The sequence below is a fragment of the Pelodiscus sinensis genome, chromosome 1 (genome assembly GCF_052426305.1).
Source record: "Pelodiscus sinensis isolate ZL-2025 chromosome 1, ASM5242630v1, whole genome shotgun sequence".
NCBI classification, from domain to species: Eukaryota; Metazoa; Chordata; order Testudines; family Trionychidae; genus Pelodiscus; species Pelodiscus sinensis.
The window spans coordinates 120,022,144-121,175,025 of NC_143052.1; the positions used below are offsets into that span (position 1 = coordinate 120,022,144).

The window sequence follows — 1,152,882 nt, forward strand, 5'->3', positions numbered from 1 at the left end:
GTCAGTGAGTAAGGAGTGGAAAACTTTGCAGCAAGGGAGGTTTAAGTTGGACATTAGGAAAAACTTCCTGTCCGGGTGGTTAAACACTGGAATCCATTGCCTGGGAGTTTGTAGACTCTCCATCTTGGAGGTATTTAAGAGGAGGGTAGATGGACATCTGTCAGGGATGGTCTAGATGGCGCAAGGGAGGTGAGGGCAGGGGACTGGATTGGATAGCCTCTTGAGGTCCCTTCCAGTCCTTGTATTTATGGTTCTATGAACTGAACACCATTTGGTTCACCAGCTCCGACTTTGGCCTATTAACTGGAGTCAGGGTGGGAGCTTACACCTGGGTACAGTGCACTGTTAGTCCTAGCTCGTGTTGATCACTGCTGGGGAAGTGAGGGGAATCCCGCCAAATTCCACTCCCTTTGGGGGATGCCACAGCGAGTGCGATACGGCTCTGCTCTGTGCGCTCCAACCCGGGAGCAGCTCCTTTAGCTGCCCTCCGGACTGCTGCCCCGTGTCGCCCTGCAGGAGGGAGGGGAGCTGGCTGGGGGCCCGGGGCTGGGGCACAAACGGACTGTAGCATTGCTCATTACAATTAAAAGGGGAGGGGGGTCTGCGCGTCTCACCCGCCCCCTTGGCTCCTCGCTGCCCCCAGCAGCAGCGCAGCAGCAGCAGCAGCAGCATTCCGCTCGCTTTGCTGGGTCTGTCTCTTCCCCGCTGCTGCTCCCTGGGCTGCTCCTTACCGACTCCCTGGCAGACTGCAGTAGTAAATACCTGGCCTCCCAAAGATTAATCCCCAGGAGCCAGACGCCTGGCAACACTCCCACCTTACCTCCGGGTAAGTCCCTTCCGCTGGGGGAAAGGGTGGCCAGAGAGGGGCGACTCCGATTGGGTGTGCTTGGAGATCAGGGAATCTGCCCACAAGAGATGGGAAAATGGCAGCTTTTTTTTTTCTTCTTCTTCTTCAGAACGGTATTACATAAGGCAGTTTTACCATGCCTGCCCCTAAAAATAGCCCATTCCTCTAGGCGGCTGGGTGGTACTGTTTTCTGAGCCCAGCTCCCTCCCCCATCCTAAATTCCACACGTGGGACAGGATTGGAAACACACGTGTTTTAAAATGCCCCACAGATAAGAAAAGAGCTCAGCTCATTCCCCCTGCCTGAATGATGTGCCTCCGTGTGGGAGAGTGTTCTGATACAGAGCTTATTACGGTGGTACATTCAGGCATGGGGGTGGGAGAGCCTTGAATTGAAGTCCAGAGCATGTTTCTGTAGATTGCTGTGTATGATAACAAAATGACAACAATTCCAGCACTGCTTTGAAACCAGCCCCCCATCCCTGAGTATAAAACAAGTAGCACAGGCTTTGACAGTGCCTCAGAGCAGAACAATTTACCAGAGCTGGACAGGAAATGGCTTTCCCATCCCACAACACTTTGAGATAGCAAAATATTTTCCCATCCCGAACCGGGACAAAAAGTTAAATGTTGGAAATTTTCACACCTGGAAAAAAAAATTAGGAACAGAATGTGGGTCGGGTCAAGCAAAATATTTCGTTTCAACAAATTGGAAATGTTTCTTTGCCATCCTGACTGTTAAAAAATTCCCCCCTAATAATGAGTTTACATTTCAAAACAAACCATTTCATATTAGAAAGCTGTAATTTTTTAAAATTTAAAAATGCCAAATCAAAATATTTTGACCATTTTGGAACTTTTTTCAAAGTTTTTTCAAGTTGCAAATTTTGGTAAAATTGACGCGTCCCATCTAAATTGAAAATGTTTTCCATCTAAGTTGAGAACAAGTGTAACCACACCTATTGCACCAAAATATCTCCGACCATAATGAATGCTGGCAGCACTGCAAGATCCTGGATCTTGCATCAAGATTCAGGTGGCTCTTTCTAAAATTTGGCTCCAAACACTACAGTCTAAATAGAAAATAAAGGTAGTTGCTTTTGCTTTGATGAAAAAGTCTGAACCCTGATGCATCCCACTTGATAACATTGGGGGAAAAATACATATCTGGTAGCTGGATACTGCTATTTTAAACATCTATATTCTCATTTTACTGTCTAAATAGAAAACAAATATTCCTGGTACAAAATAATCCAGATACTGTAGTAAATGGGCACAGCTGCACCACAAAAACCTATTCCTGGTACTTGTACAGGTAGTTTTTCTTTTTTTGTCCCAAATCTAAAAATTCTACCCATTTTTTATAGAGGAACTAGATTTACTCTGTATTTTAATAATCTTACTTGGGAGCTCTAAACCAAAATGTGGTAGTATCCGAGTAGATCCAGTTTTTCCCATATCTTTATGATGATGTTCTAAATTGTAGTCTCACATGCGGAGCTATATTCTTTACTAAGAAAAGATTACATTTAATCATATTGCCTAATACTGTTTTCCAAAGCTGCATCACGCATGCCCTTTTGACATTTGGCCATCTAGGGGTATATTGATTATTTTAGAATAATCACCTGATGATCATCTGTGCAGTACCTTGCAACCCCTTTGTATCTTAGCACTTTAGCCCTGGAAAATGAAAATAAAAACACTTCAAGATTGTTTTTTTTTAAGCTCCTGGGATTGGAGCTTACGGGGTCTAAAATTGGTGTCTTTTGCTTGCTTGTCTCTTCTCAGTTTCCTGCCCTCTGGAGTGTGTGAGAAAGATGAGAAAAAGTTTGCTCACTTTGGAAACTCGATAGGAGGCAGCAGCTGATCTTCCCATCACCAGCCTAAAAATAATCCACTCTAGGGTTTGGAGCTGCTTCACAAAGTGGAGGAGAATCCTGCCATCGGAATGATATTGATCACATAGCACAACCAACGAAAAACTGGGTTTGATGTTTGTTAGTGTATATATAAAGGTAAGTGACAGCGTGTGATCTAACATTCAGCAAAGAAAATGGGCATGCAGCAACATCCCCCACTATTTTCTCCCACTAACCTCTTTCTTCCCCTAATGTCTGTGGAGAAAGACTCTTGCGTTTTCTTTAGGATTACAGAGCAAATCTGTTTAACTTTTCCTTCTCAAACCAATATACTTGGACTTAAATGTTCCCAGCTGCTGATGTTTCTTTATTTTTCATAGGGTTATGATTCTTTTTAAATGAGTTTTACAATTGTCCCATCCTAGTGTCTGAAGTCTAAATGTCAACTTGTTTCACAGCAGACGGCATACCGTGCTAGCATTTGAGACTACAAGTTGTTTATTAAGAAGCTTCTAAAAAAAGAAGAAAGCAGGAGTCAAGACAATTCTATCTGAGAAACAGCTGCAAATATTAATACTTTGACAGTTTTATGTTTAACTCAGTTTCAGCTATAATCCTATATTTTCCTGTACATTCATTAATATATTAATAAATGTATTTTCTGTGCATGTGGGGCCTGATCCAAAACCCCTTGAATCTTTCCATTTACTTTGAATCAGGCTCTTGGTATAAATTGCTAAGTGCTTTGAAAACAGTAAAGTAGGTAGAGTAATTAATTTATCACATCAGGGCCCAACAGCATCTAGATAGTCGATATCTAGCTAGCAAATATATTTAAATTAATTGCACCTGGTTGAAATAATAATTAGAAAAATATAATATATTGGATAATTTTTGGTAAAATAAATAAACGATAAGAACTTTACTTGTAGTCTCAGCAGAACTGATAACAGACAACGGAAATTCTGAATAGCTCAGATTATGTTACGCAGAGTTAGGCAGCATTGGGGGGAAAGTATTTCAAACAAAACAAAGTTTATGTTAGGAAAGGAAAAGGATTTTGTGAAATATTGAGCTCTCTGCACATTGATCCTATGCACACTGAAATCAATGGGAAAACTCAAGATCAGGTTGACAGTTACACCCATGAAAACCAATTGATTTAAAGATTTGCTTTTCTTTGTTAGAAATCACTGTAGACTTTTCTTCTGCTATTCCATCACCTTCATATTGAGAAAGCTCATAAATACAATCTAAGTTCTCCCTTTTTATAATGAATCAGCTCGCTAGCAGAATCAAATATTGAGTTACTTTCATAAACATCTGCCTGTTTAATCTACTCATCTGGCATGCATAATAAAAAAAAAGAAAATGTACATCACATGCAAGGAAGAAAACAGGTTAAAACAAACTGAAAAAAGCAATTAATTCCCTGTGATATCATAGAATCATAGAATCATAGAATAATAGGACTGGAAGGGACCTCGAAAGGTCATCGAGTCCAGCCCCCCGCCCTCAAGGCAGGACCAAGCTCCGTCTACACCATCCCTGACAGATGTCTATCTAACCTGTTCTTAAATATCTCCAGAGAGGGAGATTCCACCACCTCCCTTGGCAATTTATTCCAATATTTGACCACCCTGACAGTTAGGAATTTTTTCCTAATGTCCAATCTAAACCTCCCCTGCTGCACTTTAAGCCCATTACTCCTTGTCCTGTCCTCAGTAACCAAGAGGAACAAATTTTCTCCTTCCTCCTTGTGACACCCTTTTAGATATTTGAAAACCGCTATCATGTCCCCCCTTAATATTCTTTTTTCCAAACTAAACAAGCCCAGTTCATGAAGCCTGGCTTCATAGGTCATGTTCTCTAAACCTTTAATCATTCTTGTCGCTCTTCTCTGTACCCTTTCCAATTTCTCCACATCTTTCTTGAAATGTGGCGCCCAGAACTGGACACAGTACTCCAGCTGAGGCCTAACTAGTGCAGAGTAGAGTGGCAGAATGACTTCACGAGTTTTGCTTACAACACCTGTTGATACAACCTAGAATCATATTTGCTTTTTTTGCAACAGCATCACACTGTTGACTCATATTCAACTTGTGGTCCACTATGACCCCTAGATCCCTTTCCGCCATGCTCCTTCCTAGACAGTCGCTTCCCATCTTGTATGTATGGAACTGATTGTTCCTTCCTAAGTGGAGCACTTTGCATTTCTCTTTATTAAACCTCATCCTGTTTACCTCTGACCATTTCTCTAACTTGCTAAGGTCATTTTGAATTATGTCCCTATCCTCCAAAGAAGTTGCAACCCCACCCAGTTTGGTATCATCTGCAAACTTAATAAGCGTACTCTCTATCCCAATATCTACATCATTGATGAAGATATTGAACAGTACGGGTCCCAAAACAGACCCTTGCGGAACTCCACTTGTTATCCCTTTCCAGCAGGATTTAGCACCGTTAACAACAACTCTCTGACTACGGTTATCCAGCCAATTATGCACCCACCTTATCGTGGCCCTATCTAAGTTATATTTGCCTAGTTTATCAATAAGAATATAATGCGAGACCGTATCAAATGCCTTACTAAAGTCTAGGTATATGACATCCACCGCTTCTCCCTTATCCACAAGGCTCGTTATCCTATCAAAGAAAGCTATCAGATTAGTTTGGCATGACTTGTTCTTCACAAACCCATGCTGGCTATTCCCTATCACTTTATTACCTTCCAAGTGTTTGCATATGATTTCCTTAATTACCTGCTCCATTATCTTCCCTGGGACAGACATTAAACTGACGGGTCTGTAGTTTCCTGGGTTGTTCTTATTCCCCTTTTTATAGATGGGCACAATATTTGCCCTTATGTTTTGATCCTGGCATGAAAACATATTGGCTATTTTGTTAAAGATCAAAAGAAATATACATTTTGGCTATGTCTACACTGCAGACTTATGCCTGCAGAGTATGCTAACGAAGCACTCATTAGTATTTGTTTTTCTGTCACTTGCATATTCTTTGCTCGAGGCTTTTTGCGCAAGAGGTTTTTGCACAAAAACAAGCAGCGTAGATGGGGCTGTTTTGCGCAAAAAAACCCTTTTGTGCAAGATCCTTATGCCTCAAAAAAGGAGGTATACAGATCTTGTACAAAAGGGATTTTTTGCACAAAACAGACCCATCTATACTGTTTGCTTTTGCGCAAAACTTCATGCACAGAAAGCCTCAGGCAGAGAATATGCAAATGACAGCGTGACAAATGCTAATAAGTGCTTCATTAGCATACTCTCTGCCGGCAAAAGCCTGCAGTGTAGACGTAGCCTTTGACATAGAAGTTCAAAGGATTCATGCTCCAAGGGACAAGGAGCACTTTAGACCCACATTTTACACCCTTTTCTTAATAGTTACAAGAACATAAGAACAGCTGTACTGGGTCAGACCAAAGGTCCATCTAGCCCAGTATCCTGTCTACCGACAGTGGCCAGCACCAGGTGCCCCAGAGAGGGTGGACCGAAGACAATGATCAAGCGATTTGTCTCCTGCCATCCCTCTCCAGCCTCTGACAGACAGAGGCCAAAGATACCATTTTATCCCCTGGCTAATAGCCTTTTATGGACCTAACCTCCATGAAATTATCTAGCTTCTCTTTAAACTCTATTATAGTCCTAGCCTTCACAGCCTCCTCTGGCAAGGAGTTCCACAGGTTGACTACACGCTGTGTGAAGAAGAACTTTCTTTTATTAGTAAAATAACCAGTTTGCAAGTGCCTTGCAGTTTAAAAAGAACAGATCCAGTTAAAGTAAGACTTGTGAGTATGGAGAACTATATTCAACATTTATGTGCCACTTTAAAAGAAGTGCCCCCCTTTAAAAAGTTTTAGATTCAATAAAATATTGTATAAAGTGATGTCCATTTAGAACTCCCAGGACATTTGCACTCATCTTGGTTTGATTTGTGGAGATTCAAATATTAACCACCATTTCTTCAATGTCACCTTCACAATACCTTATGAAAAGGGTATCTAATTGTCTGAGGGACAGAGTCACAACGAGGCCTCTCCCCTGAATCCAGACTGAGATGATGGGGTGAGCAACCATAAAAGAAGGCGCTGGACTGGGAGAGAACTAATCCCGAGATGAAGACATAAAGAGGTGCCAGGGTGGTTACTGAGCCTATGGTAGGTCTTGAGAATCAATATTCAATGATTCTTCAATGGAGCCTGTTTTCAGAGTCACAAAATTTATTCCTTGGTACGTTACAACGTTTAGGATAAGAGTGACATGTTCATTAGTATGTCTTTGTAATGAACTGACTTTTCTTCCCCGTCAATCTTCTTCTCATCTATGTCAGCCACTTAATTCTGAATCACATTTGTAGGAATTTCTGTTAACTACAATACTCTCAAGTTTTGTTCCTCCATCCAAAAGCAGAGGCCCCTCTTGCCAGCTAGTAGGACTTTTACAACTAATTCTCAAATGTTTAGATTGAAGGTTTATTTTTAGACATTGCATGGTCTCTCTGCCTTCCAGCTAACTTTCATCAAAGTAAACCAGTAAGCCCTCTGATTTCAGAATGAGTGAAAGGAGAGCCAAAAGCATACTGTGCTTGAAACCAGTTTGGGCTCACTGTTTTCATGCTGTCAACCTCCATCCTCCATCCCTCCAACCTCATTTCCTGTTGTCTTTTAAAGTATTCAACAAATAGTTGATTGCTTCAGTCTGAGCCCTTGACTAAGACAGGGACAAAAAACAGAACCAACTTGCAAAGATGATTGGTGTGATTTGGCTTGCTGTCAGAAATACGAACAATAAGGACGCATAGTGAGAGGCAAGGGGCCATATTCTTCCTTCCTTGGGTAAAACATAGCATGGAGATAGGGAGTCCAGAAAACTCCATAAGGAGACTCAGGGTATGTCTACACTTGCAGCCTATTTCAGAATAAGGCTGCAAATGTAGGCATTCGGAATTGCAAATCAAGCCCGGGATTTAAATATCCCGCGCTTGATTTGCATCTTCCCAGCCGGGCACCATTTTTTGAAATTTACAAGCCTGGAATAACTGCCCACGTCTACACGCGGCAGTGAAACGGGCGTTCAAAATAAAGCCCTAGTTTGAACTACCTGTTATTCCTCCTGCAATGAGATTTAACATGGTCTCTGTCTGGACTCAGGAGGTTGCCTCTTTGCCACTCTGCTCTCCTGTCAGGTCACTATCTGTAGTGCTAGTAAGCCTTCTGATCGACTTCCAAGCTAGTGCCACTTTCTGACTAGCTGGTAGGGGAACCTGACACCACCGATTATTCCAGGTTTCAGTTCAGCAACAGTCTGTTCAAGCTTTCACTCTGGTGATATTACCTGGGGCTCTGACTTCACTTCTCTATCTCCTGGCCTACCTTTGGGTGCACCACTGGAGCTTCCTCTGCTCCCTGTAGTTACTTCTCTTCTCTCGGCTTCTTTCCAGAGTCTGTAGTCCAGCTTGGAGCCAGTGGGCAGCGCAGCCACAGCCTATCCTGGCTGATCCTGGAGATTTGGAAAGCCAGCAGGCAGGCCTGGCTTTAGTACAAGGTGAGCAAGGTGCTTGAGCCCCGAGCCTTCAGAGTCCCACGCTGCCTGGCGCCCACCCACCTGGCTGCTTACTTGCTGCCGTGGCTGGGAGCCGCTCATCCATGTGGTGCAGCCAACCGCTTTGGGCCTGTCGAACACTTTGGCTGGGCCTGCCAGGGGGCAGTCTCCCCTGCAGTTCTGGAGAGCTGGGGGGCAGTACAGCTGCAGCCTGTCTTGGCCTTAGACTGCTGGAGAGGAGAGCCAGGAGGTATGGCCCCAGCTTCCTTGGGCCATGTCTGCAGGCTGTACCAGGAAGTCCCCCCACCCCCGCAACAATGGAGCCACCGGCCCCAGTTCCAGGAGGACAGGCGGCATGGCACAACCCCCAGCGTGCTTGTCCCAGTCTCTGACTCTGCAACAGCAGGCTGAGGGAGAGGCCTAGGGGACTGAGGTGGAACATGGGAGGGACCAGGTGAGGCAGAGTGGGAAAGCATTCTCTTCCCCTGCCTATGATCCCCCATGCTTCCATTTTAAGAACAAATGTGGGACTTTTGACCACTACAATTACACCATACGTAAGCCTTCAAAGAGAAAGCAAAATGCAGATACTGAGGCTCTGTCCAGACTCAAGGGTTTTTTCGAAAAAACTTCACTTGCGTCTAGACTACAGCCGCGTTCTTTCAAAATTAAATCGAAAGAATGCGGCTTGTCTTTCGACGGCGGTAAACCTAATTTCACGAGGAAGAACGCCTTTTTTCGAAAGTGCTCTTCGAAACTATTGGTAGATAGATACTGACTATCTGAGGGTACTCGCACTTCACACAGTTAACATTCTACTCTCTCACGGAAACTTTTAGTCCAAATGGTCCATTTCTCTCCCAATGAAGGAAAAAATCCAAACATCTCCTCCCCATTTGATTTCTGAGACATGGTTTCTCACGTCACGATCCCTTTACTTACTTTTCAAACTGACTAATTAGAGGCCAGAACCAGAGTGTTTCAATGAGCATTAGAATCCAGGGTCCTCCTGTGTTTTAGTCTCAATCTAAGTACCAGCCTCCTTGGCTGTGTGAGAACGTAGTCAGGCTGCTTGTGGGAAAGGGAAGAAATTCCCAGAAGAACTCCCATGGAACTTCTGACCCTCCATAAAGATTACGCAATACCACTTAAGATTTTCTGCAGATTACTATTATGTTTTTCTTAAAGGGAAACATGTCCAAGCAATCTCCACAAGTTTAAACAAAATCCCACGTCTGCTACTCATAGCTCAGTAGATTATTGAAACAGAGCATACTTTTAACATCATATTTGGTTTTCATTGTTAACTGTATGCAGTTTGAGTATTGTATTCACTTGATGTCAGAAAAATTATATTGGTCATTTTACACGGTTGAATATAAGTGATGGGCCAAATTCTTCCATGAAATCTTATTGAAGATCACATAGGTACAAGTCAGCATTTAGGCCTTGAGTCTGCAAACATTTAGGCACCTACTTACCTTTAACATTGTGAGTAGTTTCATTGCTTTCAGAAAGATTACTCATGTGCACTAAGTTAAGCCTGTGCATTTGAGTTGGCAGGATCTGGGCCTTAATGTGACTCATAGTCATTCTATTGCTGGTTTTCACCAAACCGCACATTGCTGTTGTATTTGCAATGTCATTACCTTTATCAAACACTTTTCAGAAGAACTCTCAGAAGTTTAATGAAGGCATTTCTATTCAAATTAAGTTTTGCAAACCCTTCTAGCTCCTTCTTTGATTTTATTAAAGGAACTAAACTACGGGTCTCACTGAGGTTCACAGTGTCCCTTTACACTTGCATGTACACTTTTTAGAAATGCGATGTTTGTGTTCATTCAAAGGAGATTCTTGAGCCAAATCACATTTGCATTATTCATGCAAATACTTCCATCTGAAGCCAACAGCCCTCGTTTATATTATTTACACAATGCCTACTTGTCTGAGTAAGGCATGCCGGATTTGGCCATCGTTAAGCCGCCAAACTCAAGGAACTTTGTTTTGACTTACATTTCGTGAAGTCTGAGTGATTTCCCCAATTCAGTAAAATGACTTGCGCATGTGCTTTGCTAAATACTGATGCATTTATGTTCAAGCAAATATGTTTTGCTGAATCGGGGAGTTAGTGGGCAATTTCCCCCAATGTCTTTAATTTAAAAAATTAAAAGAATTAACAATGTTAGCAACCTAGCATTCATGAATAATCCTACAATAACTAATTAGAGTGCATATGTTGGAGGGAAAGAAATCTGTAAGGAAGCATTTCATTTTCAATCCCGCTTGATTCTGTTACAAATGATACTACTTATTAAGAACCTGAGAATCCCAGAATTCAAAGGTACAGGGCCCTCATTCTAACTATGGAACAACAAATCACACGAAGGGAGACTTCAGAAGACACAGTGTGATCTTTCTGAGACTCCATAGGTCCAGTCCAACCAATGTGTGCTTCACTTTAGGCCAGGGGTTCTCAAACTAAGGTTGAGACCCCCAGTGAGGCAGTAGTCACCATGGGCCCGGAAGGAGCAGGACCAAGGGCAGAAGGGGTGGCGACAGGACAGCCAGCCCTTAGCACTGTCGAGACCACAGCATGCCCCCCTTCAAGCCACGTGATGTGATGCTCCGGTGGCAAGTCAAAGGGGTCTGGGGCTCCAGCCACTGCTAACACCATAGAAGTAACATCAGTGGCCAGAAGCTCCGGACCCCTTTCAATTGCCAAGCCTTGGGGCAACTGCCTCCTCTGCCCTCCCCTCCCCATTGGGAGGCCTGGAGACCCCTCAAGGAGTCACAAGTATGTGGGGGTTAGGAGTTGTGGGGGTTATGTGGGGGTTTACGAGTTGTCAGTCTCCACTCTCCCCATACCCTGCTTCACCGCCAGAATTTATAATAGTGTTAAATATATACAAAATGAATTTATAAGGGGGGTCATACTCAGAGACTTGCAATGTGAAAGGGATTATCCATAGAAAAGTTTGAGAACCAGTAATTTACACGCATTGAAATTTTTGATGAAAATTCAACTTTTTAAAATAACAACTTTTTAAAATATGTTTTTAAAACAACTTTTTAAAATATGTTTTGATTTCCTGACCATCTGCATGTTCTATTTTGAATATTGAATGTGTGCAAAGAGCTGTCTATGAATGAGATGGAGACTCACATTTATTTGCTGTATGTATTCAGTGGATATTTTTTAATAATAAATATGACCCCACTTTATCCACACTTTAGGTTGACTTTCAGCATTTGGATAGGAATTTGAGGGATCAAGTTTACTGTTGTCTGATAAATTATGTTCTTTGAATTATTTAGTCTGCTCATGAGCCTAAATGCTTCTCTTTTGATTTTGTGTTTAGCTAAAAGAAATGGTGGTGCTATCTTGGGCTGTTTTACAATTTGTGTTTCTCTTGTGTTTTCTCTCTAGATTGAAGCAATGAAAGTCGCATTTTGTGGTAATGACAACACTTCTGCCTATAACGTCAGTGCTGGCGTCCTAAAAAATGTCTGCTTTGTGGATGCCCTCAACCTGGTTCCCCATGTCTTCCTGCTATTTATCACCTTTCCAATTTTGTTTATTGGTGAGTAATCAGCCACAGGCTCCTTATCCTGAAAGCAATCATGCATAAGCTTCAAGTCAAGCGCTCAGACATGTTTGCAGAAGTGGGGCTGAATTATTTTATAGGACTGGTGCATTCAGTTTAGACATTTCGCATTACTATAAGCATCATGAGGAAGAGATGGAAAGGAGATCCAGTCAAGAGAAGGTATGTGAAAGAGAGATTAATGCAGAGATGGGCCTGAACCAAAAGAAGTAATGTCAACCCTCTTTCATTGATGGGAATTTTAGGTATAAGGTCTGAAATTTACAGGATGGGCCACCTTTAATAGATGAAATCTAACTAGAAAATTCAAATCCAAATTCTCTCAAACTTTGGAAGAGTTTGTCTCCAGGTTTGAACTTGGCATCTTGAGTCTATTTCTATTTTTAGAAGATAAAAGTCAGGACAGGAGATCTATGCTTGAACTTTGGTGGAGTTTGGAACGATTTCAAAATTTACGTCTTGGGTCTGTATCTACGATAAATATTTGAAGCACTGCAGAAAAGGTAATTCATTCTCAAGCCAACATTTGTACACATGAATAAGAGATGGTAAATCGATCCCTAGAACAATTTCCATAATGCTGTGGTCCTCATTTACATGCTCTTCTTGTACACAGAGTCATTAATAGCTTGATGAGCTGTATCCCATTAGATTTTATAGCTGTGTCTTTACACCACTGATTATCATTAATGAGGCAAGTGAGATTGAAACAAAAAGTTTTAGAAGGTTGTCAAATAATGATGAAGAAAATGCATTGCAGAATCCTTCATCTAAGATTGAGAGACTTCAGAACTGCCAAAAATTAATTTAAACTGACTGTATCTCCTGCCAAATTCATGGGAAATGGCAGATCTGGTTCTTCATCTTCTTTTGCCATCATTTTAAATCTTTAAGTCAGGAATGGAAGTCTTTTCAAAAGATGTGCTTTTGTTTAACCACAAATTATTGGGCATGTTGCAGGAAATACTGGATGAATTTTAACATCCTGTATCATGCAGGAGGATTGACTAGATGATCATAATTGACCTTTCCATCCTTACTATCGGTGACTATTAACATTGTGGTAATTAAATATTTTCAATACCCACTGACTGCATTCCATCAAATGGCATGACTGCATAAGCTGCAGTTTTTTGTTTTATTTTCCGTTACTATGAAGAACAGCAGTTTGATTGGTTTTCATATATTGTGATATCTGAAGAATACAAAATTGTGTTGTGATCCTATCACAAGTTAAGGTGGGACAGACCAGATCAGGAGATAGAGAAGATTTAAAAAAATGTTTTGGTATAGAAGAAAATTACATTGGTGTATCAGTGAATGATGCTTTTCTTTTTGAGTCAGTATTGAGTCAATGCTCCAGTTTGGTGTTATAGGGAACATGATGATGGATTTAACATTGAAGTTATGAGATGTAAAAAGCAAGATTTTAACCAAAATTTATTCACTAAACATTACATTACATGGTTTGTAAAGGAAGGTTTTTAACTGTGATATCCTGGCCAAATTCCAGTTCAGAATTACATTCTGTCTTCAGTTCTTATCCTAGGCTACATCTACTGCTGGCTTCTTGTGCCAGAACTTTTTGGGCAAGAGTTCTTGTGCAAGAGCGCATCCACACAAGAGATGCTTTTTCACAAGAGATGTGCTTTTGCACAAGAGTGTCCATGACAGTGTGGACGCTCTCTTGTGCAAGAAAGCTCTGATAGCCATTTTAGCCATAGGGTTTTCTTGTGCAAGAAACCACTGTTCCTGACCACACTAGCTTTTTGCTCAAGAGCTTTTGCTCAAAAAGGCTTATTCCTTGTGGGGAGAGGAATAACTCTTGTTCACAAAGACCTCTATTCTGATGATCTACTATAAATTTTCTTGCTTAAGAATGGGCTTGTAGTGTGGACGCCCTGCAAGTTTTTGTGCAAGAACAGCCATTCTTGCGCAAGAAGCCTGCAGTGTTGTGCTCTGTTAGGCCCTGTCACGAGTTTCTGTACCTCTGCTGGCGGAGACGCCTTTTGGCTACCTGTTAAGATCAATTTTTGCTTGATCTGGTACCCCTTCTACCAGTTACTCAAGCTGTGATACTCCCAACACTTTCTTCATGATTCAGGATGTTCTCTGTTTGTGACGTGGTTCTCTGGCCAGGTCACTATATAGTTCTCCCCTTCTGGAGTAACAAAGTCTATCTGGATCCACTGCCTGGTTGATATCTCCAACAATTCTTTGCCACTTCCTAGTGGCTGGTAGGGAATCCAGGCCACCTTCTCTACTCAGTTCCATGCCAGGGACCCTAGAATGAACAGCCAATGTCTGCCCAGTGCTCCTCCTAACAGCTATTTCCCTTTGGCTTTTACCTATTGAGCCCCCTCAAGCTTTCTTTACTCCCAGTTCCTCTGGGTTTGGCCCTTATTTCTGGTTTAGTATCCCAGGGTTTTTCTTCCTCTTGGGTTTTCTCCTCACCAGCTCTCTGCTCTCAGAGGTGGCAGCCTCTCTCTCCTTGCAGCCTCCTTCTGCTCTTAACTTCCTGGTTTTATGCTAACCAGCTTGCTCCTGCCCTGCAGGGCTTCAAGTTCAGTGAAGCTTGGCTGTCCCTCCAGGTGTAGCCAGATACCATAATTGGTCTGTCCAGCCCACATTAACCCCTTCAGAGTCTGTGTGGGGAGCACATCTCATGACAGACCCCAGTTCAAGAAAGCACTTAAACATATTCTTAGTCTGCACAGAAGAACAGACTTAACTTCAAGTGTTTGCTTAAGGCCCGTTGACATAAATGTTTACATCTAACAACAAGCTTAATTGAGTCTCAAACAGGGTTGCTTTCCTGAATTGGGGCCTTCTTCAAGAATTATTACTGTAGTGCCTAAGGGAACTTCTACACATCAGCGTTATTTTGGAATAACTGACATTATTTTGAAATAACAAGTGTGCGTCTACACAACGAGCCATTATTTTGAAATGTCTTACTCTGATTCCTGTAACCCTCATTTCATGAGGAGTAAGGAAAGTCGAAGGAAGAGTGTTCATTCTTCGACTTCCTGCTATGTAGACAGCGCCAAAAGCCAAATTAAGCCATTTCAACTTAATCTACGCAATTGACATAGCTGAAGTTGAATATCTTAATTTGACTTTTGCCCTGCTGTGTAGATGTGCCCTAAGAGTACTAATCATGGACTAGAGCCAGGGTGGCCAACCTTTGGCTCTGGAGCCACCTATTGCTCTTCTGAAGCGGATTCTTGCTCAGGCATTGACTCCGGGGCTGCAGCTACAGGTGCCGACTTTCCAGTGCTCAGCTCCTGGCTCCACCTCCTCCTCCAAACGTATTGTGCCCTCGCTCCTTCCCTCCCCCACAGAGCCTTCTGAGTGCCGTGAAACAGCTGATTGCAGTGGGCAAGAGGCACGGGGAAGGAAGAGGATGCTTTGATTGGTGAGGCTGCTTGTAGGCAAAAGATACTGGAGATGGGAGAGGAGGCTCCTGATGGGGACTGCTGACAAATTACTGTCTCTCTTTGGCAATGTACATTGGTAAACTGTGGCTCCTTCTCAGGTTCAGGTTGGCTACAGTTGGACTAGAGCCCTTGTGTGGTAGGTGCAGACACAGAACACAAAGAGAAGTGAATATGTTAGATGAAACAGTATTTCATTGCAGTTTAAGTTTGTAAAACCTGGGATCTTTCTAGACGAAAGAAGCTGCTTTAAGATATTGACATTATTTCAGGCAGTTCCAAGACACAGCTTCTCTCTGGAAAAAGAGCAGAGGTGAAACAAGTTTCAGGTTGAGAACGTGGGATTATAACAAACTATACATCCAAATCTCTGCTCTTTAAGCATGCAAAGTGCCCATTTACTTCAATGGAATTTTTGCTAGCAGAGAGTGTATGATTTTTAATGTTTTGTTTCTTCCATTATTAAAAAATTACGTGTAACTCCTTCAACAAAATCCATCCTTAGAAGTAAACAAAGAAATGACAATTGCCACAGGCAAAAGTTCTTGTGTATAGGAAATATTTCTGAATATTTTAATTTTGTGAACACAAAAAGCAAATGAAAGATGAGCCATGTGATTTATACGGCTGGCAAGGAAATATGAATGTATAATTAACACACATGGAAAGATGATTGGGAGGGAAAAAGAAAAGAGGCAGGGCATGGAGAAAGCCAGCTTAGAAGAGGAAAATTTCAGGAGCTTGCGCAGATGGCAGTGAAAGTAAAGAAAACATGGTCCAGCTAGAAAAGCTTTAGGGGACTAAGCTTCGAAGTACTCAAGTTGGAGATATTTGAGGCAAGTACAGTAAAACTCCAGTTGTCCAGCATCCAGTGGTCCGGCACTCCTGGTAGTCCGGCACCACCTGGAACCCAGAAGTGCTCCAGGCAGCCGGACAATTGGAGCTGTTCTGCCCCAGGCTTCCCTGAGTCAGCCGCTGATCAGTTTCAGCAGCAGCTGACTTGGGGAAGTCTGTGGGGCAGAGCAACTGGAGTTGGTCCCGCAACACCGAGGGGCGGCGCTATGGGACCAACTCAGCAGCACCCCAGCTGCTCTGTCCCGGGCTTCTCCAAGTCAGCCGCTGGTCAGTTTCAGCAGCGGCTGACTTGGGGACGCCTGGGGCAGAGCAGTTGGGGTGCTGCCGGGTTGGTCCTGCAGCGCTGCCCCTCCCCTCCCCACACCATACCCTAGACCCCTCATAGCCCCCCCTTCCGATAGTCCGGCATATCTGATAATCCGGCACCCCCTGGGTCCTAAAGGTGCCAGATTATTGGAAGTTTACTGTATTTTAAAGGAGAGGAAGGTGAATTGATTTATTTTATATGTTGATTGCTAATATTTGTAAATTCAGTATGGCCTGGTCTACACTTACCGGGAAATCAGTACTGTGGAGATAAATTACCTTGGGGGTCGATTTAGCAGGTCTAGTGAAGATTCACTGTATGATCTTTTAAAAATTATTTTGATTTGATTTTACAGGCTGGGGAAGCCAAAGCTCAAAAGTCCAGATTCATCACAACACATGGCTGCATTTTCCTGGACACAATCTACGGTGGATTCTGACATTCACCCTCCTGTTTGTACATGTCTGTGAAATAGCAGAGGGCATAGTTTCAGATACGTAAGTGAATGTGTCTGCTTCAGAGTCTAGCTAGTTGCATTAACAGTGTGACAGGTCTATTAATGAGGTCTAAAACATTTTCCTAAAAAGAAGGGCCGCTGCATAATAAACTTCCTAATTTTTTAAAGGGGTAAAGGTGAAGCAATTTTATTTAGCCCTTTATTATGTCCCCCCCCCTTGATACTATAGCATGAAAATGCTGACAACAGCTGAAAGTATTGCCTATGGACACAGAGTATTCTGTCTTTTAGAAAGTCATCAGTGTCTCTCAGCTAGAGTAGTAAAGGATTTAGAAATGCTCTTTCTTCTCTTTTAGGCCTCACCAATGATTAGGTCCCCTACCCTTTTACATTCCACTTTTTAGATTTATCCAGATCATACACTCTACTACCTTTGAACCTTTCTCAGGATATGTCTACATTGCAATGCTATTTTGGGATACTGGAGTAATCCGAAATAGCTATCCCGTGTCTTCACAGCAAGCCCATTATTTTGGACTCGCTATTCCAACATCTTTGTAAACCTCATTCTATGAGGAGTAAGGGACGTTTCGGAATAGCACTTTATTTTGAAATTTGGCACTGTGTAGACAGCGCCAAATGGCGAAATAAGCTATTTTGAAATAGCATCGAAATAAAATATGCTATTTGCATAGCTCAAATTGCATATTTTATTTCGAGTTATGGTGCTGTGTAGATGCACCCTAAGGGACTCAGCGGCTGATGCACCACTTTGTGGCTGGTGCAGCATGGCACTGATTTTTCTCTTTGTAGTCATGTAGACTGACCATCCAGGTCCAATGGACCCTTGAGGTAAGCAGTAGAGATCTGTCTTGCACTAGACCACTTGCTTCTTCCCAGTGCTGCTTCCCACATCAACCTGCCTTCTTCTTGGAAGGCTTGCTTCTGTTGCAGGGGTCAGCTTTATGTTAAGTCCCAGTTCCCCCACAGGGCCATCCTTAGGCACAGAATACACAGAAGAAAAATAGTAATGTTCATCACATTTTTAATTCAACTTTTTCAACAAAAAGCTTAATTGAAAAATTAATGTTAAAAACTGAGACTGGCTGTTTTGGAAGTTGGGGTGACATCCACTCACAGGGCTCATCTAGACTATGCCAAAGTTCTGAAAGAATTTGCATATCTTCTTCCGATCTCACTTTCGAAAGCAGAACATTCAAAAGTGAAAGTAGTTGGGACACAGGTATTTTTGGCAACCCCCCCTTTTTCGAAAATCTGTGTACACCTCATTTTTTGAGGAAGAGAGTCTTTTAAAAAAAGGTGGAGGTTTACCAAAAAAAAAAAAATGCATCCCAACTACTTTCACTTTTGAAATATCTTCACGGAATTTGCATATCTTCTTTCAAAACTTTGGAGTAGTCTAGACATAGCCATAGTGTCCCAATGCTGAGGATGGAGGACTTCAATCCATCTCAACACTCAATTCATATATATTCATAAAAAATGAAAGCGAAAAAAAGATACCAGATCCCATTGCATTTATACTGTATTTCCTGATTATTTTCAGACGAATGAATTCTCACCACCTGCATCTCTTCCTGCCAGCTATGATGGGATTTGTGGCTGCCACCACAGCTATTGTCTATTATCATAATATTGAAACATCTAACTTTCCAAAATTACTGCTTGGTAAGTTACTTTTAGTATTTTTGCTGTTTTTCAAAAAATCACTGATTTGTTCTTAATTTCTCAAAATGAACTTTCTGGCCCTAAAAAGATTTATGAAACTCATTAAAAGCCAACAAGAAATGTTCTGCTTAATTTTTTTGTTCTCTGGGCTGTATTATCGCATACTTGACTAGGAGGACTGGAGTATAATGAAAAATTGCCAATTACTGTGATTTTATCATGAATATTATAATGTAGCTTTTAAACACTGCTCTTGATTTCTGGGGAAAAAAATGACCCTTATTCAAAATGTCCACTATTTCCCAGTACTCATGAGCAGTGGGTGTGCTAGGTAGGGAAAGGCATTGACTTTCCATACCACCAGCCTGGTCCCACCCATCCTCTGCCCTCAGAATGCCTACTTTAGGCATCCTGGGAATGGAGTGCTGCTGCCCTGCAATGCCCGCCTACCCCATGATCCAGGAACAGGGAGGCTGGGGCTGCACACCCTTCTCATGCTCCAGGGCCAGGGAGGTTCGGGCCAAACACCGCCCGCCCTTCCTGTGCTCCAGGGCAGAGAGGCTGGGGCCACTTGACATCTACCCTCCATGCTCCCCAAGGAGGCTAAATCTGCATGCTAACCTGGGGGACTGGGGCTGCATGCTACTCCACCTCCCTGTGATCGGGTGGAGCCTGGGAAGAAGGGGTGGGGCTGGAGGTGGGGTTGGGAGATTGCCTCCTCCAGCCCTACTTCCACCCACTTCCTCGTACTTTCAATAGATCTCAGGCCAGGTCAGTTGACAACCATTACACTGCATCCTTTATAGGTGGCAGTGAGGTTGCTCAGAGTGAAGATGACTTCCATCTCCCATTGTTTGCAGCTGGACTGAAGTCAGGCCACTCTCCAGGCTGCCAGTTGTTTGCCATGTTCAGGAGCAGCCTGAGGTGGGCAACAGCAGCTGGTGCCCCAGGCAGAATGCGCGGTCAGCGCCCCCGCCTACACGGCCATCAATACGGTGACGTAATCATCGGGTGCCCTGAGCGCCCTGTGACGTCATCATTGGGCGCTGTTGAAGGCGGTGCCCTAGGCGACGGCCGAGTTGGCCTATAGTCACGGGCTGCCCCTGACCATGTTTGTTCTAGTCAGGAGACTCTGAAAGAAATCTCACAGCTCTGAGTCTCAGAGCCCAGTCAACTGATGTGGTCTCGTGTTATGGGGCTAAGATAGCAATGTAATGGTTCCCATTTGGGTTGGTTCTGATACACGCTGTGTGGATTAAAGATCCCAAGCTCCAGCCTAAGTGGGAATGTCTACACTGCTATTTTTAGCACCGTACCATGAACATCACACACAAACCTGCATTTGTAAATTGGGCTCTGAAACTTGCAGCCATGGTTTTTTGGTTTTGTTTTTTTCATTTTTTCATAGTGTTAAAATAAAGGAATTAGGTAGGTATTGCTGGAGACTGCCTCGGGGTTGTACATCCAACATTCCCTGTTGTTTTACAGTCTGAACTGACTACTCACACAGACTGAGGGGCAGATTATCAGTTAAACTTTACAGGCCACATTTTCACAAATGTCCTTTAAACGCACATCTGCAATTTTGTTCTCTTATGGTTCCATGCCCAAAAGGGACACTGTGTATTTGTTACGCTAGATATTTTTTATTTTACTCAAAGGAAATAACACTTAATTTTACTCAAAGAAAAATTTCCCTGACCTGAAATAGGTCTATTCAGCTGGATCTCTGTGCCTATGTGAAGCCACACAGAATTCAGGTTGGCTCTGACTGGATGCAGGGATCTGCCCAAGCAGATCCAATTGCAAAATCAGGGTCAAAGAAAGAAAAAAATGTGTCTGTGTAGGGCAAATTTCTTGCTTTGAAAGACCTTCCATCTTGAAAAGCCACACAACCCTGACCCTTACGTAGGGAGGGTAACAACCCATGAAACTGCTAGATTGGCCCATGGTAACTACAGCTGCACAGATGCAACACTCGCACAGTAATCTTAATTTGAGTGGCTTGATATAGATGTGACACTTTTGCGAGACTGGTGTGGTTAAAACATACTTTCTTAAATGGATGTGGGTATGCTTGTTTGTTTCACAGCTCTCTTTCTTTACTGGATAATGGCATTTGTCACAAAAACCATCAAGCTCATCAGATACTGCGAGGATGGAGTGCCGCTCTCTCAACTGCGCTTCTGCATCACAGGAATCATGGTCATTCTCTATGGGCTGCTGATGGCTGTGGAGATCAACGTCATTCGAGTGAGGGTATGTGTTCATTTACCAGGCTTTGACAGGACAGACATCAGGGGTATTTGGAACAAACATCCTGCTCACATGGCCCAGTTGCCAGAATTAACCTCCTCTCCAGCTGAGCCCATATTTAACTTGAAGTATATTAGTAGTTCCACCAAAGTCAGTGGGGCCACTCACATGATGACAATTAAACATGCTTGCTGGATCAGAAACAAAATACAGGACTATGTAGCACTTTAAAGACTAACAAGATGGTTTATTAGGTGATGAGCTTTCGTAGGCCAGACCCACTTCCGCAGATCAAATAGTGGAAGAAAATAGTCACAACCATATATACCAAAGGATACAATTTTAAAAAAATTGAACACATATGAAAAGGACAAATCACATTTCAGAACAGAAGGGGAATGGGGGGGGGGGTGAAGTGTCTGTGAGCTAATGGTATTAGAGGTGGGGAAAAGGTAAATGTCTGTGAGCTAATGGCATTAGAGGTGATAATTGGGGAAGCTATCTTTGTAATGGGTAAGATAGTTGGCGCCTTTGTTGAGACCGACACATAGAGTGTCGAATTTTAGAATGAATGACAGTTCAGAGGATTCCCATTCGAGTGCAGATTTAATATGCTTTTGAAGTAGAATGCAGGTACTTAAGTCATTGAGACAGTGTCCTTTCTGGTTGAAATGGCAAGAAACTGGTTTTTCTTTGTGGTCCTGTCTAATATCTGTTTTGTGTGCATTGATTCTTTGGCGAAGCGTCTGAGACGTTTGTCCAATGTACAAAGCAGACGGACACTGTCGGCACATGATAACATAAATTATATTTCTGGATGCGCAGGAATATGTATTCTTGATCTTATAACTCACTTGGTTAGGTCCAATAATGGTATCAGCAGACTAACACGGCTACATTTCTATCACTTTGCTGGATCAGGACCTTAGTGTCAGTAAGGAATTGTCCTCTCACCGTGGTGTTTTATTCTCCTTCTTCTGGTTCATTGGTTGGAATTTAGAGAGGTAATTGTATTGGGAACCGCTTGTTCTTTTCTCCACTTATTGTTTTTACTTTGTTTCTTCATATCTCTAACGCATTGGAAAGGTAAGATGGCAGTGCTTTCAAATAGAAAAGGTGGGTGAAGTAGTGTCTTTTATTGGTCCAACTTCTGCTGGTGGGAGAGACAAGTTTTCAAGCTTACAGAGAATTCCTCTTCAGGAAGAGTGATTTTTCAGGGCAAAGGAAGCTGAGCTCTGTATTATGAGGGGAATGAGTAACTTCCCACAAATCCTCTTCTCTGGTTGAGTAATGGGGCCTTAGGAGACCCTTCATAAATGCATTTGTGGGACAGGATTTTTCTATATTTTGCTTTCAGAGTGCAAGGAAGTGGGGTGAGGATGCACAATTAAAGGAAATTATCACATGGATGTCTGTAACACACACTAGAGCACTTTCTTGCAGCCCTGGAGCAGGCCTGATGATGGGAGGGAGGCAAAGGGAACAGTTGCTTTGGGGCCTGACAATTCAAAAGGGCCCTAGGGCTCCTGGTGACCACCACTACTACTGTGGATGGTGGCCAGAGCCACAGGCCCTTTAAATCACTGCTGGAGCCACACATGGTGTGCTCCATGCGGCTCTGAGGGCTGGGGTCACCACAGTCGGGATGGAATGGAGAGCTGACTGCACCCTGGTACCACACCTTCTGGGTGCATGGCGCCACCCCCCCTCCCTTACCCAGGGTCTCGTGAAGACTGTCAGCATCCCTGCACTGGAGGGTCCTGGTACAGCCACCTTTAAAGCTGTGCGATTTCAGTGTCCAGCAAAACTATCTGGTGTAACTACTTAATTTGTCTCTTTCTGAGCTGCATACAATTAGGTGTGTCTAGACTACATGGCTCCGTCTACAGAGCCAAGTAGATAAGTTTACTAGACATAGGAAAATGAAGCGGCGATTTAAATAATCGCCACTTCATTTACATCAAAATGGCTGCTGCGCTGTGCCAATCAGCTGTTTGGTGGCACAGCATGGTAGTATGGACGCACCGTGGTCAACAAGGGAAGCTCTTGTCGACTGCTCCGTTATGCCTCGTGAAATGAGGTTTACCAGAGCGGTTGACAAAGGCTTCCCTTTTCGACCGCAGAGCATCCAGACTACTGCGCTGTGCCGCCAAATAGCTGATCGGCACAGCATGGTGGCCATTTTGATATAAATGATATGGCAATTATTTAAATAACCACTTCATTTTCCTATGTCTAGTAAACTCATCTACATGGCTCCGTCGACGGACTCATGTCGTCTAGACATACCCTTTCATTGTAGGGAAGTAAGACATCTGGTGTCACAAGTGCAGGGATACAAGAAACAATTTTTAAAACTCACTAAAACATACCTTAGCTGGTTTGTCTGTACCTCAGTAGCTTGTACATGATGGTGTTGTATAGGAAAAAGACTTTAAGGGCATTGATTTAGGATGGCTTGCATTTAGGGTGTAAGCTCTTGGAGGCAGGAACTGTCTTTTTACTGTCTCTGTATATTGCCTAGAACAATGGAACCCCAATTCTGAGTTGGGTCTTTGCCATGTGTGACTAATTTGACCATCCCAAACTCATGCCCCTTACGCACCTTAGTTTACATTTAGAAACTTAAATATGTGGTCTGGTTTTCAAAAATAAAAAAACACTTAGGGTACGTCTAGACTACCGCGTTTTGTTGACGGAAGTTTTGTCGACAGATACTGTCGACAAAACTTTCGTCGACAAAGAGCGTCCAGACACATAGAGTTCTGTCGACAAAGCAAGCTGCTTTGTCGACAGAACTCCATAGTCTGGACGCAATGTTACAGGCAATAACACCTTCTGTCGACAGAGTTCTGTCGACAGAAGGTGTTATGCCTCGTAAAATGAGGTATACCAGCGTCGACAAAACTGCTGAGTTCTGTCGACGTTATGTCGACAGAACTCAGCGGTAGTGTAGACGCTGGTATAGTTTTGTTGACAAAAGTCCACTTTTGTCGACAAAACTAGGTAGTCTAGACACACCCTTACTTAGGTGCCTAGATTTCACTGCTGATATAGGAGACAATGTATATACAAACTCACACACTAAATTGGTATTGATACAGCACAGATCGTATCACATCAATACAATATCAAGAGGTAGAGAGGTAAAATATATTTGCTGTATTGTGTATGTGTGTTTATTCTTTTGCGTGTTTATTCTTTTGTATGTATATTCATATAAAGTATAATTTGAAACAGATAATCCAGGCATAGGGTTTTTTTAAATAGACATTTGAATTAGAGGTAGGTCTGAATGTTACAGGTTAGGTCTGTATCCATATTCCAGTTTTCTCAGTGTTGTCAGTTACTGTCAAGACTCACCTGCACAGTAAAATAGTGTACAGAAACCTAGCGTGTGGTTCTGTGTCACACTAGTAAACTGCTTATGACCTGACAGTGTGAATTCTGCTACCCATGTGAAAAGGTGCACAGTGCATTTTGATGTATTTCTGTTTCAAACAAAAGTATATCAAAGCTCACTATGGGTGCATCTACACTGTACCCTTACCTCAAAATAAGCTATGTAATTTGCATATTTTATTTATTGGTAATGTCCAATAGCTTATAAGCATTTTGCATATCTTATTATGAGGTAATTTCAAAGTAGCTTATTTTGAAATTTGATGCTGTTTACACAGCAACAAATTTCAAAATATGGCTCTATTCTGAAACGTCCCTTAACCCTCATGGAATGGGGTTTACAGGGATGTTGGAATAGCAAGCTCATTATATTTTAAAATAACTCCAAAATAGCTTTGTAGTAGATATAGCCTATGGAACCTCTAGGCTACGTCTATACTGGCATGAATTTCCAGAAATGCTTAAAACGGAATAGTTTTCGTTATAAGTATTTCCGGAAAAAGAGCGTCTACATTGGCAGGCTACTTTTCCGGAAAAGCCCTTTTTCCGGAAAAGCATCTGTGGCCAATGTAGACGCGCTTTTTCGGAAAAGAGCCCCGATCGTCATTTTCGCGATCGGGGCTTTTTTCCGGAAAAGACTACTGGGCTGTCTACACTGGCCCTTTTCCGGAACAGTGTTCTGGAATAAGGACTTATGCCCAAGCGGGAGCAGCGTAGCTTTTCCGGAATAGCGGCTGATTTTGTACAGTAGAGCGTCGTTGCTTTTCCGGAAATTCAAGGGCCAGTGTAGACAGCTCGCAGCTTATTCCGGAAAAGCGGCTGATTTTCTGGAATAAGTGGCCCAGTGTAGACACAGCCCTAGTGTGTGGCAGGAGGACTCGCACTGCTAGTTAGTATGTGTCAGACTAATGCCACATAATCACACCCTAATGCAGCACAAGTCACCTTATTCACAAGCCTAAACCAGAGTGGAAATACCTCCAGCCATGGGAAAATTTCAAATGTGTGAATTTACACAATATAGTGTTACTGTAACTAAGAACTGCTGTGAAAGAAAACAATTGCTGAACATAAAATGTTTTTTTTCTCTGCAGAAGTATGTATTTTTTATGAACCCTCAGAAAGTAAAGCCACCCGAAGACCTGCAGGATCTGGGTGTGAGATTTCTTCAGCCATTTGTCAATTTGCTGTCAAAGGCAACTTATTGGTGGATGAATCCGCTTATTATATCGGCTCACAAGAAACCGATTGATCTGAAGGCAATTGGGAAGCTGCCAATAGCAATGCGAGCACTTACAAACTATGTTTGTCTGAAAGAAGCATATGAAGAGCAAAAGGTAAGCTGTGGTATCCATGTTACTATCCAATCTATACACTGTTAATATGGTAACTTCACTTCCATTAGGAAACCCTATTTTTAGGCATTTATGACTTAAATGAATTTGTTCCAAGATGAAACTTGGCTTATAATGTTTCAGTTCAAAACTACTGGGTTTTATTAAGTGAATTCTCAGTTTGGGATATTTGCCAGATTGACAGTTTTGGGAACTGAAGTCTGAGTGGACAAATCATTTGCTAGTTTTCATTTTAGAAGTCAGAGATTTCCCTCTAAGTCTTAAGGGTCCATGAAAGTGTTTTAAATTAAGAGACATCCTCCCCAGTTTCAACTAGAAACACCCTTCTTTACCCTTCTTCTGAACTTCTATAGAGTATGACTGTGCTCTGTGAAATAGCTACTGTCCCTTTCATAGAATCATAGTAATTTTTGACTGGAAGAGATCTCAATACGTCATCTAGTCCAGTCCCCTACCCTGAGGCAAGATTGTATATTAACATTTCCATAGAATATGTGCATAATTGAGTGCATTCTTTACCTGCTAAAAAACTATACCTGTGTTATATAAACTGATTTCAGAATCTTTGGGATAAATTCTGGCTTTTCCATGTAAAGATGCACTGAGAGGAAAGTACAAGGGATACTTTGGACCGAAACTCTTTGCCCAGGGTAGCCTCCCAACGCCACATTCCCAAAGTAGCCTCTACCCTGGCTCAGTCCAAGTTGCACATGCACCTTTCTGCTTGCTCCAAGGCCTAATCATTCTTGCCCACAGATGGGTGTTTCCAGGTGCAGTTAAGACAATTGCGAGCCTCACCAGTTTGTACACATGGGTGCATGCATGTGCATATACAAAGGGGAGAACACACATATCATGTTTTAATCACCTTCCTAAACACACTGGCTGTGTCTACATTGGCATCCCTTTCCGGAAAAGGGATGCTAATGAGACACTTCAGAATTGCAAATCCTCTTCTGCTCTTCTGCTGCTATCCAGCTTGTTCTTGAAATTCCATTCTAAACTGCTGCATTGCATGCCAACTTGTTTACACAGTGGCTGTGTCTACATTGGCATCCCTTTCCGGAAAAGGGATGCTAATGAGACACTTCGGAATTGCAAATCCGCAGGGGATTTAAATATCCCCCGCGGCATTTGCATTTACATGGCTGCCGCTTTTTTCCGGCTCGGGGTTTTTGCCGGAGAAAAGCGCCAGTCTAGACGCGATTTTCCAGAAAAAAAGCCCTTTCAAGTAGAAATAAGGGATCTTCCGGAAAAGGGCTTATTTTCCGGAAAATCACGTCTAGACTGGCGCTTTTCTCCGGCAAAAACTCCGAGCCGGAAAAAAGCGGCAGCCATGTAAATGCAAATGCCGCGGGGGATATTTAAATCCCCTGCAGATTTGCAATTCCGAAGTGTCTCATTAGCATCCCTTTTCCGGAAAGGGATGCCAATGTAGACACAGCCACTGTGTAAACAAGTTGGCATGCAATGCAGCAGTTTAGAATGGAATTTCAAGAACAAGCTGGATAGCAGCAGAAGAGCTGCTCTCCCCTGTAGCAGAAATTGCCTTAAGAAAATATGGATGTTTTCCCTGGGGGATATTATTTAGTACCCTAGCTTATATTTACTATATTTAAGACAGCTTTTCTTTACCAATCTGCATGTATTTGATTAATAATGAGCCAGAGAGCCAAATTCTCTGCTTGTATAAATGGATAAAACTGCACTGCGCCAAGGAATAGTGCCTATTTGTATGAGCTGAAAAAGTTGTCCTTTAGTGCAAGACTTTATAATGGGAACAATTGTGCACATACATTTGTGTGTATTGCAAAGTTGCACCTTCAATGTGCCCTGTGATGTCAGTTTGCCTCTTGTATTCTTTGGCCAAATCTGGCTTTAGGAGTTGCTTTACCATCTCATCTGGGCAAACCACCTTCAAGATTATGACCTCTTCTGAGGCCCATGTTCATGTACTAGTGAAACAGAAATATAGAGACCATTAAATCTTCAGACCCAGTTGGGCTCTACAACCCATTTCTCTACCTCACAGGTGACCCTGTGCTTTACTGAGACACCTAGAATCCTGTGCCACACTCTACCCCGCTGACTCAGTCTGGCACAGTTGTCCACGTTCCCAGGGTTTCAAGTAGGCTTTTATTCCTCGGTCTTTGGGCTCACCTGAGAATCAGACTAGCTGCTTCTTTCCCTCTTTCCCCCCTTTTAAGTCCGTGCTCTGCCTTCCCCAAATGCAATCAGTGAGGCTACTAGCACTCTTGAGTTCCCTCGATCCTTCTGTGCCTATGCGGCATTTACTCCATGCCATGGTGTGCCAGACTGATGTATGCGTATACTTGATAAGCATTCACAAATAAGTATTTGGATGCTGTGTAGTCACTCACATGCCTTACTGGTTATCTGCACTCACAAGCAGCAGATTCTTGGTACACACTGAATATTTGTATTCGTAAGTTATGGATGCACAAATATATGAATAATACATGAGCTTGATTTTTTTTTTAAATTACCAACTTCATTTAGCTTTTCCTCCTCTTGTTTTCCAGAATTGTTTAAAGTGTATATACTGCCTTAGATTCAACCGCTGTCATGCTACTATCAGGCTCCATGACTGGTGCTTCTGCACCCTAAAACTAATTGATCCTCCATGGTTAACATTAAATTACACCCACGTGACGTAATCTGAGAAATAGCTTATGGTGATCCAGTGGCACTTAGTTCAGCTTCTCACCAACAAAGGAAATGTTTTGCTTTTGTGTGGACTTGATTTAGAGAATGGCAGAAGATTTAGGAAACTTCTTCAGGTTAAAATATATCATAGCATGTGATCTAAACAAATATGTTATGTCATTGTTTATGCCAGCATTTTATACTTTACTAGATGCGGTTGGCTGTTAATCTTTCCCAGCTGGTGAGCAGAGTCCCTGAGATATATTGGATTAAGTTGAGCTGCCTCCTTGCTAAAACTGGATATAGCTGAGCTTGTGTGCATTCCAAAACTGTGCTTAATGAAGGAGTCTGTTGTTCCCTGTAGCATTTCATCACACCTTGATGGAAGATACTAAACATAAGGCCAGCAATGTTCCTTGCTGTAAAGTATGTGGCTGTACCTACCCTGGCAAGATTTTGCGCAAAAGTGGCTGCTTTTGCGCAAAATCTTGCCTCCTGTCTACACTGGCCGCGAGTATTTGCGCAAGAACACTGACGTTCTAATGTACAAAATCAGTGCTTCTTGCGCAAATACTCTGACACTCCCGCTCAGGGATAAGCCCTCTTGCGCAAGTATTCTTGTGTAAGAGGCCAGTGTAGACAGGCAATGTTAATTTCTTGCACAAGAAAGCCCAATGGCTAAAATGGCCATTGGAGCTTTCTTACGCAAGAGAGCATCTACACTGGCATGGATGCTTTTGCGCAAAAGCACATACCAGTGTAGACGCTCTCTTGTGCAAATACTTTTAATGGAAAAACTTTTCCGTTAAAAGTATTTGCTCAAAACCATGGCAGTGTAGATGCAGCCTGTGTGAATTACACAGCTACCTGAATCTTTATTTCTATTCTTTCAAGACAGGAATTAAAACCAGCCATGACTTACTCTGTCTAAGCACAAAACTAGAGAGCTGATGCAGATTGAGTTTTAAATGCCCATTCCCTGAAAATCTCAGCCTCACAACACATTTCTCAAACATTACAGGAGAAGAGACTTTTGGAGCCTCACTGACCATTAGGTTTTTCCAGTTTTACACTGAACTCCATAGAATTACACCAGTGTAAAACTGCAGTGACACAATGATGACCAGGTCTGTGAACTTCAAGTGGAGTGTTTTCTTATTCCCATTGAGATCAGTGGGCCAATTCTTGAGGTCCTTACTCAATATTTACTCAGATAAAATTCTCATTGAGTCCTGTATTGGGGAATTTTGCCTAATTAAACACCGGAGCAGTTATTCTTTATGAAGAATTTGCATTCACAAACGTAGTCCCTTTTTGCGTTCACAAATTAGCCTTATTTTTAATGAATTTATTAACCGCTTGAGACTATTCAATAAATAGTTTGCTCAAACATATTTCTGGCCATGGGAAATTCACCACAGTTGCTATGAGTACTTATTCTTTGTAATTCAATATTTGAGTTGTGTAGCTGGTCACCTAAATCACATAGCATTATTTTTCGTGATTCTAAAATTTCCGAAGTAACTGGATGATATGTTACTAAAAAAGCTAACAATACCAAGTTGTGGCTCTGGCTGCATCCTGTGTGAATACGCAGCAGTTGTCTAAATTCATAAATATTGTGAAGAGGTAGATGCTAATTTTCCTACCAGCCTGTTTGTAAATTCAGTCTTTCAGCGTAGATGATGCACAAATGGGAAGAATTTATTTTTTAATCTACTATGAAAATATGTAAAAAATATTTGTGTGATTCACTATAGAAAAATAGGAATAGTAGGATTCTGCTTTGTAAATGGCTTTGTTCTGTTGATTAAAAGAGTTAATAGAGAATTAGATATTATTATCATTTCATGAAGTTAAATTAAACATTAGACATAGATTATATAAATTAGAACTGGTTGAAATTCAGAATTTCCATTCTAGGAAAAATTCTGACATTTTGGGAAAAATAATTGTTCTGAATCAGAACAAAATTAAAATTTTGAAATTTTCCAATAAATGAAATTTCCAGCTTTTTTGTTTGGTAACTGGAATGTTTAGTGTCAATATTGAATGCTTTATTTTATTATTTTTATTTTTTATTTTTTGTTTTAATTGTATGTGAAATTTGTATATTTTACTAGAAGATTTACCTGACATTGTCCGGGTGCTTGTGGGGGCTCTCAGGACAGAGTATGGTGGGTGCTGGAGTCAGGGCAGGAGGTGGAGGGTACAGGAGTCAGTCCAGGGGATTGGGTTTGGGTGAGTCAGGGTTGAGACTTTGGCCACTAGCTTGCCCAGCCAGCAGATCCCGGGGGTCAGACAGAGTAATGAGGGCCATGCTTGCTACCCACCCACCTCCACCCCCCGTGGTCTTTCTGAAGTATAACTGTCCCTTTTATCAGAGCCCTATCTTTCTGTCTGATGTGGAACAATCATATTCCAAGCATGGCACAACCAAAGCCTTATCTTGCTTTTCAATTATGATAAGAGGAAGCTGCATAGCAGATTTGGTGGTCCTAGCTCTTGCCGTTTAGGAGGAGCTCTTGAACAAATGGACTCATAGATGAACGGATGGACACACAATTCTAAAATAGTGTATGATGTTATATTGTATTATATTATATTATCCCACAATGAATGTTGTCATAATTGACACTTCAGTAGAATATTTATATTCTGATGAATAAATATTTTCTGATATAAATATTTTTCTGAAAATTTTTGAACAGATTCAGTATAGACAGTCACACAAGCATGTATTTTGTAACCTTTCTGGTTAGCATGATATTTAATCTGAAATACACTGTCTTATAACTGTGCTTAAAACTACATGTTTTGTTAGTCTAAAGTGCTTCCAGACCTTTTATTGTTTTTTAAGTTTATCCTGTACAGACTAACTCAGCTACCCCCGGACGCTTAAAAGATAAAGTATTCCACGTCAAATTCCAGCCCTAGATACTACAAGATAAGCAGTGATGCACATCGTACATCTTGTATTAGAATTATGTTTGTATGGCCCTGTATATCCCCTGGTGAGTCCTCCCAGCTACTATTAGTGTCAGTGGGGATTTCAGTGTAGATCAAGAATAGCCTACTCCATAATGCTGAAATGCAACCAAAATCTCACAGCCACCTTTTTGATCTGAGATTCTCTGTGTGGTAATTCATTGTCACATACCTTAACAAAATTTTGCTACTGTTCCTTTTGTACATATAATCAATTTTTTCAAGCAATGCATGCCTCCTGTATAACACAGTCCATGATGAAGACATAGGGTATGTCTACACTACCCTGCTAGTTCGAACTAGCGGGGTAATGTATGCATACCGAACTTGCTAATGAAGCCCGGGATTTGAATTTCCCGGGCTTCATTAGCATAAAGCCGGCGCCGCCATTTTTAAAAGCCGGCTTGTTCGAACCCCGTGCCGCGCGGCTACACGCGGCACGGGGTTCGAACAAGCCGGCTTTTAAAAATGGCGGCGCCGGCTTTATGCTAATGAAGCCCGGGAAATTCAAATCCCGGGCTTCATTAGCAAGTTCGGTATGCATACATTACCCCCCTAGTTCGAACTAGGGGGGTAGTGTAGACATACCCATAGGGATTAAGTTAGAATCATTCCCTCAGCAAAAAGCATTTACAACTGGCCTTTTTCATTTGCACTTAAAATTTTTTGAATAGAGGTGCAGACAGACCCCTTTAGAAATCTTAGACTAAGTCTGAGGACCCCTAATGTCCCAAACAGCATGTTAATCAGCTACATAAATTAACATAAAGTAATTCATCCATTAAGCAGTTTATCACAGATTTTAAAGAGACATAAACAATGAAATTATTTCACCCAAGATTCATCTAAATTTTAATATTCATTTTTGATCTCTGAATCAACAGCTATAGTGACAGGCAGGAACTGTTCGTTTACACAGTTAGCAGCTATCAATAAACACACACAATTAGTATTATTTTTAACTTCTAAGAACATAGATTTGCATTTCAAAGTTCTAGCATATCTAGCATTGAATGGATCTAATTAACATGTACTGAATTTTCTAACATGTATTAGTTAGCCTGCAGATGCTTAGCACTTTCTCGCCATGGGTCATACTTAGAATAGGATTTGTTGCAATTATATAAGCAGATAACAGTACAGTGGGTGACATGACTTCATAAGTAGACCCAAGAATTCTACATCAAATCTAGCCACTGAGTGATCTTCCAAGGTAGCCCAATACAGAGGGCAGTCCAATGATGGAGGTGTTTGTAAGGGCTCCCTAGTCAGCATGTGGGGCACTGCTGACTCTCTAGAGTGCCCACAAATCCGTGAGGCACACCTTGGCCTCACCATTGGCCAAGCGACAGTTTATAAGGCCCAGCCCTGGATCAGGGCAGGTGGACAGACAAGGGGTTAACACAAAGAGTTCAATAGTTCACAGTTTAAGGTGCAGCCCTGGGTCAGAGTGACAAGTGTCTATTACCAGTTGTTCAGCAGTTAAAGCTCCAGCTGGGTTCCAGCAGGGCAGGGGTCGAGTCTCCTCACTCCAGGAGAGCCAACAAGCGCAGAGGGTTTTGCCTCACAGGGGGAATCTGCTACCCAAAGGGAGGGGTGAAAGGGAGGGATGCAGGCCCACACACTTCACTGCGTCCCAGCCCAGGGCCCTAATAGTGGCGGCCTTGCAGCCACTAAGTTGGTGGGGATCCAGGCCGTTACACGCCAATGAGATTGAGGGTCAGCAGCGGTCCAGGCCACAAAGCGGCGGATGTAGGGCAGGGCGAGTGAGGCGGCTGCTCCAGGCCCTGTGTTTCAAGAGGCCCAGCGCATGCGCTGTGGCACCATGGTGCATGCGTCATGTCAAAGAGGGGCCCCGCGAAATTGTGCTGCCCTGGGCCCCGCAAAATCCTCATCCACCCCTGAGGCCACAATGCACTGCCCACCCAACCCTCATGTCCTCAGCTGCCCTCAGGTCGGTTATCCCTGGGCCGCTTTCCAACCCCCTTTCAGGCCTACCAGATTCTGGCGATGCTGTGGGAGCGAGGGCCAGGCGTCTGCTCAGCTTGGCTGGCCGGCTCTGACTGAGCCCGTGGCTTTTATAGTCCTAGACCCGCCCTCTGGCTTCCTGTGGGTGGGACTAGATGCAGCTGGACCTGCCCACAAAGGAGTCATAGAGGGTGCTTCCTCTTCCGGGTCAGTAGGCGGCCATGTTGCTGTCCCAGGCTCACTACAGTGTCAAAGGTAGGAATAATCTAAGCAAGTTCCATGCTTAGGAGGAAAAATCAGGGGCATTATTTAAAATAGCAACAACAACAAAAACAAACAAAAAATATTAAAACTTGTAACTGTGCATATATGAATAAATATTTTTCTATTGCTGTTATCCTTCTCTGTGTTCAACACATTTCCCTTTCCCCCCACTGCTTGTTACCCTAGCTCATTGTGTCACCTAGGAAGTTAGATTATAAGGAGTCTAGTCCCACAATAGAATCCTCACAAACAGCCTCCTGTCCGATGAGGAGTACCATTCACTTCAATGGGCTCTGCAAAGTCCCTGGACTTCAGTACATTTTTCATGGGCTCAGAGATACTCTCGGATAGACCTGCGAGAAAGATTGGTCCTAAGGGCAGGTCTTCACTCGCTGCATTGGAGATTGATGTCCACCTGTCCCTCTGTGCTCCCGACATGGGTTGCCCACTAGCTGCACCACAATATCCATCGCCCATACTACTGGGACCTACTTACCATGGCTGGAACAGCAAGCTGGTTCATCAGATAGCTAAGAATTCTGGTTATGTTCTAGCTTGCAACTGAGTGTATGTGATAAGTGTTGTGTATTGGGTTGTAGATATAGATTTTGTTATAGTAACTGAGTTACGTCACTGGGGTCAGCCCAGCTGGTTTGGGTTTGTTCTAGTTAGTTCTGTGCTATGCAATAAAATGGACACTTGCAACTACTCAAGCTCTCTGTATTTCCACTGATTTCTTCCTATACTGTGAAACTCCCCACAACATAACAAATGGCAACGAAGGTGGGATACCTGTGCTGCCTCCAGCAACAAAAGAAGTAAAAGTCAATGTAAGAAAACAAACTTTTTTTTTTGGCTGTTCTGGAACGTGGGGGTAAGAACTGACTGCTACACTGTGCAAACTGAAACTAAGATCACGGAACCCAGAGACTGAAAAAGAAAAAAAAAACGGGGGGAAGGAGGATTTGGAATGCAGCAGCCATGGCTACACTTACAGGGTCACTGGGACCTTTTGAGGAGACTATAGAGCAATGGCACATATATACTGAGCGTTTTGAACTTTTTGTTATTGCAAATGACAAAGAAGACAAGAAGTGATGAAGGGGCTAAGACCTACTCTTTGCTACGCAGTTTGCTGCTACCTGTTAATCCAGAGACCAAATCTTACAGTGACATTGTGGAAATCCTGGGGTCACATTATACTCCAAAACCATTGGTAATTGCAGAAAGGTACAGGTTCCATAACAGAGACCAAAAAGAGAGTGAAACAATTGTTCAATTTGTAGCAAATTTGAAAAAGCTTGCTGAACACTGTGAATTTAAGTAGATGTTAAATGATGCCATATGTGACAGGTTAGTGTGTGGCCTGCACAGTGAAGCTATACGGAGGCGTCTGTTAACAGAAGCTCAACTCACCCTACAGAAGGCCATTGATATTACGGTCTCCATGGAACTGGCCACACAGGAGGCACAATACCTTAGTGCACTCCCTACGGTGCAGAAAATGTCCCAAGAACCTACCCATAAAACAGTGGGGAGCCAGGAATGTTATCGCTGTGGTAAGCCAGGTCACCGTGCATCAGAATGCTGGTGTAAGAACCTAGTGTGTGTGTCGACAGTGTGAAAAAAAGGACACATTGAGCGTGCCTGCAGACAAAAGAAAAAAAAGGCCTGTAGTCTGGCAGAACAAAAAGGAAAATCTGCATACCATCGAGCAGATGCCTGATGATCAAGGTGACACCCTGTCTGAAGAAGATGTGCCATGCTATGTTTTGTCTTTGGAAGTGGGCTCCCATGAATACTGGGTAACCCCACTGTTGGATGGCAAACCGGTACGCATGGAAGTGGACACTGGTGCAGCAGTTTCATTGGTCTCAGACACGGTGTATAAGGAAAAGCTGAAGCATCTTCCACTTAAGGCAACAAAGATCATTCTGAAGACATATATGGGGGAAGCAGTACATCTATTGGGCACTACTGATGTTAAGGTGGAACTAAATGGACAGACTGTGTAATTACCACTGTTTGTGGTGAAAGGCCATTACCAGGGGCGGCCCATGAGTATAAGCCACCCCCTCAAAATGTTAGTCAACTTCACTCATTTCTAGGACTATTGAACTATTATGGAAGGTTTATTTCACAGCTAGCCACACTATTAAAACCACTTCATGAGTTCCTTGGCCAGAACAAGGTCTGGAAATGGACTGACACACCTGTGACGTTGCATTTAACAAGACTAAATGTGCATTGCTAAATGCAGAGGTCCTGACACATTTTGATTCATCCTTACCTTTACAGTTGGCCTGTGATGCCTCCCCATATAGAGTGGGAACAGTCTTGTCACACATTATGCCTTCAGGAGAGGAGAAACCAATTGCTTTTGCTTCAAGCACCTTAAGCAAGGCTGAAACAAACTATGTGCAAATTGAACATGAAGCATTGGGAATCGTTTTTGGGATTCGGAAATTTCATCAATACCTGTTTGGATGGAAGTTTACACTTCTCACTGACCATCAACCTTGATGGCAATTTTTCGTCCACACATAAGTATTCCACCATTGGCTGCTAGTCGTATGCAACGACAGGCATTGTGGCTTTCAGGACACACATATGAGATCAGATATCAGAAATCTACTCTGCATGGCAATGCAGATGGTTTCTCTAGGCTGCCTTTGCCAGTCAAACATCAAGATAGTGGCCAGAAGGAAATCTTCTACTTTGAACAGGTAGAGAACACGCCCATCACTGCTGCACAAGTTAAGAGAGTAACTTGTGTTGACCCAATTCTGTCCCAAGTTATGGACCTAGTGATGCATGGAACATCTCTACGGAATTCTCAGGTCTCACCTGACCTTGTCCCCTACATGTCCAGGAAAATATAGTTATCAACCCATTTGGGGTGCTTGTTATGGGGAATACGTGTCATTATTCCAAAAATACAGAGACAACAGATGTTAGAGCAGCTGCATCCAGGTCTCTGTGGAATGGTGCGCCTGAAAGAAATTGCACAAAGCTATTTTTGGTGGCCTGGCTTGGACAGTGACATTGAAGAGAAGATAAGAGCTTGTATTTCTTGCCAAGGTGTGAGGAATGGACCTCAATTGGCACCTCTACACCTATGGGACTGGCCTGAAAAACCATGGCAATGTATTCATGTTGATTTTGCTGGCCCATTTGAAGGTAGCATGTTATTGGTGGTAGTAGATGCTCATTCCAAATGGCCAGAAGTCTGGATAATGCCTTCCACTACAGCTGAGAGTACTAGCCAAAAACTATGGGGAATCTTTTGTCATTTTGGTCTTCCTGAACAATTTGTGAGTGACAATGGTCCACACTTTGTCTCTCAGGAGTTTGGAAATTTTATGAAAGCAAACGGGATCCATCACATCACTTCAGCACCATATCACCCAGTCACATATGAATTGGCTGAAAGGTTTGTCCAGACAATGAAACAAGCTTTGAAATTGGCTAGAGGACATTCACTCATACAAAAGAGTCTGGACACCTTCTTACTATCCTACAGAAACACTCCTCAGGCTACCACCAAAGTGTCCCCAGCTTTTCTAATGATGGAACGTCAGCTACGCACTTTCTTTGATTTGCTGAAACCTTCAGAACCGCAACAAATTGTCCAACATCAGCAGCAAGGTCAAGTCATCAGCCATGCATCCAGGGCAATAGATTGAACCTTTAGTCCTGGACAGCCAGTTTTGACTCGGAACTATGCTCCTGGAACTAAATGGGTCCCTGCCACTATTACTTTTCAAACAGGACCTGTTTTCTCTACTGTCCAGACTGTGAAGGATCTCATCTGGCAGCAGCATGTAGATCAGTTATTGACAGGTTATTCCTGCTCCCAGACACATCTCCAGTTGAGTTGCTCGTCCTTCCCACTGCTGGTGAGCTACCGTGTCAAGAATCACCTGCTCCTGACTCTCCTCCTCCGTCACCACCTGTGGCAAACATACACCCACTCCCTGAGCAGGCTGATCTAACAGCCTCACCTGTTCATACTTCAGGTTTCCCAGCCCAGTGTCAGGCCTGCACCCATAACACCATCGGGTGCAAGAACGCCAGACGTCCGCCATAATGCACCTAGAGAAAGGAGTCCTCCTCAATGGCTAGACCTTTAGTTGAGATTAACTCACAGATGGGGCAAAAGAATCCCCAGGGTTAGCTGGGAACTTGAGGTGGTCTGCCCTCATTTCATAGTTAGTTTTTGTTTTCTTAAGAGGACGTTTTTATTAAGGAGGGAGGAATATGTTGTGCATTGGGTTGTAGATATTGTCCGAGACAGAACATCAGGAATGACTGCCCGTCGCAGGGAGCCATAGCCTGTAATACCTCTGAGGCTGGTATAGGGGGCTCTGTCTGTGAGGTGGAGTGTTTTCCATATAAGGGCATGTAAATTAATAATCTTCCCCTGCTCGCTCCACCCATTGCAGTAACAGATCAGCCAGTGGGCTGACTGGTGCTCAGGCCTGCTACTCCACCCACTGCAGCAAAAACCAACCTATGGGGTGATAAGTTCACAGGCAATAAAACAGGCAGGCAGCCTCTCTCTCACTGGGGATTCGCATTGAGTGAACGCCTGGCCTGATCACCCAGACGCCTTGCACCCCCCGCTCTTGAGTCTTACTGAGCGTACTCCGAGTTGGTCGACCCGAGTGGAGACAGTTTATGAGCGTGTGACCGGTACTTGTGTTCCTGCTGTCTCCAGAACTGGTATAACACCCCCCCCCACCATCATCCCTATCCTAATTGATTTTTTAGTTGTCCTTATTGCTTGCCAAGTGACAGTGGCTAAAAAGTTACTAAGTTAGTTTATAAATAGTTGTGGTTTAGGTTTTTTACTGTTTCCTTGTATAAAGTTGTGTAAATAGTCAGCCCTATGGATAATACCAGTGTTAATTCAACTGTTCCTAACCCCTGGGCAGTTATTGGGAATTATTGTGATTTAGAAAAGCCTCAGGGAATTGTTTTGTGTTGTCTGGCAATCTGTTTAATTTTTGTTCTGATGATTGTCTGGCGCCATCAAAATAAAATCAGTTTGTACTTTTTGAAACCCCCAGTTGTGGTCTCATCCTTTCCGGCATCCCTTCGAACCTCGTATATTACGGGGACTGACAGATATAGATCTTGTTGTTATAGTAACTGAGTTAGGTCACAGGGTGGGCCCAGCTGGTTTGGGCTTGTTCTAGTTAGTTCTGTGCTATGCAATAAAATGGACACTTGCAACTACTCAAGCTCTCTGTATTTCCATTGATTTCTTCCTATACTGTGAAACTTCCCATGACATAACAATAAAGAGAGTGCTTTTTTAACTAGCAACCTTGTACCAGGCCTAAGATATACACTAACAATGGTAGCCGTTGTGCTTTGCATGCCTTCCAGTGGAAAGCATGGCCTTTATCACATCCCCCACACCAGCAGAGAGGCTACTGCAGAGGAAAAGGTGGAAAAGGGGAATATATGGTAATGTGTTCCATGAGATATCAGAACACCTCCGGGACAGCTGATACAGAGCTCACAGCCTGGAGGATTTCATTATCTGAAAAACTGGACATGGACATGGGCATGGGGAGCCAGACAGCATCCTGGGAGCATGTGTGTGCCATGCAGGATGAGGTGTTGCTGATTATGAAGGACCAATCAGCCATGTTGAGGGGGTCTGATTGAGCTCAGAGAAAAGCATCTTGAGGCTAGCCTCCCTCTGCAGCCCCTGCACAATAGCCTGCAAACTAGGGGTAGATGAGTGTGCCGCAGGGCCCAGGGCAGCGCCGCAGGGCCCCGGGCAGCACAATTTTGCGGGGCCCCCCCTTTGACATGGCGCATGCGCCGTGGTGCCACGGTGCATATGCGGAGCCTCTGGAAGCGCAGAGCCTGGGGCAGCCGCCTCACTTGTCCTGCCGTAAATCTGCCGCTGCTGCAAACATCCACCTGTTCCCAGTTCCCCTCCCTCAAACATTCCAGGATTTGTGTGGGGGAGGTGCAGTATCCCTTCCACTGAACATCATGGGCAGGTAATATTAAGAAAAGGTGGCCATATGGAGCCCTTTGATGAGTAAGATTTCTGTGCTTTCAAAGACAAGCTGAACTTGGTTTCTCCCTTCCTAATTTTATCATGTCATTTGCCCAAGGTTAAATTATTGTTCTGGTTTTTCTGTTTCTTTATGTTTGCTCAATAAAAGTTGATGTTTCAAGAAAGAAATATTCTTGATCTATTCCAATCGTAGGGATTGGGGGGGGGGGGGGAGACTGAGGGAAGCTGCTGAAATGAAGGGGATGGTATGGGAAGGCACAGTGCAGATAAGCTGTGCACATTACTGGGTCTCATTACTGAAATGGGTTTTCAAAGCCTCGTGAAGTAGCAGAGCATCTCGCTGGGCTCTCCCTATGACCCTGGCTAGTCAAAATGTAGCTGCCAGCCTGTCCACCTCCACACCTCACTCCTGAGGAAACTTCTCTTCCTTTTCCCCAGAGATATTTCAGAGCAGATGGTGATAACAGTGGGGATATTGCTTTCACTGAGGTAGAAGCTAGTAAACAAACTGCACCAGGAACTCTTTTAATGTCCAAAAGTGCATCCCACTCCATTCTGTCCTTGTTTAGCCTACTGTTGAACAGCTCCTTGCTGCTGTCCAGATGGCTGATATACAGCTTCATGAGCCATGGGATCAAGGGATAGGCTGGTTCTCTCACAATCATTACTGGCATTTCCAGAGTTGTTGACTCGAGTCCCATGACTTGAACTCGAGTCCGACTTAAGTCGCCTAGGTGACTCGACTTGAGACTTGACTTGAGACTTGAGACTTGACTTGAGAATTGATAATTTTGTTAAATCGACTTGGTGAAAAAATTGTCAGAAAATGCCGCTGTTCTGATACGCCCAGAGCGGCGATCACGGCCCCGCCTCCCAGCCGCGATCGCCACTCTGGGTGCATCAGAAGCCCGGTGGAGGTGTGGGGAGTGGCTGGGACACCCAGCGACTCCCCCCACCTCTGCCAGGTTTCTGCGCAATCACAGGCTCCTAGCGCCAATTGTGGCCCCTCCTTCCAGCCACTCTCCCTGCCTGGCTTCCTTCTGGTCCACAGCTGGAAAAATCAGAAAATACCAGACTGTCCGGTAGAATACCAGACACCTGGCAACCCTAAGTACTTCAGTCAAGTAAACAATTATTATATGCATGAAGATGTGAGATTTCAGATTTGTAAAAAATTAATTGATAAAAATATCATGTTTACTTGTCAACAATATGCTACATTGTTGTGGGTTACTTTCCTTTCGAAATTATGTAATACATGGTGAATGTGTTCCATTTTTTGTTGTTGTTTTGAATGCATCTAGGCGCAATTTCCGGTTTTAACATAGAGATACGACAACAACAATGCAAAAATATTCTATTGGCTTGGGATTTGCAAAAATCTTATTGATTGTATGTGTATTTCTGTTTATGAAATTTTACATTAATATGCCATTTTTGAAATGTCAAAGTGAACAAAAAGAAAAAATATAAAATTAAAATATTAAAATAATCAAAAAGTTAATATCCATCTGTGAAGAAAGAGCAAGAAAACTCAAAATGTCATAAACTTTGGATTTATTGATTTGACCAAAAAAACAGAGAACACACGATCAGCGAAGTGCAAATTCTGTGGGGTTGTAATCACAGATGGCATTGCAACAACTTCCAATTTTTGCACCATATAAAAACCCATCCGGGAAAGCACAGTGAGTATGAAAACTATCTGCGACAAACCACGATCAATCCCGCCTTACAGTGTAAAATACCGGATTTCATTATTAAGCATGATGATTAAGGTGTTTATGGAATAAATCATCCCAAACGAAGAATAGTCAGTTCTTTGGTTAGGGAAGTGATAATCAGTTGCTCACTACCACTTTCAATAGAAGAAAAACCGCAATTCAGGCGATTTTGTCATGTGTTGGATCCCCAGTCACGAGAAATAAGTCAGTCTTCGGTTATGACAGAACTGGACAATTTGTACCATAATGTGAAAACTGATGTGTTAGCACTTCTTACAGAGGCAGACACAATTGCACTGATGCTCGACATCTAGTCAGATAGAAGAATGAGAGGCTTTTAGGGAGTAATAGCCCACATGATAATAAGGTAAGCACTCATGACAAAATTGTTGTGTGAAAGGTTCCTTGGCCAGCATACTGGTGAGAACATTGCAGAAGTGTTTGAGAACATATGTGATTCTTATAAAATCAAGGATAAAATTAGATATGTTATAACAGACAATGCTGCAAACGTGTAAATCATTCACCATAGCATTTAACAACCATAAATCGGAGCAGCAAATTGATATGCAAGATGACACTTTGGAAAATGAAGAATTATGGGAAGACTTAAACCCAGAAGTCATTACATCAGTCATCTATCATGTAAACTCAAGTGGACCTCCAATTAAAAGACTAAGTTGCTTTGCTCATACTCTGCAACTCACTGTCAAGGATAGTCTCAAGGAGGCAAAAGTGTCAAAAATCTGCAGCCTTCTTCACACAAGAACCCTATTCAAAGAAGCCTTTGAAAGAAGGGTTGGTCTTCAGACTAGTATTCCCCAAACCAATGCCACCAGGTGGAACAGTACTCTCAGACAAATAAATGCTTTTTTGTCCCTGGATGAAGAAAAGCTGAAACACATGCTTGAAGAACAAAACCAGTATAATTTAAAACCCATCCAGAGGGATTATTCCCAACTAAGAGAACCAGTGTTGCTACTCCAGCCATTTCTGGACACCACAGATAAAGTGCAAGGTGAACAGCATGTTACTATTTCATCAGTGGTGCCATCAATAATTGGACTGTACCACCACCTTTTGGAATTTATTCCAACATACTTGGGGAACACGGTTACAGCTTTAAGAAGCAGTATTGAAAAACATTTCATTGGCATTTGCATTAATGCTGATTTGATACCATTACCAAATACTTTGGATGACACAGAAAAATCACTATTGGCTCTCAGTCATTTCATGTACTTTCTGGCAGCTGTGTTAGACCCTAATTTTTGCTTCTTTTTGGTAGCTGGAAAAAATTAGTTATGATGATGCTAAAACTAATGCTGTGAAAGCAGAAATTGTTTCACAACTTCACCAGTTTTGTTCAAATCCTCACAGTTTGTCTGCCTCTAGCTGTACTGGCCGTGACAATGTCTCAAACTCTGATGCTGATGGCCCACTAGTTAAAAAATCAAAACATGCATCCTCACTGTACGTTTATGAAAGGCCAGCTAACACCACCACACCACAGCCAGGAAATCTTTATGATGAGCTGCGACATTATCAAGAGCTAGCTGCTAAGATACCCCCAACAGATGATGGAATTGATGTGATGTCTTTCTGGAAAAGTCATGGAGAAAGCCTTCTATTGTTGCACAAGGCTGCTATGAGTGTGTTTATGGTTCCTGCCAGTAGTGCACCAGTTGAAAGGGGCTACGTCTAGACTGGTATGATTTTTCGCAAATGCTTTTAACTGAAAAGTTTTTCCGTTAAAAGCATTTGCGGAAAAGAGCGTCTAGATTGGCATGGACGCTTTTCTGCAAAAGCACTTTTTGTGGAAAAGCATCTGTGCCAATCTAGACGTGGTTTTGTGTAAGAAAGCCCCGATCGCCATTTTCGCCATTGGGGCTTTTTTGCGCAAAACAGTTTTTAGCTGTCTACACTGGCCCTCTTGCACAAAAACATTTCCGGAAAAGGGCTTTTGCCCGAACAGGAATGTCAAAGCATTTGTGCAAGAAGCACTGATTTTGGACAGTAGAACATCAGTGCTTTTGCGCAAAATCAAGCGGCCAGTGTAGACAGCTGGCAAGTTTTTGCGCAAAAGCACCTGCTTTTGCAGAAAAACTTGCCAGTCTAGATGCAGCCAGGGTGTTTAGCCAAGGACGGATTGTAATGCGCTCACATCATGCCAGACTGGGTGATAATGTGGTGGGAAAGAAAATATTTCTCAAATGTAATACTGAATACTAACCTCGTTAATGAACGAAGACTTTTTTTTATTTCTAATTTCATTTTGTGCACCTAGTGTTACATAGCTGTAGCTCAAGGCTGCTATGAATATGTTTGTATAAATACATAAAGTGTGTCGTTTGTTACCTTTTAGCTGAATAGTCGAAAAACTAAACAAGACTACTAGTTGTTAGCAAGTATGGCAAGTACGATTCAGATTTATGTTAATAAATGAAAACAGATAATGATTATTGTTATTTATCGATATTTACGGCTTGTACAAAAGTGACATGACTTTTTTTACATTAAGCCTTGAAACTCGACTTGAGACTTGAACTGTAGTGACTTGAGACTTGACTTGGACTTGACAATGATGACTTGAAGACAAAACTGGGCATTTCACAATCATCAGTGGTTGTTTTGAAATCTAGAGAGAAAGTCCCTGATTGAACTTTCCTGGCCAATCCACATTGATGTCAGTGAAATGCTCCCACCATATTATGCACCATCAACACTTGCAATACTATTGAGAAGTACCCCTTGTGGTTTATGTACTCTGACAAGGTGTTCTGGTATCAAGAGAGGGATATGTGTTTTGTCTATCACCCTATCACAGTTAGGGAACCCATCATGGCAAAAGCATCCATTATGTGCTGCATGTTGCCCAGAGTCACTATCCTTCCTAGCAGAAGCCAACTAATGGCCCTGCACACTTGGATCACAACAGCTCGGGTGGTGGATTTACCAACTCCCAATTTATTCCCAACTAACTGGGAGCAGTCTGGTGCTGTAAGTTTCAACAGAGTGATCATCACTCACTTCTCCACTCTCAAAGCAGGCCTTGCTTTAGTATAGCTGAACTTCAGAGCTGGGAAAATTTTTGCACACATTTTCTGAAAAATGGAATTCCACATTCATAAGTTCTGCACTTCTCGGTGCAGTAGCTGCATAACAATGTCTAAGGGCTTGGATGCAACCCTGCCCATCAGGACTTCACTTCTGGGACCAGAAATAGCAATCCACCATGTTCCACTGCTGTGCGACTGCCAGCAGCAGCTGGGAATTGTTTCAATCTATGACTTGCAGCAGGGCTGCTTAAATGACATTGCAGTGGTCCACCCAGCAGCTTCTGTCTTGGCTCTGGACATACTGCAGAATAAGGTATAAGGTGTTTGTAATGTTCACAACAACAGTAAACAGCTGAACAGAGTCCCTGCTTCGAGGGCTATGGTGTATGTGCACCTAAGCCAAACTTTTTAAAAAAGATATGAAAAAAATCATGGGTTGTTTGCCATTGATATTAGGGAAGGGGAGCAAAAAATTGCAACATGGGAAGTCACAGCCATTTCCCCTTATGATACTGTTTTGATCCCAGGAGGCACTGCAAATCCATCCTAAAACTCCCTGCAGCTGGTTGTACGGTGGGTTAGCTACCCTTGTGCACTGCTCCGTGCATTGATCCAAGCAGTGCTAGTGAAGACACATTCCACCAACTTAATGAGCATGATAGTATGGGCACACCTGCCTGACAACAGCAGTGGCTAGATGTTGACTTAAAGTTGTAGTGTAGACAAGCCCTTAGACATCTAAAGATTCATAGAGACACCTAAAAGAATTTTCCAAAGCCCCTTAGGTGACTAACTCCCATTTCCTTCAGTGGAAGTTACCCACTAAATACCTCTCTGTATCTTTTAAATATCTTTAAAAGTCTGGCTCCTAGCAGCTAAATGCCAAATGGCTTTTCTGCTACAGCTACTGTCTTTCCCTACATACAAATGTAATTATTAACAAGAGGAGCTGAAAGCCTTAATGTAATAAGCTTATCTACTTGTTCCCTGGGCTGTATATCTAACAGTGCTGAATTTTTCCTTGCTATAATCACTCTAATTTAGTCACATTCCAATTCAGGTCTTCTGCCTTCCCATATGAAAACTACCCCTCCTTTTTTGGCATTGTCCACACATTATATCACTGTTGAATTTGTGCCAAAGAAATACCGAAGGGAGAAACACATGAAATGACTGTGCAAAGTGTCAAACCATATTTGTTTTTGTCTATTTACTAGAATTAGCTGAAAGACAAATGTCTGTAGGAACACTCATAAAAGGCCAGGGTTACAATCTTGAGGCATAAGTACAGCTAGAAGAATGACAGGTGCATTTTTAGAGAGACAAGGTGCATGAGGCAGTATCTTTTACTAGACCAACTTCTACTGCTGTGAGAGACAAGTTTTCAAGCTTACACAGTGCTCTTCTTCAGGACTTGGAAAGTTACTCAAATTATCACAGCTACATACAAAGTGAAACAGATTATTTTGCATAAGTAGTTACTGTAAATTTCAAGGGACAATCCAAGGTGAAGTGGCCCATTAACACTCTTCCCATGATAGGGAGGAAAGGATTGGGGAAAGCAGCTTGAGGGATGTGGGAAATTTGTTAGTCTGTTGTAATGAGCTTTTGTTGTTTGTGAGAAGCGTTTGCCTGGACCACACAGAAATTCTCTGTAGGGTACAGATCCACTGAATGAAACATTTTTCTCCATAGATCCAAAGATCTTAAGATCTGTCATGTAGCCTCCAGCTGGCCACATGACTATGTATGAAGATTGCTTTAGAGCAATGGTTCACGGATTCTTAGCATTTTTATGTCAGAAGAGACCAGATCATCCAGTCTGACCACCTGCATATCATAGGCCATTACATTTCATCTAGTTACCACTGTATTGAGCTTAGTAACTTGTGTATGACTAAAGTATAATTTGTGTTTGACTAAAGAACATCTTCTAGAAAAACATCCAGTCTTGAGCTGAAGACATTAAGAGATGGACATTTCGGTGCATGACGTCCTGTTTGAGTGTATTTATCTGGGTCTGAGCCTGCAAACCTTTACTCACATCAGTCTTTACTCTTTCAAGTACCATTGACCTCACACAAGCAGGATCAGGCCTTCTATATATTATACAAATGACAATGATAAATAGCAATCTGTGGCTACATCTGACTTTTCTCAGATGCACAATAATTGTTTTGACTTTGGGGGGGAACCATAACAAACAAGATCAATGTGTTTTAGGGTAAGTTTTGTTATTGTGAAAATAATCTGAGACTCTATCAAATTGTCTGTCTGTCTTGTCTCTCTACCTAATCTAATTTATAACCCTTCCATAAAACACTTGGGCATCCAAAAAGGCATAAGAGCAATAAAATGGAAGCTGCCATAAAGCTGACAGTGAGGCTAATTCTTGGTGCATTAATTCCTCTGTTTTCCAGAAAAAGGTGGCAAACCAGCCGAATCGGATTCCCTCTATATGGTTAGCAATGTACAGGGCTTTTGGACGGCCAATCCTTCTTAGCAGCACCTTCCGTTACTTGGCTGACCTGCTGGGATTTGCTGGGCCACTATGCATTTCTGGCATAGTCCGTAGCTTCCAAAATACTAATCAAAATTATACAACAAGTGCAAAAGTAAGTAGTCAATATTGATTAAAAGACTTTGTGTAGCATCAGTTTTTGAGGCTTTCTGTATTCCAGCTGTGTATTCTTATTGGCAACTGATAACCATTTTGTTACTTTCATTATTTCTTTCAAGTGAAATGAGTGTTGGTTGAAGGGGGTTGCTAGATTCTCAGACTTGGAAGTTGAAGTGTTTGGGTTGTCACAGTGCAAATACAGCATAGGCAGGGGCAGTGCAAGCATCCCCATACCTTTCTGCTAATGTTTGTCTCTGTTCAACCTCCTGGATAAATAGCTAAGGGGCAGTTACTAGAAGCTTGTAGAAGTAGGTTAGAAAAAAAACTTGTGGAACTAGAAGAGAGAATTCTCTTCACAGGGTTAGACCACACGACTGTACCCACAGTGTTGGATTGCAAGAGCGTAAGAACTATTAAAGCTCTTTATCATCACTGTAAGAACGCTTTGGATCACAGCCACAGAGTCAAAAGTCAAAGTACATTTTCTTCATTGGAACCTTAAATTCTGGTTTCATTGCACAATCAAAGAATGAGGTGTTTCACTTCAGAAGTGATAATTTTTGCTCTGAAATTTGGGAAACCACAGGTCTGTTTTCATTCTCAGTGCACTTTTCAATGTATCCATTTCCTGTCGTTTTAATTACCGCTGGCTGGGGCAAACACCTTTTGGAACCTGTGAATTTAAGGAGAGCTCAGAATAAATGGAAGAACTTAAAACCTCTGCCAGAGAAGTCAGACTGGCCTGATGACTCTTGAACTGCTTTCAAAATACATGTAATGTATTTTCATAAGCTTCCTCCCCGTTGCCCTGGCCATTTTGTTTGGCTTTTAAATTTTCTACCAATTTTAGATAAGCTCTTATTTCTGTCTCTCCCATCATCCTCTTGTCTGAGAACTTCCCAAACATTAATTAATGTATCTAACATAATCCTCCCCCTACTTGAGATAGGACAGTATTATTATCCCCAGTGCACAAATAGAGAACTGAGGTATAGACAGAAATTAAGAGCTAGCATTTCAAAGATATTTACGTTCCTACAGATATAGCTAAGCACCTAATGGGAGTCTCAAACAGAGCCGGCTCTAGGCTTTTTGCTGCCCCAAGCAAAAATTTTTTAAAGCAGTTTAAACTCTTTCCTGCACCCAGAAAATGGAAAATAAACTCCTTTATGCTCCTTATCTCATTGCCCTTCTTTCAAGCATACCCCTCCGGATTTATTCCCCACCCAGACTGGGAGACGAGTTCAGGAATTTTCCTGCCTTAAAATCTAACAATCGCGAGCGTCTCCTTCCCCGCTGCTCTCTCCTTTCAGTAAAAGGCTCCCAGGTCTGACTTTCCATTGCCACTTAATTAACAGGAATGTCCCCTAACATCCTCTCCCCCCCCCCCCCGCAGTCCCCGCTTTCCCATCACCGCCTCCTCCCAGGGACCTGCTCCTGTAAAATGCCTCCTCGTCTAGGTTCCCAGAATATCCTACACATCAAAGGCGATATGAGGGCTGGGGATGGGGGAGGATTAGGACAAGCGGGGCTGGGGGCACCACTCAGTTTGTCCCAGAGCCATGAAAAAGAGTCACCTGGACAATCCAGCTCCTAAATCTCTCTCGACTCTTCCCCGACACATGCTGGGTTTGCCTGCGAGCAGCTGGGACTGACACTTAATGGGGAGGGGAGGGAGGAAGGCTAGTACCACAGCTGTAACCCCCATGTGGGACTGGGCGCTCTTCGGCGAACAGGGCTGCATGGGACCCGCCCCCCCAGCTATCCCTAGCAAAGGAGCTGCCGCTTCAGGCCCCGATCCCTGCTCACATTAGCCTGCAACATGTTGGATGGGGGTAGGGGGTGGGAGCTGAGCCACACTCTCTGGGGAGCCCCAACAGGTATTGCCTGCCATTTAGACACCAGCCTGCTGACAGATGGAATCTGATGCAACAACCGCAGCAGTGTTGGGGAACCCAAAGCTGGTTTCAACCACTGTCCAGCTCACAAGAGGGTCTAGCCAAGATCTAGGCCTCTGGCAGCCCAGGCAATAAGCAGCCTGGCACAGGGGAGGGGTTCTCATCCCCAGCCCAAAAGCTGGTTCATTTACTCGGCTTGGGAAGAGGATGGGAGTCAATCGCTGGCCCTTCCTGGGGCACAATCCCCATTGCTGCCCCAGGAGTTGGGCTCCAGCCCTGCCTTTCCATACAGCCCTGAGCTGAACGGGCCAGCTCAAGAGCAGGTGAGAAAGCCCAGTGCATGGCACCCTTCCTTTCTGCACAGGACAGCCCCTGGCTGTCTCCCTAGCCAGCTTCTTGGCAAAGGCCCCAGCAGAAAAGCACTTGGTTCTCAACCCTGCCGGTCAACAACTGCTGGTGGCAGAACTGGCATCACTGGGAGCCCCAGGGGCAGTTGGCCCCGCGTTGACTCACCTGTGAGTTTCCGAAGCAGTGCGGGCTTAGCCCGGGAGCGCGATACAGTGCGTGGCTCCCAACTGCCGCCTTTCCAGGAAGGGGTTTGAGTCTGAGAGCTGAGCTCATAGGAGGCTCCCCTGGGTGTCTCCCAAAGTCACCTTGGTCCAAGGTCTTAAAGGGTCTGGAGACATGGTATGGGTTCATGCTTTCCAAATCTCTTTCATCTGGAAATCAGGATGGAAATTTCATGAGAACGAGCTTTTTGTAACAGTTCCAGTACATCCTGCTTCCAGCTGGATTAGAAATACCGCAAGAACAGCTTTCCTCCTAGTATTTTGGTACATTCACTTCCCTTCTTGAATGAAACAGCGCAGCACAGAAAAGCATGACAACGAGAAAATGCAAACAAAATGAGTTAAAGAAAAGTCTTTTCATCCTCGTGAGGCATTCACGTCCCATGTGTGGTGAAGGCTTAGCAGATCTATTCTTATGTTATTCAGAATGGTTCTTCCAACTTCAACAGTCAGATTGTAGGTATAGACATTTTTTGCTTTTTTTTAATTCTGAGAAGGAATTTAATTACGTAAAATACAAATAAAATATCAACAACTGTCCCAATATAATACAAAGTTATCTTCTTCAGTTGCTTTGTAGTCTAGGTGAAATGAGTTCCCATTTCAGTGGGTAGGTGACTTCAGCCAAGAATGCACCACAGAAGTCAAGAACAAAATGGGCCTGATGAATAAAATATTCTCTTAACTCCGAGCATGTGCTCTGATGGAATAACTTAAGAAAGCTTGTACTATTGTTTGCCTGTGCTGTACTTGTGATAGAAATAATTGAAAAGCATGACTCTCCAGGACTATCAAATCAACCCGTAGGAACAATATTACTTGCTTTATGAAGCCCTGTCAGTACCTGTTGTGGAGTTATTGATTCTCTGCTAAATGTTGCCATTTCTGACTTGCCCATTGCTGCCAGCAGACAAAGTGCTATGTTTCAAATCTAGCAGATGTCAGAAACCTTGGTGCTCATTTTTAAAATGAAGTTATATTGTTAATGGTTTGGGGGAAAAAGGGTGAAACTTATCATTCAGCCATCTTTTTAAAAAGGAACGCTTGCAACCCTGCAGAATCTAAATACGTCATGCAAGCTTGCTACAGTCACCCAGGGGGCACCACTGGTCCAAGATATGGAACACTTAAACCAAGCTCCACATTGGAAGAAGAAATTATTTGCACCTGCTCTTCCTTTTCATCTCCTGCCCTACAGATTCTTTCATTGTGACTCCAGCTGCCAGACACAGACTTCACAATAAATCACTCTGATAGAACTATAGTGTGGTCTGTGGTACATACCTGCTCATGCAAGGCAAAATGAAGAAGAGGGTTGGTGGCAAGCAGGTTGGAGGAGCTTTGACTCTTCCTTTCCCCAGTGCACTGACCAATTCAGCTGCATCCATGCCAGGACTAGGGCTGGTGCAAATTACCTCTGCCCTGGAGAAAGGTGGGGAGGAGCTTGTTGAAAAAAATCCAGATGTTTTGATTTTTCAGTTCACAATAGGGACACATTTTTCCACAAAATGTTGAAGAACTGAAGAATTTGAAGTGCCTAAGAAAAGCATAAAATGTCACAAGACTCATGATGAAATTTCAAGAACTGACCACACTGTCTTTGTGTTGAGCATGCCGATTTGGTCCTCGTCTCCCTGTAACTGTTCACTTGTCCATGAAAGATCAACAGCCAATCATTCAGCATTAAGGCAGGTGGGAATTGCTTCTCTCACATCCTGAGTGCCAGAATCTTGGCTGTCAGAGTTCTGGTTTTATCCATCCGTGATGGTAGATACTGCCTGACTGTATAGTTGAATTGCTGCCCTCTATTTGGAATCAGAATTTCCTGTCAGATTTCCACTAAGAGCAATCCTCCATCAGCAGATGTGTTAAATGGTAGAGCAGGAACATCTGGATTCTGTCCCTGTGGTTGCAAAGAGGTTCCAGGTGGTCCTAGTAAGCAGTATAGCCAGAATTATGGTTTTATGGGTAGCCAAAGCTTTGCCACAGTATTATTAATCCTATTGTGCCCTTGTGAAAACAATCTTCTGATTTCCAATGTCCAAATAACAGAGCATCTTTGCAACATACAAAGTTGTCTAAAAAACCTTTTCTTCTCTTTCTTTTTGGTCTAAGGATCCATCAAATCCATACCTCTCCTCACAGGATTTTTTCAGAAATGTCTATGTCCTACCAGTTCTTCTCTTCCTGGCCCTCATTCTGCAGAGGACATTTCTGCAGGCTTCCTATTATGTCACCATAGAAACTGGCATCAACTTACGAGGTGCCTTACTGGTGAGTAAAGATATTATTTCCAAGATTGGCATGCTGTAAAATGCCCTAGTAATGGCTCCACATTTTATTCTTTCACTACTTTGTCCTTTATCCGTGAAATGTTGAACTACAGCTGAGGATTGGTATCACAATATCTTCTGGAGCTTGTAAAGACAGGGTTCTGAGACAATTTGTACAGTGGAAGGGCTGAGAATCATTTAACTGAACTAAAAACCTGGATATGATGGAAATTAGTTCAAGCCAGGAGATGTGACAGCACTCCTAGTACCCTACGTTCTAGCATCAATGTGTAAAGTTTGAACTCCCTCTATCATAGACTGAAAACATAACCATTGTTTTACTCTAAAACCTATATACTACATTGGGAGTGCAGTCCTAAAATCCACCCCAAACTCAGATCTCCTGTTTGGCTGTACAAAATGCTCTCCACCGGGTCACTCTGAATCTGTTTGCCTTTATTGTTTACTGCTTGAAAACTTAATAGAAAACATGACATAAATTATTTTATAATTACAGGGTTTCTGTCTGCCAATTACTGTAATTGATCCTAATTTTAGAGTTCTTTGAATTTATGTTAAGACTTATTTATATTTTTCATCAAAAGTAAGCTGCATTATTTCTCATCCCATGTCCCTATTCTCTACACTTTGCTGTCATTTTTGTTATGATCTTGATTTCATATGAGCACCACTCTTGCAGCCCTTGACCAGGGCTGGCCTGAGCCATTCGTGCACCCCAGGCTCCAGGAGTGCGGCACCACCCCCGGGAGTGTGGCACACGCGCGGCCCCGCCCCCAGGTGCCCGGCGCATGCGTAGCCCCACCCTGAGCGCCTGGCACATGTGCGGCCCTGCCCCTGCCCAGTCTGGCAGCCCTGCGCAGCGCCCCCTATAATGGGGCGCCCCAGGTGGTAGCCCAATCAGCCCGTAGCTTGGGCCGGCTCTGCCCTTTACTGAAAGAGCCGTCCCATGAAGGCAAATTCATTGCTACTGAATAAGGTCTGTGCAGTCACACCAGGGAGATGTTTAGGCCAGTGGCACTGTTTATAATGACTAAAGGAGTAACAAAAATTGAGGCAATAATTCTACAATTTATTCCCTATGTGCTTTCAAAATCTCTCTGTTTGGGGACTGCAGGAATGGACAATCTCTGTTACTGACATTTACAATGTCTGGTGGCTGTTGTAACTTTATATACTGTACTTTATTCCTCCCTACAGGCAATGATATACAACAAGATCCTGAGGCTGTCCACGTCCAACTTGTCCATGGGAGAGATGACCTTGGGACAGATCAATAATTTGGTTGCCATAGAAACAAATCAGCTGATGTGGTTCTTGTTTCTGTGTCCCAATCTCTGGGCCATGCCCGTTCAGGTAGAGCATCAAAGTAAGGGCCTAATTTTTAGAAGAAACCCCCCTGAAAACAGAAGATATTCTAAACACAATGTACATCATTGAGGCTATTTAAGAAACAAGTGGACACTGTAGCATTGGACTATAGTTATAAATGCAAAGCTCTGGGCAGGAAGAGAACTAAAGGATAGAACTGTCTTCTCCAAAGGCTAAGAAGTAGTATCACTGCTGGTCAATGGGGAGATATTTTTGGGGCAATATTTAGAAGCCAAGAGGAATAGTCTGTGATTTTTAGCAAGGATTACCTGTCTTTCCCACAGTCCCTTTGTACGTTTCTCTGCTCAGATTTGTTTTGCAACTGCCACAAGTGAATCTGTGTAGGCAGTTACGGTGGGAGGACCAAAATATTGCTCGCATTGCAGTATTCATTAGCAACTGTTTCATGGGACAAGAGTGAAGAGTGTTAGAACTGAGCCCTTAAATCTATGATCCTATATTGCAAAGAAGGTATAGTATGTCAAAGTTATAATGTAAGAAAAGAGTACTGATTTTTGGGTGTTGAGAATTCAACACATACACTAGTTACCATCAAATTCTAGTTCTAAACACTGGGCCTAAACCAGCCTGGATTGTGTACAGCACAAGTACGGATGAATCAGAAAGAATGAAAGAAAATCTTAGGGTTGGCATAGCCGAATTTTCAAATGCGAGGAAGCAATTTAGCAGCCTAAATCCACTTGATTTTCAGTCTTAGGCTCCTAGGGTATTTTTGAAAAATTTACTCTTGGTCTTTTAAAGCAGAATCAGTAGGTTACAATTTATAGGTATTATTAACAACAAGAATGAAAGCCTTGGCAAATTAGATCTACAGTGTGTAAATTCATCACACTATATAATTCATCCATAATACTGATGGCAACATACACTTTTGTATATTATTTTTAGCAATTTGTTAATTTTTATACATCACAAAGAAGGTGTGGTGAAAAAACAGACAATAAAGGGCTGAGATGGAAAAAGGGATTAGTAATTATATCAACATTTACAAATCACTACTTGAAATCCAGGCTGGTTTAGAATTGTCCAAAAATAGTTATCATATGAAGGTTTTTTGACTGGTTAATTGAACTGCTGTCACTTCTGGGCCAATTATGTATCGCTTAAATTCTATGTAGCATAATGGTCTCCTTTTTATCAGCCTCAGGAAAGTGGCAAGGACAGAATAGATACAGAAACTGAAATATCTTCTTAACCCATGGAAGTGATCCCAGCAGAAAGTAAAACGACTGTCTGAGGAAGTTTCTATGGTCACTTCCTTTGCTATTCCTCCAGCTCATGGAGCACTGGGACCTAACTGAAAACTCACTGAAGTCAATTGGCAGTATTTTAATTAACTTTGGTAGAGTTTGAATCAAATGTGCTTGGGAAATGAATTTCTTACTTAAAAATCTGCTGTTGTTTGTACAGAAATAATGGGCGGGATGGAGAATGTATTGGATGACCTCCTATGGCCTGTGGTATGCAGCAAGTCAAAATAAATAATCACAATGACCCCTTCTGGCCTTAAAATCTGTGAACTGTTGTCAATCTTGTAGCTGAGACTAGGACTTAAAAAACTAACGTAAAATGTATATGGGATATTTTTAAAGCTTCTTTCAGTGTGAAATCCTTGGGTAGCTACTGGTGTCAGCAATTCATATGTGGAGGTAATATTTCTGAATCAGCAGTTCATTTTGCTTCTTTCTCTGAAAAAAAGACATGGAATTAGCATTTGGTAACTATGGGCTAGACCAGGGCTACTCAACTTTGGAAGCCCTGGGGACCACAATAATACTCACAGCACATGCCGAGAACTGCAACTTAAGTGTGGTTGCATATACATACAAATATATATGCAAATACATGCAAAGAGATTATTTCACACTGATGGGCACGAATACAAAGTACTTCCCACAACGCCCTGGCACTCCCGGCACTTCCTCCCAGGGGACTAATAACGCCAAAACCCTGTATCCACCTGTTCCAGCCAGCCCATCCATTTGCATCTTTCAATGCTCACCCCACCTGGCATATGTCTTGCCATTCTGGAGCGTGTTCCCAGTGAAGACCATGTTCAAAGGATCTCACACGTGGGCCGTGTGTTGAGCCCCATGTAAACCCAAACTGCACCATGGGCTGCAAACAAATGGGCCATGGGCTGGATGTGGCCTGCAGGCCACATGTTGAGTAGTCCTGGGCTAGATTGTGACTTTCCCGAATGCAGTCAGGCAGAGGAATATATGTGCCATCTCTCCAGAAGCAGAGGATCTCTGAAGGACGTTTCTGAGGAACAGTGACTTCCAGTGCTGCTCCTGGAGTAAGGTAGTTTATGACTGAGGTTACAATCTAATCCTAAATATAATGCCATCAAATCATATCCTGCTAGTCTTGAATAAAGACCGGGCGCTGATCCTACAACTTGCTGAGTGTGCCCGGTAAGGTATGAAGCATCCTCAAAGGTAGCTGAAAGGATGGATTGGGCCCTGAGAAACTACAGCAGGGTTTGCCTCGGGTACGAATTGCCACCAGGGATGTAGTCTGTGTTTCCACTAAGGAAAGGGTCTTTATGTGTATAAATAATACTCTGCAAAATCTCACACATGACTGGAGGCTAGTGATGAAGCTGTGCAATGAGGAGACTTGTAATTAAATTAATTAGTTAACTGAAAATGTAAAACAAATAAGTAGGGAATCAGTTCTGCATGCCCTTTCTGACATGACTATCCCTTATTCATATTAGTACTTGCTCTGGTCCTTACAATCGGACTCCCTTTGGCAGGGCAAAGATACCTTTAGTTGAATGTAAATGTAATGATACTCACTTCATTGCCCCTTTAACTGGTGTAAAGAGACTTTTGTGCAAATAAGAATCAAGCGCACTGACTCTGGAGAACTACTGGCTTACCTACATATATGGCACTGTGTGCTTGAGTCTTTGGAACAGGCGCTGTCTTCTCATTCTATGTCTGTACAGCACTTTGTACACTGGAGTCCTTGTCCATGCCAAGGAGACATGGTGCTACTACAATACAAATAAATAAAGATGATTAATGTTTCCGGAAACATCCCCTAGAATTTCAAGATTTAACTGCTGAAGTAAATTAGAAGTGACATTTTATTTAAATTAATGCAAATTCTAAGGACTGTTGAACTACATAGTCTGAGACAAAAAATTTTTGTCTTACTGTCTTGTAAGGGTTCTGAAATATATTGCTTTTCCTGTGTGTCTTTTCCCTCCATAGATCATAATGGGTGTGATCCTCCTTTATTATTTACTTAAAGAAAGTGCATTGGTTGGTGCCGCTGTTATTGTATTGCTTGCTCCAATACAATATTTCATAGCTACAAAGCTGGCTGAGGCTCAGAAGAGCACGCTTGTAAGTAATTTATTTGGTGATGCCTATGGCCCAGTAGTTAAAGCAGAGAACCAGGAATCGGGAGTTCTTTATTCTATTTCTGGGGTGTTTTTCCAAATAATTTGCTTTGTAAACTTTGCTGTGTAAGCCATTTCACTTTTTGTCACTCAGTGTCCAGATTTGTAAAATAAGAGTAATAATATTTGACTATTTTACAAGTTGTTTGCAAACTTATTCCTAACTTCCACAGATTTACACAGAAGTTAGGATCCTAAATACCTTTGAGAACCAGAGTCTTACTCCTATTATCAAGGTTTAAGAGAGACCTGATTAGTTAATAAGCTTCGTTCTGGCCCTTTGAATTTCTTCCATGCAAATTTAATCAAGCAATAATTCATGAGTGCCTTTCTTATTAAGGTGTTCTCCATTCTGTAGAATTTCAATCACAATTCGGAAGTATTATGCTAAAAGTCAGATATTTCTTTCTCCTTCCTTCAACCAAAAAGCTCACTGAGCATGCTCAATAGGATATCTTTGATGTCATTGTTGTAAGTTAATAGCAGAGGAGAGGATATTCAAAAGTTTAGAAATAAGAAGTAATCTGGAATATGAGCATCAGCCAGAGTGTAACTCCATGTATCGGTAACTTCAGCTAAAGTGTGTAATATATAAGGTACTTAATGCACCTCTTTAAAATAGTTGAAAATATTACCACTGTACAGATACAATTGTATTATATGAAAGTTATTTGCTGGCATCCCAAAGATAAATTAAACATTAAAAATCAAAATTAATTAAGTGGTCAATTTTATTAATAATAAACATTCCCAAAAGACAGTTTTCTATTAATAATAACACTTTGTTCTTCTGCAGAACCTTTCATCTGAGGGTCAGCACAAAGTTTATTAACTACTCAGATCTTTCTTACGCCTCGATAATAATGAGGAGTTAGGGCCTGATCCTCGGATGTAGTTAGGATCCTAACTTCTGTGGAAATCTGTGGAAGTTAGGAAGTTAAATATCTTTTGAGGACTTGGGGTAGGTCCAGATTCAGTTGTTCATCCTTTTTCAGCAAAGCACTTAAACACATGCTTAAATACTTTGCTGAGCTTGGCCCTTACATTATATATGCACCTAGTACTGACCTTTTTAAAAGGAGTAAATTTCACCTTATGGGGAAAACATCTACACAGTAGTGCATACCTCAAAATAAGCTATACAATTTGAGCTATGCAAATTGCATAGCTTGTTTTGAAATAGCTTATTTCAAAATTTGGCACCATCTACAGAGCATTAATTTCAAAATAAATTGCTATTCTGGCATCTTCCTTAATCCTTGTGCAACAAGATTTACAAAAAGCCTTAATAAAAAGCCTGTTATTTTGAATGTATTTCAAAATAATAGGTGTGCTGTTAAGATTGCTATTTTGGGAGAACAGACATTATCCCAAAATAGCGCCATTGTGTAGACGTACCCTATCTAAGTAGCTGGATCACATCAATGATCATGCTTTAGATATCATGGAGACCCTTTCTTATGTACGCTATGGAATGATAGAAGTTAATAAAAATGACTAATAAAATATAGAAACGAACTATTAAATCATATGAAAAACCCCTTTTGAAATGGATCACATGCAATATTTTAACTGTGGTGCAATACTTCGTCTAAAAGTCTGTTGAATTTTTAAATAACCCCGGGTATGTCTACACTACCCTCCTAGTTCGAACTAGGAGGGTAATGTATGCATACCGCACTTGCTAATGAAGCCCGGGATTTGAATTTCCCGGGCTTCATTAGCATAAGCGGGGAGCCGCCATTTTTAAATCCCCGCTGCTTCGAACCCCGTGTAGCGCGGCTACACGGGGCTCGAACTAGGTAGTTCGGACTAGGGTCCTATTCCGAACTACCGTTACTCCTCGTGAAACGAGGAGTACCGGTAGTTCGGAATAGGCACCCTAGTCCGAACTACCTAGTTCGAGCCCCGTGTAGCCGCGCTACACGGGGTTCGAAGCAGCGGGGATTTAAAAATGGCGGCTCCCCGCTTATGCTAATGAAGCCCGGGAAATTCAAATCCCGGGCTTCATTAGCAAGTGCGGTATGCATACATTACCCCGCTAGTTCGAACTAGCGGGGTAGTGTAGACATACCCCCCCATACTTATATTGCATCATCCCTTTTACACATTCTCCATCAGTGGAAAATGATTCTCCAGTCTAATAGAGCTTAATGATTGGAAATTTATCTTGATACTTACCCTAATTTTCAATTTTCTTAATGTTATCCTTTAACTCCTATTGCTAACCCTTCAGATTAGAACTCTATCAACCCTCCTGCATGTCTAGCATCTTCAAATATTTGATGACTATCACCATTTTCCCCTCATATCTTAATTATCAGTTAGTCAATCTAAACATATCAACTTGAGTCAGTTAGACTGAGCCCAGTCTTTCTGAGGATCTAGCTTATCCTTTTTTCTTCAGACATGGTTTCCTACACTCCTCTGATTTTTTTGTTGCTCTTTGCTGAATTCCTCCCAACTTGTTAAGGTATTTCTTTGTAATGATGTGCCCCAAAAAGATGAACACAATTCTGCAGATAAAGGGTTATTATCTAAATGAATTAATAAAATAAGCACATACTGTATTATGTGAACCCTCTATACGCAGGCCACAATTGGTCTTTTTCACATTGCAGCTTCAAATGTATTTTCTTCATTTTGTCCATCTTTTTTCAGTATTATCACTTCTCAGGTTTTATTTCCAGTTAGGTATATAGATTTCAGATTATTTTCCCCAAGATGTATTAATTTTCATTTTTTAAATTTAGAATTACTTTTATTTGCTTTTATGATTTTAAATTCTCTACAATTCTCAAAGAACATGAAATTTCATATCATTTCATTATGTACAATACTTAGAGGTACATTGTAGGTCAACCTAGTGTCAATAGTTTGGTTGATTTTGGAACCAATGTGATAGATAAAAGCATTCTTAATAAAATATGTGTAAAGTAATTATGTAATTTGTAATTTCTTACTTTCCTAATGTAAAGGATTATTCTACTGAGAGATTAAAGAAAACCAATGAGATCTTGAAAGGCATTAAGCTGTTGAAGTTGTATGCCTGGGAGCACATATTTTGTACTAGCGTAGAGGAAACCAGAACGAAGGAGCTCAAAAGTCTCAAAACCTTTGCACTTTACACATCTCTTTCCAGTAAGTATTTCTGTTCCAGGGGCAGCATTGTTTTTAGCATAGCTCTTAATTATGGATCTAGTGCTCAATACTAATTTCTTTTTTACTTCAGTTGAAGCAAGATATGCCTGTACTTATAGTAGTGGCTATTTTGTTATGGAATGTGAAGGAAAATTAAAGATATGACAAATATTATTGTTTATCTTGTAAAAAGTTGTTCTGTAACTTTAGTTACAAGATTTTACACTAATAAGCCCTGAGATAATATCATCACGTATGATTGGGGCAGAGATAAATTAGGAACCAAAATAAATTACATTCCTTGTAAAGAGGTAGAGTTGAGGAAAATGGCCCCAATAGTAAATTGTCCTTTTGAAGCAGTTTTTGGCTATTATACATAATTCTGCAGTTCATATAAAAATATTTCAATTAATTGAAATATGGAAACCATAACATTTCTTGGTTTGCTCATTTATTTAAGATCTAAGGGTATGTCTACACTAGTTCGAGCTAGGTAGGCAAATGAGGGCAACCGGAGTTGCAAATGAAGCCCAGGATTTAAATATCCCGGGCTTCATTTGCATCTTCCCGGGCACCGCCATTTTTAAATCCCCCTTAGTCTGAACTCCGTGCCCACGGCTACACGCGGCACGGAGTAGGTAGTTTGAATTAGGATCTCTAATTCGAACTACCGTTACTCCTCGTCATACCTTAAGTCAGTTATGGAAGGAAATGTCTTCATGCTAAGTAGTTTTCCTTTGGGAATTTTAATGGATAGAAACAACTTTTTGAGGTTGATCTTCTCAACTAACACTATTTAACATACTATGGTTTTGTTGTAAAGTATTGTTATTTAATAATAAGATTATTTTTGCAAAGCTCAAATAATCTAATATATGTTTTATTTTTCCACAGTTTTTATGAATGCAGCCATCCCAATCGCAGCTGTTCTTGCAGTAAGAAATAATTTCCCCCTTTATCTGAAAAGAAATTAAAAAAATGGTCATTGTTTATAAAGGACCTACTTTTCATAGAAACAATGTGTGGATTAGTATGTCCCTGCTGATTGCTTAGCAGTATTATACTAACCAATCCAATTCCCAAATGTAAACTTACCACACCTGAGATGTGGGCTTGTGAAAAAGAAATCAAGCAAAGAGCAATATTAATTTCAGGCACCAGCAGAAACCAAACAGGAAATCAAAATCTGACTGAACTGGAAGGGGACAGACTAGGTTTGAGAATAACTTACTTTGGCTGTGTATCTTGAGGTGTTGTTCCATTGTCTCTGAGGGTATGTCTACAATACAGCATTATTTTGAAATATCTAATTTCAAAATAGTTATTTTGAAATATCTTATTTTGAAATAACGCGTCTACACCCAAAATGTATTTCTAAATAGCATTTTGCTATTTCTAAACAGCGCGTCAATACTGATTGAACGTTGAATCGCATTTAAGGCCAGGGCATCAGATCAGAAGTTACCTTGTGGCCAGGGTGGCCAGCCCAGCATTCTGGGAAGGGCTGGAGGCCCCGTATTTTGAAATAAGCATCTACACAGCACTTATTTCGAAATAGCAATTTCGAAATTGGCACTATTCCTCGTGGAATGAGTTTTACAAATTTTGAAATAAACCCTCCGTTATTTCAAATTAATTTTGAAATAGCAGTTGGCTTGTTTAGACGCTAGGAAACTATTTCAAAATAACAGCTGTTATTTCAAAACTAGCCAATAGCCCATCATAAAACGGGATTTTTGAGTCTTTCCTCCATGTCTGTCTCTATCTCTCTCCTCCTTCTCCTGCCTCCCCCCTCTTTCTCTCAGCTCTTCTCCATCTCCTGCCTCTCTCTCCATCTCTCTTTCTCTTCTCCCCCTCCTGCCTCTCACTCTCTCTTTCTCTTCTCCTCCCCCTCCTGTCTCTCGGGGGACCGCGGAGCCCAAACGGCTGTTTGGGCTCCATGCTCCCTATGTGGGGGCAAGCGGTGCAAGCAGCTGTTTGGGCTCCATGCTCCTCATGCAGCATGGGACTGTGGAGCCCAAATGGCCTCTTGCACCACTTGCTCCTGAGTGGTGACCTGTCTGAGCGGTGCAAAAGTCAGCTGAGCGCCACGGCAGGAGGGGAAGGGGGGCGGGGCAGTGACGTACACAGCTGGGGGCCCCACTCCCCTTCCCCTCCCGCTGTGGCTCTTGGCTGAGTTCTGTGCCACTCAGCCTGGCCGCTACAGGGGAGCAAGTGGAGCAAGTGGCCATTTGGACTCCCCCGGAGTCGCCTGGCTGAGCGGCGCAGAAGTCAGCGAAGCGCCACGGTGGGAGGCGAAGGGAGACAGGGCAGGGCGGTGATGTACACCACCCTGCCCCCTTCCCCTCCCGCTGTGGTGATTGGCTGACTTCTGCGCCGGGCCTCATTGGGGAGCAAGTGGCGCAAGCGGCAGTTTGGGGTCCACGGTCCCCAATGCAGCATCTGTGCTACATGGGGAGCACGGACCCCAAACGACCCCTTGTGCCACTTGCTCCCCTGTGGTGGCCCGGCTGAGCGACGCAGAAATCAGCCAAGCACTACGGCAGGATGCAACAGCGCCCCCCAGAGGCAAGACTGTAACACTACAGCATTATAGAGTCACAGACATTGGGCTACTATATATTTGATAACTTTGCTGTGTAGACATACCCTGAGTGAAATTCACCCATGTAAGTGAGCCCAGTAGAAGGCCCAGATAATTTAAATTCTCACAATAGGTCATAAAGTTGGACTTAAATGGGATGTGTTTGTACTAGCGTTCTGCACACAAAAGAATTTCACAACTAATGCACAAGGGAAATACCCTTCATGCTGAGCAGTAAGAAATGTGTATGCACCAAACACTGAGGTCCGTTTTCAATTTGTACTCAACCCCTACTTAGGCAAAATGAGGTGTTTTATTCTTTGTTTTGAATCACTCTATGTAGCATGGCATCCTTTTCATTAATCTTCTCTTGTTTTGTTGTGACAGACTTTTGTGACCTATGAATATACAAATGACACAACACTGCAGCCAGCACAGGCCTTTGCATCACTGTCATTGTTTCACATCCTGGTCACACCACTGTTCCTGCTCTCCACTGTGGTTAGATTTGCAGTCAAAGCCATAATAAGGTAACCAATGTAACCCAGATAGTTTTCCCAACAGGATTCAGAAAGCCTTGTACCAATATTTTGTCCCATTATGTAACATAGGAGGAAAGGTGCCTAGTGGAAAGCTTACCAAAACACCAGTGGAGCCACTAGACAATTGAGGTTCCAAAGGAACACTCAAGGAAGACAAGGCCACTGTGGAGAAAGTAACTGAATTATTTTCCTTGGTCTACTCTACAGAAGAAGTGAGGGAGATTCCCACACCTGAACTATTTTTTTTAGTTGATATAACTGAGGAACTGTCCCAGACTGAGGTGTCATTGCAGGAGGTTTTGGAACAAATTGATTAATTAAACAGTAATAAGTCAGCAGGACCAGATGGCATTCACCTAGGAGTTCTGAAAGAACTCAAATATGACTCAGCAGAACTGGTGACTGTGGTATATAATCTATCAATTAAATCAGCTTATGTATCAGATGACTCACCAATAGCTAATGTGATGCCATTTTTTTTAAAAGGCTCCAGTAGCAATCCTGGCAATTACAGGTTGCTATGCCTAACTTTAGGACAAGGCAAACTGGTTGAAAAGATAGTAAAGAAAAGAATGATCAGACACATAGATGAACATAATCGGTTGGGGAAGAGTCAACTTTTTTAGCTTTTGTAAAGGGAAATCATTCACGATCAATCTATTCCAATTCATTGAGGGGGATCAACAAACATGCTCCCAATGGTTGATCCAGTGGGTATAGTGTACTTGGACTTTCAGAAAGCCTTTGACATAGTCCCTCACCAAAGGCTCTTATGCAAAGTAAACAGTTATGGGGTAAGAAGGAAGGTGTTTCATGGATCACTAACAGGTTAAAAGACAAGAAACAAAGGGTAGTAATGAATGGTCAGTTTTCAGAAAGGAAAGAGAGAAATATCAGGGTCCCCCAAGGAACTTCAACATATTCATAAATGGTCTGGTACAAGGGGATAAACAGGGAAGTGGCCAAGTTTTCAGGTGACACAATATTACTCAACATAGTTAAGTCCACAGCAGACTGAAAGGAGTCACTAAAGAATCTCGCAAAAGTGGGCAACTGGACAAAAGGCAGATGAAAGAGGCCTGAAAATGTACTGGGGCAGCAGGATAGGAATAGGCAACAGGCATATGCAGTGAGTTATATGGGCCCATAGTGCCTGGGCTCCACCAATCTTGGGGTCCTGGGAGCCTAGATTGACCAATGTCAGGTTGGGACTTTCCTCTGGTCCTGCCTGCCAGTCCCATGCACCTCTTCCAAGCATCCCTGACAGCTGCTTTCCTTCAGAGACCTGACCTGCACCCTGCCCTTCCTGCAGCCTGTGCCAAGTAGCTCTGCTTGGAGTGCTCTCCTTTGCTAGTGGCTGCGCTGCAGCCTGGCTATAGGAAGCAGCCCCAGCAGCAAGCTGACAGCTGTGGCTGATAAAGGAGGAGCAGAGGAGGCATTTCTCTACCTCCGGACAACTCTGAGTGAAGTCTTTCCTGCCTGGGTCTTAAGTAAGTGTACGTGGTGCTGGGAGTGGGGGGAGGAGAGGAAGGGAGAGGAGGCAGAGGAGAGGAAAAGAGGGGTATGGGGGCTATAGCCCCAGCCCCTCACATCCCCCAAATCCCTCATCCCCTCACACACCTCACACATCCCTCATTCCTAGCCCCACTTCAGAGCCAGAGTCCTCACACCCCAGCACCTTTAAAAATCACCACTCTGTGCACAACCAAAATTTTTTCAAACCTGCTGCTCTCTGGCAGCGGGTCCAATTCCCACTTGCCAGTGATGAGATGGCCAGTTCAGACTGAGGTTTGCCCCTGCAGAAAGGAGCTAGATGATGAATGGCAGTTGGTCACTGAGCAAGGTGAGTTTTGGGGAGGAATCTGGGTGTGGGTACCACTACTAGGGCAGTGTCCAAGCTACAGGGTATTGCTGTCTGGGAGGGTTGCAGGGCCTGATGAGCTCCCTCTGACTAGCCACCTTTTTATATTGCCCAGATGGGCCCTGATTGGCTGCCTCAAGTCTGCTTGCAAGAGGCTCCCAGCCTCAGTCCTCTCACAGAGCTGTTTTAACCTCTTATCTACCAGTGTGGGGCAACCATCCTCTCATAGCCCCTCTGGTCTTGTCCTCATTTAACTGGTGGTCAGCAGAAGGTGGTCCACTCCTCAGGCTGAAGATCCAAAAGGCTGAGTTCTTGCATACCTAAGGGGACACATTTTCAAACAACTCCTCCTAGAGATTTCCTGAGAAACCCACTTAACTTTCAAAGTTCATTCTTGTCCAGACCATTATTTCAAATATTCCTTTGAAGCTCATAACACTTTTCATTATATTAGTCATGTCTTTCCCCTACAGACATTACATACAATCCCACAATAATACATAAATGTTTGCATTTTTCCTGCAGTGAACTCCTAAAATAGTTAAACTTAATTCAATAGGATTTGTCCAGGATATTGCAGGAAATTGCCATACGTACTACAGGGATAAGCCCGAAAGGAAAATCATAGAAGTCATAAAATCTGGGATTTTATCAAACTTTGCTATGATTTAAGCATGACATTTCCCAAAATATATAGTCTAACAAAACAACTTTCCTAGTGCTGGAATTCCTCTCTAGTTTCATGGTTGTTGGAGACTGAAAGGTCTTGCCATCTATTGACTCCTCAGTGGCCTATGTGAAAGGAATTGGTGTCTCAGTGTATTGAGCTTCAGGGGGTAGTCAAGTTAGTCTGTTACAGAGAAAAACAACAAATGGATTGGTAGCACTTAATAGACTAACAAAACCTGTAGATGGTATCATGAGCTTTCGTGGGCACAGCCCACTTCTTCAGATGACCGGAGTTATGAGTAGGGGATATGAAAACTGGAAATAAATAGGTGAAGGGAAGAGAAAGGAAAAAGGAAAGGGGGTGGGGAGGGTAAGGTGTATGTGTCCTAAATCTCCCATCACAGCTGGTGCAGATTGATACTCTTGCTGACAGAGATGCCAAGCACTGACAGGATCTAAACACTGCACTGAATTTCCCACCCTCGCATGTAGTCCCTCCAAGTCTAAGTTGAGGCACTCTGGCAAAGCATTGTTGCTGCTGCCTCTGTTTAGTGGATAACAACAATAATAATAACACTAAGAACAGGACATTCATCTTCTGAGCCCTCCCTCACCATTCTCCAGCATGCAGTTCAGTAACAAATTATATAATCAGTGTTTTGCTTTTGTTGAAGTTTAGCATGATCTCTGACTATTGGAAAATCTCATGCCCCCTTCTTACATAACTCTAACCACTCCAAAATGCCTCCTCCCTCTGTGCTATGTTTAGTGCTGTCCTAATATCAAAATGGTGTGTGTGTTTCATTTGCAATCCTTAGCCACCCCAAAGGACATTCTTCAAAACCCTGTTTGCCAAAACAAACCTCACCCATTGGAAAATTTATGTCCTATCATCTTTCTCCCATGAACCTAGCAACTCCCAAGTGCAGAGGCATGAGAAATGCATGCTTGGCCACTCTACAGCCTGCACCATCAATCATATAAATTGATAGGATTAAGTGCTTGTCCCTTCCATAAAGAAATACTTATACTTTGACCAGACCCTTTATTTCACGTTAAGGATTAGCAAAGGTCCAGTGGCAGGACACTTTTTGACTGTGGCTGAAAGAAATGTTTGACCCAGACCTTCTAAGGCAGTAGGTCAATGTCATTGCATATTCCTGTAGTTTCCTACATATTCCTATTTCACAAAGCAAGAAGTACATTTATTAGTGTGGCCATTCCTTTTGGAGTTAGCTCAGCTTCCTGACACTGCCTGATGAAGAGGCCACTGTAACATCATCTGGTGATAAACTCTGGATTTGGATATTCCATCAGGGACTTTACATAGCCATACTTCTCTCACAAAGTGGTTGGGCCAGGGGAGCAGACATTCTCCGAGGGCCCCTGGGCAAGGTGTGTGGGGAGGATGGTAGCGCCACACTCCTGGAAGGGGAAGGGCCTCAAGCAGAGTGGGTGGAGCCAGGGCAGCCAGTCCTCCATGCTGCTCAGAGTGTAGCATGTTCCCCCCAGTCCTCAAAGCAACATAGAGTGTGGGTCTGGTGCTCCAGCCACCATCGCTGCCACATTAGCAACAGCAGCAGCACCTGAGAGCCCTGGGCCCCTTTGAATCACAGGGCCTCGCAGCAACGGCCCCCTTTTAACCCCCTCCCCATCGGCAAGCCTGGGCTGGGCTTTCCCCTTTTCTACATGTCCCTGGGGTAAAGTGAGGATCGAGGCAGCCCAAAAAACAGCCAATGAGTGGCTACACAGATTACATGATCTTTTTTAAAAGAATGACTTAGCAAGAACAGCATATGCTCTGCAAGCCACAGAGCTCTTGCTGGTGGTCTGCTGGGAGCTGGTTGGTCACATGGTGTCTGTTCGTCTCCTTATTTCCAGAAGCTTTTATTGCAATAAAAAACAGTTTACAAATGCATTGATTACTTCCATACTGTTCTTTTTCCATGCAAAGAATTGCTGCAGTTGCTATGCTATGCAGTCCGCCAGTGAGTAGAGGTGGTCAGTACAATCATGAAGTTGAGAACTCTGATGAGGTGATCAGAGTGCTGCTCGTTACCAGTTTACCTGTGGCAATCTGGCATTCACTCACTGCCTTTTTGTTTTAAGTGTACAGAAGCTAAATGAATTTCTCCTAAGTGATGAGATTGGAGAGGACAACTGGAGAAGTGCAGAAAGCTCTGTGACCTATGAATCCTGTAAGAAGCATACGGGACTTGTAAGTTCTATTGTCAGACTTGGCTGTTCAAAAAGGGGGAAGACAGCAGGGTCAAAGGGAGTAGATGGGGACCTGGGACTGAGGAGACTAGTGTTTAAGTCTGGCTTTGCTACTTACCAGCAGTATGACTTGGGGAAGTCATTTCCTTCTCTCTATGCTTTAGTTTCTTTCTGTCCTTTGCCTGTCTTGCCTCTTTAGGGTGTGAGTCCCTCAGGACTGGGTTTTTTCAGCAGGGCAGGTCCCTGCTCTTACATAAGCATTAATAAAAAAGAAAAACGTTAAGAAATGACTTGATTGATATATCATTCAGTTGGCCCTCTCAGTTTTAGACTATTGTTCTAAATATAGCATGTAGCCTTGATAGTGTTAGAACAAGGGTGGGGAACTTCAGGCCCAGGGTCTGGATGTGGCCCCTAACTTGTTTGGATCCGGCTCCCAAGGCTCAGGGCTCCCCCTCAGTATTGGGGAGCCAGTGCTGGTGTTCCAGCCCTCCTGCTTTCTCCTCCCCACCACATTACTGTGGGGTTGGAGCATACAAAATCTACTAGGCTAGGCCCCCCCAGGCTCTGATGTGTGAGGGGAATGTGGAGAGTGTCTTTCTTCTTCTCAGTCAGGAACCACTTTTGTTGTTGTTGTTGTTGTTGTTGTTGTTGCTTCTCATTTGTGTGTGATTTTTCTGTGGTTAGTGGCCCCGAGCGATAAAAGGCTCCCCAACTCTGTGTTAAGAAGACTGAATTCTTTCTTTCTTTGCTATACCACCCATGGTGTGCCAGATTCTTTCCAGACAGTCAAGCAGGGGTAGTCATTTTTTTGAGGAGCTCACACTGTAAAGATAAATAGACAGGGGAAGGGAAAGAGAGGAGAAGAATCAATGTATGTAGAAGTCAGATTGATTCTCTGTCAACAGCCCAGCAAAAGTGAGTCTTAAGAAGAACTGAAACAGGGCAGGAACTTTGTGGAGAAGCTCAGAAGGTTGTACCATGCCTAAGTGGCCATGTAGAAGGCATTACAGAGGCAGGCAACTGTCTGGGAAGCTAAACTGACAAATGGGAGGATGAGATTGGGTAGATTTGGAGGGGACAGGGAGCAATGTTGAACTTAACAAAGGAGGATAAGGAGGAATGGGATAGAATTATGTAGAGAACTGAAAATACTGACAAAAAATGTTAAATTAGCGTAAAAGATGGAGAGATGTGAAGAGACACCAGTGACATCAAGAGGCAGTTGAGGGTATTCAGCACGTTATGAGAGGCACTTGACTCCTCACACTATTGTGCATCTGTTACGACACATGTTGAAATACCCTGTTACTATTCACATGTTCTTCTTTTGACCTAGATAGGAAGGAAGAGAAGGGGCTGTTTTGTTTCAAAGGAGCCTGTGTTTTGTCGTCTTCTGAAAATTTCAATTTCTCTTCTTTCTGTGCTTTTTTATGTAGTATACCAAAGCCATAAACAGGAAACACCCCTTGAGGCATCAGCTGAACACTTATGAGCAGTCATCTGGGAGGCATCCACGTCCCTTAGAGATAGATGATACTGCAATCCAGGTAGCTTGAATTAATGAATTCAGACTTTACATGGAGGTGGGCCTCATGCTCCCGAGTAAACTGGCACCAAAGAGTCCAAATCCTGCAATCCTTCCAAAAGTATATCATTCACAGCAAGATCAGGTGTACAACATTTGGATAAAAATGTGCTTAAAATACAGTTACACCAGATTTTTTTTGGAAATCATCCTTTCCCTTTAATGCCTCTATTTTTTCTCAGTAGTAAGTGATATTGTGATTCTGAAGGAACAAGAACTGCACGATCAAATTACTAGCCCACTCCCAGACCCAAAGATTTTATAAGCTCATTTCCCACATTCATTGCTGAGGTGGGGAAAGCTGTCTGACAGTTCCCACATGTTCTGACTAATTTTACATTAAACACATGTACAGGTTTCAGACATGCCCTTTGATCCATGTTCTGCTGATGGCTGCCCTTCTTGTGTGAGGGAGAATAGCCCATAGCCCTGTTAATTTCAAAGAGACTATACAAATCCAAAGGTAAAATATGGCCCCAGTGTCTATCTGGGAGCTCACTTTTGTCCACCATTTATCCTGTTTTTTGTCCACTGAGTAGCCTGTTTATACTCTGTGTGCCCCATCCTTGATAGACCACAACATCATACATACCCTGGACAATCCCTGTTCTGATAAACTATTGTGTCTTATTTAGCACCCATAGTTAGCATTTCTGGAGGTGAATCTCTTCCCTTGAAGAGATACTGCAAGGGGTTTTCTCTGTAAGAGATGATTGAACCCGTGAGCTTTATCTTGAGACTGCTCCTTTAGTAGAGGGATTTTCATACAATATATGAAATACATGTTGTTTTTCCTTCACAATCTTTCTTTTGCCATTCTTTCTTTATTTGACTTGCAGTTTTTCACTTGACCATGCTTCAATGGGTTTTATCACATTTTTAAGTGGTCTTTTCTTTTTAATCCAGAACAGATAGTTATAAATTATTTATTGTGGTGTTTGTGCTTGTAATATATGAAATTATTTTGTAGGTTACCAATGGTTATTTTTCATGGGGAAGCGGCCTAGCCACATTATCGAATATAAACATCAAAATCCCAACAGGTAGGATTAATGTGCACCTTGAATGTTAAACATATGAAACCCTTGTGTGTATATAGAGCAAAGCACAAAGAAACATAGGACTGGAAGGGATCTTGAGGATAATCGAGTCCAGTCTCCTGCTGTCACAGGCAAATTAGCCATAAAAATCACATTCATAAATGTTATCAAGCTTCATCTTGGAATGAGTTAGGTTGTTAATAGATATTGATGGATCTACCATCCAGGAACTTCTCTAATAATTTTGGTCTTCTCAATAGCCTGTGCGATGAGTTCCACAGGTTGATTGTTCATTATGTAAAGAAGCACTTCCTTGTGTTTGTTTTAAACATAAGGGTAATAATAAAAAAAATCATCGGTTTCAAAACAATAGGTGCATATATATAATTAAAACAGACAACACTATGACAAAGGCCACTAAATAGGCTGATTATAGAAAACAGTAGTTATTAAAAAATGGCCAAAGGTATTAAAATATGCCCCCCTCCCCACCACACACAATTTGACCAGGCAAATCTGCACAGGGAACTTGGGGTATTGTTATTAATTTTAATAATTATTACTAAAAACACCTTGATTCCCAAGATCCGTTTCTCAATGAATCATTCAGGATTGTGTGTGTAAATATATATATCTTACTGTCTATTTTAGAAATGTGCATCTGTCTGTCTGTCCTTCCGTCTGTGAGTCCGTTTGCTCAAGGACTCCTCCTAAATGCTAAGAGCTAGGGCCACCACATTTGGTATGCAACTCCCTTTTATCATAACTTAAAGCAAGGCCAGGGTTTTGTTGTGTCAGGACAATGGGATGTGTTTGCAATAAAATGGATCTCATAAAATGGAAAGGGGGGGGTCTGGCAGGAGGGACAGTTATACTGAAGAATAGCCACAGGAGGGGCAGCACAGGGCCAGAGATGGATACTAGGACATCTATAGCCTCATTGGGCTCGTGGATGAAGGGGTGGCGAAAGGGACAGCTATCTTCTATATATTTCAGAGAGTTTATCTGTATTGTCTGTTTGTCTGTGTCTGTCTCTAAGCTGGGGGACATTCTGCCCCCAAGTTGAGCCCACTGCAGCTGCAGTGGCCATGGCCAGGTGCTTGTCACCTGGCCCCAAGTGCTGCAGTGAAACCGGGCTGGGGTTGTCCTCTCTCCCTAGGCTAGTCTGTATTCTGAACCCCTCACCCCCCAGCCCCAGAGCAATTATTTAAATGAAGAAAAACAAAACTTATTTGAGTTAAGGACCCAAGCAACACTAAGTAAATCTGCATGTATGTGTGTGTGTATACTGTATATATATTCCAGCAGGTTTATACAGTACACTTACATCACGGAGGTACTGTATGCCTGAACCTTTTCTTCCAAAATTAGCTTGCAAGTGGACATGCAAAATTGCCATTCACGGAATATAAAGGCCAGCAACAACTACTGCAAGCTATTTTTCATTTTAACTGGATTAGTGTTCTATCATTTGGCTCTCCTTTCTTTATTTGACTTCTCATTATTATAGGTCAGATGACAATGATTGTGGGTCAAGTTGGCTGTGGGAAATCTTCACTTCTTCTGGCTATACTTGGTGAGATGCAGACCCTGGAAGGAAAAGTTCACTGGAACAAGTAAGTTTCCAATAACTTGTAAGTGCTGTTTTTTCCCCTTCATTGTAAGCACCAGCTTAAATGATTTAGGTTGAACCAAATCTGAAAGGTTTCAGCATTTTTTGGTGAATCAAAAAATGGTTGTTTGGGGTCTGTTCCAGAGTGTGAACGTGAACGTAGATCTCCTATATCCCAGCTGAATGCCCTCACCACTGGGACAACTGTTATTGGGGATGCTAGGGATCAGAGGGGAAGAGGGTACAGCAACTACCACTCCTCTTCCTCCTCCAACTATTTTGTGAATGGCTGAAACTATTCCTGTCAGATTCACAACTAGTCTTGGGCTGATCAAAGCTATTTTTCATCAAATAAGCTCTTTGTCTGAAAAAAATCACCCAGCCCCAGGGTAGATTTACAGCCTGGTGCTTGAAAGAAAGGACGGAAAGGGAATATGAATGTAGTTAAAACCAGTTGAATAGGTAGTCTGAAGTACACTAACCTTATTTTATGACCTAACTGGAGAGGACCAATTATTCTGTGTGTCACACATGTGCTATTTCGCACAATGTGATGGGGTGAAGTCCTGGCTCCATCAAAGCAAATCATTGTTTTGCCATTGATTCCAGTAGAGTCAGGACTTCATCAGAGGTGTGTAATCTTCATCCTTTGAGAATTCTTTCCATGTCCATTCCATCTCAGACTTGCCCTGATACAAGTACGTGGCTCCGTGATTTGCCTTAGGATATAGTGACACCAGTGGCAATAGCATTTTTTCAGACACTTTTCAAAACTTTTTTTTACATTGTTGTGGATTTGTAATACTAAAAGCTGGTGGTTTTTGTTTTTTTGGTTTTTTTTAATCCAAAATTTCAGTGAAAAAATTTACCGACTCCACTTGTCAGACAAGTGTCCTTGCCTCTTTGGTTTTGAATCTTGTTGCTGAGGGAATTATTTAGTACACCAAAAAGTTGCAAGAGCCCTCAAGGCGAGTACCACATATGGCTTGAAACAGATCTGAATAGACACAAATTTCAAGAAAGTTCAGATCCTTATTTGAATCCAAAATTTGTGGATGGCCTTGTCATTTTAAAACAGGCTGATTAAGAATCCTGGATCCAATTATAGCCCGGTGTTGGAAAAGTTTGGAGAGAGTGCTAGACACAAAAGTTCGTGTCTCTGGCCCATTGTTATTTTTAACTAATGCTATAATCAAATTTCTTATAGTACAGGATAAGCATTTATGTACTGACTACTGATCTTATCGAATGAAGAACAAAGATGTGAACTGCATTCATTGGTTGACACTTTGAAATGACATCATTGTTTGGAAGTATGTTTCATCAGATGGCTTTGCTGACCAATAATGTTGCATAGTTCTACTCTCACCTATGAAATAGTTGTGAAAAAAATGTCTCCATTCCCACCAAAGAAAATGAGGACAAATGAAAGGACTGGGTTATTTAACAAAGATAAAGGACAAAACCATATTCTAGTTTTGGATTGAACACAAGTCAGTCTATCACTGTGGTCAGAGCTGCCTACTTGCTAGAGTGTATGGAGTAGCCCTTGGTCACAGGACAGCAGGGCCTAATGGCCAGAGTGTTTGCAGCAGACCCTTGCTTTCAGGGAAGTATGGCCTAATGGCCAGACTCTCTAGAGTATCCTCTTAGTCTCAGGGCAGTAATGCCTAATGGCCAAAGTCTATGGAATAGCATCTTGGTCTCAGAGCAGTACAGCCTAGTGGCCTGTACCAAGTGGGCTATCACTAGACAGGGAGGCGTGGGGCAGCAGCCCCAGTAGAGGGGCCTATATCCAACTGACTCCACCACGACCCAATCCAAGGCCCTGTCAGTGGTTGAGTGGTTCACTGATGGCTCAGTGTGAAACACGCTGAGCTCACTCGGATGGGAGAGACCATTTATGCACCCTCCCTGCACCACATCTTACCAGAACTGGCAGCAGGACGATCCACAAGGCTTTAGGGTCCTCCAGCTCTGTGGCACACGTCACTCCCCAGGGCTCCACCAGCTCTGGAAGCTCGTTTCAGTTTCCTGTGTCTCTGGCTCTCGCTGTCTGGATATGTGACTGGTTCACCTCTGGAGCTCCTGTAGCAGGTCCTTCCTCTTCAGCATCCAGACCAGACTGAGCTGAGTTGCTCCTTTATATACTAGCCCGGCACTTGGCACCTGCCCAGTATGGCTGGAGAGAGGGGCGTGATTTCCTCTGCCCACAGGGTATTAACCCCTTCTAGCCCAACGTGGGGTATGTACACACAGGATGCCGAAGTCTCATTAAATCTGATTTGTTCAGGGGCCTGTGCCTGCCAGGTACCAGAACAAAGGAAACAGAGGGTGATATTCCTGGTGAGATTTGTTGGGATTGACATCAATGGAAGAAGGACAGGATACCCACAGCCCCTGTGTGGGATTGGGGAGAGCTTCTACCTGCTGAGAAGAGGGCGCTGAGGAGAAAGCAGATGGGAGAAGGGGTGGAATCATGCCGTCATGCAGAGCTGGAGTCTGAGAATCCCATACAGGGGGTTCAGAAGGGCAGCAGTCACCACTGCAGCTCAGAGTTTGGGAAGGTGGATATGGAAGGGATGTGCTGCAAACCCACACAATGGCCTGTGATTTTAGAGATGATTTCTGCTCTCCCAACTCTCCCATCCAAAGCTCATGCTCTTGAGTTTGATCTGTGGAAGGAGGGATGAATTTCACCCTCTGTGATCAAAATGTCATGACCTTGTCTTTGAATATTTATCTCTTTGATCATTTTCCCTAAAAGCAGCTTTTTCAATCTTGACAGTTTTCTTCTTCATGTCCATGTGTGACAGAAGTGGTGATACCTACTCAGGTCTTAGGCAGGAATATTCCCCTCTTCCTCACAACACATGATAAAAAGTAAATAAGGGCCTCCTTGAGCTGCTTGGGGCCCTATGCAATTGCTTAGTCTGCTTATGCCTAACAGTGGCTCTGATGTGTGGCATTGTTTTGGTTCCTTTAGTCATATGTCATTGTCTGCTGCGTAAGACACATGATCTCATTGGAATAATGAGGCTCGTTAGAACCCACAGAAGAATAAAGGAAATAGAAGTAGAGTTGGGTGTCAATTAGACAATATGACGTACAGTAATAACATGTTACCATTTATTTAAAATGTTTAAGGAGGACATTCCTCTGAGATGAGTCATTTTGTTTCCAAGAGGTGGGTAAAACATGGCAGCAATTCATATTTACATCATTCTCGTCTCTTCAAAGGCATCAGCTTATGAACATGCTGATACACTATGTACTGCTCTAGACAGCTAAGTTAAATCACATCTTACTGATAACAAACAAGTTCTACAATACTGCATGGCTGCATCAATCCAGGTGCAGCAATCTTAAAGAAGTTGTTATTCCATCTTTGCACTCGCACTCCTGAGAGCTGCTGAGAACCAATAACATCCATTTCATCCTGCTGACATGAAAAATGGATGCTCATTTCTTTTTAGGATTGGTTCCTAAAGTTGTTACTCTTCCCCAAAGTTTCAGAGGGGTAGCTCTGTCAGTCTGTAACTTTAAATACAAGGAGTGGTCCTATGTCACCTTAGAGCAGGGGTGGGCAAAAGGGCCTCCACGGGCTGGATCCAGCCTGCCAAGTGGGTGGATCCAACCTGATGAGGTCCTGCTGCTCCCCTACCCCCAGGCCAATTAGGGGAGCATGCGAAGCCTCCTCCTGCCCTGCCAGGAGCATGCGGCACTATGAAGGATGGGGGCAGAGTAGAGAAGGCTTTGCACGCTCCCCCACCCCTAGATCCTAATTGGCCTGGGGGTGGGGGAGTGTGCGAAGCCTCCTCCCACCTTGCCAGGAGCATGTGGCACTTTGAAGCACCACGCGCTGCTCACACGGGAGGTGGGAGGAGGGGAGGAGGCTTTGCACACTTCCCCGCCCCCAGGCAGCGGAGCGAGGGAAGTCTCCTACCATGGCAGGGGCATGGGCACCTTGTGGGAATGTGGAGTGGGGGCAAAGGCACTCCCTCATCCCCAGACCAATTATTGTCTGGGGAGTGGGGAACTCAGAAATATCTTGGCCCTGCCCCTTCTGCTCGATGCCCTGCTCCTTCCTGTGTGGCCCAGGGCCACTTCAAAAATTTCTGAAGTGGCCTCTGGCAAAAAATTATTGCTTACCCCTGCCTTAGAGACTAACCAAAATATATAGAATCATGAGCTTGCATGGGTAAAACCCACTTCATCTGATGAATTGGAGTGGAAATAACAGAAACCAAGATATGCCACAGGACCACTGGTTGTTTCCAAGATTGTAACTTGAAATAGCAGGGAAGATGAATGGATAAGTAAACAATCACCAACACATTTTGCCCAGGGAGAAAGATACACGCTGTCTATGATACATGCAGACACTCAAATACACATTAGGGATGTAAAGAAGTAGTCAACTGCTCATATTTTCCCCCACCTCTGCCTCTATATCAGAGGCAGCAATGGAATGGGGGTGGGAACCGCTTAAAAGCTTGTTTCCCCCAACACCGGCTCCATGGTACCACCTGCCTCCACCACATACTGCTGCCTCAGAGGCATCAGCCAGGGGAGGGGAGATGGGGAGGCTCCCATGAAGCAGCCCCTGTTCATGGGTGGTCTGAGCTCCCTGTGGACAGCAGCTGCTCCACATCTCCTGGAGCAGCCTCTGTCCGCGGTGAGCCTGGGCCCACCACGGGCAGAGGGCGCTTCACAGTAGTAGCCCCTGATTGTAAGGGTCCAAGCTTCCCATGGACAGAGGCTGCTCCGCATCCTGTATCAGAGGCAGCAGTGTGGGGTGGTAGGGAGCTCCCTGGGAGGGGGGCCAGGGGCACACTGGAAGCTAGCCCTATTGCTGAGGATTATCAAATAGTTGTGTAACCAATAAGAATTCATATGATTACTCAACTATTCAGTTACCCATTAGCTAACATCCCTAATACACATCACCTTTGTTTCTTGTAAAATACACTTGCCAAGGCGCACTGCATAAAAATGCTCTTTCAGTGTGGCATTTAGGTGTGCCATTAAGCTTGTTCTGTCTCTGAAAGCAAACAGGTAGCTCAGTCATTACAGAGTATCTGAAGCCTTATTGGTTGACTTCTTTGCTCATTGCAACCTATAATTTGGCAGTGTGCACTTATCGCTCATAAACACACTTGTGTTTTGCTGATAATTTCAGACTTCCAGACAGAGAGGGGAATACAGGAGGATACTTCAGGTATTGACTAAATGAATCCTGTTGCTGTATTTCACGAAATCATATTAAAAATTCTAATTACTTTCTTAATTCCCTCTCCATTAACTCTGCATGCATGAATTAATGTATCTGCTGATCCAGAAATGTGCAAAGGGGTAAGATACAGACCAGGTAAATTCCTTAGACACATTAGCAATTACAGTAAACGGGTCCTCATTCTAGAAATTGTTACAATAATAATTTAATCAGTCCCCAGACTCAGGCTCCCAAATGTACTGTCCACACCCAAGTCTCTGCATCAGTTTAGGCCAGTACTGAGGGAGCAACTGCTCCTACTGAATGCAGCCTGTCTGGATTATCTATCGCACTTTGCCTGGTTTCTTCTCTCCCTTCTTCCTGTTCCTGTTAATATCATTCAGCCCGTAGGGGCTCCAGCTTACAAGTAAAGTACCTTTTCCCCATGCACTCTTTCACAGGTCTGCCAAGAAAACACTAAGGATTATCTACTTCTAAAGCTGAAAACTGTTGAAGCCAAAATTGAGTTCATACATAGCAGGGGCTGCAGCGTGTCACAGTTCTGGTAAATCTAAATATATGCATCTTCTATTAGTAGGGTTCTTCTAACAGAAGTCTACACACTTTGCCAGACTTGGAGCTTCTGCTTAACAGTGCAGCTGATGCTGCTCCTGGTCTGGCAGACAGGCTGTCATTTATATCTCAGTGGCAACATATTTCATCCTGAGGATCCAACTTACACGCCATATGTTCATGGGCTTTTTTTAAAATGCATGCAATAATGAATTTATAATTCCATTTTTAGCTCTCCTAATATCAATTTACATTTACTTGGAATAATCTTCCTCTTTTAGATTGTACAAGCTGTGGTTTGCTGGAAATATCATTATTCCTCACAATGCCCATACCACTCCTGACCTCCTTTGACTATTAGCCCATAACATCAACGTTGTTGACGCTGTCAGTATAAGGGGAGGGTTCTTAAGTCATATACAGCATGGTTGTTGTTGGATGCCTTTGAAAAATCTAATGTATAAAAATGTTCTTGAGAGAATTTGGGTTGTGTAGAATAGGTGGTAGGCCAATGCAGCAGTAGGCCAATGCAGCAGTGTTTTATCTCTGTTGAGCTCTGTTCAAAACCTAGGTTGGCTCACAACTGAAAATCAGTTTAGTGATTTCAGGACAGAGCCCATTTGTGCTCATCTCTGAACCACACAAGATCTGACATAGTTTGCCATTTGCTCATGGGATTCTCAGGGCTAACACCACAGCAAAGTTTTTTTTGCAGAACGTTGACTGACCTGTGTGACACTGCTTGCCAATCTTCTGTCTGTTCCAAATGAGTGATATTAAACCTTTACTTTAATAGGCACTTAACTGCAATGATAATTTCTAAAGTTATTTCACAATTATACTTAGTTGTGTGAATTCAGTTATGATCCTCTACCGGTATCTAACAAGGCACAAGAGGAAAGCCATAATTCCCTCTTCCACATAGCTAATGTAGCCATTAAATGAACTAAGTGGCTACCCTAATTAGATTTTGCCTACTTTACCTTTAAAGAAAAACCAATGGAGACCTGCAGCTATTAAAGTGTGTACGGTATCTATTTTTCTCTCCATATGTAAAATGTGTATATAAAAAATTACTATATTTTTTTCCTGAATACTAAATGTCATTTGTCATAACTTACAGCATAAATGAAACTGACTCTTCTTGTGAAGCAACCGGAAGGTATTATTTCCATTTGCAGTATATTTGGTCAGAACCATTTGCTTCCTCAGAATCTCCTTAAAAATTAACTGGCAGCTTTGTTAAATGCAATGGTTCCCAATCTTTTAAAGGCAGTTGTGCCAGTACACCTGGTTATAAGCTGCCTGCCCATGAGCTGCACCAATCCTTTTCTGCAAAGTGTTAAGTGCTCTCAACTCTTCTTGATATCACTGGGAGCATAGGGCACTCAGCATCCTGCAGGATTGCACCCACAAATGTCCCGTTGTAATGCTGACACCTGCAGCCTCCCATTTGTTCACATGTTCTGTAATCAGCAGTGGCTCCTGTGCTGCTCCAAATCCTAGTCTCACCATTGCACACACACTGAATGTGGGGTGACCAGCAACACCATGTGGAAGTGCATCAATAAGGGGCCAGTCTTGTTCCTATTCAAGTCACTTTGGAGGTGTAGGGAAAAATACCTGTCAAAAACAGCACAAGTACTATAGCAGTAGGTGCTCCCATACTTGTGATTGGGAACCACTGTGTTATCTGATACCTGATAATGTAAGGAGAAATATTAACATGGTGAATTGATTTCTGGGTCTTCTAGAAGGTATAGGATGATGGTGAATGCTTCTAACCAATATTTTCAACACTATAGCACCCTCTCTATAGGAGACAACAGATGCCTACATTAAATTAATGGTAAGGGTACAATCTGAAACAATATACATGGGGACAATAATAATTAAGATTGATTCATTTCACACCCGATTCATCACCCAGTTCACATCTACTTGCCTCACTATTGCAGAATAGGTGGCTGATGTCACATGAACTTATCTGCCAGAATACATAAACAAAACAGTGAGAGTAAAGGGCAAAGCAGTCACAAATCTGCTTTGTAAATATCACTATGTTGAGGCACATTTTAAGGCATGCATTATACTTACTGTATAGACCATAGAAATTCCTTCGGAATGAATACAGATTTGTTCTGCGTTAGTGTTTCATGTCAATCCATTGCAATGTTAACACAAACCTACCTATTAGAAAAATAGCATCTGTTGAATAATTGTATCCCAAACACACAGTAGTTTAAAATAACAAACTCACTAAAAGACAATGAGGCAAATGGGCTGATAACATCCATTTTGCACACTACTTTCTAAGTTGCTGGTTTTGATATTAGTGTGCCCATGAAAGCTCATGATACTATCTACATTTTTGTTAGTCTCTAAGGCTATGTCTAGACTGCAAGCCTCTTTCGAAAGAGGTTCTTTCGAAAGATACTTTCGAAAGAGCCTCTTTCGAAAGAGAGCGTCTAGACTGCACGTTGAACTTTCGAAAAAGCGGCTTGCTTTTTCGAAAGAAAGCATCCAGTGAGTCTGGATGCTCTCTTTCGAAGAAGCCCTATTTACATTGAAGAACGCCTTCTTTCGAAAGAGGAACTTTCGAAAGAAGGCGTTCTTCCTCGTGAAATGAGGTTTACCGCCATCAAAAGAAAAGCCGCGTTCTTTCGATTTAATTTCGAAAGAACGCGGCTTGAGTCTGGACGCAGGGGAAGTTTTTTCGGAAAAAGGCTACTTTTCCCGAAAAAACCCCTGAGTCTGGACACAGCCTAAGGTGCTGCAGGACTATTTGTTTTTTAACTGTTTCCTAACCTGCCCTGGTACTTTTACTATTCTTTTAATTTCTACTCATAACAATGGATGGAATGGTGGTTTTAGACATTTGTAATTTGCTATTGGGCTTAAATTTCTTATATCATCTCTGGCTCAGTAACGAGACATTTACAGCAGTGTCTACAGTAGCACAAACCAGAACACAGACCTTTAACTTCAGAACAGTGAGTGGATGCTTCTCTAGTGTAACCTCTTCCTTTAAAACTTCTGCTTTTTCTTTAGTTACAGTTTCTTGTATTGTACCTTAACTTTGGCTTTGTTTTTTTCCTAATGCATATTGTTAACTCTATTCATAAGAAACTTCAAGATATTCTATTTTATTGCTGGTGTTTTAATTTTTCCAGTAGAAACAGGTATTCAGTGGCTTATGCGGCACAGAAGCCATGGCTGTTGAATGCTACCGTGGAGGAAAACATTATCTTTGGGAGTCCTTTTAACAAACAAAGGTAATTAGTACATTCCTGGGTGTTAGGAAACTTAAGGGCTTGATTCCCACTCTGCCAGATGAGGAGGGGAGCAAAGAGGTGGAGGAAGAGTTTAAAAAACCCTAAACTCACTGAAAGGACTTTATGGAGAGGCCAACTGGGACAATTACTAACATTTTCACTCCCAGGGGTGGACCACTACTGGGGTGCTGGGCTAGGAAGAATTATAGAGTGGGTGGGGAAGAAAAATAGGTAGCTCTCAGCTTCTGAGCCCATTATTATATACAGTTGGTCCTAGGTCTTGCAAAGCAGGGAGGTCACCTCTTGTAAGGGCTAGGAAGAATGGGCAGCTCCTACTCTGAGGATGGCAGCAGTGCTCTCTTTTTACATTCTTCTGGAATTGGCTGGCCAAAGGCATGTTGTAGCTTGCATGCTCCCACTGCGTAATGAAGAGGAGATCCAGGCGAGATTGTGCCTCCATTGCTCCTCATAGGAGGAGCTGCCTCTATGAGGAGCAATGGAGGCACAATCTCGCCTGGATCTCCTCTTCATTACGCAGTGGGAGCATGCAAGCTACAACATGCCTTTGTGGACCAGTGGATAAAATGTGGACCAGTGGATAAAAGTTGGGCTGTTAGGTATAGAGAGTTCCAGCTTCAGAGAAGCTGCTGTTTATTCACCCGAGTCCCAAGCAAAAGTATGTTAATGTTCTGCATATGCAGGTCCAGATTAAGTCAGTCTTGAGGCACACCCAACATGGATGCTTGTCTACACATAGGCTACATACACTGCAGGCTTCTTGCATGAGAACTGTTTTGCACAAGAGTTTCTGCACAAAAATTCTAGTTCAAGAGCGCGTCCACACTGCCATGTGCTTTTGCACAAGAGATGTGCTTTTGCACAAGAGCGTCCATGGCAGTGTGGACTCTTTCTTGCACAAGAAAGCTTGGATAGCCATAGGAGTTTTTGCACAAGAAACCCCTGTTGCCCGTCCACACTGCCTTCTTGAGCAAGAGCTCTTGCGCAAGAAGGCTTATTCCCCGTGGGAAGAGGAATAACTCTTATGCAAGAAGTCCTCTTTTCCAACGCTTTACTGTAAATATACTTGAGCAAGAACGCACGTGCAGTGTAGACACTCAGCAAGTTTTTGCACAAGAATGGCTGTTCTTTCACAAAAAACCTACAGTGTAGACGTAGCCATAAAGCACTGCTGTGGCAGAGCCCCAATGATGCAGCTGTACTGCTATAGTGCTTTGTGAAGATAGTGGGAGAATTTCTTCAGTCTTCAGAGATGTTTCACCTCCCTAAAGGGTGGTGGCTATATCAGTAGAAGAAGTCTTCCCATTGACTTAGCACTTGTCTACACCTGGAGCTAGGTGAGCATAGCTGTGTAGCTCAGGATGTGGATTTCCCATTCCTCTGAGCGATGCAGTTATACTGACATAAATCTGTAACATAGCCCAAGCCTTAGACACATAAATCCGAATCTAAATAGGTTGCAATTAGAGCTGGCTTTTCTTGGCAACCATGGCAGGCTAGAAATGCGTTTTCTATTTTTAAAATTAGGTTGAAGTTCTGATGTTATCATATGACTCTGGAGCAGGGGACCTAAGCATGGCCCTTTTGCATCCTGACCTTAATCCAATCCTAGTCTAGAGAAGAGCAGAGCATCACATTACAAAACATCAAACAATTTCATATTACTGTGCTGAAGACAGGCCTAGCTGCAGTGTGCCTACCTCGAGCCAGTGATAATTAGTGCCTCACTGAAAATAGAGGCACTGAAAGTCAAAACAGAGCTCTGTTGTGCCTGGTTCTTACTACTCTTACCAGCTCTTACTTTGTGTTAATTTAAATAGTCAGACAAAAAATGCAATGGGAAAAGTGACTTGATTTTAGGAAAACAAATTGCTAATGTTTAGGTATTTATACTGGCAACATACATGTTGCTTTAAATTATTAAAATCAATGATATTCCTTTCAGCGTATGCTTTCCTATAGGGTGTGTCTACCTTCACAGTTACTTTGAAATAACTGACGTTAATTTGAAATAACAATGCGAGCATCTACACAGCAATACTGTTATTTTGAAATAAATTTGAAATAACAGATGGCTTATTCCAACTTCTATAAACCTCATTCCACAAGGAATAATGCCTATTCCGAAATAGCTATTTCGAAATAGCTGTAGTATGGACACTCCACTGCTGCTATTTCGAAATAGCTCCTCCTCAGGGCCATTCAAACTAATTACTCCCCAGTGTTCCTGGGGCTCTAAATTGAGTTAGTATATCCACATTAGGGAAGCCTGCTTCAGACTAATTTTGAGACTTCCCTGTAGTGTAGACGTGCTATTTTGAAATAAGCTATTTCACAATATTTCTTTCAGAATAGCTTATTTTGAAATAAGTGTGCAGTGTAGACATACCCTAGAATATGCCATTCAGTTCACTTGATAGCAATTAGCGAGGGACAGATCTCACAAAACACATATAGGCATCATCAGATTCAGAGACCGGTTTCTCAGCTGGTGTAAATTAGCCTTACTTTATTGAAGTCACTAATAAAAATGGCTTTTTGTAAAAGCATCACTTGAATCCCTTTTAAAATTAGCTAAACACTTTTGAACTTCGCCAATAGATTAAGTCTGAGTTTTAGGAGGAGGTTTTTGTTCTATCCATTCTGGTTGCCTTTCCATAATAATAATAATCTTTGTTTTTCCCTTTGCAGATATAAAGCTGTTACGGATGCATGCTCTTTGCAGCCAGACATTGATCTATTACCATTTGGCGATCAGACAGAAATTGGAGAAAGGGTAAATAAAGAGATGGAAGTTTTTATGACAGCCTGGTTTGTGTGATGGATATCACATTTCTAGATTGCACTGAGCTGCAAGCCTGGTAAACATTAGTAATAGTCGTATTTTATTAAGATTTATTATAATTCTATATTAACTTAAACATCATCATAGATATTGATAATAGCTAGCGATCTAAGAATTCCAGCTACTCTGATGTTTGTCAGCAGTACCGTGTGCTCCCTAAGGCATCTTAGCCTAGAATTAAATCTTAGGTACCCAGGTATAAATCTAAGTAACTCTGTTAGCTGCTTAGCTCCGAATCTGGCCCCGTGTGTTTATTCTTTTAGTAAGTGCTGTGGAGCCCCTGCATTCTTTTTGCGATACATCATGGAAAATGAAGTCATTTGGGAGTCTTATATTGTGCAGACTCAAAAAAAAAATCACGGGGAAGGATTCACGCCTGATATAACTCCACTGTGCTCATTTTACGCTGTCGGCTTGATTCTCATTTATGCTGTGGCCACTCTACCTCACTCTTTTAAGGGGGTGCAAATGTAATTTATTCACAACCCAAGCCCCTCTGCACTGCTAGAATAAGGCAAAGTGGACCATAGTATAAATAAGAATGAAGTCCTATGTCTACATTGTACTCAGTAGCACAGAAAAAAAGTCAAGATCTGTGCCACTGACATTAGTCAGTTTTACTTCCAACCTCTTACACTGATACTGTGAACTTAAACATGGTTAAAAACAGTTTTCCTATAAAACCTTTTGAATAGTCCCATCGTGATTTTTATTTTTTAATTCTTTTAAATTTACTAGGGAGAGGGGAAGAGTAGAGAGAGATGTTCTTCCTTGCAGCATTCAGAAGGCTCTTTTGTTCACAATCTTCGATGGTTTCCTGGCATAATTTGATGTCAGTATCATTTGAAACAAACAGCCACAGCCAGTTCTACTCTGCCAGGAGATGAAGTTTATAACTTCTAAAGTTTTTTGTGATTAGCTTATATGAAATTACAATGATAATTACTGTCTCTTTCTCAGGAGGTCATACACTGACTGTGTTTATTTGCCAACAAGACTAGTCTAATAGCCAACATTTTGAAACATTCTAAAAACATTTCATTTGGTGGTTTAAAAAAATACTGGCATTTTTCAATGCCTTGTCATGCACCAATTATTTTGTTTATTCAAATGATCCATTTTTATCACCCATTGTATTCTTTAGGGGATTAACTTAAGTGGAGGCCAGCGGCAGAGAATCTGTGTAGCTCGAGCACTCTATCAAAATACCAACATGGTCTTCTTGGTAAGACTTCTTAAAAATATGAAGTTTGCAAATGTCACAATTAAAAAGTTGTCCTTATAGTTAGCTTTGCTACAGAGAGATATATCTATTTTTAAATCCAGACTGCAGAAACAGGGAAAACGAACAAATGAAATACATAATGATCAGACACAGTGGCAGAACGTATTAGGAGGCTGGTGAAAAATAAATCTGTTATGTAGTTCAATGTAAAAAGACTGGGACAGGATTTGCATACCCATACTTTCGCTGAATAGCACTCTATTACACACATTCCACTGAAATCAAACGGATATTTTGAAGAGTCAGGGTATTGCAATTTAGCCCTTCATGGGTGTCACGGGGCGTGTTCCCCACAGTAAAAATTCCCTATGGGTCCACTTATTGGGATCTCGTGGCCCAATGGCTGGCATTTGAGTTTCCGACGCCCCCCTGTAGGAGTCAATATGGCCCTGCGGATCAGGCTTTGCAGCGGGCCTCTCTATAGGGGTAAATACAGCCCTGAGGCCAAGTCCTTGTGGTGCCCGCCCTAAAAGGGTCAATACAGCTCCACGGCCCAGTTTCCAAAGCAGACTCCTCTCTTGGGGTGAATATGGCCCTGCAGCCTAGTCCTTGTGATGCCAACCTAATCAGGGTCAATATGGCTCTGCGGCTCAGTCTCTAGCGTAGGCCTCTCTCTTGGGGTAAATATGGCCCTGCTGCCTAATCCTTGTGGTGCTCCCCTGTTGGGATAAGTAGGGCCCTGAAGCCTAGTCCACAGGCTTCAGGGGCTACCTCTGCTTCGGAGCCCTACCGAGGGAGGGGTAGGGGGACCTGGGCCCTCCCACTCCACCGGGTCCCAGCCCAGGGTCCTATGGCCAATGGCTCGGGCCTGTGCTTGCTCAGCGGGGGGTCCCTCTCCGCAACACGCTGAGCACTCGAGGTTTCAGTTCCCCGCCTGAGCCCCTTCCTACCACCACCACCCCCCACGCGCGTCTCTCCACTGCCGCACCCCCTGCCCATCTCCGGGGCCAGGGCTCTCGCTGGGGCCACGGCGATGGTGGTTGCTACTGGGGCTCTCGTGGCTGCTTTGTCAGGTCTGTCTGCATTGGCTCCTCCCGCTCCAGAGCTGGCTCTGCAGGTCCTTCCTCTTTGGCGGTCAGCCCTGAGTGAACTGCCTCAGGGCCTCTTATACCTCTGCTCACCAGGGAGCATGCCCGGCAAGGCCGTGGGGGAGGGACACTTTCAGCCAGCTGGGCCCAGCCCACAGTCTGTTCTACAGTGTGGGCCGAGGTACTCCGTCACAGTGGGGAATAAATGGATTTAAGGTTTATCAATGGGATACACGGCCTTTCACTTCTCTGACACTAATCCCAATTCATTCCATGTTAAAAGTTTCTGGAAGTCATCACCAATGTGATGGCTGTGTGATTCCTATGCAAAATAAATTGGTGGACTCATCTTAGCTCTTTGAGGAACAAGTGTTCACATAAAATAGCTTACCAACACAATTGTCATCCTTGCACAGTGTGTGGAGAGAGGCCAATGATTGGAAACTTAACTACCTTACAATACATGCTTCTCACCCTTACAGGTACAATCTCCAGGTTGTGTATTAATGAGTGAGCTTTGGGGGAAGCTTGCCTTTGCACTGACTCTGCTGTATCTCTTCTGTTGAGATGGGCTCTTTCTGTTGAATGTGGATCTGGATTTCCCCAAATTTCAGGGGAGGGTTTCAGATCCTCTCTAGTTTCCAAGACTTCCAATCTGGGACCAGCACCAAAATGACTCAGAAATAGAATGTAAGAACAGCCATACTGGGTCAGATCAAAGGTCCCTGTAGCCCAGTATCCAACAATAGCTAGTGTCAGGTGTTTTAGAGGGAAAACCAAAAAGGAACATCTGAGTGGTTTATTACAGGCCAAAGAGTAAAGGGGTTTCCTTTCTTATTGTGTTCCACTTAAGCCCTTTCACTAAAGGTGGTAAATATTAGCATTAGTGCAACAGATGGCACTTTAGTAATTGCAGCTGTTTGCTTTTGTAGAATAGGTGAAATGTTTAAAAGAATTACATAAATTATCCCTGGTTCATACCCCTCTGGCACAACTTTTCTTTTATCCAATTGCAGGATGATCCATTCTCTGCACTGGACATTCACTTAAGTGATCATTTGATGCAGGAAGGTATCTTGAAGTTCCTCCAAGAAGACAAAAGGACACTTGTTCTAGTGACACATAAATTACAATATCTGCCACATGCAGATTGGGTAAGAGAGGAGCCACCACTTGCCAGTTTGTCATATTGTAATAGCTGTAGTCCCCTGGGAGAAATGTGGTTGAAGCCAGATCTGTAGTGCTTATAATGATTGTTATGATAAGAGCCATCCCACCGTCTGTTCTTGCAGTGGGCATGAAGCTCCTACTCCACATTCTACTTGTATGTCTACAACACAGACTGGCATGGAATAAAAGCATTTTATTTGAACTTTTCCTCCATTTAACCACGACAAGTAATTGACACATAACTTAAAAATCAGAGTTGTTTACGATTTTGATGTGCAGCCATTGGGCAAAATGAACATGAACACTGAAAATTAGCCAAGTGGTGAGTTATAGCTTGTTCACCTGGAGATCTGCTGCATAGTCTCAAATGCAGTGATTATGTCACATTGCTGAGTAGACGACCTATTGAGAAACCTCCTTTCTCTAGATCATAGCTATGAAGGATGGTTATGTGCTCAGAGAAGGGACATTGAAAGACATCCAGACCAAAGATGTTGAACTGTATGAGCACTGGAAAACTCTGATGAATCGCCAAGACCAAGAATTAGAAAAGGTAATTACAAAGAGTGGGGCAACAGAGAATTGTAGGCAATGTATTTCCTCTTGATCCATATTCGAGCCCATTCTAATGGACTTGGGATGGAATTCTTCTCTCAAGCTGATTGATGGGTGAAATCCTGCACATCAGTGGACCTGATGGCAGGATTTTGAGCTCAATGACTTGGTGGTTTTGGCTCTTCTTGGAGCCCAGAAAGGTATTACCTCTCTACCGCAGCAAGAGAGGGCTTTGCTGAAGCTTTGTTTTAGCTCCCTGACACACCTGTCTATTTACCTCATCAATATGCTCCTCAAAGTTCTGCCAAATGATTAAGTCCGCTGTCTCCAAAGAAACACTACACAAGTACTAACATATTAGCCCAGCTGAGGACTCGTTCTTCACCTTAAAACACAGCACTGAGGTGGTTTATAGTTAAATTAACCCTAAGTTTATTAATAAAATTCTTGGTTCTGGACCTCTAATACTTCTGTTATTCTGGACTTCTAATACTTCTATTCTTGGATCTGGACTTCTAATACTCCTATCATCTGAAGAAGTGGGTTGTGCCCATGAAAGCTCATGCTAACATCTACATGTTTTGTTAGTCTTTAAGGTGCTATTAGACTATTTGTTGTTTTTAAGTATATCCTGTTACATACTAACTCAGCTACCCCTCTGAAGTTTATTAATAAAGAACATAGATTTAAATGATACTAAGCAAGAGTAATAGAGAGAGAATTAGTTACAAATAAAACAAAGTAAAACATGTTTTCTAGAATCTCAACTATAACTGATTGCCATGCTGGTCTCAGGCAATTTCTCATCTACAGTCAGTTCTCAGCATCTTCAACTCATATGGCTAAAGAAATCCATTTTCACATATTTCAAGAGTGCTGTCCTCTTTTGACCCTTCAGTGATAGTTAGCTAGGAGGCTCTCTTCATTTTTTTCATAGTCCAGCAAATTTTTGAAATGTGTTCTTTTGAAATGTAACCCCAGGTGTCATTTTCTCTCCTGCTGCTTGTGCTCCAGGAAACTGATGTGACCTTGCACTTCCCTCAGTTTGATTTTTTGGTGGACTCAGATGCAAATGAACTTCTACTGTCCCTGGCATCACTTTGCTTATACTAAAATAAGGTACTAACAGTAGATTGACCTGTCATGTTAATATAATGTTACAGGATATGGAAACTGACCAGACTACTTTGGAAAGAAAAACTCTCCGAAGAGCAATGTACCCAAGAGAATCTAAAGCACAACTGGAGGATGAGGATGAAGGTACAGTATATCTTTTCACACCGGGTAGATTATCAGCAGGCATCATTCACATGTATTCACATTCTTAATACATTGCTGAATGTCCTTGGAACTGAGATATGAAGATGTTGATGACAGTTACTCAGTTGGGTAATAACAGTGGGAAGTTAAACGGTTTGAGCTATTTAGAATTAAAGCTATTTAATGGATTCTTCATGGAGTTTTCCAAACAAAGTGCAGAAATAAAGACAGAGGAGAGCTAGTCAGAGTGAAGCTAAGTGGGGGTGCAGAACCCAGAGGGGAGCCTTCTGGTCCAGCAAACTCCCTTGTTCAAGACCAGTCAGATCCCAAGTGTGGGAAGTCCAACCTAGAGTTTGATTTCTATGAATGTATCCCATACAGAAGATATAATTTACTGAAACAAATTATTATTAGCAAACTAGAGCTGGTGTAATAAACAGGGTTTATTTTCAAACAATTCAAAAAATGTTGACAAGCTGTAGAGCTGGTTGAAAAAAAGAAGGAAAAGTTATAAAACATGTCAAAAATTGTGGCTGTTTTCATCCAAAATGTCAAATTATCTTCCAAATGGCAATGTTCAAAAAATGTCAACCATCTTGAGTCAAAACATTAATGATCATCAGTGTGGTGCTGATTGCAATTTAACTGTTTTTAAATCACAGAGGAAGAAGAAGAGGAAGAGGATGATGATAATATGTCAACAGTAATGCGACTTAGAACAAAGATGCCTTGGAAAACCTGTTGGAGATATCTTACCTCTGGAGGATTTTTCTTACTGTTTCTTATGATTTTCTCCAAGCTCTTGAAACACTCCGTCATAGTAGCTATAGATTACTGGCTGGCAAGATGGACATCCAGGGACAATGAAACTAAAGCCAGCGATTCCACAGACCAGAAGCAGGTTGGCCATAACTTAAAGCTTGTTAGACAAAAAAGTTCTCAAATAATTGAAAAAGAACCCTCTGTTATCCTAGTAGCCAGTTAGATTTGGAATGTCAGGGTGGTTAAACACTGGAATAAATTGGCTAGGGAGGTTGTGGAATCTCCATCACTGGAGATATTTAAGAACAAGTTGAATGGACATCTATCAGAGATGATCTAGATCAGTGTTTCTCAACCTTTTTTTGCTCATGGCCCCCTTCTGAGCCTTGTTTACCACTGTGGCCCCCATCATAGCTGCTGTTAGTTGGAAAAAAAGGTACATAATTTACCCAATGATCCGTTTTTTTCATGTGGCCCCCTAGAGGTAGGGTGTGGTCCCTGGGGAGCCATATGGCCCACAGTTGAGAACCACTGATCTAGATGGTGCTTCATCCTGCCATGAGGGTAGGGAACTTGACTTGATGATCTCTCAAGGTCCCTTCCAGTTCTAATATTCTATGATTCTATTATTCTAATATAGGTATTATAGCATCAGTTGAACAACAAGATGGGTGAGTTGGTTAATATAATTGAAAAAACAATCTAAATCTTAAGCCAAATGTCAAACTGAAATTAAAAATTGTTTGAGGCTAGAAAAACTTTGGGCCAAATTTTTATAAAATAGAAGCCTTATATGCCAGCAGTTCCCAACCACCAGGCTGTAGCCCACTGGCGGGCCACAGCGTTTCTGGAGGCCGGGGCTGGGATACACTGCCTAGCACCTCCTCTCCTGCTGCAGCTATTGAGAGAAGTGTGTCCTGCCCTGCTTCTCAGCCAAACAGTGCTGGGCAGGGGCAGGAGCACTTCACTGCGTGGTGGGAGGTCTGTGCGGAGCCCAGCACAGCAGCCTTAGAGCAACTGTGACCCAGGCAGCAGTGCTCAGCTGGCAGCTGGGAGGCAGCACAGGGCTAGGTGAGGGAGATGGGTCAGGCACTGGGGACTCTAGGGGTGGGGCTAGTGCTGGGGAGCTCTAGGGGGTTCTAAGAGGCAGGGGGCTGACAGTGGGGGGCACTGGGGCATCTGGGGTAGGGAGCTGGTACCGGGGGGCTCTGGGTGAGGGGCTAATGGTGGGGGAGCTATAGAAGCAGAGCTGGCACTGAGGGGCTCTGGGGACAGGGCTAATATTGGGGCCTACGGTCTGGCACTCGGGGGGACTCTAGGAGGGTTGGATGCATTGGGGCTCTGGAAACTGGAGGCTGGCACTGGGGGGGTCTGATGGTGGGGAGCTTTAATGGGTGAGGGGCTGGCACTGAGGCATTTCGGATGGGGGACTGATACTGGAGGCTCTGAGGGCAGGTGGCTGGCACTGAAGGGGTTGGGTGTAGGGGTCTCTGGGGACAGTGGTTGGCAGTGGGGGGTAGTGGAGGGTGGTGTCTTTAGGGTTAGGGCTGGCACTGAGGGATTCTGGGCTTTTGTCAGACCTGTAAAATTTTATTTGCATATTTGCATATTATTATTATTCTTGGACTGAGCCGTCAATCGACGGATCTCATCTTCTATGACGCTGTTGGTGAGCAACTAAACCAATCCTTGATCAACAGATCTGATTACAGATGTCACATAAAAAGCCGCCAACTGCAGGCACTGTATATTCTTTTCTTGCAATGCCTGGATACGCTGCCTTTTAAAGCAATTAAGAGCCTGTACGATGGTTTGGCACCAAGACAATCTGTCCTGAACCAGAGTTTCCAGATCATTGGGAGATATGCCGCATCACTTCATATTGGCCTTTAAGATGTCTTTATAGTGCTTATAGTGACCACCGAGAGAGCGCTTTCCATGAGCAAGCTGGCCATTGAAGACCATCTTTGGTAGCCGTGTATCATCCATCCCCATAACATGACCAATCCTATTAAACTGTTTGTTCATACGTATTGCTTCCATGCCCATGACACAACACAGCTTAAGAACCTCTGTATTAGGAATTTTGTCCCACCAATTCATGTGGGCAATCTTCCTCAGACAACACATATGGAACTGATCAAGCTTCAAAACATGGTGACAGTATATTGTCCATGACTCCAAGCTGTTACCATTCTGCCAAAAGTTTGAGAATGGGTTTGCCAGTCCCTGGTACAAAAAAGGTTGGGAACCACTGTTATATGCCCTAAATCCATATTTAGCCACACAAATTAATGCCCAGATTTTCAAAAGTGCTGATCACCCAGTAGCTGCTATTGAAATTGGATCGGGCAATGGTTTGGATTGGAGAAGTATCTCAAAGTTCAGATGCTTTTGATAACTTAGTAACAGTTTTCTCATGAGATTTCCAGGACCTCTCATATCCAGCCAGAATCCCAGGACAGATTCTTAGCGGGTCTATAGCTCCTTTACACCAGGGCTATGTCTAGACTGCAGGCTTCTTTCGAAAGAGGCTCTTTCGAAAGCATCTTTCGAAAGAGCCTCTTTCAAAAGATCGCGTCTAGACTGCAGGCGGATCTTTCGAAAGAGAAATCCGCTTTTTCGAAAGAGAGCACCCAGCGAGTCTTTCATTGAAGAACGCCTTCTTTCGAAAGAGGAACTTTCGAAAGAAGGCGTTCTTCCTCGTGAAACGAGGTTTACCGCCATCGAAAGAAAAGCCGCGTTCTTTCGAAATTATTTCGAAAGAACGCGGCTTGAGTCTGGGAAAAAACCCCTGAGTCTGGACACGGCCCAGGTGAGGAGATGCCCCCTAACCTGCAGTGGTGTTAGAAAATTAGCATTGTTTTTTCTTTCTGAAGTTATCTAAGCTCAATTGCTGAAAAATTCTGTTCTACTGCAGTCTGAGTTTTGGGGATCTATACATTTATCCAAATTTCGACAGCTGTCTAAATTCACAAGACTTGGGCCAAATCCTGCAAAGTGCAGAGTATTCTCATTGTACAGGTGTGACTACCTTGCCCTTTCCTGGTTACTCTTTGTGGCCAGTCCACAGTCAGAGCCAGTAAAAATATATATGTAATTGATATAATAATAATCCAAATTTTTAAGTATTTATTTAATAAGTTTAAACTTTCATAAATAAAAGGACAGGTAAAAATATAGCCATGGATATGGAGGTATTGACAACCAATCATCCATGATAATTAAAAAAAACACAGTAAAATACAGAAAAATCTTTATAATATAAATATAATAGGATACTTGGAATGGAGCTCTAGGATCATTATTTGTCACCTAGGACCTTGTAGTATACTCACCTTTAGTTGCAGCAGTGAAGCTAATTCATTAAGCATCCTCCTGAGACAAATTAGGTCCCCAAATTAATCCCCAGTCTAAAAATCTGCTGCACCAAAATATAGTGAATTGCAGGATTGGGGCCATAGGGCGAAAACTCCTTTTTTAATGTTACGAAGAAGATCACATTCACTGAAATGGGCAGTACATGTCCTGTTATTGTTGAACCTTTTGGATTCTGACCCACTGGCTGGTCAGTGCTGTCAGCTGTGGGGATTTCCAAGGTTAACATATTTGTCCTTTTATTAGTCTTATCACGTAGCTGTGTTCAGTGTGCTTTGTGGAGCAGGAATCATCCTTTGCCTCATCACGTCCCTGACTGTGGAATGGATGGGCCTTACAGCAGCCAAGAACCTTCATCACAATCTCCTCAATAAGATCATCCTAGGACCAATCAGGTACCCGCTGTGCAACGCAGTGGCTAGTACTGAAAAGAGCATGGATCATTCCCCTGTTGCCCTCATCTCCTGAGAAATCTAAAAGTTCCAGCTGAAATGCTTAGGAAATTACCCTCTTCATGCTGGAAAACAAGCAATTTTAGTTTCTGCCTACTTTCACCTGAAAGTAATTTCAAGTTACAACGTTTTCAGACACTCTGAAATTCATCTAGGGATTTTGGGGCCATAGAAGTTTCCAAGTATTGTGGAAATTCATCAGTTCCAATGCACAGAGATGGCATTGTGCAGGACGTTACATTCCTTATATGCCAAAGAAACAGGTTCGGCATGAGCTTGGCATAGCCAAGGGTGTGATTGCATACATACAGTAACTGTGGTTCCCTCATAAAAGAGGAGCTGGTAACATGGTGATCTTTCCAGCCCAGGAGTTGAAATCTTAACCCAGGACAGCAAGGGTGGACTTTGCTTGGATCTTTCAAGTTGAGGGAACCAGAGAATGGATAGAGTAATTGAGAGAAAGGAGCTGAACATTTTCAGGGGGTTGTGGGAGAGAGGATTTTAAAGTGTGGGGTTAAAAAAGGCTTTAGATGGCATTCCAAATGTAGGTATAAGGCTAGCATAGATTCTGTGTTTACCAACTGATTCTAGGGGACTAGTTAGACAGTAACCCTAAGTTCTGGCTTACAATCTTTCATCCAGCATCAAGTTCTCTCTTCACATAATTTTTGCTTCTGTTTTGTTCAATAGATTCTTTGACACAACTCCTCTGGGGTTAATTCTAAATCGCTTCTCTGCTGATACAAATATTATTGATCAGGTGAGCACAAAGGTCCATTTATTCCAAAATGTCTTGCCCAATTAATGCTACCAGTTTGGAGAAGAAGTGCACCTTGAGTTACCAGGGAGCCAAATAGCTGGTTACGTGCATCCAGAACAGATGTTCTGATAAACTCTGAACTGTAAAAGATCTTCCAGGCAAAGCACATTTTATGGAAATTATTATTGTTGAGCTCACCAAGATTCAAATATATTCAGGGATACAAGATAAAGCAATGGTATAACTCCCCTGGTTCTTTAGAATTACAGGGTCACATGTTAAGTATTTAAGTAAATTAGGAAGAAAAGAAATTCTAGAAATAATGTTGCAGCTGATAAGATTGTTAATAATGACATAGAAACAGGAGATGTGTTCAGTCAGTACTTCTGTTCTGTATTTAGAAAGTTGGATTTATGTCACATGAGGATGGTGAACTACTTTCCAGGTCACTACTAGGCATAAATTCTACTAGGCACAAATATTTTTAAAGTTGCAGCCCCAAATGACTTGCATCCAAGAGTCTTCAAAGACCTGGCTGAAGATCTTTTTAAGCTGATTGTGTCAATTTCAATAAATTTTGGAATGTCAAAATCCAGAAAAGTGGAATATTGTTAATTTTCTGCTAATATTCAAAAAGGGCTAGCAGCACAACTTGGGTAATTATAGGTTGGATAGCCTGATATTAATGTTTGTACAAAACAATGGCAAAACTGATAGGAGATTCAAGCAGAGCTTAAATTCTCATAGATTATTTCCCAGTGCTGCCTCCCCCCCTCCCCCCCCAAAAAGTCAGGGCTACGAATTTCAGCTGCAGGATATCTAAGGGTTTTAGCCCTTCATGGGGGGAGGGAAGTAACAGGGGTTGGAACTTCTACCCTGTGGCAGGCGCTGGGGATCCCACAAATTTGAAAATGCTCCACTCTAGTGGGCTCCCTCTGAATTTAAGCCTTGGATTCAAGTGATAAAGAATTGAGAGACAGGGATATAATTAATCCCACTTAATAAGGATTGATGGAAAATTGGTCTTGGCTACCTGATTTCACTCTTTCATGTGATTAGAAGCTTGGTTTATAAAAGTAACAGCATATCTACAATAGACTTTTGTAAGGCATTTAACAGAGTACAGCATGACATTCTGCTTAAAAATTAGCTCTATACAATATCCATAAAATTCCCATTAAATGGAGGAAGAAGTGGTTAACTGATAACTCAAAAAGTAGTTGTCATTGGAGCACAGGCGATGGAAGCATAACTTCCAGGAGGCCTAGGTGGGAAGCTGTTGCAGCCCCTGGCTTTTAGAGGTTTCTGTCATATTCAGGGTTATGGTTTGCTTTAATGGCTCTCAGAGCTCCCAGTATACAAATTGTTCCAGCACCCCTGCTATAGGGAATCATCACTTAATGGGGCTGGTTGGGGTGTGATTCTGCTGAGATTAGCACTGGACCTAACACCTCTGAACGTTGTCCTCAATGATACAGAAGTAATTATAAAATAGCTGCGGATCAAATTTGCATATTACACAAAGACTGGCAGAGTGGTATGTAATGAGAACAGGGCAGTCCACACAGGGATCCTCATCACAGGGTAAACCCAGCCCATTCAAACAAAATGCTTTTTTAATACAGCAACTGCAACATTGTATATTTAGGAACAAGAAATGCTAGCCATCCCTATAAAATGGGACAACTATATCCTGGAAAGCAATGATTCTGGAAAGGACATAGGGGGCTTAGTGGAGAAGCAATTCAACATCACCTGCCAATGTGATTCTGTGGCTAAAACGGCTACTGTGATTTTTGGATGCGTAAATCAGGGAGAAATTAATAGGAAGAAGTGTGTGGGGGGGGGGGGCGGGTCTGTGTATGGCAGTGGTGAGCAATGCTGTACTACTAGCAGAGAAGGGAAGCAAACAAACCAATAGCTGGAAGCTGAAACCAAACAAATTCAAAGGAGAGATTAGGCACAATAGTTTAACAGGAAAAGTTAACAACTGCTGGAATAATCTAACAAGGAAAGAGGGGGATTCTCTATCTTTTGGTACAGAAGCTGGAAATAGAGCTGGCTTGAAGTGGTTTCCATCATGCACAGGGTTTATAGTTTGGTCCAATGACTCTCAGCACCCTCACTATCCAAATTGTTCTCCCCCCTGTCTCTTGGGCTACGTGTACACTGTACCGTTTTGCGTAAGAAATATGCAAATGAGGTGAAGCGTGGAATATTGCCGTGCCTCATTTGCATAATTAATGAGCAGCCGCTTTTTGTGCAAGAGGCTTTTGCGTGAAAAGGAGCCGTCTACATGGAAAAGAGTTGTTCTTTCTTAAAATTTTTTGGAAGAACAGCTCTTGCGCAAGAGGGGGCTTTTGTACAAAAGCCTCTTGTGCAAAAAGCAGCCGCTCATTAATTATGCAAATGAGGCATGGTGATAGTCCATGCTTTGACTCATTTGCATATTTCTTACACAAAACAGTGCAGTGTACACATAGCCCAAGAGACAGGGGCATATTTCTTTCACAAAACAGAGCAGTATAGACATAGCCTTGGTGTTTCAAATCATGACTGAATGCCTCCTGGAAGTTATGCTTTAGTCATACTCAGATCAGTGGACTCAAAACAGGGGTAACATTTAATGGCCTGTGATATGCAGAAGGTCAGACTAGGTAATCTATTGGCCCCTTCTGGCCTTAAACTTTATGAATCTATATAAGATTAAAGTGTGTAATAGTGAAGTAAGAACACATTTCGAAAGAAGAGTTGTTTGCAGCGCTTCCACTACGTCTGAGAACTAAGCTGCTTGGATAATAAATGTTTCTGAATGGTTTATCAAGGGGCATATGTACGAAGAAGAGTGATTGCAGGGTTCTCAGAAAAGGATACCATATATGGGGCAATAGGGGAAATCAAAAGTATTATTAAATTATCTAAGATGTCTCAGAAGAACAATTCCCTTACTTGTTTCATAATGAGGGGAAGTGACTGCCTGTTTCTCCATGATCCTGGGAGGTATTGAGCATTAGCAAATCCCCAGTGGTCCTAATTCTGGCCATTGATACCCCTGTTCACTGGCTCTGGGCTCACAGAAACAGAAAAACCCTTGAGAATTCCCTTGGCATAAAGAGGGCTCCCAGTGGTGAAGGGACAGCAGAAAGGCCGTAGACCAGCCCATCTCTTCGCCTCACACATGGAGGGTATATCATTGCCATATTGCTGAGGTCTGTCTAATACATATTTTTATCTTATGTTTGGAATAGCACATTCCCCCTACTCTGGAGTCTCTTACCCGGTCCACTCTGCTCTGCCTGTCTGCTATTGGAATGATTTCATACGCCACTCCGTGGTTCCTTGTTACTCTTGTACCCCTTGGGGTAGCTTTTTACTTCATCCAGAAATACTTCAGAGTGGCTTCCAAGTAAGTATTTATGGTTTGTGCTAAAATACAAACTAGAGCTAGTCAAGAATGGAAAATAATTTTCTTGGTAAATTCCACAGGCACATTCTTCTGTTTTTCACTGAAGTGTTCAACATTTTTCAACTTGTGACAGAGATGATTGAAAAATGGAAAAACCGACCAGAGAAAACCTTGTCTACTTTTCAGCAACAATTCCTACATTTCAAAAATGTTGACTGTCTGTAAAGATTAGGCTTTTTGAGGGGATCAGAATTTTCTAAAATTACTCTTGCTTGGAGAACTGAATTGCTCAGGAGATTGGTAATCAATTGTGAAATGTTTTCAGTTCAGGTCAAGGTTTATGAACTTTAGTGGGGCAGTATGGGGAAAGTTTGAACTGCTGCTGTGCATATTGTAACTGTTTTGTTGGTAAACACAGACATTTCATATTGAGAGCTGGAACAACCTCTTTCAGTGGCAAAACTCTTTTATTAACATAATTTGGAGTCAATAGCTCCCACTAAAATCAGAGGATCAGTATTTGCCTCAAAGTTATCCATAACAAAAACAGATAATAACTTGTATTAATTATATTTTCTTCCACTTTCATCAGCACATGAGTTTTCTAGGAGAATTATCAATATGAAAATGTTGATAGCAAAAATTTGAATCAGGGTAAATTTATTATTCAAAAGCAGTTTGATAAATTTCCATTCCATGCTGCAGCAATGTTCTCCTTCCCCTACCAGTTTTCCAAAGCAAAGTTGCAAAGGGCAGTAAAATAGGTCTTGTGAAGATAGTGTGATCTAATAGGTAGAGCTCTTGACTGGGCCACTGGAGACTTGGCTTCCATTTCTAACTCTGCCATTGACTTATTGTATGAGTGTGAAGTAGTCTCTTGATCGCTCTGTGTTCATTTTCTCCTTTGTCCGTCTTATTTTAATTAAACTCTTCAGGGCCAGAGCTGTCACTCACTGTGGCTACGTCTAGACTGGCATGATTTTCTGGAAATGCTTTTAACCGAAAAGTTTTCCGTTAAAAGCATTTTCAGAACAGAGAGTCTAGATTGGCAGGACGCTTTTCCACAAAAGCACTTTTTGTGGAAAAGCGTCCGTGACAATCTAGACGTGCTTTTCCACAAAAAAACCCCGATCGCGAAAATGGCGATTGGGGCTTTTTTGCGGAAAACAAATCTGAGCTGTCTACACTGGCCCTTTTGCGCAAAAGGACTTTTGCCAGAACAGGAGCAGCATAGTATTTCTGCAAGAACACTGACAATCTTACATGAGATCGTCAGTGCTTTTGCGGAAATTCAAGCGGCCAGTGTAGACAGCTGGCAAGTTTTTCGGAAAAGTGGCTGATTTTCCGGAAAATCTAGCCAGTCTAGACACAGCCTGTGTGTTTGTACCGTGTCCATAATAATTTATCATGGAACTTAATAGCAACCTTAGTTACCGAGAGAGTACTACTTCCCCAGCCTCTTTAAAGATTCCAATAAATTCAAATGGAATTCTTAGCTGAGAAGCACAAGAAAATTGGTGGTAATGGGGGTATCAAATTAGTATATTACATCATAGCATAGAAAGATATGACTCTGCCATTCCTACCCCAAAAATAAAGCAATGGATTAAGTGGTATCTGCATATATGGTACATATCCATTTCAAAGCTCTCTCAAAGTTTTCTATAGGAGAGCAACACATATTCTGGTCCAGATTTCCAATACTGAGTGCATCCAATTTTCCTGCATGCACTACTGGGTTGTGGACAAGCTGGTGAGATGTTACATTGAAGGTGCAGTTGGTTCAGGGCTGGCCTTACCATGAGGCGAACTAAGGCGGCTGCCTCAGGTGCCAGACTGTGGGGGGGCACCACTAGGACCCAGAGTGTAGAAGATTGTGTCTGCTGTTGAACAAGGCATTTTAAGTTGTTAGTTCTCCTTTATTGGGGTAGGTAGCAAAGCAGTACCATGAGAGAAGTAGAACAGGAAGAAAGAAGAATTGAGACCTTTCAAAATTTTGGCCCAAGCAAGGGGGCATGGGTGCATCATTTGAGCTCCCCACCTCAGGAGCCAACATGTTGTGGGTTGGCCCTGAGATGGTTGTTGTTCAAGTAACTATACATTCTTTTTCATATACACTCTTCAAACTTTCGGTGAGCAAGAGACATTTTTTATTATATACTTTGAACTCCATTTAATCCCTAGTTATAAGATCTATTTTCTTGCACTGAATGATAGAAACTAGGCTGGAGGAATACAATTGTATCTGTAAAAGTCATTTATGTGAACCCATGAGGGAATAGCTTGAGTGTACATTCACACTATCCAGGCACATAACCTCAATTAACTTTTAGAAACACAAATATTTACAGCATTTCCTGTAACACATTCACCCCTTATAATGTTTTCCACTACGTCCTCCCAACATTTACATTATATTTTCCATCATAAATTGGTCATACTGGAGCATACTGCCCCTATGTCTGAGCAAACATTCTTGTTGCAAGAGTTTGGATTTATAGGCCTATATCATAAAATGGATTAGCTGAGTGGATTATAACTTAATGATTGATTGAGGAAAGCTGAACAACTAATGATGAGGGCTTTAATGTTATAGAAATGCCCTATATGTGTCAATTCAAATCAGTGCTAGAATAAACAAATCTATATCCTGCATTGTTTTTCATGTTCAATAGATAGCAGTAATACCAAACATAATACGGCATTTCTGAAGAATTATTGGCTAGTGGGTGTGGATTCTTACAGATGAATAGCCCAGTGTAATTTATCAGAAGCATATGCATCTGACTTAATTTTAGGAGAGGCTTCAAGATTCAGGTTCAATGATTAATCAGACTTAAAACAAGACTATGAGTTTGAATTCTATGGCATCATAATCTCACAAACTTCTCTCATGAGAATTTCATGAATCACCAAGATTTCTACCATCTTGAATGATGGAGCTATCATGACACTAGCCATTTCTGTGAAATTTTCACGGAAGCGAAATTGGAGTGGGAATTTTGGATTTGACCTCAAACTAGAATGATGATAGTTTAAATCCAGGATTTCCCCCAAAATTCTAATGAACAGGTGTGAGATTTTTGTGGCAGCCCTTTAGTATAAATATAAGGTTGTATATCCTGATAAAAATGTGCACAATAAAAAAAACCCTACACTAACATATCCATAAAAAATACTTGCATTTCATTTGCTTCTTGGGCCTAAGCAATGTTCCCTCTAATCTTTTCCATTCATGTGTAGATTTTTTCCATCTATGTGAGGAATAAAATTTTATGTGCGCTGAAGCATATGCGAATGTGCACCACCAACAGAAACAAAAAACTTAGCTTTGGGTATGCTGCTGATTATAATCAGTTGTGTGGCATTTGAATTTCTCCTGAATGGCCACACAAGTGCACAGCTTACAAGGAGCACTGATCCTGACCCATTCTAGCTCTCACACACCTCTTGTTTTGTTTCTCTCGATCACAGGGATCTGCAGGAGCTTGATGACAGCACCCAACTACCTTTACTCTGTCACTTCTCAGAAACAGCTGAAGGCCTCACTACCATCAGAGCATTTAGGTTTGTAAACATGTACTTCCTGTTTGTTGTCTACTCCCTCAGAGTGGTGCATAAGTCTTGCAAATAAAGCAGGCTTCTTTACGCAGGGACACCCAGGAAAATTAATATGAATTAATGAAAGATGTGGATTTAGAGAGGATTAGTTAAACTTAATTAAAACCTTGTGTGGACACTCTTACTCAGAATTAAAGTGGTCTTAATTTGATTCAGCCTAATTCAGTTTGAAATTGAATTAAACTAATAATGTTGAAAATTAATTTGGATGAATTTTACTGAGTGTCCCTGTGTAGACAAGCCTTAAGTATTTATATGACTCCCATTAACTGAGCACTTCACACTCTTTAATGTGTTAAAGACTCCTGCAAGGTAGGGAAGTATTACAGGGTGGACCTTCTTGGTCCAGAACCCTTGGGACCTAAGTGGTTCCAAACCAGGGATATTTCCGGAGATCCCTCGCAGCCATCAGCCCCACTCCAGAGCACCAGCCCCAGCCACTGGGCTCCACTGCTGGCCCTGGCTGGGGCTGCACTCCCCTCCACCAGCCCCACTGCTGCCAGCCCCACTGCCGCCAGTCTCGAGCAAGGCTGCGCTCCCAGCCTCTGGCCCCATTGCGACAAGCTGTGGCTTGCGCTTCTAACCCTGGTCACCCCCACTCGCAGCTAGGCTCTCTGGTCCAGCAACATACAAAGTCCTGCTAGACCATGGATGCTGCCAGACGACAGAGTATTGAATTTTCAGCCTGTATGATACTCATTTTATAGATGGGGACTGTAGTAACAAGATGTTTTGTAATGAAGTATGTAGCAGTGCAGTGGACTGACGTCAGATCTTCTAAGCCCAAGCCTGGCTCTCTGATATTTTATGGGTTTGTAAACCTTACTGGCAGTATGTCTTACATTTATGATAGCTATGTCTCAGCGCACTGTTTCTGCAGTTGGATTTATTTCAAAAGTGCTCCAGGAATAAGTCATATCTCAAGAGAAAAAAAGTCAGATGCTAAATAAAAGAAAAAATGGGCCACTAGGGGATCAAGAACATGAGTGAAAGCAGAAAAGGTCACAGCTGGACTGGATAACGAAACAGAGATTATTAAATTACCATATGAGAGTAAACCACAGAATCATAAAACATGCAGCCACTTTGAGGAGCTGAATGATGTTAGCAGTCGTTCCCACGCACAAGACATTGACCGACACTGCCACTGGTCTTACCAATGAAAAATAGAAAAAATGTCATCATTTTGTTTGAAATGTGATCTTTTTTCTTTTTAAAGTAGATAAATGTAATACTGTACACACAAGCGGCACAGAATATGAGAGACTATGTAATCTCATTCCAAGAGGACTCTTCAGACTTTCCAAGGCATATAATTGTTTTCCAATCTCCATTAAACATGCTGGCTAAATTCTATACTCAAATGTCCTTTGCATACATCCAGAGCGACCCTATCAAAATTCCAACTTGATTATCACCAAATACCAAATTAATGTAAATTGTACTATTTTTGCATGCCCATAGAATTCCCAGTCAGTGCCAGTTGCACTATGTTGCCACTTACACATGCCTTTTGACCAAATTAGACCCAATATGTAATCTAGATCAGTGGTTCTCAACAAGGGGTGCACATACACCTGGATGATATGCAGAGATCTTCCCCAGGTACATCAACTCAGCTAGATATTGGCCTACTTTTACAACAAAGTACATAAAATACACTAGTGACATTGATACACATTAAAATTTCATACAAACAATGACATGTTTATACTGCTCTAAATACTATATGCTAAAACATAAGTACAATATTTATATTCCAATTTATTTATGTTATAATTATATGCAAAAAGGAGAAAATTACCAATTTTTCAGTAATAGTGTATTGTGACACTTTTGTAGTTTTAGGTCTGATTGGGTAAGCAAGTAGTTTTTAAGTGTGGTGAAACCTGGAGTATACAAAACAAGCCAGAGTCCTGAAAGGGTACAGCAGTCTGGAAATGTGGAGAGCCACTGACTTAGATCGTCTTATCCATCACTGCTAAATTTGGCCCAGATACTTCCATTAAAGTTGAGATACTTTAGGCAGAATTTAGTCCAGTATATCTGTTTCCACCAGATAAAGTAATAAGCGAAGGAGTGCTCCTTCTAAAAGGCTGACTTGGGTAAGCGGGTTTCAAAATACCCTGATTGCCACATTAGGGCTGTGTCTAAACTACATGCCTCTGTCGGCAGAGGCATGTAGATTAGACAGATCAGCAAAGGCAAATGAAGCCGCGATTTAAATGATCGCGGCTTCATTTACATTTACATGGCTGCCGCGCTGAGCCGACAAACAGCTGATCAGCTGTTTGTCGGCTCGCCGCTAGTCTGGACGTTCCCCCTGTCGACATCAAAGCCCTTTGTCGGCAGCCCCGTTATTCCTCATGGAATGAGGTTTACCGGGGCTGCCGACAAAGGGCTTTGATGTCGACAGGGGGAACATCCAGACTAGCGGCAAGCCGACAAACAGCTGATCAGCTGTTTGTCGGCTCAGCGCGGCAGCCATGTAAATGTAAATGAAGCCGCGATCATTTAAATCGCGGCTTCATTTACCTTTGCTGAACAAACAAATCTACATGCCTCTGCCGACAGAGGCATGTAGTTTATACGTACCCTAGGTGAACATAAGAATGGCCATACTGGATCAGAACAATGGTCCAGCTAGCCCTCTCTCCTGTCTTCTGACAATAATCATTGCCAAATGTCTCAGAGAGTGTGAATCGAACAGGGTAATTTGTGGAGTGATCCACCCCATCCTCCAGTTGCAACTTCCAGCTGTCAGAAGTGTAGGGACAGCCAGAGCATGGGACTGTGTCCCTGATCATCTTGGCTAAGACTATACCTACACTGGACTTTCACCAATAAAACTTTTGTTGCTGAAGGAGTGTGACCCTTGCCCCCAATCAACAAAAATTTTACCGATGAAATGTAACGGTGTGCACTTTGTCAATGGGAGATGTTCTCCCATTGACAAAACTCCCACTCTTCATTGTGGGTAGTTTTATTTTGCCAGCAGGAGAGAAATGTCCTATTGACAAAGAGCAGCTATACTATGTGCCTTACAGTGGCAAGAATTTAGTGGCACAGCTGTGCTGCTGTAAGCTATTTAATGTAGACATAGCCTAATAGCCACTAGCAGATTCTATGAATGTATCTACCAATAATTCTTTTTCAAACCCAGGTATACTTCACAGTATCCCCTGGCAATGTGTTCCATTGGTTGGCTATGCACTATGGTTGTGTCTAGACTGGCCAGTTTTTCCGGAAAATCAGCCGCTTTTCCAGAAAAACTTGCCAGCTGTCTACACTGGCTGCTTGAATTTCCGCAAAAGCACTGACTTCCTACTGTAAGAAATCAGTGCTTTTTGCAGAAATACTATGCTGCTCCCATTCGGGAAAAAGTCCCTTTTGCGCAAAACTTTTGCGCAAAAGGGCCAGTGTAGACAGCTGAGATTTGTTTTCTGCAAAAAAGCCCCGATCACGAAAATGGCGATCGGGGCTTTTTTGCGCAAAAGCGCGTCTAGATTGGCCATGGATGCTTTTCCGCAAAAAGTGCTTTTGCGGAAAAGCGTCCGTGCCAATCTAGACGCTCTGTTCCGAAAATGCTTTTAACGGAAAACTTTTCCGTTAAAAGCATTTCCGGAAAATCATGCCAGTCTAGACGTAGCCAATGTGAAGTATTTCCATTTGTTTGTTTTACAACTGCTGTCTATCAATTCCATTGGGTGACCTCCCCGCCCTGCGATTAGTGTGCTATGTGAGAGAATAAATAACACTTCCATATTCATTTTCTTCACATCATTTATTCTTTTACCTGCATCTATTATTTCTCTCCTCAGCCTCCTTTCCAAGCTGAACAGTCCCAATCTTTTAAACATCTCCTCGTGTGAAAGCATTCCATACTCCTAATCATTTTTCTTGACCTTTTCTGCATTTTTTTTTTGTAGTTCTAATGTATCTTTTTTTTGAGATGGGATAACCAGAACAAGATGCTGCCCAATTGGAGCCTTGTTGGCCAGGCTGCTGCAGGAACAGCTGCACCAGCCCCAGCTCCAGCATATGGAGAAAGCCATCTGCCACGTGGCCTGCCCCGGGAGCAGCCGGGCAGCCATAACATGGCCTGCCTTGGCTGTGTGCCAGAGTTGGAGCTAGGCCACACTGCAGCACCAGAGCAAGCTGCCTGTCACACGACCCATCCTGGCTGCAGCCAGTTTTCATTATGTGGATGTACCATGTATTTATATACAGGCAGTCCCTGGGTTACATGGATCCAACTTACATCGGATCCCTACTTACAAATGGGGTGAGGCAACCCCGCATTAGCTGCTTCCCCCCAGCAGACCAGGAAGACACAAAGCTAGCGCCCCTCCCCCCAGCAGACCAGGGAGACGCGGAGCGGCTTTTCTCAGCAGACACCTCAGCTTGAGAATAAAGGACTGAGGGAAGTGAGGTGTGGGAGAATAAAACTGAGCTCTGGAGAAATGTTTGGCTAGAGTTTCCCCTACCATATGTACCAGTTCCGACTTACATACAAATTCAACTTAAGAACAAACCTACAGTCCCTATCTTGTACGTAACCCGGGGACTGCCTGTACTGTCTTTTTGACATTTTTTAATTATCAGTCGCTTCGTTAATGCTTCCTAATGATCTGTTAGCCTTTTTGACTGCTGCTCCACACTGAGCAGTTACATTTCCCTTGAATTAACCCTGCCCACTCATCAATAGAACCAAAAAGAATTAGAGATCAAAGGATGATGGGCTAGAGCCTCCTTACCTAGCTCCCAAATAAACCACACTATAAACTTCAAGCGAATAGGCACACTGCAAACAAACAAGCAAGCAACACACGGCTAGTGAGAGAACAGTGATCCTGTAACCACCACAATAAATGGAGGTATTGCCTGGCTCCGTTCCATCACTTAGGGTATGTCTACACTACCCCGCTAGTTCGAACTAGCGGGGTAATGTAGGCATACCGCACTTGCAAATGAAGCCCGGGATTTGAATTTCCCGGGCTTCATTTGCATAAGCGGGGAGCCGCCATTTTTTAAACCCCGCTGGTTCGAACCCTGTGCAGCGCGGCTACACGGGGCACAAACTAGGTAGTTCGAACTAGGCTTCCTAGTTCGAACTACCGTTACTCCTCGTGAAATGAAGTAGGAATAAGAGCCTCCGGAAAAGGGTACTTTTTCCGGAGGATCGGGGCCAGTGTAGATGCTCTTTTCCGGCTTTTTTAAAAGCCGGAAAAAAGCGGCGGACATTTTTATTTAAATGCCGCGGGGGATATTTAAATCCCCCGCGGATTTCCCTACTACGATAGGTGAAATTTACATGCCCCTTCCGGAAAAGGGGCCAGTGTAGACGAGCCCTTAGTGAAGGTCTTGCTCCCATGGTATTAATTCAGTGTCCTGAGAGAAGAATGAGGAGGGTTGCCACAGGACGGGCAACAGACCTGTTGCTTTGGCAGAAGAGAGTGTGACCAAAGCCCTACATTCAAAATGCAGTTCTCAGTTTTATCCATCTGTGAGGCCTGATAACACTGCAGGTCAAAATCTGGGCCTAGCCGTGCAGGGTGCTGAGTGCCTCCTGAGCATTTCTGACTACCCTCAGTTCACAATGTTGTCAATGGAAGGCACATGCATAGTGCCTTTTAGATGGAGTCGAACACCTCACAGGGTCAGTCCTTTTATTTTAGAAAATCAAAATGGACTGGGTATGGCAGAGGGCAAAGGGTAGCCCCCTGAAAAGCTGGAAGCATCAAGTTGGAAGGATCACACCTAGTTGCTTTAATTTTTCACAGCCATTGTTGATAATCAAAACCTTCCATTTCATTCACCTGTCAAGCCAGCCTTCTTTCTCCAGAATCTTAGGGCTTTCTCAGCATGCTAATGTTTTCTTATAAACCTGTTTGTCACCCCTTGCATTCGGAGTTCATTATGTAGCTGGATGAAATAATGAAGCCCCTCAAGTAGCTTACCACAAAGCACTGCACTTAAATTAGATTGAGATCTCAGTGACCTTTTCTGACGTCATTCTGCTCGTCATAAAAAGTCTAGGAATGTTCAGAAGATGAGCTTGGTTTGGATGAAAAGATGCAGATTGAGTGTATCAGAGTTTCCATTAGGAAAACAGGGTGAAGTTATTGCCAAATAGACATTAAAAAATAATTACTGTATTTTCACCCTTCCTGCTTACTGCTATGACAGAAAGTTCTTTGCCTATCACATTTATAAAACATGTGAAATACTACCAAGAAAAAAACTGGGTCAACTGGGAAACAGTGAGGATGGTCTCCAGTCATCAATGTTATGGTCTTCTCACCACAAGGTCCTGAACTTTTAAATACCAATTATTTTGAAACAGGAGTACAAGCAGTCCCCGGGTTACGTACAAGATAGGGACTGTAGGTTTGTTCTTAAGTTGAATTTGTATGTAAGTCGGAACTGGTACATATTGTAGGGGAAACTCTAGCCAAACATTTCTCCAGAGCTCAGTTTTATTCTCCCACACCTCACTTCCCCCAGTCCTTTATTCTCAACCCGAGGTGTCTGCTGAGAAAAGCCGCTCCGCGTCTCCCTGGTCTGCTGGGGAGGAGCGCTAGCTTCGCGTCTCCCTGGTCTGCTGGGGGGAAGCAGCTAATGCGGGGTTGCCTCACCCCGTTTGTAAGTAGGGATCCGATGTAAGTAGGATCCATGTAACCTGGGGACTGCCTGTATTTGCAATGGTAAAACAGCTTATGAGGTGTGTCATGAACTTTGGCTGTTTCTTTAAGTGATAATGATTGGGACTTGAATAAGTAATTTCGGAAGCAAGAAATGGCTGGCTGCCAGGTTGGGACAGATGAGCTGCAGTATATCACCCTAAATTCCTTTAATTCAAAGGAACTAGGTCAATTTACACCAAGTGGGGCTGAGCCCCCGAAGAGTAGATGTGATGCTTACATAACCTATTGGTGTTGTATTGAGTATTTTATTGGTTTCTAAACATCATTGCGATTACAAAGGAGGGAAAACCAACCAAAAGGTGAAAGAACCAATTTGCTATTGTAATTTAGAAATGATTTGTGATACAGGTTTTCAGACATTTTGTGGCTGTCTGAGGAAATAGCTGAGGTAAATGTTTAAGAGGGGGTGGTGGGTCAATCTGCCCAATGCATGAAAAGCACTAGCGGTGTTGAAGGAATCAAAGGGTATGTCTAGACTACACCTCTCTGTCGATAGAGAGCTGTAGATTAGGCACGTCGAAATTGCTAATGAAGCTGGGATTTAAATATCCTGTGCCATATTAGCATAAACATGGCCACCGCTTTTTTTTTAATGGAGTTTTTTCGAAAAAACCCAGCAGTCTAGATGCAGATCTGTCAAAAATAAAGCCTTTTTCGACAGATCCTGTAAACCTCATTTTTTGAGGGATACAGGATGTGTCGAAAAAGGCTTTATTTTCAACAGATATGCATCTAGACTTCTGGGGTTTTTTTCGAAAAAACTCCATTTCGAAAAAAAGCAGCAGCCATGTTTATGCTAATAAGGTGCGGGATATTTAAATCCTGGCTTTATTAGCAATTTTGACGTGTTTGATTTGCATCCCTCTGTCGACAGAGGAATGCAGTCTCGACGTAGCCAAGCAGTTGGCTTCTCAATCAGATTTTGGTCGAAATGGGAAATCTCTGCTCTGCCCTTGCTCTATGGTGTAGTAATTCAATGCTGAGTTATATCAGTTGGTAAGAAATTTGGGAGGATGAGGGGAGCCAAGGCTCTGCCAATTCCCTTCCCCATCCATTTGATTATGTGGGTAGTTGTGGGTAAATAATACCTCCTTCTGTTGTACACCCAGTCTGGCTAACCTGCACAAGGATGGGGTTCTTACCGCCCCCTTACTGTCTTTCACAGACATGTACACTGACCCACAACCCAACCCACTGCTACCATTTGTAGAACAAGGTGCTGCTAGTGTAAGGTGTGGTTCTGAGGGGAGAATTTTGTCTTGAAGTTGGTAAGAGACATAGTAAGTTCAGCAAGCTGTCAGGCTTTTTAAAAAAGTATTGAACCTTTTGTGCACGTGTGTGCTATAATGTACTCACTTTTCTGTCTGCAGGCATGAAGCCAGGTTTAAACAACATATGCTGGAACTAACAGACACGAACAACATTGCCTACTTGTTTCTGTCAGCTGCCAACAGATGGCTGGAGGTCAGGACGGTACGTCCAGTTTAGTCCCCTCTATGATTTTGAAACCTTGGAAGCAAACAGAGATTTCGCCTGATGCATAGAGGGAGATAGTAGATTAAATTAATCTTACCATGAGTTTTGTGTACTGTGAGCCTTAAAATAACTCAGGGTTGTTTATATTATAGCAGCCAGGGGGTTTGTGGGGATTTTTTTTTCTTGCTTGGCTTGCAGTTAACAAATACAGGACTCCTTTATACTTTGGTGTGGGAATATTGGTTGTTCAGAAAAGAGTGCAACAAAAAATATCTACATAAATTGAAATAAGACTTTCTGTGCAGCACCTGAGGTCCTGCTCAAGTGAAAACTATTTTCAAAGGGTATGTCTACACTAGCCTCTGTTTGAACTAGGGAGGCTAATGTAGGCATTCGAAGTTGCAAATGAAGCCTGGGATTTAAATATCCCGGGCTTCATTTGCATCTTCCCGGGTGCCGCCATTTTTAAAAGTCCCTTAGTCCGAACTCCGTGCCCACGGCTACACATGGCACAAAGTAGGTAGTTTGAATTAGGATCTCTAATTCGAACTACCGTTACTCCTTGTACGGTAGTTCAAATTAGAGATCCTAATTCGAACTACCTACTCCGTGCCGCGTGTAGCCGCGGGCACGGAGTTCGGACTAAGGGACTTTTAAAAATGGCGGCACCCGGGAAGATACAAATGAAGCCCGGGATATTTAAATCCCGGGCTTCATTTGCAACTTCGAATGCCTACATTAGCCTCCCTAGTTCGAACTAGGGGCTAGTGTAGACATACCCAAAGGGAGTTTTCCAAAGGGTGTTTTCAAAGGCAATTTTACAAACTTAGTATTAATTTGGTTTTTGGTTTTCATGCCACTTTTCATCTCTTGAGACCCCAAAGAACTTCCCAATTGATGGGCCCAGTCTGGAGGACCTCACCTGCAGTCTGATTCTTCCAGGATACCCTTCAAAGTCTACAGGGCTATTTGTGGAGTAAAGGACTGCTTAGCTTGTGTAAATTTGGCAGAACTGGGACCTGCAAAAAGAAGAGCTAGGAATTTGGCAGCAATACCAAGTACCGAATTTCTTTTTTGTTGTTTTTGTTGTTGTTGTTGCTTCTCACTTATGTGTGGCCCCCAACTGCATTTTCTGTGAGTCAGCAGCCTCCAACCCAAAAAAGATTCCCCACCCCTGATATATGTTCTCAGTAAACTGGGCATATACAGCCTCCCTCCACACTCATGGTCTTCATAAGAGTCATACAAAATTGTTGTCTCTCCCTACTCACCAGGCATTCCAAAGAAGGGCCAAGGAATAAACAAGGCAATGTTCTATCCCACTGTGCCAGAGGATGAGGCGTACATTTCACTCTTGGGAAGATTTGGTGTCAAGTGCACTGCACTTGCACCTTGAGGTCTCCATGGGGCATTCTGCTTCCTTGGACGTCATTGGGGCCACACAGCTCTGCACCACTTCTCACCATGGACAGGAGTGAGCACTGAATAAGACCCTCAGGATTCAGCCCTGTACCATATCAGTGAACTGTCGTGATGCCCCATTTGTACCTGCTAAAAAAAGATAAAGGACAAAAGCTAGCCTTGCTATAAGCTATTGCAACTTGCATTAAAATCTCCTAACATTGGACCTGCTGAGTATCAGTTTTCTCCAAAAAATACATATCACTTCTATCAGCTTTTTGGGATCTTAAAACACATGTGGAAGAATGCGTTCTTGCCAAGAAATAGCTAATTTGGCAGTATCCAGTGGCATTATCACACAGAGCCAGAGTTTCAGAGTAACTGAACAACTCCTATTCCAACATCTGATGGAGACCCAAGCGTATTGTACATATATTGCACTTTCTTGCTATGGATATTGGGGTTAAAGGCCACTATCATCTTCACTTATCATTTCCTACAAGAAGATTAACTGAGAAGTATTCATTGTAAGTTGTAAAGGGAAAGATTCTTGGCTGAAAAGAGGAGAAAAATCTGAAGAAAAAAATGCTGACTGAAATTCATGACAGAATTGCAGCGCCAGATGATAGAATTTAGGAATCATTGACCTGACTATGTCCAAGAATCACGTCTGGTACCTAGAAATCTACAGTTGATCATTTTAATATTAATTCCTGACTCTAGCTGCAAAACTTTGATAATAAATTTACAGGATGAATTGAGGCTTCTTTAAAAATGTGAGGAATCAGCTTTTTAATCCATCTCTAATATCTAGAGTTCTACAAAACAGCAGGCTGTCCCTTTACAGTAAAATATTTCCATCTTCAAATGAGACCAGCAACATTTCTGGCTAAAATGGTGTATATTGGGGGGTTGGGACAAAAGGGGGTGTCAGTGTTTATATGAGTGTCATTTTTATGATGGACAAGATTTTTCAAAGAGGAATATTGGTTAACTCACTAGTCATTTTGGATACCTGCTTTTTGGTATCTAATTTGAGACACCTAAAATGAGTCTGATTTCCAGAAAAGTGGTGATCACTTGTCCTCTGAATATCAGGTGTCTTCAGGGTGTCTCTAGTTGGTCACTAACAATGGCTGGTCCCTTATGAAAACTTCAGTGTCTGAGCTAATGACAAGGGATGTATAGAAGATGCTTCATGATATTATAAGGTTTTATTTTGGCACCGGACTTTAATTCAACATGTTTTATAGGATGTCTTTCTCTTCCTTTCCTCCTTTTTAGGACTATTTGGGTGCTTGCATAGTTCTCACTGCCGCTGTTACTTCCATCATCTACGAGCCCGATTCTGGGTTTCTGGGACTGGGTCTCCTCTATGCACTGACGGTATGTTCCAAAACAAACATCAAGAAACTTGAGACCAATCTACTAGGTTTCTGGTGGTGGTTAAAAATATCTATACACAGTTATCTTCCAACTTCTCTTCATCTCGAAAGAAAAAATCTTGCAAATAATGGACGTGGGCCAAAGCCAAACAAGTTCAGGACAACTTGGCCTTGCTTCAGGTTTTGTGAGCAAATTAAAAAAACAAAAAGATTCCCAGGCCTCATGTGCTCCCAAGGATAAAAAGAAAATTAAAAGTGCATTCTAGACCCTTCTGTGCCCTTTGTTTTGCACTACACCATGTTGTTAAAGCTGTGTACTGTGAAACCTATTGTAAATAATGATCCAACAGATCTTGCAAACTCAGTGACATAAAGGCAGAATTTAACTGAAGATCAAATAAAATCATTACTGGAAAATTTAGGGTGAAATTAGGATTAGAGGTGTGATGTCTCCACATTTTGATGATCAACCAAATGAGGAGTACTATTACCTGTCCAGTTCTGAAAATGTATACTGAGGCTGAGAAACAGAACCAGGTTTGGAGTCTGGAGGGTTGGGAATGGAGTGGTCAGATGTGTTTGAGCAGAGTGGGAAAGCAAGGGACCTGTAGAACTCAGGCCTTTCCCAGGGCCATACGAACCAAAATGTGTTAGCCTTCAGTGCACACTGCAAGTCCATCTTTTATCCCTTGCTTGTGAAGAAATGGGGGGAAATGGAACAGAGTGTATTTGCATTATCCATGCAAACAGATTAGAGTCAGCGGTTAACTGAAGTTTGAGACATATTTTTTTAAATGCATAAATAATGTCTAACTTGTTACCTCCCACTTTATGCCCTAGAGTATCACTTGCAAAACTTTGGATGTGGTTCAGTCATTGGCTACTTCACTTGAGACGTTTTCAGTTGTTTCTCTTTGGGAGTCCAAATGTGATGGAAAGTGGATGAAAGTAAAGCGCTCATTCTGCTGCTCCCTTCATAGCTCTTAATCATAGACCCAGAGTCCTCCCAACGCGTGAAATGTATCCAAGTTTCTGGGGATTACACAACCCTGATGCAGATTTAAATGAAATGCAGCGCTCTCAGGATGCCAGGCTTTTATATCAAATCTGTCAACGTTAAGATTGCAATTTGTATTTTCCCCAAGCAGCAGGATTATCTGTAAACGTAATAAACCTCCAACCCAAGAAAGATGACCATGGATTTGGGTGTCTAAATGGCAAGAGAATTCCTTTGTGCTTTGCCTAGGAATTATTCTATCATTTGTGCATGCTCCTGAAGACTCTTGATTGACGCTAAAACTTACTTTAGAATTTCAGTGCAAATTGCTTACTATAAAACTCCATCTATTTGTAACAGTGCTTGTTCAGTGGCAATAAGTGGAAGTAGGTGACTTATTCATAACAAACTTTTTATTTCTCAGGCTTTAGTCCTCTTTTCTGTTTGCAATGATTTGTAAAGTATTTCCCCACTTTTCTTCCTTCATAGACTCATTTCACAGCCTATGGATTGTCTATGAATTTTACTCCATAGTAATGAACACCTGAAGTTCAGTTCCTATAATTTATTGAAGCTTCTAAATAAGTGGCCTAATTTTCAACCATACTTATCACCCAGCAGCTCCCACTGAGGTCAAGCTACGTATTTAAACACCTCAATGTGGATTTAGCACCCTAACTTTTCAAGGACATTTTATAAACCTCAGCCTGTGAGTTAGTCATTTTTGGTTAAGGATAAATTCACCTAAATTATATGGTATTGTTTTCTCGTCCTTGCCTGGATGACTGAAATTTTGGCAAATGGGGTGAATACAAAAAATATCAACTAGCAAATAACTTTGTGGCATGGCTGGCTTGTTCCGCTGTTGTTCAAGCCCACAAATGACTCAGAGATCTTTTAGTTATAGAACACTCCATGCTGTTTGTTTGCAATATTTGTTTCAACCACCCTTATCCCTATATAGCCTTCTACCTACAGTCCCTGTGGAAGCCTCCACTTCTGAAAGAAAGCAAGAGAGAGAGCACATGTGTGTGCATCTATGTGTGTGCATCTATGAGTGTGTGCACATACATAGATACATACATGCATGGGTGCATGCATGTGCTCACGCTTTCTGTTTCCCCTCTCTTGTTTCTTTCCTGTACATTTTATATCTTCTGCCTAATCACACATCATACATCTCTTGAAACCTTATTATGTCTTCTTTAAAACAAGGTATAATGTAGAGCCATCAAATGGTGTCATTACCATAGAAACAAGGATAAGCAATGACACTATCAATATGCTAAAATGACCACGTGGAAATATTTGTATTTCTCTGTATATTAATTCAAGGCATAAACTTTGATTTCTTTATGACCGCAACACATCACAACAACAATCTACAAGGTAAAACAAAATCTGATAATAAATTGGTAGAGGTCTCATCGAAATATGATAGCACTGGTGACATTTCTAGTCAAAATCATTATTGTCATCTTGTTCATGTGGACTTGTGGATTTTGTCTATACTACATTTTTTTAGACCAATCTTTCACAGCTTTTGCAAACTCATAATATTGTATTGTGTGCAATGTATATTGTTGACTAACACTAATTCTAACCTGTCTGAAGTGTTCTGGAATTAAAAATCTGGCATGCAGAATATTTCAAAGAATATAGTATTTCAAAAGCTAGTATGGCACGTATAGTCAAATACAAATTAAAACTTTCTACCATGAAGTCTAGTTGCGACATTATATAGATAAAAGCTTATAAATAGAGAAGTGTTATGTTAGGAATTCATGCACATTTATATCAACCCCCTATGCAGTACAAACTATGGGTATTCAATTGACTCCACTGGTATACAAACTTCAGTGTGCAACTGATCTGATCAGCAAATTTCAGCTGAAACTAAAGAAAACTATTACAATGGTTTGTGAGATACTTAAACAATTAAGAATAGGAGATGTGAAAACATTTCATGTTAGTATATTGCAAGATGTTGATATTCATCATTTTGCCATATGCTAAACAGCATCATCAGTTCTGAGGAAAAATATTTGACCATGCAAGATGAATAATAGCTTTTATATCATATAATAGCTTTGACCACTAATCACCACATTTAGATGTTGAAATTAACTTTAATAGTAACAACTGCAGCCACAGTTATTTTGCAGAGTAGCAAAAAAGGACTCTCTCATTTGGGGTATCATTATTTCACCTCATTTCATAGACTCATAGGAGATTATGCTTGGAAGAGACCTTGGGAGATCATCTAGTCCGACCCCCAACTAAATTATCCCAGCCAGGGCTTTGTCAAGCCAGACCTTAAAAATCTCTAAGGATAGAGATTCCACCACCTCCCTACGTAACCCATTCCAGTGCTTCACCTCTCTCCTCCCTAGTGAAATAGTTTTTCCTAATATCCAACCTAGACCTTCCCCACTGCAACTTGAGACCCTTGCTCCTTGTTCTGTCATCTGCCACCACTGAGAACAGCCTCTCTCCATCCTCTTTGGAACCCCCCTTCAGGGTAGTTAAAGGCTGCTATCAAATCCCCTCTCACTCTTCTCTTCTGAAGCCTAAATAAGCCCACTTTCCTCAGCCTCTGAGGCTCATAGGTCATATGTCTCAGCCCCCTAATTATTTTTGTTGCCCTCCACTGGACTCTCTCCAATTTGTCCACATCCTTTCTGTACTGGGGGGCCCAAAACTGGATCCAGTACTCCAGATGTGGCTTCAACAATGCCAAAAAGAGGGGGGCAATCATTTCCCTCTATCTGTTAGGGTACATCTACACTAGCCCCCTAGTTCGAACTAGGGAGGCTAATGAGGGCGATCAAAATTGCAAATGAAGCGCAGGATTTAAATATCCCGCGCTTCATTAGCATGTTCCCGGGCGGTCGCCATTTTGGAAACTGATTAGCCTGGAATAACTGCCTGCATCTACACACGGCAGTGAAACGGGAGTTCGAAGTAAACCCCTTAACTCGAATTAGCTGTTAAACCTCATTCCACGAGGAGTAACAGCAAATTCGAGTTAAAGGGTTTACTTCAAACTCCCATTTCACTGCTGCGTACAGAGGCGGGCAGTTATTCCAGGCTACTCAGCTTCCAAAATGGCGACCGCCCAGGAACATGCTAATGAAGTGCGGGATATTTAAAACCCGCACTTCCTTTGCAATTTCAGTTGCCCTCATTAGCCTCCCTAGTTTGAACTAGGAGGCTAGTGTAGACATACCCAAATAGTGTAACAATTACCAGACAACTTGTGTTTGAAGTCTCTTCCCCTTCTCGTTATGTGATGCAGATAACCAACTATTTGAACTGGGTTGTAAGAAATTTAGCTGACTTAGAGGTGCAGATGGGTGCTGTGAAAAAAGTGAACAGCTTCCTGACCATGGAATCTGAAAACTACGAAGGCACTATGGGTATTGTACTATAAATCCTTTTTATTTTCTGTGGGTACCATAAAAATAAGCACATTGCATTTCTTCCATTCGTGATCATGCAAAAAACACAGAGACCTTGGGTCAGATTCTGTTCTCATTTACATACAGAGGCAGATTAGGGATTTGTGGGGTCCTGGGACAGAGCAAGTGCAAGTTCCTCCCCATCCCTTCTGCCTGCAGTCTTCCTCACTCCCCCACCAGTGCTCCTGCTGGGGAAATGTGGCCAGGGCATGGGTGCTTGCCTGTCTCACCCCCCAGCTGGCACTGCTGTGGTTGGGAGCTGGGTTGGGATATGGGGGCTCCCCCACATGGTGCTCCTATTGGGGAGCAGGTTCAGAGTATGGGGTCTTCTCATCTGTACTAGGATTCCAGCTCCAGCACCAGACCCAGTGCTGACTGCAGTCTCAGCAGGTGCCATCCGGCCTAGCCATTTTGGAACAGAATAAAGAGAGGATTCCTAATGTGACTACAAACAGATGCATGGTAAAGGGGAAGGTGCAATGAGAGTGACTCAGTGGTAGCATTTACAGACCCTGTAAATATTTCAGACCCTTCTCAAGTCCCGAAAGACTGGCCACAAGAGGGGGAAATCAAGATTGAAAACTTGTGTGTCCGATATGAAAATAACCTGAAGCCTGTTCTGAAGCATGTGAAGGCTTACATCAAGCCAGGACAGAAGGTAAAGTACTTGAAGCTGATACCTTTGTAGCAGCATCTGGCATTTGTGGAAATGAAGACTCCCCCATAAAGACAGCCCATTCATAGGAACAGCACCAAAACAGAGCCAACATCCTTTGCTGCACCCAAAGGGTGGTCTTGTGGCTAAAGCAAAGGGCTAAACTGGGAACCTATGTAATTCCATCATCATCACAGATTTCTTGTGTGGAACTGGGCAAGTCATTTAACAGTTCCATACTAAATTTTATCCCATCTGTAAAATGGGGATGAATTAGACTTACCTACCTTGCAAATGTTACAATCTAATATGTAAAGGAGAATGTTTGTAAATGTGTGTGCACTAAAAATTTGGACACTATAAGAGCTACTGCAACTAAACTTTCTATGGGATAACCTTTCCTCCAGGAGAAGTACTCTTGGACCTGATCAGACCTGATTGGGCCCAAGCTCAAGCTGTAAAAATCAAAAAGCAACCCGCTGTGCTGCGCTGCAGGGGCCACCCCGCCCACCTAGGTCCCATGCCTGCCACCTGGGGCCCCTAGAGCCATCCAGGACTCACTCTCTCCCATCTGCGAGGTTACATAAGTGACCCTCTTTCCCTCCACCACCCCCCATGCTGGCATGCAGTGCCCCGATCCCCTCGGGCACCCACCCTGCCCCCCGTGGCACCTGCAGCCCGGGCGTGAGCTGGGGCACCCCTCCCGCGTGTAACCTCCCCTCCATCCAGGGTCGCACCCCACCCCGTTCCAGGGATGACGCAGACCTATATTTAATCCCTATTCAAATCAGTGCAATTTTTCTACCATTCAAAAAAAGATAATGGACTACTGTTTTTCTACATTTTGTTCCTCCAGTTCCTCGAGCAACGCCAGGTAACTCCAGCTAGTTCATGATAATTTGTAAAGCACCAGGAAATCCTGAAGTCAAAAATGTTTATAGAAATTCTCTTATATGATATTAGAATGCCATATAATATATAAAAACTGCTAATTATAATATAATACTTATTATTATAAATACTAGACATATCGGCAGCAACAATTATTGTTCTTATTATGTATTGGAGATAAATATTTTTATACCGACTTTTTCAATTGCCTTTGATGGGGAGAAGAGGAGTCCTTCAGGCCCTGATTCAGCAAGGAACTGAAGCATGTTTCTGCATTTCAGTACATGAATAGTCATGCATAGTGGGACTACATAGTCATACATAATGTGAGTCACATGTGGAAGGGCCTTGCTAAATTGAGGCCCTGCTGGGCAGGCAAACCCAATGTATGGAAATAAGAGACATCATGATCAAGCATTTGATCTAATGTATACCCTGAGTTCTTGTAACACTTTGCTCATATCTAGCACCTTAAACCGTCTAGACTGGCATGATTTTGTGCAAATACTTTTACTGGAAAAGTTTTTCCGTTAAAAGTATTTGCGCAAGAGAGCGTCTATACTGGCATGTGCCTTTGCGCAAAAGCATCCGTGCCAGTGTAGATGCTCTCTTGCACAAGAAAGCTAGGATGGCCATTTTAGCCATCGGGCTTTTTTGCACAAGAAATTAACTTGACTGTCTACACCGGCCCTCTTGCACAAGAATACTTGCGCAAGAGGGCTTATCCCTGAGCGAGAGCCTCAGAGTATTTGCGCAAGAACCACTGATTTTGTACAGTACAAAGTCAGTGTTCTTGCGCAAATACTCACGGCCAGTCTAGACAGGCAGCAAGATTTTGTGCAAAAGCGAGTACTTTTGTGCAAAATCTTGCCAGTCTAGATGCAGTCAATGAAGTTTAAAGCATACATACACTCCCATTAAGGAGTGCATTGGTGAACATAGGTTGACACTGTGGTTACATACATGCCCCTGTCCCTACTGCAGGCATGTCCAAAGTCCGGCCCGCGGGCCAATTGCGGCCCGTGTTCTGGTTTAATACGGCCCCACAGGTAATTTGGCAATATCTATCTTTTATGGCCCCCAACGAATCCATATGTATTGAGATGAATACAATTGTAAAATCTCAGTTAATGTCAGTTGGTCTAAATCAGTTATAAATATATTTGGACACAACATGTATACTTGGTGTTATGTTCCTGTTCATATTTTTTGAACTTAAAAGTTGAGGGACAACCTTTATTACCAATAATATGTAATGTACTTTACAATGTTCCTGACATATATTTCAGCTTCCTGGATTATTTTTTTTCATCTGGCCTTCAGATATGAAAGGCAGAGTGATTTAACACCTGTTTAGATTTGTCATCCATGTGACGAAATGAAAAGTATGCCGTTTGCAATAAACTTTGCATAAAATAGTTAATTTGCATTTAATTTTAATGGTTCAAAGAATGTCAGGCAAAATGGTCGGCCCTCACGCATGTTCACTTCATCAAATCTGGCCCTCTTTGAAAAAAGTTTGGACACCCCTGCCCTACTGGATCTGTCAGCAATGTAGGCAGTCATCACTATCCTGTCTTTGTGCCTTCCAGCCTCTGGAGCAGCCCACATACAAATTTTCCTTGTGGGAATACACACAGGAGAACCCTCTCTCCACTCCTTTGCAGACATGGTATATTTGTCCTTTCACTTTTAAGCTGGTTTGGGAGTTTTAGCGATATGGGTTCAATTTCAAATTTCCTTCCTGGGTCCAGAGTTTGATTTATAGGTCCCTTCTCCCCAAGATCTTCAGAGCAGTGACAATTTCCTCTCTTTTGTAGGTTGGGATCTGTGGTCGCACTGGCAGTGGAAAATCATCATTATCCTTGGCTTTCTTCAGAATGGTAGACATATTTGATGGTGAGTTGTTATGGATCCTCACTAGACCCTAGCTATGAAACTGCTATCCCATTCCCCATACCATGTCTTCAAAAGCAAGCAAGCAGATTCAAGGCTTATGTCTCTGCTTTCTGTCTTCTCAAATCACTTGTCTGGGATGAGGTGTGTTATACCCACTCTTCCAAACTGCAGAGCACCTCCAGGCAGCAGTATTCAATTCTGCAGGAAATGCTCCGCTCATCACTGGATCTGGTGTCCAGTCCCTATTTTATGGTCTGAAAGAATAATGTACTGTGTCTAGATGAGAAGAGAAAATATGTAACTCTCTGGTGCTTATAGATTTCCCCCCCACAAAATAGGCCTGCCATAACTGAGTGTGGTTCAGTGTGAGCAAAATAGACACTGGTGTTCAATAAATGCAGTTCCTCATATTTTTTTTCTTTTATTGTGGTTCCCCACTATTGTATTTGAAACTGTCTTAGAATTCCAATGATTTGGAAACCCCTGTTATGCTCTTACTCTAAAGTCTGGGAGGGGTAGCCAAGTTAGTCTGTATCTGCAAAAACAATCTCTGTGACTTCTACTCCATATATCTGATGAAGTGGTTTTTACCCATGAAAACTTATGCCCAAATAAATATGTTAGTCTATAAATTCCACAGGACTCCTCGTTTTTACTCTAAAAGAATCCCATGCTTACAGCCCAGAAGTGATTGTATATCTGAAATGTCTGGCTGTGAAATCCAATCTGATACGGGAAGACAAATAAATCAGATGCTCTTAGGTTAATTCATGTTTATGCCCATCTTTTTCTCTCCATCTCCTTTCTGTTTCTCTCTTTTCTCCACTCTTCCTGCACCTCTAACTTTTCTTTCTTTGGAAAGCACTGACTTTCTTTTCATATTTGCTTGACACTTCCATAGTTTCCCTTTTTATCTCCATTGTCTCTCCATCTTTCTCATGTTAAATTGACTCTGGTCCCTTTGCTCCCATCTCTTCATTAAAGCCATTGGCAAAGCTCCTGTTGACTTCAGTGGAGCCAGGATTTCATTCTGTGTCCATTTTGCTTCCTCATTCTGTTAGTTCTTTGCACTCACCAGTATTCCATGAGGACACCTGCCCACCAAGGATCCCCAGCATTCTCTTTCTCTTGGGAGCTCACTTTTTTTTACCAACTCCCCCCTTTTCCCAAGATATTCTGTCCTAATGTGCCCTTCCTCTCACTATTACCCATATTTTCTCTCTGCTCTTTACTGCCTGGTCCACTCAGGCATTTCCATTTCCTCTGGTATCTTCCCAAACCTCCCCAGATCCTTCCGGTTCCCCCTCTGGATTAGGTTCCCACACACACCAGTCAAACCAAATCTTTTTCCCCCACCAAAGATCCTGTTTCCTTTCTTCCCAGACTCCCCACTTACCACGTGGGGAGGTAGAGAGGGTTAAACTGATGCTGCCGCAGCTGAAGACCAGCAATCCAATTTTGTCCCAGTGAAAGTGCAAGATAATCAGATTTTAAACACTATGGAAGAAATTCTGGTCCCACTGAACTCCATGCATGTGGCTGATCCCACTGCAAGCAAGTTAAGCATGTGCTTATGTGCTTTGGAGCAGGGCCAAAGCACTCGGCATCTTGCAGGGTACTACCTTGTTGGTTTTACAAACTACAAGATGATGAAAACTAGAAATGGCAGATGGATTTTGGAATTGGAATTTCCATCCATTTATCCTATCCTGGGCGAGATCTGATTTTTCTAACTATTAGTAAAGGCTACTGTTTAATCACTGGTATTTTTAGTACAAGTTATGGACAGATCACAAGTAGGAAACAAAAAGAATTATGTTGGTGAACTGTCCGTGACTTGTACCATAAATATCTCCACTGAATATCTGGGGAAGCCTGTGGCACCAGCTGCTGTGTGTGTGTGTGTGTGTGTGTGTGTGTGTGTGTGTGTGTGTGTGTGTGTGTGTGTGTGGAGGGGAGCCCTTGTGTGTGTGGAGGGGAGCCCTAGGAGGAGACTGCTGCTGTGGGGAGGCCCAGAGGCCAGTAGCTGCTCAGCCACCTCTGGGACCAGTTGCATCGGCAGCTGCTTAGGCATTCCCTGAGGCAAACTGCCAGGTGCTACCAAGGCTAGCTGAAAAGCCACTCCAGCAGTGGCCGATGTTGCTGTCCCCAGGGCTGCCTGAGATACTGGCTTTGGGGTCATCTGCTCAGGCAACCCCAGCCACGCTGGCTGCTGCAGAAGTCAGAGAAGTCATTGCAAGCCATGGAATCCAGGACTTCCGCAACCTCCATGACAAATATGGAGCCCTAACTATAGTGATAGCGCTAACAGGTTCAGTTTGGGCACCGCCCCAGCTTGGGTGCATCATGGAATGATACATGAACCCCAGTAGAAATTGTACATCACAGAGATAGTGTCCCTGCTGGGGCTTCCCAGCATAAATGAGGACTGAGCCTGATGGCTACATCCCTCATCTTAGTCCTGTCTGTCCACCTGACCAGACCCTCACAGGTCCTGTGCTTAGAGTTTGCCCTTGTACCTGACTGCTGTGCAGAGACTTAAGAAGGAGAGTTTTCTTATGCTCGTCTCCTCCTTTCCTATTTACAGAGCAGCTGCTCTCAATCTAGCATATAATTCTCTTTCTCTAAATGCCAGATGTTGCCACACACACACCACATGGCAGCTTTCCAGGTGAAACCCAAATAGTCACTGACTTGATGTGGTGATGAAATACCTTTTACATTAGTGAGTATTCCAGCTGTTACATGCAGCTTCCTTTATTAGAATGGCTTGCCAGTGCTGCAGGGTTATTAATGCAATTGTTCCATTACTCTTAGGGTAGCTGAACAATATGCATTGTGATTCATCCTTTACCCTATACTTACAAGACAGTGATTTATGGAAACTGACACTAATGGGAAGGAAAAGCCTGAAAGCTGGACGTGTTTTTAATTTATTCACCCACCTCTTGTGAAAAAGTCACTCAATTTAGATCAATCTTTCTCAAGTTCTAGGTGTGCTTTGATATTTTATTTAAGTGCACTGCACAAAATAAACTGGCACATATTTGAAACAAAAGACCCAATCCTACTTTGACTCTGAGCTTGAAGAGAGGCCAAAATATGATAACTACATTAGCTGCTTTTGTTCTGTCTTTCTCTATTTAGCCACAGATCCGAGGATGCTCACAGTAAATTATGCTTTTAATGGCACCATCAATCATGCAGCATGGGAGCAAAATGTGTTCTTTAAGGGAAGAAGAAGAAGAAAAAAATGAAAACAAAAAAAAGAGAAAGACAACATTATCTGGCATCAATGTGCCTGTTTTCCTCTGGGGTTGTGTTATTAGATAGGATCACCTTCCACATGTTTAAAGAGCCATAAACAGCTGAAGGAATGCAGCCAGTCTCAGAGAGTTATGGTTAATTTTTCCATATGCTTCTTACAAATAGCATGCTTGTGTTGTCTTCACTTTGTGTGTTATTTCAAACAGGAAGGATTGTGATTGATGGAATAGACATTTGTAAACTGCCCCTGCACACTCTCCGTTCCAGACTCTCAATTATTCTCCAAGACCCCATACTGTTCAGTGGTTCCATTCGGTAGGTATTGATTCTCACTTTAAGACTTTTAGGGTTGAATAGGGTGCGCCTGAGAGATGGTACTATAGAAGTTGCTATGGGATGGGGTGATATGCAGAGGAGGGGACCTTAAATTCCTATTGCTGGTTCTACAGTCCTTTCATAGAGCTTAAGTAACATAATGTCATATTGTGGCCTAGGAACAGGCCAGCAGGCTGGAATATAACAATAATTTCTGGATCTTTGTCACTCTTGCAGCTTTAATTTGGATCCGGAATGCAAATGCACTGATGATAGGCTTTGGGAAGCTCTGGAAATTGCTCAGCTGAAGAACATGGTCAAATCATTGCCAGGAGGTCTTGGTATGTCCAAACAAAGCCAAGCATCCAGGGGTCTATGCTGATCCATATAAAAGAGCCATAACAGAGAGAAAGAGTTTGACTTTTTAATGTCTCTCGGTAGGACAAGAAGAGTGTACTGTACAATGCATGCTATACTTTGAGCCTCCCGTAATGTATGGAAAGCACTTGGGCCCAGATCCTAAGATGTATTTAGATGCTTAACATTAGATACCTAAATACCTTTTGGGATCTGGACCCTGCTGAATATTCCAACAGTATACCAGAGAGAACAGATGTGCTGTGCTGCCGGCTGATGTTTAAGCTTTCGACTTCAGTGAGATATCGATGTGGCACATCAAGAGGTGGGGTGGGGAACCAGTTGTCATAGGATTAAAAGCTTTTATACTGGTCTTGCAGCACTTGCAGCAAGGGCACTATTTGAGGAGGCAGGGAACTGAAACACCATCTTCCCCCTCCCACATTTTGAACAAAGACACAGCTTGCTTTTCTTCTGCCCCTCCTCACTAACCAGGAGTGAGTGAAAGGAATGCATGTAGCTTGCTTTGCTTACTCCTCTTACCTCCCAACACCTCCCTCCCCACACACACACATGCCCTCACCAACAGGGAGCGAGAGGAATGCAGGCTTATCAAGCAGAACAAAAGGCTCGGCCCATGCAAACTCTTGCTTGGCTCCTGGCTGAAATCAGGAGCAGCAGAATGAGAATCAGAGCTCCAGAGATAGTTCCATCTCTTGATTAGCAAGAACAGAACTGCAGCAGCAAATGCAAAACACAAATGGTCTGGCTACACTATGGGACAAGATCAAATTAAGATACACTACTCCAGCTACGTCAATTGCATAGCTAAAGTCGAAGTACCCTAACTCATCTTTTGGCGTTGTCTACACAACAGGAAGTGGAAGGGAGAGCTCTCTCGCTTCAACTTCCCTTCCTCCTCACAGAAGCAGGACTTAAGGCATCAACCAGAATGCCCCTCTCAGTTTGAATTAGTATGTCTTCTCTAGACCCACTAATTTGAATGCTGGAAGATCGACAGTGTCAATCTTGTCTGTAGTGTAGACATATCCAAAAGTGACAGCAGCAGTCACATTGCTTGCTTGCCTCCCTTATTCTCATCCCCTTACCAGCCAGCAGCTAAACCTAAGCAGCTTCTTCCTGCCAACGCTCCCTTCTCCCCCTTCCCCCGCTCCCGCGCCCTGCCTCAGCTACAGTACTTGGAAAGGTAACTCGCTCTTTTTGCCCCTCCCATCTCTGGGCTGGCTGTTCTTTGCTCTACCAATAGGAATGCAGAGATGTATCTGGCAGAGCCAATAGCAGGGCCGAGAGCGTCTCCAGACATTTTTTTTCAAATTCATTGAAACAAGCCAGATGGAGATGGAAGCTCTGTGCTTAGGCCAGAAGACAATCGGTGCAGATTTCATCCAGAATTGCCCCTCACCGTCACATGTTGACAAATTACAGTGGGTGGCAGAAGCAAGCCCCTTGTGACACCAGTAGACAAAGGGCTGCTCTAAAGGGCTGCAGAGCTAAAGAATGACCCCTGGGATCTTTCCCTGACATCAAGGAACAAACACTGCTTAAATTACACTTAAAACGCCCTATTTTTTCCAACTCTCCCATTTCTGGGGGCGTGGCAATACTCCATCATGACCATCTCTTCTTCCACTTAGTCCCACTTGTCTCTGAAAATCTTTTCAATGGGCTTTGGGTCAAGTTGTTAGGTGGGGCCATACAGGCTGTTAGACATAAATGGTGATTCCTCTGGGATTGCCTTGATCTTACCAAATCTCCCCAGAATTACACTTCTCAGTTCTAAGACTTTTCCCCAGAATTCCTTTGAAGGTGCTGCTGCTCCTTTCAGGGTCATCCTTAGGATTTATGGGTGCCCAACACAGTAAAATGAAAATGGTGCCTATATCCTGCCATACTGCCCTCCCCCCGCAGATAATTCCTCAGGTTATCCTGGGCCCTGTGGTCTTCCATGGAGGGAGGACCATCCCATCCATAGGGGCATGGGGCCTTGGGTAGTCACCCCAAACCATCCCATGGATGGGACAGCTCTGTCTAAGCCAGTCTGAACATATATGATTTGGCTGCCAAAATGTGTTTTGTTATATATCTATAGTGCCAACATCCATCATTTTATTATACCCTCTAGAAAGTGATTCTTTTTAAAGATATAGACAGTAGTTCTAATACAAAAATATTTAAATCAATAGATTGGGCTACTGTGGGGCTAAATTTTAAGTTACTGTGAGAAATTGACACAGCAGAAAATAGACCCAGGAATCATGCTTAAAGTTGCTTCTCCCTCCAAAAAATCTGAAATGGCACCCCTATCTTGCAGCAGAAGCTCTTTGAAGATCTAACAGCCATAACTCCTAATTATGTCACTGACCAAGCATTTCCCTTCACATTTCAGGTCTGGTTCATGAAGGAAAACCATTTATACACATTCCATATTTTTAAAAATAACACTAGATCTTCCCAGATATGTCACCTTCTTACTCTCTGATCATATGAGATGGTCTGTGGTCCTCATGGCGATAGTTGTGATCAGTTTTCTCAATACAACTTCATTCCAACACTCCTCAGAGACTATATTCATGATATTTTTCAGGGGTATTATTGATGGTTTAACAGCTATTCCACAGAGGTTTCTTGGTGTAAATTGAAAATAATTTCTGATATTGATTTGCTCTTTCATTCGTATGGCCAACAGAATAAAACACCAGGACAATAGCATTTAGAGGTTTAATCGTTAAATCTAACTATATTACAGATGCGGTGGTAACAGAAGGGGGTGAGAATTTCAGTGTGGGCCAGAGACAGCTCTTCTGTCTGGCCAGAGCCTTTGTTCGCAAGAGCAGCATTCTCATCATGGATGAAGCCACAGCTTCCATTGACATGGCCACCGTGAGTAGATCAGTTACATTGCTGCTACTTGATTGGCCTTTTAAGAGGCAAGAAGACATTGGAAGTTGAAGGGTCACGCTTTTGGGACTGTCTTCCCCACAAGCTGTCATTCATGGCGCCCAGGCAAGGGAGACTGATAACTCTGTTGTCTACCTTTCAGGTGTGGGGTTTAGTTATTTTATTCTTAATTTTGATTTCTGTGGTGTGGGGAGAAGGGTTTAAGGATCCTGCTGCAAACCTGCATTGCATCGCATCAGTGAAGGGATGAAATGCAATATACTGTGTGGTCCTGACTCTGGCAGTTAAAGCCACACGGTATGTCTGAGAACAGAATAACTGAGGAGCCTTTTCCTTGACAGGAAAACATTTTGCAGAAGGTTGTGATGACTGCCTTTGTGGACCGCACAGTTGTAACGATAGCTGTAAGTATCAACTCCGGCAGAGGCCCCCTCACCTTTCCTCATTCTTGCAGTAGTGGTACTTATTTTTCACCAATAAAGTATTGCTATGAAGATAAAACTAAGACATGGGCTCTGTTTTCACCATTTTGCAAATAGTTGCTACCTGTAAGGTGGGCCAAGTGAAAACCCTCAGATCAGAACAACCAGGATACTGGAGTGGAATTTGACATCTGAATCAGGATCCCAGTACAAATTTTTCTGTTGAGCTCAATCTCTCTAATCAGCTCAAATTAAAACACTTGGTTCTACCACCACCAAAGCTTGGGGGGCTAGTTCAAAATCTAGATTTTAAATGTATTGCTTAGACCCATCTTTGGTTTCTACAGTTGCGATATGAATTATGACTTTAAAAGCTTTACAGTGCAGTTTCTCAAATTGGGTGATTCTCTCTGCATATGCCCTTTTTTATTACTATGGTTTAAAAAATTGAATAGGTGGAAATATTCAAATCTCAACAAACAACAAAAAATGTTTTTGGCTAATTGTAATTCTCCCCCTCCCCCTTCCAACCTCCTTGTTTGTCAATCATCTCTAGATACCAATGTGTAGGTCAGCACTTCTGTATGTATGTAAGATCCCTGCCATTGCAGGAGCCTCTGGCACTATTGTGCCTCGGTCCCTTCTGTTTTCCACCAGTGACTCCTCTGGGCTGTAATACTTTGATCTAATTCTGATTGTTGGGCTTTGTGTGGAGGTGGCAGGATAGTTTTTAGTGATGTAAAAACTGTGATGTAAAAAAAGCGAGACTATGGGCAGGCCTGCATACACCCTTTCTGCCAAGCAATCTAAGGTGTGACTCTACAGAGTGCCAGTGTGCCATTGGAACAGGGGATGGAGGGCCAGGCAGCTTAGTGGTTGGAGTACTTGACTTCCGGCACTCCCTCTGTGGTCGAGGTGCCTAAGTCTTTAAGGTAGGATGGGGAGACCCAGGCTCTTCCACTACTTTGGATCCCAGCCCAGGATCCTGTGTAAGTCAGCCCTGAAATAAGCGATCTCCCAGTGAGCATCTACGTCCACTGCCCTGGGCTACTTCCTACCATTGTCCCTTTACTGTGGGGCATGGCCTGCTATAGTCCAAGTTGCAGTAGCAGCTTATCTCTAGTAATGCACCCCTCATGGACACTGGGTGTTCCCCTACTGCAGTTCCAGGGTCCTACCAGTCAGGCAGCCATAAATTTGGTGGGGTCACAACCCCAAGGTCCTTGTCCTTTGGTCACCCACGTTCTTCCAGGATGGGTGCTTCGAGGCCTCTTTCTCTTTGGCCGAAAAGATGGTTGTTGCTTCCTGGTGGCTGCCAAACTAGTTATTTCCCTCAGGCAGGGAGGCAGCTTACTCTGACCGCGTTGCTAACCAGCCCCAAAATGAGTCAGACTCCCTTCTTTTCTTCCCCCTCCAGGCCTGGCATTGGCTGCAGGCATAATGGGGTAGCGCTAGCTGGGCACAATGGTTCTTTTTAACCCTTTCTGTGATGGTGGTTGATTTCTCTGCTTCAGTCACAGCCATACACTAAGGTCCATGTGGATCCTGCTGACCCCTAGTACACTTGGACATACTGCTGTAAACGCCACTACATTAGTGCTCCCTAAGGGACATTTAATGTGCAGTAACAGGGCCCCCATGAACAGCTAGAATGTGCTGTGCTGGGATGCTGTAGATGTTCATCACAGTTTGCCGTATATCAAGTGTTTGTGTAGACATGCCCTACGAGATCTGGTGCTTCCTTTTGTCCAAAAACTGTCTCTACAGTATATATATGAAAGTGACCTTAAATTCCACCCTGTGATATGCTTAGTTGGTAGACACATGTTTTGTGTGTGGAATTTTTGCTTCAGCAGCTGTTTCACTTACTTTGTCTGGGGTATGGTCGAGAGGTTAGCACATGAGGCTGAAGTCAGCTCTACCGGGTTCTGTTCTCAGCTGTATTGGTGATTCATTGTGATATCTTAGGAAAAGCACTTAACCTAGCCCATGTATAAAGTGCTTTAAGAACCTCAGATACAAAAAAGCATAAGATAGTAGTAACAAACAAATTCCCATTCATAAAACTGTCACTCCCATTCATATCTGATTTATACTATTTCTTCTCCTAAAATACTGCTTGTCTATGGCTTTCTGTTTTCTACACAGCTATTTGAAGAAAAATAACATTTGCTTATAATTGGCTTTCCTGTTCTTCACCAAGCATTTTCCTTCTATTGACTTCACATCCTTTCTTCCTTTATGGCTGATTCTTCCATCTCTTTTTTCTCCCTCCCTATCTGTTCTTCTTTTCAGCACCGAGTGTCTCAGATCTTGGATTCAGACCTTGTGTTAGCCCTTTCCGATGGTTTTCTAGTTGAGTGTGATGCTGCTTCAAACTTGCTCCTCAAAGAGGATGGCCTGTTCACCACTCTGGTGAAGACTAACAAGTAGATTCTCTCGGTCCACACTGGTCGCAAGACTTCTGGCTCTCCGGTACCTACCTTTAGCTCTTCAGTCATCTTAGCTCTGCTATGACTCTGCTGCTCTGAAATGACAATTCAAAGGGCCATTCATTGTACTGCAGTATTTCCTAAGTCTAAAATCCTATGTTAATGACTGCACTAATCTTTAAAAGAGTAACTAATCTAATAACATATGAATATACATTATAATTAATGAAAGTAAATAATTGCTTTTTGCAACAAACATCTGAAATGAGTTGCATATCTCTATCCAGATCTTGGTGGAGATGGGTCCACATCATAAACAACACTTTTGTTGGCAGTCTCAGAAAAGAAGCCAAGGACTGAATTAGCCTGGAAACAACTACTATCTCACCCCTACGGATGTACCTCCAAACTGGGTTTAATATATACTGGCAGGAGAACATGGGGGAAAACTTAGACTACCATTGTTCATATTCTGCGGTTAAGTAGCAGCGTTCATTCATTCTCCATCACTGTCACTCATGCACCAATGCTCAATTCACAAAAACAAATACAAAATGCATTTAAAATAAAGAAGCATAAACTCTTAATGCTATTGTTTCTGCTTGGATTTGATGCAGGACACATAATTTAGCCCAAGTGTTAAGTGAACAATTCCCTTGCTAATGGCCAGATGATACAGATTAGTGGGATAAGCCTATGGCTCTCAAACTTTGCAGATTACTGAACGGCTTTCAGGAGTCTTGATTTGTCCTTTGGTATCCCTAAGTTTTACTGCAATTAAAAACTACTTGCTTACAAAATCAAGCACACAAAAGTGTCACCGCACAGTCACTGAGAAATTGCTGACTTTCTCATCTTTACCATCTCATTATGAAAGATCTCAGGTGGAATATAAGTAATTGTACTTACCATTTCAGTGTATGGGATATAGAGCACTATAAACAAATCAGTGTCTATATGAAATTTTAATTTGTATTGGCTTTACTAGTGATTTTTATTTGGTCGGTTGTAAAACTAGGCAAATATCTAGCTGAGCTGATGTATCTCTTGGAAGACCTCTGCCTAACCCTAGGTGTATTTGTACCCCTGGTTGAGAACCACTGGTGCAAGCCTCAGTCTTGCCTGACATGACAAGTCCAAATCACAGCAATGCCAACCTAGCCCTCAGCCCTCTTTGGCACACAAATTGGGGTCCATGCAGTGTGTGTGCTTTTAGTGCAAACATGTAAATCAACACCTCATCTAATCAGCACGATACAAATACATGAAAATACAAATGGTATTTTAATGAGTGCACTTTGTCTGGATACTTGATCAAGGCCTCCCAGAGAGGAAGGTGTATATCAGAGGTCCTATATAAAGATAGTAGTAACAAACAAATTTACCTATATAAAGCAGGGTTTATTCCTGGGACTACACCCATGAGTTCAGTTCAGAATGACCCATTCCATAGGGCCCGATCATGGCAGGTAGTGAGAATGAATATTGAGGGTACTCCAAGCCTCTTAGGAACTATTCATCACTATGGATACATCTAGACTACAGGCTTTTGTCGACAGATACTGCATCCAGTTCTGTAGACAAAGCGAGCTGCTTTGTCGACATGAGAGTGTAGACGCAAAGGACAGTGTAGATGCAATAATGCCTTCTGTTGACAGAACTCTGTCGACAAAAGGCATTATTCCTTGTAGAATGAGGTTAACCGCCGGCGACAAAACTGCCGAGTTCTGTTAACGTTATGTCGACAGAACTCGGTGGTAGTGTAGACACAGGTATAGTTTTGTCGACAAAAGTTCACTTTTGTCGACAAAACCCTGAAGTCTAGACACACCCTCAGGGACTCATCCTGCAGACACTCAGGAATATGCTTAATTTAACATATCTGAGTAGGCCCATTTTGTTCAAAGGGGCATCTCACATACAGAAAGTTAAGCAACTGCATACATATCTTCAGGCTAAGGGCCAGAGTTTGTCAAGTGCTTTAAGATTCTTGGGATTAAAGTTGCTAAATAGGATAGGACATCATCCATATCTCCCGGAAGACAATAGAATGCTTACCGCTGACTTTAATAGGGATTGAATCAGGTACTACATGAAGGCTGTTATCTTACAGAGACTTTCCATGTGTTTTTGTTTTACCACAGCATCGGGTTCACACTATTCTGACTGCGGACATGGTCATTGTGATGAAGCGAGGGAACATTTTGGAGAATGACACACCGGAGAACCTGCTATCTCAGGAAGATAGCATCTTTGCTTCTTTTGTCCGGGCTGACATGTGAAGGGTTGCTAAATCACATGGTGTATTTTTAATAGCTGATTTTTAAACAAATGAAATCCAAATATTTTCTATTCAGTATAGCATCACCTTAGCCTTTTTAAAGGTTTCTCTCTCCATGTGTCTATCTTTAAATAATAAAGCCCATTGCAATCCATGTATGCTTCAAAACTGTGCCAAATGCCATTAAACTCCTCCTCTCTCCCCACCACACCCACATTTGCAATGGTTTGATTTCTTAGGAGTCTGACATTTTTTTGGGGAGTCACCAATGGTGTTTTAAACTCATGTAATGAGCAAACACATTTGCTGCTATTTGGAATGACAGATGTTACCTTAGAACCAGTGATCCACATGGTTTAATTGGTTCAGAGAGCTTAAAGAGCTCCCAGGTGTAACCCACCCTTGGGGAAAAAATAAGCTCCTGATGGGTGGTGTGAGCTGATGCATTCCACAAACAGACTTTTCCTGCCAAAGTATCTTTGTAACTAAGGATAAAAAACTTCTCTTAAAAGCATAATGTAGCAGCATCCAAAAACAGAAATCCTCCACTTCAATATACATGCACTAGTTAGAAAAACGCCATCTTTTAAATGCTATGGTGGTTACCATCCATGGCTATCATAGATGCTTAGCCTCTTATGTTATAGTGGCTCTTGCTCTCTTTTTGGTATGAATATGTTTTTTCATTACATGCTGGTGTATTGTACGGAGGACACAGGAATCTGCTCTTCCCAGTGGTGATGGCAAGACAATATCAAAGTAAAGAGCGAGGATGTTATAAAGTAAAAATGAAGCTCAGTATTTTCAAAGTCTGATGTTAGGCTCCTAAATCCATATTTGGTCTGTGGACTCTTAAAAGTCAAAAGGCCCAAATCATCCCTGGTATAATTATATTGGCTTCAATAGGCTTCCATTGGGGATGAATTCCATTCAGCATATTAAGGTTCACTATTAAGGTTAATATAGACTTGGAAGCCTGGCTGAAGTATTCCAGTTAATATGTAAGGTCTGAGCTTGCATTCAGTCTTAACCTTTTGTGGTGTTCTCTTATGGCCCTCCGTTTCTCCTCTCTCTCCCCTCAAAAAATAGTCTTCGCATTTCTGCGACACTTCTTAATCACATCCTGAGCCCAAGAACATGATTTTCAAAACAGGCTAGAGGATTTGGATAAATCCGAATGGAAGGTATGTGTCTAAATTCCTTGTGTGCCTTTAAAAGTCTCAACTGGAGATCTCTCTATAGCGGACTAATATTTAGGACTAGATTTTGTACTTCCCTTTGTGCACATAAATCCCACTGTACTAATGGGAATTTTTCATACATTCTTTCAAGGGCAGAATCTGGCCCATAAGCTTTTTTTGTGGGGCTGATACTATTCAACACAAATCATATTTATCCACTAATGTATGTCCAGGAAGGAAAGAAGAGTGGTGCTATCATGACCTATTTAATAATAACAAAAAGTAGAGAGAAATTGGAGGTGGGATGTGATAAGTGATCTCAATAGTTGAGACTCTGAGGTGTTTAAGATCTGCATTCAAATGTTGCAGATTTATCCTGATGATGTAAGAGAAAGGAAGTGGTATAGCAATTTACTAGTGATCCATCTTGACTATTTGAAATGAATATTTGTAGCTTGCTTAGCCAGCCCAAAGAAACTATTCAGTAACATTTTCTGAGGAGCACCACTTCTGACAATTCTTGTTGTTTGTTGGATAAATTCACTGTGTTGAGCTCTGTCATGCAAATAAATAAATAAATAACTTAAGCAGATAATTCAAGAGCATGTTTATTCTGCAGGAGTCCAAGAGACACAGTCATCCTTGGCTTTATTCAATTGATGCTGATGAGCTTATACTACAGAGGAAATGGAGTCACTATGTTTAGACTCAATATTAAGATGAAGAACCAAGAGCTTTGCTGAACACATCCATTGATTTAGATGCCTATGCATAGAGCACTGCAAATCCACAGATATCCGCAGGTATCTACACTTGTGGATGTGGACGTCCACAGCTCATTTTTGCAGATGCAGATACAAATTTTATATCTAGAACTTTGCAAATTTGTGGATATCTGCTTTATATCCACAGATATCTGCATCCATGGATATCAGTGCCCAATTATCCATGGTTTATTTTTTCAGATACAGATGCAGATACAAATTTTGTATCTGTACAGGACTCTCTGTATGCAGTACAACACTTTTCAAATGATCCAAACCAATTGCCTGGGCAGTAAAATCCTGGCTCTAGTGAAGTAAATGGCAAAACTCCCACTTGACTTTAATGGGCTAAGAGTTCACCCAGGATCATGTAAAGCATTGTATGAACAATTCACATAACATTCCTACTATATTTGATCCCAAAGTCATGATGAGGAACACAGAGTGGATTCTTGCCTATATAATCCCTCCACTGCTATACTATTTAGTGGATTCTTCCTTTTTAGTATGTGAAGGAGGAAATCATATGTAATGGACTGTGAAGGACTTCCCAGCCAATTTACTTTGCTGCTGGAGTACAGGACTGCGTATAGGCTGACTCAGCCATCACCTAGGGTGCCACGTTAAAGGGAGCACCCAATGATAATGTCGCACCATTGAGGGCTGTGGAGGCAGGAGCACCGATCACTCATTCTGCCTGGGGTGCCAGCTGCTGGCAGCCTGTCTTGGGCCGCCCCTGCAGGACTGTCTGCCAAGATATCAACTAAATGCAGCAAATATATTTGTTAACAGTAATATCCCATGGATTTATGGGGAGTTTACCTGCATAAGGAACTAAGCAGTCATTTGTAAGTTAAGAAATTAGATTCTCCTTACATCCCAAGAGAGATGGCAAGCTTCACATAAATTGCCATAGATCTACCAGGTATATTTTATACTGTGGTGGGGCGTCTGCCCCAAAACAGGTAGCTGGAAGCTTAAAGCAGCTCTTAGAGAGACTGAAAAAAAATTGGAAGGAGGACTTGTAGAGAGCCAGTCAGGAGACTCAGCCAATCAGGCTCAGGAAGATCCTGTAGCAGCCAATCGAGCCCAGGGAGATTCATATAAGAAGAGCTGCTCAACAAAGCAGAGTGATTTTCTCCTGGAGTGCAAGGGAGAAGAACTGGCTACCCTAGAGAGTACCTTAGATAAACAGGTGCTGTTTAGGTCAGGAGACCAACACAGAGCTCCAGCCTGAGGCCTGCCAAACTGTCGCCCTGATGCAAAGGGCCTAGAAAGTGCTGGGGATATCAGGAAGTGACCCACGGAAACAGAGAGTGCGAGTTGGAGATGGGGCAGCATGTGGCTGCCAGCTATACGGTGTGTGACTTGGGGCTTGGAGTAGCATAGGGGATCAAGTCCCTCCTCCATGCCTCCTCTTGCCATTGAAGGGAGTGGCCAGTGTATGATCTGCAGCGTATATCACTGAGAGAAGTGGCTAGACTGGAGACTGCAGTTAGCTATTACCCCACCATCCTGGTAGAAACTAAGATTCAGAGGACCCCTATTGGGGTTACAGTAGGCGTAGTCAAAAAACTCCCATATCCCATAGTCACAGGGAAGAATTTCCCAGGGTTTGGAAGCTTACTCCCTCCTAAAGGGTTGGAGAAAAGGGTGTGGGGGCCTTCAGGCCAACGATTCATCCCTGGCAGGGTATCATCCCCCCTGATTTTCTTCAAAATTTCTTAAGATGTTTCCCATTCCTGGGAAGACCCAGACGACCAGAAAAGAAAGGAGGGCAGTGAAGGCCTTGAGAGCTCAAATTCTGACCCAGGGCAGGAAAACTACCTTAGTAGACAAGCAGATATGAACATCAGATCAAGGGACTGTCCCAGCAAAGGACAAAGCAGAGTCTGGTCCAGGTCATGATATCACCAAACCAGTGGAAGAAGCGGATGCCAGCCCTCAAGAGCTTGGACAGATCAGCCATGGCAGGAAATTTTTTGAGTGGGACCAGGCAAAAGATCCTAGGTATGATAATGCCAGGAAAGAAGTGGCTGAAATGGACAGGGTGCTCATAGAGAAGAAGGTCCAAAAAACAGAGCCTTACTTCATGATCAAAAGGGAACTCCTGTACCGGGTCTTCCTGATGCAGGAACAGAAGATACAACAGCTCCTTGTGCCACAAAATCATTGGCATTCCACCTTAAGCCTGGCAGACAGGAAGGCACCTAAGAGTAGAGAAGGGCCAGGCACGGGTCCTCGGAAGATTCTTTTGTCCAGAAGTGCATAAAACTGTCTGGTGGTACAGCTGTTCAAAGTGTCAGCTGCACCGCCATCCTTGCCCACACTTAAGGGCCCCTTTGGTGCCTCTGCCAATCTTAGAGATCCTGTTTGAGTGGATAGCCATTGAGTTTGTGGGACCCCTAGAGAAGATGACATGAGGCCATTACCATATGCTCTTTGTCCTGGATTATGCAACCCAGTATCCGGAAGCTGTTCCCCTGCGAAATATGGCTTCCAAAACAATAGTTAGGAACTACAGGTAGTGACAATTTTTTGTCCATGTAGGACAGGGGTGGGCAAAAGGGCCTCCGTGGACCGGATCCAGCGTGGATCCGGCCTGCGGAGGCCCTGCTGCTCCCCTGTCCCCAGGCTAATTAGGGCCTGGGGGTGAGGGAGCACACAAAGCTTTCTCCACTCTGCCCCTACCCTGCGACCAATGTGCGGTGCTTCATAGCACTATGTGCTCCTGGCAAGGTAGGAAGAGGCTTCATGCGTTCCCCTCCCCCCCCCCCCCCCAGGCCAATCAAGCACGCAAAGCCTCCTCTTGCCAGGAGCATGCGGTGCTATGAAGCCGGGTAAGGCGGGGCAGAGCAGAGAAGGCTTTGCTCGCTCCCCTGCCCCCAGGCCCTAATTAGCCACACCAGGGGCATGGGCACCTTGGGAGAACTTGGGGTGAGGGCAAAGGCACTCCCTCACCCCCAGACCAATCATGGTCTGGGAGTGGCGAACCTGGAAATATCTTGACCTTGCCCCTTCCTCTCAATGCCCAGCCTTTTCCACTAGATGCCCTGCCCCTTCCTGTGCAGCCTGGGGCCACTTCAAAAATTTTCGAAGTGGCCCCCAGCAAAAAATTATTGCCCACTCCTGATGTAGGACCACCAAAGGAGATACTCACTGACCCAGGTGCCCTTTCATGTCCACATTGATGAAGGATCTCTGCTCTCTACTCCATGTACAAGCCCTACAGAAAGGTTCAATAGGGCCCTCAAAGCCATGATTAGAAAAGTTGTGAGCCAGGATGAGAAAGATGAGGATACGCTATTGCACTACCTCATGTTTGCCATTAGGGAGGTCCCTCAGGCCTCCACTAGGTTCTTCCTTTTCAAACTGTTATATGGATGCTACCCCCATGGCATATTAGTTATAGCCAGAAAAATCTGTATCCCAATTCCATGCACATCCCATATCACACAATGAAAAACTAGTGGACCAGCTGGGCAATGACTGGTTTCTAACTACTCTGGGTTTGACAAAAGGGTATTGACAGAGTCTCCTAGTCAAAGAAGCAAAAGGAAAAACAGTGTCCTCCAGGCCCGCCAGGGATTGTTCCAACATACTGTTCTCCCCTTTGGGCTACAAGCTGTTTAAGTAACTAGAATGACCAAATGACTCTATAACCAAAATAGAGTTAACTGACTGGCAAATCTCAAAGTTCAGAATCTGAGTCCACTTTGGTTAAGCATTTAAGAGGTTAGAGGTGAAATATTGGCCCCATTGAAGTCAATGGGAGCTTTGCCATTGACCTCAAGAAGCCAGAATGTCACCTCAACATCACAAGTGAAATTGGATTGCAAACCTCAGGAGAACAGATTTCCTCATGAAATTACCATTACTTCTAATTCCCAGACAGAAATACTGAGTGTACTTCTAGAAATGAGCAATGGTTCAGTGGAGGATCTTGCAGAGGTGACATTCTCCACTAATTTGTCCACTTCTCACCAACACAGAATCCTGTTAAGAGGACCATTATGGAAAACCATCGTTTTGATCACTATATCCAAATATTCTGTATGAGCTATGGAGCCGTTGCTTAGTGCCCTGAGCAAGGTGCAGCACTTAATAGCATCAACCTGGGGAAAATATTGAGAATTAGTAGTAACTCGGGGTATGTCAAGACTACAAGGCTCCGTCGACGGAGCCATGTAGATGAGTTTACTAGACATAGGAAAATGAAGCGGCGATTTAAATAACTGCCACTTTATTTACATCAAAATGGCCGCCACGCTGTGCTGATCAGCTGTTTGGCGGCACAGCAGGGCAGTCTGGACATGCCGCGTTTGAGAAGGGAAGCCTTTGTCGACCACTCCGGTAAACCTCATTTCACGAGGCATACCAGAGCGGTCAACAAAGGCTTCCCTTGTTGACCGTGGCACGTTCAGACTGCCCCGCTGTGCTGCCAAACAGCTGATCGCCGCTTCATTTTCTATGTCTGTCGACGGAGCCATGTAGTCTTGACATACCCTGAGTTACTACTAATTCCCAATATTTTTCCCAGATTGATGTTGTTAAGTGCTGCACCTTGCTCAATGCTCTTCTGTTTGTGTGTATAACCCTAAGTAGCAGGGACTGCAATACACCCATATTAATAAACTAAAACATTGACCACCATGGCCAGCCAAAGGGGAAAAGAAACCACAAAGAATATTTTTTCTACGTGAGCTCAACCATAACTGGAGACAATTCTCACCATTCTGGAACTACCTAGAAATTGTATATAGAGAGCAAAACTATAGCAGCACATTTGCCAGGGCCTTGGAAGAAGCCCTACTCTGCTGTGCTGAGGGGTATGTAACATTACAAACACATATGACTGAGAGCACTGATGCCTTTTTCCAAGGCAGAATAAGAAGGTGGTGCCAATATGATGTCTACCATCTGGACCAATACCATAGACTGAAATGGCTACTTCTAGAGCTAAGTGTGAGTCACTACTGCTTGACCTAAGGAGCCAGGCTTTCAAGCAGAGAGCTGTAACATCTCCTGTGAATTGGACACAGAAGGGGACACCTAAGGCATACAGATAGGTAGGCTGCACTAAATCTTGTCAGAAAAATCAGATTGGGTATAAGAAATACTAGCATATGAAGTCGTTGTGACAGGCTGAAATGTGCTGTTTTGTGAAATTAACGTTGAGGTTTTGCTTTCCAATCAACATTACAAACGAGGGGTATAGGAACAAGAGTAAGATAAAGACAGAACAGATAAATAGGGTGTGATAGTTAAAACTCTAATTCTGGTGTGCAGATAAGTGTCATGAGTGTAGTGGGATGCGGTCATCTCTGTAGGGAAATTAAATTATCATTTATGCAGAGTAAAAGTATAAGGCATTCTTTGGAACACAGGGCTTTCTAGTTTTTGAACTACCCCCTTTTCTGGCTCATCCAACTCCCTGGAGCAGAGGTGGAGTTAAGGAATGAGAGTCTAAAAGATCTGGATTTCATAAATCAGATAATTCTAGAATTTATATGATTTGGATGCATTAATCTTTTTTTGCCTTAGAGACAGGGAATCTCTGGCCTACATAATATCCAAAGATCAGGCTGTTGCATCTATAAAAGCCACAGGCAGTTTTCTGTTGTAGAGGGACAGAATCATGAGTCTGAACCCATTTTGTTGTCTCTCTAACCTTTCAGGGAAGTAAAGTGGATTTGGTTGTCCACTTGAGGATCTTTCTCAGGTACCAGGTGAGCCTAAAACCATTGTGTCACCTCCTATAAAACACCATGTCATCCAATGGAAGGATGACCGTGAACATTTTAATAAGACCAATTGCAAGAAATCAATGTAGAGAAAAAGACTCTGAATACAGGCAGTCCCCGGGTTACGTACAAGATAGGGACTGTAGGTTTGTTCTTAAGTTGAATCTGTATGTAAGTCGGAACTGGCGTCAGCCGCTGCTGAAACTGATCAGTTTCAACAGCGGCTGAATCTGGACACCAGTTCTGACTTACATACGGATTCAACTTAAGAAACCCAGGCGTCCCCAAGTCAGCTGCTGCTGAAACTGATCAGCGGCTGATTCCAGGAAGCCCGGGGCAGAGCAACTCTGCCTCGGGCTTCCTGTAGTCAGCCCCTGGTCAGTTTCAGCAGCGGCTGACTTGGGAACGCCTGGGGCAGAGCAGCTGGGGTGCTGCCGGGTTGGTACAGTAGCGTCGAGGAGCGGCGCTGCGGGACCAACCCGGCAGCGCCCCAGCTGCTCTACCCCAGGCGTAGGCAAGAAAAGCCTGGTCTGCTGGAGGGGGAGGGGGGGCACTAGCTGCACCCCCCCCCCAGCAGACCAGGGAGACGCGGGTGGCGAGACCGCCCGCGTCCTCCATGGCTTTGCTCCGTCTCCCTGGTCTGCTGACCAGGGAGATGGGGAGCAAAGCCTTGGAGCACGCCCGCAGCGGGACAGCCCGGACGTGCCCAGGCTGTCCCGCTGCGGGCATGCTCCGCGGCTTTGCTCCCGGTCTCCCTGCAGACCAGAGAGATGGGGAGCAGCTTTTGTCGCCCCGGAGGACGGGGGCGGTGGGACTGCAGCGCATCTGGGCGTCCCGCCGCTCCAGTCCTCCGGGGCGAGAAAAGCCCAGTTCATAACTGCGGATCCGACATAAGTCGGATCCGTGTAACTCGGGGACTGCGGCTACGTCTACACTGGCCCCTTTTCTGGAAGGGGCATGTTAATTTCAGCTATCGTAATAGGGAAATCCGCGGGGGATTTAAATATCCCCCGCGGCATTTAAATAAAAATGTCCGCCGCTTTTTTCCGGCTTTTAGAAAAGCCGGAAAAGAGCGTCTACACTGGCCCCGATTCGCCGGAAAAAGCGCCCTTTTCCGGAGGATCTTATTCCTACTTTGAAGTTGCCTATAGCATTATGAATGATCTTGCTCTGATCATAGAGTGGCTCTCCAGATGAAATAATGAAGCAGGAGGCATTTCAAAATACATTTTGAAATCTAAAACCCTACATGCTCTGTACAGGATCTTCAAAGCTTCCTAGCTCAATCAAACAAATCGTATCCAGCACAAAGGCATTTCTCTTACGGAAGGCTATTTTCTTGCCAGGTTCCAGCTTTCAAATTCCAACTGTTTCAATTGTAGAGTTGTTCATATAAAGGTGGCAAGAAGTGTTGAGTAATGAGAAAAGCAATTTCCCAATTATCTTCTCATTTGACAATGTCTGAATTCCTTTTGCTTAAACTTCAACTAAAATTCCTGTTTGGACATGGAAAAGTTCAGCCTGAAAGATGAAAATTTCAGAAAGCTGTGACTGAAAACAAGGTGTCAAAATGGAAACTTTGTGATTTTTATGCACAGCAGTTGCTGTTGCTTCTGCTAGATTAATTAGAAGGTCATAAACACTCTAGACATAGAGTTCAATTCCTAGTCCCACCTTGGTAAATTTGCAGCATTTCCAGCAGTACAGAGGGGGCCAGCCCTGCACCCAGAAAAACACCACAAGAGCTTCCCAAGCAATATAGAATGACCAGAGTGGCTCTGTAGACATTCTACAGTAGTCAGAGAGTTTGGTGTGTATGGGAGTGAGTGTGTGTATTATTTATCTGGCATACTGTTGATTCGCCTATATTCTTGGCTGCAAAGTAGACTCTTAGGCTATGTCTACACTGCATAGTTATTTCGGAATAAGCTATTCTGGAATAGTTACTCCAAAATAGCTTATTTTAAAATAGAACAGCTACACTGCAAGGGAGCCTCAAAATTAGTCTGAAGCGGGCTTCCTTAATGTAGACGTGCTATCTCCATTTAGAGCCCCAGGAGGAATAACTTAGCCCCTCACCAGGGCCATTCTATTTCGAAACAGCTGAAGTGGAGCGTCTACACATGCCTTATTTTGAAATAGCTATTTCAGAATAGGCATTAGTCTTCATAGAATGAGGTTTACAGAAGTCAAAATAAGCCGTCCATTATTTTGAAATTATTTTGAAATAACGGAATTGCTGTGTGGACACTCGCATAGGTATTTCCGAATAATAGCCATTCCGAAATAACTTTGCTATGTAGACACACCCTTAGGGCGCTCTGTACTATACTGGAGCTGAACTTTCTCCAAAAAAAGTAGCATAAATTGCCTTAAAGAACCCACAATCCTTCCCCAAGTATTTAACTCAGCAGAGCTGAGCTGCACCTTGAATTTGGCCCATAATCTCTGAATATGAGACGCTGTGGGAGCATCAATAACACTAGCATTACAAATGACTTTCCAAATGCTCTCGAATGCCCATGTTTCAGAGCCAAAGCTGATCCTTCGGTGGAGTTAGGTAGGATTTTCCCCTTTGTGGTGCTATATTGCATTAAAGACCCAGGTATATTTGCTATTTACCAAAGAAACAGGGGAAGCCAGACAGAGAACTAGAGCATTTTCTCTTAAAACAAGGAGTTCCAACTACTTATGGGCTGTGTCTACATTGGCACCCCTTTCCGGAAAAGGGATGCTAATGAGACCAGTCGGAATTGCAAATGCTGCGGGGGATTTAAATATCCCCCGCGGCATTTGCATGAACATGGCTGCCGGTTTTCCAGCTCGGGGTTTTGCCGGAGAAAAGCGCCAGTCTAGATGGAATTTTGCGGAAAATAAGCCCTTTCAAATAGGAATAAGGGATCTTCCGGAAAAGGGCTTATTTTCCGCAAGATCCCGTCTAGACTGGCGCTTTTCTCCGGCAAAACCCCGAGCCAGAAAAAAGCGGCAGCCATGTTCATGCAAATGCCGCGGGGGATATTTAAATCCTCCGCGGCATTTGCAATTCCGACTGGTCTCATTAGCATCCCTTTTCCGGAAAAGGGTGCCAATGTAGACACAGCCATGGTGTGCCAGTCAGAATACTTTGTACTCTGGGGAAGATTTCTGGAGTATTGGATTTCTCTTCATATTCAATGCCAAGACCACTGAGTGGCTGCGTCTAGATTGGCATGATTTTCCGGAAATGCTTTTAATGGAAAAGTTTTCCGTTAAAAGCATTTTCGGAACAGAGCATCTAGATTGGCACGGATGCTTTTCCGCAAAAGCACTTTTTGCGGAAAAGCGTCCGTGCCAATCTAGACGCGCTTTTCCGCAAAAAAGCCCCGATCGCCATTTTAGCAATTGGGGCTTTTTTGCCCAAAACAGTACTGTGCTGTCTACACTGGCCCTCTTGCGTAAATGATTTGCGCAAGAGGGCTTTTGCCCGAATGGGAGCAGCATAGTATTTCTGCAAGAACACTGACAATCTTACATGAGATCGTCAGTGCTCTTGCGGAAATTCAAGCGGCCAGTGTAGACAGCTGGCAAGTTTTTCCGGAAAAGCGGCTGATTTTCCGGAAAAACTGGCCAGTCTAGACACAGCCAGTGGGTATGTGTGCACACCCACACCCACATGCTATACATATATATGTATGCGTATGTATATATATTCCACAAAACCCTCTATTGAAAGCCAATGGCATAAGACAACTGTAAAAGGCAGAGACGGCTGGAGTAAGAAACTCTGCCTACATATAAAGAGCATGACACAGCACTGCATAGCTTGCATAAGTCTCAAACTCTGTGATCATTTTAATGAGGAACAATCTTCAAGTTGCCAAAACACAGCAGTCCATTTACACACTTGCTTTGGCAGCTTACATTGGCTCGAATGAAGGGCCTTGATACTAGTCACATGATTTTAATGATAAGAGCTATTTTTATCCTCCTGCTGCTGCTGCTGAATAAGACAGAAGGAAGCTCGTGCAGGATAACTGAGGCACATAGTTTTCAGTTTCTGTTCTTGCATGTGTGATGAATCTACTGCCCGTTCCGTTAAGACTTCATGGTACCAGAATATGGTTTTTTATTAGCAGGGTGTCTTCACACAAGACTCAGACTGCACACATGATATCAGTGAAAGCCTGCAAAGTAAGTGTACTGTGGAGTGCATTTCCCAAGCAGTTTCCCACAAGACCAGTTTGATTTTCTGTACTGCTATACGGGGTGGCACCCATACAGTGTGGCAAGAACGGCAGGGCTGTGTCTACACTGGGCCACTTATTCCGGAAAATCAGCCGCTTTTCCGGAATAAGCTGCGAGCTGTCTACACTGGCCCTTGAATTTCCGGAAAAGCAACGATGCTCTACTGTACAAAATCAGCCGCTATTCCGGAAAAACTATTCTGCTCCCACTCAGGCATAAGTCCTTATTCTGGAACACTGTTCCGGAAAAGGGCCAGTGTAGACAGCCCAGTAGTCTTTTCCAGAAAAAAGCCCCAATCGCGAAAATGGCGATCGGGGCTCTTTTCCGGAAAAGCGTGTCTACTTTGGCCACAGACGCTTTTCCGGAAAAAGGGCTTTTCCAGAAAAGCAGCCTTCCAGGCTACGTCTAGACTGGCCACATAAGACGGAATAGGCATGCAAAGCAGGCAAGTCAGAATAGGGAAATCCGCGGGAGATTTAAATATCCCCCCGCGGGATTTAAATAAACATGGCCGCCGCTTTTTTTCCGGCTTGGGGAAAAGCTGGAAAACAGCGTCTAGACTGGCGCGATCCTCCAGAATAAAGCCAGAATAAAGTTTACTTGCAAGTAGGAATAAGAGATCCTCCAGAAAAGGGCTTTATTCTGGAGGATCGCGCCAGTCTAGACGCTCTTTTCCGGTTTTTCCCCAAGCCGGAAAAAAAGCGGCGGCCATGTTTATTTAAATCCCGCGGTGGGATATTTAAATCCCCCGCGGATTTCCCTATTCTGACTTGCCTGCTTTGCATGCCTATTCCGTTTTATGTGGCCAGTCTAGACGTAGCCCCAATGTAGATGCTCCTTTTCCGGAAAAACTGAAAACGGAATAGTATTCCGTTTTAAGCATTTCCGGAAATTCATGCCAGTGTAGACACAGCCCAGCTGTCTTTTGTGGGAACACTTGTATGCATTTTAATAAGGGTGCACTCCAATTCAGGATTAGGAACAAAGGATCAGCAAAACTGGATCAGATCCAAGGTCCACTTACTTCAGTATCTTGATGCAGATGAATGCTAGTGCCAGATGCTTCAGAGGAAGGTGTAAACCCTCTACATATTCCCAGATTAGTTCTCATCCTGATTTCTAATAATTTGAGATTCTCCAAAAGCATGAAGTATAATCTCCCTTCCACAAAATTCTTATAATTGATTGTGGTAACTCTGTTTCCACAGAGTTGAAGAGCAGGGGGAGGGGAAGATATTCCACATTTGAACTAATCCTATTATAAAACTGCTATGAATGATGCTGAGATTTGTAATTCTAACTGGGCATCTAACATGAAGCACTGGAATGAGATTAGATTAGGGCTGTTTGTTATAAAGACCTGATCTGAGGGAAAAGAAGGGAGCATAACAGTGCGAGAGCTGTAAATGGGGCAACTTGTATTCTTAGAAAATGGCAAGTAATGTCACTGATCTACTATGAGTAGATCATACTCTCAGTACTATCTCTCACTGATATAAATATATATCTCTTTGCATGTCATTCCCCACATGCCGTCTATCAGTATTTCAGAAATAATCTTGCCGATAATCACACACTGGGAAATCATACACTAATCCTGAGACATGTACAGTGCTATCCTTCAGTTATAAGAGATTTTTTCTTGTAACTTTCATATAGTTACGTCTGGGGAAGGGAAGAATGCCCCCCCCCCCATGCCTTCCTTCCCCCCAATCTGCTGCAAGCATTTTATGGAATCTTTTAAAAATTACCAGCTAGTTTAAAATACATTGTTTAACTCATGAGCTAATAGCATCGATTACGCAGCAGTGAGGTTCAGAGCTGTCCAGCTCAGGGCTCTTTCCAAAGAGCATACTAAAGAAGCACCCCTCCAAACTGCTAGCACCAGCCTCACCTATCTCTCTTGTTGTTGGGGTCTCAAAGCCCTATACTGCACACTATGGCCTTGCTTCTGCACACATTAAATCACACACACGAGTAGCTTTCTGCATTTGAACACTTCGTAGCAACTCATGTGCCTGTAGTGAGCCTCTAAAATTAAATAACCAGGATGAATAACAATTTACTAAACCTTACCGAAACCTCAGTTAGAAGCATTCTACTAGCCCCATAAGAACATAAAAACAGCCATACTGGGTCAGACCAAAGATTCATCTAGCCCAATATTATGTGTTCATGTAATAGAGTTTGCTCCTAAAGGCTCTCCCCCTCCCAGCTAGCTGTCTGTGGAATTAATTCAGACTCTGCTTATGGAGGCAATATAATATTCCCATTCTACAGAAAGGGATCTGAGAAGTTAAGTGACTTGCCTCCGTCTTATAATGACTCAGTGGTAGAACTGAGATTAGAACTCTGAAGAACTTGGTTTCCAGTAGCCTCTGCTCCTGCAAAAATTACTATATATGCTTAATTTTAAGTAGCTGAGTAGTACCAACTGGGTTTATTTATCCGCTTAAAGTTAAGCATGTGCATAAGTTTTTGCCGATTTTGGGGCATCACACACACACACACACACACACACAGAGTTGCAAGCACTACGGGCACAAAGGAGTTTATCAGGCAAAATGCAGAGTAGCACAGCACACTTTGCTTCCTTACAATCTAAATTTAGATACTTCATGAAGCTGATGTTCTGTTTATTCTTTCTATGTGTAGGTGTGGGGGAGGGGATGTCAAATTTCCTTGAAAGAAAGCTTCCATTAAACATGAGAATCTGAGAAACTGCCACAATTATGGCTTTTAACTTGAGGGGAGAGAATCTTGTTTATTTCATTGTTTGCTTTAAGTATTCCTGTCCATGAATACTTTCTCCTACGCCCATCTCCTACCACTCAGTACCTGCTGCACCAGCTAACTGTGAGAACAGGCCCATTCAGCACCAATTCAAATTAATGGGAGTTCTGGAGCTGTAAAAAGGTCTTCTATTGCAGTAGCAAAATAATGAAGTCAGTGGCGTAGAGGCAGCAGAAACCTTGACAGATTTTGGCCTTGCTCCTGCAAACACTTATTCACAGGTTTAATTGTACACGTCAGTTATCTCATCAAACTCAGTAGCAGATTTTGCAGTAGGGAGAAGAAAGTAGTACCTCAGTTTCCCACCACCCCCTGCCCAGCCAGCTTGAAACATATTTCACAGTTATGCTGCCATCAGGTAGTGAGGCTGTGGGCAAGTCTAAAACTCTTTTGAGAAGAAAGGAAATGAGCGCCTCTGCTAACGAGCCTGATCTTTCAAATGAGCCCTAGTTCTGCAAAGCTCAAAAAAAGTCTCCAATCCTCTTCAGCAGGCTTTGGATCAAGCCTGAAATATACTCATGTGTAATTCAATAATTTGGTTATATTTTAAGTGCTTTGCCACAGAAATAAAAACACTTGATCAGGGCTTCCAAGAAGTGAGACATTATTAAAACTGAAACATAATCAATATTAATGAGACTATACAAATATAGGATTGACAAAGGGGTTTGTATTTTTCAGTTTTTTGGTTGCTAAGCTAGGTTCGACAGAAATCTTTCTATTCGATAAGGAAGACAACAACACTATTCATCTAAAATCTAATTTAAATAATTCTATTTCATTCTTAATGTTTAAAATGATTTGCCAGAGATGTTAAAGCTCTCTTAGTCAACTTTTTCATTCTAGGTTTAAAAGATTTGGTGCCAAAGTAACCTACGGTCTGTAAATAGAATTTCAGGTATGATTAGAATTGAAATAGGACTGAAAGTGAACAATCCATTACATTTCTATCACTATTCTACATGTCAGGTATGATTAGGGCACTTAAAAAGTGAAGTCCCATTGACTTTCAATAGAAACTGAAGGCTCTCTAGAGTTCTTGGGGCAACTTTTTCAACTTGATCTAGAGCAGTGCAACTTTTCACGGTATTTTGACTCCTTGGTGGCCTCTGCAAATGGGACTGAGGCTGACCAGGTTATCGTCTTCTTATATGAAGAGCATTTAGGGGCAATCCCTATAGTCTTTACACTGGCAAATCTCCCTCTTGGGTAGCATGCTTTGACTGCATAGGGACTGTGGGATCAGGGCCCTGTTACCTACTGACCTTTACACTTGGAGAAGGAAATCGCCCCCCCCCCCCCCCCCACCACCACCCCCACCCCCTGTGCGCCTGTAGAGGCTTGGGCTCCAGAACAGCCCCCTGTTCTGCCCCTTTGGGGTGGGGGGGAACCAAAGTTGGGGGCTGTTTGCAAGTGTTTGGAGCGTGGGAGAGGGGCTGTGATCTGTCCCCCTTTGCTCTGCCCTGCCCCACACACCGCTCCAGCACCCTCCCCTTTACTCCCGCACTTCCGCCGTCACAAATCACAGCTCCTTGCGCCAGCGCAGGGGCAGTCGAGCATCACTGGGGAAGCCGCCTGGCGGGGGCGGGCAGGGAGCGAGAGATCCGCTTCTGGAGCTTGTCCTGCGCCGCAGCACCGAGCCGGTGTACACCGGCCTGTCCCCGGCGGCCGGACTGCAGGGCTACTGCCGCCGCCGTCCCGGTGCGGGGTCCGGCTGGGATGCGGCCAGGCAGCGCCCGGCGCGGGACCTAGCGCGCCCGTCCTGCTCCGGCGTCTGGTAAGTGCCAGCTTCTCTTCTGGGGCCCCGCGCTGCCCCTGCGAGCCCGCCTCGCCGCCCCTCCCCGGCACAGAGCCGCCCAGGTGCCCGCGGGCGCCGCTCTCCCGTGCCAATGAAAGGGCCCGCTCCAAAAAAGGGGGCAGTGGGACTCGCAGTGTGCGGGGGCTAGAAAGTGCGGGGAGAGGGTGCGGGGTGGGGGGGGGCGATGTTGTGGTTGCTGTGAATTTGCACATGTATTGAGCGGGGCATGGTATTCATCAGGAACATCAGAGCAAAAAGCAAACAAAAAAGAACTGGAGTTTTGCTTTCCCCTGTCCAACCAGCCTGTCTGCCTCTTTCCTTTCTTTCTTTCTTTCTTTCTTTCTTTCTTTCTTTCTTTCTTTCTTTCTTTCTTTCTTTCTTTCTTTCTTTCTTTCTTTCACGTATATTTTCTGCAGAATAAAACACTTGTTTTATTTTTCATTGTTATGATTTGGAAGGAGACAAGACGGCTAAATCCCTCCTTTTAAAGTAACTTGCTCCCTAGCACAACCGGTGGTTAATACTTTCCCAGCGAGGGGATGTAGTAGGTTCCCACACGTCTCTGTTTTAATGTGAAATACATGATGGTTTGGAACTACACTGTGCAAGCCCTTCTTATTCATGTTAGTGAGTAGCATACCAGTTGTCTTACAGGCTCCAGTAGAGCTATTTAGAAAGGCTCAGGCAGCCCTTGTTAAACAAAATTCTGCAAATTGGTAAGCATGCAAGTAAGACTGACTTGCCTGAGTACTCCCATTCCACGGAGTAATCACTTACATGCAGTTGCTTGCATGGTTAAGTATCTCAGTAGGATCTGGAACATTGTTTACTTTGGTCCACAGCTATCAGGCGTTTCAGTGGCTTTGCTCTCTAGCAATGTCTAAGATAAATCACTTATAATTTGTTTTAGGATTTGGCCCTAACTGCTTTTTAACAATCACAGTCTAAAATGAGCATATAATAGCACTGTAGAATACTATTTCAGTGACATGTAACTCAACAGCTGTTCCCACGGGGGCCATCTACTTTGCATGCCTATCCCTTTATTGTCTGGGAAAAATGGAAAAGAGATGGCAAACAAGATCTTATTTTTCCTTTCCTCAGAATGTAGGAGGACAGACAAGGGACAAAAGGGAGGCCAGTGGAAAAGCACCTGTGTCCTGCTAGGTGGACTATGGTGGCAGGAAGATGTTGGCGAGGAAGAGTATTATCCCTGAAGAATATGTGCTGGCTCGGATTGCGGCTGAGAACCTTCGCAAGCCACGCATCCGGGACCAGCCCCGCAAAGCTCGTTTCATCGCCAAGAGCGGGGCGTGCAATTTGGCACACAAGAACATCCGGGAGCAGGGGCGCTTCTTGCAAGACATCTTCACCACCTTGGTGGACCTGAAGTGGCGCCACACGCTGGTGATCTTTACCATGTCCTTCCTGTGCAGCTGGTTGCTCTTTGCCATGATATGGTGGCTGGTGGCTTTTGCCCATGGTGACATGAATGGTAGCACAGAAAACTGTATAGGCAGTACTGACTGGACACCATGCGTGACATGTGTCAGGTAAAGTACAATCGGAGGTATACGGAATAGCAATGATGTAAAACTTGGCTTTGGTTTACTTGAATTGTACTGTACTGCATAGACAACTGAGAAGTTTAATGTTCTCCACTAGGTTCCACCAAATTCTACAGTTCCATCCTCCTTTGCCCCCCCACCACCATCCCCCAAAACCCCACCTCAGAATTCTTTGATGCTTTATAGGATCTCCACAATCTGACAGTACAAAGACCCTGCAATTTTTCATATGTCTCTACAGTCTGTTGATAACTTTCCATGCCAGTAAAGATAGAGCCTGCTTCAACAAAGTAGCCCGTAGGTGAGTGTTGTAGATGGTTTAGTTCTGTCTACATCAATTGGCACCATCTTGAACATGAAATTAATTTCACACCATGATACAACAAGAAGGCTGTGTCTAGACTACATGCCTCTGTCGGCAGAGGCATGTAGATTAGACACATAGGCAAAGTCAAATGAAGCCGCGATTTAAATGATCGCGGCCTCATTTAAATTTACATGGCTGCCGCGCTGAGCCGACAAACAGCTGATCAGCTGTTTGTCCGCTCAGCGCGCTAGTCTGGACGCTCCCCTGCCAACATCAAAGCCCTTTGTCGGCAGCCCCGTTATTCCTCGTGGGATGAGGTTTACCGGGGCTGCCGACAAAGGGCTTTGATGTTGGCAGGGGAGCGTCCAGACTAGCGCGCTGAGCGGACAAACAGCCGATCAGCTGTTTGTCGGCTCAGCGTGGCAGCCATGTAAATTTAAATGAAGCCGCGATCATTTAAATCATGGCTTCATTTGACTTTACCAAACAAACAAATCTACATGGCTCCATCAACGGTGCCATGTAGTTTAGACGTGCCCGAAATGGCTTAGCTCAAGACCTATGTTTTAGCTTCGGAAAATCAGTCCAAACGTCCAGAGATAACCACTGAATTTGCTGGCTTGTCCAACTTAGGAGGCTTGATTTCCAGAAAATGGAAAGCATCTGGATATTAGGCTCTTTTAGATGTCTTTAGTTGGGAAGCCAAAACATGGAAGTACCCAAAATCATTTATCTGAATCTTTATTAGTGACTATTATTTAAATTATAGGACAAGTGCTGTGACATTCTGCATCAGTGTTTATCTCAGACAACAAGAACTGCTGTGTAAAAAACTAGCTCGGTATTATGATAAGGGCCACAGGTTTGGGTTATTTTCCTTTTACTACCCACACTTTTCAGAACACCAGCCAAATGACTGATCAGGAGGGAATTCCATATATACACAGTATGTTTGCAGACTCCAAAGAGTAAACATTAATAGGAGGGATGGGTAAGCAATGAGACCATTCTGTCATATGTGCAATGAGATCCTTGTTTATAGGACTCACTCTTGGACCAAAAACTGTCTGATTCACCACTGCTCTGTCGTTTGCACCAGTGCAAGGCAGTTGAACTATGCTACTGAATCAGAATGATTGCATTTTGCACACACTTTGCACTGCTGTAGGGACCACAAAAGGGGCAGGTAGTGTAGAATTAAACTCATAATATCTGAACATCCAGTTTTATCTCCCGCTCTGTCTTGGTGATGCAAATGCCATAGCTGCATGTACAAAATGCCAAGAGGTGGTCTTTCTGGCCTACGAAGAGCCAGGTTCTCCACCCCTTCTCTTGTGTTATGCTGCTTTCCTAAGTGGGAGTGTTCCCCATGCAAGTTGGACTAAATTAATTGATTTTTTATTTATTTTTTAGGAACTGGCTGCAAGCCAGAGTTTCTGAAACAAGCAATTAGGGCTGAGAGTGCCTCTGCATCAGGCTCCTTTTTTATGGCATCTCCATTGTATTCCTCAAGGAATGGCAGGCCACAAACCTGCTCCTCTCAGGAGAGCTGCTCCGTTGGTTACTGAGCTTTCCGTATTTGGTCTGTGAGGCCTCGCCTTGCCTTTCAGCTTCAAAGCAGCAGCACAGCTCCAATGGACGCCTCTCCTATGAGACTTTCTTGCTGGCTGCTACCCCAAGACATCCCCTTCCCAGAGGACATTCCATGGCATGGAATGCACATGCACTAAAGTTCACACTGACTCAGTATTCGGTTTTTGTGAGGACTACGCACGATACTCAGCCTGACGCCAGCTGCGGGGAAGGAGGAGCGGGGGGGGAGGGTTACAGAGCACAACAGCATTAAGCCAGGCCTCATGCTGCCAGACATGTCCCCAGTAGTCCCTTACACTGGGAGAATGATTAACTGTCTGCTTCAAGCAGTTTTATGGCCACTTTCTGCTGCCGACATGGTGCAAAAGGAGTGTGTCCACTCCAAGATTCTGGCCTGCTTTCTATTCCATCCACTGGCATTACCCTGGTAAGCCACCACCTAATCCTGGCAGCTACAAAACCCTATTGAAACAGCTCTGGTAAGGTCACTACATTTTACTGCAAGGGAATTGTGAAGGTTTATTATAACTCCCAGAAGTGAATGAAGGATTAGCATATCTTTTTGCTTCAGCATATGACAAAGAACATATGTCATTTGGTATCAGTAGCTGTGGTGTTTCAGGCCAAAAGGCAGACAACCATCTATCTTCTAGTCATGAAAAGTAATTGATAGTAAATGATTCCGATCTATTAAAACTGGCTACCTGTTCCAAGAAAGGTATGGAACAAAAATACTGTCACTAATTTTTTAAGAATAGAGAAAAGCTGATTACCTGATCTTGAAATAAATGGAGACACCTATCTCCTAGAACTGGAAGGAACCTTGAAAGGTCATTGAGTCCAGACCCCTGCCTTCACAGGAGAACCAAATACCATTCCTAACAGATTTTGTCCTATATTCCTAAATGGCCTGCTCAAGGATTGAATTCACAGTCCTAGGTTTAACAGGCCAATGCTCAAACCACTGAGCTATCCCTCCCCCTGAAAGGAATGTTTGATCTAAAAGGAATATTTGATATTTTCACTTTATATACAGGCAGTCCCCGAGTTACGCGGATCCGACTTATGTCGGATCCGCAGTTACGAACAGGACTTTTCTCGCCCCGGAGGACGGGAGCGGCGGGACGCCCAGATGAGCCGCGGTCCTGCCGCCTGTGTTCTCTGGGGCGAGAAAAGCTGCTCCCCGTCTCCTTGGTCTGCTGGTCAGACCAGGGAGAAGCGGAGCAAAGCCGCGGAGGACGCCCGCAGCTGGACAGCTGCGGCGCTCCTGGGCTGTCCCGCTGCGGGCGTCCTCCGCGGCTTTGCTCTGCGTCTCCCTGGTCTGACCAGCAGACCAGATAGACGGGGAGCAAAGCCTCGGAGGCTGCCTGCAGCGGGACAGCCACGGCACGCCTGGACTGTCCTGCTGCGGGCGTCCTCCGTGGCTTTGCTCCGTGTCTCCCTGGTCTGCTGGGGGGCGGGGGCGCAGCTAGTGCCCCCTCCCCCCCAGCAGACCAGGCTTTTCTGCCCACGACGCCTGGGGTAGAGCAGCTGGGGCGCTGCTGGGTTGGTCCCGCAGCGCCGCTCCTCGGCGCTACTGGAGCAACCCAGCAGCACCCCAGCTGCTCTGCCCCAGGCGTCCCCAAGTCAGCCGCTGCTGAAACTGACCAGCGGCTGACTACAGTAAGCCCAAGGCAGAGTTGCTCTGCCCCCGGCTTCCTGGAATCAGCCGCTAATCAGTTTCAGCAGCAGCAGACTTGGGGACGCCTGGGGTTCTTAAGTTGAATCTGTATGTAAGTCAGAACTGGCATCCAGATTCAGCCGCAGTTGAAACTGATCAGTTTCAGCAGCGGCTGAATCTGGACGCCAGTTCCGACTTACATACAGATTCAACTTAAGAACAAACCTACAGTCCCTATCTTGTACATAACCCGGGGACTGCCTGTAGTAATAATAATTAATAGCCAACATTTTCATATTGGTGTGCCTAAAGTGTGGCTCTTAAACCCATATTAGACGTCTAACTAAAAGCTTTCTATGTAACTACAATGTGGTGTTGAGAGACACCTGGATTTGAAAATTGTAATCAACACTTAGGGTGTGTCTACACAGCAAAGTTATTTCAGAATAACAGCAGTTATTCCAAAATAACTATGCAAGCATCTACACAGCAATTCCATTATTTTGAAATAATTTCAAAATAACAGATGGCTTATTCCGACTTCTGTAAACCTCATTCTACGAAGAATAATACCTATTCCGAAATAGCTCTTTTGCTATTTCAAAATAGCCCCTCACCAGGACCATTCTAAGGCTGTGTCCAGACTCCATGCCTCCGTCGACGGAGGCATGTAGATTAGCCAGCTCGGAAGAGGGAAATGAAGCCGCGATTAAAATAATCGCGGCTTCATTTAAATTTAAATGGCTGCCCCGATCTGCCGATCAGCTGTTTGTCGGCAGATCGGGGCAGTCTGGACGCGATGCCCCGACAAAGAAGCCTTTCTTCATCGACACAGGTAAGCCTCGTGAAACCAGGTTTACCTGTGTCGATGAAGAAAGGCTTCTTTGTCGGGGCATCGCGTCCAGACTCTCCCGATCTGCCGACAAACAGCTGATCGGCAGATCGGGGCAGCCATTTAAATTTAAATGAAGCCGCGATTATTTTAATCGCGGCTTCATTTCCCTCTTCCGAGCTGGCTAATCTACATGCCTCCGTCGACGGAGGCATGGAGTCTGGACACAGCCTAAGTTATTCCTTCTGGGGCTCTAAATCGAGATAGCATGTCTGCATTAGGGAAACCTGCCTCAGACTAATTTTGAGATTTCCCTGCAGTGTAGATGTTCTATTTTGAATTAAGCTATTTTGGAATAACTATTGTGCAGTGTAGACGTAGACTTAGAGCATATAGGTTTTCAAAGTGCTGCATAACAATTAACCACACCACTCTGTGGTAGATAAATATTGTAATCCTACCCATTTTCCAGACAGGAAAATTGTTGCCAAAACTGAAATGGGATCAGTGACAGACTTGGGATTATTACAATGAGGAGTTCCCTGGCTTTTACTTCTGTGTTCAGATGCTGAGCTTGCTAAACCACAGTTTCTTCAAGGACTGAGTTTACACCATACAAATGTGGATTCTTTTAAAAATGAATAATTTTTAAAGGAAATTGGAATATCAGAAGTTACAGCCATACACTTTACTCTACATGCATCTGAATATTCATCACCATATTAACCCTTTCACTAATTCCATTAAATGCGACATTAACTCCTTCATACCTGAATTCTTTAAAATGAAATGCCCAAAAAAACAAAACAAAACTCACAAAAACACACCACTTTGGTGGTGGCTTCAAAGAATGAAAAGTTTTAAAAAGCCCCTGGTTTTAAAAACACTCTTATCAAATTTTTATTAGCGCCTGTGAGAATTCAGCAGCCTCGTTTCTGGAAGTCACCTTCTTTAAGGTGAATTTTCTCTTTCCACAGGAAAAATCTCCCTGATTTTGCATGTGCTATAAAACATCTTAGATTCTCTCCATGACTTTTGGTCCTGTAGTATTTCAAAGGACTCGTCTCACTTATCCTGAAGACATAGTCAAAAGTTAGTTAAAAGTTGATCAAGTTTTGTTCTTCCAATCCAAACCTGAAACAAAGGATGGTTCAGCTCTACCTTTGAGGAAAGGCTAGATATATTTCATTAACATAGACCTGTTATGTACGTAGATGTTACATCTGGGTGAACTGTAATATATGAAAGGGGTTGTTGCCATATTAATTCTTATGCATCAATATCACATTCCATGTGTGGCATGTCCAATAAGTCGTTCATATGCTACTTACATAGCATTCACATATAAATTGCAAACCTAGAACCATATTTAAATTGTGCAGCTGGCCTTTATTTTGACAGTGAACTGAGCTGCCCCCAACCTTTGGGACATGAATGGAATGAGCGTAACGGCCCACTGATTTACTCTCACTCGTGAACAGCATCATTGCTGCAGGAGCCATGTTTCTAGGGGTTTCCCCTAGTATGACTGTCCCCAAAGTCCACTTTGGGGGTTAAAGGTCAGAGGGAAAAGTAGTGCAAGTTAACTCAGGCTATACTAACTGCACAGCTTCCCCTCTCTGCTTTGGAGACAGGGAGAATCTAGACAAGTCAATCATTTCCCCCACTCTCCCTTCTCCATCTCACCACCAGCTCTGTGGAGTTAGAAGGTGTGGAGCTCCTGAGACAGAGGTGCCACCGGGTGGGAGGAAGGAAAAGAACACTCCAAGAGCTCTTTGCCTGCTGGCATGGAGAAGAATGGGGACAATTAGGCAGAGAGGTTTGGTGAATTGTCCAAGGCCAGAGAGAGACCCAATGACACTATGCAGAATTTCCAACTCTCAGGTCCGTCCTTCAACCATTAAACAATGGCTCTTGTTCCCACGAACGCTGAGCATGCAAAGTGCCATTGAAGTTCATGGGAGTTTAAAATGTGCAACAACTACAAAAATAAGCCCTTTACTTGCTTTCTATCCAGTGTATGCATTCACTTTTCTATTTTAGGTATTTAATGAATTAACTGTATGTAACTTTCTCTGTAGGTCTTTCACTTCTGCTTTCCTCTTCTCCATTGAAGTTCAAGTGACCATTGGTTTTGGAGGCAGAATGATGACAGAAGAATGTCCCATGGCCATCACCGTCCTGATTCTGCAAAACATTGTGGGTTTGATTATCAATGCTGTCATGCTGGGCTGCATATTTATGAAGACTGCCCAGGCTCACAGAAGAGCAGAGACCTTGATTTTCAGCCGGCATGCGGTGATTGCCGTTCGGAATGGCAGACTTTGCTTCATGTTCAGAGTGGGAGACCTGAGGAAAAGCATGATCATCAGTGCCTCTGTGAGAATACAGGTAGTGAAGAAGACGACTACGCCAGAAGGGGAGATCATCCCTATACATCAGCTAGACATCCCGGTGGATAATCCCATTGAAAGCAACAACATTTTCCTGGTGGCTCCATTGATCATTTGCCATGTCATAGACAAGCGGAGTCCTCTCTATGACATCTCTGCTAGTGACCTTGCCAGCCAAGATTTAGAACTTATAGTGGTACTTGAAGGAGTAGTAGAAACCACTGGCATCACCACACAAGCAAGAACGTCTTACATAGCAGAGGAGATCCTGTGGGGCCACCGCTTTGTGCCCATTGTGACTGAAGAGGAAGGTGTGTACGCGGTTGATTACTCCAAGTTTGGCAACACGATCAAGGTAGCCGCTCCGCGGTGCAGTGCTAGAGAGCTGGATGAAAAGCCTTCCATTCTCATCCAGACTCTTCAGAAAAGTGAACTGTCCCATCAAAACTCCCTGCGGAAACGCAACTCCATGCGGAGGAACAATTCCATGAGGAGGAACAACTCCATGAGGAGGAACAACTCTTCCCTCCTTGTGCCCAAAGTACAGTTTCTCACGCCTGAGGGGAACCAGAGTGTGTCCGAAACATGATATATAGCCTCCCATGAGGATGAGCCTCTAATAAAGGATGAGGCACCACAAACTTTTCTAAAGAAACAGATGCAAAATAGAACAGTACTGGAGCTATTTATTCTGTTACTTAATGAAAGCATCACCTAACAGCAATAGGAAACACCATAGCACTAGGCATATTCGTTAATGAATATTGGCACAGGAAGCATGCTTCACTCATGTAATGTATTTTATATTCATATGTGTTTTAGTGGTATGTTAGATTTTTTTTCCTCTAAAGGAAATCCATCTGGTGCCTTTCTACAGATTGTCATAAAATGCATTTTATTTTTTATTTTTGGATTACATGCTGTCAGTGGGCTGATGTTCAATAGCTCTGTGCACCCCGATTCCAGTTATTTATGTGGGATGTATTGCCACTCATAGAGGATCTGTCATGACCTTTGGTAAACTGTTCCAATGGTTAATTGCCCCGACTGTTAAAAATTATGCCTTATTTCCATTTTGAATTTGTCTAGCTTCAACCTCCAGCCACTGGATCTTATTATATCTTTGTCTGCTAGGCTGAAGAGCCCACTAGCATATATTTATTCCTCTTCTAGATTAATATAAACTTTAATCAAGTTACTCTTTAATCTTCTCCTTGATAAGCTAAATAGACTGAGTTGCTTGAGTCTATCACTGAGAGACATGTTTTCTAGTCTTTTAATCATTCTTGTGGCTTCTCTCTGAACCAATTTATCAACCTCTTTCTTAAATTGTGGGCACCAGAACTGGGAACAGCATTCCAGCAGTAGTCACAGCAGTGCCAAATACAGAGATAAAATAAGCTCTTTACTCCTACTCAAGATTCCCTTTTTATACATTCAAGGATCATATTTACTGTACTCTGTTAGCCACATTTTTTGTTTTGCTTTTTTTGGGGAGGAGGGGGAAGTTAAGTAAAAAATTCATAAACAGTTTCCCATTATCTTTCAATTTATTCTGATTAAATTTTTCCTCCCAGCTAATTTGCCTCAGAATTGTTTTCAGCTTTGTGAAATTGGTACTTTTAAAGTACCAAGTTTGTGTTTCACAAGTGTGTGTGTGTGTGTGTGTGAGAGAGAGAGAGAGATTCACAAATGCCTGTGTGTGTGTGAGAGAGAGAGAAAGGGAGAGTGTGTGAGAGAGAGAAATAAGTATAACTGGTTTGGACTTTATATATCCTGGCTCCACAGAAGTTATTGACAAAACATCCAGGCTACGTCTACACTGCAGGTTTCTTGCGCAAGAACTGTTTTGCACAAGAGTTCTTGCGCAAAAGGTCTTGCTTTTGCACAAGAGCGTCCATGGCAGTGTGGACGCTCTCTTGTGCAAGAAAGCTCTGATAGCCATTTTAGCCATAGGGCTTTCTGGCGCAAGAAACCCCTATTGCCTGTCCACGCTGCCTTCTTGCGGAAGAGCTCTTGTGCAAGAGGGCTTATTCCTTGTGGGGAGAGGAATAACTCTTGCGCAAGAAGCACTGTTTTCCAACGCTTTACTGTAAATTTACTTGCGCAAGAACATGTGTGCAGTGTAGACGCTCTGCAAGTTTTTGCACAAGAACAGCTGTTCTTGCGCAAAAAGCCTGCAGTGTAGACATAGCCCCAGTGTACAGCCACACTACAGAGAAAGAGCGAAGCTGCTGGTGTCGATCTTCCAGGGTTCAAATTAGCAGGTCTAGTTAAGATAGTTAAGACAGCTAATTCGAACTGAGAGTGGTACTCTGGTCAATGCCGGTAATCCTGCTTTCACGAGGAGTAAGGGAAATCGAGGGGAAAGTGTTCTTCCTTCGACTTCCTGCTGTGTAGACAGTGCCAAAAGCCGAGTTAAGCTACTTTGACTTCAGCTACACAATTAATGTAGCTGAAGTTGCGTATCTTAATTCAACTTTGTCCCATAGTGTGGACATACCCTCCCCTCCCCCGATTTCAACAAAGACAGGATTTCATGCCCAATTTTAAAAATCTTGGTCCCAGTGGCTTATGAAAAAGTCACTAGTGACAGAAGGCCAAACAAACTAAATTAAAGTGATGAAACTCCACTATTTAGCATCATGGTTGGCAGTATCAGTACTGACTGACCACGGGACCACAGCTTAATTGTGGTTGTGCCATGACCCCAACCCACCTGCTCTGTGGCTCATGGAACTTTGAGCAAGTCTCAAAAACTCAGGTTGATGTCTCCCCCCTCCCGATCCCCATAACTGGTACCAATCTGGGGACCTGTGTTTCACCACCTTATATCCACGTCCACACGTGGCACATTGTTCACGGATGTTTGCCCATTTGTTTGCTTCTGTATAAACCCAAATCTTTCCCTAAACTAAAAAAATAGAAGTAATGACTTACTCTGCTTCTCAGAGTTTTTTCACCCTTCTTTCCCTTTTCTCGATCTATTCACTATTATCCATTCTCTTTGATTCGTCCTTTCTTGAGCCTTTTTCATGGTCCCTTAGTTTAATATTACTGTTTTATTTCACTCTCTAAATATTTCTGCTGATTTTTTTTTCTTTCACAACCCTCCATCTCATCTTGTCCCCCAATTTGGTCCCTCTCACTGTCACCTCTAGTCTATTCTCTCTCCTCTTTTCCCATCAGTCCCAACCATTCTACCACTATCGTTTTTATTGTTATTTATTATCTGTATTGTGGTAACACCAAAGAGCCCCAGCCATGGATCAGGACTCCATTGTACTAGGCATTGTACAAACACCGAACAAAAAGACTGTCCCATTTCAATCCCACCCTGATCCTCTTCCCATTCCACTCTTGGCACCCTGTCCCCTTGGGTGCTCTGTCTTGGAATGTGAGCCACAGCCCAGTCCAGCTCACCCTCCACATGAAGATGGAGAGTATATTTTGGAGGCTGAGTTTGTGACAGCTGGTGACGTTGCAGGTGTCCAGGTGAACTCAGCCATCAGCACAGCAGGGTGACTGCACTATCCCCCAGTAAGCAAGGCAGTCTTGCGTGAGAAGGCATTAGGGAGCAATTCAGAGTTGCTTGCACATCACACACAGTGTTCATGACATCACCAGAGATCCATGAGGTTGGGAGCAGCATTCCTAGCAGACAATGGGGCAGTTAGACAATAACATGGCAGCGGTTCACCAGGGTTAGTCCTTGCTGGGCCGTCACCACTATATTTACCTGTACGACTGCAGGTACTGGCCATGGCAGGTCCCATTGGCCACGGATCACAGCCAATGGGAGTGGTGGGAAGTGTCGCGACCTGGGACACTGCTTCCCACAGATCCCATTCATTGGGAATGACAATCCACAGCCCATGGGAGCTGTGATTGCCGCCACCTGCAGTCATACAGGTAAATACAGTGGTGGGGGCCCACCAGGAGCTAACCCTGGCCAACCAGAGCCAGCACCCAGGTTACTATTTCCACACCCCTGCCAGAGAGGCTCCACATAGATTCAAGCATTGCCTTAAAACCCACAACCTGCCGAGGGAAATTGAGTTGCCACTCGTAAACACCAGAGTTTCCGAAGCATTTTTTCCTCCTGTCAGGTTTTGCCACTGAGAAGGGATTGTTTGGCCCAATATCAAGTTTGATGTCATATACAGTCAAAGGACACCATCAGCTTCAAAATCATAGTCAAGATTTCCAAAAATAGGTTCTTATAATTAGCTTCTGATGTCCCGGTGAGCACCCTGACTCTCAGAAGTGTGGGGCATCCATCAGTTCCCACTGAAGCCACTGCTTTTGAAAATGTGGCCATTTATTGAGTTGCCTATATATACACAAGCATCCCATTGATTTCCCTGTGCCTAGTATTATTACATAACACGTTGGGTTACTATAAGTGAAAGAAATTCCCCTTTTCCAGCTCATTTAGTTTATGTATTTGATAGTATTTTGTGTATAATAAAATCTAGAATACTTTGAATAGTTAATCAAATTTCCCTGCCTTTTTTAGTCTTTCACACAGCAGTCGGGGGGGGGGGGGGAGAGGAAAACATTTTAGAAGAGAGGGAAATGTGATTCCAAGCATCTTTATACTTTTTCTCTTGAATTAAATAGACTAGCTAGAAGTTGACTCTGCCCCTTTTAACAGAAATGTAAAGGGAAAATGTCTGTCATCTGGAAGAAAAACAAAAATGTTCAAGGTGGCAAAAGTAAGATTTTTTTTCAAAACCACCCAAGAGTCTGGAAGAGCTACAAAGCCAAGTGCTTCAGGGCATAAGCCAATCTCTGAGTAATAAAGGCAGGAGGAATTTTCTCTTGAGGACTGGTTATTCCATAACTGCCTGCTGCAGGGTTTATTGCACTTTCCTCTCAACGTTTTGGTGCTTGCCACTGTTGGAGACGAGATCCGACATTAAATGGACTTTAGGTTTCAGCCAGTCTGGCAAATTCTATGAGCCTACTGTGGCAAAAGGATATGGTAAAATGAAAAAGTATTGAAAATGTGTCTGTGCTACTGTTGTCTTCAGATCTTCTGGCCTTAAATGTTTTCTTCAAACTTCAATAACAGTAGCTGCCTGGCCTGCTAAAAATGCCAGAATAGTGGAATGGTTAACACGGATTCAACAAAGCCTTTAAAGAACACTTGGAGCACTTCATGGTTTTTGAGAGGAAGGCATTATCATTTAGGGTGGCATATCTTTAAAAATAAAATTCTAAGAACTGAGCAGAGGCTGGTGAGGAAGCTGAACCTCTTCAGCAAAAAGCAACATGGAGTTTGTGCATTGGGCTGGCAGAATGGGCCAGCGTTACAAAGTTATTCAGATGCAGACAGGCACTTAGTGGGATTTTCAAAAGCACCTAAGCAGAGTGTATGTGGTGAGGAGAAGTGGGATGAACACTGATTGCACCAGTCCCTTGGGCTACATCTAGACTGGCATGATTTTCCGCAAATGCTTTTAATGGAAAAGTTTTTCCATTTTTGTGGAAAAGCGTCCATGCCAATCTAGATGAAGTTTTGCGCAAGAAAGCTCCGATCGCCATTTTCGTCATAGGGGCTTTTTTGCACAAAACAGTTTTTAGCTGTCTACACTGGCCCTCTTGCGCAAAAACATTTCTGGAAAAGGGCTTTTGCCCGAATGGGAACGTCAAAGCATTTGCGCAAGAAGCACTGATTTCAGACAGTAGAACGTCAGTGCTTTTGTGCAAAATCAAACGGCCAGTGTAGACAGCTGGCAAGTTTTTGCGCAAAAGCACTTGCTTTTGCGGAAAAACTTGCCAGTCTAGACGCAGCCATTGTGTAGAGCGGATCATTCACTCTGGTGGAGTGGTTCCACTCCATCCCTGAATAATCCATTCTGGGTTTTTATGACACCTAATGCATCCTTGGACCAGAATTACATTTAGTTCCAGGTAAAGTCTGACTTGTTCACTAAGCCTTTACTTTAATACAAAATCTGAACTAACAGTTAAATCCTTCTCAAAGCAGGTGACAGCATGCACCTCACACCTGTCTCAACTTATTTTAGTGGAACACATCGCTTCACGTTACTGCTGTAACTGATTCATGCAGAACATTATGTGTTTCTTTATGTTTGTAATCAGGACAGTGGCAGTCACATTGATGACTGAAGCATCAATTTTGGATATCTTTTCTTCCTCAAAAAAATAAGCGTGAGGACATTTTGTGAAACCAACTTCCAAATTCTTAAGGGATTATTATTAGCAAATGATTACTGAACAAGCTGTTGGTATGAGACAAGAGAGGAGCTTTGGCTGGACCAAAACTTTTAAATAAATGACAAAAGGAAGAAAACTTTCATTAGTTCTGACAAATTATGTTCTCTGCTATTCTCTGAGGAGTGTCTGGTATTTCTAAAGAGTTGAAACAGCTTTGGAAGGAAACTTCAAGCAATAAACCCTTAGCCAATTAAGCTTTGGTTTTGTTCTGGACTATCATTATGTGCTGGTTTCATAACAATGACATGGCCAGTTCCAGCATTTTGAGGAACAACACTAGGGTACAGGTGGATTAGCTCCAAAAGGACTCAAATGAGTTATCAGAATTTTTTCAAACTCTTTCGTGATGACAGGATGGATAGCTCTGTGATTCATAATGAGCGAGAAAGCTAGTCACTTCCAGAGTTCTGACTTATCTCCAGTCCAGGTCAGGATGAATGGAGACTACATTGTTAATCTCTAATGGAAACAAAGTATAGGGCTATGACAATGAAACAGAGTAAGGAACATTTAAATTCTAATCCTGACTTGGCTACTGATTTGCTATATATTCTTGACCAAATACAGACCCGAGGTGTTCTAAGTCAGGCAAGCTAGAACAGACCAAGGTCACCCCAAAACAAGCAGACATTCATGACCCAAAAGGGTCCCAAATGGTCCCAAAAAGGCCGGGGAAAGCCAGACTGCGCTGAGGCTAGCCTAAGAAGAGCTGTAAGCAAATTGGGAAGTCTCTGAGTTCCTGGAGAGAATGGGAGGAACGAATGCCAGGGCGATCTATCTGAAGGCTTGAGTGACAGATGTGTCAGCCCAGACCCTGTATTTAATGATCTTACCAGGAGGCTTGAGAGAGAGTTCTGTAAATATTGTTTCAGAAAGAGAATTGGGAAGATTTATATTTGAAGTCTAGCAAGTTCCTACATGGATAACTAACTGAGGGTATGTCTACACTACAAAGTTAGTTCGAACTAACAAACATTAGTTCGAACTAACTTTCATAGGCGCTACACGAGCGCTCCGTTAGTTCGAACTTAATTCGAACTAACGGAGCGCTTAGTTCGAACTAGGTAATCCTCATTCCACGAGAATTAAGCCTAGTTCGAACTTACTAGTTTGAATTAAGGGCTGTGTAGACCCTTAATTCGAACTAGTGGGAGGCTAGCCCTCCCCAGGTTTCCCTGGTGGCCACTCTGGCCAACACCAGGGAAACTCTATTGCCCCCCTCCCGGCCCCGGACCCCTTAAAGAGGCATAGGCTGGCTATGGTGCCCGTGCCAGGTGCAAGCCTGCCAACACTCAGCTAGCAGACCCTGCACCTGGCACGGATCGAGCCAGCCACCCGATGGCCCCCAGCCCTCCCCCTCTTCCCGGGACCAGGCTGGCGGCTCCCGGGAGATTGCCCGGGACCGCAAGAGGCGGGCACCTTCCTGGGCTAGTGCGGACATCGTGGACCTCGTCCACGACCTCCGCACTAGGCACAGGAAGGTGGCCGTCTAGGGCAGGAGAGCTGCCAGCCTGGCCACCCAGGAGCAGGTGTGCATGAAAATCAAAGGGGTCCACTGAGACCCCCGACCCTGAGCCCTGAGCTTACAATGGCCGTCCTGGGTCAGACCAAAGGTCCATCTAGCCCAGTAGCCTGTCTGCTGAGAGCAGCCAACCCTAGGGACTCTGGAGGGGATGGACCGAAGACAGTGACCAAGCCATTTGTCTCATGCCATCCCTCTCCAGCCTTCCACAAACCTTGGGCAGGGACACCACTCCTACCCCCTGGCTAATACCACTCCATGGACCCAACCTCCATGACTTGATCTCACTTCTCTTTAAACTCTGTTCTAGTTGTAGCCTTCACAGCCTCCTGCAGCAAGGAGTTCCACAGGTTGACTCTTTGCTTTCTGAAGAACAACTTTCTGTTACTAGTTTGAAGCCTGCTACCCATTCCTTTCCTTTGGTGTCCTCTAGTCCTTCTTTATGGGAACTAATGAAGAACTTTTCTGTATGCACCCTCTCCACCCAACTCCTGCTTTTAGAGACCTCTATCCTGTCCCCCCTCCATCTCCTCTTTTCTAAGCTGAGCAGTCCCAGTCTGTTTAGCCTCTTTTCATATGGGACCTGTTCCCAACCCCTGATCATTGTAGTTTCCCTCCCCTCTCCCACCCTCTCTCTTCCCCTCTCCCACCTCCTTTTCCCAGTCTCCCCGAGTTTTGTTCAATAAAGAGAGATTCTATTTTTGAACACAATTGTCCTTTATTTTGTACATCAGGAAGGGGGGCTAGGGAAGGGTAAGTGGAAGGAGGTGAGGGAGGAATGGGGTACGAGCCCCCGATGGGGAGGACTGGGCTGGCTCTGCAGGCTTCTGGGGGTGGAACCTCTCCTGCAGCCCCCCAATTGCCCCCTCTCCCCAGATGGCAGCCTGCGGCAAGTGCAGCCGGTCTGATGGCCGAGTGTGGGCACTCCGGGCACTCCAAGCCAGGACTGCTTTGCAAGCGGGGCACCCCTGAGAACTGTCTGTCCGGAGTGGGGGTCGGGTCCCTTTAAGCTCAGCCCTTGGCTAGCCTGAGACAGCATCTCCACGCTCTAAGTCCTCCTCTGATGCCCTGCCGGCACTGCTTTCGGCCATCCTTAACCCCGGTTCAGGGTCCACTCTGTGTGGACATGCTAGTTCAAATTAGCAAAACGCTCATTCGAACTAGTTTTTTAGTCTAGATCCGTTAGTTCGAATTAACGTTGTAGTGTAGACGTACCCAGACATATCTGGCGTTGCCCAGGTCCTTCAGGGCAGGGGGGCTGGTGGGGTGGGGTGTGTGTGCACAACTCAGGGCAGGGCCCTGGGGATCTGGAGCGTGGGGGGGAAGAACAGAACGCTGGAGGTGAGGGGATGCAAGAGTGAGTGTTGTGAGGACAAGAGAGGCTCTGGTCAGGGGTCCCATCCAGCACAGGTCTTTTCTCTCCCCCCAGGCCCTCTTCTGGCTCCCAGGGGTGTTTTCTCTATCCCCAGTCCAACTCTCCCACAACCATCAAGGGTGTTTTCTTCCCCCCCCCCCTCCCCGAGCTCCCTGGCCACCAGGGTTTTTTTTTTCTCTCCCCCCAGCAGCCCCCAGCTGTCATGAGCATTTTCTCTCCCCAGTGCCCCCCCCTGACTACCAGGGATGTTTTCTCTCACCCAAGCTCCGCTCCCCCCCCCCCCAGGATCCAGGGAATTTTCTCTCCGCACAGAGTCCCCCTGCCATCAGGGGCTTTGTCTCTCCCCCAAGCGACCTTGGTTGTCAGGGGCATTGTATCTCCCTCCAGTCCCCCTGGCCTACAGGGGTGTTTTCTCTCCCCCCTACTTGTGCCTCCAGCCACTAAGCCACTAGGAGCATTTTCTCTCCACCCAGCCCTCCTGCGCCCCCCCTCCCCCAACTGCTAGGGGCCTTTTTTCTCCCCTCCCACCAGCACCGCAGCCAAGGGGGGAGGGAAGATTTGGGGCAGGAGGGCTGCATACTTAGTGTGCTGGCAGGCCAGATGTCAGAGGCTCAGCTCTGCGGGCCAGTCCCTTGGTGGTGTAGCTGTCCCCAGTGGTCACTCGGTAGTATAGTTCTCCCCTGCAGGCTCACATCCCTCCAAACAGCAGCCCCTCCCCCTGCATGTAATGGAAAATTCTCCTTTCCCCAGGTCTTCTGGCTGTCCTGGGATGAGGATTGCAGGCATTGCAGCCCTGGGATGAGCTGCTTCCCCAGCAGTGCCACCCTTGCCGCCCCAGGTGGCCCCAGGAAGCTCTCCCCCAGCCTCCCAGCTCCCTGCCTTGGGCCCCCTGCTCTGAGTCCTGCACCTCCCACTTCCTGACCTCACCCCTGCATCCCCACCCACCCAGCCTCCTGCTCTGAGTCCCCCCTTTTCGATCGCCCTGCCCTATACAAGCATGCAATTAAAGCAATTTAATTTACAAAACAAACCCCAAACATTACTACAGTTAAGGACCCGAGCAATGCTGGGTACATCTGCTAGCATTTTATAAGAGACAGTCTACATTCTGCTTTAGCCACTGTTTCTAAATGGCATAAACAGAAAGTAGTTATGGAAGAACAGATTAAATTGTTTGTTATAAGTGTTATTCTTTCCATATACAAAGAGTAAACGTACTCTCTCAGTCTAAATTAATGGAGGCTGTGAAAGAGAAGTAATAAGATCTTTGAAACAGATTCAGATTTTAAGCTCAGCAGATTTTAAGATCAGCAGATTTCAAATGACTAATTTTTTTTTCTGATCATTTGTGTTTTCAAATGTTGTTCTAAATGTTTCCCTAGCAGTCATTTTTTCCTGTGAGAATAATGCCACAAGTCTGTTCAAATATTAATTCAGACAGTGTGATTAAAGCTATAAACAAAGAACGAGTTCACATTTTCAAGAATTGCATGATAACAGTGCCATTGCTTCTGAAATAATAGCACTGTGATTCTTTGAAGTTTTGCGATAAACAATATTACTATAGTTATTTTTTTCCAAAGTGTTGATTCTCTATAGATAAAGTAGATATTGAAATGCCTGTTCTTGGTTGATTGGTAGTGACTGTTGGCCCCAAATATCTGCATTGGTGGACATGACCACTTGTCATTACTAAGGCAAAATTCTTAAGCACATGTTTTACTTCAAGCACGTAAGTAATCCCATCCCTATTTACAAAGTATTTAAGAATGTGCTTTGCTTCAAGGTCAGGCTTATGGCCTTGTCCACAGACAATCAGTTGCACCAATTTAACTAAACCAGTTTACAAACCAAGGGTAAAATCCTGGGCCCCCTGAATTCATCCCAATTTAGTTAAATTAGTGTAATACCCTCAGGGCTGGCTTTAGGAAGTGCAGGGCCCAATTCGAACCACTTTGGTGGGGCTCCCTATCCTCCCCCCTGCACCAGGAGTTTTTGTTGAGCAAAAAAAAAAAAAAACACACACACCCACACAACAAACCACAACCACACACAAATATCACATCAGAAGTAGATCTGATCAAACTGTAGTTGAACATTTAAAAAAAAATGCTATCCTTTATTATTCAAATTTTACACAAAATTAAATCAGTTGCCTTAAGTGTAGGTCAAATATTTTCAATTGCAAACTATCCAATTTTTTCAATAAAGTTTAAAGTTTGATTTTTAAAAGTTATCAGAGGGCGTTGCAGTTTTCTGTTACATTGATTTACTTTTTAAATAGCAAAAATTGAGTCTTTGTTAAGAAAGTGTCAGTTCTGTGGTCAAATTGCAGGCCTTAGTGATTTCAGCACCAATGATTTCACTAGGTAATATGGTACCTCACCATCATTGCCTCCTTTGCACTGCTTTTCAACACATTGCCTGCATGTTGAGTCCAAGATCAGTCTAGACAAGATTTTATCAATGATTTTGCTCAAGCGATCACTAAGACAAGACAAGGACTCTCAATTGATTCTAGTCAGCTCTGTCTTTAAACACTGGGGCTACGTCTATACTTGCATGAATTTCCGAAAATGCTTTTAACGGAAAAGTTTTCTGGTAAAAGCATTTTCAGAAAAGTGCGTCTAGATTGGCAGGATGCTTTTCCGCAAAAGCACTTTTTGCGGAAAAACGTTCGTGGCCAATCTAGACACGGTTTTCCGCAAAAAAGCCCCGATCGCCTTTTTCACGATCGGGGCTTTTTTGCGGAAAACAGTACTATGCTGTCTACACTGTCCCTTTTGCGCAAAAGTCTTTCGGAAAAAGACTTTTGCCCAAACGGGAGCAGAATAGTTTTTCCGGAAAAGCGCTGATGATTTTACAGTAGATCGTCAGTGCTTTTCCGGAAATTCAAGCGGCCAGTGTAGACAGCTGGCAAGCTTTCCGGAAAAGCAGATGATTTTCCGGAAAAACTTGCCAGTCTAGACACAGCCTGGATGTAAAGTGTCAGATATAATTGAGGACTCCCAAATAGACTCTACACCACCAGAAATAAAACCTGTTTCCATCTTTTGTGACTTTCATTTAGATGTGACTCACTATCCTCTGCTTAGTGTTTAAGTTATGGTAGACCCTAAGCCAGGTCATATTAAGTTCAGGTCTTTTAATCATACAATATGGATAACAACATTTCATTTCCCCAGCTCCAAGTCTTAAGTGAATTTCAACCCAAAAGAGCAAAAATTGATTACCTTGACACAGCAAGGCTGTGTCTAGACTTGCAAGTTTTTCCGCAAAATCATTTGCTTTTGGTCCGCAAGAGCACTTACCGCTTGAATTTCCTCAAGAGCACTGACGATCTCATGTAAGATTGTCAGTGTTCTTGCAGAAATACTATGCTGCTCCCATTCGGGCAAAAGCCCTCTTGCGCAAATCATTTACGCAAGAGGGCCAGTGTAGACAGCACAGTACTGTTTTGGGCAAAAAAGCCCCAATTGCTAAAATGGCGATCGGGGCTTTTTTGTGCAAAAGCACGTCTAGATTGGCACGGACACTTTTCCACAAAAAGTGCTTTTGCGGAAAAGCGTCTGTGCCAATCTAGATGCTTTTTTCCGAAAGTGCTTTTAACGGAAAACTTTTCAGTTAAAAGCATTTCCGGAAAATCATGCCAGGATAGATGTAGCCCAAGTGTGTCTACTGATCTCTGTGGCAAAGTAAGTTGTCTATATACATAAGGTCTGCTCCTGAAGGCTTTTCCTACAGTTGATTAATAGATGGCAGTAGATAGCTCATTCAGACCACTGACTGATAATAGTTAGTCACCCTGACCAGTCATTAACCAGAGTCATGGACTCACCCTACTCTCCATTGTCTCTGATTCTCTGATGACCTGTGACAAAAAAGGAGGGTGGAAAGGGAAACTGAAGGGAGAGACCTCTCTAAATTCACCAAAGAGGAGTATTGCCAAACCAAAAATCACAAGGAACGCCTACACAAAGTTATGAGAATGGTCTACAAATCAGAAGATATTTTAAAAATAAAACGTTGGATTTTTATTGGCCTGTTGTTTGAGTATTTAGGGTTCATGTTTTAAAGCTTTCCTCCTTAACTGTAAGGCCCAGAAGTATAAAGAGCTTTTTTAAAATGAAAGCTGAGATTCCTACATAATCAACTGACTCCAGGCTTTTAGAAAAACACCAAATGTTTTGAGACTAATGGTAAAACAATGGAGGAATTCTTGTGAACCCATGCTTTGCCCACAGTATAAAAACAACAACAACAACAACAACATCTTCTCCACTAAACATCCTAATGAGATCCTGCAAATGGTGAACTGAATTCAACAGCTCCTGATATGAACAGGTACCAACCTAGTTTTTCATATTTGAGATGGGTTACCAGGAATCATATATGATAATATGAAATCTTTCCACTCTCAAGACAGCATATTCACAAAGCACCTATAATTTTGATCTATTTTATATTATTTTTCTTCCATGGGCAACTGACCCCTCTGGCCTCTTCATTACGCCACTGTCCCCCCCCTCCCCCCCGCAGATCTATCATCTTATGCATGTGCAAGATCTATGGGAGCCGTCCCACATTCACCTCCAAAGAGGAGGCTTCCCAAAGCAGGCCCTTGCAGCTGACCCCCAAAGCATCCACAGGTCCAGTCTCCTTTCAATGGACCCACTTCCCAGGGCTCATTGATCTTGGATCTGGCTTCCATCCCCTGTCCAACCCCCATCAGAACTATTGTGCCCTCCTGGCTTAGGAAAAGTATAAACAGGAGGATTAGAAATTAACCCACCCAGTCTCACGTCCCTTAGGCAGGGAATGAGCTATCTACATTAGGCCCCAGCTGGAGTATCATGTCCAGTTCTGGGCACCACATTTCAGGAAATGTGGAGAAACTGGAGAAAGTCCAGAGAAGATCAACACAAATGATGAAAGGTCTAGAGAACATGAGATATGAGGCAAGGCTGAAGAAATTGGCCTTGTTTATGTTAGAAAAGAGAAGACTGAAAAGGGACATGAGAGCAGCTTTCAGGTATCTAAGGGTATGTCTACACTACCCTCCTAGTTCGATCTAGAAGGGTAATGTAGGCATACCGCACTTGCAAATGGAGCCCAGGATTTGAATTTCCCGGGCTTCATTTGCATAAGCGGGGAGCCGCCATTTTTAAAACCCCGCTGGTTCGAACCCCGTGCAGCGTGGCTACACGGGGCACGAACTAGGTAGTTCGAACTAGGCTTCCTAGTTCGAACTACCGTTACTCCTCATTCCACGAGGAGTAATGATAGTTCGAACTAGGAAGCCTAGTTCGAACTACCTAGTTCGTGCCCCGTGTAGCCGCGCTGCACAGGGTTCGAACCAGCGGGGTTTTAAAAATGGCGGCTCCCCGCTTATGCAAATGAAGCCCGGGAAATTCAAATCCTGGGCTCCATTTGCAAGTGCGGTATGCCTACATTACCCCCCTAGTTCGAACTAGCGGGGTAGTGTAGACATACCCTAAAAGAGTATCATAAGGAACAGGAAGAAAAATTGTTCTGCTTGGCCTCTGAGGTTAGGATGAGAAGCAATGGGCTTAAATGGCAGCAAGGGAGGTTTAGGTTGGACATTAGGAAAAACTTCCTGCCTGTCAGGGTGGTTAAACACTGGAATAAATTGCCTAGTGAGATTGTGGAATCTCCATCACTGGAGATATTTAAGACCAGGTTAGACAGATACCTGTCAGGGATGTGCTAGAGCAACTTAACTTTGGAAGCCCCAGGGGCCACACTGATACTTACAGAACATTCTGAGGGCCTCAACTTAAGTGTGGTTGCATAAGCAAATAAATATATACAAATAGCTTCTCTCACACTGATGGGCATGAATACAAAGATTAAGGCAAGACTACACAACACACAGGCCCCGTTTAAGTCAGTTCTGCTGATATTAATAAAATACAATATTTATCCTATTTCTACCCATGGACAGCACTTTTCATGAGCAATGACACTCCAAGAATTTAACTACTAAAATGCATATCAACAGAAGATCATTACACTGACTACTTTTTTGTTTTGACTCCCACTCGCCGGCCACATGTTGATCTTCACATAAACCCAAACTGTACTGCGGGGCACAAACAAACTGGCTGTGTGCAGCATACCAAGTTATTAATAAATATTTTTAAACCTTTACTTTTTCTCTCTGCTGCCATGTCTCCTCCCCTTGCTCCATCATCTCCCTTGGTGCCTGCTGCCCCCCAAATCCTCACCCTCTTCTGCTGCCCTGACTCCTGCCCTTCTCACTGCCCTCAGCCCTCCTGCGACCTGCCTTCCTCCACCAGCCCTTCTCTCCCTCCTGTGCCCACTCCTCCAGTATCCCCATTCTGATCACGTGAGCTACCCCTCCTCATCCCTCTTCTAACACCTCCCTCTACACACCTGCCCTGCCTCTCTCTGGTGCTGGTCCCTCCCCTGCAGGTGTCTGCCCTTCTGCTTCACCCCAGAATCCTCTGGCACCTGCACCTTCCCTTAGCCCTGCTCCCTCCTGGTGCCTCCCCATTCCCTTACTGCCCCGCCCCTTTGTCCTCTTTTTCCCTGAGGCCTACCCTCTGCTCCCCGTTCCCCTCCTGCCCCTCTGTGCCCTCACACATGCCTTGCTCCAATGCCACCTTTCTCATGCCCACCCATTCTTTCAAGCCTTCTCCCAGCACCTCTCCCTCTAGCCCCCGATGCCCTTCCCCTCTCCTCTCCTCTCCCAGCATCACCCTGTCCCCCCTCCCACTGACACCTCCCCTCCTGCCCTTGGCCCCCTGGAATTTGTCTCTCCTGCACCCCTGTCTCTTGGTGCCTTCCCCTCCCCCTGCCCAAGCCCCTTCTCCTTCCACCCCTCCCCTTCCATCCCTCTGCCTCTGCCCAAGCCCCTTCCCTTCCCCCCCGCACCGCCGCCGCCACCACACAAGCCCGTTCCCTACCTTCTGTCTTCCACGTTGCAAGTGCTGGTCTGGGGCTGGGGTCTGCGCTCAGGCCCCGGAGACCAAAGCCAGAGCCAGCAAGGCCCCACAACGTGGCCTCCCAGGACTTTTAAAATCCCGGGCTGTGATGTCACGTCATGGCCTAGGCGTCCTCCCCGCCCACGTGCAGCGTTGCACATTGGCAGCAGCAGGCAGCAAGAAAGAGCCGCGCACAGCAGGGGCCGAGGGAGACGCTCTGGGGGCGGGGTGGGGGGACGTGCAGGAGGGCTGGCAGGGGGGACCGGGGCCCGCTCCGGGCAGAGCCGGGGGGGAGACCCAGCTCCACATAGTGGTGGAGCAGGGCCCCAGCTCTGTAACTCGCCAGCCGGCACTTCCTGGTTCAGGGGCGCGGGGCCCCCTTAGGCGCAGGGCCCGATTCAACCGAATTGGTCAAATTGGCCTAAGGCCAGCCCTAAATACCCTTGCGTGGATACTTTTAAATTGGTTTAGCTAAGTCTACGTCTACACTGAAGGCTTTTTACACCCACTCAGTCCAGTGTGGGTGGTGATTTCTTATTGTCCTATTCATGAAAATGGTTACGCCCTTTTTTATTAGACTATCAATAACGGTAACCTCAGTGCATTCCGGGCAGCTCTGAAGGCTGGGTGTGGGAGGGGGCCATGGCATGGCACACTCCCTTCCAGCCAAGGCCCTGCCCCTTCTGGGAATGCAGAGCCGGGCTCCACTCCCCACCCTGCCCAGGGGCCCAGAAAGTCTGCTGCCCCTCCCTCCTGATTGAAAACAGCAGATTGACATGGTATATATCCAGCAACCAAATGTCCTGTTCCCTGTTGACATCAGTGAGCTTTGTCTCAAGTTGGTGATTAATGTTGCTTAGGATTATCATTTCCTGGGAGCAAGGGGGTAAAACTAAGAAAGGGAAAAGTTTAGATCCAGGTGGGAACCCATGTTGATGTGGCCCCCTGACTGAGAAGCAGAAAAACACTCCCCACATTCCCATCCCACACCAAAACCTAGGGGGAATCAGGCTAGTAGATTTTGTGTGCTCCAGCCCCATGGAGCAGGGTGGGGAGAGCACCAGGGTGGGCTTCCCAGTGCTGGGGAGTGGGGAGCCCTGAGCCTCGGGGGGCTGGATCCACCTGCAGTTTAGATGAGCATCATCAAAATGTTCTGACAGTGAGATCTTCTTAACAGTAGAATAATCTTCCAAGAGAGACAGGTAGAAGCCTCATTACTGGGGCTGTTGAAGGTTAGCATAGGCAAAGCAACTGTAAAAGTACAAGAGGTATCAATATCCTGATTTGGCAGAGATTGGCTAGGTGGTTTAACAGATCCTTTCCCATTTCCAGTGTCAACCTCTGGGTACGTCTAGACTACAGGGTTTTGTCGACGGAAGTTTTGTTGACAGATACTGTCGACAAAACTTCTGTCGACATAGAGCATCTAGACACATTCAGTTCTGTCGACAAAGCAAGCTGCTTTGTCGACAAAACCCTCTAGTCTAGACGCAACCCTACAGGCAATAACACCTTCTGTCGACAGAACTTTGTCAACAGAAGGTGTTATGCCTCATAAAATGAGGTTTACCAGCGTCGACAAAACTGCTGAGTTCTGTCGACGTTATGTCGACAGAACTCAGCGGTAGTGTAGACGCAGGTATAGTTTTGTCGACAAAAGTCCACTTTTGTCGAACAAACTCAGTAGTCTAGACACACCCTCTCTCTATGGGTACGTCTAGACTACAGGCTTCTGTCGACAGAAGTTTTGTCGACAGATACTGTCGACAAAACTTCTGTCGACAAAGAGCGTCTAGACTACATTGAGTTCTGTCGACAAAGCAAGCTGCTTTGTCGACATGGTAGTGTAGACGCCAAGGACAGTTTACATGCAATAAGACCTTCTGTCGACAGAAACTCTGTCGACAGAAGGCGTTATGCCTCGTAAAATGAGGTTTACTGTCGATGTTATGTCGACAGAACTCAGCGGTAGTGTGGACGCAGGTATAGTTTTGTTGACAAAAGTCCACTTTTGTCGACAAAACCCTGTGGTCTAGACACACCCTATGATTCTATTTCCTTAGGCATAGCTAATACAATCTTTATTAATTATTAATTATTATTACTATCTGCACATTAAGTGATTGTATGTGCCCAACAGGCTGGTTTCGCTTCACCGAGAATCACACAGCTTTGAGCTAGTGAAAGCTCTCTATGATTGTTTCAATTACATTACCATTGTGTATATTATTGCATTCTTTCCTATTCCACTTTCAGCAAAGGACTATTAATACAGCAGTAAATTCTGTAATCTTAACTAAGTCTGGTGTATATTTTCAAATCAGCGAGGAAAACCTGATTTAACTTCACATTTATGTAAACAAGAGAGATAAGTCACTCCAGTGCAAGATTTGGGGGTAGGGATTCTCCAGTTTATATCTCATTTTGAGTCTCTGGCCAACAGATTCCATTTAAAACTTGAGAGAACATTCTGATCCGGAGCTTCAAATGAATTTCTGTATGTTTTCAGGAAAAATAAACCTAACATAAATTGTCTTGTCCCACAAAGCCTCCCAATTCCTTTAGAGGGGGAAATATACCTGTTTAAATGTACCCAGCCCATTGACTCCCAACTTTGACCTGAAACAGCTCATTGACCTTCTAGCAAGGCTACAATGCCCATGTGTAACAGTGGACATTAGAGGAGGCTAATGAATTGGAAGGTGGCATTTTTTGTTTGGAGGAACATGCTGTGAAGAGAGAATTTTAATCCTCATTAAGCCAACCTAGCAGTGATTTGTATGATGGGAAGTTTGGGTGACGGCAGAAGTGCTGCTTTTGAGATTGATTTTTGTTTGCAATTCTTCGTAGCATGTGTTTTTAGATGTATACCCCCTGATGAATGTCCCTTGATTGGAATGTTTTAAAAATGAATGATTAAATGATTTGTGCAAGGAAGGGAAATGAATTGAAATTTCCTTAGATTCAGGCCAGTGCCTTAACCGCAAGCTGTTACTATTTCTCAGTATTGGTTACTGACTGTGCCAGAGTGCTCAGTGATATACAGAATATGGAGTAGATAAAGGATCTGAGTTGTTTCCTGTCAAGTCAATGGAATGCTTGTGACCAGGAAAGACCATCTGCCCTCCTATGTATTTGTTAACAATCAGCATAAATATTCTTGGTATTAAGCACTAGAAGCTTGATCCAAAGTTCACTGAAGTGATCAGAATTCCCATTGATTTCCAGGGGCTTTGTATCAATCTCTGAGTGTCTGCAGAATCTGTCCCAATTTAGGAAAAAATATGTATCTCAAATTCAGAATGCAATACACGACTTACCTAGGAAAATCACCCAGAGGCTGACAAAAGAAAAAAAAAGTATTAAATAAAAAAAAGAACACGACATACAAAACTTCCAAGCAAATCATTGTCAAATTTGAAAGTACCATGTTGTTTGAAGCTGTGGGATGTTTTCCCCCTGCATAACAGCTATATTATGAAAAAGGATAAGAAACTCATTTGGATACTGGAGCTACATGAGCACTAGAAAAGTATTTCAGTAATCTAGTAAATGTGGTTTTTTCCCTTCCCATTCACATCCAGATTCAAGGCTGATTTTAAAATCAGGCAATAAAGTCTCCTGTCTGGTGGCTTAGACACTGCAGGACAGGTCAGAACCACTTGAAATAACATAATGGATGTGCTACTCCATTAATGCAGCTGGATACCCTTTAACAAAAGCCTCTGCTTCCTTTAAAAAAAATAAAAGGAGTGTTATTAACGACCTGGAAGAAATCCAAGTAAATTAAAAGGGGAATATATAATTCCATTTAACAATATTTAAAAGAATCATGTCACGGAAAAAGAAAAATTGCCAGCAGGTTAAAAAGGTAAACGAGAGGTTTCAAAAACTGTGCTATTAAAAATGTATTTTAAATTACTCCCTTTCTGTAAGATTATATTGTTGATGGACTTACCGTGGAAAAGTTTACATTTACTGAGATGCTGTTCATTTTTTACATCCCTTCTAATGCTAAGTCTGTGATTACCTTAATGCTCGGCTTATTGGAAAATCATACCGGTGACTCATTGCTGAATTAGACTTTACCATTACTAGCATGCAGTCATTTCTTACATGGGGCCTGTTCCTACAGCTTACTAAGTGCAAGGAAAATACATTTGTATCTACTGTTTGGAGTATCTGTCGTTTCAGAGCTCAACTTCTCTTTGACCTTCTTATGTGCCTGCTGCTTGCTTTCTGAGTGCAGGCAGGTCCTCCTGGTAATCAATTAAACAGGGAGTCTTTTTTCACGTGTAACTCAGAGAAGAACATAACATTTGTCAAGATTAGGAAAGAGGGCTAAGTTAGCTAAAATGCATGAGATAACCCTGACCTAATCTCAATTGCTTTTTCTAATCTTCAACCCTAAGGGGGAGGGGGTTCTCTCCTTCCAGTCTCCTTCCTCTCCCCACCCCCAGCTGCCAGAGGCCTTTTTTCTCTCCTCCCTCTTCATCCCTAACAGAGGACTTTAGTCTGTAGAGCTATACTCACTACCAACTAACCAACAACAGGCATTTCAAGATCTAATTTATCTATGGAGAATCAAAAAGCAAAATTTTTGGGGAAAAAATGACTATAGTAATGCTACAATTCTGGAACTTTAATGAGCCTAATTCACTAAAAATATGCTGTGTTTTCCATCAATAAGGAATGTATTTTCAGTCCTGATTAAGTTTTATATCAGATTCAAAGAAACAACAAATGAGGCCAGACCGTCAGGTGTAAATCAACATAGTGTGATAGATTGCCCCCCTTTCAGAGTACCACCTAAAATATTGGGATACCAGTGAGCCCACCCGTTTCACCAGCCTGGGCTAGCTTATAATGTCCTGCTCAAGCCTGTTCCAGTACACACATCAGTAGCGATAAGTGCAGCTGCAGAAAGGCACAGACACTGAAATCAAGGGAAGGTTTCAGGTAAGGAATTACCCAGAACTCAAGTGCACACCTCCTCTGGAGTATACACTCAAAATTGTACTGTCTTGTGCTGCACAGAGAACAATACAGTGTAAACACATGAGATTTGCCTCCTCCCTCAGTATGGAGGAAGATATGCAGGTTTCCCCTTCCCTCCACCCCCCTCCCGCCCTTATGGATTCTACACATCGGTTTTAGAAAAAACAAAATCAAGCCTATTATCTACAAAAGAGGGCATATCTACACTACAGCGCTAATTCGAACTAACTTAGTTCGAATTAGTTAATTCGAACTAAGCTAATTCGAACTAACACATCCAGACTAAAAAACTAGTTCGAATTAACGTTTTGCTAATTCGAACTAGCATGTCCACATTAAGTGGACCCTGAACCGGGCTTAAGGATGGCCGGAAGCAGTGCCAGCAGGGCATCAGAGGAGGACTTAGAGCGTGGAGATGCTGTCTCAGGCTAGCCAAGGGCTGTGCTTAAAGGGAACCAACCCCCACCCCAGACAGACAGTTCTCAGGGGTTCCCCGCTTGCAAAGCAGTCCAGGCTTGGAGTGCCCTGAGTGCCCACACTGGGCACATCACAGCACTCGGCCATCAGCCCGGCTGCACTTGCCTCAGGCTGCCATCTGGGGAGAGGGGGTAATTGGGGGGCTGCAGGAGAGCTTCCACCCCCAGAAGCCCACAGAGCCAGCCCAGTCCTCCCCATCAGGGGCTCGTACCCCATTCCTCCCTCACCTCCTTCCACTTACCCTTCCCTAGCCCCCCTTCCTGATGTACAAAATAAAGAAAACGTGTGGTCAAAAATAGAATCTCTCTTTATTGAACAAAACTGGGGGAGACTGGGAAAAGGAGGTGGGAGAGGGGAAGAGAGAGGCTGGGAGAGGGGAGGGCAACTAAAATGATCAGAGGTTTGGAACAGGTCTGTAGCCAGACACAAAAACCCCATCTTGTTTTTCCACGAGCCCCATCTTGTTTCCCCCCCCCCCCCCCCCCCAGAGAGCAAGAGAAAGGCAGTCAGCCTTTGATGCCCTGGGAACGCAGGTGTGGTGCCTGTCCCTGACTCTACCATAAACAGAAACCAGACAGTAAATGGGCTAGCTGACGACTGGGAGGCCTCCCGTCCGTGATGGCTAGTATCAGTAATTGACACGCCTGCACTGTCTCGGGAGAGGAATCTTCGCCCATCACATACCAGAGGTGCCCATTGTCTGCATCTTCCCAGGTGTGAATTATGCTTTGCACCCTTCGTGGGAAACTTGGCATTCAAAGCCATTTTTCCTGATTGGCCACTTGAGACCAGGAAGAAGCCCATGTGACCCAAGGGGTATAAAGAGGGTTGAGTTGCCCACCCAATTTGAGCTCCAATCACCTACACCTGCTGGCAGGTATTGATTGTCTCCCGAGGTCCGTGGGACGCCCAACCTCTCCCTACTTCTTCCCGAGGGATTGAGAGAAAGACGCTGGCCACGCCAAGTCTGGAATGCAGGGGTGAGAATTGTACCTGCAATGTGTTTTTCTTTATGTGTACACTCTAATTGTCTCTCTGTTGTAAGTTAGTTACTTTATTATAGTTTTCTTAAAGTCAAACTGCTTCATTTCTATTGTAAATCACCTTTGGTAAGGTGATTTAGCTATAAACTTTGGGAACAAGTGGGGTGCCCTCATTCAATTATAAAATATATATATATATATACTGAACCAAGTTTCTTTATTTCTTTTCTTTTTCTTTCTCCTATAAATAAGCCAGTGTGTGTCAAGCTTCTGACTTGGACCCGTGCTGCTGTACCCGAACTGAACACAAACAAAAGAACTTCAGCCGGTCATAAAGGGACAGATATAGGGAGAGCTTGGGCGTTTGGATTTGTGTCACACCCAGGTGGCAAAATTCAGTTGGGGCGCTTCTCAGTCTCCCCGAGGCTGCCCGCTGCGAAGGAATTATGAAATTCTAGCAGCTAAAATCTGAAGCGTAATAAGCTCTTCCTGTACACTTATTGGGGCACCCTCCAGCCTCTTCCAGGTTGCCCACTACAAGGGACCCCAGTCTCAGCAGTTGAAGTCTTGGGTGTATAGTACACACACACACACCACTCACTGCCCTGACCGTCGGCTGACAAGGTCCCATATGAAGAGAGTCTAAAGAGACTGGGACTTTTCAGTTTAGAAAAGAGGAGACAGGGGGGATAGGATAGAGGTCTTTAAAAGCATGAGTGGGGTGGAGAGGGTGCATACAGAAAAGTTCTTCATTAGTTCCCATAATAGAAGGACTAGAGGACACCAAAGGAAAGGAATGGGTAGCAGGCTTCAAACTAGTAAGAGAAAGTTGTTCTTCACAAAGCAAAGAGTCAACCTGTGGAACTCCTTGCTGCAGGAGGCTGTGAAGGCTACAACTAGAACAGAGTTTAAAGAGAAGTGAGATCAAATCATGGAGGTTGGGTCCATGGAGTGGTATTAGCCAGGGGTAGGAGTGGTGTCCCTGCCCAAAATTTGTGGAAGGCTGGAGAGGGATGGCACGAGACAAATGGCTTGGTCACTGTCTTCGGTCCATCCCCTCCAGGGTCCCTAAGCTTGGCCGCTGTTGGCAGACAGGCTACTGGGCTAGATGGACCTTTGGTCTGACCCAGGACGGCCATTGTAAACTCAGGGCTCAGGGTCGGGGGTCTCAGTGGACCACCTTGATTTTCATGCACACCTGCTCCTGGGTGGCCAGGCTGGCAGCTCTCCTGCCCTAGATGGCCACTTTCCTGTGCCTAGTGCAGAGGTCGTGGACGAGGTCCACGATGTCCGCACTAGACCAGGCGGGTTCCCGCATCTTGCGGTCCCGGGCAAGCTCTCGGGAGCCGCCAGCCTGGTCCCGGGAAGAGGGGGAGGGCTGGGGGGCATCGGGTGGCTGGCTTGAGCCGTGCCAGGTGCAGGGTCTGCTGGCTGTGTGCTGGCAGGCTTGCACCTGGCACGGGCACCGTAGCCAGCCCGTGCCCCTTTAAGGCGTCCGGGGCCGGGAGGGGGGCAATAGAGTTTCCCTGGTGTTGGCCAGAGTGGCCACCAGGGAAAGCCGGGGAGGGCTAGCCTCCCACTAGTTCGAATTAAGGGGCTACACACCCCTTAATTTGAACTTGTAAGTTCGAACTAGGCTTAGTCCTCGTACAATGAGGTTTACCTTGTTCGAACTAAGCGCTCCGCTAGTTCAAATTAAGTTTGAACTAGCGGTTCGCGTGTGTAGCGCCTATCAAAGTTAATTCGAACTAACGTCTGTTAGTTCGAATTAACTTTGTAGTGTAGACATACCCAGAGAGATTATAAGTGATTATAAAAGACACCAAACAGACTAAAGCAGATTACTGAGCAAATAAAAAAACCCACACAAACTAAGCTTGAGATACTAAAGAAACTGGTTACAAGCAGTAATTTTTCTCCCTAAATGTTGTTTTAAACTGATAGCAGCATTTCTTGAAATGCAGCGGCTCTTTATTGCAGCTTAAAACTCCAGGTATTCATTCCACAGACCAAATGTCTTTTCCAGCCTGGGCTCAGTACTTTTCTTCCCTACCTCATCCCTTTCCTTTGTTTCTTAGGTGTTCTCCACAGTCATCCCGGTATTCAGTGAAGAATTACCCCGATTATCTTACAGCCCTGCCTTAAATAGATGGGAACATTTGGTGAGAAGTCTTTGTTTACCAGTGTGCCGCTTACTCCCTTTCCCCATTAGAAAAGTACTGGACTCCATCATGGAGTCTAGTAACAGGTGACTTAATCACATGATTCTGCAGTGTCAAAGCAGCCATGAGTCAGAGGTGGTTTGTAGCATCCCAGGAAAGCTTCTCAGGAAGGTGAGAGATCAGTATCTTCCAAGATCTATTGTTCACCAAAATGGTCCATTGACTTGTCCCCAATTAGCCAGTCAGAGTGATTGTGTTTTGTCTAGTGGCTGTTCCTCAGGTGCAAACACTTTTGTAGTACAGAGCTATAGTTAATATTCCTAACTTTAGATACAAAAATGATACATGCATGCAAATATGATAATCATATTCAGTAAATCATAATCTTCCCAATGATACTTCAGAAAGCTCATCTTGCATAAACACACCTCAGTTATGCTATAATTATATTATAACAATATTTCTATTAAGAATATCGGGTGGAGGGTTACACATGGCTTTACTAATGTTGGCTTTGCTGCCCTGACTTAGACAAGCTGAGGATTTGGGCCATACCCTTCTGGAGAAAATGTGACAGCTGCCAACTGGCCAATACCCATGATGGAGCTGGAGACCTCCAAAGCTAAAAATATGAGTCTCTCCACAGTTTGAGCTGCCGTTACAGCTCTCCTCTCAAGAGTCTGAATCAAACCTATGTCACCTGTGGATTGGGGAAACAAAACACACACTCACCAGTGGGTTACATACGTAGGACAGAAGATGCTCACAGAGTCTGAGGCCCACAGCAGTTCACATATATGACAGCCATCATCTTGGAGGATGCATCAGGAATTGAAACGTGAGTATTTCTGAAGTAAGAAGCATGGTCATTTACAGCTTGGGGTAGCTCTTGAGTTGGGAAGTTTTACCAGACTCACAACATCTGTGAATGGCACACATTGGTGGAGGTATAACACCACAAGTGGATTACAAGAGCACAGTATGTGTGACTCCCTCGGTAATAGCACCCTTGGTATCAAACAAAGGAAGGAGTGGCCCTATAGATACCCTGTCACCCCAATGTAACCCAAAGATGCAGAAAAGAACCTTATAGTTATGTAACTACATGCACCACAGGGTCACATGAGAGAGTCCACAGGAATAATAAAAAAAAGAGCTCTGTGTAAGCTCAAAAACTTGTCTCTCTCACCAACAGAAGTTGGTCCACCCACAATGTGTATCTAAGAATCAAAAGTGTCATTTGAGAAGCAGAGTTGCAGACAAAAATTGGCTCCAAAAGTCTGAACATTCCCAAAGGAAGAAAGAGACACATTTCTCTTCAGATAAATTCCCAGCAGCAGAAAGCAAGGACATCACACATTTTACATCACAGAAAACTGAACTGAGTCCAAAAATAATAGTTGGATGAGGACTTTCTGTGTGGATGTTTTTTCTCCCCTTGTTATCTAGTTCACAAGCCTTAAAAGAAAAAAATAAAATTTATTTTGATGCTGTTTCCCAGATGTCATGGTTTTCCATTTGTCTTTTAAAACAAGATAGGCTCGTCTTTTAACTTCAGCATGGAAACTTGTCAACAATCAAGCAGAAACAAAGTTCATGCATCAGCCTGTTCTATACTGTACATGACCCCTATGCAATCATGTGACTAGAGATAAGGGTGTAGATATAACGAACAGGTAGGGAATGAAATAATGTCTTTGGATATTGACGAATTCTGCTACATCAAATGTTATGAGATTCGGAACTGGGCTCCTCAGTTCAGTCCTTGGTGTGTCAGCTAAATTGGTGGCTGTTGCATAAGTGAGAATTCATCTGGGATCCAAAACAGATGTCATATTTTCAATAATCGTTTGCTCACTAAGTGAATGATTAGCCCTTAAAGTACTAAGAACATGTACAATACACTTTTCCTCGGCTATTGGTGCTGAAATACTAGAGAACAGAATTCTTCTCCAGGTAAGCCCTTTCTCTTTGCTTTAACCTAGCAACAGTCTCTCTTTTCACACATACACAATTTCTCACCCTTCCTCTGAGTACTGTCAGCTCTGTTCTCTACCTTCATCTGTCTGTACTCTCTATTCCCAAATAGGTGAATGTGACAGACCAGACCAGCTGGCCACCGCACACTAATGCTGGGGCCTGGGTAAACAGGCCTGAGACTAGTGTAAACAGGGCTGAGTAAACAGGGCTGAGACTAGTGCAGAATAATCAGGCAGGCACCTGGGGTCAATTTGAGCTTGCTGGAACCCTCAGGCTAATCAGATACCTGTCACCAATTAAGGCCTGTGGAGCTGCTTTAAAAGGTTTCCACCAGGGAAGAAAGTGGGGAAGGAAAAGAATGAAAGACTGGAAGGAGGAAGTGTATTCCAGCTGTGTGGGTGTGGGTGTGGGTGTGGGTGTGGGTGTGGGTGTGGGTGTGGGTGTGGGGGGCTTAGGCAGAGTGCACTGAGGACTGCTCAAAGATACTGAGAGGGATTATTTGGGAAGTGGCCCATGGAAAAAGCTGCCAGACTGGTAGTAAGGTTTTGCTGCTGCTTAACGTCCCTGGTCTGGAACTCAGAGTAGTGGGTGGGCCTGGAGGTCCTGGGCTCCCCCCCAGTCCTCGACATGCCATCACAGAGTCTGTCCCTTAGAAGGGAGACCAAGTTTATGGAGAGGTTTTCAAACTGTGGGCTAGCCTATGATAAGTATGGCTCAGTAGGCTGTGACCCTTGCCTCTAGAAAAAGAAGAGGCTCTTTGAAGGGTCACAGAGAGTCTATGAGGCAAACACTGTCTGCCAGAATTGCGGGACCCACAGGGCATGGTTGGAGCTTTGGCACATGACACTGTGACAACACTGTATTTACAACTTAGAGGGTATGTCTACACTTGAACCCTAGTTCGAACTAGGGATGCAAATGCAGGCATTTGAAATTGCTAATGAAGTGGGGATTTAAATATCCCGCGCTTCATTGGCATGATCTTGTCAGCGCGCTAGCTCGAATCACAGTTGATTCGAACCAGGAAGTGCACGCTGAGACATGTTAGTTTGAACCAAAGCCCTTTGTTTGAACTAACATTACTCCTCATTTGTAGTAACATTAGTTAGAACCAAGGGGTTTGGTTCGAACTAACATGTCCCGGCGCGCACTTCCTCATTCGAATCAGCTGTGATTCAAACTAGCGCACCAGCAAGATCATGCTAATGAAACGTGGGATATTTAAATCCCTGCTTCATTAGCAATTTCAAATGCCTGCATTTGTATCCCTAGTTTGAACTAGAGTGCAAATGTAGACATACCCAGAGGCTGTATGGCTTAAGCCAGCTCTTCTACTGGAAGAGGAGTAGGACAGAGTACAGGCAGTCCCCGGGTTACATGGATCCGACTTACATCGGATCCCTACTTACAAACGGGATGAGGCAATCCCGCACTAGCTGCTTCCCCCCAGCAGACTAGGGAGACGCGGAGCGGCTTTTCTCAGCAGACACCTCAGCTTGAGAATAAAGGACTGAGGGAAGTGAGGTGTGGGAGAATAAAACTGAGCTCTGGAGAAATGTTTGGCTAGAGTTTCCCCTACAATATGAACCAGTTCCGACTTACATACAAATTCAACTTAAGAACAAACCTACAGTCCCTATCTTGTACGTAACCCGGGGACTGCCTGTATACACAGAGATCCAAGGTGTTGTCAATTAGCCAAAAAAAATCCAAAGACGCAATTTATTTCCAATAAACATCCAAAAAATTGGTTCCAGTTAAAAGCTCAAATCTCACAAGAACATATTCGAGATCAGGTTTCTTCTGTCTTGCTATTCAGGTTTTAAGGCCTGGATTTGCTGTGTTTGTCCCAAGATGGGATAGGACTGCCACATCATGCTCCCAAGAAACTTTTCACAGAATTTCTTTCAGCTAGAAATTGAACAGGAACATGAGCTGGGCCTCGCCTAAATTTCTAGTATTTTTGCTTCCAGCCAAAATCAAGAATCATAGCTGTGGAGAGTAGGGGGAAATGAGTAGAAATTACTTAATCTCTAAATATGTTTGAACTCATGTGTAGTCTTGGTTGACAATTTGAGGGGGTTCTCATGGGTCTCATCTCAAAACTGCTGGCCCATCACTTGTGCAATACAACTTGCGAGCCTGACAGATGCACAGCAAAGTGAATGTAGCCAAAAATAAGGCTCCATTGCTGCTGGCGGGCAGGCCTGGAGGATATTAATCGGAGCAGGTTTTATAATAAATCAAGCCACATGAAAACACTCAGGCCCCCTTTGGCCCAAATTGTATAATTTTGGTGAACGAGAACTAAAATAAGAATGCTATATTGTTACATGGAGAGACAAGATCGGTGAGGTAGTATCTTTTATTGGACCAACGTCTCTTGGGGTACGTCTAGACTACATGCCTCTGGCGAAAGAGGCATGTAGATTAGGCTACCGGACATAGTAAAATGAAGCGGCGATTTAAATAATCACCGCTTCATTTAAATTTACATGGCTGCCGTGCTGAGCCGACAAACAGCTGATTAGCTGTTTGTCGGCTCAGCGCGATAGTCTGGACGCTCCCCTGCCGACATCAAAGGTATTTGTCGACCACCCAGGTATGCCTCCTGGGATGAGGCATACCTGGGTGGTCGACAAATACCTTTGATGTCGGCAGGGGAGCGTCCAGACTATCGCGCTGAGCCGACAAACAGCTGATCAGCTGTTTGTCGGCTCAGCGTGGCAGCCATGTAAACTTAAATGAAGCGGCGATTATTTAAATCGCCGCTTCATTTTACTATGTCCGGTAGCCTAATCTACATGCCTCTGTCGCCAGAGGCATATAGTCTAGACGTACCCTTGGTGAGAGAGAGAAGTTTTCAAGCCACACTGAGCTCTTCTTCAGGTGTCCGTTCTGTGTAAGCTCAAAAGGTTGTTTCTCTTACGAGTAGAAGTTGGCCCAATAAAGATATACCTCACACATCTTTTCTCACTAATATCCAGGGACCAACATGGATACAATAATGCTGCATACATACTGTTACACATGCAATTTGGGAGGAAGAATATGTGATAGAAATGATTGAATTTGGATTGGTAGATAAAATGTATTACATTAGATCTGGACTGAGTAAATACAGGACTACGTAGCACTTTAAAGACTAACAAGATGGTTTATTAGATGATGAGCTTTCATGGGTCAGACCCACTTCCTCAGATCAAATAGTGGAAGAAAATAGTCACAACCATATATACCAAAGGATACAAATAAAAAAAATGAACACATATGAAAAGGACAAATCAAATTTCAGAACAGAAGGGGAAAGCGGGGGTATTAGAGATGATAATTGGGGAAGCTATCTTTGTAATGGGTAAGATAGCTAGAGTCTTTGTTGAGCCCCCCGCATCGTGTCGAACTGATTATTGACACTTTAAAGACTGCAATTGATCTCCTTCAGAATGTGCACCTTTTAAAGGATGGGTCTTGTCCCCCTTCTCCAAGGTGTGTCAACTATGAGGGAGTAGAACCATCTAATAAAAAGCTCTTGTTGTTTCGGATCAAAAGACAAAGCAAGTGCTCCTCCAAGACATCCCATCAGCTCTAGTCCTCAATATAAAGTTGGTCCTGAATTTTTCATTCAGTTTAGCATCCTATACTACACTAATATTAGGTTATCTGAATGAAATACTAGGTGGCAGGCTTTAAATGAGACTCAGGTGCTTTATAACTCTATCTCTGCTTTGATCTCTGATGCATCCACATCCTCAGTCACATTATGTATATGTAATAAATATGCTTCATAGTTTTCTCAGACAATGAGGTAAATGAGGACAACGCTTCATCATTTTCTCAGACAATGATGAATGGACAAACTGGTGTGGTTTGAAGCGTTTTCTTCTTCAATAACACTAGCCTGACTGTTAGGGGTGAGTGTTACTGACTAGCCTGAGTGTTGGGGGGGCTCATTTCCATACAAATCAAATGTGAAGCAGATGTAGTAAAACTGTGATCACTGTTACAAAAGCGGCAACCTGCCAATTTGTAAGGACTAAATATCTGTTCCTCTGGGGCAAATGGAAATGGTCATTATAGGACATTATTTATTTATAAACACACTTGGCCTGTCAATTGGGCTTGAATATATAGAGGGTTGGAGTATATTAGGCAGATAAAGCTTTCCCATGACCTATAGGGGACTCTGCATAGTGACCACAGATGTTCTGTATTAGAAAAGCTGGATGTTATGTCAATGACCATAAAAACCTCATTCTGAAAATAAGTAAATAAATACATAAAGGGTCACTGGCAAAGACAAAGTTAAGACCTCTGGAAAATGGATTTTTCAGGATATTTATACTTAAGTTTTCTACTCTTCTAATTTTTTTAAATAGAACCCATTCCAGCCTTGATTCCATTAGCATGTATCCTGAATAGCTCCAGGGAAATTAACAAAGTTACTCAAGATTTATACCAGCATAACTGAGAGGAGAATCCATGTCACTAATTTTCTAATCATCCATTTCTAGTATTCAAGGTGATCAACACAGTGCAGTTTATTCTCCTGTGCAACATGATGAGAGATATAAAGGTAACTCCTATTACTGCCAATGGGGAATTATGTTCATTCTTCCCATCCCCGTTCCATCCCACACTAAGGTGGGAGAAAAGGGTCTCTAGCTGTCATTACAAACAACCAAAACCTCCTTCTATTGCATAACTCCCAATGTCTTTTTAAACCAATGCAAAAGGAGTAGCACAATTTTAAAATGAGTACCCAGAAAAGTTATCCAAAAGTGCAGTGATATCAGATTTTTTTTCTGCTTAGCAAGAGTTAGAGCCTCAGCTGGGAGAAAATGGAGATGGTCCATCTGGCCTCAAAGCGCATAAAGTCTGTGACATTAAAATTAAATTCATTCTAGTTTAACACTTTGTATCAGTCTTTAAAGCCAGCTGAACTGAGCCTTGGATGAGAACCTCATCCCAGGCTTTTGAAAGTCTCTGAACATAGTCTGAGACTGTTTGCACAGCTGCAAACCCACCAACCACTCTCCATCCAGCTGACCTCCCTCAAGCTCTCAACAGGGCCCCTTTCCACTAGCATGGCCTCGGACCTCTCTCGTATTCACATCTTTGTGAAATGCCTAATTGCCTTACTTCCTTCCACTCCCTCATGGACCCATTTGGCCCCATTTCCTGTCCATTGTACTTTCACTGGAGGTGCTGGATGACTATCTCCCAATAAGGGCTTCGGGAGGTCACCTGGTATGGGGCCCTGCCTCCAATTTTAAAGGGTAGTCTGGTTTCAAGAAATGCCAGCCCCCTCAGTCATGCAGAGGAAAATGTTATTGTTCCCTCTGCCAGCTGGTTCTAGTAAGTGAGCACTGAAAGAAGCCCCATAATCCTTAGAGTGGAGACCAGAAATAGAAGATATGACTTCTTAATGCAATTTTGGTATAGAGCACTTTCAGGTATTTAAAGATTCTCACGAATTCATAGACTTTAGGGCCAGAAGGAACCACCATAATCACCTAGTTTGACCTCCTGCACATTGCAGGCACTTCAGCAGCTTCTCATGGCCACTCACCAATGCCATCAAGCACCCCTGTTACAACCACTGGGGGTTTCTGGCATTTCATGCACCCAGAAGATCCTGAAAGATTTCATGACCCAAAAAGTAGTAAGCATGGGGGGAACACAAAAAAGTTCCTCTCAGAGAGGCCCCTAAAAGCCCTGATGGAGAAAGAAGAGTCCTCTTAATCCTCTCAAATCTTGGGAAGGTGATAGAAAGGAAACAGAGGTGACAGAATTGGCTGACTTCTTTTTTAATGAAAATTTGATCCCAAAATGAATGTTGAATTTATTTAATTTAATTTGTTCACATTTTTTTTCCTTCTATAGGTGATGAATAACAAATGCAGCTTGATTCTCAGAGGCCAGGCTAAGTTTGCAGAGATAGCTGTTATTAAAAAACACAGCATCCTTACAAACTGAGCATTTTTGACACTGAAAGACAATAAACGAAATAATGCCATTTTACAGAGCCATTTTCTTGGAACCTACGCTTCAAGTTCTCATCCAGAATTTTTACAATTGTTGCTGGCAAGAAACAGAATACTTGGAATATCTTTAACTAGGGGGGGTAATGTAGTCATACGGAGTTGCAAATGAAGCCCGGGATTTGAATTTCCCGGGCTTCATTTGCATAAATGAACAAGGCGTACAGCTAGTTCGGATTAGAAGCCTAATCCGAACTAGCTAGTCCGTGCCGTGTGTAGCCGCGCAGCACGGGGTCCTAACTAGCCGGCATTTAAAAATGACGCCGGCCGACTTCATGCAAATGAAGCTCGGGAAATTCAAATCCCGGGCTTCATTTGCAACTGCGGATTACTACATTACCCCCGCTAGTTCCAACTAGTGGGGTAGTGTAGACATACCCTCACATCCTTCCACTTACCCCTCCCTAACCCCCTTCCTGATGTCAAATAAAATACGTGTATTTTCATGAACACAAACTCTCTTTATTTAACAAAACTGGGGGGGGGATGAAACTCTGGTGAGACTGGGGAAAGGAGGTAGTAGAGGGGAGAAGAGAAGTGGGAGAGGGGAGGAGGAAACCTGGGAGGAGGGAGCTGGAAGGGGGAAGCAAGGGGAAGAAGGGGGAGAAGGGGGAGGGGAAGCACAGGGCTCAGGGTTGGGGGGTCTCACCGGACCAACTTGATTTTCATGCGAACCTGCTCCTGAGTTCGCATGTGGCCTTTGGTAGCCAGGCTGGCAGCTATCCTGCCATAGACGGCCACATTCCTCCATCTAGTGCAGAGATCATGGACATTGGAGGCATCCCCCCGCAAACGTGAATAAGGTCCATGATCTCCACCCTGGACCAGGAAGGTGCCCACCTTCTCCGGGCCCTGGCAGGCTCCTGGGAGCTGGCAGACTGCTCGTGGGGAGCGGTGGAGGGCTGGCTGCCAGTGAATTGCTGGGTCATGTTTTGGGGCCCTTGGGTCAGGGGCAGTGACTGTTGGCTCTGGGCTGGCAGGCTTGGAGCTGGCACAGGCACTGTGGCCAGAGTCAACCCCTTTAAGGGCTCCAGGGAGCGGGGAGGGAGAGGAGTGTTCTTGGTTGAGGCTGGAGTGGCTACCACGGCACCCTGGGAAGGCTGGAGGTCCCCTATTTTGATATGTGTCCACACAGCACTTATTTCGAAATAGCTATTTTGAATTTGGTGTTATTCCTTGTGGAATGAGGTTTACCAAATTTGAAATAAGTGCTCTGCTATTTCAAATTAATTTCAAAATAGCAGTTTGGCTGTGTAGATGCTGGTAAAGTTATTTCAAAATAACGGCTGTTATTTTGAAATAACTTTGGTGTGTAGACATACCCTTTCAAACTCCCAACCATGTTTCCAACACGATACTCTGATCTGACACCATCTACTTCTGCTCTCACATCAGACAATATTTTATGGTGTCATAAGTGCACTTTAGGGACCCAGCAGACATTCAAAGTCTTTTTTCTTCCTCTGAAGTAAGTTTCTAAGTCTGAGTGACACAAAGGAAGAAGCTATTTTCACAATGGAGTCTTTCTTTCCAAGTTCTCAGCTGCCCCTGTAGACCATGGGAGACCATTTCAGCAGAACCGGGAACAAGTATATTTATTGTATCTATTGCATAGGCTTTCCTATCTGCTTTCCCTTGGCCACAAGTTCTTTACCCCTAAGTACAGACATATAATCTCTACACGTGTGTGTTCTCCAAACAGTGTGTGACCTATCCCAGAAGCCAGTTCAAGAGCAAATATTTCTCTCCAGTTCATGGGTAAAAATCTGACTCTCAAGAGAAGCCAGAAGGAAAAGATGTGTATCCTGTAATCTGTTCTGTTCACAGAGAAGACTAGGTCTGTTTCCCTGTTTCCCACATGTCTTTGCTGCCCCCCCCCCTTTTTTTTAAGCTAAACTAACATGCATTTCAACAGCTGGCTCCTTGAGAACTCTAAAACATACTGAGATACATACTGTTGCATTAACACCAGCACTGCTTTTCCAAAGGGAAAAATTATAACTTGGCAGACAAAGAACTTTTTTATTTGTATTGGTCCACGTGTTGAAGGAAGCAATCTAGATGTGTGGGTGGGAAGAGTTCTCTAAGTGACAGCAGAATGGCAGCTGCATGAATTAATCAGTTAAAAAGCTACTTGTCCTTTACAGTAAAGAAGAAAACCAGAGTGTGGGGGAATCCGGCTTTCAGAAAGTTCAACTTGGGTTGGACACATTAACCCCAAGAACAGCCAATTATTCAAGTTGGGCCAGAGCAACAAAGTTCATTTCCTAAAGTTTAGGAGAGTTCAGACCCACGCTTTTCATTGCAGCTGTTTGCACAGATAAGGGCCAGATACTATATATGGATCCAAACTTCCCCAAAGTTTGGATTTCGGGGTTTTGGTGTGGGTCCATCTCTCCTCTTATTAATACTCTTTATACTGTAGTACACCCCAAACTGTGCTAGGCGCAGTAAACATAAATAGACAAAGACAGTTCCAAGCCTGAAGAACTTACAATGTAAACAGGCAAAGCAAAGGTGTTTTTTTTTTTAATTTAGGTATAGAGCAAACTGTGTGTGAGGTGACTTCAGCCTTTTAAGAGAACGTCAACAGAGAGAGCCAGGGAAATGTGGAGGTTTCTTGGTGCTCCCCCTGTATGTGGTGTTTTCTGTCCCCATCTCATCGTTTTTGATTCCCTCCTTTCCAGGAGTCAAGTCGATGGAGAGGAATGATGTCTCACGTAAGGTGTGGGGCAGCTTCTGAAGACATTGCCTTACTGCCTGTGCTCAGGGCTTTGCTCTGCTGTCTCATTGCAAAAGGGAGTGTAGCATGATTACATCATCACTACCTGCTGGCTCTTCTTTGCGCTGGCAGCCAGACCCATTGCTACACTATTCAGACTCCACCATGTTGCAACAAACATCCACAAAAGCACAGACCTGCTGAGGGACTGCCAAGGGGCTGAAGCCCTTTAAGACATCTTCACTGTCTCCCACTTCCTCACCGTGATTATTTTTCTGTCAAATTAGCCACTACATCAGAGTCATATAACCTGGGAGGATCTAGACACATTTAGTACAACTCCACATGGAAGGGAGCCTACGCTGTGGACATACTTCCTTCCATGCCAGTAGTAATATTCCAGGCCTGGGCATTGGCAACTGGGCTCCTCTGGATTTACCCTTTCTGCAGTTCACAGAGAAGTTGGCACAAATTAACACAGCCTGAGGCTGCATTTACTTGCATGCTTCCCCCATCACTCCATGAAACCACCCTATATAGTGGTTGCTCAAGGAGTAGTCATCATTGGTGGAATGCTTAAAAGCATGACTCTATAGGAGCCATACTGTCCTGGAGCCAGTGGAAGCTTATGGGCCTTCCAATAGAGGAGAGATATCTGGTATCTACACACATGACTGTTGTCTCCTGCAGACTTTAGGGAATCTTTGAGCTAAAAGAGTCAATCTTGGTTTCTTCCTTGGGGGACAAAACAGCAATAGAAATATCCATAGGTGACATCAAATCCTGTGACCTATTATTCATGTCTGGGGAAGAACAGGGCTCTTAGTTTTGAGCTTCATGTTGGACATGTTGGTTTCAAATGTACCTGAAACATAAAGTGAAAGGCAAAAGTTGGAAAACGTTGTGAAGTAAAGCCACTGGAAATGTTTGTCAAAAGGGGACATAGGCCTGATACACAGAGTTCAGGTCCAGATTTGTATTCAGACCTCCCCAAAGTTGTTAAAATAAAATATCCTTGTTGGAGAACATTACAAAGAAAGATCCAAGTCACAATGTTCAGAGCTGAATCTGGGATTCAAATCTCATATTTCAATCTGGGGCCCAAGTGTGTGATCCAAGATGTTATGTTTTATTCAGTCCTAATTCTTAGTTCAAATGAACTGATAGGTTAATCTCTAAGGCTGTGTCTAGACTACATGCCTCTGTCGGCAGAGGCATGTAGATTAGGGTTGTAGGCAAAGGTAAATGAAGCCGCGATTTAAATGATCGCGGCTTCATTTACATTTACATGGCTGCCGCGCTGAGCTGACAAACAACTGATCAGCTGTTTGTCGGCTTGCCGCTAGTCTGGACGTTCCCCCTGTCGACATCAAAACCCTTTGTCGGCAGCCCCGTTATTCCTTGTGGAATGAGGTTTACTGGGGCTGCCGACAAAGGGCTTTGATGTCGACAGGGGGAACGTCCAGACTAGCGGCGAGCCGACAAACAGCTGATCAGCTGTTTGTCGGCTCAGCGCGGCAGTCATGTAAATGTAAATGAAGCCACGATCATTTAAATCGCGGCTTCATTTACCTTTGCTGAATAAACAAATCTACATGCCTCTGCCGACAGAGGCATGTAGTGTAGACGTACCCTGAGTCTCAAACAATTTCCATATATTAGCTGTAAGAATAAAATAACCCTCTTTGGCTGGTCATTTTTAAGTCAACTGGATATAGTCACCAGATATAATTTTGCTTAAATCATTCTGTCATCAAACAACAATAACAGATTACTATTTGTTCTTTATTAGGATCCTAATGGGAATAGATAGCAATGATGTGGTTCAATGAGGACAGTTTAACTCCGATAAGGATGCGGTTTAGCCCTTAAACCTTTCTCTTTGTACATTTCCTTTTTTCTTTGTTTGTTTTGGACTGTTGAATTTCTTGAGCTGGATTCTTTAATTGTTCTCTCTTGGCTAGTAGCCAATGATCTTTCAAAAAAAAAAAAAAAAGAACAAAGAACAAATAATGGGCTGAGAAGTAGGACTCTGGTATATTCCACTCTGACTTTCTATCCAAATCTGGGTCATTTTTTATGACTTCTCATGGTACTGGCTGTCTAAAGCCAGTTGGTCTTTGGAACAGACTCTGTTTCGACTACATGACAAACATAATTCAGCAGAAAGAGCTTGAGAGAAATGACTTCTTACATGCGGTCATACTAGAAAATACCCAGTGCATGAAAAGCTGGGGTTTGCCTTACAAAGCTTTGTCCAATCGTTCATCACTGGTTTGTTTAAAGAGCTGCTGAGACAGAGAGAACTTAAAAGAAAACACAGTGCTTGGTCTTTTGGGAATAAAGGGCTAACTATTCCCAAACAAAAGAGATAAGGTTGCTAAGCACAGTTCAAAAGAAGGCCTACTTTTAAAACACAGCCATTAAAAAAAACCCAAACATAAAAAACTCACAGACTCATAAGCTAAGGTTACATAAATAGTTCTTAAACTAACCTTAACACCCAATTTGTACCTACATAGTCCATTAATCAGGATCGTTCTCCCATTAATGCCAGATAAACTGCTTGGGGTTTTTTTGGCCAGTGTGTCAGTGGATGCTCGTTGTGGGTAAGACTATTTCCTGTGCTGAGTTATGGTGTGTGATTGCTTCAGGGATTCCTGTGGGATGTTTCAGGCTGTATTGGGGAATTACTGGTAAGAAATGTCGACAATGAGCCAGATCCCAAGTTTTGACATTGTCTTTAGTCATAAAAATGTCCACTGATATGAAAAACAGGAGTGTGTGGGGCGCGGGGGAGAGGTGAGCCAGAATCTTACCCAGCATCAGGGGCATTGTTTGGACAGACACTGGAGGTGGGGAGGATCACTGGTAGTCTCTTTGGGGCAGCCCAGTGAAGGAAAGAAGCTGCTGTTTAAACAATGGCCATCCATTCTTGTTGAGTGAATCTACACCGTGCCTTGGAGGCTGTATCTTCCAGAGTTCCTACATTAGAGGAATTTTCCCACAAACAGATTTCGGGCTTTTAAGGCCTCTTTATGCTAATCCAGCTCTCTTATCCAGCATAAAGGAGCCAGAGGGGTGATCTCATTCTCTTGTGCTGGTAAAATAAAAATATCAGAAGACCTGGACCAATAATTCGTCCATCTAAAAGGTTAGAAGTGAGAGTCAACATAAACCCTATCAAGGAAAATCAGTTACAAACATAGCTATAGAGTGCACTCCCTAAAAAATGGTTTTTCTGTAAGCACATAAAGCTTGAATGACTCGGTTGAAAGGTATTTCTCCCCTTGACAAGGTCAGCAATTTAGATTCATTTAGTATGTTTTGGCCAAGCCATTTTTGAAAACACAATTCTTAAAGAACAAATGTTGGAAAACAACTTTCAAATCAGTAATATTTTGGAAGTCGAATCTCTTTAAAATTCCTTGTGTGATTACTTCCAAACTTGTCAGAGAGAAAAGCTCTAGGGTAATTTGTGGCAAGTGAAAATTCAGGGAAAATGATGTAATGGAAAAAAATGTAAAGCTAGTTTCACCCTTAGGCTCCGATCCTGCAACTTGAAATTGCAGGATTGGGGCCAAAAGTTGCAGGATGAATTCTCACCCATCAAATTCCTGTTTCTCTAGATACAAATATTAGATTTTAAATATACAAGTAAACAGCCTCACTGTACTTGTCTATTGCTAATTCTTTGAAATATCTGTAGCTATTTCAGGAAAATGTGTTATAATGTGTTGATGGAAAATGATGATAACCTGCTCTTTATCACAGATTTCAAGGTCAGAAGAGACCACTAAATAATCAGCTCTGAGGCCAATAACTTGTGTTTGACTAAGCATTTCTTTCAGAAAGCCATCAGGCTTGATTTGAAGACTCCAGGAAATAGACCTTTTTGTTTATCATTTACTGCTATGATTTCACTGTTGCCTGAGCAGTTGTGATGGATAGGAGGAGTGCTGGTCTTTTCTGAACATCTCAGCATTCAGTAACCAAAGGGTTAAACTCAGTAGTTAGGAAGTGTTGGCAGGGAGCCAGGCGCGCCAATGGGGGAAGGTGTTGAGATCTGAAATGAAAGAAACCCTTCTTGCTTTTTCTTCTTTGTGTGAGTTTTAAGCTAGGTATTGGGGAAACAAGAGAAATTGACCCAGGCAGAACTACCACACCTACAAAGAATATTGGGCATGGAAATGGACTGGACCCTGAAGCACAGATCATGAATAGATAGGGGATTTGTATTTACATGCAATCAGGTAATTTTCTTTGTTTTGTTGTTTGTTTAAACTTCTCTGTGCTAACTCCATGTGTCCCCTCCCCATACATTCTAACTTTAAGCTGTATCCCACGAATGGAATGTCTCTATTTTTTTAAATTGTTCTTTTCTCAGTTGCTTTAAAACACCTAGCAACCAAGTATGCTTTATCAAGTATATCTTTCTGACCTTCTTTAAACATAACTTTTATAATAATCTATATTCCAGACATTTAATAAGAAGCCCAGTTTATACTTAAACTTATTTACAAGAAAAATGCAGACAGAAGCCCAGCAGCAGAGTGGGGGCTATCTTGTTTATTGCATTGGGTGTAACATGTATGATTATCTGCCCTGTGGGCGGGGGGCATATGTGTGCACCCGTTGCAAGGAGCTCCTGACCCTCAGAGACCGAGTTTGGGCTTTGGAGGCCAGGGTGGCTGAACTGAAGGATCTAAGGGTATGTCTACACTACCCCCCTAGTTCGAACTAGGGGGGGCTAATGTAGTCATACGGAGTTGCAAATGAAGCCCAGGATTTGAATTTCCCGGGCTTCATTTGCATAAAGCCGCCCGGCGCCATTTTAAAATGCCGGCTAGGTCGGACCCCGTGCTGCGCGGCTACACGCGGCACGGACTAGCTAGTTCGGATTAAGAAGCCTAATCCGAACTAGCTAGTCTGTGCCGTGTGTAGCCGCGCAGCACGGGGTCCGACCTAGCCGGCATTTTAAAATGGCGCCGGCCGGCTTTATGCAAATGAAGCCCGGGAAATTCAATCCCGGGCTTCATTTTCAACTCTGTATGACTACATTACCCCCCCTAGTTCGAACTAGGGGGGTAGTGTAGACATACCCTATGGGAGGTAGAGAGATATGTTGAAGAGACTTTCCGGGACACTGTAGTACTGTCCCACCTCCAGTCTGAGAGCCCCAGTGCTCTTAAAGAGGATGAAAGTCTCAAGGGAACAGAGCATTCAATCGGAACAGAGGGAAACCATCCCGTAGTTGGGACCCTCCTTCCAGAGGATGTTGTGGTATCCTCTTGCACTGAGGATACCTCTGAGGGGGAGGGAATGCCAGTTGTTAGGAAGAGGCAGGTATTAGTAGTGGGTGATTCGCAGGGCCAGGTAGGCAGGCAGAGCTTCAGAGTCTCAATGCGTGGATGAGACGATGGTGTAGGGAAGAGGGGTTTGGATTTATTAGGAACTGGGGACACTTTTGGGAGACGAGGAGCCTATACAGGAAGGATGGGCTCCACCTAAACCAGGGTGGAACCAGACTGCTGGCACTAAACATTAAAAAGGCCGTAGAGAAGTTTTTAAACTAAGAGATGGGGGAAAGCCGATTGGTGCGGAGATGCACGTAAATCGGATGGAGACTTCTCTTAGAGGAGAATCCATTGATAGAGATTATCTAAGCTGTAGTCAGAAAGAGAGGAGGGAAGAGGACAAACCATGGGCCAGAGTAGACAAACAACCGCATATAAAGGAATCCAATGCATCAAGGAAGGGCAGACAAATAACCAGTGGCAAATTTTTAAAGTGCTTCTACACAAATGCTAGGAATCTGACTAATAAGATGGGTGAACTAGAGTACCTCATATTAAAGGAGGAGATTGACATAATAGGCATCACCGAAACCTGGTGGAATGAGGAAAATCTGTGGGACACAATCATACCGGGATATAAAATATATCGGAAGGATAGAGCAGGCCGGATGGGTGGCGGAGTGGCACTGTATGTGAAAGATAATGTAGAATCAAATGAAATAAAAATATTAAATGAATCAACATGTTCAATAGAATCGCTATGAATAGCAATTCCATGCTCCAATAATAAGAAATTAGTAGTAGAGATATATTACCGACCACCTGACCAGGACAGGGATACTGACATTGAAATGTTGAGGGAGATTAGAGAGGCTACCAAAATAAAGAACTCTATAATAATGGGGGATTTTAATTGTCCCCATATTGACAGGGTACATGTCACCTCAGGAAGAGAAGCAGAGATAAAATTTCTCAATGGCTTAAATGACTGCTTCTTGGAGCAGCTGGTGCAGGAACCCACAAGGGGAGAGGCAATTCTCAATTTAGTCCTGAGTGGAGTGCAGGATTAGGTCCAGGAGATAACCGTTACAGGACCGCTTGGGAATAGTGACCATAATATAATAACATTTAACATTCCTGTGGTGGGAAGAACACCTCAGCAGTCCAGCACTCTGGCATTTAATTTCAAAAAGGGGAATTACACAAAAATGAGGAGGTTAGTTAAACAGAAATTAAAAGGCACAGTGACTAGAGCCAAATCCCTGAAAGCTGCATGGAAACGTTTTAAAGACACCATAATGGAGGCCCAACTTAAATGTATACCTCAAATTAAAAAGCATAGCAAGAGACCTAAAAAAGAGTCACTGTGGCTTAACCACCATGTAAAAGAAGCAGTGAGGGACAAAAAGGCATCTTTCAAGAAGTGGAAGTCCAATCCTAGTGAGATAAATAGAAAGGAACATAAACACTGTCAAATCAAGTGTAAAAATCTAATAAGCAAAAAAAATTTTGAGGAACAGCTAGCCAAAAACTCAAAAAGAAATAACAAAATGTTTTTCAAGTACATTAGAAGCAGGAAGCCCGCTAAAAAACCTGTGGGTCCCCTAGACGATCGAGATATAAAAGGAGTAATCAAGGACGATAAAGCCATTGCAGAGAAACTAAATGATTTCTTTGCTTCAGTCTTCATGGCTGAGGATGTTAGGGAGATTCCCAAATCTGCACCATCCATTGTGGGTGATGAATCTGAGGAACTGTCCCGGATTGAAGTGTCATTAGAGGAGGTTTTGGAACAAATAGAAAAACTTAATGTTAACAAATCTCCGGGACTGGATGGCATTCATCCAAGGGTTCTAAAAGAACTCAAATGGGAAATTACTGAACTATTATCTTTGTTTTGTAACCTATCCCTTAAATCGGCTTCCGTACCTAATGACTGGAAGGTAGCCAACGTGACACCAATATTTAAAAAGGGCTCTAGAGGTGATCCTGGCAATTACAGACCGATAAGTCTAACTTCAGTACTGGGCAAATTAGTCAAAACAATAGTAAAGAATAAAATTGTGAGGCATGTAGAAGAACATAATTGGTTGGACAAAAGTCAACATGGTTTCTTGTAAAGGGAAATCATGTCTTACTAATCTATAAGGGTATGTCTACACTACAACGTTAATTCGAACTAACTTAGTTCGAATTAGTTAATTCGAACTAAGCTAATTCGAACTAACACATCCAGACTAAAAAACTAGTTCGAATTAACGTTTTGCTAATTCGAACTAGCATGTCCACATTAAGTGGACCCTGAACCGGGCTTAAGGATGGCCGGAAGCAGTGCCGGCAGGGCATCAGAGGAGGACTTAGAGCGTGGAGATGCTGTCTCAGGCTAGCCGAGGGCTGTGCTTAAAGGGTCCCGACCCCCACCCCGGACAGACAGTTCTCAGGGGTGCCCCGCTTACAAAGCAGTCCTGGCTTGGATTGCCCGGACTACCCACACTGGGCACATCACAGCACTCGGCCATCAGCCCGGCTGCACTTGCCACAGGCTGCCATCTGGGGAGAGGGGGCAATTGGGGGGCTGCAGGAGAGCTTCCACCCCCAGAAGCCCGCAGAGCCAGCCCAGTCCTCCCCATCGGGGGTCGTGCCCCATTCCTCCCTCACCTCCTTCCACTTACCCTTCCCTAGCCCCTCTTCTTGATGTACAAAATAAAGATAATGTGTCTTCCAAAATGGAATCTGTCTTTATTGAACAAAACTGGGGGAGACTGGGAAAAGGAGGTGGGAGAGGGGAAGAGAGAGGGTGGGAGAGGGGAGGGCAAATAAAATGATCAGGGGTTGGGAACAGGTCCCATATGAAGAGAGGCTAAAGAGACTGGGACTTTTCAGTTTAGAAAAGAGGAGACGGAGGGGGGACAGGATAGAGGTCTCTAAAAGCATGAGTGGGGTGGAGAGGGTGCATACAGAAAAGTTCTTCATTAGTTCCCATAAAGAAGGACTAGAGGACACCAAAGGAAAGGAATGGGTAGCAGGCTTCAAACTAGTAACAGAAAGTTGTTCTTCACAAAGCAAAGAGTCAACCTGTGGAACTCCTTGCTGCTGGAGGCTGTGAAGGCTACAACTAGAACAGAGTTTAAAGGGAAGTGAGATAAAGTGATGGGGGCTGGGTCCATGGAGTGGTATTAGCCAGTGGGTAGGAGTGGTGTCCCTGCCCAAGGTTTGTGGAAGGCTGGAGAGGGATGGCACGAGACAAATGGCTTGGTCACTGTCTTTGGTCCATCCCCTCCAGGGTCCCTATGGTTGGCCGCTGTCGGCAGACAGGCTACTGGGCTAGATGGACCTTTGGTCTGACCCAGTACGGCCATTGTAAGCTCAGGGCTCAGGGTCGGGGGTCTCAGTGGACCCCCTTGATTCTCTTTCACACCTGCTCCTGGGTGGCCAGGCTGGCAGCTCTCCTGCCCTAGACGGCCACTTTCCTGTGCCTAGTGCGGAGATTGTGGACGAGGTCCACGATGTCTGCACTAGCCCAGGTGGGTGCCCGCCTCTTGCGGTCCCGGGAAAGCTCCTGGGAGCCGCCAGCCTGGTCCCGGGAAGAGGGGGAGGGCTGGGGGGCATCAGGTGGGTGGCTCGATCTGTGCCAGGTGCAGGGTCTGCTGGTGGGTGCTGGCAGGCTTGCACCTGGCATGGGCACCGTAGCCAGCCCGTGCCCCTTTAAGCGGTCCGGTGCCGGGAGGGGGCAGAAGAGTTTCCCTGGTGTTGGCCAGAGTGGCCACCAGGGAAACCTGGGGAGGGCTAGCCTCCCACTAGTTCGAATTAAGTGGCTACACACCCCTTAATTCAAACTAGCTAGTTCGAACTAGGCTTAATCCTCGTAAAATGAGGTTTTCCTAGTTCAAACTAAGCGCTCCCCTAGTTTGAATTAAATTCGAACTAGCGGAGCGCTAGTGTAGCGCTATGAAAGTTAGTTCGAACTAACGTCCGTTAGTTAGAACTAACTTTGTAGTGTAGACATACCCTTAGAGTTCTTTGAAGGGGTTAACAAACATGCAGACAAGGGGGATCCAGTAGATATAGTATACTTAGATTTTCAGAAAGCCTTTGACAAGGTCCCTCACCAAAGGCTCTTGTGTAAATTACATTGCCACGGGATAAGAGGGAAGGTCCTTTCTTGGATTGAGAACCAGTTAAAAGACAGGAAACAAAGGGTAGGAATAAATGGTAAAATTTTCAGAATGGAGAGGGGTAACTAGTGGTGTCCCCCAAGGGTCAGTCTTGGGACCAATCCTTTTCAACTTATTCATAAATGATCTGGAGAAAGGGGTAAGCAGTGAGGTGGTAAAGTTTGCGGATGATACAAAACTGTTTAGGATAGTCAAGACAGAAGCAGACTGTGAGGGACTCCAAAAAGATCTCACCAAACTGAGTGATTGGGCAACAAAATGGCAAATGAAATTTAATGTGGATAAGTGTAAAGTAATGCACATCGGGAAAAATAACCCCAACTATACGTACAGTATGATGGGGGCTAATTTGGCTACGACAAATCAGGAAAGAGATCTTGGAGTTATCATGGATAGTTCTCTGAAAACTTCCACACAGTGTGCAGCGGCGGTCAAAAAGATAAATAGGATGCTAGGAATTATTAAGAAAGGGATAGAAAATAAGACCCAGAATATCTTACTGCCCCTGTATAAAACTATGGTACGCCCACATCTTGAATACTGTGTACAGATGTGGTCTCCTCACCTCAAAAAAGATATTTTGGCCTTGGAAAGGGTTCAGAAAAGGGCAACTAAAATGATTAGGGGTTTGGAACGGGTCCCATATGAAGAGAGGTTAAAGCGACTGGGACTTTTCAGTTTAGAAAAGAGGAGACTGAGGGGGGATATGATAGAGGTATATAAAATCATGAGTGGTGTGAAGAGGGCGGATAAAGAAAAGTTATTTATTAGTTCCCATAATAGAAGAACTAGAGGACACCAAATAAAATTAATGGGTAGCAGGTTTAAAACTAATAAAAGAAAGTTCTTCTTCACACAGCGTATAGTCAACCTGTGGAACTCCTTGCCAGAGGATGCTGTGAAGGCTAGGACTATAACAGAGTTTAAAGAGAAGCTAGATAATTTCATGGAGGTTAGGTCCATAAAAGGCTATTAGCCAGGGGATAGAAATGGTGTCCCTGGCCTCTGTTTGTCAGAGGCTGGAGAAGGATGGCAGGAGACAAATCGCTTGATCATTGTCTTCGGTCCACCCTCTCTGGGGCACTTGGTGCAGGCCACTGTTGGCAGACAGGATACTGAGCTAGATGGACCTTTGGTCTGACCCAGTACAGCCGCTCTTATGTTCTTACACTTACAGTCCCAGGAAGGATGATAAGGCAAGCAGAAGGCAGTTCATGGTATCTGCTCTTCCCATGTTGACTCCTGAGCTGGTCCGTTGGCCAGCTGATCCAAGCAGAGGGTGTTCTGAGAGGCTCCACTTGATGGTCAACCAACCATGTCTCTGTCCCTCTCTCCTTTAAGGATCAGCCACATGCAGCTTCTGAGTCTCTGGGCCTCTTGGGCCCTGTGTGCACTCCCTGCTGGGGCCATGTGCACACCCTGCAGGGGACTGTGTGCACTGTTGTTTACTCCTGCTGTTTACTTCAGAGTTTTCTCGCCTCTAGTGTCCACTTCAGACATTCTTCTGCACCCACTCAGGAAAGGGATAGGGAGTAAACAGATAACACTTTTAACAGTTTAGGGAACCAAATAACATCATTAACAGGTGAGAAAGAGAACAACATTCATTTTAACTCTCCCCTTGCTCCTCCTTTGCCTCCAACAGTATCAAAGTCAATTTTCTGTTGGTGCTGAGTCATCAGTGTCAAAATTAGACAATGTAGATGGAACAGGGCTAGCTTGTTCATCAGATGATCTTCTTTTGGGTTGAACATGAAAAATTTTTTGATAGCTGCTTTGCTGCTTTTTGTTTTTCATTGTAAAGTTGCTGTAGCAAAATATAGCACTTTCTAAGCTTTTTGCTACTTTTGAGCTCCGTTCATGATCAGGATCATTCTCATCAAAAATGTTTATTGCATCACTTATAAGCTTAAATGCTTCAACCATAACTTTCATTGATAATGTTTGAATAACTGGCTCAACATGTTTAGGCTCATTTTCCAGCTGCTGCTCATCCAGAAGCTTCAACTCGTCGATAGACAACTCCTCCCCATGAGAGTCGAGCAACTCTTACACATCAGTAGCATCCACCTCCTCTAATCCTGCTTCATGAGCTAGGGCTACAATCTGCTTTTTAGCTTCAGCTATTTCAGTGTCAAAATCCCTAAACTCGTGAACACATGCAGGCCATATACGGCACCAAACTGTGTTAAGGCAACTTGATGAAACTTCTGCCCAAATCTCTGCTATAATATGTATAGCATCTTTAATGTTAAATTTTCTCCAGAATTCCTTGATTGTAGGCTTATTCTCACCATCTGTCTCTCTTATAAGCCTAGCAAAGAGTGCAAGTAATACGCCTTGAAAGCAGCTATCGTTCCTTGATCATGAGGTTGAATTAACGAGGTTGTATTGGGGGATAAAAATAACATACAAATGTTTTCTGACAGATCAGTAAGGGAAGGAGGATGACCTGGTGCATTATCTAGAAGAAGTGAAATTTTGAAAGCAAGATTTTCTTGCAAACAGTAGTCTTTCAACTCAGCAGTTGGGCGATTGCAGAAGTAGTCTGTGAAGATGCTTGCCATTACCCATGCTTTCGCATTAGGTCTCCAAACAACAGGAAGATGATCCTTTGAATACCCAGCTAAAGCTCTAGGATTGGCGGAATGGTAAACTACTACTGGTTTGAACTTGCAATCCCTGTTGGCATTGGTGCATAGCATCACAGTGATACAATTCTTTGCAGCTTTAAAACCAGGACCATAAGCCTCATCACGAGAGATATATGTGCATGCTGGCATGCACTTCCAGGAGAGTCCTGTTTCATCCAGGTTAAACACCTGTTTAGATTAATAGCCACCTTCCTTTATAATAGCTTCAAATATCGCTGGGAATGATTCAGCAGCCTCCATGTCAGCAGCAGCAACCTCTCCAGTTATTTTTATATTATGTAAGCTTGAACGCTTTTTAAAGTGTTCATACCTACCATGACTTGCATTAAATGGCTTGGCATCAGTTTCATTCAATTCTATTTTAACAGCATCATATAAAGCTTTGGCTTTTTCCTGAATAACAGCCAAACTCACTGGCATCTTTCGTTGTGTTTCGTCTTCAATCCACATAGACAATTGCCTCTCCATATTTTTCATTAGGTTAGATCGCGTACGAACAGCCTTCTTCACACTTACTAGCATTGCATTTTTGCAACTTTCCTTAATTTTCTCAGCTTGGGCACGGATTGTGCGCACACTAGACTCATGCTTTTTCGAAGCACGGGAGATATCACAAGTGCGTTCACCTTTTTCAATTCGCTTAATCACTTCAAGTTTCTCTTCTAATGTAAACGATTGTCTATGCTTCTTGCTTGCAGAAGCAGATGTATCACTTCCCTTACACTTTCCACTCATGATAAGGGATACAGTAATACACAGCAAGACACAGTATCTAACAATTCAGTACAAGACGTCGCAGTTTGTTAACACACGATAAACACGTGAGTGAGCGGAGGAACGCTATGACCACATGCACAGTATTCATCTGCTCATGTGTACAGTTAAACTCCTAATAGGGCATCCGAACCTTGAAGTGCTCTCTGGGCCAGGCTGCTGAGAGCCATATGTGCGATGGCGGCTCCAGCCTGCACTTGTTAGCACCCGGCCACTGAGCACAGGAAACTGCCTTGGGACCGGGACATAAGGTTGGGGGAGAAAGGGGACTGGGTTACAGCAGGGAGGGGAGGTGTTTGGCTCTGGGGAAGGAAAGGAGAGGACAGGGGAAGGGTCTTGCAGCCAGCGGCTGGGTTTCCCCACCTGGCCAGTTGCCGGCAGCTGTGCGGGGTTTTCCCTGCCTCCTTGCAAAGTGGCAGAGGTTTGCAGCTGGCCATGCTGTTCCCCGGTGACCCCTTCCGGCCGGATGCCTCGCTCCCTCTCCTCTGCCTGCCACTTGCAGCCCGCGGCTGGGTTTCCCCAGCTGGCCGGTCGCCGGCAGCTGTGCAGGGCTTCTCCTACCTCCTTGCAAAGCGGCAGAGGTTCGCAGCTAGCTGCGCTTTTCCCCAGTGATCCCTCCTCGCAGGATGCAAGGAGGCAGGGGAAGCCCCGCGCAGCTGCCAGCAACTAGTCAGCTGGGGAAACCGCTTTTCCAGGAGGCAGGGATAGCCCCGCACAGCTGCCAGTGACTGGCCAGCCAGTCGGAGAAATCATGTTATTGCGGGGACAGTCGTGATGTTCGAAAAATGTTCCCAAAAAAAATGGTGCTATCGCAAAAACGTGTTAAGCGGGCACGTGTTAAGTGAGGAATTACTGTATATAATATGATGGGGACTAATTTGGCTACAACTACTCAAGAGAAAGATCTTGGAGTCATTGTGAATAGTTCTCTGAAAACAATCACTCAGTGTGCAGCGGCAGTCAAAAAAGCAAATAGAATGTTAGGAGTCATTAAAAAAGGGTCAAAAATAAGACAGAAAATATCTTATTGCCCCTATATAAAATCATGGTACACCACATCTTGAATACTGCGTAAAGATATGGTCGCCTCATCTGAAAAAAGATATATTGGCATTGGAAAAGGTTTAGAAAAGGGCAACAAAAACAATGAGGGGTTTGGAACGGGTCCCATGTGAAAAGAGATTAAAAAGACTTGGACTTTTCCACTTAGAAAAGAAAAGACTAAGTGGGGATATGATAGAGGTCTATAAAATCATGACTGATGTGGAAAAAATGAATAAGAAAAAATTATTTACTTATTCCCACAATAAAAGAACTAGGGGTCACCAATAGACAGCAGGTTTAAAACAAACAAAAGGAAGTTTTTCTTCACTCAGCGCACAGTCAACCTGCTAAATTCAATGAGAGTTCCATGCCCACTTACAGCATCTGGGGATTATGCCTTCATAGAGTATTATACAGTAGCTCTGGGAATACAGGTAAACCCTAAGTATTTGGTCGAGATGTCAGAAGTCATGATCAGTGCTCTCAAACCAACTGGAGTTAGGCATCTAACCACTTTTGAAAAACCCTAATAGGTGCCTATCTGTTCTTTTAGTCACTTAAATACCTTAAGAATGTGTCCCTAAGGGTATGTCTACACTACCACCCTAGTTCGAACTAGGGTGGTAATGTAGGCAACCGGAGTTGCAAATGAATCCCAGGATTTGAATTACCCGGGCTTCATTTGCATATTGCCGGGCGCCACCATTTTTAAATGTCCGCTACTGCGGACTCCGTGCTCCACGGCTACACGCGGCACGGACTAGGTAGTTCGGATTAGGCTTCCTATTCCGAACTACCGTTACTCCTCGTTCCAATAGGAAGCCTAATCTGAACTACCTAGTCCGTGCCGTGTGTAGCCGCGGGGCACGGAGTCCGCACTAGCGGACATTTAAAAATGGCGGCGCCCGGCAATATGCAAATGAAGCCCGGGAAATTAAATCCCAGGCTTCATTTGCAACTCCGGTTGCCTACATTCCACCCTAGTTCGAACTAGGGTGGTAGTGTAGACATACCCTAAGAGTTTTGGTTGAATGAGAAATGTGGGTAGTGGCTCCATATTGCATCTCCACAGCTCATCTACTGTCATGGTATAGACTTGTCTTAACTGTTACATCTTGTCATAACCCAATTATTGTTGAGCAAAGATGAAATGAAAGGTGCAGGTGAAAATCATCTCACATTTTTTTATTAGCTGTGGTGCAAACGTTTGCAAGGTGAAATGTTTACTATAAACCTCAGCTAATAAAAAAAAATTATTTCCTGAAGTGACTGTTTATGCAAAGGAAATGAGACCTTCCAGTGAATTTGCTTTGACGTTATTAGGAGATGTTTTGCGACAGATATTTACATTGGGCTGAATTCCGGCGGCATCCTCCAAATGCATTTGACACAGCATTTCAGCCCTAGCTGCCAAATTATGAAAGAGCACTTTGTACAGCACCTCGTCAATGTTTTGTGATGGCTTCATAGTGTAATTCCATTTCCAGCATTTGGAAGGCTAGCTAGACCTGCTATTCTTAACAGAGTTACTCTCAACAGAGCTTTAACTTTGAGGTTTGCTTCAGGGGTTTCTGTAAAAATAGATCACAAAGAGCATTGGAGACCAGAGTTTCAAGATAATTTGAACATCTTTTACTGTTTCTTGACTTTTTTTGGGATGGTCTTATTAATAATAAGGATTAAATTAACTACCTGTAGTATGGTTTCTCAGTGCAAAGCAGAGGTTGATTTGCACTGCTGTGCTTAGTCATGACTGTTAGGACATGCCAATGCTACAGGGATTATCATAGCATAGACATGTCATAACCCTATGATAGAGATGAAGTGCTCAGCAACAGAAGGGATTTTTTCATCACTCTAGGAACTCCACCTCCCCCAAGTGATGGTAGCTAGGTTGACAGTAGCATTCTTCTGTTGACATAGCTGCATCTACATGAGAGGTTAGGTCAGTTTTGCTATGGTGCTCAGGGGTCTATGTTTTTCATACATCTGAGTGCTATAGTTTTTTTGACCTATTATTATGGGTAGACTAGGCCCTAATTATGCTACCTCCCATTTTATTTGTAAGTGAACTAAACAAGGTGCTTTGAAAATCCAGGGCTTGTTTCATCAATGCCTTATTCCATCTTTATACTAGTGGCTCAGATGTTCATGTCTGACAAGTGAATCTGCCCCCACGGATGCTCCGTTTTACTATACCATCATTGATTTCATTGGAATCACACTGGAGGAACACTACGGAAAATTAGCAGGGTATCAGGCACATTCGCAAGGAGCAAACATTTGAATAGATAAGAATTTTCTAACCTATGATCTATGTTTACTTTTGACAGTCTTTATTGTAGACCAGCTGCACCTGATAAATTTCAAAATTACACAATCACTGCTCACACAGGAATATAAAATACACATTATTGAACAATTCATTGCATCTAACCTATAGCTATACATGTATAGGATACAGCACAATTTTTACTACAAACTGAAAAAAACCCTTCATTTTAAAAAATGTATGCAGGGTATACAATAATTTCCTCTATGAATGTTATTTCATCTGATACCAAGTAATATTGTACAATGTTATTTTCTATGGTATCTTTTCCAAAATGGACCACAACAGAATTTACTGATTAAAATCAAAGGGCAGCAAAAATAATAACTATAAGAGCAATATTAAAAACAGAGAGAAATTATGCAATGTAGACCAAGAAGGATAATATATATTTCCTGAGACATTGTTACACCAAAGGCTCCACCTGGCACCAATAAACAATTCAGATGCACACGCTATCATATTTTTCATACAGAAATATAGTGTATAATTTTATTTTACCATTGCATGTATATCTATAGAGATTATGGGCTACATCCTCAGCTAGGATAAATTGGTTTCACTCCTGACTTCTATATAGGTATTTACTTAAATCACAGAGAAATCACACAATTTTCATGATTTGGTCACATCAAAAATGGAAAATATTGTGGCTATTTAGGGTGTGATAAACCCATAAATAATACAGGATTTCTCTGCCGTGTTTCTCAAACTCAGTGCCTGGACCAAAATGGGGCGGGGGGGTCACAAGCCTATTAACTGAATTATTTATCAATTATTAATTATTATTGTTGTTGTTATTAATGCAGTCACAAGGAGTAAGAGAAGTTGTTGAGAGAGTTTCATGTGTTGACCTCCTGCTGTGGGGCCACTGGAGAATTTTGACTTAAAGTACATGGATTCCAGCTACGTTCTTTATGTGGCTGGAGTGCGTATCTTAAGCCAGCCTTCTGGTATATTGTAGCTCTGCCCTGTGTTTAGGATTTGTATTTCACAAATGAAGTTATTTCAGCCACATCTAACAGCTTTTGTGTGTGTGTGTGTGTGTGTGTGTGTGTGTGTGTGTGTGTGTGTGTGTGTGTGTGTGTGTCATACCCAGAACCACACACTCCTGTCGCTTTAATAGTAATGTTTAGTAATGTTCAAAAATAAGAATTCAAATGTTATTACTGCCATCTAGTGATGAACAAAGTGAGCTGGAAGCAAGAGTTCACCAGAAAATGTTAGAAAAGTGGTTTGATTTGGATCATACTTATGATGGATTACTTACATACCTGTGAAGCAGGTACAAAGAGGTATTTGTTATGATTCCACCTCTACCCTGCCTCATATGTTTATTTTTTTTCTTTCTTAGTTGTCATAAATGAATAATGCTGAGACTTTTTGTATTTAAGACCAGACTACTGCCATGAGTAGCCTTAACAAAATCAGTGGGATACAGGAAGGCTGTACTTGTTGGCAATAGTGGAGATGGAGGCTCTAGCACTGACAGTGATGAGAAATCAGCATTGCAACTCACAAGAGTTAAGGCTTTGGGATCAGGTGTGATTTGTGTTCATCAAAAGGGCTTGGCCTGCTGAAGGCTATCATTGCCAATCATGCTGGTATGAAGAACACAGCTATACAGTGACAACAATTATACTGCACTTTTGTACCCGCTGATGCCACCTCAGATTTCCTCCTCCTTGGAAAAGCATCCTGGTGGCCACAGGTGAAGCATTTATTTAAAGGGGTGTCAAAAGCATCCATATTTGGTGAGGGGACCCAAGATGAGGAGGGCTCTGAATTACTGCAGAGAACTCCATGCCAGGTGTCTGGCTGGTGGGTCTTGCCCACATAGAATCATAGAATACAAGGACTGGAAGGGACCTCGAGAGGTCATCGAGTCCAGTCCCCTGCCCTCATGGCAGGACCCAGTACTGTCTAGACCATCCCTGATAGACATTTATCTAACCTACTCTTAAATATCTCCAGTGATGGAGATTCCACAACCTCCCTAGACAATTTATTCTAGTGTTTAACCACCCTGACAGTTAGGAACTTTTTCCTAATGTCCAACCTAAGCCTCCCTTGCTGCAATTTAAGCCCATTGCTTCTTGTTCTATCCTCAGAGGCCAGGAAGAACAATTTTTCTTCTTCCTCCTTGTGACACCCTTTTAGATACTTGAAAACTGCTATCATGTTCCCTCTCAGTCTTCTCTTTTCTAAACTAAACAAGCTCCGTTCTTTCAGCCTTCCTTTATAGGTCATGTTCTCTAGACCTTTAATCATTCTCGTTGCTCTTCTCTGGACCTTCTCCAATTTCTCCACATCTTTCTTGAAATGTGCTGCCCAGAATTGGACACAACACTCCAACTGAGGCCTAACCAGTGCAGAGTAGAGTGGAAGAATGATTTCTCATGTCTTGCTCACAACACACCTGCTAATGCGTCCTAGAATCATGTTTGCTTTTTTTGCCACAGCGTCACACTGTTGACTCATATTTAGCTTGTGGTCCACTATAACCCCTAGATCCCTTTCTGCCATACTCCTTCCTAGACAGTTGCTTCCCATTCTTCCCATGCTCACTGTGATGGCCAACCCCGCACTGAACAAGGGGGAGGGGAGCCCACCTATTTATGTGGAATACGCCCCACCCCTGCAGCCCTGCTGGGCATGCTCCCAGTGCATCCTTGGTATTACAGCCTGCAGAGCAGCCCAGGTGGGACTGACCTCCGGAGGAGAAGGAGCTATTGCCCAACCAACAGAGCTATAACTGCAGCAGCCGGAGTGAGAAGCGCCAGACCAGCTGACCCCACCGCTACCATCCCTGGGCTGAGCTCGACTGCAACGCCAGCTGCGCTGTGCAGCCCCCCAGACGCTGTTGCCGCACCAGTCGCTGCTCACCAGACGCCGGGCCTGCCAACGCTGCTATTGCCGCCAGCCCCGCATCTACAGGTGGGCCCTCCGCCGGCCAGGGGATGGGGTAGGAAGCAACCCAGGGCGGGGAGCAGGAAAAGCCCTGGCGGGTTTGGCGCATTTCGGGGAGAACTCCCTGCCGAGCCAGTGGTGGGAACCACCCACCACTGATAGGGCCCTGGGTTGGGGCCCGGTGGAGAGGACGGGCCTGGGCCCCCGTACCCCTTCCTCCCAGATCCCGGACAAGGGGTGGATCACATGAGAGACTAGGCCTGAGGGCCTGTGGGTGAAGGTCTCAACCCCAGGGTCGAACTATGCAGGGCTAGGTACCCCGCCACACTCAGGGTCTAGCTAATTGACACACTTGCGGTCAGGAAAGAAATTCCCCAGGGATCAGATTGAACTAGCCAGGTGGTGGCAGGGGTGGGAGTGGGTTCATGTACCTCAGCAGCATGGAGTGTGACGTCACTTTCAATCTTAAAGAAGCATAAATGGTGGATTGTCTGTCACTTGAAGCCTTTAAACTGTGATTTGTGGACTTCACTAACTCAACCGGAGGCTGTGGGTCTACAGCAGTGGGTGGGTGAGGTGGCCTGTCACAAGTAGGCAATCAGACAGATGCTCATGATGATCTCTTCTGCCCTTAATGTCTGAGTCTGAGTTTACAATTCTGGAGAACGAAGCTCCTCTATTCACAGAACAGCACAGGCAGGAGCCATGTGACACACCCCACACGACAACAGCAAGGTGCCTCCACCTCATCCTGGAAAAATTCCATCTAACCGTGAAAGGGCCCATTCAAAATGTGGTCTGCTGCTCTCATTCAACAGCAAAGGTGACAATTAATTCCATTTGCATTGGTAGTTTTGTGGCATGGACACTTTTCTACAAGCAACTGGAGTGAAACCAAGTTCCAGTTTTTATATCGATTAGCACACTGCTGTCTAATGGGAAAGACTTTCACTTGCTTTGACACCGTGACCCACACAAGAGAAAGCTCTATAATTGTGGGCAGCAGGTATTGTAGGTGAGCAGAGGCTGGACCTCTCCAGAAAGCCGACCCTGGCCCCACCCACACTCTGCCTCCAGGCCAAGTCCCTCCTGCTTTTCCCAGCCTGAGTCTGCCTTGGCTGACCCAGGCTGTCCAGCCTGTCTCCCTCAGGGAGTCTGGGCTGCTAGAGCTGGGGCTGCACAGCCCACTCAATGCTCAGACCATTCAGCTTGGAGTCACGGGGCTGGGAATGCAGTGGAGGTGCTCTGGGCTCCTAAGGGGAGGGAAATGGAGAAGGAGAATGGGGGCAGAAAGGGAAGGATAGAGGCGCAGGCATAAGAGGAAGGCAAGGGCTAGCCCATGTCAGTAATGCTAACAATACCCTAAGCTGTTCAGCCATAGGAACATAAGTAGGGTCTTACTGGGTCAGGCAAATGGCCATCTAATCCAGTATCCTGTCTGACGATAGCAGCTGACACCAGGTGCTTCAGAGGAAATAATCGAACATGGCATCCCCTGTTGCCCAGTCCCAGCATTTGGCAATCAAAGACTTAGGGATAGCCAGAGCACGGCATCCTTGACCATCCTAGCAAATAGTGACGGGTGGACCTATGCTCCATGAACTGACCTAATCTTTCCCATTTATAGTTTTGCCCATCACAGCATCCTCTGGCAACAGATTCCACAGGTGAATTGCATCATGCGAAGAAATATTTCCTTTTGTTTGTTTAAAACTTGCTGCCTATTAAATTCATCATGTGATTCCTGGCTCTTTTGTTATGTAAAGGAGTAAATAACACATCCTACTTTACTTTCTTCATGTCATTTATTCTTGTATATTCTCTTATTATATACCCTCTTAGCTGTCTTTTTTTCCAAGATGAACAGTCCTTTCTTTTTAATCTCTCTTCATATGAAAGCCATTCCATACCTCTAAATCATCTTTACTATCCTTCCCTGTACTTTTTCTGATTCTATCTTTTTTGGGATGGGATGACCGGCACTGCCTGCAGTATTCAGGATGTGGGAGTACCATGGATTTATATAGTTGCATTATGGTATTTACTGTTTTATGGTCTATCCCTTTTCTAATGGTTCCTAAATTTCTGTTGTCTTCTTTGCCTGAGGTTGCACAGTGGGTAGATGTTTTCAGAGAACTATCTATGATGATTCCAAGATTTCATTTAGAGTGGTAATAGTTAACTTAGACACCATCCTTCTGTATGTATAGTTGGGATTATGTTTTCCACTGTGTAGTAGTTTGCATTTATTAACACTGGATTTCATTTGCCATCTTGTTCCCCGGTCACACAGTTTTGGAAGATCCCTTTATAACTCCCTGTTATATAACAGCAAACAATCTGTGCAAGGCCCCTGTATAACTTTGGTGATGCAGATGCTGGTGGATCACAAGGACCATTTCACCAAGGTCAGAGTAGAAAGGTCGGGAAAGGTGCTAGACCTGCACACCTTTAGGATGTTCAGTCTCTTCAGAAAGTTGCAAGATGGAACTTTCTTCCCAGACCAGAAAATTACCATCAGAGGCACTGAAATGCCAGTAGTGATCTTTGGAAACCCAACCTACCCATGGCTCCTGTGATTCATAAAGCATCGTCACCAGGCGTGCTATAGTGGCGCAGCTGTATTGGTGCCACTGTACATTTATAGTGTAGACCTGTCCTGAAACTGAAGAGGGTTTGATAGGAAAAATGAAGGTCAGGTAGCTTTAAAACGTTAAAACTTTAAAACTTTCTTGATTGAAATGCTGTTACTGGGGTGCTGCATTGAATGTAGAAACAAAATAGCAAGTACACTGCTAATGGAATGCAAAATATCCCTTTTCATCTCCAGATACCTGTCAACCCAACCAGTCTGCAAGGGAAATCAAAGGTGTTGTGTGAACCAGAAGCCACAGACTAGGTAAAGGAAAGAAGCATGACTATGAGATCTGTCTGATAATAGGTCTGTTTCCACAACTATTTCATTCCCAGGTTGATGCTATATATTTTGGTCTAGTTTTCAAGATATTATAACAAGTGACTATCAAGATCAAAATTACTATCAAGGAGGGGAAAGTAAGAGACTGGACGGTAGCACGTAATATTCAATGTATGCAAATGTGATTGATGTTGCATGGAACATAAACACTTTTTTCCCCTTATGGAGTGGGAGTTAATTGCTGTCCCCTACCGCATCCTTTATATGAAGGACACAGGTCCACTCTTTGGGTTTAATTTGGATCAATTATTTCAAGTCCAGCTCCATCTCTACTCATTGTACCTTTCTCAACTCTATTTCCACTTAAAGAGGAAACTAAATACATTCCCCCCTTTACAAAAAAAGGGTATCTTAAATATTTTAAGATATATATCCACCCACCACTAGAGGTCACTGTACACTTCCTTAAATAGTAAACACTATGGCTGAAATAAATTCAGAGGCAATACTAGTATTGGAACTGTAAATGTGCCTATTTTGGGAGGAGGTGAGGGATTTATGTGTGAGCAAGCAGCCAGCTGAGAAGATAGAGAAGAAATTGATGGGTTTTATGGGGTGTTTTTACTTAGGATTTGACACACAAGTCCTTTTCTAAGGACAGGCTATATGGGTGAACAGGATTTCTCATACACTACCAAATCCATCTGGAGTTGGAATTGCTCTCTCATGTCTTTATGGAGAAATCTCTTTCTTTATATGCTATAACATAGGTATACAATTACATTGTACTATACACATTAATGAAGAAATACAGCTCTAGGCTCTAAAACTCTTCTGTTATTATAGAAAGCGTCACTATTGTTTGACCAAATTCCAACCTGTGTCAATAAGGGTGAAGGCTCAGCCTTGGATTGTGATCACATTCAGTTTCAAGAATCCCTAATACTCAGAGGATAGGGCCCTACCCATTGGATCCTGAACCCCAAAATGGCTCCCCTCTGCTTACAGTCATGCCTGATGGTATTTACTTCCTCCTCAGATATAGCAAATTCAGAGACCAGCCAAGATGAAGGAAAACCTCTGTTCCATATGCATCAGGAGTCAAAAAAGCAAACAAAAAGCTACAATCTATGAAGACTACATTAGGAAATTATACTGAATATATCATAATGCCAGGATATAAATCCATGGCATACCTTCAGATGGGAAACTGGGTGCAGTTCTAGCTGCCCCATCTCATAAAGGATACAACAGAAATGCGTGGCGGGAAGAGAGTGTCTGGAGATCAACAATGAAAATGTTGTGAGCTCTTGCTCCTTTGTCCCAAGCAATTCAGGGCCTTAAGGGGTTTGTTCCTGTTAGGATAAGAAATCAGGAATAATGAGAGACAGGTGTATTCTTTCGTGCACTATTGTTCATGCACAAAGTCTTATTTCTCTGATCACTGCAGAAGCAAGCACAATAGGCAGTTTCCTTGCTCAGAAATCCCCAAATATATCCTGAAAGCTCTGCCTCCTACTGCCTTTTGGGGACATGCTCACCACTCTTCTCCAGGCTGTCACACTCACAGGCTGCAAAACCAAGGTCTGCCTAACCCCTTTATCTGTAACTTCCTCCTTCACTCAGTTCAATGCAGAGCTACTGTTTGCAGCTGTTGCTTTCTTTATGGAAGGGCTTTGAATTGTTCATTCACCTGAGTCTGAAAGAGTGCTTGAAATGCACCTTGACTTTCAGGGGGGCTGGGAGGATGTTTTGATGGCAGCCATTAGCACCTTTTAGCATAACAGGAGACATGGTGGAAAAATCAATACCTCATGGAAAGTCTTCTGTATGTAAGGTGGTCAGAAAAATGCTCAGTTTTAGGAGGGAGAGGCAAAGGGGATGTGACACAGGTAAATAAAAGAGTGGCTGGAGAAGGTGGGTTCTCATTCCTTTTTTCTCCTAATAATGAAATCATGGGGTCACTTAAAAGACAGCTAATTTTAAACTGATACAAGGAAAAAACATTTTTACATATCACCTCATTAACATGCCATGAGATCTCTTGGAGGCTGAGAGCGTCAAAAACCATTAGGCATTTGTACAAATAACAAAACCAGCCACAAATGTGCATTTTATGATTAAAGAGACATAAGTTTTCATGCTTTCAGCCATAAGATATCCTCTAATTGATGGAGATTGGGAAGAAATTCCCCTTTTAGGCCCAGTTTTCCACTTTCTCTGCCTCATCTGGTACCGTCCACTGTGAGAGAGAAGATAACTGATGTGATCCAGCATACAGTTACTATGTTCTCATTTAAGACTTAAATCTCGAAAATTCTGCTAGGATTTTTTATTCTGTGTATGTATTCGTGAAACCTGTAATCTCTAAAGTTCACTTGCAAGAGATGTCTTCTTCCACTCAACCACCCTTTATTGAATCATTTCTCAATAGTCCTTACCAAAGGCCTTCCTATAAGGTTGTCTGATATCTGAGGCTGTCTGCCCTGCACAGTTATTTCACAATAAGCTATTCCAGAATAGTTATTCTGAAATAGCATATTTCAAAATAGCACGTATACACTGCAGGGAAGCCTCAAAGTTAGTCCGAGGCAGGCCTCCCTAATATAGACATGCTATTTCGATTTAGAGCCCCAGGAGGCACTGGGGAGGAATAAATTAAAATGACCCTGGTGAGGTGCTATTTCGAAATAGCAGAAGTGGAGCATCTACACATGCCTTATTTCAAAATAGCTATTTTGGAATAGGTATTATTCTCCATGGAATGAGGCTTGCAGAAGTCAGAATAAGCCATCCGTTATTTCAAAATTATTTCAAAATAACGGGATTGCTGTGTAGACTCTCGCATAGTTTTTTTCAGAATAACAGCCATTATTCTGAAATAGCTTTGCTGTATAGACACACCCTGAAGAGAGGAAAAATCAAAGAAACTGCAAAGCTGCTATGGGAAAGAGTGTTTGAGAACCTGCAACAGGAGACACCTGGAAATAGCTCAGGGGTCAGTATGAGAAGATGCCATGATTTTGGGCCAACATAAATGTTATATCTTCTGTAGACAGCAGTTGTAACAAAAACAGAGGGATATTATGTATAACAGGCTTTACTATGGTTATGCAGTTTCTATCAAGAATTGCACCACAACAAACAATAACTATTTCTCCAAGATCTAACTGCCTTGTTATCAGTGAGTTTAAAGGACCTTGTAAGATAATTTGCAATAGTGTCATCAGGTGATGCCCCATTATGTTACACTGCTTCTTCCTTAACTCTGCCTTTTGTTCTATCTCACTGCCAGAAGCGTACTAGCAATCAAAATAGGCCCAGGAAATGGGCTGAGAACGGCCTTCCCCATGACGTCACCCCTGCGTGCCCCTCAAGCCCCACCCCCTGCGTCATGTCTGGTACGCACCACAGGCATCGGATCAGGCTCTGTGTGCCACATACAGCTCGGACGTGGAGCCGCTTGGAGGGAGGGGCAACGCCGTGCGGACACGACGGCCCACCAGACGACGCCCACTGGGAAATTCCTGGTATCCCGCTGGGCCAGTCCGCTCCTACTCACTGCCTTACCAACCATGCAAACAAATTTCAACATTACGCTGTCCTATCAAATTCATTGGGGTATATTTGGAGGTGCTTTGTTTTAGTAAAGACTAGCTGGACTTGAAAGCAGGTTGGAAGAGCTCCCGGTGACCTGCAACCCACAGTGGACTTGCACTTTAGGGCATCCCACCTCAGAGACATGACTGGCAGATTCTTTGTAGGTTCCTGATTGGCCCCTTGATTCCACGTGAATCCCCAGGGCATACCAGGAAATGTCCAGGCAACAATAAGGATTACTGGTGGGCTTCCATGACAGACTCTACTCTGGATCTCTCAGCATCAGCTTTGGTTCTGACTTGGATTCTGACCCTCACTCTGAACACCGACCCTTGATGCAGTTTTGACCTCTGCTATTGACCTCTGCCTGGAAATCAGACCTCAAGTTGCTCCAGCCCTGCCTCAGGATCCCAACAATTACTTGCTACAAAGTCCCAATTATGTCCCTCAGCCTAGCTCAGAAATTCTGTCTGCCTACTGTTTGTGCAGTTTTGATTAGTTCTGCCCTGGACATAATCCCAGGAGGAAGTGGAAATACAATATCAAATTAAATAGGTATTTTTTCTGCAGGAAGGGCAAATATAGATGACTCTGAAAGTTTTTTAACTTAGGCAGGTCAAAGAGAGATTGTTTACCTGTACATTCTCCTTCTCCTTGACTGTGATGAATCTGATGAAGTGGACAAGCTAATCTCAGCTCACTTTGTCAGCTGGGCTTCTGAGCTGCTTTCCTGGGGCATGCATCAGTACAGGATAAATAATGCATTCTAACCTGTAATGGTTCCTGAAGCTGGACAGTTGGCCTGTGAGAAAACTCAGACCATCTCCGAACTGTCATGCTGACTGTGTTTAGCATTAATGTTAACTCCTAATAGGCGCAATACAATATAGCTTTCTGGCAAGCCTGTACCTTCACTTTCTGCCCAGCAGGTGTCATGGGTAGGCCCATAGAAAAAGAAAGTTGAGGTCAAATGTATGTGTCTGTGTTACAACAGGAAAGCTGTGAGGAAAGCGACAGATATATTGCTCTCTTTTCCCTCATTGATCCAGCTTGCAGTAGGTTATGCTGGTACTCATCATCTAATAAACCTTCTTGTTAGTCTTTAAAGTGCTACATTGTCCTGCATTTTGAAAATTTTCAGTTACTATAATCGATTGTCTTGGTGGGGGGCAGGGGAAAGCTATCCCTCATGTAAAAATTGCACATCTCGTTCAGAGTCAAATAAAATGTGATCATTTGAGCTCTGTATCCCCTCATTGTTTCACAGCCCACTGGATTGTCACCCAATGCTGAACCACTTGCATCTATCTCTGCGTGTATACATCAATAATCCACTAGTTCCAGGAAAGCAAGTTAAAAATACCACAGCAGGCCACCCCAAACAATCCTGGGTGAATCACTTCAAACCTGCTTTTGTGCGGCGGGAGACACAAGGGTACAATGAATAGATGTCAAATTCTAAAGGGCAGCATCACCAGAATTTATTATCTGTCACCTGCCCTCTGCTGGAAACTCATCGACACCTGAATTTCTCCCACATATACGCAGTTCAGCTCTCTCCTTCCTTTGTCTTTCTACAGAATGATGTCAGATTAAAGTGCTTTCTTCCACAGCAATGAAAAACATGCACACAGCCTGTTCCAGACTGAAAGGTAAGATAGGCTGTGACCAACTGATGACAGAGGGAAAATGTGCATGTTCATAAGTATTTTTTTCTTTATTAGGCCATTATTCGATTAAACTGAGATCTAAACAGAAATAGGACCAAGAGATTCTTAAACAAAGACCATGATACTGTACTGAATAGTGAAATGGAGATCTAAAACATAACTGGAAGGTCGCTCCCAATCCCCTTCAATTTTGTCAAGGAGGGTATCAGAGTCCATGAATTCAAACCTGTCCCATGAGAATGATTCTGAATCAGATCGTATACTGGAAAGGGGCCCACTTTCTAGGCTCTGTCAAAATCTCATAGGAAGAGCTGCTCTCAGGAGTTTTTGGTCTAAGATGGGGGAAATCACACAGGCATGGCAAAACTTCCACTCTTCAGCCAATTTAAGTGAGATTTCTATAGTTTCTGGTTGCAGTCACCAGGAAACAAATTGTGAGATTTCAATGCCATTTAAGCCCTATTTGGCCTAAGACCAAAACTCTAGTCCTAAACCTAATCTAGCTGTGCAAATGAATACTGCCTCTTGCCATCTCTAGCTATCCACATCCTGCATAGTGGCAGCACAAATCACATACCAATATATCCCATGTTACTGCAGTGGCATCGTTGTACAGCCATAATGAATCAGCATGACTAGAAGGACCAGAATGCAGTAGCATCTCTAGCATGACAATGCATAAGTGTGACTGCTCCATACCTGTATTTGTAAGGCAGCTGGGGCAGTTTTTGTAAATACCTGAGTTGAGGCACTTCAGTCAAGTCTGATGAGAGAGATTTACAGGCAGGCTAATTCAGTTCCTCTTGAAGCACAGGGGGCATGTGTGTCTACATCCGTCCAGCCAGCCTTTGAGTGAAACACCTGCTCTGTGTGTCCAGATGTGAGGCTGGAACACAGTTGGATATCACAGAACTGTGTAGGCGAACACTGCTGTTCTGAATGGTTTATTGATTCAATCATATTGGCATCCCTTACTATTTAACAATCACAATAAGAAGGGTTTTCACATAAGCATTTGGGAAACGGCTGTTCTTTGCACGGACACTTGTATTCGTGTGCAACCAAAAGTCAAAGCAAGAAAATCTGTTTTTCCTCATGAGTTATTCCTCACTTGTTTTTTAATGGTTAGTTTAATAGCATGTTAAAAAGTGTTCTCAGTCATCCAGTCAAAGAGAGAAAATGATGCCTCAGATCACTAGTCATACACCATGAATAGAGAAGAGTGGAAGTGAATGGTGCACCAACAACCCTATAGTCTGAAATTTGTTTGCAATTAACTGTTTTGTTCTATCGTTTCTCTTTATACAGCATTAAGAACATAAGGAAACTCCTCAGCCACATCTGGGTTCCAAATAAGCACATTTATTAACTATACACACTGCTGATCTCCTAGGTTCTTGTGGCTTCTGCAATAGAGCACCCAGAGACCTATGAGAGGACTTCTAACTATTTAAAGGGATCCCAGGTCCTATCCCTACATAGTTGCCAAATAATTCTGAACAATGAATTATTGTTCAAAATCTTTGTCCAGAGATTGCTGCCATCTTGAAATATAACAATATTTAGAAGAATCTGATGTGATTTTAACAGTTGTAGTAACTGTCCTGGTTCTTTTTTAAACACTTGTTCCCTCACACTTAACTCAGCCCTTTCCTACAGCCACCAAACAGTCTCAGTCTTATCTCTCAGGACAGTGGTCACCAACCAGTAGATTGGTATCTACTGGTAGATCTTGGAACCTCTGACAGGTGATCTTGACTGGTTTGGGCAGGAGGCTATCAAATGCTGGCACTTCACCTGTTCCTCTCAGCACTGCCATGCTGCTCCTGCCCTCTGCCTTGGAGGTTCCCCTCGCCCCTGGGAGCCTCCTGCTTGTAGTGCGGGGCACAGGAAGAGGAGGAAGGGGGTGCTGATGTCATGGTGCCCCTCCCTCCACTCTGTACTCCATCTCCACAGAGCTTGGTGGCTAGGATGGAGAGTGTTTGCTGGCTGCTTTTGGGAGTGGTGCAGGGCCAGGGTAGGGGTAAACCTGCCTTAGTCCCCTCCATCACCACCCAGAAGCCACCTGTGGTAAGTGGTGCCCAGCTGAAGCCTGCATTCTGAACCCCAGCCCCAGTCCTGAACCCCTCCTACACCCCAAACCCTGGCCCTCAGCCTGATAAAGTGAGTGAGGACGGAGGATGGAGTGAGCAGGGGCGGGGCCTTGGAGAAGGCGTGGGAAGGAAGCGGGGCAAGGGTGTTTGGGTTTGAGGTAGATCCTGGATTGCACTTAAATTCAAAAAGTGAGCTTGTGCTTAAAAAGGTTGGGGACCACTGTTCTAAATAGGTGTTACAGGGAAGAGACAAGATGGCTATAATGCTTAATCTGTTTCAGATATTAAATGATAATCCAACAGATGAGCAACTGTTTCTCTCTAGAGGATTCAGATGTATGAGCAGGAAAATTAATGAACACAAAGAGGCATCGAACTACTCTTTTTCAATATTGACCTATTATCTATGCTAGGGGTGGGGAACCATTTTTGGGTCAAGGGACACTGACCCACAGAAAAATCAGCTGGGGGCCACACACAAGTGAGAAGCCCCCAACTGAGAAGAGACAGACACTCCCCACGTTCCCCTCGTGTATCAGAGCCTACTGGGACCCTGGTGGCAGAGGAGCTGGAGCACTAGCATGGGCTCCCGAATGCTGGGTGGGAGGAGCCCTGAGCCTTGGGGGCTGGATCCAGGCAAGCCAGGAGCCACATCCAGCCCCCGGGCCTTGGGTTCCTCACCCTTGATCTATGTGATCTTCATGGTACCATGCCTTTAAGTAGCATATCAGAGCTTCCCAGATAAACTTGCTGGGCATCAACTCAACTAGCTCCCTTCTAACATGGCTGTATACAGAGGTTTCTCACTGAGCTGAGGTAACTTGTTTCTCCATATCAGCTCTGTTACTGAGCTGCGCCACGTCTCTGAAATCGTAGGTTAGGAATCTCTGTATTGAAAGGACTCGCCGTGTAAAAACTGTAGGAAATGGCATACGGGGTTAGATGAATGGTGTGCTCAGGGCCACTGATTGTCAGGGAGACAAAAAAGGCAACTGCCCCAGGGCCCAGCAATTTAAAAGGCCCTGGGGCTCCCAGCTGCCATCGCTGCTACTTCGGCAGTGGTAGCGCCCAGACTACCTGGGCCCTTTAAATTGTTGCTGAAGCCTTGGGTGGCACACGCCAAGTGGCACTAAGCCAGTGGCACTGAAGGACTGGCTGGGGGAGGCTAGCTCCCAACCCCACCCCTTCTGCCTGAGGCCTCGCCCCTTTGTGGGGCCCAGAGCCAGCCCCTCCCTGGGTCCAGCAAAGTCTGTCCTCCACTCTAGATGTGCCTACTACAGTACCCTGACTCCGACAACGGTCAATACCAGACACTTCAGAGGAAAATGTAAAATCCTTGTATTAAAGAACACTATGAAATAATGTACTGAGCTAGGAAATTCCTAATCCAAGACAGTTAGTGAGTCACATCCTTAAGAGTTTGTATCACAAGAATAATGGCTCGTCCCATAACTGTGGATGTTATTAATCATGCATTTCAAACCTCTTTTGCCCCCCACCGTCACTCTGTCCTCTTTGAAACATTGTAGTATTGAGTTCCACACACTGGTTACACATCCAAAAAGGGAATGTCCTTTTATAAGCTTTACATTGGATGATTTTTAACTTCTGTGTCCCTCACATATTTTTCAATTCTTCTCCAAAGAATGATATAAAAAAATTTTTAACCGTGCCCTGAAGATACGTGGACTGAGAATAACAGCGCTCACAGCAGGGCAGTATTGAGATAATTTCTTCCAGTCCTTTTTGATGCAGAAGCATTATTCTAATTAATGCAACACTCAAGTCCTGAGCACAAGGCTCTGCACTGTCATTTAATATCTGCCTTAAGGGGCAATTGGTTAACACCACTCTCAACAATCTTCTTTCTTTCTTTCTTTCTTTTTTTCCCTCTCTCTCTCTCTCTCTCTCTCTTTCTGCCTGCCTGCCTTTTACCCTGAGCACCAAACTGCAGGCTATGCTAGTGAGTCAAGCTTTTATAACCACTCCAGTTTCATTCAAAGCTTTCCACAGGCTCTCTGCTTTTAAAGAGCTCCCTTTCCATTACTGTCCTCCACAAGCAATTATACAAGCCCCAGACAGCTGAGTCATCCCTTGCTCTGCTACCACCCTGCAGGCTTGTTATAAAACAAGATCACAAAGGGGCCCTCTGCTGCTTAAGAAGTCAGTGTTTGGTGGTTCTCCTAGCAGACACTAAGTATTAACTGAGTCAGAAGGGAGGATCTAACTCATGTCACACTTGACATTTTGTGTCTTTTTTAATAGTGATAGTAGCATGATGTCAGCAATAGTGATAACCCCAGGTGTACAACCATTATGGCTTTAGCCTAAAAAAAAGTATGATTGAAAACTATGTAGGCTTTTTCTTTGCTTTCTGTCATTTGGTGCTTTAGGATACACATGCCATGCTGGCTACAAATTGGCTTTTAAAAAAAATAAAAGAGCTGAGATTCTTGAGTACTGTAGTTATATGATTCTAGGAGGTAGGGCCTGAAGCAAATACTTAGGTAAAATCCTGCCCCTACTCAAGTCAATGGCAAAGCACCCATCGACTTCAATGGGGTCAAGATTTCACCCCAAATATTGTGAGGGTCTTCATGAAATTATGAGAGTTGGAAACTGTTTTGAAATATTCATTTTCCCTATGTTTGTGTTTGCAGGGAATACCTGTGTCTCTTCCACGACAGACTCATCAGCCCATTCACATTCACTTAAAGGTAGGAAAACCCCTCAAGCTATTTGGGCTATATGCCACAAAACCAATCTGAAGTCACAGCCCTTTCTTGTTGTATTATAATAATCCATGTTTGTTTTAAGAGTGAACCTTTTTTTAAAGCGCGCACACATGTTTTTTTCTAGCTTGGGGAGAAGACTGTATTAGGAATCGGACAGGAGAATGTCTCTAAAATAGGGTACAATATTTGCCACCTTGTTTACCATCGCTCCTTCCTGTGGTATGTCTAATGTAGGCCCAGATCCTGCAGAGAGTCCCATGTGGGCAGCTCTTGACCTCCTGACTGTAATGGGGTGCTGTATGAACTCCTGAGCAGCTAGGGACTTAGGGTTAGTTCTACAAATGGACTTTGGTGCCTACATCCTATATTTAGGGGCCACTGAGACTCATAAAACCCACACTTGGCTGCCAGCTAACCCTGTACATGCTGGGAAAGTCACATAGGTGCCTACAATTTTGGATCATAGGTGCAAATCACCCACAGGATGACAAACTGCTCAGAGTCCTCATTCTTGCCTAAACCCGATTTAGATTCTCAAACTAGGCAGTCCCCTGGCTCTCTTGCCAGCAAGAGCTGATCTGGTAGATGTTCTCTGAGCATCAAATCCACCCCCAAGAGAAGACATTCAGGAGCAAGTAGATCAGCAGTTTTAGGGGCTAGCTGGCAGGGCATGCCCTACTATTATGATGAAAGAACATATCTGGATGAAGAAATCAGGTGAGTGACTTGACCAGCAGGCTATTGGGTATTCTACCATAAGCGTCATTCAAACCCTGCTGTGGAAGCTGTTCCAATTCTGTATGATAATGAAATTATGAAGACTGGGATGTGATCCTGGTTCCCCTTATATGTAAAGGGGTGGCCTAACCAAAGGGCTATAGAGAAAACTTTGCACTTGGAAGATAATGGATAACTTAAATAGCTTTCTCCTCAACTTACTGGCTTTTAAGAAGGCCTTTCTTAGGCATCTAACCCTTGTACAACGAGTTTGGACACCTAGGCTTCCACTCTGTGATCGGGTACCTAAAAGCTAGGCTCTGGACCACTGATGGCTATAACACCCAAATCCCTTTATGGATCTAGGCATAAATTCTCTGGTGTATTTAAGTGCCTGACGTCTGATTGTTTTAGTCTCTGGCCCTTAATTTGTAAAACTATTCAAGATAAGGGTCTGCCATTTTTATTAGCCTGTGAAGTACTTTGTGGTTAAATAGTTAAATTAAATAGTAACACAGTGACTGTTCTGTTGCATCGTTCATTACAAAGGAGAAACAAGTAGTGGGGAAAGAAGATAAAGTTACGGGTAGTGCTGAGATTTATCTGTGTTTTTCTAGCCTTTTTTATTATGTGACTTTTATTCACCAGGGTGATATTCTATATTTTGTCTTTCAAAATATTTTTCATCTTAAATCTGAGTTTAACTAGTTCAATCAAGGACTGTTGGGTACTTGTTTTCTGGGAATAGCATGGCACTCTTAAACCAAACTAAACTGTTGAAATGAATCCATGGTGATAAGCTTTTAAAAAATACAGTGGCCAGCAAATGTGATCATGTGGGTTATAAACAGAGAAGGGATCCAATTTGACATTGCTCTTGACACTTTCAGCGTACATTATAATTAACTAACTGAAGATTTTATAGAGAGTTGTTTTTCTCTCCATTTCTTTTGTTCCTGTATCATGGCTACAGCTTAGTAAAGAGAAAACGCATATATACAAAGCAGATTAATGAAAACATATACTGTGTGTTTTCTGTTAGAAACCACTCTCATTCTATAATAATGCTTCCTTTGTTGAGCAAGTATTGTTACATATTCTATTTCCTAGGTATCATGGTACCTATTAGAGGCTCAATAAAGAATTATGACCATTTGAGTAAAGCACTATATGCATATATAATAGAGTCCCTGCTCCAGTGACCTTTCCATATTAAAAAAAATGAGTAGTGCTATATCACATTAGGGTGCATCTACACAGCAGGACTTAACTTGAAATAAGCTGTGCAAATTGAGCTACGTCAATTGTATAGCTTATTTTGAAATAGCTTATTTCAAAATTGGGACTACACAGCACTTATTTCGAAATAGAGCACTCTTCCTCTGACTTCCCTTACTCCTCATACAATGGGGGTTACAGGAGTCGGAGTAAGAAGTCCTCCAGCTTGACAGTATTCTGACATTATTTCTAAATAACTGCCAACTGTGTAGACATGGACTAAGTTATTTTAAAATAACACTAGTTATTTCGAAATAAAGTTGCTGTGTAGATGTACCCTTAGGGTGTATCTAAACTATACCCCGCTGCCGACAGAGAAATGTAGATTAGGCACATCACTATTGCAAATGAAGCGGGGATTTAAATATCCCGCACTTCATTTGAATAAAAATGGCCGTTGCTTTTTGCCGCCACGGCACTTTGCTGGCAAAAAGCGGCAGTCTAGACAGGTATCAGTCAATAAGGAAAGCCTTTTCGGACTGATCCTGTACACCTTGTTGCACGAGGCATAAGGGATTGGTTAGAAAAGGCTTTCCTTGTCGACCAATCTCTGTCTAGACTGCTGCTTTTTGCCAGCAAAGTGCTGCCGTGGCAAAAAGTGGTGGCCATTTCTAATCCCTGCTTCATTTGCAATAGCGATGTGCCTAATCTATATCCCTCTGTCGGTAGAGGGGTGTAGTTTAGACACACCCTCTGGGTATGTCTACACTACCACCCTAGTTTGAACTAGGGTGGTAATGTAGGCAACCGGAGTTGCAAATGAAGTCCGGGATTTGAATTTCCTGGGCTTCATTTTCATAAAGCCGGGCACCGCCATTTTTAAATGTCCGCTAGTGCAGACTCCGTGCCGCACGGCTACACGCGGCACGGACTAGGTAGTTCGGACTAGGTTTCACGAGGAGTAACGGTAGTTCGGACTAGCGGACATTTAAAAATGGCGGCGCCTGGCTTTATGCAAATGAAGCCCGGGAAATTCAAATCCCAGGCTTCATTTGCAACTCCGGTTGCCTACATTACCATCCTAGTTCGAATTAGGGTGGTAGTGTAGACATACCCTCTGAGACTAACAAATATATACCATCATGAGCTTTTGTGGGTAAAACCCACTTCGTCAGATGAGCAGACTGGAGAGAAAAAGGGAGACCCTCTCAATATATCTGGTTTCCCTAGATCAAAAATGACACTCTGCACCGCTGCTCTGTGACAGCCAAATGCAATGACTAGTCACTGCCGTCCCCTGTCACTCACACTGTTGTCCACATCCTAGTCTTCTTCCTCTGATACGAAGTGCATTAGTAGCTCTGCTGCAATGTGTGATGTCCTAAGCACATTGAACACAGCATGGGAGAGAAGTCTGGGATCCACAATTTCTCACAGCAGATGCTGGAATGCGCAGCAAGGACTGTCACTCAAGTGGAGTGAAAGCAAAACAGAAGTCCCAGGAGAAACGGAAAGCAAATACATGGCAGGCAGGATGTTTTCAAGCTCCCAAAATGCCTAGCGCTGTGTTGTGCATTCTCACAATGCCTAGTGAGTGAAAGCAATGCCAGGCTCTTTGGGATGTATACCCACCTTGCATTGCTCTGTCAATGTTGGGGGGGCGGGGAGAGGAGGATAACAATGTGGTCATGACATGTTGACAGAGGATGGCAGTGTAAATATGATTTGGCAACTTTCTTTGTGGCGACTTACAAATATCAACAGTCCTTTGTTACCAAATCTTTCCAGAATAGACCTAGCCTAAGTGACTCTCCTGGCTAGCATAATCAGCAGCACCCTCAGCAAATTTACTGTGGAGCCACTGTTAATTATTTTCTATTTTGTTTGAAGAGTAGTTATAGGCATCTCAGCAGATGTGAGTTTAAGAGGGTGAGTTTAAAGAGGATTGCTTTATAGTGTCTGTTTAGCTGGTGTGTGTACATATGAAGGTTAGTACTTAGTAGCAGCAATGTATCCACATAAGTTAGCCTTCCAGTGTGATAAAAAATTATCCAAATTTGAAAGAATCTGTGTGTTCATAATGGCTCAACACTCCCAGCAAACACATTTCACCCTATAGGTTTTCTTGGACTAGGTTTTAAGAACATTTGCTATTCATGGTGTGTAATGGATCAGTCTTGTGAGTAATATGGTCATTTTTTCTCTCCAGGCTTGGGTGACTCATTCTTTATTCACCCGGGTGAGCACTTCTGGGATGAATGCCCAGATTTGCATGAGAATGCTTGCGCTCATACATGACTATACTATTCAGATCAAGATTAGCTATTCTCTAGGACTGTGTGACCAGTCCAAACACTGATTTCTGCAAATGTGCTGTACAAAAAATACAGAAAACAGGATGTGAACATGGTGTGCCAGTCCAAAAAGGATTCAGAATTTAAGGATTTTTTTAAAAATTCCTTATGATTTTCTATTACTCAAAGGTTCAGTTAATGAGCAATGAAAGAGATAAATGTAAAACTATGCCATCTGGTGGCTTACCCCTTCTTTGGAAGTGACAAATGTCTCTCTGTCTGTGAGATGGATGGAACTGGAATTGTTGAAGAAAAGAGCAGAGCAAAGCATGAAGTATGACAAATTTTGTGTTACTTTTCTCTGCAGGCCTCATCCTCTAAATTCTTATTAGAAGGGATAATATTTCTTTCATGATTAGTACTTTAAAGTCAATGCAGTTTGTAGGAATAGGTTCTCAGTTAGTGACTTTTTTGGCAAAATTCTGTGCTTGTGTGAATTCATTGACTGCAAAGGAGAAGCCGGCTTTGTGCATTTAAATATGCACTCTGAACAGTGTGCAATGTACATATGAACTACTATAAGGCCAGGAGGAGCAGTGAGAAGCAACATGCCTCAGAGACACCCCCTCTGAGCTAGTCCAAGGGGATCCCCTATTTTGCTGGTGGGGATTATTGGATAGTAACTTGATACATCTTTATGGGGTGTAACAAGTTCTGCTCCATACATTCAGCCAGCTTTTCTGGCAGGTCTATAGGAGCAACAGAACTATATCTGGTCCTGTCCATTTGTTCCTGGGAGAAGACCCACCAACACAGTCACTGTGCTCTTTTGAGTACCAAGAATTGCATTGGGGTTAGCTGTAATGTGGGTTTAGCTCTAATGTGACTAAGTGAGAAAGTGTCGAGTCTTTATTTTCCTGGGCAGCCAGGTAAGAGATAGGCACAGTTTAGATCAAAATATCTATAAAAGTATTCATTATAAGGCTTTTCCCTTAGGCTGTGTCCAGACTCAGGGGTTTTTTCGAAAAAAGTAGCCTTTTTTTGAAAAAACTTCACCTGCGTCTAGACTGCAGCCGCGTTCTTTCGAAATTAAATCGAAAGAACGCGGCTTTTCTTTCGACGGTGGTAAACCTCATTGCACGAGGAAGAACGCCTCTTTTCGAAAGTGCTCTTTCGAAAAAAGGCATTCTTGAAAGCAAACACGGCTTTTTAGAAAGAGAGCATCCAGACTCACTTGCTGCTTTCTTTCGAAAAAGCGGCTTGCTTTTTCGAAAGTTCCGCATGCAATCTAGACGCTCTCTTTCGAAAGAGGCTTGCAGTCTAGACATAGCTTTATAGTATATACCCTTGATTAGACCAAGATAAGTGACCCTTGCACCTGTACAGAATCCTTTTGGTGTCAATGGGGATACACAAGACTGGAAAAAACTCTGGAGTCAGAGCCTTCATAATACACCACTCTTTGGAGTATAACACTTGGATAGTTACATTTACGCTTCCCATAATCTAGGACTGACACATCAAAACACACATGGAAGTACAGTCCGACTCCCTAGCCTTGTTATTATTTACTGCCAATTTTCAATGAATTTGTGACAGCCTGATTGCTGTTTTCTGGTTTTGTCCAACCATAAATTGGGACCAAAGACTGGGAATCAGGGTTCCGTTGGTTCTGTTCCTAGAAGGCCACTGACATGTTATGTGAACTACGGCAAACTATTTAGGCCAAAATTTGCAGAACTGGTCTCTAATGATGAGTTCCTCCATTAGGGGGAGCCCACCTCTAGACATGCCAGCATTGATTTTAGAAAGGCTGAGCACCGACAACTCTAGCTGATCTCAGCACTTGTGCAAATCGGAACCTGTGTGGAGTCTATCTCTGAATGCAAAACTAATAGTTGCTCTTGAAAATGCTGGCATTATCCTCATTTTCTGTCACTTCTCTGGCTATAGTGTGGTTGTGGCTATGTATTTACCTTGTGAGGTGAAATGAGGCATAAGTAAGCAGTGTTTGTACAGCACTTGGAGGCCTTGGATGATAACCCATCATGAAAGCGTGAATAATGCTAAATACACAGCACTACATTTTAAAATGGTTTTCCTCAGGAGGAATTACTTGTGCTATAAAAAGCTAAGAAGCTATTTATCATAGCTCAGACCAGCAAGCTTTGCATGCTAGGTTTGGAGTGGCAGTGAAAAGCATGTTAAAGAAATTAGCCTTTATCGGTGGTAACAGGGCATACTAGCAGCATCGGTTATTTTCAGACAGTTCTGCCTGGGAAAGAGTATAAAGAGCAAAGTGTAATTAGCTATTTGAGAACAACAGAAGCAGACAATTTGATGGGCATTTGAAACATTACTTGACCCGTGTACTCGAGAGCTGATCCTAAAGCATCATCAGGTTGGGACCTGCAAACCCAACTCAGGCTATACTCCCATTGAAGTGAATAGAGCACGGGGGCTTAATTTTTCAGAAGTGCTAAGTACCCAAACTTTCAGCTGTGTCAATGGAAGCAACAAGGGTGTAGCACCTCCCCAGCCCAATGCCCATTGAAGTCAAGAAGGATTCCCATTGTTTTGAATGGATTTTGAATCAGGCCGTTGGAATGTTTCTCACTGTGTGTGTCAGTCCTAGGATATTAGAGACAAGGTGCATGAGGTAATGTCTTTTAGTGGACCAACTGATGTTGGTGAGTGAGACTAGCTTCTGGGCTTACCCAGAGCTCTTCTTCAGGTCTGGAAATGACTTACGATTGAAAGCTTGTCTTTTCACCAAAAGAAATTGGTTCCAAAAAATATTTTTCCTCACCCATCTTGTCTCTGAGAAGGTGACAAACCCAACCAATCTTTGACACTGACAAACAGTAGGAGCTGCAGACAGAATTGTTTTGAGAATTAATGGCCTTGTGATCAGCAGGCATTTCCAGGGGTAGCTACATTCATTAGCAAAATGCTCTGCCTAATAAACAGATATCTCCCAATGACTAATACACACCATCGAACATCCACAGTGCTTGATGATGACAGTCTGCTCCCCTGCTATCTAGCCTTTGCAGCATGACAAGCAGAAATATTAAGGCCTATGCCTGAATTATCCTTAGAAGTAATTTATCCATTTCATTTAAATGTCACGCTTTATTCTCAGATTAGGGTCTTTCCCCCCATCCCCCGCTGCTATGCTAATACTCTATTTACCTCGAAAACAGGAAAGAGGGTCCAGGCAACACTAAGGAGATAAATGACAACTAGAATTAATTAAAGCTAGTATAAGCTTACATTGACTGACTCCTTTATGTGGTATGATCTTCCTTTTCATTTCACTATTGGTTTTGACTAGAACGAGGAAGTGCAGCAGTGTTTGAAAACAGAACACTAGCTAATAGAAAGATTAAGCTAACTTTTTCTACTCCCAACAAAATAGTGCGCAGCTTCTGTTTTGAGTGAGGCATCAAGCTGCTTTCTTCATCTCTACCAGAGATTTATATCACTGGCTGAAAATGCAGAGATTTGTTTTGTTGGACTCTTGCATTTAAAAAGCCCAATGTAAATTGGTCAAGAAAAGCAATAATTTTTAGTGAAATATATTGGTAAAAATTGCATTGAAATGTCAAATGTTGACCAGATGTAGAGATTTAGTCACTGACTAACAAACTCCAGCACCACTTCCTTGAATAAATAAAGAAGGAGGCAGTAGTTTCTCTATTTTTACAGTTTTGCCTACCTTTCTATTATAAACTCTTGACACTAATAATTTGGCCAAAACTATTCCAAACTGTCTACTCCTTCTCACATGTTCTCTGCTGGAGGATAACTTGGGGGAGGAATCTAGAGGGTGGGAGGTAAGTTCTGAGGAGTATTTCAACAAAATATTCATTATACATAGCATTTTGAAAAATCAGGGGTCAATTTTGTAAAATTTTCTCTAACTACTTTGTAATACCATATCTTAAAAGTGTCTTTGCATAGAAATTTCATAACTAACTTACTTTTCTCTAGGACGAGTGGTGCATTTGCACCTTTGGGGATGGTTTGGTGGCTACTTTTTCAATTAATAGAACCAATTTTTATTAATTTGAGGATTTCAGAAAATCTCATGTGCATATTAAAAGTCTCTGAGATCTGATAATAGTACTGGAGTGAGCAGTGGAGATTTGGAATACTAACCTCTTGATCTTAATCTATCAAGGGAGTCCTTATCACTCAATCTCACTCATCAAAACTATTGCAAGTCTATCTCCATTAAGTTTATAAACATAAAGAATAGAAAAAAATTGAAAATTCTCTAACAAAACTTTATTTTGAGACTATTTACACCATGATTAGAAATTTCATGTAAAAATAAATGTTTGAAGGACAAAAATTTCATAAATAAGATGAACGTTAAGCTTTATTTCTGGAATAAGGAAATGCTGAATATGGATACAAATGGCAGAAGTAAGTTCTAAAATAATGGCTATTAAAAAGATCAATTAATAGCAAAGATGGGAAAAAAATGTGACTTTCATTTTAGGAACCTGAGAGTTCATTTTAAAAGAAAGTTAGCATGTAATTACACACTATACATCTTAGTTGTTACTGAAATAACTAGGCTGAAATTCAACAACAATTTAAAGCCAATTATAATCCAAGTAAAGTTTTGCATTGTGACATCTGAATACCAGTCTTTCATGATGGATGAATAGGAACAAAATGAAATGCTACACTAATGGTTTGTCTTCAGAACATTCACTAAAGGATGGTCTATCCAAACCAATGCTCTTTTTCTATGTAAATTATGTATCAAACATACCAGGAAAAATAGGGCACTTACACCAAGAACTAGATCCACATTGAAGATTTAGGGTACTGAAAAGAGTAGCAAAATTATGCACCTAGTACTTTATTAAGCAAACTGAGCTATGTACTTTGGTAACTCCTAGGGATGTCATTACAGTTTCTGTGCTTCCATTACTAAAAAGCCTAATTCTTGAAAGCCGGAGTACTTAATACAAAAATGTTTGTTCCATTTTGGTTTCTTGTTTTGTTCATGTTTTAATGTTGAATATGTTTTGTTTATTGCAGCATGTTTCTAAAATGCATGTGCTGTATCTCCCACTAGCAGCTAGTCCACCCCTAGAATAGCAGCCTGCTGTTTCCACCAGCTAATGGGAATGCACCTGCTTATGAGAGCCATGAATATGACCCACTGAACCTTTATCTCCTGAACTTGTGGCGTATCTTGTAACCTAACTAGAAAATTGTGTTAAAACTAGTGTTGAGTCAGTTTCCCAAGGTTACCTTGGAGATGCATTTGAAAGTTTGAATATTTATCTGAAGCCTCCAGACCTTCTGAATTAGCAAGAAAGATGAAAACAGATGAAAAAAGGTCTTTCTTGTAAGGTTTCTATTACTATTTTTCCCCCTACAGGCTGAAAATATCAATTTTTCTTCTGATTGTGACAAGCCATGTGGCTTTCTCTTGTGTGCTGTTTGAAACCTAACCCTTGTTAGGGAGATGATCTAGGTAAGGGGAAAAATTGGGAATAGCCATTGGGGCAGGTGGTACAAGTGAGACAGGAGTAATCTGCAGGAATCAATCTTCTGTTCTGGGCCCAGAAGCAACTGCAATAAAAATAACTTAATACAGATGATGCTGAAGCCATAACATTATGAAAATATACATGTTTAGGTAAATGAAGCAAAACCAAAATTTTATTCTGGGCCTGAAATATTGTCTATGCCTTTTCCCCCGGTCACAGTTATCTAAAGTTTCGGAGTGATGTTAAAATTGAGAAAAGATATATGGAAATGCATTTTAAATGCAAAACTGGTCACAAAGAGCAGAATGTAAGGCTAGTAAGAGAATGGGCTGTGCAGTGGAATTAAAGGGCAGTGCACCTGGAATATGTGCATGTCAGATTTTTAATGCAATACATAACCACTGTCTCTCAGGCTTTGGCTACACATTCAAGTTGAACAGTGCTTTAGCGCAGCAGTGTGGCCATGGCACTAATACTGAGAGAGAGCTTTCCTAGCCATCTAGGTAAAGCACCTGGATGTAGCTAAAAGCGCTGCCTTTCACAAAGGCACTTTACAGTACTGTAACTTGATGTGCTTGGGAAGGTGTTTTTTCACACCCCTAAGTGAGAAAGTTACAGCGCTGTAACTTGCCAGTGTAGACAAGCCCTCAGAAGCCAAGTCAGGCCTTGTGGCTGGATGCAAACAAAGGCTGAATGACTTCCCAACAATAACAACAATTAAAACTATGCAATCAAAGATAACAATCTACTAGTCACAGCCTATGCTTCAGGGTATCAATTGATTGTCTACAGAGGAGCAGGAAGGAATCTCCACCACCATGAACCTGGCCCATAGGGCACTAAATAATTGTCTTGTGTCTTCCCTATGGATTGCACTGTGAAGCGCTGGGCAGGATTGTGTGCTCCAGTGACACTGAGGGCTATGTTGGCAGGAGGCTCCTAATAGGGCCATCCAATCCAGACAGGTCAAAGGGTAGGAGTCTGATTAAAGCAGTCCACTGATCCTCCTGGCAGGGGATTGAGAGACAGGCTAATAACCTATCCACTTAAGAATGCTTTCTGTTACTCAGCTTCTCTGAGGTTTGTCACAGTCAAAATGTCATCTTGCTCTGGATACATTGCATGGGGGGGAAAGGGGCTGCCTCATCTACCACCAGGCACCGGATGATCTAAAGCTAAAAACTAGTATTGCATGGTTCTTTCCCTTCCTCTGAAATATCTGATACTAACTACTGGAAGGAATGAAGAACACCAGCTTGGCTGGAGCAATGATTTGATCTAGAATGGCAAACCCTCTGTGTCCTTTGCAAGTGAACCCAAGTATTGCTTGAGAACTGGGCACATGTTATTTAAGTGTAACACTCTTCAAAGAGAAGGCTCCCAGACTAGCTCGGAGCTGCCCAAGAGGAACTCTTTGTATTTTCCCAGAACTACCAGGGAGGCCACAAAAAGATGAGAAAGATCCATTTGCAAGAGACAGACTTCCCAATAGACTGCATACACTGACTTTCACTAAGCTAAATAGCAGCCTTTCAGAGGGGTAGCTGAGGCAGCCTGTTTTAGTGGAAGCAATGAGGATTCTTGTGACACTTTAAAAACTAACATCTATTTGGGCATGAGCTCTCATGGGCTGGAGCCCACTTTGTCAGATGCTTCAAGTGGAATCTTCAGTGTCAGAGGCGACTGGTCAGGAGAGACTCGTGGGACCCCTGGCCATGGAACCCCTCCCAACATGGGGAAGGGCCAGGACAACCCCCCTATGTACCAGGCACTGCCTTTCCCCACCCCTGTTCCAGCCCCTCCCTGCCCTTGCTCTGCCCCCACCCTGACTCTTCCCCCAACCGAGGCAGCCCGTGGGACTCATGGGGCCGGCGCTGGTAGCAGGAGGTCCCCCCCTACACTGACCAGTAGTGGTGGGTGAAGTGGAGGAAAGTGATCCTAGCTGCTTTGCTCCCCCAAGTCCTCCAGTTGCATCACTCTACTTCCAGATGAGGAATGCAGGAATGATCCCTTTTCCTACCCCCTTCTCTGGAGCAGCGTGGCATGGCTGGGAGAGCAAAGCAGCTGGGGCCACCATGCTCCACTTACTCTGCCACTGCCAGTGAGCGTGGGGGGACTGCCTCCCACCCAAGGGCACCAGACCCCACTCCTCTTGTCCCCCCTGCGGCGGCTGGCCAGCCTCTCCTGCCTGCAGCCTTTCAGAGGCATGTGTCCCCCGACTGTCCCCCCTCCATGTCACCTCTCTTCAGTTTGGCAGCAATATATATACACATGCAAAAAACAGGAGAACCAATACCATCAAGACCAACTCAATCAGGATGGATGTGGTCCACTCCCAAGAGTTGATACTAAGGAGAGAAAAGCCACAGCCACTGGATTTAGGACTTTGCTGTTCATCCTATCCCTTCTCTCTCTCTTATGGGTAAAACTGCAAGGTTTTCAGGCTTCTATCCATTCCTTCTGCTGCAAAATTTGATCTGTTTTGGTACTAGGCTATTAGTATCTAAGAGGTACTTGCATACTGAAAAAAGCAAGTCTGAGTTGTAAAAATATTAAGCTGGTTACTCACATGGTATTATCTGTCACTGATGCAATGCAAACAGGGTTGCTATGGTACTGATTCTTTAGATGTATTTTTTGAAAAAAACCTTGTCAGGCATTTCATCTAATTATATGGCTGGAAATGGCAAAGTAACATCAAAATCCAAGGTAGTAGAAATAAGTTTACTAAGCAACAAATGTAAATGATTATAAAACGTCATTAATATTGTCAGTAATACCAATACATTTGAGGCACACCAATTAAGGAGTAAAAAAAAGCAAGATAAATTAACTCATGCAAATGGTAGGAGTCCAGCTGAAATTCTATCACCACACCAACAATCATTTAGCAGGCCCCATGCAATGCACCTCAGTATCACTGATTGGAGCTGACAATAGAGATGTTAGATGTTATTATACAAATAGCTGTAATATGTTCCACAGCCAAGTACTGCACACAACATTGCAGCACAGATATTGAGGCTAAATGAAACTGGCACCCTGAAGTCCACTCTCCTGCTTTTGATCTGTCCTTCCTCCTACCATCTGGCAAGAGAAGGCTGCATGTACAAATATGAGAATGCTCTCGCTAACCAAAAGCTCCATGATAGTGCTGTTCTCCCATCTCACACTTACTGTAGGTCCTGCCAACCATTCTGGGCAGCTGGAGAAGCACTTCTGTCATCCAGCTTCAACCCAAAAAGCACCTGGTGGATGCAGGGAGTATGCGCCACATAAACGGCAAGCGCCTCATAGATGATCCCATCACTGAAGTGGCTGGTTGCTCATTCTGCCATAGACATTGGCTGACACTCAAACATATTAGGATTTTACATGGAAGATGTGCACAGGTGATGCACAAATGGAGGCTCAAGGAGTTGCCACAGTGCAAATGTGGGGTCTCCCAAAACAAGGAACACACTGGGAGCAAATGCCCCATCTTTCCATTGCTGATATAGCAAAGGTGACCTCTGTCTCCTGAAGACTTCACATGGATTTCAAACCTTTCTCTTAACTTATAAATGTTGCTCTTGCCACACAAAGAAGGAGTAAGTTACTTTACAATAGCAATATTAAAGTAACATAGGTCAGTGGCTCTCAACCTGTCCAAACTACTGTACCACTTTCAGGAGTCTGATCTGTCTTGCATTCCTCTCCTCACTCCCCTTTCCCTCCCCCCCCCCCCCCCCCCCGTTTCACTTTAAAACTACTTCCTTACAAAATCAGACCTAAATATACAGAAGGGTCACAAACCACACACTATTACTGACAAATTGCTCACTTTCTCTTTTTGTTATATCATTATAAAACAAATAAACAAGAATATAAATATTGTACATCATTTCAGTGGCTAGTGTATTGAGCAGTATAAGCAAGTCATTATCTATGAAATTTTGTATTCATTTTGCTAGTGCTTTTGAGGTAGTCCATTGTAAAAATAGGCAGATATCAAGAGGAGTAGACATACTCTGTGAGGGCAGGGGACTGGACTCGACGACCTCTCCAGGTCCCTTCCAGTTCTAGGATTTTATGATTCTATGATTCTGTACCCCTTAGGGTAGTTACAGCAGACCATTTTATACATGAAGGTTACTTATAAAAGGGACCCTGTGACGGGGCGGCAGGGATCGCGAGCCCCAACCCCGCGCCCTGCACTTGGGCACCACGGGAAACTGCTGCCGAGGAGCCTGCTCGGCGGCGGCTGCTGGCGCGGGCGCAGGCGCTTTTCCAGCGCCCGAGCCCCAGGAGCTCCCGGCAGCCCAGGGCGCATGCGCCGGCGTCCCAGGCCAGGGGCGCCGGATTCAAAAGCCGGGCGGCCGGGAGCCAGAGGAGAGAGACGGCGTCCCGCCTGGTTGGCGAGGTGGCTGGTGCGGAGAGCGGAGGACGCGGCGGGACTGGCAGGTGCTCCAGGACCGGCAACAGAGGAACCCCGCAGCTGGAGAGGGTGAGTCCCACCCGGCGCCCTGCCGGACCGAGTGTGGCAAGACAGAACCAAAGGGGTTGGAGGAAGTAGCCCAGAACGGGGTCGGAAATCCCCGGGGACCGGTGAGTTGCGGCCGTAGCCCCCCCGGTCGGGCGGTGCGTTCAAGACGCCCACCCTTAGGGTCCTGGGCTGGGACCTGGAGAGGGGGAGGGCCCAGGTCCCCCTCCACCCCGATCAGTAACCAAAGGACTAATTGAGACAGCTGAACGTGACTAATCGCCCCAGTCTCGCGGGGCGGGACGTTACAGACCCAAACTCAGGCCAAATTCTCCTCAGTTACAATGATTTATATCTGAAATTAGTTCTTTGAGAATTTCTTTGAGAATTCTTTAGAATTTTTTGAGTTCTTTGAGAATTTGTCCTTCTGTGAGAAATGTACAAATATGCACAGTGGAATCTGGTGAATGCAGAAAATTGGGTGGGTAAAAATGAAGAGGGCAGATTGAGATGGCTTCAAGGGAATGTTAAAGACCTGATTCATTTCTGCATTCCTCCAGTTTTACACCAGCGGTGCTTCATCAAAATCAGTGATGCAACACTAATGTAAACCAGGAATAATGATGCAATAGAGAATTAAGCCTTAAACATCTCATTTGGATGCTCCAGGCTTAACACCTGCTGATGAGTCTTTTTATTTCAGTTCCTTGAGGCATTGTCCATACTGGCAGAAGACAACAATGCTTTTGAAAACAGGTTTTTTTAACATGCTTCTGCCGTGATTGGAAAACTAATTTCAAAACCAGGATTAGAATTCAAAATGACTTTGATCATTGGAGACTGGTTCTGAAATCAATGAGACAAAATTCAGTAAAGACCAAGAGAAAGTACTTTGCTTAGGAAAGAAAAATCAAATGCACAACTACAATATGGGGAAGACATGATGAAGCAGCAGTACTGGTGAGAAGAGTTTGAGAGTTATAGCAGATCACAAATTGAGTCGACCATGTGATGCAGTTGTGAAAAACGCTAATATTTTGGGTTGTGTTAACAAGAGTCTTGTATATAAGACATAGAGGAAAGATTGATTTTGATGTGATATTAGAAAGTATTTCCTAACTATAAGGATAGTTAAGTACTGGAACAGGTTGCCAGCAGAGTTCAAAGAATCCCCATCATTGGGGATTTTTTTAAGAACGGGTTAGAGAAACACCTGTCAGGGATGGTCCTGCCTCAGCACTAGGGAAGACATTAGATAACCTCATAAGGTCCCTTCCAGCCCAACATTTCTATTACTCCACCATTGTTTTGTTCTATATCAAACATAAACAATACAGACTTCCTTTATATTTTATAATACATGCTATCAAGTCCCAACTCACAAGTCTTATCTGAAAGAAAGTTGTTTCCAGCCAAGTTATAAACTTCAGCAAATTGACTTTAACTTGGAAATACTAAAATGAAAGCTGGGCAAAATTTTGGCTTCAAAATTTCCATTTATTTTACTTAAAAAGACAACCATTAACATTTTAAAAGTTTAACATTTTGTTTTAATTTTGCCCAAGCAAAAGATTTTGTTTCACCTAAAACCATTTTTTATTTTTTATTTGCCCGAATTAAAAAAAAATCACTTTGATCAGAAAAGTGTTTTACACCCATTATTCACACAGTTTTAGTTAAGTTATATAACTTCAGCAAATTGCTCGTAAGCCACAGGCAATCCCATAATATACTATTTTGCATCAGGGCTTACCACAAAATTTTAAATACCAAAAGTCACCTTGTAGATTTAGTGTGTGTACAAACGGCACTCACATTCTATGTGAGTACCATTTGCACACACACTACATCAATATGAAAATGTTGTATGCACAAATGGGGATGTCATGCTGTCTGGAGTGGCTTACAAGCAAGAATATCAACCACAGTTAAGAAGCAGTTGGGAGGAAGTGGGTTTTGCCTACGAAAGCTCATGATACTGCAAGATATATAGATATAGTTAGTCTCTAAGGCTATGTCTAGACTACCAGGTTATTTCGAAATAAGTTATTTCAAAATAATAACTCCCAAAATAACTATTTTGAAATAAGTTTATTCCTTTTCACAAGCAAGAGTTATTATTTTGAAATAACAAGCCCATCGAAATAACAGGCGTGGTAGTGTGGATGCTCACCTTGTTATTTCAAAATAACGCCCCCGTGTAGACATGACCTAAGATGCTGCAGGACTCTTTAGTGTTTTTTAAAGTTACAGACTAACACAGCTTCCCCTCTGAGACAAAGTAACAAGTGTAACTCCCACCTCCGGCACTAACCAGCCTGTTCATGAAGTCACACTTTATGTATGATTTCAACAGTTCCCCTTCCCTCCCCCATTTGAGTTTGAGCTTCCGAACAACCAGTTTAGAGTTACAGACTCTCTCTCAGCGGTCACTCGATAATGAGTAGAACGTCTTCCTGTCACCCTCCTATTTGTGGATCTGTTGATGGCTGACCAGCCCGATTCTGGAGCCGCAAGTCTTATCATAGAAGTGACAGGTGCTAGTGGCTGTTGGAGGGACATGGGGCAGTTTTTGCAGCTCTTTTCTCCTTCTCTGCTTCTCCTCGTCTGTGCTGTGGCAGAACCTCTCAAATTGCGCCACCCCCTCAGGGATTACTGCTCTCCACTAGGGACGCTCCTGGGCAAGGTTCTCCCAAGTGTCAACACCAATGTCATACTTTTTCATGTTTGCCTTCAACATGTCCTTAAATCACTTCCTCTGGCCCCCAGTGCTCCTTCTTCCTTCCTTTAGCTTAGAAAACAATACGGGATACAGATATTATAAGTAGGGATAATAATACATTCAGCATCCTACAATAATTCTATTACCATAAAGTTTAAACACAACGTCATAACACTAATATTTATTTTAACTATATTAACCACAGGGAAGGCAAGCTGGTTTCCAGCTATGCATTTTCCAGTGTTTAGGCCTGGGGCATTGGCGTGAGCTGACACCTCGTCTGCCAGCATCGTGGGGTGCTTAGATGTGCAGTTACTTGTTTTGGGTATCTAGTATGTAGGATTAGTAGGGCAGATTTTTGTTCAGCTCTGCTCCCTTTACACTGCCAGTGGTACAGAAGAGAGCTGAGACTGATCATATCCCCTTAACTAGGGATCTTCCAACATGGGAAAGACCCCAGTGGATACAGCTGCTAAGCCACTCTCCCATCCCTCTCACACAGGGCACATGGTAAAGGTGGAGGAGAAGTGGGGAGGAGACATGGCAGTGTTCAGCTCTGACAGTTTCCTGGCAGTGGATGATACTTTGGGGGGCTCTGCCAGCTACCATACATTTGAGCAATCTCCAATCTGCTCTGCCTTCATCCATGGCTGGGGCAGAGAATCAGTGATCAGCAGAAACTGGATGGAGCAGAAATTTTGGCCCAGTGTGTGCAATGGGTTAGTGTGCAAATTAGCTAGCCATATTAAAGACTGCTAGATCATGGTCATGCCCGCTACTTTGGAAACAGGCATAGAAGGAGTTCCTCTTTTCTGCAGACGCAGTGGACCCCTGCTTCCAAGTAGCCTATACAATACTGCCATGATTTGGGGAGAGACAAAAAGCTGGAAAACACTGTTTTTATACCTCTTCTCAGTCCTTTCCCTCCACCAATAACACTGTGCCTGATTCAGACTCACTAATCTCCTGCTTTACACCCTCATGGAAGCTATTTTTTACTTCTGAAAGTCAATCCAACTCAGGGGTGGATTAGTGTATGAAATCTATTTATCCAGAGCATGTCCAGGCATGAAAGATTAGCATGCACAGACAATTCAACCTTATTGGCTGAAAATCATGCTTTTAACACCGTACTTAATGTGCATTCATTCTGCCTGTACATGTTCTTACTATCTGAAGTGCTGGCATGAGGCCTGCTCACAGGTATGTTGTTCTAGAACCCAGGCCTTTTATTAAGTCAAAATAGAGACATAATATTACACAGGGCACCATAATATTACAAGTACCATCTTTTCCATTGCTTCTTCCATGCAGCAGTGAGGTGTTGGCATTACGTGCTCTGATGTATCAGACCCTTTCACCTCAGCCACAGTTATGACACTGTGCTGCTCTCACAACGAAAAGAAAACCTTAGTTGGCTGAAAAAGGAAATGAGAGTGACTGAGTTGCATAGGAAGTAATGTGGGGGTGGGGGACTGTGAGGCCTACATTGCAATTCAAAGTAGAAATGCCTCCTGCCTCTGGATGAGCACTCATTGTGCAGATTGATTTTGTTTTATTTGGTTTCATAATGAAACTTGTGACACTTTGGCCTAGAATAGGAGGACTGTGGGTTGAACCATCCCTTGCAAATTCTTACTAACTCATATCCTGAGCATGACATTTTCTGGTTTTGAGATTTGTCACTCCCATTGGGTTTGAATGAATGGGAGGAAGGGAAATTTGAGAAACTCAGAGAGAGTGGAAACTATGCAGACTGAAACCTGTGCAAACTGAAACTAACATGTCTCATGCAAATCCAGTAAGAGTAATTACTCTCTGCCTCACCAAATTCCCCATTCATTGGGCCAGCCATATGTTCAGCAAGCTGGACAGGGTGTTCCTTTTTGGTTTGCTTTTATATCTAACAACTCCCAATATAAAGGCCATTACTGAGGAACACAGTCTCAGAGGGGCAGCTGTGTTAGTCTGTATCTGCAAAAACAACAAGGAGTTCTGTGGCTCATTTGACACTAACAGATTTAGTGGGGCATAAGTTTTTGTGTGTAAAACCCACTTCATCAGACGAATTGGAGTAGAAGTTCTAGAAGCAGGATTATATACCAGGAGGAAGTTGTTTGTGTTAATGAAGCTAATCAAGTCAGGATGGAAGTAGGTCATTCCTAGCATTAAGTCTGAAGATGTGAATATTCAGAAAGGAGAAATTGTTTTTGTAATGTGTTAACCATTAATGCAAATAGTTTTAGCTGAAAAAACCCTGATCTTTCAGAAATGTCTAAATTGGGGCTATAGAGCAATTAAAAAATTAATAGTGAATAACTGTGCAATTAAAAAATAATGGAAAACCATTTATTTAAATATTTTGGATGTTTTCTACATTTTAAAATATCTTGATTTCAATTACAACACAGAACAAAATATTTGTGCTATAAAAATGGAATAGTATTTTTCAGTTCATCTCATACAAGTACTACAGTGCAATCTCTTTATTATGAAAGCTGAAGTTACACATGTAGAATTATGTGCAAAAAACCTGCATTAAAAATAAAACCATGTAAAATTTCAAAGCCTACAATTCCACTTGCTCCTGCTTCTTATTCAGCCAATCACGAAGACCAACAAAGTGAGAACAGGCATCAGCATGGCACTGCAACTGATTAGTAAGATACTTACATACCAGATGTGCTAGAGATTCAAATGTCCCTATATACTTCAACTACCATTCCAGAATTTGTGTTTCCATACTGATGATGGGTTCTGCTCAATAATGATTCAAATCAGTGCACATCCATGCAGGTTCACTTTCATGATCTTGAATCAGATGCCACCAGCAAAAGATTGATTTTCTTTTTTAGCGGTTTGAGTTCTGTAGTTTCCATATCAGAGTGTTGCTCTTTAAAACTTCTAAAAGCATGTTTCATGACTGGATTCTTTCAGATTCTGGAAGGCACTGCAGATTCTTAAACATTAGGTCAAGTACTATGGCTATCTTTACAAATCTCACATTGATACCTTCTTTGCATGTTGTCAAATCTACAGTTAAAGTGTTCTTAAAATGAATAACATGTCCAGGGTCATCATCTGATTCTGCTATAGCATGAAATATATGACGGAATGCAGGTAACAAGCATCATCAGCTTGCAAGCATACGCTGTGAAATGGTGGTTGAAGCATGTAGGGGCATACGAATGTTTAGCATATCTGGCATGTAAATATCTTGCCATGCTGGCTATGAAAGTGCCATGCAAACACCTGTTTTCATTTTCAAGTGACATTTTAAATAAGAAGCAGGTATCATTATCTCCCATAAATGTAAACAAACTTGTTTGTCTTAGTGAATGGCTGAATAAGAAGTACGGTTGAGTGGACTTGTAGGCTCTAAAGTTTTACATTGCTTTGTTTTTGAGTGCAGTTATGTAACAAAAAAGTCTACATTTTATAAGTTGAACTTTTACAATAAAAAGATTGGATTATGGTACTTGTATGAGATTTTTTTTGAGCTAACCGCTATTAATCGATGATCCTCGTCTAAATGTTTTGTCCACGTTTTTGAAACAACCAATTTTTTACTTTTCATTTCAGTTTCTAAATTGTATGTTAATTCAAATCAACATTTTAAATAGTTTGCTTAATCTAAACAAAATTTTTTGTTGTTGTTTTTGATTTATCATATTGGAGAGAAAAATTAGTTTCAGTTTTCAACAAACCAATATTTTTTTTGCAGGTTTTTGGGTTTGGCCACAGAACCAAAAAATCAATTATTCACTCAGGTATAGTTATGAACTGTTCATGTGCCACTACTTCACTGCTGCAGTGGAAAAAGAGCAAACGCACCGAACTGTGTGACTACCGTATTTTCCGGCATATAAGACGACTTTTGATGTTAAAAAACATCCCCCAAAAATCGGGGGTCGTCTTATACGCTGGGTATACAGCTTTGCAGCTTTGCAAAGCCTCGGGGGAAGCCGGCGGCGGGGCATCCCAGGCGCGCTTGGGCTGCCCCGCCGCCGGAGCCCCTCCGCAGCTTTGCAAAGCCTCGGGGGAAGTCGGCAGCGGGGGGGCTCCGGCGGCGGGGCAGCCCAGGCGCACTGGGGCTGTCCCGCTGCCGGGACGTCCTCAGAGGCTTTGCTCCCGGTGTCCCTGGTCTGCTGGGGACCGTCTCCAGCAGACCAGGGACACTGGGAGCAAAGCTGGGGAGGCGGAGGGGCGCTGGGGTATAAGATGAAACCCTATCTTTTAACTAAAAAATTAGGGGGTCGTCTTATACGCCCAGTAGCCTTATACACCGGAAAATACGGTATGTTACCTAAACTTTTCAATTTGCAGCCATCTTCTCTATTTCACTGCAACCTAGCTTCCTGTTTTCCATTGTGGTGTGAGGAGGAGGGGCATTGTGAGAGTACCTATCTGATTCTGTTTAATTCCTGTGATGGCTGTACTGCACTGAGACGTGACCGAGTTTAATTTTTTCTTAATTCAGTATGCTTGGAGTGATACCCTTATTTAAAAGGAACAAAACCTCACAAGTGCATTCGGTGGTCATCTCAGTGAACACTGCAAAATACTGTTGTAAAATATAGAACCCAATTCTATGCTGCACCTCTTAGGAGGCACAGTAGACCAACTTCAGCTTGGGAGTTGGGGAGGCAAAGCATAGACCTTAGTGCCTCTCAGAACCTAGCCTGAGGTTGCTGTAATTTGTGGTAGGCTGTCTAGTTTGGATTGTTCATGGCCTGAGCTGCAGTAGGGTGACCAGATGTCCCTATAGTATCAGGAGTATCCCAATATTTGGGGTTTGTCTTATATACACAACTGTATTCCCCCAAAATAATGTGTTTCACCCTTGCTATCTGATCACTTTCATCTGCCGTCTAGTGCGGCTAGAGTTCAGAGTGCTCTTGCCATTCCTTCTCAGCAGTTCCCTACATGGAGTCACCATAGAGCTGTGGCAGCTAATTATGTATGTTGAGTCTGCACTGCCTCTGCACTGGCAGAGTTTTCCATGCGGCCACTGCAGCACCTTCACAGACATAAAGGGGCCACAATTGGGAGCCAGATTCCAGAGTTCTTACAAAAATATTGGACAATATTGTTAAGGGTGGGTGGGGAAAGCAAAGCTTAAAATTACCCAATGCCAAAATCACTGCTGGTGTTGCGATGCCAGGATCCTTTTGATACTGTTTTCCTGCTTGTTTCCTCTGGAATAAACACAAATCTCACCTGGATATTTGCTAGACTAACATTTGAACCCTGAAAATTTGATTTTGATTCAGTAGTTCTAATTTTCTATCTCAATTTAGTGTTTTCTTGCCATAATTTACTTAGCATTTTGATTTTATTTCTTCTATGGACAAAATTCAGGAAAGCATTTAGGCTTGTGCTTAAATCTGTCCCAGTTTGGGGTAGGATTTAAGGATGTGCTTATGTCCTATTGAATTCACGATTATGCTTATATGCTGTCCTGACTCATGATGCTTTCCTAAATCAAAACCTAAAACAATAATCTCAATGGCAAATTAGATCTGAAGGATATGTACCTTGTTAGTGTGGAGGATGAGGTGAAATTGAAGGATAAACGACAAAAGAAGCAGTAGTGTTCACCAATTATTTTTCAGGCAAGCTGTCCTCCAAAAACCTTAGGCAATACTGCCCAAATGTGAAAGATTCACATTTTGGGAATACCAGGAGAAGAAAGGATTACATGTCAGAGTGTAAATCTGAGTAACCCAGCTGGTGTCTTCAAGTTTAATCAGCTATCGGTTTGTGCAGAATATGATCCTGTGACCTCAAAGGTTGAGTTGAAGTTAAAATGCCTGGGCCACTGGAAATTGATCTGAAAGACAATCCTGTTTACCTAGATTGTTGTTACTGGGTCTGGACAGAGGAAAGCAAAGACAACCAAATAGTGGCTCAACAGTACAAGCAATCCTCTCACATGCAGGGGATAAAAACTATTTCATAGTAGTGACTTCATAGACCTAAGGGAAGAAACCACTAGCCATGGTTAAATATTTCCAGGTCTGACATCCACCACAAAAAGAAAGGGGGGGGGGGAGAAGACAGTCAATAAAATCACTGTGCTAGAAGGCAGATTGAAAATGTTCTGTCCAAACTCATTTTATTGAAAACGGGGGTTTTCACAAACTGAAGGTCTTCTCAGACTGTTTGCTTTCCTTGAAAAAAATTGATTTCTTTACTAGAAAATAAAATGCCAGAAAAAATTGGCCCAGAACTTTTCAGTTTCTATCTAAAATTTGTTTGGATTTTGACTGTTTTTGACACACACATCCCCAAATCAGTTTTTGTTACCAAAAATAACAGATATCAATCTTCATTTTTTTCAAGAAAGGAAACCTTTTCCAGTGAAAATGTCAGTAAAATGGACACTTGATGTTTTTGTTGACATTTTCCATGGGTGTGAAGAAAACATTTGCCAACCAGCTCACAATTGAGGGCAGCTGCTATTTATACTAAAAACAAACAAAAAAAGTGATTCTGTGCTTTACTCTTCTCTGCTGCTCTTTGCTTGGGAATATCTTCGCAGGCCCCAATTTTGCACTGAGCATCGCGCTGGTAGGATCCTGCATCCAAGCAGCACCTCATCAAAGCCAATGGGGTCCTGTCTGGTTGCCCATGGAGAATGAGTTGCAGAAATTTCATGTCCTTTGGGGAAGGGTCATATCTTCCTATATTTGGGGGACAATGACTAGTGCAGTGCAGGTGTTCCTGTAGCAATGCCATACTTATTAAAATGTGGTTACATTAATCTATTCTCTTTTGACTAGCGCAGCATCCTCTTTCTAGTTATGACTTTTCTGTGCCTTTCGGGGACTCTTTTTGCATCCTACTGCTGGGAAAGATCAGAAGCACATGCAGCCTGGAATGCAACACAACCCTCTCACAATGAAGGGAAACAAATATTTATATTCTTATTTTTGTCTTTGCTTCACTTGCTTCCTAACCAGCTTACTTCTGTATGAGTTTAATTTTAAATAGGGTCATTTGTTTAGACAGTCTGCCTAGCAAACAAATTGATTTAATAGATTTTTGAGAACAAGGAAATATCTGTAAAAGCCATTCTCTAACCGCTTTAATGACATGATTGCACACACAGTCCTTAATTTAGTCTGTGAAGAAATGTTTTTGCATTCATGGGAGGGAATATTTAAAAACTGATTACTTATAATGTTCTTTCTCATGCATCATCATCCACTTACAGCAGCAATCACCAGGGACAACAGACTTCTTTCCTTGGGACATATTATGGTATGTACCAACACTGACTAGTATCTTAGGGTATGTCTACACTACCCCGCTAGTGCGAACTAGCGGGGTAATGTATGCATACCGAACGTGCAAATGAAGCCCGGGATTTGAATTTCCCGGGCTTTATTTGCATAAGCCAGCCGGCGCCATTTTTAAATGCCGGCTTGTTCGAACCCCGTGCCGCGCGGCTACACACGGCATGGGCTAGATAGTTCGGACTAGCAAGCTATTCCAAACTATCTAGCCCGTGCCGCGTGTAGCCGCGCGGCACGGGGTTCAAACAAGCCGGCATTTAAAAATGGCGCCGGCCGGCTTATGCAAATAAAGCCCGGGAAATTCAAATCCCGGGCTTCATTTGCACGTTCGGTATGCATACATTACCCCGCTAGTTCGCACTAGCGGGGTAGTGTAGACATACCCTAAGGATATGTCTACACTACCCTCCTAGTTCGAACTAGCGGGATAATGTAGGCATACCGCACTTGCAAATGAAGCCCGGGATTTGAATTTCCCGGGCTTCATTTGCATAAGCCGGGCGCCGCCATTTTTAAAACCCCGCTCGTTCGAACCCCGTGCAGCGCGGCTACACGGGGCACGAACTAGGTAGTTCGAACTAGGCTTCCTAGTTCGAACTACCGTTACTCCTCATTCCACGAGGCTTCCTAGTTCGAACTACCTAGTTCGTGCCCCGTGTAGCCGCGCTGCACGGGGTTCGAACGAGCGGGGTTTTAAAAATGGCGGCGCCCCGCTTATGCAAATGAAGCCCGGGAAATTCAAATCCCAGGCTTCATTTGCAAGTGCGGTATGCCTACATTACCCCGCTAGTTCGAACTAGCAGGGTAGTGTAGACATACCCTTATTCCATAAGGAGTATCACTGAGGTAAATGAGCCCATATGTGGAGTATATGTCCTCAAGACAGCAAGACTGCACAATCCAGTCCCTTAATCATAAAAGCAGGCCCATAACTCAAGCAAGAATGATTTGCCCTTTGGAGCCAGTCCAACTCCCATTAAAGTCAATGGGAGCTGGATTAAGTCCTGTTGAACAGCAGGCTGTGAAATTCCCTACCACACATGCATGCAGATATGCATGTTAGAGACCAAGTTAAAACTTGAAATGATTGTTCCCTCTTCATCATATAACTGCTTTAATTTGTTGCAGAGGGATAGCCGAGTTAGTCTGTACCTGGAAAAACTTTAAAAACAACAAATAGTTTTGCAGCACCTTAAAGACTTGTTTAATTTGTAGCATTGCTTTTTTGACAGCCAAATGCTATAGGGAAAATTATATTTGGATGGGGGAAATTATATTTGACTATACATATTTTTAGGATGTACATAGGTGAATGTGTTTCATGGGCACAGAGGTTAGCAGAAATAAACTGTACCTTGTTTTTCTTGTACGGTTCGATTTATCTGGTAATTGTATAAAAATAATACAAAGTAGACATGAGCTGAAATGCTTGAAGCCAAGTCCATGTTTAAACTTCATCAGTGTTCCAGGAACTTTGGATGCTACGGTCAGCCACAGAGTTCAGGTCTAGAACTGAGTTGAGGCTTCCACTACCAGGAATGGGTGCTAGACAGAACTATATCCTGTGAGCGTTTAAAGGCTCCAGTCAGGGGAAGTACCCTTGGTTCAAACTTCTGAGGCTTAAAAAAACCACAGTGATTCAGTAGCTGGATCCCTTTACAACAAGTCTGGTGAGTGGCCAAGAGAGTGCTCAACTACAGCTGTGACAAGTACTGCCTGTTTTATGGATGGAGAAACGGAGGCACAGAGCAGTGAAGTGAGATATCCAAGGTCCTGGGAGGCTTAAGACTCAGAAATCTGAACCAAGTACTCTGTCTTGGGGCTCGAGACATATTCACAGATATGGGTGTGAAAGGTGTCTGTTTGGCAGATTGAGAAGTAGATTGCTCCAGGCAGATGGAGCACCTTGGTCATGGTAGGCAATCTACCTTGGAGAAGGGACTCTGATTTCAAACCAAGAACATCTGACTCTAGGAATCTTCATCTCCATGGAGTATATTAGTACAATGCTAGAGAGTCTCCCTGAAACGACATGTGACCACTTTGACGGGCAGGTGTGGAAAAGGCCCACACATACTTGATGCATGTTGTTAGAGAGGTGAGCCCAAGCATAGTGTTTGGCTTCCCTGAATGTGGGGACAAGGACTAGGAAATCACGAGAAGTAGCCAACATGGTGAAAAGACAAACTGGTTTAATACAAGGGACAAAAATGGAAGGGGTCAAAGTCCATGAACATTAGGAAAGTTACAATCTAATGTACCCTGGCTCAATAGCAAGTAGAAAAATTGCAGCAGGAATATTATAGGATAAGATGGTGGATTTCCAAAGGTAGAGTAACTGGCTGAGGAAAGAATAGCAATGAGAAGAGAGTAAATGTTTTACATGCAAGGGGCCAAGAAGACTTGCTGGGCCCCTGGACAAAGTGGTGGTGGGGACCCCTGCTCCAAGCTCCTAGAAAAGGCAGGGCCTCAGGTGGAAGGGGTAGGGCTGGGGCAGCCACTCCTCAGGGCCACCCAGAGCACCAATTCCAGACTGCACTGAGATCTGTCCAGAGTGCCCCCCCCCTGGTTCCCCGGAAGCAGGGCCTGGGGCTTCAACCACCACTACTCCCACAATAGTGGTAGCGGCAGCCGGGAACCCCAGGCCCTTTTGAATCACCAGGCCCTTGGGCAGTTGGTCCCCTTTGCCTCCCACCACCCATCCACAGGCCTAATTATACGCTGCAAGTTGATTGTACAATTGAGGAGAAGGAGACATTCTAGGCAGTGCTGGGCCAAGTGAGGAGTGAAGTACCACAAGCTGAGGACTGGATTATCGAATCAGAGCTCAACAGACATGTGGAGAAAGGAATATGTAGACTAGCCACAATTAGACAAAGAAGCACAGAGGGCTTGAGGGGTGCAGCATATGTCAAAAGGTAAAAATGGAAAAGTGCTGAGGGAAGATGGTGGAATCATTAGGAGGTGGCAGCAGTTTTCTGAGAACTGCTCGCCAAAGAGAATGCTAAGCAAGTGTGGAGAGAAGTATGCAAAAGCAACACCCCCACAAGACCACTCACAATGGTGGAGACTCAGAGAGTGGTGTAAAGAAGATGAAACAGGAGAAGGCAGGGGAATTGGACAGTGTGTCAGTTAAGGCATTTAAAGATTTAAGCCATGAGGGACATTGATAATGATGAGCTTTTTCAAGTTAATTCTCTGCACTGGAAAAATGTCCCGGAGTGGAGAAGAAGCACCTTGATCCCTATCTTCAAGCATAAATGATATGTGTAAGAACGTAGTAATTACTGACCCATTTAACTAATCAGGCAATGATTGCTGTTCTAACTAATAATCTTCCACGCCGAAAGAGTGATAGTTTGTGAGATAATTAGCATGAAGAGATGGCTCCTGAAACATGGACCCAACAACCACTTCTTTTAAGAGATGCTGTTAGGTTGCCCTCCTGCAGGGGAACACTGGCAGTCTTGTTCAATGATATATGAAGCATCTCTAAAAAAATGTACCAGCCAAGAAACACCTGGGTCTAAATTATATGATAACCTGCAGCTTCTTTGTGACTTCCAGAATCAAAAGGATGTGAAACTGGCTGTTTTTGCAAAAAGATCATTCATAACCCTAACTGGCCAGAAGTTTAGTTTCACATCTCAGAAAGGCAGCACTGTTTCCTTTTGCATCATGCAGGGGCATTGGCTCAGTGATGATTCACTAACATCATTTCACAGAACATTCTTTGCAAGTATTCCTGGAATGGTTCCCATTCACAGACTCACCCATTCTGCCCCTGTGGGCTCCTTAGCTCTTAGAGGAACAATATAAGGTGTGATACAGCAGAGTAAAGGGCTAATACAGGAGCAACACAGGTGGTGGGAGTCACAACAGCAAGTGGAAAGGGAATGCATTTGGAGAACTGCTAGTGTTGTAGGTACTTAACATACCCCTGTTTGGTGACACTGAGCCACTGCTATAAATATAGCAAGAGGTACATGACCTTGACAGTTGGTATGGCTCACACAATAATACTGTTTTGACACTGGTATGGGGCATAAGCTGGACACGTGCCTCTGGCTCTCTGCAAACACTGCACAGCAGGAATGAATGACCTTCACATAACTGTGCAAAGTAGAAATGGCTTATTATGTCACAATATACTGGCACTCTTAAATCATAACTTGGAACTGTAGAGCTCATTTCTCTCATATGGGTATCGTATGAGTATTCACACTAGGTGAATTGGGATAAAAAAATCAAAATCTTTAGAATTTTTCAGAAACTGATTTTTTTTTTAGTGGAAAAAGATGGGTTCCAGTCAATTGGAATGTTTAGGAACAATTTCAAAACATTTGATTTCAGTTTAGACCATTTAAAATATATTTTAGTACGGTTTAACTGTATGTTGCAACACAAAGGCATGTCAAACCAGAAATGTGGAATTTCCTTTTTTTTATTGTTAAAATGTTTTTAAAAATCACCAGAACCTTTTTCCATAAAAAGTTTGAGTTTTGACAAATGGGCATTTTCCAATTGAAAAAATGTTTCGTCAAAAATCTCAACCAACTGTCATCTACCCAGCATTGACTAGGGCTTAAAATGAAATAGGAAAGAATGTGTTAGGATCATCTTTCTACAATTCCAAATGCCAACAGCCTTACCATATCTATCTCTTGTTTCTCATATCATGCCCATCACTGTGTTACCTGGGTGCCTACTTTATCCTTCCCCTCTCTTAACAATGGGAGAATATATATGCATTATATACTTATACTGATTTCAACAGACCATATTTAGACACAGTGTCTTTGCCTGAAGAAGAGTGATTTATTACAAACTCTAGTTGCTTAGCATGTTATTTTGATCAGGTGTTCCAATTTGAACCTACTCTGAATTTCCGAGTTCAGCTTCTGAGCCATATCTTAATCTGAACTCAGCTGCTTGAATCCATCTCCACAATGGTGGAGACTCTGATTTCTCTTCTGGCTCTGAACATTTGGGAAACCTGGATTTAGATCAAGATTCAGATCTGAACATTAAAAACAGTCATTTGGGCCTATCTTTAGATCATAGCTATTCTGCTGTTCACGGGGCTGCGGACAGGGAGGGCAAAATAGGCAATTACCCAGGGGCCCAGGCTACTTAAAAGGGCCCTCGGAGCTCCCTGCCACTTTTAAATCATGGCAATTTAAATTGTGGGCATGGTGGCTTGTGAGTGCTGTGTGCACCATCCAGCAGTCACCAGTGGTCCAGTTCCACATCCATGTGGCAATGCCATGCTGGGCCAGCAGCAGTGGTGGGCATGCAGGGCTGCTGATGGCGCAAAAGGGGCAGCTGCCCTAGACCCTTGTAATTGCTGTCAGGGCCAGGTAGAGCTGAAGGCTGGCTGGAGGAGGCTAGCCCCAGTCCCATCACTTCTGCCAGAGGCTCCACCCCTTCCAAAGCCCCAGAACCACCCTTCCATCTTGCCCAGGGGCCCAGCATTTCTGTCAGCAGCCCTGCCTGTTCACTTTAGCAATGAAAAGCAGTTAGATATAGACCTGGCATTTCAATAAAATTCAGCTACCCCACCCCCAAATATCAAGACACATGCCTGACTGAATATTAAGATAATACCTCATTTATCAGATTATAAATTGCATATGACAAGATACGAAATTTTGTACAAGAGTTACAATTTCATTTAGCCTCACTTACTGCACTGACAATCTATCTACAGCAATGGTAGAACCTAGGGAAGAACAATTCCAAAATAACAGTAATTAGTGACAACAGCTGTAGGGAACTAGTCTGTATCATTGTTTACTTATCTCTGGGGGTAGCTGTTTAAATTTCATGACAACAGACAATTGCCTGTACAAATTAGCACTAATATAGTGCAAAGAGGCACGTCAAGCTTTTATTATTATTATTATTATTATTATTATTATTATTATTATTATTATTATTATGTAAGACAATTATCATGGGTTAAAGCTTGTTTTAGTATGTTTCCCATTGCAAAAGGTGATGAAATGGATAAATTTTCAAAATATGGAAGACGTATCAAAGGATCATCCAAAAGGGTACGCAGTTTTGTGGTAACATTTTTTTTCTCAAAGCTGAACTTATTATATCACTACACATCATCTGTTGCATACACTAAAATATAATTCAAACTGCAATTTCTCAAATTAATATTACTGCATGAATTAAAGTTACTGCTGATGTTCAAGTGCCTGGATACTAAGAACATTAGACCTTACCCTCTGCTATTCAACAGCAGAGTACTGTGCGGCACCTCACCTTGTGTCACTCATCTTAGAGGCTGGCTCATGTGCAGAGTAACAAAACTATGCACATTGTTACCAGGACTTTACATGCAACTATGTTGCCATGGCTGCCAGCACTTAGTAACATAGCACTGCCCCATATTCACTGTGAAGGAGTTTCCATCCTGCTCCTGAGCCCTGGCCAAGTTCAGTGAGAGCAGTGACACTGATCTCTTTAACCACACACCAGTATGCCTGTCTTTTAGATTCCTTCTATGGTCTCTGATGTCACCACAGGACATGTCAGTGGAATCTGCTTGCCATAATAAGTGGTCAGTGACAACAGTCATGGTCTATGTCTACACTGCAGAGAAAAGTTGGAAAAAGATACACAATTCGCGTATCTTCTTCCCCTTATTTTCCGAAAGAGCATTTTCCAAAATTTGGCCTGTCTACATGGGGCCAAAGTTCAGAAAAAACTCCTGTTTCAAAACATCCCTTATTCTTCTCACCGAGAGGAATACAGAGATGCCAAAAAACCACGTCCACTTTTTTTGGAAACTGTTCTGAAAAAGCAAACACGTTCCTTGGATGCAGCAGAGCTTTTCTGGGATACCCAAGGTATCCCGGAAAAGCTCTGCAGTCTAAACATAGCCATGGGTGGCAGCAGTATCAGAGGCAGAGGGAGCTAACCCTCCCCAAACTGCCAGGTCTGGCCCAGTCTCACACTGCGCCCAGCTCCACTCCTGCTTCCAGTTCTGCTGGCTGCCTGGTTTCCTGCATTCTGGGGCTAGAAAGGCTGGGGCTGCGATACAAGGCTTCCTGATACTCCAGGGCTGAGGTTGTGCTGCCCAGCCTCCTTGCACTCCAGGACAGGCGCTGGGGGCCAGGACATTGCTGGCTGCCTCCTACACTCTGGGGCCAAGAAGGCTGGGGCTGAGCTGTCCAGTCCCTGCACTCTGGGGCTGGGAAGGAAGGGGCTGCACTTCCTGGCCTGCCCATGCTCTAGGGCCAGCTGGGCTGGTGTCATGCTACCTGGTAACCCCAGGCTTCGGGGCCAGGAAGCAGGGGCTAGTGGTTACAATGGTGGGGATGCTAGGGGCACAGGATAGGGACCCAATGACCACAATGGGGATGAGGCTGGACTCCGGTGGGGCCTAAAGAAGAAGTGGTGCTAGGGCGATAGCCTCCCCAAGCCAGGGGTTCACCCACAGCCCATGACAATAGTCATTAATCAATCTCTCATCACCGACACAACCATTTGCCCACCAGGTTTTGACCTGCCAAGGCACATGCGGTGATCCCTGAACTAGTTTTGAACAAGACAGGGCAACTGTGTGTGACCAGTGTCTTTAAATAGGAGTCTCCCTAATAACCCGCAATATAGATGCAATCAACTTCAGGCTGTCATATTTCCTTCACGAGTGCCAGCTGACGTACTTTGGCAGGCTGCTGGCTCTTCACATGGCTGATGACGAGGCTGTCAAGAGGCTGGACACACTGCTCAGACACTGCCATACAGTGACTTAAAGTACAGTACCTATTGAGCCGGATTCTCCTTAGATTTAGGGTAACTCCATCCAAGGAGTAAAGGTAAAGGAGGGTGAGAGTGGAGACTCAGGCCTTGAGGTGTATGAAAATAATTTATAACAGAAACCATTTCGCAACATTAACTAAAGTGAGTAGTGTGAGGTGTGCCTGTTGCACTGTGCATAAACAACACAATTAGTGGCCTTCCTAACTGCATATTTTGGTGTTTCTTTAAATTCTCAATAGAAATATTAACAAAAAAATAAACACCTCCACACCACTCACTAAAGATCATTTTGGGGTACCATAGAAGTTCATTACTTATGGATTGATTCAAGCAAAACAATTCCTTCTAGTCCTACAGCGTGTGGGCCATTACGCTTAGCCTGTGAGCTTCCTGAGCTGCAGGAACACAGATCTCTGGCCATGTCTACACCACATGGACTAATGCAGGACAGATACCATGGCAGAATTCTATTGTATAGGTGCAGTCTAGGCCCATGGGAGGGATTTTATTGAACAAGAGTAGCTCAGTGGAAGCATTCTTCTCTCACCCTAGATGTATCTACACTAGTGGGTTAGAAAAGCATAGTTATGGCACGCAGGGGTGTGGATTTTCCCCATAATGAGCCATGTCGACATATATTTTAAGTGAAGACCAGGCCTCCATTTTCCAAGGACAGAGACAATCCTAACAGTTATTTTAGTGCAAAGTAGGACAATCAACTTATAGATGGAGCACACCTGCATGTTATTGTTACATTCTTTACTTACTTGTAGAGTGGCTTTCAAAGACATGTGTAAAACTCCTTCCTGCCTTTGAAATCATCAGGGAAATCACTTTCAATCTCAGCCTTGCAAACAAAAGCCTCAGTTAATCATATATGGTATAAATACATCACACTTTTAATCTACCGAATTCAGTTATTGTTACAAGTGGCAACCAATAAAAGCAAAATCTAGGCAGAGGATTTCTGTCTGCTCTTCCCACAGTTTTTATAGACAAATCAAAGAAACTGACCAAGAATATGAACTACATTTAGTGCTGTCCTATATACACACTGATCCATGAGTTTCAATGTCCATAATGATTGCAGTGGTATACTCTAAAGACATATGCATATCTCTGGCACATACTGATAGGAAAATATAATGTTATCCTCTCCATTCTTTTCTTTCAAGAGTGTAGCTATTGTTCCTAATGGAGTGCTGGGGGTCACAGTGGCAATATCAATTGATCATTCACCTCAGTACTTATTCTTTTTTAAGAAAAATTGTGAATCCTAATGCTCCTTAGATGTTCTGGATTTATAACACTGGAGACAGAAGTCCCCATTTATCTAGAAAATAGCCCCCACAATAATAATGGAAGTATGAGCTCCCTCATTCTATCCCTTAAATCTGTCTCAGAGGCAGGGCCGGCCCACAACATTTTGGCACCTGAGGTGGGGAGCTCAAATGACACCTCCATGCTCCCTAGCTTGGGCCAAAACTTTCAAAAATCTCAATTCTGCCTTCTTCCTGTTCTACTCCTCTCATGGTACTGCTCTGCTACCTACATGTGCACCAGCAGCAGACACAATTTTCTACACTCTGGGTCCTAGTGGCGCCCCTTCCCCTCTACCCCCCTCCAGTCTGGCACTTGAGGTGGCCACCTCAGTTCACCTCATGGTAAGGCCAGCCCTGCTCAGAGGGAATCCCTCCAACATCTGAGAAGGTGATTCACATCCATGCCTTCTTCAACCCTTGGCCTCTTTGCTCTTTGTCAATCAGGAGGAAAATTAATGACAAAAGTAATGTTTCCACTAAGAACTAGATTAAGCCTACTAATTACAGAGAACAGCTTTCAGTTCGTACCAACCTAGCCCAGTTTTGCAACAGTACCTTGAGATGAAAGGCTCCATATCCTATTACCAAATCCCCAGCCATCCAGCTCTTTCTTGCCTGCAACTTCATTACATAGTAATTGTATGTATTTGGAAAAAAATGTCTCAAAATAATTCAACAGTGCTCTGCAGCTTGTGCACTTCTGTTGAATCTTAAACCAGTTTATCCAAATCAGAGCTCAATATTTGCAGAAAAGTGGCATTTTCAAGGCTGTGGACACAGAATGAACATATTAAGGTCCCACTGAAATTTTACATAGTGATACAATAAGCACTGCAGAAAATGTATGGCTTCCACTGTAGGTACACACTGTAGGGACTACAAAGGCACATTTGAAGACTTAAAATTAAAATGTCTATAATGCACCCTTGCTATCAGATCATAAATCAAAAAACATTATTCCAAATAATTTAAAGAGAAAAATAGCAAAAATACAGCTTTAAACAACAGAATATTGTCATAAACTGTGAGTTGCACAACTAAATCCCATCCAAGCATATAGAAAGTTGTGGTCCTAAAACCTGATATCAGCAAGCCACCATTGAGAATACATGAACTAGAAAAATGGACATTTGGAGCTTATGCTTCTGATGTGCGTTCCTACATTCCTTATGATAAGAGACTTTAGGAGCTCTGGGTTCTGTTCCTACCTCTGCCAAAGACTTGTGTAACACTGGAAAATTCACTGAACATCTCTCTCTTATATGGCTTTCACTATCTGAAAAGGGGGGAAAAGACGCTTATTTGTCATTGTACAGCACTTTGGAATATAAGTGAGGAATTATTATAATTTGTATTTAGCCAATTAGATGTTTTGCTCCCTAAGTTCTAAAATGGACAAAATGAATTACTAATTCTAAAACAAAGTGACATCAAAGTTAAAGAAATGGAACAGCGTGGGGCTGATCTGTCCAAAGATCAGAGTGGACATTCAAAACATATCTATCAGTGACTCAAATAACCTTTTGCATAGTGAACTCTGGCACAATTGTTGCAAAATGTAACCCCATTCACTTTGAGTGCAATGTCTTCCCTTTCACTTATTTTCTGTAAAACAGTCTGCCTATGCATGGGGTACCGGAGTTAACAGGCACTCTGGATTTATTGGGAGGTTTTCTTCTTTATGTTCCACCAAGTACATTTTTAAAGGAAAAGAGTTTTATTTTCTGCATTTAAAAATATTTTTTGTATTTATGTTTAAATAAAGATAATGCAGAAAGTGTTCTAGAGGGATCATGTTGAGCTAAATGTATCTGTCTCTTGACGTATGGGGTCTAGCAATACCCACCCTGACACAAAGGCAAAAATAATGCATTGCTGCTGCGTGGCAGTAACTGTGTTATTCTATAGGTTTTTCTCCGGGAAAAGCTGCTCATGTTTTTTTTTCATTCAATGCATCCTACAGCTAGTGCTGGATTTATGCACAAGATAAGTAAACTACAGTTTAGGGTCTCAGATTATGAAGGGCTCTAAATACAAACAAAATTATTAGTTTTTAGTTGCATCCTCATCTATGTACTGGTATAGGTGCAAATATAAAACTTTATTATTTCTATTTTCATTGTCCTTTCTGTTAGAATAACACATTTATTTGGTAATACTATGGGAATTCTTAAACTTGATCTATCTTAGAGCCTCCGCATGTCTTAATCCAGCCCTGCCTCCAGCTATCCTGCCCAGACCCTCTTTTGAGGCCAAGACCATAGACTTTAAGTATGTGATTATTCCTTTAGGCCCTCTGGTGAAGGAGAAGATCACTTTCTGTCAAGACAACTTCCCCCAACTGATTTTCTGATGCTAGGATTCTCCTGTAGGTTTTATGCAACAACAGACCCTGAAGTGAATCCTGGCCACTGTACTTTGCTTTGTCAGTGATCTAGGATTTGACTTATTGTAACTGTTAGCGTCAAATTCCCCCAGATACTGGAAACCAGACTACATGAAGCTCACTTGTAACTGAACTAAGGATTTCTTTATGAAATGCAGATTGCAAGACACTCCTTGCTCCCCAGTAGCAGTGATCTATTTCAAAGCGATGATTGGAAACCTCAGCTAGAATCTGTGGCTATCTGGACGTGTGTTGATTGGCTATGCCAGGTAACCATACCATACACAATGGGAACCCTACAGTCTTGGGGCTTTTGTACACTATGGAGACTATAATGGCATAGCTATGGTGGCATAGCTAGTCTACTATTGCCCCATAGTGCAGAAGCAGATCACGATGACAGACAGGTTTTTTCATCACTTTAGAAACTTCACCTACAACCTGAGCAAAAGTACTAGGCCACTGGCAGCATAGCTAAGCTTTGGTGCTCTTCTCAGGCATAACTTTTTCACACACAAGAGCACCATAGCTGTGTCAAACTAAATTTTAATTACTTTAGTCCTGGTAGAAAATCTGCTACAAAATCCCTCAGAAATACCTGGGCCGCCACAGGCAGGGAATGCTCAAGACTGGCAGGTGCAGTCCCTGTCTCCAGCCCAGTGTCCCCATTCACCCCCACCCCCACCCATTTAATCAGTAAACTAGGATTTTACATCCCTAGTAGAGAAAAGTCCTGAACTGAGTTTCAGTGTACTCATGGAGGTATGTATTTACTGAACATTAAAATAAATACAGCCCTACATGTCTTTGGATATGTACTCTTTTAATGTACAATCATTTAAATTTAAAACCATCTATTTAGAAGGGAGTGGAAAAGGGGCAGGGAATGTCTTTTTCAGAAATAGATTAGTGTAAGCTATATCAAGAATCTGGGCACTTTAGTATCCCTCTCCAGTTACTACATGCATCATAAAGAACAGTTGAATTGGATCCCAGACAGGCCATGTAGATGTACTCAGACAGTTGTGAAAATGATTTAACTCAGGAATAGGAACATTTTTGGATCAGGGACCACTGACCTACAGAAAAATCCATCTGGGGCTGTATACAAGTGAGAAGCAAAGACACTAAGAAGGAGAAAGATACTCCCCACATTCCCCTTGCACACCAGAGCCTAAGGGACCCAGTTTAGTAGATTGTGTGTGCTCTAGCCCCACAGTTGGGTGGCAGGGGGGCTGGACGCCATCATGGGCTCCCCAGTATTGGGGGGGAGGCTAAGGCTCAGGGGCTGGATCCAGGCAAGCCAGCTTTAGGTTCCCCACCCCTGGTTTAACTTAATATGGCTTTGTATGTTTAAGCCAAGTGGTTTCTGAAAAATGTTTTGAATTTTTGCCATGTTTAGACTGAGATTGTTTGCTATTGGTGGGTTTGCTGAACTAATTGCCAGACAAAGGCTAGATGTGACCACAAATAACTGGTTGGTTCCATCTTTATGAGAATGTCAACAGAGCACCCCATTTGTATGCAAATTCTTAGGTATAAAACAGTAAGGGAAGAAACAAAGGAGACTATCATTAGCAGCAAAAATCTTTGCATTACACTTCCTTAGAGCCAGAATGACTGTGGTTTTGGGACATCTGCTTCCTTTTTTCTCCACAACCTTTAAACAGTGGGCCCTCGCCAATGCTGTAAGAAAGGGAGATGAACCAGTACACTGATGTAGCTGTAATGCAGGGGTGGGGAACCTCAGGCCTGGGGGCCGGATGCGGCCCCTGTGGCTCAGGGCTCCCCCCCCCCCCAGCATTTGGGAGCCTGTACTGGCATTCCAACCCTCCCACCACTGTGGGGTTGGAGCACACAGAAGCTACTACCTGGCTACCGCCTAGGCTCTGATGTCCAAAGGAAATGTGGGGAGTGTTGTTCTTCTCAGTCAGGGGCTACATCAGTGAGCAGTTTTTGTTGTTGTTTTTTGCTTCTCACTTGTATGCAGCCCCTGACTAATTTTTCTGCGGGTCAATGGCCCCGACCCAAAAAAGGTTTCTCACCCCCGCTGTAGTATAAGCACACTGCAGTAAAATACATATTAACAAATGACTGGCATCAAGGTAAATTGCACTAGTGCAAGTTACTTTCTACAATAATCCAACAAATCTAGACTAGGGATTTGCATCAGTTTAAATACATCTGTGCAAAAAAATCACAGGGAATTGCATTTATGTTCTGGTTATCTAGAGATAGCAGTACAGCTTTATCATGTACATGCTGAAGAACAGATCCATCCAAAAATCTCAGGGTAACTAAGATTCCTACAGTTGCAATCCTCTTGCAAGATATAAGCCTATCTGATAGCTCTGGCTTATTATTTTTTTCAGAAAAAAATGTAGTGACCAAAAATAAAAAAGCAGTGAGACATGTGAAGCGATAAGTAGAGCTTGCAAAAATATGTTCGGAGAAGAAAAATCCTACTTATCATATAGGACTTAAACTCTACAAATAAAAATAATTATCTATATGTATGATGACCAGTCACACACAATTTTTAACTCTCACTGAATTTTTGTCTGCACTTGAAATGTGCTGATTTGACAATGCTGGAGAAAGGAGTACTTTGTTTAGCCACAGCAGGCTTTGCTCACCAATCTGAGGCTGCTGAATTGCCCTGTAATGCAAACCATGGTGATGTTTTTATGAGGTTATCTCTTGTCCATTGGGAACTGCAAAGAGAGAGTCCTGAACTAATGTCACGTAAGCAGCCTGACTTTTATCCGAGGGCAATGACTTCTGGTTTTACTGACCTGTGCCTTTCATTTTGTTTTTGAACATGAAAGCTATTTTAAACATAAGCCTAATTCATGTGCATCAATGGAGGTAGAAATTTGAGTGTTCAGAGTGATTGTTTTCAACATCTAGTATTTCAACATCACAAAACATTGCAAATCCTGCACTGGCAAGAGGTCATGTATTTTGTGAACATCTGAAGGACTGAAAATAATCCCACAGGGCAATTGTTGTTCGTCCATCGTGGTCAATGAAGACCTCAACACCACTAAGTCCTTTGAGATTGGATACAGTGTGTCCGAAGATGACTTATCAAGCCAATTCGGGCACCAAATGTCCTGGAACATGTTGGGCAGACGTGTAGGCATTGCAATCGTTGCGCTGGTAGCATTGGACTTGCACAGCATGCGCTTGTGTTGTGCTTCAGAGATGCGCCTTGTTTCGAGAACTTGGCATCCCTTGTGGATGAGACTGCGCCAGGCAGGGCGGTTGTGTGCCAGCGATTCCCAGATGGTTGTATCAATTCCAAACGACTTCAGGGAGGCCTTGAGTGTGTCTTTGTAACATTTCCTCTGTCCACCACGTGAGCGTTTACCAGTAGAGAGCTCCCCAAAAAGGAGCTGCTTAGGTTTACGTTCGTCCGGCATACGAATGATATGACCTGCCCATCTAGTCTGTGCACTCATCAGCAGAGTGTAGACTGACGGTAACCTTGCTCGAGAGAGAACCTCAGTGTCTGGTATTTTGTCTTGCCATCTGATGCGTAATATTCTGCGAAGACAAGTCATGTGGAAGTGATTAAGCTGTCTTGCATGCCTCTGATACACAGTCCATGTTTCACAGGCATACAGGAGGGTGGTGAGTACCACGGCTCTGTAGACCTTCAGTTTTGTTGCTCAGCTGATTCCTCGATGTTCCCATACAGTGGGGCTCAGTCTACCAAAAGCACAACTTGCCTTCACTGTTCTTCATGTGACTTCTATGTCAATGTTAGCTGCATGGGAAAGAGTGCTGCCAAGGTAGGTAAACTGGTCCACTGCCTGTAGCATCTGCCCTGTGATTGTGATTGTGGATTCTGTGTACGGTGCATAAGGGACAGGCTGATACATGACTTCGGTCTTTCTGCTGTTAATGGTGAGTCCAAAGTTGTCACAAGCTGTGCAGAACTTGTCCACACTAATTTGCATCTCTGCTTCAGAGCCAGCATACAAGGCGCAATCGTCAGCAAACAAGAAGTCTCTCAGAACAGTCTCTTTCACTTTGGCGATAGCCTGAAGTCTCCTCAGGTTGAAAAGATTCCCGACCACTCTGTACTTAAGGCTGATTCCGGCACACTGTCCTGGAAGGCATCATTCAGCATAGCAGTAAACATGAGGCTGAACAGTGTAGGTGCAAGTGCACAGCCCTGTTTGACGCCATTGGTGACTGGGAATGCCTTAGAAGATTCTCTACCGTCTAGCACTCTGGCCATCATGGCAGGGCAATACTGTAAAATCCAACTGCACTATTAAAGGTATGAATCTTGGTTTGTTATCATACTGTCCCTTAGGGCTTTATCAGTGCTTCCAACCAGGATAAGTAAAGAAGGCTTGCAAGAAAAGCATCCACTTGCTAGGTAGGCCAGGGACCTGGAAATCAGAAATCCTGGTTCTAACTTGATTCACTGTGTAACTTTGAACAAATCTACATTTATTCACTTGTTGCATGGGAACAATAATTCCTTCCTTCACTGAAGTTTTCTTTTTGGAAAGCACTTAGGATTTGTCTACACATCAACGTTATTTCAGAATAACTGACGTTATTTTGAAATAACAAATGCGCATCTACAGTACATGTCATTATTTCGAAATAATGTCAAGCTGGAGGACTTCTTACTCCAACTCCTGTAATCCTCATTCCACAAGGAGTAAGGGAAGTTGAAGGAAGAGTGTCCTCCCTTCGACTTCCTGCTGTGTAGACAGCGCCAAAAGCCAAATTAAGCTATTTTGACTTCAGCTATGCAATTGACGTAGCTGAAGTTGCGTAGCTTAATTTGACTTTTGCCCTGCTGGGTATATGTGCCCTAGTGAAAAACTACGTCTATATTATTTAATATATGATTTATATTGTCAGTCACTCATCAATATGGTAGTTTGTCATGGTCATAAATACTAAAGATAAATAAAGGCTGTGTGTGTAATGTAAACACAGTGCTGCATATCGCTTCACGTGTCTCTCTGCTTTTTTGTTTAATCGCTACCGTTTTTTCTTAAAAAAATAATAAGCCAGAGCTATCAGATAGGCTTATATCTTGCAAGAGGATTGCAACCCCTGGACCTGCTACATTTTCCTTTCACTTTTCTTTAATGACTGCACACTTTGAACCCAAACTTTGAGGTACAGACCTATCTGCACCAAAACTCTGATCCACATGATCACATAAGCATTGACTGTGAGGATGCTCTGGGGCTGGAGCACCCACAGAAAAAAAGTACAGTCCCTACCTTCATCAGCTCCTCCCTGTTCTGCCAGCACTACCCACTCACTGGTGGGCCCCACAGATCAGCTTTTCCACCTCCTTCTCAGCACTTCCCACCTGCTGCAATCAGCTGTTCAGAGGGGATGGAAGAGGAAATGGGAATGAACATGGTAGGGCATGCTCTGGGAAGGGGCAAAGGCCAAGGGCAGTCAGCTCTTAACGCTATCCAGACTGCAGTGCCCTCCCACTCCCATCATCTGCGTAGCACTCCAGTGGCAATTCAAAGGGGTCTGGGGTTCTGGCCACTGCCGCTGGCCAGGAACTCTGGGTCCCTTTGAATCTCTGAGCCCTGGGGCAGTGACCCTCTTTGCCTCCCTCTCCCCCCATCCATGGTCTTGTCTGTGCCTAAGTTCCCCCCATCTGTAAAAAATTCAGATAGTACTCTTCTTTCTCTGATTCTGTTCCCCTCCCCCATCCCCCACCATCATCACATTTATAAGTTCTTGAGGGCCTGGACTGTCTGTTCTAGATATATGTATAGAGCCAAGCACAATGAGGCATCTTATCTCTAACCAAGTATCTATATAATAAATGTCAAATAATAAATCTTTGTCACCTCTAAAATTATTAAGGTCTTGCTAATGGTTGGCATAAGACAAGTTACTCTTCTGTTTAAATAATATTGTTTTAATTCTGGTGAATGCTGTGCTTAGAATAAGAAAAAGACTCCAGTCCAAAGAATTTACAATTTAATGATGAAAATTCATAGGGTGACAATAGAAATACAGAAACTTGATGTGCACGAGCGAGCCACCTTGGTTTGATCTCTCCTCTTGCTTGTTCCTTTTTATATCCAATTTCCTTAAAGTTCAGTTATTCATGTCTCACTTGTGCCCATCTAAATCATCCTTTTCCTTGCCTGGAATTTCACTGCCCTTCCCACCATCATTCTTTGCCCGATGAAACTCAATCACAGCTTTATTTCAGAAAACCAGATACAGCAGTCCAGGGACTGAATACTGAATGGTCTTATTATATTTTTCATCCAAACCACCACACACTACACCACCTGGACAGGCACAAGGGTTTTCTAATGCTCCTTGGAATTTTTTGCTGTGCCAAGCACCATATTTAAAAGAAGGTTTAAATTCATCTACTTTTACTCCGGTGTCTTGTTTAAGAGGGGGAGAAGCTTGGAAGCCCTTACTCAGTGATCACTCACAAGTAGTTATGCCTGAATAGAAATCAAGTCTCTCCAGTCCTGTAGAGGAGCCAGCAATGTACATTAGGTCTGGTGTCCTCCCTCCCTTCCTCTTCTCAATCACAGAAAGGAGAAGCAAATCCACTGAGAAAATAGTATTTGGGAAATAATGTAAATGTTTATATATGTATAAATAATACACCTACATTTGTTTTTATGTGGGAACAAAAATATAACTCACAGCTAAGGCATCTCATTTTACAAGTGATTTACTAGTTTATTATTCAATGAGAGCTATTGATATGTTTAATTATTTACAAGAAGACAGAGAGGGTGATTGGATTCCCTGCTCGAGGATCTTATATCGCAAATTGGACAAATATACACAACAAAAATTAACACATGCTTCTGATACAGTGGTAGGGCCACAGCTGTAAACATATACTTGCCAAAACATGTCAGAAACAGAGGTGCAGGCATAGGCAAGCTAAACAGTTGCAGAAGGAGAAGCATGGGATGATCTTAGATCTTAGGCACTGCAGTAGTTAAATTTCTTGCCAGAGCCATCCTGTGTAAATTTAGGCAAGTAATTTAACCTAAGACCCCCCCCCCTTTGAAAATAGGGCTAATACTTCACGAGCATGCCATGAGAAGAAATTCAATAATTACTTTTGAGGTAATCAGACATTATGTGATGGAGGTCATAAGAAGTATCTGGATAGGGCATGCACTGTCTCTGGAAGGTTGTACCATGCTTAGTACAACCGGACCCACATCTCAGGTGGGATCCCTAGGCACTACCAGAAGGAATACAAATAGTAACTGATGACGAATGAGACACAGGTTTGTGACTTCGTAGAATTCTTTCCACTTCTGCCACAGCCATTCTGGGTGACCTTGAGCAAATTGCTTACTTAGTCTGTACCCCCCCCCACACACACACCATCCTCAGTAAAATCGGGGTAGTAATACTTCCATCTCACACAGCTGTGACCTGTACCACTAGTACTTGAGGCACTGATGTTGCAAAGATGGGGACCCTGCCAGTGGCTGGCTTGTGCAGCCATGCTCTGTTGCTGTTAACAGTTCCTTGCTACCTCTGAAGTTATTGGTCACAAGTGAAGGAGGCTTTTTAAAAACGGCTTGTTTAAGGTTAAGCCATAAACGAGCGGGGGCGGGGGGAGGGGAGGTTTGGGGTCATACAAGTTGGTTTCAACTCTAATAGGTGGGGACTGAGTTTATAAAGACTCATTCATGCAGCTGAAGGGCAGAGAGGTTTGGCTCCAAGCGGCAAAGTACTGGCCAGTCCTAGCTGCTTAAGAAAGCCCCGCTGTGGAGCCCTGCGGGTAGCCCCTTCCTGTAAGTGACTCAAGGAGGGCTGGCCGAGACGTGGGCCTGTGTCCTTGAAGGGGATTGCGTGAGGCTGTGGGGCGGGCAGCGCTCGGGTTTCCAATCACAATAGCGTAACCCGAGGAGACGCCGCCGAGCCGCTGGGCAGGATCCGCCTCTTTCTTCCCTCGCAGCCGGGTCTGACATTGTCTGAGCTCCGCACGACAGGCTGCTGCTGCTGCGCCCGGCTCCTTCCTTCCTTCCTCCTGCGCCGTCCATCCCCACACAGGTGGGTACCGCGCTGCGGGACTGCGCTGGTCCTTGCTTGAGAGAGTGGGGCGCTTTCATAGAAAGCGCGAACTCCCCCCCCCCTTCTTTTTCGTAGGGCCGGGCTGCGATGTGGGCCTCTAGGGAGGGCACAGCACTTCCTCCTCCTCTTCACTTCTCTGCCTCTGCATTGCTGGACTATCCGTCCCCTGCCCCTCTGTAGCCCCAGGCCCGCTTGGTTGGGACGGCAGCAGGATGGGATCCCACTTTTGGGGCGGGCGGGGTGTGGGATCTCTCCATCCCATCGCAGCGCTGCGGCTATTTAAAGGGCAGAGGGGTGAGCCCCCCCCCCCCACCCATTGCACAAGGCCCGGTTAACATTGAGCAGCACTTCAGGAAGGGCGCAGATCCTCCTCCTCCCCCCTTGCCCCCAGCAGGGATGGAGGCCGCTTTCCTGATCGCGTGGCAGCGTCTCCATCCCGGGGAGATGGGCAGGGCATAGAAAACAACTCCCCCCGCTTGTGGCTGGGGGGCCGGAGAAGGGAGCCCCGCTCCTTAAAGCTCCGCGGGGCGTGCGCAGAGGGCACTGGGGGTGCGCTGCACGTGCTGAGGCAGGCCTGGCTTGGGGACCAGCCGCGTGTCCTTGAGCCGCCCGGGCGGCTGCGGCCCGTCTCTCCCCGCAGAGGGCGCACTCGGGGGACTTGGGGGGGGGGGGAGAGAAGCGGGACGGGAGGCTGCGCGCGCAGGGCCCGGAGGCGCTTAGCGTTCGAGGTGCCAGCCGGGGGGCGGGGCTGAGAGCCGGGCTCGTCCCCCGCAGAGCAGGCGCGCGCGGGAGGTGGGGGGGGGGGGGGGGGGGGGTCACCCTGTAGCCACACGGGCCGGCTGCTTGCCAGGCGCGGAGCAAACCCTGCTCTGAGTCACTGCTGGCCCAGCGCGGCTGTCTGTCTCCTCCTCCACTGACCCAGCCGCTGGCACACCTGTGGCCCCCAGCTCGCTGCTGCCGCCTCCCCCTCCGCCAGGCAGTGGATAATTATAATTTGGGCTCTAGGGCAGGGGTTCCCAAACTTTTTCGTCCCCTTACCCCTTTGGCTTTTAGTAAACCATCCCGTATCCCCTATTCAATATGAAAGGAAATAAAGTCTAGACTCTAGAATCCACAACTTTTTTCACTAAGGGTACGTCTAGACTACATGCCTCTGTCGCCAGAGGCATGTAGATTAGGCTACCCGACAGAGTAAAATGAAGCGGTGATTTAAATAATCGCCGCTTCATTTAAATTTACATGGCTGCCGCTTTGAGCCGACAAACAGCTGATGAGGCATACCTGGGTTGTCGACAGCTCCCTTTGATGTCGGCAGGGGAGCGTCCAGACTATCGTGCTGAGCCGACAAACAGCTGATCAGCTGTTTGTCGGCTCAAAGCGGCAGCCATGTAAATTTAAATGAAGCGGCGATTATTTAAATCGCCGCTTCATTTTACTCTGTCGGGTACCCTAATCTACATGCCTCTGGCGACAGAGGCATGTAGTCTAGACGTACCCTAACACTACTACTTTTGGAATATTTCAATTGGGATAAGCTAGTTATTTACCAACGATTCCCCGTACACCCGTGACAAGCTTCTCGTACCCCCTGGAGGTACACGGACCCCAGGTTGGGAACCCCTGCTCTAGGGCCTTTCTGAGTCGGCAGAGCTTGCCTTTTTAGGGAACAGAAAAGGCCAAACCCCAACTTCTTTGGCAAAGCTTCAAGGGGTAGCAGAGTTCGTCTGTACAGGATAAACTTAAAAACACTCCGGTCATCTGAAGAAGTGGGCTGAGCCCACAAAAGCTCATGATACCATCTACGTGTTTTGTTAGTCTATAAAGAGCTACCAAACTATTTGTTGTTTTTTAAGTTTATGCTGTTTGGTAAAATTAGGCAAGAACAAAATTAAGATTGACCAACTTTAATCCAACAAATGGTCTGGTAGCACTTTATAAACTAACAAAACCTGTAGATGGTATCATGAGCTTTCATGGGCACAGCCCAGTTCTTCAGATGACCGGAGTTATGAGTAGGGGATATGAAAACTTGAAATAAATATTAACTTAATCCAGCTGCCTTGCTCCTATGTTTTATGATGCCGCCTTTACTTACATGATCACATGCTATTTTGCCCCTGGCCTCTTTCAAGGACTGAGTAGCTGTCTCGTGGTTCACCTTATTTTTATGTATCGTGTGGCCACAGGCCCCAGGTAGCTGCCTTCCATCCAAATCTGACACTCAGCACAGCATCCTTAATTTTCTGCTAGGCATTTCTGTGGTGTGCTCACCATCAAGTAGGTATATTCAACAAACACTGGTTACTTAATCTTCATAGCAACCAGTGAGATTTACTGGTGATGTTCCCTCTTCTCCTCCCCCATTTTGCAGCTGGGATAGTCCAGCTCAGATCACTTAAGGCCAAAATTGTCAAAAATTCCCACTAACTGGGTGTCCATATTAAGACACACAGGGCCTGATTTTTTCTAGCATATTTGGTATTTTTATTGGACTTAGTATGTTCAAAACACCTATCAAGTTTATGTGCAGTTCTGAGTATTCAGTGCTTCTGTAAATCTGGGACCATGTGTTTCATGTTGGGAGTGCAGAAAATGAGGAACATGCATTTAGTGACTACCTGTGAAAATGTTAGTTTAAGCAATTTGCCCAGCATCACACTGAAGCTGGGTGTCAGAGGCATGTATAGAATGTATTTCTCCAGGGCAGCCTTCAGATGCCTTACCCACAGAAACTCCTTTTTCTTCCAGTAATCCTCTGACTCATTCAGTGCACACCTTTCAATTTCTGCAAGACATGAAAAATGTGTAATGACTATCTTTGGTTTTATTCCCTTCCCCCCTCCCCCTGATTCCTAATATGCCTTCTCAAACTGCATTTAATTGTGACCCTCTCCCCCTTTTGACAACAAAAATTACTGATATGGTCCCAGAGGTGGGACTGAAGCCTGAGCCCCATTGCCCCAAGAGGGACAGATGGGGGTGGGGAGACAAAGCCCAAGAGCTTCAGTCCCAAGCAAGGGGCCTATAACCTAGCCCTGCTGTCCAGGGTTGGACTTTAGCCATGGATGGTGGGGCTTTGGCTTGAGCTTTGGCCCGGGGCTCCAGCAACTCTTAGCCACCTCAGGTGACTCCATTAAAATGACCCATGGTTTGAGAACCACTTCCCTAAGAAATGCTTTCTTGAACATTGTACCTTACACATTCTACAGATGAAGAAGTAATGCAGGAGTTCTTGACTGTATTAAGATTTTGTCCTTCTCTTGCATGTGGATCAAGAGATACTCTCATCATTGGGACACATTTTCCAAAACAACTACTGATTTTGGGGTCCCAAAATCTTTTGGGCAATTGCAATTTTGATTTGCTTACATTGATTGGCACAGACTGATGCATACAAATCACATAGATACCTACTTACTCAACTAGCAGTTACAAATTCTGGCTCCAGTCCCCCGTTGTCATCACTAGAGCTTTTCATGCACAGACAGGAGTCAGCCCTCATGAAGCAGCTTGTAGGACAAGGGTCACTGTTTGCAAATGAATATTGGTGTGTGTGCCCATATCCCCAAAACATAGGAAGGGAGAGAATCAAAAGGTAAAGACAAGGCTTAGTATTGGTATCTTACGGGTTGAGCAAACGTGGTTTCAAAAGCCAAATAAAAATAAATGCCATGTTAGCAAAGTGCTAGCATAGTTTATTATACATAAATGAATTAGAATATTAACATAAAGCCACAAAAGCGAAAAAAGACTCACCGGCTGTGTCTAGACTGGCCAGTTTTTCCAGAAAATCAGCCCTTTTTCCAGAAAAACTTGCCAGCTATCTACACTGGCCGCTTGAATTTCCGCAAAAGCACTGACTTCCTACTGTAGGAAATCAGTGCTTCTTGCAGAAATACTATTCTGCGCCCGTTCAGGCAAAAGTCCCTTTTGTGCAAAGCTTTTGCGAACAAAACAGCTCAGATTTGTTTTCTGCAAAAAAAGCCCCGATCACGAAAATGGCAATCGGGGCTTTTTTGCGGAAAAGCACGTCTAGATTGGCAGAGATGCTTTTCTGCAAAAAGTGCTTTTGCGGAAAAGCATCCGTGCCAATCTAGACGCTCTGTTCCGAAAATGCTTTTAACGGAAAAGTTTTCCGTTAAAAGCATTTCCGGAAAATCATGCCAATATAGACGCAGCCACCATGTATATGGAATGAAAGGAGCAGTGGGGACCCGTTTAAGCAAGTGACACTGTATTTATTCAAAAGCCTTCCTTCCAGAAGGTTTCAAAGGATTTACAAAGTATCCCTTAACCCAATCCTGAAATACAACTATCACAAAGCAGCTGTCTACCTCTTCACAGCAATAGTCCATCTAGAGAGGAAAAAGTACATTGTATCCAAATGAAATTTTAGGTGCATAGAATAGAATTGTATGAAACTGGACAGTGAATGCCAATGATGCTCATGTGTCTGTTTAGTGTGTTATATAAATGATTTACCTCTGTAACTTTGAGATAGAAGTGCCGTGTAAAAATACATATCTGCAAATTTCAGCATTGGAGGCTAAATAGCTATCTTTCCTTTTTTAATATGAAGCGTGTGGGAAATGTGATTGAGTTTATAATCTACAGGATTTTGTGTTTCTATCTTGCAGAATACAATGGCCACTTTACAAGAGAAGCTGATTACCCCAATTGTAGCAGGATCTACCACCCCTAATAATAAGATCACTGTCGTGGGAGTTGGCCAAGTTGGAATGGCCTGTGCCATCAGCATTCTTGGAAAGGTACAGTTCAAGAGCAACATGATAATAAAGTAATCATAATTTTAATGTGCTACAGAATCTGGGGGACGACTTTGTGTGAAAATGGAGATAGATTAAAGTGAGAGTGATATGCTTAATTCTGTACATTCCTCCTATATGACCATGTAACACCCTTGCTTCATGTGAGACTCATCTTCTCATTGGCTACGTCTAAACTGGCCCCTTTTCCGGAAGGGGCATGTAAATTTCATGAGTCGTAGTAGGGAAATCCGCGGGGGATTTAAATATCCCCCGCGGCATTTAAATAAAAATGTCCGCCGCTTTTTTCCGGCTTTTAAAAAAGCCGGAAAAGAGCGTCTACACTGGCCCCGATCCTCCGGAAAAAGCGCCCTTTTCCGGAGGCTCTTATTCCTACTTCAAAGGCGCTTTTTCCGGAGGATCGGGGCCAGTGTAGACGCTCTTTTCCGGCTTTTTTAAAAGCCGGAAAAAAGCGGCGGACATTTTTATTTAAATGCCGCGGGGGATATTTAAATCCCCCGCGGATTTCCCTACTACGATACGTGAAATTTACATGCCCCTTCCGGAAAAGGGGCCAGTGTAGACGAGCCCATTGTGTTTGTTCCCGGTTCTCTCCTCTCTGACTCTTTTAGTTGTCTCATGTTCAGAAAAATGTCTGATTGTCCTTTTCTAAAGCTGCTTACATTGCAGGCCACCAGGTTGGTTTTTTGTACAATAGGTCTGAAACCCCTTGACAAACTTTCTGTTGCCATTGATTGTTCCAGCATTCCAGCCTTTGGGGAAATGAGTCTAGAGTCCACTACTTGATAGCAGGGTCATTGGAGTGGGGAAAGAACTTAAATGGAGACAAGCCAGAGATAACTGTGACATGTGGGGTGAACATAAAAATTATACACACTCAACTTACCACATTTTTTTTTCATCCAGGGCCTGATTCAAGGCTCAAATGAAAAGACTCCCATTGATGTTAGGCTTTAGATTAAGCCTGTATTGCCTAGTTGTACAACTTTTACTGTAGAATTTTAAAAATAGCTAAAAATGAACTCCCAAATATTCAGATTATGATTCTGGTTTCATGTTGCCCGTGTTCATGCAGATCTCCCATTGAATCTGACAGATATTTGCCTATGTAAGGGCTGACTAAAAAATCAAGAGGGACCTCAGAATCCTACCTCTTTTGCTTTTAGGGAGCAAAAGTTTGTAATCAGCTGTTTCCTTTTTTCTGACTTTGTTTGTATTTGAAAAATCAACTGGAAACTAAAGGTCAATTTTTTTAAAAGGTAACTTGGCATTTAACGATAAAGGTAGACATTCAGTGGAATTTACCAAAATACTGATTTCAGTGGGAGTTAGGTGCCTATAATACTTTGAAAATCTCACTAGATGCCCATCTGCAACTTAAAGCATCTAGATCTTTAGATTAAGTTGGCTTTAAAGTCCGTTGTAGGAAAGAATTTAAATGTGCTCAAGTCCCTTTGGAAGTCAGTAGGGATAGATTTAAGTATATGCTTAAGTCATTTTCTGAATCAGGGTCTTACTTATTGAGGGTCAGATTTTGAAAGTCTAGGTTCTTAACGAAGACATGCTTAGGCACTTTTGAAAATCCCTCTAAATACGTTTAAATATGTGACCTGAAGAACCTGATTCTGCAAATTTCTCTCTGTAGGCCATATCTGCATAAAATAGCTTACTCTGGATCAGAATCAAAGCAGGGCACATATCATTAAACCTTCAGAATGTATGCAAGGGACACAGAGTTAACTTGAGAGGTTAATAATTAACTGATCTAGCCAAAAGGACAGTGCACCAAATTATAATATACTATAGTCAAATTTAAAATCGAGAATTTTAAATAACAAATACAAATGATAAAGTACATAAGTCAATTAAAGCATATAAATCACCATGTCAGTTTCCATTTCCTTATTTTAGCAGCTGTCCACACAATTATAGTAACAGCTTGGATCACAGATACATTACCAGTTCCTAATATATAATTATTTTTTCTGAGAGGTGGTAGAAAAATGCATCTGGAACAAAACGTGGAAAAACATTTTGACCTCCAATGGCAATACAAATTACAATATAATAAATAATTGGGTAAATCTTCTACCTGTTTACACCCACGTGGACTAAGATGGGTGCATCTCTCAATGCCAGTAAATCTACCTTCTAAGTAAACTGTCTGCATAGATTGAAAATGGAGATCTCTAAAAGCCCTTCTTGGTTTTGAACAAATTGTGTAAATATCTGGAATGCCCATGAGCCTTTTTAACAAGGGGAAACCAAGGTGACACCTTTGTAATGGAAACAACTGCCGTGTTTATTAGTATCCTCTAATCTCAATTTGATTAGGGATTTCACACGTTTAAATTTAAATCTGATCATTTCCAATACTGAAAGTACTAGAGAAGGCAAATAATTTTGAATATGTTCTAACCAAGGCAGTTTACATGAAAAAGCCCTAATGCACTCTCTTCCTTTTGAGTATAGAATTGAAAACTGCTATTGGTGTGTATATTATGATTTCAAAGCCAAAAATACATATTTCAGTATTGCAGTTTGGACAAAATAGAATTCATGCCTATCTGGACTCTTAAGAAGAGCATCTGGGACATTATTTAGGGGATCAAGAAGCTTTCTAAAAAGTTTTGGATAGGGTTATCAACTTTTCCAACTGGACATCATTTGCGGTAGTGGTGGTTTCTGGCCTATCCAGTCTGCAAAGTTGGCAGCATTTATTTGGATCACTTCTAGTCCTGTGGGGTCATTCCATCCCTGGCACATCCTGTGGGGTCATTTCATCCCTGGCACACAGCCTTAAACAGTTTAAAGGCCAGGACAGTGCAATTAAGTTACACAGGGACTCATTGAGGTAAAGTAACAGCTTGCATCAAATTGGAGGCCTTCTTTTTTGTTACATGAATATATTTATCCCACCATCCATTTTCACAGAACAAGATACCCAGATAAGCAAAAGAGCTAATTTGTTGAATATATTGCCCATCAATCTTCCATTTACCCAACCTCCCTCTTGAACTAAAATCATTTACTTTAGTTTTGGAGTAATTTAAAGAAAGGCCCTCTAACAGTATATAAACTAAATGCAGTGACTTTTGTGATAATAGATTTATCATTTTCATATAATAAAACAGAGTTTAGGAGGAAAATACTGATCCAATTTATTAATTTAACTTTAAAAAACTAAGAAAATTCACTTTCTGGCATGGTGCTTTTAAATAGTATGTAATCAGGAATAGCTATAGAAAATTGGTTAGATCACATGAATGTATGAAAAGTCATGCCAAATCATTAACTCATGATGGAATAGCCTCAGGGTGTGGTGGGTTTTTTTTTAAACTCACAAACACATTGTGATTGCCTTTCTCCGTCTGAATTCAGCACCATTCTTGCTGGAAAAGCTATGGTATCTGTAAAACTGGCAGAATGAGAAGGCAATGGAAGGGACTGTTAACCTCAGGATGCATACTAGTTTATAGTCATAAGAAGAGCTCTTAACAGATTCAAATTCTGCTCTAGGAATCACAGTGTGGTAGAAATTGGGCCTTACAAATTGTAAGCGAGTTTATAGCTGAATGGATTAAGTCCTTTTTACTGGGCTTCTACTCTTAGTGGCACAGATGGCATCACTTTACATCAAGATGGCCACCTCCAGCATCTCTGCTCAAATCTGACATCTTTTCCTTAAGAAATTTCAGTAGGAATTTAAAAACATGTTTGTAACAAACTGTTCGTGGGTGTTGAGCCATCTTGATAATTGCGCCTTGCTTTTGAACTGTTAGATTGTTGGACTCAGTAAAAGCATTGTTAAATGCAGCTTTTCATTTAGCCCCTGCTTAATTTAATCCAGCCTATGATCCTTGCCATAGGCTGGAAAATGCTTCCCCCTCTTTCGCCCCTCCACTGGACTGGAACTGTGAGTGTTGGCTTGCCCTATTGCAAGGGGAAGCTACACTGGCTCCCTGTGGCCCCTAGGTGCAGGGATGCCGATGGATGATCAGGTAGGGAACAGGGAAGCTCAGAGGCCATGTGTGCTGCCCTGCAGCTCTCATTGGCTGGGAACAGTGGCCAATGGGAGCTGCAGGGGCAGGGTGGTGTCTGTGGGAAGCATGCCAGTGCCTCCTGTGGCAGCTTCCAGGGGCAGAACGGGATCAAGCCAGAGTGGGAGTCTGCCTCACTGTGTTGCCAACTGACAGCTGCCTCAAGTAAGCTGCACTGAGCAGAGTCAGTACCCTCCCACACCTGAAACCCTGGCACTAGCTCTATCCCCGCACCTCCTCTCATAACGCTTACCCCAAAACTCTGCACAAGGTTAGAACTCCCTCCTGCACGCTAACCTTCCCCTATCCCCCATGCCCAGCCATGAGCCCACTCTCAGACACCAAGCTCCTTAGCTCCAGTCTGCAGCCCCACTTCCATACCATGAATATTTGATGTCTGCCTGGAGTGTCGAGGAAGCCCAGAGCCACTGTGCTCCCCTGGAAAGCTATTTGTGGCTTTTGACTGGTTTTTGTTGTTGTTTTGTGTCAGTGGACTCCCAGTAGAAGGTTTCCCCACCTCTGCATGAAACCGTAGCCTAAATTTTGCACTTTTCCAATATTTCAAATACATTAAAATTCATGAGTTTTTTATTCTTTTTAGTTGTATCAAATTCATTGCCATCCACATGACACTGTTGAATGGAACTCTGAAGTAGAAGTTTTTCTTGTATAACATTTCATTTTAATATACACGAGTGGTGTTAATTTTATTCTTGAAAGGGGTTGTGTTTTTTCCACCTCTGCTTCTATTTAGCAATAAAAAGTCATTGAGATCTCTGTACTCTTTCAGAAGAACTTGAAAAACTTTTGCCACAGCTTTACAGATGAACCATATCTTTTTGTAAAACCATTTAAGCTGTATCTCTGTCTTATCTTAGGCTTTATTCATGTGAGTGGTTCTATTGAGCCAAACTTCTCTCTGACACTGGTGACTGGTATATTCTAATCTAACAAAGCCATTGGAGCTATTCCACATATGTTCTAGTTTCTCGAGAGCACAATTTGTCTCCTTACTTAATTGGGCCTACTTTGATCAATAAAGATCACAAGATCAAGTATCTAATTGTCTTACATCTTTAAAAATATTCTGATTTCACTCACTTATCAGTTTTACACCTATGTAATCAACTAACTTCAGTGGAATTATTCTTGATTATGTTCATATAATTGATCAGAATCTGGCCTTGCAAATGATTTTTAAAATCAAGATTTAAGTACAAGTCCTTAGAATCTTCCTTCAACAGTTAGTGATATTGATCATGGAAAGAAGTTGTTCTGAGTGCAATAAGAAAAATTGATTTGTAACTAACGTGGCTTTAAAATATGTTCTTTTACATTTAAGTGCATATTACATAAGCTACTTTACTGATTTGAGATGCCTTTTAAAAATGTAGATAGTGTCATGAATTATTTTCTTAAAGTCTTTCTGTTTTCAAGGCACTTTGCAGACACTAACCAAACAAATCTAATTATGTGACACAGGGACCTATTATGACTTGTATAGAGGAGCAAACAGAACAGAGATGTTTGCTTGAGGGTAAAATTTTCAGAAGCACCTACCTGACTTAGATGTCCATTTTCAAATGGATTTAGGCATATAAGGGGGTAGTAGAGAGGTTAAGGTTAACCGTGGGGAGTGAGGAAGCAGGCACCATGGACATAGGGGCTGCTCCAGTCCAGATGCCGGAGCAACCCCTGCCTATGGGGCACCTTTGGCACCACAGTTGCAGGGGTTGCTCAAGCCCTGTTAGTGGAGAGGGTTGCTGCGTCAGCCCAGTGGCTCCATGCCTCCCCTCCCTCCTCCCAATTGGTTAACTGGGATTTTACATCCATAGTAGAGAGAAGTCCTGCACTAAGATTCAGTGTGCTTTATTGGCATGACAAGCTATATATGAGATGCCAGAGTTTCTTCTAAAAAATAAACAAAAACAAACCACCACAGCTACAAATAAGTGTCCCTGTCAGTGCGATTAAATCCTAAAAATATCTTATTTTAGTCACCGGTGCAGAAAATGTCTATTAACCCTCCTAAATCTCAGAAAGTTTGGGGTTTGGAGAACTTTGACACTATCAGAAAAATCTTCCCCTGCTGGACAACAATCAATAGTGGCTGAACTTAAATTTAACAAATTGACACTGTTTTAGCTGTCCAGGTAGGGAGAATTAAGGAAGGTCCTGATTAAAAGCTTTTATTAAGTTATATTCTGCCACTGACTGTTAATTTGAGGTAACTGATAGCAGTGTAAGTTTTCCATCAAAAATCTGGGGCAAATATTAGAAATACTGTTTTGCTTGGGTATAATATATAATGTAATTCAGAAAGTTCCGCATTTTTTCCCTAAGTAAATAACTAAGCTATACTCCCACTTACACTGGCCAATTTATATTGCTTGAATGTGAAAAAACATACCCCTGAGCAACCTACTATATTAATATACCCTTATAAAGCTCCATATAAAATGTAATGATATTTAACTGGAACATAGCTTTGAAAAACAGTAAAATAATGTATTGTGGACTCTTTGTATGATGTTAGTATTGCATTCTTTCCATTCCCTGTACAGGGTCTTTGTGATGAGCTTGCTCTGGTTGATGTTTTGGAAGACAAACTAAAAGGAGAAATGATGGATCTACAGCATGGAAGCTTGTTCCTCCAAACTCATAAGATTGTGGCAGACAAAGGTAAACTTGGGATCTTGCTTTTTTAAACAAACAAATGAAGTGTGTTCAACTACAATTGGAACCACTTTGATTTGTCAAAATCTATATCTCTACCTTTTCCCATCCCTAACCAACACTGTGACCTTTCTGTGTGTAGTGAATTTCAGTCAATAGCACCATCTCTCAAGAAATTGTGTGGGCCTATTGAAACTGACCATTTTTCATTCTAGCCAAGGTATTTTATTCACACATGTGGAGCTATTTAGAATACCTCAGCTCTCCCCTATAGTTGCACGTTGCTCTTGATACTGACTTTATTCTACTGTGTTCTGTATTCCTCCCCTCTCTCCTCTGTTAGATTATGCTGTCACTGCTAATTCTAAGATTGTGGTAGTAACTGCCGGAGTTCGCCAGCAAGAAGGGGAGAGTCGCCTGAACCTGGTCCAGAGGAATGTGAATGTCTTCAAATTTATTATTCCTCAAATTATGAAGTATAGTCCAAATTGCACCATACTTGTGGTTTCCAACCCAGGTAAAACCGTGTTTTTAATTGACAAAGCAGAATTCATGATTTTTGTAGAACTGGCCTTTATATTTATGGTTAAACAGATTATAAATTCTGCCTAGTTACTTACAGTAGGAAGAATGTAAAAATGTGTGCATCTTCTGTACAGAGAGTTCTAGGGTGACGACTGCTAATGCTGAAATGCCAACATGATTTACATTTTATTTGTGTATGCAGGACTTTGAACTGTGTTTGCAAATCCTGTTTGACATTTATATTGTTTCAAAGCTTTACCTATATTGACTTAAAAACCACTAGTAGTTTAAGCAGCGTGGTTCAGAATCCGATGAACGTGCAAGGAAGTGCAAGTTAAATAATTCATTTGAGGTATGTCTACACCGTGGAGCTATTTCGGGATACTGAAAGTATCCTGAAATAGCTATTCCACGTCTATTGAAGCAGCCCATTATTTCAAAATAGATTTCAAAATAACGGGTGGCTTATTCTGATGACCTGGTAACTCTCATTCCATGAGGGTTAAGGGGCATTTTGGAATAGCGAGTAATTTCAAAATTTGGCACTATCTACACAGCACCAAATTATGAAATAAGCTATTTTGAAATAGACTCGAAATAAGCTATGCAATTTGCGTAGCACAAATTGCATAGCTTATTTTGAGGTCAGGGTGCTGTGTTGACTCACCCTTAAGAGAACTTATTTGAGTATAGTTCTGATGGGCACCTAAGCATCCAGATGCAAATATAGGGTTATCTGTCTGAATGACAAATCCAGCTTGAGAATGTAATAACAACATTGACTGATCACAAAAACAATACTCAGATGTAAAATTTATAAAATTCCTTCAATAGGGTTGTAGGAAAAGTTTGTGCATTGAGTACAGGTTGAACCTCTCTAGTCTGGCACTCTCTGGTCCAATAAACTTCCATGGTTTGGCATGATTTTAGTTAGCCAAAGGTCCGCTTATCATAGGTGTGGCCAAGTTTCTGGTGGTCCCATAAAGTGTGTTTACAGCCACCAGTCCTGGTGTTTTGTGCTGTGATTTAGCTCTAATTTACGCCTAAATGTCTTCTAAGAGCCCAGTCAGCAGTGGAAATGTTAGTAACCCTGCTAGAAAATATTGACTTCCCGTGGTCTACCAAATTCTTTGGTTCAGCACTGGTCCAGTCTCCAGGATGCCATGCTAGAGAGGTTCAACCTGTACAAAGTTCAAACAGCCTGTATTTCTGTTCTGCACACAGCTCAGCTTAGCTTTTACTGAGGTCAACTGGGGAAGAAAAGTTAGAATAGAAACATTTGAGTAAAATTAGGATACAAAATATGTAGTTAAACCCGGGATCTCAAACACAATTTACCTTAAAGCCAGTGCCAGTCCTTAAATCCTCCTAGTGGGCCAGCAGGCACCCTTCTCTGCCAGGGCTTCGGGTGGGTGGGGTCTCAACACATTTACCCCCCGTGCGTCTCCTGGCCCCTCCTGCTTGCCTGTGTACTCCCTCCCCATGTGTTCCGTGGCCCTGCCTGCCACCCTAGCCTCCTGTCAATTTAGGGCCAAGATACTTTGTGCAAGTTGCACACTCTTGTTCCTCTGACTTGTAAGAGGCTACCCAGTCTCACACATTAAGATATAATTTAAGTAAATATGCGGCCAAATTAATCAGCTCCGTTTTTTTCTCTTTCCCAGTGGATATATTGACCTATGTCACATGGAAGCTGAGTGGGCTGCCCAAACATCGTGTTATTGGAAGTGGTTGCAATCTAGATTCAGCTAGATTTCGCCATCTGATGGCTGAAAAACTTGGCATCCACCCCACCAGCTGCCATGGCTGGATCTTAGGAGAACATGGTGATTCTAGTGGTAAGGAGATTTTCTGATGCCTTTTTGAATGAGAGAAACAGGTAAAATAGCGATAGAAATGTAGCCGTGTTAGTCTGGGCCAGTCTGGCCCACGAAAGCTCATCATCTAATAAACCATCTTGTTAGTCTTTAAAGTGCTACATTGTCCTAGGTAAAATAGCTGAAGCCTTGAAAGTAATGGGAAATTCTCAAAGAGCTAGCTTATGCTGATGCTTCTTCAGCTGTGTTCTTGGAGGGGTGGGGGGAAAAGAGTACCGGGTCTAATTTCTCCAATAATTGAACAGTTGTTTTGGTTTTTTACTGTCATATCCACTCCTCAACTCGTATTCTTCTATGGTGGTTTATTTAAAATTATAGCTCACTAATAACTGATTTAAGTCAAATACAGTTTTTTTGGTGTATAATTCTCATCAGAATGGACATACTGGGTCAGACCAAAGGTCCATGCAGCCCAGTGCCCTGTCTGCTAACAGTGGCCAATGCCAGATGCTCCAGTGGGCATGAACAGAACAGTTCATCATAAACAGAAGAGCCACCTCTGGTTTTACGCCCCCCATTCCTCTCCCCCGTGCAGTTCCATAAGCAGGAGTAGAATGTGATTGATTATATGCACATATTTTGTGATAATACTTAACTGCTTTTTTGTAGGGCTGCTTTCTTTTTCTCCCTCCCCTCTGTTTATCAGCATTCCCTGGACCTTAATGGATCAGAGGATAAGTTCTCCCTTGCCACTGAAGTTTGTGCTACATGAGGGAATTGCCATTCTGGGGCTCGCATGGACCCTCTATGTAGATAGATGTGTTGCACTCTCTGTGTTCAAGAGGGTGTATGAGAGATTTATGGAGGCAGACCCCAGTACCTCTGTGGTTTAGCAAGCACTAATTTCTGTGTTGTCTTGCCAATGTGTCCCAAAGCAAAATCTAAATTAGATATCTTTTTGGAAGTTGGTCAGTTAAAGGTGGGGCAAATATCCATTTCTTAGGATTATAAACTGTTTTCCAGATTTCAGCCCAAAATAAATACTAAGAGTAAGTTGTTAATTAAGTTGTTTGTTAATAAGGCAGAGTTTTGTAATTAAAATATTGACTGAAATGATGCTAATCATTTTATAGCATTCACCCATCTCACCTACCAGAGCTCTTGGAATTCAATATAGTGAAATAATAACAGATACAAAACCATCAGAGCTGTTACATTGCCTACCAAATAAAAGGCCAAAACCTGAACAAAGTGGAGGGCGTGAGGAGACATTGTAATCACAATTAAAACTTACATGCTCTCTTGGACATATATTACAGTGGCTGTTTGGAGTGGAGTGAATGTGGCAGGTGTTTCTCTCCAGGAGCTTAACCCAGCTATGGGTACTGACAAAGACAGCGAAAATTGGAAGGAAGTTCACAAAATGGTGGTTGACAGGTACAGTGAATGGATAATAAGGTGGCGTGTGCTCTTACAAGTGGCTACAGCACGTTTTTCCACTTTCATCACTTTCAGTAGATCTTGATTGCACATTCCTTTTGGTGTTTGCATTTACAAATGTAAGTCCTGATCTAAACACAAAGTTACACTGGTTTTAAATACATTGGTTTAACACTACACCTTCAGTTAAACCAGGGCAACATCTGTATAGATTCCCAGCTCCTACAGGGCCACATCCAGCATATGTTTCCTCATATGAATAGTCCTTATTCACGGGATTAGCCCCATTGACATAAATGACAGCTCACCATATGAATAAAAACTAATACAGAATTTGCAAGATCAGGATCAGAGTATTGGCATTTATAGAGACACAGAATGGTCCTGTGGGAAGAGCAGAAAAAATGGATTCTGTGTCAGGCTTTTTCCTTGACTTCCTATATAAGGTTGGGCAAGTCACTTATCCCTTCTCTGATTCATTTGCCCCATTTATAAGATGAGGATAATGGTTTGGTTTCTTGTTTTTGCTTTTTGTAAAGTGTCCAAAAAGGCCAGGGTTAAAAGTACAGGTTGTACCACTATTAAACCAGAACTCTCTGATCTGGCAACATCTGTGGTCTGGCAGTACCATGGATGTTGTAGGATCAGAGAGTCCAGGTGTGCTGCGGGGAAGTGTGGATGGAAGAGGAGGGAGACACAGGAACCCAGTGCTATGCAGGGGGGAGCAGACGGTGTGCTGCTCATCTGGGAGGGAGGAGAGCTGGGAAGGACAGTGCAGGCTGGACTGCAGAGGGGGGAGTGTGGGAAGCCCGGTGCCCAACCCAGCTGGGAAGCCTGGTGGTGCAGCAGGGCAGGGTGTAGGGTCAGCAGCAGGGGAGCCAGAAATGCCCTCCCCTAGCCCTGCAACATCCCTCTTCTGGGACCAGTCAGGTCCCAAAGGTGTCAGACCAGGAAGGTCCCACATGTACTAAATATTGGTGTATTTATTATGTGCATAGTCAGTGTATGGTGTTAGGAGTCTGTGGGGATTGGGGGTTACATTTCTTATCTAGACAGTGTCCTTTCACTTTTCTGCTGCAGTGGTTCCACTGAGTAAAGAATCTGGCTAATCACATTTGTTTGTTTTATATTCTCTGCATATCACAAAGTTGTACCCTCTTATCATTATTAGACTCTGGCTAATCACATCTGTTCGTTTTATATTCTCTGCTTATCACAAAGTTGTACCCTCATATCTTTATTAGACTATGTGCAGTGTAATATCTAGCACTAGTATAACTGAGTTTACATATTGAAAATATTATGCTGCAAACTACACTTTTATCTCCCAATGCTAAAATATTATTGAATAAGAATATTAAGTTATGTAACTAAATGTTTTGCAGTGCTTCATGTTACCTCAAAATTGATGTTGTATCTAGAAAATGTCTTGAGAGCCACCTTAATATATAACTGTGTCACTTGCAACTTTCTCTTAGTGCCTATGAAGTGATAAAACTTAAAGGATACACTAACTGGGCCATTGGCTTAAGTGTTGCTGATCTAATCGAGTCTATGCTGAAAAATCTGTGCCGAGTTCACCCAGTGTCAACCATGGTAAAGGTAAGAAACTGTTCAGTCAGCAGTTGTTGTTTATTTTGGTATGTATGTTATATAAACATGGAGTCCACTGAATTTGGGGAATTTTGAAAACAATTTATTACCTTTTACTCAATGCAAAATTTAATTTGTAGGCTAGATATGTCTCTGGTGGAGTGCAGCTGAATCTGAGGGAGTATTTTCCCTGAAGGGAAAATATCTCTAAAATTCCAGGAGGAAGGGGGAGGGGCGAGGGTTGACTCCATAGGATCTTAATGGCAGAGGTTGTCTGGGAGAGGATCTAAATTTAACAGCCTGCACCTCTCTAGGTCCTGTGACAGAGCAGAGGTTGTGAGCCCTTGTTAAAATGTTGCTCCTTTCATCCCAAAGCCAATCTCAGGAATGCCAATCATTTTATGTAAGCTTTTCTGATCAGATATATATGCAGCCTAAAAGCAGATTCTATAATTGGTCACATGAGTACAATTCCAAAATAACTGTGAGGTAAATGGGTTTTCACCAATGTAACTGAAAGCAGATATTGATTTTTAGTGTTCTCTGTTTGTGACAGGGCATGTATGGCATTGAAAATGAAGTCTTCTTGAGCCTTCCTTGTGTATTAAGTGCCTCTGGATTGACAAGTGTAATCAACCAAAAGCTGAAAGATGAGGAGGTGGCTCAACTCCGGAAGAGTGCGGATACTCTGTGGAGCATCCAGAAAGATCTCAAGGATCTGTAATCTATAAATGTTAACTTCCAGCGGTAAAACAACTGCAGTGTACGTGTATATGTGGGCTTTCTAGTTACTCTCCATCTCTGGAGCTAATATTTTGTTCTTCCAAAAGTACAATGAGCTTTTGTCTATAGCAACTAAACATTTGCTTGTTGTAATGCACAGACCTTACGAACAAATAAAATAACTTTTGAACATGCTTTATTCTCCTATAGAGTCCTCACTTCCAGTGGTTATGATTTTCCAGCTATGCGTGGAAACTTTCTCCAATGTTGCTTTTCAGTGGGTGTATGTGAAAATATCATTTTAAAAGCGTACTAATTATCAAGGAAGTAATTCCCTGCTAAGATACTAATTTGACAGAGGAGGAGAAGGTAACACCTGATAATCTCCATTCTCTTAAATCCAAGTACTGTATAAGAGAAATTCATTCCCAGTTTTTCTTTTCATTTGGGCATCTTTTCTACCCCTTCCACAGCAATGAACCATAAAATGAGGTCTGGATTTGTCGGTGTACAATTCAAGATCTATTTCCCTGAAAATACTAATAATCTGTGATCCCAAGGTATTAGTTTCTACATAATTTGTGAAGTATCAGACCAAAAATGATCAGGTTGTCTGATTATATAAAGCATGTTTCCAGTTGCATGTTTTTAGTCATGAAGTGTTGAACCTTAAAAATCACATAATTCTGACCTTGTTGACCTGCTTTTTTCCCCTGCTTTAATTCTTTTGTGCTTTTTAGTGGCCTCTATCTTTGACAGTTATTAAAACAAAACATTAGTATTTTATGCTATTTGAAAACCAGAATTCCAGCCTTTTAAAGTATAAAGTATTGGGAGCAAATTCTCCCTTTTATAATAAAGCAGAATGGGGGCACTTAATCTCTCATTAGATTTTGGATGCTAAAATTGTGGGCAAGACTGAATTAAGTACGGTAATTTTTGTTTTGTTTTTTGTTTTGTTTTTTGGACCAGTCTAAGTGCGTATATGGAGGAAGGGCGGGGATTCCAGGATGGAGCCAATGATGAGGGTTAGGGATGCTGGATCCCAGCGGCACTCACCTTGGACAGCTCCCTTCAAGGAAGGACATGGCTCTGCCAGTTCTAGACAGTGGGGCAGCTAGGTGGCTTCACGCTGCCTCCACCTGCAGGTGCCGCCTTCACAGCTCCCACTGGCCATGGTTCCCAGCCAATGGCAGCTGCAGAGCCAGTGCTTGGAGCAGGGGTAGCGCACATAGTTCTAGGGGTTGGTCCTCTATCTAGGAGCAGCAGGAACAAGTATCTTTGGAGTCTTGTATTAATTCAAAGGTTAGGTGATATTGTGGGACAGTATTGTACATCGGGCATGAGATGGTATTGCCACCCTTCCTTTTTCATTGCTGCCTGCAGTGCTGGGTGACCAGAGAATGGTGGCTGCTAACTGAGGGCCTGGCTCTGCAAGGAGCAGCACAGAAGGAAAGGTGGCAATACTGGCAGCAGCTCTGTCTAGCTCTAAAGGTAGCACCATGGCCAGCACCTGTGCAGAAGGAAAGGTAGCAGTAACCTCCCGCCATTAACATTGCAGGGGCCCACCCACCATTTTGGGGGGGGGCAGGACCCCCTACTGTTACAATACTGTGAAATTTCAGATTTAAATATTTAATATTTTTAAAATGTTTTGATCATTAAATTGACCAAAATTGACCATGAATTTGGTAGTGCCGTAATTATATGTTATCTTTCCAGGTGGGATGGTGTAATATGAACCCTGGGAAGTGTTTTAAACTTCAGAGGACTATATTGAACAGACAAGAGTGGCCTTTTGGGACAAGGTTATGTGGGTTTCCTGGGACTATGAGGTTGGATCCAAATCACCCACCTTTGATTATGCAAAAAACCAGTCTTTTGATGCTATGGCCATGAGGAATGAGCCATTGTCCACTGGTTATCTGTTTACGAGTGTCTCAGGATCAGAGACCCAAGCTGTATTTTTTTAAAAGTCTGGATTATTAATGGGGGGCTGGCAGGATTCTGGTTCTGAGCAATGTCTGTTATGAGCTTAACCATAAGGGGAAAGCCTTTTGTCAAGTTTGAAAGACTGACTCTTATAAGAACTCCTTTTGGAGTTAGGAGAGGGAGTTGATGGGCGGCAATTTCTGGAGGGAAAGAAAAATGCAGATGGGGATTTGTTCGAGCTAAATAACACTGAGAGCCAGGACTGGTGGCTGTAAACAAACTTTATGGGATTGCAGGAAACTTGGCCACAACTATGGTAAGTGGATATCGGGCTAAAAATATGCTGGACCATAAATGCTGCCAGACCAGAAAGTGTCGGACTAGAGAAGTTCAACCTGTACCACATTGTGTAGGCAGGAAACTGCAGTCTGAAATACCCTGGTCAGGAGGGAAAGAGATGCAAGTCTCTGTCCAAGAATGAAGATTGCTGAGGAGCTGAGAGATGATGCTCTCAAGGGACCACAGGGGCAATACACATACACTTTCATGCACTGAAAACGAGGGGGAATTTTAGTTTCTGACAACCTCTCACACTTTGTTTTGGTTATTAAAAAAATAACCAGTAGCTGATAGTTTGTTAGAAATTGATTTTCATAGAGTCTGGAATCTTTGAGTGAAGTCTTATGGGAACTACATATCTTCTTCCAAAATTAGTGAGCATCTTGAAAATATGGCCCTTAAACGGGGCATCTGATTAATACTCAAAAATGTCTAGTGCCTCGGCTTTACTATTCTCTCTACTATAAATGAAGATCCTGTTGTATTGGATGGAATCAATCAAGAGGATTTTTCAAGGTCCAGCAGAATTCTGTGAATGTATTTTTGGACATTTCCTGACCATCTTGATTCCCCTCGTTAATGTTACCCCCAAAAATTCCCACTGGAGACCACCCAGGGTTACACTAGCATGGATATATTGTTTGGGGAATTAAAATTACACTATATGCACTACATTGGTTAAACTACAGAGGGAAGAGCTGCCACTAAGGGTGTGTCTAGACTACATTGCTCCGTTGACAGAGCCTGAGTTTACTCGGCAAAGGGAAATGAAGCAGCGATTTAAATAATTGCCGCTTCATTTACATCAAAATGGCCACCGCACTGTGCCGATCAGCTGTTTGTCAGCACAGCACGGCAGTCTAGACGGGGATCTGCTGACCCCAGAACCCTTTGTCGGCAGATCCTTGATACCCAAGGCTTACAGGATCTGCTGACAAAGGGTTCTGGGGTCGGCAGATCCTTGTCTAGACTGCCGCACTGTGCCAACAAACAGCTGATCAGCACAGCGCGGTGGCCATTTTGATGTAAATGAAGCGGCAATTATTTAAATTGCCGCTTCATTTCCCTTTGCCAAGTAAACTCATCTACATGGCTCCGTCGACGGAGCTATGTAGTCTAGACACACCCTTCAGGTTTAAACTAATGAGGGAACCAGCTATCTCTATCTTGCACACACACACCTCCATTCATTTCTGCCCTCAGGCACTCACTCTTACACAGGCATATGGATTGCAGAAAGAGCCAAGGCATGTAGATTCTGGTGAGTCTGTCTGCTGATAATGGCTGGGAGCTGGTCAGGAAAGACACTGGCCATAGAAAGAAGAGCTGCTCAGGAAGAGGAAAAAAGAGAAAGAGGCTTAGGCCACATGCTATCTCTCCTTATATTGTGTCTGTATGGCTCCTGTGACTCATCCACGTTGTCACCAGGGAGCATGCCCAGACTTCCCTTTATCCAGCAAAGCAGCAGTCTCGGGTGACTCATCACCATGTGCTCCATGTGCCTCAGCCTTGTAACTCCTACCACACACACAGACACACACACCTGCATCACTTGGGGAGAATGCAGTTTAGAGCAAGTTACAAGCAAGGTGGCTGAGAGTTACAAAGATTACAAAGTTGAAGCTTAAAGTAAGTTTCTGAATTTATAAAGCAAAGTTGCTGAGAGTTACAAAGTTGCAAAGTTTTACAGAGATTACGAGTTGCAAAGTTTGACAAAAATTACAATGAGTTTCAGTTTAAAACCTTAGACCTTACAGGTTAGTGTATTTCCAGAAAATGCATGTGTAAAATCAAGTAAGCTCAGGCGGAGGCTTTTTTTATACAACAATCTCCGGGTCTCAGAAACCAGGAAGTCTGTTTTCCATTCTGAATTCGAGACTGCTCAGATTTTTCCTTTAATGAGATGAAAGAAAATTCCTTAGAATGTGAGTTGGCTAAACAAACAACCTCCCTGCTGTAGCTCTGCTCTTTTAAATACATTTTTTAAAAAAGCCTCATCATGAAACAAAGTAAAAAGTATTGAAACTTGCCTTTCCACCATCAGTAACATTTAAAAGGAAAAATTGATACAGGATTTATCAAACTGCAACAAATCACTGGCCCATCAAGGTCAGGGTCCTGTCTCTAGCAGTGGCCACTCTGATTAGGAATGCCACCTTTCTAATAGCAGAAACCTGAACACACTTGCCCCACCACCTGCCCCACTTCTTGGAGGCCCTTCCCCATCACTCCCTCAGTCACTCACTTTTCCCCACTCTTGCTCCCTCATTTTATCCAAGTTGGGGCAGAGGGTTGGGGATGTGGGAGGGAGCGAGGGCTCTGGCTGTTAGTGTGAATTCTGGGGTGGGGGCAGGGATGTAGCTATACATGGGCCTGAGTAAGCTACAGCCCACTCAGGGTCTGTCTATACAGCAACATTCTTTTGAAATAACTAGCATTATTTTGAAATAACTTAGTCTGTGTCTACACAGCCTCCAGTTATTGCAAAATAATGTCAAAATAATGTCAAGCTGGAGGACTTCTTACCCCGACTCCTGTAACCCTCACTGTGCGATGAGTAAAGGAAGTTGGAGGAAGAGTGCTCTATTGCAGAATAAGTGCTGTGTAGACGCTCCCAATTTCAATTTCAAAATAAACTACGCAATTGACGTAGCTCAATTGATGTAGCTTATTTCAAGTTAAGACCTGCTGTGTAGATGCACCCTCACTTAGCATCCAAATTGGGGCTGGAAACCCCCTGAATCCACAGGCTGGAACCTCCTCAGGCCTCCCAGCTTTGTGTTCATACACCCAGCTGTGTCCTCTCCTGCTGGCACCTCTGGGGTCTTCAGCCCCAGTGCTAGCCTTGTTCAGACCTGCCCCCATGAGCCACACCCCCACTTGGAGGAGGAGGGGGGGAATGAGTTACTTTGAGCTGGCTGGCTTGATAGTACCATAGAATATTTGGAACTGCTAGTCCATCCTATTTAATGAGTCTATACAAAGTCTCTACTCTCATTCTTGGTCTTTTCTTATTCTGTATCCATTCTAATAACATCCTTTGTATTCCTGCTAGGTTTTTGTCTGGGATAATCAGATACAGATTTTGAAACCAGAATGATATCCTTGGCAGAATGTTCATTTTGCATGTGGCCATTCTTGCTTCTTTATAGGTTTTTAAGACCAGGTTGGACAAACATTGGTCAGGGATGGTCCAGGCTTACTTGGGGCTATCTCAGCACTGGTAGCTGGACAAAAATTTGTCTTGAGGTTCCTTCCAACCCTACATTTCTATGGTTATAGTCCATGTCAGGCTGTCAGTTATAAAGACTGAGTATGGAAAAAAAACATATAGGTGATCTTAGGCTACACAATTCTGATCTCATACTGGATATCAAATACAGTTTAGGGTTTTCAAGACAGGGTTTAGAAATCTTTGGATTTAGATGCCGGTGACATTTTTTTAGGAAGGAGAGAGAGAGAGAGAGAGAGAGAGAGAAGTTTCCCAAGTACAAATTTGCATCTATTTATAACCACTATTTTTAAAATCAAAAGTCTCATCATTTAGATAATAGCCAACTTCATTTACAAATAGGGAGAAAAGTGAAGAAGAAAAAAAATGATAGAGGCTTCTTTCATAACACACAATAAGAGAGAGATGGAGGATTTCTCACATCTTAATAGACTGATTTTGCCTCCCATTGTTTCTTTCTGTTAGCTCTCTACTTCACAGTAAATTCAGACAGAAAATAATTGTCTTATGTGATGTCTCATCAAATAATAAAGATTTTGTGGAGTTTCTTTCATCACAAGTTGGGATGTTTTTCTTTTTGTCTTCTGCTGCCTTCTACTAAAAAAAATAAGTAAAATAAATAGCTTGTCAGCTGGTGGGTTGTAAAATTGCATTAGCTCTGTTATTGTTTGCAGAAGACATGCATTAGTAATTTTCTTTTGAGCAAATTCAACTAGCTAATTCTGTACAATCCCTTCCTTGCTTTGTTTTCACTTACATTGTTCTCAGTCATACATGATGAAGTTATGTTGGGGCACATTTGTTTCACATTTTGTGGTCTGCTTAGAACTGGTAGCCAGAAAGGAAGATCAGATGGGACTGGTAACAGCCCTTAGAGACTTCAGTAATTTGATCCTGCTCATATGCTCTAAGAATGCATATGGCCTGCCTCACATTAAGCTTTAGAGCATCACAATTGTTCAATGGATTTTTCTTCTTGACAGGATTCCTGCAAGATAGTGATTTTACAGATGGGGAAACTGAGGCACAGAGTAGCTTAATTGCTACACACAAAAGAGTACAGATATGGCTGAGCTGGAAACTAGATACAGATTTTCTGAGTCTCAGTCCATCTGCTTTACCATCCTTCCTTATCTGTGTGAATTAGCCTAATAAATGGTGACATAGGTTCTCACTTTCCTGTTAGCTGGGGGTGCTGGACCTCCAGCTGTCCCATGCCCTGCCCTCACTCCATCCCTTCCCCCCAGATCTCACCCCTTCCCTGCTCTTCCAGTTCCTCCTCCATCCCCTGGCCAGGCCCCATTCCACCCCTTCCCCCAAGCCCAGCCCTTGGTTATCCCCGCCCTTCTCCCATTTCACCCTACCTCTCAAGCCCCTACCCTCACTTCACCACCTTTTTGTTTTTTTATTTTTATACGTATTAGTCATTTTCACTATATGATGTTTAGCAGGGACTGCACTAGATAACCTCTCACAATCCTATGACTGTATGGATTTTGCTGCCATTTATTCAAGAAGAAAGAAATAACCATTTTACCAGTTTGTGCCCTTGTTCCTCACTGGTGTGCTAGAAAAGGGTGAGGTGCTGCAAAGCCTGAGAGGATGAGCTCATACACTGGGACCAACACAACTACAATAGTGCTGGGTAAATACAGGCAAAACACGGGAGGAAATGCTGGTGACGACTTACAGCAGCTTACTATTTGTGTTAACAGCGCGCCTAGGAACCCTGCGAACGGAGCAGAAGTCAATCATACTAACAGCTATAGAACCACAGAACAAAGAGCTCATAATTGAAGTAGAAGACAACAGTCATTGAATGGATACAGAAAGACAGGATAGGGGGACTGACAGACTCGCCAGGCCCCTGAGGGTGGGGGCCATGCTCTCATGTGACAGTCCATATCACAAGAAGGGATAGGGTCTCAGGCAGAAGGGACAGGGCTGGGACAGATAGCTCTCAGCACCACCTGGAGCACACTGCACTGGCTTCCCCACCTCCCAGCCAGCTCTGAGAGCCGCCCGGAGTGCGCCACGCAGCACTCCAGCAGTGATTTAAAAGGCCCAGGGCTCCAACCACCACCACTCTTGTAGTAGCAGCAATGGCAACCAAGAGTCCGAGACCCTTTTGAATTGCTGGACCTCAAGGCAACTGCCCCATTTGCCTCTCTCCCCTTCCTGCCGCTCCCAGCAGGCCTGACAGAGGGAGAAGTGCAAGATGCAGAACTATACAAAAGGACTATCGTCTGCACTATCTGGCCCCCTAAAGTAAGCTCATCCCCAGATGTAGGCAATGGAAGAGTCTGTTTCTAATGAAAATTTTCAGTGGAAAGGTAAACTAGGAAACACAGCTTGCCATTTCTGCACATATGTCCAGAACCTCGAGATAAACAAACAAAATCCTTATTTTGCAAAAGCACAATAAGGCTGCACAATGAGAAACCATCTGGAACCTTTGTAAAATACCATCCCGCTGTATCTTACTTGCTCATCACCCACTCTTTGTTTTGAGCCCACAGTTAGTCTTAAATCAACTGTCCTTCTAATAACCAAGGGATACGAGTATGACCAAGATGTAATGAAGTGGTGCCCGTAATAAATGTTAAAACAGCAGAGCAAGGTAGTTTGAGCGGTAGAGTCATATGAAATACTTATACTCACACAAAACAGGGGAGCTTTACATAGACGGCATGTGCTTATGTTACAGTCCATATCACAAAAACCATCACCATAGCTAGCACCAAATTATATCACTCCTGATAATATCAATAGAACCATTACAGTCTGGTACAGTCTAGCCCCTCATTTCCAGAGTCAGGGTTGAGTCATGTTGGTGGAGCAGTCCAGGAAGCTGGGACGGCAATTGTCGTTCTTTATCTCTTCAGTGGCTAAGAAAAGGACCTTTGCTAGCATTAAATTCATGTATACTTTTTAAAAAGATGGAAGAATGGAAGCTTTTGGTGTAGTCATGGCTTTTGTTTTGTTAATCCTTGGAACGTGGTATGAACGAGCAGGCATTAGTTCCATAGGCCAGTGAAACAATGTAAACCAATCACACGTACAGTCAATCAAGTTGTCTGCTCGAAATCTTTTTGTCTCTTTAATACCGACATCTATTAATTAAGGCATCGTTACACAGTATTAGTGAATCAAGTCTTTAGCCAAGACAGGTGGGTATTCTGGCACAGCTTCCTGAAGGTGAAATCTGTGGTACTCATGGAGCAAGATGCTATGCAACCTCTACATGTTTGGCAGACTGTGTAGTGAGGTGATGTGGCCTCCCTCTGACCCAGAGTGGGAGGAACCACTCTCTGTGCCCAGGTGAGCTGAGCCAGGCCTGCCTTGCCCTGTCCACCAGAAATAGGTAACCGAGACAGGAAGTATAAAGGGCAGGGGCAAGGGAGGCAGAAAGAGATTAATTGCTGCTAGCAGCTGAGCCCAAAATGTCCCATCTTCCAGGGAACTTGCTTCTGCTATGGACCTGCCAGGACTGCTACTGGCCACCTATGCTCAAGAGTATAGTCTGCCCTGCTGATTCAAGTACCCTGAGGAGAGGAGAGGAAATGGTCCAGGGACAGATGACCTCAATCAAGCTGTAGCTCTGCCTGAGTCATGGTTGGTGTGTTCTGGTTGGATCCCTGCTAACCCAGTGGAGGACTCCTCCATCACTGTTAAGGCCCTGGAGCCAGGGTCTGGTGAAGAAGGGTGGGCCTGAATCCCATATGCCACCCCTGCCGCCCAGAGTGTCCTGGCCCAGTGACCCACGATCATCAGTCGCTTACCCCTTGGGTTTGTTCTGTCTCTGCAACAAGGACCCAGAGCTAAGTGACCTCTAGGATTGCTCTGACTCCTGCTGAAGAGACCCCAGGCCATTGCCTACAATGTTTGTCCAGTCCTTGCTAAGGAGTGTGAGGGCTATAGACCAGTGTTTCTTAAACTTTTTAAGACCAAGGAACACCAAACAATAATTTTTTTTATGAGGAACACCAAGGGTTTTTTCCTGAGCAAAAAAAAAAAAAAAAAAAAAAAAAACCCTGCCCAATGATAAGTATCTTTTAAAAAGTATCTTTTTAAATCTAGCAGAGCGCAGAGATTCTCCTTTTAAGGCAGCTATCTTCTCCATGGCGCACCTCGGACTGCCTTGCACCGGTGTGACACAGAACACAGTTTAAGAAACGCTTCTATAGACTGTTGGCTGTTCAGCCCCTGCCTCAGAGTGAAGGCATGCAAACTTCTGGGAGAACATCTTTCCTCCTGGGAGTTCAATTTCATTAGGCCAGTGTGGACACTAACTGCTAATTCTCTCAATAATAGGCAGAGATCCTGAAATGAGGCAGCGTGTCCTCTCTCCAACACTTAGGAGTAGGAATGCCCACCATCTGACTACTCTGGCTATTCACTGGATTGGCTCAATATGCTGCCTACTAGAAACTTCAGTTAAGAATTGTGCCCAACACTATGAGTTTTTGCAGCAGGAAATATGCTAATGAGGGACTCATTAACATAAGTCACTATCTCATTTGCATATTTTCTGCCGATCCGTTTTTGCGTGAGGGGTTTTTGCGCCAAAACAACCCGTGTGGACGTTTCCTTTTTGCGCAAAAACCCCATTTTGCACAAGATCGGTATGGATTTGGTTCTGACACATTCTCTTATTTTCTTCATGGGACCTTATCCTTATTTTGGCTTTCTATTTAAGATGCTGATAAATTTATATATGTTGGATTGTAAACCTAGGGATGTTTTTTCCTTGTTTTATTTTTGTAATGCCCTCTGAAGAGTTTTAATCAGTTGAAAATAATCCAGATAGGCCATAGTAAATGGTCTACAAGTATTTAGCAGCTCTTCATGTTTTGAGAAAAGATGGTCTGTGTTGGTCTCAGTGCCTTTATCCACATCCCCATTGGAAATGTCTGGAAATAGTTTTTCATTTAATCATTGTACCTGTTCCCAGTTGTAGCTGAGGGACAATCTGCATTCAACAGGGAGGTCTACCCCACTTGGCCATTGAAGCCATCACTCACCACCAATAGTGTATTGTTCCCTCAAATGTATTACTTTGAATAATCCAGCTTCCAATGACCGAAGTAATGAGGCTTCCATCACTTCCTTTGTTAAAATGTTAGCAAAAACTGCAGTGTCCCTTTTGATGGAGAAAAGACAGAATTCAGATGCAGAAAACATACAGGAGACTTTTTTATTTCAAAGTATTGACCACACATAGGAACAGATTACTCCCTGGACCTCAAGCCTTTGGGCTCAGGGAACCCTTTGTGCAGCAAGAAATTACTACACTGTGGCAGAAATCCTGGCCCTATTGAAGTCAATGAAAAATTTCCATGGGACAGAATTTCATGAAGGGTATGTTTACACTTCAAAGGAGATTGAAGCTTCCACTGTTGATCTTCCAGGGCTCGAATTAGCAGGTCTAGTTAAAACAGCTAATTCAAACTAAGAGGGGTACCCCGGTCGATGCAAGTAGTCCTGTTTCCATGAGAAGTAAGGGAAGTCAAAGGAATAGTATTCTCCCTTTGACTGCCTGCAGTGTGGACAGCGCCAAAAGTCGAGTTAAGCTACTTTGATTTGAGCTATTCAATTAACGTAGCTGAAGTTACGTATCTTAATTCAATCTTGTCCCATAGTGTAGATACACCCCAAGAATCTTTCAAAATCCATACTAAGCAATAATTGAATTGGTTGCTGACTATACTACATAAATTCCTTATTTAGATACCATAACAGTGTTAGTTGTCATTCTGTTCAAGTGGATGAGAGTCCTGCTGAAAATTAATTTAGATGATATTCCAGTATGTGGCCATTGTAGAGACCAATACTCATTAAGTTCTGGTGTACCCAATGTCTAATGTGACCAATTTGCATGGAGAGGTAAGTAACAATGTACAGTCTCTTTTGGGAAATGAATATATAAAATAAATGTATAAAGTAAATATTTTTTTCCTTATGCTTGCCTCCTAAAAACTTTTCTGATATTTTGCAGAACTATTTACATTCAGCTACTGAAGATATGATGTTGGCTGAATTATTCTGAGAATTAAAGTGGATCACTATCAGCAGTGATTTTTTTGAAAAGTAATGTTGAATTGATACTAATTCTTTTCTTTAACTTATTCTGTAACTCAAGATCTGTTCAGTATTTGTGTAATAGTGGTAGGAACTATTTAAGGAGATAAAGCCGATAAATACATTTTTATGGTCACAATTTTCAAAGCTGTATGTTTAAAGTTAGATATCCCATATTTAGATATCTAAACAACAATGGTTTGATTTCCAGCTCACTGGAAGGGGTAGCTCACTGATTTTCAAAGTGTTGATCATTCTGTGATAGATATAATAATGTCCCGAAATACCCTGGACAAAGATTATGGAATTCAATTGAAACTATTGAATTCAGTTTAAGTATTCTGGAAGTATGTTATATTGAAAATGTAAATGTTTATGTTCTATTGTGGGTTTAGGCAGAAGGATTTGATTCATAAACACATTGGAGGATCCTAAATTTCAAAGGACTTTTTGGTATAATATGTACGTCGTAGATTTCTGAGGAAGTACTTGAGGGGAGGTAAATGCAAATGACCCATCCATCCTCTTGAAACTGCACTTTGAGCAGAGAACCATTCTCTGGTTGAACAGACCTATTCATCATCTATTCAAAGAACCAAACTGGAAGAATGCGTACCTCATAGAGTCATGGGGTGTCCTGCTTCTGATACACTTGAAACGAAAGGGAAATCTCTGGGTGGAGTTTTGAAGGATTGTTCCTGTGTGAGGGAGTCATTCTCTGGCAAATTTATTAGCAAGCATGCAGGTGATTTTGCTATTTTTAATGTTTTCTTTGTTGCACTTTTACCTTAAAAATAAAACATGTTTGCTTAGAAGAACTGTATGGTCGCGTAACTGTTGGAAGTTACTAGGATTGATAGATGCTTCCTAAAGTGGGGGAGGGGATGAGTCACTGCCTTCTCCATGGCCCTGCCCCCTGCCAAGCCAGAAGTTGGAGCTGGTGAGAGAGGGTCATGGGCTGAGAGCAAATAGTGGAGGCTCCTCACTGCTGCTCACATGGCTTTTACCTCAACCTGGCTCCAGTTTGGCCTTAGGGAAGGGAAGGGTTTTAGGTGCTGAAGAGCCATAGAAGAGCTCTGGGAAGAGCTACTTGGGCAGCTAGAGGGTTTGTAGCTCCCCACAGCTACCTGGTCTCCCTGCACCACTCTTACCCAGTTGGGCTTCAGCTTCCAGCTTGGCTGAGAGCCCGGGCCTCTTCCAGGGACTGGTACCATGGCAGGAAATGAATAGGCCTCAGTAATCCTTTCCATCCAATTGAGTATTTTTCCCATTCATGTGCAGAATAAAGTTTTATGTGCACCGTGACATAAGCAGATGTGCACCACCAACAGAAACCAAAAACCTAGCTGTGGGTGCTCTGCTAATCAGCTAGGCAGCATTTGAATCTCTCCTGAGTGGCCACACAAATGCACAGCTTATACAGAATATTGGCCATGGCCCGTTCCTCACACGCACTCCCATTCCAGCACTGCTGACAGTTACTGTTATTAGTCTCTGGAGGGAAAGCAAACAGGTCTCTTTAGACAGTCTTGTCTTTTGCTGGAAATGGTGAAATCAGAAACTATTCAGCGTGGAATTACACCCGACAGAAGGAAGATGGATTCATGTCTACCCAAGAAAGCCACCATCTTGAGTGACTGGAACCTGAGAATGGGTGCCCTTCCTGCATCCCAAGGGAAAATATGAGTGCAATTACACTTAACTCTGACATACTTGGTGTGATTCTGGCAGACTCAGATCATGCTAATGAGTATTAAGGTCAGTTCACTTGTCTATTAATATAAATAAAAAGGATTGTTAAATGTAGAAGTGATGAGTTATTTAGTTACTGGGGTATTTAAAATGTAAATATTTGTTATTACATCATGATAAGACACTATACATAAAAACAATGCATGTAAAATGTCCCATTAATGTTATGAAGTTTACCGTATTTTCCGGCGTATAAGACGACTTTTGATGCTAAAAAACATCCCCCAAAAATCGGGGGTCGTCTTATACACCGGGTATACAGGTGGCGGGGCAGCCCAGGCGCGCCTGGGATGCCCCGCCGCCGGCTTCCCCCGAGGCTTTGGAAAGCCGCGGAGGGGCTCCGGCGGCGGGGCAACCCAGGCACGCCGGGGCTGTCCCGCTGCCGGGGCGTCCTCAGAGGCTTTGCTCCCAGTGTCCCTGGTCTGCTGGAGTCGGTCCCCAGCAGACCAGAGGCACCGGGAGCAAAGCCGAAGCGGCGGGGGGTGCCGCGCTTCTGAGGCTTTGCTCTGGCAAAGCCTCAGAGGCGCGGGACCTCGCCACTGCTGCGGCTTTGCTCCCGGTGCCTCTGGTCTGCTGGGGACCGTCTCCAGCAGACCAGGGACACTGGGAGCAAAGCCGGGGAGGCGGAGGGGTGCTGGGGTATAAGACGAAAACCTATCTTTTAACTAAAAAATTAGGGGGTCGTCTTATACACCCAGTAGCCTTATACGCCGGAAAATACGGTAAACACCCAAAACAGATCTCAAAGAAACTTTGAAGAATGCTCGTGTAGGATTTTATCAGACAAAGTGCTAATTCTGAAGCAAATGGCCATTGTGTGGGATGACTCACTCAAAGTGCATTCCTTAGTTAATGTCATCAAAGTAGAAGCCCACATGGCTCTGTTTTGTGAAAAGAATATATAAGAATGGATTCAAGATCCTTTGTCTCTAAACTGAACTTAACAGGAAGTGTACCAGATGCAAAGCAAAGATTCCCAGAGACAACCTGGGTATCCTGAAAAGATTTTGGGGAAACTGGCAGTTTATTACATCACAGCCACTATTTGGAGTTACAAACTGAGATTCACTTGTGCATATTTTTTATCTGCTTTAACCTCTCAAGAACTCTCCTTTCCTTTTCTTTAACTAACTAAAATGTATTAGCTACTATAGAATTGGCTGCCAAAATTGTCTGTAGTATAAGCTCTAGAGTACTGATCAAACTGAGATAACTAGTCTCTTGGAAGTGGAGAAATACAATATGGTATAAATTTTGGTTTAAGTTACCTAGTTACCTTTTATCACAAAGTTCAGTTTGGACAGCAAGAAAAGTGGTGGGAAGGGGAGGGGTGACATCTCTGTGACTTTATGGTAAGACTGGTATAATGATCCAGGAGTTCCCATTTATATCTGGCTTGGTAAAACCTAATTATAAAAACACAGTACCAGCTTGGGATATCTGCTTTTTTTCTGAGTGTATGTCTATCTAGCACAGTTATTTTGAAATAGTGTGAGCAGCTACACAGCAATTCCATTATTTCAAAATAATTTTGAAATAATGGATGGCTTATTTAGAAATTTGTAAACTTCATTCCATGAGGAATAATACTTATTCCGAAATAGCTATTTCTGAATAGCAGTAGTGTGGATGCTCCACTCCTGCCATTTCAAAATAGCTCCTCCCCATGGCCATTCAAAGTAATTATTCCCCAGTGCCTCCAGCAGCTCTAAATCGAAGTAGCACGCCCACACTTGGGAAGTCTGCCTCGAAATAATTTTGAGGCTTCCTTATAGAGTAGACTTGCTATTTGGAAAGAAGCTATTTCTGAAAAAAAAAAATCCAAAACAGATTGTTTTGAAATAAGCGTGCTGTGTAGACATATACTGACAGTCTGCCTTGAGGTAGACACTCATGATTGTGAGCCAGTCCAGACATCATGACATCCAGCACCCCTCTCCCCCATTGGCTTCCCTAGGAGTTGTGTTTAATCAGCATTTCTGACAATTAGGGCCTCTCTATTTCAGAACCTAAATATACATCTAGGTTGCTAATATTGAGCAGGGCCTACTGGATTGAAAAGTCAGTATAGAAGTTATGCAGAATACCTTTTAATTTTGTTTGTTCCATTGGACATTTTCTCCTTAATTAATCCATTTCGACATAAACACATTGAAAGTGACAGTTTACTGTAGAAGGCAACTGGTTGTCCTTTAATGAAGGCCAGTTTATTTTTTGGGGAGGAGGAGATCATGACTTTTATCATATTCTAAATCTTTAGGTATTTAAAGAAAATAAAGACCTCTATTATGAACCTGATTCAAAGGCCTTTGACTTCAATTGATTTCAGGTCTTGCTTTACACTTAAGAGGCTACATGTCAGCAATTTGGCCCTATTCAGCAAAGCAGTTAAGCACATGATTAGCTACAGGCCTCATTAGCCACAGAGTTATCTAAAGCTGTCAGGAAGGAAGTGGGGAGAGGAAAAGGGGGAACTATAGAGTGCAAGGATGCACTCATCAGTTAGCCACAGGAGTGAACAGCGCCTAAGGTAACAGGTCTGAAACTCTGTAAATAGAGGATGGTGGGAACGGATGCTGACAATAAAAAGCACAGGTGATTGCACCCAAAGAGACGTTGCTGGTTGGTTTGTGGGCACAAAAGGGGCCAAAGGCTGAGGGGCCTATGCATGAACCCTGCTGCAAGATGGGTTTAAATGTTATCCTGAACTGAGACCTTAATTCTAATCTCATGATATTTTATTTTACTTTAAACTAGTACCAGAAGGTGGGTTTAGTGAGTGGAAAGACCTCCTTCCACAAAGGACAGTTAGGGTGGGAGAATATTCTGCCAGGGCACGCAGGCCAGGGGAAAAACCTTTCTTGCAGACAAAGACATAAAATGATGCACTCCCACAGGAAGAGATGAAGATAAGCCTGTGACGCTTACGAGGCTGTCAGCTTCAGCAACTGTTCCTGCCTGGGCTAGGCTAGATAAAAGAGGCACACAAAGCAATTGTAGCTCATTCAAAGTTTCCTGCCAGCAGTCAGATAGAAGAATGGAAGCCTCCTTTGTTCAAATAGAAGTGAAGAAGGGCCAGCAACCACCAGAGAGGGGATAACTGAAAAAAAGGCAAACTCACACAGTGTTAGGGCACTAGCATTTCAGTCACTTTATTGTGATCACCATTTGTTGATAAGGAACGATGTAATATTTAAATTCACAATGCTGAAAAATCCTCCGTGGTTATATAAATGTAATATAAATGCTTTGCTGACCCCCAAAAGAGTAGCTTATGTCTTGCAGGTGGGTGTGGCATAGTACAACAGAGAATACAGGCACAACAGTATTGCACAGGAGTTGTGGCTGCCTTTTTCTCACTGAGTTACAACCATATCAGACATCAATTGGAAAATCATGTTTTTAAAAGAAAAATTATGTAGAGGCCTATGTTTTCCAAAGTGATGAGTGATTTTCTGTGTTTCAATTCCTGGGTGCCCAACTTGAGACAACTTATAGAGGCCTGAATTTCAGAAAGTACAGAGCACCTGTCCTCTGAAAATCAGGCCAAGGCACCCACAATCACTAGTCACTTTTGAAAATGATGGGCACTGTTCTTAGCACAGCTTTTGTACATTTAACAATCCTGTCCCCCAGAGTCTCCACACCGGGTCGCCATCTGGTTTAGTTTGAACTTTAAAAGGGATGGTAACATTTTGACACCGCTCAAAGTGACTGGATGCCTTTTGCTGGCCAACTGGCCCTGTTGCCTTTTCCCAAACCGAAGTCCAAAAGGGTTAAAATTAAACTTGCTCCTAGCAAACCGCAGTCTGCATGAGATTTGACTCTCTCTCTCACTCTCCTGGATGAAGTAGCAGAGGCTGGACTGCTCCGCAGAATCGGGACTATCCATACCTTGGCTTGCCTGATAGGAGTTCCTCTTGGCTTGTGTATCACTGAGTGGATATTCAGCATCTAGGGCAAAACACACACCACCATCATCACTGAGAAAATCCAAAACAGCTTGAAGGAGTGTGCAAAATGCAAGGCCTTACATGTGCACTACGTCCTACAAGCACCTTCCTTAGCAATCTCATGCAGTAGGTTTATCCTGCTGGAAATTCCAAAAGACTGTGTCAGAATTCCTTACTGATTTCTTCTGATCTCTCTTGACTTCTACTGGTCTCTATCAGTTTCTACTGAAGGACTATTAACCCCAATAATCTGGTCGAACTGGTCCTCTATTCCAAAACCAGTTGCCACTGGACAGAATAGAAAAATCACCTGGAATTTCCAGAAACATTGATTAAAATATTGGGTGGGATCCTGGTTTCTATTGAAGTCATAAGCAAAAATCCTACTGACTTAATGGGGGCCAAAAGTTCACCCAATGTGACTAGTTATTAGTTTTCAATTAATTTAAAAGTTTTCAGGAACAATGAAATAGTGATCAGATCCTGATGACAAGTTAGTAATATTCCACTAGGAAGTACATGAGAGAGCAATAATTATTGATCTCTTATAAAAGAGTTCCAAGGGAATGTTATGATAACAAAACAAAAAATTGTTTTGAGAATGTATTGCTATATAATAACAAAGAATATGACAGGTACAATTGTTTACTTTTCCTAGTTTATTATTAAACATAGTCGTCAAAGGACTGTATTTTATCTTTCCACTTAAATAGATTATTAACATGGTGATATCAGTACAGTCATTCATAAAATGAGATGTAAAATGTATATAACCATACCAAAAATATCACACATCACACACAAAAATACAGGGCTTTAGTTTTGACTTCAGTGCTCCTGTGTAGTCACGTGTACCCGTGCAACATGAGCATGTACAAAATCAGCATTTATATTTGTTGACTATTTTATAGCTACTTTACACGGGCATACTTCACTGCACAAGATTCATTGCAGTGGAGAATAAGGCCAATGTGACTAGCATTCTGCCACAAACATAGTTAAATCCAAAAGTTACAAGCAAACACAAATAGCAAATACCAGGAGCAAGTAGATATAGAGCAAGGGTTGGCAATACTTTTTGCAGGGGGACCACACTAAGAATGTTGGTGAGTGGTCATGGGCCACTCTTCTCTATTATCTTAATGAGGGTCTGAGAGGGAGTTTGGGTGCAGGAGGGGGTTCTCACCTGGGACAGGTGGTGGGGTGCAGAAGGGGGTGCCAGATGCAGGCTTTGGCCATGGCCAGGAGGCACTTACTGGGATGGTACTTGGGATGGGGGCAGCTCTGCCTCCCTCCCCTCAAAGGTCGCACAGACACGCTCACAGTTGTGCCTTGTTTTGCTCACCTCTGGTATATAGCATCATGCAAATGAATTCTTTGCTTCTTTTCTTCCTACAGTGTTATCAGGTAAGATCACATTTATAATCTCTCTTTTACACATCAGTTAACAAAAGGTATACAGGCAGTCCCCGGGTTACGTACAAGATAGGGACTGTAGGTTTGTTCTTAAGTTGAATTTGTATGTAAGTCGGAACTGGCGTCCAGATTCAGCCGCTGCTGAAACTGACCAGCGGCTGATTCCAGGAAGCCCGGGGCAGAGCAACTCTGCCTCGGGCTTCCTGTAGTCAGCCACTGGTCAGTTTCAGCAGCGGCTGACTTGGGGACGCCTGGGGCAGAGCTTGTGGGTTGCTCCCGGGTTGGTCCAGTAGCACCGAGGAGCGGCGCTGCGGGACCAACCCGGCAGCACCCCAGCTGCTCTACCCCAGGCGTCGTCTGCGAGAAAAGCCTGGTCTGCTGGGGGGGGGGGGCGCACTAGCTGCGCCTCCCTCCCCCCCCCCAGCAGACCAGGGAGACGCGAGTGGTGGGACCGCTGAGATGCGCCGCGGTCCCGCCCGCATCCTCCGCGGCTTTGCTCTGCGTCTCCCTAGTCTGCGGGGGGGGGGGAGACTCCCTCCCCCAGCAGACCAGGGAGACGCGGAGCAGCTTTTCTCACCCCGGAGGATGCAGGCGGTGGGACCGCGGCGCATCTGGGCGTCCCACCGCTCGCGTCCTCCAGGGCGAGAAAAGCCCCGTTCGTAACTTAAGTCGGATCCGCGTAACTCGGGGACTGCCTGTAGTCTACTTGGAAACGATCTACTAATTATATCGGTTGTATCTCCATTCCTGTGAATCTTCTGGCGTAATATGTTCCTGTAAAAACTGTGTGTAAAATGTTAGTTTTCATAATGGTAATGTTTTACACACATTTTACACTTATTGGACCTAATCCTTGGATTTGGCTAAGCTGTGATTAGCACAAGACCCAAGAGGGAGGTAAATGTGACTGTACACCACCTGTACACATCTCCTCTCATCTTGCGACCAACAAAAAACCAGGGCTGCGCCTAATGCATCTTAGAACAGCCGTCTGGGCTTCCCTAACTTGCACCCAAATGCAACAAAGCCAAAGGAACAATCTGGCAACCAAGAGTTGCTGAAATGTCCTCTCCTTTATGTCCCTAACATGGTACCTATACCAGTTCTTGTCACTGGATGTTTCCCTTTGTAAGGGGATTCCTCAATTGGTCAGCTAGCCTCAGGGGCCTCTTCCAGCAGTGAGAAATGGGCAGAACATCCAGCCTTCTATCCAAAGTCCCTTCTTCCTGGACACATCTTTGACTGTCTAAACCAATAGGAGTTTCCCTCTTACTGGAGGAATCCTCCACTAGCCAGTGTTAAGTCAGTAATATGCTATCTTCAATCCATTATATCTGTTTCAGTAGCTATACTGGGGTCAAGGTTCTAGCCCACAGTACTGCCAATAAATATGAGGATGGTCTTTGCAATTTGTGATACTTTCTCTACAGAAGCAGCAGGGTTGATAGATTAAACAGGGGGGAAAAAGCCATACCTGAAAAATCAACCAGCTGAGGGTTTGCTAGGTCCCCGTAAACAGATTTTCCAAAAGTCCCATTTTGGTAAATGATCATGATGACTAATGAGAAGAGCAAAAGCCTAGTCATATCACAGCTAGAGAGAGAGAAAGAGAGAGAAAAAAATGATAATTTTTTAGAACAAAACTATTCCTTCCCCATTTCCACAGAACCAGTCCTGCTCTTGCCAACCACTAGGAGCTTGATTCTAAGCCCACTGACATCAATAAGAGTCTTTCCATCTACATCAGTGGACTTTGGGATCAGATCCTATATTGGGAATCTATTCAAAGCAGCCAGTGCCTAGCTCTTTCTAAACAGAAGAGCTCTATGTTATTTCTTTCGGTCTTATTAGGGAAAACTCATCTATCATAATTCAAGTATCTTGCAATCATGTCTCTGAAACACATGACCCTTTGTCAGAAAGTCAGTGGGACTTAGACCCCTAATAAGCACATCAGCCACCTTTAGAAAATAGTCTTTAGGCTCCTAAGTCACATGTTTGAAAGTTTGATATATAATGCTGAACATTTTCAGATTAAACAACAACAAAAATATTGGCTCAAAAGTTTGAAAGTAGATTCTAAGATAGAGAAAAATATGATTTTTTTCCTCTTCTCTCTGGCTCTAATGCAAGCAACTTTGTAATGGCTTCTCTCTGAAGGGATCAAAGATACCAGAACTGACATCTCATTTCATTTGCATGTCTGAAAAATAAAATATATGAAACAGACAACGCCACTGCAGGCCCGTTAATTTTAAATCTGGAAAGTTGCTTTTTATTTAAAAAAATTAAACTTTTCAGCTTTTGTTCATTTTCTCTCCACAGTTATTTGGCATGGTTGTAGAGCTCTACAGTAGATATTCACCTAAGAATGTGCAGGGACCATAATAAAGCAGCAAAAACTGTTTGAGGGGAAAACCCTTATGCAGCTCAAAGAACACTTAAAAGTTAATAGGTTGTAGAGAGGGAAACACAAGGTAGGAGAGGGGGGAAAAAGAGAAGGGAATAAAAATAAATGAATGGATGTCTACAGTCTGCAATACTGTATGCAATTATAGCACTATAATCCTACCTTTTAATAATTAGAAACCATAATCATCATCACCAATCTTTCAGCAAACAACAACTCATAGCTGCAATTTAAGTACTGTAACAAGTCCTTTTACATAAAAGGGAGAAATGTACTACATATATACAAATACAATTCAAGAATCATTGTCTCTAAGTTTGCCTCAGTCACTTTTTAAGGATGGCTCTAGTTTTGGCATTCCATGTACCTCAAGTACAAACAGCTCACCTTAGTTAAAGATCCTCTCTTTGCTGCTGCTTTTCTCTCTTCCTCTCTGTGTTTCTCTGTGTGAAGCTGATGCTACTTCCCTATATGAAGAGCCAGTAATTAACTAATTCTGTTGTGATTCGGTTTTTGTGAGCTTCATGAAGTTTTCATGAATCATGATTTAATAACAGGAATAAAGCATCCTTTTGCGGCAACAAAACAATACAACATCTGAAGAACTTATGTTAATGTCTATAGTGCCACCTACTGCTCTAGTTTTCACAGTGCAATGCTCTGTGTGTATGCGTGCCTGTCTGTAATTGCTACAAACCGTCAGAATTCCCTGATATGAAGTTTGAATCAGAATATGTATGAGCTTTTTAAACACCCCTGTTTATTTTCTTTTCTAGGGCTTACATGTGATCGTGGAATTGTTTACCTTTACAACAAACTAAAAAAACCTATGTGTTATTGCTAGTTACACACCCGACGCTTCTAAAAAGTTTTTCTTCCCTAACACACTTTTACTCAACTTCAGTAGTGACATGGGTTTCTTTGGAATCAATTTTGCCAACGAAAATAGAGTCCAAAATAGCACTACAATTTCTCCACCTGTGAAATGAGCATAATGACCATGATTTAGTAATGTCTATAAGACACTTTGAGCTATTCAGATGGAGAACCAAGTTCCAGGAAGACCTAGTATAGGATATAGGCCCAGGAGGCAAAATTCTCACTGACCTAAAGGTTTTTTTTTTTTTTCCTGAGCAGAGAGTACAAAATTAATGTCCATATTTTGAAAACTCTCAAGACAAACCAAGGGATTTGTAACCCCAGGGTAACCCAGCAACTAGACCCCTCCAGCTGGCCCATGCCAACTGGCTCAGGCTTTCAAGGCTGGATTAGGCTGAGTCATTGCTGTATAGACATTTGGGAATGGCATGAGCAAGGGCAAAGCTCCAGTGCAAATGCCCCTGGAGATTTACACAGCAATGAAACATCCCTGCAACCTACGCCCCACGAGCCCGAGTCTGGCATGGGCCAGCCGCAGGTCTTCCTTTGCTGTGGAGACATTGAATTTAGAGCACACGTCTGTCTGCTGTGCACATGGAACACGATTCCTCTTCAAAAACCTTGTTAAACATAAATTAACTATCACTCCCCATCCATGGGAAGAGTGTTATTTCCCATGTTGCAGGTGGGAAATTGGGACAACAAGGTTGAGTGACCACAAAAGGGGTCAATCTCAGAGACTAGATTATAATTCTGCATATGTCCATGCTTCAATGTGAGCTTGTGCTTGAGACTGGGCTCAGAAGTCCGCCCACGGTCTACAAGGCAGTTGTTCTAACTCAAGGCTCGGACCCAGGATCCTGCAGAGCTGGAGGGACCAAGCTTGAGTAAGACCCAGAGTTTGAGCCCTGTTGCTTTGCAGTGTAGCCTCAGTCCCTCTTGAATCAGGTTCCTTGAGTCATCTGGGAGTGTGCCACAACTCTATGAGACAAGTTCCTTGCTCTTCTCTGTGCCAACACTCTGCAATCCATTCTATTGCTCTATTGAAAAGAGAAACCCACATTCCTCACCTTGGCACCCAGCAGCAAGCCAAGTCAGCGTTAACCCCTCTGTTCTGCTCACCAGTCTGCAAACATACTATCAGATATGCCTCCTGGATTTGGAGAGCAAACTGTCTTGATCACTATGGAGATCAGATACCCTGCAAAACACTTAACCCTAGCTTTCCACACATGTACTGAATATCCCCCTACCACTGGAAATGATAATCTTTCCAAGTAGAAAAGGTTTCTTTAATAATTGATTGCCAGATCTGCACTTTCCCAAGAAATCTCGTAACAATATTCCTTAAACAGAATACAAATAAACAAATAGTCTGGTAGCACTTTAAAGACTAACAAAACATGTAAATGGTATCATGAGCTTTTGTGGGTACAACCCACTTCTTTAGATGACCGGCAGACTATTCATTGTTTTTTAAGTGTTTCCTGTTACAGACTAACTCAGCTACTCCTCTGAAGCTTTAGAATACAAATAGTCAGGGATGAAAAATGGGGTGGGGAATCAATTTTCAATGCATTCTGTACTGCAGTTTGGATTGTGGCTATCAACAGTGGCATCAGTTTGATTCAAATCAATCAGCCTGATTCTTCTCTGACTTATAGTCATTTTACACTTACATATCTCTGCTGGGCCATCTATGCTGGGCCATCTCTGCTGGGCCAGCTATGTCAATTTATAGCAGTTCATTGACTTCACTTAAGTCACTTCTTCTGGACGGAAGGATTCTATATGAGATTATGAACTTTCTCTAACTATCTTTACCAATGTGCATATTGAAAGTGTGACCTTATATCTTCTTTGTTATAATTTTACCTCCATGTTGGACTGAAATTCCAAGTGGCAGAGATAACAGGGCTTATAATGCACAGTCATTGAACAAGTGTGTCTTTCTATTCAAATACAGCCTTCCTAGTCAGTACACTGGCTCCTACTCTGTAGAATTGGTTGTCAGAATCTGGCAACAAAGTCTCCTGGCAGGACTCTGGGATCACCTGAGATGGCTGATCCCAGATAGAAGGACTGAAAGGTTATAACAAGAACAGCACATGCTAATGGTTGTAGTCTTGGGCCTTTTTCACCAGCTCAAGCAGCGAGAAAATGCTGTATTAGCCTGATAAGGCAGGGAGAACCCTACATGAACTCAGACAGACCACTGAGGACTCTTAAGAGCTAGAATGAGGGGGAATTTTGTTCAGAATGTTTGTTTTCTCTGTATGTTATGTACCCTGTATGCAATGTTCCCTCTGATCTTTCCCATGCATGTGCAGATTTTTCAATCCATGTGCAGAATAATTTTATGTGCACTGAGCATGTGTGAATGTGCACCACCAGTAGAAACAAAAACATTGCTGCGGGTGCTCTGCTAAGCAGCTGGGCAGCATTTGAATCTTTCCCTAGCTGCTGCACAAGTGCCCAGCATACAGGGAACACTGCCTGCATATATTTTTCATGCTTCCGTAAAAAGCAACGGTATTTTAGAATCCTGTGCAAAGTAATCCTATGTGTGATATGTGCTACACCTGCTGTGTGTGCCTGTTAAAGTGCTAACCTGTAGACACAAAACACCCCACATGCCTGGTGATCTGGAAAGGGGTGTGTTTGAACTAAAATGGTGTCTGAGGGGGTCAAACTCAGCACTGATATCATGGACTAGGCATCAGGTATGAAAGATTTCAGCTCTCAGGAGGAGGTATTAGATAGAAAATACACACCTCAAGAGTGTGTCTTTGATCCCCAGGACAGACACAGCTGGCTGAATACATATGAGCTTTGGTGGTTGGATCTCCTCACAGCAATCTGGTGAGCAGCTAAGAGGGGGTATTCAATTGCCTAGTGGGTTTTGCCCACAAAAGCTCGTGATACTATATATTTTTTGTTAGTCTCTACAGTGCTCTAGGATTACTCTTTTTTTTTTAAATTACACCTCTGAGACTCTGTGACAGGTGTGAGCAACTAATCAGTTCTCCCCTTCTTAGGGCTCAATCCTGCAGTCCTTACACAGTCTTTACAAATATTCCGTAGTGAAATAGTAATGATGCTGCTGTAGTTGAAAAGTAGCTTTATGTTTTAACTAGTCTCTATGCAAGTAGCATAAGTGCATAGGTTACAATGGGCTTGTGTTACGCAGTTTCATAGGAACACAAATCTATAATGAAAAATGCACAACTGCTTTAAAAAATGGGCATGTTCTACCCTGGACAGCAAACGTTCAACAAGCCACTTTTAAGTTTGCAAATGTTGACTGACATATTATTCTCCTACAGGCTGTCAAAAAAATTAAAGCCCATGTGATTTAATATGCAGGGTAAGACTCTGAAAGTACCAGTGTCTTCAAGAGTTCTGGCTTCTCTGTTTATAGAGCAAATCTGAGTCGTCCCACTTCTCACTACTAGATTTGACCCCACAACTGAGGGATAGGTGCAAATTGTACCTACAATTCCTTCAAACTGCACCTTCAAAGAAGCGGAAAGATCTTGGCCTCATTGAACCTGATGGGAATTTTGCCAGCAACTTCTGTGGAGCCAGGATTTCACCAAGATGAACATTTTGAAACTGGTCCATATAAACAGATGAATTACATATACCTTGTTGCTCCAACATGGCCTATTTCATAATAAACATAGCTAAAGCTTTTTATGTATTTATGTATTTATTTGCAGAGTGTCATTGTTTCAGGATAAGTTTAGAGTTTAGCCACAGATCCTCTGTTATTATATGTGTATGTGTATGCACAGACAAATTAAAAGTGTCACCCCAAAATTGTATTGTTTATTTTTAAAGTCTCATTATTTTAAGCCAATCTCATGATTTTTGAATAATTGGGGTTAGCAAAGCTTCTGACTGATTGTTGTATGTATGTATATGGTCGGGGTTTGGATTTTTGTAGTTTTTGCCTTTTCTCTTCCCTTGTTATTTGTATAAATGTCTGTTATGCAATGATAAATAGTTAGATGCCTGTGTGCTTCAAAGTAGAGTTTCAAAGGGGTAGCCGTGTTTGTCAATCTGCAAAAGCAGCGAGGAGTCCTGTGGCATCTTATAGACTAACAGAAGTGTTGGAGCATAAGCTTTCATGGGCAAAGACCCACTTCATCAGATGCATGTCAAAGAAGAGTGTTTATAAAGCACCCCACTAAAAATAATCCACAGGTTGGCATTATAAAGCTTTAAATGCAACACATCCAATTTCCCTGATGTAATTTAATGCAAAACAATTCTTACCTATTTTGTGAAAGTCTCGGGGGGTACGTCTACACTACAACGTTAATTCGAACTAACTTAGTTCGAATTAGCTTAGTTCGAATTAACTAATTCGAACTAACGCGTCTAGAACTAAAAACTAGTTCGAATTAGCGTTTTGCTAATTCGAACTAGCAAGTCCACATTGAGTGGACCCTGAACAGGGCTTAAGGATGGCCGGAAGCAGTGCCGGCAGGGCATCAGAGGAGGACTTAGAGCATGGAGATGCTGTCTCAGGCTAGCTGAGGGCTGTGCTTAAAGGGTCCCGACCCCCACCCCGGACAGACAGTTCTCAGGGGTGCCTCCCTTGCAAAGCAGTCCTGGCTTGGATTGCCCGGAGTACCCACACTGGGCACATCACACCACTCGGCCATCAGCCCGGCTGCACTTGCCGCAGGCTGCCATCTGGGGAGAGGGGGCAATCGGGGGGCTGCAGGAGAGCTTCCACCCCAGAAGCCCGCAGAGCCAGCCCAGTCCTCCCCATCGGGGGCTCGTACCCCATTCCTCCCTCACCTCCTTCCACTTACCCTTCCCTAGCCCCCCTTCTTATTGATGTACAAAATAAAGATAACGTTTCTTCCAACATTGACTCTGTCTTTATTGAACAAAACTGGGGGAGACTGGGAAAAGGAGGTGGGAGAGGGGAAGAGAAAGGCTGGGAGAGGGGAGGGCAACTAACATGATCAGGGGTTGGGAACAGGTCCCAGATGAAGAGAGGCTACAGAGACTGGGACTGTTCAGCTTAGAAAAGAGGAGACGGAGGGGGGACAGGATAGAGGTCTCTAAAAGCAGGGGTTGGGTGGAGAGGGTGCATTCAGAAAAGTTCTTCCTGAGTTCCCATAAAGAAGGACTAGAGGACACCAAAGGAAAGGAATGGGTAGCAGGCTTGAAACTAGTAAGAGAAAGTTGTTCTTCTTCCCAAAAGCAAATAGTTAACCTGTGGAACTCCTTGCTGCAGGAGGCTGTGAAGGCTACAACTAGAACAGAGTTGAAAGGGAAGTGAGATCAAGTCATGGAGGTTGGGTCCATGGAGTAGTCTTAGCCAGGGGGTAGGAGTGGTGTCCCTGCCCAAAGTTTGTGGAAGGCTGGAGAGGGATGGCACGAGACAAATGGCTTGGTCACTGTCTTCGGTCCATCCCCTCCAGGGTCCCTAGGGTTGGCCGCTGTCAGCAGACAGGCTACTGGGCTAGATGGACCTTTGGTCTGACCCAGGACGGCCATTGTAAGCTCAGGGCTCAGGGTCAGGGGTCTCAGTGGACCCCCTTGATTTTCATGCACACCTGCTCCTGGGTGGCCAGGCTGGCAGCTCTCCTGCCCTAGACGGCCACTTTCCTGTGCCTAGTGCGGAGATCGTGGACGAGGTCCACGATGTCTGCACTAGACCAGGAAGGTGCCCGCCTCTTGCGGTCCAGGGCAAGCTCCCGGGACATCGGGTGGGTGGCTCTGTGCCGTGCCAGGTGCAGGGTCTGCTGGCTGGGTGCTGGCAGGCTTGCACCTGGCACGGGCACCGTAGCAAGCCTGTGCCCCTTTAAGGGGGCCGGGGCCGGGAGGGGGGCATAGAGTTTCCCTGGTGTTGGCCAGAGTGGCCACCAGGGAAACCTGGGGAGGGCTAGCCTCCCATTAGTTCGAATTAAGGGGCTACACACCCCTTAATTCGAACTAGTAAGTTCGAACTAGGCTTAATCCTCGTAAAATGAGGTTTTCCTAGTTCGAACTAGCGGGGTAGTGTAGACATACCCTTAGAGACTTATAAAAACATACAGAATCATGAGATTTTGTGGGTAAAACCCACTTCATCAGATGAGTTGGAATGGAAATAACAGAAACCAAGATATACATAACAGCAAAAAAAGTACTTGTCAATTGTAGGACCAATGTTAATGAAGTTAGTTAAGTGGGCTGGATGTGTCCAATTCATAGCTTTTTATGTGAAAATGCAGATGTAAAAGGCAGGGGAAATTGGCTTTGTAATGTGCCAACCAATTAATGTCTTTATTCAGCTCCAGTGATAAATTACTGTATTTATGCTTATGAGACCAATGCCATTTTTTTAGCTAGGATCATGCCACTAAATATGTTAGGATCTGTGGCTGAAACATCAAATACGCTGGCTCTTAGTTAGAAAGGAAAGTTGCCTACTGCTTCCAGAGAAAGCCCTCCCAGATTCCTCATTGTGAAGTTATTGATTTACTGGCTTGCCTACCTAGTAATTTAAAGAGGTGTGTAGCGGCCTCTACTGGTACACATTGAGCATAAAAACAAAGGGCCTGCTGCACTGCTTTGTACTTTTCATAGCCTTTTACAGTGCACATCTAATTCACTAGGACTCAATCTTGCACTGCAGCAGAGCAAATGACAACACAAGGTGCAAGGCATCAGAGAAGGAGGCCCAAATGCGTTTAAGAAAAGACGAGCACCAAACCACCACCGATGTGTGTGTTGTGCGAGCGATGCTGCGTTTCTTTCTAGTTCTCTGTTGGAGTCTTTTCCTTGAAATATTGGCTGGCCGCATGTTGTACAGCATATACACACAGGCTGGGATATTATAAGAAAAATACACAATAACCATATTGTGTTCTGTGTTAAATGATCAGCTGTGTTTGATCAGTATGGCTAACACACAATATTATGGCATGTCTCAAGATGGCCAGTGGTCTGTAAAATGTCCGGTTCCTAAAGGTATGTGATTACACGAGAATCTCAGCTGTCATTGAACAACTAAAGCAAGTTTCTGCTCTCACAGGTTTGGAGGAAAGTGACCTGAGTGCACCCAATAGGTTTCAGAAAGCAAATAAAATGATCTCAAAAGTTATTATTATTATTTTTTAAACTCTCCTGATTTTACCAATTTCAAGACGTTCTGAGAGCTGACTCATAACGTTTGAACTCTTAGGGCTGGCAATTCTGTGATTTAGTGAGAAACTGACACTAAATATAAAGTTAGCCTAGCTGCAGTGATACAAAGGGACTATCAAGTTCCCCTCCCCTCAGATGAATAGCACTGGTACATGTGCCACACATATCTGTCAATTGTGTGCTGCCTCCACAACAGATGATGGAAATGGGGGATTTCTTAGGTGGACCATAATTATGTCAGCGGTAGGTAAGAGAAGGGAATAGAAGGGGAGACGTTGACAGGAACCCTGGTGACTTTGCACCCAGTAATGCCCTTTAAGAACCATTGCACAAGAGACACAAATTAGGGCTTCTCCACCTGGAATGGGGATTGAACTAGCCTCTGGCAGCACCTGAACAGCGGGGTATAACGTATAAGCTGCTTCCTCTCCCTTCCATCATGGGGTTGTGCTTGAGTGTGGAGCTGCTCACAGAGCACATAATTTTGACACTGAATCCTGAGGTCCAACCTTTATTCCATAGAACTATTCCCTGAATTTTAAAAATGCAAAATGCTGCCCATGTAAGTGTGCATGTGCCTCAAGGAATCTGCTTATAAAGCGGAGGTGGAAAATAATATATTATACTTGTGCTCAGGCTACATTTGGGTAATCCTCTTGTCTTCAAGGGAATTGCTGTGGATTTATACCAGTTTAAGTGAGATCAGCCAGGCCCACAAGGTTATCATGCTGTCCATTTCCTTGTCAGTGCAGGATTATTTTCTACCCTACTAATTCTAGAGATGAGCCTGAGTTAACCCTCAGATCTGAACAGCCCTGAACTTTGGGACAGGGACAGGTCACAATCTAAAATCAGATTAAGATTCAAATGTTTGCCTCTTCCCCCATCTCTACAATAAACCGGTTCATGACTGGGCCTGATTCACTACTGCATTACTCCATTTTGCACTGATATTACTCTGTTGATCGTACAGACTGGATAATTGCAGTGGTGAATGAAGATGTGGACTCCCGCAAACTTTCGGTAATTTGATATTGAGATCTGGATCCACACTTTGGATCCCAGTCCCATGTCTAGTATTTTCCAGTGCCTTGTCCATTCTAGTTTTAAATGCCTCTGGCAAAAGCATCTCTCTTTTTCCTTTTGAGAGATTAACACATTTCAGTGGATATACATTTTCAGCCTAAATTTCCTTTTGCTCAGTTTCATCCCTTTACTACTAGTTTTATACTCATGAACTATCAGGACATTTCCTGTATTTCCTGAAGAGCTGACAGAAGAGCCCGTTAACTGTGTCTTTAAGCTCCATAATGATCATTTTATTTTTTAACGTAAGACTCTAGTTCTGTTCCTTACAGAGTTAGCCTCATATAAGCTAATAGCTATCATGGAAAGGAGCAAAGCTTTGTTTCTACAGCAGCTAATGAGCTGATTTAATGTAAAAATCTGGGGTGGAATTGAACCGGGGACTTCTGGAGCTTAGTGCATGAGCATCTACCTCCTGACCTAAAAACAAACTGCTTATTAGCAAAGACTGTAGAGCAGACTCATTATTCTCTCTGTAAGTGATCTTGGTGCCACTACATGGGACAGTACACTACACCCAAAAGGTGAGAGAGTGGGGGTATATTTACACACATGCACGTACACACAGCATTTTTATATAGCAGTTAAGTCTGAGTGTTCCTTCCAAGAATTATCTTGCTGATCTTCCCCATTATCATTAGTCTAGCCCAGTACAGCTGGGTTAGAATACCTGACAAACATTCTTTTCTAGCCCCACCCTAAAATTCTTAGGTTGGCCTTTGCTGTAAAGATTTTCAGCCCCTCACTAAGACTGGATGGCTGGCGCTCACTCAGGCTGGTGGCATTATATGGGCACATCTCTCCTTGCTGCAGCCTCTACTACAAGGGGTACTCCCTCCTCTTGTTCCCCAACAGAGTTTCTTGGAGCCCATGGGGGCGCACTAAATAGTACCATATCCCTACTCCTCACCACTCCAGCAGGGCCAAAGGAGAAAGGAGCAAGTTGCCACTGCACTGGGTGTAAGTATGGCAGCTGTTGCAGTCCATATCTCTTCCTAACAGTGCCTGCCTACCAACTCCACACCACAGTATGAAGAGCTGCTGTTAGGATGGAGCCCAGAGGCATATTTCCTCACCACCAGTGCCACCACCATGCAGGGGAAAGTGGCTCTCCTCCAAGCAGGGGGAGACCTATTCTCATTCACACCCATCCACTAGGTCTAGAGAGAACCATTCCCCCACTCTGAGGCAAAGTTTAGACTGTAGGCTTCTTTCGGAAGAAGCTTTTTCAAAAGAGATCTTCTGGAAAAACTTCTTCCGAAAGAGAGCAGCCACACAGCAAAAGCTGTCCACTGAATGGACGCTATCTCACATGTAAGCTGTGATTACTATGGATGGAGTGGCCACCAGGGCACCTGTGCTTTTTCCTCTTTCCTCTTCTTTAGAAAGGACTCCCTCTTCCACGTCCACCCATGCCTTTTTCCAAAAGAGCTCTTTCGGAAAAAGGCTTCTTCCTCATGGAATGAGGATTACCAGTGCCGGAAAAACCCATCTGTTCTGTTGATTTTCTTTCGGAAGAATGCAATTGCAGTGTGGATGTAATTTAAGTTTTTCTGAAAAAAACTCTGTAGTGTAGACATACCCTAAGTGTTCAGGCAACTTTTGTGCACACACCAGCCAGTGGGATAGCTGCTGCTCTACCCAGTCCCACATGCCAACCAGAGGAAACCCACCCATGTTTAAAACCAAGATGAACCCATTCCCCAACTGACTACTCAGTGCACCACCAGGGGGACCCACTTCCCCATGACCAACTGACTTTCAGTCAGAGATCACAGGACAACCTCTGCCCCTGGAGGATGTTCAGCTGCAAGCACTGCAGCTGCCAGGGAGTGATGTCATTTAGAGGAGCCTTCCTGAGAGCCTGAAGGAGGATGAAGAACAGGGAAGTGCTCTGGGAGGGATTAAATCAGAGGTATGGGGAAGGGGATTTTCTGCTAGCGAGTCTTCAGGGATGGATGTTGGGTGGAGAGATGTGATGGGGAATGATATTTTACTTGGGAAATAATATTTGTATCACCAATTCAGGCAGAACATTTTGTGGGGTGTATCCTTGTTCCCCAGGACGAAGCAGAGTGAGGAGGGGTGCAGTGAGCCAGCAGAGGGTTTGGTGTGGGAGCGAGGAGGCAAGCCATGGGTGGGCACAGGGGTTGAGGAACAGGTGAGCGGCAAGCCAATAACAGGCAGCTTAGGGTGTGTGTCTCACACAAGGCATGGGAGGTTTGGCAGGGGAATGAGGAGGTGAGTGGTGGATGGGCATGAGCCAGGAACGAGGAGGTGAGTGGCGGACAGATCTGAGTCAGGGATGAAAAGGAGGAAGGGGAGGGGCAGAGTCTGGGGTGAATTGAGGGTTGGGCCAAGGGCAGAAGAGGCAGGACAAGGACCTAGCCTTCCCCAGGGGAAGCTTTATCCACCATCCTTGCAAACAATTTCTTTCTAATATGAAAGGATCTGGAACAGTGCTATGTAGTGCCTCCCTGTCACATACACAGGGACTGTCACTTGAAAAGTTTATACTGCAGTTTGTACCCAGCCCAGAATCACATTGAGTTTGCTTGCCATTATTCCTTGAGATGGAATAATAATATTTAATATTTGGCATTTATCATACCTTTCACCTGAAGATCTCAAAGGGCTCAACAGATAATAACTAATTAAGGCTCACAACATGCTTACGTAGTAGGCATTATCCCAATTTTACAGCAGAAGAAACTGAGGCACAGAGAAGCCAAGTGACTTACCCAAGATCACAATGATTACAGAGTAGTGAACAGAACCCAGAAATCCTGACTCCTAGTCTGCTGGTCTAACCATGAGAATATGCTCCTTCCTTTCTCAACTTCAGATTCGTTTCATTATGTTACATCTATATCTTTAACCATTTTACATCCCTAGGAGTTATTCTTGTATTAACTCTGTGATCCCTGGAACTTTTTGCAAAACAGAAAAAATGGACATTTCCATTACTCCTTCTTTTTAATCAAACTATGAAATGTTGATGAACATTTTCATCAACATTTTGCAGTTTTAAAGTTGCTGACCTGTTCCTTGTTTTCCTGAGAAATGGGGGGAAATGGACATTTTTGTAAGGAGACTTTGAAGAATTTAGACTAGTTTTCATCCTTATACATGTTTACAGTAAGTAAATAAATAATAAGTGTTAATAACAACACTAGGAATATTTAAATTATCATAGTGCTGATGACATTATTTTAAAATAATTTGTACTTAAATACCTACAAATAGACCAACATCATAGACAAACACTCTGAAGTGTGCGTCATCACTTTTGAGATTTATTATTTATCTTCCCTACATTGCGGATAGGGAAGCTAACGTAGAAAAAATTGAATGACTTATTCATAGACACAAAGTGAGTAAGTGGCAGAGAATCCTGAATCTTGACTCAGAATCCTGTTCTTTTTTTAACTACTAAGCCATACTATTTAATATATCTGTGAATTTAATGCAGGATTTATTAAGTTCTCCTTTCGGATCTTTACTATTGAAGTTCAATAAAACCAGGCTAGAGGGGACCCAGAAAAAGAGAAGCAAGAGTGTTAAGAAAACTAGAGTGAAACTCCAGAGGATGAATTAGGGCTTTGATTCAGGAAATCACTCAAGCATCTCTTTAGAGTAAAGTGACCGTTTAAGTGTTTTACTGAACTGGGTTTAAGGTCTGATCTAAAACCAATTCATTAACCTAAGTGGGCTTTGGGTCAGATATTAGGAGAGCCACAGAGAAGCCTGGGTGAGGTAACTGAGGCTAGTAAAGGAGGTGAGCAAATATTTATGGATTTGTCAAACTTAGTTAATATCCAAAAAATTTTCTCAGGTGCGCTGAAAAAAAAAATCTTTAAATCTGAAAGCCCTGAGACTGAATCCATGGAAGTACTTAGATATCATGTTGGTCAGGTGCATGACAGACAGAAAGATCAGTGAACTGTAACATGAAGGGGTGGGCCCTGGTGGGAGCCGTTAAGGGGCAGGGCTCAACTCAGGTGGCAAATTTACAGATTTTTCCCCTAGGGGAGTTCACTCAGGAAAGTGCTGATGAGTTTCACTTACTCCTGAGTCTGGTGGATATTGAAAGCTGTGACTGAAAAACCCGATGCTGCTCTTCATTTCCCTCTGACTGAGAGGCCTGCTCCCCAGAACAGCCAAGACCTGCTTGGATCAGCTTTGAATTCCTATTTCTGCTAGCAGCTGCCTAGCATGTCCATGGGATTTCACTGAGCCAGTTTAAGACTCGTAGTCAGACAGTTTAAACCCATTAGCTCCCAGCTAGTGGAGTAAATTTGCTCAGGCAAGTCCGGCTCTCAGGCAATTTGGGCCAATCAAAACCAAACTGAGAAACAAAAAAACTATAAATTTAATAAAGGTTGTAGCCTGCATTGAAAGAGCTAAACAAAATGACTCTGGTTAGATCACTGTCTGTGACCTCTCTTAATGGGCTTCCTCAGTGGGAAGATGAAGACCTGCCAGTGGAGGATTTATTGCTCTTTGAAGTGGCTTGGGAAGTTACCAATAAAGGTCTGTACAGCACTTTACATATTAATATGATTGTTTGGGGGGAGTGTGTATGTGGGGAGGGACAGAGGAATGGATGCAAATGTAAATAAGTGAGAACTGTGGAAATGAATGCTTTGTAAATGCAGCTAGATGTTATATTCAGATAGCATTTAGGAATTGTATTGAAAGAAGTGTGTCAGTCTGCATGAGCATGGAAACTTGTGTGATTGTATATGTGCTACATCTGTGTGTGCTTGTTCATAATGCATGTGTGTAACCCATCTATTCATATTTTTCTGTGTACAGTTTGTGTACCCACCACAAAAATGTGTGTGTAAGTGCTGTGTATAGGTGTGTGTAGACTTATGGATGTTACTGTGTTTATATTACAATGATGTACATGTACGTGAGACTTATTTTTTTTAACCAATGGAAAATCTCTGCAAATGCAAAGCATGAAGAGAAGTATTTATAAGACCACAAATATATTTAAGTGCAATAATTTTTCTTCAGCTTTCCCTTGCAGAATGAAAGGTCAGATTCTCAATTGGTATAAATTAATATCATTCCACTAAAGTCAGGAGTAGAGATCAGAAGTCAATGGGGCTGCATTGATTTACACCAGTTAAAAAAATCTAGCCAAATATTTACAAGCATGTCTAAAGGCAGATATTGCACGCGAGCATTCACGATTTGTGCACATGATCATGTTTGAACTCTGCACATTGCTCTAGCTACTATGAATTCTCTCAGTCACTTCAGATGTGAAGTGCTTTATATTTCTGTTCTACTTCAGCAAAGGGGAAAAGGCACTAAAGTTGCTGCCTAAATGAGTTACTAGAAGTCAATGATTGACATTGTGTATCTTGCTGTCTGGGTGGTAAATAAAGAGAAGATTAGTTGAGGAATAGATTGTAATTATCAGTAACATCTGAACCCTAGAAGAAGAACAGATAGTCTTAAGGCTAACATTCTACCTGGAGCATAGTGCTTACTTTTACCAATGTGTGTGGCAAGCAATTGGCAGGTAGATGGCAGCAGAAATCTGGCTAAATTAAAGGGTTCTGTATAATGTATAAAATAATTCTTCAGTGTAAATTTTTTCTGTGCATTTACAAAGCAATACCAAAGGCCATATTCATAATGAAGTAGCTCAACTGACCTCAGGGAAGCTACATGGATCTACTCTACTGATACAGCCCAGATAAATTATTTGGAGCTCCGCAAATTGGAACACAATTTGTTAACAGTTGCACCAAGTAACAAACTGATCCTTTGTCAACCTGAACCTTAGAACTGATTGAATTAGCCATAGCAAACAGTACCTTACATCAGAGCCTTCTCACAAACTGTCTGTTAACTCATTGTGGTTTGAAGTGCTTGTTCAAATTATTATTTATATAGTTAAACACATGTTTTTTGCAAAGTCTTTGTAGGTTTGGTTCCTTCAGGTAATGGATATTTTGCCTGTCTGTTTGGGCCATCCAAGTCATGTACTTTGATAATGTTTCCTGATAGCCTGACCTCACTCTTCTAAACAGCAGTAGTTCTTAGAGAAATCTCTGGTGCTGTATGTCTCCCAGGGCAAGGGTGGGGAGCACTTTAGAGTCATAGGTAAACAGGCCTAAGCAATGTTAGGACATAGGAAAAAATATAGTTTCTTCCTTTGCACAAGAAAGAACAGAATACTAGGCTAAATACGTGCCCCTTATAAGCCCTAAGATTTAAATATTGATGGATTCCTTCCTGGCTGGGGGTAAAGGACTGGAGGAAGAGACATAAGCTAGGATAACTTTGGGTCTCGTTTTCATTTAAGCTAATGCCCAGTAACAACACTCTGAGGCTTTGTCTATACTACGGCTTTTGCCAGAAGAGGCAATGCAAATGAAGCGCTGATTAGCATTTTGTCGTGCTTCATTTGCATAATCTATTCTGAGCTGTTTTTGCACAAGGGTTTTTGCACAAAACCAAGCAGTGTTAATGTGTCTGTTTTGCGCAAAGACTCCTTTTTGCACAAAACGGACACATTGTGCTGCTTGCCATAGTCATTAGCATGGATTAGTGAAGCTTCCATTACTTTTGAGAGTTTCTAATGACTTCTTTTTGCAGCTAACTATACTTACTGAGGCATTTTGATTAATATTTACATATTGTCTGTATGATTCAATCTATCGTATAAATCAAGATAGAAAGGGGAGCAATGTTTTAAAAAATACTCCAGGCAGGTGACCAGTTCTGTATCACAGAAATATACATCTACTAGCTCAGTATTCAGGCCCATTACAGTGCTCCTGGAACTAGGGATGTTAAATTTAGATTAATGGACTTATCTAATAGTTGATGCAATTTGCATTGACTATTGAACTAGTCGATAAGGGTGCCTTCGCCTTTGGAGTGTAGCAACAACACAAGGTGCAAGTGCTGCAGGATTGCGGAGCCAGCGTGCGCCCGGTGGCATTTCAAAGCGGCAGTGCTGCACAAAGCCCGGGTCAGCGGGGGAGTCTCTAGCTGACTCTGGACTCCACATGGTGCTGCCTCTTTGAACCCCTCGCTGCCTCTTTCTGATAGAGGCAGCAAGGGGGCAGGGAGCAACTGGTCAGCTAGTTGTTCACATCCCTACCTGGAACACTGTTCATTCAAGCTTATAATGCAAAGCTGCCTGGAAATGCCACTGCTAACACCTCCACCCAAATGCCAGCTTCAATATCTACCTCACCTCAGCTCACCTTCCCCGTGCATCACTTCTTCCCATCTCTCTGGCCCTCTTCTTTTCAACAGCTGTTCCTCTGCAGTTCTTTCTTTCCTCTCACCAGCAGGGATGGGAGTTTTATTAGTTTTGGGAGATGCAGGGGTCAAGTGAATGAGCGGTGGGTACATAGTATGTGTGTAGTTTATGTACCTATTTATTTAAGTATGCATGAGTATCTGAGAAATCGTTAGGGCTATGTCAGCTCTGGCGCAAGATCGCGCCAGTGTAATGCAAATGAGGCTAAGCGTGGAATATTGCCGAGCCTCATTTGCATATCTAATGAGCCACCATTTTTGCCTCTTCTTGCGCAAGAAAAACCTTCTTGAGCAATGCCACTATGCTGATTATTTTCAGGAATAACGGCATTGTGCAAGAGGGTTGTTCTTGCTCAAGAAGGGGGCAGTGTAGACAGCTCCTTCTTGCACAAGAGCCTCTTCTGCAAAATGGCGGCTCATTAGATATGCAAATGAGGCTCGGCAATATTCCATGCTTAGCCTCATTTGCATAGCTCTGGCGCAAGATCGCGCCAGTGTAGACATAGCCTAGGTGTTTAAAAATAGAATGGGAAGAGCACAACATGTAGAAAAGAGAAGAAGGAGAATGATACACTGGAGAGAAAGGAAAACTACAATTGGTCAGCATTTTTTTTTTTACAAAAATGTCTCTTCCATGAAATAAATACTTTCTCACTAAATAAAATCTGTTTTCATATTTTAAGAGATTTCTCAACAAATTATTTCACTTTTTTTAAGTGGGAAAACCCCACTTTCTCTCATTTCCCTTTAATTAAAAAAAAAGTGAGGTTTTTATTCCCTTTTCATTCGCATATTTATTTTTCCATTACTACTCTATTTGGAAAAGGGCAGGGAGGAGTTGTGGCTTAAAAAAAAAAAGCAAGAAGAAAAGGGAGTGGTGGTTTGTTCTGCATTGAAATAAATTTCAAAATTATTCAGTTTTGACTAAAAATTTTGAATGGAATAATTTTATTTTTGTTTCCTGAAAATTTTTCTTGGCATATTTTTACATCTGCTATGAAGCACACACAGAAACAGACAGTTGATACAGCAGTTGTTTAAAAAGAAGTAAAGATAATAAATAAAAGAACAGAAAAAAGGAAGAGATGAGAGAATAAAATAAAGAAGAAAGTAAGTTCCAGTTCTCTCTGCCATCATTATTTAGCGAAGGTTAATATCAAAACAGAAAGATACCTATCACATCAATAGGTCAGTGAATTTGGCTTAAATTGTCAGTGGGAGAGCTATTAGACTAATACCAATTTGCGTAACAAAATGTTTTCGGGAGAATGGTGGAACATTGATTTTTAGCACACGCTGGGTATAAATATGAACTTTGTACATCAGTTTATATGCTATCAACAGAGGGTAACTTTAGGGTAGATGACCTCTTAAACTAGAGACTGCCCCAAATCCCACAGTTCAAATTTTAGTTCTGAACAACACTAAGCTTCAGTGGATGTCTGAATCTAAAAACAAACATGCATTCAAAATTGGCAGCTAGTCTGCCATCTCTATAATGAGCCAGACCAAAACTGTCAAAACACTTTTGAACTTTGGGGGAACTTGAGATTCAGATCCAAATTTTGCAAAATTTGTTCCCATTTCTCCCTTCATTGTTTTTATGAAGCAGGGGTGGAGAACCATTTTTGGGTCAGGGGCTGCTGACCCACAGGAAAATCAGTCGGGCCGGGGGGAGGGCGTACACAAGAGAAGCAAGCAAACCCTCAAACATAGCCCCCGACTGAGAAGCAGAAGAATGCTCCCCACAATCCTCTTGCACACCAGAGCTTAGGGGCTTATATATATGCAGAGGCATCTGTTCCCACGAGTCCCACTTTCACATGGCAACAGAGGGACAACTGAAATTGCTGTAGCCAGACAATGCACAGGTTTTTGTAGCAAGTTCATTCTGCAGATTTTACTGCATTCTTTGAAATCAAAGCCTTAATTATTTTTAATGTTTTCACTCCCTATTCTAATGGAGGTAGTAAAACAGTGCATTATAATTGTACTTGCCCTGTCAGACTGACCTGATGCAACACAGCACGCAACAAGGGGTGCTCTTTGATCAGCCTCCCTTTTTCCCCTTATTCATCTTAAAGCAGTAACACCTTCCCAGCCTTGATCTAGTCTGTCATGTGCTAACATGGCCACAGCTGGTTTTATCATCTTAGGAATGATGTGCATTGACCTAGTAACCGAGATGCATGCTTTTGGGACATTGCATTGAGATTACTACAATGAACTCTGTACTGGGCTCCGTAAGGCGCTGATCCACCACCTGCAGCTGCTGCAGAATGCATCAGCACAAATGTGATTGAAGCTGGCAGCAAAAGGATGCAATCCACCCTTGGCTCCATTCCCTAACCGGCTGCTTCCTGTTGTGTTCCTTGTGCTTCTGGAGAGCTTTTTAAAGGCAGAAATGGCAGCTCCTTTCAGCATGTGCTGGCATTGCCGCCATTCCTTCCCTTTGAAAATATCTCCCTTTTTAAGTGGTTGGTTCCCAAAATATGTTACTAGTCCCAAGACTGGGTCTTTTGCCACAGAGAAGAGAGGACTCGAGTAATAAATAGAAAACAGACTCCTTGTGGAGGCTGCTGTATAATAGGGCTCAATCGTGCACCGTTATAGTCAATGGTGGTTGAGTCAGTCCCTTGGGCCTACCCTAGACACAGGTTTTGCACAGGTGTGACTATTTTGTGTTATGGTTACAACCTTTTTAAATCAAATAGTTACACCAGTACAACTCCCTGAATGGAGCCAGTTATACTGGCAAAAAGGTGCCTTAGAACAGGGTTTTTCAAACTTTCTTTCTCAGGACCCAGTTGAAAAATAATATTGTTGATGCCTACAATCCAATATCATTTTATCTTTTGGCTAGAGTGTGGGCTCTGGGGTGTGGGAGCAGGCTCTGAACTGGGACATGGGGTGGGATGTGGGCTCTGGGATGGAGCAGGGAATAAGGGCTATGGGGTGCAAGACAGGCTCAGGGCTGGGGCAGAGGACTGGGACATGGGCTTGCCTCTGGTGGCTCCTTGTCAGCGGCACAGTGGGGGTTTGAAGACAAGTTTCCTGCCTGTCCTGGCATCATGAACTGCACTGCATCCCTAGAAGCATCCAGCAGCAGGTCAGGCTCTTAGGGAGAGGCACGAAAGCGGCTCCATATGGCACTTCCCATTGGCTGGGAATTGGTCAGTGGGAGTGTGGAGTCAGTGCTTAGGGTGGAAGCAATGCAATGGGCCTTGGGGCCTTCCCCCCTAGGAGCCAGGCCAGCTGCTGGCCACATCTAGGGCACTGTGCAGTCTGCAGTGCCAGGATGGGCAGGAACCCTGCCTTAGCATCTCCACTGGTCACCCTACAGTAGGGGTAGGGAATCTTAGGCCCATGGGCTGGATGTGGCTCTCTGCTTGCCTGGATCCGGCTCTTGAGGCTCAGGGCCCCCCCCATCGTTGGGAAGCCCACGCTGGCGCGCCATCCTCCCTGATTCCCCTCCCTCCCCCGGGGATGTAGCACACACAATCTACTAGCCTGGGCCCCCCTAGGTTCTGGTGGGCAAGGGGAATGTAGGGAGTGTCTTTCTCCTTCTCAGTTGGGGGCCACAATGAGGATTTTTTTCCGCTTCTCACTTATGTCCAGCCCCCGACTAATTTTTCTGTGGATGAGAGGCCCCCAACCCAGAGACGGTTCCTCACCCCCAGGGGCAGACTTGCCTGGCAGGATACCGGGAATTTCCCGGTGGGCTGTCGTCTGAAGGGCTGTGTGATGGGGTGATATGGCCCCGCACTCGCGGCCGGACCAGCGTGGACATGAAGCCGGGGCCGCAACTGGTGGCCTGGCAGCAAGAAGCGGGGGACACGCTGGAGCAAGCGGTGTCCACTGTGGCCGGGAGTAAAGGGGGCGGGGTGGGTGTGCCTGAGCGCTGCCACAGGGGGCAGGCTGGACATGCGGAAACATCCGGATGCCACGTTAAGGGGAGGACCAGGGCATGACGCGATGCCTGGACACCACTGCGAGGGGTGGGGTGAGGAGAGGAGAAAGCGGGCCCTTCAAAAGGGTACCGCCAGTGCACAGTGGGGGGAGGGAAGGAGGAAGGTAAACAGGAGAGGAGCGAGCCAGGAACCAGGGACTCAGGGAGGGGCCAAGAGGAAGACCCGTCGGTAAGATGCCAGGAGGAGGAAATGGAGTGAAAGGAAGTAGCCCAGGATGGGGCCGGGAACAGAGGCCTGCGGACTGGCAAGTTGAGGGCTACAGCCCAACCAGTCAGGACAGGGACAAAGGGTCCCTGTATCCTTAGGGTCCTGGGGTGAGGCTCGGAGAGAGGAAGAGCCCGAGCCTCCCTTTCCCACTGAGGACCCCCCCCCGCCCGATTGAACCCGGATTCCCAATCACGGTTGGCGCAAGTGGCCGTTAATGCCAGGGGTATCCAGAAGCCCTAAAGAGGGGTCTGGTCCCTGCTGGTCTGACCAGGTCGGGGCCCTGGAGGGAGGGCAAGAGTAAAGAGATGGTCCAGAAGACGTCCCAGGCAAGGGCATGGGGACTCATGACCCCCTTACAGGCCGGCTGGTGGCTGCTGGAGGAGGAGGGGGATAAACACGGCAAGCCGCTCCTGGGGCAGGGAAAGGGGAAGGGACACACAGGGGTGACGACATGAGGAGGGCCATTCTCAACCCATTTCCTGGGCCCATTTTGATTGCCAGTCCGCCCCTGCTCATCCCTGCCCTACAGCAAGGTGACTTAGTGCCTGACATTCTGCAACCAGTAGTAGGTCACGACCTGCAACTTTGCCAACCACTGCCTTAAAACAATATAACTTATTCCCATCCCCTTACAGGAATAAGCATATCACCATAAGCACAGGTTACAACAGTACAACTGTATCTACAGTTGGGGTTTGTACTGCTTTAACTACATCGTTATAGTTAAGAGATGCAACTCCTGTGTGTAGACGAGTTACAAATTCTCTCTCGCGTGCTCTCTCAGCTTGCAAACTGAGGAACACAGTCTGTGATAGTGTCACCACACAGGATACAAATCCTGATGCATATTAAATAATCATTGTATAGACCACTCGCTACAGGTTTGCGTCTTATGTTTATGGTCCCAGTAACCTGTAAGGGAAAAATGGGGGCTGGTTGTATCTTTATTTCTGCAGCTTTACCATGTGAGCTATAGATTTGTTTTTTCCCCCCACTGAGACAGTTTTGAATATGGAGCAAAAACTTTTATTTGCATTATGATCTGTTTTAATAATTATGTATATTATGGAATTTTAGCTGCATTGTTTTTATTGTAAGACTTAAAATGATATGGGTGATGGAAGTTTTTTAAATTTATGATTCTATGAATCTTCTGTCCTTCCGCTGTTTCCTTGTTTGTTCTCACAAGGTGGACTATTTATTTAAAAGAACAGGATTGTAATGAAGGGACTAACTTTAAAATAGGCGCATAAAACTTATAAATGCAAACTAGATAATTGTTATACTTTTTCCATAGATTCCAAGGCCAGAGGGAACCACAATGATCATCTAGTCTGCTCTCCTGTATAGCATAGGCCACTTGCCCAAAACAGTTACTTGAGCAGAACTTTTAGAAATATCCAACTTCTGCAGTGTAAATTGATGTAGTGGTTAATTGCCTTCACTGATAACACAGTAGAGCTTTCTTTCAGTCTTGAAGTTCACAATAGATAGATTTGCATGTGTAAAGGCCTGTTCGTGTGCCCATCAGCTGCACATGCATTTTATAGGGCACAATTTTAAAACGGTAGCCTGCTGTTCAATTCCACAGTACTGATGGGGAAATCAGATTTGGCAAAATGTTTGCTGCAGATGTCAGCTGATTCATGTTAATGAATCATGGACCTAATCCTTCAAAGAGCTAAGCAACTCAGCTCCCATTGGCTTCATAATAAATGAAGGCATGAAGGGTCAGATTAGCAAAGTACCCTTTCAAAAATCTGGCCCTTATTATCTAGAAAAAGTCACAGAATTTGGCCTTCATAATGATCTTTGGGCTTTAGTCACTGTTGAATTACTTCCATTTAACTAACTCAGTGGAGTTATGCCAATGTAAGATTAGACTGATGTAATGGTGTATTTGGTCTCTTGCTTGTATTTTATACCTAGACTTTGACTCCTATCTTCTTCCACTTTCCTTTCCATATGCTGCATCTAAACACAGTACTTTTGATCACCTTGTCCTGGTATTGTGGAATTCCCTCCCTAAAAAATGTGCATACCTGTTTCATTTTTTTCATTCTAGTGATCTGTTAACTAAGTTATTTATTTGCGAATGGGATATTCTGTTCTATTTGGTTAGCATGTTACTTGTTTATGTAATGTATAATATACCAACCAGTGAAAGATGTTGTAGACATTGATATCGGTGAAAGAGTTATGATGGAATACAGTGCCTTTTTTTAAAAGACATTACTTCAAATCCAACTCGGATCAGTATCAGCTAGAAATCATTACTGCCTGATGCTTTCCAGTGGCTTGTGAGTAATAAATTGGAGGTTGCCAGTCAAATTCCCAATGTGGAAGGCAGCTACATCACAAGGAATTAGTTTTTAAAATGACAACTGCCAAAGCAAAAAGCTTACCTGTCCCCTATCTGCAAATACTAGATTAGGCAATAGAAAATATATGAATGGAAGATTCAAATTCTGTGCCTTGGGGGCCAATCTGAAATTTCCAGGGATGTACAGATCCCAGATTTTTATTGTGTCCTTTATCTAGATAAGGGCGAGCTAGACAAAAGTCTGAGAATAAGCACAATGCGCTGATTCCACATTAGTGGGCATGACATTCAAAAATAGAATCTAGCAGATAACAGTTGAGTGAAAATTATACTGTATCCACGTAGAACTTTAGAGAGATCCTATATAACAACCCAAGTGATATTTAGCTAACTCTCCCATGCTTAGGCAAAGTGCTATGGGATTACAACTTAATTACCACATGAGGACTGCATGTGATAGCATCCCATTTTTAAATATAGGGGATGAAATTCTGGGCCTATTGATGTTAATGGCAAACCCCCTCCTACTTCCATTTACTTCACTAGGGCCAGGATTTCACCCAGAATTTTGAAAATGAAAAGTAATTACACTGGAAGTGTCCCTGACCCACACTACCAGAAAAATGAAACAAAAAATAGGACTGTGTAGCACTTTAAAGACTAACAAGATGGTTTAATAGGTGATGAGCTTTTGTGGGCCAGACCCACTTCCTCAGATCAAAAATCTGAGGAAGTGGGTCTGGCCCACGAAAGCTCATCACCTATTAAACCATCTTGTTAGTCTTTAAAGTGCTACACAGTCCTGTGTTTTTGTTTCAGCTGCACCAGACTAACACGGCTACATTTCTACCACTACCAGAAAGATGTAGACCTGGAAATGAATTTGGTACCAAATGCCCATCTCATCCTGATGCTTTTTTAATTTATTTTCTTTTACAGTTGGTGGCATCTATACTGTGATCCAGACAAAAGCCAAAATTACTGCTGATGAATGGGGTGAAAATTATTTTCTGATCGGTCCCTATTTTGAGCAAAACGTGAAGACTCAGGTAGAGGTGTGTGAGCCGCCAAACCCAGCAATTAAGAAGGCAGTGGACACATTGAAAGGTCAGGGGTGTCAGGTAAATGAGATCTGCCACTGCTCTCTATGGCAACTAAGCTGATGCTGAGGAGATTACAGTTTTGGTTAATGCTCTTGTCGTTCCACTTGACACTGTAGTCCTGGTCAATGTTCCAAAAGGAAAGGCTCAGAGCCATTAACTCAGCGTTAGAGTAGCAAAGTCAATTCATTAAAGGTTATTTTTGAGAGAGAACCAGTTTATCCAATTACATGTTTTAAGAGTCATTTATCTGCAAGTCTACTTAATTGGATTAATGACTTACTTTGCCAGTCCCTAAATACAGTGAGATTTCAGTAGACATAATATGACCTTAGGCTGACTGAACTGTTGTGTAATTCTCTTATTGCATTTGGCCTTCTCTTGCTGATGAATAAACTCTAATAGGGAATAGCATTTCACCACACTATGATCTTGCTTGTCTAGCAAGCACAATGGAAGATTTGAAAGCTAGACATAACTTTTTTATTTTTTTTATATGCAACTGAGAGACAGAACCTGCTTTCTAAAGCCAGTGTAGCCCTGGAAATAGTGTGGTGCTCCCTCCTCCTCATTTTAATATGTGTTGCATTAATTTTATTTCCAAAAAAGAAAAGGAAAATAGTTTTGTGATCAGTGCACAAAACAGGGAGCTAGTGGATCTGGGTTCCATTCCCTCTTCAGACAAATGTGACCGAGCATACACAGGACATATCTTCCAGCAGATCTGTGTGTCAGTTTCTCCAGCCATAAAATAGAGATAATATTGCTTCACTTCCTTCACGCGGGTGGTGTAGATTCTTTTCCTTCCAGTGCATCAGCAGCAGACCTGCTTACTAAATTCCAAACAGTTACATCTGTGCGAACCACTTGACAACAAGGGTGTTGCACAAGAATAGGAGAGGGTCTAATGTGGCCTATAGAATCTTTACGCTCCAAGGGAAAAAAATTTGCCTCTCAGATTCCAGGTGGAGTATGCAAAGCTGTTAGCTAAGAAAAAAAATCCCTTGATTGTAAACTCTGCAAACTTGACCTTGAAAGCATCCAGAGTCAATAGATTTGCAGCCCCTTTATGCCATTTTTGCAAAGCCAAATCTTCAGAGTCGAATCAAGCTATAATACATTTGATATTTGTAAGGAATTTGGCAATTCTCAAACAGAAGTCTAGGGTAATGTTCCTAATGTTGCTGCTGCTTCTGATTTTAGTGTAACTTTTCATAAAGTTAATGATTTACCAAGGATTCTAAATATATACCTACTACTGATTTACAAAGACATGCCTCTGCCATCTAGCAAGCTCTCTTTGAATGGACAGTAATTGCAAACTTTGAGGCCAGATTCATTTCTGTGCTCCTGATGCTTTGACCTGTCTTGAAATGCAAAATAGCTGTAAACCCAATTTAACATGCCAGTTATGCCATGTTTACCTCTGCTTTGTATTGCTGGAGTAGCACAAAACAAACCATACTGATGAATGTGTTCCTGTTATGTCAAATTTAGTTTTTGCCTTTTAATAATGACATTGTAGTTTCTCGTATGTTAGAGTATCCCAGTAATCGCTATATCTAGGCTCCAGTGCTGTATGTCAAACTGATCAGGGCCCTCAGGAATTTATATAATGAGAGAATACGGAAGGGCCGGACCCTCATTTACATTAAAGTCTTAATGTAGGCATAAATTACATTGACTCACTTTGAAACCACTTTGCACTGTCAGAGTGTTGTAATGGGGCCTTTCGAGGTAATGAGGATGAGGCTATAAGGACTCCTCTGTAGTTTTTGTACTGGCGTAACTGTTTTGGTTAGACAGGTGATTATACTGGTACAGCCCCTGAGATGGACACAATTATACCAGCATAAGGTATCTTTTTATACTGGGATATCTTATTCCCCTTTTCTGTACAGGAATAATTATGCTATTGTCACGTATTTTAATATCACTGTGAGTGCATTCGCACTTAGGCCATGTCTAAACTATGATCTATTTTCGAAAGAGGATATGCAAATTCAATGGGAATTTGCATATCTTCCAATTTCACTTTAGAAAGAGGATATTTTGAAAGTGAAAGTAGTCTGGAAGCGGTTTTTTCAGGGGGGAAAACCCTTTTTAGAAAAAAACGCTCTTCCTTAAAAAAATGAGGTTTACGCAGTTTTTTCGAGAGGATTTTTTTCCCCCGAAAAAAACGCTTCCAGACTACTTTTACTTTCAACAGATCCTCTTTCAAAAATTAGATCGGAAGAAGATATGCAAATTCCCATGGAATTTGCAAATCCTCTTTTGAAAAAAAACTTAGTTTAGACGTACCCACAGTGAGGGCTGTACGGTCTTAACCATCCCAGTTTAATTTAAGCAGTATAACTTGACTGTATAGAGGAGGTCTTAGAGTAAATGAGAATGAATTCTAAGGCTGGTCGTAGATATTTTGCACCATTACACTGCACCTCAAATGCCATTAAGATATGAATAAAAAGGGGGCAGTTATGGATCCCAGGTTCCAATCCTGGAAAATGCCAAGTGCCTGCACCTTTTATTTAATTGGGTAAATGTGATCATCACTAGGGATGATTGAAAGTTTTGTCACTTTGAAATATGAATGACAAATACCATTTTGATAGCAAAAGTGTTCTCTCATTTCTCTTCCCATTTATCCACCAATGGAGCAGTTTAAAAATCTTTCAAACTTCAGTAAAAATATAAGAAAATAAAATTGGAAAAAATGTGGTGGTGAATCCTTCACTCCTCTTCTCCCTTCGCTCCCCACAATGGACTAGCATTACTCCACACGTTGCAAAGAGAAACCCCAAATATCCATTTTGTGCGCACAGGGATACCTGTGGCGTTCCCAAATGCTTGTGCTTCTACTCGTGAATTTTGGTATCTATGCAAAATTTGCTAGTTCACTTTAGATAACTCCTTGAGAAACTGGCCTTTTCTGCTAACACCTCTACTTCTCATTAATAGGTATTTTTTGGAAGATGGCTGATAGAAGGCAGCCCATATGTGATGCTCTTTGACATAGGGTCAGCAGCCTGGAATCTGGACAGATGGAAAGGAGAATTCTGGGATGCATGCAACATAGGAATCCCTTTTCATGACAGAGAGGCCAACGATGCACTGATCTTTGGATCGTTAACTGCCTGGTTCTTTAAAGAGGTGCTGTTCTAGACTTTATAACAACAGTAACTTCAAACTATGGATGTGAAAGTTAAACAGTGAATACTGTTAAACAATGAGCCCAGGTTCCTTGGTTAACTTTCATGGTTACACGCAGGCTCCTGGTATGCATGGTTACACGCAGGCTCCTGGTATGCATGGTTACACGCAGGCTCCTGGTATGCATGGGGAGCCAGCTTAAAAGCAGTGCACACCAGCTTCTGGGGAGCTGCCTGCCCTCCATGTGTAACCATGTAACTTCTGAAATGTACATGATTAAACACACTTTAACACTCCTCATTCAAACCTGGATCTGATCAGGATCCAAATCAATTTTGGAATCTCAGTAACTGCACTCTTGGATATTGTACCAAAACCCTAGATATGAAATCTTCTCCCCTTCCCTCCCCACCCCCTCACTGCAATTGTAAGAAATTTCACTCCTGTGATCCAAATTCATGGCTGTATCTTGTCTCTGATTTCAAAGTGTTCTATTGGCAGCAGTGAAAATAACTTAACATTTCTTACAGGTATTGTCCTATTGCAACCAGGGCCCCTGCCAGCTCTTAAAATAGCTCCCTGCTGGCTTTTGCCACAGCTCAGCCAGCTCTTCACAGAGCTGCGCACCTGGGCCTACATGCTTACTTTCACCTCTATTGGACAGTTTAACTGCAGGCTTTCCATGGAAAGACATGTCTGGAATATGGTGTTATATTCATGTTATTTCCACCCCCATGTTTCCCCTTGGGTCCGTGTTCTTTTCTAACACCACATATTTTTCCTACCAATAGCCAGCAATCAGACTGTTGGCAAAAACCCAGGGCAACTTACTTTGCAAAGTTACCGGGTTCTGCCTTCCCTTTAAACCAGTGGTCCCCAACGCGGTGCCCGTGGGTGCCATGGCGCCTGCCGGGGCATTTGTGCGTGCTCGCCGACAACCTGGGCCGGCCCCGCCCCCGGCGTGTGACGCACGGCACGCACCGGTGCCAGGTGTGTGGCGCTCGGGCGGCCCCAGCCCTGGGGCACACGCGGGCGCTCGGGCGTGCGGCGTTCGAGCAGCGCCGGTGCTGGCCCCAGGTGCGCGGCTCGGGTGGCGGCGCCGGCCCCGGGCCCACGGCACAAGGCGCTCGGACGGCCCTGCCCCGGCCCAGGGGCACATGCCGGCGCCGGGTGCAAGGGCATCCCCGTCCCTTGCATGCCCCTGGACGCGTGGCCCCGCCCCATGGGCGCCCGGCGCGTGAGTGGCCCCGCGCCCAGGAGCCTCTAAAGGTTGGGGACCACTGCTTTAAACAATTAACACTGAATCACTCTCTTGGTTTTCTTAAACAAATTAGGGTTCTATACATCAAAAGAGAAAATATAAAGAACAATACAAAAGACTGCATTTTTCAGAGCTCCCTGGTGGACCATGGTGCACTGTTTACTTCACAACCCAGCCAACTCTGCTGACTGATCAGGGCTATGGTCAAGTAGAATGCAGTAGGATTTTCTCATTCAGCAGTAAGCAGATGCTTGGGGACTGCTGAGAAGGGAGTGGTAAGCAGGAGGCAGAGCACTTAACATGTGTCCTTTCACGTTGTTTTCAGCTCTCCAGCCAGTTTGATGACACACCCAACTTGATTGCCCACTTTCACGAATGGCAGGCAGGCGCTGGGCTCATCCTTTCTCGATTTAGGAAACTTCCAGTTGCCACAATCTTTACTACCCATGCCACACTTCTCGGGAGGTACCTGTGTGCTGCAAATATAGATTTCTATAACAAACTTGACCAGGTAAGTGTCTGTTGTCTTGTTTCCTCTTTATGGCACTTCCAATAACTTTTCAATGAAGCTAAAGATTCTGGTGTTAGTACTCTTCCTCTCTAAATGCTAACTAAGGGTATGTCTAGACTACAAGCCTCTTTCAAAAGAGGTTTTCATCTAAAATCTTTCGAAAAAGGCTTTTTCGAAAGAGCGTCTAGACTGAAACTACTCCTTTTGAAAAAGCAAGATGCGTTTTTGAAAGCACGCAGGCTGTCTGGATGCTCTCTTTCGAAAAAGCTCTGTTTGCATTCAAGAACGCCTTTTTGTTTTTAAAGAGCACTTTCGAAAAAAGGTATTCTTCCTTGTAAAATAAGGCTTACCGTGGTCAGAAAAACCGCCGGGTTCTTTCTATTTAATTTTGAAAGAATGTAGCAGAAGTCTAGACATGGGTAGTTCCCCCCACCCCCCCAAAAAAAGTCCACTTCCTCCCCCCCAAAAAAACCCCCTGTAGTCGAGACACACCCCAATGGTCCTTAGCTGCTTCTTTTAACTATCCAGTCTGTAGGTGCTTTGCTTGTTACATACCAACTCAGTTTTCCCTTTGATATTTATATGCCCACTACCTCTTTTTGTTCCCCCCCCCCCCTTTTAATTTTGGTTCTGGACATCCAACACTCCAGTCATCTGAAGAAGTGGGCTGTGCCCATGAAAGCTCATGATACCATCTACATGTTTTGTTAGTCTTTAAAGTGCTACCAGACCATTAGTCTGTACAGGATAAACTTAAAAAACAACAAACTCGGCTACCCCTCTGAAATCATTAAACTATGCAGCTCCTGGCTTTGGTGACTGTGAACACTAGCAGTGCACAGTTATTCCCTCTTGTATGTTCTCATAGGGTGGGCCCATATTAGAAGTACATTTCCACAATTTCAAAGCTTAATACATTGTATTAGTCAAGTCATTAGGTATGTGAGGCCTGATTCCAAATCCAGTGAAATCATGTGTCTTTTCATTGTCGTCAGTTGGATCAGGCCTGTACTGAGGAAAACAGAAAACCCTCAAACTCCTGGGCTAATCAACGGCCCAATCCACTGACTGGCTATAATAATACTTCTCATCTGAAGCTCTTAACAGTTTGAGGATATTTTCAAAGGCACAAAGGTCAGTTAGGGCATGTCTACACTGCAGCATTATTTTGAAATAATTTGTGTCATTTTGAAATAACAAGATGAGCATCCACACAGCAAGCCCTTCATTTCAAAATAACAGGCTTCTTATTCTGTAACAATACACTCTTTTCATGAGCAATAACACCTATTTTGAAATAGTGGTAGAATGGATGCTCCACGGCTGCTATTTTGAAATAGCTCATCCCCAGGGCGACAGTAATTACTCCCCGGTACTTCCTGGGATTCTAAATCGAGGTAGCGCATCCACGTTAGGGGAGCCTGCCTTGGACTAATTTCAAGTCTTCTCTGTAGTGTGGACATGCTATTTTGAAATAGTTATTTTGGGAGTTATCATTCCAAAATAGCTTATTCCGAAATAAGCACGTCATGTAGACATACTCGAAGGGGCCCAACTCCCACTGAAAGTCAGTGCCTTTGAAAATCTCTCCCTTTGGGTCAGTGAGGCAACTGAGACAGAGGGATGTTGAGGAAATTGGTTGAGATGTCCTGTAGCCAACTGAGTAGTTGGTGGCACCCACATAGCTGGGGTCTAGTCTTAAAGATGATGCTTAAGTTGCTGTTGTTTACAGCACTTTTTATCAGTGTAGGGATTTAGAAAAAACTGTATAGTACTGTCATCTCTGTGTAATGACATTACAACTGGGTTCCTATTATAAGGCTCATTTTGCCTTCTTCCAACCTGCCCTTGATCTCCTGTAAGTCAAAAAGAAATCTGTATGATCTCAAGTTTTTAGTGTTAAATCTTACTGGCAGCTAGAATTTTGTTCTCAATTTTTGATTTAATCTTAAAATCAAATTAAGGACCTATTAAAAATATGTTTCTTGATGATGTCTAAATACAGTGTCAAATGGCATTTGTTTTGTGTTCCCATCTGGCAAACTTATGCTATCACATTACAGCACAAAAGTGAAAACAGAAGTGGAATTTTGTTGCAGTTCTTTGCTATACTTGCTGTTTAGAACTGTAGGGATAGGCTGTGATCTACACTGTTCAAATGTGGATAGAGAGTAGGGATGTAATGGCATAGTTGATTAACCAATAAGCAAGAGCTTATAGGTTAATTCTATAGACTACACATATTTCAAACCCCTCCCCACCGCTCGAGCCAGTCTGGGACCTACCCCTACTGTGACTCTGGATTTAAAGTGTATTAGGAGCCAGATGGGCAGACAGCCCTGCTCAGTTCCGGCTTGTGCTGTGTCTAGGAGCTCAGACCCGCCACTCCCTGTGCCCCATCCCCTCTCCCCCCAGTCAGCTGCCTCCATTATCAGAGGCAACAGCAGGGGCAAAAGGCAGCCAGCCCGCAATGGGAACTGGTTTTTAAACTCGCTCTCCTTGTGGACTAGCTCCATGCCTGGTATCCCACACTGCTGCCTCTGCATCAAGGCAGCAGCGTGGAGTGGCAGGAGACTCCTCAGGAGTGGGGCTGGAGCGCCCTGGTTGCTGGCCCCATCCCTGGGGACTACAGAATAGTCAGGTAACCAATAAGAATTCATGAGGTTAATCGACTATTCAATTAATTCAATTTAACATCCCTAATAGAGAGAGAAGTTGATTTTGAGGTTTTTTTATGCATCATTGTATGAAACATGCCAAATCGCTTTTCAAAATCCTGTTCTTTATGAACGTCTTTACTAATTCTTGGACCTAAACATAAAGAAAGTGCCCGACTATCCTCATACAAGTCTGTTCACTTGTCATATTGCTGCGAAATAAGCCAGCTGATAGTATGCCAAAAATTAATGAAGTGCCCTCCTCTAAAGTCTGTACTACTTTTCAATTCTCTGTATCATGGAACTGTGCATCTTTAACCATAATACCTTGTAAACATTTTAATTTAAGACTTGCATTCTACTGCAATACAAGTTTGTAAAAGAACAGCAGTAAAAAGCAAACTTTAAAAAAATTCTCTTTCCTGTGTTCTCCAGTCAAAGCCATGCTGTCTACATCAGACTATTTCTGGGTAGCAGTATACCTTTTTGAAATCCCATTCATTGTTATGATATAGAGAAATACATCTCTGAGTATCTTTTATGTATTAATATCATCTCTCAAGCTTTTATCCTTAATCTCTGCAAATATACTTTAATGATTGAGCCTAATGGAATTCCACAGCTCATTCCTTTAGGCCCGACACAAGGCAGGTTGACATTTAATGGGTACTGATGCGGGAAGTTGCGCCAGGCTGTTACACGCCTGTTTCACAGACACTTGCAGTGCATTAAAGCGCGTCCTGACAAACCTTAACATTTACTAAGAGATCAACTGTCTTAATGAGAGCATCTCTGGCTGTAAAAAGGTCAGCCTGGCCCAAAAGCCAGATGAGAAGCATAAGGGGCTGATCTGGAGCACACTCATTAAATGATACAGATAGGCAGGTCTTCAGAGGATATTCTTGCTGCTGTTTGACCTTAGTAGCCTACTACTGAAAGACAAGTGATTTGTCCAGTGATAAGACTCTCCAGGGCTTTTTAGTGTTTAACCTTTGGATGAGACCATATACTTTTAAAGGGCATGTCACTTTTTTTCCCCTTTCCAAAGTACAATGCATAGTTTTCTGTTCCAGCTGGATTGTGTGTGAGATTTAAGCTCTGTTTGATCAGTGTTTCTTGGAAGGAACTTATTTTTCTTCAGCTCTGAGCACAGTATCTGAGACAGGCGGGAGGGGAGAAGCTAAGGGTGCATGTTATTCCATAAATAAGTATCTTATAATGCAGAGGTGGTGCTACAATCTAGCAGAGCCTGGGAATGAGCGGACCTGCTTAGTGCCTGCAGAAAAAGTGAACCTCATGATACAACACTCAATGCAAAAACACAAGGATAGGTTTCAGGGAGGTCCAAAGAGAACCCTGCTCCACCCTGATCAAGAGGCACTGTCAAAGAGCCAATGTGCAGTGAGGAAGGAGGGTTTAAATGATGAGACACACAGGATATATGTGCAGGGACAGGTTTCAGAAGACACAGCGAGAAAGGCAAGGCTACACTTGGATTCCTATTTGAATATACAAAGAAACAAGCGGCAAAGTGTTTCTTTCTTTCTGATGTACGTTTGGCAGGTAAAAATGCCTCATAGTCACATTCTTAACAAACCACAACAAATGAATGCAAACATAAACACAAACCTAAATGGCACAAATGCATAGCCCGATGTAAGCCCACTGAAGTCATAGACTTACACCAGAGATGAATTTGCCCCAAGTTCCCTACATTTGGGAATAAACCTTAGCATCAGGAATTGTATAAAGCAACGTGTACAGTTACGGACATTTTCCCCATCATCGTTGTAAGCAGATGGGGAGGTTGGAATTGTGAGGGCCAGCCAGGGGGTGACTGTAATTCAGGAGTCTGATTGCAAGTTTGTTCTGCTTGAAACAAAGCAGCTACTAAAGAGAATGTAACAGATCTGTGAGTGACCATATGCTGGCGAATTAGTCTAAGTACAACTATACCACCTTTAGCTGGCCCTAATAGCGTATGAGGTATGGTAAAGAAAAATAGAGCTTAGCTGGTATGCCTTTGCTTGCCAGCCTACCCAGGTTGATAGAATGAGCCCAGAGGACCATTGGCCAGTCCTAAAGGTGATGAGCTAAAGTTCTAGATTCTGGTCTCAGGTCCACTAGTGTAAATATGTCATTCCATTGAACTTGGCAAAGTCGCTCTGGATTTGTAATGGGGTGACTGAGAGAATCTGTCTGTAATAGTGGAGATTAGACCTGTGCTTTTATGAAATTAGAAGACTGTAATTTCAGTTCTCATTGTCTTATGTGGGCAATCAAAATGGAAATTCTAACTTATTCTGTTTGCTTTAGCTTCTGTAGTATTCAGGAGAATTTTTTTAGACATGTAAACAGTGATTTCATTCTATATGTTCCACAGAGAGAGGTCTTGCCTAGACTACACCATTTCCTCAGTGAGAGAAAGAATAAGGGTGGTGGTTCACACCCACATAAGGGCTGAACTTGTCATTCATTTTGGATGCAAAGCCGTGAATGGGCCAAACTCCTCTCTGATGTAACTGCCCCCCTTGTCCTTCTAGCTTGCAGTTGGGTTACATGGCTTGGGAATTGGTCACTGGATAATAAGCCTTTCACTTCTCAGTCACAAGTTCCAATCTGGTCCAGGTCAGTACAGACCTAATACCTGTTGCCATCTGACAGCTGTTTAATGTCAGAGTGGAACCAAATACATATTTTTTTCACTTGCATTCAAGATGATATTTGAATAACACTTGTTGAGAGGGAAATAACAAGAAGAGAATTAATGGGATTTCATTAATATAGCACACTTTTCCTCTGTAGCTTTTATCAGCATCTCTGCTTGGGAGAATGAAGGGGTCAGGGACAAATAAAAGCTTGTGGGTTTTTTTATTATTATTATTTTTTAATGCATTCAAATCTAGTCAAGGTCAGTTATCACCAAAGATTAGGTTCCGTTAGCTGTTCGGTGAAATGAGTAGGGTATTCTCAGTCTGGCTGCCGAAAGATAGCTGGCCATGACACTAACTGTCACTTTTTAACAGTGGCAGCAGAAAAGCCAAGGATTCTCCATACTAGTGGAGAATAGGCTAGTGAGCATCTTTTAAGCCAGGGTGTGTGTGTGAAGACTGTCTCCTTGAGACCCTATTTTACCACTCAAGATTTCTCTCTGAGTGGTAGAGGGCTCCCTTGGTGTCCTGGGCACTGGCCCCAGTGTTGCCAGAACTGGAGACCTCCTAGTCTATGGTCAGGGGTTGGCTGGACTCAGTGGTACTCCCCCAGTATTTGGGAGGTACAGAGGTGGGCAATCCCTACTAAGTGCCCCAGGAAGTAAAAGCTGCCCTGCCATCTGCCCCTCTTTTGTATCACAGCAAGTTAGAGAAATGGTCAGAGGTAAACAGGATGAGGTTTAATAAGGAGAAATGCAGAGTGCTCCACTTAGGAAGGAACAATCAGTTCCATACATACAAGATGGGAAGCGACTGTCTAGGAAGGAGCATGGCGGAAAGGGATCTAGGGGTCATAGTGGACCACAAGTTGAATATGAGTCAACAGTGTGATGCTGTTGCAAAAAAAGCAAATATGATTCTAGGTTGTATCAACAGGTGTGTTGTAAGCAAAACTCGTGAAGTCATTCTGCCGCTCTATTCTGCACTAGTTAGGCCTCAGCTGGAGTACTGTGTCCAGTTCTGGGCGCCACATTTCAAGAAAGATGTGGAGAAATTGGAAAGGGTACAGAGAAGAGCGACAAGAATGATTAAAGGTTTAGAGAACATGACCTATGAAGCCAGGCTTCATGAACTGGGCTTGTTTAGTTTGGAAAAAAGAAGATTAAGGGGGGACATGATAGCGGTTTTCAAATATCTAAAAGGGTGTCACAAGGAGGAAGGCGAAAATTTGTTCCTCTTGGTTTCTGAGGACAGGACAAGGAGTAATGGGCTTAAAGTGCAGCAGGGGAGGTTTAGATTGGACATTAGGAAAAAATTCCTAACTGTCAGGGTGGTCAAATATTGGAATAAATTGCCAAGGGAGGTGGTGGAATCTCCCTCTCTGGAGATATTTAAGAACAGGTTAGATAGACATCTGTCAGGGATGGTGTAGACGGAGCTTGATCCTGCCTTGAGGGCGGGGGGCTGGACTCGATGACCTCTCGAGGTCCCTTCCAGTCCTATTATTCTATGATTCTATGATTCTATGAGTGGCTGCTGTAATAGGAAGCACCCTCCCACCTGTCTGTGGTCCCTCTCCCGTTTGAGGGGTTGGGCTTTTTATTCTGGTGGACTCTGCCCTCCCTCCCTGGAGTTGGCATAAGCATGCACCTTTTGTAATGTCTATTGATTGCTTCCATGTATTTCCGGGGATACAAAGCTCCCCATCAGACCTAACAGAAGCCAATGGACAGAAGGGCCAAACTTCTTTCTCATACTAGCAATGATCCTTTCACAGTAGGTTTGTGGAGCACTGCCTAGACAGCATTGGCAAGTCTGTTGGCCAAGTCTCCAGTGCTAGCAACTAAGCCCCTCCTGCAAGTACTGAATATTCACCTCAGCGTTTTATAGCTTAAAAATACTGCATATGGAAAAAACTATGGTCTGACTCTCCACAGTCTTGCGCTTTGTAGTTATTTACATGGGTGCCTACGAGGGGTGTAAAACTATTCTTCTGATCTGGCAGCTTACTTATGTCAACCCTGCATAGTTATAAATGAGTCTTCAAGTGGATAGTTGGGCATAATGTCTAAAGCAATGCACTGTACAGTCTCAGTTGAAACTAACTGCATGTAGCATTTTTGTTGGCACCATAACAGGCCCAGTTCCAATTTCTCTTTATTGTGCTATTCCCACTCACCATTGAGCTCACCATTATGCAGAGTTGATCCACTTGATCAGAAGAGCAGCTAATGCAAATCTGACTTAAGCCAGGCTGTTTATTTTGTTGTTCTTTAGTGCAGCTAAGCTACAGAAGGAGGAAAATGCCTACTATTTGTCATACATGTAAGATGGTAAATGAGGAGTTAAATTTGACAGAAGCTGCATTTTTAATATATCTTTAGTTCTTTTTCAGCTTCATTCAGTAGCATACCAGAGCTGTTGTGTTCTTTTTCCCTGAGTGAGAAATGAAGAAGGTTCTACTCCAGACTCTCATTGGGAAGAGGGTTTAGTATATTATGATTGATTGGGGCATCAGGATTCCTGTTCTGTCACTGACTGTTTCCAGTTCTGCCTCATGTACTCTGTGACCTTAGGCAAGTCACTTCCATCAATTTTTTTTTTTAAAGCCAGAAGGGACCCTTATGATCATTTAGTCTGATTGCCTGCATAAGAGTGTTCAGAGAACCTTTCCCACCGTTTTCTGGATCCAGCCCATAACTTCTGTTTGAGCAACATCATCTTTTCTAAAGGTACCTGGGATTGATTTAAAGACTGTAAATAATGGGGTTTCTCCACATCTGCAGATTAATTAGCCATTGGTACAATTTCTCACTCTTTAAAATGTTCACCTTATTTCTACTCAAGTATAACTCCTGAACCTCTTCTTGCATAAACTAATTAGATTGAGCTTCTTCAGTCTCTTATGCATTCCAGACCTCAAATTGTTCTTGTTGCTCTTTTCCAAACTCTTTGCAGTTTGTCAACATCTGTTTAGAAGCATGGATAGCAGAACTGGAAACTATTCCCGTAATGGTCTCTTTTTAATGTGGCTTACAGAGGTAATACCTCATTACTCCTTCCTGATAGTCCCTGGTTCACACATTCTTGGTCATGCTAACTGTCTTAGTTACAAACAAAAATTCCACGAAGTCAGACGTGCACTTGAGGCAGCATGGTGGCAGACATTGCAGATTCAGAATCATCGAGTTTATGGCCAGATGGGACAGATCAGACCATTTTGTCTGATATCCTGTATATCGCAGGCCACCAGCACAACCCAGTGCCCACGCACCCAACCCAAAAATCGAAATGATGTAAATCTGTCTATTTAGATGGTCCACATCATGTTATCTGAGCAGCTCAGAATTACTAATGTTTAATAATGATTAATAATCCATTTAGCCTTATAGTACCCACATGAAGTAGGAAAGTACAGCTATCCCCATTTTACAGGTGCAAAAGAGAAACACTAAAAGACTGTGATTTATGACAGGTCTGTCAGGATCTCATTGGCAGGGCTTGATACTGATCAGATGTCCCAAGTTCCAGCACAGTGCCTTAGCAAGAAGAGTAACTTTTTTTCCACTTCAATAGAATGTGTTTTTGCACCCTGTGTATCAAATGATGGTTTGGAGGGAAGCCATATGGAGATGTGGGAATACAGCTATGCACACTGCAATTGGCTTGTGCCGAAAAATTCTGGTTCACCTTTCAAACCCTCATCCAAACGCTGGGGATGTCCAGATTAAGGAGTGTGTTTTACACCTATCTCTACTTCATTCACATCAGTAATGCATAAAAAGATTTAAAATGGCTTCACTTTTTCCAGTCATACATTTGTCAACTTGGCATTCTACTGAGCACATGATGCTTTTGCAGAGCCCACAATTCCCCTAAGAATTCAAAATGATTTAGGAAGTATGATCTTGTTTGCTACACTTCTATACAGTCAATGCATGACACACACAGAATGAACCCTGTCATTGCAAAAAGAATGATGCTGCTAAAATAGAAGTCTGGTGAGAGTAACTGGATTCAGAGTTTTGCCTCAGCTCTTAGAGTCAGGGTCCAGCTGTAAAGTTAGATTTTTGGATCTAGGTCCAAACTTCCCTGTAGTTTGGAAGTGTTTGGATTGGGATTTTTGTTTGACCTACTACAGAGACAAAGGCTTGATCTAAACCTATACATTATGACAATACTTCCCCAGATTTCAGGTATCTAGCATTTGAGTTTGGGACTTTCAATAACCATGAAGTAGGAGTAAAAACAGAAGTATGTTCAAGTGAAATGGGGGGAAAAAATCTGAGAGGAGATGAGTTTATGAATTTACCTCAAAAAGGCTTTTTTTAAATATAGTCCCTTTATCAATGATGACCGGTGTGATTTAGAATTGATTGAAAACTTCCTGACAAACATTTGTCATTGGGAAACATGTCAGTGTTGACAGATTTTAGCTTTTCTGAAGTGGCATTTCAAAGCTGAACATTTATTTCTAGATCTATATTCAAGTGAAAATGTTTCATTTCAAAAATGTTGATTCATACCAAAATATATCATTTCAAATGGAAATGTTGAATTTAAATAGCTTTTTAATGTCATTTTATAGGCAAATGGCAATTTGAAACACAAAGCTTAGTTTTTGAAGTGATGTTAAATAAAACATTTGGGTTAACTGAAAATGTTGTAAATTTTTCATTTCAATATTTCCAATTTAAAGTTGTGGGTGGGGGGAACTGGTTTTGTAAAAATGTTTGACTTTTAATCTTAATTATTCTATATTTGTCTGAAATTGGAATTTTCTGTGAGTTGGAAAATCTGTGTGTGTGGGAGGGGGGCGTTTCTAACCAGGTTTACTTGCAGCTTTTATCTGACAGCATATTTAATGTCCCAAGGTTTTTCTTTTTTTAAAACTGTTGTTGCTATGACTGAGGATATGTGAAAGTTGAAGGCTTTGGACTTCAAAGGGGACAGTGTTGAACATTGTTGAGCTTCATGCTGATCTAAGAGTACTGATAAAGCTGAAAACTCCAAATGGAACTCAGCAGAAACTACTGACTCTTTTTTTTTTTTTTTTATTGTAAATTATGCAGCCATGAATAAAACTAGAAATTCAGCACAGGACTCCATGTAGAGGGAAGAAGTTCAAAATTTGGTTCAGGATTGTATGATACTGAGCCCCAGGGTGTTTTTTCACATTGTGTTCTGTAACCCTTCCTTCATTTTCTTTTGAAATTGAAATGGGTGTTAGAGAGGAAAATTTTTGCCCTTTCTCACTCAAATGATCTGTTTGAGCTCAATATTAATAAACCAATGGGATCTCAACATGTGCAGAATGAAGTGAATACTAATAAATGAAACAGAACATTAGAGTTAAGAGTGAGGGGATTGGAGAGGTAAAATTTTACCCTTAAAAATCACATGAAGACAAACCTAAAGCAATCTTAGGTCTAACTTTTTCTCTCAATGTAGCTCTTACCTCAAATAGTAGATGGCAGGACTGCACCTGTGCTAGTATTCATATTGGCAGAAGAACAAAAACATTCCACAGTTTCCCAGTAGACACTTCAGTTTGCTCTCTCTGTCCTGTTATGTTGTCTCATCACTTAAGTACCAGTCAGCCTGGCCTTCAACTCATCTAAGACTATTTTCTGAAGTCATTAGTTCAGCCTGCTAAGAGGCAGACAATGAGATTTCCCTCTCCACCTTGCAAGTAAGGTCAAAGGCCAGGACCCACCATCTCTGTAAGTAGCAGAAGCTGCAGCAGGAAGAATCAAAGAAAGAGGATGACCTGTAAGAGAAGGAACAATGTGATTAAGAACGATGAAGTCTGTTTCCTTCCTATTAATAGAACTATAGTGATGTTCCATCAAGAACTTAGTCTAGAAGTCATGCAAGAGCATCCAGGGGAAAAAAAACCTTTCCCATTTCCAGAAGCTGAAGAATTTGATAGCAGCAAGAAAGGGGAAATCCAATATTGAAGCATTGTATAAAGAAATGAAAGTGAGCAAGAATAGCACCTAATTTTATGGAATGTGAATATTAGAGCTCCTTTGTCATTGATGTGAGAAGTCTTTAACTAGATCTGTTCAAAATATCCCAAATTTGGAGTTTTTAATAAATATTTGTAGCTATTCAATTCTGGTGGTAGGAGGGAACCAAAACATTTTAGAAGAAATATTTGAGACTTTTCATCGACTCTCTATAGTTGACTGAAATTTTTTGACAATCAAAAAATATTATGGTACTGTGAAAGATGAAGATTTGGCTGATGGTTAAATTAATGGAATGGGACTTAGGATGAATTAGGAAATATGACTTCAGTTACTATCAAATTGTTGACACTTACATAGGTCATCTAAAAGCTTGAAACTTGTTGATCCATGACAAAGATCTCTGTTGCTTGAGCAAACTGAATAGAAGATAGCAATAGTAGGTTGTCCTCTTCTATGTGGATCAGCCACTAGCAGGGGATGGTTCATACACCCTGATAAAAGGTTTCACAGATATTTGCTGACAGCAGAGGTATGTTGAAACTCAGACATCTTGAATTCCACTTCAAGAACCTTTTGCTCTGTCCTTTCTAATCTCAGCCTGTCGTAGTCCTATCTCCCACTTCCCTCTCCTCCTTCAAACTCCTTGATTAGTCTGATCCCCCATTCACATTGGATGTCTTGTTAGACAAGATGAAATATGCTAACAATGGGAGCATGAGAATTCTGCATAAATGATATTCTTAATGTCATTGTAACAGCCTTCATCATTTAATAAAATACATGTAAAAGCAGTGTACACATGGTCTTTGCCATTAACCTTGAGAAGGTTACCTTGGCATTCCCAGCAGTGAAAGATAATGTAAGACTAATAGGATTGTATTTTAACTGTAAACCATATAATCATTGACACCTAATTAGAGCTAAGCTTTTTTAGACTACAAAAGCCAAATCTGTACAATGTAGTGGGAAATTAGTGGTGCCCGTTTGAACTCTTAAGCATTGGCTCTATAGTGATCTGATTTTCCTCCAATGCAAATCCTACTGTTAACTGAGCCAATGGCTCCTGCTTCTATCCTCTCATTTTCACAGCAGCCCTTATAATTGCACTGGTAATTTTAGGGACAAGAGAAATAACGTATGTTTATTAGATAGTGTCCCATGTAACAGACTGACTTGTAAGCTGTCCACAGAAATTGCACTGGCTTCCATCAGCCATACAGCCTTCATGCCCATGTTCCATATTATCACCATGATTGAAAATGGAAGCAAAGTATTCATTTGGCTTTGGGGGCATACCTAGATTTTCTGTGATCTCCTTCCCATATACATTTCCTGATGGCCAAACCTGCTGCTCATCCTTTATTCTTTTTTAATTATGTAATCTTTTAAAAAAAGTGTATTTTAATTTCTTGGCAAGATCTAATTCATCTGGACTTCTAGTAACACTGACACTTCCTTGCTTTGCTGATCAACCCCTTTTTCATTCTGTATTGGCTCTCTGCTTACTCCTAATGTTTCTGAGGTGGATATTCATCCAGCTAGACCTGGAGCCTTTCCCTCCAAGGTTTTTCCCTTTTCTTGGTATGCAAATTTCAGATAATTTTTGCATAGTTGACTTTGAAGAAATTCCAAGTCTCCCCTACTTTTAAATCCTTGAGCTCTTCAGTCAGGCTGATTTCTATAACCAATTCCCTTAATTTCCTTGCCCTTTGAAATTTTAAAAACCATATTTGATTACCTAGTTTTGATTGTTCTTCCATTTAATTGAAACTGACTCCACTCTTGATGACTCAATCCATGGTTATTTCTTAGTCTGCTCTTCTATGATAGCCTCACTCCTTTCTAAAACCAAGTCTACAATTGCATCACTTCTTGCCAGTTCAGTGATGATTTGATGAAGAAAACTGTTGTCTATCACAGCTAAGAATAAATGGGCCTTAACACTATTTATAGCATTTCTTTTTCCAATATATATCTGGGAAGTTAGTTTTCCCTTATGAGACACCCATCCCCAAAAGCATTCATTTCTATTAATTTTAAAGAAATCACTGTTCATACCTGAGTCAGACCTGGGGGTCCACAGCAGAGCCCTAACCCTATGCCAACAGAAGCTCTTTCATAGTCCTTTCCCAAATCCCAACTGGTTCTGTTTAATCCATACTATCACTTCCTATTGATTTATAGTTTCCTGTTTTGTTGCTGTATTATGCTAGTACCACCACCTGGAGCTTTGTTCCTATCTCCTCTAAACAGAGCACACCCTTCAATTAGGGATGTAAAGTCGCATTTAAAAAGTTAACCAGTTAAAAGTTACGTTTAACGGGCATCCCCGGGTGGTAGGTCACTCCAGCCTGGCCAGGCTTGCTGCCCTGCAAGTTGCTCCAGTCAGGCTGGGCTGTGCCCACCAGTTAATCACTTACCAGGTAACCACTTAACCCTTTTTAAATCCCTACCTTCAGTACCTGTGTACTTCCCCCAATTATGGGATGTTTAGACCTGAAGTTTTAGTTAAGTCTTTTATAAAACTAGAGTCAGCTACAAGTTTGAATCTGAATTGGAAATATTCCAGCACTTGGGGTGTTTGCTTCTGGGATTTTGATTTGGGATTCTGTAGGAAGTCACCAGATTTGGAATGGAAAGAAAAGAATATACCTTTCAGGTGGCAGTAAATGATATTTGTGAAATTGATGTGACAGAATTTTTAAAGTACTAGAAAATGTCAGTTTCAGGATTTTCTTCTTTTGTTCTTTGAGACCAAGAATTTTACTTTTTCATCTACTGTGTGGTAAATTGTTTGAAGTAGCATATCATAAGAGTGTTTTTTGTTTTTGTTGTTCAACAGTTTGATATAGACAGAGAAGCAGGAGACAGACAGATTTACCACCGGTACTGTATGGAACGAGCATCTGTACATTGTGCTCATGTTTTCACCACGGTTTCTCAGATAACAGCCATAGAAGCAGAGCACATGCTTAAGAGAAAAGCTGGTAAGACTTGAACATGCCTTTCTATACTAACTTCTGACTGATTAAACTGTCCATGATAAGATGAGGCAGACTCCCCTCCTCTTGTGTGTTAAGAAAACAGCCAGAGCTAACATTGGATGTCAGCTGAACTGGCGCTGAACAAATTTTAACTGCAGCTGGAACCGAAGACCTATTAATTTGAGCACCATTTGAATAACTGTGGTTAGCATTTGTTGGCATTCTAGTTTCCCACCAGACCTGTTAGATTTTATTTCAACAGGTTTATCTAAGCCTCAGGAGCTTTTGTATGTATTAGAACTCTCACGCATGTTCAGCTGAGCTGATGAAAGGATCAGTGGGGAATTTTGTAACTGCATTTACTGACTGTCAACACACACAGTCTCTGAGCTGCTTTGCTTAGATAGGTTGAAGCTCCACCACATGTTACAACACCACTTAGATACTAGTGGTAGACCGTTAGTGTTATAGATGAACAGATACTTTGATTATAAGAAGACCGGGTTAAATTTAATTTTCTTTTCTATGGTAATACTGTCTTTATTAAAACAAGGAAGGAGTGAATAGACAAAACCAAAGTGTGACGCTAGGTAGTTCATTTCATTGCATGGCCTGGTATGTAGAGGATAGGCAAGCTGATACTTCTATCCAGATGTGTCCTGAAAGTACTGACCAAATACTTTGTGAGGACAAAGCTATGCTGCTCCAAATATGGGCATTGATGTTTAGAAAAACCCTGAAAAATGTTTTGGAGCCTATGTAGCAAGTGATTTTCCAATATTGATTGCTTGGCCATTTCAAACATAACTTTACTAAAATTGTCTTGAACTACATTACAAAATAGCGATCTCAAAAAAATCACTCTGTTTACTTTGTACAATTTTATTTTGAATGAATGCTCATGGAAAGTTTTGGATTGACAGCCCCATAAATTGAAATCTTGTCAGGCCATAAAATAGGTATGGATCAGGAAGTGGCACTGTGATTACTATTCCGCCCTAATGCCTCTACCCTAACCTGTACAGATTATGTGAATGGGTAAACACCTAAAGGAGCCTAGTTTCCAAAAGAAGCAGAGCACCTGCTCTGTGAAATTCCGATTCCTTTAAGATGTCTCCTTTTGAACACCCAAAAAATGAAGCGTGCAAAACCAATGGTTGCTCTTGAAAATCCAGGCCAGGGGTGGGCAAAAGGCCCTCTACGGGCTGGATCCAGCCTGCAAAGGCCTTGCTGCTCCCCTGCCCCCAGGCCAATTAGGGCCTGGGGAGCATGCAAAGCCACCTCCCGCCCTGCCAGGAGCACGTGGCACTTTGAAGTGCTGCACGCTGCTCACAGGGTGGGGGCAGAGCAGAGGAGGCTTCACATGCTTCCCCACCTCCGGGCCCTATTTGGCCTAGGTGCAGGAAAGTGTGGGAAGTCTCCTCCCACTCCAGGGGCATGGGCAACTAGGCGGAACATGGGGGGGGGGGAAGGTACTCCCTCACCCCCAGACCAATCATTGTCTGGAGGTGGAGAACCCGGAAGTATGTTGGCCCCACCCCTTCCAGTGCAGCTTGGGGCCACTTCAAACATTTCTGCCAGCAGCTACTTCAAAAAATTATTGCCCACCCCTCATCCAGGCCTACGCTTTTTGTATTATAGGAGCTCAAAAAACCTAGTGCACTTTAATGGTTAGAGCCTGCAAACACAGCAAAAAGAGTTTGCATTTTATCCAGGGAAAATTCCATGCACAGTGGCCTTGCTGATGTGAGACTTTCTTTTATTCCTGAAACTTTGATTTGGTTTCTTCTGCGGGAGAGATGTTTTTGTTGTTGGGTTTTTTTAAAGTCTGTTGAAATTTGTCAAGTTGCATGCTGAAATGAAATTAGATAAGTATTTGTAACCAGGCTTGTACCAAAAGGTTTGTAACTAAAGGCTAACAGAGGCCTTTAATTATAAATGACTACAGGTACTGCTATAAATGTGAGTTGATGTGAAATGTGCTTTAGTAGACTCTGAATCCTAGGACATAAGCACATTTGAATGTCTTTCAGCCTATCATTAATGTCTCAAACTGCTGGCTTATGATCAATTTAAAGTTGTGAAATCCTCATGGACAATGGCTGCCCAAAAAGTCAATAATCCTTCAGTAGATCATTAAGCTTGAAACTTTCCCAGGGACATTATTGCTAAAATACTCTGTGAAGCGAGTCAGCTTTTTTTAGCCACTCCTGAAAATCAAATTAAAAAACCAGAATAATTGGCATCCACAGACTAAGCCACAAGAGAATATAGTAATGTGTTGCTGCTGAGTTTTTTCAGGAATACAACACCATATGAACTGTTTAACTATAAGCAATTATGGAATCCTAGAAATGCTGGACTGGAAGGGACCATGGGAAGTCAAGTCCAGCCCCCTGCCCTGACTCTGGACCAAGGAAAGCTAGACCATACCTGACAGATGTTTGTTCAACCTATTCTTAAATACCACCAGTGACTGGGATTCCACAACTTCCCTTAGACATCTGTTCCAGAGCTTAACTACTCTTAAATTTTTTTCCCCTAATATCTAACATAAATCTCACTTGCAGTAGATTAAGCCCATTACTACTTATTTTGTTCTCAGTGGACATGTGGAACAATTGATCACCATTCTTTTTAAAACTTCCCTTAACATATTTTTCATATTGTTAACAGGTTGTGCCTCAATCATCTTTTCTCCAGACTAAACATGCCTAGTTATTTTAACCTGTCCTCAGGTCAGATTTTCTTAACATCATTTTTGTTGCTCTTCTGGATTCTCTCCAACGTACCCACCTTTTTCTTAAATTATGTGCCCACAATTGTGTACACAACCCCAGCTGAGGCCTCACCAGTGCCAAGTACAGTGGGACAACTACCTCCCATATTTTACACATAACAATACTGTTAATATACCCCAGGACAGTATTGGCCAGGGCATCACATTAACTCACGTGCAGTTTGTGATTCTGTTCAGTAATATTACACTTAGCCAGTTGTAGTGCATTTTGTAATTGTGTATTTGATTTCTCCCCCCCCCCCCACCTCCTAAGTGATGTACTTTGCATTTGCCTTTATTAAAGTTCATCTTGTTGAATTCAGACCAGTTCTTTACTTTATCAAGGTCATTTTGATTCCTAATTAGTTTACCAACATGCTTGCGATCCCTCCCATCTTGGTTTCATCTGCTAATTTTATAAGCATACCCTCCACTCCATTTTCCAAAGCCTTAATGAAAATATTGAATAGTAGCCGACCCCTTTTGTAACCTCTCTAGATGCATCTTCTCAGTTTGATGGTGAACAATTTAATAACTTTTTTTTTCAACCAGAGGTGGACTCCCTTTATGGGAGTTTAATCTAGTCTGCATTTCTTTAGTTTACTTCTAATAATGGCATGACTGTGTCAAAAGCCTTACTGAAATCAGGATATATCACATCTATTGCTTCTCACCGCTCCACTAGACCAGTAGCCCTTTCAGCAGAAGGAAATTAAGTTGCTTTGGGATGATTTGTTCTTGTAAAATCCATGCTGGCCAGTCCTTATAACCCTGAGGCTTCCACAGGTGCTTACACACCGATTGTTTAATAATTTGTTCCCATGTCTTTCCAGGAAGTTTCGAAGCTGGAATAATTGGTCTATAATTGCCCACATCCATTTTGTGTCCCTTTTTTAGTGATACTACATGTGCTTTTCTCCAAACCTTTGGGAACTCACTCGTGCTCTGAGTTTTCAAAAATAATTGCTAGCAAATCCAAGATTACTTCAGCTAGTTACTGACATACCCTAGTGTGAATTTCAGCAGGTTCCACCAATGTGAATGCATCTAACTTATCTAAATATTCTTTAACCTGTTCCTTCCCCCTCATTTTTAATATTGTGTTACATATCTGGTCACCATTAACATTTTTAGTGAAGACTGAAGCAAAATAGACATTACACACCTCAGCCTGCTTGATGTAATTAGTTATTAGCTCTCCTTCTTTACTAACTAGAAGAATTGTTTTCCTTCACTTTTCTTTTGCTTTTTAATGTATTTAAATAATCACTGCTTAGTGCCTTTTATGTCTTTTGCTAGGTAGAAGTGGTAACCATGGCAATATTTACTAGTAACATTAAAATTCCATCACGGTCATAATTTTCATTACTTCTCTTTTGGGGAGGAGAGTGGGAGATGGAAAGTGACTTACGAGGCTCAGTAGATAAGAGGTGAATGTATGTGAAATGTTGGCACTAGCATCAAGAGTGGCCTAGAATAGGAGGTGGAGATTGCTAGATTGAGGGGCATTGACTGCCCTCTGTAGGGCTACATCTATACCGCAGGGTTTTTGTGCAAGAAGTTTTTTACAGATGAGTTCTTGCACAAAGGCATGTCCATACCTCAGTGCACATCGCTTTTGCGATGCGCTTTTGCTCAAGAGAGCATCCACACTGCATTGGCCATCAGAGCACTTGTGCTTTTTCAGATAGGCTATATTTGTGCAAGAAACCCCTATGGAGTTTCCACACATGCCTTTTTGCACAACAGCTGTAGCACAAAAAGGAGTAATGCCTCGTAGAAGGAGGTTTACCTATACCACAAAAAGCCCTCTGTTCTGCTGTTTTACTGTTGATTTACTTGTGCAAAAGCACGCTTGAGGTGTGGATGCTTTGTGGGTTTTTGCGCAAAAATCCTGCAGTGTATACGAAGCTCAGGTGTTTACACAATGCCTGCTTGTATTATGCGGGTTCCACCCAAAGATACTAATGTTTTACTTTTGAGTGCTCTAAATCCAATAAACCAGATTTTCCAGAAACTTGAACCTGGCAATTACCACTTACATAGCTACAGATTCTCTGTACAGTATTTAGACATGATCGGTCAAATACTCAGCTAGTGTAAATTTGCATAGTTCTATTAGCACCATTCAGTGTAGTGTTATTGACTTTATCGAAGATACTGACTTCAGGACCAATTTTAGGGCTAGGTGACCCAGGCAATCACCTGGGATGCCAGATTTGTGGGGGGAAAAGAGCGGATCAGGATCGGGGTGCTATTTTTCTTGATGGCAACCAAAAGGAAAAATAAAATATTTTAAGTCATACGTTTCAGGTATTCTGTATGTGGATTCAATTTCACTGACTTCCTAGAATGTTCTCGACCTTTGTAACAGCTCATGGAGCCTTCCTCCTTCAAACTCTTATCTACACAATAATATAAAATAAATATTGTTACTTTATTTGCCATGATTAACGCAGAATAATTTATGTATTTTTCTAAGACTGTGGAACATAGAATTTTGCTCTTTCTAATAGTATCTGGTTTCCCCCTGTATAGAAAATAAAATATTTCATTAACCCCCACTGAGAAAATTTCAGAAGCTCAGCATAGGAAGTAAAATGTTGAACTGAAGTATAGTTTGCAGTAAGGAGCAAATTTAATGGGAAAGGTATCTGAAACAGAGCAACATAGACCAGGCTTTGGCAATAGCAATAGGAAAAGTAATGAAGGGGAAAAAGAGAAATGATAAAGAAGACTCAGCCTCATGTGATAGCAGAAAGAGCAGTGGGAAAATTGCTTGCCATAAATTCAATACAGCAGATCCTGCTTTACTGCTGGTGATATGAAACTCTTCCTCTATTGATCATACGATTTTGAATGGGCTGGGCAAAATGGAGAATACAATATTTTCAGTAAATGAGCAGAAGCAAAATTTTTTGAAGTCATGCTGTCAAAGAATGCTTGAGAGTGGTGAAAAACAACTGGCATTGGATAGGTTATTGAAAATCAACTGACAACATATTTGGTTTTGTTGGAAATATTTGACAGGAATGCCAAATCATTGCTTGTGGTTTCTGAATTCATTTACTGACATCATCTAGCTGATGCTCTGCCGTAACGTGAAAAGTCACCTAATCCAAATGGATGGAGGTTAAGTCCAGGTTGATGCTGGGAATAAATGCATAGAGGTACAAAACAATTGCATTATTAATGTGGCAGTCTAGCACTGGAAGAATACACTCAAGAGTCTGATCTCAATTACTCTTCCTTGCAAAATATAATTGGCTTTCTGGGGGATCATCAGGTAAATTGTCCACTGAACAGAATAGTAATTTCCTCAATTTGGTAGGGTTCCTTGGGAAATATGACAATGTCATGCATGAGCACTTACGTCAAGTAATTTTGTAAAGGAGCTGTGGCCCATTACTGTAGCAAAATAATTCAAAACAAATTGATTGACCTTCTGGCAAGGAAGGTTAACACACAGAGTTGTCTCAGCAAAGCAAAGTACTATGCTGTAATAATGGACTTCATTAATAATGGATGTCATTTATAGTAAGTCTTGTTGACAAAAGATGACTGCATACAAGTCAAGGATCACCTTATTTGTTTCCGGTCTGTGGATGACTCTACAGTACTGGAAGGGCCAATAGAATTATATTATGAACGCTTTGAATAATAATAAAAAAAAGCTTTAGGACTGCTGTGGCCAAGGCCAGGACAATGTTACAAGCATGAAGGGAAGAAACAGTGTTGTCCAAACAAGCATCCTTGCACTGGATCAGAGAACTTTCTCTGTGCATTGTGGTATCATTCCCACAACTTGGTTGTGTCCAATGCAACATCATCGTTAGATTCAGTAACTTTCTTTGAAGTACTACAAAGAATGTATACCCTATTTGTGGCATCAGCCATCAGGTAGAAGATCCTTTCTTCTATGAAGCTCGTAGTCAGAAGAGCCAGTTTGGTTATGAGGGCAGTGTTAAGGTGACAGAAAGCTATGAAAACAAATTCAAGAGGGAGTCTTTTTGATTGCTTGTTGGCACTGCTGAACTGTCTAGTGAAAAAAGGATTGGATAAATGAAGAACCAAAAAAACCTTTTTTTATTACCTTAGTAAGCGGCCAGTGGACAGGAAAATACTCTCTTGAATAACTGTATAGACGTTCAACGAATGCTGACGCATGAGGAAAGTTTAGACGTCAAAGATAAAGACCTCTATCAAACTTAACATTCATCACATTTGGACACATGGGAAGCACTCTCCATTCCGAGTTCCACAATTAATTCACACTGAAGAGTGGAAGAACACTTTTCCTAATATGTGAATAGCTTTGAGGATTCTTTAATGCAGCCAGTCACAGCAGTGCAGCTCAGGTTCATTAAAATATACTTTTGGTCAACAATAGTTGAGAGACTAACATTGCTTGTTATTTTATCACAGAAAATGCCACTGGCCAGTCTTTGGATCTCTCTGATGCTGTGCTTCAATTCATGAGGGCAAAGGCAAGAAAACTGACCTTTTGAACTAAAGGACTAGGGTTTATTTGCTAAAGCTGCGGTACCTGTTGTAAAACTATTTAATACTTGTCCACCCAATGTTGGTGCACAGGTTCAATTTCTTGATATTAGTGCTTTTCAGTTATTAAAATTTAAGATTCTATAAGCTCAGCAGATTTTTTTTAAAATTGCTTATATATGGCCTAAATAAATACAGATTTAGAGAGTCTAGCTTGCAAACTTTCCCTTTTCATATGGCTGGGATAAACCTTGCACCCCTGACTGGCTCCTTGTTCTCTTCGCTTCCTGTTCAAAACTTCTATCTGTCCTCTGAGGGCTGAATCCAGTTCTCATTAAAGCAAGCAGGTTTCTTCCACAGTGGAGATTGTATTCCAGCGGTGACTAGAATGAACCATGCATGCTCACAATCCATTTGGAAGACTTTTTGAGGAGGGCTACAGAAGTGCAAACTAGTATTGTTTCTTTTTTCAGAAGAAATGTCAAATATTGTGAAGAGCAGTGCCTTTTAAAAAAATATATTTGTTCAGTTCTATGAATTTCAGTAGTGCCTAGAGACCCCTTATTGGGATGGGGGCCTGTTGTGCTACATGCAATGTCCAAACATCTAGTAAAATGAAGTCTTTGTAGTGTGAAGAGCTGTCGATAGAGGCAAACCCAGACAAATGGTGGGGAGAAGGGGATGTAACATACAAATTGTAGCATTTAGCAACAGCGCTAGCTGGGCAGACTACCACCTGGTGCTCCCCACTTGCAACACTGATATTCCAGCATCAAATCCTCCATGCTGACAGCATGTTGAGTTACAGTTCTGCAGGGGGGGAAAGTGTTCCAAGCAACTTTGATGCTGCAGAGAGTAGGGTGGCACGGACAAAAGGTATCTGGTTACCCAGGTGCAAATCTGGAGTAACTCTAAAGAACATTTTGGAGTTATGCTGGAATTACACCACTGCAACTAACACTAGAATGTGGTCCACAGTCTTCTGCTGCTTTTTATTGACATGAACAAATGAACTGCAGAAAAGCTGTAGAGCTAGAGAAATACCATTTCCTCCAGCATGAGCAATCAGACGAAGTGCATCTTTGCATATTGACAACTAACGGTATTTTGGTTCTTTCCTTAAAGATTTCCCAAATCCTGAAGTTGTGTGTGTCTGCCTTTTTCTTTGCTTTTTCCAGATGTCATTACTCCAAATGGCTTGAACATTAAGAAATTTTCAGCAATGCATGAGTTTCAGAATTTGCATGCCATGTACAAGGCTAGGATCCAAGAGTTCATCCGAGGCCATTTCTACGGGTATGCTTTTACTTTTCAAACTTAACATCAGGTTGTATGGACCTTTTAACAGCTGGACTTAGCCCAGGCAGGCTGTAAAGAATACTGTATTGTCAGAAGTGGCGTGTTGCCTATTGATTCAAGTGGCTGACTGAGAGCTACAATATGAAGCCTAGATTTTATTCCTGCCTTTGCTTGGCACCTTGTGGGATCAGGCAGGAGAAGGGCATATTACAGAGCTCAATGGTCACTTTAACATGGAGTATTCCAGGTAACCCTTAATTTTTTATGATCATCCATCAGTAAGGCAGCAGCTGTATGTCAGTGACCTTTACTGATTAGAGAATTGCTCTCTGTTTGTTTGATCACATATTGAACTATTCTCTGTGTGTTTGCTTTGTTTCAGCCATCTTGACTTCAACCTTGCAAGGACCTTGTTTTTCTTCATTGCTGGGAGATATGAATATTCAAACAAAGGAGCTGATATATTTCTAGAGGCCTTATCCAGATTAAACTTCCTGCTGAGGGTAAGCATTGGGACATGCAAATAGCAGATGCCTTGTGTAGATATACAAATGTAATCCTATCATGATAAAATAAACCCAAAGTCACATACACAAATCTCATCGGGCTTTCTTTTATTATAATGTCTTTAGTTGCATAGCAATATGATGGCTTTCTTGCTTAGCTTCATAGGCTTTCCTGTCAATTGTGGTCCCTGTGCTTTGCCCAATCAAAGGCAGCTATGGGCTGCATCCTGCTCAGCTTTTTCCCAGCGGCTACGTCTAGACTGGCCCCTTCTCCGGAAGAGGCATGCAAAGCAGGCAAGTCAGAATAGGGAAATCCGTGGGGGATTTAAATAAACATGTCCGCCGCTTTTTTCCCGGCTTGGGGAAAAGCCGGAAAAGAGTGTCTAGACTGGTGCGATCCTCCGGAATAAAGCCCTTTTCCGGAGGATCTCTTATTCCTACTTGCAAAGGGCTTTATTCCGGAGGATCGCGCCAGTCTAGACGCTCTTTTCCGGCTTTTCCCTAAGCCGGGAAAAAAGCGGTGGCCATGTTTATTTAAATCCCGCGGGGGATATTTAAATCCCCCACGGATTTCCCTATTCTGACTTGCCTGCTTTGCATGCCTCTTCCGGAGAAGGGACCAGTCTAGGCGTAGCCAGCATGTATAGCCTGGGAACTTGGAAGTTCAGCAATTAAGGACCCATTTCTCGGTCTTACCATTTCTGTGCTTGGGGCAGGAAGGAGCAAAGATGGCTTCAAATATTGTTGGGGCAGTTGGTGTTCCTCTTGGCTCCATTTAAATTCAGATCCACCTCAGGGCTGCTGTAAATTAAACTCTACTTCCCATGGTTTTGGAATCAAGGAAAAGCAGTCATCTAATGTGCTAAAGCACCTTACTAACTTGACCTACCCTCAATGTGCCTCCTGCACCAGTGAATGGGAGCAAGGCCAGCATAGACACTTATGCCATCTCTGTCTGTTTGGGGAGGTAACCTGCACAGGAAATATTTTCAGGAGGGTTTTAAGGACCCTTGACACTGTCAGAATAGTATGAAGGACGGGGGCCCTAGGAGTTTGGATAGTAACTGGCGAAGAGGCACTATCACTAGTTTGAAGTAAGGCTCCGCTCCAACTATCTGATGCAAGCAAAGTCTATTAGACAAGGTCACGTAGAAATTAAATGTATTATTTTGCCCTTGGCTAATGCTAGTGTAGCTGCAGATAGTTTAAATGCACATGTGTGCATGTGCACAGACAGTTAATTCTATCTGTGAGACATTCATTCCAATGTGTAGGTAACATAAAAGAATCTCCACAACATGAAAGGGCGGTGTTTGAAGTGATGGGGTAGGTGGGCAGGTTGTAGTGAGACCCCCTCTGTTCACTGTGATCATCTTCACTGGCTCCCGATAGACCAGTGTGGAAAGACTGTTGGAATAGGCCATGGGAGATCTTATCTGAAACCAGTAGCCACTAAATCCTGCACAGAGGGTTCAAAGAAGTTTCCAGCCCATAAGCCTGCCTGCAAAATGGGGAGTGAATTTCATCTTGTCTCCAGTTTATACACCTCAGTCATTAGGCTTTTCGTGGGGTGGGGGGAAGTTTGTTCATTCTCAAAGACTTCCCTTTGTATCAAAACTGTGTCACTGTCAAAAGGCCTGGGGAGCCTTTGCATAGTCTCTCAGCTACAGCAGGACGATAGCCCCACCATCAGCTCAAGCAAAACTTTCCACACCTCTGGGACTCTAAAATCTAGATGCTAAGATACTTTCAGCATAACAAGAAACCTAGGTACAACAGACTGGCGCAAATAGAAGATCCAGTTGATTTGGAAATTGATTCCTTTTGTGAGACCGAAAGAAACTCAGCAGTATCTCTGTCATTCAGTGGTGACTTCTGGGTTGTTGAATGGCTCTCTGTGCCTATTGTAGAGAGCTCTTGTTTGTTTCATGCCACCTGTCTCAACTTCTGTGCCTCTTCAACGCTACCCTGCATTATAAAGTGTCTTTAAAACCAGTCCAGTTTCGTATCCACCAGATTTCCATTGTAGTTCCTTTGAGCCATGGAGGAAAAGTGGGAAGGCGTGCTTGTTAGCATACTCCATTGCAGCATTGCTAACTCTCAGAACGTTCTCATGGGTTGTGTGACATTTAGTGTTTTTCTTAAAGCCAGGCCTCCTGGAGTCATGGGATCACAGGAGAATCTCTTCCACTAGAGTTGCTCAATTGCCATCATCCATTAAGATATGATGGGGTGGGTATCCTGTGTTAGTTGAGGCTGGACTTAGTGACCCAAGACATCCCTTCCAGTCCCCTGTTCTTGTGCCATTGAAATCAATGGACTAAAGGGACATACTTGATATGTTCACCAACAAAACTAGTCCCATTTACTGGTGGTTCCATGGGAGATAACATTAGCCATGTTTTAGTGTCATTCACCCAGCTAAGGGTATTAATTCTGTTTACAGCTAATGTCTTGCATATTGAAAAGGAGATAGAATTGCTTAAATGATTCATTGTACAGTTTTATTACTGTATCTAATAAATAGCGACATTAACAAAAAGTGTTGCTGATAAGCATCAGTAAGGACGTCCAGTCTGTGGTTATTGCTGAGGGTAATCCAATTGGGAGCAGCAAGCTATCTGTGCTGTTTGTGAATCTAGGAATGCTCCCTTTCACGTGCTTCTCTAACTGATGTGCTATAGTGAGTCTGGTCCCTCTATCTAGGTGGAATCTGATGACAATATTTAGAAATATTTTATAGAACCATTTTGGTGATGGTTTGAAAGCTTGGATAAATGTTGACGATAATATACATTGAGACAGACCCTTGTGGAAAGCTAAGGTCACAGCACAAGGAGACCTTGTATCTTCACTATAGAAGGCTGATGAGGCATTCACCCCATGTAAGGGACTCCACAGCAGGCATAAAGCTGACTGGTTTTAAACCACCTGCCAGTCCCAATGCCTCTGGTACACAAGTAGATAAAAAGGATACTGAGGGTCACAGAAAAAGCTGGTAGTGCAAGACACTACCAATTTTCAGCCATGCGAGTTCCACTTCGTGGACCACTCCAACTGCTGTAACCTAGCTCCTCTCAAGTGGCCAATGGCTTAGGATAGTGGTACTGACCACATTTAGCTGCACCAAGAGAATACTCTGGCCCATTCTAGTGGTAAGGAATGAACATCTTTGGACTATGTCTTCAGAATACAGAAGCAAAGTTCCCTGAAGTCCAAGGTGCTTGCATCCTAGGTTTTGGTTCATGATCTTTTCTAATACATATTCTTTCTAAACATCTTTTGAAATTTTCTACTGGGTGCCATACGTTAGGCTGATAATATAGATGTGCTGCAATTGAATGAAAAAAATACGCAACTAATGTTGAGATGCTTAAAAATTAAAATTAAAAAAATGGGTTTCTAGTCTATGTAAATATTTCCTTGGAGCTTGGCAAATACCACACCCAACCTCATAAAACCAACATCCTTGTGCTAAGACAGGAGAGAATAAACAACTGTAAACAAAGGTTCTCCAATGCATGCAATTTCTGCTGGCTGCAACTAAAGCTTGGAGACCTGCAGGAGAAAATGATGCTAGTTGCATGCCTGCAGGGATACACTCATACCAGGAGAATTCCCACTTCAGACAATTCAGCCAGTTCCTTTGCACCAACAAAGTAACATGAAGGATTTATATTGGATAAGGGAGTCTGGCCCAAAAATCGACTCTAAAAGCATACCCATCATATTTCACTGTTACAGCTGACTAAGACACAAAGTGTAAAGAAACAGGGAAAATGATAACAACTGCATTAAATTTCAAAATGTCTTTCATTTTACAGTGTTTTAGTTATCATCCCAGAAACAGATTAAAATGACAGATTGACTTTACATTTACACAAAGGTTTCAGAAGTTGTAGGAACAATAATAACAGTGTAGATCTTCAGTAATGGATTTGACTTTCCTGGCAACTCCTTTTGGCTCTAATCCTGCAATGTGCTATGTTTGTGTATGCTCCTTCACGTGCACAGACTAGGGATGTAAGCAACTAGTCAAGCAATCAACTACCTGATAAGCATAGGTTTATTGAGTAGTCAAGTCAACTACTCACATTTCCTCCCCACCTTGATACCTCTGTATCAGTCAGCGGGAGTGTGGTGGAGAAAGCGGGAACCAGCTTAAAAGCCAGTTCTCTCCCCACCACTCTCCAGCACCGTCTCCACGGTGTTGCCTGCCCCCCTGCATAGGAGCGGGGGGCCATGGGAGTCTGCTACAAAGCAGTCTCTGTCCGCAGCCGGCCGAGGCTTGCTGTGAGTAGAGGCTGCTCTGCATGCTGTGGAGCAGCCCCTGTCCTGGGGGCGGGTCCCAGCTCCTCACTGGGACCCACTGTGGACAGGCGCTGCTGGACCAGGTCCTGGTGCTGGACCTGGCTTCCACCAGGTCTAGGAGCTACCCCTGCTACAGCTCTGCAGTTTAAAAGTAGTAAGGGCTGAGAGGCTCTTACTACATTTAAAATGTGGAGCCACAATGGGGGTAGGTCCCGGGCCCAGGGCCAGCCGGGACGGAACGCCTTCCCTTAGTGACTAATCGTGTAGTTGAGACAAATTGTATTGACTACATGAATAGACAATTACCCACCTATTAACATCCTTAGCATGGAGCCCCACTGAAATCAGGGTCCACTCACATAGACTTCATTGCAGGCTCAAAGCCTTCTTGAGCAACTAGTTAAAATGCAATGAGTTCTGCTGACCATTTGCTCTGGCTAGTTCCTGGTATGGACAAAGTGTCCGTATTGTCTGGAATCTGTTTGTTTCTGCATAAGGATTTCTTATTAACATTGCACGTTTTCTCTCCTTCTTTCCTCGGTTTAGGTTCACAGAAGTGATGTTACAGTCGTCGTGTTCTTCATCATGCCAGCGAAGACGAACAATTTCAACGTGGAAACACTGAAAGGCCAAGCAATACGAAAGCAACTGTGGTAATTGCTATTTTCCTTGCTGCTGTTGAATGGTGAATTGCGGGGATAAGTGAATGGCGCGGATGGCAAATAACGCTCGTTCCTCTTCCTCTGGCTAACAAGGTAGTAAGTAACTTGAGTCTGTTTGTGGGAAGGAGGACGATAAATCAGGGCACGTATTTCCCCTTTCTTTTGCTAGTTTATTAACAAGGAATTTGATTCTCAACAGCTTTGTCCTTGTGCCTATTTATACTCTATGTAAAGTGAATATTAAACACTACTAGCCCCATCAGGTGGCTAGCACTTCGCTCTCACTTATCGCCGGGGTAAAGGTGGGTGCGTGGCCATGAACAGAAGGGGAAGGGCCAGGGCAGTCAGTTCTCTGTGCCACCTGGAGTGTGCCGGGCCCCTCCCCCCAGTCCTTAGGTCTGCCCGGAGTGTGTGGTACAGTGTTCCAATGGCAATTTTAAAGGGCCCAGGGTTCTGGCTGCTGCTACAATAGTAGCAGCTGTGGCCGGGAGCCCCAGGCCTCAGGGAAATTGCCCCTTTTGCCCCCTCCAATGCCCCTGCCCGTCAGCAGGCCTGACGACAACACAGAGTGCAAGGAATGGAGAATCAAGCCCGGAGTCATCTGTCTGATCCTGACACTTGTAGTGGACCCAGGGCTGGCCCGAGCCATTCGTGTGCCCTGGGCCCGGGGAGCATGACCCCGCCCCCAGGTGCACAGCCCAGCAGCCCTATGCGGTGCCTCCTACAATGGGTCAGCCCGTGGCTTGGGCCGGCTCTGGGTCTTTGATCTCCAGCAATACATTCGCTGCTAACTGTACAAATAGAAAAAAAACAACTAATGGTCTAGTAACACTTTATAGACTAACAAACATGTAGATGGTATCGTGACCTGAAGTGGGCTGTGCCCATGAACAACAAACTCGGCTACCTCCTGAAGCTTCTGTACAAGTAGAATGAATCAATACATAGTTATTTTGGTAGCTAACCTTTCAAAGTGGAAGGCAAGCTTCCTTTCTCAGAACTCTGCTAGAGGACCTGAAACTGACCTGCGGGAGGCTCTCTTTCACTGGGGGGAAAAAAAGAGTTAATTACTTCCATTCTTTTTATTATGAAATATGGAGCATGGATTGGTCACTCAGACAGGATGATGCTACAGTAGAAATCATTGTTCATTTCTCCAGAGCTCACATACCTCTGGCCACTACCCAAAATTTCGTATCTCTAGAGCAGCAGTTCCCAACGTTTGCCAGATGGGGACCCATTTTGACAATTCAGGAAGACTTGGTGACCCACGGCAATTCAAAAAATGTGTGAATGGCTCCTTAAGAGACACCTGGCGGCCCTTTTGAAATGTAATGGCGACCCATATTTGGGTCCCAACTCATACATTGGGAGACCCTGCTCTAGAGCCCCCACACAGAACTAAGGCCACTACCCAAAATTTCAAACACAATTTTAATACAAATGTTGGTTCCTCTGTTTTTTCCAGTTAATTAAACTCGCTCACAAAAACTAAAGCCACACAACTATGGATTTGGTGGGGCATCCCACTAAAAACAACCTTCAGCTTACAGCTACTCCGTCTAGCGAGTCCATGTAGCAGCAGATGTGCTTTCCAACATAATTTCATGCAGACAAGTTCTCTAACCTCAAAGGGCCAAATTCATCAGTGAAACAAGTGGAGTCATAACTGAGATTGAATTGGGCTCGAAGAATGCAAGAGTTGTCTCCCGGTACACATTAATAGATTAGCTGTTGTTTGATCAGAGCATTAAATGGTTCCAAGTGGATTCCTCACAAGTGGCTAAACCAACTAACCTCATCTGCAAAGATAAGAAGGCTGATTTTTAGGATTAGGGGACAAAGAGCCATAAGACTTGAGTTCTGTTCTTGTTTCTGAATCACTGGACATTTAACTTCTCTTGCTCAATTTCCCCACTGGTAATATGGTGGTGATACATCCCATCGTTCTGCACTCAGAGATCTAAGGGGGAAAGGCACTATGTAAGAAATAGGTACTAGTATTGTTGTTTTGTAAATGCCTCAAAGGGGTGTTTTGGTGGCTCAGGTCATTCATGATAGTAAATTACTATGAGGTCCTTGAATGGTGTGTACACTAAAAGTACACAGTTGTAACAAGTAGTATTCTTGGGATCGCTGCACTGATCTAGTAGTCACTGTTGTTTTTTACCTCTGAGATTTTTCCAGTGAGTTTTGTCTTGTGCACTAACAATGAGGTCACATGAGCTTGTTCAGATGTCCCACTGTGGCACCCACCAGTGGCACTGCTTCCCTAGAGACACTCTCAGGTAGCGCCCCCCTGCCGCGTGGCCCCAGCCGGCCCTGGCTGCCATAGCAGCCCCATCACCACCACATGGCTCCAGCTCTGTCCCTAGAGAAGGGCTGAAGCTAGGGCTAGGGCCAGGGCCATGTGGTGGCTGATCTGCTGCTCCTGGAATGGGGTGGCCGGCCACCACACAGCCCTGCAGCTGAGCAGCTACTGCCCGGCTTTGCTGAGGAGGTGGATGGGAGTCACATTCTTGGTGCGCAAGGGAAGATTGGTTGCCAGATCTGAAAGAGAAATCAAATGATCAGATTTGCTCATCTACCACAGTTTTCACTTGATAAAGGGATGTCTAAGGGCATCCAAGAAACATTCTCTCCAGTCATCCCTCTAAAAACACTTGCCTCAGAGACACTATGCTTTATTATGTGGATGGCTATTGCTTTCCTAAAAGCATGCACAAAACTGGCCAGTAGCTGTAACTGTAATTTTTCACAGGTACCAGTAGTTTTTTGGTGACTAGAAGCATTGTAGGAGTGAAGTCCAGGATGCTTTGTGCACTGTGAGAAGCAGCTATATTTGCAAGAAGTATTTTGATGCCTCTTGTTTCTCTAATTGGAGGCAAAAAGGGGAAGTTTAAATGAAGAGAAACATACAAAGGGAAAACAGTGGGGCTGAGCTAGGGTGAACAGAAGAGCCTAGTGTAGCTACTGTATGTGGTCACTGATTTTTTTTCCCCAGTGAAACTGAGGATAAATTGGTCCCTTCTACATCAGCTCAGCAAGTTAAAACCATGCCAAGTGCATTCTTCCTCCTAGATCACTACTCACAGATTCTGTGAACAGTGTTTGAGCAAGCATATGCAGTACTGTAGTGATCGTCCTCTTAAGCTGCTGGATAAAAGGAACTGCCATTGTAATTCCAGCTGATATCGTGGGTGCCTTGGAGATTAAATGCCAAAAGAGGTGGGCAGTAATCGGAGGATAGAAGTTGGCTGATCAGGAATATAAACCCCCATCTTCCTGTGCTGTGAAATAAGCAGCCTATCCTGTTTGAATGCATTTCTGAGGCGGCTTGTGGTGTGAATCCAGGCGGAGCCTTATTTGGCTTTTCCCACACAGCTCCCCTTTGCTTTCACCCAATTCACGTGAGCTATTCTTTAGAAATGGCACCACGTCGTAAAGTTCAGATCAGAATTCAGTGTTCTGTGGGACTCACATCCAGGGTTCGGTTCAGCTCCTTTTACTGACTGAGAAAATAACAAACTTCACATCTAGATCAAGACTTCCCTGAGCATTTAAGAATTGAAATTAGATTGAGAGATTTGGCTCTGCACACTGATGGGGGTTGAAGCAAAAGAAACTCTAGAGTTCAGGGTGCATTGAAGTTCACACTTAGGTCAGAGTTAAAATCCCCCTTTCTCTCTCATGCATTAATGATTGAATTTAGTCTCCGAACTCAGCACGATAATTCTGCAGGAAGCCTTTGAGTTTTCCATGTAACTTTTTTTTTTTTTAATTTATTAACTTTTTTGTGGAAGGAAAAACTGTTCCAAGCTCCCCTTTTGCAATTTTTCCTAACAGACTTGCCTTCCTCTCCCTAAGGGAACAGGTTTACAATTCTAATAAACATGTTGCACTCACTTGCATTCTCAGAACAGCTCTGGGATAGCACACTTTTGAGAGAGGATCGGGGACGGAGGATGTCTCTCACACAGATTAAGTTGACTCCAGAGCAGAACTACCACTGAGAGGTAGTTCTGGTAAACCCTGTGAGGCTGGATGGAAGCTCATCCCAGTTGGATGGGGCTACTTGTACAGAAGCTTCAGGACTAACAGGGACATTCACTGGAGAAGATCAAAACCTTTCAGGGAAGAGGGGTGCCTGGATGAGAGGTAGAATGGACAGGATGTGGGGAAATATAGGGGAAAGGCATAGATGTTGGCATGGGGGCTGGAGAACAGTGCTCAACAGTAGAGCTCTCTGCTGAATTTCTGCTGTTTAGATGGGCACAGCTTCCCTTCCTGCAACCTTGGCCCCAGTGGCCCGACAGCTTCCCTGGTTTTATGCCTTCCCCAGTCTTCCACATCTGCCCCATAATCCCATTCCACTTGGACATTTTTAATAGTGTAAATTAAGATTTAATTCACACACATGGAACATATGCGTTAGTAGCAATAAGTGATGGTAAAAACAAATGAGGCACAGAGAATGTTATTTCAACCCTCACCATAAACCTAACAACCACCAGCATCATCAGGTTGCAACTTCGTAGAGCCATAGGCTATGTCTACACTGCAGGCTTCTTGCGCAAGAGCTGTTTTGCGCAAGAGTTCTTGCGCAAGAGCGCGTCCACGCTGCCATGTGCTTTTGCACAAGAGCGCCCATGGCAGTGTGGACGCTCTCTTGCACAAGAAAGCTCTGATGGCCATTTTAGCCATAGGGGTTTCTTGCACAAGAAACTCCTGTTGCCTGTCCACACTGCCTTCTTGAGCAAAAGCTCTTGCACAAGAGGATTTCTTCCTCGTGGGGAGAGGATTAACTCTTCTGCAAGAAGCCCTCTTTTCTGACACTGTACTGTAAATTTACTTGCACAAGAAAGCGCATGCAGTGTAGACTCTCTGCAAGTTTTTGCGCAAGAACAGACATTCTTGTGCAAAAAGCCTGCAGTGTAGATGTAGCCATAGAGTTTAAAGCCAGAAGGGCCCACCAGATCTTCTAGTCTGACCTGTGTATCACAGGCCACTACCATCACCAACACACTCACCTCACCAACCACGTTCCAATTCTATGCTAGCTGTGTTCTAGAGATGGCATCGTTTTGAATGGTCAACAACAACAAACAATTTCTACATTTTCCAAAGCACTGCAAACAAATATACCTCACAGCAAGCCTGGGCAGCCTGACACCAAACCTGCCTGTACTGAAAGTGTTTGTAGTCATGCAGTTGGTGTCAAGCAAGCCTTGCACCAATACAGTATCCTTTTGGTTTGAAACTGATTCAGCACATCTCTGTGCTGGCTAAGAGAAGGTGAAGGGGTGACTCGGTTGCAATCTAGACGTATCTATAAGGGAACCAATATTTAATAATGGGCTCTTCAGTCCAGCAGAGAGAAGTTCACTCAAAGTTAGGAGGAGTTTGTAGGGTAACAAGTGGTTGTTCAGAGTGAAGGTGGAGCTATGTAGGTGGTAGGGCTGAGAAGGGGTGCTGCTTAGTGAGGAGTATCAGGGGTGTTGAATGACTCACCCGCTTATTGCCTTAGCTTTATAAAAAACATACGAATATAAGAGTTTAGTCACTGTAACCAAAGAGACAAACAACAGATAAGCTGGAATCCAGTTTTTCCAAAGTTTCAGGGTGTTCCAAAAACAGTTTTTGGTTCAGGCCTATCATTAAGGCGCAAAAAGACAGGAAAAAATCCCATAGAAATAATATTCTGACTTTACACAGCTGTCTTTGAGTGCAGTGATTTAGCTGTACTTTATGTTCTGAGACATGCCATCTGGCGACTACATACCTGTCTCTAGCTTGTACTTAAATGAGCTTTTTACGGGTGTACAGAAGGGCTACAACAAAATATTAAACGTGGTAAAAATAGTCTGGTGCAAGTTTTAGGATGAAATTTAAATTTAGCCCAGGTTTTCCAAGAGAGTGTCCGGTTTTTAAACCAATTTATCAGGAGGATCAATATCTACAGTTTGTCCTATCCCTTCTTTTTGAAGGCTCTTGCAGGTGAGAATTTTAAAACAAAACCTATTTCTTCTACCCTCTTCCCAAGGTTAGGCGAAATTTAGAACCTCTCAACCTTGAAGAGTGTCCCATTTCACTGCTTTCCCTCCCACCCCCAACATACTGCAGTGTTTGGTTTTTTTGTTTGGTTTTGTTTTAATCAGAGATGCTCTATTATTGGACTTGTGGGTCCATCTTTGTGGGTCGGTCAGATCTTCTTCTGTGCTGAATACAATCTGTATGGCTGAGAATTGGAAAAAGTGCCTTCAGTCCCTATCTGTCTCCCCTGATCTTGGTTCCCCTGCTTAAGTTAGAATGTCACCAGGAACACTGTATATTCAGGCTTTGCTCTGGACATGTCCCACTTTTTCATATTTTGTTTAATTTACTAGGGACACCGCACAATCTGTGAAAGAAAAATTTGGAAAGAAACTCTATGATGCACTCCTGAAGTGAGTATGTAGGTCACTTCGTGTTTGTATTGCAGAGGGGCCAGCTGTGGTGGTTATAGCTGTGTATTATGGATGTAAGAAAAGAATTAGGGGAGAGACGGGAATGAATGTCGCCATTAGGGATTTAGGAAACCCATTATTCAAGTCCCTGCTTCACAGTAGATTTCCTGTGCAAGTTTTGCAAAGATCACTGTAAGTTACTTATCCAAAGTGGCTTGGAAGCCTATTTCATTTTCAAAGGTGTCTTAAGCATTTAAGAGCCTGAGACCAGGTCTATTCTAGACCCATAAGATCAGCTTGTGGCACGCAACTCCAGCTATGTAAATAATGTAGCCGGAGAAGACATTCCTTAAACCGAGCTTGGTGCCATGTCCACAGCAAGAGGCCAATGGGAGGTAGGATTACCAGCACCAACGGGGGCATCGTCAGCATTTAACTTTGATTTAGTGAGTCTAATAAGGATACACTAATGCCAGAAGATCAATCTCCAGCATGGTAAGTCAAGACATGGCCTCAGACTCAATGCGATGTAGGCTTCTAAGTCACTTAGGTGAATTTTGAAAATGTTAGCCTTTTTCTGTCTGTCTCAGTCCCCCATCTATAAAATGGGGACAGCAATATTTCCCTACCTCTCCGAGATTTTGAGGATAGATGCTTTAAGGATTGTGAGGTACTATGATAATGGGTCCATAAGTACCTTAGATAGAATAGAGTGGAATTTAACTGAAGTTTCAGTACATATCTAAAGAAAGGAGGAAATTCTCTGCACTCCTTTATCAGGTCGTACACTTATTGATTACAAAGGGAGGTTCGCCTCAGTTGGAAGATCTTTGACCCCCAAATTCAAAGAGTAGGCTGGAAAAATGAAATGTCTATGTAAAAATATTTGTTGTTTACTTTTTGTGTCCTGTTTGGTGTCAGCTATAGAGTTGATTTCATTTTCATTTAAAAAAAAAACATTTTGACCAAAACAAAAATTAATGTTCATAATGGCTTTTTGGTTTCTTTTCTTTTTTAAATATTCCAAATATATCCAATATGGAATTTCTACAAAAGCAGTGTGGAGGAGAGAACAGGATAGTCATGTGGATATAATATAGAGATAATAGATCAAACTTCCTAAAGACCTGATTCAAAGCTGATTGAAGAGTCTGGAAAGATGCCTGAAGTGGAATTTGGATCATCCCTGTTTGAGTTTCTTAACCTATCCTGCACAACTTTAATGCAAACTTTTTAAATCTTAATTTCCAAAAAGACTACTGGCAAGTCATGTGGTGTTGTCTGTCTGTATTGCCTTTGCAGGGGAGAAATTCCAGATTTGAACAAGATTCTTGACCGGGATGACTTAACCATTATGAAAAGAGCCATCTTTTCAACTCAGGTCAGAAAGAGTAGTCATGACTTTCAAAATTGGTGGATGGTAAAGATAAACATGGTCATATACAAGTATCTTGTATAGTGACCACAATATGTATGAATTGGAGAATCTTTATCCATCATGCCCATTCCCCATAGTCAGCTTTTTAAACCCAATCTAGGTGTTTTTCCATTCTCTCTCTTTGTCTGTTTCTTTTACAAATTAGTATTAAACCATCCTAACCGCTTTTGGTAGTGCAAGAGCATTCCTATCACCTGAAGTATATCCGTGAACTCCTTAGACCTCTCCTTTTAATAATACATTCAAATTCTTTACAAATCTTCCTCCTCCTTCCTACATCCAAGCTCATGTTTTATTCCCCCTCCCTTCTTGATTCTTGGATTCTGCCATTTTAAATGTGGTAATTATTAACCATTAAAATACTGTATCTAAGGGGGTGGATGATTCTCTATCACTTAAAGTCTTTAAATTAAAATGGGTATCTTTGTAAAAGATACTACAAAGAGGATTTATTGGATTAGATACAAGAATGACTAGGTAAAATTCCATGGCACTATATTACAGGCAGTCCCCGGGTTACGTACAAGATAGGGACTGTAGGTTTGTTCTTAAGTTGAATCTGTATGTAAGTCGGAACTGGCGTCAGCCGCTGCTGAAACTGATCAGTTTCAACAGCGGCTGAATCTGGACGCCAGTTCTGACTTACATACAGATTCAACTTAAGAAACCCAGGCGTCCCCAAGTCAGCTGCTGCTGAAACTGATCAGCAGCTGATTCCAGGAAGCCTGGGGCAGAGCAGCTGGGGTGCTGCTGGGTTGCTCCAGTAGTGTGGCTCCTTGGCGCTACTGGAGCAACCCAGCAGCACCCCAGCTGCTCTGCATCAGGTCCTGATTCAGCCGCTGCTGAAACTGACCAGCAGCGGCTGAATCAGGACTCCTGGGGCAGAGCAGCTGGGGTGCTGCCGGGTTGGTCCAGAGCGGCACTACGGGACCAATCCGGCAGCGCCCCAGCTGTTCTACCCCAGGGGTAGGCAAGGAAAGCCTGGTCTGCTGGGGGGGGGGGGGGCACTAGCTGCACCCCCGCCCCCCCCAGCAGACCAGGGAGACGGGGGTGGCGGGACCGCCCAAGTCCTCCACGGCTTTGCTCCGTCTCCCTGGTCTGCTGACCTGGGAGACGCGGAGCAAAGCCTTGGAGCACGCGGGCAGCGGGACAGTCCAGGCGCGCCAACGGCTGTCCCACTGCTGGCATGCTCCGAGGCTTTGCTCCCCATCTCCCTGGTCTGCTGGTCAGACCAGGGAGACGGGGAGGAAAGCCGCGGAGCACGCCCGCAGCGGGACAGCCCAGGCGCGCATGGGCTGTCCCGCTGCGGGCGTGCTCCAAGGCTTTGCTCCCCGTCTCCCTGCAGACCAGGGAGACGGGAGCAGTTTTTCTCGCCCCGGAGGACGGGGGTGGCGCATCTGGGCATCCCGCCGCTCCCGTCCTCTGGGGCGAGAAAAGCCCCGTTCGTAACTGCGGATCCGACATAAGTCGGATCCGTGTAACTCGGGGACTGCCTGTATATGCAGGAAGTGAGACTCCACTATCACAATGGTCCTTTTCTGGCCTTAAAATTGATGAGTGAAACCCTAGTTCTAATGAAGTTAATGGCAAAAATCCCATTGACTTAAATGGGGCCAGGACTGCACCCTATGACTCTGTTAATGGAGTCTTTGCCGGCACTTTTTCATGCCTTTGATCAAAGTTTGCCTTTTCTCTGACATAGCGGCAGTCTCTGCCTCCAGTGACCACCCACAACATGATTGATGATTCCAATGACCCAATCCTCAATACCATCCGGCGCATCGGACTCTTCAATAACCGCACGGACAGAGTTAAAGTACAGTCTTTCATTCTGATTTTTTCCCCTCTTTTCCTAACAGAAGTTCATGAAACTATCTCAGCCCAAGTTGTTAGTATTGGAGGAAGAGGGACTATTCTACTAGAGATGTGTGGAATGAAATATGCAACACCTCTTCAAATAGCAACAGCCAGGCTCGTTCCGCAGATCCCATCAGCTGCTCATTACCCCCTGAACTTCAAGAAAGGCATTTAATGCGAGGGATGGCTTAGCTGTTAAAATCTTCTAGATAGAATTTTTGAAAACATGGCCCCATCAAAGTCCATGGCTAAAAGTCCTAGCCTCTCAAAATCAATGGATTTCACATGATGGGCCTGCAACCCATATATCTAAGTACATCTTTATGCATTGTTTACCTAAATCTTATAACAGGACCATTTAAGAGAGAGAGGAAGGGAGCATTTTGCTATCCTTATGAATGAATGAATCCCACCTATTTGTGGTAGGCAAACTCTGTGTAGTTTGAGCCCGCCTTCCCAAGCCTTTTTCTGCCCGCACTTCTGAGCAGTGCTCCCCTAAGTTGATGATGTAGCTTACATTGTTACCCTTAGTGTTATGTGGTTCAGAAAGGGGATTGTGTCTCTTCATGAGCTCTCCTTTGAGTCAGTGTACGTAGGCACCACACCTCACTGTGTGCTCCTACTGAAGCCCCAAACCCCAGCAGATGCACTTCATAGGGCTAAACCCCCAAGATCCCTGTACCTGCTGAGCAGAAGCCTCTACCCACCATCCTGCTATAAGGCAGAGGTTCCAAGCTCCCTCCACCTCCGCAGCCTGGTAGAAGGAGAATTGGAGGGGAGCTGTACTTGAATGGTAAAATTGCCGGATGTGGCTCATGAGACATAGTTTGGCCTTCCCTGCCCTAACCCATAATGTTCAGTTTTGGTGTTTTCCTTACTTAAATGATGGGATGATGTCACCAATGAACCATGTGAAGAATAGTTTTAGATGCCAACAATATTCCCACAGTAGGCTTATATGAAGAGAGTATGAAAGAAAAGGTACCATGCATATAGAGCAGTGTTTCTTAAACTTTTTAAGACCGAGGAACACCAAAAAATATTTTTTTTAATGAACACCAAAGATTTAAAAAAAAGTTGGGGGTGGGGAAGAGGAAGAGTGTGTGTGGCGGGGGGAGTTATTGAGGAGGAAAAAATGGGTCCGAGGGAAATCAGAGGGAAAGTTATTGAGGGGGGAAAAAAGTCACCTGCCTCTTTAAGGGTGGCCATTTTGAATTCTGTTGTTCTCCGTGGCACACCAGTGTGCCACGGAACACAGTTTAAGAAACACTTATATAGAGGGATCAGGTGTTAAGGAGGAACAAATTAAGGTACCAAAAATTATGACTGTTGTCAAACTGGGCTATGTACAGATAGAATTAGGGAGGGACATAGAAAGCAATGTCCAAATCCCTAGACTTTGGCTAAGGGTGAAGGCACTAACTGTTTGATCTCTTCTATAATTAAAAATACTGGTTTTATTTTTCTTTTGGCACTAATATAAGTTTTGAATATCCAGGTGATATTACACCCAGAGTTCCTGTCTTCAACAAGTCCATTATTACCCATGGACTATGAAGATTTTGTCAGAGGTTGCCATTTGGGGGTGTTTCCATCCTATTATGAGCCATGGGGTTACACTCCAGGTAAGCAATCTTTAGGTCGACTGCGGCCAGATGTTTAATATGGATCTTGCTGCTAGGGGGCATTTAGAAAGTGGGAGGAGCTTGACATTCTGCTTCTACAATATTGAACTCTATTTCCTCTATGTTACAAAGCTTCAGCTGCTGGCAGAGTTCTTAAACCAGATTTTTAGCTGGTGCAAACTGGCATTGCTCTGTTAACCAAAGAACACCTAGTGATGTTCCAGCTTTGGACTCTGACTTTCCCACAGTCACATGTATCCTTTGTCTGCTGTAGCATTAGAAGGCAAATCCATTTTTTGTGTGGTAACATCAAACATCTGCCCATTTAAAAAAAAAAAAAAAAAGATCTGGAGGAATATATATATATTGCAACAATGAGGCAAAAAATAGATGGAAGCCAAAATGTTCTCAGCTGGTGTAACTTGACTTAACCAAATTCAATGGTATTATGCATGTTTACACTACCTGGTCCTAATATTTTCACAATCTGATAGATATTTCTGTTGACATTTCCCACAAACACTTACAAGTAGTGATAGAGATTAGGACTCTGTACCGATGTTCTCTGTAAGCTGTGCGCTCATGTAGCTGCTCAGGAGAAATTCAGATACCACACAGCTGATTAGCAAAGCACCCATAGCTAGGTTTTTGTTTCTACTGGTGGTGCACATGAAAAATTTATTTTGCACATGGATGGAAAAGATTAGAGGGAACATTGTTCTTTACATGAACTGAATATCAATGGAGCTCACAGAGATTAGTCTTCAAGGTAGGCTGGCATATGACCAAGAGTTTTGGAAGAGGGCTATAAAAATTGCCAACCCCAAATAGAGAAGTGGCAAGAAAGAAGATGACCATGACTTACAAGTAGTACTAGATAAGCCTCATAGGATTAGGGGGAGATATTTGAGGGCACAATGGCAGTCAGGTTTTCAACCTATAATTTAGGGTCGAGATCTGCTAAATATTTCAGTGCCTAACTCCCATTGGGCTCACATACCGTTGAGAGTGTAAGGCTAAGTCCTTCACTTCTATTGTGCCTTTGAAAATATCTCCCTTAGTTATGATATGCATCTGAAAGTTTGAGATCTTATCTGAAGCATATCTGTCATTAGCCAATTAATTGGAGTAGAAATCTCACAAGATGAAGCTTTCTCATATAACGCTTAATACTTCCTGTCTCTGGTTCCAAATGGCTCACAATTATTTGATTGTATTTTAGCCCTTTCTCCTCTTGTCCCAGACTAAATCAGCGTACGGAAAAAACAATGAGATTAGATTAGCCTCACACAGAAAAGTTTGACTGGCACTCAGTTTGAGGGAGTGGTTTCTCTCATCTTGACTAATGGGTTACCCATATAAATCTCCCGAGAAGAAGACCCTTTTGGGGGGATTTTTAGGTTCATCCTAATCCTAAATTAGATATATTTTATCAGTCTGAGATTATCATTTGCATTTAGGTTCCCATCTGTGAACACTGAGTTCATAGAGGGTTTGTATTAGGATTAGCTAGAAAATATGTACTTCCAAAAATTGAAAGAAAAAAATCTATTTCTCATAAAAAATGTCACTTCCTTTGAACTTTTCTGTCCAAATGGTGGCAGTAGTGGATGGCAGGGGGAAGTGGTCACTGCAAAAATCATGATGGCTTTTCACTAGAATTTTCTAACCAGCTCTGTGATTGACAGGACTCTAAATCCTCATATTTTCTGTTCACGCAACGTGAAACCAAGCAAAGTATATTGACAGTCTCTTTTTATGTGTCTTTTGGTAGCTGAGTGCACTGTGATGGGCATTCCCAGTGTGACCACAAACCTCTCTGGATTTGGCTGTTTCGTGCAGGAGCATGTAGCTGACCCAGCGGCGTATGGTGAGCTTGTTAATAGTACTTCAAAACTCATCAGATTTAGGAACCCAACTAATTAGCTGTTTTGTGACTGTGCCTATTGCACTTTTTCTCCTTTCTGAATAAATATAATTGAGGGGCAAACCCCAAAGTTCAGCTAGTTTGTTTGGATTGAAAGTTTAGGTGTTAATCCAAAACCTTTCCAGTTCTTTTTCTCTCCTGTATGGTTGTGTGTGGTTTTTTTCTTCTTTTTTTTTCTTCCCCAATCCTAGCTTGCTCGTTAGACTTTCTTCCAATTTAACTATTTCCTTCCATCCCTCCCTTTCTAAGGAAGTGATGGAAATACACCCCTGCTTTAAGAATGGATTTACTGGGATAGCAGCAACAATTTGTGGAGTCCATGAAAGAGAGAGGATAACTTGACTAGACTAAACTGAGATGCATATTTACAGTAAGGCCCCTTCATAGCACTTTTATAATGGAAAGGAGCCTTATATGACACCTAAAGAGGGATCTAGGGGTCATGCATGCACTACAAACTAAATAAGGGTACATATACATAGCAAGGCTAAAAATCAAATTAAGCTACACAACTTCAGCGACATCAATAGCGTAGCTGAAGTTGAAATAGCTTTACTCGGCTTTTGGCGTTGTCTGCACAGCAGGAAGTCAAAGGAAGAGTGTTCTTCCTTTAACTTCCCTTACTCCTCGGGAAATGAGGATTACCATGAGTTGGAGTAAGAAGTCCTCCAGCTTGACATTATTTCAAAATAAAGGCTTGTCATGTAGATGTGCATTATGTTATTTCGGAATGATGTCAATTATTCTGAAATAACATTGCTGTGTAGACATACCCTATGAGTCAATAGGGTGATTCTGTTGCACACCATGTTTTGACAAAAGCACACCATGTTTTGGGAGGAGAGAAGTAATTCTTCCCATCTACTGTGTGCTGATTAGGCCTCATCTGGAGTATTGTCTTGTTCTGGCATCTCATTTAAGGAAAGATGCGGACAAATTGGAGCAGGTCCAGAGAAAAGCAACAAAAATGATTAAAGGTCTAGAAAACATGACCTATGAGGGAAGATGGAAAAAAATTGATTTGTTTAGTCTGGAAAAGAGAAGACTGATGGGGGTCATAATAGCGGTTTTCATGTACCTGAATGGTTGTTACAAGGAGGAGGGAGGAAAAAGTATTCTCCTTAACCTCTGAGAATAGGAAAAGAAGCAATGGGCTTAAATTGCAACAAGAGAGGTTTAGGCTGGACATTGGGAAAAACTTTGTCAGGGTGATTAAGCATTGGAATAAATTGCCTGGGGAGGTTGTAGAATCTCCATCATTAGAGATTTTTAAGAGCAGATTAAACAAACACTGGTTAGGAATGGTCTGGATAGTGCTTAGTCCTGCCATGAGTTCAGGGGGCTGGGGTTGATGACCTTCTGAGGTCTCTTCCAATTCTTTGAGTCAATAATTCTGGGATTATAAATGAGAATGAAGACCCAGGTTCTTGAAATTAATGGAAGTTGGGTGTCTAAATACCTTAAAGAACTGGGCTGTGTCTTTGTATCTTCAAAAAAGTTGATATTTCGAATGAGATTAAAAAGAACAAGATATTGGGACATCATTTAAAAAATATGGTATTACAGCTTTGCTCATTACATTCTGTACTGACAGACTCTCACAGGTTACAACCAATTTTTCACCAAAATTCTAAAAAGCATAGAGAGGAGAAAGTGTTGACCTGGACTAGCGACATTGAGGTAATAATTACATGTACATTGTCTCAGCTTAGCTATTTCAATGTAAAATCCTAGTGAAGCTAGCTCTCTTGATTTAAAAACATGCCGCCTTTTACAGAGAAGATATATCTTGCGTGTTTGGGAATCTCTCTTGTCTGTCAATTTTCACCCCCCTCACTTCATACCACAAAGCTGCCACAGGCATTCAAAAAAAGGTAGCAATTTTTTTAATAATGGAAAAGTGAATTTTTTTACCACACAAGCACCGAATCCATTTTTGGACAGACTTGAAAACAATAGAAGTCTTCCTGGGCTGAGAACAGATCTGCCAAATTTCAGCCCCAAAGGAAAAAAATTCAAAGCATTGCTCAGCAGCTGCTGAAACATCCTGCTAGAATGAAAACACTTGTCATTCCTTGGTCCACTTATTAAAAAAGAAAGTTGACTACTTGTTATACTTAAAAGAAAAATAGAACTGTAAGTTAAGTCAAAAGCTTGCTTCTATACTGGCTCATCTGCAACTTTGTTTGCATCCTCAGGCATTTACATAGTTGACAGGAGGTTCCGCTCCCCCGATGAATCGTGCAACCAGTTGACTCAGTTCTTGTATGGATTTTGCCAGCAGTCACGGCGCCAGAGGATTATCCAGAGAAATCGAACGGAGAGGCTCTCAGATCTACTAGACTGGAGATACTTAGGCAGGGTATGTGAATGTGTTTAAGGGTTGCATACCAAACTCTTGGCCCAAACACACTTCCACCACCATAGTTTTTGGGGATAGAACCTGTTGTTATTAGCACCAAAGTCCCTTTCAGAGAAGTTTCCCTTTTAACTTACAGTTAAGGATGTGCTCAAGTGCCCGCTTACTCCCATACCTGAGAGAATCGCCTTGATCTGCTTGTTTCGTGCAGGAGCCAAATGCGATGTGGAGGCCTTGTGTCCATGGTGCGGGGGAGGTCCCATTACACCGGGGTTTGGCCAGATCCAGCCCACCTAACGCTTCGATCCAGCCAGTATCTGGCTGCTTTCTATTTATATCCTTCTGCTCTTGACATCAAATTTATAGGTGGTGGCTCAGTCAGCAGGATCCTATTTAAATAGCTCACTGCTCCCAATTGCAGCGTTACCCTGATAGGGCCGGAGCCATGAGCCTTTTAAATAGCTGCAGCAACCCAGGATGGCTGCCAGGCACTGTGGTAGTGGCAGGGCCAGGAGCCCTTTGCTGTGTTTTTACTTCAAGGCCTCCGGCCCCAGACAACTCTGCAGGGAGGCTAGTTCCCAGCCCTACCACTTCCTCCCCAAGCCTCACTCTTCTGGTGGGTGGAGCTGGCCCATGACCACGTACCAAAGTTCATTAAGCGGTCCCCCTGCAAAAATTATTGCCCACCCCTGCGTTACAGGATCACAGCTTGCCACGGTAAATTGTCATTTCAGCGTGGATCCCCAGAATGAGCAAAACTGTTGGGTTTTTTTAAACTTCACGCTGAGACTTTTTTTTAAATTTGCAAAACAATGTCAAGGTCAAAAATCTATGTTTCCTATGTCTACCTACATTCATTTTGAAGAATGTGTCTGTTTTAATGTGTGTAATGTGTTACAGTATTACATTCATGAGCATATATAATATATTTCTACTCTGGAAAGAGAAACGGGTGCTATATTTTAGGGATAAAAGAAATGCCTCCACCTCCCCAGAAAGATAAGACCGGTTTAAATAGGTGCCCTACGCCATGTCATATTCCTTAATTACCCAAGAGTGTATCTTCACTGAAGCCAAAGAAGCAGCTTCTGTTCAGTTACCCCAGTATAAATCTCTCAGGATTTGATCAATTATGTCAGTGCAATGTGTTCATAGTTTCACAAGGGCCATGCCAGCTGGGTTAGCCTTAGTTAAGGATCCAGTCAGTCTTTCTTCAGCATCTTTGAGAAGATAATAGTGTTCCTGTTCCTGTCTCTGCCTAATTGTGCCCAAGTCTTTACGAGGTGGTTGTACATGTAGATCTGTTTTCTTTTTGCAGTACTATATGCATGCCAGACACCTGGCTCTGAGCAGAACTTTCCCAGATAAATTTGAGATGGAACCAAATGCTCCACCAAAGGTATGTCTATCAGTAGAGATGATTTTAGTCTGCATTTTAACAACTGTCTTGAGAGAGAGAAAGAAAAGCCTGATGAACAATATTTCATTTAACCTCAAGCAACGTTTAGTTGAGTTCAGTGTTTTAGTACAGTCAAATTCTGCTACAAGAGTGTATGGTAGGGATATTAAAATGTTAATGTGTAACCCCACTGCATTTTATAGCAGTTTTATAGCAGTTACACATTTGCACTTGGGGGCAGGCAGCTCTGCCGGAGCCAGTGCTTGCCTGCTCCCCCCTGCCCCATCTCTGATACAGAGGCAGCAGGGAAGTGCTGCATGTAACCATTAGGATTCACTGCTGAACCCAGGCTCATTGGTTAATCGTGTCAAATGGATAAACATTCACATCACTAGTGTCTGGATGCCCAATAGAAAACCCCATCACCTGAAATAGGGATTTATGAAACAGGGACATTTTAAAAAGGGAAAGGAGTTGATACTCCTGTGATTATTTGCCTCATCAAAAACTAGATTTGCTCCACTTCATTATTCTTGTATTTTGCTACATTGTTATAGCTGCTGCAGGGCAAGGTAGGTTCAATGCTTTGAAATGAATGAGCATGTTAGGGAACTCGACTGCTTATTTTAGAATTCCTTCCAGACTAGTAAGAGTCGGAGTATGACAGAAGGCTTTAGAAGCCTAGATCTGCAATGAGATCTTAGAGCTTACTTCTCGTACAGCCTTGCTGTTCCAATAATTTAGCTATGCTGTTCCGCATGTGGGCAAAACCAGCCTTGAATTCCTCCAAAGAGAAAGCAGGTTAAAGGTTATACCATATCTTATTCAAGAGGCAGTTTTCTTTAGATTGGCAATAAGATCCCAGATGCCATCATATAATGGTGTTAAAGCTTCACATTATTCTGCCAGCTGAGAAGGGCATTTTGCATACAGTCCATATTGTTAACCACTAAAAATTATTCTTCACACCAAGGATTAATATGCTGGACCCTGATGTGAAAGTAGTGTAATGGGAGCAGCTAAGTGTGCCTGAAAGTAACTGCACAACCTATATTGCACTTATAGTGAAATAAAAGCACAACAGAGACCTGACAAAGGCTTCTCTTCTTGAATGGCCCTTTAATCTGTTTGAAACTGAAGTTTGTTTGGTTGGGTTTTTTTATAGGGTTTGATAAACTCTGTAAATTGGGGAGGGGAAAGAATATGCACTTTTCCTGTTAAAATTGTATTTAAATTCACAGATGCTTGGGCTAGATCATAGCCCTGGGAATAAAATAAGTTGCAGTGTTGCAATAGGCATGTCCAAGTATTCCTCCAAGAGCTCCTGGTCAAGCAAGGAGCACATACCTGCTGCTTTACTCCTTATGGGCTGCAGCTTACTTCCCCTGCTGTATTAATATGGGTCTGCGGGCCCAGGCTGAGAGTGATTGATTGGCACATGGCCCCAGAGGAGAAGGAAAAGGACATGCCTTGCACTCTGTAGGCTGCACAGCAGATGGGAATCGCATCTATCATGTTTTGCTTGCTCTTTTCATATGGTTTCTCTGTGCAGATTACATCAGTTTTGGCGCCCAATCACACAGGCAGTAAATAGATTTAAGGGCATCTAAATCTGGTGTATGGAGCAGGTGTAGCCTTCATTAACTTATACGTAATCTTTGCCTTGGCCCTGTGGATACTTTGACCTACCATCACTCAGTATAACCAAACAAGTTGTGGCAGTGTAATGTTTATTTCTTGCTTATGTTTCTGGCAGACAGATGGTTTTAGGTACCCTCGGCCTTCATCAGTGCCCCCATCACCTTCCGCGTCTCAACATTCCAGCCCTCATCATAGCGAAGGGGAGGACGAAGATGAGGATGAAAGATATGATGAGGAGGAAGAGGCCGAAAGGGACAGGCAAAACATAAAGTCACCTTTTTCCCTCGGAGTACTGCCACAAGGAAAGAAAAAGCAACATGGAGAATATAGGAACTGAATTCCTTTGCTGTCATCCCAACGCGGTCTTCATCCATTAAAGAGCATCCAAGTGTAGGCTAGTCAATCTCTCTGAGTTAAGGGCAGTGCAGTGTGGTTAGGGAACCTTAAATAAGCATTATTTGGGTTAAACTGTTTGAAAACCTAACTATATTTTACCTTACAAGTGAATGGTAATTCTACTCTCTGCCTCAGAGGTAGAAGAGCATTTTCAAACCTTATTTAACCTAGAGGATGTGGCAATCCCTGTGTGATAACTCCAGCTAGATTGCACATACTGTAGATTATATTTTTGTCTGTATAATTATTTGAGCTTACTTGTAATTCATGAAGACAAGTCCATTATAGTCACTACAAAAGAATGCATACTTCCATCCCTTCCACTCCCTAGCAAACAGACACCACCTTTGGGCCCCGACTGGAATGTTTTAAAGAAATAGTTACCTGGGGAAACCTTGGCACAGTTAAGAAAATGGTTTTTTCCCTCTCCTGTTCTAAACCTACATCACTTTTTTAAAAAAAAATGCTTAAAGTGAAAAGAAATGTCTTGATGCTACTTGTGGGAAAATATCTGGTGGTGTTTTGTAAGATGACTTCATATGAAAATGCCTGTGGAGTTGTCTAGAACCACAAAAAACAGCAGACTGTTTTTCTGGTTTCTTTCGAATGCTACATTTTATTGCATTTTTTTCCTCTTCACTGTGGTATGTTGATGAAGTTGGGGAGATACATTCGTGTGACTTGGCTCAAAAAAGTGATAAAATTCCTGGAAATGATTCCTTGCCTCTGTGAATAAATCCACATGCCATATTGTGTTGTAATAACATTGTCTCAAAAATCTAAATTTAAAAGCCTGAGCTCTGTCTGTCCTTGGGAGTTTTCTAGTCCAAGGCCACCACCTATGAAAATACATGAGTTAGCAGTGCCTACGGTTAAGTGTGCTGTGGTACTACCAGAGCCAATTGAGGTCAGGGCACTATTGGGCTAGATCTTGTTCAGTCATGTAATGAGGAAGTTTCCTTGCCCGGAAGAGTTCACAATCTGAATAGACTGAATAAAAGAGGGAAAACAAAGGCACAGAGATGCAATGACTCACTCAAGAACACCAGACAGCAGAGCTGTGAACAGAACCCAGTTCTCTGAAGTCCTAGTACAAATCTCTAGTCAGTAGACAAAACGGCTAATTGTTCTAACCATAATGCAGGGAAAACAAATGGGCCCACCTTTTGTGCATTGTCTACCAAATGTGAGAGGGCATCCTTTCAAAATATGACAAAAACTCCTGAAATTAAAGATGCTACACCAAAAAAATAACAAAGTGAACTTGAAATAGTGAGTAGTGCTTTCCTCAGGCCACATGTACATTTACCCTGTGATCGACTCTCTCGAGATTGGTTTTCCAGAGTTCAAATTAGCAGGTCTAGTAAGGACCCACTAAATCGACTGCTGATGTTGCCTCCATCAACCCTGGTACTCTATGGTGTCGTGAGGAGTAAGGGAAGTCAACAAGAGAGTTTCTCCGATCCACCTCTTGCATTGGGGCCACTGCAGAAATTTAACTTAAGCTATATTGACTCCAGCCACACTATTCTTGTAGCTGAAATTGTGTATCTTAGGTTGACTTTCTCACGTAGTATAGAACTGGCCTTAGTCAGCCCTGACGTATCCTGTTTCAATATTCAGTTCAGCGTGCAAGCCAAGAGTGCGTTGTCTATAGAGTTCTCTTTTGTTTCTATGACCTAGCACAGTATTTCTTAAACTTTTTAAGATGGAGGAACACCAAACAATTTTTTTTGTTGAGCCAAAAAAAAAAAAAAAGTCAGGGGGGGAGGGGAATTATTGAAGAGGGGAAAAAAGTGTCGGGGGAAAGTTATAGAGCAAAAAAAAAAACATCGCCTGCCCCTTTAAAGGTGGCCGTTTTGAATTCTGTTGTTCTCTGCAGCACACCTCCGACTGCCTCACAGCACACCCGTGTGCGGCGGAACACAGTTTAAGAAACACTTATTTAGCATGTCTAAGATAAATGAGTTACAGTAATAAGTTGTGAGTAAAATTTTAAAAGAACCTAAGTCCCCTTTTCAAAAGAGAATTAGGCCCAGATCCTCAATGGGAACAAGGTACTTAAATATGTTTGGATATCAGTCACCTAGGAGTGAATTACAATGAAACTTGGGCTTCTAACTGCCCAAGGACCGGATACTTAAAGGATTTTTAAAAGCACACAAAGCTCCATTGAGATTTACTTCTGAAGTCACTTGTTAAAAATGGAACTTATTGTTCCTAAGCCCTGCAGGTGCTTTTAAAAATTTGATGCTAGAAGAAAACATCAGGTTTGTGTGGCACAAAGAAATGTGCAGCTCAGATCAGTCACTGCCTTGTGATGATAAAGAAAACTAAATCAACCAAGATATTTTCATGGGAAACTGTATTGCAGAATGATGAAAGCCATTTATATTACACTGTAAATATCCATTTTATTTTGAAACCTTCCTGAATTGGAGGCGAGTGGGGGGGGGGGGGGGGAGAGAACAGCTGGATTTCACCATAAAACTGTTCAAAATGAATATTCTTCCCTGCTCTCGTAATTTTTTTCTCAAACTACACATGCAAGGTCATTAGGAGAGCATGGGGTACACACTCTATTGGTACATATGGGCAATATGCTGCTGACTTAATGGAGCTGTGTTTCAGAGCAGGAAAGGAACCATGATTCCCATCCTACAAGAATTTTCAAGGTTTTGAAAAGTGTTTTGACTCTGACCTAGCATGAAAAGTCAAAATCTGGACCACATTTTCTAACCAAAACTTTGAAAAATATCATATTGGATCAATTGTACTATTTTGATCATTTCACAATGTTCCATTTTGATTTTGACCTTTATATTTTTTACATTTTTGTTACAAGTTATCTGAAATTACTAAACAAAACAAGTTATTGGAAAATGGAACTTCTTCATTTGGAAAATGTTGAAATGGGACATTTTGAAACTTTTTTTTCTCCACGATATTTTTAAGCAGGAAATTCATCAAAATGGACTCAACTCTTTTGGTGTTGACAAATGGACATTTTCTGACACATTAACTCAGACATTTATGGATCACCCCAGCTGCATTAAAATAACTAATTTTTTTCTGGGTTTGTTCTTACAGAGTTGCAATAAATAACATACATGATCCAGGGTACATCTAGACACCAGGGCTATTTTGGGATACCAGAAGTATCCTGAAATATCTATGCTGTCTTTTAAACGTGCCTGTTATTCTGAAAAATATTTCAAAATAACGGGTGCACTATTGCAGCATCCATGTAACTCTCGTTCCATGAGGGTTAAGAGATGTGTCTAAATAGTGCCTTATTTCAAAATTTGACAGTGTAGACGTGCCAAATTTTGAAATAAGCTATTTTGAAATACAATCAAAATAAGACCAAGTTACATAGTGCAAAATACATATCTTATTTTGAGTTTAGGTTGCTGTGTAGGCCCCCCCCCCCCCCCCCCCCCCCCATTGTGTAGGTTCACACAAGGCTAAAGCCTATAACTGCTTTTAGTCATGTTTTCTGTATATGACACCTCAGGGAAAATAGTGAACTCTCTCAGATGACAAAAATATCTCCATAATACCCACCTCTTTGTTTAATCTCATCAAACTCACACGCTGTACTCAACTGGCCAGCTCACCAAAGGACAACCCCCACTGATTTTTTTTAATCATTATAAGATCATTTATTTGCATCTGACAAACTCGGCCGTAGTTAGCTGTCATACTGAAAATACAAAGGGTCTAAGATCAGCTCATTTCTAAGTTGGCAGAGCTTTTATTTCTTTTCATGACTTTTATAAGTAATTGTTCATGCTGGTGGGCTTGGACCTACAGTAAACCATAAAAAAGTCCATTCATCTTAACTATAGTGAAGAGGTTTTTTTCTGTAGTTCTGAAATGTTCAGGCACATGAAAGTTGTCATAACTGAGCAGATCAGACGATATATAACCCATCTACTTTTCTCCAGGGTACAGTACAATCCCAGCTTCTGTAAAAATAATAATAGAGAAGTACCTGAAGAATTCAGATTAGACCTCAGCCAAAGTCCTTTAAAGTAAATAAGATTCTCATTGACTTCATTGGGCCATAGCTGAAACCCAAACATAGGATTTTGAATAAATGGAGTGATCAAGCACACATCAGCACTAGCTGATTTAACTGATTTTCAAAACTTAGGCTACATCTATGCCGCGCCTCTCTTGTGCAAAAGCCTATGCAAATGAAGTGTGAATTAGCATATTGCCATACTTCATTTGCATAGTTAAATAGCAGCCATTTTTGTGCAAGAGGCTTTTGCACAAAAAGGAGCTGTGTAGACGGCTCCTTTTTGTGCAAAAACCCCCTCTTGTGCAAGAGCAATTCTTCATTTTTTCATGAAGAACAGCTCTTGTGCAAGAAGGTTTTTTGCACAAAAAGGAGCCGTCTACACAGCTCCTTTTTGAGCAAAAGCTTCTTGTGCAAAACTGGCCCATAATTAATTATGCAAATGAAGCACAGCAGTATGCTAATCTGCGCTTCATTTGTATAGGCTTTTGCAAGAGAGGTACAGTGTAGACGTAGCCTTAGGGTTTGTTCCCAATCCATCTAATCATTCCCCCACCCTCAACCTGATTTAAAATGTAACTAGTTACAAGAAGTACCTAGCAACACATCAAAGAAATGAATTCTTCCATTATTCCAGTTGTGTTGGATTTGATCAAGTAGGAAGTAACATTGCATTGATTGCAAATTAGTGGTATTAATCAGTGCTGACATCACAGGCATATGGTATTGAGAAAGGTGGAACATGATGTGAGATGCATACATATTTTTAAAGAAACATGGTTGCTGAGACACAACTCTCCTGTGACTACTTTTTAATCATGTAACTCAGGCTTTCTGATAAGTGTCATCTAGCTGCATAGTAAAGTGAAACATATCCATATCTGGGATAGTTAGTTGAAGTGTAATTCCCATATTGTCACTCAGAAAGCAAGTAAACACATCGGTTGCACAACGGGGCTATGTCTACACTTGGCTTCTTGCGCAAGTAATATGCAAATGAGGCCAAGCGTGGAATATTGCTGAACCTCATTTGCATACCTAATGAGCCACCATTTTTTTCAGAAGAGGCTCTTGCGCAAGAGGGTTTTTCTTGCGCTAGAAGGGGCAGTGTAGATGCTCCTTCTTGCACAAGAGCCTCTTCTGAAAAAAAAGGCTCATTAGGTATGCAAATGAGGCTCGGCGATATTCCATGCTTAGCCTCATTTGCATATTACTTGCTCAAGAAGCCGTGAGTGTAGACATAGCCCAACTGTGTAATTATGTATATTTGTCAGGGCTGACTTATCCATTAGGCACAGTAGGCACAGTGCCTAGGGCCCATGATACTTTTAGGGGCCCATGAAAATGTTTTAATTTCTTTTAAAATCAGAAGAAAAAAATGAACTTTTAGGGTCAAAGAAAATGTTTTAATTTTTTTCTCACATCACAAAAAAAATGAAACTTTTAGGGCCCACAAAAATCTATTAAATTTTGCCTAAAACAGAAAAAAAATAAAATGTTGAAGTATTTAAAGTTATATCAAAAATAATTTTTAATATTTTTTTTTTATGGAGGAAGGGGCCCACGAAGGCAAAGGTGCCTAGGGCCCATGAAAGTCATAATGCGGCCCTGATATTTGTGTGCAATTTCCCCATTACCATGTGTTGCTGGATTCACTGTTGGTCCAACACTGAATTTCAGTGGCTAACAGTGGTGAATTCACCCCATGGTCATTAGGAAAGCCCCCAATCCAGGTAAGAATTACACACAGGCATCTCTTCACACAGTGAGTAGTTAGATGGGATTAGTGTCAGTACATAAAAGAGAAGCATGTATTTAAATTTTGCAGAATTAAGATCTAAGTAGGTAGACTGTTAATAATTCATATTGTAGTGAACACCTGCCAACAATAAATCACCTGTTTTGTTGCCCTATATACTAGATGTATTCCATGCTATGTCTACACTGGCATGATCTTGCACAAGAACTCTTTTGCAGAAGAATTCTTGTGCAAAAACTCTTCCAGAAGAGAGCGTCTACACTGGCATGTGCATTTGCGCAAGAGCATCCATGCTAGTGTGGATGCTCTCTTGCACAAGAAAGCTCTCTGATGGCCATTTTAACCATAGGGCTTTCTTGTGCAAGAAATTCATGTTGCCTGTCTACACTGGCATCTTGCGCAAGAACAGTTGCGCAAGAGGGCTTATTCCTGAGTGGGAGCATCATAGTTCTTGCACAAGAAGCCCTGTTTTTATACAGTAGAACGTCAGTTTACTTGCGCAAGAACACACGGCCAGTGTAGACAGGCAGCAAGTTTTTGCGCAAGAGCGGCCACTTTGGTGCAAGATTGTGCCAATGTAGACACAGCCTAATAGTTCATTAATTTAACTGGAATATCACTAGCATGCAAGAGAATGGCAGATGGATTTCTGTACCAGTGATGAGATGTTTAACAAGTCAACAGATGTCATAGGTTAAAAGTGCTTACATGAAGAGTTGGCTGGAAAATGGTGAACATTTTTCTTTTAAAAGATTTTTGAAAAATTATCAAAAACAATTCAATACATGTATGATGTTTGGGTCCTGTACGCTAAAATGTTCCAGGGGTTTTTAAATTTTGGGTAGCACACAATGTGGTCTAAGATAGGTAATCAATTTAAAAATTGCTTTTGTAGCTGAACAATAACCTTTAATCAGGTTGCATTCAAAATGCAGAAATGTGTCCAAACTTTATTTCTTCAGAACACAGGTGGAGTCAGATGAACTGGAATGTTTTGCTTACACATACCATGGGTTAAAGAGAGATGGATAGGAATGTGGATACAACTTGAGATCTTTCACCAGCTTAATAGATTGTCTGTTAAGTATCCAGGGTGTTCATTGGTTTCTTCTTCAGCTGCAAGACAACAAAGACAAGTTATGAGGGGGAAAATGAGCTTCAAGATGTGTTTAAAAAATACAGAATGTGCAGTAACTAAAGTGATAGAGAAACCTGAGACATAACTCTATGATGTGTAACTATCTGGGAAAAGCAAAGGGCTTTGTGACATATGTAGTAATGGTTATATTTTTTGTCTTACTCGACTTTTAAAGACAAGTTCACCTTCCTGCTAAGGACCAGCAGGGCTATGTATTATGTGCCGATCGATGATTTTAAAGACAATGAAGAACTACAACACCTCTAGGAGACAGTAGTGTATTTGGTCTTTCTTTGGGATGTTCCTTAACCTTTAGTCAAAAATAAAAATAATCTATCTTGAAAATGCACACTTTATTTTATAGACCCTGACTATCATCCACTAGTACACTGAAACATTGTTTTTCTGTATGCGGCGTTCATAAAAACAGAAACCAGACTCTTCACACAGGAGCTAACATAATCATAGAGTTAAGTAATAAATAAGAACAAACAGAAGGTATAGAATCTGGAGGTATAGAAGAAAAATATATGATTTATGTTTAGATTTGGGTCACTTAGCAGTACAATGGAAGGCTCTCACACGAATAATGGGTGGTAGAGCTGATTGAAATATGGAAAAAAACAATGCTGCATAAAATTGTGAAGTGTCCAAGTGTTTCCATTTAAAAGGTTTCAGAATCTGACCCATTTTAATTTTCTTGAAACTCTTTTCTCAAAGTTTTCTGTCCAAGTCTGCTGAGCACCACAATTAAATCCATGATGGGCGACATTCATCTTTGTGCAAAGGGCCAACAGAGATGAAACAAGCAAGTATCAAGAAAACAAGGAGTGAGTCCAGTATTAGGGCAGCTAAATTAACCAACCAAAATGAGAAAAGCAAATAGTGAAGCAGGATAAGTCAACATTTATTTTTCTATCAGTTTTCATCTATAAATTCCAATCTCTTATTCAACATCTAATGGAATATATTTGAAGGCATACAATCAGCCAAATGAGATCTTCTCAAATGTATTTTAAAGCATTAATGAATGGAGTATTCATAGACCCTTTAGAAACTCAGAGAGTAAAATAAAATTATACATTTACCTCCTTGTGCTTTCTGTAAGGAGTTAAGAAATAGTGCTGCAGCCTCTGACAGAGCTAGAGGATGTGTATTTTGGCTGCGTGTTTCTGGAGAGAGACAAAGCCAACACACTTTCTCAAATCTAAACCTACACCAATGAAACATAGTTAGCCAATTTGTGTCTGCAAAATTTCTGCATTTCACATTCTGCCCTTGCTTTTTTTTAAGCTTTACAATTTGAGAACAAAAGGGAGACTTTTAAAAATATATTTGAAGCTGTTTCAGTAACTTTCCATACAATTCTCTGCCCCCAAATAGCTCGTTAAATCACTCAGAGAGAACAACCTTATACTTTTCTTAAATAGAAAGAAACAAACATAATTCTTTTTAAAGTCCCCTTAGGGTATGTCTACACAGCAAAGTTATTTCAGGATACCAGAGATATCCCAAAGTAGCTACCCCGCGTCTTTTGAACGTATCCACTATTTCAAAATATAGCAGACACGCTATTTTGCTATCCCTGTAAACGTCATTGTAAGAGGAGTAAGGGATGGCTTGAAATAGCGCTGTATTTCGAAATATGGCACAGTGTAGACAGCGCCAAATGACAAAATAAGCTATTTCAAAATAGACTCGAAATAAGCTATGCCATTTGCATAGCGCAAATTGCGTGTCTTATTTCAAGTTTTGGGTGCTGTGTAGATGCATCCTTATAGACAGGCTCTATTTGCTTGCATTTGTTATCTAGTTTTAAGGTTCAGTTTGCACAATAAATATTGTCTAAAAGAATATTTTCTCAAACTCCATATTTTTACATTTTAAAGCTGCTCCTTTGATTTTGATTGTTAGCAAAACAAAACAGAAGGTTAAAAAGTAGCTTTTCCCCCCAGTTTAATTTTTTTACGTTGAATTATCTCCTCATCCCATGAGAGAATATTTTGTTTACTGTTAAACTAAAGCTTTCTGCAATTCTTATACACCTGCTGTTCCCATCCATTAGATCAATTTTGATGCACATCATTTCTGAGAGGGAGTGGGGGTTACGGAGATGAAAGACTATAACAGTTATTTTTCCTTAAAAAATATTTCCAGGTGAGCTTACCTAGCTGCAGTCTGTCATAGAGATCCTTCATCTGGCTCTCATCTGAGATGAAGCGACGTCCCTCTAATAAATCAATGGGAAGGGTGTTAAAACAAAACACCACGTCCATGTAAATCATAACTAGAGGACCCTAAAGTAGTAATTTTAAATTTTTACAATCATGTTTACACAACTATACAAACCTTCTAGTAGTATTTATCGCCAAGTGCCTGAGAATGATCAATTAATTTCAGCGCAATCTAAATAATAGAACATTGTGCTTTATCTGAGCTACATTCTCTTCCAAACAGCTGATGATTTTCAGCGTTTTCCACTGTTTTGTTAACTTTCTGTAGGAATTGCAGGTGACATTTACCAGCTTCTTCCTTCACGTGTCTTTGTTGCTCTACATCCGGACACTAGTATAAATGGAGGCAGCATTCTTGGCTTTGGTGGATTTTTCTCACATTTGCAGCAGCAAATATTTTGGCTCTTAATTTAGTTTTTTAAATTATTTATGCTGTTTTCTTCTTTGCATTTCTGAGTGTAAACTATGAAATGTTGGGGGGGGACAGTATTTTTGTTCGTTTGTTTGGGGCTAGGAATTTGTACTGTTAGATTCTCATTGATGTATAGTCTGGATAGCACACACATCCACAATGCTTATTTTGTTTTTTAAAAAACCAGCTGTTTACACTGAATTGCTTTTAAAAAGATGAAAAAAAAAAATTCCATCGGATCTTAGTTTTTTTTCTTTAAACTACAAAATCTCAATTTTGATCCAAATTGTATTATTAAACACTGTCCCTTTAATGCTAAAATAACAAAAATAGATTCATTTAGGGCAGGGCTTGACAACCTTTTCAAACCAAAGAGCCAAACTACATCAAAATTCAGAAGAAGTGGTCAACAAAGAGCCAGTATAAAAATGTCTTTTTGCATGGCTGAAAATGCACAACTTAATATTATTGATAATGGACATGATGATTACTAATAGCATAAATGAAACGTACTCTCAGACTTTATTTAATGGAACTTCTGCTGCTGGGAGTGCAGTTAGTGGATGTGGGGGTGCAGGAGTCAAGGCGAGGTGTACGAGGGGCTCAGGGCAGTTGGTTGGGGTGTGTGGAAGGTGTAGGAGGCAGGGCAGGGCAGGGCACTGGGGGTGGGAAGTAGTGTATATGGGGGAGCCCTAGAGCTGGATAACCTTGCCTGGACAAGGCTGAGCTATTGTGCCTGAGCAGCAGTGGCTGGATTAGGGGCTGAGCCAGGATTGCTGCAGCCGGATCGTGGCCTCCCCTCCTACTGCCACCTCCAGATCTTCTTGTGGCCAGACAGGGGCCATACCACAGGGCCTGCTCCGGGATCGGGGCTGGGGACTGGAGGCTGCAGCCAGATGGGGGGCCAGGCCCTAATTGGGGTCTTGTTGGCCATGGCTGCAGCCCAACCTGTGCCACTGTGGCCAGGATGTTGCAGCATTGCAGAGGCTGCCATGGCTGGGCCACAGGGTCTGCCTCAGAAGCAGGGCAGCTGGGGAGAGACCGCAACTGTCAGATGGGGGCTGAAGCCAGGCCACTGCGGCCAGATGGAGGCATCTGCCACTGCCAGCCCCTCTTAGGGTGTGTCTAGACTACAGAGTTTTGTCGACAAAAGTCCACCTGCATCTACACTACCACCGAGTTCTGTCTACGCTGGTAAACCTGATTCTACGAAGAATAACGCCTTTTGTCAACAGAGTTCTATTGACAGAAGGCATTATTGCATCTACACTATCCTTTGCATCTACACTCTCATGTCGATAAAGCGGCTTGCTTTGTCGACAGAACTGGATGTAATCTAGATGTTCTTTGTCGACAGAGGCTTTGTCGATAGTATCTGTCAACAAAGCCTCTGTCGACAAAAACCTGTAGTCTAGACGTACCCTCACTGTCCCAGCTGGGAGCACGCACACGTCCCCTACAGTGCACCCTCAGCCGGCTCTTTAAAAGAACAGTCTCCCAGCTGGCTCTTAACAAAGAGCAGACAGTTCTTACCATGGTGTACCGCCTTACTTTCACCTCTGGTTAAAGGTGAAATAAACATAAAAAGACCATCTTGACTTGAGTAATTACGTGTTTTTAAAATTTTGAATCAATTTTACATTTTAATTTACAAAGTTGCATGAATTTTGGGAATGACAAAAGACCCATATTTGGTTCCATACTGATCCATGGATTGCTGCTCCCTGATTTAGGGCATAAATAAATTGGAAATAATAGCTCCCGAAATAACTATTTTGAAATAAGTTTATTCCCCAAGGACAGCAGGCATAAAGATTTCAAAATAACCAGCCTGTTATTTCAAAACACCGGGCTTGGTAAGTGTAGACGCTTTGGTTATTATTTCAAAATAACTCCCTAGTGTAGACCAGGGCTTACACAGCTCATTGCAATTCCATCCTCCAAAGTTGATGGCGTATGAATTCCCAGCACAAGTAAAAGGTTTACCTTAGAAAATAGTATTACCCTGGTTTTTTTCTGGAGATGCTTTAATAAAGCACAATAAAGATCCAGGAGTAATTAAATATATCCAAAGTATGTTAAGGCCTTTTAAAAATCCATTTCAGAGGGGAAAGTTATTTTTCCAGCTGATTTAACAACCAAATTGTAATTACAGTTCCTTTGGAAATATTTTTTAAAAATGGTTCCAAATTTACAATTATTTTCCTTCATAAAAAATAGTAGAAATTTGTTTAAGGTAAAAAGGGGTCAGTCAACACACTTCCAGCTTCCCTTCCCTCCCCTGATATTTAACACTTCTCAGTTTTCTGCTTGTGTTGAATAAAGTAGATCAACAATAAAACATTGGTAGTGAAGTTATTGTCCTTAAAACGGAAATAGTTTGGGACTTACGTGCACCCTTTAAATAGAGCATCGCCTGTGGAGTCCAGTTTCTTCTTTGGAAGTGACTCTTTGTACCAAAGGAGAGAAAAGTGATATGTTAACACAGCCGTGCCACTGACAACAAGCACCACCACTTTACCAGCAACCACCTGTGAGAGTTATTACTGCATATGCCTTCATTTGGATAAAGCACTTTACCTGAGGAGCACTCCAGGAGAAAGAGATGAAAGAAGCTGCAAGGAACAGGGTCATGGCAGAAGCTGTCAGTCTACGCAATCCCTGCATAGGACAAGCAACCACAAGGACATGGAAAATTGCTTTCTGGATCCCCAGGCATCCTCTCTGCTCAGCTTCATCTCCTGATGTTATTCTGGTCCCCCCTTTGTTTCTAAAGCCCCGGGAGGGCATGGGACTGAACTCGATGACCTCTCAAGGTCCCTTCCAGTTCTAGTGTTCTATGATTCTAAAGCCCCGGTATTCCATGGACTGCATCCTCTCAGCCAATCCACATCAAATTTAAGGAGAGGCTGGATATTAAAATCAGGCCATGTGAAGTTTACATATGGATGTAAATTACCATTGACATGAGAACTCTTGTGTGCTTTCTTTAACAAAGATGCTGGTTCTTCACACTCTCTGATTACAGACATGGTCTATAAACCCAGAGAGAGGGATTAGATAATAATATCAATCATAAATGTACACCCAACCCTGATTGATAATGAAATGATAGGCAAATGTTTCTATATCCCAAAGTAGGGGACTTGGCATTTTAAAAATAATAAAGCGGATCACTGCTTTCTCAGTAAGTACACATTGTTTAACTTAGTGTTAGATTTAGATCAACCAGGATATTGACTAATAATACAAATGTTATTTGTATTAAAATTAAAATCTTGGGTTTTGCACACTGGCACAGCATTTGCAAATGAATATACTGAATTTAAATCCCATGTAAAGCAAGCTGTCTCTCTAATTTGAATACACGACACAAGCCTTGTTTTTCATGAATTGATTCATGGGACAAGTAAGTGATAGCATACAGCTATTATGACTCAGATGTTTATTTCATCCTTTCTGTTTTTAGAAGTCATTGTGCTATTAATGGTTTAATGTTTGGTTTACAGTATACTAAAAATCACTATCACATTGTTAGTTGTTGTCTATTTTTTTTTTAATTACAAACCACCCCCTGTTGCTCCTAAAATAATACACACAACTAAAACTGCTGGAGAAACTACTATTTACCAAAAAGTTTTAAAGTATCAAAAGCTTCTGACTTACCTTCATTCTTCGTTCCCCTGTAAAGCAATAGTCTTGGATAGGGTGAGCTAGGATTGTGTGTTAAGATATTTGAGCTACTTGCAATTTGGGTTCCCTTTTTAAGTCTTTCCAGTGATAGACCCCACCCCTTTTCCAGTAGAGTGGAGGAGTCTAAAGGGACCTCTTGTCATCCCTGACAATTGAGAAGTAGAAGGTCTGATGCCTCCTCAGGGGAACTTGCATATTTGCGTGGAGTCAGGGAAATGATTGAAGGACGGACAACACAGACATGGAGATTCACCCCATTAGCCAAGAGACTTTCTGAATGCATCAACATCACAGTCAAAACTTCTCCCACCAGCTTCTCAGTAAAACATCATTGCCATGCAAGGCAATCAATAATAGAAGCCAGAAGCAAATATTAATAAGGATAATGAGCTCTTACTTTGGATAACCCATCAATTGTGGCCACTAAAAAGCAACCCTACAGAAAAGTTAGCAAATTATTCTCAAAAGTCACCATCTGTCAATGCATGAGAAAAGAGAGACTGAAGAAAAAGCAGCATGTCCAGTGTAGTCAGTTTTAATGCTGGCTAACGTAACAGGAGTAAAGTCTCTTGTTCGTTTTTTTTCCCCTGTCGCATTGTTGCCTATTATGTTGTTAATGCCACACAAAACCAAAGGGACAAGTAGAGTTTTTAAAACATTAAACTGTACTCTCTTTGCAGTCTTGACAGTCACAACTACATGGAGTGCCTGGAGTAGATGTTCAGTTTATGGAATATACCCTCCTCGAGCAGTTAGAGCTATGGAATAACCCAGATAATGAAAAACAGGAATCTGAAGAATTGGTGTCAAATCCTGACATTAAAGTTCCTTGTATACAAGATTAATTGATGTTATAAAAACCTTAAATGCATGGCAGGTGTGTGTTACAAATTACACAAAGAACACTAGTTGGTATAATAGAATGATATGTCATGGGTATAAGCATCTTATTGAATTCTATTGCAATCTGAAACATTTGAATAAATATTTGTCAATGCATCTATTTGTTATTTATCCACTATATATAAATATACTCTTTTATATAGAGAGCAACAAGATACCGAACTAGTTTGATCCAGCCTTGTACTGCCTATCTTTCTAGAGAAGGGAATAAATAGTCTTATGTTCTAATCCCAGTTCAACACTGACTGCTTGGTTGGCAAGCGTCTTCACTTCAGTGCCTACATTTCCTCATCTATAAAATGGGAGCAGGACTTCCCTAATAGGCGTCTTGCAAAGGGAGTGGCCAGAGAGCTAACAGGTGAGCAATAAAATAGAAATGGATAGTAGTAAAAATAGTGCTGTTCTGATGGATAGGGATGTTACTATGCATATTTATTAGGTGAATGGGCCTGCAACCAAAGCAAAAAGAGTCTTCCTAATTTGTGACATGCATGTGCTCCTGTGGAGACATGGATGGGCAATGTGCAGATAGGTTTTGTTAAGGTCCATACGTTTACTGACCTTTGGGCTTCTTTGGCCATGTTTGCTCCTTCAAGGGCTATTTATGCCAGTATTATATCTAAGCACAATGCCACTAGGAGGTGGAGAGCAGCCACGCTTTTGTTGAAATGGGATACTGTTCTGTCCAATAGAAACGAGGATGTGACTGTCAGACTTCATGACAGATGCTAGCCAGGATAGGATAACAATGGTACAGGGTTGGGGTTCTAGTTGTGTTGTGGATGCAAGAAATCACGGGGCATCTTAGATTATGACCTCACACAACCAAGGTGGTAGTGTTGGAACTACGTCAGCAGTCTAGGAATTTGTAGCCTTTAGAAAGTTGAGATCATGATGCACCCTTCACCAGCAGCCGGGATTATACTTGCATCTTCTAAAAGGTGAAGTTTGCAGTCTCTCAACATCTTCTTGTCCATGACAGAACAGGGACATTCCTCTGGATGTTCAACCCCCAGTCTTAAAGAGGGGCTTTGCATATCATGTAACAATTACACACACAGAAACTTACAGCTAGGCAGCAGCCATTCAGGTATGTGGCATAAAAGTGGCCCTGTACAGTCTTTCAGTGGCTCTTGCAATCCTAAATTATTTGGACTTTTTAAAAATTGTATCTGAAATGCATGGCCAAAGTTCATACAAGACATCTTTGGGCAGAACTGGGAACTGACCCCAAGACTCATAAATCCTAGTTTAGTGTTTTAACCTAAAGACTACCCTTCTTCTCTTTCTAGTATATTTCACGTCACAATGCTTTACATAGTATATATTTAGACTGCCCACAGAAATGCAGCCACCTCTGCAGCAAAATATGGCATATGTTTAACAGCACATAGAAACACTAAATAATATTTTAAGATGGGAAACATAACAATATGTGTGCACCCTGGGTGCTTACATACATAATTTAGGCACAGATAGTTGGGTGTGTGAAAATATATGCACATCTCTTTGAAAAATAAAATAGCCTTTACTTGGGTTATGGATCATCACACTTGAAAATGATACATGTCTTTTCTTGTTGTTTTGACAGTCCAGACTGATGAGTTCCACATCAAATGCTTTACATCAGGCCTGCCATTTCTTAGCAGATTCACATCAATGAGTAAGTGGCTTTGGCATGTAATCAATATGCTAAGTCAGCATGATGGAGAGCAGCACACTGTGGCAACAAGACCCCCCTCATTAGAAGAAACATAACATATGCTTGTTCAGAAAGAAGTTCTAAAGGTCAGTGACCTGCCTAACATGACAGTGTAAATGATGAAACCCAAGACTCTGTGACTGAACTTGAGTTCTGAGATACTTGGAGGAACTTATCTGTGAGTTAACCACAAGGTTCTGAGACACAAAGCTGAATTCAGGGCCCACATTGCCTATTGCTGTGACCACTCACTATCATGCTGATGAGTATTGTCCCGTTCTTTCCTAGAGCAACCCTGTCTGGTTGTAAACTCTCAGGGTATGTCTACACAGCAGCATTATTTTGGAATAACTGATGTTATTCCGAAATAACAAAAAGTGCATCTATACTGCAAGCCATTATTTCAAAATAGTAGCGAGCTGGAGGACTTCTCACTCCCATTCCTGTAACCCTACTTTTATGAGGAGTAAGGGAAGTCAAAGGGAGAGTGCTCTTCCTCCGACTTCCTGCTGAGTAGACAGCGCCAAAAGCCGAATTAAACTATTTCGACTTAAGCTACGCAATTGATGTAGCTGAAGTTGCGTAGCTTAATTTGAGTTTTGCCCTGCTGTGTAAATGTGCCCTCAGGCTATGTCTACACAGCAGTGTTATAAAGTCTGTATCTACACACAAGCAGTTATTACGACATAATGTCGAAATAATGTTGAGCTGGACGACTTCTCAGTCCTACTCCTGTAACCCTCATTATACCAGGTGTAAGGGAAGTCAGAGGGAAGAGTGCTCTGTCTCGAAATAACTGCTGTGTAGACAGTGCCACAAGTCAGCTACACAATTAGTGTAGCTCAAGTTGCATAGCTGATTTAGGGTTTAGCCCTCCCCCCTCCCCTCAGCTCCTGTGTCATGTTATTACAGGAGAATTTCAGTTTTCATTCTTTTTAAAACAGTTTATAGTCCTCATGACTGGGGAGAAAAGCTTGATAATTTGAAGAGTGCTCCCTGGTTTCAGAAACTCAAAGGCTAAGAAAAGCACCCCAAAAGTGTCATTTAAAGAAACTCATGATTTTGGGGTAAATCTTATATTTCTGGGGTCCCTGATTTGTGATTTTTGACTATTTGATGTATCAGCACTTTATACATCCTGGCTACATCTAGACTGGCATGATTTTCCGGAAATGCTTTTAACGGAAAAGTTTTCCGTTAAAAGCATTTTCAGAAAAGCGCGTCTAGATTGGCAGGATGCTTTTCCACAAAAGCACTTTTTGCGGAAAAGCGTCCGTGGACAATCTAGACGCGCTTTTCCGCAAAAAAGCCCCGATCGCCATTTTCGCAATTGGGGCTTTTTTGCAGAAAACAGTACTGTGCTGTCTTCACTGGCCCTTTTGCGCAAAAGTCTTTTGGAAAAATACTTTTGCCCTAACGGGAGCAGCATAGTATATCCAGAAAAGCACTGACAATCTTACATGAGATCGTCAGTGCTTTTCCGGAAATTCAAGCGGCCAGTGTAGACAGCTGGCAAGATTTTCTGGAAAAGCGGCTGATTTTCCGGAAAAACTTGCCAGTCTAGACACAGCCCTAGTGCTTAATTCCAAGTCTAGTGCTTTAGCTGTAAGACCATCCTTCCCTTTGTCCATTGGGCTTATGAAAAGGGCTGTACTGACCATCCTGGGGGTACAAGTACACCATAAGCAGTGACTGTAAACTTCAGAAAAGCCAGTGTGCAACTTATATAAAGGCCTCACATACAAGAGCAGGGAGATAACTGTCCCTCTATTTAGGTGTCAGTATGCTACTCAAGGAATATATTGTGATATTCCTAGAGTACATTAATTCCTTTTAGTGAAGGGAAAGTTTAAGCCAAATAGCAGGAAAATCTCTCTGCAAGAAGTAGAATGCTACAAAAATGTAGCTTTAAGAACTTACAAGTTGGAAAAGGTTAGCTGACCACCAAATCCGAAGAAATATGCAAGTGCTTCTGTGGTATTCATTGGCTCAGGATAAAACAGGCATGATAAAGAATTGCACGTAACATCACAGAAGGCATAGTAAAGAAGATACGCTTCTGCAATGACAGAAGCACCTAAGGCCACAGAGTCATTTGACCTTTGCATCCACCCACGTGAATCTGGCAGAAAAGATTTTTGCCTTTGTCAAGAAACTACCTACATGGATACTGACCATGCTAAATGTTACTCACGCAGCCAACCCCTCTTGACTGAGTAGTCCATTTGTCACACAGTCTCACCCATGGAGCCAGAGAAGAAATGCGGTCAAGTGGCTTGGTGCTGAGTGACATTTGATTGCAAACAGTGGGCTATACTGGGACCAAGGCAAATGACACTGACCTCTTAAAATCACTGAAGGGCTGAGAGATAATGGGACAGTTGAGTATTGCTGCTGAACCTTAATCAAATTTCATGTCGCGAAATATCAGTTAGAGAGGTCTGCAAAACATAATACAATTTAGCTTTTTCTCATTAGACTCATTTTTGTTTAAAAAAGGCCAGGCTATAGAAATTAAGTAAAATTTTCAAAAGCATATTAAGTGACTTAGGAACCTAATTACATTTTCAAAAGCGACCCAGACATTTATGCCCAGATATGGTAGTTAGGTACCTAAATAAATACCTTTTGAGGATCTGGGCCTTAGTAGCATAAATTCCATTGACCTTCAATGAGATTTATGCTCTTAAATGCCTAGGTTGCTTTTGAAAATTGAACTTAGGCTCCTAAGTTACTAAGAAACTTACTCTTACAGTATAGGAAGCGCATAGTCTGTTTTAAACTATGTGTTTCCTTCTTCTCATGCAAGCTACAGGATTTCTTGTGAAAGAGAAACTTTTAAAAAAGTTTTTTATACCTTCCAAATATTAAAAATTTGCTATTTGAAAAAGAAGCGGGGAGCTGTTAAGGTTGATTCTGTTCTTAAAGTAGATGCCATTTGTTTGGTTTTGTCTGGTGAGAATCAACCCATAAGCAATGCCCTGGGCAACCAGATGTGTAGTTAAATAAAACTCATTTTAATGCCTGGTCATTTTGTTCCCAAGAGTTTTTCTTTCTTCTTTCAGAAGAAAACAAAAAAAATAGTTTAAGTAATCCCATTAGTCCTCCCACAGTGACTGGTAAAAGCTTCCAGAATGATGCCATCTGAGCTGGTATTTGTGGGAGAGGTAGTCGGCAGCTGAAATAGTTATTTGAGTCATAGTGTGGCTGCAGGGCCAAGCTCAAACCAAATCAGCATGGTGATGGTGGGTATATTATACCTTTTTGCGCAAACTGGTCTTGTACAAATGGTTTAGCTCTCTAGTATTAACAAGCCTACAGAGACTTTCCCAGGCTACATTCAGGAAATGTCCTTCAAAATTCTAACCAGTTTTTAACTTAGTTGGAGCTATGGTATAAACTAGACCCTTGTGCACCTATAATCAGTTCTTGGTCTACCTATTGGAGCCAACTGGTCTTAAAAATCTGGTCAGATAAATTTGTTTTAATGCTAATTGAAGTGTAGACAGTGGAACAATATTGCTTCTAACAAAGGTCCTGACCCAAAACCCACTGAAGTTAACAGAAAGACCCTTAATTTCAGAGGATTTGGAATCCAGTCCAATTGCAAAGGGGAGGGAGATGGGAGGAGGGAGGGATCATGAACTGGTTGGTAAAACAGTGTTCTTTGATTGCTGTATTTACAGTCACTGTACAACCTGCCCCTTGGTGAATAAGCAAGACACAGTGTTGCGCTGTAAAGGAATTACAGTAAAATGGTTCCAAAGGTCTGCTGAGGCCAGGTGTGCCAGACATTCCAAGGGACAGCAATGTAATTAAAGCACTCAAGGATTCCCTTTTTCCTGAAAATTGTCCTTGTAGCACAGCCTTTCTACTCAGGTTTGTGATCCACTTTCCAGAGCATTTACCTCATTACAAATATGATCCATTGGGTAAGCAAAAAACTACCATTCCCATCAAGCCCCTCCCTTCTGACCTTTGACCTCCCAGAGGAACAAGCAGGCACCGCCCCTCTCTCGAGTCCATAGGGATAGAAGGAAGAAGTTCTATGAGGAAAATCTCTGCCCTAGGAATAAGCTCACTCTGGAAAAACTTTGGCCAAGTGGAAACTGGAAGCAGCAAGGAAGCTGAATGGCAGGAAGGCTGCTGGGGGCCAGTGTGCAGAGTAGGCTGCAGTAAAAGCCGGATAAGTTTGTAACGGGTGGCTATTGTAACTGGGTCAGGGCAGTACAGAAAACCTGTTGGGGCCCCAATGAGACACCTCACAGACTGATCCTGGTTCAACACCCACTGGCTCCTATTGGGTTCTAGAAGAGACCAAACCAGAGAGGCATACAGGCATTAGCCCCGCGGAACCCTAAAACGCCAGCAGAGTTCTTCCCCCAAGGGCCCAAATACACTGCTGCTATATTACCTTAAATTGCAGCTAGTTAAGCCACTGTACCTAGAGTAATTGTAACTATCTCCTTGTTGCCAGCCCTAGTAAAACACCCCATCATTTAGCTACATATCTGAGTCATTATGGGAACCCATCAGACCTCAGACCTGTAGGGGCTGCTAGATTTTCTTTGCTTGCTGTTGCAAGGCAGGGCCCAGGAGGTGTCTGAAGGACTGACACATGGTAAAAGCGGCGAGGAGTCCTGTGGCACCTTATAGACTAACTGAAGTGTAGGAGCATAAGCTTTCGTGGGCAAAGACCCACTTCGTCAGATGCATGTAGTGGAAATTTCCAGAAGCAGGTATAAATATGCAGGCCAGGATCAGGCTGGAGATGACGAGGTGGATCCAATCAAGGAAATTTCCACTACATGCATCTGATGAAGTGGGTCTTTGCCCACAAAAGCTTATGCTCCTACACTTCAGTTAGTCTATAAGCTGCCACAGGACTCCTCGCCACTTTTGCAGATTCAGACTAACATGGCTACCCCTCTGATACTTGACACATGGTAGCCATCCAAGGGGAATATGTAATGTAACAGCCTTTGAAATGCAAAAAAAACCCCAAAAAACCAGCAACCGTAACCCCCACTCTCATGGCAATTCAACTGAGCAGCCTTCAACAACTGTAGATAATAGAAAAGAAGAATCTTTCAGTGATTTGGGGCATGTCCTCAAATGCATGGCCACAAAAGAGATGTCTCCACTTCAATAAAAAACCCGCAGCACCGAGTCTCAGGGGTGAGATCAAGTTACATGGGCGCATAAGGCTTTGGCAAAAGGCAGGTCCACGGATGGTCGGGCAAAGAGGGCAACTACTCCAGTACCTGGTGATTCATAAGGGCCTGGAGTTCCTGGCCACCAACACTGCTGTCCAGAGTCCTTTAATTCACTACCAGAGTGCCACACAGTACACTCCAGGTAGCGCTGAGGACTGGGAAGGGGCATGCCACAGAGTGATGCTGAGGGCTGGCTGCTCCTGCTCCACCCTTTCTGCCTGAGGCCTCACTCCTTCCTTGCTCAGTGGCCTGGTGAGGCTACTAGGTCCCCTGACTATGGACCTAAAAAGAGCAGTGTTGCCATGTGGGTTCACAGTGGAGCCCAGGCCCTGAGAACCACTCCTTCATGGGCTCTCAGGGTATGTCTACACGGCACCGTAGCTCCAAATAAGAGACGCAATGTGAGCTGCACAAATTGTCTCTCATTTTGAAATATCTTATTTTGTACTTTGGCATTGTCTACACAGCACCAAATTTCAAAATAACCCACTATTCCAAAACATCCCTTCCTCCTCATGGAATGGGGTTTACAAGGATGTCAGAATAGTGAGCCATTATATTTAGAAATATCAGGCTTGCTGTGAAGATGCGGGATAGCTATTTCAGGATATTCCGGTATCCCAAAACAGTGCTGTAGTGTAGACGTAGCCTTAAAGCTCTGGCTCTAGCCTGAGCTTGAATGTCTATGCTGCTACTTGATACCTCCACAGCCTAAGACTCATGAGCCTAAATCAGCTAACCTGGGCCAGCTGTGACCCTGCCCTGGCTCTCTTATTGCCATGTAAACATACCCTAAGACATTCCTGGGTTATGAAGAGCAAATAGAGATGGGTCAGGCATTTTCCTTCTGAATGATTTTCCAATGGAAAATGTAGTTTCTACAAAAGCAAAGTTTTTCCCCAGGACAATTTCAGTTTTGCCAAAGAATATTGATTTTCCATGGGAAAAGCTGAAATGAAATATTCATTTTGGGTTAGTTTAACCCAGATCAGAATATTGAGTTGTGTTGAACTGACTTGCAAGTTTTTGTTTTGAAACATTTCTATAATGTATTAGAAAAATGCAGTTTATCAGCATGCACTGCTGTATAGAAGTAGTAGTTCAGGCCTACATTCTCTCTCATAGGCTGGGTTCCCAGGAGGAGTACATCTGGATAACTCCATGTTAACAGTGGGCCTTAGTGCCTACTGCAGGTGGGTCTCAGGGAAAAGAGTTTGGGAACCCCTGTAATAAAGTACTTCCTTTCAGCTCAGTCATAGTGCAAACAACTGACATCCCGCTATGTTCATGGTTCATGTTATGCTTGTCCATTTACTGCTCCTGAAAGGCAGTGGAACCTTCTGCCCACAGAGCAGCTAGGGTACGGAAAGCAGCAGATCACATTTCCCCTGTACTGCCCAACCAATGAGCTGTAACCTTTGCCTTGGAGGGCTCATCTCAAAATGCAGGAGGAGTTCCCAAGCAGTCTCCATGCTCATTGAGTCTTTGGCCTCCTTGAAACAGCCCCCAACAAGAGTCACCTGGTGGAAAGGTACAAACTCTGGATGAGTTGTGCAGATCTCAAATTACAAGCTCTGCCTAAGGTCCTTCGGACCAGAGTAACTCCTCAGAGGATACAGAACTGCCCCAGGATCAGAGGACCACAGGCTGCAATGGGTTATTTTGTTCTTTTCATATTTCCAAAACTGAGGGCTGCATAAGGCAGTTATTAGATGCTATAGGAAATAAGAAGGTCAAATGGTTTCATTTAGCAGGGGAATGAAGCACCTGGAAGTAAAGCAAGGGCCACACATTGGGAAATTGATACAGGCACAAACCTAATTAAGCTTAATCAAAATTAACCCCTGAGAGTGAATTGCAGACCATAGTAGGTGTGTCTTTGAAGATGATTTCTATCAAATGAGGTTGCTGTATTTAGCTCTTAAAATGTATTGCTAGAAAACAGACGTAATCATCCCAATTAGCCTTTATTAGTAGGATAGTTAAAATGGATTCTGATACCCTGCTCAGGTTTTAAAAGAGGCAGAGTGGAATTTTTTTCCTTCCATTTGTATGTAAGTAGGAGATAATCAAAAGGTTTTCTGTGAGGACTGTTATGAAATGATACTTAAACACAATATTGTCAAGGTTGTAAAAGTCAGATCCCTTTACTTCTGGTTTGATTTTTATGTTTGCAAATTTAATATTTTTAATGGGTGATTTAACTATAACTAATGTTTTTACTCTTTTCTCCTTAAAAAGCTGGTATTGCCTTCTGTTGTCAGATATTGGCAATCTTATCTGGTAAGAAGATAGAAACTTCAAATCTTTCCAACGGCTTCTAGTTAAAACAATAGGAAAATGTCATGGTTTTGTCTCTTGAGCATGCACTGTCTCTTGAAATCAGTTATAGGTTCAAGAGTTGTATTTCCATTACTTTTCATCAGAACCATGGTTGTTTTAGGTTTCTTTTGAAATATTCTGCTAAAAGGCTACCTATGTAAAAGATACTACTTATATTAATCAATATGGACAAAATAATCTCTTGGGGGGGGAGGTTTCAAACTGACTTGGTCAAGATTTAAAAGGGGTGCCCAGATATTGTAACTGATATCTTGAATGTTGTGTTTGTGTAGCACTTTGAAACATTTTGGGCTTAAAATTTGGAGTTCCTTTAAAGGATTGTTTTATAGTTTAAAAAAGAGAACTATTTAATGGTAGTAAAACTAATGCTTAAATAGCCTGTTTATTATTTCCTCACTTAAAATATTTGCTAGAATAGTTTCTCTTCTGAATGTGTCATTTCTTGCTAATAAGATCTATTTCAATATGCTCTAAAACAGCTTGCAGGTGTTGCTAAATTAAAGAGAGTAAAACTTGCTAGTGGCACTCTAGTACAAGACCTATAGTTACAGTATTCCTGACTCTTATCTATGGAGAGAGAAAATTGCTTAGCATGGTGTCGCTGTTGTGATTCTTAAAGTGATGCTATATTTTGAGTAAAGAATGATGTTTGGTGGGAGTCTGACACCTAACCAGCATGGGCTCCTTTGATAATACCATTATGTGCCTAAACACCTTAGGTCATAGATGCAGGGCGAGAAGTGCTGGCTTGATGTGATTTGTCACATACAATAGAGCAGATGTGGGTAATCATTTTAGATGGGGGTGGCACTTCACTAATTTTTGAAGTAGCCCTGGGCTGCCCTGCCTTATAGGGCAGGAGGAGATTTCACATGCTTCCCCCCCCCCCCCCCCCACCCCTAGGTCAATCAGGGCCTGGGGATGGGGTGGGGAAAAGCAGGGGAAGTCTGTCACTCCCTGTCCCTGCCCTGCAAGGAGTGCACAGGCTTAGAGTGGACCAGTCCAATTGGCCTGGGGATAGGGGGAGAGCAGGGCATCCACAGGCTGGATCCATGCACTTGGCAGGCTGGTTCTGGCCCAGGGAGGGGAGTTTCTCAAACTGGGGTCTGCGAGGTTACTCCAAGGGGTTTGCTGGCCCTGCTGACCTACTCCACTCCCTCCCTCCCTCCCAGTACCTCCTGCATGCCACAGAACAGTGTGTGGGAGGAGGGACAGAGCATGGTTGGGGGAGGGGTGAACAGAGATGGGGCCTAAGGGAAAGAGGTGGAGTGGGATCAGGGTCTGGGGCTAATCAGTGGACTCTGGGGGTCCATGAACATTTTTAAATCCAAATGGGAGTTGTTGGGTTGCTAAGAGTTTGAGAACCAGTGCTATGCAATATTTACCATTTGGTTCAATGGCTTTCAGCACCCCCACTATATAAATTGTTCCATTACCCCTGTCTTTGATTCTGGAAAACTTCACCTTAAACATAAGTTTAGGGGGCACCTAAGAGATTATCACAGAGCTTCAATTTTAGAATAACCTGGGCTGATTTATAAGCCAATCCACTGTTTCATGTACTTGTCTGAATTGCTGTCACTGACATGAATGATCTTTAATTCTCTTAGGCAAACTGAATTTTGCAAGTCAGTCTAGAAACCTGCTGGTATTTGTCACACAAGATACCATCCTGGTTTCTGAGAGGCCCTGCAAGAGAGCCATGGGGCGTACACTATTTCCAGCCCAAGCAGACATGCTTGCTCTCACTCTAATGGGCTGAGCATGCTAGGTTGAGTGTAACCATGACTGTGAGGTGTTAAGTGCACAGCTGGCTATGCGTTTTTTTTTAAAGCATGTTAGCTTGCTCACAGCTAGCACAGGGATGTCTCCTCAGGGTGGAATTTACACCTCCAGCTCAACATACAGACTTACAGCCAGAGAAGAATTCATAACTGCCCAAAGAAGGGCATGTTAGACTTTCTACCTGTATTTTTACCAGTGGTGGTAGGAATTACTAGAAGGTGGAAGATAGGGAAAGTTGTGAGGATAGATGACAACCTAGTGGCATGGTGAATTTCCCTGTAAATAGAATCTGGGAAGAATAAGATGGCTTAGTCTGGGGAAGAAAGGATAGCAATAGACAGACTACAAGCTAGCCCTTCTGGTCTAACACTCTTGGGAGCTGACTGGTCCCAGACCAGGGAGTTTACTAGAACAGGGGTGCTCAATGCTTCCCCTGCTGGCAACATATGGGCTGTGTCTAGACTGGTAAGTTTTTCCGCAAAAGCAGGTGCTTTTGCAGAAAAACTTGCCAGCTGTCTACACTGGCCACTTGAATTTCTGCAAGAACACTGACTTCCTACTGTCTGAAATCAGTGCTTCTTGCGGAAATGCTATGCTGCTCCTGTTCGGGCAAAAGTCCTTTGCGCAACGCTTTTGCACAAAAGGGCCAGTGTAGACAGCTCAGATTTGTTTTGCCCAAAAAAGCCCCGATCGCAAAAATGGCAATCGGGGCTTTTTTGCAGAAAAGCGCGTCTAGATTGGCATGGACACTTTTCCGCAAAAAGTGCTTTTGTGGAAAAGCATCCGTGCCAATCTAGATGCTCTTTTCCGCCAATGCGTTTAACAGAAAACTTTTCCGTTAAAAGCATTTGCGGAAAAGCATGCCAATCTAGACGTAGCCATGTGGTCCTGCTCCTGTTATGCTGGTTTTTTTCCCCCCTTGCATGTAGAATAGTGATAGAGATGTAGCCGTGTTAGCCTGGTGTGGCTGAAACAAAAAACAGAACTATGTAGCACTTTAAAGACTAACAAGATGGTTTATTAGGTGATGAGCTTCTGTGGGCCAGACCCAAAAAGTGGGTCTGGCCCATGGAAGCTCGTCACCTAATAAACCATCTTGTTAGTCTTTAAAGTGCTACATAGTTCTGTTCTCTTCTCTCCTCTCCTCTCCTCCTCTTCCCCTCCCCCCCCCCCCCCGTGAGTGCTCTAACCCTGGAGCACCCATGGGGTCCCTGTCTATGCTAGACCATGGATGTTGCTGGACGAGGGAGTCCTGGACTAGAGAGGTTCAACCTATTGTGAAGGGTATAAAGAAGTCTAATCTGATGCTTAAACTGGAGACTTTTAGCCTCTGCAAAGCCCAGAACTGCCTTAGGCTAGGAATGATGAAGAAAAAATCATAACTTTCATTTTCTCTACAAATTAACTCCCGTTCTCCCCCCCCCCCCGCCCCACACACGTTTTGCGGGGTTTTTTAAATACCCCTTCTTCTCTTGAAGATTACACTGCAAACAAATCAATATAAAGATCTATCAGCTGTTCACTAGAATTTAAAAGAAAGTAGCTGTGCTTGTTTCCTTTATGCAGAAGACTGGGGAAGAAGAGGAGGACCTCAGATACTCCCAAGGGATTCACCTCACATAAAAATATATATATTTTTTAATTGAGGATCATTTCAGAAAAGCACTTTACTAATCTCTTCAGAATCCTTAGGACTGCTCAATGCACCATAACATAGCAATTGTCTGTGAGTGGGCAGGTTATGTTCAGTTTGGCCCACTAAAATGCTAAATCTAGACCACTCTTTCTCTCTCCTTTCCCGTTGTACCAGAACAAGGCCACTTAGAACACTGGCAAATGTTAAATAGTCAAGTCTTATGAGAGAACCTGATTTAAAACCGTTGGAACTTGCTGTAACTGGATGAAATTAAGAATTTGCTATAAAGACTAGTTCCAAGTCAAAAGAGTCAAGTACAGCTGCAATTGTCTGACATGCTACTGGATGAAAGCAGAAGTTGAACATGTCCAGGAAATCCTAAAAGATACTTTGTAAATTCCTGAATAACTATTCTGCTTACTTTTAGTATATTTGTGCTTATATGGCAAATACAATTGTGCCCTAAATAAAATGCATCTACTTAAAGATCAGAACTTTAATGAGACTTTTGACTTCTGGAAATAAAAATGTTAGTTGTTAAAAATAACCACAGAGTAAGTCAAATTTCTTTAAATCTTTAGCTTGAGTTTAATTATTTTCAACTAAGATTAAAGCAAGACTTGTAAGAAAATGCTCAAATATTATCCAAGTTTTCAGACTACAATTATCTCTTGCAGTCTATAGACTGCTGAAAAGAATAAGCTTAAACTCAATATTTGACTTCCAGGTTCTCTCTCCCCTTCAGGCACTTTTGAACAGGGAAATCAATGATGTCTTCTGAAAATGGAACTAACAAACGTCATCATAACCCTGTGGACAGCATTTGCCGAAGGATCAAGACGATTCAGATGATGGACCAAGTCTCAAATCCCGCTTTACAGATCCCAAAGTTTCAGTCTAGGAACTTTGACAGCCCACAAACAAACATCAAGAAAAACTTAGAGGAGATATTGAAGAAAAGGACATTTAAAAGTCATGAGAGTAGTGGGCCATGTTTCCTAAGCCCCAATAGTGACAATGTTTTTTCTCCATGTCCACAGGCCACAAGCTCCAGACGACACATGTCTGACTTACGCACTGGCAATGCAACCTATTCTATTGGCAAAAATAAAGAGAGGACTGGCAAGGCATGGCTACCCATGTGCCAAACTGAGACTTCTCCATCTCACCTCAAAAGTGGAGAGGCTAACTTTCATATGGGTCCGCTAAGGGCAGTTTCTAATATCCAGTATAAAGACTTGCCTAATGAGGATAACTACTTTACATCAAGTCCAAATTTGCCTTTCTTAACAACTGTCCAAAAGGCGGAATGTTTTGCATTCCAATCTCCTGTGGTGAAGAGACTGTCCTTGAGTGAAAGAGGTAAACTGTTCCAATAAACACACCAAGTAGCCAACTTTCTTTTCACCATACACAAATCCTATCTTGCCTAATGATGGCTGTCTGAAATGATCAAACTTAATTCTTTAAAACATCCTGAAATTCAGCACTGGGGGGGCTTTTGGACCCAGTGAGCCTGTGATCTTCTCTTTATGCAGACCTAGTCTAGAATCTCCTACTCCATATGCTATGTCCCTGGGCATACAGAGTATACAGCATGGCCATGTTTGGTTCCCAAATCTGCCAGTTAAAATGCATGGAAAGGCCCTGTTCACTTCAATAGGTCTATGCACAAGTGCAGGGGTCCGCCTGATGTTAGCTGTGTGATCAAAGGCATGCTGTTTAGATGACGACACCTCTGGGAATGACATGTAAATGTACACTGTTGTAAAAACAAAAATGTAGCTAAGTCATAGTAACTAGAAGAGAATTAGATGGAGTACAACCTGTTTATCCCCTGTAGGATGGAGACTATCATGGGTGAATAAAGCTGACAACACCTACGATGTGAGCTTAATCTGTGAAGAAGACTTGTTGACCACTATCTTCTGTGCCTGTGACACGGAACGCAGAGGTACTTCAACTTTTTCTCGCCTCCCATTTACTCTGCCTCTTGCTAAATGAATTTCAAGCTTCAGGTTTTACTAGAATCTCTTAAAAAATATAATCTGTGTGGTATGTATAGAAACAGGATGGTCTCATGGCTAAATCAAAGGATTAGTAGCCTGGGGATCTGGTCTTCCCTAGAATGGCAAAGTTAGTCAACTAGCGCCTCTCTGCCCTTGTTTTACAGATGGGGGAAACAGAGGCAATTGCCAACCTGAGGCCAAAAAAAAAAATTGTAAAACACTTTGCGATCATCTGAAATCTCATAAAAATGTGAATTGTAACACTGTCAGTGAAGTAATAAGTCTTTTCTTAGAAGTTCTAGCTTGCCCCCTTGTCGTTGTATTTAGAGCTACTTACACTTCTTTGTACGCTTTTTTAAATAAATAGCTACTGTGACCAAAACGTTTGTGGAAAGAAAGTCTTCATTTTGGTTGAAATTTGATGTGTTTTTGTTTTGTTTTTTTAATTGGTGGGAGGACTAGGGGCTAGGGAAGGTAACTAGCCTGTTGGCTCTGGATAGAATTACCTAACAGAATAAAAGACTGACTTGCACTGCTTCCTTAAAGGAAAATGCTCAGATGCATGTATTAGTCGGTTAAAATCCCAGCTCGTTATTGTCTACGGAAATATAGCTTTGGGCTGTGGATTTATCTCAGAAGTCTTCTCTTTTCATATAAGCTCTGAAACTTTCTTTTTTAACTTGGCTTCTGCCTTCCAATGTCACTAAAAGCAGTTCTGCTCTGGAGCTCCACAAATCACTTATACATGCTACTGCTTAGATTCAGGTGTGCTAAGAACATATTCCAATCACCTTATTAGAATTTATTGCCTGTGTACAATCATCTTGACTCTCAAAATCTGGTATGAAGACTGATTGTATTTTTAAGGAAAAGTGGCAGTTTCCAAAATAGTTGATTATCTGAGACATACAACTAGCCGGGGGTCAGAAGACAGTGGTCTCGAAGAGCTGTGCAACATGCTTGATCCTGATAAAAGGGACATCTCGATGGACCTGGAAACATACCATGCTATCATGAAAGAATGGATTGAAGACTGTAAAAGAAAATGGTAACAGTCTGACTATCTTGTCTTATAACCTCACAACATATCTTATATCAAGATGAGACAGTAAAATAATTTGTTCAGATTGCAGTACTAATACACCCAGTGTATGTTAGCATCAGGGGATCATACGACAAACAGGGTGGCTTTTGACCCCACCTCTTCCTACATAACTTTTTTAAACAGAATAAAAAATCAAAGGTGTCGCTATCTTAAGGAGTAGGAATTGGTAGTCTAGCTGAGACCTGACTAGTTCTGGGTACCACATTTCTCCAATTTGTCCACATCTTTCCTGAATATCCAGAGAAGAGCAGCAAAAATGATTCAAAGTCTAGAAAACCTAACTTATGAGGAAAGATTGAAAGAACTGGGTGTGTTTAGTTTGAAAAAGAGAAGACTGAGAGGGGACATTATCTTTTAGGTACTTAATGTTACAGGGAGGAAGGCCAAGAAAAAATAAATCTCCCATCTTCAGAGGTTGAGAAGCAATGGGCTTAAATTGCAGCAAAGGAGGTTTAGATTGGGCATTAGGAAACACTGTCGGGGTGGTTAAACACTGGAATAAAATTCTTAGGGAGTTTGTGGAATCTCCATTGTTTTGTAGATGGGTGTTGTTTTTTTAAAAGGGTAGGCTAGACGGATGTCTGTCAGGGGTGATCTAGATCAGTGTTTCTTAAACTTTTTAAGACCAAGAAACACCAAACAATTTATTTTTATGTATGTATGTATTGTGGAACACCAAGGATTCTTTGGGGGGGGGGGGGAGAAGGGAGGGAAAGTCAGGGGAAAGTTATTGTGCGCCCAAAAAAAACCCTGCCTTGTGGCACACCAATGTAACACAGAAAACCGTTTAAGAAACTGATTTAGATGGTGCTTGATTCTGCCATGAGAACAGAAGCCTGGACTCAATGACCTTTCGATGTTCCTTCCAGCTCTTGTATTCCATGAGTGAGTCTACACAGCACCCTAAACTCGAAATAAGATATGTAATTTGAGGTACACAAAGCGCATATCTTACTTTGAATTGGTTTCGAAATAGCTTACTTTGAAATTTGGTATGTCTACATGGTGCTAAATTTCAAAATAATGTGCTATTTTGAAGCCTCCCTTAAGCATCCCTTATAGGGATGCCGAAATAGCACACTTGTTGTTTCAAAAAATATTTCAAAATAAGGGGCAGCTTGTGTAGATGTGGGGTAGCTATTTCGGGATACCTCCAGTATCCCGAAATAGCCGTGCAGTGTAGATGTACCCCATGAATATATTATTGGGGCATGTATAGTAAGGAACTTGTATTTTTTTTTAATAGGGTGAGTGTTAACTATTGGCTGTGTAGGAGGGCTAGAATTGACCTATATTTTGAGTTACTTTCAGTTGGTTTATTTCAGGGAAGACACCTCAAAGGAGATAACCACAAATACAGAAGACCCTGCCTTTAAATTGCGTGAAGGCATTCTAACAGGTATGGAATATTTCATTCTTACTATGAAATACTTGACTTTTTTTTTTTCTGAAACTAAAACTGAAAAAAATATCTTTCAGCAAAAAGAACTCCTGCTCAGATAAACATTACATCAGGAAGTTTAGAAGCCATAGGTGGAGATGTGTCCAGAGGAGACCTGTAAGTTTTAGTCCTTTTCTTAAACCTCCTACAGGTGTTTAATAGGCCACAACTCTCTTCTGAAGCAGTGGATTATGGTTCAAGAGCATTCCTTAGCGCTATTGCTAGCAGCAGGTCTCACGTACTTGGTTGTGCCTCCTTTATCTGACAGCAGCCACCACTTTCTGGCTACCTAGCTCTGAAGGCAGACAGGAGAGTGGCAGCTCCTGGTTCGGAGCCCAGTTTTACAAGCAGTGCTGCAGCCACACTAAGTATGGGTGGCAATGCCCTACCATGCTACCCTTATTTCTCAGCTTCTGCTGGCAGCAGTTCTGCCTGCACACCTGAGTGCTGAGCCAGCAGCTGCCACTCTCCAGCTGCTCGGATCTCAATATGTACAATAAGCTGGGGGTGGGGAGGCGCGAAGGTTATTCCCATAAGCTTCTCATGTGCCCCTTCCCCCTCCCTGCTTTGGGAATCGCTGGTTGTTAAACCCTCTTTGGGCTTGTGAAAACATGATTACCCAGAACTTGTTAACATTAACACGGGTTTTACTCTTGAGCAAAGTTCTATACATATGCTGTTCATAAGCCTGCTTGTAACTTACACTGATTCTTCTTGTACTGTTTGCTGTACTGAACGTTTGCCAATTCAACTTTGGCTTGCTAATGTTCACTGATGAGGATTAGCAATGCGAGTTTTGTTCTCGTTCTTTCCACGTCTGATACTACTACTTTTTATATGAATTATTTAGAGTATCATCTCAGGGTGCCCCACCCTTAGTTCTGTTAGGTTTTTTTTATTACTCTCTGGATTCCACTAATGAACAGCACCCTTCAAATCACTACGTACCAAAAGCACTGATTTTTTTGCATTCACCTTGCCTTTCAAAATTGTGTCCTCATCTGAAGACCCAGTTTAGGCACATATCTAGCTTTGGACTTCTCACTGCTGTCAGTTTTTAGAAACATATTTTTTTCCTAGCATACAGTACAAGTTGCCATTAGCTACTTTCTCATGAAAAGTCATCAGATGCCAATGCCTCTTTATCCTGTGAACAGTTGTACATTGACTATAGCCCCACTAATAAGATTACTTATGAATAACTTTACAGACTTAAGTATAATATAGGTTCAAGGCCTGTTGTGGTTGTTTATGGGGGTTTTTGTGTGGGGTTTTGGGGGGGGGGGTTGGTATGTTAATGGTAGCATTAGAACAATTGCCTACAAACAAAACAAGGTAATTACCAGCTCTGTGTGACTTGTCTGAATGCAATTCTTCTATTCATATTTTACTTTCTTGGAAGATGCATGCTGAGAAACATGAAATTCTGATTAGCTCTTCTTTATTGACTACAGGGAGACCTCTGACTTGATTACCTGTGTAGCAGACCTTCAATTCAAGAATCAGAAACTTCAAGAGGAGAACAGAAAACTAAAGATGACAGTTGACACACTGGAGGAAACCAATAATAGGCTAATGGAGGACCAGGAGGATCTACATACTCAAATAAAAAGGTCCATAATTTTCAACACTTGCCATCCAGAAGTGGTGACCACTATGCAAACCCTTCTCATACTGGATCTGTTGCATTTAATCTAATAAAACTGGAAATATTTTTTTTCTGAACAATAGCTGTGATAATGGAGGAGGAAGGAATGGGAATTCTTCCTCTGTTTTCCTTAGTTTGGTATTTGGTTTGACTCTTTGTAGTTAGACTTTTTTATTTAAATGTTCGGACAACTACAGGTGGGGACTGTTAGATTTATGCTTGTCCTACTACGCTGCCTCACAGCCTTTGTGGGGAAAGCTAGGTAACTTGGTCCAGATCAGCAAAAGGGAGATAGGTGTTGTGGTAGTAAGCACCACAATGCTTGCTTTTTAGTGCTTGGGAAACCACTGGATCAGTGAGAGGCGTAAAGCTTGAGTTATGCACCTTGGCTTCCTTTCCAATAGAGAGGGAGTGGTCGATGGGTGAGGCAGAGAGTGAGCTAGCTTGCTAATGGAAGCAGCTGGCAAAAGGTGAGATGTTCTAATGCTCTCATGGTGCTAGATTCTAATCTCTGTTTTCAATCCTGGAGCCAGGCAGTATAAGTGCCTAGCTTCTCTCTTCTTCTTAACCCCCCCCCCTCCAAAATCCAAGAAAACGTGGTGATTGCTGAACTCAACACAACACAAAAAAGGACCAGAGGGGACATGGGGAGGTGGGAAATGAAAACCTCACTTAGCTCAGGGGTTCATGTACTTAGCTAAGATGTGGAAGATTGTGGTTGAGTTCTTCCACTCCCCCAGAGAAGGGATTTGAACAAACACTCAAGAGATGAGGACTGCTAAGCACTGGACTCGAGTGATTTTTACTCCTCCAGGCCCCATTAGTATTTCTAAGGTGGAATAACATCAAAGTTACTTATATCTGACTACTACATAGTCCTGCAACCAGAAAACTCCTCTCAGAAGTGGGGAACCCCTGTTCAAATTCCTTCTGATCAGGCAGTGGGGAGAATCTGAACTGGGGTCTCCCACCCAAGATGTGGGAATCCTAATTCTATTGAGCTAAAGGTATGGCCCCTCAGTCATTCTGCATGCAGTGAAGCATGCTCGGTGCATGTCACGTGTATCAGGCCCCACAGACAAAATAGATACTCCTCTGCCTATCTCTCTTCAGCCTGTGGATCATATTGGGGCTTAGGTATAAAGACCTCTAGAGTGATGCAGCAGTGTGTGTGTGTGTCCAGAGGTGGAAGTTTGGGCAGTTCAAGGAATTTTTACAGGGTTATGTGTCAGCTAAGAGCAGTTTTTGTAGCTCAGTTAGTTCTGGAGGCTGGGACTTTGCCTACCTCCATGATTTTTTTTTCCCCTTAGGTCTGAGTCCTTTCTCTCTACCTCCAGAATGGTAGCTACCATATGTGCTTGAAAAGGTCCTATTTGTGTAGCGATAGCAGGAAAAAGTTACGCAACTAGGTGTTCCCATCAACATAGAGAAATATTGCAGGAAAATGATGATCAATCTAGAGTTTTGGCAAGAACAAGACCTTGTTAGTGACCCTGGAAACTATGGTCTGGTCATGTGGCCTTTGTTAGATAAACACTTGCAAAGGAGGAGTATGTTTGTAATTAGTTGCACACATGATCATAAATTGTAAGTTGCATGTGATCAAAGAGCAAGTCTATAGAGGCTCACACAGTTCATTAACTATTCTTCGGCTGAGTGAAGGTAACAAATGCAGCAGAGGCTCTGGTGGCATGGCAGGAGGATGAAGAAGTAAACAGGAATGAAACCTTCCATAAAAGGTCATTACTTAACCAAAAGTGCAGGATTAACCCTCACTAAACTGGCAGACAGTTGCTGTCTGCCTTAAAGTATGCCCAAAAAAAAGAGTCCCGAGGTATCTTACTGTGTCCACAAATACTACATACATTGTAAGCTTTAAAATTCTAATGCCTGTAACTTTGCTGGATTCTTCTTTCTGCAGTGCCCAGCAGTCGGTTATGAAAGCAAAATCATTAAAGGAAGAACTGGAAGAAATGAAAATTAACCTGAACACCTCAGAAGAAAAGAGACTCAATATTATGACCCAGCATAAACAGCTAGTAGGTCCTCTAATAATAAGCTTCTAATTATCAAAATCAGGAAACTGCGTCCCCTTAATATTGCTGATAGTTCATGTAACTTTGGAGATAAAATTCTCATGTCTTAACTTTTGCCTCTGATTTGTTAACTGCCTCTTTACAACCTCCTCAATTTGGGGCACAGTGACTGAAACTTTTGTTTGTGGCTTTGTTCCTCCATTTAATTCTCTAACCCTGTCTGGAAGGGACATTGTTGAGGAAGGCTAACCTTGTAAGGCACAGCATTGGTTACTTGGAACTTCTATATTCATGCACCTTGCTCTGTTGACTTGGGTCCTGGTTCTCCTGTGTCTTGCCTTGAAGTCAGTAGAATGATATTTGTATAAAACTGGTCTGAGACGAAAACTTCACTGTCCATTCTGTATAATCTGAGAAACTACAGCCCAACATTGCAGAGAGGTATTAATCAGTGTTTATAAAGCACTTATAAAACCTTCCATGTCAGGATCTCTACTTCCAAGTGTTATGGTAAAGTAAATAATGAAGAAATACTTACAACTGTCCCTGTTGGCACTTGAGAAATCCTCTTGGTTTGCATACATCTAAATACAGGACTGAACCTTCTGTACAATCTGTAGCCTGGCCTGTTTTATTAAATGAATTGATCTCCTATGAAGCTCTTGTGGAACCTGAAATTCAGGCTAGTGTTCTCTGGTCCCCACGAGAGAGATTTTTGCAGCTAGCCAGTCTGAGATCCAAGTCCTGTGTTAGTGATGCCTGGGTCTTGATCTGGACCTCCCCATACCTATGAATTCCTCCATAATGCTGAGTGTGGAGCTGTTAAGTTTTCTCCCCATGATGCCTGTAGAAATAGACTAGAATTACTAAAACTTCATTATGCAACAAAAAAGGGGGGGGGAACCTCAGTCCCTGAATTGTAGAGGGGAAAGAGTATGAGGATCCCTGCGACACTTATTACAGGAAAATGTTGCGTATTCCAATCCTTTAGTAGGATACGATGGTCAGTGTTCATCATTACGTTGCATGGTATCAGCAAGGCAAACCTCATTTAATGTCATTCTAGACACCTAATCTATGTGGCTCCGTCAGTTACTGGCTCACCAGATCAAGATAGAGTAACTTTGAAACTCTGTTCACCCAAGTAATTTGATATTGTTCTATGTCGGAAGTGAATGTAACTTAAATTTCTTACAGGTACTCTTTTGTATTGCCCCTTGTGCAACACACAGTGGGGGGATGTCAGGGTAGGGGATGTGGGAGAGAAGCAGGAGTCAAGGTGGGGGGTGAACAGGGACTTAGGAAAGGGAGCTGAGGGTATGTATGTGGGAAGGGGGTGTAAGGGGCACAGGTTTTGTTTAAAGGAACTGAAACCCCCTCTCCCCCCTGAGACTTTGTACCAGGACACAGCTTGCCACTCCCCCTTCTCATCACTCTTGGGGTGAGGGGGAAGCTCACAGCATGGGTCACATGCTCATCTGCCCCCTCCCCTCACCAACCAGGGAGAAGAGGAGTGTAGGCAGAGTGAGTGGGGAGGGGAACAGCAAGCAGCATCCTGGTAAGAACCTGTGGGGAGGGAGGGCTTCAGCCTCCCTGCCTTCCCTGGTGGGGGCTCAGGGCTGAGGCAGTCCAGACCAGTGGGGAAGGCATGCCCACCAGCTGGCCACTTTAACCCACCTAGGTGCCTGCTGCTTGGTGACACAGCCTGCAGGAGAGCCCCAAGATCCCAGTTGGGAGTATGCCACATCACCTCCCACAGCGGAGCACCCCATTTGGCCAGCTCCTTCTTGCTGTAACGGTGCACCAGCCTGCACCAGCTTATTGTCGCCTCTTCCTATGGCTAGTAGAAATAATACTGCCTTAAAGTGTGGTGAGCTGACCCTTCCCTTGCTCTTTTTAATCAGGAAAAAGAGAATCAGTCTCTCATCATCAAGATCTCCTCTCTTCAGGAAGAGGTAGAGTATCTGTGTATTCAGCTCTTTAAACTCCATGTCTGTGGAACGGATTTTTTTTCCTGTGTTCAAGCCTGAGCTGTTGCATCAAATGTAACCAGTGTTGCTACAACTGAAACTTCATAGTGAGCCATGAGTCTCCAAGATGAGCTGCATATCCGATCCACCTAGGACCTGCCTTTCATGTACCTTGGCATTTACAGGATTCCTAATGCTGAAGTCCACTTTGTATCCTAGGGAACACTTGATGTGGGTGAAGGGAATTGTGAGAAGAGAATAATACATTAATAACTTCCCATCACTAATAGTATATGCGTAGTGGGAGTTAATATATTGCATAACCTATATTGGCTAACACTGAGGGGGGGGGCATGCAGTGGTATGTATGGTTACAGCATGTGTAGACATACCCACAGAAACTTCAGTGTTGCTATTATAAGTATGAAACCATAGCAGCACAAACTTCAGTGTAGGTTAGTCACCTGAGTGTGTACCCAGGGTTTGAGGTGGGCTTATGCTGCCACAGCTTCCCTGCTATTGGAAAGTAGGTAAATATAAGGCTAGTTTGGAGCAATTCCTAGATTGCACCAAACTTTACTGTGTCTCAGTTTTGAGAGCTGCCCAAATCTTTTGCATTGGGAGGGGCAGGAGATTCAGTTGGGAACCTGATCAAAGTGCCTTTAATGGAGGAGGTTTATAATATACAGGAGATCCTCACAATTCACAGAATTGCTATTTGTATTTGCAGATGCCTCCCGGCCTTGGGGCGGGTGGGGAGGAGGTGCGGCTCCTGGCCCTTTTGGTGAGCTCCAAGTGTTCACAAATTTCACCATTTGCAATGGTGCAAGGAATGCATCCGCTATGAATGGGGAGTATTTCCTCAAGGCAAAACTTTCAGGATTGTGTTGGTATAGAGAGAATGCCAATCAAAGTACTGTGGTATCATGGGAGAGGGGAGGAGGAGGAAAGAAATCAGGGTTTGGATGGTGTGGGGACATTGACCATTTCTCTTCTCCTTCCCCTGTTGGAGTATCTTGGAGGAGCCAGTCTGTAAGGAGTGGTTTGAGGGGAGGAAATCTAATTTGATCTCTCTCTGGCCAGCTCATCCAAAATAGTATTTGATAACTCTTCTTAGTTTGCATTTTGATCAGGATATTAGGAATGCCTTGGATATGGATGGCCTTCAGAAGAAGATTGTGGAGTTATCCAAAAATGCAGCTGAGCTCCAAGTAAGCACTTAAATTTAACCTCCTAACCATGGATAAGAAACTGTCCTTTAATGTTTGTTCTGAGTTCCACAGCTCTTTGACACAATCTGCCATCACAAGTTGTGATGTGCTAGCTGCAGCCTTGATTATGGATAGTGCTATTGGGCTCCTAGAAGTCTCCCTGACCATCTTCTTTCTTTCTCCTACTGCAACTGCCCTGAGAAGAATTCTTGCCCATACTAGTTAAGGACATAGTGTTAGAAACCATAAAAAAGTAAAGCACAGTGTAAATGGGCTGAGGGGAAACAAATATTTTTGTGGGCGTTTCGAAGCTCTCAAAGGGTAAGTACCTTCCCCAACAATTATTGGGGGAGGGAGAATGCATTTCCTATCCTGAGCGCTTGTCTCAACTGAAGTTGTAGTATTTTTTTGTAAATGCCTGCCTTATGCGTAATATTTATATAGATTATGATTTAAAGACTTTTAATGCTCCAGGATGGCTACAAGATCAGTACCTACAAGCAATGATTCTCAACCAGGGGTACACAGAGGTCTTCTGGGAGTAGAGGTTGCCTAATTTTACAATGGGTTACATAAAATGCATTAACAAAGTCAGTACAGACTAAACTTTCATACAATGAATTTTCTCCTACTTTTAATACCATACACTGAAATATAGTTACAATAGTTCTATTCCAATTGATGATTTATATGGTAAAAATTAGACTGCCATTTGTCAGTAAGTGTGGTCTGACACTTGTATTTTAGGTTTTTTTTTTTTTTTTTGTAAGCAAGTAGCTCTTAAGTGACAACTAACGCATGGGCAGGTGAAAAATCAGACTCCTGAAAAGAATATTGCATTCTGGAAAGATCTGAGTCACTGACCTAGACCATAATATGGTTTATAAATAATAGCCAGCATTGGTTTGGCATGGTTTGTTCTTGACAGACCCATCTAATTTTCTCCTTTGAGACCACTACTGGGCTAGTAGATGGGGAGAAAGCTGTATACTTAAATTCCAATTGTAGAAAGGATTTTGACAAAACTAGGGAAGTGTGGTGTGGCTTGTACTCAGAGTAGTTCTCACAAGCTCGCTATGAAACTGAAGGAGGAGTACCTAGTGGAGTCCCACAAGGATCACTCCTGAGTCTGCTTGTAGTCAATATTTCCATTAATGACTTAAATAATAGAAATTGTATATACAACCACCTGGGAGGCATTGCTAGTGCTCTGAAGGACAGGATTAGAACTGAAAACAGCCTTGACAAATAGGAGAACTTGGTCTGAAAACCGCCAGATGGCATGAGTCTTTATAAATGTCAAGTACATCACTTTGGGAAGGAAAAAGTCAAATGTGTAATTACAAAATGGGGGAATAGCTGGGTAGGTGGCTGTAGGGCTGAAAAGGATCTTGGCGTTATAGTGGTTCATATAGGTGTGGGCTTGTTTGACTCCACTCAGGACCAGAGCTCTGCTTTACACCATAGCACAAAGACATATATGATGAAAATGAGAATAAGTTTGTCAAAGACGAGAGATTCCAGAGCTCTTGAGGCAGAATATGAGAAATAAGTGGCTATATGTGAAACACAAACATTTAGCTAAGAGATTAATAAATGTCCTACCTATTTTTTTTTTCCCCCCCCCAATCCTCTGTAGCACTTTCAGTCCAGGCTGGTGGAGACTCTGCTTTCATGAATGCAAATGTACTGTCTGTTTACTTTCTAGGCGCAGGATAATGCACAGCCAACTTTGCCTTCTAGAAGTACCTTCCTTCCCTCCAAGTTCACTGTCTTCTTTCACTGACAGGACTGTTCCCCTTCCCTCCTGCTTTTTCTTCTGTGTGCTTCTCTCCTGTTGACTTCACCTCTTTTGTTAACATTTCACATTGCATGAAAATAGGCATCCATTGTGTTAGTTTACAATGCTTAATTTATGTTCATTTGCAGAGCGGTATATTTCTTACCTTCTGACTAGAGGAAAACCAGTTATTTAACTCTACTGGTGGCTAAATCTTGATGCAGACTTTAAAAACATATATTCAGTATATGGACAGAACTTCTGACTTAATATAGTTGTGAAAAGTATTGTGGATAATAATGACCAGTATGATACTGGCTTTCATTTGAGACCTCACAATATGATATTCTGGGATGAACTAGAATTTGTACACTGGAGTTATGAGACACTTTAGCCACTCTGCATTCTGTTGCCAGTTGCCATCAAGAAGTTCTTGGGTCACCACAGATACTTGTGATGCAGTTTTCCCCTTGTCATTAGCTGATGCAGCTAAAATTGTAATAGAGCGCTTGAATTTTCATGTCAATAAAAGGCTATTCTCTCCTCTTGTCCTCACTTCAGATGCAGGTGCATGTTTATGAGAACACTGTGGCGAATAAAGATGCAAGTCTATTAAAGGTTGGTAGCTTGTGTGTCCTGAATGTATTGATTGAAATTTTTGAACACTTTAACTTATGGGAAAAGCTAATGAAATCATTTTATTATATTTTAATACTCTTCTGTACAGTAGTACCATACTCCATTACTTTATTGGCACTGTTCTAATGGAATAGATATTCATAGGTAAGGGCATTGGAATTTGGCCCTAAAGGGGTCTGTTTATATCCAGCAAACTACAAAAAGAGTAGGAAAGGCTTCTTTTTTTTTTTTTTTATTTTTTTTTTTTTTTTTTTTAAGTAGGTGGGGAAAAAACATGTATGCCCAACAAATGATCTTCTGGGAACTGGATAAAACAAGGCAACTTGCATCTTTGTTAATCTTTAAGGTGCTACTAGACTATTTAAGTTTTCCCTGTTAGATTAACTTGGCTACCCCTCTGATGTATCTCTTTAAAACCCAGCTTTAGTTATAGGGAATGCAAATATAATATTGAGGTCCAGGGCTGTCTTTTGGCTTCTAAAATCTTGATCCATATGTATTGGATCCAAAAGCTTTCTGACTATCAACACTTCTATGACAAGGAGTGCACATACATGCTGAATGTGACAAAAATGATTCCAATTAAAAGCCAACATACCCAATAAATACTGCAGTAGCCAGTTAGTTGTTGCTCAGAATGGAAAAGACAAAATTCTAAAATATCCTTAATTGTGTTGATTCACAGCCTGAGACTCAAGTTTCTGCCCCCCCCCCCCCCCCATCTGTTCTTCTTACGAGTTATGATCATCCAGTCAATTGACCAAATAGAAACTGAATTGTGAATGCAAGCTAGTGGGTTGAGTACTCTTGCAGGGGCAATCCACAGAGGAATTTGCGAAAATTATGTTAATTTGGATAAAAGGAATGTATTAGAGAAAATTATTATTTGCTTGGCAACCTTGACACTTCCAGCAGGTTGTACTAATCACAAAGTAAACTCTTATGTTGCCATTTGCATAAAACTGTATTGGGGAAATACAGTTAACTGTAACTGCAGCAACATGTTAAACACAACTGTTTTCTCCTAGGCTGCATCCACAGGAAATGTGTGAGGATGAAAGTTAAACTGAACTCTGTTTTGTTTTGGTAACACTTTTTTTTTTTTCAGTGTTAAAGGCTTAAAACAGCTTTTTATAGCAACTTCATTTTCTTTGCTCATTGGTGCTTAGGGTCTCAGTCCAGTTATCACCTTTAACAAGTACTCTGGGGCTGTGTCTACACTGGGCCACTTATTCTGGAAAATCAGCCGCTTTTCCGGAATAAGCTGTGAGCTGTCTACACTGGCCCTTGAATTTCCGGAAAAGCAACGATGCTCTACTGTACAAAATCAGCCGCTATTCCAGAAAAACTATTCTGCTCCCGCTCGGGCATAAGTCCTTATTCCAGAACACTGTTCCGGAAAAGGGCCAGTGTAGACAGCCCAGTAGTCTTTTCCGGAAAAAAGCCCCGATCGTGAAAATGGCGATCGGGGCTCTTTTCTGGAAATGCGCATCTACATTGGCCACAGACGCTTTTCTGGAAAAAGGGCTTTTCTGGAAAAGCAGCCTGCCAATGTAGATGCTCCTTTTCCGGAAAAACTGAAAACGGAATAGTATTCTGTTTTAAGCATTTCCGGAAATTCATGCCAGTGTAGACACAGCCTGGCAGTTTTAAAATAATAAAAAGGGGCAATGATTTGTACTAAAATATAATTCATGTTCCTGCTTTAAGGAATGCTCTGTAGCTGAGCTCCCGAGTATGAACTATGAATGTAACTAAAACATCTTTGAAATATGCTTAGCCATATAAGCAAGCAGTAAGTAGCCACTTTAACGAATTCCACATTTAAACATGAAATTTAAAACATTACCTTTACTTGATTTGATTTTGCATTTGTGTAGCTCTCTTCTCTGAGCCCACACCTGTAGAGATCTGAACTAAGGAAGACAGATTGCATAATGTTTATGAACAGAGCCGTAAGACTGAAACCAGCCGTGGTATAAATTTGGAATTTGTTTCTCCAAGCCACCAAAGATTCATGAGCATAGTTACAGTAGTGGTACAGTTCTGTACAAGGTATACACTGGCTATGTAGCTTGTTTATACACACCAGATGTGTTCCTCGTAAGTTGCTTTGGCAGGTATGGTCGAGGTTCTTTTAAATAAGGTACCTTGCACATAGTGCCACCTAGTAGCTGAAGAGTATAATAATCTTGCATTCTATTACAGCCAGTAGTTACCTTCAGTTTTGTCCCCATCTCTGAGTTCCTGTAAGAGCTCTTAAAGTATATGAAATAGGCTAAATGTGGGAGATACTAGTACATCACATGGTATTTTTCTTAATCTATACCTTAAAAAGAAAATCCACAGTTGTATGAACACGAGTTTTTGAAAATTTAAGTGTAGGAGTGTAGATAAAATCCACATATTACTTGCATCTGTAAAATGTAGGTTTAAAAAAAATCAGTACCAGACAAAATACACTGACTCTCAGGAATGTGAATAGAGGATGTGTCAAAAGATCTCCAAATTTTGCTCCCCATTTAGGGTTTCCTCAATCCCTCTCTTTTTTTTTTTTTTCTTCCACTTCTCTGGGAAAGTGGGTTTTGCCCATGAAAGCTTGTGTGTGTGTGTGTGTGTGTGTGTGTGTGTGTGTGTGTGTGTGTGTGTCTCACATAAATAAAATGTGTTAGTCTCTAATGTGCCATAGGGTTATTTGTCTAGGCATGAAAAATCAACCAAATGTATAAAATTGTGATGAAACATTCCTCGATTTGCCCACCTCTCTAATAGCTGTGCTCTCACCTCTTTATGAAGCACTGAAACATCCTAAAGTGCAATCCAAATTCAAACAGATTACCTAGCTCATCAAGCAAGGGAGTATCTGTATAGTGTGCGATGGAAGTAATGCCAGTAACTTCATTTCAGCATGCTAGCCATTATATTCTGTGACACTAACTTCCGTCATCCTCAACCTTTGCAGAGAGACGTGGCCATCCAAGAACTGAAATCTACCATTGTGGAATACTCCTCTGTAATTGAGGTACAGTACTGTATTTTCCTTATAGGAGCATTAGGGAACATACAGATTTTAAAAAATTCTTCTATATAGCATGTGAACTTATGAGTTTGCTCTTTGTTGGATGTGATTCTAGGCCTTAAGAGTGGAAAAAAATAAACTGGTGAATAACATGCAACAAATGCAGCAAGAACTCATTTCGTGAGTATCTGAATTAGGAGTCCAGTAAAACATTCTCTCTTCCCCCTCCTGTTTCTCCAGGGGAAAAAACCCTGGATTTTTAACCTTGTTTGCTTCCCTCCCCTCCTTTTAGAAATGGCATATACTTCCCATTAATACACAGATTTAACAGCAGCGTCCTTGAAAGGACAAATTCATTGCACAGTGAATTGGAACTTGCGCAACAGTCTTCACAGGTATGAAACTTGAAGTTTAAATACTTCGAATCATTGCATCACTTATTAGCTATATGGGAAAGATACTTGTGACTCAATCAGTGTGGGTTATACACAGAGGAGTTATTAGTTATGAACAAAATAGGCCTGGAGTGTGAAGTCCACAAATCACCACATCAGTACTGCCAGTGCTATAACTTACCACATGCAGTAGGACTAGATCCATGGGCACTGGGGAGGAAGGGGAGGCATTGGTTAGTCTGTTCAGCATCCAATCTTACTTAAATCTTGGTGACTCTTTAAGCCTGTCAGTAAGTGTCAGTTGTATGGCGATTTATGTAATGTGGTCAAAACATGTAACTTGAGCTCGGCAAACAATCTTGCACCAATAGTTTATTTACTAGAAAATGCAGCTTTGGTCAGCCTGGATGCAAAATCAACAAATAGCTTTGCCAAAAACTTATTTTCAGCACTTAGATTCCATTCATAAAACAGGAGGAAGAAAAGGAGGCCCAATAGCTATTCCTGGTCAGCTTTTAATGACTCTGAATTGTCTCTGACCATGAATAGCATTCAGGCCAAGGAAAGTAGGTGTCTCATAGACTGACAATTCTCCACCACACTAAGGGGACTGTCTCAGGCTGGGGCTATGCTACGGGATAAGATCGAAATTAAAATATGCACCTTCAGCTATGTTAATTGCGTAGCTGAAGTCTAAGTACATGAACTCGGCTTTTGGCGCTATCACACTGCAGGAAGTTAAAGGGAGAACACTCTCCCTTTGACTTCCCTTACTCCTCATGGAAGCAGGACTACTGTCATCGACTGGAGTGCCCATCTCTGTTCGAATTAGCGTGTCTTTCCTAGACCCGCTAATTTGAAACTTGGAAGATCGACTGCGGCAGCTTTGATCCTCTCTGGAGAGTAGACATCCCTTCAAAGTCCCTGTTCCAATGACTATTTAATTATAAAAAGTGGAAAACATTCAAAAGGAGAAATTGAGGGAGACTTAGACCAGAATATCCTATAGTCCAAAGGTTAGTGTTTTCTCCTACAATACAGAAGATCCAACTTCAAATACCGTTTCTACATCAGGCAAAAGAACCCAGGTTTCCCACACCCTCAATGGGCACCCTAATCTCTGGGATAAAGGTTTTGTAAGGAGAATGGGCAGATCTTGTCCTCGTCCTCCTCCTCCAGCTTCTTGTAAATCTAACGCTATAAAAATGCACCAAACAATATTTCCAGAGGAATAAGAGGTTTCATTTGACACCAACTGGGTTTATTTACCAATTTTTTTTCTACAGTTTTCTAATTTCACTTGACCCAGTTCCAGTTGTCAGACAACTGATAAATCCACTTTTTATGCAACTCTACTGGGTGCCTGTAAGTTGGGAACACTAACTCACCAGACTGAAATGGCTGCCTTCTGCTGGCTTTTCTGGTTCCTGCAAATGTGGGTTGGAATTGAACCAACCTAGTGGTAAGATTGAGAGACCTGACAACCGATACCCTTAGCTTTTTCAGAACACTTGAAAGGTATTGGGGTGGGGGAACCGCTTCTGTGTAGTGCAGTCCAAGTTCTAGTCCTGTGTGGCTTTGGCACTTTAAAGTCAGTCCTTCGAGAGGGAGGCACAGAATACTGTCCTTTTGCTATCCTGCAGCACTGCCTATTACAGACAGGAGAAGCTTGTACTTCTGTTACTGGTACACAACCTTATTAAAGGGGATCATTGCTATACCATATAAAATCTATAGTCCCACTAGATTGTACAATGACCAGTTTGTCCCGTTAGGCTTTTTCAGTGTTGTGTGGTTTTTTTGTGTTTTTTTGTAAAAGAAAAATGGTGCTGGTACTCCGAGGGGGGAGGGGAGTTGAGCGCCAAAAAGCCGCCCCGAAACTGGGGGGGGGCGGGTTGGGGAGGGAGAAAAGTTGTGCTAGGGCATACTGTCACAAAAAAAAAATTGGGCTTTTTAAAAGCCTTCCTCATAGCAGTGAGTGCTTCTAGCTTAGTGAGATGAATCTGTTGCTCATGTTACCACTTTCTGAGTGCAACAACCAGTTGATGGGTGAAGATGGCAGAGAGGGACTGCAGGGAGATACAAAGCAGTGTTAAAATGCATGGTTCCTTCTATGTATTTGAAAGCATGAGAAATAATTAGCTAGATAGTAAAGTAACAAACTAACAGGGAAAGCAAAATATTTCCCTAGGCAGAAGTTTGCCCAGTAGCCTTTGTTGTAGTAAGTCATAATAGTGTCAGATTTTCGTCTTCTCAAAGCTTAATAGCAAGAGGTAAGGTCCTATTAAAACAGGTAAAGACTTCTTTCTGCCACTGACTCCAGAAGGACCTAATAGCCTGGATGGTTGTGTGTGGAGGGTAGGAGAATCTACCTCACTCAGGTAGATTCTAATAACTAAGGTCAAGGAGATTTTAGAATGCTGATGCATTTCTGTAGCCTTGATAGGCTTAAGCCTCAGTAACTCTGTCCTTTTGGTACACACAACACCATGCTTCTGAAATATCCAAATGTCACCGGGGCTGGTATTTATAATAGTCAAGGGACACCTCCTTTTGGCTTTTTAAAACCTGTCTAGGTCACTGGAAGTGAATGGGCAGCTTTGGATGAAACATTGGACCGAGAGGTGCTACTGTTACTGCAAGGCCCCGAACAACTGGGAGAAACCTTCAAGGCTATCATCCAAAAACTGGTAGGACATTGCATAAGGAATTGTAGGAATGCTGGATTCTTCCAGACTTTTAGCCTTGTCAAAACATCCTGTAGTCAGTGTTTCCACATTTGATAGAGTCCTGGTCTCGTAGGCACATCCTTCTGCTTTCTAATAGTTGAAGGCTTCTCTAACTTTTAAAACACTCATCAAATAGATTCCCCTGTGTCAAACTCACTTTCTGCCTTTGGAGTGGAACCTTGGATTTACCATAAGACCCGAGTAGGGGAAGTGCACAATTGCACTATTCCAGGAACAGGTCAGGGACTGAATTGGACCAAATTGTGACTTTTTTTTTTTTTTTTTCCCCCCTGCTTCCCCTTTACTACAGTACTGGTAATCTGTTCAGCCTTTTCCCCTAGTGATCATGCCTACCCCTACTACACTGGCTCTGCTGTGGTGGCCAGTCCATAACCCAGTGACATGCACACTTAGGGCTCTGCCCTGGCCTAGCCTCCTGTATTGGAAGTTGTGTAATGCTGAATCTGTGTGAAGGGAAGGGTAAACTAGAGAGATAAATTACCTATGGCCCCTTGTGCCTATGGTGTATAAGTCAATTCATAACTGAGGCCTGAAGTAACTGTCACAACAATTTCCTTGGGCCTTAGACAAATAGTTGGATTCTAATATCTGCAGACAATGCTTCCTGCCAGTTCCTCGTATGATGTATCACTTATTGGAGAGAAGTCTCTCTAGTACAGTTACTAGCCTAGATTGCACTTGGGTGATGCTGTGTAGCAGTAAGTAATTGAAGCAGTAAGTAATTGAAGCATTAATATGTAACTTTGCAGCAAGAGGAAGCCTCTGAAGCAGAAGAACTTGTTGTGACCACTTTGCAATGGGTTGCAGATCCTGAGGTGAATGTGCGGGAGACTTGTGAAAGAAAGCTTGCAGTAAGTAACCCTGCTCTTCTAGCCCACGTTATTTCTGAAGTGATAGCTTTTTTCCACTTCAACATCAAGGAGGAGGCTTGAGGATGAAACTAATTAGAAAGCCCTTCATGGTTATCAAAGAATGGGGTGACTTTTTTTTATATTTTAAACAACTGAAACCTCTCCATTTTACACCCTAGTGCTCCTCATTTTGTCCTTTCGTCTTTGTCGTATTACTGTAGTCTCCTTTCCTTGTGGTTATGTTTTTACCTGCCTGAATTTCATGAGAGAAAAGTGTATTAAACTGTGTACTTGCTCTCTAATATATAAAGCTCCTCCTATTCCGCATACCATACTGAAAGCTAGGTGTACTATGCTGAAGTTAAAACATCTTAATTACAGCTGGTTGGAGAACGGATCCTTCAGTGGGGGAAAAAATGGCTCATTTGCAACAATCTTTTAACTTCTTTCCAAATCAGAGATTTGGTTTGTCATTACAGTGCTTCCCACTCCAAAAAAACTCATGTCATGCAACCATTGTCTGGGGCTGAGGCTCCTTGGCCAGATTGCATATCCCACAATGCACTATATGCTCCCCCTTCTTTTACTGTGGTAAATACGGTAAGTACCTGGTTAGTGATCATGAAAAATTGTTGGGCACATCTCTGTAGGTGGGGTTCCCAGACCAAGAGATGATAGCTATGTTGAGGGGGCTCTCACCAGACTAGCACAGTCTATGCTGAGAGTGAGGTTTGTTTAACTGCATCGTTCAGGGCTGTGGCTCTTTCACATGGGAGAGCAATGTAGTTACAGACTGAATTTCCTGGTGTGGACTAAACCTACTTTGCAGTAGAAAAATTACTGACTGTTCACAATATGTGTAAAAGGAGTGAGCTAATGCTGGCCAAGCTGATCCCTAAAATCAGTGGAATTGTATCAGGGATAATCATAGCTTTTTAACAGCAAAAACAGACTGTGTCTACCTCCTGCTGCAGGTTTGAACCATAGTGGGGGGGTTTTCTAGTCTAGACTTGGCTTAATAGTTGTCTCTCTCCCTTCTTATCACTACTGCCTGCTCACTGAAGCATGCCAGTTCTGCAGTAGACATAGTCACACCAGACTTTGAACAACACTTCTGTGCTCCTTGTCTCCCTTCAGTTCATGTGAAAGGGATTCTCTCAAAAGCCAGTGCACCCAGGGTGTGCCTGCTCACATAATCTGGGGAGTTATTGGCTCCGTTGTTAATCTTCAGTAAAATCTCCTTTAAAAGCACTGCTGAGTAGGGATGTAAGCAACTTGTCAACTACCTGATAAGCATTTGCTTATCGGATAGTCAAGTAAGAACTCAACTAGTCGCTTCCCCCTTGCTGCCTCTATCAGACAGGCATTAAGGGAGGGAGCATGAGCTAGTGCTGGGGAGGGGGTGAGCCAGTTTAAAAGCCAGTTCCCCCAGCACCATCTCTGCACGGGGCAGTGAGGAAACAGTCCCACTCACGTCAGTCCCACGGCTGCACCTCTCCCTTTGGAATGTACAAGAGCTAATTAATTGAAATTTAACATCCCTACTGCTGAGGCCAAAAGGCACGTGCTAGCCTAGCTCTTAAATATTACTTTCTCCTACTTCATAGCCTAAATCACACAAGATTAAAAACAAGCCTAAGGTTAGTATGACTCTACCTTTCTGACTATAGCAACTAAGGCCTCGTCTACGCTAGGCAATTAAGTCAGTATAACTACATTGCTTAAGGGCATAAACAAATCCACACCCCCGAATGACAGTTAAACCAATCTAACCCCACAAGGAGGTGGAGCAGCACACTGCATGTGCCCACCACCACCACGGGGAGGGGAAAATGGAGGGAGGCAGATGGCCCTAGCTTCCCTTACCCGGAGTACAGCCCCAGCCCCGGAGCACAGAGAGCAGGTGGTGGGGGTAGCAACACTCTGTGCCAGCCCCCACAAATGCCTACAGTAGGCATTCTGAGGGCAGAATGTGGGTGGGGCCAGACTGGTGGTTTGGGAAGGCAAAGCCATCCCCTGCCTAGCATACTAGCCACCCCGGCAAAATATCATGGGATAAGGTGATGTTTTTTCAACAAAGAAAAACACTTCTTACTGAGCACCCAATTGGGGGGTTTGTTTTGTCAAAATTATGGGCAATGTTAAATGAAAATGACTTTTTTTTTTTTTTTTTTTTTTTTTTTTTATTAAATACCAAGAAAATTAGTGAACGTTGCTAATTCTAATGACCTTTTCATCCTTCTCTTACAGAAAGCTAAGCATATGCCACATCTGTCTCAACCATGCTTGTTCGAAGTCCCACTAACACTGCCCATCTGTTCTGACCTCTTTTTTAAAAAGGATATGGGTGTTAAGGCCTGGTCACTTCCTGTGACTTGCGTAGGAGATGCACCCAAACCAGGAGCTGGTCAGGGCTCTGCTATGATCCAGTGTTAACACATAGCACTCAGTATTAAATGATGCTTTCAAAGCAAGTGACTACATATGCTTCTTAGACTCATGTCAAACTTCTCAAGTAGACTGCATGTGGGCAGATTATACTGCTGCTTCTGAATAGGAGATACTCTAGAAATTTGACACGATCATTTAATTGTTTTTCTTGGCCCCAACATTGAAGCTATTGCAATATATCTAGAGAGAGTCTTACTCAGGAGCCACCTCAGAAAGGAACAAACATACTGAATTGTGGTTACCTCTTTCACAATAATTGTTGCAAGTCATTATTCGAGAGCAAGGATTAAGTTAGCAGCATTACTAATCGCTTTAATTCTGTGCCCCTTCCTCTTGTGAAAGCCACAAACATAAAGAAAACAATTGTTACTCTTCAGAAGGCTTTTACATGAAAGGCAACCCTTATGTCCTCAAATTATAACCTGTAGTAGTAACAGGAAAAAACCTTTTACATCCTATCTGCACTCACCCAAACCATCTGAGAGGCAGGAGAGGGGAGGAGAGGGAGAAAGATCAGATAAATATACTAGACTTTGGCTGGTGAGTTCAGTTGAGACTTCTTGGAACACAGACACACCCTGCTCTTCCCTCACCCCAGTTCAAATGGGAGGTAAGAGAGTGCACCTTGTCCATGCATTGATTGGCCTCATGAGGAGGAGAATGGTCTCAAGCAATCAGATCTCAAACAGTCCAAGTTGGAATCCATGCTATACATCCCACCCTCGAAATGAACAGGCAACCAGTACAGATCTCTGAGCATGTTACATGCTCTCTTAACAGTTCTACTATATCCAGTGTTATAAACAATTGCTGGAAAAGAATTATAGCCTAAAAGAAACTACAGTACACACTTGTTAGTAATAAAACATCGGTGCCCTTTGCTATGTGGCTATTGCTGTTCTGGTAACATCATCTGACCAAAGGCAGCTGATGCTTCTGATACCTCAGATAGTTGCAGTACATGCTAATAATCTAGAATTGTACCAATGGGAGGTATGGTGGTGGTTGCTACAGTATTTAGTAATAGGTACCATACATTTTTCCACCTGTGCTCCGTTCTGCATTTGTAGTCTACTGCTGTATTGTATCACATGGGCACTGAATAATTATAAAATTATGAAAAAATATTTTAAAGAAAAATCTAACCATAACATATTTACTTTTATTTGTCATTACTTCTGATACTTGCACTAAAGTAATACTTCATATGCACTGCACATTTCCCTGGATGAGGGCATCTGCTAAGCAAATAATAATGCAATTGGTCTAAACTGAAGTAGTATTTCACATCTGTGCATTCTACTTAAAATATCAACTTGTAAAATAATTAGGAATGGATAAACTCACTATCTTTGGGTGAAAGAACTTTTAATTTGCTCTGCTTCTCAGTCAGAATGTCCCAAAGTGACCTGTAGACTCTGGCACCACATCCCTTTAGCTGTGAAAAGTGCTGCATGTTGAAAGCCTTCAACAGTTCAGAGTTTGTCCGAGGGGCAACTCACCACAGTCACCCTCATTCTCTCTGTTTTCCTCTTGACTGATTAAATGTTTCATCCACACAAGCCCATATAGCTGGCCGTGCCAAAGTGCTCAGTAATTCAGAGGTTAGCTCTTTGAATGTGAGCAAATCGACAGTCACCAATATATCCTGCTTCTCCATGCTTATTTGAAGTGGAACTTCTTTCAGGAGGTTATCAAACTGTTCTATATCCTTGTCTTGAACTGGTGGAACAAATGTATATTTCCTGAAACCATTGGAAATTATTATTGGTGCTACATTTCGTCGTGCCTTGGCAAAAGGAGGCATGTTGGAACAAAAGAAAACATTGGGTTCAGACTTAAAAAAACCCTAACTTATTTCTAAAGTCTTTAATTTCTAGGGACGATTTGGAAGGAGGCGGTTTCTCTGCAAAAAACACTTTTTGAAAAATGGATGAAAATCCACTTTTCAAACGGTTGTACTGATTACACTATTATGTACCATGTGCTTATCTCTTTCCTCTTCAAAGAACTGAGTTGTTACACTCAATGTTGCATGAAGTCCATCCTTGTTTACTTATTGCTAGCAGCAATGTTCCCTCTAATTTTTTCCATCCATGTGCAAAATTTTACGTGCACTAAGTCATGTGCCATACCAGTGGAAACACATGCTGCCAGCTGTGGGTGTTCTGCTAATGAACAGGGCTGCATTTGAATCTCTCCTGGGTGGCTGCCCAAGTGCTCCGTTTAGAGGAAACATTGGCTGGCAGTCTAATATGGAGATGTATTCGACTGCTAAAGGATGGGGGATAGGGAAAGGCTGACTCTGCTGACCAAAGTCCCTGTACAGTACTAATGTGATTAGTAAACCTTGCACTTCTCTCATTAATGTGGTATTTTTAATGTTTAAAAATGAATAGGACCTCAAGCAAGTGCTAGAAGAGAGGCGAAATCACTGGATTAAAAATCTCCATCTCTTAGAAGAACATAGAGAATCCCTGGATAAAGAGTTTGTTAGAATGGCAGGAAATCTGAGGAGATTAAGAACAGAGCAGCTTCACTTAAGGAAAGAACTCTCTTCCGGGTATGTCCTAATTCTCTCCCGTCCTCCCCCAACACACATGGCCACCCTACTACCTCCTGTAAATGACACATGGGAATCAGACCAAGACTACTTTGAAAACTAATCACATGCTTTTGTGAGTACATCTGTATGTGGGTTTATCTCTATACCAAGTAAGAATGCATCTTTTTAGAAGCTCTTCTAAAACACCAGGCAAACCACAAACTAAACAGTAGAAAACCTGCATGTTATGCAGGTGCAACCACTAAATAAGCAGAACTGTTGCCTGTGCATAAAATTGATGGTCTGTCAGACGTGGGCACACAAACATCCTTCAATACCAGACAGAACCATTTCTCACTCAGGACAGCTCCCTGTCTTGATTTCATAGTGGTCAGGGCAAAAATTTGGACTCCAAGTGAATTATTTTCTTATAGGAGATATGGGTGAATATTGGCTAGGAAAGAACATCCCTATTCTCATTTTATTGGTGATATGTACATGGATTTAAACAAAGCCTGATGTGAGTTTTACAGCATTCAGGAAGGCAGCTGTTCAAATTCTCACCCAGGTGAGTTTGTGTAACTTGTTCCCTACACATGCACAAATCCTCTTGAGAAAAATGTCTCGCCTGCCTCTTCCATATTCCCTATCTCTACATAGAGAGTTGGCATGCACAACATACCCTCGCTATGCATTCATGTCTGGACACACAGCTTAATCCCTCTGGGCTTGGAGTCCATATTTTTGCTGGTGCTGAGCAAGCATACTGTCCGCCTGGCCCAACTTAATCGTGTTAGTCTTTCTGATTCTCTCACCATTGGTGAAGTGCTAGTGTAAGCCAGCTGCTGGTGGTGGGCCCAGCTCAAGATACTCCACTTAAAAATGGTGATGCCTGAAACTGCCGCCAGTGTAGCTGTAACAGACAGAGCAAATTCAGAACAAGGTCTGTTTAGATACAGCCCTGCTATTCTACAATGCAACATAACCTTATTGAAGGTCACTGATTGGCCACCTTCTATTATAGGAAGATGCTGAATTTCCATTGGTAGCTGTAGTCTCCCTGAAGCACCTTTTAAAGCACCAGGTGACTGACCAATCAAAGCTATGTAACTGTAGTGATCACTAATTCTGCCTGCAAGGTCAGCTTCTGATGTTGGTACTAATGCTATTGACTTAGTATCCTCTTACCACTTACCTCTAAAATACCCACATGGATGGTATGATTATATAAAATAAAATTTGGTACTGGTGCAGCATACTCCTCCTCCTTTTCCACATTGGAATTCTTGTATACAGAACTTGCATAGCATTTGCACAGGTTTGGGTGGGTAGGAACACTTCTGATCTGACAGATAAATACAGCCAGGCTTGTTCACATGGTTGGCTAATCTCTAACCCTGTGTTTTGTGTTTGAGAAGTTAAAGCTTTTTAATAGTTTAACATAGAATGTGACCCATAAGAAAGAGGCATCTCACTTCCCAACCATGTTTTTTCTGAACTGTCGGGGACTGCTTGTGTCTTGCTTTCTTGCCCGCTGCAGACAACATGAGCTAGAGGCTGTCAAACAGTTGCAGAAAGAAGCTGTCAGACGGGCAGATGCTCTTGGCTTGCAGCTCCAAGAAGCTACCAAACAATTGGAGGATTCCTGCAAACAGGTAGGGGAGTGACCGGGTGTTCCACACACCAGAAAGCTACGCTCTATATGCCTCGGCAAGCAGATATTCCAACCAAGCATGGTTTCCTGAACTGTCGCGCTGCAAAACTGTGACTTGCAGAGGAAGTAAAAGCAGAGGAGGTGGCGTCAACAGCTTGCTGATGAAAGAGGCAACTTTGCATATTTGTGGTGGCTTAAACTCAAAAATAGCTTTTTATACCGTCCACCCAAATGCAGAAGTTCAGAAGGGGCTTATCACTTCCTGAGAGACATTTCTCTTCATGCAAATGAAACTGTAGAGATCTTTGTGTCAGTCAGAGCTGTGAAGTTTTACTGGTGTGTGCTCAGGTTGAAGATCGAGATGGGGCACTTCATTCTGCCTGGGAAGAAGCCAGATCTTTGCAGTGTGTGCTAGAGGAAGCCATTTCTGAACAGAGAAACCTTCAGGCTATGAATACAGCATTAATGAGCTCTTGCCAGACACTTGAGGAAAAACACAAAGAACAGGAAGGTAAGTACTTGTCTCATATTCACTTGTAGCACTAGCAAATCATGTGCCGCAGTTAGATAATGGCAGAATCAAATGAGGTCATGCTACATAGTGACCTTTGTGGTAGACAGCACACTGACAGTTCTTCTGAGACTGCCACAGTCCTGCCTCCTTGCGCAGTGATCCAGAGGGGTCTTGAACTAAGCCAGGTCCAGACCTACTGGCCCTTCAGAGAGAAACCTCCAACCAAAATTCCAGGGGGCTTCAAGATTCAGGGTTGGTGACTCAGTAGGTGGCGCTTTCCCTCTGAGTCGGTGTTAGAAGCGGTATCACTGAAGACGCTATTTTCACCTTAGTACTGGGAGTTAACCCTCTTTCCTTGCTACCTCTACTCTTCTGTGGGGTATGTGCATATATATCCAGTGCCACTCTCTGGAAAGACAATGCTGAGCTGAGGCCAAGGCATGCTCCTAAATACTTAGCTGCAACTTATGCCTTAAGAATATTATTCCCTAGTATTACAAAAAAATCCCCAACATGGTTTTACAGTTTGCAGGTTTATTCCTTTATAGCAACTGCATTTGCATGTTTACCCTTTGATTATATTGTTAGCTGCATGGAAGAGGTATAAAACTGGCAATTTTTTTTTTTTATCTTTTGGCATTACGCTCCTGCCAGAACCTACTGAGAAAAATAACATACAAATGCAAATTATTCCACTGGGGAAAAAAAATGGGAGGGAGGGTAGTTCCCCAGCTAACATAAATAAAATTAATGGAGTCGTATTGGCATAACCATTTGAGAAGTCATCTTAAAGACCCATCTTAACATTGTTATGGGCAGAAAATTGCTGGTGTAATGTACCTTTCACATGGACTCCCTTTTGTGCAGTCAGTCAAGTCTGCTTTCTTCCCTAAGGCCAGTTTCTCGTACCTCTGCTCACATTGTAGAGTATGCTGCTCCGCATGTAGTCCCCCTGCTTGCAATGCTAAGGACACAGTACAGAAATCAGTGAAATTGTAAAGGGAAGAACTACTTGGTATGAGTAACCTCAGAAGAAATGACTCTGGTACCTTAATGTAGCACTAATAGCTATAGCAACCACAAGTGATAAAGCCAATATGGCCACTGAGTGTACGTCTACACAGCAGGGCTGAAATCGAATTAAGCTGCGCAACTTGAGCTACGTCAATTGCATAGCAGAAACTGAAATAACTTAACTCCCCTTTTGGCGCGGTCTTCACAGCAGGAAGTCGAAGGAAGGACACTCTTCCTTTGACTTCCCTTACTCCTCGTAAAATGAGGGTTACAGGAGTTTGAGTAAGAAGTCCTCCAGCTTGCCATCATTTCAAAATAATGGCTTGCGGTGTAGACATGCTCTTAGTTATTTTGGAATGACTGATGTTATAACTGAGAGCTGGATTCTAATCCCATTGACGAGAAATGAAAGAAACAAGTTTTATATTATTGAAGTATTCTTGCAAGGGTGCACAAAGCAAACCACATAGTTAATTTCTATTTGTATTGCACTAGTGCCTGGAGGGAGGGAGGGATGGGTGGGTGTGTGTGGGTGCACGCTTCTGTGCTAGTTGTTGAAGTGGAGACACTGAATAAAAGGACTGTCCTTGCTCTTAAGAGCACTTTCAATGTGCAGTTCTAGAAACTAAAATAAAACTACCAAAATGCTGTCTCATGTTATCTGGAATCACAGGCATAAACCTGGAGTCCTATGACAGTGAGCAGGGAGGGATTGATAGAACAGCTATTCAGAGTGCTGTTGCATTCTTTTAAAAACTAACTCTGATACCAGATATATCCCTTCCTTTTTCAAATATAAAAATAGAGCAATGGCTAGGACAGTTTCACTGTCTTCCCCCAGCGTGGAATATGGTTTCTCACGTGCTCTGTTTAAAAAATGGTGAGACTGCATGCAAATTGCAGACACAAATAGCGTTCAGTAACAATTTAACTTGCTCGTAATGGGCCAAAACAAGGCCGAAAGGAACCATAACTGCATTGTAAAGTCTAAAGAACCATTGTAATGCTGTGCTATGTAAATGTCTCTTTATAGCCATTGTTAATGCACTGAGAGAGAAACTATTTAAGGGTCTACTTTATGGATTGCTGTGTCAGGTATGAAGTCCATTTTCTCACCTGGTGGTGGAAGAAAGCATGGTCATGGCACAGAGGACACCTTGGTGAATGTCCATCTACAATTTGTCTAAAGTCCAATCTGAGAGCTGTTTGTAAAAACTAAGCTGCTCTTACCCCCCCCCCCCCCCCATGTTTAATTTGTGCAAATGTGCTGACAGGCACACTGCAGGCGCATCTGCATGTGCCTCTCAGATTACCCTCCTCCAGCTCCCTAGGCCAGACATTGTCACTGCATGGTTCAGTACTTAGCTTGTAGTCAATGCTCATGGTCAATAACTGGTGGTGGTGGTCATGTGCTTAAAAGGACATTGCCTTCATATCTTCCAATGTCTTTCAGTTGGAAAATCCCTCCCAGCCCTATTATAACCTTATTGACTTGGGAATGAAGAGCTCTCTCCAAACACACATCCACATGTGCGAATTAGAGACAACTTGAATGAGCAAAATCATGCTTTTGCGTTCCTTCATTTTATAAGAATAGCATAATTTGTTAAATTCGGCAATACTCTGATAGCTTAATTGTGAGCATTCCTCAGTATAATTAATCACATCTCCAAACAATCATTTGGTTTCTGTAAGCAGTAGTGTATATTTTTCTCTCCTTGTTCGGTTGCCCTAACTAGCTTCCTATTGCCAACAGAGTTGCATAGATGTGGAGTCTATTGACTGCAATCCACTGTGCAGTTTGAACCAAGCGACATTTAAAGAGAAGGTAAGTGAGAGATTCTGGCCACTGTCAGTCCTGGTTTGTTTTTTTTCCCCCCATCATAAGGGAGAGGGGAGAAAACACTGATTCTATCACAGCTGTGCCAAAAATTGGTAGTGTTTTGTTTTTGTGAAGTTAAACTTTGTTGGCTCTTCCGTTGAATGACTGCCCCTGCCTTCAGCTTCTTTGAAACATATGGCCATCTGTTGCTGTTTTTTTTGGGGGGGGAACCTCGTAAGGCACACGTTTTTCATAAATGACCCTTCTCAGAAGGACTAGAAGCTGAAGACTCTATGCTGAAACTCATACTAAAGCTCTAGAAGCTAGAAGGCCTAAATTCATAATTAAAATGCAGACACTTTTTGTTTCCAAACCATGCCAAATAATACTCTCCTTCCCCTCCCATATGGATGAATAGCTACTGCTGCATAAATCCATTCCAATACTGATTATTTGACCAGTCTTTGTAAGAGGCCTCATGTGAACATCCATTAGCATCTACAACTTGAAGAAAACTAGGACCAGGTGGTACTTCTCCTTCCCTCCGCACTATGGGATCTGGCTGGGTTCGGGGTGGGGGAGGAACCACAGAGGAAAGCCTGTGAGAGCCATTGCAGAAGCTGTCAAAGCAGAGAGATTCAGTCAACTTTCTACAGACTTCACTTGGACTTTCTCTGCCCTTTGCTGACTAATTGGTGGCTGTTTTCCCCCCTTGCTCTAACCCTAACTATCTCCAGCTCAGCTTCATTCCCCTCTTCTCCCCTGTCCTGTCCTGCTTACCTCCTTCAGTGTCCCCTTCCTTTTTGCTTCACTTTCCAATTAGAATCCTAGAGCTGGAAAAGACCTCAGGAGGTCATCAAGTCCAACCCCCTGCCCAATTAGTTCGTCCCTTCCTAACTAAACCCACTAATCAGAAAACATAGCACCTGACATCTGCCACAGCTACATTGTCCATTCTGCTTCTGTCTTGTTACCCGTCTCACCTGGCTCCTGTGGGTCTTGTCTATTAGACTGTAAGCACTTCAGGGTGAGAATTGTCTAGCATTCTGTGCATACAGCACCTAGCAGAGCGGGATAATTCTTGTCTGATCTTAGGCCCTGTTGTAAGTACCATGAGGAATAATCTGCAGCACACTTTCCCTTCTCCAATTAGCACTTTTTCTGCTTCGAGCGATTTGGGGGCCGAGCAGCAGGTCAGTGCACGAAACTGCCCCAGACTCCCTCCTTGGGATACTCATGCTGGTATTCCACACCTCTGCTAGGTAAGATCTGCTGGTTGTTGCTCTTGTGGGTTTTGCTGCCTTTTGTGGCCTTGTCTTCTGAAGCACAGAAGTAGTTAGTGGATGACCTAAAAGCCTCTTCTGTAATGTAACATGATGCTGAATCTAACATAGCAAAGGATTAAAGAGTGGAAATTATTTTACCTCTCAAACATCACTATTCTCTGCTATAAGCATTTGTTGCCTGGTATGAATCTGGCCTGACTCCCTGTGGTGAAAACTTTCCACTCACTTTAATCGGTATAAATTATGCTAGTGGACAACTTAATATGCATTTGCCTGGCTGGCTCCACTGGCCTCTTGATTGAAAGAACAGCTGTGCTCTTTGTGAGCCCTGGAGAGACTGTGAGGAATGGCAACCGAAGAGTTCTTCTTACATGCAATATATGGCTGTACCATCAGTCTCCAGCGCTAATGATGAGGCAGTTTAGTTTAGGTTGTATGTGCCAGGTCTATGGCCTCAAAGAATGAGCTTTTAGCATCCCAGTTTTGCCCGCTTCATTTATCCCTAGCTTTAGCCATTTCCTGAGTCCAAGCCATGTTGTCCCTCAAGTGTGCTTCCATCTAGCCAGTAACCTTCTCATAATGCCATGATGTGCTGGCTCTGTAGAGATGTCACTTTATGCAGCATCTACAAGTCTGCCCTTTCTTTTTTTTTTTTTTCCCTACTGGGCCCTGTTCTGTGGGACTATGGTTTTATTTCTGCAGTCTGCAAGTGCAGAAAGTTGCTTCCTACAGTATGTGCTGTGGCCTTGCCTACCACACATTCCCATCCTCACTGCTTCCCTTCAAAATGCCAGATCTGAAAGCTGTGTGAGGTAGAGACCCTGCGCTAGCATTGCAGTGTGGCAAATGACTCGCTTGCTCAATATGACTGTTAGGTCACAGGCCAATCCTGGATTGCTGGTCATGCTCCCCTTTAAAATGGACTCTACTAATTTACGTCCTCCCAATTGTAGTCTGCTTGTACTTTTCTATGGCTCCCTAAGCTTTTACTAAGCACCTATGAAAGCTGCAAGTGACTGACACAGGGCAAATATATAGTCAGGTTTATTGTCTCTGAAGGTGTGGGCAGCCTGTGTTGATAGAAGAAAACCAAATCTACACAACTGACTATTAACTTTCAATGTTGACATGCCTCTCCTATTTCCAAGTCTGTGTCTTTGTTAACAGATGCTCTGGCCTTGGAAATACTACACCTGAATCGAGGAGTGCACACAAGTAGTGATCTCACATGTGTAGCAACCAGATCTCAATCTAGGCTTGAAAAAGAGGATCTGAAAAATGGGTCTACTCTGGACATGATGCTGCAGGAACACAAGTAAGAGTGGGGAGGAGGGAAGGAGATATACCACAGGGGGATGAGAGGAGATGTATCACAGACTCCAGCGGGGGGAGGGGAGAGGATGGAGACAGCCACTCTCCAGCTGTTCTATGATAGTTTCTGCTGTCTGTTAACCTTCAAGAATATGGTCTTGCTTAACCATACAGCATGGTTGTCAGAAAATGAGATGTTACCCTTATTTGGTTACTAATTGAGAATGAATTTGGTTTGACAGTGATAAGGAATACACAGAGTGCCTCATGTTCATTAATAAGTTTTTCTTACAATGCCTCTGTGAGGCACAAAGGTGGTATTCCCATTCTACAGGTGTAGGCAGATGGTAGCCTAAGTCACACAGGAAGCCGGTGGCTGATCTTGGCACTGAAAAGCAGATCACAGACTAATATGCCATCCATTAGATCACCCTTCCTAACTGTGAAATTGATAATTTACAGGGTCATCCAACCACTACCAATGCATTTGTACTTGTGTTGGTATAACACACTGTTCCTCTTAAAGCTGTCTCTGACTTCTCCCTTCTGGAAGTAAATTTTAAAAAGATTTCTGTGGCTGAAGAAGCCAAGCTTTGCATTGCCAACAGGTGCCTGCAAGTGTCCGCAGCTCCTGTGATTCTGTTACAATCTCTCAACATTACTTTCATGTTTCTGGTATGGCTGGGGAATTGGCAATGACTGCCACACAGATGCTGTGGTGAACTTAGACTTATTTCTATGTACCTGTAATGAAAGGAAAACATTGAAATGTGGTCTTGTTGCAATATGCAAATAAAATATGTGCTGCCAGGTGGAAGATACGCTCTGTTGGTAACCAGACTCTCACAGACTTTGTTGCTTCCTCTGCTACAATGGACACTCTATTTACTGAGGTTAGTGCTGTTGTTTTTTTTTTGTTTTTTGTTTTTTGTTTTAATAGCAGTAATCTTCCCTTCAAATGTGGATTTGGGATCTTGTAGGCATTTACTTGTCACAGTGCACTGACTTTAAAATAGCAGCGATGAACCAGATCTTCTGTAAGTTGGCATTGCTCCATTGGGAAATTGACCTTTCTTTAGGGAGGCTATTGGGACAGTCCCCTTTAGTGTATCTCTTAACTGCTGTGATTGGAATAAAACATTCCAGAAATGACCTGTGGTGTAAGAAGGGAGGCCAAAGTTTAAAAGTATTTAAATCCCATACTCTAGCTCTGAGTCCTCATTATTCAATAGAGAACACTCCTGTTAAAGATTTCTCTCTTTCAGGAATGTCGTCTGTTGCCTACAGAGTATGTATGTGGAGGGAATGGGGAGCAGACAAAACAAGAGAGACCCTACCAGGCATCTTTGTTTTAATAATCCAGTTAGATTGTCTGTCTGTCTTCTGTGAAAACATGTGACTCTGATCTTCCAAACATCCATCTTTGCTCTAGAAACACGAAGTGGTTGACGCTTTACTCAGTTGGATGTTTCTCAGCTTTGCACCTAGCTTTCAATGGAATGGTGTTTGTCCGGTCAGCACTTGCAACTGAGGGTCACAAGGTCAAGTAAATGGTCCTCAGTCCCACAAAGTGACAAGTGCGACAGGCTGATGAACATTTGAATAAATCTTCAGTTCTCACCTCGATTGCTGGGAGCCAACTTTAGTTTCTGTTCTAGTCCACACCATAAATTGCCTAACTGTCATGTTAATTAGAAATAGGCATGAGCTGTGTCTATGGACTATCACAGAAAAGAGCTGTCACACTGCAAGAACTGTGTCCCTGGACTTCAGTGAAACTTGTACCTAGCCTGTCAAACTAATACAATGCCACTGCCTGCCCCCTCACCATCAAGTGAAAGTGCAACCAAATCTAGTCTAATAGTGAGACAATTTTTTTGCAACAAATGAGTTGGTGACCTCAGACCTGCCCAATATAGAGTGGCCCAGCCAGTTGCAATAATCCTTAGCCTCACGTGGTGGAGAAACAATAGTGACAGCGCTTCTCAGTCAGTTACCCCTTTTGGGGTTGAAGTATGTTTGTTGGTTGAGAGAGCCACAGGGTTTAGGGGATAGGTAAAGACATGCCTCGATTGTGAAACATGCTCTGTCTGTATATGGCCCATGGGCTGTGAGTTTGAGACCCCCTGTAGGGAGCTGCTGTGTGAATCTAAATCTATGCTAGGGGCTTGGTGGTTCTTTGGAGAGCTAGTGTTTAATTCCAAGGAAATGCATATCGGTTTGTTGGAAATTCTGTAAACTTTTATGCAAGAAGTACTTCAACAAAAATCTGTTACAATACAGGGTTATATCTGGATGGACCTTAAATAAGTTTCAAATATTTCCTCACAAGTAGGCCTAGAAGATAGAGGATATCTCTACTCTAATCTCGTGTGTTCTACATATAACAGACTGAATTTGGGTTTCTATTGCAAGTCATTACCTTGCTGCTCTAGAATTTCTGTGCATTATTTTGTTAAACTTATTAAAGGCAGGTATCTTCCCTTAGAAATGGATTGGTGTACTAGAGAAGCCCTCCACCAATCTTTCAAAACATTTCTAACTCTTCAAGCCAGAGGCTTCAACAGTTCGTAATACCTTTAAAATCTTTAAATGTGAATGAAAAGTAGGGAATGAATTTGAGTTCTCCTTTGCTTTGGAAGGCTCGAATTTATTCCTGCATTATGCATGGGCATGTCTTTTGCTTTGGTCAGTCCTTCTTGATTGTTGAGAGAGTACTACATTCTAAATCCCCTAGGTTGTGGGATTTTTTCCATTCAGCGTACTGCTCCCATCCCCAGAGCAAAATAAAGCACTGTAGCTTCCTTAAGCCTGAGAGAGAATTCAAATAAGAATATAAATAGCATAGATTTGCATGCAGAAATGTATAGCATACTGAGCTGAAATGCTGCTCACTGATCCTTACTTGAATGTTGGAGGGAGGAAGGAAACTGAACACACTGCTGCTGTTTGATAGCAGCTTTTTTTTTTTAAAAGAGACTTTTTTTTTTTTTTTTTTTGGTTGCCCACCTTAGGCATCTTGAAAGGGAAATACTTTTCAGAATCAGCTGCATTTTGCGTCCTTTAAAAATCAGGTCCTCGAGTGAGACTGGAGGCTTAATCGCTTATCCCTTCAGAAAACTGTTAGCTGTACAGCCAGTTTGTCTGCTAAAAGCTCATGGAGTCTTTTTCTGTGGAAAGTTAATAAAGATTTCTCCTCACTTCACTGCTAGGTCCTTCTCTTATGAACATGCTCAGTTTTGTAACATGTACATATTGGTAACCCTCAGTTTTACATTTTCCTGAGAAACTATTCATACAGGAGGTTGTCAAAGGCATCGCTCCTATCTTTGTGCTCTGACTTACCCCTCCACTCCAAGTATTGCCTTTTAATATGTGCCCAGGTTGTTAGTCATTAAGCTCATTAAACTTCTCCTTCACCTTCATTTCATTAAGTGTTCATTATTTCTATGCTATAGCAGCAGGATTTTTCTATATTTATGTAGAGGGAGAACTACATCTCTGTAAAAGTGGGCTGGACTCCCGTTCACTTGGGAAATTAGACTTTTCCCTCATAAGCCTACGTCTTGTATGCTATAGATCCTTTTTGCTGGTACAGGATGCTGAAGGGGCACACTAGCTATTTACCTATTATATTATAGCTACTGTCCAAGACACTCTTAAAATTAAACTTAAGAGCTGCTGTTCTCTTCCTCTTCCCCATGCACCATGAAAATCACTCTTAACAAGACAGCCTGTTGTATACGTACTATAAAAAAAAAATCTGGTGGGATGCATGATGTTACCCAGAGTGATGTGGAGATCCAGTTTAATAGTGTTGTTAGTCTTGGTCACATTCACTTTAAAGCAAATGTCTGACCTAGACACCCAGAGATGAGCAATAAAAGGCCATGCAAACCCCCTAAAATTCCAAATTAACTACTGATCATTGGGATTTAAAAGTATTCTCGTAGAATTAAATGCTAAACTAAGGTAGCTGTAAAATATATTTGCTGTGGTGGTGGTGGTGGCGGTGGTCCAAGGAACTGACTTCTTAAAATGAAGTTTGTGTGTCAGTCAAGTGCTTCAGGTTTGGGACCGGACCAGACTAGTCTGTCACCCAAGTGCAACAAAGTAAACTGAGAATAATTTGGCCCTTAATGATGAAACACAGTGTTTTGGGATTTTTTTTTTATATTGGTCACTGAAGCTACTGTGAAAAAGCCTTTCTGCTCTAAGATCTGCTGGACTCTTGGTTGTGGTATAGTGTTGCTATCAGTAAGAATTAAAAAATGGAGGCTTGAATGTAAATGTTCATTAACAGCATAGAATACAACCCAAACAAAATGCTTTTATGATAATTGTCATGCTCTTAGAAGCAACACCGCTGCAGCTCAGCTTTTTCTAACGTTTTCTAAATCTCTGGAAGGGATTATAGGAAGCAAGGCAGTGAAAGTGGTGGATGGAACAAATGGCAGGAAAAACCAAGTGACTTTGTTAAATTGTCACTTATCTTTTCTAAAGTGAACTGACACACAGTGGTAGGAAGTAGGAAAAATCTGGCATGGTGCCATTTCTTTGAAGCAACACACTTTTATTCCCAAGACCTTCACACCTTGATTTTAAAGTCAGGATTATGGGCTGAGGGGGAGGGTTGTAACAAATACAGATGTGAACAGATTTCCCCCCAAATTACTACTACTACTACAAAAACATAATTGCCCCCCAGTAGTAACAGTATTAAAACACACTATACATCTGGAGTTGGCGGCAGGGGGAGATGCAAACTTTTTAAAATAACCATATGTTTACTGAAATGAACATATTTCCACTAGTTCTAGATGCATCTAAAAGAATTTGATTCTGATCTGACAAATATTATAAACTAGAAAACTTACCTGGTGTTGCACATGTCCTGCAGGGCAGGGGGCTGTCTGTGTGTGCGTGAGGGAGTTGTCATGGCAGGTAGTGTGTGGGGAGTGTGTGCACAAGTCAGGGTAGGAGTCTGGGGGAGGGGGTGGGCGGGCTCACTGGGGCCACCCAAGGCAGCGAGGACAGCACTGCATCTGCCAGCATCTTTGGGGATGGAGTGAGGATTGCGGTGCCTGACCCACAGTACCCAGCCCTGGCTCCTCCTGAGTGAAGGGGCCAATGTGGTTCCTGGTCCTGGCAGCCAGTGGGGCTTCTGCAAGGGGGCAAGACTGAGGCTACACTGGCCGGTCCTGGAGGGTGCTCCCAGTGGCACACTGCTATCTTTCTCTGCCCCTCCCCCTATGATCTGGCACTGCAGCAGAGGGCTGGAGAGGAGAGGTTTGGGGCAGAGGGGCCACTATACCAATGGCTGGCAATATGGAGAGCCTGGTCACTCTTTTTTCCTGGTGCAGCTCTCCCCCCCCCCCCCCCTCCCCCGCCCCCGTGGTCATTGTGGTGTATAAATGGCCCTCCTATCAGACCCCCCTTGTTATGGAAAACAATCTGATTTCAGACATACCCCATTCTCCTGGCACAACCAAACCCGGCCCTTGCTTTGAGTAAGAGGAAGCTGTAGGTGGAATCTGGTGGTCCTAGCTTTTTACCATTTAGGAGGAGTTCTTGAACAGACACAAACTTTCAAGTATAGAGTAGATTTGCTTCACAAAAGCAGTGGTGTGCTATTCCAAGCTTAAATGCTAAAACTCTTTAATATTTCTTTTGTTAAGGATAGTGATGCTTGTCCTTTGACATCGGATAACACAGGCTTGTCCAGGTCAGTTTCTGTGGATGCATTTAATTCTTAAATACATTTACCCAGGCCCAACAGACCATGAGTGTCTGAAAGTATTTTTCTGTTTTGGCAGTGAACCTTCAACATCATCCCAAGAAGAAGCTATTACATCCTCTTCGGAGAGCCTCTTGTCAACTGGTAAATCCTTAAATGAAAGCGCATTGATCTGTGCATTTGTTTGAGAGGTCAACTAAGATGCCCTTGAGTATATGCAGCAATTGAGGAGTAATGTGCATGCCTTCTCTTGCTGCCTATTGCAGAATTGCTTCCTGGGGAGACACACTTGTGTGAGGCTTCTTGGGCAAAAGATGAAGACACACCAGCCACTTTAGCCGTGAAGAAACCGGATGATAAGGATCTGGATGATGATGTATCAGGTATTGTAATGGGGAAACTGCTTGCTTCCAGCCTATCTCTTTGAAGTGAGGAAGTTGAGTAAGAGTTTTGCACAAATGTCGAAGTAGACGATATGTGGAGAATAATAACTTTTGGCCTGCAGCTGCTTCCAGATCTCACTGGGACTCTGCCCAAGTGGAGGCCATTGCCAGGGCAGAGGCCATTGCAGGATTAGGGCTTAAGACGCTACAAGAAAGGGCACCAAGAATGAATTGGTCAAAGTGATTTCCAGCCCTGGCCGGAGAGGAGATGGGCCCTGCTCACAAGCATTACACATCCTGCAGCTCTTCAGAATCTCTTTCATTTGTTCAAAATTGTAAAGTATTATCACATGATTAATGTAAGGGAATCTGTCAATCCGCTGCCAAACCTGAGGAGAATGGGGTTGGGGGAGGGGACAGTGCATGAAGGGTTCAGACACTTCCCCCTGACCACGTCTTTTCAAAATCTTTCTTTATCTGACCATAGATTTTAATAGAGCTGAAGGAGAAGTGAATTCTCATTAAAGCAGGTCAAGCAGCATTCGTCTCCCCTCTTCCCAAATGTATTTCCTTCACTTTATAAAACAGAAGGTCCTACTTTTCTCTGAGTGCATGCAACCCTAAATTAAGGAAAATTGTGTGTATGCAGACCATATGCTTAATAAAAGCGGAGTTAGAGTACACGGCACAGAATAGCAGAGTGTGTTAAATATTATTTGTAATTTGAAAAGCTTGTCTAGAATATGCTAATTTAGTTGGTAATTAACTCCAGAGATATCCTTTTTCTGAATGTTCATCTTCCTTTGGACTGGGTTCTGAAGTCTAAGTCTAGAGTTCAGGCATTTGTTTCTTCATGAGTATTCTTTCTAATTACCTTCATAAATGTATGTGGTTTTTTTTTTTTTTGTGGGGGGGGGAGGGGGAGAAGAAAGAGACCAGCTTGGCTTCAGAAAGTAGCACTGCTATAAAGTTCACTTGGCTGGCTTATCAATGACTCATAGGAGAGATGACACACAATTTAAAGCATTGAGCCAGTGTGAGGTAGGACAGTAGAGCTGTGCTCATAGCATAGCTCCTACGAGTGCTAGTTGAAATCTCAATATCCAGTTTGTCTTGCATCTTACCATTGTACCAGGCTGCCAGTACTCCACTTGTGTCTAAGGCATCCCTAGACTACTTATACAGAATGTCTTTCCAATATGAATAGAGACTGAAGGTTATTGGTGGATCACTCCTGTCGCTTTCAATAGCGGTAAACCTATCTAGTGCGCCTAAAACCTATCTAGCGGTAAAACCTATCTAGTTGAAAGAATAAGGTAGGATTTGTAAGATTGACTTGTTTTGGTGACTGGTTTGTTACTAGTGTGTGTTCAGTGTAAAAGAGAAAATTCCAAAAGTCAACACTATTGGCTGTTGTGTCTCTGGTTTGTATTAAAAGACTGGTGTGTTGTTAATTTGGCTAAGAGATACACTGCGGCCAGAGTTGCTGCTGCAGGAGAAACTAACTTTTGGAATTGCCTAATCTTTTGCGTGCGTGGCTATGCAAACTTAGTATTGCATTAGGTCTAGCTTCCTGAATCCTATTTGAATGTTTGAAAATTCAGCAGCCTCACCCCAGAGGCATGTAACGTCTTAAAAGCTAGAGATGATTGGTGGTGGCACTTACAGTGGTGTATGATGTTTAGACTGGAATTCGTTTGCTGGCCTCACTAGTTTGTTGCCCTTTGACCTGCAGCTCTCAGTCCTTGGAGTTCAATAGTCTGCCCTCACTGCTAAGTTTATATGTTCTAGCACTACAGCTTACTTCAGACACCAAAGTGCCTACTGGACAAGGGTGCAGGGTCTTCAGACACTCTAGCTTGTCAAAGAAAGACCTAGCAAATGTGTTGTAACATGAAGGAACATTCAAGCTTCTATAACGAGGAGTCCTGTAGCACCTTAGAGACTAACAGCTATATAGAGTGTCATGAGCAAACCCCGCTCCCTTAGGCCTTTAAGTGACAGTAACAGAATCATATCGGTCATGCTTCCTCCCACACATCCTGGAATGCTAAGCAGAGCACCAATTTCCAACACCCTTTAGCCTCCTTCATGGGAGATCAGAAATAAGTCTGTGCTCTTATAACCCTAAACTGATTTTTTTCCACTTTAGAGCCCTCCTGCCCCATCCCCCGACACACACACACACACAGACACACACACACAATCAAATAGTCAAAGCATAGCAAGCTTCAGCCCAAAGAAGCTGTTTTGGCAAACTGAATGTATAGGAGCTGTCTTGAAACCTCAAAGCAGCTGCAACCAGCATGACTGATCAATACAAAGCTGTAGCCTTTTGGGTTGTGATGCTTTGATTCAAGAAATGGCCCTACCGGTGCTGCCTCTATTCTACGACACTCTATGCCACTGGTTTTTAAAGGCCTCTTTCTTCGTTGTATTTGCTTGTGGGAATGCCTGCAAGAGGCTTTATGGGAGAGCAGTGGTGGTTTCTGCTTTAGAAATCTAGTTAATGGGTAACATTTGTTCATCTTTGAAATCTTTACATCCATTTTTTTCCGGCATCTCTAGGTACTGATCTGACTAACAAAAGGGATTTTTGCCCCATCATGGAACATCATAAAACTACACCTGACACAGAACTAAAGCTAGAGCCGGTAAGAGCTTGGCTAGCTTGCTAAAGTTCTAGGAATGCTGCCAGGTGCAGCCCATTCTCCTTTGCCATAAGAGAAGGCAGGGAATGCTGAAGTGACGTTTGGGGTGACCAGCAGAACAATGCTAGAGAAACAGGTGGCTCAGCACGCCCAAGCCCCAGCTCTCCCCGGGCTAAGAATCCTAGTAAGAATAAAAGGGGTAAACACCACTGGGTTTGGGCTCCCTGCCCACATACTGCACCACTAGTCCTTTGGCCGGTGTCACTTGGATGCCAAGGCAGCTATGCTGATTCACGTGCACTGAGGCTCCAGTCCAGTGATTCCCTTCATGGGTTCAGGCCAGATGAGACAAGGTTGGGTTTGGGTCCCCCCTCTTCATTCTGGGCTACTGGTAAATTCTCTCCATCTCCTAATATAGCATAGTAACTAGAATGCGTAACAAGTTCTAGATAATGGCACTTCATGAGTTGTTTCCAAGGTAACTTGGGCTTTCATTGGAGAAGGCTCAACTGCTCTACAGAGGGGAAGTTCTGTACGTGAGGGTGGCACCCGTAGCAGCAGTATAAAGTATCTAATTAGTCCTACCGTGGGTGAATGGGAGCTAGAGTACCTCCATCCTAGCTGGGCATCTTGTAAGGTACTTGTGGCCGTTCACTTTGTATAATTACTCTCTTAAACACATTTAGGAGATCAATGGGGAAATGAAAGCTTCTAAACAGCAGACTGGACAAGGGTCTGCTATAGTTTCTGATAAAAAAGGTAAGGTGCCCTCACTGAAATCCACTTCATGTAACATGTTAATGAGCATGCTTGGGTAGTGTTCCAGTAGAACACTTTGATCTTAAACCTCAGAACATGTATGTTCTTAGCCCTAATTTCTGTGTGTTTGCTGGACAACCAAACTGTTGCTTGTATATGGCATAGATCATCTTATCACTTAACTAAGATGGAGGAAAAACTGAAGTGTGTGCATGTGTGTAATGCAACAAACCCTCTGAAACCGGATGAGGACACATTTTTTCAGTGTAAGAAAATAAAATTGTAACTTTCAGCTGGGTGTGAAGATAAGCAGGTCATGTTGGTAACAGGAATGATAGTGCACTCTGATACCGTGGTGACAGGAACATCCTAGCTTCCTACCAGGGTTCGGGCAACTGCCAACACGCTGGATTAATGTTAGTATAAAGACATGATGAATTGCACATCGTGGGTTTTGGTGGGTTTTTTCACCTTGTATGAGGTGCCTGCTTATACTCTTTCCCCTCTCTAAAACTAATGTGGGGGGGGGGGGGGGGGGGGGGTTTTTTGGTTTTTTGTTATGTTAAACTTTAAAGTGTTTACCCTACAAGCTGTTACCCTACAAAAACATGCTCTTCATCCACCTCCTGCCAGCACTGGTCTAATCCAGCTATATTGTCCATTGAACAGGAAGGACTTTAAGGGGTATCAAAATGGGCCAAGTTTTTACTATACCCAATGATATCCTAATGCTAGCTATGATACTTGCCATCTCCATTCCAGTAGGAATATTAAGCAGCTTCTGACACCACCCAAGCCTTTGTTCGAGTTCAAAGAATTTAAAAGCTGTCTGGCTTTCCTTTTTAGAGGTGCTTTACTTCTAGCCAGGGCTGTTCCCATGTGCTGACTCTTACTGAACTATTAATAATGAATCTTGGATGGCTTCTACAATGCTAATCATCTTGAAGTAGAGGGTTAAGGGAAGGAGGTTGCAGTGAGGACCAAAACCAAACATCCAGCTACTACAAACTCAGATCTGGACATTGAGGTTCAGGCCACAAACTGATCAACAAGGAAGCCTCTTTGGGGGCTTGGATAATGGAAGGTGTTGTTAACAAACTGCCTTGCTGAATTTTAACTGAGTTCTAATGTGCACTGATTCTATTTCTGTTTCCAGACAATAGTTAAAGAATCGTAATCCAATTTTTCCCCTCTTCTGACTGAACTTTTAAGTCTTTCATAAACTTTAAGGGGAGTTTATTCCTCAAACTAGCAACTAAAATTTTTGTTTTGTCTCTAATTATCAGTGGGAGAAGAATTCCCTGTGACTGGCCTTAAAATGACTAAAACCAAACAAAATGACAAGTATGTATCCCGTGTAATCAGATACCCACTTGCATTAACTTAACATTATGTACTGCTTATGTAGCTATTTATTTTCCTCCTACAGCATTTCTTCTAACGAGAAAGAGGTGGAGGTGAGTCTTGACTACTCCATATTCTGAAATATTTCAGAATGAAGAACTTTTTTCCCTAAAGGTCCTTTCTGAAATTCAGGTAAAGCATTTTTCAAGGTAGTTACACAGCAGGGCTAACGCCAAAATAAGCTAAGCAACTTGAGGTACATCAATTACGAAGCTTAAATTGAAATAGTGCCAAAAGCCAAAATAAGCTGTCTACACAGCAGGGAGTCCAAGAAAGGGCACTCCTTCCTCCAGCTTCCTTTACTCTTCATAAAATAAGGGTTACAGGAGTCTGAGTAAGAAGTCCTCGAGCTCGACGTTATTCTGACGTTGTCGAAGTTACTGCTTGTAGTGTAGACGTGGACTATGTTCTTTTGGAATAATGTCAGTTATTTAAAAATAACACTGCTGTGTAGACGTACCCTAAATGGGCATTACATACACAAATGAGGCAGCTCAAATGACCGTTCTCCCTTCCCTGAATGTAACAAACTCCCATGTAATACTTGGCGTGGGTAAATATTTCCATGCCAGTAGTGTTTATCAGACTTTTATGTACAACTGAAGCCCCCATGTCATTCAGAGAATGAAGCTGAAATCTGCTGATCAGAAAATGCTCATTTGATAGCAGAGGAAGAAGGCTATAAACACGAATACACCGCTATACATAAAATCTTGGGTTTGAATTTTCTCTACGGGTGTCATTGTGTGTGGGGAGGGAGAGTTTTGGCCTGGGTACAAGCTTCAACCCAACAGAATATGCTACCAAAATTATTGTTGCCTTCCCCAAACAGGATGAACTGATGTGGACGTGGGGGAAGAATTTGCCAACAGAATAGCTATGAACTCCCTAACAATAGATATGAGAAGACTTGCAAAATGGGGGAGGGGTTAATTCAAAGCCTCTTGAGTCGGGTTCAGAACTGGCGGCATCTCCTATGATGACTCCAGTCATTCCTAGCTTTGCAGTCTCTTAGGTGACACTTTTGAACAGACTTCTGTGTTGTCTGCTCCATCACGATTTTTTTTCTCTCTTCCCCTATAATAGGCGGAGTTTCTCAGATTGTCTCTGGGCTTTAAATGCGACTTGTTCACCTTGGATAAGCGAGTGAGGCTTGAAGAAAGGTCCCGAGACTTGGCTGAAGAAAACTTGAAAAAGGAGATTGTGAATGGGATGAAACTGCTGGAGGTTAGCCATGAATGAGATTGGAAAAAGGGAGGAACAATCCATAGCTTGACAATCCACTTAATCTTAGAAATAGGGATCTGAAAGAAACCTAAAGAGGTCTTCAAGTCCAAGAAGCAGGACCAAGTACCCCTAAGCTGTCCCTGATAGGTGCCTGCTTAACCTGTTCTTAAAAACCTCCAGTGATGATGATGATGATGATCCCACAAGTTTCCTTGGAAGCCTTTTCCATGTTTAACTGTCCTTAAGTGTTGCCTAGTAGCTAACCTACATTTTTCTTGCTGCAAATGAAGCTTATTACTACATGTCCTTTCAGGGTAGGACATGGAGAATAATTGATCAGGCCTCTTCATAATAGCCTGTCACTTTTCAAATACACTTATTTGGCTTCTCTTTCCCCTTAGTCTCTTTTGAAAAATGACTAAATATGGCCAATCTTTGCATTTTTCCCTAAATAGCGCAAGTTTTTCTTAACCCTTTTCTTAACACTTCTGTTGCTTTCCTCTGGGGCCTCTTCAGTGTGTCTATCTTTCCTAAATTGCAGTGCCTAGGACTGGACACAACTACTCTTGAGGCCTTACCAATGCTGAGCAGAGTGGGACAATTGAGTCCCTTGCTATACATAAACATCCCAGTTAATATAGCCCAGAATGTTAGGGTGTGTGTGTGTGTTTTGTGTTGCTTTGTGTGGGTGTGGTTTTTTTTGCAACAGCATCACATGGTTGCCAATTTAAATTTGTGCTAAGCAAATTGCGTATCTTATTTTGATTTTATTTCAAAATAGGTTATTTTGAAATTCGGCATGTCTACATAGTGCCAAATTTCAAAATAAAGCACTATTTCAAGACATCCCTTATTCCTCATGAAACAAGGCTTACAGGAATACTGAAATAGCGCGTCCATCATTTCAAAAATTATTTTGAAATAGTGGACATGTTCCTTGGACGTGGGACCTGAGGTATCCCAAAATAGCCTTGCAGTCTAGACGTACCCTCTCAAGGGTAATGTTTTATGAATGTGTCCTGAATTTCATGCTGTCTTCTGACCAGTTTTCCTATTTGTCCGGGTCACTTTGAATTTTGATCCTGTTCTCCCAAATTACTTGCGACCCCTCTCCAGCGTGGTGTTATCCACAGACTTTACCATTCACTCCCTTGTAACTAATAAAAATATGTATTGCATCCTCCCAGTTTAAATGCAAACCAGAACTACTGAATGCAGCCTTTTATCCACTTGCACACCCAGCTTACAGTAACTTCATGCAGGCTGTGGTACACTAGAGAGCTTTCATCACCATTGTAAACTCTCTAAGGTCTCAGGTCTATGCTGACGGAGGAGAGCTTTTCCATTAATCCAACCCCAATAGTGGCAGTATCCGATCTCTTGATAAAGTAGTGCTATCTGCCCCCCCCCCCCCCCGGGCACTTAGGTTGGTGTAACAAGTTACACCAACCTAAGTAGGAGTGTACACAAAGTCTTTAGCTGGAATTTTATATGATCAAATCCAAAATAGAAATTCTAGTCAAATGTTTCTGTTCAGCGTTGAGGTTCTGACTAATTTTTTTTAAAATGTCTCTTACACACATGAACGAGCTTTTCATATAGTAACAACTAGGAAATTCTATTGTTCCGAGAGCTCTCATGATGAGCAGATAAAACCATAAGGTAAATGTCACAGTTACAGTGCTTATCTAATGTCAATCAGCATAATTCCTTTGTTTTTTCCAGTGGTGCTGTATTTAGTTACGGCAACTGAGTATCTAGCCCTAGTGTATTTGCTTATGCAAACAGGTATGTCCAAGCAGAATCCCATTTAAGTGTGATCACTCCCTTTGAGTTAAGTCACCCCACAAGCTTCTAGAATGGCATCACACATATTTACTAATAATCTGCATGGTTGCTTCTCCCTCTTCTCCCCCCCCCCCCCCCCCATGAATTTTAGTCTCTAGCACCTTTGTGTGAAGACGATAACCAAGCACAGGAGATCATTAAGAAGCTGCAGAAAAGCTTGCAGTCCCTTAGTCAGTATGCTGCCAGAGTTGCTAGTAGAGCAGAGATGTTGGGAGCCATTAACCAGGTAATCTGATTCAATTACTACTCTTATATAAAAGTAAGGAAGCTTTGAGTCAGAGCTGCTTAAAAGATTCCACTTGTTTGTAACTAACTTAAATTGTGTGCTGTATAAAATATATTAGAACAATACTCTTAAAGCATGTGGGTGTTCTTTACACCCTATTCATGGACATATAAAGGTCAGAGAAAAGGAAGCTCCTGTACTGAAGACATGAGGTGAGATCATGGACAAGAGTGTTGTTGTGGTGCAAATGGATATGAAGAGTCGTAATTTAGAATATTACATTCTAAGCTTTCACTTAGTTGCTTGGAATTGGCTTTTACTCCAAGCATAATTCCATGCTCTGAAGAGCTAACTATTTTGACTTAGTATTGCATTTACTTTGCTAGGAGAGCCGGGTCAGTAAGGCTGTAGAAGTGATGATTCAACATGTGGAAAACTTGAAACGCATGTATACAAAAGAACATGCAGAACTTGAGGAGTTAAAACAGGTCCTGCTCCAAAATGAAAGATGCTTTAGCTCTTTTGGGGATCAAGGTAATTGCTAAATCTCAGCATATTTTCTTTTCATTTTCTAAATTATTGTAATCAGTTTAGCCCTTTCATGTGTATTTATAAATGCTGTGTTACCCCCTTAGATGGGAAGTGCTACATAAATGTTCTCTCTCGTGAGAGAGTTTTGTGATACTGAACTGTTAATGTTAATGTATAGCCACACACAAGCATATTGCTTGTCCTCGCTTTTCTGATTATTGGAAATATTTAAGAGCAACTATAGCTTCAGACTTGTAGGCATCTACACTTTCACCTTTGGAGGAGTAGGCCTCTTTTGAAGGTACTGTAGGATGATGGACTCCAATTTCGTAGGCAGTAACTTATAAATTGGATACTCATTTTAATGTACATATGGCCAGTCTTCAGAGGCCTGAGGTTGAGAAGCTCCAAATTCTCCAGACTTCAGTGGAACTTGGAGGTGCTCGATGCATTGAAAAGTCAAACACATTTCTTTAAAATTAAGAGATCCTAGTCTTAGTGGCACAATGCAGAAATCCTTGCAGAAGCTCTTTGGCCAAGAAGGAAGGAGTAAAAAGTGGCACCCAGGAGTGCTCCATCCTTCAAGATCAAAGATTTAACTTGGTAAGGGTAACAGCTCTTAACCAGGCATTGGTAATGAGACCAGCAGAAGCGATCTCGTCTGTGTAGGGCAGGCAGTAATGTGAAGTGTTGGCTGCCTCCGCTAGTTTTGAGCGAATGGATACAAGAGTAGAAATTTCCAGTATGTATTGATAACTTTTAAAATGTCTCTTTAGAGAGACCCAATGGATGGGAGATCACCTCACTTGCCTTAGTCAGGGCTGCTGATACACTTTGCCGGGCCCTCGGCAAGATGGAAAGGGCCGGCTCCAGGGATGTGTCAGGGGCAGGGCATGACTGGAGGCTAGCTTCCTCCAGCCTTTCAGCACTGTCAAGGCTGTGGTGACTTTTTTTTTTTTTTTAAGGGCTCTGGCCATTGCTGCTGTAGTGGTGTCAGTGGCCAAGAGGCCCGAGCTCTCTTTAACTCACTGGGCCCCAAGGCAGCTGCCCCCTTTGCCTCCCTACCCACCTCATTGCTGGGCCTGCTTATAGCCATGTTGGTCCCAGAATATTAGACTTCCAACAACATTGATTTCTTGTTGACACTTGCTGCTTGGGTCTCTCCTGCACCCCCATCGATGTGCTTTAAATAGAACCCACAGATGGTCAGACCCCTTGGCTCTCTTCCTCCATGACAATCTTTAAAATCTACTTACAATACCATTCCTTCTTTACAGATGAATCTGCAAATAAAAAGCTTCCAAGTTCTCTCAATTTCAAGGTACTAATACCACAGAATATTTTTTGGGGGGGAGGTACACAAAGTTGTGTGTCTTGTACAGGGACTCCACTGGTGCTGGACATCCTCCTGAAATCTGTATCTGTTGGTCTCTCTAACTCCTAAACAAAAAAGCAAACTAACTTGATCCGATACATAACAGGTTAGATCAGAGGTCCCCCTGGGGCTTTCACCTGAAGTGTTCATCATACCACTGAGCCCACCTACCTGCCCTCTGGGGCACCCCAACACCTGACCTGCTGGACTAGAAGCTCTGAGCTCCTTCAGCCAAGGCAGAGTTGGGATGACAGCTTCCCAGCAGAGCAATACAGACACTGAACCAACTTAGTTCCAGGAGAACTCAGCCATGGGGGCTTGATAGCACCCAGGAACACCACCCTCAAAAGGGACCAAAACTCCAAATAAGTCTGTCTTTGTGTAAAAGTTTTACATACACACAGAGAGCCTTCTGAACCCTATCAACGAAAGGGAGAGATGCACAGCGGTGGCTCTCCCCACTTTTGTTTATTAGCCAGTATAAAAAGTAGGATTTAAGTGAAAACCTAAATCAAAGGAAATTACTAAGCCAAAATGGTACACTAAAACTTCTTACATGCAAATTCTTACCCTAACAACAGTAGTTTCTGTAACGTTTCACAAGTGAAGCAGCCTTCTAGCTTGAGCCTGATCCTTTCCCCTGTTCAGTCTTAGGTGTCTCCAGTAGGCATCTTGATAGGTGGGGGGAGGTGGAGGAATATCTCCAGGAGTCTAGCAACAACCCTATGGTTTGGTTTGCCACCTTTTTATCCCCTTTGCCCAAGGAAGGAATGCTTTGTGTTCAATTCGAACTTTTCTCACTTGGAGTGGAAAAGTACAAGATGAAAAATAGGTTCCAGCATCAGGTGACCTGGCCACATGTCTTGGCAGGACCAACCACAATCCAGGCTTACAGGAAATACAAGACTATTCAGAGGTGGTTGGTGTGAGTACCAAACATTGTTTCTGGAGTATCATTAATAACCCTCATTAGCACATCTAGATTTTGACCAGATTGACAGTTCATATACAAGAACAACATGCACAGAAATAGCAGATTGTCACATGCTGCATTTTGCTTAAAACATCTTTGAATTATGCATATTCATATCCATAAGTCAATTTTCATAATATATGGGGGAGAGGGGGCATGACAAGACATGCTAACTAACATTTCAATGGAAAAACTTAAAGGTATCAATGTGCTTCTGTAAGTGGGTCCAAAATCTCCCATGGAGATTGCTCAAGAACTATTGCTCTCATGAGGTCCTTGATAATGAAAACTTGAACATACAGAGTCAAGAGATACCTAAAAGCAGAGTGGCAAGTGAGCAACAGAATCCCTAATTGGTGTTTTTTAGTAGGTTAACTTAGACATCTTTGAATTTCAGAATGTGCTACAGCAGATACACATGCATGTTTCTAATCTGGAAAATAACCTGCATATAAATGTACAATTCCTTTTTTAAAAACTTAAAGTACTACACCTGGGTTATTACTGGGTATTGCTTTAGTGTGTTTAGTAAACATCAGCTTTTATAAATATATGCATCCATTAACATGCCTAAAACTAGTGGTTAATTTAGCCAATGCATGTTAGTTACAATAGCTCTTCTTTGTGTAGCCACAATCATCCCTACGAAGAGTCAGTATTGCAGCAGTGCCAAGGAATACTGGAAATGCTGGTTTTAGTTTGCAGCTGGTAAGTAACCGCTGTCAAGTGGTGACTATTTTTCATTCTCAAACTAGTCAGGTTTACTGCATTTGCATTTTTATCTTTTTTTTATAGGCCCAGTTGCATGGAACAGATGGAAAAGAAAGAAGTGACAAAAATAGACGGTCAAGCAGTTGGTAAGACTACTGGAGCTTTGTTTTAAAAACAGGCCTTAATTTTTTTTCTACTTGGGTTTACTACAGCCATCATGCTCTACTGGAGAAGCTTATGAAGCATCTTTTGGAAGTGATGCTATAGATACCTGAGTATAAGCCTTAAAGTTCAGCTTTTACAGCCAAACCTGAGTGTCCCCACAAGTGATCTGATCTTCAAATTCAAGAGGTTCAGAGCTCACATGTCCTTCAAATTCTCATGTCCTTGCAGTTGGAAAATCAGGTGCCTTCTACTTTGCTTAAATATTAATCTGGGAGTCAAACTTGAAAAATATTGAACAAAATCTTCATAGCCTACTGTAACACAAATGAGCATGCTCGTTTATCTCTCTTGAGCTGAAATTATTTTCTTCAGCTAAAGTGCTCAGATCACAGTACTTATTTTCATGTATTTACATTTTGGCAGGGGTCGACTGGGATCAAAACAACATGAGAAGCGTCCTTCATTGCAGCGATTCATTAGCACATATTCCTGGACAGAATCTGAGGAAGAACAGTTTGAAACAAAGTAGGTGTCGATTATTTAATCTCCAAGGTTTTAAGGTGGGCTTGCTTCCTGTCCTTGACCCCTTGTTGCATGTCTAAGCTGTTATAAACTGGCTTACTCTGTTTATATAAATGTCTACCTAATGTGTGTTGGTGAATGCTTCTCAGGAATGTTAAGTTCTAATGCTTGCTTGCTTGCTTGCAGAACCAAACAGGCAGAACCACCAATTGAAGAAATACGAGAAGAGAAAGCAAAGAAGCTAAGTGTTACTGAAAGGGGGAAAAATCCATCAAAATGGAGTCTAGGATCAGCGTAAGTTTCTCAAGTGCAAATATAAATTGCTGTAAGGGGAAGTGGTGGGCAGGCAGAGGACATATGAAGGAGAGTGATAATATTGACTTTATCGGTGATATCAGCCTCCAAAGTAGGCAGATAGCTTCAACTTAATAATTGAAGTACTGTTTTTGGTACTAATCAAGAAGAGAACAACTGCTCTTTACTAATCTCAGAAATTCATCTCAAGATGTGATCCACTGTGGTGCACTACCCCTTTCAAAATGAAAGGCTAAGTCAGGGCCTGTGGCCCATTTATTTGTGGCCCATGTGTGGGAGTTAAAACAAAGTAGTCAATATAATGGTCTTCCGTTGATATGCGTTTTAGTAGTTAAATTCCTAGGCTATCATTGCTCATTAAAAGTGCTGTCATATGGGTGGAAATCTGGTAAATATTGCATTTTATTTCTATCAGCAGAACTGACTTAAATGGGGCCTGTGTTGTGTAGTCTTGCCTTAATCTTTCTATTCATGCCCGTCAGTGTGTGAGAAGCTATTTGCATATATATTTGCAACCACACTTAAGTTGTGGCCCTCAGCATGCGTGTGAGTATCATTGTGGCCCCCGGGGCTTCCAAAGTTGAGTAGCCCTGGTCTAGGTATTATGGTTGGCAGGGCCATCTGGCCTTTGTAAGGGTATGTCTACACAGCAACACTATTTCAAAATAACTAGGTCCACATCTACACAGCAGGCTGTTCTTTGGAAATAGTGTCAAAATACTGTCAAGCTGGGGGACTTCTTACTCTGACTCTTGTAACCCTCATTGTACAAGGAGGAAGAGTGCTCTATTTTGAAATAAGTGCTGTGTAAATGCTCCCAATTTGAAAATAAGCTACGCACTTGATGTAGCTCAATTTGCATAGCTTATTTCGAGGTAAGCCCTCCTGTGTAGACACTCCCTAAATGTCCAATGACTTTCTCTGTACAATATATATATATATTACACGTTCTCATTAAAAAAGCTGACATTTTACAATGCCTACTAGGAGATTTAGCCCCACACTTTCCATTAATGTTAAGAAATCCCTTATTCAGAGTTTGTATAGCACACAAACTAATGTTTGTGTTCAAAGCTAAAGTGGCACCATTTAGAGCCTGCATTCTAAACCCAGACTATAACACCTCTTAGCTGGCTATTAATGAAGGCAAGTTTTGCCATTGTACTGTGTAACTAAATGTTCTGGATTACAGTCAATATATTTAAATGTGAGAGAAAAGCATGTCTGTCCTATGTGTGTGTCGTCTTCACAGCTGCAACAGGATGTCGTCATGGGCCTCTCATCTGAAGACTTCCTTCTCCAAAGCTAATAAAACTCTCTGGATTTCTCTTACCATCATCGTACTACTTGCTGCACTCACAAGCTTCCTCACAGGCCTGTCCCTCCAAAGACCTGCAGATGCTGCTCCTGTGGGAACTGGAGATTCCTGGAAATCACTACAACAACTGCTGTGGCCATATACTAAACTTCAACACAATGGCCCACCACCTGTGTAACACAATCTGTATTTTAGTTTGTAAAGTCTTCCCCTCCCCAACCCTGGACTTCCTGTTTTGTGTGTGTGTGTGTGTGTGTGTGTGTGTGTACAGCTCAAGTGTAGAATTACTTATGCTACCTTTCTAATATGATTTGAGAGTTAATTTAAAACCATTTGTTTTGAAGTTTTATCATTGAAAGTTGTTAAATATCGTCTAAAAAAATTATGAAGCCCAATCTGGAAATACAAATGCAAATTCCCCCTCTGACAACTAAAGACTGTCTTAATCCTGTTAAAGATTCAAAGAAAGATTTGTAATAAGTCTAAATGTGCAGGTACTAAGGAAAAGAATTTTATTTACAAAAGCAAACTTTTATGCATTTTAGGCATCTGTGTCATTTCAGTGTCAAATCAAGACTAATGTAATTTTATTGATACACAATAAAGAGAATTGAAAATTGTCTCAAGAGTATGTTAACACTCTAGTAGCAATGAGCAGTTGGTATACAGCATCGATAAATAGGCAACTAGTTTTCTTTACTTTTTCAAGTGCTTCTTCACTGGCAAAATCCTTGATCAGGTGGTAGAGAGTAGAATGAAATTCAGTATTGCTTGCTAGCTCTTCTGAGAAGGCTTCACTACTTTCATTGATTTTGAGTCTTTGTGCTCGCTGGCCATTAAACATGTAAAGGGACCAGTCTTCCTCAGTAACAGTATCTGTTTTAAGGTGTTCACTCACCTACACCAGAATGGAAGAATAAATGTAACATATTACCACCTTTTCTATAAAAATAGTTAATGGAGTGAAGATTGATAGCTTGGAATGTTGATCCAGATTTCATTCCCTGCTGAAGTCTCTGCAAGAACTCTGGATCTAGCCTGAAGTGTCTGAGTCTGTAATTCAGGCCCTCAAATCCCCCCCCCCCCCCCACACACACACACACACACTTCTACTGACTTTTAAAATCCCCATGGTGCCTAAAAATTCCACTGGACCTTTGCACCACCCACTTAAACCTAATGCTGAGTACCTGACTTAAGAAGCATCTAGTCTGAGGCCAGATCTACACTAAAGGTGAAGGTCAAATCCAACACAACTCCAGCTCTGTTAATTAACTTGAGTCAATGTACATTAGTTTGAGGTTTTCCTGCTATCTTCACAGCAGGAGGCCAATAGGAGCACCAGGTGCTGGTGCGAGGCACCTCTCAGTTCAACTTAGCAAGTGTTAACTAGACTCACTAAATCAAACTCTGGAAGATTGATCAGACTCTGGCAGTGGCTATCTGTTTTTAAGGCTATGTCTACACTGCAGGCTTTTTGCGGAAGAGATCTTCTGCAAAAACTTCTTGCGCAAGAGTGTATCTAAAGCGCACTGCACAAGTCCAGACTGCATGGACGTGCTCTCAAAAGAAAGCTCTGATTGCTATTCATAGAATAGCCACCTGAGATTTTTCCAATTGGCTCTTTTTGCAAAAAAACTCTTGTTGCCCATCCCCACACACCTTTTTGTGCAAGAACGAGTTATTCCTCATAGAAAAAGGAACACCTACATGCAAAAACCCTCTGTTCTTTTGGTTTACTGTAAACTTACTTGTGCAAAAACACACTTGAACTACAAACACTCTGCAGGTTTTTGTACAAAACCCCTGTAGTGTAGGTGTAGCCTAAGTGAACACATGGCCTGAGCTCCTGTGTTTTATCAGAGGATTCAATATGGTAGCCTTGTTACTCAATGCCTTCTGAATCTGGCCCTGTGCTGAAGGTGGTATGTAGTCCAACTCTGCATGAGTTAGACTGCTTCAGCAGGAGGTAGAAAACCTGGATTTCAGTTCTCTTCTCTCTCCCTTCACTCCTCCCTTTCTCTGGGGAGAGGAGCAGGGCTGTAAATTGGGACTTGTACATCCTGGTGAATGCTTTTCCCTACCATTTTTTGGCTGTCACCAGCCCACCATGATCCTTTGAGAGATGGCTGACTAGGTTTAGGCACCTGGAGACAGGTTGTGAATTAAGTGGTGACTGACCCATTCCTTCCACCCTCCCTTCCACATCCCTATTTTCAGCATTTTACATTGGCTAATTTAGATGGTTCCCTACTCAGCTTCTTGACTTATGGGTCTTGTTCTTAGGTCCCTAGCTACCCCATGAGAGCCAACAGGGATCTTGCCTATGTAACTATTTGTCCAAACACACTGAGCCAAATAACTCATTTCAGGGTTAGCACCTTACCTCTAATAGTTATTTTGAACAGATGATCATTATAGTATTCGTATGATTACACAGAAGATACTTGAACCATAGCTGTTCTTTGAAATGTGATGCAGGCTGTGGTGCTTTCTTGTGAATGAAGCATTTATTTATCCATCATCAAATGCAAGGAAAGGATGGGAATGTTGTACAGCCTCTTTCTATTTACTAATAACACTCAGCTACTAATTCTGTAAGATGGAGGGTAGTGCAAAACAGTTACTCAACCCTGATAGGAGGGTATTGTGTACATTAACTTGTAGAAATGTTTGTGTGTGATTGCCCATATCCCCATATGCAATAGGAAACTAGCAATGTATGAACTGTAATAGCAATCTTCCTGCAGCCATTGGCTGTGACTGGATCTACCCTACATACCTGCCAAAAGCGCACTCTGGTAGCGGGGAACACAAAATAAGTGAGGCAAGCTTTCTCTTCTACAAAGAAGGGGATCTGACACTTGAGGTCTGCAAGAGAGGAGCACTGTGGTCTCCTCGGGAAAGGAAGGCTCAGATTACAGCTGGCCAACTCATAAAACCATCGCCTACCTAACAAGTGATGGAGGACCCTGCCTACCTGCAGTTGAATGCAAATTTTTTGTATTTAGCATAGTCCTGAGCTACATGGTCTTTCTGGCTCTATAGCTACTCTCTCATAATCAAGCTAGGTGTGTATGGTAGGTGACCTCTAAAGCAGAGTAACTGAAGACCCCAAAATATGCAATCTCAAATTGCCAAACAACTGTTACTTAGCAAAGATATAGGTGAGTTCACTAGGGGCCAGGCCTTAGAGCAGTGTTTCCCAAATAGTGCTCTGCGGAACCCCAGGGTTCCATGAAGTGAAAGTAAGGGTTCCGTGAGAACTCAATCATTGTCTCTCTCTGCCCCTCCTCTCCCCCCCACCGAGCTGGTCTTAAGGGCAGGCAAGCTGGTGTTTTTTGCTTGACAGTTTTTCTGCTTCTGGTTTTTTTTGGTCAACCAGTTTCCATCCTTTTTAAAGGGTTCCGTGGCCAAATAAAATTGAAAAGCGCTGCCGCAGAGAATCAGAGTGAAGTTTTACAAACTTCAGAGAACAGCTATGATTAAATTCTCAAACAATTCAAACTGCAACACCAGAGCCTTGCTCTGAGAAATGGCATATTTCTGAAAAGTTAGCAGTAATTCAATTTTGCTCATCTAATTGTATGTTACATTATTCCCAATTGCTCTTTTTAGACTTAGCTCAAAGAACCAACCTTAAATACTACTTGATCTTGACCAGATACCAGATTCCACTTGCTCCAACTGAAAGCAAAAGCAGATGCAACCAGTGCCATCTGTTGATAAGCTGTGATTTCTGCTAATGGAGTCTGTAACACAAAGGGTATAAATAAGAAAACACTCATCCACCAGAAAGAACCACCCCATTCTTATACCAGAACTATCATGCTGAAAGGCAAGTTCTGATCAACAGATAGTGGGTCAGATTCAGGTTCCTGCTCTCTTGGGTGGCACTGCAAGCTGTGATACCCAGGTACCTAAGCAGGGATTCTGGATGGTACGGATCCACCTTTGTGCCAAAAAAAAAGGGATATTTTTTATAAGAGTAGCTCACAGCTGTCTCACCTTCTTGTTCACACAGACGAACTTGTGAGAATAGTCTGAGGGGAAAATGTTCACTCCAGCCTTTTTCAAAGCCACTGTTAGGCTAACTGGAGATGTCCATCTTCCCGTCAAGTGCGAAAGCTGCTCACCCCCATCCACAATTACTGAAGACAACATACACTGATTACCCTGTTGTATAGAGCAATACAAACAAGTTTATTACTGATTAAAAGTACTTTGTACTTCAGGCCTTTTAAAAAAAAAATTCTCACAGGAGGCTAGGTCCCATAGTGACTACTTCATAAATACCGCCGGTGTATATACAGTCAGCTAACCCCCATACTCCAAGCACTACCAACCAACAGCAGCCAGGCCCAAAATTTCAAATGGGTGTATGCTCACAGTGAGTAGGAGGGATGTTTGCTATTGCCTAATCTGGTGGGTTTGCCACCTCTGCTTAGAATATGCTCAACCTAGAGGCTGCATCTAGACTGGCAAGTTTTTCCTGCTTTTGTGGAAAATCTTGCCAGCTGTTTACACTGGCTGCTTGAATTTCCGCAAGAACACTGACTATCTCATGTAAGATTGTCAGTGTTCTTGCAGAAATACTATGCTGCTCCCATTCGGGCAAAAGTCCTCTTGTGCAAATGCTTGTGCAAATGCGCAAGAGGGCCAGTGTAGACAACTTGGTATAGTTTTGTGCAAAAAAGCCCCGATCGCGAAAATGGGGATTGGGGCTTTCTTGCGCATAACCGTGTCTAGATTGGCATGGACACTTTTCTGCAAAAAGTGCTTTTGTGGTAAAGCGTCTGTGCCAATCTAGACGCTCTTTTCCGCAAATGCTTTCAACGGAAAAACTTTTCCGTTAAAAGCATTTGTGGCAAATCATGCCAGTCTAGACGTAGCCAGAGAGGTTAGGCTAAGTAATGTGGCAGCACACTGCCAGTATAGTGAGTCTTTATTCAGATTTTGAAGGTTTCCAGAAAGTAGATTTGTATATGTAAATCAGAGGAGGATAGTTTACAGCGCATGTAGCATTAAAATACCAGGTTAGTTGAGCTGATTAGCCTTTTAAGAGTCATACAACAGAGAAAAGAGAGAATTTGTCAAGAGCTCTACTTTGTAAGGTGCTATTGAATTAACTATGGGATAGTGGGAGCTTCAGCTTTCAAAATAGACCTCTGTTAGCCCCTTCTGGGCTAATTAATGTACTATAAGGCACCAGTTCTGTTCCCTATCCTGAAAGTGGGGTGGAGGTGGTTACCACACACACACTCACTCTCTCTCTCTCTCTCTCTATCTATCTTCCATTTTCTTACATTCTAGGTCAGCCTGCACTCTAAAATTAGTGCTCATAATGGCCTAAATTAGTATAAGCATCTGTATTGGAGTTTCACATACCAAGATGTTTGCTGTACCTTAATTTGCATTTGAACTTCTGCAAAGGCTGTAACAACAGTGAAAAGTAATTCATCTGTGCCAGTAGGTCTCAGTTCCCATGACTGGTATGGCATGTTCAGGTGAGCATCCTGAATCAGGGTGATTGTATAAAAAGCATCCATATCAAAAGAGATTTGTTTCTCTTTCATTTTGTACTTTATGTCATTGATACCATCAGTTCTCCATTGTTTGCCTATATATATATATAGCGAGAGAGAGAGAGAGAGAGAGAAGAGGGGGGAAAAGGGTTAGAGCTCCTGTTACTGGTGTTAGAATAATACATCACATTGATCTTAGGTCATGTGTCAATTGCAGGACTGAGGCCAGCATCCCCTTGGGACTGTTGAGTGATGTATAGCGAGTTGTGAAGGTATGGAAAAAATTACCACATTGCAGCCCTTCATTGTCCTGGATCAGAACATGAACCAGGAATGCTGCTGAATATTGGAAAAATTAAAATTCAGATCTGAATTCTAGAACTTGAACTTCAGAAACATTTATAGATTTCACATTTGTAGATAACAGCTGCCTAAAGATTTATAGTACCTGCAGAGTCCCATCTGGCAACCAGAGGTTCCTCAAAAAATATCACACTGTCAAGAAGTCTAAGAGTGACACCTATACGCGGATATGTAGCATCATTGGTTTCTTCTGATTCTGGAGGATAGGGATACATCTCCAAACCTAAATCAAGTAACTTTAATGGGGAATTGAAGAAAAAAGAAAATGTCATGAGAAAGAGCCAGAGGCTACTAAATTTTGTAATTCACTTTGATCCTCTGTAGAGTTCACTAAAATATAATCTAAAGAGGTAAATACTTAAAATAGTTGATAATTCACACATCTGTGAAACTTTGCAAGTAACAGCTTGCTTCTTCTGCATCTTCCATGTGAGGATCTCATAGGGCTTTTTACAAAGCTAGGAGTGGAATTTGGCCTGGTGTGAAAATCAGAGCAAGGCTTTCTGGAACACAAGACCTGCATTGGAGCTTCCTCCCACAAAAAGGGGAAGGGCCTCTGGATATACTGTATAACATACGCCACATGGACTAGTGAGATTTTAAATGGATTCAGTGGCCCCAAACATTGTTCAGCCACAAACAGAGGTGGCAGCTATTACTCCAGCCCATAAGTATGTTGCTCAAATACTGGCTGCACTGGGGGGCTGTGCTGTAGCTCGGCATGGTAGCACTGGATTAGGGATGGAGAATTATGCCTGTCAGTCCTTCAATGAACATTTATGCAGTTTATGTGAATTATGCCTATTAAAGAGTTCAGCATCACAAAAACCTGTGATGCGGAGAAATATTATCTCAAATGTTATAACTGGGAAAACTGAGGGATATTTCTAAAGGACCGTAACGTCTGCAACAGAGCCTGGAAATAAACTCAAAGATCCTTTATCATAGTCTTAGGTTGCATCTTTCTGGTTATAAAGTGCAGGAAGGATTTCCTTTCTTTTCACTTTAACATCTTTAAGAGCATTTTCAAACAGTCTTTTCAGCTGTTTGTGCTACCTTCATTATGTACCCCCGATTATTTGACTGTCAAAGGTACATAAAGTTTTGCAGGTACAACTGAGGACCACAATTTGAAAACTCAACTTTTCACCTCAGTGCACAAAGACTCAAAGGATAGAGCCGATTGTGTACTCTACATTAACAAATCTTCAGAATTGCAACAACTCTTCCCAGGGTAATCAGAACTAAAACACGATGTAATTCTGCTTCAGATCTTGACCTACTTCCACCATGGTCCAGCCGTTAATTTGTTTGGCCTGAGGTGGGAGCTTCAATGCATCAATAAGGTACACTCCACCCACTGGCGTGAACTGGTGCAAATCAACTACATTTTCATCAATTATCTCTTCTTCATTTTCATCAGTGGCCACTTCCAGTAATGCAATCTGAACTAAACAACAACCAAATGTCATGAATTAATCCAATGTCTGAGTAAAGTACCAAGATTTCAAATCTCAAATGCCTTTAGCGTCAATATATGTACTTAAATTGCAGAGTAGAAAGCCATAGCTCAGTGCCATCTTCTGGTGGTGCATGGCTCTTTAAAGGATTCACTGGAATGGGGAAAGTTAAAAGAACAAAAATGAATAGAAGGATTATTTATGGCTTTACCTAGGTTTTGAGGGCCTTTATAATTAGACCTATGGCTGGTGTGCTAGCTATGGAGTTCCTCTGTAACAAAGGCACTCTGTAGCTGCATTGACCTAACCCAGACTTAGTGAAATCACTATCTTCTCATATTTTTAGTCCTGAGATTTTCAAGAGAAGGCTGCATTTCTCCTAGTAGGCCCTGATTCTGTGACTTCAAGTGTTTGTTCAAACAGTCATCTCCAAAATCAAGGTCTTAGAGTAGCTCCACTATACTTAACAGTAGAATCTGGTCTGGACTCAGTGAGGTTTCAATGGTTATAACTAACAGGGAGAACTTGGCCTCCGTGTTATATAAAATCCTGCCGAGGTTATGGAAAATGCGTGTCACACAAACTTGAGTCCACAAACTGAAGAGAAGAAAAGAAAGATGCTTAATACAGTAAGGCTGTGTCTAGACTGCATCCCTTTTCCGTAAAAGGGATGCAAATAGACACATCGCAATTGCAAATGAAGCGGGGATTTAAATCCCCCCCACTTCATTTGCATAAACATGGCTGCTGCTTTTTTCCGGCTCGGGGCTTTGCCGGAAAAAAGCGCCAGTCTAGACGGGGATCTTTCAGAAAATAAAGTCTTTTCCGAAACATCCCTTATTCCTGATTTTAAGAGGATCCCCGCTTCATTTGCAATTGCAATGTGTCTAATTTGCATCTCTTTTATGGAAAAGGGATGCAGTCTAGACACAGCCTAAGGCTATGTCTACATTCGCGGCTTCCCGCCCACGTATGGCTGTTCTTGCGCAAGAATCCTCACAATCTCCACACTGCCCGCCTGTTCTTGCGCAAGAAAATTTACAGTACGGCGTGGTAAGAGAGGACGTCTTGCGCAAAAGCTACGCTCTTTTCTAACAGGTGTAAGCTCTCTTGTGCAGGCACTCTTGCACAAGAGGGCAGTGTGGACGCGCGGCAAAGGCTTCTTGCGCAAGAACTGGCCTCCAGGAAAACAACACAGGTGGCTTCTCTGATACTCCATATACACAATCAACACTCGCTGGTTCCCCCCAGCTGGCCTCTCAAAGGCACAGGCAGCCAGCCAAGCTGCGTGCCACATGCAGCCCTGGGAGCTGCCAGAGGGAGCGATGGCAGAAGCTCAGCCACAGGCAGCTCCCTTAAGCCCCACCCACCAGGAGCCACTCCTGAGCAACCAGTAGGCCCACAGGGGTACCAAACAGCAGGCTCCATGCTGGGGCACTGCTGAGATCCAGGCCCTCCTGGACCTCTGGGGCCAGGAGGCTGCCCTCCAGAACCCCAGGTCCAGGCGGCAGAATGCCGACATCTTCACCCGGATGGCGAAGGCACTGGCTGCACAGGGCCACCCAGCCCGGACCCGGGAACAGGTCCAGGCCAAGGTCAAATACCTGAGGCTCACCTACTTGCGGGCCAGTGAGAGTGGGGGTGGCGGACCCACTGCTTGCCCCCCACTACCACCGCCTGCACAGGATCCTGGGTGACAAGGGGGCCGAGGCCCTGCAGGCCACAGTGGACTCAGCCATGGCCACCCCAGTGGTCCACCCAACAGACCTGGAAGAGCAGGAGGAGGAGGAGGAGGAAGAGGACGGTAGCCAGAGCCCAGCAGCCACGATGTGTCCCAGGCCTCCTCGGAGGCTGGCAAGGGATCATCTGGTGAGTATCGTGTCTGCCACTCACCAGTGTGCAGGGGGAAATGAGGCCATGGGGTGGGGGAGAGGGTGCAGCACATAGCACAAAATGGCTGGATGCTGCACAGCGGCACGTAGCATGTGCAACCTCATGCAGCCAGACCGAGTGGCATATGAACACGGCAGTCAGCCCCAGAACACACCTGGGACCCCAGGGGTCATGCATACTCAGGCCGGGGGGGGGGGAGGGGAGGAAGGGGACAGCCAGGAGCAGCCCAGCCCCAAGGGCGCAGGGCGGACCCCACGCAGCCCCAAGGGTGTTGCACACAGCATGCATCCATGGCCACCATGGGACACTTTAGCTGCCCCAGGGGAAGGCACAACAGGCCCCTCCACCACCACATGTGGCCCCCCAGAAGTCCCTGGGCCACCTCAGGCCACCCTGCTGCCCCTAGGGGAATCCCCCCACGCTGGTCTTACCTGTCCCCAGACGTGGCATGTGCAGTGGCACGAGGAGGGCACAGGGTGACCGGAACACCATGGGGCAGGGGTCACTGACCATCTTGCTCTCATCTGTTTCCTCTGCAGTGGGCCCCCTGCCAGCAAGGAACCTTCCAGCCCCATCCTGCCAGTGCCAAGGAGCCATGGCCCACTGCAGCACTCCCAGGACCACCAACACTTGCTCCGCCGCCACGTCTGCGCCATTGAGCGCATGGAGCGCTCCCTCAGTGCCAAAATATGCGCAGACGAAGAGTGGCGGGAGCGGGTGTGGAGCCAATACACAGAGGGCTGCGACTGCGTATATGCTCTCCTGGGCACAATCACAGAGCGGATGGGCCCTGCGCCACAGCACAGTGTATCCAGGCCCCTCCCCCCACTTCCCCTTCTGCCGTGCCCAGCCCTCCCTCCGCTTTCCCCCCATGCCGTGCCCAGCCCTCCTCTTGCTTCCCTCCCGCCGTGCCCGTGCCCCATCCTGCAGCCCCCTGCCAATGCCCCCTCTTGCGTCCCCTGCACCTTGGCACCTCCTGGTGCAGCCTGCCCCAACCCAGCACGAGGGGCACAGGTGCTCCTGCACCCATGGGGGTGGGAGAGGCCTCCCCTCACACCCATGAGGCCCTCCCAGTTCAGAGCCTCTTCCTCCCCCATCCCAGTTCAGAGCCCCTTCCTCCTCCATCCCCACAGTTCACCCCCTTCCCCTTGTAAATAAAAGTTCATTTATATGTTAACTAAGTGCATGTTATTTATTGGGAGGTGAGGGAAGGGTGGTGAGACGGGATGGTGATGGGAGTGGGAAGTGGGGGCATGGGGGCAGCCCTGCGGTCCAAGGTGTAGGCACGGCTTACTGTGGAGCCTGGTCCAGCATCATCCGGAGGACTTCCTGGACCCACACCCCATCATGGTTGGTCTGCCGGGTGACAGCCATCTGTGGCTGCTGGTAGGCCTGGCCCTCACCTGCCATCCTTCCCAGGAGGAAGGCCTCCCCCTTCCCCTCAATAATGTTATGCAGCACACAGCACGCTGCGATGACCTCCAGTATGTGCTGCACCCCCATGTCCAGGCGGGTCAGGAGGCACCTGAAGCGTGCCTTCAGACAACCGAAGGTGCACTCCACGGGGTTGCGGGCCCAGTCCAGGTAGGCATTAAAGGCAGCATGGCTGCAGTCCAGTTGGCCCATGTATAGCCACATCAGCCAGGCCATCAGGGGTAGGCTGCATTCCCCAAGATGCAGACTGGATTCCTGATGGCCCCGATGGTAAAGTCCCGCTGGGGAAAGTAGGTGCCTGCCTCCAGCCTGTGGCACAGGCCTGAGTACCTGAAGATGCAGGAATCATGGGCCCGGCCAGACCACCCCACATATTAATCCTGGAACCAGCCGCGGTGGTCCACAAGCATCTGAAGCACCACCTTCTGGTTGATGAACCGGGATGCTCGGTGCTCCGGCGCCCGGATGGGGATGTGGGTCCCTTCTATGGCTCCCCCACAGGTCAGGAACCCCAGGCTGGTGAAGCTGGTGATGGTGGTGTCCAGGTCACGGGGGTGGATGACCCTCTGGAGCTGCACATCATTGACGGCTGCGACGTCCTGCAGAGGGGCACATGGGAGCAAAGGGAATGCACAGAATGAATACATGGGCCTGTGGGGTGTGCTTGCCTTCCCTTTGACGGCCCCTTTCCCCACACAGGCCAGGGCCCTCTGCCCCCCTGGGAAATTCCTCCCCCAACCAGCGGGGCTGTGTGCAGGAGGGACAGAATGACCCCCAGGGTGTGGGGCTTCCTCCGCCCCTACGGCCTCTCTCCCCGCCCACTGTCTGGCCCCTTCCCTCTCCCAGGTCGAGCCTGCGGTCCACGGAGGGCCTTACCTGCCCACCCCAAACTGGAGCGGTAGCTGTCCGGGGTGGCCAATTTCCAGAAGGTGATCGTGACCTTCTTGTCCACAGGGATGGCAGGGCGCAGGCGGGTGTCCTGCTTCTGGAGCGCAGGGGCGAGCCAGGTACAGAGCTCGTGAAATGTCCCCTTGCGCATACTGAAGTTTTGCATCCAGTGCTGGTTGCCCCATTGTCCCAGAACCAGGCGCTCCCACCAGTCCCCACTCATGTTGTGGCTCCACAGGCGCCTGTTGGTGGTGGGGTGCGGGTGCCCAAGTGCAGCTGTAGCACTCATCTGATCCAGCATGTGCTGCCCGGTCTCCAGTTCCTGCTGGATCAGTGTAGGTCCCTGCAGAAGGACTTCCACAGCCTCAGTGATGGCCATGAGGGGACATTGCTGGGTGGAGGGCTCCATGGCTGGAACCAAGGCAGCAACAGTGCCCAGGGGCACTTCCCCAGGGGCTAAGGTGGAAGCCACGGCTGTGGCTCTGGATGCCTCAGTGAGGTGCCTCAGCATGCAGCCGCAGGGGTCCCTTTAAGCCCGTTACACAGTGGGGGTCCGGCACACGCCCACAGATGCCGCTGGTATCCTCTTGACACGGCCAAAGTGGTTCCGGGGCCAAGTTCTTGTGTAAGGGCGTCCTGCCAGTGTGCAAGCTTTCTTGCACAAGAACTTAACATTCTTGAGCTATGCTTCTGGCCAGTGTGGTGTTTTCTTGCACAAGTATACTTACGCAAGATATTCTTGCGCAAGAAGCCGCCAGTGTAGACATAGCCTAAGGGATGGAGAGTTATCAATCTGTAGAACAAAAATCCTTAGAGATTCGGCAATGGTGGATTATAAGAAATTCCTTACCACAATTCTTAAGGAACATTCCAATGATAAATGTTTGTTTTTTAAAATTTCTAAGGACTTAGAGAAAATTATGTAGGATTTTCACTGTCTAATATCATCATATAGGTCACTAAGAATGTTCAAGAATGCATGAAAAATATATTTTTAAATATCATAATATTTGCAAGACAATTTATAACAATAGCACAATATAAAGTAACTGTTCTAGAAATCTTACTAAATAAAAGACTTTAAAAAAAAATGAGAATCTCAACAAATTAAAAATATCCAGTGCAACTTATTTCCATCTTTTATTGTTTTTACAGATGGATGGGAAAGAGTTTCTAGTTTTATATGCTCACATATTATACCTAGTTTTTATAGTATGCTGTGCTCTACAATACTGCAATTTAAGCTTTCTATAACTAAAACCCACTGTACTAGTCACAACAACTTTGGCTTTCCTTTTAAAAAATAGTTAAACTTCTTCTAAACAAAGTTATGTATTTGCTCTCCCAAGCAAATCATTTAGATCTAGTTTTAAACGCTCATTTAAAAATGTATATAATTATGCAACACTGCAGGTAAAATCTGAGTACCTCCAGAAATGGTGCTAACGCTTTCTAATTTCTTATCAGATTCCTCTTCTAGCTTCTCATTTTCATCAGTATCATTTTTAGTGTTGTCTTTGAAAGAGATGGTACTCTATATAAAAAACAAAATATGTGTTTTTAGATTACAGTGAGACAGGCAATCTCACTGTTGCTCCTCTGTGAAAATGAAAATCTCAGGAGAATGAGTAAGTCCTCGTCCTCAATGAGATATACATGAAGTTTACTGGAGGAATGAGGCCTTAGCATAGGTAGAGAAACTTAGATAAAACTCAAGTTAAAACCTCACGATTTGCTCCCTTACCTTTTCAGAGATTATCCATACTTAACCTCTAGTATTTTTGAGCTAGGTCCATTACTAATTATAAGGAACTGAATTGCAAGACCTTCTCCAAAGAGGCTGAATTATTTAACAAGGAGACGGGAAACTGTAAGGACTTTTTTGTTTTCTTTTTTGTTTTCCACAAGGGAGATGTAAAGATCTGCTAAGGTGCCAATATTATGCAGCTGGGCATCAACTGACAGGATGTATCTTATCTCTCACCTTTCTTCCTTCAGTTACTAGCTGGTCTTCACTCTCTTGTTCCACTTCTTTTTCTTCTTCTTCTTTCATATCACAAAACAGAGTTATTTTTTGTTTGCTTTCTGGAGCATCCACCTTTAGATGCAGTGTGGGAACATGTGGTAGTGGAGAAATATGATCATAGTGAGTGTGCAAGATGCGGACAGCAACATCACTTGTGGCTACTGCCTTTGGAAGGTCAAATCCATTTTCTGCATCACTGAACATATGATGTCCGAACCTGTAAATAGAGAATTAAAATAATTCTTTATTAAAGTCAGTATAATTTATGTTTACACCACATTTCAATATTCCAGTATATGCATCACAATAATAGAGGCACCTATATTGTCTTTTATCATAAAGCATAGTCTGGTGAACATAACTGGAGATATTGGTTAGATGGTCATCACATGCTCTCTCAGCACTAAGAGCTGCCACCAGCCCCTCCAATATAGTTATAACAGAATTAATATAATTAAACTCTGCATGGAGCTAAAAGGAGTCAGCTGTTCTATAAAATATCTTCATGGTAAATTGGATTAATTTATATTAGGGGCATTTCTGTACAGGTTAATGCAGCTACTGTCTGTATTAAATCCCTCTCCACCTTTTGCACAAAGAAGCTGAGGAGGTACTTAACGTAAAGGGAGCCATGCCAGGAGAACAAACAAATCAGTTATCTCCTTACCACTGTAGGAACTTTTGGAGGGCAAAAGTTACAGAAGTCTCCCTAGGCTGTCCTACATGCTGCAATGCTCTCCATAATGCTGTAGCTCTGCCCCAGCATAGCCTGCCCGCCCTATGTACACTTTCTACACTAGGACTTGCAAGGGAGTCCTCAGAAGGCAATCTTACAGGTGTCTTGCAAAGTACCAGTGTCTGGCACTCTACCCAAGCCCTTCAGGCAGATACGGGCCACTTGTAGAGTAAAGATCTACTCAGCACAAATAAGAATTGTCAGAAATTTGCTCTGCGTTTTTATTCCATGGAAATGCACAAAGACAGAGCTCATTTGAAATAAGGTCACATTCATACCGTACCTTGGATTTTTCTTGAGGTTTCCCCAAATACAGAAAGTGATATTTTTATCTTTTATGACCACCTCCATATTTCCGCTGTCAGAATCTGCATAAGTATTAGCCTTCTACAAAAAAAAAAAAAATTAATTTGATTTCAGAGCACTGTGATGAAAGATCACTTTACACAAATGATATCTGATTGTAGAAAATAGTTTGGCATCTATGTTAAGCAAACTTAAAAAGTCAAAGTTTAATGTAACAAACTATATTCAATAAAAATTCCTCTCAATAGTTCCGTGAGAGACTGAAATACCCTGCAGACTCAGGAAAAGCTGTTTGAACTAGAGAATCCAGACAACCTTCCCTGTCAGTATAAGCGACCAAGCCAGAGAGGAAGAAGTGGATCTTGATACCAACTAACATAACATTGAAAGCTATTTTTTCCCCACTTAGATGAGTAATCACATTGAAGTCAATGGAACTACTTAGATCAACAAGGCAAACAGGAGTTTCTATTGCGGGAGGACCAACATGAGAGGAAGAAATGATTTATATTGTTCAACAGAGTATCCCGGTTACTAATACCCATCAAATTAAACCTTGTAATACATTTTGCAGATTAAGACCTTGGTCCTACAAAGACTCATTGACAAGCTTATCTTTATGCACTGTCAACTGAATTCTGCTCTCATTTCCAATGGGAGTTTTACCATTCACTTCAATGTGGCAAAGATTTGGCCTTGCAAGTACTTCTAGTGATGTCAGTGGAATTCCTCACACCACCTGAAGGTAGGATCTTGAGTTTCTCAACCTTGACACTGAGGCTAATCACTGACTCTAAAAATCTGCTGTTCCTATGACAGATTGGTATATGTTTCATATTTAATGTAAAATTAAGTACAGTAAATAAGTGACTGCTTATCATTAATCTAGTTTGTTAGCAGAACTGAGCAATAATGGAAAATATTTCTTTGATTTGAAAGAGAATTTTTATTTGAGCAAGTCTGTAACTTTTTTGGGTCTCTTTCCTTCAACATTTCAAAGCTGAAATGTTACTAGCAATGATACCCTTGAAAATGAAATTTTAGATTAAATACTTATATTAACCAAAAGAGAACTTCTAATTGCATAGTAAAAAATTGCAGTTCACTCTCTGTTGATTAGTTATATAAATCAAGTGATTTTGTTTCTGTTCCCTAATTGACTAACTTCTGTAACTAACCATGGTCCCAACTCAGATACACACAGGCACACCCACATGACTATACAGCATTACATCAGTCAACGGGAGTCCAAAGTTCTGCGTCTTGAATAATGTGTACAAATCATTAATTAATGGCATCTTTACAGTAAGAGAATTGGCCTTCCGATACAACTTTTAAAAGATTAGTAAAACCTTTTAAATAACTCCATAAAACGTATAAAACCAAAAATACACAAGAAAAAGAATACACTACAGCAGCAGTTCTCAAACTGTGGGTTGGGGCCCCTAAGTGGGTCATGACCCCGTTTTATAAGGGGTTGCCGGCCTGGCTTTGACTTGCTGGGGGGCTTGGATGAGAAGGCCAAAGCACAAGCTCCACCACCCAGGGCTTTAGATGAAGCTCAAGGACTTCAGCCTTGGGTGGCAGGGCTAATGTCCTAGACCAGTGTTTCTTAAAGGGTGTTCCGTGGCACACAGGTGTGCTGTGAGGCAGTGTGCCATGGAAAACAGAGTTCAAAGTGGCCTGCTCTTCTGATAAAGGACAAACTCTTTTTTTTTTTTGGTTAACAACTTTTCCCTTGGGAATGGCCACCCTTAAAGGGGCAAGCCTTTTTTTTTTTTTTTTTTTTTTTGCTGCTTGCTGAACAAAAAAATCCTTGGTTTTCCCCAAAAAACAAAAAATTGTTTGGTGTTCCTCGGTCTTAAAAAGTTTAAGAAACACTGTTCTAGACAACTTGGCTGTGGCTGAAGCCCTTAGGCTTCAGCTTTCTCTCTCCACCCTCCACTGGCCCAACATGGTGGGGCTTGGCCTTTGGCCCTTCCACCCAGGTCAATGGAATCAAGCAGGGTTAGGCTTCAGTCCCTCCTGCTGATGTCATGTAGTAGTTTTTTGTTGTCAGAAAAGGGTCATGGTGCCACGAAGTTTGAGAGCCCCTGCACTATAGCAATTATAGCTGAGTCACATGGCACTTATTTGTTAAGACATAAAAAGGTATGGTCAACATCAGAAAATATGGGAAAAGGCCAAGTTATAGTTGTTGTTGAAAATGTAGCTTTGCATTTTTGTACTCTTACAGTTAAGCTCCCACATTAGCATTAATTAAGCTGAATGAGGCACTATCAAATGTTGAGCCTGATCGTACCATGATTAAGTCGAATAGGCCATTACTTAGTGACCTCCTTAGAGCTAGTCACGAAGTAAAAGACCATTAAATGTAGCAGAATGAGAGTATTGTTGGACAACAGTTGCACATTGCACAGTCCTAGGCACATTTAATCAATAGACAATATTTAAAAGAATACAAATCTTGTTGACACTGTTTACCGGAAAAGCCCAAAAAAACCAAAACATTTATTTACTTTACATAGGGCTTTGGATCAGGTTGCAGATGTCAGAATGACTAAAAGAACTTTGAGTCATAGCCGAAAATGAAGAACTATGTAAACTGGTTTGATATCAACACATTTGATATCTTTGGGTGTGTCTAGATTACAGGGTTTTAAAAAAAAGGGGGGGGGGGCTTTTTTCGAAAAAACTTCCGGTGTCTAGACTGCCGCTGCGTTCTTTCAAAATTAAATTGAAAGAACGTGGCGGTTTTTTCAACCGCAGTAAACCTCATTTTATGAGGAAGAACACCTTTTTTCGAAAGTGCTCTTTCAAAAAAAGGCATACTTGAATGCAACCAGGGCTTTTTCGAAAGAGAACATCCAGACTGCCGAGGTGCTCTCTTTCGAAAAAGCGGCTTGCTTTTTCAAAAGAAGTGGTTGCAGTCTAGACGTCCTCTTTCAAAAAAGGCTTTTTCAAAAGAATCTTTCGAAAAAGCCTCTTTCAATTGAACTCATGAAGCTTGATTCCAGTTCATAACCTTAAATAATCAATTTCACATTTATCTAACAATTTCATTGCAAACATACAGTTACTTCCTTCCACCTTTTCATGTTTTCCTTCAACTGTATACAGGCAGTCCCCGGGTTACATGGATCCAACTTACATCGGATCCCTACTTACAAACGGGGTGAGGCAACCCCGCACAAGCTGCTTCCCCCCAGCAGACCAGCAAGACGCGAAGCTAGCGCCCCTCCCCCAGCAGACAAGGGAGATGCGGAGCAGCTTTTCTCAGCAGACACCTCAGCTTGAGAATAAAGGACTGAGGGAAGTGAGGTGTGGGAGAATAAAACTGAGCTCTGGAGAAATGTTTGGCTAGAGTTTCCCCTACAATATGTACCAGTTCCGACTTACATACAAATTCAACTTAAGAACAAACCTACAGTCCCTATCTTGTACATAACCCAGGGACTGCCTGTACATGTTTTCCAACCACATTCTCTATCTTAACATCCATATAAAATCCATATCAGAAACAACTGTTTAAATTGGCATGCAAAGTAGATGACCCAACTGAATATATATTGGTTTTACCTGTGTATATTCATTATCTTGATATAATATTTTTCATCTCATACACTCAGTTAAAAGTCTTTCACAAATTTGTTTTAAAGTTATAAATTGTATCTGTTAAACTTTTAATGACTTAATATTTTGCATTTAATCACTATTTGTTTGTTTAATCCATGGTTTCTTCTAATTTAAATCATAGTGACAGTTAAGGCCAGGATTTTCAAAGACCACTTAATCCCCACAGTGTCAAATCACACTTAGTTACCCAGCTCCCTCTGAATTGAATATCCTTAGGTTAATTTTAAAAATTCTAAGGAAAGAATTATCAGAAATATCACTTCTAGTACACGATGTTTGAGCTGGGGAAATGTACATAATAGTCTGTATCACAATGTATAAAAAAGTCACTTCTGCAATTTAACCTTATGTACAGAACTATTACTTTACCATTGCCCTTGATATTTTATGAACAATATTTGAGAACAACTAAAATACAAACATATTTACTTTAAGTAGGTGCTCTGTTGCTTCATTGTATTTCTGATGAAGAAGACTTTGCAATTCCAGAATTGACTCCTGGTACTGAGCTATAATCTTTTCCGTTAGCTCGTTTGGCGGGGTATCCAACAATAGAAAATCCAACTTTTTGATTAACTAAAAGATATTATATTTTCAACATTAGCTTTCAGATCAAATCATAACAGTTATATTTCCTTTTTGGGGAGGGAGGCATATGGTGGGAATATGATTTTTATTAAAATATGACCTAAATTTTCTTCTTTTGCATATACAGAAATATTGGTTACCAGAATTTTCTATAATACATTTACAAACTATGTTAAAAAACATTAAGGTTTAAAAATCAGAAAATGCCAGAATTAAGGCTGTCTGGTCAACCTTAATCTAGCTCTCTCATACATACATAGTATGATACAGTCCTCTATTATGTCATTTCATACTATTTTTTTCCGCAGGATCCTGCCCTCATTCAGGGCAGGACTGACTTATTGAGCAAGAAAAAATTCAGGGCACAGAAACTCTGCTTGGGACAGATTTATTTGTTTGTTTTCTTAAAAATATATTTATTATTGTCTAATCTCATCACAGCTATCATAGGGACAACCAGTCGGATCAGAAACAAGCACCATACAGCTAAAAAAAAAGACTTATTGTTGGCTCATTAAGCTGCCTACAGACAACAAGGTTCCTGGCCTGAGTGTCAACAATTCCAGATGTAATTTTGTGTGTGTATGTGGTTGCGCGTGAGCGCTGCCAGGACAACTCCCTAACTGATAACGGCTATGTCTAGACTACAGGCATCTTTTGGAAGAATCTTTTCCAGAAGAAATCTTCTGGAAAAACTTCTTCCGAAAGAAAGCGTCCAGACTGCCAAAACGCATCAAAAAAGTGATCTGCTTTTTCAAAAGATGGCACCCACACTGAATGGATGCTCTCTTGCATGTAAGCTGTGATTACTATGGGCCGAATGGCCACCGGGGAACTTGTGCTTTTTTCTCTTCTCTCAAAAGAACTCCCCTTTCCCCGTCCACGCGCCTTTTTCCGAAAGCTCTTTCAGAAAAAGACTTCTTCCTCATAGAATGAGGTTCTCAATGTCGGAAAAATCCCTCTGTTCTTTTGATTTTTTTTCGAAAGAATGTAATTGCTGTGTGGATATAACTCAAGTTTTTCCGAAAAAAACTCTGTACTGTAGACATACTCTAAGTCGATTGACATGAGTACCCATGAATTACTGTAAGAATTCTATTTTAGGAGATCTGTTTTGAACTTGAATCAAGACTCTTAAACCTGAAATCAGAGTAAAATTAATTTGCTTAGTTTCCAGGAAATAGGATACTGGGTGTGACAGTCCCCCCATGTTTTATTAAATTGGCTTATGAATATAAATATGCATAACTCAGAGATGCTTTGGACAAAATACCTCACATAAGCTATCAATTTTAATGTTATAATTGGCGGGATCGGTATGTCCTATTTTGATGCATGTATCATTCTTGTACGAGAAGTTAGAAATATGAAGTATTAGAGTGTCTACAGTTTTAAATATGCTAATAAGAGCCATTACTGGTGCCCCTGGAAGCCTTAGCGACTTGTCAACAGTCTTGTTTGTCCTGTAAGTCCAAAGGTGATTTGACTAGCAAGACATCTGATCATTCCACCTGGTACTTAGATTCCATTTTGACCCTGGTATTTCTCTATGAAAACAGGGATGTAGAAAAGGGAGTTACTCACCTCGTGCAATAACGAGTGTTCTTTGAGATTTGTGTCCCCGTGGGTGCTCCACTCTAGGTGAAGAGTTGCCCTGAGCCACAGATCGGAGCTTTGTACAGCACTTTCCCCTGTTGTGCCACGCATGCCCAGGAGGCGTCTCGAGCCCTTCCCGCTTCCTGAAGTGCACAGCTCAACCCCTCCCTTTCAGTTCCTCGTCTCCGTCCGAGTAATTTTGACTTCAAGCAGAGAGGAGGCAGGGAGGGTTGTGGAGCACCCACGGGGACACACATCTCGAAGAACACTTGTTGTTGCACGAGGTGAGTAGCTCCCTTTTCTTCTTCGAGTAGTGTCCCCGTGGGTGCTCCACTCTAGGTGACTACAAAGCAGTATTGGATATCTGGCTGGAGGGAGCCGGAGTCAGCGTTTGGCAGTGGTAGAGAGCACTGCTGTGGCAACTGCTGAATCATTCTTGAGTTGTGGAAGGATAGCGTAATGTTTAGCAAAGGTATGGTGTGAAGACCATGTCGCTGCCCAGTAAATGTCTCTAAAGGGGACGTTGCCCAGGAAGGCTGTAGAAGCAGCCAGGGCTCGGGTGGAATGAGCTCGTGGTGGGCGCTGTAGCAGTCTATCACCCAGAGAGTGGCACTTAATTATGCATGTTGATATCCACTTTGAGATTTGTTGAGATGATATTGGTGTCCCTTTGGATCGTTCAGCGATGGAGATAAAAAGTCTTTCAGATTTACGAAATGGTTTTGTTCTTTCTAGGAAGAAGGCCAGAGCCCTCCGGATGTCCAGAGTATGCAGGCTGGCGTCTGTCTGTGAAGAATGCAGTTTTGGGAAAAAGATAGGTAATACGATCGGTTCATTGAGATGGAATTCTGTACAGACCTTTGGCAAAAACGTCAGCTGGGGTCTAAGTATGACCCTATCCTTCGCAAAAACTGTAAGGAGGTTCTTACATTAATGCTCCGAGTTCGCTCACCCTCCTGATGGGGATGATGGCTACAAGGAAACAGACTTTCATAAAAAGGAAGGGAAGTGGTACTGTTGCCAATGGCTCAAAAGGAGGTCTGATGAGGTATTCCAAAACAAGATTTAGGTCCCACAAGGAAGGTGGGGCCTTATACGGTTGATATACATTCTGGAGTCCCTTGAGGAATTTCTTCATGATAGGATTGTTAAAAATGGAGAAGCCGTCCACCGAGGTATGAAATGCTGCTATTGCAGAGAGGTGTACTCTTAGAGAGGAGATTGATAGTCCTGATGCTTTAAGGTCCAGAATGTAGTCTAGAATGGTATTTAGTGGGGAGGCACGAGGTTCCACTTTGGCTCGCTGACGCCAGTGACAGAATCGTGTCCATTTCTGCTGGTAAGTTTTCCGAGTAGACTGCCTCCTGCTATGGAGGAGGATGTCTTTTACTCGCTGGGAACAGCAATCTTCTATCTCAAGAACCAGAGAGAAGCCATGCCTGAAGATGCAGGGTACGGAGTTGTGGATGCAGTATCCCGCCGTCATCCTGAGATAGTAGGTCTATCCGGTATGGTAATGGATGGGGAGGCTGGACCGCTAGCCTGTGAAGGTATGGGTACTAGGTTTGGGGAGACCATGATGGGACAATCAGGATAACTAGGGCTTTGTCTCTCAGGATCTTGTATAGAACTCTTGGGATGAGCAGTATGGGGGGAAAGGCGTAGTGTAGGGGGGCTGTCCACTTGATTAGGAAGGCATGCCCCAGAGAGTTTTTGCCAAGTCCCCCACGTGAGCAGAATTGGGGACATTTGGTGTTCTGGGTAGAAGCAAAGAGGTTTATAGATGGCCATCCCCATTGGTGGAAAATTGAGTTTGTGACCTCCATATATAACTCCCATTCGTGGTGTAAGGTGAAGTTTCGACTGAGGGAGTCCGCTTTCGTGTTGTTCACCCCGGGCAGGTAGGATGCTATAAGGGTGACTTGGTTGCGGATGCACGAGTCCCGCGCATAAAGAGCGGGAGCGGCCTCCACCCTGTCTGTTTATGTAGAACATCGTGCAGATGTTGTCCGTTAGGATGCAGACTGTATGACTGGCGATGTCGGAGGCAAAGTGTGCACAGGCATTCCTTACTGCCCTCAATTCGAGGAAAATGATGTGTAAGAGTGTCTCGTTTGGGGACCACCTGCCTTGAACTTTGCGACCGTCCATATGTGCCCCCCAGCCGAGCAGGGAAGCATCCGTGGTGATTTGGATAGTGGGTTTGATTTGTTGGAATGGAATCCCCACCAGAAGATTGTTTGGCACTGTCCACCATTGTAAGGATGTGAGCATGTTTGGTGGGATAGTAACCCTTTTGTTTTGACGGTGTCGTGATGGGATGTAAACGGTTGCCACCCAGAGCTGAAAGCATCAAAAGTGCAGGCGAGCATGGTGGACTACGTAGGTGGTGGAAGCCATGTGTCCCATTAGTCGGAGGCATGTAAGTACTGTGGTGGTAGGAATTGTGAGCATCCCGCTTATAATTTCCTGTATAGTTGCAAAATGTTGCTGAGGTAGGTATGCTCGGGCTGTAACTGAGTCCAGACGTGCACCAATGAACTCTATATCTTGAACCGGGTGCAAAGTTGATTTGTCTTTTGTTGATTAGAAGGCCTAGATGACTGAGGAGGGCTGTGGTCATATGTATCATAGAGGTGGTTTCGGCGTACAAGGATCCGTTTAGAAGGCAGTCATCCAGATAGGGGAATATGATGACATTCTGCTGTCTGAGATACGCAGATACGACTGCCAGTACCTTCAAAAATACCCTCGGAGCTGATGAGAGACCTAAAGAGAGAACCTTGTACTGGAAGTGGTCTGGGCCGAGCGCAAAGCGTAGGTAGCGTCTGTGGGAGGGGTGGCTGGTTATATGGAAATAGGCATCTTGGAGGTCGAGGGCTGCGAACCAGTCCCCTTGATCTAGCGCAGGAATGATTGCAGAGAGAGTGACCATCTTGAAATGCTGTTTCTTGAGAAACTTGTTCATTTTGCGGAGGTTCAATATAGGTCTCCAACCCCCTGTTCGTTTCTCGGTTAAGAAATAGTTTGAGTAAAACCCTCTCCCGTGGAACTCTCGGGGTACTCTTTCCATAGCTCCGATGACGAGGAGTCGATCGATCTCATTTTAGAAGGGTTTTGTGAGAGCAGTCCCTGAAGAGGGACGGGGTAGGGGGAAGGATAGGAGGTATAGAGGTAAATGGGATGGTATAGCCCACTCGAATTATCTCTAGAACCCAGCGGTCCGATGTTATGGATTCCCATTGTGCAAGGAATGGCCGCAAACAGTGGGTGAATAGATGGCCATGTTGAACTGGTGCTAGATCGTAAGAGAGGTATTGCAGGCCCTCGACCAAATCTTCAAATTTGTTGCTTAGATGGTTGGGTAGCTGGTGGGCGGGCCTGGTTGGGGCACCTTCTGGGACCTCGTTGTCTTGTACGGGTGTGCTCATAGGGCCTCTATGGTCGATTGTATTGCCCGTATCGGTAGTATGAGTTATATGGGGTGTATCATCTGCGTTTGTAAGGCAGCATGTACATGCCCAACGTGTGAAGTGTGGACTTAGAATTTTTGCTGTTAAGGAGCATTTCGTCCGTAGTAGCTGCAAATAGCTTTGCTTGTCAAATGGCAAGTCTTCCACTTTGGGCTGGAGTTCACAGGGAACTCCAGACGACTGGAGCCAAGAAGCTCTACGCATCACCACCGCTGTAGCTGTAACTCGGGTTGCGGTGTCAGCAGCATCCATTGCAGTTTGGAGAGCGGTGTGGGTGATCGTATGGCCCTCATGAACTATTGCTTTCAAGATGGATCTTTTGGACTCAGAGAGATGTGGCATCAGTTCTCCCAGTTTCAAATAATTGTCAAAGTCATGATTTGCTAAGACAGCGGAGTAATTCGATATTCTGAGTTGTAGGGTGGAAGAGTATTCTTTCTTGCCAAAGGAGTCCAACTTTTTGAGGTCTTTGTCTGCATTGCCCGTCCTGTATTATGGGAACTTTGCACGTTGTGTGCTGAGTCTACAACTAATGAATTAGGTTGTGGGTGCGTGAAGAGAAAGTCGTTGTCTTTTGAGGGGACAAAATACTTTTGAGGGGAGAAAATACTTTGTCGATTTTCTTATTAGTTGGTTGAATGGATGTGGGTGTTTTCCACAGGTCTTCCGAGGTCTCCATTATTGCTTCGTCTATGGGCAGGATAATCTTGCTATGTAGTGTAGGATGTAGATTTTTTAATTGGTATTGTTTCTTCTGCTCCTCTTGCAGGGAGACGTTCTGGCTTGTCGCTACTCTCTTGAATAGTTCTTGGAACTGTTTTAGATCGTCAATTGCTCCAGAGTCTGATGGTACTACCGCATCATCTGGTTGTGCAATGAGGACATCAGAGTGTGTGACATTTATTGAATGAATGTCTGATTCACTGTCTGAGATTCGTTCCGCCTCTTCCTCCGAAAGACTTGCTTGAGGTAGGGGCTGTGGCTGAGGCAAGCTTCTCTGGGATGGAGTAGAGCGAGCTGGGGAGTGGCATCCGTATGGCTCCCAGTGTTCCCAAGGTCCCCAATGCAGTGGATAAGGTGGGGGTTGGTAAGGCTGTTATGGTGGAGCCCTGTAATGATGGGAGCGAGACTTCCTAGGTGATGTGTGTCACGAGGAATAGACCGGTGATGGTCATCCTCAGGAACAGAAGCGTCTTGAAAGGATAAAGGTGACATAGACCTGGGAAGGGATTGCCTTGATGGAGACCTCCCAGGGGAGTAAGACATAGAAGGCAAGCACGGATAGTGATGCCTGCTGTGAGAGTCAGTTTCCTGCTGGGGCTGATCCCTAGCAACCTCATCTGGCTGCTTGACTGGCTGTGCTGGCAGTGTCAGTGCAGCATCATGCTGCTTAGCTGTACCTGGTGCTGGCCACTTAGCAGGCTGGACCTCGTTTTGCTGCGGTGCCGTGGCTTTAATTGGTGCCGCAGCTTTAAGCTGTGCCGGGGCTTTCGGCACCGCCGAGGCTTGAAACGGCGCCGGGGCTGGAAGCGGCACTGCAGTTTGAATTGGCGCCGGCTTTTCTTGCCGTGCTGGCTGCCTAGAGCACTCCTGGGGCTGCTCAGCTGTAGCGTGCCTCGATGACGGTGCAGAGTGAGAGGATCGCTCCGAAGACTTCGTGGCAGGGATCCTCCCACTGTGGTGTGCCTCTCCTCTATGTTTTGGAGAGGAAGAGGCTGAAAGGGAGTGGGATGTTGAGGCTCTGCCTCTCGACTCACTCCTGGAGGGTAGGGAGGGGAGGGGGTATTGACGCGCCTGTTCCCCAGTGGGCTGTAAAGCCTTTACGAATAGAATCATTCTCAGGCGGAGCTCTTGGTCCTTTCTGGCTCTCGCTATGAGTGAATTGCAATGAGTGCAGCTGTGGGGAGAGTGAGCTTCCCCCAAACAGAGAATGCACATTGAATGGACATCTGAAGCCGGCATAGGATCCCAGCATTGATCGCATTTTTTAAAGCCTGAGGAGCTGGACATGGCTGGTTCTCTCCTCCTTGAGCTTGTTCTATTTATTTATTTAGCTGTTATTGTCGTTGTTTTCTGTCTCTGTGTGTTGTTGGGTTTTTTTGTTTGTTTTAATCTCTTTTCTTTCTTTCCTGTGTTGAACAGCCGGGAGAACGTCAGTTCATCGGAGTCCCAGTTTGAAGCGGGTTCAAGCCCCCTGAGGGGGGATTTTGTTAAGTCTATTCTTCCTATTACTAGTTGGGTTTTGTCGTTGTTGTTGTTGTTTTTGGGGGGTGGGGGGAGGGAGAGAAAGAAAGAAGGAAACGGTAACTTGGAATATAACAGGGGAAACAACTATGCCTAAACTAGCTAGAGGGAGAGTAGTCAGAGAGTCTGACAGGGAGCTCCTGTTTGCTCCGTCGGCTGATGAGGGCATTTAAAGAGGAACTGATAGGGAGGGGGTTGAGCCAAGTGCTTCAGGAGGCGGGAAGGGCTCGAGATGCTTCCTGGGCATGAGTGGCTCAACGGGGGAAACTGCTGTACAAAGCTCCGATCTGCAGCTCAGGGTGACCCTTCACTTAGAGTGGAGCACCCACGGGGACACTACTCAAAAAAGAAAAGATTCCCACCCTGGGGGAAAGATTATGTAAACAATGGGAAGCTATCAGCACTTTGTCTTCGGCTGGCTTAGAAAACCCTGAAAGGGTACAAAGGTCTAGAAACCCAGGTCAGGGTAAAAGAGTCTCTAACCTGAAGACTATGCCTGAAATAAAAACAGCCTTTTAGGGTAAAATTATGATTGCAATAAGTTTTTAATAAATTAGAGCGAGCTATACATTTCTTTTCATTAGTAACTTATTTTTATCTGCATGGTTTCACTTGCTCCCACTAGAATCCTACTGTTTTTATTAAGTAAAAACACTTTTATTTACTATCAGGCCCAGTGTAAATAATTGTTACATAGGTGGAATGACCAGTGTGCAAGGCTCCCTTTCATTGATAAACAGGGAGAACATCCTCATGAGCTTTCCTTATGTAAAACTTTTACACAAAGACATTTTTATTTGGAGTTTTGATCCCACTAGAATTGTTCCCCAGTGTGCTGATCGCTCCACTGTCACCTGCCATGTTGCACTCTGAGGCTTCCATTCACCCTGTGCTGCTGGGCCTCTGGTCTCCCCTATACAAGGCACAATGGAGAGCAATGCAGACGCTGAACCACTTCAGTTCTGGGAGAATGCAGTTTTTGGGTACAACACTAGGAAGCCAACCTCCCAAAAAGCCAACCCCCAAAAAGATGCATTGCTGAAGGACGTTGGAGTCCAGGGATCAAAACAGAAGTAAAAAAGTGAGCTCAAATCCATTCATTTGAAATTACATTAATGATATCCAAGTTCCTTAAAGATCCTTCTAAAATGATCAGCAGTAAATAACAATATGCTAGCATCTAGAGTATCATTGTGTCTTCAGTGTAGGGGTGTGAAGGTTTAGCCAGTCAAGGATAACCAGTGGGGCCAGAGCAGCTCCTTGCCTGCTGTGGGCAGGAGGCTGCTCCAGGCCCACGTGGGACCCATCATGGACAGGGGCTGCTCCAACACAGTCCTAGTCTGTGTCCAGCATGGAAACCCTGCAGGAAGGGGCTGCTCTGACCAGGAAGCAATCCATGTTTGTGAGGTGTCAGAGCCCGCCACAGACAGAGGCTGCTCTGGCATCCTGCAGAGCAGCTCCTGGCTAGGGTGTGACTCCCTGCAATCAGGGACTATGCCAACTAGAATGCTGGAGCAGCCCACAATGTCTGCAGTGGTGGAGGGAGTGTTCCATCCCAGCAACAGGCAGGTGGGCTGCTCCAACCAGGTGGGGATCAGCCCCCCCACTCATCTCCCCTTAATTGGTTAACTGGTTAAACATATTGTTTAACAGTTAGCCAATTAAACAGGATTTTACATCCCTATTTCAGTGCGAACTAGTCATTGGTATAAATATAGAAATTCTTGCTTCTTTTAGAACAATTGTTTCAGAAGTCCTAGCTGTAGATGCAAGACAACAAAAATATATTGACTCTACTTTCTGCAAGGCTTTCTTTGCTACCATAAGGTTAGAAAATTTGTATTTTTTTTAAATGAAAGTTTAAACTCCCTAGAAAATGAAGGGGCCATCAGAGAACTTCTAGTATGCCATATAGTCCTGTACCAACTCAATATGACCATAAAAAGAGTCAAATACTGTGAATGGGCATAATTAAGATCTAGAAGATCTCAAGCTTCTGAGCATAAGCAGTTTGCTCTAAGGTTTAAGAAGGAATTTGAATTGCTAATACCATGTTGTAAAACAATACTAGATTGGCTAGAAGAATGATAGGAATGGAGGCTTCTTTCTATTGAAGCTTCTACAGACAGCATAAACTGTAATGTTCAGATTTGAAGCTTAATGAAACTTTTGTCAATTTGGGAGGGTATTTGATCCAATCAAAATTTTGGATCCAATCTCTACAAGCACTGTATATTTAAACATTGTTCCCTTGTAACGTTTTAAGCAAACTGCTCACACTCAGAAGTATGAGCTACTGAAAGGCAGGATGCTAGATTTCTGGACCAAAGGTTTTATATTCCTTGTCTCCTAATAATAAATTTATAATGAAGGAAAGTGAAGACAGCATATCAGTGGAAGACAAACACACAAAAATTTCAGATCATCCGAATGATGATCAATTACAGGCAAACAGCCAAAGGGTATACAGGATCATTTTGCAGATTGTAAGCTATTGGTAACCAAGAACTTTACAAATACCATTTTAACACTTACATTTAACACTTGGTTTCCTTTCTCAATCACAAACTCAATATCTTCATTTTTATTTTCTCTCCACAAGGTCATGAAAGTATTAATTTCTTGGGGCACAGCTGGGTCAGGACTCCCATCACATTGCATGTAATGTTCCCACTAAATATTTTTTTTAAAGAAAAACAAATCCAAATATCATAGGGACAAATGCCTCAAAATATCATAATTACAATACACAAGTACAAGGGTTTTGAGAGAGAAGTATATGTAGTCTAGTGATTAACTCACAAAACTAAAGGTATGTCTACACCTGTATCTTAAAGAGGGATATTTGTGCTTGTTCTTGTAGAGCTAGTGTACAAATGTTGTAGCCTACCAGCAGGAGTATTAGTAGAAGCAGGAAAAGCTAGTCACCCAAACACAAACCCATCCAAACCACATGGGTATGTACTTAGTCAGCTAGCCCATTGTTATGGCTGTGCTGCTGCAGCTAGACTACTATTTTTAGCATACTAGCTCAACAAAGCTAGTGCAAGTGTATCTCCTTGAGCTTGGATATCCCCAACTCTCAATGTAGACCGAGCCTGAATCTTAAACCCACTTTCATCCATCGTTCACTCTAGGGCCTCAACATCTTTCTCTCAGTTTTCCCATCTTTAAATAAGGATCATAATAAAAACTGCCTCACTGTATATTGTGACAATTAATTAGATGATGTTTGTAAAGTGCCTTAAAGACTTGAGATAGAGTTTTTTAAATCACTAAGCCTTAGCATGGCTGTACTCCCACTGAAATCAATGGTCAAATTCCCACTGACTTCAGAAGGAGCAAAAATAGGCCAATGCTGAGCACTTTTTAAAATACTACCTCTAAATTCAGTAAGTGGTATGTATTAAAAACAGCATCCGATCACAAAATCGTTCCATTATTTTTACAGTTTTGAATACATGTGATTGATCACGAAGTGTGAGGACTGAGAACACTGAATAGAGCCTGGCATTACAGAAGAGTCAACTATGAATCCACAAGTAGGGATATGCTTGAGCTAAAATTTTGCACTTAAAGCAAGGATTCAATCTTTTCATTATGTGTAACAAATATCTTGGAGTACAGAATGAATTTTCTGAGAATTTACAAGTAAAATCAATTAAATTTGTTTATGGTCTTTCAGAAATTTAGCACTTAGCATTAGATTTTTCTTTGGTCTGAATGTTCTTCTTAACAGAACAAACTCTTTGCACTTCTCATGAAGTTAAAACTAATTGAAACTGTGAGCATATGACATTTTAATATTTTTTTAAAGATTAATGGCCACATTTTATCATTATTTGTCACAATTACTCCTTAAGCACTGGCTGAAGAATAATCTTGGTAGAATACCCCAAAGAATGGTCCTCTTTCAAATGACTGGTAATTTCTACTGTTCTCAGGGGTACAAAAGCAACTGGTTGCCTTCAGTAAAAAAGCCACCGTGTTAAAGAAAAAAACGTCCAAAGATGGCAAGATACAGAGATGCAGAAGTAGGGCATACAACCAACCTTACCTCTATCTTATAGCATCATCATAAAATGGATGGTAGGGGAAGGAAAAATGTAATGCATCTTTCAAATATAGTTTAACTTAGTTTGGAAACTTAATTTGCATAAATATGCAAACAACTTAACAATAATCATCTGGGCATTGCATGTCTTATACAGCAAGGATGGCCAAACTGTGGTTCTTTTTATAGTGAAACTGTTTCTTGTAGAGCCCCACATGTCCACCATGGAGTAGGGTGGTGGGGTAGGGCCTTCTGCCCAGTGATGAGGGGGAAATCTCAGGGCTTCAGCCCCACTGGATGTACCTGCTGGGACTTGGGGCTTCAGTCCCACTCCTACTGAATCCCCAAATCCCAGTAGGCACTTCTCCAGGGGGCTGAAGCTTCTGAAGATTGCTATATGCAGCTTAGAGGGTCGGTAAGTTTGGCCACCCCAGCCCTACAAGATGGAATTGTTTGGATTTGGTTAACTTTATATTTCCATTCCTTAACACATTATACTTAAATAGAAACATTAACTCTGAATTTCATGGCTTGTCTGACTTCCATCAACCCTGACTCACCTGAGCAAATGTTGGCCACTCAGCTCCTTAGAAATGTTTTTGACTAATGCAGTGTTTTAATGTTTAAAACTAGAATGAACAAAGTAGTAGAAAATAAGGGAATGATCTTGTAATAGAAGAGAGAAGCACATTATCTAAAAGTCTCTTCTTTGTCAAACCTCTAATTCTATGTGGATATTTTGGAAAGTAGTCTTACCTTGGCGTGCGCTCTATAATCTGCTTTCCATTGCATTGCAGACAAAAAGTTCTCTTCCAACAAATGGAGTTCTGCAAGTTCAGTTCCTCTCCGCTCTTGATCCTATTATTATATGATCAGATAGATGAAATCACTATTCAGTTTAATTTTATAAGTTATTTTATAGTAAAGAAAACCCAATTGTATTTAGGTACTTAAATGGACAGATTATTAACATTAAAAATAATCCAAATTTTCATAATACAATATTTTGAATTTTGTAGAAAAACAAAATCTGATGTCACAGAGTGGAATTTAGACAGGAGGTTACATCTCTACTCACACAAAGAGTACCGATTTTAATGATCAGATATAATAGCTGGGTCTTGCTTACATCTTCTTTTAACACATAAGCACTTCTTTATTCCATACTGTATGATTACCATCTTAGAGGACACGGTGCCACATACCAAGTCATTTTATTAAGCATCATTGGCTTTTCTTGGATGTCTCATTTAGCTACTGACCCAGTTCACTGCCCAATGGCATCTAACATGTGGTCATTATAGGGTTACACTTCGCAATGTTATGGCTAGAGTTTTCAATATTAGCTTTGGTCCAAGAATTCCGGAAACTCCCCCATACTTCCTCCTCCATTCTCAGGAAATGGAAATTCCCACTTTTTTATAACAAAACAATGATGATTTGGCATGAAGTTCAAAACCTATTGCAGTATTCAATAGCTGATTATTAAAATCACTAACTTTTGCTTCAAGTCTTTCCGTCTCCTCTCGCAAAATTCTCTCCTTTTCGAGTCTTTCTGCTTCTTCTTGTTCAGCTCGTAAACGGGCTTCCTCTGAAGAATTAGAAATCTATTATCAGCAAAAGTTACATCCTGAATAATAAAAATAGATACCTTATTTTAAAAACTAACTAGTAGATCAATTATTTAATTTCAAAATAATTGTAATAATGGGGAGTAGTAAGAGTTCAATCTACACTGTGCATTAATTTGGACATAGTACTAGATAAAGTCAATTCACAGCTTTACACACACAGATATCTCCATGGCCCTACACCAGTATTTCTCAACCTTTTTTTCATAAAGTACCCCCTTTTAAAAAAAAATTTATAAGTACCCCCAGTACCTACAGTTTTCAGACACACAAAAATGTTTCAGCCATTGCAACACATTTGTTTAAACAACTTAATTGTAGCCAGGCAGGCGATTAAATTTTTGGGTGTAAAACATATAAAAATAATAAAGACCTGTAAAACTGAAAACAAATTCTCCAAATTTCAGTTGTGTTGATGTACCCCCCAGACTTATCTCGAGTACCCGTAAGGGTACTCATACCACTGGTTGAGGAACACTGCCCTACACTACTTGGAGTTGTAGTGGCAGATGTGCCACTCTCACAGTTCCAGAGAAGCAAAAACAGAGTCCTTTTTCCCTCCGGACCAGAAGGGGAAGTAGCAGGATTCCTCTCTCCCCACCACCTTACTCAAGAGGCAGAGGTGGCAGCTGGAGGGGGGGCCCTCCAACTACAGTAACTGTATTTATCTGCTTTGCTCATCTCCTCTTGCCATATAATCATCCTCTACCAAGGTAATGTAGAAAGGTTCCCCTTGCTCTTGGAGCTTATAACCTATTGAGATGCATGGGATAGTGTGCACGTCTCAAAGTTATTGTAGATTCAGACAAGTGTCATTACATAAGCTAAACTAGAATCACATGTCACTATTTTCTTCTCAGCCACAAGGCTAAGAAATAGGGGAAGGGCAGGGGGTTATGGTAGCTGAGATTGTGACTCCAGGAGATGCAGTCAAAGATACAAGCCAGTACTGTCTATGCTTTTTTAGTGATAGAAATGTAGCCGTGTTAGTCTGGTGTAGCTGAAACAAAATACAGGACTATGTAGCACTTTAAAGACTAACAAGACCATCTAATAAACCATCCTGTTAGTCTTTAAAGTGCTACATAGTCCTGTATTTTGTTTATGCTTTTTTAATTCATCTCTGTTTGCAAGACTGCCCTAACATTAATATGGACTGTTTGTTGCTATCTGAATGAACTGATCAGCACTGTGCTGAGCTCAAATTCAGCATACTCTGTTGATCTACTTTGAGAAAAGTCCTGGTCCTCGAACTTCTTGTTCTTCCCAATTACTAAGTATGGGGAAGATTACTAAGTGTTGGGAAGAGGAAACATCTGTTCTCCTACCTCTCTACCCTCTTGTGTTTGACTTGGCTGAGAAAGTACCAGAAGGAAAGAAAGAAAAACTGTAAGGCTGTCCCCCACCCTCACTTTTCCTTCCAAACATTTGTGGGGGGCAAAGGGAGGAATAACTTGCGGGAAAAGTATGTAGAAGAGGAAGTTGAACACAGTGAGCCCTAAAATAACCTTGTTTAGGGCTTTCCCAAACATTACAGCCAGCTTCAAGATCAGAGGAACACTAGTAAATCATCCTACTGAAATTAAATAGAATTTAGATATCATTAATAGTCATAATTTTCATTCTGCCTATTTAATTAATGATTTGGTGTAATCTAAATTTCCTGTAAGTGAAACACACTATACCTTCCTCTATCAATCTTCTTTCTTCTTCTTCTTTCTGTAATCTCAGTCGTTCAGCTTTGCTAAGTTTCTTTTTACCTCCACCTTCAGACTTAACATAGGCAATACATTAAAGGAGACTAAATGTCAACATTCATTTTACACATTTTATTTCTCTAAAGTTTCATTTCAAAGTATATTTTCAGTCTTTATGTAGCAACATCTGTGTTCAAAAGATAATAGAAGAACAAGATATTATACCAGTAAAAGAAACATTTTTGTAATCCACAAAAACAGCTGACTGTTTAAGCTAGCCCTATCTTCATAGTAATGGTTAACAAGACCAATGAAGTGAGTGTATTTAAAAGTTGGATTTTTGTTTTGTACTAAAAGAGCTTTCTTATGACAGGACAAAGTATTTTTTCTCACTTTTGAAAGCAAGCAGAAAGAATATTAATTTAAAGAATACATAGACAAGAAAAGTAGCAGGCACAACTTTTTAACAGAACAGAACAATTAGGAGATGACTAAAGCAAGAAATAGATACTATACATACATATATACATACAGGTTGAACCTCTCTAATCCAGTAACCTTGGGACCTGACCAGTATCAAACCAGAGAATTTGCCAAACCATGGGAAGTCAATATTGTCTAGCAGCATTACCAACACCACTGCTTACTGAGCTCTCAGAAGATATTTAGGGGTAAACTGAAGCTAAATAACTGCCCAGAACACTGAGAGGCAGGACTGGTGACTGTAAACAAACTTTACGGGGCCAAAGGAAACTTAACCACACCCTGATAAGTGGGCATCCAGCTAACTAAAAGAATGCCAGACCACAGATGTTTCCTGACCAGAAAATGCTGGACTAGAGAGGTTCAACCAGTGTATTTGTTGTAACTTTCAGCAGTGCCCATACAGACATAAGAATCTATATATTTTAGAGTGTCTGTCTGTCTGTGAGTCCAAAAGCTTCAGAGGGGTAGCTGAGTTAGTCTGTACAGGATAAACTTAAAAAACAACAAATAGTCTGACAGCACTTTAAAACTAACAAAACATGTAGATGGTGTCACGAACTTTCGTGGGCACAGCCCACTTCTTCAGATGATTGTTTATTCAAGAACTCCTAACCAGTAAACACTGGGGCCACCAAATTCGGTATGCAGCTTCCTCTTATTCTAACTTAAAGCAAGGTCTGGGTTTGGTTGTGCCAGGAGAACTGGAAGCCACAGGAAAGAGACAGTTTTCCATTAATATGGAGGGCTACGATATGAGAGTGGCCACTGGGGGAAGTAAGTCCACAGGGGACAGCTATCTTGTAAAGCAGGGCTCCTCAACTTTGGAAGCCCTGAGCGCCACAATGATACTCACAGCACATCCCGAGGGCCACAACTTAAGTGTGGTTGCATATACATGCAAATATATATACAAATAGCTTCTTTCACACTGACGGGCATGAATACAAAGATTAAAGGCAAGACTACACAACACACAGGCCCCATTTAAGTCAGTTCTGCTGATATTAATAATTAAGAGAGTGGCTAGCAAGGCTAGGGCTCCACCATCTTGCCTGTCAGCACACTGGTAAGTAGCACCCCTGCCACAAATCCCTTCCCCCCATCCCGGCCCTTGGACACAGACCCAAAAGGGCAGAGAGAACAGGCTCCAGATGGGCTGAGGGCCTGGCCTGGGTTGAGAGAAAACACACCCCTGACCACCAGCCGCCTGCACCCCCCCATCCACATTCCCAAGGCTGTGCCTTAAAGGACCCGAGCAACACTGGGTAAGTTTCTTTTTCTTTCTTCTATGAATAATAGCAGAGAATTACACATATCAGGCCAAATTCTCCTTAATAAACTTAAACTAGCATAAAATGGGAAAATTTGGCCCATTATATATACAATTTTAGAAAAATAATCTATGTATTGTAATCATTAGGAAGTTAACTACATTCTAAGGATGAGCGGATAGTGGTATCTCAGCATATATTATAAATCTCTGAAACATATATATGTGTTAAGGTACTGAGAACAGCCTGACACTTGACTGAGAATCCACTGGTATTCTCCTGCCCTCCAAAACATCGGTTCCTTGTGTCTGCTGCCAGAGTCCACACAGTGGATTGTTTAACCCATTTTGTGAGGAATAAGCAAAATCACTGCAAACACTATCTAAAATAAATAGATTTAAAAGAAAAAAAATCAACTATTATTAATGTATTAAGTAAAATAGCCATTGCTCTAGATCCTCCTCATATATATAGTTACTAAATAAAATTATTTCCTTATTCAGTTTTTACTCAATGTTTATTCAGATAAGACTATCGTTAACTGAAATCATAAGACAATCCTACACATGATACAAGACAACTTGGTTCTGTATAATTTTTCATACATATATCCAAAAATGTTTTAAGGAATCTAAATATGTATTTAAAATATTTTTACCCCACATTCTATAAGTAAAATACAGAACCCCACAGGGGGGAAATAAAACCACCTAAAACACCTCAAGAGGAGGGGGACACACGCACAAAACTAAACACCAATAAAAGCATGTGTAAAAAGGGTGGCTGTGGCCTGGCACCAAAACAGTGCCAGACAAGTGTCCCCGGGAGAGAATTCTATAGCCTAGGAGTAAAGGTTGAGAAGGCCCTGCTCCAGGTAGATGTCAACCGTATCTCCATAAGTGGAGGAACATGGAGCAGAGCCTCCCCAGCCAACATCAATCCCCTTCAAATACCCCAGTCCCAACCCACTTAGGGCTTTATAAGTCATAACCAAAACCTTGAATTGTGCCCGGAAACATACTAGAAGCCAGTGCAGGTGCCAGATCACCGGAATAATGTGCTCCATATAAGGAGTATTAGTTAAACCTCAAGCAACAGCATTCTGGATCAGTTGAAGCTTCTTCAAAGACAGCTCCATGTAGAGCGCATTACAATAATCCAATCAAGATGTAACAAGGGCATGAATCACTACAAAGTTAATGGATATATAATAGAGAGATTACAAGGAAGAAGAGATTTTCATCAATAATTATAATTGATCATGCATAAACAAGATGCTGATCAAACATACATAAAGTCATGTGCTGTATGAATGGAGATGGAACTGGTGAGTTATCAGAATAAAGGAAGGCTGTTTCAGATGGCAAAAGTTGAAAAGAAGGAGGCTCTTTCAATAGTAATAACCAGAACATGATAGAATTGAAATAGTATTAGACCAAAAAAGGAGATTAAGGGAGGCAAAATGAGCCACATAGAACCATCAGAGTTGTTTGTAAATGGGGATGACACCACCATTCTTCTTCATATTTCACACATGCAGTGCTGAGACTTGGAGAAACCAAAGAGAAGAAAATTAACAGTAGCCAAGGAAAAGATGATTTTGTTACGGACAAGGATTTCAGCAGAGGTAGAACAAGTCAGTTGGTGATGGATTTGCAAATGCAGAAGACAGGGCAGAAAAGTTCATACTTAAGCTTGCATCCAAAGTTATGGACAACAGAGGAAAAGAAACATCCAAGTCAAGAAAGATATCTGAGTCGCATTTGATGATGGCAATAGACTACCCTAGTTTAACCAGGAGATCTTGAAAGAAAAAGGAGTCCTACAAAAAGTAGAAAGTATGTCAAATTACAAATTATGAATATAACCAAATAACAAGTATACAGGGGAAAAATTAGAAGGTCCAAAGCACAAAACGAGCTCAAACTAGCTAGAGATATAAAGGGTAACAAGAAAACAATCTAAAAATACATTAGAAATTAGAGGAAGACCAATGACTGGGTAGGTCCGTTACTCAATGAAGAGGGAAAAATGACAACAGAAAATGGGGAAATGATGGAGGTGCTTGATGACTTTTGTTTTCACCAAGAAAGTTGATGGCAATTGGACACCTAACATAGTGAATACCAGTGAAAATGAGGTAGATGCAGAAGGTAAAATACGGAAAGAACAAGTTAAAAATTATGTAGCATGGTTAGAGGTCTTGAAGTCAGCAGGGCCTGATGAAATGCATCCTAGAATACTCAAGGGGCTGACTGAGGAATAATAATAGATACGTAGCCGTGTTAGTCTGGTCTAGCTGAAACAAAAACAGGACTATGTAGCACTTTAAAGACTAAGAAGATGATTTATTAGGTGATGAGCTTTCGTGGGCCAGACCCACTTCCTCAGACCAATTTGATCTGAGGAAGTGGGTCTGGCCCACGAAAGCTCATCACCTAATAAACCATCTTGTTAGTCTTTAAAGTGCTACATAGTCCTGTTTTGTTTCAGCTGATTGAGGAAGTATCTGAGCCATTAGCTATTATCTTTGAAAAGTCTTGGAAGATGGAAGAAATTCTAGAAGACTGGAAAAGGGTACATACAGTGCCCATCTAGAAAAAGGGAAATAAAGACAATCCAGGAAATTACAGACCAGTCAGTTTAACTTCAGTACCAGGAAAAATAATGGAACAAATAATTAAGGAATCCATTTGTAAATATCTAGAAGATAATAAAGTGATAAGTAACAGTCAGAATGGATTTGCCAAGGACAAATAGTGTCAAACCAAACTGATAGTTTTTTTGACAGGATAACAAACTTTGTGGATAAGAGGGAAGAGGTAGATGTGGTATATCAAGACTTTAGTAAGGCATTTGATACAGTCTCGTATGACCTTCTCAATAATAAACTAGAGAAACACGACCTAGATGGAGCTATTACACGGTGGGTGCATAACTGGTTGGATAATGGTTCCCAGAGAAGTTATCAATGGTTCACGGTCATGCTGGAAGGACATAACAAGTGGGGTTTTGCAGAGACCAGTTCTGTTCAAGATTTTCATTAATAATTTAGATAATGACAGAGAGCGTACTCTTATAAAATTTGCAGATGATACTAAGCTGGGAGCGGCTGGAAGTGCTTTGCAGGATAGGATTATAATTCAAAATGATCTGGACAAACAAAGAAATGACTGGAAATAAATAGGATGAAATTCAATAAGGACAAATGCAAAGTACTCCACCTAGAAAGGAACAATTAGTTTCACACATACAAAATAGGAAACGACGGCCTAGGAAGGAGTATTGTGGAAAGGGATCCAAATATCATAGTGGAACACGAGATAAGTATGAGCCAACTGTGCAACACTGTTGCAAAAAAGTGAACATCATTCTGGGATATATCAGCAGGAGTGTTAGAAGCAGGAAATGAGAAGTAATATTTCAGCTCTAATTATGCCTCAGCTGGAGTACTATGTCCAGTTCTGGGCACCTCATTTCAAAAAAGATGTGAAAAAATTAGAAAAAGTCCAGAGAAGAGCAACAAAAAATGAGCAACAGTCTAGAAAACATGACCTATAAGGAAAGATTGAAATAAATGGGTTTTGTATGGAAAAGAGACTGAGGGTACATCTATGCAGCATTTCGAAATAACTTAGTCCATGTCTACACAGCAGGCAGTTATTTCGACATAATGAAATACTGTTAAACTGGAGGACTTCTTACTCCAACTCCTGTAAACTTCATTGTACGAGGAGTAAGGAAAGTCAGAGGAAGAGTGATCTATTTTTAAATAAGTGCTATGTAGATGCTCCCAATTTCGAAAGAAGCTATGCAATTGACATAGCTTAATTTGCGGAGCTTATTTCGAGTTAAGCCCTGCTGTGTAGATGCACCCTGAGAGGGGACATGAAGACAGCTTTCAAGTACCTAAAAGGTTGTTGCAAGGAGGAAGGAGAAAAAATATTTTCTGTAACCTCTGATAAGACAAGAAGCAATGGGCTTAAACTGCAGTAAAGGAAGTTTAGGCTGGACATTAGGGAAAACTTCCTGTCAGGATGGAGGTAGCAAAATTTCCATCTTTGTAGATTTTTAACAGCAGGTTAGACAAACACTGGCAGGGATGGTTTAGAAGATGGTGCTTGATCCAGCCATGAGTGCAGGGGTCTGGACTCAGGGGCAACACGTGGGGGCATGCATCCCCCAAAATGCCATGGGCAGGAAGGGCAAGAGGCCAGCCTGCAGGGCCAGAGTGGGGATCTTGGGCCCGCATCAAGGATCCAACCACCACCACCCCTCATACTCACTGGCAGTGGCAGAGCAAGCAGAGCAATGTGGCCCCATCTTGTGTTACTCTACTGGCTACACTGGTTCAGGGAAGAGGTGGGAGGATGAAAGGCAGGGCGGGGGGTGGAATAGGGGTGGGAAGAGGCAGAGGAAGGAGTCCCAGCACTTCCCCAGGTTGGGGGGGGGGGTGTCTCATGGGTTATGTCCCCTAGTTGTCTCTTCTCAGTGGTCACCTCTGACTGGACTTGATAATTCTTGAGGTTGCTTCCAGTTCTATGATTTTATGAACTTATTGATGCATCTTTGTCTTTGCTAAAGGTAGATAAGATGGAATAATTTGGTTTTTGTTGGAAACAATGGAGGCACACAGAGTTTAATATCACTAGCATGTAAGTGACAAGTAGCTTACCTATCTCTATCTTTACATTCTGATTCCCCACTATCTTGCCATTTGCACCCATGAGAGTGGAACATACATGTAACTTGCTAGTTCAGAATAATAAAATTGTATTGCCATTTTGCATAAATGTAAATTACTCCATGAAATGTAAGGCAATAAAGAATCAGGTGCAGGATAACCAAAAGGAAGATGGCGATAAAAGGGGCAAAGGCCAGCACTTTTAAATAAATACTGTAATATAATGGAAGCCTTCTCATTACGTACTTTTGCCCCATCTTGGTAGCAGTGGTATTTCTAGAAAATTTTATCTTAGATGCAGTGTTCCCGCTAAGATTTTCCATCCTTGAGCAGAGGGAGTTTTGTCTTGTGCACCAATATTGAGGTCAAGTGCGCTTGTTCAGATGTGTGCCACAATGTGTAGCTTGTTTGACAAAAAAAAATTAAAACAAATGCAGAAATTGAAACTCAGTTACAAGGCTTGTTATGAAACTTGAACAAAAGATTAAGTCAAATTTACTGCTGCAATAAGAGACAGTAACTTTACTGATGACAATGAAGTAATGACTGGCGTTCCATTTGTGTAACAGAGTTCGCAGAAGTCACAGATTCTGTGACTTTCTGTGACCTCTGCAACTTCTGCAGTGGTCAGCATGACTGACCCTAGGGCCACCTCAAGCAGCTGGCTCCTGGACAAGCTGCTCAGGTGGCCCCGGGAACAGATACACCAGCTGTTGCTTCAGCAGCCCTGAGAAGCTGGCCTTAGGCAGCAGGCCCTGGATTGCCAGCCAGAACAGCCATGGTCCACTTGCTTCATGTGTCCCTGGGAGCCTCTTTCCACCAGCACACCCTCCCTCCACCATATTTAATTACCGGCAATTTTAGTGCAAGTCTCAGATAGGTCACAGGCCATACATTTTTGTTTTCTGCCCGACCTTTATTTAAAATACCCATGACTAAATCATAGCCTTAGTTAGAAAAAACTGAATCCCATCACATGTATTACTCAAGCATTCATCTTGAAAGATCTGCCACAAGATCTGAAGATAGAGACATAGAAGATATGCTGGTGAGTTTGACTGCAAGATGAAGGCCTTAGGAAAAGCTGAAAAAACTTTAGATATATTACTTTTTTACTATATATCATTTATTGACTTCTCTCAGTTTGGAAGACGAAAACAGATCAGTCAGTTTCGCTTGTTTACAAAAATAGTCTAATCATTTCCCCCCAGATTCTCATGCCTCAGTCCAGTGATGCAATGTGTGACCTATGAAATGCTATAGTGCAACATGTTTGTTTTATGTAAATTTTAAAGATTATACTGGAATTTTTAAACATGGAATTTTTTGTCTTAAGTGTTGTAAAATCTTGTTTTACAAAGTCTTTTACAGCAAATTTGACTCAACAGTATGTCTTAACCCTCCCCTAAAATATATCAGACCTTAATACTACTTGTAGATTAGCTCCATGAGGGAGTGATCTAGTTTGACATCCTGCATAACAGCTCAGTACTGGGTCTTGTTCTAGTCAATTTCATTAATGATCTGGACAATGGAGCAGAGAGTATGTATATGAAATCTGCACATGACTAGGAGTTGTTGCAAGTACTTTGGAAGATGGGTATCGAACACAAAACAACCTTGATAAAATAAGAGAATTAAAATCAACAAGATGAAATTCAATAAAGAAAAGTGCAAACTCCTTCTCTTGTTGAAGGAAAAAAAATCAAATGCATAACTACAAAACATAGTTAGCTAGTACTGCTGAAAAGGATTAGGGGTTTATAGTAGATCACAAATTGAATATGAGTCAACAATGATGCAGTTGTAAAAACAGGCTAATGTTTTGGGGTTTATTAGCAGAAGTATTGTATGACAGACAAGGGAGATACCTGTTACACTCTACTTTGCTCTGATGAGATCTTAGATGGAATACTATGGCCAGTTTAGGGCACTGCACTGTAAGAAAGACAATATTGAAGAAAGTCCAGGACAGCTACAAAAACAATAAAGGGTTTAAAAATCCTGACTAGTTAAAAAAGCCTGCATGTGTAGTCCTGAGAAGTGACTGATAGGGTACCTGATAACAGTCTTCAAGCATGTTAAAGGGTATTTAGATTTAATTGGTCTTGCCTCAGTGCAGAAACTTAACTTGATGGGCTCTCAATGGCTATATTGCTACGATTCTATAACACAAGCCATAGTATTTCACCCCATAATCTCCTGAGTGAGGAAACTGTTCTTCCCAACTATGTAAACAAACACTACTGAATTCAACAAATTATTTCTGAGCTAGATCATATCCTTGTTGTTATATCTATGTCTATCTCATACACATACACACATTTACCTACATGCCTACCTACCTTTTTTTTCTTTTTTGGCCCCTAAAAGTTCACAGAAAAAGAAGAGAGGGAGAGTCAGAGATTATAGTACCTAAACAGACTATAATTAAGAAATGTAAATACTATGTAAATTAAAATCAGACAGGTAAGCAGATTTCATTTCAAGCTTAGCCATTGATAAGAGAATACAGGCAGTCCCCGGGTTACATACAAGATAGGGACTGTAGGTTTGTTCTTAAGTTGAATCTGTATGTAAGTCGGAACTGGAGTCCAGATTCAGACACTGCTGAAACTGACCGCCAGTTCTGACTTACATACAGAATCAACTTAAGAACCCCAGGCGTCCCCAAGTCAGCTGCTGCTGAAACTGATCAGCAGCTGATTCCAGGAAGCCCGGGGCAGAGCAACTCTGCCTGGGGCTTCCTGTAGTCAGCGCTGGTCAGTTTCAGCAGAAGCTGACTTGGGGACGCCTGGGGCAGAGCAGCTGGGGTGCTGCTGGGTTGCTCCAGTAGCGCCGCTCCTCGGTGCTACTGGACCAACCCAGCAGCACCCCATCTGCTCTGCCCCAGGCGTCCTGATTCAGCCGCTGCTGAAACTGACCAGCAGCGGCTGAATCAGGACCTGGGGCAGAGCAGCTGGGGTGCTGCCGGGTTGGTCCAGTAGTGCCCAGAGCGGGCGCTGCAGGACCAATCGGCAGCGCCCCAGCTGCTCTGCCCCAGAGTCCAAAACAAAAGCCTGGTCTGCTGGGGGGGGGAGCACCCTAGCTGCGCCCCCCCCCCAGCAGACCAGGGACACGGGGAGCAGAGCCGCAGCGGCAGCGGGGTGCCGCGCCTCTGAGGCTTTGCTCTGGCAAAGCCTCAGAGGCGGGGACCCCCCGCGGCTGCGGCTTCAGTCCCGGTGCCTGTGGTCTGCTGGGGACGGTCCCCAGCAGACCACAGGCACCCGGACTGAAGCCGCAGCCGCGGGGGGGTCCTGCGCCTCTGAGGCTTTGCCAGAGCAAAGCCTCAGAGGCGCGGGGAACCGCCGCTGCTGCCACTTCAGTCTGGGTGCCTGTGGTCTGCTGGGGACCGTCCCCAGCAGACCACAGGCACCCAGACTGAAGCGGCAGCAGCGGCGGTTCCCCGCGCCTCTGAGGCTTTGCTCTGGCAAAGCCTCAGAAGCGCGGGAACCCGCCCGGTGCCCCTGGTCTGCTGGAGACGGTCTCCAGCAGACCAGGGGCACCGGAGCAGCTTACGAACGGGGCTTTCTCGCCCCGACCTCCGGGGCGAGAAAGCCCCGTTCATAAGTGTGGATCCGACATAAGTTGGATCCACGTAAGTCGGGGACTGCCTGTATATGAAAAAACTTTCATTGGGGAATAACCAATGCCTTTAATACAGGACAAAGGGAGACCCACTAGTATATTACACAACAACTGCATTGCTTTTATTGATATTAACAGACCACTGCCACATTTCATAGCAATATACTGTAGTTAAGGTTGTGGCAGCACATTCATTTTCATTTGTCCATTAGAAGTTGATGCATCAGCAGAGACTTAACTCAGTCAAATGTACAATTTAGTTAAAAATGTCTTTGAAGACCTTGCTTCCTTGTTTCACTGGTTTATAGTAGGACTGCTAATCATTTAACAACTATACACTAATTAATAAGCCTGGGCTCATTAGTTAATCCTAATGACTACACAGTCCACCCCGCACCACCTTTGTATCAAGGCAGTGGGGGAGAGCAGCAGGAGCAGGTGCCCATGGGAAACCGGCTTTTAAGCCACCTCCCAGCACCTGCTGGTTCCCCTGGAGCTGACTCCCCCCTGCCCACTTCTGCCTCTCACAGAGGCAGCAGCACGGGAGACGAGTGGGTGTTGGGGGAAGCCAGCTTAAGAGACAGGTTCCCAGCACCAAATCCCACGGAGTCACTTGCCTCCCCTTGCTGCCTCCCAAAGAGGGAGCAGGAGCTGGTGCTGAGGGGTGCAGGTTTAAAATTCGGCTCTCAAAGAGCACCACTCCATGGAGCTGTCTGGCCCTCCCAGCCCATGCTGCTGCTTCTGTATAAGATGCAGTAGCATGGGATTTGGGGGAGGGAGGCAAGAGAGATGCTGGAGCAGCCTCATGTGCAGCAGACAGGAGCCAGTCTGTGTGGGGGAGCTGATCTGGGAGTGGGGCTGGGAGTGCTCTGGCTGCCAGCTCTGCCCCCAGGGAGCATTTTAGTAACCGTGGAACCCATAACATTTTTTGCAGATACATGGATTACTAACATCCTTAGTTTATAGAACATATAGTATTACAATTATCATCAGTCACTATACAGACTTGTGAATCATTGATCCCTTTTTATACACTGAGAAACTGAAGCACAACGACACTAAGGGATTTTTCCAAAAGTAACATAAGGAGTTATATGGATCAGCACTCGCATTGCACTCCCTGTCAGTACCCAGACCAGACAAGTTATTGATACCACGAGCAAACCAAATTCAGTGATGAATCCTGTGCCGCCTTAAGCACATTGTGCATATGCTAAGAAGTCTGAGTAAAGAATAGAAACTAAAGTATCACAACACTCAGTACCCTACCAAATGCTGCCTCATTTACCAAATGGTTAAATTTTCGAAGAAATAGTGTATTGTTGTGCAATGGATTTGATAGGGTGTGAAAGTGAAGTGTAGGAGAATGCAAGCTGAGTTTCATTCTAAAATATCCCAGGGATTTCCTACAACATAAGAAACTGGATTCATCAGGCTTAGCATAAAGGCTCAGTTTCTCAATGAGACTTAAGTTCCTATTGTCCACTGATCTGGTGAGCCCAAATACTTTTGAGGAACTGGTCCAAAGTGTTTCTCTCCTCCAGATTATCATCGGAAGTCAAACCCAGATTCGCAGAGACAGAACATGATTTCTAGTTGAGTGGCTTGTGTAAAATGCAAGGGATTTGATAGAATGACTGGGCTCTTGAGCAAGGATGGTGCAGCCTCCCTGAAGTGGCGGGACCTCAGGCAGAAGGGCTGGGTTGGGTTCAGCCAGCCCTAAGCTCCCTTCAGGATTTAAAGGACCCACAGCAGTGGCGGTGCTGGGTGTCCTGGGCCCTGCTGAATCGCTTAGCTCAAGGGCCGTTGCCCCCATTGGTTCTCCTGCCAACCTGTTGGCACGTGAAGCGCCTTTGGTGCTCAGCCCCGTTCTTAGAGCCACGGGGCCCAACACCCCAGCCACACGTGGCTATTAGGCCAGCAGAGTGAGGCTAGTTGGCTGGCTGGACACCACGGTCCTAGGGGACAGAGGTGAACCTTGCAACCCCCCTCCCCCGCCAAGTCCCTACTAACTGGGCTCTTGTTGGTGGCGCCAGCACGTCTGGCGGGGGGAGGCTGAAACGCCCCTTGCGGGAGGCGCTTGGCTGCCCGGTGCGGGGTGACGGGCGCTCACCCCCTGCGCTTCGCCTGACTGACCGTGTTTGACCCCCCGGGAGCGCTGCAAGTAGGTGCGGGGGGGGGGGGGGGGTTGAAGCGGTTCCCAGCACAGACCGGGGCTGCTGCTCGGCCCAGCGGCTCCCAGCCCGAGTCTGACGCAAACCAGCCCCCCTGCCCGGCACAGCTCGCCCCGCCGGCCGGCTGGGAGGCGGGAGCCGCGACGCGAACTGGGGGCGCCCGGGGACACGCCGAGGCAGATGGGAGACGGGAACTGAGCGGGGGGGGGGAGAGTGACTTTCCCGCCGCCCCCAACAACCCCAGCGCCGGGCTCCCCCCGCTCGGCTCTCACCATCTCGCCGCGAGCCCGCAGTTGTATACCCCTCCGTTACCTAGCGCCCGAGCCCCGCCCACGCCGAGCTCTCGCGCAGCCAGCCGCTCCAGGCTCCTTCACACCACGCCCCGCCCCGCCCCCGCGCAACCGCACTCGCCTTCCACGCGCTTCATCCGCCCAGCCGACCGTTCGCCCTCCGGGCGGGGCTGCTTCACTAGGGTGGGGCCGGCGGCGCTTTACGGCCGGCAGCGTGCGCGGCTGGTTTTGCGGCAGGGCAAGTGGTAAGGTACAGAACAGCGCCCCCCCCCCATCCATCACTCTGAGTCCCAGCCCCAAGGGGCCTCCCCCCTTCCCCTGGCGGCACCGTCCCGCGGAGAGGGAGCAGCGCCTTGTGCGACGCGGGGGCGGGGCCCATGCGGGGGCTGCACTGTGAACGCCCCCCCCCCCCCGTCAGCGGCCCCGCACCAGGCGAGGGAGCGGGCGGGGCCGGTGAGTCCTGGGCTGGGGGGTTCTGACTGGGGTGTAAGCGCCTAGTCCAGTCGACTGCTCGCTCTCACCAACGGGGGGGGGGAGCGGGCTTAAAAACCAGTTCTCCCCGCCCCAGCTCCGTGGTGCCACCTGCCCCCCCCCCCATGCTGTTGACCCCGAGCTCACCGAGAACACATGCTGCTGAGGCAGAAGTCTCTGGCCGTGGGGGGGGGGGTCCCAGCTTTCTACCGGGACCCCTGTGAACAGGGGTTGCTGGACCCCACACGAACTGGGGCTGAGCTGAGTTTTAGCTCGTGTAGGGTCTGGGAGCTGTGTCTGCTGCAGCTCTGCATTTTAAACGTAGTGAGGGCTCTTAGGGTTGCCAGGTGTCCAGTATTTGCCGGGACAGTCCGGTAATTACGTCTCCTGTCCAGTAGAAAAAAAATACTAGACATGTAAAATGTCCAGTATTTTCTGTTTTTCTTGGCTGGAAAGCTGGTGGGGATATTTTTCCCCTGGCGGGGGAAGAGGGAACACAGGAACTTAAAGGCACAATGACTTTTTTGGGGGGAGGACTCAACAAGTTTGATCTCCCTTTCCTCTCTCCCCTCCCCATTTTTCCCCCATGCCATGTTCTGGATTTTTTGTGAGGGTATCTGGCAATCCTCTTCTTAGGTAGGGCTTAGACTTGGCATGAGCCAGAACTGAGCTGGGCTTGCTCAGTCCCTGCTTGGGCTGGGTCTGGGGGCTGCCTGCACTCCCAGCTCTTACCACATTTAAATTGCAGGGCCACAGCGGGGATAGCTCATGGACCTGTCATGAGCTGGGACTGAGTTCCTTCCCTTACTGACTAATCATGTAGTCGATAACAGATTGTATCAACTACACAATTAACCAATTACCGCTTTTTAACATCCTTACTTCTGACTCAGATCTTCATGATTAGTAGCAGGAGCCCCATGGCATGCTCATGAACTTTCTAAATCCTTTGGATTCAAAGTGAATGTACAGACTTTGAGCCCCAGAAGGTAAATTGTCCCATCTCTGCTGCTTAATAAAATATAGGCTTATAACTGGGGATGTGAACTGTAGCCAAGTAGTGGTTAACTGATGAGTCTGACACACACATACCCTCTGCCTCCCACAGAGGCCAGCAGAGCTGGGGAGGGGAGTGCAGGCAGGAGCCAGTGGACTTAAAAGCTGGTTATTTATATAGAGCTGCTCCCAATAAGACTGTGCTACTTAGGGAGAATTTAGGGTTATACACATGCTGACTTCTGCAGAGCCACCTGCCACTCCCCTTTGAAGTAGGAATAAGATCCTCCGGAAAAGGGCGCTTTTTCCGGAGGATCGGGGCCAGTGTAGACGCTCTTTTCCGGCTTTTCTAAAAGCCGGAAAAAAGCGGCGGACATTTTTATTTAAATGCCGCGGGGGATATTTAAATCCCCCGCGGATTTCCCTATTACGATCTCTGAAATTAACATGCCCCTTTCGGAAAAGGGGCCAGTGTAGACGAGCCCAAAAGGAAGTTCAAGGGAGATGGACCACTGCTGCCAACCACCACCAGTCCTGCCAGTAATCCCCAAGGCCACATCCTTGGGGGATGGGAGTTTGAGACCCCTGATCTAAAGAACTTCAGAAATGACAGAGCCACTGTACTTGGAAGATTGACAGTCTAATTGAGATAGAAGAGATGCTGCCTACTGGCCATATAATCTACATATTAATACAAGGAATTATAAAAAATTGTAGTGTTGAGCTTGCAAGCTTCCACATCTTGAACTGGGAAATATACATTGAATTATTTTCAGAATTGATTGATTTACTTAAAATAAGACCTGTCTTCGTTAAATTGTAAATGCATTCCTGCTAATTCAGGAAAGCAAAAACTAAGGAAATCTAATTCAATCATAGTTATTTTGGTTAGTAGTGTAAGTAATATCATAAATAATTAAAGTGCAGTCATTTGTTAGTTTAGTATGTGGCTAATATCAAACTGATTATTCTTTAGGTAAATAAGTGCTATGTTCAGTGAAATATGAAAAAATGGCCAATCTCAGAGGTGAAGTGCTGAATCTTTACAGAAATGTAAGTGTCTTGAATGCCACTAGCACTTTTCCTTAACTAGATAAAAAAACATTTTGCCACCTATTGCAAAGTTCTAAAATACTTGTTATTTTTTTTAAGCTGCTGTACCTTGGAAGGGAATATCCCAAAGGAGCAGACTACTTTAGAAGCCGTTTGAAGGCAGCTTTCCTAAAAAATAAGGATGTGAAGGATCCAGAAAAAATTAAGCAACTAATTGCTCGTGGAGAATTTGTTATAAAAGAGCTGGAGGCCTTGTATTATCTCAGAAAGTATAGGGCTATGAAACAGCGGTACTATGAGGGTGACAATAGGAACAAGTGAGCTATAATATTGTTGACCCTGCACTTGTGACGATGCAGGTTAGCGGCTGGGATGAATTGATAAAAAAAGAATAGTTATGTTAAAGGCAATGAGATAAATATGTCCAAGTTAGTGGCTATATTACTACATTTAGAGTGGCTATTTTAATTATTTAAATATAAAGTTCTGTGGCATGTAAAAATGATCTTATAGTGATAGCTCTGAGGGTTTGCTCATCATTCTAATCTAGCCTAAATTGAAGTTCATGCACAAAAATACTCCGACAGAAAATAATCTAATTTGTTTCCTCGCATTTTCTTCACTAAATAAATGGATTTAAGACTGAATGCAAATCAAATGTATATGAACAAAAAAATGCTATGTAGTATGGGAAAAAAGCTAAGTGTTTAACATTGACCCAAACTTAATATTTTCTTGTTTTTTGAGTTTATTGTAATCTTAGTTTTAAAATCTTATGAATCGTTTCCTACTCACTACAAATGAAAACCATTTCAAAAGTGCAATTAGTTTAAAAAAAATATTTTAGTGGCTGTGTCATTTTGGTACGTTAGCGGATACTCTTAGCCTCTCTCAACTGTAAAAAAAAAAATCACTGTGTATGGAAGATGATTATTTAGAGAAACATTTGCTAAGTGTTCACACCCAGAATGTGATGTCCTCTAGTTCTAGTCTGCTGTGAAAATTTATATTTTTTGTAAAGATTCACTGTTTCAGTGCTGAAAAATCATGCTCTGTGCTCCTGGTGTAGCACTTATATCATGGCCACTATTCCTGAAAGGGTGCCAGCATTGCTAATATAGACCTATGCTTGAATTCCATTTAAGATCACAAGAAGAGGAAGTAAAATGAAACTTTTAAAATTACATTTAAGTGAACTACTGAAGTGGCGTTGCTGGTTTAGCCGCATTATTTATATAATTGACTTAGAGGTTACTGAAACTGTAATATACCATTTTGTCTGAGATAAATGAGGTCTTTTTCATTTCTACTATCCTAGTTTGAAAATGTCCTTCTTCCACACAAATCTTTATAGCTGTACTGCCTTTTTATTTAGTACAAGAAGATTTACCCAGTGCTGCTCATTTATCTGAGGGTGGGGCTGGAGGTAAGGGGTTCAGTATACAGGCTGCCCCGTAGAGAGGAGAACCCTACCCTCTCTCACCTCAGCAGCATGGGGCCAGATAAGAAGCACCTCTGCATGGTTGCTGCAACTCCAGCCTGGTGATGGGTGCATGTTGCCTGTCTGGGACAGTTTCAGATTTGTCTCCCCCTGCACTCCGCAGAGTGAAAAATGCAGTGAACTGTGAACTTTCCCCTTGCACCCTGAAGAAAGGGAGCAGCCAGCAATGTTCCCATTCAAATTGGCTACAGTACCCTCACGATTAGTTGGTAAGGGACTGTGCTCTGTCCCGGCTCGCACCTGTCCAGGAGCTACCCGTACTGTGGCTCTGTCAATTAAATGTAGTAAGAGCCGGGCATACAGGTAGCGTGGCTCCTACTACATTTAAATGGCAGAGCAGGGGTAGCTCATGGATCCGGCACGAGCTGGGACTGCTGTGGCTCTGCATTTTAAATGAAGTAAGAGACGGCTCTTACTACATTTAAAATGCAGAGCTGGAGTGGTCCTGGACCAGTAAGAGCTGGGACTGCTCGGTCCTGGCTTGTGCTGGGTCCAGCAGTCCCTGTTTGTCACAGCCCGGGTTGGCCGCAGGCAGAGGCTGCTCCAGCAATAGCCCCTGTTTGTGGCCAGCTCACCCCTGTTCATGGCTCACACGGGGTCTAGCAGCCCCTCTTCGCAGCAGCCTGGTCTGGCTATAGGCAGAGGCTGCTCTGGGCCACCACGACTAGAGGCTGCTGCTGGAGCAACCTCTGTCTGCAGACAGCCTGGGCCACCACAGGCAGAGACTTCTTCATAGCAGTCCCCCTACACGACTGCCCCACACCACTACCTCTGCTAGAGGCAGCAGCAGGGAGGGGCTGGTCACACCACGGAGACGGTGCTGGGGGGAACTGGCTTTTAAACCTCCCTTTACTATTGACAGAGAGCCATTGTGGACTCTGTTTTGTTTTGGCAACAGAACTGGGTTCTGCCAGTATCCTCCAACGCCTGCCCTGATGGCTGTGCTCAGTGTTTTGATCTCTGCTGCCCTGCAGGCATGTACCCCTCCCCTTTCAAAGTGCTGGGGAAGCATCTGACAGCTGAGTGAGCTGCTCTGTTTGGGGACAAAGAACAAATAATTGAAATGCTCCTGTTCTGCCCTGCACTAGGAACACAGCAGCAGGTAAACTGCTGCTGCAGAGGGAGGGCTGAATTGTGCTGCTTTCATATTCCTTAGCATGGAGAGCTCACAGAGTTACTCATAATACTGCTCCCAGCAGCTGAAGATGCTGAGAGAATTCTGAGGGAACCCCAGGAAACACAGGGATGAGCTGTGCCTTCCCACACCACCACACTGTGGGACGCCTACCCGCATTGTTTTGCTGTATCGGTCAGTAGGGTACTAACAGTGTGGCCTTGAAATGCTGACAATAGGAGGCAGAAAAAAAGAGTTTGACTGGTTTTCACTTTTGGCAAATTTGCACGTCAACCTCTTTCGCCATCAAATCTCCCCACAGTGTAGACACAGCCTGAGACTCCTAGGCTACGTCTAGACTACATCCCTTTTTCGGGAAAGGGATGTAAATTAGACGTATCGCAAGTGCTAATGAAGCAGGGATTTAAATCTCCCCTGCTTCATTAGCATAAAAATGGCTACCGCTTTTTTTCCCCTGCACGAAGCTTTGCCGGAAAAAAGCGCCAGTCTAGATGCTGATCTTGCGGAAAATAAAGCCTTTTCCAAAAGATCCCTTGTTTCATAGACCATTCTTTCTTATCATGTAATCATCTCCTTTCTCATTCCCGGCATACCTTCTGACTTATGTCACAAAAGAATCAGAAGTCTTACAGTCTTACTACTCAACCCCTAAATTCAACCCCATCAGATACATACTGGGTACTCAAGGAAGTAGGAGTTCTTTGGAAAAATAATGGTATGTGATCAAGTATTTAAGGACTATCAGAATTAGATGTAAAAAGTTTTAAAAGGTAACCACGTAACTGCTAAAAACTTAGCAGTTACACACACTTTGGACTCTGCAGCAGGCGGTTCTAAAGTTTTTGACACTGGGCCGGTAAATCCATTCACAAACTTTTGTAGGACCAGTAACATTCATTTGCATATTTGCGTATTCATTAAGCAAATGATGAATATGAAAATAAGCTGCTTCTGGTCCTCCCAAAGCCCCCAGTGCTAGCTTTAGCAAAGCTTTTGATGCAGTCACACACAATATTCTTGCCAGCAAGATAAGGGAATATGGATTGGATAAATGGACTGTAAGATGGATAAAAAGCTGGCTAGATCAGGGTGTCCCAAACTTTTTACTTTAGTCGGAACAAGTGTTTTTTCAGTACTGTTTTTTGCAGCCCAAACATATAAACACATTAAAAAAAATGAAAAATGAATAATTTTTCACTGTTTCACCCGGCTGTATCCTCCGCCCAGCCTGGGCCAGGGCTTAGGGGACCCGGCGTAGCACAGGCACTCCGGGAGCCCGGAACATCTGGCTGCATCCTCTGCCCAGCCTGGGCCACGGCTTGGGGGAACCTGGCGTTGCACGGGCACTCCGGGAGCCCGGAACATCTGGCTGCATCCTCTGCCCAGCCTGGGCCATGGCTTGGAGGAACCTGGCGTTGTACGGGCACTCCGGGAGGCGGGAGCAGGAGCAGATTGGTGGTAGGGTATCTGGCTAGGAGGGAGGGTGCAAGGAGGGGATTTGGATAGGAGTTGGACCTCCCTGGTCTGGCACCCTCTGGACCTGACCGGTTGCAGATGAGGGAATTTTTTGGACCAGGGGAGGTCATTTCAGGGCTCCTGGTCTCCCCCCCCCCCCAGGCTTCTTTGCACCTCCCTCCCCTGCAACTAAGCTGCCCACCCCTGCTGGTTCCCTGCACGTCTCCCAAAACCATCCCCCATAATCCAAGGGAGTACAGCACCAGTTCCCTAGAGCCCCTCACAGCCCAGCTGAGCTGCTGCCCTTCTGTTCTCTATGCCTCCTTGCATCCACCTCAGCCTAGTTGAGCCCCGCACTGGTTCCCTGCATGCCTCCCCCACAGCACAGCTGAGCCCCCTTTCCCTGCACCTCTCCCCTACTGCAGCCAAACTGAGCTCTGAGCTCTGCACTCCCCCCCCCCCCCCACAGTTCAGCCCAGCTCCCCGCATCTCTTCACTTTCGCAGCCCAGCTGAGCTCCATTTCCCTGCACCTCCCCCCGAACTACAGACATGCTGAGCCCAGTGCTGATTCCCTGCCCTGCCTCCCTCTCCTTGAGTCCAGTGCCGGGTTCCTGGCATCTCCCTCCTCCTGCAGCCCAAGTGAGCCCAGAGCCCCGCACCTTCCCACCCTGGCGCCCCCCTAGCATGGCACCCAGGGGCTACTGCTCCTCCCCTCGCTATGCCTGTGCTGGGAGCTCGGAACATCCAGCTGCATCCTCAGTCCAGGCCAGCCTAGGGCTTGGGGGACCGGGCACCACACCAGCACTCCAGGAGCCCGCAACACCCCAGCAGCCATGCTGAGGCCTGATATTTTTTCCCCCATGGACCAGTACCAGGCTGAGGCCCACAGTTTGGGAAACGCTGCTCTGCAGTATAAAGCTTGGAAGTGGGGCCATGAGGGGCAAATGCCTTCCCAGGAGCAGCGAGATCCCCGGCCAGCAGCCTTTGCCAGTCCCGCTCCCGAAGAATCACAGCACATAACCAGGCAGGGCCCACCATGAACTGAGGCTACTCCAGCCAGCTGGAGCAGCCCTTATCTGTGGTGGGTCACACAGGGCTGGAGCAGCCCCCTGCCCAGGGTGAGCAGGGAGCTGCTCCAGGCCCCACCAGATAACCAGAACTGTGACTAGGGATGTGAATGACTGGTCACTTCCCCCCACCTTGCTGCCTCTATCAAAAAGAGGCAACAAGAGGATGGGGTGCTTTAAAGAGGAGGGTTGCATGGAGCCCAGGGTCTGCCGTTTTGAAACGCGGCATGCAGCCCAGGGCCAGTTAGGAGTCTCCCATCCGCTGACCCTGGGCTCCATGCAGTGCTGCCGCTTTGAAACACCACGGGGTCAGCTGGGGACTGCTTGAGTCCCCCATTCACCCCATGCTCCCCACAGACCTTTCGCCTTTGAAGTGTAGCAACAGCCCTGGAGGCATCCTTATCGACTAATCAAATAGTTGATGCAAACTGCCAGCCCCGCACCGTGCATGCGCACAGTGCTGGTGAATGGGGCGCACGGAGGGACCGGCTGAAATCTACTCGCCCCGGGCGAGTAGAAACAGTGGTTTGTCGAGCCCTGCTAATTAGAATACATATACAATCTGAACTCTGCCATCTTTACTTCCTCATTTATGAGTGTTTGATTTTCCACACTAATAATATTATTTTAATATGGGGGGGGAGTGTAATTTCCTAGTTTTTTAAGAAAAGCAAACTGCAAAAAAAGTATCACTTGTCACAAGCCCTGCTGATAATACACAGAACAAAGCCCTGGACCAGTATCCTAGAATGTTTTGCCCAAACTTATTTGTTACAGGTTTCACAAAGGAAAGAATCAGAGTATATGACAGTAAATGGAGGTGGGGGCTGTGAAGTTGCACAAAAGTTGATGGGCAAAGATGATTACAGCATGGTTGGAAATCAAAACAGCAAGAGAAATTGAAAGGGGCTGCCAAATAAATGAAGTTTATAGGGTACTTAACTATAAATATTGGAAGGTGCAACAAATTCAATAGCAACAAAAGGTCACTAACTATTTTTATTACATTACAATAAACAGGAGCAGTACAATTTGACAAAAAAATGACAAATTTCAGATCACCTCACAGCACATACTCCTATAAAACATTAACATTTTAAACAGTGGTCATTCTTTTAATTTAATGTCAGGTATGACCAATATTCTTAGGTCACGCAACCAAATGATGGGAAAATGGGATCACACTGCATATGTTCCACATCAAAAAGCACAATGTACAAAATGTGCATGTTTCAGTTTACACTATACAAAAATAGTTAAAATACATTCCAGGTAAACATATTACATTAAGAAATCGTTCTAGTAAGAAGTTGGCACTCAAGAGGAAAAAGCAGAAGTATTTTCAACATGAAAACACAAGACAGTGGAATTATTAGGAAATGTTAGGAAAGATTACTGCCTGTGTAGCTTAATGTATATTTTACAAAAAAGAATTACAGCATGGTGGGCTAAGAAAGAAATAGTTGTATTGCTTGATCGTATAGACAAAAGAATGGAAGTTTTTATGTAGTAATTTCCTTATGAGAGAAATATGACGACAGTCATTTTATACTGTGAATTTTTTACATAACCTCAGCCAACCAAGATTTTAGGACAACTGTATTGGTTAAAAGAATCAAAACAATAATATTTCATCTTAACTGATGACTTTTTTTCTTTTTATTTTTAAACAAAAAAAGGTGTTTACCAAAAGTTACATAAAGCTACTATCAGGCACTGGAAATCTAATGCATTTATGTAGTAAGTGGCTTCACAAGTTCATTTAATAGTTACTATCAGAAAAAAGGTAGCATCTGGATATGTTCTTGGAAAGCATTTCAATTTAGGAAAGATAGAATAATTATTAGATCAACTTGTGCAAGCTGCAATTCAACATGCCTCACCAAGTCTCTACAAACATTAAGACAAAACTGCACAACAGTGGCAAGGATGAGCATACTTTGATGAAAGATCAAAAGACTGGTCTAAACAGTTTTAATATTTATTCCAGTGAATTGGTGTTTTACAGATAAAACTTATTAAAATAAGCTATCGTGGTATAAATATTTTTATACTGATAATTGCATTCACATTTGAAAGCTGCACCCATTTCAGCTAAATTAGTTTCTCTACCAATTTAGTTAAAAATCGATAAAATATGTCTAAAGGAGCCCTAAATTTGCATGCAGATTCAGTTACAAAAAAGTCTTAAGTCTTAAGATTTTATTTTCTGTTTTTTCAAGTTACATTATCCACTTCTGCTACATTCTTCCAATACATTGATAGTAGTGTCTAAAAAAATTCAATTAACCAACAAAATTTTCAACCTCAAGATGTTTTAAACTTAAAAATTGCAAATAAAGCACTTGATGTTTACAACATCTACAGGGATTTGTTCCCACTTCCTATTGGTCCTAAATTAGGATGTAATTATACTTTCTCCCACAATCATCTTTCAGATTTGTGTTTGTTTGGTCATATATATGAAGTCTATCCTGCAGCTTGGAATGATTTTTTTAAAATTGTAATGCTTTCCAAGCCACACAATTTAAGTCATACATCAATACAGGTAGTACATTTATTATATCACTAAACACCATTGCAGCTCTCCTTCAAATACGGCCACTACTGCTCCCTGTGTAGAAACAAGAAATCATCTTGCACATGTAGTTGTACCTTTAATATTGTATATATGTTTTAAGTTACACTGCTACATGAAAATCCTACTCTGTAAAAAACTCAATTTGAAAACTCTGTTTAAAAGTTACTGGTATTCCCAAATTATCCTGTATTGCCTATCATGACCACTAAAAGCTTATGAACCAGGCCCTGACAAATCAGAAGGTTTTAATACATGTTGAATATTATTAGCCTTCAGTTCTTTAATTATTTGACATACAGCTGAGTCACATTTTTCAAGGTCTTCCTGGCAACTATAAGGGCTAGATACGTTAAAAAGAAGCTGAGATTCTCATGTAAATTCAACTGAATTCCAGGAGTGGAGAGCCTTAAGGAAAAAAATCAAATGTTACTAAATTCACAGTTTAAAAAAAATCACAAGAGTTGGCAACACTGGAGTAACTGGCTCTAACTTTGGTTCGGATTAACCAAACTATTGCTATACTACGAATGAAAGCTTATGCAAAATAATGGATTAATTCCACTCAGAAAAATCATTAAAAACCCTTAAATCAGTCTGGGTATGTCTACACTTGAACCCTAATTCGAACTAGGGATGCAAATGTAGGCGACCAAAATTGCTAATGAAGTGGGGATTAAAATATCCTGCGCTTCATTAGCATGATCTCGCCGGCACGTTTCTCCGCTGAACAGCTGTTTCAAAAGTGAAAGTGAGAGCCAGGACACGTTGGTTCGAACTAATGTTACTTCTCAAATGAGGAGTAACGTTAGTTCAAACCAAGAGATTTGGTTCAAACTAACACATCCCGGCATGCACTTTCAAAACAGCTGTTCAGTGGAGTAACGCGCCCGTGAGATCAAGCTAATGAAGCACGGGATATTTAAATCCCTGCTTCATTAGCAATTTTGGTCCCCTACATTTGCATCCCTAGTTCGAACGAGGGTGCAAGTGTAGACGTACTCTCTGGGAACAACAACACCGAAAACCTGGTTAAGAGTATAACAATCTTGACATTTTATGCCACTAAGCCACCATGTAACATGTGAAACAAAAAATGAGTATTTCACAAGAATTACAGCAGACCACAAGACAATATTGGCTCTGGAAACCATAATACAGGTTGGACCTCCTTGGCCCAGTACTCTTGGGATCTGACCAGTCCAGAACGAGGGAGTTTGCCAGACCAAGAGTGGTCATTTCAGGCTCTTCTGCCTGGCTCTGCTCCCAGCCCTGGCTTCTGACCCCTCCCTGCCCAACTGTGGTCTTAGTCCCAAGCTGGTCTGCCAGTCCCAGCCAGGCTGTTGGTCACCAGCTCCACTGGCACAGCCACAGGTCTTCCTGCTGGGAGACTCCCAGCCATCAGGGTTCTCTTGATTGAAACATCTGTGGTCCATCCGTAGATGGACCACGGATGTTGCTAGACAAGGGATTGTCGGTTTAGAGCGGTTCATCCTGTATCAGCTATGCCTACTGAACATTTGTGCTAATTCTCCATCGTCCCCATATTTATGGCATAGTGAATTTCCAACTAATGTCTATGAAACAGCTGAATTCAAGCAGTATTACTAAATCTAAAGAAGTTACTGGACTTCAAAATGCCTCCCATATTATACACAAATGGGCATTTGGAAATATTTAATGCCACTCTTGAAAAAATGGTTTCTGACATCTATAAAGCTAAAGGTTCTGACCTTATATTCTTAGGATAAACTCTGAATCAACATATGAGTTAACTTTTTAAGTGTTGAAATTACTCATTTGTTAAGGCTTTCCAGTATTTCTTAGTAGTGACACAGACGGTGAAATTCTGGTCCTACTAAATACTCTGAAGTTTGCCAGTTACTTTAGTGGAACCAGGATTTCATCCTGAGTATCTAGATACAAAAAGTTAGTGGAAGTCTTAAGCAAAGCACTGCAATAACAAATCAATCTAATTAGAACTTTTACTTTTTCCATTGCCAGGTGTGCATTATTGTCTTTTTAAAATTTTTCTTTTTTTAATAGAAAAAATATAGTATTTCAGACATGACCATGACAAATTGCAGTGAAAAAACTTTGTGAAAGTTATATGTTTACATTCATTGAAGTTGATTTGAAATGCTACAAGACTAGATGCCTAGAAGCAGAATCTATAGGAAGACTATAAAGGCTTCTGGTCTCTCAATATTGCAGTCAATCTAGAATAAAAGAAAACAAGTTGGAAATAAAAGTTTCTTATGCTGACTAGTCTTTTTATCCAACCAGATAAAAAGCCACAGTAACCATATAAGAGCTGTGGAACATTTTCATTACTTTGTTTGCACACAGAACTAAAGTTCACAATTGGTAAGAAAAATAGGAAGTTATCAGCTGTGCATGCACCAAAAAATCCTAAGAGAATTCTCAGGGTTTGTTTTTTCTTCCACAGGCATTGCTAGTTCAAGAACCAACACTCAAGGAATACTGGCACTTAAGAGGATATAAAGTTTCCACTGTCATTTAAAACAAGCATTTAGGTTCATGAAGCAGAAAGAAAATTAAGTAATGCTAAAACAAATGCTAATAATTTAGTGTAATGTACAAAAAAATCACTTAAGTATCCCTTAAGAATAAAGGATAAATTGTATTTACATAATTATACACTTTGTCTTTGTCTTCTTTTTCTTCTTTTTACCGTCTTTGCTCATCTTCTCTTTATGTTTTCGGATTTCTCGAACTAATGTGTAGAAGGCATCATCAACACCCTAAAAAGAAATATATGTGGCTGTAAGTCCAATTAACATGATTTTTATACTCATTTAGGTAGCATTTGTTTTCATCTGAATACTGCAGTTTCATATCAATGTCGTAGTTTAGTATGAATGTATTGGTGTTGTGAGGAAGTATGCATTTTTATAAATCAGTGTAAAATTATTTATTTATTCCTGTGCTTTTAGGTGTTTGGGTTCTATAAATGTAACAAACAGCATGTGCAGTGTCACTCAGCAGCCTTCACTGGTTTTACAAACCTTTGCAGTTTAGGAAGTTGCCAGGTTAGTGTGGGGTTTGTTTCATATACACATTTTCATTTGCTACACAAGAAATGGAGAGTCCAGTTCTCCACTGTATTGCTTATTAAGCATTTACCCTAAGGATGTAAAATCCCATTTAATTGGCTAACTGGTTAAACCTATCATTTAACTGGTTAATCGATTAAGGGGGGCAAGCAGGGGGACCGCTCCAGCCCAGCTGGAGTGGCCCTCTCCTGCTCGCTACTGGGCTGAAGCACCTCCCCCTCAAGTGTCTCAGTCAGAGTAGCCCCTGTCTGTAAAGCACCCAGGCCCGCTGGAGACAGAGGTTGCACTGGCCAGGACACTGGAGCAGCCTCCTGCCTGCAGCAGGTCAGGACTCCCATCCAGAACAGCACCTGTCTGTAGCACCCTCCAATCCCTCAATCAGATAACCCTTCACATCCCTACTTTACACATGTGCAAAGTGGCTGTAAAATCCTGCTCTAGAGTCATAAGCCTCACACCAGCTGAAGTGGGTACAGAAATCAAGCTCTACAGATAAAAATAACTCCCACCACTGGAGCAGAAAGCAGTCCTTTGTCATCAGTTATAGACATCCTAAATTGCGAGCCTCAAAAAAAGGGCAACACACATGCACATTGCATGTTCCTTCTCTCACTGAAAGCAACAGCTAAAAGCCCTCCCATTGATGCCAACAGGAGTAAATGGGCCACTTAAAAATAGCAACAGTGCCTAATTACACAGTTTTATTCAAAAGTTGCAAGTGTATATGTTGGAGTCGATTTAGCTATAGGGAAAGTTTGAAACGTAAGTCATTTCAAAAGCTGTATATAAAAAAGCAAATAGCTCCTTAAAACAATGGGCATTTACATCCATCATAGCAGCGTCAATCCCTTTATACTTCTATCAGAGGATTATAGCTAGGATAGAATCCTAGCCACTCAATACTTCACCAATTTACACAAACATTGGCCATTTCTCCCTAATTCTGGGGTTTCATAGCAGAGTGCTCTAATTATGTTTCAGCATACTTAAGTATATTTACTAGTACACTATGAATTATTACAAATACAAAATAGGCTAATGTCAAAATAAAGTGGACACAGTAAATTGTGTGATTCACTACCTTTGGTTTTTAAATGTGTGTTCACTTTTTAAAAAATGAGAATCAACAGATCTCATTAGTGAAAATTAGTACTATTCTACTGTAAAATTCAAATGTTAATATTTGACAAACTTAGTCAGAATTAAGGCACAGTATGAATCTATAACCACCTGTATCTAGAGAAATAATCTTTATCTAGAGAAGATACAATGGTACTGTACCTGGATATACAATTTTAAAATGTACATACTATGGCATTAAGTCTCCATTAACTAAAGTAGAAAAAACATATTACAGTCTAATGCAAAGGACTGAAGGATAGGGATGTGATAGTGAACATGATTAAACGGTTAACCGACAACCCTGAGCTCATTGGTTAACCTTCACGGTTACCTGTATCGGAGGCAGAAGTGCAGGGTGGTGGGAAAGGCAGGAGCTAGTACATGCAGGGGGCTAGCTTTTAAAAGCCAGCTCCCCCTCTGCATACCGGCTCCCATGGAGACACTCCTCCCTTCCACGTGTAATTGCACAACTGCTGACAACTCTGGGAGTTGGTGCTCCTGGGGAGTTGGCTTAAAAGCTGTCTTCCAGCAAGCACCAGTCCAACCTCTCCCACTCCCAGTGCTGCTGCCTCTAACAGAAAGGCAGTAGTGTGGGGGAGGGGTGAAGGCGACTCAGTGGGAGCTGTCTGCCACCCCACACACACAGTGCGTAAACGTGTAACGTCTACAAAAAACATATTTGAACATCCCCACTGAAGGACAGTCTCATGGCCAGAGCGCAGGATTGACATCAATACTGCACATGCTGTTTTCCCACAAACTGCACCCATGAACCTGAGCAAGATGGCCACTGAATGCCTCAATTTCCCATCAGTAAAATGTAAGGAATACCATCTTCCTCCCAGAGGAAGTCAATAAAATTTATAGAGTGGTTTAACATCCTCAGAAGAAAGGTGCTAAATGCAAAGCATAACAGAACACTAAAGTGTCCACAAAAAGATTCCTTCTCCTTCCTTTTAAGCTACTGTTAAAATAAATGCATAGAAATTAATCTATAAAAAGCTATATTCAAACAATATTAAGGACTGTATCCCAAAAGAAAGTAAGGAAATTCACTATTAAGGCTGAAATTCATTCTAATATACCTACTGCAGGTATTGCAAAACAGGGTAATTGTACACAGTGTGCATTACAAAACCTGTACACCAGGGGGAGACTAACTATAGCATTTCAGCTTACAATGTTGAGTCCTTTGTTTTGCAGAATAAATAAACAGTTAAGAGAATATTTGCATTATTACTGGTTTTGGTTCTTTTGTAAATTCTCTTTAATTCACCTGTTAGCTGATAATAGGGCACTTTGTATAAAAATTCAGTTCAAAGAATAAATTCAAAATTAACTTGAGGCCTTATTTTAATCTTTCATTTAACCTCAGTCACTTACTTTGGCTAACTAAGATAAGGAACATCATCTCAAAATTCGGGTTGTAGCACTTTGATCCCAAGTCCTATTTTACACAAGACTCCTAGGCTTTGTCTACACTGCGAGTTTTTGCAGAAGAAAATATGCTAATGAGGAACTCATTAGCATAAGTCATTATATCATTAGCATATTTTCTGCCATTTCTTTTTGCGCAAAAAAAGGCAGAGTAGCCGCTTCGTTTTGCACAGAAACCTCATTTTGCGCAAGATCCTTATGCCTGTCCTGGAGAGGCACAAGGATCTTGCACAAAATGGGGTTTTTGTGCAAAATGGAAGCAGCTACACTGCTTCTTTTTGTGCAAAAAGAAATGGCAGAAAATATGCTAATGATATCACAACTTACGTTAATGAGTGTCTCATTAGCATATTTTCTGCTGCAAAAACTCGCTGTGTAGACAAAGCCCTAGAGATAGAAAGTCAGTGACATTAAGCCACTTACTCAGAAGACCTCAAATGTGCTAGCAGAGCTTATAATTAAAAACAAATGCATCTGCACACCCTTTAGTGTGCGTGAAATTTCAGGTTTTATATATGCAACATGGATACACTTGACAACATCACAAAAACAAAATCATATGACGGTACTTAGTCTGACTAACAGAATGCTGCATAAAGGGAGCATGCAACCATTTCCACAAATCACAGTCCCTCTGGCTTTCTTGAAATTTCTCAGAATTCTCTCCCTAGAGTGTGTCTTAAAGGGGCATTAGATGTTGCTGCCTTTTCTTCAGTCACCGTCAGTATATAGTTTTACTTTAGTTAGCTTACAGTGTTATAATGAAACTGACTTAAAAAAAGCATTACAAAAATTCATCTCTAAAGATTTAACACTGGGAAGAATTTGTATATAAATCCAACAATCCATGAAATGATGCAGTGTGGCAGAAATCTGTAAAAAGTATTTATGCAAAATACAACAGTGTATGATAACACAAGAAGAGTGATAGTCACAAAGTGTTTTTGATAGAAAAATAATAAGCAGCAGTCACTTAATTCAGTTCAGCAGTTGGAAAATTCATTTTGTGCTCTATTCGGCTTAAATCATATTTTAAAATTAAAAACGGTCAGTTTGAAAGGTTTCCTACTGGCCATACTCCAGAAGAGAGACAATTTAATTCAGAGTCCTGTGCAGAATCATACATCAGCTTTTATTGTGCATTAATACTAAGAAAATAATATTTAGACATTGTTTAAGACTTAAGGTAGCTTAATAGTTAAGCAACTCTTAATGGTAAAACTCCTTTACTATCAAATGGATTCTACCTCTAAAATTTTGTTTGTTTTTGAAAGAGGGCTTAAATCAACATATATTAAAGAAGGATCTAATTGTAGACTATGCTTCCAACATGGAAGGGGGACACAATTACCATGCAATCATCATTTCTGGCTTGAAAATGTGCACATCTCTGGAGTTGGAGAAAGGTCATAAAACAACTTTGTTTAAAGATGGAAAACAATTACTAAACACCTTAAAAGATTAAGTTCAAACACAGATTCTATGGCTATGTGTACACTGCCACTTTACTGCACTGAAACTGCCTGGCTCAAAGGTTTTTTGGAGCAGGGGGGAAAAAAATTCCCCCCTCCCCCCCATGCAGCAAGTTACAGCACTCTAAAGCGCCACTGTAAACAGGCTCCCAGCGCTGTTAACTACGGAGCTCTCTCCCAGTGCTCCTGCCATGGCCACACTTCCAATTTAAAGAGCTGCTGTGGCTGTGCTTTAATTTTTTAAAAAACTGTAGACAAAGCCTATATTTGCATTTTTATTAAGACCATCACACTCATTTCATTGCCTATCTGATAATCTGGGCATAAAGTTGACCATAAATCAAGCAATCAACTGTTATAGAATGCTACTAACATTTTCAAGTAAGGTCTCCTTTGTAGGTTTTACATTAGATAAAACAATTTGTTCATTTGTCACAGCCAGTCAGATACACATAGCTTTGTCCTGCTTTATAGCGTAACCACAAAGGAATTTTATCCTTCCAGACTGCAACAGCAGTTGGCCACACCAAACCTACACAAGATTGCTAATACAAAACAAGAACGATTTTTTAAAATCCTATTTTTTTTAAAAATGTTCCATGACGACCAAGAAGGGATACATAAACCAGGAGAAGTTCCATGAAATAACAAATATGTCTGGACCAACACTGTTAGGCTTGGTTGGCTGACGAAAACACTTGAAGTGGCATTTAGTTTCTAACAATTCTATTGTGCATTTTCCCCACGTTCTGGAAATCTGCTGAGAGTCTTCAGACTTTGGGGACCTGTGTCCTTGGATCTGCTTAGTTGTTCTGCTATACAATTAAGCTGTCCCGGAACAAATACATTCTTACTGAGAAGACAGTATGTCTCAGCAAAAAAATAAAAACTCAGCAGCGAGTCTCAGCCTGGCTCTACACATTGGTGCTCTCAGAACTTTGGCTGCAGCACTAAAAATACAGGCAGTCCCCAACTTACGCGGATCCGACTTATGTCGGATCCGCACTTACGAACGGGGCTCTCTCACCCCGGAGGTCGAGATGGCGGATTGCTACCTGCGAGCTCCGGGGCGAGAAAGCCCCGTTCGTAAGCTGCTCCCGGTGCCTATGGTCTGCTGGAGACCGTCCCCAGCAGACCACAGGCACCGGGAGCGAAGCCGCAGCAGCGGCGGGTTCCCACGCTTCTGAGGCTTTGCTCTGGCAAAGCCTCAGAAGCGCGGGAATCCGCCACTGCTGCGGCTTCGCTCCCGGTGCCTGTGGTCTGCTGGGAACCGTCCCCAGCAGACCACAGGCACCAGGACTGAAGCCGCAGCCGCGGCGGGGTCCCTCGCCTCTGAGACTTTGCCAGAGCAAAGCCTCAGAGGCGCGGGAACCCGCTGCCGCTGCGGCTCTGCTCCCTGTGTCCCTGGTCTGCTGGGGGGGAGGAGGCGCAGCTAGTGTGCCCCCCCCCCAGCAGACCAGGCTTTTGTTGTGGACCCTGGGGCAGAGCAGCTGGGGCGCTGCCGATTGGTCCTGCAGCGCCGCTCTGGGCACTACTGGACCAACCCGGCAGCACCCCAGCTGCTCTGCCCCAGGTCCTGATTCAGCCGCTGCTGGTCAGTTTCAGCAGTGGCTAAATCAGGACACCTGGGGCAGAGCAGCTGGGGTGCTGCTGGGTTGGTCCAGTAGCGCCAAGGAGCGAGGAGCGGTGCTACTGGAGCAACCCAGCAGCACCCCAGCTGCTCTGCCCCAGGCATCCCCAAGTCAGCCGCTGCTGAAACTGACCAGCGCGCTGACTATAGGAAGCCCGAGGCAGAGTTGCTCTGCCCCAGGCTTCCTGGAATCAGCCGCTGATCAGTTTCAGCAGCAGCTGACTTGGGGTTCTTAAGTTGAATCTGTATGTAAGTCAGAACTGGCGGTCAGTTTCAGCAGCGGCTGAATCTGGACGCCAGTTCCGACTTACATACAGATTCAACTTAAGAACAAACCTACAGTCCCTATCTTGTACGTAACCCGGGAACTGCCTGTAGCTGTGCAGACTGAAACTCACTCGTCCAACCCAGCTTGAAAGACTGAGCCCAAATACCTAACATCGCTATTTTTAGTGCCATAGCTCAAGTCTTTAGATGCAGGCTCTGAAATTCATTGTTGGCGGGGAGAGATCTTTTTCCATGTAGACATACCATAAGGAAGGGGCAGACACTTTAGCAGGGTGGGTTACTTGTGCCATAACTCAGGTAGTCAGTTACTCACATCAGACTTCGTGAATATGTTTTCTCCAGATTGGCCTTCTAAATGCCAAGATTGCTAACATGATTGATCACACCACAAGGGCATATACATGAAATTTATGTCTCAGAGGGGTAGCCAGGTTAGTCGGTAACTGGAAAAATAAATAAACAAACAAACAAACAAGGAATGGTCCTGCACCACCTTAGAGACTAACAAAAACGTAGGTAGTATCATGAGCTTTTGTGAGCACAACCCACAAAACATCTGAAGAAGTGGGTTGTGCCCATGAAAGCTCATGATACTATCTACTTTTTTATTAATCTTTAAGGTGCTGCAGGACCATTCATTGTAAAGTTTTTTCATGAAACTTATGTTTACTTAATGATCACGTTTCTTTGAACTAAGCAGGCATTCTAGGAGCTGCTAAAACCAAATAGTCTTGCAACTTGGGCAACTTATATTCAGACTAGGCATTAGATAGGATGGAACTAGGTATCCAGAAATTTGTCAAAACATTTCTCCTGATCTGGGGGAAAACTACTATGCTGGGAAGTAAGTGAAGAGAGAAAGGATACCCTAGAAGGACTATGGAAATGGATCCAAGAGTCTGTGGAGAATCTCAGTGGGAAAAAGAAAATGAGATTCTAGCAACTCTTTCCCAAGTTAAAAAAAAAAGGTCAACACAGCCCAAAATCTTTACTTAGGGTTGCGGAGGAGGCCTTAGGTATACTTCCAGATACATGAACAAAAGAAAGCTGCTCCTTTCCAATATACCAAAACTAAGCTTATATTTAGGCCATCATCCCCAGAATCTCTTTCCTGTATCCTAATTGCAAAGGAGTGACTACTTTTCCCTAAAGAAAAGGCTTAAAGAAATACAACTGAATGCTTCTTTTAAAAATGGGAGGTAGTCTAACCAGTTTGAAGTTGACAGCTATCATACAGAGCTGGGATAACCTATTGTCCCACATCATGGCTAAATCCATAATGCCCAGCGAGCCAGTAGGAAGGAACAGAAGACATTAGTGGAATATCTGAGGAAGCCATGGGAAACGACATTCAGGCTATTCTCAGCCAACACATCTAAGGCTATGTCTACACTGTAGCTTATGTCAATGGAGGTGGGGGAGGGGGGAATATTTCACTCCCTCCCAAGAGGCATGATTTACACGGACATAAGCACTCATGTGTCTAGCACCATGTCAGCAAAACTTCTGTCTCCCATCGTGATCTGCTAAACTGATGGATGGACTAGAAGAGACTCCTGAAAAAAGGTGAATAAACCCACAAAACCATGTTTTCAATCCTCTTTAAAGACTTTCTTCCCTAGAAGGTGCTGGGGCTCAACCCAGATGCTAAATCATAAGATACTCTCTCTCCTTTCTCTGAATAGTGATCCACCAAAGCATTTATAGAAGTTTGAGAAAGCAAGAGTCTTTGTTTCTTGGCACTATCCTAAGAGACTAATATTGACCCTCAGAGAACTTTCCTCCAAGAGAAGCAGTTCAAAGGCCCCTGATAAGGTTTAGTAGCCAGAAATGGCTCACTGACCCATTCAAATACTTTATAGGTCAGAGGAAAAGGAACTGGGGCTAAGTTCCCTGGAAGCTGAGCATCTTTGTGGCTGCTCAGCTGTTTTCTGAGCCCTGCTCAGAGGTTCACAGCTCTTGCGCAGGCAGGGAGCTTAGCGGACCAGCAGGTACCAGGGCATCCAACTAAGCAGCAGCTAAATAGAGCTACCTGCGTGCTTGAACTGAGGAGCTCCCAGAGCAGGTAACCATGATATAAGGAGGAAATAAGTGACTAGGGGGAAGTGAGTAAGTAATTAATTAATTTGCTTGGGGGAAGGGGTCAGAAGGGAGGGGAGTTTGGAGAGTCCTGTCTGCTCGAGGAGAGAGAGAGAGAGAGGCAGAAACCCAGCAGTCTCTTCAACCCTTCTGGGCTGGGAAGGGGGAAGTAAGGGGCAGACTGCGTGAGGGAAAGAGGAGGGTGGGTGGGTGCTGGCATTGGGGTGAGGTGGAGATGGGGGGAGTTTGTTCTGGTTTTTGGGGGGATGTGTGTGCTGTGTCAACTGCTGGTGTCTGCTAGTTTGAGAAGCAGCATTTTATCTCCATCCCCACCTGGGCTGGGGTGCATATTGCACAGGGGTTGGTTGGTGCTAGCATCTGTGCAGTGAGGTAGAGGCAATGGGAGTTTGTTTGGGGTGTCCTGTCTCACTTGCTACAGTCCTCTGTCTGTCTGGGTTGGAGGCAGGGAGGGGAGAAGTGGGTTGCATAGAGAGGGTGTGCGCCAGCATATTTGCATGATTACATTTTAAACAAAGTTAACATAGGTGTTAATGTAAGATAAGAAAAAGCTTCTTTTAACAATTTTTCTGGAGTGTTGCAGATATCTAAAACTCTGATCTTAATGATTGTTTTAAATCCTGTGTTACTAATTCATACACGGTATATTTTGTATTGTATTAAGGCCAGATCTTTGCTCTCTGATATAGTTCTGGTGACACATACAAGGTGAAAGTTTCAAACCAGGAGAATTTTGATCTGTTTTTACAAAATGGAGCCTACAAATTTTCCAGAGAAACTGTATAAGTCTTAGCGAATACCTTTCCATTATTGGCAAATATTGTATTAGTCACGCTCTCCTAGCAAATACTACTTTGAGTTGACTCAAAGTTGTTTAGCATCTTAAAGCTGAGTTATGTGTACATAATATGCATTTTGGTGTGTTTACTAGCTTGAGTTGTTAGAAAGGATGAGGATACATGTATTAAATACTGGGAGAGATGTCTCCCAGTGCTCCTGCCATGGCATTACAACTGGCACAAGGGAGGAAACAATTCAGATGCATTTCCTGAAGTGATAAAATGAATCATTTCACTTCAGAGTGAGACCTGCATGGACACACTAACTGCTATGTACTAATCCCCATGTAGCTATTACCTCTCTGTTGCAGTAAGCAAAGCATTTAACTTCAGTTTCTATATCTGAAAATGTAGACAGCTGAAGAGATAGGATCACCTAATTGTAAAGCAATTTGAAGACCTACTCTGGCCTTCACTACTCTGGAATCTACAATTTTTTCCTCACAACACTCCCTATAACATTGGAACATATCATGATACCCATTTTACAGACATCAGAAGCACAGCTATTAAGTAGCTTGCCCAAGGTCACTCAGAGTATGGATCTCCTCCTACCTGTTTGTCCAAACATCCCCTTTCCCCTTTCCCCCCCCCCCCCCAACACACACAACTGACCAGAGCAATAGCTGCTATGGTGTTGTTTAAAATATACCCTACTGCTAGGAAACCAAAGCTCAAAACTAAACTAAATGTTAATAAAAGAGAATAGTAGAAATGTATTTTGTACTTATATTATTACATTTGTAATTACTACTCAAAAGTAATAAGATATCTGTTTTACATACAACTGATGATCAGATTTTCTGCCCAAAATTAATTTGCAAAACTTACCCTATTACAAAACTTACCCTGTTACATTACAAGACATTTTTTAATTTTCACGCACCCTGGAGTCTTTTCTTCTTTGCTGATTTTTTTCACTCTGTACTGTCGAATCTCTCGCACCAATGTATAAAAAGCATCCTCCACTCTCTGCATTGTAAAACACAACTCCTTAAAATCTGCTTTATCGACAAAGATGATGTATTGGGACACCCATAGCAGAAAAAACACTGAAAGTATGAGCTTTACGTGAAAAATGTAGGTGTATGGAACACAAGTAATTCTAAGGGCTTTCGTGTTGAGTCTGTAGACAGAACGCAAAAACCTGCCTTTCAGAGGAAGGAAGGAGTACTGTGTCTATTCTGTCAGAGACAGATCCTGTGGCTCCATGTTCTTTAATAGCTGCTCCTGATCTCTATCTTGATTAAAAATAAATATTAAGACTTATTTCCATACCCAGTTTTGCTATAGGCAACACTGGGAATTTATACATTTTTAAAAACATCTTTAGAGAAGTTTGGCTTGACAAATATTATAACTGACATGAACAAGTTAGAGACAGACAAAAATCTAGGAGTAAGATCTGGGTGATGCAAAGCTACTAAGCTTCACTGTACTTAAAGCTCTTCAACATTTTTGTAGGACAATAGAAACTGGACAAAATAGGATATGGACTAAATGGTGGGGTAGGGGACTTATCAACTTTATGTATTGCTAAGATAAAGATCTATATCGTATTAAATTGTGAATGTTTTAATACACTTTGTAGGTACAGTAACTTAATTATTAAGAGGGGAATATGTTTCCATTTAAAAGCGACAAGGAGTCCTGTAGCACCTTATAGACTAACAGATGTACTGGAGCATAAGCTTTCGTGGGTAAAGACCCACTTCGTCAGATGCATGTAGTAGAAATTTCCAGAGGCAGGTATAAATACCTGCCTCTGGAAATTGTACCTGCCTCTGGAAATTTCCACTACATGCATCTGACGAAGTGGGTCTTTGCCCACAAAAGCTTATGCTCCAATACATCTGTTAGTCTATAAGGTGCTACAGGACTCCTTGTCGCTTTTGCAGATCCAGACTAACACGGCTACCTCTCTGATACTTGTTTCCATTTAAGGTACCTCAGCCACCCATTCCACTGGTGTTATCTAGGCAGGCAGATCTACCCCTCTCATTTAGGGCCTTAGCATTCCTTGGTCAGGTGAGCGCACAAGTTACTGTCTAGTCCTTTAAAGTAGCAAGATGTGCCCTCATGTACATCTATCTTTACACAAGAGCTTTATAGCAGGGAAGTGTTATGCTACATATTTCAAGAACAGATGAAAGAAACATCTACTAATATGGACAATACTTAACTCAATTTTTAAAATGTCCAAGATTATTGTTGTTTTTTCCAATTTTGTTTTGTATTTTAAAATGGAACTTAGACACCCAAGATACAAGTACTGATAGCCCTAATTTTACCAGTAGGATGTATTAGGCTGAAATACATAAATATACTCCATTTAAAGTAATTTGACTTGAATTAAATGTTTTGTTTCTAAAATAATGAGTCAACAATGTTCACCACATCAGAATGTGTGTATTATCATTCATAAGTTATTTCTCCAAATCAGAGAAACAGCAAGTTCTGTTACATATTATGTGATGAAAAAGGTTCATGCATTAGCACAAAAAGTGGCTCTAGTCCACAATGACTGGGCCAGATCCATGCAATAGCAACATGGTAATGCAGAGCCTGTAAAGCTAGCCACAGCAGCCAGAAAAGGAATCCCTGTCATGACAGCAATTTTGAGTGGCACAGCTTTATGTTTAGGGCATTGTGAGAATAGGTCATCTCTGCAAGCCATAATAGAAAAATTGAGGAAAAAATAGATATTTAATCAGCTGAAAGACAGAAATGTGTATCAGCAATAGAAAGTAGCCTAGTGACTACTTCAGAGAACTGCAGCTGATTAGCTCTATGCAACATAAAGGCCCACACAAAGATCTACTGAAATCTATGGGACAGTTGCCGTATTAGGGCCCATAATGGGATAAACAAACAGGTAAGTCACCTTTTTGTTTACCTACTCTTGGAGCCAATATTTTGGGTCAGCTCCAAGGATCTGCTTTCCATAAATAGGTTTAACTTGAGTTATGAAGAACTCAGTACATAAATTTCTCTCACCTTCAATCTACTTTGGCTAATGCGCAGTCTGCCTCTATAATTTTTATAATTACATTTTTTACAACCTTTACATAAAGAATCCAATTTTAAAGCAAGAATTATTAAATTGTCTGAAAGCATATCTATGCACTGTGCAACTGAGATCAGCAGAGAATTCCAAGGGAAAACAACAAATTACATAAGCTTTATTGATATTGCTATTAATTCTACTATATATGTTGCCATAGGAGATCATACTTAGAATTAATCATTCAAAAGTCAGAGTTAGCTATCTGAAGATTTCTCTAAACAACAGTCATCTGATCCTGAGGATTAAACACATTTTGGTTGTGGATAAATAAAACTAATTAAATTCAAGAAATAAACACGTTCTTAAGAAGAGAGGGAACTTAACTTCATATCTACAATACGGATGGCCTGAAAATTCCTATATTTAAAATCTAGCTGTTTCTAGAAGGACATTTACAAAAAAACGTAAACCCAGTAAAGCTCATATTTTCATGTTTTCCTGGGAAGTGGGGGGGAATCTTATTCATATAGAGAGAATAAACAGTGATCAGCTGTAGTGTGCCAGAGCAGATGCTGGACAGAAATCAAGATCCTTGGGGTTTACTGTTTCACAGAAGAAACGTGAAATTTGATTCTGTAGCTGTGATATCAGAAATCAGACAATGTGCCTTAATTTGAATTCATAATGCTAACATCCCCATCACCAATGACAGGAGATGTGATTTTGCATTAGCGATGCAGAGAAATAGACACAGAGAAAAGAAGTTGCTACTACCACCACCACAAATGTAATATTAGGACGCCAGTTAACAGGAGTCATACTAGAAAACATCTTTTAACAAGAGATAGTTGCCAGTTTAGATAGCGTGAAAATCTGCACAACAGAATATTTTACAAAGTCAGTCACCACAGTGATATTTTTTAAAAAAGCAATAATTATACTGGTTGAACCTCTAGTCCAGCATCCTTGGGACCTGTCCAGTGCCGAATCAGAGAATTAGCTGAACCATGGGAGGTCAATATTGTCTAGCAGCATTACCAACACTTCCACTGCTTTATGGGCTCTTAGAAGACATTTAGGGGTGAATTAGAACTAAGTAACAGCAGAGAACACTGAGAGCCAGGACTGATGGCTTAAACAAACTTTATGGGACCATGGAAAACTTGGCCACACTCATGATAAGTGGACTTCTGGCCTATCAAAATCATGTTAGACCACAAATGTTGCCAGACCAGAGACTGCCTGACTAGAGTGGTCCAAACTGTGCTTAAAAAAAAACCACACCACTTTGAATTACAATTCCTTGTTTAAAAGTCTCATAAGGGTAGCTATGTTAGTCTGCAACTAAAAACAATGGTCTTGTAGCACATTAGAGTATAGATATAGATAAAGTGAGCTTTCGTGGGCACAACCTACTTCTTTAGGCCCACTTTATCAAGTTAAATTGATTCTAATTCAAAGTCACAGTGGCACCATCAGAAACTAAAAATAGCCTTTCAGTGTGTAACTTTCCTTTAAGCAATTATAAAATTAAATATATGCTGTTTAATGATGAAGTTGATATATCTATAGGCTGTGTCTAGACTGGCAAGTTTTTCCAGAAAATCAGCTGCTTTTCTGGAAAAACTTGCCAGCTGTCTACACTTGCTGCTTGAATTTCCGGAAAAGCACTGACGATCTCATGTAAGATTGTCAGTGCTTTTCCGGAAATACTGTGCTGCTCCCGTTCGGGCAAAAGTCTTTTTCCAAAAGACTTTTGCGCAAAAGGGCCAGTGTAGACAGCACAGTACTGTTTTCCACAAAAAAGCCCTGATCGTGAAAATGGCGATTGGGGCTTTTTTGCGGAAAAGCGCGTCTAGATTGGCCACGGACGCTTTTCCGCAAAAAGTGCTTTTGCGGAAAAGCTTCCTGCAAATCTAGGCGCTCTTTTCCGAAAATGCTTTTAACGGAAAAGTTTTCCATTAAAAGCATTTCCAGAAAATCATGCCAGTCTAGACGTAGCCATAGGGTACTGGTACTTTAAATATGTGAAAGGCCCATGATATGATAGACATTGCAGCATGGTGTTTTCAAGATGCTGTTGAAGACTCCTTGTACATAGCCAGATGGCTAGTTTAAAATGTGACTATTTACAAAAATAAAAGACTATCTGAGCATAAGCCAGAATGCCTATGACACATTCACAGACTGCCCATTTGCAAATAAGGCTTAAAAAGAACATATAGTGCAATTTAAAAAATAAAAAATTGGTTTTTTATTCAAAATGGAAATTAACAAGCTATATTTAGGCCTTCACTTATTAATCATTTAGCTAAACAAAAAAAATAAACCATACATGCTTGCTGTAAGTTTTAAAGAAAGTAAAATCACTGAATTGGTGGAAATCATTGGCTAAACACTTTGAATCAGAGTTCACTGAAGAGGTAAATCAGCTTCTGACAGCAATATCCTCTTTTGCAGAAGTAGACTATTTTCATCATGTTAGTTTATTCAGTTCAATTATCGTTTCATTCAAAGTTTTAAAAAATCAATTTGGAGTTGAAAAGCAACAAACAAAGCTTGTTTTCTCTATTCCAGTGTATGAATAACAACAATGTATAAGATGAGCACTACAAATTCTAAAAATCTTGAAGGATATGGCTGAAAACAATCTGTTCAATTCATTAGCTACTGATAAATACCTCCTTTGTTTAATAAATCAATTTTAAATGCAAAATACTTTCATAAAAAGTTTATGTAGCCAGCACACTCAAGGTTGAATTACATTTTTTAATGTCCATCCAAGACGACCTTGACAAATCACAAGTAAAAAATTAACCATTCACCATATTCCAATAGAATATAAATATGATTATTTAAGCAGTTATATAGTTAACCTAATACATTGTTACACTGTCTTCCTTGTTAACAAAAGGAAAATTTAATTTTAAGGCTATATGTAGTTATAAATCTACATGTTTTAATGATTACCAACAGATGACCATCAACCTTTCTTTAGAAAAATAACCTAAAAGTACAAATGCAAAACAAGATTAAAATCAATTATTTAGTTTCCTGCTTGATTATTTAAATCATGGTTAAAACAGCTGATTTGAATCACCAATTAAAATCACTCACCCTACAAGCTGAACACCCAGACTGCCACAAGAGATTAGACTTAGAATTAATCATTCAAAAGTCAGTTAGCTGTTGTTCAGAGAATTCTTCAGATAGCTATCTGATCCTGAGAATTAAACACACTGTCCTTTGTTTATGGATTAATAAAACAGATTAAGTTCAAGAAATAAAATCTACCCTCTTCAAAGGGGCAGCACAACGCTGATCCCTAGTAGGGAAGTTAAAGACTAATGGATCCCTCCCCCCCTTTGCTACCTCTATGGGGTAGAGGCAGCAAAGGGGAAGAGTGGAGGGGAAAGGTACTTTAAAGTAGCAGCACCACACAGCCAACTATTTTAAGCCAAAATAGTTGAAGCTGGCATGTTACAAGCAACTGAAAAACAGGGCCTTAAGGGAAGCATGAGACAACCTTAATAGGTCATGCTACCAGTCCCACACAAGAAAATAATGGCTGCATACTATACATAATGGATGTTAAGTTGTGGTTATGTGACTAATTGTATAGTTGATATAATCTGTATATACTACACGATTAGTCGATAAGGACCGCTTTGCAAAGCCGCAGGGGGGATAGTTCCAGAAGCCAGTTTGAGTCAGGACTGAGCAGTCCCAGCTCGTGCTGGCTCCAGGAGCCACCCGGGCTACAGCTCTGCATTTTGAATGTAATAAGAGCTGCCAGACTCTTACTACATTTAAAACGCAGAGCTGCAGCGTCCTGGACCAGCACAAGCCAAGATTGCTCGGTCCCGACTCGCACTAAGTCCAGCAGCCCCCACTCACAGAAGCCAGCTCTGTCCAATGCAAACAGGGGCTGCTGCTGGAGCAGCCCTTGGCCGCGGCCAGTCCTGGTCACCATGAACAGAGGCTGCTCCAGCACCAGCTGCTTGGTGGCAGCAGCCCCTGTCCACAGGAGGGCCCAGCTCCCTATTGGGACCCCCGCAGGCAGGAGCTGCTGCTGGAGCAGCCTCAGCTCGCCGCAGGCAGAGGCTGCTTCTCAGCAGCCTCCCCATCTCCTGCTGCTGCCTCTGAGGCAGCAGGGGGGTATGTGTGTATGTGTGAGGGCAGGTGGGACCACAGAGCCAGAGCTGGGGGGAACCGGCTTTTAGAAGCAATAAGTGGGATGGGGAGAAAGTGAGTAGTTGATACTCCAATGATCAACTACTCAATAAGCTTTTGCTTATCAGGTAGTCGACTAGCCAACTACTCACTAACATCCCTACTATACATAAATAAGGTACCATTATTTTATGTTGGTCTTTGGAATAGTACCTGCACATGGCAGGCTGCTTCAAGTAACAATATTTAAGTTTTTAAATTTCTACAGCCCTAATTTAACAATGAGAACTGCAAAGGCAGAGTCCTGTAAATGGAGTACCACTTACTTCACCAGAACTCCCTCTTAAGCAGGGGTTCATCCATTTGGGATTTAAGTGTTCATACAACACTTAAAAATAGAAAATTAGTAGTCAGTCATTTATAATGACTCTTCACTAAAACACATTTTCAAGATGTCTAAATATGCATTCTCCAAAATTAATCAAGCTTTTTATAGCAAGTGTTACATTTCAAGAAATTCCACAAATACATCCCCGTTCCCACTCTCTTTTTAGAGTAAGACTGTTATGGAAGTCTGAAGAAGAAATTAAGTATCAAATAAGGAAAACCTACAACTCTTGTTTCAAACACATTTTGGGCTCAGTCCTACAGTTTGTCTTTATGTACCTCCTATAACAGGTAAACAAGTACAACACTTGCAAAATCTTAAAAATTATCCCTTGTTTAAAGAAATACAACTTATTTTTATCTCACAGAGTTTCATCCTCATATGCCAAGGCTGAATTGATTCTACAGGCTAAGTCATACACAGAGAACTAAGTATAGGGGGCAAGAACCTCTAGAATTTGTTCCTTTATACTTATGGAAGAAAAAGGTATACAGAATATGTGACAAAGTAATACAGTCTCTCTCACAGAACATAACACTGCTTTGCAGATAGTATTCTAGGCATTCATGCATTTTATGGATAAATACTGCTAACCCTACTGTTATTTATGGATATCAGATTTACTTGATGGAAAAGGCCAATTTTTTTAATTATGGTCCACGGACGGACCATAAATTATGGAGTCAATCCACTGAAGAAATCCCACTGATTTTAATGCAAAGTTGGCAGAAAATAGTAGAATGTAACCTTTATGCAGTAACCAAATTTTTTGTAAAGCACCTTATCACATTCAATATCACTCTGAAAAAAATGTGTACACCTTTACAACCTTTTCTGCTCTTCCCCACCTTCTTTTCAAAATCTCTCTCCTGCTCTGTCTTTGGCCTTCTTTATGTAGTATAAGTACTGATTTAAACTCAAGTGGCACCAAAAACTGAATTAGGAAATGAATGCAAGTCCCTGGTATGGACAGTGTTATATCACCACTAAGGTTTATACCTGCATCTGCAACAAAAACTGTTTAGGATTAGAGATGTTAACTATCGGGTATTTGTGTAAACGTGTAGCCACTGGAAATTTTAGTGGTTACACATTTACATGCGTGGGGGGGGGGGAGCGGAGCAGGTCCACAGAAGCCAGTACTTGTGAGGAGCCAGCTTAAAAGCCAGTTCCCCGAGCATTGGCTCACACCTGCCTCCACCTCTGCTACCTCTGATAAAGAGGCAGCAGCATGAGGGGCAGGCAGCTCCCCGAGAGCCAATATGCACAGGGAGCCGGCTTGAAAGCCACTTCCCACATGTACCAGCTCTCACTTGCCTCCCACCCCCCCACACTGCTGCCTCTGTATCAGAGGCAGCAACACAGAGGATGGGAGGGCAGGTCCCGCCTGCCCCTTTCTCCATGCTGCTGCCTCTGTGGGAAGCAGCAATGGGGGGGCAGACATCTCCGCAGAGCCTGCTCCCTGCACATATCAATCAGCTCCAACCTCCCCACCCCTTGCTGCCTCAGATACAGAAACTGCAAGTGGAGGAGTGCATGTAGTTGATAGGATTGGTTAATCATGTAATGGACTACATATTGATATCCCTGTTAGGGATAAGTCTTTTGTCTCTCCCCTCTCTTCTCTACTGCATTTTTTTTCCCTTCAGAAAATGCCTAGCTATCCATGGGCTTCCTACTCACTCTTTTCCTACATTTTATCTGCTAAAATAGTCAGCAATTAAATAGTTAATACTGAAGTATCATCATTGACCTTTAGAGCAAATGAACCAATGAGATGGGGGAGGGAGGTTTCTACTTCATTGTTTCCAGTTTTATGCAGTCTCTAAAAGACCTCACTGCATAACTGTACATGTCTGAAAGGTAGTCTTTGTAATCATGAGGACAAAAAAATTATGATAAACGAAAGCTTAACTTCTACACGGTCTGAATATTTCATGTAGGCTAGATGTGACCCAGACAACCCTAATTTTAATTTTAAAAGGGGTTTTGGTTTTTTTAAGAGGAAGACAGACAGACAGACAGACAGACAGACAGAGACACACACAATCTTTAATTTTACTAAGAGAATGTTTTTCCTTCAATTCCTTTGGACAATATTTTGTGTTTGAAATCACATCACTGTGGTTTCAAAACAGGGTACTTGCTCTATAACGATATTGTTGATTTACCAAAAAAAAAATTAAAACCCCTAATGTTCAATCCCTACAGGTAAGATATTAAGAGTGACTAGTTATTTGGGGCCCTAAATGTCTGAGTTTTAAATTTAAGACACCTTTAAAGAGGCCTTATTTCCTTTAGGGTGTGTGTTCAGCATTTTCTGGAAAGAGAACCTGATTTTTTTTTAAAATCTCAAGTCCATACCCAAAATTTAGGCACCCAAAATCACTAATATCTGACCAAGATTTTCAAATGTGACAACGGACAAGCAATTTCAAATGTGTTTAACCAGGCTGGTATTCTGCCATTTAGTCTGAATATTGGGCATTAGAACTTTAAGTCTCTTATCAAGGGTTAAAAAAAAATAAAAAACTAAACAGATTTCTGATAATTCTTGAACTAAATTTTAAGCAATGATAAAATTTCACAGACTTTTGAATGGTGATTGAGGAAGCAATTTTGTATCTGGTAAGCATGAAAAGAAAATTGGGTAAGCACGAAAAGAAATCAAAGGCCAGGTGCATTAATTATGTTTCTGATTTGAAATGCATTCCTAAGAAGTCATTTCAAACGTGTTAGCAACAGGTTCATTAAAAGCTGTCTTGGACAGAAAAGTGAGGTGAATTTCTATAACAAAGATCATTGTTTAAGAAAGTAAAACAAAAAATTACAATACTAAATTATAGTACAGAATTTAGAGTTTTCTTGCTGTTTATTTCCATATTGTCCCATTTTTATCTTCCTTAGTGTCTTGTTAATGATACACAGGTAGGACCTCCCAGACAAGAACATTGTAACATCTATATTTATTCAGCCAGGCTGTATGCCATTTGGCTTACTTAACACACTTCTTCTAGTTTATCCTCTAGCCCTCAAGTTTTACAATTTTGAAATCTTCCTTGATATAGGTGTATGCTCCAAATATTATTGCATATCCAATTTAGAACTCCTTTGAATTTTCTCCTTAGTGAATTTTTACTTTCTATTTTACTTAGTCCATTAGTTTAAAGATGGTCAGAAAACTGATAAAAGTGACAAAATAGCATAATTTGCATTAATCCAGATATTCCGTGGCCATGTAAAATGCATAATTTATACATGAATTTTCAAAGGAGTTCTACCCACCGGTGTAGGGATGAATCTACCACATGGGCAGCACGCAACAGTTCCCTTTGAGATACAAGCCCTATTCTGATTCTAAGTATCAATTACACTTTTTTGCTCAACAAAATTTAAGAACTCAGAACTTTGTTAATTGACTGCTGAACACTTTCACTAAGAAAGTAATTCACATCTTTCTCACTCTTTTCTAGTGAAACACACTCTCAAACTATTAAAACATCAAATAAAGTTTAGAAGAAATATGCTATTGTTTAGTAGCTGAATGCAACAGAGGGCCCAGGTCTTTGAGTCTGAATTACTGAAATGCTTCATTGTTCACTGTATGATTATTAGTTGTCTGGGAGCCCACAGAATGGTGAAACATCACACATTTTATTCTAGAGAAACATGCATTAACACCAATATTTGGAAGTTGGCGGAGTTTTGAATGTTCTGCTACTGTACAAATTTAAGCAGGAATTCTGCTTGTGTATTTTTATTTTGAACTTTACCTGTCTTGTTTTTGCTGATGTTTCAATGAAAGGAATTCCATAACTTCGTGCTAAGTCCTGAGCTTGTTTTGTATCTACTGTTCGGGAAGGTAAATCACATTTGTTTCCTACTAGCACCATGGGGACGTCTTCAGAATCTTTAACTCTTTTTATTTGTTCCCTAAAATAAAATGGAGAGATTTCATTTCAATACTGTTAGTAGTGTTAATACAATAGAATTTTAAGGAGGAGACAAAATGAAGTTAGACATTTCTAGTCTTGCCAAATGGTCTAACACCCCATTGTAGTTTCCTTTAATTTTGTTGTGTAACATTATTTGAAACTTTTCATAATTGTTAAGCCAGGTAATACTACTGTCTTTTCCCCCCAGATATAGCATTTCACTTCAAAAGCAGAGCATGCATATTAGTCACGTAGGTGTCACTGATAGCCGTGGGATGCCCAGAGCTAAAATTACATGAGTCTTGATTCCATTTACTTTACAGTTGCTTTACATGTATGCCCACTTTAATGTCCTTTCACACAGCCAGAGCAGAAAAAAGGGCCTTTGTGTGAATGAGACACAGGTTCACATAGGGCACCTCTACACTGCACACTTATCTCAGAATAAGCTATTTCGGAGGAAATACTCCAAAATGGCTTATTTTGAAATAGTGAATCTACACAGCAAATGCCGATCGAAATAGCTCTATTTCAAAATACAGCATCCACACTCATTGGATGCTGAATTGCATTTAAGGCCACCACAAAACACTTCAGGATGCATACCAAGATAGCACTCTCTTAACTGGAGCTGCAGCCTGAGGCTCAAGGTTAAAGGGATCCCCCTGTACAGCTGTGGCCCTTCATCTTTGCCTACCTCCCTGAACAGCAGCAAAGGCTTTTCTCTGCCTGCTATAGTTGCCCTTGCGGACACCTCAGCACTCCTACCATGGAGCCAACCTGCCTCCGAGTAGTTGATGGCTCTTATATGTCTTGGTGCACCCCCTGGTGCAGATTCTGCGGGCTGCCTTCCTGTCTCTGCAGGAACAGGACCCCCAGCTCCATGTGAAGCAATTCTTCACCTCTCTCCAGGCGCTGCTCATGCAGCTCAATCCCATCCTCCCTCCCCTGCACATTGTGCACCACAGCTTCTGGCAACCAGCAACCAGCTCTGACTGGTGGGACTGGATCGTCCTGGAGGGGTGGGATGACCAGCAGTGGCGCCTGAATTTCCGTATGCGAAAGGACACCTTTCTGGAGCTGTGTGATCAGAGGGCAGGGGCAAGCCAGCGATGGGACATCCATATGAGACCCGCCATCCTCCTCCAGAAGCAGGTAGTCATTGCTATTTGGAAGCTTGCCATGCCAGACAGCCCCCAATCCATCAGGAACCAGGTCAGTGTGGAGAGATTGACCACCAGGGCTGTGGTCATGCAGGTAAGGTGCACTCGTGCTATTGTCCCAGGAGGGTGCTGATCTGCTGGAGTGAGGTTCCCTGCACAAGAGGGGGTAAGTGGTGGAGGCCCCTTCCCCAGGAGATTTTTCAGTCCCTCCTTCACAAAGCCCTGCCAGGGGATGGGGCAAGTCAGGATTGCTCCTTATGTGTAGGGGGAGGAGAGTTGGGCTTGGGGACTTCCCAAGGGCCTTGGCAACCCTGTGATTCTGTTTGTCTCCTTCTACAGGTGGTGAGGGCCAGCAACACTGTTCTACTGTGCAGACATCAACCTGGGAGACATGGACCCCATCATCACCAGATTTGATGCCATGGGCTTCCCCAAATGTGGGGGGGCTATTGATAGCACCCACCATCTGGGCCCCCAACCACTGGCCCTGTGAGTACATTAACCAGAAGGGGTACTTCTTAATGGTCCAGCAGGGCCTCATTGACCATCATGGCCAGTTCATAGCCATCTACATCGGGTGGTTGGGGAAGGCAGCTGATGCACGTGTCCTTCGAAACTCAGCAGCTTCCAGAAGCTGTGCGCCGGCACCTTTTTCCCTGACCGCACCATCGGGGTCACAGACATTGACATGCTGATCTGTGTTGTAGGAGATGCAGCCTACCCTCTGTTCCCCTGGCTAATGACACCCTAAACTGGACTCCTTGACCCCACCAAGAAATAATTTAACACCAGGCTCAGCAGCAACCGTATTGTTTTGGAGGGTGCCTTTGGATATATTAAGGGGAGGTTCCCTTGCCTCCTCACCTGGCTGGAACTTGGTGAGCATAACCACCAGGTAGTGGCGATGTGTTGTGTCCTTCACAATATTTCTGAAAGCAAAGGGGAGACCTTCCTGACAGGGTGGGGGACAGAGGCTGACTGGATCGGCAGGGCCTTTGAGCAGCTGCACACGACAGCTATCCAGCAAGCTCATCAAGGAGATGCATATCTGTGAGGCCCTGAGGAAGAGTTTCACATAAAGACCACAGTGACACTCTCCCCTGTGCCTCTCCACAAAGGGCCTGTGCATTGTTCCTCTTTGCCTTTCCTCCCACACCCCTTCCCTCCCCTGCACAAAGTATACTCCTGGTTTGGAAACAAACTTTTTTTTTTTTTTTAAAACCAGGGGTTAATGTAACTGAGGAGGGACTGGGGAAAGAAGGGAAGTGAAAGGGGGAGGGGAGGGAGGAGAGACTCAGGACTGGGAATGGCGCCTGCATCAGGTGGTTCAACCGCCTTGTGGGCGGAGCCGGAAGCACAGGAGCCACCACCAGGTGGTCGATGATTGCATGAAAGGCCGTGCAGATGGATCAGCCCTGCTGCAGCAGCTCCCACCAGGTGTCACGGCGTGGAGGTGTCACGGCACAGCTGGAGGTCCTCTTCATGTCTTCCATCCTGCCAGTTCATGGAGCACTACAGGGCTCACAGGGCAGCAATATGCTCTCTCTCAAGGTCCTCGTGGGCTCTCCTGTGCCAGCGGGTCACACGGGATTGGGAGGATCACATAGGAGGTGTTCACCACTCCCCTATCGCAGTTGGTCCAACTGCGGAGAGCATAGCAAAGGGCAGTCATCCCAGGAGATGCTGTGCATGAAGCCTAGCCCCTATCTTAGAGACAAGATTGAAAGGTCTCAGGTCAAATGAAGTCGATGTGCTTCGAGCAAGGCCATCTGCAGCCAAGACAGTGGGCCCTTTGCTGCAGAGACACAGATGTGCCAGGGGGAGCCTCATTACCTCTTTGCCCCAGGGACAAACAGGTGTTGGAAGGTGCCGGCCAGACTGGGAGCCTGCAGGAGGGAGGGTAGGTCACGGGGCGGCTGGACGTCCCTCTGTGCTATGCACACGCTAGGTCCAGCAGTGGCTGCATCCCACAGAGCAAGGACTCATCTCTCTGGCTGATGGAGGAGAGGGGGGCAGGGTGTTGGGGAGAGGTATGTGTGAGCAGCAGACCTCCTGCACCTCGCCATGCTGCCCCAAGAGTACAGGGAAGCCTGTGTGCCATGTGTGGCACTCCTGAGTTTGTATGTCTCCATGTCCCCAGTCTCCTTCTACTAGTGGCTCGTGGTAGAAGGGTGTCCCACCCCAGTGTTGGGAGTGAGGCAGGCCTCTCCACACACCCTGTGAGCCAGAGCACCAGGATCCTCTGTTGCTGCCTCCCGGAGATGTGCACCCCCGACTGGCACTTCATGTGCACAGGCTGCTGCACGATCCCCAGGCCAAGAAGGCTGAGCGAGGAGCACTCAGCAGCCCCTCGCAGCCCATCATCTCCACCCTGTGTGTATCTAGGGAAAGTAATGGCACTCACCTGAGGGGCCTTCCACGACTTTAGATGATGCCTGGGAGATATCCTGAGTGGAGAGGTACTAGCTTAAGGGCGAGCATGACCTCCTGGCCGGCAGGCATCAAGCCAGTGCTGGCCTTGTCCAGCTCCTCCTCCTCACCAGCTCTAGCCCCAGGAAGGGTGACAAAAGGCATCTCCAGCCCTCAGTCCACAATGAGGGGTGGCTCAGGGCTGTCAGGAGCTGCTGTGTGCCATACACTGCTTCCTCTGAGGCTTCAGTTTTAAGGGCTGCAGGGGAAGTGAAGCTACAGCACTGATGAGTATGGACAGAGTGACCAGCAGGGCACCTGTGGGATTTCCCGGAGCCATCTTATTTTGAAATAACTCCAGCTGCCCTGTTTACACACACCTTAGTCTGAAATAGCTATTTTGGAAGAGGCCTTATTCCTTGTACAAATGAGGGTTATAGAATCCGGAATAAAATGTCCATTATTTAGATATTATTTCAAAGTAACAGGCTTGCTTTGTAGATGATCACGTAGTTATTTCAGAATAAGGTCCATTATTCCAGAATAACGTTGCTGTGTAGATGTGCCCATAGTGTTCTTGATTTATTCTCTTTTAGTCTCAGGGGAAGAGAGGGAGTACTTTAAAGTGGCAGCACTGCTTGAAGCTTGGTGCCATGCCCCGGGCTCCATGTGATGCTACCGCTTTGAAACGCCATGGGGAGCCCGGCATCAGGCTCTTTACGGTGTTTCAAAATGGCAGAGCCACATGGAGTGTGGAGTCAGCAGGAGAGTCCCCAGCTGACCCTGGACTCCACGCGGTACTTTTGCCTTTGAAGTGTAGCAACAGCCCTAAGGCTGTTGTTACACTTCAAAGGCTGAGGCGCCCCATCGACTAATTGAGTAGTCAATGCAAAATGCACTGACTATTCGATTAGGCAATATTTAGCAACCTTAAAATAGATGCCATGTATTAAAATCAGTATTGCTAACATCTGGGGGAGATTTTAAGACTTGCATCTCTAAATCACTGGTTTACTTCTGAGACTTTCTTTGGTAAGTGGATCTTGCTTTCAGATACTTGTTAGAATGCATCTTTCAAATGCTGAACTAAAACTATTTGCCAAGACAATGATGTTGCTGAAAAAAATCTCAACAGATAATGCCAATCACTAATTTAATTTGTGTTCTCATCCCTGACAGTCTGGAAGTTCACTGCTTAATTAACATAGATATGGTTTCCTATCTTACTAGATATTTCGTTCTGTGAACCTTCAATCTCAGTTCTCAAGCTCATTCACTGATGTGCGATCATAACATACTAATGCCAGAACCAAACCTTGAATGTTCTTTGGGGAGAATTTGCATAACAAGAAGCCTTCTTATATAATTACAGTTGTGCTCCCGGCATTATATATGTAGGAAGAAATTAAAAACCCAACTGTAGAACCCAAAATACAGGAAGCAGGACAAAAATAACACTATGTTCATTACACTTAAAAATAACAGTAAGTTTTGCTATAACCACACAGGAAATCCATTTTTACAGGTTTGATGATCATGTGTATGGAAGATTTTTTTTTAAGTAATAATATAATCACTATTGCCCTGGATTGGTTTTCTCTCTCATCTTGTTCAACATGTGAGACAGCTGTGAAGGTTAGCAAGGAAACATTGGGAGCAATTTTGTACAAACATGCATCTCAGATGAACTGGGGTTGCTACAATGTAATATTGACAAGGAACACATCATTGGGAGAAGTTGCCAGCACCTACAATGTGCTGTTCCCTTGTAAGAGGGTGTTAAGTGTGCAACAGATGCTGGGTTGCTCAGGAAGCAGCTATGGCCGAATGCTATCTTTTGTATATGTCTTGCCTCCGCTCTACCCTACCCCCATGAGTGCTTGCTAGTACACAAACCACAAGATTAGGTTGCTTAATGCACTGTACATGGTACTAAATGGAAACAATTCTTAAGATGAAGCTGGTACAAGTAGTGAACTTAGACTTCCATGGCTGTGTTTTATATTAGGAGCACATCACTCTAAAGCTCTGACATCTGCATTGGCGTCCAACATCATCATCTTGAATTCAAACTTGGATCATGTTAATTTATTAAGTCGTGAAAGCTTTGATACTGCCACTCTGATGCCAAACTCCCAAAGTTAAGATCAATGGAAGATGAAGAAGGCATTAGAGCTGAAGATCCTCACTATAAATGGGAGGAGTCTTTCGCAGCTGAACTCCCCAGCTGACTCCAGGCTCCACACGGCGCTGCCACTTTGAAACACCACAGGGAGCCCGGCGTCGTGCCCAGCGTATCATAGAGGCAGCACTGCACAGAGCTCGGGGTTAGTGGAGGAGTCCCCAGCTGCTCTTAGGCTCCACGTGGCGCTGCCGCTTTGAAACGCCACGTGGAGTCTGGGGTGCTGCCGCTTTGAAGCACTCCCTTCTTTCTCCCCTCCCTTGCTGTCTCTTTCTGATAGAGGCAGCAAGGGGGGGAAGCAACTAATTGACTAGTGCATTGACTATCCACTAAGCATTTCCTCCAGGAGAAAGTCTACACCACTGCACATGTGCAGAATTCATGTCTGTCTCAGAATTTTTTCTTGCCTCTGCAAAAAATTCATCATGCCCAAGAAATGCTGCAGTTCTGCCTTTTGCCCACCAAATGTCACTATAGAGCCAGAACAGACAGCAGCATGAACACAGTCAGGAGTTCTTGGGCCACAGCAGCCTCTATTGGGCCAAAGATGGACATGCTGCACTTCGCAGGCAGAATGTATTTTCTGGAAGGGGGAAGGGAGAAATTCTGTGCATGAATTCCCATAAGAGTAGAAATTCATCACAGCACTCTGCCCATGGAACTAGGTTAGTAGAGACAGAGTGGAGCACATGGGCCTGCTGGGGAGGAAGGGTCACAGACCCAGGAAATAAAGGGAGGACCGCATGGAACTAAGCTTATCAGATAGTCGAGTAGTGACTCGAGTAGTCACTCCCCCACCCCCAGAGCATGAGCCACTGCTGGGGAGAGCTGGCTAAAAGCTGGTTCCCCCCAGCACAGGCTCTGGGGTGCCACCTGCTCCCCTGGTGCCTCTATCAGAGGCAGGAGGGGGGATAGGGGAGGCTGTTGTGAAGCAGCCCCCGTCCTCAGGGATCCCAGCAGGGAGCAGCCAGGGGCTGCTGCCACCAAAGCAGCCTCTGTTTGGGGCAGCCAGGGCTCGCTGCAGCCAGGGGCTATTCTGGCAGCAGCTCCTGTTTGCGGCAGACAGGGATGCCCATCATGAACAGGGGCTGCCAGACTCTGTGCGAGCTGGGAACAAGCAGTCCTGGCTCGTGTGGATGCTGCGCCTTACTACATTTAAAATGCAGAGCCGCAGCGCAGGAGGCTCCCGGAGCTAACCCCACAGTGGCTCTGCATAGTGGTCCAATCGACTGATCGTACAGTCGATACAAATTGTATTTACTATACAATTAGCTCATTAACTGCAATTTAACATCCCTACATTGAACCAGCAAGCGAGGTTACAAGGCCATAAGGGGATGCGGAAGGGAGCTACAGCGACACATGGGGATGGAGAGATACATGGATAGATGTGCTTGCCTGAATGGAAGAGGCTTGGGGTCAGCCAGGGCCTGCATCGGGGAAGGTCCCTGACTCCCTAACAAAACTGCCCCTCCCCTTTTCTGTTCCCCCCCCCCAAAAAACCCATACTTCTCATATCCACATCCAATAATGCTCCATGTTCATTCCAGTTCCTTCCCTCTACCTCAGTGCCTTTATTACCCCGACTAACTCCCCTCCCCCCCCCCCCCCCCGCTGAGCCTTTCCATTGCTTCTGAGTGGTACAGGAAATAAAATTCTGTATTGTAGTTTAAACAAATTACTCCAAGTTCAGTATTAATATGACTATCAGGAATCTGTCAAAAAAATTACTTTTGGTTTATATTGTCACAGACCTGCTTGCTGACAGCTACTTTGAAACAAATTAATAGCATAATGGAAAGCTGTATGATTATATTGTGATATCTTGAGAAATAAAATATGCTGAATTTAAGATTTTTTTGTGAATAATTCCCCCAGGAATAATAATATATTATGCTATAACTATAGGAAACAAACCCATCTTTTTGTACAAACTTTTTTCTCTCGGGAGAATCACCAAGATTCTAGAGTCTCCAAGATTTTTTTTTTTTTTTTAAAGTTAAAATACAAAGAGCTTACCTATAATGGTGAATATCTTCAAATGATTTTGTATTATTTATAGCAAATACACACAGGAAGCCCTCCCCTGTTCTCATGTACTGGTCCCTCATTGCACTGTACTCTTCTTGACCTGCTGTATCAAGAATATCCAAGAGACAGGTTTCTCCATCAATTACTACTTGTTTCCGGTAAGAATCCTGAGGAGAGAAAAAAAAAATCTTTAAATTAAACATGTCAAACTTTGAACTTCTATAACTCCTTTTTATAAGTGATCTCAAAATGCTTTGTAAGCACGGACTCAACCTCTCCGCGTCAGACACTACCATTCCATTTCGCAGAGAAGCAGAGGCACGGAGAAAGTAAGTGGTATGACCAAAGTTATACAGCAAGCCAGCAGCAAAGTGAAGAATAGACCCAAGAGTGCAGATTTTCATTTTCCTGATCTAGCTGCTAGGCTCTGCTTCCATAATCTTAAATATATAAAGGTATAATTTTTTTAAAGAACATGAAATGCAAATGGCAGTCCTCTTTTTCCCCCCCTATAGATAATTGTGATTTGGACAAAATCCCAGATCAGAAGTTCAGTGGCCGCTCCGTTGCATTTTCATCAAGATCAGAGCTGCAGAACCAAGCAACCCATGGTTTTTCTGGGTCTAATTTACCGTAAGTATAGCCACCTCATAAATCATCAGATCAGGCATTTCACCTTCACACCAGGGATATTTTTAGGGAGCATCCATGAATAGGGCTCTACCAAATTTATGCAATGAAAAATGCATCCTGGACCATTAAATCTGATCTTTTGAGTGCTTTTACCATATACTATACAGATTTCACAGGGGAGACCAGAATTTCTCAAACTGGGGGGGCCGTGGCCCAAAAGAGTTCCAAGAGTTGTCACAAGGTTATTTTGGGGGAAGGAAGGGTCATAGTATTGTCACTCTTACTTCTGTGCTGCCTTCAGCACTAAAAATGAACCATGAATTTGGTATCCATGGTCTAGTATTTTGACAGCAGTACACAAAAAAGTCAGAGATAAACAGTTTACAAACATATTTTCAAATCCTAAAACTTCACCATAATGAGTGCAAAAGCCTAACATTGGGGGCAGTAAGTCCATTTTATGCCATTAAGCAGCCTGAAACATGAAAATGTGAATAACCAATAATATGGAAACATTTTGATACTAAACTTTGAAAAACTTAAGAATATGGCTACACTAGAAAGCTCACAGAAGCAAATACCTTACAGTGATATAGATATACTGATGCATCGTTACTTCTCTAAGCTTTCTAGTGTAGCTGTTCTAAGCCAACAGAAGAGAACTCTCTTATTGATTCAATTACTGCAGCCCAGCAAGTGGTAGTAGCTATATTGGAAGGAAAAGCTCTCCCAATGACATCAGTGCTGTTGTGGACAACGCTGAAGTTGGTTTAAGTTATGTCCTTCACGAGGATAGCTACTTCACATCCTGGAGCAACATAACTTATGTTGTCTTAAGCTACAGTGTAGCCAGAGCTCCTTAGTGGCAGTGCATAGTTTTACATTTTTGCAATACAAAGAAACAGACCATTATGAAATATGACAAATATAAACGCTAACAATTACTATGACAGTTTAGAAAGAAGGACTTCAGCACAGCTGACTTGAAGATTCCAGAATCTGGACTTACAGTACTTGATGTCTGCACACAAAACTGAAGCAGATTTCAAGCACTGGAAAATAGCAGCTAAATGCTGGAATATACCAATAACTGTTAATTTTTTATTCTAGGTCTCATACAGTTTCCTAGAATCATAGTGAACTAGGACTGGGAGGGACCTTGAGAGATCCTAAAGTTCAGCCCCCTGTGCTAAGTCAGGACCAAGTGAACCTAAACAACCCATAACAAGTGTTTGTCCAGCTTTTTAAATAAACCTCTTATGATGGAGGTGCCACAGTCTCCCTTGGAAGCCTATTCCAGAATTAAACTACCATTAGAGCAGGGATGCTACCCACCAGCATCGCATTACTGACTCATACTCAATTCGTTATTCACTATAATCACTAGATTCTTTTCAGCAGTCCCATCATCTAGACAGTTATTCCCATTTTGTAGTTACACATTTTATTTTTCCTTCCCGCTTGTAGTACTTTGTAGGGATGTAAAATCCCATTTAATTGGCTGATATATTGTCAAAAATATTGTTTAACTGGTTAACCGATTAAAGGAAAAGGGCAGGCGGCGGCAGGAGGAAACCTATCCAGCCTAGCTGTTGCAGCCCCTGCCTGCAGCAGGCCAGGACACTACACAGGCAGGAGCTGCTCCAGTGTCCTGGCTGGAGCAGCCCCTGTCCACAGCTGGCTCCCTGCCAGGCTGGAACACCTGTTCCAGCCCTTACCAGTTAACCCATTGAACATCCACATCCCTAGTACTTTGCACTTGTTTTTCTTGCATTTCACTTTATTAATTTCAGAGCATTTCTCTGATTTTGAATTATAATCCTATCCTCCAAAGTGCTTGCAACTTCTACCAGTTTGGTGTCATATGTGAAAATGTACAAATAACATTATTATTCAAGTTATTAATGAAAATATTGACTACCACCTGAGAGACCCCAGCAGATACACACACACCCCAGTTTAACAGAGAGCCACCAGTAACTACTCTAAATATCAGAGGGGTAGCCGTGTTAGTCTGAATCTGCAAAAGCGACGAGGAGTCCTGTGGCACCTTATAGACTAACTGAAGTGTAGGAGCATAAGCTTTCGTGGGCAAAGACCCACTTCGTCAGATGCATCTGACGAAGTGGGTCTTTGCCCACGAAAGCTTATGCTCCTACACTTCAGTTAGTCTATAAGGTGCCACAGGACTCCTCGTCGCTACTCTAAATATTCATGCATCTGACGAAGTGGGTCTTTGCCCACGAAAGCTTATGCTCCTACACTTCAGTTAGTCTATAAGGTGCCACAGGACTCCTCGTCGCTACTCTAAATATTGTCCCACCAATTGGACTCCCACCTAAGCTTAATTTCTTCTAGACCACATTGCCCTAGTTTGCATGTAAAACTGGCATGCATGATTGTCAAAATCATTACTAAAATCAAAATATGCCATGTTTACTGGCCCTCCCCCCCATCCTCTAGGCTAGTAACTCTGTGAAATTTGTTTGGTTTGGCATGATTTGTTCAGACAAATCCATGTTGGCTATTCCTTCTAGCTCTATTATCCTGTACGTGTTGTAAGCAAATTGAGCATTTAATAATTTGTTCTAGTCTCTTTCCAGTTATTCAAGTTAGGCTGGCTGGTCTATAATTCCCGAGGTCCTCTTTGTTCCCTCTTTTAAAGGCATGTGCCATGTTTCCCTTTCTCTTGAATCTCCCCCTCCTCCATGAATTCTTGAATATAACTGCTAATGATTCCGAGATTACTTCAGTTAGTTCCTTAAGTTCCCTACCATGATTTTCATAAGATCCTGCAACCATGAATACATCTAACTTATGTAAATATTCTTTCCCCATCTTTCTTCCTTATTTTTGCCTGCATTCCATCACTCTTACTGTTAATATTAATTGTCCTGGGTATCTTGACACTATTAACCTTTTTAGTGAAGACTGAAGTAATACAGACATTGAACACCTCACCTTTCTTTACACCTCTGAGACCTTTATCCCTTTAGTTATTAGCTCTCCTTCCCCACTAAGTAGCGAACCCACACTTCCTTTGTGTCTCTCTCTTTTTCTCTTAAGTGTACATATTAAGCTTCTTAAGTCCCTTGTAAGGTGTCACTCATTTGGTGCTTAGCTGTTTTGATATCATGCCTACATGCTTGTGTTATATCTTGGAATTCTTTTAGCAATTTGGCTGTTATCTCTTTTTGTAAGATTTCGTTTTGATTTTCAGATGATTAATGAGCTCCTGTTGAAGCCATATTGATTTTTTACTATTCTTCCTATCTTTCCATGGCAATGAGATATTAAAGGCACAGCAGGAAACTATTGTCTCCTTGAGAAACTACCAGCTCTCTTGAACTTACATTTCCTTCCTAGTGAACCTTACTTATCAGTTCTCAGTTTGTTAAAGTTTCAGTGATAAAGTTTCTGCTTCTCAGTTGGGGGCCTTAGATGTCGCATTCCAGTGAAGAACTGGAGTGGATGGGAGAGTAATCTGTGGTCAATCTAGCAGGTCTTCACTACACCTGCTAAATCCATCAATGCAGTGCCAATCCTCTGTATGTGTAGACATGCCCTAAATTAGCACATTGTTTTTGTATACAAACTTATATTTCTTAAATATTATAATTTTACAGCAATATCCATCACTGCTGAATACTAAAACTGCCACATGATATATCCATGCTAAGTTCCAACTAGGGATGTAACAGTATAGCCATTTAAATGATAAGCATGAGTTTATGGGCTACCATAACCAATAATTGTATCAGATGCAGCAGCGCAAGGTGGCAGTCGGCTTCCTGGGAGTGGGGCCAGAGGGTGGGAGCCGGTATACACAGAGGCTACGTCTACACTGGCCCCTTTTCCGGAAGGGGCATGTAAATTTCACGAGTCGTCGTAGGGAAATCCGCGGGGGATTTAAATATCCCCTGCGGCATTTAAATAAAAATGTCCGCCGCTTTTTTCCGGCTTTTAAAAAAGCCAGAAAAGAGCGTCTAGACTGGCCCCGATCCTCCGGAAAAAGTGCCCTTTTCCGGAGGCTCTTATTCTTACTTTGAAGTAGGAATAAGAGCCTCCGGAAAAGGGCACTTTTTCCGGAGGATCGGGGCCAGTCTAGACTCTCTTTTCCGGCTTTTTTAAAAGCCGGAAAAAAGCGGCGGACATTTTTATTTAAATGCCGCGGGGGATATTTAAATCCCCCGCGGATTTCCCTACGACGACTCGTGAAATTTACATGCCCCTTCCGGAAAAGGGGCCAGTGTAGACGTAGCCTGCTACTTTTGACAGAGGCAGCAGCATGGGCTGGCATCCAGGAGCTAGTGCACTTCAGGAGCCAGCTTAAAAACTGGCCTCAGGCACACACCAGATCCTGGGGAGCCAACGGCTGCCTCTGTACCAGGCACCAGCAGGCTGGGAGCAGGACCAGCAGGCAGGAGTCAGTATGCACCAGGAGCCGACTTAAAAGCCAGCTTTCAGCACACACCAGCTCTGGGGAACTGGCTGGCACCCCATGCTGCAGGCTCTCCAGTATAAAGCTTGTACTGCAGAGCCCACAGCACAGCCAGCTCCCCAAGACTGGGGCCAGCTGCCAGGAGCTGACTCCCAGTGCACAATGGCTGCCAGCCCCGATCCTGGGGAGCTGGCTGTGCTGCGGGCTCTGCAGTGTAAGCTTTATACTGCAAGCCCAGTGTGCAACCACTACGATTTTCAGCAGTTACACAGTTACCTAATTAACTGCTTTTTAACATCCCTACCTCAAACAGTGCTTTTCCCAAATCTAAATGTGTCATGGGTACAGATATTCAGGAAGAAATCCTAGCATTAACTTCTCGATCCTTTTATTTTCCATTAAAAAAATATATGACCCTATTCTTGTTAACATTAACCAACATGGAAAGCTTAAGCTATTGTGCAGTATTGAGCTCTTGTTGTGAATGAGGAAAAATAAGTCTCAGTTCTAGTTAGAAAGGGATTAGTCAGTCTGAAATGTAGCCACCTTTTAACAAATAATTTGTAAAAATGAAGCTATCTTCAGGTATTACATCTGGTCCTGGTGCCCCTTCCAAACTTTTCAGTTTTGCATATATTTTCCCATTGTAAAGTGTTTTTACTCTTCTGTTTTACCATGTGAAAAAACTTACACAAACAAGAGGGAAATGACTGTTTGCGTAAGGCAAGATACATATTCAACAGTCATAAAGTGCCAAATACACAAATCATAGAATACTAGGACTGGAAGAGACCTCGAGAGGTCATTGAGTCCAGTCCCCTGCCCTCATGGCAGGACCAAATACTGTCTATACCATCCCCCCGATAGACATTTATCTAACCTACTCTTAAATATCTCCAGAGATGGGGATTCCACAACCTCCCTGGGCAATTTATTCCAGTGTTTGACCACCCTGACAGTTAGGAACTTCTTCCTAATGTCCAACCTAAACCTCCCTTGCTGCAGTTTAAGCCCATTGCTTCTTGTTCTATCCCCAGAGGCCAAGATGAACAAGTTTTCTCCCTCCTCCTTGTGACACCCTTTTAGATACCATGTCCCCTCAATCTTCTCTTTTCCAACAAACCCAATTCTTTCAGCCTTCCTTCATAGGTCATATTCTCTAGATCTTTAATCATTCTTGTTGCTCTTCTCTGGACCCTCTCCAATTTCTCCATATCTTTCTTGAAATGCGGTGCCCAGAACTGGACACAATACTCCAACTGAGGCCTAACCAGCGCAGTGTAGAGCGGAAGAATGACTTCTCATGTCTTGCTCACAACACACCTGCTAATGCATCCCAGAATCCTGTTTGCTTTTTTTTTTTTTTGCAACAGAATCACACTGCTGACTCATATTCAGCTTGTGGTCCACTATAACCCCTAGATCCCTTTCTGCCATACTCCTTCCTAGACAGTCGCTTCCCATTCTGTATGTGTGAAACTGATTGTTCCTTCTTAAGTGGAGCACTTTGCATTTGTCTTTATTAAACTTCATCCTGTTTACCTCAGACCATTTCTCCCATTTGTCCAGATCATTTTGAATTATGACCCTATCCTCCAGATTAGTCGCAACCCCTCCCAGCTTGGTATCATCTGCAAACTTAATAAGCGTTCTTTCTATAACCAATATCTAAATCGTTGATGAAGATATTGAAGAAAGCCAGTCCCAAAACAGACCCCTGTGGAACCCCACTCGTTATACCTTTTCAGCAGGATTGTGAACCATTAATAACTACTCTCTGAGTACGGTTATCCAGCCAGTTATGCACCCACCTTATAGTAGCCCCATCTAAGTTGTATTTGCCCAGTTTATTTATAAGATATCATGCAAGACCGTATCAAACGCCTTACTAAAGTCTAGCTATACCACATCCACCGCTTCTCCCTTATCCACAAGACTCGTTATCCTATTAAAGAAAGCTATCATATTGGTTTGACATGATTTGTTCTTTACAAATCCATGCTGGCTGTTCCCTATCACCTTGCCACCTTCCCTATCACCTTGCCACGCTCCATTATCTTCCCTGGCACAGAAGTTAAACTAACTGGTCTGTAGTTTCCTGGGTTGTTCTTATTTCCCTTATAAATGGGCACTATATTTGCCTTTTCCAGTTTTCTGGAGTCTCTCATGATTTTCCAAAGATGAAAGCCAGAGGCTCAGATACCTCCTCTATCAGCTCCTTGAGTATTCCAGGATGCATTTCATCAGGCCCTGATGACTTGTAGGCATCTAACTTTTCCAAGTGATTTTTTTTTTAAATCTTCTAAACCTACCCCTTTCACACTAGCATTCACTATGTTAGGCATTTCTTCAGACTTCTCGATGAAGACCGAAACACAGAAGTCATTAAGCATCTCTGCCATTTTCAAGTTTCCTGTTACTGTTTCTCCCTCCTCACTGACCAGTGGGCTTACTCTGTCTTTGGTCTCCTTCTTGAACTGAAAGAGTCTTGTCTCTTACTTATCTTGATCCTAGAAGACATTTGTAACTATACCACAAATTAATTGAAGCACAAATGTGACTTTAAGCTGACCGTGTTCCTTTACAATAAAGTACCGGTTTTCATATCACTTTGGAATATTTATTTTGCTTATGTGCAAAGTTAAGTGACAAAACACCTACTTTAGTACACCTACTTTAAAAAACACACAAACATTGTTTAAATATCGATAAGGTTGCAACAAACCTTCAAGTCCAAGAAAATTTTAACTTAACCTTAAACACTATTTTCCTGTTGTGGAATGTTAAGACATCCAGAGTCCAATGTTCGGTTCCCATTAAACTGAAAGACTGAGCAGCCATGTTCTGCCTTTAGTTTCATCACCAAGCTAATGATAAAGCACCAGAGCCACCTTTGGCAGTTCACTGATATCAAAAGAGAACAAAATCCTTAGTTATTTCTGTATTCATGTGATCTTTACTTGAGAAACTGTGAGAAAATACACTTTTGCTCATCATGAATCATATTAATTGGTCCTTTACATCTCACTACCTCTCCAAAGGAGGCAAAACTTCAAAGCTGAGCTATGTATACCAAAAGAAAAACACTTACCTCAAGACAAGGTACAGAAGGTGACATTTTATATTAGACCAATTTCCAGTGATAGAAGGTACAAGACTTTGAACTACAGAGAATTCTTCATGTCAAGAGAAAGAAACTTTCCAGACCTGAAGAACTCTAATTCAAAATCTTGTACCTTCCAACAACGGAAGCTGGTCCAATAAAAGATACTGCCTTGCAAAGCTAGTGTTATATTCTGGGACCAACAGAGCTATACCTCCACTCTTACTTTAAGAAATTAATGTCAAGAAAAAGAGCTCAGCCATTTTTTCCAGTTTAAAAAACCTTCTTATTTTAATGCAAACTTTATAGTTCCTGAAATATGGGGTTTCTAATGAAAACACCTAACAGTTAAAAATGCAGGTTATATAGACAAATGATTGAGCTAACGTTTTCCACACATCTGTTACATTAATATTTTCTAACTCCACACACCTGCATCATAAAACTTTTGCTCCAAAGGTACTCCCTCTCAGAGCTCTCATAATATTGACTAGATTTCTGCAGAAAGTTTGACCAGTTTTTAATGTCATGTACAAGCACAGGAAACTCCCCACTCTTAAGAGCATCATCCACAGACCATTAAAGTCAACATGAGTTCCCTTGCCAGCCAATGAACTTAAATAGGCTTTGCATCCAAACCTTGCCATCCTTCAAAACAAGACATATGTAGGGCCCAAATGACTGCTTCATTCCAAGCCAAAAAGAGACCTGTTAGCTTTACACTCAATGCCTACCCCTTTGGAGATCTGTGGCACATAAGCAGCATAAGATTTCCTTCCGTGCCCAGCGTACAACACACTTGTGTATGTACCCTATGTGAAGGAACCATAGGGAAAGGAGATCAATCTGATGAATGGTTACCTTGAGAAACTCTTTAGGGACAACTCAGAACACTGTTCTCACATGTAAAAGGCATACTCTCCATTATTTCCTTGAGCAGACTACTACAGACTTAGGCCTTACAGGAAATTAACCGGAAAAACTTAAAAAACAACCAATAGTCTAGTAGCACTTTAAAGACTAACAAAACATGCAGATGGTACCATGACCTTTCGTGAGCATAACCCACTTCTTCAAATGACAGGTCTTCTGAAGAAATGGGTTGTGCCCACGAAAGCTCATGATACCATCTACATGTTTTGTTAATCTATAAAGGGCTACTAGACTATTGGTTGTTTTTTAAGTTTTCTGTTTTTTAAATTTTTCTGTTACAGACTAACTCGGCTACCCCTATGAGGAAATTAACTGTCTCCCTCTCCAAGGGGCTGGTACACGATAGTATAGCACTGCATCTTGTTTGCCAGAGCAATAAGAAGTGCTTGAAGGAACTAAGCCTTGCAGCAACAGACAGTGCAGAAATCCTTCCTCCCCCAAGTCCCAAAAATGAAAAGAAACCCCCCATCTTCCATGATCAGAAACAGGATTTGAAGTGTTTGAGGGGGCAAGAAGAGAAATGCATCATAGAAAAGGCACAACTGATTCATATGCACATTAAAATACTCTCTTATACGTAGTCTTTCAACTGAATCTGCCTTTGTGTGTTCTAAAAAAAAATTCTACGCCTAGATTAATGGACTTGAACCACTGCCCCAAAACACCACAGCAAAACCAGGAAGTGCCCTTCTACTGTGTGTGCTCCAAGTGAAGGCTGAGTTCCTACTCACTTACGGCGAGACAGACTGGATTTCAGAAAAGGCCAAACAGTGCCACTGTGAATTAAGAGAACACACACAAATGAGAGGGACAGGGAACACGATGGTTCGAGAACCCAGCACAATAATACATCAATTAAATAAGAAAGGGAAACCCATAGTAGCAGCCATAAGTTTAACAAAAACCAAACACACAAACACACAAGTCACCAGATACTGCTATGCTAAGAACCATTACAGAAGTCCGTTTGTATTTTTTTTCCTGAAAACTGGATTCTGTAATTTACATCAAAAGCCTTTGTTTTCATTATACTACTTATTAAATCTGTTATTACTTGCCTTTCACAAGCCATAAAGTCAACCACCTTCACTGTTTGTTCACAACTGTAAAAATGCATATTTGTACACTATATATAACTTTTTTTTTTTTAAATCGCTCTTAACCAAACCATGGTTATGTTAGAAACTTGCTAAAAAATTCTCTATTTACACCTTTATTAAAGGACTCTAGGCAAGAGATTTAGAAACAGGATAAAATATTTGAAAGTGATTTTGATTTCTTGACATACAAGATTTTTAAATCCCACCCTCAACAACTTTCAAGCTTTAGCTGAATATTTCAGGGATTGCCCACTTGGATGACTAGGCTTTTTTTCCTAAAGAACACTGAATAAAATGTTTACATATTTTTAAATGTCAAAAAATTAATAAGCAGTAATACATTCTGCATATAAAATAAAATATTTGACCAGTAGAGGGCACTAGTCAAACTGCTTCAGTATATTAGCCCATGTTTATAAGGGTTGGTCTACATACAAACTTATGTAAATCAAACTATAGTACACTGATTTAACTAAGCTGATCCCTGAAACTGTTTTGGTTATTTAGGCATAAGTGTGAGAGTAGATAAGCCTGAAGTGAATTTTATGGAGGCCTGAAGCCTTGTCCACATAGATCATACATTACAGACACAAAATAATACTTACATATGTTATGGAAAGTAATTCATATAGAGGTACTTCTTTATAGTATTGATGCTGACAGGCACAAAAAATATTTTCTTTCACGATACTGAAATTTTACAGGTTTTATTTTATAGATATCTTTTTCAGACACACTAATAATTTCAAAGGTCTGTATAATAATGGACTCAAATGTTTAAACTTTTTTACAAATGTAATATTATAAAAGATACTGATACTGTAGCAGTGAAAATAATGCTATTTCACTGTTCTAGTATCATCTACTAAAGCAAGACAAATTTACCATCTATGTTCTTTCTCACTGTGTGTTTACCCACACCTAAACTCTGTATGGCTATTGTTCTTTGACTTACACCTTGAACCCACAAATGGATCTGTGCAAACAGCACACTTAAGGAGCCCTATTCATTAGAATTGGGCTCTGCCCTTACAGATCCAGTTACAGGAAAGGAGCAGTGTAACATCCAATTGTGACAGCTTTTCTTAGGTTGCCAAGTGCATTCTAAAAGATTCCTTGTCTACAACCTCAACTACAATTTATTTTTATTCTATTTGTCAGATCCCTGGCCTAAAGATTTACTATTTAAGAGACAAAAATGATACTTAGGACATGCATTCACACAAAAATATTTATCAAAGTAATATTCAGAGCAGGAGTGGGGAACCTTTTTTAGGTCAGAGGCCACTGACCAATAGAAAAATCAGTCAGGGGCCACACACAAGTGAAAAGAAAAAAACAATCCTCACTGATGTGGTCCTCGACTGAGAAGAAAGACACTCCCACATTCCCCTCACACATCAGAGCCATGGGGGGCCCAAGCTATCAGATTTTGTGTGCTCCCACACCATGCAGGGACAACAAGGGGCTGGATCCACAGCGTGGTCTCCCCAATGCTGGGGGAAAGCCCCAAAACTCAGGGGCCGGATCCAGGCAAGCAGGAGGCTGCATCCAGTCCCCAGTGCCTTAGGTTTCCACCCCTCATTTAGAAGAATGCTACTGTGGCTAAGTGATGAGATCTTTATGTAGGTAGAAATGTAGGCATTTCTTTCCTTCAAAACATTACAACTATGATTTCCTCAACTGTGGACTACAACATAATGCTGAAGTAATCCTGTGCAGCTAGTTTGCAAGCTTTTAGAATACAAATAAATACCATTAGTCACATCTTCTATGAGGTTTGCATCTTTTCTAAGGAACTTTATATGTTATAACATTCTGAATGAATTCGGCATTCCTAGAAGTACTAGCACTATTATTGACAAATGATAGTGATAGACAGCGCAAACTTCTCCATGGAATTATTGCCAGACACCACAGCTTTTAGTGTAGAATTTCCCTGTTATTTTAAATCCTGGGCATTTAAACAATCCTCTGATTTTGTAGAAACATGGTTTAATTATAGATTCAATTTATGAGACTTGTAACTTCAGAGGTAAGTATTTCTGTAAGAATTATGAGAAAGGTATCAAATGTTATGCTTATTTTGTGCACTTCTCTCGCTCTCAATTTCTCACACACCCACACCCTCTCCTGGTTTACTGGACTGTCCTAAATGAGATCTGATACCCAGAATGAAGCGTTAGTTGATCAACTACGTTTTCAGAATATTACCTTTTGATTTTGTAACACTGCTGTGGAATGACAGTCCATTGAGCTTAGAACAGCACTTTAAATACCTGATGGGTATCTAAGATTTCTTTAAAACAAGCTAGAAATATTGTTCACTAAACAAATTTAAACAAAATACAAATCAAAAGGTTAAAGAAAAGCCAAAGACTATTACAGCAATACAAGGCAAAAAATCTACATCAGTATTGGAGAAAAAGTAGTCTACCTCTCTCATGCCAAAAAAACTCATAAACCCTATTAAAATTAAATTGCGTACCTCTATTGTAGGATCATATTCATCCACAAAATGATTCTGAATTAGCTGTATTGTCAAGGCACTCTTGCCAACGCCACCAGCTCCAACAACAACAAGCTTGTATTCCGTCATTTTCAGCAGACCTGGTAACAAAGAAGTAAAATTAAGCATAAGAGAGTCAGGTTGCAATTACATATAAAGTCATCCCCAAGTTTCTTTCTTGAAGTGTTTAAAGAAAGAGAAAACCATTCTCTTGCAAGCGCACGTGCACACACAAAACAAGCTTTTTAAAAGGGATGCTATTTCTCAGAGTCAAAAGATTTGGTGCAGGTACTGTCAATAAGTTATTGAACACAAACTGAAACCAATAACATTAATTGCAAAAACAATTACATGGAACTTGGGAAATAAATTGGAAAAATCTGGTCTTATAGGTTATAATATGCAGTATTTTCTTTTCTTTTCAGAAAATTTAAGAAATTTAGGACCCTGTGCTTGAAATCTTAAAGACTAAACTGATGTAAATACTGTAACCTTTAGATTTTTAAAACATCCACTAAAAGAGACAAATATTGCAGGGCAAAGCTGCTGCCAACAAGATCTCTCCATTTTGAGCAGTGATTTAGCAATTTGTTGGATACCAGTATTAGAGTTATGACTATAATATAAAATAACTCATGCACCATTCAAAAGAGCACAGCCTCAGAACAAAATTGATTACTAAAAATGGAAGATCACTAGTGATTCACTGGAAAGTTACAAAGCAGCTAAATACAACCAAGAGAGCAAACTATACAAAAAGTTTTAATATTAAAATATGAATACAACCTTTTAAAACATTTTACTATCAAAAAAGCTGACCACCAGTGCTCACCTGTTAAGATTAACTTTCACAGATTTTTTTCTTGGCAAGAGTGGTATATTATAATATGGGGCATCTAATAATATACAATTATGTTTGTCAAATTACCAGAACACTGTCTTTGCTCATTATAGCCAATTCTGCTATACAAGTAATTATAGTAGTAAGTAAGTTCTTGAATGAGATACAAATCCTATCACAAGCAAAGAGATAAAGTAGGACAGAAAAGCATGACAGCTAAAAATTTCAGTAACATCTTAGCTCCTCTGGCTATTTACATTCCTTACACTGGGAGCTGGGAATCACACTATTTATGTGAGCGCACAGTGATTATTTTGTAGGAGGGATGGAATGTGACAACAGAATATTGTTGGGACCCAGACCTGTGGGCTGGTGTCAGGCTCATGCTGAAGAGGTGGCAGGCGTTGGCCACCTGTCCTTCAAGCAGCACCACACCTGTCCTTCCAGCAGCAGCACCTCCTCCACTCAGTGGCAGCAAAATCTCTATCTGCCTAAAGAGGCTGGTGGAGCAGAAAGAAGCCAGAAGACATAAGTATGGGGCAGAGAGAGGAGGGGGACAAAGAAGAGGGCAATGAAAGCATGCAGGAGTTATAGTGAGAAGCTGGGTAGAAAGGAGAGGCAAGGATCTTCAGGATAAAGAGGTGTTTGAAGTTGGGAAGGAACATAGAGAGAGGTGCTGAGGTACAGGGGAAGCTCAGAGTGGTATAGAGGAATGGGGGCCAGGAATAGAGAAGGGACAGGGTGTAATGGCTCAAACATGGCTCAGAGGTCTAAAAGCCCCACTGAAACCCACTCTGCTGCAGTAGAGCAGGAAGTAAGAAGTATGGACGAGTGTCAAAGCTCTCAGGGGAAGACAGAGGTGCTGGTGCTCTCAGGAGGGCATGGGGATGTTAGATCAGAGGAGGTTAAGGGTACCAAGGGGATAAAGGCTCTCAGAGGGTATCAGGTTTAGGGGTCAGAAAAAGCTATAAAGGGAGCAGGGGCTCTCACGCAATATAGGATGCAAAGTAAAGGGGCTTTTAAGGGTACAGAGGGCATTGTCTATAAGGTGTAGGAAGCAGGAGAGGCTGGAATATAGAGAGTGATGGGACTCTTGGAGATGAGATGGAGGTGTACGGGGGAAATGATGCTAGTGGCACAGAGTAGAGTTTCTTGAAGGTTATAGGAGTAAAGGGACAGAAAGACGGGGCTATGTAGGTAATGGCTTTTGGGGCACAGGGGGAGCAGGGACAGGGTATAGTGCACAGTGGCAGCTAGGGTCACAGGGGTATACAGAGATGGAAGAAGCAAGAAACGTAGGGGAAAGTTTGGCAGGGGAGATGGGCGTAGCAGACAAATGGAGGCTATAGGTGATATACGTGTGCAGTGGATACAGAGGGGAACACAAGCATGCATATGGGGAGATACTTAAGAACACAGACATGAATGAGGGCTGGAGGTACACAGGAGCCAGTAGGGGCACAGATGTGCAGGCAGCTACAGGCACCCAAGGGACAGCAAGCCCGGGGGGCGGGGGGGCACAAATGTGCAGGGAGCTGCAAATACATGTGGGCTGGTGCTGTAGGGCATTCTAGGTAACCTGGGGCACATGAGGGGGGCAAAGGCTGTCATAGGTGAACAGGGTAGGGCACAAGAGTGGGCAGGAAGCTCATGGGGGGGTAGGAGCTGTCAGGGCACCAAATGAACACAGAATGGACAGGTAAGCAGGTTGCTAGGGCATACAGAGAGCAGAGAGGACACCAGGGGGCAGGTGGGCAGGCACAGGAAAGCAGAGCAGTAGACACATGGGAACAGAGAACTGCAGGAGGCAGTAGGGGATACAGGTGGGCAGGGACCACATGGGGGCAAGGCCAGGCCCGTCAGAAGCACAGTTTAGCAGAGTGCTGGGGATACATGGGGGGAGGGCAGTGACTACAGATGTGCAGGGGCTGTCAGAGAGACAGGAAAACATTGGGGCAGAGAGGAGGCAAGAGGGCAGAGGATACAGGGAAGGCAGCAGGGGATACAGGTGGGCAGAGAGCACACCAGGACAGGGCCTGTCAAAAAAAAATGGGCTTCAGGGGCCACATGGGGGCAGAGCAGTGGGAAAAGGGGGGGGGGGGCAGATGGAGCTAGAGCTGGGCACGTAGCACATGGCAACACGGTGCTAGGAGTAGGAACACTGGGAAAATGAGGGGCAGGGTCCATCAGGAGCACAGGTAAGCAGGACACTGGGGAGAGCGGGGATGCAGCAGGGCAGGGCGCTGGGGCCACAGGGGTCTGGGGGGCAAGGGGAAGCAGGGCGTTGGGGGGGAGCAGGGGATACAGCAGGGCAGGGCGCTGGGGCCACAGGGGTCTGGGGGGCAAGGGGAAGCAGGGCGTTGGGGGGCAAGGGGCGGGGGAAGCAGGGCGTTGGGGGGGAGCAGGGGATACAGCAGGGCAGGGCGCTGGGGTCACAGGGGTCTGGGGGGCAAGGGGAAGCAGGGCGTTGGGGGGCAAGGGGCGCACGGGGAAGCGGGGCGTTGAGGGGGAGCAGGGGATACAGCAGGGCAGGGCGCTGGGGCCACAGGGGGTTGGGGGCGCAGGGGGAAGCGGGGCGGGGGCGCCCGGGGAAGGGGGCGCCGGGGGACAGCGAGGGGCAGGCGGAGGCTCCTGGGCTCTGGGCGCCCCGTTACCCGCAGGCAGCGGGGGCGCGGGCGGGTCGCTCCCACTGGAGGACCCGGGGTCCCGGCTCCGCACGGCGTCTACCCCCCCCCCCCAACCCCGCCCCCCCGCCCGCCCGGGGCCCCGCACCTGCCTCGCGCCGTCCGGCCTGCGGGCGGCTGCTCCCTCCCCCCGGCGGCCACTCCGCTGCCGCTGCCTCCGCGCGCCGGGCTGAAATGGCGGGGGACGGCCGGGGCCGGGGCTGGGGCCGGGGCTGCCGAGCCGAGCGCCGAGCGAATGGATGCGCTCGACGCGCTCCGCCGCAGGGAGAGGGAGGGGGAAGGGGAGGAGGAGGGAGCGCCCCACCCACTGCCTGGCTGACAGACGGCCCCAGAGCCGTAGCGCCCCGAGCAGGCTGAACTAGCCGCCGCTCCCCAGGCGCGCAGAGCTGCGGCCCCAGCCGGGACACGCACAGCTACCCAGCCCTGCTCCATGGGAGGGGGGCTCCCTAAGAACTTTCTGTCACTATTTAAAATTTTCAAAAGTTTTGGCTACTGCACTCAAGCTTGGCCAGGCCAGAGCACACATCACAACAGACACAGAAAGAAAAGCTAAATAAAATAAAATAATAAAAAACGGTTCCTCAACATGTTCAAACCCCTCCACCAAAGACACTTGAAATACAAAACCACACAGACCCAGATACCTGTACAGGGTGTCCCAGCTATGAGTCGCCCCGTATACATCTGTGCCACACTAAAGTCGTTGACACTTGTAGGAACCGATGTTATAAGTCTTCCCATTCCCCGCTGTTAAGTCATGCAAAAACAAAACAAAACCAATTTGCGGAAATGAAAATTTCCCCACTTTAAGTTGTTTCGCTATAAGTCCAAGGTTTTTGGAACATATCTTGGACTTACAGCGTGGACGGCTTGTGCAGGAGAGCCCAAGACATTCCGAGCTACAGAATTACAGATCCACTGTGAGTCTTTCATATGTTGGGCCCACTATATGCCCACTTCACCAAACACAAATCCCACTCCTGCCAAGCAATACACAAATATATGAATTAATGAATACTATCTACATATTAATAAAGCACACAGTAAGTACCACATGTCAAAAAATCTCTACAAAAAGTTGTGGCTTTGAGGAAAGTGGTTTAATCAGTTCTATGACTTGTTTGAGTTTTTATTTCTTCTTTTTGAAAAAAAGATGTCCTTGTTTGGTCATGTATATTTTGGTAGCTTTTTATTAACATTTGAAAAAGGCTGTGTGGGGGAAGGAAAGCACAGATACTGGCAGAAAATAAAAGGAGAGACAATCCTCCCTCCTAAGAATTACTGAAAAACTTGAAATAATTGATGCCAATTAAAGTGTTTTTTGTTTCACTTCATTTTTAAATAAGTGAAATGCCTCTTCTAATTTCACAAGATACTCATTACAAAACTTAATAAACATGAATCAAATTTTTGAGACATGCTAACTTTTGGGTGAAGTCTATTTTAATATCCTATAACCGTAGCTGTCTATTTTACCAGGTGAATGTATAGATCTTTATAGTGAATGCAGTCAATTTTTGAATCTTTATGTATCACCATCTCTAAGGAAAAGACAATTAACTCAAACTCATTCCTAGACAATTTGATTACACTTGATCAGAAGTGCTGAAACAATTTTTACTGTGGGGATACTGAAAGCAGAAACCATGTATTTGAGCTAATTTAAGCTATCATGCGTGGCAGCACCCCCAGCAGCTCTAGTTCCAACACCTACGGATGTTAAATTTAGCTTAATTGACTAGTAGATTAGTCGATAAGCAAGGGAGCAGCAGCAGGGTTAGCTCACAGCCCCAGCAGCTAATCCTGCTGTAGCTTTGCCTTTTAAGTGTATTAAGAGCTAGCAGGCTTTTACTACATTTAAAAAGCAGAAGTGCAGCAGGGGGATCTGGCGTGAGATAGCTGATTCATGGCTCGCACTAGGTCTTCCCCACCCCCTGCTGCGCTTCTGCTTTTTAAATGTATTAAAGAGTTGGTAGGTACTTAATACATTAAAAAGCAGAGGCACAGCGTCTGGGACCGGGCGTGAGCCAGGAATCAAATAATTCCCGGTTTGTGCCCGGACCCCACTACCCTGCCCCTCACAAAAACGATGCTGGGGGAACCGGCTTTTAAGACAGCTCCCCTCAGCACCAGCTCCTGCTTCCCACCCCTCACCCCCTTGCTGCCTCAATCAGGAGGAGCAATCAGGGGGAACAATTAGTTAAAAGACTAGTCTACTAGTCACTTACATTCCTAGCAACACCTATGCAGCAGATATGAATTTAGCCCACTCTTCTTCTTTCTGAACTGGCAGGTCAAGAAAGCAAATATTGTATCAAGACTTTTAGATTAACAGAATGGAGTGTGTCATAGACAGAAGTGCTGTAAGATGCTCAAGCCTCTTTCATAGTAATGTTAATCCAAGAAAGATTCTGCTGAGCTGCATCCATTGGTCTTTGAATCTAAGGCAGGGGAGGGGAACCTTTTTTGGGTTAGGGGCCACTTCACTTACTCACCAAAACATCAATTGGGGCCTGCCTCCATCTGAGAAGGAGACAGACACTCCCCACATTCCCCTCGCACACTAAAGTCTAGGGGGCCCAGCCTCATAGATTTTGTGTGCTCCAGCCCGGTGGTGGAGCAGTGGGTGGTTGGAGTGCCAGCATGGGGTCCCTAATGCTGGGGTGGCTTTGAGCCTCAGGAGCCAGATCGAAGGAAGCCAGTGACCGCTTCTGGTCCCTGGGCCTGAGGTTCCCCACCTCTGGTCTAAGGCATTGACATTTTGGGATGTATTCCCAGGGTTGACTGTTGCAAGTAGGTTTTGCTGCTAAATTCCCTATGTAATTGCTCAATGCTATTCCCTAATGTTTAGGCTCTGGTGGAAAGCAGAAGAGTGCATGTGTCTGAATTCTAGTGTGAAAATGCCATTTTCCATTACCTGGGCTACATCTACACTGGCCCCTTTTCCGAAAGGGGCATGTTAATTTCACAGGTCGTAATAGGGAAATCCGCGGGGGATTTAAATATCCCCCGCGGCATTTAAATAAAAATGTCCGCCGCTTTTTTCCGGCTTTTAGAAAAGCCGGAGAAGAACGTCTACACTGGCCCCGATTCTCCATAAAAAAGCCCTTTTCCGGAGGATCTCTTATTCCTTCTTCAAACCCTACTTCAAAGTAGGAATAAGAGATCCTCCAGAAAAGGGCTTTTTTCCGGAGGATCGGGGCCAGTGTAGACATTCTTTTCCGGCTTTTCTAAAAGCCGGAAAAAAGCGGCGGACATTTTTATTTAAATGCCGCGGGGGATATTTAAATCCCCCGCGGATTTCCCTATTACGACCTGTGAAATTAACATGCCCCTTTCGGAAAAGGGGCCAGTGTAGATGAGCCCATAGGGACTGAGAAAGTTCAGAGTACTTGTTTTGTTTGTACTCTTGTGGCCTGATCTAGTCTCATTGAACTCAGTAGCAAAAGTCCTCTGGATTTCTATGGGAGCAAATTCAAGAACTTTGTATAAGGATTCCTCTCTAGTGGTCCACATACAATGAGAATCTCACTGTGAACATGATACTAATGCTCCATGAGTTACACTGACTTTTTGATCAATGAAGCCCAAGGTTGTTTGCGGTTAGGCTACTCAGAAATCTCTTTCTCTACCTACACCACACATCCATAGCTGAGATCAGAAAAAATCTTCAGAGAAAAGCAAAAGCGGGCTTCTTGATTTTGGAATTGTTTCCCTACCTTGACATCAAATAGCCTGAGTTTGCTGGCCTTAGGGTTTTATGTGTTATTTAAATTCAAAGTCCATCTATTTGCTCAGGTATTTGTGTAAATATAACTTGTTTTGTTTTGTGAGGAATGGATTCTGGAAAAGGTGGGAAATATGATTTCCTGATTTTTGTTGTGTGTGTGTTTAAATACATATCGCTGCATAGTTATTTTTTATTTTACATAACTTCTTAAAATATCACAAGGATCTATAATTTAAGCTTTTAAAAATATTTAAATAAAAATAAATACATGAATTAAGATGTAATGCATCTATTCATTCATTGGATTGATTAGAAGTAAGCCTTTGAAAATCAAGAGCAAAGTTAAAAAAAAAAAAAAGCTGGATTTTTGCCACAATTCACAAGTTACTAAACTACATTTTGATTGTGTTTGATGGTAATTTATAGAAGTTCTGAACATAGGCAAGTGAAACACACTTTCAAATTTACAAAACAACCAGAACCCAATTCATTTCTCCTGGACAAAGCAGACTTCTAGTTACAACATTTTTACTAATTCAAAAGCAACTGTTTATTTGTCCTAATCACAATTTCAGGCCTTATTAAAAGGATTTTTATGGCTTGGAAACAGCCCAGAATTGCCTCCACAAATACTGAACTTAGAAGACTAACAAAACATGTAGATGGTATCATGAGCTTTCATGGGCACAGTCCACTTCTTCAGATGACCAGAGTTTTGAGTTCAGGATGTGCAGACCTAAACTCAAAACTCTGGTCATCTGAAGAAGTGGGCTGTGCCCATGAAAGCTCATGATACCATCTACATGTTTTATTATCCATAAAGTGCTACTAGACCAGTTGTTGTTTTTTAAGTTTATCCTGTACAGACTAACTCAGCTACCCTCTGATGCTTCTGAACTTAGAAGGTTCACATGCAGAAAAGTTCAAATCTTCTGAGAACCAACACCATGATTATTGTATTTTTTTCTGACAGGGTATTTTCCTAATGGTTGCAACTACTGGATCCCTATACAGGATTGCACTGACACTCAGAATTGCCCCTTCCCAGACTCTAAACATCTGGCAGTAAAGCTCATGATATTCAAACCTAAAGGGCAGAGTTTTTCCACCAGCTGAATGTCAGCCAGCTGGGGCAGAATTTTAAAGCAGTTACAGCCCAAAGATATACAATAGGCTTTCCCTGGCTGACATCTGTTTTGGAGCTGAGAGAAGAGTATGCTTCTCTGTTGCCTTCCACTGGCACTCAATCCTGTGCAAAGAGAATGTATTATAAATACCAACTGAGACCATAAAGACTTAGCACAAGAAAATAAATCCACTTTGTTCAGCTCAAAGACTGAACATCATCATTTGAAAATATATTGATGAGGAAAATGACACACACATACACAAGCACGACTCACAGCAAAGCCTTTGTTAAGGGTTTTAAGAGGTTGTCTGCTTCCCCTTCCAGGCACATTTTAAACAAATTTGTACAGTCACCTCCAGGATACAGAATGTGGATAAGACCATTTACACAAGAGCTCCTTTAAAAAACTAAGGCATCATTGAGACCATAGTATTGTGTTGATTACAAATGCTAATGTAAACATAAGTTGACTGGCAATCATTTTATTTAGATACAATACAATCAAAACCTAGTCAAGACTGGTCCTAAATGACAGGTATACCGTGAAATCAGATACAACATAATTCTTATATTGAAATAGAAGAAAATTCCATATCATTTCAATATATTGTAATGTGCACATTTCAGCTCTGCTTATAATGAACCTACATTGGGAAGGCCAAATTCTGCTCATGGGTGTGGGTGTGTGTGTGTGTGTGTGTGTGTACAGCTCCTATTAGATTCATGTGACTACACATCAAATAGTGAAATTCTGTTTAAATTTTGTTTTAAAAATCATCACTGTATCTAGGTTCCAGTGTAAGATGGATAAACATTTTCTTCAAAAACATCAGACTTATTTTGAAGGTAATATTTTACAATTCTGAACTTTTCTGGTGTTTCTAAATGGTTTGATTTTCAGTCTAATCACTAGTGTTCTCTCTCTCTCTATCTAGAAACAGGATTTAGATGGTGAAGAATATACACTTTGATTGTAAAATATTCTTTAGAAGGTTGAGTAACTTTGCTATCCCAACTTACCAGCCAGTATTAACTAACATGGCATGCCTCTAATTATTTTGTCAGCACATATCCCTAAATTAAAATTCAAACAGTTGAAAGAAAACCCCAATTTATCTCTTTTTCTTCTTAAAAAAAGCATATTGTTAAGATGTACACTATTTAGCGTTTGTGCACGTAGGACAAAATTCAAGCCCCTTGAAATTAATGGGAATTTTTTGGATCAGGCCCCCAAATCTTTGAAAAATCCATGGTTTAAGTAATTTGCCTCTGTAAATCATTTAGTTAAATGCCTACATTCTGTCATTTATATCCACAGTATGGCCCCCATAATCAATTATATTCAGTAATGCAAACACAGATCTGTAAGTATAACCATTATTTCAAACTAGGGAAGGATTTCTGAAATTTTTGGCAATAATGCTCCTTGGATGAGATAGAAATGGACCATCCAATTAAAGTCTACCTCTCCGACCCCAGAGAACAGAGAAGAAAAGATAACCGACTCTGTCCCACTGACTTGCTGGGCTTTACTAAAGAAAGGCTGCACTCTAAAGTCTGATTTTGAGAGGTGCTGAGGACCTGTAACTCCAGAGAGCATCAAGGGAAAACTGCATATGGTCAATATTTCCCCAGATTAGGCCCTAATTTTCCAGCCCTGGAATATGCTGAAGAGGATGCTGGAAAAGTGTGAGGCTATCACCTTTCTAGAGACCCTGGAGTGGAGGCAGGTCAGGGTGTCTTCACTGTAGAGTTAATTTGGGTGATGGGCACCGGGATTATCCTAGCTCTGATGTGAGCAGCGCTCCTGCACAGCCACAGATGAATTACTGTGTCCTCACTGATACGATGCTCATCCCCGTGTGTTGCTTAGATTTCTGGGGCATAGCCCCATAGTTCCTTGTGGTATAAGAAGTTGAGCTGCCCTGTGATTCTTTTCAAGTGAACTGTAGAAGACTTTGTCTATAGGGTTGTTACCTATCTAATCACACAGTCCAAATGCCTTTGCCCCACCTCTACCCTGCCCCTTCCCTGAGGCCCTGCCCTGCTCACTCCAACCTCCCTCCCTCTATCGCTCACTCTCCACTATCCTCACGCACTGTCACTGGGTTGAGGTGTGGGAAGGGATGTGGCCTCTGGGCTGGGGCTAAGAGGTCTGGAGTGTGGGAGAAGCTCTGGGCTGACCTGGGACAGGGAGCTGGGGTGCAGGTTCTGGGAGGGAGTTTGAGTGTAGGAAGGGGATCCAGGCTAGGGTAGGGGGTTGGAGGAGGTGAGGAGTACAAGCTCTGGGAGGGAGTTTAGGTGCTAAAGAGGGCTCAGGGCTGGGGCAGAGGATTGGGGTGCAGGATGGTGTGAGGGTACAGGCTCCAGCCAGGCAGTGCTTACCTTGGGCAGCTCCTGGGCAGCAACACAGCTGGGCCTAAGACAGGTTCTCTGCCTGCCTTGGTTCCACACAGCTCCTGGAAGTGACTGCAAGTCCCAATAGCCCTTGGGAGCTGCGGGGGGCTCCGTGCATTGTCTTCATCTGCAGGCACCGCCCCTGCAGCTTCCATTGGCTGCAATTCATGGCCGAAGGGAGCTACAGAGATGGCATTCAGGTCAGGATGGAGGCAGCATTTGGAGACCCACAGCCTTTCCCCCAAGGGCCACAGAGTGTGCCACACTTCATGGCCACACTTCTGGGAGCTGTGCACAGTTAAGCCAGGCAGAGGGCCCACTTTAGCCTAGTTCCACTACCAGACTTTGAGTGGCCTAATATCTCCTAGTTTGGCTTCATTAACCTCCCAAAGATCAAGTCAAATTCTGGGAGGTTCCTGGTATAACTGGGAAGGTTGACAACTCTATTTATCTATCCTTCTGGCCCAAGAGGTGCAGGGAAGCAGGAATGTGGGAGGGTTCTGAACTATCACCACTTGAGTGATAATAGCCTCACAACAAAATTAATAGGTTACCAACCCAAGAGAAAGAGTCAATTGGTCTTTAGCATGCAATTGTGGACGAGCCAGTTGATCCAGACTGAATTCATTGCCACACTCACACGAGAGGGTTTTTTTCTGTGGCTGAGAGTCAGATTAGGGGCAATTCTCAGTAAAAGGCCAAATTAACTCTAAAGGGAAGATGTATCTTTAGAGAAAGCAAAGTGAGTTTTGACTCTTGTTCTGAATCAAAAACATGATCGTTACACTGTGAGGTAAACTGGGGCCTTATCTGCTTCACGTAAATTCAGTGTGAACAGGAGTAGGCCCTTAGTTTACATATTAGTGTTGCCTACTCCTTTTCAGATGTTAAGGCCACCACTCAGATCTCTGCCTGTCAGTAATCAGTACAACTCCTGGGGACATAACCAATTTGCAGTCAACCAGGAGGTTGAGTTCACTGGAGTTTGGGAAAACCATGTATCGTTCTGAGATACTAAGAAACATATGTAAGGAAATAAAATTATGAAAAAAATACATATATAAAAAAGAAAAAAATATCTTTTCAGAATGGTTACTTTCTTTTTTGTCTTTATTTCAGGATTCCTTTACTTAATAAAATCAAAATACTCTTAGTACTTCAGAAAACATTTATAGCTTGATCTTGAGAAGTCCTGTGTACTCACTGTTTAACCTGAAAACTAAGTAGGTTGCTGTTGCTTGGGAAATATCAAGCAGAGATGACTAGGAAACTGAATTTTAGCTATACAAAATATTTTGAGGTTTTGGACAAGTTTTCAGCCTAACTTAGGAAAATATGCCAAAGCCTCAACATTTTTCAGAACTGAACTTCCACAATACTTTGTTTCGGAGGTACTAAAACATTCCCACAGTAGAAATGTTTTGGTATATCCAGAATGAAATATGCTCTCTGGGAGCCTAGAAGTATTGGGGGACCAGGCTCCATAGCAACCCACTTAGCAAGCTGCTGAGAACTCTGGAAACTGGCTAGCGGGGGAGCAGTGTTCCCTGTAACCTGAGTGCTTGGGCAGCCACCCAGGAGAGATTCAAATGCATCCCAGCTTATTAAGGGAGTACCCAAAGCTGGCAGCATGTTTTTCTACTGGTGGTACACATCTGCACATGCCTCGGTGCACATAACATAATTTATTCTGTAAATGGGTGGAAAAAATTAGAGGGCAGCACTACTAGGTAGCTCGAAGAGTTGGCTAATGGGGGGCCCAGGAAGGCTTGGGGTCCAGCAGGCAGCCCCCCGCAGGCAGGGGCTTCTGCCAGAGCAGCCCTTGCTTGCAGCTGCCTCCCCTCCCTCTTTCCCCATCCTCAACTGCCTCTGATAGAGGCAGCAGCGGGGAGGGCAGGGAGGGGGGAAGCAGGCAGCACTGCAGAGATGGTGCTGGGGGAACCAGCTTTTAAGCGGGCTCCCCCCAGCACTGGCTCCTGTTCCCACCCCCTTGCTGCCTCTGGTACAGCAAGAGATGAAGGGAACAAAGTAGTCCACTTGACTACTTGCTTACATCCCTATCCAGTACATGAACATAAGAAGGTCCATCTATTCCAGTATCCTGCCTTCTGACAGTGATCAGTGCCAGGAGGCTGGAGGGAATGAACAGAACAGGTAATCATGAAGTGGTACGTCCCCTGTCACCCATTACCAGCCTCTGACAAACAGAGGTTCAAGACACCATTCCTGCCCATCCTGGATAATAGCCATTGATGGACCTATTCTCCAGGAATTATCTCACTCTTTTTTGAACTCTGTTAAAGACCTGATCTTCACAACATCCTCTGGCAAGAAGTTCTACAGATTGACTGTGCTTTGTTTTAAACCTGATGCCTATTAATTTAATTTGGTGACCCCTAGTTCTTGTGTTATGGGAACAAGTAAATAATTTTTCCTTATTCACTTTCTCCATACCAGTCATGATTTTATAGACCTCTATCATGTCCCCCCTAAATCTCCTCCTTTTTAAGATGAAAAAGTCCCAGTCTTACTAATCTGTCCTCATATGGCAGCCATTCCAAACTCCTAATCATTTTTGTTGCCCTTTTCTGAACTTTTTCCATTGCCGAGATATCTTTTTTGAGATGAGGTAACCACACTTTCATTCAGTATTCAAGATGTGGGCATAGCATGGATTTATATAGAGGCAATAAGATATTTCCTTATTCTCTATCCCTTTTTTTAAAAAATGATTCCTAACATTCTGTTTGCACCTGAACCCAGCACCTAAGCTCCCTGCTAGGTGAGCTGGTGAGCAGGCTCCCCAGCAAACTGCCATATTTCCATTCTATTCATATTCCCACAGATCTTTTATATTTCAACAAATCTGCATTACCAATGGAAAACATTCTGTCAGAACATTTCCATTCAGCTCTACTTTCAAGATCAAGCCCTTTGTACAGACATAGCTACATAGTGCATGGTGCTTGTTCAGCGTTGAATTGCATTACGCCCAAGCAGGCTTTTTCAGGAAAAAGGGGAATAGAACTGGTCTGGTTTTATTTTATTATTCAGCCTCTTCTATAGTAAAACCGCTGCCCTGTCACTGACAAAATATACATTCTGCTCTCAGTTACATTCATGACACTTCAGTGAGTTCCAGGTTCTTCCAGGGCTGCAACAAAGGACAAAATGTGGCCAGCTACATTGTTCTATTGGAATGTTGCAAAGTACCACTGGGCCATGTTGTCTGTTGCCCTGTACCTTTTGTATTAATTTACACCACTTTAAAGGAAAAGCAATGAGAGTTTACTACACTATCAAATCAGAATAGCAGCATTTCACATAGGTGTAAAATGCAGATATGTATCCAAATTCCAAACACCAGCCTACCCCATTCCTCCCCAAAATTCTGGAGAGTTTAGAATCGGAACCTTCCATATTCAAAATAGCATAAATCAAAATGATATTAAGAAAAGGTGAGGTCTTTGTCACTTCTCATGAGTGTTTCATCTTATCTTTGCATAAATTGGAAGGACTGTGGACCAAATCTCCAGCAGGTGTAAATCAAATAGTTCCGTTTACTTCAGGGAAGCTACATTGATGTATATCATATGAATAGCTGGTCCTATGTCTTAATAAATGTTTTTTCAGTAATCAGCTGAAGGGAACATTGGCTGAGACATTTAGATGCTACCAAAATACAAATAATAAAATAATAAAAATAAATTAGTAAGATGGTATAATTCACAATTGTTTGCTGGAATGTATTCCTTAACTAAATCATTGTTTTCCCTACACTAACATTTCACCATATGCTGCAGAGACTCAGTAGTCCTCAGGACAGCAATTGCTACATTGTTCTGATGCCATTCAGTTACCAAGGTATAAAGTGCAATACTGAGGGAAGAATTTGTGGAGAATAGCTTCATATACAGCAATATGTATGTAATAGCATCATGTGTAGCTATAGGTAATGGGATCATATACTCCAGATTTACATTACAATAGTATACTTGACAGCAGAATGTGTCCCATTTACTTCAGTAGCATCCCTACATATTTGCACAATGGTAACTAAAAGCAGATTTTAACCTAGAATTTTTGCAGGAGTATGAAAGAGTAAAGGCAAATGCCTGGATAAGTATTGGCAGAGAATTCTAAAAATATAAAAACATGTTTTCTGATCTCAATGGAGTGATTTTTTTTTAGATAATTTTCAATTACAGTGGTAGGTAATAGATCATGATATACAGTTCCAAATTCCAAGTTTGAAGCAAGGAAACACATTTGCTTGTTTTGGAGAGTGTATGCCATTTAATAGAAAACTATAGGACAATTGAAAACATACAACAGCCATTTATTTCTAAAGGAAAGAGGGAAAAGTCAAAGAAATTCCCTCATTTGAGACAGAGCCAGATTTTTAGCTGCTGTAAAGTTGCATACTTCCATTAAAGACAATGGAACAAATTCATGCTATATATTCATTCAAGTTAATGGAACTAAGCTGATTTATACCATCTGGGAATCTGCCCCTTCAGTTTGCTTCATCATAGAAGCAAGATAGGTAAGGGAATATCTTTTACTGGAACAACTTTTGTTAATGAGACAAACTTTTGAGCTTAGCTCAAAAGCTTGTCTCTTTTACCAACAGAAATTGGTCCAACAACGATATTACTTCACCCACCTTGTTTCTTTAATATCCTGGGACCAATGTGGCTGTAACAACATTGCATACTTTCATTCATCATGACATTGCTCCTTTTTTTCTTTTTTTCTGGTTTTATTGCCCTAGTTAGTATAAAACTGGTCACACAGTGATTAATCAGATTCTCTTTTCCTTAATTCTCAGCATTCAGTAGCTTAATTCCCTCCACCCTCTTCCCCCACCAATCTCAATATGTCTTTTGTGAAGTGCAATGTTATTTGTTAAATATTTCATTACACATTATTTAGTATGATACACCAGGACCCTTCATGGGACTTTCATCACTCTCTAACAATTGCACATATAAGTCATTAGAATGCAATATGGATTGTCTGATAGATGCTGACAAACTATATACAGATTGGACCTCCCTCGTCCAGCACCCTCAGGATCTGATTGGTCTGATCAAGGGGATTTGCCAGACCAGGGTGAGGGGAGCTCCCTTCCAACATAGCCTGTGCTGAACTCCTGCCCCCTCCTAGGGTTCCCTCCTGGCACTGCTGCTGCCTGCCTGGGGCTCCCCAGGCTGGAGCTCCCAAGCTGCCACTGCTGGACCCTGAGCTCTATGGCTGGGGCTGGAGCTCTGCAGCTGCTGCTGGACTCCAGCTCCACGGATGAAGTTTTGCAGCTACTGCCAAACCCAAGCTCCGTGACCGGGGCTGGAGCTCCCTGACTGCAGCTGGGGCCGGAGCTCCATGGCCGCTGCCAACCCCTGCTACCTCCCAGCCACAGGGGGCAGAACTGTCAGCTGCATTGCCCATCCCTGTGCATCCCCCCTGCACTGTGTTCCTGTCCCACGACCCAACCTCTCTATACTTGGGATCTGTGGTCCCAGGAACATTCCTGGTCCTGCCGCACCACAGATGTTGCCGGACCAGAGAGTCCCGGTTAAGGGAGGTACAACCTGTAGTACAAAAGGAGTGGATAATATTTTGCAAACACTTTTTCAAAGCCTTTTTAAAAGTTTTCAGAAAATATGCTGGTCTAGTGAAAAAATCTAATGGCTTGTACCCTATGAGTCATTGATATATAAACATCCAGGATTTTCCATGCAAAGAGTTAAGTATGGCATGCAGTAACTGCACTCAGAAAATTGTTAAGGGTACTGCATAGGCCAAAGCTCTGTTCTTTGGATTCTTACACTATCTGAATTTCCATTGTCTCACTGATCCATGACACAAAAAGAAGGGTTAATTAGCCAGGCTTTTTTTTCCAGACCATTTGGTCAGACAGGAGTCTTGGACTAGGGATTTCCTATGTATAAAAAAATACAGGAACTGAGGAAGGAAAAGAGGCATAAAATGTTTTTAAACAGCACGAGCTATATGAATTTGTAAAAGTCCTGGAGAAATACAGAAGTCCAAGGCACCTGTTTCTTGGTATAAAGCAGTGGTATCTTATCTGAAGTTACAACAAGGTATTGCAGACTGACCGTGCAGTCTGTTACTATCACTGTTCAAGGAAACAAAATGACACTAAGTAAATCTTGACTCAGCATCAGTAGGAAACAGACATACATCACAGTCTGCTACAAGTGGCAAATGAGCAAATGTAGTTGAACATTTTAGTTGAATACACATGGCACCAAATGTTGCTCAGGTAGCTCTACTGGCCTCCAGATTTCTTTCATCTACATCAAGTTTGCACTCAGGTAAGGCCATTGACTTCAGTGGAATTACTTCTTATTTATACCAATGGAAATGAGAAGGTGATACCAAGTACAGTGAAACTGCTCATATGAAGGAAGCAAGAAGGATCTGGCCCCCACACTATATTAATGTAATAGATTCCTCCTTTTATCTGACTATTTTTTCTGTTGCAAAGGGATAGTCTACTTCTGCATACTTATCTCTTTAAATATGTTTATTCCTTTATCTGATACTCAGGTCTTATTGTATGAATCATATAAATCCTGACGTCAGAGAATGGGAATGCATAAGATCATCTAATCGGCTTTTCCCATCTTTAATTTCTATGACACAAAGTTCTTCACTGTATTCCTTTACTTTCACTCGGCACATAGAACTTTTATTCTTAGAAAGCATTCTCTGAAGTAATTAGCATGTAAGAGGACCTCACCATACTTATCCACTTGACTTGACTGTGAAGAAGTGCCTCTTCCAACATCTGTAGCTATAGGGGATGATGGCAGAACAATTAGTATAAACAGAACACTACTTTAAAAGACATTGTAATCAGTAATATTGCACAGTTCAATAATTTTGCTGATGACATTTGCACACTTGTATCAATGCAGTCAAGAACCTCCACAGATGTAAGATGGTATACTAAGCAATGCCTATTATTTCCTATCATTTTCACACAGTATGTCATTTCACAATCTGAGGGCTACTCTCAGTTACACTTACGTAAACTAGAATAACAGCAGTAAAGTCTGTTGAGCTACTCCAGATTTGCACCAGTTTAAATGTGAGCAGAATTTACCCCTGAGAGTTATATTCTATTATTTCTTGTCTATTGCATCTGAAGCTAAATGAGAGGGAAAAGTTAAAATTCTGTTGCAGTTACTTTTCTTATCAATCATATTTTGTGCACCTACTCCTGTAACACCGACTATTTACGGGGACATGTATTTTCAAGGAAATACAGTAAAAAAAAAGGCACAGATGAAGAATTTGCCAAGAAATGAACAACTATGTTAGGATATACAAATGCATGTGCAGTTCTTCTGTAATTAAAATTAGGAATCAGTTCGCAAATATTGGGCTGGCCAAAGACCTTAGTAAAATAAAAATCCAGCTAATTCATTTTTAGTCAAATAAATGTTAATTCCATAGGTCCTTAAATTTTCTTTCCACAATAATGTCCACCTCCAGCTACATAACTTTGGTGGGCCCAAAATCTATTAACTGGATTGCTGATCATGATTTATTAATTATTATTATTATCATTATTATTTATGTTGCTTTTCCTTACATTCTATATCTTAAAAAGGCATTTGAACCCTGAAAAACCTGACAATTGGTTGGTAGCATAAAAGGCCCCTCTAATTTGTGTAGCTTTGCATCAGAAATGATAACATTCCCATACCATTTACTTGTATATGCATCTTTCCTTAATAGGCAAATAGAAAAATGATAAGATGTATGGCCTTGTGATTAAGATGCAAGCCTACCAGTCAGGAAGTCTGGGTTCTATCTGTAGTTCTTCTATAGCAGTGATCTCCAATCCTTTTAACCACAAGATCACTTTTTCAATTTAAGTGCAATGTAAGATCTACCTCAAACCCCAAAACAGGTTGTACCTCCAAAATCCGGGACTTTCTAGTCCAGCAACATCCATGTTCCAGCAAGACCACGGATTCTCCTGGAGCAGAGAGCCCAGAAGCCTGAGGGCAGGAGAGCCAGCCTGGTAGGACATCAGGGCACTGAGGGCAGCACGGGAGTGGAGCTGGAGGCGTCCAGAAGCCCCAAGAGTGTGGGGCCAGGACTGGGGCCCCTTTCCCTAGCTGCGAGAGGCTGGACTGGGGCTGTGCGGGGACGGGGATGAGGTTCGGTGCCTCTCGGCTTCCCACCTCTGTGCAGTGCTGGGCTGGTGACCACTGTTCTATAAAGTTTATCATATGAAGTCAAGTCACTTAAATTATCTGCTTCACTTTCTCCATCTGGAAGAGGATTATTTTGGCTCTTGACATGTGGTTTTCATGGAGCAGAGAGGATTCCTGTAGGCAGGATGGGCACTTTTGAAAAGGATAAGGTCAGGGTCTTGGCTTGGTCCTTAAGGCTTGCACCCCCCTCCCCCCGCTCTTTACTGGGATGAGCTGTTGGTTTTTATTGTTGTTGTTTTGGTTTCACTTGGTTGGTTTTTTTGCATTAGATTGTTATTTTTTGAAAGCATTGTGTCACGTAGATGAAAGCACTGCTCATTCTAGGTGAGAAGGGATTGTGAAAATGTTTGTTATTAGAATACGGGTTGTGATGTAGTCTGTCGCATTGCACAATCTCTTTCAGGGCTTTCATATGTATATTAGAAAGGAGAGTGAACAGAATTGGCTCTTGTGGGACTCCATATGTGAGGGGTTTGAAGATGAGGAGCAGATGCTTCCTTCCATTCTGCTGGAGCTGTTTGAAAGAAGGAGGTCTACTGAAGTGTTATGCTATGCATCCCCATTTGGTCTAGCATGGGGGTTAGCAGCACTCTGTGATCAATAATACTGAAAGCTACTGACAGGCACGATCAGCATGAACATTGGAAAGAGTTCAAATAACATTCATGGATTTGTGATCATTTTCTAGTCCTTTTTCTTGCATAACTCAGGCCAAAGAACCTCACTTAGTGCTTTCTGTGGCAAGCCCATAGCTTCTGGTTGAGATTATATTCCCAAAAGGAGATCATCTTTTAGTGCTAGTAAATCCATCTCTATGACGGGACTTGATCTCAATCCTCAGTGTTAGGGTCCAAGACGCTAAAGGAGAAACGAAGTGCTGGGAAAGACACATTTGCCAGCACCATCAGCAGAGACCATAGGACATTTGTCTGCTTCCAGTTCTATTGCTATTAAGAACAACTGGCAGGGAATATGGAGAGAGCCAACTAGATGGATACTTCCTAAAGGTGGCAGGGAGGGAAGAGGGGTGAAGCAGAGAGATTTTTGATATATGGAAGGTGGACATGATAAATTTGGTTGGGGAAGAGTATGGAGTTGATAGAATTTCATGGGAAGGGAAACTATTGATTGATGGATTGGGAGGGGGTACAGGAAAGAGAAGAAAATATTGGAAACCATGATTGCTTTTGGTGAAGAAAGGAACCATGTCCTGGGGATTTCACATGTACTGCTGTCCCAGGTGAAAGAAGTGAGAAAACCCTTCATGAAATTCTGACAACACATCACTGTTGCTAATGGTCTTTGAGATCCATATGTGGATGACAGTAAAAAATGCAAACTGTTATAGAAATTCTGGTAGTTCTCCAAAAATAAAAAAACAGCCCTTCATTCACCTATCCTTGTACTACAATTACAGGGAGAGAATGATCACAGGGTGTAGTTTAGGACATCATGGGACATATTTAACCTTCAGGCTCTACTTTGAGTATCCTCACGTACATAATTAGCAGAAACTGCTATAATGTTTATTTGGCCCTCGTGGTTGTGAAAATTAAGAACTAAGAGTTCTTTCTGGGTGGGAAATGGCCAAAGCATCAAGATTTGCTCTTTGCTTCTCTCTTGCCTTTTCTCTGAACTTTTCTATAAAAGAAATAAAAAGACTGCTATTAAATTCACTTACCTAAATTTTTCTTACCAGTAAAAATATACTAATACTAGGGTTGCTCTTTTATTAGCTACAATCAGCCATTACTTTCTTTCTATCTCAACTTCACTGTCCTCACAGGTAGCTTAGAGGACCTCGTGATTTCACACATATGTTTATAAAGAGAGTTGCGAGAGTTACAGGCAGTGGCAAGAAGGCAGCAGGGAATGAGCTTAGCTTGCTGTTTTTCTTAATAATTTTCCTTGAGATGTAAATTTCCTGCTGCCAAAAAAGAGCCTTAAAGAAAATTTAAAAACTGCTGACTTGCTTTGGCAGATTTTTTTCTTTAGTCTACAGATTTTTTCCTAATTTTTTTTGTTCTCCTTCCTCAAGGACCCAGTATAATTTTATATCACTTCCAGGTGTCCACAAAGCCTTTGTTTTAACAGAGATATGACTCAGCTTTAAATAAAATGCCAGATCCAAGCTCTTCTGAACACTGGGACTTGTGGGAGTTTTGGAAAAGGTCAGAGATGTTCAGATCTGGGATTCTCTCTAAGGTTCATTCTTCTGTTAAAAGGGAGACTTGGAAGAACACTTGGGAATGATGTAAGTTGAATTTAACTTTGGGAAAGTTCAGATCCACATTGTCATCTGAATATTGTGGTTAGAGTCTCTCTCCTCTTTAAAACTTCAGTTGAATTAAGATCTCAAAGATCATTGGAAAAATATAATTTGTGTCATCACATTAAGTGTTGAAGACTTTATATAACTAAGAACATTGAAAATAAAATTAATTTATCCTAAATAAAGGTGTAAACATGGTCAAGGGGTATAATTAAGTTATATTAAAATATTATCAGATAAATTCCTGTTCAGCTAATGACAGCAACACTTTTTAAAGAGACACACGTCTAGCATAACTTTTTGGTCAAATATTCAGGTTCTGTTTTTTGTTTCTTTGTTTTATGGAGAAACTGGATATAGGCTGGCTGGTTTTAGTAACTTTATTAGAGTTAGTTAATAAGTGATAACCAAATAGTAAAATATTATTTAGGATTGATATTACCCTACTGTACAGAGGCCTATTGTGATAGACACTGAACCTGTGTTTATCAACCTAGTTACCACTGTGGGTGGCATATGCAGCTCTCTATGTATTATGTGGTCCACAAATACACAATATATATACAGCTGGTCCCCGAGTTACGAATGAGTTATGGACCAAACACTTGGCCGTAACTCGAAGTGTTCATAACTCAGATCCCATTGAGTTACATAGCAACCACGCTGTTTGTAAATGCAGATTGCGTTCGTAACTTGGGGACCGCATTTACGACCGCTTTGGTCGTAAGTGGAGGTGGTCGTAAGTCGGAGACCGGCTATATACTACCTCTATGACTCTGAGGATGTCACATGGTCCACAAGTTGAGAACGACTCTACTGTACAAACACAGAAAATATGGTGCCTGCCCCAAAGAAACTAAGAAGACAGGCAATGTATGAAGAACAGCAAAGAGACAGAGACAGAGAGAGAGGCCCCAATTCAATGAGAACCTTTTGATTGACTTTAATGGAGTGTGTGTTAGGTCCGTATACATTTACTATTTTATTTGTTTAGGCCTCAATCCTGCAAATTTACCATGTATGTGCGAAGCAATGCACCCTTGAACTGCAGAACTAGGAACCCATTGGCAATGACCAAAATAAACTAGTAATGACTCTCTTTAATTGCCACTCTGCCACTTTCCCCAAATGCATCTCAGTCTAGCCATTATTCTTTTGCTGATTTCTTCTACATTTAATGGCAGAAGTGGGTCTTGAGAAAAGATCTGAAATAAAGGGTAGGTAATAACCTGATAGATTAGTTCAGGGACATAAGACACTCAGGCCTGGTCTACACTAGGGCTGTGTCTAGACTGGCCAGTTTTTCCGGAAAATCAGCCACTTTTGCGGAAAAACTTGCCAGCTGTCTACACTGGCCGCTTGAATTTCTGCAAGAACACTGACTTCCTACTGTCTGAAATCAGTGCTTCTTGCGGAAATACTATGCTGCTCCCGTTCGGGCAAAAGTCCCTTTTGCGCAAAACTTTTGCGCAAAAGGGCCAGTGTAGACAGCTCAGATTTGTTTAGAGCAAAAAAGCCCCTATCGCGAAAATGGCGACCGGGGCTTTTTTGCGCAAAAGCGCATCTAGATTGGCCACGGACGCTTTTCCGCAAAAAGTGCTTTTGCGGAAAAGTGTCCGTGCCAATCTAGATGCGCTTTTCCGCAAATGTTTTTAACGGAAAACTTTTCCATTAAAAGCATTTCCGGAAAATCATGCCAGTCTAGACGTAGCCTAGGAGTTTAGAGTCCTGTAGCACCTTATAGACTCCTTGTCGCTTTTGCAGATCCAGACTAACACAGCTACTCTTCTGATACTAGGAGTTTAGGTTGAACTTAACCTCATGAGGTTGATTTTCTAAACAAGTGTCCACACCACCAAACCCGTTCCATTGACTTTAAGGACATTAGTTTCGATACTCCTGCTTTTCATGAGGAGTAATGATAAATTTGACCTGAGATGGTTGACTTTAGGGCAGTGCAGATGCAGCACTAAGAAAGTCAATGTTTTTGACCTCTAGAAGTGCCCCCACAGTGCTCTGATGTGACCACTCTGGCCAGCACTTTCAACTCTGCTGCTCTCCAAGTTCACAGGAAAAGCCCCAGGAAAATTTTAATTTCATTTCCTTTGTGGCCAATGGGGTGAGTAGACCTCAGGGTTGCAAATGAGCTCTAGTATAGAGCTTCTAGACCTGATTGCTGCATGAGGAGAGAAATCTGTTGTCAAATAATTACGAAGTAGCATAAGAAATAGAGATATCTTTGCCAACATAGCACAGGGCATGGTGAAAAAAGGATATGCCAGGGATGCCCAGCAGTGCCATGTGAAAATAAAGGAGCTCAGGCAGGCATACCAGAAGGCAAATGGAAGGCATAAATCAGCCGCAAACATGCCACTTCTTATGAGTAGCTGCATGGGACCATAGGGGTATTTGCCCAGTTTTCCAACCGTGGATTTCTCCCAAGACTCTCCTCTGGCAGCCTCAGGCAGCAGCATGGAGGACAGTGGGGATGTGAAAGTGGAGAAGAAGGAGAATGGTCAGCAAGTGAGTGAGACAACTGATCTCACCCACAGCCAGGGCCCAGGTTTCTGGCCACATTCAATCAGCATTCACTCCCTATCCCTGATATCATGTGTGGCAACCTAGATGAAGCAGGAGAAGCTCTATAACTTATACCACAGCAGTAAACCTCCGTTTGCTCATCCCCAATAAAACATTATTTGAATGCCTGCCCTGCTGCCACGCCTGGACCCCCACCCTCTCCTTCCTGCAGGCTCCTGTGGAAAGGGAAAGTTGCACTCACCCAGCAAATGGGAGATGCTCAACATACGTTCACCACGTGAGCCTGCCACCATGCCCCTCCCCCTTTCCAGATGCTTGCCTAGCTGCAGGAGCTGCTATTTGCAAGCCCAAAGCTCCATAACTCTGTGGTCTCACCAGTAGTGTGTGCTTGTCTCACAGCACCAGAATCAGCATTCCACTATGTTAAGAGGATTGAATGCTGCCAGGATCTACCAATTGCTCAACTCAAGTGCTTCACACATGAGTCTGTTCATGGCCTCCTCAGATTCTTCCTCATTCCACTGGGCCCTGGATAGGCTCTGGACATACTACAGCATAAAGTGCAAGATGTTTGCTATGACTGCCATGGCATTTTGCTGCTGAATGGGTCCATTCTTTCCCTGCTTTAGCATCTGCATGAATAACCAGGGGAAAAAGGCAGTAAAAAGTTTGTTTGCCATTGCTTTCAAGTGTAGGGGGGAGGGAAGAGATGTGTGCATCACTACGGGACATTGAAGATTTATACCCAGAACCACCCACTGCACTATTTTGGTCCCATCAGGCATTGGGAGCATGACCCAGAATGCAAAGGGGCATCAGGAACTGTGGAATAGCTACCCACAGTGCATTGCTCTCACAGTCAATGATAGCCAGCCTTCTGGGTACACACTACACTGAACTCAAGCACACAGTGGGGACGTTCTCCGTCAACTTTACAAAATTGGGTACTAAAAATTAGAACCTAATAAATTTGGCCTTATCTTATAGGGTAGACAAGGCCTTAAAGAGGACAACAAGCATATACTATTTTCCCTCATTCATAAATGCTTTGCTACAAGAGGAAAAGGGAAGGTTAAATGCTCATTTAGACCAGGGTCTTGGCTGAGGCAATGTGTGAGCTACAAAGATATGCTTTGCAAAACAGAGTTTTAGCTATGTGGGGGTAGGGTAAGAATGTGTCTTTTCTTTAGCAGAGCCTCAAGAACTAGATCTCATGAATACTTGAAATATTTTGTTTAGTATTTTATGAAGTCACATCAGGAATTTTCTCCCTCCTCTTTCCGTAAAGAGAGGCTATATTGTCTTTTTAAAGCATATTCCTTTCACTAATAAATTTGTAGGGATGAAAACATCTGAAGAAAATTTGGAAGCTTGCATCAATTAAGACTTTATTACAGGAATTAAAGAGGGACCCAAACCAACACTCCAGAAATCTGGGAAACTCTAACTCCAAATTGTGTGCATAAAACTGGAAGTCAGCATTTAGAAGTCTGGTACATTAGGTCCAGTTTTCAAATTTGGGCATTAAAAATAGATAGTGAATGACTAGGGCTCCTGTGCCATATTATAATAACAGACAATTAAGAAACAGTATGATAACAGATGCACAAATCCTACATAGCCAGGGCCCTCAATAAGTGACCAAGTACCAACATTAAGAGGTTAAGTTCAGATATGAGCACTCAGATACAGGATTTGATGACCACAGTTGAAAGTTAGACCCTTTCTATGGGTGCAATGATCCTGCCCTTTCTGAAGGAAAACACTACACATACACACACACACACACAACTATAAAGGATGTTAACCATAAACTCCTGGAAAAAACTACAACTGGTAATTGTATTCTGCCATGCTATAGTTCCCTGACATTTTTCAACTGGATAAAATATTGTTACATTTATATTCTAAATTGTTGTGTAGTATTGTTGTTCACTGTTAAACAAATGCACTCTGTTCCAAAGGTTATATATTAGTGGTGGATGAAATAATTGCCTAGCACACAACATTTCTATGGAACCATGGAATCCTTTGGACTGAAATGGGCTATATAAATAAATATTTACCCGGTGTTGCTCATAAGAACATAAGAACATCCATACTGGGTCAGACCAAAGGTCCATCTAGCCCAGTATCCTGTCTGCCAACAGTGGCCAATGCCAGAAGCTCACCAGAGAGTAAACACAACAGGTAATCGTCACGTGATCCCTCTCCTGTCGTCCATTTCCAGACAAACGGAGGCTAGGGACTAGGGACGTAAGGGTGTGTCTAAACTACATGGCTCCATCGATGGAGCCATGTAGATTAGGCTGATCGGCAGAGGGAAATGAAGCCTCGATTTAAATAATTGTGGCTTCATTTAAATTTAAATGGCTGCCGCACTCTGCCGACCAGCTGATGATCAGCTGTTTGTTGATAGATTGGGGCAGTCTGGATACGCCGCTGTCGACAAGGAAGCCTTTGTCGACCGGCGTAGGTATGCCTCGTGAAACCTGTGCCGGTCGACAAAGGCTTCCTTGTCGACAGCAGTGCGTCCAGACTGCCCTGATCTGCCAACAAACAACTGATCATCAGCTGGTCGGCAGGGCGCGGCAGCCATTTAAATTTAAATGAAGCCACAATTATTTAAATCGCGGCTTCATTTCCCTCTGCCGATCAGCCTAATCTACATGGCTCCATCGACGGAGCCATATAGTTTAGACATACCCTAAGTGACTAGTCTATCAGATAGTCAACTAGTCACTCCTCCGCCTTGCTGCCTCTATTAGAGAGAGGCAGCAAGGGAGGGGGAGTAGGAGCCGGTGCTGAGGGGAGCCAGCTTAAAAGCCGGTTCCCCCTGCACCGTCTCTGCGGGGGGTAGGGGAGGTAGAGGCACAGCAGGAAACGGCACAAGTGGGGACTGAAGCAGTCTCCGCTCACGCCACTTCTGCTGTGATTCTGCTTTTGAAATGTAAAAGAGCTCCAGCAGGGCTCTTGTACATTTCAAAAACAAAAGCCCCACATGTTCCCTGTGGGGCTTCCCTGGAACGGTTAGAAACTCAGGGCTGGGGCAATCCTCAATGGAGTGGGGGGGACCACACCTCCAGTCAGCCCCTTGCACCTGCCTGGTGATTCTGTCTCTTTTCTGTATGGTATTTTGAGAAGCAATCCCATTCCAGGCACATCCCACTGTCCTGGCACAACCAACCCCTGACCTTACGTTAAGTTATGATAATAGGATGCTGTAAAAAAATGTGGTGGTCCTAGTTCATTTAAGAGGAGGTCTTGAACAGACAAATAGACAAACAAACAGTATCAAATATACTGTAGATTACTTAATATGTTTGCTTCCGTATTTAAAGCCATTTGTTTTTTCATATTGTTATCTTAATACTGGTGTGGTTTGTTTTGTCACTATAGTCCTTTTACAGATTGAGTGTGAATGATAACAATAAATGACTAGATGACTTATATACAGCATAGCTATAGCCGTGTCAGTCCCAGGATATCAGTGAGACAAAGTGGCTGAGGTAATGTCTTTTATTGGACCAAATTCTGTTGGCAAGAGAGACAAGAATTTGAGTCACATAGAGCTCTGTGTGGTTTGAAAACTTTTCTCTCTCACCAACAAAGGTTGATCCAATAAAAGACATCTCATCTACCTTGTATCTTTGATGACTTATAGTTTACTTTTTAAAGTTTTATGTTATGTTTGCAAAATAATGTAAAATATATTCATTCAGGGTCCTTTCTAGGGTGCACAGGGCCTGGAGCAACACTCCACCATCACAGGCCCTGCCCCGCAGCCACTCCACCCTCTACCCCACCCCTTCCTGCCCCTGCTCTGTGCCTGTCCATCCTCCCACTTTGCACACCTTGCCCAAAGCCTCCTCCCCCAAGCAATGCGAGTCGGGGAATTACTCATGGGCTTGGCGGGGGGCAGCAGCAGAGGTCAGGCCCATAGTGGCAGGAGCTAGAACAACATGTCATCCTGCTCTACTTCACCCTGCCACCCATCTCCTACCCACTATACTCTGATTCACAATGGTGGCCGGAAGCAGAGAGCCCTGGGACAGAGGCTGGGGTAAAGTGAAGGGCAGCAAACTGAGAGATGGGCAATGGAGTAGGCTGCTAGAGTCTCTCCAGCTCCCCTTGTTGTGGTGAGTATGTTGGGCGGGGGGGAGGGAATCAACCCCTGCTGCTGCCCCACCCCATGGCAGGCCCCCCAGGTAATGCCTCAGGCTGCCTTAGATCCCATGAGTCCCATCCATTGGTCAGTAAAGGCAGCTGCTGTAGGGCCCCCCCAACATGCACAGCCTGGGATGGCTCTGTGTATATTAAAGCAAATAGAGCCTTGTCATGGAAATACTCAAACAATTTTTACAATGCAAAGATTTGGGGGGACTTCTCATAGGAAAATGGTTGGGAAATACACACTAGTTTTACGAAGCCAACAAAATACCTGATGACCAACTAATACCTCTTGTGCCTATTTTTAACTGACCCCATTTGAATATTGGGAGGGTGCACCTAAGCCCAGTTAGGCCAAAAGCCCACCCACACTATCACCCAAGAACAGGGCAACAGAGTCAAGAAGAGAACCAAATGTCACGGACTATACAGGGAGTCCCCGGGTTACGTACAAGATAGGGACTGTAGGTTTGTTCTTAAGTTGAATCTGTATGTAAGTCGGAACTGGCGTCAGCCGCTGCTGAAACTGATCGGTTTCAACAGCGGCTGAATCTGGACGCCAATTCTGACTTATATAGGATTCAACTTAAGAAACCCAAGCGTCCCCAAGTCAGCTGCTGCTGAAACTGATCAGCGGCTGATTCCAGGAAGCCCGGGGCAGAGCAACTCTGCCTCGGGCTTCCTGTAGTCAGCCCCTGGTCAGTTTCAGCAGCGGCTGACTTGGGGACGCCTGGGGCAGAGCAGCTGGGGTGCTGCCTGGTTGGTACAGTAGCGCCGAGGAGCGGCGCTGCGGGACCAACCCAGCAGCGCCCCAGCTGCTCTACCCAGGTGTAGGCAAGAAAAGCCTGGTCTGCTGGGGGGGGGAGAGAGGGGGCACTAGCTGCACCCCTCCTCCCCCAGCAGACCAGGGAGATGTGGGTGGCGGGACCGCCCGCATCCTCCACAGCTTTGCTCCGTCTCCCTGGTCTGCTGACCAGGGAGACGGGGAGCAAAGCCTTGGAGCACGCCCGCAGCGGGACAGCCCAGGCGCGCCCGGGCTGTCCCGCTGCGGGTGTGCTCCAAGGCTTTGCTCCGCATCTCTCTGGTCTGCTGGGGGGGTTCCCCCTCCAGCAGACCAGGGAGACGTGGAGCAGCTTTTCTCGCCCCAGAGGACGGGGGCGGCGGGACTGCAGCGCATCTGGGCGTCCCGCCGCTCCAGTCCTCCGGGGCGAGAAAAGCCCCATTCATAACTGCGGATCCGACATAAGTTGGATCCGTGTAACTCGGGGACTGCCTGTAAAGCAAAACCCAGAAATGGAAATGTGGTTCAAAACTTTAAAACAAGGACAGTGAATGGGCACCTGGGCAGAAAACCTCAGGCAGTGCCCTCTATCCACAAAAAAAAGTCTGAGGAATTAGTGGTTGCTGCCCAGAAGAACTCTTTCTGGATATGTGAGATAATCAGAGTGGGGAAATAATCCTCACAGTCACAGAGAACCTCTCCATACAGCTTCCTCCTCCTGGATTGGTAAGTGGCCATCTTGGTCAATGCCAAGAAGAGAATGAGGATGAGGTCTCTTGATTTCATGGAGTCATGGAAATGCAAGAGGTCCTGGAGGATCCAGAACAGGGCCTGTTGCCTGGAGCACTGATCTCCTTCTTGCCAAAGAGGCAAATGTTGAGAGTGGGTGCCTAAAGAATTGCACCAGCTCATGCCCATGCCCATGCCCCATGGAGGAGCCACCAATATATGTCCCAATTGGGCTGCAGAACCACATAGAGGCTGGACCACTAGGAATCCTCACCTTTGCTAGGTGGAAGAACATCTGTCATGTAGTATCAGAATGGGACAAAAAGGGCAAGGAAATGCAGTACGGATATGGAGCACAAGTGCTTAGATGTGATCTCTGAATTCAGTCTAAAGATAAATCATTGTATATTGAACATTGTATATTGAACAGCACTCAAATGGTGTGCTGGGGGTAACTAGGAAAGTTTATGTGCAGGGGCCTTAATGTTGAGCTTCAGAGGACTTGGTGACAGAGCCAGGACTTGTTCAAGGTATGCAAGAGAGGTATGGTGAAGAATGGCCTTCGCTTCTTGGAGCACACAGCAGGAGACATGAAGGTTGGGCACCTTCATGCAATGGGCAAGTGCCATAGGGTCCGCCCAATCCTACTGGCTGGAGTCCAGTGTTCCTCAACCAGTGGTACGAGTACCCTTCGGGGTTCTCGAGAGAAGTCTGGGGTGTACGTCAACACAACTGAAATCTGGAGAAAACTGAATTTTTGTAGCGCTTTATTATTTTTGTACTTTTTACACCCAAAAATTTCATCACCCGCCCGGCTACAATTAAGTTGTTTAAATAAATGTGTTACAATGGTAGAAAAAAAAATTACGTGTCTGAAAACTGTAGGTATTGGGGGTACTTATAATTTTTTTAAAGGGGTACTTTATAAAAAAAAAAAGAGTGAGAAAAACTGCTGTTGTCCACAAGGTCTTCAAGTTTGGTGACACCAGCCAAGACTGGCCATTGGTGCTCTGAAGGGGCCTCCACCATCTGTGTATCCTTGCCAGCTGAGAGTGACAAAATTACAGGCTGAAATCCTGGCCCCATTGATTTTAATAGCATTCAGTGAAGTCAATGGGGTGAGGATTTCATTCACCGTACAGTAGCTACAGGGACACAACTGAGCAACAGCCAGATGCCTGCTGCAACCACTCATTATGAAGCCACTGTGTGACTGCAAGATTTGGCAATGTCATCAATTAGCCTTCATTATTTTATGTAGGACATGGAAGATTTTTGGAAACAAAATCAATTCAATTACTATTTCACATTTTGTTGAAGTGTCTTGTCTTTTAATGGTCTGAGTTCCAACACACTCTTAAGAGGCCTTTGTATCTGCATATTTATACCTCATTTTTATAGGCTGCATTCACTAAGGGGAAAAAATATGTTTCCTCCTGAGACACAAAAGAATCTTGTGGATCTTGGCACCAGGGATGGCCAAATTATTTTATACTTAGACAATAAATCTATTTTTCATGGATTTGTAACTTGGCTGTAAAAATATGCTTGCAGACTCGAAACTTGGCAGTCAAAGCCCTCACACCAGGATAATATTTTTAGCAATATTTTTTTTTAAAGAAAAAAAAGTGTTAATAACCAAGATTTGAGAATTAAAAAGAAAATAAGAGAGCGAGATTTGTTTGAGCCATTTTTTTCCATCCATATTTTTTAAAAAAAACTGCTTCCATTCTGACAAAGAAATTTGAGATCTACAACTCTCTTCCCTCTTTAAATTGTTCACAGGCAGGCGTGCTGGAACAATTTTTATAGCGGGGGTATTGAAAGCCACTAAACCAAACTGTAAATCCTATATATAATGGACACCACTTCAAGCCAAGGGATGTGGCAGCACCTCCAGCACCCCAAATTCCAGCACCTATGTTCACAGGCCTCTTTCACATTCAAGAATAACTGATTCATGTAATAATCCTTAAACACTGAAGTCTAGGTAATGTGAATTTTAATACTAAGGGTTTTATGGCCATATCCTCTGCTCATATATATTGGCATAGCTCCATTGAAAGTAAAATTTCTAAGTCAATTTGTATTAGCTTAAGATCTGGGTGGTGTGTGCATACAGCACCTTCCAACCTAAAGCATTTGTTAACACAATAATGCATAAACAGAACCAACTAAACCAGCATACACCATGCCCTACAATAGCACAGGGAGGGAACATTTAGGGTACATCTAAAGTACATGGCTCTGTGGATGGAGCCATGTAGATGAGTTTACTCGAAAAAGGGAAATGAAGCGGCGATTCAAATAATCGCTGCTTCATTTAAATCAAAATGGCCGCCACGCTGTGCCAATCAGCTGTTTGTCGGCACAGCGCGGCAGTCTAGATGGGGATCTGCCGACCCCAGAACCCTTCGTCTTTGGGATCCTTTGGGATCTGCTGACGAAAGGTTCTGGGGTCGGAAGATCCCCGTCTAGACTGCCGCGCTGTGCCGACAAACAGCTGATCGGCACAGCGCGACAGCCATTTTGATTTAAATGAAGCAGCGATTATTTAAATCACCACTTCATTTCCCTTTGTCATCCTGCCTCATCTACATGGCTCCGTCGACGGAGCCATGTAGTCTAGACACACCCGCAGAGACAAACCAAAATTACCATGAGATTTTTTGGATGTCCCACATAATATTATTGATAAGGTTTTATCCAAATCAGTACCACACAAATTATATTGATGCCGTTTGCTTACTGTGGAGTCATAAAGTGTCAAGTCAACCCAGCTAGGATTTTAATTGGTGGTTCAACAGAGTCAAAGGGCCAAATTCAGAGGTGAAATCCCAGCTGATTTGATTTACATTCTGAGGGGTCGGAATATCTGTGGAGCAAGAAAAGCAACAGGAGAGTAGGTGTAAACTCAAGTAAGTCTCCTCTTACATTAACTTACATCTCCAGTCATTTGAAGAAGTGGGCTGTGCCCACGAAAGCTCATGATACCATCTACATGTTTTTTTAGTCTATGAAGTGCCACCAGGCCATTTGTAGGGTTTTTTTTACATCTTCCTGTTATCTTTTCCTGCTACCCTCCTTTTATGGCTCCATCCTAAGGTCAGTTACACCAATTTATACTCTTAGAGTATGTCTACACTACCCTCCTAGTTTGAACTAGGAGGGTAATGTAGGCATACTGCACTTGCAAATGAAGCCCAGGATTTGAATTTCCCGGGCTTCATTTGCATAAGCGGGAGCCGCCATTTTTAAAACCCTGCTGGTTCGAACCCCGTGCAGCGCAGCTACACAGGGCACGAACTAGGTAGTTCGAACTAGGCTTCCTAGTTCGAACTACCATTACTCCTCATTTCACGAGGAGTAACGGTAGTTTGAAGTAGGAAGCCTAGTTCGAACTACCTAGTTCGTGCCCCGTGTAGCCGCGCTGCACGGGGTTCGAACCAGCGGGGTTTTAAAAATGGCGGCTCCCCGCTTATGCAAATGAAGCCCGGGAAATTCAAATCCCGGGCTTCATTTGCAAGTGCGGTATGCCTACATTACCCCGCTAGTTCGAACTAGCGGGGTAGTGTAGACATACCCTTGGTGACTGAGGGTCCAGAAGAAGGTGCATGTTATATCAGTTTTGAACCCCTAAAACTCACCACTGAATTTAGCCCATGATGTTTCACACCTGATGATTAGACTTTTAAGCCACCTCTTGAGAGCCCACTTTGAAACTGCGTAATCCCTGGTTCAAATCCTGATTTAGGTCACAAGCTAAAAGGCATCCTAGTCCCCATCTGTCCACATCACAAAACCACCAAACACTTGGGAGTCAGCTAGCCAGGTTTACTTACAAGAAGTCCATGAACAACCCTCAATGTGAGAAGCCTGAATTGAGAGGCATTGAGGCAGGGGTCTCCAACCTTTTTAAGCATCAGATCACTTATTGAATTTTTGTGCAATCCAGGATCCACCTCAAGCCCAAGCATTCTTGCCCCACCTCCTTCCCACCCCTTCTCCAAGGCCCCAATCCTGCTCACTCCATCCTCCCTCCCTTTACCACTTTCATTCACTTTTATCATGCTCGGAGTAGAGGGATGGGGTGTGCGGGAGGGGGATGCAATCTCTGATCTTGGGCTAAAGGATTTGGAGTGTAAGAGGGGTCCTGAGATGAGCCTGGGGCACGGAGTTGTGGTGCAGGAGTGGTGCAGGGTGCAGGCTCTGGGAGGGAGTTTGGGTGCAGGGGGACTCAGGGCTAGGGCAGATGTTTGGGGTGCAGGAAGGGTTCAGGACTGGGGCCAGGGATTGGAATGCAGGGTTTACCACAGGTGGCTGCTGAGTGGTGGTGCAAGGAGCTAAGGCAAGTTCACCCCTACACTGGCCCTGCACCACTCCCAAAAGCAGCCAGCAAACTCTCTCCATCCCTGCCCCCTTTGCTCTGTGGAGATGGGGTACTGGGTGGAGGGAAGGGCACCCTGACATCAGCACCCCGACATCAGCACCCCCTACTCTTCTTCCTGTGCCCCGCACAGCAAGCAAGAGGCTCACAGGGCTGGGGGGCAGAGGGCAGAGGGCAGAGGGCAGAGGGCAGGAACAGCACCTAGCAGTGCTGAGAGGGGCAGCTGAAGGGCCAGCACTTGACAGCCTTCTGGTCAAACCAATCAGGATCACCTGTCAAAGGCTCCAAGCTCTACCAATAGAGCCTATCTACTGATTGATGACCACTGCATTTAGGGCACATCTGCATTATGTAGAAAATCAATGCTACCATGGTAGATCTTCTAGGGTTCAATTTTGTGGGTGTAGTATAAACCCCCGAGAGTGAACTCAAAGGTCACCCCCATTGTCGCCAGCACTCCTGCTCCTCACAAGAGTAAGGGAAGTTGATGGGAGCATTTGCTCCCGTTGGCCGCCCGCTGTGTGGACAGGGCGGAAATGTGATGTAAGATATGTCAACTTATGTGTATTTTAATTCAACCTTCCAATGCAGTGTAGACCAGGCTTAATAGAGTTGCATAGGGAATCTTTCTTAGCACCAGTGTTCCCTGTAAACTGTGCACTTGTGCAGCTACTCAGAAGAGATTCCAATGTTGCCCAGGTGATGAACAGAGCGCCCACACCTAGGTTTTGTTTCCACTGGTGGTGCCCATTTGCATGTGCCTTGGTGCACATACAATTTTTATTCTGCACATGAATGGAAAAGATTCGCGGGAATATTACTCAGCACCTGCCTACACTTGCAGCATCCAGCCCAAGTGTAGGGGAAGTGAGACTATTATATGAAGTGTGTGGTAGTGTAAATGGTGTTATATTTCCCTGGGTTCTCTCCTCACTTGGAATGGGATTGATATTGGCTCCATAAGCCAAAACAAAGGTGTACAGAGAATTGCTTCTGTGACAATAAAGTGACTTTGGTGGAGACACCTTATAAAGTATTTCAGCAGATCAACACTACCAAAAATATATTCTTTTGCAAAGCGTGTCAGATGTTTCACGCCGCAGTCAGAGGGGTAGACTTTTAAAAGTTTCTATTAAAAGAACCACTTCATCATTACACTAAACCACAGCCCAAAATACAGTAGACTAACATGGATAATGACTATGCAGGTTTGTTTGTTAGTACTGATGGGTTTGGGCTCATGCAAAACAAAGAGGGGGAGAGTAGCTATGATAATTTTATCTTGCTTATAATTAACAAGGTGACTAAGTGCAAGGATGTTTATGAAAGCATCAACAATGACCAGAACCTAATGTTCTGCTAATAATAACCATTTAGGTGGAGGATTTCATAATCCAGCCATTTACGTTACTGTCAGTGCTGCTGTAGTACTTACCACAGATTCTATCTCAGTACTTATATAGTCCCCTAAATTGTAGTATGTGAGCACCTCCCAAGTATTTAAAAATAGAAGTGAAGTAACAATCTCCCTTTCTTCTTTGGCAGCCCGTAGGAGAAATTGTTAGGCATAGCTTATAAATTTGTTTGCATGCTTGTAGGTGGTGGGCATTGCTTGTCTACATGTGCGGGGGAGGAGGAATTTAGCTTCCCCTCAATAAGTTGAAACAAATTTTGCATTTAGCTCTAAAAATGGTAGCATCTGGCAATTTTATTGGGAGACTTTACCACATTGCAAGAAGAAGCTCAACCAGTCGCCATGGATCCTTCTGGAAAGGAAGGGTTCGCTAGGTTTTAACTAGGGGTTAAGGGTGTACTCAGGAGACCCCATATGGACTTTGTTAATTTTGTTAGTCAACTTGTGAAGCTATAACAACATGAGGTACTGTCCACCTTCTCCTTTCCCCTCCAGGACAAAGCACATTACTTCTGAAATGCTTCTATGTCTGGAAAACGAAAAAACAGGCAAAAACACAGATACATTTTTGCTAAGGTATACGCTTAAAATCTGCCAAGGTAACTCTGCAACAACAAGATGCAGCTATAGTTATACACTGGGCACTCTCCCCATTTGGGAGTTTCCAATAGTGCCTTGATTTATCATGTCCTTGGGTCTGGCAACTGCACATCTGTGCCAGATATAGGGCAAGCTCCTCACTCTGCCTGTTAGTTCTGTGATTATTAATCTTATTTTTGAGGCTCTTTTCACTTTAATGACAAAAATCTGTAGAACATAAGTGGTTTTCTTCTGTAGGGTGCTTCACTGGTGTTTAACTAATTGATTCTTCACAACATCCCCATAAGGTAAATAAGTAAATAGAATTATTCCCATTCAACAGAAAGGCATGAGGCAAAGGCTAAAAAGGAAAGCTTCAAGGCCACAGAATGCGTCAGTGTCAGAATAACTTCCAGACCAGCCCAATCCTCAGACCATTAGACCACACCTCTACAAACAAACTTATGTAATCAGCAAGAGACCTGAGACACCCCCACAAGGCTGTGAGTTCACTAGCTCTGTTTTAGTAAGCACCCTTGACAACAGTTTTTATTTTTTAACACAGTTTAATGGAAAAAGCAAATAGCTCATGGGAAGGAACACATTCGTATTTATCTTCTTTTATATTCCACTATCAACTCTACCTGATGCCAAACCAGACATCAAACAGGTGCTAGAGTCACATACTTTACTCACTAACAATGAATGCTGACTCATAGTTACAGTAAACACCCTATCTGTCTGCAGATCTTTTGGTAGAGATGCAAGAATGCAAATGTCACATTAAAGAAACACTGTCAGCCTTGTGAGTCTCTTAGGGAACAAAGTTTGATAGTAAAATGAGTACTGATTTAATTTCCATAGCAATTTTTAAAATTGCCCTGCTCCTACTTTGTATAAGAAAATCAATTAATCTTCCCTCTATCACCCACACAAACCAATGCCCAAAATAGATCTTTATGGAGTATAACCAATAATCCTCACTGGGCAAAACTCCCACCAGAGCCAATGAAAATTTAATCTGAGTAAAAACTGCATGGATCTGGGTCAGTCTCTAAAGCCAGAGCTTGTTACTCCTGTGGTGTATTAAAGGCAGATGGGTGTGACAGCCAGGAACATAGGTTCACATTCAGATGCTTATTCTGTTCATAATAGGCTTTTTCAGGGTGCAAACAGACCTAGAGTTTTCTTCTTTCCACATTACCACTGCATCTCGAAACACACACCCACCCTTTTATATAACTGGCAGCTGGACCCCAGTTGCAAAGGTTGTCCAGTATTTTAACCACCCAGTCTTTTTTCTTGCCCTGCATGCTTGGCTGGAATACTGGGTTGAGGTTTGCAGACATACTGATATGTCATATGAGAGAGTCGGTGCAACACATTCAAGTTTAGGAATAATATTTTGCATTTTGATAACTCTCCTTAGCCAAGGATCACAAAGCATTTTTTTTCCTGAGGGGAATATTATCATCCCAATTTTAAAGATGGAGAAACAGATGTATAGGATTTAAATAGCATGGTTCATTTCACATACTAAATTAGTAGCAGAGATTCAAATTATCCCAGGCTCTCAGCTCCCACATGTTCATAGAATCATAGAACTATATAGCTGGAAGAGACCTCAGAAGGTCATCAAGTCCAGCCCCCTGCCAATTGGCAGGACCAATCCCAACTAAATCAACCCAGCCAGGGCTTTGTCAAGCCGAGACTTAAAAATCTCTAGGGATAGAGACTCCACTACTTCCCTAGGTAACCCATTGCAGTGCTTCACCACTCTCCTAGTGAAATAGTTTTTCCTAATATCCAACCTGGACCTCTCCCACCGCAACTTGAGACCATTGTTCCTCGTTCTACCATCCGTCACTACTGAGAACAGCCTTTCTCCAGCCTCTTTGGAACCTCCCTTTAGGAAGTTGAAGGCTGCTATCAAATCCCCCCTCACTCTTCGCTTCTGCAGACTAAACAGACCCAACTCCCTCCTCGTAGGTCATATGCTCCAGTCCCCTAATCATTTTGGTTGCCCTCCGCTGGACCCTCTCCATCTTTTTTGTAGTGGGGGGCCCAGAACTGGACACAATACTCCAGATGTGGCCACACAAGAACCGAATAAAGGAGAATAATCACATCTCTAGATCTGCTGGCAATGCTCCTCCCAATGTAACCTAATATGCCATTAGCCTTCTTCGCTACAAGGGCACACTGTTGATTCATATCCAGCTTCTCATCCATTGCCTTCCTGATAACCCCCCGGCATTCTCAAGCTATACTTTTATAGCTGTCCCTGGTCATTTCTCCAAGTTTCCACTGTAGCCTCTAGACAACACTCCCTCCCATAAAAAATGTGCAATAGAATCTACTCCATTTTAATAGCTCATTGTTGCAATTAAACAGACACCTTCTTTCAGATATGATCATTTTTTAAAAGTTGAAAACGAATGATCTACTTGGTAAAAATACAAGAATAAAAGCAATATATAGTTTCACATTCCATCTTTGTCTTTTTTCTTTAAACTTTACACAGCAGTTTCCTTATTACAAGAGGAATCTTGTGAATTTAATACCTAATCAACACCTGCTTATGCAACACTTAGCTCACTGACACTTACCAAATGTGTTTCTGTTAAATTGAATATATATTAATACCCTTCCAGTTAAGCTAGACTCATTATTATAATTAATTATCAGGCTTTATCTATTCCCTAGGAGAAGTCAAATTAAGTGACTGTTCTGATTAAGGGGACATCTTCATGGTATTGCTGTAGTGCTATATATTTCACCAACTACAGCACCTGTCAAACTTTGAAGCAGTGACTTCAATAGGGCCCAGTGATGGTGAGACAATCACTCCATGTGCTTACAAACTGCAGTGCTGAAGCAAAAGATTGAACCTCCTGGCAGACCAGGAGATAACTTAATTATGTCTTGTGATGATGATTTCATAAAGTATTCCTTCTCAGCAAAATGATTTCCTTCCTTCTTTCTCTTTCTTATTTTTCAGTTCTTTGGTCCCACTTTCATCACACTATGCACCCCACTGGCTCCTCCATCTCTAGCTTTCACACAGCACTCACTGCCTCTGTTTCTGTTTCCATGTTGCCAAATGTCTCTGAAGGCTATCCAAACACCACATAGACTTCCTTTTCTACTGAATCCTGCTCTTCTCCTGTTCTAGTACTGATATCTTGCATATCATGCAACAATTCTCCTCCCATGGAGTCAATGTCATACATGTACACAATAAACATGGCTGTGTCTAGACTGGCAAGTTTTTCCGCAAAAGAAGCTGCTTTTGTGGAAAAACTTGCCAGCTGTCTACACTGGCCGCTTGAATTTCCGCAAGAACACCGACAATCTCATGTAAGAAATCAGCGCTTCTTGCGAAAATACTATGCTGCTCCTGTTCGGGCAAAAGTCCTTTTGTGCAAAGCTTTTGCGCAAAAGGGCCAGCGTAGACAGCTCAGATTTGTTTTGCGCAAAAAAGCCCCAATCGCGAAAATAGCGATCGGGGCTTTTTTGTGGAAAAGCGCGTCTAGATTGGCACGGACGCTTTTCCACAAAAAGTGCTTTTGCAGAAAAGCGTCCGTGCCAATCTAGATGCTCTTTTCCGCAAATGCTTTTACAGGAAAACTTTTCTGTTAAAAGCATTTGCGGAAAATCATGCCAGTGTAGATGTAGCCACTGAGTAACTTGGCCAGGTGCTGGGAATTTCTGGACAAGAACTGAGGAGAAATCTGCCTCAAAAACATGGAGCAAATCTGTGCAGGATAGTCTATGGTTAGATGCTGAAGTAGCCTCTATAATAGGGGTGGCCAAACTTATTGACTCTCTGAGCTGCACATGATAATCTTCAGAAGTTTGAGAACCAGAATTGCCTGCTGGGGCTTCTACCCTGCAGTGTGGTGGTGGGACTTGGGGCTTCTTGCCCTTCAGGGAGGGGAGTCTTAGGGATTCACCCTTATAGAGGTTCCTGCTGGGTCTCAGAGCTTCTGCCCAGCAGCAAGGTGGTGGAGCTAGGGGCTTCAGCGCCACAGGAAGTGCCTGCCAGGACTTTAGCTCCGTAGGACACATCTACACGGGCTCAAGGCTTCAGTCCCATAGAGGAGCCTGCCAGGTCTTGAGGCTGAATCCCTGCTCCTGTCGAAGCCCTGAGGCCCAGCAGGTGCCTCCCGCAAGGCTGAAACCCCACCCCTCTGTCACCAGGAAGAAGCTCCAAGCACTTCCTGAATCTGGATGGGGAAAACAGTGGGAACGGGTGGTTGGGGATCCACAAGGCATACCTTCACTCTTAAAAGACTGTGTGCTGCTCGGGAGCCACAGTTTGGCCAACCCTCTTCTACAGCTTTGCGGGTCTCTTCTATGGGACAGGAGAAAAACTGACAGAATATTGGGTCCTTTGGCCCTAACAGCCAATTCATTTTCATTGTATCTGTCTGCAAGAGAAACCTTCACAAAGATAGACTTTAAAGACAAGTCTACACATCCACGCAGCTGCACCTATTCAGATGAAGCATTGTAGGGCTTTAATTAAGTTGCTCTACACAAGATGTTGGCAATAATTTTTGACAAAGGGGGGGGGCACTTGAAATTTTGGTAAGTGGCTAAAGGCTGCACTTTGCTATGGGACAGAGATTGGGTGCAGAAAGGAGCTCAGGATAGGAGACTGGGGGGCAGGAGAGGGTGGAGATGTGGGGGAGGGGGCAGGGGAGGCTGCCGCAGAGCAGCCTCTCTCCGTGGTGGACCCAGTCTCGCTGCAGACAGAGGCTGCTCTGTGGCAGCAGCTCCTGTCTGTGGAGGGTCCAAGTTCCACGTGGACAGAAGCTGCTCCCTTTATTTCTAATTCCAATAGTCATGGAGTAAACACCTCTAACCCAGAGTCAAATCTCTATTCCATTGGTAGCCATTAAAGCTGTGACTAATAAAACTTACAATGACATTCTCCCATCCCCCAAAATAAAATCCCAGGACATGATGCCACAGAGTGCAAGGGAGACTTTGAAGTACCTGTGAGAGAACTTAGAGAAACTTATCATATTCTGTACTCTGCTGCTGTCTCTGACTGAAACTAAACACATAAAAAAATCCGATAAAAATCTGGCATAATTACTAACGTAGACTGTGCCTTCCACAAAGCCACAAGATAATCTAAGAGATGAAAGAGTGCTCACAAAGCACCAGCGCCATTCTCCAAAACTACAAGAGACTCTGTGTAGTTTGGTCAAATAAAAAGCAATGTTTCTTTAATTCAAACTTTCGTTCAGAGAAATCCAATAAAATGTCCCATGTATAAGAAGAACATTAATCCTGAACTCCTTTCATTGATATACAATAGACATAGGGCACAATCCTACACGTGGTCTGTGCAGAGTACCACTGACTTCAATGAGAGTTCTATGGGTTGTGTGCTTAGGCTATGGATAATTTCAAAGTAGTTGAACTCTGGGCGGCCTTTGGGTGTATAGGTGTGATATACAGGCAGTCCCCGACTTACGCGGATCCGACTTATGTCGGATCCACGCTTACGAATGGGGCTTTTCTCGCCCCGGAGCTCACGGGCGGCGGGTCGCCACCCATGTCCTCCAGGCCGAGAAAAGCTTCTCCCGGTCTCCCTGGTCTGCTGGGGGGGTCCAGTGGCTTTGCTGGACCCCCCCAGCAGACCAGGGGGACAGGAGCAAAGCCGCCCAGGCAGCGGGGTCCCTCCGCCTGTGCGGCTTTGCTCGGGTCGCCCTGGTCTGCTGGGGGGGAGGGGGCGCAGCTAGTGCACCCCTCCCCCCCCCAGCAGACCAGGCTTTTGTTGCGGGACGCCTCGGGTAGAGCAGCTGGGGTGCTGCCGGGTTGGTGTTGTGGGAACCTACCTGGCAGCGCCCCAGCTGTTCTGTCCCAGGCTCCAGATTCAGCAGCTGTTGAAACTGATCAGGCTGATTCCAGGAAGCTGGGGGCAGAGCAACTCTGCCTCCGGCTTCCTGTAGTCAGCCCCTGGTCAGTTTCAGTGGCAGCAGCTGAATCTGGAGCCAGTTCTGACTTACATACAAATTCAACTTAAGAACAAACCTATAGTCCCTATCTTGTACGTAACCCGGGGACTGCCTGTAGTTACTGAAAGAATTCCAGAATAAGGGATCAGTAGGTAGTGACAAGTGATGTGCTCTGGTCAGAACATTTGAAGCCATATTTCAAACACTCCCAGGTTTTGGGATGCTGAGATCAATTATTGTATCCATATTTTTGTAATACTGGCCAAAGCAATCTGCAAAATCCAGGTTTGGAATTCAAACATCTACAAATCCTGAGGTTGTGGTTTTTGGATCCTCTCCTGTTTTCCGATTAAATTTAACTATTCCTGTCATTTAGATATATGAGCAAATATCCAGTTTCAACTCATCACTGTAACATACACGAAGTAGATCAGACTTTAGTATTACATGTTATTTCATAACATAAAAATCTCATAATGGTATATCATAATGAGCTAGATTAATAGTCCCCAAACTTTTTTCTGCCAGGGATCCCTTTGGAATCTGACTAAATGTCCCAAATCCCTTTTCTTTATACAGAAGTTTCATGACATCGGGAGCAGAACAAGAGGTGAACTCTAGCATAACTCTAGCATAACTTATGAAGGAGATTTCAGGAGTCTGGGTACCCACCTTTGGGAATCATTGCTAGATGCTAGCGAGCACAACTGTGCAAGAAAGCATCATAGCAGACATATTCTGCTCTTGGGGGAATCTGCATCACTGCATGTGCACAAAATTCATGGACTCCACAGATTTCTTTGCTTCCATGCAGAAAAATTACTTCTGAGGGGGAAGCAAAAGAAAGCCTGAAAGACTGGTCATGCACACAAGAATCACCACTGCTTCTCTCCTTGTCAGGATCCTGCCCCAAATTATCCCTGCTCCATACAAGCCAGGAACCAAATTAACTGATGTAAAGCAGACTTTCTTACACTCTGGCTCTTTTGCAGTTAGATGCCCTTTAACTTACTTACATTGACTAATGATGTGTAAAGAAAAGTAAGTTGGTGCAACTTGAATGCTGAATATTTTGCTACAGAGTACTGGTATTTTTGCATTGGTAAAATGCTTCCAGTGCAGACATAACCTGTAAGCTCCTTGGGGCAGAAACCAGCCTTTTGTTCTGTGCCTAGCACAACGATGGGGGCCTGTACCACAGCTAGGGTTCCAAGGCACTATGATAATAGAAATAATAATAATCTCATATAAACTCTTATATTAAAGGATCTCTTTTCTTCATCACCAGTACCTTGTTACTTTAACTTTGTAACACAGTTCATGGGAGGGGGAAGAGTGATTTGTATTATATTAAAAGCCATCACAACTATTACATGCATGATATTTATTGGTGCTTATGGTGGTCACTTGAAAGAAATGTCACTCTCTGTTGTTTTTCTTAAAGAAAAACCAGCATACAAAGACGCTATTTAATTACCTGTCTGCACCACTTCATCCACTTAAATGTTACAGCAGTTCTCAGTGCAACATTACAAGACTCATATATGATGAAACTGCAAAGAATAATAAAAATCAGAGTGCTAAAGCAGAATTGTCATTGTTATTCCCATTCAAGTAGTTGCTAATGGTACTGAATAAAACAACACGACTTGAGTTTATTCTGTCTAGAAGAATACTACACTGTCCTTGTTTTGGGATAATCATAGCTGTTACCTTTAATAAATAAGAAAATAGGTTTCTCAAGCTATGTCTACACTGCAGAGCTTTTCCGGAATACAAGAGGTATCCCGGAAAAGCTTTGCCGCGTCCAAGGAACGCATCTGCTTTTCCAAAAAAAAATTCAGAAAAGCAAACACATTTTTCTGCATCCCTGTAAATCTTGTTCTACGAGGAAGAAGGGATGTTCCAAAAGAGGGGTTTTTCCCCCCGACATTTGGCTCTGTGTAGATGGGCCAAATGTCAGAAAAGCCTCTTTCGGAAGAAAAGCGGAAAAAGATACACAAATTGCAGTTTGCAATTTGCATATCTTTTTCCAACTTTTCCCTACAGTGTAGACATAGCCCCACAATGCTCATGGAAAATACACTGATCCATCACAATATCTGTGCATACAGCATCTTTAAAACCTTGCTTTAAAGCTCATTAAATCAATGTCTGTTTTTCTATTGTTTGTAATGGGTTTGGATGTATAACAAGGCTGAGAAATTTGCATGCCTTTAATTTAGTGGTTTGCTTGTGACACGCCCCTCCCCATTCTGATCTATTTCTTTTTCATACTGGAAACTAATGTAGTGCTCTAGTAATACGGGTTAAGTGAATCTGTGTTCTGACAATACCACCCAATAGCCTATGAAAATAACTTATCAAGAGCTAACAGAGGATGTTTGGTGTTGTCTGAAGTCATGAAGACAGCGCTCAGAATAGATTTTTCAATTATCTAAGGCATGTCCTAATGAAAGACAGAGGGAAGCACATCACTGTCTATTACGCGCCCTCTCCTCCCCCCTTTTTTCCCCCGCCTCTACCCCCTTCCTTGTATTTCCATTAGCAACATAATCAAATTGTCTTGCCAAGTGAGTGATGTGGTAGTTTTATACAAAACAAGAGCAAAGACATTTTCAATAGCTATGCAGCTTGTGCTTGACAGTGGGGGGAGAAAAGAGAAAACACAGGAGAATTGAATGAATGTACAAATTAGAGTACATTTTAAAAATCTAGAAATATAAGCACTGGTGCTGGAACAATTTTATAGTGGGAATGCTGAGAGCCAGTGAACCAACTGTAAACCCTGGTTCCCTCACCTACAAATATAATGCCCAATTTTTCAGTCAGGGAAAATTCCCATTGAATTCAATAAGACACTCGCTGTGTCATATAGTCTGTCAGAAAGCATTGTTACTATAGCGATCTAGAGCATGCATGGCTCCATAGTTCCCTTAATTTCTGGGCTCATTTTTGTCAACCTGCACTCAGGTGAGTAGCTACATTAGAGCCAGGATGATTCACGTACACAAGGACTTGCAAGATTGGGCCCAATTCATTATTGCCTTGCACTGCACCTTGTATAGTCATATACAGTGGTGGTACAAAGTGACTGCACAATGCTGTGATCAGGAGCAATGAAAACTCCCTAAAAGTGTTGGGGGAGGTACGTCACCTAAACTGTGGCCTCACCCCCCATGCCACTCTTTCCCCCTCCAAGGCTCTGCCCATGCACTCTGAGAACCTGCCCACCCACTCCGAGACCCCTCTCCTTCAGGCCTCAACCCTGCTTTGTCCTTTTTGCGCTCTGCGCCTGTTGCTTGCCCATATGACTTGTAAAAAGTAAGAGGGCATTTAGCCCTCTTTTAACCTCGATGGGGACATACCTCGGGATCCTCCTATTCCATGCTCCTGGCTGTCATTCTAGACTGGTAACATTTTACAGCTACTTTGCACTAGTATAAATAATAATAATCATACCTAGCTCTTTGGCACTTTGCATCAACAGATGCCAAAGCACTTTACTGAGGAGACCAGTATCATGATCCCTTTCACAGATGCAGAAACTGAGGAACAGAGAGAAGTAACTGACCCCAGGGCAACCAGCAGCATAGGTCACAATGGAGAGAGCAACCGTAAGGCAATTTTTTTGTCTCCCTTCTAACTGTCTCAAATAAACAAACCTCTTTTGTTATGAAATTTCTCCTTCTTAGGTTTGCAGTTTAAAATAATCTAGATTTGCAGGCAGCTCCAAACTTGGCTTTGCAGTTTTGAAATATCAATATGTCTGTCTCTATATCTATACATACACATACAAAGATTTTGTAAAGAGTACGATGCAGATTTAAAAAGATTATCACTGGATCATTTTACATGCAGCACTAATTATCTCCATTGTATCACACTTCAACAAGCTATACGTTTTAACTTTAAGCTACAGTGTTATAGCTGAAAATGTTGAAACAAACGGGTTAAATCCACATGGGCTGGCTGGGGTATGTTAGTGTTACTTTAATGAAATCAATGGATCTATGCTGATTTATACCAGATGAAGAGCTGATTTTACCCTTTAAAAAAAGCAGGATAGGGGTAACATTATAGACAGCACCGCTTTCATTTCAAAATGAGCATTTGCACTGAATGATAAAACACTCTCTACAAATACCAATAAACTATACATAGTAGAACTCTGTTTTATGCACTTGGAACTTATGATGAATCACTCATAGGCACAGACATTCCTCCCTCTCCCCACCCCGCTCCACCCCAGCCCCACTCCCACTCCATCTCTTTTCCCAAGCTCCTGCCCAGCTTCTTACTGCCCTGCTCTGCCCCCAACCTGCCTCTTCCCATCCTCTAGTTACCCCCACCCCGCTCCAAGTGAACTCCATCCTCACTCCTTTCCCACCCTCCTGGAGCCTGTTTCAAGCAGGTGAGAGGCACTGAGAGGAACAGGAAGGAGTTGATCAGCGGGGTGGCCGGCAGGTGAGAAATGCTGGGGAAAGGGAAGGGAGGGAGCTTGGTTGTGCTGGCTGTTGAGCACCCACTAATTTTTCTCAATGGGTGCTCCAACCCCAGAACACTCAGGGAGTCAGTAGCTAGGCAACGAGTTATAAAAAATACATTTCTGCTGCCAAAATCATCTTTCTGCTGATGAATCTGATGTCAGTCCTTCAGCCAAGATTCAAGTGGCTGTACAGGTTTGAAAGGACTGAGGGCTTGTCTTCACATACTATGCTGCTTTTGCTCTTTAGTGAAAATGCTCCTGAGCCAATGAGAGTGCTTCTCACATCGCTATAGTTAATTCTTCCTGAGAGGAGGTAACAGCATCTATATGGGGGTTAAGCCAGTATAGCTGCAGTATGTCACTCTGGGGTGTGGATTTTTTTCACACTCCTAAGCAATGCTATTATATTGATACAGATCTGTGGTATAACCTGGCCTGACACCTGGTCTACACTTAAAAATTAGCTTTACCTGGTTACTGAATGCATTTTTCACTGCACTGACTTCAACACTCACCTACTGATTGGCAGTCAAAAAGGATTTCTCAAAGCACAGAGCATTAGACAGAATGAAGAACAATGCCTCCAATCAATGCTTCCATTGACCTAGCTATGACACTCTTTGCCCCAAAGCAACACCCTGGCACCAGGGATGAAAATAAAACCTGAGACTTACTAGTACACAACCTAAAGTGTCCAAGGTCCTGAGCAAAACAGGGGGTGTGGCTCTGGACCCTCAGAAGGGGCAGGGCCTTGGCAGGGCTGGGGACCAGACTCCCCTAGCCAGTGCTTCATGGTCACCATGGCAGGGGCCATGGCAGCAACAGGTAGGAGCCCTGGGGCTCTGGCTATGATGTGAAGCCCTTGGGCTCTCATTGGGACTCAGCTCACTGCTTTTGATCCCCCACTCCCTCAGTCAGTGGTTCTGCCAGTAGGGTCCGGCAGTGCAGCTGTGGGATGCTGGAGCAACCTCTGTCCACAAGGAGCTTGGCACCCTATTCCCCCAACCCCCACAGACAGGGCTGCTGCCGCTCCGTGCTGCTCCCTGTGTATCAGAGACAATAGCATGGGGAGGCAGATGGGAGCTGGTCTGCGTAGGGACCGGTTTTTAAACTGTATCAGAGGCAGCATTGCAAGGTGGCAGGGGGCTCCCTGGGAGTGGGGCCAGGAGCATACTGGCTGCCAGGGGTGAGCAGCAAGTAATCGTGAATCCACTAAGAATTTTAACCGTTACACAATTATCAAAATAAACAATTTCTAACATCTCTACTTAGCATCCCCATATTGACCATTGTCATATAATTATGATATGTTGTGTACAAAATATGCGTTATGAGGTATCATTCTAAAAGTCTTGATCTGTTGAACATTAATATGCTGTTGGATTGTATGTGCTCTCCTTGTATGTGAACTTAGGAAGTTTTGCTACGTGTGTCTTACTGAAATATGTTGTGAAGTTGAAAACACAACTTTCTTTCAGGCACAACAATGAACAATGATTGCAGTGTGGACGTAATTAAAGTTTTTTTCAGAAAAACATTCGTTTTTCTGAAAAAAAACAAAAAACTCTGTAGTGTAGACATACCCCAGAGGGAGCAGGTAGGCATGGAGGATGCTTGATACAGTGTGTGTGTGTTTGTGTGTGGAGGGGGGTTCAGAATGGAGTCTCATGTCTAGGGTTGCCAGATGATTTCAACAAAAATACCGGACACACTTGATATTGCATCACAATGTACATTACATCTTATTCAGAAAATTCTGGACATTTATATTTTCTCAATTTGTTTCCAGAACAGAAAGCTCAAATACTGGACTGTCCGGTTCAAAACCAGACACCTGGCAACCCTACTCATGTCAAGAAAAAAATATCTTTCCAGGAAGCTGGATGAAGCTATAAAAGAGGGGAAGTGACATCATCACTTGGCTTCAATCCTAACCCCCTAAAACACAACACCTGAAAAAACCTGAGGAACAAAGACTGAACTGAGAAGGGGGTCTCAGGAGGGACAGAAGAATTCTAGCCTGTGTAAACAAAAGCTGTAACCTGCTTGTACTAGCTAACAGGATGAGACACTGCTTGAGTCAAATCTTATCTAGTTTATAAAGTTTAGATTGCATTTTGTTTTATTTCTTAGGTAATTGGCAGTGATCTGTATGCTATTACTTATTGTGACCTTAAGTCTACCTTGCTCTAGTTAATAAATCTGTTTTTTTTTTTTTTACCTAAAAGCATCTTTGCAGAACAAAGGGAAATCTGCTCAGGAGTGGGGATGGTGCACTGTTTTTTCCGTATTAAGGGAGGGGCTGATTGGGTACTAAATGTACACTGGTCAGGGTTTTGACCAAGCCAGATGATACAGCTGTGGTGTCCTAGGTTGTGGAGCTTGGGTGGAAGCTGGCTGAAGCCTCCCTATTATTAGTGCTGAGAGGAACCATTCATGTAACTCCAGCTGCCTGTGTACAGATTTGTGTGAGTGCAGGACCAGGAGAGGCAGCTTATCACAGCCAAACATTGTGAGAGGGGCCCCAGATTGGTATGCCAGTGTTGGTATTCTGTGTTGTACCCTGGGGAAGTCCGTCACACTAACTACCATCTTTCAGAGAACTGGACTAACTACATTGATTTGGGGGTGGGAAGCGGAGGGCGGGGGAAGTGCCTTTTGTTGATGTAGGAAGTATCTACACTATGGTGCATAATAGTGCTGCTTTAGTGTAGACACACCTGCGAGAACTGGCAGCAAAACACAGCAAACTCAGGCACACTGTATACATTTGTTACCACTAATTATGTACATGATTATTGAACAATTGATAAGTTATGTGCTACATACAATTATGTGCTATTGTAATTAGGAACTGTTCCATTTTAGGAACTTATTGATTTTATTAATTCCACAGTACCCAATTAACTTGTAAATCTGGGATTGTGGTATATATAAACTTTCTATTCAAATTAAATCTGATTCTCAGAGATTTATACCAGGATCCTTTAAAGTTGCATTGGGCCAAAACTTGTTGTTTGAGGTGTATTAAGTACAAGTTAGCAACACTGGTTTGAATTCTAATTACAATGTACCACAGTTCTTAACATGCTTTGTATAGCAACAGCTATTAAGTATCTTAAAGTCATTTATACATGCCTCTACAACATGTCTTTTAAAATAACAAATTTCTGGTGATTATTCATAGAAGTTCAACAATCTATAAGCGTTACTTCATTTATTATAGAATGTTATTATTGTAAAAGGGCAATACTGCATCTAAAGATGTCAAAGGGACTTTTGCTAGGGACATCAGTGAGAGCTGAGTCTGACCCATGCTAACAAAACGCAGTATCTGTGGAAATGTCTTGTATGCTGTATGAAGTGCAGGAGTTCTAATGGGCCACTCTTGGATTCAGAAAGCTTCTCCCCGCCCCGCCCCCTCATCCCGTTACTATAAGAATTTTTATTCTATTCCACTTCTTTAAGCACACTCAGTGAGAAGAGACTCAGGTTCAGAGGAGGAATTTCTCCAACTGAACATCAGTTTCCTGTAAAATGAAGATTTGGGGCCAGATTCTCTACTCTCTTACAACTTGGGAAATCAGTTATATCTGTGCAAAGGAAGCATATCCCTGCTATTTTGCATGTGTGTCACTACACAAGGGGCAAGGCAATGGAGAATCAGTCTTGAATGCTTGATCATGGATGTCAAAGACAATTGATTGCAAGGGTTCATGCCTGTCAGGGGCGGGATGCTGGGACTAGAGCCCACAAAGCCTCATGGGTGCAAATCACCTTCAATTCTCACAGAAGCCAGTGGGAGTTGAAAGAGCAACTCCCAGGGTTGGGCCCCATACCTTGAATTAAAATGGCTGTAGTATAATTTCACACCTTTGATTTCTCTGGCACTGTGTAACAATCAGAGCCCCTACCTCTTCTAATTCCTGTGAGAAAGGTACATACTCCAGAGAGAAAAGTGAACAGAGGTGCAGGAGCAATGTTTATAGTATGGGTGCAGAGAGTTCTTGAACCCAACAGGCAACCAGGTATATAATGGACACCATTTCAAACCAGGGGGTGCTGCAGCACACACACCCCAACCCGGAGTTCCAGCACTTGTGAAGGTAAAGAATTAGTAGCACTGAGACGGGAGAAGAGTAATTGGTCAAGATGTTTCCCCTGCACGTGCCTGAAGCTAGACTCCCGTATGGCTTGGTTTGCAGCCTTTTCGTGTGCTTCCCCGCATCACCTCAACTCCATCACCGTGCTACAGAGTCTTATTTAAAACTCCGTAACAGCGTGACACGTTAGATCCTGGCAGCAGCGCCAGCAGCTTCGAGCGAGGTTTATTCACTGCGCTGACTGCAGTGGCCAATGCGCACGTTTAAAGTTTTCCTTGCACAAGCATGTGTCACCATGACGTGGCCAACTCTCCGGACGGGATTTAACCTAATCCTCCCGCAGTTTCATTCAAAAGACTTCCCTGTACGTGTGAAACGAACTCCGGCCCTCCCCGGTGCTCACGGTGACCGCCACCTCTTTCCTTTCAAATACCTGCTGCTTGATTCCCACTTCGGGTGCCACGCCTGGAGGTAACCCCGCTCAGTCCGAAGGGCTGGTTTACACCCGTTACACACCGCGCTCTGAGATCACCTTCCTCTGCTCAGGCAGGGAAACGTGCATCGCTTCTTTATTTGCTGGCACAGGGCTGGGACACACCACGCCCCTCTCCTGCCTGCCTGCCTCCTACTTCTGTTGGGAAGCGCGGTGGGTGCGGAGGGAAGTTACAAAAATCCGTGGATGTTTCAAACGCGGGAGGAAGGCGCTTTGCGCAACGCGGAGCCCGGCGGCAGCGTCTCAGAGCCCCTCAGTCGCACACTGACAAAAGAGATGGCTCTTCCAGAAAGTTGCGCCCCCTTTCCACCCCGGGTCCCCGTAGATAAGAGGCTCCCGGGGCTGCCACACTCCCCCTCCCCCGAAAGAGTTAACAGGACGAGCCCTGCTTCAGAGGCCGGGCAAGCCCCAGAGGAAGCAGGCTTGGGGTTATCTCGCCAGTGCGTTTCTGAGGGAAGGCTGTGCAGGGCGGGGGAGTGTGTCTTTGCACTGGCCACGCTCCGGGTCCGCGCCCGGCAAGGGCTGCAGGAGCGGCGCGGGAATGGCCTCGCCCTCCCAGCGCTGGCGAGGGGGGGTGGGCAGAGCCACCAGGGTGCAGCCCAAAGGCGCTGAGCGCACCCCTCCCCCCGCGGCACCAAGCAGCACGTGTGCCTGCCAGCGAGCTCCGGCTGCGCCGCCGCCGCCGCCCAGCTGAGCAAAGCGGAGACTCCCAAGGGCTCTTTAAATACGGGCTATAAATACTTCGACGGAGGCCCGCGCCTGATTGGTCGCCGCGTCCCGGCTGCTTTGCATACAGACCCCGCTCCCTCCCCCAGCCGCACAGCTGGAGCCGCCGCCCTGGCTGCAGTAGCAGCAGCCGCGGCGCGGGGAGCGCCCAGTCCCGGGCTTCGCGGGAACGCGCGCGCGTGATTGCCCTGCAGGGCCCCGGCCGCCTTTGAACTCTGGAGCATTTTAATCACACGGCGGAGACTTTTTTTCCTGGTTGGGTCCCGGCCACAGCCAGTTCTGCAAGCTCAGGCCGACCTAGATTCAGCCAGAGGCGTGCTTGCGTGCCTGTGCCGCCTCCTCTCACCTAGTGCACCAGTACACTATACAGAGTGGGTTGCACACGCCTGTGAAAGTCTTAAAACTGTGCCTTAAACACCCAGTCCCCTCAGAAAAGGAACCTGAACCAAACCCCATGTGGCAAAAACTCCCTTCTGCCCACCCAGGCCCTTCTTAGAGAGAAGTTAGGGTCCAAACTGTGAGCAAGAGCCTAGACTGGGCAAATTACCTATTGCCCTACGATTATGTCTCTGTAGCGGGCCAGAACCAAGTCTGCAAGCTCTGAAAACTTTTGGAGAGCTCAGCTGCAGCACCACCTTCCCAAGTCAGGTCCATCATTGCTGCAGTGAATGACTTGACTTCATACATGCTCAGTGATATATTTTTGGAATTCCTCAGGGGTGGGGTGGGAAAGACAAAGGTTTCCAAGCTGTGGACGTCAATAGTGTGTTGTAATAGTTCTGTAAATGACAGTGCAAACCACAAAAAGATATCTAGGAGTTTGGGGCTGAAGGGGGATGAGGAAGCAAGAAATACATTCCCTAGCTGGAAGCTACTGCATATTTAATAACAGATGATAAAAAACAGCTTAGTGGAGCAGATGAATTCTCTTAGCTCTTCACTCCCCTCTTGGTAAATAGTCCTTTCAGAGAATGTCCCTATGTCTAACAAGCCTTCTACAGCATCTGACGAAGTGGATCTTTGCCCACAAAAGCTTATGCTCCAATAAATCTGTTAGTCTGAGGTGCCACAGAACTCCTCGTCTCTTTTGCAGATTCAGACTAACACAGATGCCTCTGATGCCTTCTACATCAGGGGGCTAAGAACCATACTACTTTAATTATATTTAGGCTTGGCAGAATTCTTTTTTAATAACTGAGAGCTAATATCAATGTTTATTTTAAGCACTTATTTTTAATTAATTTGCTATGTCAAAGCTGCAGGAAATGGGGGAAGATGACACTCATCTAACAACAGTAGATGCAGTGCAAAATGTTAGAGCTTTATGACTGTTGAAATGCAAACTGTCCACATCCTTTTAAGAATCCTCTTACAGAGTTCCTTCCCTATTATTCTGTTGGTAAGGAGTGGGAGATCCCCATCCATCCCTACAAAAGAAGCCACTGGGCCTGCCACCATACCTGGCAGATTCCTAAAGATATGGGTATTCATTTAGGCTACGTCTATACTGTTATGCTATTTCAGGATGCCAGAGTATCCCTAGATATCCCGCGTCTTCATAGCAAGCCCGTTATTTTTAAATATAACAGGCTCACTATTCCAATGTCCCTGTAAACCTCATTCCACAAGGAATAAGGGACGTTTCAGAATAGCAGGTTATTTCCAAAGTTGGTGATATGTAGGGCCAAAGTGTGAAACAAGCTATTTCAAAGTAAGATTGAAATAAGATAAGAAATTTGCAGAGCTCAAATTGCTTATCTTATTTTGAGCTACAGTGCAGTATAGACATACCCTTAGAGACCTAGGGTCCTGCCATGAGGGCAGGGGACTGGACTTGATGATCTCTCGAGGTCCCTTCCAGTTCTAGTGTTCTATGCTTCTATGGCTTCCATAGTTGCTCTGGTCTCTGCAGCCTCCACATCCCTAGCATTCCCTTGGAATTGTACTAGCACGGATTTTCCCCTGGCCACTGTTTCTTCTAGAATGCTTCATAAAAGATCGTTTAGATGTAATCTGATCAATTTCCAGCTACTTCCAATGCTGACTGAAAGGTTGAGGGGACAATCGGGCTGAAACATATAATTGTCGCATGAGGTACATGAGGAATGAAATGCTTCCAGTTGTATTGGTATGTGACTGCGTCAACAACTCACATAAGTCTCACACTGTTTGATATTTAGGATAAAGCCCCAAATCTCAAAATCATGAGATTATGAAAATCTCAGTTCTCCATTAAACTTCTAGCTGGCGTAGCTGTGGAGATATACCTGAAGATATGAACTCTAATACACACAGGGAGCAAAGTAAGATATATTTGATCCATTCATGACTTCATGGGACCCGATTCACGTCACGATTTCTGAATTCTGGGGGCTGGCCTCAATGTACAGTCATGAATGCCTCAATGTACAGTCATGAAATGCATGATGGTAAAGAACAGTCAAATAGAACAGCAATGTCAGCCATTAGAAAATGTGTATATTCTACTATAGGATGGGGGGAAAGGTCCTGGTCCAATTCCCGCTGGACTTTAGTGGAGCTACATTGATTTATGGAATAAAATTCAAGCTACTGTAAGCTATATTTTTTGCACTTTTTGACTTTTATATCCTACTTTAATTGAGAACAGCTTATTTTAAAAATATTAGCTGTCCTGCTTTTGTTCTGAAGTGTGAGGGAGATAGCCTGCAGGTTTATATAAATACACACAAGTGTGCACATACAGCAGATTCAGCTAGAAAAAGTTGCTACTACCATCTCTTTTTTTGTTTCCCTTCACTTTTGTTACTGGGAGTGGCTGTTAGTATATTGTTTCAGGAGAGATCTGACCGTACATTTAGCAATTATCCTTTCGTGTTTTTTTTTACAGAAGGGGCCTGACTGCTTTTACAGAGCACCCCAAACCAGTTAACAAAAGTGTGAGTTTGGTATGCACAAGGAATGTCAAGTCAAGCCCTACACCAGATTTGTATAAATTGGATTGTGAGCACCTTATGGGAATTACTACTTCAGGAGATGAATAAATAGTAAGAGCCAAAATCTCAATGCATTTGCTTTTGTACTATTATTTTGTAATAGACTGGAGTGAGAAAATACAGAAAATATAGCCAATGACCCTATTGCAACTCTTTCCAAGAATATTTTAAATAATATTTTTCAAAACTTCAAAGGTTTTAAAATTAGGCCATATAGAACTATGCTGATCAGCTTTCCATAGGACAAATCTTGAACCTGCCTGAGCCCAAATCCACATATGGATTCAACCCAAATCATGAGCCCACATATGCTTATACATTCAGGCCAAAAACAGTGGAAAAATCCCGAAGTGAATGCATGAGACCTGGGTGGGGAAGAACATTTTCAATAGCTCTTTTCCGGTTATCTTATATAGAGGTTAAAACATTGGCCATTACTGTAAGTCAATACATTATTTAGGATAGTAATGGAGACTTCTTTCTATAGTTTATGGGCTTGGAAGCCATAATTTAACTGCAACCATGACAACTTGACAAGCTGTCAAAGAGTTTAATCTCAGAGGACATACTAGAGAGATGCAAATTAAATAAAGAGAGGTTTTAAAGCTAATCAGAAGTGACACTTAATGGCTTTGTATTGGGGAACCGTTTTATTTGCATGCCCAGAAAAAGAGACTGTACTCACCATTGAGTATAAGGCTGTATTCTTGTGATAAACTCCACAGGTTAAAATCTTCCTTTGCATAGCATTCTCTTTGAATCTTTTTTCAATATTGGTATGGGAAAATGGTAAAGAAAAAGGAGCCCAGATCAGTTTTTAACATCCCAAATTCTCACTCTGCAACAGCAAATTATTATTTCTGGCTTTATATCCTGAAGAAATAGTATCTATTCATCAGAGGCTACTCATGAGCTAGGTAAGCCAGAAATAATGATCTCAGTAAACTGGACTTTGTAAATGCCTAGAGGTCTGACATTGCCCTGTTTTTGGCATTAAATAACTTATCCAAAAACAGTGCAAGCCAAAAATCAGACTGTTCAAGATGACTGAACATAATTATGCTTCCTCACAACTTTTGAAAGGACTTTGTATTTTAGTGGCAGAGTGCCCCCTACCTGTGAGTGGATTTCCCATTCCTCCCTGGAAAATAAAATAAAATTGTGACAGATTATAGATAACAATACAACCCAGACATTCTGAACAAATCTGGCAGCCTGTTTCTTTAGAATGTCTTGGGATGAGGTGTCTAAATTTAACGTGAACGTTTAACTAAATGTAAACACTCCCTTCTCACTAGTGAGGTCATGTTGCAAACACTAGGAATACCAGGAAGTTAATGACTGGTGGTAGGTAATCACAAAGTTAAAATTATAGTTGTGTGTATGAATGTTGGGTTTGTGAAGGGTTCTAGCTGGGTTAGCAGCCCTAGAGACTGCAGCTGTCTGGACTCGGTACAGCTTGGACAACAGCAAAGTAAGTCTCCTGCACGTGGACCTCCCTAAAGTGCTTTAACTCTTTCTGGGAGGAACTCTCAGAGGGGCAGCCGTGTTAGTCTGTAACCTTAAAAACAATGAGAAGTCCTGTGGCACTTTAGGCTATGTCTACACTGTGGAGCTATTTCGGGATACCAGAAGTATCCCGAAATAGCTATGCTGCATCTATTGAAGCATCCCATTATTTTGAAACAGATTTTGAAATAACGGGCAGTTTCCTTCATTCCACAAGGGTTAAGGGGTATTTCTGAATAGTGAGTTATATCAAAATTTGTGCTCGTAGACAGCACCAAATTTCAAAATAAGCTATTTCAAAATTAGTTCAAAATAAGCTACATATAAAAAATAATTTATTTTTGAGGTAAGGGTGCATTGTAAGGGTGCATATAGACTAACAAATTTATACGGTCATGAACTTTCATGGGTAAAACCCACTTAATCCGATAAGTTGGAATTACTTTCTCAGAGGTTACAGGATCTGTTAGACAGTCTCCAAGCCCAGTCACTTCTTGGCATTTCTGCTGAAGCTGCCAACAAAGTTACTATTTAGTTCCATTTTTTTTACAAACACTTGTCTCCCAGGAGTGAAGCCAGGGCACAAATCTCTTTCCACACAGCCCACTAAAGTGTCTTACTGTCATACGCAGAACTTGACCCAGTAATCTAGAGGTCAAAGACATTTTTCTCAATTCCCAATAATACAGCTGGTGAAAAAGAGGAAACTATACATAAATGTCAGCTTTCTCACCCTTCCCTCCCCAAATATAAAAAAATCGTCAAAATCATCAGAATTCAAAATACCTCAGACAACTTTACCTAAGAATAACTACTCAGTCACAGGAACTATAAAATTCTGTCCTATAGACTTACTCAGAGTTGCCCAGATCTTTCAGGGCAGGGGGTTTGTCAGTGTGGGGGATGCAGGAGTCAGGGTAGTACCCTGGGGATGTAGGAGGCTCAGGGCAGGAGGCCAAAGGCATGGGGGGTTCAGAAGTCAAGGTGGGGGGCTTAGGAGGGGCTCAGTGCAGGGGGCTGGGCATGTGTGTGGTGTGAGAGTGAAGGTTGGGGGTTAAGAGGCACTCAGGGTAGGGGTACAGAAATCAGGGTGATGGTTGGGAGGAGGAGGAGCTCAGAGGAAGGGGACTCAGGGCAGGTGTGGGGCTGGCTGCCAACTTCTCCCTGGGGAGCAGCCTGGAGCAGCAGGAACCTTGTCCACCAGCTTGTCCCTAGGGGATGAGCTGGAACAGGGGGACAAACTCCTGCATTACATTGAATTAAATATTGTAAGGTATGAATGGTTGTCATCAGCTGGGTCTTGGGTCCAAAGAAAATCACAGACTTCAGTAAACCCAATGGATGTTCCAAGTACTTTTTCAGGCTCCCGAGAAGGAGAAATCAATCTCCTTTATGTAGAAAAAAACAGCTGTAGACAATGTGAGGCCTGCCAAGGCAATAGGCTGCATGGTAGGTGAGAACTAAATCCTGTGGTTGCAGATAGAGGGCTTGGAGACTGGCTGTAGGCTGGGGGGGGGGGGGGGGGGGGAAGGCAGCAGAAAGCCAAGAGGCTGAGGAGGAATTGTGAGCATGAGCCTTGGAGATAACAGGCACTTCTTGTGCATAGGGATTGCTGCAGGAGCCCACACACTGTCCTTGGTTCTGCTGTGTTCAGGGAAACAGGCCTTTGTGTTCAAGGTTGTGCCAAGAATATAACTGGCTGATTACTCGTCCAAATGGAAACAATCCTGCAAGGACTCAGACTTTGGCTAACTGCTCAGGGCAAAGAATAAAAATATGATACAGTATCAAATTCCCCCCACAAGTTAAACTGCCACAATACTGAAATAACCATCCTCATGCACTGAAATGAATACAAATAAAGCCATTTTTAATCACATTGTAATTGGACACTGGGTTCAAAGGTTCAAAAAAAGAACCATGTAATGCTTGGATACATTAATATGTATGTGCTTTAACCTGGAAGATGAAAGAGTAATGTACTGGTTAAGCTATGCCTCTTGGTAGTCATGCTGTTCTTCACAGTTTCAGCCCCATCTTCTGTCCAAGACAGTCATGTATGTAACTGGAGCAGCAGATAGTTTGACATTGTCATTCTTACTGCTAAGTCATCTCAGACTGTGTTGCTCGCAGACAGTTCAGAAGCTCTCTTTTAAAAGAAGCAACCTTGATTTCCACATTGACAAACACCCAGTGCTTACACTTCCAGAATTTCTGAAGGCAAGTTTCAATGCTTCAAATTTCCAGGTAATAGAGAGGTAGAACATGTGATAGAGACTGAGGCCATGTCTTCACTTTGGGGAAGATCAATGCTGCTGCAATCAATCTTCCAGAGTTTGATTTAGTGGGTCTAGTAAAGACCCACTAAATTGAACTCAGAGGGCACTCCCATCAGCAGGCCAGTACTCCTGCTCTTGCAAGGAGTAAGGGAAGCCAACTGGAGCATTTGCTTTAGTCAGCCTCCCACTGTGAGGCGAGTGGGGAAACTTGAATCAAGGTACATCAATTCCAGCTACTTTGATTAACATAGCTGGAGTTGTGTATCTTAATTTGACCTTTTCGTTTAGTGTAGACCTGGCTTGAGACCTGTCGACAGTACCACTTAAGTCAACATAAATTATGTCTCTTTGTGGTATAAAGTAATTTACATTGACTTAACACTATGCCACTGGGAGAGGCTCTCACATCATCATAGCTTCCCCCTCTCCTTAAAGTGGATTAATTACATCAACAAGAGAGTGCTCTCCCATCAACTTATTGAGTCTTCACCAGACCAGCTAAATTGATGCCACTGCATTAATTGCAGTGGTGCTAATTTAGTTCTATAGTGAAGATAAGACCTGAAAGGCTGCATTAAGTAAACCATCTGCAACTTTATTCTTCTGAAACACAAATGCAGGTCTGCAAAAACTTTAAAGAAGTGGTTGCTTAGTATACTTGGGATATTTCTGCATCTCTCCCACTGGGAGATTCATAAAGCCACCTAGAAAACATAACTATCTTCTTCAGAAAGAATTTTTAGAAACTTTGAAATTGCAAATTCCTATTGGATAGACCCAGTAATGGCTAAGGGACACCTCTGCCAAACAGTTTATTGTCCAAACAATAGCCCAATAGCCTTTGTATAATCCTAGTTGCAAGTCTCCTGCTAGAGGTCTACTGCCTTTCAATGACCAAAATCATTCACCCCTTACTAGCCTCTGTTGCCTATCCAGGAAGGGCAACATTCATTCCTGAACCCTGCACAAAGTGTGTGCACCAAAATACGCTTATAGTTGTATTTAAAGAGAACACAAGTCTGGTGTGGGCCCTCTGCACCAATGTGAATTTCTCCCAATGTGAACATTTTGCTATTATATATTATCTAATAGAGAGGATAAAGAAATTATTGCTTATTGCCTGCCAATGCTGAAACTTTTTACAGGCTTACAAGAGTCCATTAATGGTTAGTTGAAGGTAGGGGCTCTACTCAGCCACGCCGATATCACACATTTGGAATACAAGAACACAAGTAACATTTATTAAGAAATATAACCATCAAAATAGTTTAGTAAAAGCTGCAATCCTGGCAGAATTATGTAGGGCTCAGTAAGAGATCTGACATTTGATATCTGTCACATTTTGACAGGCTGCTTCTCTAAACATCACTGCCTCCCATGGAGCCTGTACATCTCTGACTATCTTCTGTATTGGCATTTTCCCCCATTGTAGCTAAGATGGTGCTCCGTGCCTCTCATAAACCTGAGAAGGAGCCATGTGCAAGTGTCACGGGGCAAGTGTGTCCCATCCCCTTTACAGGTGGGGTAAGCATTGTTATAGACCAACAGCTATGTTTGCATGATCATTCTTAGTCTTATGGTAGCCTAGGAGCCAAAGTTAAATATGGCTGCCCTCTCCCTGAGGGCAGTATGGCCCTATGGCCAGAGTAAAATATGGCTGCCCTCCTTAGCAGAACTGGAGGGCCCAATGGCCAGAGCCAGGGAAGGGGGTTGCCAGTTAGGGATGAGTGAGAGCCAAGATAGGATGGCCCTGGAAGTGTCAAGTGTGCTCACCCTTGAGTCAATGGGGATCCAGTCAAAGAACACTAATGACACCCAACACAATGACCTGTCTCCTAGGCTACTTCCTACCCAGAGTGGGCTTCTCTGGGCTCTTCAGCCTGTGCAGTTCCCGGCAGTTCCAAGTGTCCTTGGAGCATCTGCCTGGTACTTGGAGCATCTGACTTTCCTGGTCTGGGGCTTCAGCAGTTCCCTGGTTGGAACCTGCAGCTTGAATCCTGCCTCCTTGGCAGTCAGCCCTGAGCCAAGGTGTTCCCTTTTATACCTGGTTCCCAGCCAGAGCATTCCCAGCAGGGTTGAGGGGGCGTGCCCTCTCTGGCTCATGAGGTGGAGTTAACCCATGCTTGCCTCATCAGAGCAAGGCAGGGGTGCTGGGACAATTTTTATAGTGAGAATGCTGAGCGCCGTTGAACCCAACTGGAAACCACTTCAAGCCAGAGAGCACTGCAGTACCTCTTGCACTCTTAGTTCCAACACTGATGAAGAAGGCTATGAAGAGCATACCTATTGGACAAGGCTATGAAGAGCATCATTGTTTGGACAAGCATCTTCCCTAGATTGCTAACGTGTTGTCTATTGCTGGTTCTTAAACTTATGGTGAATCAAAGTGTTTTGATTGTCGATTCTACAGCTGAGCATGTTTTGGTGTATATGTATGTAACATACAGACAGAGCCTTAAGAAAAGAGTCCAGGGTAGTATGGAAGGCTCGTTTCTTTTCTCCGTTATTCAGTTAATTTGTTGCTTGTTTAAAGTTGCCTTGTGCCTCACCTAACAGGTGGCCTATGAACGTTTCTTGGCAATAATTATAGCACCAATATTTTGAGGTTTTATAACACTGTTTACATGAGTGGGTAATGAAATTTATGGGTTTAAAATATTGGTAATTAGAATGCTTGTTGAAGCCATTGCAGTGATAATGTGAAAATAAATAAGCATGAATAATTCAATAAATGTACCCTTAACATGCATTTGCTTCTTTACCTACTCTCGTTGTCACCCTGTGGTCCTTGATCACAAACCTAACACTCTTGGAAATTTGCCAGTTGGACAGCTGTGCACCTGATGGAAATTAAGGTGAATCAGAGTAAACTAAAGTCATTTTCTCTAATATAGAAAGGCATTCTATAGTGTCAGTTTTTTCATTCCAAATATGCATGCTCTCAGATGTTCCCCCTACAATAAACACTCCATCCAGCCCCCGGGCAATAATCACAAGTTTTATCTCTTTTATTTGGGTTAATACCATCAGCTGAACTGATAACATTTTGCTTGTCTATGAAGTCCAACTATACATACTAAATGACGAGCTCTAAATTAGTTGTTCCCATTTCTGAAAGAGATCTTAGCACCATCACGGATAATTCCCTGAAAACGTCTGTCCCCAAATGAATCCATAGTACACCCACACCTTGAATACTCTGTTCACTTTGGGTTGCCTCAAAAAAGTCATATTAGAGAAGGGCACAAAAATGATTATAAGTGTGGAACACCTTCCATCTGAGGGGAAATTAAAAAAAAGGGACTGTGCAGCTTAGAAAAGAGAAGACTAACAGGGCTTCATGCCAGGCTCCCCCAAGGATACCACAGGGAGAACCTGGAAATATTTGTTTGTCCACTTGTGTCCCCAGCAAGTCCCCAATTTTCTTTGTAACCAATAAACAAATAAACAAATAAATAAATAAATGAATTGACCACTCCCTATTGTTTGGTAAACTGACAGAAACAATATCCTCTGCCACTCATCACTGAGCTCTTCGAGAGACTTCACTTTGCTAAGATCTTTACCAAGCTGGGCCTCCAGCCATGCAGATTACAATCTGGCAGGCTGCTAATGGAGTGTGTGTGTGGGGAGGGGGGAGTTGCCGAGACCCCAGCAACAACCAGAGCTGGGGGCTCTTTAAATTGCTACTGGAGTGCTACGCAGGGGGCTCCAGACAGCACTAAGGGCTGGTGAGGCAAAGAGGCACCACACAGTGAACTCCGGGCAGCGCTGAAGGATGGCTGCTACAGCCCGGCCTTCAGTTGTGCCAACAGTCACCACAGGGCCCAAGGCAAGGCGTTGGGGGGGGGGGGGGGAAGGGCTGGCTCCATGCCTCCCGAAGGGGCAGGACCATGGGCAGATGGTATGGGGTCCAAGGCAGTCACCCTTTAGCATTGCCCAGATGGTTGTATGCTCCCCCCTCCCTCAAGCCCTCAAAGATACATCCGAATGGTCAATCAAAGGGGCCTGGGGCTCTGGTTGATACTCGGACTCTCAGGGCAATTACCTTCTGTGCCCCCTGTCTAGGGGCCTGCCCACCCTTCTGTCGAAGGACCCACCCCTTCTGGGAGAACAGAGCTGCCCCCGCAACCTTGCCCAAGGTCCCATAAGGCTGTTGGCCCCCAGTAATCCCGTCCATATTCAGGAAAGGGATCATTAAGGGTATGTCTACACTACCACCCTAGTTCGAACTAGGGTGGTAATGTAGGCAACCGGAGTTGCAAAGGAAGCCCGGGATTTGAATTTCCTGGGCTTCATTTGCATCTTGCCAGGCGCTGCCATTTTTAAATGTCTGCTAGTGCGGACTCCGTGCCGCGCGGCTACACGTGGCACGGACTAGGTAGTTCGGACTAGGCTTCCTAGTCCGAAATACCGTTACTCCTCGAGGAAGGCTAGTCCGAACTACCTAGTCTATGCCGCGTGTAGCCGCGCGGCACGGAGTCCGCACTAGCGGACATTTAAAAATGGCGGCGCCCGGCGAGATGCAAATGAAGCCCGGGAAATTCAAATCCCGGGCTTCATTTGCAACTCCGGTTGCCTACATTACCACCCTAGTTCGAACTAGGGTGGTAGTGTAGACATACCTTAAGAGACTGCCTTTCACACCTGATATGACAAGCTAATGATTCAGCCACTGAGCCAAATTCAGTGATGAATCCTGCTCACGTGTCACCTGCAGTATGTTGTGCATATATTATGACCACTAGAATCATAATTCACAAATTTAAAGGCCGGAAGGGATTATGTCATAAGTCAGAATACAGAATTTTTCTTAGTGTTCCTGCATCAAACCCAATAGCTAGAGGGTCTCTATTTTTGAAAGGCACCAAGAAAATAAAGTGCAGCTCTTCAACAGTGCACAAAAACACTGTGCATGAGTTTTGGACAGGAAGTGAGAAATACCATATAGGGGGAATAGTGATAGAAATGTAGCCGTGTTAGTCTGGGGTAGTTGAAGCAAAATGCAGGACAATGTAGCACTTTAAAGACTAACAAGATGGTTTATTAGATGATGAGCTTTCGTGGGCCAGACCCACTTCCTCAGATCAAACAGTGGAAGAAAGTAGTCACAACCATATATACCAAAGGATACAATTAAAAAAATGAACAAATATGAATAGGACAAATCACATTGCAGAACAGGAGGGGGATGCGGGGGGGGGGGGGGGAAGGAAGGAAGGTAAGTGTCTGTGAATTGATGATATTAGAGGTAGGGAGAGTGGGATGTTTGTGAGTTAATGGTATTAGAGGTGATAATTGGGGGAACTATCTTGGTAATGGGTGAGATAGTTCAAATGTTTGTTAAGTCCTTGTTGGCAAGTGTCGAATTTTAACATGAATGACCGTTCAGAGGATTCCCTTTCAAGTGCAGATGTAAAAGGTCTTTGTAGCAGAATGCAGGTGGTCAAGTCATTGAGAGAGTGTCCTTTCTGGTTAAAATGGCAAGAAACTGTTTTCTCTTTGTGATCTTGTCTGATATCTGTTTTGTGGGCATTAATCCTTTGGCGAAGTGTCTGAGATGTTTGTCCAATGTACATAGCAGACGGACACTTTCGGCACATGATATATAATCTATGGGAATGGCATGATTTATCTAGAAACTCTATCATACTTATGTGACAACCCAAGCCATGTGTGCTGATGGCTTATGTTTTACAGCACAGTTTTTAGTTACCCCGTGGAAGATGTAACTGAAAAATGCCCCCGTAAGACATCACAGATGGTTCTTGCCATGGACTGTTTGGCAGGCCTGCAGGAAAATTACACTGCAAAGTTAGCTCTCCACGGGACTTTGTACTAAGGCGCTAACGTCTGTGTGGTAATGCTTCATAATGACACCGTTTAAAAATGTTTGCTCTTATAAACCCAGTCGCAAACTGGCAGTGCAAAATTTCATGTCTGTGAAAATGAAGATGAATTAAAACAGCTGTCATTGAAACTGGAGTGCAGCATCACATGTTCACATATCGCTCTTGCTCCTGTCACATCCTTATATGGCCACTAGAGTGCACTGTTGTCAGCAAAATTATGTAAAACAAGTAAGCTGGAAATGTTTCTCACTGAGGGAGCAGGGAAATTGAAGGGAGAGAAGGAAACAGGGCTACAAGCCCCCGCACAGGTCCCAAACTCCAGCCCAATCCTACAAACATTTCCCAAAGGTTTCCTGCCTGCCTCCACATGAAGGGCTTCAAGAGGCCCACAGATTCTAGTTCCTCCTTCTCCTTTCTCTTCCCCCTTTCTGACAGGGTCTGGCAGCATCCTTCAGACGTGTCAACATGAAATACAATGTACAAACCTGCAGATCGCAGGGGGCCTTTCTTCCACCCTTCCACCTCCAAGTTTCTTTCTTTCTTTGGTCTCCAGGACATTTCTTCTGCTCTATGAATTCCTTTTCCCCCTTTTATTTTCTCTTCCATTTTTCACCCCCTTTCTCCTGGCTTTCTGTCACCCCTCATTTCTTTTTATCTCCAATCCCTTTCCATTCCCTCTTCACCAGGGCTCCCTGTCCTTTCTTGTGTATTTCAAGCTTTGCTCCATGCTTTGATACTCCCATTCCCTGCTCCTTCCCCATCAGACTCTACTGTGGTGTTCCCCCCTCACTTTCACTTGCCTTGGTAGCTGCCCCTCAGTCACCTTCCCCTCCATTCTTGGTCCCTGGATGGCCTTTCCTCTTTTCTTGCCCCACAGTTCATGGCTTGTCTTCTTCCATTTTTCCCTCAGCCAGGCTCACAGGCATCTTCCTCTTTCCCTCATCTGTTATGGGGTGAAGGAGCTGCTGATGGTTTGGGAACATTCTCTACTTTTTCCCCCTTCCAGCCCAGAGGGAAGCTGGCTTTCTTCCCTTTGTTCCTCCATGTAGCAAGGGGAACTGCTGAGAGACATGCACCTGCCTACACTATTGAAAAGCTTGACTGATACCATTTCTCTTGGCTGACTAGCCCCCAATCCCACTTACTAGCCCAACCATTAGGGAGGGGGGGGGGACATATTAATTAATTAAATAGCTTTTAATTAGGACAGGCCCCAAATTTAAAGTGAACCCAAGCAATGAGCTCAAGAATTGTCTTCTTTTGGGCCTTCTTAGACAGGCTCCATCTGTTTAGAGCTCTCCTGTTCTATTTAATCCCACATTCATAGTCAACGTGCCTGCACCTGCTAGCACTTGGCCAGCACTGATAGCCCAGAGTTCTGAGATTTGGAGGCTGGAGAAATCCCCTCAAAGCCAAACATTGAGGCTCTATTTTGCACACACCTAGGTGATGCAACAAACACAAGCATAACTCATGGAAAAGGCAGCTTTAAGCCAGAGCACAAAGCTAGAGGTATTGTGAACTGATCAGAGGACAAAAGAGCCTAGTGTAAACCAGAATATTATTACATGCAAAATTGTTTTAGCCAGGTAAGTCCCATGATAGCAGAGAGACGAGGTGGATGAGGTAATATCGTTTAGTGGACTAGCTTCTGTTGGTGAGAGACAAGCTTTTGAGCTACACAGAGCTCTCATCCAGTCTGGGCCTGAAGAAGGGATCTGGGTAGCTTGAAAGCACGGATCTCCCACCAACAGAAATTGGGCCAATAAAAAAGCTTACCACACACCTTGTCTCTTTAGTGTAAATTAGGCAGCCTCAGAACTGCTGTGTTCTATGCCATGTGTATTCCAAGAAAATTCCACCCAGGGGCAGTACTGCAACTCTCATACACTGCTGCAAATTGCACAGGCTGCTTGCTGGAAAGGGTGCCAAGGGTCAGGTGAAATTGCTGAGGTTGGGTACTTTTGGGAAGCATCTGGTGTTCAGCTTGTACTTCAGTCCAAGAGAGGAATCTGGGTATATTTGGACCATCTCAGTTTTCTTTGCTCTTCTCTGCATTACTGCATCCAGTACTTCCATGTACATCCCCCTCCCCCTGCCCCCCCTTGCTGCAGCATGCTAGTCCTGATGGGGATGGTGCCCTCTAGTGGCTTTTTGGGGCACTCACATCACAAAGTGCAGGAATCCACTAAAACCTACCCTTGTCTCCACTGGAACTACATTCCATGCGTGTTTTAGTGTGGTAAGCTACCAAACCACATTCTCTACCTTACCAACAATTACCAGGTTAAGCCACACCTCAGGTTGGCTTCAACCCTTTCAGGAAACGGATTACATTCTATTCAGGTTCTTGTGCCACACTCATTCCCCTGGTATCTTGGCATTTTCCGGGGAAGTCTGGTGCAACATGACCAGCATTGTATAGTATCTGCAAGTAACATTATTGTGTCATTTTAATATAATTGATTTTAAAAAATAACAGAGGTGGGCCAATGAGTTCAGCTTAAAAAATGGCCAGATTATTACATGGCTATCACACCTACTGTTCAAGGATACCAAAGTGCCTTACAAATCTGAAATATTCATTTACAAAATATAGACTCACAACTCTTTGGAGCAGGAGGTGCAGAATTCTCTGGCCAAAGGAAACTACAAAGGGAATTTTAAGTAGGCAAGATAAAATTCCTGCAAGTATGCCTCCTTTTAGTAAAACTTTGGGTAAGTTGGAAGTATCTTTTTATTTTTAACAGTAAGTAGGCCAGCTGCAAACTGGGGTGGCTCGGCACTGAAATCAACAGAGCTATCCTGATTTGCTGCAGCTGAGGATCTGTCCTGGCAGACTTGTTCCTGGAACTATTTCTACTCTAAACTGGCTGGATAGAATATCCTGATGGTTCATCAATTTGCAAGAAAACTGCTGTCAGGCCAGGCGCACATTCTGACAGCACTGACAAAAAAGAAAATTACTCTGCAGCTTGTTACCATACTTCACGTTATCCAAATTGTTTTGAAAAGCATTTCCCAGGCTCCTGTACTCAAAGAAACATTTAGGATTGTTTCCTGCCTCTTCCCCTCCCCCTTGGGAAGTGTCACTACTGCTTGCATTGTATTTTTCAGACCAATTTTCTTTCAGAATAAAAAGCAAACTGCAGTATTGATGACTGTAGGGGTGACAGAGATTAGAGATAGGGGAAAAGACCTGTGAGCTCATTCTTTCCATTCCCTTCCAGTGCATGACTGTTCCTTACACTCAGTGCTTTGACCTCTCTGGCTTGAAATGACTCATCGATAAAGTTTCCACCACTTCCTTTGGGAGATTATTCCACAGCCTAGTTGATTTCATTGTTAGGATGTTTTTCTTGATATTCAGCCTAAACGTTCCTCTGCTCAGTTTCCTCACTTACACTTACTTATGGCTAGACCCACCCTAAACATTTTCTTTTCCTCCTTGGGTCCATGTCATGTTTGTGCATATCAGGTAAAAGTGTAGACACATCACATTATCATTAGCAGAAATCAGGTAAAGGTTCTGTCAGGACACGGTCATCAGGAGAACTGAGGGAGGAAGTAATGTCACAGTAGTTACTTGTGTGTTTTGTGCACTCTCGGTTCTATCTACTGCTCACTATAGTTAATCAGGGTCTATCCAGTAACTTCAAAGGGTGCTGAAAAAAACAGCAAGCAAATGTCTGGTAGCACGTTATAAACTAACAAAACATGTAGATGGTATCATGAGCTTTTGTGGGCACAGCCCACTTTTTCAGATGCCCATAAAAGCTCATGATACCATCTACATGTTTTGTTAGTCTATAAAGTGCTACCAGACCATTTACTTGCTGGTTTTTTCTGTAAGGGTACGTCTACATTAGCCTCCTAGATCGATCTAGGGAGGCAAATGAGGGTGACCGGAATTGCAAATCAAGCCCAGGATTTAAATATCCTGAAAACTTGATTTGCATGTTCCCAGCCAGTCGCCATTTTAGAAATTGACTAGCCCGAAGTAACTGCCCGCGTCTACATGAGGCAGTGAAACGGGATTTCGGAATAAAGCCCCTAAATCAAATTAGGTGGTAAACCTCATTACACGAGTTGATTTAGGGCTTTATTCCGGAATCCCGTTTCACTGCCTACCCAGGAGCCAGCCAGGGACCATAGATAGCGGGTGCCCTCCTGGACTAGTGTGGAGATCATGGATCTCATTGAGGTTTGGGGGCAGGCCCCCAATGTTCACGATCTCTGCACTAGATGGAGGAAGGCAGCTGTCTATGGCTGCATAGCTGCCACCACGGGCAAGAAAGGCCACAGGCGCACCCAGGAGCAGGTGCACCTCAAGATAAAAGAGCTGCGGCAGGCGTACACCAGGGCCACTCGGGGTAGGAGCAGACACCTGCCACTATTTCACAACCCTGGACCGCATCAAGGCGGACGGTGCAGTCCGTGCCTCCCCGGGGGGCAGCAAGCCGGGACCGGAGGGCCCTGACCAGGCCTCGGAGGAGGAGCCGCCACACAAGCAGGACCTCCAAGCAGTCCCAGGAGAGGAGTCAGCAGGGTCGTCCGGGGAGGCCACACCATGTAAGTGTCATCACTGTCCCCTTCCCAGCAGGGTGGGGCGGGGAGGGAGACCAGGGACCGCGTGCATGGCCCTTGCTTACCACGCATCATGCAGCAACCTGTGCATGTGCGAGCACATGCCGTGCCACTCCTGGGCAGGTGGCTTCAGCTGCCTGCCACACAGGGGCCGTGGCCTGATAGCCACACGCGTGTGTGAAGAGCCCAGACATGCTCCTGACCCCAGGATGGGACACAGCAGGACGCCCTCCCTTCACAAGCCCCCTCTAACATCTCCCCCGCAATACACAGCATAAGCATAGCATAGGCCTGGGTGCGGTCTCAGTGCAGCTCCCACTCCTGGGGATAGCTGGACATGCCGACCATGGCCTCTGTGCAAGCACAGCGGCTCTGACGGTGCAGGGTACGGTTATCCTCACCTCGCAGAGGGGGGCTGGGCATCACCCACTGTGTCCCCAGGGAGAACTGACCACTTCCCTTCTTTCTCTATAGCCTCACCAGCTTTGCGTGCAGGGTGCACCACCCCGCCCAGAACATCCTCCCACACCCGAGGGCTCAGCAGGTCCACCCAAACACTGCAGGGGTACCGAGACCAGCAGCTGGGGGACCTGCAAGCCCTGCACCGCACCATGGAGCAGAGGGTGCAGGATGATCGGGAGTTCCGGCAGGAGCTTCTTGCCCAGGGTTGTGCCATCTGTAGACCCTGGTGAAGAGCGTGCTGTCTCGTACCACTCCAGCGCCTGCTGCCTCCCCAGCTCCCACTCCTCCTCCCCCTTTCGCCTCTCCCTCCTCAACCTCCACATCCTCCTCCTCAATCTCCACACCCCACACCTCAACCTCCACACCCTCCTCCCCATCCTCCTGGGGACATCGAGGCCTCCGCACCCGCCATGTTGGCCCGGCGAGACCCCCACCCCTGAGCCCTGAGCTTCCCCTCCCCCTTCTTCCCCTTGCTTCCCCCTTCCAGCTCCCTCCTCCCAGTTTTCCCCCTCTCCTCTCCCACCTCTTTTTCCCAGTCTCCCCATAATTTCATCCCCCCCCCCAAGTTTTGTTAAATAAAGAATTTATATTTTTAAAAATATGTGTATTTTATTTGACATCAGGAAGGGGGGTTAGGGAGAGGTACGTGGAAGGCAGGCAAGCAAGTAGGAACACCTGAGAATCGGCTGCCCGGGCGGTGGGGGGATGTCCCTTTAAGCACAGGCCTCAGATAGCCTCAGGCAACAGCCACACAAAGACACTCCTTACCTGATGCCCTAACCCTGACCTGACCTGACCTGGCTGGCCTTAACTCTGAATCAGAGTCCACTCAGTGTGGATGCGGTATTTCGAAATAGCAAAATGCTATTTTGAAATGCATTTTGTGTGTAGACGCGTTATTTTGAAATAGCTTATTTCGAATTAACTGTTTCGAAATAAGATATTTTGAAATAACACTGTAGCGTAGACATACCCTTGAGACTAACAAATATATATATATATAATATCATGAGCTTTTGTGGACAAAACCCACATAAGAACAGCACCAGCACCAGTGTTTCCTGGATCGGTCCCTTTGGTAGTAAGCATATGTATTTTATTGTAAAAAGTAGGAAGTTTTATGAGGAAAAGCAAAATAACTCCCACTCGATGAAATAACAACTGTTTTTAGAAATATTTTTCAAGCCATTATTTATGCAGAGTAATAATAATTACTGAACAATGAAGATTTTAACATTATGTTTATTGGGTTCCATAAAACAGTAATAATTTGATGGTCCAAAAAAGGATAGACAAACCAGATATTGAGAATACCGCATAATGAAAAGCACAGAGCAAGCGGATATTTTTCTTGTATCTTTTGAAGAATTATCAACATATCGGAGTGGCTCTTTCTGCACTACTGAAGCAGGTTCTCTGATGATCTGCTAAGCCATTTTGAAAAAAGGCCTAATAGTTGCAAAGGATTATAGGAAAACTTCATTGCTCCTACATCTTTTTTCTACCTACATTCATGCCTCAGTGCCTCAGTGTACAGGATCTGACCCTGAGAGGTGCTAAGCACCTGGGCTATGTCTACATTGCAGGCTTTTTGCGCAAGAATGGCTATTCTTGTGCAAAAACCTTGCGGAGTGTCTACACTGCACGCGTGTTCTTGCACAAGTACATTTACAGTAAGGCATCAGAACAGAGGGCTTCTTGCGCAAGAGTTATTCCTCTCCCCACGAGGAATAAGCCCTCTTGCTCAAGAAGGCAGGGTGGACAGGCAACTGGGGTTTCTTGCACAAGAAACCCCTATGGCTAAAATGGCTATCGGAGCTTTCTTGTGCAAGAGAGCATCTACACTGCCATGGATGCTCTTGCGCTCCCAGCATCTTCATGGCAAGGACAAACTCAGTGTTTAATGTTTACTAGGGGGCAACGCCCCATGCTCACCATGCTCACCAGTCCCTCTCTCTCTGGGGGTAGGTATCTGGCCGGGGGAGAGTGCAGGAGTGGGCTGGGGGCAGGGTGTCTGGTCAGGGGAAAGGTGGCAAGAGCTGGCTGAGGGTAGGTGTCTGGCCAGGAGGGAGGGCAAAAGAGCAGTGGAGCATGCAGGTGCAGGCTAGGAGTAGGTGTCTGGCCAGGGGGTGGGGCCAGGAGTAGGCTGGGGGTGCAGGGTCTTGGTGGAAGGGGTGAGTGAAGGGGTTGTGGTACAGGGTCTTGGCAGGGTAGTGAGTGAGGGGGCTGGAGGTGCAGGGTCTCAGGTAGGGGGTGTATGAGTGAGCGGGCTGGGGTGTGGGGTCTCGGCCACGGGTGTGTGTGTGTGACAGGGCTGGAGATGTGGGGAGGGGGAAGGGCATGTGACTCATGGCTCTCACCCCCCTGGAGCACTGGGAAGGAGGAAGGGGAGAGTCCACATAGCTCCTGCCCCCCAGAGCACCGGGGAAGAGGGAGGCCTCATGGCTCCAGCTACCTGGTAAGGGAGAAGAGGGAGGGTGTGTGACTCGTGGGCCCCCCCCAGAGGGGGAGGGGGCACAGTTCCTGGATCCCCAGAGGGAGGAGGGGCGCAGCTCCTGGCTCCTCCCCCGGGAGGGGGGAAGGGGCAGGCCACATGGCTCCCAGCCCTGACAGGAGGTGGGAGGGCACGGCTTGCAGCTCCCACCCTGCAGCACGAGGGTGGGGGGAGGAGGCGAAGTGGCAGAGAGGTTGAGGGTAGAAGGGATGGTGAAACACAGAGTGATGTGATGATGTCACTCTGTCGTCCTGCAGGAATTTTTTTTTATATAATGAGAGAGATAAGAGGCAATACGAAGAAATGTTAATTGGCCCAAAACAGCTGTTTCCTGATCAGCCGTGAACAATGAACCTATGAAGACAATTCGCTCTATGGAGCTGGGAGTCCTGGGACAGATCTGGCTCCCTGATAATGTATGGATTGATTGTTCTCTTCCAAACTTAAAACCGATGGGATTGAGCTCAAGAAGACATTTCCATGAGAATCAGTTCACATAGACCCTCCCCCACCCCCCATGTACTATCAGGAGAAAGAAGCTCTACATAATCTATAAGGAGAGAGAAGTTCTACAAAATCTGTTATCTTTCCGAGAATCTCCATAAAGTCAGATGGGATGATTAGTGTTCCCGTAAGTCATGAGGCACCAACTCCTCCCTCTAGTCAGTGAAAAACTTGCTGGGACATATCAGTCTACATAGAAATAACATTTAAATTCTGGCATCAGTCAACAGCCTCGCCTCCTCATTCCCTGAAGCAATGAGCCACGTTACTATTTTCGTTGCAGAGCATTAAGGGTTTCCCTGCCCCCGCACACACACTCATATTCATAGATCCCGTGTTAGATGTTAGAGACAATGGAGGGTGTAAAATGGGGATAGGGAACCTTTTCTGGGTCCGGGGCCACTGACCCACAGAAAAATCAGTTGAGGGTCACACACAAAAAAAACCCTCACTGACATGGCACCCGACTGAGAAGGAGAAAGATACTCCTCACATTTAGGCTTGCCAGATGCTTTCACCAAAAATCCCAAACATGGCTGGAAAAAAACTTGGTTGAGCAAAAAAAAAAAAAAAAAAAATCACACTGTGACGGACCGGGCCGTGTCTGGGCACAGCTGAGGGCGTCCGCTCAGAGCGAATTGCTCAACTTCGGGGCTCCTTACAGTCCCCAGACTGGTGACTTCTCCAAACAGGCCACAAACCAGTCCCACAGAGCGCTTCAGCTCCCTGCCTGAAGCCTCACGAGCAAAACCCCTCTGACACCCCAGCAATATCCGTGCCCCAGAGGGCCCTGGGCCTCATACACAGGTGGGGGGGGGGTCCTAGCACCCAATCCCACCTACCCCGAACAAGTTCTGTCCGGTCCCAAGAAACCAGCCACAGATCCCTGGTCAATTTACCCTCTGGACCTTACCCACAAATCACGCTGAGCCAATCCTTTAGCATCTAACAACTAAATGTTTATTACCTTGAGAAAGAAAAGCATGAGAGTAAGGTTGTTAAAGGAAAAGTACATTACATGCATCGAATCTCCCAGTTCTCAATGCAGGCTCTAGCAGAGATGTTACAGCTGCTGGTTTAAAAGTCCTTGTTGCACATCCTAGAATCAGGATGGGTCCACAGTTCTTCTGGGCTCTTCGATCCCTGCACTGCTGCCTCTGGGATGAAGTGCTAAGCTGAAGAACAAGATGGCATCTCCCACATGGCCTATTTATCCCTCCGTCCTGGTCTCTTCTTGGCTACAGCAGGTCACCTCCTTATTCCTCTGTGTTCACTGCTGGTAGCCGTTAGGTATGAGTCACCACTCATTCTTTAGGTGTATCCTTGGCCCATTGAGTGCCATTGTCCCACAGGGCCTCACTGATTAGCATGTCCATAGGCCGGGCTCTGCCCAATGCTCAGCCACATGCAGAGAAATATTCAGTATCTACACAGATTACAGACTCCTAATTATACACACAGACATTATACCATCACATGATTAGCGTACATGGGATTAACAGACAGTAAGCTTCTATTCAACACCCCACATGGCCCCCTTTTATACCATTTTTGGGGCCGACATCCCCACCTATGGGTGCATCAGTGATCTGGCTGCTCCCCTCAAAATCCAGTAACGTGACACACACCAAAAACAAAAAAAGGTTGCTGCACTCCTCCCCTGCCACCTCACTCCTCCTGCCCCCACTAGAGGTGGCAGGGGAAGAATGTCCCGCCGGCCTTCCGTCCAAGAAAAACAGAAAATACCGGACATTTTACATGTCCAATATTTTCTGGTTTTTTTTAAACTGGACAGGGGCCAGGAATAATGGACTGTCCAGGCAAAAACCGGACACCTGGCAACCCTACTCACATTTCCCTCAAACAGCAGAGCCTGGGAGGCCCAGCCTAGTAGATTCTGTGTGCTCGAGCCCCATGGTGAAGCAGCAGGGGGGGCCGGAGCGCCAGCACAGGTTCACCAATGCAGGGAGGGGCCCTGAGCCTCAGGGACCGAATCCAGGCAAGCCGGGGGCGGCATCTGGTGCCCAAGCCTGTGGTTCCCTACCCCTGGTGTAAAAGAAGCCTGGTTTGGCAGACTGAAGGTGTAAGGTGAATTGGCAAAGTACTTCTGTAGAGCAGAACCAGTGGGTGCAGGGGAACCTATGTACATCACTCCACCCTTAGGCTGCAAAAGAAAAACAAGATGTCTGGTAAGTTTTATAGGTAGAGTAAGTGCATAAAGCATTAAACCATTACCCTCTAAATTGCCCTTATTTAATTTTTCTTTCCCCTTAATGACTGAAGTGCTCATGAATGGGGCAGGAAACTGAAACCTTAGGTAGCCACAGATCAGATAAAGTAGCAATGCAAATATCTGCCATGCCTCAATCCTGACCAAAAGAGATTATTCAACTGTCCATTCAGTTGCAGGTTCACAAGGGAGCCAGTAGACAGGATGGCGTGGGTTCTGTGCACATTTGTTCACTAGGAACTGGACTAAGAAATAGGATAAATCTTAGTCATTACCAATTCTGTGAGCCATCCAGTACCTCCCCTTGCTTCTTTCTTATAAAAGTAGAAGGCCACCATCTCAAAAGGCATCAGGCAAAATAATAATAATATATTATTATATTAGTGTGTGACAAAAGTTGGTGGCCATTTTAGACATCTTAGAGAAACCTCATTTTCAGAAATGCCCATCTTTTGAAAACAAGACCCCTCTGAAATGTCTCAAGATGAGCCCTCAAACACAGAAGCATCCAAAAATCACTAGTAGTCACTTTTGAAAATTATGAATGTTTCAAAAATTAAAATGAACTGAACCAAAGAAGCATGTTTAAATGTACCAATACATTAAACTCTAACAAGATTGTATGCCAAATTAATTCATTGTTTTCCATACTAAAACTGGAAGGGGAACTGTACCCACAGATTTTCACCAAGAAGGCTGATACCATCATGATCTTGTAATCTGTAACTTAATTCCAGCTTCTAGGCAGTATGCAAATGTCATTCAAGTGGCTGAGAAGCATTCTTTGATTATTGCTTTAAATAATTATATGGACATTGTAAAACAATTTCACTGAAACAGGTGTGAAGTCACTACACTGATGATTCTAATGCTAGCAAACTTGCTGGGTGTAGGTTATAGAGCCTTGATTCAAACCCTAGTGCATGTACTACACACACAGACCAACTCCAGCTCTCCGCTATTTACTTAAGGTATACTGTAAGAAACACTGATTTTTCACAGCTGAAAAAATCTTGCTCACAAATCCCTATTTTGTACATGCCGAGATGGGATCTGAATCTAGGATGGCTGCTGTGACTGCCTAGGGAAAAGGAATAAGAGGAATAAGAAAGAAATTGTATTTTGAAACGCGGTGATCTAGCCCAGGTCTACACTAGAGAGTTATTTCAAAATAACCCCCCTTATTTCAAAATACTAAGCAGAGCATCCACACAACCAAGCCGGCTATTTCAAAACAAGTATTTCCTCTGGGAATAACACTAATTTTGAAATAGTTATTCTGAAATAGCGGTAGTGTGGATGCTCTGCTACTGCAAATTTAAAGTAGCTACTCTCCAGAGTAATTTGAAGTAATTACTCCCCAGTGCTTCCTGGAGCTCTACCTCAAGGTAGCACATCCACAATAAAGCAGCCTGCTTCGGACTAATTTCAAGGCTCCCCAGTAGTGGGGACACACTATTTTGATTTTGCTATTTCAGGAGTTATTTCATATTTAGTTATTTTGAAATTATTTTCCAGTGTAGACATGCCTCTAATGGTTAGAGAAATGAGTAGGTGTCAAGTGGAATGCTGAATGCTATACCTGGTGCTGCGGCCACTGATTTGCTGTGTGGTCTTGGGAAAATAGCACGATTTATCTGTGCCTCAGTTTAATAATATCTAATTCATAAGGGGGTTTATGAGGCTAATTGTTAATTAATCTTGTTCCAGTGCTCGGAGATCTTCATATGAAAGGGACAACAAATTATCATTATAATCCAGTCCTCATGTCTGGTTATGTTTATGATCAACTTCCTACAAGGATTTTAAAGCAAAAACCCACAAAACTACTCGTTGGCAGGAATCTTGGCATAGAGCTAGTCTCTTATGATTCCTTTTGAGTATAGAGTATTTTTTAGCTACAAACACACCTGTAAAATTGTGACAGACCAGGCCATGTCTGGGCACAGCTAAGGGCGTGCTCAGGGCGAATTGCTCAAATCCGGGGCTCCTTACAGCCCCCAGACTGGTGACCTCTCCACACAGGCCACAAACCAGTCCCACCGAACGCTTCAGCAGCCTGCCTGAAGCCTCATGAGCAAAACCCCTCCGACACCCCAGCAATATCCGTGCCCCACGTGGGGGGTCCTAGCACCCAATCCCACCTACCCCGAACAAGTTCTGTCCGGTTCCAAGAAACCAGCCACAGATCCCTGGTCAATTTACCCTCTGGATCTTACCCACAAATCACGCTGGGCCAGTCCTTTAGAATCTATATCTAAAGGTTTATTATCCCAAGAAAGAAAAACATGAGAGTAAGGTTGTTAACCCATCCTCCTGAAAGTTCGGTGTAAGACCGTGTGGGCATGTTGGGTAATGTTGTATTACAACCCCAAAGCATGTATGAGGTTTGTGAGGAGGGTACAGGTAACTCTGGGAAGCTTTCTGGGGCTAGTCAATCTTATTGTAACCGAAAGAAAAGTGTCTCTAAATGTTTGCCTGTGGCAGGTAGCCATGAATCTGCGAGTGAGACTTCTAAGAGCCTGTCTAGTGCCTCAAAGGCGAAGCAGAAATCAACACCAGGGCAGAAAAAGCCCAGAAATCAGAGAAAGTTTTCTGGGGCTGGCCAGTTTTACTGTAACCAAGGGGGAAGTGTCTCTACATGTGTGCCTGTGGCAGATGGCTGTGTGTCTGTGCAGGGGGGCAGTGAGCCTGTGAGTGAGGGATCCAAGGGCCTGTCTGATGCCTCAGAGGTGAGGCTGGAATCAGAAACCGGGCAAGAAGGGCCCAGAAATCAGGGAAATGTTTCTCTGGGGCAGTCTGGAGTGGCTGGCCAGAGTGAAGTTTTAGTTGAGGAGTTGTTGGCTGGTGAGGTTTGTGGAATTGAACCTGCACAAGTTGGGAATGAGTTGTGTGAAGAAGCACAGTGGGTGCAAGCTGGCAATTTGGCTGGTGGAAGTAGCAGTGGGTCAGTAAAGGAAGTTGTCTCAGTGTCTAGCTCTATGCCTGAAATTAGCCAGGGGTGTTGGGACAAGGGAAAAACTATCTCTGGTTGCCTGTCTGTGTGTGGGGAAGGGTTTCCTTCCTTTGTCTAAGGAAGGTGCCCCACAGCCTGTGTTTGCTGAGAGCAGTGCTGTTGTCCCAGAGTTGGGTCTGGATACAAAGAAGGCCCAAAAAGGAGGTGTCTCTAAGTTTGTGTCTGCTGGGGAGGAGGATGCTGTGACTTGGGTAGATCCAGGCAGTGTCTTGCCAGAACCCCAGAGACCAGACAGTGGGGACCCTGATGTTGTGCCTAATGCTGCTGTGTTGCTGGAAGAGGGGGAAGCGACTCTGTGGGACCAGGGTGACCCCTTAGCCTAGGCACAAGGAGGGAATCAGGGCATGTTAACTATGGAGCCTAATGATGGTGGGGAAGTTTACAGCCATCTAGAGAGCTGCAAAGGGAGAAAAGGTGCCTCTGACCTTGTATCTTGTGAGTCTGTCTGTGTGCTTAGAGGGGATTATCTGTGAATCCATCTGAGGGGCCAAGGAGGACTCAAGGAGTAAAGGAATTGCAGGAGGAGTTGGTTGTGGCTCAGCAGGGCAATGCTGCTGCAGAGCCAGAGAAGGGAGAATTGTTGCTTAAGGAAGCTCATAGGGAAGAGAGTCCTGGCAGTGCTTGTAGCAAGCAGGTTGCAGTAACTGAGGGAGGTGACAGGGCCTTGCTTGGAGAAGGCATTCAGGAGAAAGCTCTGCCTGTAAAAGGCAGCAGCTTCTTGTGTGAGGCACTTGTTGCAGTGCCTGAGGGACAGAATTTGTCCATTAGCAGTGACTCCACTGACTTGGATGTAGACAAATCCAGTGTGGATGGTTGTGGGGAAGTCTCAGAGGGACTGAGGGTTGTTCCAGATGAGGCAGGAACAGCCAGAGAATTGGAGCAGGCTGATGACCCAGTGACTGTGTGTGACCAGCTTGCTGGGAAGTCAGTGTGTATGGAACAGGATTCTTCCCAGGTGAATGAGGAGAGTGGGAAGTTAGTGTCTCAGATTCAGGAGAAGGACTGGGTAGCTAAGTATGCAGAGCAGAACAGCTGTGTGGTCACTCTCCCTAGGATGCAGGAGATGGCAGTTAAGCTCCCATCTCTGGACACAGTGGACACTCATAATCAATCAGGGAAGTTGATATCTGGTTCCATGTGGAAACAGAGGTTGGAGGTGGACAGAGGAGAGACTTGGGAGTCTACAGCTTACTCCTGTTACCTCACTGAGTGGGGGAAGGGGGAGAATTCCAGGGTCATTGTGAGCCAGGGAGTCACACCCAGCCAGCCCTTTGTCTTGGTCAGGCCAGAGGTTTCAGGCCTGGAGCCCAGAGGACAAGGGGGAGGGGCAGGACTTGCTTTGGTCAAGAAGATTTGCAGTTTAAACCTGAGGGGCCAAAACTGCAATGGGATGGAGCCAAAGAAGGGGCATGATGGAGAATGTCAATATGCACCTGATATAGGATTGTTTTTGTTACTGATGTTAATTCTTGTAACCAATGTATTATTGTTGCAGAGAATCGTAAGGATGTATGAGGTGCCTGATCTTATGGAAACACCTTGTAACTTGTCAGGGAATGTGCCCAGTGACAGACTGTACGTAAAAGGTCATTGTGATGTTGATATTTCATGGTTAATGCTTGTAACTGGTCCAGGAACTTCTTACAGGACAAAAAAGGTTCCAGCCAGTAGGTCCTGTGTGAAAAGGGAAACTGAGGCACTCCACCATTTTGTTTTCGTGGATAAGTGCAAAAATGCCTACACTATTTGGGATGAGAATACCTGCATTCACACAATGTTAATTGTGGTTCAGAGAGTTGCCAGAGCTGGCCTGGATAAATTCACTACTTTCTTCAGCTCTGGGCAAAATCACCTGACATACATGGGGATCATGCTACAAAGGCAGATCCAATTAGTTCTGGGTCTTACCAAGTTTTACCTTGGGATTCTAAGACAATGCTCTGTACTGTTGTTTCTAACATTGGGTTAGAACACGTGATGACACAGAGCCAAAGCATGGGGAGGCCTGTGATGCCCTCAGTGATGTTATTGGCATCACTTCCTACATCAATTTTGCGTTGGGGGTGTCACGTTACTGGATCTTGAGGGGAGCAGCCAGATCCCTGATGCACTCATAGGTTGGCCCCAAGAATGGTATAGAAGGGGGCCATGTGAGGTGCTGAATAGAAGCTTATTATCTGATAATCCTATGTAAGCTATTTATGTGGTTGTAAAATGTCTGTGTGTAGAGTTAGGAATCTGTAGTCTGTGTGTATACTGAATATTTCTCTGCATGTGGTTGAGCAGTGGGCAGAGCCCGGGCCTGTGGACATGCTAATTAGTGAGGCCCTGTGGGACAATGGCACTCAATGGGCCAAGGACACACCTAAAGCATGAGGGCGGAGGCCTAAGAGCGGCCAGCAGAGAGAGGCTGAGGACCAGGTGATCTCCTGCAGCCAAGAAGAGGCCAGGAAGGAGGTATAAAGAGGCCATGTGGTCGACACCATCTTGGTTCTCAGCTCAGCACTTCATCCCAGAGGCAGCAGTGCAGGGATCGAAGAGCCCGGAAGACCTGTGAACCCATCCTGATGCTAGGATGTGCAACAAGGACTTTTAAACCAGCAGCTGTAACATCTCTGCTAGAGCCTGCATCGAGGACTGGGAGATTCGGTGCATGTAACGTACTAATCTTTAACAACCTTACTCTAATGCTTTTCTTTCTTGTGCTAATAAACCTTTAGATATAGATTCTAAAGGATTGGCCCAGCGTGATTTGTGGGTAAGATCCAGAGGGTAAATTGACCAGGGATCTGTGGCTGGTTTCTTGGAACCGGACAGGACTTGTTCGGGGTAGGTGGGACTGGGTGCTAGGACCCCCCACCTGTGTATGAGGCCCGGGGCCATCTGGGGCACGGATATTGCTGGGGTGTCCGAGGGGTTTTGCTCGTGAGGCTTCAGGCAGGCAGCTGAAGCGCTCTGTGGGACTGGTTTGTGGCCTGTTTGGAGAGGTCACCAGTCTGGGGGCTGTAAGGATCCCCGGATTTGAGCAATTCGCCCTGAGCGGACGCCCTCAGTTGTGCCCAGACACGGCCCGGTCCATCACAAACATAAAATTGTAGAATGGAAAATATTCTCTTTAGTGTAATGTACATCTTTTTATTTTGGGCTGTGGAATCCAAGACTGAATTTAGGAACATAGGAATTCTAATAGCAATGCAAACCACTTGTCCATCTAGTCCAGTATCTCATATATGACAGTAGCCAGTTCCAGTCCAGATGCTTCAAAGAAGGATACAAAAACACTATAGTGAATAATTATGGAATAACATCATCATAGGATAGCTCTCAGTCTCAAATGCATCTTATAGCAATGAGTTCCACAGATTAATTATGCATTGAATAGAAGAGTTTCCTTTTATTAGATGTCCCTTGGTTCTTATATCAGGAAAAGGAATGAATAAGATCATACAATTTTCCTTCTCTATTCTATCATTTATTTTATCTTTCTCATGTTTCCTTTTAGTCATCTCTAAATCAAAGTCCTAATCTTTTCAATTTAAAAGTTTTCATCTAATCATTTTAATTGCAATTTCTGGACCCATCTATTTCTGAACTAACTTTTTGAGATAAAATGTTCAAGACTGAATAGAGTATTCCAGATGTGATGATAATTTTGGTTTATGAAACCACAGCACCCTTAGAATGAACAAATGAATGAAAGAAAGAATGAATGAAAGAAATAGAAATGGTCACTTGTATATAAGTGTTTGTCTAGTCAACACAGAGCAGTACTATGGATTTAGGGGGTGAGATTTCTGAAGTGCATCACTGCGTTGCAAATTAATCTCTGTACACCCCAGTATATGTGCACTAACCCTTTCTTAGTGTATCATAACAGTATTTGAAATAGGGTTATGTTGAAGTGCACTAAGGAAGATTACAGAGATTACTTATTACAAAGAGAGCCCCCAAACCACTGGTTTTTGGACATCTACATAAAACTCAAAATTGCTAAACATAACCCACCCCAAAATGAAATTAATAAACCTTCAAAATAGAACTCCTTTTATTTTCTATCTACTTCTTTACATGGTTTACTCTTTTGACTGCTGCTATACATTAAGCAGAGATTTTCACTGAGCTATCCACAGTGATGACCAAGCATTTTTACTGAATTGTTTAGAATTAATTTATAACTCAGCAATGGTTAAGAGTAATTAACTTGTTCCTTTCAAATTCATTATGTTGCATTTGACAACAGTAAATTTAATCTATCATGTCTGCCTGTCTACATTTATTAGATCGTTCTGAAATTCTTCAGTCTGCTTTAGTTTCAACTGACCTAAATTATTTTGTATCTGCAGGTATTGTCACTTTATTGCTTACCCTCCTCCCCCCCATTTTGTTAATAAAAGTAAACACTACACCATGGTACAATATGGTATCACTGTTAATCTTTCGCCACAGTAAAAATTTACAATATTTTGCTGCATTTTGTGGCCTCTTTCTTCATCAATTTCTAACAATACTTTACCTGTAATTTAATACATGTCTTACAATACAACCTAACAAACTCATAGATATTAAATGGAAATACTTTTCAGTTAAATTCACAATGATATCACTTATTATTTAAGCAAAAATTGACTGATTAGCCTCATGCCATTTTGATATTTTGCTTTTTTAATATCTCTAAGCTTAGGTTGTACTGAACAGTGTCAAACAGCAGCATAAAAGCATCAGGCTGATGTTTCAAGATCATTTTACTCTATTGTCATACAATACACCCATAATAGTTCTGACATCTGCTGCATTTGGTGCATCATTCATGGCTCCTTGCCTCAGTGCTTCATGTACTCATTACAGGTGTGTCTAGACTACAGGATTTTGTTGACAAAAGTGGACTTTTGTCGACAAAATTATACCTGTGTCTACACTACCGCTGAGTTCTGCCGACATAACATTTACAGAACTCGTCAGTTTTGTCGACAGTGGTAAACCTCATTCTATGAGGAATAACGCCTTTTGTCGACAGAGTTCTGTCGACAGAAGGCGTTATTGCATCTATACTGCCATGTCGACAAAGCGGCTTGCTTTGTCGACAGAACTGGCTGTAGTCTAGATGCTCTTTGTCGACAGAAGCTTTGTCGACAGTATCTGTCAACGAAGCCTCTGTTGACAAAAGCCTGTAGTCTAGATGTACCCTACGAGTGCTTGTAGTAATGCATAGTGTGGTACACCAGGGGTAAGGTACCAAGTGGGCAACTCACCATTGCTCATGGCACTGCCATTTAGGACTTTTTGGCAACGTACGGTGGGGCAGAAATTAATTGTACAGGGGTGACTGGGAACATGGGAGCAAGTTCCCATCATGCACTTTTTCCATCCCATAGTTTTCACACCTTTAAAAAAAAGTCCCACAACTCTATGCGGCACTGTCCACCCTCTCTGTCAGAAACACGGAGCCTTCACAGCTCTGCACTATTGTCATAAGCATTCCAAACGCAGGACAAATAATCCTCCAGTATCCACAGAAAGGAATTGCCGCAGCAGTAGGGGACATGATTCCAGGGAGGACACATCGCTGTGGGACACAGTGAAAAACAATTCCAGGTTGGTGGTGGCATTCCCAGAGCCGTGGCAGGTGGTGGACTGCTGCTTCTGGGTCTGAGAAACAAGTACTGATTGTTGAGATCACATAGTCATGCGGGTTTGGGATGATTAGCAACAGCTGATGCACAAGGCCACATTCCTGAACCTGTGTGTGAGAGTCCCCGTAATACACGAGGTTCGAAGGGATGCCGGAAAGGATGAGACCACAACTGGGGGTTTCAAAAAGCACAAACTAATTTTATTTTGATGGTGCCAGACTATCATCAGAACAAAAATTAAACAGATTGCCAGACAACACAAAACAATTCCCTGAGGCTTTTCTAAATCACAGTAATTCCCAATAACTGCCCAGGGGTTAGGAACAGTTGAATTAACACTGGTATTGTCCATAGGGCTGATTATTTACACAACTTTATACAAGGAAACAGTAAAAAACCTAAACCACAACTATTTATAAACTAACTTAGTAACTTTTTAGCCACTGTCACTTGGCAAGCAATAAGGACAACTAAAAAATCAATTAGGATAGGGATGATGGCGGGGGGGCGGGTGTTATACCAGTTCTGGAGACAGCAGGAACACAAGTACCGGTCACACGCTCATAAACTGTCTCCACTCGGGTCGACCAACTCGGAGTACGCTCAGTAAGACTCAAGAGCGGGGGGTGCAAGGCGTCTGGGTGATCAGGCCAGGCGTTCACTCAATGCGAATCCCCAGTGAGAGAGGGGCTGCCTGCCTGTTTTATTGCCTGTGAACTTATCACCCCATAGGTTGGTTTTTGCTGCAGTGGGTGGAGTAGCAGGCCTGAGCACAAGTCAGCCCATTAGCTGATCTGTTACTGCAATGGGTGGAGCGAGCAGGGGAAGATTATTAATTTACATGCCCTTATATGGAAAACACTCCACCTCACAGACAGAGCCCCCTATACCAGCCTCAGAGGTATTACAGGCTATGGCTCCCTGCGACGGGCAGCCATTTCTGATGTTCTGCCTCGGACAGTGTGCTCACCCCAGCTCTCTAGCACAGGGACACCAAAGTGAGACCTGCACTGACACAAATGAGTGACAGGTTGTCAAGGCTGTTTCCCACGTTAGCACTACGAATGCAGAAGGCGGGGGCCCGCAAGAGAGCTTCAAAACCTTGCCTTTACAGGCACTGGTTACAAAAACTTCCCTCCAGCATCCTAATACACAGATTTTGGGGAATTTGCTGCCACCATCAAGTGCTTTTTGATCCCTACAAAACCAGAAGTGAACACCTGAAACCACCCCCAATGGTACCTCCAGATCTTTTGCCCCAGAAGAGCAGAAAAAGAAACGAGAAAAACAACCTGCAGTCTCTGGGGGTATGTTTACACTAGCCCCCTAGTTCGAACTAGGGAGGCTAATGTAGGCATTTGAAGTTGCAAATCAAGCCTGGGATTTAAATATCCCGCACTTGATTTGCATCTTCCCAGCCGGTCGCCATTTTTTGAAATTTACATGTCCAGACTAACTGCCCGCGTCTACAGGCGGCAGGGACCTGGTAGTTCGAAATAAAGCCCTAGTTCAAACTACCTGTTAAATCTTATTCCAAAACCTCTGTTCTGCCATTTTACTGACGATTTACTTGTGCAAAAGCGCATTTGAGGTGTGGACGCTCCACAGGTTTTGGCGCAAAAACGTTGCAGTGTAGACATAGCCTTTAAGAACAAATGTTAAAGCCTTTACCCTACTGCTTTTGTATAGTTTCTAGGCACATTTCAATGTGTTTTAACAATGAGTGAATACATGACTTACTGTATGATATTTGGTTCAGCTCACAAAGACTCATCCTAAAAAAAAACAGGCAAATTCAGAGGCTCCACAAACATCCCCTCATATAAGTGCATGGAGCAGCTCTAGTGTATGCTCATTTCAGAGCTGACAGCAGTCCCAGGCAGGGTCCTCTTCCCCACCTCCATGCAAATGGTGCCCTTGCAAGAACAGAGATAATCCATTGGGGAGAAACTGTAAAGGTGGGACCATTGATTAGCTAGGGGGGTGTATGTATAAACATGCAAACCCACACTTGATGTTGCTGTCAAATGCGCCTCTATGGCTGTTCCACAAATATTGACAGAAGCCACAATACAAGTGTTAAATCTCCACCCTATGCCCCTGACTGCTGGACATTGTTTTTTAATCTGCAACATCTGCCAATTTTTTTGTATTAGAAAGGAAAGTATAATCTCTCCACCGCGACACACCAGCATGGCTTTTTCTCTTCCCATTCCACCTATACTCATCATATCAGTGAAAACAGTGTAACAGTGAAAACAAAGCAAGATATATAAGGGTTTGCCTCCTAGTATTTATTCCCCAGCCTGGTCTAACCTGTTTCCCTTTCTTTCCGCCAAACTAGAGGCAATTTAAATAATGTACATTCACCGCAAAGTGCTTTTATCTTTTGAGGCTTCAGAAGGGCTAGATCCTTAGCTCATGTAAACGAGGGTAGTACTGATTTCAGCAGAGCTGTGGTATTTTACACACCTGCAGGCCTGTGGAATCCAAATTTAGAACCACTCCAGCTCGACTATCCTGATTTCAGGATAATTAAAAATAGCATTTACAAATTATCTCTGGAGGATCACAGAACTTGAAACAAGTTTCCAAGGTATGAAATATAATCCAAAAATAATATTTGGAGTATATTCCAGAAATAACATCCCTGGAAACTTGGAGTCACATACAAGTGGTATAAAGTGGCATAAGCCCATAGAAGCCAACAGAGGTAGGCCCATTTACACCATCTGAGGAAATTCTAACGTCTCTCTCTCTATCATGAATTCATTACTAATAAAAAGTGCTACACTGTCAGCTCTGGGTATTTAAGAATCTGGAAGACACCAAGCCAAGCTTCCACACAACATCCTATCCCACCAGTGTCCTTCAACTGTGGTATGGGGAGGAATTCCTTTGAGAATAGTTCTATAGCTATTCACTCTTCAGCATCTCTGGCAAGACTGGGGGAAGTTGGGATCAGGGAAGGGTGGCCTGGCTCAGAGAATGCAAGAACCTCCGACATCTGGACCACTGGACCATCTGAACCTCTGGACCATCTCTAGATCCAACTTCCTTTTTACATTTTTATTTTAGGTCCTGAAACAGCCTGATAACTTGGCACTTCTGAATTATCATTAAAACAAAAAGGGAGATAAATGCCCTCAGGAGTGTGATCATGCTCTTGAAATTTCTAGCTGAATCTTGCAGACTCTAGTGGACCAGATGTACATTCAGACTTGTGATTATTTATCTAACTTGAACATGAACCCTGAAGCTTTGGCTGTGCACCTGTTGTTACTTTTCATGAGAGCAAATACTAAGACTGAGACCAACATCTCATTTCATATAGAGCACTGGAAAGAAAACTCATGGCAATAGGTCATATTCTCAGCTTTATTAGTACCACACTTTGTGACACTCTCCTGGATGACAAGTAGACATCACTGGCCAGTTGGAGACATCTAGATGGGGTACAGCTGAGATGGCTGGTTCTATACCACCCACTTGCTGCTCTGATATAAGGAGCATGGCTTGGGAGATTGACTATAGCTAGAGCACTGCTCTATTTTGGCATTTTCAGCTGACCTAAAGCATCCATGGGTGATTGTTACCTACGGGGCAAATCACAGCAATCCTGAGACAGCTCTGACTAGCACCAGAGCTGCAGTCCCAGAGATCAGCAGAATACAAAGCCACCTTTGAATTGCCAGGTTAGAGGAGCAGGGACTAAGATTTGTAGTTATTAGCACAGGATTCAAAAAGATCTAGAGATGAAAGAGAGGATCCATTGTCAATTCACTATTTTCTAAGGCTATGTCTACACAGAAGTGTTATTTCAGAATAACTGACATTATTTCAACAACAAAACAACAACAACAAAAAGGAGTGTGTCTACCTTGCAAGTCATTATTTTGAAATAATGGTGAGCTGGAGGACTTCTTACTCAGACTCCTGTAACCCTCATTTTATGAGGAGTAAGGAAAGTCGAAGGAAGAGTGTTCTTTCTTTGACTTCCTGCTGTGTAGACAGCGCCAAAAGCCGAAATAAGTTATTTCGACTTCAGCTATGCAAATGATGTAGCTCAAGTTGCATAGCTTAATTCAACTTTAGCCCTGCTGTGTAGAAGTGCCCTAAGATATTCAGAGGGCCAGAAATTTGAATTTTTCAAAGTTACACCACTCCATGCACCATGGCAACCTCTCCTTTCATTGTGCGGTGCTCTTTTCAAGTTTAGCCACATATACACATCACACTGGGCACCAGATCATGAAGTATGTGAAGGGAAGGTAGGGAAGCAAAGTAGCCAAATGAAGCTCTCTTATTCTGGGCCTGGTTTTCTGGCGTGCTATAGTGCAATCTGAGGGCTGCTCTAACCAGTGCTGGCTGGCCATGAACACTAAGAAGGCTGTTTAAAAGCCAGAAACTGCCAGAGTACAGTAGTGTCAAGCCACATTCCTTGCTTTCCCCGTCTCCAACTCCCTTTCTACACTGGCACAAGATCTACGCTTCACATCAGGAAAATCCTGACACACAGAGATAGGGATAGTTTACATACCCTTTTGCACTGCCCTACAGAGAACCTGTGTCTGTATCTCACAGGATGCTACTGCAAAACAATCAAACACACACACCAGCATTAATATGCCATGCCCCTCTCTAGCATATGTTATTATTTTGATCACACATTTAAGCTGGGGACATAGATCTATGGCAGCTGGATGTAAATATTCATAGACTGTTTTTTGCCTACTCAGCAGAAGATATATGTGGAACTATTTATGCTATACAGGGGAACTATGTACGACACTGTTTAGTACAGATATAAAGATGCTCTAATTTAGTGATGCAGTATAGCCACATGACACAAACACTAATCTAGCTCCAGAGCCTCTATGAGTCACAATGCCTATTCCCCTTATTATTTAGTTCTTCTCCCTGCTTTAAAGGGGCGCTTGCATACACTTACCATAATACAACAGCACTCTTTTCCTCCTCTGGGGGAAACAACTCTGGAGCTGAGAGGGTAGTTCCGATTCAATGTCCTTTCAGGCCTTGTCTGACCAAATGGGTGCCAGTAAGTACCAGCTATGAGAATATTTTTTGTCCATTGAAAACTGCATCAAGAGCTGCCAAGCTATTTCCCAACACTAAGTTCTCATACACATGACCAAGCACATTCTGTACACTACTTTAATATAAAAATACTAATTATCTACTGAACAGCTATCTATGCCAGCACTTGACTCCCATTTAAAACCTAACCCTAAGTGAATATTAATTTTTGCTTGTGTCTTTTAATAGAGTTTAAGATGGCACTACGCAATGATCCCTCTATTTTTTTTCCATCCATGCACAGAATAAATTTTGTCACAGGTACTGAGGCACATGCAAATGTGCACCACCAGTATAACACATGTTGCCTACTGTGGGCACTGTGGGAGCTCTGATAATCAGCAGGATGGTATTTGAATCTCTTTTGTGGTCACCCAAGCACTCATCTTACAGAGGATACTGGACCTAAGTAAAGTATGTACGTGGTGATAGCTGTCTATATACAGCTGAAATTGTATTCTGTTGCCTTTAAAAGAATTGGAAAATAGGGTTTAAGGAAATGTGCAATGGAATGTCTAATGTAGAATTTTCTTTTTGGACAAAACAGACAGACATGCCAAAGAAGTAAGACAAACAAAACCAGTGAACTCATGGAAACAATATCAACACACTGTGGTTTTATGGTTATAGCAAGCAGTGACATCATGTACTTAAATGCCTACCACTAAGCATGTCATTTACTGAGATGTACTCTAGTTACTCAAAATATTTGCCATGCATTGTAAGTGGTTTAAACAATTGATGTCCTCTTTGTCCTGAGATCTGCAGACAGCATGCAGTCTTGCTTGCTCAATCGATGAAGCCCAGACATATAGGCTCATGAAGTAAAATCTTGCTTTCCAGAATGTGACCCTGAGTTTATTTCCTGGAACATTACCTTCCCATTTACACTGCTTTCACAAGCCTGGATTCTGACTGAGAACACTATGTTTTGACCCTAGAGGCCACCTCTTTAAGTCTTCTGGACCTGAAGAAGAACCCCGTGTAGCTCAAAAGCCTGTCTCTTTTACCAATATAAATTGGTTCAATAATGGAGTTCTCTCACCCACCTTGTCTCTCTGATGTCTTCACAATACATTTAGAGCAACGAGTGCTCCTCTGAAGAGGTGAAACTCTAATAGGCAATCTGCTTGATTTATGTACCAAGAAATATGACTATAGACTGGGAAGACTCTTTCATATTCATTACGTATTTTATCTGAAATGATAACCCCAGCATGATTATTATAAGATACAAATGAAGAGTAAAAGTACTTTTTCGATGATGGCACTAGGCCATGCTTTGGCATACATTTTTTCTTTTGTTTTCCAGACAGAGATGAATTCCTCTGCTCCCCCAATTTTCTTTTGTTTAAACAAATATTTCCCATAATATAGCTCCATTTCTTCAAGGTGGTTTACAAACATGCATTCACTAAACTTCACAAGAGATAGATAAATAACACTACAGTATATTCATGGCACAAATGGGTAAGCTGAGGGGAGCAATGGAAGGATGGCTGTCCCGGTTCAGACCGATGGTCCATATAACCTAGTATTGTGTCTTCTGTCAGTGGACAGTGCCAGATATTTCAGAAGGAAAGAACAGAACAGGGCAAAGTATCAAGTGATCCATCCTCTATCCTCCAGTTCCAGCTTCTGGAAGTTGTAGGTTTAGGGACAATCAGAGCTGGGGATTTCATCTCTGACCATCTTGGCTAATAGACACTGATGGACCTATCCTCCTAGAACTTATCTGATTTCTTTTTTTAAACCCAGTTAGAGTTTTGGTCTTCACAACATCCCCGACAACAAATTCCATGAGTTAACTGTGCTTTATGTGAAGGAATACTTCCTTCTGTTTGGTTTAAACCTGCTGCCTATTAATTTCATTGGGTGAGCTGTAGTTCTTGAGCTACATGAAAGGGTGAACAGCATTTCCCTATTCATCTTTTCCATGCTAGTCATGATTTTAATGATCTCTATCATATCCCCCCTAAGTCATCTCTTTTCTTAGCTGAACAGTCCCAATCTTTTTAGTCTCTCCTTTGATGGAAGCTGTTCCATAGCCCTCATCATTCTTGCTGCCTGCACAGCAGAGCTGGGTATAGGATTCTGAAGTCCAGAAACCTCCCTTTTCTGTAACCATGAAACTGTGTTGCTGTTTCAGCACTGTGCATTTTTCTGTGAGCAAAAGAATCAATACCAGGAGCCTGGCCCTCATCAAACCATACAACATAAAACATCATATGTGCTTGATGGAAAGCAGAATTATCAACAAAGAAACAGAGTTCAGTTTCGAGAAGTTAGAATGAAGAGAGAAACATATTTTTAAAAAAATTAATGATGCACTTCGAAATAAATACTTTCCCACAAAGTAAAAGTACAATGCACATTTAGGGCCCGATCCCAAACCCTTTGAAATTAATAGGAACTTGTCAATAGGCTTCAATAGCTTTTGGACAAGGCCCTAACTTGCTTAACTGTGCAGTTATATCTCACACACAGGATGTCAGAAGTCTATTTTGCTCATGGATTAAATGATATACTGATAAAGGCGGCCTGGGGAAGCCATAGATGTAAAAATGACAAGAAGAGATGTTGTGGGACCATTTAACTGTCATTCTGCCCTCAAACTAAACAGTTGGAGAAAAATTAGAAGTTAAAAGGGAAACGGAATATTCTTTAGGTCTGAAAAGCTGAGTAAATCTAATATAAGCATCCCCTCTCTAATCCAATAACATCAATTCCTATATGGGTGTATGTGTAGAAAGTATGGAATATACAAATATAGTTTTGAATGTTTTCATAGTTTTTAAATAAACATTTGGTTTCTCTGTGACCTCCATTGTTTGAATTTCTATGGGTTTTTCTTTAAAAAGTCTTTAAAATAAAAGGCACGGGTATATAAGCCAGTAGATGCATGCATCAAAAATTCTTTGAAGTAAATGCACCAGCTGAAGATCTGGCCCTATCTATTAAAAACTATATTACATTTATACTCTATATCCTGTATGCTTTACATACAGGAATCAGTATACACACATATGATACATGCCTGCCTCTGGGATAGGGTGCAGAAACTGCATAACACCCCACAGCAACATAATCCAGTATTACAACAAATCCGGACAGCAATCACTGGAGTTGCTTAGGGTGGAGAAGGGCTGACGAGACAGATTTGAGAGTAGGAGACTTTTGGCTACTTTCCAGAAAATTAAAACCATCTATTTTAAAGGTTTACACAATTTCCCCCCAAAGTTTCAGAAATGACATTTGAAATGAGGCTATTTTCCTTTAGGAGAATATGGCAGATGGAAGAGTACTTTGATAAATGATACTGAATGCGGAGGGGAATTTTTTGCCTCTGCCTGAACTGATGATACAGCAGAGGTCACATATTTTTTTACTGTACCAAGTATATAGGACAGAGCTATTAGAAGACAAAATACCAGTTTTTCCCCCCTGTTTTCACTTCAAACAAGACATACGCTCAAGCTGCAGAGCCTCAGCATGGTGCACATCTATTGAAATCAATAGTGTTACACCAGCTACATTAAACCTGCTCCCAGGTTTTGAAACCCTCAAATTTTAGAGCTGTTGACACCTCTCTCTGTTTCTAACTAAAAATATCCTGTGTCCCCCCCCCCCCCCCCAAAAAAAGAGAAAAAAGCAGAGAGAATGCCCTTATGGCTTCCAAGTATTCTAGTCATTTAGCTCTTTGCCTTTTGTCCCAATATAGCACTAAGGGAGTTTGTACACTAAGGGTTTGTACACGAGGCTTACCTGTGTCGATGAAGAAAGGCTTCTTTGTCGGGGCATCGCGTCCAGACTCCCCCGATCTGCCGACAAACAGCTGATCGGCAGATCGGGGCAGCCATTTAAATTTAAATGAAGCCGCGATTATTTTAATCGCGGCTTCATTTCCCTCTTCCGATCTGGCTAATCTACATGCCTCCGTCGAAGGAGGCATGTAGTCTAGACACACCCTAAGATAAAAATATAAGAATATAAGAACAGCCATATAGGGTCAGACCAAAGGTCCATCTAGGCCAGTGTCCTGTCTTCTGCCAGTGGCCAATGCCAGGGTACTCCAGAGAGAATGAACAATACAGGTAATCAGCAAGTGATCCCTCCCCTGTTGCCTATTCCCAAAGGCTGTGTCCAGACTCAGGGGGTTTTTCAAAAAAAGTAGCCTTTTTTCGAAAAAACTTCACTTGCGTCTAGACTGCAGCGGCGTTCTTTCGAAATTAAATCGAAAGAATGCGGCTTTTCTTTCAACGGCGGTAAACCTAATTCCACGAGGAAGAACGCCTTTTTTCGAAAGTGCTCTTTCGAAAAAAGGCGTTCTTGAAAGCAAACAGGGCTTTTTAGAAAGAGAGCATCCAGACTCACTTGCTGCTTTCTTTCGAAAAAGCGGCTTGCTTTTTCGAAAGTTCCGTGTGCAGTCTAGACGCTCTCTTTCGAAAGAGGCTTGCAGTCTAGACATAGCCAAACAGAGAAACAGAGGCAAGGGACACCATTCCTACCCATCCTGGCTAACAGCCATTAACGGACCTTACCTCTATGAATTTATCTAGCTCTTTTTTGAATCCTGTTAAAGTTCTGGTCTTCACAACATCCACTAGCAAGGAGTTCCACAGGCTGACTGTACATTGCATGAAGAAATACTTCCTTTTGTTTGTTTTAAACCTGCTGCCTATTAATTTCACGTGGTGACCCCTAGTTCTTGTATTATGGGAACAAGTAAATAACTTTTCCTTTTTTACTTTCTCCACACCAGTTATGATTTTATAGACCTCTATCATATCCCTTCTTAGTCTCCTCTTTTCCAAGCTGAAAAGTCCAATTCTTTTTAATCTTCTTCATATGGCAGCCATTCCAAACCCCTTTTCTGAACTTTTTCCAATTCTAAAATATCTTTTTTGAGATGAGGTGACTACATCTGTATGCAGTATTCAAGATGTGGGTATTCCATGGATTTATACGAGGCAATAAGATAGTCTTTGTCTTATTCTCTATCCCCTTTTAAATTATTTCCAATATTCTATTTGCTATGATATTCTGCGATGAACATCAGAGTGATTCCTAGAATGTGTCCTTGTATGTATCTATCAATTGTCTGCGTGCTGATATATGATATTGCCAATAAAATACAAGCTTTATGAATTTGGAGGAGAAGCCTCAGCTTGGGGACAAGATCTTTGTAAAGGCAAAGATGAATGAGTAGGGCTTTGTTGTGTGGGTTTTTTTTAAACCAGAAAGGAATAGTTGTTAGTCAGTTCAGAGGCACACCAGAAGCAATAAATAGGAACAGTGGAGCATGAGATTTCAAGAGAGTCATATCTCAGGGCAGGATATAGTAAAGGGGATAGTCTATAGGGAAGTAAAGAGGAGAGGATACAAGTCAGTAAAGGACTGGTAGGACCTGAATGAAACAGTCAAATAAAAAAAGAGTCCCCCGTGCTGGCAGACAACTAAATAGTGACAAAGTTTGTAAGTACTTATATACAAATGCTAGAAGTCTAACTACTACAATGGGAGAGCTTGAGTGCCTAGTATTAAATGAGAATGTTGATATAATATTCTCACTACAGAAACTTGGCAGAACAATGATAATCAATGGGACACAAAATAAATAGGAATGACACATTTGAGCAGGCTATCGTGGGGAGTGGTTCTACATGTTAAAAAGTATATAGTCAAATATTGTAAAAACTTAAACAAATCAAATTATACTGTAGAATTTGTATGAAGAGAAATTCCGTGCTTGAATACCAAGAGTATAGCACAAGGACTATGCTACAGAGAACTTGAGCAGGACAAAGGATAAATGAACACAAATCAGATATTAGAAATGGTAACACACAGAAACCTGTAGAGAAACATTGAGTGCCTAGACATTCATTAATGGATTTCGAAGTAGCCATTCTTCTACATACGAATTCCGAGGAACTCAAATATGAAACTGAAGAACTATTAACTGGTATGTAAGCTGTTGCTTAAATCAGACCTTTATATAAGACTAGAAGATTTACCCAGCATTGCTTGGGTCCTTCAGGGCAAGGGACAGGGTTGTCAGGGGTGTGTGTCTGCAGGAGTCAGGGCAGGAGCTTGGGGATGTGTGGGGCTCAGGGTAGGGGGTTGGGAGGCTCATGGGAGGAGGTGGGGAATGCAGGAGTAAAGGCAGGTGGAGGGGGCACTCCAGAGGAGATAGCACCCTACACGCCAGCCCAGAGCAGTGGGGACTGCACTGCCTGGCCACCAGATGCTCCCCAGGATAGCAGGTGCTGTACCTTCCCACTGGCAACTGCTGCCGTTGGCCAGGCTGGGAAGGCAGGGGCTGCACTGCCCAGCTGACGGAACAGCTCTCCGGTCTGTTGGGGTGATGGGGACCTCTCCCCTGGGCAAGCCAAGGTGACGGAAGCTGCACTGCCCAGCTGGTGGCTGCTCCTTGGCTCTTCAGCACTGTCAGGGAGGCAGGGACATGCTTGATTGCTTCCCCCTATGGTCATTCTGCGGTATAACTGTCCCCACTATCGCAGCCTTCCCATTCCATTTGATGAGAAACAATCACATTCCATTGTTCTGGCACAACCAAACCTTCACTTTGCTTTGAATTATAGTAAAAGGAAGCTTCATACTAAATTTGGTGTTCCTAGGGTATGTCTACACTACAAAGTTAGTTCGAACTAACGGACGTTAGTTCGAACTAACTTTAATAGGCGCTACACTAGCGCTCCTCTAGTTTGAATTTAATTTAATTTAATTCGAACTAGCAGAGCGCTTAGTTCGAACTAGGAAAACCTCATTTTATGAGGATTAAGCCTAGTTCGAACTAGCTAGTTCAAATTAAGGGGTGTGTAGCCCCTTAATTCGAACTAGTGGGAGGCTAGCCCTCCCCAGGTTTCCCTGGTGGCCACTCTGGCCAACACCAGGGAAACTCTTCTGCCCCCCTCCCGACCCCAGACCCCTTAAAGGGGCACGGGCTGGCTACGGTGCCCGTGCCAGGTGCAAGCCTGCCAGCACCCAGCCAGCAGACCCTGCACCTCCCCCTCTTCCCGGGACCAGGCTGGCGGCTCCCGGGAGCTTGCCCGGGACCGCAAGCGGTGGGCACCCTCCTGGGCTAGTGCGGACATCGTGGACCTCATCCATGACCTCCACACTAGGCACAGGAAAGTGGCTGGTTAGGGCAGGAGAGCTGCCAGCCTGGCCACCCAGGAGCAGGTGTGCATGAAAATCAAGGTGGTCCACTGAGACCCCTGACCCTGAGCCCTGAGCTTACAATGGCCGTCCTGGGTCAGACCAAAGGTCCATCTAGCCCAGTAGCCTGTCTGCCGACAGCGGCCAACCCCAGGGACCCTGGAGGGGATGGACCAAAGACAGTGACCAAGCCATTTGTCTCGTGCCATCCCTCTCCAGCCTTCCACAAACCTTGGGCAGGGACACCACTCCTACCCCCTGGCTAAGACTACTCCATGGACCCAACCTCCATGACTTGATCTCACTTCCCTTTAAACTCTGTTCTAGTTCTAGCCTTCACAGACTCCTGCAGCAAGGAATTCCACAGGTTGACTCTTTGCTTTGTGAAGAAGAACTTTCTGTTACTAGTTTGAAGCCTGCTACCCATTCCTTTCCTTTGGTGTCCTCTAGTCCTTCTTTATGGGAACTAATGAAGAACTTCTCTGTATGCACCCTCTCCACCCCACTCATGCTTTTAGAGACCTCTATCCTGTCCCCCCTCCGTCTCCTCTTTTCTAAGCTGAAAAGTTCCAGTCTCTTTAGCCTCTCTTCATATGGGATCTGTTCCCAACCCCTGATCATTTTAGTTGCCCTCCCCTCTCCCAGCCTCTCTCTTCCCCTCTCCCACCTCCTTTTCCCAGTCTCCCCCAGTTTTGTTCAATAAAGACAGATTCCATTTTTGAACACAATTGTCCTTTATTTTGTACATCAAGAAGAGGGGCTAGGGAAGGGTAAGTGGAAGGAGGTGAGGGAGGAATGGGGTACGCGCCCCCGATGGGGAGGACTGGGCTGGCTCTGCGGGCTTCTGGGGGTGGAAGCTCTCCTGCAGCCCCCCAATTACCCCCTCTCCCCAGATGGCAGCCTGCGGCAAGTGCAGCCGGTCTGATGGCCGAGTGCTGTGATGTGCCCAGTGTGGGTACTCCGGGCAATCCAAGCCAGGACTGCTTTGCAAGCGGGACACCCCTGAGAACTGTCTGTCCGGGGTGGGGGTCGGGACCCTTTAAGCACAGTCTTCGGCTAGCCTGAGACAGCAGCTCCACGCTCTAAGTCCTCCTCTGATGCCCTGCCGGCACTGCTTCCGGCCATCCTTAAGCCTGGTTCAGGGTCCACTTAATGTGGACATGCTAGTTCGAATTAGCAAAACGCTAATTCGAACTAGTTTTTTAGTCTGGATCCGTGAGTTCGAATTAGCTTAGTTCGAATTAATTAATTCGAACTAAGTTAGTTCGAATTAACGTTGTAGTGTAGACGTACCCCTAGCTCTTACCACTTAGGAGGAGTTTTTCAACAAACAGACTCACAGATGAACAGGCAGACAGATAGACCAAAAGGTTCAGATACTGAGACGGTCAGCAAAATAATTAGATGTATGGAACAATTTCCATATGAAAATAGATTGAAAAGATTGGGGCTGTTCATTTTAGAAAAGAAACGACTAAGGGGGAATCTGATAGAGGTCTATAAAATCATGAATGATGTAGAGAAAGTGGATAAAAAAGCATTATTTGCCCTTTCACAAAAACACAAGGACCAGGGGTCACCCAATTATATTAATAGTCAATAGATTTGAAACAAACAAATACACACAACACATAGTCATCCTATGGAACTTTTTGCCAGAGGATGCTGTGATGTCCAAAAGGGGGTTCAAAAAAGAATTAGATAAAATCATGGAGAATTGGTCCATCAACCGCTAGTACCACTGGTCAGGAATAAAACACCATTCTCAGGGTGTCACTAAACCTACAATTTCCAGAAGTGGAAGAGGATGACAGGAGATGGATCACTTGAAAATCGCCCTGTTGTGTTCATTCCCTCTGATCATCTTGCACTGGTCACTATGGGAAGACAGGATACTGGGCTAGATGGACCATTGGTCTATCCCACTATGGCTGTTTAGGTTCTTCAGTATATTAAATGTGTTGAAATTGTAAAACTCAGAGTTTGTAAACAATAAAATAAAAAATTAAATGCAAGCTACAAAAATTAAGGAGTAGGAAGTAATATGGCATCAATAAAAATTCTATCATCTCTGTTAGCGGTACTTGGTATAAATATATAAATATATACAGCGAATGTCTAGCGTGCCCTTAGACTTCCTGTTATGTGAAGTGTCTATCTTATGTGTGTCTCAAATCCCTGCTCTTGCAATGACACAGGTTAAAGAAACAGCTGTTTGCAATTTATTTAATCATTAGCTAGCATAATCATCTCTATATGATTATGTGCCAGCAGTGCTGTTACTCTTCAGTGGCATGCCTTCTAAAAAAAGTATGTTATTTCCAGCATGATCACATATACTGTTCCTGCACATATTTGCTAAAACTAATTTCAAAGCCAATATGGATAGAAGCAAGATCTTTCCAAATGTTCCCAGGATACATTTACCCTTCAGCTGTTTGACAGGTTTCAATTCAGTATATGTTAGCAACACATGAAACTGCAGAAGATTGGACACAGGTACTAGTTTCTTCTATGCCCCAGGGGTGACTCTACCCCCACCTGTCCACTTCCTGCAAGCTCTAACCCCTGCCTTGCCCCTTCCCCTTAATGCACTGCATCCTTGCTTCACCCCCTTCCTTCCAGAATTTCCTGCATGTCGGGAAACAGCTAATCATAGTGGATGGGAGAGAGAGGGAGAAATTGATCAGCAAGGCTGCTCGCAGATGGGAGTCATTGCGGGGAGACAGGGGAGCTGGCTAAGCACTTGCTAATTTTTTTTCTGTGGGTGCTCCAGCCCTGGAGTACCCATGGAGTCGGCACCTATGGAACTGGGAATAGTTACATCCTGTTGAAATCCACAGTCCTCTGTGATGTAGAAATCCCATGACAAATGCCAGCATATTCTAAGTTACATTGACTGAAGTGAGATGGAAAAGGCAGTAGATAAAGAGCTGATAAACACAAATTTCGTATCTTCAATTCTATCAGCAACAGGAAAAGTAGCCTACTTCTTGTTTGTGGGTTCCAAATAGCAACTCCCTCTTGCAGGGGCCATGCCGACCACATTAAGAATTCTTTCAGGCATGAATTTTGCAGGTCACTGTTGGATGGAGATCAGAGTGAGGGTTATTCAGAGTATTTCTCCACCCTCATTAAACAGACAAACACTCACAGTGGAGACTGGAACCAGGAAGGCAAGGAATCTGGAGCAAAAAGCTATGGGAATGGAGGAAACTACAGAGAGCCCAAAGAGGGAGGCTGGCTCTGGGAGCTTTGGCAGAAAGACTAGGACTGGCTGGGTCAGAAGACAGGAGGAAACTGCGACTATAAGCCAGAGGGGAAACTGTGATGGAAAAATCAATGAGAGGAGGAGACGGAGCTCAGACAAACATCCAATGAGAACTGACATTGACCTGGCATGGCTCTGGGCAGCGGTGCCTACAACCTCACCAGGCCTCTGGGCAAAGTAGGGGTGGGAGATTCTGTTCCATGCCTTGGAAGGGGTGGGGCTGCGGGTAGGCAGCCCTTAGTACTGCCCAGAGGGCACCGTGCCTCCCACAGATAGTCCTCAGTGATGCCCAGAGTGTGGCATGTGGCGCTCCAGCAGTGATTAAAAGGGCTTGGGGCTCCAGCCACTGCCACAGTAGCAGCTCGCAGCGGGGCGTGCCAGACCCTTTTGTATCACCAGGCCTTGGGGCAATTGCCCCTTTTGCCCCCCACCTATTGGCAGCCTGAGCCTAGGACAAAGGCCCTAGGGGAGATTGGGACTGGCTAGGCAAGAAGATTAGGAGAAGGAGCCTATGCTGTGGAGAGTAGCGCTGGGTAGGCAAGGAGACTGGCTGTGGATGAGAAGCCAGAGGGATATACACACAAGGGGACTGAATGAAGGCTGCCCTAATTCTGGCACTTCCTAACTGAGTATTTGACTTTGCAACCTTAATACTCTTTTAACTTTTTTCTAACGTTAGCAGGAGAAAGGTCATAAATCAGAAATATTGCTATTTCAATTCATACTAGTTATATCTGAAAGAAATATTCTGGATTAATTATTTAAACAAAAACATGTATAGCCAGTCCCATAATAATGCCTTACGTTATTTTGTTCCACACAATGTTATGCTAGAATTCTCACGACAGGATGCATCTGTTCAAACTACAATCCTTGATTCTTTACTTAACTAGTAATCAGGCACAAGTCCCATTAAAGCTAATGAAAATTTTACTTTGCAATAGAGCCCGGACTCAAAAATGGGCCTCATGTGGAATATGTGACGTGACAAATGTTGCCTCTTTTCTTTTTTTTTTTTTTATGAAAGTTTCCCTTGACTCTAATAAAAAAGCACAGGAAGAGTACAACACTTTTTACCTATTCACAGTTTGTGGTAATGCAGTTTCTTTCAAACAAGTAACAGACAAAATGGGCTTTTATAGTATTGAGAGATTCACAAGGATAAATGTTGTCTTCCTAAATCCTAGTACATGTCTACTATCTTCCTAGAGACTGTGACACAAATGAGATTTGAGTTTGCCTTGTTTTTAGATTGAGCCCAAAGAAAATGTGCAGTGACACATGGATGTGTGCTGCCTCTTCGGGATCATGCACACTAATATAAACCTAGCAATTGAAGGAATAATTGTATAAAAGCTCAGGTTTATAGGGAATTCCATTGTGTTTCAATCTCTCCTGAATGTCGCATGCAGAGAGACTGATGTGATTTGCAGCCTTTTTTGTTTTGATGGACAGAGAGGAAGACCATAAGAAAGGGCGCGGCTCTTCGTCATCCTTGTATTGTGCAAGGTGGCTTCCTATTGTCATCATTCGGACTGTGCAATTACTCCAGCATGGGGTCAGTATTGTGCTTCTGCTGTCTGGAGCCTGCCCTTTATTTTGTGGATGGCTGCAATCTCTGCAAAATTAGTGCTCAGTGCCAGAACAGTTGGGATGGCGCATGTCCTGATGTATATGACAGGATACTAGATTTAGACACTAGTGTTTTGTGCTAGAGAGGCTCTAAATTAACCTCATCTTGTGGCACATGCACACCTTAAAACATCCAGTACCATATTTTCCATTAATTCTCCACACTGGTATTTTCCAAGCCATTTAAGAATAGGTAAAAAGAGTTAGTACTTTTAATTAATACTTTGTTAATACTGAGCTCTTGCTCAGACCCTGGCATCCAGATTCAGCTGCGGTTGAAACTGATCAGTTTCAGCAGCAGCTGACGCCAGTTCCGACTTACATACAGATTCAACTTAAGAACAAACCTACAGTCCCTATCTTGTATGTAACCCGGGGACTGCCTGTATATATTTTTCATGAGAAAGTGTCTTCAGACACCAACGCCCTTGATCACAGGAGGCAGGATTACCTGACACAGTGTGCTGTTGCAGAATTTGTCCCAGGAACAGCAGAAACTGCTGCAAAAGTACTAGTGGCAAAGGGTGAAGGGGAATGAAATCGGCATTTCCTAGGTTCTTCAGTAAGCGCTAAACTAAAGAATGAGCAGACGTTTCCCTCTTTTTGCTTTGGATTATCACCTTTTTTCATGAGAAAACACCGGAACCAGACTATTGGCTCTGCTCCTGCCTGGAGAAGAAGATAGTCTGAGGTCCCTCCTAATGATCTAATCCTTTTCAAAATCAACAAGGTTCCTTACAGGTTGCTGCCTCTCTCTTTCTCTTAACTGCTGATGACGGGATGCCACACCCTGGGACATCCCATTGTTCCATTAGATTTGCACTTCCTCCTCCTATAAAAAAGTAAAATTGTAACACAATGTAACCTATGAACAATTCTTTGTGAACTGGCCAGAATTAGGCAGGAAGATGGGACCCTGACCTCAGCATTTTTTTCTGGCTGTTAAAAGCTGGTGCCAGTGCAAGCTTCCCCACTCCATCCCAGTCATGAGACTCTACCTTGCCCTTGACCAGCCTTTTTTAGAGGCCAATGGGCATAGCAATTGACAGCCCATCCCATGTTGTCCTTAGTCTCTCTATTAGAGGACAAACAAAGTAGGCTAGTTTGCAGTATCACAGAAAACTGCCCACTGGAAGCAGACTATCAGTTCATTTCAATACAGTCATCACATAGTCACTTACTGTCAGTCTGCCCTGGCTTTGAACTGGTTATCAAAAGGTAAAAGGCTCTGTATGGCATTATTGAATCACTTGGACCGCATAGCCTGCACTGGTAGCAGTTTTCAAAACTGAATATGCACGAAAGAACATACACTTTGAAAGCCTCCCTAAAGGACTTTGAGGGCTTGCCTCGGCAGGGAGATTTATCAGCACAATTTATCAGCTGTTATCTGTACATGGATAAAGTTATACCAGCATAACGTCTCAGCTGCACAGTTTTAGCCAAGAATAAGAGTGCCTTTTCCCAATTTATCTTATGTTACTTTTGCACTGATATAAGCTTCAAGCAGAAAAAGGCACTCATCCACAATAGAAGACTTCATGTGGGGAGTTTCTCTGGTATAACTAAAGCAATAGCATTGACCAGAATACTGGTAAATTTCCCTGGGTAGAAAAGCCCATTATACAGGACCAACTTCCTAGACGTTTTGAATTTTGGGCCTCCATTGAAGGCTGTGCTGGAAGTGCAGATTCTTTGGTGTCTCTCAGAATTTCCTAGCTAGCTGACAATATCACCATTGTACCATGCAAACAGAGATGGAACAGTGTGAGTCTCATTTTTATTTATGTTTCTATTGCAGTTACCACACGTTATCAGTGGCACCCAAGTTAGCTTAGCACAGGTGTGAGCCCCCCACATTGCAAAGACACTGTATCAAATCCTAGAGGGGGTAGCCAGGTTAGTCTATAACTCTGAATACGAGTAGTCCTGTGACACCTTAGAGGCTAACCAAAATATATAGAATCATGAGCTTCCATGGGCAAAACCCACTTCATCAAATGAAACTAGAGTGGAAATAACAGAAAACAAGAGATATGTATGACAGGTACTTCTTTGTCTGTCAATTGTAGGACCTGTGTCAATGAAGCCAATTAATCAGGCTGGATGTGGATTTCCACATCAAAAGCTACGTATAGGACACAGCCAGTCTACTTAATTAGCCTCCTTTACATGGGTCCTACAATTGATAGGTACTTCTGCTGTTATAGATATATCTTGGTTTCTGTTATCTCCACTTTAGTTCATCTGATGAAGAGGGTTTTTCCCATGAAAGCTCAAGATTCTATATATTTTGGTTAATCTCTAGGGCTATGTCTAGACTGCAGGCTTCTTTCGAAAGAGCCTCTTTCGAAAGATCGCGTCTAGACTGCAGGCGGATCTTTCGAAAGAGCAATCCGCTTTTTCGAAAGAGAGCACCCAGCGAGTCTGGATGCTCTCTTTCGAGGAAGCCCTATTTACATTGAAGAACGCCTTCTTTCGAAAGAGGAACTTTCGAAAGAAGGCGTTCTTCCTTGTAAATTGAGGTTTACCGCCATCGAAAGAAAAGCCACGTTCTTTCGAAATTATTTCGAAAGAACGCGGCTTGAGTCTGGACGCAGGGGAAGTTTTTTCGGGAAAAGGCTACTTTTCCCGAAAAAAACCCTGAGTCTGGACACAGCCTAAGGCGCTACAGGACTACTTATTGTTTTCAAGTTACAGGGTTCTCAATGATTGTGGGGCAATTGCACATGGGAGTCACTATGACTTCTGTGTACAGTACATTTCATTTCCTATGGCTTTTGGTGCTACTGTAAGTTAAACTGCTCTATGCTTCTTTCCTAGTGAAGTGTGAGAGAACTTGCCATCCCTCTGGGAAGACACTGATGGATTATGAGCTTTAGCTGGACTCCTCACTGCAAAGTCGGTAGGTTACCAGCCCAAATGAAAGCCTCACTCTGGCTTTGGCCTATACACCTGGCTACTGTAGTTGAAAGTGCTATCAAACATAAGAGGCTATTATGTGTGTGGATGGGAAAGGAAACAGGGCAAAAGCCTGGTTTAACTGCAGTGAAGGATCTGGAAGCTTACTGGATTTTTAGTGTAAATAAGAATCAGGTCTCATCTCTGGCTGCAAATGACTAGCCTCCTGCATTTCTAAAACATCACACAGGATTATATTTAACGGTGACACTAACATTGAATTAGTCAGCTTAACCCTTATTGTTACTTCAAAAACCTGGAAATTAGAGATACAGATGTCTGGAAATAGGAGTGGCATAGTGAGGAGATGCCGGGGGGAAGGGCAGTTGCCCCCGGGCGCCACACTGAGGGGGAGCGCCAATTTAGCTGCCAGGCCACTTGCTCCCTGCAGACAAGCCACTGAAGCAGGGCCGGGCGGTGGGAGCAAACACTTCAAAGGCCTGCCTGGGGGTCCCAGCACCCCTGGCTCGGGAGCCACTGCCGCCCCCGCTGCACAATTTAGTGCAGTTTTGCCTTTGCCTCTCCGGGCGCATAACACCCTCGCTACGCCACTGGGAAACAGTCTTTCTGGATGATCAGCTCCTTTTAATTTAAATAGTTTCTTGGCAAGAGCACAATTCATATTCAAAAGAGCATTTTATTGAATGTCACTAATGCTAATGCTTTGCACGTCTAAAGTGACTTTCATCTGAGGATATGAAAGTGCTTTTACAAACACTAATCAATCAAGCATCACAATACCCTTTTGAGGTACAGTTTATTGCCACCACTTTACAGAAGGGAAAACTGAGACACTGAGACGGTTATTCGCACAGGCCTATTCCTGGTGGAAGAACTCTGTTCAGTGTTAACAGTTAATTAACAAGCGAGCACATACACATTTTAAAAAATTCCTACAGGACTTCTTTTGTATTTCACTCTAGTGGACATAGGCTGGCTGTTGGTAATAAACATTCTCTCAGCCCCATAAATACAAACAGCACTTTGCAAAGCATTCATAGCTATAATAATATATATATATTATAGGTCGGTTGGGGTCACTGGGCATGATCCTAGGTAACTTGGAGGAGTGGAAGATCAAAAGAATTGATGAAGCGCCTCCGCTCTAGGCCCAAGCACCCTAAAAGCACCCCCCCTTCCGCCCCTTTCTCCCCCCGCCCCTCCCAGGCATAACTTTTCTCTGGCTCGCTAATAGCTGGGAATGGCAAGACAGACCTTGAGGTTGCCTAGTTACTATCAGTGGTATAGAAAAAGAATTCAGATGCGTCTCTGTAGAGGGGAGGAGGAGAATAGGGCTGGCAACATGTCCCAGTGTGGGAATCTTGCTACAGTTCACTATTTTCCTGCAAGTAAACAACCTGGGTATATAAGAAGGGAAAACTGCTTACGTTGGTGTGCTTGATCTGAGATGTCTAGTCTCCTGGCACCTATTTGAGCGTTCAAATAAACTTTTTTTGCTTCTCCACACCGGTGTGTTTATTGGAGCGCGCACACCGGGCACCGAACCCAGCTGTTGCCTCCCTCGGGCACTCTGTGCCGGCAACAGTTCTGTCATACCCATGCACTCTCTCTCAGTATTCATTAACAGCCTAATCCCATAGACTTCAGTGAGCTTTGACTCAGGTCTTAAGAAATGTGGATCTGATGCTGAAGCAATGTTTAGCATTTTCCTAGCTATCTCCTGCATTTATATTACTATTAATTAAGAAAAAGTATTCCATATTACAAAAAGTCATGGAACTGATCTTTAGAAAAAAAACAAAAAAAAACGAGAGATGAAATCAAGCCAGGAAGTTTGGTTTGGGAGCCTAACATCCTCCCAGTTTGAGAATGAACAAATTTTGAGTCCTGTGATGGGTCTGATTCTGTCTCTTTCTATAGGCTAATGTAAATGTAAAGAGGTCTTAAAATCAGTGAAAATGTATGCCCACTTTAAGGCCTCTTTACCCTATCAGAGCAGTGTAAAGGGTCTCGTTGTAAATGAGACTCAGACCCAAACTCTCAAGCTTTGAATACAAACTTCCTGCAGACACAGTAGGGTGTGTAATAGTCTCATTATATAGCTGTGATCAGATTGCACTATTTTGATTCAGAGCCAGATCTGAGTCTTAAGTGACTGGTTCTGGCATAGGCCTCTCTCTTAAAACACAAATAATAAAAAGAATTTTCCATAAAATTAAGGTTTTCATTTCCTTTCCTTTATCCATACCTCACTGTTCTTGCCTTATTGAAAATGGAATTTGTCTTAATCTCTACTCACCCCTGCTGACCGGGTCAGCCGTCTGCTACTTTTTCCATTAAAACTGCAAGTGGCTGAGTTTCTGACTCGCCTGGTTCCTGCATACAGCGTACCTGTTGATGAGAACAAAAATGATTTCCATATACTGATTTTACAAGGAAAAATATTGGATGTAATAAATTCAACATTTTCCTCTTATTTTATGGGAAAAAAATAAATATAAATCCATTGTCGTTAGACCTTCTGGTTCTGACTGAGAAGCAAATAATTCAATTTCCCAAGAAGTTGGTGAACATCAAGTAGTTGGCACTTATCTAAACTATTGTGCCCTTTTATGTTTGCAAAATTGAATTGAAGATCTTGTGAGAACAGCGTTTTTCATTTGTCCAAATCCTGATCTCATGGGAGTTCTGACATTAGTGTCAAGGTTTCACCTATGGTATTTTGTAATTTACTTCTGGTTCGGGTCAGAAACCAAAAGTAAAGATGTGGGAGAAAAGGAATAATTATGAGAAAATTTACTGATTTTTTTTTAACTCAAAAGAGGCTAATTTCAATGTGTTTGCAAAAATTTGGGAGCGTGGGGAGAAAGTGTTTATCTGAATCCATTCACCCACACATAGTGAGAACTTCCACTATCATTCTGGACTCTCAGCAGCTGAGTCTGTTTGCCAAGATCCAAACGTGGAACACAGAGTGAACTGTTAGCCAATACATATATGTTAGGCATAATGCACCACATTAAAAGGTATTACATACATTATATTAATATAATATACATATACATATTATGCCACTTGTTAGAAAATTACGTTAACTGAATTTATTATGCTCTGCCCGCAACTCTGTTGTTCCATGTCAAATATCCCATAGCCCTTTGCAAATCTGAAGTCAGCTTTGGCATTAGAAAACAGGAAATTTGTCAAAAACAAAATACATTAATGTTCTGCCCCAGGACAAGCCAGGGAGATATCTTCATGGACCTGGATGCTAGCATCCAAAACAAAGATGAGGAAGGCACAGAACGGCAAGCTAAAGTCTGGTCTGAACCAGTGGGTTTAATTTAAGTGATACCTAAAGAGTTTTGTAATTGTAAAATCATCCTATAAATATTACTAGCTGAAATGCATATCTTTGAAGAATACCTGTGCTAGATGAACATGCTGCAAGCATTTGCTTCCCCAAAGGAAGCTATGTCTCCTTACTGTTTTGTCTTTAGACAATACATTTAGCTAAGTTCAGATATTTTATCTCATGATAATTTTAAAGAATGAACTGTGAAATAGACAAACAATTGGCTACACCTTTCCATGAACAGAACCAAATAGCTAAGTTAAGACACCCATGACACACAATAGCTGAAGGTTGTAAAGAAGATTATATTGGATTCTCAAAAAAAAAAAAAAAAAAAGACATTTTCACCTTAGCTTTTTGGTCTCTTTGTGTTCCTGCTTCTAATACTTAATGAGAGTAGCAGTGAGATAAATATTAAGTTTGTATGGGATGGAGGTCTGAGACAGAGTGTTAGGTAAGAAAGGCTAAGTTAGTATTCTGTTCATAGTAGCACCAATCAAGCAAAGCAGACTGCAGCTGACTAAACAAAGCTGTGTCTAATTTGTGGGTGGGATAGGGCAGAAAGCCCAATTAAGCCATTAGGCAGAACCCCAAAATAGGCAGAGGAAGGAAATGGAAAGTGAGGAAGCAGGGAGCAAGGAGAGACTGATTGACTGACTAATTGATTGATCAATCTTCCTTGCTTGTTACATGAGTTTTATATATTACACAGGTCGTAGACATCCACTTGTAAATATCTGAGTACTTTGTGGACAGGGACAGAGGCAAGAGCCAGAAGGCCCCTGTTACAAGACTATTGTGAATTGCACCAGTGGCTTGTTTAAAACGGACTTAACAGAGTAATAAAGGACCACTAATATTTTCCTGGGCAGAGAACTGTAGCGATATATTGACGATAGGAAGTGATGCGTTATTTCATCTGTTACAATAGTTAAACATTGGCCAGGAGTTTATTTGCATAATACAAATTGTTTTTATAAAGAAAAGCTGGATGGGACACTTGCATAATATGATTTGAGATGTATTGTAGGCCCCTCCTATTGCCCTTTTGCATAGAATAGGCCATTTTTTACTCACCTATTTCTAGAACTTTCTGGAAGAGAACCTCCCAGTGGGAGAAAAGGGCTAACAAGGAATGTGTCCCCTTCAGAATAGGTGCCACAAACCCTATTGATCCCAGGAATCTGCATGTGACCTTGATCACCCAAGGACAGAGCTGTTGATCCAGGGCCAGGAAAAGGGTTCTCAAACTTTTGTGCTGGCAGCCCCTTTCACACAGCAAGCCTATGAGTGTGATCCCCCATTATAAATAAAAACACATTTTTTTTATATTTAGCTCTATTATAAATGCTAGAGGTGAAGTGGGGTTTGGTTTTTGAGTATTCAGCTTCAGGCAAAACAGAAGCTGGATGGTTTCTCTTTGAACAGGGGTCCTGACAGAGCAGCTCCCTTCTTCTCTTCCTCCTCAAAAGCAAAGATAAATCTTTGAATCATTCACAGCATCATTTAATCATAATTTTGCGTTCTTTGATCCTGGGAGGGAATCATAAGTCCAGAACAGAGCTGTGATGATTTACATCACCTGAAGATCTAGCCCAAAGTTCCCTGTAAGCTGTGTGCTTGTGCGGCCACTCAGGAGAGAGTCAAGTGTCACCAAGCTGATTAGCAGAGCATCCACAGGTAGCTTTTTATTTCTACTTGGTGCACATAAAAATGTATTCTGCACATGGATGGAAGAAATATGTACATGGATAGAAAAGATTAGAAAGAACATTGCTAAAGTCTCTGAATTTTTTCTTAATGTTCTTAATTTCTGTATTTTTAAACTTCTTATCTCACTTAATGTTCAGAATTACTCCTTTTTAATTTTTTCCAAGGTTTTCCTCTATCCTGAAACAAGATCAAAGGGCCCTGCTTTTACTGTTACACCAAGGATATGCAAATACAAATGGTTTAAGCCCCTTATAAGCAATAAGTAATAAAGAGACTGGATATTTTTAAAAAATGGACAGACTTGCAATTTCCTAGCAGGCAGGTGGACACACTGGCAAGTCATTAGATAGCAAAGTTGAGATAGTGGAATTTATAAAATCTGGATTCTATTGCATTTGCAAAACAGCCTCTTTGGTGCCTAGTAAATGAAATTGCACTTTTTTATAGTATGCTGCCAGATTTATGGGCCTCTGTCTTCCTTAGCACCACAGTGAGATTTTGTGTTTGAATTCTGAGGTGATTGGTTTGAAAGAGGTGGGACCGTTTCATTTGAAGAGACACTTTAAGGTTCTGGAGGTTGGAAGTCTGTCTTCAAAGAAGTAGAGATGACAGAGAAGGCAGGCTTTCGAAACACAAGTTAAGGTGCAGAATGGCTGTCAGTCACATTGAGTGATAGCATTTTGGAAAAATAAGGGTGCTGTAGGTCATGACTTGATGGCAAGAGGAATATTTGATCTGGTATAGTCAATTATTCTGTTTGAGAAAACAGTTGCATTTCTTTTCCTCACATGGTTGCCATAATCGCTTGTTTAACCTACACACTGTCATTATATATGTGCCTCTAGTACAGTTTATTCCAAAAGCACAACAGTGTATTTATATAAATCTCATTTATAAGGGCACATTTTATCACACAGCCCTGTCTGCCACATATCAGCATCCTGACAATCAAAGGTGTGAGTATGATTCTGCAGCCGCTACTTTCTCATTTTAACTAGAACGTCTATAAGCAGTCCCACTGTGAGTCCAAAAGTCAGTGGGGTGCGTCTACACAGCACCCTTATCTCAAAATAGCTTATTTCATAATTTGGCTTTGTCTATATAGTGCCAAATTTTGAAATAATTCGCTATTTCAAAATTCCCCTTAACCCTCGTGGAACAAGGGTTACTGGGACATCGGAATAAGCCACCTGTTATTTTGAAATAATTGACTGCTTCAATAGACGCGGACTAGCACTGTGACAGCTTCTTCTTAATCTTTCCCTGTAAATCAATCTCTTCATACTCTTACTTACTTTGACATGCTTCTCTGAATTCTTTCCAGTTTGTCCACAGTTTCATGGGTTTGAAGTACCAGCGTTAAACACAGGATTTTCACCAATACTTAATGAGCAATTCCTAGTCAAGACAAGCATCTTTCTCTCGCACTGACTCTTGATAATATGATTTATTTTCTAAAAAGAATCAATCTGCACAGCACAGAACTCATACACAACAACCACCTCATGTAACACTTATTTTTAAACCCTGTACATGCCGGAAGGGTGTGATATGAGTGATAACATGTATGCATTACTAATGAAGAACTAGTGATTTTTTCTTTGTGCAAATTTCAATACATCTCTGCATTGTGAAAACATTAGCTTGCACGTTGAACCTTCTACGGTGACTACTCTCCTACTCACCTGGTGGAGGGTCAGGTTTTGCTGACTGACACCTGGACTGTCTGCATAGACTGCTGCCATCGTTGCCCATGGTTAATGGTCTGAGCAGAGAAAAGTGAGGGTGTGTGGGAGAGGCTGGACTTCGGCACCAAGAATTTTGAATAGGAAACAGGGTTGCTGGGATCTTTTTTTCTCTGTAAAACAGACATACAAATGGTTTTATTGTGTATATTGTATGTATCTATTGATGCAGATACATAGGATACATATATTGTACATAAGTTGTATTATAGATGGTGGAGCAGTCGCAGTATCTATATTAAGGCTGTGTAACACTTTGTTATAATCCTTTATTTACAGTTGCTTATAATTTTGCCCAACTTAAAGCCCTTTCGGATGAAAAAATTTCCTTGCCTATTCTCTGCTTGAAGTTGAATTTCTTTGGAAATTTAAACATGATCTGTTCAACTATTCCCAAGAACACGGTTAGTGAACATTAGGCAGCTTGGCCAATGTTAAAATTTTTTGAACTGTCTTATGAACAGCTTTCGCCATGATTTGGAACAGAAGGTTGAAATTTGGCAAATGAATAATCCTTGTGGTAGAGAGGGGCCTTTTACTGTACTAATTAAAATCTGACAAGGTTTGGCTAAAGTATAAGCCACAGAAAATTGCCACTGGGACTTGTGCAGTAGGACACATTTATCCCTTTTCCTTTGAATTTCATGCTATTTCAAAGGTATTACACGTATTCCATTCTTCAGTGAGCATGCTGCAAGGATCCGATAACTAAATCTCTGGTGACATAGACAAAAATTGCCCAAGCTGTTTTCCCCCTTCATAATACCCTAAGGCTCAGATTAAGGTGCCTTGGGCCGACACAGGAGACTATGAATCTTAGACCCACATTTTCACAAACTAGTGCGAACAATTATTAGTGTGAACAATTCTATGACCACCACAACCTTTAGACTATAAGCTCTTTGGGGCAGGAATTGCATCTTTTCTGTCTGGATGTTGTGTGGCACACTTTTGGGTGCTCAGTTAGGGCATGTCTACACTACACATACGATTGAAGGAGCCCCAGTCAATCTTCCAGGGTTTGAATTATAAGTGAAGAGATGCTAATTCAAACTCAGAAAGAAGCTCTGATCGATGCCAGTAGTCCTGATTCTATGAGGTGTAAGGGAAGTCAAAGGGAGAATATGCTCCCTTCGACTTCCCACAGTGTGGACAGCACCAAAATTTGAGTAAGGGAATTCAACTTCAGCTACGCAATTAATGTAGCTGAAGTTGCGTATCTTAATTCAACCTTGTCCCTTAGTGTAGACCAGGGATTAGTGACTAACATATAATGAGGCTCTCTTACAAAATGTCCGTTATTTCGTTGCTGAAAGTATTGCTTTCTAGTTGGAACCTAACACAGTCTTGTTTGAATTTTGTATGAAGGTTCTGGTCAGTTCTTATTTTATCCCACTCATTTTTATCGAATCCTGGTGACAACTTTCTTTGCCCTGCTTCCACATCCTGCCAGGAATAGTGCCATATCATAATGATGGAGTACACTTAACAGAGGGATGGCTACCTTTTAATGAAAACTGATCCTCTTTCCTCTGTTTGACCTTGGACAGCCCCTTCCTGTACAGTATTAATTATCAAAGACTCTGGTTCCTTTACCCATCTGTCTCTCTGCACTTTTGCTGGTATAGTTGGCTTTCTGTTGCTGTTAAGGTTTGCATCATCTTTTTGCTCTTCCCAACCTGGCTTTCTGTTCCAGTGAATAGGTGTGTACCAAGCAACAGCCTGAAGAAAAAAAAACACTATTCATTTAATTACTTCATTTAACCATTAAGTTTATTGTTTGTTACATAAGGAATGGTGGTGTATGTGGGAGAAGGAAGTGGCAAGCGGGTATGGGAGGTAAAGGTTCTAAGATATATCTGAGCTGACTATAATTCCAAGGTGTGACCCAGAAAATAATGGTGAAGCATCAAATGACTGTCACTGCATTTACTCTTTGAAAAGCCATGTTCAGTTCTTAAAATTATTGGGTGACTTCATAATGTAACAGCTTGCTCAATTCAACAGCTTGACTTACATTAGACATTTTGATATTACCAAAGCAATGGCAAGTTTGGCCAAACTAAGGAAAAAGTGAGGGGAAAACAATATACAAAATTGAATCAAAACCCGTTGGTATCAAGTATATATATATATATATATATATATATATATATATATATAAAAAAGTGACACAGGACACTTGTTATGGTTTCTTTTCAGGCTGGAAATGGCCAAAAAAATCATTGCCACTGGATTATTTTTAGAGGAGGGCTACACAGCAAAGAAAATGAAGTTATTCACTTTGTGCAGTAATGATGGTTCTTAAAGATGGGTGCCCTTCTGGGTGCACCACTCAGATGTCAGTACATCCTTGTGCCAGTGATCAGAGATTTTTAGCCTAGCAGTGCCTTCCTGTTCCACACATGTGCAGCAGCCATCTTGCGCTGTTTTCATCTGTTAGCTGAGCACACGGCGTGGTTTTCCCTTCATTCCTTTTCTACCAGAAATCCTATAACAGACTCCAAAGTAGAGGGGAGGAAGGGAAGGTCATGGAGTACCCACAAGGGCACACATCTTGAAGAACCATCATTACTGCACAAAGTAACTTCTTCTCCTTCGAGTGGTGTCCTTTTGGGTGCTCTACTCAGGTAACTAAAAAGCAGTACCCACAGCTGTGGAGGTGGGTCTTTGGAGTCATTTACTGAAAGAAGAAAGGCCGGCATCACCATGGAAGTGGTAGGTAGGTAGGTAGTGATCCTTGCTGTAAAGCATAATGTTGAGCAAAAATATGTGAGGAAGACCAGGTAGCTGCCATGGAGAAGTCAGCCAGTGGGACGTTGTTTAGCAAGGCAGTCAATTCCACACTCTGGTGGAATGTGCAGTGACAGCCTGCAGTGGCTCTTTGTTTCAGAGTCTGTAGCGGGAATGTATGCAAGTTGATATCTACCTGGATATGCTTTGTGCGGAGATGGCTATTCCCTTGCCGGGACCAGATATAACTATAAAAAGTCTACTAGATTTTCTGACAGGCTTAGTCCAACCTATGTAAATGACCCTTCTTGTATCGAGGGTATGTAATATCATTTATTAGAAGACCCAGGTGAGATCAAATGTCTTAGGTAACGTGTCATGATTATTGTGTGTTGTTGTGAAGACTCCTAGATTAAGCAATCATCAAGGTATGGGAATATGATAACACCCTGCTTTCTGAGGAAGGCCGTGACTATGGTCAATTTCTTGGAAAACATGTGTCGTGCTGTCATTAGCCCAAGGGGAGGATACTGTATGGGTAATGTTCTTTGCCCACCATGAACCAGAGGAACCTCCTGTGGGAAGGATGTATTCTTATATGAAAATACAAGTCTTGGAGGTCGAGGGATGAGAACCAGTTCCTCTCATCCAGTGTCAGAATAATGGTTCCCAAGATCACCATCCTGAAACTTGTTGTTGTGTATGAAGTGGGGGCGGCGTGTGCCCCTTTGTGAGTGCTGATGTTACCAGTGCCGGGGCGGTGCCCTTTCTCTTAGGTTTCAGAGCCTTTCATTGGTGCCATCTTCCGTTTTTGTGCTTTGCTAAAGGTTGACAGCACCGGAGAGTGTGCAGCACACAATGTTGACGGCGTAACCAGTAAGGACTGTGCTTGGGAGGCTCAGAATTTACAAGAGTCCCGTACAGCAGATGAACTGGCCCTTTTTCTCAGAGCTGCAGGTTCCGAGGGAGCCATTGGGTACGTCTAGACTACATGCCTCTGTCGCCAGAGGCATGTAGATTAGGCTACCAGACATAGTAAAATGAAGCGGCGATTTAAATAATCGCCGCTTCATTTGAATTTATATGGCTGCCGCCTGAGCTGACAAACAGCTGATCAGCTGTTTGTCGGCTCAGCGCGATAGTCTGGACGTGTGGGTGGTGACATCAAAGGTATTTGTCGACCACCCAGGTAAACCTCATCCCAGGAGGCATACCTGGGTGGTCGACAAATACCTTTGATGTCGACACCCGCGCGTCCAGACTATCGCGCTGAGCCGACAAACAAAGCTAATCAGCTGTTTGTCGGCTCAGCGTGGCAACCATGTAAATTTAAATGAAGCGGCGATTATTTAAATCGCCACTTCATTTTACTATGTCTGGTAGCTTAATCTACATGCCTCTGGCGACAGAGCCATGTAGTCTAGACGTACCCTTTGTCTATGCTCCTGGTAGTTGGAGAGAATTCTACCAGAGTAGATTTTTAAGTCTCATCTCCGGGTCTTTCCTAGCCCTGGTGGTCATACTCTGGCAATGTGGTGGCCACTTCTGCTCGACAAGGCCTTCGCTTAGGCACTTTATACATGAGGCGTGCCTATCTGAAGCGGGCACTAAGTCTCTGCAGGAGTCGCATTTTTTTAAACCCAGGAGAACCTGGCATACTGTTAGATTGGGACAAAGAACTTAGAGCAAGGAAAAGAAGGAAAAACCAGGGAGTAAGGTGTTGGGGTTTTTTGGTTTTTTTTAACAGAGAACACTATTCAAACACTAGAAACCTATGATCAACTGATTTTTTAAGCTTTTTTCAGTGAGGAGAGCACTGCCATGGACGGTAGAAAAGGCACTGAGGGGCACTCGTGCCACACACACAGCAAACAGACAAAAACAGAGCAGGTCAAAGTACGTAGATTTCACCCTTAACTTACATTAAATAGACACGTTTTGTTCTGGAAACCTGGGCCAGTCTCCTCTGTTGTAGTCTTTGGTCTTTTGAGTCTGTCCTGGCTGCTTGCAGTATAGGTGGGGGCAGGAGAAAAGTGAAGCATAGACCCCCTGTGTTCTGTTTTATAGCCTTAGTTCATACACTGGGAGAAAACAAGTCCAGGCACGTCTGGTGGGCATTGCTGAGTCCGCAGTCGGTGCTGAGCAATCCCCCTAGTGTGGCCTTATGCAGACAAGTCACTGAATTATATTTCTCTTGTAGGACAATGGCTACTGATGGTTATTTGACACCCACCCAGGTAGTGGTTAATTTCTTTGCTGTTGTCTCTGGGGAGCTAGTATCAGACGGATTCCCCACCTTATTGCATGTTTAACTGACAACACTATTACACAACTTCATATGCACTAATGAATATATATTTACATAGAATAGTGACTTTCACCAGATCATAACCTTTCCCTGATACCTTACATAGCATGCTTCATATGCAAGTTCACAATCCTATATACATGGGGGAAATGAGGGTTACAGGATGCTTCCCCAAGGTACAGAATGTCCAAGCATGCTGTACCCATTCCATGAATAATAGACCTTTGTACTGCAACGCTGTCAGTCTCTAGTCCCCTTCTTTATTCCTTGATGGCAAGTAGTTAACTTTTAAACTCAAGCAAAGTTCATAGCTAGGATTTACCACATGATTTGCTTAGTAAGGGCCCGTGTGCTTGATAATGTGAAGTGTTCAAGCTAGCACATAAGCACATTTACCTTTAAGCACATGAAGAGACCCATTACTGTCAACAGGATCTAGCACTAGGGGAAAGCCTTTTTCCAGCCCCACTTACAAAGCGTAAGTATTCAATGCCACATATTCAGTGCACCTGGAGCATTTGGTTTGTTAAGCTTCAAGACTCCACGGACCAATACACCTGCTTGTGGGCCCCTTCCTGGGTTATTTATTTGCCAAAACTCTGCATGCCACTGCTACGCTTTACAGTTATCCTTATAGTCAGCCATCATTTTAAGAAGGACAAGTAGAGGAATTTAGCAATTCTATTAAGTACACATCAGACAGTTAATAAGAATTAGAACACTCACTTGACCATTAGGTTCACAAAGAATGGTAGTGCACTCCGGGCCTGTATTACATCTATCTTGCTCCTTCCAAAGGAAATCTGATGGAGGCTTAGGAAGCACTTTAGCATCTGCTGTCCATACCTGCAATAATTCAAAGTGATCAGATACAGAGAAGATGATCCTTGGGTGTTTACGAAGTGTGTAGACTCAGTAAAAAGCAGGAGCTTTCTCTCTCAATGCTTTTATCCATGAAATCAAAGCTATACGGACTGTCTCAATGGCTTGGTTATTCTTATTAACATCAAGAACTGCTCTAGTGGATTAACAGAGATAAATATGAGGGTATATTTTCAGGAACTAATCTTAGGCTACGTCAAGACTACATCCCTCTGTCGGTAGAGGGATGAAAATGAAGCACTTCAAAAGTGCAAATGAAGTCAGGATTTGAATTTCCCGTGCTTCATTTGCATAATCACGTAATGGCACTCTTTTGAAAAAGCTCTATTTCGAAATTGAAACCGCAGTCTAAACATGGTTCTTTTGAAAATGGGGTGCTTTTTCAAAAGAGCCTGTAAACCTTAGTTTGGAGGAGGCTAGCCAACGTTGCTGAGGGTCAGATTAACAATAGGTGGTTTTTCTCATTTATGCTGGGTATTTTAAAAAGTCTGCAACATAGGCTTTAGAATCTCCGTCCATGTTTGTTTCTGGAGCCTCCCAGTGCAGGAATAGGTAAATCCAGTTGAGCAACAGTATTTTTTTTCCTCCTTAGATTTATAGAGGAGACACTAATAACATCATGCTCTACAAACTGGATGCAATTACCCCAGGATTTGTGGCCTCAATCACAGTTGAAGCAGCATCAGGAACCAAGACGAAAACATTTTTCCTGTGTAAATTGATCCTAACTTACTTTTGCAAGCAGCATTTCTAAAGGACTGGCCTACAGATCCAGGGTTTCATTTCAGAACATCCCTTTGTACTGAACACGATGCTGCAGCATGGAGAGATGGTACAGAAGCAATGCTTAGATGGGACAATGAGATATGGGGAACATTCTTCATGTTATCAGGTCAAAATCTTCAAAGTGTCTGCAGAATTTAGAAAGTTGGGTTCATTAAGGCACACAAGTAAAAAAAGTGCCTTGATTTTCAAAGGTGCTGAGTTCTAGTAGCTCCTGTAGAATTCAGTGGGATTTGGGGCTTCTCAGGCATCTAAAAAGATGGATTTCTGAGCCTGACGTCAAGCATTTAGGTTTGAAATTTTGACCAGTAGATGAAGAGTAGCTCATTTACAAAAGGTAAATTCTAAGCTATCCCCTCTGGGTTCATTCGGCATATTCCTCTTCTGTACTCACAGTTACAGCAGAATTGGCTTTCATTCTGATCCTTGGTGGAAATCTAAATACAGCTACTGGATGGCCATTGATATTTTGCTGGAGTATATACTCCCCAATACTCTCCTCTTTATCAGGGGAACAGTTAAGGATCTTCACAAAATAACCACCTGAATGAACTTCAGCAATTCTTAAATTGCCAGTAGCACTAAAAATAAAAGTAGAATCAAGGGTTTAAAGGCATTCCACAAACAAAATACATATGCCTTTAATGATAACAACTTGGCCCAATGCTTGCATAATAAACATACTCTATGCAGACCATTTACATAAGTAATAATCTGCACTTTAAATAGCCCCTTTCATCTGAAAAACTGTTTGTGTGTGTTTTACATATGTCAACACACAATATTTGTATCATGTATTTTTTGGCCCACATTACATCAGAAGTTAACTTGCGCTTTTAAAAATGTAATCATCATCACAGTTTGCTATTTGTGTATTTTCTAAATGCATGTAAGTTAACATTTTAAGGCTGACCACATGAGGTGGCCATTACAATTCATTGGAGTTGTGTGGCTAAATTCCTTTGAGAGTTTTGAAATGCAGCTATACAGAAATATTTAAATGTACATACACCCCATTTCATGTCTATTCAGCGTATGTTCTATAATACAATTATAAATCAACAGATTGGCATTACGATTGTGCATTACAGTGTAATTTTATTTGATGGGAATATCAAATTGATAGGAATATAGGGGCATGTCTACACTGCCACCCTAGTTTGAACTAGGGTGGCTAATGTAGGCATCCGAACTTGCAAATGAAGCCCGGGATCTAAATATCCCGGGCTTCATTTGCATGTTCCCAGGCGGGCACCATTTTTAAATGCCCGTAGTTCGAGCTACACGCGGCATGGACTAGGTAGTTCGAATTAAAGCTCTTAATTCTAACTACCGTTATTCCTCCTGCAAGGAGGTTTAAAGGTAGTTCGAATTAGGAGTTTTAATTCAAACTACCTAGTCCGTGCCGTGTGTAGCCGCGGGCAGGTAGTTCCAACTACGGGCATTTAAAAATGGCACCCACCCGGGAACAGGCAAATGAATCCCAGAAGACTCTAAGGTGCTAAGGACTACTTTCTGTTTCTTTAAACCTATGTCTTGCAGAGAATACCTTGGGCCCTGCACTTTCAGGGCCCTGCACTTTTGGGGCCCCAGCCTGCTGAGTATTCACAATCCACTGGCCAGCCCTAGGGCCCCATTCCCAGCATCCTGCTTTGGGCCCTGCAAACCCTTTGGCCGGGCCTGCACACAAGCTGGTAGCACTCACTGAGTAGTCCAAAGCAGAGTGAAGCCCAGTTGTACAGATGATTTGTACAGAGTTTCTGTTCCTCCTGACTTAAGCAGGGGAAGTGAGACCATCAGGAGTTTCGATATGCCACCAATCGAGGCCCAGGGAAGATGCCTCCTATTTGAACTGGACTTCCTATCAAATTGATAGGAATATAGAGGCATGTCTACACTGCCACCCTAGTTCGAACTAGGGTGTCTAATGTAGGCATCCGAACTTGCAAATGAAGCCCGGGATCTAAATATCCCGTGCTTCATTTGCATGTTACCAGGCAGGCACCATTTTTAAATGCCCGTAGTTCGAGCTACACGCGGCGCGGACTAGGTAGTTCGAATTAAAGCTCTTAATTCTAACTACCGTTATTCCTCCACGAGGAGTAATGGTAGTTCGAATTAGAGAGCCTAATTCGAACAACCTACTCCGTGCCGCGTGTAGCCGCGGGCACGGAGTCCGCACTAACGGGGATTTAAAAATGGCGGCGCCTGGCAAGATGCAAATGAAGCCTGGGATATTTAAATCCCGGGCTTTATTTGCAACTTGGAATGCCTACATTAGCCTCCCTAGTTCGAACTAGGGTGGCAGTGTAGACATACCCTAAGTTACTAAGGACTACTTTCTGTTCCTTTAAACCTTTTGACATTTTCCTATGTCTTGCAGAGACTACCTGGGCCAAGTGCTGGTTAAGTCTCATGTAATGGAGACATTGTAGAGAACCATAAAGGCACAGCATTCTCTGCCCTTCAAAGTATGCTGAAGGGACGCTCCCCCTAAAAACACAATTGCAGAGTCCCACTGCTAAAACAAATGAAGTTGTTAGAAATCTGATGGCTTAACAATGCACCTGTTTCTGGATGCAGAAGAGTTGTAGTCTTTAGTGGCTGAAGGTGTTCTCAGTCTCTCCCAGGGTCCAGGGTGTTGGGCATTCTTCTCTGAGTCAGTAAACAAAGAGATGAAATAGTCCTGACCTTGCCCTAATGTATTTGGGTCAAGGCTGAGGGACCACTTTGGTGACTCAATATTGGCACTGCCCTGAGCTGTTGAACAAGCAAGAAAGAGGAGGGGGATGGGAGGAAGATAGAAGTTACAAAACAACAAAATAAAAAAGAAGCCAATTTTTTTGTCTTTTTTCGTTATAAAATTTACATAACCTCATTTCCTTCTTCTCCCTCCCCCCAGAGTTGTTAATGTAAAACGGTGCTCAGTGAGCCTCTCTGAGGAAGCTTTAAACCCATGCTATAAACTGGGACACAGCTGGCAAAGTGAATATTTTGTTAGTGACATGTTGATTTATTCCCTTGGTGGAATTACCTTGGGTAGCTAAAACTCAACAAATTATGCCACTGGCAATATAAATGTCATGCTGCAATTTCAGTGCCACTATAAGGAATAGCATCAGCTGCGAGTTGGTACTGAACATTTTGAGTCTCTCTACCACTTACAGGATAAATGTGATAATACCCTCTTCCCCTCTTTGGATGTTTCTTTTTTCTGGCAAAAGACTCCAAAAAGGTGTGTCCATGCACCACGTGTGCTCCCTCAGCCACACTGAGGTTTTAGGACCTGGGACAGGGAGAAGTGAATACTGCCAGTGGACCCTTTCTTCATCCCCTGCTCTGCCATTGAAGCCTCACCAAAACCAGCTTCCCTCGGTTCTTGTCAGTTCTTGTGACTTGGTGTTGCTTTTCAGACCTCTCCCAATTCTGGATCCCAAAGAGATGGTTTGGGGGCGCTCGCTCAGGTGGACTATTTCTATGTAGCTCCTATCAGGTGTAGAGCAGCCACAACTCTCATTGATTTCTGTGGGTGTTAAAGATTTCTATTACCTGACAGGACATGCTCTGTATTCATGGGAGCTGTCCCTTAGATGACTAAAACTCAAATCCTTCTTGATTGAGAGAGTAATACTGTTGCACAAATTAGCCTCTTCATTGTATTAGGAATGCTGGCTTCAGTCAGGCATGTTGATTTGCTTTATCCAGTGGGATTTTCTGGTTGTAAACACAAGATGTTTTGAGTTTCTATTTTTTCCATCTGATAGTGCATCATACCAAAGCAGTGACACACAGCAGGCCCCTATTTCAATGTCTTGTTTGTAGTAGCCTGCCTTGAGACTCCCTTTGGTAAGTGTTCAGATAAACCAGCAATTCCAATTGTTGGACAATGAAACGAGGTCTCCTCATCTTGGCAAGTGGAGAATTAGTTGCATGCAGCCAAATGTAATAACATGTGATCAATAAAGAGGGTAAAAGCTATGGCACAGTGGCCTAAACAGAAAGCCATGGCAGATGTGCAGCTTAACTGAGTGTTAATTTTGCAGAGGATGAGTCTAACGAGGTGGCACAGAGGACTTGTGTTTAGGGATTGGTTGGAGAAGAAATAGGGCAAAGGCCAATGAGCTCAATAATCAGGAAGTTAGATGCGTCATTGGGCTCTTGTTGTTCTGTGCTTGCCAGAGGCTCTGTTAGATCAAATATTCAGAGTGGCAGCAGAATGGGCACACTGTTGAAGCTGACTTTTAGTGATGTGTTAATAAGTCCATTTGTTTCTTGGCACACATTGGTGCTGGCTTCTTCCATACCACTAAATGTAGAGGGGGATAAGATTGGGGTTTTAAAAGGGGATTAAGGGAGTTAGGCACCCAAATCCCACTGAAATTCAATAGGATTCATAGCCTAAAGTAAGGTACCTAGCCACAAGCCCAAAGTAGGGGAAGATGCAGATTTGCACTCTCGATGAGGAGGTTGAGGGACGCTGCCCCATAGGCAGACAGTCTTCCCCTATACTGTGTCCTGCACATTTGCATTAGCCATTAGGCTGACGTAGTCTGCTCTCCACAGCATACTGGCTCCATCATGTAGGCTAGTGTGGTGGCGTGGTTGGGCCATGGTCCTGGGCCCTTCTTCCCACTCTCACTTCCCTTGTGGTGACAAGAATGAGCTTACCTGGGCCCACTGTTATGTACTTCTCTCAAGGGCAGCACACAATTTGACCCTATGTAAAATGTTGCAGTTTATATAAAAAAGCATGCAGCTTGCAAATACACAAATCTGGAAGAATTGGGAGAATCTGGAATTGGTATTTGAGTAGTGGTGGTCAGTACAGAACAGGCAAGGAGTTATAACTAGGACTGGTCCAGCATTTTTCATCAAAATTTTTTTGCATAAAAGTTTTGATATTGCTGAAAAATTATTTTGTTTTGTTTTGTTTTTTATTGGGAAATTCCAAACCAGGCCAATCCAAATCAAAATATTTTGGCTTATCACACTGAATCAAACTATTTCATTTCAGCTCAGTTTGACATTACTAGGCTGCCACCCAAGGCAGTTGTGCCTCATGCCCCCATGTTTTCCTATGGCTAGGCAGCCTAGTTGGACTACATCTCCCTTGATGCACTGCTATCTCCCCTGTTGCTGAAATGTCACCAGGCATCATGGAAGTTCTACCATCACCATGCATTATGGGAAATGTAGTCTGGCTGGGGACCCTGAGCCATAGAGGACAGTGGCAACATTGGGCACCTGAAACACAATTCCCAGGAGGCACTGTGGAAGCTAAAATACTGAAAATTTTCACTGAATAATGAATTCTGTAAATGTTGATGTTGCATTTTCACTGAAACTTTTGAACAGTCCTGAATCTACACATTTCATTTTGGTTTATCAGACGGACTCAAAATATGTATGTTTGGCTTGCTTTGACATTGAACGGATCCAGCTCAAATAAAATAGTAATTCTCTCCATAATTTTAAGATGCCCTTAGCCACCAATGTAATAAAAAACCCCATCTGATTAATCCCACCTAGAGGCAAGGAAAAAGATTGCTTAGTTTGAAAGTTCTAATAGCTGCAATGCTTGGAGGGAAATCACTCCAACCGTAGTAAAAAATCATCATGGGGCACAGTTTAAATATTGAGAATACGCAACCCTGCAATCTTCTGTCCTAGATATGAGTTGTAGAAGAGTTTTTGAAGGCTTACCTAAAACTCTCTTTTGTGTAGTCTTATTTGCTCCAGCGGATTTGGCGAGTCTGGGTGCTGTTGTGATTCCACTTGTCAAAGTAGCCGCAGAAGCAAGCTGAAATGACTGTGGGGAGAATTCATTAGCTGCAGGTTGGGGTGAATCATTTTTCTTGGAACCTGAAGTATCAGGGGAGTGGTCCAAGTATAACAGTTCCGGGACCAGATGGAAATGTGTTACTTCCGTACTGTATTAAAAACAATGAAATTACATTCATTTACAAAAGGACCATTAACACTTTTAATACTCAAGGCCTCTGTATATAGTGTATACACAGGGCTGGTGGGACGTAAATGAGGGCAGAATCTGGGCTAGGTACCAGAACCCTCAATATCAACCAACAGAATAACGTCCAACCCTTCCCCCTTTTGATCTGATTACTACTAGCCGATTATTGTTACAGTTATTTCTTGACTTTCATTAGCCTCTTACATTTTGCACAAGCTATCCAAAACATCCACAAAGCACAACCTTCCCACCCAGGGCAATATGGTCACACACCTGACACATGTAATACCCCTTGGGGCTAAGTCTGCTGTTACAACCTGACAGAGCCCCCCTCCCCCCAGATGAATACTGATACATTGTAATGGGATCTAACCACTAAATCCCACTAAAACCCATGGGGTCTGGATAGTGACTGGCCAGTATTCCTAGCTCTGGATTTCTCAGGCATACTGTCAGATTCAGATTGTGTGTCTGACACCTTTCTTGGACAGCAGTACCTTGCGGTCCCTCTTAGACTCTAGAACCAAAGCCACAGCCTTTCTGGGTCCCAAGTCACTTAGGATAGCTCTGCATTTCAATAAAAACATGGCAATGAGTCTCAGACCCCAGGTCAATTGACTTGGCTTTGCAGGGTTTGGGATGAGGGGGAAAAAATTGTAATGTAGAGACAAGCTTGGGCTGGAGCCCATGTTCTGAGACTCTTGGATACCAGTGTGAGCCCAAACATGTACCCTGCAATGGTCACCTCTGAAAGTCCAAGTCAGCTGATCTAAGTCAGCTGTGGCCATGCTACATGGGTGTTTTATTGAAGTGTAGAGGTACCATAGATACACTGCCCTCCAGAATGACTATGGGAGCTCCACTTTCTAGTTAACACTTTCAGAGACCTCATGACAATAAAGCAAGGAAATAGGCTCAGCAAAGGAATTTCTTAAACACACACGCACACACACACAACTTTTAAAAGCACAAAAGAATTATGAATCCATGGAAACAATAGCTCCTCGTCCCAATCCCTCTAGTCTGATCTCCCCCCCTTTTGTGAATGCATGGATTTTGGTCCAAGTCCTTCAGGGAAGCGCAGTAAATTTGGCTCCACTCCTCTTTTTGGATAATCTTAGCCAATGAAAAGACTTCCTTTGTTTAGGAAGCAGTTACTATTAAAAAAAAAAAGACTAGTAATTTTTTGCAAGGTGGAGAAACTGCAGCTCTCCTAAGCATGGATATAGGCAGCAAAAGCCCCTTCCCTCCAGGCAGATTTCTGTCCAGAAAGTCCATTCAAAGTCACTGGCCCTGCCAGTACAACCTCCCTGTTTCACCAGGGCACAGCCATTCAGTGCTGATCACCCTTCATTTATTTGCCACACCTTTCCAGACATAGCTTTCCAACTACGTGTCAAGTGCCTGCTACGTGACAGATGAGCTCATGGTTACAAGTTACAAACAAAGTCCATGCCAAATGGAATTCTTATCTGGCAAGACATATTCCCTGTACTCTGACACTCTGATCTCACGTACGATGGAGAAAATCAGGAGTTGTCACAGTTTTGTCTGACCACAAATAATATTTGCTGAAATTCTTGTTTTTTTAAAAATTTGGCTCAATCCAAACTGCTTCCCTCTTGTCCCCATGTTTTGTAACCGCCAGCAAACTGAAAAACCAGTCATTCACCCACCTCTACCTGAGATGTCAGAAAGGGTGCAGGGAGGAAAGAAAGTGGAGGAAGGCAGGAGAGCATCACACGACCATAACAGCTGGGGTGTAAGATGCACACCCCTTCTGTGCAGCCTCGGCAGAAATTATAACTCTCTGAGCACAATCTTCCTGATGTTCCTGAAGCAGTGCTGCTCTGGGACACCCCTGAAGCAGAGCTATGCTATCGCACCTGCAGTCTAGCCCTAAGTTGTTAACTTACATGATGGCAAAACATAGCAGGGATGTGTCAGCATCTGCCCTTACTCACCTCTCCGGAGAGCCAATCAGCTTAAAGTCAGTGGGCAAAATTCTTTTCTCCTTTTGGCAAGTGTAAATCCAGAGTAACTCTACTGCCATTAGCAGAGTAACACCAAATTTACACCAGTGGAAGAGACAGCAGAACTTGTCTAAATAGCTCTAGGAACCACGTGACATTGCAGCTCAAAGACATTTCAAAACAAATATCTCCATTCAGGCCCACTGACCAGGGAGGGGGAATTGTGGAAGTGGCAGTGGTGCGGAGCCCTGGACCTCTTTCATTTGCCACTGGGGTGAGGCACCGGGCACTCTGCATGGCTTTGATGTCTGGGGCACTCAGTGGTCTGGCAGCTCTGAGGGCTGGCTGCTCTGGCCCCACCTCTTCCACCTAACGTGCCACATCTTCCTGAGGCATGGAGCTGTCACGCCCCCCCCCCCCACTTTGCCCCAGGGCCCACATGGCTGTTCACCCCACTGTCTCCATTTGAAATCATACAGTAAATTATGATGTTGGAAACTACACAGGAAGAAAAAAAAGTGTGTGTATAAATAGCCCAGTGAAATCCTTTTTGCTCAAGCCAACCCAGCTGAGGCTGATGGGATGTGACTGGAGCTTTCAGGCTACAGTTTCAGGAAAAGGGTTTCCTTTCCCTAAAAGGGAAAGCATCTGGGTTTCATTTGGCTGGAAGTTAATACACTTGCTCAGGCCTTTCGGAAGAGTTTCAAAGTGAAATTAATGATCTACTGTCCGTAGCAGTGTCAATCCAAAGTAATTCCAATAACTTCAGTAAGGTCACTCAAGGCTTGAGAGCAGAATTTGGCCCAGAACATTCACTGAAAACTTGCTCAAAAGACTGGCAACTCTTCTCCTTCTGTCAGCTAGTAAAGAAACCTCTGTGGCAGTTAATACCATCCATAGGGCTGAAGCATGCCAGTAGTTTTTAGGCTTGGAACTATATAATGGACTCCTTTGTCCAGATAAAGCTTCTCTGGTCTTAATATTGGATTAAGTAGGAGTATATTAAAATATCCATCATGCCCTTTGAGTGCTTGAGATGTAGAATATGCTGACTGACTTTACTGTTGTATGTTCTAATTAAACAAACAGCATGTTGGACCAGAGCAATCTGTCTGTATTAGAGAAGGCAGCCAAGATGTGGTGGTGTTTACATCTTTTCATTACACCTCCCAAAAGAGAAGAGTTATTGAGGAAACACCTGCAGCATGAAGTTTTCTTAGCTGAAAAAAAGGGGGGAAATTGAGGCAGCAGCAAGGTCTAACATCAGACTGGGTAAGCCCAGCTACAGGACTTGAATCAATTCTCTGGTTCTGACAATCCCAGAAGTTTGGGGAGTGTTCAGATCTAGATGTAAAGTCTGTCTCATAGGCTCACGGATTTTTGAAATAATGCACCAAAGGTAACAAAAAGTAGGTAGTAGCTGAAGTCCAGATCCTCTAAAGAAGGGATGGGGAACCTAAGGCCCAGGGGCTGGATACGGCTCTTGGCTTGCCTGGATCTGGTCCCTGAGGCTTGGGGGCCTCTCTCAGGGTATGTCTACACTACAGCACTAATTCGAACTAACTTAGTTCAAATGAGTTAATTCGAACTAAACTAATTCGAATTAGTGCATCTAGACTTAAAAACTAGTTCGAATTAGCATTTTTCTAATTCAAATTAGCATGTCCACACTGAGTGGACCCTGAACTGAGGTTAAGGATGGCCAGAAGCAGTGCCAGCAGGGCATCAGATTAGGACTTAGAGTGTGGAGCTGCTGCCTCAGGCTAGCCGAGGGCTGTGCTTAAAGGGACCCGACCCCCACTCCGGACAGACAGTTCTCAGGGGTTCCCCGCTTGCAAAGCAGTCCTGGCTTGGAGTGCCCTGAGTGCCCACACTCGGCACATCACAACACTTGGCCATCAGCCTGGCAGCACTTGCCGCAGGCTGCCATCCGGAGGGGGGAGTCAATCAAGGGGCTTCAGGAGAGTTTCCACCCTGAGGAGCCCGCAGAGCCAGCCCAGTCCTCCCCATCGGGGGCTCGTACCCCATTCCTCCTTCACCTCCTTCCACTTACCCCTCCCCAGCCCCCCTTCCTGATGTACAAAATAAAGGACACGTGTGTTCAAAAACAGAAACTCCTTTTATTGAACAAAACTCGGGGAGACTGGGAAAAGGAGGTGGGAGAGGGGAAGAGAGAGGCTGGGAGAGGGGAGGGCAACTAAAATGATCAGGGGTTTGGAACAGGTCCCATATGAAGAGAGGCTAAAGAGACTGGGATTTCTCAGCTTAGAAAAGAGGAGACTGAGGGGGGATATGATAGAGGTTTATAAAAGCACGAGTGGTGTGGAGAGGGTGCATAAAGAAAAGTTCTTCATTAGTTCACATAATAGAAGGACTAAAGGACACCAAATGAAATGAATTGGTAGCAGGCTTCAAACTAACAACAGAAAGTTCTTCTTCACAAAGCAAAGAGTCAACCTGTGGAACTCCTTGCTGCAGGAGGCTATGAAGGCTAGAACTAGAACAGAGTTTAAAGAGAAGTGAGTTAAAGTCATGGAGGTTGGGTCCATGGAGTGCTATTAGCCAGGGGGTAGGAATGGTGTCCCTGGCCTATGTTTGTGGAAGGCTGGAGATGGATGGCACGAGACAAATGGCTTGGTCATTGTCTTCGGTCCATCCCCTCCAGGGTATCTAGTGTTGGCCGCTGTCGGCAGACAGGCTCCTGGGCTAGATGGACCTTTGGTCTGACCCAGTATGGCCATTCTAAGCTCAGGGTCGGGGGTCTCAGTGGACCACCTTGATTTTCATGCACACCTGCTCCTGGGTGGCCAGGCTGGCAGCTATCCTGCCCTAGACGGCCATTTTCCTGTGCCTAGTGCGGAGGTCGTGGATGAGGTCCACAATGTCCGCACTAGACCAGGCGGGCGCCCGCCTCTTGCGGACCTGGGCAGGCTCCCGGGAGCCACCAGCCTGGTCCCGGGAAGAGGCGGAGGGCTGGGTGGCAGCGGGTGGCTGGCTCGAGCCGTGCCAGGTGCAGGGTCTGCTGGCTGGGTGCTGGCAGGCTTGCACCTGGCATGGGCACCGTAGCCAGCCCGTGCCCCTTTAAGGGCTCCGGGGCCGGGAGGGGGGCAGAAGAGTTTCCTTGGTGGTGCCCAGAGTGGCCACCAGGGCAAGCTGGGGAGGGCTAGCCTCCCACTAGTTCGAATTAAGTGGCTACACAACCCTTAATTCGAACTAGGCGTTAGTCCTCGTAGAATGAGGTTTACCAAGTTCGAATTAAGCGCTCCGCTAGTTCGAATTAACTTTGATAGGCACTACACATGCAAACCGCTAGTTCGAACTTAATTCGAACTAGCGGTTTGCATGTGTAGTGCCTATCAAAGTTAATTCGAACTAACGGCTGTTAGTTCGAATTAACTTTGTAGTGTAGACATACCCTGAGCGTTGGAGAACCCATGCTGGCGTTCCAGCCCCTCTGCTGGGACTGGAGCACACAAAATCTTCTAGCCATTAGGCCCCCCAGGCTCTGGTGTGTGAGGGGAATGTGGGGAGCCTCTTTCTCCTTCTCAGTTGGGGGCCACATCAGTGGCACTTCCTTAAAAAAATGTCATGTCACTACCACCCATGTCTCTTGAGAATGCAGTGTCTGATGCTTGCAGGGCTTTTATGAAGGAGTAAGTGCTATGATGACATTGGTTATGATACAAGTCACTAAAACTTGGTGTTGAGGTCTGCACTAACAAAGAAGGTTTAAAAAGTTTTGTGCAACAAAAGCTAGAGTACACGTAGTTATCAAAAAGCCCTTGCTTAGTTAAAGTTCCTACCCTTTTTCTCCTCCAAATGTGCTTTTAAGCAAACTGATTTCATTTTGCAGGGAAAGATTTTTCTCCTCAACAGCCTCCAATGCTTTCGTCTTGGCTAGAAGAAGATCTTGTAATGCCTGAGAAAGAAAACGCATGGAATCAGGTTATGAACATACTTGAAGCTAGTGATTCTGTTATTTAGATATACTAGGAGTCAGGGCAGGGGGTGAGGAGGGGCTCAGGACAGGAAGAGGGGTTCAGGAATTAGGCCAGGGACTGGAAAGAAGGGGAGCTCAAGGGAGGAGGAGACTCAGGGCAGGGGGTGTGGGTGGCTGCTGACTTCTCCCCAGGGGTGGCCCAGAGTAGCAGGGGGGCACCCCACCTACTGGCATGTCCCTGGGCTGTGCACTCTGCCCTGCAGCTTCTCCCTGGGCTGGCCAGGGATGGTGGGGGGGACTGTGCACCCTGCCCACTGGCCAGGATGGGGCAGGGAAGGCTGCGTAAGGTTAAGGTTAGGATTAGGGTGGGGGAGGCCGCATAAGGTACCCAGGGTGGGGGGAGCAGGAGGACTGTACAGGCTGGATGAAGGGAGGGTGCACTGGGAAGCCTGTCGGTGCTGGGTGAGTAGCAGGCTATGCCTCCTCCTGGTGATGGTGGGACTCTCTCCCACATCTGGCGGGGCCTTTTCTACCTCTGTCCACCTTCTCTCCCCACAACTGGCGGGGATTTCTCTCCCCCCATCCAGTGGAGCCTTTTCTCTCCCCCCATCCAATTGGGGCCTTTTCTCCCCCCGTCCACCTTCTCCTCCCCCAATCTGGTGGGACTTTCTCCACCCGTTCCCCATCCAGTGCGGCCTTTTCTCCCCTATCTGTTCAGTGGGGCCTTTTCTCCCTCCCTCTGTCCATTGGGGCCTTTTATCTCACCCACTTTTGGTAGGGCCCCGCCAGAGGGGTGGGGTGGGGTATAAAATGCCCCACTGAATGAGGGGTGGAGAAAAGGCTCCTCCAGACAGGAAGGGGGAGAACAGGTCCTGCTGGACAGGGGAAGGAAAAAAGGCCACACTGGACAAGGGGAGAGGAGAAAAGGCCCTGAGAGATGGAGGACAAGAAAGGGCCCTGCTTAACAGAGGAAGAGGAAAAGGCCCCTCTGGATGAAGGGAGGGAGAAAAAGCCCTGCCAAACCAGGGGGAAGGGAGGGCTTGGAGGGAGAAAAGTCCCTACCAGATGTGGGGAGAAAAAGCCCTCCTGGATGGGAAGACGAGAAAGTCCCACCAGATGGCAGGGAGAAGGCGGACGGAGGGAGAAAAGGCCTCACCTCCCTCCGTTTTGCAGGGCCTTTTTCCCTGCTCTATCCAGCAGCGCCTTTTCTGGTCCAGTGGCTGACAAGATGGCAAGCCCCAGCTGACCTCATTCTTGGTAGTGCAGCTGTCCCCCCGTTGGTCACTCTGCAGTATAGCATCCCCCTAAACAGCTCCCTCCCTTTCCATCTTATGGAAAACAATCCCACTCAAGGCACTTCCCATTTTCCTGACATAATCAAAACTCTGATCTTGCTTTAAGTTGGAGAGGAGGAAGGTGCATACCAGATTTGGAGGAGCTGTTGAACAAACGGACTCACAGACAGACAGAACCACATTTCTAAGATAGATAGCCTTTGCATGAAATCATAAATATCTTAAATGTATCACAATACAATGATATGATCCTTATATTTAATCGTACAATTCAAAGGATCCCCAAATATTTTACAAACATAGCAATCTGATTTACATTTATACATTGTACACAAAGAAGAAGTTGTGGCATTTCATTTATTTATTAAGTCTTAAATTCAGCCATTTGCACGTTGTTTCTAAGGCTTTAGAGTTCATTACTTAGATTCTATTTAACTTTGCATTTCAAGTAGTGGCTGGATCATTTTATAATCAAAAATAACAGCTGTCATTAAACGTGATGCAAGAAAGGAAAAAGTATCATGTTTCCGAGGATAAGCTGATTGCATCAGCAGCCAGGAAGGAAGTTCTTATCCACACACATGCATACAATGTTAGCTGTATTAAAAATCTTACCAAAATAAAACACAAGACTGCACGTACAATATGCCCCATGGGGAGAGGTTAAGAGAACAAACTACAGGGGACAAAGATGAGTTACATCATCTATGCCCTACTGGAAAATACTCATATGACAGTGATGTGCAAGAACTAGAATAGAATAGAATAGAATAGAATAGAATAGAATAGAATAGAATAGAATAGAATAGGGATGCACACCACATGCACAATTTGATAAATGCATTCTAAAAGGTCACTAAATTCTGTGTTGGCCACTTCTGGAGAAGGCCATGGATAATGTATTTTTCTGGGTACTGCAAATTTGGTTTTTCACTGGAAACAAATTGAGCCAGGTGTGCTTAGAGTATTCTGCATCCCCTGAACAGATGTAGGAGCATTGTGCTTCCACTGCATGGTAGGAAGCACTGGGAGCACACTGTGAATATGCCATTTCTATCACAGGCTGGTGTCTATCAAGCACAACTGACTCTTGTGGTAGCATGTGTCATCCTGAAAATAGAACATTCACCACATTTTGACCTATGGTAGTGGTCATTGGGAGCCAAAATGTATCAAGAGTTACCAGGAAGCTCCCTGTGAATGCAGTGGCAAGGAAGTGAGGGGAAGCACTGAGACACAATAGGGAAGAGGGGGAAGCGAACTGAGGAAACTGACCTGGGAAGAAAAGTCCCACTTTTTCCAACAACTCCTGGGCCCATTCCAGCCCCTCTGGCTCTCACTTCCTGGTCCCCGGGTCCTGTAGTGGCCCCTCAAACCCCTCTGAATCCTCTCTCACCTCCACTGCCATCCCAAGGTATATGCAAGTGTACACAGAGGCACTAGCCCCCCTTTTCTCTGAAATACAGCAGAGTGCGTACCATGACTATCGCTAGTGACTACTCTTGATAGAGGATAATGGTCTACTATTGCCTTACACTAATGGAGTCACTTCCTTTAGTTTTTTCATTGCCTAAGGGTTTTTCCACCACTCCTTCCTCAACAGGATGACAGCATGTCTGCCAAAAAAACCTATCCTTAAACTGCTGCCACCAGGGCACATTCCTCTTTTTGTAGGAGTTGTGGGCCACAGCTGGCTCAGTTTTCAAGGTGTAACACGTAAGCCCTGTTGATAATATTCACTATTTCAAGACTCTATGGAACTTTCAGACCAGCTTTGCACCACCGGTGGTTGGCTTTCACAGGACTATTAATATTGGAAATGCCACTGTGTTTACAAGCATTGCTCATAGAACTACATGATGTGGCTCATAGAGATATTAACCTATTCAAAAGACTATGGAGTGGTCTGTCTGAAATCTATGCGATTGCAACAGGCGTTGCAGAGCTGAAATTCTGCTCATTTACCTCAAGAACTCCACAAACCTCTTGAGTGATTTGGGGAAACTGCAGAATTCATGACATTTGGAAGCCTGACATTGGATTCTGGACCAAACCTGTTGATGGCTGTGCATTATTTCTTCAAGGGCCACTACTTTCTTACTCACGCGATGGGTTCCAAATTACTGGGTTACCCAACAGAACCCCATTTTCCACTCTTGAAAATACTGCACTGATTTTTGAATGGTGCCTCTTCACAGTGCTTAATCCAGGAATTAAAGAGTTAATTATTTGACTATGTCTATCTGTGGATTAAACTGGAGTTCATGAAAACTGCTGAAAACTTGGATGTAATTTTACAGAAACATCAGCATAAAAGATGAGACCCCCACTTCAGTTAAATAACTTCCATTTTGTTCCTTCGCTGCTAAAAATACTGGCCCAGATCCTGGGCAAAGGTGGCTTAATGACACCTTTAACCCCACCCGTCCTATCCCCACTCCTTCTGAGTTGCACACTGAAGTCCTTAGCTGAGGAGCTAGATGATTCTCCCTATTGATGAAGCCCATCCTGTAAAAAAAAAAAAAAAAAAAACCCAACACTCTTTCTGAGATTCTGGACCATTTGAGAAATGGATTTGACTGCAAACCTATCAAGGGAAAAATAATAATTTCATCTCCAGGCCTTTAATTAAAGAGGCATAGATAGATCCATGTTGCTTGTTTCCCCATGAACTTTAATTAACCTTAAAGCTTCATCAAATTTTTAATATGAGAATTATTACCAGACAGAACAAAGTGTTTGATACTTACACAAATTTGAAATTCAAATGTAATCTAGTGTGAAATGAATGGGAAAGTAAAAATAAAGTAATTTCTTCATGCATTCATTCCAAATAATAATTTGTTTGAAGACAGGAATTTAATGTATATATTTTCAAACTATTATTTATTAATAATTTATCATATTGACCTCAGGAGAGAAATAGCAACACTAACACACATGCATGCACACTCACACACAATATGTACACACTTTTATTTAGGGTGCAGCTGAAGTTAATTGAATTATTTATACAGGGCTCTTCAGCTGAACTCTCCAGACAGACTACCAATCATTCATCTGCATGGTAAATATCCATAGGATTTTCAGCTAGAAGTCTACTAAATCAGCTGACTGCTCATTGCAGCTGATCACTTCCATTGCCCGACCTATGGTTGACTATATATTCCAGATAATTAATCCCTTTGATCAATCTCTTGATACAAAAATTCAGTATTTCAATAGCCAGTAGTATTCACATCTAGCTGAACTCTAATTGAGAACTTGGTTGAGCACACAACAAATTTTTTTCCATGTGCATATGGAGATCATTTGTAGAGGAGAAATTTTAAATAGAGACTACCTCTACTCTACACGCTAATTTCAAAATAAGCTATTCCTGAATAGTTATTCTGAAATAGCTTATTTCACAATAGAACATCCAGACTGCAGGGAAGCCTCAAAATTAGTCCAAGGCAGGCTTCCCTAATGTAGACATACTATCTCGATTTAAAACCCCACAAGGCACTGGGGAGGGGCTATTTCAAAATAGCAGCAGCGGAGCATTTACACACACCTTATTTCAAAATAGCTATTTTGGAATAGGCATTATTCCTCATAGAATGAGGTTTACAGATTTCAGAATAAGCCCTCCATTATTTTGAAGTTATTTCGAAATAATGGAATGGCTGTGTAGACGTTCGCATTATTTTGAAATAACGCTAGTTTTCTCAAAATAATGGTGCAATGTAGATGCACCTAGAGTAATACTGTAAATAGCCTATGCAAAGTGAGAACTTAGCATAGACGGAAAAAAACATTTTTAGAAGCCACACCAACATCCACCCTGTTGTGTTACTCAGTTCCGCATCTTGGAAATCATCTTTGGCTATGGCTTTACTTACAGGGACATGCAGAATACATGTACAACATACGTAATACAGGCACTACATGCATAGTTACACAACAGTGACAGGCTCGAGTAACGGGCAGGTGGTGGGGAAAATCTCCTTTCCTCACTACTGGAATCTTTCACCCTAGTGAAGGAAGATTCCAGCTGCAGAGGGGGGGGAAGCAAGATACATTGGGAAGGGACTGTTTGGGTGAATAGCGAGGCTATGTAGGTATATATCCTGGGGGGTTCATGAATATAGGGCACTCTACCTACCTAAGCTATGCCCTTCTATCTATATTGCCATTTACATCCAGGAGAGCGATAGGCAATGTCTGTATTTTACATGCTGGCATAAGTGTGGACTTACCCATAAAGTCCACTGTGGCAGCCCTACACATTTTAGGCCACTTTCATTTCTTTCCACTATTTATGAGGCTATTACCACACTTCTTGATGACAGCAATACCATTCACTCCTTGGCTTTCCTAATACTATTAAGTTCATACAAAATACTGATGCTTAGGTCAGCTTCTTTGATCATCGCTCTGACCCGGTCACCTCCAGCTATAAATTGCCCCACAGACTCCTAATTTTACAAGACTTTCGTCCGCATTTTTGTGACTCTTCTGCCCCTCCATACTCCTCTGTTCTTATCTCCTATTGGGTAGCCAGTCTCGACCTATTGGTCTCCTTCTCCTAAAACCATTTTAGTGCCTTGTTTCATATGACCCTTTAAGTTTGAAGGCCCACCATGAACAAGAAGGCATGGACCATCTTTCCTTCTTCAGAGCCACTGCAGGGAATGTGATATTTTTATATAACATTTAATTTAAAAAAAAAATTTGTATCCGTCTTGCCTCCCTTCAGCTATTGCTAATTTTCTCAAATTGTAATTTCTTTGAGGCAGGAAGTGCCCAATACATTGTTAGCCTATTGGGATAGATATAGGTAGATAACATTAATAGAAGTACCTATCCAGAACGCTAGGGCTTAGTCAATCATTACAAACCCATGCTAGCTCAAAGGTAAAAAGTCTTTTAGGCCATTAACACTAGGAGCATAACCAATTGCCAAAGGAAGAGCCTGATAAAATAGATGAACCTTTCAGTGGAATTCAAGTTACCAAATCCAAGTTCTGTTAGACCAGGCCTGTTTCACTTCAGTGTAAATAAGGGAGAGATTAAGCCTGTTGAATTCAATGCAAGACTGAATTACATTGAAAATAGGTTATGTACTAGACATTTATCTATTATTAAACATTAAATACTGTGAATAATTTGTACAAAAGGCATGGAGCAGTTTGACCAGTACTTGGAAACCATTTTTCTCAGGAAAATTGTATGCAGTAAAAATTTAGCCTGATAAGCATTTTAATTCCATTATGTGGTGCTAGAGTACATGAAATGCTACCTAATGTTTAACAGAGACTTTTAAAAAGATGATTGCCTATGAGAAACTGCTTCTTAGGTATACCACATTTCAGATAATCAAAGAATCTCAGTACAGGAAAGCAGCATACGGTTAAAGATGCAACTTAAAGATGCAACTAACATTCCATCATGGGAACCATTTTGACTACAGCTGATGAGCAATTTTCCATGGAGATTTCCACTAGAAAATGTCATTTATGACAAAACCATTTGTGTGTGAAATTCTGATTGTGGTAAACTTCCTGCAAAAATCAAAATAATATTTGTTTGAAATTTCCTCAAAGAAATGTTTTCTAAATTTTTTTTAAAGATTTTTTTTCTTTAAAATGCATCTTTTTATTTGTATCTATTTATATTATTCCGTGACATGTCAATCGTGACATGTCAATAATAGCACATGATTACAGGTCATGTGATGTCATCTGACAAGTGATATATTAAGTCCTATCATAATATGAAATGATATTCTGCATTACTACTGACATCATTTGAGATAGTATGATATAGGCATATTATATAGATTAATGTTATATATTGTGAAATAATACATATATTCTATTTATTTTGCATTTTTCAAATAATCAAAATCAGCTCCTGCTTAATATAAATTGAAACATCTTATCTTACCATATTTTGTAAACCAAAGTGTCTCCTGCTTGTGCTGTAAGGAAACAGTTTGTCAATCTGTCACTTTCAACAAGAAAATAAGATAAAGGGTCAAACTGTTTTCTAACACAAGCAGAAGACACATTGATACAGAACACAGCATATTTCAATTTGACCTTAATTTATTTTTAGTAATTTAAAAAAAAGCAGACTAGAAGAGAATATCTGGACTAGTTCATGTTATATGACATTATTTTGCAACATGTCACTAGTGAGCCATAAGATGACATCATATCATGACAAGTGATGCAAAATACTAAAAATACATCAATGGAAAACCAATTACTTTTAAAATAAAAATATGAAAATTCAAAAAATTTTCCCCAAAACAAATGTTTCAAAACATTTTTAGGAAGGTTGATTTCACAGGAAATATTTGTGGTTGCTCTGATTTAGAACAAAAACAAATTCTGACATAGCAACAATTCCTTTGAAAGCAAAATTCTGAGTTTTGATCAGCTATAATTTTTATACCCTCTTCCCTAACTATGCCAAAGTTTAATCTATTTGCCTGAAATTATACAAGTGTGATTTTATGCTAAGGTGAGGATTATTTAGGAAATCTGAGGCAAGTCAATCAAGATACTTAAGAGCCACAAGAGTTCAGAATACACATTGTATCCTTTTGTGGGCAGTTTCAAAGTTTTTGATTTCTATTACCTTAAAAATGACCTCGCCTAGAAATTTCAACTTTGATTTTATCTGATGGCCTTACAGACTTGGACTCATATGGCTATTTTCAAGAAGCTGGTGGTCAGATATTTTGATGCTGTATCTTCTGCCCTGCTCTGTTAAGTTTAGAGGATACTCAAAAACTAGCTTAAAGAGTCAGCACACAATTCCTTTTACATGGGGTAATTTCCAGGCAGTATGCAGCTGGTTTGGCTAGATCTCTATGCCATAAAAGCTGCACTAGCAGTTAATTAATTTTTAAGAGAGCACAGAAGTGGCCTGGAGAGATTCCGCAATAAGTGCTGCTCGGCACATGCAAGGATCTGGTCCTTGAAATTGCCTGGTAAGATTTATGTGAACTTCAGAATGGCTGCACAGTTCTTTTCAGATAGTACAAGGCCTTGATAGTAGTATCTACTCCACAAGATGTAGAAGGCATTTATTCAGCAAGAAGCCCTTGTTTCTGCACCTCTTCCCTACAATTCATTAGAAATTCTGTGGCCACTTCAGTTAAATTAAATTGATGAATTTTGTGATAAGCCTGCAGTCTAGACATAGCCTCTTTCAGAAGAAGCTTTTCCTGAAGAGATCTTCCGAAAAAACATCTTCCGAAAGAGAGAGTCCACACTGTGAAAGCACATCGAAAAAGTGATTTGCTTTTTTGACAGTGTCCACACTGAATGGATGCTGCAAGCTGTGAATGGCCACCAGAGCACCTGTGCTTCTTCCTTTTTCCGCTTCTTGCAAAAGAACTCCCTCTTCCCCGTCCACACACTCCTTTTTCTGAAAGAGCTCTTTCGGAAAAAGGCTTCTTCCTTGTAGAAAGATGTTTACCAATGTCAAAAAAAAAAAAACCCTCTGTTCTTTCCATTTTTTTTTTTTAAAGAAATGACTGCAGTGTGGATGTAATTGAAGGTTTTTCCCAAAACAAATGCCGTTTTTCCAAAAAAAAACCCAGTGGTGTAGACATACCTACAATGGACAACACAAGCTATTTGATGTTCATTGTGGCATTTGGAAATAAAATATAAATTTAGTAGTTATCTTAAATAAGCATTTTCAGTGTGGCATAACTACATAACTAAAATCTTGAACAGACCAGGACATAAGTGGTCTGGCCTACTGGTCACAGCTGGGCTGAGGCCTGTCCACCAGGGACAGCTATCATGAGCTGGTGCTGAAGCCAGGTTCCATAAGCAAGAGTCAAGATCACAGTCAAGCTGGGGCTTAAGGTCAGAGATCAGGCAGTACTGGATTAGCATCAAGGTAGACATCAGAATCAGTCAGGCTAGAAATCAAGCAGAATTTGGCATTGCAACAAGCCAAAATCTGGGTGGTTACCCAAGCCAGGTCTACATTAAAGGGGAAAGTCAACTTAAGATACGCAACTCCAGCTACGTTAATTACTCATGAGGAGCAGGACTACCAGCACCGACAGGAGCACCCTCTCAGTTCAAATTAGCATATCTTCACTAGACCTGCTACTTTGAACCCCGGAAGATCAACTGTGGCAGCTTTGATCTTCTCTGTAGCATAGACTAGTTCCCTAGGCTAACTCCTGGGGCAAAATAGGGGACTTGGCCAATCAGAGGGTCACTAGGAACCATGATTCTGGATCTCTTGGGTGGCACATTCTGAAGGATCTACTCCCCATAGTGCTTCTTTGTTATAGCTCTGTATGGCTGCCCAGTGGCACTGCAGGAATATCAGGTATCCCAGCTCTGCAGAGTGCAGGTCCTTTAAACACATTCTAGAAGTTATATGGCCAGGCAAAAAGTTCTCTCAGAATCTGTATTCAGAGAAGGGCATTCTTGAGTAGTTGCTAGTGGCCAGTGCATTGTCCTCATTTGGTGTGGCTGTGTCTCCAGCTCTAACAAAAGCATACACCCAGGAAGCCTCACATTTACACTATTACTGTTACTACTACTGAGAAGGAGGAAGTTGAGTGTAGCTGCCAGTCAGAACAGATGTGATAGTAATGCTGGTTTTGCTACATATCACTCTGTATATGCTTTTTTTGTGGAGCATTGTGAAAGAGGGCAGAATTAGACACCTTTCTTGCAATGTATATGTTAAACCTCAGAATTTAGTACATTTTTTCAAACGAGCGATAAGTGGACTGAATGTGAATAGAAAATTTCCCAAAGTTAAGTGGTGTTTAGATTCACAAGGGTTCAGAATCACTGCTAAAATAGATTATACAAAAGGTTTTTTTTTTAAAAAAAAATGTTTTCCTCTTGTTACCTTTTATTTATTTATTAAAATTATTATTCTATTCTGAGAATGTGATTTAGTTCCACATAGTCTGGAAAGAACAGCAGAGGGCAGATGTGGTCTTATAACAAATGAGATCTGACACAGAAGAGAAAGTTTTCCAGAATATAAACTTTGGTGTCTTCTGGGCTATTCAGTATCGTCTCAGATTAATAACTTGTATCAAAATTATTGGGCAATAAGGTTGGTATTACCATTAAATGGTGATTTTAGACACTTCATTAACAGAAAAGCTTTACAAGAACATCACTCAGAACAAAAATATTGATATACTAATTTAAAACTTCGCCATTATAAAATGATTTCATTAATACAGTACCTTGAGAAAAATTTATGACCAATTAACAACCTTCACAATCACACCTCCTTTGACTCCTCAACCACTAGACCATTCTTCTTGTCTATGAAGGTATATTTATATTGTTGTGGTACTTGCTTTAAGAAATTTAAACCTTCTCACTGGTTTTTGATTCTGAGATCTGTGGAATCTCAAATGTTTTGGCTCATATAAGTCCTGATTTAGCAAAAGTTCACACCCTTCTCAGAAATGTTTTTAATTGGACTTAGTAAATAATATATATTCAAATGTTTTGTTGAATTGAGGTGTTAAATTGAAAGATAAGGGGCAGTTGAACCATCATAGAACAAGAGAGATGCTGAAAATATATTGTGTCTGTTAATTCTGCAGAGCATACATGCAATTTTCTATGATTTGGGTGAACTCTCTCATGAGATGGTTTCTGAGGTAACTCCAGAATGCAGATCCAGTGTTATTTTAACCTAGTGGAATCCTGGTGTTTGAGGCATAATGTTGTGTACCTATGGCTAAGAAAGAAATTAAGAATTATATTTTGGGACCTGAACATCCAAAAGTGCCTCTTGGAAACATGAAATTGGAAGACTTATTTCACCTTTACTCCATTTAGTGTTTTAGACCATGAGGAGAACCAGATGGTGTTTTAGTGCAGTATAGTCTAGTAGAAGCAACAGTGGATGTTTTAGTAAGGTTGCATAACAGTTTTCATTTTAGCTGCCTGCTTTCTGTCACTGACAAGTTTCTCAAACTTTTGCCTTTAGAGTTCAATTATCATCATCACCTCAATTGCCTATTCTTTATCTGTATAATGGCATCCAAAATGTTATTAATTTATACTAGAAACCTGTAAAGTAAATAACCTCATGGCACAATGTTTTATTCCATTTACAGGCATATGGGCCAAATTCTGGCATACACACATGAGCAGCAGATGGAAGGTGGTTGTTCATATTTCAGCTCTTTAAAAAATACAGTTGAAAGCCCTTTACAAAGTTCTGTGACAAACAAAATAAGCACTTAATGGGCCACTGCCAGAGACTCAGGGAGTATGATCCATATACATATATGGAGTATATAAAAAAAATGAAGCAGGCACAGAGCTCCATGTACATGTACTCCTATTCCAACAGGAAATGGATAATGCAAGACTCTCCCCTTTGGGCCTCTTCACAGCTGGAAATTGCATGAATATTAATGTTCTAATGCACTGTGTTCATACACCGATCTGGATGGAATTGAGTACTAATGCTGGTGAGTCTCCGCGCTCCCTCCCCACCCCCCCTTGCCATCCAAAATCTGGCTTCTTTCCCTTTAAAGCAGCGGTTCCCAACCTTTTCCAGATGGGGACCCATTTTGACAATTCAGGAAGACTTGGTGACCCACAGCAATTCAAAAACAGGGGGAGGAAGGAGGGAGAGAGCCACCTGCGGAGATACTTGGAGACCCTTCTGAAATGTAATGGTGACCCATATTTAGGTCCCACCCATAGATTGGGAAACCCTGCTTTAAAGAGTACTCTCCAGTTCTGGGGAATATGTTTTCACTTTGTATACATCAAATGTATTCAACGATAGCACTTTACCAGGTTGATTTTTCTATTGTAATTTTGGGTCCAATAAAAACTTATTCTTTTGGTGAAGCTTTACTCATTCATCAGACAGCCCCAGCATTGCTTCTTTTGGGCCTGATAATGTGACCACTGATTTCAGTGAGCAGTATGAAAAAGGAAGAATTGCTTTGCTGGACTGAAGTTGAAAACAAAGGCATGGCATTTGTTTCCATGTCTCCTTCCTCTCTTAAGGAGCTCTGGCCTTTAGGGCTCCTTGCCTGACTTCGAACAACAACAACAAAACTTAAATGAGTGCTGCTGCCAGTTTCCAGCACTTAGGCAGCTAAGAAGTCAAAATATACAGTGAGTATCCTATGTGATTAGCCTTTGCATGTCCATTGTAGTGTCGGTTACCATTTAATGCTAAAATCCAAGCTTGCAATCACCTCTCATGAGGACAATCCTGACTCAAGTAGTTCCACTGATATCAGTTGTAATTCATATGATCAAGGAGTGTAGAACTGGACTGGATAATATGGAATATTGTTTCCCTAAGGGTTCACACTAACTTTTGTGCAAAATAGTTTGGTAGCAGCAGGGCCTCAAGCTGTTCCTTGGTTGTAGTACTAGCCGCAAAAGATGCTGTACAGTTATTTGAAAAACTTAAACAAATGGTCTGGTAGCACTTTATAGACTAACAAAGCCTCTTATCTACATTCTTGTTAACAGGCAGGATTGAAAGTTTGCGCTGCTGACATTTTGAAAGGCCCATGGTGCCTTGTCAGCACCAAACAGCGTTGGAAAGAGGCAAGCCAACCATATCCAGAAAGTTTTTACAATGGTATTTCTTTAGGTTTAACCCTAGAGAGAGACTTTTTACTATTTTGAACAGAAAATGAAAACTACAAAATCTTGTTAGGATCCAATCTACAGACACTAGCCAATACACAAAGCAATTACAACGAAAAGGCTGGAATGAAACTGCCTCCTAACTAAGAGCTCAGACTTTGAAGCCAGCATGAGCCCGAGTCATGACGTCACTATCCAGAGCCCACAGACACGAGCCCATGTCTGTCAACATGAACTGGGAGGCTCACTGCCACAGGTCTGGGAAGACATATCCCTCAAGGCCCCATAGAGAACAGGGCCCCATTTTGTGAGGCACTGAAACACATAGAAAGAGTCAGTTACTGCCTGGAAAATGCTGCAGCATAAAGAAACAAAGCAGCCAAAGGGCAAGGAACAAAAAGTGAAGTGTCTTACCCAGTATCAATGGCAGAACCATCTTTAGGGGGACTGACAGACTTGCCAGGCCCCTGAGCTGAAGGGGGGGGGAGAATAGGGGTAGCTGCCCCCTCTCCCCCAACCCTTCCTGGATCATGCTGCCCAAGGCTATGGAATATGCCGCACAGGGCTCCGGTGGAGATTTAAAGGATCCAGGGCTCTGGCTGCCACTTCAGTAGCAGCGTCCAGAAGTCACAGGTCAATTTGAATGGCTGGGCCCCATGGCAGTTTCCCCCTTCGACCTCACCTGTTGGTGGGCCTGACCATCTTATGACTCCTAGCCCAATTCCTACCCACTAGAACACCACGCCTCACTAGGTATAACAAAAGACAGGACGATGTAGCACTTTAAAGACTAACAAGATGGTTTATTAGGTGATGAGCTTTCGTGGGCCAGACCCACTTCCTCAGATCAATATGTGGAAGAAAATTGGCATGACCATATATGCCAAAGGATACAATCAAAAAAGTGAACACACCCTTTTTATATGTGTTCACTTTTTTGATTGTATCCTTTGGTATATATGGTCATGCCAATTTTCTTCCACTATTTGATCTGAGGAAGTGGGTCTGGCCCACGAAAGCTCATCACCTAATAAACCATCTTGTTAGTCTTTAAAGTGCTACATAGTCCTGTCTTTTGTTTCAGCTAGACCAAACTAACATGGCTACATCTCTATTACTATTTCACTAGGTATAAGGTTGTGATGTGGAGTTTTTTCATCCTTGCCTCAAAAACTATTAACAACTGGAACTGTGAGATTAAGGCATGAAGCATAATACTATTTGCTCTTGTGGAATCTAATGCTCATTTAGCCATCAGTTGGAAACATTTTCAAAAGGGCCTCAGTAAGGTCACTACAACTGAGCTGAGCACACAATTTTATGTTCAAAACCATTTGTGTAAACAAAAATCTGGTTGTGTAAACAAATCTGGGAGTTCTGCAGCCACCCACTTTGAATACACGCCTGTGCTTTTTCATGTGCAATCCAGCTTTTCCACGAAACAAAGTAAGATGGGTGGGTTCTACTCCCAGCTCTGCCACTTACATGTATCACTTTGAGCAAGTCACTTAGGAAATATTTTTAAAAGCACCTATGCAATTTAAGGAACCTAAGTCCTATTTTCAAAAGAGGCAGATAATTAGGAGCCAAAGTGCCATTGAAAGTCACTAAGACTTAAGCTCTTAGGCCCTTTTGAAAATGTTATCCCTCACTTCTCTGGGCCCAGGTTCCCTTCGTTGTACAGAAATGAGGATATTTACATTCCTTTGTAAAGCACTGAGATATATGCATGAAAAATGCTATAAAAATCTAAATTAGAGGCACAAAGTTAGTCAATTTTCAAAAGTATGATTCTGTCTGCAATTTGTGTGTGTGTGTGTGTGTGTGTGTGTGTGTGTGTATATATATAGAGAGAGAGTTGTTGCATTAACATGGATTTTTTTAAAATGACCTTTGTTTGAACTGAAAAAATGACATTTTAGAGGCATGTTTGCTTGACTTAGGGATATATCCCACAGTCAATGCACATGTCTCATTAGCATTAACCCTTTGGAAACTATTGAGCTAAACAGGATGGATAGAGACACTGACTGATCAAGAAAATCTTTTAAAATATCAATCTAGCTAGCACTATGGAAAATGTAAGTTACATGAATGCTTTGAAAGGAAGAGAATATAGCAGTACTTAGCACATTTGTAGGACTGTTAATCTTCAAAGGATGTTACTAAAATAAGGAGTTTTGCAATTTACTAGGGTGGAAGGAAGATCAAACCTATGTTGTAGTTAGGCTGGGATTTTCCCATAGTGCTCAGTCTAGCTTGCTTCTTCCCCCAATGAATACTGAATTCAGTGGGGAGGGAGTTAAGCCAATGCTGAACACTTTAGAAAAACACTAAATCCTCACAACAGTATTAACCCTATTGGAAAGGTCCAGAAACGAAAGCAGAGGTGAGGTCATTAGGATTAAATGTGTGAACATGGACTACTTAGAGAAATAAGGGTTTGCAGAAGGAGAGAAGTCTTGTGCACTTTGCCCCAAAGAACAGCTACCAAGGAGTTTGTGTAGTCATCTGCTGCTGGTTCCACCAGCATTAGTTCCTGAGCAAGAAAATCCATCTTTGCCCATGAGATTAGGCTGTAGAGAGTAGAAGCTCCTCAGTTCGCCCCCTCCCAACCATGGATCACCAAACATGAATAGAGCAGAGGGACATCCACCATTCTTGGGACTAGAGAGAAGCAAGTAGTGGTGCTCAGCTGCTCCTCTTTCCATCTTTTTAAGTGCTTTTCTTCCACATTTTGTTCCCCTCCATCACATATGCGGGGGGAGGAGATCATACACCTTAGTACTTGTAATAATTTAACTCCTCCACTATCCTCTTGTCATTCCCACAAGTGTCTGAGGGGGTACCGTATTAGTCTGTATCTGGAAAAATAACTAGGAGTCCTGTGGCACCTTAGAGATGAACAGATTTATTAGGGCATCAGCTTCCGTGGGTAAAGCCCACTTTACCTGATGAATTATAGTGAAGTTTACAGAGGCATGCCCATGATTGTAAAATATCAGTTTATAAAATATCTAATTACATTATGTCTCTTCTCCATAGATATTTCAGCAAAGCAAAGCCCATGAGAGCACAGAGATAGAAATAGTTACCAAAAATTCAGTAGTTTGGCATGTCACAGCATGTAGGGCTAGATGACTACTAGATCTAATGAGTAGGGTAGTTAGAAACTTTTTGAAGTTATGGTAAAGCTACATGCATTGAAGTTCTAGTCCCCTATCAGCACACAATCCCTGTACTTCAGCTGTTTTTCCAAGAGCACCTGGGAGCAGGGAAGAGGTAGAAGTCATAGCCAGTTGGTTGGACATGAGCCTGGAAGTAGGCAATGCTTTTTTCGGGGCTGCAGTAAGTTACCATTCTTCCTCCTCTACTCTGGAGAAAAAGGGCAGCACAGGAGGAAATAAGATTGTCTGAACAATTCCTTCCCTGTGTTTCCCTTTCCTGGAAGTTTAAGTCATGGAGGATGGGGTGGGGAGTTTGCACATGCAAATTTGCCCCGAAGGCATATTCAGAACGTATAATACAGAACACATCACAAAAAAACTGAACTTCATCCTTTCAGCTATTTAAAAGTAACCAAAGTCCAGTTGCTACAAAAGAGATGGATAATTATTGTCGAATGCCATCCCGTAGACATGTAGCAAGCCTGTGAAAAGCATGTGAAAATACATGGTCCCTGCCTAAGAAGAGGCCAGAGAAATGCAGGTGGGGAGTAGAGATGTGACAAGAAATGGTTTAAATGCCCATACTGAACTAAGGCACATCCATTATTACATTTTAATTCACAAGGGTTCTGAAGGCTCCCTGGAAGGGGAGGCGGGGGTTTGTAGACTTGTTGGAAGAGCTGTGCACCATCTTGAAGGAGAAGGCAGTGAAGAGCTGACAGGAAGCTCTGCAGTGGACCTTATTGCCACTCTGAAGAGAAGCAGTGTGTGTGCACTTCTTCTAGTGACTGCTGCTGAAGGCACCATGTGCTCAAAAGGCCCTGAGAGTATGGAACACAGATGAGTGGGTTAGCTATGTTCTTTGCCAAGCATCCAAGGACGTACTAAGTATCTGTTCTGACTAGCTATTGTGTAGGCATCTGGGAATGGCAAAAGAGGGTCCTTGTCAGAATGATGCCCTTTAAGTGGTATGCAAATCTCAATCAATATGGTTTAGATAACGTAAGAATTTCTATTGGACAGGGGACATATGACAAGTGAGACAAACTGGTTAAGAACAGAATGAAAAGAGGGAAATGGGAGAGGGTGAGAAAGCAAAATGGTCCTGGGGACAGGATCTGGTGGAGGAAAGTTCCTGTGGCTAGAAGTTGTGGCATTATTATGCAAGAGCAGGGCTGGATTGAGACCTTTAAAGGCCCTAAGCACTGAAAAGATTATGGTGTCCCCCATATGTAATTCAAAATAAAACAATACTATACCGTAAAATCTCATTTCTTTTGGTGCCCCTGCTTTGCTGGTGCCCTAAGCATGTGCTTAGTCTGCCAACTGGGTAATCCAGCCCTGAAGGAGGAAAGGGGTTGGGCTTGTTATAGGGAAGGCTGAAGTGGGATGGGGGAAAAGGGAAAGATTGAGCAACTATATATAAGCACAGTGAAGATCTCTAATTCCTCAGAGCTCTGTTTTCAAACTCCAATTTTCTCATTCAGTTCAAGGCATCTGTGGACCAATTTCTCATTGAAAGTGGATCAAAGATATCTGGTGACAGGGTGAGCAAACAGGGCCAGAAAGGGCTAAGACAACACTTTGGGTGGAGGAAGTCCTGCCCCTCCGGCTGTAGTGAGCATTATCAAAGTGCAGGCTTAGTATAAAGGGAAGCAGCTCAGCTCTGTCTGGGAGGGCTGCTCAAGAGGAAAGATGTGTGGTGGAAGCTCCTGCTGAGTATCAGCCACACACCCTTCCCACAGGAGCCGAGGACCCAGGGCTCAGAGTGAGCTTCCACACCCGACTGAGCATCAGGAAACAGCCTGCCCTGAGGAACCTGGAGACCCTGAGACTTCCAGGACTAATGAAACACCAGCTATGTAGGCAACAACCCAGAGTGGGCAAGTGAGTGGTATCTCCCGCCAGCATGACTTCAGTGTGTTTTGGCGGGATTTCCTGCTGAGTCTGTCCTAGTCTACTTGGCTGCCACCGGGGCCTTCACTCAGAGCCTCCCCATCCTGAGTTGCCAGCCCCCTTTGGTGGAGGTCTTTACTGACTCTGGCAATTGGGCCATGCTGCCCCCACACTGGGGTGAGTACCCTCATCCTGAACCTTGGACTGAGGGGACTATGAGGCCTGGAGGTCACCCCATAGGAGTTACCACAGCACCCATGTGAGACTTTTTCTGCATTGGCCCTAACCACAGTTATACACAGCCCTGAGAGAGGGCTGGGGCTGTGGAGCAGGCAGCTATGGCATATAGCACCCAATTAGGGACCAGCTGGGGTTGTATAAATAGGGGATCCTGGGGAGGAGAAAGAGACCCTCTTGCTCCATCAGAGTGCAAGCCCCCTATTGTGCCTCTGTGCCCCCTGACTGTCCTCATCTAGCCCATTCTCAGGGCAAGTTAGTCTGTATGGGTTGCTCATCATTGGCATGTGTCGCAACGGCTCTGCTTACCTAGTCGGCCTCCTGATCGGCCCGCATACCAGAGTCTTTGTCTCCAGCCCCTAGCCAAGGGGAGTCTTGGCTGGCCTACTTCCAGCCTTTGCTGGCTCTCCCCAGCTTGTCTCCCTCCAAGGAGCTCCTACTTCCTCTGCAGTCAACCCTCCACTGGCTCTCCCCAAGCAAACTGTGCTTCTCCATTTATAGCTGTCAGCTGGGCTCTCACTCGCCCTAATGGTTTCAGCTGGCTTCTACAAGCCAATTGTGCTGCCCTAGATAGTTGCCAGCTGGGCTCTCCCTAGCCCAAACAGCTCCAGCTGGCCTCCTTGTTTCTAGCCCCGGCTCAGGGCCTGAGTCCTGGTCTTAAAGGGCCAGTGCAGGGCAGGCGCCCTGTCACACTCCCGCTGTGGAGTAGAAGGGACCTGGCTGCCAGGGAATCTACAGAGGCTTCCTGAGACAGAGCAGTGCTGGGAAGTTCTGGTCTGACACCATTCCCAGGCTGAAGCCTTGCTCTCAAGGCCTGAGGGTACTAAGGCTGCAGGGAAGCAGCCAGGATAGGAAAAGGTAACAGGTCCACCTTGCCGATGTTGAGTGGCTGTTTCAGAATGCACTTTGCCCCGAGCATGACTGAGGCAAGGTTGGTACAGGACAGGGGTGGCTAGATGGTCACTGAAGCAAGGTGGGTAAGGGGGCTGGGATTCCCTGGAGGAAGGACCACAGAGTGCAGTGGCATTGCTGTAGGGTAATGCTGGGAGGAAAGGGCACCATGGGCAGGAAGGAAACGGGGTCTGAACCAGTGCAGGAGACAAGTAACTGAGAGCAAGACACTGGCCAGCAGAGGGTGCTGCAAGGTGGAAGAGATGACTCCCTAAGTGACCAGCAGGAGGCGGTATAGCAGTGAGTCACCACCCTGTTACACCATGAAACCCCTAGCTATCCCTAAATGCCACCAAGGTGTGCATGAATCATGACACATCCAATCAGCCTAACAGTCTAGTTTATGGATTTTCACACTAGTGATAAGTAATGAAACAATATGAAATAGCCTCCATAGAGTTACCTAGAAAACATCTGGAATTTTGGCGTCAAAGCACAGCCATCTACACAAATGAGAACACTATGTATTATTGTAAAATGTACTAAGAAATATCACAGATAAATGAGAAGTTAAAGTGTCCTGTATATCACAATATGTTTCACCCCTTTTGTGGTTGTTGGAGTTTCCATTACTCTGAAGTCTTGCCAAACATTTCATTGTTACCTTATTTGATATACTTGGTTGTACTACCTTTCGCTTTGTGGAGCAATGATTTAGTGTCTCTAAATTTAATTTTCTAAAATGTAACCAGATGTCCAGTCCTTTTAACATAAAAGAAAACAATATCAGAAACATGTGCTTTTTATGCATTTCAGCATAGATACTAAGATTTCACTCTCTCCAAAACATTCTTGCTTCTGAAAAAAAGGCTATCCTTTTATCTTTGACATCACATGCCACATTGGCATACCAAAGTGGTTTGATCTTTTAGAGTCTGTCTGCTCTTCTATTCAGCCAAAGGATCCCTAATTTGGGGGTCTGGCTTCTGTCTTCCCACTGAGCTTTTCTTTTTTTTCACAATAGTGACATCACTCTTTGTATGCTGGACTGGTCTGGCCCATTTAATTTAACGGGAGGTGGATGAGGTAAGGACTGCTCAGAGATCCAGCATTAACCAAGCATAAGGGTATGCTTCACAGTGCGTTGTTCACTTAAGAATTCAAACACTCTGGTGGCATAATGACCTCAAGACCAGAGGTTAAGGAACCTCCCAAAATTCAGCTTGGGTGGTGTTCAACTCAGCAGAGACATACATCCCCTGCCATCTAAATATTTAACTGCCTCACTTCTCTTTATTCCTGGGATGCAGTATCAGTATGTTTAAATGATAATTGTGGAATATATAGGCATTAAGCACCCACTGCAAAAAGATTGAAGACACAATTTTTTCCAGGTGAACAAAATCTTGAAAGCTATCACTTTTCTATCCCCGATCAAAGCACATTCAGGAGAGAGAGGTATACAGCCATGATTATAGAGCAAATTGCAATAGCAATAACATTGTTGAGTTTCTGAGTGGTTAAAATTGGTTTTGTTTATGTTTATTATATGGATTTGCTCCATTTGGATTTTTATTTGGATGGTTCATGGCTCTGCAGTTTTTATGATGACAAGAGAATGACCCCATTTAGGCTAAATCCTATAGGTATTTTTAAAAATTTAATCAAGAACTCAGCCTAGAGGCTGTCCATTGTATCAGTAACACATCAACAAACAAGTCTTTACCGAAGTGCATTTTCCTAGACTCTCATGTCATTAGAACCAAGCTGGCTGAAGGAATACACCAAGTCAATATGTGAATCTTGCATATTCTGATAATAAAATCAACACTGCTTTGTAAAGTCAATCCTGTAAAGGCAGTCTTTTTAACTCTGTGCAGTTGAGCCTGACTAAAAGCTTTTGAATAAGAACTTTTTCTTACTTTTTTGAAGCGGACCCGAGCTTCAATGTTTTCTCTCCTTTCACTACAACCAGAAAACTCAAATTTCTTTATATCATCCTGTACCAGGGCTCTCACTATGTTCTGGGTATTTGGTCTCTTTGTTCCCTCTTTTCAATGAGTCGGGGACACTTCAATCTGGTGCAACACCTGTGCTCTTTCTCATTGCCAGTTCCCATCTATATACAGGATTCACAGATACTTCGCCTACAACAGGCCTGGCCAGCAACCAACTGGGAGGCTCTTAACTCCTTCTCTACCTGACCTTTCTCTTTCCCTTCTTCCTCTCTTCTTTGACTCCCTCCAGATCATTAGAGCTCGGGCCAATGAGGCTGGCAGGTGCTGCCAGGTACCAGGCAGGCACAGGGCTATTCACCAGGCCCCAATCCATTTCCCTTGATGGAGGCTGGAGTGGCAGGAGCCGATTAAGGGCTTCCAAACCAGCACCATGCCACACTTCCAAGCTACGTGTTTCCAACAGCTCATTTGCGTTCACTCCCAGATTCCTTTTAAATTGCAAGACATTTCCAACCAGGGTATGATATAAACCTTGAGCTGCTGCTTTTCACAGAAGGAGCCACATCACTGTGCAATCCCTAGAGCAATGGTTTTCAAACTAAGCGTCATGATCCAGTCCTAGGAATGTCAGGCATGGGGTCGCCTTGCTGTAGGGTGGCCATCAGGCTTCTTCCCTGTTCTGGCACTGCAGACCCTGCTGTGCCCCCAAAGCAGTCAGCAGCTGGTCCAGCTCTTAGGTGGGCTGGATGGGACTCCCTGCACTGCCTGCACCTGAGGCATTGGTTTTGGGGACTGCTGCATGTGGGCAAAAGCAGCATGCAGAGCCACTTGTGCACCTCTGCCTATCAACCAGACCTGCTGCTGGCCCTGCTGCTGGCCACTTCCAGGGCACAGTGCCGTCCGTGGTGCCAGGACAGGGAGGAAGCCTGCCTTAGCCCCCCGATGCACTGCTAACTGGGAGCTAGCAGTTCTGGGCACCACATTTCGAGAAAGATGTGGAGAAATTGGAGAAGGTCCAGAGAAGAGCAGCAAGAATGATTAAAGCCCTAGAGAACATGAGCTAGGAGAGAAGACTGAAAGAACTGGTCTTTTTTAGTTTAGAAAAGAGAAGACTGAGGGAGGACATGATAGCAGTTTTCAAGTACCTAAAAAAGTGTCACAAGGAGGAGGGAGAAAATTGTTCTCCTTGGCCTTTGAGGATAGGACAAGAAGCAATGGGTTTCAATTGCAGCAAGGGAGGTTTAGGTTGGACATTAGGAAAAACTTCCTAACTGTCAGGGTGGTTAAACACTGGAATAAATTGCCTGCGGAGGTTGTGGAATCTCCATCACTGGAGATATTTAAGAGCAGGTTAGACAGATACCTGTCAGGGATGGTCCAGATGGTGCTTGGTCCTGCCATGAGGGAAGAGGACTGGACTCGATGATCTCTCAAGGTCCCTTCGAGTTCTAGTGTTGTATGATTCTATGATCCTCAGCTGCTTGCTTATAGCCCTTTGAATCTCAGAAATGGTGCAAGGGGAACTTAGGGCTTGATCTAAAGCCCACTAATGAGAATCTTTCCATCTTCCTCAATGGGCTTCGGATCAGGTCCCCAGCGAGGGCCAAGAATGTGGCTGCAAGAGTGACAGTTGTATCAAGCTTTCCAAACCAGAATCAGTGCACTTGTTGGATGCGTCTAGATGGGCAAGATTTTGTGCAAAAGTTGCCGCTTTTGCGCAAAAACTTGCCAGCTGTCTACACTGTCCGCTTGAATTTGCGCAAAAACACTGACTTTGTAATGTACAAAATCAGTGTTTCTTGCACAAATACTTTCACGCTCCTGCTCGGGAAAAAGCCCTCTTGTGCAAGAATACTTGCGCAAGAGGGCCAGTGTAGACAGGGAAGAACTGTTTTGCACAAAAAAGCCCTGATGACTAAAATGGCGATCGGGGCTTTCTTGCACAAAATCGCGTCTAGACTGGCCATGGATGCTTTTGCACAAAAACATCTGTGCCAATCTCGATGCGCTTTTGTGGAAATACTTTTAATGGAAAAACTTTTCCGTTAAAAGTATTTCCGCGAAATCATGCCAGTCTAGACGCAGCCGTTCAGTACTGCCATGCTCTACTGCAGTGATGATATGTAGGCAATTCATCATAGTTATTTCAGTTTTCTGGTGGAGTTCAAGATGTTGGGTTTCAACCTGGAAAACCCTGAATGATTCACATCTTTGCCCCTTTCTAATTAGTATAAAAACGGGTGTTTGTACCAAATCTCAGATTTCAACCAAGTAAAATAAACATGGATGTCTCAGCTCCTGACAGAACCACCACCCTCTCCTTGTGCTCAAGCCACCCACCGACTCCAGTTTCTGATATAAAATTAAAACGTCCCACTTTCTCTTGCAAGTCAAGCACAAATGTTGATGTAGACAGCTTAATTGCCTTGTAAATGGTAGTCAGTGACAAAATTAAAAATTCATCAATTTAAAACTCAGAAATTGAAAAATTAACGAATGGGAAACAGATTACTTTACAAAGTGGATAAGTCAACAATTGGCAAAGTAGCGACAGCTTGATAAATTAACAAAACACTTCTGGATAGGTGGAAATGCCTCCCAATTGGTAATTAGAGAGATATGAATAATCGGAGTTCTGTCATTATAAGAATTGCTACTTTCAAATTCAAAAGAAGGATTTCAGACAATCAACGCTCAGGAAAATCAAACAGCATCCTGTCACTCTTCATTGAAATCTATACTGGCATGTGTTCAATCAAATCAGTTTCAACACCATATCGTTCCATCAAATAGTCTAATCACATAATCATGGACTGCTTTTATTATGTGCCCTAATGGGAAAAGAGCTATACAAATGAATAGAGAAGAATTCCATAGGTTTCTACTGAAATTAAACAGAGTTTGATAGAAATTACTAAATGATTTATAGATTGAGGTATCTTTCTGCTATCGAATTGCACAGGTTTGTATTCCAACTCCACTGAAAGATTATCATTCTCTAATAGCATCTGCAGACGGACAGTCATTTTAACAGCACACAGTGCTTGATCCCTTCTCCAAATTAGCTAGACTTTCTCCATTACCTCCTAGGAGATGATCTGACTATTTCAACTACAATTATAAAAATAAGGCCTTTTTGAAAGAAAATGTTTAACTACAGTGCAGTATTCATTCTTCTTACAAGCATTTTTGCTGAGTGCAGGCTGCAGGAAAAGCAAAATTACTTAAGAGAATAGGAAGTTTATTGTGTCACAGCAGGTTAGAGATTCCTCTCATTCTCCTTCATAACTTCAGTAGTTGTTCAGCATAGCTTCGAGTTACACCCACATTAGAACAATCTATTCATCAAAACTTCCCCACTTTTAAAAAAGTATTACCAAATTCTATGTGACGGGCCCACACACTTCACTTCACCACAGATAAACGGCTCTGTTTCGGACCATTGCTGGAGGATGTTGTACTTTTTTTTTTTTTTTACACAGGGCCTATTTCCTGCTTCAGGGCAATAGAACTAGAAAGTTAAAAGGTGGTAGCATAGCAATTCCAAATCCTCTTAAGGCAAAAAAGGAAACAAGAAAGTTAATTTATTTTACACAGTAGCTTGTTGAAACATTTTTTGCCTTTTGGAATAATAGGAATCCTGTTCATGAAGCTAGAGCATGCAATCTTTGCGATCAACTGCTGTTGCAATAATCTAATGCTTCAGTATTTAGTCAGTCACAAAAAAGAAAAAGGTTCAGTGGCTTGTATACTTTTCCATCAGGAATTATCATGTCAGGATAGTACATTTATTGCCATAGTTTTGTCTCAGGTGAAAAATGTAGTCCTGCCTTGGACATCCTCTCATCCAAAACAACTGTTTTTGCCTTCTTCATAAAGGATGTACTGTTTCTTCCCATAATTCCTAGCACTCTTCCTTCCCCCTAATTCACTTTCCCCCCTAGGACAAAAGCTTTTTCATACTAACAGCCATGTTGGATCAGACCCACGGTCCATCTAGCCCAGTGTCCTGTCCCTGACAATGACCAGAGCCAGACTCTGCGGAGGGAACGAACAGAACAGGGTAATTTCAACTGATTTATTCTGTCAGCAGTCCCATTTCCTGGCAGTTGAAGGTTTAGGGACATATGGAGCATGGAACTGTGTCCTTCACCATCTTGACCAACAGCCATTGATGGACCTATTCTCCCTGAACTAGTCTACTTCTTTTTTGAGCCCAGTTATATTTTTGACTAAATTCCATATAGTTCATTTTAAAAAATATATATTTAAAGGATTTCAAATGGTTTCTAGAAATTACCACCCACTTACACACCTTATTTTAGCCTAAAATAATCTCTAGGGGTTTGCCTAGACAGCAGCACTATTTTGGGATACTTCCAGTATCCCGAAATAGCTATTCCCCATCTTTTAAACAAGCCCGTTATTTTGAAATAGCTTTTGAAATAACAGGTTCTCTATTCTGACATCCCTGTAAACCTCATTCCACAAGGCTTAAGGGATGTTTCGGAATACTGATCTATTTTGAAATACACTGGAAATAAACTACACAAATTGCATAGCTTATTTTGATGTGCGGGTGCAATGTAGACACACCCTAGATCACATAACAATAGGCCTCAATCCTGCAAAAACTTTTGGATTTGTTAGCTTTAAGCAAAGAATGTGATGGGACTACTGACAAAGTTAAGTGCACACATAAGCCTTTCTGGGATCCTACCATTTCTTTCACACACTATTCCCTGGAACACACTGTCATCATTTTTTGTAAAGTAATTTTGTTTTTAAAGGAAGGCAGAATGGTCCTGAGATTAACATACTAGACAGGGAGTTGAGAGACCCAGATTCTATTTTCAGCTCTACCCCAGACTTGCTGCATAACCTTGGGAAAGTTACTTTTATCAACATTTTCTTGTCACCTAAATAAGAGTAAAATTTTTAGAAGTGCTGAGCACTTGCATCTCCCACTGACTTTCATTTGGGACTAGGTGGGGCATATGTTCACTGTGTAAAGACTGAGCGTAGATTTCAGAATTTGGTTTCCAATGAGAGATGGCAGTTCAGTAAGTCTACAGCAGCATCCCTATCTCAAGTTTTAACCATGTCTTACCATCGTGGGATTGAAAATTTGGGAGGGAGGCTCTCAAACAGTCTTTTTCACAGTACCTTTGCATTTCTAGTCTTGGCTGTAACCTGGAATTGCAGGCACCCAAAAGTGAAAAAAAATGCAAATAGTTACTTGAACTCTTTAGTTTACTATGCAAAAGACAAAAACAAACCATGCCTCAAAAACAAAATAAAAAGATACCAAGCACTTTGCCTGTACATGAACACTCCACATTCGGACAGCAGTTTAATTCACAATACAAACAGGAGTACCAGTCAGCTCAAAACACAACAACAAAAATACTGGCTGGTATATTACCAGCACCGAACAACAACCACTCCCCTCCCCCCCAAAAAAAACCCCAGAAACCCACACCACCTTCTCAGAAACCCACTCAAGCTCACTTTCCATTCCAGGTTCTGAGAAGTCTTTTTTAAAAATCCAAACCAGTACATTCACTCCAAATCTGAACTGTTTTCCACTCTTCAACTTTTTAATTTAGCCCACAGCTGTCAGATCAATTCAGCTCCTCTCTGATGCTCATCTGATGAAGACAGACTGCCAGGTTTGATACCTTCAGATATATTTAACTTAGTTTTCTGATATGACAGATGATAAGATCTTGATTTTTTTGAGAATTTCATTGTTTCTGACCTTTTTCCCCAGGTCTTTTTTAGACAGTCCTCTGTCCAAAAAGGCGACTTTAAGGCTGATAACTGGCATATCAAATATTTGTTTCTGTAACTTTTATCCCTCTAATATCAGATTGCACCACATAATCTAGTCTGACTTTTCCATCCCTGTCTTTTATGATCAGATGATCCATAGTATGTATTCAGATAACCTCCTGGATTTGGTGTAAATAATATACACCCAAGGACATTGCGTTTTTTTGTTTGTTTTTAATCATAACTTGATCTTTGTATGATTTTATTATATATAAAATATGCAGCCTTATGACTGACAGAATCAACACAACAGACTATGTCCCCATCCTACTAGCTGGAGAATAAATACTTTGTTGGTGAATGGCAGGTGGAAAACACAGCCTAAGAAATACAAATGGATACACTAAGTAACTACTGTAGCACATAGAAGAGGAAAAGTAAGGCAAGGAGCAATATTCTGCTAGATTTAGCCAGCCTTACAGAAAGTGAGTAGTACTTTACTTCAGGGTTGGTCCTGCTTTGAGCAGGGGGTTGGATTAGATGACCTCCTGACATCTCTTCCAACCCTGATCTTCTATGATTCAACATGTAAGTCAAGTAGTCCACTGAATACAGTAAAATGACTCACAGGGTAAAATGCTGCATAAATGAGTTAAGCCGGCAGAAGCCTTATGATGGTAAGCATTAAAAAAATGCTGAGCCTTTACCTATCAATCTAAGAGTTCTGTATTGCTGCCCATCACCACAGTACATGAGGGACTTCCATAAAAAATAAAGATAAAAGCCTAAGTATTTCAGCCATGGTATTTCAGACTCCTCTACCTCTCCAGGCAAGAGAAAAAGCTGACAGGGGCATGGTTTGCTTTTCCTTTTGTGTCATTCCGGTTATAGTGGAAAAGATTTTTCAGCATCTCTTAAACGGGATCAGATTGTGGGCTCATCTAATCTCTTCTAGAAGTTCATTCCGTAACTAGATGCTGCCAGATGCCAGCTAGATGCCACATTCCCATTGGCCAAGTCTTCATCTAAAGAAAGAGTAGAAAAGCCAACTTCACTCTCATGATTTAGTTATTGTTTGTTTTTAGTTTTATTCCAAAATGGCTGGACTAGTAAATCTTGCTGATCTGAAACTCTGCTTCTAGGCCTCATGTGTAGTACACAGGCAGGAGAGGATTTATAAGCCATACACGTGGTCTGGGCCTGCTGCAAGAATTCCTGTCAGGTGATGCGATATAGCTCCATGTCTCCCTCCAGAGACTTCTGCAGGGCACGCAGGGCAGTGATGTACTCCTGCTCCAGGTCCTCACGAGTTGTCCATGGCAGCGGCTCTCACGGGGTCGGGAGGCTGGTGTGTGAGGTGTTGCAGGTGCCTCACTCACAGCTGATCCAGCTGTGAAGAACAAAGAGATGGGCAGTCATCCCAGGAGACAGGGTGTCTGAAGTCCAGCCTTCATCTCTGAGGCGACACAGAAAGGTCTTGGGTCAGATGAAGGCGACGTGCTTGGAAGAAGGTCATCAGTGGCCTAGACAGTGGGCCCCTTTCTACAGGGGCACAGACATCCCGGGGAAGCCTTGCTACTCCACATCCCAGGGACAAGCAGGCATGGGAAGGTGCTGGCCAGGCCAGAAGCCTGGGGGCGGGAGGAGGGCAACAGGGCGGCTCAGCTTCCCTCTGTGCAAGCAGGGCCTGCTGTGTGCCACACACTGTTTCCTCTATGGCTGCACCTTTCAAGCCTGCAGGGGAAGGGGAACTATAGAGTTCTGGTGAGTGTGGACAGAGTGGCTAGCAGATTAACTGTGGGAAGCCCCGGAGGCCACTTATTTCAAAATAACCACAAACGTGCTGTCTACACACGCCCTATTTTGAAATTACTATATCGGAATAGGCTTTATTCCTTGTAAAATGAGGGTTACAGATGTCAAAATAACAGGCTTGCTTGCTATGTAGATGCTCACTTTGGGTATGTCTACACTACCACACTAGTTCAAAGTAGGGTGGTTAATGTAGGCAACCGGAGTTGCAAATGAAGCCTGGGATTTGAATTTCCCGGGCTTCATTTGCATGTTGCCGGGCGCTGCCATTTTTAAATGTCCGCTAGTTCGGACTCCGTGCCCGCGGCACGAACTAGGTAGTTCGGATTAGGCTTCCTATTCCGAACTACCTAGTTCGTGCCGCGTGTAGCCGCGGGCACGGAGTCCGAACTAGCGGACATTTAAAAATTGCGGTGCCCGGCAACATGCAAATGAAGCCCAGGAAATTCAAATCCTGGGTTTCATTTGCAACTCCGGTTGCCTACATTAACCACCCTACTTTGAACTAGGGTGGTAGTGTAGACATACCCTTTGTTATTTCAAAATAATGCTGTTGTATGGAAAAGAGGAAAGCTATGTATCAAAAACCTGGCCCTTCCAATACTACTTTTAGAGTCACTGTAGTCTATGGCTGGACTGAGAAAGGTTTTATGTCTAGATGCTATCAAATATTAAAACACTCCTCTTTCCTAGAAATAAAAATCTTGCATTAATGGCAAAGAAGTGGGAATAAACTGTGGAGGCTATACACAAATTTACAGTTGCCAGTAGTTTAAGACAGACACAAATCTTTATTGTATGCAGATGTTTTATTTCATCTCTATAACTCAGTACATAAGACATGCTTACTACCCACAAGATGCTGTATACATCAATCTGTACAGGCATTTCCTCTCTAAATTTTAATTTTCCCAGTGATCTGAAGCTGTCTACACAGGGTTCTAATCTGAACAGAAACTGCATCAACCTTCCCCAAAATTAGTAGTTTACCTTTTTTATTTAAACCATCCAACCAGAATTGACATGCCTAATTACCTAGATCTGGGTTTCCCTTATCAAATATTTACCTCATTACTACATAAGAAATACTTGCTGGGAAACAAATGGAGACCTGTACTAGATTATTTCAACAAACTGAAAATAGACTTTTGTCTCTCGTTTTTATATATCATCTACCACACTCTCCCCTTTTCTCCTCCTTAGCTCTGAATAACAATGTAGCAAAATATTATGTGTGTGTGTGCATGACTCCTTCTGCATAGTATGGCCTCTCTGAGCACATCCACAAAGCCCTTCTCCTTTTCCACATTTAAATCCATTTTAAAGATTCACTTTTTCCAAGCTGCCAAGTGAATCAAATTGAGTTGCCCATATGCAGGGCTCGACAAATCCGTATATCTACTCGCCTGTGGCAAGTAGATTTCAGCCAGTCGCCCCGTTCACTGGCGGCACGTGCATGCGCAGTGCGGGGCTGGCGAGTGGATTACGCTGCGGTTTGTCAAGCCCTGCCTATATGACTTGTAAGTACTTTGTCCATTATAGCTCCTGTTCCCTTCCCCCTTCGCCTCTGTCTGTTATCAGACTGCGAGTTCATCAGAGCCATGCTCAATATCATGTGTTGGGAAAGTGCCTAGCTTGTAACAGATGCCCCTGTAAATAATATATAATAAAAACTCTTTTAAAAAAGAGAAAAATGTATCTTTCGTTGCTTAATAGTTCCTGTTTCTCCTGAAACGCAGCGTGGGAAGCACCCTTACAAATGGACTACTAAAAGATGTCTAGTTTCACAATCGCTTCTGTAAGCACTTCTGTTTCCTTTGATGAAATCTTCTGGGAATCCCAGCTGATATTGCTACTCTTTCTACAGCTGCAGCACACTGAGGGAAATATTTTTTTTCTTCCTGCCCCAGTAATGAATACACAGAATTTAATTCAGATAATTGTTATCTAGGCACCAATCTCACTAGGAGCCACCTCGCCTGGAGTTCCACTGAAGTCTGCAGAACGCTGCATGAGTACAAGGGTCTGCCTGACACATCCAATGGCATCATCAGAGCCCTTGTCTCCAATCCTGCAAAGACTAATTCGCACATTCAAACTTTATGCCCTGTGAGTGGTTTCATCAGAATCAATGGAATTACTCCCAGGATGTAAATCTGAGTATATCTGTGCAGGAGCAAGGCCCTAGACTGCAACATTGAGGCTACGTCTACACTGGCCCCTTTTCCGGAAGGGGCATGTAAATTTCATGAGTCGTCGTAGGGAAATCCGCGGGGGATTTAAATATCCCCCGCGGCATTTAAATAAAAATGTCCGCCGCTTTTTTCCGGCTTTTAAAAAAGCCGGAAAAGAGCGTCTACACTGGCCCCGGTCCTCCGGAAAAAGCGCCCTTTTCCGGAGGCTCTTATTCCTACTTCAAAGGAAATGTTGGCCTCACTCACTCTTCAGTGCTGAGTCTGCATGAAATTCAGATAATTTGCCTATGCTAGAGTAGGCCTACACTGAGTGTGTGTGCATGTGTATTTAATAACCTCCTTTCTAAGGTGACAGGCTTTAGGATTACAAATTAAACATGGAAAATTAGCTTTGTAGACTTAACATTGTCACGTCACATGGAACTTCACTAATGACCGAGCAATCCATGTCACAGTATTACTGAATTTAGCAAATTAAGTAGTAAATGAGCAAACAGGGTTAAAAAAATCAAGGAAAATACATCACAGAATGCATTTGTTTGGTTGACCATTGTAGTTTTAATAATAGTATACAATGAAGTATCAGCGTTCCATAGTGAATGTTGTGAAAGTAACAGAGACCCACACCAGAGGCTTCTGTTAAATCAGTGGTCCCCAACCTTTCAAGGTTGCCGGGCGCCAGGGGGCGGGGCCGTTCGCCCGCCGGGCGCCAGGGGGCGGCCCCCCCCATAGCCGCATGCCCGGGGCGCCCCCCCCATAGCTGCATGCCCGGGGCCGGCGCTCCCCCCACCCTGCGCCGCGCGCCCGGGGCCGGCGCTCCCCCCGCCATGCGCCCGGTGCCAGGCCAGCCCCGAGCACCTGGCGGGCGCATGGAAATGCCCCCGCGGGCGCCATGGCACCCGCGGGCACCGTGTTGGGGACCACGGTGTTAAATGATTGCTGAAAAACAGGGAGAAATTGCTGGGTATTCTGATCTCACAATGTAAATGAAAACAACTTCACGGAAATCAATGGAGTTAAACTGATGTAAAAAACAACAAGCAATATCAGAATCTAGTCCAATGTGTGCAAATGATGGGGTGCGAGGATTAGTGAAGTGTGATTTAGTGAACTTCTACTACAGTTCTAACCTAAGAAGCAAACTATTTCAAAAAGCTAACATCATGGGTTTGTTACCTAGATGTGTTTTCCCAGAAATGGATCTATGTTTCAAAATCCCTGGCCAAAGAAACCTGAAGTGACTGCCAGCTTTTGTCTGAACTTGTCCCCAAAAGTCCATCCAGCACCCCTATGCCCTTTACCCAGGGGTGGGCAATAATTTTTGACAGGAGGCCACACCAAGATTTTGGAAAGTGGTCAAGGGACGCACTCTTCCATGATATTAATGGAGATGAGGGGTCTGGAATGGAGATTGGGTGCAGAAGGGAGCTTGGGTAAGGGACTGGGGTGCAGCAAGGAGACTGGAGTCTGGGAGGGAGTTTGGGCGAAGGAGATGGTTGTAACCTAGGGCAGGGGACTAGAGTGCAGGGGTTTGAGATGTGACCTAAGGTAGGAGGGGATTGTGATCTGGGGCAGGAGATTGGGGTGCCAGATCTGGGAGGGGGTATGGGTGTAAGAGGGGAACAGAGGGTTTGGGTATGTTGAGTGGGGGGGAGGGGCAGAGATTTTGGGCAGGAAAGGGCTGGGTTGCCAGAAGCAGGCTGTGGCCAACAGACTTACTTGTCAGCTGCCAAACTTGCCTGCCTGCCTGCAGAGCTTAAAATGTTTCCCAGCCAGCCAGCCTGCCTGCCTGGCCATGACCTTCATGAATAACTGAGCCCAAGAGAGGGGTGTGATTCTTCTTAGTTGCCTGTTAGTCTAACAAGCAGCTCCCATTAGCCAGTTTCTGCCAAAAACTGGCCAAGGGGAATGTGCTGGGGGCAGTGCAGCTCCTAAAACTTCCCTTCTCCCCTCCAGTTTAAAAACAAAAATGGAGCCCTGCAGCCACTTTTCTGCACAGCGCACGGGGCTGCGGGGCAAGCTCATGAGCCTGCCTGGGGCTCCCCGCTGCCTCCGCGGGTCAGATCCAGTGGCTTGGAGGAAGGGATCTGGCCCATGGGCTGTATTTTGCCCAGGCCTGCCTTTACTCCTACATAAGATCTCACTTTTCCTTTTGCTGTTCCCGCCGGAAAACCATTGTATTCACACAAACAGCGTTTGCCCCTTGCTTCCTGCAATCTCACAAATGATTAACTTGTCTTCATTTTTAAAGCTGAGGAAGAAAGTTAGTTTTTCAAAGATGGACTCAGCATAGGAGACATTGTAACCCTCATTAATGCTATAAGTGGAAATGGAGAAAGAGTGGCAAGCTTATCCCAGGAGGTTGTATATGTGGAATTAGAACAGAGTGTGATCCTGGTGACTTTACCAACTTTACATGGCCCTTCATCAGACCTGTTCACCTTTCCACCATAAAGCGTTGTTAACCATAACTGTGACTGGGGTGCATGGATGGGCCACATTGAAAATACCACGCTTAGGACAGACTATAAGAAATGGGGTAGACAATCCCCAAAACTAGTGGGTTTATTCTATAACTAGTTCCACCAAAGCCAAACACAGTGTTCTTTAGGCATTCCAGCCCTTGGCTCCCATCTAAACAACCAAGTCTAACAAAGTGAGAGGTTACTGAAAATCCTATTAACCATACATAAAGTTCTGCCAGTCCCAAAGGATCAGACACTTCAAGTTCAACAGCAAACCCAGATCTTCTCTAAAATCACACTGTTAGCTAATCCTTAATAAATAAATCTAAGAATTATTAATAAAGGGAAAAAAGAAGAGTTACAAATGGTTAAAAAATCAATATACATATGAATAAGTGTAAAGTCCTTATCTAGTTTCATAGCAGAGACAATGAGGCTGCTGATTTGTAAAAGGCTCTCTGAAATCAATTCAAAGGGTTACAATGTAACTGGCAGTTCAGGTGAAGAGTCGGGGTTTTTCCATAAGAATTCCAGGGTAATTCCGATAAATTACCTGGAAAGCTCAGTCCTGTGGTTTAGACCCTCTCTATAAAAGCAGACCCGAGAGACAGGATCAGGCCTGAGGCTTCTCTTTTATAGCTCTCTAGCAGGCTGACAAGCCTCCTCATAGAAATTGTCACAGCAGGACTTTCCTCTGAGGGAGAATAGGCATTGCAAATAGTTGTCAGACATAGGCTTTGAAGTTAATTTTCTATTTCCTATGCATACACAGATAATGTCATTACACTGTAAGGCAACAGAGATAGTTAAGCTGAAAACAATGTAGTTAAATTATTAGTTTCCTGCAGTATCTCACATCTTTGATCTTAAGGTTAACTAAACCATCCACACATGTAACATAAGGCAATTAAGATATGAAAGAGAATTAGCATCTACAGCTACTTTGATTACTTTGTTAAACTTCTAACAAGATATAGGTTAATATCTTCCCTTGATTTCTATTAAATTAACGGGTTAATGATTGCTAGCCTAGTACATCTCTGAAATTCACAGACAGGTGAATTGTTTTGATACAATTGTAGTACATCATGCTAAGTTGTTCTGGGTCACACACAGGTGGCTAGTCGGTCAGTGTCACAGTAACATGTTTTCTTTATCATCTATTAGTACTGGGCTACTCAACACACGGCCCCGGGCCGCATGCAGCCCGTGGCCCATTTGTTTGCAGCCCACGGAATGGTTTGGGTTTACCCATGGTTCAACATGAGCCCCAGGGGTGGGATCCTTTGAACATGGCCTCCACTGGGAACATGCTCCACAACGGGGAGGCATCTCCCAGGCGGGGTGAGCACTGAAAGACACAAGCGGATGGGCTGGCTAGGACAGACAGGTACAGGATATCAGCATTTCTAACCCCCAGAGAGAAGGTGCCAGGAGAGCTGGAGCATTGTGGGAAGTGCTTTGTATTGATGCCCGTCAGTGTGAATGAAGCTATTTGCATATATTTGCATATATATTTGCATGTACATGCAACCACGCTTAAGTTGCGGCCCTCAACATGTGCTGAGAGGATCATTGTGGCCCCCAGAGCTTCCAAAGTTGAGTAGCCCTGAATTAGTATCTCTCTGTCTGCTGAGACTCATCCCCATAGCATGAGTACCTTATTCTAAAAGTAACACACTAACTTGTTCTCTGTGTTTAAACACAATGTCCACCTAGCATTGCCACTCATTATGGTAGATGAGGTTGAAGAAAAGGACAAGGACAGAAACCTCAAATTTTGACTCTGTATTCAGTGAAAAGTAAATGCAGCTCTGGGAATCATGGACTAATGATGAGCATGCCACCTGTGTAGCTGAGCAAATTGTTTTTTGAATCAGCTGGAGATTTTCAAAGATTGACAATTTGATTCTCAAGTGCAGTGGTATAGAGCATCATATCTCAGGTGACTGAAGCCCTATCTAGCACATGATAAGCTGGATGTAAATCTTCCTCACACTAGCCCATTGTACACTAATGTATCTATGTACATTCTCCTGCAGAATACTAAAAGTACCCTACAGAACTTTTATCTAACCTACATTGAAACCAAAATATATGAATGCAAAGTAGGGAAGTGTTTGTGCACAGCAGTAGAATCCACATGGACACAGCATGGTGGAGTAGAGTCACATCCCAGTTGGATATGAATTAAGTATTCATTAGACAAACCCTGATTTCCTATAGTGGATCTGGCTGCTTCAGGTCTTCAACTCTTTTGCTGTTATATTAAGTGAAGTTCCTCTACCCCGGGGTTTCCCAAACATTTTTGGTCATGGATCCCCTATGGAGTCCTGAAAATTTGGTGGAGACTTTACTAGGTCTTTCTTATTGTCAGCAACAAGATCTTGAATGCAACATGCAACAGTACTGTTTGACAACGGTGCCACTTTTTTAACTCAATTGCTCATCAGGCATACATGTTACAATATATCTTACACAAGGCTGGATGAGTTCTTCTGCAATTGTATGTGCTTCTCCAGCATGTGCAATAAGGTAGTTCACTTTGTAGCATGCTTCTGTGTGTTTTCATTACCCAATTTAGCGATTTGTATCACTGAGAGTTTATTATTTGAAAGTGCCTTCATAATTTAGCAAGTGTCAGAGAACGGACATTGTTACACACCACACACCATGCATCGGGAGCATCTTTATTTCCAATGCAAGTAAATTAAAAGACTAATAACGCTCATCATACTTGTGTTTCTTTTTGCTTGCTGCTAATCCAGTGGATGAAAGTGGTTTCCTCTTCAACAGCTCACTTTCCGATTTTTCAGTCACAAAAGGCATTGATTGTCCTTTTCCTGTCCCAACATTTTGCTTTGTTTGTTCCAGCCAAAGTCCAGTTGTTAGAAGCCAAAGTTTCTTTTTGGACCCACTTATCCATGGAGAATATGTTTTGATACTAAGGGTAGGCAGTGATGTACTGTGAAATGAACGACAATGCAGTATGAAGTGCACTGTATTTCAGCGAACTTCAGTCCAAAAAACGGGGGAAATAAATATCGTCTTAAATCTTTGATTTGTGAAGAGGTAGGCCAGATGGTAGTATCGGGTGCTTGAAGCCTCTGATATAGGTCATCAGGCCTCTAGCTCTCGTGCAACTTGCTATATGCTACCGCAGCGCACTTCTATGTTTGTCAGCTATAGCCTGAGTGTTTTGCCAAACTACTCTTCATTTTATACAACCCCTACCCCCATTTCATGTTGCATGTCAAGCTTATTTATTGAATACAGCCACAATAATTCTCAATAGGTTATTTATAAAAATTGTTGTCTCCATTTTTAATCGAAAAAAAACCCATTGCTCCAAATAATTGTCATTAATATTTTCTCGTGGTGTCCCCGGGACCCATTGCACAGAGCCCCAGGGCTCCACGGAGCACACTTTGAGAAAGCCTGCTCTACCCTATTCCTTCTCGAGCATGAACTAACGAGTGCATTCTCACTATGTTCTATCTCAAAAAGGATGTTTATAACATTAACCTACAAATCCAGCTGGGATGCATAAACTCTTCATTCCACAGCCCAAGCTCTGTGCACGCAGCAGAACAAGCCACTTTGCTTTCTTTTTTGGCCAGTCTGATATCACTAAGAGGATCTTTGCTTGATGACAACTATGCCAGATCAAATCCATGTAACAGCATAATCTGTCCTTTTTCAAGATCCAAATCTTGTCAGCACTTTGCTACAGCCACTGCTTATGAGCAGACAATTGGATCTTGTTCATGTTCTCATTCACTGGCTGTGAGTCCTGAGAAAGTCACACAGACTGGGGAGAGGAAATGACGGGTAATTTTTCTATTTAAACAATGGCCTTGAAAAACTTTACTGAGACATATATTGTTGTCGAAAGAAACTGCTGCAACTTTAAGAGTGACTATTTTCTAAGGTACTGAACACAAGCACTATTAGCCAGAGGAAATTGTTCATGGTTCATTTTAAACAACATACGAAACATTAAAATGTCTTTAAATATACTTCTGAAACACATGAAAAACACAAGAAAAAACGTGTAAACTACGCAGTGGCAGAGACTACACATCTGCTAATGATACATATAGCAACCATCCCATGAGGAAGAGACAGACACATACACTAGCCAATGCAATTCAATTATCAAGGTTATTTCTTTGCCAATGGATATTTTCTATGGCACTTATGTTTACAAAAACAATCAGGATTCATAAATCATCTGAATTTATGGATATGTATTCTGCCAGCTATTCATCCAGATAACAAAACTAGATTAAACCTAACATATGCAGGTACATGGACTGAATTAACTTGGTTCAAAAAAATCATGCATCTTCCCAGCAACCCATCAATTTTTATAAAAATGGAGACTTATAAAATATGACATTTGAATCTAGTAACGGCCAATTTGCATCATTTTCAAGTTGTTTCTTGCTTGACTGTGTCTTAATAAAAAACAATTTCATGTGGGCAGGACTCAACATTTCTCATGCAGCTCATGAATTTGTCACATATTCTATGTCTAAGCTGTTTGTGGATATTTCAAAGAGCTCACATCCCTCCCTTAAATCCACTCTTTTCATTAGAGGAGATGCCATAATAGAGATAGATATATTCTATGTGCTAAAGCACCCATAACCTTCCTTATGTTGGCACAATCACTAATCACCACACACAGGACAGATCCTTCCAGAGAGAAAGCTAAGAATCCTTGTAAAATTATAATTTGAGGTCTGCAGTAGCCATTCTAACTTTTATTGCCATATGATGATCCTGAGTGTAGAAATGACTAAAATATATGTAAGGTACACAGAACATATGACTAACTAAACATAAATCCTCTAGAGTGCTCTTCTGAGGTTTGGGTAGCCCCTGTTACACCCCACTCTTCTGTCTCCTTATGACGCTCTGGTTAAGACACTGCTGAAAATTTTGGTGCCCTACCCAGAGCTAGGTAGCTGCCGAATAATTTTTCAGTTCACATTTGCCTCTCACCAGTCAGGCCAGATATTTGTGATGTTTGGGAGATGCCTTTTCCTGTTTGTCCCAGGAGTACAGAAGTCCTGAGGATTATGCCAAATCCAGAACCTACTGCCCTCAGTGCAAACTACTGCTATTGAGCTGGAAGCCTCCGGGACACAAACGTTAGGTATTCCAAACATATCAGACTGCTTATCAGTGAGCACCTATGCCTGAGCAGAATGGATAGTTACAGAGATTTGTGCATACATATTTAATATACTAGTAGAGATGCATTTTATGGTCCATATTCATCATTAATTTTAGGGAGTTCCAAAAGTAATTAAGGTTCTCATGATTCTGCTTTAGGCATTATTGTACAATAGCAGATTGTCGAGTTGGGAAGTTATAGGGTCAAGAGAGTACTGTTTATGATGCTGAACACTTGGAGTAGATGATCAGGAAGACTGTGTTCCAGTTTACATTTGTCTAGCTTTGACACTAACGGCATCAAGAACAAAAGGACACTTAATTCCCCGCATCGAAACGTGCAGTGATACGACAGGGCTGAGCCCAGCCCTGGAGACTCCCATTTAGACAAACCATGACCTAACCCTGAGCGAGGGCATCCACACCCCACTCCTCACTCCTCGCCCCATCCTTGTATCACTACAGGACATTTCATATCCTCACCCCATATCATCAGTAAAGATATGAATTGACTTTTCAATCACTTTTGTGCTCACTTCACTGAGGGAACAGCATTATGGAACAGGCTGCTGGCAACTATTTTAGTGTCAAGGCAAGCCTATGTATTCTGAGACAAGTTATAGAGTAGTTTTGTTTCTGAAAAGCAACAATATACACTAACAGAGCCTCAATGTGACCATCACCCCAAATGTTGAATTTCACACAGGAACAGTTAATTTAATGCGTAATTTTTGTGTCATGCTTATTAGACTGAAGTGCAATAATGCACATTCTACAGAGACTCATATTAATAGCAAATGCACTAGTGGATTATAAGAATACGTTCCATGTGGTGGTAACTGTGCAAATTAAACAGACTTAAAACTCTGTCAAATACTCTGGAATGTCATAGTGCTATTTAAATATTCAATAATGAAAATAATATACTGACTAACATGCTTCCCTCAAGCAAGAGACAACTCCAGTAGATCAGCAATACAGCTTCTGGCTTCTGCAGGATATACTATAGCTGTGTTAACAAACGTTTTTAAACCAACCATTTATGTGACCAAGTCTAACCCTAACCAAGGGCCACATACAAAATCTAACAGGAATTATATAAAATGGATCATGAACTATTTTAGCTGATGTTACCTGCTTCTTATATGCCTTTTTGGCTGAGCTGCACCAGGCCAATACCTGACAGGGCTTGCCCAGTGTCCAGAGTGCCCATGGGTAGTAGATGACTGTTTACATTTTGATTGCATAGAACATTTTAATGGGGATTCCCACTGGAAACAGAGAACTGGCTGCCTGTCCAAAGTTCCAGCAAACTCTGTGTTTTCCTTTCTATTGTTCGGGTATGGCTTTAGAACACAGCTATCAGCTGGTGTGCTCAACAGTGCAATGTCACCATTTCAGCTCTGGAACAGGTGACGGACTTACTTCAGGAGATTACAACTGCAGAATTAGTATTCAATCCACCTTGCTAGTGCTTTGCATTTCTGGATGCTAACAAAGCAGATATTGTAGCATTGTTCTCATCCATAGAGATGCAGTTTGATAGGTTTCCTCCCATCCAGATTTTCCAATTTTGAAGTGCCATGATTAAATAAATTAAAGGGTTATGAGATCAGCATAGTACACCAATTTCTACTGAATTCAAAGAAGAGATGTTTTTCAGAACTTTACACAGATGTCACGCCAAAGGCAGACTATGGCTATGTTTATGATGTGAGAAAGTGGAGTGAGTCATGCACTTGCACTAGCTCTCCTCAAGCTCGCATGAGGATAAATAGCAGTGAAGCCATACTGGCATGGGTAATGGCAGTGGAGGTGAGGCTTAACTAAGCTGGGCCTCTGCTGTTGCTATCTGTGCTACCACATCTGCACTGTTGCGTTCATGCAAGCTCCGTGAAAGTAAGTATATGTGTATGCACAGTCCATGGAAAACACCCTGAACTGTTGTAAGTGTACACTAGCTAAGTATCTGGCTCAATAGGCATTTGTTCGTAAATTCATTTTTTATAATAAAAATAAAACTGCTCCCACTGAACCTCTAAAAAACTTCAAATCAGTCCAAAAACCAAATGTATATAAAAAATAAATTAAAACTGCATAATCGTGACCCAACAGCTTTGCAGTGGTTTATGGTGCTTTAAATACAAATTAATGACAAAAGACTAGAGTCTGAGCTGATTTGCACCAATGTAAATCTGAAATAATTTTAATGAAGTTATTGTGATAAGAAATTATCATTCCAGCCCCTCTCAAGGACAAGGTGGTGAGCCATAATATTCAGTATCTAAGAAGTGGAAGAGCTATGCCAGTTTGACAGGTAATATAATTGGAAGATTCATCCGCCACTGTATCATATTACACATATAGGCAGAAGTAGGTAAAAGTCAACTCCCGCTCTCAGACATCTTAACAAAAGTCATCACATGAAATCTAAAGGCTACGTCTACACTGCAGGCTTCTTGCACAAGAACAGCTGTTCATGCACAAAAAATTGAGGAGCTACACTATAAGCCTGTTCTTGCGCAAGATAGTTTACAGTAGATCATCAGAAAAGAGGGCTTTTTGCACAAGAATTATTCCTCTCCCCATGAGGAATAAGCCTTTTTGCACAAGAGCTCTTGCGCAAAAAGGCTAGTGTGAACGGAAACAGGTGTTTCTTGCACAAGAAACCCCTATGGCTAAAATGGCTATCAGAATTTTCTTGCGCAAGAGAGCATCCACGCTGCCATGGATGCTCTTGCACAAAGGCACATGGCAGTGTAAACGTGTTCTTGCGCAAAAGTTCTTGCGCAAGAAGTTCTTGCGCAAGCAGCCTGCAGTGTAGACATAGCCAAAGTGTTTTGTAGTAGGCATGTTACCTACTGCTTTAGCAGATTTGATAGTCAGAATTTCTCCCTGGCCCTAGGTAAAAGAGAAAGGTATTAAAAGCTTTAGCACATGCCACTCCAGAGCTTAGAGCCTCATGTAGACTTTTGTAATCTTTTAAAAATCTCTTTTATTTTGTCACTAAATGTAAGGTTAACTCTGTCAAATGGAAAAGGCAATTGAGACAGATGTCAATTTAGCTACCACCATTTATACAAGCTGAGAAGGCTCACTATATGACTGAAAACTGAACACACATTGGCATGCTAAATGGATCAGCAGCTGCAGTCTATGATGGCAGCAAAAAAGTTCCTAGTTCCCAAAGGAAGATTTTAGCAGAGGGACTGCAATATGTACACATCCATACTTTTTAAAACAGGACAGCTGTGAGCAGACCAAAGAACAATGAAAATAAAAACAATATGCTCAGTCCTTAAAGGGACATTGAAACATTACTTTCTATAGAAAAATGAGAAAAAAAGTTATAGTAGAATATAAAAGACTCCTCTAGTTCCTTCTCTCTTTCTGCTTCTTTTACAACAAAATCCTGACAAGGTTTTTCTGAACCTCTGACTGACTCTTTTAGGCTGGGCTAATGAATCACAGCAAAGACAAGAAATGTCAGTAGCAGTATGCAAATCTGCCTCATTCTGTTCTCCTGCCAAAAAAATTAATAGAACAGTAGATTCTAAAGTCATTCCTAGGTTTGTAAAGCAAATATGTCCCTTCTTGCATCTACATGTACTGAGCTATGTTGGGACAAATGGAATCTCCTGACTAAAAGTATACAATGGTCATGTTACATCTCAGAATGGTCTCATGGGGGTAGCCATGTCCATCTGTAACTTTAAAAACAACGAGTAGCCCTGTGGTGCCTTGGAGATTAACAAATAGATATATTGTATAATGAGCTTTTGTGGGTAAGACCCACTTCATCAGATGAGTTGTCCAATGATGAAGTGGGTCTTACCCAAATCTCCAAAGACCTTTTACATCTGCACTTGAAAGGGAATCCTCTGAACTGTCATTCATGTTAAAATTCGACACTCTCTGGGAAGGAATGAACAAACACTCAAACTATCTTACCCATTACCAAGATAGCTTCCCCAATTATCACCTCTAATACCATTAGCTCACAGACATCCCACTCTCCCCACCTCTAATATCATCAATTCACAGACACTTACCTTCCTTCCTCCCCCCCCCCCCCGCATCCCCCTCCTGTTCTGAAATGTGATTTGTCCTTTTCATATGTGTTCACTTTTTTTTAATTGTATCCTTTGGTATATATGGTTGTGACTATTTTCTTCCACTATTTGATCTGGGGAAGTGGGTCTGGCCCACGAACGCTCATCATCTAATAAACCATCTTGTTAGTCTTTAAAGTGCTACGTTGTCCTGCATTTTGCTTCAGCTACCCCAGACTAACACGGCTACATTTCTATCACGATACCATATATGAATCTCTAAGGGGCCACAAGTCCACTCATGGATCTCAAAATAGGTTGTACTACAGAAATCAGCATCCCAACCAACTCATTGAGCTCATTTCATGAACTCTCTGATGCAGAACTGATGAGAAAATTAATATTAGCTAGGGAAATAATTGTAAGAAATATCATTCTAGGTAAGCCCGTAGGCCAGAAAGGCAGAATGCCTCTTGTTGGTGAGTCATTATTCCTCTGGTTGCAGTTTTTTACTTATGCTCTGCTTGCACTTCCCTGGGTTTCTATAATGCCAAAATTGCCCAAGAGGCACCTTTGCAATTCACCAATATTTCAATCAATAGCTACTAACATAGTTAAATTGGTCTGATTTTTTTGAACAAATGTTTGCTGTAAATGATTTTTGTAACATCTATTTCTTTTTACCTCAAAAACCAAAGAAAAGCAAAATGGGGTTTAACTAAAGTGATACTGTAAAGATGCAGATACTCTTTCTTTTTTAATCTGTTTACCAGATCGCTGACACCATCGTTCATTAACACGGGCTATACTTTTAAAATCCCATTTACTTTTCTGTATTTCATTTGTTTCATTTCATTCCCCTCTGGCAATAGTCATTTTTAATTTGTGCCATACTCTGCTGTTGTATGTGACTTTCCAGCACCCTGTGGGAGTGTTTAACCTCACTGACCTGCCATCCAAAACATTGCTATTAATTAATATTATTTTATTAGCAGGAGATTGGGACCCCACTGTACAAGCACAAAACAAAATGACTGTCCTAAGGGGGGGGGGGGAGAACCTTTTTTGGGTCAGGAGTTGCATACAGGTGAGACACACACAAAAACCAAAAACAAAAAAATAAAACCTCACACCTCACTGACTTGGCCCCCGACTAAGAAGGAGAAAGACACACCACACATCCCCCTCACACACCAGAGCCTCGTGGGGACCAAGCTGCCATGAGGTGGCAGAGGGGCTGGAGTGCCTGCACAGGCTCCCCAATGCTGGAGAGGAGCTCTGCACCTTGGGGGTCAGATCCAGACAAGCCAGGGGCCACATCCGGCCCCTGGGCCTTAAGTTCTGCTCCCCTCCACCTCCCCAGCACTAGGGGTATGTCTACACAGCATCTGGGAGCATGGTTTCCAGCATACTCAGAAAGACACATATTAGCTCTCCTTGAAATAGCCTCCTAAAAATAGCAGCATGCACAGCAATTCAAAGAGGGGGTCCAGCAGGATTGTAATTTGGAGGCTACCCTGAGTTATTGTGGCCAGACAACTATTTTTAGCATGCCTAGCTTGAGGAGAGCAAACATACCTGTCTCCCTGCCTTGGGAAGCACCCTCTCACCTGCAGTATTGATATATCATAAGGCTCTTTTATACTGCTCTAGCAGTGTAAAATGATCTTAAAGTGTGTGTACATGTAATTTGTACCAAAGCAATATAAAACAGTCTTAGTCTCACAAAAATCATGTCTATTTGCTTTAAAGATTTATTTTAACCAACTTACTTTTCAGCCTGTAAACTACTTCACAGTGTGGTAAGAATACTTTCCTGGTTGGAGGACAATCTAATGATTGAACTGGGGGATTGAGAATCAGAAAACCTGGGGGAAAGAGAGAGAATCAGACCCTGAGATTTGAGCGTGGAGGCAGGAGCTCTGTGGTGACTTCTAAGATCACAATTGACATTGCTTTGCAGGGATATAGTGAGGTTTGCTTAATCCACGGCTGTAAGGCACTTTCTGGTCTTTGGATGAAGTGCTAACTATGATATTAAATCCAAGACAATAATTGATGCCATAAAAGGAACGCAAACCACTTGAAAACCCAACCCATATGTCATGATGACAGGAACAGAAGAAGATGAGCTATTAAAAGTATTGAGGAAAAGCATTACAAAAATAATAAACAGAGAGGAAAAAGAGATGGAAAAACCCATAGTCCAAACATCATAACAGGATGCTGTCCAAATGTTAGATCACAAAACCTCTGTGTGAGATTTATTTTTACTGCTCTGAGCTCTTTTAGCCCCTTTCTATTAGGAACATTCCAGCAAACAGATGAGTTGTTCAGTTCATTGTATCAGATATGTTCCACTACCAATTAAATCAGCCTATGCACTCCATACAAAACCAGACAGCGGATGCTGTTAGAAGCAAGAGGGAAATGGTGCAGAAAGTACAGTAGGGTCCCTGTCACCCCAGCACTCTTGCTGAATATGACACAATAAAGGCTGCCAACACATCCCACACAGGGAAAGGGCCTCTAGGCACTAACGTAATACAAAAGATTAATAAATAATAATGTCAACGCTCACATTTTCCCTTCATGGACTCAGCCTTTTGCCTTTTGAAGTTAAATGGGGATAAGTGGGGACTAAGATGAACATCATCTTTCTTTGCTTTCCCACACCCACCATTGGGTAATTTGTCTTCTAGTTGCTTCTATGACTTCTGTTGTGTTCACAGACAATGGACCTTTGAGAGAACAAAGCAGTCTAGGTTAAGGCTAAGGGGACTGAAACAATTATTGTGTATATGGCACAGTCTGATCCCTGGAATAGGAAACAATTTTTAACCAGTATTCTTGAAAAATTTCCCTGTAAAAGCAGGGAAAAATTTCCCTGGCTGACACAGACGGGACACAGCTTTGTTAGAAACACTGTGGAAACAACGCTGGCTTCTGTGGTTTCTATACATTATGTTTCACCACCACTTCCTATGCCTAGGAAGAAACTGCAGGGACATCAACAGGTAGAAAGGGTTCTAGCACAGTGAAATGTTGAATAAAAGCTGTGTTTATGTAACACCGACAAGCAGAACCAGACCGCAGACCTCTGGAGCTTAGTGAATGAGCCTCTACTGCTTGAGCTAAAAGCCAGCTGTCACTCAGTTAGGCCACTTAAAGGGAGAGAAAAAATAAGTTTCCTCTACAGCCCTAAGTGCCAAGAGATGGGACAGCGAACCACACCCTGTAGGTGTGTGGGTTACACTTACTCCAAACTATATCCAGAAATGAACAGATTCCAGAAAATTCAAACTTGTCTAAACGTCAAAGGTGCTTGGATCCAGAGTTTTTGTTCAGTCCGATTTATACTCAAATTTCAATGTAACAGCTTCCCCACAATTTTTTCATTTTTTCCTCTGGCACTGAAAATGAAATATATTGGCATGTTGATCACTGCAGGGCAAGCATTACCTGATACTACTCTTCAGAGAGCTATGTTCTTGCTCATGACAATGCAGGAGCACAAGGAGGGCCAATGCACAGTGCAGACACAGAGCTATCCAGTATGATGCATATCAATATTAACTAAGATCCAGTATGATGCCATATATCATGCAACATGAATACAAGGTTCAAGGGGAAAGGGCTGCAGCTAGCTTAAAAACTGGCAAATACATATGCTATTATCAGAGGCAAACACAAGAAAAAAATTGGAGAAAGCACATTATTCCTGGGGAAAGCAGTGGTCACAACATCCTGTGCAGGCATTTGGTGTACGGCCAGAATTTGGCCCACAGAATCAATTACAAATACTGCGGCTGAGCTTCAGTTGTAACCCAGGAAAGTCATTTATAAATACAAATAGAGTTCTGTAGATAATGTAAGTCTATTGTCACTATAGGCCAGTTCATACAATATAACTTTATTTGCACTATTCCATACCAAGGCAGCTAATGCCAGGGCAAACATCTGAGCTGATTGTTTGCCATATTCAAGACCAACAGCAGATAACTGGAATGAGGGAAATGCAGTCAATCTTGATTTCAACACTATAGCATCAGATAACAGCCACAGCTGTTTTGGATGTGACAATAACCTGCTGTTAATAGAGGTGTATCTGAATCAGAACTTCAAATATGACCCCATTTCCATCCTCCCAGTATCAGGGAGAAGTGCTCTAAATGAAGACTTCAAATATGAACCTTCCCCTGTGTTTGTGCTTCCAGATCAGATTCAAAACTAGATGAAGCCTCTTTTCCTGGTCCTTTATAAAGGAGACAAGAGAATGGAAAGGTCATAAAAACAGCTAATATTACAGGACTTACAATCTTCCTTGAAATCTCATGAATATAACAAAAGATTTTGGCAATGTCAAATCTGAACTTAGACCCGGGTTTTGGTTCAGCAATGAACCTGAATTTCAAACCTTACCCCCAAATCTAATTTGATTAATACAAACATCGCCTTAACCCATCTGTGATGGAGGAAAAAAGGAACTTTCTTTATTGCAGCTTGGGGACTCAGGTACATAGGGCTTAATTCTGATCTGCTTTTATATCAGTGTAAATCTGGAGCAAATTCTATTTAAGTCAATGGAATTATACCAAGAGGGGGAAAAAAGAGATATCGGATCCAGGCCATCAGGACTTGCTGCCAAATTTAATGGCATGGTTTAAAAGAGAAAGGGTATGTCTACACTACAGAGTTAGTTCGAACTAACGGACGTTAGTTCGAACTAACTTTCATAGGCACTACACTAGCGCTCCGCTAGTTCGAACTTAATTCGAACTAGCGGAGCACTTAGTTCGAAGTAGGTAATCCTCATTTTACGAGGATTAAGCCTAGTTCGAACTAGCTAGTTCGAATTAAGGGGTGTGTAGCCCCTTAATTCGAACTAGTGGGAGGCTAGCCCTCCCCAGATTTCCCTGGTGGCCACTCTGGCCAACACCAGGGAAACTCTATTGCCCCCCTCCCGGCCCCAGACCCCTTAAAGGGGCACGGGCTGGCTACGGTGCCCGTGCCAGGTGGAAGCCTGCCAGCACCCAGCCAACAGACCCTGCACCTGGCACGGATCGAGCCACCCACCCGATGCCCCCCAGCCCTCCCCCTCTTCCCGGGACCAGGCTGGCGGCTCCCGGGAGCTTGCCCGGGACCGCAAGAGGCGGGCACCCGCCTGGGCTAGTGCAGACATCGTGGACCTCGTCCACGATCTCCGCACTAGGCACAGGAAGGTGGCCAGCTAGGGCAGGAGAGCTGCCAGCCTGGCCACCCAGGAGCAGGAGTGCATGAAAATCAAGGTGGTCCACTGAGATCCCCGACCCTGAGCCCTGAGCTTACAATGGCCGTCCTGGATCAGACCAAAGGTCTATCTAGCCCAGTAGCCTGTCTGCCAACAGCGGCCAACCCTAGGGACCCTGGAGGGGATGGAGCGAAGACAGTGACCAAGCCATTTGTCTCGTGCCATCCCTTTCCAGCCTTCCACAAACCTTGGGCAGGGACACCACTCCTACCCCCTGGCTAATACCACTCCATGGACCCAACCTCCATGACTTGATCTCACTTCCCTTTAAACTCTGTTCTAGTTCTAGCCTTCACAGCCTCCTGCAGCAAAGAGTTCCACAGGCTGACTCTTTGCTTTGTGAAGAAGAACTTTCTGTTACTAGTTTGAAGCCTGCTACCCATTCCTTTCCTTTGGTGTCTTCTAGTCCTTCTTTATGGGATCTAATGAAGAACTTTTCTGTATGCACCCTCTCCACCCAACTCTTGCTTTTAGAGACCTCTATCCTGTCCCCCCTCCGTCTCCTCTTTTCTAAGCTGAAAAGTCCCAGTCTCTTTAGCCTCTCTTCATATGGGACCTGTTCCCAATCCCTGATCATTTTAGTTGCCCTCCCGTCTCCCAGCCTCTCTCTTCCCCTCTCCCACCTCCTTTTCCCAGTCTCCCCCAGTTTTGTTCAATAAAGACAGATTCCATTTTTGAACACAATTGTCCTTTATTTTGTACATCAAGAAAAGGGGCTAGGGAAGGGTAAGTGGAAGGAGGTGAGGGAGGAATGGGGTACGCGCCCCCGATGGGGAGGACTGGGCTGGCTCTGCGGGCTTTTGGGGTGGAAGCTCTCCTGCAGTCCCCCAATTGCCCCCTCTCCCCAGATGGCAGCCTGCGGCAAGTGTAGCCGGGCTGATGGCCGAGTGCTGTGATGTGCCCAGTGTGGGTACTCCGGGCACTCCAAGCCAGGACTGCTTTGCAAGCGGGGCACCCCTGAGAAATGTCTGTCCGGGGTGGGGGTCGGGACCCTTTAAGCACAGCCCTCGGCTAGCCTGAGACAGCATCTCCACGCTCTAAGTCCTCCTCTGATGCCCTGCCAGCACTGCTTCTGGCCATCCTTAAGCCTGGTTCAGGGTCCACTTAATGTGGACATGCTAGTTCGAATTAGCAAAACGCTAATTCGAACTAGTTTTTTAGTCTAGATCTGTTAGTTCAAATTAGCTTAGTTCGAATTAAATAATTCGAACTAAGTTAGTTTGAATTAACGTTGTAGTGTAGACGTACCCAAAGAGAGAGAGAAACAAACACTTACCATTAAACTTCTATTAATGGGTAAGATGCTTAAGTATAGTAATAAGCCTCCTAGAAAACCCCAAAGCTCCTAATTTGAGGCTTAAGTGTTGCTCAGTATATAAAAATGAAGATTCTGATATCTCTTGGTGGATATTACCTACTTCTTAAACTATTGTGGTTGGTTATCCCCTGTGCCAATGCTTGCAAAGGGTGTACCAACGGTGCCCATGAGTAGTATACACCCATTTACAAACATCAGGATTACCTAGGCAATTTTAATAAGGTCAGTTTTCAATATAGAGGGAAGTCCCTGTGACCGGGGGGGCTTGCATCCGCCCCCCCCCCCCGGTTGCTTCAACACCTATCGGCTACAAATACTCGGATCCAGTCGAGCTCGGCCATCTGGGGAAGGGGGTCCAGGCCCACCCTCGCTCCGAACCCCGACCCAGGGCCCTAAGGTCAGGATAAAGATCCTCACCTAACGGGGGGTGGGGGAGTCGAGAACCCTAAACTCCCCCGCTCTCGGGGTTTACGTCCCCGCCCTGGGTCGCTTCTTCCCCAGCCCTAGGTGGCTCCGCTCCCGAGGCTTTCGCGCCGCAGCCCCACCCAGGGCCTCCAGTGCCTGGGCCCGCCAACCCTCTGCTGCGGTGCCCCCGTCTCCCGCTTATCCCCCCTGCTTGCCAGCACAGGGCTCCCTTTCGAACTGCCCGCCGGCCGCAGGCAGATGACGTCACCGCCCCCGTCGTCTTCCCGCGACTCTTCCAGCCGGCGCGCCGGTGACGTCATCCTCCCGGCCTCCTCCCTCTGCCCCGTGCCTCCGGGGTCCGCCTGTCCCGGCTCGTCACCCGGCCGGTGCGTCCATGTCCTGGCTCGCGGGGCGCGGGCGGCTGTACTCGCCGCGTTCGGGGGGGTCTCTTTCCCCCGCTGGCGTGGCACCGCGGCGGGTTCTGGGAGGGGCGGGGCTGCCCCGCCACAGTCCCCCAGGGGTCTATACCAGTACCAGTGCCATTCAACATATTCATAAATGATCTGAGAAAAGGGGTAAACAGTGAGATGAAAAGTTTGCAAGTGATATAGAATTACTCAGTATAGTTAAGCCCAAAGCTGACTATGGGTGTGTCTAGACTACATTACTTTCACGAGGCTTAAGAGATCAGTCGGCAAAGGCTTCCCCAGCCAACAGATCCGTGTCTAGACTGCCGCGCTGTGTGGGATCAACTGATCGTTGGCACAGCATGGTGGCCATGTTTATTTTAATGAAGCAGGGATTATTTAAATCCCCGCATCTTTGACTATACTGAATAAACTAATTTACATGGCTCTGTCGACAGAGCCTTGTAGTCTAGACACACCCTATGAGAATGTAGTCCCCTTACTGAAAGGGCCTCTGTTTTTATTCTGAAAAGACCCTGTGTGCTACAATCCAGACTACAATTCCCATGAGCCCTTGGGAAAAACAGGAAGGAAGGACTCTTGTGTGGGAGAGGACTGCCTCTCTCCATGTGCTTGAAGAAAAGAGGCCTAGGAGTCTGGGACTTTGCCTTGGAGTTTGGAACCCAGGCTGCTGCCAAGGAGATTGATCTAGTCCAGGGGCTGTTGGATGCAGCTACAGACCGGGACTAGATGCCTGTTGGAACTGGGATTTAGCAGGTTGCTTTTGATAGGCACAGCACCAGGCAGTAAGTTTTTGGGCCTTGTTGAAAAAGTGCTGCCTGGGACAGAGCTGCTGTCTAGCCTGGACCGAATCTCCACTACAGCTGCAACATCAGCGCGCCAACGCAAGCGTCTGGGACTGTGAGTCTAGGGGTGTGCACACCCTGGGGTGGGGTCACTGGTAGCACAAATGTTAGCTATATACACTTCAATTATTGTTATGTGTTTTGTTAATGCTATTCATTGCTAAATCTGTTAATCCCTGTTTATTTAAGTTAAGATAGAATACTTTAAAATAAACAATTAGATGTATATGAATTGTCGCTGTTCTGGAATTAGATCCAGATTTATGTTGGAATGAGTATGTTCCTGGAGGCTCTCAAGACACACCAATGAGTGTGTACATTCATTACAAGCAAGGGACTGCAGCAAGGGGGTGGATAGGGTTTTCCCCAACTAAACACCATCACGACTGGGGTGCTCAGGATGTCTTTTGGGTTAAAACATCAGGCGCCCAGGCACACCTGTGAGTGTGACCTGCTCCCCAGTAACCCGGGGGGGGGGGGGGAAAGGGGAGTTACAAAGGGACCTTGCAAAACTGGATGACTGGACAACAAAATGGCAGAGGAAATGCAGTGTTGATAAATATAAAGTAATGCACATTGAAAAACAATATCAACTGTACATAAAAAATATTGCAATATAAATTAGCTATTACCACTCAGGAAATAAATTTTGGAGTTATTGTTGAGAAAACACCCAGTCAATGTGCAGTGGCTGTTGAGAAAGCAAACAGAATATTACATACATAAGAATGGCCATACTTGATCAGACCAAAGATCCATCTAGCCCAGTATCCTGTCTTCTGACAGTGGTCAATGCTAGATGTCACAGAGGCAATGAATGGAACAGGTAAATCATATGATCTACCCTCTGTCACGCATTCCCAGCTTCTGACAAACAGAAGTGAGGGACACCATTCCTGCCCATCCTGTTTAATAGCCATTGATGGACCTATTCTCCAATAACTTATCTAGTTCATTTTTGAACCCTGTTAAAGTCTTGGCCTTCACAACATCCTCTGGCAAGGAGTTCCACAGGTTGACTGTGTTGCATGAAGAAATTCTTCCTTTTGTTTGTTTTCAACTGGCTATCTATTATTTTCATTTGGTGTACTCTAGTTCTTGTATTATGGGAACAATTTCCTTATTTACTTTGTCCTAATTTTATGGATCTCTATCACATCATCATTTAGTCATCTCTTTTGTGCTGAAAAGTCACAGTCTTATTAATCTCTCCTTACATTGAAGCCATTTTATGCCCCTAATAATTTTTGCTCCCATTTTCTGAACCTTTTCCAATTCCAATATATCTTTTTTTAAATGAGGTGACCACATCTGCACATAGTATTTAATTTGTGGGCATACCATGGATTTATACAGAGGCAATAAGATATTCTCTCTGTTATTGTCTATCACTTTCTTAATGGTTCCCAACATTCTGTTTGCTTTTTAAACTGCTGCTGGACATTGAATGGATGTTTTCAGAGAACTATTCACAATGATTAAAGGTCTAGAGAACATGACTTATGAAGGAAGACTGAAAGAATTGGGCTTGTTTAGTTTGGAAAAGAGAAGATTGAGGGGGACATGATAGCGGTTTTCAGGTATCTAAAAGGGTGTCATAAGGAGGAGAGAGAAAAATTGTTCTTCTTGGCCTCTGAGGATAGAACAAGAAGCAATGGGCTTAAACTGCAGCAAGGGAGGTTTAGGTTGGACATTAGGAAAAAGTTCCTGTCAGGGTGGTTAAACACTGGAATAAATTGCCTAGGGAGACTGTGGAATCTCCATCTCTGGAGATATTTAAGAGTAGGTTAGATAAATGTCTATCAGAGATGGTCTAGACAGTACTGGGTCCTACCATGAGGACAGGGGACTAGACTCGATGACCTCTCGATGACCCCTTCCAGTCTTAGTATTCTCTGATTCTATGATTCCAAGATCTTTCTTTGAGTGGTAACAGCTAATTTAGACTCTATCATTTTATATGTACGGTTGGGATTATACTTTCCAATATGAATTACTTTTCTTTTGTTAACATACAATTTCATCTGTCATTTTTTTGCCCACTTGCCCAGTTTTGTGAGATCCTTTTGAAGGTCTTTGCAGTCTGCTGTGGACTTTACTATCTTGAGCAATTTTGTATTATCTACAAATTTTGGCACCTCACTGATTACCCCCTTCTCCAAATTGTTTATGAATATGTTGTACTGGATTGATCCCTATACAGATCCAATTACACCACTAGTTACCTCCCTCCATTCTGAAAACTGGCCATTTATTCTTACTCTGAGAGAAACTTTATCCTACCCTATATCCTAAAAGAACTTTTTCAAAGTTCATTTCAACCACGAGAAAGCAAAATAAAGGGAAGATTAAATGCTCTCCGATAAGAGCTTTTGATAAACATTACAGATTTTAATCTTGAGTAAAGTAATTTCAGTCTCAGAAGATAATCTCTGATGTAGAGGTCTGGTATCTAAGGGTGTGTCTACATTGTACCTTACCTTGAAATAAGCTACACAATTTGTGCTATGCAAATTGCATAGCTTATTTCGAGGAAATTTCTAAATAGCTTATTTTGAAATTTGGCACTGTCTACACAGCACCCCATTTTGAAATAAGTGCTATTCTGACAAGTCCCTTAGCCCTTGTAGAATGAGGGTTACGGGGATGCCGGAATAGCGAACCCATTATTTCAAAATATAAAAATAAAAATATATTTCAAAACAATGGGTGCATTTAAATATGTGGAATAGCTATTTCAGGATACTTCCGGTATCCCAAAATAGCACTGCTGTCTAGATATAGTCTAAAAGAGAAAAAGCAGCCAGTCCACCTTGCCCTCAAGTCTAACCTATCCATTTGAACCTAATAAGACTTTTTTGTGGTTTTGAGTGTGGGTGCCAATGTTGAATTTATAATAGAAACACAGTGACAACCTTAGCTATGGGATAATGACCAATTACAAAAAGAATTTGCTTCCCACCTAAAGGTTGAAAAAATATTGCTAGCTGATGTTTTTCTATATGAGTTCCTCAATCTAGTTAGAGATCTGAGCTAGTGTGCAAGTCACTTGTTAGTCTCATTTTTAGGGGAACCAAAACATAATTAGGTAAAATATTATGGAGTAGAAGTGACTTAAGAGCCCACATCTCATTTTCAAATATGACACTTCAAATCCTAAATCTCTCTCACCAACAAAAGTTGGTCCAATAAAAGGTTTTCTCTTCCACCTTGTCTTTCTATGTCTAGGGAGGATTTCATAATTTTATGAAATTATTACCTAGCACCAATATTCATTAATTTGTCTTGGGAAAGCAGATATAACACAGCTTGCCAAAAACAATTCACTTTTATTTTTGTCAATAAAAAATTGAAACTATTTCATTCACAGTTTAACATATACATTTAAAATTTTCAACAAAAAAATTAAACTAGAATTTCTTTTGAATTATTTTCATAGACTAAACCTAAAAGGTTGCAGAAATCTTATTGGTTTGGTACAACTTTTTGTTTCAGTTAAACAGCATTCTCTTACAAGAGTTTTAAATAGCTATAATGAATATAAGCAGGGGCTGAACTACTGCTTGCAATCAGCCAGCAGCCCTGGGGGTGGATATGCTCACTCAAATTGTTTAGCCGTGCAAGATAAGACTGTTGACATGTAAATACAGCTCTTGCTGGTATGAGGAAGGAATCCGGGGTATGGTTATGTAAATCCAATTCAGCCAGGGCTGATGGAGGATTGGTTGTTAGAATGGAATGTGATGTATTGTAACTAATTTGGGCTGTTGTGGGGTCACAAATCATGTTACCCCTAAATGTAGGAACTGTAAAATATGACACCAGTGTTTGCAGGAGAGACACCATAATTGTAAGAGGTCTCAGATGAACAAGCCTCCCCCTTTCAGAGGTGAGTGAACTGAGTTGGGGGAAAGGGGCTTGAGCCAGCCTGCTTCATGCCTGCCAGGTGTGAGCTGTAAGACTGGTTCAACCTGCCACTTTCCCCCTTGTTTTAAGGTTAGACCCAAAGCAGACTCCATCAGGAGCCTTTTTGCTAGTCCAGTGGAAGTTGGAATCTTCTGCCAGCCTAGGTGGTGGCTAAAGAGTTGAAATCACTAAGAGCTGAAGTCACTGGTTTGGCCTGGAGTCAGACCCTTGCAGCCAGTTTCAGTCGGTGTCCTGTTGTAGTGTATAGTATCTCAAACTTTTCATTGCATCTCTGGCTGCCAAAGAATCCAGAAGTTGGTAAATAAATCGCCAACAACAGCATACTGTACCTCAGAAAGACTTCATTCAGTTTCCAGGGCTCAACTGTTAATTTTCAGATGCTCTAGATGTTCAGAGATTTTTAGTAGGCCCTATGGACCAAAGATAGATCCTACAGAGCTTCCAGGTCTTTTTCCATTCATTACATAGTTGAAAAATTCCACCTGCTCCAAAGCCATTCATCAACAATGGTGCAGTGCAAGCACAAATAAGTTTCCATTATAAATGTGTTTTATGATATTTAAAAGCCAGCACACTATCCTATAGTTATTCTTCCTACACAGTTCGGCAAACAATATTATTTACCAGAAAATACCAGCAATTCTTCCCTCAAAGTTACCATAATCTTGCCAACAATTTATCCGTTATCCATCACTAATCTCAATGTCATTTTACAGATGGTAATAGCATCCATGTTGGTCACACCACCTTTCCAAATCCTTTGGCCTCTGATGAATACAACAGCATGCATAATTAACAAGCCAGTTTGGTTTGACATGCAAATTCATTACTTTTCTTACATAAATATTCACAAAGGCACAAATGTTTCATGACAACTAAAATAACTGTTCATTGTTTAAAATGTGGAACATGCTCAATTATACATTTTGCTGTTTTGTTTTGTAATAGTCAGCACCTAAAAATCTCCAGGCTATATTAATATGCAATATTTGGGAGTCTGGAAAATGACAGTTTACAGTTTTTGACAGATCTCACCCAGATCCCACAATGTTTGCCAACATTACATCCCACAAATTAATTCTGTTATAGATATGCAAAAGCAACTGATGTGATTTTCTTGTAGTAACGGGGCAAACTGGAAGCTACACTTTTGATTTGGATGCTGACTGAATCAACTTAATTCAGGGCTTGTCATCTTTTAAGGCATAACTCAAATACAACAATACATTGCCATATTATGGTTCCTTTCTCCATACACAAAAAATCAGATCCTCATTTGACCTGCTCAAATGGGAGAGAAATTGGAGAAGTGAGGAGAGTTTTGGAAAGTTGTTATGCTGTTTTTTTATCTCTCTATGGTGAGTTATGAAGATGATCTATTAAAACTTAGCATTTATGGATACCTCTCCTGTGATTCCATGAATTGACATAAGAAAGCACACTATAAACTTAACAATTCCAGAAATACAGTATAATATCATCATTAGATGAATAATTACTGACTAAGACGAAGGAGGAGGGAGGTCTGGAACAGTAAATCACTCATGCTATTCAATATAAATCAGGGGCAATTTTCAGACCATGGACTCAACAGTATTGCTCACATGCTTAAATTTAAGTACTCACATATGTATTTAGTGATCTTTTGTTTTCATGGACATCTTTCTTCTTGCAAGAGAGGCATTAGAACTTTTAAAAACACAAATATGCAAATCGATCCTGCAACATGTTGGATACATATTTGGCTTTAGGCTCTAGTAATTTTAGTTAGTCAAATATTTCATAAAAAATGGCATCTAGAAACTAGGAGATGTCCAAAACAACTTGCTGGCTTGTAGCAAAAAGGTTATCTGTGAAGGTCACTAAATTGTGCCTCCACCTCCTAGGTTTACTTATCCAGTGTCATAAATAACACACTGTCATGAGAATGTGTGGAAATAAGTGGATTCTGAAAACCATTAATTGCATTTAAACAAGTTAAGACATTCATGTCTTGGGCCTAATCTGAAGTTAGCCTACGCATGGCACTTCCTTTCATCCTGTTTTTGAGAGATATCTAGTTCTGATGACCAATGAACTAGTGCATGACATGGACACACTAAACAGAAATCACTGATGTGACTTCAAGATGAAGGTGCCAAGTTATTGGTCCATGATAAACTATAGCCAATATACGGGTATTCCTAACTGAAGAAGTGTATCCCCAGGGATGAAATAGAGAAGTCACTGATCCTTACAAAAGATGATAATCATCCAGAAGGAATGGGAGGCCTCTTGCATCAACACAACCCAGGAGAGAGCTGGATGGACCTTCCCTGGACTGGCCATGGAAAACGGAAGAGGTGAAAGACTCTGACCACTGTCTTCGCCAAGCTTGAAGTCTACAAGGGTATGTCTAGACTAAATGGCTCCGTCGACGGAACCATGTAAAATAGTTTATTCGGCATAGTCAGCTGATCCAGCACAGCGCAGCAGTCTAGATGCAGCACGGTCAACAAAGGAAGCCTTTGTCGACCGCTCCGGTAAACCTCGTCTTTGTCGACTGAGCTGCGTCTAGACTGCCGAACTGTGCCGGATCAGCTGATTGTTTGCACAGCGCGGTGGCCATTTTTATTTTAATGAAGTGGGGATTATTATTTAAATCCCCGCTTCATTGACTATGCCGAATAAACTATTTTACATGGCTCTGTCGATGGAGCCATGTAGTCTAGACATAGCCCAACAAAGAGATAAAAGGCTGAAAGTTCCCCCGGACACTCTACACAGGAAAGAGCAGCAAACCGCATCTTATAAACACAGAGATGGGTAAATACTGTATCAACTTAATGCCAAACTAAGACCAGCCAAATGAGTTAAAGACTTTGAGGAGAAGATGTGAAAATCCTTCTGTAAAGCAATCTGAAAATGCTCAAATTATTCCAAAACTCATTAGCATGTGTGTATGCTTTGTGTGTCACTGACTGTTCCTCAAAATAGACACTAAACGCCTACGCCTGTTACCTATACCATAAGAGAGATCTCGCCTAAAGCAGTGTCATTCTAAAGCTGCGATAAGTGCAGAATGGATCTGTGTAAAAAGACAGACAGAAAGATGCAGGCATTGTGTTAAAGTGAGAGGAGAAACAGACTAAACACATTAAAGCTTGGTATGATTTCCATAACAGTGAAGCATAACAGAAGAAAGTAGCCAGAAGAGGAAGTTAACAGGAAATCATTTTAAGAACTGTACTTCCTTCTTAAAATCAAGGCAAGTAATAGCCCATGCCTTCAAAAGACACTTAGCAAAATGGTTCAAATCAATGGAAATAGTTTTTCCCTCAACATTCTTTAAAATCCTGAGAGAATTGTTTTCCTTCACTTGTTCATTATAATATGATGTGATCAATGGGGCCAACAGACTTACTGGGCCCCTGTGCAAGCTCCGTACACCCAGAAGAGGTGGGGCCTTCCAGTCCTTAGTGCTTCCTAGAGTGCGCCATGCCACGTCCTGACCCAGGCAGCCCTCAAAGCCGCCCAGAGTGTGGCACTCCAGCAGCAACTTAAAGGGACCAGGGCTCGGCCCTTGTGAATCACCAGGCCCTGAGACAGTTGTCGCTTTACCCCTCCCCACCAACATCAACAGACCTGGATGTAATTACTAATTGTAGTAGCTGACAAACCAGATAAACTGAACCATTGGCTTATTGATTATATTTCAGTTGTAGTCTTAACTATTGCATTGTACCTTTGTAAATTAGGTTAGGAAAACTGTAAGTTAAATGAGTGAAATATTTCATTTAAATCATATGTTGCTTTGCAAGCATCATATAGCAGAAGCGACGAGGAGTCCTGTGGCACCTTATAGACTAACAGATGTATTGGAGCAGTGGTCGCCAACCTTTTTACACCCAAGATCACTTTTTAAATCTCAGAACAGGCGAAGATTTACCGCCCTGCCCCTTCCTTGAAGCCCCTCCTCTTCCTTGAAGCCCCGCCCCTTCCTTGAAGCCCTGCCCTCTCTATTCTCCTCCTGTCCATCACTTGCTATCCCCAGCCCTTACACACTCTGATAAACAGTTTATTTTTAAATTATGCGATACATACAATTCAAATCGTGTTTATAGTTATGAAATAAATGGTCTGTTTTTTATTCATGCTATTTAAATCTAAAATGAAGCATTTATAATTATACATTTTGTGGGGACAGAGTACTGTTGCTGGGGGCAGGGGAGAGGGAACAGGGTGCTGGGAGGGCAGAGGACAGGATTCTGCAGCAGGGGACAGAGCGCCAGTGGGGACAGAGTTCGGGGAGTGGGGACGGGAGTGGGGATGGGAGTCGGGACAGAATTTGCGAAGTGGGGACGCGAATGGGGACAGAATTCGGGGAGTGAGGACAGTTCTGTAGCTGGGGATAGAGTTCAGGGAGTGGGGACAGCTTTCTGTAGATGAGGACAGAGGAGTGGGGACAGGGGAGTGGGATGCCAGTGGAGGCAGAGAGTCCCCTGCATCTCCCTCCTCCCAGCATTCCCTCTCCCCCCCCCCCCCGGAAACCAGTGCGTGCCTGCCTTGGGGCCAATCCCCCCCCCCGGAAGCCCTGCGCGCGCGCCTGCCCAGGGGGCCGACCCCCCCACCCGCGCAGGGAAGCCCCGCGCGCGCCGGCCCCGGGGCCAAATCCCCCTGCGCAGGGAAGCCCCGCGCGCGCGCCTGCCCCGGCGCCAACTCCCCCCTCCATGCAGGGAAGCCCTGCGCGCGCTCACCTGCCCCGGGGCCAACCCCCTCCCCCGTGCAGGAAAGCCTTGTGCGCGCCTGCCCAGGGGGCCGAGCCCCCCACCCGTGCAGGGAAGCCCCGCACACGCGCGCACCTATCCCGGGGCCAATCCCCCCATGCAGGAAAGCGTCGTGCGCGCCTGCCCAGGGGGTTGACTCCCCCCCACCCGCGCAGGAAAGCCCCACGGGCGCTTGTCCTGGCGCCAACCTCTTCCCCGCGCCAGGCAACCCCGGGGCCAAACCCTCGCATGCCGGAAGCTGACACTACCTCCGTCTTCTCTCGAGGTAAGTAGTGGGGCTCCTGGGGTGTGGGAGGGAAATGGGGGCGGGGCTGACAGGACGCCTCGTGAGCGACTGGTCGAGGCCTCGAGATCGACCAGTAGCTCGCAAGCGACCGGTTGGTGACCACGGTATTGGAGCATAAGCCTTCATGGGCAAAGACCCACTTCGTCAGATGCATGTAGTGGAAATTCCAGGGGTAGGTGTAAACATACAGGCATAATAAAAGAGTACCAATCAAGAGTAAGGCTGGAGATAATGAGGTCAATTCAGTCAGGGAGGATGAGGCCCACTTCTAGCAGCTGATGTGGAGGTGTGAACACCAAGAGAGGAGAAACTGCTTATATCTTATAGCAGGATTGTCTGGCTATGTAGACTCTTCTCAGGACCTATACTACCAGAAATCCTAGCTATATTTGAGGCATTACTGACTTCCTGAGGAAACAACAATCTATTGGTGATCTTCCAAAAATCACCATCCTGACACTGGATGGACTACAAGCCATCAGGAACTTATCCCAGATGGTGTCACAGCTCTGCTGGTAGCGGAGCTTTGTGTCTTTGTCCTCACACACAAGGACTTTGTCCTTTGTGCAGTGACAGTATCGTGTCCTCGAACACAACCCTTTCAGATTTGAAGATGATTTATACCTTCAAGTCAGCAGCACTGCTATGGTCACCTGCATGGCCTCACAACACGCCTGACTTAGAACAATGCTTCCTCAGCTCTCGTCCCCAAATGGCCCTCCTCTACTCGCACTGATGACATCTTCATCATCTGGACCCACAGAAAGGAAGCATTCGAAGAATTCCACCAGGATTTCAACAATTTCCAACAAGCATCCACCTCCGCCTAGACCAGTCCACACAACAAATCCACTTCCTGCCACTACAGAGCAAATAAGTGATGGTTACATAAGCACCACCCTATACTGGCTATATACCGACCATCATACTTATCTACATGCTTTCAGAACTCATTTACCCTAGTGACACCATCACTGGACCTAGCCACATCAACCGTATTATCAGGGGCTCATTCACCTGCACATCTACTAATGTGATCTATGCCATCATGTGCCAAACCATCATGTGCCATATACATTGGCCAAACCTGACTGTCTCTGGAGGGTGAGGGGTTAGATTCTAAATTTATTAAAATACTCCTGGTTTGAACTCTTTCTTGTCTCAGAGTGTAACACACACATGCAAATGCTGGGACATGTCAGACTTTTTAGAGGGTCCATGTCACCTTAATTCTGCCCTCTTGCGCAGATGCACTTTAATGTAGCCTTTTTACGTGATCACACTTTTTTTCCCCACGGAACTCTTTCTTCATTCACTGCACAGGAGCATGCTGCTCTGGGACTTAACCAGGGTTCTGTAGTGAACGAAAGTGTGCTCTGTAGGATTCCCCGCCTCATTTGTTGTGGATGATGGAAGGTGTGAGTGAGCGAGGCTGAGTTTGCAGGAAGATAAAAGATAGATGTGGTAGTTTATGATTGCACAGGAGAAGGTGTAGTACTTCGCTGACTGTGCCACAGGTTGCCTGTGTGGTGCTGGGCAAGTCACTGAAATCCAGCTTTTCACAGATAGGAACTAACTGTTTGTTCTTCATTTTGTGGGTGCTCAATTTGAATCTGTTGTGCTGAGCACTGCTAGTAGCACCTGAGATCAATAGAAACTGTGCTTTGACTATATAAAGTGCTGTAGAATGCTAAGTGCCCAAGAAATCAGGCCATTGGGGTCTTAGACTGGCCATCCAAACTTAGTGGATACTTTTGACCTCAATGTTTGCGCCTCAGTTCCCCATCTGTAAAAAGGGGATAATACCAATCCCACAACTTGCAGTAATACTGTTGAAATAAATTAATTGCTGTTTGGGAGGCACTCAGATACTATGGTTATGAGTGCCCTAGAAAAGAGTATGAGGAAATTAATTCTGTCTTCAGAGCAAGGTTTTAATAGTACACAGCAAATAAGGCCTGGGGCCACACACTGAAGAATGATTTTCAATGCTTGCTCATGGGAAGCCTGTTATTTTAGCCCTAATTTGATCTTTAATTTTTCTAGTGATTTACTCTATTATGCAATTAGACATAATTATTAGGATTTTATATTACTTCCCAGTTTTCCTGTAAGGATACAGTGTGATATTTTACATAAGGAAGCACAGCATTCAGTCAATAACTTGGGTTTACAGTTTGTATGAGGTTTTTAATTTGGCAACTAATTTTTGCCTCACCTGCTTTGATTCTTCACAGTTATTTATTCCTGCATTCAAATACACACTGATGCAGCTCTCTTAAAGTTCTTTTCATGGCTTACATATACCAGAGATTGCTTCTAAGGAGGACACGGGATAGATGTTCTTCAAGTGCTTCCTCTATTTATCTATTACAGTGGCTCAAACATTTGTCTACAACTTTAAGGAAGCTATAGTCATAGCCATATTGCTTTAGGTCCTACTCCTCAGAAACTCCTAGTTCCCACTTTACATCTGCATCAGGTATATGTTCTGTGAGTCTGGGAAGATTTCTCAGACTTTCTGTGTGATATATATTTAGACAGCTGGCTTCATCCACACAGCCGCTGCCAGCTGCAGGAGGTGTTAAAGCAAAACTAAGGATGTTACATGCCTTAATGAAGTAACCTCAATTTAAATTAATACCTAGGGGCACCACACCAGAGCTTTCTAGTCTGCTTCCACAAGAATAAATCAAACAACAAATAAAATATCCAGGTTTTGTAGGCCAGAACACAGAGTGATGCAAGTCTGAACACAGCACTCAAGCACACGCACTGCTTTGTCTGACATGCATGAAATATAGGCAGTCCAAAGTGATTGCTAACCTAGGTTTATTTCTTCTCTAATACACATGGCCAGGGGGGCTTCCAGAACATGTCCCCAGAGTGTGTAGAACATTCCAATACTTCTCTTCACCCACTTCCTGCTCACCTCAGTTCCTGCTACTCTTTGATCCGTCTCGTCCCATTTTATTAGGGTTTATGTATCATCCCATGGGTGCTATGAAAGCCACTGTCTGATGCATCTTACTGTCTCCTGTTGGCCACAATCAATCTGCTCCTTCTGTATATCACCAAGCACTACCATCAATGCTAATTCAATACAGCCCGTCCCCAAGTTACGAACGGGTTATGGACCAAATACTTGGCCGTAACTCGAAATGTTCACAAGTTGGACCCCATTGAGTTACATTGCGACCGCGCTGTCCGTAAGCGACCGCGTGTTTGTAACTCGGAGACCACCTTTACGACCGCTTAATGGGAGCTTTGGTAGTAAATGCGAACGGTCATAAATTGACCGTTTGTAACTTGGGGACCGGCTGTACATCCATAGACAGCTGGAGAGGTGCACCAATGTCATCAACAGCAATGCCAGCATAGGCTGACAAAGAGGCTTTTAAAATGTTGTCATTGGCAACCAACTAGCTGCAACACAGTTGGCAGTACCAGCTGAAAAGTAGCATTTACCTGGAAGAGAGAAAAAGTGTGGGGGAAGGTGGAGTGGGGTGGGAGAAAAGAAGATTTCTGAATAAACTCTTGCATTTTCTAATACATTTTCACAACTGATATTAAGCCCATTTCCTACATATTTGATAGCACCATTCTTAGTGGAATGTCCATTCAAAACAAAAGGAACAGAGGAACATAGTAGTTAGATCCACCCACATTTGAAAAAATCACATCCATTGTGACAGGCCTGCCTGGAAACATACAGTAGTCTATGGGTGCAATCCTATTATCATTATCCTTACTGGTAGCCGTTTGGAAAGGAAAATGACGGACTTGTGTCTAACACATAAGCTTAACAAGCAAGGGGATCTAGATTCTATCCCAAGGTCTTTCACTGACATGCCGTATGGAGTTGGACAAGTTATCTATAATGCTTATGGGAAGGAAATCCACCTGTTAATCTTTAACTCTGCAGTAGCAGAGCTCCAGCACTTGGCCCTACTTTCTAAAAAGGTTCCCCCTAAAATAACTTCACAGAATAAAATATGGTCACTTTAAAAGGATACATCATTGCATTTGTTAATTTCAGTACCTTCCCCCACCCCCAGTCCTACATATAATGAAAAAAACAATTTTGCACTTATGGATGTTGTGAAGTTTAATTCATTAATATCTCTGAAGTGTTCCATCATCCTTGAACAAAATGTGTTCTAGAAGGGCAAATATTCCTACTGTTTCTTTTATGTCACTCCAAATATTTGGGTCTCAATACTAGGGTTGTGAGGTTTCCACTGTTATTAGGATAGATGACAAGGACTAGGAAAAATAAGAATAGACTCCAGAACAGAACCTTATTTTCATACCAGAAAACAAAGCATCATTTTGTTAAAAAACAGTTACATTTTTCAACATTCCTCTGCATTTCCAAGTTCCATCTTGAATGATAAGTACTGAAAAGGCTATTCTTGCAGTAATTCTGACTTGGCAGGAAACAAGAGCCACTGGCAATTTGGCAAAAGAGCCTGTAGTCACATGATTTCCAACAACATTTTCCAGACTAAAGAGTCCTGATAAGTATAATGAGAAAAACTTCCAAATTATTGCTTGGATTCTTATCCAGTCTTCCATATCTTTGACATTACTTGTTATAGAACATGAACCCGTGAAATGTAACTCAGAATTATTTTAAACAACACATTTCATAATTTTTACAAAGTTCCCTGTATCTAATAGGTCAAATTTGGCCTTCACTGGTGGGTGGGCTTTTGTTCTGTTTCAAACTTGAGGACGTCTACTTTTTTGTAAAAACAATTGTTGGGGGAATCAGTTACAATGTGGCTGTCCCAAAATATTTTAAGCATGATTTAGTTTTGCAATGTAAATTAGACTTAACTATGCCTCTGAGAAGTACCATAGACAAGAAAGTGATTCAATGTCTTTCACTTTAGCCACAGGCTGCAGCATGATACACAGGCTAGATTAGAACATAGTTAAGTCTATCCTGCAAGAGCAAATTGTACTTTTATTGTGACTGGGCATTACAAACTGTAAGCAATTCCTATGACACGGTTTGTTTTCACAGGGTCAGATGGTATATATAAGTATTTTCTGCTCCTCACAGCAGAATGTGGAGGGTTGTCAAGAAGCCAGTTATTTCTCTTCTCCCACCCTCACCCTGACCCAAGTTTGAGCAGCACAAAGGGGGCGGGGGAGTTACTGTAAACTGGGAATATAAACTAGCTAAAAGTTGCTAAAAAATCATTCCCCGCTACCCCAAAAAAAGTTCCCTGCAGGGAGAGAAGAGTAGAAGCTGGCTTTGCCCAATCCATGCCCCCTGGCTGATTTCTCCATAATGAGGACAACTTTGGCCGGTGAGTTAGGGGAGGTTTCAGTGCCAGCACTGATTAGGGCAGAGAATCTGAGCCATAGTGTAGCTGGCACTCAAAATACCTGATGGTCTTTTAACCAAGGTCATGTTTATTCTCTGTAATGCACTATGAAAATAAAATGTCCTGCTTCTTGATAACTTCCAGCTCAAAAATATGCCTCCAAAAAGCCAGCAAGAAATGGAGAATTTATCCATTGTTAACAGAAAACATGGCTGTTTTTATAAGGGAGACCTCTGAACATTTACAAAAAATATGCAGGGAGACTAAATGGAAGATCTCCATCTGCCTCTAAGAGTTCCCTTTATAGTGGCACAGGAGTGCAGTTAGCAGCAAAATGACAGGCACTGACCTCTAGCTTGGCCTCCAGGGCCCCAAGATGCTCTTGTCTCTCCCTGTGTTCTGAAGGCAGCTTTTCAAGGAATGCACTGTTGTTGGCCTCTTCAGAGAGGAACTGTTGGTGGAATAGGAAGATTCTTTGTGAGTGTTGAGGGGCGGGGAGGGGTGAGGGAGAGGGGAGAGAGTGTCAAATAGTCTGAAAAGGCACAATTGCCTTCTTTATAGACAATCTGTAGCATGCAGCCAAATCTTCTTGCTACCCCAAAACAATAGCTTTTTTCAGCAGCACTGCATACCTGCAGCTACTGCTTAGTTCTATGCTGTGCACAACACCTTCATATTATTATGAGGAGAAGGTGGCCTGCCACTTATGGTCCTATATGTCATACAAAAATATGGTATTGCCAAAACTCTGGAACTCATCAGTATGTATTTCTATTACATCTGAAATCCCTAATCAGGATCAGAGCTTCAATGCTGCACACATACAAAATAAGGGTCAGTCTATGCTGTAAAGTGTTTAATTCCCTGTTAAGACTGAAAGTCTGCCTTTAGCCCTCTCTGTAGTTAGAGTAGGGGAGATGAAAAGGGGACTTTATAGTCCTTTTCCAGGAATGAGAGGATGAGAGCTACTCGGGAAGTACTGAAATTCTCGCCACGCTGCAGTGCCTATGTGTATCAATCATCATCAATAATCTCTACCTATATATAAAAAATCTCTACCTATATTTAAAAATTTCCTGCAGAACAACAGAGAGGTTATCACATCACTCTGCATCCCACCTGCCTTCTTCCTCCCTCTCTCTCCCCTCTCCTTTCCCCAGTGCTCAGGAGCCGGGGCTGCCGTGCTCCAGCCTCCCTCCTCCCCGGTGCTTGGGGGGAAGCCAGGGCTGCTGCGCAGTGGCCTTGCCCCCTCCCTCTCTGGCGGCTGGAGGGAGAGCATGGGGCCTGGTGAGGCCTCAGCCCACCCCACCCCACCTCTCCTGTGCCTGGGCTAGAGAGCCGGTGCTGGTGCGGCCTTGGTCCTGCCCGATAGCCAGGGGTGGGGAGAGCTGGGGCTGGTGCAGCAGGGCGTGAGGGGAAGGGGTAATCTTATAGTGTTTCATTCTTCCATAGACGTCACTGCTATTTCATCAGGGATGAGTTATCACTATCTATCTGTATCTACATCGTCCTCAGGGTGACATTCTCCCATACGCAAAAGGTCAGCAAAGACCTAAACTGGGATATAATTGGTGACTAGATATTCTGGAAAGGGTGACTATAGGATTACCAATTTCTGTTGGACATATTCCTGGAGGTTTCATCACCTGACATAATCTTCCTGAAAAAATTAGGAAGAACGACTCTTGCACAAGAGGGCGTTTTGTGCAAAAAGGAGCTGTCGACAGTGACACAGCTCCTTTTTGTGCAAAAGCTTCTTGCGCAAAAACGGCCCCTAATTAATTATGCAAATGAAGCATGGCAATATTCTACTCCATGATTCATTTGCATAAGCTTTTGTGGAAGAAGGGTGCAGTATAGCTTTAGTACTAGATTCGCCCCCTAGAGCTGCAGCAGCCATGGACAGGTGCTTCTCACCTAGCCCCAAGCAGCTGTGGTGAGAGAGGGCTGGGGTTGTCCTCTCTCCCCAGGGCAGCCTGCATCTTGAAACCCTCATCCTCAGCCCCACCCAAGAGCAATGATTTAAATAAAGAAAAACAAAACTTATTATTATTAAGGACCTGAGCAATGCTGGGTCAATGTTTTAGTAAATTTATAAAGTAACATTGGGTCCCTTTGCAAGAAAGGCACTTTGTAAACGGAAGATAATTATTCACAGTATTCAGAAGTATTCTTTGTGGGTGTGGTTACTGTGGCATCCAAGTACACTCATTCATTGCTTGTCATTTAATTATGAATCACACAAGCCCAACAATGACATTTAATTGTTTTCAAAGTGGCTCTAATCTTCCTATGCAGGCAGGACTTTAATACCAGCCCTAAAATCATTGTTACTACAGGGCAAATCTTCACAATGAAATGAAATGCAAATGATTTCACGAATGTAAAGAAAACACACTGGCAGAACTTCGGGTGCATAAAGTTAATACTGTGCTCATGATCTTAAGTTAAAAAATAAGATCTTGAAAATTAATTGCCACTAGACATTAATCATCACCATGTTAATTAAGCATTTAAGCCAATTAAGCCCAAAGTGAAGCTGAGGGCAATAAACTATAAATGTGTAGTATAAAGTCTTAATAGTGCAATTTTTGTTTTAAAAAGGCTTTTTTTTTTTTGGAGGGGGTGGACTGAATAGCTCAAGAGATTGCCAATTACAAAACTCATCACTGTTCAAATACAGGCCAGATCAGCAGTAGTAGTAGCAGACTTTTGTGTGTCTTTTGGGCTTTTGCTTTAGACCTTGCTAGAGACTTCAGAAACTACTATCTAACCTCTCTTTTCTACGGGCTTGTCTTCACTTACTCTGAGATGGACGCTTTGGAGATCGATCTCCCAAGATTCGATTTAGCTGTCTAGGAAGGATCTGCTAAATAGACCGCTGATGGTGCCCACATCAACCCTAGTACTCCATTGGGTGGCAAGGAGTAACAGAAATCAATGGGAGAATTTCCCTCATCAAACTCCTGCAGGAGGGATGACACAGAAATTTGACCTAAGGTACATCAACTCCAACTACGCTACTCTTGTAGTTGGAGTTGTGTATCTTAGGTTGACTTTCTTCTGTAGTGTAGATCTGACCTAAGCAAGTTATTTGGGAAACAAGCATAACAAAAATCTCCAGGGTTGTTTGTCTGTTACCAATAAAACAGATGCCTCAGGGGTACGGAGCAGAGGAAGTACTTGTTGCTCTGGTGGCTGGCTTTCTTGTTGCTCCAAATGCACTCTCAAAATGGCAGAGGCCATTGTTCTCTGACAGGATCATTATTGTTTTCATACCTGTAAAGTCCTCACTTGCAAAATCCAGTAAGGCTCAGTCCTCTCCCCTTTATTATTCACTGTCTACAGTGGTCCTGATGGCTCATAGTGAGAATGTACAAGCCAATGTTCCAGCAGTCCTCAGACAACATGAAGCTCTTCATTTCCTTTACATCAAATAAACAGCGCCATCCCCCGCTTTCTCAAAGCCTAACCAAAATAAACAATGGGGTGAAGAGCACCTGACTAAAGCTGCACCCCGGCAGGCAAGTGAGGCTGGTAGGATGACAGATGTGTCCACACCCTATAAGCTTTAGTTTTAGTTTCAGGATCGTACAAATCCCAAAAACATGGAGTAAACTTGGCCCAAAGTATCAGGTTTTCCTTGTTTGGAGTTGAAACCAAGGTTTTGATCTGAGCTGTTTACTTGGCTCAGGTTTTCTGAAAATTATCCAACTTATGTAATGTGTTATCACTGTAGAGGATCCATCACTGAGAGCCAACTAAAGTTTGCCAGCAACTAAATCTGACCTAAGTTTTGAGCTTTACAGGAATTTACACTTCAGAAGCCTCCAATTTTACCATCATCTAAGCTTTCCTGTCCCATTCCTAGTGATTCAAAAGCATCTTAAGTTATCACAATATCTCTGGTATTAATGGAACAGGCCAGGGGTACAGGTAGAGTCCCATTGCCCTTTCAAATCACATCAAAATTAAAAGGACTGGGAACTATGGTTATAAGCAACCAATTTGGATTTGAACCAAGGCTGACGAGACGTCCCTGAGCACTGGGAGAACTGGCTCCAGTCCCCCCGCCCCCCCAAAGGGGCAGGGCCTCAGGCAGAAGGGGCGGAGCTAGGGACTAACTTCCCCCAGCCAGCCCTTCCGCACTAATGGGACTGCCGGGCACACACTGCCGGCGGCTCCAGCAGCGATTTAAAAGGCCCAGAGCTGCAGACCTTGCAACTACCGGGATCCACAAGCTCTTTTAAATTGACAGGCCCCATGGCAGCTACCCCTTTCCCCTGCCTCTATAGGCAGCCCTGTTCTGAACATTCCTATTTAAGTTCAGAAACTGGGTGTAGGAACAATGAACCAATCACATGTTACACTATTTTAGAGGAAGAGCTTTGTGTATCATGCTTTATTGGGAATCATCATTGCTTTGTGTTTCTTAATTCTTGCCATCACAAGCACTGATTGCAAAGCAAGCTGAATGGGGCAGATGGGTGGATGCGGGAGGATGTGGTTAAAAAGACCTTGGACGTTAATGAGTGGCCAATTATTCTGTGACTAATGGATAGCTGTTAAGTTGGAACACATTTAGGTATGAACATAAGTCTCTGTAATTAATTCATTTTTAAGAATGCAGAATTGTCTTGTCTAAAGCCAAAAACATAAATACTTTCCTTAATTAGTGTTTATAATACAATGTATCTCCAAGTTCTGCTGCAATAATTTCAATCTCCTCACAAGATATCCTTGTAAACAGCAATACCATTTCAATATAAGGTTTGGGGGAGGTTGTGTTGGCCTTTTTTTTTTCCCTAGGTGCGTTGGCTGTTCTTTCATGTTAGTATAAAATAGGAATAATGATGTAGACTTGACTGCGCATTTAAATTGAATACTTTGCAATAATGCTTCAAAACGCAACTGGGACAGAAGTCAAAGGACTGAAGCAGAAACAGTTGCTTCTTTTTAAAATTAATTTCTGAAAAATAAATGCAGCAAGTTGCAAGATGGCTCAAGGGAGTGATATGGGGATAGAGAGTTTTTCATCTCTTAAGTCAGCATTTCAAATGTAGCCTGCATTGATAGTGACTGAAAGATGTTACTATGGCAGAGGTGATCTGTGGCCTTTGTAAAATGTAACCACGATAATCCTCATCTAATGGGAGAAATCTTCCTCTTTCTAAAATATTGGATTTAAAAAAATAATTCCCATTGTTGAGAAAAAGTATATATTGTACATAGCCAGTCTTTTGTGCAGGGATACTCTGAACAAAAACAGCCTCCTCAATTTGTGTCATAATTGAAAACAGCAGCTGTTTCTTAGCGTATGTTTCTGCTGGGATCATCTCCTGTAGATATACATACATAAAAGTAAATAGACAGGCTGGCCTTACTGGATTCTGCTTTATGGGAAACCAGACAAAAAATATTTTACCCAATATGAACAGGACTAGAGAAGAGGAGAAATATTTTTAATCAGGATGAATGTACTGATTCAGCAACATTAACAACTGCTTGAGGTTTAAGATAACATCAGAATTTCTCTTAGCTGATTTTATATATTTATAAAAATGGATAAACAAGCTTTAAGTTTTCAATTATTTGAATGTATTTTTCTTTCTGAGGGCTTATCTAGAGGAACAGTTAATGCCTGGCAAATGAGAGTATGAATCTACTCTATGATACTGCACCGCCATATTCTTTATGGAAATATATTTTGAATATGAATATGCCTAACTTGAATATGCTTTATTCAAAATGGAACATGTGAACTGTCACTGAAAAGCTTATAATCCACTCAATGTGTATATTCTATTTGTGTGCATGTATCACGACTGTATTGGAAATTAGAAATATGAAGTATAAACCTGTTTATATATCTATAGGTGATGGTTAAGGCCATTAGTAGTATTCACAGAACTTAATGGTCTGGTACTCTTGACAATGATCGGTAAATAATCTTGCTTTTCCTGTAAACCTGGACTAGTATTAAGTTTAGCTGGCATGTGTTGTCTTAATTATCTTAGTAACTTATTTTGATCTTAAAAAACAACAAATAGTGTAGTAGCACTTTAAACAGTAACAAAACATGTAGATGGTATCGTGAGCTTTTGTGGACACAACCCACTTCTTCACATGACCAAAGTGTTGGAAGTCCAGATCCAAGAATAAATTCGGGAAGGAGGGAGAGAGGGGAGAAGGAAAAAAAATGGAAGGGGAGGAAGAAAAAAAGACAGCCAGTAGCTAAACATCAGAGAAATGGCCCAGTGAGTCTGTAACAGGAAAAACTTAAAAACCAACAATTAGTCTAGTACATCTCAAAGACTAAATAGTTAAAAATGGCTGATAAGAACCATTAGTTAGCACTAATGGAAGATGACTAAAGGAAGATGACCAACACCAGATTCTGCACAGACATCAAGAACCATTAGCACCTTCATTGTTTGGTTGGTTGATAATGTGTGAGCCATTGGAAATCATGATTCAAACCATTAGCACAAGAATTAAACTTGTGAACAGAGCCAGCCCACAACATTTTGGCACCTGAGGCCAGGAGCTCAAATGACGCCCCTATATCCCCCCTCGCTTGGGCCAAAACTTTGGAAGGTCTCAATTCTGCCTTCTTCCTGTTCTACTCCTCTCATGGTACTGCTCTGCTACCTACCCCAATAAAGGAGAACTAACAGCAGCAGACACAATTTTCTACACTCTGGGTCCCAGTGGCACTTGTTTTAAGTAAGGGGGTTTTCTGTAAGTGAAAATTGGCCTTTCCCCCAAGGCCTCTGAGAGTGAGGAGTCATTTTCCAGGTTAGGTTGTAGATTATTGATCATGCACTGGAGGGGTTTACGTTGTGGACTGGAGATGATGACAAGTAGAATTCTGTTGTTTTCTCTTTGGAGTCTGTCTTGAAGTAGTTTATGTCTGGGTACTCTTTTGGCTCTGTCAATCTATTTTTTCACTTCTCCAGGTGGGTATTTCAGTTTTAAGAATGCTCTATATAGATCCTGTGGGTGCTTGTTTCTGTCTGTGGGATTGGAGCAAATCCGGTTGTATCTTAGGACTTGGCTGTATACAATAGATTGAGAAATATGTCTGGGATGGAAGCTGGCGGCATGAAGGTAAGTGTAGTGGTCAGTAGGTTTCCGGTATATGGTGGTAGAAATTTGTCCATCATTTAATAGTACTATAGTGTCAAGGAAGTGGATTTCTCGTGTGGACTAATCCAGGCTGAAGTTGATGGTCAGGCGGAAGTTGTTGAAATCCTTATGAAATTCTTTTTGCAACCACTTAAATCTTAACATTTTATAGTTAATAAAATTGTTTTTATCATTCAACCTATGTTATGGGAGAAGACATAACAGCTGTGCATCTCTCCCTTACATTGAAGATAGCAAACAACTTATGAGCTTGCTCAGTATAAAACTTTTCTGCAGAGTAAGATGGATTGAGTCAGGGTTCTGGTCCCACTGGGGTGGTGCATCTGCATGCTGTGTGAAGTCCCAGTAACTTGTACCTGCCCAGAGCTGAGCCACTCTCAGCATCTGCGTTGCTCTGCTGTGGGTTGTGACGCCAACTCTGTGCCTGTGTTGGGAGAGACCAGATGTTCTGGCCCAGCAGGACAGGTGGTGAAGGTTGGTTGGCTCGGTGGTATGATCAGCCTATCAGGTGAGAGCCTCAAGGGGATTTTTGTGACCAAATCCATCACATACCCCACACTAGCCTAATGTGTCCTAACTGGCCAAGTGGACCCTGCTGCCATGAACTACACGTGACCCTGCGCACACTGACATACCTCCCCCTTCAAAGCAGATTAGAGCCAAATGAATTAAGCAATTTCTAGACCGTTAATGAGTTCGTGCACTGCAGATTTACACCATAGCTTGCCACACCACCTGTTTGTTTAGGCAATTCCTGAGGCAGAGAGCAGATGCTTCAGAGGAAGGTGAAAGGAGGAAGAGGATTTTGGTCCTTGATGAATGAGAAACTTTGCAGCACACACTAGCATGCAAGAGCTTTGGGTCATCATCCAAATTCCTAGCTGCGCAAAGAGATTTCCTGGCAGAAAAACAGGCACAGTCTCTGTCCTGAAGAGCTCATATTTGTAAAGGCAGACAAGGAGATAAAGAACAGAGCTAAGGGATATAAAATAGAAGCACAGCAGTCAAGGAGGTGACTGGCTACATCTCAGTAACATCAAGATACTGACTGGACACGTGTTGACACAATGAGCAGTTTTATTGTTGGTTTTTAAGTTAGGATGTATAAACAAATTCCCGGTAATTCCCCAAGCTAGACAGAATCTGCCATCTAGCCCTCCCAGAGTGGACACAGCAGAACTTCAATGGGAAGAAAGTAGTGGCCTCATGCCATATGTAGAGGGTAACATGGAAACAGCCTAGAGATGGTTGTGTGAAAAGAGTACAAATGGGCAGATGAAGCCAGCCTCAGTGGAAGAGTGGAAGAGACTAGGGCAACACTAAATGAGACCAGAGCCAGGGCTGAGACGCACTGGCAGCATGATGTGAGAAGAGCTTGCATTGCTGCTGCTTGTGGTCTTCTGCAACCTGTGTGGTCTCCTGCAACCACCTCATGGAGAAAATCTGTATTGCCTTCACTCTGGCACTTGTCACATGCTCTATATTGTTCTGAACTGTAAAGAGGAAAAAACAGTGAGTGATGTTTCTTCAACAAGGATACACCAGGCTCTGACACGTATGAAAAAGCATGGATGTATTCTGTGGCATCTGAAATGTTAGTTGCAGAACCCCCTTGCATTTGGCAGTAAAGAGAATTCTTCCTGAGCTCTCTGCTGGGGCACAGAGAAAAACCTCAGCATGTCTTCACAGGCATCCAATTCATTACCCTCTCTATTTAAAACAAGAAAAGAGTCTCCATTTTACAGGTGATGTAATAAACATGGAGGACAAACAGAAGAGCTCAGGCCAGACAATTAGGATATTATAGTTCATGTAACCTTTCTAGATGTCCTTGAAGTTCAAGCAGTGAAGCACTGTGTCTTTAATCACAGTGAAGGGAAATAGAGATCAGACGGGGGAAGGAGCTCAGCTAATTCCGGGCATGCTCTGTTAAATGCTCTATGGGATAAAAAGGGCTTATAGTCCATGCAGCAGACTTTCTTTGGATAAGGACCATCACCCATGGAAATTAAAAAGCAATTAGAGTCCCTTAAGGGTTTGAATGAATTTTATAAAACATACCCTTTATTCTCCGGTGTTCGCTTAAAAAAAATTGCAGGTATGGCATTTTTATTCAGAGTGGCATTTATTTACATTTAGCATCTTAAGAGATTAAATAATGGCTTTAATGGCAATTATTACAGCTCCATAAACAGCCGTTAAAATAAAATTTAAAGTGACACTTTCAAGACTGACAGGCCCCAAATCCATGTGTAATATATACTGCCCTTCTCCTAGTTATAGAAGAGCTATTTGTCTCTCAAAATGGAGACCCTGACTAACTTTGGGGATTCCAGGCAACAATGGACAGCCACCAGTGCAAACCACCAGGCCACACCAACATAAACCATGACTTGCATCCTGGCAGCTTACCCTTGCTCAATACTGGAATAAAATGTGCCGGTGCCAGTCAAGGCTTACAGCAGTTATGCCTGTGCAGGCTAAGGTTTTGCACTGATACATCTGTGCAGATCACTGGTGCCTGAATTACCCATTGCAGAAAAGGCCTCTTGGTAGAAATGTTTATTATTCTCCCCCCAAGCCTACACTAAAACCCAGAGCACTAGAGGAACATAAGATATATGCATGGCACATTGTATTCCACCCTCTCCATATGCTTCCTGTTGATACAGTCATAGCAGCACAGGGCAACGATTATTTTCTCCTGATTTTGGGAAAAAGATCAGGGATGTACAATATGTTTCTAAACCAATGAAAAAAGAATTAATGCTGGCAGCTTTACCAGCATCTGAAATCACACTTGACTTCAGAATGTTGCTACGTGATATACATTTGCATAGTAACATTTTTTTTTTAAATATACTCTGATTTTTAAAGACTCTCTATAGTCCGAAAAGACAAAAATGTTGGCTCTACTGCCTAAGCCCAGCATTTTCCTCCTCTGGGTTTGAGACATTGATTTCTACACTGCCATCCAATTGGACAGCTAAGGCTGAAACCCACAGTGATGCCCCTGAAAATATGGATGCAGGCTGCTTTATGTATTGTTCACTTGTTAACTTATAAAAATGCCCCTCACATGAAGGGAAGGCTTAGCAATATTAAGACACAGTTTAATTTTTAATATAAACATTGGGAAACTCCAATTAATCACATCACCCCTGTAAACCTTCCTTCAACACAGATTAGGAACTCTAGGGGTTCTGAAATTTCTTTGCCTTGTTTTTAAACTTCTTTGTTTAAATTGTACCACAAATTGTTTTGGGTGCTGAACTTATAACTTCAAATGTTATGACCAAAAGCTCCAATTCTAGAAAAAAATGTGATGTCCTCAAATGTTCCACTGATAAGAAAATAATTTCTATATCAGCTCCTATCTTCTATAAGTGTGTGTGCTTTTCACTATAGCAGTTTGTAAAGCTTTAGAGTTCATTAAGATGAATCTCATTTTATAAGGCTTTTCTACCTGATGGTTAATGACAGCTCCTTAAAATATTTCAACATTCAAAATTTGCCCAGGGTGAAGACTTAGGAGTTGGCAGCTGAATAATTGAATTTAGTCTTCCGGTAAATGTCACTGGGACTGTCATCCTAAGAACCTGAAATCTGTGCTTATAGGTATACCACGGGCAATAGCAGTGGATTTGCATTGAAATGGGTGTTACATTTGCCAAATTCAGTGGTGGTGGTTTTTGTTTTTGTGAGATGTGGACATTTCAAACTGGATGAAGGAGCAGCTCAGAAGGAAGAAAGTCACCTTTCTGAATTGCCAGTGTCACCAAAGCCAAAAGAGTCACTTTAGGAGAAAGCCAAGTGAAAGCTGCAACATTTAGTCACTACTCAACTAAGTGGGATAAAATCACTGTTGTGGATTTTATGCATTCATTCATGTGAAATGAACCAGAATGGCTTTAGTGGGTAGCCAGGGCAGCACCACTGAACAGTAGCCATGACACCCCAACCTGTGCTCTTGCTGGGTCTTCTGCGCAAAGGAGGAACACAGATTTCCTGGGAGTGACACTGATGATTCAGGTAGGCGACTTTCTTCTTTCTGAGTTGCTGCTGAAAAAATACTCCAGTGGGCATTAGTAAGCCTTGTGCTGCTGCAAGAAGTGCCATCTCCCAAAAGCAATGTAAACCCAACTGCATATGCACCAGCTGTCACAAAGAACTAAGTCTTATCAACCTATGCCAACAAAGTCCAAGTAGTTGGGCTTGGTGCAGGAGAATTCATGGTGTATAATGAGATGGGAAGGAGCAGGCATTCTCCCACTCCCACCACTGTTTGGCCTCTATTGAAGCTCCGAAGCTTCAGAAGCTCCCATAACTCCTCTGTAGAAGTCAATGGCCACTTGACTGGAGTAGTTGTGGATCTACTGGCCCTACTCTCAATCCCTCCTTTAGCTTCCACTTGCTTCATTGTTTATACATCTTGGAACAAACACATACAGGAGCCCCAATGAAGCTGAGCTTAACCACACACCGGCAATACAAACTCTGGATGCAGGCACCTCAGATCCATTAATTTATGCATGCCTGTTGCTGCTGAGGCCTTTGATGGCCATGGAGAAAGAGACAGGATTTACCCCTCCCAATAATCCCATGACTTCTTATGGAAGAGACGAGATTAGGGATGGAAGCAACTAGTCAACTACCTGATAAAGCTAAGCAGTCCCTGCTCACCCCGGGTTCCCTGCTGCACCTCTGCCTTTTAAATATAGTAAGAGCTGCGGGCAGTTCTTATAACATTTAAAAGGCAGACACACAGCTGGAATAGCAAGTGCCCTGCCCTACCCCTCTTTTCGAGTAGTAGCTGATTAATCGAAATGTAACGTCTCTAGAAGAGATGTTAGCCTCAGCATCCTGGCCAAGTTTCAGGTTTGATAATCACATTCTACTTCAAACATTCCAGGTAGCTGGATTTTTATCCCTTTCTGATCTCATTTCTCCTATAATGCTTCTGTGTCCAGTTAAACAGTTGCCAAGTTCCACTCCAGAGCTGGGTCAATTTCAGCCAGTGTATGAAATTATCCATTTTTAGGTAGGTAGGTAGGTATACACTAAATAAGATATTTTGTGCCATTAGGCCCAGCTCTGAGTAAGAAGCAGTGTGAAAACTGTACCAGCCCCAGAGAAGACCTAGGAGGCACTGTGCCTTAAATATCCACGAGACCCAACTCTGTTCCTTGCTTAGGGGAAGAGAAGAAAGAGTGGCCTTATACCAAAAGTAAATTGTAACATTCCCAACATGAGCCCAGCTGTGCTTGTTGGCACTTTGTGGGGGTGGGCAAGGGAATAAAGCCATCGCCTATAGTACTAACCACCCATTATGTAGAGTAAATTAGAAGATCATACAACACTGGCTTGGATCCACAGATCCACCAGATATGTAAAGGAAGTTCTTAGCTCTATGTGAGCTCATAGACCAAGTTAGAGTCTAGGCCTATGTTCATAAATTGCTCATAAATTACAATTTGGATCATTATAAAATACATACATCCAATTACAGTAATATTTACCTTTAATTCCTTCAACATTATACTGTTCACCAAAACTCATTATTCTCTCTCTCTCTCTCTCTCTCTCTCTCTCTCTCTGTCTCTCTCTCTCTCACACACACACACACACACACACACACTTAAAAGCATACCATGCACTCATTTAATTGTTTAATTCTTTCTTTATATAGCAGGTCAGATACTGAATAGGACACATTTTCAGAAGTCATAGTTAGCATGAAAAGAGTCTATATTGGTGAGTATGTCTGGAGTACTGAATGCTGTGAGACTAATTGCATATTTGGTATTTGTGAGATAAATGAAGATAAACTGAATAATTGCTTTATTCTCAATGAATTGCCAGGATTCAAATAAAGCCACTGGATGTGAAGTATGTTGGATGCATGTGTGTGAAAAATAGCTGTTAGGTAATATATATCAGTCTGTTACTAGCAAATTTAATTTAGCTTTGCCTTCAGTCCTGAGTTGCCTAGAGACTGGAAAATAGCAAAAGCCCTCAAGGTATTTTCTCCTTTTCTTTTTTATTCCCATTTCCATTGAATTTTTTAAATCACCTCAGTCATGATGAAGTCCGTCTCCAAAAAACAGTCATAAAAGCTATCCAGTATGTGACTGACTCACACAAAGCCTAGTACAAGCAAGGGACAATATATTCTAGAGCCCTTTCTGTATCAGTACTAAAACTGTTCCTTGGTTCAGGAATCGCTAACATGGCTTAACCAGCCTAGCATGGCAGTTTAAACATGCACTGGTTTTGAGTGGGTCCCTGTTAAACATGGATTGACCCAACATTTGAGCCTCCAACACCTTTTAACTTGAAGCGAGTTTAAAATTGGTTCTTGTAAAAGCTTGTCTACATAGCAAGTTATTACACACCAAGCTATACTATGAATCTACAGCACACCAGCTTGTTACCCAGTAAATCCCATATAGACACTGCAACAAGTAGGGATGCAAGCAACTACCTTAGGTTTTATCAGGTAGTTGAGTCACTACTTAGCTACTTGCTTCTCCAACCCTTGCTGTCTCTTTATTAGAGGCAGCAAGGGGGGGGAGGGAGCAGGAACCGGTGCTGGGGGGAGCCAGCTGAAAAGCCATTTCCCCCCAGCACTGTCTCAGGGGGGAGAGAACAGGGGAGGCAGAAGTGCAGTGGTTCAGGACCAAGTGCGAGTCAGGACTGCTGAGTCCTGGCTCATGCCAGGTCCTCAGTGGAGGCTCTGCCTTTTAAATGTAAAAAGAGCCAAGCAGCTCTTACTACATTTAAAAAGCAGAGGTGCAGCAGTCTGGGACTTCTGAGTCCTGGCTCATGCCAGGTCCTGGACCTACCCCCACTATGGCTCTGCAGTTTAAATGTAGTAGGAGCCGGGCTGCCTGCACACCCAACTCCCACTACATTTAAACTGCAAAGCAGCAGCAGGCCCCTTATCGACTAATCACATACTCAATACAAATTGTATTGACTACATGATGGGTCAATTACCCACTTCTTAACATCCTTCACTACAAGCACAGTAAAAATGTTTGGCTCCAACAGTTTTATTGATATTTGTGTTACAGTAGCGCAAACTTTTCCATGAAGGAAAATTCCAGAAAATACCCTGAGACTGAAACATTTCAATCAATTGGAAAGTAGCCAAAAAAAAAAGGCACTTCACAATAAAAAAAATATAAACATTTCCTTTTGAAAATGTTGAAACAGGATGTTGCAACAGCATTGTTTAAACTTTCCCCCAGTGTGTCTCAAATGAAGTTTGATTAAATGGATTTGTTAACAGAAAATGGCTCCATCTAGTTTTTCCGACCAGCTCTGTTAGGAACTCTACAAACACATAGTCCATAACCCAAAGAGCTTATGATCTAAATGGACATGACAGACTAAGAAGGACCCAAGTAACTGCCCCAAGGGCACATAGCAAGATCATGGCAAAGCTGGGAATAGGACCCAAGTCAGTGTCCTTGTCCATTTAACCACACTATGCCTTGGTGGCAGGCTCACCAATGGGGAAGGCAAAGGGGGCAGTTGCCCCAGAGCCCAGTGATTCAATGGAACCCAGAGCCCAGTGTTGTACCAATAAAAGCAAGCAGGATCTTATGAGGGGGATAAGGCAAAAAGCCACATTTATTGTAAAGATAATAATAAAAAAAATAAAGAAAAGATAGAAGCAAACAACATTGTTTAACTACTTAACCCATATACATATAAACATTCATTCATCCATTCATTCAGGTTCTGTGTATCTGTTATAGTTACCAGCCTGGAAGTTGCTTGTGACAGAATACTGGCCAGGTATTCTGTACACAAGTGATGGTAGTGGGGAGCAAAGTCCTGATCAGATGTGCATCTGAAGCTCCTGGTAGGCTGGCAGCAGAACCTTGGACTCCGATTCCATAGTTTTTTAGTCCAGTTCTTATAGGAATTTATTCCCATGCCAGTCTATAGAAATTGCTGTATCATACTGATGTCTCCAGGGTGGCTGCCAGGTGCTCGTCAGTGATCTCATCGGGTGGACCTCCAGTACTTGGTTTTCTCCACTTGTCACCTTTTGGTTGCACTGGCACCTGACGCCTTCTTCAGCCCTTTGTTGCTGTATTCTCAGGCTGGCACCTCTCAGAACCATTCATTCATGGTCCAAGCACTCTCTCATACATTCATACAGTATTTTGTATAATAATAAAAGTTGTAGTTACAAAAGTTTCTGGGTGGTATTGCTTAAAACATTCTCTGAGTGCTGAGTAAAGTTACAATGTTTTAAAGAGAACAGGCGTCAATTATGTAACAATGCCCTTAGTCAATTACAGGGCTTGGCTCCCATAGCAGAGTTAGTGGCTTGACAATGCATTGTTACAATGTATCTCTGCAATGTCAATTTCAAGCAGCCTCTTGCACAAGCTTGAGCATGCCCTGGGACACAGGGGGGGGGACGGGGACGGGACTGTTTCTGGCTACATAGGATTATATTCTTAACAATTCTAAGTTACATGACCTAATACATTATATTCTAAAGGGGCAATAATAATAATAAATCTAAACATTTAACAATCTTAACAAAAAATAATAATAAGAAGAATTAATAATACATCTAAATACTTTAAGTTGTGGGGAACAAATTATGGGGAGTCACTTCCATTTGGGGGAATCATTTTCAATACATTGATATGTTATCCCTACACCAGAGCCCATCAAATCTCCCCCGAGTGCCACACCACACACACTGTGCAGCTCTGAGGCCTGGGGGCAGAGATGCGCTTGCTCTAGGTGGCATGAAAGGTTGGCTGTCCTAGGCACTTCCCCTTCTGCCCAAGGCTCCACTCCTTCTAGGAGTGTGGAGCCCGCCGCGCGCGCACACACACACACACACACACACACACACACACACACACACACACACACACACACACACACACACACCTTTGCAAGTCCCAGTTCCTCTATCTTGGCTTCCAGAACTTCCTGGATTCACTAGCTGCTGACAGCTAACCTTTCTTCCAATTCCACAGCAGCAACTTTGTGTACTCATCTAACAGATACCACTGGATCCTGCTATTGCATGAGAGGAAACCAGTCACCAAGATCTCCACAATGTCAGTGGAAAGGGAGGGAGTCTAGCAGCTGTGACGGGGTAAAAGAAAGGGTGAGGGAAAGGGAGTAAATAAATTATTAAAGAATGGTATCTTATGCTGGTTAAACACTACTGCCTGACTCTGAAAGTTACCACAAACATAAAACATTAAGATGCAGCTTATTATTATCACCATAAAAGGATGTTCTCAGACCTATGGCCATCTGGTAAGAGGAGATGCCAACATCCAATACATAGGAAAGAAATGATAACCTCTTTATCACCTATCAAAAACAAAAGCGACCTGCAGGCTAACTTTTTTCTTTCAAGAATCCTCAAAACCCAAGATAAGAATGAATGGGAAAGGAGTGGATTTTAAATTGCTAGCATATTCCAAGCAGAAGCTTCTAAATATGAGAGGTACTATAATAGCTCTAGTTTTAAACAAAAACAACTCAACCTAAATTCCTGATCAGATGGCTGAATTAGGTTCTGAGAAAAAAGTTTATAAAGTAAAAGCAAGTAGCTTCTTGAATGAAGCTTTATCTGGAAAAAGCTGCAGTAATTACAACTTCTCTGCTTTAGAGGATAACCCCTCTTAAGCCAATTATCCATGAAATAGCCATGTTTGTGAAACTCACAGCTGCAAAGAAATTTACCTACAGCATTATCCCAGGGCAAACCATTTAAAAAGGAAATTATTGGTTGCTCTATTAGGGTACGTCTACCCAGCAGGGCTTAACTCAAAATAAGCTACGCAAATTGAGCTACGTCAATTGCATATCTTATTTCAAAATAGCTTATTTTGAAATAGGGACCGTTCACACAGCACTCATTTCAAAATAGCTGACTCCTCTTTCGACTTCCCTTACTCCTCGTACAATGAAGTTTACAGGAGTTGGAGTAAGTAGTCCTCCAGCTTGACAGTATTTTGACACTATTTCAAAATAACTGCCTGCTGTGCAGATGCGAACTAAGTTATTTCGGAATAGTAGTGGATATTTTGAAATAGTGTTTCAGTGTAGACATTAGACAGCATGTCAGCATGGGCCTGCAATGGAAAACAATCTGGGCAAATCAAAATTAGCCTAATTTTCTAAGAAAAGATAATCTTTCCAAACTCTACCTTCTTTTTCAAAACTGCCATAAATTGCTAAAACAAGAACTCAAATGTCCAATTGCAAACCCAGACATATTAGTTATTTGGTAATTACTTTCCAATGCTACACTATCTTTGACTAAAATTCCTTGTTTTTAAAAATAATTATTTTTTCAATAATTTTATGAATATTATACAGGAAATATATGCATTAATATGGAAAACTGAAACGAATAAAAACCCTCAAAATTACATAGTTAATTATGCAAATTTAAGGAAATGCCAAAGTTAAGGCCACCTCCAAAATCTTGACTCTGCCTCCTGGAGAATATGAGATACAATATAGTCTTGTAGTCAGTTCTACAATATGTTAGGGATCCAGCAAGTGTACAGTGAAGGCAATTGGACTCTCCGGGTGCTCATCATTTTGAAAATCAGACATATTAGGTGTTCAGAATGGATTTCGGAGTCTATGTTAAGTACTCATTTTTTGAAACTGTGGCCTTCAACTACATAATTACACACACACAAAAAGAAAATTCTTCCCTGAGCCACAGATGGCTCACCAGGCTGATGTGGCTTAAGCACGTCTGTTTCCACCCTTAGAAGAACACAAAGGCATGATGTAGCTGGCAGCACAATTAACAGCCTGTGACTTCCCTAACCTAATGGATGAAGTACTCACTTTGTGGCTGGGGCACCAGTTTAATACTAACACGTAGGCCCCATAAATCCTAAGGCTGCCCCTGTGTATACGGATGGTATTTGGCGCCCTGTTTTTGTTCCTGCATATTCATTCTGTTGCATGTTTCCAGGTTGAGACAGCCTTTCCTATCAGACTGAGCAAGACTCAGATCCACAACTTTCAGGCTAGTTGATGGGCGCTTCTGCCACTCAGTTACTGCACCTCACAATTATACAGCTTTCCTCAAAATGGCCTTTCTGACTTCTAAATTCTTGTTCATGATACACAGTCAAAAGTCAGTCAAAAGTACCACCTTCAAGTAAGGGGCAGAATGGGTTAATGGCAGCTGAGCTCGTACTCTTATGAGGCTGTCAGATGAAAGTAGGATTAGGTATCCACATCCTAGACCCCATTTGTATACATCACTTAAGAAGCAGACTCTACTCAGGGGAAGCCCACTGCTGAACCAAACATGGATCATGCCAGTGAAGAATGAAATGAGGACAGGCACAGGGGATGCATCGCTAGCCTGTGCTGTCTGAATCTCAATGTTCTGAGCTCCAAATAACCCATACATTTTAAAAAGAAAGAAACAGAAAGAACATGCGTTAGGCAGTGACCTGAAAGATCTGTGCGCTGAATGCTCGACTGGAGGCTTCTGATTTTATTATGAGAGAAACAAGATATTCCAAAGTTTATAGAAATGATTCAGCCTGGGTTGTCTGGAAATCAAGTTCCTTTGCCCTCCCCCAGATAACACAGTGCTTCTTTGATTCATATATAATCAGACTGAAGCATGAAATTGAGTTTAGAAAAACACTTCAAAAATTATTTTTTTCAAAATGTCCTCCACCAACGGCACTTTCTGTTCTTGTTAGTCTTCTATATGTTTCTAGTGAACTTGATGGCAGCAAAACCACTTGTCCTAGTGGATTCAGAGGGCTGGAGACTCAAGTTGTCTGTTCACAGATTCAGCAGGGGCAACGGGGCTGGTAAAGGCATTGGAATGGGACTCAAGAGAACAAAGTTCCATTCCCAGCTCTGCCACAGACTTACTGTGAGACCTTTGCCCAGTCACTTTGTCTCTGGGCCTTAGTTTCCCATCTACAGAATGAAGATACTAGTAATTCCAGTCTCCCGTTCTTTGTCTCTCAGCAATGTAAAGTGTTAAGGACTGGATTGCCTCTTATGTATTTGTATAATACCTAGCACAAGGGGGCTATGATCCTCACGGGGGCTTCTAGGCTCTATTGAAATACAAGCAGCATCAAACTGGCAGCCATACAGACATTATTGCAGTTTTATTTTTATCCCTTAAAAAGCAAGTTTCTAGACTTTTTTTTTTTTTTGGCAGCAATTGTACTGTACAGGCAGTCCCCGGGTTACGTACAAGATAGGGACTGTAGGTTTGTTCTTAAGTTGAATCTGTATGTAAGTCGGAACTGGCGTCCAGATTCAGACACTGCTGAAACTGACCGCCAGTTCTGACTTACATACAGAATCAACTTAAGAACCCCAGGCGTCCCCAAGTCAGCTGCTGCTGAAACTGATCAGCAGCTGATTCCAGGAAGCCCGGGGCAGAGCAACTCTGCCTGGGGCTTCCTGTAGTCAGCGCTGGTCAGTTTCAGCAGAAGCTGACTTGGGGACGCCTGGGGCAGAGCAGCTGTGGTGCTACTGGACCAACCCAGCAGCACCCCATCTGCTCTGCCCCAGACGTCCTGATTCAGCCGCTGCTGAAACTGACCAGCAGCGGCTGAATCAGGACCTGGGGCAGAGCAGCTGGGGTGCTGCCGGGTTGGTCCAGTAGTGCCCACGGGCGCTGCAGGACCAATCGGCAGCGCCCCAGCTGCTCTGCCCCAGAGTCCAAAACAAAAGCCTGGTCTGCTGGAGGGGGGAGCACACTAGCTGCGCGCCCCCCCCCAGCAGACCAGGGACACAGGGAGCAGAGCCGCAGCGGCAGCGGGGTGCCGCGCCTCTGAGGCTTTGCTCTGGCAAAGCCTCAGAGGCGAGGGACCCCGCCACGGCTGCGGCTTCAGTCTGGGTGCCTGTGGTCTGCTGGGGACGGTCCCCAGCAGACCACAGGCACCCTGACTGAAGCCGCAGCCGCGGGGGGGTCCCGCGCCTCAGGCTTTGCCAGAGCAAAGCCTCAGAGGCGCGGGGAACCGCCGCTGCTGCCGCTTCAGTCAAAGCGGCAGCAGCGGCGGTTCCCCGCGCCTCTGAGGCTTTGCTCTGGCAAAGCCTCAGAGGCGCGGGACCCCCCCGCGGCTGCGGCTTCAGTCCGGGTGCCTGTGGTCTGCTGGGGACCGTCCCCAGCAGACCACAGGCACCGGGTCTCAAGGGGCAGCAGCAGCGGTTCCCGCGCTTCTGAGGCTTTGCTCTGGCACCGGAGCAGCTTAAGTCGGGGACTGCCTGTACATGTAAGATGCTTGCTGGGGTTTTATGTTTATCAGAATGATTCTTCCTGAAATTCATAGATTACTCTCAGTGCCCACCATACCCACTCAGAGCTGGCCTTTGGACTCTGCAAACCTATGGATGTTGGGTGGGGAAATCTTAAATGTATTACTGACTGTGAATAGGTCTCCTGGGCTGTGACTGATGCTGCAGTGGCTGCTGCAAGCTTCTGGATAGCAGGCTGTCTGCAGCTGAAATTCCAAAGCACTCTGTAGGTGTTAGCAGCCCAGGGCAACAAAAGCAACAGAATGAACATGCAGGAAGAAGAACGAGGAGTCAAATACCATCAGTACGCACAGGGGCAGCCTTAGGATTTATGGAGCCCTACACATTACTCTTAAACTGGTGCTCCGGTCCCCCTATGCCCAATGGCAGACCGGCAAAGAGAAGATGACAATTTGTTAAAGATGTGAATTTATACTCTTCAGCAACACACTAACGAAATATTTTAAAAGCATATTGTAAACTAAGGGTATGTCTAGATAGCGGAGCTATTTTGAGGTAACCCGAAATAGCTATTCCATGTCTTTTACACACGCCAGTTATTTCAAAATAGGTTTAGAAATAATGGGTGCACTAGTCCGGCATCCCTGTACCCCTCATTCCACGAGGGTGAAGGGCTATTTCGAAATAGCGTGTTATTTCAAAATACATTTGAAACAAGCTACACAAGGGTGAGATAAGGGTGCTGTCTAGGCCCACCCTAAGTTAATTAGATCCTCTCCCAAGGATGCAGAGCCACAGAACAGGGATAAGGAGAGGTGGTTGGATGGACATTAAGACCCAGCGGTGTGTCCCACATTTTGGGGTGCCCTGTGCAGCTGCAGATTGCACGCTTGGGTGAGGACTGTTCTGAATATAAAGACCCTCAACAGCAGCGGCCATCGAACTGATAGGAAAGGGGAGGTGACATCTGGACCAAGGAAAGGAAGGTGTAGCCTCCTGGCACTCTCAGTAATTGAGCTCTCAAACGAGAAGAGAAGGCATCCTGGTCAGTGAGAGCGAGAAAGGGAAAGAGAAACAGATTGGAGGGACAAGGAAAAAACAATGAACCGCAGGGGAAGAAAGGAGGAGAGAAAGAAGAATGCAGCAAAGGAGTGGATAGGATAAAGGGATCAAAGGAGAAGTGACATCATACTTGAGAAGGCATTGAAGGGACGTGGCTATATTTGGTTAAGTGTGGCTATGTCTAGATTACATCCTTCTGTCGACAGAGGGATGTAAACGAGGCACTTCGAAAGTGCAAATGAAGCAGGGGTTTTAAATATTCCATGCTTCATTTGCATAATCGCATCATAGCGCTCTTTCGAATATCTTTTCGATATTTAAATTCCCACTTCATTTGCACTTTCGAAGTGCCTCATTTACATCCCTCTGTTGACAGAGGGATGTAATCTAGATGTAGCCTTTCTGTGGTCATATCCTACTTGTGTTCATCTGAGAGTAAGCGGTGGGGTAGCTATTTGAAGCACTTACATTAGCATTGCTGAGGTTTTCTAATTACAGAAAAAGAAAATACCCTAACCTGCCCCTACAATGCACACAATCCAGGGAAGGAATAGTTTGAGCCCTAGACTAAGCTCCTTGTGTGAACCAGGACACAGCTCTAAGCCCCTGTTGTGGTAGCCAGGGACCTCTGAGGCACAGAGAAACAATGTTCCCATTTCCACTAGACATACATCATCACTGGTCTGGGAAGCAGGTGACATAGGAGCTGTGATGATGGCTCTGCAGCCACCCAAGTATCTTGTATTCAAAGGCCTCCCATTCATTAACAGGCTAGCCATTCCAGCTGCAATTACAAAATCAAAAATTCTGCATGAAAAAATGGGCATATTTGTACAGTTAAGAGCAAACCTGATATATAATCCTACTGTTTATAGAGAACCATTCCTGTTCTGTATAACAGCAACTCTATGGGATAGCCAAAAATGACCCAGCAGTATATGCCTACACCACCCTAATTCAACTATGTGCTAGCCAAGAAAAGTTTCCTTTATTTGATTATTAAATAAAAAAATGAAAAATAGGCTGTTGGACTGTAGATTGTTTTATCATGCCAGGCACAGAAGTCAGTGTGTATTGTATACATTTTCTTCTTTACCCTCTTCATCGCAAACAGTACACTGCTCACAAAGCCTGCAATGAACTATGGGAGGCACACTGTCAGAGAAATGTGACACACAGAGAAATGTCAACCTTAAGGAACTCACATTTTCATTTGCCACTTTTCGGTTTCTAAAAGTTAACTTCCACAGAGTTGTGTTTAATCAGCTAGACATGATGTTATCAGTGTTCACACTTAGCACTTGAATAATTATCTATAATTTACCTACCCTACATGCACTGGAAAGCTGTGGGAGTATTTGTTTTTCTGATCTGTTTTTGTTTTAATAATACAGAATGCACTGGAGCATTTTTGTGCTATCCATTTATAATGCAAGCTGACATGAGGGGAGAGAGAATATGCCGGGTCATGATTGTCTTTCCTCCGCCCCCTCTCCCAAGGTAATTGTTCTGAAGCGGTTGAGCTGAAGAGGTGAGCCTCAGTATTCATTGAGGACCGGGGTAAATTAAAGCACCTTCGATCAGTGGGCTTGATGACTGTGTCCCTACCTGAGTGGGGCTTATGGACGGGGAGGATTTTTAAATGACTATTCCTTTGTTCTCTCACCAAACAATGATTTTCCTTTGTTCTCTCACCAAACAATGATTTTCTTTATCTTATTAAATCATTCCAAACTATTACTTGTTTATTTGTTTGGATTGTAAGCTTTTGGAGCAGGGACCCATGTTTTTGTCCCATGTTTGTACAGTGTCTAGCACACTAGGGTCTTAGTCCTTGACTAAAGCTCCTTATAAATAATACTTATGGTATTGCCGCAACAACTATCTCCAGTACAGCTATTGCAATATGTATAATATAATAAATAATAGAACATAGTATTGCAGCAACACCTACATACTCTGGTGAAATGTAGGGCTCATCGCTGCCAGGTGCGATACAAACAAAGAATAAAAGACTATCAGTACCCCAAAGAGCTTACAGTCTAGTTTAGTTGTAGTAGACTTGACTTTGCACTTATAACCGTTTGTTATTAATAAACACACATTTATACAGTGACTTTTCCCCAAAGATTCCCAAAGCATTTTACATTTATTATAAGTCCATCTTCTGTCTATATCTATGTATGAACATAGATCAGCAAAGATTACTTGCTCACCATTGAAAGGTAACCACCTCTGAAGCAATATTGAATAGCAGTTTGATAGTTGAATGTATTTGCACCTTTACGTGATATATCCTATTATACATTCCAATACCCAAAATACTCTTAAAGGACCTGAATCACAGCTTCCATTCAATTTATTGGGAGTTGGATTAAGGCCAATCCAAAGCCCATTACAATCAAATTGTAATGAGCCTTCCATTGACTTGTATGACCTTTAGGTCAGGCATTAAAACATTTAGGTATAATTAACAATGTACATAGAATTGATTTTTACAGAAGTGCCTCTAAAAAGTTATCTAATATAAATGAATCTGCTTAACTAGTGCAATAAGTACTGAACTTGAGTACAGATTGCTATTGCAAAAATAGCATTTATTTAAATATATCTTAGATCTAGCTCTTCTGGAATAGGGTATTTTGGGCTAAGCAGGAGGAAATTGCTCAGAGAGCCAAGAACCAGGTTATTAACCTTATTTCCCAGGAATGGTATATAGTTGACTCCTTCATCCTTTCCAGGTAGATAAAGTAAGCAGCATAAACTATTACAGTTTAGGAGTCTTTTGAACAGATTTTAGAAATCAAAGTTCTATCTGCCCACTTATCACAGTCCACACTAGGGGATAAGTTCGAATTAAGATACGCAATTTCAGCCTCGACTCTCCCTTCAACTTTCCTTACTTTTCATAGAAGCAGGACTACCACCATTGATGGGCGCACTCTCTCAGTTTGAATTAGCATCTCTTCACTAGACCCACTAATTCGAACCCCGGAAGATCGACTGCAGCTGCTTCGATCTTATCTGTGGTGTAGACATGGCCTTTGACATTAAAAATTTCATGGTGCTTTAAAGTGTTGTGCCAACTAAAGTCACTAATATTTTCATGAGTATACTGGGCTTTGATATTTATTCATAGTCCCTTCATTTCATGACGTGTTTGGCAGTGTACAAAGCATTAACATATGTAGAAAACTCTATTAAATCATCATTAACTAATTAGTAACTAAAACTGAGTAGGGAAGCAGCATGATGTAAACAAAGGGCCTGTCCACAGAAAAATTACTAACAAATGTCAATCACATCTAGAATCTACAGTGCATATGTTGTAGATGACACCAAACCTATTTTAAGTCGTTGTCTTTCTATAATGAAATGTCCCATTGCTTAGGGACATTGACAGACACTGCACTAAATCTGTCCTTAGCTGTGATGCTATATGATCAGTCTGATAGTTACATTTTAGATAATAAGCTCTTTAGGATCAGCACAGTCATATGCTGTATATTTGTACAGTGCCTAGCACAATGGGGACCTGCTTTGCTGCTCTCTATGTTGTACCATCATACAAACGTTAAATAACAGTAAATTAGCGGCGTCTCAGTACCATGAGCTCTGTTGCAATCATGCAAAAGTGAGTTACTTTTCAGACTGTACTATAACAGAAGTATCTTTCTGAATGTGTTAGCATGATACCAATACAGAACTCAATTTACTAACAAGGAGGGCATTCTTCAAATCCCACATCTGGATGTTCAAATTGGCATTTACTGAGCTTACAATTTAAAAAGTTACTAACAGTAATATCTGGAATATCATAGCCACATAGAATAGGAAAACAACTATAATAATTGTGTAGTAGAACTTGGCAAAGATTTACACTTTCATGGCAACTGCTGTGAGTTCATAACTATCCTATTTACTTAAAAAAATGTTGATTTGAGCATCATCTGCAAAGTATAAATATCGCATTAGGAATCCAACATTTAAAAATTAGACCCACAGTTCACAGAAGTCTATTTCTTTTAGAAATTCTTTGTTTGATTAACTATTAATCAGCAAAATGCAGGACAATGTAGCACTTTAAAGACTAACAAGATGGTTTATTAGATGATGAGCTTTCGTGGGCCAGACCCACTTCCTCAGATCAAATAGTGGAAGAAAGTAGTCACAACCATATATACCAAAGGATACAATTAAAAAAAATGAACAAATATGAAAAGGACAAATCACATTGCAGCCAGACAAATACCTAGAAACCATCTACTTCAAGACAGACCCAAGAAAACCAACAATAGAACACCACTTGTCATCACCTACAACCCCCAACTTAAACCTGTCCAACACATTATCAATAAACTACAGCCTATATTGGAACAGGATACCATACTCAAAGAGGCTCTGGGAGACAGACCCATAGTCTCCTATAGACAACCACCTAACCTCAAGATGATTCTTACCAACCACCACAGGACATACCACACTAATACCAACCCTGGTACCTTCCCTTGCAACAAACCCCGTTGCCAGCTTTGTCCACATATTCATTCTGCTGATACCATTATTGGACCTAACCAAGTGAGTTATAAGATCAAGAACACATATTCCTGCGCATCCAGAAATATAATCTATGCTATCATGTGCCGAAAGTGTCCGTCTGCTATGTACATTGGACAAACATCTCAGACACTTCGCCAAAGGATTAATGCCCACAAAACAGATATCAGACAAGATCACAAAGAGAAAACAGTTTCTTGCCACTTTAACCAGAAAGGACACTCTCTAAATGACTTAGCCACCTGCATTCTGCTACAAAGACTTTTTACATCTGCACTTGAAAGGGAATCCTCTGAACTGTCATTCATGTTAAAATTCGACACTTGCCAACAAGGACTTAACAAGTCTTTGAACTTTCTCACCCATTACCAAGACAGTTTCCCCAATTATCACCTGTAATACCATTAACTCACAAACATCCCACTCTCCCTACCTTTAATATCAGCAATTCACAGACACTTACCTTCCTTCCTCCCTCTCCCCCCCCCCCCCCGCATCCCCCTTCTGTTCTGCAATGTGATTTGTCCTTTTCATATTTGTTCATTTTTTTTAATTGTATCCTTTGGTATATATGGTTGTGACTACTTTCTTCCACTATTTGATCTGAGGAAGTGGGTCTGGCCCACGAAAGCTCATCATCTAATAAACCATCTTGTTAGTCTTTAAAGTGCTACATTGTCCTGCATTTTGCTTCAACTACCCCAGACTAACACGGCTACATTTCTATCACTATTAATCAGCAAGCATACTTTATGGAAAAGCTATAATACAATATGGGCGTCTGATTAATTCCACCAAGCTTCTGGGTGGCAGAAGAACTTAGCTAGTTCATTTATATTTGCTCTATACAGCAAAGTTTCTTATCAATGCCCCCTTTTTAGCTCCAAAGTTTTAAGGAAATATTTCTTCTTGCAACTAAAAACGGCAATCCAATTGAAAAAAAAATTAAAAAATGTTTTGTTCTGGCAGCGCAATAGGCTTGCCTGATGGATGGCTATGATCAAGCGATACATGCAACCAATGCGTGCTAAGTGGTTAGTCACTCTTGGTTTCATCCAAGTCATCTTTTTATAGTTTCTTGTCCTTTATGGTTAGTTTTTAATAGGATTTTTGCAAGGTTTTCAAACTTGGAGGTATTACAACAGACTGGAAAGACAGCTAGGCAAGGTAGCATGTGAAACTATGAAATCTATTGTCCTGGGGAAGAAAAGGGATACAGCAGCCTCAGAAAATTTGTCCCACCACTGAAAGGAAAACTGAATTGTAGTATAAAAAATATTCCAATAATTGCCTCTCATTGCAAAGGAGGGTAAAAATCAATGGAAAAACACTGAATGTGTTCTAACAATAATAAAGAACAGGGAATTAACAGCTTAATGACTATTGTCATGGAGCTGACAGAATAACTAACAAATAATTTATCCAATGAATTTAGTCTCTTTTCCAGTGCACAGACTAGCCACAATCAAAAATTCTTTACATTAACTGATTCAAGTTTATTTGGCCAATTTGTTTTAAACTAATTTTACTGTATGGACTGATTGTGAACAGTTTGCTATTCAGAATTGGAGCGGTGTTGCTTATGTTGGCATTGGTCACAAGTTCCAGAGTATGGATTCAGTTTCCCCAACTGGCGTGTGCAGGGAATGAAGAGAATTCATGAGCACATATAAAATTCAGTTTCTGTCAATATTTCTTTCAGCAAGTTTGAAATGTAACAGATGTACTCACTAGAATCAGCAAATCTTGACCGCTGGTGAGTGAACACAAAAGGAATATCAGTAAGACCAAAGCAAGGACATATAAAACAGTCATTGAAAAATTAAGCAGTCTTTAGCCAGTTCTCGCCAGGAAACTGGAAATTCAGTATTAGAGGCCTGATTCAAAGCCCATTGAAGACAATGAAATTCTTTCAGTTGACTTCAATGAGCTCTGGATCAGGTTTATTTGGATACACGACAACCTATTGTTAGATTAGCTAGATTTTAAATTAAAAATATAGAAACATTACATGTATCGTAATGAAGCCAAATGTTGAGTTTGTTCTTTAGCTACACAAAGAGACTTGGACTCCTCACCCACCCTGTTGGATCTCAGTAAGAGATACCACCCCAACCTATACATATATTTTAGAGTGTGTCTTTCCCGTCTGCGAGTCTGTTTGTTCAAGAACTCTCCTAAACGATAAGAGATAGGGCTACCAAATTTGGTATGCAGCTTCCTCTTCACCTAACTTGAAACAAGGTCAGGGTTTAGTTGTGCCAGGAAAACAGGAAGTACTGGAATGGGACTGTTTTCTATAACATGGAAAGGAAGGGGGCAAAGAGGAGGGACGTGATACTCACACTACCCACTGGGGGCAGCAAGCACAGGGGAGAGGGTATATTGCAGAGTGAACACTGGGGGCAGCTGCACCACCAAGAGAGTAGCCAGCAGGGCTGGGACTCATCATCTTGCCTGCTGTCTTGGTGGCAGCACTGGAGAGGGGAAGGGAAAACCCCCTGCTAACTGTGGGGCGGGGGAGGCCCAGGACGGCACAGGGAGCTAAGGAAAGGAAAGGCCCTTGTCAGGTAAGAGGGACTGGGGAAGAGACAAGGTCCTGCTGGGTGGGGGAGCTGGACAGAGAAAGAAGAACCCTTCCAGCCAGGGGAGCTGGGATATAGAGAAAGCCCCGCCAACTTGGGGTGAGGAGAGAAACCCTGAGCCCCTTATCACCCCCTCACTCCTCACTCTCGTGTTTCCCCCAGCCTCCCTGACATCCCTAGCCCGCTGCTCTGAGTCCATACTCAACCCTCCACCCTGACTCAACCCTCCTCCCGTAGGCCCCTGCCTTGGAAGATGTGGGTGGCAGTACGGAGGGAACCTGACTGAACTTGGGGGTAACAGAGAAATTGCACAGTGAATGGGAAAACCTGACAATCCTGGTACTGAAACCAAATGGCTCGATATGCTTCTGCATCAGTTTCTGGGAAATGACTGAAATCTCCTATTTCAATGCCTATTCCATGCCATGAATGGACAAACTCCTAGGCTATGTCTACACTGGCCCCTTTTCCGAAAGGGGCATGGTAATTTTCCAGGTCGTAATAGGGAAATCCGCGGGGGATTTAAATATCCCCCGCGGCATTTAAATAAAAATGTCCGCCGCTTTTTTCCGGCTTTTAGAAAAGCCGGAAAAGAGCGTCTACCCTGGCCCCGATCCTCTGGAAAAAAGCCCTTTTCCGGAGGATCTCTTATTCCTACTTTGAAGTAGGCCCTACTTTGAAGTAGGAATAAGAGATCCTCTGGAAAAGGGCTTTTTTCCGGAGGATCGGGGCCAGTGTAGACACTCTTTTCCGGCTTTTCTAAAAGCCGGAAAAAAGCGGCGGACATTTTTATTTAAATGCCGCGGGGGATATTTAAATCCCCCGCGGATTTCCCTATTACGACCTGGAAAATTACCATGCCCCTTTCGGAAAAGGGGCCAGTGTAGACGTAGCCCTAGAGTATCAGGGGAGGGGGGAGATAGAGCAAGTTCCTGTCAACCTTAGACCTGACTAAAGGACTATGTCTAGACTGCAGGCTTCTTTCGAAAGAGGCTCTTTCGAAAGCATCTTTCGAAAGAGCCTCTTTCGAAAGATCGCGTCTAGACTGCAGGCGGATCTTTCGAAAGAGAAATCCGCTTTTTCAAAAGAGAGCACCCAGCGAGTCTGGATGCTCTCTTTCGAAGACGGCCTCTTTACATTGAAGAACGCCTTCTTTCGAAAGAGGAACTTTCGAAAGAAGGCGTTCTTCCTCGTAAATTGAGGTTTACCGCCATCGAAAGAAAAGCCGCGTTCTTTCAAAATAATTTCGAAAGAACGCGGCTTGAGTCTGGACGCAGGGGAAGTTCTTTCGAAAAAAGGCTACTTTTTTCGAAAGAACCCCAGAGTCTGGACACGGCCAAGGATATTGGCAAATCCCTCTTACACTGAACACTCTCAGATGGCCTTCCCAATGCCTTTTGACTGGGTGAACTCACTCCACACTGGACACAGAAGGATTAACTCCTCCTATAGGCAGAGGAATCTCCGCCCCATGTTTCTATCAGGCATACTCAAGGTATAGTGGCAGTATAAAAGAGAGCTGCCTGGCTCAGTCTGGGTGGACAGGCAGAGAAGAAGGATGCTCCTTACCAACTCCTACCCAAGAACCACTGGATCCCTGGACCATGGAAAAAGGGTTAGAAACAGCCCTGAAAGTGGGATATCCTATGAGCCAATCGGGAGAGGGTACAGAACAGCCGATCAGGACATAGCTAGGCCCTATAAGAAGGGGCTCGGGGCAGGAGGAACACACTTGCACCAGCTCTGGAGGGTACCATGGACAGAGCAGTGCTGGAGAAAGGCAGGATGAGCCAGGGAATCTCCAGCCTGAGTAGTTCCAGGCTGAGGCCCAGTGGCAAGGGTCTGAGGGAGTACTAGGGAGGCAGCCAGGGAAGCTGAAGGCAGCAGGTCCACACTCCTTTGCCATGATGAGTGGCCTTTTCAGACTGAAGTTTGCTTCAGAGGCAGACGCTAGATGACAACTGGCCATAGGTCACTGAGGTAAGGTAGGTATAGGGGGTTGGGGTTCCTGAGGGGAAGGACATCAGAGAGTGGGGGTATTGCCGTGGGGCAGTAGCCTGTAGGAAGGGCACGGTGGTCTGGGAGGGATGCAGGTCCTGATTCAATTCGGTGGAGAACGGACAACAGGCAACAATGAGTGAGACAGTGGCTGGAAGAGGGTACTCCTGCCACCATTTTGAGACGCGAATTAACCAGCAAAATTGAAGAGGCTAAGCACTATTTTATTATCTTTGATTGCATTCTGGACACGGTACATGGAATAGCTCTGTGCAATAATCAGGAAAGTTACAATTACTGATGACCAGTGCAATGCTGAGGAGAGATTCATAGTTTTTATTAAAATGCCTGAGAAGGGAGATAATAATCTCACTGTGGAAACAGAGTAGAGGCTATGCAATGATGGATTAGATCTAGCTAATATATGTGGCCAGTGATATGACAAAGGTGCCAAACCCATGGTTGGATGGTGTAGTGGCAGGAAGACTAGACTAAAACAAATGAACAATATGCTAGATTTGTTCCATGTGCAGCCAGGGCCAGCCTGAACCATTTGGGCGCCCAGGTCCCGGGAGTGTGGCGCCATCCCCAGGAGTGCGATGTATGCTGCGCCCCCCGCCTCTGGGCATCCAGCGCATGCATGGCACCGCCCCAGGCGTGCAGAGCATGCACGGTGCCACCCCTGCCCCGCCTGGCAGCCCCGCACGGCACCCCTTACAATGCAGTAGCCTGGTCAGCCCGTAGCTTGGGCCAGCTCCGTGTGCGGCACATTCACTGAATTAAGTAGGAGGTCATGCAACTGGTTGCTCTGTGGATCATGTTTTGGAACTGTTTAGATTGTTAATTTGTTTTGTTAGTTCCATAAACAGATTGGAAGTCTTAACCAATATTCTTAAAATCACCCTCAAAGGCCACAAGGACACCAGGTGGCTATCAAAAACCTGTGTTATATGCCTTAAATCAATAACCGCCAGGTTTTTTCCAGGCATTGCATGAAATACACAAGCAGAATTTATGTCCAGAAATGGCTTAAACAGCCAAGGGAATTATGAATTATGCTGCAAATTAATTTTAAGTTCATACTCACTCTACTTACGTGGGACCAAATTTTAAATAATATTCACTATGTCAATCTAGCTTTGCAAACCAAAGGATTTTCTGTTGACCTAAGCTAGAAAACTCACAAATGGATTGTGGAAAGGATGGCAACATGTGCGTGATGAAGGGGTTCATGTAATAATGAATCCATGCTCAATCTATGAATCTTTCTTCAGAATTTCCTAAACAGAAAGGTTAGAAGAATAGACTCCAATGGAGCCTAAAACAAAGAATTCAATATAACCACTGAGCAGGTTTTCAAAATACAATTGGATAGTGTTATTGACATGTTGAACACACAACTTCATTGAGATGAGACCCTGTCTGAGATCTCCTGAGACTTTGAGTTCTGTGCTGGGCCTGCCCTCTCAAACATGCCTCGTAATCAAATGAAAAATGTGTGACTGACTTGGCACAGAAATGCCTGAGGATCTGCACTCAGCTGAAATTGTAAGTTTCAAGTTCCAGGCTGTTGCCATCCTCCCAGACTGCTGTACATTGCCATGGTTTCCAACCAGTTCTGAAGCAGTAGCCAATATAGTGGTTCCTACTATAGGGAATTAGCCACACTCAACCGACCAAATGTGGCTAGTGAGTTGGACACCACAGCTATATAGCAGCTCCATAGACTCTTTTGAACCTCATCCAGCAGTGGCATCTGAGAGTCACATATTCCAGTACTGAGACAGCCTTGTGCATTTTTCTTTTCTCTCCCTGTTACAGTAGCATCTTGTGAATAGAGCTTCACAAAGCAAAACCAGGACAAAAAAATTATTTTTTGAGGTCTTCATCTGGACAAAAATGTCTCTGTAACTTGTGATTCTCTCAATTGAGCACGCTTTAATAAGCTCAATCAACTTTAATGCTGTGGTAGACAAGTGTGAAGTCCAGGAGAGCTGTTCTGTAAAAAGCTAAATCAGATTTTTTTATAATATTGTTTAAATACAGATTGACTTATTTACACCATATTTTCTCTTAGGCTGTGTCTAGACTGCAGGGTTTTTTCGAAAAAAATAGCCTTTTTTCGAAAAAACTTCATCTGCGTCTAGACTACAGCCACGTTTTCGAAATTAAATCGAAAGAATGCAGCTTTTCTTTCGAGGTCGGCAATCCTCATTTCACGAGGAATAAGGCCTTTTTTCTAAAGTGTTTTTTCGAAAAAACGCGTTCTTGAATGCAAACAGGTCTTTTTCGAAACAGAGCATCCAGACTGCCTGGGTGCTCTCTTTCGAAAAAGCAGCTCACTTTTTCAAAAGAAGAGGTTGTAGTCTAGACGCTGTCTTTTGAAAGAGGCTTGTAGTCTAGACATACCCTTAGTTAACTGTATAAACAGAAATGTATATTCTTTTGGAATACACTTTATGCCATTAAGTCATTCCCATGCCCACGTTTAACACATGATTATTTTCAGTCCTTGGGGGGTTTCTTCCATATCAATCTTTGAGTTCAATTAAAGGCCATTGAAGAGGATACTATAGGGATGTTAAAGGATAAGAGTTTTTATTGCCTCTGTATTATAACTGTATGTGAAAATAAATTCATTATCATTTCTGTGTGATAACCTAACTCACATGGTCTCAAAAATGGTTGGGGCACAAATACACTTGCTCGTTCAGGGTACTAAAATGACTAGACATGGCTCTGGTTACCTGAGCGACTCCTTGAAGCATTCCCTTCTGAATGGAGCTACAGCACATTTGCAGCACAGAGTAGGGAAGCCGACCCTGCAGTACTTGTGCTCCAGCTGCTCTATGGACATGTAACAGAGGATTTCAGTTCTCACATCCCAGGCTCTGTTTTCAAAACCAGCAATATCCTAACATCTCAATATACCTCTCACAAGTTTCAGCAGTCATAGGAGTGTCCTTCTTTGACCCACTAAACCCCACTGTCATAGATGGAAGCAACTCCTGTCTCACAGGACTAAATGGGCTCAACTCTCCACACTGCACAACACAGCCTGCATGAGGTTGCAGCCCCACTCAGGTTTGACTCAGACCTCTTGATTGGGTTACAGCCAATGGGCCAAGTTTCAGTGAGTGATACAGCATCTTAGTACACACAGGGCTCGTCTACATTGGCCCCTTTTCCGGAAGGGGCATGTTAATTTCAGCCATCGTAGTAGGGAAATGCGCGGGGGATTTAAATATCCCCCGCGGCATTTAAATAAAAATGTCCACTGCTTTTTTCTGGCTTTTAGAAAAGCTGGAAAAGAGCGTCTACACTGGCCCCGATCCTCCGGAAAAAGCGCCCTTTTCCGGAGGATCTTATTCCTACTTATTCCTTTTCTAAAAGCCGGAAAAAAGCGGCGGACATTTTTATTTAAATGCCGCGGGGGATATTTAAATCCCCCGCGCATTTCCCTACTACGATGGCTGAAATTAACATGCCCCTTCCGGAAAAGGGGCTAGTGTAGACGTAGCCTCAGTGTCAGAGTGACTCACTCAAATTTGACCCATTTTTGTCCCTTTCCCCCCTGGCCAAGGGAGTTGGGACATACCAAAGAAGCAGTGCAAACCCCATGCCACAAAGGCCAGGTAACAATGCCTTCAGTGCTGAGCCAAAGCCTTGCAGAACAGGAACTGCCATTGTGGGATGAGTGCAGGGCAATTTTTTTTGCCCAACTCCCTTTGGCCTTACACCCCTGAAGAGGCAGGACCTGTCATGACTGAAATGTTGGGAGGTGTCATATTTTTCCAAAATACTCTTACTACAATGTAAATTCTAACTGTGCTCTTAGTTGTAAAAGTAACCATAGTAGAGAATGTACTTCAGTATTTATTCACCAATTATTCAGAACTCTAGCCACTTTGCAATTGTAAATACTCATAAATGTGTGTACATATACATTTATACACACATCTGTGATAAATGGGAGGGGTATTACCCTTTTCTGGACATCCCAGACATTCAGTTAATTAAATTGCCTAGAAGTGTTAAACCCATAGGCTGTGTCTAGACTGGCAAGTTTTTCTGCAAAATCATCTGCACCAGCAGGAGCATTTAGATACAGGACAGTCCTTTTAAAAACGGGACATCTGGTCACCCTAGCTTAGGTTCTTTGCTGAAGCAGGGCCTTTAGCAGAACTACTCATGCGAGGAAATGTAGAAGTTTGAAGTTTCAGGATCTTTAATATAAGAAAATGGACCAATTTAATTCCTGGCATAACTTTACTAAGTCCAAAGAATTACTAGTGATGAATCTGTCATGTTGTGGTTAATGTAGGATTCATTTTAAAGTAATTTACCAAATAATCATATTTGATCAGACTGATACAGTGAAGGCACACGCAACAGAGTAATTACATTTTCTGTTATCAATTATCAGCTCATAAATCATGATAATTATTGGTTAATATTTGCTCATTGATGCTTAAGAAATACTCCTCTGCTTTATAAACAATTTAAAATTGGCAATGGGAGAGCAATTGTCAAAATGACGGAAAGGTAATAAACTGTGAAGCCTGCTCCAGATTACAAGCATTGCGTTATCAGCGAGTGAGAAACCGTTCAACCCTCATCTTCTAAATAGCAGTGGAGCTGGGAAATACCAGGAGGCAATGTTTTCCATCTAATAACATTGTATCCTAATGTAGTTATTACTGCTGTGCACAATGTACTTGGATGAGGGGAATTGGAGAATGAGTCAGTTTTCAGGAGAAACTTAGCGTGAGGCTAAAGGAACAGAATCTGGCCCCGGGCTACTTGGATGTAAAAACTCTAGAGCCTTAATATGAAATTTTTTCTACAGCACTCTCTGCCTGTTGTGTCACTTATTGCTAACGTCACACACAAGTTCTCATAAAGGATGGACCTAAAAAAAATGTACAAGGCAAAGGGTCTGTGGAAAAAATAGTATGTGATCATATAATGCAGGACCACCGTAATGCATACGCACAAGGAGACTGGAATTAAGGTTGTACAGGTAACTTTTGAGTGCTTCACGTTGCATCCAACATTTGTTTGGATTAGAATATATTTGTTTCAATTATGGAATAGTAGAAGTGATGACACAAAACGAAATAGGGCTACATTGCTTTAATCTGTGCACTGAGTATGTGTCATGGGGAACAGAAATAAGTATTGGGTGCTTCCCTAAAGCTGGCGGTTTCCTTAGAAAAGCCAAGGAGAAAAGCAAAACTAAGGAGTTGTCTACACTACAAGATATGTTGGCATAATTTAGGTTGCTCAGCTGCGTGAATACCGCTTCTCCCCCTCTGAGCAACATAAGTTATACTGACCTAAACACCGAGAGCTCTCCAACTGGCATAGAGTGTCTTCATCAAATGTCAGAACTATGTAGCACTTTAAAGACTAACAAGATGGTTTATTAGGTGATGAGCTTTCATGGGCCAGACCCCCACTTCCTCAGATCAATATGTGGACGAAAATCGGCACAACCATATATACCAAAGTGATACAATCAAAAAAAAGTGAACGCATGTGAAATTTACATCAAATTTTAGAACAGAGTGGAGGTGAGGGGGGAAGGTAAGTTTCTGTGAGGTAGTGACATAGGGGTGATAATAGGGGAAGTTTCTGTGAGGTAATGACATTAGGGGTGATAATTGGGGAAGCTATCTTTGTAATGGGTGAGATAATTAGAGTCTTTGTTTAAACCCATACATAAAGTGTCAAATTTCAGCATGAATGACAATTCTGAAGCTTCTCCTTGAAGTCTGGAGTTAAAGTCTCTTTGAAGCAATATGCATGTTTTAAGGTCATTAAGTGAATGATCAGTCTGGCTGAAATGGCAGGCAATAGCTTTCTCTCTGTGAGAGACTCATGTCTGTTTTGTATGCATTGATTCTTTGGCGAAGTGTCTGAGATGTTTGTCCAATGTACATAGCAGACGGACACTTTAGGCACATGATGGCATAAATTATATTTCTGGATTAACAGGAATATGTGTTCTTGATCTTGTAACTGGCATGATTAGGTCCAATAATGGTGTCAGCAGAGTAAATATGTGGACAAAGCTGGCACCGGGGTTTGTTGCAAGGGAAAGTTCCAGGGTTGGTATTAATATGATATGTCCTGTGGTTGTTGGTAAGAATCATCCTGAGGTTAGGCGGTTGTCTATAGGAGACTATGGGTCTGTCTCCCAGAGCCTCTCAGAGTGTAGTATCCTGTTCCAGTATAGGTGGTAGGTTATTGATAATGCTTTGAACGGGTTTAAGTTGGGGGCTATAGATAAGTGATGTTCTATTGTTGTTTTCTTGGGTCTGTCTTGAAGTAGATGGTTTCTGGGTATTCGTCTGGCTCTTTCAATTTGTTTATTTCCCTGGGTGGGTAATTGAGGTTTATAAATGCTTGGTAGAGTTCCTGAAGTTTCTGGTCTCTGTCAGTGGGAATAGAGCAGATGCGGTTGTATCTAAGGGCTTGGCTATAGACGATGGATCATATGGTGTGTTCTGGATGGGAGCTGGAGGCATGTAGGTAACTGTAGGAGTCAGTGGGTTTTCTGTAGAGAGTGGTGTCTAATTTGCCATTGGTGATTTGTACTGTGGTGTCCAGAAAATGGATCTCTCGTGTAGAATGGTCCAGGCTGAGATTTATGGTGGGGTGGAGGTTGTTCAAGTCTCTGTGGAATGTATCCAGTGCTTCTTGGCCATGTGTCCAGATCATAAAGATGTCATCGATGTAGCGTAAGTAGAGAAGGGGTAAAAGGGGACGGGATCTGAGGAAACGTTGTTCTAAGTCAGCCATAAAGATGTTAGCGTACTGTGGGGCCATGCGGGTACCCATGGCTGTGCTGCTGATCTGGAGGTATAAGTTGTTACCAAATTGGAAATAATTGTGGGTGAGAGCAAAGTTACACAGGTCTCCTACCAGATTGGCAATGGTATCTTCTGGGATAGGTGTTTCTAATTGCTTGTAATCCGTCTTCATGTGGAAAATTGGTGTAGAGAGCTTCTACATCCATGGTAGCAAGGATGGCATTATCAGGGAGGTTATCGATGTTTTGTAGTTTTCTCAGGAAGTCAGTAGTATCTCAGAGATAGCTAGGAGTGTTGGTTGCGTAGGATTTGAGAAGAGAGTCTGCGTAGCTGAATAATCCAGTAGTGAGCGTGCCGATACCTGAGATGATGGTGTGTCCGGGGTGTCCAGGTTTATGGATTTTGGGAAGCAGATAGAACAATCCTGGTCGGGGTTCAGAAGTTGTGTCTGTGTGGATTTGGTCCTGAGCAGAAGTGGGGAGTTTAAGGAGACAGTGTAGTTTCTTTTGGTATTCTGAAGTAGGATCAGAGGAGAGAGGTTTGTAAAATGTGGTGTTGGAGAGTTGTCTAGTTGCCTCCTGGTCATAGTCGGATTTATTCATAATGACCACAGCACCCCCTTTGTCAGCTGGTTTGATTATAATGTCTGGGTTGTTTTTGAGACTCTGGATGGCATAGTGTTCAGCGCGGCTGAGATTGGATGTCGCTTATTGTTTGTGAATAATGTCAGTCTGTGCATTGTTGCGGAAGCATTGTATATAGAAATCCAGATTGTAATTCCGATCATCAGGGGGAGTCCATATAGAATTGGTTTTCTTTTGGTGTTCATAGGGGGGATCTGGTTGGTCAGCTTGATGTTCAGTAGTACTTTGGAAATATTCTCGTAGGCGGAGGCGGCGAAAGAAAGCCTCATGGTCACCACAAAATTGAATTCAGTTAGTGGGGGGAGATGAGGCAGAAAGAAAGCCCCCGGGATAAGACAGACTCTTCTGCTGGGTTGAGTTTGTAGCTAGAGAGGTTAACAATATTATCCGGTGGATTGCGGTAGTTGCTGTTGTAGCCTGTGCTGTGGAACAATTTAGAAAGTTTGTTGTCTTTTCTTTTTAGTAGAGAATAGAAATGTGTATAGTAGATTTCTTGTCTGGTGGAACAAAAGTCTTGTGAAGTGTTAGTTGGTGTGGAGGTTTGTCTTGAGATGAGATTCTCTAGGTTAGAGATGTCATTCTATGTTTTTCTGTTTCTTATATAAAATGGTAATCAGGTGGTTCCTTAATTTTTTGGATAGTTTGAAGCAGTCTCTCACTGTAGTCAGTACAGTATGTTGATCTTAATCGGTTGTTCACTTTCAGTCCTTTGGGTACAATGTCCATCTTTTTGCACTTGGATAGAAAGATGATGTCTGTCTGACGTTGTACAAGCTTTTTCATATGATTGATGGATTTCCATTCCAAATGGCTAAATGTAGTGCCTTGCATGTAGAATAGTGATAGAGATGCAGCCGTGTTAGTCTGGTGTAGCTGAAACAAAAGACAGAACCATGTAGCACTTTAAAGACTAACAAGATGGTTTATTGGGTGATGAGCTTTCGTGGGCCAGACCCATTACCTCAAAGAAACTTCCCCTATTATCACCCCTATGTCACTACCTCACAGAAACTTACCTTCCCCCCTCACTCCCACTCTGTTCTAAAATTTGATTTGTCAATTTCACATGCGTTCACTTTTTTTTGATTGTATCCCTTTGGTATATATGGTTGTGCCGATTTTCTTCCACATATTGATCTGAGGAAGTGGGGGTCTGGCCCACGAAAGCTCATCACCTAATAAACCATCTTGTTAGTCTTTAAAGTGCTACGTAGTCCTGTTTTTTGTTTCAGCTACACCAGACTAACATGGCTGCACCTCTATCACTATTCATCAAATGTGTTACAGCGGCTCACAATGGCTCAGAGGGCGCAGCAACTGACCCACTATGTATAACAACAATGTACGGCCAATATGTTACAGTGGATGAGTAGCTCTTTCAAGAGGACAACCACCCTCAACTCCCATTGCAGCAAATCTGAGTTAAGGGCCCTCTGCATTTCCCAGGATCTGACCAGCTAGTACTGTATCACAGACAACTTTGTATTTCAGAAGGAGAGACCTTGTTTAAAACTATGTCTAGACAAAGGGATTTGGGAAACAGCTGTGTTTACATAAAGAGGATGGAAGGAAATAACCCCTATAACAGTTCATCTGTATGAACAACAAACTCAAAGGTACTGAGAGGCTCAGAGCTGCTTTCGATGGGCATTTTGGATGCTTAGTCAGATCTCTGACACATGTGCATGTAGGTACAGAAGGTAGTAAGGTGGAAGGGCTGACAGGGCTTGTTAAAGTGAGTATTGCAGACATGTTTGGCTCTGGATATTTCATGTACTTGTTACAGAAACCTCAAAGGAGGAACAGTGAAACCTGAGCAATTCATTATTTAAACGTATCACGGTATTTTAATAGGCTTCTTTGCAAGGGAAGCTCTAGCCAGAGAAGAGTATTAAACAATGATTCTGATCTTGTTTACTTCCTCTTATTTTCAAAAGCTTTGAATTCCATAAGATATAGAAACAAAATAAATGCGGAGCCAGGGGGTTCCTGAGGGCGAGTCGAACATTCCAAGTAAACATGCTTACTGCAAGAACAAAGGGTTAGATTAACACCTGTCTAAAAACCGGAACACGCCCACTGGGCACAGGGAGCATAACCAGACTGGAGTTGGGCAGGGAGTGAGCAAGGGATGTGGCCGTCTCTAATTACTGTTGAGATCTAAAACTATGGCTACAGAGCTTAGAGCGGTGCAGCTGTGCTGCTAGTGCAGATGATCTAAGCCAAGGCGCTGGGGGGAGAAGGGAGGCACAGTCCACACTGGCATTGCTGTAACTTACATCACTCAGGGAGTGGCATATTCATACCCCTGGGTGACATACATTATACCGGTGTCTCTCAGAAACTGTGCAGCTGCAATCAGCACACAAATGTACCCTCGAGATGTTTTCAGTATGTGAAATGGGCCTGCATAACTCAATGGAGAAGTGAGATTTAAAAGGGCAAAACGCTTATTTAATCTCCACTTAAGTATAGTAATAGTTGAAACAAAAGGAAGCCACCACCCAAGGCAAGAGATATATGGCAAGATGATTGGAAGCTAAGTTATGTGGGCAGAGGGGATTCCCTGGGATTGATTGCAAACCTAGGGCTGGGAGATCAATTGGTTGCAGCTGCAGGTTACTGGCTTTCTGGTTGAGGACAGCAGGGCTATGTCTACACTAGTGGGTTCTTGTGGAAGAACCCACAGAGCGTCCACACTGCCTGCCCGATCTTACGCGAGAAGATTTGCAGTACGGGGTGGTAAGAGAGGTCTTCTTGCACTAGAGCTACGCTCTTTTCTAAGAAGTGTAAGCCCTCTTGTGCAAGAGCTCTTGCACAAGAGGGCAGCGTGGACGCACGGCAGGGGTTTCTTGCACAAGAACTGGCCTCCAGGGGAAAAAAGACACAGGTGGCCTCTCTGACACTCCGTATGCGCAATCACCACTCGCTGGTTCCCCCCAGCCGGCCTCCCCTTAAAGGCACAGGCACATGCAGCCTGGGTAGCAGCCAGGGGGAACAATGGCAGCTGCCCAGCCACCACAACGTCCCACAGGCCCCACCCAGGAGCCACCCCAAAGCACCAGCAGGCCCATAGGGGCACCAAGCAGTGGGCTCCATGCTGTGGCACCGCTGAGGCCAGGAGGACGCCCTCCGGGACCCCAAGTCCAGGAGGCGCAATGCACAGATCCTCGCCCGGATGGCCCAGGCACTGGCCTCAGAAGGACAACCGTCCCAGACCCTGGAACAGTTCCAGGCCAAGGTGAAAGACCTGCAGCTCACCTATGTGAGGACCAGCGAGCGTGGGGGTGGTGGAGCCACTGCCTGCCCCCACTACCAACGCCTGCACAGCATCCTGTCGGACATGGAGGCTGAGACCCTTCAGGCACGGGTGGACTCATCAGTGGCCACCCCAGGAGTCCGACCGATGGAAACAGAGCAGAAGGAGGAGAGCGACATCAGCCAGATCCTAACAGCCCGGCCCGGCAGCCACGACGTGTCCCAGGCATCCTTGGAGTCTGGTGAGGGATCCTCCAGTGAATGTCACAGCTGCCACTCGCAAGTGTGCAGGGGGGGCCACAGGGTGGGGGAGAGGGAGCAGCACATGGCTCTGCCTGGCCACACTCCACACAGTGACACGCAGCATGTGCAACCTCGTGCGGCCAGACCGAGTGACACATGGAGGCAGCAGCCAGCCCCAGCACATGGCTGGGACCACAGGGGTCATGCACGCCCAGCCAGGGGAGCGGAGGCCAGGAGCAGCCCAGCCTCAAGGGCGCAGCCCTGACCCCACAAAGCCCAAAGGGTGCTGCGCACAGCACGCAAACATGGCTGCCCATGAGACACAGTTGCTGTCCCAGAGGAAGGCACAACGGGCCCCCCACAGCACCCACTGCCCCCCAGGGGCCACCGGGCCACCTTGGGCACCCCGCTACTCCCAGAGGAATCCCTCCACACCAGCTGCACCCATCCCCAGGCATCATGGCAGGAGTAACAGGTAATTCAAACTAAAGACTTAGTTCGAATTACCTTTTAACTGCCGCATGTAGCTGCGGGCAGTTAGTCTGGACTAGTGATAGAAATGTAGCCGTGTTAGTCTGGTGTAGCTGAAACAAAATACAGGACTATGTAGCACTTTAAAGACTAACAAGATGGTTTATTAGATGATGAGCTTTCGTGGGCCAGACCCACTTCCTCAGATCAAATAGTGGAAGAAAATAGTCACAACCATATATACCAAAGGATACAATTTAAAAAAAATGAACACATATGAAAAGGACAAATCACATTTCAGAACAGAAGGGGGATGCGTGGGGAGGGGGGAAGGTAAATGTCTGTGAGCTAATGATATTAGAGGTGATAATTGGAGAAGCTATCTTTGTAATGGGTAAGACAACTGGGGTCTTTGTTGAGACCCGCACGTAGAGTGTTGAATTTTACCATTAGCTCACAGACATTTACCTCCCCCCCCCCCGCATCACCCTTCTGTTCTGAAATTTGATTTGTCCTTTTCATATGTGTTCTTTTTTTTAATTGTATCCTTTGGTATATATGGTTGTGACTATTCTCTGGACTAGTGGCATTTAAAAATGGCGGCCAGACAGGAACATGCAAATAAAGCCCGGGATATTTAAATCCCAGGCTTCATTTGCAAGTTTGAATGCCTACATTAGCCTCCCTAGTTCGAACTAGGGGGCTAGTGTAGACATACCCATAGCTTCTTGTAGGCACAGTACTGACTGGAATAGCAGTCTTGGATTTCGGCTATTTGTTTCTGCTGTATTCAGGGAAATAGGAGTTTGGGTAAATTCCTTGTAAATAGAAAGGACTGCACCAAACCAGTACCTGTCTTATATAATTAATACCTTCTCCCATTGGATATAACACAGGAAGGCCCTGAGTACTGGTTAAACACTTGGGCCAAATAAGGGAAATGATACAGAAAATGGAACAGGATGAGCGACCAGTAGAAGAGAAAAAGATAGATGACAGAAAGGCCACTAGATATTTATCACTCCAGACAATATAAAAGCTTATGAGGAACTACAAAGACCCTTTTCAGATCTTATCAAACAGGATATGCATATTAGTGCTTCTAATTATAACCTTGCATATAGCACACACCCCACAGAAACAAACGTAGAACTATTGGTTACAGTCAACATTATTTATCAATATGCCCACAGAAGGCTATTATTTTGGGGACTGACGAAAAACAGAATGCAGGGGAACACAGCTCCGCTTCCTCTCCACTCCTTGCCTTCAGGAGCACAGCATTCCCAGCGCTTCTGCTCCTCTATATTGGTTTATGGAGGGAGGGTACACAGCCTAGAGATTCTGATTTGGCAGCACAGGAAGGAACACGATAATTTCATGAGCTCTCATCCTTCATGCCAGTGGCTGCAGCAGCATCTGATAGGAAAAGATGGCCTCTATTTGCCCCTTCTATAGAAAAGCTTTTCCCCGCATCAAGGATATAAGAATGGCCATACTGGGTCAAACCAAAGATCCATCTATCCCAGAATCCTTTCTTCTGACAATGCCAATGCCAGGGGCCCCAGAGGGAATGAACAGATCAGGTCATCATCTTGTGATTCATCCCCATTGCCCATTCCCAGCTTCTGGCAAAAAACTCTCCGTGTAGAGAGATGAAACCTCCCTATACTAGCTGCGAGGGCGGGGGAAGAAGAGGGACGCCTCCTGATTTACTTCTCCTCTAGGAATAAAGATCACATGCAGTTATATGGACCATCAGTAGAGCTATAGAAATAACTGAGTTTTTGGTTCATTGGCAGTTTAAAAAATGTTTCGAGTTGACCGGAAAACCAAACTTTTGGCAAATCAAGAAATCGAAAACATTTCATGTTGGGGCAAACAGAGTATTTCATTCAACCTGAAATAAAATGTTTCATTTGATTTTTGAGCTGGCTTTTTACATTTAAATTTTTTCCATGTAATTGAAAGAAATTTCAAAACTGATTTGTTTTGAACCAGAAATGAAAAGATGTTCTTTCAAAAAGTTTTGGATAAAAAAAAAAAGATCTAATTCTGTCATCAACTTTCCCTCTCTTGGTACTTCCTAGTAGAATAGTGGGGTGGGAATTAATTTAGGAGACCAACAAGGTAATGTAGGGTCGGTCTAGAGAAAGTGGAGGGGAATGGAAGGAGACAAGCATAGAAAACTGATGGAACAGAAGATGGAGACAAAAGGGCTACGTCCACACTGGCACCCTTTTCCGGAAATGCTTAAAATGGAACAGTTTTCCATTATAAGTATTTCCGGAAAAAGCGCGTCTACATTGGCAGGATGCTTTTCCAGAAAAGCACTTTCTCCGGAAAAGCGTCCGTGCCAATGTAGACGCGCTTTTCCGCAAAAAAGCCCCGATCGTCATTTTCGCGATCGGGGATTTTTGCGGAAAAGAAATCTGTGCTGTCTACACTGGCCCTTTTCTGGAACAGTTTTCCGGAAAAGGACTTTTGCCCGAACGGGAGCAGCATAGTTTTTCCGGAAAAGCACTGATGATTTTACAGTAGATCGTCAGTGCTTTTCCGGAAATTCAAGGGGCTAGTGTAGACAGCTGGCAAGTTATTCCGGAAAAGCGGCTGATTTTCCGGAATAAGTGGCCAGTGAGGTGTAGTGAAGTGAATAAATTTAGATAAAGGAAGGGGGAACTTAAAGAGAAAATTGAAAAACTAAGGAAAAGGGAGAAAAGCCAAAAGAATGAAGTGGAGTAACTAACAGAAAGGAAGAAAGAGAACAGAAAAATGGGAAGATATAGTGAACAAAAAATAAATTGTTTTATAGGAAGACAAGTATCAGTGTGTTGCAATAAAGTGCATATATTTGATATAGATATCAGGGGACATGACAGAGTGGAAAGACTTTGGAGACTTAGGCTTTACATGAGTTGTATGCAGAGAAGCTCAATATTCCTACGGATGAAATTTTGTGTGTGTGCATGTGTGCCTGAGCGGGGGTGGGGAGAGAACGAGAGAACAAACCTGCTCTGGTTTTATAATGTGGGGCCTGCTGGGCTCAATAGTTTGGGCTCATTGATATTTTAATAGAACACACCATGCCCAAGGCAGATTACAATTTAATACTCTTTCTCTTCCTCCCTCTTCGTGGACTTTATTAAAATCTTTTAAAATGAAGGAAACTGCACTGTGTAGTTTGACATTTTGCAGAGAAAGGACCCACGGGGATGTGGTACCCTCAGCGCCACAAACTGCACACACAGTTTGCATACAAAGAACAGAGATGTGCTGCTGATCATTGGGGGGAACATTAGCTGTGGTTCAGCATAGCTAGAAGAGGGTTTTTAAATGCACTTTCCTAGAAGTCTGCTTACTTTTGACTTCTGTACATGCATGAATAGCTTCCAAAAACTTGAAGGAAGCATGGTCGTTGCTTTACAGTGGTCTAACATGTATACATTTTCTCAAAACAGGGTAACTCAATGTTATGTGTGGTCCAGAGGATAAGGATCTGGATTGTGAGCCAATGGAGAAAATTTCTATTTCTTCTTCTGCTACTGACCTGCTGTATGACCTTTGTAAAGTCATGTAACATTGTTGCCCCCATTATTATTATTCCAGTTATGCTTTGCCATTACAACCACAATAGGCTACATGTTTACATCTAAGGTTTTAGAGAAAATTGAGAGCTAATCTATCATTCCTTGAGAAATAGCATGTGACCACCTAGAATACTCTAAATCACAATGGATATGCAAACAAGGTGCAGCATGCTACCATTTCACAGTATTTTTACATCCACTTTGGCACAGATGTAAATGACTACATGGGATATAAGGAAGCAGAGAAATAAGACCTTTATATTAATTTTAAACAAGACATACAGGAAGTCTGAAGGTACCCACAGGAAATTCAATGGGATTGATACAGCTGTATTCCCATTTATGAAACACAGAAACAGAGACACTCCATAAAATAAGGATCTAGATCTAAATTTCATACATTCTACAAGTTTTGAGGGATATGGATTCAGGGTTATGCTTCAGCTTCATATTTAAAATTAGGATTGCACTGTGTACGTATTTAAATGAAAAGCTACTAAAACAATAAGCTAAAGGAAAAGAAGGAACTCCAGAGTCCTGGGGTCTGCACAGTTTCCTTTTTGATGCCAGAAATTGCACGTTGCTTGGATGAATACTAGCAAGGGCCTTATAAAACTCAACTACCCACCCATCCCCTTCCTTTTGAGATAGAGACAAAAAGATAAAACACCAAAGCCTCTCCTCACCCTCTAGAATACAAATTTGAAATGACAGTTTCTTCCTAGCTGAGATCTGCCCTTGCTACCTGCTTTTTCTGAATAGCTCTGCCCATCATAATTTCACCAAGGCAGCCACATTTTCAGGGGCTGTGGTTCTTTGTCCTCCCAGTTGGGTCATGTCCCTTAAAGACACAGCCCAATATAATTTCATGGGAAAAATGGAAAAGAAGATAAGCTGTTCTAACAGAGATGAAAATTAAAGGCAGCTGCATATGTACCCAATTTACTACACCCTGACATAGGTCACAAAGGGCATGTCTGCGCAGCAGAGCAAAACTCGAATTAAGCTACGCAACTTCAGCTATGTCAATTGTGTAGCTGAAATCGAAATAGCTTAATGTGGCTTTTGACGCTGTCTGCACAGCAGCAAGTTGAAGGAAGAACACTCTGGCTGTGTCTACACTGGGCCACTTATTCCGGAAAATCAGCCGCTTTTCCGGAATAAGCTGCGAGCTGTCTACACTGGCCCTTGAATTTCCGGAAAAGCAACGATGCTCTACTGTACAAAATCAGCCGCTATTCCGGAAAAACTATTCTGCTCCCGCTCGGGCATAAGTCCTTATTCCGGAACACTGTTCCGGAAAAGGGCCAGTGTAGACAGCCCAGTAGTCTTTTCCGGAAAAAAGCACTGATCGCGAAAATGGCAATTGGGGCTCTTTTCCGGAAAAGCGCATCTACATTGGCCACAGATGCTTTTCCGGAAAAAGGGCTTTTCTGGAAAAGCAGCCTGCCAATGTAGATGCTCCTTTTCCGGAAAAACTGAAAACGGAATAGTATTCTGTTTTAAGCATTTCCGGAAATTCATGCCAGTGTAGACACAGCCTCTTTCTTCAACTTCCCTTACTCCTTGTGAAAAGAGGATTATAGGAGTCGGAGTAAGAAGTCCTCCAGCTTGCCCTTATTTCAAAATAATGTCTTGCTGTGTGGATGTGCTCTTTGTTATTTCGGAGTAACGTCAATTATTCTGAAATAACGCTGCTGTGTAGACATACCCAAAGACTGTACTTAAAAGAAGTGTGTTGGGGAAAGGGAAGGGAGAGAAATCATCCAGATAGCAGGAAATGTCTATTATAAATAAACCACTCAAAAGTAAGTATTCTCATCCTGAATCAACATTTTACTCTGAGCAAGGCATCTGCTTTCTGGACTTTGAATAAAATCACACGTGTATCATGGATTAAAATGCTCAGTCACAAAGGAGACATGATCATAATTTCCTCTCACTTGCACACTGAATGTTTTGAAAATTAGCCCACAGGCTAAACTTGTCAGACTTCTGAAAAGATCTAATTCTCAAATGCTTAGAGTGGGACAGAATGTCATTTTATATAGCACCTTTAATGCTCATTATGTTTAATTTGAAACAGCTCATTAATCCAAAATTAGCTACCACAGTTCTGTAGACAGTCACATGCTTCCTCTATAATCACCTTTCTGCCTTTAATGTACATGAGGGGCCTGACTCTGCAATCCTTACTCATAATGGGTAGTGCCACTGGTTTCAGTGGAATTATTCACATGTGTAAGTGCTATTCAGTGAAAGGACTGCAAAGGTGACCACTAGAAGGAATGTTTTCCTTGATAATTTGGCTATACAAGAAAACATTCCCCGTGCAGGGACAAATGTCACTCCCGGTTACACCAGTGCAATTGCACCGATTATAGCGGTATTGGTACCAGTGTAACAGAGCAAAACGTAGCCCAGAAAGTCTTTGCTACACACTGCAAATGATTTATTATGTTAACTATCTGACAATTACAGTCTCACATGACAAATCTACCCATCATAACCAAATAAGTTGCAACACCAGGACCTCCTGTAAATCCTGATTCTAATGCTAATCTTAATGACACAAATGTCACAATACTTCACAATTATAATACTAAATGAGAAAAGATGGCCCAGCGGCTAGGGCACTAGCCTGGTCTTCAGGAAACTCATGTCTAGACTACCGCGTTTTGTCGACAAAAGTGGACTTTTGTCGACAAAACAATACCAGCGTCTACACTACCGCTGAGTTCTGTCGACATAACGTCGACAGAACTCCGCGGTTTTGTCGACGCTGGTATACCTCATTTTACGAGGCAAAACACCTTCTGTCGACAGAGTTCTGTCGACAGAAGGTGTTATTGCCTGTAACGTTGCGTCCAGACTACGGAGTTCTGTCGACAAAGCGGCTTGCTTTGTCGACAGAACTCAATGTGTCTGGACGCTCTTTGTCGACAGTATCTGTCGACAAAACTTCCGTCGACAAAACATGGTAGTCTAGACGTACCCTCAGATGCAGTTCCTTACCCTGCCTCAGATTTACTGTGTCACCTTAGGCAAGTCACTTTCTCTTCTGTGCCTCTCTCAGTAGTAAAGCAGAGACCATTCCACTTCTTTGCTTCATGGATGCTGTGAGGATGAATTCACCACAGGTTGTGAGGTAGTAAAAATGGGTGAACTCACCATCCAAACATCCCCTCATATCATGAAGTAGAATTTCAGGGCTCATTCTACTCGGGTGTCCCCTACTGCCTGTTTTGTTTCTGAAGATGACTGCAGCCTCCATGGCCCAGCCCTCCAGACAGGTCACTTTTCAAGTTCAGCTCCTTGCCAGGGTACCAAAAGTACAGCTAAAACTCCAGACAAACAAAAAGTTCTTCTGCCTCTTCTGGGTTCTGCTCTTGGCCCTTCTGACATTCCCTACTCTTAGTGCCTCCTGCCAGACCCTCCAGATTTGTTCTTTTCTCTTTCAGTGCACCACCCCCTTCCAGGCTTCTCCACATGGAGGTCCTTTTCCACTGACTCCCCTTTCCAAGGGGACTTTGGTAGCTTCACTCAGCAACCCCACTCTCCACTTCCTATTGACGTTACCTCAGTATGTCTGACAGGAGCCTAATCTGCCTGCAGCACCTCTCTTTGCTGAGCTTATTCAGGACTTTTTATGACGCCATCATGCTATCACCTGAACCCATTAGTTCAACCCCCTCAATCTGGGAGGCAGTTAACTGTGGCACAATTGGAACTGGACCCATTTCCCCTTAAAAGGGCCAGTCAACTTGTGACAGAGGCCGCTCAGACACTGTGGTAATACAGGTCATAGAAGTTCCTAGGACAGACAAATAGCCATAGATGCCAAAATACTTTACAAAGGTGTGGGGGAAGCCTCATGATTCACTATGAGCATCCAGACACTGGGGGTGCAAACACAACCAGCATTTAATCTAGAGAATGGGTTGCAGAGAGTATTTGGGGTAATTAAGCCATTATGAGTAAGGGTATGTTTACACTTGCACCCTAGTTCGAACTAGGAATGCAAATTCAGGCATTCGAAATAGTCAATGAAGCAGGGATTTAAATATCCCGCGCTTCATTAGCATGATCTCACCAGTGCGTTACTCCGATCAACAGCTGTTTCGAAAGTGAAAGTGCACGCCAGGACACGTTAGTTCGAACCAAACCCCTTGGTTCGAACTAACATTAGTCGTCAAAAAACGAGGGATTTGGTTCAAACTAACGCGTCCCGGTGCGCACTTTCACTTTTGAAACAGCTGTTGATCGGAGTAACGTGCCGGTGAGATCATGCTAATGAAGCGCGGGATATTTAAATCCCTGCTTCACTGACTATTTCGAATGCCTACATTTGCATCCCTAGTTCGAAGTAGGGTGCAAGTATAGACATACCCTAGCAGAAGGGCAGCAACATCCTCCACAGAGAACAATGAATGCACCAAATTATACCAAGTATCATGTTTTGTATTCATATAATGCAGGCATGTCCAAAGTCCGGCCCGGGGGCCAATTGCGGCCCGTGTTCCGGTTTAATACGGCCCCACAGGTAATTTGGCAATATCTATCTTTTATGGCCCCCAACGAATCCATATGTATTGAGATGAATACATTGTAAAATCTCAGTTAATGTCAGTTGGTCTAAATCAGTTATAAATATATTTGGACACAACATGTATACTTGGTGTTATGTTCCTGTTCATATTTTTTGAACTTAAAAGTTGACAGACAACCTTTATTACCAATAATATGTAATGTACTTTACAATGTTCCTGACATATATTTCAGCTTCCTGGATTTTTTTTCATCTGGCCTTCAGATATGAAAGGCAGAGTGATTTAACACCTGTTTAGATTTGTCATCCATGTGACGAAATGAAAAGTATGCCGTTTGCAATAAACTTTGCATAAAATAGTTAATTTGCATTTAATTTTAATGGTTCAAAGAATGTCAGGCAAAATGGTCGGCCCTCACGCATGTTCACTTCATCAAATCTGGCCCTCTTTGAAAAAAGTTTGGGCACCCCTGATATAATGTAACCCACAGGGCTGGCTCGCTTTTATTATAATCACTGCTTTGCATTATATTCAGCAGTAATGCAAGGAACCTACAGGCCTATATCCTGTAAGCCATTAGCTTCAGCAAGTTAGCATAAGGCTTGAGGCCTATAAGCTTTGAACAGATAAACAGCCTAACAGAAAACCCCAACTACTGAGGAGCTGAAAACAGTGTGTTGAAGGGGAATTTCTGACCACAGGAACAGTCAACCACAAGAGTATCCAGGAGTCCAAGCATAAGTGTCACGGCAATGAACAGACGTCCATAACAGTTACATGAGCTACACCTCCAGATACCTAATCACAAGAGGGCCATGGCAACAAACTGACATACACGATAAGTTGAAATCACTGATCTTTTCCTATAGGCTAGCATGGCACCCCAACATTAATAAGGTGAAGAAATATAAATAAGGAAAAGGGGGGAACCCCTATTGACTAAAACAAAAAACAGGACTGTGTAGCACTTTAAAGACTAACAAGATGGTTTAATAGGTGATGAGCTTTCATGGGCCAGACCCACGAAAGCTCGTCACCTATTAAACCATCTTGTTAGTCTTTAAAGTGCTACACAGTCCTGTTTTTTGTTTCAGCTGCACCAGACTAACACGGCTACATTTCTACCTCTATTGACTAGACATCAAAAATGGTGGCATCGGCATATTATAAAAGTTGCATCTCAGCAAAGGGTGGTCGGACTGAGAGATGTAGGCCTTGGGAGGTGCCAGAAGGATGGCCGATGGAGATGATGGGAAAGGTGATGGTGATGAGGAAGATGGCAGCTAACACGTTAGGTTGTTCTACAAGGCATGATGAGAATACTTGGATGTGCAGATGGACCTTCTGTAGTATCTCTATTTACCTTACTGAGATGGGATGTGTGTCTGTGCTAACTATTAACTGACTCTGTAAATAGAGAGGGTTTCTATAGTGAGAGTGATGCAGGTGTGCACATCAGGGTTCCTCGCTATCTAATAATTTTAATAATATTGGGCCTGATCCTGGGACAAGAACCTCTCAACCCTCAAAGTGATAACTAGGGATTCTCAAGTAAGGAATAAAATATATGTATATAAGCAATTGATCAGGCTATCATAAAAAAATGTGTATAGACCAGGATAAAAATCATCTTTGACAAGAATACTACTACTACTAAACCCTTGTACCCCAAGTGGAGCATAGATCACCTACAAGTCTCCTCAACTTCACCCTGTCTCGAGACAAAACTTCTAACTGACTCCAGGAGTACCCCAGTTGTCATCCTTCAATCTCAGTAGATCTTCTCCACGTTATCTGAGGTCTTTCTCTTTTGCATTTTCCTTGCAGGTTCCATGTGAGAGCTTGACGGACTATACTGGATAATGGTTTTCTGAGAGCGTGGCCTAGCCATCCCCACTTTCTTCTCTTGATTTGAACGTCAAGTGGTTCTGGTCCTGCTCTGTTCCAAAGCTCCTCATTTGTGACAGTCTTGTTGCTTGATGCGAAGAATGTACCACAGGCTGTTTATGAATGTCTGTAGCTTTTTAGTACACCAGGTCTCACATCCATACAAGAGCATACTCTTCACATTTGTGTTGAAGATCTGCAGTTTCGTCTTTGCAGGTATTATTTGAGAGCTTCATATGAAAATATGGGAGTCTTGTTTGACAAGAATGCTTTAGCAATATTCAGAGTGGGGAATTAACTGCATCAGAGGAACAGCCCCTTAAATGAAAACACTAGGTATAAATGAAGCAATCATATCTTTCCTGAATGAGCCTATGTTCTCCAGTGGTAGATCAGACAAGTTGGAAAGGAAGCACCGAGGACCCTGGCTGTAAGCCTGGATGTCATCAGATAAAACATTTCCTCATCCCTTCAGCCTTTGTCACTGCAGGAAATCTGGGGAGGGGAGCTCTTTCAAAACCAGATGTTATATAACAACTAAACTTTTCTGCTTGTATAAATTACACACAAAGCCCACAGTCCTGAAATTGGAACCAGGCAGGTGCACTTTTATGCTGTTTGGGAACACACTGGCTTCAAGATTAGCCATTAAATATATGCAAGAGGCTACCATTACATTCCCTTAGGGGGTAAATGCTCTGAAGTAAATGAAGTAGGGTGAAGGAGCAGCATGCCAAATTCCAGCATATTTTCATTTTGGTTTAGCCTACTGGCAATTACACTGCAGTTTGCTGTAGTTGTTTCAATTATAACTTTGCAAGCATTGCCACATGTTACATCCTGAACCAGCCCAGAAAAATGCACAAACTCTCAAACTCCTTCTTTAAAAAAAAATTAAATATTAGTAGTGAGGAGAATAAAAAAGACTGGCTTTCACATTAGTCTAAATAACTTCAGCAAGGCCATCAGACTTGGCCTTGGTCTACGCTAGAGTGTTATTAGCGGTAAATTTATAAGTGGGGCATCCACACTATCAAGTCCGTTAGTCCCTTGGACTAATTTCAAGGCTTCTTCATAATGGGGTCATGCTATTTTGATTTTGTAAAATCTGAAGTTATTAAGTCAAATACAGTTATTTTGAAATAATTTTCTAGTGTAGACATGCCCTAAGAAAGAAATAAGCTAAAAGGAAGTTTACAGGGGGCTTTCGAAAGAGGGTTTTCTTCTGATATTTGGCCCCATGTAGACGGGCCAAATATACGACAAGTCTCTTCCGGGAAAAAAGAACGGAAGAAGATATTCAGATTCAAACTGAACTTGCATATCTTCTTTCGGAAGCCGCACGTAGTCTAGACGTGCCCCTAGGGTAGACATGGCCAGAGTGACTTGCCCAAAGTCACGTGTCAGAACTCAACAGCTTCTGGTTTCTGTTCCTATGCTCCATATTTTTGGAGAGTTCCCCAACTTCTTGGATGAGATTGCTAGATCCCCTCTGATTTCTAAACCAAAAAGAAATTTTGAAAAGTTTTAGACATGTTGCAACTGTATCCAAAATGAACCTCTGAACTTTTTGATAGGTCATCTGCCACTTATAAAAAGTTATTGTTAACAGAACCTAATGTTGCGCCTCTCTTTAAAGGAAATTACACTTCATGTAAACAAGTTCAGTTGCCCCCGTAATGGATATTTCACTTGGTGTAGGTTATGCAAGTAATTAGCATGCTCACAGTAAGCTGTATGATCTTCCATCTCTAATACTTGAGAGAGAATGACTATTGAATGACATCATGATATTTCTGTTCCCTTTGAACACCAAGAATTCTGCTGCTGCACTCTTTCATTTCCTCCTTTACATACTCATTTTGCTGAATTCTGATAGCACTTCTAGAACAGTTGTACAAATAAAATAATCAAATCTCACAGTGAGCCAGGTGACAAGAAAAACAGACATAAGATGCCTGAAAAAATGAGAGTAAACAGAAGTTTAAACTGACGAAAGGGTTAAGAGTCCCTATTGGTCCCTGGAGAAAAATTCTGAGTGTCCGCTAACTTATACATTTGGTAGACTGGTACTTTCTGACAGGATGTAAACTTCAATAGATTAAGAATTTGATAAAATGAAGAAACAAGTCACATATTCCCTTTTGAGCCCCTTTTCTCTCCTGCATCATTCACACTTGTCCTGTCATAAAGTTGGAGGCAGTAAATGGAAGAAAATAATAAAAAAATCCCCAAAAGGATTAGAAGACAAGAAAGGATCTACCAGAAAAATAAGAAAGCAGTATAAAGATATAGACACATTCCATCCTACACTTAGTTTTATATTGCCTAATGGAAGATCACTTCTTTCTCAGAGTCTACAGTCTGGAAAGAAGTTACCTTCATACATGCTCTTGTATTGTTGCTCCTGCTACTGTTTCCTTGACCCTATTGACAATAAATGCTTTTCAAATGGAATTGGAAAAATTGTTTCTTCGAGTGATTTCAATATTCACATGGCCTACAAATGCCAGAATTTGCTGACAATGGGGATGCTCTTTCTTAGCCTCATGAAAATACCCTTCTTTTTGGTACTCTGTTACTTTCTCTTTCAGATCCAATCTTGTGAAGAAGTCATACTGGTATGTTTTTGGAAGTATTACCATCACAGCAACAGGTTCTGTAGTTCTTTGGGGCCTGGTAATTTTTTTTTTTAAATCGGCAATCCTATTTGCAGATCTTTTCTACAACCTTACTTGATACGCAGTATAATTCAGTGTGAGAGAGTCACCAGAACGTTCTGATTGCTTTTCATTGCCAAAATGATGTAAAACAGCTGGAATCTTTGAAGAATTGGGCCTACTGAGTTGTATTAAGCATCAGATAATATTCTAATTAAGTGAACTTTATGTCTGCCTCACACCACTGGAACAGTGAAGAAACATCCAGGAGATAACTGTGAACCACTCTATAAAAGTACTTCTAGTTATTTAAATGTATAATGCATTATATATACTATTATTTCACAATGTTCAGCAGTTACAACAATTAGCGTTATAACATTCTACAATAAGAATGAATGGTGGGAACTAGACAAAAAGATGAAGAAGCACATGGCCGACATTAATAATCTTTAAGAAATTGGCTAACCAATTGCACATTTCACATGGTATCAATTATTTCCTACTTTAAATATAAGGAGATTCTTCTGATATTTATAGTACCATTGTTTAGCAACTCTTTGTAAATATTAACTTTTTAATTGTGACCACTAAGGCTATGTCTAAACTGCAGCGCTATTTCATGATTCCGAAATTGCTATTCTGCGTCTTTTGAGCACATCCGTTATTTTGAAATATAACAGGCTCACTATTCTGTTATCCCTGTAAATCTCATTCCACGAGGAATAAGGGACGTTTTGGAATAGTGCTTTATTTAGAAAAAAGCGCTGTGTAGACAGTACAGTACTAAATTTCAATTTCAAAATAACATTGAAATAAGATACACAATTTGCATATCTTATTTTGTCCTTAATGAGGCCAGAATAGAACACAGAGGGAATAAGATTTCTTAAAAGGAATGAAAAGCCAGGTGTCCAGTTGGATGGGACAGCAGCACAGAGTCATTCATTGAACGGAGAGTGCGCAATGCAAAGGAGGACAGAAAGTGGCATTTATTTTTCTCAAATGGACTAGACATATGCAGTACTTTTTAAAAAGGCATAAGAGTCAAAGCATCTGCTCCTCTTTTAATTTTGAATGCAACTCTGTCTGTATAATTACCATCCCGAGGCTTGCACTCAGCTGCAATAATTTTTTCCCCTTTTAAATGCATATCACATCTGCACCCTAATATACGAAAAATGTACCGAAATAGCATCAGTAGATTTGACTGACGGCGCTACATCAGAACTAAATTAAGTGCTTAGAACCTTACAAGATCAAGCCTGGAGTGAGTAACTCCCATTTACTTCAATGAGAGTTACACTTAGGGCTTTGAAGGTTCCAAAGAGCATAAGAAAACCCATTTCTTCAAAGACCTCCAGACTCAAAGAAAGGCAAAGAATGTTTTAAACATGTTTCTTTGGTTCTGGGCCACCATCTCTCTCTCCCTCCCTCTCTCTGTCTCACGTTGTGTTCAGGTAGAACTACTGATGACAATTAATATTGGTTGAATTCAGGCTTTATTCACCTGGACCTCTAGACACCAATGAGATAAGGAGTTCATTTGGCCCAAGGAACTCTCAATGCCAAACAGTAGAGCGCATAATGGGTGCATAAGGATTACAACAATCTTCTGGCTCTGATATTTAATTTCACGTTCACCCAAGAGAGTCTCTAATGACAGTTCATGTCACACTGTTCCTCTTAATCACTGTGAGGTGCATGCATTGGTGATATTGAAAGAGTTATATATCTGTACTAAAATTATCTTCATAAAGCATGTAAGTTGGCATGCCCTAAAAGCATTCCACAAGTAAATGAAGTATTGAGTGCTTCAAAATGAAGGCCAGCCTATTTACGTATTGAATCATAAGCTAATGGAAGAATGTGAACACATGAAACCAGCACACTGGAAAAACAAGCTGCAGTGGGTTATCCTGTTTGCAAACTAAAACAATGGTTTGGAAGAATATTTTGAGAAGCTGCAGATGAACCACCAGCTATTCCTTCAATCTGCAAGGACATGCTGCCAGGCGGTTTGATCTTCTGAGAAGGATCTTAAAACCAAATTGGTGGAAAATACTAGAGAAAGAACTTAGAGTAAGCTATCTTCTAGAGGAGATGTGTTAGTTAAGCTTAGTTTCAAGACAGGATGTTATGATTTTGTTTTATATGTAACCATTAGTTTCTATCTCTCACTCTCATTTTTGTGTGAATCTCTATGCCTTCTTAGATAAATATAATTTAATTATAACTGAATTCAAGCGCAGTGTGAGGTAAGGACCGGGCAAGGCTAAGGTGAAACTGGTAAACTTTGGTACTCTTTGGGAGTGGGAGGATCTGGGTTTTCTGTGTCTATCCAGCGACCAGGTGATGCATGGCATGAGAGGGACACTTTGCAAATACTTTGGGGAGAGGGCTGGGATACCTCTCGTCAACCTACAAAATGAAGACGGGGTGAGATAGCTCTCCAAAACAACTGTCCCAGTAGCCACTCACCTCTGAGCTAACACCCAACTACTTCCAGGACTCCTCCCTCATGCTGGAGACTCCCTCAGGCGACTCACAGAATTGGGTGCCTCATGTCTACTCACGAGTGAGCCAAGAAGGGACTGTCCTGTCAGCACTGAGCCATTGCTGCTTTTCTGATTAGGTATATATGAGTGTGGCACTGTAACTGAGTGAATAAATACATTGTAAAGAACAAGACCAGACAGGGTTGTTGTTTTTTTGAATGTATGAAGTGCAGAGCAGACATCCCACCCACTAATGTAATAAGCAACATGGGTCATATTCAGTCCTGCAGTAAGAGGAGTCAGTTCCACTGGCTATTATACCATTGACACCCCAGAGCTGAACATGGCTCAGATATCAGAAATAGAGGAGAAACTATCTTCAGTAACTGAGGTTTGAGAGAACAGTCTCTTGAAAATACTCACAGAATTTGTTAGATATTATTTATTATAATGTTGCTGTACTTCCTAATGCTCATGTTATTTTATTCATGTGAATTTTTAAAGCAGCATGTTCCCTTTTAACAAATTATCAAATAATTTTGTACCCCACTGTGTGAAGAAATTACAGTCAGGCCTTTTTATCAGGTTGGCAATATCAGATGAGATAATATAGTGCCCCCTGGCACCATAAAATATTAAATATTGGGGATGAAGTTCTTGATAAAAGAGCAACGGAAAGTAGCATTTGATTAAAACTGTGCCCTTAAAATTGCTCTCTTTTAAATCATTTAATTAAAAAAATAAATTGCATTTGAATTGCTTGATTACTGTTTAATAACAGTGCATAATGCACATCTAAGGCACTTCTGGGGGGAAAAAAACATTATATCTCGCTGCCCCACTAGGAACTTGTCATAACTTTAGAAGTTTTGACTCAAACCCTTCTGATTCTAAGACTTTTGTGGTCTTCAATTTGGAGAACCAATTCCTTCTTTATAGTAACCATGAATTTTAAAGGTAAGGAAGAAGGTAGTTTTGATGGTCTGGATGGAAATCTATTTGACTTCTTGATACCTTCAAAGTGCCCCTATAAAATATTCAAGCACTCCCTTTCCTTCCCCTTGGCCTATAGGGACGATATTTGTGGCATCAATCTTCTGTCCTTGGGGAACTTAGCTTCAGTTCTACCGTCTCCCCCGCCCCACACACACAACCCTCCAACACACACAGGGGGAAAAAAAACCCTGTTCTACATATAATTAGCAAGTATGTCTCTCACAATGGTAGCAAGGGCAGAGTTTCAGGAGAGCAGCAGCAGTACACTCCGGAATGCTGCTTGATTTTCTTCCCGTCCCCCAGACTATCAGGGAGCAAGAGGAAAGTACTTGCATTACAGGCATGCTTCTCACACCTGTCTGGTGAAGGGAGAGGACACGGGAGTAAATAACGGAGTGCACATGGCCTCCCCTGCCCTCCCAAAACTCCACCTTTGAATGGTAGTAAGAGAACCAGAAGAAGAAGAAGAAGGGTCTTTGGAAAAAAAATGTTGGTAAAGTTCTAAACCCAATGGTCAGCCTGAGCTATCATGACTTGAATCGTGATTTGAGGACCTCAGTAACTCAGCCAGAGGTTACAGGAGGGTGGGCGAATGTGCAGAAGGTCAGGCCAGATGAACATGATGGTCCCTTCTGACCCTAGAGTCTATGGTACGTCTAGACTACAGGCTTTTGTCGACAGAGGCTTTGTCGACAGATACTGTTGACAAAGCTTCTGTCAACAAAGAGCGTCTAGACTACGTCTAGTTCTGTCGACAAAGCAAGCCGCTTTGTCGACATGAGAGTGTAGATGCAAAGGACAGTGTAGATGCAATAACACCTTCTGTTGACAGAACTCTGTCGACAAAAGGCGTTATTCCTTGTAGAATGAGGTTTACTGCCGTCAACAAAACTGCTGAGTTCTGTTGACATTATATCGACGGAACTCGGTGGTAGTGTAGACGCAGGTATAGTTTTGTTGACAAAAGTCCACTTTTGTCAACAAAACCTTGTAGTCTAGACACACCCCATCTATCTGTATCTATATTATCCACAGGGTGACATTCTCCCATATGCAAAAGGTCAGCAAAAGACCTCAGCTGGGATATAATTGGTGACCCTGTAGTCTAGACACCCTATGAGAGGAATTCCACATTAGCATGTGTCAGCTGATATTGTACATATTGGAATCACACAGGACTTCCGTGGTCATTGGTGAGACTAAAGCTCTTTCAGAAAGGCATGCTTCAGTGGAACTAAAGGAGAACATCCTCCATGGTAGCACTATTAGGGTTTACATGCCCTGCAGGCCAGCCATTAAAGGATAACAATCACCCTCAAGGTACTTATACATTCAGAGTAGAAGGTGGGGGCGATGTAGGAATGTCACCTGCCCCAGGCTGTATAGCCCTGAGTTCTAGTCTCACAGATCCTTGCTACGGTCTCTCTACCCCATATTTCAGGAGTGTCCTTTCTGCCAGAAGCTGGGAGTGGATCACTTAATAATTGGCCTGTTCTGATATTTATTGCAACGCATCTGGCACTGGCCAGTGCTGGAAGACAGGCTATTGGGCTAGATAGACTTTGGGTCTGACCAGGTGTGGTCGTTCTTATGTGACACATGCACCAGAACATCACAAATCAAGACCCTTCCAAGTGAAGCTGCTCATTTACTCTGAAGCACCTCATTTACCTCCTGGCAACCCTGGGGAACTAGGAAACAGAAAGATGGCTTTACCGATAACTACTAGGACTAATATTTACATACATAAAACCAGTCATCCTGAATAAATTTACGCTGACTTATTTACAATCTATGTACCATGTAACCCCATTCAGCAGCCAATGGTTTAACTGAGGACTGATCATTTCTGCCACCAGCAACAGAAACAGAATTGCTTCTCCCACTCATTAGCTGCCTTGTTTTGTAAAGGTACACAATGTCTCCAAACCCCTTGTGATTAAATGGGCTGTATGGTACAGGACCTTCTTCACCAAACATTCAGATGCAGCTTTCTCTAACGAGGAACAGACCCTAGCTCATCACACTACAATATTTTAAGTTGTAAGTGAAGATTGTGTTCTATTAAAATACAAGAGAGGGATTTAGTTAAACTAACCATAGTTCAACAGATTGAAATGAAGTCATGTGTGTAAATATAATGGGATTTGTAAGAAACCAAAACAATCTACGTATTGCATTCAATTAATTGTCTGCAACTCTGCTCCTACTTCCATTGTCTGAACTGTCCTGGACTTTTTCCTTTCTGAAATATCAGTGTTGCAATCACATGTGCTGCTAGGATAGATCAGCGTTCAAGTCTGTACGTATCCCACTCCAGGATGTAACTTAACCCAGTCTTTGTTTTAACTAGAGGAAATAACAAACCAAGTCACACTATGCAGGGAAGGTTACGCCTGCAGGCACTCCAATCAAAGTAAGCATTGTTGAATATTAGCCACTCAGGGTCACATAAACCATAATAAAATATAGGATAAAACATTTTTGTTTTCCAATTAAACCAGATGTAATTTTTAAACTGCAAGTAAAGCTTGGTTATTTTGCAGAGTAACAGTAATGACTGTTCCTTAATCAGGACTGTGATTTAACAATTATACTGCTGTTCAGAGAAATTAGGGAGAGTATCATGATGAAAAATGGACTTATAAAACAATAACATGAGCTGAGAACATTGTGGGATTTCAAATACTAGTGCTTTTTTTTGTTTAAAAAAAAAAAAGGTGCCGGTACTCATTTCTTGAGGAAAGTAAATTTGAAAAATGCCTCTCCCACCCTTCTTCCTAGATCACATCAATATACGCATGTGCATAAGCGAAAAGCAAATTTTTCATCTTGCTGCTCCTGCAGAAGGAGTCAGTCAGGCTGGTGGCGGTGCCGGGGAGGAGGGAGGTGAGGGGGAATGGCACGGCAAGAATGCTCCCAGGGCCAGCAGGGGGCTGTGCCAGGGGAAAGCGGCATGAGTGCTCCCAGATCCAGCTGGCGGCTGTGCAGGGGGAAAGCGGCGCGGCACGAGTGCTCCCAAAAAAAGGTGTCAGTACGCCGTACCGTCACAAAAAAAAGCACTGTCAAGTACTATCCTGAAATGTCCAGTGGTGCCCATGTCTTTTTAACTTACATACAGCCACGTTTTCATACATGTTCACTCACTTTCAGTATCCTCATTTTTGGGTCACCAATTTGAGGCAAATTAGGTCTTATTTCTGAAGCATGCAAGATCTGCAACTCCATTGAAAAAGAACAGTTCCTTTTAAAATTATTCCCTACAAATCAAATAGCCCTGGAATTCTACTGTACTCCAGTTGAAGTCAGTGGCAAGCCAGCACGAAATAAAACCCAAAGGACCCTGCGTTAAATTATTTGATAACATTCTGTATTAAAAAGTCAATGAAAGAGTGAGTTTTGAGTTGCTAAGTGTTCATGGAAAAGATGATCCAAAGCCAATACCATGTTTCTGACTACCACCAATACTGCTTCAGAAATGTGATTAAAACAGGATCCTGGTTTGAATATTACTTTGTTTTTACTTGGGCAAACCATAATCAACGATACTTTGTGGAATCAAAGTACCTTTGTTCACCTGCATGCAAATTATGTTGGTCACTATTCTGTAGAAAATTTGCTGCCAATTGTTCTTTGGTGCAAAAGCATCTGAAAGCTGCAACTCCCAGAATAGCCTACAGGTATCTTTCCCTTTCTGCCATGGGAAACTGAAGGAAAGGTGTGCCTGTGTTTGGGTAAGGAAAGTGCATAATCGGTTAATTGTGAGTGTGTTAAAAGGATGTGATTACTAAACCAGTCTACACTACAAAATTACTGCGGTACAGTACAGTGATATCGCTCAGGGGCGTGAATAATCCTCGCCCCTAAGTAAGGTAGTTTTACCAACCTAAGCAGTCCCATCAAGTTGGCTAACACCTGTCACAGAAGTGGAGTTATGGAGCTGACAGGAGAACTCTCTCCAGTTGTTGTAGAGCAACTTCATGAAAAGCGTTACTGGAAATTTGTAGTGTAGACCTGCCCTAAAGCTGTTTGGCACTTCAAGCCAACTCTCTTTCTGATCCCAGAGAAGGCTTTTGGAACAACCAAAGGAAAGACTTCTTCCCAGAGAATCCATCCCAGTTTTTTAATAAGTGCAGTGTATGTTGGGAAAGGATTTTAGTTTAGTATCCTTTGTGAATCCTCAGGCAGTGCCGACATTATACATAAAGCTCATAGTTATGTACCTTCAGACTGTATCTTAATGCCTTGGCTTAAGGCGCTTTTAGTCATTCGGCATATATAAAGACCAAGACCTAAGTCTGTTCCGCTTTTTGAATTCATTGCTCTAGCAGAGCATTACAAGTCGATGCATTCCAAAACTGTATCTGCAAACATCAGCGGCAGAACAAAATAGGCACAGACATATTTCAGGCCAGATCCCCAGTTGCTGTAAATGAACTCTGACTTCACTAGTTATGCTCATTTACACCACCTGAGAATCTGGCTCTTCATGTTTATCTAACCCCAGTGCTGGGCCTGCTGCCAGGTCATAATTTCTTTAATTGACGGAGTTTTGTGGGATGTTTCTTTGGTAGTGACTCCTTGGAACAAATGTTTAAAAGAAAATATGGCTTTGCATAGTTTAGTGGGCTTTTATTATTATTTGTATCTTTTTTTATTCCACTTCCTAAATAAGAGTGCAGAGCATCAACTGGTGAAAGTGTTCCTTCTCCCATTTATGGCATAAACGTTAATTAAGTGAAAAGTGTTATTTACAATGAAGTCAATTAAAATGATGGATAGAGAACACAATGTCTTTTTCTGATGAAACCATCTGCTTTTATTCCCCATATGAAAGCAAGGTCGTTGCGGGGAATGCATGTTTAAAACTGGAAACAATGGAGTTATGACAAAAACGGAAAATGAAACCTTGCTGCCCAGTGTGTTGAAAACTACTCACAAAAAAAAAAAAGTTGTCAAGACATGTTACTTAACTTACCAAAAAAAGACCTAAGTGATGATTGAGAAGGAAACAACAAGCAAGGGTGGGATAAAAATAAGAGGAGCCTAAGGACTTGTCTACAGTGTCTGAGACCACACTAGTGGAGGGCCAATCTTAGCATGTAGTAGTGTGTTGTTCACTAAGGGTATGTCTAGACTGCATCCCTCTGTCGGCAGAGGAATGCAGATTAGGCAGGTTGACATTTAAATATCCCGCGCTTAATGTGCATTAAAAATGGCCACCGTTTTTGCCAACTCAGCACTTCGTTAGCAAAAAGCAGCAGTCTAGAGGGGGATCTGTCAAGAAAGAAAGCCTTTTTCGACAAATCCCTTATGCCTCCTGCAAGGAGGTTTACAGGATTTGTCGAAAAAGGCTTTCTTTCTCGACAGATCTCTCTCTAGACTGCTGCTTTTTGCCGACAAAGTGCTGAGTTGGCAAAAATAGCAGCCATTTTATGCAAATTAAGCACAGGATATCTATGCAGCAAGTACAAACTTGCCACTGGCCCATGTCAGGTGACTGACTCCTTCGCATCAGGTTGCAGGGCTAGTTCACTGTCATGTAGATTTCTGTTTCTAGGACCCTCTCACCTTGCAGGGTCTTAGAACTTGTGGCCCTACCCCAAGCCAAGAAGTCTACACATCAGTTAAACAGCTCCTTAGCCTGAACACCATGTGCCAGAGCCAGCAATGTAAGTATGCCCAAACTGACCCATGTAGAACGTTCCCTAGTGCACGTTAGCATAGATGGTACTGTTTGAAATGAGACTGTGTTACCTCAGTTTGTATGTTATATGTTTATTGATTGTACGGATGGGAAGGTGTAGTGCTATTAGTGCTGTCCTGACCCGACTAAGGCAGTGAATCGAACTATCAATGCTAATTCGAACTAAGGAAGCCTGCCATAAGGGGGAGGGGTGATTCCCGCCTTTTCCCTAGTTGCACATGGTACTAGTGCTCTGCACCCCATTCTCATTCTTTGCACTCGGTACCAAATAGCTGCACGTGGTTCAGAATGTTATGCACCCCACCTGCAAAAGAGTACACTCAGCACTTCCCACTTTGGAATCTTCCCACTGGAGAGCGCTGAAAATACCCCAGTTCAGTGGCAGTTGGGGTTCCCTTTTTTTTTTCTACCTGGGTTCCAGTACGTGCGGTTCTGTGTATGTCCCTCTGTTGTAGTATGAATGGTAGGGTGAATGAGTGAGAGAGAGAGAGAGAGAGAGATAGTGTGAGCCTGGACGGTGTAAGGTTGGTGTGAGTGTGGTAGGTATTTTGGGTTTGCCTATTACCTGTGGAGAATTCCCGGGGATTACCGGCTACATCCCATTGGGCTACCATCAAGGAGCGGAAGGCCTTTGATCCATAGTCCATTCCTCACCCGCTGCCCGACTAGAAGGCCAGATCCTGTGACATCGTGGGATCTCCTCACAGTTCCTCTGCCACGGCTTCCAGTTAGCTATGGCATTGAGGTCGTGAGCATCTCCTCTGCCTTAGGCCACGAGAGTGTGTGTAAAGTACAACCCTATTGTGCCTAGGGGTCTTCACTGTCTGCTTTATTTCCTGGGATTTGGGTATTAAATTGTTGTTACATGCTGTTCTCTATTTTAAATTTACAATTGTTCTGTATTTTAACCTTACAATATATGGTTTGGCCCCAAATCAAGACTCGAAGTTTCTTTTGTTTGGAAAACCACGCGCCGGTGACAGATACGGCCACGAGCAATCGGCCTCAGGCGATCCTGTCTTCTGGGACTTGGGACATTTACCATCTCTAATATAAGTCAGGGTGTGTCCAATATTAAAATCTAAATTAATCTAAGCTTTGTGTGGATCTATCTGTAACCAGAGCTCAGCTCAAACACTCTCAAGGGTAGTCCTTTCAACACAAATGTTTTGGATGCATTTGCACTACACCTTTGAGGTGTGCTCACAGCTCATGTAGACATAGCCCCGCTAGCTGTGATCTAACTAGCTTGTCTACCAAAGCAGTGATGTGGTAGCGAGCCAGATTCCTGCTCAAGCTAACCACCCTAGTAATTACCAAGGGTTCTGGGTAGCCTAGGATAGCCCCTGCCAAAGTCTGAGCTACTGCAACTTCACTACTGTGGTTTGTGTGTAACCAAATGCAAAAGTCGCTAAAAGAATTTCCCGTGTAGTTTAATCCAGCAAGGATCAATGTCCATCTCTGAGTTGTGGTTTTATCTGGGTGGGCAGACAGATACACAAAGGCATATAGACACATATCCATGCACATCCATGTGAAGATAGATATTATATAGTTAAATTTCATCTGCCCTGCAGAAAATTCTTGCTTTACTAGGAAAATCCCACTCAATAACACTGAATTCCCATAAAAGACATTCCTTAGGACTAATGGAATTTCACAACTCCGGTATTGTAGATAGCTCTAAAACATGTCACATCCAGAGCAACTGGGGGGAGCTCTCTTCTTACACAGCTCTGCAAGTCTATTTTAGGAAAGATAAGCAGCAACTGATGTACAAACCATGGTACAATTCAGTCACATAGTATAGGATGAATCATCTGCTCCTCTGATTACAGGGAAGAGCCCGGCTACAAAATTCAGACCTTGGTCCAAATTCTAAGGTATCCTTTGGTCCAAATTCTAAGGTATCCTTTGGTCCAAATTCTAAGGTATCCCCCAGTCCCTCTCCTCACTCCATCTCAAGGGCGTTTGGATAAAAATTTTCATTTGAACCCATTCCTACTTGCACAGTAATGGTTAAACAAGGGAGTTCCCCAGTAAAAGCCTGTCATATGATCCAACATAGCTCCACTGAAGTATAAGAGTATATCCCATATATATTACTAAGCACTAAAAAAAGAGGAACTTCCAAACCCAAATAATGAACTTGCACAGATATATTCAGGGGCGTAGTCAGAGTTAGTTTCTGAGGCAGAGGAGCTCAAAATTCACCTTTTACAATATTCCTGTATAGCCACAGGACCTGCATGAATTCATTCTGTCCAACTGATGATGTGGTAGACTTTGCTTTTTAAGCTAGCATTTTTCTGTGAGAGCCAGTGACAAATGCAAGAGAAGTAGCTGACTCAAAATCTGGCTTTTCTTTTAGCTTTCAATAGTTAGTCAAAGGGACAGGGGGAAAATCAACTGGGCCTAAATGTAATGAAATTGTTTAGAAGGTAAGTTCATTAAAAGAGCATTTCTCTTTGAGAGATTAGTGGTCTCATTCTGTGTGGACACAAATGAAATCTGGGTTTAAGGCTTGATGCAAAGTCCCATGAAAACAAAGGTTTGGCTCAATCCCTTACAAAAGAAACTAGAGCGCTGGCATACAGAAAAAAAAAGTAACATGGAATAACATAGATATGTTGAGCTAGCACCAGATCTGAGTCCTGGTAGCAGCAGTATAAGATAACACAGAAACCTTTAGTGCCACAGTTGGATGACCTATAACAAGTGGGGGAAAACAACATTCTTTAAACTCTACCAAATAGTGATGGTAACATCCGTAGCAAAGCCAGACCTCACAGAGAAGCCTCAGCTTATTTCAACATGATTGGGGGAGTTGATTTAGATAGCTACAGCAGTCCGTATGATTTGTCCTTGCCTATACCAGTGAGTTAGTTTTGGTCAGCACCACATCATCCCAGTCACCTCTCTGCATTACTTGCAAATCCAACTACCATTCCTAGCAGAAGAAGTGTTCATGGACAAAAAGATGTTATGAGTTTTTGTACTCTCCTTGTCTGCAGTGAAGTATCTCTCACTTTCCATTTTAACCAGTGTCAATCCCCACACCAACAGCTCTTATGGGGAGAGGGAAGGATTCGACTTCCTTAGCCCCTTGGCAGAGCAGTAATGTGTAATTAATGCTCTGGAGACAGGAGAAAAAGCATAGCATTTCTTATTTACTGCAAGTGCATTGTCAGCATCTGCTCGAACTTCTGGACACACGTAATAAATAACAATGCCTAGCTCTTCTATAGTGCTTTTCATCACCAAATCACAAATGCTTTACAGAGGTCAGTATCATTATCCCTATTTTAAAGGTGGGGAAAACTGAAGCACAGGGAGGTTAAAGTGATTTGCCAGAGATCACCTGGCAGACTAGGGGCAGAATCAGAAACAGGTGTATTAAGGCCAATCTGATGCTCTATCCAGAAGGCAACACTGCCTCTTACATACACAGCTAGTTTACACAGGGCATGCTCAGAAGCGTAGTGGTGGTATAAGCATAATCAGTCGGTATATGAAAACCACATGATACCTAGACTTTGAAGTAAACTGGCTGTTTCTTTAGAAGAAAAGTGTTTCTCCAGGAGTTGAAGTGGTCCTAATCAGAGAAGAGGTAAGTGAGGGTCCATCTGCTCCCTGACCTTCAACTCGTATGGTGTGATGACATTGCTTCTTTTAGCACTGTGGTTCTGAAGCAACTATTTATTGACTGTCTCATGCATACATATTTATAGCTGTATTTGCTAGCCCCATAAGCAGTAAGGGGAAAAATAGGACAAAGTTTTGCTGGAAACAAATAAAGGTCATTTGTCTCATCAGATCTTGTCCTTTCACAGTACTTTTATTCCCTAGGGATCTCTCTAATTGTTTCTTGATTATTCTAGCTTTCTGCCTCTAACATTGCTGAGCAGCTATTCCATGTCTATTATTAGCTTCTTTATGCACGAGCTAGTACCCAACTCTCTTCTGAACAAACTCAAAGTGAGGCTTCAGTGACTAAAATATGACCTGAATCTGTACCATCAGCCACAGAAGTATCCTCGTATTTCAGTAAATGCAAAGATCGCTGGCTGTGGGGGGACAATCATCTGAGAGGTGCACAATACAAGTTGTGTGGGTTTTAAAACCACAGGATACACAGGTAACAGTCACATGACATTTTCACAAAGTGTTCCTCTCATGGCATGGTGACAGCCAAGAAGGTGATGAAAACCCAAGGCTTACACATATAAAGAGTTTACACAGAAGTCTCCATTTCCTTTCTGGGCCTCATGTTCTGTATGTTGGCAATATCTCAAGCACAACAACTTCTGGGTTAGTTTGGCCTACGGGCTCTAATCATCTTGTGGCATTTCTACCACCCCGAGAAGTTGAAAGGATGAGTGTCCATAGGTGGAGTACAGACAGTTCTCTACGCTGATCTGGGCACACTCCTTACAATATGTAGACCTTCCTCCGCAACTGGGCAGACCTACAGGTTGCACCCAGCCACCAGGTGCAAGAACACAGGTCCACCTCATCAAAAGCATCATACTTACCCATCCTGCAAACACTGAGGCGGGTATCTCACTCGACAATGATTTCAGGGAAACTAGTCAAGCACCTGAAGTGAAGCACATACATTAAGTGTTTGCAGGATTGGGGCCAGAGAGTCTAGGATATTGTGATAAGTCACATGCTTTATATGCAGGCACTATTGCAGGAACTTTTCATGAACCAAACAGAGAGCTTTTCCCATTCTCGAATCAGGAAAAAAGAGTTTTGTGCTGCTTTGTCTGGGGCCCTCCAGACTCTCTGTGTTATGGGAAATGTACACCACCAGGATGCAGCACAATGGGGGATAAATACCTTTCAGAGACTAAATATACACTAGCACTTTTCTTGGTAAACCATTTGTTGATGAGGGGTATAAAAAGCCCCCACACCTCTGAATGAAAGAAGTTTCATCCACCAAAGCACCACTGTGCACAGTGCTACACACTCTCCTGCTGACATAGATCCGCCACTTGTTAGGGAAGGTTTAATTATGCCAGTGGAAGAGCTTTCTGTAGCTACATAGGAGACCTTACAGTAGCACAGCTGCAGAGCTACTGCCGGGACACTTAAAGGTCTCTAGTATAGACATGGTGTAGAGTGCAGACATAGTGCACTAAGAAATGGACACAACTATTTACCAGAAAGAGATCCAAGGAGGGTAGGGGGAAAGACAGATTCCGCATATCTGGACAGCCTTCTCAAACACCCATTTTTACCGTACTTTCCGGCGTATAAGGCGACTGGGCGTACAAGACGACCCCCTAATTTTTTAGTTAAAAGATAGGGCTTCGTCTTATACCCCAGCGCCCCTCCGCCTCCTTTGCTCCCGGTGTCCCTGGTCTGCTGGAGACGGTCCCCAGCAGACCAGAGGCACCAGGAGCAAAGCCGCAGCAGCAGCGGGGTCCCGCGCCTCTGAGGCTTTGCCAAAGCAAAGCCTCAGAAGCGCGGCACCCCGCCACCGCTACGACTTTGCTCCCGGTGCCTCTGGTCTGCTGGGGACCGTCTACAGCAGACCAGGGACACCGGGAGCAAAGCCTCTGAGGACGCCCCGGCAGCGGGACAGCCCCGGCGCACCTGGGCTGCCCCGCCGCCGGAGCCCCTCCGCGGCTTTGCAAAGCCTCGGGGGAAGCCGCCGCCGGAGCTCCTCCATGGCTTTGCAAAGCCTCGGGGGAAGCTGGCGGCGGGGCAGCCCAGGCGCGCCTGGGATGCCCCGCCGCCGGCTTCCCCCGAGACTTTGCAAAGTCGCGGAGGGGCTCCGGCGGCGGGGCAGCTCAGGCGCGCCTGGGATGCCCCCCCGCCGGCTTCCCCTGAGGCTTTGCAAAGCCGCGGAGGGGCTCTGGCGGCGGGGCAGCTCAGGCGCACCTGGGATGCCCCCCCGCCAGCTTCCCCCGAGGCTTTGCAAAGTCGCGGAGGGGCTCTGGCGGCGGGGCAGCTCAGGCGCACCTGGGATGCCCCCCCGCCGGCTTCCCCCGAGGCTTTGCAAAGCCACATACCGGCGTATAAGATGACCCCTGATTTTGGGGGGATGTTTTTTAACATCAAAAGTAGTCTTATACGCCGGAAAATACGGTATTATTATTATTTATTACATTATTACTGCCTAGAAGCCAAAATGGAAATTGGTCCTACTATGATTGGCGCTGCAGTATCACCTATTAAGAAACAGTCTCCCTTCAGAAGAACTTCTAAGTAGACCACGAAGAGTAGGAGAAGAAATAGAGACTTGGAGTAGTGAAGTGATCTGTCCAAGGTCAATAACAGAGCTGGGAATAAAACACACTTCTAATGCTGCCAGACCAGTCCTGTGCCCTCCCTGCTAGAGCATGCCAGCGCCCTAAGAGTTTGAATACTTTTGCTTGACTGATACAACATTTATGCTACATTTATCCTTGCCAAGTGTATAGACATTTGCTCATGCATGAAAATAATTTCCTCCTTGGAGGAGGTTGTCATGGCCCTGGTTTGCTTTGCTTAAACTGGATGCCCTCATTTCTGGTGTGTTTTATTGCTAGAGCCAGCTGTATCTGTATAGGGACACTGCATATGCCAAAAGTATTTCAAATGTTAAACTTCATTTTTCTAAGTCTTTCAAGGAAGCCAGTAATTATAAACTGAATATTTAACCCCAAGACAAGTGTGGTAAGTCTGCATGCACTTTAAGACCTCACATATATATATATATAATCTCACAGAAGGCCTCTCTGAGATAAAACACATTTTAAGGTCCCCTATCTCAGCCTTTTTTTTTAACATAGTTATATTTTAAAATGAATAACCCACTCAAGAGACGGAATAGTTCCCTTGAGCAAGTATATACCAGACAGATTTCTTTCCCTCAGTTACACATGGTGCCCTGGTGGAATCCACTGCCGTTCAGTCTGCAAAGTCTGCCTCTTACTAGGCACAAATAAGAGTGGTGGGTCTGGGTCCTGCAGGCTCAGCACTCTGGCCCAGGGCAGCAAAACACCTAAGCCTGTGCAGAAAGCTATACCCATGAGGAGTCCTGACGATGTCAATGGGGTTGTTCATGGGCATTAAGTTAAGCCAGTGTTAAGTGTTTCTGTGGGTCAGGCTAGAATGTTGCTTGCTGTATTGACCCCTAAAAGAGGATTTTTATAGCTAGCATGATTCTGATTTCATTGTGGCCCTTCTCTTTCAAGAAAAAAAAGCCTCTTGTTGAAAGCACCTCTGTTTCATCAGTGATTTACCCACAAAGTGAGAGGAGGCTTCACCAATGATCATGTGATGCCCAGAATCAGCTTAAAACCATCAGATGGCCACTCTACTTAGATTCTGCAATAAGAATATGTCATGATCTCAAGTATCTTCATTCAGCAAATGGCGCTGTTGTTACTCTTAAAGAGAATTCCTATCTAAGCATAAATAGGGTCCCACTAGGTCCTGTTGGTAGAATCTCACTGGGTGAAGCAAAGTGGAACTCCTAGAATCAGCTCTGTTATTAGACAGCACTGGAAATCACAGTGTGAGTGCTACAATTTTAATCAGTGTTAGTAACTTGATAGGGACCCTTAAGTTAAGCTTGCAGGTACCCAAATATATTTCTGCCTTGTTACTGGCTTCTCTATGGAGAGGAAAGCATGGCCTGAGTGAAGAAGAATGATTCCACACTCATTAAAAAAAAATAAGAAAAACCTAGTCATGAGAGATGGCTTGGGAGATGACATTTTTGCAGAAAAGCAGTCAAGATTTTAATCTGAAAACTGGAAACTTCAATGTTTTAGTCTTAGCCACCAAAACCTAATTAATTCTCTTTCCTCTATAAAAAGCAAAATATGTTAATCAAAACCAAAATGTTTTCATGAAAAATTTCATTTCGACAAAGCTCTATTTTTAACCCAACCGCCCTTTTCATTTAAAAATTCTTACCAGCTCTAATAATCATGCTTTTTGACAGTTCATAAAACTTGCTTCATTAGACTATATAAGAGGGGAAAGCCAGCAGCACTGTGTACAATTCTCTCTGGCTCACTGATTACCCACAGATTTACATTAGATATACCACTGCAGAACTCAACCCAGACAGTCCAACACAGTTAATACTGTGTGTTTGGTTAACTAGGACATCTCCAAAAAGATTATTCCTTCAAAATCCAACTTCTTTACTCATGTGACAGTACAAATGACACATTGGCCCAGTCAAAAATCACAGCTGTAATAGCTGTCAGAAATATTCTGGATGCCAACATATGGCCAGATAAGAGGAGCAGCCATTCATTTAGGCTATGTCTACACAGCAACGTTATTTCGGAATAACTGACATCAAACTGAAATAACATAGTCCATGTCTACACAGCAAGCAGTTATTTTGATATACTGATGAAATAATGTGAAGCTGGAGGAGTGCTTACTTTTGCGGAAAAACTCCTGTAACCTTCATTTTATGAGGAGTAAGGGAAGTCAGAGGAAGAGTGCTCTAACTAGAATTTCCTGCTATGTAGACAGCGCCAAAAGACGAAATAAGCTATTTCAACTTCAGCTAGGCAACTGACGTAGCTCAAGTTGCGTTCCTTATTTTGGCTTTTTAGCCCTGCTGTGTAGACATTCCCTCAGAAAATAAAGCTCTCCAACATCCAGCAACAAAACAGAGTCCCTGCAAGGTCAACTGGGAACCGAAAGGGTAGGAAATAGAAAATGGTATCTTGAAACAGAAGATAGGGGTTAGAGTATCACAGATGAACTCACAGGCTCCTTGGTATATTAATACTTCTGCACAAAAAGACAGATGAAAACTCATGTCTTATCTGTACTGTATTGGCTCACTTAAGGCTCAGCAATGTCAGGCTGACAGATATTTCGCTGCCCAGCCCCCCTCATAAAAGGCAAGATGATGATATTCTGTATAAAGGGCAGCTTTTAACTGCTCCATTCCAAAAACAGAACCAGGCACAAACTATGACTCAAAGCAACAAATTATCTTAGTATTGAAGTTCCCTCAAGGATATTCTAATAGCTTCTTGAGAATTCCAGTATATGGCCTCAATAACATTGCTAAAAAGCTATTCCAGGTCTTTTATTAGCTTCTCATTGAAAGAACTAGGACCGTAAACACATGCCCTTGCTTCTCTTCCTCGGGGTCAGGAAAGATGGGGGAGTCATCTGTTACTACCCTTGGCCAACAACAAATTTCCCAGTCTATGTCAGGGAAAATCATAACAGATCACAATTTTAGGTTTTAATTCTCATCCAACAAGTAAGGAATTTCTATTAATAAGGAGAAATTCAGTCATCCTGCACATAACTGCACATTTGTGTCAGTCACCCTAGGATTTAAGCAACTGAGGGTTTTTCAGCTTCAACCCTTCCCATCGTCAGTCTGCAAAGTGTCCTATACCTCACCCTTAGGAGTGGGTCGATACACATGTGTGGAGTGGCTGGCAAGAGTATGTGGGGTGTAGGGGTACTTCTGTTGAGTCAAAAGTTAAGTCTATCTTTGGTGTTCCATACAATAAGGAGGTTTATCCTATTTAGTTGAACAACATGGTGTTGTTCACTGGAGAACTCTTTGGCTGTGTCTAGACTGGCAAGTTTTTCCGGAAAATCATCTGCTTTTGCAGAAAAACTTGCCAGCTGTCTACACTGGCCGTTTGAATTTCCGGAAAAGCACTGACGATCTCATGTAAAATCATCAGTGCTTTTCTGGAAAAACTATGCTGCTCCCGTTCAGGCAAAAGTCTTTTTCGAAAGACTTTTGCGCAAAAGGGCCAGTGTAGACAGCATAGTACTGTTTCCTGCAAAAAAGCCCCGATCGTGAAAAAGGCGATTGGGGCTTTTTTGCGGAAACCGCGTCTAGATTGGCCACGGATGCTTTTCCGCAAAAGGTGCTTTTGCGGAAAAGCATCCTTCCAATCTGGACGTGCTTTTCCGAAAATGCTTTTAACGGAAAACTTTTCCGTTAAAAGCATTTTCGGAAATTCATGCCAGTGTAGACGTAGCCTTTATGTTTAGCACTAACAAATGGTCATCTGAGTACCAACAGCTGCATTGTATCTACTGATCACAGTATTCTAGGGGTGGTACAAAAAGAGAATGGATAGTAAATCAGTGGGAATTTTGTCATGGCCTTTTATAAATTATCTGAATTAAGCCAGAGGCTAAGTTTCTTTGCCTACTTTTAGGTATTTAACTGTGGGATAAAAATCCACAACAAAATTCAGTCACAATATTTTTTCTCTGTGATATGTGCTCCCTTATTCAGTTCTAACCAAGCTTTGTCATCTTATGACATGCAGTGTGAACTTTCTGCATTTCATTTGTTCTGTCAGCTACTCGTAGTTTTCTGTTGCAGGTTTTCTTACTGCTGCAGATGTGTCCAATTCTTCAAGGCTAGCTATAAATGATTCTGTATGTGGCATGGCAGAAATGGAAGGCAGTCTAGTTATGATACAAGAGAGCATCTGTTGCTTTGCGATCCAGATCTGTTTTTGTTTTTTTGTTATGAATATATAACACCAGATCCTGGAAAGGGAGAAAGATACAGCATCACTGCAAGTGCATTTGATGGGAAGATGTAGGTTGTTGATAAACAACGTGAATTCATCAAGTACCTCTCGGCAGTTATATTTGTAAGTATATTTCCTACATACTAACAGTTTATATTTGGAAATCATATTACATCCTGGAAACTGTTCACACAGGACAGGGTCCAAAGTTCCCATAGCTGCACCTTGCAACTGGAGAGTCTCTCCTGCTATTTCCTATTGAATATAAAGTGGTTACAGATACAAATAAAGCATGTTATACCGATGACTATGTTTGTGTTTGACTATTGTATAGCTAGCTATTCCTTTAAAAACAAACTAATGCACAAAGGCTATCTTCAAGATTTTGGTATAAAGAGAAGTGGCATTAAAATTAACTAATGCCCCAATCCTGCCTCATGCTCCCAGACCTTTGCATTTTGCGTGGTGTTCTACAGACTTCAACAGGGCACCTCAATGGCTTACCAGGAGTCTACCTGCATGAAGCAGCTGCAGGACTGATGCCTAAAAGGGTATTTTCAAAGTTGTAATGATTTAGATATTCGGTTCTCTTTCTCCTGAAGAAATTGCCAGTTTTCTTAAGGTATTAGGGAAGTTTCTGGACAAGGGGATATAGATGTAAAGGAATACAATATGTGCGCGCACACAGGTCTACCTACATCTACCTGTATCATAGGGTAGCAAACTATATCTATTTCAGTGTGTGTGACTGATAGATTAGAGGGATGGAACTGAGTGGAAAGGAAAGACAGATATAATATTGAATAAATACTGAAAGATTGTTTGAAATTTAGCTTTTATCTTTTTGGAGAGTAACCATGGCTTTTTGTTTCCTTAACTGATATATGTAGGTAGATGCATTTTCTATATGCAGTGTTTCTATATATTATCACACAGTCATGTCAATGTCATGTTAACCATGCCATGAAGAAATGTAAAAGATAAGAATCGTACATAAAGTTCACAACTCAAGGACTTTTCAACATTAAATGAGAAATCACACATCTAAGAGTTTGAACCTTAAAATCTATCAACTACACTCAGAAAACTTTTGAATACCAGATTTTTGTTAAGTTTAACAGTATCCTAGAGACAAGCAAGCCAGCTCAGCGTACGTCTAAACTACATGGCTCTGTCGACGGAGCCATGTAGATTAGGCAGGACAGCAAAGGGAAATGAAGCGGCAATTTAAATAATCGCCGCTTCATTTAAATCAAAATGGCCACTGCACTGTTGCTAATCAGCTGATTGTCAGCACAGCGCAACAGTCTCGAGGGGGTTCTGCCAACCCCAGAACCCTTCGTCGGCAGATCCTGTAAGCCTCATTTCATGTGGCACAAAGGATATACCGACAAAGGGTTCTGGGGTCAGCAGATCCCCATCTAGACTGCTGTGCTGTGCTGACAATCAGCTGATCGGCACAGCGCAGCGGCCATTTTGATTTAAATGTGGCGATTATTTATATCACTGCTTCATTTCCCTTTGCCATCCTGCCTAATCTACATGGCTCCTTCGATGGAGCCATGTAGTTTAGACACACCCTCAGATATAATGGGAACCAATCCAAACTCAAAATCAGACCTTAACCCAAACTGATGAGTAGGTTTTAAAGAAATAACTAAACTGTTTTTTTCCCCCATTTAATTCTCATGTGCCTCTGTACTTCTTTGTTCTAGTTAGTAAGAGTAATAAAAAAACAACATAAGGACTGGTCATGTACTTCTAGGTATCTAGCAAGTAAAAAAATACTGATAGAAATCTTGCACAAGGGCCCAGATGGACAAATTTCCACCTGATCCCAAGACAAAGGGTGGAATTCCTCCCTAAAAACTTCTCCCCAGCTAAGAATACAAGAACTATTAATTCAATACATAAATTAAGTTGTGCAGGGAATGCACAACCACAGAAAGCTTTAGGCTGTTATAAGGAATGTACATTTTCTTGCTTTTACAATATTATCTTCTAAAAAGGCAACACTTACTAACTGGAGGTGATCCATTTCGATTAGCCAATGCTTTCTCTCTACATGAATCAAGGTCTACAGGAGTGCATTGTCTTTGAGAAGTCTACATTTCATCTGAAAATGCCACCTGTGTCAAGTGATCTGATCTTACTGTGACATCACATTCACGGTGATGTCAGAGCATAGCAACCAATTTGTCCGCAAAAGATATTGCTACACTACATTAAACACTGTATTCATCTGGCAGTTTGAAACTTGTTAATAGGAGACAAAAGAATAGTGCCTAAATATATTTGATCATTTGCCTCCATAGTTATTTTGCTTTTTGTAACCCTTTTGTAAATATTAATATATAAATTTCCAATTTGATTTCTGCCAAAGACTAAAAAATAGTAAAAAGAATCAATGTAGGTTTAGATATAATCCTGGTCATCCAAAGATCATACATACTTGGTATAACCTTTCACTCCCCTCTACTCACCTGAAGACGAAGGCTATGTCTAGACTACCTCCCTCTTTTGAAAGACGGATGCAAACTAGACATATTGAAATTGCAAATGAAGCCGGGATTTGAATTTCCTACACTTCCTTTGCATAATCGCATCACAGCGTTCTTTTGAAAAACGATATTTCAAACGTGAAACCACAGTCTAGACGCAGTTCTTTCAAAAAGAAAAGCCTTTTTCTATGCAGGATTTTTCAAAAAAGGCTTTTCTTTTTGAAAGAACTGTGTCTAGACTGCGGTTTCACTTTCGAAATAGCATGTTTTGAAAGAATGCTGTGACGCAATTACACAAATGAAGCGCAGGAAATTCAAATCCTGGCTTCATTTGCAATTTCAATATGTCTAATTTATATCCCTCTTTCGAAAGAGGGATGTAGTTTAGACATACCTTAAGAGTTTAAGATCTTGTGAATGTTACTTAGCTCTCCTCTCTGATGAAATGTCTTCTAAATGTTTTCTCTGGAGGCACCTCATGCCGTGGTTAACAGAAAAACTCAATAGAGCATAGACTACACTACAGTGGAAGGTTGAATTAAGATACATATCTCCAACTACATTAATTACATCGTTAGAGTTCCTGTGCTGCCCATACAGCAGGAGGCCAATGGGAGCAAATGCTTCTGCTGGCTTCCCTTACTCCTTGTGAGAAGCAGAAGTACTGGTGCCAACTGGGGAGGAGGTGCCCTCTAAGTTCGATTTAGTGGGTCTTCACTAGACCCACTAAATCAAACTCCAGAATATTGACCGCAGCAGCAATGATTTTCCACATAGTGTAGACATGGCCTAGGAGTATGACTGTTGCACAGAAGTGATATGCATACTGAGCATGGATTTACTATTCCAAGATGCAGTAGTAACAAGAAAGTGCCCTGTGATCATCTTCTATTTTTTTACACTTCAGCTAATTTAACCACAAAGAAGCTGAAAGGAAGGAGAGGTGGTATAGATCTACATGATATATCAAGGGAACTCTAGTTACCGTGGTATAATCTTCCTTTCTCTCTATGCCTGTGCAAATCCTCAGTACAAAGAAACTGGTGAGCAATAGAAAATACCAAGAGTAAATGGTGAGTGCTTCATTATACAAAAAGTAAAGGAGCTCCCTTCTAATTTAAACATCTCATGGCTCCTCAATCAAAAAAAGGAATGTGATCAGGCAGCAAGAGACGATTCTAGTAGCATAAAAGATTTTCTGACAATAAAAAACAGCTGGTGCCATCGTTATCTGAAAAGATACACACACACGAGTGCTACACATCTCACAATTTCTGTAATATTCTCTCTCTTCATTGGGTAATATTCCCAGAAAAAGCAATGAATATAAGGTCTTTGTCCAATTGCTTTGCAGTGGTTTCCAAATCTGCCTTTGGTTCAGAAATCTAGCCTTCTAAAAAGACGGTATTCTCTTTGCATAGCTGCCTCCGATTACTTTTGACTGTTGCTAGGACATTTGGAAGTGCACGTGCATTCCACAGTGACACAATGGAAAGCATTTCAGAGGACAGTGCATGACTGAGGAGTGAGCTATCTGAAACAGTTAAGTATTTTATCAGTAACAGTCAAGACCAGTATCAGACGTTTTATTCCCCAGCTAGGCAGAAAGCACAGTGACCTCAGACTCAATGGGCATCCAGTATAGAATTTCTAATGGAGTGTGAGTGTAAGCTGGAGAAAAAACAGCTGACACTAACTATAAGACTGTTCTTGGAAACAAAGCAATTCACAAATCTCAACGAGGTGGATTTTGCAGGCTTGTTATTTACAGTGGGAATAGTTTGTTTGTACCCAACTCGGACAGAAACATTAGTACAGAGCAAGCTTTTAAAAGCACAGATGAATAGAGCTTATGAGAATTCTTTGAAAGTCTTTTTTTTTTCTTGGTCATTTTAAATTGGACTGTATTCGTTTGCCAGATGTACATCGGTGCTAAAATTAATGTATAATAAGTGATTGAAATTAGCCTCTGTAGGTCTTTTCTATCCTAAAAAGAGACTACAAATAAGAAAGCAGCATTAGTTTTGGAATGGAAGCCCTAAATGATACTCCATTCAGCTACTGGGAAAAAGACACTTCAGTTGGACTGAAATAATGCTTAGCGTTTTTAAAGTACCTTCTAATCAAATGAAAAAAATTAAATGCGTTACATTGCTGAGGACTTATCTAAGCTAGAATCAGACCCACCAATGGGGGGGGGGGGGAGGAAAGGGTTGGAACTGCCCCAGGGCCAAGCATTTCAAAACGATCCAGGGCTCCCAGCCACTGCGGGGCCCTTTAAATCACTGCCAGAGTGCTGGGTAGTGCACTCTGAGCGGCTCTGAGGGCTGGCTGTAAGGGAAAGAGCCATGGTGCAGCGCACTCCAAGCAATGCTAAAGGCTGGCTGCCCCCTGCCTTGCCTCTTCTGGGAGCAAAGAGCAGCCCCACCACATACTCCTTGCCTAGGGGCCCAGCAAGTCTGTCACCCTCCTGACTAGGATGCACAGTATATTTTTAAAACTTGCTCATAAATATGTTTTAACAATACTCATTTTGTGCTTTTCTCGACAGACACTACAAGTTAGATAGCACTGTTTTACAGACGAGGAAATTGAAAGATGAAGTGTTTTGTCCATTATCACATAGGAAATGCACAGGAAAGCTACGTCTAGACTGGCATGATTTTCCGGAAATGCTTTTAATGGAAAAGTTTTCCATTAAAAGCATTTTCGGAAAAGAGCGGTAGATTGGCACGGACGCTTTTCCGCAAAAGCACTTTTTGCGGAAAAGCGTCCATGCCAATCTAGACGTGCTTTTCTGCAAAAAAGCCCTGATAGCCATTTTCACAATCGGGGCTTTTTTGCAGAAAACAAATCTGAGCTGTCTACACTGGCCCTTTTGCGCAAAAGGACTTTTTCCCGAATGGGAGCAGCATAGTATTTCCACAAGAACACTGATAATCTTACATGAGATCGGCAGTGCTTTTGCGGAAATTCAGCTGGCAAGTTTTTCTGGAAAAGTAGCTGATTTTCCGGAAAAACTGGCCAGTCTAGACACAGCCGAAAGGTAGGAACTGAACCCAAATCTCTGGTTTCTGACCAAGTCCTTTAATAAAGCATTGAGCATTACATCATTACCAGTCCATTACATCATGGAGGGTCTATACTTGACTGTGGGGGGCCAGATTTTCCCAAGACTACAGTACCCACATCTTTCAGTGCCAATATTTACAGCTAGATTTGCAAACAAGCTCTCTTCGGTTCTGAGCTCTCTCAAAAATCTAGCTACCCAGAGTTACATTTGCTGACTTACTCTGTTGTCATATGAGCTGCTCCCTATTTAGTTCAGCCCAGGTGTAAAAGAAAACTCGAGTGCCCCTATAAAGTGGAAGGAACTAGAGCAAAACCAGAGAGATCCTGCAGAAGAAAAAGTCTACATGGAACAGCCAAGCTCACGAGACAGCTTACTTTGAGGTTTATGTTACGTTGTTATTTAAGTTAATTAAAATGACCCTCAGGATGGAAGTAATTTTGGACCATATGCAGTGTGTGTCTTCTCTGTGATTTGAGCTGAATGATAACTCTATCTGCTTATCTAAACAGCTCCTAAAATACTTTACAGACTTGATAGACAGGAATCATTACACCCACTACCATAATACAGCTACAGGTGGGGCAAAACATAGCCATTATTTAACAGCACTAAAAGTTTAGGAAGAACACAGTATCTCATTAAAATGTAGAATAAATGTAGGTACGTGGAATGCATTGGCTCTCATCACAATTAGCTAAGGATACGGGGTTAATATCCAAAGTCTCATAGACTCATAGACTCATAGACTTTAAGGTCAGAAGGGACCATTATGATCATCTAGTCTGACCCCCTGCACAGTGCAGGCCACAGAATCTCGCCCACCCCTCTTAGAATAATCCTCTCACCTATGTCTCAGATATTGAAGCCTTCCAATACTTTGAAGGCCCCAACATGCAGAGAGTCCTTCAGCTGTGATCTGTGCCCAATGCTACAGAGGAAGGCGAAAAACCTCCAGGGCCTCTGCCAATCTACCCTGGAGGAAAATTCCTTCCTGACCCCAAATATGGCGATCAGCTAAACCCTGAGCATGTGGGCAAGACTCACCAGCCAGACACCCAGAAAGTTCCCTATAGCAACTCCTATCATCCCTCCATTGACCTATTTCCAACTGGAAATGAATGGTCAATTAGTTACCAAGATCATGTTATTTCATCCAACCATCCCCTTATCATAGAATCAGAACTGGAAGAGACCTCAGAAGGTCGTCAAGTCCAGCCCTCCGCTCTAGGCAGGACCAATCCCATCTAAATCAACCCGGCCAGGGCTTTGTCAAGCCGAGACTTAAACACCTCTAGGGATGGAGACTCCACTACTTCCCTAGGTAACCCATTCCAATGCTTCACTACCCTCCTAGTAAAATAGTTTTTCCTAATATCCAATCTGGACCTCTCCCACCACAACTTGAGACCATTGCTCCTTGTTCTGCCATCTGTCACTACTGAGAACAGCCTCTCTCCATCCTCTTTGGAACCTCCCTTCAGGAAGTTGAAGGCTGCTATCAAGTCCCCCCTCACTCTTCGCTTCTGCAGACTAAACAGACCCAAATCCCTCAGCCTCTCCTCGTAGGTCATATGCTCCAGACCCCTAATCATTTTGGTTGCCCTCCGCTGGACCCTCTCCAATGCGTCCGCATCCTTTTTGTAGTGGGGGGCCCAGAACTGGACACAGTACTCCAGATGTGGCCTCACCAAAGCCGAATAAAGGGGAATAATGACATATAATGCCGTATAAACGGCAACATATTTAATGACCACAAGGAATCAGAACATCCATCTCATCCAAAAGACACTTTCTCCTACAGTCCAATGCTCCATACTATCCCACTGCAGCTTTGAGTGAACACTGACCCAGAGACAAATTCATTTCTCTACCAATACAGAACTCAAGAGTTGGGACTGAGGTGATGAGGTCTGAGGATGCTGCTAATCATTATAGAGGACAGCTGTCCAAACCACTGCCCTTCACAACTGGCTCTAACTGATATCTCCCTAGAAAGGCCAAAAAACTAAATAGGGGATAGAGACTAAAGTACCATCTCATCCTCTAGCTCAGGATTAAGGTACACTGGCAGTAGGGATAAACTTTGCAATGCCTTTGCCTGTTTTTTTCAGAGGTAGCTGTGTTAGTCTGTTTCAGCAAAAGCAAGGAGTCCTGTGGCACCTTAAAGACTAACAAACTTATTTGGGCATAAGCTTTCGTGGGCAGGAGCCCACTTCATCAGATATATGAAGATCCACTTCACGCATCTGACAAAGTAGGCTCTAGCCCATGAAAGTTTATGCCCAAATAAATCTGCCTATTTTGTTATCATTGTGAGGACAGAGAAAGCAAACCATTTTTAAGGCACCTTTCCACTGCAGTTGAGTCACTTAAAAATATCCAAATCTGTTGGTAAATGCTGCTACATAACATAGGACAAACAAGCTTGATAAATCTTCCAGCTCTAATTTGATTTACTTGGGGAGTGGGGTGAAGTGTCTTAATCATTAAGAAAACAAAGAGTTCTTCATGAGAATTAGCAACATTATTTGGATAGGTTCATACTGTAACAAACTTTTTCATTATTATTATTATTATTATTGTGTCAAAGCTACCAGAATGTAATTTGAAGAATCAGTTTTCCACAGGGGTAGAACCATCTTTTACTGCCTACAGTAATAAAAGCAATTTTCCCCTAGCTATGTTGAAGGTCAAGTGCCACTTGTATTTTAAATATTTACACAATATTCTCACTTTAAAAAAGAAAATTAAAATTGTATCGGCGCTTATTTAAAAAAAAATCAGTCTCCCTGTTGTATTATTTGATAGTTCAGCAGTCAAAGAAATTTATGAAAACATTGCAGTTGAACGCTTTCCAAAAACTTGTATAACTGAGAAGGCTAAGTTACCTTTTCAGAATGCATTGAAATAAATAGCATTATGATGCTAGCTATACAATAATTACACACAGTGTTGTGCAAAAGAAAGCATGCCCATACAAAACTGAGATATAACAACTGATCAGTAGTTTAAAAAATCCATAGTGCCTCTATTATGTTTATATTGATCCCACCTTGTTCCGTAATGCCATAACCTCAACTGTCAGTGTATCAACTTGCTGGTTCAGGCACTGGTTCTCCTCTTGCATTTTCTCCGGTGTGATTCGATCCACATGTAACCTCATTTGTAACTCCAAAAACTACAGAAGAATGTAGAGACTTATTAGACAGGGCAACTTACATGATTATTAAAACAGGAATGAAACACCAAAATCAATTCGGCAATGAGCTACACTGATCAGCAACATTTCTTAGGCCTTGTCTACCCTACACCTTTTTTGCCAAAAACTGCCTTTTACCAATAAAACAGTGAGCATGTAAAACACTGCAATGCAACTTGTGTTGTAGAAAACACCCAGCTTAAATGACAAAAACCTTCCATATCACTGAGACTTTTCACACACACCCCTTTATTGTCAACATATAGTGTAGACACCTTGAGGCACTTTTTCATTTTATTGTCCTCCAGGAAGTGTCCCACAACCCCCGTGCTGCTGTTCTGGTCAGCACTTTGAACTCCGCTTGCCCACAGCCAGATAAACAGCAATGCGCCCCTTCCCTTTGAAAACCCCAGCAAGGTTACACTACATTTCCTGCTGGCTGGCTCAGTGTCCCGGATCAGTGTCTTCCCAGGTACCCTTGGCTGGCGATCGCACCAATCTCTCTCCCACATGGACCACTGTAGAGCTCTTGGATCTGATCAGTGTATGGGGAAAGGAGTCTGTTCAGTACATGTGACCAGTAGGAATTAGGCAAATTTCTTGATGGTTGTATGAAAAGGGGCGTGAGCGGGACAAGCTCCAGTGCAGAGCGAAGAGAAAGGAGCTGAGGCAGGTGTACCATAAGGCAAGGGAGACGAACCATTGCTCCAGCGCTGTACCTAAGGCCTGCTGCTTCTATAAGGAGATGAACGCTCTCTTTGGTGATGACCCCCTTCCACTACCAAGAGCCCCGTGGAGGCTTCAGAGGCAGGGAGTCAGCAGAAAGAGAACCTAACCTGAAGGATGAAAAATAGATGAAGAGGTTGATCTAGACAAGGATGTGGCGCTTTGAATGGGGCGGGTAGCTTGGAACTATTCTCCATTCCTGAGGCGCATAGCCTGTCACAGCAGCAGTGTTTTGGGGAGCAGGGAACAGGAGATGAAATGCAGTGTATGTGGCTGTAGCTTGTGGAGTGCAGTGGTTGGTGTAAAGCATAGAAAAGTGGGAGGCTGGCATATATCTGTGAGCTGCATATTGTCCTGTGTTGCTAATCGGCACAGAGAGATCTGAATTGAATCCTCCAGAGAGATGCATTGGAAAGTTTTCTGCAGGTACTTGTTAATTCTCTGCTACAGGTTCCATGGCAGTGCAGCTGTGTCCCATCCCCTTCCGCCATCACTTATGCAGGGACAAAAATGGAATATAGGTAGGTTGCATATGGAGCAGGGCAAAAGTCACAAGCATCCAGTTATCCTCAGCAGGAAACATGGGGGATAATTTTAGAATGAGTTCCCTGCAAAGCTGCCCTGCAAGCCCTGCAAAGACTGTATTTTATTTTGGACATATTCACCCACTCCCACTCCCCACGCTCACTGTGCATATGGTGCTTGCAGGGGTGTGCCTTGCAATGGTCAATAGAAAAGTGGCTGAATATGTTGCAAAAGGTGCTTGTGAGCAAAATGTTTAAATATTGAGACAGAATTTAACAATCCCTCTTTTGTGCACTATGCTTTTCAGTGGGGCTCTTGAGTTCGAGACACGCACCCCAGCAGAATGGCTCCAGCAGACAAGAAAGAGGCCAAGATGCCGCAGAGAGGATATGGTTAGGGAGGTGATACAACACTCCTCTGCAGTGTCAAGGAGATGAGAGGAGCACTAGGAAGCAGAAAAGGCAGAAAAATCAAGCTTTTGCTCAAGACACCACTGACGAGATGATAAAGCTTGTGTCTGTCATAAACAGAGGTTAGTCCAATAGAAGATATTTCACCCACCTTGTCTCTCCAAGAACCAGAGCTGAATCACACACAGTGGTGTGTGCTGTTAGTAAATAAAAGAGATTTTATGAAGTACAATCAAGCCCAGTGGAAATTAGGGATGTAATAGTGTAGTTGATTAAATGATTAACTGATAAGCACGTGCATTTCCTCCACACCCTGCCAATAAATAGTTTAGCAGGCTGGCTAAGTCCCAGCTCATACCAGGTCCCAGGAGCTACCTCCTCTGTGGCTCTGCACATTAACAGAATGGCCATCAGAGCACCTGTGCTTTTTCAGATAGGCTCTTTTTGCACTAAAAACCCCTGTGGAGTGTCCACAACTGGCTTTTTGAGCAAGAGCTGTAGTGCAAGGAGTTATTCCTCATGGGGAGAGGAATAACTCTACCGGCAAAAGCCCTCTGTCCTGTTGATTTACTGTTTAGTTTTGGGGTTTTTTTCCACAAAAACACGCTTGAGGTAAGGATGCTCCACCGGTGCAAAAACACCCCACACCACATGTAGTGTAGACATAGCCTAAGTATTTTAGAAGCCAGCAGGAAGCCAGCTTGGTTCAATCCCAGCTTGCACTGGCTCCTGGGAGCTACCCCCGCTGCTGCTCTGAAATAATAGTGCAGAGCCAAAGCAGGGATAGCTCCCAGGACCCGGCGCAAGCTAGGACTGAGCCAGGCTGTCTGCCAGCCCAACTCCTAAATGACTTTCAGTGCAGAGCCGCAGTGGAGGTAGCTCCCAGGACCCAGTGCAAGCTGTCACGGAGTGCTTGCAGTGCTAACCCTTATGGATGAATTGTGTAGGCAACAACATTTTTTCAACTACACAATTAATGAATTACACGCTTCTTAACATCCCCAGTGTAAATAAGGGTTACCTGAGGGAGCAGTCAGTGTGTACATGCTCCTTTCATTATTAAAGGGGGCTTGCTGGAATGATTTATTTGGGGTTCTGATCCCATTTGGGGAGTAGGTTCCCTGAAAGCTGTGCCCAAAACTGCATTCTTCTCAGACCTGAAGAGATTCAGTGTCTGTATTGCTCTTTGGAGGGTGAGGGGGTAGGGATCTCAGCTCTGTGCCTTGGCTGGGGAGACTAGGAAATATGGCCCAGAAGGACAGGGTGGTGAGAAGCCCCAGAGAGCAAGGTGGTGAGTGTCAGTGGCTTTGTCCAATTATTAAACAGAGGAAATAAATTTCAGCTGCTTGAGAAGTGGGAGGGGAGCCATGTGGGGTTTGTCAGTAGTGATGGGTGTGCAGTGGCCTAGGTGTCTGCATGTCACATTGACAGCCCTACCAAAGAAAGCAGGGAGTGAATGCCCAAGGAGACTGAACAATCCACCAGGATCCCTGAAGGTCAGGTTTGAGGCACATGTTAATAAGAACATAAGAACGGCCATCCTGGGTCAGACTGAAGGTCCATCTAGCCCAGAATCCTGTCTGCCCACAGTGGCCATTGCCAGGTGCTCTAGAGGGAATGAACAGAACAGGGAATCATCTGTGAATCATCATCCCGTTGCCCCTTCTCAACCCCAAGCAAATGCTAGGGGCACTGTACTCTTCTAAGTGTGCTTTGAAACAGAGGGGATGTCAGTCCAAGGGCCTGTTATTCCATCTTCACCAGCAGTAAATTCACATAAGTGTAAATTTTTATTACTGTTATTTTAAAGAAAAAATCACACTCATGTTTATCTAACAGCAGTCGTTCAGACAGGCATGACTAATTCCTTACATTTTTCATCCATTATGGATATTCTCATATATAAATAATTGAAAAGCTCTCATCTCTACTGGGGTTAACAGAAAATATGCAACACAATGAATTAAGATAAAAATTCTACCTACTAAAGAATATACTACACCACCCTGGTACTAAGCCCATGTTTGAAAATGTAGGGGTGTAGAGTTGCATCATCGTCCTGCCAATATACAGACTGATGATAAATTGTGATTTTTATTTAATGAAAGTATACAATTATCTGTCATTAAGAAGTGGCTGATGCAAATGTGTATTTTGGCCTTCTTTATCCCTTTGGATCTTTTGATTAAAAGCGTGATGAAATGCAAGATCAAGCCATATCCAATAATGAATTACAAAACTAACAATTAAAGGATTACCGGTAAGTCAATTTTTTCTGTACTAACATAAACCATCTCTCCTCACAGGTTTTAATTTACTAAAATGTTGCCCACTCACAAATCCTGGTCAAATTCAAGATCCAGTCTGTCTAATAAAAGTCATGTACTGAAGTTTATGCACAGACATGTGTTATTGATTGGTTGGAAAGTTGCCCATCAGCCTCTGTAATTATAGAATCCCAATTGTATTGTAACTTTTGGGCAAACATTGCCAAATTATTGATCTTTTTATAACAATATATATACTGTTTACAAACTGTGTATCCACTGGAAGACTCATTTATTTGATCAGGCAGAAGATGCAGAGGGCCACTAATGTTAAGTCTATTTAACCTGTAATATTATGGTCCCGGTCATACCATAACCCATTATACAGCGATGTTAACTTTGGATCTTTTTGCCCGGTACAAGTACATTGTGTATAGGGAATCTAACAAGGCAATATGGTTAAAACCTATAGTTAAAACTGCATGATGAACTACAGCACTTGGGTTTTATTTTCACAGCACACTGACTTGCTATGCCCCCTCCCCCCCGCTTTACTTTTGTGTCAATCAAATGAAATAATTACCAAACTCAGGCAGGAGTACGGTGAAAGTTAATACAATAATAGCTGTATGAAGGGGCTTGGGAACTCTAGATGAAAGAACAAAGTATTCTGAAATCGAAATGGTGATGGGACATTTTAAGCAGGTTAGCTTTCATAGTTAGGTGTTTAATTGTAAACCCCATAGCTCTCATTTAAAATACATATTGGCCCTGATTTTTTGGTCTAGCCAAGAAGCATTCAGCAGAAATCCAAAGGAGTCCCGAGAGGTGGTTTATGCTCCCTTTTGTACTTTCTTCATCCTGGCTGCCAGTTATAAATCAGGTCATCCCCCAGTATGAGAGCACCCGAAAGACTGTTCCAACTTAAATCCACAGTCTCCAGATGCCATTATGGATCAGTTATAAAAGAGATGTCCCAGACACTCCAGCTTTTCCCTTCAGTGCTCAGTGACAACCAGAAAAAGACAAATGGGGGGTAAGAGCCACTACAGCAGCTCTACACTATTAAAGATCCAACTATTCAGGAGGAATTCTCCAATGGTCACTTAATCTGCCTTTAAGGCTGTTTTGTGCCACCAGAACACTGCAAAGAATCCCTATCGAACTAATGAACCAGGCCGAGGAAATGTTTAACTGATAGGAACAATGGAAAGTAGACAAATGCTCTCTTCCCTTAGTAATATGATCTCAGAGTCTCTATTCCTCCCAAAATGGAGCAATGATTTCAACGCCCTCTTGTCAGTTACTTCCTGAAATGCTCTTGAACATGTTCATAAGTGTTTGAAATAAGCCTGAGGAGGGACACATATTACAGTCCCATTACAGTTGTCTTAGTGTCTGTGGCAGACACGGTGATTAAGCTATAATACATGGTTAAATCACTGTAGTATGACAACTCAATCGGATCCTATAATGTTATAGCAAAATGCAGGACAATGTAGCACTTTAAAGACTAACAAGATGGTTTATTAGATGATGAGCTTTCGTGGGCCAGACCCATTTCCTCAGATCAAATAGTGGAAGAAAGTAGTCACAACCATATATACCAGTTGTGACTACTTTCTTCCACTATTTGATCTGAGGAAGTGGGTCTGGCCCACGAAAGCTCATCATCTAATAAACCATCTTGTTAGTCTTTAAAGTGCTATATTGTCCTGCATTTTGCTTCAGCTACCCCAGACTAACACGGCTACATCTCTATCACTATAATGTTATAGGATTTGGATTCGGGATAAGAGTGTCTCAGGTTAAGGTGGACCACATGGGGGGAGGGGGGAAACAGAAGCCAGGCAGAGAAGCCAGTCTGTCCCCAGGGGTATCAAAGTGGTTTGGAATGGTGGCTCAGCTAAAGAAAGAAGCTATCCAAATTCCTGCGGATCTAGAGTAATTCTTTACTATGCTAAAACAAGAATCTGTGTGTAGGGGGAGGCAGTCCACACAAAGACCTATGCATCACTTGAATTTCCGTAGGATTTTGGAGTAGGCCATCTGCAGTGAAGTGAATTACAAGTTTGGCGAAATGCTCTGTGTTGCAGTGTCCTACAACACTCAGTCTTCAAGTTGCAATTTAATTTTGCCAGCAATCGCCAGTATTCCCAGTGCTAATATTTGGGTTTGAAGAAAGGCTCCATTCTTCACATACCAGTTTCTCCATCTGCTTTATCCTCAAGTGAAGTCATAATCTTATATTTATGACATCAGTTTGTTGCTATGGAAACAATGTAACTTCTCTTTCAAAACTATGTAGCGAGCATTACATGCATACAGAAAGGGATGGACAAGGCTTCAAGGGACTCTCTTAGGGTACATCTGTACAGCAGGGTTATTTCAGAATAACTGACGTTATTCCAAAATAGTGTGCATCTACACTACAAGCCTTTATTTTGAAATAATGTCAAGCTGGAGGACTTCTTACTCTGACTCATGGTAACCCTCATTTCATGAGGGGTAAAAGAAGTTGAAGGAAGTGTTTTTCCTTCAACTTCCTGCTGTGTAGACACCACCAAACAACGAATTAAGTTATTTCGACTTCAGCAACGCAAGTAACATAGTTGAAATTGCACAGCTTAATTCAACTTTAGCTTTGCTGTGAAGCTGTACCCTTAGAGGAAGAAAGAGAAAAATAACATGCAAGGATGGAATAAAATGCTAAAGTGTAAAAACCAAAAGACAGGGCAAAGGTGGCTACAAGTATCCTTTTCACTTGCCTCATTATCAGGGAATCCAGGGACTTGCTTGGTCCCCAGCTTAAGTTACAGCAGCCTTCCGTCAGCCTGTGGCCCCAAAAGAATAGCTGTGTTTTCCCTATCTTCCTCCCTTCCCAACACACTCCCTGAGTCCTGGCATGCCCCATACAGTGGATGGCACAAGAAGGGTTCAGGGACCCTATTAGGTTATGGGTATTCCTCAGTAGGAAGATCTACCTGCGACATGGCCTGTTTACATGACAGAGTAGGAAAGAGGCCATAGTGGAATAGAGAATCAGGGTCAGAGGATTTTCACTGGGGTTTCTGACAGTCTAATTTGGCCTGCAGATTTGTAATTACCAGCTGTGATGCATATGACAGAGAGAACACAACTTGAGTTTCAGCTCCCAGGGTGAGCCTGCAGCAACAGCAGTTAGGAAAAAAAACATTGCTTTACTTGTGAGCTGAACAATTTTGTTCTCAAAGTCAATGAAAGTCAAACATGGAGCCCTCTGAGGCTTTGAAAATATCACTCTGGGGAAGAGTGGAAGAATGACTCTCTAGCTCAGAGGGACAGGGAGGGGCTCTAGATAGCAGAAGCAGCCTAAATTTATGCAGTATATCACTCACATGTTCCTCATTAGTGACCCAGATTCACTAGCAGCCCACAAACATATAATGTTGGATCCATTTTCTTGCTGTAAATTATTGGTATTACTAAGGATGAAGTTATAGAAAAAGTGAGCAATGCTAATGAAATTTGTTTCCCTTAACTCTTTGCCTGGTACGCTGATAATAGTCTTGTGCCCTTTATTCCTTATTATATTCAATATTTTGGCCTTCCAAAAGGCGCATGATAGAATGACCCCCCTATTAAAGGAAGTCCTTGAAAAGTGGCTGAATTTAAAGGTTAGATAAATGTCTATCAGGGATGGTCTAGACAGTACTGGGTCCTGCCATGAGGGCAGGGGACTGGACTCAATGACCTCTCGAGGTCCCTTCCAGTCCTAGTATTCTATGATTCTACTACAAGCCATGTTCTGTTTTTACTTATACCACTGTAAATTAGGAATAACTCAATTAAAACGATTAGAGTCATGCTCCCATAAATCTAGTGAGTGCGCACAATCAGGCGCACAAGGGTAATCGTGAAAGTATCCTGAACTGCTGAAAAGCAATAACAAACTCATTACATTAACAGAGCTAGTAGAGCATGAAACAGCCTCCCATGGGAAGAGGTGGAAACCCTGCTTGGTAGGAAAAGGCGATAATTAAAACACACGGTATAAGAACATTCCTGTCCCAATGCAGTAAATGACCTGATATTTTTTCCTTTGTCTCTGAATTATGGCAACATCCTGGGGTGCAACCCAGGCCAGTGAGGGGCTGTGTCACTACCTACCCTGCAACCTGGGGTGCTTCACAACCCGTTGCTGCTGCAGCTCCCACCTGTTCCTCTCACAAACAGCCTACAAGTCATACCACAAGGCTGCGTCTAGACTGACAAGTTAAACCTTGCCAGCTGTCTACACTGGCCGCTTGAATTTCCGCAAGAACACTGACGATCTAATGTAAGATTGTCAGTGTTCTTGCGCAAATATTATGATGCTCCCGCTCAGGGATAAGCCCTCTTGCGCAAATGCTTTTGCGCAAGAGAGCCAGTGTAGACAGGTAAAAACTGTTTTGCGCAAAAAAGCCACGATGGCGAAAATGGCGATCAGGGCTTTCTTGCGCAAAACCGCGTCTAGATTGGCACAGACGCTTTTCCGCAAAAAGTGCATTTGTGCAAAAGCGTCCGTGCCAATCTAGACGCTCTTTTCCACAAATGCTTTTAACGGAAAAACTTTTCCGTTAAAAGCATTTGCGGAAAATCATGCCAGTCTAGACGCAGCCCAAGTGTCGGTGCATAGCTGCAGCTGCCAGTAACTCTGGGTTCCAGAAGCATGGGATACTAGCTTACCTCTCAATGCAAAGTTTATTCATACAGTAAAAGAACTGACATGGTATCTAGAGTGAAAGGGGCCTGTGCTGTTTATTTTCACCTCTATATGCTGAAATGATTTTTCTTGCTTCCTGTCTTCCTCCTCTCAATGTCTAAAGACATTGTTTATAACATACGTAAACTGAGGTAAACACATATTCTTCTTTCAGACCTGCTCAACCAGTTCTGCCTAATTGGCGTTATGTGAGTTTGAACATGTGCCATTAATATCATTCAGGGGAATTCAAAACTTTACAAATAATGTTGCTATATACATGTCATCATGATATTATTGACCAGCAAGTTTTTAGTTTTCAAACGATACTTTACAAGTCATATTTTGCACAGAGATAATTATAATGGTGTATAATGGTGTATAGGCGCACTGCATCACACTAATATGTTGTTCTTGAAAGAGACACAAAGAAAAATGAGAGAAGAGAGAAAAGGAGAGGACGTTTGGGCCAGATTCTGCTCCAAACTATATTGAGGAGCATACTACTCTGCAACTAATCCCACTGGAACTAATAGGGCTGCTCACTGAGGATGGATTGTACCCATTCAGAGTAAGAGTGATAGAAGCAGGACACTGTAAGCACTCATTCATACAAAGACTGGCTTTCCATTTTATGGTAAGGGAAGATGGATTCTGAATTCTGTTTTTCATTTATAATTGGGAATACACCAGTATATGTATATTCTTTAACTCTGTCCATTAGCAACCATCCCTACAGCAAACTCATATTTACTTTGTGTGTATTTTATAGACGGAGAGAGAGAAATATTAATGATACATACACAGTAAATGTGTGTTAGTCATAGGCATGGTAATGAACAGAGTTAAGAATGACATAATGGATTACCATGAGTACAGCCAGATGATGTTAGCAAGATCAAAGAAGGCAACGACACTCATTGGCACCGATTCAGAGAGGTATTAAACTTGTGCATAGGGAGATGTCCCACAAAAAAAATCAGTGGGACTGCTCCCATGCTTAAAATTAGGCACATGTTTAACTGCCTTAACCAATCAGGGTCATTAATCCTTCAACATCTGGCTCTACTGTGTTTAATTTCATTGCAAGCAGAGACAACATGCCTTACACCTCTCTCCTCCTCTTAGCACCAGAAGTTGATCATATATCAAAGTGAAAAGCTCAAGCTGTGGAATCAGAGGTGTCATGGAAAGTTTCCAGTGGAGAATAAAAAAGTTAGGTGGAAAAATGAAAGAGAGGGGCCTCTTCTCTACTGTATCTAGGTTTTTACTGATCTCATCATTGTACTAGGTTTAAGCTAGTGTAAGTAATGGATTCTCTGTAACTTTAAGTTTTTAAATCATTTTTAAGTATTTCAGTAAGTCAGCCAGAGGTTATGGGTCTGTTACAGTATTGGGTGGGTGAAGTTCTGTGGCCTGCAATGTACATGTGGTCAGATTAGATGATCATGATTATCTCTTCTGGCCGTAAAAAAACAGATGAGTCTATGAAGTAGGGTTTTGTTTCAAGGATCTGAACTCCTCTGATCTGTGTGCTCATCAGGTTAGAATTTTTTAGTCCAAGAGCAATACTTAAGAAAGATGGTCTCCATCAGAACTCAAAGACTAATAAGCAAAGATAATGGGGTCCTTGCTTCCCTCCTTCTATTGAGTGTTTTGTTGATCTGAAATTTTTTGTCCTGTGAAAGAAAGGTTGCAGAGGTTGCTTTAAGGGTTTAATATTGTGGGCCTTCCACCTCCAGGCTAGGGACAGAAATATAGCGCTGCAGTGAATTAAAGTCATGATCATCAACAACTGTTCGATAGCCTGTGAAACTAGCTGGCAGGCTCACTCCAGTCCCTATCAAAATAAGCCTTTGCAACTGGCACTGACCAGTGGCGTTGTTGGTAGCCCCAGAGAAGCCAAAGATTAATAAGTGAGATAGACATGCTCTCTTACCCCGAGAGGAAGTTTCTGAAGGTCAGACGTATGCCACTCTGGTGGGGAAATTTCCAATACGCATGCCTGACACATGCACCTCTGTCAGTCCTACACCTTTAACTGGCACTAACATCACGAATGTAAATCCTCGGATGCACTAGCGCAGACTTGGCATGACTGAAGGTGGAAGGCAAAAGGGGGCTCTAAGCACCAGTCCTGACATGCGCTAGCCTTCAGGCTGCTCTAATGCCCACAAGCTCGTGAGGACCCCATTATATATTAGTGAGGCTTGTTAGAGCACAGTGTGTTCTAGCTCCATATTCTCCAGGTTGTAAAAAGCCTCCTCCTGCTCCTGGATTTGTTTTGAGGGACTCTGCATTCTCTTTACAGGTCATTGGATCAGGGCCTAAGACAGGAAGCCTGTTCTCACAGTTAAAGGTGGGTTTTGCCACATCTAAGGTCTCATTCCTTTCAATAGGTCCAAGTAGCAGGGCTAGACGCAATACATAGTTTAGAATCTCTAGCTATCCAAAGTACCTGTACAAGCTTCAGAACCAAATGTCATTAATGAATTATTGGGGGTGAAAAGCTGTGTCAAAGTATCTCGCTTTGTACCTTAACCTCTAGCTTCTTGGAATATTATTAGTTTCCATTTATAAATATTTTATGTAGGATTAAAAGATGAATAGATATTAAGTAAGAGCTGTTAAGAGTCCAATAAAACAATAGATTAGATATAACCATCTACGAGCAGGCCCGGATTTAGGGCAAGGAGAACAAGTTGGTTTGCCTTGGGCCCCACGCCTTCAGGGACCCACGCTTCCCAGTGCCCGCCCACCCGGCTGCTCGCTCGCTGCCCTGGATGGGAGCCACCTGGTCACGCGGTGCAGCCAACCACAACATGCTACCTTGGGCCCTGCAAACTCTTTGGCCGGGCCTGTCTATGAGACACACTATTCATATCTGTAGCATGCTTAAAACAACATTTAGTAATCCTTTATAAATGAACCTAAATGTAAGGTGTAATCACATTCTTAGGTATCAAGTTCTTAGCAACACACAGCCTTTTCTCTTCAGACATCTTTCCACATAAAATTGAAGTAGCAGAATGATAATTTGTATGTTATCTGCTCTGTCAGATATCTGTATATCACAGCCATTTGGGTCCCTATACCAAGGGAAATTGTTCCCCTGGCTGCTAGTTCAGATTAACAAACGACATAGATGTTTAACAGTGCCAATGCCACCCGCCCTTACTTTCCGATTAGGATATCTGAGGTCAGCTGGATGGACATGCTGTTGTGGCAGAGTTTTAATTGTTTCTTTGAAAGGTTTTGGCCATCTGTATCTTTGTGATATACCAACACCAAGTCAGCCAGTTTATGACTGCATTTGTTCGATAAACTGTGTTTAGATTCAATAAACAGAAATCTTAAGCACTGCTATATAATGTTCCCACCAGTTCTCATGTACACAAAGAACATTCACTTGACACTCCTTCCTCTTCTTAACTTCCCTTGACTTACTGGCAACCCAGTACGTACACATTCTCCATTTCAATAGGAGCCTGCTGTCAGAATAGATTTTGATGATATTGAGTCAGATTTTTCTGCCTTTCACCAGTCCACAATGCAGTATTAAAAAAGCTGACTACCACTACAGAAGAGCCACCATTGACTTGGGCAACTGATCCAATATCCACTGAAGTCAATACAAATATTCCCCTTGACTTAAACAGATTTTGGATCAGGGTCTTATCCATTACTCCATCAGGACTGTGTTTTCCACCTCAGCATTACTGCTGTCTCCACAGTGAATTCTGTATTATTTTCCTGACAAGAGTTTGAACAGTCATAAACACATATGTATGTATCTAAAGAAACAGAAACTAAAGTATTGCAAAAATCTGCATGTCAACAGCGTTGGCAGAGTTACTATTGTGTTTCTCTTGCAGGATAATGTAATAGGTGTGGGGGTGAGGATGAAGAGAAAAAATGAGAAAAAAATAATTTTGTATGATTTAGTGGACAAACAGATAGGGACAAGTTTAAGAATCCTGAAGTTACCATTCCATAGGCCAGAATGCAAGGGAGCATTAAAGAGACAGTACTCTCAAGCAATAGGGAAGGTGGGAATTCCCTATATCATCATGCACTCTGTTTTGTTTTTATTAATGTATGTCTTCAGGTTGATGAATTCTAATAATATAACATTAAAAGCCTAGAACATTAGCTCCTACATAAATATATTCCATAACTTTTTACCTTCTCAGATGAAGCACAGCTTTCATACATTATAACACTTTTGTATTCACTGAAGTTTATCAAGATTTTAGGAAATCAACCTTGCATGATAAGAACTCTATAAATGTTTAAATAAGGGCCCTTTTACACTGAGTAAATATTACCTATATTATTTTTACTACAGAGACTAATGTTGGAAGTGTTCTGATCTTACCAGGGAATCTATTGACTTTGGGAGTTAGTAGATAATACAATATTAAAGCACACATTTACTGCTTGTTAGGAAGAGGACACCCACTGATAAGAAACACTATATAAACAAGTGTTTTTGATGAACTGTGGTCATTTGCAGCCTACAGTTTTCCCCAACTGAAGCAATGTGCCATGGCCCTCACTCCCATTAAAGTAAATAACAAAGGGTGGAATTTTAAAAAGGGCCCAAGGCCCAAAGTATTTAGGTGCCTAATCCAAATTAATTTCAGTGGAAGTTAGATGCCCAAATACTTTTAAAAATTAGGGCCTAAGTGACATAAGAGCCCAAGTCCTATTGACTATTAGTCACTGCAGAACTTTACAAAATCCCATTGAAAAATCCACTTGATTTCAGTGGGGACAGGAATAAACTCAAGGTTAATTAAAAATCTGTATTAAATTTCCACTTAAGAGTTTTATTCTACTTTTGGCTTTTTCAGCTGTGTAGAATTGTGGTCACACTTTACATTAAAGGTACATTTATTAGTAGTTTACTAAGGAGTTCAAAATAATTAATAGACCCTAGCATGTTGCAGCACAGGTGATGTTTATAACCATATATAATGTGTGTACACAAGCAAAAGGTGTGATAGATGGTTATAAGAAATTTATCGACCTACTAAATTGTATAATTATCTATAATTGATTAACCATTTATTAAAACACTGTTTATTAACCCTTTATAAACTATTTATAAATGAATATTTTAAAAAGAAACTTGGTCATATTTTACATTAATTTACCAGGTCCATGCACTAAAAACATAGCAACAAAAATTGCCATTGATATTCAAATGGAGTCTACAGATTTGTTAGCATTGTATACACCTTTCAAGTGCCCCTCATTCCAAACAATGTTACTCTGTGCCATGACAAATCTGAACATTAAACCAGACACCTTGTAACCTGATCTTGTATTCAGGCAGAAATTCATTGCACAAAGGCAAAGGTTATGATCATAGCTGTCAAATAAGCCAACTTGGTGAAAGTGTTGAACAGGCACACAAATCAAGAAGTGATAGCACTGAAACTGTTATTTGTGACATGTAGCAAAGGAGCATTCCCATGTATTCCCTCACATCCGTACTCTATTGCAGTATTCCCAATCTTTTTGATACTGGGGACCAGTAAACCCATTCACAAGCTTTTGGAGGACTGGTAACATTTGCATATTCATTAAGCAAATGATGAATATGCAAATGAATTGTTTCTGGTCCTCTGAAAGGACCCCAACCCCTCCAAACCCTCAAACCTCACAAACGTGGCCCCAACTGTGCTTGTGGGTGCTGGGACAGGGTACTAATGGGTGCTGGGGCAGAGGACAGGGTGCCGGTGCAGAGTACTTGTGGGGGTCTGGGGGGAGGAGGGACCAGGGACCAGGGACCAGGGACCAATACTTGGGGATCTTGCAACTGCACACCAAGGCCCAGGAAGTGCATGGGCTGCTCCTCCGTCCCTCAAACAGTGGCGCAGTACCTGAAAAGCTGGTCAGTCACACTCCTGATGCCTTCCTGCGTGGGGGAAGGAGGAGTCCTGGACTGTGCCAGCCCCAACCACTGGCGCAGTGCGCACCTTGCTCCGCCGCTCCCTGTGGCATCACGTGCTGCCCAAGCAGCCAGAGCCGGCGCAGTCCCAGATCCCCACTCTCTCCCCAGCGCATGATGGACCAGCGTTTTAGGTACTGCGCTGGCTGTTGGGGCAGGGGGGAGAGCAGCCTGCACACTTCCAGGACCTGGCACGTAGTTGCAGAACTGCCCCCCCCCCCCCCGACACCACAGGAAGCCTGCACTACCTCCGTAGTCCCTGGAGGTAGAATCAGCGCGGCCGCCCTCTCCCCTCCTGGCCCCAATCCTGGCCAGGAGGGGAGGGGGGCAGCATTATACTCTGCTTAACTTAATATTCACTATCTGCTTCTATAACTATGCAAAATAAAAAGTTATGGAGTTTGGTTTTCTTGTGAGTTCTAGAGTATCCATCTCTGTGTCTTTCTCTCCCTGACGCCTCCCTCCCCCCTCTCCACTACACTAGAAATGGGCTAACTCTAAACATTCAGGCTACGTCTACACTGGCCCCTTTTCCGGAAGGGGCATGTAAATTTCACTAGTCGTCGTAGGGAAATCCGCGCGGGATTTAAATATCCCCCGCGGCATTTAAATAAAAATGTCCGCCGCTTTTTTCCGGCTTTTAAAAAAGCCGGAAAAGAGCGTCTAGACTGGCCCCGATCCTCCGGAAAAAGTGCCCTTTTCCGGAGGCTCTTATTCTTACTTTGAATATAAGAATAAGAGCCTCCGGAAAAGGGCACTTTTTCCGGAGGATCGGGGCCAGTCTAGACGCTCTTTTCCGGCTTTTTTAAAAGCCGGAAAAAAGCGGCGGACATTTTTATTTAAATGCCGCGGGGGATATTTAAATCCCCCGCGGATTTCCCTACGACGACTCGTGAAATTTACATGCCCCTTCCGGAAAAGGGGCCAGTGTAGACGTAGCCTCAGTGTGCTGTATGGATTACTACAACAAAATGTCCACAATCATCTAAAGTAAATGAACCTTTTGTAGCTTCAATTTTGGGATAAAAATCTTAGGAACAACCAGGGAGATTTCCAGCTCTTCATGCTTCTGATTGTTGGACAGTACTTCTAGCCCATCTTCTCTAGATAGAATTTCAGCATATTACATTTTTTTCTTTACTGCAATTATAAAGTAAAGATGTCCACAAAAAAGTGAATAAAAAATTTCCTGACCCTTTAGAATCTTAAAAGTTTGTTTCAGATCCAGTATCAGTTTTGAAAAAAGATTTGACAATTTACTGCATTTCTTTGTACTTTCCCCTTTATTTCTTGTTCTCTTTTACTAATGGTTAGACAAACTCCAAGCCTCAGCCCCTCAAACACTAAGAAAGCTTGGATCTGGATTTGATATTTTGGGCCCACTTTCTAAGCTCCTGTCATGCAATGAGCAGTCCCCTTCAGTTGATTGGAGCCCCTAAGACTTCAGCTTGGTACCCTGTGTATATGGGGGAGGAGAGGGAGAGAAGTTTCTGCATTGAGTTCACTGTACAGGATCAGGGAATCTAGCTTGATATTCATATTAAAAGACATGATACTTTTGCTTCTGCTATCATAGAAAAGTATTCAGGAATTCAGGCAGTGTTTTATATTCACCTATTGTAACCTGATTATTGGATATTCTGCTGTAGAATTTTCTTGTTCTAATCAAAGCAATGTGAAACAAAAATGGAGACTGCCTTAGTCTTAAGAGGAATTGCTTGTTTGTTACAATTGCTGCTCTGCTAATCTGCTGATAATGAAAAGGAATTAGCAAGTAGAGGATGGAATCAATGAATGATTAAGAGTAATAGGTTCTTTGACATTCTATATTTTGGAAAAGCAAAAACTCATTTTGTGTGTCTATTTACAACATGAGCTACAGATCACTCAGTAATTTCTAGAATAATCTGTGGATTTCTGAGCTGCATCCTTTTTCAGACAGGGCATATTACTGGTCCCTCAAATAAGTGGCCTGCCCAACTGAATACATTATATTGATAATAAATTTGACCCTGCCCTGGTTAGAACTATGTTTTGCCAGCTTCAGATGAATATATTTTGTTACAATTTTCAGTAAACTGACTATTCAGCAAGGATACTTTGCAATTTGCTGTTCTTGGAACAAAATTAGCCTTGGCAAAAAGCAAAATAATGAGCTTTGCTTTAGTATCAGTGCATTGTCCAGATTCCCCCTTGTTCTGCTTCCCCTTGCCCCGTGGAATCTACTGTACAACAGGGGTTCAAGTAGAAGAAAAAGTAAGAGGATTTCTGTTCTGATGAGAGTGAACTTGATTACATTGACAATACAGGGAAAAGAAAACATCTTTACTGCTGTTGCACTTGCACGCTCCTCAGCGGTAACATTGTATTACTCAAAATAAACACTTTGCATGCCAAGTATGCAACAGGGAAGATCACAGTGGACAATAGGGAATGTGAAGGAGCGAGAAAATAAGCTTTTTTGAATGGTTAAAATAGTCTGGAGAAAGATTAGAGAGAGAAAGCATGCACAGCAGAGGATATGAGAAAGAAAGATGCTCATAGCTGAGCCTTTTTTAAGATTACAAATTTGAGGACTTGTCCCAGACTGAGGTATCAACAGAAGTTGGTTCAAATTGATAAACTCGATAGTATTAAAAATTACCAGGACTAGATAGTATTCACCCAAGAGTTCTGAAGGAACTCAAATATAAAAGTACACAACTACTAACTGAGGGTATGTCTACACTACCCCCCTAGTTCGAACTAGGGGGGTAATGTATGCATACCGAACTTGCTAATGAAGCCCGGGATTTGAATTTCCCGGGCTTCATTAGCAAGTTCGGTATGCATACATTACCCCCCTAGTTCGAACTAGGGGGGTAGTGTAGACATACCCTGGGGGACATAACCTATCACTTAAACCATCTTCTGTACAAGATGACTTGAGGATAGCTAATGTAATATTGATTTAAAAAAAAAAAAAAGCTCCAACATCAGTCCAGTAAGGCTAACTTTTGTATCAGGCAAATTAGTTGAAATTATAGTCAAGAACAGAATTATAAGACACACACATGAACACGATGTATTGGCAAAGAGTCAACATGGCTTTTGCAAAGGGAAATCATACCTCAATCTAACAGAATTCTTTGAGAGTGTCAACAAGCATGTGGACGAGCAGATTTAGTCTACTTGGACCTTCAGAAAGCAGTCATGGTATAAGAGGGAAGGTCCTCAAAAATCAGTAATTATGTAAAAGACAGGAAACAAAAGGGTAGGAATAAACAGTTTTCACAGGGATAGAAGTAAAGAGTGGAGTCCTCCAAGGAGCTCTGTTGGGACCAGTGCTGTTCAACATACTCATCAACAATTTAGAAAGAGGGGTAAACAGTGAAGTAGCAAAGTTTGCAGATTATGCAAAATTCAGCAAGACAGTGAAGTTCAAAGCAGACTGTGAAGACTTACAAAGGGATCTCGCTAAACTGGGTGTCCAAGCAACAAAAAGGTATAACAAGTGGGGTTCTGCAGGGGACTGTTTTGGTTCCGCAAGAGTCTGTTTTGGGACTGGCTCTGTTCAATATTTTCATTAATGATTTAGATATTGGCATAGAAAGTACACTTATTAAGTTTGCAGATGATACCAAGCTGGGAGGGGGATGCGACTGACTGCTCTGGAGGATAGGGTCATAATTCAAAATGATCGGAACAAATTGGAGAAACAGTCTGAGGTAAACAGGATGAAGTTTAATAAAGACAAATGCAAAGTGCTCCACTTAGGAAGGAACAATCAGTTTCACACATACAGAATGGGAAGCGACTGTCTAGGAAGGAGTACCACAGAAAGGGATCTAGGGGTTATAGTGGACCACAAGCTGAATATGAGTCAGCAGTGTGATTCTGTTGCAAAAAAAGCAAACATGATTCTGGGATGCATTAGCAGGTGTGTTGTGAGCAAGACATGAGAAGTCATTCTTCCGCTCTACTCTGCGCTGGTTAGGCATCAGTTGGAGTATTGTGTCCAGTTCTGGGCACCGCATTTCAAGAAAGATGTGGAGAAATTGGAGAGGGTCCAGAGAAGAGCAACAAGAATGATTAAAGGTCTAGAGAACATGACCTATGAAGGAAAGCTGAAAGAATTAGGTTTCTTTAGTTTAGAAAAGAGAAGATTGAACGGGGACATGATCGCATTTTTCAGGTATCTAAAAGGGTGTCATAAGGAGGAGGGAGAAAACTTGTTCATCTTGGCCTCTGAGGATAGAACAAGAAGCAATGGGCTTAAACTGCAGCAAGGGAGGTTTAGGTTGGACATTAGGAAAAAGTTCCCAACTGTCAGTGTAGTCAAACACTGGAATAAATTGCCCAGGGAGGTTGTGGAATCATTAAAATGCCAATTAAGTTGGAACGTCTTTGTGATGCCCGTTCCCACAGGAGGTCCAAAGCTTAATTTGCGCCTGTGAGGTGGAGGTAACTAAATCATTAGGGCCAGACATTCTGTGTGATGGGGCAGCAGATTCCTCTTCCGGGACGGTGTGCAGACGTATCAATACTGGTACCAGCCAAGGGCAGCTAAAGGCCCCGATCGCCTGCTGGCCAAATTGCCACTGTTATCTGGTTTCTGTCTAGCATCCAGGGCCATTGTTATTCCAGCACCTCTGGAGGCTCTGGAGCCTTTGAAGACAGAGTTTAGCTCTCAAAGATTCTCTCCCCTAAGAATGTCAGAGGGAGGAGAGGAGGTGGGGGGGGGAGGGTTTCTGTCTGGCTACAACTCCCCAGCTGTGGAGCTCCAGCCTCATCCTGGCCCTAGCAGCTGCCAGGGAACTCCAGCCCCTGCCCTCTGGTCCTGGTGCTGGCTGTGGAGGTCCAGCCCCAGCCATGAAGCCAGGTAGCTGCAGACCTCCAGCAGCAGCCAGGGGGCTCTGCAGCGGTCTGGCTCTGGACGCAGAGCTCCCCTGCCAGTGGGGCCAGAGCTCTGTGACTGGGCTGGAGCTGACCACTGGGGCCAAATCTTCTTGCTACGCTGCCTGTCCCTCCCCCCCCCCCACTCCTGAAACAGGACTCCCAGTTGAGTTACCACTCTCCAAACTACACTCCTGCCCTACTGCCAGACTTCCCTGTTCCTGGGCTCTGTGGTCCAGGAATATCCTTGGTCCTGCTGGACCACAGATGTTGCCAGACCAGAGAGTCCCAGTTTAGGGAGGTACAACGTGTAACTGCAAAGTCACACACATTAATACACACAAAGTGAAGGGGTCTATATTAACTGTTGCCACTCATGGAAGAGCTTAGCGTCATCATGCATAGTTCTTTGAAAACACCTACTGAGTGTGCAACAGCAGTCAACTAACAATATTAGAAACTGTTAGAAGAGGGATAAATAATAAAACTGAAAATATAGTGTCACTCTATAAATTCATGATATGCCCACACCCTGGCTCTCCGCTACCCACATTCAAAGCCCTTGTCATAGTGGCAAGACCAAAAAAAATGGGGGGTCTGGCTAGAATTTCCTTATACTAGCAATCCTTGTCCACTAAAATGGCCTGTTGGTGCTGTTTGCCAAAGATGCCATACAGAGCAGCCATCAGGCTTCTCCAGAGTGTTCTGAAATAAAATGAGGAGCCCTCACTTTTGCAGATACAGACGAACACGGCTACCCCTCTGAGACTGAAATAAAATGTTAGCTATTAAAGAGCTGTGCCACGTGCCAAATGGCTGGCATTAAGATTCTGGCCTCAAATCTACAATGTAAGGTACAAAGGACATTTTCTTTGTTTCAGAAAAAAGTCAAAACGAGTGTTTTTCAAAAACAGACCTTTTGAATGAAGCCTACACAAATTTTGAAGGAGCTATTCAAAAGCACAAACAGGAGCCAGGCACCTAGTCACACACTTATCTGCCCATTGTCAATCTCCCCACTGGCTAAAGAGTCCTTGCCACACTTCCATCATGTATATTCAAGGGGAAATCTTCCCAGCCTCACTGAAGTTGAACGGAATGTTGCTATTGGCTTCAATGGGGCCAAGATTTCTCCTCTAAAAAATTCATCCTGGCCCAAATTTATATCCTCTGGCATTATATTATGATATTTAAGCAGAATGCTCAATAGCTTTGTCCCATCTCTCTTTTTTTAAGGCCATGTTAATAAACTTTCTTCAGTTAGGGAAAAGTCTAATAAGTTTTAATAAGCTGTTACTGTAGCTAGTAGCCAAGAGGAAGAAAGGCCCCCTTGTGAACTTTGCAAATACAGTGTATAACTCTTGCAAAATAGACAAATGTAAGAGGGAAAACCTATTCTATATTATAGGCTTACATTTTGATGGTGGGATGTTGCAGTTTCCTCTTGGATTTGTTTCACCTCCACTTCGTTGACCTCACAAATTTTCTGAACTTTTGCTGTTGAATCTCGGCCTCCCTTGCTCAGTTCATGGAGTTTTCCTTCTCGTTGGTGTAGGAGAACTTCTGACCATACAAGCCTTTGTCTCATCTCTTTGGCTCCCTATAATTGTTTTAGAACAATGAATGAATTAGATTCTCTCAGGGTACAGGTCAGAAAAGTTAGACCTAAAAAAATCAGAGCATTTCAGTGCAAAAGAAATCATTTATGTCCTTAAAATACACAAGATACTGAAAACAAGCCAGTAAATGGGTTTTGATAATATTGCTAATTAATTGCCAAGTACTTTTACAGGAGTGAGTTATAGCTAACTTACTTTTCCTGGACAATGATCCCTCACTTTCACAGACCTTGGGAGGCAGGCCAGTCCTCGCCCATGGACAACCCACCAACCTGAAGCATATTCTCACCAGCAACTCTACACCGCACCAGAGTAACTAACTCAGGAACCAATCCATGCAACAAACCTCGGTGCCAACTCTGCCCACATATCTATACCAGCAACACCATCACAGGACCTAACCAGATCAGCCACATCATCACTTATTCATTCACCTGCACATCTACCAATGTAATATACGCCATCATGTGCCAACAATGCCCCGCCGCTATATACATCAGCCAAACTGGACAGTCCCTACATAAAAGAATAAATGGACACAAATCAGAGACAGGAAGTCCCCGGGTTACGTACAAGATAGGGACTGCAGGTTTGTTCTTAAGTTGAATTTGTATGTAAGTCGGAACTGGTACATATTGTAGGGGAAATAAGTAGGAATAAGATCCTCCGGAAAAGGGCGCTTTTTCCGGAGGATCGGGGCCAGTGTAAAAAGTGGTGGACATTTTTATTTAAATGCCGCGGGGGATATTTAAATCCCCCGCGGATTTCCCTATTAAGATCTCTGAAATTAACATGCCCCTTTCGGAAAAGGGGCCAATGTAGACGTAGCCAGACTGTGAATGGCTAGCTAACTACAAAAGCAGCTTCTCCTCTCTTGGAATTCACACCTCCAGATCAGCTGCTAGAAGAGGGCCTCATCCTCCCTGATTGGATCCACCTCGTTATCTCTAGCCTGATTCTGGCCTGCATATTTATACCTGCCTCTGGAAATTTCCACTACATGCATCTGACCAAGTGAGTCTTTGTGCACAAAAGCTTATGCTCCAATACATCTGTTAGTCTATAAGGTGCTATAGGACTCCTTGTTGCTTTTGCAGATCTAGACTAACACGGCTCCCCCTCTGATACTTTACTTTTCCTGGTAAATTCCATGATGAATTGTTGAAAGAGCGCAGAAAAATGCATGTTTCCTTGGACTTTTCTGTTTCACTTGTGCCAATTTCAAAGAGAAGAAAAACTAAACTTTATAACCACGACCTATGTAGCACTTCCCAAAAAGGAACTACATATATAAGAGTGACTATCTTTTTTGAACAGACCTCTTACCTTTTAAGTAGCTGTAAAAGTCAATGATATATTTCAACCACTACTAATGAAAAGCATGATCACAAAATCTCATTAAAATGCTTATTTCTTATTATAGCCACATCTTCCGCTTCCTGCCCTAGAGTGATAGTATTGAATCTCTTTTCAGAACAAATAATGGCTGCCACAACGCATATGCCAGTCTGCATTAGTCATATTAACTTGATGCTTTGGGAAAATAATGGAGGGATAAAATCACATATCACACCACCAGCTAAACCTGCACTGTTTGTAGTGCTGCAAATTACAGCACAGCTCAGAGTCTTATTTCCACAGTCCATTCTGTTAATAAGTGAGAAAAAAAACAGCACCCAGACTTCCTCTTTGGTGCTAAGCCACCAAAAAAGCAGAATGAATCAGGAGTTCTTAAATAACTTGTGGGTGTCAGTTTTACAAGAGCATTTTTGTTTGTGCATTGACAAAGTGGTAATTCTCTAAGTAAAATCCTTTAATATCAAGCTTCTGTTATTTCTGCTTTATTTGAAAACACTTCCTAAGTAACACTTATTAGCCCAAAATGCAGCAGCGTTCAGATTCTATTCCACTGAAAAAGGTTTTTTTCTTTCTTCCAGTACATATCAGACACATCTGACATGAATATTACATATAGTATGGTTGCTCTATCAACTTCCAAGGGATAAAACTGAATTTTAGGTAATAACTTATGCTTCAAATGGAATTGCACTCCAGAGCGATAATAAGTACTAGCAGAGTCTCGAAGAGCTTAAGTACTCTGCATGCACAGTATCAGCAGCTAATCCCACTTGCATGAAAAAGGGTGGTTTGGAGGTCAGGGTCAAAAAGAGGGCAAATATTGGTTGAAAGTCCATGACTGATGAGATTCACAGTGTTCTAGCTTTGCAGATGTGTTGCTGGATGATTAGATCAAACAGTTCTGTTTTTGACAACATGTTTATTTCATCAAGAGTTGCTTTAGGAGGAAAAAAGAAGGAGCAAGGGATAGGAGGACAAAATAACAAATCTAGACAGGACAGGACTAATACTTCAGATGGACCTGAACTTTATAGTTTGAATCTGCATCCAAAAACCTCCGCACAAAAGTTCAGATGTAAGGTTTTGGGCTGTCCTGTTGTAGAGAGAGTGCAGCTGGGAAATTTGGATTCAGATCTGGCTCCTATCCACTCCCCCCACACACACACGCACTAAGTATGGGGTGTTTGGATTCAGAGTTTTGGTTCAGGGCCATCTCTTATTCATCCAGAAATAATCAGACTCAGCAGAGTAGTTTAGCAAAATCAACAAAGATTTTCCTCTTAAATCAGGGATGGGCAATACTTTTGGGTAGGGGCCACACCAAGATTTTGGACAGTTATCAAAGGCCACACTTTTCTGTGGATGTGGTGTCTAGAATGGAAGCTGGGTGCAGAAGGACACACGGGGTAAGGGACTGGGGTGCAGAAGACAGTGTGAGGTCTGAGAAGGAGTTTGGGTGAAGGAGGGGGCTGTGACCTGGGTCAGGGGATTGGGGTGCAGGGTCTGGGAGAGTGTTTGGGTGCAGGAGGGGATTCTGGACTAGGGGGAAGAGGTATAAGAGGGTGGGAGGAAGTTGTGGCCTGGGGCAAGGGGATGCAGAGGGTTTGGATGGTGACCTGCAGGAGGGAGCTGGGGTGCAGGAGGGGCAAGAGTGCAAGAGGCAGGCTGTGGCTGGGAGGTGCTTACCTAAGCATCTCCTGGCCAACACCCCCAAAGCAGGCTGGGCCCCCTGACTGCTGCAGCCCCAGATCACTTGTCTACACAGCAACATTATTTTGAAAGAACTAGCATTATTACAGAATAACTTAGTCTGTGTCTACACAGCCTGCAGTTATTTCAACATAATGTCAAAATACTGTCAAGCTGGAGGACTTCTTACTCTGACTCCTGGAACCCTCATTGTACGAGCAGTAAGGAAGTCAGAGGAAGAGTGCTCTACTGCAAAGTAAGTGTGTAGACAGCACCAACTCAAAATAAGCCACGCAATTGACGTTGCTCAAGAAAAACCATCATAGTCACAGCGTCAACACACTAGGGGAAACAAAGGCAGGGGAACTAGGGAAGGAAATGTTTATATACACAGAGGGACAGCCAAGAAAACTAACAAATCAGAAGGCAGAGAAATCAAACAAACCAAAAAAACCCACATGGTTCAGTCAGTTGCACAGCGGCCAAGATTTTGTCAACCTGCAGCAGGTGCCAAAGGCTCCTCTGGCACCCAACCAGCTAGGCAGAAGAGAGTTGCTCTTTTGTTCCTTTGCATTCTTTAAGGGGTGGTACCACACTGCATATAGAAAGGCTGCTAAGGGGATACCTGTTGCTCCTTCCATTCTAAATTTCCCTCCATTGGGCAATAATGCCCAAGGCCAGTGCATCAAATCCCCACTGCCAGCCACTGCTCAATCCTTAGGACAATAATATTCTCTCATAACCGTCTACCACTGGGCACGTGTCTGATGCTTGTTCCTCAAATACGTCCCCTGACTTGTCTAAATGAACTATGTTTTGGATGCCTGAAGGAAAGCAGATCCCCAAAATGGTCCCCACAGCTGAAAAGTTATTGTGGCTAACAGACAACTGGACAATTCCACACTTTCATTTTAAAAGCTCACCGAATGATTCCCCTCCTCCCTCCCTCCCTCCCCCCCCCCCCACTCTGAATACGTCCTTGGATCCAAATTGCACCTTCAGAAATGTGTGTAGAACTTAAGAAGGCAAAATCTGACCATTCATGGAGAAACACCCATGGTACTACTGACAAAATGACTCAGAGAACACTATGGAGGATGTTCATCCTCACTCTTTGGGGGAGGAGTGGTTTTGCATGAATTATATTAGGCAGTACAGGGGAAGCAGGGCTCAGCCAATGCATCCAAATGTCCATGCGCCCTGTGGAAAGACATAACGCTCAAACCATGCTACACCAGGCCATCACCTTTATGTGCAAAGAAGCACAAGAGCTGCATTGTGGCCAATTCCTGCTCAGATACCCAAGGCTTTGAGAGGAGGCTTTTCTGAATCCATTTTACCCACAATGCACCTCACAAATGAAGCCCATTGTATATGAAGGAGAGCAATGATGTTTTATCTACTCATTCATTAAAGTGGGGCATTAAGCCCCCATTTAAATCTCTACCCTTCAGAAATCAGAGCCCCTCCTTCACGCTACAGTGATGCTAAAACGAATAGTCCCCTGTCACTAACACATGCTATATAGAGTGAGTCAATGCAATTGTAGAAGAGCTACATTACATACAAATTGAAGAATCTTGTATAAATAATGTAGGGGAAGAGAAAATACAGGACGTGTGTAAATTAGTGGAGCCTTTGCTTGAACGTACACAAGAGAGTATTTAGAACCGAGTGCAGTAGAGCAACACAATCTTGGCGATAAGTCCTGTTTCTGGCCGGTTTGCAAGGAAAGAACAAGCTGTTGCGTTTGTTCCTTCTTTTTGGTTGCATGTATCATCCACATTAACTTATGCATCTATTGACTAAATCTTGGTGGCAAGCTCAGTGCAGCAACGTGCCTATCCTGGCCAGACTCACGGTAAGAACACGGAACGTGTCATTGTACAGGAGCAGCTGTTCCTTCACCTGACAGGTAGGGAGCCCCACCCTTTCAACCCCCTTCATTTCAGGAGGCAGAGGAAGGAATTCATCCAAGCTTTCCAACATGCAAGGTGCACGCACTAACCCAGCAGCGCTCAAACTTATTTGATCCTGCTCCTTTCCTTGCATCTGTAGCACATTATGCCCAGAGTTAGCGTATTTCAGGTTCCCAAAAAGAGAACAGAGAAGGAAGTAAAGGGAGGAGGAGAAGTTGGAGGGGACTCTAGAGAAGTGTGTGGGTATCTGGAGGGATACGGGTATCGGTAATGGGAGTACTCAGTGAAGTGAGAGGGCAGTGTCACTTCCTATCATGGTGACAGGCATAAGCTCAGGATGCAGCACCAGACAGTGCCTCCCTGCTGGGTTGGCTCCCCAATGCTGTGGGGCAAGGCCTAGGAGAGGAGATCCAGCAGCTGAGGATACAGGGGACTTAACCAATCAGGGCTCTTTCTGAGCTGCAGTAACTGCTCTTCAAAAATCCAAGGCATGGACCTGTTATTTGAAAAATCCAGCTGGACAGAGGTCAGAAGATCAAAAAAGCAGAAGTGTCTGGGAAAACATAGATGTATGGCAACCCAATTTATGCCCCACTCTGGACACCGGTCAGCAGCTACCAGTTTCTGGTCACCCAGACAGAGCAGAGAGAGGCAGTTGTTGGTCAGGAGCCCAGCTCTGAATAGGTCCAGTATGTTCCCCCCTCCCTGAAAAGCTTGTCACACACCTCCAGAATACATTCCATGCCTCCCAGGAGGGCATGCCTCCCAGTTTGAGAACCTCTGTTCTAGACTATGGGTTAAAGGTTATAAGTAAGGCTGGTAATGCTCTCAGGTTAGCCTGGAGTCTATCAGAACTAAAGAACCTGATAGGGTAGATATTTGAGCTCAGGCAGACTCTCAGGCTGTGAGATTGGACCAACTGACTCAGACTTACACTGATTTATGAGATTTCAGCATTGGTAGGGGGCTTGCAGCGTAGATGTACCCTGAAGCACCTTTTCCCTCCTCCCCAAGCATTGCAAAAGAACCTGGGATCCTAACCCAGTTTTGGTAGAGGCCATTGTTCCAGGGAATTTCTAGGTACCTTTAAAACTTTCCTTTATCACTCCCATTCTCTAAGGTCACACAGGCAGTTGTGGTGGAATAAGGAAATGAATTCAAGTCTCCAGAGTTTTAGGCTGGCACCTTAGCCACTGGGCTCTGCTTTCTTCCTCTTCTCCACACTCAGAGAGATTCCAGTCAGACAGCTCTCTCAGTTGCCTAGCTCAGCAAGGTGGTTGCTGAGTTACAAAAAGGACATCTCACTGCTGCTCCTTTGGTCTGAGCACAGGAGCACTCCCAACTCGTACACAGTTTTGTGCATTTTTGGTCCCTTCTGTTCCCTGCTTGTGGTATACAATACTGAGAGCTGCAATACTTTAGGCTAATCCAGGCTATTGATCTTAATACGAGGTGGGATTTAGTGGCCTGGGATACACAGGAGATCAAACTGGATAATCTGGCAAACCCTTCTAACCTTAAACTTTAAGGCTGCTTACCTCTGTTCCAACATACTTTCAAGGTGGAAAGAGATTTAACCCCAAAACACAGTTTAATATCATAAGTGCTGGCAGACCCTTACCTACAAGTAAATTAGTATATAACAAGGCAGTCCAAGGTTTAAAAATAGTCTAGTCTCAAAACACCACAGCATAAGATAATAATATTACATTACGCCTCTATCAGGCCATCCCGCCCTTTTGTAAAAAGGCTGCTCAGTGAAACACAAATGTCTATTCACTACAGGCTACCCACTGGGAAATTGCTGCTTTATTTAACTGCATCGCAACAAAAGGGGAAAGGCAAACATTCCCACTGACCACACAGCAAATAAAGGAGGAATGGTGCATGGTTCCATCCCATAACACGCAGAGCAAGCCAGTTAAACCTTGTACTAATCACTTGACTCCCAACATTTTAAATCGCTTTGAATTAAACCTTCCAACATCCTTATGAAGTGGTTACTGAAGTCTCCATTGTAATGCACTGACTTTGTCTGTGTTGTAACACAATTATACAGACAACCAAAGGCTGCATCACAGTACCAAGGAGTAGGCCCAGTTCCTACCCTGGCAACCAGCAATCCCTCTAGTGAACTCTTCAGCATATTCAGGGTAGGGGTTTGCAGCAGGTGAACTAGTCAAGGTTGGCACCTGCTTCAAGCTCAGTCAGCACAGGTTCCAGTGTTGTTTTCTTTTGCACTAGTGAGTCAGCACCACTGCCCTACACCACACACTGGCCACAGACAAAGAAGTGGAATGGTTCACAAGTGGCTGATTAAAACAGTGGGCTGGAATACAGGGAGGAAAGTCAATGCGTTAGAATGGGGATTGCAACCCTCTTCTTACTCAGCAACTTATTTCAGGAAGGCAGGAAGCGACTTGCCTGCTTTGGGTCAGAGGGCTTGATTCTCCTTTCACCTGCTGTAGTTATCTACATGGCAGCAAAAGAAGAGCAAAGTACTATCGTGGTAAAAGTCTCCGGTCACTTAAATCAATAGCAGCATTTTATGCCCAACTTTGCTCCCACAGAAATGACCACTCACAGTGTGAGGTAGTGAAGAAATCAGGGCCAGGAAAACTGAGATAGAGCTAGGCATACAATCCTGGTTTTCTAACTCTAACCGAAGACCATCCTTCTTGACCAAAGCAAGCAAATGAAAAAAAAACCCCACAAATAGAAATGGTATTGATACCAACATACTGAGGCTGCTGTGACAGACGAGGAAGAAAATGCCATCGAGAACACAGAACACTACTTGCTGGGGCTTTCAGTAATGCAGAGCCAGCTGACCACATAGCAAGGTTGGAGGAACAATCCTGAAGTAGGCTCTATGTGCAAACAAGCTTTTGAGCAATGGTGAACTCTGGAGTTACAGGGGCCTGGCCTTATCAACATTCCCAAATGCCAGCTAGTCAAGTGCGTGCTATTAAATAGTAGCCTGTGTTAACCCATTGCAAGAGGAAGGTCAATTTGGCGGGGGCTTTAGCAGCATGATTCAGCGATGCTGAAGAGGATGCCGAAGCACAGTTTAGGAGCAGGGTTCTTAGCCTCACCAGTGAACAAGTTTCTTTTTGCTGTTCCAGCTGGTCTTTGAGTTGCAGCACCTGGTCCTGCAATTCCACTCGCTGGGAAAATTCCTCCTCATACCTAAAGTAGCCACAGATAAAGAGAAAAACCCATCACTGCTCTTCTTTCACAAGGTATCAGACCAAATCAAAGTGGTTATGAAACAAATGGCGAGCACATCCATTGGGGAGGCTGTGGGGGTGGGTGGCCCACAGGAGGAGGAAGAACTAGATTCAGTCCTCTGCAACCTCTGAACAAGGGAGGCAGGAGGCTGGCAATGGCTAGCAAAGCCCTCATTTGTGCCCGTTACAATGGCCACATGGAACACTGTCCTGCCCTTTCCTCACTCTGGCCTGCCCCCTCCGCATGTACTGGAGGAAGAGAAGGCTGCTCTGAAGAGGCATGAAGAGCTAGCACTGCACCTGCCAAACAGGCCCTTTGTGCTGAAGTTATTCTGGGCAGGGGAAGGGGTGGAGAGAATATGCTTGTCCTACTTGCTATTGTGCCAGCCTGGTTAATACAAAGGAGCCCTGGAGCACCTATTGGTGGGATCCTGTTGAAATCACCGAGAGCTTTTTCATGGACTTTAATGGAATAAGGGTTTGCTCAATGAGTCTGCCCTGAAGTGCCTAGATTATACATAGATCTTACCATTTTTAGTGGTTATTTGGGTTTGGGAAAGAGTAGTTGTTTTACAAAAAAGTAAAAGTATAAACATAAGTGTTTGAGAAAAGTTGCTTCTCGGGGAAAAAAAAGGGATAACTATTTTTGCAGTTTGCCACTTCTTCAATATGCAGAGAGAGAGAGAGAGAGAGATACAAGTGAACCACAGTCTTTGGGATCCCTGCGTTGTTTTATAATAAGCATGTGAAAAGTGCTTACTTATTTCGGTTGTTAAGAACAGCAGGTAGTCAGGGCATTCCTAAATTACTGGTTTCTTCTCACTGAATAGTTTTAAATATTTTCCTAATTCATGTTTTCCTTTTCTCTCTGCTGTTAGCAATGGTGGGATTTTTTTGATAGAAGAGGAGGAGGAAACAACTCTAGTGTAGACTAGGCTTTCTACTTCCAATGTAGAAAATCAAGCAATGATTAATGAGACTACTTTTTGCAGAACTGGGGACCCATGTTAGGTAGTGGTTTAGACTGAATCACTGAGTATGTAGTAGACTAAAACCCAGGGCTGCAGAGCCTGGGAGAGCCCACAGGGTAGCACAGGTACATTCAAGGAGCACTGTGGAGATCATGCTCCACAAGAAGTACTGCCCAAAGCATCTAGAGTGACAGCATTCTATGGCCTTCTCATTGGTCAAGTTCTCACAATGTAGCCTTGAGAGTAGCCAAGCAAGTTGTCTAGGAAACCACAAAGATTTCTGGTCTCCTAGGACTCCAGACCTCATCTTGCTTTCTAATCTCTTGTCTCTGTCCCCATCCTGACTCCTGCCCAGTAGTTGTGTCTGTTCTCCACTCTCTGATCCTAACCGTACGCTGACCCTTATCTACCGATCCTGGCTGTAGTCATTATTCCAATGCCAACTTGCTATTGAGGCCATCCTTGACTTACGAACACCAGCCCAGCTGTGGCCACTAGGCAACGGATCTACACACAGTCCCTTAGATGAATCTAACTCCAGTTTAAGTATAGTTCCTTCATTCAGATAAAACCCAGTGGGTTCAGATCCTCAGCTATTAGCCTCAAGCTCTGTTTTCTGTATGTAATGCAAGAGTCAAAATATATCTACGGACAAGTTACATATTTATGACTAGAAAAAAAATGCTGTGGTGTTGGTTGTTCTGGGTTTTGTTTTGTTTTTCCAAAATTTCTTGGAGTGATATCCATAAAATTACTGGTACAGGCTCAGTTAAGTTATATTTATGCACCAAATTAAGTTGTAGAGCCAAATTCAGCCTGGCTACGTCTAGACTGGCATGATTTTCCGCAAATGCTTTTAACGAAAAAGTTTTCCATTAAAAGCATTTGCGGAAAAGAGCACCTAGATTGGTACGGACGCTTTTCCGCAAAAACACTTTTTACGGAAAAGCATCCGTGCCAATCGAGATGTGCTTTTGTGCAAAAAAGACCCGATCACCATTCTCGTGATCTGGGCTTTTTTGCGCAAAACAAATCTGAGATGTCTACACCGGCCCTTTTGCGCAAAAGGACTTTTGCCCAAATGGGAGAGCATAGTATTTCCGCAAGACGCACTGATTTCTTACATGAGATCGTCAGTGTTCTTGCGGAAATTCAAGCAGCCAGTGTAGACAGCTGGCAAGTTTTTCCGCAAAAGCAGCTGCTTTTGTGGAAAAACTTGCCAGTCTAGACACAGCCCCTGTGTATAAGCTTGTGCATGTTCTACTGACTCCCTTGAATTTGTCCAAAGTTCTTTCAATACTTCATTGGAAGGTTTGCCTCAGACTGCAGAAGGCTGTGCTATAACAGAACCTTATCGCTATACATGATATTTAACATTGCAAAGGGGGATGAGTTTTTTAGGATAGTCCAAGGAAGTGATTTAGATGCAGATGGCATTTTACTGACAAATAAAATTAGCAATTAGAGTTGATTGAACATTTTCCATTGATACTTTTTAGGCTGTCTTCAACTAAGTGTGATTTATCATGGAAAAGCTCTGTTTTCCTACAAGACATTGATTTTTATGTTGCACAGGCCTGCTGACAGGTGGTAGGAAGACAAAAGGGGGCAACAGCCCTGGGGTGCGGTGGTTCAAAAGGGCAGCAATGGCAGCTAGAGCCCCAGACCCTTTAAATCACAAGAGATTTAAAGGGCCCGGTAGTATGCTCTGGGCGGCACTAAGGGCTGGCTGGCAGGTGATGATACTCTTGACAATGATGAGGGCTTCTGCCCCTTCCGTACAAGGCCCCACCCCTTCTGGGAGCACTGAGACAGGCTCCTTCCACATTGTCCAGGTGCCTGGAAAGTCTGTTGGCCCCCCTGATATTGAATAACTGAAAACTTTTGAGAGAAAAAAATATTCCTCCTGCCTGTCCCAACTTTTTGGCCGAATTGTTAATTTTCATCAGTTTTTGGCCACAAAAAGCATTTTAACTTTTCAGGTCATCTGTTTTTCAACTACAATAAACATTGATATCTTCTGTAGGAAGAAAGCTCTCCCCTCTGTGCCCCACTCCCCATTTTTCTGATTTGCTTTTTTTTGACAGGTCCCATGCCCGAGGAATTCAGTTAATCCAGCCATAGCAAAACAAGGAAAAGTGAGTTTTCTACATATCCCAAATTGAGGTTTTGGGATGGACAACAAATAAATTCCTAGCCCTGAGAAAGTAAAAGCAGTTCAAGAGTTGAAGACATCAACGTGTATAAACCAGAACCAAGACTCATCTGGATTAATAAATTACCTCAGAAAACACCTAAAAGGCCTTTCTACAATGACAAAACCACTGAATAAAAGTGCTTTTGTAGTTGGCTAGCCATTCACATTCTCCTCTCGGTGTTCACACCTCCACATCAGCTGCTAGAAGTGGCCTCATCCTCCCTGACTGAATTGACCTCGTTATCTCTAGCCTTTCACTTGATTGGTACTCTTTTCTTATGCCTGTATATTTATACCTGCCTCTGGAATTTCCACTACATGCATCTGATGAAGTGGGTCTTTGCCCATGAAAGCTTCTGCTCCAATAAATCTGTTAGCCTATAAGGCGCCACAGGACTTCGTTGTTTTTGCAGTAGTCCCTATGAATTCTGATTCCTAGATCTCTGCTTTGATCATTGTAGAGGGCCATGTCCTCTGCTAAATGTTCTGCATTTTAGTATTGCCAAGTGATATTTGTTGAACTCTTCCGCGAAACATCTGTTATGCAATAGATGGATAACAGTGTGGAAATTATTTATCCAAAAAGGAAAACAGAAGTGGACTATGCATCCTGGGTTTCAAAGCTCAAGCTAGTATACAGTTGACCAGTGGGACTCTTCTGCTCAGGGTACAACCCACTTGCTACCAATTGCCTGTTTGTTAGTTGGGTATATAACAGCTGCCATTGGGGTGTAAAATTCTGCTTTTGCTTTAACTAGTGTTTTTAAACGTTCTGAGGGCATCTAGAAGCAAACTGCTACAGAAGAGAATCATCATTAAAATCCCCAACTATTTCATCCTGCAGTGAAAATGTCATTGTCATGTGTGAACAGCAGGGCAGAGTCTCCCCTTGGTGTCTGTGGAGATGAGGATGTGTAAAAATGCTCGGGGCTGTGCTAAAATACTGTGCACTTCAACATCCCTCCAAACATCCTTGAAGTCCCATGATAGCCACTAAATCATAGATATGCAGAAGCAACATTTGAAGGGATTTTAGCAGGGAGGACCATAATGGGCTTTTAGCTTTTTTTTTATTAATAACTATGTTTGAAATAAATGACCAAGACAATCAGGAGTTGAATCAGAGACTTTTCAATGTGTTTTTAAAATTGACACTGGAGAGCCTCCCTATTCAGGCTGTCATTGCTCCTGCTCAGACTAGGCAAGAGTCTTAGACAATGGTTCACACCACATGTGTTGTATTAACTAGGCAGACAGGACTGAATGACAGCCTTAGGGCTAACTCCTGCAGGTTTTACTCAAACCAAGCTCCTGACTGGAAGGACCTCTGCATGACAAAGCATGTAGAATAGTGATAGAGATGCAGCCCTGTTAGTCTGGTGTAGGTGAAACAAATGTATCGCTTTGGTATATATGGCTGTGCCGATTTTCTTCTACATATTGATCTGAGGAAGTGGGTCTTGCCCATGAAAGCTCATCACCTAATAAACCATCTTGTTAGTCTTTAAAGTGCTATATAGTTCTGTCTTTTGCATGAAAAAAGACTTCAAGATTTTGCCTTACAACATGGATTTCTTTGCTGCGGACAATTTAATTCAAAACGTTGTCACCACTGATGGCTGCGGACCATTTCCCGGGTCTTTAGCTTAAATAATTTTTGTTTTTCTTCATTTAAATCACTGCTCTGGGATGAAGCGGGGGATGAGGGATTCAGAATACAGGCTGGGCCAGGAAGAGAAGGTTACTGCAGCAGCTTGGAGCCAGGTGAGAAGTTGCATCTCCATGGCTGCTGCAATTCCAGTGGAGACAGTTGGGGAAGGTGTGCATGTCCCCTAGCTGAGGCAGATCCAGGTGCATCTGCCCCCTGCGCTTCCCAGGTAGAGCGAGGAATGCAACAAACTGCACTTTCCCCTTGCTGCCTGACAAAGGGGAACAGCCAGCAATGTATGGGGAGGAGCTGTAGCTCCCCCACACTGCGTACAGTGGACTTTAGGGGGTGGGAGGCTTGGAGCTGGGGTGGTCCTGGAGTGGGGATGGCACCCTCAGCCAGCCCCTTTCATTTGCCTGGCAATTCTGTTTTTCTGTATGGTGTTATGAGAAGCAATCCCATTCCAGGGAGATCCCATTTTCCTGACCCAACCAAACCCTGACCTTGCTTTAGGTTATGACAAGAGGAAGCTGTATATTGAATTTGGTGGTCCTAGCTCTTACAGGTTAGGAGGAATTCTTGAATAAACATGTTTTGGCAGAGCCAAGAATAGCACTGAAGCTGCCTGACTTGCAGACCAGTGCCCTATCCATTAGAACACCCTGCCTCCCAAAGGACTAGAAAACAAGATCAATCTCTTTTTCAACTCCTCAAACCTGCATTAGATTCCAGGCTGCCAAAAGGTTCCCACAGATGCTTTGTTTTCACATTTTTCAAGCGCTAAACTGGCCAGGCGTAAAGTTTTTATCTTGTATGATTACCTTGGTTCTTTGAAGTGAAGGTCTGTGATCAAAATCTTGTACAGATAGCCATGTTGTGCTTCTGTAATTGCGGTCTGCTTCCTTGCTTGTTAACAACCCACACAATGTCTACCTTTCCCATAAACATAAGGATAATTATCACATAACCTGCTTGATACAAAATTAATTAATCCATGAAAAATATTAATAATTATCAACTAAATACTATAGGTTTGTCTCAGGTACTCATGTGATATGATAAACATATATAATTTATGATATAGCTATATTTCTTTGATAGTGGCTATCAGAGCCTTTATATCTTGGATTTTGTTTATTTTAGGACTTTGATTCATAATGGGCTTCTATCATGCGGGACAGTTTCAAGTTTAACATGGAAACAAGGGCATGTTACTATCTAAGGGTATGTCTACACTACAGTGCTAGTTCGAACTAACTTAGTTCGAATTAGTTAATTCGAACTAAGCTAGTTCGACCTAACGCATCTAGAACTAAAAACTAGTTCGAACTAGCGTTTTGCTAGTTCGAACTAGCGCGTCCACACTGATTGGACGCAGGGGGGCATTTAAGGGCAGCTGAAACCGGTTCTGGCAGGGCATCAGGTCAGCAGTTGCTTTGTGTGGCTGCTGTCTGAGGCTATCTGAGGCTCGTGCTTAAAGGGACCCCCCTGGACAGCCGGTTCTCAGCTTTTCCTGCTTGCTTGCCAACCTCGCCGAGGGACAGCAAAGCGTCGGTCTCTGTGCCCGTCTGTGTCGGTGCTTCCCTTCGGGGGGGCCGCCGCAGGTGGCAACATGGAGCCACGGCTCGCCCTGCACCTTCTGGTGCACGTTCTGGACTTGCTGCTGCAAGCCTGCCAGCAATGGCTCGAGGCTGCCTGGCACCACCTGGGGAACGTCAGCCCCCTGCCTCTCCGCCTGGCCACCCTGGGGGCCATGGAGGAGCCGCGGCGGCGCCCTGGCACCGGCGTGCCCCGCCGCGTCTGGCGTCTGGACACCAGCACCGACTGGTGGGACCGCATCGTCCTGGAGCGCTGGGACGACCGACAGTGGACCCAGAACTTTAGGATGAGGAGGGACACCTTCCTGGAGCTCTGCGAGTGGCTCGCCCCTGCCCTGCAAAGAAGGGACACTCACATGAGACCCGCCATCCCCCTCCAGAAGCGGGTGGCCATCGCCCTATGGAAGCTCTCCACGCCGGACAGCTACTGATCCGTCGGGAACCAGTTCGGCGTGGGGAGATCCACCGTCGGAGCAGTGCTCATGCAGGTACGGCGCTCGTTGGCCACCGAGCCGGGGGGGAGGGGGACTGCGAGGAGGGGATGGGCCGCCCCAGGGACAAAGGGGGGGGCGGGAGGAGGCGAAAGCGCACCGGAGGGGTCGGGCTGTCCCGGCCGTACTACACGCCGCCAGGGGGGTTGCTTCCGGGAGTGGGGCGTGGGGCACTGCCAGGTCACACACGCTCCCAGCCACCCGGGCGCCCCACTGATTGGTGCTTTGCTGTGTCTCTCTCCGCAGGTGGTCAAGGCCATCAACCGGGTGCTGCTCCGCAGGGTGGTCCGCCTCGCCGACCCGGAGGCCGTCATCCGGGGATTCGGCGCCCTCGGCTTCCCCAACTGCGGGGGGGCCATCGACGGGACGCACATCCCCATCCGTGCCCCGGAACACCAGGCATCCCGGTACGTGAACCGCAAGGGGTACTTCTCCGTCATCCTGCAGGCCGTGTGTGACCACCGGGGACAGTTCACGGACATAAATGTGGGCTGGTCCGGCAAAGCACACGACACACGGGTGTACCGGAACTCCTCCGTGTGCCAGCGGCTGCAGGACGGGACCTTCTTCCCCGACCGCCACATCAGGGTCGGGGATGTGGACATGTCCGTCTGCCTGGTGGGGGATGCCGCCTACCCACTGCAGCCGTGGCTCATGAAGCCCTACATGGGGCACCTCAATCCCTCCCGCCAGGCCTTCAATGCCAGGCTGACCAGGGCCCGCATCGTGGTGGAGGGGGCCTTCGGGCGACTGAAAGCCCGCTTTCGATGCCTCCTCACCCGTCTGGACCTGGCCGAGCACAACATCCCTCCCGTGGTGGCGGCATGTTGTGTGCTCCACAATTTGTGTGAGCGGAAGGGGGAGGCTTTCCTGCCAGCCTGGATGGCTGAGGCTGACCGCATGGCTGGACACTACGGTCAGCCCCGCACCACCGCCGTCCGGGAAGCCCAGCGGGGGGCCATCCGGATCCGGGAAGCCCTGCGGGAGAGCTTCCAGGTGGAGGAGGAGGAGGACTGACCTCTCCCTGCATGCGCCACCGGGGCCTTCTTCCACCCTACCCCCCCCTTCCCCTTTCCCCTCCCTACCTACTGTCAAATAAAGACACCTGTTTTTCAAACACAAACATCTGTTTATTTCACAGAACTGGGGTGGGGGGAGGGAGGAATGAAGGTGGGAGAAGGGAGGGGGAAACCTGGGATGAGGGAGCTGGAAGAGGAGGGGAGGGAAGGGAGGAAGGGAGGAAGGGAAAGGAAAGCTCAGGGGTGGGAGTCCGGCTGCCTCTCCCGTCTCGCCACACTGCGGGTGGCTGGCTCGATCCGTGCCAGGTGCAGGGTCTGCTGGCTGGGTGCTGGCAGGCTTCCACCTGGCACGGGCACCCTAGCCAGCCCATGCCCCTTAGCCTCCCACTACACAGCCCTTAGTTCGAACTAGCTAGTTCGAACTAGGCATTAGTCCTCGTAAAATGAGGTTTACCTAGTTCGAACTAAGCGCTCCGTTAGTTCGAATTAAGTTCGAACTAATGGAGCGCTAGTGTAGCGCCTAGGAAAGTTAGTTCGAACTAACGTCCGTTAGTTCGAACTAACTTTCTAGTGTAGACATACCCTAAGAGTTAAATTAGCCTGTGTGGGACTAAAATGTGTGTCTTGCTTGCCCTGTTCACTGGGATGAATTGCACCCTAAAATGTATAGATCAGTGTTCTTCTTTTAACTAAGGCAGGGCAAAGATCTATATTCTCTCCACTGACTCGCTGCTAGAAAAGTTCTAGCTTCCAAGTGTGTGGTCTGTCACCAGTCAACATAGTGGGAAATGAGAAGGCCACAGATATTTCCTGTTCTCTTCACTGGTGTTACCAAATGGCATCAGCTAACTTTGGGGAAAGGAAAGATCATCTGGCCCTTAACAGTGGTGAGAGGGTGAGAGTTAATAGTGGAAAGTGGATGGGAGAAGTGAGGAGAATTTGAGGGGCAAGGGACAAATTGCAAAGAAGGGGGACCCCACTAAATAGTCACAGTGTAAGCCCCTTAATATCATACCGGCAGCCACCCTGAAGCAGATACAAAATGCATGTCCACTTATCTCCATCTACTTCTTGCAAATACGACACAGCGCTGTAAGTAACACCCTGCTGGTTTGCATCCATTCTTCCTTTTGTTTAAGTACAACAGTGTGATAGGGAAATATATAGACACTTACAGCATACACTGAGGCCTGGATACAGAAGCAAAAAAGTCAAAGGAGGTCAGGTCATGTGACATTCTTACTGGGGAAAGGATACAACGTGAAAGCCCAGTGCTCCATGCTCAACCACGTGCACAAAGCAATTCCTTGATCACTGCATTGATCACAGATGAATAGCTGCCGCTTGTACAGAGAGGCGCACAAGGAGCAGCCAGAACAGCCTATTTAACAGTTAATAATGGGAGCTACAACAATTTGCTGAGCTCCTTTGACTGCTGCCAAGTCACATTATTCTAAATTGCTTCTCATCAAAGTTTGCAGATCAGAATACAGCCATTAAGTCTGGCAGCAAAGCAACTAATCTGAATTTGTCACACTCATGAGCTATGCTCAGCTATTTTCAATAAACCTGGCTTACACTGGCACAGTTTGTGTTTGCTAGTTGATGACAGGCAGCACAGGGTTCTCAGTGTTTTTTGCACTGAGATTAAATGCCAGAACTTTTTTAGGGGGAAGCAAAAGGCAGGGGTGGACTTGCTAAGCTCCCAAATTCAACCATGACTCAAAATTAAAGACGACAACAACAAAAAGAGAAATTTCCAGGGCATTTCCTACCTTTTCAATCCCGTTTTCATTTTGATTTTTTACTTATTACATTTAAATTATTCTCAAAAGATCTATGCTCTCTCTAAAGCAGCCCATGCCTTACTAAAGGCAATCTATTGGCAAAAGCACTTCTCTTGTAATAAGAGTGCTTCTCCTTATAGGTTAAATCCTTTCACGGGAGGAGCCTCATTGACATTGCATTACAGACATCACTAGGGCTACCAAATAAGATTTGCTCTGATGTACTTAGGATATTGTTGGTTATGTCTAGGACTGTGCTCTGGCTGCTTTATGCCTCCACTGGTGCAAAGCAGCCAGAAAGCCAGATAAAATGACTACAAATTGAACAAATGAAACAAACACAAAATAATAGTGCTCCAGCTTGGCCTGCTCTTATTCAGGTGCCCAATGGGGAGCAGAGAACACACAGAGCTTCTCCCCAGTTGCCAGCTCCAAAATCTTGTGCTTCTTTGCCCACAGAAAGAATAACTCCCAGCCATTGCCGCTACTGAAATGGCTCTTCCTTCCAAAATGCTTTTCAATTCAATATTATTTACAGGCAGAATTAGTAGCACTACCTATTATTAACAGCAAGCAGTCCTGTGGCACCTTAGAGACGACGAAATAAATTCAGTCATGAACTTTCATGAGTTAAACCCGCTTTATAAGATGAGTTTAGAGTGGAAATTACAGAATCCAGTGTTTATATAACAGCAAAAGCAGTTACCTGTCAAGTGTAGGGCCAGTGTTAATGAAGCTAATTAAGTTAGTCTGGATGTGTCCCATTCATAGCATTTGATGTGGAAATGTGAATATCAAAGGCGGGGGGAAATGGCCTTTGTAGTGCAGGCCACAGGAAGTTGCTGGCTACCACGTTACATACTCCCCATTATTTCTACGCTCAGCCCTTCTTCTGAGTTATTGGGTTGGTAAGCCCCACCTGCCTCTCCTTATATTGTTGGAAATAGTCAGACTGAGTAGGAGAGGGAAACTGGAACTGACCATGCCTTTAAGTAAGGTTTCTGACCTCTGTCATGTCATCAACTGATCAGCTTCAGACCCTAGTCAGATGACTTGCCAGGAAGTTCCAGCTGCCCCCTACCACCACAGTCCAGACTAGTCTCCCTTCAGCCTTACCACCAGTCTCTGTAACAAAGCATTGTCTTAGGGTGGATCCTCATGGTTAGGAAGAAAATAACTGAATAGACTAACTCAAGAATGATTATCAAAGAAGTGTCAAGCTTTGCAGTACACTACTTTGGGTTGTCCCCTGAGATCTCTGGAAGGTACACACTCAATGTAATTCAAATTCTTCAAAATGGCAGTTACGGGAAAAAAAGGCCAATTTGACAGGCATATCCATCACAGAAGGACAGTATAGAAAACTAAGATAGACAGATAATGTTGCCACCTCTTAGGATTTTATTACAAGTTTAGCAAAATGTGGTGGTTTTACTAAACCCCAGCAGCGGGCATCAAGAGATTTCCATGAGACTCTCAGATTAAATTTTTTGAAAGGAAGTTTCTAGTCCCAATGGTTGTAGAAAATGGGTTGAAACCATGAAGGTTGAGCACACTAAAGGTTCAGAAACTAGAAACAAAAAATAATCCTAAATTTATTGTTAAGGGCCTGAATCATGAATTTTGAATGCTTTGGACTAGCAATACTACTTGTTGATCACACGGTTGTAATCTAAGGCCCAAATTCTGCCTGTAGATGCACACGTAGCCTCTACTAAACTGATAGGGAAACCCTGCATGGCTTTTGAGGGCAGAGTTTGGCTCTTGTACCAAAATATCAATGACAATGGAAAACCTCTTGCTTCATAGAAAATTTGGAGAAGTACTCTTCTGAGAGGGCTGGCTCAAACCACACACACACACACACACACACACACACACACACACACACCACTTAAATCCTCAATTTAAGTGATGCCTAGGCCTTAACTATCTCTCTGCTTAGAGGTGAATTTTACCCTGAGAAAAATTGCTTAGATTAGATCATATCTACTTACCCAAATTTTGATACCTTGTAAAATATACAGATGTTCTAAAACAAAATCACCAGATAATATTCCTGCATTTTTACATATGTTAATCAGGCAGTAGAATTATATTTAGATCTAGTGCGAACAGAACACTGTTGCCAACTCTTGTGATTTTAGCACATCTTGCATGTTTTTCTTAAAAATCCAGCTCCTGGAATAAAGACATGTCATAAGAATCTCAGTTTTCATTTGGGAAAGAGAGAAAACAAAGCAAAACAAAAACCCAGTAATTTTCTAATACTCAGTTGCTGAGAAAAGCTTGCCTGAAAATGTGAAGCAAGTGCACCCTAAAGACTCAGTAACCACTCTGAACTCAATGTTTATTATTTGTTTTTAAATCTCGCTGTTTCTGGAGGCTTGAATCATGGTTTTTGAATGCCTGAGGTTGGCAAAATTGGATCTCACAAGTTCCTGAGGTCAGAGAATTTCTTTTATTGAGCTGTAAAATGCAACAGCCACATTATTACTCTCTTTAAATAAGAAAACTAACTTTCCATCAGAACTCTGTGTTAAGTGCAGGAGCAAACAGACCTGCTCTGGGATCTGGTTTCCATTTGAAGATTCTTGTGTCCGCTGATTTTAGTCCTCATCTCACCACTACTGCTCAGTTCTAGTTGTTCCTGAGGTGCAGGCATTTCCTTCTTTTTGTATATGCCAGAAATGGCTGCCATCTCATCTCCTAAACGATGAGCCCCAAATGACATATCGCTCTACATGATAAAAGATGGAAGGGGTGGCCACTTGTAATTGCCAGTGTACTATCATTGTTTAGCCCGTTCAAAAACTGGTCATGCAGTAATCAATCTTTCATCTGGGTTTCCTATTTCAGACCTGACCATGCAATAGCAAAGCTCCCATTGACTTTACTTGTGTAGGATCACTAGCTGCCTTCCCTCTTCCCCATGTTAAAATCCTAGGCTGTGTCCAGACTCCATGCCTCCGTCGACGGAGGCATGTAGATTAGCCAGCTCGGAAGAGGGAAATGAAGCCGCGATTAAAATAATCGCGGCTTCATTTAAATTTAAATGGCTGCCCAGATCTGCCGATCAGCTGTTTGTCGGCAGATCGGGAGAGTCTGGACGCGATGCCCCGACAAAGAAGCCTTTCTTCATCGACACAGGTAAACCTGGTTTCACGAGGCTTACCTGTGTCGATGAAGAAAGGCTTCTTTGTCGGGGCATCGCGTCCAGACTCTCCCGATCTGCCGACAAACAGCTGATCGGCAGATCGGGGCAGCCATTTTAATTTAAATGAAGCCGCGATTATTTTAATCGCGGCTTCATTTCCCTCTTCCGAGCTGGCTAATCTACATGCCTCCGTTGACGGAGGCATGGAGTCTGGACACAGCCCTTTAGTTTTGTTTTGCCTTTCTCATGTAAGCCCACATTTGTAAAACGTGCAGAATTTTATAAAATTTGGACTTATTATTTGTGAAGTGAAACCTCTCTCTCTCAGACTTAAGCTGCTCTGATACACGCACAGAACTCCATTCTCTGAATATGCAGAAGGATCCAGCAGGAAGCAATTCTGCTATTGTTTTTCTATGGTTTGCAGGAAAGGTTATTTTTCTGTGGCTCTGCAAAACAACTGTTTATCAAGTGCACTTTATACAAGCTCAGTATGGAGTCTGAGACTTGACCTTTCATTAATATAATACCCTCTGGTACTATCCAACCATACTCAAGGCCCGTTTTGCACTGCAGTTCTGCAGATAAAAAGTTACCTAACCATCAAAATCAGCTTCCCACTGTAGAATGGAGCACCATTTTCTTGTTCGTGTTGTTGCTCTAGTTCTTCTAAGGCTAGAAACTCTCTTGGGTGTAGCAGGACAGAATTTCTACTTTGATGCAGAACAGCTGCTGCAACTCATTGACTCATGTGAGATGTCATAAAAGCAGTAAAGTGATGCTACATTTCAGACTATTGTTAGTATTATTTTTATCACCACATTGGGGGCCCTACCAAGACTAGGGCACCATCATGCTAGGCACACTGTGAAAGATGGTCTGCCCCAAATAAATTGCAATCTAAACAGACAATGCAGACAACAGCTGGGAGAGAAAAGTAGCATTATCCCCATTTTGCAGATGGAAAACTAAGGAAGGGTTTTCATCAGTAATTAACGTAAACAATGAAATGTAAATGCTTTGGATTGCATCCGTAACAGATGGAAATGCATGCCAGTTTTCTGTTATGAATGAGGTGAAAGATGCACTAGCTCATTACAACAGAAACAAAAAAACCTTGAAATCTACAGGCCAGATCCTCAATCAGTGTAACTCAAGGGGAATCACTTCAGTTCATGTAAGATGAGGATCTGGCTCCATATCTATACTGGTATGTAGAAAGGCCTGAGTCCTGCTTAAGCCCCATTTAAGCCTTTAAAATAGTAGTAGGGTGGTACTTGGATTCTGGGTACAAAGAGAATTTCACTACAAGATAACTATATAAATATGTAGATATTGCTGTACTGTTATCTACCAACCTGCCCCTGGCACTACAAGGAAACTTAGGGCTCATCTAGAAACGGTAGAAAGAGGATATGCAAATTCTGCGGGAATTTGCATATCTTCTTCCAATTGCACTTTCGAAAGCGGAGCTTTTGAAAGTGAAAGTAGTTTAGACGCGGCTTTTTCAGCAAACCTCCCCTTTGTCGAAAAGCAGCTCTTCCTCAAAAAATGAGGTTTACGCAGCTTTTTGACAAAGGGGTCGTCGAAAAAGCCGCGTCTAAACTACTTTCACTTTCAAAAGCTCTGCTTTCAAAAGTGCGATTGGAAGAAGATATGCAAATTCCACGTGAATTTGCATATCCTCTTTTGATTGTTCCACGTAGCCTAGATGAGCCTTTAGGGTGTCTACACTGCAGGGCTTAACTGAAATAAGGTACATCAATTGTGAATTTTATTTTGAAAGAGAGAGCATCTACACAGCACTTATTTCGGAATAGAGCACTCTTCCTCCAACTTCCCTTACTCCTCATACAATGAGTATAACAGGAGTTGAAGTAAGAAGTCCTCCAGCTTCACAGTATTTCGACACTATTTCGAAATAACTGCCTGCTGTGTAGATGCGGACTAAATTACCCTTAAAACTTTATGTTGACACTGAGTATTGATGCAGAACATAGAACTGGCTCAAGGCACAGAGAAAACTGCCAAAGTACAGTAAATAGCTTTTAATATAATTGCAACTCTTCGCTTCTCAAATGCTCAATCTGATTGACCAATTACAGTGTTTAATTCTCTGAGAAACAACCTATTATTAACTGTACTTTGTTCTAGCCTCACTGGTCCTTTCATGGAAGCCGCTGGTGAAAGAACTGTGTAAAATCTCATTCTCCACAACAAAAAAATGTTTGATTGTTTACAATAAATAGGAATGGGTTCATAAGAATAATGAATTCATTATCATTCCCTTACCAACCACTTATTGATTGTCAAGATTCATTAAAACCCTCTTACTTTATACTAAGCCCTGAGCTTATTCTTTGCGTCCATATACTACTGTGTTAAGAAACCACCACTCAGTACATTAATGTTAAGCGAGAAATGGTTTCAGTAACCATGAATCAATTGTACAGTGTTTTATTTTGCAATATATCTGACATTTTATCATTATAAATATCTTCCATAGGAAGTGATCATGATCACATTGACTACATAATCAATCAGCATTGAAAAAGGAGAACAGAGCCCTGTATTTTACATAACTACCTTCCACGCTCTCTTGCTACTCTTGCATGTTGTTTTTCCCCTTACATTTAGAAGTCAATGGGAGCTTTTCCATCAGGATTTCACCACAGTGGTGTTTAGTGGAGTATGTGCAACCTTATCTATTTATTTGCTTTCCTCTAACCTTCAGTAGTGGTTAGATGGGATAATCAATGTATCCATGCAGTTTCTGGCATTTACAGTGATTGCCAATAAAAAAAAGCAACATCCAAATTCAGTGTTCTTTCTCAGGCATGCCTTTTCTACAAGCTGCAAGGAGTAGGGTGGGAGGTTGAGACAATGGAGTATCTGTGACCGTGGCTTTTAGAGAAATCCTCCCTAGCAAACTAACTGGACTTCAGGGAATCTTTGCTCTGGTGGACAAGTGCAAAGCTGACCACATGCAGCCCAGACTCAGGCTTGTAAAACATGGATGACAAAAGTAACCATGAAGACGATACTGTAGGAAGCGGACCCATTCTCTCAATAGTTTTTGCATCCCATTTTCTTACTTTTACAAAGACTCCAAAAGGAGATTCTTTGCTGTTACACTAGTGTAAATCTACAGCCTGTATTTTTTTCAAAGGAAGTTGACAAATTGATAAGCCTACTCTTATTGGGTAGTCAAGTTGACTACTTGAATCCCCCCAAACCCACATTTGCAGCCGCTGTATCAGAGGAAGCAAGGGAAGGGGGAAGCAGGAGCCAGTGCTGGGGGGAGTAGGCTCAAAAGTTGGTTCTTCCCAGCACCATATCAGCAGTGCCACCTGCCCCCACCCTGTAGCTGCGAAGGGGTCCCCTGTGGAGAACTGGGACCCCTTCCACCCTGTGGACAGAGGCTGCTGGACCTGAGCAAGCCCGGTTCAAGTCCTGCTTTGTGCTGGGTCTAGGAGCTACCCTCACTGAAGCTCTGCATTTTAAATGTAGTAAGCCAGACCAGCTCTTACTACATTTAAAATGCAGAGCTGCAGCAGTCCCGGACCGGGTGTGAGCTGGGACTGAGCCAGGCTTCCCAAGACCTACCCCCACTGTGCTCTGCAGTTTAAATGTAGTAAGAGCTGGCCTGGCTCTTACTACATTTAAAATGCAGAGCTGCAGTGAGTGTAGCTGTTGGGATAACTGATCTTGATCCACAAGGAGTTGTAGCCTGACATATGGTGAAAGAGGGGGAGAATTATTTGGCTTCACTTCAGGGAGGTAAAAGATAAAGCCTCATACTTTTAGGGAACACCCTCAGAGATCAGAGAAGGGTCAGAGGCTCAGCCAGCCCTGTAACCATGACATGACACTATAACCTTCCTGTCTTTTGGAATATGTGTACTAAAGCCAAGAGGCCCTTTTGCAATGAACTTCACTGTCAACAGTAGTTAATTCTCCAATCAACAATTAGCTGTCACTCTCGTCACATGCTGAATTCTAAGTAATGCTCTCTGACTTTACATGCAGGTTTGGAATTTTTTCCTCTTCGAGATGCTTATACTAATACTTCCATCTCACTTTTACCCAATGAATATTATCTAATCTAGCCTTATTTCTGAATACCTGGCACATTTACAGTATCTCTCTCAAAAGAGCTCAAAGTTTGTTTGTTTTTAAGTATTATTTAATGAAGCCTCGCAACACTCCCCAGCTGGATAAGAGAAAGAGTGTTATTACCATTTAATAGAGCAGCCAACTGCTAGATCCAGAATGGGATTTGCAAAGAAGTGCAAGGGATTTAGATGTCCAATTTCCACTGGAAAAATAATGTAAATTGAGCGCCTAACTCCCCGAGGTTCCTTTTAAAATCAGATTAAATGACTTGCTTAAGTCTGACAGAAACTGTGAGAGTGTCAGAACCACGGAGAGAATTCAAGTCCTGACTCCCCTTCATAACATTAAGCTCTGCAATAGTTACAGATTTACTGTAGTTTCCAGTCTCCCACAGATCTGATCAGTGTCAAATTACACTCCTCCTTGCAATCATTAACAAAACCTGTTAATGAGATATGAGCAGGATACTGTCACCAGAACTTTTTCTCCATTTATTTCTTTAATCAGACAGAGCTGGAAATAAGCAGCTTTGTAGCAGAGAAATATATAATGATTTCCAATGGGATAAAGGAAAGAGGAGGAAAATCTTTAGTCAGTATTCCCTGGGTACCAGCATTAAAAAGAAATATCTTCACAGATGGACTACACTGAGTAGCTGACAGAACTTGTTGACAATTATTAAAAAATGTGTAGAACTATTCTCTCAGTTTACTGAAGTACTGTCTTCATCTTGGATATGTTCTCTAATCAGTGACAAACTGAGAAACACAATCCAAGTTAATTAAAACCATTAGCTAAATAGTTGAGACTCACATTCAAAATATGGTTCTTATCTTGCCATGACAGGCTCTGTGTCCTAGCAAATCCTTTTGCACATAGCACTGGACAAAAATTTTGTTAGAAATCTAATTATACCAGCACTGATTCCAATGAGGCAGAAAAAGACATAATAATAGATCACATCAATATACAGAACGTGCCTTTCCTGTATTCACCCTCTAGAACAGCAGGCAGAGAAACAGTATATCATGTCAATGCAAAGTATTCCTAATTCACACACAAAAAAGGACTCTATGAACTTGACAGGATGGCCTAGTTATTTGCACTGATATGGAAGCAGATGAAGTTTCAAAATGAGACTAAACCATTTTTCTTTAATATCAAGCCATCTTCAGTGCAGCCAGAATTCTTATTGTATAAGTGTCTGTATGCCCTAAAAATCTCATTAACTTGATTTCCCTTTTCCACTTCCTTATATTGCCTCCTCTAGGCACATGGTAGTGGGGGGGGGGAAGCACATAATAAGTAATATTCCTCACACTCTTGTGTACCTCCATATCATTCTGCAGTTCATTGCTTTCTGTGGTATGCTGAAGGCGAGAGCTATATTTGTCCACAGATATCATACAACAGCAGTCTCCTGTCCTAAGTACCATGGAAATGCATGTCTGCTGTCATTTCTTCAAATGTTTGCTGGCTACTGTACAGCCAAGTTTTACGAAGAAAAGCAATAGAGAACAGAGCCTGAGCTGGACAACAGGAGACTTGGATTCTGTTCTTGGCTCTGCCATTGACCTTGGGCAAACACATACTGCTTTGTGCCATAACTTCACCTTCTGCAGAAACAGGGTTAGAACGCTTTTCAGACAGAAAAACAGCTCTTTGATAAAATGAAAATTTCTGGGAAAAAAACCCAAACATTCAGTTGTTGGTTGTAGAAATTTGTCAAGTTTTTGCTTTTGGTTCCACTTCTCAGCAAAATCCCAAAATATTCTACTAAAGTGACTTTTCTTCATTTTCTTCAAATTCTTAGCAGAAAATAAAGTCTGGGTCTTTGACCCGCCCTAGTAAGGGTACTTATTTTTCACTTTAAGACACGTGGAGATCCATGGATAAAAAGCACTGCATAAGTACAAGGTAATATGAAACAAGTCTCTATCTACACTCCAGACTGGATCATGTTTAAGCACAATGCTTACATGTGGTTGTCTCCTGACTGCTTTAAACCACTTTGGTCTGATGTATGGGGGATAAGATCAAATTGTGTTAAAGCGATGTCAAGGAGTCACACCTTACAATTTTACTTTACATTTACTTACACAAGACTAAAGCGGACGCTATTTAAAGAGGGTGCTTAATCACAGTAAAATCTGTTGTGTAGATTAGGGATGTCTGAATGGTTAACTGGTAAGCCTGGGCTGATCAGGTATGGTAAACGTTTACCTGCAGACTCCTGGACCTACTCCTGGGGAGCCGGCTGCCATTCTATCCTGCTGGCTCTGTATCAGAGACCACAGTGTAGAGAAGCAGTTGGCTTCCTGAGAGTGGGGCTGGGAGCTAGCTGCCACCCCACGGTGCTGCCTCTGATACAGACAACTCCTCAGGAGTGGGATGACAGGTGGCTTCTGGCATGCACCCACTCCCAGGCTGCTGCCCCAAGCTGTGGCTCTACAGTATGAAACTTACCTGCAAAGCCTGTAGCACAGCCAGGTCTCCGGGAGTGGGGCTGGCTGGCTCCCGGGGAGCTGGCTACGCTGCAGGCTCTGCAGGATACGTTTTATACTGTAGAGCTCACTGCGTGTAACCACGGAGAATTACACGTTATCTAATTAACCGCTTTTTAATATCTCTAGTGTAGATGCACGATGACTTGATCCCAAACAATGAGATAAGGAGAAGATGGTGACACTTGGAAGCACCTACTCCCCACTAGTGAAGGAAACTTTGCTAGACCCTGCTTGCAAAAGTTCATGTTTAAGCACAGTTTTTTCAGCAGCAGTGGAGATCCTGAAAGGAATGGAAGTAAAGTCCACTAAAGACCATTCAAAACAAGTAATGGCACGATTTTCAAAATTGTCTTCCTAATCAACCCTAGAAATAATGATCTTGCAGTGGACCAAATAGCATTGCAAGTACAATGACATTCATGACATTTATTTGAAATCTGGGAGCACAGACTGTTTATTTGGAGAGCCACCAGATTTAGGAAACAAAGCCAAGGGAATATTTACAATTTATTATAAGTTGGATTCCACCTCCCAGGATCATTTTAATGTGCTGTGGGGATGGAGGGGCACAAGGGAATAAATATCTATCCCTGAGCCTCGGGGAATGTGTTTGGATCAGACAGGATAAATCATTTTGATAATGTTGCCTCCGCTTACTGTTCCCTGTAATAGGGCTATTATTTCCAAATGGGCTTTCAAAATAACAGTGGAGATGAGTGCCCATCAAACATCTGCTGTAAGCCTGGGGGAGACTAGCTGAAAGCAGTGTCACAGCCATTGTCTGACTAGTCAGTCAAGGAAATATACATTTTGATGAATGCACACAAGCATCACTCTCAATCACCATTACATAGGAAGACAAACACTGGTGGAAATGAAGCACTTAAACCCAGCTGCGTACATTACTTGGGCCATATTCATGATGCCTTTTCTAAAATAGATCATGCTGTGTGACTTTTCTAAACCTGTCAGTAGAACAAACAATAGTCTGAACCGTCCTAGAGGCTCTAATTGCTCTAAACTGTGTCCAAATAGACAAGAAAGAAAGTATTCATCCTTCAAAGCATGTATCATTAACGGGAATTATTCATGGAAGGGGGAACAGCATTGGTTTGTTTGACATGAATCATTTCCTTTGGTGTTTGCAAAACAAGGCGAGATTGCATTGTATGGACAGACTGTCCTTATAGCTGAATAAACATGTAAACTTGTTCTGCAAATATTTTTAAATGAGATTATAATGCCACCAATGTAATCAGCTGCTGCTTTTGGTTCACTCTTGTCTGGTCACTATTTTATACTTAAAAGAAAAAAGTTTCAGATGAAACTATCAGATGGTAACAATATTGCCGCTGCCTCTCCTTCTGTTGAATCATGTCTTCCCAGAGCTTGTGATAGGAAGCAGTTATTCAGCTACTGTGTACCATCTCTCTCATCTTGCTGTTTTATGGTCTGGCATTTTCCTTTACCACACTAGGGGTATGTCTACACGACAGAGTTTTTGCGGAAAAAACGTTCTTTCGAAAGAAAATAGAAAGAACCGAGGGTTTTTTCTGTCACTGGTAATCCTCATTCTATGAAGAAGCCTTTTTCTGAAAAGAGCTCTTTCGGAAAAAGGCATGTGTGGATGGGAAGAGAGAGTTCTTGTGCAAGAGGAGGAAAGAGGAAAAAGCACAGGAGCCCTGGTGGCCATTCTGTCCATAGAAATCATGGCTAAAATGTGAGATAGCGTCCCTTCACTGTGGATGATGTTGAAAAAGCAGATTGCTTTTTCGATGCACTCTGGCAGTGTGGATGCTCTCTTTCGAAAGAAGTTTTTTCAGAAGATCTCTTCCAGAAAAGCTTTTTCCGAAAGAAGCCTTCAGTCTAGACATAGCCTAAGCCATTGCAAATATTGGCAGGTATGGTTGAAATGTTATGAATATGGACAATTGGGGAATGCCCCATTTTTCTTCCTCACGTATGCACAAAGTACAGCAGATGGCATGTGAAGAGTATTCATTGCTGAATTTGATCCTCTGGTTGGATTATTAGCTTCCCCAACTTGAACTGGGTTCTGACAGAAGTGCTGATCCATTCCCCCAATGAGAGTCCGCCAAATCCAGATATCTACTCTATATCCGTGGATATCTGCATTCACAGATGTGGATATTTGGGGCTTATTTTTGTGGATATGGATGTGAACACAAATTTTGAATGCAGAACCCCGCAAATTTGCAGCTATCTGCAGGTATCCGCATCTACGGATGTGGATATCTGTGGATCATTTTTGCAGATGCAGAAGTGAATGCAGATACAAAATTTGTATCTCCCCACCCACGCACACACACACACATACACACAGCCCTTTACCTCTAATGCCCCTTTGATACTCTCTTGAAAATCCATTGGAATACAGGAGCTTTCAAAGGACAGAATGGGGAAATATTTAGTAAGAAATAGGGACAGCCCTTCCTAAATCATGCTCATCCTGCACTGCAGATGACACCTGAAAAAAATTGTCAAGCAAAAAAAAAAAAAAGAAAGAAAGCCCACAAAGAGAATTGTGGAGCAAAAACAAACAAACTAAATAAATATATATATTTTTAAAGGATGCTGCCATCTTGGATGCCATTTTTTAAAACCCCACAGCTCCCAGCTCCAACCCGGTAAGCACAGGAAAGCTGGGGGGCTGTGGAGCCAGCGGGGGGGGGGGGACTTTATTTTGTTTTTGTTTGCAAGCCGCACTTTTGGGGGGCAAGAGCCGCAGGTTGGCCACGGCTGGTGGGAGGCATCATGTGGCTAGCTCCCGGGTCTCTGCTAGTCACGTGAACCAGAGCAGCGTGTGCTCCACTCCCACCCCGGCCCGACGCCCCCCCCAGCGTGGCACCCGGTAAGTGCACCCTCCTGCCCCCCTTCGCTACATCTCTGCTGCGCTCCTCACTCTTCTGCCCCCGCCAGACTCAGCAGGGGAAAATTGTCCCTGCCGGGCTTCCGTCTGAGGGAAAGAGGAAATACCAGACATTTCACATGTCCAGTATTTCCTGTTTTTTACCAGATGGAGCCTGCAAATACTGGACTGTCCGGGTGAACACAGGACACCTGGCAATCTACTCCTGCTTGTGTTATTGCCTGTTGCCATTCAGAAGGCCCAATCCTGTTTCCATAGAAGTTGGTGACAAAACTCCCATGGACGTACACTGGAGCAAGCCCTAAGCCAGTTTCCTCAGTAGAAAGTGATATACAGTAAACTTACAATAATCCGGCACCTTTAGGACCCAGGGGGTGCCGGATTATCAGATATGCCGGACTATCGGAAGGGGGGGCTATGAGGGGGTCTAGGGTGGAGTGGGGGGGGGATGTGCCCCTCAGTGCTGTGGGACCAACCCAGCAGCACCCCAGCTGCTCTGCCCCAGACTTCCCCAAATCAGCTGCTGCTGAAACTGACCAGCGGCTGACTCCGGAAAGTCTGGGGCAGAGCAGCTGGGGTGCTGCCAGGTTAGTCCTGCAGCGCCGAGGAGCGGCGCTAGGGGACCAACCCGGCAGCACCCCAGCTGCTCTGCCCCAGGCTTCCCCGAATCAGCCGATGGTCAGTTTCAGCAGCGGCTGAATAGGGGAAACCGGGGGCAGAGCAGCTCCAATCGTCTGGCAGCCGGAGCACTTCTGGGTTCCAGATGGTGCCGGACCATCAGGAGTGCTGGACCATTGGATGCCGGACCACTGGAGTTTTCCTGTACTCTCTATGCAAATGTGCTGCATTTCTAAAGCAGCTTCCCTCTGAGGCTCTCAAAACATTTTGAAAACATTACTTACACCTCATCACATAAGATAGGAAAGGAATATATGGGGGGGATCACTTCCATCCATTTCGTCCTCTGCCCGCTTACATTCCCATTACACACTCAAATCCAGACCCCTCTCACATGGAACATAACAGGTCTTCAAGAGCCACAGTAACAATGGCATGGCAAATTGTGGGCAGACCTCCAAGATCCTCACCTGCCCACAGCTTGCCCATTTCCACACCTACCTACCAAAGACCTCTTTTTCCAATACTCCTTCCCTCTCCAGCTAGCCACACTCAACCGGCCAATAGCCACGTGTGGCTAGCGTGTTAGACATCATGGCACTAGGGTGTTAATTTGACAGTTTGGATCCAAGAGCTTGTTGAAGCCCCAACATTTTTCCCCCATTCAAACTCATTCCCAATGCTTGCCTAAGCACTGGCAAAAGTGTTGCTTTGCCCATTGAGAATTCCCACTATTCACTGAAATGATCCTGTCATCCAGCTACACTAGCTTTAAGTCGAGTGTTTTCCGGACTGTGGTGAAGAGTGGCTCAAGATCTGAGCCATTAAAACAAAATGATAAATGCAACATGAAAACCTTAGCAGTACTTCCTCTACCCTGCTTTCTTCTGCTACCCTGGGAACACTATACTTGCTTTTAATTAATAAAATACTTGGGAGAGTCAAATCAGAGAAATCTGGTTCAAGTCAATAATATGAGTTGCTCTTTTATTGAAGTAACAGCTGTCAATGCTTTCTATCCAATCACAGGCGGAAGAGGACGTGAAGTGAGGGATTGGCAAGATTTTATTTTTAACTAAAGAGTGTTCCTAACCTTGGATGGTCTTTGGCTTTCAAGTAATAATGAATCAGCAATCATGGGGTATGTCTACACTACCACCCTAGCTCGAACTAGGGTGGTAATGTAGTCAACCGGAGTTGCAAATGAAGCCCGGGATTTGAATTTCCCGGGCTTCATTTGCATGTTGCCGGGCGCCGACATTTTTAAATGTCCGCTAGTTCGGACTCCGTGCCCCGGCACAAACTAGGTAGTTCGGACTAGGCTTCCTAGTGGAACTACCTAGTTTGTGCCGCGTGTAGCCGCGGGGCACGGAGTCCGAACTAGCGGACATTTAAAAATGGCGCCAGCTTTATGCAAATGAAGCCCAGGAAATTCAAATCCCGGGCTTCATTTGCAACTCCGGTTGACTACATTACCACCCTAGATCGAATTAGGGTGGTAGTGTAGACATACCCAGAGGTGTCCAAACTACTGTACAGTTGAGTCAACTTGTGATAAGAATAGGACTGCTTTGAAGATACAGTATTACTAATGTTAAACTGAAGCAGTTTCTTTAAAGGGTTTCATGACTCCTGATTTCAGAAAGATGGAAACTGTTTTAGCCATAGGCGTCTGGTACATGACAACTCAGGCTGTTTATATTAACTTAATGTGGTTTTATCATTGCTAATTTTAGAGCTCGGAATATTTTATATTCCAGCAGTATGAATTATATTTGTTTTCTTACTCAGCTATCCAAACACGGTTGGATTTTCAAAAATGCTTAAAATCAGATGGGATTCTTAATCACTTCGGCTATATCTACACAGCAGCATTATTTTGGAATAGCTGACATTATTCCAAAATAACATAGTCTGCGTCTACACAGCAGTTATTGTGAAATAAGGTTAAAATAATGTTGAGCTTCTTATTCTGACTCCTGTAACTCTCGTTTTATTAGGAATAAGGGAATTTGAAGGAAGAGTGCCCTTTCTCAGAGTTCCTGCTGTGTAGACAGTGCCAAAAGCCGAATTAAGCTATTTTGACTTAAGTGATGCAATTGATATAACTTAAGTTGCATAGCTTATTTTGGCTTTAGCCCGGCTATGTAGATGTGCCCTTTGGCACATCTGTAAATATTACTGATAGCAAAGTTGTATTGACACAAAAGTTACTGGCAGAAACACAACTTTAACACACGAGTGTTTTTCCGGCGCCATAACAGGCAATCAGGAAATGGAGCCAGTGCCTGGTGCCACATTCTGGGGTATCTCTAGGGAGACACCACAGCCCAAGAGAGGGATGGGAAGGCAATGGTGACTCTAGACTGCTTCACACCTTCCAGATTCTGGCTGCTCCTGTGACTGGTGTAGCCCTAAGTATAAATTACAACCGTTTCAGGGGCTTCTCCAACTTCTGGTAGGTTTGCATGGCAGACTGCAAGGCTGTTCTGCAGCACAGGATTATGGGTGCACAGAGCATTTAGCTATTCCTTTTCCTGTATCCAGCTCACCCGTTTACCAGAGATTGTAAAAGAGCAGTGTAGGGCCACACATGCCAGCCTGACATTACTCCTACAATGAGGAATTCCCCCAGGGGCCTCTGCCCTCTTTCTACTGCTGGAATAGTGAAGAGGGACCATAATGGGAGTTGGAATCTGGCCCCAGGTATTGGATCTGAACGACAAGTCCCTGCAGAGAAGAATTCCTGGTCAGTTCACAGCCTTTTAGAATCAATATTGCCACAGAATTCAGTTCTTTCCAGATGATAAATGTGAGGAAATCCCGATCTGCTCAGAGATGCCATGAGACGAAAGAGGCAAAGGTCATCAGATACATATTTCTCTGCAAAATATTCCTTAGTTGTTGGCCCATGCCACCCAGTCGGTGCAGTTTGCAGTTCTCTGCACCCTGCCTCAAGGAGGGGATTGCTATGGGAATGCCAGTACTCCCTCCACCAAGAACTGCTGCTGGGGCTAATTTAGGACTAGGGGAGTGTCAGAAAACTGACCAATGCTGGCTGTCCAAGATGGGCACTGATTGGATCAGTCTGTTTCCCAGACCTTGTGTCCCATCGTGGGCTCCAGTCACTTTTGAGGCTCTGTCCATTGTCTTCTGTTACAGGCCATGATGGGACAAAGGATACTGGTGGCTCATAATCCTATATGCCAACAAAGTGAGATTTACCACTCCCAGGAGCCCACAACCTGTGTTGTACTTTAGAAAGGGCAGCTTGCCCTGCATCAACTGTCTGCCATAGAAAAGCCCTCTGTTGTGTTGTTTACAAAGTGTCACTCTATATTCATATGAGTATGAGGCTATATGTTAGAGGGGAGAAACAGAAAGACACTCCCCATATTCCCCTCACATACCAGCACCTAGGGGGGTCCAGGCCAGTAGGTTTTATGGGGCCCCCATGCTCTAGGGTGGAGCCAAAAATGAAGAGTTCAGTGTGTGTGAGGAGGCTATCAGAAAGTGGGTTTGAGGTGTAGGATTTGGGCAGGAGAGAGGATACAGAAGTGTGTTGGGGGGTGGTAGGGTGCATGAATAGGCTGAAAGCTTGAAGGGTGGGTGGGAGTAGAGTGGGGGTGTGGAGCATGGGCAGGAGGCAGGCTGCAAGTCTGGAGTGCCAGCCTGGCTCCCTGAGGCAGAGGGGATGGGACCCGAGCCTTGGGGGCCAGACCCATGCAAGCTGGGGGCTGTATCCAGCGCCCGGGCTGTAGGTACTGCTATATGTTGCTGTGATCAGTGCACATGTGAACCTAAGCCCCAAGTGCAGATGTAGATCGGAACTCTCCCTAATTCCTGAGGTTGTTTGTACTGGAGTTTTGGCCCAATCCAGGAATCAGGGTCTACACTGCAATGACCAGTCCCTGCTAGGGATGTTAAATATCGTGTAATTGAATAGTCATGTAACTGCATGAATTCTTATCCATTAATGACTATTCTACAGTCCCCGAGGAGGGGCAATAGCCAGTCTGCTCTGGCCACACTCCCAGAGAGCCCCTTGCCCCTGTGTCAGAGGCAGCAGTGTGGGGTGCCAGGCGGGAGCCGGTCTGTGAGGCCAGTTCCCCGTGCAAAAAGCCAGTTGCCCGTGCAAAATGACTGACTGCCTGCTGCCCTGCGCTGCTGCTTCTGATAGAAGCAGCAGCATGGGGTGGCAGAGACCCCTTTCCGCGAGGAGAGGGGAGGCCGAGCTCCCTATGGACAGAAGCTGGTCTATGGCTGCAACTCCTGTCTTTGGGGAGCTTGGATCCCCCCCATGGACAGAGGCTGCTGCCATGGAGTAGCCTCTGTCCACAGGAAGCTCAGACCTCCCGCGAACGGGGCTGCTTCCCAGCAGCCTCCCCTACCCCTCTCCCTGCTGCTGCCTCTGATGGAGGGCGGGGGAGGAGACATGGTGGCACCGTGGAGTTGCTGCTGTGGAGGAACCAGCTTTTAAGCCGGCTCCCCCCAGCACTATCTCCTGCCTACCCCACCTGCCTCTGTAGGGTCCGTTGAGCCAACACGTGCGGGGAGCCTGCTTGAAAGCTAGCTTTCCGTATGTGTCTGTTCCTGCCTGCCTCTCTCACCCTCCACACTTAGGGTATGTCTAGACTACAGGCTTTTGACTAAAGAAGTTTTGTCGACAGACTGTCGACAAAGCTTCTGTCGACAAAGAGCGTCTAGACTACATTCAGTTCTGTTGACAAAGCAAGCTGCTTTGTCGACATGGCAGTGTAGACGCAAAGGACTGTTTAGATGCAACAATGCCTTCTGTCGACAGAACTCTGTCGACAAAAGGCATTATTCCTCGTAAAATGAGGTTTACCAGCGTCGATAAAACTGCTGAGTTCTGTCGACGTTATGTCGACAGAACTCAGCGGTAGTGTAGACGCAGGTTTAGTTTTGTCAACAAAAGTCCACTTTTGTCGACAAAACCCGGTAGTCTAGACACACCATTACTGCCTTAGCACTCCTCACACAAAACCAAGGAAAATCCCCACAGAGCTTGAAGAAGAAAGGAGGAAGGGAGAAGTGAAGCACATCTAATAATTAGGAAAACCGTAATTCATTGGCTGAAAACATGAATATCATGTGGCGGGGGAGGCAGATCCGGTGCCTGTGGGGAGCCTGCTTAAAGTCAACTCCTCACAGGCACTGTCTCCTGATCTCCCTCCCCGCCCCCCACCACTTGCTGCCTCTGAACGAGGTGTACAGATAGTTCGGAATGGCTAGCTAGTTCGAACTATCTAGCCCGTGCAGTGTGTAGCCGCGCGGCACGGGGTTCGCACTAGCCGGCTTTTAAAAATGGCGGCGCCGGCTGCATGCTAATGAAGCCCGGGAAATTCAAATCCCGGGCTTCATTAGCAAGCTCGGTATGCATACATTACCCCGCTAGTTCTAACTAGCGGGGTAGTGTAGACATACCCACAGAGATTTGTGTGACCCTCTTCAATTTTGCTTGGTCTCCGTTTCCTACCCCTAATGTTTAGAATCCAAGATTCAGATTTGTACAAATTCAAAAGCTTCCCAAAGTGCAACTTAGCTGAACTCACTAAATCACCTCGCTCCAGGCTAAATATTATGAAACAACTGCATTTTACATGGTTTTCACGCCAACTCACATTTGGATGCAACACCACTGAAAATCTGGCATCAATTCCCATTCAGTTCATGAACCTTGCCAAGCCTAGCCATGGATACAAGTGCTTTCCCCCATTCTTTCGGAACATAGAGGCTTTAAATGTAACCACATGATATTCATGTGTTCAGCCAATGAATTACAGTTTTTCTAATTATTAGATGTGCTTCACTTCTCCCCCCTCCTTTCTTCTTCAAGCCCTGTGGGGATTTTCCTTGGTTTTGTGTGAGGAGTGCTGAGGCAGTAAGTGGATTAAAGAAAAGTAGCTCTTTGATTTGCCAGTATAATACAAACTAGGATTTCCTATATCTTTATTCTTCATTACTATTCCATGTCACCTTATTTTTAAAGTCTATAAATGACAGAGAAAATTTAATTCTCTCCAAATCTGCTCAACATGCAGTGCATTGAAAGGGATTATTTGCCAAGGAATTGGCATTGTTTACTAAGGTTGCCAGATGTCCAGTTTTGAACCGGACAGTCCAGTATTTGAGTTTTCTGTTCAGGAAACAAATTGAGAAAATATAAATACGAAAATATCAATGTCTGGTATTTTCTAAGTAAGAGATAATGTAGATTGTGTTGTAATGTCAAGTGTGTCTGGTATTTTTCTTGAAACCATCTGGCAACCCTATATATCTTACTCTCACCAACAGCATGAGAAAGTTAACTAGAAAGAACTACTGAGAGGATAAGGTGGTCTAACAGTTAAAGACGGGCCTAGGCTTCAGGGAATGGGGTTTCAACTACAGGCTCTGCCAGGACTTCCTGTATGACTGTGGGCCTCAGTTCTCCATCTGTAAAATGGTAAGAATCCAACACCCTTAGGTCTGTGTAGAGTACTTCTGTTATGAAATTGTTAGAGTCAGAACAGTCTCACATATGTTTGTAGACTGCCTGGCCTAACAGGAACCTGACTATGGTTATTTTTGTGAAATACAAAACTATTTAATGTAATAAATATTGCCATATTGTTTTGATCCAAAATTTGGCCCATTGTCAGCTAAAAAGTATACTTTGTGTGATTAATTTGTTTTTGTACAATCTTCCCCACTGTCTCCAAGAAATTCAAAAAGCACAAAAAACAATTATTCAACACCCACACAGAAACAGAGTTTTGTGCTCCCCTTGTAGGGCTTCCAGCTTTCCCAGACAGCTAGGCCAGATGCCATTTGTGGCAATGGCATCTAGTCTACCCAGTTGGAAAATATGACCATACACTAAGGGCGCATCTACACAGTGGGGCTTAGCTCAATTTGCTAAGCACACATCACATTATGTCAATTGCGTAGCTTATTTCGAAATAGCTTATTTCCAGTTTTGGTGCTGTCTACACAGCACTCATTTCAAAATAGAACACTCTTCCTCAGACCTCCCTTACTCCAACTCCTGTAACCTTCATTTTATGAGTAAGAAGTCCTCCAGCTTGACAGTATTTAAACATGTCGAAATAACTGCTGGCTGTGTAGACACGGACTAAGTTATTTCAAAATAATGCTAGTTATTTCAAAATAATGTTGTTGTGTAGATATAGCCTAAATGGTGTCCCAGGCAAGAGCTGTCTTCAATGCCTCCTTTTCCCCTCCACTTGTTAAAACTTTTGAATATCAAGCCACAACTTAGACTAGACATTTGAAGTCAGTGATCTGGGTTTCACATTTGGAATACCTGAAACATTTTACTTCAAACTAGCGATGTAGACTAGTCGACTAGCCGATAAACAAATGCTTACTGGATAGTCAACAGGCTAGTCATCTAGTTGCTTCCCCCCACCCACCTTGCTGCCTCTATCAGAAGAGGTAGCAAGGGAGACGGGTAAGAGGTGGGGTACTTCAAAGTGTCAGCGCCACGTAGAGCTTGGAGCCAGATGGCAGGCTCCATGCAGCGCTGCCACTTTGAAACACCATGTGCAGCCTGGGGCTAGCTGGGGTGTTCCCAGGCTGCACACGGCGTTTCAAAGCAGCAGCACCTCATGGAGCCCAGGGTCAACAAGGGAGTCCCCAGCCAATCCCAGTCTCCACAGGGTGCTGACGCTTTAAAACGCCACATGCAGCCCGAAGCCAAGCGCCCCGCAGTGTTTCAAAGTGGTAGTGCCACATGGAGCCCAGGGTCAGCAGAGGAGTCCCCAGCTGACCCTGGGCTCCACAGTGCCACCGCCTTTGAAGGGTAGCAACAGCCCTAGGACTTTTGCTACACTTCAAAGGCAGAGGTGCCCTATCGACTAATCAGATAGTCAATTACTCAACATTTAACATCACTACGTCAAACATTCTATTATCCCTTATGTTGCTAATGAGCAAGAGCGTGCCCCAACTGGGGGTCCCCACATAGTCACCGGAGTGCCTGCCACTACATCCAGCTCTCAGTGCAGCTCTATTGACTTAAATGAAACTACACTGATTTGTACCAGAGAAGGCAATGCACTGAAGATACATGAGAAAAAAAAAAACAGGTTAAAATAACTAGTGGCTCTTATACAGCACTTTTCACACATACAGGCAGTCCCCGAGTTACGCGGATCCGACTTATGTCGGATCCGCAGTTACGAACGGGGCTTTTCTCGCCCCGGAGGACTGGAGCGGCGGGATACCCAGATGCGCTGCAGTCCTGCCACCCCCGTCCTCCGGGGCGAGAAAAGCTGCTCCACATCTCCCTGGTCTGCCTGGGCTGTCCCGCTGCGGGCGTGCTCCGCGGCTTTGCTCCCCATCTCCCTGGTCAGCAGACCAGGGAGACGTAGCAAAGCCATGGAGGACACGGGCACCCGCGTCTCCCTGGTCTGCTGGGGGAGGGTGCAGCTAGTGCTCCCCTCCCCTCCCGTCCCCTCTCCTCCCCAGCAGACCAGGCTTTTCTTGCCTACGCCTGGGGTAGAGCAGCTGGGGCGCTGCCGGCTTGGTCCCGCAGCGCCGCTCCTCGGCACTACTGTACCAACCTGGCAGCACCCCAGCTGCTCTGCCCCAGGTGTCCTGATTCAGCCGCTGCTGGTCAGTTTCAGCAGTGGCTGAATCAGGACTCCTGGGGTAGAGCAGCTGGGGCGCTGCCGGGTTGGTCCCGCAGCGCCGCTCCTCGGCACTACTGTACCAACCTGGCAGCACCCCAGCTGCTCTGCTCCAGGCGTCCCCAAGTCAGCCGCTGCTGAAACTGACTAGGGGCTGACTACAGGAAGCCCGAGGCAGAGTTGCTCTGCCCCGGGCTTCCTGGAATCAGCCGCTGATCAGTTTCAGCAGCAGCTGACTTGGGGACGCCTGGGGTTCTTAAGTTGAATCTGTATGTAAGTCAGAACTGGCGTCCAGATTCAGCCGCTGTTGAAACTGATCAGTTTCAGCAGCGGCTGATACCAGTTCCGACTTACATACAGATTCAACTTAAGAACAAACCTACAGTCCCTATCTTGTACGTAACCCGGGGACTGCCTGTAGATCTAAAGGTGCATTACAACTGAAGTACCAGTATGTCCATCTGACAAATGAGAAAACTGAGACACGAAGAGGTGACATGACTAGCTTGAAGTCACATATCAAGGCAGCAGCAGACCCAGGAATTGAACATCTGAGTTGTTCTACCCAATACGCAACTTTGTCTTAATCATTGATTTCCACATGGAGACACTTTTCCTCTTGAATGGAATGGATGTCAGAAGTGATCAGGGCAGCAAGTTTGCTGTAATAATTACATTGCTGGATACTTTTCTGCCATAACTGCTGCAATGCACTAGCCGTGAAGTAACACGATATAAATACCGTTTGTGGTTTTGTTAATGAATTAATGAAAGGAGGAAGTTATCTTTAGATCTTGAATAAGTGAGAGCTCTAAAACTTTGCTGAATTTTTCACCTTTTACATTAGAGAAAATCATTCTAGTTCCTGGTCTAAAATACATGTGAGAGTGTCAAGCCAAGCCAATGATGACCTCTGACTTGACTTCTTTGAAAAGTGCCATGTTTCTCCTAGGGCCCTCTTCGAAGAATAGACAGAACAACTGGGCCAAACCACACCTCAAGGAAAGTGTCACAGAGTGTGAACATAGCTGAGTTTCCACAAAAGTGAGCCAGGTTTTGTTGGGCAGAGAAATGCTCTATTGCAGCAGCATTCATTCCCCTCCCACCTGACAGAGGCCTCTTCTCTACATTCGGCATTCAGGAAAGAATGCAGAGCTGAGGAACAGAAGCTCTCTTCTGCATCTGAAATCTTAGTGGATCTGGAAGCAGAATATAAAGGTGCTCCACTTACGGTCTTCTAAATTAACCTTTCTTTATCCCTTCCTCCTCCTCCCTCGGCTTCCTGCTGTCAAAGACAAAAGGTTTGGTGCAGACAGAGCGAGTGGAAAATAAATGTAATCCAGGAGGCCTGCTGTTTGGATCTTACTGGGTTTGGAGTGTTATTGCCCTCTTCCCCTTGCCTAATTCACCCTTGCAACTGGGAATGCTGCACACCGTTTTCTGGCCCTTCCCCATCAAAGGCATGATACGTGCGTGAGTGTAAGCATCTGTGTTTTCCTATTCTTTGCTGCCATGCACTTTGCACCAGTCCGAAGTGAGTGTAAGATGCTCCTAAGAAAGAATGGAAGCATTTTATACAAGTATTATGCTGGTGCAAATGACTACCCAAGATAGACTCAGAGCAGTGATTTTCAAACTTCTTTTCTCATGACCCAGTTGAAGAAAATTGTTGATGCCCACGACCCAACATCATTTGACTAGTGTGTGGGCTCCGGGGCAGGGCTGCGGATGAAAACTTTGGAGTGTAGGAGGAGGCTCCAGCTTTGGGGAAGATTGGGTCTGGGGCAGAGGAGCTTACGTGTTTTCTGGTCTACAGTGCAGTGACGGTGCAAAGGCAGCTTCCTGTCTCTCCTGGCACCCCAGAAGCAACCAGCACAAGGTTCCCAGCCAATGGGAGTGCAGTGTAAGTGCGCAGAGCCCTGTGTAGTCTCTCCTCCCCCTTGCTTCCTGCACCTAAGAGCCAGGTCTGCTGCTGGCTGCTTCCGGGGTGCAGCGCAGTCTGCAGTGCCAGGGCAGACAGGCAGCCTCCCTTAGCACCCCCACTGGTCACCTGATCCCCCTGAAGCAATAAGACCCAGTGCTTGACATTCCATTACCCTGTACAGGGTTATGGCCCATAGTTTGAAAAAAATCACTGAAATAGAGAAGGAGGCCCAGTATCTCTAAAGGAATGCCACATGCAGTGGCGGCCCATCAATACAGGCAACCGCATGGTCGCTTCGGGCGCCAAGTTAAATGGCCATTGAGGGCTTTGGAGGCGGGGGCACCAATCGCGCATTTCGCCTAGAGCGCCAGTTGCCGGCAGCTTGTCTAGGGCTGCTCCTGGCCACATGCTATATGAATGTCCTCTTGCTCTGCCACGATGTGCAGGGAATTATACAAACAAGTCCATAAAATATATACAAATCCATATACCAGTTAATAAAACCAGGAAAATGAAAATGCAAACACCATATAATATCCATGTTTGCAGATTTTCAATTGGAGCAACACTGTTGCAAACTGCAAGAGATAGTGGGTAGTAGTGAAATGCTCAGCATGCAGCTTTTCCTCCATAATCTAGCCAAGCACATCTCAAAGGAGCTAGAGTTTGATCTTCTGATCCTTCGTTTTAAAGTTGGCTCTGGATTTTTTCCTCCACTAAGTTACAGCAACTGGATACAACGAAGCCGGAGGAGTTTTAAATTAATCCTGGAATTTGCTGTTCTTTTAGTTAGCCTTCAGACATTAATACTTACTTTCTAGAAGTTCCTGGAGATTAAATCTTCCTGATGCCAGGAATTCTCAGCAGAACTCAGTGTACTAATAACCATGTCACATCATGCTTGATCCCAGTGATTAACTCAGCCAGATTTGTTGTTGGTTGCCAGAGGCAACTAATTTTGATTGATGGTTGCCATGAACTTTCCAAGGGAGGGGTGGGGCTTCTGCAGTAATGTTTCCCAGGGCACCGCAGCCCACAAGAGGTGCTAGTGGAAAACAGGCAAACAGCAACTGCTTATAAACTAATATTTTTAGATGCCCTCCTCAAGGCTCACATATGTGGGCAACTTTATGTGAGTAATATTAACATGCCTAAGTTAACATGCCTTCCTATAATGTACAAATGTTTTCATGGGATAGTTTAATAAGTGCTATAATTCTGCTTGCACATCCCAAAAACAAAAACCTGCTCTTTTTTTCCCATTGCATTAAAGAGTGATTGTGATACATTTTTAAAGAAGAGATTTGTCTTAGAGGAAAAGTAACATGGCATGCAAGAGATTTGTATGAAACTTGTTTATCAGTTCTGGAGACATGCCTTTATCAGCCATTTTCTGACTCATAACAGTCTAGTTATAATACATGGTATGGCATGAAAGGCTTTCAGAATGTGTTTGAAATGTTTTTCACACAGGTTTATTTCACTAGCATTTTCTGTCTCATGCTTGTTTGTGCCTTTCAAACTTGCTTTACATTTTATAGGTTTTTATTCAGTGCGTATGTATTTCCATTCCTCCCTTATTATAATGCCACTTTTTTGAAACAAAGCATATTGCATGTGCTAAAGAGGTGTTATTATAAGAAGGTCAGTAACTGGAAGCTTTCAAAGAACTGTTGATGAATCACTGGGATACTGAACAACAACATTTGCCCAGCTTTACTTTGTGCTCATACAGTCCTCGATCTTTGCCAAAAAACACAAAAACTCTTTCATTATGTAAAGGACTGGTAGCACCACCTATCATTAATGTTGCCCAAAACTTCTATTTTCCATTGCTTACAACTTTGCCAGCCTTTAACTATTTCTGCTGTGATTTTACATACTGGGTGTCTGCTTCAGGCTGAAAAGTCTTTGGAAGTTACAGCCCTAAAATTTCAACCTATTTTAAGAACAAGGCTGGGGGAAATAGGTTCTCCATGTTAAAATATTGGGCAACTTCTTTGAGAAGCTCTAGCATCCCTATGCTTCAGGAAAGGGGCTTCAAACTTGGGGGGAGGGAGAGATTACCTTGGCATCAGGAATCTGCTTTTTGCCATCCCTGTAAAAAACCACTCAAATTTGACCTAGTTTTAAATCTTTAAAAATGTTAGATTTTACCCTCTGACTAGATACTTGCCAGAGCTTCTCAGCTTAACTCCTGGAAGATTCCATCTACACAGAGAATGCTGCAGGCTAGGGCTGAGCAGGCCTTCCTCTTCAGTTTTCCTGACTGTTCTTGGCCATGCCAGGTCTGAGTCCAAGCACTGGAATGGAGACCTGGGAGCCTGACTCTCCTGTTCTCAGTACTTCCCCCTTCCCTCCGGCTGATGCCCAGGCAATGTGGAAGAATAAAGCACCTGAAAGCAAGAAAGAGGGGGAAAGAGCCAAATATGGGAGGTGAGGGGAAGGAGGAGATTGAGACAAAGAACCTGAGGGGAAAACTGGAATGGGAGACTGGTGGAGGGGGAGGAAGTGGAAACTAGGACTGGAAGTTTGGGGGACTGGGACTGGTGGGGCAAGGAGAGTAGGACTGGGAGCCAGGCAGGGAAATGAGGGACAGACTGTGAGCTAGTGGTCAAGATTGAGATTGGACAAGAGTTTATAGGAAAACTGGGAGGGGAAACTTTTTTGGGGGACAGAGAGAGATGAGGAAAGAGGGATCAGATCTGATGAAGAACTAGAATGCAGGGGAGAACTGGGACTTCCTGGCCAAATGGACTGGGAAAAGCTGGGTAAAGGGTGGACATTGAGAATGGAGAAGAAGTCTGGGAAAGGAGACTAGGCCTGCAATCCAGCAACGATGGGGAACATGGTGGCTGAGGGTATGACTGGAGGCTGGGCAGAGAGATCAGATAAGGACCCCCAAGGGTGTAAACCGAGTAGCAAGGTAAGGAAACAGACTGGGGAAAGGAAAGTCCAAAGAGAGCGACGAGGACTGGCTGGGGAAAGAGACTGGGATGAAAAGCCTAAGTAGTGGAAACAGGCACTGGCTAGGTGAGTAGAATGGGACTGGGACAAGGAGTCAGGAGCAGGGAAGAGACGGGACCGGAGCACAGACAAATTAGAAGAAACTGGGCAGGATAGGTCATATTTGGGGGAGGTAGGGAGAAAAGTCTGTATCTACTACAGCACACTCCCCCTCCAGGCCTTAAGAGGAACCTAATATTTCTGAGATTCACTATTTCATTGGAATAGGGATGTTAAATTTTCATTTATCAGCTAATCGAGTCGATAGAATTTACACTGACTACTCAATTAGTTGGTAAGGGGGAGGTGGGGTGCTCTCTGTCCCTGCTGCGCCTCTGCCTTTTAAATGCAATAAGAACCATCCGTGGCTCCTACATTTAATAGGCAGAGGAGCAGCTGGGAATACGGGGCAAGCGGGGACTCAAGCAGGCCCCAGTCGCCCTAGGCTCTCCCGCTGCGCTTCTGCCTTCTCAGTTGGGGGGAGCATGTCAATGAGGGGGTTTTTTGCTTCTCACTTGTATAGCTCGTGACTGATTTTCCTGTGGGTCAGCAGCCCCTAACCCAAAAATAGCTCCCGACTCCCGATTTAAGGTGTCCAACCCTGCTGATGAAACACATGGGTGTCGATATGACACGATTAAGAAGTAAACAGAATTAGGGGTGTTTTTTTATTTTCAAAAATCTAGGAAGTCTCCCACGCACACACTGTGCTAGAAGAACATTACATTTCCAAAGCCAAGCACTCAGAAGTGAAGAAAGGGCAGAATTAAGGCTGCCTGTGCAACACAAGCTGTTTTCCACAGGACCCCATTTCTACCCCCTGGCTAATAGCACTCCATGGACCCAACCTCCATGACTTTATCTAACTTCTCTTTAAACTCTATTATAGTTCTAGCCTTCACAGCCTCCTGTGGCAAGGAGTTCCACATGTTGACTATTTGATTTGTGAAGAAGAACTTTCTTTTATTAGTTTGAAGCCTGCTACCTATTAATTTCATTTGGTGTCCTCTAGTCCTTATATTATGGGAACTAATGAAGAACTTTTCTTTATGCACCCTCTCCACACCACTCATGATTTATAGACCTCTATCATATCCCCCCTCAGTCTCCTTTTTTCTAAACTTGAAAAGTCCCAGTCTCTTTAACCTCTCTTCATATGGGACCTGTTCCATACCCCTGATCATTTTAGTTGCCCTTTTCGGAACCCTTGCCAAGGCCAAAAATATCTTTTTTGAGGTGAGATCACACCTGTAGACAGTACTAAAGATATGGTGTACCATAGTTTGATACTTCCCTTCCTCCTTCTTCCCCCTTCCAGCTCCCTCCTTCCAGGTTTCCCCCTCCCCTCTCCCACCCTCTCTCTTCCCCTCTCCCACCTCCTTTTCCCAGTCTCCCCTGAGGTTAATCCCCCCCCCCCCCAGTTTTGTTAAATAAAGAGAGTTTCTATTTTTGAACATACATGTCCTTTATTTTTTACATCAGGAAGGGGGGCTAGAGAAGGAGTAAGTGGAAGGAGGTGAGGGAGGAATGGGGTATGAGCCCCCAATGGCTCTGTGGGCTCCTCGGGGTGGAAGCTCTCCTGCGGCCTCCCAATTGACCTCTCCGGATGGCAGCCTGCTGCAAGTGCAGCTGGGCTGATGGCCGAGTGCTGTGATGTGCCGAGTGCGGGCACTCAGGGCACTCCAAGTCAGGACTGCTTTGCTGTCCCTCATCGAGGTAGACAAGCAAGCGAGGACCCCTGAGAAGTGTCTGTGCGGGATGGGGGTCGGGTCCCTTTAAGCACAGCCCTTGGCTAGCCTGAGACAGCAGCTCCACGCTCTAAGTCCTAACCTTATGCCCTGCCAGCACTGGTTCCGGCCAGCCTTAACCTCGGTTCAGGGTCCACTCAATGTGGACATGCTAGTTAGAATTAGCAAAATGCTAATTCGAACTAGTTTTTAGGTCTAGATGTACTTGTTCAAATTAGCTTAGTTCGAATTAACTAATTCGAATTAAGTTAGTTCAGATTAGTGCAGTAGTGTAGACATACCCTTTCATTTCCTTTTAGCCAATCTAATGTAACAAACAACTATCTTGAAATGTAATCGAGTCATAGTGTATTGATTTCCATTGCACCTCATACATCAGTGAGTCTTCCACATTGTAAGTGGCAGCTAATGCCTGTAAGTTGTGTTTCGGACTGAGTATCCTCAATTTATACCTCCTTCCTCCTTCCCATTGTTCTGAGCAGCCTGTTGACTGCTATTTCTGAGCACATCTTACATAGTTTTTCATTTGTGATTTATTAGCTAATATATCATGTTCTAGTTAAAATATTCAAAGTAGCTTCTCACTACATGATTTCAAAACCCAAGGCATTCATCTTTGCACAATCATAGCCCTGGATAGTTGACTAGTGACTCAAGAGGTTCATTTTAAGACAACCAATATATCCAGGTAAATACTAGAAACACAGCCGATTACTTCTGGCCGTTCTTCTTTCCAGTATCAAAAGTAACACAACTTTTAAAACTGTGTTTAATAGCCCCACCCTGATCCTCTCATCTCCCTGTCAGTCATTCTTCCAACCTTTAATAATAAACAGAGCCGAGCCCAAACAAGCTCCTCTCCCACAGATTTGAGTACAGGCAGTCCCCGAGTTACGCGGATCCGACTTATGTCGGATCTGCAGTTACAAACGGGGCCCGTCTCCCTGGTCTCCAGCAGACCAGGGAGAGGAAGCAAAGCAGCGGAGCACGCGGGCAGCGGACAGCCCAGATGTGTCTGGGCTGTCTGCTACCCGCGTGCTCCTTGGCTTTGCTCTGCTTTGCTCCCCGTCTCCCTGGTCTGCAGACCAGGGGGACGGGGAGCAAAGTGGCGGAACACGCGGCCAGCGGACAGCCCCGGGCTTCCTGGAATCAGCCGCTGATCAGTTTCAGCAGCAGCTGCCCCATCCTTTTGCAGGAGGTCCTACTAGATGTTTCAGGCGATCGACGCTGTGGAGATCAACCTCCCGGGTGTCAATTTAACAGGTCTAGTAAGGACATGATAAATTGACAGCTGATTGCATTCCCATCAATTCCAGTACTCCACTGGGATGCAAGGAGCAAGGGAGTCAACGGGAGAGTTTCTCCCTGCAGTAGGGATGTCACGATAAGTGGAACTAAGGTCCGTCAACTCCAGCTATGCTATTCACATAGCTGGAGTTGCGTACCTTAATTTGACTTTGCCCCCAAGTGTAGACCTGTCCTGAGAAGTTGTAACTCCCTTCTATATTGAACTGAAGAACTAGGATGTTGAATCTTTAACACTGAAATCTTTTAATCTCCAGAGTTCAGTCATGGAAGCTAAACACAAGTCAACTAGATTTCAGTCTGACAAGAATTCCTCTCCACTTTCAGGTCTCAACATTCACTCTCCTTATGTCATCATTTCACTAGTTCTACAGGCACCAGCATTCTTCTGGGCTAGACAAGACCTGAATTTCCAGTGTAAAAAAAAAAGCAGAATACACCTTTAAAAATGTGTTTGCCTTCTTTATACCTGAAGAAAAGAGAAAAAGGGTACAAACTCTTCTCCTCACCTTTTGCAGATCAGCTTTAAATCTTAATTAACTTGTGGAAAGCCCATTCAAAGTCTCTGGAGAACATGCTCCTCTTATGAGTTATTTAGGTAGCCTTAGAAAAAAATGGTCCAGGTCCTCAAAGGTATTTAGATGCCTAACTCCCATTGACATCAAAGGGAGTGAAGTGCATAAATATCTTTGAAAATGTGGGCTGGGAATTTATATAAAGACTGTGTGTGGAACTTTCAAAAGTGTCAAAGTGATTCAGGAGCAAATGGGACTTGTGCTCCTAAATCACTCAGGCACTTAAATATCTTACCCTCTGACATCTCCACTCATTCAGGTTGCCCCAGATTTTTTCCTGCTTACTACTTTCCTTCACCCGATTATTCATATTTTATTGATTTTCATAAACGAGGAATAGTTACACTGTCAAATAACTGATGTATAGAACCTGCACTCATATGTTAGCTGAAATATGTCTTTAGGTTTTACAGCATCAGGCTGGAACATTCTTATGTCACAGAACAAAACAGAGGCATCATAATGCCTAGCACTTGTGAAATAGCATACAGCTTCACATACTTCATTTCAATTATCCGCATTAATCCCTACAACATGCCTACAGTAGAAAGTCAGTAATTTACAGGTAGGAAAATGGAGGAAAAGAGGTTAAGTGACCCGCCAAGGCCACCAATGTGAGCCAGGAGTACAATTCAAAGCCCAATGCTCACATTAATTTAAAAACAAAAAAAAACAAAAAAAAAAACCATGGTTCTAAGTTAGGGAGATATTTCAGTTTCAGGGTTCCAAGAGATTACTGAAAAGAACAATGAAAATTACTTTAAATTCTACAAAAAGACCCTTAATATTCACAAGATGAGACTATTGTTATCATGTCCTTATGCTATGTTGCTAAATGCAAGATTGTGTGCTTTAAAAATTAATTAGGGTTATAGTTAAAATATTGTACAAGAGTAAAGTGAGATTCTTGAATACAGGTGAATTCTAGTTCATTACTTGGGACAAGATTATTCCTTCCATGGAAATGCCCACAGGAAAGGAGGAGTTACTCAAGCTCTGAGTCAGATTCTGAAGTCATGCTGTCATTGGCTGACTGCCTAACTCCTACCACTAACCACACTGCATGGTGTGGTGCAGCACAAAATCCTTTTGGAAAACGCATCGAAAACTACTCAGGTCAGGCCAGTGCCTGTCCTCTAGTTGGGTCCATACTCCCAAGCTGACATGTCTTGTCCACATTGTGGTTCCAGCCATGCCATGTTCTCAGACGGTTTTCCATGAATTTGGGAAAGTGAAGTTTATTGGACTCTGCTCTCCTTCCCATATTTGTCAGCTAGATTTGATATTTAGTACAAGTATCATGGAGGATTACCATCAAGAATGATACCCAACACTTTGAAATCAAGCATTGTCTCCCTGAAGATCAGAGCACCCAATGTAAGGAGTGTGCCCGGGCCTGCCATCAGCGTCTCTGGTGTCGGTGCTGCTGGAGATAGAGACCTCATGTGCAGCCACTGCCAGAGGGTGTTCCTTGACAGAACTGGCCTAATTTCTCTTCCGTTCACTCATCAGTTTTAGGCATTGAAGGGGAAATCTTACTCGATTCGAGGTATCTCAGAGAGAGAAAGAGAGAGAGAGACACACACACACACAGACATCCTTATACACCAAACAGAAAAGGGAACCTTAGTGTCCTTTAACAATGCCCAATAAATAAGTTTGCCCTACATTTCCTCTTGGGCCCTGTTCCCTCATTGCCTGGTCCTGCACCTGTGCAGAAGAAATCAGTGCAGATGTTTCCCCTCCCCACCACTGGTAAAGCTTGTCTTCTCTGAAGATACCCCATGAATTGAGTTCCCATTCATGCTCACAGCCTCCTAAGGAGAGACAGGTTAGAGTTTCCTCAACTCTCCAAAGCAGCTCAGCTGCCCTTATAGTGAGACCAACTGACAGCGCCCTTTCTCCGTGCTTTCTAGAACACTCAGCCCCAGTTCCTTCCTAACCCTGGGCAGCTTTCTGTCAGAAATGCATCTAGTTTGAGAGCTAGAAATGGTCTGTCACATCTATGGAACTGCAATTTGATTTGGCAGCGTCTCTGGTACCCAGCATTTATTTGCCCCCTTTCCATTTAGTATTGCAAAGCCACAGAATGGTTGTTTACAGAAGCTATTCCTCCATCAGTAGTGTTCCCCCGGCCCCCGTGTGGATAAAGTTATCTTTGATTTCTCAATTCTTTTTCTGAGGCAAGGAGGGCTTTTAGCCAATGCAGTTAACTTGAGTTGATGAGTCTGCTGCACTGAGGATTACTGGCCTCATTTCCCATTGGCATGGATGTTCCTTTAGCGTGTATCTATACAACCTCACTACATGGCCAATGGAGCTGCTTGTTGGCACTTTCTGCATCCTCGGTTTTCAATCATTAATGAAGTATCAATTTCCTCATTAAATTATTAGCATCTGTATCTTCTCCTGACAGATTGTTTTTGTATTCTCTGGTTCAGCCATAGGAAGTAGTTGCCCGTACCATTTCCTAGTTGGTGTGGCATGGTCTGGGAAGACTGGCACTTTCTTTTATACTTTGGCATAGGCATTCATTCTGTGTACCCTGGGGATGCTAGAATGATCCCCAATTGCTCATTGCAACTACTATAGTGCAAATAATCTTAAGTAATGCCTTGTGATGGGAGTATTTGTACCGAAAACCTCCCTCAAATCTTCTGGAAGCCAGGCATTCAGTCTGTAACCTGAGAGGTATTTGTATTTGTTCTTTTTGTATTGTTAGATTGTAAAGCCTTTGGTACAGCAGGAGTCTCTGCCTAACTTAGCACAATGATTGCCTAATTCTGAGAGGAGCCATGAGGCATTACTCGTCTAATTATATTCTGTAAGTAGATCTAGCCACAGTAATTTATGTGTAGACTCTAAATTCCCACAAAAGATGACAATTCTGGGGAAACAAGCATATTACTGAATTTGGGTTGAATTGGGCAAACAGTTTTGGCTGAAAAATACGAAAAAAATTGAGAAGTTGAAGTGTTTTGTTTCAGCATGTTCAGAACAAAACATTTTCATTTCTCTTTTCCCAATGGGATTTGTTAAAAAATATTTTTAATTTAAGCATTAAATACAGTTAGGGATGTTAAGAAGTTAATTTCTAATCATGTAGTTGATAAAAATGCTATCAACTACGTGATTAGTTGATAAGAGAAGGCAGTTAAAGCACTCAGTCCTGGTTCACACTGGGTCTGTGAGCTACCCCCGCTCTGACTTTGAATTTAGAACATAGTAGGAGCTGGGCAGGCAGGCAGACCAGCTAAGTACCAGCTAGCACCTGGTCTGGGACCATATCCCACTGTGGCTCTGCATTTTAAATGTAGAAGGCCCGGCTCCTACTACATTTTAAATGCAGAGCCACAGTGGGGGTATGTCTCCTGCTGTGGCTCTGCATTTAAATGCATATAGTTGATAGCATTTAACCGATAAGCTTTTGCTTATTGGTTAATCGACTCAAAACTATTATATCCCTAAATACCCCCAAAAAAACCAAAACATTTTGGTTTTCAGGCCAAATGAAACATTTTACGTTATCCAGAATAATATTTTAAGAGTTTTTTCTCATTGAGAAGAGCAAAAAAAATAAAATTCTATTTCTGGTGAACCTGAAACTTTCCCCCTCAATTTGGTAAATACATCAAAAACAAGCTTTTGCTCAGCTCTAATTGAAATTTGAACATTAAGCTATACTGTATTCAGAGAGCTTCCTTTCTTAGCTCCCTCCATGTCTGAGTCATTTTGGATATGTCTACACAGCAGGGCTAAAGCTGGAATAAGCTACATAATTGCATAGCTTAAGTCACAATAGCTTATTTCAGCTTTTGGCGCAGTCTACGCAGCAGGAAGTCGAAGGAAGAATACTCTTCCTTCAACTTCCCTTACTCCTCATAAAATGAGGGTTACCATGAGTCAGAGTAAGAAGTCCTCCAGCTTGACGTTATGTTGAAATAAAGGCTTTTAGTGTAGACGCACTCTGTCATTTTGAAGTAACATCAGTTACTCTGAAATAACACTGTTATGTAGACATACCTTTGTGTGTCACTTTCTCAAAAGTGAGTTACCAGTATTCAGCATCTCATTCTCCTTGTGAATGTAGCAGCTTTGTACATTTATTGTGGGGCCATCCTACTACTACTGTAGGACTTTACCAACTTAACTGATCATGGCAGGACCTCCAAAGTCTTACCAGGATTTCCAGCAGATATCAGCTTCTATGGTACAAAATATTACCTGTTACTACATTACTATGTCATGTGGACAGCTGCACCAACCCCACAGACTAAACAGAAATCTAATGTCTAAGTCGAGGGTATCTCTTAGAAAATATATGAAAGAACAAATACGTCTTACGTAATTCTCCACTATATTATAGTAACATCCATATTGGTTTGACACTCAGTCCTGCTTCCAGCCAACAGGAAATCTTTTATTTCAAGGTGCAGGATGCAGAGAATACCCAAAACCTCTTTGTTACTTTTACTTAGCTACACAAGTCACAAAATGCAGTTCAATGTGCTTACTCCCCTCTGTGCTATTTTGCCATTATTTTGTTAATAAGTAATTCTGGAGTTATATACTGTATACTCACTCATTCCTACTGCCTCACAAAAGACATTCCTAATGTAAAGGCCATGAAACAGCCTCCGACCTTAGGCAGCATGTGGCCCCAAATGTATTATATGTTGCAAGAAACTCACAACAGATCCCATTTCATTTATCAATGTAAATTCCACAGCTAGAAACAGTTATGGATATAATGGTGTGTGAGAAAAATACTAGGCATTTGTTCAGAGGCCTGTTTAGTTTGCTGGAGTCTACTAAAGAGTTTAATTTTTCATACCCTTCATTAAAAAGGACCACAGGGAGAAGAAGTTATGAGTAAGCAGTGCCTTAAATATATTACAGATGTGTGGAGTTTGCTTTGGGAACCAGAGTCAGAAATCATTTGGCCATAGCTGTCTGACTCACATTAGTTTCTTGTGTAGTATTCCTTACATGAAGCAATTCTTCTAAATTACATGTAGATAGGGTCAGGAAGGGAGCACATACTAGGCAGATATAAGGATGTATGCTTATAAGGACAGGTCTTTCAAAAAAAAAATACCAGTGGAAAATGCATATTTTCTAAGAAATTGGAAAACAAATGCTGATGTGAGGAGAGAGAGAGAGAGAAATATAACAGAAATCAGGAAGACATAAACATGCACATGGACTCAGCAGTGAAGTTGTACTTGCACTGTGTGGACTAAAGTAGCAATTAGACCAGTACATAGGTTTGACCTCCCAGCTTGTGTTCTTTATTTGCCTCCCATGTAACAAGATACATTAACATATGTTTTGACTCCAAAGCCGTATTTTAGAATCCTACGGTCACCTAAGAAGCTCTCAGTGCCAACTGGCAAGGGGGTTACAGGAATGTATTGATTCTGGTATGTACATTCTTGTTCAAAGAATACCATGTGAGGTCTTAAATGAAAACCCAGACCACAATGATCATTACCATAGTTGTGAAATGTATGTACAGATGCTAGGTAAGGACTTGTGTGTAAATTAACTGTGTGGGTTAAGGTTTGTATCAATGCAGGGTTGACCAACAGTTTTTTTGTCAGGAAAGAAATTCAACACTCACAACAGGTACCTATTTGCATACAATATCAACTGAGGTGTGAAGTCCGTAGGAAAGAGCACACTAGAGAGAGTGATAGGTAGTTATACTGACTGAACATACAATGAGAACACACCCTTACTCTCCAACGAGGCAGTAAGTGGGTAATAGTGTAATTACATTCATGAAAAGGAGATCACAACCAGCCTTGATTGAAACACTACAAATGACTCTTGAGCTGTGTCTACATTGGCATCCCTTTCCGAAAAAGGGATGCTAATGAGACACTTCGGAATTGCAAATCCGCGGGGGATTTAAATATCCCCCGCGGCATTTGCATTTACATGGCTGCCGCTTTTTTCCGGCTCGGGGTTTTTGCCGGAGAAAAGCGCCAGTCTAGACGCGATTTTCTGGAAAATAAGCCCTTTTCCGGAGGATCCCTTATTCCTACTTTCAAGTTATGAGTAAGCAGTGCCTTAAATATATTACAGATGTGTGGAGTTTGCTTTGGGAACCAGAGTCAGAAATCATTTGGCCATAGCTGTCTGACTCACATTAGTTTCACGTAGGAATAAGGGATCCTCCGGAAAAGGGCTTATTTTCCAGAAAATCGCGTCTAGACTGGCGCTTTTCTCCAGCAAAAACCCCGAGCCGGAAAAAAGCGGCAGCCATGTAAATGCAAATGCCGCGGGGGATATTTAAATCCCCCGCGGATTTGCAATTCCGAAGTGTCTCATTAGCATCCCTTTACCGGAAAGGGATGCCAATGTAGACACAGCCTGGGAGTGAGGAGCCCTTTAGGCACAAGGTTATACAAGGAGCTGATTCTGAGTTGAATCCCAGAAGCTGGTATATACACTGTTCTCTTGGGGAAAGCAGACCTGGTGTTTTTGTGAGTGTCTAGTCAATATAAAGGGCTGCATACTACAAGAGAATGCTTCAAAGGAGCTCAAGGATGGGGGAGGGGGTACACGTATTGCTAAGCTGCAGGGGAAATAAAGGCTGGTATTGCCCAAAGAGCACTTGGGTGGATCACAGGTTGGTGGTGTCAGGAAATTGATGCCAGTTAAGCATCAGTCTCCCTCACAGTGGAGGCAGGATGCTAACAAGGTGACCCACAGACCTGGCTGCCCCAAGAACAAATCACATGAACCTAGAGAAAAGGTCACTGAGTGAAATCCAACCCCATCCAGAAAGGTAGCATAATGCCTATAGACCACATAAGCACTCAAAATAAGGTTTAAGAAGGACTTAAATACGGCCTAGCCCTTGTGCCGGTCTCTTGCAGGAAATAATTGTTGGGTTGTCTATGATGGAATTGTATGGACTATAGCTGTGCTGTCTTTAACCCTACATCAGAGAACAATACACTAGAGTTGCAACTATGATAACCCATTACTTAAGGGAAAGGAATGCTTTCTACTGATTTTTAGCCTGATGCACACCTGTATCTCACACCCAATGACCAAGGTTGTACTCTTGACTCTGCCATTGACCTGTTAAGTCACTTAATTTATCTATGCTCACCTTCCCATGGGAAGGATGCAGGTAATATGGCTTCTTAACTTCATTAGGGCATTGCAAGGGGTGGATGTAGAACCCCGCTCACAAAACATATTCAGGCTATGTCTAAACTACAATGATCTATCGGAAAAAGGTACGTAAAATGCGTTCCACAATTTACATACCTTTTTCTGATCTTTTTTTTTTTGGAAGACACACTTTCCCAAAATTTGGCCAGTCTACACTGGGCCAAATTTTGGAAAAGCTTCCTCTTTAGGAAGAGCCCTTCTTCCTCGTGGAAGGAAGAAGACAGTGCTTCCAGAACAGTACATCTGCTCTTGAGGGATCCCGGGGAAAAACCTCATAAACTCCTCTTTTGAAAAAGAGTTTAAATGCCAGAACCAACTAAACTTTCTTCATAAATGAGCTTCAGATAACAGGCTTTATACCAATACACAAATCACATACTTTTTAAAGTCCTCTCATATCTGGGAAGCAGAAAAGAATTTCTCTTTACACAACACATGTATAATATTCTATTTGCATCTGTAGGTCTCCTTTTAGGAACTAGGTCCAGCTGCTTTTACCTCTTTCCACTTTGGCACCTGCAGGAAGTACTCCTGATCTTAGACTGCACCTCTCAATAGGTCATAAGCAAAACTGAAAAGTAGAAGCCATATGCCTTTTTGAGTATCAAAGGTCTGTAATAGTCGTCACAGAGACAGCTTAGATGAATTGAATTATTTGTGGGCAAAGAGTTTATCACTTTATCTATGCTAATTAAATGCAGCTTGTAAACACAATGAGACCTTAACACAGATAAACAGATTGGGGGGGGGGGGGGGGAGAGATTGGCTGTTTTTTTAAAAGCCTAACTAGTTAGTCAAGAATCCCTTAAAATACTTTATAAAAATAATAAACTTTATTCAAGATCTTCTGACAAATTTTTATTCAGTATTATGATCCTGGAAGAAATCCAAACTTACTACCTGTACTACAGTTAAATTTGTAACAGCATTAGCCTTTGGAAAAAATGACATTTGCTATAGCCAAATAGAAATGACAGGAAGAGATTATACTGTCTTCTGATTTAAGCATGAAGAGCAACATAAAAAAGAAAAGTCAGGGAAAGGTCAGAGAAACAGAGGCTTAGAGGTTATTTGCTATCACTGTTTGAATGAAGAAAAAGAGGGACTATAAGCAATTTTGTGTGTTTATTGCTTTCCACCTAGATACATTGTTTGTCTTATAATAAATGTCTTGACTTGGTGCCCAGCCATCCAAGCCTAGCTTTCAGCTATGATTGTTCAGGAAGGGAAAATTAGTATTTCCTGTATTGATCCAAGTAACAGAGGCCAAATCATGTTTGTCTAGCATGCCAAAATTTCCCACTGAAGTCAGGAGAAGTTTGAGTGCATAAAATCATATGACACTTTTGCATTCAAGTCCCAAAATTGCTACCAGTTCATGTTTTAAACTCTTAACTGAAACAGAAGGTTATGTCTACACTATGGGACAAAGTTGAATTAAGATATTCAACTTCAGCTATGTTAATTGCATACCTGAAGTCGAAGTAGCTTAACTCGGCTTTTGGCATTGTCTATGCTGCAGGAAGTAGAAGAAAGAAGTGAGGGTTGCAGAAGTCTGAGTAAGAAGGCTATTATTTCAAAATTTTGAAATAACAGGCTTTCTGTGTAGACACACACTGTTATTTTGAAATAATGTGAGTTATTTTGAAATAACGCTACTGTGTAGACATGGCCAAAGTGTTTAGAAAAACAGCAATAATTTTACATTACTATTTTTTGGCCATTTGCTCATTGCTTCTCAAGGGCTGTGTCTACATTGGCCCCTATTCTGTAATAGGGATGCAAATGTAGCACTTTGGAATAGGCAAATCCGCGGGGGATTTTAATATCCCCCGCGGCATTTGCATTAACATGGCTGCCGCTTTTTTCCGGCTTGTAGATAAGCCGGAGAAAAGCGCCAGTCTGGACGTGATCCTCCGGAAAATAAGCTCTTTTCTGGAGGATCTCTTATTCCTACTTTCAAGTAGCTTATTTTCCGGAGGATCGCGTCCAGACTGGCGCTTTTCTCCGGCTTATCTACAAGCCGGAAAAAAGCGGCAGCCATGTTAATGCAAATGCCGCGGGGGATATTTAAATCCCCCGCGGATTTGCTTATTCCAAAGTGCTACATTTGCATCCCTATTACGGAATAGGGGCCAATGTAGACACAGCCCTCATGTTTAACCTGCTCTGTGCTACCATCACATACCCCCAGCAAGAAGTTACTACTTTCTAAAGTTTTTATTTCCCTTGAATATCTGTTATCTGATGAGAAAATAAAATCACGATGTAGAAAAAGAGATGTGAGACAGGAAATAAAATGTCAAGGAAAATCATTTACAGAGGAGATTGCCTGGCAAATGCTGGCCCTTTAAAACACAAAGGAAGCAGTTCTTTCCAAAGTGAGTCTTGCATTCTTTTTCTGTCTCCCTTAATAAGAATTTAAAATCCATCACGTTTAAGACATTGAAATATTAATCATTCAGCATATGCTTATGGATGACTTTAAAACATTTTCATTAACCTCCCCTCTGAGCCAGGAGTGCTGGAAAAAAATGTCATAGTGGTGCTGCTGCTGGAAACCATGGCAACTGTATATTTGGTGTTTGTTGTTAGTACTTCAAGCTGGGGGTGTGTCAGTACCCTAGTTCATGCAACACTGCCCCTTGCACCTTCCAGGCTTTGGCTCGTCATACAAAACTTTCTTTGGCAGTCTGTCAAGGGGTAGACTCACCACCACAGCGCTTCCTGCCAGTAGCCCTGGAAATTAGCTTTTGTCTGCTCCATGGCTGGTGTCTCTCTGTGTCCTCACTTCACTCTCCAGTCCTGATTCACTTCACTCTTAGACTGTGGTGTCTTCTTCAGCACACCGCTCTCCAGCAGTGCCCACTCCAGTGTCTCTTGACCCCCTTCTGGGGGGGGAGAGGGGGCATATTTATCAATCTCTGCACTCCAAGGTCCTCCCCTTCTGGGAACACCCATCTCCCCTCTAGGGAACACATAGTCCCCTATGCCCTCCTTGCCTCTGTGGCTGTGTCTAGACTGGCCAGTTTTTTCGCAAAATCAGCCACTTTTCCGGAAAAACTTGCCAGCTGTCTACACTGGCCACTTGAATTTCCACAAAAGCACTGACGATCTCATGTAAGATTGTCAGTGTTCTTGCAGAAATACTATGCTGCTCCCGTTCGGGCAAAAGCCCTCTTGCGCAAAACTTTTGCGCAAAAGGGCCAGTGTAGACAGCCCAGATTTGTTTTCCGCAAAAAATTTCCGATCTCAAAAATGGCGATCGGGGCTTTTTTGCGGAAAAGTATGTCTAGATTGGCACGGATGCTTTTCTGCAAAAAGTGCTTTTGTGGAAAAGCGTCCGTGCCAATCTAGACGCTCTGTTCCACAAATGCTTTTAACGGAAAACTTTTCTGTTAAAAGCATTTCCGGAAAATCATGCCAGTCAAGACGTAGCCTGTGTGTGTGCATGCGCATGTCCCCAGGAAGCCTCCTGCTTCCCAGGCAGCCAGGTCCCATCTCCTTTTCAGCCAGAGCAAGTCCACTTCTCTCCCACCAGGATCTCTTCTGGGCCCTGATTAGCACTAACCACCTCAGCTGGGGCTTTACTCTCAGCCCTCACTCAGGGCTTGGTTTTGCCCTCAAAGGGCCAGTGCAGAGCAGGACGCCCCGTCACACAGTCTATAGCCCATTCTCATAACACAGCTTATTGTGAGTTTTGATGATCACTGCATTGGTGCTAGTTGTCTTTGCTCTTTCAAGGATGTGAGCTTGACTCACTAGTGGCCTTTCAGAATAGAGTGGAGATGGTGCGTGGGAAATTTTTCAAGTTGCTTGAAGCATTGGCAGAAACTTTGGATCTAGTTTTGACAAATCAATTCAGGAAAACATGGATGAAGACTTTAAAGTATTTGCTTGGTTGACTGTCTGTCACTCAGCTAGTGCAAAGCACTCTCTGCCCCCTGTTCGAGTACTGGAGGTAGTATCATTCCCAAGATTATGAGTGTCACTTGGGCAGGGAGCCAACTGTGGGAAGAGATTTAGTCATTGGCAGCATCAGACCTTCTGCAACTGCTCCCAAAGTAGAAGTGCCCTTTGGAATGGAGCACAGCTCTTATGGCTGCTGGCCTCAGTTTGTGTCAAATGTTAAAGTTATTGAGAAAGGTTGGGGTTTTTTTTCAGATTATCAAGAGGTTCAGTGCTGCGTAGGGGCAAAAGCAGATGACATGGGTGTCAGGAATCCTGGCTTCCATTTCCAGCTGTCACTGATTTGCTGTGTGAATTTAAGCAAGTCCTTGATGTCAATATTGCCAAAAGCATGAGGTGTCCAAAATCAGGCTGCTCCTAAAAACAGGGCTCTCAACCATTAAACTGACACAGCATTCGTCTCTCACATATATATTTTAAAAGAACTTCAAGCCTTCCAGTGAAAGGTACTATTTTAGTGCATAGTTTCCTTACACTGAATGCCAATTGTATATTACCAAAAATATATTACGAACAGTTATTTAGGGCCTAGATCCTCCAATGCATTTAGGGACCCAACTCCTATTTAAACCAGTAGGAGGTAGGCACCCAGTGTTGTGAACAGGGATGCAGAGGGTCCAACCTAGTAGTCAGATCTAGTGGACAGAGCAGGTGTCCATTTTGAGGAATGGAGTCAATACTCAGCTCCAGAGTAAACTATCAGTTACCAGAGCCAGAGGAGAAGCCCGAGTCAGAACTGGGAATCAAAACAAAGGTCAGATATCAAATGCCAGGGTCAGAGCCAAGAGTGGTGACTGAGGGCTGGAGGTCAGATGTAAGGGCAGGACCTGGAGGAAAGGCAAAGATCACACTGAGAGAAAGAACAAGGCAGGAGCAGAGCAGGGTGCAAGAGGCAGACACAAGCAAGGTCCAATCAGCCACAACAGGAAATCACATTGTGGCTCAGACAAACTTCCTGTTCCCCTTTTGACTTAAATATTCTAGCTGAACCCATCATTGGAGATGGGTGACTCACCAATCCGAGCTCTCCTGGGTGATGCTGTGGCTGAGGCTATAGTCCTAGAAGCTTCTCAGCCTTCAGATTCCCGAGGTGAAAGTAAGCCAGTACGGCCCGGTACTCCATACTGGCAATAAAGAAGCTGAAAGACACCGTACCTACCATGTAACTACACAAGGCTGTCTCTCCTCTGGCTCTGGTTCGCTACAACAGCAGCCCTGCAGGGGAACAGGGCTGGTGACAGTACAGCAGGTGGAGGAGCTGCTGGCGTTCTGTTCTCTGCTGCTCCTCCCAGAGGTGAAAGGAGCAGCTTTCCCAGCCCCACATCCCAGCCCCATCCTCTGGCAGGGCTGCTGCTAGACACAGAGAGCTGGAGGAGAGGCAGCTCATGGAAGGGTAGAGGTTGGGGCTGGGGATTTTGCTCTTTTCTCTGCTGGCAGGGGCAGAGCAGGGAAAACAGCAGAACTGCCAGCAACTCTTCCAGTTGTTGTACCACCCTCAGCCTCCCTCTGGTAACATAGGATAGGGAGGGGAGGAGGAGAGTATGGGGGCCCCAGCTTGGGGGTGGGGCAAAGTCATATGAAAGTCATGTGCCCTCCCATAGCTGGTGTGCCCTCCCCATACCCTTGTATTGGCCCTAGTTCCAGCAGACATGGGGTAGAGGCCAGGATGCAGTAGCTGCCTGGTACTCCAGGCTTGGGCTCAAGACCTGAGTTATCACACCTAAATACTTATGAAGATGTGGGCCCAGGTGTTTGTTTATAGAATGTATGGAGACAAGCTATATGCCCCAAAGAGCTTAACATCTCTGGCCTTGATCTTGACATGAGATATGAACAAGTGCAGGACATTTATCTCTTAGCATGATTGGGGATTAAAGAGCCACTGTGTAAATGAAGGGTTGGGATTGAAAAAAAGCAGTTGAACACATCCAATTTTATATTGTACAAAGGTTAACCTGCTCACAACCCCCCTTTGTTACTTTCTTTGGATGTCTTGTTTTTAAGTGCTTGAAATGAGCAAGAAAACAACAACAAAACATTAAAACAACTACAAGTTTTCTATGATAAGCTCTTTTCTCTCACTGTCTTTCGCAACTCTTATTTTCAATAACTTAAAAGGCATCAAGCAACCCAATTATCCCTAAAATAGGCATCCAATTTGTTTCTCTGTGGGAAAGCTTGGCATGCTTAGGTCCTAGAGACCAAGAAATCAGCTCTTTGTTGAATGTCCTCTCATGTTTCCCAACTGAGAGAGTGTGAAAGGCAGGAACAAACCTGAGAAAGAGACATTTAAAAACAACAGGGAAACTGTTTTCCCAAGAGGAATTAACCTGCTGAATCCACGTTAAATGCAGTTCTTTGCAAAGCCAGCAATTTATGTGTTTACTTGATTTGCTCAGTAAGACCTAACAGAGTTGCAAAATATTCTTGAATATGTGGGTCTGCTGAAGTTTTATACTCATTTCTATACTTTTCATGAAATTCATGATTACTTTTCCCTGTGCAAAATGTTTGATTTTGAAATACTAGCAGTAACATCTTGGTCCATTCTTTTTTGGTTTTTATTTTGGATCATGTGGTTTACACACACACACACACACACACACACACACACACACACACACACACACACACACACACGTATATATCTTGTGCTCTGTTGTCCTAATTCAGAAAATCATCCAGCGTCAGAAATAGTTTTATCAGAAACTATGCTTAAACCAAGTTTTAATATGGTTCCCTGACAAGGTCATAAGACTTTGTTAGATCAAACAAGATGCTTTAAACTCAATTGTTTTACACCATTTGCCATCTTTGCTTAAGACTCACTTGTTCTCGGTTTCCAAACAGGGGAATTTTATCCTGTGCACCCCGAGTTTCAATGTTATTTAATTGTTACTTTTGATTAGAGATTTGGCTTGAGACTTGGTCCTGGATGCTCCCAAATGAAGACCATAAACTGTTCAGCTCTCAGTGGCACCATGAAAACAATTCCTTTCAAAGTTATACTGAAGAAGTCAATGGTGAGGTTTTTTTGCATTTATACAGGTATGTCTACACTACAGAGTTTTGTTGGAAAAACAGTCATTTTTCTGAAAAAACTTGAGGAACATCCACACTGCAATTGCATTCTTGCACAAGTATATCGAAAGAACAGAGGGGTTTTTGCAGTATTGGCAATCCTCATTCTACAAGGAAGAATGCCTTTTTGCAAAAGCTCTTTCACAAAAAGGCGTGTGTGGATGGGGAAGAGAGGGTGTTCGGAAGAGGGAAGAGGAAAAAGCACAGGTGTCCTGGTGACCATTCTGCCCACAGCATATCTGCTTTCATGTGACTGAGACATAGTGTCCAGGCAAACTGGACGCTATCTTTCAAAAAAGCGCATCACTTTTTCGATGCATGTTTTCAGTGTAGACGCTCTCTTCTGCAAGAATTTTTTTGGAAGATCTCTTCCAAAAAATGCTTCTTGTGCAAGAAGCCTGTAGTCTAGACATAGCATACCTGTGCAACAGGAATCAGAATATGGTTTCATGATTCCAGTAGTTTAGTTTGAAGGTGGTGGTTGAGGATACAGTTTTTCAAAAAACACTTACATGATTTTGGAGCTTATGGCCTTTAAAAAAAAAAAAAAAAAAGCAACTTAAGTATTTAGGCATCAGCTTCAGCAGGAGAGACTGAGAGAGCCCAACATCAGAGTATCTCATAGCCCAGTGGCTAAAACACGTACCTGACAGGTAGCAGAGCCTTGTTCAAATGCCTTCTTCTCAAGTGCAGAGAAAACTTGAAGCAGCTGTCTCCCAGGCGAGTATCCTAGCCACTGGGCAAAACAGTGGGTGGGGGGAACAGCATAGATACTGAATGCCAAGAGGGTTTGCAACTGAGCCTCACAAGCAGAGGAAAAAAACAGCCTCCCACCTGGACTTAAGATCTGAACTCCCTAAGAATGGTAGAGATTAGGACACTTCCCTCACTTTGGCATCTTCCATTGCTTAGTTTAGGCAGATACCTAACCTGCTGGTTTTTGTGAATCCCATTCTGAGGACACCTTTCTCACCCCATTCATTGTATAAGCACCTAACTCAACCTATGTAAATCCTAGTGATTTTCTAGGTGCATAACAATGAGCTGTGATGCTCATGTTCCCACACCTAAGTTTCTTTGTGAATAAATCAAAAGCACAGGTAAAATAATTGAGGTGTACTCGAAATGTTGGTGGTGAGTTTAATGGGGGGCATTCTTCTCCTTTAAAGTCCATTGGTACTTAAGAAAAGAGAAGGTAAGTGTTCAGAGAGGCTATGTCTAGACTGCTGCTTTTTATTGGAAAAAGGTACACAAATTGTGCTCCACAATTTGCATACCTTTTTCCAATTGTTTTTTCGGAAGAGGCTTTTCCGAAATTTGGCCCATCTATACAGGGCCAAATTTCAGAAAAACCTCCTCTTTTTGAAGAGCCATTCTTCCTTGTGACACGCATCTGCAAAAAATGTCGGAAGAGCAAACACGTTCCCAGGATGCAACGGAGTTTTTCCAGGAAACCTCCGTAGTCTAGACCTAGCTAGAGAGACAGGATACTCAACTTGGGTGTCACGTCCAGCATTTTCTTCTCATATTGTTAAAAAGGAGATGTGGGTCCTTTTGATTCAGCTAGATGAGAGAGGATTCTGTTATGGGAAAATGGGTCTCACTATGGAAAAGCTTGAGAGCCACTGGTCTAGCAGACAAAATAGTCTCTGAAGTCTCTTCATATAATATAGAGGACCTTTTTGTTTGGATGGCCATGGCAGATAAAGGCACTAAGGGTATGTCTAAATTACATCCCTCTGTCGAAAGAGGGATGTGAACCAGGCAAATCGAAAGTGCAAATGAAGCGGGGATTTAAATATCTCATGCTTCATTTGCATAATTGCATCACAGCGGTCTTTCTAAAAAGGGTATTTGGAAAGTGAAACCGCCGTCTAGACGTGGTTCTTTCAAAAAAAACCCTTTTTTGAAAGATCCTGTACTCCTGAAAAAGGAGGAGTACGGGATCTTTCAAAAAAGGTGGGTGGGTTCTAGACGGCAGTTTCACTTTCGAAATACCCTCATTCGAAAGACCACTGTGATGCGATTATGCAAATGAAGAGCAGGATATTTAAATCCCCACTTCATTTGCACTTTTGATTTGCCCAATTCACATCCCTCTTTTGACAGAGGGATGTAGTTTAGATATACCCTAATTGTCCAGCATCAAACTAGCACACTACTACACTAAGCCTCTTGTTCGTTTCAAGTGAAAGTTTCCAATATGCTACACTGCAAAGGTTTTGTTTGTTTGTGTTTGTTTGTTTTTGTTTTGTCCTTTAGTGATAGTTGAATTCATCTATTTCTGTGCCAGCTATTTGGCTTTTTCTGGTTCTCAGAATCCCCTCCTCCCTGCCCCTCATCTTGAGTTGAAAGAAATGACTAATTTCCTGTAGTTCCATTTTAAGATTTCTGAGTCCTAAAGTACCTTTCAGTATTGTCATTCTTTAACCTGGTTGACTCCTCCACAGCAAATTGATTGTGGAGTTAATGCAGGGATGTTGACTGGTCTTACTTGGCAACCGTACACACTTTATCAGAGCTATAATATGTCACTTTCCCTCCTTTAAATTGCTTTAAAATTATACTGACACAGGGTATGGCAAAAATGATAATGCAGACTACATAAAATCCACAGGCAGATTATTCCTAGAGTTATATTTCCAAAGAGTAACCAGAATTGCCAAACCTCCCTGCCTCCCCTACCAAATTATGAAATGTAAAAATACATTTTGGCTCTCCTTTTGGTTTTTGATGGTCTAGGGTTAACATTTTACCACTTTGTTCTGCAATTACGAGAGCTAGAAACTTGCTTTTTTAATGAAAGCTGAACATCAATAAAATTAGGAGTTGCCAATATTGGGTATCTTATAGTTGTTGATGTGTTTTAAGTAGGCCCATAAAAACTTTAAAAGGTTATTGATAAGTATTTCTTCAGTTATAATTACTTGATAACCAGGGAGTAGAAAATAAAATCTTCACTAGCAGTACTTCATACATCTGTAGAACCACAAATCAAAGTGCTTTTCAGTTAGAATTGAATTTAGCTTCATTCCCGCTCTGAGGCATTTTTACTTTCATGTTACAGATTGGTAAACTGAGGCACAGAACCATTATGTGGCTTGTCCAAGATCACACAGGGATAGAACTAACATCTCCTAACTTACTTTCCTGTGATTTATCCAAATGATTATGTGCTGAATTCATGAATCTCTTGCTTGACAGAACTGGAAGTCACTAAGATAAAGAAAGAGGATAATCTTTAGGCAAATATTTTTGAACATTTCTTTAGAGTCTCTGAGACAAATTTAACCCTATTGTTCAAGAAAAGTCAATGGAGTTGCATACAGGCTTAATTTGGTCTTCTCTTTTTGTCTTAATAGTATCTAATAGTATCTAACTAAGGCTAAATGCTATTTTCTCTCTATATATTAAAAAGTTTTTCCTGTGGGATGACAGAGTGATGTCATCACATCACTCTGAGTCCCCACGCCCCCAACACCAAGCACAGTATACGCCTCCCGAACTGGAAACAGCCTCTCGCCATGCTACCAGCTCCTGGCCTCTTTGCCCACAGCCCTACGAGCTGCAGCCCCTCCATGCCCGTACACTGGGGGTGTATGAACACACCCCCACATTTGCCCTCCAAGTGAACATGAGGCTGGGGCAGCATGTTGCCTCTGCCCCCTTCCCCAGTGCTCCGGCCAGCCGGGTTTGGAATCCATGAGCCACCGTGCAGCCTCTCTCCTACCCCCTCTCCAGTGCTCAGGGAAGGGGATGAAAACTGCGAGCCACACAGATTCACCCCTCCCCCTTCCCGGCGAGGGTGGGAGCTGTGCGGCCTCCTCCCTCCAAGGGATGCGGGAGCCATGAGGCTTCCCCATTTCTGGTGCTCCAGGGGGGCTGGAGCTGCGTGCCTTTCCCCTTCCCTGCACCACGGCTCCCTCACATACCACTTCAGCCAAGAGCCCGGCCCTGTGGCGGGGCGGGGCAGGGCAGCCTTGGCCCCGGGCTCTCCCCAGTTGCTGGGTGAGGGGGGGCATGAAAGAGATGGGGTGCAACCATCGAGTAACATCTAAATTAAAAAAAAAACCTAAAATGTCCTCCTTCACTCTGCCAAACTCCTTTTCAAGCATTCTCTTTCACCTGATTACTTCTCTTTGAAAACATAACTTAAAACTCACTTGCATAAAACCTAGCAGTACTTGTTTACCACCTGTGGAAGGGCTATTATTCCCCTACTTAAATAAAAAACACTTTTGTACTACCTACTACTGGAGCTGTGTCCTTCTGTGTTTGTACAGCACTTAGCACAATAATAATAATATGGAATGGTTCTATATCTTAACCATCTAAGGCCAGATCCTCAGACGATATACATCAATTCATACCAGCTAAATATCTGGCTCAGAGTATTGTGTGTCTACTCTGCTTTTTGTCTGGCCCCAGTCTTAAATCCTGCAAAGTCTCTGAATACATTTGATACCCTTTAAAGCCAATGGTAGTCGAGGGCATTTAGGAACTTGCAGCGCCAGTTTTTTAGACTGTAAGTTCCTTGGGGAAGGGATTATATTTTCCTCTACATTTGTTTCAACTTGTTGCTGATGATCAATAGTAAATAACAAAGCTAGAGTTGGAAAATATAGAGGAGCAACAGTAAAGAATTATTGCTCTCCAGGCTCCAAACTAAATGCTAATTAGACAGAATAATAAAACTAAGAAGAAAGAGCTTGAAGAATGCACTTAAGAATTGTAATTTAATGCTAACATATTTCCCTAATGTTTTAGATGGCATCTACAATTTAAAATAACCTTTAAAATGTTTCTGTTAAAACTGAGCGAATCGTCTGCAGCAAATAAACTACTCAAAACAATTAGCCTGTTTTAATACTTGTGGGATATCTGCAAGCAGGTTGCTCAGATTTATTCCTTATAGCCCCAGTTCACCAAGGTACTTAAGAACATGCATAACTTTGATCACACATAAGTAGTCTCTCTGGCCCTTATCTTCAGAGGAATTTAGGCTCCTAACTTCCATTGATTTCTATATAAATTAGGAACCTAAATACCTCCAAGGACCAGGGACAGTGTGCTTACATATATACATATGGTTAAATGTAACTTGTTGATTCAGGGCCTAGATGAATTTACTCAAGATATTTTTTGCTAGTATTTTTTATCATGTGGATTGACCATGAACAGTTTATTGTAAATATTTGTTACTCAGAATCTATGTTGATTACTTGTAATTGGTCACATAATCTACCTGGTGTTTCTCTGATTGGATGATGCTAACGTATAATCAGGACAAGAGCCACGGAGGCTTCAATGGTCTCAGCAGGAGATACTGTGAAGGGCAGAAGTAACAGAAGAGTCAGTGATCTAATTCAAGAGGAGCAGAAAATTAGAACATTTTAGATAATTGTGGCGCACACTGCCATTATTGTTAGAAAAAATGGACTAATATAAAATAAATTGTTTGAGTGAAGAATTTCCATTATTTTTCTTCCTGTTCACATTTATACCCTGTTTGTGTTTGTGTCTGTCTATTATGTACATGACCCTGGTTTGAAAGTTACATTTCTGGATATTTTCTGGATCCTTTATTTGCCTCTTTGCCAAAACTCTGCCAGGTGTGGTGTTTTAGATGCTGCTTGTAATTATTAGAACTGGGAACACTGGGGCTATGTCTACACTGGCATGATTTTCCGGTAATGCTTTTAACAGAAAAGTTTTCCGTTAAAAGCATTTTCGGAAAAGCACGTCTAGATTGGCAGGATGCTTTTCCGCAAAAGCACTTTTTGCGGAAAAGCGCCCGTGGCCAATCTAGACATGCTTTTCCGCAAAAAAGCCCCGATCGCCATTTTCGCAATCGGGGCTTTTTTGCGGAAAACAGTACTGTGCTGTCTACACTGGCCCTTTTGCGCAAAAGTCTTTCAGAAAAAGACTTTTGCCCGAACGGGAGCAGCATAGTATTTCCGGAAAATCACTGACGATCTTACATGAGATCGTCAGTGCTTTTCCGGAAATTCAAGTGGCCAGTGTAGACAGCTGGCAAGTTTTTCCGGAAAAGTCGCTGATTTTCCGGAAAAACTTGCCAGTCTAGACACAGCCTGGCTGTTGGAGTCTGGAAGCACAGGAAACAGGAAAGAGGGGGCAGGAGATGAGCCAAGGCTGAGTGAGAGCTACAGAGGGGTGCAGCAGTTTTGTAAAGAAGTTTCACTTTTGGTAATAAAGTCCTATTGAAGTTTGTTAGTACGTTGCTTGCATGATACAACATTTTGGCGATGAGGATGGATCTTCTGCCTCTGAACCCACCTGCACCCTTTCTGAAAAACCCAGGTGAGCCTCCAATTGCTTTTACTGCGTGGATCCATATGTTTGAGACTTATCTGCTTGCAATCAGTGCTACAGGGTATGTCTACACTACCCCGCTAGTTCGAACTAGCGGGGTAATGTAGGCATACTGCACTTGCAAATGAAGCCCGGGATTTGAATGTAAAAGCCCGAAAAGTGAACGTAGTAGCTAAGCGCTACAGATTTGAGCAGAAACCAGGGGAGACTATAATGCAGTATATTGCTTCTCTGAGGAGTCTGATTGTAACTTGTGACTTTGGAAATATGGCAGATGAGATGATTACAGACCAGCTTATTGAGAAAACAACCATGCTTTGTGTAAGAGAACGCTTGCTTCTAGAACCACAATTTACACTGGAAAAAGCAATAACCATTGCTACCCAGATTGTGTCAGCTATAGCAGAAGCCACAATAATGAGCATGGATACAGGAGGCCCAGTTCAGCCTGTGACTCCTTTGCAGAAAAGTCCACTGTCACTGCAGACGAACAACTACAAGGGGAAAACTAATGAAAAACCACAGAATCAGCAAATTCAAAGCACAGCAAAAGAATGCTTTCGCTGTGGATCCCCACAACACCTCACAAGCTACACAAAGGCTATGTCTACACTGGCAGGTTCTTGTGCAAGAATGGCCATTCTTCCGCAGAGCGTCCACACTGCACACCCACTCTTGCGCAAGAAAATTTACAGTAAGGTGTGGGAAGAGAAGGCTTCTTGTGCAAGAGCTATGCTCTTTTCTAACAGGTGTAAGCCCTCTTGTGCAAGAAGGCAATGTGGACGCGGGGCAGAGGTTCTTGTGCAAGAAAGCCTTATGGCTAAAATGGCCATCTGAGCTTTCTTGCACAAGAGAGCATCCACACTGCCATGGATGCTCTTGCGCAAAAGCAAATAGCAGTGGGGACATGTTCTTGCACAACGGTTCTTGTGGAAAACTCTTGTGCAAGATGTTCTTGTGCGAGAACCTGCCAGTGTAGGCATAGCCAAGATGTCCTGCAAAAGTAGCTCAGTGCAATCACTGCAAAAAGATTGGGCATTTTGCTAACGTATGCTGCAGTAGCCAGTCCAATCAACAGGTGCATGCAGTTACAATACCAGATGTTACTGTGCTGAGTGGACAAAATCATTACTGCACATATTCCAGAACAGTAAATGTTCTGTAAATGCACTGTAAATGTTTCTGCTACACCTTCAGGCAAATCATATCCTATTCAGCTAATGTTGGACACTGGCTCAGCAGTAGCTATACTACCTGATTCTATCTATTTGCATTACTTTAAAATGTGCCTCTTACTAAACCCAAACTTCACTTGGTGTGCTATTTGAAAAACCAAATTCCAGTACGTGGCTGCCTGCCAGCAACAGTGACTTTTGATGATTGCTGTGTAACTGCAGAGTTCTACATTGTCCATAAAGGCACTCATCCTTGGCAGAGATTTATTGGTTGCTTTAAACCTCAGGGTAGTTAATGGACAAATTGATCTTCCTCAGCAAAGCACTCTTGCAGTACACACACCAGTTTCAGTTGGGACCCAAGACCAGGTTGAGGAGAAACGTGGCTGTGCTTATGGGTTTGTGCATAAAGTTAAAATGTGACATAATGTGATGCCTCTATGACAGAAGTTACAGCACTTACCATTTTCAGTCAGGGAAGCTGTTTCAGAGGAACTTAAAAAATGTGTTCAAAAGGACATTATTGAAGAGACTGACTCCTTGGAATGGGTTTCACCTATAGTAGTGACACAGAAGAAGGATGGAGGCGTTTGCCTTTGTGTGGACTTAAGGGAGCCAAATAAAGCTATTGTGATTGACAGCCACTCTCTGCCTCCCACAGAAGTAGTATTTGCAGAACTCTGTGGAGCAAAGATGTTTTCTACTCTTGATTTGCAGAGCACATACCACCAGGTTATGTTGCATGAAGATAGCAGAGATCTCACAGCATTTATTACACAGGGGACTATTTCATTTTAAATGTGTTCCATACTTTTATTTTATTAATGGAGATTGCCTGTCTCCTACGACTGGAAGGAACCTTGAAAGGTCATCAAGTTGAGTCTGCTGTTTTCACAGCAGGACCAACTACCATCCCTAACAAATTTTTGCCCCAAATCCCTAAGTGGCCTCCACAAGGATTGAACTCACAACTCTAGCTTTAGCAGGCCAATGTGCAAACCACTAAACTATCCCTCCCCCCATGTGGGCTGGCATCTGCTTCAAGTGCCTTCCAAAAAATGATGTAATTGATTCTGAAGAATCAACATGGAGTTCAGTGCTATCTGGATGATACTCTCATGTTTGGAAATACTTCTGAGGAGCATGAGAATAACCTGCAGTCTGTACTAAACTGCATCAGCACAGCAGGCCTCAAGCTCAATTTGTCTAAATGCAAATTTAGACAAACAGAACTCTCCTTTCTGGGGCATACAATTTCACCGGCTGGACTAAAACCTGATCCAGATCATATCCTACAGAGAAGTTCAACCTTGGTGTGGACAACAGATGCACAAGCTAGTTTGGAAACTGTGAAAGACTTGATTGTACATAGTTCAGTACTTGCACTATTCAGTCCTGCATTGCCCACAATTGTGACTACTGATGCTTCTGATTACAGACTTGGGGCTGTCTTCACACAACTTCATGAGGATAACATGGAGAGCACTGTCGCGTTTGCTTAAAGGACACTGAGTGATGCTGAGAGAAAATATTCTACAGTTGAAAAAGAAGCACTTGTTTGTGTCTGGGCTACTGAAAAATAGAGAACTAACCTGTGGGGCTGAACATTCAAGTTGCGCACAGACCACAGCCCTTTGACAACATTGCTAACCACAAAAGGACTGGGAAGAGCAGGAAATCATATTGCTAGATGGTCTGCAAGACTACTCTCTTTCAATTATGAACTGGAATATAAGCCTGGAAACCAAAATGTGGTTGCCTTTTTCACCTGCCTTTGTCTTCACCAGATGGTCCACTTGAGAATAAGGATGAAGTAGTTGCACTCATTATAAGCACTCTTACTGCAGTTACAAGAGAGCAATTCCAAGCTGCATGTCCAATTCCACAAAAGCTATGGAAATTTCTGACAAAAAGATGGCCCAGTAACCCTAAAAACCTTGACCCAGTTTTGCTGCCTTATTTTAGAATTCGAGATGAACTTTCTTTCCTTGATGGCTGTGTGCTACGAGGTACACATCGGCTACTTGTGCCAGAAGAATTACAATCAAAACTCATACATCTGGCACACGATACTCATCAAGAAATTGTCAGAACCAAACAATGACTACAGGATCTGTATTGGTGGCTAGGGATGGACTCCCAAACTGAAGCAATCATAAAATCATTTGTCACTTGCCAAATGCACAATAAGACTGCAGTGACATGTACCTCACCATTACAGCCTATTCCTCTTCCTGATTCTGCATGAGAAAAAGTTGCTATTGACATCATAGGACCCTTTGATACTGCTCCAATTGACTGTTTGTTATGCCATCAATTTAATGGACTATATCAGTAAATGGCCTGAGGTAGGGTTTACATCACAAATCTCTTCTGCTACACTAATTAAGTTCCTCTCTACAGTTTTTAGCAGGGAAGGTAACCTCAAAGAACTGGCTTCAGATAATAGTAGTCAATTTACTTCCCTGGAATTTGAAACTTTTCTAGCAGAGAGGAGCATTTTACATAGAAGATCATCACTGTATTACCCTCAAACCAATGGGGAAATTGAAAGGTTTAACAGAAGTTTGAAAGAGAGTTTGCAAGCGGCTAAACTGGAAGGGCAATCATGGATAACCTTCACTACTGATTTCTTGCAAGTGTACAGGGCTATATGACATGCCACAATGCAAAGATCACCTGCAGAATTACTACATGGAAAACAAATGAATACTAAACTGACCATTGCTGGATTGTTAAAGGCAAGACCTGATGCACCTAACGAGGATGATGTGAGAAAAACAGTTGAACAGAAGCAAGAAAAGTATAAGGCTTTCCCAGACAAATGGCAGGGTGATAAAGAACCAAAGTTGAGTGTGGTTCCTTCGTTAGAGTAAGAAAACCTGGAATTTTATGCAAAGGGGACCATAAATCCACATCTCCTCTTAAAATCGTAGAGAAGAAGGGACCTTACACCTATCGACCTTACACCTTCTGATGGGTGGGTATGTAATGCTTCTTATCTTGCACTAAGAAGAGATGATACCAACACCCAGTCCATGTTGTATGACTTCACCTTAGCACCAACACAACAAGACATTGCACTGGAACCGGGATTTGAGAGACGGTCTGTCAGACCCAGACGACCACCTGTCTGGACTAGAGACTTAGGGTATGTCTACACTACAGCACTATTTCGAATTAACTTATTGTCAAAAATACAAACTCTGTTAGTTAATTCGAAATAATGCAGCTATACACAAAAACTAATTTGAAATAGTGTTTTTCTAATTCAAAATAGCGTGTCCACATTGAGTGGACCCTGAATCGAAGGTAAGGCTGGCTGGAACCAGTGCCGGCAGGGCATCAGGGTCCGACTTAGTGTGTGGGGCTGCTGCCTCACGCTATCCAAGGTCTATGCTTAAAGGGACCCTACCACCCATTCTGGACAGACAGTTCTCAGGTTTCTCTGCTTGCTGGTCTACTTCGCTAAGGGACAGCAAAGCATTTGTGTCTTGGAGTGCTCCGCTTGCCCTCACTCGGGACACCATGGCACTCCGCAACATGGAACCAGACCTGCCCCTGGGGACTCTGCTGCGTCTTGTGGACACATTGCCAGCAGCCTGGCTGCACTGTCTGCAGGCTGCCATCCGGGAGGACCATCGAGGGGCTGTCAGGATCCAGGGGGCCCTGCAGAAGAGCTGCCACCCTGAGGAGCGCTAACAGTCTCCCTGGTCTGCCCCGCTGGGGGCTTGTGCCCCATTCCTCCCTCTCATCCTTCCACTTACCCTTTCCTAGTGCCCCCTTCCTGATGTCAAATAAAATGCACTTTTGTCTCAAAAATACAAACTCTGTTTATTTAACAAAACTGGGGGGGGATGAAACTCTGGGGAGATTGGGAAGGGCGGCAGGAGAGGGGAGGAGAAAGGGTGAGAGGGGGAGGGGGAAAACTTAGAGGAGGGAGCTGGAAGGGGGAAGCAATGGGAAGAAGGGGGAGGGGAAGCTCAGAGGTGGAGGTCTCGCCAGGCCAACTGCCTCCCAGCACCGTGGGAGAGAGGGCCTCTGTGTCCCCAGGGGGATGAGGAGGTTGAGGATGAGGGTGTGGCGGTTGAGGAGGAAGAGGTGGGAGGGGGGGCAGGAGTGGGAGGAGGAACAGTAGCTGGGGGGGCAGCAGGCACGGGACCAGCACAGGGCAGCATGCTCTGCACCAGGGCAGGCAGATGGTGACAGATGGCACGAACTTGGGCAAGCAGCACCCGCTGGAACTCCTGTTATTCCTGCTCCCGCTGCTCTATGATCTAGGTCTGGTCTTGCAGGGCCTGCAGGTGTTGCTCTCAGTACCCCTGCCACTTTTAAGGGCCCCGGGGCTGGGGGAGAGGAGAGGAGTTTTCCTGGTTTGGGCCAGAGTGGCCACCAGGGCTCCCTGGGAGGGCTGGAGGCCCCCTATTTCGAATTAAGTGTCTACACAGCACTTAATTCAAATTAGCTATTTCGAATTTGGCGTTACTCCTCGTAGAATGAGGTTTAGCAAATTCGAAATAAGCGCTCTGCTATTTTGAATTAAATTCGAAATAGTGGTTTGCATGTGTAGATGCTTTTGAAGTTAATTCAAAATAATGGCTGTTATTTCGGATTAACTTTGTAGTGTAGACATACCCTATGTTATGTAGTATTTACAGTGTTTTCAGTGTAATATTTCTGCCAACAGTATAGTGTCGTGTTCCATATCTGTTGCTGTGGTTAGAAAAACAATGTTTATTTTATAATTGAGAGAGCTTCTTAAGAGAGGAGGGAATGTGGTGTTTTAGATGCTGCTTGTAATGATTAGAACCGGGAGCACTGGCTGTTGGGAGTCTGGAAGCACAGGAAACAGGAAAGAGGGGGGTGGAGATGAGCCAAGGCTGAGTGAGAGCTAGAGAGGGGTGCAGTAGCTTTGTAAAGAGGTTTCACTTTTTGTAAATAAAGTCCCATTGAAGTCTGTTAGTACCTTGCTTGCATGATACAATACCAAGGAATTTTAGGAACCTTGCTGCACTGCTGTGTCCAGTGCTAGAAACATACACTTTAGGTGGGCCAGAACTCCCTTTAATGCATCTTAGGAAGAAGGAGCACAGGTGGCTGAGAACAGAGGGAAAAAAGTTTGGCCCAGGCACAAGTTAGAGGAGCCTCCGAACAGATGGGTCACAGTTTCAGGAGAGCAGCATCCTCTGCCTCATCACCTACTATCCGCTCCCATCTCTGGAATGTCCTTGCCATGTCTGTTATACTAGTAAGGCCAGGACTTGTAGTGCATAACCAGCTATGCCAGCATTATACCAGCTAATAGGCAGTTGAATCCCTAGCTGCCATATGTATTAAAGCAACTCTCTGGCTATACTGTGCTATTTTTGCGGAAGAGGAAATGCAAATGAAGTGCTCATTAGCATTTCTCATGCTCTCATTTGCATAGTCTCTTCCAATCCTTTTTGCAGAAGAGTTTTTTGTGCAAAAAAACGCAGTGTAGAGGGGGTCACTTTGCACAAAAAAACCCTTTTGCACAAGAACCTTGTAAACCTCATTTTTTGAGGGATAAGGGTTCTTGCACAAAAGGGGTTTTTTTTGCACAAAATGGCCCCATCTACACTGCATTTTTTTGCGCAAAAACCTCTTCTGCAAAAAGGATTGGAAGAGACTATGCAAATGAGAGTGCGAGAAATGCTAATGAGTGCTTCATTTGCATTTCATCATACACAAAAATGATACAGTGTAGACAGAGCCTCTATGTCCTTTTCATCTGCCAGCATGGCACAAAGCTGGGCCTGAGGATATGGAGCACCAAATCCAGCATGAATACACAAGCACACAAGTCTACTAAGTTCCCTTCCGCTGGCATGCATTCTATTGAAATACATCCTCTGGAGTGATCCAAAAGGAGCATAAGCACGGACGAAGCAAATTCATACAAGAGTATTTCAATTTAAATAAAAATTATTCAAATTAGAGCATAAAATGTCATGCTTTGGTTTTTTTTGGGTATTCACCTAGCTCTAATTCCAACAGTATTTGAAAGAAGTGCCCTTTCGACAGACATTAACTGCAGGCATTTTCTTATTATATATTCCATGAAACTGTTGCCACTCATCAGAAATACTATCTACTGTACTAAGATGAAAGAACTAGAAACTCTGGAATGCAATATATACAGGCAGTCCCCGGGTTACGTACAAGATAGGGATTGTAAGTTTGTTCTTAAGTTGAATCTGTATGTAAGTCGGAACCGGCGTCCAGATTCAGCCGCTGCTGAAACTGACCGCCAGTTCTGACTTACATACAGATTCAACTTAAGAACCCCAAGCGTCCCCAAGTCAGCTGCTGCTGAAACTGATCAGCGCTGATTCCAGGAAGCCTGGGGCAGAGCAACTCTGCCTCGGGCTACCTGTAGTCAGCGCTTGTCAGTTTCAGCAGCGGCTGACTTGGGGACGCCTGGGGCAGAGCAGCTGGGGTGCTGCTGGGTTGCTCCAGTAGCACCGCTCCTCAGCGCTACTGGACCAACCCAGCAGCACCCCAGCTGCTCTGCCCCAGGCATCCTGATTCAGCCGCTGCTGAAACTGACCAGCAGTGGCTGAATCAGGACGCCTGGGGCAGAGCAGCTCCAGTGCTGCCGGGTTGGTCCAGTAGTGCCCAGAGCAGCGCTGCGGGACCAACCGGCAGTGCCCCAGCTGCTCTGCCCAAGGGTTCGGCAACAAAAGCCTGGTCTGCTGGGGAGGGGGGGGGCACACTAGCTGGGCCCCCCCCCCCCAGCAGACCAGGAACACGGGGAGCAAAGCCTCAGAGGCGCTGCGGCTGGGGCTTCGCTCCCGGTGCCCCTGGTCTGCTGGAGACCGTCTCCAGCAGACCAGGGGCACCGGGAGCAGCTTTTCTCGCCCCGGAGGTCGAGGTGGCGGATCGCTGCCTGTGAGCTCCGGGGCGAGAAAGCCCCGTTCGTAAGTGCGGATCCGACATAATTCGGATCCGCTTAAGTCGGGGACTGCCTGTAAATGCAAATAAAGACTAAACAGTCAGAATAGAAACTTCTTCCAACATTTTTCTAGGGAGAGTGAAGAGGAGATAAATTGGTGAGTTAATTAATGATGAACCCTGAACAATTTTCAAAGAGTGTGATTTTACTGAATAATCAGCAGCGGTTCATGGAGTTATAGAGAGTATAATACTATTAAAATGTTTTGTAGATTTCACAGATTCAGCTCAGAAAAATGAAGGATAATTTTTCTCAGATAATTGGCAGACATTTTTTCCACTCTGTTTCACATAAATGTTAACAGCTAATGTGGGCCCCACTCCTGCAAACACTTAATCAACTCAATTCATAGGAAAGATTGAAAATATGTTAAAAGACCACCCTCACTTCAATAGGAGACCTTTAGTGACTTGAAACTCAAAAAAGAGCTGCACAAAAAGTGGAAACTACATCAAACTACAAAGGATGACTTAAAAAAACCAACAAAAGCATGTAGGAACAAAATTAGAAAGGAACAAAATGAGATTAAATTAGCTAGGGACATAGAGAGTAACAAAATATTTTATAAATACATTAGAAGCAAGAGGAAGACTAATGACAAGCTAGTCCTAGTACTCAATGAGGAAGGAAACACAGTAGCAGAAAATGCAGCAACAGCTGAAGTGTTAAATGATTTTTTTATTTTGGTTTTCACTGAAAAGTTTAGCAGTGATTAGCTCTCTAACACGGTGAACCTCAGTACAAATGATTTAAGATCTGTGGCTAAAATAGCAAAAAGAACAAGTTAAAAACTCCTTCGATATATTAGATGTCTTTAAGTTTGCAGGATTGGATGCAATACATCCTAGAATACTTAGGGAATTGGGCAGAAGAAATCCCTAAAAGAGTGAGATCTCAGAGGACTGAAAAAGGGCAAATATAGTACTTATCTTTAAAATGGGAACAAGGGAAAACCCAGAGAATTACAAACTCTGTTTATTTAACAGTCAACATGGATTTGTCAAGAATAAATCATGTCAAATAAACCTCATATCTTTCTTTGACAGGGTAACATGCCTTGTGGATGGAGGAAGCAGTAGACATCATATAACTTGACTAGAGTAAGGCTTCTGATAATGTCTCGCATGACCTTTTGATAAGCAAACTGGGGAAATATGGCCTAGATTAATTTGATATAAAGTGAGTACACAGTTGGTTGGACAACCATACTGAGAGAGAAATGATCAATGGTTCACAGTCAAGCTGAAAGGGCGTTCCAAGTGGAGTCCCACTGGAGCTGTCCTTGATCTCATTGTATTCAGTATATTCATACATTATTTGAATAATGTCAGATAGAGTACACGATGCTGGGAGAAATGGAAAGTGCTTTGGGGGGCAAGTTTTGAATTCAAAATGGTCTTGACAAACTGGAGGAATGGTCTTAAGTAAATAAGATGAAATTCAATAAGGACAAATGCAAAGTACTACACTTAGGAAGTAATAATAAAATGCACAAATCAGAATGAGAAATGGTTGCCTAGGAATGTGTACTGCAGACAGGGATCTGGGAGATATAGTAGATCACAAACTAAATGTGAGTCAACAATGTAACACTGTTTCAGAAAAAGCAAACATCATTCAAGGATGTATTAGCAGGAGTGTTGTAAGCAAGCCATAGAAAGTAATTCTTCTACTTTACTCAGAATTGATAAAGCCTTAACTGGACTACTGTGTCCAAGTCGGAGCATCACCCTCCAGGAAAGATGTAGACAATCTGGAAAAAGTCCTGAGGAGAGCAACAAAAATGAAGAAGATTGTGGAATCTTTATTAATTGAAGTTTTTAAAGAACTTAGATAAATACCTGTCAGAAATGGTGTAGATAATACTTAGTACTGTCTCAGTGTAGGCGACTGGACTAGATGAACTATCAAGGTTCCTTCCAGAGCTCCATTTCTATAATTCTACGTGTGTAAATATACAAATATGGAGAGCCCAGTTAACCGCTAACTTGAAGTCCCAGTGCATATACACGTGCTTAACTGTTTGCAGGACTGGAAGACTTATACCACAATACAGAGTCTCATAAACAAGCATACATTGTCTGTACTACTTTTTCTTATTTTGTAACTTACTCATCCTAACAAAAAGCGTTCATATCCGATAAAGAGTGTAATTTTATTGAGCAATATATTTTTGTCAGTTTTCACATTGTAATTGTTAGTAATTTGCTAATCTGGTTATATTTAGTGTCCTTGATTTTCCTTTTCTTTTCATACAATATATATAGCCCCATTAAAAGGGGAAAAAATCTTATTAATTTGAAAGAGCTAAATGTTCCCTGGCTTGTGTCAAAGAAATTAATATTTTGTTCTCAGAAATTAGTAAAAACAAAACAAACAAAAAACCAACAACCTGTTTTTCAGCCATCACTCCCCCTTTACCATCCAATTAAAAAAAGACGGGTAAACATTTTTCCTGCAATAAATATACTGAAGTATGTCCATGTTTCAGCAAAGCGCTTAAGCATGATTAGCTTTTATGCATGTTTTTCTGTTCCATTAACTTCAATCAGACTTAAGTACATGCTTAAAGGAAGCACATGTATATAAGTGCTTTTCTGAATCAGTGTCTGTACTCTTCCAGTCCAAAAATACAGAGGGAAGATGGATTGAAGCCAAATTCAACAGATTAATCTGAATTGCATGTAATGTACTGAGCCATTATGTTCCCAACAAAGTAGATCCCTTGTCCTTTGCCACTATAGCTGAAAATATAACTTCATTGCTTGTTATGACACAGAATATTGGTGGAAATTTTTATATATTTCTTAGCCCTATTCTTGATAGTCTGTTTTAAACCCAATTTTCTCTTTTTCTTTCCCAGCTATCCTTGTCACCTTCAGTTCAGGAACTAAGCATATTGATTCAAAGATGGTTACTTAATGCCATTAAGGTTTCACTTTTTCCTTTTCTCATCACCACATCTTCCAGAAGATTTCCCTTTTTACTCTGAAAAATAATTGCTGAAAAAATATATTAGATACCTCTATTAGACATATTAGCTTATCAAGCCATACACACATTTTGAAAATTCCATGCATACCATCTTGATTTAACAGGAATTTGTGCTATTTTCCTCCCCTTTGGAATTAAATCAGGGTAGGGATGTGAGGGAAGAGGAAGAATATAGTCAAGATATTTGCATTGTCTTTCTACTGGCAAGCAAGTCTCTTAAAATAAGCAGATAAAAAAGTCAATATTGATGGTAAATATTTGTGTTTGTCAAAAATTGTTTGAAATCTAGTGTGGCCATCAATTTCTTAAATACGTTTTTTAAAGTAAACTTCTACCAAAAGAGTTAGAATTATAAACCCAAAAAGGGTCTTATTTAACTGTGAAAAAGAAAACAGAAAACTAGTTTTGGATATGAAATCTAATTGTTTAAAATGTTCCAGACTCCAGCTCTGTTGACCTTTAGAAGTGGTAAACAATAGAAATGTAATGACTCATGTGACTGTTTTTAGTAAGTAATGAAATTTTTAAAGAAGGATTGTCTTCATCTAACAACACTTGGTTTCCTAAAGCCTCTTTCTAGGATTCACAGCAATTCATATGTGAAAAGGATTCTGAGAAATGGTCTTGTATCTTCAGCCAACCAATGTTTCAACTCCTATTTCTGCTTCCATGTTTTAAGAATGAAGGGAGGAGTGGCATTCAGAATGCCATACTTTTTGCAAACTTTATAAGAATAGCTGGCTGTGTAACTTGCAACAAAGATTTTATTTGGCAAAATTTAAGCTTTTTTTGTTTGTGAATTGTCTGCAATCAAACAAGTGGCTGTGACATATTAAATTACTCACTCTTCATAGTCATAGAAATGTTTTGTGCAAACAAATCTCATCTTGTGGATTGATTGCAAACTGATTTATGAAGAGCTGAACACTCAGAATTACAGATGAAGTCAATGAGATATACAGATGCTCCACATTTCTGACAATCAGGCCCCAATTCATAAAAGCACAAAAAATTCTTCATTTTACCAATCCAGTAGAGCACTACATTTAACCACTTCCATCTAGCCCTTTCATCAAATGAATACTCCTCACCCTTTCTCTCTGAAGAGCAGAGAAGGAACTGGAGGAAGGTTAGGGACTAGAACTATTGACAATATAAATACCAAGATATCTGTGCTTCATGGGGACCGTATGGCTTTGCCACATATTGTTAATGAAGTATCCACAATGTGGTGAGTGAGATCCAAAACATAAAAGGAAGAGATTGTAATCTAAACCGCTGATTTTACAAGCATTTATGCATGTGCTTAGCTTTAAGCATGTGAATAGTCCTTATAACAACTCAGTTCAGGGGAATCTATGCAAGTGCAGTACTCTGCCTGGCTGGAGTCAGTTGAAAGACTGGGGCCTCAGAGGCAGAGTGGAATACAACAGGTCACTCTAAGGAGCCTCCAGGAGTAATTTGAAGTATTGCTAAAGTCTGAATATGAGTAATCTCAAACCAGAGAAGAGTAAAAGAATCTGCATGAAATATCCCTATTTTAATTATGTAAAATAAAATTGCAAATTTTGAAATCTTTTTCTACTCAGTCTGAGTTGGTCTTGAGGATGTACATGTATGTAAAAGACTAAAGCAAGTCAAAATTGTCAAATACTTTTTTTGAACAAAATGCGCTTTTTATTTGTATTATGTGTTTTTGAACACATTTTACTTTTTTATTCTTCAAATTTTCTATTCTCCCCCCCCCCCCTCCAAAAAAAACAAAACAGAAACTATCAAAAGACCCAAAAATTGCTTTTGGAAACAAAAAATTACCAATAAACGTTTGTTTTTCTGGCTAACATTTCTGGGAAAAAAGGTGTTTTGAAGTTTTAGAGAAAATATTTATCATTTCCCCCTTTCTTTCTCTCTCCCTGGTATATGGAGCTCTCCCCGTCTAGAAGAAAAACATCTTAAATCCCAATGACCAAAAAACCAAAAGAAAACCAACCAACCCTGGCATCTTTCTTTTGTATCGATGGGCCTAAACTAAAGCCCGGGATCTAACACCCCTGAACTTTAGGGTAGTGATAGAAATGTAGCCGTGTTAGTCTGGGGTAGCTGAAGCAAAATGCAGGACAATGTAGCACTTTAAAGACTAACAAGATGGTTTATTAGGTGATGAGCTTTCGTGGGCCAGACCCACTTCCTCAGATCAAATAGTGGAAGAAAGTAGTCACAACCATATATACCAAAGGATACAATTAAAAAAAATGAACAAATATGAAAAGGGTTACCTTTGGTATATATGGTTGTGACTATTTTCTTCCACTATTTGATCTGAGGAAGTGGGTCTGGCCCACGAAAGCTCATCACCTAATAAACCATCTTGTTAGTCTTTAAAGTGCTACATTGTCCTGCATTCTGAACTTTAGGGGTGACTCAGAATGGAAGCCAGGATCTTGATCTGAATTGCGCCGCCTTTGGGGGCAGTCGGAACCGAAGTTCTCCTGGAAGGGTGAGTGAAAAACAAAGCCAAGCTGCAGGGACGCAGCGAGCAGAGCATCTCCTCCTTTCCAGCGCTGGCTGACCTGTGACCGCGCCCGGGCAGTTGCACGCGCTCCCCTCCTCCTTCCTTGCCCCCCGCTCCCGGGGCTGATGCAGAGCAGACGGCGGACTCCCAGGAGCGCGGGGAGGGGAGAGACCCCCCACCTCTGAGCGGGGGGGGGGGGCGGGAGAGTCTCTCCTAGGGGCTCTCCCGCAGGCACGGCGTGACGTCCTCGCGCGGAAGGGGCTACAACCTCCCCCGCCGCGGGCTGCCGCCAAGCCCCCTCCTGAGGAGACACCTCCCTGCCTGTGGGGCGCGGGGGACGCGGCTGGCGGCGGCTGCTTTAAGAGCTCCCACAATGCCGCGCTGGTGCCCCAGTTCCGTTACACGGTCGCTCCCGAGCCGGGGCAGCCTCCTCCAACCGCCGCCGCCCGGGTTTGCTTCCAGCGGCCGGAGCGCGCTGCCCCCGCCCCGCCGAGGAGGGAGGAGCGAGGCGGCCCCACGCTCTGCCCCGCAGCGCCCCACCGGCCCCCTGCTGGCGGCGCCCGGGACCCTCCGCCCCCTGGCCGGGCTGTGGGGCGGCTGAGGCGCAGCGGGGAAGTGCCCACTCGCCAGAGGACGCGCCTGGCCGCCGGGTCCTGCCTCTGCCCGCGCTCGCCGCCGCCGCCGCCTCGGGGCTGTGCCGGGGCCAAGCTGTAAGTGCAAACTTCTCGGAGTGGTCTGTCCGGCAGAGCGCGGCGCTCTCCGCCCCACTTCCCGCTGCCCTTTCCTCTGTCACTTTTCTCTCCCTGTTTCCCCGCCGCCGCCTCGCTCTTGCATTTGCCCCCTTTCCGCTCTCTTTCCTCGGGCCGCTTCCCTTCGTATTTCCTCTTCTTTTTCTGCAGTTGTTTTCGCTCTTTCTTTTCCCGAGTCCCTCTCCCCTTGGATTTCCTCTCTCTCCCACCCACCTCCCTTTTTTCAGTGGTTTTTTTCATTTCCCTCTTTCTGTCTTGCCGTCCCCAACTTTCCCCTCCTCCTTGCAGTTCTGTCTGCAGCCCTTATTATTTTCTGTTTCCGTTTGCATTTTCCTCTCTCCTTGGGTTTCTCTTACCTATTTTTTTCTTCCCTTGTAAGTTTCCTCTCCCCTTCTATTTCTCTTTTTCTTCTTTCCCTGTTTCCTTGCCGTTTTGTTCCCTTCCCCCTCCATCTCCTTTCTATCTTCAATAGCAGCCGCATACAAGTCTTAAAAAGTAAGAGATGTTTTTCTGTGTCCTTGAGAAAAGAGGTTAGAGGCCACATGTACTGAGCAGAGGAGTCTGTGGCTCCTTTATAATTTTCTTGCTTGCTTGCTTGAATGGCAATTAAGAAGATTTTTTCTTTTCTTTTCTGCAACATGGATTGTTTTTCGTTTTGTTTTGTCTTCCCCCGTCCTGGCTGTGACGATTTGTTTGGTTAATCTGTTCTATTCCTCTCCTCCTGCCCCCTCACTGCTAGTAGAGAAAAAAAAAAGATTAAGTAAATCTGTTCTGCTATGAGGCAGCACATCAGATTTTTAGGAAGAGTGTGAGGGGAAAGCCTGAATGACTCATGAACCCTAACAAGGTTTGGAACTTTAAGGGATAAGAAGATGGATTTTGGTCTTTGGCAGTAGTGAAGATTGTTGTAAAGGTCTACAGATATTGGTATGTGATTCCTTGATATGGAATAGTCTTTTGAGTCCTATACTCTTGTGTGTTAACTTCTTTTGTTTTCAATCAAATGCCATTTTGATGTGACCAACAGAGCCACATATTAAATTGCAGGTCAATATTACTCTTTGATTTGATCCATTTTGAAGGAGGTAGAGGGTACACATTTTGTTGTGCTCTGTAGAATAACACCTGTCACATCTTGCATTTAGAACCTTGCAAAGATATCAGAGCTTGACATAATCACCAGCAATTAATTATATTTACATCCTCGACAGTGTGCTCTACTATGGATTATGAAAGCTGGCTTGTGCTTTGCTATATTCTGCGCGATGTGTAGGCAGCACCTTTCGTTAAAATTGAATATGCCCTGGACTGTTGGGAGAAAGTAAATCAATTACCTATTGATTTCTTTGAAGACAGTTGGTTAAAGATTTTTTTTAAAGTTGATTATGTTATATGACTAGCACAGAACACAACTTTTTTTTAAAGAAAAATGTGTATAATTCATTAATAAAATGCTTACTACTTAATCTAGAATTGAACCAGTCACTTTTAATGTTGGTTATGTAGCATTAACCCACTGTGTATATATTTTCAGAAAATGTCATTATAAATTGATCTGTTGACTCGTTTGTTTGGTTGGGTTTTTTTGTGTGCCGAGGAGGAGAGAGGGTCATGTCAATATTTTCAGCAATTAAATGTTGATTAGATTTAAAATTTTATTACAAAATAGTAAGACTTGAAATTCGAGAAATTGCTTTGTTATGGCTTAGTAATCTTTTCAATGGAAGACAGCACAACAATTCTGTTTCTGCAGGACAGAAATGATTATATCTCATTTGCAGAGTTGTTCTGAAAGGCATACTGCTAAATGACAAAATAATCTATGTATTTCACTTTCTACAGCCATGTAAGAACCTGTACATCCTCTTTTTCCCTTCTCTTCTCCCTTCCCCAAAAGGGAAGAAATTCCCCAATGAAGCTGACCCTGCTTATTTAAACTCAACTAATGACGATATTTTTTTTTTTTTTTGGCTGTACAGAGTATGCTGGAAACAAAAGAAAAACTCTGAATGGGATTATAGAAGACATTGGGAATGTAGAAAATGTTGTAGGCAACACATTAGTGAATCTCTTTAAACTATTTTTTGACTCTGTTCATGGGTGATATCCCCAGTAATCTGAAAGCCGTGATTCTGTATCTACTTCTGCCTTGAATGTCAGTGGGAGCTTTACATAGTACCTATCTGGTCTACACATCTGTACCTGAGATGATATTGAGCTTTCCATTCATGTCTATAAATTACTCAAATCATTTGTTGAAAGCAACTATGTGCAAACTTGTTAGTATATTTGCTTAAAAACAACAGTGCCTTAAAATGCTATTTGAGGAATCCTATGTTAGAATATTCCATGTGTGTTCATGTGCCGTATTTCTTTTATAAACTTGCAAAGCAGACTAATTTCACAGTTTTTTAATGGTTTCGAAACTAATATTCATGAGCTGATAGGAATTTAATGTAGGCTTGAGACACTTGGAGACTGAAGTTCTTTTTATCCTCAGAGCAGGCATGCCTTTGACAGATAAGTGCACCCTTCGTCATAATACCCATCTGTGTGACTCAGACCTGACCTGGAGGAATAATGCCATTCTTATTTCTTTCTGTTCAAGCACTGCAGAAAGGAGACCTATCATTCCAGAATTCAGTATGGAGAAATGGGCTATGGCTATCACCTTTAAGGCATACAATTTCTGATCTTATTTGCCTTTGTAATATGTACACTCAGTATGGCCAACTGTAAGCATTTAAAAATTGAGCCATGCCCCCAAAATAATGAGATTAGCTTGAAAATCTTGAGAGAGAGAGAGGGTGTGTGTGTGTGTGTGTGTGTGTGTGTGTGTGTGTGTGTGTATATATATATATATATATATATATATATATATATATATATATATATATATATAAAATAAATGCATTTCTGGTTCTTTATATTGGCTTCTGAGCCTGCATGGTGCACTGAAAAGTGCAGGCTGTAATCTCAAATATTTGCTTTTCTGCAAGGTTTAGGATCGGTTATAATATAAATTCTGATGATCCAGTTCTATAACCTTTTTTGGGGTCAGGGACCACAGGCCCACAGGAAAAAGTAGTCGCAGGGCCACACAAGTGAAAAGCGAAAAAGAAAAATCAAACTCTTGCTGTTGTGGCCCCTGACTCAGAAGGAGAAAGATACTCTCCATGTTCCCTTCACACACAAGAGTCTAGGGGGGCCCAGGTTAATAGATTGTGTGTGCACTCTTGCCCCCACAGTGGGACGGTGGAGGGAACTGGAGTGCTGGTGTAGTCTCCCCAGTGCTGGGGGAGAGCCCCAAGCCTCGGGCCAAGTCCAGGCATGCCAGGGGCCACATCCGGCCCCCAGGCATTAGGTTCTCCACCCTGATCTAGTGTTTAGAGAACCTGTTACAGGAATAAATCTTGCAGAATTAGGCCACAGCATTGTATAAATGGAACACCTTTACACTTGAATATACAGGCAGTCCCCGAGTTACGCAGATCCGACTTACGTCGGATCTGCAGTTACGAACAGGGCTTTTCTCGCCCCGGAGGACTGGAGCGGCGGGACGCCCAGAGGCGCTGCAGTCCCGCCGCCCCCGTCCTCCGGGGCGAGAAAAGCTGCTCCACGTCTCCCTGGTCTGCTGGCGGGGGGGGGGGAGCCCCCCCCAGCAGACCACGGAGACGCGGAGCAAAGCCTTGGAGCACGCCCGCTCCCTGCAGACCAGGGAGACGCAGAGCAAAGCCACGGAGCACGCCCACAGCGGGACAGCCCAGGCCCGCCTGGGCTGTCCCACTGCGGGCGTGCTCGAAGGCTTTGCTCCCTGTCTCCCTGGTCAGCAGACCAGGGAGACGGAGCAAAGCCGTGGAGGACGTGGCGGTCCCGCCACCTGCGTCTCCCTGGTCTGCTGGGGGAGGAGGGGTGCAGCTAGTGCCCCCCCCACCCCTTAGCAGACCAGGCTTTTCTTGCCTACGCCTGGGGTAGAGCAGCTGGGGCGCTGCCAGGTTGGTCCCGCAGCGCCGCTCCTCGACGCTACTGTACCAACCCGGCAGCACCCCAGCTGCTCTGTCCCAGGCATCCTGATTCAGCCGCTGCTGGTTTGTTTCAGCAGTGGCTGAATCAGGACACCTGGGGCAGAGCAGCTGGGGTGCTGCTGGGTTGCTCCAGTAGCGCCGAGGAGTGGCGCTACTGGAGCAACTCAGCAGCACCCCAGCTGGTCTGCCCCAGGCGTCCAAGTCAGCTGCTGCTGAAACTGACCAGGAGCTGACTACAGGAAGCCCGAGGCAGAGTTGCCCTGCCCCGGGCTTCCTGGAATCAGCCGCTGATCAGTTTCAGCAGCAGCTGACTTGGGGACGCCTGGGGTTCTTAAGTTGAATCCGTATGTAAGTCAGAACTGGTGTCCATATTCAGCCGCTGTTGAAACTGATCAGTTTCAGCAGCGGCTGATGCCAGTTCCGACTTACATACAGATTCAACTTAAGAACAAACCTACAGTCCCTATCTTGTACGTAACCCCGGGGACTGCCTGTACAGTCATCTTTAGCTGTAAGGATGACTAAATCTCTTGCTGTTAGAATCCTGAATTCTACCTCAACAGTTATTCCAAAATATTGGAACTGAGGCACCTTAATAAAAGTGGCCTGACTTTCTTTCAGAGGTCTAACTTCAAGTAGCCACAACTGTAAACTTTGCCTATAACTAACTCGGAAGAGATTTCCAGTTGGTGAAAGGAAATCAACATTATTTTCTCCTTTTTGACATTAAAAGATATTTGCCTACTTTTTTTGTGTTTTGGCAGAATATATGGTTATTTCTAGAGGCTATGTCAAGTGGTGTGATAGTCCTGTCACCTAATGTAGGCTGTTAGATGTTGAGTTTGAGCACAGAATTTGCTGAACATGGGACAGGAAAACAGATTTAATTTACAGCCCCCTGAAGTGAACATTCAGTGCACCTCCCATTTACAGTTCCATCCATCTGTAGTGCTCTCGTTCATTTTATTGTAACGTTTCAGTTTCATGTTGCCTCAAATACATGTATACAGTACTTTGTTTGGAATTTGACTGAGGAATTAAGCAGTATTCAGTAGAAAAAGCTTCTGTAAATTTTTAAGGAAAAATGGATTGTTGCATTTTACATGCATAATGCATTACTGTGATCAAATGACCTTTTAATTTAGCTTGTCTTGTTTACTCTAATATTGTGTTTGAAAAAGGGATTATCCCCAACAAAAGAAATCTCAATTCTTCCTACAGTCCAGGATTACTGAACAAAATGTCTTGCTGTGCATAATTGTTGTTGCACTCAGTGTTGTATGATAACTCATGTTGTTCAGCTGTTGATTCCTCAGTGGCATAGAGTTCAAAGAAAGGCAGTGAAAGAGAGCCATGGCAAAAGGGAAAAAAAGAATTTAGTTTCAGTGATCTGTACCATCCAGCTGTTTTTGTATTTTACAGAACTATCCGAGACTGTTCAGGCATCCAGTTAGGACTGACAAGCAATTACATCTGGAAATGGAACCTACTTTGGAGGGACTACTTAGGGAAGCTAGTATTTAAACATTCCATATTTAATTAAGGCTAAGAGCATCAAAATCCCTTCCAGAAAGGAAGGATGAGGCTCTTTGTCAACTTTTGATATAATACTGGCTTTACCTTGTTCTTGGTGATACTGTGCTCTATTTTATTTATTAATTTTGTTCTTTACTTTACATAACATTATTAGAATGAAAAGAGAAGAAGAAAACAGGAGGACCCAGTAGGGATGCCCTCTCATTTCTTAATTTAAATGATTGATTATACCACATGTCCTTCAGCTGTTTTGGATTCCTCAATTATACATATATATTGCTAATACTATAATTGTATTTACATAATATTGGCAATACAACCCAAATGCTCACAAATTTATATATGGATTTGAAAATCAAATATTAATGAAACTCTTCCTACAACCAACATATTCTGCTGAAGACCTTGTGGAACAAAATCTCTCTTAAACATTAGTAATCAGTTAATTCTTTTGTCCTTCTCCATTTTGAACATGGAGAATGTTTACATGTATTTATTTTTCTGTATTGAATTGTATAAGCTACATATTTATCCAATATTTTTTCTCTCAGTCTGTCTTTATATTGCTGTGCTGCTAACCCTAGAATTTTTATCTTGAGTCCTGTGACTTTTATTGGTGTTTCACTTTAAATTCCATGGTTTGGTGTACCTGACTCATCCTTTTTGAGAGTCAGTATAGGTGAACTAATGTCTTTTATCAGACCACTTCTGTTGGTTAGAGTATCATGGGGCCAACATAGCTATAACTACACTTCATAGTTTTTGAACTTTTGGGGTCAGCAACATTAATGATGTAACCTATTCAAATTACATATTTGTCTGTAGAGTGTCCAGTCTCCTACTCTTGGTCCTAATGGAAATTGTGTGCACATTCATGGGCGAACAGATGCAGTAAAGAAGGCATTTAGGTTCCCAAGACTCTTATGATACTTTTTTATGAGAATAAAATACCAAAATAAACTCCATACCATTCAGGTAACTTGAAGTGTTATTGGCCTCTGCTTTTATATTTGTTGGCTTCATTATTTTCATGTAACTTGCATCCCTTGAGTGGATGGTTCCTTCTTTCAGGTGGCTGCGATAGTGAAGTTCTCTAGTATTTTAAGATAGCAGGATTTAACATTTGCTTGTGAATTTTAATTATATATTTTCCCATTGCTCTTTTGAGCGAGTTTAAATGCACAGATGCTGTTCTTTTTTGCCTGAATTTGCCTGAAATTTCCTTGCCTTTGCCCCAAGGTTCAAACTGGTAGTCTGAATTCTTTTAATAGGGCAAATGTATTATTCTGATAGTTGTACCACAAATAACTTTGTGTATCAGCCCTTTCCTTGCAACAGTACTTAACATGTATTGTTTTTGACAGACACCTCTGTGGTTCTGGATCATCCTGTTCTGAAGTGGCTGGGATAGTTTCAGTGCTTTCTTTCACATTTAGGCTAAGTCTAGACTTCAAGACTCTTTCAAAAGAGGCTTTTTCGAAAGATACTTTTGAAAAAGCCTCTTTCAAAAAAGAGCGTCTAGACTACAACCAGTACTTACTTTTTTGAAAGCCGCTTTTTCAAAAAAGTGCGCCCAGGCAGTCTGGATGCTCTCTTTCAAAAAAGCACAGTTGGCATTACATAGCGCCTTTTTTTCAAAGGAGCACTTTCAAAAAAGGCATTCTTCCTCGTAAAATGAGGTTTTCTGTGGTCAAAAAAACTGCCGTGTTCTTTCATTTTACTTTCAAAAGAAAGCGGCAGCACTCTAGATGCAGGGGACGTTTTTTCGAAAAAAGGCCATTTTTTTGGAAAAACCCTGTAGTCTAGACACACCCTTAGTAATTGACAGTACAGCTAATGCTTCAACTGAATTCAAGGGAAATTAGAGAATAATATCTTATGAATATTAGACTTTAAAATCACTTACGTGTTTCAGACTTCTATTTAAAAGGGACTTAGAATTTCTCCAGAAGCCTCTCTCCTCCTCTTCCCTTCCCCCCCATTTTAAATGAATTAAATTATAAAGCCATCATCTGTTCCATAAAGCTGGGAGGTGAAGGGTAGGCAAAACTTCCACTTGCAAAAAGTGTATGCCCATACAAGCAAAACAAGGTAGTGTAGTCTATAAGATAGAGAGCTGGATTGGGACTTGGGACACTTAGGCTATGTCTACACTGCAGAGTTTTTGCACAAAAATGGCCGGTTTTGTGCGAAAACTCTCGGAGCATCTACACAAGTGCTTTTTTGCACAATAAAAAGTACAGTAGATCATCAGAAGACAGGGCTTTTTGCACAAGAGTTATTCCTCTTTCTACGAAGAATAAACTTTTTTACGCAAGAGCTCTTGCGCAAAAAGGCATGTGTGGACAGACAACAGTGCTATGTCCACACTGGCATGATTTTGCGCAAGAACTCAGCCCAGGGGTTTCTTGCACAAGAAACCTCTATCGGAAAACACAGGTGCTCTGATGGCCATTCTGTGAGTGGCCATCGGAGCTTTCTTGCACAAAAGCATCCATGGCAGTGTGGACACTTGTGCAAAAGCACATGGCAGTGTGGATGAGCTCTTGCACAATAACTTTTTCAGAAGATCTCTTCTGTAAAAAGTTCTTGCACAAGAATCCTGCAGTGTAGACGTAGCCCGCAAGCCTATTCCCAGTGCTGCTCTTGGATTACTTTGTGACTGAGAGCAAGTTGCTTCACATTGTTCTACTTCATTTTCTCCATGTGTAAAATGTGGAGAATGAGAGACATTAATCCTTTGTTCCAAAAAAGAGTAGATTTTTTTTTCTGGACAGTTTGGTGGTTGTGGTGGTGGTTTCTTAAGATTGTTCATTTTAATGCTCATACAAAAAGGTTTGAGGGCCTTGACAATAATTAGGCTTACAATCACTGCCTGGCAGCATTAATCCTTATGTACAGCAAAATTAATCATGCCAGCCAGCGGCATTAAATAATTAATGTAACCATTTACCTTACTAGCAAACAAAAATGGAAAAACTCTAGAAGAGCCTTACGCTTCCAAGTCATACCCAATTACATTACCCCCATTACAGCACATACAGGAGATTTTGGCGTGAGAAGCAGTATGATGCGTCATTCTAGAGCCATAGTGTCCAACAAGTTCTGAAGCACTGTAGCCACTATAGTGGCTACTGCTATTGTGAACTAGCCACACTCAACTGGCCAAATAGCCACATGTGGCTAGCATGCTGGACACCATGGCTCTAGAGGATATAAGTAAACTCTTCCGAGTCCAGAGGACCCAAGGTGATACAGGCAAAAGAAATAATGAAGACACAAACAGAAAGTAAATAATCCATTGTGTACATATTTCAGTATTCCTGGGGAGGAAAGTGCAGACAAGGCCATAGTTAATATTTTCTTTTAAACAGCTATCCTGTTAGATGGAAATTGTTTAAATGTGTTATTGGTTAACATTGCTAGCCATACAAGCTTAAGGTTAATATCTGTAGCAAGCAGTATTAACACTAGTACCTAAGGATATGTCTACACTTGCCCCCTAGTTCGAACTAGGGAGGCAAAGGAAGCATACTGAAGTTGCTAATGAAGTGCGGGATTTAAATATCCCGCGCTTGATTAGCATATTCGTGGCTGGTCGCTATTTTAAAAGGCCGGTCGCCTGAATTAACTTGCCGCATGTAGACACGGTAGTCTGATCCAAAACTCCCTTGAATTAACTGTTACTCCTCGTGCAATGAGGTATGCTTCATTTGCCTCTGTAGTTCGAACTAGGGGGCAAGTGTAGACATACCCTAACGGAATTAGCATTCAAATAGAACCATATGTCAGGAAAAGAATGTCTTTGCATTTGCCAGTCAGAAAGTGACTTTTTACTCACCAGTAAGAACACCTTTTTATTCATCAGTGCTGCTCCCTCTGTGTGTCATAGCTGCTTTCTTTGGGCCTCCTCCAACCCCCACTGAAGTCAGTGGAAATCTTTTCATTGATTTCATTGGGATTTAGATGATTGATGCATTTCTGTGATGTGGATTGGACATCCTCTGCGGGCCATGTGTTTCAAATAGTACTGATGAGCAAAGGGATTAATGGAGAGCAGCAGCTCTTCATTGGATTGGAGTTGGCAGCCCAGCTAAGAACTGAAAGAGAAGTGAAACTCATTGGTAGAAACATTGTTCAAAACTCCAGAACTGTAGGCAAACCAGCAATGAATTGGCAAGAGTCTGCAGGAGTGGTGGGCACTTTGGGGCTCTGTGTGGCCCACAAGACATTTTGTTTACCATTGCCCATGTGCAGGGTTGACAGATTCTGCTGGTTTCCATCTGTGTTTTTTTTTTTTTTTTTTTTTTTTCCCCCCCTGACCAGTTTTAGTAAAATGACATGCACATAAAGCAAGGGCATGTGAAGCAAAGGTGTGCTGATTGCACATATGTGCTTTCTCTGCATCCAATCAAAGCACTTCTCCCGTTCAGTTGCCATAGCCTGCACGTTCTAGGTACACAAGTGCAGCTAATGAAACTACCCTATCCGAGGAGACCATTTTGATAATGACAATCTTGCAGCCCACTGAGCTGAAGGAAGGCCACTCCCCAGCCCAGGTTTCCCATTGCTGGTTTACAGAACAGTCTGACTAGACATTACTGTTTGTAACACTTTCTGTCATTCCCAGGGCTCGACAAATAATACAATCTACTCGCCCGTGGCAGGTAGATTGCAGCCTGGAAGAGCCAGGTTCGGGCAATCTGCGCATGTGCAGATCGCCGGACAGCACGGCCGGCGAGCGGGGCTTGCCACAGTTTGGCGAGCCCTGGTCATTCCAATAGCTAGTAAGATAGTGGCAAGCTGTTTAATTAACTCTTGCTATGCAGAAGTAACTTTCATTTCCGCTTTAGACTGTAGGGGTACATCTAAACTACATGGCTCCGTTGACGGAGCCATGTAGATTTGTTTGTTTGGCAAAGTCAAATGAAGCCGCGACTTAAATGATCGTGGCTTCCTTTACATTTACATGGCTGCTGCGCTGAGCCGACAACAGCTGATCAGCTGTTTGTCCGCTCAGCACGCTAGACTGGACGCTCCCCTGCCGACATCAAAGCCCTTTGTCGGCAGCCCCGGTAAACCTCATCCCACGAGGAATAACGGGGCTGCCGACAAAGGGCTTTGATGTCGGCAGGGGAGCGTCCAGACTAGCGCGCTGAGCGGACAAACAGCTGATCAGCTGTTTGTCGGCTCAGCGCGGCAGCCATGTAAATGTAAATGAAGCCGTGATCATTTAAATCGCGGCTTCATTTGCCTTTGCCTATGTGTCTAATCTACATGCCTCTGCCGACAGAGGCATGTAGTCTAGACACAGCCTAGGTGACACAAAATACTCTAAATCTAGTCATGCTTTGCTTTTCCACAAACAAAAGTTTGGGGGCAAATTATAAAACAGGAGAATGTTTGCCACTGTTGTTGTTCTGCTGAGTTGTGAGACAGTTAATATCCCTGAAAGCTTATAAGCTGTTTTTCATTTGCTTGCTCTCTGTGCGCAAGACAGAAAGCAAAAAGTGCATGCTGAAATTGATTAGAGCATAGTTTCAAGGACTGATGTATGGTAAATAGTTTGGTGAAGTCACTCAGTGTAACACAAGCTCAGGAATTTTGCCACAGAACTTGGACTGCAGAACCACACCAATTCCAGTGGTCCTTGATCCTATAAGAAGGTGAAGAGCTTTTGATGCCTAGCCAATTCTTATTACACTCTGATAGCAATTGACCAAGCAGTGTTAGGAAAGAGACCCATTTTTATACTTATAGAAGTGACATAAAAGAAACCCCTTTATATTTGGAAATAGCTGAGTAGCAATTTTTTCTATCTGATTTTATTTTATTTTATTTTTTTACAGTGACTAGAAGTTCAAAAATACCACAAGAACAGCATTTCCTTCATGGAAGGACAAGTCTGGTTGCTTTGGGGAGATTTTCAGCTATCTTGTAGATGTTAATGGGCAAAAGGTTTTGGTTGCTTATCTGATCTTTCAGGTTTGCAATCATATTCTCCCTGACAAACAGCTGACTTCAGCATCTGAGCATCTTCCATTGTTACTTTTGTTGTATTACAATAGCACATAGGCCCATGGTCACGCAGCAGGTAGTAGCAGAGTCAGAAATAGCACTCAAGTGTTCCAGATCATTGCCCCATTCTTAGATCATACTATATTCCACTTTATTTATTGTAAATTTTATCTCCCATATATGTTATCTGATAGCAGAGACCTGATTTACCTGTATACTCTGCCTTTTATAATGTATGCTGAATCTTCTTAACCCGTTCACTGTCAATGTCCCCCATTGCACCTGCTATTGGCCTGTTAACATTTTCATTAGGGGACTGTTGGTGTGCTCAGTGTGTTCAGCAGAAGAGTCAATCCTTATTTGGTGTACCCTGGACTTTCAGTACAAGTTTGTTCAAGGTATAGCTTTTGAGATCTTTCTCTTGTTTTCAATGTCTTCCTTACTAGTGAGATCAAGTTTCTTTGCTTTCCTTTAATCACCCTTGGACTCTTCTCAAGTACAAAAGTTACAGAAAGACTGGGCTTGACTCTGCAGTTTCCAAAGAAAACTTTTCGTTATTTCTTTTACTAGGAGTTGTACTTGCTATATATGGACAATCTCTTGAGCACGTCTTTTGTCATGGTCCTTGACTTTCTCCTGTATTCTCTCTTCTTCCTCTGAAGAGACTTGTTTGTTTCTGACTGGGCTTTCCATCCTCCTTTGAAGAAATTCAAGCAAAGAACATTTTAGCAATTTTTTTCTCTTGGGTCCTTCACCTACCTTTTGTGTACTTGACACACTTTTTTCATTTTTTTGCATTTTTAATTTTCCACCTTTTTGTTTATTTTTCAAATGACTTCCTGTAAGTGCTAACTCATTCTGTTTTACAAATCTGTACATGGCATTGTATCTCTTTGTATCCCTTTAATTTTAAGTTAACAAAATTACTGTGCTTTGTAAATGTTTTCTGTATACGTTTTACATACCACACCATAATATTTAATCAGTAATTATGAATAAGAAGTCACATAAATTTGCACTTTCATCTCCCCCAAATTAACCTTAGATCTTGAGAATTAACCTCATACCAGAGTGAAGAGCACTTTAATTGAAGTTATTTTTCAACCTTTGTTGTAGGACATGCTAATAAAAACATAAGGAAAATATAGGATGAAACATGCAGAATGAAGTGGATTGGATGGGGTAGTTTTCATTATAGGGGGAAAATAAAATTGCAAATGAGATACTTATGGTGTCTGGCAAAAGCTTACATAAAACAAATTAACATCAGAATTCAGATGCCAACATCTCTTCTCCCCAGATGCAACGTAAGTTACTTTAAGAATAAATATCCATTTTGGTTTATGAACTCTAAGGAATTCTGCACACTTTCTGATATCAATTACTCCCACACAAAGTTCAAGTTAGAAAATAATCCTGAAAACATCTCTGAATATTTTGGCTAAGCACTTTTCTGTATGTTTTACAGCTGTGAACAGTGGGGGAAAAATAAGAATCAGTTTAATCTGCTCTTATGTCTCCATGATTTTAATACCTATGAATCCTAAAGTGACATTGCCAGTCCTATGACCCATATAGTCTCACAGTGGGTCATAAATTGTCCACCTCTAGGTCACTAGTTCAAATGTTACCTTAGTCAATATAACAACTAAAACTTGTTACTATTTGATTGTTGTCCTGTAATTATTGTGAAATGAGTTGGTCTCATTTAAATTTGTAGGTTTCCAAAAATTGCCACAATTGTTTCGTGTGTGTCTGGGGAGAGGCATGGAAAATGAAGATTTTTTTTTTATTTTTCAGCTGATCTGTCTACCAGGCCTGTAGACAGGCTTCCAAGTGAGAGAGTTTATATGGTCAGATTCCATTGGTTTGCATCAGTCTCATGCTCATGATTCTTGGGACAACAGGTTTATCAAGTAAACATTACTTAAAATCTTGGATCTACATAGACTCCTAGACTTTAAGGTCAGAAGGGACCATTATGATCATCTAGTCTGACCCCCTGCACAATGCAGGCCACAGAATCTCTCCCTCCCCCTTCTAGAATAATCCTCTCACCTACATCTCAGATATTGAAGCCTTCAAATAGTTTGAAGACCCCAAGATACAGAGAATCCTCCAGCTGTGATTTGTGCATCCTGAACTTAAAGAATTTAGCTACATTTCTCCTCCCCTCCCGCCCTGTAACTGATGATTTGAGGAAGGATTGAAAAGACAAGATCTTTGCTATATCCAAATAACAATGAAAAGTTTGGCCTTTCACTGAATAACTCAGGTACAAAGGTTGGTAAGTTTTATGATTGCCCTAAATCATCACCTGTAATCAAATGGATCCTATGCTTAAGTTTCAGCACTTGTGAAAGTGTTTGCAGAATCATCTGTCTTATCATGGTTTATAAGATGCTTGAAAACTGCTCTTTCACCTGTCTGCAAAACAAGGTGAACGAGGAGATATTTTTATTGGACCCACTTCTGCTGGTGAAAGACATGAGTTTTTGTGCTTACACAGAGCTCCCCTTCAACTCAATGTAGGCTCGATAGCTACTTTCTCATTGACCTTGTCTCTCTGTTAACTTCAGACCAACATGGCATACCTGTCTGTCGAAATTGTTCATCTAGTTCGATTGCTTATCTCAACTCTCTTGTAATATCAAAGTATTTATTTTAATGTGTGAGTGTTGTGAAAGTGGATGACTAGATTTTAGTGTGAGATTGATATGATTATTTAAATATATGCATTCAGGAAATGCTTTTCAGCTGTGTTGATAGGCTCTTTAAATTTTCACCACTGAACATCTTTGTTACAGGCAGTGTCATTAGGGAGCACAGTACCTTCTGACTGGCATTTATCTGAGAGATTGTACAAGTATTTCAGATGTCTAGAACAATCTGTATTTTGCTTTGGGTGACATGATTTCAAGTGAACTCCTCCATTATTTACCAGCATAGCCAGTGTGAGTGAAATAGGACCCACTTACGTACTGTTTTTCAGAAACTATATTTCTTTGATATTTGCACAAAGCTGTGCAGCAGAACCCTCACCTGCAACATGAACACAAAGAGAAGTAGAACAAGAAGGCAGGTTTAGTCTGTGATGGTCAGGGTATTTCACCCTCACTGTATTCCCATCTGTTATACCAGGATGTTACCCCAGCTCTAAAGTGAAGGGGATGAATAATAATGACACAACATGACAGCCTTGGGTTGTCTCTCCTTTTCCTCATCTTTAATTTGGATCTTGTTTCTTAAATAAATCCGTACACTGCATGTCATTCAGGCTACGTGGCTAAAACTAACATTGTAGACTTTCAGGCTTGGATTGGAGCCTAGGTTTGAGACCACCTCTCTTGCTGGTTTCAGAGCCTGAGCCCAAATGGCTACCCTACTTCTGATAACCTGTAGCATGAGCCCCGTAAGCCTGATTCAGTTGTCCTAAGCTTTGAGACTTACTGTTGTGAGTCTCTTATTTGCAATGTTGTCCCACAGGAACACATAACCACAAAAGCATGTGTGAGAGAACTTGGGGTTTCAAACCTCCTCTCTCAGGTCCTACCTAGTGCAGTGACTTAACTGCAAAGCCGCCTTTTCTTTCCTCATCCTCTGATACGAAGCATGCTCAGGGCTGTTGACCCAGTGTTTACCAACTGTAGATTGCAATGGCCTCTGCCATCTACTGTAGCGTATTAAGTACTAGAAGATGCAAACACCTAATGTTTAAATGGAGATAGGGACAGTCTGGGGGGCTGACAGACTTACCAGGCCCTATGGCAAGATGGGGAAGGCTGGCTCCTCATTTCCAGAAGGGGTGGCACTGGGGCAGCCAGCCCTTAGCACTGTCTGGACCACGCCATGCCCCACCTCCGTAGGCAGACCTCAGAGCCACCTCAGCGTGCATTGTGCAGCACTCTGATGGTGATTTAAAGGGCCAGGGGCTCTGGCCATGGCTGCTGTGGTAGCAGCAGTTGAGAGCCTCACGCCCTTTTGAATATCGGGCCCCAGGGCATCTGCCCTCTTTGCTGCCTCCCTTCCCCGTCGGCAGGTCTGGGCGACAGTCTTTTCATTGTCTCTGTACAGTGGGGACTTGTCCCATGGATGGTGCCCAGTGCATTGCTACAATATAAATAACAATATTAGCACTGTAGAGAAATCCTGCAAATGGGCAACTGATTTGACCATAGTCATCTGCAACAGCCGTGCTGGAAAGCAGGAGGAAATGTGAATCTGCTAAAATATTTTCAACTCTTCAGTGAAAGCAGATGCATTAAATTAATGACACAAACTTCAAGGGATCTTGGATTTGGATTAAGGGAGGAAATAAAGTAACACTGTCAGCAAGAGCAAAGAGGAGACGTGTGCTGCATTCATAACAAACTAACTTCCTTTCAGAAAGTATAATAAAAGATGCAGCGTGTCAGAGCAAAAATGAGACCCCTATCCAGGTAAACAAAACAAAGAACAAGATTGAAATAGGTGATAGAACAGGAGACGTGTGTCTTGGGCTTGCAAAATAGTTTAATGGGTAGCTGCCAATTTAATGTTTGTTAGTTACACAACTGGAATTATTTGTAGAGTAACTGACACCTCTTTCATCTCTCTTGGTGTTTTCTGGAGAGTTTAATTGTGGTATTTGAACATTGATCCACTGGCTTATGTATATGCAGTCATTAATTTGACTTTTGGTTAACTGTTCTTGAAGTTTAGCACAATCATTGACAAATGTACATTCAAACCCAGTAAGAGATCATATCAACAACATAAATCCTAGCAAGTGTTTTCTGTAATACAGTAGAACTGTGCAAACATAAACATGGTTGTACTTTTGCACATACGCAGGTTGGTCTCTGACTCTTACAAAATGTTTAATAGTAGGGTGCTGTTATGAGTTCACAAATCATAATTGTTTTAAAATGTTTGACAGTCAATAAACTACAATTGTCAGTCTTGTGATTTGGTTGTTCAGTGACATATAGCACGTTTTTATTAGCACAAATGTGCTAATTGCAGTGAGCATCCCAACTGTTAGTGTAAAATAAGGAGGTTTTACTTTGTTACTGCATTGTTAGCTCACCTTGTTGACCCTGGCTATTCCTGTTCATTTAAGTAACATTGCGTTTGCCAATCATTGTAGTAGGTAGGCACCAACTTCTTGTATTGGTTTTTTTTTTTCCAGTAAGATGAAGTGCATTAAGGACTAGTAACCAAACCTTCAGTGGGGTGTTAGTGTGGGGTTTGTGTTTTTCGTCGTTATTGCATTTGACTCGTGTGTGTGCTACTACACAACTGATTTTGAGAATAATCTTTCAGAGTATAAGAATCCTGTTTTTTATCCTGGAAAAACAATCATCCATAGACCTTCCTTTTAAAAGGGGGGAGGGTGTATTCCCACATTAGACTGGCTTGTGAAACTAATTTTTAATAAGGAAAATCTGACTTGTTAATTACTGAAGCAATATAGTTAACCTTAACACTTTCACTTAAGACCCAACGCTACACCCAGTAAAGTCAACTGTAGTCTTTTCTTACTGAACATTAGAGTGAATCTTTAAACCTCTTTATATAGAATAATACAGTGCACTCTGCCTGATCTTCTACAAGTATTAATCTTTGAATGCAAACTAAAATACTGCTCCTGTAATAATTTCCATGCATGCATAGAAGTCTGCCCATACAGAACTCATTGTAACACTTTGGCCATGTCTATACTTACCACATGGGCGATTGATGTTCTGGCATTTGATTTAGTGGGTCTAGGTAAGACCTGCTGAATCGAATGCTGAGTGCGCCTCCAGTTGTCACCAGCACTCCTCACAGTCGTGAAGAGTAAGGGAAGCCAATGGGAGTATTTGCTCCTGTCATCCTCCCATTGTGACGACCGTGCCAAACCCAGTTTAAGGTATGTTGACTCCAGTTACATTACATATGTAACTGTAGTAGCGTGCTTTAAGCTGACCTTCGGGGTCTAGTGTAGATCTGGCCTATGTGTGTGAATGGCTTGATGTAGGACTAATGCTTGGAGATGAACACTGTAGATGTGTAAATGTTGCGTTGCCTTGCCTTACCAAAACTTATCCAAATTAATCGTGGGAAATAATAGTTGAGCAGCCTTAATTCTAAGTTAACTAACTCTTGTCATTTTATAAATAAAGAAGAGCTTTATATTAAATGAGCTGCTTGCATAGCACTAGCATGTACATGGTCAAAGACTAGCTTTTAAATGTTGGGTTACATGTAACTCCTATAATTAGCAGGTTTTTTGTTGGCATAATTTATGAAGAAACATACATACTTTTTATAAGGTAACAAAGATTGAGGTCTTAAAATACTGAAATGCCTGTACACATCCATATCTCTCAGTATGGTACTTTCTGTAGAGCAGTGAGTGCTGCAAACTAGGGAAGTTAATCCTTTTTGTTATATCAAGCACTATATACCTCTGCCACATTAAGTACACTAACTTTTGTTTGTGATGCTTGTATATTGTATCTGGAATCTGTTATAAACTGCCTCCACTGTCACTAGTTTATAAGCAAGCTAGGGATGTTAAATTTAATTAACTAACTGAATAGTGAATGGGATTTCCATCAATATTCGATTACTTGATAAGGGTGCCTCCACCTTTGAACTGTAGCTCTTGCTACAATTGAAAAGCAGAAGTCCCTCAGGGAGCACGGGGCCAGTGGGGGACTCCCTGCGGTGCCTGAGCCTTTGAGATGTACAAGAGCCCTGCTTGGGCTCTTGTACATTTCAAAAGCTGAGTTGCAGCAGAACCGGCGCGAGCAGAGACTGCTTGAGTCCCTGCTTGTGCTGTTTCCTGCTGTGCCTCTACCTCCCCTGCCTCCCTCCCCTGGAGAAGCTCTTGCTTCCACCCCTTACTGCCTCTCTGATATGCGTATTGGATAGTCAACTAGTCGCTTACATTTTAAAGCAGTCTGATAACGCCTTGTAATATGGATGTCAAAAAATCTACGTGATTTGTATGGAATGAAATCCGAGTTGGTTGGTTTTGCTGAAGTGAAAGCACTGAAGTTTGGCTGATCGTTTGACAGATCAACTGATGTTTTCCTTTCGATCCATAACTGTGCTCTGCTTTCTTTGTTCTGATAGACTCGCCATTGACCTCTTGATAAGTTATTTATGAAGAGGTGTTTTCACTTGGGATTAGGCATTTGCTTTGACTTTGTTAATGAAAATGCATTTAGTGTATTTAATGAGAATATGCTGTGCAAATCTTAAAAGAATGCATTGGTGCCTGGTTCATTGTGTTGGCACTATAGAATATGTTGAATAAATATGCAAAACACTGAACTCTATCCACTTGTTAACAATGATTCACCCTACCTCCCATCCCCAAAAGTAAATAGTGGGATCTGCATGGTAGAAGGGTACATAAGCTTTTACCTTCAGGTTGCTGGCTAAGAATTGGCCAGAGTTCATGATGTCTGAAATAGGGATGTTACATTTTGATTAGTCGATAAGGACTAGCATGGTGTTCTCCCTTTGAAATGTACAAGAGCCCCAGTAGGGCTCTTTCTGATAGAGGCAACAAAGGTGCAGGGGAAGCAGCTAGTGTGTTGACTATCCGATAAGCTTTTGCTTATCGATAGTTGACTAGTCAAACAGTCACTTACATCCCTACTCTGAAATGTGTATTTGGTATCTTGTGTTGTGAAATCTGAAAGGTTGTAGGTCTTCTAGAAGAGAAGTGTGCACGTCCCCAAACTGCCAACATCACAACTGGCTGTAATTGGATCCCTTTATTGACAGTCTCATAAAGGGTATGTCTACACTAGGAAATTATTTTGAAACCACTCCTGAAATAACTATTTCAAAATAGGTGACCATACTACAGGGAAGCCTCGAAATTTGTCCAAGGCAGTCTCCCTTAATGCAGATGTGCTACCTCAGCTTAGAGCCCCAGGAAGCACTGGGGGAGTAATTACTTTGACTCTGAGGAGTAGTTATTTTGAAATAGCAGCAGTGGAGTGTCCACTATTTTGAAATAACTATTTCAAAATAAACATCATTCTTCATGGAAAACAGGAGATATTTCAAAATAACTAGCCCATTACTTGGAAATAACGGGCTAGTTTGTGAGGAAACTCTGCTTGCTCTTTAGGAAAAAAAAGGGGAGTTATTTTGTAATAATTCCCTAGTGTAGACCCACGAGTAAGGGAACTATGAATTTAATAGATATGTAGGGTTAATTACACTCACTTTCACAAATGGTCTTTCCAAGTTAAGGTAGAGGCACAAATGCTTCTCCAGAGTACACAATCAACACTTCCATTGCCTATGGTGTGCCTGCTTTGTGGATAACTGAAGAAGGATTTCCTCTCAGTCCCTCCCATAGTATGTTTGTTTAATAAAATCCCTACCTTAACCTACAGGGTTTTTTTAGATACTTCACAAATATTCCAGGAAATACAGTTCTTCATAGATGGTATTTGCTTCAGTGCAATATCCCAGATTGTGTATTTAGGAAAGTTTACTATAAATTATCATGTATTGAAATTCCCTGTAAATGATTTAGATGGACTTTTCCCCCTGCTTCTTTCATGATTTAATACAAATATTAATTACACTGGATCTTACATTGACTGCATATATTGACATTCTATATTTAATAAAAAAGAGAAGCCATTTAAACCCCAGCACCTAATTGATGCCATAATAGAGTCAAAAATATGAACACTTTCAGAGAGCAGAAGCAACAAGGTCAATCTCATAAGCAGGTTTGCTGCATGCTTGCCCTGGATGTAGATGAGAAGCCAATCGCTAATAATGGATCCAGAATTTCAGATCTGCTCATTCAGACACTAGTTCCTTTGTAAAAAGCAACACCCACTTTATTATTCATTGGGCAGGTTACAGACTGTTTCACAATCTTGTGTGACAGCCACGTATTTTTATTTTTTTAGCCATTGTATCTTTTGCAAGTTTTGGACATGCCCCACTCTTTACCCAATATATTTTGACCTTTTCAAGACACTGACTACAAAGCAGTAGTGCTGTTATTTTTAAAAAAAATCTACTATCTAATGCCATATGATTTTTCTCTTATTAATTTTCTAATGAAACTACAGGGATAGAATTTTGTTGTTAAAAATAATGACACATAATGGAGAGAGTCATTTTAATGTAACCTTTGTGTATTGGGGAATCTTTCAGATCGAAATGTTCTCTTTATATGCACACCTTCAGTGATTTTTGAGTATTGTGCAGGAGCAAAGTGATGCTAGAGCAAAGCAACACTAGAGCAAGCAAATCAAGCTAAAAGAGCTTCATTTTGCATTCCCTCCCACATGTGTCTGCAGAAAATGTAAGTGAGCAGAAAATGTTGGACGCATGGAATAAAGACTTGGGGCTCCGACTTTTTAAAAAATCTTGGGTTAGGCTCCAAAGCTATAGTTAGCCACTCTGGTGGGGGTTTACAGACTCCATGCTATGGCTAAGGGACTAGCAGAACAGTACTGAGTCGAGAAGGCCCTGCCCCTCTGCAGCTGCGGAGCCGTTCTCCACATAGACCTGCATTAAAGGGAACAGTGGCAGTCAAATGGAAGCGTAGGGGAGAGACTGCAGGAAGGCAGTCAGGCTGCTGTTTCTGGGACAGAATGATCTACAGGGGATATATCTGTATTGTAGGTAAGGCCTGACCAGTAGGCCAGAATTTGACCGCTTTCTCCTAACCAGCTCTACCTGACGACCAAGAGGAGCAATTGAACAGAGACATTGAACCAGGAAGCCCCAGCTGATTATCTGAACTGTTGAGACTGTGTGAGCAACCTTCTGCTGAAGGAAGCAGGGACCTGGGACCGTGCTCCAAAATGAAGAGAGAACAGGAAAGGTAGGAAGTGGAGTAAGGGAAGCCAATCTGGTGCACCAGTTAAACAGGGTCTGAGACTTTTCCCCATCTCTTTTCCCCTTTGGGCACCTGGGCTGGGATGTGATGGAGAGGAAGGGCTTGTTTCTTCCTACCCTTCCCTCCTCTGTTGTCCAATGGAGAGAATGTGGGGAAAACTGAGGGATGACATTCTGAAATGCCTCAGGGCCTCTGACTGTCTGGCAAGGCCATCCCAAGACAACCATTAAGTCGTGGCCTGCCAGGCCCCGACGAAGCCCTCTACAGGCACCTGAGTAAGTAGACTGATAATTGAAAGTGCTGAGCATCCAGCAGGTCACACATGCCTCAGTGTGAGGTGCCTTGCCTCAGGTACCCAATGCTGCAACTCTTGGCTCTGCATTTCTGAATTAGAAGGAAGCAAATAAAAGTGCATTTTATAGAGCTTATAATGTTAGCCTCTGGGGGGAGTGGGGAAGGCATTGGGAAGATGAAATACTCTGTTACCCTCTGCTGATATTAATCATTATTGGCATTGGTAATACTGAGGTGGATGTTTCACTTTCCTTCTCTAAATGACAGGCCACTGGTGCTGCTAGCTGATATTCAGGGTAATGAAAAACCTCTACTTTCCAGCCTAATCTCCTGCAGATATTGTTAATGGCTGAGGTTTGATGCAAATGTTTAAACTAAGTAAGTGCTCTTTCGAAAAAAGGCGTTCTTGAATGCCAACAGGGCTTTCTAGAAAGAGAGCACCCAGACTCACTCGCTGCTTTCTTTTGAAAAAGCGGCTTGCTTTTTCGAAAGTTCCGCTTACAGTCTAGGCGCTCTTTTTCGAAAGTTTTTTTCGAAAAAGCCTCTTTCGAAAGAGGCTTGCAGTCTAGACATAGCCCAGTTGATTTTTCTCAAAGAAGTACTATATAATAAATATGCCAACCATTCTCTTTAGGACTCTGTGCTAATCAGATAAAATCAGACCACACAAGATAAAAGATGTAACTTACTTCCTTGCTGGGAAGGTTACATGTTCTAGAAAGATGGTACCTTTGCCTTTTTGAAAACACATTTGTCATGTATCTCTCAGGTGTAAAACAAATCTATGTTGGCATTCTACTTGTTCAGGGTCTGTCTAAATACTACAGAGCAGATGGTTTAATTTGAAAACAAGGGTATTAAAGCTGAGTAACTAAGTAATCCACTGAAAACAGGGCAGCTAGAACAGACTGTTGGGATCAGAAAAGCTGCTGGGATAGTGTTTTTTTTATTTTATTTTATTTTTTCTTGAACATTAAAGCAAAATTCAGTGTAAATGCAAATTTATTTGATCTGAGCCCCTCACATTTTCACTGCTCTTCTACCCTATTCCCTGTGACACTAACCTGCTTACATAAAGTTTATTTTTAGGGGTTTGGTGTGGAGGGAGGAGAAGGGATTAGTAAAATCCCTTGCTTGTCTAGACTTGCTCATCTGGTCCTGGGATTTAGAAATAAATAAATTGGGGGGGGGGGAAATGTATGTTTGACATAATTACTTTGAGTTACACTGGTACCTAAAGGTTCTCTTCAAATTGTCACATTGATTAGTGTTGCTTTTTCTTCTTCTGAGTAACCTGTTCAAGTTGTCTGTGAAATGAAAGGTAGAAATAAATAACTTACAAACACTGAGGGTGCATCTGCACTGCATCTGGAGCTTGGAATGAGCTGCGCAATGTGAGCTACACAATTTGCATAGCTTATTTTGAAATTTGGTGCTGTCTACACAACACTTATTTTGAAATAAATCGCTATTCCGAAACATCCCTTGTTCCTCATGGAATGAGATTTCCAGGGATGTCAGAATAGCGAACTCGTTACATTTCAAAATAGCAGGCACGCTCAAAAGATACTGAATGGCTATTTAGGGATACCTTTGGTATCCCGAAATAGTGCTGCAGTATAGACGTTGCCTGAGAGAGGCAGCTTGGATTCACAGGCAAATTTATTGTATATAAAATACCTACTACTACTAATGACTGATATAAAGACCCAAACTGACTGCTAGTCGGATTTGCTGCATAACACACAACAGAACATAGAATTTCACTGAGTTATCTCTGCATTGTGCCCAATAACTTTAAGATCTCTTTCCCCTGTTCAGCAATACAGATGTTAAAGCACTTTGTCTGCACCCCAGGTAATATCATGGACAACCAAGTGCAACGCTTTATTATACTGGATGGTCTTGCTATGTTCTGTGCTAACAGTGGGATTAATCCTAAGAATTGTTGAGCATCTGTAGTTCTTGCAGGTGTCATTGGCAGTTGTAGATGCTCCGCACCTTTTTGTATCCAGCCTCTTTTAAGGCTCTACTAGCGGGACTTGCCCGGGAAACTACAGGAACAAAATTTAGAAAAACAGAATCTGGTCCTGACAGCCTCCAGCCACGCTGCAGCTGCCAGTGCCTGACATCTGGCCATTATGATAGAGCCCCATACTTTTCTACTGCTGTATAAAACAAAATCTCTGACTCAAAAAAGAGGCATTGCAGTGTTGAGAATCAGAGCTATTTGACTTGGCAAACTTAGATACAAAAGTCACAACAGAAACTATGTCTCTGTTTTCTTCCCATGTCATGAGTCTTGGAGCCATTAAAAGCACAGTGGAAGGGAGAGTCCCCAAATCACCATGGCTTGTTTCCCCACCATTACTGGAAGCATATGGAGTGTACTCTTCAATAGTGCAATGTTTTGCTTCCTATCAGATGGTATTTTTGCTAATTATCCTTGTAGAAGCTAATGTTTTTTTGGTAGGAAAGTAGGGGATAGACCTGCTGGGTCTGTAAATTCTCATCCAAGAGCTGAGTATACGGATGCCTCAATCAATTGGGCTGGCCCTACTGAATCTGAGAGAGATTTCAAGGTGACACCTCAAACTCTTCCCACATCTTTTTTGATGAAGCTATGAGTCAAACTACCTGAGCCTGCTGGGACCTCTTTAGTCCCTCCTCCAGCACCACCCCCTTGACCAGCTGCCCCTCCCATAGACTGCATCTCTCTCCTCCCTTTCCCCCCAGGATCATCCGGTATCAAACCCAGGACCAGTACCTAGATTTGAGGGATCCTCCCCCCCTCCCCCACCTTGGATTAATTTCTCACTTATCCAGCATCATCCAGTGCTGCCCCTTGGGCCAGTGCCTCTCAAAGGAGACACCTTCCCCCCCCCCCCCCCCCCGCCTTCACTCCTTGCAGCAATGGCGGGGAAGCTACTTCTCCCCGCACTGCCAAGCTCCATGCAGCCCCGGGGAGAGGTGTCAGTCTCGCATATCTTCCCTCCCACAGTACCTTAAAACCTTCTCCTGGAGGAAAAGTTATCCCATGGAAAGTTTGGTTGCAGTAGGTCTTGTAGTGTCCAAGTTATTAGAGCACAAACATACAAGCATTCTCTTTTATATATTAGATTGCAAACTTGGTTATTCACCTACTAAAAATACACAGAATATTTTGTGTTCTTAAAACTTCTGTACTTTTTTTCTGTGCTTGGGGAATATAAGTCAAACAGTATCTTTTGTGGAATAACTTACATGCAAACATTTGGTATGTGATGAGGGTAATTTTCTGCAGTGATAAAACTGATGTCAGATGCTTCAGCCATACGAGAGGTGCTGATAGTGGTAAAAGCTCATACCTGGAAAAATGTGGGATATATATCAAGTGCTTAAAATGTTATACTTGTTTTTATTCAGACATTTATAATCTGTTCATACATACTTTGAATATAAATATGGAATTGATACTCACAAAGGTGTCAGATGGGTGTGTGCAAACTGAAGCACATTGTCCATTACATTTGTATCCAAGGCCTGCAGTCCTAGTGTCTCATTATACTTGAAGAGCTTGCTGGTAAGGTTAGCCCTCTGTTTCAGTACTTGTCACAGAGGCAAATCAGTAGGAAGCTTACTAGAATTTGTTTGAAACATGACATGTTTTGGTGTGGAACTTTTGATAAATTGTTTCAGCTAATATTTTAAAATGGATTATGACCTTGCAATTCCTTTCAGAAGCACTCTGCTTTTAAAAAAAATTCAATTCTGTTTTTTTTCCCCTAGCAGATTCCAAGGCTATGTTTAAGTAACCAGTGTAGCTACTTACAAACCTGTCCACCATATTCTGACTCCTCTGGGGGTAACTGTTGTGAGGGTGCCATCTCACTCTTACTTCCCTTAATTGTATTCTAGACTTTTGTAGCTGTAGCAACCTAGACTGTACTTGGCGGAAAAAGTTGGAGTGGGGCATTGGGATTCAAATATGTCTGAAAATGACTGGAGTGTGAGCTATAGTTGTAGCACCTTTTGTAAATAGTTTTCTTAATAAGGAGCCTGTTTATTTTTTGGAACTGTGGAGTCTTGTTGTTACCTAACATATGGCAAGTGAATTAGAAGCCAGTCAGACACAATATTTGCAAAGCGGTATTTCTGTAGTCAAGGAGCAACTGGTAGATGAAATTGACAAGCCAGAGTTCTTAAACTTGTAGCAATGGGTTCCTGTTTCCATTTCTGTGGAAACATTGGATTGGTGAAACTAGGATAAGCATTTCCTGCTTCCGCTTAAGGCTGTATCCACAAAAAATTCTTATGATTTAAAAAATAAAATAAAATCCAGAGTTCTGTTATGCTACTCTGGCTATTCGTGGGCTGCTTTAGCAATAAAAGCAATTGGGTCATAATGTGTTTTAGTGCCTTTGTGTCCTCTGGGACTAGTAACAAGGTGACTTTGTTTACCACTGTTTGGATTTACAGTGTAATATGAATGGAATGTTAGCTGCTTATAACACATGTAACTATTGTCCTATCAGTACTCCAGAATCTGCCAGTTAAAACACAGTAATGTTTCTTGAATATCACTGTCTGGCTGATATGATGATGATACTGATACTATTGCTTTATGATTTGCGAGAGGATGCCCAACTCTGAGTGAAAATGGTAACAAGTAATGAATTGGTGGGTCAGAGCTCTGGTTAACTTAGCTGCTACTTGTCATTTTACTCCTAATTCCCAGGGAAATGAATGTGGGATTAAAAAAAGGAAAGTAGGGCTTTGGTTTAAGCTTTGCAATCTTTAAAAGCAAAGATCCAAAGTCTATTTCCATGGAAATGGAAACTTTATTCTCTCTTGTCAGCTGCAGCAGTTGGTTGCCTGTCTGGAGAAAGTTTTAAGTGTTCTTTTTCTACACTGTACCTATAGGCTTACAGTATCACAGACTAATAATGTTGATACAGTAGTGTTACATACTTTAGTGGAAGCCTAGAAGGGTACGTGGAATGCTTTCATTGCTATTTTCCGCCTTTAGTACTGGGCAAAAACTATACTGCATGGAAATAATCACCTATTTTGTATTTTTCTGATAAGTTCTGTTTGATCCTTTCATTAAACAGAAATGTGTGTGCATGCTAGGGATGTAAACATCTCTTTAAAAAAAACACTAACCTTTCGGTTACACTTTGTGGGTTGCTGGCCCAGCGGGCTCTTGCTATGGGTCAGCCACTGACTTCCTGGCAGTGACTGTGAGTTTAACTGGATTAAACTCTTACATCTCTGGTGTTCACACCCATGTGTGTATACATACATATGCATATACAGTAAAACTCCAGTTGTCCGGCACCCAGTGGTCCGGCACTCCTGCTAGTCTGGCACCACCTGGAACTCGGAAGTGCTCCAGGCAGCCAGACAATTGGAGCTGCTCTGCCCCGAGCTTCCCCGAGTCAGCTGCTGGTCAGAACACCCGGGGCAGAGCAACTGGTTCCGTAGCGCCTCCCCTCCGCGGTGCGGGACCAACCTGGCAGCACCCCAGCTGCTCTGGTCCAGACTTCCTCAAGTCAGCTGCTGCTGAAACTGACCAGTGGCTGACTCCAGGAAGCCCAGGGCAGAGCAGCTGGGGTGCTGCCGGGTTGGTCCTGCAGTGCCGCCCCCCAATCCTCCCCACCCCACCCCAGGCCCCTCAGTCTCCCCCCCCCCCTCAGATAGTCCGGCATATCTGATAATCCGGCACCCCCTAGGTGCTGGATTATCGGAAGTTTACTGTATTACTGTTTCTACTCCTCTTGTTTCTATCTTAGTCTTTCGTTCAGTTTAACCGCATGACTCCTTTGGTACATTTCTGAACTCTGATTACCTTCTCTGGACAGATTTGACACCACTAAGTTCTGGTGTAAAATGCACTGATACTGAAGAAGAGCTCTGTGTAAGCTCAAAAGCTTGTCTCTCTCACCAACAGAAGTTGGTCCAATAAAAGATACTACCTCACTCCTTTTGTCTTTCTAATGTCCTGGGAACAACACTGCATACTGGTATACAGTGGCAGAAATGGCTTTATCAGCACCAAATGGTAACAGCAAAAGCAGCTGACAGAAATATATCTTCCCAGAAGATGGAGCATAGGAAATGATCATGTTAGAGGGCTCCTACAAAGGAATGATAGATATGTTTTCTGTGATGTCCACAGAGAATATTCTTGTACTCTGTTAATGATAAAACTCAACTGTACAAGACAAGAGTTGACTGGAGAAACTTGGCAGGCTCTCTTTTATGGATTAGTGATTCTGTTATTTTTGTGGGTAAAGTAGCTAGTCTAATCTCCTTCGGGTTCAAGATTATCACATGACTAGTTGCTACTGCTCATATTTTTTCATTTACCTTGAAATATTGTATCTGTGACCTTGCTGCCCTTTGAGATTCATCTGTGATCCTGAAAATCATTATAGTTACTGTGTGAAAGTAATAAACCAATACATATGGGGTATGGGAAGAAAGGTATAATATGTTAAATGTATAGGGAATACTACAGTGAAGTTACAAAATTGTACAGATCATTGGTGATCATTGTACAGAGTGTTTGGTATAGATAACCAAGCACATCATCTTCATTTTTGGGCAGGGTAATGGTGTGGTGAAACAGCATTTTCACTGGACTGTTCCATTCAGATCCTTATTCTTTGATATTGCAATAATGGGCACTATCCACGTAGAACCTCCATGAAGCTAATGCAGACACAGGGATCTCCCTATATGGAGTTCATTGCAGGACTGAACTGTTAAGAATTTAACTCTTCAGGATTGGGATTATTCTGTGTAAATGAGGGTAGGATGTGAATATTACTAAAATACAAATCATTCTACTAATTGATAAATAGAAGCCAGATTTCAAAGAGTGCTCCCCTTAGTTTTATTGGCCTGATGGTATGACCATTTGAAAGATGAAAGGCCACTTAAATGAGCAATGACATTTATTTGAAAATGTAATTGCAATTGGCATCTTTTTAGTTAGCCTACGGGAAGGTGCTATCCTGATTTTACAAATATGAAATTAGGATTACTCTAGCACAGTGTATTTTATGGGTATTTTAGCAAGAAAGTGTTTGCCAAGATTTAATTTTACACAAATATCAGTTTATTCATGGGAAGTGCATCCTACCTTTTGAAATTTGCAATCTGGTAAATTGAATGCAAAGTATAGGGAGCACTGGAAAATATTTCATGTGCTGTCAGATGAAAGCCCTGATCTTGCAAAGAGAATCATGCTGAGATGGATCATGTTATCCTCATGGAGCACTGAAATCATTGGGGCTCTGAATGGACACAGATGTTTGCCTGGGTTTTATATTTCTCTCTGCTGTCATGGGCCCAACATTCTTATTCTGTTCACTGTTTTCACTTTGTATCTGAGATTGTTCTCTTCCTTTTCCATGAGAGGTACAGTGTTCTCATTCATTCCATACCGTGGGACTGGCTCCCTCCTACCCCCTTAATCCCAGTTGCAGTTTGCCTACTGGTTTAGCCGCAGTGCAGCACATTTCTGTAGCTCTAAGAAAAGGCTCCAAATACTGTCAAACTAGGCTACCCTCAGAATATGGTGTGTCACTTCTGTGGTGCTGTCAGCCTACACCAGCAGGGGAAGGAGATTCAAGGTCAGTTCTGGAACACTAAGGACTGACTGTCATATGTGTGAATTTATTATTATAACTCCAAAGTACTCAAGTATCAAAATGAACATCTTTAACATGAGATGATAGCAAAACAATGGGATTTTGAGAGGTTCATTTTTCATAGGATTTTGGGTGTGGGATAGAGGAAGAGATCACAGGAAAAAAATAGGAGTAAGTGTTACTTCTTGTAAAGACTAATGTGTTATGAGCTTTCATGGACACCCACTTCATCAGATCATCAACTGGGGAGGAATAACAGAAACCAAGTATTTTATAATGGGGTGGGGGGAGCCTGTCAATTGTAGGACCAGTGATAACGAGGCTAATTAAGTGGGCTGTAAGTATCCCATCCTTGGCTTTTGATGTAAATATGAGGTGTTAAAGTCAGGGAAAGCTGACTTCATAATGTGACATTAAGACATTAACTGGATGTCACATTATAAAACCAGTCTTCCCTGCCTTTAACACCTGTCCCTTTTTAACATTCAACCTCCCTTGTGAGGTTTTCCTGCCTTGAAGCTGAATTTTGTTGAATAACACTGAGCTCCTGAAAAGAGTTCATACAATGCATAAAATGTATTTCCTGCATGACAAGATGCTTTTAAAGGCCCAGGACCCTGTGACTACTGTCATGATAGCCTTGGATGTGTAGCTGGCCGAACTTGGGCCCCCTCCCCCATTGGAACATAGCTGGCTGGACATGACCTCCTTGTTTCCTTTCCCTTTCATCTGCCCTTTCAGCTGCAGTGCAAACAAAGTTTCCTATTCTGTTGAGTAGCTGCAATCTAGACAGTTCCTGTTCAGAAAGTCTGCAATAATGTTACATGCTTGTTTAAAATCATATTGCCTTAATAGGATTAATTGTATGCCTGCTTATGAATATGCATGAGTGCATGAGGAAGTGTGAGTGAGACATGCCAATCATGATGCAGAACAGCAGGTAATAACCTTTTATGACTAAGAAAAACTCCTGCAAAGAAGTGATGTAATAGTACAGTCCAGGGATAGGCAATAATTTTTTTGCTGGGGGCCACTTCAAAAATTTCTGAAGTGGCCCTGGGCCATGATTGATTGGTCTGGGGGTGGGGAAGTGCCTTTGCCTCCCCACCCCCGTGCATCCCCTAGGTGCCCATGCCCCTGGCTGAGAGGAGACTTCCCGCGCTCCTCTGCCCCCAAGCCAATCAGGGCCTGGGGATGGGGGTAGCGCGCAAAGTCTCCTCCCACACTGCCAGGAGTGCCTGGCCCTTCCAAGTGCCACCTGGCAGGGCGGAGGAAACTTTGAACACTCCCCCTGCCCTCAGGCCTTAATCGCAGGGCCTCCATGGGCCAGATCCACCCACTTGGCGGCCTGGATTCGGCCCATGGAGACCCTTTTGCCCACTCCTGGTATAATCGATTAAACCAATATACAAAAGCTTATAGGTTAATGCTCTAGATTACATGCATTTCCTCCCTCCACCCTTGCCAATAAATTTTTTAGCAGGCTGGCCTGCAGCTCAGCTCGGTTCTGGCTCACACCGGGTCCAGAACCTATTCCTGCCGCAGTTCTGAATTTAAAGTGCATTAGGAGCCAGGCAGGTAGCCTGCCTCAATTCCAGCTCATGCTGTGTCCAGGAGCTCAGACCCATCTTAGACAGGGGCTTCTGCCACCTTTTTCTGCTGCTTCTTTATCGGAGGCTGCAGCACTGAGCAACAGGCAGCTGGTCCACAAGAGGACCTGTTTTTTAAACTGGCTCCCCTCATGGACCAGCTCCCATCTGACACCCTGCACTGCTGCCTCCATTACATCGGCTGCTGGCCCCGCCCCGGCAACTATAGAATAGTCGATTAACTGATAAGAATTTGCGAGGTTACTTGACTATTCAGTTAACCGATATTTAACATCTCTACTGCAAAGTGCTTAAATAGATGTAACAGGAGGCCAGGTGGATTCTTTTCCCTCAGAAGGATGTAACACCACACCAAATTCAGGACTAGGTCAGAAGCAGTAGAGCCCTTCTGTGGATCTGAAGGAACCCCAGGGAATTCTCCATTGCCCTGCAGCCGATCTCCAGGAAAGCTGCTGCCTGGTCAGTCTCAGCCACCTGTGAAATCTAAACTAACTCTCTGTGCCTGCAGCCTTCCTCCAAACTGTCAGCATGATTGTGGTGTGTGTGAGAGAGTATTTCCGTGCCATTTAGAATCTGTACTAAAAAACAAGCTTCAGTACTGCTCAAGTTCACCCTTTGCCTGGGCTTATTACTTGGCTTATTCCAAGGGCAGGCAACATGATGATGCAGTGAGAATGCATTTTTCTATTTACTTATCATGGCCTGTTGCAAAATCTTGGGTTTTTTTCCCCTGCCCTTTAAGGAAGGTGATTGTGAATCTGTCCCTATTCTATAGCAGTATGCATTCTATATTCCACTGTCACAGAAGGACCATGTACAGGTTGAACCTTCCAAATCCAGGGCTCTTTGGTCCAGCAACATCTGTGATCCAGCAGGGACACAGATGCTGATGGACCAAAGAGCCCTGGAGGTGGCAGGGGGAGCCAGCTGAGAGAACGTTGGGCTGGGGATCCCTAGTTAGACCAGGCATTGGCTGGGGGAGCTCCTGCCCCGGCTGAGGAACCCCTGGTGTCAGCTGGGCCAGGCAGCTAGGGAATCCTGGCTCTAGCTGGGGAACTCCCAGCTGCAATAGGGCCTCCAATGGCAGGTGGCCCAGCCAGGGATGTCTCCTTCCCTGCGGTAGCAGGGCCGGTGGCAGCTGGGCAGCCCTGGCTGGGAACTCCAGGATACCCCTGATGGGAGTGGGGCTGGATTGGGCAGCCCCAGCCATGGAACCCCCAGCTAAAGCAGGCTGGCAGAGATGGGTGGTCCCACCAGGGGGACCCCAGGGAGTTCCCAGCGGCAGTGGGGCCGACCCTAGCAGCGGCGTGGTGTGGCTGGGCGGTCCTGGCCGTGGAACCTCCCGTGGCAGTGGGGCTGGTGGCAGCTGGGTGGCCCCAGCCCAGGAGCCCTAGGGAACACTGTGTGGCAGTGGGACCAGCAGGCAGCAGGGTGGGAAGCCTGTGCCAGGCCAGCATTAGCAGGGCCAACAGCAGCTCAGGGGGCCCCAAGGAGAGGAGCCCGGGAGCAGACCAGCCAGCTGGGGAGCACTGACCTCCACTGGTCTGGCAAACTCCCTGGTTTGGGACTGCTCAGGTCCTGAGAGTACCGGACGAAAGAGGTCCAACCGGCAGTTTAGCACAACACATGTCTCCCATCATCAAGAATTCTGTTTGTAGTGTATATATATTGCACATTAGAACTGTACAGAGATGTGTATACAGTGTCAGCCCAAAATATCTCTAGGCCTTGTTATTCCTTGTTATCCTTCAATTCAATGAATTCTAACTTCATCCACTCAAAAGGAAATAATTAGGAAAAAATAAACTTGCATTATGATTCAAGGCATTGCTCCTGACAGCTGGAAACACGGATTCTATAGAATTTGAAAGGAGCTGTACAGAGCTGGCTAGATTTAGACGTAGCAAAGTAAAAGATCATTGCAGCAGCATCATTGAATAAAAGTCTAAAATAGAATACTAGAACTGGAAGGGATCTCGAGATCATCAAGTCTAGGCCCCTGCCCTTGTAGCAGGATGAAGCACCATCTAGAAGATCATCCCTGATAGTTGTCCATCCAACCTTCTCTTAAATATCACCAGGGATGGAGATTCACAACCTCCCTAGGTGATTTATTCCAGTGTTTAACCACCCTGACTGTTAGGAAGTTTTTTCTAATGCCCAAACCAGTGTTCCCTGTAAGTTGCTGGCAGCACAGCTTCACAGGTGGTTAATGAGCCCGCCCAGTCAGTCAGCTCTGTACACCAAGCCTTGAGCCTCTGGCTGGGTAGGGCTGATTAATCACCCGTGAAGCTGTGCTGCCCCGCAACATAGAGGGAACACTGGTCCACCCTAAACCTCCCTGAAAACTGCTATCCTGTCCCCTCTGTCTTCTCTTTTTTTCTAAACTGAACAAGCCCAGTTCTTTCAGTCTTCCCTCATAGCTCATGTTTTCTAGGCCTTTAATCATTTTGTCGCTCTTCTCTGGACCTTCTCCAATTTCTCCATCTTTCTTGAAATTTGGTGCCCAGAACTGGACACAAAACTCCACTCTACTGGACTCACTGAGGTCTACTCAGCTCCAAGTAGAGCAGAAGAATGGCATCTTGTGTCTTGCTCACAACACTCCTATTAATAAATCCTAGAAACGTGTGCTTTTTTTGCAACAGTGTCACAGTGTTGACTCCTATTTAGGAATGTTAAGGACTAGTTGACTAGTAGATTAGTTTGACTAGTCAATTTCCCCTCCCCCCACTTGCTGCCTCTGAGATAGAGGCAGCAAAGGGGGGGGAAGGGTTACTTCAAAGTGGAGCGCCACACAGCTGAGCTGGGGATCAAAGGAAGAATGGGGAAGTGACTATTGACTAGTTGAGTAGTCAGTGGAAATTCCATCACTTGCTCGACTAGTCAATTAACTGCATTTTAACATCCGTACTCTTATTTAGCTATTTAGTTTGTAGTCCACTATGTGTCTCTTCTTCCCCTCCCCCCCATCCCTTTCTGCAGTGCTCCTTCCTGGACAGTCACTTACCATTCTGTAAGTGAAACTGATTGCTTCTTCCTAAATGAAGCACTCTGCATTTGTCCTTATTAAACTTCATCCAGTATACCTCAGGCCATTTCCCTAGTTTGTCCAGATCATTTCGAATTAGTACCCTATCCTCCAAAGAACTTGCCACCCCTCACAGCTTGGTATCATCGGCAAACTTAAGTCATACTCCCATGCCATCATCTAAATCATTGACATTTTATTTAAAATTTTGCCACGTAATCAGTGGATACAAAAACTATTCATGCACACTTGTATTAGGTTTCTGGTGTTGCTGGTAAATTTCTTGATTAGTAATAAATAGTTGGCTTTATGACCTTCTGTTGAGGATATATTATTCATCTATATAATACTCAACTGGCTCTGATTTCTGTAACTAACTGTAATTGTCTGACCTAGCCCATACGTTGCTTCCCTTTTACCAGCATTGTGCAGTTATTTTTCAAGTTAAGTAACACTTGAGTCTCTAATCCTACATTGGAAAGTGATATGTTGTAACTCACTAGAATCTATGGCACCCTCCAATATTTAACTCTAAACTCTCTTCAGCACCAGGAATATATATTTTCCTACCACAGAACTATTACCAGCAACATGTATGCCAGGAACCAGCAGCACACATGAACTGACAAATATAGGACCTTATATAATTCTTGTGTCCTCATGGAGCAGTGAGGAAACTCTCAAGCCAATGTGTCATCTTTAAGACTGATATATTAGCAAGTATGGGTCTATGGAAAGATGCTGTTTCCCACTCGTTAGCAGGGCTTACGTATTTGTTCATCTGATTTTAATGTTTACTATTTTAGGATGTACATTTGATTACTCTTGATTGTTTTGTACGAGCTACAATGTCTTCTTTCATGTATTGCAAAATAGGAGCAGATGTAAAATCAGGAAGCTCTTGCTGATTCTCTCTAGGAGTTGTCTTGTATACATACAAATATGTGCTACGTTACATATAACTGCAAGTCTTGCACTCTTCCTTCCCAGCAGCAAAAACTATGTTCTTATTTCCCCTCTCCCCTAGTTACTGCTCTTGTGTCAGTGAGCATTAGAGCAGTCTGTTCACACTTAGCTTCAAAGACTATTGTGTGTTGGCTCACTGACTCATTAGCTCCCATAACTTCACACTCCTGGGATCTACACAGATCTATAAATCACATTATGAAAATAGCCTTTAATTAGCTGTTCAATGAAGGGAGTCACTTTTTTAATTATTATTTTAGTACTTCACAATAAATAAAGCAAGTGGGTTTTTAAATCATATTTTTTTTCCATCAAGACTGTACCAATAGTTTTCCGTGCATAGTTGCAAATGGTTTAGGGGCAAATGTGTATTTCTGAGCTTGTGTGATATTTGGAAAACTTTTTGATTGTTAGCCATTGACTCCTCTCCCAAACTTCCCAGTGGCTGTTCTAAGATATTCATTCCTATTACAATAATATATTGAAAGAAATCCTAGAGATAAATGTAGTAAACTTTTAAATCACTAAAACTATACCATGGAATCGCTATGGGTAGAAATTCCATACTTCAAATAAGGTATGGCAGTAGGAATGTACTACCAGCCACCTGACCAGGGAGAACAGGGATGTTACAAAAATAGGAAACTCAACTATCCTCTTATTAACTGGTACAAGTCATCTCTGGGTGGAGGAATGCAGAGAGAAAATTTCTAGATTCCATTGATAGCTGCTGCACTAAGCAGTCAGTCTGAGGACCCTTTTGGAATTTTTTATTTTAATCCTGAGCATAGGGACTGGTCCAACCAGTAGCAAAATTGCTTGGTACAAGCAACCATAATATAATTAAATTTAACATCTTTGTAGGAGGAAAATAGCAAAAAAACCCACCATAGTCACATTTAACTTCAAAAACAGGACATTAAAAAATGAGGAATCTAGATAAAAGGAAATTAAAAGAAATAGACACCAGTTGAAATGCCTGCAAGCTGCATGAAAACCAAAACTATGGTTTTAAAACACCATAATAGAGGTTCAAACTAAATACATAACCCAATTTTTTTTTTAAAGCAGGAATATAGAAAAAAGCCACCATGGCTAAACAACTGAGCAAAACAGGCAATGAGAGGTTTAAAAAATAAAAAAACAAATTCTATCCAGAAAAATCCAGCAAGGAGCATAAATGCTGGCAAATCAAATGTAAATGTATAATTAGGCCAAAAGAGGATTTTAAGTGCAACAAGCAAGGCATACAAACAGCCATTTTAAGCATATCAGAAGTAAGAGGCCTGCCAAATATTCAGTGTGGCCACTGGACAAAGGAGATACTAACAGATATTCTTGTAGAAATTCTGCACACCTGCACTGCAACAGAAAAATATGCCCCCCTGAAGAACCCCTTTGCTTCCTTGCAGAAAATAGCAAAGAGAAACTGCACCAGCCAAATTTCCCTCTCCCAGCCACTTAGAGGCTATTCAGGCAGCTGGAAGGTGAGGAGAGGGTTTGGGGTTGCCCCGGCTACCCATTCCCCTTGCACCAAGAGTCCTGCACTGTGAGCCCCTGTGCACCATTTTCCTTCCTGCACCCAAATGCTCCACCAAGCTACCCACACCCAGATTGTGCCACAGAGAATCCTGATACTCTTGTGGGAATTCTGAGTTGAAAATTTTAAAATTGAAATTCTGCGAAGTTCTAACAGACACAACAACATTTTCAGTTATTTTGCTAACTTATTTCAAAATATTTGTCAGCAAATAATAGAAAATGGTGTGATTGCATTGTTGTTTTGAGAAACAGAAATACAGAATTTTTAAAATACTGTGCACATATCTAAATTTTTGTCACAGAATTCCCTGAGGAGTATAAAGGGGCACTCCAGGAAGAGACCACCATTGTGAAGAAGCTAAATAAATGCTTTGCCTTGGCCGTATACTGGTCTGATCCAGTATAGCCATTCTTACATCCTTAATCTTCACAGTACAGGTTCTGCCCTGGCCAACAGGAGGCAACCTGCCCTGACCGGGCACAATTCCTCATACAGGACTAGTCAGGGAGGTCCAACCTATATGTAACCATTCTCTCTAAAATGATGGCTTCCATTGTTTGAGTTGTTCATCCTTCTTTTGTCAAGGTACATCGGTTTGTAATCTTGCTTTCTTCTATTAACTTTCCCCGTCTGCTGATCATTTGGGAAAATAATCCTAAACTTGGTTTGAAGGCACCAGGCTGAGGGTATAGCATTGTATTATATACAGATTCCTTCTTTCTGTCCTTCCGCTTTTGTTGAAAGTAGAGTAATTCATCTGTCCCAGTTTTTTCCTTAACAGATAAAACAAAGCTTGAGTCCATAATGGATGATGATGATGAACTGGCATTAGCCCCATAATCACACTTTAAAACTGCCCTGAAAACCGTTTCACCATCCTGTAACTCTAGTCTGCAGTTAATCCAATGAGCTATCTGGATGAATTCTACCATTTGCAGCTGCTTAGTGATTTTTCACAGTGACCCCCAAATTTATTTTCAAGAAGGGTATTTTATGCTTCTCCAGGCAGCATAGCTATTTGTGGCCAATTTAGGTTTAATGTTGCTTATTTTGGATGCCAATATAAGGTTTAATGGGAAGCCCTCCAGAATAAAATACTTATAGTGAGGTATGTGTATGTTGTCAAAGGCAATTCATTTATATGATCTTAAATAGGGTCCTGATGCCTTCCAAGAAGGGCAACTTGGTGAAATAGGAAAGTATATATTTTTTCCTGTTAGTAGTCATGGAAACCTGCATTAAGGACCTTCCTTGGATACCAGGGCTGAAGAATTTCTTTAACAAATATTCCAACTATTTTCCTCCTCCTCTTCTCTTACTCACAAGAGAGACCTCCCTATAACGCAACACTAGCACTTCCCAATATTTTCCACATTGTGTTAAACTTTCACAAAAATATTGCAGGATTGTTGTGTGGTGTTTGTCTTTGTCATTTGCAGGTGTGTGCTAACCACTGACTCCAAATAAGCATTTAAATTTATACCGTACAAAAAGTCAATATTATTATGTGTTTTTCTATCTTTTATCTTTGAATTACTTGTTTTAACATGGTTTATTAACAGCCAGAAAAAATATTGAGAGCAGAATTCTGGGCTAGACCTGGTGCTTTCTTCCCAAGTTTTTCTGTTGATGGGGAAACTTAATTACAGTTTTGTGAATACATTTTGTACTGGTTAAAATTTGAAGATCCAAGAGCTGTGATTCGAGAGAGACTTTATGGAACAAATTTCCCCAGATACTTCTGCCAGTGTGCCACAAAACTGAGTTTCTCAAGCCTGCCTATATTGTCCACTGCCCCTTTTTTTGAGAGCAACTACCAAATTTTCTGGAATTGCGTAAAGACCTACACATATCATGTCTGCATTTCAGCTATGCAATAACGTACAGTAGATCGTTATATACCTAAACGTTCATTAGGTTTTTCTATGCAGAATTATAGCAATATTCAGAAATAAAGCAAAGAAAACCAAACCAGTTCATGGTGTGGCTAATGATAGATAGCAAGCAGTGTGAATAAGAAATTTCCTACAGCAAAGATGAGTGGAGCTGGGAAGTTGTTCTTAATTAATCTCCAGAATGGAGATTAAAATAATCAAATCCTCTAACATAGTGAGTAAGGTTTAGAACTTCGGAGCTAAAAACATTACTGAGTGGGGTTCTTAAGGAATTTGTCTACAATTCTGAGTGCTAGTGCAAAAATAAAACAATCCTTTATATTCTGAAGAGGATGAATTCAGGAAAACAATTATGTTAAATTTAGCATATACATATGCAAGAGTTAAAACTGAATTAATAAGTAACTTCATAGCTCTGAGTCACAAAATTTTTCTTAAAAAAATCTTATCTTGGATTTTGAGTTCTTACAGATGTAGATTAAATTGTTTTCCAAGGATTTAAACATTAGGAATTTCTGTTCCTCTTGGACTTTTGATGATCTATCATTTATTAGGCTGTCATACATCCTTTTCACTCCAGTTGTCATATTTGTGTTGTAAAGTTCCTTTTTGTTAGAATATTTTGGTCTAGTTTCTTTGCCCATATCTTTAAGCAAGTTGTTTTTGTCAATAAAATCATGGTCAGATTTTTCTAAACCTTTTCATTTTTGTTACCGTTCTCTGGACTTTAGCCACATCTTTCCTAAATTGTAGTGCCCAAAATTGTACACAGTACTCTAGCTGAGGCATCAGAAGTGCTGAGTAGAACAGGAAAGTTACCTTCTGGGTGATGCACATGACGGTCCTGTTAAAACGCCCTCAGATATTACCCTTCTTCCCAACTGCATCACATTATTGATTCACGTTCAGTTTGTGATCCACACTAATCTGCAGATCCTTTGCAGTAGTACTTCTGTGTGGCCAGCTGTCCCCATTTTGTGGTTTGTGCATTTTTCTTTTCTTAGTGAAGTATTTTGCACTTGTCTTTATTGAGTTTTGTCTTACTGGTTGCAGACCAATTTTCTAATTGATCAAATTCTGTTTTAATTTTAGTCTTGTTAGCCAAAGTGCTTTCAACCCCTCCCAGCTTGGTATTATACACAACTTTTATAGGCATACTCTCCATTCCATTATACAAGTCATTAGTGAGAATATTAAGTACAACATTTCAATCCTTCTGACAACTCATGTTCTGATGCAAACCCTCAGTTTTTTTTATATACAGTGTGTGCACGCGCACATTGAATCCCATGAAAATTACCCACTTCAATCTTTTTCTCTCGTTTGTTTCATTCTGCATCATATCTTGGATCTAGAACCCTGATTATAAGCCTTTCAGGGAAGAGCTGTTTTCATTTTTCTAGGTAAAAGGCTCTGCGAGCCTATTCTCTGTACAGAAATTATTTAAAAAGTGTTGGCATTACCTTTATGTCTAGACTCCTCAAGTCTACTTTTTTTGCTATTATTTTACTTTCTATAATGTCTAGTTTCTATTACTTATAGTAGCATTTCGTCACAATCTTTTTAGATAAGTCTTCAAGCTTTGTGTTTTAATCTAAAGGCCATCAATCTTTTTGTAGTTTGTTGCATAAAAATTCCTAGTATTGTTAAATTACAAGATACTGCTTCAATTATGTAGCTTCCAGCAATGAAGGAAATCCTGTTAGTCCTACTTTAGCCACGTCTACAATATAGAAATATAAAATTTTTAACCCAGAAAACTTTCTATTAAAAATAGTGCTTCAATATTCTTGGCAAGAGGATGAGTTACTTGGAAAAAGGAAGGTTCTGCTAGCAATCTTTTTATCAGCATCCCAGACTTTCACCACCAGTTATTGTAAATTCTCTGGGCCAGGAAGTAGCAAACCGAGAAGAAGATAAAAGGCATCCTAGTCCAGTACCACATTTCAGCCCAAAGCCCACACAGTTAAGAACTAATAGCTCAGCATTTTGCAAACAGAATTCACTTGGGGCCCCATTTCTTTTGTCCTTACTCAAATGAAATATATTTGTGAGGAGGCCCAGTAAGATAAGGGAACTTCTTACTGTGCACAAGCACTGTGAGTAAGGATGACAAACTGGTTCTTCAGGGATCAAATGGTATACTGTTCTGTTTGCATGGCATTTCTTCCTGCAGTACGCTTATTTTCACTGGCATAGAGGCCAGGTTACTAAGCAAAGAATCCACTTGGCAGAATTAGGATCCTGTCAAGAGGACTATTGCTCGTCTAGCTAATCAGCAGTTTCTGATACCAAAAATTGACTCACTATACATGGTGTTAGACATTTCACCTGGAAATTTTAAAATCTAGAGAAGCCCAGACAAAAGACAACTGATGCTCGAGCTTATTCAAGACTCTCTAATATATTGACTATTCCTCAATGTAGTGATAATTATAGAAGAACAGAGCGCAGAGGTTTATGCTATTCTGTACAAGGAGAATATGTAAGCACTGCAGCTGAATTTCATGTTGCCTTTGAGTCTTGCAGCTGATATACAAAAAAAGCTATAGGTAGATAATTTTATTCAGCCCCACAGAATAATAAAAGCTTCATTGCTATTAATGTATTTTCATTCGCTTCACTTGATAAAAAGATAACTGAAATTTGACATCTTCCATGATTAAAAAGAGCTATAGTTGGTACACATTTTCAAAACTTAATTTTAAACCATTAATAATTAATTGAAAAGCTTCATGTCTCCAGCTATAAAATCAAATTTTTGCTGAATTTCGGTGTGTATTAGGAATTTGCAGTGTATTTGAAAGTGATATAACCATTAAATTGCTTTTGGGTTTGAAATTAGGCAAAATGAGTTTGCTCATCCCTAATATGTATAAGTTTAAGAGTCTGACTGCAATTCAAATGTAATTGTATCCAAGTTCTGTTTCAGAGAGGCCATCTGAAAAGGAAGGGGCAGAGAGAGAAACATACTGAGATTCTCAGAAAGGGAAACCTTTGAAAGTTCAATCTTGTTAGTGCAACCTTTTAGGAAAACCACCTGTCCCCAGGTCCAGCCAGCTCTTGTGCAGAGAATTGGCTGGTGCTGCCGTCCTTTTCCTCCAGTCCGTGTTAGAAAAGATGACTAAAAGCTATTCACTATGCTGCAGCATTGAGGAACCCAGAGACTAGTGAAGAGTACCTTTTACCCCTGAATTGTACATAGAGCACAAAATGAAGGACATGAACACAAAATGTGCGACTGCCAATGGTTCAGAACATGTACAACATGTTTTAGTAAAGGGTTATGCTGACCTGGCCATTACACTGCCATTCTAGAACTATACTACACATCGTTTTGCTTATGAAGCGTTCAACAAAAAAATGTTCTGTACTGATAGTACAACATTACACTGTGTTGCATAGACTTGAATTCAATATAATACTGTTTTTAAACAAGGGGGGGTTCTGCAATTGTGCTTAGTTTTTTGTTTTTCTAGAATTATGTAACTCTGATACCACCAGTCAAGCCATTTCCCTCTTTAATCTTGTAACACTGATAAGGAGGAAGATTACAACCTCTCATTTGTCCTTGATTTCTGCCTTTGCTATTTGGAATTGTAATAGCCACTCTGTTTAGTGTGTTTTGGCAATATTTGCTTTGAAATAACCAGTGGCAGAGGTGTGCGTGATGTTTTGTTTACAGGTGCTTTTATGTGTCTGAAAATTTAAATCAGTCACTACTTTTTTTTTTTTTTTCCTTTTTCTCTCATTATATGGGAATCTTCATGAGTAAGGCAATGCCATTTGACCCTTGCTCTGATTATATAATATCCACATATGGCTTATATGGCTCCCACGATCACAATATCTGAATACCTCACAATTTTTAATGTACATATCCTCACAGTATTCCTGTGAGGTAGAGAAGTGCTATTTTCCCCTTTGTATAGAAGAGAAACTGAAGAACAGAGAGACTAAGTAATTGTCCAAGGTCACACCAGAAGTCTGTTGTCAAGCAGGGGATTGAACCTCCTCACACTGTCCATCCCATGTCTTGTGCCTTTTATACATATCCTTTGTCTCCTGAGGTAACGTTAGAGATAATGCATCTGCAGTAGGTCAAAAGAGGCAAAGTAAATGTTGAGACAAAATAACATTTTGGAATTAAGGGGAAAATTATAAATTTGCAGCTTCAGCCAGCCTACACACAGGGACTCCGTTTCTTAGATAAAAACATCCATTCTAAGTCATCGTTTTTGCCCAGGTGACTTCTCAGTGGTCTGTGAGAGAGCAAACATGCAGGTTACAACCTAATTGACATAAGTTGATATAGGCTATTTTTCAGCCATTCATCTTCAGCATTACTTTGATAGTAGGGTTAGGAGGTTAGAATCCTTTACGCTTCAAAACAGATTTTACATAAATGGTTATGTAGAGCTAGAGCTGCTGCTTTGGACTCCCTGTAGGCCCCCACACATAACTATGAGGTCTTGAAAGGACTGTGATACCGTGTCATGAGTGTCAGAGAATATTTATTGCACTGAAGAAATTGAACTTTCCATACAGAGATTTTAATGCATTTTACAGTATGCTGACTTCATTGGTGTGCATGTAAGACTTTTTAGCATCTTGCTACAGAACCATGACTAACAAGCTGTAGTGAGTGGGCACTTCCCAGAGATTATTCATGTAAAGTGCTTCATTTACAGTGGTATTTTTGGGGAGCTCCAAGGATGTGTTAGTCCTAATTCATGAAGAAGTTTGCTGATGAAGTCTGGAATCAGAGTAATAGAAGTGTGATGAGTTCTTCTGTTGCTTTCTACACTCTTGATGTTTTTGTATTTTGTTAACTAAGTGTTGAAACCCTCATTTGAACCTGGGAGGAAAAAGGACATTTTATCTGCCTGAGAGTGCTGGAATGGGACATGTACAATTTAGGGATCAAGAGGAGTATGAGTAACCATAGTCTACAAAGGGTTCAAAATTTAATACTCAACAGGAACAACAAATATCTAATCCATAGGCCTGCAATCTATGGCTCTCAAGCCAAATGTGGATCAGTATGGAACCAACTATGGCTCTTTTGTCATTCCCAAAATACATACAATTTTTAAAATGAAAAATTCATAATTTTCAAAATAATTACTCATGGAGTTTGAATGTGTGAATTTGACCAGTTATGATGTAAACGTCAAAGAAATGTGCGAAAAGATGCAGCAGCAGAAGTCCCATTAAATAGTCTGCAAGTACAATGTTTCATTCATTCTATTATTAAATCATGTCAGTTATCAATAGTATTAAGTTGTTTATTTTCAGTCATGCAAATGGGCATTCTTATACTGGCTCTTTGTTGACCACTTGTTCTGAATTTTGATGTAGTTTGGCTCTTCGGTTTGAAAAGGTTGTCGACCTCTGCTCTAATCCATTATCTTTTTTTATTCTTTTCCCTGACTTGATTTTAAGATGTGGTGGGGTTTGTTTGTGGTGTTTGTTTTAATTTAACCAGTTCCAAAATCTAATTTTTGTTGGGGCTTTTCTAAAAGACTTGAGAGGGTATGACTTCTTGATAGTTAGGCTTAGTAAGATCACAGAATACTCTGTATTTGTATAATAAAATTTCTGTTGGCATTGCCAAACTATTTAGCTCTCTGCAGTAACGCAGTTCCTATACAATCCATGTTATTTTCATGTTCCTTTTATCATGTTTTGCTGTGGTAAATAGAGCTACCTGGTTATGGGAACATGATCTTCTCTCCTGCCTCGCCTCTGCAGCTCCCCTGCCCCGCCTCTGCAGTTTTCATTTATCTGAGAAGTAAAACATTATATTGTGAGACAAAAGCACCTGAATATTTTTGAATTATTAGACAGTTTAAATGACTTCAAAATTCCCATAGTAGCTGAATTTAAATACTAAACACTTTTTAGATTTGAGATGAGGAAACAATTTGTTAGATCATGTCAGTACTCCTGTAAGAAGTAAGGAATACTTCCTGTTTCAGCATATTGTCTCAGGTAGTATTCTTTAAAAAAAAAAAAAATTGGCATTGATTTATTTTTCTTAAAAGTATATTCTCAGAGGCTTATCATGAAAACTTTTGCCATTTGATTTTTCTTTAAATGTAATTTTTGTATTTAAGTTAATGCTATCTTTCATTTTTAGGATTTTTTTTCTTGGATAGAATTATTTTCCCAGAGATTTAAGCCAGAGATTTTAAGCCTGGTGGAAAAGACCAACTGGCGTTAGCACCTTTTGATTTTGGGAGTAGATGTAAGTATGTTGCACCTCCCAGGATTAAACCCTAATACGTAACTTGTGTTATTTCAAGTTGTGAATGTTGATGTAATAATACCGAAGTGATGGACATAGTTGAATGGCCTACGTCAATCCAGCAAGATGTGCTATTATTACACCGTAATACCCACCCTGTTGAGTATTACTGCGTAATTGTAAACCTAAGGGAATGCTGAGAGTGAAATGCTGCTTTCCCATTGGTTATAGCTGGCTTTTAAGTGCTAGGAAAAGGCCAGTACTGTAAACGGAATCCTGTATCCATGACAACATATTTCAAGTTTTGTGGCACCGTTAAAAGGTAAATAGCTTTTGCTGTACACTTATAAATAAATGTCAAAATTTATAATAGGAATAATTGCTTCCAAGTTGAGCATTTCCTGGCAAGCTCATCACTAACTGCGGCTCAGCTCCTCGAGAAGTCCATTAACTAGGAAATGTCTGACCAGAAGTCATTATTACAGTTGTATACTCCTGACAGTGTTGTAGGAGTTGAAGCTACTTTCTATAAGACTTTGTAATGTAAATATTCAGCAAGGTAAAAATGATTTGTTGGGTGTTAACACGATTGGGGAGGGTGGGGTTTTGGCAGGTAAAAAATATTTAACATCCATTTTATCTTTGTGTATATATGGAGTTTGCATAGGCACAGGTAATACTTGAGATGTTCCTACTTTCCTTGGTTTGTAAAATATATGTTCAGTATTTTAGGACTTGACTGTACAAGAACTTATTGGTTGGGGTTGTCAGGTGTCCGGTATTCACCTGGACAGTCCGGTATTTGCGGGCTCTGTCCAGTTAAAAAAAAAAACCCAGAAAATACCGAATATGTGAAATATCCAGTATTTCCTGTTTCCCCTCGGACAGAAGACTGGCGGGGACAATTTTCCCCTGCTGCGACAGGCGGGGGGAATGAGGAGCGCGGCAAAGTCGTAGTGAAGGGGGGCAAGAGGGGGCACTTTCCAGGTGCCACTCTGGGGGTGGGGGGCACTGGGCTGGGGTGGGAATGGAATGCAGGCTGCTCTGGCCCACGTGACCAGCAGAGACCCGGGAGCTGGCCACTTAATGCCTCCCTCTACACAATGTGAGCCAAGGCAGCCTGGCTGGGCGGCAGGAGCAGCGACTTTAAAGTAAGATTCATTTACCTGGCTGTCCTGTTCCTCTGGTGCCTGGCTCTGCCGGGGGGGGGGGGGGGAGAGAGAAAGGGGGGAGATTTGATTGGATCGGGGTTCTCCTGGCATTGGGTATGCCTGACTTGGGGTTGGGTGAGTGCACTGGGATGGGGGACACTGCAAGGGGCCTGGCTCTGAGGCAGGGGTGAGTGCATTGGATGGGGGGGCCTGGCTCAGGAAGAGGGGTGGGTGTATTGGGGGTTAGTGTGTGGCCCCAAACTGGAGGGAGTGGTGCAACTTTTGCTTAACAACTTTGGTCTCTCCCCCCCCCCCCCCCTTTCTTTTCTTCCTCAAAAGAATTTTTTCCTGGTGGTTTTTTTTTTTGGGGGGGGGGGTTCACTATTTTTATTAAATCATCTGGCAACCCTAATTGTAGTGCCTTTCAATGTTAAAGAATATTCAAAATTTGTTGCATTCTGTAGGCCTCTAAGAATTGGAAATGAGCAGATTTAAAATGTGAAATCTCTAATCAAGTGAGAACAGAGGATATTTAATAAGCAACTAGATGCTTTGGTTGTTTGCATTCCAAACATTTTCTCTTGGTTCCTGCTTCTTAAAAAGACACAAGTTATGTTGGACATTAAATGTCCAATAACTTAAGGATCATTTTTATAGGTCTCCATTTTTTTTATCTCTGCAGTCTTCTTAAATGGAACTCTCTCAGCTTTCTATGTAAGTGTAACCGTTTCTGTCCATGCTGCTCTGGGCAGATGGACCTTCCCCATTATTTATTATAATTTGTATGTCCCTGGAAGTAAAAATTGCTTTCTGGTTATTTTTGTCCCGGATGCCTTTTTCTACAACCTCTCAGAAAACTGAACATCTATTAGGAAGTGACAATGTATTAGTGATCTGATTGGTTGCCCTGTTTGCATGGTTATCTGTTGACTTAAGGAAAAAGCAACTAGCATGGTGATTGAGTATCAGGGGGAAACGGTACATTTTGATAGCGAAGTGCACTCCAAAAATTTGGTAAGTAGTCAAGGACTGCATGCCTCCATGATATTAATGGAGCAGGTGTGGAGTCGGGGATGGAGGTTGGATGTAGGAGGGAACTTAGGGTAAGGGATTGTGGGGGCGAGGGGGAGGGGAAGATTCTAGGAGGGGGTATGGGTTCAAGAGAGGATTCTGACTGATATCAAGGGTGTTAGAAGGGTGTAGGGGATTGAGTTGCAGGATCTGGGAGGGGACAGATGCAGGAGGGGAGCAGGGGTTGGGGGAGGGCAGAGGTGGGGTGCCAGAGTCAGACTCCGGTTGGGAGGTGCTTACTTGAGTGGCTTAAGGCCAGCAGTACAGATGGTTCCTTTGCTAAGGTCCCTGCCTTCTATGCCCCTGCACTGGCTGCAAGTGCCAGGTGTGGCTCTGAATGATGCAAGCCCAGAGGGGAAAGGATATTTTATGTGCTGCCTGTCCTGCAAATAGGCAGCTCCTATTGGCCAGTTTCTGGCCAATGGAAGCTACAAGATTGTGCTGGGGGTGGAGACTTTAAAATTGTGATAATGCAGTCATTTGGATGGGATGGTGTAATTGTTGTTTATAGTGGATATGAATTTCTCCAAAATAATTACTGCTCTCCCCCCCCCTTTTTTTAAAGGCAACATCTAAAGGACAGCTTTGGCACAAGAATAAACTAGATATTAATTAGTCTAGAATGGAACTTGGTCACTCCTCTGATTAGACCTACCTTCTACTGTCTGGAACAACCTCCCAGTTAAGGATGTGAAATCCCGTTTAATTGGTTAACTGATTAAAGGGGGTATGGGCAGGAGGCATGGTGGGCCCAGGCGTGTCGCAGGCCAGGGTTGCTCCCGTCATCCAGAGCGGCCCCTGCCTCTGGCGTACCTGGACCCACCGCAGAGAGGGCCACCAAAGCAGCCCCTGTCTTCAGCGGAGCTGGAGCAGCCCGGTGTCCATGGCATGGGAGGAGCTGCTCCAGCCCCCACCCATTAACGGTTAACCGGACCTGGTATCACCTGTTTTCACATCCCTACTCCTAGTAGGAGTAGTCAGGACAAACAGCCTAACTGCTTTTAAGATTGATCTTCATGAGTCTATCAATGGGATTATGTGACACGGTTTCCTGTGAGTTGAGCGGATTGGATTCAATGATCCAAGAGGTCTTTTCTATTCATATGTTCTGTGTTCCCTATGAAATCATGCTGATTCCTCTGCACCTTCGTATATCAGGAAAATCCATTTTGTCATCTTCTGGATGAATTTTGAGTTATGACAAAATGTGCTTCTAGTTAGTGGCAGACTTGGAAGACAGTAGAGGTAGAATTTTGAGCCAGGGAAGCTTTTTTTTTTTCCCTTTTGAGAGTAATGTACAGCTGCCATTGATTTACCTCTTTCAGTGACTCATTGCTAATCCAGTGGAGTTTGACTTTGTAATGAATGAAATAGAAAATCTCCAAATGAAAAATAAGTGCATAATTTGCTTTTAATACAACTTTATAACCTCACATTAAGAAATGCTTATTTACTTTTATAGACACAGAATTAGGAAACAGTGAATTTTATAGCAAATCCCTTAAAACCAGCTATGTTTAAAAATATATAAAAGAGTGGGGCTGGTAAAGGATCAGAAGACACACCATTTCTGTTGAGGAAGAAAACTACGATGCACATTTTCAAAATATTTGAGGCCCAGCCTCCCCGTCCTCTGGTGCAGTTTGGGACCCTAATTTAGCCACAATATAAATAATAGCTGCATATTTCAGTACATTCACCTTTAATTACTTGATGTACTTGAAGTTAGAGGCATTGCAAGTTTTTTACAGTACTGAGCATTCAACAGAACAAATTGCACGGAGACAGACTACCATTTGGAAGATGAGTGCAGCATTTTAGCTGTGTTGGTACCAAGATATTACAAAGACAAGATGGGTGAGGTAAGATCTTTCATTGGCCCAACTTCTGCTGGTGAGAGAAACAAATTTATGACCTTACAAAAGATCCTCTTCAGGGCTGTGTAAGTTTGAAAGCCATGTGTCTCAAATTTGGAAGATGTGTCCTAGTATACTAGGTTAGATATTTCTCTAAAGAAATTTCTAGATGCAAGAAAGAAAGGATTCTTTTTCTTTAACTGCTGCTCCTCTTTCATACTTATGTGTAAAACAGATCTTATTTAATGACTCAGTAAATATCTTAAATGGTATTACTGTTTCACTTTTCAGTGAGTAGACCGCTTTAAAGAAGTATGGCTGTATCCGAGAATGCTTCCCATGGCTTTTGTTTTCTTGTTCTAAGTTTTTTGCTTATATAGATTTTAAGCCTTTGAATACCATGTGTATAAATGTATTCAAGGAAGAATGGGGGGGGTGGGACTTATCTTTGGGAACATAAGGCCAAGTCCTCACCTTGTGGAAGCAGGGGTACATCAGCTGTCTGTTTTGCCCATTGTCTGTGCAGTTATTTAAAATTTAGGTGAATAATGGGGAGAAAGCAAAATTAAATATCACATCATTTCTTCAGATAACTTGGTTGAAATACAGGCAGTCCCCGGGTTACGTACAAGATAGGGACTGTAGGTTTGTTCTTAAGTTGAATCTGTATGTAAGTCGGAACTGGCATCCAGATTCAGCCGCTGCTGAAACTGATCAGTTTCAACAGCGGCTGAATCTGGACGCCAGTTCCGACTTACATACAGATTCAACGTAAGAACCCCAGGGGTCCCCAAGTCAGCGGCTGCAGAAACTGATCAGCAGCTGATTCCATGAAGCCCGGGGCAGAGCAACTCTGCCTTGGGCTTCCTGTAGTCAGCCCCTGGTCAGTTTCAGCAGTGGCTGACTTGGGGACGCCTGGGGCAGAGCAGCTTGGGTGCTGCTGGGTTGGTCCAGTAGCGTGGCCGCTCCTCGGCGCTACTGGACCAACCCAGCAGCACCCCAGCTGCTCTGTCCCAGGCGTCCTGATTCAGCCGCTGCTGAAACTGATCAGCAGCGGCTGAATCAGGACTCCTGGGGCAGAGCAGCTGGGGTGCTGCCGGGTTGGTCCAGTAGCGCCAAGGAGGGGTGCTGCGGGACCAACCGGCAGCGCCCCACCTGCTCTACCACAGGCCCCGGGCTTTGCTCCACGTCTCCCTGGTCTGCTGGGGGGGGGGCACTAGCTGCGTTCCCCCTCCCCCCCCCCCCCCCAGCAGACCAGGGAGACGCGGAGCAAAGCGGCGGAGGACCCGGGCCGGACCATGGCGCTTCCAGATCAGCTGGAAGCGCTGCGGGTCTGGCCCAGGTTCTCCGCGGCTTTGCTCAGCGTCTCCCTGGTCTGCAGACCAGGGAGACGGGGAGCAGCTTTTCTCGCCCCGGAGGAGGCGGGCGGCGGGACCAGGCGTCCCGCCGCTCCAGTCCTCCGGGGCGAGAAAATCCCCGTTCGTAACTGCGGATCCGACATAAGTCGGATCTGCGTAACTCGGGGACTGCCTGTAGTGCATACAATTATTTTTCTGACTTTAAAAAAAAAAAAAAAAAAAAAGTTGTTTGGCCATCCTATTGTACTTATCATACTATATCTGGGTCTCTTCCAAAACTTGATCAGAAATAATGAAAGAAAAGCCTAGAAAACCAGTTCAACCTTAGCTCATGCTGTCTTGTGATGTGATGTGTCTTTAGTGACACATGAAACTCAAAGTTTTTTTTTTTTTTTTTTTTTTTGTGTCAGCTTGGCCAGTTCCCAGTAGTAAGGTGTATGGAAAAAAAATACCCCACTATTTGATTTCATTTAGCCCATGAGTAGAAGTTACATCCTGGAATAGAATGGAAATGTGAACCACCCTCTTGTATACAGTGATAGAAATGTAGCAGTGTTAGTCTGGTGTAGCTGAAACAAAAAACAGGACTATGTAGCACTTTAAAGGCTAACAAGATGAAATCAGGTGATTCCTTAATTTCTTGGATAGTGTGAGGCGGTCTTTCACTGTAGTCAGTATAGTATGTTGATCTTAATGGATTGTTCACCATCTTGTTAGTCTTTAAAGTGCTACATAGTCCTGTTTTTTGTTTCACCTCTTGTATACGGACATTGTTCCTGCTCTACTAAGACCTGAAATCGACTTTTCTGTTTGCTCTTCACATGTTCACATTTTGAGCACATTTTAATTTATTTCCTTAGCAAAATGATGGCATAAATGCATTAAGCAAGGCAACTGCTTTACTTTGGAATAAGACCGTGTTAGTGATGATCTCTGCCATTTACAACCTATTTCTAAAGTTCTACTTAATCTGTGATTTATCCTGTTTTAATTTTTTTTTGTATTGGTCATGGCCTGAATAACACATTTTTATGCTTGTGTTCATACCATGCCACCCTTGCTTCTGCGCTGATTTCAGAATTGGGAGTCCCACCAGCAGCTGCTGCTCTCTGGCTGCCCAAACTCTGCTAGTAGCGCAGAAGTAAAGCTTGATAACGTGCCTCCCTTCCCCCCCCATAATAGGTTTGTGAACCTTTCTTGTGTCTGGACCCCAGTTTGAGAAACACTGTCTGCTTTTGTGTAGCTGTATACCACAATATAAGAGAAAGTATGCATGACCAGATTTCATGGTCCATGAACTTGGTATGGTTCTATCCCTTTTTCCCCCTCCATCCAGTATATATCAAAGAAGCCAAAGTGTCATAATCAGAAGCTGACCTAGGCTGAGTAAGTGTGTCATATTTTGTCTATGCTTTGTTCAAGTGTCACTGCATGTGCTCTTTCATTGTCATTTTCTTTGTTATATGATCTTGCACTAAATCATGTCCGAAATCTGAGCAGCATGACAGGCGTGTGTACAAATGCAAGCAGGAAGGTAGAGAAAAAAATATACTGTTTATCTCCCCTTTATTACCTCCACCACTGTGTAGATTATGTGCCAGAGCTGCAGTCTTTCAAAAGTAGCATTTTGTTTTTAATACTGGCAATAAAAGTGTCTGATGATGGAGAATGACATGAAACATTTTATCTTTTATGTGAACAATTAAGAAAAAGTTTTGATTAGCTAGTTACATCACTACAAAGGCAGTGGGCTTGCATGTGAGTACTATCCTAATGGGAAGGGGAAAAGAAATGAATGCAGCTTTTCTGAGTAGGCACAAGCCTTATCTGCCTTGTTTCTTCCTGGTAATACTTGGAATGACACTTACTTATGTGCTTTCTTTTATGAACTACATATCTGTCTGTATTACAGGAAGAGAGGTTGGAAACTAAGCACCATCAAACCGGTCTTAAGGCAGATGCTACCAAAGCTGCTATATTTGATCCCTGGGGAAGATTTTGCTTCTGTATACAGGCAGTCCCCGAGTTACACGGATCCGACTTACGTTGGATCCGCAGTTACGAACGGGGCCCGTCTCCCTGGTCTCCAGCAGACCAGAGAGAGGAAGCAAAGCTGCGGAGCACGCGGACAGCCTAGACGCGTCTGGGCTGTCCGCTGCCCGCGTGCTCCGCGGCTTTGCTCTGCAGACCAGGGAGACGGGGAGCAAAGCAGAGCAAAGCGGTCCGCTGCCCGCGTGTTCCGCCGCTTTGCTCCCCGTCCCCCTGGTCTGCAGACCAGGGAGACAGGGAGCAAAGCAGAGCAAAGCCGCGGAGCACGCGGGCAGTGGACAGCCCAGACACCTCTGGGCCGTCCGCTGCCCGCGTGTTCCGCGGCTTTGCTCCCCGTCCCCCTGGTCTGCAGACCAGGGAGACGGGGAGCAAAGCAGAGCAAAGCCAAGGAGCCTGAGGGCAGCAGGATAGCCACGGCGCGTCTGGGCTGTCCCGCTGCCCCCGTGCTCCGCAGCTTTGCTCCGGACTCCTGTGGTACAGCAGCTGGGGCGCTACTGGTTGGTCCCGTAACGCCGCTCTGGGCGCTCCTGGACCAACCTGGCAGCACTCCAGCTGCTCTGCCCCAGGCGTCCTGATTCAGCCCCTGCTGGTCAGTTTCAGCAGCGGCTGAATCAGGACACCTGGGGCAGAGCAGCTTGGGTGCTGCTGGGTTGGTCCAGAAGCGCGGAGGAGCGGCGGTGCTACTGGACCAACCCAGCAGCACCTCAGCTGCTCTGCCCCAGGCGTCCCCAAGTCAGCCGCTGCTGAAACTGACCAGTGGCTGACTACAGGAAGCCCCTGCCCCGGGCCTCCTGGAATCAGCCGCTGATCAGTTTCAGCAGCGGCTGAATCTGGACGCCAGTTCCGACTTGCATACAGATTCAACTTAAGAACAAACCTACAGTCCCTATCTTGTACGTAACCCAGGGGCTGCCTGTAGATGAGAACTCCCTTTTTATTTTGAATTGATTGGGCCAGAGGGAAATGTAGGCTGAGAGCAGGAGCTTTCATATTACCCACAAAACTGGGAATAACTCTGCCATGCAATACTTGTATTCTTTCTTTTCTTTTTTGTTAAAAATGGCCAGAGGGGAGGAAATCTGTCAAACAGAAATAAATGTCCTCCAATTCCCAAGATGACAGTCTCTTAGGGATTTTTTTTTAATATAACAGATTTCTTGGAGTGACTACAAATTGTCATTAGGTGAAAGTGGAAATTGATGTTGTCTGGCAATGTCTGAAAAGTGAAGAATCATTTCTGTAAGAATTTAGTGCCAATTACAGTTGAGGGAACTCGTGGGATTATTGCAATCTGTGTAGTGTAAACAAAATCTGTGTATTAACACTACTGCTATTCTCACATTATAGCCACTCAGATGCTGAGTAGGATATTCATGTAGTGCCAGAGTAAAACTTGGTTTTGTTCTCATATATGCCAATTTTTACAATGATAGACATCTGTATTTATACCCGTGTAAGTAAAATGATAATCTGTTCTTGGCTACTGTATTCATTTACGTTTGACTGGGTTACAAGGGTGTTTTAAAAAAGATGTGCGTCTCCACAGCCGCTTGTGATAAGATTGTTTGCAAAATGCTTTGAGATCTTTTTGAATGAAGTTACAAAATTGGAAGTCTGTGAAGATAGTATATTCTCATTAGCACTATATTTAAAAGGACAATTTAGTTCACTCACATTGGGTTTTTTAAAGATGTCTTACTGCAATTAAATAAAAATTAAACCAATTTAAACATTCATTTTACAGAGACACAAATGTTAGTGATTATAAGGGTATCTTGGAACTGGGAGGTGAACATTCTTTCCCAGCCTCTGCCACTGATTCATTTCATAACCATGTGCAAGTCACTTAATTTCATTGTACCTCAGTTTCCCTATCTCAAAAGTGGATTTAATGAAATATAGCATCTTTGGCTTTAAAAAAAAATCTATGAAAAACTGTTACAATAGTTTTATGCACATTTTTTTCAATGTCCTTGCAATATGTATGGCATTATCTTATTCTGCCATAGATGCACCAGCAACTTGCCATGTTGCCATCTGCCAAGGAAGTCATGAAAGGGGACTGCTTTGCCCATTCTCCAGATGGTATCATGGAGGATTTTATGATGGAGTTGGACATGAGTAGGTTAATACAGCCAATAGGCTAATACAGCTATTATATGATTACTTTGATCAATAACAGTGTAGGGATGATCATCTGCAGCAACTGAAGTAAAAAAAAAAAAAAAAAAAAGCAATGGTCTCAATGCAGCCCATGTCCAAATATTCCAAATCAATCTGTGAATGGAATGTGGGAGGGGGATCAGTAGAGAGGGCTGGGCATAGTCAATTTATGGATACACTTTTAGAATCACAGCAAAGATGTCTTCATTTGGGGGAGCAAGAATACAAATACATTCAAATTATATTTCAGCCTATGCTGAGCTCTCTAATTATACTACCGTCTTCGTGGTTTATGTGCATGGTTCTTTTAGAAAAGTTTTTTAAACAAGCACCAAATATAAATAAATAAAAATCCCACATTTAATTGATTAAATTTTAAACCGAATGAACTTGACACAGAGACTAAAGTTTCTTCTAATCTTTATTTACCAAAAAGTTCCCCCTGCGCTCCCAACAATAATTACATTTAGCTAATACAACTCTGTCAGTTGCTATTTGACCCAATGGAAGCAGGTCCCTTTCACACATCCAAAAGGGAAAAAAGTGTAACATTTTAGTGCAATGACAGTGTTTTACATCAAATAATGTTTAGTGTCATGGCTTTGCTTGCTCTAAGTCATTCTTTCAGTACATCTGACATGGCCTTTACAGTGCTCAATGTGTTTTAAGTGTGCTGAAATAGAGGCTGGAGAAAGCTGTACAAACATCTTTTGTGGAAGACTAGCTGTAATGAATAGTGGAGTTGGAAATGCTAATTGTGGTCCAGTTTCTTTCCTTCTGAAGACTTTTTTGCGTTGAAATTCTATTACTGACTAAAAAGTAAGATGTCACTTCTCCCTGCCTAATGCTGAGAGGTGATGGAAAAAAATCTGTCGCTTCTCTCAATCACGTAAATGTAAGTGCCTGATTTGGAAGCCTCTTGACATTCATAAACTCCCTGGTCAAAAGGGACCATCCTAAACTCCCTGGCCAAAAGGGACCATTATGACCATCTAATCTATCCTCCTATGTAACACAGACCATAGAATATCCCTAAAATCATTCTTACAGAAGATCTCTTAGGAAAAAACCCAATCTTGATTTTTTTTTTTTTAAATGATCCATTATGGAGAGACACCACAGCCCTTGGTTGTTCCAATGGTTAATTACTCACTTCTAAAATAGACTCATACAGCTATTGTATAATAACTTTTGATCACTGATGATTAGTATTAAGTTATCTGGATGCAAAAAGCTTCATAACCTGTCCCAGTAATCTTTCCCTGGCCATCTTGCCCAAAAACAAAAGTGTTCTTCCAGCACCACCAACCCATAACATTTGCAGACTTCTGACTGTACAAGGATGTGATGGCATTTCTTCTCTCAGAAGACCTAGAGTCTAATAATGAGAAACCTAAGATGTCCTGATTAGTGGTCTTCCAGAATTATCATTAGTTTTGATAGCCATTCGGCCTAACATCCTATACAGCTGACTAAAATTCTGACCCTCTTAAACTACAGACAGTCTCCCTGCCATGGATAAGGGCTGCTCTGGCCATGCTGGAGCATCTCTACTCATGACAGGCCCTGCAGGGCTGGCGTGGCCCCCTGCCCTCTGCTCCAGTCCTCACTGATTAACTGTTAACAGGTGAGGCTTACCTGTTAAGTTAACAATTAACATCCCAAGTCTTATTGAAGGCTAGGTGCCCTAGCCCCTGCACGTGAGGCCCAACTTCTTCAGGGAGCACAGCTCTGCCCACCCACCATGCGCAAGGGCCCAGCAATTCTGTCAATCCCCCTAAATCTTGCACATCTGCCATGACATCCTTGCCTTTTCTTTGTAGTATTATTGCAGTTGTGTTGGTCCCAGGATATGAGACACAAGGTGGGTGAGGTGATGTCTTTTATTGGACCAACGGCTGTTGGTGAAAGAAACAATCTTTGGAGCTAAAGAAGACCTCTGTATCTCAACAGGTTGTCCCATTCACCAACAGAAGTTGGTTCAGTAAAAGACATCACCTCACCCACCGTGGGAGACATGCAATCTGGCAGCTGAAGGAACATGTGAAAAGGGCTAATTGGAAGAGTCACACTGTTGAATGGTACTTAGAGAGAGAATGTCTGAGTCTTAGCAACATGGAAGACGTGTAAAGAGAATACGGAATACACTGGGTGGTGGGACCTTGTTTGTACCCTAAGCAAAGTTTGATAGTGCGAGAAGGGTTCAGACTGAGAACAAGCTACAAGATGATAAACTTTTTTTCCTCCTTTTCTCTGCTGCCTTTTTTCTCACCTCACTGCCCCGAACCCCTTGGTTGCTTTTTTCGGGTGTGTGTGTGCAGGGAGTGCTCTACAGTATTTCCATTCCTCACCCAACCACCCAAAAAATGTCTCCTCCATGAATAAATAGTGCCATTCAGCTTTTCGCATCATCAGCAGCATGAAACTGACATGATTCTTTAAGGCTTTTCTGCTGGCTCTTGGATCTGAAAAGTAAAATTGAAAAGTCATGTTAATTTCACCCTACTTTTAGCAAAACAAAGGACAGCATCATAGGCACTGGACTTGTTCCTTTCTCTTTATGTTCAGAAAGTGACAACCCTGAAACTGAATTTTGTTTCAGATAAGAGCTTAGTGTTTAGCTCACCTAAAGAATCAATCATTTAAACTTTAAAGAAACTGGTCTCCACGGAAGAGCTTTTTCAATTCCTGTTTATCTAATTTGATAACATTATAGTTAAGTTTATTTATATGGAAGTTTGGTCATAGTAAAACTTAGCACTCATTGAGTATGTATTACTCTGCTAAGATCCTTTCAGCAAACAGCAAGGACGATTGGGAAATGCTTTGGGTTTGTCTGTTTTGGGTGGGTGGGTGGGGGTGGGGGTGTGTGTGTGTGTGTTGGTTTTTTTTTTTTTGCACAGATTTCTGCGAGACAGCTGCACAACACAAAAATCATTTTGCCTCTTGGTAGTGATATCTGTATTCTTTACTGCATTTCCTATAGTGTAGTACCTAACACATATACAGTGGATCTCTCTTCCCTCCCCCCCTACAGCTGCAGCCTCTGTCTTATTCTGTTTTTGTTTAGCATGTGTGGAAAAGGTAGTGTTTTTATTTCTTCTCTGTGGATAGAAGGATCGGTTTTCCCATATTGCTTTTACTAGCCTAGAGGTGTAAATCAAGTTACACATCTCAGTCTGCAGAATCAGTCCACTTGTTCTGGACATTTTGGAGATCTGTCCTTTGTGTAGTCTCAAGGTCAAGAGTGTCTTTCTAAAACTATACTTGTATCAATTGATTGCTGGACTCTGGCCTAAGGTTGTCATTCATGTATGTTTTCTCAGAGGTTGCATAGTATTGCAGAGAAATAGGTTGATCTTGATATCTGTTGTTCTTCTTTCCTACTTGGTTGGTAATACATAACCCACATACTAGGCATGTAATAATTCCATGCCTGACTGAATACTAAGAAGCACCAAACAGGTAAAGGGTGCCTCCTCATTACCATCTCTATTTGGATGAATCCAAGAATAATTCAAATACCTATCTGTCTTCTATATCTTCTGCATTCTACATCTTCTGCATTATAAGGTTAAGCCAATAGGATCTTTATTAGATGGGAAGTTAAGGAGCCTAGAAGGTTAGTGTGTGAGAGCAGATAAAATTTCAGCATTTTTGTTTGGGCTGGGTTTTTTTCTTATTGGAATCCTTTTTGTCCTGAGGTGCCTAGGTCTCTGGAAACTGGTATAGCAAGTGATCTTTCTTTCCCAGTTATACTCTGATTGGTGGATTATTGTTTACCAGATCCTATCAGGAAGTGATTTGATCTGAGGATGCAAAGTGGGTGGCGGCAGCTATTGAAGCAAATCCAGTTTTTGCAAAAGAAACAGGTCTGAAAAGACAAAATGTGACATTGATTGCTTGGACCTTCCTCCTACCTTTTCCCCGTAGCAAATCCTTCTTTTTTAAGGTTTTGCATGAGTCATTTGAGGGGTTAATGTTCATGCAGAGCTAAAATTTAATATAATTCTGGCGATGGCTGCAGGTTATCCATCCGTCTGAAGTGATGGATCAGCATCACAGCTACTGCATTTTTTAGGTAAAAATAGGCCATTCTTTTCTTTTGAGTGTTAAACTAGACGGGAGCAGTTAACGGGAGGAATTTCAATTAATACTTGTTTTGACCTTCCTTGACAGTTTCTACCATTGCCTTCATTTACAGTAAATTGATTGTCTTGAAGCTGACTTCTGAAAGCTTTTTCCAGAGCAGAACTTAACCAGATGTATGTTTTTCAGATAAACTGAGTGACCGTGGTACATTGCAGTTTTATTTATATCCCTATTAATAAGCCTTAGCATCAGTGCACATGGGTTTTGATAAGAGGTACTGCTGTCCTACTTTTGATGATTCATACTGATAGGTAAGATTAGTGCTTGACTTGGTAGTTGTAGTCTGACACAGAGCAAATAGAAGCTGGATAGAATAACTATTTATTTTTTTCATTATTGTGAAGTCCCAATAATGTACAAAATTCAAGCCATTACTTCACAAATTATTCTGATAATCCAGCACACGTCTATAAAGTAAGCTTTCTATTGTCAACATGGATCCAAATTATTCTGATAGACTTTATTTGCTCATAAGTTTAAGGGGAGTTTGTGTTCTGTAGACAGTTTATTTGAAATTTATGTTAGGGGCATTTGGAATCTTGGAGAGGAATCCTTTCCATTCTTTGTATGAATCTGCATAAATAAAATGAAGATTTGTACTTGCAGTTTTAGTGTATGAAAGCATTAAAAATTGGTATGCAACTCAGGATGCAGACTTATAGTCCTATAAATACACTTCAGATGTAGACTGAAAATAGGTTCTCTCCTGCACTTAGTTTCCCGTAGCCAAAACTCCATATTTTCCTATCTCCTGAAAAGGCTATCTAGTGATATTTGCACTCAACAAAAAATTAACAGAACAAACTGACATTTAAACAGTAACTGAACTGTTAGAAGAAAAAAACCCTGCAGTTATGTGTGAGCTAGTAGGGGAAATGAAAAATCAGCATATATTTCACCAATTAATTCATATCTTTACAGCATATGCCTAGAATAAACCAATTTGTTGCAACATTATCAGTCCCTTTTCTATTTAATATTGTTTCTGCTCCTTCTGGTACCAGTGTCCCTTTCTGACACCAGTGTTGTCCCTCTGCAAAGCCAATAGCAGATGTTTGGGGCCTTATAGACTGATTTACCAGGGGATTAGAAACAAGTGACCTAGAGCATAGTCTTAGTTATGGGTTATTTTAACTAACTGCCCACCCCATGGTGAGGGTTCACACCTAGTTTAATCTGTGAGGATACATAGCAGGGCTAACGTCGAATTAAGCTACGCAACTTCAGCTACGTCAATTGCATAGCTTAAGTTTAAATAGCTTTACTCGGCTTTTGGCGCCTTCTACACAGCAGAAAGTCAAAAGAAGAACACTTTTCCTTCGACTTCCCTTACTCCTCATGTAATGAGGGTTACCATGAGTTGGAGTAAGAAGTCGTCCAGCTGGACATTATTTCAAAATAAAGGCTTGTAGTGTAGACGTACACTATGTTATTTCGGAATAACAACAGTTATTGCAAAATAACGCTGCTGTGTAGACATACCCTGAGAGCTCAACTCCCCAAATCAACTACTCTAGAGGGGGATCACGTGGCACACAACAGACTACATAGTGCTCTTTGTAGAATAATTGCTTTTATTAATCAACCAGTTGGTAGGTAAAGTGCGATCTGGTCAAGTAGAGAGATACATCAATGTAGAATGTGTAACATTTGCATTACTCACACTGTGCTCATGTTCATCCTCCCCACCAGTCGCTGTCATCCTGTCTTTGCTCGAACTCCCACCAAGGCATGCAGGCCAGTATACAGATTTATGAAGGTTTTAACTCCTTTTCCTTATTTGAATTTCCACACCTCAGTAGGTATAGGGTGCCCTGTTTTTCAGAGGCCAACTCAGAGTTCCCCTTGTACTTTTTAACATTTGTCACACTATAACAGGTGATTACCTTAAGAAAGCCTGTAATATGTCACCTTGGCTACCGACTGTCATCTTATGGTGTCTACTGATCTCTCATAGACTCTGTTTATCCAAAAATCCACATATCACAGACCTAGGCACAAGCTCAGTGGGTTTTTTTGTATTTACTTACGGTAATTTATCTGAAGTCCTAATGCCTACTTTGGTAAAACTGAATATTGCATAAGCCTGTAGCCTCTGGGCCATATGTTTCAACATTAATTAATGCTTATATTTCATCCTCTTAAGTGAATCCCAACTAAATGTATAAAATGATGGGGATTAATTTAGCTGTTACCACTTGAGAGAGATCTTGGAGTCACTGTGGATAGTTCTCTGAAAACATCCGCTCAATATGCAGCAGCAGTCAAAAAGGCATCCTGAATTAGGCCTCAATTGCAGTATTGTGTCTAGTTCTGGGCATCACATATCCAGAAAGATGTGGAGAAACTGGAGAAGGTCCAGAGAAGAGCAACAAGAATGATTAAAGATCTAGAGAACATGACCTATGAAGGAAGATTGAAAGAATTGGGCTTGTTTAGTTTGGAAAGGACATGATAGCAGTTTTCAAGTATCTAAAAGAGTGTCACAAAGAGGAGGAGAGAGAAGTTATTCTTCCTAGCCTCTGAGGACAGGACGGGAAGCAGTGGGCTTAAACTGCAGCAAGGGAGGGAGGTTAGGTAATAAATGAGGAAAAACTTCCTAACTGTCAGGGTGGTTAAACACTGGAATAAATTGCCTGGGGAGGTTGTGTATTCTCCATCTCTGGAGATATTTAAGAGCAGGTTAGACTTTTATAAGGGATGGTCTAGATGGTACCGGGTCCTATCATGAGGGTGGCAGGGAACTGGACTTGATGACCTCTCGAGGTCATTCCAGTTCTGGTATTCTATGATTCTATGATAACTTTAGGAGTCATTAAAAAGGGGATAGAGAATAAGATATAGAATATCTTATTGCCTCTCTATCAATCCATGGCATGACCACTTCTTAAATACTGTATACAGATGTGGTCATTTCATTTCCAAAAATTTATCTTGGGATTGGAAAAAGTTCAGAAAAGGGCAATAAATTATTAGGGGTATGGAACAGCTGCTACATTAGGAAAGATTAATAGGACTGGGACTTTTCCATTTAGAAAAGCTATCTCTGGATCTATAAAATCATGACTGATGTGCAGAAAGTAAATAAGGAAAAGTTATTTATTTGTTCCCATAACACAAGAACTAGGGGTCACCAAATGAAATTCATAGGTAGCGGGTTTAAAACAAACAAAAGGAAGAATCTCTTTGCAGAGTCAACCTGTGTAACTCCTTGGTAGAAGATGTTGGTCAAGACTTTAACAGAGTTCAAAAGGAGCTAGATAAATTCATGGACGATAGATCTATCAATGGCTATGGACCAGGATGGTGTCCCCAACCTTTGTTGATCAGAAACTGGGTATGGGTGACGGGTGGGATCACTTGATGATTGTCTCTGGGGCACTTGCATTGGTCACTGTTGGAAGATAGGATACTGGGCTAGATGGGCTTTTGATCAGACCCAATGTTCTTTATATCTTAAATCTACCAGACACCTTTTATCCTTGATAAAGGAATCCTGATTTGTTCTGACTGTAACAAACACAACCTTGGAGCAGACTTGGTCAAAGAGCATGCAAGCAATCTCCTCTTTGAAGAATATCAGCCTGGTTCCTAGGGAGCCACTCTGACTCAAAATTAGTTTTCTGTTATTTGCACAGACCTTTATGCAGCACATTGCATAACAAAACTGAACACCAGTATCACATTTAATACATGCGGGTTTTTATACCACACATTCTTTCCCGGTAAGATACTCTCATTTTATTAAGTATTTTCCTTATTTTTAACAGTAGAAATGACTTACTAGCTAAGTTTTCCAAACCTTTTCTTTAATTTTTCTTCTCTCTTCTGTGTTTGAATGTATGAATGAAACAAATTAGTAAGCAGTTACTCTAATGTATAATTAAAAATGGGGATGAAGGCAGCCTTTCTGTCAGTCTTTCTGTCAGTGTCTGGCATATATGCATACTGGCTTATGAAGGTAGTTTTCCACTTTTCGGTAGGTTATTTGTTGGTAGAAGTTGTATATTGAAGGTAGTATCAAAACTAATCATAACCTGTATTTAAGGATCATAATATAGGCTTAAACGAGGCTAAGAGACCTATTAAGTGTCTGTTGTTCCCATCTGAGGCTCATTTTGTTGCCTCTAATGGCTCCCTGGTTTTTCTATCCTATTATACCTTCCTCCCAAACAAAAATCTGTAGTGACTCACCTTTTTTGAACATCTGCAGTATAGGTTTGCTCAACTTTCTTAATAGTGGTAGGACCTCCATGTTTTCATAATATATCTCTTCCATCCCTTGCCGTGAGAGCCTCTAAACAAATATCCCTTTTGCTAATTCAGCCATTTTGATGGATCCTCTTTGGATTCCAGTGGTTTTCCTAGCCAGCCTTGTTCTTTAGAAGCTTCAGCAGGTAGCCGAGTTAGTCTGTACAGGATAAACTTAAAAAACAACAAATGGTCTGGTAGAACTTATAGACTAATAAAACATGTAGATGGTGGTATGAGCTTTCATGGGCACTGCCCCTACCATCCCTTCCTTAGGGAAACTATCCCATCTTCTATCTCTTTTGACTTAACATTAAGATTTCCTTCAATTGCATGTTTCTCTCCTACCCTCTACCCTCCCCATTTAATATTTCTTCGTACCAAAGTTTTAGGCCTTGGAAGTCTTCTTGACTGTGTATTAAAGCCCCAAAATCTGGCAGTGCATATTAAAAAGAAAATAAAAATACTTTGTAATGAGCCTTCTCTTTAGCGCATAACAATCCTTGGTTTATTCCAGTCTACTTCTGCCAAGCCTCTGCTTCCACCTCCATTTCTCTCCCACACTCCAACCACATTCCTACTTTTAAAGAACATTCTGAACCGCTATACAGTTGGGCTTACCTGGAGAAATCTGACCCTCCCAGAGCCAGTCAGCAGCTCATCTCGTATCACTCAGGCAAACTGACAGGCTGTTTAACTTCTCCTGCTGTTATCTTATGTTTGGATCTAAGTAATTTGTAAGAGATCTGTTTGCTTTGATGTCTATAAATGCCTCTACAGGCTGTGAAGGGTGTTTTTATCTCTTGTGCCCAAATAGGAACAGCAAGTAATGTAACCAGTAAGGAAAAACCAACATGAAAACCTAGAGGTTTTGCATTTAATGAATGCCGCCTTGTGATTGAAAATCAAATACAGACTGAGGCACTGAGAATAGGTTCACAGGTTGCCTACAACTTCAGCATTTATTGGATATCTTATTTTGTCCTAAAAAAGGTACAGATTAACTATCCTCATAAGGCTTTAATGTGTAGTCTTTGATCTATAACTTGATATCTGATTGCATTCTTTTTCAGCTTTTTATTTTAACAGGACATGCCACATTATGTTCCTCTTTATGCCATACTCGCTTGGGTCATCCACTTACCCATCAATCAGAGCTAGATATACAGATTAAGTAACTTGGGCGAAGGCAATTTATCTTGTCACAATACAGAGAACAGGAAGGAATATGCCTTACTCAGTGGTTGTGACTTGCTATAAAACAGTGTTAATAAGCCTGACACAATGATACTATTGTAGAAATATAGTAAATACTGGTTTTATAATAATCAGTGTGGAAGGGATGCTTAACTTAAGTTCTAGATCTCAACTGTTGGTTAAAAATTATGTTGCATTATGTCATTGGCAAATTTGTTCATCCAGGCCAATATCTCAGGGGAATTATGGGTATATAGTCCTACTGCCTTTGGAAATTTTTACATCTGGAACTTCTCCAATTTATGGATTATTTGACAAACTTTTTTTAAAAGAATAATTCCCCCTCTTAGTTTGAATTTAGCATGAGTAGAATCTCGTGACTACCTAATATGGTGTCTATTTAATATTTGTGCTGTTCTGGGAAGCTTTTGGAATACTGTATTCTTGTACTTTACTTTATTTATGCCAGTAAAATGTGAGACAAAATGAGACTTTTTAAAAATTAAAATACATTTGTATTCTATTTCATTTTATTCCAGCAATGGTACTTTTCTGGGTTTTTTAAAAAAGACATGAATTTTTCTCTGAACAAACTTTTTTATTTAAATTAAAATATCAAAATTTTATTTTCTATCAGATGACTTCCCTAAATATATAATTGATTGCATATAATCTAGCAGAAGGGTAGTGTTAAGCCTACTACAGAGTAGGGATGTAGACGACTACCCAATTAGCCTGGGCTTATCTGGTAGTTGAGTCGACTGCTCAACTACTCGCATTACCCCTTACATTTTTGTCTTACTGTATCGGGGGGGGGGGGGGGGGGAGCCAGTGCTAGATGGAGCCGGCTTAAAAGCCAGCTCTGCCCAGCACCGTCTCTGCAGTGCCACCAATTCTCCCCCTCTTTCACCTACATGCTGCTGCCTCTAACAGAGGCAGCAGTGCGGGGCAGAGGAAACTTCCGCGAAGCAGCCTCTGACTGTGGGCAGAGGCCTGTTCTTGTCTGTGGCTGCCCGCAAACAAGGGCTGCTCCAACAGCAGCCTGTAAACAGGGGCTGCTGCTGAAGCTACTGGGACCCCTCATAGACAGTCGCTCCTGGATCCAGCACAGGCCAGGACTGAGCAAGCCTGGTTCAGTCCCAGCTCACGCTGAGTCCAGTAGCTACCCCCACTGTGGCTCTGCAGTTTAAATGTAGTCAGAGCTGAGCTGCCTGCACACCCTACTCTTACTACATTTACACTGCAGAACCGCACCAGGGGTAACTCCCGGAGGCTTCCTTTTCTTATCAACTAATAGTGTAGTCGATAAAATTTCTGTCAGCCACGTGATTAACTATTTACTTGCTTCCTAACAGCCCTATTACAGAGCTCACATAAACATCTTCACAAACAGAATTAATCTCTGTCTACACTTAACTTCATCTTTCAAACCTGTAAAGTAGTGAATTCTCAAACTTCCGTTCGTTTTTACCCAAATGAAAGTGCGGTTGTTTGTATGTGCAAAGGGTTATTTTAAACTGCATCCTTTTAAAACTGTATAGTGGCCAATTCTCTTCCCAAAGAACAGCACTTCCACCTGGATTTGGAATTCTGATGAGCCTTATATGGTCCTGGGACTTGGCTACCTTTTTCCCTACTGTATTTGCTGCCCAAAAAGTGGTGATCCACAAGGTACTGCTAACTGCACTGAGCTAAGGAGATGGCTGCTGTTTCTTGGGTTCCTGGTGGATTCTGGAATTGGTTTGTTGGTGGTTTTTGCCAGGGTTTGATGCAAAACCTGTCATGAACAGGAGCTTGTATAAGAGATGCAATGGAATAGCCTGGGAAATAAAGTTATCGGATGTCCTGATTTTATAGGAACAGTTTTGTCTTACATGGGCATAGGGATGTGAGTGGTTAACTGGCAGCCTGGCTGGGCCAGAGCAGCGTGCCACCCATCATTAACTGATTAAACAGGATTTTACATCCCTAGATGGATACCTATTACCTTGTAAACCGCTCCCCTCCCCTCTGATTTTTTCACACATAGTTTCCTGGTAGAGTGACCAGATAGTAACAAGTTTTGGATGACTCCTTTCTTCTATTTATATTTAATGTATGCATATATAAAATACGTGTTTATGAAGAGGAATGTGTGTGTTAGGGATGTCAAAATCCCATTTAATTAATTGGGATTAAATTACCTGGTTAAATGTTAAGTTTAACTATTCAACTGATTAAACAACAGGCGGGGGGGACCATTCCAGCCCACCTGCCACAGCTGCTACTGGCCTGTGGGACTGCCATGACAAGCCGTGGGTAGAGAGCTGATGATTAACCGTTATCCAGTAAGTATCACCCATCATTCACCAGCTACGCCATGTGCTTTTTAAATATACTTACATATATTAAGGATGTGAATTGGTAACCAGTTAACTAGTTTATCCATTAAAAGTGATGTTTACAAGGTAACTGGTTACTCGTTCACATCCCTTTTGTGTGTTTGTGTGTGTGTGTGTGTGTGTGTGTGTGTGTGTATATATATATATATATATATATATATATATATATATATATATATATATATATATATATATAAAGCTAGTGAGTGGCTGATGGAGCTCTTTTGTAAAAAGGTTTTATATAGTATTATAAGTAAAATCTAAGATTACAGTAGCTAACAGAGTTTTATGCGCATTATCAGCTTTATGGGGATTTTCCCCCCCTTTTTTTGTCAGTCTGTTTCCCTGGTTTTTAGGGCTTTCAGAATTTATTGTAGAACAGAAATCCAGAATCTAAAGTTTTAATGCTTGGGGATTTTTATAAATTGGTTCTATTCCTTATGTTTACAAAGGAAATATTCCACGCATGAACAGGGTGCAAACTGATACTGTGCTGACCGCCTGAGTCTGCAAACAGTCTGAAACTAACTCTTCAGATAGGTGAACTAGCCCATTCGCACTAGAATTTATACCTGAAATGGTGACCATGTCGATTGTACTTTCTTAGGTGTCCAAAAGTCATATCTATAGTTGTCCCTATCATCTCCTTTGATTAATTTATGCCTTTGCAGTGCAATAATTCTTGGCATGTTAAAATCAAACCATGATGAGACAGCTAAAATAAGTTGATAACTATTGAATAAATAATATAAGGGTTACCGCATGATCTGTATTGATTTTCATGTTTGGTTCATATTCATTTTTCTGCTTTATGATGTAAATGGTGTTGGTACAGAATTCACCAGCTGCTTTGTGAAAGTACTATAGAATCCATGAACCTTACCTCTGATCTTATGCCTGCTTGCTACATGTGATATAGGACCATGCACATGTATATCTCTTTGGAAAGGGCGAGTAGGGAATGCTACCAGTTACTTCCTTCCTCTCCCCTCTTCCCCAAGTGTTTGGTGTTTGTAGTGCTTGGGGTATCAATCTAATTAAATAGCATATGGTATGTACTTTGCTTTTTGGTAAATAGCTAAATAGTGATCTAACATTTAATCCTGTGTGTGCCAAACAGATACAAGAGTGAACATATGCAAACTTTTTCTCTAGGAGTGTAAAATATGGGTGAAATTCTACAGCCCGCATTATACAGAAGACCAGGCTAGATGTTCACAACAATCCCTTTATGGCTGAATATGAATGTGTATTACCTGATCTGCGGAACTCAGGAGCAATACAGTTATATAGCAGCACAAATTGTTATCGGTGGCAGAACTTGCCGTTGTTTTGGAGTAGGGTTTTCTAGACAAGCACTATCTTATATTTTTTTATAGAGAATTTTTGGTCCCACCTTGTAACTGCTATGTGTAGCTACAAAATATGAGCCACTTCACCAGTCATAAAATATGACTCTCTGCAGCAAGTTGGTAGAGAAAGTAAAGAATACTTGATAAGCAAGCAGTAGGTTTAAAACAAACAGAAGGAAGTTTTTCTTCACTCAGCGCACAGTCAATTTGTGGAACTCCTTGCCAGAGGCTGTGGTGAAGGCTAGGACTTGAACAGGATTCAAAAAAGAGGTAGATAGTTTCTTGGAGGTTAGGTCCATCAATTGCTATTAGCCAGAATGGGTAGGAATGGTGTCCCTAGCCTCTGTTTCTCCGGAGGTGGGTGACTGGAGGGATCACATGAGTATTACCTGTTGTATCCTCTCCCTCTGAGGCATCTGATATTGGCCACTGTCTGCAGACAGGATACTGGGCTGGATGGACCATTGGTCTGACCCGGATTGGCTGTTATGTTCTATCTAAATGAAATGGCAAGGGAAATTTAGGAAGACAGAATAGGACTGCCCTAGTGGTATTTGTCCAGAACAGATGTTTGTTAAAATCAGAGCTGATTGAAAAGTTCTGAAGAAATAGTAAAATCATTGGACTTTGCTGAATTTTGAGGGTCATTAATCTATTGTGAAACATTATCAATTTTTACTTTAATGTATTAAGGTATTTGAAGGAATTTACTGAAGCACCTTTTGATTATTTGCCAGGTGTCTGCAGTGGTACTCATTCATTATTTAGGACTTGAAATTGGCTTTGCAGGATGCCTGGGTTAGAAGCAATGCCCTGCTCAATCAGAAAGTATGTGTTTGGAGTGAACTCCTCAGTCTCTGATTATGTCTGGGAGATGCACATCTCTTGTCATCTACTTTGAGCACTTTTTATTTCAAATTTGCATTATAACTGTAATTTAAGTTTGCATGTCCTGTATTGTTGGTTCACTCTTGTGGGTGCATGTTGATTTGCTGCCAGGAGGGGGGCAGTTGTAGAACAACTGGCCTTCCACTTGTCATTCAGGGACCTGTTCACATATGTAGTTCTAGCCAATCATAAAGAAGTGCTATCACCTTCAAAGCATTGCAGGCCAATAAATGCCAAAGAATTAAAACTAGTCCCCTTTTTTGTGAATAGTATTGGTTATGAAGAATTGCATTTTTCTCTCTTTGGGTGTTTGTTTATTTTCCCACCTCTGAAATTTGATATTTAGTGAATTTTGAAATTCTTAACATTTCAATCCTATTTATAATTGGCAAAAGTGGCTGGAGAATGTGGGTTTTCTAATTTAATCACTTTCCCCATTTTCCCCCTTCATTTGGAAAAGTGATATCTTGAAAAAATTTGATCAGGTCTGTTTGTGAATTCTGTCTTTTAAATCCACTTCAACTCCTAAATTCAGTTCAACATGGTACACATTAAATGGATTAAAAACTGGCTACCTGATAGATCTCAAAATGTAATTGTAAATGGGAAAACAGGTATGTTTCCAGGGGGGTCCCACAGGGATCAATTCATGGCCCTATACTACTTCACATTTTACCAATAACCAGTAAGAAAACATAGTCACCACTAAAGTTCAGATGACACAAAAATAGGGAAGAGGACAGGTCACTGATTCACACCATACTGGGTGCTAAGGGATGTCAGTGTGTAGTCGAGTACACAATTAACCAATAAGCCTGGGCTTATCGCTTAATCTTATCAACTACACACATTCCTCCCCCACCCTGCGTATCGGAGTCAGCAGGGGTGGGGAGAATGGGAGCCAGTGCCATGGGGAGCAAGATTTAATCTGGCTCCTCATAAGCACCAGATCTGCAGAGCTGCCTGCCCCCCTTCTATCAAAGGCAGCAGGACGGGAGACAGGGGAGGCTGCCATGGAGTAGCCTCTGTTCCCAGCAGGCCCAGGTTCACCGGGGACAGAGGCTGCTCCTGTCGTACCTCGGTGTTCTGTACCTTGGTACCTTCGGTGGTCAGTGTCAGTGTTGTCTGGTCCGGATCGCCCTGGCACGCTCCTGACAGGACCTCTATTCCGTCGGTGGTGATAAACTTTCGGCTGTGTGGGTAACAATCAGTACTTCCTCTAGAATGTTGGACCCCGTGCACTTGGGTCAACACAGGAGCTCTCTGAGAGGCCCCAGAAATGACAGATGCAGGCAAGGTTTGAAATCAATCGAGCAGGTTTATTGTCCAATGTGAAGCTCTACCAGTTAGTAACAGAGATCAGTAAAATGTTACACCACTGGGCACTATGGCCCGTATTGACAAGGTATTGACACCAGGCAGGCCTATTGACAAGGTATTGACACCAGGCAGGCATAAGAGATATTCGGGAATCTTCAGGAAGGGGGTTCATAATAAGACAGAGGCAATGTGACATGTGACATGTTTGATATAAATCCACTAGCAGACTTACCTGGCGTTGCCTGGGTCCTTCAGGGCAGGGGGCTGGTGATGTGGACAGTGAAGGACTCAGGGCAGAGCTTTGGGGATGGGGGAGGGAGTGCGGGATGTGGGATGGGGTGTGAGTGTGAAGGCTGAGAGGTGAGGAGGGGCTCAGGGCAGGGAATTCCGTCCGACAGCTCCTACCCAGCCACCAGGGGCCTTTTTCCTACCCCTCCCCTTCAGCACTGCAGCAAAGGGCCGGGTGGGGAAGGGTAGGATGGTTTGGAGCAGGACGACTACTTCCTTGGTGTGCTGGTAGGCAAGATGGTGGTGCCCCAGCCCGGATGACCACTTCCTTGGTGGTACCACTGCCACCAGTGGACATTCTGCAGGATAGATCTCCCCTGCAGGCTTGCTGCCCCTAGTGTAAAGATATTAGGAGGCAGGTAATTGGGTAATCATGTAGAACAGTTTGTGTCGACTGACTACATGATTAGTCGATAAGGGAAGGCACTCAGAAGGAGCTATTCCCTCCATGGCTCTGCAGCTTAAATGTAGTAAGAACCGAGCATGCAGATAGGTAGATAAATTCATGGAGGATAGATCCACCAATGGCTAATAGCAAAGATGATCAGGGATGGTGTCATTAGCTTCTGTTTGTGAGAAGCTGGGAATGGGAGACAGGATGGATCACTTGATTACCTGTTCTGTTCATTCCTTCTAGGGGCATCTGACATTGGCCACTATTGGAAGATAGGATACTGGGCAGATGGGCCTTTGGTCTGATTCAGTATGGCATTCCGATGCTCTTATTGGATAACCTGCCTTATTGTGATAGGTACAGATAATTCAGTCTATTTAACTTAACAAAGAGAAAGTTAAGGGTGACTTGATTAAAGACTATATGAATCAACATGGGGAACAAATACTTGATAATGGATAGGATTGCCAGATGATTTCAACAAAAATACCAGACACATGACATTATATCACAATCTACATTACATCTTATTTAGAAAATACCAGACATTTATATTTTCTCAATTTGTTTCCTGAACAGAGAGCTTAAACACTGGACTGTCCGGTTCAAAACCGAACACCTAGCAACCTCAGGAATGGACTACTTGGGATCTATTAATCTAACATATTTTTCTAAATTTTAAAAGGGGCCAAGGGTCATGACGTCAGTTTTAAATTTCATTTGAAAGCCTAAATCTTCAGCAGCACTCTGCCCAGGAACATTCTAGAACACTGATTCATTGTTGACTCAGGAGGAAGAGAGCTGTTGAATCACTTACACCACTTCCTGCAATAGTCTGATTTTTTCCATTTCTATTTAGAAGGTGGAGCTGCTAACCAGTTCTCAACTTACTTAAGCTCCTGAAAACTGACAAGATCACAGCACTGGAAATAGAATATTACATTCGCTTATAAGCTTTAGAAAGAATGAAGAATTAGATTTATGGGATCAGACACACATTCCATGTGCTCAATATTGGCATGAGTATTAAGATTCCATCCTTCTGCATCAACAGGTGAAGATAGGGAGCTTCCTATTTGTTGTTGTAGCAAACACTGTTGCTGTAAGCTCAGGCAGTGCTCTTGATTTTTTTTCCATGATCTCTCTCCATCAGCATTTTGGAACACACTTTTGCACAGGCCGCAGATGTTTTTGACTGGTTAACTGTCCACTCCCTTGCCTCTTCAGCCTTTTCTTTCCACTACAATTCAGCTCACAGTTCTGACAGTTTGTTGGATCTCTTGTTCAGCTGCAGCAGCATCCTTCAAAATGGGCAAATTACTAAGAGCCTTCCTGTCTTACAAAGGATGGCCTTATTCCTCTGAGAATTCAACTGAACCCAGTGCCCACTGACTCAATATGCTCTGTACAGCCTTGTTCACATGTCAGCCCTGTTTGCATATTTGCTCACTGCACAAGAGGCCTTTTTTGGTGAACAGGCTTTATTCTCTATTAGAAAATAATCACTTGAATCATGCAATATGGCAGGACTTCATCGCTCTGCATGCAGGAGTCTCCCTCATCATGTTTCTGTTGGTGGGGTATATCATAAGTTTCTCTAATTCTCATCTTCACTTTGTTGCTACCATCCACAGGTATGAAGAGCTGGGTGAGTTCCAAGCTAATCTTAAAGTGTCTAGAGAGAGAATTATTTTTCCCTCTTTCTGCTGCTCCAGGATGTTTTGGCTGTGTAGAGCAACAATTCTCAAACTGAGAGCCAGGACTCCAAAGTGGGGGGCAACCCCATTTTAATGGGGTTGCTAAGGCTGGTGTTGAACTCGCGGGGATCTGGGGCCTAAGATGCTGGGACAGGTCTTACGGAGTGGTGCTGAGAGCCATTGAACCAAATGGTAAACCCTGTATATAATGGAAACCACTTCAAGCCAAGGGGTGTGTCAGCCCCAGTCCAGTCCTAGCACCTATGTCTGGAGCTGAAGCCTGAGCCTCGCTGTCTAGAGCTGAAGCCCAAGGCTCCAGGCTTGTCTCGCTCCACTGGGGTGGTGTAATAATTTTTGCTCTCAGAAGTGGGTCACAGTCAATTAAGTTTAAGAGACTCTAGTGTAGGATATGTCTACATTCATTCCTCTTTGGAGAGAAGAATGCAAATTCAGCTGAGCAAAATTGCAAATGAAGCGAGGATTTGAGTTTCCCGTGCTTCATTCGCATAATTGCATCCAGGCGCTATTTCGAAATACCCTATTTCGAAAAAAGAAACGCTGTCTGGATGCGATTATTTCGAAAGAAAACCCTCCTTTCAAAATTACCCTTGCTCCTTCTACAATGAGGTTTAAGGGAAAATTCGAAAAGAGTTTTCTTTCGAAATAACCATATCAAGACTGAGTTTCTTTTTTCGAAATAGGGTATTTCAAAATCGCATCTGGGTGCAATTATGCGAATAAAGTGCGGAAAATTCAAATCTGCGCTTCATTTGCAATTTCGCTCAGCTGCATTTGCATTCCTCTCTCGATAGCGGAATGAAGTGTAGATATATCCATAAGAGAATAATCAGAAAGGAAACTGAAAAAAACTACAGGTTACAGTTAAATGTTTCTAACAAAGATTTCAGCATTGCTATACATACCTGCCTCATGTCTCTTCTTTAGGGTTAGAGCTGCATAGAAAATAAAATGAGAATTCCTTTTTCTATGACAATGTTATCTCTGGAACCAAACCTTGGATTTTACTGCATTTTTCTGAATACAAGATGACTTGTCATCTCTCCTTCTCCCTCACCCCCTCTTCAGAGTTAAGCACAATACAATGTGCCTCTTGTTCTTGCCCTGTCTGTGTTGTAGCTTTTTAATGACCTTGTGCTTGTTCAGACTGGTGAGAGAGGATAGCTGTAGTTCAAGGTATCCTGATAAAAGCATCTCTTTTCTCCATTTCCTTGCTTGTAGACTTTGTCACAATGACCTAGTGCTTGCTTCCCCACCCCCCATCTCTTTAATGCAAAACTGCTGAAGTGTATATCTGCACATGCTTATTTGCAGTTGTATAGCACCTTTCATTCAAGGCTCTCAAAGCCACTTACAAATATTAATGAATTTACCCTGAACACTATAGTGAAACAGGCAAATATTTCTTCTGCAATGCAAATGATGTCACGGAAAAGGTTGAGGTTTTTCAAAAGTGACCGGTGATTTTTAGAGTGCCTCAATTTTGGGTGTCCAACTTTAGACCCTCTAAAAAGGGCCCACCCTCTGAAAATTAGACTGCTTTAAAGTGTTGAACGAGGTGTACAGCTAGTTCGGATTAGGAAACCTAATCTGAACTAGCTAGTTCGTGCTGCGTGTAGCCGCGCGGCACGCAGTCCGAACTAGCCGGCATTTAAAAATGGTGCCGGCCGGCTTCATGCAAATGAAGCCCGGGAAATTCAAATCCCGGGCTTCATTTGCAACTCCGTATGACTACATTACCCCCCCAGTTCGAACTAGGGGGGTAGTGTAGACATACCCAAAGTGGTGAGTCACCTGGTGAGAATTTTGGCCGTGGTGTCTTACCAAAAGTGTATCTCAGGAAAACTGGCAGATCTGGGAATAGAATTGAGATCTCCTGGCTAGAATTCCTGTGCTTAACCACTTAGGCTTGTTCTCCTTCAAGCCCAAAATGTGTCTTCAGAACAGTCGAAGGGAAAGGGGATCTGCAGATTTAGAATAAGCCTGTTTCTTGGGAGGAGGAAGGGGAAGTTGCAGGTTGCCTGTTCCCCCCGCTAGGCAGTTTAGGGACAGGATGCTTCCCATCCTTACTGCTGTCATGTTACTTCCCACTCCCACCCCTTAATCCCTGCAAGTTGTTCGTGATTTGAAGTTTGATTAGGAAAATGTTGAACAAGAGACCACAAAAGGCTTAAAATGATTAAACTTCCTGAAGACGGTCAAATGTTAAACTAGACTTAAAAGGCAGAGGTATATGTTATCACAAAAAAGCATAAGCACTGATGTCTTTTGATCCACTTCTGCAGTTTCTGTAAAGCTGTAATGCAAAGAGTCACTCCTAGTTCATGAAACAGGTATTTGTTTGGGTGTAGGGAAGAGGTGTGATTGGGTGCTGCCCTTGAAGATAAAACAGTTTTAGTCATGTTGCTGGGTAATGGGGGCAAAATACTAAAAATGTGATCAGTAAAGCATCTATAAATGGTGGTTGAGAGTTTTGAAGTCATTTTAATCTTCTGCTGACAAGTTGTAAAGTGAAAACTCAAAGTCAGGAAGACTGACAGACTGCATCTGGGAACATGTGGAGGTGGGGGAGAGGACAGAGAAACAGAGCGATCTCTTCCTCCTGTAGAAAATTTACTACATAAAGAGAGAGGACAAATCAGAATGTCTAAAGATTGTTGTACTTCACAAACATCTGAACTTTTTAACGTTAAACAATTTTGTCATTGAGCAGTGAAAAAAATTGAAACTAGTATTCTTCCTATGAAATTATACTTTTATTTAGCTGATCTTTAGCTTCATTATTCTATTGATCTATTGACAGCTGGGAAATTACATAATACTTAATCATTTCAATAGCCAGATATACAGTAAAATGACATGCGAGCTTCATTACACACAGATATTAAAAATGCTTAGAGCAAAAGCTATGTGTGTATTCCACGCACCATCTATGGCAAGGAGTCAAAGCTTGACCCCTTAATGTTTGTATAAACCAGTATGCAAACTTTCTCTCCCTCTTCCTCTTCCTCCCCTCTCCCCCCTCACTTCGGGCTTGCGGGGTGTGTTGATTTTAAACTCATTCAAATGCACTTTATTCCTTCTTAGCCTAGCAGGAGGGAAGACTGGACCCTTGGAGAAGTTTTCAGTCTCAGTACAATGTTGTTGTTTTTTTTCCCTCCTCTTCAGTTTAACAGTTCCATATTTCTCAGATCAGAAGACAGAGAGGCTTTGTTGTTTGAAACATAGGGGTTCCAGGATATGTGGGCATAAAGCACTGATTTCAAGCTCGAGCTCTTTCCAAGAAAGCACCAAAATAACACAAGTAAAAGTGGGAAGAAAAAAGTAAAATGGTAATCAGAATGGGGCAAGCTTAAAGTCATATATCTTGTAGACTTCCAAGTCTAAGAAAAATTACAAATGATTTTATGACCAGTGCACTCAAAACTCTAGTTCTTAAAAAGGGGGGAAATGGATTTCCCCATGTATTTTTTTTTCACTTGACTTCTAATCCTCTGTATAAATCCTCTTTCTACTCTTAAAAGCTGTCAAATTGCTACCCTATACATGGTAAAAAGTTTTCTTATTTTTCAACAGCACACAGTTACATCCACATTTTTGGGGTGTTTTCTGTACAGCCTCACAGAAGGAAGCCTTGTTACAAAAATGTGTCATTGTCACATCTTGGAATGTCCGATAATCTTGCTACAGATTGCAGCTATCATGTTCTGGAACAAGTATCTGTTTTGGTTTCTAAAATGGCATTTTGTTTCTCCATTAAAAATATTAGGCCATGTTACTGAATAGCAATCTTTTTTCAGCATTTCCTTAGAAGGTAAGGAGGAGAGGGAGAGAGAATGTACTAAAGAATAAAGTAACATTGTTGCTTTTTTCTTTTAATTTTTTTTAAAAATTTTTTTTAAGAATGTCGAAAGAAGAAATGATGTCAGAACATAAGGGAGTGTTTTGGTTTTGTTTGTAATCCTTCACAAAATGAGGAAAAGGTTATATTTCAGATGTATAATTTATAATCTTCCTTAATTTTGCATATGAATAGGGCACTACCAAATTTACAATCCATTTTGGTCAATTTCATAGCCACAGGATTTTTAAAATGATGCATTTTAAATACAGGCAGTCCCCGAGCTACGCGGATCCGACTTCTGTCGGATCCGCACTTACAAACCGGGCTTTTCTCGCCCCGGAGGATGCGGGTGGCGGGACCGCCCAGACGCGCCGAGGTCCTGCCGCCCTCGTCCTCCGGGGCGAGAAAAGCTGCTCCGCGTCTCCCTGGTCTGCTGGGGGGGGAAGCCCCCCAGCAGACCAGGGAGACGCGGAACAAAGCCGCGGAGGACCAGGGCGGGACCGCGGCGCGTCTGGGTGCTCCCGCCGCCCAGGTCCTCCGCGGCTCCCTGGTTTGCTGGGGGGGGGGGGCGCCCACCACCCGCGTCTCCATGGTCTGCTGGGGGGAGGGGGCGCAGCTAGTGCACCCCACCCCTCCAGCAGACCAGGCTTTTCTCGGGACTCCTGGGGCAGAGCAGCTGGGGCGCTGTCGGTTGGTCCCGCAGCGCCGCTCCTTGGTGCTACTGGACCAACCCGGCAGCACCCCACCTGCTCTGCCCCAGGAGTCCTGATTCAGCCGCTGCTGATCAGTTTCAACAGCAGCTGAATCTGGACGCCTGGGACAGAGCAGCTGGGGCGCTGCTGGGTAGGTCCCTGCAGCGCCGCACCTCAGCGCTGCAGGGACCAATCCGGCAGCACCCCAGGCGTCCCCAAGTCAGCTGCTGCTGAAACTGATCAGTGGCTGATTCCAGGAAGCCCGGGGCAGAGCAACTCTGCCTCCGGCTTCCTGTAGTCAGCCGCTGGTCAGTTTCAGCAGCGGCTGAATCTGTATGCCAGTTCCGACTTAAGTACAAATTCAACTTAGGGACTGTAGGTTTGTACTTATCTTGTACGTAACCCGGGGACTGCCTGTAGCTGAATAATTTCAGCTATTTAAATCTGGTATTTCATGGTGGTGTAATTGTAGGAGTCACTACTAGGGATGTTAAATTGCGGTTAATCAGCTAATTGAGTAGCCGATAGAATTTCCATTGACTAGTCGATAAGTGGGGGAAAACTGCAGAGCTGCAGTGGGGCTAGCTCCTGACCCCGGAAACTAACCCTGCTGCGACTCTGCCTTTTAAATGTAGTAAGAGCCCTCCCACCCCCTTGCCTCTGGAGATGGTGCTGGGGAGAACCAGCTTTTAAGCCAGCTCCCCGCAGCACTGGCTTCTGCTCCCCTTTTGCCCCCCACCCCATAGGCAACAAAGGGGAATGGGGGAGTGACTAGTCAAGTCACTACTCGACTACCCATTAAGCATATGCTTATTAGGTAGTTGACTAATCACTTACATCCCTAGTCCTGACCCAAAAAGGAGTTTTGTTTAGGGGTTAGAAAGTTGTTATATGGGGGTTAAGGTACTGCTACCCTTACTTCTATGCTGCTGCTGGCAGTGCTACCTTCAGAGCTGGGCACCTGGAGAGCAACAGCTGCTGGTCACGAATCCAGCTCTGAAGGCAGAGCAATAACCAGCAGCTTTGCAGAAGTAAGGGTGGGATGGGATGGTATTGCCACCCTTACTTCTGCAGAGCTGAGCCCTTAGCAGCCACCACTCTCTGGCCCTCCAACTCTGAAAGCAGCAGTACAGAAGTGAGGGCTTGATATTACCACCCTTACTTCTGCGCTGCTGTGGGGGTGAGATGCTGTCTTCAGATCCCGGCATGTGGTCAACATTACAACCACCACTCTGAGTTGCTCAGCTCTGAGAGCAGCATGGGAGAAAGAGTGGCAGTATCATGATCCATGTAAAATAAGCTTGTGACCCTAGGTGCAACTCCCTGGTGGGTCAGGACCCCAATTTGAGGAATGCTAGTCTTCCCTGTAAAATCTGGATAGTAGTGGTCCCCAACCTTTTGGGGCTGCCGGGTGGGTGGGGCGGTGGCCGCGCGCCCTGGGCCTGGGGTGCAAGAATGGCTCAGGCCAGTCCTGGTCACTAGGCAGGCGCCATGGCACCCGCAGGAACCGCATTGGGGACCACTGCTGTATAGTACAGGGTGAAAGCACACAAGGCCAGATTTCACAAGAGGACATCAGATTTCAACCTGTGATGTTTTGCATGGCTGTGAATTTGGTAGGCACATAAATAAATCTATTAAAGATAGGCACATGCATACATTTTGGAGTTGCCTATGTGCTAATGACAGGAAAACATGATTAGGCACCTTATGATGATATGTTTGCAGATTACACAAAAAACATTGGGAAACAATGTCTATGGAAATCAAAACAGCTTGACAAGAAACCCTGTATTTCTGCCTTGGTGTTTTATGTATTTGGACAGGATGAAGAAAAGACTCTAGTACATAAAGACACTCCAGCGTGTGTTCACTCTCGTGGTTTACAGTCAGTTAACTTTTTAGATCTCTGACCATGTCAGATATATATATTGTATGAGGACTGGGTCACGTTTTTATTACAGTCCAATGGAGAAAATAGGTTTTTCAGATAGAATTGTAATAGCAAACTAAATCTGCCCCAAGCTGCTAGTGACTGATGGCTCTGGCAGTAAGCAAGAATGAGCTACATCCAAGTGCATATCAAGAGGAAAATAAATTAATTTCAGGTACAGTAATGTCTCTGGCCTTTGAGTTCTGTCACTCAGGGGAGGCAAGGGGAAGATGTAAAGAGGTCTGTCCTGGCGATGTTTGATTGCCACCCTTGTCTGCTACAGGGCTCACTACAAATTTCCAGTTTTACACTAAACCTTTAGTCCAATATAAAGCATGTGTGTGGTTAGGAAGGTGTCTGGAAAAATGGCATTCAGATATGAATTTTAGTTTCCATATAACTGAATCCGTGAACCATGTATGTAAATAAAACACTCATAAAATAAGGTAGAAGAGGAATTTATCTGCTCAAGTTGCTGATTAAAAGCAAAGTTTGAATGTGTATTCTGTTCATGCATCAACAAAATGAATAGCTAGCTCTGACTGCAGAATCTTGTTAGTGATTATGCTGTAAAAAATAGCTAGACCTCTGGAATCCTCTTAGAGTAATAACTAGAATGGGTGCAGAGAAGGGTTACTAGGCTGATCAGAGGAATAGAATGCCTATCTTGTGAGCAGAGATTGAAAGAGTTTGGCTTGTTAAACCCAGCAAAATGAAGGCTGCGAGAAGATTGGATGCTCCTGCTCTGAGCAATTCTACGCAGTGCCTGAAGCCTTGACATTTCATGATTATACTGCGAGGCTCACAATATTTCTTAAAGCTCCAGCTCCTGGATACGTGTGAGTACAGAAGTATTTTAGCTTAAAATACATTTTTAGCCATCAGTGTTGCAGGGGAAAAGCTTGAAAATGTGACCTTTAATGGTTCAAAAGCCAATATTAAAAGTAGAAAAACCAAATTTCCTTTTGTTAGTCTCATTATTTTTAAGCCAAACTCATGGTCTTTGGGGGAGGGGTGTCTGAGTTAATTTTTGAATGTATGAGGTTAGTAGGTAAGGTTGCCAGGTGTCCAGTTTTGAACTGGACAGTCCAATATTTGAGTTTTCTGTTCGGGAAACAAATTGAGAAAATATAAATAAGAAAATATAAGTGTCAGGTATTTTCTAAATAAGATGTAATGTCAAGTGTGTCCGCTATTTTTGTTGAAACAATCTGGCAACCCTATTAGGACTGATTTTGTCAGAAGACCATGTCATGTTTCTAGAAAAAAGATACACAGCTTGTTAGAAAAGGGCTTCATCCCCCACTTGTGTTGGTTAAATTGTGACATTTGGCCTCGACAGATTAATTTGCCTGTTAGATGTGGGGGAATTTGATTCTTATTTCACAGGGTTTACAGGATAGAAAAAGATGTTGGCAGTGATTTATGTTAAATTGACAGCTTGTGTTTAAAATTGAATTAGGTTTTCCCCTCTAATTACTATAGTATTCCCATCTTTTCTAATAGCATGTCAGTCTTACTTTTCATTTTGTGGTGGTTGGCTGACACCTCTGTACAATTTAGTCAGAACAACCTGTTGCCATACATGGTATTTTTCAGGGAAAACTGTTCTATCTGGAATTGTGCAGTTTCAGTTTAATTTTTTTATAATTAAATACAGAGTCTGTAACTTGTACAGTGCGGATCCGGACTGTGTAAATTCTCTTGTTAAAGAGAGATTCCTGTAATCTGTATTCAGGTATTGTAGTGGGCTAATTTTTTAAGTATTTGACTGGTTAAGCTCTAGTAATAACACAATATGTTTTTTCAGTGATATAACACTAATGCCATAGGACATAACTAGGTTAAAGTGCCATTGTGGTCTTCATAAGCTCTGTTTAATGTTGATCTGTTCCTGTTGTGCTACTTGAGTAGAAGTTTTAAGGTGAATGTTTTTTGTTTTTTTTTTCTTTTGATAAGTGTATAAAGCACTTCATTTACCGGCAGGTTTCTTCATTTGTTTGAAGACTTAGAGCACTTTAGTAGTTGTCTGGTGAAAATACAGGCACATCTTTAACTTTCTGTCATTATCCTTGTGGAAAGAGACATCCCTTGTGTTTGACTTTGGCAATTACAGCTTTGAAGTTAAAACTAACCTTAGAACAGATTTTTGAAGGTTGGGTTTCAAGGCTATATATCCTATTGCTGAGTAAAGCACGTGAAGGGCAGCTTGACTTCTGGCATGCCATTGGAAAAAAAAAAAGTCAATGCATTGTAGTGTCTGGACAGAAACTACCAATTATATGGTACTGAATTTCTGTGCCAAGAGCTACGTTTCCTCTAGTATTGCAACATCACCAGAAAAAGTGGCAGCAAAAGCAATAAATCTTAACAATACCAAAGATCTGTTAGCATCACAAAACTGAAGGCTTAATTGTTCTAGCTGTCTCCTGTTTACTGAAGTCAAAATTTAATAAAGTAGATGGACCTTCTTGGTCATTTTTCATTAGCTCCCTCTGGATGTGTTATCACAAGAGGGAATGAACTTTTAATGAAGAATTCCGTATGTTCTTTGAACCATTACTTAAAATTGCTGTAGGTAAGATCTACTGTCTGTTCATCAAGTTGCCTAATTAAAATGTATTTTTGTTATCTTTTTATGTTGATAAGATTGTAGAGATGACACTACATTTCCCAAGAATGTGTTCTGAATTGGTTAAAGTGAAATTTCTTAGCATGTTATTTTGTGTGGCCTTTTCAAAATTTGCCAATCCCTGTTAATGCTTTTTGGTACTCACAAAAATATTGAAAAGATTATAAAAAATGAAGCCCTGTGCTTGATTTTAAGATGTAGTATATATCTGGGTCCTTTTTAGCTTTTCTAAAAGTTGCTTGTGGCACTTGTATACTATTTGAGCTCTGAATCTCTTTTCTCTTAGGCATGATTTTAAAATGTTGGTTTTTTTAATTAATACTCTTGCTATCCATTTTATTAATTTTTCATTTCTCTAACCTATTGGTACGGTCCCTATTGCAGTGTAATCAGAGTGCCTCACAAAATTTAATATATGTATCCTAGCAACATCCCAAGAAGATAGCAAAGTGCTACTATCCCCATTTTAGAGATGGGGAAACGAAGGTGCAGAGAGACTTAGTGACTTGCTCAAGTTGCACAGTAAGTCCCGGTGGTGGAGCAAAGATATAAACCCAGGTTTCCCAAGTCTTTCTAAGGCTTAGTCCTGTTGTTCCAAATGAATATTCACCTTCTTTTCCTGAAAGATACAAGAGGAAAACTCCTCACATAGAAAGTTAGTTCTTTACCAACTAGAATTCTAGATAATGATTTGTCAGTTTTTATATTATCAGGTGCCATGACAAATATTCATCATTTTGTATAAACTTTAATGTACATACAGGAAGTTACAGTAATGTTTGTATCTATGTTGAAAATTTGATTGAGCAATTCAAGGGTCTAGATACTGACTAGTCACTAAGGGCACATCTATACTTACCAGATGATCGATGCTAAATCTTCTAGCATTCAATTTTAGTGGATCTAGTGTAGACCTGTAAATCAAACGCTCAGGGCAGCCCCTGCCAGCATCTAGTATGCCACCTCCTGTGAGGAGTAAGAGTAAGAGATGCCACCACATCTCAGCTTAAGGGAAGTGGACTTCAGCTACGCAATTTTAGCTGGAGTTGCATACCTTCAGCCAACCAGTCTGGTCTAATATAGACAAGGCCTAAAGAACTGCATTAATCTGCTTAGCTTTTACGACAAAGTTTAGAAACTCATACTCTTTCTATGCGTCTGTATCCATAACATTGAAATATAAAAGGTTGACAGTCTATGGAGAGATGCATTAGAAAAGAGGCTAGACTAGAATCTGGGCTGTTTTCCTATAGGCTTCCTTTGAGCATTTATCTTTTAATGTCTATTTTGACAGAGTGCAGTACAGGCAGTCCCCCGGTTATGTACAAGATAGGGACTGTAGGTTTGTACTTAAGTCAAATTTGTACTTAAGTCGGAACTGGCATCCAGATTCAGCTGCTGCTGAAACTGACCAGCGGCTGACTACAGGAAGCCCGAGGCAGAGTTGCTCTGCCCCGGGCTTCCTGGAATCAGCTGCTGATCAGTTTCAACAGCAGCTGAATCTGGACGCCTGGGACAGAGCAGCTGGGGCGCTGCTGGGTAGGTCTCCACAATGCCGCACCTCAGCGCTGCGGGGACCAACCCAGCAGCACCCTAGGTGCTCTACCCCAGGTGTCCCCAAGTCAGCTGCTGCTGAAACTGATCAGCGGCTGACTACAGGAAGCCCGGGGCAGAGCAACTCTGCCTCGGGCTTCCTGTAGTCAGCCGCTGGCTAGTTTCAGCAGCGGCTGACTTGGGGACGCCTGGGGCAGAGCAGCTGGGGTGCTGCCGGGTTGGTCCAGTAGTGCCAAGGAGCGGCGCTGCGGAACCAACCGGCAGCACCCCAGCTGCTCTGCCCCAGGAGTCCCGAGAAGCCTGGTCTGCTGGGGGGGGGGGGGGGGCACGCACTAGCTGCGCCCCCCCTCCCCCAGCAGACCATGGAGACGCGGGCTGCGGGACCGTGATGCGCCACATTCCCGCCGCCCAGGTCCTCCACGGCTTTGCTCCGCGTCTCCCTGGTCTGCTGGGGGTCCACCCCTCCCCAGCCGACCAGGGAGACGCGGAGCAGCTTTTGTCGCCCCAGAGGACGAGGGCGGTGGGACCTCGGCGTGTCTGGGCGGTCCCGCCGCCCGCATCCTCCGGGGCGAGAAAAGCCCAGTTCGTAAGTGCGGATCCGACATAAGTCGGATCCGCGTAACTCGGGGACTGCCTGTAGTTATTTGTGTGGCTGATAGTGGATTATGATTTTGTTTTTTTTAGGATTCAGAAACTAGTATTAGATTGCTAGTTGTCAGCAGTGTTCAGGATATACCACATAGTGTTTGCACATGGAAACAATATGGCTGCAGGCCCAACCAGCACTGGAATTCAGATAAAATGATACTGTTCTTTCTGCTTTTATATTGTTGCAGTCCTAAACACTGCAAATGTATATTGAAATTTTAAAATGTGGCCATGTTGCTGTATTTTGAGAATTTTAACTTTGTAAAATCGGAAACTTAGTTGTGGCTTGGCTTAGTATTATTTTTAGGTCTTTCTGGGTTTGCAATATTAAAACAATACAACAAATAAAACGCATCATCAACTTAAATTCTTCTGAAATGTTTAATTTAACCCCACCATCCCTCCCTGTTTTTGTGTGGCAGCTAGAATGTCACCAGTCAATTTTACTAACAACCGTAAATATATGAACACATCAGACTTCAACCTCAACTGTGGAGTGTGTGTGTTTTTTTTTTTTTGTTTTGTTGTTGTTGTTGTTTTTAATTAAGGATCTATTTTTTTTTTCCCCTGTGAATTACTCCCATATAGGGGAATGGAAACTCAGCTGTTTCCATGAATGGAATTTATTTTTTATCCTTCCATTGGGTGGGGAGGGGACAAGCTTGACCACCTGCATAGAATGCTAATCCCACACCACCAATAACTTCCCTAGCCACATAACTTCTATATCCTCCAGCAAAAAAAAATCTCTCAGGACAAACAAGATCTCTGCATCTGCTTTGCATATAGTTCCATGCAATTTGTGTACGGTAGTGAATTCTTGTTTTTATTATCTGTATGGGGTTTTTTATAAAGGAAAAAATCAAAACAAGAGAGTACTGCCAAATGTGGTGCATTGCACATGCTGAGGTTTTTTAAATGCTGAACAATTCCCTGGATAATGATGTCAGTGTTTCAAGTTTAAGTTCAAGCAATCCAGCATGCCTGAAAGAGAGTTGCACTTCAGTTGTGATGGAAACACATTAAAGATTTTTTTTTTTTTTTTGAGTCATTCCTATGGGCTTCAGGTCAGGAGAAGAGTTCTCCTTTGAGAACAGGTTTAATCTTTCCTTCCAAAATGTAGGTGAACTAGCATAATTGTTTTAACTTCTTTAACAAAAGACTATGAACAACTAGAAGGCCTGCACCTTACTAAATTGGCGCACATATTGTAAGGAGCCAAGAGTGTTGGAAGAGCCTTGTACAGGATGTAGAAAAGACTCCCAACTTGAGAGCCCTGAAAGGGATCCTATTTGCAGAGGAGCAATGGCTATCATTTTCTGAAATTTAATGCCCCTTTAGGACATGTGAAGGGCACAAAAATTGAGGCACCCGCAATCATGAGTCATTTAAAACAATTTAGCTCTTTATTGCCATTTGCATTGGCTCTGCTTTTCTTGAGTTATCCTGGATTCCTATCATGAAAGCTTTTATGGTGCCCTATACTATCACATATACATAGAGTAGAAAACTGGCTTATAGGGTCACTCTTCGCACTTAGTTCTTTCTCTGACAAATCGCATTTGGGTAATATAATACTTTTCTTAAGGTTTCCTGGTTTTAGACCTCAAACTTGCTGAGAACTTTACACATTTTTAGTTACCTATGGACCAGAATTATCCAATATGTCTCTTGCTGATAGTGTGGGTGGTAAGCACTTTCCTTCTTGGTCCCTTCTTTCCAGGACTTAGGTGGATTGTCATTATTTGTGCTGCAGTGAACAGTTTACCCTCTGAACTGTGCAGCTCTAGATACTAAGAATAGGTAAACCATTTTGACTTTGAGAAATAGCCTCAGACCCTTCATCAACGTTTTTAAATGCTGCACTTACTGCACCCTGCAGTGTTGAGTTGTCTTAGAAGAGAGGGGCTGGCTACATAGATTACTTGCTATTCTTTTTGGGTGGCCTGGGAGCCTGTAGCTTCCTTTGACATCTAGTCATCTTTAGAGGCTGCTAAATAGCCTGCTCTCCCTCTGTGTGGTGGGTCTCTTCGCTGGGTCTACTGATCTTACTAGTTTAAAAGGTAAAGGCATTTGGGGACTCCTAGACAACTAGTACTTCAGAACACACAATGGGATTGTAGCCCTTGGAGCGTATGGAGATCCCCAGCCAAAAAGGTCTCAGTGGCTCATTGCATTATGTATGACATGCTCTTCATTCACATTGGTCAGCAGATTTTAAAGCTTGAATGTGCTTCTGTCCCACTCCCTGGCATCCCAAGAATCTCATAATTGCATCAGAGCAGGAGGTGGAAGGATCAGTATGTTGGAAGAGTACTGAGGCTTGTGGTGGTAGTGATGGCATGTTCCCAAAAGGCTTGATTAAGCAGTCGACCCCTCCACTGCTTCCACAGGCCTACTGAAGCTTCAGGGGGTAGCTGAGTTAGTCTGTTACAGAAAATACAACAAATGGTATGGTAGTACTTTATAGACTAATGAAACATGTAGATGGTATCATGAACTTTCATGGGCACAGCCCACTTCTTCAGATGACTGGAGTTAACTGAAGTTAATCTGTCTTAATAATTAATGCATTATTGCTATTTTGTTAGCATCTGCAAGCCCCAGTCATGGGCCAGGGCCCCAGTGTTTTAGGGGCTGTGCAAACACATAATGAAATGATTGGCCCTGCTCTAAGTTTTCGATCCAGGTATAATAGAAATAATAGTTGGATCTAACAGCAAGGGGTAGCACACAGAGACAATGAAGCAAAATCGATCAGCATGAAAAGCGGTGGTCCTAGCACATCAGCTGCCCAAAGAATATTGAGGTTTTGTAGACATTGAAACAGATGAGCATGTTAAGGAGGGATCTGGAGGAGGACAAGGTGGGTTAGCTGATGATTACATTCAATTCCTCCCACATGCAAGAGGCTGCATGAGAGAATATAGTGGTGCCTGCTGAATAAGACATGGGGTTGAAAGACTGCATTGCTTGCAAAGCAGAGGGGAGGTGTCAATGTCTGGAGAGCATAGATGAAATCAGTAGGGTGGGCACAGGCAATGGAAGATCTTAAAGTTAAGATGAGCAGTTTGTGTCTGATGCATTAGAGAAAGGATGAGCTGCTGGAAAGTCTCAGTAAGAGGGGTGACACAGCTGAAGTGGGTTAAAATATTTTCATCTAAATATTTTTCTAATGGAAAAAAGTCCTTGTGTAAAACTGAAACTTTCTGCAGGAACACTTCAATTTTTCTATAACATTTTTATTGTCTTTTTCCCTCAGGGAAAACTGAAATGACAACTCTTCCAGCTGCCCACTAGGAAGGATCTCGTCAATGTCAATGATATTGACATACGTTTTCCCAACTGGGTGCTGTGGCTGAGTTCTGAGCAGCCACTTCACACCCATCCTCAAGTTCTGAGGCAAGAGGCAGAATGGTGGGGTGATCGCTGGCCTATTCCCCTCACTCCAGGAGCTGGGGAGGTGCAGAATAGTGCTGCCAAGTTCTTTGCCTCAGCAGCAGATGATAGCGGGTTCTTGGCAATTTCCCAAATGAGTATTTAATGAGCTCCCATCTTTTTGTATTACTTCTGTGTTAAAAGCAGCACTAGCTGAACTAACTTCATATCTACCAGAATGGAGTTGGAGTACCTACCAGGATCTAACCTATTGCCCTATATTATGACTTTACTGCTTGGAAATTTACCTTGATGAAAAACTCAATTAAAAACATCTTAACAATTGCCTGGAGATACAAATTACTTACTTGATGAAGGTGAGCCTTATACGTGGGCGATGGAAAGCCAGAGAAGTGTGATGTTTTTGTGTGTGTGTGTGTGTGTGTGTGTGTGTGTGTGCTGGAAGAATTGTGAAAGTAAATGCAGGCAACAAATCAAACTTTAGAAAAGGAACTCTCTTCCCCTCTCTCCTCCCTGCCTATTAATTTTATGTAACTGATGTTTCAGGTCAGTTTGTTTTAAAAATTCCTTTGTGGAAATAAATTATGTCCTCGTTTGCCCTATTATGCAGGCTTACCCTGAGGTCTTTTTCCCTTAAGGGCTTATGAGTTGGTAACTTAGGTTCTTAGACGATTATCTATTTAAGGAACGATGTGACCTTCTAACACTCAAGAAAATTGTCAAGAGTCTGTCACCATTTTAAAATCCGTGGCATGCTGGTTGAGCTTTAAATGCCTTGCATAAATTCTGTTTTAGAAATTGTATTTGTATTGAGAATTTCTCCTTTTAAATAATCATAAACTTAACTGACATTTAACATTTGTAAGCCAATTTCTTTTTAAAAACTAAACATTGCATTTGTAAGGCCTATTTTTTTCTTAGATTGCTTCAGTAAAAGCATTAAGTTTGAGATGTCAGTACATTCCATGCCTATAACTTTCTCAAAAATATAGTAGTTGAGGGTGACATTTTCTTATGTTTGGCCCTCAGTCTTGAAGTAGGAAAGGTATAGTTAGAGATTCAGTGGGTTTTTAAGCTTTATAATTTACATCCATCTTTCATGTTAGGAGAAGATGGAAACTTTTTCCCCCAGCTGTTAATTTTTTTAAGATGCTTTTTTTCTCTTGACTGAATGTTGCAGTCTCAAAATGAGGAACTTAGCAGGGGCTGCATGTGTTCCTGAATGAACTGTAAAGAATTGACTTAACAGTTAGTACTTCACAGAAACAAGAGTGAAATTACTCATTGTTGGAATTTTGAGAGAGTTACTTCATTAGTGCTCTAGTCTAAATGAAGGCAATTATTGTGGACAAATGTCTTCACTGAAATTCCTGACAAGGTCTTAAGCATTTGCACACAACAAAATACACTGGGTATTGTGAACTATGAACAGACAGGAATTGTCTGCCTTGACTAATGTTTTGTGAAGTTCATTAAGAAAATAACCTGCTCTCATACAGCAATGGGAAGAAATACCATTATGAATTGAGGGTATTTGAAGGCATACTCACTGTACTTGTGGCACAATAGGAATTTTGAAGCAGTTTACATACACTGTAGTTCAGTAATCTTCTAAATCTTAGTGCTGCAATAGAATTAGTTCCCTAGATCTCAGCTTTTTAATAACAAACCATTCTACTCCAGACCACATGAACTGCAAATATGGACCATGTGTATAAGCCCATTCAGAAGTAACCTCCACCAAAAATTGCTGTTTTCAGTAACGCTGTATTTGCTCCGTAATTGTTGAACAAATTAAGTGAGATTTTAAAGATCTGGACTACTAAAGGGGCCTAAGAGGTCACCATAATGTAGTGAATGCTGATTTTACGTGGAATGACTTATGCTGGAATTCATATTAAGTATGTGCATGATTGATTGATTGTATAGTTAGTGCTGGAAGAAAGGGTTGACACCTCAGAGAGTGACCTCTTCTGTCTGCTAAACAGGTAAAGCCTAGATAGCATCACTATAAGTTTCCCTACGCTACAATAGCAATAAACCACATCTGCAGGGCTGACCTACGAAGATGAGAAATGTTTACTTTCCAGGCCCATTCAATCCTTGATCTCTACTTAAACTGCCAACTAAAAACAGTTGTGCCAGTGGTTTTGTAATGTGGGCACCTAGAATGTGGACTGATGTTGTTAGTTTCTTTGCTACAGAACAACAATTCCTCATCAGATGGTCACCGTTAAACTGAGTCAGATTCAAAGTGGAGACTCGGGATGTGAAAGTTTTCACAACCTCTTTACAAGCAGTCCTCACCTGAGTCTGACCCAAACATAGAAGAAAAAATCTAATAGGATCATTCTGGAGAGCTACAAGCAATGTATGGAATACTTTTTGATTGGGTGATACCTGTCTCTTTGCTTTATATTTTCTACTTCCAAACTGTGGGCTGCACTAAGATCTAATACAGATGGAAATCGCTGGGACTCAATGGCAGTCCTGAGGTAAGCCTATAGCCTGAAAAACTTCCCAATTGCTCCTGAGGTCAGCAGAGATCTTAGAATAGTGAATTTTCTTTAGCTAGGCTTGACAGAAGGTGTTTTTGTTAAAACCAATGTTAAAAATGCTAAAGAACCATTCCTAATAGTGGCAAAATAAGAGGAAATTAAATAGGCCAGCTGTTCCATTGGTATACGTTGCATTTTGTTTCTTAGCAATCAATTTTGTGATGCTTTCAGGTAGGGATGTGAAAGTATACATGTGTAGATGGTTTCATGCACCCACTTCTCCCACACTGCTGCCTCTGCATCAGAGGCAGCAGTGGGGCAGCGGGGCGGGACAGGCAGGAGATGCCTCCTTCCCTGTGTGTAAATGTGATTACACATTTACCTAAATAAACACATATTAATATTCCTACTTTCAGGGTGCTTTGAGATGTGCCAAAGTGTGCCAAGTCTCATTGCACCTTGGCTCAGACTTTTGAAGCACTGCAGCAAGGATTGACTAAGATGCTTTTGTAACTATTAGCAGTACTATTAGCACTATTGACCAAATACAGTAAACTTCCGATAATCTGGCACCTTTAGGGCCCCGGGGGTGCTGGATTATCAGATATGCCGGACTATCGGAAGGGGGGGCTATGAGAGCTGTGGGGTGGGGTGGGATGCGTCCCTCAGCACTGCGGGACCAACCCGGCAGCACCCCAGCTGCTCTGCCCCAGACTTCCCCAAGTCAGCTGCTGCTGAAGCTGACCAGCAGCTGACTCGGGGAAGCCTGGGGCAGAGCAGCAGGGGTGCTCTGCACCTGGCTTCCCCGAGTCAGCCGCAGGTCAGTTTCAGCAGCGGCTGAATCGGGGAAGCCGGAGGCAGAGCAGCTCGAATTGTCCGGCTGCCCAGAGCACTTCTGGGTTCCAGATGGTGCCGGGCCATCAGATGCCGGACCACTGAAGTTTTACTGTAGAACGGCAATGGGTAGTTGGCTCTGTATAGGCAGCTGGACTTTACGTTCACTCTGTGGCCATCCTTCAGCTCCCCAGGTTGAAAAACTCTCTTGATGTTATAGCTTGATTCAGTGCTGAGGGGTCACAGCTCAACACTGTAGCCAATCATCTCTTATTCCTACTTGAAAGTAGGAATAAGAGATTCTCCGGAAAAGGGCTTTATTCCGGAGGATCGTGCCAGTCTAGATGCTTTTTTTCCGGCTTTTCCCCAAGCCGGAAAAAAAGCGGCGGACATGTTTATTTAAATCCGCGGGGGATATTTAAATCCCCCGCGAATTTCCCTATGCTGACTTACCTGTTTTGCATCCCTTTTCCGTGTTTAGGGGTCAGTATAGATGTAGCCTGGCTGTTGCCAGACCAGAGAATCCCGGTTAAGAGAGTTTCAAGCTACAGTATACCAACATATAGTGGCACTTCATTTTTTCTTTAGAAAATAAGAAAATACAAAGAAAACAGAAAGGAACAAAAAGAGATTTAAGGAAAAGGGTTTGAGTGTGGTGAGTCAACATAAGTGAGGAGATCCAGATATATGGGCCAAATTGAAAGAAGGCACAGAAGAGAATGATGAAGGTTTGATTGAGCAAAACCTTTACAAGTTTGACCGATGTAGTTGAACCAAAATCCTGGACCTAAAACCTTTAAGAACTTTATAACATTTCTGATGAAAGCCATACTATGACTCATACCCATCTCCTTTATAGATAAGCTTTAAACCTCCTTTGGAATAGAAATATTATAGAAAAACTATGAGTCATCCTTACAGCTCTTTCCAGTCCGGGAACTAGAGCAACACGCCACAGATTTTTTTTTTTTTTTAGTAGAATTATAGTCAAATCTCCAAGCTACTGGAAGTTCAGTTAACCATTTAGCGTGAGAGCTTTGATCTAGTTCTCCCCCACCCTTTCACCCCCGCCCTCGTTATGGTAATTAATTTGTATGCTGTTCAAGGCAAGAGCTGAATCGAGCCATGTTCTGTGTTCAGAATGTGCTTAACATATTTTGATTGCTAATTCCAGTGTTTTTTTTGTTTTCTACCAGCAGAAGCCTCAGTGAGAAGGCAGAAAAACCAGTAGTAACTGGACAATATTATGGTTTACTGGCAACAAACTGAATTGAATAAATGTGTGTGGGAGGGGGAGAATCAGATTACTTTTTCTATTGCAGTCTAACGTCATAGGTGAATAGATCTTTTGGGAAAAGAGATGGTTATGAAAGCCAAAAGATTTTTCTCTTTTCTCAGACATTCCTGTAAACTTTTTATATCCTATTCTTACCATCCAGATTCACTCCACATTATATTAGATTGGTAACAGTTTTGCTCTGTGGAAGCATGCTATGTATTTTGAATTCACTACATGAAGCCACAATGTTTTGAAGTCCATGTGTGTATTCCATTTGGCAGATGTCAAGAAACCTAATGTATTAATGTCTTTGGTGACCATGCAGTTCTTTTGTTCAGTCCTGTATATGAGCACTGTTGCTATGCTAATTGAAGCACATACAATAGGCTGCTTTTTTGTTTTGCTTTCCTTTTCCTTTTCTTCCAATAAGATTATTTGGCATTCTTTATATTGAAAATGTCAGTATTTTTCTTTTGCCTTTAAACTGTTGCAAAAGTGAGTTTATTATTCAGATCATTTGCTTTTTTGAAGCAGGAAATGACTGCAGAATTATACTAAATAATGATTTTCTGATTTTTTTTTCCCAAATAAAGGCATTCAAAAATAGAAGTGCAAAACTATGTGCTACACTGAAACCAGGACTGTTCATTATATATGCTGACTGGGGAGAGAAGCAGGAACACCAGTTGTCTTGTTAAATTAAATCAATACTTTGAATGTTGACAGACAGAAAAACTATTAAGACTGTCAGATGCTTTGACATCTGTTTTGTCACACAGAAAGATGGCCTGTTTTGTGCCAGTAAATCTGAACTGTCCACTCTCAGCAGTATATTAAATTAATTAGCAAAGTTCTTTACATTTTCACTTGGAATAAGAAGTCTATTTGCAGACAGCCTTTCTAGGAATAAACAATTAAAGATGAGTGATGGAGATTTTTTCAAAGTCTTTTCAATCATTCTGTTAGATTATGGATCAAAAAAAGACCTCTTTGACAGCAGTCAATCAGATGAGCAATTTCAGTATTTGCACTGGTAGGTAATACTTGCATATGTGGGCTGTGTTTGAAATACAAATTTATGTTTAGGACACACTTTTTTTTTTTTTTTTTTAAGAATCCCTGTGGATTCTTAAGTACGTGTATGTGCGCACGCGTGCGTGCGCGCGCGCGCACACACACACACACACACACACACACACACACACACTTTTAAGATCTGCTTTTCTTTATACATCTGGAATCAAATATTCACTAGTCCTCATTTTTGTATTTTGAAATGTATTTTACTGCATTGTGTTTGTGCATGCTGGACAGACTTCCCTCAAAGCTGTATCATAAAGATCTGCATCATCATGGAGTTCAGTGGGTTCTGATTCAGGCCTCATTTTAATGTTGGAGGGCAAAGGGAGATGTTGTTGGCTGTGAGTCACATCTTCCGTAATGAGGCTCAGTATGCCTCCTGAACAGCACTTCAGATAACTGCCAGTTGTAGCAAAGAGATGCTGGGTTGAAAACTGAATAATCTCTTATAGCTGTTGGGCTGGACTCCTATTTTCTTACATATAGAAGCTGAGAAGTCAATGCCGTTCAGTTGTCAATTTTTTGTAAAATATGAGCTAGTCATCATTTTTTTAAAAATTGGGGCCAAAATAATAGACTCTCCAAGCACAATTGTATTAAATTCATCAACACGATCAGGTTCCATATGTTTTGTGCAACCAGATCCTCTTTTTCCTTTTGCTAATCCCCTCTAACTTTAGGATCTCTTTTTCTTTGTTTCTGTGTTGTTCACTTTCTTGGTGCTTAACTCTTTCAATACATTTTCCTTGTTTGATCATCTTTTATCTGTGTGGGATTAAACAAATATTTCAGTTCCCTTTGCTGAATTAACTTTTGGGTTATTTTTCGAATTCAGCTGCCTCTTACATTTTAAAAGGAAACCAGCATCACTGGTATCCTATCTTAAGCCATCTAGGTAATGCTTCCATAGAGTTTGCTTTGAAGTCTTTGAAATTCAACATTTTCACTGCCCTGGCAAGAAATTAACTTTTAGTGGGACATGATCCAGACTGATCTGCTTCGGCACGTGATCTCTCACACAACTTAGGAAAGCCGAACTGTTGCAAAACCACATTTATTCAGAACTGTTATTTTGAAACTAAAGCAGACAACCATTGCATAGTTTAACTGTTGCTAATGAGGTAGGTCTATACAGGCAGCTGATCACAACCGGACGAGGCCTTGGGGGACCTGTCCCCTGCGATGCCAACTATGGACGCAAGGGCTCATCAAGACTTCTTCAGAAGAATGGCCCAGAATCTGGGGGTCTAGGCTAAGGAGGTGAAGGAAGAGGAGGACCCTATGGTGGATATTATTACAGTGGATGGATCAACTAGAATCGCACCCGCTGAATAAGACAGTGGTGAAAATCACCAGGACCCTCTGGCAAACCACGGCATCCATACCACCGATGCAGAAGGGGGTCAAGAGGCGGTACTTCATCTCCCATGCAGGCCATGAACACTTATTCTCCCACCAACCACCGGGCTCGGTGGTGGTGCAGGCAGCCTGTCAGAGGGAGAGGCAGGGTCAGTTAGGCCCTATGCCCAAGAGCAAGGAGCCCAAGAAGCTCGATCTACTGGGCAGAAAGGCGTACACGACGGCGGGCCTGCAATTGAGAATAGCCAACCAATAGGTTATACTCAGCAGGTACGCCTATAACTCCTGGGTGACTGCTGATAAGTTCAAGGCCTGCTTGCCTCTGGACGCCCAGCAGGAGTTTCTGGCCCTTACGGAGGAAGGCAGAGTGGTCTCCAGGTCAGCCCTCCATATGGCCCTTGATGCGGCTGACTCGGCAGCGCAGGCTACAGCTACTGGCATCGTCATGCACCGGAGTTCCTGGCTCCAGGTTTCTGGCATCCCCCCGGAGGTTCAGACTACTCTGCAGGCCTTATCTTTTGAGGGCACAAGCCTCTTCTCAGAGCAGACGGACAGTAGGCTATACAGCCTAAGGGATTCAAGGGAGACCCTAAAATCCTTGGGTCTGCATACCCCGACCCCACAAAGATGCCCACTGTTATCTCGGGGAAAGATACAATCAGGGAGCTAGGTTTGACGGCAGATGTAGGTCCCGGGGTGGTAAGAACAGGAACAGGAGATGATTCTCGCGGTCAGGTTCAGACCACAACTAGGGCCCGCCGCATAAGCCCCAGGGCCCTAGGTTGGGGGTTTGATGGTACGTTCGAGGACAGCACCCTAGCCACTATTCTAGATTGACCCTTTGCGGACAGGCTATTCCCTTTCCACTATGCTTAGACAACCATCACGTCGGACCGTTGGGTCCTCGAGGTGGTGGCAAGGGGATAGTCTGTCCCGTTTTTGTCCCTCCCTACCCCTTACCCTCTTCCCTATCCACTTTTCAGGGACCCCTCTCACGAGCACCTCCTTCAGCAGGAGGTCTCTACGCTCCTATCACTGGGGGCAGTGGAAGAGGTCCCTCTTGCCTTCGGGGGAAGGGTTTCTACTTCCTTATACCGAAAGCAAAGGGAGGTCTCCATCTCAGACTGGCCCTCGGAAGGCTAAATGCCTTAATACGAAAAGTGAAGTTCAGAATGGTGACTTTGGCCTCTACTATCCCCTCGCTCGATCTAGGAGACTGGTATGCCCCCCTTGACCTTCGGGATGCGTATTTCCACATTTTCATTTCTCCTCACCACAGGAGATTCCTGAGATTCGTGGTAAGGAAAGATCGTTACCAATTTATGGTGCTTCCCTTTGGCCTTTCCACCACTCCCAGAGTGTTTACAAAATGCATGGCAGTGGTAGTGGCCCTTTTGAGGAGGAAAGGTGTCCATGTTTAGCTCTGTCTGGACAACTGGCTCATCAGGGGGCAGTCAAGGGAGCAGGTCCAACAGTCCACAGCCCTGGCCAGGCAGACCTTTGTGCAACTAGGGCTCTGGCTAAAAGAGTCAAAGTCGACACTCGTCCCAGCTCAGGTCATTGAGTTTGTGGAGGCAAGGCTAGATGCCACAGCAGGGAGAGACTGCCTCCCTGGATCCAGGTTCCAGACAATAAGAGGCATGGTCAAGGAATTTCAGGCTGCCCCATGACCACAGTGAGACAGACAGCCTGAAACTGCTGGGCCACATGGCACCCTGCATGTATATGCTTCGGCACACCAGGCTACGGCTTCGACCGCTGCAGTCCTGGCTGTCGAGGGTTTACAAGCCAGCTCGGGACCACATGGACATGGTGGTTACTGTCCCACCAGCGGTCCTGTTGGCACTGGACTGGTGGACAAGGAAGAGAGAGGGGAGCGGCGGGTTCCCAGTCACGCATCCCCCTCCCTACGGTGCAGATGGGAACAGATGCTGCCGAAGCCAGCTGGGGAGCTCACCTGGACGACCTGAGGACTCAAGGTATGTGGACCGAGGCAGAGAGGTGACTGCTCATCAATGTCAGGGAATTGAGGGTGGTACAGTTCGCTTGCATAGCGTTCCTCCCCCATCTAAGAGGCAGCTGTGTCTCAGTTCAGATATAGTACATGGTGGCTGTGTTGTCTATCAACGGACAGGGTGGTGCTCACTCCTCTCCCCTCTGCCAGGAGGCGATAGCCCTTTAGGAACTCTGTGTTGCGCATGATATCTATGTGCAGGTGACCTACCTGCTGGGGGTGCACAACACCCTGGCGGATCGGCTCAGCAGGGCGTTTGCGGCCCACGAGTGGTCCCTCAAGGAGGAGGTGGCCAGCACACTCTTCCACAGGTGAAGTACTCTCCTCCTCGACCTGTTCACTTTGAACTGCAACAAGAAGTCCCCCAGGTTCTACTCATACCGAGGGAAGGAGCGGGGGTCACTGGGGGATGCCCTGGTAGGGCAGTGGCCAAAGCACCTGTTGTATGCTTCCCCTCTTTTCTGCTGATTCACCAGGTCCTCCTAAGGGTCAAGAGGTCTGGGTCAACCCTGATCCTCATTGCTCCAGCATGGCCCCGGCAGCACTGGTACACAGCCCTCAGGAGCCTCTTGGTGGAGGACACCATCCTCCTCCCACAGGTTCCGGACCTGCTAACGCAGGACATGGGCCAGGGTCTCCTCTGTCATCTGGATCTACACTCCCTGCACCTCATGGCCTAGAACAGGGGTCTCCAAACTTTTCAGCCCGAGGGCCGCATTAACTATCAAACAGCAGTTCGGGGGCCGACTACACACTTGAGGTCCAAATAAAAAACAATCAAAACATGGATGTTGTTTTTAATTATGTATTTAATATTATTTTATTCAGTTATTATTTAATAACACATTCATACACTACACATGAACACCTGTATTAGTGTGAATGGTGAAATTGTTTCCTGGATGCCAAAATAGCAGACATTTCTGGCTTTAGATTTGTTGTCCCTAACATCAACAGTGACCTGAGATTATCATCGGACAAGTTTGTTCTCAAATTGTTCTTCACGTATTTCATTCTTGAAAATGTTTGTTCACACAGGTATGTTGTTCCAAAGATTGAAAGGTACCTTGATGCAAAAGTTTTGACATTAGGAAAGTCTTCCTTGGGCAAAAACTGGTAAAAACCCACCAGTCCTATTTTGAACTTGTCCCTAAGGAGGTCATTTGCTTGCAACTCAATGACTCCAGCTGCAGTTCATCTGGGCAACTGGCCACATCTGCTTCAAATGGGTTTTGAAACAATCTCACTTCTTCTGCCTTTGAATCCAAAAAGGTCTCCACGGGCCGGATGAGAGGGCCTCGCGGGCCGCATCCAGCCCCCGGGCCGTAGTTTGGAGACCCCTGGCCTAGAAGATCAGTGGCTTAGAGGGGAGGAGCTCCTCTGTTCGGACCCAGTTAGGGTACACCTGACGGCCATCGCGGCCTTTCACCGGGGGAAGGAGGACGTTCAGTGTTTTGCCCTGTCTATAGTTAAGAGGTTCCTGAAGGGCCTGGACAGACTGTACCCTCAGATTAAGACAACCCATTCCCCAATGGGACTTGAACCTAGTGCTTTGTAGCCTGATGGGAGCCCCATTTGAGCCGCTGGCTACCTGTTCCCTGACTCCTCTCTCCTGGAAGGTGGCATTCCTGGTGGTAATTACCTCAGCTAGGGTCTTAGTTACACACTCTGCCCTCGGAGCCACCATACACTGTGTTCTCCAGGGACAGGGTGACCCTACACCCACACCTGGCTTTCCTACCCAAGGTAGTGTCTCCATTCCACATGTCTCAAGAGATCTACCTCCCAGTGTTCTACCCGAAACCTCACAGGGTGGAGGGGGGGAGACAACAGGCACTACACATGCTAGATGTCAGGAGAGCGCTGGCATTTTATTTGGATAGGACAAGGCAATTTCGTAAGTCCATGCAGCTTTTTGTCTCGACTGCGAAGAGAATGTAGGGTTGTCCGGTGTTAGCACAGTGTCTTTCCTCGTGGATTACTGCATGCATCAGAGCGTGCTACAACCTAAGGGGAAAACCAGTGCCCCATATCATGGCCCATTCGACCAGAGCCTGGGTATGGTCCACAGCATTCTTGGCTCAGGTGCCAATTCTGGATATCTGTAGATCGGCCACATGGTCATCAGTACATATGTTCACCACACATTATGCAGTCACATAGCAAGCTAGGCAGGATGCGGCAGTGGAGACAGCTGTGTTGCAATCAGTCTCAGTCTAGACTTCCGACCCCACCTACATTGTTATAGCTTGGGAATGACCTAGTGGAATGGATATAAGCAAGCACTCAAAGAAGAAAAGATGGTTACTTACCTCGTAACTGTTGTTCTTCAAGATGTGTTGCTTATGTCCATTCCAATGTTGCCCGCCTCCCCTTCGTTGGATTATCCAGTAATAAGGAACTGAGTGGGGTTGGGGCCAGCAGGGGCATATATGCGCGGCTATACCGGCACCACTCTAGGGGGCTCCCTGGCTGGCCCAACGGGTACTGCTAAGGGTAAAAAAAGTTCTGGCAGTTGTGCACGCGGTGTGCGCACACCTAGTGGAATGGACATAAGCAAAACATTTCAAAGAACAACAGTTATGAGGTAAGTAACTGTCTTTTTGTTCTTATGTCCACGTTGGTTTATAACTTGCACAATTCCTTTCCCTCCCTGGGTTTTATCCCGCTGATGCATTTATAGAGAGCAATCAGATATCCCCTCAGCCTTTTTTTTGGTTAGGCTAAATCAGCCAAGCTATTTGAGTTTCCTCTCATAAGATAGGATTTCTGTTACTTAGATCCATCTTATAGCTCTTCTCTGCACCTGTTTGTTTGAATTTTTCTCTCTCAAACATGGGAGAACATAATTGCACACAGTATTCCAGATGTTGCCTCACCAGTGCGTTGTATAATGGTATAATACTTTGCTGTCTCCACTCTATTTTCTTAACTACTTTCTTTTTAACAATTTCAAAGTATCCTAAAAGAGTTAAGCATTCACCTTCCACAAGGTTCAGTGTAAAAAGGGAAGAGGTGGCATATGAAGCTCACTCAAAAGTTGTCAGCTGGAAACCACTGCCTATTTGGGCTTGATTTGAGCTACTGAATTAGTGCTAAAAGTTTCTGCAACCAGTTACCAATCCCTTGAGAGATCCAATCAATGTTTTAGGGCCTCTTTATTCTATTTCTCATTTTTATTCTAGGAATTACCTTCTGCACACTTCTCAGAATGTTGAGTGTTTTGTTTGCTTTCCAAGTATTGTATGGTAGGAAAAACGTGACTAAAACCTTTAACCTTTATTACTTTAGATTAAATCAACATACCGGGGCGGAGGGAGAAGTATTTAGTAGGGAGACACTAGTAAAATCAGAAAAGTATTTTTAAAGCCCTGTTTCTTTACCTGTGTTAGTAAAATGCCATTTCTGCTAGATTTTTTTTTAACTTGGCGTGAGTGTGAGTATGTGTGTGATATGCTTATCAGTTTGTGTTGCTATGCTAGGGTTTCCAACCCTAAAAAAGAATGCAGAAATATCTTCAAAATGAATTCATTTAAAATAAACGTTGTATCTCTTTCCATATTAGGTTTGGCATCTTTGGGTTTAAAATGTTTGACACTGATGAGGCCTCTTTATTTTCTATACACACCCCAAATCCCATAAATATTCAGAAAATGTTTGGTTTTTTAATATAAATTGTCCAATGCCTTACACTAAAATGCAGAATTATTTTCTTTTTCAGCTAATTACTGGAAGTCAGCCTCATCATCTTCTGGTGTTGCTGCAAACATGACTTGACATCCTGATGACTGCGTTCATGGCTTCTGGATGATCTGATGCACGATGGAACTTAAAGTATGGGTGGATGGAGTCCAGCGAATCGTTTGTGGGGTCACTGAAGTCACAACTTGCCAGGAGGTGGTGATTGCTCTTGCTCAGGCTATAGGTATGTTAAAGGATTGGTAGGAATGAATTGCTGATGCATTTTATTAAACCAGATGGAGGCTCACCTAGTCTCCAGAGAGGTGTAATACTCTGGTTTAATTTGGGTTGTTGGGTTTACCAATGTCTTATTGGCCAGACATCAGAGGGTGGAGCTGGTGTCCTGCGGCATACAGAAGGTCAGACTAGATGATCTGGTGAGTGCTTTCTATGTTTGCCCTTCTTCTAAGCCCCTCAAGGTTTGGCTAAAATATATAACTACAATAAGAGTCACTTGGAATTTGCAAAAAAGAAATGTATGCACACATCCTTTTGCAACTGTTAATCTGCTTCCAAAAAGCATTTGATTTTGAAATCTGCAAATGTTCTGCCTAAAGTTATTCTCCACTTAATAACATGATGCTTTTTGTTCTAGTTTGTAAATATAGCCCACATATTTTCTTTAATAGCTTTTAAGGACTAAACTGTTGGTGTTGGTTGCTTAGAACCAAGGGAAAACTAAGTTAGCACAAAATAACTAGCTGCCTTGTATAAGCTGGTGATGTTCGTTGAAATTCTGTGCATTGCAAGTATTCCTGGCTGCCCATTAACAGAGTGTAGTCTCTTCAGTTCTCTTCTTCATGTTACCCTTTCGTTAGCACTTTGAGGTGGGAGGTGTGTCTTGAATATCAGCATAAGACGTGTGTTTAGTGTTCTGGTTGCTATTTGCTAAAACAATTTATGTAGCCATCATTCATTCAAGTACTTGTAGGGTATGTCTATGCTGGACACTAAGCCCAGGCTCTGATTTGGGTTTTAGCCCCTCCTTTCATCCACACTCACATCAGTCTGACTCGAGTCAGCAAGCACTCAAAATCCAGGTCCCAGGACTTTAGTAGGGACTTGATCAGGGCCTGAGTCCCACAGTGAGTCAGGTCCAAGCTCTGTCATTTTTTGCAGCGTGGCCTCAGGTCTATTCACAGACCCAAGTCAGAAGGTCTCCATAGGGCAGCATGGACCAGTTAGCATGGCTGAGAGACCGGAGTCCAGCAATTGTAAATCAGGTTTACAGTGCGGTGTTGACACTCAAACACAGGCTTAGAAATACTGAGTTCACAAGCCTGAGTTCCACAAATCCAGGTTTACTTGGCAGTACAGGTAATACCCATCTTGTTTTGTGAGGCAGCATTTGCTCACTTCTCCATTCCTTGCTGTGATGAGTGGGCTTCTACCAGTCTCTTATTGACAAGACAAGCAACAGCAGGCAGGAACATGTCTCTCCTTAGCAGTTCTACAAGATACTGACACTAATGTTTCACTGGTGTCTAAAAGGCTCCTTTTTTCTTCATTGTTTTAATCAGTTTCATATCAACAACTTTACCCATTTACTGCTGCAGCCAGAAGCCTGAGCTGTAATATTTTGACACCAGAACTAACTCAGTCATTACTTGCTCCAGTGACTCTAACCTTAAACCCTAACCCTGAAGCCTGCTTTCATCATCTCTCCCCTTAACAGTGGCCAGTTGGTGCTGCCAGTCTTCAAAAGTTATCACATTACAGGCAAAGAAATGCCATTAATCTGAGTGTGAGACCTCATGTCACTCGACCAGTAAGAGACTGGTGAAAACCGTGTCATCTTGGGAAGGAATGGAGAAATCGCCAAAAGTTGCTTAACTCTCAGTAAGGGCTTTGGATGGAAAAATGCCAGACAGTGATGGAGGTCAGCAGAATGCCATCTGAACACCATTCATAATGATGGAGCTATATTCATTTACACCTTTTGAAGGCCTACTTCCTGAGGACTTGGGGCCTGTCCATGTGGTAATTAGTAAGAATTCTGCCACTAACACACTCTTCCATGGAAAACACATTTCTATCTTGATTGTATTTCTGTTGGATGTAAATGGTTAGGTATGTTGTGGAAAACCAAACTTTCCATGTAGAATCCTGTTTTGTTCCCTCTCTAGAGATAGGTACAAATAGAAAATGATACTGGTCAAAGTTTCTAATCAATTTGGATTTGTTTCCATTTCACTTGGAAGCCAAAGTTGTGTTTGTATAGAAAAGTTCATTTAAAAAACCATCAGGGAGATCGTTACGACTGAAGGAATAAAAACATTTTCCTATAGATGTATAGAAGGACTAGAAATGACTTAGCAGCCTGGAGGAGATGACATGCAGCACTCTTCAGTAAAGAACTAGAACTACCAAGTTTTATTTTTACTTTATTATTGACAAATAATTGTCTCCCTGTCCAGATTTCCTCTAGTACTATATGATTGTTGCAAGATGAGGAAAATTTTACCATGCAATTTTGAGTCCGCAAAACCCAATTTCCATAAAAAGAAACAAAACAGTTCTTCTCCAAAAAGTAAAATTAAAAACAAGCAGCTTAACAGTTTAAATGGAAAACCAGGAAATCTCACTATGAAAAAAGAACTCCTGCCAGGAGACGTGAGCTGTTTTTTCCATTGTTCTCATGGTTGTCTATTTTAAAAACCAATACAAACAAGTCCTGCTAGTTAACCAGTGTAGTTTTCGGTAAATAAAATCTTCTTTTATAATTCCCCTTTTTTAATGTTGAAAACTAGAAGCCCATTTAAAAAAGAACTACTTAGAGGTGACATCACATCAATAATATTTGTGTTACAGCAGTGCCTAGAATCCCCAGGCAGCCCAGAGCCCCATTGCATAAGCACTGTTCAGTCACAGGCCCCCATCCTTCACAGTGGTATGAGTGAGCACAGCTGTCCACCTCTGCAGATCACATTGCAAGTTTGGGGATGTAGAATTCAGCTGAACCCTCTCTGGAAGAAAACAGTGACCTTTTTAGCTGATTAGAATGGGAAGCTTTAGGTGGATATCAGTAACCTTTCTTCAGTATGATGGGATAGGTTGTACCCTCAGCAAGATCACATATGACACCGAGCTGCGTGGATGATAGGGTTCTAAGTGACCTAGACAAATTGGAGGATTTCGCCATAAGAAATCTATCTTTCAACAAAGACAAGTGCAAAGTCTTGCACTTAGGATGGAAGAATCTCACACGCTGCTACAAGCTCGGGACCAACTGGCTAAGCAGCATTTATGCAGAAAAGGACCTGGGGATTACAGTGGATGAGAAGCTGGATAGTGAGCTCCTTGTTGCCAAGAAGGCAAATGGCATATTGGGAGTGCATTAATAGTAGTATTGCCAGCAGATCAAGAAAGTGATTATTCCTCTTTATTCAGCACTAGTGACGCTACATCTGTAGTGGGAGGCCCAAAACTGGATGCAATACTCCAGAAGGAATGTGGACACATTGGAGAGAGTCCAGTAGAGGACAGCAAAAATGATTGGAGACTGGGGTACATGACTTTTGAGGAGACACTCAGGAACTTGGCTTATTTAGTCTATATAAGAGAAGTTGGGGGGGGGAGGTCAGGGAATTTGATAATAGCCTTCAACTTCCCGAAGGGGGGTTTCAAAGAGGATGGAGAGAGTCTGTTCTCAGTGGTGGCAGATGACAGAACAAGGAGCAATGGTCTCAAGTTGCAGTGGGGAGTTATGTTGGAGATTAGAAAAAGCTATTTCATTAGGAGAGTGGTGAAGCACTGGAATGGGTTATCCATTTAGTTGGGGTTAAGGATGTTAAATATTGGTTAATTGACTAGTTGAGTAGTCGATGGAATTTCCATCGACTAGTCGATAGGCACTTCTGCATTCCTCCTTTGAAATGTACAACAGCCCCCACTGGGGCTCTTCTATATTTCAGAGGAGGAATGTGGAACACAGTGTGCAGCCCGGGGCCAGCAGAAAGTCTCACTGACTCCAGGCTGCATGCAGGTGCCAACTTTGAAGTGTACAAGAGTCCTCTTGTGCATTTCAAATTGGCAGTGCAGCATGGAGCCTGAGGTCAGCGGGAGACTCAAAGACTCCTGCTGACCCTGGGCTCCATGCTGCACTGCCGATTTGAGATGCAACATGGAGCCGGGATCAGCTGGGGAGTCCTCAGCTGACCCCGGGTTCCACAGTGCCACTTGAAAACGCCGCCTCGGTTGGAATACGGAGGCAGAGTTCAAAGGGCAGCGCTGCAAAGCTAAGCCACTGGAGATCAGCTGTGCGGCGCTGCCCTTTGAAGTACCCCCTTCCCCTCCCCCTTTGTTGCCTCTATCTGATAGATGCAACAAGGGGGGGGGGGAATCAACTAGTCGACTGACTATCTGATAAGCTTTTGCTTATTGGATAGTCAACTAGTCCTGAACATCCTTAGTTGGGGTTAGTCCTGCTTTGAACTAGAGGGTTGGGAGAGACTACTGAGGGTCATCTTCTATCATATTTTTTCCATTCCCTACCCTGTTGAAATATGAGGAAGAACAATGAATATTACGGTCATCCGTATTTGTCCCGTTTTTCCATAGTGATTTCCTCCAACTCCTATCCCCTATAGCCACACATTGCATTTGCTATGATTTCATTCCTCTCCAGGGAATAAATGGGTCCTTAATAATCAAAATGACAATGTATAAACATATGGAAACAGAATATTTCAGTCTCCAGAAAGTTGTCTGAATTTCTAAAGTCTTTTTATGGTTTTTTTTCCCCTGTCCCAGCCACTGTTTCCTGTGGAAAATAATTAAAATGACAGTGTTGCTTTAAATAGGGATGTTTTTCACTGTAGCAAAGTATCAGCAAAGCATGGGCCCATTGAACAAGAGCCACAGCTGTCTGCATTTTTTTAAGAATCCATCAAAGCAATATTTTATTGGCTTCCTGGCGTATTTGTTTCTTTGTGAAAGCTAGATGGACTCTTGAAAAAAGAGCAAAGATTTGTTCGAGTTGTTCCAAACATGCATTACAACATTTTTATGGCTTAGCTGGGATTAGATCTGGGAAATCGCATAAAGGCTATCTTATTTGCAAGAAATTTCTGTTGAAAGCAGCAACGTCGGTTGTGAAACACACCTGCTGTAAAAGCTCCAAGATTAAATTGAGTTGCACCAAATCTACAGTGGATTAGAAAAACAGAGCACATTATTGCTTGAGTTTGCACACAATAAATAGTGGGTTTTAAAAAAAATAGCAAAGTGCAGTCTCAGGTTTATTATTGCAGAAATACTGAAGTAATCATGCAGTATAAAGTAGTACAGCTTAAAATTGGCATATGTTACTTTGAGAAAGTTGAGGTGGGTGAGGTAATATCTTTTACTTGAGTAACTTTTGTTGGTGAAAAAGATGTGCATTCAAGTTACATAGAGCTCTTCAGGTCTGAATAGCTCAAAAGCTTGTTTCTTGCATAGAAATCTATCTAATAAAATATATCACCTCACCCACCTGGTGTCTCTCTAATATCCTGAGACCAACACTACTACAACAACACTGCAAATCACATAGGTAACTTACGATATTCTTCGCTGCTTCTAAAGGTAGAATTGTTAATAGAACAGAAATACAATATAGCAATAAGATGGGCTGACCCCACATCTCAGTGTTGTGAATCAGGGATAATGCCTTGCTGAAATACGTTTTTTGTGACTCTTTCCCTGCCCCTTACCCCTCACAGATCTAATAACATTGCCATCACATAAAATGGTATTTTGCGTTCTTGTGGGTGTTGTTAATGAGAGAGAGAGAGAGAGAGAGAGCGTATTGTCTAGTAGTAAGAGTTGCAAGTGTAAGCCAGACCAGTTATCTTCAGATCTGCCATGACTTGTGCTCTCTGATCTTGGGCAAGCTTCTTGCTCAAACACCTCCTGTCTCACTTAACCCATCTGTAAAATGGTTATATCATGTGTAAACCTGAATGTTTGTGTGCTCAGATGGAAGGCAATAGAGGAGTGCAAAATATTTCATCAGTAAAATAACTTGCCAGAATATAGGGCTATTACCTTGGGCTCACACTTTTTTTTTTTTTTTTATTGGAGGACATAAAATGAGGGCTTGTCAACATGGCAAGTTATGATGTAGCAAGGCAGGGTACGACCCTACAGTGCATCAGCTTCCTATACAGTATCATCCTGTGTGGACACTGCTGCAGTCCACTGAGATCCCCAGAATGCAGCTTGCATTCTTGGACTTCTGCTGCACTGTAGCCGTGTTCACATGGGACTTCACTGTGCTGCAAAGTAGTGCTCTTGGCTTGCCTCATTATAACTTGCCATGTAGACAAGCCCTAAAGCCCTAGTTGCTTGTGCCCATGAATAAATTTACACACGTGCACTCCCATTGAACTTAAGAGGACTATTTATATCCATATAGCTTCAGAAGGGTAGCCAAGTCAGTCTGTAACAGGACAAACTTAAACAACAAATAGTCTGACCTTGGATCTGGACTCATTATACTCCGGTCATCTGAAGAAGTAGGTAGTGCCCACAAAAGCTCATGATCCCATCTACATGTTTTTAGTCTTTAAAGTGCTACTAGATTATTTGTTGTTTAAGTATATCCATATAGTTGGGTGTGTATGTAGATTTGTATAAGGCTAGGGTCTAAATCTGATTTCCATTACCTTCTGCATGGATGGAGATCATGGGAGCACGTAGTCATTCAAACTCTCTAGGGGTACGTCTACACTACAGCGCTAATTCGAACTAACTTAGTTCGAATTAGTTAGTTTGAATTAGCTTAGTTCGAATTAACGCGTCTAGAACTAAAAACTAGTTCGAATTAGCGTTTTGCTAATTCGAACTAGCAAGTCCACATTGAGTGGACTCTGAACAGGGCTTAAGGATGGCCGGAAGCAGTGCCGGCAGGGCATCAGAGGAGGACTTAGAGCGTGGAGCTGCTGTCTCAGGCTAGCCGAGGGCTGCGCTTAAAGGGTCCCGACCCCCACCCCGGACAGACAGTTCTAAGGGGTGCCCCGCTTGCAAAGCAGTCCTGGCTTGGATTCCCCGGACTACCCACACTGGGCACATCACACCACTCGGCCATCAGCCCGGCTGCACTTGCCGCAGGCTGCCATCTGGGGAGAGGGGGGAATCGGGGAGCTGCAGGAGAGCTTCCAGCCCCAGAAGCCCACAGAGCCAGCCCAGTCCTCCCCATTGGGGGCTCGTACCCCGTTCCTCCCTCACCTCCTTCCACTTACCCTTCCCTAGCCCGCCTTCTTATTGATGTACAAAATAAAGATAACGTTTCTTCCAACATTGACTCTGTCTTTATTGAACAAAACTGGGGGAGACTGGGAAAAGGAGGTGGGAGAGGGGAAGAGAAAGGCTGGGAGAGGGGAGGGCAACTAACATGATCAGGGGTTGGGAACAGGTCCCAGATGAAGAGAGGCTACAGAGACTGGGACTGTTCAGCTTAGAAAAGAGGAGATGGAGCGGGGACAGGATAGAGGTCTCTAAAAGCAGGAGTTGGGTGGAGAGGGTGCACACAGAAAAGTTCTTCATGAGTTCCCATAAAGAAGGACTAGAGGACACCAAAGGGGGTGGGTGGGTGTGTGTGTGTGTGTGTGTGTGTGTGTGTGTGTGTGTGTGTGTGTGTGAGAGAGAGAGAAAAAATATAACCTGTGGAACTCCTTGCTGCAGGAGGCTGTGAAGGCTACAACTAGAACAGAGTTGAAAGGGAAGTGAGATCAAGTCATGGAGGTTGGGTCCATGGAGTAGTCTTAGCTAGGGGGTAGGAGTGGTGACCCTGCCCAAAGTTTGTGGAAGGCTGGATAGGGATGGCACGAGACAAATGGCTGGGTCACTGTCTCCGGTCCATCCCCTCCAGGGTCCCTAGGGTTGGCCGCTGTCGGCAGACAGGCTACTGGGCTAGATGGACCTTTGGTCTGACCCAGGATGGCCATTGTAAGCTCAGGGCTCAGGGTCGGGGGTCTCAGTGGACCCCCTTGATTTTCATGCACACCTGCTCCTGGGTGGCCAGGCTGGCAGCTCTCCTGCCCTAGCCGGCCACTTTCCTGTGCCTAGTGCGGAGATCGTGGATGAGGTCCACGATGTCCGCACTAGCCCAGGAAGGTGCCTGCCTCTTGCGGTCCAGGGCAAGCTCCCTGGAGCCGCCAGCCTGGTCCCGGGAAGAGGGGGTGGGCTGGGGGACATCGGGTGGGTGGCTCTGTGCCGTGCCAGGTGCAGGGTCTGCTGGCTGGGTGCTGGCAGGCTTGCACCTGGCACGGGCACCGTAGCCAGCCCGTGCCCCTTTAAGGGGTCCGGGGCCGGGAGGGGGGCATAGAGTTTCCCTGGTGTTGGCCAGAGTGGCCACCAGGGAAATCTGGGGAGGGCTAGCCTCCCACTAGTTCGAATTAAGGGGCTACACACCCCTTAATTCGAACTAGTAAGTTCGAACTAGGCTTAATCCTCGTAAAATGAGGTTTTCCTAGTTCGAACTAAGCGCTCCGCTAGTTCGATTCAAATTCGAACTAGCGGAGCGCTAGTGTAGCGGCTATGAATGTTAGTTCGAACTAACGTCCGTTAGTTCGAACTAACATTGTAGTGTAGACATACCCTAGACTTTTAATTTTTGATTATTTTAATCATTGTTGGCATTTAATGGAAAATGAGTTCAGGTAGCCAGACTGTCTTTATTGCTATGAATTTAAATAGTTTAAGCCTGGGTCACTTAATGGATCAAGTGTCAACTTCATGGTTCAAAGGTATTGAGTTCAAACCTTAAATTTTGATTAAAATTACTAGCAATTATTTTTCCTTCAATTCCATTAGAGCTTTCATGTTGCTACTCTTGCTAAATCAAACAATCTGACCTAAAAAGTTTAGCATGTTAAAATAAAAAGGTGATTGAAAGTATAGCTCAGCCATACGTAATCTCTCTAAAAACAACCATGTTAGAAAACAGCCTTTTAAATGATCATGATAAATAGGGAAGAGTTAAATTTCCCCCTCTCCCATCTCTTTCGTGGGGTTAGACACTCACACATGAGAGATCTCAGCAGATGGTTAAGGGACCAGATTAGGCTTATTTGTGTCCTATACACGATTCCTTTCTGAATGTTTTTATAGCAGTCCCATCTTAACTAGAAATTGCTAGGCTGGACCGGACCCAAGCTCCATGAAGTCCACTGTGCTGTCTCTGACTATGGTTAGTAGCACATGTTAGAATGTGGTGGATGAAGCATGGCAGTAGATACCTATGGAATAATTTAACAGGGACACTTCCCCTCATCCGCCACAGTGAGAATTTGTTTTAAGCCCTGAAGCATGAGAGTTTCTATCCCTTCCAAGCTCTTGGTAGCTGATAAGCCTGACTATTGTAACTCTCTGGATATTGTAGTTATCCATACAAATGTCCAGTCTAGGGATGTAAAATCCTGTTTAGTAAACCGGTTATATGTTAAGGTTAACTGATGAACCTCACCCCAACTCCCTCCCAGACCCTGCACCCTCTGATTTCCTAAACCCTTTCCCAGGTCAGAATCCTTCTCCTACAGCCATACCACCCCCTGGATCCTGCACCCCAATTCCCTGCCCCAGGTCACAACCAAACCCTCTATATACCTCCTCCCATCTTAACCAGGTCACAACTCTTCCTCCACCCCATCCCACAACCTTCCCTCAGGCCAGAAACCTCTCCTACACCCATACGTCTACCAGACCCTGTATGCCAATCCCTTGCCCCAGGTCACAATCCCTTCCTTCACCCAAACTCCCTCTCAGACCCTGAATCCTGGCCTGCACCCCAGTCCCTTACCCTGAGCTCCCTTCTGCACCCAGCCTCTGACTCAGAGCCCCTCCATAGAAAAGTGTGGCCTTGACCACTTACAAAAATCTTGGTGTGGCCCTCCATCAAAAATTATTGCCTACCACTCGGGTAGGTGCTGATTCTCTTTTCCCAAAGTTTCTCATTCTGTTCCCCTTCTCCTTCACTTACCTTTCTGTCTCTTTGTCCTCCACTGCAGTCAGGGCTCCAACCAGATGCAAGTTATACCAACAAGAAACGTTGTCAGGGTCAGGAGAGGAGCCAAGATTTTGTTAGGAATCCTGAGGTACACCCACTGTGTTCTTCATACCTCACATCTGTAGTACAAATGTAGATGTTGCTTCTGCAATGGGAAGTGCAATGGGAGAGAGACTAGTAAAGGAACATGATTTTTGTGATGTTACTATAGTGTCTAGGAGCTCCAGGTAGGGTTGCCAGGTGTCCGGCTTTCTACCGGACAGTCCAGTATTTGCACCCTCTGTCCGGTAGAAAAATTCAGAAAATACTGGACTTGTGCAATGTCCAGTATTTTCTAAATTTCCGGCTGGGCGCCGGACGGAAGCCTGGCAGGGGTGGGGGAGTGACTGGGAGGCAGGCCCGCTATTGGCTCTGGGAGCCCTGTGGTCACATGCAAAAGCCGGGTGAGGCGGGGGCAGTGGCTGGGACTCCCAGCCACTCCCCCCCGCCCGGCTTCTGCACACAACCAGAGGCTCCCAGCGCCAGTCACAGCCCCGCCTGCCAGTTGGGAACATCTGGTTGCGTGCAGAAGCCAGGTGGGGGGCATGGCTCCCAGCCACTCCCTCCACCCCCGCCTGGCTTCTACTAGCAACTAGAGGGAGTGCCTGCCGATATTTTGGGGGGTATATCTGGTAACCCAAGCTCCAGTTATTGAGGAGGAGCCCGTTGTGTACAAACAGAGCAAAAGGGTGGTTCTGAGGGCTTACAAAGAAGGTGGGCAGCAGCAGCAGCAGCACAGGTGACTCAATGTCTTTGTGTGTCTGAGGTAAATCAGATGAAATTCAGCAAGGACAAATGCAAAGTATTCCACTTAGGAAGGATCAATCAGTTTTGCAAATACAAAACAAGAAATGGCTGTCTAGGAAGGAGTACTGCAGAAAGGGATCTATGGGTCATAGTGGATCACAAATTAAATGAATCAACAGTGTGACCTTGTTGGGAGGGGTGGGGAGAAAAGCCAACCTCATACCAGAGTGTTGTGAGCAAGACATGAGAAGTAATTGTTCCACTCCACTCTGCGCTGATTAGGCCTCAACTGGAATACTGTGTCCAGTTTGGAGCACCACACTTCAGGAAAGATGTGGACAAAATAGAGAAGGTGCAGAGAAAATTTATTAAAGGTCTAGAAAACATGACCTGTTCTGGCAATACACAGAACTACAAAACTGTCCATGGACGTATTTTGTATATTAAAACTTCAAGTAAACAGTTCTTACTATGCTGCAGGGCTACTCAACACGGCCGCATGCGGCCCATGGCCTGTTTGTTTGCAGCCCACAGAGTCATCTGGGTTTACGTAGGACTCAACGTGCAGCCACTAGTGGGAGTAAAAAAAAAAAATAATATAATGTAATGGTCTTCTGCTGATATTCATTTTAGTAGTTAAATTCCTGGACTGTCATTGCTCATTAAATGCACTGTCATATGGGTGGAAATCAGGTAAATATTGCATTTTATTAATATCAGCAGAACTGACTTAAATGAGGCCTGTTTGTTGTGTAGTCTTGCCTTAATCTTTGTATTCATGCCCGTCCGTCAGTATGAAAGAAGCTATTTGCATGTATATTTGCATGTATATGCAACCACACTTAAGTTGCATCCCTTGGAATGTGCTGTGAGTATCATTGTGGCACCCAGGACTTCCAAACTTGACTAGCCTTGCTATATACTGTGTATTTCTAATGGAAGGATACCAACATTGGGTACTAATGGAAAATAATTGGCGCATGTAGGGGGCCAGCATTTGTCACGGGCTTTTTTTAGCTCCTGGACTGCTGCTTGTCTCGAGGGAAATTGTATAATATAGGATTACTGACTTCTTTTCTCTCAGTAATGAACTTACTCTATAGTTTGTCCATTGACAAACTGTTTTCATTGGCTCATTGATCCAATAGGCATATACAAAAATAAAGGAATATTTTAAGAAGATGCACATACTTTAGTGAACAGAGAAGAATGTATAATTGTATTGTTTAGGCTGTAATAAGCAGGCATCTTAATTACAGGTCATACACTTAAACCTTCAGATGCCCCTAATCCGGGAACACCTATAGTACGAAGGAAGAAATGGCCTTGTGTGCTGCTGCACTCCTCCCCAGCTGGGGAAACAGCAGCACACAAGGTCACTTCCCTTGAGGCTTTTCTCTGTTGTTACCATAGCCGTGGGAGTGGCAGGCAGGGAGGGAGGAGCCGCAGCACCTTCCATAGCCCAGCAAAATCATTATTCCAGTATGCCATGTCTCCTAGGGTTGCTGGATTAAAGAGGTACAGGTGTATGGTAATATATCTGCACAAGAGGTCAGAGTTAAAACAAGGCATGCAACCTTAGCTTTTGACATGTTATGCCTTTTGAGTGCTTAACTGCACATCTTTAATGTTTTCTCAACCTCATTTTTGTATGGATTTGTGTGATTAAATATCGAAACTGCATCAAAACAGTTCAGAAAGATGCACTATGTCTTACTGAGTTGCTGGCATGAACATATGCTGCAAGAATCAGAAAACAGTGAATTTATCTTTACTCTGAAAACCACTATTCTTTATTAGGAATCAAAGCCACTTCTCTCTTTGCTACCGGTGACAGATTACAAACAGTGATTTTGGCTTTGAAGGTTTCTGACTCTGATCCATTCAAAGGTTTGTTTTGAATGAACTTTGCATTTTTACTTACGAATTAGCATTACCATTATAACTAGAGTTTGAAGTTTGTTTACAGCAGAAGATTAATCTATACCATAAGTGGCCTGGAGAACAAACCAAATAGTATTTGGCTTGGATAAAAGGTTATTTTGTTTTAGGGCAGCACTGGATTCAAAGCATGGTTGTTGGACTATATAAAATTACTGACTGGCCCATACTGCAGTTCTTTTATGCTGAGCAGAGATTGTTAAACTTACTGTTTTTAGGATTATATAGTGACCTTGAAACATTACCCAAGACAGTTGTCTTTGTCCACCATGTCAGTACATTTTCATGCATTTTCTTTTTGAGATTGCATTGTTTATCCCCCCCCCTTTTTTTTCCTTGTTCTAATATTGCTTTATGGTTTTGCATTTAGTAGCACACTGAATGGAAATTGTATGCTATGCACTCACCTAGTAGGTGCTGTTTAGACTTCCAAGGTTTCTTTGAACCTGACTTTCTGACCCAGAAAGAACATTAGCAGCATTACTGTGACTGCAAGATAAAAGAGCTATGAGCATTTAGGATTAACAAAGTAGAGCGCAAAGCTACAACCTTTGCTCTGAGATTCTAGAACATGTTTTTCCTCTCCTGGATTTAATGTTTAATTTTGCTATGAAGAACTGCATGAGGCGTGATTAACCAATAGCCACATGGATGCTTAGTACAAACTGTACGATAGTACATGTTGAATGTAGAATATTTTACATTGGCAAATATAATCTTCAACTGGATAACTTGGCACACTGGCTCTTTTTCAGCTATTTTTTTTATTCTGGTAAATATTAAAACTGATTCCAAGAATTTCAGCCAAGTAGATTGGTACACTGATAGAATTTCCTCCAGTGCTTATCTTGAGTCACTATAAACAGTATTTCACTTTTTTGAGTTTGGACTGCTGTTTTCCTTTTTACTTGTTTCATTTTGTCTGCCTCTTTCATGCAGAGGAAAACAGTGGGTGATCTGTACATACATATGCTCTCCTCTAATGGAGAAAATGTATTGAGACCAAGTCTTCCCTTCTCTCTTGTAACTAGCTAAATATCATTAATGTGACTATATGCTCTGTTCTTGTAGCTATGCCAGTGCTAAGATATTAGAGAGACAAAGTGAATGAGGTAATATCTTTTATTGGACTGACTTCTGTTGGTGAGAGAGACCAGCTTCTGAGGTTACACAGAGCTTGTCTTCAGGTCTGGGCTAGTAACTGATCTCACACCCACCTTGTCTTGTTAATATGACTAATCAGCTCCAGCTTTCTAGTCAATCTCTCTGTCATATTTTTAGTTCCTTGGCATAGTGAAGTAGGAGCTCTGAAACAGTAATACAGGCTGGATCTCCCTAGTCTGGGTCCCTGGGGACCTGACTGGTTCCTGACAAGGGAGTTTTCTGGACCAGGGAAAGTCTTGGGGGCATGGGAGGGGCGCTAGCCTGTCCGCTGGGCTCCTCTCCCCAGCTACTTGCCGCTGTTGCCCTGAGGGCTCCAACATACCTGGCAATCCTGCCGGCCACACGAGCTCCGGCGAACCCACCAACCACAGGAGCTCCGGCAGCGGCCCTGTTGGTGCTCACAGCCCCGCCAGCTGTGGGCTCCGCTGCCCCATGAAGTCCACTGGCTCTGCTCCCAGCGACCTCTGTGCTTGGACTCTCTAGTCGAGCAACATCCATGGTAAGGATGTAAAAGAGTAGTCGATTAGTTGACTATCTAATAAGCCTAGGCTTATTGGGTAGATGAGTCCTCTACTCACATTCCACCCACCCACCCCCCACCTTGCTGCCTCTGGATCAGAAGTAGCAAGGAGGGGGGAAACGGGAGCCTGCTTAAAAGTCAGTTTTCTCCCCAGCACTGTCTCCTCCGTGCAGGGGTAGAGAGACTGGGAAGGGAGAGGCACAGCACAGGACCTGGCACAAGCTGGGACTGTTTCAGTCCCAGCTTGCACCAGGTCCCGGACTTACCCCTGTTGCGGCACTGCAGTTTAAATATAGCAGGAGCCAGGCTGCCAGGCACCTACTACTTTTAAACTGCAGAACCACAGCGGCCCTTTCTTGACTAATCATGTACGCGATACAATTTGTATCGCGTACACAATTAGTCATTTACCCACTACTTAACGTCCTTAATCCATGGTCCTGCTGAACCATGGATATTGCTGGATCAGAAGGTCCCAGACCACAGAGGTTCAACCTGTAGTAATTTAGGATGCATTAACTATGTGCTGTAAAGCATGATTTCAAAGGATAGTCGGAATATATCACATGCTATCAACAAGCTAACATGCAAGAGCACTGTGTGGGTGTACGTATGTGTGTGCGGGTGTCCTAAAAATTCTGTCTGAGGGTGCTGTCTTGGAGTAAAAGTAATTCCAAGCCAGCAGCGAATCTCCAACACATCTTTAAAATACTTTGGATGTTTTGGAAAGGGGTAGTGGTCTGGGGAATGGCTTCTATGCTTTGGATCTCCCTAAATTACTCTCATGGGCTTCTTATGATACAATCTCAACTTTCCAACAGTCTCTTAAATAAAGATATATTTATATTGCCCCATGGTAGCAAGCCTGTGAATTGAGGTAGACAGGCTTGGACTAGCACTCTAAAAATATCTGTGTAGACTGGGGTCGGCAACCTAAAGCACTCATGCCACTTATGGCATGCAAGTCGATTTTCAGCAGCATGCAGGAGGGAGCTCACCTTGTTTCTCTTCCCCTGCAAATCCACTGCAGAGCGCTCCTTCCTCCCTGCAGCAAGTTAGGCTTTGTTGGGAGGAGGCAGTTCTGGGGCTGAGGCTCCTTAGCAACACCTCAGCCAGGACCGGAGGCACCGCTGCCACAGCCATGCGGTCCAGGGACGGCCCAGAATTACCAGAGCGGTGCCTCCAGCCCCGGACCACGTGAGCCTTGGCAGCAGCAGCAGAGCCTCCTTTTGGGGTGGCCTGGGATAGTGTGACTGCAGCCATTGCTTCAAGGGGGTGCAAAGCCAAGCAAGGTTCCCCCTCATGGCCAGACCCTCCCCCCATCCCAATCCCCTCACTCCGCTTAAGATCCCGCACTCCTAGCTTGCTCCGACACCCTCCCTCCTAGCCAGACACCCCACTCTTCCCCTTCGTCCACCATTGTTGCTGCACTCTCTTTCCAGGCCACACGTTGCACCCTCCCTTGCTGCTCCTTCCACCTCACCAGACACCCTATTCCCAGCCTGCTTCTGCACCGGACTTCACAACCTCTCCCCCTTCTGCACCCTACCTCCCTCCCCGATCCTGCACCCGTTCCTGTCCTACTGGCTGACAGCCATATCTCACACTCTGGACCCCTCATTTTTGTCCCTACCCCAGAGTCTAAGGAGGTCCATAAAATCCACTAACTCCAGAACCCCAGAAAAGTAAATCTGGTCTATGGGAAACCCTGAACCTCAGTCCCCCTCCCCCTTCCCTTCACCCCATGAGGCTGAGGCTCCAGAGGAGTGAGGTGTCAGTTGGGGGCCACAGCAGTGAGGGCTGGGGCATTTTGGAGGAGTTGTTTTGCTTCTCACTTGTTATCCTCAACTAATTGTTCTGTGGGTCAGTTCCCCATCCCTGCCATTAATAAAGAAAACAGGGAAACCATAATATTTTACTTTATTTAAAATAAAGTTTGATTAAACTAACATGAGACAGTTAAAACACTTAATCTGTTTCATAACTTAAATAAACCGTTCTCCCTAGCTGCAACTGGTTCAGAAAATATGGTCACCGTACCCAGCCAGCCCTTGCCTTCCCTCCCCTCTCTTCCCCGCTCCCCCAGCACACAGATCCATGAATAAGTTAAATCTTGGTACGCCTCTTCTGAAAGGTTTTTGACCCCTGTATTGAAAGGTAAGATCTGCATCTTTCTTTATTAATGAAGATGCTATCAGCAGGACTATCATTAACTTTAAAAAGTATCAGCCCTCGGATCTGTATATAGAGGTGAATAAGTCAATTCTCAGCACGCCACATCTGAAAGGTTGCTGACTCCTGCTGTAGACGGTGCTCTAAAGCTGCAACTTGGGCTGGAACTCAGGCTTTAAATCCTCCTGAAATAGGAGGCTCACTCCCATGTGTAGACGTATCCTTAGTGTGTTCAAAGCTGAACACAAGGAATAAATCCTATCGCATGGACATTCATTGTTCACATTTACCTAGGATAAGATGCAATTAAAATTGTTTTGGAAAAGGGGACATTTTAAAAAGACTTGCATTACAGGAACTTAAGTGATGAAAAAACCCAGCACCACATGGCTTATGTTCTGATTTCCCCTGAAGAATCTGTACATTGAGAAGTTGTATTATGAGAGCATGTGATGACATTTTTCTGATAACTAATAGTTACGGAGCTGGTCACAAACGATTGCGTAGCATACTTTGAAGCAGATTCTTTCCCAGTTCCCCTTTTATTTTCTTTTTTTATAATGCTACTGTTTTTTCAGTCAAACATTCTTCCCAAGGAAGAGGGAGTTCAATTTTTTTTTTTAATTTCTCGATCTACAAAGACTTCTTACAGTAGTGTTAAAAAAGATAATGGGAGGTGAGAGGGGAAGGAGACTAACATATTGGCTCCATACTCGGTAATATAGATAGTCTTGGAAGGAGTTAAGTTTTTATTAGTAAATGTCTGTAAATGTCAGTTTCACCATACACTCACCAACTGACTGGGGAATATATTTCTGTAGAGCTGATTGAAATGTAAGATTAAGCAGTATTTTTCTTAGTTTACACGAGAAAATGTTTGTGTCTGATTTAAGGGTACTTCCTTTTATATAAAAGTTTTGACAAGTGACGATGACAATTTGTGTTTGAATGGTTCTAGAGTTTTAACTCTTTTGAATCTCAGCATCTGTCTCATTTAAATAATTGTCTGATCCCCTCCCTATTTTCTAGCTCCTTCCATAATTTCATGCAACTGTGAACATTTAAATCAATAAAAATAGGGAAATTATAAAAAGTAAAGATGACTATCCATTGAATTTTAAAAAATCCAATTCTGTTAAGCCTAATTATAAGGGGTACACAGAGGAGATGATCCTTGGACCTGAATAAATGTGTAAGGGATAATTTGATGGCAGCAGAAATGTGATTTATTTTCTCCTCTATTGAAAACACAAAGCCAGCATTGTAAAGCCAGCTGCTTGGAGAGAAGTCAGAGATCATCACAGCAATCATAAAAGGATTCAATATATCAAAGCATCTTACTGAATCCTTAGAAGAAGCTCAGAAAAGGTCTGAGCGGCTGCCGATATGCAAATTTTCTGAGACCGGTAGCAGCAATCACCAATTTTGACTTCCTCTAGGTGTGTCTCTTGAGCCTCATCTACTGTATGAAGTCTGGATATGGTGGTCAGAAATCACATTTGTTAACATGATGCTGATTGTAAATTAGCAGCCATCATAGATTAGAATAATGCTGTGTCAGCATCATCTTGGTTAACTCGAGATATAGGATTGCTAACTGCCTAATCACACAAACCCAAACTCTCTTGGCCTAGCCTCTGCCCCACCTTTTGCCCACAGTCCCACCTGCCCCACCTCTCTCTGGCACTTGCTCTCCCCAATAATGGTTCACTTTCACGGGACTAGAACAAGGAATTGAAGTGTGGGAGAGGATGCACACACTGAGAAGCAGCTGAAGGGTTCAGAGAATGGGAGAGGGCTCTGGGCTGAGCCTGGGGCAGGAGGGGGTGCAAGATGCAGCCTCTGGGAGGGAATTTAGCTGTGGGATGTGGGTTTGGACTGCAGGTTTTGGGAGCGGTTTTGAGGTGTGGAAAAGGTTGCAGAGTGCTGGCTCCATCCAGGCAGCACTTACCTCAGATGGCTCCCAACGTCCTTGCCCTGGAGCTAAAGCAGGCTCCCAGATATGGCCGCTATAGGCATAGAATTCTCTTTTTGCTGGTGAGTGCTCAGTCCCCCCTTCCACTCCAGCCTCTGCTCCCATTCCACCTCTTCCTGCCCCTGCTCCACCCCCACCTCCTCCCTGAGCTTGCTCCTCCTTCTCCTTCTTCACAGAGCTTGAATGCTGCAAATCAGCTGTTTGTGGTGCCCAGGAGTATGGGAGGGAGAGGAGGAGTTAGTAAGTATGGGCCACCAGCGCACAAGAGGAGAGGTGGGCCAGAGCGGTGTTTGGGTGTGGAACACCCACCAGCACCACTGATTCATCCCTGTGGGTGCTCCAGCCCCAGAGCAACCACAGAGTTGGTGCTTATGGCAGTGGGAACCTCCCTGCAGCCCCTACGAGGGAATAGGTGATTCCACATGCTGCCCCCATCTGCAGATACTTCCTCTGTAGCATCCACTGACCATTGTTCCGGGCTGAAGAGTTGGCACTTGGGATAGGAACAGCATGCAGAGAACCCTTGCTGCTCTTCTCTCCCCCACCCACTTGGCACTTGAGGGACATGCCAGCCATTTCAGAGAGCAGAGCTTGGGCAGGCCAGGGCCTGTCTCAGCCCCACTGCACCATTGGAGTTTTAGTAGCCTAAAATCTCCTGGGTTGGCTTTAGAAGCCTCCAGGAGTGAAGAGCCCAATTCTGGGAGACTCCTGGTGAAATTGAGAGGGTTGGCAACAACTATAGGTTACAGGCTTAACAGGCGTGGTCAATAATAGCCTCCAAGTGATGACTTACTGTCCAGAGGAGAAAACAGAGTTTAATTCTGCAAATTATGTAGATGAAAATACAAAATACACTTGGAAGCTCTCTTAATCTCTCTGTCACTTTCTAATAAATAATTCTCATCTTTTCCCATTGCTAGAATTCAGAGTTCATTGGGTCACTGGTCTAATGAAGACACAGTGGCTTGATACATTGAAATGCAAAGTGAAAATATGGTTTCTTGTCCTAAAGCTTCCATGAGGTATTATGTTTCAAATCATAATTCAAAGGAAGCCCAGAACTAATTTGTTTTCATTTTCTCTTGTGTGCTAAGAGAACTTGTCTTAGTGCAATTCATGACTAAAAAGGAATAAAATAGTCAGGGCACCTATCCTATTACTTTGTGCAAGATTATATAAAACAGATGTTACTGCATTCACTTAAAATGTGTTCTTATATAGTAGATGGCTTTGACTTCATCTGTGTGGGAAAGTACCTTGCTTCTTACGGGTGCAATTGCAATCGAATTGACTACCACTGTGTAAACTAACAATTTTCAAAGAATTGTATGGAAGGTATGTACAAAAAACCCCTATGCTAATCCTGTTGTAAAAGTGAAATGTACCTCTGCCTCCCATATACTGCTTCTTAAATGTATTCTCCAAGATCAGTGGGAAACTACTGTTCTGATACTGGATTTGGGATATTGAGTTTGATCTAGGAACTACTGGATGAGATTCTATCGTGTGTTATTCAGGAAATCAGACTAGATGATCATAATGGTCCCTCATGGAATTATTTAGACTATGCAGCACTCCTCTAACTTGTCAGTATACATCATGATCCAATAGTTCCCTCTGTTGACTGTTTTAGGTATTGCACATGCAGTTTTTCACTTTTCTCATTATGCTTTCTCCGATAGGTCGTACTGGAAGATATACTTTGATAGAAAAATGGAGAGATACAGAGAGGCATTTGGCACCTCATGAAAACCCTATCATTTCGTTGAACAAATGGGGACAGTATGCAAGTGATGTGCAGTTAATATTGCGCCGCACTGGCCCATCTCTCAGCGAGAGGCCGACTTCAGACAGCGTTGCTCGAATACCTGAAAGAACTTTGTACCGACAAAGCTTGCCTCCCTTAGCCAAGCTGAGGCCTCAGAATGACAAATTGATAAAAAGAAGAGAGCCTAAAAGGAAATCTTTGACATTCACTGGGGGTGCAAAAGGCTTAATGGACATTTTTGGGAAAGGTAGAGAATCTGAGTTCAGGCAAAAGGTGCTCAGCTGTAAAACAACAGCTGAAGAGTTGAAAAAATTGATCCACCTCCAGACTGAGAAGCTTCAGTGCATTGAGAAGCAGCTGGACTCAAATGAGGCTGAAATCCGGTACTGGGAACAGAAGTACAATTCCAGCTTGGAAGAGGAAATTCTCAAACTAGAGCAGAAGATCAAAAGAAATGAAGTAGAGATTGAAGAGGAAGAGTTCTGGGAAAATGAACTTCAGATTGAACAAGAGAACGAGAAGCAACTGAAGGAACAACTCCTGGAGATCAGGCAAAGGATCCTGGAGTGTGAGAGCAAGTTAAAAGACTATGTGGCTCAAATCCACAGGATGGAGAGTGGCCTTGAAGCAGAGAAGTTGCACCGAGAAGTTCAGGAATCGCAGGTGAATGAAGAAGAGGTCAAAGAGAAGATTGAGAAGGTGAAAGGTGACATTGATATTCAGGGCCAGCAGACTCTGAGGCTAGAAAATGGCATTAAAGCTGTAGAAAGGTCATTGGGCCAAGCCACCAAAAGATTACAGGTAAGTACACCTTTTCTGCCTGGGGGAAGATAGCAGGGTTAAGTTTTAATTAGTCAACGATCTGACAAAGTTGGTTGGAAAAACAGGGAAAATCTTCCATGACAATTTTTGTTTTTAAAAAAAAATCTGCTTTTTCTCTATCAAAAAAACAAACAGAACTTGCAATTTTTGGACCAGCCAACTCTAATCCCATGACACAAGTGCTTCTGTCTCGTGCCTTTTTTTAACTGCCTCTACATCTCTAAGGATAAGTGATAAAGATTTGTGTGCTTGTTCTTTAAGGAGGATTTAGTTCTGAATGCAAACCAGAACATTTCATTTCTTATTGCAGATTCAGTGCCAGGACTGATTAGTAGTGACCCAAAGTCATTACCATCTGTTGGCTGCTTAGTATCTTGTGTGAAATCACTGAGTGGTCTGAGTTCCAAGTGGATGAGTATCCACATCTGACATAGGCACTATTACCCCCATATCTGGTATTATGGTTTGCCAGTATTGCAGAGGCCTGGACCCTTCTCTTACACTAAGGCTACATCTAGACTACAGTGTTTTATCGGAAAAAGGTACGCAAATTGCACTCTGCAATTTGTGTACCTTTTTCCAATAGTTTTGTTGGAAGACAAATTTTTCAAAATTTGGGCTTTCAACACTGGGCCAAATTTCAGAAAAACCTCCTCTTTCGGAAGAGCCTAACTTCCTCATGGAAGGAGGAAGACAGGGCTTCTGAAAGAGCGCATCTGCTCTGCCGCAAAAAGAAAAAAGCGGAAGAGCAGATACCTTCCCTAGATGCGGCAGAGATTTTCCGGGTATCCTGGAAAAACCCCGTAGTCTATATGTAGCCTCAGCATAGTCCCTTTTTCAAGTCAGACTTTTGAGTTGCATTGGGATAACAAAGGTTGAAGCTTGCACTAGCTCTACCTGTCCTTAACCTTGTTTGAGGCTGAACTTCTCCCTCTGTAGTGCTGCTCTCCACAATCTTTCATGAACATAATATTTAGAAAAAGACATAAATCCAAAAGTGGTATCAGAATGAGTGTGTTAAAATATCTAATAGGTTATAAAACAATTGGTTAGAAAGTAGGTTTTTTTTTCCTATTCCCTACCTGACCTGTTAGAGTTAAAGATTCTGTTCTCTGTCTGCCTCAGGCAATTACCGAACCAATATCACCAGAGAATCAAGTCTCTGCTTTTTATTGCCTGCAAAAGTTAATGATATCACTTGGACTTAAATAGAGCATGAAATAATGAATATAAATGGAAATCCAGGTTGTAGCAAATGTGACGGGGGGAATACAATGACAATGGAAAGCAGATTTCCCTATTCCTGGCACATCTAAGGTCCCAGGCACCCTAGAATTAAGGCACTCCGTTTCAGTTGCACATAGCACTGTTATTTAAATATCTGGTATTAAACCGCTCCTGTATTTCACAGCTGCTGAAGAGTGTGAAGTGATTCTCCTTTCACTATGTGAAGGACTTTGGAATCCTTAGAATCATAAATTACAGTACCACATCAATTTAAGATGTTTTTACTAAATAAAAATGTGGTTAATCTGGGAAGATGAAACAAAGTACATGAAAACTCTAAGCATATGTGTCTCAGCCATTTATCCTCAGCTCCTAGTGACATGACAAATTATCCTTTTAGTTACTGTAATTCTAGAAGAACTCTCTTTTCATGTATTTATTTATTGTATTAAATAAGAAGCTGATAGCCTCAATGGAGGTTAAGTTCAGACTCCCATTCTCACTCTCTCATGTGCTCTGAGTGTCCCAAGCAAATGCCTATTAGACTAAATTTTCAATGCTTGTTCTCACTCTAAAGATGATTTTTTTTCTAAAGAGCAGAATCAGTTCAGCTAGGTTTGAGTTATGTAAGCGTGAGGAGGACACACATTTCCCCACAATCTCAGGCTGAAGTGTTAGTGCTTGCATAACTAACTGATTTGACATTAAACATTTTAAATGTGGTTTGTTTGTTATGGTTTCTGCTGAGTAAGGAAGGGCGGAAAATTGGTTCACTAGTTCTAAGGGTATGAACATTTAAAGTCAGCATTTTTGTGAGAATTTCCTAATCACTCTTCTCCCTTTATATCTTTTAAGGACACCTTCAGTCAGGCATGTACTGTGATTTAGCAATTTTCTTTCCTTGCCTCTGGCATTTTAGAAGAGATTTTAAATGCCCAAACCCCCCCCCCCAAAAAAACACATTGATGCAACATAAAACACAAGACCCCCTCCCCAGGGGAAATTTTTCAAAAGCTCTTAAGTGATTTAGGAGCTTAATTCACTGGCACTTAAATACTTTTGAAATGTTTACCATCCAGCACTCAGATATTGGGAAATTCCAAATGCTGAGGTTATTTTCAATGTTATTTTTGCCCCCTGCATGTGTTAGTATCATCTGATCCTTTTTCTTTTTTTAAAATGAATGCCTCAGTGCATTATTGTTTGTGTATTTATATAGGATAGAGTAAACATTGTGTGTGTGTGGGGGGGGGGGGGGGATAGATTTTTGGAATTTCCAGACTTTTGAGTGAGTGATTTCTGAATGCAATATATTAATACAAGCTGAGCTAAAATAGATTGTGAAGAATTTTGGCAAAAATCTGTGTGTGGTTTTTTTTTTGTTTTGTTTTGTTTTTTGTTGTTTAAAAACCAATGCAGTTTCCAAAATATATTTGCTAACCAAGAGGTAGACCCTATACACACTCATAGCGAGAAGCAGTCCCTGCCCAAAAATGCTTACAGTTGAAATAAGACAAAGGGGATAGAGAATGGAAATAACGTCCCCAGGTTACAGATGTAAAACAGATGTGCTGAGGAGTTAAGTGACTTGCCCAAATTAAACAAGAAGTCTGTGGCAGAGCCACAGTTTGGAGTCAGATGTTCAGGATTCAGCCCAGTGACAATCAAAATTTGCACGGTAGCACTCTGAATTTGGATTATCAGGGCCTCTCACTTCTGTTGGGCTAAGTTTCTGTCCAGGTTACCTGATCTGTGTCTGACGGGGGACAAAGAAGCAAATATAAAGATTTAACCACTGTTAACAAGTCAATAAGACCACAGGATGCAGTATAATTTTACTCTAAGTTAACTGCCTTTCAATAAAAGAACATCTTAAAAACTAATAACTTTCTATTTACCCATCAGAGAAAAAAAATATTTGCCCCGGAGACAAATGGATGGATAGAATTTTGCATGGCTGTTCCAGACCTACCCACTTGTAAACAGACTCATTTCTCCACTTTGTTTTTAGGACAGAGAACAAGAACTGGAGCAGCTAACAAAGGAGCTAAGACAAGTAAATCTCCAACAGTTTATCCAGCAAACAGGAACAAAGGTCACAGTGCTACCAGCAGACCCTATCGAAGTGGAGGGTTCACACACGCAGCTTGAAAGAGGTACACATTTGAAAGTTTTTGTAAGCATTTTTTCTTCTTATAACAATAATATACTAAACATCGAATAAACTATTTATTCTGAGGAACTAGCTTATAACAGGTAGCAAGAGAATGCTATCTAAGACCTCGTCATACATAAAAAAAATCTCACACACAGACATTATCTCATTCACTATGAAATAGCATTATGAATATATTCACATGCATTGTGGGTGTGGCAGTGGTAGAACCAGTGTTGTACCTAACAGATAACTGAGCTGCTGCTGTGACAGCTGCTCCCTGCAAGGCTATCTCCCTGGTCCTTCCTCTCGCCCCTCCCCTTTCCTCCCACTTTTCAAAAATCTGAAAACAGTCCTTTTCCAAGACTTTCATTGTCAATCCCTGCATAGAGCCTGTCTGTTAATGGAGCTTCTTTTAGGAGGTCTGGGAATTGATATTTGAAGTGGATATCTACATGGGTCTTACTACATACGTGCACTGTCTGGGTGTGTGTGCATTTTCAAAGCCCATTAACAGCTCACATGACACAGAGTTCCAACTCATTTTAAACTACATAGTCACCTGTGTATATGTTATATGTAAATTATGCTTGTGCAGCATCCAAACACACTGGTATGCCAAGGAATAAGTGTGTTCTTTAAATGTTATGAATAATAGTAATTATTAAGTAAGGATGTAAAATTTCGATTAACTGGCATCAACTATTTGATTAGTCGATAAGGGCAACTCCACCTTTTAAGTGTAGCAACAGCCATAGGGGCTGTTGCTACACTTCAAAGGCGAAAGCGCTGCAGGGGGCACAGGGCCAGAAGGGGACTCCAGCAATCCCCCGCTGGCCCCATGCTCCCCGCAGCATTTCAAAGCAGCAGCATCGCATGAAGGTCAATGGGGGAGTCCCTAGCTGACCCCGGGCTGCAAATGGCACTGCCGCATTGAAATGCCACGTGCAGCCTGGCATTTCAAAGCAGCAGCGCCACGTGGAGCCTGGGGCCAGACCTGAGGCTCCACATGGCGCTGCCACTTTGATGTCCCTTCTCCTCTCCCCTGCCCCTTGCTGCCTCTTTCTGATAGTCAGCAAGGGGGTAGAAGTGACTAGTCGACTAGCATGTCGACTATCCGATAAGCATTTGCTTATTGGATAGTCGACTAGTCGTTCACATCCCTATTAAGTGAATCGTGCAATCATAGAACACTAGAATTGAACGGGAAGGTCATCAAGTCCAGTCCCCTGCCCTCCTGGCAGGACCAAGCACCATGTAGACCATCCCTGACAGATGTCTATCTAACCTGCTCTTAAATATCTCCAGAGATGGAGATTCCACAACCTCCCTAGGCAATTTATTCCAGTATTTAACCACCCAACAGGAAGTTTTTCCTAATGTTCAACCTAAACTTCCCTTGCTGCAAATTAACTCCATTGCTTCTTGTCCTAGTAATTATCATCTTACAATTACATAGTAATTATCATCTTTCTTGTGTAGAGACAACATTTCAGTCCGGGTCCCTGAAACGCCCAGGTTCATCAAGGCAGCTCCCCAGCAATCTTCGAATTCTACAGAATCCACTGTCATCTGGTTTTAATCCTGAGGGCATTTATGTATAACAATATATACCTCTTCTGGAGAGGACCTATGAAGGTACCATGGATAGTATAAGTTCCTTCCTTTTTGATTCTACCAATGATGAATGAAAGAAGCTTTTCCTCTTTAAGCCACCACATGTTGCAGTTCTTCATTCTACACGCCACGTGGAGCCATATCCCCTGCACTGATGCAAAGGAACAAAAGAACTGCGTAGCAACACAGCTGTCAATGTTGAAGTTGCCACCCAATAACTATTAGTGCAAAAAGCCTTCATTTTTATTATTGCTACTTCAGAAGCATTTACAAAAGTATTATTCTATGTATAGGCATAAATAAAACACTGACTGAGCAGAGTGAAGGAACCTGTTTGCAACTGGTTTAAGGTTTAATTTATTCCATGCAATCAAAGGAGGTGTGAATGTTGACCTTTACAGTTTTTTATTTTATTTTAAACTTGTGACTAATTATGTAATATTGTACTTCTCAGTCTGACAAGATGACTTTTTTGCGTATATAAGTGTCCAGTGTTGCATCACATTTTAACAATACACGACCACAGGAGTGTTGTGGGGGTGCTGTATCTTTAAAATAGTCTCTAACCACTGACTTTGTTACATAGTGGATTATGATGCATCATAATCCACTATCCATTGCTATCTTTTTAGGCTTGAAAGATGAGTTTGTGGGATTAGCTTCCTGTTGATGCTGCCTCGAATGAATCATTGAATGATTATTGAATTTAAAGCTGGCTAGAAAAGGCTATTTCCAGCATGACTGAGGATGCACTAGTTAGACAGTATTTTATTATATAGAATGTATATTTGCAATATTGTGCCACATTGCATATGCCTTTTGAGAAGCAAATCATATAAGGGTTTTTTTTGTCATATGTCTGTTTTACAGCTTTTCACAGTGTGGTTTTTACTTTTTTTTTTTTTCCCCCTTCCATCAGCCATGACAGTGTTCTTATTTTTCTGTAAATTGTTGCTATTGCTTAACAAAATCCACATGCACACAATTTAGCAAAATGACATCTAAAGGAGCTGGAGTGGTAGCCTGGTCCCATTAAAATCAATAGCATAATTCCATTTGACTTTGCTTTTCAGGATTTCATTCCTAGTCCTCAATGTTATGGAACGTGTTTTTTAGGTCATTAAAAGATATGCAAGATTATTTCTGTTCAGGGTTTTATAGCGTATGAGGTAAAAGGCAGGAGTTCAGATTCACTAGTAGACTTCCATTTATTTTTACAAAGTTTTGCAGTTATCTAGTACTACCACAAATAAAACAAGGTTTAGAAAAAGTGGCTCCCAAGCAGAATTTAAGAATAAGCACGTACAGATACATCACTTCCAAATAAAGTGGGGTTATGATGCTACCCTGGTCCTGCACTTGGATCAGTGCAGTGGATACCATTGGCATCAGTGGCACTCCTTCATGCACACCTGTGTGACCAACTGCATGGATCTGATTACAGAATCTTGGGCCTTATGTACTAAATTTGGACTGCCTCTTATGATTGCACCAGATATTGCCATCACACGCCTGCAGAGCTCTTTGACTTCAGTGGGAGCCATGCTTGTGCATCCAGAACAGAGTAGACCTTGGGCCCCCAGAAATCAAAATCTAGAAGGAGAATCCCGATTCCATTGAAGTCAAGGGCAAAACTTCTTTTGACATTAATACAATGAGGATTTCATCCCCAGTGAGTAAAAACCCATGCTTTACTAACTAAAGAATAATACTTTAGAAATCTTTTTATTTGTGAAATATAAATACTCTTGCTAGTTTTTATCTGGGTACAAGTAAATCCAAACTTAATTTTCTTATTGTAAAAGACAAGGATTTCCTACATCCTTGTCTTTTTAAAATAAGAATGGTAAATCAAAATTTAAACAATACAGCCCTGAGATGAAGGAATCGCCCTTAAGTGGAATTTTTTCATTTATCTTTTACTAATAGCACCACAAATACTAAAAATGCTGCTGTATTTAGACTAACAACAATTTCCAATAAGGCTGTGAAAATATAAAAGATTGGTCTCTGATTGGTGGGGACTGCTGTTTGGCAGAGAGGCCAAGCATTTAGTGGCTTTGGAAACTAGCTTCCCATCTTCCCAGCTGAAAGACATCATCAGGGCACTTGAGAAGCTTTCTCTGCTTCTACTCATCAGGAGGATAAATAACTGTTGGTGTCCAAGGCTGCTGTTAATAAGGCAATAAATTCACTGAAATATTTTTTATTTTAATTTGAGAAAATCCCTTTAGTTTTCATGCTCTTAACTTGTCTGTAGATCAACTTAAAAAGGCACGCCTTTGAGTTTTGTTTCTTACTATATGATACAGTTCTGTCTGAGCATCATAAAGAATTAAGAATTTCACTCCATATCAAATGTTACTTTTTATAAATGTAGAATTTTATCATGCGTCCATTTTCAAAATCTTTTTTCAAACCTGGTCCAAGAGGAACAAGTAGAACAAAAACAGCACACACTTGAACAGGTGCCACGTTAAATACTGACCCAGCTTAATGAATATAAATGTTTGATTTTATTAAATAGTTCAAGCCACAAGTACTTATTTTCCTGTAAGTGCACAGGAGATTTATATGGAAGACTCCTATTATTGTAATGAAAATGAATTATGTAAATCCCCTTACATTGTCACTCACAAGTGACAATGAAAAAGCAGAGAACGGTTTAGGATAACATTTTTAAAAAAGCCGAAGTCTCATTGAAAGATTATGGCTTCTATGTCACCCAAGCATTTTTGAAAATGTTACCCATCATGTGAAACTTGAAAGAACATGCGGTAGCGGTAGCATATATAGAATCAGCAAATGAGAGTTTTCTTTGTGATTAAGAGAAGATGACACTTTAGGGAAGGAAAACCTCTGCCTTTTTTTTTTCTTTTTTTTATTGCATTATGATGAACTGGGATTATATGAGTGTGGAAAAAAGACCGATCCTGTGGTGTGGGTTTTTTTTGTTTTGTTTCATTTTTTGTGGTTTGAAGTATATAGTTCCTCAATGTGCATTACTTTAAGTGAATTGGGCCTTAATTATCTATGTAAATAGCAAATCTTTATTCATTTTTTTCCAGAAAATAATCTTTAATGGCCTGTATGGTATTAAAATAAGTGTCAAAGTGTTACTTTTACATTATGCCAATTTTTTTTAACGTTGACACGTACATGTTCTGTTTGCTACAGTATTTTCATGTTTTGGATGAAGGCCATCAGCTGTATGGAGATGACAAAACAATCATTCTATTTATTCAGTATTGCTGCTTATTTTCAAAATAAAGCTTTCAATGCCAATACAAGGATTGAATGAAAGCTGCAATAGCTCTCTTCAGGCACTTTTTTTATGTTTGTAGAAACCAAAATAAGTGCAGGTTATACCTTAACATATAGATTGTCCAAGCAGAAGACCGCTAATGGCAATAACTGTGTGTGTGTGTGTGTGTGTGTGTGTGTGTGTGTGTGTGTGTGTGTGTGTGTGATTCTACATAAACGCACATACAGTACATGCACTTAAGTACAGTTCGGTAATGGAGTTAAGCGTATGCTTAACTCCATCTCTGTTCAGCACATCACTGAAGCAGATGCCGAGTAGGGCTAGAGTCGTTACTTTGATAGTCCTAAAGGGTATGATTCAAAATCCATTGAAATCAATGAAATTTAACTACACACAAATGTTTTGCTGAATCATAGCCTTAAAGTTCATTCTGGTGCTAGAGCGAACAATAGTTCTAGTGAGGATGCCTCATTTTACATGTAGTTATCTCTCTAAAATCTTTCACTCCTACAAATAGAATGAATTTAAGTGTGCCCCCTGTATAGAATACAGAGGAAGGTTTGAAGAATGTTTACATCCCAGATGCAGCTTTAGGTTTGAACATAGTCACACAGTGATTGGGAGATTTGGGTTGCTGAAGCTTTAAACGGGAGAGGCTATGCTCGTTAACTGTGAAGACAAAAAATGACCATTTTTAGTACTGCTTTGCTTAAATGCAAGATGGAAATCTGTATTATATGTAATTATTATTAGTTTCTCTTTTGAGTGTCATTTAAAAAGCTTATATTTTCTGATTATTTTCATGAATTGTTATTCAGCGCTATGAAGAAAAATATTGGATATTCTCCAGTACAATAAATCTTCCCAGATGAATCACTGGATCTTTACAATCTATGGCTTATTGGAATGCGTTTAACATCTCACACTAACACTTTGCAACTGTGTCAGTTTTTGTCCATTGAACAATATCTGGTATAAAGGGAAGACAGGATAACATACCGTGCACATCAAAAGGCTTTTAGAAATGTTTATTCTAAATTCATTAACTCTTGATGTTATGCTGGATATAAGCTGAGCATTGTGGCTTTGGATTTATTCACCTAAAGACTGGGGAATTTACCCCAGGTGGAGGGAGAGGAAGGGAGTAGACAACTGATTTGAGTACCAGGCCGGGGAGGAGGCTTGTACCTGAACATATACAGCTGTCACACATCCCAGCAGGTAGACTAGACCCATAACTGGAAGGGAAAAGGAAAAAGGTGGGTCTTGTAGAAAGCTGGTGGACTATTAAAATTTAAGCCTGAAAGGCAGCTCAGAGTCATGACAAATAAATCAGGTACCTTTCTCATATGCGGGCATTAGGTTTTCACATTGACAATTTCTACAGCAGTGATATGTGTGTGTTTTTATTCCTTTTTTTTAAAGTGGAAAACAGTCTGGTTTTTACATGCAAAAATCCCTTTTATTATTGTAGGGTTTGTTAGGCCATTGTTCTTACCCCAGTTTCAGAGCCGAAGATGTCAGAACCCCTCCCAGTCTGCTCCTGTATAGCTGTTTCACTCCCCCAAAGCCAGGCAAGAATGTTGGGCCCACAGGCAAGGACTGCAGAACAGAATCACAGTGCAGCACAGCTGGGATTATGCAGCACCTGAGAAATAAGAACAATTGCGCAGCAATGTGACCATTTAGGATTTTGGTCTTTGCTGAGAAATTGGTGGTTACACAGTAGTGGCCGCTTCAGTGAGGTAGAAGGAACGATAATAGCAATATACATTGAGAGAGAATTTTTAAAGCATGTGTAGTTCTTTTGGTGGGTAAAGAATATTTTTTCTTGTAAAAGATAAACACCCCTTAGTTATATGAGGAATTACAGGTTGTACATCCGGGTCTGATTGGCACTGTCAGGACCAGACCAGTCCTGAATGAGAAAGTTTGCTGGAGCAGGGGAGGTGTCCTCTGCCACCTGCCCTGAGCCAGCTGGCCTCTTGCTTCCAGCCACAGGCGGCTATACATGTCCAGGGTTCTACGGGACCCAGCACTGGCCTCCCGCTGCCGTGGACGGTCAGGTTTCCCCAGCTCTGTGCCGCTGTGGGCAGCTGGGATTCTCCAGACCCCAGCTCCACACTGCTGAAGGTGGCCAGGCTGCTTCGTCCCCAGACCCACACAGTGCAGGCAGCTAAGATTCCCCAGACCTGCACTGCTGTGCGCTGCCAGGTTTCTCTGGCACCCTGCTGCTGTGAGTGACCAAGGTTCCCCAGCCCCAAACTGTCACAGGCTGCCGAGGTCCTTACAGCCCCGGCCCCAGCACTGCTCTGGGGCTCCTCTGGCCCTACTGCTGCCCCCAACTCTGGCCAGGCTGCTGGCCATCCTGCCATTAGTCTTCCAGGCACTCTGGTCTAGAAGCAACCTTGGTCCTGCTGGACCAGAGAGTGCTGGATTTTAGAGGTGCAACCTGTAGCAACAAACTTTGGAGAAGCAGTTTAGTTTGGTATCTTTTTAGATGTTTACAGTATGTCGCTGTACCTTGAGCCAGGATAGTCTGACCAGCCTGTCAGGTATGGAAGTAAATGAGTAGCATTAATACAGGGGTCTCAAATACCTGGTCTGCGGGCCATCCCCAGATGGAGCGATTGTGCAATCCGACAGGGGCCTTCCGGGGGGAAGGGGCTGTCCATTACTGGCTCCCTGCCCCACCCTTCTATGGCACCCTGTCCCTCAAGGACACTGCTTCAGGGATCACTGGGGGGCGGGGGCGCTGCTGTGTGGCGGCGGCAGTGGTCAAACTCCTGTGCACTCCTGGTGGTGGCAGAGCTGCTGGGAAGGGGTGTGCACTGGGCAGCTGCACTGCGCTCCGCTTCCCCAGAGTGCCTTTTACCGCAGGGAGCATGGGGGGAGGGTGTCCTCAACCACTGCCACTGTGCAACACAAGGGTCTGCCCCAGTGACCTCTGAAGCAGTGTCTTTGGAGGACAGGTTGTCATAGAGGGGAGAGGGTTGGGCAAGATGGGAAGGGGCAGGGTGTGGGGCCTAGTAACAGACAGGCTCCTTGTCCTAGGCCAGACTGTACAATCGCTCTGGGCGGGGATGTTCTGCAGGCTGGGGTTTGAGATCCAGGTACTCGTAGACTGAAGAGAACAATGTGTCCCCAACAGTTCTGAGCCCTTTTGCTACCATACTAATGTGCAGCTATGCTTGAAGAGCAGCATGAATTTTGGAGCAGCATGAATTTTGGTGTTGCAGGAGGCACCATCCTTAGTTTAGCTTGCATGTAAACCAACAGGGTTTCCTAGTAGGAAGCGACTACCCAATAGGGCTGTTTCCATTCTTTAATTCTGCGTCAAAGAATAAAACGATACAATGTTTGTGCCTGAGGCTTTGCTGAGCTAGTGAGGGCTACTGCAGCATGTCATAAGACCAGTAACATGTGCTTTATCATTTCATTAGCTCTCCTATGGAAAGGCACCTTTTGAAAGGCTATGTTCCTATTTCTGCTTAGTGAGGGGTCCTAAGTATTGTATCAAGTATGGTGACAGTAAGTTAACTGTTTTACTATAGTACACAACTGGTAAACTTGTTGCTTTAATTGTCCTTTTAACAGAGGTGGGCAAAATACAGCCTCTGGGCCGCATCCAGCCCACCAGACATGTAGGTCCGGCCCTCCATAGTCCAGCAGGACCCGCAGGCGGGTTCCATGGCTGCCACAGTGCACACGCTGCTCAAAGCAGCCAGCTGCTGGGACCAGTGTGTGTGTCTCCAGGAAGCAAAGATTGAGGGGAGGGGGTGGAGACCTCTTTCTCGCGACAGGCTGCACAGAGGGACACATGCTGGCCCCAACAGCCAGCTGCTTTGAGCAGTATGTGCAGCCAGGGAGCCTGTCTGAGGCTCCTCCTGGGCCACTGGCCAGGAGCTGCCTACAGTAAGTCTCCCAGCCAGAGCCTGCATCTGGCACCTTCTCCTGCACCCTACCCCTCTGCACCCCTGTCCCAAGTCACAACTCCCTCCTGCACCCAATCTCCCTCCCTGACCCTGCACCCCAATTTCATACCCAGAGCTCCCTCACGTAGCCAAACTTCATCCCAGACCCTGTATCCCCTCCATTAATATCATAGAAAAATATGGCCCCTGACCACTTACCAAATTCTTGGAGTGGCCCCCCCATTGAAAATTATTGCCCATCCCTGACCTATGACCTCAATATAGTCACATTCTGGGGTGCAATTCAGACCAGTAAGAGGTTGTGTCACTGTGTATATTCTAATCCTGAGTACCCCTAAATGTTGCTTGTACTTGTGGCTTCTTGTCTGGGACATACACACAGCCTGCTGTCAAAGTGCACTCTGTGTTCAGTCTGCTCTACAATGCTGTGTTCAGTCTGCTCTACAATTCACCCATTCAAAATCCAGCTATCACAGACCCATCCTGGTCTCACTAGGCTTAATATTAGCAAGTAACACCAGTACATCTCTGCTCCTAAACGTTTGCAAACCTCTGTGCCATGCAATGCCCAGCCCTCTCCTGCATCATTCAGAGGGCTAATAAAATACCTTGAAGAAAGAACCATGAACTTGCCTCGGTAACTAGAGTTAACATTCACTTTAATTCAACCAGAGCACTGGGGTTTTAGCTTAATAGTAAAACAAGTTTATTAACACAAGCAGACAGGATTTTAAGTGAGTTCAAATGTGAGAAAGTTAGAATCACAAGCAAATAAAAGTTAAAATATGTATTAAAAGTCTTAAAACTTAACCTAGCAAGGTACAGGCTTTGCTCTTCTCATCCAGTCTTCCAGCGAGATGGTAATTGCTGACCTCCCGTTGGTCAGAGTTTCTCCAGAAGCCCCAAAATGCGGCTCTTCATCTTTGTTGAAAGAGAGAAGTGGGGCTCTCTACCCTGTTCTTTTATACTGCAGTGAACCTTTAACATGGATTCTCCTGAAGCAAATCCCTCAAGGTATAGTTTATTCAAGCTGTGAGGAAGATGACATGGAGCCTGGTAGTGAAGGAGTCTCTATGCTCTCTCCCCTCCCAAACACACTGGTGTTTGCAGGAAACAGAACTTGCATTTTAGCGATCTCTTCCTCCTCCTGTCTGGATAGTCCTATTTACTAAAGTGATGTAAACACTCCTTTGTTCAGGACAGACTTGTTGATTAGTTTTACCCAGGCAAGGCTATCTGGTCCTGGGTATATGATAATGACTTCCTACAGCAGAGATTCAGACTTTCCATAGAATGTTACATACATTTCACCATGATGTTACTGACCAGCAAAGTATTAGTTTTAAAATGATACCTATCAAGGCATACTTTGTACAAAGATTATTACACTAGTGCAGGCCTGGGCAAAATAGGGCCCGTGGGCCGAATCCAGCCCACCAAGCCACCCGATCTGGCCCACGGAAGCAGCGGGGAGCCCCAGGCAGGCTCCCCAGCTTGCCTCACAGCCCCATGCAGAAATGCAGCTGCAGGACTCCATTTCTGTTTTAAAACTGGAGGGGAGAAATTTTAGCAGCTGCCCTGCCCCTAGCACATTCCCATTGGCCAGTTTCTGGCAGACCGCAGCCAATGGGAGCTGCTTGTTGGAGTAACAGGCAGCCAAGAAGAACCACACACCCCTCTCCTGGGCTCAGTTATTCATGAAGCACATGGGCAGGCAGGCTGGGAAATATTTTAAGCTCTGCAGGCAGGCTAGTTTGGCAGTTGACAAGTAAGTCTCTTGGCCACAGCCTGCTTCTGGCACCCAGCCCTTTCCTGCCCCAACTCTCTGCCCCTCCCCCCCACTCAACATACCCAAACCCTCTGTTCCCCTCTTACACCCATACCCCCTCCCAGATCTGGCACCCCAATCTCCTGCCCCAGATCACAATCCCCTCCTACCTTAGGTCACATCCCAAACCCCTGCACTCTAGTCCCTTGCCCTAGGTCACAACCATCTCCTTCGCCCAAACTCCCTCCCAGCCTCCAGTCCCCCTCCTGCTCCCCAGTCCCTTACCCAAGCTTCCTTCTACAACCAACCTCCAACCCAGATCCCGCATCTCCTCCATTAATATCATGGAAGAGTATGGCCCTCGACCACTTTCCAAAATCTTGGAGTGACCCACTATCAAAAATTATTGCCCACCCCTGCACTACTGTGCAGTTGTGAATACTAGTTGGGCCATTTAGTTAGAGCAAGGGCCCTGAAAAAATTGAAGGTTGTATGCCCAACAAGTGTACTGCTGTGTGACTAATTGTTGTGTGCAAAGGACATCTTCCCTGTACCTCCTTTTCCCTGTCCGACATGGGATGCAGTCTAGTAAAACATTCTTAGATGCAAGTTGCAAGGTAGTTGCAAATTATCAAACTTTTGGGAGACTAAAGGGCCGCTCTAAGGACCTGATCTAGTCCCCCACCCTCCCAGATCTGGATGGAGGAAGCAGCTGATGGACAGTTATTCCCCTTTCTTCTGCCAGTAATGGTGAAACTCTGCTGGAGAACAGAGAGATGGAATTTTTCTGCTGTGTATGACTGGGTTGCAAAGCCAAGTGTCTGCCCTTGTAAACTGAATTCTCCTGCACCCTTGCTGGAAATGAATCACTGAACCCCTCCTTGGAAAGCTCAACAAGGTACATGGGTCATTTCCATCAATCACATCATCCCTGTTCTCTGTGACTTGTAATAAGAAAAGGATTTTTAACTGTGAAACCACTTAAAATCTAAAGCCAGGTTGGCCTTCAGTTCCAGAGAAGTTTTCATCGATTTTGTTTGTATTTTCCCCCGATTTACATCTCTTAGTATTCTAAGTAGCAGCATCAGAGATCATAATCTTTGCCATTAAGATCAATGTGTTGAAAGTAGCCTCTAAAAAGTCCCCTGGTATCCATGCTCCATGTGGTAAGATGGTTTCTGTTATCAGATAGATGGTTCAGGCTATTGCATGTTCTCTGTGAGGACTATTTCATGATCCTCTTTGGCAGCTTATCGCTATTTTAAGTTGCAAAAAGAGGTAGTTTTGAGACGCTTCAGTCATTTTCTCACATACAAAACACACTGGCTCATCACATTTTCAGTGAGCCTTTTGAAGGCTTCAGTCACAGAGACCTCCCATCCCCCTTGTGACTGTCACTTGATGTGCCGAAATACCACTGAGCCAACTTTCCTGTCCTGCTGGGACGCCTCTCAACTCTATCCTGCTGAGCCAGGCCCTTGGGCCCCCTCCAGCATGGACGCAGAGCTAGGATGACAGCCCTTTGCAGTATAATACTGTACAGTCACTATGATCAGCTCAGCCCTGGAAAGGCTCAGGCAAAGGGACTCATTAACCAAATGAAAAGCCTCAATGGGATGTGAACCCCAGGTAGATTTTATACAGAGTAAGATGGATTTAATACAAGTTAAGTTCATGTTCGCCCTCTTCCTCAGGGTAGAGATATATGCACAGACTCCTTGCCTATTCCCAACAAAAGAATTACTTACACTGGTTTCTTAATAAGCAAAAGTGATTTTATTAAGTATGAAAGGTAGGATTTAAGAGGTCATAAGAGATATCAGACAGAACTATGCAGGCTACTAAACAAAATGCAACAAAACAAGCAAGCTAAGCTGAATATACTAAGAAAAGCTGAAAATACTAAGAAATTGGTTACGTGGAATTACGTGGAATACATCTTCAGTTATTCTGATGAGCTTCTTTCACAGATTGAACTGCCTCACAATGTGGGCTCAGTCCTTAACCCTGTTCAAGCTTAGATATTTCCAGCAGTCATCTTGGGTAGTAAGCAGAGGGCTTCCTGAGATATGGCAGCCACTCCTTTTGTTTGGCTTCCCACTTTATAGAGATTTTGCCAAAGACAGGAATCCTTTGTGTTCAGTTTAAACTTCTTTTCACTTTCAGTGGAAAAGTACAGCATTGAAGATGGGTCCCAGCATCAAGTGACATGGCCACTTGTCTTGGAAGGACCAACCAGAGCTGTTCCTCTCTTGCTTACAGGAAAAATAAGTCCATTTACAATTCATTGTTTTCTTGCCAATGGCTCAAGATCCTGAAGTATCACTAATGGGTCTCGATTAGCATGGCTACTTTAATAACACAGGTTTATACATCCCATATTTCTAACATTAAATACAGGAATATACACATTCAGCAGATTATAACTTTTCCAATAAACCCTTACAAGAAGTATTTTTCATAAAGCATATTCCAGTTATATTATATTCATAAGCATATTTTCATAAAGCTAGAAATGCTACAGCTGTGCCAATGTAATGTGGACACTTATTTCCCAGTTCTTCAAGTGTTTGCGCATGTCAGTTCCAATTGGGTGTGCGCATGCTGTGTTCCCTTACCCAGTGAGAGGAATGGCTGAGATTAGGCTATGTCTACACTTGCACCCTAGCTCGAACTAGGGATGCAATTGCAGGCATTCGAAATAGTCAATGAATTTAAATATCCCGTGCTTCATTAGCATGATCTCGCTGGCGCATTACTCCGAACACCAGCTGTTTCTAAAGTGAAAGTGAGCGCTGGTTCGAACCCCTTGGTTCGAACTAACATTACTATTGAGCGGAGTAACGTGCCGGCGAGATCATGCTAATGAAGCGCGGGATTTTTATATTATATTTTATATATTCTGATATCAATATCAAAGAGCTGAGAGTGGTTCACCTAGCATACCAAACTTCCCAAGTTCATCTGGCAGGGAAATGTGTATCAGTCATGGCACATAATACAACTGTAATCCAGCAAGGTACAGGCTGTAATCACCGTTAATGTATTTTTTTAAAGTATATTTGCTTCCTGTTGACATAGTGACTGATTTTTAAAAATGAATATTTTTAGGTAAGTGCCACAGGGTAGGTTACACCCCACTGCAGGTGGTTATGTCACGTGGTCAAAAGGCAGATTAAAGGCTGTGCCATAGCCATTAGGTCATATAGTAGTACAGCCTACTGGCCAGAATCAATAAAGCAGCCCTTCTTCGAGTAATGTCTCTGTGGGTGCTCCACTGTTGGTGTCGGGCTCATCCCGGCACTGCAGATCGGAGAATTTTCTAGCAGTGTCTAGCTAGGCCGCACATGCGCTGTGAGGGGTGTGTGCCGTTCGCTCCTTGCAGTTCACATGTACAGCCAGCCCAGGTGCCCTCAGTTTCTTTGTTTATGGCCCAACTAATAGAGCTGATCTGAAGAAGAAGGGAGGACAGATGGGTCATGGCACATCCCTGGGGACATGCATCTCGAAGAACCATCATTACTGGACAAGGTACGTAACTTCCTTTTTTTCTTTGAGCGATGTTCCCGTGGATGCTCCATTGTTGAAGACTACACAGCGGTACCCAAAGATGGTAGGAGGGCTTCAGTTTAACTCTTGTAAGCTGTGTAAAGAACTGCACTGGCAACATTGGAAGTTGTGGTCATCTTTGTGGTGACTGCATAAAATGTCTCATGAAGGTATGGTTAGATGACCAAGTGGCGTTACAGCAAATGTCCTTAAGAGGGACCCCCTTTGAGGAACGCCATTGAGACTGCTATAGCTTGTATCGAATGAGTCCTGGGAGGTGTAGGAAGAGGTCTGCCCTGTAGAGAATAGCAGTGGGTAATAAAAGATTAAATCAGCTTGGAGATGTGCTGAGAGGAGAGAGGTGTTCCACAAGAACGTTCAGCTAGCATGATGAATAAAATGTGAGGTTTGCGAAAGGGTCGTGTGCAGTCTATATAGGACAAAGCCATGCATACATCAAGAGTATGTAGAATGGCTTGTTCCTGGGAAGTGTGAGGCTTTGAATAGAAAGTCAGCATTATGAGTAACAAGGTGAGTAACTTCCTTTTCCACTCAGGGCCACGTGGCACCATGGCTGGAGTCAATAAAGTCATGTGCCTCTGTGGGACTGTGTGGCCTATTGGCCTGTTGGAGAAATGGGGTGATCCTCAGCCCAAAGTCCTAGCAGTGACAGGGTTGCTTGCCAGAGTCAACAGGAATCCTCCTCCTGAAACATGATGACTGGTTCCCCGGTTCACCCACTAGAGTAAAGTCTGACTCCTTTGGGCTACTTCCTACCCTGTCTTCACCAGTGATGGTTCCTGGTCCCCAGGGGTCATAGGTGCCATAACTCCTAACAGTGCAGCCTCCTTGCCAGGTACATTAGGCAACCTGGAATTCATCTGGGGCTCTTGACTGTTTTCCCTTATCACCAGTTGGGTGTGCCCTGTACTTTCATCCCATTGTCCAATGTACTTCTTGCAGGTGTCTTGCACTATATCCTCTGCATGTTTTGATGAAGGTGCTGTACTCTCTATATTCCAACAGCTATTGCTGGACTGAGGGGACTCCACTCGCTGTGTCTCAATGTCACAGGAACCATTAGGTTTATCTCTGTGGAATGGTCCTTAAGCCGATGGCCCACAGAATAAAATATTCTGAGAAGCAGAAGATTATGGAGTTGGGACAGAAAATGGTTTCATGCTCAGGCAAAAATCAAAACTTGGAAACCTCTGCCCTACACATCCTACTGTATTGTCACTAGGCAGCTTTCCTCCGCAAAGAAATGAGGTTGATACGATTTACTTGTGAGATTCTGTTGCTTTACTCTTCATCAGGGCTGTCCCTAGGGGGCTGCAGGGCCTAGGGCAACCACTCCGCCCTACACACCCTCTGCCACAGGCCCTACCTCTGTGCCACTCCTGCCCCCCAAGCCCAGCCCCTGCTTTGCCCCTTCCCTGCCCAAAGCCCCCTCCTACAAGCAATGTGAGCCAGGGGACTATGGGGATGCCTAGTGCAGAACAACAGAAGCTGGGGTTGCTTCCCCCTTCCTCTCATATTCACCATCGCAGCTGGAGTGACCCAGCAGCTTGCTCCTCTCCGCTCCGCCCTCTCCCAGCCTACTGCCTTCTGCTCTACCACGACAGCGGGAAAGGGAGCGCTGTGAAATGCATTAATGGGGTTGTAGGAGTATATACAAATACTTGCCATATTTGAATAAGTTTGGGGGGAAAAGTTAAAACTCTAATTTCCCCTTGTAAGAAAATTCTGCCCTTTATATTCAAATACCAAAAAAGTCAGTTAACTAACAGCCTTCACATTTTTTTAAAAAAAGTGTAGCTTTCTAATAATGCAGCCATATAATCTGATTCTCATTTACACTGAAGCCCCTTTTCACTTTCAGAATGATGTAAAGAAAGTATAAATAGCTTCCATCTACCTGAATGTCCATTTATTGGAGAGCACTATAAACAGGCACGCGTGCGTACGTGTTGTTGGCAGTGAAGTGACTGACAAATTCTACTCTTCATTTTACAATGATACTCTAATTGCATACAAATAAATCAAACTGATTTGTTAATGTGGAAAACAGGTGCTTCACCTGCCATGAACTTGTCTGATAAGATTCAACTTACAGTGGATTTTAGTGAGTGAGACTAAACTACCCTTCTGAGAATCCTAAAGGAAATTAAGAGAACGGGGATATACCCATAACTACAGTGTGTTGTCATCTTACCCTGACTAACTTGCATCATCACTTTAGACATTGCCATGCAGCTTATGGGTCGATTCACACTAGCGCACAGTGATAGCAAGAGGCTGCCTAAATTAGCAGAGTAATGACTTATTCATTTTGCATTGATGAAAATTATTACACAAAAGTCAGGGCAACTGGGAATCTGGCCTTCTGCCTCTATAAAATTGAGTTATTGCAATTGCCACAAGACTTACACAAGAGGGCAGTCATACCTTCTGGCATTCCTACAGCAGCACCTCCCTGCCACTGCAGTAGAACAACAGGCAGTTTTTCTCATCAGGGAGCTGCTGACAGAATATGTGATAGCTGTAGCTGTCTGTCCTTTAGTGCTTACAGATGGTGCCAAAATGACAATGCTGGAGACTGAAGCCCTTTGTTTTAGCCACAGAGAACATACAGCTGAAGCAGCACCAATGCAAATGCTGAGTTTAAGGCCAGAAGGGACTATCAGATCATCTCGCCTGATACTTTGTGTACCACAGGCTATTACATTTCACCTATGCACCCTAATACCCAAAGCCTTTGGTTAGACCAAAACAGGTAAGCCCTGAGAGAACCAACCTGAGTCCCAAAAGGAGAGATTAAAGTGCCACAACTGTCTCAGATCTCTGCAGTGGCACTGATTAGGTGAGATAAGCCCAGGTGATCCTGGCAAGTGACACACACACATCCCATGCATCCCACGTTGCAAAAGATGAAAAAAACATCTTATGGTCTCTGCCTGCCTGAGCTGAGGGCCCCTTCCACAATGACCCCAAATCAGTGAGTAACGCACACCAATCAGCTAACTAGAAAGAATTCCCTGTGTCACCTCCATCCCAGCCAGTGTCCTATCTCTAACAATCACTGATCTCTAGTGTTTTAAAGGAAGGTAGGAGAGAAAAATAAACAAGAATCTATCTGATCCACTGTGCGCTGAAAAAAATGTTCCCTCTTGCATCCAGCAGGCAACCCACTGAGACCTGAAGCTTGAGATTTGATGATAGTTGTCTTAATATAGCACCACAGATGTTATGAGCATGCTGAGGTTAATGCAGGTGATCCCATTCTCCTTTCAGCCCATGGAGGAAAGGGAGCCTGATCCCTTATCCAGGTGGCAGGCCTATTCAGGGGGACTAGAGGTTTTCAAATTCCTGTCCCTAAGTGAACAGGAACTGCAAACAGGAGTTTTGTGAGGGAGGAAGGGAGTCATACACACTTAAATATTCTGTAAACTCAGGCCAATAAACACCCAGCCCCCAAACAAAAAAAAGTCACAAGCGTAAAAAGAGGGGAGGCAGAAGTTTGGCAGGAGAGTTGTGGTCTGTCTATTTTATTGCACTGAACACAGTATTTACGATTACAGGCCTTGTGGGCAGGTGGCGTATGTGTGCATTCCATGCAAGAAGCCAATAGCCCCTGGAGACACAGTACAGGTTCATGAGACCAGAGTGACTGAAATGGAGAATTAAGGGTGACCTACATAGAAGAGACTTTCTGGAACAGAGTAGAAATGTCCCACCCACAGTCTGACAGCCTTCTGCTGCTGAGGATAAAATCTAAAAGGAGGAGACCATCAAACTAGAGAATGGGAAATGATCCACAGTTGGGACCCTCCTTCCAGATCACATCAGGATATTCTCTTGCACTGAGGACACCCCTCCTGAGGAGGAAACCCCAGTTACTAAGAAAAGCCTGGTAACAGCACTGGGGGATTCAATAATTACAAATGTAGGTAGTTGGGTTTGTAATGACGTAGAGAAATGCCTGGTGAATTGCTGGCTGGTTGCAGACTTCTCAAAACAGCTAAGCCCGTTTCTGTGCAGTGCTGGGGAGGAGCCTGTGCTTGTGATACATATAGTACTATCCTATCAGTGACACAGGAAAAGGTCGGAGAGAGACCCTGAAAGCCAAATTTAGGTTGATAAGATAGTAAACTCTAGGACCTCTATGGTAGCATTCTCTGAATTGCTTACAGTTCCATGTGCAGAGACAGACAGGGTCTCAACGTGGGGATGAGATGATGATGTGAGGAAGAAGGTTTTAGGTTTACTAGGAACTGAGAAACCTTTTAGGAAAGGAGGAGCCTATACAAGAAAGCTGGGCTCCGCCTAATTTAAAAAGGAAATTGCTGGCATGTAAAATTAAAAAGGTCAAAGAGAAGGTTTTAAACTAAGCACTGGGAGAAAGCTTGAGAGATGTGGCAGAGCATAAGAACCCAGCTATTACTGGAGATTCACTATATTCTAGTTAAGAGGCAAGGCAAGAAGTTGATAAAGTACAGGGAGAAACTGAAGCGAAAAAGTCAAATGAAAAGTCCCATTCAATTACAACATGAAGGCAGACAACTAAATATTGACAAATTTTATAAGTGCTTATGTACAAATGCTGGAAGACTGAATACTAAGATGAGTAACCTTGAGTTCCTGGTATTAAATAAGGCTATTGGTATAACAGGCATCCCAGAAACTTGGTGGAACAATGATAAGCAATGCAAATGATCACATGGTAATAATAAAAATATATAGGAATGACAGCATAGTTCACAGAGGCTCTATGTGTGACAAATCATAGCATCAAATACAGTAAAAATATTAAATGAATCAAACTGTACCATAGTATTTCTATGGGTAGAAATGACAGGCTTGAATAATAGGAGTACAGAAGCAGGAATATGCTATCAACCACCTGACCACAATGGTGAAGGTGATTTTGAATTGTTTAGGGAGATTAGGGAGGCTATAATTTTTTTTTAAAACCTCCATAATAATAATAAGGGATTTCAAAAATCTTCATACTGAGTGGGTACATCTTCCTTCAAGACAGGATGATGAGATAAAATTGCCAGGCACCACTATTGACTGCTTCTTGGAGCCACTATTCCTGGAACCCACCAGTGGAGAGAGAATTCTTGATTTAGTTCTAAGTGGTGCACAGGATCCAGTCCAAGCGGTGACTATAGCTGAAAAGCTCAGTGATAGCAACTATAATTTAATTAAATGTAACATCCGTGGGGGGGGGGGAGGAGTAATAAAAAAATCCAACCACAGACACATTTAACTTCAAAAAAAGAACTGCACACAAATGAGGAAACTAGTTAAATAGAAATTAAAAGGTACAGTCACAAAAGTGAAATGCCTGCAAGCTGGAAGGAATTTTTTAAAAAACACCATACTATAGACTCAAATTAAATGTATACCTCAATTAAAAAATAGAGAGAGAGAACTAAAAAAATGACACCATAGCTAAACAGAGTATGACAGAGGACAGAAAACTCTTGTCCCTGCCTCATTATATAAGGATTTTGTGCAAAAAACCACATGCTTCCCACCTGTCCATTGACCACAGCCTTAAATGGGCTCAAAATACGTTTATTGGCCATTAATGAGTATGCAACTTTGCTGCTAGATAGAATGATGTGACACCTGTCAAAGAGAGAACCACTGTCAGAAAGAGACAGGTATCACATGAACTGCCCACTCAACAATGGGAAAAGATGGGCCTGGACTTATTTACTTTCAATAAAAAGTAATATTTGATTACAGATTACTCTTCAAACTTCTGAGAGTTGCCTGATACAAAAAGCAAGTCAGCAATTGGCAAACGGAAAGCTCACTTTGTGCTATACGACGTTCTGAACTCTGTGTTCACCAATAACAAACCCCAATTTGCGCTAGAAGAATGCAAGACATTTTGAGGCACGTTGGCCTTTGATCACCACACTTTCTTTCCAGAATACCCACAGAGCAATGGTACAGTGGAATCAGAAAAGGCTGTTTCTTATGATTCTGAGCCATTGTTAGCAATTTTAATGCACAGGACTGCTCCATCACAGGTTTGCCATAACAGTCCAGCACAAGCTCAGATGGGAAAAAGTACCAAAACTCCATTACTAATTAGAGAAGCCCTTTTGTAACCAGATGGATGAAGACGATACCACAGAAGGGAGATGGCTAGCAATCAGAGAAAGCAGGCACTTACAGCTAAGGACCAGCCAACCTTGGAGGCGGGCACTCCTGCAACAATCCAGCTTTAAGAGAAACACCAGAAAATGTGGTCCATAGGAGTCAATGGAGGTATAATGGGGTGATTACCCAAGCGGGGGCAAGAGAACCAAAGGAGCAGGAAGCTTTTACAACCCAGCAGACACAAACACCCAGACCAAGTCTACAAAGAATGAAGAGGCAGAAAGCTGGCTTGAGTTGGTGTTGCCAACTGGCCAGTCACACAAACCCAAAGACCCTTGCCCGCTCCCTGCCCCACGCCCCTTCTCTGAGGCCCTGCCCTGATGGCTAGCCTTGCTAGCCACTCCTTCCCACCTTCCTCCATCACTCATTCTTCCACATCCTCACTCGCCTTCACCAGGTTAGGGCAGGGGGATTGCGGTTCAGGAGGGAGCATCAGGCTGGAACAAGAATGTGGGGTGCAGAAGGGGGCTCCAGGTCGGGGCAGGGATTTGGGGTGCAGGATGGGATATGGGGTGCAATATCTGGAAAGGAGTTTGCTTGCTGGAGGGGGCTCAGGGCTGGGGTCAATGGATTCGGGATGTGGGAAGGGGCTCAGGATTGGGACAGCAGTTTGGGGTGTAGGAGGTGGTTCTGGGTACAGGCTCCAACTGGGCAGCACTTACCTCAATCAGCTTCCAGGTGGCACCCCAGTGGGGCAGCTAAAACCAGGTCTACATTGCAGGGAAAAGGTGGGCGTAAGGCATGCAATTCCAGTTACGTAAATAACATAGTACCATAAGCTGAGCATGGAGCCATCTCCAGAGCAGAAGGTTGATGAGGGAAATACTCACATTGAATGAGACATCCCTTACTCCTCACAACAGCAAGGAGTACTGGAGCCAACGGGGGCACCCTTAAGCTACGTCTACACTGGCCCCTTTTCCGGAAGGGGCATGTAAATTTCACTAGTCGTCGTAGGGAAATCCGCGGGGGATTTAAATATCCCCCGCGGCATTTAAATAAAAATGTCCGCCGCTTTTTTCCGGCTTTTAAAAAAGCCGGAAAAGAGCGTCTAGACTGGCCCCGATCCTCCAGAAAAAGCGTAAGTAAGAATAAGAGCCTCCGGAAAAGGGCACTTTTTCCGGAGGATCGGGGCCAGTCTAGACGCTCTTTTCCGGCTTTTTTAAAAGCCGGAAAAAAGCGGCGGACATTTTTATTTAAATGCCGCGGGGGATATTTAAATCCCCCGCGGATTTCCCTACGACGACTCGTGAAATTTACATGCCCCTTCCGGAAGAGGGGCCAGTGTAGACGTAGCCTTAGTGTTTGATTTAGCGGGTCAATCCTCCAATAAGTGGAGACATGGCCTAAGGCGACCTGGCACTGTACTGCTCACAGGAGTGGTTGGCATGTTCATTGCCTGGGGGCATGGTGGGGGGCAAGATGGTTCCATATGCAACCACCAGCAGGCGGATTTGAACCTAGGATCTCAGAAGCTTAGTATAGGGGCCTCTACCCTTTGAGCTAAAAGCCAGCTGGCGCTCAGCTAATGCGGTAGAGATCTCTTGTTATCTGTTGCTGTGTCACTGCATGGGCCAGTGACCCACACTAGGTGTGTGGGTTACACATGCACTGCTACCCCTGCAGGCCTGGCCCCCACAGCTCCCATTGGCCTTAGTTCCTGGCAAATAGGAGCAGCGGAGTTGGTGCTCAGAGCGGGGGCAGCATGTGGAGCTACCTGTCCCCTACAGAGGCTGCAAGGACATGCTGGCCACTTCCAGGAACGGCACAAAGCTAAGGAGAATAGGGAGCCTGCCTTAGCCCCACTGCACGGCTGGACTTCTAGCAGCCTAAAATCTCCCAGTTTGACTTCAGTAGACTCCAGAAGCTACAGCCCAGTTCCAAGAGACTCCCAGCCACACTGAGAGGGTTAGTAATCCTACCTTGAAGCCAAACCTACAGGGAAGTAGGATACTCTACAATGACATAGTTTGTTAAACCTGGAAATAAGTTACAGAGATGGTTCATTCCCACTATGGTCACCTGCTGAGGAGAACAAGCTATCTCAAAATGACAATGTAACCGAAGGGGTCTATGATAAAGACTATCACCAACTCAGCTATGTGATAGCAGCTACTGGCCAGAGATACAAAATGGGGAGCTGAGCAACAATTAACTGCTTTTAATGTTTCTATAAAAATATTCATAAAATAGGGATGATCTGACATCAGAAAGGCTCATGTTCCCTGGAGACCCTATTATTGAGAGGACAGAGACTAGAAAAACAGGACGTGTGAGAAGCTGCCAAGAAGCAAGGCAGCCCATGGACATGGCAGTGGCATAGTGAGAGAGTGGAGGAGGGGGCAGTTGCCCCCGGATGCCACCCCGGGGGAGGTGCCAATTTAGTCCCCTTCCACTCCCCCTATCATCCCTCAGCTCACCTGCTCCTCCTCCGCCTGCCATCGCCAGCTGGAGCCTTCTCCCCGTCTCTTCGCCTCCAGCCGGACCCTCCTCCATCTCTGCTGGCAGGTTAGTGCATGTGAGGGTCCAGCCCCAGACTGGAGGGGGTGGGGAAAGACATGGTATAAGTCCCCCTGCCCTCCTCTCAGGGTTGGGCTCAGCCATGCACCACGTTCTGGGCTGTGCCTCATGGCAGCGGGGGAGGTGGATGCAAATTTTGCCTTTGCCCCCAGGTGCATATCACCCTCACTACACCTCTGGTGCATGGGCTTTAATAAAGTTCCAGTTGTTCAGCTTAACCTGTATTCAGCTTCTCTTTGCATTTGGCACCACATTGCACTCAGAGCTCAGGCTGAGGTGATACTCTGTGATGACCTCTAATTCCTAGTTCTGCCACAGACTTCCTGTGTGACCTTGGATAAGTTCCATAATCCCTCTGTGCCTGAGAGCCTCATCTATAAAGTGTAAATAATATTGCTTCCTTTTCCTCATCTTTTGTTTTGTCTGTCTAGATGGCAAGATCTGTTGCTCTGGTACTTCATGCTTCTGGAGCTGCTGTAGTACTGGGTCATTTATTGACATCTCTCTTGGGCTCATTTCCTGGGCACTGACTCTCAGCTTTTTACCCTTCTCAGAAATGAGGCTTTGTCCACATGTCCTAAATCTCTCAGAGCAGCGATGGACCCCAGAATACCCCAGTAACTTAATTACACCCTTCTCCCAGAACTCCATTCACAAGGTGTAAAGCTTCTGGTTTATAGTTTGCTGTCTCAAGGGCACAGAGGCGTTATGCAACAATTAACACACAGCCTTTGCACAGCCTAATGCCTTTTACACTTAATCACGTAAAGCACAGGAGAGAACGGTTCATACACTAAACATGTGTTTTTGCCTCGTTGCCTCACCTCTCCAGGGCATTCTTTGAACTGGGGCCCAAATTCCTTAGGTTGTCCAGATTCCATCAGGGTTCAGAAAAGCAGCCACGGTCCCCTAGCCAATGAAGCTGCTACATCATCGCTGACCTCGCCCTCCTAAAGCCCTTCACCCAGTTTCTATGACCTTGCTCTCTCATCCCTATGCTTCCTTCTCCTAACATCTCTTGTTCCTGTATGTTTCTTTATGTAAACTCCTTTTGGTCACCTGGCCTCTTTTGTTCTACTCCAGGTAAGTTTCCACTGTTCATACCTTCCCCTCTCTATTCCCAGAGGAATCAGCTGTACAGTTTTTTTTTCCCAAGGACGCAGCTGTTTTCTTTTGCATAACCTTTGCAAGGGCTAAGTACCATAGTTGTTTTCCTTTGTATCTGTTGATATGTTCTTGCTACAGGACCTGCCAGCAACAGTGGGTTCACTTATATATAGTGGACTCATGAAACAGAACTGTTTCATAATACAACTTCTCAAAAGCAAACAGAATTTGAAAGTTGTACAGACATTCACAATTAAGCATTTTATACTCATTTTGCACAGGTGTGAATCAGACCCATTTCATGTCCTCTTACATGGTGTTCCTTTAATCTAGTTTCTTCCTTCTGCGTTCCATAAGTGAGCATGCATAATGAGCTCCCTGACTCGGAGCATATTTGTCTCCCATTATAGCCAAAAGGGGATGCTGCATCGCACAAGGTATGGCTCCACATGTTGTGATTATACTTACCACAAGCCTCGGGAGTATTGTTAAGGGTACAAAACCACATTTCAAGGGCCTCTAGTTGCCTAAGAAGCATAAGGAGCCAACAGGATTGTTTTTATTAAATGTTTTTGTTACTTGTTTTAACAGCTGCCTAAAAAGTCCTGAGTTGAGGCAAGTTTCTCCTTTTACAATCCCCTTTTTATTCACATTGAGTAAGGCTTCTATCACTGTTCCAGACACGGATCCTGCAACACTCCAAGTATGTTCACTGAATCATTTGCACACCCTGTGAAAGTGTTTGTTATCCCCATGTGGAAGTGGGGGAAACTGAGGTACAGTGCTTAGGGCCTTCTAATACAGTATCCTGGCTCCAACAGTGTAGAAATATAAGCCCACATCAGACTTCCATAGCTATGGGTTTAGACTGAGTTTTGGAGCTTGACATGAGTGGTAGGCCAAAGCACCTTAGAGGATGAGATCATGGGAAACAAAAGTTATTTGTGCTAAATCTGTAGCGACTTTTAAAGTACCAATGTTATCTCATTTAAGGTTTAAGTTGAAGTAACAGAAACAAAGAAAACATGGCTAACAGGGCACCAGATTCAGTAAATTACTGGCTAGAAATGCTCAGTCCAGGAACTCGGGAGAAATATGGCCAATTGAGATAAGATGGAAACTTTGAAAAGAAAGAGGCCCAGCCAGGAATCTTCTCTTAAACAAGCCAAGGGGGAAAGGTTCAGCCCTAAAACTGCCTCAGCTATATTTGGGTTAGGTACAGTGCCTAACGGTAACATCACTTGTTTGTTGCAGTGTATACAAAGCTGGGTTTTCTAGGGGGTTCTGTCTCAGAGCTTTTCCTTACTTCTCTGAAGTCACATCATAAAACAGGCTCTCCTGGACCCGATCCGTTCATGAGTATGTTGGTCTATGCTTATTACTCTGTTGTTGCTAGGGCACAGAATATAGACATGTGATGATGTAACCCACACACCTATGGGGTGTGGTTCAGTGTCCCATGTAGTGGCACCTAGACCACTTACAGCAAGAGATAAGAATGAGTGAGCTCTACAGATTAAGCTGAGAGCCAGCTGGCTTTACAGCTCAAGCTGTAGAAGCTCCTATACTAAGCTCCAGGTTCAAAGCTGCTGGGTGGCAGTTACAATATGCTTATGTTTGTACTTTGGGTGTAATTACCACCATGGCCTTTGAACGCTTAAAGGAATGCTTATGTGGAAACCGCGTCTTGGGAAATCTTAATACATTTATCAGGAAAATAATTTACAACAAACAGTGGCCAGCTCCTGATGCTTCAGACAGAGGTACAAGGTACCCTGAAGTAAGCAGCTATAGAACAAATTTCCCAGGGGAAATCTCTTCCTGATACCTCAGTTAGAGGTTGAATCATGCCTTGAAGCAGGAGAGTCTGTATTCTTCCCAAATGAAACACATTCAGCCCAAAACATTCTTAATATGAAAACCCTCCCTTTGAATTCATTGGACCAGATTTGTCTGTTGAAGCCAGGAGATTAGTATAATGAGATGCAATTGGCTCATTATTTCTGATTTAAGGCTCTAGCCTGCAAGGTGATGACTGCCCTTCACTCCTGATGACTTCAGTACTTTGACTTCTGTGAGTCTGGAAAGCATTCAGCCATCAATTTCAAGCTCTTTGGCCCAGCATCACCAGTTACCCTTTTGGCTGCATCCTCAAATTTGTATTTGTATTTGTATTTGAATTAGTATGGCAAAGAATATTAACCTATTGTTCCCTATCAGGAAACAAGGTATGACATGGCTGTTACTCTGTGCTAGCAGAATACATTTCACATACATAATTTATTTTTAAAGTACAAGCATCTCTCTCTTCCACTGCCTCACAAAACCAAACAGTTGTTTCCTAAAGCTTTGGTTAGTTAAAGAACATTTTGTTTTGGTCAACAGATCATTAGAACTAAAGAAGCTTGGCATTATTTCATATATAACACTACGGTAACATCTAGGCAGTCTAACCAAGATCAAGGCCCCACTGTGCTTGGCACTGTACACAACACATAGCAAGAGACAGTCCATTCCCTGAAGAACTTACAATGTAAATAGACAAGCCAGGCAAAGTTTTGGAGGGAGAAAATTTAATTACTCCCCTTTTACAGATGGGTACAGAGAAATTGAGTGACTTGTCTATGATATCACAAAGTTTTTGATAAGAAAAATAGCTTCAGTTTCTGACTCCGAGGCCCAGTTCAATTAATAAAACTTTGGATATGGGTAAACGTCTTCCTTTTTAAGAAAAAAAAAAATCTGTGCACGCTTAGTACTTGATGCTTCATAAAATCAAAACAACTTTCCTTTGCAACACTAGAGGGCATCATAGATTCCAAACCAGCATAAACCCTTCTGATCATCTCATCTGACTAATTCAGACCATACAACCTTCCCAAAATAATTCCCAGAAAAAATCTACTCCTTCGTGTGGATTACTGCCCAGCCGTATTTCACTTTTCAACATTCAACCATGTTGCTGCTAATCCAGGTCACAAGAATGGAGAAAAAGTATTTTATTCTTCCAGTATTCTCATGCTCAGAAATGGCAAAACAACCTCCTTGGCTACATCTACACAGCAGGCGCATCCACACTGCATGCACGTTCTCGCTCAAGTAAATTTACAGTAGAGCGTCGCAACAGAGTGCTTCTTGCGCAAGAGTTATTCCTCTGCCCATGAGAAATAATGCCTCTTGTGCAAGAGCTGTTGCGCAAGAAGGCAGTGTGGACGGGAAATTGGGGTTTCTTGCACAAGAAACCCTTATGTCTAAAATGGCCATCAGAGCTTTTTTGCGCAAGAAAGCATCCACACTGCCACAGACACGCTTGCGCAAAAGCACGTGGCAGTGTGGACGCACTCTTGCACAAGACCTTTTGCACAAGAACTCTTGTGCAAAATAGTTCTTGCGCAAGAAGCCTACAGTGTAGACGTAGCCCTTTTGTTTTAACTTTCCCTCAGAATTTCACCACTCGGCACAAAAATGTCATGGAAAAATTTAGGCCAAAAGACAAACGTTTCAGAAAGTGGCTGAAAATAAAAGTTTATATTAGCAACCATAATGAACACTCCATTATAAGAATTCTCTGCTGCTTCCACAATAATATACTTCTCGCTTTGTCTACACTACAATGATCTATTGGAAAAAGGTACACAAATTGCACACCTTTTTCCGATAGTTTTTGAGGAAGAAGCTTTTCCGAAATTTGGCCCATCTACACTGGGCCAAATTTCTGAAAAGTCTCCTCTTTCGGAAGAGACCTTCTTCCTCGTGGGAGGAGGAAGACAGGGCTTCCAAAAGAGGGCATCTGCTCTTCCGCAAAATAAAGCGGAAGAGCAGACGCGTTTCCTGGATGCAGCGGAGTTTTTCCAGGATACCTATCCCGGAAAAACCCCATAGTGTAGACATAGCCTCGGAGTATTTCTTAGATCTTACTAGCCTCTATTTGCTAATGCGAGAAAATGTAAAATTACGTTTAGGCCTCCCAAGCAGACACCATTACAAGATGAGAAGGCAACAGTGTTAGTTTAATATAATCCCTGCTGCTCCCAGAGAAGCCCTTCTACAACTGTGTATATTACATTGACCCTACAATTCCCATTCTATTTGTGTGTGCTGGAAACAATCTGCCATGGTTAGTGAAAAGATGTGCTCTTGTCCAAAGCTGCCTTTCATGATACAATCTGACAGAGAAGAATTTCCCCACATGTTCCTCCGTCCTCCTCAACATGAATTTTCCCCACAGGGGGAAGGGAGCCAGACAAATTCAAATGTCCCTAGGAGAGAGGTACTCTTACCAGGAACAAGTGCTGGCCTCAACGCCCAGGTCTCATTCCCCGTGACAATTCCAACTACAGAGGTAGAAAAAAACCCACCCAAAACTGAGTGAAAGAGGTGGGCTCTTAAGATTGTCCCTTCCCTCCACCACAGTGTGCTCTTGCTTGAGGTAAAGGGGGGAAAGTATCATCTTTAGATACTCTCCCTGTCAGTGAGAGAGGAGATCCTGCAGCCTCCCTTGTCCACCATAAGTAATCAGGGATAAAAGTGAATCCTCACAAAACTAATAAACAGGCTTATTTAGAGAATAGTATCAGAGAAAAAATACCTGCCAATAAAACAGTTCCCTGGGTTGTGGTGTTTTAATCCTTCAACTTATGGTCTCAGGAGCTATGTAGCTCTGAGTCAATATTTTCTGTTCCTGAAAGCAGCCAGTCCGTATTTACATACTATTACACTATAACCTTGTTTGAAACACATTTTGTGACTCTCTTGAATGTCATGGCCCTGGATCTAACTCACTTTAAACCTTGAGTACTGCCTCTCCGCAACGTATCGTCTCCTGTAATCTGTGATGACATTGTTGGAGTTGTTGGACATACAGACATATCCAAAGGCCACAAGTGCCATTTCACTGCATGTAAACAGGATGTCTAGGGGCATGCTAAGGGATCAAGGCAAATTCAGGTCTCCTTAAAGAACATCAACACATAAAGTGGACATTGGACTACCCCAAACTGACTGGTCTATCTAACTGGTTTTGTCTCTCTCATGGGATTTCAAAACTGATGTCCCACCTCCCCTAACTGGGCCTTTTAAAGATCCTTTAGCATTTTCCCCACGTGCATGTTGCCCCCACTGATCTGTCCCAGAATTTCATCCAGTACAACCACTACTAGTGTAGCCAATGTACTGTGAAACCAGTTGATTGCTAATCTTCCCACCTGGGTTGAGTACCTTTCAAAGATACTATACAGAGCCCAATCCTTTCACATACTAATTACTTTACTTCCTGAGCCAATAAAGTCAGTGGTAAGTAAAATGATTGGTGTGTGTAAGTGTTGGCAGGATCAGACCCACTTTAGGGATGAGTCAATATGGTAGATGTAAATGTCAATGTTTGTTATAGAATCAGGACAGAAGAGTTGTGTGCTTATTTAGTCTTTGAAGGAGTGGCTGAGCTGAATGCACATTGTCCACTGATATACAGAGCCCTGCACAGGTACAAAAATTGTACCCTCATCCTTATCCACAAAAATGAGCGACAGAATGCTGCAACCATATTCATGGATGTGAATACCCACGGATATAAAGCGGATATTTACAGGGCTCTACAGCCATATTATCAATAGCTGGTAAGATCTGTAGTAACTAGGTGGCCAGGGCACTGCACTGCAAGCCAGGGGACGTGGGCGCTACTCCTGGTGCTGCCACTGACCTGTCCAGCGCCCTGGAGAAAAGAACCAACGTCTCGCTCCGTGCCTCAGTTTCCCCACCAGGAAGGCGCCTGGTACTTACTTTGCAAAGCCCCTCGCGCTGCGCAGCTGCAGCCCTCGCTACGGAGGAGCGAAATACGCTTCTGGAGGGCAGCGAGGGGACAATCGGGCCCGTGCTGCTTGGGGCGCACCCTGCAGCCCCGCCTCCGCAGGGAGAGGGCGCCAAGCCGCGCCGGAGGGAGAGCGCTGCGGCCGCCGCCTTCGCTCTTCGCCGGCGCCTCCCTGCCGCGGCCCCACTGCCTGCCGCAGCCGGGCTGGCTCACATGCCCGCCAGCGTGTGCCGCCGCGTGTGAGCGCACGTGACCCGCAGCCACCGCTCCGCCACCTCCCGCGCAAGCCCTGCACTCGGGCCGGGGGGAGGCGGGAGTGATGTCAAGGCGGATTTATTGCTAGGCAACAAATAATGCTTCTCTCTTTGGACTCCTGGCGCTTCTTCCAGATCCAATGGCCGACGGAATTATCCCCCTCCCCCTCCCCCTCTCCCGGTTTTTGTGAAGCCCTGTTGCACACTGCACTGAATCACATCGCGGAGCTCTGTAGCCGCAGATACCCTCTTGGCATTAAATCCAGTCTGATGGGTGAGCTGGAATAAACCCCTCACATGCTCTCTGGGCACATGTGCAGCACTGGAAAAGCCACAACGGATACCATAGCCTGCGAGGACACCCCCCTCCCCAGCATGTTGCGTGTGTAGGGACAGCTGTGTGTACCCACACACAAAGATAGCAATCGCATGCTGGTTTGTGTCTCCAGAGCTGCGTAGACATGTTATCTAAGCACGTCGCACGCTGCAACAGAAAATAAGAGTATGTGATACTTGAAAGTGCAGGTCTAAGCAGCTGGATGGCTTTCGGAGCAAATGGGCTCAGTTTACAAGTAAAAAGGCAGGTTTTTCTTTCTAGCTGCCAGGCCTGCAAACTCGCCCCCAGATCTGGTAGTCAACGCGCAGTCTTTCTGGTCTGTGCCTTGGCCTCAGTGGTGAAGTTTCCACATTCTGCCCTCAGTTGCATATGAGCGTCCCCAGGACAGATTCCGAGGACAGAATTTGGCCCTGCAATTTGATTTTCGGCCCCTAGCTGTAATCTTTAGTCATGAGTAGGGATGTGAATGGCTAGTGGACTAGTCGACTATCCTTATCGGATAGTTGTCAGGCTAGTTGACTAGTCGCTTCCCCAGAGGGTTGCCAGATGTTATAACCAAAAATACCAACCCCCCAAAAAAGAAAACCCACCTGGGAAAAAATTCTGTTGAGAAAAAAAAAACCCCGAGAGTTATTAAGCAAAAAATAAAAATAAACAGCATGGCTCCTTTAAGAAATGCTTTTGAGGCTTTTTGGCTCTAACAGGTCTGCCGGCAGCTGTCCGTCATCTTGTCTTCCTGCTCTGGGCCAGAGAGCTCCCCTGCAGAACCAGGTAAGCACCCAGTGTTTTCGCCTCCTGGCTGGGAAAAATATCAGAAAATACTGGACATTTTAGGTGTTTGGTTTTTTCTGAATTTTTTTACCAGACAGGAGGCGAAAATACCAGACTGTCTGGGTCAATACTAGACAACTGGCAACCCTACTTTCCTCCCCTTGCTGCCTCTGTCAGAAAGAGGGAACAAGGAGTGGGGGAGATGAGGGGTTACTTCAAAGCAGCAGCCCCAAATGGAGTCTGGGGCCAGATCCCGGACTTCACGTGGCGCTGCCGCTTTCAAACACTTCATGCAGCCTGGAACCAGCTGGGGTGTCCCCAGGCTGCAGGCGGTGTTTCAAACCAGCAGCACCACCACCAGGAGCCTGCCATCAGCTGGGGTCTCCCCCCTGCTGACCCCAGGTTCTGTGCAGTGCTGCTGCTTTGAAATCCTGGGTGGAACCTAACACCGGGCTTCCCATGAGGAGCCTGATGCCAGGCTCCCCGCAACGTTTCAAAGAGGCATCGCTGCATGGAGCCCAAGGTCAGCAGGGGAGTCCCCAGCTGCTCCCAGTCTCCACAGGGCACTTTCGCCTTTGAAGTGTAGCAACAGCCGTAGGTGCCCTATCGATTAATCAAATAGATGATGCAAAATACTGATTTGAGTAAGGGAGGTGCTCACAAAAGGAGTTGGAGGGATGCGCCTGTATGGACTGAATTAAAATCCATTTAACGTCACTTAGGCCCTAAAACCTCAATCCAATAGCTAACCGAACATGGCAAAGCATTGCATATATGTAGATGAGCCCCATTAAAGTGAATTGGACCTGTGTACAAGTGTTTCAACCTGCATGCTGTCTGTTGCAAGATTGAGGGCCCTAGCTAATAATTCTTCTGATGAAATGCAACAAGAGTAGAATCATGGCTCAGTAAAGCAGATAGGACTTTGAATACTGTAGGGAAGCCAATTTTCTGCTGAGTAAAGAAAAAGCCATTTTTACATCGCTATTTTCCCAAGTAGAACTGCTCCTTAGAGAGTGCTCAGTAATGAACAGTTCCTGTACTCCCTCTAGTTTCTTTTCAGTAACTGTCTATACAGGTTCAAGTTTGGTTGCAAGCATTTTAAAAATGAAAACTAGACTCATCAAACTTTGTTAATGAAGTGAAAAAGTCAGATGAAACTGAAGGTTTTTTCTTTTGAATCTACAGTGGTGGTGAATTATGCAAGCTGCAATACCTTGAGCAAAACTCTGCACTCCAACAAAGGCCTCCCACTGATCTCAGTGGGAATCCATGCAGGCATTAGGGATCTCTCTACCATAGCTCATAGGAGGAGCAAGGCCTTGTTTTATATTAGGCCAGTCATCCCGTTATGGTCAATTGTGGGGGAAAGTGTACAGCTGCATTGCTATTTAAAAAACTAAAGTGCCCAATGTTAAAAGAAGATTTCCTCTCTGGTGCAAATGGATTGTAGAAGCTGTTTTGTGAAAATCAGTGTTTAGGTGCTTTTAAACACACCCAGCCTAAAAAGGATGAATGTGTCCAGATGGGGGTTGCAGTAGATAGCGCACCATGAGTACCCCATGTGGTGCCATGACCAAAAGAACTAATGTAGCCTGGGGTGCATAAACAATCAGTCCTTAAATTGGAGTAGAGAGTTTAGCTTAGCCTTCGTAGTGGTGTTAGTGCTGCTGAAATACAGTTCCAATGCCCTGTAGCAGTGTCTTATGCCCTGTAGCAGTGTGCAGTTTATTTGAATTTCCTTCACCAGTACATTTGGGCTACGTCTATACTGCACCCTTCTTCTGCAAAAGCTTATGCAAATGAAGCGCCGAGTAGAATATTGCCGTGCTTCATTTGCATAATTAATTGGGGCCATTTTTGCGCAAGAGGCTTTTGCGCAAAAAGGAGCCATGTAAATGGCTCCTTTTTGCACAAAAACCCCCTCTTCTGCAAGAGGTGTTCTCCTGAAAAAATGAGGAAGAACGGCTCTTGTGCAAGAGGGGGTTTTTGCTCAAAAACGAGCCATCTACAAAGCTCCTTTTTGTGCAAAAGCCTCGTGTGCAAAAACGGACCCTAATTAATTATGTAAATGAAGCACAGCGATATTCTACTCCGCACTTCATTAGCATAAGCTTTTGCAGAAGAAGGGTGCAGTATAGACGTAGCCCCATAGTTCCAAGACCATTTACAATGTCCTCTGTTCTTTCAACCATCTTCTCGGTACCCAAGAAGATTAGGGGATCTCCCTTTCCTAAGAGCTATGTGCAGGAATGAAAGTAACTTAAATTTCTTACAGGTACAGTCATATTGAAACTTCCCCTTTGGTGGGGTGCTCAGGGCACAGGGTTGGGATGCGTGGGGAGCTCAGGGCTGGGATGTGGCTACTGTGCTGCCCAGCCACTGAGTCCCCAGGCTTCCCAGCCACCCAAGAACCAGAGTTGGAGCCTGGGGGTGCTGTGGCCACACCATCCAGGGACTGTTAGTGCTGTTTCAGACCCCTGCTCCTAGCCATCCGGCACTAGGGCCAAGAGCCACAGGGATAGGATGGTGGTTTGGGCTCCTGTGGGGAAGGAGAGGGCAGAAAGGGAGGGATGGGGTGGGCCATCCATACCCAGCACCAGGATGGAACAGATCTCCACCCGCAACCAGCCACTCTCTTACAGGTGCACTTCTTTCACCTGTGTCTCTGTAAGACTAGGCTCAGCTAATCCTAATTCTCCTTTCCTCTTGCACTTCCTTTCTGTGCCTCTTTATCAGTCTCAAGTTGGTTAGCTCACCCAGCCCAGTAGCCTAATTATCTAATTGCCTTTACTTACCCAAACCAGCTTTCTTTGGGGCAGGAAAGAGTGGAAGTTAATTGGTGCATTCTGACACTGTCAATGCCAACAATTCAAGAAGGATGCTAAGAAATTGCGGAGGCTTCAGAGAAGAGCCATGAGAATGATTAAATAATTAAAAAATCTGTAACAGACCTACGGAGCGGCCTCTATTATGTTAGCAAAGATGGGATTAAGCAGTGGTTCTCAACTCGTTTCAGTCCACAGACCACCAGGCCAATCAAAATATTTTCGTGGACCACCTCCTTTTTGAGACATGATAAAAAAGAGCAGACAATGAACATTTTAGTTTGCAATTTATTTCTTACTAACAGATTTTTGGATTCTCTTCTCACTGACAAGCTTTTCAATGTTTGGAGTGGTATCTGATAATGCACAACGAATATCGCTTTCCACTTGTTGAAGCAAAACAAGCTCCTCTGTGATTAGGCAGCTAACAAAAGCTTTATTGATCAATAAGGCACAAAGTGAGCCAAACGTGGTCCCAGCAGAGCCGGGCCCAGTAAGGCTACTCAACACAATCAATCCTAGTATTTTATACCCTTAACCAAACAAGTTTGATGCCAGGGCATACCATCAAAGCAAACTTCAAAGATAAATGGTTATCAGCAAAGAAACAGGTTTTAGGGAATAAGAGTTTCGACTCAAAATGGTTCATTAACACATTCCAACAACTCATATTTCTGGCTTTTTCCTCACATTAGTGAAGGTCAGTTCACTCACTGGCGTACGTGCAAAAGAAAGAAACTGAATGGATTCTGTTATACAGAATGGCTTCTAGCTAAATATGAAATGGTTTCCACACACTGCAAGCCGATTCCTCTGTTTGGACTTAACGTGCAACAAACACGAAAATCCAGTCTCACACCCTGTAAGTTGATGAAAATGGCAAAATAAATGTGACTGCGTGTGCTGACAGATTTGGGTAACTCCCGGTCACGCTGGCCCAAAATTTCTCTATGGTAGTCATGCCGCGTGACTTTGGACAATGTTCCTGTGGACCACCAAAAAAGTCACCATGCACCACCAGTTGAGAACCACAGGAGTAAGGGATGACTTAATTACAGTCTGTAAATCCCTAGAGATGGCAGTGTTCTGCTGACAGGTGCCTGGAAAGACTTAATGTAAACTGAGAAGGAGGCTAATTAACTCAACAAGCCACAGGTGACAGGGCAAAAAGGTGGCTCAGTAGTCCCCTAACGAAGTGAGGGAGCTCAGCTGGGGAAGAATGAGCTGGGCCCTGTTCAGAAAGAAGAAACTGGAAGCTGAGCCCAGCTCATTCTTCCCCAGGGGAAAAGCAGCAGTCACTCTCTGAGGCTGTGTCTACATTGGCGCGATCTTGTGCCAAAGTGGCTGCTTTTGCGCAAAAACATGCTGCCTGTCTACACTGGCGGGGAGTTCTTACGCAAGAACACTGACGTTCTAATGTACAAAATCAGTGCTTCTTGCACAAGAACTATGATGCTCCCGGTCAGGAATAAGCCCTCTTGCTCAACTGTTCTTGCACAAGAGGCCAGTGTAGACAGGCAACATGAATTTCTTGCGCAAGAAAGCCCAATGGCTAAAATGGCCATCAGAGCTTTCTTGTGCAAGAGAGCATCTACACTGGCATGGATGCTCTTGCACAAAAGCACATCATCTACCTACATGGGCAACTATTCCTCAGTCCTAGCACCATCCAATGCCTGGACATTGAAACCAGACAAATTCAAACTAGATACAGGACAGAGTTTAGCAATGAGAGTAATTAGCCTTTGGAACAACTTATCGAAGGTCATAGTGGGGTCTCCATCACTTTCTAGGACCTGCTCTAGGAATTATCTGGGGGGTGGCACTGAGGAGTTCTGTGGCCAGTGTTATACAGGAGCTCAGACTAGATGATCCCAATGGTCCCATCCAATCTTAGAATCTGTATCATGGGAACTTTTTAGACTTAAAAAAATACAAGGCCAAATAGTGCCAGACATAAGTGGTGTATGAGTCTTCCGACTGGGGAGACTGACATAACAGTGCTGCAAGCTCCTAGAAGTAGGGGAGCCACAGGTGCCAGGCACCACTGGCTACTCACTCCCTTTCTCCTAGGTTCACTCCCCAACACCAGCTGCTCACCTCCCGCTGCCCCTTCCCCCAAGTTCCCCACACTCACACCGCTTGCTTCTCTCCACTCCCTCCCTGGAATGGGGAGGCAGTCAGGGGACCACAGCTGTAACCCCCGTCATTTTTTTCTGCCTTATGTGAGTGATGGAGGGTGGTGGCAGAGGGGGAAGAGGAGTGAGTAGCAAGTGAGGGTACCTCAGGGGAAGAACCAGAGAAAAGGAGGACTGGAGCACAAGCAGGGCCACAGTGCAGGTGCCAGTGGGATCCCTCACTTCTATGGCCTTTTGCTTCTGGTGCTCCAAAGGTGGTGGTGGTGGGCCAGCATGTCTCTTGAGGGGAGACCTGTGCTGAGGGAAGCTTAGCCTCCCCAGACCTCTTACACATGCTGCACATAGTGCCACGCCCCAGGGGACAGGGACAAGCCGCCTCATCCTCCTTTGCTGACCTGCATAAAACCAGGCAATCCCAGCCTGCTCTTGGGGAGGCATAACTCCTTCCTTACTCTTTGCCACCACCCAGCCTTGAGCACAAGCCAACAGAGTGGGACCAGCAAACCAGGGCTACACCTTGGTCAAGTGTGGTGGTAGCAGGCATGCTGCCTCTCAGCACCTTGTGAGCTCTCTGTGGCAGAATGATTCTTAGGGCTCCACATGGCAGAGCAGCTCTGTATTGCCCAGACTAGTACAGCCACAACTGGAGCCACAGTGAACTTGCTGCTTGTGATAGACTGGTGACTCTGTGTGATGGGATGTTCAGTGCCTACTCTAGCCTAGAGGATGCTAACAAGACTGACAAGGGGCCAGTGAACCCGACAGGCCACCTAACTCCTCTCAGCTGTGGCTTGAGTAGTCCCTGATTGATGATGGAGCCCAGACGACAAGAACCAGCAGGGTTAGTATAAAGCCAGGCAGTTGGCAGTAGAAAGGGACAAAGCCTGCAGCCACTCCCTGGCTGTGTCTAGACTGGCCAGTTTTTCCGGAAAATCAGCCACTTTTCCGGAAAAACTTGCCAGCTGTCTACACTGGCCGCTTGAATTTCCGCAAAAGCACTGACTTCCTACTGTAAGAAATCAGTGCTTCTTGCGGAAATACTATGCTGCTCCCATTCAAGCAAAAGTCCTCTTGCGCAAAACTTTTGCGCAAAAGGGCCAGTGTAGGCAGCTCAGATTTGTTTTCCGCAAAAAAGCCCCGATCGCGAAAATGGCAATCGGGGCTTTTTTGCGGAAAAGCGCGTCTAGATTGGCACGGACGCTTTTCCGCAAAAAGTGCTTTTGCGGAAAATCGTCTGTGCCAATCTAGACGCTCTTTTCCGAAAATGCTTTTAACGGAAAACTTTTCCGTTAAAAGCATTTCCGGAAAATCATGCCAGTCTAGACATAGCCTCAGAGTATTAGAGAAGACAGATGCCCAGTGAGAGAGTAAAAACCCTGGGAATCCAGACCCTGAAGACTTTACTCAAAAGGTGGATGGAGCAGAGGCCTGGGAGGGGCTGTAGGAAAAGTCCTAGGGAAGCAGTTTACAGTCAATTCTTGGAAGAAGGGAGGTGTGTTTGGACTACAGAGTTAAGCAGGCTGCAGTTTCCCTCTAAGTGGAAGGAGTCTGAGCTAGTAAACCAAGAGACGGGGAGCCAAAATGAATCCAGGGAAATAGCAAACAGTGGCTGGGAGCTAGTAGAACATAAGTCCTCCTAGAGATAGGTTACCTGGACTGGAACCCAGAGTAGTTGTTGGGCCTAGGTTTCTCTCCCAGCCACAGGCCAAGTGGCAGAGCTTGGGCAATGGAGCAGAAGACTGCATGAGACAGCTGGCTCACAGGGCCAAACCATGAAGAGCAAGTTACAAAAGAGGACTGCATAGAGTCCCAGAGAGAGAGAGAGCAATAGGGTAGTGGTGAGAGCGAATGAGCTACAGAAGAGGGTTGTGGACTTGAAAAGAGCCAGTCTCCAAAAACCAGGGACAGAGAATCTAGCAGGGAGAAAATGCTGTGCGCTCCAGAAAGTGAAATCCTGTATCCTCAAAACAGGTACAGTGAGTCATATGGCACCCGCAGCCAATCTGTTTTTATTATTACCTGAACAGACATCTGTAGGATCAAGAAGAAGCAATCTTTTTTTCAACTTCTAGGCTCTTTACTGATACGGCAATATTTACTGAAAATCAGACTAGATCACCATTTCTTTTGTTGGAAATAATAGTTATCTTCCCGAAGGAAGAGATCAGGTTGGTATGGCACAATCTAGCCTTTGTAAAATCATACTGTATCTTATCTCTATTACCCTTTTCCTCTGTCTTTAACTATTCTTTGAAGGCTTCTTCTAAGATTTTGCATATAACTGAGGTCAAACTAATAGGTCTCTAGTTTTTCTGATTACTTCTCCTTTCTTGAATAAAGGTACAGGTTAGACCTCCCTAATACGGCACCCTTGGGACCTGACTGGTCCCGGATAAGGGATTTTTCCAGACCAGGTCATTTCTGGTCCCCTGCTACCAGTCCCCCTTTCTGGCCTCCCTGCACCAGGCTTCCTGGCTCATACTCCAGCTCCTGGCCCCTCCCCAGCCCAACAGAGCAGTGCTCTAGTTCCCACAGCCCAGCTGAATCACACACCAGCACCCTGCCCTCCCACCTTGAAGCCCAGCTGACCCATGTGCTGGCTCCCGGACCTCCACCCCCCTACAGTGTGTCAAGACTCTCTGATCCTGGAACATCTGTGGTCATGCTAGACCATGGATGTTGCCAGAGCAGAGAATCCTGGATTTTAGAGGTGCAACCTGTGCTATATTTTGTGATTCTTCAGTCAGAGGATGTAACCCAAGAGTTTATGGGTTTCATTAAAAATCCTTGCAATTTCACATGCCAGTTCCTTTAATATTCTTGGATGGAGATGACCTGGGCCTCCCATTTTAATCTCATTAAGTTGCTTAAGTTTGATTTCCAGTTTGGATATGGTAATTTCTACTTCCACATCCTTGTTCCTATTAGCCACCCTACCCTTACCCATAAACCTTGCTTAATTATCTTTAATCTGCGCCTGTCCTTACTGCTTAGGAGTCCCACTTCTTCTTTCCATTTATTTATTTATATAGCTAAAGTGTCTTTTACTGTTGGTTTTAATTTCTTTTGCAAAGTCCAGCTCTGCTTTGCTTTTGGCAATTCTCACTTTTCCCCTACACCTTGTTACCTCTAAGAGGTAGCTTTCCTTGCGAATTTACTTTCTTCCAGTCTTTGTAGGTTTTCTGCTTTCTTTTAACCTGCAGGAGATACTTGTTAATCCTGTTTGGTCTGCAATATTATGAGTCTTTTCCCCTTGTTTGAGGGACCTTTCATGCCACCATGATATACTGGATAAATAATACCTGTTTTACAGTTTGTTATATAAGAGAATACATTTGCCTATACAGGCAGTCCCCGACTTACGCGGATCCGACTTATGTCGGATCCGCACTTACGAACGGGGCTTTCTCGCCCCGGAGATCGGGGCGAGAAAGCCCCGTTCATAAGCTGCTCCGGTGCCCCTGGTCTGGGGAACCGCCGCTGCTGCCGCTTCAGTCTGGGTGCCTGTGGTCTGCTAGGGACCGTCCCCAGCAGACCACAGGCACCCAGACTGAAGCGGCAGCAGCGGCGGTTCCCCGCGCCACTGAGGCTTTGCTCTGGCAAAGCCTCAGAGGCGCGGGACCCCCCCGCGGCTGCGGCTTCAGTCCGGGTGCCCCTGGTCGGCTGGAGACCGTCTCCAGCAGACCAGAGGCACCGGGCGGGTTCCCGCGCCTCTGAGGCTTTGCCAGAGCAAAGCCTCAGAGGCGCGGGGAACCGCCGCTGCTGCCGCTTCAGTCTGGGTGCCTGTGGTCTGCTGGGGACGGTCCCCAGCAGACCACAGGCACCCGGACTGAAGACGCAGCCGCGGCGGGGTCCCGCGCCTCTGAGGCTTTGCCAGAGCAAAGCCTCAGAGGCGCGGCACCCCGCTGCCGCTGCGGCTCTGCTCCCCGTGTCCCTGGTCTGCGGGGGGGGGGGCGCAGCTAGTGTGCTCCCCCCCCCCCCAGCAGACTAGGCTTTTGTTTTGGACTCTGGGGCAGAGCAGCTGGGGCGCTGCCGATTGGTCCTGCAGCGCCGCTCTGGGCACTACTGGACCAACCCGGCAGCACCCCAGCTGCTCTGCCCCAGGTCCTGATTCAGCCGCTGCTGGTCAGTTTCAGCAGCGGCTGAATCAGGACGCCTGGGGCAGAGCAGATGGGGTGCTGCTGGGTTGGTCCAGTAGCACCGAGGAGCGGCGCTACTGGAGCAACCCAGCAGCACCCCAGCTGCTCTGCCCCAGGCGTCCCAAGTCAGCTTCTGCTGAAACTGACCAGCGCTGACTACAGGAAGCCCCAGGCAGAGTTGCTCTGCCCTGGGCTTCCTGGAATCAGCTGCTGATCAGTTTCAGCAGCAGCTGACTTGGGGACGCCTGGGGTTCTTAAGTTGATTCTGTATGTAAGTCAGAACTGGCGGTCAGTTTCAGCAGTGTCTGAATCTGGACGCCAGTTCCGACTTACATACAGATTCAACTTAAGAACAAACCTACAGTCCCTATCTTGTACGTAACCCAGGGACTGCCTGTATATTATAGTCTGAGAAATACATTATGTAGCAAAGTATATATAAAAATATAAAGCCCAGTCCTGCATTCTAAAAGTCAGGAAATACAGAAGTGGTCCCACAAATTATACTAAAATAAAAAATCAGGCAGTAAACACAAACTTGAATAATGTCTAAATATGCATTTGCACAAGAACAAATATAATTTTCTTTTAAAATATCAGTTTCACATCTATTTTATTTTTCACTGTAAGAAAATGTGGAAACAATTTATTCAAATAAAGCTAAGGCATGGAATTGATAGAAGCCAGAAATTTCATAATTAAAACTCTTAGCTTTCCTTCCACCAGTAATTTTTTGCCCCCTCCAACAACACATTATCAGTTTTAGCTATGAACTTTTTTACCTTTAAAAAAAAACCTGACCTATTCATATTTTAATCTCTAAATTTTGTTTATGCAACAGCATTAAAGAGGATATCTTGAAGATATAACTGGACATGAACTTTGACTTATTTTAGGCAATGACTAATAAAAATTATTCCTTTTTCTGTACCTGTGAATATTGAAACATAAAACTAAGCATGTTGGGATAGGATTACAATCCAATGAAGGCTAAAGTGATATTAATACCAACCTGTAACCCCTATTCATAGAGGATAGGATTTTCAAAGAGGCCATAAGCCTGATCATCACAAATTTTATACTGGTAACTATGTCAGTTAAGGGCGTGTTGTTGTGGGGTTTTTTTAATGTTTTTTGTTCTGTTTTTGGCCAACACACTGACATCAGAACAAGATAGTTATACTGATAGAAAGGTGCCTTAGGCCTGTATAATTTATGAGCTTTCCTGTATAGGAAATTACTTACATCATTATAAGCACATTTATGCTGATCCACCCAACTGCATCCATAAAAAGGGGAAGGGATGGTGGTGAGGTTTATACTATTATAGTTAAAAAAGTGCCACTTGATGTGGACAAAGTGATGAAACAAGGACAGAAACATGCATGGAATTAAGTGGCAGGCCACAACTTTTATTCAGCTTTAACATAGATGGAGGTGCTACTCATCCATCACCCACACTTGGCATTTAACTGGCTCCGGTGAGGGGAGGGAGGCATTTTTACAAGGCTCCTACCAGATAACCCATAGCTCAGGGTAGGTTCCCCTCAGCTTTCTGAGTCCTAACATTCTCTGCCCTGTGAGGGGGACAAAGGATAGAGAATGGTTGAGACCTCAGCCTCCAAGGCCCACAAGGTCTCAACGCTGCCCCATGAGTCCAAGGCCCATCACCAAAATCCCACATCTTTTGCCCCTGGGAACTGTTCATTTATCCTCTTTAGAACACTGGAGATTTAAGAACCCAACCTCCACTACCTCGGTTAGGTACTAAGTGCATTCCTACTTACCCCACTGTGGTTCAAGGGTACTGTGAGCAAGGTGAAAAGTTCTCTAGTCCACTGGAAGAAAAAGATCTGCCTAACCCCCAAATGGATGATTTGCTAGATCTACGTATCTGTCAGGCCAGATGCCCATTGCTACTTCAGGGTGGATAGCATGGGGCTGCTGGAAGGGAGCTGAAAGGGATTCTATATGGGCCCCATTCCAGGTTCAATCACAGAATTTTGATATATGTTGGCCAATTAGCACCCTCTCTTCGTCTGGCCAGAATACCAGACTCCCTCCCTTACTGTTGGGGTAGTTCCTTTTCACCACAAACCCTATCAGACTCCACCCATCTACTGAAACAGGTTGGGGCATTTTTTTGTGTAATGAAAGCCTAATTGAATTTTACTTCTTTGAGTCTATTGAAATCCCAGGCACAGAGCCTGATGCAAACACCACTGAAATCAATGGGATCTGGTTCAAACCCATGAATAACTATTTGTCAATATAATTACTTGTAAATTGTTGCATGATCTGGTCCAGTGTTTCTCAACCAGTGGTACAAGTACCCTTAGGGGTACTTGAGAGAAGTCTTGGGGGTGGGGTATGTCAACACAACTGAAATTTGGAGAAAACTGAATTTTTGTTTTAAGTTTTACCGCATTTTATTATTTTTGTACATTTTACACCCTAAAATTTCATCACCCGCCCGGCTACGATTAAGTTGTTTAAACAAATGTGTTGCAATGGTAGAAAAAAAATGTGTCTGAAAACTGTAGGTACTGGGGATTACTTGTGTGTATATATATTGGAAAAGGGGATACTTTATAAAAAAAAAAGGTTGAGAAACACTGATCTAGTCCATTATTAATAATTTATCATAAAGTATCAGAAGATATTACAAGAAATAAATATTACAGTTGCAATGGGGGAGGTCTAGGTTGAGTATTAGGAAAAACTATTTCACTAGGAGGGTGGTGAAGCCCTGGAATGGGTTACTTAGGGAGGTGGTAGAATCTCCATCCCTAGAAGTTTTTAAGTCCTGGCTTGACAAAGCCCTGGCTGGAATGATTTAGATGGAGCTGGTCCTGCTTTGGGCAGGGGGTTGGATTTTATGACCTCCTGAGGTCTCTTCCAGCTCTATGATTCTATGAATGTGTATATATAATTTAATATTATGCATAGATTCATCTAGCTGTCTATAGGTAGACTTATTTGCCTGTAATGCCATCTGAGTTGTTCTGTAAAAAGATGTTATTTACAGAATTCTTTATCTTGTATTTCTAAGGCTGATTGAAATTAACAGGGCTCCCTTTTTTTTAAAATATGCTACATTTGTACTCCAGCTCGATCCAACGTAGTTACTCCAGTGTAGTTATGAAAACATGTTGATTGTTAATTGATACTAAAGAACCAGTAGAGGGAGCACACAACATTGTTTATATATTTATATCTTACATAAACTCTCCCTCCTTTTTGTTTAAATTATTTTCTCAGGAACAAGATGATGAAATTTTTAAAGGAAAAAAGCCCCAAATCTCATCTATATTAAAACTGTTAGTCTTTAGAGGAACATTTTCCCATAGTGTAAATTACTTGATTGTTTCCCTATAAAGCTGGGGCAGGGAGCGGGGTTTACAGCATTTCTAGTTCAGATATACATCGCTTTCCCCAACTTTCATTAAAGTAATGCCATCAACCTGACATAAAAATCTTATAGTCTGATAAGTGTGGGCAGTTACTAAATATGTACAGTATCTGTAGCGTGAATTGTTACATTTTATCATGTAATGTAGAATGACTGTACTGCGAAAAGTATAGACCAATTTAAAACATAATTAGATGTGTGCATGCTTTTTGCAGTGTTTTGTGTAATGTATATACTATAAAATACAATGCATTAAACTCAAAGCAAACATGCAAAACCATCTTTAAAATGTGAACACAAATTGCTATCTATATTCACACAATTAGACATTTTTAAGATTTGCTATGCATCCATCATGATGTATTAATGTAGGATTTTTAATTATTAGACAACCCCTTGTTGTGTATTAAAGCTTTTATTCCTTAGTAAGAGTTTTGTAATTCACAAAATAGTGTGTAAATATTTAGATAATAGAATTTGTGGAGTGCTGGAAAATACTGAGTATATAAAGATTGATTTCTAATATCACATACTAAACTGTTCTAAAACAGCTGTTTTCTTGCGGACAGTATTTATTTTTTTAAATAATTTAAGACAGCATAAGCTTGTACCAAGCATAAGCATTGTAACAAAAGTGCAACTTTTTTTCAGCAAATCCTCCCCAAAAGATATTTAACTCAAAATATCATTAACACATTTTCTCCCTACAAAAATAGCATGTCAGACATCATTAATTGGATGTATTAACAACTATTTACATACAGCCATTCTGCAGGCTAGTAAGATTTTTTGTAACGTTGTTTAAACACAGCGTTTGAGGCAAACAGTAGCAACAGCAGCAGCAAATGCAACCAAACTGACTAACAGACCCAGGATACTTATTCACTCAGAGTCAGACAGTTGTGTCTCACCTCTTACATAACATTCAAGTGAGATTTCTCACAGTGCTACCTTGGCAACAAACTAAAAATATCTAGGCAAGGTCTTGTTTTAAGCCTTATTAAAAAGCTTTGTCTGTGTGATTATCTGGCATCTGTACAGTCTCCAGAAAGGGAAATCACAAAATTTGGAGACAGAAGGACTGCATGGGTCCTTATCCCATATTTTATAAGCATTTCTAATTAAAAACTGACACGTTTAATAATTTCCTCTAGTTTTTAATTTGGGATAAAATTAGTTTAGGGTTGTCAGTTTTTTGTTTTGTTTATAGTTCAGTGCAGAAACATTCATTTTATAAAGCAAGGTTATAAAAACTCAGGAAAATATTGAAATTAAATAAGGACAAGGTGGAAACAAATGCACTTGCCATACCTCTGTATATCTTAGCTAATAAGACATTATAGCATGGGCCTGATCTTCTACTCCTTGCGCATCCAAAACTCTGACTGAAGCCAGTAGCAACTCTGGGTACTCAAAGCACTGAAGAACTGGGCTCAAGATCAATTCATTCATGGTCCATTTGTCAATAAAGTGCGAATGTATATATTTAAAAATTCTTCTCATCTTCTCTATCTGCCCCTCCCCCATTTTGACAACGAACCAATCTTTAAACAAGTGCAAATTACTAAGTGGAACATAGAGATACTACAAAAAACCTTTTCAAAATAAGGTGCAACATTTAAGTTACTTTAGAGAAAAACAATCCTTACTCTTTTTTTCTTTTCTAACATATTTATGCATTTATAAAGCCAAACATAAAAAAAAATACTGAGTAGCAAATTTAATCCTTAAAGATTCTTAAGCAGTGGCAGCAGCTGCTAGAGTTAAGGACCCCAGCCCCACTTTGAGTCAGATACCGTGTGATCTTTAGCTGCTTTTATATATTATTAATAATACACATTTCTAGAGTGTCCACAGATATCGTCTGCGGCTCCCATGTCAACTTTTTTGCCTACCCACTTTCAGATGTCACTGAGACTTTGGATCGGAAACTGAACCTGACCGTTCAGCCTGTTTCTATTTGCTCCCTTTCGGTAAATGTGGAGACAGTGAGTGATTCTCTATGTAACACAGAAATGCAAAGGATCTTTTACAGCAGAGTAAGGGAAGGGGAAGGAGCAGCAGCAGGAGAGAACCCCAAAGAAATGAAACACCAACAACGGAAACAGCGTGCGAATCGATTCACGCGTTCTCCTGTGAGACCACAAAGTGGCGGGTGGGTGGGCAGGTTGATTCTTATGGTTGCTGTTATGATTGAGTAGGATGGGGAATCCGTCTTCCTCCCTACTCGGGAGCAGGGATGGGCTGAACCCTGGGGACCTGTGGCCCAGTTCAGGGGCTTTCCTTTCCGGACTGCAAAAGATCTTCCGGGGAGCGAAGGTCACTGTCCCCCACGCTGGTGCCTGTCTCGCAAGCAGCGGCGAAGGGATGGGGCAGGTGCGGGGAAGGCGAGACCACGTCGAGAGGCAGGAGGGCCGAGGCGGCGGCTGCCGCGTTCGCCTTCTCAGCTGACGCCAGCACCGAGGAGAGGCAGGGGAAGGCAGCGGCGGCCTGGGCGGGGATTCCGGGGTAGAGCAAAGGGATGGGGGCGGCGGCCGGGTAGAGATATTTCTCCAGGTTGCTCTTGTCCAGCAAGGGCTGCATGTAGGCGGCGGCCGCGGAGGGGGAGAGGAAGTAGAAGGGCAGGCAAAGCGGGGCCGCGGCTTGCTGGCCAAAGGGAGCCCCGGCCCCGCCTCCTCCAAAGGCCAGGAGGGAGCTGAGCAGGGCGGCGTCGGGTCTCAGCAGGGCAGCCGCGGCCGGGTCCGGGCTGAGCGCGGCGGCGGAAGGGAGGGGGGCGCTGTGGCTATTGCTGCTGCTGCTGCTGCTGGTGCAATCCAGCTTCAGCCTTTTGGGCGCTGGGGCCTCGTCCCCGGCAGGCTCCTGTTTGATAGTCAGGCTGGGCAGCCTCGCGGCTTGGCCCTTCTCTCGATCCGGCCTGCCCTCGCTCTCCCCCCCGTAGCCGCTGTCTGTGTCGGTGTCATTCTCCCCGCTCAGCTCGGCCGGCGGGTGAGTCCGCTGGATGACGGGCACGCAGTTAGTCTGAGCCTCCAGCTTTTGCCCGGTGCGATCCTGTGCACAAGAGGAGGAGGAGGATCCTTTGCTCGCGGGGACCTGTGGAGTCAACAGCTGGGGGCTGGGTAAGAACTGAGTGGAAACCGCGTGCAGATGGTTCACGAGCTGGGCGCATCTCTGCTCCCTGGGAGTCCAACTTTCAAACCGGGAGAGGTACTGCAAGACTTCTTTGGCGCACGTTTGAAATCCCGAATGGAAAGCATCCAGGTCGCACTGAATGGGGGACTTCATAGCCCGCTCCCCTGTGGTGGAGAATATGGGAAGGGGAAGGCAAAGAAAAGTCAACTTAAATACATCTGCGAACACCGGTCTGGGAGTGCCTGCTATTTGGCTTCTCCTTTTCATTCAAAACAAAGGTAACTTCAGTGATCTTTTGATGAAAGCCTTTCAATCCAGGCTACTTTTCCTCCTGCGACAGAAATGCCCATATTTGCAGGGAGTTAATATGGTAATTTGGCTGGTGACATCTCAGTGGAGGTCAGCATTTGGCCAGATAATACAATAAACACATTATATTCCTTTCAAGGGGGGGGAATCAAAGGTTCGCCCCTATGAATTATAGTATTATGAGATCTCCAATTTAACAACCATGTCTCCTGAGTGTGTTTATGTGCTGGCATCTTCTGAAATTGACTTACCATTCTGTAAAGCAATTATATTCTGATGCTGTTGCTCCGTTAAGGCTGTTAAAGCTTTTAAGTGTTTCAAAGTTAATTCCAAAACTACAGCTTTCTCCAGATGCCCCAGAGTCTGAAAAGTAGGGGGGAAAGGAACACTTGGTTACTAACACAATACACTTGACCATTATATTCTGTGTCTATAACTTAAGCCAACTCCCTTTGAAAAGGGTGTTATATTTAAAGAATCTGTTTTTACATAAGCACATAAAAGCAAGTTGCTACCTTAAACTCAGTCACATAGACTCTGTAGAAAACCTTTAGCATCCAACGCAAGTCACATTCTTTTAGCTGCACGCACCTGTCTCTAAATTTTTAGATCATCACAAGAAACATATTGTATAATGCTGCAGACAATAAAGTATATATATCTTACCGTCAATTTCAGATGCTCAGGCAATAAATCTTTTAGCTGAGCAATGCACTCATTTATCCTGTCTCGCCTCTTCTTTTCTATCAGTCTATGTGGCAGTTTGTATGTTTCCTAATTAGCAAAATGAGGAAAAGTCAAATGTTACATTCAGGTAATATGACAATCCAAACACAAATGTCCATATGGTAGTGCAAATTGCAAGGCACCTATAGCCTTCCCTTGTTATCCGGTAGACACATTTATAATTCAGGGGAAGTTAAAAAGGAAGAAACTCAGATGCGGTTCATGGGTAAAGCTATGCTATAAAAATCACTGAACCCCAAGGTAGGTCAGGAAGAGCTTCAGAAACTTATTCTTACCTTACTCTCATCTCTTTTCATGCCTCTTTTGGGTTTGCACAAATACAAGGATGGATAGTCCAGTCTGCAAAAATGAAAAAAAGATTCAATGTAGTATGTAAATAAGCTACCTACCACGTTCATAAGTGGAAATATATACATACAGAAAGAGAAAAAACATATAATAAGAAATGTCTATAATATTGCATAGCTCCAAAGATAGTCCCTTACTGCAAAAAAGAAGCAAGAATCAGACAGCATTTAAGAACGATCTAGCTTTTCACATCTTTAGATCACTTCTGAAGAAGCAACGAAACACTGTAGTGAGAAGAGACAGAGAGAGATTGCACTGGCTCCTTACCCTATAAAATCCACATGTTCTAGCAACTGCCTGTCTGGCAAACGAGGGATTCCTTCATCCATGTTTGACAACAGCTGATTTTTTGTTGTTGCTTTTGATTGAATCTGTGGGATGCTGAGAGTCTTTGGAGATCTTTGAGCAAAACTGTGCACATGCAGCCGCTGTCTCTTGTGTGCACCGGGGAAAGTGTGAAGCAGTTTGTCTCCCCTCTCCTTGTCTCTCTCTCTCTCCCACTCATGCACTCACAGTCACACACTGTGCTGGTAGTTTGCACTCACTGATCAGTGTTTGGCCACAGGGCACGCGCGTCGCCAGCCAGACCAGCACCCAGCTCACGTGCGGAACGTACCATACAAGCTCCAGACTAGGGGTTTGGGTGGGAGGGGGAGAGAGAGAGAAAGGAGGCGGGGACAGCTGATCCAGGCGACCGGAAAAGAAAAAAAACCCAACTTTGTCCAGCTATTCATCTTCCAAGTGGCAATGCAGTCAGCGGAGGTTTCCTCCTGTAAGGAAATACACGCAGCACTCCCCATCGTGGTGCCTTCTGCGCCTGGGGGGTTGGTTGCTCTTCAGTCTATGGATGTGGGGAGAGAGATTTCACCTAGAGCATAAAGGATGCTGGATTTAAACGCGAAGACAACGTGGGAGTCCTGTACAAAACGCGTAGGGGGTGGGGGAAAGAATTGTAATGTACTAGGGGAGACCTTAGTCTGACAGGTCTCAATTTGCAAGTTGCATTCAAACCTGCCCTGAGCGCCACTGACATCTGCCAAGTCCCGTGCAGGGAGTTTAAAGTTTCTCCGTTCGGTGCAGACGGAGTGTTTTGCCTGTGGATTTCAGTGAGCCATCTACAGTCTCGTGGGGGGGGGGGGGGGGGGTTTAAATCTGCCTCACGCAGGTGATCACAACGAGCCCATCCATGCCCGCAGCCATTTCCCTGTCACGCTTCACGTCGCCCTTCCGAAAGAAGCAGGAGCTCCCGGAAAGTCGAGGCTACCGACTGCCGCGGGTTGGTGTCTCTAGGCGCACACCCGGGGAGGGCTCGAGTGCTTGTATGACTGTCACAGACCGCACCGCTGTGGCAAGGGAGTTTCCAGGAGGAGGCGGCGCGAGAGAGGGTGACATTGGGAGAGGCGTTGCACTGAAATGAAATCACACCCCTGTGAAAGTCCGTTGCTCGGAGGGAGGGGGGGCTGGTGGTACGTGCTTCTCCTGTCCCCCTCCCCCTCCCTTCTCCCGGCACACACACACACTTTCCTCTTAAGGCTGATAATGAGCGCAGGATGTGTGCGCGCAGCCCACGTTTACTACCACTGGCACCTAAAAGCCTCCTCCTTAATCCTGTCTCGAGCTGGTACGCGCACAGGGCTCGCAACGTGATCCGACCTGCCGCTGCCACATCACAGCTGCGAGAGCCCTGGCTCCGGAGTTGCTGCTGCTGCTGCTGCATCCGCTGCCTAGGCAGAAATGCAAACGCAGCAGCAGGAGCGGGCGTAGTTACCTGCTCCCCAGAGCGAGCTCATTGGAAATGACTCAGTGCAAGAGACAGGAGAGGTGGGGAGGGATCCGCGCTGTTAGGAACTCCTGCTGCTTGTGGGAACAGCAAGCCCAGCTGCTAACGCAGTATTGTACACGGTCTGGCTCCCCACTGATTCCCTGCGGAAATTAGAGTGCAAATGAAAATGACCGTAAAGCAGGAGTGGTATTAAATATACATACACGGGGATGGAGAATAAGAAAGATCTGGGCTCTGGTGGGATGTTAAGCGCTACTGCTGCAAGTTAGCAAAGGCAGGGGCAGCTTGATTTCTTCTCTCCCAGTGGAAATTACACGCTGCAAATGGCAGTAAATGAGGAGTTCTACCTCTGGATGCATTCAGTACTGCCAGCTCTCACCATTTTTTTGAGAAGTCTTTTTGGATATTTGGGGGTTGTCTTAAAAGCCTCAGCTCCTGGAGGCAAGTGATTACATGGGAATCTCACCTTTTTTTAAAGACAACTGACAGGCATCTACCTCTCCTAGGGTACCTCTACACAGCAGCAATTTTGGAATCACTGATGTTATTCCGAAATAACAAAGAGCGTGTCTACACTACAAGCCGTTATTTCGAAATAAAGTCCAGCTGGAGGACTTACTTTGACTCTTGTAACCCTCATGTCACCAGGAGTAAGGCAAGTGGAAGGAAGACTGCTCTTCCTTTGTCTTCCTGCTGTGTAGACAGTGCCAAAAGCTGAATTAAGCTACTTTGACTTCAGCTATGTAATTGACATAGCTCAAGATGCATAGCTTAATTCAGCTTTTGCCCTGCTGTGTAGACATACCCATAATTGCCAGGAAATGCTGAAAAATGTGAACAGCAACAGCCAAAGAGGAGACAGAAAATTGAAGCCTACATATTTCTGTTTTTTTTTTAATCTCATGATGTTTAAAGCCATTTTATGATTTTGGGGGGACTGATTGGTGTACTTGGCACTGTCACATATATAATTCATTAACTGTGAATAAGGACTTAGAAGTGGAAAGGGCTGTAGTGGGGTGTCAGAAGCTCCCAGAGGCAGTGCTAGCCCCATTGGAGTCCCTAAGCAGGAAAAGTTTATGGGACCCCCCCCACAAAACACGACTCATTATTGCATTCTTGGGGCCCTAGCTATTCCTAGTCTTGCTTATCCCTAGCACTGGCTCTGTGAGCTCCTGCTACTAGTGAGAAAAGCAAACTCTGCTGCAGAGGCAGGATTTGTTTACGTTCTTCCCAGTGATCCTGATGGAAATTACATATTGTCAGTGAAAATCAGTCAGCAGATGCACTTCTGTGTATACATGTGCTCTGGTGGAGCAAAGGGACTTTCAAAGCTCTAAGGCAGTGGTTCTCAATCGGTAGCCTGCTTGCGGTCCAGTCAACACACAGTTCCAGTCACATGACAGCTTCAGGCCCACACAGGTAGGCTGTGTCTAGACTGGCCAGTTTTTCCGGAAAATCAGCCGCTTTTCCGGAAAAACTTGCCAGCTGTCTACACTGGCCACTTGAATTTCCGCAAAAGCACTGACTTCCTACTGTAAGAAATCAGTGCTTCTTGCGGAAATACTATTCTGCTCCCGTTCAGGCAAAAGTCCCTTTTGCGCAACGCTTTTGCGCAAAAGGGCCAGCATAGACAGCTCAGATTTGTTTTCCACAAAAAAGCCCCGGTCGCGAAAATGGCAATCGGGCCTTTTTTGCGGAAAAGCGCGTCTAAATTGGCACGGACGCTTTTCCGCAAAAAGTGCTTTTGTGGAAAAGCGTCCGTGCCAATCTAGACGCTCTGTTCCGAAAATGCTTTTAACGGAAAACTTTTCCATTAAAAGCATTTCTGGAAAATCATGCCAATCTAGACGCAGCCATAGTGTATATGTTGTGTGGTGTGGATGTGGCCCACATAACACATGCAGCATTGCACATGCAGCCTGTAGTGACAATTAGATGGAGAACTACTTCTCCAGTCCAGTGGGACGCTAAGCGCACCTGTTACTAGAGTGAAAAGCAAACTATTAGGTAGTTGGCTAGATTGTACATCTTCTTCCTAGAGTACTACACGCTGTGAGTGAAAATTGCCTGGGCATTGGCATGGTACATGTTCACATAGATGTTTCCTTCTAAAGCTGAACAAGGAACTTTATTAGAATAAGGAAAATAGTATTATCCTTCCAACTGTGCTGTGAATCTCTCTGCTTCATATTTGAGCTTCTGCACAGAATCTGCCTTCCTGCCTTGCTTCCTACTACAGTGTTAAAGAACCAGTGTGCTAATCATCACTGGTAATAGGGTGACGGTCTCCTTAGAAATTCAACAGATAAGAGAAATAGAGATGTGTCTGCCTCTATCACCTAGTACCATCTACATATACTGTGCATAAAGGTGAAAGAGCTTTAGTGTGCTATTAGGAATTATTGCTGCCAATCAACAAATGGATGCTAGTGGAGAAGTAGATTTAACTTCTCCCCAGGATGATAGCCACTGAACCAAGACATTATATACACAAGCCCCGATTCATACTTGTGGCAATAAGGAGCCCAGCACAGAGGTTGGAGGGGGGAAAAAAGTTGCATTCTGAGGTTATTAGGAGCCAGTAGGGCCCCAAGTGAAAATTAAGGCAGCTCTGAGAGCTCCCTAACTTGCTCTGATTCTCTATTGCCTCTGTAGATCTTGTGAGAACTCAGGCCTCCTGTACCCACAATGCCCTCTGGCCTCTCCTGACATGCTAGAATGCCCCCTGCTCCCAGAGCTAGAGGAAAGGGTTATCTTTCCATGACAGGGTTATTCCCTAGGCTGTGCAGTGCAACTATGAATTAGACCACAACGTGCTGGCCTGGAGTGCAGGGTTCTGAAATATTTGGAAATCCTGCTGGGCAGAGATTACATGACTGCTCTATTATTCCTCTCCCCTTTACTCCACCAGACTGCCACTGCTGCTGCTTGACTCAAGCACAGATACTTCACACAATGCCTGCCAAGTCTCACTCCTTTTCAGGGAGAAGCCCCTCATTTCGGGTGAGCAGTTTTTTCAGAATATCTCCCTTGTACTGAGGAAGCCTTTTGAGTTTGGGGTTTCAGTGCTGTCTCCTAATCTTGTGTTGGTGGCACTTTGTGTCCTGATGGGGTCTGATGAATTTCATCCCTCTGTTCCTCTCCACCACTCTCTTCTCAAACTGCCAACATCTAGGTTTTGAACATAGCCAGAGACTGGGCAGTGGGAGGGAAAATATTTTTCCTAGGCAAAGAATGAAGCCGGATGAAAGCAATCTGGTGTCTGAGGTGCAACATGACAGTGGGGTCCCACAGCTCCACCTCATTCTGGGCCACCATCCTCCACCTAGAACAGGGTAGGGAACCTTTTTTGGGTTGTGGCCACTCACCCACAGAAAAAGTCAGTTGTGGGCTGCACACAAGTGAGAAACAAAAAATACCCCACCCCTCACCTGCGTGGGCTCCCCCACAGGCAACTGGGTTGTAAGGCAAAACAAGGCACAGCCTACCCAAAGCTGGGGCTGTGCTGGCCTTGCCCCTCCCTGCCCCCAACTGCCATGTGAGGTTGCTGTGGTTCAGGCAGGTTGCAGGGTGGCTGGGAAGGCAGAGGAGCAGGGACCCTCCTCAGCAGCCCGCCCCTGAACCTGCATGGCACAGACACAAGGCTCCAGTTACAGTCAGGAGCAGGTTTCCTCTAAGCTGTGGGGCAGTAGAGCTTCACAGGTGGTTCATCAGTGCTCCCAGTCAGAGGCTCAGGGCTCTGTGCAGGGAGCTGACTGACTGGATGGGGCTGATTAATCACCTGTGAAGCTCTGGTCACAAGGCTCTCCCTGCTGTTTTCCATTCATCTCACTGGCTCCAGGAGGTTTGCTAGCTCTGCTCTGCAGGTTTGTTCTCCTGCTCAGCCCCTCACCCCATCCAGCCCCCCTTCTCCCACCTTGGCCCAGGGTGGGCAAAGTGGGCTTCCTTCTTGCTGACCCCCATTCTCCTCTTTTGCACTCTCCCTGCTCGGTTGGCTTGGCTTCCCCTCCTCTTTCCCCCCCACTAGTGTGTGGAGTGGGGATGGGGTTGGTTTCACTTTCCCAGCCTAGTTGCCACTGAGCCTGCTGCTGGGATCTCTTCTCCCCTTGCCCTCTCCCCACATGTGCTTCACATAGTCCCCTCACTAGTGTGTGGAGTGGTGGTGGTGTGGGGGAGGGGGTTGCCTAGTCCAATGAGCCCTGCAGAGATAGCTGCCCCATCCCTTCCCCTTCTTGTCTCTCCCCACAGGCTGCCTGTGCCCTGCAGTGGAGTTGGGTGGCAGGTGGGAATGGGGGAAGGTGGGGGAAGAGGCAGTGGGGAAGGAATGGGGAGTCAAGGGAATGAGGAGAGGGGGATGGAAAAAGAAAGGGGATGAGGAATTGGGGGGGGAGACCAGGAGTCTGCCATGCGGTGTCCCCTCAGCAGCAGCTGGGGCTCCCTGGTTAAGCAGGCCCATCTAACCCTCACCCTGACAAGCCTCCTCCCCTAAACCTGGACTCATCCAACAAGATCCCCAACCCCCCCCCCCCCCCGCCCACTGAGCCTGAACAAGTTGAACTAGGACCCCCTATCCTATTAAGTCCCACTTCCTCAGCACCTGGACCCCACACCAAGCCCCACCTGCCCTTGACTTCCCCACTGAGCACAACCAGAGTCCCATTGCCCCTACACCAGAACCCCTCATTGAGCCCTTGTGCATCCAGATCTCCCACTGAGATGCCCACACCCGGTACGCTTGGCAGAGAGGCGAAGGACCAGCCCTTACACTGTATTAGGGTCAGATGAAGCCTCGCTGTGGAATTCCTGTATAGGGGGAAGCTGGGTTTTCAGGATGATCTCAGCACCTCAGTACAGCCAGTGGCGTGTGCTCCTCTTTGCTAGAAATGTGAAGATGAGGGGTTTTCTTAATGGCCTTCCTGTCACACACTTCCAGTATGACATTGGGCCCATCATTTAAGACTTGGTCTCAAGGGGAGTTTTTCCACTGATTTAAAAACAAAACAGTGAATAAGGAACTTAATTATCCAGTGCCTCAGTTTCTCCATTTAAAAAAAGGGATACTAATAATACTTGCCTGCCTCTCAGGAGTTTGTGTAAATTCATTGGTTTTTGTGAGGTGTTTTGATGTCATTGGTTGGAAAGTGCTGAGAAGTGCAATTTTGCTAAGTGTTTTTTACAATTTCAAAGTCTTTCTACATTATCCATGCAGTAGCCACTGCTCCTGGATTACAGGAGATTTCAATTTGGGACTTTGTGGGATGACTCCTCCTCCCATTGTGTGATGCTGGAGCAATTTGCCCAAATTTAGTGCTGTTAATTCGGTACCTTCTGCATGTTTGGCACATGGTACAAAACATGCTCCATTTTGGTGAGAAAGACATTGCAGAAAAGTGGGGTTTTTTTCCCCCAATAATTATTTACTCGGGTTCAGGGATTTGGCTGGAAGGGGACAAGCACACAGTGAGCAGGGACACAGGTTGTGCAGAGGAGAGAGACAGTGGGGCCTGGGTGGGGAAGGGAATGGGGCAGGGCCTGGGCTGGGAAGCTACTGCCTCCCCAAGTAGAAGCTTCACCATGGGCTCCCCAATGCTGAGAGAAGTCATGAGCCTCAAGGACTGGATCCAGGCAAGCCAGGTTGCATCTGGCTCCCGTCCCTTAGGTTCCTCACCCTTGACCTAGAGAGACAGTGGCTGAGAGGGATGGACAGCATCATGGGCTTCCTTATTGCCCCCAGGAGCAGCAGTGTCTTCTTACCTTGGGAACATCAGGTTCCCCCCCTTCCATGGAGAAGCAAGTGGCCAAAGGGAAGCAACGCCTGCCCCCCCACACAGAGTGGCTCCCCCCCCCCCCAGCTCAGCAGCCAGGAGTGTGTAGGCCAGGTTTGAGGCATTCTTCTCTTGCCCCACACATAGCCCACTGCTACATGGTACTGATGACTGCTGGAATTTACTTTCCACTGAGATCCATGAGTCTGTCTGCACCTCTCAAAGCTATTGTTTCAGGCTCACGGCAGACTCAGGCAAACATTGTTTTGGTTGCACTCCAGTTACATTGTTAAGCTTCTTTTCACACCTATGAGGACTAGCAACATACTCTAGAAAACAAATCTTAGATTCTAACCTCATTGTGTGACTTCAGGAGCTGAGGCTTGTGCACTGCAGGGCTATCATGACTTCATTTAGTCTTGTCAAATATTGAAGAATGAATCACAAGGCCCATAACTACCTCAGATGTATCTCCATTAAGGTAATTGGATATACAGTAGGGAGGAAAAAGGCCCAAAGTGAGGTAAGGTCTGTGCTTTGCACTGCAAAAACTGTCCCTAGACCCCATCCTTTCATAACAAGGTATGGAATGGATCTTTCAGGTCAGTGGAGGCAGGTGATACCAGAAAGTGCCCAAGTAAAACTGGCACAAAAAGGTGTTTTCAGAGCCATTTTATGTAGCCTGCAAAGACTATGATTTATCTGATACCAAACTGGGAAGGCAATATGTGTGCTGCTTGTCCTGAGAAGCCTCCAGTGCTATAGAGAGGGTAAAAAAGAGCTAATGTTGTTACTGTCCCTGGATTTTACTTAATATTTCTGCAGTATTTATGGCCAAAGTTCCACCCTCGGCGTCCTGCGACGTGGTCCAATAAGAAGGTGTGATACAAATAGCTGAAACAAAAAACAGGACTATGTAGCACTTTAAAGACTAACAAGATGGTTTATTAGGTGATGAGCTTTCGTGGGCCAGACCCACTTCCTGAGATCAAATTGTGGATGAAAATAGGCATGTCCATATATACCAAAAGGATACAATCAAAATAAAGTGAACACATATAAAAAGGACAAAGCAAATTTCAGAACAGAGGGGAGATATGGGGAGGAAGGTAAATGTCTGTGAGCTAATGATATTCGAGGTGATAATTGGGGAAGCTATCTTTGTAATGGTGTCTTTGTTAAGATAATTAGTGTCTTTGTTAAGATCCTGGCGTAAAGTATCTGTTACTATGATACAAATAGGGTTGCCAATTTTGGTTGGCCATATTCTTAGAGGTTTCAATCTTAAAATTAAAATTTAATATTTTAATTCCTGGAGACACCAGGACAATCCTGGACCACTGGCAACACTAGATACGGTGTGTTATAACATGTACCTCCCCTAAAACAGACAGGGAATGAGGTACTGAACATAGCAATAAGGTAAAGATTCTTCTAAGGACTCTCAGATGAGCTCTCTGTGGAGTTAGGATTTCTCCAGTGTTTCTGGCAGGGCAGGCAATAAGGGCTACACTCACTGTCCCAATTCACCAGCCACAGAGAGATCAATTGTCAAAACCAATACATCCTGGGTCTCTGTTGCTTTTCCTAGTTCTGTATCACCTTTGGGCTTATCTAGACGATGTAGAGTGTCGAAAGAGGATATGTGGAACTTTCGAAAGTGAAAGTAGTTTAGACGCGAACCTCCCCCACTTTGTCGAAAAGCTGTGTAAACCTCATTTTTTGAGAAAGAGCAGCTTTTCGACAAAGCGGGGGAGGGTTTGCTGAAAAAGCTGCATCTAAACTGCTTTCATTTTCGAAAGCTCTGCTTTCTAAAGTGAGATCGGAAGAAGATATGCAGAATTTGCGGAATTTGCATATCCTCTTTCTACACGCTAGCATAGTCTAGATAAGTCCCTTTTTTGCACCCTCTTCCTGCACCGGGAAAATCATTTAAAGGTGTTTTCAAGGGTAATTGTAGCTAGGAGAGGCCTTGGTTGTTGTCTCTTACAACATACTTGCCTAGTGGAAGAGGGTGAAAGAGCCAGGGATCCTAGAGCTTGTGTAGTGTGCTGCAATGTCTCCATCTGGTAGATCTTGCCTCTTGTGGATCCCAAGGGATTTTTGGGGCTGGTGGCAGAACTGCAGCCCATTCTCTTGGGAGCCATATGAGGCAAGTCTTCCCTGTGCAGGACCTTGTGCTATCACACATGCTCTAGGGCTCCTGGCTCCCTCATCCTCTTCCACTAGGTCAGAATGTTGCAGAACAGAAAAACTGTGAAGGCCTCTCCTGGCTCCAGCTTCCCCATGGTACTCCATTAAATGGAATCTTTCTTCAGGGAGAGAGTTCATGAAAGATAAGATGGGCCTAGAAAAAGTAATACAGATACAAGCGGTGGTGTCTTTAACAATTTCTGCAGGGCTGGATGGGGGTTGCTTATATTGGCTCCAAAGCCACCTTTGTGTCAATTTTATTTACCCACTTCCTGGTATCACCAGCTTCCACTGACTAATAGAATTGTAGACACTGAAAACCAAACCTTATGTGCTCTTCTAAGGAGAGGTCTGTTGAATAAGGGATGGGTTTAGAGCTCAAGATGAATAGGCATCTTCTTTGGGGCATCATCTCACTGAGTAACTCACTCAGCTTCTTCATCTTTTTGGCCATGTCTACACTACGAGATAAGGTCTAGTTTACAAAATTGGATAGCAAGAAATCTTAATAAAGTTGAAGGTTCATGTCCCCAATGTGCACAAGAATTCTTTGTAGTTCAAAGACTGCCATTGGCATTAAGAGTGATGCACTGTGGGAAACTATCCCACAGTGCTTGTGCCACTTTGTATTCTGGATTATGCTCCTATGCACACTGGAACGAAAACTGTGCAGTGGGTGGTTCTGGGTTCATAGTGTCCGCATTCCATAACGCGTTCATCTACTTCCTTCCTCCCTCCTTGCTTGAGTTCAACTGGAAACAGTGTTTCGTCGCCCTTTTTGGCCGTGCTTTCCCATTTAGACGCCAGAACAGTGCGAGCGTGGTCCCCCTCATGAATTCCATTGTGCATCAAAGCATTGTGATGATGATGTTCACCTTGGCACACCTAATAGCGGAGTATGTTAAGTGTGTATGCATGGCACTCCAGTAAGAGGATGAATCTTGGGAGGCCACAGACACGCTGTTCATGCAAGCCCTTGAGTTGAATAAATTGGAAATGCTGCCAGCATTTGATCCTCTGGACACAGTGGAACACTGGTTCTGGTGCTGTGAGGTAAGCACAGACAGGTGGGACCGCATAGTGCTGCAGGTGTGGGATGATCAGCAGCGGGTGCAAAACTTCCAAATGTGCAAGGCCATTTTCCTGGAACTTTGTGAAAGAGGGATGTAAATTAGGCAGATCAAAAGTGCAAATGAAGTGGGGATTTAAATATCCCATGCTTCATTTGCATAATCGCATAACAGCATTCTTTCGAGAAAGGGTATTTCAAAAGTGAAACCACTGTTTAGACATGGTTCTTTGGGGGAAATTTTTTTTTCTGAAAGATCCTGTACTCAATCCTCCTCACATTATAGGAGATACATTGTGGAGTCTAAAACCTAATCTGTTAACATACAGGAAAGGTCTCACTAAAGACACTGAAGATGTGTTCTGTGCAAGGCCAAAGTTATGCTTTAAACTGCCTACTACTCAGTAGGTAAACAACAGAGCTCTCAGAGGAGTATCTAGACCAGTTTAGTGGCAGGTATGATAAGGGACCTGCCAGGGCATGATCCTGCAGGCAGGGGGAAGGACGGGGTCTGTTTCTGCCAGCGGGGCAGGGTGGTGGATTATGCAGTTCCCCTCTGTGTCCGGCACACTCTGTTTGCTGGGAGAGTGCTACTTTCCCCTTTCCTGCAGGAGCCTGTGGGTGAGAGGACAGGAGAGAGGGACTAAAGTTAGTAGCAGAGAAAGTAGCTAATAGCTTCCCCTCCTACATCTAGGTTGTCATGAGAGAGATTAGTCTTTGAATCACACACAGAGATAGGTAGCTGATGCTGACAGAATGTGGCCAACAACCTGGTCCTCATGCTGCAATGCTTTGTGCTGCCGTGACACCAGACCACTTTCTGCTGGCTTGGGATGGGACGGTGTCATACTGTGGAGGATGGAATAAGGCAGGTCTCACCAGAAACCTTGTGAGAAGGATTAAAGAGTTTCTGTTTGAGAACTTTATGGAGATTACAGGGAGGATTCCTGCTCTTATCTCCAGACAAGTTAACTGTTCCAGGTCCCTTATGCTAAGTAGGCACACAGAGTACAATACATATCACACCCAATTGCCTTAACCCACTTGTAGCAAGATAATAAATGTGAACTCACCAGAAACGTCCTCCCTGAGATCAGTGCCCAACTGCGAGACGTCCTGGAAGGCGGGAATTGTCACCAAGGATATAAAAACTTCTTGGCTATCAGTCACATGGGTTGCCTCATTCTCCTCCTCCACCACCACCATGCTGTCCTCTACACTGCTGTGTTGTGTGTCTTTGGAGGGTTCCAAGATCTGGCTTAAGAGGCTGGTTGGGTCCCCTGCTATTATTGAATGCAGCTGCTTGTAGAAGCGGTATGTTTTGCATTGATACTCCAGATCGTCTGTTTGGCTCCTTTGTCTTGGTAGGTCTCCCTCAGCTCCTTTATTTTCATGTGACACTGCTGGGTGTCTCTGGCATATCCTTTCTCAACCATGGACTTTGTGATCTTTGCATAGATATCTGCATTTCATTTGCTGGTTTGTAGCTCTGCAAGAAGAACAGATTCCTTTCCCTATGCACCAGTGAGATCCAAGATCTCCTGCACATGCCATGCTTGTGCTTGTCTGCGCCCTTGGGAAATGGAACTCATGGGCAGGGGTGTTGCCTGCTCTGAAATGTGCTTGCAACACTGTCCACACAGGAAATGAAATTCAAAGTTTCCCAGAGCTTTACCTGTTCACCTGGAGAGCAGTAGAGCCACAAGTCCTGGCCAGAGTCGTCACACCAGGGCACTGTGGGATGCCTCTTTGAGGCTGATAACATCAACTTTTGTACCTCTGTTTCTACGCTACTGTAAAGTCAACCATGCAAGGTTGAATTTACCGTTACTCCTCATGAAAAGCAGGACTATTGAAACCAACTTTAGCGGCCCTTAAAAATAATGGAATGGGCTTGGCAGTGTGGACTCATTGTTTAGAAAATCAACCTTATGCGGCTAAATTCAACCTAAACTCCTAGAGTAGACCAGGCCTCTGTGTATCAAACAGTGGAAATAAGACATACTTCAAGGTGTCATGTTTGCAAAGTGCTTTGAAATCCTTGAGAGTATAAAGCATTCTTAGTATGATGAGCTTGTGCACTTCTTGAAACACAGCATGCAAATGACCAGATGAGCTCCATTTGAATGTGACACATTCTGAGGTTTCCAAAAGTGAAATAGCTTAGGCCTTTTAGACTTTAAAGAACTGTTTTTATATTTATAGCTTTTTGTGGAAGCCATATAACCAAATAAGTTATGCTTTGTAGTTTCTTTACAAAGGCAACATTGAAAGCGAGCTAGAACAGCCAGTGTTTTAGGGCTCCAGCTTTTCATCTCTGGAGACTTATATTCAATTTCTGCTTGAAGAAAACAAGTTTGAAGGTCATCATGGCCTCAGACTATTGAATTGTGGCAGTGATCTTCCCAATTCTTATAAGATAATGAGGGACAAGCTAATAAATTCCTGCAAGGTAGGCTTCTTCAAAGGAAAACTTGGGGTGCCAGAGGAAAATGTACTATTAATTCACCAGGTGGCATTTTTTTTTCTTTATTTCCTTCTTGCTGAGGGTTTTCAGATGGTGAATAGCTCGTAAGTAGGTTCTTGGCACATACAGGTCAATTTTAGCCTTAGTATGGAGCCAACATCCAACTATATTAGGGAATTATGACATGATGTCTTTGTTCTAAGACCCTGTGGAGGGAAACATCTTAAGCCTGCAGTAACCTGACCTGTCTTTAAGCACTGGGGACTGTGTGGAGAAAGCTACTCTGCTGACTCATGCAGGCATCAGAACCAGTTTCATTTGTTCTCATGCAGCAAGTTAAAGGGCTAAGATTCCTCTCTGAACAAATAAGCTAGAGGGAGTGACAGGAAGTTATCAGGAAACAGCCTGTTAGGGAAGGAAATGAAGCCAAGCAAAGTGTGGCCCTGGTTCTCGGCTCTGAGCGAGTTGTGCTCAGTACTGCTCTGGAGGGTAGCTGGGGCTCATTTGAATGGAGGCTGTTCACTTCCCTAGCAGAAGACAGGGACTATTAGGCTGCGTCTAGACTGGCAGGTTTTTCCGCAAAAACTTGCCAGCTGTCTACATTGGCCGCTTGATTTTGCACAAAAGCACTGACATTCTACTGTCCGAAATCAGTGCTTCTTGCGCAAATGCTTTGACATTCCCGTTCGGGCAAAAGCCCTTTTCTGGAAATGCTTTTGCGCAAAAGGGCCAGTGTAGACAGGCAGCTAAGACGTTTTGTGCAAAAGCAGGCTAAACGGAAAAAAGCCCTTTGGGCGCTCTCAGACTCCGTAGCCAGGATCAGCTTCCTGGACTTCCTGGTAATCTGATCCCTCTTAAAGCAGACGCAGGGCTGCTGAGGTCACCAGGCAGGACCCTTCCTCGGACCTCTGGGCTGAGGTCTGCCACGTGGCCCCTGCCATCCTCAGCAGCCACCCTGCAGCAGGATGGCAGCTCCAGGCGGGGATCAGCCACCCGCACCCCCAGCTCAGGAGGCCCCCAGGGGCTGCAAACGAAAGGCCCCATTCTGGTCGTTGGGGGAGCTGGACAGCCTGCTCGACCTCTGGCAGGAGGAGGGGCCCTCCATAACACCCACTCCCAGTGCCGGAATGCGGACATCTTCGCCCACATGGCCCAGGCGCTTGCCCAGCAGGGCCATCCAGCCCGGACCCTTGAGCAAGTCTGGGCTAAAGTCAAGGAGCTGAGTCTGGGCTACGTGCAGGCCAGCGAGGGCCAGGGGGCAGGAGCAGACACCTGCCCCAACTACGACTGGCTCCATGCCATCCTGGGCCAGCCAGCCCCGCAAGCCCCGGGTGTCCCCGACGACAGCAGCATGCGCCCCTCCGTCACCAGGACTACCGAGGCGGGGGAAGGAGACAGCAGTGCGTCGGAGGATGAGGCCAGCACTGCCACCCAGCAGGCCCCCTCCGGCAGCCCCGACATCTCCCGTGCATCCTCCGAGGCCGGAGGAAGGATCCACCGGTAAGTGTTGCACTTTGCACTCACAAGGGCGAGGGGGGCGGAAAGCCAGGCGCCCGGAGGGGGAAGGGGGAGAGCATGTCACTCAGGCCACGTGAGCAGCACGCTGTGTAGCATTAGGCAATAAGCAGCATGTGCAACCATGTGCAGCCTGGTGACCAAGCGGCATGTGGCCGCGGCAGGCAGCTGCAGGGCACGCCTGGAACCGTGCTGTTCTCACACATCCGGTGGGACCAGGGGGAAGGGTGGATGCCGGCTGGAACCAGCCAGGGCCCCAGGGACTCAGGCCAGAGCCCGCACCTCTGCAAGGGTGCAGCACGCAGAACGGCACGCTGTCCCATGCCTGGCTGTGCCTAGGGCCGCCTGAGTTTTGCTGCAAGGATGGGACACTCCCCAGTCACTCTCCTGGTTCCATCCAGGAGATATCCCATGCGATGGGGATCTGAGAGCCCAGACCACGTCTGCCAGATGTGCTCCCAGGCACTGTGTGGGGATTCATCTTGCTCCCTGTCAAACACCAGTGATTAGCCCAAAGCCTCACAGACTCCATCAGCAGGGAGTTCCACAGGTTAACACAACACAAGCGCCCTCCCACCCTCTACGGGGCCAGGACACAGACCAGTGGTTACAATACATGGAGGAGGACCCTACTCCAGGGGCGGTCCTCTTTGCAAACATACAACACGGGGGGCAGGGGGGAACTGAGTGGGCCCAAGCCACACTACTGCGGTGTCACCTGGGCTCAGGAGTGGAGTGGAGGGCATGAGGTGTGGGGACAGTGGCCGGCCTGCCTGACTGACCCATCCTTTCTTCTCTTCCCTGCAGTGGGACCAAGCACAAGCCGGGGACCCTCCAGTCCGGCAGCAGCAGCACCCCCAGCTGCTCAACCACCGAGGCAGCGGCTCTGCCACCGGGACCAGCTCCTCTGGCGCCACGAGCAGGCCGTCAAGCACGTCGAGGCTGCCATCACTCAGCGTGTGGAGGCGGACCTGCAGTGACACCAGGAGGCCTGGGCTGCCTTCCAGGCCCAGTGTGTGAGGATAGCCGACTCCATCGCCACCCTCACCGCCCACATTGGCCATGCCGTCCATTATGGCATGGTCTTGCCCCATGCCCCCGCCATCCTTCCCCTAGCACTACCCCTGCCCCCTCCTGCAATGGCCCCTCCTGCTCCTGTCCCTGCCCCTCCTGCTCCTGCCCACCTCCCCGTGCAGCCTGTCCCGATGCAGCCTGCTCCCCATGTCCAGGTCTGCCCCCGCAGGAGCGGTCACAGGGGCCACCCCTCCGAGGAGTAGCTCCTCCCCCTCCCAGTTCAAGGTCTCCTCCCCCTCTTCTCCTTGTAAATAAAAAGATACAAGTTTTTCTGTTTCAAACCAAACTGTGTTGTTGTTTATTGGGAGGTAAGGGAAGGGGAGGGGATAGGAGGGAGTTGTATGGGGAGACCGAGGCGACCCTACTTTGGGGCCTGTGCAAACATGCCCGTTAGGGCCTCTCGGATGCCCACCCCATCCTGGTGTGCCTGGTGGATGGCAGCTGTGTGGGGCTGGTCGAATGTCTGTGCCTCGGCTGCCATCCATGAAGGGAGGAAGGCCTCCCCACTCCGCTCCAAAATGTTGTGGAGCACGCAGCACGTGGCCAGTGCCTCCGTTACATTCCGCTCACCCCTCTCGAGGCAGGTGAGCAAACAACGGAAGCAGGCTTTTAAGCGGCCGAAGGCGCACTCCACTTGATTCCGGGCCTGGTTGAGGCAGTTATTGAACCGGGCCTGGTTCTGGTCCAGCCGCCCCATGTAGGGCCGCATTAGCCAGGGCAGCAGGGGGTAGGCCGCATCCCCGATGACGCAGATGGGCATAGGCACATCCCCGACAGTCAACTCCCGCCAGGGGAAATAGGTGCCCACCTCCAGTCTGCGTAACAGTCTGGAGTTGCGGAGGATGCGGGCATCGTGTGCCCTGCCAGACGAGCCCGCATAGACGTCCAGGAAGCGGCTCTGGTGGTCCACGAGGGCCTGGAGAACAATGGAGCAGTATCCCTTCCTGTTTGTGAAATGGGCTGCTCAATGCTCCGGGGCCTGGACAGGGATGTGGGTTGCATCTAGGACTCCCCCGCAGTTGGGGAACCCGAGGGCAGCGAAGCCGGCCAGTGTAGCGTCCATGTCACACAGGCGGATCACTCTTGGGAGCACGACATCGTTGATGGTGTGGACAACCTGCAGAAGGGTACAGGGGAACACATCACATAAGGCAGGGGTGAATGTGCGCTCCCATGGTTCCCCCCCTCCCCCGTGATTCCCTTTGTCCTCACACGCACACACACCCCATGGCCCCCTTGCCCCATGCCTCCCACCCCCCACCAGCAGGCCTGTGCAAGGGAGGGATGGCCCAAACCCCTGGGTGACCCAGCCTGGAGTCTTGGCTGCCCCTGGGCATGGAGTGCAGCACCCTCCCCCACCCCACTCCTCCTGAGACTTACCTCCATGACGATGACACCAATGGTCGATCTGCCCACCCTGAACTGCTGTGCCACCGATCGGTAGCTGTCTGGGGTGGCCAGCTTTCAAAGTGCGATGGCGACCCTCTTGTCAACGGGGATGGGTGCCCGCAGCCGGGTGGTGGCTCTCCAGAGCGCAGGGGTGAGCCAGGCGCACAGCTCCAGGAACGTCTGCTTTCGCATGCGGAAATTCCGGAGACATTGCTGGTCGCCCCATTGCCCCAGGACCAGCCGATCCCACCAGTCTGTACTGGTGTCCAGTCTCCACAGTGGCCTCTCCACCCTGGGGTGGGGATGCCACAGGGATGCCATGGCCTCCCTGGTGAGGGAGTCCAAAGTGGTCTGCACCTCCTGGTCCTGGAACAGGAGGGCACCAGCCCGGAGCACCAGCTGCAGGCACTCCAAAATGGCCGGCAGGGGCCAGAGCAGGCACATGGCCACCCCTGGCTCCATGGCAGACAAAACAAGGCAAAAGAAAAAAAAAAAACCAGGCAAAAGCACTAGGTGGCAAAAGGCAGTGGTGTCCAAAAGGCAGAGAGCAACCACCAAAACTGCTACGGCTGTCAGTCCCTACAAGAGGTCCTAAAGCACGGAGCAGGAGAGAAACGGCTGTCCAGGGAGATCCCTTTAAGCACGTGTCTCAAAGGAGCTCCAGCCCCCACCCCTGGAAAGGGCAGGTGCCCTTTTGCCCTCTGCAAAATGGTTCCGGGCTTCTGCTTTTGCGCAAAAGCATGCCGCCAATGTAGACGCGCTTTTGCGCAAAAGCGCATCGTTATAACGATAACTCCGTGCCAATCTAGACGCGCTTTTGCGCAAATACTTTTAACGGAAAAACTTTTCCGTTAAAAGTATTTCTGCAAAATCATGCCAGTCTAGACGTAGCCTTAATGTGTAGCTACTGCCACAAATAGCTGCAGCATAATGCATGCCAACCACGCCCTTTCCTTCTTCTGAAATGTGTCCTCCCTTCTTCTGGACATGTTCCCATCCTAGGAGTTGTAAAGGGCACTGGCATAAAGCTGTTATACTGGCCTTACAACACCGGTGAAGCAAAGACAAACTGGCTACTAAGAGTAGGGGAGGAGGCCAAAGTGAGGGCAGCTAGCTTCAGGAGTGTTCCTGAGGATGCTCAATACCAGGCAACCAGTAAATCTGGGGGACGGCATGTGACCCCAAATACTGCCCCCCTCCCCCGGCCTCTGACAGAGAGTTCCTTGATATGCCATGGGATTTCTTCACTATACTGGGTCTGTAGCAGAGCCCAAAAATGGGGTCAGTAGGTTTCATTGACAGAGCAGAATTTGAATGTGGTACTTCCATTTAAATCAAGGGTGGGCAATAACATGGTGGTTCAACAGGATTTTCTCCTGTTGGGCTGGCACTGTTATATTTACCTGCACGGCTGCAGGTATGGGTAATTACAACTCCTGTTAACTGCAGATTGCCATTCCTGGCCAATGGGAGCGTCGGGAAGTGATGTGAACCAGGACACTGCTTCCTGCCACTCCCGTTGGGTGGGAATGGTCATCTACAGCCAATAGAAGCGCAACTGCCCATACCTGCAGCTGTGCAGGTAAATACAGCATTGAGGGCTTGCCAGGAGCTATCCCTGGTGGACTGGATCTGGCCCACGGGCACGTATTTACCCTCCCCTGATCTAAGTGCACCGAGTCCCATGCAGAATATAGAGTATATAGAGAGTGCTTTTAGGTTGTTTTTAAAGAGCATAAAATAAGTGCTGCTTTATAGTCTTATAAATAAAAAAAGCAATTAAGATATTAAAATTGAAATGACTAAGTGGGTGCTTAGCATGAGACTGCCAGCAGGTAGGTTGTCTGAATGCAACATATCAGTAATCACTGTTTTTGCTCACTAATATTCATTTGTAGGCAGTATCCTCTCATTTCTTGTTATAATGAGACAAAAGGACCCTTAATTGAACTTGCATGTGAAAGTCCTGCTTGTGCATTTCAAAGAGCACAGTGTTGGTATTGCATTATGTTTCTAAAACACCCTGAAGCATTAAGAGAAGAGATGATAGGGTCTGAGCTCTTTGTAATTCTCTTTTTGAGCTTTCTTAAAAGTAAATGACATTATAAAAATCCTACTGACCAAAAAGCTAGTGCTGGCCAGTCATTTCAGGCTAAGCTAATGCAATTATCATTCTCATCCATATTGTCATGCAGTTAGTCCTGCTGAGTATAGCCCTCAAGTGTCCTGATTCTTCATCATAAATTCTCTTTGTTCCTCTTCAAGTCTTACTCCCTGATTAAGGGATGTGATTTGAGAACCTTAATGTCAGATTTTAAAGTGACAGTTGATTTTTCCCTTAGCAAGTTTGTTTTCTGTGGGCAAGCACTTACATTACAATGCGGTCTCTCAAGGCGCTTTTTATTTTTACTCCTTTATAGATGCTGTTCTTAATTTTGCTGAAAATATTGGAACACTTGTACTCTCAGCAAGTGTGAATGAGCCCACTTGGAGGCTTTTCTATATACCGGTTGAACCTCTCTAGTCTGGAACTCTCTGGTCCGGCAACTTCGATGGTCTGGCATGATTTTAGTTAGCTGGATGTCCACTTCTGATGGCTGTGGCCAGGTTCCTGCATTTCTATCAAGTCCTGGCTCTCTGTTCTGTGCTGTTATTTAGCTCTAATTTACCCCTAAATGTCTTCTAATGTCATTTATATTTTCTCGATTTGTTTCCCGAACAGAAAGTTCAAATACTGGACTGTCTGGTTCAAAACCGGAAACCTGGCAACTCTACACTGTGCTGAAAAACAGGGATGTCCCCACCGTATTACACCATGGTTTGTCCGTGGCAGTGTGATGAGAACCAAATGCTTTAAAAACAGTAGAGTTGGGTGGGAAATGGTTTTCCCACCCTGCAAAAAATTGTCAAGATCTGAGAGTTTCCAGTTTTGTATTACAACAAAACTGAACCTTTTAAAAGATTGTAATTAAAAAAGACCAGTGAGAGTGTAAGAGAACCTCCTCAGAACAGTCAGTAGGTAGGGATCAGAGCATTCACATAGGCTACAGCAGACCTGATGGTCAGGACATGCCTCTAGAGCCTAGAGTGTGGGCATAGTGAGACATGAAGTGAAATGTGAATAAATGTTCAGTTAAGAGAATAGCTGTGTGTGTGTGAGAGAGAATAAAGCTCATTTAAATGAATTCTGCCTCTGTATTGTACCATCTCAACACACATTGAATCATCTCTACAATGAACTGCAAGCCAGCCAAGAGCTACAGGCTGGCATTGCTGCCACAGAGAGCATTGCTGAACCAGTGGCTGCCCATTTTACCTGCTTATTGATTCACGAAACAAAAGGTTGTTTTCTCTTCCCCTATAGTTTCAATTTAAGATCTGATATTCCCTGAGCTGTCGAAATTTGAATACTTGACTCTCCCTGAGTTGTAAAATGGCCCATACAGCTATGTGAGACACAACTGAGGCTATGGCTTCACTAAACAGAAGATTGACGCTACCGCGATCGATCTTCGGAGTTTGATTTAGCTGGTCTCGTTAAGATTTGCTAAAACAAATTCAGAGGTCACCTCCGTAGGCGGTTGGTACTCCGGCTTCTGCGAGAAGTAAGGGAAGCTGACAGGAGCATTTGCTCCTATCAGCCTCCTGCTGCGGGGATGGCAGGGAAGGTACATCAATGCCAGCTACGTAATTAACGTAGCTGGAGTTGCGTATCTTGATTCAGCCTTCCCTGAAAGGGAACAACATAAAGGGCGAGGGGGCTTGTCCAGTAAGCCCTAAGAAGGGTACTAGGATTGGATCAGCAAGGAGACTGAAATGAGAAGTCTGCAGAATAGAGACTGGGAACACAAGAAATGGGGCTAGAATGAGGAACCAGTGGTGCGGAAGAGACAGGACTATGACAAGATGAAAGGGACAAGACAGAAAGGGTCATGTGGTGGGGCCTTTGGAGGGAAACAGACAGAAGTCTGTGCCTTACTAGAGCATATTTCCCTCAAGAGCCTAGAATGGAATCCAAGTTTGCTGAATTTTACCATTCTTCTGTCAGCAAATATGCATAAAACCCACTGGCAAAGCACATGTCTTATCCTCCCTTTAGTGCTGTTCCACTTGAAGGATGACAACTTACAACTTCTGTCAGTTATTGCATCAGCTTATGTGGCAAAAGTCTGTGTGGCGGATTTAAAGATTCCAACCCTACTGACCTGGGGCTCCCAGCTGCTGCCACAGATACTGCAACCGCAGTGGCAGCCATAGCCCTGAGTCCTTTAAATCATCATTGGAGCCCCAGGTGGTGCTGAGGGCTGGTGGGAAAGGGAGTGGCAGGGTCCAGGTGCTGAGGGCAGAGGCTGGCTGCTCCATCCCCATCCTTTCCACCAGCGGTCTCACCCCTTCTGGGAGCACAGAACTGGCCCCCCAAACACACAGATTGCCCCGGGGTCCGATGAGCCTGTTGGCATTTAGACTGCAAGTTCTTCAGGGCAGACACTCTCTCTCTCTATGGCCTTGTCTATATGTACCACAAGATTGATGCTCTGGAAATCAATCTTCCAGGGTTTGATTTAGCAGGTCTAATAAAGACCTGCTAAATCAAATGCTGATGGCACCCCCATACTCCTCAGAGTCACAATGAATAAGGGAAGCCAATGAGAGAGTTTGTTCCATCGACCTCTCACTGTGGGGCCACCCCAGAATATTAATTTAAGGTATAGCAACACCAGCTATGCAATTGTCGTAGCTGGAGTTGCGCATCTTAAATTGATTTTCTGCCCCTGTGTAGACCTGGCCTATGTTTCTGTATAGTCAGTGCCTAGTATATCTCCCTGGGTCAAAGACAATGGCCAACAGCTTCACTCCTCCGGCACAATGGAGCTGTCTGTTATAAGAGCAAAACTCTTCTGTGCGGGCACTGTGCTTCCTTGGTGGTCGGTTTGAAGTTGTGGGACAAAGTCCCCTAGGAACCATCTCAACCCTTGCTACCTTATATTCCAAGTGCAAAGTGTACTTCTTTCATCTTTGTTTTCTCTAATATAAACACAGGCCTGCATATATAAAAACAATTCCAAAACAAACCCCTGAATTGCACGCATGCCTCTCCCTGGGGAGAGAATGAGAGAGAGAAAACACATGAGAGATGTTAGTCATATTACTTAATAACCTACTGAAAGGCACTCAGATACTACGGTGATGAGCACATTATAAGAGCCTATATAGAATAGAATGGGGCCTTGCTGTAATATAAAAAAATGAATAATGGATAATCTCAGTAATAATAAATGCATGGGAAGTCAGGGTGGAGAGAAGCAGAGAATTTAGCAGGTGGGGACAGAGATTGAGGCAATTACATCTCTGAATTTACTAGATTTACTAGTAGGTTAAAAATTCAGTCTTGTTAACACAGTTTTCTTTTATTTAATATACAATCCCATGTGTTTAAGGATTGTTATCCATTGATACCACATATTTATATGGTAAGGAATCTGTACAGGAATCTTTGAGGTGTTGCCAAGTGATGGCTAATACTGAGTTGACATGAGAAAAGTTTGCAGCTGATTGAAATGATGTGTTTTAAAATCAGTGAGACTAATCGCTGATATTTAGCAGTGCTATTTTTTGGGGATTCTTGTACAGAGGGCTTTGAACACAGTTAGTTTCCCACCAAGTCTCTTGGAAGCACTGTATGTAACAAAATGACCATAACATTGGAAAATGTTAGTCACTTTACATTTGTGAGAATTAATTCTTTCAGTAACAGGAAAATATTTTCCCCTTTCAGGCCCTCTTCCTTGTTGTCCCTCAATATATAATCATGTCAACTAAACAGTCATGTTTTGTGCCCCTATTCTAGTAGGTCTGGAGTTAGCTTAGGAGTCCTTGTTACTGCCTTCCCAGGTTATTTGTTCCTCTGGTTCAACTAATCCCAGGGGGTATGTCTACACTACCCCGCTAGTTCGAACTAGCGGGGTAATGTAGGCATACCGCAATTGCAAATGAAACCCGGGATTTGAATTTCCTGGGCTTCATTTGCATAAGCGGGGCGCCGCCATTTTTAAATCGCCACTGGTTCGAACCCCGTGCCGCGCGGCTACACGCGGCACGAACTAGGTAGCTCGAACTAGGTTTCCTAGTTCGAACTACCGTTACGCCTCGTGGAATGAGCAGTAACGGTAGTTCGAACTAGGAAGCCTAGTTCAAACTACCTAGTTCGTGCTGCGTGTAGCCGCGCGGCACGGGGTTTGAACGAGCGGGGATTTAAAAATGGCGGCGCCCCGCTTATGCAAATGAAGCCCGGGAAATTCAAATCCCGGGCTTCATTTGCAATTGCGGTATGCCTACATTACCCTCCTATTTCGAAATAGGAGGGTAGTGTAGACATACCCAGGGAGATTATATAGTTGGCCACATAGGAGTTTGTGTGTGCCCCTTATTCCTTTTTATGACTCCTCTATGGCCACATAAGGCTGGGCCAAATGGCCTGCCTTTAGTCACAGAATGAGCCTATAGTAGTCAAGAATACAAGTCCAATCTTTTAACTTCCAGCATTCTGTGCCACTTACTAAAACACTGCTGCATTTTCTTGTCCAGGGCGTACACCGATTATGGGTGGAACTAGAACCTAAGCATGTTGATTCCCAGCCGCCTGCTATGTCTGACGGACAATACTCCTTGTACTTCCGAACCATTTTCAATTGATTAAAAAACAAACAAAAGCGGGGCAGAAGAGGAGGGGGGAGATTTTGGTTTTAAAAAAACCTCACTGAGTGCATTTGCAGCAGCTCCACATAATCACTGTAATCCAAACACACAAATAACATCAGTATGTGAGTTTGCAAGGGAAATTACTCTGCTATTCAGCAATAACAACTGTCGTAGCAAACTCATCTTCAAATCAGACTCTGTCAGTCATTCTGAAAAATTACACCAACATTCAATATAAGTGTTATCAATATACACGAATTATTATTTGTAACCAAAAATTAAGGGCATAAGTTTTTCCTTTGCAGACAACTGTTCACACAAATCAACAGTAGCTCTTAATCTTTATCCCTTTACCTGTCTTGATTCATCTCCAATATTTGCATCCTAATCATACATGTATTTAACATTTCACTAAACCAGATTCTTGGTCTGCTCCTCTTTTTGCAACAGGAGTACCAGTCGTTACTTTCTACGCACTTCCACTTTTACCACAGTTTTACCAGTTACAGAAACAGCATCACACATTCTTCCCCATGCACAGCTCTAATCGACAGCACATTATTCACGGGCCCAAAATCTGTGCCCCTCCTTCCTCCTGAGAGCTAAAACTAAGTTATCTGGATTCTGTTTCTGGCTCTGCCACTGACTTACTCTGTGACTTCATGCAAGTGTCATAGACCGTACATCCCACAGCCTGCCCACCATTGTACCTGAGAAGCCACCTTGATGCCAGAGGATTTCATGAGTTTAGCAGCGGGTGAGAATTTCCTCTTCTGTGTTTGTTTACCAGTTTGTAAAATGAGCATCATGATACTTGCTCAGATCAAAGGGGCGTGGGGGAGAGTAAATAATTAATGCATGTAAAGCACTTTGAAAGATGAAAGGTGCTATGTAAGTACAAAGTATTAACTTAAAAATGGTTTCTGCTGTAATTTACTAGTTTATTCTGTAAGAAATACACAAAGTCTAAATAATACTATTAACAAATTAAGGGCTGGATTGTGCCAAGCCCTAACGCAGCTGCACAAGGTGGGAGGGGATCTTCTGCCTCTCGTAGCTGACTTCAGGCTTCCTGGATCCTACTTGCAGTATTCAAAGGAATGTAGGGACTGTGACCAAGACACTCTTCCTGGGAGCAAGTGGGTGGGAGCTTAGGCAGAGCCATGGCTTCACCTCCTCCTGTGCCAACCAAAGACATTGACTGGACATGTTGGTGTCAAAGGAGTGTCTGAACTTCGCTTTGTGCCCATGGTTGTCCCTGTGGGCATTGTGCCTAGGCTGGAGTGAGGGGCAGTGCTTTAGAAGCACACAACTAACTAATTCAGTAAATGTTCTATTGGTGTCTATTTTTTTAACTAGGAGAGTTTTAAAAGTCTCCCTCTTCCCCCTCCTTGAGAAAGAGCAGATGTCAGGTTGGGAAGCTGTGGGACTATGGATGAGGGATCAGAGAGGACTATTTCAAACACAGGCAGAGGGATTGACACCATTGCAATGATGATTTTGGGTAAGGTACAGTGACAGCAATACCCTTCCTTCTAAAACCTGGGATGCCTCTGTGCTCTAGGGTTTGTCAGGCTAGAACAGTGATCCTCAATTGATGAGAAACAAGGGGATCGCTAAGCAGGACTTTTTTTTATAGAGCAAAGGAAAAACAATGTTCAGAATAATTTGGTCTTGCTAAACCTTCAAAGTTTGTGAGTAGTTGTAGTCCTTGTTATAGGAGGACTAAATTCTTCCCCTTCAAGGTCAAGTATTCTCTATCAGCCACTTGGGACACTCACAAATAAATTATATTGGCTTATCATTAAGGCCCTACTTAACTTGTGAAATTGCAGATTCTACAATAGTAGCCTTCTACCGCAATTCTGACAGCAGGAGTCCCTGCTCTCAGCCTGGGGTGGCCAACAATGGAAAATCGCAGGAAAGTAATAAAGGACTTTATTCCCGCAAATAATAAGGTCCATTGTTGCTTTTCTTCAATTTTCGATGATTTGTCCACAACTCAGCCGCAATTTTTTGACAATTATCCTGCAAATTCAAATAGTTCAGTATCATTGATACTGTTTTATTTTTTCTAAACAACAGTCTGGTAGCACTTTAAAGACTAACAAAACAAGTAGATGGTATCATGAGCTTTTGTGGGCACAGCCCACTTCTTCAGATGACCAGTGTTGAGAGCTACCTCTCTGAAACATTTTATTTTTTCTAGTAAATGTAAGGGAATTATGAAAATGTTTGATTGCCAGCTTGAAAAGGCTGAGACACAATGGAGTAGGGGAAGGGAAAGGAGATGCCCCTGTAGCTGTTGTGCTCAGTCCTGCAGCCATGATCCTCAGAGGGGCAGAGCGTGAGAAGGAATTAATACGTGTCCAGATGAAGCTTGTGCAACCCTAATGTACTGTCACTCATCCCGGGCCTCTGTTTTACATATAGTGGAGGGCATAATCTTTTTTCTTTTCAGAAAGTAATTTATGGATGATGTAGGCCTAGCAGGAATAAAGCCTGGATTTGATTAATCAGAGGTTTTAAGGATTTTGTAGGTTTGAAAATCATTGTACCCCATGTGAGCAACTACACAGTTGCTAAGACAAACCCAGGGGAGTTGAGATATCTGTTGTACTTGGGTCTGCTGCCATTCTGGAAGATGTTGGCTGGCATAGAGCTAGGTTTTCCAATGATCTCAAGAGTGCCTTTGTACATATTAAGAGCCCTATTAGTGGAGCAGTCAGAGGAACCGACAGCCTTGCCGGGCCCCATGGCAAAGTAGGGGGTGGGACTGGCTCCATGATCTCAGAAAAGTGAAAGGGATGGGACCGGGGCAACCTGCCCTCAGCACCGCCCGGACAGTACTGCCCCTCACCAACCTTCAGTGCTGCCTGGAACACATTGCACAGCGCTCCAACCATGATTTAAAGGGCCTGTGAGTATGCTTAGGTTCTGTTTCTATCCCTTTCAAATTGCTGAGCTCTAGGGCAGCTGCCTTCTTTGCTCCCCTGAGTCAGCAAGCCTGGGAGCAGTAGAGCATGGTGGAGCAGGAAACTGTGCAGCAGGTTACTTTATTCTCTGTCAATGTCTTAAATGGCAAGATTCTGGGTCCAGATGTACAGATCTGACGGTAGTGATGCAGAGATCAGGCTCATGCTGTATCTGCTTTTTTTATTTTTCTAAACTGTCCTTTAGTTCCACAAGCCTGTAAGCGAGTATGTGTCAAGGCCAGCCATTGGCAGCCAAACCTAGTAGTCAGAGCCAAAGTCCACAGTTAGGAATACAGCTGTGCCAGGATAACAAGAGATCAGAAGTAGGAGAGAAACTTGAGGTTGGAACTATGAGTCAGCTGCCTGGTTGAGGTGCTGCGAAAACAGGCAGTGCATAAGGTATAAAGTCTAGAGCATGATTAATCCCAGTTTTTTGGCAAGCTTCCTGGTCCTGTTGCTGGCTTAAGTAGGTCCAGTGGGCCAATCAACTACTCTGGGACTCTACCAATAGGATATCAGAGGTGGAGCCTCAAACTGGGACTGGGCTTCGTGGATCCTGGGTCAGCAAGTTGCCAAGTGGAAGTGTGGCTTCTCCTAGGAGCTCGGATTTGAGGCCTGTGAGTAAAGACATCACCTCCTCCCCAAGGGATGCCCTCTGGGGCATATGGGGCCAGGTTTCTTGGCACGGTGCCTAGGGAGGGCCAAAATCAAGGCAGGAATATGAACATTTTCTGTTGGCCCCCATGTTTCCCTGAATTGTAACCATCCCAGTCAATCAGGTATCACTATTTACCCAACTTAAACTTAGAATTGAGGATTTGTGGATAAAATATTTTCCTCCCCACCCCCGGTGAGGGTGATGTTTGGGTTTTATGTGGAAATATATTCTCAATATAGTGTTTGAGTGAGACATGGAATACAATGTGGACTCTCAGGATATGTCTACACTGCACCATTATTTTGAAATAAGTTATTCCGGAATAGTTATTCCAAAATAGCTTATTTCAAAATAGCACATCTACACTGCAGGGAAGCCTCAAAATTAGTCTGAGGCAGGCTTCCCTAATGTAGATGTGCTATCTCGATTTAGAGCCCCAAGAGGAATAACTTAGAATGGCCCTGGTGAGGGGCTATTTTGAAATAGCAGAAGTGGAGCATCTACACACACCTTATTTCGAAATAGCTATTTTGGAATAGGCATTATTCTTCATAGAATGAGGTTTACAGAAGTCAGAATAAGCCATCCATTATTATTATGCTCGCATAATTACTTTGGAATAATGGCCGTTATTCTGAAATAACTTTACTGTGTAGACACACCCTAAGGGACTGAGCGAGTAGTGAGGGGCTGAGTTTGTTGTAAAAAATTGAGATAAACCAATGGTAAAATTTTGCAAAGCATAGAAAACCTGGTAGGTTTCGCACATTGCAGGAAGCTGCCCAGAGTTATGGACAGCCTGGATTTTGTATAGTTCCATCTTGATTCCTTCAGGGACTAGATGAAACACAGGAACTCAGCTGAAGTCTGTTCAAACATGCACTCTTCGAGTTAAGTATAGAGAACGTGCTGTTGTTGTGTCTTCAAAATGGTGTACACATGAGTGGTGTGTTGATCCAGATCATCTGAGAAGATCAATATAGTGTCTAAATACCAATGCAAATTGGTCTAATAGGTTTTGTCACACATTGTTAATAAAGTGCTACAATTGTTGCTGAGGTATTAATCAAGCCAAATAGTATGACTAAATATTAAAAATGGCAGTGGGTTTGAAAGGCAGCCTGCCATTTGTCTGCCTCTTGGATATGGATGATATTTAAGCTCCCTGGAGATCCAGTTCAGTGAATACGTAGGTGGCCTCTATGCAGCCCAACAACACAGGGATTAGGGGTAGTGGGTAACACTTCTGGATTGTTATTGTTGTAGGATTCAGTCACTGTCACAGAGACAGAGGCTGTCCTTCCTTTTCTACGAAAAGGACAGGGGTACTGGCTGGTGAGGTTGATCTGCAGATGAACCCCTGGGCCTGGTTCCCCTGGAGATATTCTTGCAATGCTTCTAGGTCAGGCTCTGACATTCTCAAATGGTATTTTCACCCCTAGCTGGAGTTCTAGGGGGCAATTATAGTCCTGTTATGGGGGAGGATTACTGCATTTTCCTTTTTGAAGACATCATAATCATAGTACTTGGAGTGATGGGATGGGGCAGAATGCCATAGTTCCCTTGGTAGAGGGTTTGATGTGGGCAAATAAACCTACTTGGTTCAAGACTCCTTAGCTCTTGGCCATGCCAATGGCAGAATTCTGATGTAATTGTGCATGTTCCAAGTCTAACCATTAAGGGACATCTCTATGTATCAATATCCTTAGTTATGGAGTAACTGTGGACGAGCAAGAGGCAATTCAGCAGCTGAATAAACTAGCAGTTTACTTAGTTCTCTGTTGGTGTCTTAATTGGCAAGTACTTGATTCCAGGACATGAGAGATCTAACACTCAGATCTTCTGAAAATCTGGCCACTTGTGGAGCCTAATTATGAGGAATTTAGGAACTGAACTCTTTTGAAAATCAGCCTCTAATTTTAAGTGCTGACCCTTTCTGCAAATTCTAGCCAGAAGTCTGAGATGTCTGTAAGCCATACCATGAAAATGGTATACGTAGGCAGTGTAATCAAGGAGGAATCTAAATTTGCATCACACGTGTGAGTAAATAGGATCTTGAACTGCAATCTTCTCTCTCTGTGGCATTCAGGTAATGAATAATTCAGTAGTACTAGCAAAACACCAATGGGAAGCCCTGTGTAAGACCTGAAGTGGTGAGTGTCTGCAAATGTTAATGCCTTGCAATGATGTTGCATTTGCATTTACGACTATAATAAAGTTTGGCATGGATGCTGTATTCTACAGGAATAGAACCTTTTAAAATGTTTATACACCATGCTATGCCAACCCAGTGGCACTTTCTCATCTGCCCCTGAAAATGCCTTTGTGGTTTTGCTACAAAACACTGGCTGACTGGGCCATGCTGAATGTATTTGCTGTCTGCTGCTATGAGTGCTCTGCTGCTCCTTTATTTCTGATTACTTTATCCTTTATATGATCCCACTGCCATAGTGTCTGAGCTAACAGAACTGATCTTAAGTTAACACATCTCCATGTACTTGAGAAAAAGTTCTTTAGCCAGCCCTGAATGAGCTCCAGATAGCCATGCTTCAGACCACATGCTTCTTTCCTTGGAGAGGTGCCCTTCTCAGCCTTCCTTCAAGACCACATTAAAACATAGTCACAATAGAACTGTACTTAGGGCTTGAGCTACTACAGTCATGTGATTCTATGCCCCTCATTTTTTTCAAAAGGTGACCTGAGTGTACCCAATTCAGTGACATCTGCAGAGACCCTGAAACAATACCTTTGAGTTGGGTGAAGTGTCTTAATCATCTCACGGGAGTTAACTTTATGGCCCTCTGATCTGAGAGGCACCAACAGTGCCACCCTGATAACTGTTTGTGGCCATGAGCAAGGAGCCCTATGTGGGGTTTTGCCTGTGGATTGCATGAGTCCACTCGTAGATGTGGGTGAACTTGTATATCTGTTCCCTGTGTGGCACATAAACAAAAGACTCCTGTTTCCTGGAGGATCATCCAGCCTATCAGCATAAGCATTCTATTTTCACTTTAAAAAAGGAGTGACATGTACCTTTAAATGGCAATGCTTGACTATAAATGTATGTCATGGGATGACTAAAACGTGTGCATTAGTGAGACTGATTCATTTTGGTGTGTCAGTAACAGCCATGCCCATCAGCTTTGTGTTTTCAGCAATTTTCTACTTTCTCCTGCCTGGTCAATTTCTTCACTTTATACCTATCATTAACAAAAAGCGAGGGTGTGGCTATTATTCCTCCTCTTAATACCTATTTCTGCTATGTCAGAGCACAAGGTGACAAGCCAGTTTCCCCTCCACACATGGGTGTTATCTGCCCCTTCAGAATGCTGAGGAAGCTGGTATCTTACAATGTGTTTGTACTCAGGCTCTGTAAACACATTCAGTATGGTAGATCCATTATCCGGAGGAGAACACAAATAAGAGGACTTGCTTCTGTTTGACCAAATAATAGTTAGCATCTGGTGAGAAGGTTTAATGGCCAACGTATCTTGTTAATGTATTCTGATATGTTATCTTCTGTAAATATATTTGGTAGAAGGAAGCCACATTCAGAGATGATACAAAAGGCATTCTACATTAGACTCCCTTAAATCTAGATAGTGATGTGTGAAAGGATATTCTCTAAACTGCAGCTAGAAGCAAGCCTCCCATAGGCTTGTCCAAGCATGCTAAAAAAGAAAAAATAGGTGTGTGGAGAATGAGCATCTGCAAGTGCCATAGGCTAGCCACTCAAGTTTGTACCCAGGGTGGGCCTTGTTGGACCTTGGGCTCAAGTGGCTACCACCAATCTTTGCTGGTGCCGTGACATCCTCCACACTGGTATTTTTAGCAGGCTAGTACAAGCCCTGCCAATACAAATGTGTTTACTTATATTGGAGGTTTTGCTCCCTACTGAGGAGTAGACATACCCTAAAAGAGCTTTTATGTCAGTGTAACCTATATTCCATAGCTATAACCCTAGAGTTGAAGGCCAGATGGGGCTATCTTACATGACCAGTGCTTTTTTTGTGATGGCACTGCCCGGTACGCAGTACTGGCACCTCCAGTCAGAGTTCAACAACTTTTCCCCTGGAGTTCCAGCACTTTTTTTTTTTACAGACCACAAATACTATCCAGTTCCCACACACTGAATCTAAAACCAAAATTAGGGCAAAGTATTTAAGGTTTACATTAAAGTACAGATAGCCTGCTTTTACTTATTCCTCCTTATATCCTTTCGTTTGCTGCATGCCAATCTTGTGGATTTTCCTTAAAATGGTCCCTGCCCCAAAGAATTTACAATCAAATTATAAGACAAGAGAGAACAGGTGGGTACAAACAGGTAGGGAAACACAATGTGACAGTTATGAACAGAGTAACTATTGCTTGCTGAGAGCTTTTTGTTTTGTTTTAGGCATCACAGCAGAAAAATGTTTTAAGTCCCTTTAGCATGTGAGTTAAGACAACTTATATTCCTTTAAAAGCAGTGAGACACATTTAGAGGTGATGCATTTGGAGTTGTGGTCCAGAGGAAGATATCTTAGATGTGTATGCATTTAATAATCTACATATTTGAGAGAGTTTGGCTGTCTGTTCAAGAACTCCTTCTAAACAGTAAGAGCTAGGACCACCAAATTCGGTATACAGTTTCCTCTTATCATAACTTAAAGCAAAATAAGGGTTTGGTTGTGCCAGAAAAATTGGATGTGCCTGGAATGGGATTGCTTCTCAGAAACCATACACAAAAGAGACAATTACCAGGCTGATGAAAGGGGCTGGCTGCAGGGCTGGCCTTACCATGAGGCGAACTGAGGCTGCCACCTCAGGTACCAGACTGTGTGTGGCGGGGGGGGGGGGGGGGGGGGGGGGGAGGGGGGCACTAGGACCCAGAGTGTAGAAAATTGTGTCTGCTGGTGGTGCATATGTATTCTCTCTGCAGTACCATGAGAGGAGTAGAACAGGAACAAGGCAGAATTGAGACCTTTCAAAGTTTTGGCCCAAGTGAGGGAACATGGGGGGCATCATTTGAACTCTTTGCCTCAGGTGCCAAAATGTTGTGGGCCAGCCCTGGCTGACTGGGAGCACCCCTTCCATCTGGAACTGCCTCAGTCCTTAGCCTCCCAACCCCCAGGCAGCCTTTAGGGAGGCTGAGCCTCCTTTCCTCCCTCCCTGATTTGTATGAAAACATTTTTGGCTGTTCCCCTTGTCAGGGAGCGAGGATAAAGTACACAGTTTGCTGCACTCCTCACTTTGGCTGGGGAGCACAGGGGGGCAGATGAACCTGGACCTGCCCCAGCCAGGGGACATGTACCCTTCCCTTGGCTGTGCCTGCTGGAGCTGCAGAAGCCATGCAGAGTTGCTTCTTACCTGGCCCCAACCTGCTGCAGTGAGAGAGGGCTGGGGTAGTCCTCTCTCCCTGAGGCAGCCTGGCTGCTAAATTCCTCATCCCCAGCCCCATCCTAGAGCAATGATTTAAATAGAGCATATACATTTTCATTTTATTTTCTAAAAACTGAACAGTGCTGGGTAAAACTTCTAATGTATAATAAAGTCTAAAGGAAGTCTAAATTGTTGTAGTGTGGACAGTGCAGTGAGTGAAAGAAGGTGTAAGCTACATTGCCTCTGGCTTTCTTTACATTTGTAGACTTGCCTCTGAGCTTGGCCCAACAGAATAAATAGTGAATGAACACCATCAGTTGAAATTAAACATGGTTTAGGTGAATATCTTTAGGCATACAATTCTGATCTTGGTGTTCTGTCCATAAAACCAGTTATGTTTCACAAATGTTCACAATCAGTATCCTGCACATCTCAGACATATTCTGAGTTATGTCAAAAGGGGATACAATGCATTAAAAAACAACAGCAGAATTGTCCCTATGGAGTGAAGGAGATGGTAGATCTAAATCAAAATCTCACAGACAACCCCAAACTTTCTGAAATGTCCCTAACTAAATTCAAACTTTGTTGTTCTGACCCATCTTTAGTATATTTGTATCAATTTTTTCCTCAGACACTTTTGACAGCTAGTTGTTATAGAATCATAGGACTGGAAGGGACTTCAAGTGATCATCTAGTCCAGTCCCCCTGCACTCAAGTGAGGACAAAGTATTCACGATTATTATTATTATTTATTATCATTCATCAATGGACAACAGTCTTCAGAAGTCTAAATTAAAATCTTTGGGTTTTAGGGCAAAAATGTGTATTGATCTCTCTCAATTTTTCATGTGGGGAATGCTCCCACTTTCTCAAAGAACTGGACTAATTTTTATAATAGGACTCTTCTATATCTACCCTTTGATGCTCCGAGTGGAAATAGTTATGTTTGATTCATACCAGGTCACATAATTGGAAGCTTATAGCTTTCATTTGCTAAACAATCAAGGCCCCATATATAAGACACTACCCTAACCTGCCATGTAAGGAAATAAGAAGGTATAAATTCCACCATTTCCTTGGGCAACTGCATATGGTTTGCCTGGCTCTGGCTCAGCAAAACTGCTTCTCATCCTCTCAGGGCATGAGCAAGTGGAAGGAAAGGGTGGGGATGGGGGATAGGTGGAGCCAGAGCTGCTGGGGTGAGCCAGGGCAGAGCTGGCTGGGTGTGAAGGAGAGAGTATGCTGGAGGAACTCGTTGCCAGATGCCACATAGTTCTTTCCCCCACCCACAGTTCACATAGTACAAAGGAGCTATGGGAGAACTGACTCAGAGGAATGCCTCTGAGTCACAATTCCTTTTTGGAATTACTTCTGGGGTGGCACCACTACACACACCATCCATGCAATGCTCATACTGCCAGTCAAGTCTTGATCCAGCTCTTAGTTGTTACATAGATTTTCCAGAGTGCAACTCTGAGACTAATTTGGCTCTACTGGAGA

The 1,152,882-nt window shown here is 43.2% G+C and overlaps 13 protein-coding genes and 2 long non-coding RNA genes across 52 annotated transcripts; 7 read left to right on the forward strand and 8 right to left on the reverse strand.

Moving 5' to 3' along the window:
* The first annotated feature begins 659 nt into the window (after nucleotides 1-659).
* Nucleotides 660-134,032, forward strand: ABCC9 (ATP binding cassette subfamily C member 9). 10 transcript variants are annotated; one of them, XM_089769722.1, is made up of 41 exons: nucleotides 660-826; nucleotides 2,638-2,864; nucleotides 8,166-8,269; nucleotides 11,694-11,847; nucleotides 16,826-16,967; nucleotides 18,495-18,616; nucleotides 20,709-20,875; nucleotides 25,369-25,611; nucleotides 46,763-46,957; nucleotides 51,545-51,703; nucleotides 52,921-53,076; nucleotides 56,337-56,471; nucleotides 59,506-59,668; nucleotides 60,563-60,603; nucleotides 62,640-62,782; nucleotides 67,434-67,542; nucleotides 68,981-69,091; nucleotides 70,100-70,172; nucleotides 71,680-71,785; nucleotides 78,693-78,731; nucleotides 80,743-80,844; nucleotides 83,554-83,638; nucleotides 84,852-84,932; nucleotides 87,037-87,174; nucleotides 87,618-87,743; nucleotides 88,909-89,005; nucleotides 89,668-89,906; nucleotides 93,392-93,540; nucleotides 94,288-94,357; nucleotides 97,606-97,763; nucleotides 101,238-101,330; nucleotides 109,462-109,564; nucleotides 112,253-112,354; nucleotides 116,649-116,769; nucleotides 117,339-117,469; nucleotides 120,178-120,256; nucleotides 123,730-123,838; nucleotides 124,076-124,179; nucleotides 126,963-127,096; nucleotides 127,456-127,518; nucleotides 132,113-134,032. In XM_089769722.1, the coding sequence occupies exons 4-41, from the start codon at nucleotides 11,703-11,705 to the stop codon at nucleotides 132,248-132,250; spliced, it is 4,671 nt and encodes a 1,556-aa protein (XP_089625848.1). In that variant the 5' UTR covers nucleotides 660-826; nucleotides 2,638-2,864; nucleotides 8,166-8,269; nucleotides 11,694-11,702; the 3' UTR covers nucleotides 132,251-134,032. The 10 variants fall into 10 exon arrangements, with proteins under 10 accessions (XP_089625848.1, XP_075754478.1, XP_014428100.1 ...); XM_075898363.2 differs by lacking the exon at nucleotides 8,166-8,269 and adding an exon at nucleotides 76,964-77,002; XM_014572614.4 differs by lacking the exon at nucleotides 8,166-8,269 and adding an exon at nucleotides 129,832-130,011 and having other exon boundaries at nucleotides 132,113-132,305.
* A 14,411-nt stretch (nucleotides 134,033-148,443) lies between these two features.
* Nucleotides 148,444-158,685, forward strand: KCNJ8 (potassium inwardly rectifying channel subfamily J member 8). The gene is made up of 3 exons (XM_014572613.4): nucleotides 148,444-148,732; nucleotides 149,858-150,306; nucleotides 156,795-158,685. Exons 2-3 carry the CDS (start codon nucleotides 149,942-149,944, stop codon nucleotides 157,693-157,695), a joined length of 1,266 nt encoding a protein of 421 aa, XP_014428099.1. The 5' UTR covers nucleotides 148,444-148,732; nucleotides 149,858-149,941; the 3' UTR covers nucleotides 157,696-158,685.
* Nucleotides 158,686-241,646: 82,961 nt separating this feature from the next.
* On the reverse strand, nucleotides 241,647-258,882 carry LOC142826667 (uncharacterized). Its single transcript, XR_012900865.2, has 3 exons — nucleotides 258,671-258,882; nucleotides 257,561-257,640; nucleotides 241,647-241,782 (listed from the first exon to the last, which is right to left on the reverse strand). It is a non-coding gene; the product is annotated as an uncharacterized LOC142826667 (long non-coding RNA).
* A 9,291-nt stretch (nucleotides 258,883-268,173) lies between these two features.
* LDHB (lactate dehydrogenase B) lies at nucleotides 268,174-286,372 on the forward strand. Of its 2 annotated transcripts, none has more exons than XM_006127655.5 (8): nucleotides 268,174-268,297; nucleotides 273,215-273,346; nucleotides 279,969-280,086; nucleotides 280,424-280,597; nucleotides 282,270-282,443; nucleotides 283,742-283,859; nucleotides 285,341-285,464; nucleotides 286,012-286,372. In XM_006127655.5, exons 2-8 carry the CDS (start codon nucleotides 273,221-273,223, stop codon nucleotides 286,177-286,179), a joined length of 1,002 nt encoding a protein of 333 aa, XP_006127717.1. In that variant the 5' UTR covers nucleotides 268,174-268,297; nucleotides 273,215-273,220; the 3' UTR covers nucleotides 286,180-286,372. The 2 variants fall into 2 exon arrangements, with proteins under 2 accessions (XP_006127717.1, XP_075754586.1); XM_075898471.2 differs by lacking the exon at nucleotides 268,174-268,297 and adding an exon at nucleotides 268,311-268,556.
* A 16,284-nt stretch (nucleotides 286,373-302,656) lies between these two features.
* LOC149525625 (uncharacterized) lies at nucleotides 302,657-307,839 on the reverse strand. Its single transcript, XM_089776193.1, has 3 exons — nucleotides 307,681-307,839; nucleotides 306,358-306,476; nucleotides 302,657-303,468 (listed from the first exon to the last, which is right to left on the reverse strand). Exons 2-3 carry the CDS (start codon nucleotides 306,467-306,469, stop codon nucleotides 303,131-303,133), a joined length of 450 nt encoding a protein of 149 aa, XP_089632319.1. The 5' UTR covers nucleotides 306,470-306,476; nucleotides 307,681-307,839; the 3' UTR covers nucleotides 302,657-303,130.
* Nucleotides 307,840-320,391: 12,552 nt separating this feature from the next.
* Nucleotides 320,392-384,394, forward strand: GYS2 (glycogen synthase 2). The gene is made up of 16 exons (XM_006127656.5): nucleotides 320,392-320,946; nucleotides 331,150-331,331; nucleotides 334,269-334,460; nucleotides 336,047-336,232; nucleotides 350,358-350,502; nucleotides 358,957-359,074; nucleotides 359,460-359,580; nucleotides 364,441-364,547; nucleotides 370,943-371,002; nucleotides 372,305-372,383; nucleotides 374,143-374,256; nucleotides 375,796-375,922; nucleotides 377,697-377,792; nucleotides 380,048-380,211; nucleotides 381,527-381,607; nucleotides 383,364-384,394. Exons 1-16 carry the CDS (start codon nucleotides 320,826-320,828, stop codon nucleotides 383,583-383,585), a joined length of 2,115 nt encoding a protein of 704 aa, XP_006127718.1. The 5' UTR covers nucleotides 320,392-320,825; the 3' UTR covers nucleotides 383,586-384,394.
* Nucleotides 384,395-390,015: 5,621 nt separating this feature from the next.
* SPX (spexin hormone) lies at nucleotides 390,016-396,998 on the reverse strand. 2 transcript variants are annotated; one of them, XM_006127660.5, is made up of 6 exons: nucleotides 396,881-396,998; nucleotides 395,795-395,875; nucleotides 395,606-395,663; nucleotides 392,736-392,798; nucleotides 391,657-391,740; nucleotides 390,016-390,546 (listed from the first exon to the last, which is right to left on the reverse strand). In XM_006127660.5, exons 1-6 carry the CDS (start codon nucleotides 396,884-396,886, stop codon nucleotides 390,488-390,490), a joined length of 351 nt encoding a protein of 116 aa, XP_006127722.3. In that variant the 5' UTR covers nucleotides 396,887-396,998; the 3' UTR covers nucleotides 390,016-390,487. The 2 variants fall into 2 exon arrangements, with proteins under 2 accessions (XP_006127722.3, XP_089625876.1); XM_089769750.1 differs by lacking the exon at nucleotides 396,881-396,998 and having other exon boundaries at nucleotides 395,795-396,011.
* A 9,659-nt stretch (nucleotides 396,999-406,657) lies between these two features.
* On the forward strand, nucleotides 406,658-464,708 carry IRAG2 (inositol 1,4,5-triphosphate receptor associated 2). 5 transcript variants are annotated; one of them, XM_075898523.2, is made up of 40 exons: nucleotides 406,658-406,782; nucleotides 411,238-411,854; nucleotides 412,336-412,446; nucleotides 413,369-413,549; nucleotides 414,932-415,005; nucleotides 415,086-415,164; nucleotides 416,502-416,660; nucleotides 418,617-418,734; nucleotides 420,636-420,686; nucleotides 421,835-421,912; nucleotides 424,254-424,310; nucleotides 427,294-427,353; nucleotides 427,466-427,530; nucleotides 427,643-427,745; nucleotides 430,322-430,435; nucleotides 431,245-431,346; nucleotides 436,197-436,360; nucleotides 437,883-437,997; nucleotides 438,345-438,507; nucleotides 440,558-440,619; nucleotides 441,281-441,352; nucleotides 442,500-442,608; nucleotides 443,800-443,947; nucleotides 444,755-444,836; nucleotides 449,622-449,668; nucleotides 449,760-449,824; nucleotides 449,947-450,063; nucleotides 452,632-452,717; nucleotides 453,401-453,473; nucleotides 454,760-454,817; nucleotides 454,903-454,930; nucleotides 455,964-456,104; nucleotides 458,044-458,178; nucleotides 458,565-458,712; nucleotides 459,987-460,030; nucleotides 461,688-461,765; nucleotides 461,853-461,914; nucleotides 462,357-462,458; nucleotides 462,642-462,749; nucleotides 464,023-464,708. In XM_075898523.2, exons 2-40 carry the CDS (start codon nucleotides 411,260-411,262, stop codon nucleotides 464,264-464,266), a joined length of 4,398 nt encoding a protein of 1,465 aa, XP_075754638.2. In that variant the 5' UTR covers nucleotides 406,658-406,782; nucleotides 411,238-411,259; the 3' UTR covers nucleotides 464,267-464,708. The 5 variants fall into 5 exon arrangements, with proteins under 5 accessions (XP_075754638.2, XP_075754671.2, XP_075754630.2 ...); XM_075898556.2 differs by having other exon boundaries at nucleotides 406,669-406,782; nucleotides 411,533-411,854; XM_075898515.2 differs by having other exon boundaries at nucleotides 406,773-406,855.
* Nucleotides 464,587-510,300, reverse strand: DNAI7 (dynein axonemal intermediate chain 7). 4 transcript variants are annotated; one of them, XM_075898563.2, is made up of 16 exons: nucleotides 510,153-510,300; nucleotides 506,425-506,445; nucleotides 497,627-497,714; nucleotides 495,810-495,901; nucleotides 495,067-495,168; nucleotides 492,792-492,929; nucleotides 482,785-482,931; nucleotides 478,697-478,800; nucleotides 477,636-477,894; nucleotides 477,080-477,185; nucleotides 471,260-471,426; nucleotides 470,062-470,212; nucleotides 469,494-469,708; nucleotides 468,097-468,264; nucleotides 467,727-467,840; nucleotides 464,587-464,986 (listed from the first exon to the last, which is right to left on the reverse strand). In XM_075898563.2, exons 1-16 carry the CDS (start codon nucleotides 510,153-510,155, stop codon nucleotides 464,711-464,713), a joined length of 2,151 nt encoding a protein of 716 aa, XP_075754678.2. In that variant the 5' UTR covers nucleotides 510,156-510,300; the 3' UTR covers nucleotides 464,587-464,710. The 4 variants fall into 4 exon arrangements, with proteins under 4 accessions (XP_075754678.2, XP_075754692.2, XP_075754687.2 ...); XM_075898577.2 differs by lacking the exon at nucleotides 482,785-482,931; XM_075898572.2 differs by lacking the exon at nucleotides 506,425-506,445 and having other exon boundaries at nucleotides 510,153-510,266.
* ETFRF1 (electron transfer flavoprotein regulatory factor 1) lies at nucleotides 510,281-523,013 on the forward strand. 5 transcript variants are annotated; one of them, XM_075898727.2, is made up of 4 exons: nucleotides 510,281-510,415; nucleotides 512,614-512,690; nucleotides 512,790-513,049; nucleotides 522,877-523,013. In XM_075898727.2, the coding sequence occupies exons 2-3, from the start codon at nucleotides 512,649-512,651 to the stop codon at nucleotides 513,009-513,011; spliced, it is 264 nt and encodes an 87-aa protein (XP_075754842.1). In that variant the 5' UTR covers nucleotides 510,281-510,415; nucleotides 512,614-512,648; the 3' UTR covers nucleotides 513,012-513,049; nucleotides 522,877-523,013. The 5 variants fall into 5 exon arrangements, with proteins under 5 accessions (XP_075754842.1, XP_075754808.1, XP_075754814.1 ...); XM_075898693.2 differs by lacking the exon at nucleotides 522,877-523,013 and having other exon boundaries at nucleotides 512,790-514,002; XM_075898699.2 differs by lacking the exon at nucleotides 522,877-523,013 and having other exon boundaries at nucleotides 510,305-510,420; nucleotides 512,790-514,002.
* Nucleotides 518,835-615,459, reverse strand: KRAS (KRas proto-oncogene, GTPase). Of its 11 annotated transcripts, none has more exons than XR_012896020.2 (7): nucleotides 568,014-568,169; nucleotides 564,376-564,497; nucleotides 551,666-551,844; nucleotides 543,731-543,890; nucleotides 533,276-533,361; nucleotides 523,080-523,192; nucleotides 518,835-520,835 (listed from the first exon to the last, which is right to left on the reverse strand). XR_012896020.2 is itself a non-coding variant. In XM_089769776.1 (7 exons), the coding sequence occupies exons 2-7, from the start codon at nucleotides 564,484-564,486 to the stop codon at nucleotides 523,076-523,078; spliced, it is 684 nt and encodes a 227-aa protein (XP_089625902.1). In that variant the 5' UTR covers nucleotides 564,487-564,497; nucleotides 568,014-568,169; the 3' UTR covers nucleotides 518,835-523,075. The 11 variants fall into 11 exon arrangements, 9 of the variants coding, with proteins under 9 accessions (XP_089625902.1, XP_006127728.1, XP_089625890.1 ...); XR_012896019.2 differs by having other exon boundaries at nucleotides 518,835-522,646; XM_089769776.1 differs by adding an exon at nucleotide 533,042 and having other exon boundaries at nucleotides 518,835-523,192; nucleotides 533,246-533,361.
* Nucleotides 615,460-637,697: 22,238 nt separating this feature from the next.
* LMNTD1 (lamin tail domain containing 1) lies at nucleotides 637,698-905,303 on the reverse strand. Of its 2 annotated transcripts, none has more exons than XM_075898606.2 (14): nucleotides 905,189-905,303; nucleotides 870,660-870,753; nucleotides 862,393-862,578; nucleotides 841,347-841,472; nucleotides 758,644-758,745; nucleotides 692,997-693,112; nucleotides 686,953-687,179; nucleotides 683,817-684,009; nucleotides 681,644-681,830; nucleotides 680,311-680,430; nucleotides 676,048-676,265; nucleotides 674,484-674,656; nucleotides 670,033-670,124; nucleotides 637,698-638,917 (listed from the first exon to the last, which is right to left on the reverse strand). In XM_075898606.2, the coding sequence occupies exons 3-14, from the start codon at nucleotides 862,564-862,566 to the stop codon at nucleotides 638,708-638,710; spliced, it is 1,938 nt and encodes a 645-aa protein (XP_075754721.2). In that variant the 5' UTR covers nucleotides 862,567-862,578; nucleotides 870,660-870,753; nucleotides 905,189-905,303; the 3' UTR covers nucleotides 637,698-638,707. The 2 variants fall into 2 exon arrangements, with proteins under 2 accessions (XP_075754721.2, XP_089625930.1); XM_089769804.1 differs by lacking the exon at nucleotides 637,698-638,917 and adding an exon at nucleotides 665,404-665,643.
* On the reverse strand, nucleotides 708,982-711,936 carry LOC149525626 (uncharacterized). The gene is made up of 3 exons (XR_016347064.1): nucleotides 711,668-711,936; nucleotides 710,485-710,566; nucleotides 708,982-710,046 (listed from the first exon to the last, which is right to left on the reverse strand). It is a non-coding gene; the product is annotated as an uncharacterized LOC149525626 (long non-coding RNA).
* Nucleotides 905,304-945,416: 40,113 nt separating the features above from the next.
* RASSF8 (Ras association domain family member 8) lies at nucleotides 945,417-1,076,021 on the forward strand. Of its 5 annotated transcripts, XM_075898743.2 has the most exons (6): nucleotides 945,417-945,949; nucleotides 967,210-967,411; nucleotides 1,045,729-1,045,932; nucleotides 1,065,977-1,066,863; nucleotides 1,070,123-1,070,267; nucleotides 1,071,749-1,076,021. In XM_075898743.2, exons 3-6 carry the CDS (start codon nucleotides 1,045,830-1,045,832, stop codon nucleotides 1,071,868-1,071,870), a joined length of 1,257 nt encoding a protein of 418 aa, XP_075754858.2. In that variant the 5' UTR covers nucleotides 945,417-945,949; nucleotides 967,210-967,411; nucleotides 1,045,729-1,045,829; the 3' UTR covers nucleotides 1,071,871-1,076,021. The 5 variants fall into 5 exon arrangements, with proteins under 5 accessions (XP_075754858.2, XP_006127733.3, XP_006127734.3 ...); XM_006127671.5 differs by lacking the exon at nucleotides 967,210-967,411; XM_006127672.5 differs by lacking the exons at nucleotides 945,417-945,949; nucleotides 967,210-967,411 and adding an exon at nucleotides 945,976-946,915.
* Nucleotides 1,076,022-1,111,107: 35,086 nt separating this feature from the next.
* On the reverse strand, nucleotides 1,111,108-1,119,939 carry BHLHE41 (basic helix-loop-helix family member e41). The gene is made up of 5 exons (XM_089769812.1): nucleotides 1,118,696-1,119,939; nucleotides 1,118,356-1,118,419; nucleotides 1,118,000-1,118,107; nucleotides 1,117,585-1,117,696; nucleotides 1,111,108-1,117,188 (listed from the first exon to the last, which is right to left on the reverse strand). The coding sequence occupies exons 1-5, from the start codon at nucleotides 1,118,755-1,118,757 to the stop codon at nucleotides 1,116,167-1,116,169; spliced, it is 1,368 nt and encodes a 455-aa protein (XP_089625938.1). The 5' UTR covers nucleotides 1,118,758-1,119,939; the 3' UTR covers nucleotides 1,111,108-1,116,166.
* Between the last annotated feature and the right edge of the window lie 32,943 nt (nucleotides 1,119,940-1,152,882).

Coding starts and splice junctions, on each gene's coding strand:
- ABCC9 (XM_075898363.2), top strand. CDS start 2,841: ATGTTTGTTAGTGTATATATAAAG. Junction 56,472..59,505: donor AGGCTCAGAAGAGCACGCTT/GTAAGTAATTTA, acceptor CCTAATGTAAAG/GATTATTCTACTGAGAGATT. Junction 78,732..80,742: donor TCTTGTGAAGCAACCGGAAG/GTATTATTTCCA, acceptor TAATTTTTCCAG/TAGAAACAGGTATTCAGTGG.
- KCNJ8 (XM_014572613.4), top strand. CDS start 149,942: ATGTTGGCGAGGAAGAGTATTATCCCTGAAGAATATGTGCTGGCTCGG. Junction 150,307..156,794: donor CCATGCGTGACATGTGTCAG/GTAAAGTACAAT, acceptor CTTTCTCTGTAG/GTCTTTCACTTCTGCTTTCC.
- LDHB (XM_006127655.5), top strand. CDS start 273,221: ATGGCCACTTTACAAGAGAAGCTGATTACCCCAATTGTAGCAGGATCT. Junction 280,598..282,269: donor ACTTGTGGTTTCCAACCCAG/GTAAAACCGTGT, acceptor TCTCTTTCCCAG/TGGATATATTGACCTATGTC. Junction 283,860..285,340: donor CACAAAATGGTGGTTGACAG/GTACAGTGAATG, acceptor ACTTTCTCTTAG/TGCCTATGAAGTGATAAAAC.
- LOC149525625 (XM_089776193.1), bottom strand. CDS start 306,469: ATGACTAGGCTTTTGCTCTTCTCATTAGTCATCATGATCATTTACCAA. Junction 303,469..306,357: donor TCAGCTGGTTGATTTTTCAG/GTATGGCTTTTT, acceptor GTTTTGCCCTAG/ATGCTGAATATCCACTCAGT.
- GYS2 (XM_006127656.5), top strand. CDS start 320,826: ATGACTCTGGTTAGATCACTGTCTGTGACCTCTCTTAATGGGCTTCCT. Junction 359,581..364,440: donor GATTAAACTTCCTGCTGAGG/GTAAGCATTGGG, acceptor TCCTCGGTTTAG/GTTCACAGAAGTGATGTTAC. Junction 375,923..377,696: donor GCCATGGGGTTACACTCCAG/GTAAGCAATCTT, acceptor GTCTTTTGGTAG/CTGAGTGCACTGTGATGGGC.
- SPX (XM_089769750.1), bottom strand. CDS start 396,004: ATGCCCTCCCGGGGCTTTAGAAACAAAGGGGGGACCAGAATAACATCA. Junction 395,664..395,794: donor TCTCCTGGAGTGCTCCTCAG/GTAAAGTGCTTT, acceptor TTTGGTACAAAG/AGTCACTTCCAAAGAAGAAA. Junction 390,547..391,656: donor CTTACAGAAAGCACAAGGAG/GTAAATGTATAA, acceptor GTTGTCTTGCAG/CTGAAGAAGAAACCAATGAA.
- IRAG2 (XM_075898523.2), top strand. CDS start 411,260: ATGATGTCTTCTGAAAATGGAACTAACAAACGTCATCATAACCCTGTG. Junction 458,713..459,986: donor TAGCTCTTTTGGGGATCAAG/GTAATTGCTAAA, acceptor CCTTCTTTACAG/ATGAATCTGCAAATAAAAAG. Junction 460,031..461,687: donor CAAGTTCTCTCAATTTCAAG/GTACTAATACCA, acceptor TTCTTTGTGTAG/CCACAATCATCCCTACGAAG.
- DNAI7 (XM_075898563.2), bottom strand. Junction 471,427..477,079: donor CGTTAGCACCATTTCTGGAG/GTACTCAGATTT, acceptor GTTGTTGTTTAG/TTCAGATTGCATTACTGGAA. Junction 469,709..470,061: donor TGCCAGATGGGACTCTGCAG/GTACTATAAATC, acceptor ATATATATATAG/GCAAACAATGGAGAACTGAT.
- ETFRF1 (XM_075898727.2), top strand. CDS start 512,649: ATGGCCAATCTCAGAGGTGAAGTGCTGAATCTTTACAGAAAT. Junction 512,691..512,789: donor TGCTGAATCTTTACAGAAAT/GTAAGTGTCTTG, acceptor ATTTTTTTTAAG/CTGCTGTACCTTGGAAGGGA.
- KRAS (XM_006127666.5), bottom strand. CDS start 564,486: ATGACGGAATACAAGCTTGTTGTTGTTGGAGCTGGTGGCGTTGGCAAG. Junction 551,845..564,375: donor AATATGATCCTACAATAGAG/GTACGCAATTTA, acceptor TTCTCTCCTCAG/GATTCTTACCGGAAACAAGT. Junction 523,193..543,730: donor CATCAGCAAAAACAAGACAG/GTAAAGTTCAAA, acceptor ATTTCTTTTTAG/GGTGTTGATGATGCCTTCTA.
- LMNTD1 (XM_075898606.2), bottom strand. CDS start 862,566: ATGAGACAAAGGCTTGTATGGTCAGAAGTTCTCCTACACCAACGAGAA. Junction 684,010..686,952: donor TACACAAAAGAGAGTTTTAG/GTAAGCCTTCAA, acceptor CTTGTTCAACAG/CTCAGGGCAGTGCCAATATT. Junction 638,918..670,032: donor GGCTGACCCGGTCAGCAGGG/GTGAGTAGAGAT, acceptor TTTCTTTTGCAG/CCTAAGGGTGGAGTGATGTA.
- RASSF8 (XM_075898743.2), top strand. CDS start 1,045,830: ATGGAACTTAAAGTATGGGTGGATGGAGTCCAGCGAATCGTTTGTGGG. Junction 1,045,933..1,065,976: donor TGCTCTTGCTCAGGCTATAG/GTATGTTAAAGG, acceptor TTTCTCCGATAG/GTCGTACTGGAAGATATACT. Junction 1,066,864..1,070,122: donor AAGCCACCAAAAGATTACAG/GTAAGTACACCT, acceptor CTTTGTTTTTAG/GACAGAGAACAAGAACTGGA.
- BHLHE41 (XM_089769812.1), bottom strand. CDS start 1,118,757: ATGGATGAAGGAATCCCTCGTTTGCCAGACAGGCAGTTGCTAGAACAT. Junction 1,118,108..1,118,355: donor TGAAAAGAGATGAGAGTAAG/GTAAGAATAAGT, acceptor TTTGCTAATTAG/GAAACATACAAACTGCCACA. Junction 1,117,189..1,117,584: donor TATAATTGCTTTACAGAATG/GTAAGTCAATTT, acceptor TCTCCACCACAG/GGGAGCGGGCTATGAAGTCC.